The sequence below is a fragment of the Pleurodeles waltl genome, chromosome 2_1, assembly GCF_031143425.1.
Source record: "Pleurodeles waltl isolate 20211129_DDA chromosome 2_1, aPleWal1.hap1.20221129, whole genome shotgun sequence".
NCBI lineage: Eukaryota > Metazoa > Chordata > Amphibia > Caudata > Salamandridae > Pleurodeles > Pleurodeles waltl.
The window spans coordinates 829,170,028-830,323,460 of record NC_090438.1 but is presented as its reverse complement, the minus strand read 5'-3'; the positions used below and the strand labels follow the sequence as shown (position 1 = coordinate 830,323,460).

General features: G+C 44.2%; 2 long non-coding RNA genes across 2 annotated transcripts; one reads left to right on the top strand and one right to left on the bottom strand.

The window, feature by feature from the left end:
• Positions 1-201,653: 201,653 nt before the first annotated feature.
• LOC138269135 (uncharacterized) lies at positions 201,654-390,263 on the bottom strand. The gene is made up of 3 exons (XR_011200239.1): positions 390,028-390,263; positions 320,330-320,359; positions 201,654-203,518 (listed from the first exon to the last, which is right to left on the bottom strand). It is a non-coding gene; the product is annotated as an uncharacterized lncRNA (long non-coding RNA).
• A 43-nt stretch (positions 390,264-390,306) lies between these two features.
• On the top strand, positions 390,307-726,070 carry LOC138259213 (uncharacterized). Its single transcript, XR_011198672.1, has 3 exons — positions 390,307-390,403; positions 483,068-483,212; positions 725,773-726,070. It is a non-coding gene; the product is annotated as an uncharacterized lncRNA (long non-coding RNA).
• The last annotated feature ends 427,363 nt before the right edge of the window (positions 726,071-1,153,433 follow it).

The following is a 1,153,433-nucleotide window of genomic DNA, read 5'->3' as shown; positions in this document are numbered from 1 at the left end:
TTTTGTCTTTTCGAGAAGCCCACAATAAAACATAAATAAGCAAACCATAAACACCCAGACCAATAATACACCCATGTGGCGTTCATGGAAATATGTGCGAAAGTTTGAGGTCAGGATTGGGGGAAAGCTTATTCTGTTTCATGCAGGCCACAAGATGAGCAATGAATTGCAAGATCGTTCTATGTTTAAAAGACATGTACTAAGCTAGGAAATCTGGATCGTAGCTGGTAAAAAAAGGTGAAGAGTGAAAGAAGAATCAAAGAAGGGAGGTAAAAAAGAAATGATATTGCAAGTGTAGGTAATTACGCATGGTCACACGCTCTCCCTGATTTTTGTATTTTAGATGGCTGAAGGTTGCTTGCTTTTTTGGACCTCCTTGTTATGAGAGTGTGCGAAACACCTCTTAATCTGTGTGCTCAGTCTCTCTCTCTAACATGACATGGTTGATTGGCAAAAAACAGGTTTTGTTTTAAGTGCGTAGTAAAAATGTGCAAACGCAACACAAGTGGTATAAATGTCATGCACCAAATGCAAGATGCCACATGACATTTTTACCACATACATCTAGGAATAAAAACATGCCAAAGGGCTAAAAAGCAGCCTCTAACACTACAGGTAAAACGTGAATGATAATATGCCACAACAACTGCTCTGATAGCATGCCAACTGCAATAACATCTCAAGTCAATTACACGATTGGTACTACATCTGGCAATACAAATGACAACTGTAAAGTGTGCTTTTAAGGACACAAGATACTGTTGCCTAATGTTCAATAGTGACAAATGCAAATTAGGCATACAACAAGTACCTATACTGACAAAGACACTAAGGTACTGTCAGAACATCTAGCCCAGCTTTAAGCTAACAAGCCTGCCAGTACCTTTAATAAGACATTTTTGGATCTCAGTGTTAGAACCTCCTAGAAATTCCATCCTTGCATAATTTTACTGATCCATGAAAATCTAAGTCAGTGGTGTTCATAGATGTTTATCCCCACTTTGGGTTGGATGTAAAACCAGTTTGCCTAAGTAGGAGCTACTTGTAGTGGCTTGTGATTGGGTTTATCTTCAGCACAAACCACTGGGATTATGTGTAAAATACTTGGCTAATTGATGCTTTTCCTGGAGACCATGGGGCTTTCCACTTAATGGCCTCTGCTATGAACACATTAACAGAAGGCAAGGAAACTTTGGGACATATTTACTATGATTTTGTGTCTGGGTTGCATAAGTTTTGTGGCACAGCTCTGACGCAAAATCACTTTTGGTATTTACTAAGCCACACAAAGCCACTTTGTGATGTTTTTTAAATACAGAGTAACTCAATGTGAGGCATAGGGCATGATTTAGATCTTGGTGGTCGCACCCCCAAGCCGTGACAATGGAAGACCCGAAAAGATCGTCAAGCCAACTATTTTCTGCCCACCTTATTTAAATACAACAGTTCTGCAAGCTGATTGAATGGCAACGTATTTCTGACGGAGGGAGACAGCGGCGGAACCTAATGGACTTTGCACAATGGCAGGGGCTATGGAAGAGAGGTAAGTGATACACACACACTGTCCGTTAGCCATTTGTGTACCCGTGCACTACACACTACACAACACAGCATATACACACAATAACCCATTGCCATTTTAACAACATAGCCCATACATGCCAAAAACACACATTGACATTCATCCATGACACAACATGCACACACCATTCACACTGCACCCACACATGACACAAACACAACAAACAACACAACTATACACTCATCTACACAAACACATTCATACACATGTACAACTGCACACATTACAACAATGTCTACCACACAACAACCACACTCACCTGAATATGTCACCCAACAACACAACATAAGCAACAACATCAGTATCACATGCAAGTGACACAGATACAGACACCACCACATAACCCACTCCAGCTCCCTACACCTCAACCAGCCAATCGCATCATAAACACATACACATAATGACTCACATACACAACTTGCAGCACAAGGGGACAGGTACAGGTCCCCTGGCAATGTGCACTCATGGGCACTGTTGACAGGTGTGAATGTACCATCATTGTGGTGCCAGCATTCATTTGCTAATGAATACTGGCACCATACTAACAGTTGTTTGTGTGTGCAATATATGTTGTGTACCAGTGTGTCCCCATCTGTGTCTGACCCACTTGTTTCCCAACAAAGGCATGTCACAGAGATTCAAACAAAATACTGTGACATGTATATGCCGGCAGTGGCCATGACCTCCCATGCAGTGCCCACCCAATGTACCCTGGCAATGTGGCATGCCTACCTTTGAGTCCGTGGGTCAGTAGCAACAGCAATGGAAGGTGTAGTCCAGTCGTGTCTAGTCAAAGGCAAGGGGGGAATACGGGAAAAAAGTGAGATTTCACACCTTTTCCCCTCCAATCCGCCAACATGGAGGCCACTTTTTTCTTGACAGTAAGGCACATCCAAATCGTCATGGCGGGAAGGGTCTATAGGGTTCTGCCTTCAGCTACTTTTCCGTATGGCGCCATTGACGTGAGGCGGTCTTTCTTAGCAGCGATGGTGGTTCGAATGCGGGCTTTCATCTATGGGTCCATCAAGACCTAAATACAGCTGGTGGACCATCGCTGCGTCGGATGGGTTTTCAGTAGAAAAGTTGATGCGGGACCATTACCGCCAAGATCTAAATCAGACCCATAGCGTTGCCTTGCATTTTTTTGCATTAGATCGGCATTACATGGGTGGAGTATGGGCATACCCATGCATCCCCCAATATATTTAGATGCAAACCCATTCTTGTGCCTGCTTGACAGAGGCGTAAAGAGGAGAAATTCCTTCTTTCTACTTGTTACTTCCCTTTTCCATGTGTGCTGCATTCTGTAGCATAGATAGAGAGATGAGCATGCCACTTTGGATTGCTTTTGTGAAGGAAGGTGGGACTTCCTGCACAAAAACAATCCTAAAGATAATGCTGGCACCCTTGCACCATGGTGTAAGGGTACTTTCATAGACGCCAGACAGCCTTAAATGTGTCAGCGCAGGGAAAGAGCTGAAGAGCCCCATACCTTAGAAGATGTGGCACTTTTCAGTTCTTTCTCGCTCATGCAATTAAGAGCAGCAACTTGCCTTGATGCACTGCATGAATTCTTATTACATTTGCCTCTAATTGCAGGAGCTGTCACTCTCAGGGGTACTTGTGCACCCTAAGTGGCTAGAGTATTCCCAGACATGGGACCCTTGCTTACTGCGATACTGGAGTCAAGCTAGCCTGGCTGATGAAGGGTAATAACCTGAAACCGGTCCCAGGATGTTTGAATCCCATCCAGGGAGGACCTGGCTTGGCAGTTCAGGCTGGACTGCTCCCACAGGGGGCAGGCTCAAGACTGATTTGCATATGGCGAGGCCAGAACTGGGGTGACGTGACAAGCAAAATAACGATGGATTAAACCCAGATTTGTGACTGGGGTGAGTGTTTGAAAGGTTTCAATACTCCATCCATCATTTTATTTTGTGATGTTGGCTTGTATGCCCTAAGTGGCTAGGGTATGCCCAGACATGGGTCCCTTGCTTGCTGCACCACTGGATTCCTAGCCTGGCTGATGAAGGATGATACCCTGAAACCAGTCCCAGGATGCTTGAATCCTGTCCAGGGAGGACCTGGCTTGGCAGTTCGGGCTGGACTGGTCAAGGCTGATTTGCATATGGCTAGGTCCAAACTGGGATGACGTGGCAAGCAAAACAATGGATTAAACCCAGATCTGTGACTGTGGGTGAGTGTTTGAAAAGTTTCAACACTCCGTCCGTCATTTAATTTTGTGATGTTGACTCTCAGGAGTACCATCACAATTCTTCGAAAGTAGATATGAGGGAATGAGAGGAGATTTGGACAAATGCATCATACAAAAGCATGGATGGTCTTCTTTAATGCCCATATGTAGCAGGGATTATCGCTTGTGTATGACAGAAAGGAGAGGATCTTAACACAAAGTAGAGTTGTGATGAGAAAGTTTATTTCATAGATGAAAAATGACCCACGACCTCAGCGGCAGCGTACAGCTCCTGGAACAACAGTCAAAAGACAACCCTCCCTGTGATCAGATTTCCAGAACCATACGGAGCCACTAATGAGGTTGTGGTTCTAACATATAATATACACAAATAGAACCCCAAATACCATATGGCCTGACATGATAATATAACAACGTTACAAAGAAATAGGAAAAAGCAGTGTTACTACACCATACAAGCCGAAAGGAAGGCAATGACTAGAAAGGGCCTTTAACCTTCTCAGAGACAAACTGTCATCTCACTCCAAGGGGGATAATAAAGTGGCAATCATTTTGAATGGGCTTCTCTGTGAAAGTTGCACTTGGCTCGAGAAGAGGCGTGCCTACAAAGCCCAAGTTGGAGAATTGGCCTGCCTCCCTCTACCCTTTTTACCACTTTTGAAAATAGAGGAATGGTTGTTTCTTTCATAGCTTCTGCGAGAAAATGCACTAAGTGCTGTAAAAGAGGGACATCAAGGACAATTTACAGTTATAGGGTTAGATGACCACCAATCACTGCACGGTTAGCCCTATAAATATAGGCTTCCACCATCTGGAGATGCTGGAGCTTGGGAAGGCACCAAGATACAGGGCGGCACACTCCTGTCTCTTATTGCTGGACTTGAGGGAAAACTTCCTTTAGATTCCCCAAAGCTAAAGGCCATTCTCAGTACCAGAGAATCTACTTACTGCCCCACAAGCAGAAGATAGATTCAGCAGTGATCAAGAAGAGACTTTCTGTGTCCTTCCTCGCCCTGGTGCTTGAAAGAAAGAGTGTTCCAGAGTGTGCTCTGCTACTTGGAGAAAACCAGGCAGTCCATTTGGCCAGAACATTTGTCTACTGTACTAAAGATAATGTTTAAGAACCCTGTATCCAACTGAAAACCATGGTCTTGTGTCCTAAGAAGAGTACTAATATTTAGGGGCATGTAGAGTGCCAGAACTGAAGTGAGGAAGTAAAGAAAATGACTTACAGTTTCATATATTTTGGACAAGTATGTTCGCCAATACTGTTTAAAGCTAGACATTTGTATGTGAAATACGATGTTTTTGAATTGAAAACGGAAAGGAAGTGTTTAACAATAATTTTTGAGCGTTTGGATTTGTTTTATGGTGCCCATAGGAACACTGCCCCCTAAGCGGAGGTTTTTAATAGAATTCATACGTCAGAAATAGTTTTAAATGCACAAAAACATTAAATTTCATTTTTTAATCTCCCCTGATCCTAACAACAGACCTTCTTCATCTTAATCATGTTGCTTCTTTTCAGTCCAGTTTCCTAAAGCATGAATATATATTATAATAAATACTATAATAAAAATAAGAGTCTCTAAAGTGGAAAAAGACAAGGTAGCAAACACTGTACTCTGGATATGGGTCTGGAGAGGTCAGTCATGCAGGAAGACATAATTTGCCTTTTCTTCTCTTGATTGTTTATCTAAGGCAGAAAGAAATATTATGTGACTCACCACAGTAAGGGACAATAACTTAAGAGACATTTAATATACTTTAATAAAAATGTCTCTGCTAAAGGGCCAATGCAGGTAGCTGAGTCTACATATAAAAGATGTCCTGTCTTCGGAGGTAAACCTACCTCAGGAAGATCTGATGGCCATTTCAGAAGGTGTATCAAGGTGAGAGGTATATGTGTCTGCCACATCTGGGAGTATCTGAAAATATAATGAATAACCCTAAATAGTCTCTCCATGCCTGTAATTGTTATTTTGGGTATTTCCTTTGTTTTATGAATGTTTATTTTGGACAATATTTTCGACTTCAGGAGCTTGAGGGATGGTTCATGTGGATATAAATCTGACCCTGCCTGTACCACACGGCATTCTCTAGACCAAAACATATTTTATTACCCTTTTGGATACCCAGCCCCTGCACTGAGATATACGGTATAGTAGCATGTTTGATCAGTTACATCGAGAGAAAAAATCTGCTGCTCCTTGCTAAAACCATGTTCAAATTCATTATCTCAAGGTAACATGAGGCAGCTGATTTAACCGGAACATGTCGTCCGTCTTTATTATTTTTATGTCATTAGCTATGAAACAGGTGAAGGGTCACATGAGTTTCCCTGCACCTCCCTCATTATAATAACAGTCATTCTTTTTGGTGACAGATGACAGGCTGTCAGTCTCATGGTATAGCTGGTTGAAGCCAAGGTTTTGGAAAAAAGTATTCTATTTCTCTGTCTGTTGGGATTTGCTGTGGAATAAATGCAAAATCTTCACAGAGCTAAAGTCCCTGACGGTCAGGATTATGAAGACATCTACTAGGAACGGAATAAACAATCTTCATCCCAGGTTCAGTTAAACATAGAAAGTTGGTTCCTTAGTGACATAATAAAGACTAGAGCGGGTGAGTAACTTCTCTGCCCATTCAAGCATCGTTAGGTATGAGTGACTTGAAACAGGATGATTTCTTGATTTAGGACACCAGTTTTGCCTGAACCTTAGTCAGGGTTGAGGTTTAAGGTATCATTCTGTCTTGGCCTGACGTCTGCTAGAGAGATTTGAAGATTTTCATGATGTGGCAGCCAATGCGGGAGGAACGATGGTGATCTGCTATTAGCAGAGTAGGTCCCAGGCAGGCCCAAAGGGCTGATGCCACATCTTCTGAGAGGGATCTCCTGCCCATGAAAACATTTATACTGCAATACATTACAATCTAAAGGTAGTATTTAGTGCCTTTTCTGTGCCTTGCTCCCTCCTCCATGTTCCAGAGAAAAAATTACACATCTTACTAAAAGTGATCTACGACAGGTTGCCTCTGAAAAAGAAAGTCAGTGAATGATTATCTACAGATGTTTTACATCAGCTTGATTACTGTTTGATGCACTGTACTTAAGAGTAATATCTGCCTATATCGCATGAAATCATGTGTTGAAAAGTGTATATACAGCATTACAAAGACAGCTATTCTACCCAGAAAAATACACTGCTGTGAAATACATACACTGGAGCACTGCATTGTTGCTAAAATGAGTAGTTACTGGCTACCTGTCATTCGATGTAAAATGCTCCATCACCTACCACCATAGTGCTAAGAAACACTGCATTTTGTTTATATGGCTCACTTTTCCTGCGGATATCATTCATGCCTGATGGGTTTTTGTGTTTATTTTTATACTTCATCCCAAAATGTATTTATTTGTTTCCTTGCAGTAAAATATGTGTACACGAATCATAATTTACCTCTGCACTCAATTATTGTTATCCTGGACTGACAAGTTTAAAATGGCTCGCCAATACTTTTGCGAGCCTATGTCCATTATGTGCCAATTTCTTTTTTTTTTTTGTATAATACAAGAGCACCCCCGACTCTCACACTGATAACTTCTCTTGGTGCACGCTAAGGACCCCTGCTTTTGAGGGGTTAAAAAGTTACATAACTTGCTTGGCTAGCCAAAGATAACCCTCCATGCAAGAAAGTTGGTCACGTTTCTCATTCTCTCAATGGATTTTCAGGTAACACTGAAAACAGATGTGAATTAGAATCAGTTGTGATTACTCTTTTGGTTTAGTGAGCACTTGTCATCTGGGGAACAGCAACCGATAAGCAGATGCAGGCAGTCACTTCCTGTATATATTTCTTTAAAGTATTGCAAATGAATTGTGTTCTGTGACTTTTTGAGTCATGTTTGTTGTGCGTAATGTGCTATATAGTGACGTAGTTCAAGGCTTAGTAGAGTCCCTCCTGTCACAAAGGTCATCAGAATGTGAGAGTTTATGTTTTATGTTAATGCAGTTTCAACCCTTTCGTTGTCAAGCCTTTTCCCCCACTGTGATAAGTATTTTTGGCTATTTGGGGTAGTTTGGCTTTAGGCCGCCATAACTTTTTGTACATATAAGCTATCTATGCCAAAGATGCACCCTTTTTCTCCAACATCCTAGGAATTCTAAAGGTATCCAGGGTTTTGTAGATTCCCCTGGAGAGGACCAAGAAATTAGCCAAAATACAGCTACATTTTTGTTTTTTTGAGAAAAATGAGAAAAAAAGTGCTGCAGGAGAAAGTGTCTGCTTTTTCCCTACAAATGGCATCAATGAAGGGTTTGCACTGCTAAACTCACCATATTCCCAGCTTTCAGGAACAGGCAGACTTGAATCAGGAACCACATTTGTCAACACAGTTTTGGCATGTTACTGGGACATAGCCCATTTGTCCTATTGATTGAGCTTTCAACCTTCTTCCAGTTAGTGGTAGATATGGGTGTGGAACCAATGGTGGATCCCAGAAAGGTAAACATTTCGGAAAAGTAGATCAAATTCTAGATTCAGCAAAGGGTAATTAGTGTAGATCCTTCAATGTTTTCCCAAAGAAAGTAACAGTTGAAATAAAAAGATGGAATTGAGTTGAGAACAACACTCATTTGTGACTACAATTTCATCTGCAACTTCTAACTATGGCAGATTTTCAAATGCACTATACAATTACGCCCACTGGACCGTTCTGGTTGCAGGGATATATAGGGCTTGTAGGTTCACCAAAAATCCTAGGTACTCAGAGCCAATAACTGAGCTGCACCTTGCAATGGTTTTTCATTGGGTACCGGCTTTACATTAAATAATTTGGTAATATATTAAGAGTGAAAAATAGGTATCAAAATCAAAGAAACCTGTGTATTCCTGGAATGAGCACAAGGTATGGAGTTTAGAAGCAGTGGTTAGTTGCACATCTCTGAATTTGGGGTCACCCATACCAGCATGTGAATTAGAGGGTATTTTTCTCAAAATGACTTCTTTCTTACAAACTGTCTTACATTTGGAAGGTGCAAATGCAGAGAAAGGCAATTGGTAATCACATTCATTCTCCTATTCTGTGTTCCCCTACGTCTCCTGATAAAAATGATACCTCACTTGTGTGGGTAGACCTAGTGACTGCAACAGGAAACAGCCCAAAACCCAACATGGATACTTCACATTTTTACACACAAAACTGACCCTTTTTTTTGCAAAGTGATTAACTGTGGTTTTTGGGCCTTACCGCATTTGGCACCTAGCAAACCCATACATTTTTGAAAACTAGACACCATAGGAATCCAGGATGGGGTGACGTGTGTGGCTCTCACTGAGTTGCTTTAATCAGAATCCCTTGCAATCCTCAAATTTTGACTAAAAAAAACACACTCTCCCCACATTTCTGTGATGAAACGTTCTGCAATATCAAAGGAGCCACAAACCTCTTTCCACCTAGCATTCTTCTTACGTCTTTTGATGAAAATGTTATCTTACTTGTGTGGGTAGGCATAGTGCTTGCGACAGGAAATGGCATAAAACTCAACATGGATACATCAACATTTTCCACCCAAAACTGGCCTGTTTTTTGCAAAGTGGATAGCTGTGTTTTTTTGGGCCCTACCTCACCTGGCACCTTGGGAAACCTAGCAAACCTGTGCATTTTTTTAAACTAGACACCCAGGGAAATCTAGGATGGGGTGACTTGTGTGGCTCTCACCAGGTCCATATCCATGAATCCCTTGCACATCTCTAAATTGTCTAAAAAACACATTTTTGTCATATTTCTGTGATGGAAAGTTCTGGAATCAGAGGGGAGCCACTAATTTCCTACCACCCAGCGTTCCACTCTGTCTCCTGATGAAAACAATACCTCACTTGTAGGTGGGCCAAGTGCCTGCGACAGGGAAGGGCCAAAAACGTTTCAAAATTGAAGGGGAACCAAAGCAGATCTAAAAGCGCAGGTTTTTTTCATACGCTTTTAAACTGACTCTGCTTTGGGCACCCACACAAGGGGGCAGATTTTTTGTCAGTACAGATGAGATAATGATGGGTGGTAGGAATTTTGTGGATTTATGAGTTTACTGAACTTTTCATCACAGAAATGTAGGGAAAATGCATGATTTCAGGCAATGTTGGAGGTTTGCAGGGCATTGTGGGTAAGAAAATGGTGTGGGATGCCCGTGAAGCAAACCAAACTGGACTCCCCCAAATGTTTAGTTTTAAGAAGTGTCAGGGTCTGGTAGGTTTTTTCAGGTGGCAGCATACCCAAATCCAAAAAGGGCAGCTGCTCTCCATTGCAAGTGTGGCGATATTGGAAGTTAGCTAAGCTCTCTTGGCCCATATGTAAAATCAAAACCCAAAAAAGTCTAATGTCCCCTTGCTTGCCATTGGGGTGACATGCTTTAGTCTGCATGGGGGCAGAAAGACTGTTGCCCCCTTCAGTTGTGGTAGGAGGCATAATCATCCCTATGGTGGTGGCCAGCCCCACACCTCTATTTTAAAGCAAAATGCTTCCCTGCTGTCTAGTGGGTGGGGGGGGGGGGCAGACTGGTGTTAATAATCCCCATCTGCCCCCAGGGGAGCAGAAAGACTGTGCCCATTTATTTAGGGGGCATTGCCATGCCAATTTTGGACATCCCCTACACTACCAAAAAAAGATCACTAGTGCCTAGTGGGATTTCTGCCTCCCACAGGGATCAGATGGGGGCCTCTCACTCCCATCTGCATCCCGGGGGAGGCAAAAAGGCTGTTCTAGTTTTTTGGGGGGGAAAGGGTGGGGCATTCCAATGCCATTCTGGACAGCCCCCACTCCCAGATGAATAAAAACAAACCTGGTGCTTAGTGTGCTTTCTGCCCCACTGAGGGCACTTTAGAGAATATTGCCCCATCTGCCCCTTAGGCAGGAGGACTGTGTACTTTTTTTGGGGGGGAGGGGTGGGGTATGCAATGCCTCTTCTGGCCAGCCCTCAATCGATCAATCAATCAATCAGATATTTGTTAATCGCGCTACTCACCGGGTAGGGTCTCAAAGCGCTGGGGGGGTTGGGGGTTGCTACTACTCGAAAAGCCAAGTCTTGAGATGCTTCCTGAAGGTCAGAAGCTCCTTGGTCAGATGTAGGTTGACGGGGAGGGAGTTCCAGGTCTTGACGGTGAGGTGGGAGAAGGATCTGCCGCCGGCTGTGGTATGGTCGACGTGGGGAACGGTGGCAAGGGCGAGGTTGGCGGAGCAGAGCTGCCGTATTGGGATGTGGAAGTTGAGATGCTCGTTGAGGTAGGCAGGTCCGGCGTCGTGTAGAGCTTTGTGAGTGTGGATGAGGAGTTTGAAGATGATCCTTTTGTTGACAGGGAGCCGGTGGAGGTCTCTGAGGTGGACTGAGATGTGTTCGTGGCGAGGGAGGTTAAGGATGAGTCGTGCTGAGGCGTTCTGAATGCGCTGAAGTTTTCTCTGGAGCTTGGCTGTTGTTCCTGCGTAGAGTGTGCGGCCAAAGTCCATTCTACTGCTAACGAGGGCGTGGGTGACCATTCTTCTGGTTTCAATGGGGATCCATCTGAAGGTCTTGCGAAGCATGCAGAGGGTGTTAAAGCATGAGGATGAGATGGCGTTGACTTGCTGGGTCATAGAGAACGATGAGTCCAGTATGAAGCCGAGGTTGCGTGCATGGGTGGTGGGCATTGGGGCAGCTCCTAGAGTGGCAGGCCACCAGGAGTCGTCCCATGCTGATTTGTTGGAGCCAAAGATGATGATCTCGGTCTTATCCGAGTTCAGTTTGAGGCGGCTTGCCTCCATCCAGTTGGCGATGGTGTGAAGTCCGGTGTGGAGGTTGGTTTTGGCGGTGGCGGGGTCCTTTGTGAGTGAGAGGATCAGTTGTGTGTCGTCCGCATAGAAGACGATGTTAAGGCCGTGGGATCGGACGATCTTGGCGAGCGGCGCCATGTAGACATTGAAAAGGGTGGGGCTGAGAGAGGATCCCTGGAGAACTCCACAGATGGTCTTGGTGGCTTTTCACAGAAACGGAGGGAGGCAGATTCTCTGAGTTCTGCCGGAGAGGAAGGATGTGATCCAGTCCTGGGCCTTGTGGCGGATTCCAGTGTTGTGGAGGCGTGTGCGAAGTGTGTGGTGGCAGACGGTGTCGAAGGCTGCAGAAAGATCAAGGAGGATGAGGGCCACGGTATCCCCTTTGTCAAGCTTTCTTCTGATGTCATTGGTAGCAGCGATGAAAGAGGTGTCGGTGGTGTGGTTCTTGCCGAAGCCGGACTGGGAGATGTTGAGTAGGCTGTTGTCCTCCAGGAAGTGAGACAGTTGGCTGTTGACTATCTTCTCAATGACCTTCGCTGGGAAGGGGAGTAGGGAGATGGGTCTGTAGTTCTTGAGGTCTCCGGGGTCGGCCTTGGGTTTTTTGAGCAGGGCATTGACTTCAGCGTGTTTCCAGCTCTCCGGGAAGGTGGCGGTCTCGAAGGAGCTGTTGATGATGGTGCGGAGCTGGGGAGCGATGATTTGGCTGGCTTTATTGAAGACATGGTGAGGGCAGGGGTCGGCTGGTGAACCGGAGTGTATGGTGCTCATAGTCTTGGAGGTTTCCTGGTCATTGGTGTGGGTCCAGGGACTCAGGAGTTTGGTGTGGATGGGTGCGTTAGGGTCTGCGTTGGCAGTGGTGGTCGTGGGGGTCAGCGGTGCGAAACTGCCATGGATGTCCGTGATCTTGCTATGAAAAAAGGTGGCCAGGGAGTCGCAGAGGTCTTGCAAGCGGGGTGGTCTGCTGAGCAGGACTTGGGGTTGGTGAGTTCCTTGATGATGCTGAAGAGCTCCTTGCTGTTGTGTGCGTTGTTGTCAATTCGTTCTTTGTAGAATGATCTTTTGGTGGTCCCGATGAGCTGGTGGTGCTTGCGGATGGCAGCCTTGAGGGCGGCGTGGTTGCTCTCTGTTTGGTCTTGGTGCCAGATCTCCTTGGTTTTACGGCATTCCCGCTTGGAGGTCTGAAGGTCGGTGGTAAACCAGGGAGCTTTCTTGCTGGTGCGGGTGTTGGTAGGTTTCCTAAGTGGAGCGAGGGTGTTGGCGCAGTCGATGAGCCATTGTTTGAGGTTGAGGGTGGCAGTGTTGGGGTCGCTGGTGTTGGGTGGCGGGGCGGCGAGGGTGGAGATCAGTTGGTCCTTGGAGATCTTGCTCCATCTGCTGTGAGGGGTCTGTTGCTGGTGGTGGTGAGCGGTGGGGTTCTGGAACGAGAAATGGCACAGCGGTGGTCGGTCCAGTGGAGTTCGGTGGTGTGGTGAAGGTGATGTGGCTGCTGGTGGAGAAGATGGCATTGAGTATGTGGTTGGCTGAGTGGGTGGGCATTGTGACGAGTTGCTTGAGACCGAGGTTGGCGAGTTTGTTGAGCAGGGCTGATGTGTTGCAGTCGTTGGTGTTCTCCAGGTGAAAATTCAGGTTGCTGAGGAGCATGTAGTTCGTGGAGGCAAGGATGTGGGTGCTGATTGTGTTGGCGATGGCAGAATTGTGGGTGGGGACCCGGGGGTCTGTAGACGAGGGTTCCTCTCAGGGTGGTGTTGGCATTGACATAAATCTGGAAGTTCTTAAAATAAAAAAATGTGGATCAAGGTGAATTGAAACCGCACCTTCTTCCTTTATTATATATATGCAATTTATGGCACTTTCGGTGCACGGGTCGTGAGGGCCAACCCCCTAGACCTCAAATAGCCATGGGCTCATAACATTGAAAGGAGACCCAGCACATCAAAGTGTCCATTGATATCCACAAAATTATCACATTTCTTCAAAAATCACATAATTCAATAGAGTTCTTATGAAAACTTTTTGTTCATTATTTATCCACAATGACAATATCTAATCCATCATAGCCAACGCGTTTCGTCCAAACGGACTTCTTCAGGGCTCATAATTGCAGTATGTAACGTGCTCCACGGCAGAACGCCATCCGATCTCCTGACAATGAAACTGGAAGTGCAGGTGTTCAGCGGCATCTAGGTCGTCGTGGGTGTTGGTTGAGATCCTGATGGAGCTCCTGTGGACTATGGCTATTCCTCCTCCTGGTTTGTTGGCGAAGTCTCTTCGGGTGATTTTGTAGCCCTCAGGGATGGCCATGGCGATGTCGGGTTCCGAGGAGGGGTTCATCTAGGTTTCGGTGAGGAAGGCGATGTCTGGGGAGGTTGATGTGAGCAGGTCCCAGAGTTCAACGGCGTGCTTGTGGACGGAGCATGTGTTGAGGAGGATGCAGCTGAGGTGGCTGTTATGGGTGGCGTTGTTGTGGTGCATGGTCTGCAGTGAGATACTTGTCATGAGACATCGTTGATGGTGCCAGTGGTTTTCCTTGAATGAGTGTGAGTTATTGGTTGATATTTAGTGAATTGTGAGTGCCCAAGGAGGATCTATATCAACCAGAGTGAGAATTGCTGGCCAAGATTTACTTGTTGTGTGATTGTGAAAGCTACAGTCGGAGAATTTTAAGCCTCTACAGCTTTGAAGTGTTTGAATTCCTACCAGTAGCGTGTAGACAGGTTGTTGGTTTTTGCTCACAATATTTTGCATTAGGTGTGAGTGAGCAATTGTGTGAGAGACAATTGCAAAACAACTGCATTGCTGAACGAAGTGAGCGTGATGTCATATTGTGCCACGCTGGTATAGGTCAGTTAGTGTGAAGCTGTGCTGATATTGGTGGACTTTGCTATGCTGCTGTTGGTTGAGAACCGTGAGAGCAAAGGATTATGTGATTTAAATTACTTCCTGATTCGATCGCACGTTGTGGAATTGATTGAATTTGACTGAAAATTAAATTTTGCCAAAACATTAAAGAGTGCTTTAGGGGGAGATGTATTCATTCCAGTTAGAGAGGAACTCCAGTCATCCGCTAAAGGTTTTTATGTATGTTTGTGGCTTGAACAATGGTGCAAAATTATGAAGAAAGGAGGTGCTTTAGCTTTTCCCCGATACGGAACATTTCATTTGACAATTTTAGACTACTTGAGGTGAATAATATATAAAATGAGACTGCCTTGAAGACCTGCACAATTTTAAGCCAGTATTTGGGAACTTGTTGCCTGTGAAAAAATGTCAGTTAAATATGAGAACAGACTACAGGAAGCAGTTAAGACACTTTCAGAAGCTAGATGGGATGGACAACAGAAGATGTGAACAGATATATTAGATGGAGTTAGAATGTTTCCAGCTCTTTCAGAGGAAGGTGACGAAAGTACAAAACCTAAAACTCGAAAGAAACAGGAAGAAAAAAGCAAGACAAATAGCAGAAGCATAGAGTAAAAAGACAGTAACGTATGGCAGTGATTCTGATGATGAGTTTATAAATGAGTTAATAATGAATTGACCACCCCTGTATCATTCAGTTGAGACAAGAATGAGAGGTAAAGTAGTATAGAATGTAGTCCCAAATGTGCCAACCGATCCAGCTGCACAGACCCCAATAAGATTGTTTCAGTTACACCTGTAAATTCAAAAACACCAGTGTCCATGGTATATCCACCAGTTCTGACTGTTACTACAGTTCAGCCAATTTCAAGTTCAATTTTAAATCAAATTGTCCTAGATCCTACTGTGAATCAGACAGTGCTGACACCTAATGTGACTATGTCTGTGCAGAATATTAATCAGAATCAGCCTATGCCTATGTTTGCACCAGGACAGACATTGTCAAATGTTCCTCCAAGTCAAACAGGACAGACTTACAGTACTGTCTTAACAGCACAGACTGTAGGAATGCAAATTCCTCAGACTCAGACAATTCTTATGGGTCCTGATGCATTAACAGTTCCTGTGATTGTAAGTCCAGTTGTTCCCATATATGCTTCAGGTAGTACTGGAAGTAATGCTCATTCAACAAATGTCCAACTGTTCCAGAAACACCAGGTACATCATCTGGGTTAATACCAATTGATATGTAGGGATCAGTATATTCAAACAGTTCAGAAATGAAGAGAACAGCTCTTCTTGTTCCACCTTTGATTCCTACATGAATTGGAGAGCATACCAGATATTAAATCAGGCAGGACCAATTCTTGATGTTAGCTTTCCTCAGGGGACCCCACCATATCCCATGCTCAGATCAGATTCTTAATGTACATTGCAGTACCCCACAAGATGTACCCCAAAGAAAACATATTAGTTTGCAAGATTTCAGTGCACAGCAATTGACAGATTGGTTAATTATTTTGAGTCCACAAGGTGCAACAGGATTGCCAAATGGCAATGCTAAAACAGAAGAGGCACCAGAGTGAGACAAATCAGTGTGTGTGCCCAGATTGAAATTAGAATTGAATGAATTGATTCTGGGAACTTTGGACATAGCTCAATTGGAAACTTGCACAGAGGACAAACTGTGGTTCATGTTTAAGGATGTTACTCAACATGCAGGACAGGCTTATGAGAGATTAGCTCAATTAGCCGAGAAATAGGACATGGATTCAGAGAAATTAAAACCTTTGAAGAGAAGTTACAGATTAGAGTTCAGTTCAAAAGACAGAGATAACATGAGATCGTCCAGAATTAAATTACACATTAAGGAATTGATTACATGCATACATACATGGGGAGCATTAGATAAGTGGGAAAGCAGAAGGGCTAAGAAAAGAGCTCAGAAGAAAGCAAAGCTAAATGTGCCTCTGGCAGGAGCAAATCAAACCAAGGAAAGGATGCCCATGAGAGAAATACCAGGTGGAGGTTATGGTCATGTACCTTGGAGTAGGAGGGATATACTGTCATTCACCAATGATTACCCAAGATTGAGCAAAAAGCCTGTTGAGTGGTACAAGCAGAGAGAGAGATTTGCGAAACTTGCAAAACGTTTGTGGGAAGATTTAAATATGCTGTTTGACATTGTTGTTCCAGTTGATTTGTGGACCGCGTGTAAAGTGCATGTTGATTGGCCTGAATGTGAACCTCCAAGAGACCCGATAACAGGTGCACCATCTGAAGAGATAATGAAAAAGTATTACACGGTGATTGAGTACCCCAAAATGTCCCTGAAAGAAATTGATTGATAGAAAATTGACAGAACAGCCCAGGACACAAAAGAATCTCAAACAACTGTTCACCGCACCCACCCACTCAGCAGGACACACGTTCAACGCAATTTTCACCTCAAGCCAACACATAGCCTACACCCACACCACAAACTCCTCTGGACTGACCACCACTGCGTCCACTTCTCCTTCACCAAACCCCCCACACACCACAATCAACACACCACACCCTACCGCATGTAGGACAAGATCCCCACAGAACGACTAAACTCCCAACTGGCCCACAACCCCCCCCCACGCCAACGACCCCAACACAGGAGCACACAACCTCTCCAAATGGATCACCACCTGCGCAGACACACTAGCCCCCCTCCAAAAACACATCGCCACCCGCAACATCAAGAACGCCCCATGGTTCACCCCTGAACTCCAAGACTCCACGCGCAAATGCCTTCAAGCAGAGAAATTATGGCGACTAGAACCCTCTACAACCAATTTCTCCACCCTCAAAACCACCATTCGCACCCATCACCAACTCATACGCCAAAGAGATCACTACAAGACACGCCTTGACAACAACTCTCAAAACAGCAAAGAACTCTTCACCATCATTAATGAACTTGCCAAACCCAAAGCCAGCAACATAGACCCCTCACCCACACAGCCCCTATGTGACGCCCTTCCCAACCACTTCCTCCACAAAATCCTGGACATCCACAACAGCTTCATACCACACACACCCACCACACACACCCCTCACTCACCCAACCCAACCCCCACTCTTGACCCCCCACCACACTCTCCACCTGGACCCCCACCACACACGAAGAAACCGAAAAAAACATGAACTCCATCCACTCCGGATCCCCCTCATACCCCTACCCACATCGCATCTACAACAAAGCCAGCCCAACCATCGCCCCCACACTCCGCAATATAATCAACTCCTCTTTCGACTCCCCAGACCCCTGGAAGCACGCAGAAATCACCGCTCTCCTAAAAGAAACCCAAGCCGACCCGGAGATCCTCTCCAACTACCGCCCCATTTCCCTCCTCCCTTTCCCCGCCAAGGTTGCCGAGAAACTAGTCAACGGCCGCCTATCCCACTTCCTCGAAGCAAACAACACTCTTGACCCCTCACAATCCGGGTTCTGCAAGAACTACAGCACGGAAACTGCCCACATCGCATGCACTGACGACATCAGGATCAAAGTCGACAAAGGCGAGACCGTCGCACTCATCCTCCTAGACCTCTCCACAGCCTTTGACACCGTCTGCCACCACACACTCCGCACACGCCTCCACAACATAGGAATTCGCCACAAAGCCTTAGACTGGCTCATCTCCTTCCTCACCGACCAGACCCAGAGAGTCCGCCTTCCACTCCAACACTACCAAGATCACCTGCGGAGTCCCCCAAGGGTCCTCCCTCAGCCCCACACTCTTCAACATCTACATGATCCCCCTAGCCAACATCCTCCGAGCACACGGAATCACTATCCTCTCTTACGCAGATGACACCCAACTCATCCTCTCCCTCACGCGCAACCCCACCACCGCCAAAACCAACCTACACGCTGCTCTCCTCGACACCGCCAACTTGATGACCACTAACCACCTCAAGCTCAACTCCAACAAAACCAATATCATCATCTTTGGCCCTAACAAACCCACATGGGACGATTCCTGGTGGCCCACCGCCCTAGGCCCCGCACCCACCCCCGCATACCACGCACGCAACCTCAGCATCATCCTGGACCCCTCCCTCTCCATGACACAACAAATCAATGCTCTAACCTCCTCCTGCTTCCACACACTCCGCACTCTAAACAAATCCTTCAAATGGATTCCCCCAGAGACCAGGAAGACAGTCACCCATGCACTCATCAGCAGCAGACTTGACTACGGTAACGCTCTCTACGCCGGCACCACACTCAAACTGAAACACAAACTCCAGAGAATCCAGAACACAGCTGCACGCCTCATCCTTGGCATCCCCCGTCACAAACGAATCTCACCACACCTCAAATCCCTTCACTGGCTCCCCATAGACAAGAGAATCACCTTCAAGATCCTCATCCACGCACACAAATCCCTCCACAACACCGGCCCAACCTACCTCAACGAAAGAGTGACGAAAAATTCTCCAACAAAGGAAAGGGTCCACACTGTGCACTTCCTGTGTAGAATGCCGTTTTTTTGTGATCGTGGGAGCTTAACCGGAGGACATGGACCCAAGTCCTCCAAAAGAGGTGCACTAGTAAAGAAGAGGTAAGGTCCCACTTGAATAGACAGAATTTTGAAATATCAAAGTGCCAATAGTTCGCTGATTTTGCAAGAATGAGATTACACTGAGAATTATAATTGCTCCACTTCGGGTTTTATTGCAGAAAACAAGACGCTCCCAGTTAGGGTACAGCAAAAAGGGGGATCCCACAAAGACGGAGAAGCTCAGCCAACATGTGTTTTGTCCTTCCGGCGCGTACACCAGGGCTTTCTCAAGGCATGTTATGTAGATCAAGTTCGGCTTGTACAGACAATCAACTGTATAAGAATCAATTCATATGGTAAATCTGTTTATAGTCGTTGCACACATAAAGTGCAAGCATTCACGTCCGTCGCCGTTATGTTAAAAATTAAGGCCTCTTTGTGGGATCCCCCTTTTTGCTGTACCCTAACTGGGAGCTACTTGTTTTCTGCAATAAAACCCGAAGTGGAGCAATTATAATTCTCAGTGTAATCTCAACGAAAGAGTGAACTTCCACACTCCCACACGCAACCTCCGATCAGCCGACCTCGCCCTAGCCACAGTCCCCCGCATCCAACGCACCACCACAGGAGGCAGGTCCTTCTCCTACCTCGCCCCCAAAACCTGGAACTCCCTCCCCACCAACCTTTGCAAAACCAAAGACCTCCTGCTCTTCTGAAAGAACCTCAAGACATGGTTGTTTGAACAGTGACCCTCCCTGCCCGACCCTTCATTCACCCCTCCACCCCCAGTGCCTTGAGACCCTCAAGGGTGAGTAGCGCGCTCTATAAAATATTTTTGATTGATTGAATCGATTCATGCTTATTATGAGACACTGTTCCAAGCTTTCAAGCATCACAGTGGTACTGAGAATATAGAAGCTAAAGATATGGGTCATTTTGTGTTCAGATTTTCAAAGGGATTAAGTAAGACCAGACATAAGCGAAATTATTCAGATGCACCTGATTTGTTGGCTGAATAAACCGATTGCTGAGATTCTGCATTATGCAAAGAACTGTAGTGATGAAATAGGGTTGAAACAGAAAAATCTGAAAGAAAAAGTCATGGTTTTGCAACTGAAAACTGCTCAGAAAGAAAATCAGAACCACAGATAATGGAGAACACTGGTACGATGCAAGGAGTACTGCAGCAGGCGATGAATGTGGTCCAGTCTAGAGGTAGAGGACATGGTGTTCAGATAGGTCAAAGCGGAGATGTTAGAGATGTTCAGTCTTTGAAGAAGATTAATCTGAGTTATGTGTGCAGACATTTAGTTCATTGGCGACTGGAATGTCTTTATAATAATGTGAATGTTCAAGTGCAGAATTCTGCAGTTGCTCAGACTCAAGGTAATAATCAGGTTCAAATCCAAAGAGTTCAAAGACCTCAAATTCAGAATGTACATGTGTCCCCAGGACAACAGAGGCAGGTATCACAAGTCCCAATGACACAGCAGCAGGTGATTGTTTCTCAGCAAAACATAAATCAAATGGCGAATGCAAATGTGAATCAGATAGCATCTCAATTTCCCTTGGAAATGGTTCACAGTGATAGTTCTGCATCATTGGAGGTAGATCAATGTTGTCCCTATGTAAATGCAAATGTTATGGGCCATGATGTGTCATTCTTAGTTGACACTTCAGCTACACTTTCCACTGTCATAACAGCTGAAGTACCAAATTCACCCCTTTAAGGAAAGAGAGTCCAGGTGGTAGGTGTTGCCAATAAACACTTGATAAATCCTGTAACAGAGTATGTCCCTGTTAAACTATATTGATTTGAAGATGAGCACCAATTTGTGGTCTGTTATTCAAGTCCCGCAAGTTTGATGGGACATGACCTTTTGTGTAAGCTGAACTGTTCCATCAGCTGCACACCTAAAGGAATAGTGATTCAGACAAATGAGGAAGATGTGCCCTGGGAAACAGTAGAGCAGTACTTGAGTGTCACATTGTACTTGATGAATTGCTTGAAGATTTGAAAGAAACTCTGACACCAGAAGTTTGGGATTTTTCAGGAAAGGAAATAGTTCTCATTAAAGCAGTAGAGCCTATTAAAATAACAGTAAAAATAAATGCAGTGTATCCAAAAGCACCACTGACTAATTTGTCCCCAGAGGCAATTGCTGGAATTATCCCATTGAATGACTGTTTGATTGAACAGGGTATTTATATATATATATATATATACCAAAACCAAAGGCTGATGGCACATTTTGTATGTACTTGTGAGTGTAGACATGTATTTTTGTTTAAAAGTGCTTACACGTTTATGCTGAATGGTCAAGACCCCACCATTTCAGGTGTTTATTTCATATGTGGAAGAAATACATATTACAAACTGCTGAAAGGCTGGTATGGTATATGTTACCTGGGAGTAGTTTTTCCAAAGATTCATCATGTGGAATACTTTATTGATCCAGTTTGGAGTGAGAAATCAAACTCCAGAGTCAAAAGAGGAGCACGTGTTTTAGAAATTACAGCAGATATTTTTGGTGCCATAATTCCACCAGTAGGTGTGATCTTGAATGACATCAAGATAAGAAAATTGTCAACAATAGTAATAAGTTATCTACCAAGACCGCAGTTGTCATATTGTTAATGGACACAGAAATGGTAGCTATGAGATCAATGGGTTTGTAAAATCATCTTGCTTTAGACATATTACTTGCAAAAGAAGGCAGAGTTTGCAAAATGCTACATGTGCAACAATATTGCACTTACATCCCTGGTAATAGTACAGAGATAAGAAAGTACATTCCAAACATTACTGACTTGAAATGAGGCCTGAAAGAGCGGAGAGCAACAGGTGCATGGGAAGCTGTAGGAAATGGTTTTACAGCCATTGGTAGATGGTTTGGAAATCTGAGAAGAGGTATTGTGGGAACCATATTGAGATCCCTATTGATAGTGGTCTTACCAGTCCTTGTTGCTGTTGGCTTTTACAAGTTATACAAGATCCTGAAGAAGAAAACAGCTAAGAATAGGCAGCGAAGGGAAGAGATAGAAATGGAGAGTAGGACAAGCCTGTATTACAGTAATGTCAGCAATTATAGGATTTCAGAAGGTCTTACCTGAAGTGAACCTCAGACGTTTTGGGCTGTCTTATTGGAAATGAGAGTGAGAGTAATTTGTTATGGCAGAGTTGCCATCAAAGTGGGGACTGACCTTTAGTAGAGCCCCTTGTGTCACAAAGGTCATCCAAATGACAGTTTATGTTTTATGTAAATCATAGTTTAATGGCTAAATATAGAAAAACTAACACGTTTTAAATGTGCATTTTTTTGTATTTCAGAGTTCATCTTAGGTGGTATTTGAATTAAATCACAGAGGGATACAATAGATTTTATAATGTAGTTTAGACTCTAAACTAACAATGCATATAGAAATAAAACTGAATTTTCATAATTAAGAAATGATTAATGAGTTTAACAATATGTGCCAAAGTGAGAGAAGTGCAATTCTCTGTTGTACTTAAGGAAATGCAGTAAGAAAAAGCTTCCCCGTTTGAAATCAAATGTGTTATTCATAAATTATTATTAATGCTGAAATTATAAGTTTGCGTATTACAAGTGTTTTACTAAAACATATTAATCCAGTGCCCGACGCCCGCACACCTTCCCTGGTGCAGGTCTCGACCAGTTGCCGACACCAGGGAGGGGTTTGAACTTTTTCTCAATTTAAATCCCTCTCGGGAGACACTGGAAAGCTTTTGTGTATCTCGCCGCCCCCTCCAACTCCTTTGTGACATGAGCGAGCCATGAGGCATGCTTACGTCACGCTTCGTTTTCCCCATCGGAGCTGGAAGCAGCAGGTAAGGCTGCTTCCTGCTCCAGTGGGAAAAACGGGCCCGAACGGGCCTCCCCACCATTCTCCTATTTCAAACAAGGCCATCCTGAAATGGTTTCCTAGCCCTGGATCACAGCCACTTTGCAATCCAGGGCCAGGAAACCCGACTAGACACCAGGAATTTCACTTGGGGGGGGTCGGCCCCCTCTGAAAACGGGCTAGCTCCCCCCTGGCATATTTAAAAAAAAAAATAATTTTACCCCAGGGGTTAAATATTGGTACAACATTTTTTTTTAAAACAACAACAAAAAATGAAATTGACAGGGGTTGCCATGAGCAGGGCTGCACCCCTGTGGGGGCATTTTTTTTAAATAGCTGTATGGTTTCCCTGGGGGCCACAATAGCCCCCCAGGGAAACCATATATCTATATATAAATATGTATATCTGTATATATAGATATGTATATCTATATGCCTGTATATATGTTGTGTTACTTTTGTCAATGTATGTGTTTGATTTCCCTGGGGGCTGTGATCGGCCCCAAGGGAAACCACACCCATATATAAAAGTGATCTCTTTATACACACACACACACACATATATATATTTATATACGTTCGCCACCAGTTCTCTTGCAGCTTGCGTCTTCAAAGCACTGCACATACTTCAACTGACGCATTCCAAACCCAGACATACCTGGAAACTAGACACACGGGGGAGTCCACAGAGGTGTGGCTTGTGTGGATTCCCCAAAATGTTCTTACCCAGAATACCCTGCAATTGTGAAATGTTGAATAGAAACTCTATTTTTTCTTGCATTTCTGTCACACAAACTACAGGAATGTGCTGGGATCCACAAAAGTCCTACCACCCAGTGTTTCCCCACCTGTCCTGATAAAAAAAGCTACCCTACTTTAGTGCCTGTACCTAGTGTCTGAGTCAGGAATGGATCATGCGAGGGTCAACAGTTCCTCTCATGTAAGGACTAACATTGACCATTGTGTGATCTATTCCGGACATGGGCACTTAAGTGAGGTACCATTTTGATCAGGAGACTTGGGGGGATACTGGGTGGAAGAAAATTTGTGGCTCCTCTCAGAGTCCAGAACTTTCTATCACCGAAATGTGAGGAAAAAGATTTTTTTTTGGCCAAATTGTGAGGTTTGCAAAAGATTCTGGGTAACAGAACCTGGTGAGCGTGCCACAAGTTACCCCATCTTGGGTTCCCCTAGGTGTCTAGTTTTCAGAAATGTCCAGGTTTGGTAGGTTTTCCTAGGTGCCGTATAAGCTAGAGGCTAAAATGCACAGCTAGGCACTTTGCAAAAAACAGGTCAGTTTTCATTAAAAAAAAATGTGATGTGTGCATGTTGTGATTTGGGGCATATCCTGTCACCGGCACTAGGCCTACCCACACAAGTGAGGTACCATTTCATCGGGAGACTTGCGGGAATGCTGGGTGGAAGTAAATGTGTGGCTCCTCTCAGATTCCAGAACTTTCTATCACCAAAATGTGAGGAAAAAGTGTTTTTTTGCCAAATGTTGAGGTTTGCAAAGGATTCTGGGTAACAGAACCTGGTGAGAGCCCCACAAATTACCCCATTCTGAATTCCCATAGGTATCTAGTTTTCAAAAATGCATAGGTTTGTTAGGTTTCCTGAGGTGCCGGCTGAGCTAGAGGCCAAAATCCACAGCTAGGCACTCTGCAAAAAATAGGTCAGTTTTCATTGGGAAAATGTGATGTGTCCTCGTTGTGTTTTGGGGCACTTCCTGTCACAAGCAGTAGGCCTACCCACACAAGTGAGGTACCATTTTTATCAGGAGACTTGAGGGAATGCTGGATGGAAGGAAGTTTGTGGCTCCTCTCAGATTCCAGAACTTTGCCACTCTGAAATATGAGGAAAAAGTGTTTGTTTGCCAAATGTTGAGGTTTGCAAAGGATTCTGGGTAACAGAACCTGGTGACAGCCCCACAAGTCACCCCATCCTGGAATCCCTTAGGTGTCTAGTTTTCAGAAATGCACAGATTTGGTAGTTTTCCCTAGGTGCCGGCTGAGCTAGAGGCCAAAATCCACAGATAGCACTTTCCAAAAAACACATCAGATTTCAATGTTGAAATGTGATGTGTCCATGTTGTGGGCACTAGGCCTACCCACACAAGTGAGGTACTGTTTTTATCAGGATACTTGGGGGAACACAGAATAGAAGAACAAGTGTTATTGCCCCTTGTCTTTCTCTACATTTTTTCCTTTCAATTGTAAGACAGTGTGTAAAAAAGAAGTCTATTTGAGAAATGCCCTGTAATTCACATGCTAGTATGGGGACCCCAGAAGTCAGAGATGTGCAAATAACCACTGCTTTTCAACACCTTATCTTGTGCCCATTTTGGACATATAAAGGTTTCCTTGATACCTATTTTTCACTCTTAATATTTCACCAAATGAATTGCTGTACACCCGTATACAATAAAATCCCATTGCAAGGTGCAGCTCATTTATTGGCTCTGGGTACCTAGGGTTCTTGATGAACCCACAAGCCCTATTTATTTCCGCAACCAGAAGAGTCCAGCAGACGTAACGGTGTATTGCTTTGAAAAAATCTGCCATAGATGGAAAAAGTTATAGAAGAACATTTGGACAGAAATGGCTCTTTTTTCACCTCAATTTCAATATTTTTTTATTTCAGCTGTTACTTTCTGTGGGAAAACCTTGAAGGATCTACACAAATGACCCCTTGCTGAATTTAGAACTGTGCCTAGTTTTCAGAAATGTTTAGCTGTCTGAGATCAAGTATTAGTTTTACACCCATTTCTGTCACTAACTGGAAGGAGGCTGAAAGCACAAGAAATAGTCAAAATGGGGTGTGCCCCAGTAAAATGCCAAAATTGTGCTAAAAAATGTGATTTTCTGAATCAAGTCTGCCTGCTCCTGAAAGCTGGGAAGATGGTGATTTTAGCACCGCAACCGCTTTGTTGATGCCATTTTCAGGGAAAAATCCAAATGCTTTCTTCTGCAGCCATTTTTCCCACTTTTCTGAAAAAAACGAAATTATAGCTGTATTTTGGCTAATTTCTTGGTCTCCTCCAGGGGAACCAACAAACTCTGGGTACCTTTAGAATCCCTAGGATGTTGGAAAAAAGGACGCAAATTTGGCATGGATAGCTAATGTGAACAAAAAGATATGAAGGCCTAAGTGCAAACTACCCCAGATAGCCAGAAAAGGGCTCAACACAGGGGGGGATTGAGGGGGGGGGGACAAAAGGCCCAGCAGCCAAGGGGTTAATTAAATGCATTATGATGATTTATTTGTGTTAGCATGAGTGAGGCCTGTTGAAGCTTGTAATTTGAGACATTTCTAGAAATGCTGATTCATTTCCTAACATTAAATTTCTTTTAGGGTATGTTCTCATGAGAAGCTTAGTTAGTTGGTAATATATTTTTATTGTTTAAGGATAAAAAAAATGTATCCTAGTATCCTTGATGAAAGAAAATTATGAACATGGACTGTTATCGTATACAATTGTTTTAAATGTGTGTGGAGTCACACAGATGGAAGATGTTCCAATGACAGACCTAAGAAGAAACTGGACTGTTTCAATTTGGAGTCACACAATTAATTTTTATTGGATGATGTACCTTCAATATGAAATTAACTGATACCTTTGACAAGTCAGAATGCTTTGTGAATTCTAAAATATCAATGGATGAAGCAGTTCTGGCAGTTCCTAGAAGCTTGCAGATGCTGTCCTGATGCTTGCTGATCCTGATGCTTTACTGATGAAGATTCCCTGAATGTTGTACGTTTGGCGAGGTATTTTCCTCTTTGCCATTTGCCCCTTGAAATACCTTTAGACTTAGAAATCCTTTTATTTCTCTTTCAGAAGACTCTTGACTGAGCTTCTGATAAGCTGACGCTTTCTTATTTTTATTTTTTTTGCTTAAATTAGTGACCTGCAATCCAAGATTATCTTTTTCCAAATTATTTTTGTTCCTTTTAGGCTTTTTGTATTTTGCCAGCATGTGTTTCTCCCTACACATGTAGTTCTCTGATTAGGTTAGTTGCAGGGTTGACCTGTGTCGAGTCAAAGATTATTGACTCTGCTAATTTGAATTGACTGATGATTGCTAATTCTGAGCAACATATTATTTATGTAACTCAGATATTCTTATTGATGAAATGCATTAGTCTTCTTGTATGCTTAGTTTTATCAATGTTAGTTTGCCTAAATCTATTTTGACTCCTTGGGCATCCTATAGTGATTCTGTATCTTATAATTTGGTTTTGAAGATTGTCTACATGACTTTGAGCTTGTGTTTGTAATAAACTCTTTCTTTACCTTTATTCTGATTGAAGTTTTCCTTCTGTGGCCACATTTGTAATGGTGTTTAGATTGTTTGGGATGGTATTGAAATTCTGTTGATGGTTCTACCACACTGCTTACTGGGTCCAATGGTTCATCCACCTTGAAGAGCATTGATTCATGTGAAAGATGAAAATGCTCCAACAATAGTGTGTAATAATACCTGTGCAGGCACATATTCCCTACTGGAGAATGTCTGGAAACATGTGCATGAGTTGCTCATGTTGCAGCAGAGAGGCCCAAATTCCTTGGTGAGATGATGGGGATAGTTTTTTTTAAATTTCTGAATTATCTGTCTGTGTTATTTATATGAAGGCCATAAAAGACAAATGTCTTTCCTCTGGACCACTTACACACAGTGGGAACACAGATGTCCTAGCTGCATCTTCATTGAAGCTGCTCCAGAACTCTCATCCACCATTCTCATCCACCAAAAGAAGTGCAAGGCCTGTTTCACTTCTTTTGGAGGTTAAATTAAGACTGGAGTAGGAAGCTTGGCACAGATTGATATGTGTACCCACGAGGAGACACCTGTGAAAAATGCTGTGCAGAGTGAAAAAGCAATTGAAAGAGAGAGTGAGATGCTAGAGCACATAGGTAGCATGCGAACTGTTTTCCAATGTATTTTACCAAATAGATCTTGTATGTGAAAGCCAAGGGAAGCCATAATTGGTCTGCTGGTGCATTTTTCAGAATCAAAGGAAGTGTTCAATGCTGGTAGGAAGTGGCAGGAGCGAGGACATGCCTGACTTCCATCAGCAGGTCAGATGTTTACAGGGGACTGTGAATCTGTATATGGAAGATGCACTTCAGAATCTCTGTCCTGCCGCCTTACAGTGCTTAAAAAGTCATGACCAGAAGAAGGTGAAGCAAAATACTGTCTTCAGTGGCAGACTCTTGAAACTCACCCTAAAAGTGCTGATCCATTTGGGACACACTGATTAAGTGACCACAATGTCCCATCAGAGAAATCAGATAATTACTCTTTGCCACTTGTGCTTATTTTCTAGTTAGAAGTGTTCTTCTTATGTGAGACAAGCAAAGCAAGAAAGAATAAAAACATTAGGAGTAGCAGGAGGCCTTGAATAATCTATGTGCCTAACTAAAACTAATTTGTTATTCCAGAGTGAGAATCAATGTGTTATGGAAACTGTGGTAATCAACTGCAGAGTCCGTAACAAGGGTCGTCTCACCTTAAAGCATTATTTTGTTATGGAAAGCTGAGATGAGTTTGGTGTCAGCACGAGGTGGAGGAGCAGACTCTGGGTGGAGTGTCCACTCTAAATACAGGTTGATACCTTAGACAACCAAATGCTCATCCTCAATCAGTGAGTTGAAGTACACATTCTATTTCGTCCTGACATTCCATTCATTCATTTAAAAGATGTCTGCATTGACTCATGCAAGCCAAAAATGTGCCAGAGAAGAACAGCACCCGAATTTTAGTAGACATGGCACTGTTTGCTCTCTTCCTTTTATGCAATGCATTACAGCAACTTTACATACTGCATTGTGTGACTTCTTTGTAAGTATTGCACGCAGTGTTTAACCTACAGTAATGCCCATATTGTGTCTCTGTGGTCAGTTGTCAGGTACAGAGGTAATGTGATTTCGTTTCTGACACATGGTAACCTTTAGTTGTAAAAAAAAAATCCAACAGTTCAACTGTCATGCTCTGATATGTTCACTTATTTTCTATTCTTGAAATGTAATTGTACATCTTTCTTGCCCTGATCAATAGGTTTTACTGATTCTAGAGAGGGTTCTAAGATGTTCATAAAGAGGATCTTGGGGTGTTTAAAGTTTGTCTTGCAGTATCATACTATATCATCCCTACTCTCACCTCAACTTTAAATTAGAGATATGCTGTCTACAGTGAACTGGCATGCCTGAGGTGTGAAGGGAATAGAAACCTAAAGTGACAGAAGTCATGTCTATGCCACTTTCAGTGGATGGATCTGACTGTGCCTGCAGAATATGGCTGTGTGTATGTCTGACTAGGTTTAGCACTTGGAGCCATCCCAAGGAAGTGAGGGGGTTACAACCAGAAGACATGGATAAGATCCGTGTGGGCAGAGGGGACAGGCAGGCGAGCACTAGGCTGACGTTAGCAGCTGGGCTGCAAATTCTCCAGGCAATTCTGGTCCAGGAGGGCTATGGGTCCAGGATTATATCTCTACCATTTCAGTTATGACTGGAGATGAGTGGAAACATTGGGAGCCTGAGATTGGCCTACTTCAAGCAAAAGAATAAGTGGCCAATACACACTGAGACAGAACTACTGGGCCAATGGCCAGAGTAGATTAGAATTAGTTAGTTCCTACTTGGTTCACTGTCATGATACTTACCTTTTTAGACAGGAGATGCAGTGATAGCCATGACACCTATACTGGACTCCACATTACAATTCAGTATGAAGCAAGATTCTTGAAAGAGGAATGGACCATCTTGTAGGTTGGTTACACTTACAGTACTTGAATAAGAAAAACTGCTCTACTTTCCAATATGCACAAGAGCATTTGAGGTGCACTGCCAGGTTAAATAAGAAAGATGAACAGTACTTTAAATTCACCCTCATTTACATATTTAAAATGGTTTCATAAGTATCGTAATACTCTATTGTTTATTTTTCACCTCAACAGCAAATTGTCAATATCAACACAGTCTTCCTTCACACTCAGCCTTTACTAACAGAAAAAATAGATACAAGGATGTTAAAACAAACTTATGGATAGCTAGCCACTTAACTGGAATGCAGTGTCCTTCCACCATGATTGCAATACAGGTTTCCTCGTTACATGTCAAGAGTGCAGCATGCTAAAAATGCATGAGATGCTGCAACTTTTGATTAAGATATGGCAAACAGAAGATGATATTTTTCATGGAATATCCACAACAAACATGTGGTGCACTGTTTGTCATTATTGTTATGATAGATTTTGTTGTTGAAACAAAATGTTCAGTTTTTTTTTAACTCACTTTCACCTACGCTCATGGATGAATAGCTGAGTCAAACAAATCAACATAACAGTACAGAACCATGTTTCATAGGTGCACTGTGCTGCAAAAAATTGCATTCCTTGCACGAATCACTCGGTGCCCATATTTATACTTTTCGACGCAAAACTGCGCCAACGTAGTTTTGCGTCCAAAAAATTAGCGCCGGCTAACGCCATTCTGAAGCACCATGCGGGCGCCATATTTATTGAATGACGTTAGCCGGCGTTAGCCGCCGGCGCCGTCTGGTGGGCGTTAAAAAAAACGACGTACACCAGGCAGCGCCGGCGTAGGGGGATATGGAGCTTGGGCGTCAAGAAATGGGGCAAGTCAGGTTGAGGCAATTTTTTCGCCTCAACCCGATTTGCCCCATTTTTTTTCACTCCCAACCCCCATTGAAATGACTCCTGTCTTAGCAAAGACAGGAGTCATGCCCCCTTGCCCAATGGCCATGCCCAGGGGACTTCTGTCCCCTGGGCATGGTCATTGGGCATAGTGGCATGTAGGGGGGCACAAATCAGGCCCCCCTATGCCACAAAAAAAATAAAAAATAAAACACTTACCTGAACTTACCTTAATGTCCCTGGGATGGATCCCTCCAGCCTTGGGTGTCCTCCTGGGGTGGGCATGGGTGACAGGGGGTGTCCCTGGGGGCATGGGGGGGCACCTCTGGGCTCCTTCAGAGCCCACAGGTCCCTTAACGCCTGCCTTTTGCAGGCGCTACAAAACGGCGCAAAAGCGGCCGTACGTCATTTTTTGGGACCCGCCCACTCCCGGGCGTGATTTTTGCCCGGGAGTATAAATCCGGCGCACATGCCTCGGAGTCGATTTTTTAGACGGGAACGCCTACCTTGCATATAATTAACGCAAAGTAGGTGTCCACGCTAAAGAATGACGCTAACTCCATGGACTTTGGCGCTAGACGCGTCTAACGCCAAAGTATAAATATGGAGTTAGTTTTGCGTTGAAATTGCGTAAAAAAAAACGACGCAATTTCAGCGCAAACGGAGTATAAATATGCCCCTTGGTCTCTCACTCATTTCCTGTCAATGATGACTCAGCAATGGATCACAACAAAAGAAAAGAATGTGAAGTCAGCTGCAGGTAGATGTGAAAACAGAACCAGAAAGTGAGGCAATGAAACAGAGATGCCATGTCTTCAGGCAGGAAGTTGTGAAGTAGGTAAGTGCCTGAGCATAGGCGTAGCCAAGGTCTCACACCCAGTGCCACCTCTTCAAAATTTGGGGAAAGATCATCTCACTGGATTTCTTCTACTGTTACTGCTGATTTCCATCTCTGGAAGGATTAACGGAGCTGGGGATCAGGTACTTGGATTGCAGAGTGGCTCATAGTCTTCTGCTGTCAATGCAGTAGATCACACCAGACAAACACCCAGACCAGCCTTCATCCCAGACTCTCTGTAGGATGTAGGAGAGTGCTTGGGAACTAGTTAAAAGGGTTAGTGCCCACACTGGCTCATTCAATTTCATTTTCTTCACCTACGTATAGGTCTGCTATCTAAGAAAAGTGATAGAAACCAACAGAGATTTCAGGAGAAGCAGGATTACCCCAGACATCCTAATTTCCTTGCAGGGCAGGCTGTCGGTAGAGATGATTGAATGACACATATTATTTCCTATCTGTCCACGTGGATGGCAGTGGTTTGCATATTCCTGCATTTTCTACACATAAGTGACAAACGGATTATCTGGTGCACCCCCCATGTGTTCCTGATTTGATTGAAGACTAATGGCACTAATGGCACATTTCCAGTTGAGTGGGACTAATTATTCTCCTGTGTGCTGATATTTAGGGGTTTCAACAAAGTGGAGACAGCAACATAACTCAGAAAGAACACTTAATAGTTCCAAGAATATTGGTGCTCATCTGCAACTTAGGGGGAATTTTAAGTCACTGGACTCAGACATGAAAATGTCCTCTTTTACAAATGAAAATGGACAGACACTCCCCGGGATAGTGGATGTGCCTGCAGGAAAAGAACCTTAGTCCCAGTTTCTAATTTGCTACCTTCCTCCTCCTGCTGTCTTAGCTCTCATTTCCCCTGTGTGGTTTTCTCCTTGTCTATCGTGTCTGTGTATTTTAGTTGTCAACCCTTGCTGCTACCTCCTTGCGTGTTCCAGTTTGATCGCCAGAATTCATGAGCACATGTGACTAGTTAGGTGGTGTTTCTTGTCCACTATGAGTATTGCCTATATGTTGCTTTTATTACATCATCATAGGTATCAACTCCACAGACCCTGCCTTTGCATGACTATCCCATATGTGGGCATTTGTAGTAAGTATCTGTAACAGCAACTATAGGTGAGATAGGTGAGGAAGTTACTGAGCTTTAGTCTTACCATGTGGAGCTCCTGAGGGCTTTAGCCCATATTCCCTCTATTGTTAATGTTAATATATACATATCTTTCATGTCCTGGGTGCAGAATAGCCTACTGAGTGACTGTTCTTTCTGAATTTTGACTTTTTTAGTTCCTTCTGTAGACCTTTCCAATTGGATCACTTTTTCCCTCTATCTCCCTGTGTGATCCTGCACAGCTCTGTACCCAGTATTCTGTTTACTTTGTCTATGCTGCCACCAGTCCTTGCCAGACTCCTTTTCAGTAGCTTGGTGGGATGTGGCTAGCCAAGATGGCCCACTAGAATTGCCTTACTGCTGCTCCCATCGTGGAGAACATATTCCTACAGCATCTTGCATTTTTACATTGGTTGCGATCCTATAAACGTTGGCTCCTGCAACCCTATTCAATTGGGATAATGTTGAGTCGACTAGTGGACGTATCAGCGATTAGAAAGGTGAGATCTGCCCTTGAATTGGGGATGGAGAAGTTGCAGCCTTGGCTGGCATGGCAGTGCTAGAGGAAGAGGTGACGGAGGCTGATCAGTATTGCTGTAACCCTGTGGTGCAGGTGCCCAACCTGGGATGGTGGGGCTGTCCCAATAATGACCTGTGCTGAAGCGAGACACAGTGAGGAGTAGTGTAGGACTCCCGCACAGGCCTGACGGTGAGGGATGGCTCTCCAAAATAGCGACCAACGATACTGAGGTGGTCAGGAGGCGACCGTGACTTCATTTGTGAAGGATTCCGAAGCCTAAGATAACTGTTTCACCCAGGGGAAGCGCACTGCTTCTTTCCCATCAGGCGAGCAGGATTTTAAAATTGACCTGTAACAGACAAACTGGTGCAGAACTTAGCTGTGCGATGAGAGACTGCGTACCCTGGCAGTGAGTGATTGCACAAAGCAAGGCACGGGAGCTCAACAGAGGTTCCACTATTTAGACTAGGCTAGCACCCGAGGTGTTATAAAGCAGTGTGAAGCCACAGTGAGTGGGAACTGGGGCTCTGGACTGCAGAGGACTGATGCCCTGAGCCTCTGCCACACCTATATTTGGGAGTCTGTCCAGAAGAGAGAAGAGCAGACCGTGGTTCCACGAACCCTGTGGAGTGACTGACAGTTCTGCCACCTGGGCTGGTTCTGGTGAGGCCCTGCAGCCAAAGGTATTTGGAACTTGAGGAGAAGACACAGTGGGCACAGTGAGGTGAGTGCTGAGCCTGCACTGGAGGGGGGCAGCTGGTGCACCCTACAGCTACAAAAGTGAGTGGGGCCCACTGTCCGAGACTGGTGTGGAAGCTGCAGGGTGGGCTCCCCCGCAGGGGGCTTCTCTGCATGACTGGGCAGCAGTGTAGTGCCTGTGAACACAGCAAGGGAGAGAACGCTGGCCTGTGCCACTTGGGCCACTGGGCACCTGACATGACTGGCTGCAGCGCTGAGGAGAAGCGGAAGACACAGCTCAGAGTGCAGGCAGCCTGAGTCCATTTAGGCATATTTTCTGGTGTGTGGCCACAGGGGAAGTGAAATGGTGTTTCTGGACTCACAAGCTCAAATTGATGATGCAAAGGGCCCCTGAATTTCTTCACACTGGAAGTGTCTGGCATACTTGCTCTTTCTTTATTACCTCTGCCACTGCTAAGGCACTATGCTGAGCAGCTGCCTATGCCAATAACTGTTAGACCGTGGAGGTGAGAGACTTGCATGGAAGACTTTGCCATTGCTCCTACATGCCCAGACTGTATTGGACTAGAAGCCACATGGGGGTAGCGCCAAGACACTACTGCTTCTTCTTTGGATGGCTGTAGGTGGCATAGTGTGTACCACCTGGCCCCCACTAGCCATCTGAACTAGACCCTCAAGAATTGGGCCACAGATGTCCCTAGTGGGCAACGAAAGTAAGTGGCATGGGCTGTTCCCCTGTTGGTGAGTCATAATCAATACAGATCTCACTGGACTCCCTGCCGAGAGTTACTTGGTGGTACGTGAATGCCCTATGTTATTGGAGCCCCCTCTCACATTGACCGATTGCTCCCCTGGTGAGAATGAGGACACTACTTGACGTTGCTGCTGTTGAGCTGCATGTGCAATGGGAAAAGACAAAGGACCTAAGGCTGCATAGTCAAATAAATTTGATCAATATACTGTCCCATGGCAGGGACTGCAGGGACCGATGCAGGGGGAATGACCGGAACCAGTGCCTGGAACTCATACTTTGGCTACAGCCAAAATCCTAGCAGCTATACAGGGCACCAAAGCTGCATTGGAGTCTAAGGTGCATACAATAGCTATTGATGTCAACCAGCTACGTTTAGACCTAGGGAAAGTGGCAGAACAAGTTACAAACACTGAGGACAACATCATGACCCTTAAAAAGTAAATCAAATCACTTCAGGCCACTGAGGCTGGACTCAAGTGTAGTGCAACACAGATGGAGGAACATGTAGAATACAGAGAGGAGTGTTCTAGATGAAACAACATATGCCTCATAGGATTTCTAGAGTGGGCAGAAGGTCTCTCTGTGGAGCTTTTCCTTGAGGAATGGATTTTCAATACAATTCCACAACAGTGTCTCTTCAAATTTTTCACGATTTATCAATTATGATCGATGCTTGCCAGCTGCACCACAGCCAAGTTCACCTACCCCCCCCCCAAACGTCACTAATAGCCAGCTTGGTCAATTATTGGGATTGGAACGTGATCTTCCAACATGTATGCACACATAGCCCCCCAAGATTCAAGAACAAATACTAATTTTCCTGACTATATACAAAGTTTTTAGGATCTCTGAAAAACAAATTGCCAATTAGAAAATTGCTACACGAGCATAACATCAAGTACAGTGTCATGTTTCTGGCTAAACTCAGAATCCAATATGATGGCATGGTTCAATTCTATGAATCGCCCCAGGTGGTGGTGGACTGGTTTGCGACTTTGGGCTTAGGTGGAGAACGTCAGACGCTGGAGTGGCGAGAACCAAAATGGTGGGAGTGAGCTGCTCCGACAGAAACAAAGTGACGTTGAAGAACCTTACTGATACTGCTAATGGTGAAGGGAGTTGACGCATCCTGGTGTGCCCATATGGGACATTGTAAAATGATTTGCCTGACTTGATAACCCAGAACTCTTTTCCCAACTGTGCGTGGTACCTGACCCATTGAGTGATATCACTAATGTAGGGTGAAAACGTGAAACCGGCTGTAAAAAATGGGTTTGCACTGGACGCCAGGTTAAAAAAAAACTGTTTCATTTGTTTTACACATGGGGGTTCAGACACTGCCCTTTGCTTGCTAGTGCTCCTTTCTTTTTACTACTAGTAATTCTAGACCAGTGTGAGATAATACTGTTAAACGTTTCTTTTGGCTTCATGGAAGGTAGAGGTCGAGAGCCCTGCCTTCTCTGGATTGCTGAGAACCTCTCCAGGTCTTGCAATTTAGTTGGGGATAAGATGGTTGGGCGACTATGGCGGGATTGGGTCCCCAATGGCCATGGGTTAAGTCAAGGGGGTTCTGGACGCTCTGCTTAGGGAACGCTCAAGGGGGATAACCGATTGGGGAATGTTGCATTCAGTTATGTTGTTTAGTTGGGGAGCTTCCACTGCTTGTTGGTGCTGCAAGATAAAATGCAGCCTACTGCCGGACTTAGGGAGACACGGATCTTTGTATATAAGTCCATTATGATGGACAAAGTGGCCAAATACAAATTGCTCACATAGAACGTGAAAGGACTAAATAAAGCTGAGAAAAGAAATAAGGTATATGCTTTCCTCAGGAGATATGGGGTGAATGTGGCCTTTCTTCAAGAGACACATGTCTGGGGGATTGTATCAAATATTTGAAGAGAAGGTTGCAGGGGCAGGTTTATGCCACATCCTACTCTGGATATGCAAGAGGGTCCTTCACTTGGGTTGCCCCGGGGGTACAATTGCTGAAGTTTCATTTGCAGGTAGACACGGATGGGAGATACGTCATTCTAGCAGGTGCACTAGATGGCCATGAACTTTGCTTAACAAATGTTTATGCACTAAATATCGATGATGGTGATTGTGCGAAATCATCATGAGGCAGGAGTGATCATGGCAGGAGACTTCAATTGTGTGATGGACAGTTCGATAAATAGTTCCCCCCACGCTGTCACTAAACCGAATGACGTTGGCCCTTGCACAAGGTACGGGTGGGTGTGGGAATGGTTGACATTGGGTGAGTGCAGCACCCGCACACACGTACATATTCATGATATACCCCCACGCTGGGCACACATAGCAGGCTTGCTTACTTTTTTATAGAATCCACAGCACTACAGCATGCAATAGATATGACCTATTTAGGACACTACATCTCTGAACACTCGCCAAGCAGCTTATGTACTCACTTCTCCGGACACCGCCTAAGGTACCACTGTGGTGACTCCGGGTGGAGACACTGACGGACCGAGTTTTCCTCAATACATTAATGGCTGCCATAGACCACTATTTTGACACTAACTAGGAAAGTATGGGCAGTAGGTCCATAGAGTGGGATACCATGAAGGTGGTCCTTTGGGGTGTGTGCATTGTGATGACAGTCGGTATTCACCAAACATTGGAGAGGAAAGTGAAGCAGAGTGAGGCGGTGCTGGCAACTCTAGAGCAGGCACTGTCTGACACCTGGGGGGGCACTGGCTGAATGGGACGGTCAGTGACAGCAGGTATGTGCACTGTGGAATCAATTGGACAAGCGTGTGCGACTTACTAGTCACTGGAGAATATACATAGAAGGGGCTAGGACAGGGCACTGACTTGACTAGTACGGTTGGAGACCTTGGCCCAGCCTATACTGGTGCTAAAACATCATACGGGCCAAACTGTCACTACATAGTAGGCAATAAGTACAGTACTTGCAGACCATTTAAGGGGTGTGTACACAGAGCCACACAGTAGAGACTTGCACTCACTAATCACTTACTGATTATTTTAAGGTACTATAGCTGACATGACTAATATTGGAAGACCATGAGACACTGGGAGCCTCGATGGCCAACAAGAATTATTGGGAGCAGGTGAATCATTGAAAGCTGCATCTTGGGGGATGGTCTACTGGCAGAGTTGTATAAGACTTTCTCGGGAACCCTGATATATAAACCTCAACCAGTATACATGGAGACACTGGAGAGAGGATGCTGCTGGGCACAATGATGGAGGCCCTCATTGTACTGATCCCAAAACCTGGAAAAGACCCCATGAGGTGAGCTCTTACCGCCCACTATCTATGTAAACCTAGACCAGAAACTCATTAGTCACTCACTGGTGCACGATTACTGGCCTAGCTACCATGCCTGATTCATATGGATCAGTCAGGTTCTATCTCCGTCTGAACACCCTGGGTAGTATTCGAAGTCTGACACATGTCCTCCATGCCCCCGAACTAGCAGACTACCTCTGCGCACTTGCTTTTCTAGATATAGAGCAAGCATTTGACTCAGTCAGCTGGGACTATGTCTGGCAGGTGTTAGATACTGCAGGGAGGGGCCACAACTATATAAAGTGGGTTAAACTATTGTTTGAGTGCCCAGTCGGAAGATTGCAGACTGGCCAATATGTCCCGTCCAAGATTTTCCTACAATGGGACACACGGCAGGGGTGCCCATTGTCACCCCTGATATTCGCCCTTGTGATGGAGCCCCTGGTGTGTCATCTCCAGCAAACACTATGGGGTTGATGCATATGAGTGGGCCATATGGAACACACAGTCTTGCTTTATGCAGATGACGTAATAATTTACTTTCATGAACCTGACATGTCATCCCGATCCTTCTAAACTTCATTCAAGAATTTGGTGAATACTCAGGGCTTCAAATTATTAATACCAAATTAACCCTGGGGAAATTACCAGTGAACCAAATGCCAGAGATGGGTACTCTGTGGAAGAGGGATAATGTCAGATATTTTAATATTTATGTAACACATGGGGTCCAACAGATGTGATTTAAATCTGGGCTGCGTAATCCACAATCTCCACCCGTCGTAAAGTTCTGGAACTCACTGAAGTTGACCCTATAGGTAAGATAGGCCTTATTAAAATGGTTGTACTGTCCAGATGTTTGTATGTCCTGCAGGGAGCCAGGTATGAGATTCCCCACCTGTTTTTTAGAGAACTGGATAGTCTTCTGGTGCAGCTCCTGTGGGCAGGGAAACATTGTAGGATTTGATTGGCCACACTCAAAAGGGAATGGCAGCCCATCTCCAACATGCAATCCACAGGTTAGATGGCAAGAATAATTGGGAGAGACCACTCTTTGCTGGCACACACGATGGACACCAACTAGGTGTGCTGCTGATGAGGGGCAGAAGTATCCCTGATACGCTACCCCATGTGATCCGGCTCTTATGTTGACTCTGGGAGAGGCCAGTGTGGAGTACACTACAGTGGTGTTGCGTGCCCCGGACCTACATCTGTGGATAGTGAGTCTGCCTAATAGCCCAGACGATGTCGACAGATAGATGGAGAGAGGGGGGCACTTTACAACTATAGAGGACCCCTTTCAGTGGTTTGGACTTGGACAAGGACAATTTTTACAGTATGAGAAAATAGGTGCAACTGCCAGGCAGTTGTGGCTATTGGTTCCCAAAGGTCCCAGAGCCCACACAGACCATTGCTACAATGCTTTCCTTAACTGGGTGTCGTAAACAGGTAACACACCTGTATTGGGCTTTGCAAGCAGATTGACGGTTAGAGCGGCTCCAATTGGAAGAGACAGGGAAACAGGCTTGCGAAGAGCCCATTACGTGTAAGGAATGGAGTAAAATTCACAATGCTGTACTTGGGGTTTCCATAAAAAAATCATTCTGAACTGATACAATATAACTATGTCCACCTAACTTATTCCTCTATGAAGAGACTGCAGACTACTTACCGTGAAAGAACTCCCACATGCGCTAGATGTGGTTATACAGAAGCTCATTTTGTTTTCATATCATGTGGCATTGTTTGGTTATTACAATCTATTGGGCGGGGGTACTGGGCCACAACAAATCAGTTATGGGATGGGATGTCACTTGTAAACTCAAACAACATCTGCCTACATTACTGCCAGAAAATGCCAAGAAGAAGCTAAGCAGGAGGTTCATGGTGCTGGGGCTTATAGTGGCTAAGAGGCGAATTGTGATTGGTTAGTTGAGTTCTAGACCCCCCCATGATTCATGCCTGGGGAAAAGACTTGCTGGAGTGGGTGGGAGCTGAGGAGGCACATATGCGACAGGCGAGATGGGATGAGAAGGTGCCATCTGATCTGCTTTCCTAGGGAGCGATGGCACAGACATTGGCTGCACTCTTGGAGGATACCACATCTGATTGACTGCATGTTAACCATAGCTATGCAGGCTGGCGCCCTGAATGAGACAGTGACCAGTGACAGACGAGACCAATTGCCACAAACGCAAAAATAACCCCATTGGTCCGGTTTCACTTTAAAATTTGTAAACCTACTCCCAGTGGGCAATAGTCTTTCCGTTTTATTTTATAACGGAAATTAGGTCTTGGTTATTGCCTGTATGAACATTTCTGTTTCTCAGTGAGCAGTTTTGTGTTTTTTTCCTACCAGTTTAACGCAATCAGTTATCAAGTTCTCCATCTACTCACTGACATTCATTCCTTTCTCCGAGCTGAGTGAAGCGTCATTGCTTTTGTCACTCTCGGAACAATATGTTCAGGATGTGAATTTTCACTTCTGACCTACTAAGCTAAATTTCCCAATTGAGTTTATTCCTGATTTGATCTTTATCATTGTTGACAGATTTATCAGATGACATTTTGAAACAGGCTACACGTTTTTCAACACAGTTAAAATTGTGCTACCCACAGCTCTTGCTACCAACATTTGTTTTAACATAGTCTGCAGGAAAAAATGCATGTTTCTGGTATTTACTTTACTTGAAGTGATAACTGCTGCTGATGGTATAATTTGTATGCCCTCAGCCACACAAATTTGCTTCATAAGCGTTTTATTAAAGGATCACAATGATATAAATAAACAAGCACCTAACCCAGCTCTGAGCCCAGCTAGCTTTGTTTCGCCATAGCTTTTCAGTGAATTGGAACAGTCCATCTTTTTGTTAAAAGGCAGTTTTAATAGAACTCTATTTTCACACTTCTCTCTTCTAGTCTTTCCATTATACTTTTGCATCGGTGTTAATCTATGGTTACCGTCTCCATTAAAGTTTGGGAGGTACAATTTGCTGGAATTTCACAGGGAAAAAATAATCCATTATTTATCGAGGCATTCAGATTTTAGAGCGATAATCACCCAAATCTACATGTTAATCTGGAGAATCCAAATAGATTATCATCATCTCGCCAGACAGATTCCGAACACTTCCATGTCAGATTGTTTTTGGTGTGATAATTATTGTGGTCAACCAGGGACACTAATCAGGCCTCCTGTGTCTTGCATTTTTCTCCAAATTCTTTAGGTTTGGATTTATAATAATAATTTAACTAATCTCATAATGTTATGAAGAAGTACTTGAAAACAGGCACATTGTTGCCTGTTACCAGGACCAAAAACGACAGATGGACCAATTCCAAATTTGTCTAGGAGCCGTAGCGCTGCAGGAAATACCACCCGCATGAATCCAAGTTTTACCGGGTGCGAGAAAACCAGTTTTCCATGCACATCTCCACCTGCTGCAATAAGTTGTTGAAGGTGCAAGGAAAAGGCAGTGGAATTGGGAATCTTATAAGATAATAGACATGGTAATTCTGGGTCCTGTATGCTATACTCCATTTCGGGCCTTGAAACTCGTGATGCCCGATTACTGGGGTGGAGTTGCTGACCAGAATGAGTAACTCCGGGCGTGGTATCTCTACCTCCAATTATGAATGGGCCCCTTATTGAATTGAAGACCATTAAACAGGCTACAATTCTGGACAGTGATGTTTACTTTCTGGTAAGACAATTTCCTGGGAAGGTGACGTTTCTCAGTATTTAGGCCCATATTTATACTTTTTGACGCTAAACTGCGCTAACGCAGTTTAGCGTCAAAAAGTTTTGCGCCGTCTAACGCCATTCTGAAGCGCCATGCGGGCGCCGTATTTATGGAATGGCGTTAGACGGCGCAATCAGACCGGCGCTGCCTGGTTTGCGTGGGAAAAAACCACGTAGACCAGACAGCGCCGGCGTAGGGGGAAAATGGCGCATGGGCGTCTTAAAATGGGGCAAGTCAGGTTACGTCGAAAAAATCGTCTTAACCCGACTTGCGCCATTTTTTAACGACGCCCATCCCCCATCAACATGACTCCTATCATTGTAAAGATAGGAGTCATGCCCCCTTGCCCAATGGCCATGCCCAGGGGACTTCTGTCCCCTGGGCATGGTCATTGGGCATAGTGGCATGTAGGGGGGCACAAATAAGGCCCCCCTATGCCACCAAAAAAAAATATAAAAAATAAAAAATTATACTTACCTGAACTTACCTGAATGTCCCTGGGGTGGGTCCCTCCATCCTTGGGGGTCCTCCTGGGGTGGGCAAGGGTGGCAGGGGGGGTCCCTGGGGGCATGGGAGGGCACCTGTGGGCTCATTTTGAGCCCACAGGCCCCTTAACGCCTGCCCTGAGCAGGCGTTAAAAAGTGGCGCAAATGCGCCGTTTTTTGCCACGCCAACTCCCGGGCGTCTCTTTTGCCCGGGAGTATAAATACCACGTAAAGGCCTGGGAGTCATTTTTTAGACGGGAACGCCTCCCTTGCATATCATTAACGCAAGGAAGGGGTTCACGCTAAAAAATGACGCACATTCCGGAAACTTTGGCGCTATTCGCCTCTAACGCCATAGTATAAATATGGCGTTAGTTGGCGTTAGTTTTGCGTCGAAATTGCGTCAAAAAAAACGACGCAATTTCGGCGCAAACGGAGTATAAATATGGCCCTTAACGTCTCCTAGCAGACTAAAAGCACGCTCTCCCTCATGTGGGAATCAACAGCCAATTTAGAGAAACATGGTAATGTTGCCTTTTATCGTATACCAGCACATACTCCATTTTGGCCCAGCTGTGTAACACTGGTTCAAAGCATTTTTGATCTTATCAAAAACAGTACAGTAGGTATGGAAGTATGCTGTCAGCCAGTTGTTTTCAGAGCAAACAATTTGACCCTTTCAGGAACCAATTCACATTCTTTACGGTCATTGTGCCTTTCAAAGCAAGCTGAACGCTTTCAAATGTCAAGCATTTGTTCTGCTTGTGGTAAAGCATAGTGGGGCATGCCCCAAGGCTTACACCATCATCCTTACTTCCCGGTGCAATTTCCTAGGGTATAACTACATTTCCCGGTCTTATGGTGTTCATGTTTTAGGCATTTCAATTTGTGTTTCACTGATGTTGTGTTTTTTCTACATATATTTTCTTCAGCTGAAGAAATAGAAGTCAGGAATTATGATTTTTCATGTTTTAGGATCGTTTTTAATTTACTACCAACATACACAAATCAATATGCTCATCTTTCACAAGCTGTTGATACATTTCTCTTTTCTTTTTTTTTTACAAGTTTTTCTATGTATTAAAGGAGGAAATGTCCAATAACTAAATCGAAAAACGAAAGTCAGCATTTGAGTGGAATTATGTGTCCCTTCATTTTGGTAAATCGTGCACATTCAGCTGTCCAACTCAGATTTGAATTTTCAGACAGCAAGCAGATACTTGTCCTGCAAACAACGAGGAAAACAGTCTGAATGAAGAACAAGGAGTTACCGTAAACGGGTTTTGTTCAAACGTTTTATTGGTTAAACTGAAACCACTTAATAGCTATATCTTCCAAGTGATGACGCAGAAATGAAGGTTTTACATTTATTAGCGCTTAAACGTAGTGCAGCAATAATCGAGTGTGACTTTAATCGAACTAATAAAGATTGTACGGGGACAAATGTGCCCTCAGAGTAGTTTGCCAACATTTATAAGCGTGCTTTATATAACGTATTGTATTAGAATTGTACGAATCTGACATAATCGTAAACCTGTGCCATGATTTGCTTGTTTGAAATGTTTTAGCTTAGCATAACTTTAGTGGAGGCTTTGGCCTAGTTGCCTGTCTCACGGTTTAGATGCTCGTATTTTTCCAACGTGCTAATAAAAGTGTATTCTTGCTTGAAGCTGTACTTTTCCAGTGGGATCGTTCACATGCTTATCTTTAAGGTTTCGTGCCAGCCTGGCATCTTCTTCTTTGCTCCAAGGTCAATCTGCAGGTGCAGACAATGGACGCTCTGAAAGTGAGTTAATTGGTAAAATATGTTGCAACTTACGTTCCCGACTCCAAGGATAATGTATGCCTAGGTAGAAGCTTGTGAACTGTAGTTTTTGATTGGACAATTTGAAGCCAACCTATGAACACTCCAATGGAAGACCCTACTGGACTTGAACTGTTGTCTATTTAAACCAGGTGCACAAGAAGAAAGTAGCCATTACAGCCATTACGGACTTTGGCCGCCATTTGCAGGACATTGCAGCTATTATGGCCCATCTTGCTGCGACGCCATTTTGAAAGAGACTTTGATGCTTTCTCTAATCGAGAGAAAGAGACTTTAAGTAATTCTCGCCCTAGAGACTTTAACTTTGATTTGCCCCTTTTGCATGAAGTAGTAGTTTGTCCTTTTATCTTGCCGATGTGAGGCAATTGCCCGTCCACCCTGCCCCTTTGTCCCGTCCCATGCTGATCGAAACCGGTACCTGTGAGATGAAGACTTCCTTGAATGCTGATTGGATTTGGTAAATATGAAAGGAAATTGTACAATTGCATTGTGTTCTTTTTAGGTAACCAACTGCTGATTTTTGATAAGAGCCCTAGTTAGGAGTTTTCTAAATTAATGTTGCTAAATTGTTTTAGCATGAAGTCCCACATGCCGATGCTAATTTGAGGATAGATGAGGATTCATCTGTCGCACGATGCAATTTGAGACCTTGTTATGCTCACCAATGTATGCAATTAGCTCATTACAGATGATAGTTTTAGTGGTTTGCATTGCTATTATCGAATGCATTATTATTCAAATGCTGCATAGATTGCATCTGTTTCGTCGTTATGGACAGCTATTAATGTTCATTTACATATATCATTTGGTGTTGAGACATGTTTATATTGTGCTAGCTTTGTTAATATAGGGAAATAAATTCACTAACTTTGCAATAAACTGGTGTGGTTATTCATGACCGAAAGGTCATGGTTTCGTCGAAATGTATTCTGGATTAATTGTGAAGTGTTATGTTGATCAGGGTATTGCTTATGTACGTTATTGATTATTGATTTGATTAAATTGATTACTCTCGAGTGAGGAGAGCCCCACTTGGTCAAAAGATTCATCGACCCAAGAGCGTTCAGATACAGGTAATTTATTAGGTCCGTAACGCTCTATCAGTAGATGGTAGCAGAGGACGGTTTCGCCCTTTGGGACCCCTCACTCTTAAAGTATATGGTGTTGAATTAACGGTTTCGCCCTTTGGGACCCCACTCGACAAGTTTGAATTCGATTTTTCTTGGGTAAAACAGATTGAGAGAATGATGATGGGCTAAGTCCCCCGCGACTTTCCCGGGATCTCGGAGCTTGCGAATGGAGAGAATGGTGGTGTGGAATTGGCGTTGGTGGTACTAGTGACGGTATGAGTGAAGTTAGGATTTTGCGCTTGCACAGCTTATTGCCGCAGATTGTGTGAAAAGGTTGCGAGGATTTTAGAGAATAGCGGAGGTGCGACTCCGGGTGTAGGAGTAGAGAAGTCGTCGAACTTCATAGAAAATAGCGGAGGTGCGACTCCGAGTGTGAGAGTAGGGAAGTCGTCGAACTTCATGTGCATGTGGCGCTTTGTGCAGAAAAAGGTCCACGTGGTTGTTGTTGTTGAGACGGGCCCTGCGAGGTCAAGAGACTCCGGAGTATGTTGAAAAGTGTATGAGACACTTGTTTTATGTTGTGGTCTGGTCGGTTTAATAGGTTGACCGGGCGTGGTCAACGAGTCGGTACGTGTGTTAAGGGAGTGAAAGAAACTTCGACTTCGGGCTTTGACAAATTCTAAGTGCACTAGAATAGATCATTGACAAGTTGAGAGCAGAATCTGCGGGTCAGATTTGCTTGCGAAAGTGGGGACCGAGAAAGATGGAATAACTGCTGAGGCTAGTGAAAAATCCCTAAGGTCCTGAAGCGATTGTGTTACCCTTCCTGTAGTAAACCGACAGATCTGTTTTATTATTATTTGGTTGCTCGCGATACATGCTAGAAGTTGTTACGAGAGGAGCTGAGTGAAGGAGGATAAGCCGCGAGGCTTTGTCAGCCGCAGTGTGTGTGACGTCACTAGGAGCCGCGCTGGGATAGGTTGGTTGCAGAGAAGGGTCGCGCACGGATTGGACGCAGTCCGTGGGGCTCGATTGGAAGGGGAAAGGCAAGCGAAGAGTATTCCGGGAATTAAAGTCACTTATTGATTACAAATTTTGTGAAATAAAAGTCGAGAAAATGAAATTTTTGAAAGCATTAAAGAGTGCGATGAAGGGGGAGTCTTACATTAAAGCGAGCGTAGGAGAGGAGACGCCACCCGAAGGTACACCAGCTTACATTGTTATGGAGGAAAAGGGGGTAGCACCGTGCCTTTGGCTAAAGCAATGGCACAAGCTGACAGAGAAACATGGGAGCGTAGCGTTCCCGATCCATGGGACATTCAATATAAGGATCCTAGAGAATTTGAGATTCGCGATGTACGACATGAAGGTACCTCCGAGGCCAGCACAGTTTGAGGCTCTAGCGATTTGGGAACTAATGGCCAGACAGCAACAGCAGAAGAAGTTCGAGACCAGGATAAGGAAGGTAGAAAAGACACTAGCGGACGCTAGGTGGGACAATGCACAGAAGGTGTGGAGGTCAGATATATTGCAGGGGATAAAATTGTTTCCCGCAATTGCAAAGGAAGAAGAGGCGACAGGTAAGAAAGCTACTTGTAAGACAGACAGGAGGTGTTCCAAAGATAGAGAGGAAGACGAGTTAGAGGATGAGGAGTTCATCATGCAATTACTGAATGACCGTCCACCACCTTATGCAGAGAGTGGACAAGGTCCAAGTACCAGTTCTGCCCCTCCGGCACCGGTACAGAATGATGAAACTCCGAATTCAGAAACGCCATCGGGATATAAGGACCCGAGTTTACTGTTCACCCCGCAGATACCGCAGGTTAGGAGAATATATCCAGATGTGCCTATATTGAAAACTGCAGAAAATTATCAGCCGCAGGTCCCAAGGTACTACAGCAGTGACAACGGTACGGGAATGATTCTAGATCCAACCGTAATGGGAGTACAGAATGGTCACAGCCCAACATTGGCACAAGCTGAATCAACCCAGTTTTTGATGCCTCAAAAGCAGATGCAGGGGGGGATCACACATGCTCAGATGACGGGGAGTCAGATGGGCAGGCCGGCAATGATGACCCATAGTGTGGGAATGAACATGCCTCAGAACCTGGGGAATGGACAGAACCCGGATGCGATATCCCTACCCATTACTGTAGGTCCACCGGTACCTTTGTACAGTCAGCCTAACTCAGGTATGAGCGGTCAAGGATTAGTGGTACAGAGTGGGATAGAAAGGAGGTGCATAGAAAACACTCCAGAGACAACTCCGATAGTGGCTCAGCCAACCGGATCTGGGTCCTCGATGGAGTTTAGTCCCATATGTGCTCAGTCAACAGTGGTGAGGTCGAGTCCCCCACTGATGATACCGCTATCATCGAACACTGAAAAGTTGCCACAACCATCAATGGCAGTCGATGTGAACGCTACACTGATGGGGTTGAATGCGCAACAGCTAACACAGTGGTTCAACAGTCTAAATTCCACACAAAGCTCAGCCAGTGGGAAGGGAGAAGACTACCTGAATAGGGTAAGGTTGAACATGGAAGCAGAAGAATTGGTAGAAGGGACTATGGGTGTGAATAGGTTAGAGTCCTACTCGGAAGAAGAGCTGAGGTATCTATGTCCCAGGATTACGAGAGAAGTGAACAAGGTACACAGAAGGTTGCAAGAAATAGCTGACAAAAATGGGGTTGAGATAGACAAGACAAAACACTTGAGCAGGAGCTATAGATTGGATTTCGGGACCACAGACTTTGAACACATGAGGTCAGCAGGCATGAAAACGCACCTTAGAGAATTGCTGCAGAGTGCACAAGTGTGGAGGTGCCTAGACAAATGGGAGAGCAGGTGGGCAAAGAAAAAGGAGAAGAAGAAAGACAGTGTCCCAGAGCACAACGAGAAAAGACCGCAGAGTAGTGATGCAATAGCCATGTTACCAATGAGGGAGACAGCAGGGGGAAAATTAATACATGTACCGTGGCACAGAAGCGACATTCAGTCTTTCACGGATGATTTTCCCAAACTGAGAGAGAAACCGATCGAATGGTATCAACAGACTGATAGGTTTGTGAAGCTTGCAAAATGTCTTTGGGAAGACCTGAACACCCTCTTTGAGATTGTGGTTCCGGCAGATTTGTGGGAAGAATGCAAAAGGGCTGTAGGTTGGCCGACAAGTGAACCAGAGAGAGACAGGGATACGGGTGCACCATCACCTATGGTGATGAGCTTGTACTATAAGGTGATTGAGCATTTGAAGACGAAGGTTGCCGCGAAAAATGTGGATTGGCAGAAGATTGATCGGACTGCCCAAGAGGCTAAAGAGTCAATTCATGGTTACTATGAGAGGTTGTTGAAGGCGTTCAAGAACTACAGTGGCACGGAAACAATAGAGGCGAAGGACATGCTTCATTTTGTGTTTAGATTTGTGGAAGGGTTGAGACCAGAGATAAGTCAGATGATAAAGACGCATTTGATTTGTTGGCAGTCGAAACCTATTGATGAGGTGTTGAATTATGCGAAATACTGTAGCGACGAAATTGAGGTGAAACAGAAAAGGTTGAAAGAGAAAGTGATGGTGATGCAACTTAAAGCAGCTCAGACAGGGTTGCAACGGTTGCAAGGGTTCCAACAGCAGGTACCGCAGCTGCAGCCGCAGCCGCAGGGAAATATGGTGTTTCAGCCACAGGCGAGAGGCAGAGGCAGAGGAGGTTTCGGGAGTAATGGTCCGGATTTGAACACTGTTGTGATTCCGAATGGTGTGCAGGCAATGAAAAAGGTGATGCCGTGTCACGTGTGCGGGATCGTCGGACATTGGAAACGCGAGTGCCCGATGATGGTGCAGGAAGGTACAGGTGTTGGTCAGCAAAACAATGATGTCAATGCATTCCAGACAATGAGGGGACCGAAAATGAGAGGTCCAAACCCAAATTTTCAGACCATAAATCAGCTGCAGGGATTACAGCCCATGCAGCCGCAGCAGATGCAGATGCCCCGTATGCAGATGACGCAAATGCAGCCAATGCAACAGCAGTTACCAATGGTACCTAATCAGCAAATGCAAATACCTTTGGCACCAATGGGTCAGCAGCAAGTGATGGTTCCTCCACAGGTCTCGAATCAGGTGATGAGTACAAATGGCACAGTGCAACAGTTCCCATTACACAGTGAGAATGGAATAAACGATGTATGGGAGAGTGAAAGTTCAGATGAGGAGGGAAATTGTGTGCTTGCAGCATCCTTGGAAGTTGATCAAAAGGGCCCGTATGTGGAGGGAAGAGTTATGGGTCATCGTGTTTCATTCTTGGTTGACACAGGAGCCACACGTTCGACTGTTAGGAGCATTGAAGTACCAAATTTGCCCCTCTCAGGGAGAACAGTTCAAGTGGTGGGGGTAGCAAACAGATACCTGATAAACCCAATCACAGATCCAATACCAGTCAGGATTGGTAACTATCAAGGGTTACATAATTGTGTGGTATGTGACTCAAGCCCGATAGCACTGTTAGGGAGAGACCTATTGTGCAAATTGGGATGTTCGATTATGTGTTCGTACGATGGAATTAGAATTCAGACGAGCAGTGAGGGGGAAGAAGAGGACAGTGTAGAAGGGGACGAGATGGAAATTGTCAATGAAAAATATCCTCTGATTAACCTTCTTCCGATGATAACTGAAGAAGATATTCCAGCTGAATTACGGGAAACAGTGGGAAAAGAAGTGTGGGATATGACAGGAAAAGAGGTGGGATTGGTGAAAGGAGTGGAACCAGTGAAAGTGACAGTAAAACCCAATGTAACTTTCCCCCAAACCCCACAATACCACATGGCACAAGACACCCTCATGAAAGTCGCCCAACTGATTGACGAGTTTGTAAAGCAGGGAGTACTGAAAGAAGTGTTGAGCAGTCCATGTAATTCACCAATCATGGGACTAATAAAGCCGAGTGGAAAGGTCCGAATTGTGCAGGACTTGAGGAAAATAAATGACATCGTAGTCAAATGCTGCCCTGTAGTACCGAATCCAGCTGTGATAATGTTTCAAGTCCCTTGCGATGCTGAGTGGTTCTCAGTCATCGACTTGTCACAGGCATTCTTTTCGGTGCCTCTTCATGAGGACAGCCAATTTCTCTTTTGTTTCAAATTCTTAGACAGAGTTTACAGTTGGTGTCGAATTCCTCAAGGGTTTTCTGAGTCACCGTCAATTTTCAATCAGATTCTAAAGAAAGACTTGGAAGCGTTAGAACTGCCATTCGAGTCAATCCTAGTACAGTACATTGATGACTTACTGATTGCCTCTAAAACAGAAAATGGCTGCACAGCCGACACCATTGCTCTACTGAACCATTTGGGAAGGAATGGACACAAGGTGTCTCCTTCAAAGTTGCAGTTCTGTCAGAAGAAAGTGAAATACTTGGGTCATCAAATAGAGAAAGGGTCACGGAGAATAATGAAGGAAAGAATAACAAGTGTACTTCAAATGAGTCCACCGAAGACGAGGAGGGAGGTGAGGAAGTTTTTGGGAATGGTGAGCTACTGTCGCCAGTGGATTCCCAACTTCTCAACTCTAGCAAAGCCTTTACTGAAACTGACCCAGAAGGATGCATTGGATGAAATTGAGCTGAAAGGAGATGAAATGGATGCTTTCATTGAGTTGAAAGAATGCATGTGCAGGGCTCCAGCTTTAGGTATGCCTGATTACACAAAGCCTTTCACATTGTTTTGTCATGAACGTGATGCATGTTCTTTGTCTGTCTTGACCCAAGCCCATGGTGGCGTAAACAGACCAGTAGCGTATTTTTCAGCTACTTTGGATCCGGTCGCAGCAGCACTTCCAGGGTGTTTGCGCGCCATAGCAGCAGTTGGTATCAGCCTCACTCAGAGTGAAGGAATAGTGATGGGACACCCATTAACAGTCATGGTCCCTCACTCAGTTGAGATACTTTTGACCCGCTCCCGAACGCAACACATGACTGGAGCAAGACTCACAAGGTATGAAACAATAATTCTGGGCTCACCGAATGTGCAACTGAAAAGGTGCACTACGTTGAATCCAGCAACCTTGCTTCCTGGTGAGAATGCTGAAATTGAGAACGCTGAAGACGTCGAGCATGACTGCCTTCAGGTGACTGAATTTTGCACAAAACCCCGACCTGACATCAAGGATACTAAGCTTGATGAAAATGACCAAATTGTTTTTGTTGATGGGTCATGTTTAAGAGATGCATTGGGAATATTGAAAGCAGGATATGCTGTATGTACTGTAACAGGTGTCTTGGAAGCGTCCTGGCTTCAAGGAGTCTATTCTGCACAAGTAGCAGAGCTTGTAGCCCTTACAAGAGCATGTCAACTGTCTGCATTGATGAAGGTCACCATTTACACTGATAGTCAGTACGGGTTTGGAATTGTGCATGACTTTGGGCAACTATGGTCACAGAGAGGTTTCCTGACTTCTTCAGGGTCCCCAGTGAAAAACGGGGAGAGAATAAGGGAATTGTTACACGCCATTCAAATGCCAGCCGAAATTGCAGTGGTAAAGTGTAGTGCTCATACAAAAGGACAGGACTATGTTTCCTTGGGAAATGCATATGCGGATCAGGTCGCAAGATTTTGTGCCTTGAACTGTATATTGCTCAGGGATGAATGGAATTCGATAAATGAGCCAGAGCTCGAACCAGCTGAAGCATTTGCCTTGAAGGTCGTGGATACAATGGATGAACTAAAAGCATTACAGAATAGCGTCAGGGAGGATGAAAGAGTTTCCTGGATTAAGGCACAATGCACAAAGAGACCAGATGAGTTATGGGTTTCAAATGAGGGAAAATTTGTCTTACCAAATTGTCTCTTATCGCAGCTAGCGCGGTTCTATCATGGGCAAGCTCACCTAGGGAGAGATGCCATGATAAGATTGTTCAAAACTGATTGGTTTAACCCCAGATTCCGTCAAGTTGCAGAAGCAGTTTGCCATCGATGTGTCATTTGTCAGCAGATGAACCCAGGAAAGGGAACGGTTGTGAACGTGAGCCACATCTGTAGGGCCGGCGGCCCGTTCAGCAGAATGCAGATGGACTTTATTGAGATGCCTGTGCATGGAGGTCTGAAGTATGTGTTGGTGATTGTGTGCATTTTTAGTCACTGGATTGAAGCATACCCCACACGTAGGAATGACAGCCTTACAGTTGCAAAACTATTGTTGAGGGAGTTGATACCACGTTTCGGATTCCCGATCTCTTTAGAATCAGATAGGGGAAGTCACTTCAATAACGAGGTGATAAAGTTACTTTGCGCAGCGCTGAACATTGAGCAAAAACTGCATTGTAGCTATCGCCCTGAAGCCTCAGGACTGGTGGAACAAATGAATGGTACACTGAAATCAAGAATGGCGAAAATATGTGCATCGACAAATTTGAAATGGCCTGACGCACTGCCTTTGGTGTTAATGTCAATGAGAAACACCCCTGACAGAAAGACTGGATTGTCCCCGCACGAAATTCTCATGGGCAGGGCCATGAGACTTCCTGCAGTTCCCGCAAACGCGCTTTTGAATATTACAGATGATATGGTGTTAGACTACTGCAAGGGTCTGGCTGACGTGGTTCGCTCTTTCTCTCACCAGGTGGAAGCAACCACCTTGCCACCGATCCAAGGTCCAGGACACACACTGAAAGCAGGTGACTGGGTCGTGGTAAAGAAGCACGTGAGGAAGTCGTGTCTGGAACCCCGTTGGAAAGGCCCTTTCCAAGTGATCCTGACGACAACTACCGCTGTGAAGTGCGCGGGAGTTCCCAACTGGATCCACGCCAGTCACACAAAGAAAGTGTTGTGTCCCACAGATGAGGAAGTTGAAGCGCTGAAGCTGCCAGTTCCTGATAACAAAGTGCCGAGCGCGGAGACAGAGCAAAACAGAACTAGAAGCGAACAGGCAGAAATAGAGGAGAGAGAAATATTGTCTGAGGACGAAACAGCCGATTCACTTGGGGAAGACCAAGGAGAAACCTCAGACAGCGACGAAGAAGCTGAAGGTAACAAAGAGCCTGAAGCAGCTGAAGGTAACCAAGAGCCTGAAGCAGCTGAAAGTGACAAAGAGCCTGACGAAAGTAACGGTGACAAAGGGCTCGAAAGAGGTGAAGAAGCAGGAGAGCCTGATCAGAGGAGGGCTTTCCCAGAAGCAGACGGTACAGAAAAAGAAAAGGAAAACCTGATTGACTTCCCAGAAGGAGGGGACAAGGCAAAACAGAATGAAACTGTTCAAACTTCTTCAGGGGAGATCGCAGGTCCATCAAGTGGACACAGTGCAAAGAAAAGACCAAGTATATCACCAGTAAAAGTAAGAACGAGAGAAACGTTGAACGACAGTGAAGGGCCAAGAGTGAAAGAGAAAAGAAAGGAAGTGTCTGTCGTGGTACCGACATCAAGTGAAGAAAAAGACTTGACCAAAGAGGAAAGTACCAGTGAGGCAGAATCAAAGAGAGAGGCAAAATTGAAAAGGAAAAGGATACCAAACAGGAGATATTCCGGTCCAGAATGGGCATATGTAGTCAATGACGATTGGACTGACGAATTTGTATCTCTTAGCCTCGAGAACGAAGAAGAAGAGATACCAATAGAAAAGAAAAGTTTTATGGACACTGTTGATTGAAAAGCTGGTAAATAACATTGCTTGCTATAATATAACGTGATACAACCAGCTGAGACATTGCTAAACCGGATGAGACATTTGCTAACTTGATAAGACTTTGAAAACCTGATTGACTCTTAAACCCGATTTGAGACGACGTTGCTAGCTAAGAGAGAGTGAGTTATTGAACTTTGAAAAAAAAAAAAAAAAAAAAAAAAAAAAAAAGGGAGAGACTGAGTGAATGCCGAATTGAGACAAATGCTGCTAACCGATAAGTGACTTGGCTCCTGAAGAAAACTGTGTGAACATTGCTCTCGTTCAGCTTTGTAACTGAATTGCTAAATCGTTTCTTTTTTTAGGTGCTTCTAGCTCTCTGATTCTATACAGATCATGACACAAAACAGTAGAATGAAATATTGTAAATATGCGTGTATAGGCTTGATAACTGCATGTGTACTAATAATAATGGCAATAGTGCTTGGAATGCGTGGTAAGGGTGAGAATGAGAAAATTGATGCTTCTACTTTTGCTCCTATTGCTGTCACTGAACTAACCGCACTGAAAAGACTAGAATTAGATGAGAGACACTTGCATGATAAGAAAGAGCTTTCGTATAATGTTTTCTATCGCTTGCTAACAGAATATGTTGAGACTATGGATGCGAAAGATTGTTATGTGTGTACACAGATACCGACATCGGTAACGGAAGGGGTGACTTATCACCACATGCCTCTTACATATGGGATTACATGTAGTATAGTAACTTCTAGATTTTATGGTCAAACCAACATACAGTATTTTTACTCAAATTATGATTTTACTTTTGCATATGTTCCTATAATCACGCAGCTAAGCCAGATTGCTAAGGATTGGGATGCTAAAATAATGAGGGAATTTTTCGAGCCAATGCAACCTTTTGAAACAGCTCACGCTCATAGGGAGAACCTTACCTGCTCCCTCTCAGCAGTAGAAATAAGCTTTTTAGATCGCACAGATGATAGAAGGGCACAAATTAATGCAAAATTAGAAAAGGAGCTACATAAGAGGACTTCAGTAGATAATTATGCTTTTGCTGCAATAAAAACACAAGGGAGAATAGCTTTAGATGCTTGGCATGTAGGGAAATTTTGTATATATCGAGGTGAATCTTATTATGACAACATTTTTGTAGGAGCGAGTGAATGCAAACATACGTTTATCTTTAAGGCCAAATGGACATTCATGCTGAACGGACTTGACCCTGTCATACCGGGTGTATATTACATTTGTGGGCATAATGCCTATTATCGTCTTCCCAAGGGATGGTGGGGGAGATGTTATTTGGGTATAGTGTTCCCAAAGGTTTATCAACTGGATGACCTATCGGTGATTCCAAAGACGCCTGGATCTCATCGTATCCAGAAAAGAGAGACCGCAGCTGCTGTGGTAGGAGATATATTTGGAGCCATGATTCCTTCATTGGGAGTTGTGTTGAATTCCATCAAAATAAGAAAGTTGTCTACTATAGTGGATAACATGTTGACAAAGTTTTCAGGTGCTATAATCCTGATAGATGCTGAACTTGCAGCGGAAAGAGCTATGACTCTTCAAAACAGGCTTGCCCTAGACATTCTTTTAGCAAAGGATGGCGGCGTTTGCAAAATGCTTGGTGCGCGTCACTGTTGTACGTATATTCCAGACAACAGTGTGAAAATTAAAACAATGCTTGCAAATTTAACGAAAGAGAGTGCAGACTTGAAGGAATTGAAAGAACCAGGAGTTTGGGAGAAAGTTGGAAAGGGAATTGCGTCAGTGGGAAATTGGCTTGGTGGCATTTGGAATGGAATATTATTAAAAATAATACAGGGAATATTAAGAGTACTGATTTGCATCTTTGGAATTTGGGGAATAAAAAGGGGAATAATAATGATTATGGAAAGAATTAAAAGAAGGAAGGAAGAGAAAATGATGAAAAGAATGGCAGAAGAATACAAAGCAAGAACAAGGGGAACTAAAAGGCAGAGAGAACTGACAGAATTTTAATGGAATAAAATTTGTGGGAATGGTTTTGTGTGATGACAAGTAGTCATCAGAGGAGGGATTGATGACGCAGAAATGAAGGTTTTACATTTAGTAGCGCTTAAACGTAGTGCAGCAATAATCGAGTGTGACTTTAATCGAACTAATAAAGATTGTACGGGGACAAATGTGCCCTCAGAGTAGTTTGCCAACATTTATAAGCGTGCTTTATATAACGTATTGTATTAGAATTGTACGAATCTGACATAATCGTAAACGTGTGCCATGATTTGCTTGTTTGAAATGTTTTAGCTTAGCATAACTTTAGTGGAGGCTTTGGCCTAGTTGCCTGTCTCACGGTTTAGATGCTCGTATTTTTCCAACGTGCTAATAAAAGTGTATTCTTGCTTGAAGCTGTACTTTTCCAGTGGGATCGTTCACATGCTTATCTTTAAGGTTTCGTGCCAGCCTGGCATCTTCTTCTTTGCTGCAGGTGCAGACAATGGACGCTCTGAAAGTGAGTTAATTGGTAAAATATGTTGCAACTTACGTTCCCGACTCCAAGGATAATGTATGCCTAGGTAGAAGCTTGTGAACTGTAGTTTTTGATTGGACAATTTGAAGCCAACCTATGAACCCTCCAATGGAAGACCCTACTGGACTTGAACTGTTGTCTATTTAAACCAGGTGCACAAGAAGAAAGTAGCCATTACAGCCATTACGGACTTTGCCCGCCATTTGCAGGACATTGCAGCTATTATGGCCCATCTTGCTGCAACGCCATTTTGAAAGAGACTTTGATGCTTTCTCTAATCGAGAGAAAGAGACTTTTAGTAATTCTCGCCCTAGAGACTTTAACTTTGATTTGCCCCTTTTGCATGAAGTAGTAGTTTGTCCTTTTATCTTGCCGATGTGAGGCAATTGCCCCGTCCACCCTGCCCCTTTGTCCCGTCCCATGCTGATCGAAACCGGTACCTGTGAGATGAAGACTTCCTTGAATGCTGATTGGATTTGGTAAATATGAAAGGAAATTGTACAATTGCATTGTGTTCTTTTTAGGTAACCAACTGCTGATTTTTGATAAGAGCCCTAGTTAGGAGTTTTCTAAATTAATGTTGCTAAATTGTTTTAGCATGAAGTCCCACATGCCGATGCTAATTTGAGGATAGATGAGGATTCATCTGTCGCACGATGCAATTTGAGACCTTGTTATGCTGACCAATGTATGCAATTAGCTCATTACAGATTATAGTTTTAGTGGTTTGCATTGCTATTATCGAATGCATTATTATTCAAATGCTGCATAGATTGCATCTGTTTCGTCGTTATGGACAGCTATTAATGTTCATTTACATATATCATTTGGTGTTGAGACATGTTTATATTGTGCTAGCTTTGTTAATATAGGGAAATAAATTCACTAACTTTGCAATAAACTGGTGTGGTTATTCATGACCGAAAGGTCATGGTTTCGTCGAAATGTATTCTGGATTAATTGTGAAGTGTTATGTTGATCAGGGTATTGCTTATGTACGTTATTGATTATTGATTTGATTAAATTGATTACTCTCGAGTGAGGAGAGCCCCACTTGGTCAAAAGATTCATCGACCCAAGAGCGTTCAGATACAGGTAATTTATTAGGTCCGTAACGCTCTATCACAAGTGAACAAGCATTAGCAAAACCAATATGCCTGGCTTGCATATTGAGTCTTGAATAAGGATTTTAAAAAAGCCTGCTGTAGTGAAGCATAAAAAAACAAAACAAAAAATATTACTTTCTGTATGTAATGCACCTACGAGAAAACAAATAAGTGTGTGATGAATTAGAGTATTTTGGAAATGTGAAAAATCTCGTAATGCGTTGTAATGCAAGCACTCAATAGGATGCGGAATAGTGTCGCCCGTATTTATACTTTTTTTAGCGCCGCATTTGCACCGCTTTTTGACGCAAAACGGCGCAAACCTACAAAATACAATGGTATTTTGCAAGTTTGCGCCGTTTTTGCGTCAAAAAACGACGCAAATGCGGCGCAAAAAAAGTATAAATACGGGCCCAAACAACCAATAATAGGAGATGAGGAAGTGATACTCTGAGAAAAGCCCACTCTATATATATATAAAAGCATTGGTAACAACAGGACATGCAGACAGCTGAACTGTCGAGCCTGATCTAAAAAAATAATTTTGTCTATACTTTGGGACGAATTTCATTTCATTTTAAAAAGTAACTTTGTAGTAATTACACACTTTGGGACATACTAGCCCACCCGCTTTCTGGGATCACTGGGTGTGAACTCACAGAAAAGATCCCGGAAATTCTGGCCCCAACAAGTTATTACTCATCCTGGCCATCTCAATTTGGAATTAGACAGTAGAGCTGCAGGAATACTGGCTATTCTGGCACTGGTATTCCTGGGTACCGAATACCATTCAACCTGAACAATGGGTCTTTAAAGGTGTAAGAAATCTGATATTTTGTTATAGATTCAACTCAGATCTTACTGCACCTATATTCATACCCAAGCAAAAAAGGCCATTTTACAGTTTATCTTGTTTCCTCTATCTTTCCTTTATTGATGCCTCCATGGCTCAGATATACTCTTCATTTACCCATGCCGCCATGGCAAATACTAACCTTTCCTTTATCCATGTCACTGTGGCAAAGGCTTAACCTTACTCTACTCAGTCCTCTATGGCAAAGACTTAGGGCTGGATTTAAGAAAAGTGGCGCTGCACCAAGTGCAGCGCCACTTTTCCTACGCCCCTTAGCGCTCTGCTAACACCACCATGTGTGCGCTGTATCTAAGATATGGCACACCATGGCGGTACTTAGGGAATTAGCGTCAGAATTTTTGATGCTAGTTCGGAGATTTGCAGGATTAGCGAAAAAAAAATGTTGACGCTACACCTGCAAAGCCCATTGAGGCCCGTTTTAAATAATTTTGTGCTTCTTTTTAACACCTGCTCTGAGCAGGCATTAAAAGTGCTGAAAACAATTATGCAAAGAAATCTGATAGATTTCTTTGCACCATTGTTTTGCCTCCTTAACAGGGGAACTCACCCTTTGCATACATTATGCCTGGCACAGGCATAATGTAGCACAGAGGGTTGCAAAGTGGGGCAATGCATGCATTGCACCACATTGTAAAGTTGACGTAGCAATTTTGGCCTCGTTGGGCCACATTAGTGTACAAAACATGAAGCTAATGTGGTGTGAGGTGGCGCTAGGGGCTCTTAAATCTGTCCCTTAGGCCCTAATTTACCTCATTTAAATGCTAACACATGTCCCAATTTTTCTAATATATGTTAATATTAAATATAAATATTTTAGTTTGTATTTGTGCAAGTCTGGAGTCATATGTTGAAATGTAAAAAATAAGAAAGTCATTTATTAAAAAGCATTGAAATGCTGATGTCTGTCCTAACATAAAAATGGATGCTGAAAAAAGGCACAGCTCTTTCTGTATCCTAGTGAGGTTCACAGTATATTTATTACATCACACCATTCCAAAAATAAGTTGTATCATGGGCCTTGTTTCATCAATCAAAAATAAAATTGCTAAAGGTGGGAGATTTTGTTATCCCTTTTTCAAGTATAGCTAATCACACAACAGGAAGTAATTTGATAAGCATTATCTGATGTTAAAAAAAATCTTTCCATAGGACTAGGCAACTAGTCTGTATTTATTGATAACACTTAGAGAACAAGAAGCCAGATATGGCTTCATGTATTCATATATAAATCAAAAACTGAAAAGTGAAGAAGCGTTAGAAGCATACCCTGTCACAACACAGAACTGGATTTAGACCAACTCAATGCATATTTGTTACATGTCATGATTAGAAAGACTTTTACTGGGGCTGGGAGGGCATGGCTTGAGCACACTGAAGATAGCGGCTTTAAATCTGTGACTCACGGGTCCCATGTGAAGTATCATGATTGGAAAATGTTATTTTTCTGTCTATGACACTAAAAAAGAAAGGTATGCCCAGTGGAATGCTTCAAGAGCACATGCAGAGTGCCTAACTTGTTCAATATGTTTTTTGACCAGATATATACATTAAGATGCTTCTCCTCAGTTCAAGCGAGGCCTGGCTGCCATTTTGAATTTGCAGTCACAAGTCTTACTGTCAAATCTTGAGGTGGCCTGCTACACTTCACTTTTTCATAGGAGTGAATAGATTGGTGAACAGTATGAATGAGGAACCTAATTTATAATGTTCAATGACAAACTATTCAGTAAATAAAGTGCTGAGGTAAGCTGGCAGACAGTAGAGAGACAGTTTTGTGGACTTTATTTAAACTTCACGTTTTACAGGCATTACTACACATTGCTGTGCTCTCTTTTACCATTGCTGTTGAGTTTCCTTTATTTCACGGGCAAAAGGAAACAACTTAAATGTCTTCACAAGTTAAATTCTATTTATACATCATACATTCTGGGACAGTCTCAGCTATTAACAAGTGGTACAATGGTAGATGATAGTCTACATAAATCAGATGGTCAACTATCTATTCCTGCTAGGCTCATGCCTGCTACCTAATTGCCTAAGCCTCTTAAAGAATTGCCTGGTGGGGATAAGTAATGACCAAAGAAAGACCCAGTACCTCCCACCAAATTACCACCTCTAATCACCTTGAAAGATTTAATGGATGAGATTATGAACCATAAAACTTTTGTAATGGAAACTAATAATACTCTCCAAAGACTGGAAGAAAAGTGGTTGAATCTCGAATCAAGGGCTTCATCTGTTCAGCAATGTATAAGTGATGCAGAGGATGTTATTACTAAAGTCACTTTAATGACTACAGAAATGTAAAGAAACAACTGAGGAGAAGGTAAAAAGGAACCGCCATAACAATCTTCAGATTTATGGTATTGCAGAAGACGCCGAAGGCTCTAATATGCTCTCATTCTTAAGGTCCACAATTCCAAAACTTGTCAGTCTGTCAGAAAGCTTTGTCTCACATATTCAATGAGCTCATCAAATTAGACCTAAATTATCATATTCACATACTCAATGCAAGTCTTGTGGCATCATTGTTATTCTCTTCTAGATTATGGACCTCATGGAAGTTCTTTCTACTGCAAAGCAATGCAAACAGATGTTATGGTTAGGTCAAAAGATCTTTTTTTTCACCAGGATGTATTCAGGCCTAAAAGTAGACAGATGGAAGGAATTGTTGAATATGTGCCCAGTCTTAAGATCATAAAGCCAGAAATGATTTAATACATCCATGTTTCTTCAATATCACTTATAAATACAGGACTACTACTTTGGACCACCAAAACCAACTGAGAGAATTTTTACATCTTCACAGGGGAGAGGCAATGGATACTCAGAAACCATAGTTCTTTTTATTAATTATCCTTTATACACCTTCCTTTGTCTTTTGATTGTCTTAATTGGTCTGTTGTTGCATGTTAGTTTTCTTGGTTATATTTGTTCTAAATACAACCTCATGTATATACTCTTTTCTTTCCTCTTTGCAGATCCATAAGTGTTGTCTTTAATGTACTTTTGTGAGGTTCCCCACTTTGTTATTTCTCTCCCATTTCATCTTTGTTGGGGTAAGTCTATCCTTTAGTGGATTTGTGATGATACTAGAGAATGTTCCTACTGTATATTTTTCTTTGTTTTACATACCACAATATTCTCTTTCTATGTTCATATGTTGCTGTCTTGTACATTCTTTTTCCTGTATCTTTATTCTACATCTGCTCTGGGAGCTGGGACTTATGGTTGGAGTCCATCTTCACTCTAGAGTCTCACCATCCCACCTATAATATTGTTCTTTAACTCTTAAATATAGTCTTATTGTTAAAGTCAGTTGACTTCTTACCATCTATTTCTTCATTATCATTTTTTGGATTTGGTTTTGAATCCTCCCTTCTTTTCTTCTTTCATTCCTTTGTTTCTCCTTTCCTAGGTTTGTTTTGTGAATTTTCTCAATGCTTATTATGTTGCACTCTTTGGTATTCTCTTTTCCCCTTTATGGACCAGATTCACAGAGGGCCTCCACACTCATGGCAGAGGCCCTGGAGTTATGGCAGGGGCCCCACACTCATGGCAGGCACCCCAAACATGTAACAGGACTTCAGCAGTGAGTAACTGCAGTGTGGACATCACATCATGAGTATGGGGCCACTGGCACAAGTGCAGGCCCCCTGCCATGAATGCATGGTCTCAGCCACAAGTACAGAGACCCTTTGTGTATCGGGCCTATGTTTCTACTGACCAGTTAGATTCATTGTTTCTTCTTCACACTTTTGTTAATATTAACATGACAAGTCTTTGTTTTGCGTCATGGAATGTCATGTATATGTAATCTTATTGTTTTTGTTAGTCTTTTCCGTATCTAGGAATCTAATCATCTTGTTGGAAAATTTAGAGACCTCCTTCCAGCCATTACTTTGAAAGTTACAACATTAAATTAGAAATACAAAAGCATAATTGCCTTTACTAAATGTTAGAATATGATATGTTACAATCAAAGTCTGGATACAGCAAATGTAAACACTATGCAAGTGACTGAAAAAATGCAAGTCATGGTCACCTTTAACTTTATTTTGTATCCGCCGCATTGCAGAAACCTCCTCAGTAATCTCTTATTTTATTTAAATTGTACTAACTAGTACTACACTCCTGTTTTTCTACTATAATGTAGTCTTGGATGCAACACATATAAATATGTTTCTATTCTTTTTTCTATTTCTTTATCGATAAGGCACTTTCTTTGTCTTCTCTTATGTTTTCCTCCTTTTCTTGCTCTTTTTTTCTCTTCCTGTGATTTAAACAAACTAAAAATGTTGAAAATGCTCTCTTCTTGGCACACCGAGTAATAGCTGTTCTATTTTTAATATTTTCTTCCCTGTTTAAAGCATTATGGAGCCATTACTTTGCTGATACTGATTGTATGCAATTGCTCTGATGCTTCTTATATGCTTCTTACAATCATGCATATTAAACAAAAAAAAGAAAGACTTGTACTATAGCAACTGAATTTAAAGGGTTTTCAAATATGTTCTGTATAAGAAAAAAGCAAAGTAAATCTCTAGGAAGCCAGTTTTGGTGTCTCCTCAATTTCATATTTCTAAAGTCTCAATAATACAATTAACTTTTCTATGCAAGTGTAGTTGCATTACAAAAAGGACACACTTGAAGAAGAAAGGAGGCTTGCATTGATAGCAAAGTTTCTTCTTTTTTTCCAAACCAATCTGTGATGTGTGCAACCCCCTACCTTCAGTGTTTATGTATGAAAAAGAAGACATTCCTTCTTTTGAACTTTCAAAGGAATTAACATGGCCTTGTCTGCTTCAACTTTATCTCAGTATACCTACACACTGTGCCTGTCTCACACATGCACCACAGTGCAGGGCTTGACACCACTGCCAAATAATTGGGTTCTTTCAAATAATGAAAAAAAACATATGGACATGTGTTGAAATGGATGCCTCCATACTGGAGGCACCAATGGCAGAAAGAATGACAGGAGTAAAATACTCCTTTCCTTGATAGAAGGACAATCAAGGACTGAATTCAGTTGTTAGCCTTTATGGTAAATGCGTAATGGTCTTTGTTTCTTCTGAGCAAGCTATGGACTCAGTAAAGTCTGAAACATGTTAACATGATGAAGGAGGCAAACATCTGAAAAGCAACTACAACGAAAACGTGAAGGAGATATGAATAGTTTCATTATCCACTTTTTAAAATATAAAAAAATAAACCTTCATCCCACACTTTAGATACATTTATAAGTAGTTGTCTTTGATGTCTGAAATAGGGACATGGACCAGATGCTTCTGATGTGCTTTGAAAAGAAACAATATTGGTTTTAACGAATCCTTTTGTACAATTATCCGATTGCTTGAAGATGATTAAACTATTCAATGAAGTAGGGCCCTATGACCCCTCCTATGAGTCACATATGATATTGATGTATCAAAGTGGTAATGACTGATGAATTGACATATGACAGTCACATATGGACTGTACTTCAGCAATGGTCACATTTATCCCTAGTTGAAAGCATTCTTTATAACTGATAGGACTTTACCTGCAGTAGCAAGACACAAGGGCACATCAGGTCCTTTATAGAATCCTGTTATTAATGATTTAAAGTCCAAAGACAGAAAGGTTCTGCAACACTATTTGATTATTTCAAGTCTTCCCACAACACAATTTAGGGGCAGTCCACAAAAAGCTGATAAACCCTGGTTGATTTCAAATATGAACTGCAGAATGTTGACTGTAAATGCATAAATATAAATCAAATGCAGCAGGTATCATTTCAGTTTTTTTGCCTTTTGTTTTCCTGTTTACATTATTCTATCTCCTGTTATCTTTGTGAGTATGCAAAGATTTTGCAATAGTTAAAATGTTTTTTGCTACATCAATACAGAATTATAAGCACTGTTAGGACATTGTCAGGAGTACTGGAAAGATGTATGAAAATGTTTGCATATGTTTGAACACATTATCATCAAAGTCTTTAGCGATGAATGTAGAAATCACATTGTGAGATCACAGAACAATTAACATTATTTGGGCATCCTTCAGATGCTCAGTTTTTTAATCCATTACTTGAAAAACACACACAGTAATACGAAAATGCAGTGACTGAGTATATTCTGCTTCTCCATTTCTAGCCCTTCCTCCAAAAACACAGAGGTGCTTTATGGCCACCCAATGCTAAATCGTGCCCTTTGTGCAGACTGTAATTGAGATTTATTGTGATAGTCAGGTGATGCATACAGTGTGGGATGTAAAGATAAAGGGGGTCATTACAACCCTGGCGGATGGCGGAGAACCGGCGGTAAGACCGCCAACAGGCTGGCGGTCTTACCTTGGTGGATTATGACCATGGCGGTTACCGCCATGGCCATCCGCCGGTTCTCCGTCCCGCCCGCCAGGGCAGAAACGACTGCCAGGCTGGAGACCTGGGTCTCCAGCCCCACGGCCGTCAGTATACCGCCGGCGGTATTTGGACCCAGCTTACCGCCGTGGATTTCCAGCGGTCAGAACCGCCATGAAATCCATGGCGGTAAGCACTATCAGTGCCAGGGAATTCCTTCCCTGGCACTGATAGGGGTCTCCCCCACCCCCCACCCGACTCCCTCCCCTACACCCCCCACCACTCCTGCCACCCCCCAAAGGTGGCAGGGCTCCCCTCCCCACCCCGACCCCCAACATAACATTACTCACACACACCCGACACGCATGCAGGCACCACCAACACGCACACACCCCAACATACATGCCCACAGCCACACACACAGTCAGGCACGTACACCCACATTCAAACATACACGCACACATCTATACAGACATACACACAGCCATACACGCACTCACACACCCCCTCTGCATACACACACGCACACCCCCATGCACACACACAACACACAACACCCTCCACCCCCTACCCTAACGGACGATCGACTTACCTGTTCCGTCGATCCTCCGGGAGGGGACAGGAGCCATGGGGGCAGCTCCGCCGACACCTCCACGCCAACAGAACACCGCCACGGCGAATCACAGGATGTGATTCGCAGGGCGGTGTTCTGTTGGCGTGGCGGTGGAGGTGGAGCAACCTCCACTTCCCCGCCGCCCGCAAGTATGGCTGTTGGCGGCTCTCCGTCGGAATAACGACGGAGAGCAGCCAACAGTCATAATACGCCGAGCGGCAAACCGCCTGCACAGGCGGTCTTCCGCACGGCGGTCCCTCTGCGGTCTTGCAAAAAGACCGCCGAGGTCGTAATGACCCCCAAAGTGCCAAAAGGTAGATTTCTGGAACAAGTTACCATTTGTGTTTGTAGAGCTGAACAGCTTTTCTATATGCATTAGAGAAATATTGCAAAGGGAAAATACCTATATCCGATTGTCATATATTGTCATATCAGAGAGAAGTACATATTTTAGGATAGTATTCAGATCGTCTGGCAAGTCTGAGAGGCATTAAAATCTAGATTAGATCTGTGCTGAGTGGACTTCCTGTGTGGATTCTGCTCTGTGTAATTATAAGGGTCCTGATTGTCCCACACTTGAATTTTCTGGGTGCGGGAACAGCAGACTAGCTTTTACCAGCCAGAGATTCCAACAGGTAAAATGGTCTTTCGAAAGTAAATCATTGCAGCTCAGACCTGGTCCCTGCCCAAGCCTCTGCCAAGGCACGGGGCGTGTAATGTTCTCTTTTTCCCCCTGTCCTCCCTGACCCCTCCCTCCACTTTGCATTACACCAGCTCCCCTCACCTCCGGCACCTTTAGCCACCTGCACAATGCAGGTGGTAAAGGGTTCTTGGAGAAGGTCATGTGTGAATTTTCCTCCCCATTAGTATCCTATTAGTAGAATAAATTCCACTGGTGGATACGACTCCTGGTTTAACATTTCCTCAAAAATTCGATTTTTTTTAAAAATAACACCTGTATCGACTTCAGAGCCTAACATATCTTCTTTGAATATGTATATTGTAACCCATTTTAACCTTCCTAGTAAGATCACTGCTGTGTACTCCAGGCAAGCAGTTTCATGTTTTGATTTCATTTCACATTTGTACACAGGTTTTGATGCAAATCCATCACATGAGTGCAATACTTCCTTCTTTAGGCCATGATCACAAGCTATTGACGCCTCTCCCAGAATCCTACTGGCCAATGTCATGTTGAAAACATCAATACCTGGAGGAATGATTATAAAAGGATTCAGGCATATTTGGGTATCTGCACTGCAGTAAAGCTCAGTTAAGAGAGGCTACACCCGAGGGTATATTACATGATCTAACCCGTCCCCTTTCTTGCTAATATGGGTTCCATATTTGGGTTAAGTTCTTATCAGAATTATGGTACCATTGCCATGCGCCATTTATCACTACTGTAACTCTGTGCCAGTATACTTATTGATAATATTGCATTGCATATGGATTGGGTTGCCATTATGAATCTTTATAAGATTCATCTATTATGCTTGGTTCGATTAAGTCTGCACTATAAGCAATAACTCTTTTAGGAAATTGTACCATATTTACATACTATGTACGGATATGTTTAAAACCTAAAAAGAATATTTCAAAAACATGAATGGTTGCAGCGATAGGCTTTTGCTAATACTGACTGAACTGAGGGGCAGATTTAGGAGCCCCTAGCACCTTCGTGCGTCACATTAGCATAATTTTCTTTTACTCTAATGTGGCCCAACCAAGCAAAAATAGCTGCGACAAATTTACAAAGTGGCACAATGCATGCTCTGCACCACTTTGTAGACTTTTGCGCTACATTATGCTTGAGCCAGGCATAATGTATGCAAAGGGAGCATTCCACATTAGGGGGCTAAAAAAATGGTGCAAATTAATCCAAGAGATTTTTTTGCATCATTTATTTCAGCATTTTTAACACCTGCTCAGAGCAGGAATTAAAAACATGTACACCATTGTTTACAAAGGGCTTCAAAGGACTTTGCAGGATTAGCGTCAACATTTTTTACGCTAGTCCTGTGAGGCTCTGTACCTGCGTCAAAACATTTGACGCTAGTTCCCTAATGACCGCCATGGTGTGCCGTATCTTAGATATGGTGCACACATGGTGGTGTTAGGGGGGCGCTAAGGGGTGCAGGAAAAGTGGCGCTGCAATGGGTGCAGCACCACTTTTCTTAAATCTGACCCTGAGTGAGTTCCTTCAACCTCTCATGTGCAGAGATGTGCTTTTTATTAGCCTGTGGTGCTTACAGTGATCTCCATATAAATCAAGAAAAAGTATCTTCACCAGCACATCTCAAATGACAGAGCATGAAACTGGAAAACAATATCTCTGAAATGGGGGCACCTTATGGACTATGAATTGTGGTGTCAACAGATTTCTACTTTTTGGAGCCTTTATAATTACCAAGAACGAGGTAGGCCCGCTGGGATCACATGTGGCCTCCTACAAGGGATGCTGTTTCAGGCCATGCCTAAAGAGGGTGGAGGGAGGTTCTGGTTCACTTCCAAAGACAGGCTGAGTTCCACTTCACATATGGCCAGAAATTGCTGTACCAAGCATCTACAGAGTTTTGAGTATGGCATTAAGGGACCTCTCGGGATGCACTAGATGTGGTCCACTTCCCAAAAAGCTATGAAACCCACTTGCACAACAAAATAATGTGGTTTTGAGACTTTTATTCTCCGATGAGGCTTTATACTGTCAGGATCTTAAGTACACACTTGAGCAGTGTATGATATTACATGAAGGTGAGATGCCTGGCAGGAATATTGCAGACTCTCTTTGGGTGCATTTTATCCATTGTAGAAACTGATACTCTAATGTTGAATAAGACATTCACAAGCTGCAATCCTTTTTTTACTACTCTGTAAAACTACTTTCTGATTCCGCTAAATAAAACAACAAACAATCTAGAGCAGGGGGATTTGAGCATGCCCCTTGGAGTAAGTATAATTCCCCTTTCCAGATAACAGATCCAAGACCAATAAGTTAAAAAACTGTTTGGCAAGTCTATATTGTGGCCCATATATGTGCTGTCATATTTAGGGAATGTGGGAAGTGGCATAGGCCACTCTGCAGTGGGGAGACCCAAAAGCTTCTGTGATTTGTCCTTATGATTCCTACATGGAAATTTGTAGCTGGGCCCTGTGCTCACTAGGCAACTCTCAACAGGCATCAAGGTCTAAAATAAAGGTCAAACTTACCAAGGGAAGACAGAAGCAAAGGATTATGCCTGCCAAAAATGGAGAGTTGAGAGAAGGAGTGGACAGAATGCATGCCAAAGAGAGAAGGACAAGCTAAGATGTATTACTTGACAAAAATAACACACAGACATGCTCCCTCATCACTCCTCATCTGATTAATTACCAGTAACTCATTCGAGGCACAACAGACAGTCGAGTAGAAGCAGCAGTACTACCCTGCACAGGGAGGAATTGTGGTCTGCAGTATTAATGGTTGCAAGTCTTGACTACGAATAGTGCAATTACTTCGAAATTGGGTGACTGAAATCCTGTATTTGTTTTAATTAGCCACAATTATATACCATTGAAGCTAAACTTAAGAATAGAGGACACTGGGACTTTTAGGTGAATCTGAGGTTTCACCGGGGTGAAAGGTTCAGAGCTGCTGCAGCGCCACAAAATCCTTGCTATTATTTATACTGTATAGTGGATTCTGCACTAGAGGTCAATGGATCGAATTGACATAGATTTGAGGGGATGTCATCAATGTGTAATGTAAGCATCAACAATAATCAGCATAGTCGATTATATTAAACCTCAAACAAATAACCACGCCAGTTTATTAAGAAGAATTATAAAATGTATTTCCCTAGATTAACAACGCTAAGGTTACGAAACTAACTCTCAAACACAAAGGGTAAGCATTTAGAATTAATAGTGGTTGATTAGAACGTCTTATATATCTAAGTTTAATCAAAACAACCAAACAAATAATCTCCAAAAGAATTACACTTATTAATAATACCAGAATTGGTAACAATGGCAAAGTATACAATAGTACAACACTCAAAAGATGTCAGTGTAAATCATGAGCATTGTAAGGTAATTCCCTCACTAACCACAAATTAGCATTAACATGTTGGACTTCAAGTAAAAAGAATTTAGAAACACAAATTTAGAAAAACTCTTTAACTCGGGTTATTAATACAAAATATTATTAATATGCAGCAATCAAATTATAAGTTGCAGCTGGTACCTGAAAAACAAAAGAGACACTTATAACATTACAACATCACACATTACCCCAAACGATAGTAACAAGCAGTCTACTTCGGCAAGGGGACACCATCAGGTATATCTTCAGAGGAATCGGGCCTAACATCAGCTAAACCCACACTGCTAATATGACTTGAACCATCAACAGGAACTTTAACGACTTCGATCAGCAATCTACCGTCTGCCTCTTCTCATCTCCCTCTTCTCATCTGCCTCTAGAATATCCTACCTAGGTTGTTATACTAATCTCTAAAAAACCTATGATTGGTCAGTTCAAGGGGTGGTTACGTTTTAGCCAATAGAAAATGTAATTGATAACCTAAAATACGACAATATTACATTAACTAAAACATTTTCTCAACAGTAACTTTTCCTCTTCCATCTCGTCTATAGCTCCATTGTTCCATCTCGCCTAAACTTCTCTTCTCAGGAAGAAACTTTTACAGTTGCAAACTTCACTTCCATCCTCGAGGAAGAAATCATGTATTAGTAACATTCTCAAACAGTAGAACATTCAACATATGCAATGCTCAGTTAAAACATGGCCTTGTAAGACATAATGCAGCAACCCACTAAGGGTAGCTGTGAACACATCTAGTAAAGCATTGAATACACTTTTATGTAAGCATTGAATTATGGAAAATAACCACAACATTTAGTTAGAACTTCGCTCAGTTAGAAACAGAAAATGAACTGTGGCGCCCATTTTCAAAAGTCACCAATTTTACACATTAATTTATTGTATATTTAGTATACCAAAATCATTAATAAACATGTTAGAACATTCACACTCTCACAGAGCTGAATCTCATTCTTTAAATTTCTGCCTTTTTTAAATGAGTAATGAGAAAACAAGTCTTGTTTTGATATAATGTTCAACCTAAAATTTTCTAGGAGTTTCAATGAAGTGGTGTAAATGATCTACTTCACTTATAGTTCAGCATTTAGTATGATCCAGCTGTGCCAATTTCACACTAATCAAACATTTACCACACAATGTAGTCTAAAACAATCCCACTTACTGCAGCAGAAAGGAATAAACATTTAATGCAATATATTTCTGAAGGGAATGAGTGTATCAGAATAGTTCATGCAATAATTTTATTCACATAGATGCACAAAATGTCTAAATCCAACCTATTAACCCTAAAAAATGGAATCCTCTAAGATGCTGTAAATCAAAAGCACATTTGAAAAAGTGTTTGCACCAGGAGAAAACCGATATGCTTGTTAAGAAGAAAAATAAGAAAGTAGAGATAATCTGTGCATGTGATATCTGTTTTGAGTGCATAATTGTGATTTTGTTCATGAGGTTTCACTGAAATTAGGAAAAATTTAATACAACTTTGTGAAAATTTAACTCAAGAGTATATATCATATTCAAAATTCGTGTGAGATACTGACAAACGGTTTCAAGGAGAAAATGTCTCCTGCAAGACATTTTGTACCCCTTTCTTTTTCAAAGCAATTTTTGTGATTTTGAAGTTCACAGGATTTCGAGTAATATAAAATACATGACTTGCGTAAGCAGAACCTTTTCAAGGGCACATAAAAATGTGGTGTTTCTTTCTGGGGCATCGATATGCAGGATGTGGACCTAGGCCCCGATTACAAGCAGCTCGGATTTCCATGAAGAGATTCCTGGCAGCAGGAATTAGCATTACCGACTGGTATCTCTCCTTGGAATATGAGTTAGACCACTCAAAATGAGGAATAATTGTATGGGCACAGAATTCTGGGATTCTGCAAGGCATTCCTTATTCCGAGGGGCTTAACTCTCTCATTTAACTCCTGTTCTTATCAAGTGATAAATAGGAGCAGGGGTTGTTCTGAGAAATTGAAGTGGAGGGTGAGGGGTTGGCAGGATAGGAAAATGTCCCCTTGCAGCATTGTATGCCCCCTACAGCTGTACAAAGTGGTTGAACACGGATGGTGACAGAATCTTGGCTAAACTGATTTTACCGACCAGAGCTTCCTGTCAGTAGATTTGGGTCAGCAGCCTGGAAAAGTGGCCGCAAAAATACTAAGGGGGTCATTACAACCCTGGCGGTCGGTGTTAAAGTGACGGTAAAACCGCCAACAGGCCGGCGGTAAAAATATTGGAATTATGACCGTGGCGGAAACCGTCAACAAAGACAGCCACTTTAACACTCCGACCGCCACGGCGGTAGAGACAAATAGCGCGGCGGTCACCGCCAACAGACAGACGGAGGACAATGTACCGCCCACAGTATCACAACCTACCAATCCGCCACCTTTTCCGGTGCGGATTCACCGCGGATAAAAACACGGCAGAAACAGCCATTTCAAAGGGAAAACGCTCACCTCTACACACTCCACGAGGAAGGAGGGCACCATGGAGCCGGAACTCCATATTCTCCCTGCGAGAGTCTTCCTGCTCATCTACGAGGAGCATCAACGTCGGCGGCGAAGACAACGGTGAGTACTGCACCTACGACATAGGGGAGCGGGAGGAAAAAACACAGGGACACACACAACCAACATCCCAACCCCCACCCTGACCCTCACCCACTACAACACACACACCAATGCATATCCAAACATTACAGTAACAACCCCTAACCCCCCCGGAAGAATGCAAAGACCAAAGGAAATGAGTTGAACCATTGTAATATATCAAAATACAGTAACCAAATATATACACATATATATATATATATATATATATATATATATATATATATATATATATATGTATATATATATATATATATATATATATATATATATATATATATATATACACATTAAACAAAACATACACGATGATTAGTAGTGCAGGTAATTCACCATTCATTGTCCGTGGACCACTGAGCCCAAAATGCATGGGCAAGGCCCACACTAGATACCTGATCAAAACGGAGAGAACACTGCAGGGGCATCAGATAGAAATACAACAGGCACCTCAGGGGGAAGGGAAGGGGGGGCACCTCAGCCGGATGAGAGCACCACGCCAGATCCACGAGGGGGCTCCATGCCCATTGATGTATCCTGGGGAGTGCAAAGCCACAGTCTCTCAAGTCTCTACAGTGGGTGGTTTGCCCACTGCTGCATCATGGGGAGTGCAAAGCCACAGTCTCTCAAGTCTCTACAGTGGGTGGTTTGCCCACTGCTGAATCCTGGGGAGTGCAAAGCCACAGTCTCTCAAGTCTCTACAGTGGGTGGTTGGCCCACTGCTGCATCCTGGGGAGTGCAAAGCCACAGTCTCTCAAGTCTCTACAGTGGGTGGTTTGCCCACTGCTTTATCCTGGGGAGTGCAAAGCCACAGTCTCTCAAGTCTCTATAGTGGGTGGTTTGCCCACTGTTGCATCCTGGGGAGTGCAAAGCCACAGTCTCTCAAGTCTCTACAGTGGGTGGTTTGCCCACTGCTTTATCCTGGGGAGTACAAAGCCACAGTCTCTCAAGTCTCTACAGTGGGTGGTTTGACCACTGTACCATCCTGGGGAGTGCAAAGCCACAGTCTCTCAAGTCTCACAAGTGGGTGGTTTGCCCACTGCTTTATCCTGGGGAGTGCAAAGCCACAGTCTCTCAAGTCTCTACAGTGGGTGGTTTGACCACTGCTGCATCCTGGGGAGTGCAAAGCCACAGTCTCTCAAGTCTCTACAGTGGGTGGTTTGACCACTGATGCATCCTGGGGAGTGCAAAGCCACAGTCTCTCAAGTGGATAACAGTCTCCACTGGTTCTGGAGGGGGTCTGGTGCCCAGAGTGCTTCATCCTGTGCAGGACAGACAAAGTGGATGCATGTCTCCACTGGTTCTGGAGGGGGACTGGTGCCCAGAGTGCTTCATCCTGTGAAGGACAGACGGAGTGGATGGATGTCTCCACTGGTTCTGGAGGGGGACTGGTGCCCAGAGTGCTTCATCCTGTTTAGGACAGACGGAGTGGATGCATGTCTCCACTGGTTCTGGAGGGGGACTGGTGCCCAGAGTGCTTCATCCTGTGCAGGACAGACGGAGTGGATGGATGTCTCCACTGGTTCTGGAGGGGGACTGGTGCCCAGACTGCTTCATCCTGTGAAGGACAGACGGAGTGGGTGGATGTCTCCACTGGTTCTGGAGGGGGAATGGTGCCCAGAGTATGCCTCCACTGGTTCTGGAGGGGGACTGGTGCCCAGCGTGCTTCATCCTGTGCAGGACAGACGGAATGGATGCATGTCTCCATTGGTTCTGGAGGGGGACTGGTGCCCAGAGTGCAGCACTCACCCTGTGACGGTCCCAGTTGCGTCACTGCCCCTGCCGCTAATGGGCTAGCGGTGCTCACCTTGGCGGTCTTTGCCCTGTTCAGCGGTGCTTGAGTTTGCAGTTTCTGACCTGTTCAGCGGTGCTTGACCTGTTCAGCGGTGCTTGCCATGGCGGTCTTTGCCCTGTTCAGCGGTGCTTGAGTTTGCAGTTTCTGACCTGTTCAGCGGTGCTTGCCCTGTTCAGCGGTGCTTGCCATGGCGGTCTTTGCCCTGTTCAGCGGTGCTTGAGTTGGCAGTTTCTGACCTGTTCAGCGGTCCCTGGCCTGTCCAGCGGTGCTTGCCAAGGCGGTCCTTCATTGCCCAGCAGGCCTGAGGCTGGCGGTCCTTCATGGGCCAGCTGGGCTGTGGCTGGCGTTGGCCTCCTGGCCAGTGACGATTGGGCTGTGACGATTGGGCTGCCCTCCTGGGCAGTGACTCTGGCGGTGGCATCCTGGCCAGTGACGATTGGGCTGCCCTCATGGGCAGTGACGATTGGGCTGGCCTCCTGGGCAGTGACTCTGGCGGTGGCCTTCTGGCCAGTGACGATTGGGCTGCCCTCCTGGGCAGTGACGATTGGGCTGGCCTCCTGGGCAGTGACTCTGGCGGTGGCCTCCTGGCCAGCGGGGATGATGGCGTTCTACTCCGCCGTGCTGCTCCTCCCAGACTTTGGAGATTTCTTCTGCCCTTTCCCCACCTTGGGAGGAGTCACAGATGAGTCGACACCCCCCCCGGGACCCTTGTGAGCGGCTTTGCTGGCTGGAATCTTCCCCCTCTCTCGCCGGGCACTGTCCAACTTCTGGCGCTTCACAAGGTGGGGACTGGCTGTGCCGTGGCTCCGTGCCACACTGGCTGGCCTGGTGCCCGGTGCACTCCACATACCGGTGACTACAGGCACCACTGGTCCCGGAGATGTTTTGGCTGAGGTGCTAGTACGGGACCTATGAGTTGGACGGGGGGGTGGGAAAGAGGTCAAGCTTGGCCAGGAAAAGTTTCTTAGGAACACTGGGACGGGTAGCTGGAGGGGGTTTGGGAGTGGAGGAAGAGGTAGTGGTTGTAGGAGGTGTACGTTTGGTGACTTTGGGTGAAGGTGCATGCGCTGGAGGCTGTCATGAGGTGGATGGCTGTTGGGTGGGTGTGTGCCTGCGTTTGTGTATCTTCGGAGGGGGCGTCACAGACACAGTGGGAGAAGACACAGGGGACGTGTAAATGGGAGTGGGGGTGGTGACTGCACGTGAGCGGGGTGTGGTGGTGGGTGTGCTGGTGCGGGACGTAGTGGCTGTAGTGGTAGTGCGTGCAGGTGAGAGTGTAGACGAGACTGGGAGGGAGGAGGGAGACGACGAGGAGGGGTACACAGTGGAGGCAGTGGATGTTGGTGTGTCTGTATGTGTGTGATGCTTGTGTGGTGCTTATGTTTGCCTGAGATTCCCTTGTGTGGTGAGGTGTGTGCAGGCTGGTTTGATGGTGTGCTTGGGATAGGCTGGGGTACAGGGGATTGGGTCTGGGTGGAGGAAGTTGGAGGGGGGAGGCTAGACACAGGGACAATGGCTGCCATCAGTGCTGAGGCCAGAGTTTGCAGGGTTCAATGAAGGGCAGCCTGACCAGAATAAATGCCCTCCAGGAATGCATATGTGTGTTGCAATTCCCTTTCTACACTCTGGATGGCATTCAAAATGGTAGACTGCCCAACAATGAGTGACCTGAGGAGGTCAATGTCCTCCTCACTGAGGGCAGCAGAGGTGACAGGGGCAGGGGCTGAGGTGCCTGGGGCGAAGGTGATGCCCACCCTCCTGGGTGAGCGGGCACGGGCGAAGGCTGAGGGGCTGCTGGGAGGGGGGGTGCTGGTAGGGGGGGTGGCGGCTGTACCTGTAGAAGTGGGGGGCACAGATGTTGCCACCACCACAAGGGAGCTCCCATCGGAGGACGAGTCCGTGTCGCTGGTTGCAGATCCTGTGACTGCCGTGAAGCTCCCCTCGCCCTCCGTCCCACTGGTGTATTCCGAGTCCGTGGTGTGGCCCTCCATGGCCATGTGGGATGCAGCTCCCTCGTGCTCCGGTGCCACTCTACCTCCGCCTGATGATGCTGATGCATACAAGAACAGGGAGACCACAAAAAGGGGGGGGGGGACGACAGAAGAATGACAGTTTGAGTGCATGGCTTACTGCTACCGTTGGTAGACAATACAGACACAGCAGCCCCCTGCACTACGTCGCGCTGTTGGGCTCTACAGATGCAATTCCTGGGATATGGCCTACATGGCTATGGTCGACATCTGCACACATAGATGACACAGGGGCATGTATACCTGTACTTGGCACTCTACAAAGGTAGGGTGGGGTGCCACATGGCCTGCATTACGGAGGGGCCTAGCCTACGGAACTCGCCCTGGCCTAGGGAAACCCACAGCCCACCTCCCCCACCCAGACACCTTCACTGCACGCAAAGTCCCCTGAATGAGAGTGTACTCACCCCCTTGAGTCTGCTGTGATGCCCTCAAGCGCCCATCCAACTCAGGGTAGGCCACTGCCAGGATCCGGAACATCAGGGGGGTCATGGTGCGACGGGCACCCCTCCCACGTTGGGAGGCCATCCCCAGCTGAGCCTCCGCCGTCTTCTTGCTCCAGCGGCGAATGTCCTCCCATCTTTTCCGGCAGTGGGTGCTCTGTCTGTGGTAGACCCCCAGGGTCCGGACGTCCTTGGCGATGGCCCGCCAAATATCCTTCTTCTAGTGGGCGCTGACCTACATGACATGTACAGGGGAAGAAGAGAACTCATTACCAACTGCACCGTCTAAGTGAGTGGCCCACATCCCTACCCTTGCCATGTGGCACATGCATTCACAGTCCTTCATGCACGTAGAACTCTGCCCCCTTCCTTCTTACAACCAGCCCTCTCCACACAGGCATAGCCCATACAACGTGCTCCCTGTGTACTTACCTGTTGGTCTGGAGGACCGTAGAGTAGTGTGTACTGGGGGAGGACCCCGTCCACGAGCTTCTCCAACTCCTCTGCAGTAAAGGCAGGGGCCCTTTCCCCAGACGCACGAGCCATTGTCTCTTCCAGACCGAGGTCACAGCAGCACTTGAAGTGTAGGTCCTCTCCTGTCGAAGATCAGGTATCGAGTGATTGAACAGCTAGAAAATGGCGGTCACATCCGCTGCGGTCACGTCCACTGCGGTGCGTACCATCACCGCCGGCGTACATCGTCATTGGCTCCTGGGACCCATAGGGTCCAATGTTAACCAATGCAGCATTGCGCCACGGTCTTCGACCGCCTACCGCGACGGTGTACAACGCCAGCGCAGTTACCTCACATCCCATTGTCCCACTTTAGAGGTCAGGCAGCTGCCATTTCAGGGTCCCACATGGCCTAATTCACAACTGCGTCACACAGACCTAGGCCTTGTCGCACAACACAAATACAGGCCAGATTCTGTGTATGAATGGTGTTCTGTGTAGACTGTGGGTACATACCTCTGAGTTGTTTGACTCTGTGCTCGCTGTTGTCCTTCTTAGGCACCGTCCGCTGCTGGGACATGTGAGGAGATGGTGGCATCCTCCGGTGTAGCGACCGCTGGTGGACCTGTCGACAATGGAGGAGCGACATTTGATCATCACCTACAGCTTTGACCGTGCCACAATCCAAGAACTGTGTGCCCAGTTGGAGCCAGACCTGATGTCAGCAATCCGCCATCCCACAGGAATCCCCCCTCAAGTGCAGGTGCTATCAGTGCTACATTTCCTTGCAAGTGGGTCATTTCAAACAACAGTGGCCATGGCATCAGAGATGTCCCAGCCTATGTTTTCCAACGTGTTGTCCAGAGTGTTGTCTGCCCTGCTGAAACACATGCGGAGCTACATCGTTTTCCCTCAGGTGGAGGATTTGCCTACAGTTAAAGGTGACTTCTATGCCCTTGGACATATCCCCAGCATCATAGGTGCCATTGATGGGACCCATGTAGCTCTGCCCCCCCCACCGGAGTGAACAGGTGTACATGAACAGGAAGAGTTATAATTCGATGAATGTACAGATGGTATGTTTGGCAGACCAGTACATCTCCCAGGTAAATGCTATGTTCCCTGGCTCTGTGCCTGACGCCTACATCCTGCGGAATAGCAGCATCCCTTATGTGAGGGGTCAACTCCAGAGGCACCGGGTGTGGCTATTAGGTGACTCTGGTTACCCCAACCTGTCATGGCTACTGACCCCAGTGAGGAATCCCAAGACCAGGGCAGAGGAACGCTACAATGAGGCCCATGGGCGGACTAGGTGGGTGATCGAACGCACCTTCGGACTCCTGAAGGCCAGGTACAGGTGCCTCCATATGACAGGTGGATCCCTATTCTACTCACCAAGGAAGGTGTGCCAGATCATTGTGGCCTGCTGTATGCTTCACAACTTGGCTTTGCGACAACAGGTGCCTTTTCTGCAGGAGGATGGTCCAGATGACTGTATTGTGGCAGCTGTGGAGCCTGTGGACAGTGATGAGGAGGAACCAGAGGAAGAAGACATTGACAACAGAGACTCAGTTATCCAGCAATATTTCCAGTGACACACAGGTGAGAACACATTTCTGCCTACTACAAGTACTTTCACACTTCTACCTCTATCCTGTCTGTCGATTTCAACCAGTATATGGTAACTGAGTTGTACATTTCCATTACGGTTTCACAGGTATGGTTTCCAACGTGTGTCATCTGCTTAGATTCCTCATGGACTTGAGATGTGTGACATAGGTATGTTGACATTACATTTGAGTACGCATTTTTTCACTGTCATTGCTAATACACATTTTCGAAATCACAGACTGACTCCAGATTGTTTTGTGCTTCAAGGGTGTTTATTGCAGTGCTCAACATTGGAGGGGGGGTTGTAAAATGGTGAGGGGTGATGGTGGAGGAATGTCCATGGCAGAGTCCAGTCTATTAGTCTCACAGGTGCATTGCCCATGTGGGCATAGGAAGTGGAGCTGGGGCAGTTCCAATATTGACAGGGTTACACAGTGGGACAGTAGGATGACAATCAGGGTGGTCTCATTTCTTGGCAGGGGTCTTGGCATCGTGCTCTGTCTTGTTCCTGGATCTCAGGCACAGTTTGCGGGGTGGTTCTCCGTCTGCAGGGGGTGGGGTGCTGGTGTGGTGGTCCTGTGGCGGTGCCTTCTGTCCACTAGCGCCGGCGGAGGTGGTGGGCAGTTCATCGTCCATGCTAGTGTCAGGGGCCCCTTGGAGTGCCACAGTGTCCCTCCTGATGTTAAGTATCTCCTTCAGCACCCCTACGATGGTGCCCAGGGCGGTGCTGATGGTTCTGAGTTCCTCCCTGAACCCCAAATACTGTTCCTCCTGCAGCCGCTGGGTCTCCTGAAACTTGGCCAGGACCGTTGCCATCGTCTCCTGGGAGTGGTGGTATGCTCCCATGATGGAGGAGAGGGCCTCGTGGAGAGTGGGTTCCCTGGGCCTGCCCGCCCCCTGTCGCGCAGCAGCCCTCCCAGTTTCCCTGTGTTCCTGAGCCTCCGTCCGCTGGACCGTGTGCCCACTACCACTGCCCCCAGGTCCCTGTTGTTGTTGGGGTGGTGGGTTATCCTGGGTTTCCTGTAGTGGTGGACACACAGCTGATTGACGTGTCCTGGGTACGGAGGTATGGGCCCGCTGGGTGGGTGCTGTGCTGGTGTTACCAGAGGGTGGAAGGTCTGTGGTGGCCTATGACTGGGTGTGGGGAACCGACTGTCCCGAGGCCCACGATGGTCCGGGCTGGTCATCTGGATCCAGTTGGACAGAGCTGCTGTCATCACTGTGGGCCTCTTCTGTGGGTGGGGTGGAGATGTCTGGGCCCTCCTGTCTGGTGACGTTGGGTAGTGGTCCTGCAGGGGTGTAAAAGCATGATTATTGCATCTGTGTGGGTCATGGTGTGCAATGGGTGGGTGAACGTGTTCACCAGTGCTAGCACTCCTGTGTGGGGGCTTGTGTGATGATGGTTGAGGGGGGTGTTATGGGTATGTGCAGTGGGCATGCTTTAGTGATGGGTGTCCATGCTTTGTTGTGTCATGCAGGGCTTGGGATGGGTGGTTTGTGTTATTAGTACATTTGTGAGGAGTTGGAGTGACAGGGGAGGGGGTGAGGGTGGGGGTATGTGATAGCATGCAGGTAGGGTGGGGAATATGATATTTAAGATTTGACTTACCAGAGTCCATTCCTCCACCGACTCCTGCGAGGCCCTCAGGATGCAGAATAGTCAAGACCTGCTCCTCCCATGTTGTTAGTTGTGGGGGAGGAGGTGGGGGTCCGCTGCCAGTCCGCTGTACCGTGATGTTGTGCCTGGAGACCACGGAATGCACCTTCCCCCGTAGGTCGTTCCACCTCTTCCTGATGTTGTCCCGATTTCTTGGGTGCTGTCCCACTGCGTTGACCCTGTCGACTATTCTTCGCCATAGCTGCATCTTCCTAGCTATGGAGGTGTGCTGCACCTGTGATCCAAATAGCTGTGGCTCTACCCGGACGATTTCCTCCACCATGACCCTGAGCTCCTCCTCCGAGAACCTGGGGTGTCTTTGCCGTGCCATGGGGTGGTGTAGGTGATGTGTGGGGTGGTGTATGTGGTGATAAGTGTGGTGATATGTCATGGTGTGTGGTGTTTTGTGCGTGGAAGTTGTGTGGGTGATGGTGTTGAGTGCCTGTGGATGCTTTGTAGTTGTTTGTAGTGTCTCTCTCTGGCCTTCTCTCAGTAATTGTGGTCGTAGGGGTTTGTGGGTGATCTGGGTGTGTGTTTTATATTGTAATGGGTGTGTGGGAGTGGTGTGTGTATGTGTACCAGGTGTGTGTATTTCGATTTGTCCAATGTGGCTGTGTTTTGTAAGGGTGTGTGTATTTTGAGCGTGGCGGTGTGCACCGCCAATGGAATACCGTGGTTGAAAGACCGCCGCGTGGATTCGTGTGTTGTGATAGTGTGGGCGTATTTCTGTTGGTGTGGCGGTGGAGGATTTGTTTTCGCCAGTTTATCACTGACCTTTGGTGTGACGGACTTGTGTGGGTGTCTGAATTTTGTCAGATTTCGGGATGTGGGTCATAATAGCTGTGGCGGAATTCCGCGGCCGCGGCGGTGTTTTGGCGGTCTTCTGCACGGCGGTAAGCGGCTTTTACCGGCAATGTTGTAATGACCCCCTAAGTCAATTGTGATAAATCGGAGCAGAATGCCACATAGGGATGGACTTCATTTGGGTGTCGCCAGGGGTCGCAACTGTGACCCCTGGCTTCCCCTTGCAATCCCTGACACTGTCTTTTCAACAATCCCTGGCTTCAGAGGTGGCAAAATTAGTGGATGTCAGAGGAGGCTCCATTCTCATTGTTTTATCTTATTTTGTTATTACACAAATAGTAAATAATATTTAATTATTCTATATTAGTGTAGTAAAATACAATTAGTTGGACTGTGCCCCTCTCTGGCAGCTGAGGTAAGTAAAATACAATTAGTTGGACTGTGTCCCTCCCTGGCAGCTGAGGTAAGTAAAATGCTATTAAATCCATGTTGTGTGTGTGCTTGAGGGTGAGTGTCTGTTTGTGTGAGGGAGAATGTGTGTAAGTGTGAATGCTTGTATGTCCAAGCATGTGTGTGTGTGAATGAAATTGAAGGTCAACGAGCGTGTGATGTCACTTCCGCTACCCATGGCATTTTGCTGAATTGACGTTCATGCACATAGGATTTCCATTTTGCCTTAATCAGGGCACTAGAGGTGGAAGAAAATGCTCAGCTTTATTACCCCTCTCTGCATGGGTCTGCAGAGACCTATGGTGACAGGTTAGAAGCTGGTTATTACAGCCACAACGCTGTTCTTCCATCTCCCTTGGGTCTCTGGAGACCCAGGAAATGTGGGAGAAGGTGGATAAGACCACCACCCACTATTCGCTCAGGAAACCCTGGTGCTGTTGCAGAACAAACAGAAAGTGAACATTTCCCCTGGGTTATATCACAACTGTTGCTTACAACTTTGGTCAACCACTGTTGTGGTGTCACAGAAGTGAATAAGCAGATTCAAGCCATATACTCCTGCTAAAGGCGTCCAATAGAACCCCTATACAACATTCCAGTCATTACAAATATGGTGATTTGGGAAACGAATCTCATATATTTTAATGAGAAATGTAGTTAAGGAGCCTTTTTGTTTGCAAGTTCTTTTACAGTGCACTCAACACCAAAATGTGTTTCAGCAACATAAAACATACTGATGATAAAGCAATTAAATTGACCACTAAATGATAACTACAAATCAGGTCAAGGCACTAATATAACAACTTTTCCATAATAAAATTAATACAAAAATGGTTTAGGTGGTGCATGTGGCCCACAAGAAAGGGAGAAGCTTGTTTATTATCAATCCCTGCTGCTAATATGTTGATATTGCTATGGTTAAAAGTTTCAAGATGCAAAATATAAGTATTCTCATACTATACATTCCTTCTGACATGTTTACTGTTTGATCGAGATATAAATTGTATTGTATTGTAATCGTATTTATATAGCGCTTACTACCCCTGGCGAGGCGTCGAAGCGCTTTTTGATGAGTAGCACGCTACTCTGGAACCCAACAAGAATTAGTGATGGATTAATATCGGGAAATAATGAGTACAGTTTTAGTATTATTATGAGTTAATTTGAGCTGCGGATATGAGAGTTTGTTAGTTAGATTGACTGGAGTAATGGAGGGGTGGAGGAGGAAAGAAATCCAGAAGTGTTAATTGGGAGTATATCCTTCATTTACTGAGCCCAAAGGCTTGGGATGAGTAAAGGGGTGTGGAGGAGGGAAGAGTATGTGGAAGGGTTAGGGAGAGCATAGTAGCAAGGTGAGATAAATGTGGGAGAATTTAGTAGGGTTGTGTGGGAGGTCATAGTAGTATAGTGAGGTTTATGAGTTAGATGTGGAAGCGGAGGGAAGAGCTTAGGCAGAGTTATTTAGGAGATGAAAGTAGTAGAAGGGATTTGGGATGAGTCAGAGTGAGAATGGAGGATATTTTGATAGAGACATGACATATGATGATGAGTAGATAAGTGTGATAAGATGAGAGCAGGAATTCATAGGTATCTAGTATAACAACCCACCCAGGAGCCATGCAATGATCCACGAACATGCCAAGCACAGAAACAACATATGCACATACATACATACATACATATATATATATATATATATATATAAATATATATATATATATATATACACACACACACACACACACATGAATACACACACATATGCACATACAATACATAATTAGAACCATGGGTAAAATATACTTAGTCAAACAGGTTTAAAGAGTGTGCGTGTATTTTATTGTTATGACACAGTAGCGATACATATTTTCTAAAGAAACTATAAATAAATAGAAATATACACATAATCTGAAAAAAATATTTATCAACATAGGCATATACAGTTCATAGTTGTTTGAATATGGTGATTATGAAGGAAAGAGCCAACTCTTGAGTAGTTTTCTGAAGACAAGAAAGTTATCTGTGGCTCTTATAGTTGGGGGGTAATGAATTCCATAGTTTGGCTGCTTGGAAGGAGAAGGATGTACCACCTATAGTCTTTTTCTTGTATGGTGGTGTTCTAAGGCGGGGTGCCAATCTTGAGCGGAGGTTTCTTTGTTGGATGTATTTGGGTTTTTTGTTTCTGATAAAAAGCGGTCCTGTTCCATGTATAGCTTTGTGGGTGATACAAAGCAGCTTGAAAGTGCATAAATGAAGAACCAAATAAATATTGCAAAGGTTTGAAGTGCAATGTTAATTTGCCACATGACTTGCAGCACAAACGAATGATGATCATTGAGGGTTGGGGAGATGAATTAAGCACAGCAATCCTGTATCTTAACCATGACTTGAAAGAGCTATTACCATTGCATTGCTGTAGTCTTTTCTGGAAAAACATCTCGACCAGGTCTTCATCGTACTGTCCCTCAGTGACCCTCGTGGTGCCAGCAACTCCCTTGCAAAAGCAGCAGCCGGATGATCAAAATACTCCCACTTTGCCTCTTTCTGTCATGGTCCTTTTTCATTTTTATTTTTACTTGTTCTATTTCATTGTACCAGACTTATTTGGCAGTCCTTGTCCCCACCTCCCAGCTGTTTGATAGTGTCTCTTAATAGGACCTAATCGGAAGTCAATGGAGTGGTATCTCTGTGTCAGACTCTGCTCCACCCAGTCATGTTTGGCCCTGTTTTTGCATTTTACTGGGCCAACAATGCACCCAAAAAACTCGACTGTAGGTGCAGACAGGGACTGCAGGCACAAGCTGCTGGGACGGAAAATGTGCCCTGCATGGCTCTCGTGATGCAATCCTTCCCTGAGTTCCCTATAGTAAATCTTTGGTTATTGTTGTGGTTTTTGGAGTTCGTGCATGTAACAATAATGCAGGTATGATAAGGTTTTCTGTGGAAATAGATTGAAAACTAGAGCTGGGCTCATTGGTCTGCCGGCGCACACTATGGAGCATATTTATTAGAAAGTGATGCAGTGCAGCACAGCAAGTCACCGTGCTGAGCTGCACTGAGTCACTGGGAAAGGGCAAGAATGTGCCATATTTAAGGCATGTGGTGCATTCCTGACTTTCTCCCATGCGCTGGCATACAATGGGCTGCCTAGTGCCAACTAAGGCTCCCTTGCACCATGGTGCAACAGTGACTTTGTTGCATGCAGAATTGTTTTTGTGCAGGAAGGAACACCTTCCTGCACAGTAACAATCCTTTGAGGCATATTCCTTTATCTATGTGTGCTGCAGAAGGTGGCACACATAGAAACAGGAAGTACCAAGGAGAAATAAAGATATTTCTCCTTGTTGCGCCTCTCCTAGTGGACGGTTTCTTTTAGGAGCAATCCTATGTTTAGAAAGTCTTGTAAATTTGAGAATGCATCAAAGACCTTGGGAGTTGCATGGGAACACACACACGCAACACCCATGGAATGCCTTCCCAGGGCAGAGTAGCTCAAGGCAGCGATTTGCGTTGCGTTACTCCAGATTTTTGAAACCACTCAAATCCACACAAAATGGCTTTGTGTGGCTTCAAAAATCTGACTGAGAGGTTAGTGGTGCATGTACCACATTGCTTGGTGCAAACGTGACACAATCCTCTCATAAATATGCCCCTATGTGTATCCATTCTTTACCGAGAAGGCCTACCATCAGATCACCAGCCTTTGAAGAACTGACAGTGGTGGTAACAGATTATACATGCAGGGCAGGCTTTTCTGCCTACTGCTTATACACAGATAGTTGCATACTAGCCTCTCCTGTTTAAATGTGTGTGCCTGTCCACTACAACCACCTCCAAGACTCCATCCTTGTGGCACGTGGCTGCCACATGCATACTTACACTACATGGGTGCTAGCTGGATGAGAACAGAGTGCATGGGAAGAGTATGGTTATTACAGCCCAGTAACCTATGTTCAATCTCCTGTGTGTGAATAGCTCCTCAGACAGGGGTTGAAAACAGTATAACAAACAGCAATGTGATTTGCAGGGTTCCTTAAACACACTTCTGAGGTCCTTTGAAATGGGCCATCTCTAAAGTGTGAAGGAATGTAGGTGGAGGACCTCTTTTAAGAATAGGGGCAGTCCTTACCATCTGCCTGCATGGGTGGGCCACATGAGTTGAGCCTAAGAAAGCTTCTTGAGCTTCGCAGTTTGGGTCACTGACTGCCAACTCCGCTTTTAATGTTTGGGCAACCTGCCACAAAGAACTGCATTTGGCAACTTTGCAGGAAACAGCCCACTGAATACTGAGAAGGGGTGAAAGAGGCAGGGGCTTCCAAGAAGGGATGTAAGGATCTGTGTAGTAAAAGCTGAAGTCAGTCAGCTATTGCCCAAGGAAGGATCTGTACCACGTTGTCATGTGATAAGGCCTTGTGACCCATGATTCCAGACAATGTACACTATATTGAAATACCTTGCTCTCACAATCTGTGCATATGTGTTGCTACTTTGAACATTTCCTTTGAGCAGTCTCAGAGAAATGCAGAAGATAGTCAGTGATGTCCCCACTAGCTGCAAAAAACAGACCAGTCCATACAGAACCGTGAACAACTTGGTGCTGAAAAGACTTCCAACCATATTCTACAGATTTAATTTCAAGAACACAACACACCTCTAACAATTGGGCTATGATGGATCACAATCTAATTTGATGGTGACATCCCTGCTTCTGACAGGTTCACTGCCGCAATTTGCCTTCCTCCGCCTCACCCTTTCAGTGCCTGAGCAGACCCACCTTTTTCAACAAGGAGGCATGTACCTGTGTACAGCAGAGAGAACTAGAGACACTGGTGGAGTCAGCTGGGCAGGGTCAGTCTAAATGGCCTCTCTCTGTGATACGTACTTAATGCACATGAGTGGGACCAGCACAACTCCACATTGTGGGAATGCAATAGACGTTGCCTATTACGCTGTTTAGATAACCACTCCAAGTGTCCGGACATTGCAACCTACCAATTCAATGGGAATATGACAACAACATAAGTCAACACAAGCTGGTTTTCCAATGCAGTAATAATTTCCCAAGTATAAACGTAACATAATTGTTGTGCTCTACATTTTATGTATAATCTTTAGTTGAGTCATGATTAAAATAGTTTTTCTTTTAAGTCAAAGCAATGTTGCACAATGGTTTATTGACGGTTATTTGCTTATTGAGTTCTGAGTCTCTACCCTGTACCAATCCCCTAAATAAGACTTCAGTTCGGAGTCTCTACCCCGCACCACCTTTCTGAGTGAGCCATTGGCTGCTTTGCCTCCCTACACTGAGAGTCAAGTGATAAAGAGGTGTAATTATTTATCAGTTTTGAGGTTGACGGCATGGTAATCCCCAGGACACCCATAGTAACAGCTTGTCATTGTCCCAGTTTAAGGGCAGTAACCTTGGGTTGCCCAGGGGCTCCCAAAAGTTTTCCCACAGAAGCACAGCCTGGACACCCTCCTGATCCATCTTACTGTCAGGTCTGCCAGAGTGGTTCTTCACTCTGAGGAATAAAGTAGGCAACATGGCTCTACAATCCCCATGGTGAATGAACAAGCACTGTTGTTTAAAAAAATGATGGCAATTCTGATAACCCCAGGAGAAGGTGATTGGGAAAAAATACATTAGAATAAAAATATTTTAAAACCTACAAGGAACATGAGGTCAAGATCACCAACTGTTACTCAGTTCAGTTTTCCTGTCCACTCTTCTGCTGTCATTTAGCCACTCTGTTGATATATTCCTTATTGGTTAGGTATGTGTAGTCATTTCATAACAATTTTGCCACTGTTTGTCTTTTGAAACTTGCTACAAAGATAGCCAATAACAGAAGCTATGAATACAGAACCCACAACTCCTAATCCATCATACATTATGTGTCTTGAAATCCCTTATATACACCTGCAGATTCTCAAGTTTTGCCAGTGATATTCCTTGTCATTTTGCCACTCAAATATGAATACATTTACTCTCAGGATTGTCTCACTAATGCATTCATAACGTGTACAGTTAAGTATCATTCTGAGTGTGTTCATTCACATTATTCTATAACATGCACACTCAGATAAGTCTCCTTTATAGTTTGACCTTTCACAAGAGTCTTTATTATGTACACAACCATAAAGTCTAAAAATGCTAAATGCTTCATGGTGTACACCACATTACCTATGGAGTCCAAGCCTTTAACCCACAAAGCATTAACTATTTCTCATACTCAAGTACATTCTTCTTACAACATACTTCACAAAACGCCATAATACTTGAATATGTGTCATAGATAAATGTCTAATGTGATAGTGTAACTTGTACTAGTAGCCTAGAAAGAAGTTGCATATGTGACCAGAAACTACTGAACATGAGATTGTTTGTTCTTATGGAATATTTTCAATACGTCTCCTACAGCACAGATACCAGTAATGTACCCTCAATACAAAGCATTAATGTGTGGCATGGGCACAGTTCATATAGTAGAGAACGTTCAATTCGCCTGCCATGATTTCTGAACTCCTATGGTTCATTCCAGTTCTTTCAAAACTTTCCCTTGACCATCATAAAAGCAACACAGCGTGGTTGAGTAAGTGCTGTGAGAGCAGCAAACACCAAGAGTTTTACAGTGCCTGAGCAGATGATATGAAAACAGGCAATGAAAAGACATGCACCAAAAGAGCGCGCCTGAGGATGCTGCTAGTGCTATAGACATGCCAGTTGATCACATATTACGTCAGGTGCCCTGAACACACATCACACTTCAGTGTGGTACAGTTCCATTGATTGACAATGCAGAGTGATTTAATGCGTATGCCACAAAATGAACATGGGAAGGGACAAAGCAATGGAGGGAGAGATCATTTCCAGTGCATCCTCTCCATTGCCCTGACAGTCCACCACCCATGTGCAGTCCCCCACTCCCATTTCCACCAGCTTTGAAGTATATGTAAATGGAAGCTGAACTGTCCCTAGAATCAGAGAATAGCAATGCAGATTTGGACAGCATGGTTATTCCAAATTCCGAGAACAAAACTCATAATAGGGAAATTAGATTCAGAAATACCCCAGCTTGAATTGGTAATTCTGAATACAATGTCTAGCTAAAATATGGGGGCTCATAATCAGTCCTAAGTGTTATTTATAAGTTTTGCCTGGAGGTAGAGCCAGAAGAGGCACAAAAGTGAAAAAACACAGTTTCAGGATTCACTTTGGTAGTTTTCTGGGTGCAGTGAAATCTCCCCACCTCACCTGCTGGAGTAGGGGGTTTATGATACTACTGCCTCCTTCCTGCATGACACAAAAGAAGAGTTGTGAGGCATAGTTCCTTTACCAGACATGTAAGAGTACCATTTAGTGGTTCCCCTGAAGTTCTATATATGACTGTGTTTTCCTTGTCAACTGCTGTGCTTGTAATGCTTTAATCAGGCTTCACCAATGAGTAGATCTCCAGCTATACAAAAGTAGTTCTTGTGTGTACAGCCCAGCCTACTAAATCAGAAGCTTCTGTTTGGTTGAATTAATATATGTATGCCAAAAATAAGCAGCATGGATTTGTGATAAAAATGTGTACAATTTCAGAACTCATAATCAGATATTTGTAGGAAAGTCGATTTTCAAAATATATCTACATCTGATATTTGAGTGATAAATCATGCAGTATTACAAATAGTATTGCTGAAAAGTATTATTACTTGGTGCAGGAGGCATTGCAGCTATGGCTGTCATGTATTACCTATGTAAATGAGTTCCAAATTGGGAAATACATTTTACATTACTGCTGAGAGTCCTGCCGGAGGCAATGAGGTCATCACTGCCCATAGTCTTACATGGGGTGACCACTATTGTATTTTTGCATGACGTGGTCAGTATGACAACACTAATAAAATTAGTGGCTCAGGATGATTTTCACTGAACGTAAGTAGCTCTTATAACAGAAAAGGTTGGAGACACCAGCTCTAATCTTTCAGATAAAAAATCTGGTGAGTATCTAGTTTGCAGTAACTAACAAGAATTGAAAAGTAGAGTTAGAAAACGTAGAGGCCAAACAAATTTACCAGAAAACAATTCCACTCCAAATGAGTACAATCTACAAAAATGTATTGTAAAAATGAGTAAAAATTGCAAGGGTTATGGTTTGTGTAAGGGATGGGGTACAGTGAGGTTTACAGTTTGGATTAGGTTATATGTAGGGGTTAGGTTTAGAGTAAGGTTTGGTGTGAGGGAGGATGTATGGCAGGGTTTATGGGTTATGGTTATAGTAGCTGTAGGGGTTAGAGTTTCGGATAAGCTACAGAAATGTGCTAGGTTTAGGATGAGTTTAAGGGTTGGGTTAGGATTAGAATAAAGAATGGTAAATGGGTGTTATGGGTGTTATGGCAAGGGCTGGAGCTAGAGTTACTGTTTGGAATTGGGAAAGGGATAGCATTGGGGTAAAGCAATTGGGAAAAGGTTAAGTTTGGTTTAAGAGTTGAATTAGGGTTAGAGCAATGGAAAGTATAGGTAGTTGTGTAAAGGACAGAGTATGAAGAAGGTGTGGGAGAGGGAGGATTTGGAGTCAGTAGAAGGATCTATTCCCATTAAATGACAGCAAGAGAAAAGTTATTGTTAGTGGTTAGGTTAAGTGTTAATGTATGCCTATGTACAATTGATAAATGTAGTGGTAAAAATATGACTTCTAAACGTTTGTATTTCTGTCTTTTATTTTGACATGTGTTGTGGGCAACACCTTTTTATGTCTATTTTTTTACCTGTATCCCATGGAACCCAACAAGCTTCTTGGACGATTACGGCACTTTGATAATATCATAACTCTATCATTACAAAGAACAAAGCACAAAGCTCATAGCCCAGATATGTTGCAGATCTCTATGCTTGTTTTATTGACCTCTGGACAACATTCAACAAAATAGACCACATTTTACTTTGGCATTCGTTAAAAGGATGGGGACTATACTCCAAGCTATTAAAAGCCATTCAGGCATTGTACACTGGCACAGGAGTTGGGGTGAACCTGGGTGATGGTAAGTCAGTGTCTAAAAAGATTCCAACACCTAGGGACCTTAATCAAGGTTGGGTCTTATCCCCACAGCTTTTTAATCTTTATGTTGCTGATATTGCATGAAATCTGCATAATAAAAAAAACCTCCCCCTAAGCACGAGAGGAGATACAATTCAGTTTGTAATGTATGTGGATAACACTGTGATCTTTGGGCAAAAGGGATCAGTCTCCAAGATACCCTGAAGCTCTTTGGGACATACTGCACTTAAAAATAACTATCAGTAAATTATGAAAAATCAAATGGCCTGCATTTTGAGAGCGGGAAAAGCAAAAGATGTGGTTGATACATAAACAAAGAAAGAAATAAGGTGGTGGACAAATATTTGGGCCTCTAGGTCAATAATAACAGATCATTTACAAATCAAAAAGAAGAGATGAAAATTAAATCAAATAATCTGACATATGCTCTATTAAAAATAGCCAGTAATTTAACAGGACCATCCTTGAAGCCCTTATTTGACATGGTTTAACCCGAATTCATGACAGCATTAAGATAAAGCTGTGTACAATCGATCAGGATGCTAGAAATAGTGCATATTAACCTGCTCAGGCAACCTTTTATTCTACCCTCATCTACAATCCATACTCAATTTCCCTTGAATTTAACTTATTGAATCAGACTGTACACCAAGTGGGTGACATTTAATATTTTTGGTATGATAGTAAAACTATATGACAGGGATCACTCAGGTCTGCTCTATGGGCCGAAGTCCATTCACGTAAGGAAATAAGAGAAAGGCATCTAAAATCCATACGTAAGTAAATCTCTTGATCTCTTACAGATGTCAGGAATTTGGGAACGTGTAATATGTAAAACGTCTTTATAAGATATTAGTGCGAAAGCATCAGTACCACTGTTTTTTTGCCATGGACCAATCCTCACGTGCTTCAAGAACGCACATAGTCCCTTTACTGGACCCTTTTGGACAAATTAAACGCAACCCTATCTAGAGGCAGCTTTACCAATTAGAATACAATGTGAACTGACGAGATTAAGATTTGGTTTATTCGACATTGGCGAGATCAGGCAACAGTCGAGATATACGTGCCAATCAATGAACTGGCTTTTTTATTCGTATTTCAAAGAATTATTGGTATATGTATTCTGCTGTTGTCAGGAGTTTTTATGCTAAATCTAAATTTGTATTGCCATCGTTTAGACCCCTGAACATGAGATTCTGCTTTCTGGCACTAAAAGAATGGTTTAACCCAACACATATGCAACTGGCAAGTGTTTTTTATAAAGGTTTTAATGTCGTTTTACCCATACTAAGGGAATTGGATGCAGGAAAGCACGTTTTACATATGGCCAAGATAATATTTTACCATAAAGTGGTACTTTTTCATGTCACCGACATAACTGACTTTCCACGAATGCCTTTTTCTATGTATACAATAATGTTAACATGTCGTGTACTTTTTTCAATCTCTATATATTTCTGTTTTGTAACAGTTTTTATTGACCATAGAATAAGTATTTTGTTTATTTTTACCTCTTCTTTTCTGCAATCCACTGTTTGGTACTCTCATTGTTTTTTTACATACAATCAAATGGATCTCAGAAGAACCATCTTGCGAATGTCTCCTGATCAGTCAAGTCGAAATACAGGTAATATTGTGGGCCACTAACCCCTGACAGAAACTGACAAGGAAACGAAGGCCAGGCGTTTGGTAGCACTGCAGCTGACAGCATAGAAGATATTTACGTCAGAAGGAGTCACATATGTGTTCATTATTATGCTCCATATTAAGACTCATCTATTTGTTCCATGAGATGTTTAAGTAATTTTAACTGTATTGTAGGAGTTGTTGCCCTTTTCATATGATGCCCAGCTGGGTCGAAAACTGCATATTATAGATTCTTGCGATGCCATAAGGGTTAAAGGTCAAATGAAAAATAATGTGCATTTTATATGAAACACCATTTACGCGAGTAGAACTACACAAGTTCTAAATCATTTCTTTTAATCTCAAAATATGCACACGTCTCTCGGTTGTATTTATGGCGAACACTGCAGCCCAGAAGGCCGCGTCCTTGAGATGTAAACAGCAGTTTTAGGGCACCGGCTCTGTGACAGACGAACTTGCTACTGTACATGAAATGGCCTGGCGGGCAGCATCGGAAAAAAATAAGATGAAACCATTGTGGTGTCTGTGGGAAGGCTGCAAAATGCTGGCGCTTTTATTCCGCACAGGCGGGAAAATAAGTAAGATTTGAGGTGATGTGTTATCCGCGAGGCCTTCAGGCTGTAGAAAAAATCTATCCCACAACTCATCCAGAGTCTGAAAACAGAAAAGGCAAGAAGTGAAATGCCTGCTAAGCAGAAAGCATGTCTGAAACACTCAGCATTGATATCAAATATCTAGGTTGAGTGACCTGACCTTTTTTGGTGCTGTCACACGTGAATGGAGTGTTGTACCGAGCGATAAAAACATCCAAAACAGTAAAACCTGCAAGAATATGCAGCATTTGCATCAATGCAACACCTGATATAAAGTGGAAATTGCCAACAAACTACTAGTATATGGTCCCCGGAGGGCGAAAGGCATAAAAGAGGCAGAGAAAGCGATCATAAAACTGTTCAATTTCTCCTTTTTCGCTGCTAAAACCTAAGTCGCAGAACAGAACATATATCTGCTTGAGGAAACAACTCTTAACCAATGAGGGACTGTAAAGCAGATGGCAGCGTGTTCCCCTGAGAAACAAACACCAAACATTTCTGTAAGGAATCAGAGAAGGTTAGCTTCTACACAGCAATTTTTTTCCCTCCATTGCATGCACTAAATCTTGGAAATCAGGTGAGCGCCGCCGAAACCAACCGCCAGGTGAACGCGCAGCTGCCTATGCGCAACAACTCTTAAACATGGCGGCTTATTGATCGTCGGCAGCTATTACCTGTGCATGGTTTCGCAAGATTCACCTTAGACAAGATGCTCAGTGATCGCTCTAAACTCTAGACTACAGTTTCACAGTGCATTGTTTGATTATGCGGCAGGTGTTCATCCTATTTTGCGCATTAGAACAGGTTATTAAACCCAGATATACAAGCCCAAAAAGTGATTCTTTGCCACTCGAAAATGTACCTGAATGCAGGGTGTAGAGCAAAAAAACGTTTTTTGTTGTTGTTGCTTTTATTGTCATTTAGTTCACACCAGCCTTTTGACAGTGGAAGCCATTCACTGTATTCTTGGAATGTGTGATCGATCCGACGATGTGGCAGAATTATGCAATAACACAGTTATCGTACATTTCAGTCTAAAAGAATGGGTACTACAGCAAATTCTCAAAGAACACACCAATGTGAATATTTAACGTATAAGGCATAACTTGCTGATTTTCTATGTTTTTTTGCGTGTAAAATCTGAATTTAACTATAACGTCCCTGTAACCTTTGGTTTTTAGTGAATTTCTAAGGGCTTTTAAATTCTGTTTCCTAACTATAAAGTCCTTGTAACCTTTGTTTTTTTTCTGTGAATTTCTACAGTTTTTAATGCTATTTCCTAACTATAATGTCCCTGGAACCTTTATTTTTTCAGTGAATTTCTAGTTTATTTTTTAACGCAAAGTAATGTTTAGTTACCAAACGTTAGTCCAATAAGGCCCTGAGGCCAACCCTCTGCATACAACCAACCCCACGCCAGGCACAGCCTTCAGCCAGGGGCATTGGGGGTTTGGCCTGAAGACCTTGCCTGTGGCCATATCTTGTGGCCAACCCCCCAAAGGCAGCCAACCTGTTGGCCCCTTCCTGGGCACTTTTGGCCTCAGGGTTCCCACCCCCCTGGGGCTCAGTGCATTTTTTAGGAGGAAGGAGCACAGGCACCCCCCAGGATGCTTTTGGCCCTCAGGACTCCATTCCCTGGGACCCACCATCACATTTATGGGGGAGGGGGATATGCAGTACCCCTCCCAGGCTGATTTTGGCCCCAGGTACTCCACTCCTGGCATATTTTGTGGGGGAGAGGGGCATTTGTCTCTCTCCATGGTCCAATTGTGGCCCCTGGGATTCAATCGACCGAGACCCAGCTCATGTTTTTGGGGGAGGGGGTACATGATCCCCGTCCCAGTGAGTTTCTGACCTTGGAGACCCCTCTCCTGGGGCCCACCATTATATTAACAGGGGAAGGGTCACGCAGCCTACCTCCCTAGGTCAATTTCGACCGCAGAGATCCCATCCCCTGGAAAGGATTACTGTTTGAATTTGCTTATTTCGCTTGTTAACATTCGTTGACCATTGAAGAGTACCATGGTTTGCAATCATTTGGTAAGTGAATATAATATGCAATTCTTAATGTGACAGTGATTAGAGGAAGATATGTGTTGAGTGAGTTTTACTTTACATAGAATGACTTTCTTAACTGGGTTAGATTTATAATAGAGGTCATTTTATTTTTCTTTTGCATTTCAGTAGGTAAGTGGGTATTATCCTGGAATTTATTTGATATTTTGGGTTTTGGAATTAATGTTAATTTGTTTTGTTTAGGAAGAATGTGCTTGAGATTAAGAAGGGAAAAATAGTAACAAGGAAGGCACACTTTTTCTCTTGGGTTTTATAAAGCTCTCCAAATTATTAATTGCACTAGTTATTGCAGCAAAGCATAGGCTCAATACATGCTTACTTGGAATGCAAATGGGTTTTTTAACAATTAAGTTATATCATTCATTAAACAACAGTTTTTTTCACATTGTTTTTAAACGGATCATGGTACATAATTTGAAGGGATTAAGGGGCTGATTATGAGTTTGGCAGTCCCGTGACCGCCATGGTGGCGGTGGTGGTCCGACCTCCAACAGTATGGTGGAGTGGACCGCCACATTATGAGTTTGGTGAGGAAATAGAAGACCGCCAGTGGTCCACTGCCACCGCCAGGTAGCACAGACCGCTGCAGGATCCTGGAGGCATAAACAGCCCAGCGGAGACCATGTTCCACTGGACTCATTACGAAGTTGCACACCACCAAAGTGACCATCGCAGTCCAACCCCCATGCATCAGCAGACGGAAATGAGCACTATAAAGGGAGGCACTAACCTGAACACAGCAATACCCGTATGGAGTCATCCCAAAACTTCATGCAACTGCTCCTGCTGGCCGAAAAACAACAAATCCAATGCCGACGTGGACAAAACCAACCTTAAGTACTGACACCTACCTGTATCATTAACATAGATAACAAAATCGTACCACTACAAAACACATTATGGTGGGTAGCGCAAAGGGCAGCAGCTACACCTATCATACCAGACACACACACACTAACATACTGCAAAACAGACACCCACACATTCACAACATGAACACATCAGCCAGCACACACACTGCACAGCAATACCACACATATAAGCATGGCTACACAACACAGGATCAGGGACACTGAAGGCCAGACAATATACACACACACAGCAACCACAACACAACTACTACACATATACAAATACACTCCACTATCTCACACCCAACACTGGTCAGGGACTGCCCACACATAAAACACACATATACATCTACATCCAATAGGTTTTTTCACAGTTTTTTTAAATGGATCATGTTACATCATTTGAAGGTATTAAGTGGCTGATTATGAATTTGGCAGTCCGGTGACCACCATGGTGGTGGTCCGAACACCAACAGTCTAGTGGAGTGGACCGCCCACATTATGAGTTTGGCAAGCAATGAAATAGAAGACCGCCAGTGGTTTGCTGCCACCGCCATGCAGCACATACCGCCGCAGTATCCTGGAGGCACAAACAGGCCAGCGGAGGCCATGTTTCCACCGGACTCATTACAAGGTTGCACACCACCAAAGTGCCCACCGTAGACCAGCCCCTACGCGTCAGCAGACGGAAATGGGCACTATGAAGGGAGACACTAACCTGCAACAACACACACACACACAGCAACAACAACACATGGCTGTGTAACTCGTAAAACAGTGGTCTAACATGGTGGTCTTTTGGCACCCGCCACCGCAGCAGTCTACCTGTCAGACCACCTAACTTGTAATCAGGCCCTAAGTTTGAGGAAAGAAATGTAAAGCGTTCATTTGCAATATTCAATGAGAATAGGTGTGTAAGAAGAATTATTATCACTGATGATGAGCTCTGTAAATGCTTTATAAATGTTTAGTATTTCATGTTAGAGTGTCTAATTTAAAAATGGGTTTTGGGTGCACTTTTGAGATTCTGTCAGGTACTGTCAAATTTTAATATTTTGTACTGTTATGTATATGTTATTATTATTATTATAATTATTATTAATATGATTATTATTATTATTGTTGTTATTATTGTGATTATATTGAGTAGTATCTTGCCTTTTATAAAGCCCTGAAGAAACGACTGTGTCATGAAGCATGTGTTGGCTGTAATTCTACATCTTTTTAAATTCCACACTTGCATTCTGTGATTATATGTGTCCTTAGAGACAGAAGGCTTTATAATTTGGTTGAAAATTGGAGTAAATCTCCTTATCTGATGACTTACAGATCAAATATGATGGATAATTATTTTCCCAGATCAATAGGCTTATTTTGAAATAAACATGTGATTTTTTTTTTTTTGCTGATGCTGCTTTTAGAGATCATAAATGAGGATGCAGTGTCATTTTCATTGTTCACTGTTGTATGTCCACCTATGTATCAAATGGGTTGTAAAGATGCACCATTTTCACTGTTAAGTAGCACTGATCACATAAACTTCCTCTAAACCAGGCCATTGTTTTACAAGGGCTAGTCAATCCATCACTAGCTTTCTATTTGGATTCACCTGGTCAGCATGAATGAATTTTACAAGGCTGACATTACAACCACATTTTGGACAATAAGTCATGATATTTGTTGTATATCAAACTCAGTGAGATTAATATTTTAAGTAAGTACTTGAGTCTGTTAATTTTCCAGGCAATAACAAGAGTTTTGATATTTGCTAGGGAACTGTCAAGGAAATAAAGTCATGGTAGTCCGGCTTACTTTTCTTGAAGAAGTGTACTGGAGCTAGGATAAAATATATTAATTTATTTTGTAATTGAATAAATATCTTGGTATGAATGCTGAAATAAAACAATCGTTTTATTCGTATGCAACAAGAGTAATTTTTCAAAATCGAGTTTAAATACATTGATGATTTAATTTGCGGAAACAAGGTAACTTCACTGGTACCCTTTATATTCTAAACAGTTTGGCACTCAGAACTATGCAGTGAAACTTCATATTGATAGGAGACAGTAATGTTTAATGAGTTGCTGTGGATCTTTCTATAACTTTACACAGTAAATTAAAAATGTTTATGTGCGTAAGAGAAACTAATTCACCTATGCGCGCCCGTGGTCAGTTTCATTGAAAGGACTTAGAAAGGTGCTGCTTTGTTTAACCGGTTCTGTGCTGAGGACGTGGTGGTTACTTCCTGCGGCACAGTGCTGCTGTGCCGAGGACGTAACCATTACGTCCTCGGCACACAGCTCAGAGGGAGCGCTCTCGCTCCCTCTGTGTGCTTCCCTCCCACCCCCCCACCCACCCCAAAGGCAGGGATGGAAGGGGAAGCTTTGCATTTCTCTTCCGATCACGTGGGGGAGGCCGAGAGAGGCTTCAAAGGGAAGGAAATGTATTTCTTTCCCTTTGAAGTCTCTCTCTGCGTTTTTGCAGCCGGATTGAAAGCAATCCGGCTGTCAAAACGCCCACTAGACACTAGGGATGTCCTTTACAAAATGAAATGGACATGAGGGAGCGACCCCTTGAGCAAGGGTCGCTCCCAGAGTGGGGCATTTTTTTTTAAGGCCTTTTCTGCCCCCCATGGGGGCAGATCGGCCTATTATTAGGCCGACCTGCCCCCAGGGGGGGCAGAAACCTCTAGGCACCAGGGATAATTTTGTTTTTTTTGTTTTGTTTTTGTTTTGTTTTTTGTTTTAGGTGTGGGGAGCGACCCCTTAGGCAAGGGTCGCTCCCATAGGGGGCAAATTATATTTAGGCCATTTCTGCCCCCCTTGGGGGCAGATTGGCCTATTTTTATGAGGCCAATCTGCCCCCAAAGGGGGCAGAAACCACTAGACACCAAGGAGTTTTTTTTTTGTTTGTTTTTCACGTAAGGGGAGTGACCCCTTAGGCAAGGGTCGTTCCCCTGGGGGGGCAAATTTATTTGAGGCCATTTCTGCCCCCCATGGGGGTAGATCAGCCTATTTTAATTAGGCCGATCTGTCCCCAAGGGGGGCAGAAACCACTAGGCACCGGGGATTTTTGTTGTTGTTGTTTTACAGATGGGGAGCGTCCCCTTAGGCAAGGATCGCTCCCCTGGAGGGGCAAATTGTATTTAGGCCATTTCTGCCCGCTTTGGGGGCAGATTGGCAGATTATAGGTCAATCTGCCCCCAAGGGGGGCAGAAACCACTAGGCACCAGGGATCTTTTTTTTTGCACCGTCACGCGAGGGGAGCGACCTTGTAGGCAAGGGTCGCTCCCCTAAGGGGGTAAATTTATTTTAGGCCATTTCTGCCCCAGGGGGGGCAGAAACCTCTAGGCGCCAGGGCAATTTTTTTTTTTGTTTTTCTTTTTTGTTTGTTTGTTTTTTTAGAGATGGGGAGCGACCCCTTAGGCAAGGGTTGTTCCCCTGGAGGGGCAAATTGTATTTAGGCCATTTCTGCCCACTTTGGGGGCAGATTGGCAGATTTTAGGTCAATCTGCCCCCAAGGGGGGCAGAAACCACTAGGCACCAGGGATCTTTTTTTTTTGCGCCGTCACGCAAGGGGAGCGACCCCGTAGGCAAAGGTCGCTCCTCGGGGGGGTGACGGGGCAAATTTATTTTAGGCCATTTGTACCCCCCCTGGGGGCAGATCAGCCTATTGTTATTAGGCGATCTGCCCCCGGGGGGGCAGAAACCTCTAGGCGCCAGGGCAAATTTTTTGTTTGTGTTTTTTTATTTTTTTTATTTTATTTTTTTAAGAGATGGGGAGTGACCCCTTAGGCAGGGGTCGCTCCCCTGGAGGGGCAAATTGTAATTAGACCATTTCTGCCCCCCTTTGGGGCAAATCGGCCGATTTTAGGTGAATCTGCCCCAAGGGGGGCAGAAACCACTAGGCACTGGGGATCTTTTTTTTTTTTGCGCCGTCACGCAAGGGGAACGACCCCGTAGGCAAGGGTCGCTCCCCGGGGGGGGGGGAAATTTATTTTAGGCCATTTCTGCCCCCCCTGGGGCCGGCTGAGGTACAGGCCAAAATCCACAGGTAGGCACTTTGCAAAAAACAACTCTGTTTTCCTGGAAAAAATGTGATGTGTCCACGTTGTGTTTTGGGCCCTTTCCTTTCGTGGGTGCTAGGCCCACCCACACAAGTGAGGTACCATTTTTATCTGCAGACTTGGGGGAACGCTGGGTGGAAGGAAATTTGTGGCTCCTCTCAGATTCCAGAACTTTCTGTCACCGAAATGTGAGGAAAATGTGTTTTTTTAGCCAAATTTTGAGGTTTGCAAAGGATTCTGGGTAACAGAACCTGGTCAGAGCCCCACAAGTCACCACATCTTGGATTCCCCTAGGTCTCTAGTTTTTAAATATGCACTGGTTTGGTAGGTTTCCCTAGGTGCCGGCTGAGCTAGAGGCCAAAATCGACAGGTAGGCACTTTGAAAAAAACACCTCTGTTTTCTTTCAAAAAATGTGATGTGTCCACGTTGCATTTTGGGGCATTTCCTGTCACGGGCGCTTTGCCTACCCACACAAGTGAGGTACCATTTTTATCGGCAGACTTGGGGGAACGCTGGGTGGAAGGAAATTTGTGGCTCCTCTCAGATTCCAGAACTTTCTGTCACCAAAATTTGAGGAAAATGTGTTTTTTTAAGCCACATTTTGAGGTTTGCAAAGGATTCTGGGTAACAGAACCTGGTCAGAGCCCCACAAGTCACCCCATCTTGGATTCCCCTAGGTCTCTAGTTTAAAAAATGCAGAGGTTTGGTAGGTTTCCCAAGGTGCCGGCTGAGCTAGGGGCCAAAATCTACAGGTAGGCACTTGGCAAAAAACACCTCTGTTTTCTGTCAAAGAATGGGATGTGTCCACGTTGTGCTTTGGGGCATTTCCTGTCGCGGGCGCTAGGCCTACCCACACAAGTGAGGTATCATTTTTATTGGGAGACTTGGGGGAACATAGAATAGCAAAACAAGTGTTATTGCCCCTTGTCTTTCTCTACATTTTTTCCTTCCAAATATAAGAGAGTGTGTAAAAAAGACGTCTATTTGAGAAATACCCTGTAATTCACATGCTAGTGTGGGCACCCCGGAATTCAGAGATGTGCAAATAACCACTGCTCCTCAACACCTTATCTTGTGCCCATTTTGGAAATACAAAGGTTTTCTTGATAGCTATTTTTTACTCTTTATATTTCAGCAAATGAATTGCTGTATACCCAGTATAGAATGAAAACCCACTGCAGGGTGCAGGTCATTTATTGGCTCTGGGTACCTAGAGTTCTTGATGAACCTACAAGCCCTATATATCCCCGCAACCAGAAGAGTTCAGCAGATGTAACAGTATATTGCTTTAAAAGATCTGACATTGCAGGAAAAAGTTACAGAGTAAAACGTAGAGAAAAATTGCAGATTTTTTCACCTCAATTTCAATATTTGTTTTTTCAGTTGTTATTTTCTGTAGGAAACCCTTGTAGGATCCACACAAATTACCCCTTGCTGAATTCAGAATTGTGTCTACTTTTCAGAAATGTTGCGGTTTCTGGGATCCAGCATTGGTTTTATGCCCATTTCTGTCACTGACTGGAAGGAGGCTGAAAGCACAAAAAATCATAAAAATGGGGTATGTCCCAGTAAAATGCCAAAATTGTGTTGAAAAATTGGGTTTTCTGATTCAAGTCTGCCTGTTCCTGAAAGCTGGGAAGCTGGTGATTTTAGCACCGCAAACCCTTTGTTGATGCCATATTCAGGGAAAAACCACAGGCCTTCTTCTGCAGCCCCTTTTCCCAATTTTTTTGAAAAAAACGAAATGTTCACTGTATTTTGGCTAATTTCTTGCCCTCCTTCTGGGGAACCCACAAAGTCTGGGTACCTCTGGAATCCCTAGGATGTTGGAAAAAAGGATGCAAATTTAGCGTGGGTAGCTTATGTGAACAAAAAGTTATGAGGGCCTAAGCACGAACTGCCCCAAATAGCCAAAAAAAAGCTCTGCACAGGAGGGGGAAAAGGCCTGGCAGCGAAGGGGTTAATGAGCGTGTTCAACAGCACAATCAAAGAGTTTACTTCTCTTCCAGTAATACTTAGCAGGTTTGCAGAGGGAAAAGTAATTATCCTCTGATTACTTGTTACGAAAGCTTTTTTATTTCTATAGATGTATATTATAAGACATGTTGAACGTTGTACTGTCTCGTTTCTAAACACTTTATCACATACTCACACAAGGCAAAAGCAAGCGTATGTGTAATTAAGCAATTATTCTGGGTACTATTTCAAAAGTTTACATTTTTTGCACTCCAGGAAGTCATAACTTACATTTTTTTCAACTTGTTTTGAAAGAGGATTTTCCCAAAATATTTCTGCCCACTTCAGCACACTTTAACAACCTGTTCTAAAATCCATAAACTTCTCATGATCAACAAGTGTGCGAAGTTTGACAGAAACATCACTAAAGTACCACAATCTCGACCAGACACGTTTTGCAAACAAAGCTACTGTTCAATTTGGTTGAGGAGAAGTGATCCAAAATGATAATTTAATTCTAAACACAAATAAAAATACACTTCTGTAAGTAACATTTACCGTGCAATGAATTAAGTTTTTTCCTTATCAGATTTTCACATACACCAGCATATAGTGGAACATTTTGGGGGGAAATTATCCTGCTTCCTAACTGTTATTAGTGAATGTATTACTCTTCTATAGCTTGTAAGGAGTGAGCATGTTTCCTAAAGGCCATATTATAGGTGAGCAGGAGAGCAAAGCGGAACATAATGCAAACACGAACCTATCCCATGATAAGGGGCTACGGACAAACACCAGGACGGCCAGATCAAGAGACAGGGGATGGAAAAGTGCAGGTGTCAACAGCTGGTGATGGATTTAAAGAGAAGAAGCAACAAGCAAGACTGCAGAGGGAACATTGCAAGTAAAGATATTTTTTTCTGCCTAGCATAATGTCAACGTGTCTCCTTAGGAGTAGTTAAAGACAATCTAATATTGGAGAAACACACCACCATAGCTTAATTCCATAGGCACAGCTAGTGAGGCAAGGTTCTATTTTAAGATGGCTTGGAGTGTTCTCCTGCTGCCTTTGTTGTGCGAGAGAGGAAGACTGATCCCAATGGAATATGTCTCTGTTGTGAATAATCCTCTCCAGAATTTAAGTCATTATTTTCTAACCAGAGGCCTGACGTCAAGGGTGCAGAGAAACACCCACTATATAAGCTTCAGCGGTGGTGCTTCTGTAGCTTTTTATGGCCTCTCAAAACTACTCTTTGACTGGAAGGTAAGAAGGCAAAAGCTTACAAAATGTGCAAGAAATCAAGATACCATGTTGCATTTTTGGTGCTGGGGAGTGGAGGGCAAAGAAGCAAAACTGGATGACAATGTTGAATGATTAAAATAGCAAAGGGAAAAAAGTAAATGGCAAATGGATTGAGAGGGTGCAGAGAGGAAGGAAAGAAGAGGGGTAGCAACGAAATGAAGCAGAGTTGAAAGAAGACACAGAGGAAGAATGGAAAGAAAGAAAGATAGAAAAGGGGAAGAGAAGGAATGAAAGCAACAAGGAAGGAAGGATTGAAAGAAGGGCTTCAAAAATATGAGGAAAGTACAAGGAAGTGAAAAAGTAGAAGAAAGTAAAGAAAGAAGGAAAGCAGGAAAATAGTATGAAATAATGAAAGACATAGGGAACGAAGACATGAATGAGAGATGGAAGAAATGGTTATGAAAGGGAAGAAAGAAAAAAGAAAAGCAATGAAAAAGAAAAAGCAATATACCAATGCACAGCCTTCACACTTACTTAGTCCCATTAGGTTCAAAGCAGGAGGGATTTCATTTTCCTGGCTACTCCATGCCTGAAGTATTAATTACTGGTCACAAAAATACTGGTCATGATTTACAAACAGAATTTTGTGACCAGTAAAGAATTAAAAAAAAAAAAACCTATGTACTCATAGATTGGTCTGCTAAATTTCAATTCAAAATGGGTCACAATCAGACCTACCTCGTGAATATTAATCACAGACCTGGTGGCTAACTAGAGAATAAAGTTACTTTTTTTTTTAATGCAGCCCATTTTCCTTAAGAGAAACCGGATTGAGTTTAGATAGAAAAGTTGTCTGCCTACTTCCAAAAGAGCCTGCCTACTCCCAAGTATTTTTTACATTCCCTTTTGTGCATGAATTACCACCTCAGCTTGGGTGTCTGTAATATTTTAATATTTTGCAACCAGATTTCAGTTTCAAAATATTGCTATATTTCATACCGATTTGGTACTTTGAATAGACTACAGACTTTCAGTCACGGATGGACATTCTGAGCTCAGTGGAAGGTCCAGGTCAATATAACGTAATTAACTGGTGTAGGTTACACCAAATGAAAGTTGTAATCTATCTGCAAGGGAATAATAATTCAAACTGAGAATTTTCCCTGACTCTGCTGGCTGTACTAATTGTAGGGCTGTCAGAGTACAGATGATGTGGACGTGACATGGGAAACCTAAGGGTGAACAGTAAAGAGAGTATAATTTTGTCAATCATTTAAGGGTGTCCTCACTAATTCAAAGCAATTGAATCGAATTACAGGGTTTTCTAAAATTATTAGTGAGAAAAAAGTAGAGAAATAGATTTTGTCTAAATGAAAAGAAGATATGCATGTAAATGGGGAGCAGGATAGAAGAGGATTGGGACAATATAGGAATGAGTTTTATTTAACAGGTGGACATTTTTATGATGTTATGGCTGGAGAATTCAGAGCGATCTAAACAAGTAAACCCTCCGTAGATGATGAAAATTGAAATATAGTTCTGCAAAGTATCCTTTGTTAGCACTTCAGTTCTATATGATTTTAATTTCATATTACGTTAAATGCCTGCAAAATGCTATTTTGTCTTAAAATGTGCTACACTCACCTGGCATTTTGTGCAATATCAGTGGAAAGTATCCACATGCCATTACGGAGTTACTTTCACATGAAATAATGGAATACATGAAATACAGTGTTAACGCGTCCTTCTATGTAAATTTATTACACATTAGGACTCGTTTTAGGCCAATGAATCTTGTGACCCAGTGGTGAGACACCGTAGGAGATAACTGATCAATATGTCAAGCAATATAGCAATAATGTCATCAATATTTACTATCACAATGCACTTTACTTTGGATAAAAACATTAATCAAATTGTCGACGCAACCATGACTTTTCAGTCATGAATAACCACACCCTTGATAGAATTTTATGAATTCTATTCCCTATTGATTACAATCTATGAGCAGAAGAGTTAATCTCAATACCAGGAAGCATAAGAGTATAGTCATGATATGTCAACTGTGATAAGATTTCATTAATACAAGAATCACAACCATAAGAACGTAGCACGTCGTGAACATAGATCAGAATACAGTGAATATCACATATGTCTTAGTTCAGCATAGCGCAACGTCAGTCATTTGTCAATTTGCGTCAGTTGAGGTGGACTCCTGTCCTAACCACTAATTAGCATCAGCATGTTGGGCTTCATGCAAAAATAATTTAGAACACCAATTTAGAAAACGTCTAACTATGGTCTCTATCAAAATGAGCAGTTGGTACCTAGAAAGGAAAAGCAAACAGACAAATTACAATTTGCATTGTCATAATTACCCTCCAAGGATTAGGTCAGCACACAGGATCAGTCTTCGTCTTCAGAACATCAGTCAAATCGCCAACAGTCTAACTTTGTCTAAAGGACAGGGGACACTTCCCTCATAAGGAGAAGAAGTGTATAGGGCAGTCTATGGGTGAAGATGGTTTTAATAAGTCTCAAAGTCACCAAACAGAGTGACAGAGTTTCTGGATAAAATTCAATAGCATTCCCTACCTAGTTCTCTTGACCCTTCTGTGACATGGGTTTTTATCCCTTTTTCGCAATACCTTCCCCCTAAATTCTATTGGTCATTTGCTATACCCCACTATCTTTAGCCTATCAAATTATACATTAGGTAATTCAAATTGTCACCCCACAATAATTCATAACACTTTGATTGGTCTTCATAATTGGCGTCTTCGGAGGTGGCACATCCGGACATTACTTCACAGGTTGGCACGTCTTCTCGGGTCATGAGTTCCCTTTGTCCATGGTTTAAACGTCCTTGTACGTTACATTAATCTACATTTGTTTCAATTTTGTACATAAAACTTATACTGAAGCAGCAAGCATGCGGATGGGAACAAAATTCACACTGATACACTAGAATGAAGAAAAGGAACATTTGCAGGGTCATGGTCCTTTGCGAGTCAGCACACTGAAAAACAGAAAAATGCTTTTAATGTGAGAGCCAGGCAAACTAAAACCTACATCTCACGCTAACTTAAGGCCTATGAGGTTTTAATAAATGCAGTATCGTAAATGTTATTATAAACCATAACATAAACAGTTTTATTCATCATAATTAGTTCATTTGTATATATTGGTGGCCACACACATTATAGTCATAATTCAGATGCGTGTTTAAGCAAAACCACTATTATTGTCATTTTCTATGCAACATCGTTAAGCATTGATATGAGTATTTCATTCTAATATATGTATTATTTAGACTACGCTCTCTCAGTCCCTCCTCTGATGACGCTCGTCATCACACAAACCTTGCCCTTTGACCTTTCTTTTCTTGAATTTTTCACCTTGCGCATAATGCGCATTTCAACATCTTGCCCTTTATGTGAACTTTCCCAAATTTCATTGAGCATTTTCTCTCTCTCACTTTCTTTGTTTCTTCAGGTTCTTTTAGTCCAATTTTTCTTAATTCTGTCATTGATTTTGCATGCCCCCATAATCCTAATAGGCAGGCCAGAACAATTAATAGACCCATTAGTATTTTTGCAAGTACCCCGTTCCAAATATTGGTAAACCAGCTCCCTACTCTGGCAATTCCCTTTCCAAATTTCTCCCAGACACCAAGTTCTTTCAAATCCTTCAAATCCACACTATCTCTAGTTAGGTTAGTAAGCATACCTCTAATCTTTTTGCTATTATCCGGAATGAACGAGCAACAATGGCGCTCGTTGAGCATCTTGCAGACCCCTCCACTCTTTGCTAAAAGAATGTCTAAAGCAAGCCGATTTTGAAGAGTCATACCTCTTTCTGCAGCAAGTTCAGTATCCATCAGGAGTATAGCCCCTGTGAAATTTGTCAGCATGTTATCCACAATAGTAGACAACTTTTGAATCTTCATGGAATTCAAGATAACCCCTACTGAAGGGATTATAGCTCCAAATATGTCACCAATGACAGCAGCCACTGATTCTCGTTTTTGTATAGTGTGTTGTAATTCAGACGTTTTAGGTATTTGTTTTAAGTCATCAATCTGGTAAATCTTTGGGAAAACTATTCCCAAATAACATGTTCCATACCATCCCTTAGGGAGACGGTAATAAGCATTTAGCCCACAGATGTAATAGATCCCAGGGATCGCTGGGTCCTGTCCATTCAACATAAATGTCCATTTACTCTGAAACAAAAACACATGTCTGCATTCACTCGTTCCCACAAATAAATTGTCCTGCTCAGATTTTGGCCTATATGTACAAAGCCTACCTACATGTAATTCATCTATAGCTAGCTTGCCTTGTGTCTTGATTGCAGTATAAGCATAATCATTTGCATATGTGCGTTTTTCTAATCCTTTTTCTAGTCTTTCTTTTAATGCTTTGCGTCTATCATCAGTGTGATCTAAAAAGCTTTTCTCTACAGGTGATAGTAAGCAAGTCAAATTATTGCGATGTGCATAAGCAGTTCCAAATGTAAGTGTCGGCTCAAAGAATCATCTAACTATTTTTATATCATGTTCCTTCGCTAACTTATTCAAGAATTCAATCACAGGCACAAAAGAAAACACAACATCCAGATTTGAGTAAAAATATTGCACATGCTCTTGATTAGAACCTTGTTAGTAGCAAACTACAACTAATCCCGTATGTTAGAGGAAGGCTATGGTAAGTGACTCCTTCCTGCACAGATGAAGGAATCTTAGTGCACACATAACAGTCTTTCGCATCCATGGTCTCCACATACTCATTCAGCAAGCGATAGAAGACATTAGTAGAAAGTTCCCCTTTAGAATTAGTTCCCTCATGCAAGTGTCTTGCATCCTGCTCAACTCTTTCCCACGGTGTTAATGTTGTAGTTTCAGGCTTCGAAGTAGCATTAATAGTCTCTTTCTCTATCCATGGCATTCCCACAATCACTCCCACAATTATTATAGCATACACAACACGTATTATAAGACCTAGCCAACCACACACTTTACTTTCCTTATTACTACCTCTATTATAAGCCATGTCTGTATAGAATCAGATAGCAGAATAACAATCAACTTAGGAATGATTTAGAATTTTCTCTTGCTCTCTGCGTGTATTTACAGCGTCTTCACTCACTCCAGGACCCCCTTTTTGTCAAATCAGGTTAGCAGCTTGTCATAATCAGGGTTCTCGAAGTCAATCCAGTTCTAATGTCACATTCGGTAATTTATAAAGTCTCTTTATCAGTTTTCAGATTTTCGATGTTAACCAAGTTTTTTTTCTTTTTTTCTTTTAATTAGTTCAGGTACCGTAGTATTGGCCTGGTACTTCTCGATCAAAACAGAATGCTAGGAATTCTTGTTGCCATTCAGATGTTGTAGCATAAGCCCATTCAGGACCTGTATGTCTTCTGTTTGCGACTCTCTTTCTTTTCAGCCTTCGTTCACCTTGTTGTTCTCCTTCACTTAGGTCTTCCACTCGGGATGTATCGTTTTCCTCTGTTATTGTTTCACTTGATGTGTCTCTTATCCTGAAGAGTGGTTTCTCTGGCCAGTTACCACCCTTATGCGTCTTCTTTCAATGTGTCTTTTCAGGATGTTGGATAGCACCCTCCTCTTGTGAGATGGTGTTTTCACTTGATGGACCTGCAGCTGACTCGGGAGACTCTGGCGCCCTCCGATTTCTCTCTCTTATTTCTCCTTCTTCTTCTTCTTCTCCCTCTTCTTCTGGGTCTGTACCGGGTTTCGAGTTCTAACCTGTATCTGTCTACTTCTGGGAGAACCTCTCCTTGATTTAAGTCTCCTGCTGCCTCTACTGAGATAGGCACTCTGTCACCTCTCTCGAACTCGTTCACTGTTTGAGGGATGAGGCTGTTCTAAGTGGCCCCTCCGGCAGTCTCAGTTTCCTTCTTGACTGTTTTCTAACCCTGAGACTTCTCTTCCTGGAGCTGTTGTGCCGGAAGCTTCAAGTTCCTCTTCAACAGGACACGTTACCTTTTTTGTGTGACTGGCATGTATCCAATTTGGAACTCCTGCACACTTTACAGCAGTAGTAGTTGTCAGGATTACTTGATACGGCCCCTTCCAACGTGGTTCCAGACACGACTTTCTCACGTGCTTCTTGACAACCACCCAGTCACCGGCTTGTAGGGTGTGGCCTGTTTCTCCAATCAGTGGCAACGTGTTAGCTTCCACCTGGTGAGAGAAAGAGCGAATCACATCAGCCAAACCTTTGCAGTAGTCCAACACCATATCATCTGTGATATTCAGTAGAGCATTTGCAGGTACTGCTGGCAACCTCATTGCTCTACCCATGAGGATTTCATGGGGGGATAGTCCAGTTTTCTTGTCTGGGGTGTTTCTTATTGACATCAGCACTAAGGGCAATGCATCTGGCCATTTCATGTGTAGCTGCGCACATTTTTGCCATTCTCGATTTCAAAGTACCGTTCATTTGTTCCACTAGTCCTGATGCTTCAGGGCGGTAGCTACAATGCAGCTTTTGTTCGATGTCAAGTGCAGCACACAAAAGTTTAATCACCTCATTGTCGAAGTGTCTGCCCCTATCTGACTCTATAGAGACCGGAAACCCGACCCTTGGTCTCAGTTCCGTAAGTAGTAATTTTGCAACTGTAAGACTGTCATTCCTACTTGTGGGGTCTGCCTCAATCCAGTGACTGAAAACACACACAATCACCAACACGTACTTCAATCCTCCACAAACAGGCATTTCAATGAAGTCCATTTGCATTTTGCTGAATAGACCGCCAGCTCTCCCAATGTGGCTCAAAGTTACCACTGTCCCTTTTCCAGCATTCATCTGTTGACAGATGATTCACCTGTGACAAATAACTTCAGCAGCATGTCTGAATTTTGGGTTGAACCAGTCGATTTTAAATGACCTGATCATTGCATCCCTCCCAAGGTGAGCCTGTCCATGATACAGTCTGGCAAATTGAGACAGAAGACTGTTTGGCAAGACTAGTTTTCCTTCCTCTGAGACCCACAAATCATCAGCCCTCTGTACACATTGCATTCTTTGCCAGGAACGTTTTTCCTCTTTGCTTGCATGACTTTGTAATGTTTTTAACTCATCTAGTGTGTCAACCACCCGTAATGCAAGGTTCAAACATGTGTCACTTTCAGTTTGCGGTAGCAATTCCCACTGCTCTTTAAACGATATACAGTTCAATGCACAAAACCTTGGACTTGATCTGCATAACCATTTCCCATGGACACAAAGGCCATCATTCCGACTCTGGCGGGCGGCGGGAGCCGCCCTCCAGACAGGAACCGGCATTTGGCCGCCATGCGGCCAAAATACCGCTTCCCGCATTCCGACATTCCCGCTGGGCCGGCGGGCGCTAGCCAAGTTAGCGCCGGCTGGCCCAGTGGGAATGGGGGCCGCAACACAGGAGCCGGCTCCGAATGGAGCCGGCGGTGTTTCGGCGGTGCGACGGGTGCAGTTGCACCCGTCGCGCTTTTCACTGTCTGCTAGGCATGGGCAGTGCAAGGGCCCCCAGGGGCCCCAGGACACCCCTTACCGCCAGCCTCTTCCTGGCGGTGAAAACCGGCAGAAACAGGCTGGCGGTAAGGGGGTCAGAATCCCCAGGGCATGCCCAGCCGGGGCATAAATGGCGGGAAATCGCCGGCGCAGGTTTTCTGACCGCGGCTTTACTGCAGCGGTCAGAATGGGCTTGGAAGCACCGCCAGCCTGTTGGCGGTGCTTCCGTCATTCGTGGCCCTGGCGGTCTTGGACCGCCAGGGTCAGAATGACCCCCTAAGTCTTGCGACTTAACATGAGCATTGCATTTCACCACGGCAATTTCAAGAGGTAACTGAATTGCATGTAACAAATCCTTTATTTGTTCACCATTTTTCACAGGAGAACCAGATGAGGTTCATGAAGCCTCTCTGTGAGCAAATTTGGCCAAAATCATGTACAATTCCGAATCCATATCTGCTGTCAGTATAGATAGTGACTCTCAGATTCACAGCTGCGTGGCATGCCTTAGCAAGGGCAATTAATTCTGCCACTTGTGCGGAAAACACTTTTTCGAGCCAGGAAGCTTCGATGATACCAGCTATGGTACATACGGCATATCCAGCTCTCAGTGTTCCCACAGAATCTCTTAAACAGGACCCATCGACAAACATGATACAGTCATTTTCTTTTAACTGAGTGTCTTGAATATCTGGACGTGGTTTGGTACATAATTCGGTTACCTCAAGACAGTAATTGGGTTTGTCAGATATTGGTTTGCTACTCCGACTACCCTTATGGTACACCCCAAAAGTGGTAATTTCGGAACCTCTTCAGACTGTAGAAAGTGTAGCTCCAGTGTCAACCAGAAACGAGACCTTGTAACCCATCACCTTGCCTTCCACATATGGACCCCTCTAAGGATGCTGCAAGCCTGCATTCTTCGCTGTCTGAACTATCATCTGACCACTCTTCATTCATGCCATTTTCACCTCGCAATGGAAACTGTTGTACTGTATTATTTTGACTCATTCCTGGCCTGTGACCTGTTGAGGAAGCATCACCTGTTGCTGTCCCATCGGAGCCATTGGTAATTGCATTTGCTGTCTAGGCACCACGGGAATCTGCTGTTGTACTGGTTGCATTTGCGCTGGCTGTAAACGCGGCATTTGCATTTGCTGCATGGGCTGTACTCCTTGCATTTGTACCAGATTGTTCTGAAAATTCTGTTTTTGATGTCTTATTTTTGGGCCTCTTACATTTTGCAATGTACCAACATTAGCACTTTGCTGAACAACACCATCCTGCACCATATTCGGGCACTCCCGTTTCCAGTGCCCCACGCCCCCGCACGCGTGACATGGCGACATCCTTTTTGCTCCTTGCATGTCATTTTGAACCACAACAGTATTCAAGTCTGGACCGCGATTCACAAACCCTCGACCTCTCGGCTGTGTCTGAAACGCACCATTCATTTGCGGTTGCTGCTGTATCATCTGTTGAACTCCATTTCCCTGTATTCCTGCCTGTGCAGCCCTTATCTGCATCACCATCACCTTCTCTTTCAGCTTCTTCTGCTTCAGCTAATCTCATCACTACAGAATTTCGCATACTGCAACACTTCATCAATCGGCTTCGCTTGCCAACAAATCAAATGATTATTAATCATCTGGCTAACTTCTGGTCTCAACCCTTCGACAAATCTGAACACAAGATGATTCATGTCTTTCGGTTCAATAGTCTCAGTACCACTGTAGTGTTTGAATGCCTTTAGCAATCTCTCATAATAAGCATGTATTGATTCCTTAACCTCTTGAGAGGTCCGGTCGATTTTCTGCCAATCTGTCACCTTCGGCGACACCTTCTGTTTAAAAAAATCAATCACCTTATGATAATACTTCATCACCGCTTCAGAGGGTGCTCCGGTTACCTTATCTCTTGCCGGCTCCTTCGTCGGCCAATCTACCCCTCTCTTGCACTCGAGCCACAAATCAGGTGGAACAATGATCTCAAACAAGGTATTCAAGTCTTCCCAGAGACACTTCGCAAGTTTCACAAACCTGTCTGTCTGCTGATACCACTCGATCAGTTTCTCCCTCAGTCTGGGATAATCATTGGTAAAGGATAAGATGTCCCCTCTGGACCACGGTACATGAACTAAGACACCACCAGCTGTTTCTCTCATGGGTAATATTTTTACTGATTCCAGATCGGGTGAGGCCTTGGCTTGATTAGACCCTGGACTGTCACCCTTTTCCTTATCTCTTTTCTTTGCCCACTTGCCTTCCCATTTTTCCAGTGCACCCCAAATTTGCGCACTTTGCAACAATTCTTTCAAATGTGCCTTCATTCCTGCAGACCTCATGTGCTCAAAATCTTTAGGGTCAAAGTCCAATCTGTAACTTCTTTTCAGGTGTTTAGTATTTCCTATATCAATATTGTATTTATCTGCCAGGTTCGCTAATCTCTGATGCACCTTACCTACTTCTTTGGTAATCTTGGGGCATAGGAATCTCAATTCTGCTTCTGTGTATGACTCCAATCTATTTACACCCATTGTACCTTCCACCAGTTCAGCAGCTTCTGTACCCAACCTTACAAAATTTAGGTATTCATCTTGCTTTTCTTTTTCTGGTTCGACTGCAGTCACTGTGGCCTTTTGTGAAGTATACGTCCTTTCTAGCCATTCGTTTAGCTGTTGCACTGTGAAACCTTGCAGTGAAATATTCCCTGTATGCATCATCGGCGACTGTGAGGTGTTTGTATTCATTGTCTGAGGGGTTAAAACCCCTAGCCCTGCTTGACGCATTGCTTCTATGGGTGCTCCCACTGGGCTAAGGTCCATTAAAGACCTCGGCTGTTCAACCGTTTGTTCTCCTGGGGCCATTATCTGGGGAGTTCCCATGGACCCTCCTCTTATCACATCTTGAGTCATTACCCCCGGTCACATACGCCAGTTTTGCCCTGCGCATACAATGGCACTGGTGGATCGACAGTAATTGGTCACGATATGGCGGCAGGTGTCTGACCCGGTCCCAGACTTCGTGGAGCAGTAATTCCATAAGTCTGTTCCAAAGTACCCGGGACAGGTATTAATGGCGGACCAGCTACAGGGTTGTATCCTGGTATCAGCTGTGGTTGCGGTTGGGACAGTAATTTTGGAGTCGACTCAATCTGTACCAATTTTGATTTTGTGTATATCTGATCTGGCGGCACTATCAGGTTTGTAGTAGTCTCAAGTACTGGAACGTCTGGGTAGATTTTCTGTATCTGTGGTAGAGGTTGCAACTGTATTGGTATGTCTGGTGCAGTGGGTACACTGACACCATTCTGTATCGAAGCCGTATCACTAGTCTGTACCGTATCAGCAACTCCCTTTTCTTGCGTCTGGTTCCCAGGGTCTATGCTAGTGCTTGGAGCACTATCACTCACCTCATAAGGTGGCGGGCGATCATGTAATAATCTGTCCATAAATTCCTCATCGTCTGAATCATCTTCCTCTTCCCAAGGTCTTTTATTCTCTTTGGATTTGTTTGAGTCTTTGTCTGTCTTACAGGAGGCTTTCTTTCCCTGTGACTCTTCTCCCTGTGTTATCGCTGGGAACAGTTTTATCCCGTCAACAATCCCCCTTCTCCACATTTTGCTCTCGTTATCCCATCTAGCCTCTGCATAAGATTTTTCTGCCCTTCTCAGTCTTCTCTGAAACGTTTCTTGTCTTTGTTTAAGAGCCATTAGATCCCAAACCGCTATAGCTTCATACTGAGCTGACCTCGGAGGTGGTTTCTGTGTACTTAACATCCACCTCAAATTCTCTAGCACCCTTGTATTGAACGTCCCATGTTCCGGAAACGCTAAACATCCCTCTTTCTCTCTTAATTTGCGCCATTGCTTCATCCATAAACAAGGCGCAACACTTTTCTCTTCCATGACTATGTAAGCTGGAGTACCCTCGGGTTGTGTAGGTTCCCCATCAGTTGCTACAATATAGGCGTCTCCTTTCAGAGCGCTCTTAAATGCCTTGACAAAATTCATTTTGCGGTTTTCTCTTATTTGTATTTTAATCAGAAGTGACTTAGTTCCCAGGACACTCTTCACCCACCTTTCTCGACCTATTGCCTCTCACGGACGACAGCCAATCCGTGCGCGACCCCTCTCGACAACTGACCTATCCCAGCGCGGCACCACTGACGTCACACTTACACACACTGCAGCTGACAAAGTCTTGCGGCTCGTCCACTCTTCACTGAATTCATACAAACGAATGCGAATTATTGCGAGCACCTTAAATGACAACACAAATCTGACGGTTTACTACAGGAAGGGTAACACATTTGCTTCAGAACTTTACAGAGATTTCACTTGAATCCTCGGCCGCTACTTTCTCCTTATCAGCTCCTGCATACGCAAGTAGAATTCGACCCGCAATTTCTACTCTCGACTTGTCAATGGCTCGTCCTAGTGCACTTTAGAATTTGCCAAATCTCCATCGAAGGTTTCACACATACGTTTCAACTCAAACTTGACTTGTCAACCACGCCCGAATGACCTATTAAACCGCAAAGATTACAACACAAATCCAAGTGTCTTCTACACTTGTCAACATACTCCGGAGTCTTAGACCACGACAGGTCCGTACATAAACAACCAACCACGTGGATAATTTTTGAGCACCAAGCGCCACACTCATATGAAGTACGCCGACTTCCCTACTCTCATACTGCGGAGTACGCCTACTCCTACTAAATTACACATATTTGGCCTAAATACACACAAATCTCACAATCACCTGCAAGAAGCATAAGCTTAGCAAGCGCAAAGACCCTGAACCACACACATTATGGCGCCGAGAACATTCCCCAACTCACTTAGGCAGGCTCCGAGATCCCGGGAAAGTCATGGTGAACTTAGAAACCCATCATACCTCGAATTTGCATTATCACAGAAAAACAAATTAAACAATGATTCTCCGTCCTACGGCCCCCAAGGACCAAAAACCGTCGCTCTGCTACCAGAACTTTTAACGCGTTCTTCTATGTTAATTTATTACACATTAGGACTCGTTTTAGGCAAATGAATCTTGTGACCCAGTGGTGAGACACCGTAGGACGAGATAACTGATCAATATGTCAAGCAATATAGCAATAATGTCATCAATATTTACCATCACAATGCACTTTACTTTGGATAAAGACATTAATCAAATTGTTGACGCAACCATGACTTTTCAGTCATGAATAACCACACCCTTGATAGAATTTTATGAATTTTATTCCCTATTGATTACAATCTACGAGCATAAGAGTTAATCTCAATACCAGGAAGCATAAGAGGATAGTCACGATATGGCAACTGTGATAAGATTTCATTAACGCAAGAATCACAAACATAAGAACATACCACGTCTTCTCGGGTCATGAGTTCCCTTTGTCCATGGTTTAAACATCCTTGTACGTTACATTAATCTACATTTGTTTCAATTTTGTACATAAAACTTATAATAAAGCAGCAAGCATGCGGATGAGAACAAAATTCACACAGATACACTAGAATGAAGAAAAGGAACATTTGCAGGGTCATGGCCTTTTGCGAGTCAGCACACTGAAAAACAGAAAAATGCTTTTAATATGAGAGCCAGGCAAACTAAAACCCACAGCTCACGCTAACTTAAGGCCTATGAGGCTTTAATAAATGCAATATCGTAAATGTTAATATAAACCATAACATAAACAGTTTTATTCATCATTATTAGTTCATGTGTATATATTGGTGGCCACACACATTATAGTCATAATTCAGATGCGTGTTTAAGCAAAACCACTATTATTGTCGTTTTCTATGCAACATCGTTAAGCATTGATATGTACATTTCATTCTAATATATGTATTATTTAGACTACGCTCTCTCAACAGTGATACAGTACTCCTTTGTATAGACACCAAAAGGCATTCCACAACTGTAAGACAAAGCATTTCTTCACTCTGTTGAATGAAACAGATTCTGAGGAACAAATTGTGTAGACGTATAGAGTCTTACACTCCAGGGGCTAGAATGACATTCAAAAGGAAGGTTTGGAAACATTTTCCATTCTGAGAGGCACCAAACAGGGTTGCTGTTATTGACTTTGCTGTATATAAATAGGGTTGGAACATCTAGCAATTACTTCTGGTATTTCAAGAAACCATTAAGAACTTTTGTTATGTCTTGGCCTATTTTGTAAACGGGGGTAAGTGTTTGTAACAAAGCAAACATTAGATCAGATCAGGTGTCAATTTAATTAGGTAGATGAAAACAGTTACACAATTGAGCACACAGAGTGTTAAATGCATAACCAAAATGGTAGTAAGTACATTGTGCCTGATCTTTCTGAAATAAGAGAGAAGGTAGAAAATTGGGAGGAGCTAAATTTGAGCTAAGCTCAATTTATTGACAATTTACACCCATTCCAAGTAACCAAAAATGACTTCTATCAGCAAAAAGTGCTGCTTTGATGAGTTACTTTCCTGCACAATACTTATTTTGCCTTAAAAAGTTGCATATAGTAATGCTTTGCACTACTTTGTTCCACTTTGCATCAAGCAGACGTCCCATGAGTGGTATATAGGCATTCCCAGAGAACCAGCCATGGTTTATGAAGGAAAGCCCTTTGTACAAAAAATGTGTAGACAGGGCTTCACACTAAAAATATGCCTCCCTGAGCATAGCGTGAAAAATAATAATTAATTTGCCTGTGAGGGAAGAAGACCAGATCCCATCATGAATAAAAACTGAAAAAGCACTTGGGTAAACAGACTCCTGTTGATTTTTTTAAGTAGTGTCCACCATGCTGGCTATTGAGTTGCCATGTCTGCTGCTAAAATGGAAACTAGGTCCATGTTTAATCTGGAAAATTGGGTAACATAAAAAAAGGTTGCCTATCACCAATATCGCGTAAACCAGAAATTAAAGTGGATTTTGAACAAAAAAATTGTATCACTTGGTTAAGTAGAAATGTTGAGCTAGAGTGGTTGATGAAGGCATACATCGAGGTCTTTTTTAGAGCTACTTAAACATGCGTCTCTGGAAAAGACAGAGAACTGGACCTATAAAAAACTGATATCAGTTTTGGAATTTATTATAGGGCTGAGTTAATGGACCTTGATCAAGATAATGAAGTAATAATAATTAGGAGAGCTTATACAGCTACTTTTAAGCTAATTCTGATGTCATGTTTAGTCAGTAACTTTAACGATTTCATGATGGTGCCCTGGGAAAAGTGCCCTACCTCAATACTTAAGATTACTATTGCTATCCCTGGGTGTCATTCTTAGCAGAGAATTTGTTAGAGACTACATTTGAATCCAGCAAAAAATGAAGGCTTTAAAACTACTTGACACAGATATTTGTTGGCAATAGTAAAGGGATGCTGAAAGCTACATAAGCATCCACTGTTGTGCTGCATGCTTCGGAATTTCATGATGGAAATGTTAGAAGTAATTAAATGGATCACTGTCTAGGAGGTTACCATAAGTAACAAAGAACTTAATTTGAAAAAAGTGTAAAGAAAATAGAGACGTTAAATATCACAAGGCATTATGGATATTTAAATGTATATCAACAGCTAAATGGGTCGGTTTTGATAATGGAAAAAAGTGCCCCCTTCCCCCCAAGGTAGAATGATTGAATGGTGAAATGTCCAGACTTGAAAGAATAGAAAGATGTACACTTCGGACCAGAAGAGGACTGAACCTCTATAATAAAACCTGGAAAAAATCCTGAAATCCCATAACTAATATTAGTGCAGACTATCTATGGTGGGGAAACATGTTTGTTATTACATTAATAGAAGGGAATCCATTGAAATGAGCTACCCTTGGCAGACCATATTAAATATGGATATGCAGAATGTTTTGAGTAGCCGCAGTGAAATGTGTGAATATATAATAATCAGCCATTAAATCTGTCGGTTATGTATTGATTAAGTGTTCCTTTTACGTCAAATCAGTTTGACCGATTAATTGACTGAGGAATTTATAGATCACCGGTGCAGCAAAACAGGCATATTCACATGAAGGAACTGAGAAGCAAGACATAGAAAAAAAGGAACACCTAACAAAAGAGCAGTGTTTTTAGAGCTAAATGCAGTAAGTGGTTCAGAAGCTCTTAGCCAACTGACTAATATGGCTACTTTTCTTTATTTGAAAGGACCCTAATGGGTTGGGGGGCACTCACAGGGATATAGTTACTTGACTCAGGGATATAGTTACTTGACAGGTCCAGCAGTCTCAGGGTCTTTTCTGAACTTTTATCCTGTCCTGCAGTCCAGACCAAGAGGTCGTCATAATGCTGAGGATGCAGGATGATGAGGATGCTGAAGATGCTGAGGATGCTGACAATGCTAAAGAGATGTACTGAGTATTGCTAGGGCCCAATTGTCACTGGTTAACTAATCTCCCAATTACAGCAGTGTCAGTGGTTTCTTGCATGTAAATAAACAGTTTTCTTTGCGGGGACTGTTGTCCACGTTGACCTCATACTTCGCTCCCACAGGCTTCGGGACACCTTGGGAAGTTCAGTATTCAGTTGCCCAACAGACACGTTGCCGTTCAGTGACAGCCAAGTGTTCCTGGGCAGCGGGGCTCTCAAGGAGTGCAGTGTTTCTTAGATTTTGGTGGTCCTGAACCTTAATAGGAAGCTAGCCAACTAGCCCTTGGAGTCACTTCTGTGGACCTGGAATAAGTGGAGCTTGTTTCCACAAGCAGTCATGGCAGGCAAAGTCACTTTTGTGAGCCCCTTTGAGTGCAGCAGTTAGAGTCAGTCTTTGGTGCATGCTGTCTTTGCTGGTTCCAGGGAACAGCAGGGCAGTCAATATTCTGTCTTCTCCCAAGTCCAGTATTGATCTGAGGACTTTGTGTCTGGGTGCCACTTTTATGCATCTTCAGGTTTGGGGGAGGGGGGACTCACTAGCCTATGGAGCAATAGCTCCCAAGGCAACCCTTCTTGTTTAACATCACTTCCTGGGGGTTTCCCCACCATACAATTCCAAGATACCCTTCTCTACCCAAATCCAAGATGGCACAAGCCTTCTCCCCCTGTGAGCAGCCCCAAACACACCCTTGGGGTGTAGCCGGCCAACTGAGCCACTTCTCCTGGAAAACCGGTTCTCCAATGGGTTTCCCCATCTGTAGGAGGTGCCAGCCTGTCGGTCTACACAAAGAAGCAGACAGGCAACAGTAAGATTGCCGTTTGCTTCACTAAGGTGTTAGTTTCTTTGAAGCTGGGCCATCTGTGGCCACCACCCAGTAGTCATCCTGCTAGAGGAGGTCACCCCTCTCCCCACCAGCAATTCTCCTTGTTCCCTGTTCCTGTGAGCACTTCATACTTCCTAGTAGGATGACAGCATGTTGCTCGGTGACAACTGCTGCGGATAAATAGGAAAGGTTACCTGAGACTGTGGCAACAAAATGGTGACTTTCTAAAGTCTTTCTATTAAAAGTTAACAGAAATCCAGTCTCAGCAATGAGTCAGGTTTAATGTAATGATTAATTTGTTACTTTGGAGAAATATCTTTGGTTGTTCCAATTGGAAGTTTGCAATGAACACAGTGGCCAGTGAAACTCCATGCTAGCTAATGGGACCCCCAACTTTGGTAGGGTGAAATTGGCAATTTTGTATTTTCACTGTCAGGCATATTGAACACAAACAGAGCATACCCTGCTTTTGAAAATTAAGCACACTGCCTGGTGGGCCTTCCCTAGGTGTGGCTTATTTATAATAAAAAGGAAGGATTTGACCAGGCAAAAGGGTCTATTTGAGCATGATGAGTTAGCAGTTTTAGAGCTGTCCCACAAGGTGTCTGTGGCAGGCCTAGAATCACATTTTCACCTTGTCACTGCAGTGGTGGCACAATTAACTGCTGCAGTCCACTAATGACATCTGACTTATTAGCCCTGGGTACCTCTGGTACCATATACTAGGGACATATAGCTAAGTTAAATAAGCCAATCAGGTATTAGCCAAGAGTACAGATACTTTGGGAGTCAGAGCACATGCCCTTGGGAATGGACAGCAGGGCCTAGTGCACTACAGAGTCCAAAACCTAAGAACATCAGTCCAAAAACCTGAGGGTGATGGTGATCACACAAAAATAGGTCCTTTCATGCTCATAAACAATTTCATGCAATAGATTATGCCTTTTGAAAAACCAGTTTCTGTCTTTGGAAATAGTACAACAAACAATGGAATAACTCACTGCGATTACAGCAAAGGTACAAAATGAATATACTATATTACAAATAGTTGTTGAATAAAAAAGTGCACACCACTAGGAAATGAAAATTTAAGGACACATACCAGTGGCGGCTCCTCCGATATGGCATAGGAGCATCACCCCCCATGCCAGCAGCAGGAGCTGCAACCCTTTAACAATGAAACCATAATAAATTATGTTTATTATGATTTTATTGTTAAAGGGGCAGGGCCATGGGGTGTGACAGGGTGCACTCCCCTCAGTGTGCATATATGTTTGGCCATCCGTCTCAGGCCGGCCAAACATACATGCACACTGTGCTCCCTTCAACCCGGCACTGTGTTGCCTGGTTGGAGACAGCAGGCCAGGACTCCCAAATTTTCTGTCAACAAGTCAGGGCGCTCCAGCCAATCCTCAAGATTGGCCACAAGGCAGGCTAAGAGCCTGTGCCTGAAGTGACTGAGGACAGAGAAATGGCATGGCTGTGAGTCAGGTAAGATTTTATTTTTATTATTATTTTTTATTTAATGTTAGTTATTACTTTTGTTGTCCCCACTCACCCCCTCTGCTGTGTGCCTCCCCGCCCCTTCACCGCACAGCGAGCCACAACTGCCACGTACTAAATAGATACATATATGCTGGTGGTGACAGCAACAACATAACTAAAGGTTCTCCCACTCCAAGCTCACCACAGACTAATGCAGATATCAGCATGTCATCTCTCTAAGAACACTGAAGCCCCTCATCCACCAATCAAATCACGGAGTTACATCCTGAATACTGATAACATAGTCACATCCATGCAGCATAAGAGGAACCGGGACATGCCTAGGCAGTCCATGATGCCAATGTCTTGATCTATTGGTGCTGGGAGAAACTAGCAATCATCCCGTCACCTCCTAGGTCGACCCTGACACGAGCGATTGATGGGGTCAATAGGAGCAGAGGATACACACAGGGCTAAATTACCAAGGTGATTAGGACACATGCCTCTCAGATGGTCACAGCTTGCAGTCAGCCATTTACTCTGTAAGGAGGGGCGCTTGCACATCAAATAGAAATTCTATATAAGAAACTTGTTTGTGAGTAACTAAAATAAGTTCCATGACTATGGTATTGTTCCATTGTTTGCAGTTTGCATTCCAGTTCGCTGTTTTCAAGAAACCGAATTACTTTTTAAGGCAATAATGTTCTCTTTTTGGAAAGTCATCATCACTTATGCGGTCAGAGTGAACTGACCTCAAGTTGCAAACCACAAGAGGCTTCTAGCCATTTTAGTTCACAAAAATAACTTCTGATGGCAATCATCCCTATAATACACATTCACTAACACATGTATTTGTCATCTAGAATATATAAACCATCAGAAACTGATTTTACATGTGACCATTTAAGGATTTTGCCATTTTGTTTTCATCTACCCTGAAATGCCTTCTTCTTCCACGTTATTCGATATGCCCTTTCCTTTCGTTTGCAGTAGTGTGCAAGATGCCAAACAGATGAGTATGTTTGTTAGCCCTGACACTGCAAAGAAACAGCACTAAAACTCTTCAAACTATTATGCTTTGGGAAACGCATCTGCATTTCACTGTAGGTAAGCCTTGAGTATCATCAAACGTGATTCCCACTGACTGTGAAGTGTAGATTGTAGGCCTCAATCCATCTGCAACATATTCAGTTCATGACTGAATATAGAATTCACTACTAAGAGAATTAAGTAAGCATAGGAGGTATTTTTAACATCTTCTGTTAACAATGGGTCTCAAAGCCACTTCCCTACCAGGTGCTGGCACGAACAGCGGAGTAGCAGCCAAAACAATGGTGATTTTGGTATTAGGATTCCTCAGAAAGGCCTGTGTGCTCCTGTAGTTCGTCAACGGACTTCAAGCTTAGCATATGCAGCCTACCTGCTTCGTCATGATTGTGCCATTTTGCGAAGGAGTAGCAATTTATGGAGACCTAATAAGATCTGCATTCACACGAGCTTCTTCCCTTCTCCATTGATAGCAATTGCTGTCTTGATCATATAAAGACCCTCCAATAATCCTTTAAAGTCTTGCCACTCCCACAAACAACAATAACTAATATCTGGCGCCAAGACATTTCCTACCAATACTGACCCCACCCCACTCATCCACAATGATGATGATAATTACAACCACCACTAGGAAACTTAGACCGACAAAAATCAGTTGAGGACTTTATCTCCCACTCAAATCAGTAGCCAATAGTCCTGCTGCTCACTCCACCCAACTGACTGGAATATTGCCCATATTCAAAAATATTTCGGAGGGTTGCAGACTGAACATTTACATCTACTCTTACTCACTCAAACAAGATGCCAAATGGTGTGTATTTGTCAGAATCAAAATTGCTCTCCAAAGTTGTGTGAGCTGTATAAAGGAGCATGATCACCGTACTTTACAAATGGAAAGCAAGAGTAGATCAATTGTTGATCTCCCATGTTACACCATTTTGAGCAGTGTCTTTGGCTAAAATCAGTAGATTACTGAAGTTGGTGATGCTGAAAGCTAGTGTGAACATGAGGAGGTTCAAAGTTCATTTTTTAAGAAGTGCAAAAACTCGTAAGGTATTTTTTGCAGAAGGGAGATTGGAGGAAATTATGAAAGGAACAGATTGGTCTAATGCTAGGGTGATAATAAACTTTGATTTCAAAATTGTGGAGCATGTGGCATTGAATGTCTTTGAACATGCATACTGGTAGCCTTTTGTCTTGTCAAAAAATGCCAATTTCCCCTGCTTTTGTGAAAGGAGAATAAGGATTTTATAAAAGTCAAGACCAAAAGGCCCCCATTATCATTTCCTGCTCTCCCTGAGGGGGGTTTATGGACCTCTGATGAACTTAGACTGACTTGATTTTTCTAGAACATGTAGCCAAGTGTTGGGGGCATAAAGAAGATTACATGAATTAGGAAAAGGACCACATATTTCCAAAGAAGTGTAATGAGTACAGCATGTAAAAGAGGAAGATGATTTTCTTAAGTAAGATACTTGTCAATGGTATCCCTGATTAGTGTGTGCAGGCCAGATTAGAAGTGCATTAACTGTCCACTTCTCTCTATGATTGGAATTCTTAAGGATTGTTGTGTCCAAAAAACAGTTAATAAGTGCCTTGTATGCTTTGATTTGATTGGAGGAAATATGATTGTATACATGTTTGTGCTTTAGTGAAAAGTATTGGTTCAGTGATGCTGAACTTGTGGCTCCACTGCTTAGACCAGAACCTTTGAAGTCACAGTAGGCTTTGACGCTTGATTAAACTGGTTTCTATGAGGAGAAAGCCAGGTCAGTTGACAAAATTTGTAAGGAATGTGAGACTGGGCAACAGTACACGCTATACTGACAGAATACTTTAAACTGTTAGAACCAGTCCATCAGATACTGTATTGATAATTTAGAAATGTTTCCTGCTTCTGGGTAATTTATCAGTATCCAAGTAGGTACCTGTGTCTCAATAAGCTGCTGAGGACCAGCTACAGATAGGATAGATGTCTAAAACTGTGAATGAAGGGTGAGGGTTCCCTTTTATGTGGCAGGGTACCACAGTACCAGATGTTGTGTTGGGTAGAGACTAGAAAGTCTCTCAGTAATACCCAGGCTAGGTGAGAAGGATCACTGATAGTTTGGTGAGGAGCATCTTGGTTAGAGAATCACCAGAATAAGTCCCTTTAAGACTTACAGAGGGCTGAAGACTATGTAAGGGCTCTCACTTCAGTAACGGTTAATTCAGACCCTCAAGAAGGGTCAAGCGAAAATATATTTTGTGACTTTTTGGGAATCCAACCAACATCTCAAGATGTGATGAATGGTTTATAGGCAGTTCACTAGGACATAATTAGAGAGATAGGTTTTCAGTTTTGTAAGTGAGGTAGTCAACCAAATTTGAGATGCAGGACCTCAGTCAAGTAACTGTACATCAGAAATTCGAGCAGAGAGGCAAGATGGCGGCCGCTAGTTTCTAGCGGTCGGAAGTTCTCTTCCCCCCGGCTCCTGTACGGCGTTTCTGTTTCCCCCACGGGGAGGATTATGCGGGCGGCTTCAGACGGGAGCACACCTGCCTGTATTCGCGGTAATTACCCTCTGAGCGGTATTAAGCGCGGAGTCAGTAGATTCAACAGTAGTTCCCTGGGCGACCTCAGCAATTCTGGCCGTAACGGCCGTGGCTTCCTGGTCTGGACATTTATTATTTTTTTAGCCCCTCGCGGCAAACAGCGGCGGATGGCCCCGAAAGTTGCACGCGGCAGCCGGCTAAAACCAGGGTCGCAGGAGCGACGACCTCTGGACCCCCAGCCCCCCGCTCGGATTTCCAGGAATAGCGGCTTTGGAAACGCCGGCAGCGGTGAGAATGCGCTTGAGGGCAGACAACCAGCTCCAGGGAGTTCCGCGGTCCTGGGGCAGACGCACAGGGCGAAGACTGGCGCAAAACAGATTGGAGAAAAGGAGGAAGTGGTGACTATACCCCGGATGTTTAAAATTCTTCATAATTCAGCCCCTATTGGGGTCAGCACTATTATAAAGGACTCCGATATTGGGCTTATACGAGATGCAGCGGAGCTGATTGTGGATGGTGACAGCACTGGCCCAGGACGCCTGGCTTCTGCAGATAGTGGGGGGTTGTTTCAGGTGAAAACCGATGTTAGTGGCAGCCGATCTCTGGATACACACAAAACTGTAAGTTGTATTGCTGGGGGATCCCCACAGGCTTCTGTTTCTTGTGTTGGGGGTAATGGTCTTGCAGTAGCATCTGAAGGGGAGACTGACCAGCTGTTACATGCCCCTGGGTTTCAAGGCAATGTAGGGCTGGCGCAAGAAGTGGTGACAGGGTATAGCGAGCAAGTAGCAGCAGCAGCATACTTATTGCCAAGCACCGACCCGCCAACTCTGGCTTGCACTCTGGAGGTGATCCGTGATTTCCGGCAGGGTAGAGAGGACTCATTAGTTCAGGGTGAAGTTGGGGGGATTTTTTTTTCCCTGTCGGATCAATCTCAAGACTCGGACGAGGCCAGCACCAGCCCCTCCATAGACTCAGAGACATGTGATAGCTCTACAGCCCCTTTAACCCCTATTTCTGTGCTGAGGGGCACCGCAATTAAATGCCAATCAAAACAGACTGAGGTATCTAGACTAGATAAAGCTGGTGAGTCTAGTGAGAAGAGGAAAAAAAAAAAGAAGGCCTCTAGGACGAGAGCTATGTCCTGGGATTACACAGAAACACAACTACTGCACAGCATGGGTGATCTTTCAGTGGCTCCAGCTCAGGCAGAGGTTAATGTTTTGAATGCATAGACTGCGCCCCCTTCCCCTTCTCTGCATCTTATTTATCAGACCATCACGTCACAGCATAAGCAAACGCAGAGGGACAGCAAGAAAGCCAGGGTGGCCACGAAGCAGCTACAAGTGGCAGTCAGCAAGGTTGCGAAGACATGTTCTGAAATCGGGGAGCGGATTGCTGCTATTGAGTGCCGGGCGGACGCGCTGGAGTCAGAACTGGGTGCAGTGACAAAGCAAGCTGCTATGCATGAGACTCAGCTCTCTGATATTCAGTGGAAAGTAGAGGACTTTGAAAACCGGCAACGTCGTAACAACCTGCGCTTAATTGGGATACAAGAAGGTGTAGAAGGGCAGGATTCAAGAGCCTTTATAATTAGATTGTTTAAAGCAGCATTCCCGGAGCAGACTGGATGGGAGTGGGAGAAAGAAATACAGAGAGCCCATCGGTTTCCATTACATCTGAGGAATCAACAATTAGCAGGAGCAAGTGGAACAGCCCAGCAACAGCCTAGGGCCTTTATAGTCTATTTTGGCAACTATTTGTTGCGCCAAATAGTTTTTGAGAAAGCCCGCCCTGATGCAAGGATTAGCTGTGAGGGCTGTACATTCTTCTCCCGCCCCGACTTTTGTCATGCCACGTTAGAGAGACGATGGCGCCTGAGACAACTGATTAGCCCCTTCCAGGAGAAGGGAGCAGAAGCCTATCTACTGTCCTCGGCTCGACTTAAGACTATATATAAAGGGACGATACGAGTGTTCTCATCCGAGATCAAAGCCAAGGAGTACCTGCGGTCTTTGACTTAACTGTTGATAAATGCTTTAAAAAAAAAAAAAAAATGTAAAAGGGGCGGGTGATGGAGGCGGGTAGCCTGGGAAGAGAAGAAAAGGAGGAGGGATACTCTTATTGAAATGTTTGGTTTAAGGGGGTTTAGTCTTTATGGGAAACAGCTTTCTTGTTAGTAAACTTGTTTAATTTAGGAATCGCCGCAGGAGCCCTTCAAGGGGGGGGGCTGTTGTCCATCTTACAGACTACAGTCTGGAAGCCTCATTTGGTAGGGTGGGGGGTGGGTGGGAGGTAGGGTCTCCTTTTGTGGGTGGGGTGGGGATTGGTGGGGTGGTTTTGGGTTGGGTAGGTTTTGCATGGGAGATGCACAGAAATATGTATTTGAAGGCACAGGAGATTATTAGGTGTATGATGAAACAAGATGTAAGTTTAGGTGTATTTGTTAGATTTTTAATGGGGGACCGTAATGTTTTGTGGCTGGCCACCTTAAATATATGTGGGCTAAACGATTCCAAGAAAAGACGTCTTGCATTCATGAGCTCAAAACATTAAGGGCGGATATAATTTATTTGCAAGAGACGCATGTTACTCCGGCTAAAAAGCATTTGCTGGATTTTCCTGGTTTCCAATTAGTCACGTACACCACCCAAGAAACTAACACTAGAGGGGTTGCAGTACTTACACGGCGAGATCTTCTTAAGGTGGTCAAGAAAAAGGTTGATAACATGGGCCGATGGGTTATAATAGAGTGTGTTATGGGACAATCGAATTTTACTGTGTGTTCTATTTATGGTTCTAATTTTGATGATCCGGCTGGTATTAAGATGTTAAATACTGAACTTGTGCTCTGGGCCTTACCGCTTATTATATGTGGGGACTTTAATATACATACTGAGACTAATATCCCTTTACAGAATCAGGGTTCATATTTGGGACGAAAACCGAAGGTGTTTCGCGCCTTACAAATGTTGGTGCATACTCATGGTCTTGTGGATGCATGGCAGCATTGTATGCCTATGGATCCTGGGTACACTTTCTTTTCATATCCCCACCGAAAGTCGGTCCGGTTCGACTATTTTTTTTTTGTCTTCATCGTTATGCGAAGGACTTTTGGTGGAAAAATTTCCTAGGGTCATATCTGACCATAATCCTTTGGTGGTACAATTTCCGGACCTGCATAAGGAGCGACATTTAAAACCCTGGTCTTTTGACCGGGGCTTGCTGCTTGACTCAGCTTATGTGTCACGGATGAAAGTATGGTTAACTGAGTTTCTGGGTTTTAACAGGGGTACGGTTCCACCGGGGATGTTATGGGATGCTTTAAAGGCTGCTATTCGCGGGGAAACTCTGAGCTACGCCCTTAGGCGGGAGAAACAACGGCACCTAGTTATATCTGCGGCCCAGATTGAACTGGCTTCTCTGGAGAGTCAGATAGTGGGGCTCGCAAGGATTAATGCTCCAATACAAGACACTTTGGATAAGATTGCGGTCATGAAGGCCAAGATCATTCAGTTGTATCTAGATCAAGACATTATTAAAGCTCAGATTCGCACGCAGGAATGTTATGAGTTTAGTGAGAGGGTGGGTAAGGTGCTTGCATATAAGACTAGACAAAAGGCGGCTCGGAGTGCCATTTTGGCAATTAAAGATAGGCTGGGGCAGATTGTGTATGGAGATACGTCAGTACTACAGGTGTTTAAAGAATATTATTCTGTATTGTACCAGCAGGAAAATCTCTCCTCGGATGATAGAGACGAAAGGATTGCTCAGTATTTGAGTGATATGTTGTGTCCAAAGTTATCGCAAGATGAGGGCTGTCAGTTGATTGCCCCCATTGAGTTGGATGAGATTATCTCGGCTTTAACTGCTCTATCTAATGGGAAAGCTACTGGCCCTGATATGATCCCAATAGAATTCTTTAAAACTTTTTTTGAGGAATTGAAGGATGATATTCTGGCACTCTTTATGTCAGTACAGGCTGGAGAGCGGGTGCCGGGCTCATGGCTGGAGGCTAATATTGTCATATTTTTAAAACAAGAGAAGAACCCACTTTTACCAGGCTCCTACCGACCTATCTCATTGATAAACGCGGATGCTAAATGGTATGCCAAAATCCTTGCAGTTAGGCTTAGTCGTGTTATTGGTGGGCTTGTGTCCCCTTGGCAACATGGGTTTATTCCTGGGCGGGGGACCGCCGATCATGTCAGGCGTGTTATCACCATGTTAGATGCATCTCAGGTTATGGCGGCCCCGATGGCATTAATATTATTAGATGCTGAAAAGGCTTTCGATCGGGTGAGCTGGAAATATTTATGGACAGTGCTCAGTAGAGTTAATATAGGGGATGGTTTTATCAAGGCTATACAAGGTTTATATCAGAAGCCCCTTGCTCGAATTCAACTAGCCGGGGCAACCTCAGAACCCTTCTATATTACAAGAGGAACTAGACAGGGCTGTCCCTGCTCCCCTTTATTGTTTGCACTCTATATAGACCCTTTGATTAGGAAGTTATTGCAAATTACTTTGATCTCGCCTATGGTAATGGCGGAGGGCAGGTTTTAAATTTTGGCATATGCTGATGACATAGCCATCACTACTCCTGAACCAGGGAGGGCGATGGAACAAATAGAGAAACTAGCCGCAGAGTTCGGCGAAATCTCAGGCTATGCATTAAATAGGAGCAAATGCCAAATATTGGGCAATGAGTGGGCCATTATTGAAGACAACAGGAGGGCCAATCAAGTGACTTATCTAGGTGTCAGATTGTCGGCCAATTTGGACCAGATAGTGGAGGGTAATCTTGCCCCTGTCTTAGCTAAAACCAGGAAAGAGTTGCATCATATGAACAATTTACATTTAACGATTATTGGTAGATGCAATCTTATTAAAATTATTTTTTTACCTAGGGTCTTATATTTTTTCCATACTATCCCGCTGGAAATTAACAAAGAATGGTTTAAACATATGGAGAGTTTAGCGAGTAGTTTTATTTGGTCTTTTAAAAAAGTACGGCGGGCATATAAGTATTTAGGGCCATATTTATACTTTTCGACGCACAACTGCGCCAACGCAGTTGTGCGTCAAAAAAGTTAACGCCGGCTAATGCCATTCTGAAGCGCCATGCGGGTGCCGTATTTATTAAATGACGTTGCCGGCGTTAGCCGGCGTTAGCCGGCAGCGCTGCCTGGTGTGCGTAAAAAAAAATGACGTACACCAGGCAGCGCCGGCGTAGGGGAATATGGAGCTTGGGCGCCAAAAAATGGGGCAAGTCAGGCTGAGGCAAAATTATCGCCTCAACCCGATTTGCGCCATTTTTTTCGACTCCCAACCCCCATTGAAATGACTCCTGTCTTAGCAAAGACAGGAGTCATGCCCCCTTGCCCAATGGCCATGCCCAGGGGACTTCTGTCCCCTGGGCATGGTCATTGGGCATAGTGGCATGTAGGGGGGCACAAATCAGGCCCACCTATGCCACAAAAAAAAAAGAGAAAATACTTACCTGAACTTACCTTATGTTTCCTGGGATGGGTCCCTCCATCCTTGGGCGTCCTCCTGGGGTGGGCAAGGGTGGCAGGGGGGGTCCCTGGGGGCATGGGAGGGCACCTCTGGGCTCCTTCCGAGCCCACAGGTCCCTTAACGCCTGCCCTGACCAGGCGCTAAAAAACGACGCAAAAGCGGCTGGATGTCATTTTTTTTGACCCACCCACTCACGGGCGTGATTTTTGCCCGGGAGTGTAAATACGGCGCACATGCCTCGGAGTCAATTTTTTTGACGGGAACGCCTACCTTGCATATCATTAACGCAAAGTAGGTGTCCACGCTAAAAAATGACGCAAACTCCATGGACTTTGGCGCTAGACGCGTCTAACGCCAAAGTATAAATATGGAGTTAGTTTTGCGTCGGAATTGCATCAAAAAAAAGACGCAATTCCGGCGCAAACAGAGTATAAATATGCCCCTTAGTGCTACCCAGAGAGAGGGGGGGTGGGCGGCCCCTCATTTTCTTTTTTATTACTGGGTATCTGCACTACAATATATCCAACCATTAATTAGTCAACAGGCTGATAACAGAGATTTTGGCGAAATCTATCCTACTATATATAATATGATTTGGGGAAGACATGCCAATGCAGCTTTTTTGAGAACAGTGGAGCCTAGTTATTTAAAAAAAGTTAAGTTCAAGTCTGTCTGGGCTGCATTTAAAGTGTGGACCAATGTTAAAAAAAAAATTGGAATTGGCCAGATTAATTTTTACACCCCAATTTTGAATTCTTCGGTACTTCCTGACATTTTTAAGGATGAATACTGTGCCAGGTGGGCTCAGCTTGGTGTTCGGTGTATTGGTGATTTTTATGGGAATACCCACCTTAAATCTTTTGAAGAATTGACAAGGGAATTTGCATTGGACACTAAGGATTTTTTTAAATATTTGCAAATCAGACATTTTTTGGGGGTAAATTTTAGATCAGCAGCTGGGCAAGTGGGGGATAGAATCCCAGTTATGGAGGTTCTTCATAACTCCACTAGATGGCGGGTCTGCTCGCTTTATCCGCTCTTCTTGAACTTAATGCTAGATGACTTGAGCAAACAGGCGGAGAGGTGGGCTCGGAATATTGGAGCTTCTGAAGTGTCAGTACGTACCTCTTTAGATATGGCACAGCATTTTATATTATCCGCTGGGCCACAAACCCAACATTATAAGACTATTTTTCATCTATACTATACCCCCGCTAAGCTATCTAATTGGGGTAGTTTAAGGGGGTGGTGTGTCCCAGATGTAAGAGTGTATCGGCCGACCTGGTACATATATTCTTTAATTGCAGCAGGCTACATGAATTTTTTTACTGATATGGCTAACTTTTTAACTAGGCTAATTCATCAGGAGGTGGAAATTACGCCGCAACTAGTATTATTGGGAATTGATGGAGTGGTGCACCTAGAATACTCACAGAGGTTCTTGTTTTTAGCCATGTCTGTGGCCCGCTGCTGTATTGCGTCTGACTGGCTGGAGTCGACTCCACCAACTTTTAACCATTGGCTGGCTCGGATGTGCTCAATGTTTTATCTAGAGATGGGTTCTTATGCGTGCAAGGGCCGCGCGCGTAGGCGGATGGGTGATGCTATCTGGGCCCTGTTTGCACAGTGGCTAGGTAATAATTGAATCATGTTTGTAGGGGATGTATTTAATTAATCATGCTCAATCTTTGCACTTTATTGTAGTTTAAGGTCTTGAATAGGTTATTCACGTGTCCCCTTTCAGCGGTCTTGTTGTCTGCTGTAGATCTATGAAATGAATTTATGTAATGATGTGTATTTATACTATGTATTTATTGTATTTATTCAGCCTTCTTTTTGTTTTGGTGTTTGTACACTGTGCATCTTCAATAAAACAATAAAAAAATAAAAAGAAAAAAGAAATTCAAGAATAAAAAATATACTGTGCTACCAAAAAATCCTACCCAGAAACAAAGGCTACAGGGACGTTACAGTTAGAAAATAGAATCTGGACCAAGAGCAACCTTTCTGCCAAGTTTGGTGTAATTCTGTCCACCGGTTTTTGAAATATCGCTGTTCAATTTTTCCTATGGGAATTAACATTGGAAACGCTCTAAATTTCACATCCTCCACTTTATCTCAGCCCCTGCTTACGGTACCAAAGATATAGGCAAGCAAAAAACAGCTTTTTCTATAGAAACTAGGTCCTAACTAAGGTCTATTGCGTTTTTGGATTTAGAAGTAGTAGGCAGTGAAAGTCACCTCAATACCAGACTACACCGGAAGCCCACTGCTGGTAACAGTCTTCTGTATGCTACAAGTGCACATCCTTCTAGTTTACTATATAGTATTCCATATGGTGAGCTTTTCCATGCTAAACACAATGGTAGTACTCAGGAATCTATTTGCTTTGAACAGAAGAGGATGACTGATAGAGAGGGTACAGCAAAAAGGCAATATATCAGGCATGCAACAAGGTTGACAAGGTCTCTCATTCTAGACTGCTTCACCAAGAACAGAGACATTGTGCAAATGGCTCTGAAAAAGTGAGATTTATCACCACCTTCTCCAACAATGCTAAATCTTCAATCACAATTGCCACACACTCAAAACCGACAGTGTCCTTAGCAAGTATTTACATGATTCTAGTCAGATTACTTTTCATAACAGCAGATCACTCATGGACTATTTGAGCCACAGCATGGTTACTCAGCCCCTTAGCAGGCAAAGGAATTATAACTGCTATACTGAGTTCTGTGTTTACTGCCTCATTTGTCCATGTTACAAGCTCTACATTGGCGGTATCATACATAAAGCCAAAAAAGGTATCTTAGAACACATGAGAGCGATCAAGCGCAATGACCCACAGTATCCAGTGGCCAGACACTTCTCTGAAGTCCATTTTCAAAATGAGAGGCTGTTGAAATTTGTGGTTATAGATGCTGTTTCACTAGACATCGGGGGCAATACAGAACAGAGGTTGCGAGCCCTGGAATCTTGATATATAGTTGACTTTGACATTTTGAATCCAATGGGTTTAAATTCATGTGAAGAACTGTCAGTGCATTTGGGGCAAGCATTCAGTATTGTATTTCCTTCCTTTTTTTGTGAAATGTTATTATGTCTGTTTGTTGGAACTGATTTTATATCATGTTTTACTTTTATTTTTATAGGTGGTGTGTTTAGTTAGTTTGAAAGCCGTCTGAGAAACAATGCATGATACACCCATTCTGTATCTAAGCTTTTTTGTGCACCTATGTCGTGTGCGAGGGACACTGGTGATGGCAGTAACAGGGCACACAAGCTGACTTGGGCGTCATTACTAATGACACTATTGTGCACTCTGACATTAGGTATGTGCCCGACAGCCTTGCTCCACAACATATTGTGGGATCCCTCATGACGATTTGGGTGTCATCACTATACTATTTGTGCATTTTGACATTTGGCATGTGCATTGCAACCTTGTTCCACCATGTATCGTTGGATCCACTATACTATTATCACTGTATTGCACAAACTATCGTAGTTGCGGTGTCATCTCGCGGACATGTGCTGATCAGTAGATACTATCTTTAGCTGACATTTTTGTATTGTTGATGGGTTCAGTAACTATCATATCTGCACCTTTTCTGACAGGTGAAAGTTCAGTTATATTGTCCCTTTTGGAGTGCCGTGTATATGGTGGCACTCTAAAAGCCATTAACATTTAATGCAATACTGTGGTCTATTTTCACATCATGGGCTACTTTATATGCATTCATGCTTTGTTTAGTTGTATTGTGAAACAATAACCAGGACTGTGGATCGTTCGGGGGTACCCAATTTATTAACACACATTAATATCATCTATTGCATTGCTCAGCCAGTTATGTTAAAAGGGACATTTTAGATCTGTGGAAACTATATTATTTTCAAGCATGCATGATGGATAGTATTGGTGTCAATGTAATTGCCATGCCTTTTGAATTGTTTGTGATTGACTTTCACTTATTTTCTATGTCTTTCAAACATAGCAGCTTAGATAGGCCACTAAAACGATGGGTGTTCTCCGTTTGTCCTACATTCATCTTTGCACTGTGAAATTGTTTATAGCGCCTTTGTTAGTGTCTGACCCCTACCATGATCAAAGGTACAGCTGAAATGCGTTGGACGAGAAGACCTATGTTGGAGGGAAAGCACATTGGCAGATTCTAACTGTGGAGTGTCCATGTCTTCCTTTTAGGTGAGGAAAATTGGTTGTGTATATTTTGGGATGCTGCATTAGCAGTCCTGGAACTCTGGTGTTTTTTGGACGAATATATATATATATGTCAAAAACGAAGTTGTCCTCATGTGAAAGCGCACTCCCAACAGGTTAATATAAACGGGAAGAAAAAGCAAAGCACATGAGGACAACTTCGTTTTTGATATATATATATATTTATATATATATCAACATTCCCCATAGAGTTAATGACAGCATTCACTCAGGTAGCAGTTTTACCAGGATTTAATCACCCTTCATGACGCATTTCGGCCGAACAAACGGTCTTGCTCACAGATGTATATATATATGTGTGTATATATATATATATATATATATATATATATATATATATATATATACATGGATATAGATATAGATATATATACATACAGACACACACATATATCTTGAATGAAAAAAAGGTTGAGGAGAAGTTATAGTAAGAAAAACTTTAATTATTCTTTTTATAGAAACCCAACTCAAACTCTACAAACATTAGATATGATATGGCCAGTGATTGACTCTTCTAAGCCTATAGGAACAAAGAAGCAAGCAGCACAGAATGCTCTATGGGTAGATCTGAAAGAATCAATGTATAAAAAAGAAGGTTAGGAGCTTCTGGGTGGTTGTTACCGATGTAGAAAGGGGAGCGGCAAATGAAGGAGAGTGAGTTAAACTTTTTAATTACTTGTATAGGTGCAATAGCCCTAACACACGTAACTTATCCTCAATGAACGAGAACCAGTGTAATATCTATCCCTTGATGGGCATTTCACTACCAGAAGTAGAAAGGGCATTTAGTCAATATGAAAAAACGTAAAGCACCAGGCCCGGATTTGGTGCCAACTGACCTCTTCCAGCAAAAGTTGCACCAGTAGACCAGAGTACATGCAAAGGTATTTAATGCATCCATAGCTGGCAGTAATATCTCCCATTACTGGCACTCAGCGGTCCTTGTACACATTGACAAGAAAGGGGACCATAGTTGTCCTTCAAACTACTGGCCTATGTCTCTGCCTTTTAGAAGGAGCAGGCAAAATTCTCGGCAAAGTTGTACTAAAGTGACTCCAAGCCTTGGTGGATAAGGAGAAATTCTAACAGTGATGTAGGCTAGCTTCAGCTTAAGAGCATGAATAAAAGATCAATCTATTCGGTTGTACATGATAAGCTATAAATATTCTGTTATAAATAAATCATCATTGTATCTAACATTCCTTAAACTGAAGAAAACATTTGACATTGTTAAGCAAACAAGGTTATGGAAATCACTGACTATGCAGGGGATGGAGGGCTCTATTTTAAGAGCAGCAATTAACCTATACAGCAGCAACTTGGCCAAGACTGGGTGAATCTAGCGAAACATTCCCTGTATAAAAAAGGTGTATAACAGGGATGTATGGTAGCACCTCTACTTTTTAGTCTTTTGTTAAACAATGTGGTTGACCACCTATTGGAGAATCCTGTTGATGTGCCCACAATAGTTTTTCTAAAATGATGCAGTTTTACTGGCCCGAATGCAGTGCACTGATTTATGGGTAGTTTCGATCATTACTGTAATAAGGAGGCCCTCACCATTAACTGTTGAAAGACCAAGGTTATGGCAGTAGGATTATCTCTGGGGTTATAGAGGAAGCTTTTGATAATAGACAATCACACTGAGTGTGTAAGGGTCTATGATTACCTGGGGATGCAATTTACAAAGAAACCTAATTGGAAGGCCTAGATATCGAAGGCCAGAACTGCATTAATCCAGTATTATGGTGGTACTAAAATTCAGGCAGAAAGGCATGTGCCTAAAGTATTAGCACTATATTCAGATATCTATCCACAAAGCGGTGACAGCTGAGATTTATGGGACTGAGCTCTGGGGGTACATTAACCTAGACCCACTTCAAGTGGCAGAATTTGTTTTTTTTAGGGCATTGTTAAGGTTGGGACCTGCTATTCCCTTGTTAGCACTTTATATGTAACTTGGCTTAACACCTATCTCTGATCTGGCAGCAATAAAACCAGTGCTGTATTGGATCAGGCTAGTAAGGAATCAGAAGGCCAAAGTATTTGCATTTGCTGGAGGATGATTATAGATGTGGTAGTCCAGTTCGAGGTAGCAGGCTGGTACACATAAGGAAGTTGCTAACTAAACTGCAACTAGGGAACTTATGGATAGACCCATACAACTTAGGTTGCGGCACTGAAGAACTTGTAAAAGAATGCTACTACAAGTTTGGATGGGAAACAAAGGGCCAGATTTACAAGGCCCTAGCGTCACCTTGTGACACATTAACGTCAATTTTTTTACGCTAATGTGACTCAACGAGGCAAAAATTGCTACACCATACTTTGTGACCCCTTGCGCCACATTATGCCAGCGTCAGGCATAATGTATACAAGGGCAGCATTCTGGCATTGGGAGGACTGCAAAAATGGCGCAATGAAATCTACAAGATTTAATTGCTCCATTTCTGGTGTCATTTTCAATGCCTGCTCAAAGCAGGCATTAAAAGGACGCGCCCATTGAAGTTAATGGGCCTTCTTGCACTTTGCTTCATTAGCGTCAAAAATGTTGACACCAGTGCAGCAAAGCACCATTATAGCGTCAAAAAGTTTGATGCTATTGGCCTAACATGCTCCATGGTGCGCTGTATTCTAAATATGGCGCTACCATGGTGTCGTTATCTGGCAGTGGGGGGGTGCAAGAAATCTGGTGTGCCATATTCTTGTAAACCTGGGCCAAAGTTTATTGTGATAAGACCAGCCAGCATAATGAGTGACTACCATGTTAGGATAGCAGGACTTGGCTAGAACACCTACCTGCTAGAGCACCATCCAGAACTGAAACGCACACTATTTATCAAGTTTAGATTCAGGAATTTTCCCCCTATGAAATCTATTGTGAGGTGTGCATTATTCTAAAGGGGAAGTGAATACTGTGATTGCATGATTGGAAAAACAATACTTTGCACTTTTTTGCTCTCTTGCACAAAACGTATCACTGCCTGCATAAAATAATTGCTGCCTTTATTTAGGCATTATTATGTTGACACCAGCAGCACTGTCCTGTCTTTTTGTCCGAGGAAAGACGATGAAATATTTTTTACGTCTTTAGCTTCATATCTCTGGGCAGTCCTGCCACGATTAAGAGAGATTTTTTATTCAGTCTCAAGGCAATCTCTGGAGTTGTGAGACTGCACATTGATACGAGGTTACCAGTACCTAGATAGATAGGTTGTGATATGTACTGTATACACATCTGCACTTTAACGTTTTAAAATAGATCGGATGGATATTGTCATCAGTAATAGTATGGTTGTCAGAATTTTGAATTTACTATTAATAGGGTTTGATTTCTAATGTACATGCACTCACAATTTTCTGTTTTTATACAGACTATATTTGTAGTGATAGTATATGGGAAATTGATGAACTGTATTGAACCTAGGTTGTCATCATCATGCACCCGCAAATTAATTAATTGTACAATAGGAATTATAGCGGGCAGTAGTGAATAAACAACTTGAGTGATTGTGCAATGTAATAATGGATAGAGAAATAGTATTAATTGAAGTTAGGTGTAACTTTTAATATGTATAGAGATTTAGGCTATTGAAACTTTTAATTCGTTTGGTAGGAATAGTGTCCATCTGCTCTATGTAGAACTAATTAGAGCGATTCCACAGGCAGCACCGCCACACCAAAAGGAATCCGTCCAGCGTATTATGAGATGTAATACGGCACGGCGGTTGCTGGATTGCTGTGAGGCGCTGACCGTGGACATACCGATACCCATACACTCCCAGATCACCGCCTCGCCCAGACAGGTAGGGGGACTGTCCGAAAGGGGGTGTTGGGGGTGGGGTGGTGTGTGCATGAGTGTGGTGTGTGCGTGTATGTGTAGCAATATGGGTGTGAGTGAGGGCGTGTATGTATGTATATGTGCATGAAGGGTGTTTGTGTCTGAATGGATGCTGAGGGGAGGGATGTGTGTAGGGATGCAAGTGAGTAGGTGTGTGTGCTGGGATGCATACAAGTAGGGGTGTTTGTATGGATGGGTGAAAGCGAGTTGGGGTGTATGTCAGGGAGTGTGTTGATGAATGGGGGTGCATGAATGAAGGTTTGTTGATGAGTGGGGGGGTGTGTGTGAAGATGTGCGGATGAGTGGGGGTACGTGTATGAAGGTGTGTTGATGAGTGGGGGTGCGTGTGCGTTACCGCCAGGGTATTCGTGGTGGTGCAAATGCCACAAAAAGCCTGGCGGTGTGCCTACTCGTAATACTGCTGGCAGTCTTACAGCTGCTGGTGGTCTTATGGCTTCCACCAGGCCGTAAGTGCTCACCTCTGGGCCAGCAGTCCGGCCACCCTGGCAGTATCGGCGGTGTTGTGGCCATTTGTCTTCAGCCACACTGCCAGAGTCATTATAAAGCGGTCTTCACCACCAGCCCGGCGGCGGTAAAACCGCCACTGCGAGTGTGCCGGTCTTCAGAGCGCCACACTCATAATGAGGGCCCGAATGTCAAAACCTGCTTGACAGCTCTGTTGGGTTGACATATTACACTTTAGGGCACATTTGAAAGGGAGAGAAGAGGAGTTTAAAATAATTCTTGCATACCCACTGTCTGGTTGCTGATGAAGCCTGCTTTGTTCTTCCTAACTTCTGTCTCTGTGTTTTATATATAACAGAGGGGTACACTTGCAAGGAAGGGAAATAGGATGCCAGAACAATTCTTATTGATCCTCTGTTTAGTTGCTTCAAATGCCTACCTTTGTTCCACCAGGCATCTGTCTCTGGGATTATTGTGGGTATGGTGGCTGCTAAACTGGATTTTAGTGTTAGATGGTGGAGGACATTTTGGATTACTGTAGTGCACTCCCCACATACATACTCAGCTACAGAATTGGTCCTAGGATCTTCTACCCCATTGGTTAGGGCATAGTCAGGAGTAATTCCCATCCAGTAGATCAAGCCAAGCATAAATGTGGCATCTTCAGACACTCACTTCAGAACACTTCTGGACCTGAGAAAGAACAGAAGAGAAGTAGACCTGCTGGCAGTGACCTGAGACGAGCCATGAAGGACTGGATTGTCTCCCTTTTGTACCCAGGACAAAGAAGTAGACTCCAATGGTCATAAGGTTGACCTCCTGTTCAAGCTACAGAGATACAATAGACTACAAGAGACATGTCCTGCAACTGCCTAGCTGACCAGTAGTACCTGAACCTGGACTGGACCCTACTCCCAGCCACTCTGTGAGTCTGTAAATGCCACCTCCTGAGGTCCTAGGGGGCTTTAGGAAATTTACTCCTGTGGTGTATTGGGACTAAAGTTAGAAGGTAAAATCTTGGACCAGAACGAACCTGGTTAGTGTATTCGATCTGTACTTCATCTCAGTCAGCCTCAAATTGTGCCTAGGTCCTGGTCCACCGAGACCATTGACTATTGTGGGCACTTTGTGCTTCTTGGCTCTATTTGTACTTAAAACTTAAAAAAATTCACATCTGTAAATCCCCTTGATGGCCTTTTATCGTTTCAATTGTTTTTTTTAAATTAAAATGTACTCTATTTTTTTTTTTTGGGGGGGGGGGATTTTTCTTAGGTTGTGTTTTTGACTTCATTAACGTTTTGTTAGTGCATAAAATACTTTACGAATTGCCTCTAAGTTAAGCCTGTCTGCTCTGTGCCATAGCTACAATGGGGTTAGGATCTGGTTTATTAAGTGATTTTAGTGGTTCACCCTTACAAGGGTTATGATTATTTCTTGACGCAGATAGTCACCCACCCAAATTAATAGTACAATTTTTTACAGAATAAAATGTTGACAGTCTATGATTGTGATTTATTAAGGCTCGACCTGAAGGGTTTTGACCCATTTACCTGAGAGCACTGCTGTATATGAAGCGAACTCACTTCTAAATCATTGATTGACTGCCCCACTCTACACCATTTACTCTGTTCTCACGCCAGAGGTTCACTCTCACCAGATTTCTAAAAATAATGATTTATTTTTAATAAGCCTAAAAAGAACATTCTAGAGGATTAATGTTACTGACTTTCACGCTAACTCGTTGAAAGTATCATACATCACTTCTTTAATTAGAAGGAAACTTCATTTGTAAGTGTTAAAGTGGTATTTGTAAAATAGAAGTGTGTCTCTCTAGCAGCTGGCAGTCAGTGTTCGTTTCTTGAAATGTTGATCTTTCTTCTGTTGAAACTGAGCTGCTGCCCTTAAGTACAGTGCAAACCTATCTCTCTGTGACAACAATGTGGACACTACTCTACATGTGCCTTCTCAGCACCCTTAGCACATGCTGTTACAGTGGTCCTTGGTCATGGCATCATGCTCACATTGTACATTGGACAAACTCTCAGTTTCATCATATACAGATTCTGATCACCTAACTCTTTCATCATCTTCCATGTTGCATACCAGTTTTGGGACCTGTGATCAAGGTTATCTTTAGCAGAATCCTTCTCAGTCACGGGTAGCAACTACTAGCAGATCAGAGATGTCTGTAGCAGTGATGCTTTGTCCCATTTCTGATCACCTTTGGTCCAGCAAGAGATGAATCAAGGCTTGTTTGTCAAGCTTTTGGTGTACTCAGATAGTCGACAATGAGGACAAGGATGTGCCTCAAGCTCAAACAACATTACATTTGGAAATCATTGCAATTCAACCAAGAGCCATCTTAAGACTCAGAATTCTCATTGAATCCACAAAAACAGTGGCATAACAAAGGCCCCCATAGCCCCTGTGGTGAGGTAGGCCACTGAGCTCCAGGAGGCCCTTCAGCACAGTATCCCGGCTTGAGAGCTTCTGAGTGAGTCTGGATGGAGGGCCCCTCCATGTACTTTGCAGGGTGGCCCCGTTAAGTTTCATTACGTCACTGCATAGAAAAAATTTGAGCAAACCTGTTGTCATTGCCAGGGGAGCAGTGGCATTTCCCAAGGGCAAGTTTTGAATAGCACAAATGTTTAACTAAGACAACCATTACCACAAACCCATTACCAAGAAAGCTCAACTTACAAATGTTTATGGTAAGCAAAGCATGATGTGTTACCTGCAAAGTAAAGTAGTGACTAGGAAAAAGGTATTTTTGAAGCACAAACATTGGTGGCAATGGTTTCTTGTTAAAGGGTTAGTGGTAAAGGTTTTCTTGCTTCTGTACACACAGATTTATCCCAAGGATATACAGATTCATATTAAAGACTATTCTACCTAGCACGTTATCTGTCCAGCATCTTCAAACCCAATGCTCAAGCTGGGGTGCATTTATTTGTCATAGTTCTACTTGTGTCAAGGTAGAATAATAATTGCAGTATGTAAAGTTTTTACTGTCCTTTGTTGTCTATGACATGCCTAGCTTGACAAACATTATATAAGGTTTTCTAAAGTAAACCAAGCTACCAGGTGTGAAAGAAACCTAAATAAATGCTTACATTCTGAAGACTGCACAATTCTGGGTGAAACTTGCACATTTGCTAAATACCAATACAGCCTGCACATCGTTATGAGTTTTTGACCTTAGAATCGGGGAAAATGTTTTAGCTGCACATGATTGGCACTGTAAAAGATTTGCAAACTCAGATTATGTGCAGTCTGCTGAAAAGATTTGTAGGAGAATTTACCTAGGTAAACTCCCAGAGAATATGCAACTAGCACCCCGTTGAGTAACCCATTTTGAATGCAAACTTGTGAATCAGAGTTTACATGGCCATCATGTAGGAGGCTGGCCTGGCTTGTAGTGGGTACCAGAGGTACTTACACCTTGTGCCAGGTCCAGTTATCCCTTATTAGTGTAGAAGAGGTGTTTCTAGCAGCTTAGGCTGATAGAAGGTAGCTATAGCAGAGCAGCTTAGGCTGAACTAGGAGACATGCAAAGCTCCTACTATACCACTGGTGTCATATGCACAATATCATAAGAAAACACAATACACAGATATACTAAAAATAAAGGTACTTTATTTTTATGACAATATGCCAAAAGTATCTCAGTGAGTACCCTCAGTATGAGGATGAGAAATATACACAAGATATATGTACACAATGCCAAAATTATGCAGTAATAGCAAAAGGAAGTAATGCAAGCAGTGTAAAGTTACAATAGATTGCAATAGGAGCACATAGGTCAAGGGGCAACACAAACCATATACTCCAAATGTGGAATGCGAACCACAAATGGACCCCAAACCTATGTGAGCTTGTAGAGGGTTTCTGGAACTGTAAGAAAACAGTGAGGGTTAGAAAAATAGCCCACCCCAACACCCTGAAAGGTAGGTGTAAAGTGCACCTACAACCCCCAGAGAGCACAGAAGTCGTGATAGGGGGATTTGCTTCAGGATATCTTGTGGCATGGTCCACTTCCACCAAGATAAACCTATTGCCTGAAGCAGTAGGAGGGTCAAGGGGGCCAACTATGTCAACCCCTACCCTTTCAAAGGGAACCCCAACCACAGGCAGTGGAATAAGGGGAGCCTTTGGAGTGCCACCAGTCTTGCCACTGGCTTGGCAGGTCACACAAGACTTAAAAAATATTTTGTATCCTCTGACATCCTAGGCCAGTGAAACAGGGGGACAAGCCTTTCCCATGTTTTAATCTGACACGAATGTCCAGCCAAAGGAATGTCATGTACCAGAGTTAGGAGGAACTCTCTGTATTGCAGGGGAATGACCAATCTCCTGGCTGCTCCAGGTTTTAGATCCCTTGCCTCTGTGTACAAGAGGTTGTCCTCCCAGTTAACTCTATGTGAGTCACTGACATCCCCATTTTGCTGTTTGACAGCTTGCTGTCTGAGACCCTCTAATGTAGGACAGTGTTGCTGTGCCACACTCATCTCTTCCCTGGCAGGCCCCCCTCCACCCAAAAGCTCAGCAGTGTCTGCTGACAGCTCATCTGGTGAAGGTTCTGCACAGGGAGGAAATTCTTCTTCCTCAGAAGGAGAATCATCTGTAGAGGGAGGGATAGTTGGTAGGGATTTACCCTTGCTACTCCTAGCTTTAGGGAGCACTTGGTCCATTGTTCCAGGATCCGAGTCACCCTGTCCTTTTTGCTTTTTGGCCTGAGCCCTTGTCAAAGCAAAAATATGCCCAGGAATGCCCCGCATTGCTGCATGAGCCTCCAACTCCACTTCTGCCCAAGCTGATGTCTCTAAATCATTTCCTAGTAGACAGTCTACAGGTAAATCTGAAGCAATCACAACTTTCTTTGGACCAGTAACCCCACCCCCCCAGTTGAGATTCACAACAGCCATGGGGTGGCTAAGAGTGTTGTTATGAGCGTCTGTCACTTGGTACTGGTGACCAAGTAGGTGTTGTTCAGGGTGCACCAGCTTCTCTATTACCATGGTAACACTGGCACCTCTGTCCCTGTAGGCCTGAACCTCAACACCATTTATTAGGGGAAGTTGCTTGTACTTATCCATATTAAGGGGACAAGCAACCAAGGTGGCCAAATCAATGGCACCTTCAGAGACTAGCACAGCCTCTGTGGTCTAAATAACTAGAGCAACCCCAACTAAATTACCAAAAGTGAGCCCAGCTACTCCCTTGGATTGGCTATTAGTAGGTTTGCTCCCACCACCACTGCTATTACTAGGGGCACTAGAGGTTGCAGTAGGGGTTGTGGTAGTGGGAGGTTTGGTTTTTTTCTTTGGACAACTGGCATCAGTTGTCCAATGGCCTTTTACCTTACATAAATAACACCAAGGCTTTTTTACTTGATTAGAAGAGGATTTGGACCCACCACCCCCACCAGAGTGTTTTTGTGGGCCTGATGAAGACTCATTTTTAGATTTGTCCCAACCCTTGTCAGAAGACGTACCATCCTTCTTCTTGCCATCCTTGTCACCCCCTGTATGAACTTTTCTGTTCACTCTTTTTCTGACCCATTTGTCTGCCTTCTTTCCCAATTCTTGGGGAGAGGTCAGATCTGAGTCCACTAGATATTGGTATAACAAGTCAGACACACAGTTATTCAGAATATGCTCTCTCAGAATTAGATTGTACAGGCTTTCATAGTCAGAAACTTTACTGCCATGTAACCACCCATCCAAGGCCTTCACTGAACAGTCAACAAAGTCTATCCAGTCTTGTGAGGACTCTTTTCTGGTGTCTCTGAACTTAATCCTGTATTGTTCAGTGGTTAAGCCAAATCCATCCAAGAGTGCATCCTTCAAAACTGCAAAATTATTGCATCACTTTCTCTAACAGTAAGGAGCCTATCCCTACCCTTTCCATTGAAAGATAGCCATAGAATAGCAGCCCACTGCCTTTGAGGGACCCCCTGTACCATACAGGCCCTCTCAAGTGCAGCAAACCACTTGTTAATGTCATCCCCCTCCTTGTAAGGGGGAACTATCTTATGCAGATTCCTGGAATCATGCTCTCTCACATGATTACTATCAGGAATACTGCTGCTGCCACCATGGGGTCCAAACCCCAACCTCTGTCTCTCCTTCTCCAGGTCTAGGGATTCCCTGTCTAGAGCCAGCTGTTGCTGTTTAAGCTTCAGCCTGGTCTCTTCCACTCTCAACTTTTTGAGTTCCCTTTCTAGCATGTTGTCTTCAGGGTGGGTGGGTTGGGAATGCTTGGACACAGAAGATATATTGGAATTAACAGAGGGAGACCTGTCCCTAACAGCTTGCGCTCTAACAACCTGGCCTTCAGGAACAAAAACATCCCTACTATGATGGGAGCTTCTATTACTACCAGCATTGCTATGTGGTCTGCTAAGGGGCAGATTTGGAAGAGAACCCTGTACACCTTCCTCAAGGGGCTCCCCTGAGTCAGAGTGTGAGCTATCTACTAACTTTTCAGATGAAGTGCCACCCTGGGCCTTATCAAGTTTTCTTGCTTTTCATTTGTGGCACATGGTCTCCAGGTTCACTTCCTCCCTCCCATGCCAAAACCTTATTTAGAGTATCCCCTAGAGAGAACCCTTTCTGTGAACAGACCTGTAAATCTTGTTCCTTTCTTCTCACCTTTGCTGTGCATTCAAAGACAGAGGTCAAATGTCAAACTGTATCTTCCAGGGCTAGGTGACTTCAAAGTGAGAGCATTTATAGGAAAGGAATGCAGGACCCACTGGTACCCCTCCTATGCTCCATTTACGAGACATGTAACATGATGATGACCGTTTTTTTTTTTTTTTAGGCACAGAGAATTAAGTGACTTGTTCTTTTTCTATCTTCAGGGATGATTTTCCCCGCGGTAAACCCCCTTCTAATCCTCTGTCAATTTTAAGTGTGTTTTTTCCTGTTTTGACCGTCTTGCCATTGCAAAAGTAAGCCTCCAAACCCTTCCCGAGGTAGAAAGGTTGGGAGAAACGTTTGAGAATACCATCAAACTCTCAGCCTCACCCCCTTGATTGTGATTTATTCACACACAATGTTCTTCCGTCCTGGGGATTTTTTCATATGAGTGCTAGGAATTACAAGTCAAAATTTACACGAATGCCTTGTTCTCGAGCGTGTGTAAGTTGCGTGGTTCTGTGAATAAGGCTGCAGGGTTTTGCTGTAAGGACACTTTACTACGGCCAAGAATCCTTAACAGTAAATGCTGGATGCTTAATTTACTGCTGATACCTCCCTCCTGCCCTATTTTTGGCCATTGTTTACTCACCTAAAGCAAGTCATAAGAGCAGCTTCCTTTTGATTGAGCATACCCAAGGAGGCTTGGCAAGTATATGGCTCTGTTCTCGCTACCAACCCATATGTATTGCCAAGCGCTTTCTTTAATGCTCAGTCTTTTCAACAATGTCGGAAGTATTGGTGCCCTGTGAGTCAGTGCATGGGCCTTTAACTCTGTTCTCATCTAAACTACATACATAATGCACTTCAGTGTAGTAGGGTTGCAAGTACTATGTGTTAGATCATGGGACAGATGGAATGCAAAACAAATTTTAAGATATCCAGGCAAGTTTTGGTTCAATTTTGAAAGACTAGTTTAAATCTGCAAACAAATATGCAGAAACACAAAAAAGGTCTAGTGCTCTAATGTAGAGAGGTCTCCATCATGAGGAGGTATAATGGATTTTTCTATTTGTGGTTTATAAGGAGCTTCGAATGTCTTGGAGAATTGCACACATTTGAAAAATATAGACGGTTTTACAGAAAAGGTACATCTTCTCCATAACAGCATATGTTTTCACAAATATTACATAATCAGCAACTGTATTACACGTGCTGTACACGAGAAATACTTTTCTGAATGAATCGAGCTTCAGCAGTTCCCTAAAGGTAAGACTTTTGCCATCATTTCAGACTGCTCGCCATAAACGGCACACAACAGTTTTAGAGTTTGTAACCAAAATTAATTTTTACATTCCTTTCACTACCAAACATCCCGAGTTTTGTGCCAAGCCCGAAGTTTTAGGTTGATGAAGCATTATGGGTGAGGCAGATTGCTTTAAAATGAGACAGTATGTGGCAGTCAGTACAGATGACAAACTACTGCCTGGCTTCGGAGAGCAGCACGGCAGCCGAGTACTGCCACTGCTGAAAGACTATAACATTGCAGCAGGGTGCAGCACTAACCAGCCTGTGACAGACACTGCAGCAGAGTGCTGCACTGCCATGAGACTGATACTGTAGCAGAGTGCAGCACTAGTCTGAGACTGACTCTACAACAGAGTGCTGCACTGCCCTGAGGCTGACACCACAGCAGAGTGCAGCACTATCCTGAGACTGACACTGCAGCAGAGTGCAGCACTATCCTGAGACTGACACTGCAGCAGAGTGCAGCACTATCCTGAGACTGACACTGCAGCAGAGTGCAGCACTAACCTGAGTCTGACAGAGCAGCAGAGTGCAGCACCACCCCGAGCCTGCCATCACAGCAGAGTACAGCACTATCCTGAGACTGACACTGCAGCAGAGTGCAGCACTATCCTGAGACTGACGCTGCAGTGAAGTGCAGCATTATCTCAAGACTGACAATGCAGCTGAGTGCAGCACTTCCCTGAGACTGACACTGCAGCAGAGTACAGCACTATCCTGAGACTGACGCTGTAGTGAAGTGCAGCACTATCCTAAGACTGACAATGCAGCTGAGCGCAGCACAGCCCTGAGACTGACACTGCAGCAGAGTGCGGCATTATCTTGAGACTGACAGTGTAGCAGAGTGCAGCACTATCCTGAGACTGACACTCCGGCAGAGTGCAGCACTACCCAGAGACTAACACTGCAGTCAAGTGCAGCACTACCCAGAGACTGACACGGTAGCCGAGAGCAGCACTACTTTAAGAATTACACTGCAGAGTGCAACACTGCCCTGAAACTGGCACTGCAGCAGTGTTCAGTACTGCCCTTAGACTGAGGCTGCAGCAGAGTACAGCACCATCCTGAGACTGACACTTCAGTGGAGTGCAGCACTATCCTGAGACCGGCGCTGCAGCTGAGTGAACAAAAACAATTGATGGACGGAATGCGGAACCAATCAAACATTCACCCCAGTCACAGATCTGGGTTTAATCCATTAATTCTTTTGCTCACCATGCCACCCCAGTTTGGACACAGCCATATGCAAATCAGTCTTGACCCTGTTCCCCATGGGAACAGTCGAGCCCGAACTGCCAGGCCAGGTCCTCCCTGGACTGGAAATAAGCATCCTCGGACCGGTTTCAGGGTATTACCCTTCATCAGGCAGGCTAGCTTGACTCCAGTGGCACAGTGAGCCCGGGAACCACATCTGGGCATACCCGACGCACTTAGCACAGCACTGCCCTGAGACTGACACTGCAACAAACTGCAGCACTGCCCTAAGACTTACAATACAGCAGAGTGCAGCACTGTCCTGAGACTGACAGTGCAGCGGAGTGCAGCACTATTCTGAGACTGAAACTGCAGCAGAGTGCAGCACTGCCCTGAGACTAACACTGCAGCAGAGTGCCACACTACCCTGAGACTGACACTGCAGCAGAGTGCATCCTAAGACTGACACTGCAGCAGAGTGCATCCTAAGACTGACACTGCAGCAGAGTGCAGCACCATCCTGAGACGAAGGCTGCATCTGAGTGCAGCAGTATCCTGAGACCGACATTGCAGCAAAGTGGAACACTATCCTGAGACTCCCACTGCAGTAGAGTGCCACACTACCCTGAGAGATACACTGCAGCAGAGTGCAGCACTACCCAGAGACTAACACTGCAGTCAAGGGCAGCACTACCCAGAGACTGTCACTTCAGCTGAGTGCAGCACTACTTTAAGAATGACACTGCAGCAGAGTGCAGCACTGCCATGATACTGGCACTGCAGACGAGTACAGCACTGTCCAGGATCTAACTCTGTAGCCGAGTGCCGCACCAGCCAGAGTTTAACACTGCAGTCAAGTGCAGCATGACCCTGAAACTAACACTGCAGCAGAGAGCATCACTATCCAGACATCCAAAGCAGCCAGTGCAGCAGTACCCAGAGACTAATACTGCAGTCAAATGCAACTCTCCCCACAGACTAACTCTACTGCAGAATGTAGAACTTTGTAGAGACTCACAGTGCAAAACTACTGAGAGACATGCATTGCAGTCTGCCCAGAGACATGCACACCACAGAATAGAGCACAGCAGCCGACTGCATTACTGCCCAGAAATTAGCACAATAGCTAAATGCAGTAACACCCATAAAATAGCACAACAACAGGATACAGGACTGCCTTGAGACTACCACAACAGCAGAATGCACCATTGCCCAGAGCTGAATGTTTAGTCCAGGCCTTCTGTGTAAACTTGTGCTTCACAGGTCAGACGGGTATCAATACCTTTTCCATATCCAACATGGCGCCCGTTTGGAACGCCGCAACTTTGATTTTAGGATTTTACCTAGGACTTCCATACCATTAATCGGACCATCTGCAATTAAAAATGAACTTTTTCTGATGAACAACATAATGCCTTGAAAAAGCCCCAGGTGAACACACCACAAGGGGCGAAACACGTGTCGGCTGTCTCTCCTTGTATTCTTCAGAATAAACTCCGTGTTTGGAATTAATAAATGCACTTGAACTGAATACGTGAATCTGATGTATCATTGTCTGCATGCAATCTGAAATTCCATTACAACTCTTAAAATGACTTAAATGGGTTCTCAACTCGTTGGCATCAATACCCCTTCACTCAGAATTTCCAGAAAAGCACCTGCATTTAGCATGCTGAGGGCCGATGGGTGCATTCACCTTTCTTGTTAAGTGAAGTTGTGCCTATTAATTACTTCTTTCAAAACATTGTTATTTGTATAGTTGTGAATAGCTTACACCCCTATGTATTATATTGTTGGAAGCAGCAAAGCCTTGTACAACACAACCACATACAAAGCAGTCTATAGTAGTAATACGTCAGCTGGCTGAGTTCATTGCAGTATCCAAACTATTATCCATGCAACTTTTACTATTTATGATGAGTTGCAGTGCGCTTCAGAGTTACCTAGACACTAAAAAGATCTGGCACTTCTTGCATACACTTTAATTGGGTGTGTCCTTCATTCCATAAGGGAAGAAAGTGAGATAGGGCCAGGAAGAGGGAGGTGTTATGTTTATATGTTGTAATGCTCTGCATGACACTATTGCCTGGGATGCAGTGATTCAAAAGCTGCATATCATCTCTGGATCATTTTATTGGATCCTTGATTTTCTTGCATTGTGAACCTACATAGGCACGTGGAGTTTGTTGTCTTTGAATTACCATAACAGGCCTTTGTGAGGTTTGGAACAGTGGCTCTGGAATTCCTTTTTATGGTCAGACTTGGCAGCACAGCTGTTGCCAGACAATTATGTGAGAATCACCAGGAGAGGGGCTTTGATTCTGTTCACATGTTTAGACCTCAGAGTATGTTGTGATTGAGCAGAGGTTGTGTGCTCCCACAAACAAGAATTGGCAAATCCAATAGGTTTCGCTTATTCATGATTTATTGGCATTGTCAATATTCTTTTAGACATGTTGCACAGCAGCATGGGTCTGGAGGAATCAGGAAGCGTTGATTAATCAGAAGCAAGAAAACAAAAGTGACACGGGAGACAACGAATGGTAAGTAATTGATAGGCTCTAAGCTGGTTTTAAACTTTTTTTCTTAACAAAAGATTTTACCAACAGTGTGTGAACGCTTTCTCAGGCAAAACCTAAAAAGTGTTTGCCCTCCACACAGCTGTGATCATTTTGTTTATTTATCCAGCTACCTGAGCTTGTACTTTTAGGGGCACACGCATGACATTGCAATGGTATTAAAGCATCTTAGATAACTAGATTAAATTTGTTGTTTTTCTCCAGCAGCAGCACAAGTGGGATGATGGCAGTATTTCACCTATATCGATTTTTAAGTCTGGCTTGACAGTGCAACTGTCACCTCACCTTTTGACTTACACCAATATTATTCTACAGTTCTTTGCTTCCACCTAAAACACATATCCATTCCCATGCAAAGTACTTGTAATGCTTTACTTTACCATACAATATTCCATAAACGCTAGACCTATTGGCATTGCCAATGCTTGTTCTTGTCAGCGACCATTGAAAAAGCCATAGTGGTCATGAGCAGGAAAATAAAGCAATCTAGGCCACACACAGGGACACAAATTCATGCATAATAGGGCTATTGATTTTTTGTTTTTCTGAATTAACTCCTAATTTTTGGATCCTGTTTGAAAACTGATGACACATGCCTTAGCTGCAAGCCTGCATTGTAGCTTTTAATATTTGCTCACGTCAAAAAGTGCAATTCTGTCCAAACAATCCGCGCTACACTGTCAAAGCTCCCTTGATATGGTGAGTAGTCCTCTGCCGGGCCAAGGTGAGCCAGGCCCCCAACTCTACTGACAGGCTGCTGTTTGCCAGACTTAAAATGACCTTTATGGTTTTTGGATGCAAGTAACCTGTATATGAACCTAATAAGGTGGTAAATTTTAAATGTAAAACCATCTGCATAGCGCCCTCCTTGCTTTCTTTTAGGAGGCATAGAGCCAGTTACCAGCGGCATGAAAAAGAATAAGTGGTCGATCTAAAATAAAGACCAGTGCCTTAATGTTCTGAGCTCGCAACCAGTCTGGGTGAGATTTCTGCCCTTTAATTTTCAACAACTCATATTTACTCAGCTACCAGTGTCATTAAAATCAATTACCTGAATGTCTGACACAATGGCACAAAATCGTTGGCGAGAACCTTGACTAGCATGAAGAAATACAGGCCTCGGAGTGACCTGTTCAAGCGAGAGTTATGTGTTTTTAAGTCTGAGCATGCTTCTCTGCTTTATATTTCGCCTCTGCCTGGCATCCAGTACATTCAGAAGCACAAATCAGTCTCCTCAGAGAGAGCGCTGCCTTGCAGCCTGGAAGGCAGCACGAGGCCTGCTGCGCCCGCCTTACCTTCCTGCAGCAGCCGGAGCAGCGGGGAGCATTCCTAGGCGAGTTTTATTGATTCCTGCTTGTTAATAGTTTTGAAGGCCCTATGTGTTGGGAGAGAAACAACAAGCTCCGTTTGAGTGCTCAGCTGCGCCTCGTAAAATAAATAGTAGTCTTTTTGCCGCATGCAGTTAAGGAATCTCGCTTCTCTTTTTTGCAGGTGAAGTCTGTAGAAGTAAAGCGCGTTTATTTACAATTGGGTGCTTCTGTAAACCGAGCACCTGTTGAAAGAAGTCCATTCCTTAAACTTTCTGCTTGTAAAAGACACTGAAGGCTGTGAAACGATTTGTGATACGACAAAGTCTCTGCAGAGTGATTGTGCTGTGTTTGTTGAATGGCCAAACAGAGCACGTGTTCTTTCTTCGGTTCTTCTTGACAAGATGGCGCAAACAACACATCAGCAAAATGTTGGTGGTAATCAAATATTTGCCAAAGATCACTTCCATCTCACACTACCCCATCACAGCTTTAGATCTCAGAATGTCGATACACATTGTTGCAGAAGGCGTGTTTTTCAGGAATTTAACAGGGATAAGATAGATAGATAGATAGATAGATAGATAGATAGATAGATAGATAGATAGATAGATAGATAGATCGATCGATCTGCAAAAGCCCCAAAGCAGACCTTTATATATTAAAAAAGAGACACAAAAATGAACACATCCCGGAACAACTAACAGCCACATTACCTATGGTGATATATTGAAGAACCACAAGTCCAAGTTGTGTCCAAACTCACATCTCAGGAGGCATCCCAGAGCACGTGCATGGTGTCCTCCTCTTGGCCCAACTCTCACCGACACGACGCTGCCCCCAACAGAGCTCCTTGAGTTCAGTAGTAAGTTGGTGCTACTAAAAAGCCTCTGTGTTGGTGAGACCTGGCTCGTCAATCCATCCAATCACCAATCTCTACTTGATGGCCTGAAAGCAACACCAAGCACATGTAAATGATAATCTACGCAGGAAACCCACGGGCCCATAGACAAATCAAGGAAGAACAAAGTCCGTGGCCCTTAGGGTTCCTAACACCCGATGGCAGGGGAAAGGAGCCCTCACAAATGTTTCAGCTTGAACGTACTTCTTGTGGATGTATGTTGGATGTATGTTGGAAAAAACTGCCTGGGCACCTTTCTGATTACAATCTATACTGTGCACACATAGGTGCTTTTAAGAAAAGCAAGCTCAGGCGTGCATAGCACGGTCTATTAAGGGGTGTGCCTATCACATATGGGAGGGCAGCACTAATTTGCAAAGATATTTGTCCTCCTATGAGTTCACTCTGGCCTAATCTTCCATTTCTAGGCAGACCTGGCAAAAAGGAAAGCACAATTCAGACTAGGAACCTTTATGTTATGGTCCCTTATCATTTCATACAGCAACACTTATACACAGAATGAGTCTTGCTGCATTCATTGAAACAACCCGGGTTGTCGGTAAAATCCTTCCCAGACACCACTCAACTTGGCAACTGCAGAAAAGGCTCTCGCTTATTTTACCTGTTCTGAATCGTTCTGCGGTAGTTTTTCCACACAATTGGCAGCAGGACAGAATTTTCCTTTTTAGGGTCGAGCAAGCAAAGCACTCTGTCCCTGTTGTAATCTTTCTATGGGCTTGTAACCACGCCCATGAGTTTGGTTGATTCATGGGCTTGCCTTTTACAATTTGCTTAATGTTGTTAGTGAAAGGCAGGCATATGTCATGCCTTTACCAGTGTTTAGCCCTCGAGCGCACTGGTAAACTACAGAAAACATGCGAGGCTCCTTGTTTTCCGTTTGGCTTCTGGACTACTTTTTCTCTTTATTTCGTAGGCAGCGCGATCTCACTGGGCAGTAGTCGAGCACTTTGCATGACATCGACCCTGTTACATGGATAATTGTACTTTTGCCAGTTACATGGATAATTGCACTTTTGTCGATAAGTTTCACTGCTGCGAAATGGCTCACTTATGTGAAACTGTTTTACTTTTCATTTTAGGTTTATGTGGCAAGAAAGTCCGGTTAGTAGTTTACAACGCAAATAGTTCTAACTCCAGCAAACGCGAAACCCACTGCATTGCAAATGATTGTTTGTCACTTCTAATCTGAATTTCCAGGTAGCAGCTGTTTACTAAAATAGGGTGATGTACACTTATAATTAACATATTGCGGATTGTATATGCAACGCAGAGAAGAAAAGATCCATTAAGCAGGAAGACAAGTTTCTTGGAGAAAAACAACCACCATTGTGTCAGAAGACAAAAATAATTGTAAAAAGAATGCATATGACATGGTACTTAATAAAAAAATATTCGCCTTGGTTTAAACAATAGCGAACTAGGAACGCTTTTTTACTGTAGTATATTGATAACATTCTTTCTTTTTCTGTTTCAGGCTGCCGGGAAGCAGGCCCACCGTAGAGGCAATCTAACCTCCTGGCAATCCATTACAGCTTGGACTGCTCATGTGAAATGTTTTATTAGTCTTGTACATATGTTTATGTATAAGCAATCTATCTTTACAAAGACTAAGTAGGCAGTAAAAAGATCTCTTTATTTATGTACATGGAGTGTGTGGGTATGTTTATACAAGGTAATGTTCACCAGGGAGGCATAAACGCTTGAGCCCCGGGGATAGGTGGGACACAGAAATTTATAATGCTCCCTTTTAGGAAGTCGTCATCGTGGTTCTCTGCAGGACAGTTCCTCGACGGGGAAGTCAATCAACCAGAGAGATTTGTGCCTCTAAAAATTGTACAATATTCTTCTTTTAAAAGTCATGGTATAAAGTCCTCGTAGGAAAGATGTCTGGCATTAGGTTAAGTTACACACTGTCAGTCTTGAGCGCGCTAGACGATAACAGTTGCGAGTTGACCACTTGCAGCTGACATTTAAGTGCTCTGGAGAGCATGCGTGAGCTATTTATGCCAGTCGCGAGCTCTTTTTTGGAATAACACGCAGATTTTGTGAGTACTGCACTAAAATCCACAAGTTCCGGTATTTCCCGGACATACTTCCTCTAATAAATAGCAGTTTTGACCTGCTGATATTTAAGACAAAACTCATGATTTAGATAGGTGACAGGTGTTATTGCATATATCTGAATCTATCAGCCAACTCATAGTAAAGGCCTAAGGGTTCCGGGTATACGTTCGAGAACGCGTACAGACTATGCTTGTAGTGTTTCTTAGGTAAAGCCTGCACGTTCTTGCATGAAAGAGTCAATGTAGGTGAATTTAAAAGTATGTGATTTCTCAACGGCTTTAACCATTAAATTGCTGTACTCCATTAGCTGTTGGGTATAGATTTTTGGGTTGGAGACGATGGTGCAGCAAGGTACTGACATTCATGCGTCAGGTGACAGAACAGTATGTAACTTAATAATTCTGAAGTCTCAGACTCCCTGTGTTTTGCTGTAAATGGAGAGTTCCTGCATCCCTTTTTCATGTTCACATAGTGCACTAGAAGGGGGACAGTATCTGTGGTACTAACCAGTTGGCGTCTAGAATTTTTGTGACTTCGATAGACAGGTACCTGCACCGCACGTGTTAACAACTGGACATGGAGATTGGTGCTACACCTCTTTCTAGGAAAAACTGTCCGTCACTCGGTCTGCCCTGGTACAGAGAGGATGCCCTTTAGAAATTAGTCCCTGATAGCACCAGGAGGAAAAGACCAAAGGAAGAATACATCTCCATGGCACCAAGTCCAATATGGAGGACAACGTTTGCACAGTTGAGTTTTGGGATTTGAGCACGACCAGAAGAGGAGCAGAGCTCAAGCAGTCAATTCAACAGGAGTCAAACACAGGAGTTGTGATGCATTAGTATATTGATCAGACACTCTTTGTATACTGATAGAACAGCTACTATTTTGCAAGAATCCTTTTATCTCTGAAACTTAACTCCATGACAGGAAGGGGCTAGTCTCTGAACAGGAACCATGTGACAGGAAAGGGCTGTTAAAAACTTGTGTGCCCATCTTGTTTTTTAATGTAAATATTAGTCTGTTATCTTAAGTATATTTTTCTTGATACATTCATTTCTCCTTTAGCATTGTATGGTGCATCTAAATTAGGGCTTTAGCTGAGCACTAAGGTTTCAGAACAAAGATTGTTCTTTAATAAGTGAATGGAGATGTAACACCTACAAAACTTTAAAGACCCTTACCCTAATTCCCGATTTCATTTACATATTGAAATGATGATGATGTCTAGCGGCCAGTATGGAATTTTGGACTTCCACGAAAGATGAGTTGCTTCCCACACGCTGCCCTGCTTGTTTGTGTCTCAGAACCATAACACCACCCTGTGAAGACTGATATTGTAGATGTAGTGCTCCCATTATCTTCTTCCAGTGCAAGAGAAATTCCCTTTCAGCAACATAGCCAACTAAGTAGAATTTGTTTCTTGGTGTGAGAAAATATTCAGGGTACATCTGTTCCCATCATTGGGCACAGAGGGCTAATAAGGAAGTATCTTTTAGGCTACAGCCAAAGATTAACCGACTGTTAACGTTGCTTCTCTTCCTGACCTGACAGTGACCAGTGCCATTGGAAGCAATATCCCCTCACTGCTCCTCATGGGGGATAGACATGAGTAACTTTTGGGTCACTGGGAGCGAGGATACAAGTGTTTGGGTGCTTGAAGAAAACGTTTTTTCAACATAGCAGATTACATGGTGGTTGTAAATGTAAATGTTCGATTGTATGGAAGTTCTACTTTATGAACTTGACAAGATCTAACTCTGACTTCCAGTTTGGTCACGGAACCACTTAAATATGAACCTCAAGACCATTCCTACTGACAATCTAGAACTTTAAGTACCTTTATGTTTTGTATATTTTCTTTACCTCTTTGTTTCCCATTTGCACACTTAGGGCCAGACTTACAAGGCCTTGTGCGCCACCGGAGCATCTGTTTTTGCAGAGCTCCAGTGGTGCTAACCACTTCTCCATATTTACAATTAGGTGTAATGCCACTTTTTGTGGCTTTATGCCTCCTCGTAAATATGGGTCCCTCCGACACAGTTTTCTGTATCAGAGAAGCACCTCCATTGCTCTTGACGGTGCCACAGATTTACAAGAAAATGTAAAGCTGAGCCAGCACCAAAATCTAATGCCACCCAGGGGCGCCATTAGCATGGCGCAACGAGGAGGAATACTTTTATTACTCCTCGTTTTTTGCCTTTTCTATGTGTGCTGCATCCTGCAGCACACATTGAAGAAACAAAATGCCATGGATGATTGTTGATGTGTAGAAAAGGACACCTTTCTGCACACAATCACACCCCTTAACCCAGATACCCTTGCACTATGCGTTGGCACAGGCTGCTTAATTTAGCACCAGTGCAGGGGGAAACATAGGGATGTGCCGTATTCTTGTAAATATGGCACATCCCTGTGTTTCAAAACTGATGCAGCGCTGCTAATTTTGGCGCAGCACTGCACTGCACCAGTTTCTTTTAAAGCTGGTCCTCAGTCTTTTTCCTCCCTGTACAAGCACGTCTTGGACATAATACATTACAAATTATATTAATTGAATTTTAGTTGCGTTACATTCTATATCAACATGTTATTTCAAAGAGAATATTTATGATAAACCTCATGCTACCAATGGAAACGTAGCGATTTTGAGACTTAAAGGTGGCTTTCTGCAACAATAAGACCCATAAGTAAAACAGGGCAACAGCTGAAACCTTATCACAGGATTACCTCTACACATTACTACAAGTAAGAAACATAACTAACATAACTTTATTCAAGCTTTTCTCTGTAGTGAAAGTATTAAGCCTATGTAGCAGCACTAGATCAGCCACTGATTTGTTTAATTGGAAATATGGCAAAACCCTACATAATGCACAGTTATTCATCTTTTGCGCAAACATTTTCCTGAACGAATTAGAGGAGGTTGGATTAGTGGGTGATCCTTGGTGAACACTATCTTTGCTGGTGATATAGGTACAATGCTAATAAGAGTTTTGAAAGTAGGTCCTTGAGGAGTAAATTGATACAGAAGCAATTATGAAAAAGCCATAAAGGTAGGGGACATCCTAAAATCAAGTCCTCTGAATTGAGCAGCTCCTACTACTACACATTTTTAAGCCAATTAGAACTCAAGTTGTGACCAAAGAGCAGAACCTTGCTCTGATAATTAATATGTACCACACAAACGTCAAGAGTTTTCTGTGACAGCATGTCTTACAAGGTCGTGAAAGTGAGCACACTTCATAAAGTCAGTGGAACATCACATAGTTCTCCTATTTCAAGTGCACAGTATTAAGGTCTAAGAAACACAAAAAGAGGAAGAAGCAGTTTCATCCATCTGTTGTTATGAAAGGGTAAATGTAAATGGATTTCAAGAAATTTTTGGCAAGTATGACATTTTGTCTTACCAATGTAGACTAAACTGAGAGGAATTTCACATTCCAAGCGGACAGAGAGAAGGATTTGTGGGAAGGTGCTGTCTGCAGGATGTCATTGTTGATATCTCCAAAACAATTTGACCAACAAGCCAAGGGGTCAAAGCTTTCACTGCATCCTTCTAGATATCCCTCTCTCTACGAGGATGTTAAGAAGAGACTGAAGCGAGGACTGACACAGAAAATTGCAAAGTCAAATATTTCTGGTAGATCTCAAGTTAAAGGCAGTAATTCTCGATAATGAAAATCAAGCCAGGCATTACTGAGAAAACCATAAGTGGAAATTGGACCTGACATATAGGCCCTCATTACAACTTTGACGGGCGGCGGAGGCCACCCGCCAAAGTTGCGCCGCAGGAATACCGCACCGCGGTCTGAAGACCGCGGCCGGCATTCTGAGTTTCCCGCTGGGCGGGCGGGCGGCCGCCTTAAGGCCGCCCGCCAGCCCAGCGGGAAACAACCTTCCGACGAGGACGCCGGCTCGGAATCGAGCCAGCGGAGCGGGAAGGTGCGACGGGTGCAGTGGCACCTGTCGCGTATTTCACTGTCTGCAATGCAGACAGTGAAATACAAAGTGGGGCCCTCTTACGGGGGCCCCTGCAGTGCCCATGCCATAGGCATGGGCACTGCAGGGGCCCCCAGGGGCCCCACGACAAGCCATACCGCCATCCTGTTCCTGGCGGCCGAACCGCCAGGAACAGGATGGCGGTATGGCTTGTCAGAATCCCCTCGGCGGCGCAGCAAGCTGCGCCGCCTTGGAGGATTCAAACGGGCCACGGGAAACTGGCGGGAGACCGCCAGTTTTCCTGTTCTGACCGCAGCGTTACCGCCGCGGTCAGAATGCCCTGCGGGGCACCGCCAGCCTGTCGGCGGTGCTCCCGCGTGCCGCGGCCCTGGCGGTTCTATACCGCCAGGGTCGTAATGAGGGCCATAGTCTCCAACATCAGCAGTCTTCCTTTAAAATATTTTATCAACATTTTGCCGAACAACAATCTACTGCAAACATATTGTTAAATGAGCTCATGGGATGGGCGACCGTTTTGACCAACTGACTCTGACATACTTTGTCTTCCATTTGTAAGTGACTTTCCAGCACTTGACAATTCTTGTTACATAGGAGAAGTAGTTTATTTTTTCTGGGTCCTGAAGAAGCGTCATGGGATCACTTTGTGACCAATATAAGACGCAAAACATGTTGACCATTAGACAGGATTAGGTATACTACCTTTCCCTCGATATAGAGTGTAGTGGTACATTATTCCCATCATCACTCCCCACATTTATATTTTTTAATCTTAGCCTGCACCTTGTCTCTGACTCATTAAAATGATGGTTTAGGTTTAGAGCGAATTTTAGAGTTTTGTATCTCTCCTACTCTCCTCCCCTCCTCTACTTTTCTTCTCAGTCAGTTTTCATTCCAGACCTCCTTTTGGCAATTTACCAACGGTTGAGTGCCACCCTGATTTTTGGGTGGCCCGCCAGACATTGCAGCACCGGACTGATGAGGAGTAAGCCCAATGATGAAACCTCTCACCCTATTGAGTGCTTGAGGGCTCTCCTAACATTCATCACAGACTCGCCCTTGCTCTCCAATATAACTATTAGGTTTTTTCATCTTTTGTCTTTTGGAACAGTGCACCTACATATATATAACAGGTAAACATATGTAACCAACACTAACATTACAATCAAATTATTGCCAGCAAAAATCATATAATTATAAACAACATTCATTGGGGCACATTTCAGTAGAAAGTGTCAACATGTTGGCACACCCAATTAGAATCAACTAGGATATTGGGAAGGCTTTTACTTCCGGGTCTTAAATACATGGAAGGTAACGCCAAACTCTAGACCCCAATGGAGGTCCAATACTGGCATAAGAGCATTCAGTCCCACAAGTTGGACAAAAATTGACTCCCTTCTCTCCCTGCTAAGAGCTGGACGTCTCTTCTTTAGCTGAAGGATTTGAGTTACTAGAGAGGTGAGCCGCATAAATTAATATTAGGCTTACAGGAAACTGGCAATGTTGAACGAAATTATGGAAATTAATGTTGGACAAACTGAGACTCTGCATTGATGACTTAACTTGAAGCTTCAAGTCAGGATGAATGAAAGCTTTAAAGCAGCACTTCCGGATGTCATATTGTGCTATCCTCCATCTCATAAGAATATTTTTTCAATACTCCTGTTATTGCATTGCTGAAGCACCAGCCCTACTGCAGAGATAAACTAATTTCCTGCTTGCAAAGGGGAGTGAAATCGGAACCTGGCTGCAATGTGTTAAAAAGGAAATAAGAATGAAGTACCAACTGAGAACTAATGCAAATATGTTTACTGAGATAATAATGTGCTTACAGTGGAATGACAGTGTTGAACTCATTGGAAAGTATTAGTGATGAGTTGCCTGAGAACTGTTGCTGATATTTATACATGAAATTAGTAATATTGAGCTAACTGGCAACTGTATGTTAACTGTGGATGTGCAGCAATAATATAACAAGAAATAGGGACTGTAGTCCACGTTTATCAGTATTTCACGTGATGCAACAAAGTAAGCCACCTTGCTGTGGCGTGTGAAACGGGGATGGCAAGAATGTGCCCTATTTAATGTTATAAGGTGCATTCCTTCTCTCTGCCTGCGCTGGTGCACAAACTGCTGCCTAGTGCCACCAAGGCACCCTTACACCATTGTGCAAGGGTGCCTGCGCTTTAGGCAGGATTGTTTATGTGCAGAAAGGGGCACCTTCCTGCACAAAAACAATCCTCAGAGGCATTTTTCCTTTTAGAAAGAGGAAAAAACAAGAAGAAATAAAGATATTTCTCCTTGTTGCACCACTGTTGGGGAGGACTACAATTCTGATGCATTCCCAGGTCTACCAGTGTTGGTAAATCTGGGAATGTAAATGAAACACACAAATGGTCTAACCACTAGCAATCGCTCAGTGTAGCACTCCAACCTACTGTTCTTTTGTTCACCATGCCACCTCGGTTTGGAGCCTGCTCCAATGGGAACAGTCCAGCCCGAACTGCTAAGCCGGTTCCTCCCTGAACTGGAACACAACCACCCCAGGACCCGTTTTGCCCTAGTTATGGACTCATCAGCTAGGTACAGCTTTGATCCAGCGACAGTGAGCATGATACTCACATATGGGAATACCCATCCCACTTAGTGGGGTATATGAAGCACACAAAAGGTGATGGGAGGCTGCTTACAATAAGTCTAACCAAAGGCAATTGCTCGGGGTAGCACTCTAACCCATCGTGCTTTTGCTGGCAGTTTGGGCTGGACTGTTTCCATGAGGGGCAGGGTTAAGACTGACTTGCACATGTCTGGGTCCAAACTGAGGTGGCATGGTAGGTAAAAGAACAATGGGTAGGGATGCTCCCTCAAATGATTGCCAGTGGTGAGACAAATTGCAAGTATTCCTCCCATCACCTTTTGTGTGTTTCAAATTTGGGAATGTCACAAATGCATGGGTGGATGCATGAAAACCCACACGGTCCACCTATGGCACGCCTCCCTGCCATGGAGTAACCCAAGAATGTGATATGTGCTGCTTTGCTTTACTCTAGATTTATCAAAATTCACACAGTGGCCTTGCGTGGCTTGATAAATCTCATAATGATTTGTATTAACCTTGCACCCTCTTGCATGGCGCAAGGAAGATGAAAAACCGTAATACATATAGACCCCTGTGTTTCCAGAGCAGTGAATGAAAAGCTAACAAGAAACTTTTAATAACATTATTATAAGGAAAAGGAAAACGAAGAGCTAATTGGGAACTGGCAATGATATTGCTAGAAATTAGGTCTCGAGTTGGTGGTGGTTTGCACCCCATCCAAGTAAGGACCCTCACTCTAGTCAGAGTAAGAGAATCACACAGCTAAGATAACCCCTGTCACTCCCTTGGTAGCTTGGCTCAAGCGGTTAGGTTTATCTCAGGGGCAATGTGTAAAGTATTTGTACACACACACACACACTAACAGTGAAAACACTACAAAAGGACTCCACACCAGTTTAGAAACATAGCCAATATTTATCATATAAAAACATGACCAAAACAACAAAAATCCAACATAGGCAAGTCACAACAAGCTTTAATCCATAGGAATCAATGGATGCATCTCTTTAGCGCAAACTGCCTGGGATGAGTCAAAAACAAAGACGATGCAGGCCACAATGGAGGTGAGGCGTTGGAAAAGCAAAGCGATGCATTGGTCACTGTGCAGGGGAGGTGATGCATCGATTCTTTCCTCGCAGGTGAGATGATGCATTGATTCCTTAATGGAAGGGGAGGTGATGCGTCAATTCCTTCCTCAAAGGAAAGACGGTGTACCAATTTTCAGACACATGGCCTTGGTTCCTTATTGCAGTGTGGGGTCGATGAAAAATTGGCAACCAGGGACTATGCATGGAAAATCCAGACCCGCTGTGTGGATGGGACTGAGGTGAAACAGGCACTGCATTGATTCTGCAGCTGTGGGACAGGCTCTACATTGATTCTTCAGGTGCTGTGCATTGATGCATGGATTTTCTCCTTCAGCTCACTAAATTGCACTTCCAAGGACCCAGGGACTGGAGTTGGCATCACTTGCCAAGTAAGGACTCTCAGCAGAAGAGCCCAGGCCTTGGCAGATGACGTTTTTGATGTCCCTGAGACTTCTTAGCAGGAGGCAAGCTCAGTCCAAGCCTTTGGAAGCAGGATGTAGAAAGCCAAGTTCAGCCCAGAAGCAGCAAGCAGCAGGCTAGCACAACAAAGCAACAGGCATAGTGGCAGTCCCTCCTACAGCATTCAGCTCTTCTTCCTCTCAGAATTTCCTCAGTCCAGAAAAACTCTAAACATGTGGTGTCAGAGGTCCAGTACGTATACCCATTTCTGTCTCTCCCTGCCCTGGCCCCAGACACTCTAGGGGGGTTGGAGATTGCATTGTGTGAGGACAGCCACAACCCTTTTCAGGTGCAAGTGTGAGCTCCTCCCACCACTCTAGCTCAGGAAGACATATCAGCCTGGTGATGGGCCATCAGGATATGCAGGGCACACCTTAACTCCCTTTGTGTGACTGTCTAGAGTGAAAGCACAAACATCCCAACTGTCATCCTGATTCAGACATGTATTCATTCAGGCAGAGGCAGAGAATTGTTAAGCAAAAAACATGTCCACTTTCTAAAAGTACACAAAATAAACAAGAGCCAGCACTGCAATTTACTTGGAAAGAATTAATATTCACATTGAAAAGGCAAAGCCAATTACCTCTCACTGGCATCAATTCATAGCATTTATAAAAAAGACAATGTTAATTGAAAAACATTTATCGCACAAAGAAAAACAAATACAGAAATGAACAATTACTTCACATAAAAAATTGGCACTACGCAAACATTACTTACATCAAAAGCATTTGACAATCATACAAATTCAAAAACAAACAATAACACATCCCATTGAAAAATACAATTCAGGTTCTGCACCAGTTTGAAAAAGAGAAAACTAGGAGCCTGGCTCATTCGAAAGCATTTTTTGGCTCCTCCTTAAAGAGCAAAATAGCGCGAAGGTGCTAATTATAAGTCTTTGTGATAGCTCCATCAGGAATGATGTACAATACAAGACAATACTTTAGATTCTCCCTAAATACTTAGCGGCAGATTTTTAGAAAGTGGAGCTGCACTGAGTGCAGCCCCACTTTCCCTGAGCCCCTTAGCACCCCCCTACCGCCACTATGTATATGATGTATTTAAAATACGGTGCACCATGGCACAGGGTAGGGGGTAATAGCGTTGTTATTCATGATGCTATTGATGTACTCTCCAGGAGTGGTGCCAAAAAATTGGTGCTACTCCTTCAGCGTACATAGGGCCCCATTCTAAAGAACGAAAGGCCCCTTTTAATGCCTGCCCTTGAGCAGGCGTGAAAAGTGCTGTAAAAAATGGCATAAGGAAATCTCATAGATTTCCTTATGCCATTTTTCCGGGTCCCCTAACGGGGGCACGCCCACCTTTGCATACATTATGCCTGGCGCTGGCATAATGTAGCGCAAAGGGTTACAGGGTAGCGCAATGCATGAGGCTTGGGGATTACAGCTTTGTTGGACCACATTAACGTAGAAAACAATGACGTTAATGTGGTGCTAGGGCACTATGAATATGCCCCTTAATCTTCAATGTCGCTCACCGCTGCCCTGTATTGTCGACGCGTTTCAAACCCACCGGATTCAAGGGTTGTCTTCGGGACACTGAATACCTACACACAACGGATCAGCAGGAATTGCCATTTTATGAATACCTACTACCAAGGTTTGTTGTAACGTTTTAGCACAAAGTACCTGGGATGCGTCAAAAAACAATGACGATGCGGGCCGCAGGAGAGGTGAGGCACCAAGGGGAGAAGATGTGTTGATTCTTTCCTCGCCGAAGAGGAGATGCTTTGGTTCCTTACTGGCAGAGGAGGTGATTCTTTCCTTGCCGGAAAGGCGATGCGTTATTTCTGGACACGCAGACTTGGTTCCTTATTGTGATGTGTGGCTGTTGAGAAATTGACAACCTGGGGACGATGCGTGGAAAATCCAGACATGCTGTGTTGATGGAGCTGCGGGGAAACAGGTGCGTGTTGATTCTGCAATGCGAGACAGGGGCTGAGTCGATCCTCTAGCAGTGGTACAGGTGCTGCATCAATTTTTGTGCCACGGCGCGGTTGGTGCATGAATTTTCTTCTTCAAGTCACCAGCTTACACTTCCAAGGGCCCAAGGACTGGAGTTGACACCACTTTGCTAGTCAGGACTCTCAGCAGAAGAGCCCAGGCAGATGAAGTCTTTGATGTCTGTGAGACTTCTTAACAGGAGGCAAGCTCAGTTCAAGCCCTTGGAGAACTTTAGAAAGAAGGATGTAGAAAGCAAAGTCCAGTCCTTTCACTCCCAGGACAGAAACAGCAAGCAGCAGGCCAGCACAACAAAGCAACAGGGAGAGTGGCAGTCCCTCCTAGAGCATCTAGCTCTTCTTGCTGGCAGAATGTCCTCAGTCCAGAAGTGTTCTAATTTTGTGGGTCAGCGGTCCAGTACTTCTGCCCATTTCTGCCCTTGAAGTAGGCAAACTCCAAATTAAAGTCTATATAGTGCACAACACCCTGCCTTTCCTGCCCTGGCCCCAGACAAACTTGAGGGAGTTGGAGACTGCTCTTTGTAAGGACAGGCACAGCCCTATTCAGGTGCAAGTGTCAGCTCCTCCTACCACTCTAGCTCAAAAAGACCCATCAGGATATGCAGGGGGCACCTCTGCTCCCTTTGTGTGACTGTCTAGAGTAAATTTACAAATAGCCCAACTGTCATCCTGACACAGACGTGTATTCCACAGCCAGGCTGAACACAGAATGGTTCAGCAAGAAAATGCCTACTTTCTAAAAGTGCCATTTTCAAACCTACAATTCAAAGATCAACTTCACCAAAGGATGTATTTTTATATTGAGACCCCAAACTCCACATCTTTATCTGCTCCCAATGGGAAACTACACTTAAAAGATATTTCAAGGTAATCACTATGTTACCCTGTAGGAGAGATAGTCCTTTCGATTGTGAAAAACACATTTCAGTCTTTCACTATCAGGACATGTAAACCACACCAGTATATGTCCTGCCTTATAAATTCACTGCACCCTGCCTATGGGGCTGCCTTAGGCATATTTTAGGGGTGACTTGCATGTAGTAATTGGGAAGGTTTAGGCCTGGCAAGTGGGTGCACTGGCAAGGTCAAAATGGCAGTTTAAATCTTTACACACAGACATTGCAATGGCAGGCCTGACACATGTTTGCAGGGCTACTCATGTGGGTGGCACAATCAGTGCTGCAGGCCCACTAGTAACATTTGATTTACCGGCCCTGGGAACACCTGGTGCACCGTACTACAGTCTTACTAGTAAATCAAATATACCAATCATGGAGAAACCAGTCACCATTACAATTTACACAGGAAGCACTTGCACTTTAGCACTGATCAGCAGTGGTGAAGTGCCCAGTGCCCTAAAGCCAGCAAAAGCTAAATTCAGCACAGGATCAAAAATAGGAGGTCAGAACCAAAAAGACAGGGGAAACCACACCAAGGGCTGATAGGTCTAACAGGTATGTTGACTGAAAACTGGCAATGGCCTGCATACATCGAAATGAAAATGATGACCTAGATAGGCTCCAGTTATGTCAACTAGGAAATAGTAGTGATGGCCTGATTATTTAATTGGAAACTGACAACAATAAGTTAAATGACAACTGCAATGTTACGGTAAATGGGAGATGGAAATGGTGATCTTAGTGTGACTTAATAATGATCAGTTATCTAGTTTGGCAATGATGGGCTACCTGAGAAGTGTTAAGAATGTGATCACTGTGAATGCATAGCCACATAGCTTACATAACTTGGATTGTTCAAGAGGACCTAAGTGTAGAGGTGAGTACAGCTTTAATCCAGGAGACCCGCTGTTTGTAATAGAGGATTGTCCTGTCTAGCAATTGTATTGTCCCCCATTTATGTAGTCCAGATAACAGTATTTTTTGTGGGAAATAATTCCTCACTAGGATTGGTGCCATTGAGATAGCCTGCATGAGTGTCTAACCCATTTAAGTGGAGCATACCAAAGATTACAGTCTCCCATGAGGCATGTGGAGTGACCGCAGTGCAAAGTGGTTCTGGCCAAATATAGGTGGTCATTATAAACATGGCGGTAAACACCACACCACCAGTGGTGGAGGTAACTACCGCCAAATAATGAAGCCCGTGAGAAACAAGTTGCAGTCCATCCACACACCGCCATTGTTGTAGTCCCGATGACGATGGAGGAGGCCGCCCTCTGGCCGGCGGAAAGGCCCTACCGGCCCACCAAATTATGAAACAGCTCAACGCCATCAGTTTCGTTGTGGGAACCACCGCCCAGGCAAAGCGTGGCAGAAACGTACATTATAAAAGTAAACACTCACCGGAGGTACACAGAACACGGCGATGCTGACATGGAGCGGGAGTTGGAAATAATTCCTCCAGGACCGTGAACATTGCAGAAGACGACAACGGTAAGTACCTCAGCCTAGTACACATGGGAAGAAAGGGCACAGTTACACACCCACCCACCCCGCAATGCACTCCCAAACCCTCCTACCATCCTAAGCCATACATACCATAACAAAATGTACTTACCAGACACAAGCCAACAACTACCTTCACCAATGCACATACCTGTGCACACCACACCCCCACAGTGAAATACTGAACATCACTATATTGTGCCAACAGAACTGCTGGGCACTTATAATTTATTTGAATTATCAAAAGTAATGTCCAAATAAGGTCATTGGCCAGGCCACAGTAAGGTGCCTGAAGGGCAAATATAGCCCAAACCTGACTCCCACGTGTGCAGAGGGAACTCCACTGAAAAGGGGCATCAATGGGGCAGCCAGGCACCTCAGGGAACAGGGGCAGGGGGTGGGGGGGAACTAGTTCTGGAAGGGGGGGTCTTGGGCTTAGGTTTTGGAGGTGAAGGGGGTTTGGGATTGCCCTTGGAAGGAGGGTGGTGGGCCTTGACCGGGGGTGGCAGAGGGACCTGGGGCAACATGGGGCTTCTTCCTCCCTGGGGAAGAGGCACTGGAATGGGAAGGGCGGACTGGGGCGGACTTAGACGAGAAGGAGTGACCTGGGCAAGGACATTGGAACGTTTAGTGACAAGACGGGGTGGGCCAGTGGGTACAAACAGGTCAACACAGGATAGGAAAAGCTTCTTAGGTGCAGTTGGAGGGGATTTCGAGGCAGGTCTGGGAGTAGAAGTTGAGGGAGTGCTCGTACCAGGTGTAGGTGTGCCAGACATGGATGCAGGTGCCTGTACAGTAAGCTTATGTATGGTGGATGTGTGTGGTGTGGATGTGTGTGAACATTTGAGTGTTCTGGGAGGAGAGGGGGTGGGCACAGTGGATGTTGTCTGGGTGTCTGCAGGTCTGGTGAGTGTGCTGCAAGTGTCTGTAAATGTAGTCATGGTGAGTGCAGATGTGGTGTCTGGGGTGCATGTCTGGATGTCAGATGTTGTGGTGACGGCATGAATGGGGGCAGCAGTAGTGACTGAGGGTGCAGTTCATGTGGGTGTGCATGGTGAGTTGACAGACAGGGTGGTGGGGGAGGTTGACACACTGGGGGAAGTGGATGTTGTTGTGTGTGCTTTGGTATGTTGTGTGTGTGTCTGCTTGTGGTGGGAAGTGTGGTGCTTGTGTTTCTCTGTGTGCTTCTTGTGTGTTGATCTGTGTGCATGTCTGTCTGTATGTGTGCTTGGGATGGGTGAAGGGAGTGGGGTGCTGGAAGGGGTAGAGGTGGTGGGAGGGGTGACGGAAAACCAGGTACACTGGCTGCTTTCAAAGAGGAGGCCAGAACCTGAAAAGATCTGTGCATCTGGGATGCTAGTCCCTTGATGGCATTCACGATGGTTGTCTGCCCTGCAGAGATGGTTCTCAGGAGGTCAATATCCTCCTCTGCGAGGGCAGCAAGGCTGACTGGGGCAGGAGATGAGGTGCCTGGGGCGAGGGAGACGCCCATCCTCCTGGGTGAGCGGGCACGGGCAACTTGGTGGGGAACAACTGCGAGGGGGCGGTGATGGTATGGGGTGTGGCGGGAGATGACAAAGAATGGGTGGGCCCAGTAGGGTCCACCACCCCCAGGCAGCTGCCATCGGAGGTGGTATCAGAGTCACTACTTCCAGTGGTAGTTGCCTCCCCAGTGGTACTCCCCTCGCCCTTCAACCCACTGGTCGGCTTGGCGTCGGTTGACTCTGCCTCCTTGGAACCGTGGGCTGTGGCATCCCCACTCACCGGTGCCTCAGCTCCCTTACCAGATGATGCTAATGTACACAGGGACACAAGAGCATAGGGGTGGGAAAACAAAACAAGAAAGAAGTGTGTAAAATCCTGAAAATATATACATGTTGGGTCACAGACACCTATGTCAGGCACGAACCCTCAGCAGACACAACATATGTTATAAATGTGCCCCTGACTAGTAGGCATGACCACAGAATACACCACATAACCCTCATGAAACACAACTTTGATACACTATGTGAAGTACACCCATGAGAGACCATGCCAAGCCAATGCACTTCCAAGTCCATAAGGCCACAATTAATACCAGATGACAAAAAGGGGATTCCTCATAGGCCTACTGACCCTGCCAAGACTAGCTATGACACTATCCCAAGGACGTTGAGGGGGTCAGGACTGCAGGGACACATCTGTCTAAGTGCCTGGCACTACAATGCATGCATCCTACAGCACCCAAATTCACCCATCAAAGTGGTATCACAACAGTGTTGGTGCTCACCCCCTTGTGGCTGCTGTGCTGCCTTCAAGCGCCCATCCAAATCCGGATAGGCCACCGCTAGAATGCGGGCCACTGGGGGGACAGGGTCTGACGTGCACCCCTTCCTCGTTGGGAGGCCTTCCCCAGCTGGGTCTCTCCGGTCTTCCTGGCCCAGGGCCTCAGGTCCTCCCACCGCTTTCTGCAGTGGGTGCTCAACCGGTAGTAGACCCCAAGGGTCCGTACTTCCCTGGCGAAGGCTTGCCACAGGCCTTTCTTTTGATGGGCGTTGACCTGCATGGGACACACAGAGCAAAGAAACAGATGTCATTGTGGGTGCCCCGTACACAAATGCCATGCCCTTTCATACTGACATGTTGACATACATATGAACAAATTACAGGCAGAAAGTGCCAGACAACTTACGGCTGGGCATTCACACATCGAACACACATGCATACAGGCATCCTCCACAATCACACACATCTAAGGATGACAGATGGCAACTCACCTGCTCCTCTGGTAGCCCATACAACTTCACATACAGGGATAGGACCCTGTCCACCAGCTCTTACAGCTTTTCCGCATTGAAGGCCGGGGCCTGTTCCCCTGTGACAGGTGCCCTCTCAGGGATCGGTGTCACGACACAGCAGCACACGCGGTGCAGTACTACCCTTCACATGATGCAGGAGTCAAGTGTAAACGGTCTGATAAAATGGTGGTAGATACTGTGGCAGTGTGCACCGTCACCGCCGGCGGCGATCATGATTGGCCCAGGTACCCCATTGACAACAATGTAATCTAATGATCAGGTGGTCAGCAGTGAACACCGCCTTCTGCAAAGACGACTAACGCCAGCGGAATAAACTCACTTCCACACTACCATACCTGGATGGCAGGAGGCTGCGATTTTGCTCTCACCACGTCTCAATAGCGTTGCCGGGGTTATCATCCATGGCCCTATTCTCTCTCTCTCATTCGCCGATTACTGACATGATTCCTTGATCCACACATGTCACAGTTGGAAGTATGTATACAATGTGATGCCATTATGACAGAGAAACCTCAGCACACATTAGCCTGACAGTGTACCTCATTCTTTCTGTTTTTGTGCGTTACCTATGTGATGCATTTTGAAAAGTACGGTGACATCTTGTGATACAAGTGTATGTTGACACTCAAAATGTGTTCTTTCCTCCCCCATAGGTGCAAACCCATACAGCGAGGGATGGCGCCATCTGTTTACAGACCCCTGGTAGGTCTGGCCACTATGGAGGAACATCACATCATTATCACCTACCAACTCAATAGAGCTACAATCCATGACCTCTGTGCATTAATGGATCCTGTTCTGAAGCCGGCCAATTGAAATCAGCATGCCAACCCTACAACTGTGCAAGTGCTATCTTTGCTCCATTTTCTGCCCACAGGCTAATTTCAGGTGACAGTGGGCATCGATACAGGGGTCTCACAGCCAATGTTCAGCTACATCATTTGAAAACTTATGTCCAGTTTTCCCAAAGGGCTGAACTCACCGCCATCAAATCTGGATTCTATACCTTCGCTAATATCCCCCATGTGATAGGTGCCATTGATGGAACCCACATAACCCTCATACCCCCAAGAGTAAATGAACAGGTGTATAGGAATTAAAAGAACTATCACTCCATGAATGTGCAATTGGTGTGTGCTGCTGATCAGTACATATCACGTCAACGCCAGGTTCCCAGGATCAATCCATGATTCATTTGTCCTGAGAAACTTCAGTGTGCCACACATGATGGGACAGCTACAGGAGGACAGAGCTTGGATCACAGGTGAGTGTGTATGACACTGGATCAGTGACATAGCTGACAGCCAGGCTGTATGCAAGTAAAGGCAGTTTGTTCAAGGCCTACTTCACCCACTTTTGCAGCTGATTCTGGCTACTCCAACTTGCAATGGCTCCTGACGCCTGTGAGGTATCTCAGGACAGATGCAGAGAGGAATTATAATGAGGCCCATAGTCATACTAGGAGGGTGAAAGAGTGCACTATAGGACTCCTAAAGGCTAGATTTTGTTGCCTCCATTTCTCTGGGGGATCCCTGTGCTATGTCCCTGACAAGGTGTGTAAGATAGTGGTGGCCTGCTGAATGCTGCACAACCTGGCTGTGAGGAAAGCTATCCCCCTTCTGGAAGAGTAGGGTGTTGTCCAACCAGCCTTGCAACCTCAGAGAGGGGATGAGAGTGAAGGTGAGGAAGAAGTGGGGGAAAATCACAGCTCCAGGACCCAGCTAATCCAGCTATACTTCTAAGGTACTGTTCAATGATGCTGATGTCTTCCAGGAAACATGCCGAGATCAACGCCCTCCTCAAAAAACCCAAGACGGACCCAAAGGACCTCAAGAACTTCCGGCCTATCTCCCTGCTCCCCTTCCCGGCAAAAGTCATAGAGAAGGCTGTCAACAGACAACTAACCCGCTTCCTCGAGGAGAACTGCACCCTGGACCCTTCCCAATCCAGATTCCGCAGCAACCACAATACCGAAACCGCCCTCATCGCCACCACCGACGACATCAAAACCATACTGGAAAGTGGCGAAACCTCGGCCCTCATCCTCCTGGATCTCTCAGCCACATTCAACACTGTCTGCCACCACACTCTATGTCCACGCCTTAGCAATGCAGGAATCAGCAACAGAGCCCTGGACTGGGTCATCTGCTTTCTCACCTGCATAACCCAGAGAGTCCGCCTCCCCCCATTCTGCTCGGGGGCCACCAAAATCATCTGCGGCATACCCCAGGGTTCGTCCCTCAGCCCGACCCTCTTCAACGTCTACATGGCCCGCTCGCTAACATCGCCCGATCCCACAAACTCAACATCATCTCACACGCAAACGAAACCCAGCTGATCTTTACCTCACCAAGGACTCCGCCAAGACCAACCTCCACAAGGGAATGAAGGCCATCTGCGAATAGATGAAGCTCAATTCCGACAAGATGGAAGTCCTCTTCTTCGGCTCCACCCCCTTCGCATGGGATGACTTCTGGTGGCCTGCCACTCTCGGAGCCGCTCCGACTCCCACCGACCACGCACGCAACCTAGGATTCATCTTGGACTCCTTATTATCCATGACCCAGAAAGTCAATGCCATCTCCTCCTCCTGCTTCAACACCGTCAGCATGCTTAGGAAGATCTTCCAATGTATACCCACCAAAACCAGAAGAACAGTCACCCAAGCCCCCGTAAGCAGCAAACTAGACTATGGCAATGCCCTCTAAGCAGGACCACGGCCAAACTCCAGAAGAGGCTGCAACACATCCAGAACACCTCCGTATGCCTCAACCTGGACATCCCCTGCAACTGCCACATCACAGACCACCTGAGAAACCTGCACTGGCTCCCAGTCAACAAGAGAATCACCTTCAAACTCCTCACCCATGCTCACAAAGCACTGCACAACACCGGACTAGAATACCTCAACAGACTGCTCTCCTTCCACACCCGACCTGGCGTCTCCACTCCGCCAACCTCACCCTCGCAACCGTCCCACACGTCCGCAGAACTACAACTGGTGGTAGATCATTCTTGCACCTTGCCGCCAAAGCATGAAACACTCTTCTCACCCACCTGCGCCAGACCCAAGACCTCCTTACCTTCAGGAAACTTCTCAAGACCTGGCTGTTCGAGCAGTAGGAGCACCTTCACCTCTCTACTCCCCCCTCCTCAGCGCCTTGAGACCCTCACGGGTGAGTCGTGTGCTTTACAAATTCATGATTGATTGATGTCTTCACTGCATAGTTACAGTCTGACTCATGTAATAAGTACTGTGGTGTCTTTTGTCAGTGACAAATGCTAACTAATGACTGAAGTGGCATGTGCCAGGGAATGCAATTTTAGGTACAGTGTGACATACGTCAGACACTACAGTGTGTTGGATCCCCTCCTGCAATAAAAGTGTGATTATGATAGTAACTGGCTCATGCATTCACATTCACAATGGATCTCTCATATTGATGAAGCACATATCATTTGAGCGCATAGGTGCATTTATTCAATGGCAATATATACATAAGTGTTGGGACAGTGAAAGGGAGTGGGCACATGGTGAAAAACATACTGAGCAACATATCCTCAGCTGTTGGTTGTACTGGGGTATAGTCCATGTGGCCATTGGAAGATGGTGTAATGGCAGTGGCATGACAACAAGGTAGCGCAATGGCACACAAGGGAGAAAGTTCAGGGCAGAGTCACTTCCTGGCTCTGGGCTTGGTCTCGGCTGGTTTTTCAGTGGGATATCTGGATCTGAGGGCACGTTTGTGAAGGTGCAGCTGGGCTGTAGGGGTAGGGGTGCTTGTTTCCTGTGAGTCCTCTGGCAGTGCCACAAGTCTAGTGGATTCTGCAGATTTAGATGGCAGGGCAGTGTCCTGACTGGTGGTAGGAGCTTGCAGGTGGGTGGAGGACTCAGGCTGGCTGTGGTACTGGTGCTTCAGCACCCCTGCAATGGAGGCCAAGGTGGCATGTTTCCATTGTTCCATGCCCTCCTGGTGGTGTGCTGACTGCAGCCTCTGATTCTGCTCCATGGTGGCAAGGATCTGGCCCATCCTGTCCTGGGTATGGTGGTATGCTCCCAGGACCTCAGAGAGCACCTCCTGTGCTGCAGCATGCATCCTTTGGCCACCCCCTGGGCCACTGATGCCCTCCCACTGGCGCTGGCCCCCGGTGCCTGTGTCCCCTGCACAGGTCTGGCAGTCCCACTTGCACTGGGCCCTTCATCATCCTGCCTGTTGGTGGGTGGAGACTCTGGCCTCTGTACATGTGGGCAGCCAGTCTGTGGCCGGGAGACACTGGTGCTGGATCGTTTGGCCAGAGCTGATGATGGTGGCTGTGTGGTAGGGGTGTCAGTGATGTCCTGGGTGGAGCTTCTGGAGGGTGACAGTCCAGGACTGTGGGATGGGCCAGGGATTTCCTCTGTGTCCAGACATCCCTCTGCACTCTTCGGATGGAGGACTGGCACTCCTTGCCGTCTCTGTCCACGTGGCATGGTTGGTGGTGCCTGTGTGTGGGAGTATAGACATGTGGGTGTCCTGTACTTTTTAGGCAATGGTCTGCACTATTTTATGCTTATATTCCCCTATAGTGGCATGCAAGGCCCTTTCCTGTACATTTTGGTGCATTTTCTGTGGGGGTTGGAGGTGCATTGTGGGTGCTGAAGTGCCACTGGGATACCATGAAGGGGTAGGTGACTGTGCACAGGAGGCTGGATGGAGATTTGTTTGTGGGATTCTGGGCATGCAGGAGACTTGGATGTGGGTGTTGTGGACGGGGTAGTGGATGGGGTCCTGGTGGTCGTGAGGGGATGGGGTGATACATGCATTACAGGTGTGGTGACTATTATGATATTGTAGTTGACTTACCCGAGTCCAGTCCTCCAGTGAGACCGGTGAGGCCCTCTGAGTGCAGGATAGCGAGGACCTTCTCCTCCCACTTGGTGTATTCGGGGGAAGGAGGTGGGGGACCACCACCAGTCTTCTGTATGGCGATGTTGTGCCTGGATGCCATAGACCGAACCTTCCCGCGCAGGTTGTTCTATCTCTTCCGTATGTCGTCCCTTGTGCGTGGATGGTTTCCCACTGTGATGACCTTGTTGACTATCCTCTGGCATAGCTCCATCTTCCTAGCCACGGGTGTCTGCTGCACCTGTGCCCCGAATAGTGAGGTACTGGGTTTTTCAGAACCGGTACTGATCCGGTAACCCAGCGGTGCCAGGGTACACCCAAAGACCTCGGGTACTTTCCTGATTCAGACTACAGAAACTCAGAGTCTTCTAGGTGAAGTCAAAGATCGAATTTATTGGCTGCAACCAATTGACAGGCATCCTAGAAGTACAACAGCACGACTTGTATGTTCTCAGGAGACTGTGTGTCAATGCAAAATCAGGTTTCCTTATATACAGTTTTTTAAGCTTCAGGCAAACATTCTTGACATTTTGGTTGGTCATTCACATGTTTTCACTACAAAGGAAAAAACAGTGTCATGATGAAACCTCATATTTCATGTCATCCAACCCATAATAAATTACCCGGCAAGGCCTAGAATTTCACATCAGATAAGTGTGGACCCCCAATAAAAACGGGCACCTCCCCCTCGTAAAGTAAGAAGAAGAAAAGAGCAGGTGCAGGTGTGAGCAAGTTAGGCAGGGTGTGTGAGCGATAATAAGGGTTTTATGGCCTGGTGTGCCTTGATGCTATCTGATTCGGCCACTGGGAGAGGGACTGACCAAACAGGTTTGGCCTGAGGCAATGCTTCCAGCTTGCCCAGGTCAGAGAAAAGTCAATCAAGGTGTACGTGTCCTTGGAATCAAATCTGACTGTATTATAAGCCTATGTGAGGGCAACTTTTAAAATGGCTGTCGTGTATAAAATGGGAGCCACGAGTGCAGGACGAAAATGGCGATTTCGAGGTGAAAACGCTGCTGGAATTGAGCGAAAATGCTCATGCTTAGTGTACTAGTCATTATCGGTCTTTTGATACTAAAATCGTACTGCTGTGGCAAAGCAGATTACATGGGTCCAGAATTTTTAGAACCACAAACCCTCCTTTTGCCCTTACATAGGCAATAAACCTATTCTCATGCTAATCTGAGTCCAGGTCTATGTTTCTAAAGTCGTTGAGATGTTGCTGTAACATCATCCTAGTATTTAGCTCGTCTCTTGGTGCAGGTTTCCTTATGCATGATGTAACACAGAGGCCACATATCGCAGGAGCACACTGCACGCATAGACAGAACAGGAAAAGAATGGCCAAGATCATCCCAATGACCATAAGAATCTTCCATCCCCATGCTGATATCAGTTCCCAGAGCCATCCCATTAATGACCAATCTCCTTTATCTAAATGAATAGATTCGGAAATTCTATGCAGTTTGGAGATGGCCTGGTATACTGTTGGAGCGTTATCTGGGACAAAAACACAGCAACTCGACTGGATCAATGTACATACTCCACCCCGGTCTGCAAGTATGACATCTAATGCGACCCTGTTCTGAAGGGTCATAAGACGATCCGACTGGAGCTCAGCAGTCAAGTTACCAAGGGCACCAGCGGTTTCAGCCACAGTGGATTCAACCACTCTTATCAATTGCCTTATACTCCTGCTGTTACTTATTTGTCCCCAGAACGGCAGAAAACCCTTTACGAAGTCCCCAAATTCTTGTCCTGCAGTGTCTTCTTCACTGAAGACGCCTCTAACTATCCTTGTCTTGTGGTAATCTGCCGCTGCTGTGTAGGTAGGGGGCAACAGGAACGAAACGAAGCATGTGCCCGAAAAGTCAGGGGGCAACCATGTAAAGGCTCTATTATGGCAGATGAAATAGGTACCCTTAGCTGCCAAAAGCGGAGGGGAGGTCTGAGATGCGAAGACATATGTCTCAGTGCAGACGCTTTCCCCTAGCTGAGCTCTGGGATTCTTGCCAGTACCTTGCAGACACAGGTGACCCTGATGGGGTACAACCCAAATCAGGGAAGATATCTTAGCTTGCTGTTTCTCATTCATTGTGGCTTCATATCCGGTCATGTTCCATCCTATATATGCCATTGTCTCATCTCTGGGGATAGTCTCGTAGGAGATATTGTCCTTCATCATGTCTATGATTCCTTTAACCAAAGCATTTTTCTTAGGGTTGTCTTCCGCAAAACGTAGGGGGTAGTGTGCATAGATGAATATCGTTCTGAATGCCCACACGGAACCATTGTGGCTAAAAGGCAGGATCAGATAAGGGATACCTTTATCTGCTGTGTGAGGCATAAGGCCACACACCCAACAGTTAGTTGTATTTATCACTAGTTGGTGTTGGTGCAAAAGCTGGATGAAGGAGTTATTAATGAACTCTAGTCTCCTAGCAGATTCATGTTTAGGGAGGAGTTGAAAAGAATGTGGGGAAACAGTGGAAGGAGGAGGTGCAGACGAGGTAGTGGGTGCCAATATCACATTAAAACAGAATAAAATATATCCTATAAAAAACATAAGTATACTAAATAACATAAAAATGCACAGCAGCATAAACCGTTTCCTGGTTATCGTTTCACATATTCTCTTCTTGAAACTCAGTCTTTCAACATGTTCTCCATTTTGGAAAGATTCCATCCTCTAACCGTTGCCGCTCGTGGCGGTTGGTTTACTTCACTTAGGAGTGTTCTGAATGTTCCAGGCCGCCGTAGAACAAACCAGACCTGTAGACCTTGTGTCCACAGGCTACCCCCCTAAGTCTTTTCAGCCACGATCCTACAGCTGAACCCGGATGGAGGTTCAAAAAATACAAAAAGCAAAAAGTCATTCAAAAATTATTTTCCATATTGGAGAACTTTGTTAAAGAGAAGAAAAGTAAACTGTTTTATTTGTCCTTTATTCTTGGTCGTAGATTATAACGGTTAGTCCCAGGTATTGTGTGGTCCTGAAAAAGGAGTTCAGGTTCTGTAGTGTCCAATCGGACTGACGGTGATACTGCTGATTGTAAAATGTCATCACTTTCTTTCTCAGTGAGTGTTCCTTTTATTCGTGCATCGCTGAAAGGCAAAAAACGTGGCACGGTTTCAGTCTCTGAGTCGGCGATACCTTCCTGGACCCACCGGTCACATGTCAGAGGTAGGGGTACCCTTTTGTAATGGGTCCCATGGATCCAGTGTTTCTTCCCTTCTACTCGAACAGCTGATCTTGTGGAGAGAAGAACGAGGTGCGGTCCGGTCCACCTGGGCTGCTCGTTTTTGGTTCGCTGAAAGTTCTTTATTAAAACCCAGGATCCAGGCTCAATGGGATGACCTGGAGATTCAGAGACCGGAGGCAAGGTGTCGTGGACCTGTTGATGTAAGACACGCAATTTAGCCGTCAATTCATACAGATAGTCAAGCAAGACAGGATGCTCTATCTCGCTGAATTTCTTGGGCCTAGGCACTCCCCATATATTGGCCGGGCGGCCAAAGACTATTTCGTAAGGACTAAGTTTCACTTGTGAATGCACAGTCATTCTGGTTGATAGGAGTGCTAAGGGTAGAGCGTCAGGCCATTTGAGACCAGAGCTCGCTTGTATCTTGGCCAATTTTAGCTTTAGAGTGCCGTTATAGCACTCCACTAATCCAGCTGATTGGGGGTGATTTGCAGCGTGAAACTTTTGGTTGATGCCTAGCCCTTCGCATACTTTCTTCATCACTTGACCCACAAATTCACTTCCATTGTCACTCCAGATCATTCTCGGCATTCCGAACCTAGGGAAGAACTCTTTCACAAGGGCTTTGGCTGTGGATAGCGCAGTATTGTCTTTTAGGGGATAGGCTTCCACCCATCTTGAAAAGGCGCAAACAACAACGAGTACATATTTTAAGTTGTTGCACCTCTCCATGTGGATGAAATCTAGCTGCAAAACCTCAAACGGATACGTAGGAGGTGCAAAATGACCAGCTGGAGTTGGGGTTCCTCTACCAGGGTTGTGTTTCAGGCATACCATGCAATTTTTAACTACATTTTCTGCGCACTTGGGAATTCCTGCATTTTGCCATACTGGGGCCAACAACTTACAAATTCCTTTCACACTGATGTGAGCCATTCCATGAGCCATTGTAACTACCGCAAGCACATACGAATCGGGTAGCAACCATCTCTGATGTTCTGACAACTCGACCCAACAACCATTCGCATCCAATTTACCCGTACTTTCTCTCCACACACTCAATTCTCTCTCTGTGGCTTCAGCTTGAATCGATTTCACGCTTTCTATCGTGTCTTCACACATTCCAACATCACCAATCCATCTTGCAGGGCTCGTGACATACATTCGGCTCATCACATTCCTTGCCGTTTCTTTTGCGACCTCGTCAGCAAATGCATTCCCACGACCAACATCATCAGTCACCTTTTTATGTGCGCTACACTTCACAATCGCAACTTGCAACGGTAAAGTAAGTGAATCAAGGAGCTCATTTACCAACTGACCATGCTGTATTTTAGTTCCATGCGAGGTCATGAACCCACGTTCCTTCCACAAACGCCCAAAACTATGGGCCACACCAAACGCATATTGGCTATCGGTATAGATAGTCACTTTCATTCCTTTTGATACTGTACATGCTCTTGTTAGGGCTATTAACTCAGCTGCTTGGGCTGAATTATGTGGGATACGTGCAGCTTCAACAATCGTACACAAAGTTGTCACAGCATACGCCGCAGTCGTGTCACCATTCGGGAGCTTAAAGCATGAACCATCCACCCACAAAGTACCATCACTCTTTGCAATGGGAGTGTCCAGAAGGTCTATTCTCCCTTTCGTTTCCTCTTCTGTTCTACGGAGACAATCATGTTGTTCAGAAGTATCTAACTCCATCACAATTGGCAATAACGTAGCTGGGTTAAGTGTAGTGCATCTTTTTATATGTACATGGCTTGCTAACAATGTCAACTCGTAACCTGACAATCGAGCACTAGTTAAATGCTGTGTCTTGGTTCTGTTTAACAACGTGTCCACTGCATGTGGAACCATTACGACTAATGTGTTATTCATCACTAAACCAGCAGACTGTCGGATAGAAACAGCAGCTGCCGCTGCCGCTCTTAAGCAGCTCGGTAGTGCCTTCGCTACTGGGTCTAAGGTTGAAGAGAAATGGGCGCATGGACGCTCCCTGTCTCCAAACTGTTGTGTCAAAACTGCTAACGCACAACCTTCTTTCTCATGGACATACAATGTAAAAGGCTTGCTGTAGTTGGGGGTACCCAACACAGGAGCTGAACATAATGCATCACGTAATTCGACAAAACTTTTCTGACAATCTTCAGACCATGGGACGGGATTCGGTATATCTTTACAAGTTAATGCCACCAAGGGTTTGGCTATTAACGAAAAATTAGGTATCCATTGTCTGCAATATGATGTAATACCCAAGAAAGCACGCACTTCTCTTTGTGTTCTTGGCACACTCATTGCTGCAACAGCTCTGATTCTCTCTGGGGTCAGTTGCCTTCACTCCTTCGAAAAGAGATGACCTAAATAGGTCACTTCTTTTTGACAATACTGTAACTTTGAAAGGGCCACTTTGTGGTGTAAATCAGACAAATGACGCAATAATGACAATGTTGCTTCTTTGCAAATCTCCTTAGTATCTGCGGCAACTAGCAAATCATCGACATATTGAATGAGAGTGGCGCCATCAGGTAACATAAGAGTGTCAAGTTGTGCTTTCAAAGCCTGACTATAGATGGATGGACTTTCACAATAGCCTTGAGGAGCTCTCTTAAATCTGAAGCTTCGTCCTCCCAAATTGAAGCCAAAAATGTCCCTGCTCTCTTCTGCAATAGGGATGCTGAAGAAAGCATTCTTCAGGTCTATTACTGAGAACCAAGTGGCTGAAGCCGGAATCATTGTCAACAATGCATTGATATCGGGGACGACTGGAAACTGTGGCACAACTATTTTGTTCACCTCTCTAAGATCAATTACAAACCTATAAACAGGTGGCTGAGTAGGGTCAGTGTGCTTCAAGACAGGCAAAACAGGACTATTGCAAACGTTGCCTCTTGTCTCTTCAATTACATCCTTCTCAATCAGATCACGAATAATTGCCATCAACGCTTTTTCCCCTTCACTAGAGATCTTGTATTGGGGAATACGTGGCATTTTAACATTGGCTTTTAATGTTATCACATATGGCTGAATTTCCAAAAGACCTACATCATTAGGTCCAGTAGCCCAAAGAGTATTAGGAAGAGACGAAAATTCTGGTGGAAATCTGTCCTTTGACAAATACATTGGTGAAACCACTTTCTTACCCAATGTGAGTTGCACTCCAGAAGGAGAGCAATACAATGTTGCATACAATCTTTTTAACAAATCTAATCCTAACAAGTTCTCGCCACAACCTGTCGTCAAAATAAGGGGTGTTTCAAATTTACAAGGTCCAACAGAAAGAGATATAGGGTTAGAAATCGGATTTCTAACTGGGGCGCCGGAAAAACCTACTGATACATTTGTTTCGCCAGACAAAGGTGCGCCAGGGAGTTTTGAGTGCATAATAGAACTCTTGGTAGCACCAGTATCCAACAGAAAAGGTTCTGACACACCTGATGCAATCACCTCAACATAAGGCCCACTCTGATCTACTGGAACTGAAACAACTCCCTCTGTTTGTCTATGGCTGTCCTAGCAATCATTACTGTCCAAATGCTCACCCTCTGTATAGTAATCATCAGTATAGTACTGAGCCGTCCTACCGGATGCATTAACCTGTTGATCAAATCTGTTCATTGAGTTTTGAGGGAGGAATGGGCGCGCGTTCTGGGGAACGTATCCACGTCCTCTTCCTCTAGATGCTTGTGGAACACCTCGACCTCTTAAACCGGAAGTACCATTTGCGCGCTGCAGCAAAGCAGGGCAACTATACTTGAAATGACCCTCTTCCTTGCAATATGAACACTGATTGGGACCTACTGGGATACGTGGTTGAGCATACTCGGCTCTTTGCGAGTTTCTCTGAAACGGTTGGGGCTGATAGTTATTCTGATAGTTGTTCTGTACACCACTATTCTGACCACCATGTGGCGGGTACGCTTGTTGTAACAGAACCTTTGTTTTCAAATCTTTTGTTTTCTTCTCTATTCTATCTCTCTCATCTTTATCTCTATTTTCGTAGTACTGTGCAGTAGCCAATATCTGCGCTGAAGAGGAAACTGCCCAAGAACTTTCTGAATCTTTTAACTTTTTACACAACTCAGGAAGCAGATTATGCACAAATTTATCGACGAACAAACGTTGACCACCTTCCGTGCTCATATCTTGACCACTGTGGTCCACAAACGTTTCTTCAAACCTGGTGAAGAAATCTGATACCGTTTCTTCTTTCTTTTGCTTACATGCAGACAATTTATCCCAGTTTACACGCATCGCAGGCATTATAGTTTTCATGTAATCAATAATTCTACCAGGAAGTTCTGTCACTAAAGGCTCAGGTTTAGCACCACCAATTTGTCGGGCATCTGCAGCAGCAATATTAGCCCATGTGTCACCTAATTCTTGAGCATGGTCTGCATGGCGAATCTTTCCCCATAAAGGCTGTGGAACAACATTCCCAAACAACATGTCTATGTCCGCTAAATTCATAATGCAAGACCCCGCAGTCTGTGACAATTCCTTGTAATACCCTGTAGGGTTCTTACGGGGATCAGGCAATGTCTGCTTAAGGGCTAAAACTTCAGCTCGCTTCCATGGAACGTGTACCCATACACGCTGGAAGTGAGGCAGGACAGGTGGATTAGCATTTGGGTCCCCTTCCCTCCACTGTGGGGGAACTTCTCTCATGGGGTACTGTTTCCCTTTCTTTTTAGCAGAAGAATCATATTTAAACAATAACCTGGAAACACCTTCAGTCCTAAACGACAATAACGTCGCAACTGCTTTCTCGACATCTGAACCCACAATCAAACCTGTCGAAAAATCAAACCGTACACGACACAACTTAGGCGGATTGGGCTCCAAACCATTTTCCTCTAAATCCTCAGAAAGAAAAGTACACATTTTCTCAAAAACGTATCTCTGTTTCGGTTCTTCCCACTGATGGAAGACATCCATAACAGATTCTAGTTCATATCTCGCTGGTTCAGTAACCCATTTATGCGCCAAATAATTCAGTGTCTCTTTCTCCATACCATCAGGCAATTGGCTACGCAATTGCTTACGCTCTGTAACTGGGGTCGTAGCTAATGACCCAAAGAGAGGGGATAAAAGACTAGTCACAGTGTTTGTCATTCTCTGACGGATAGAGGGAGAGGTTGACAAATGAACAGGAGGAAAAACAGAATGAGACAAGGCAGAGACAGAAGCAGTATCAGAAACAATACCAGGAGTGGTAGTCGCTATAGTAGTCAAAGTTGTAGGAAGTAAAGGCAGAGCAGATGTCAAAGCCGGTGGCCCTTGAGAAGGCTGTACCGGAGGAATAGGAACCAACTGAAGAATAGCTGGTGGGTGCTGGGGAGGAGCAGGAGGCAATGCAACCACTGGTTGTGCAACTAGAGGTTGCGGAGGTGCCGTTGCATTCTGCGCATAGGGTGGTGGCGAACTTAGCAAATGCGACATTAGGGGATCTTTTTCAGAGTCTTTTGCTGCATCTTGCTGAAGAGGTGACAAAACTGGATAGCATTTATCTACTGTCATTTTATGTCGCCTATGCAACTGCTCATTCAACTGTTCTGCTTCGTTATCTTTAAACTGTATAGCAGCTTGCATAATCGAAATACCTTTTTCTCTCTTATTTTTCTTAGCTAATTTAATTTCCTTTTGCTTGGCTTCTTTACGCCATAAGCGGAAAGAATCAAACATTGCCGGCCGGGCTTTCTTCTTAAAAAGTCTAACTTCGAGGTTATCTAAGATTTCTGTGTCAAAGCTACCATTTTGGGGCCATTTTAAAACACCATCTTTTCTGGTGTAACTGATCCATACTTCATTATATGTGATGGGGCCTACTCCGTGCTTCACATATAGTTCATAAGTTGGAGTTCCAATCGGAGGAACCGGACATGAGTCCTCCAACCGGGAGTCCCTTTTACAACCAAGACAAAACAAATTTCCAAGTCTGCTAAGACCAGGCATCTTCGCTCACTAGTCTAGCTTCAAACTTCAAAGGATTATTGTTTACGATAGTCTTGTGAATACACGAGTCCTTCGGCTTTGGTACTTGCAAGTTCCAAATCAAAGTGATCCCGAAGGGATACCAAACCAAATGTCCAACTTAAGGACCAAACCAAGTGTCCAACTAAGGACCAAACCAAGTGTCCAACTAAGGACCAAACCAAGTGTCCAACTAAGGACTGGGAGACGCTCCACTTATACTTAACTGAAAATATCAATGACGTCACCAGAAGACTCGTCTTATCGTTTCGCTCTACCAAAAATCAAGGGTCCAAATCAGGGCGATAGCCAGGGCAGCAGTCCTTCGTAGCCGTCTGGAAGCGGGGAACCTCGCAGCAAAGACTTTCGGACCACGTCGACATGCAGGGGTCGATGAAGTGGCGGCCTTCCTCCAGAATTTTCACACGAAGCTCCTCACGAACCTCAGGCTTGGACCGGTACCGCTGGTATCACCCCACGTTGGGCGCCAACTGAGGTACTGGGTTTTTCAGAACCGGTACTGATCCGGTAACCCAGCGGTGCCAGGGTACACCCAAAGACCTCGGGTACTTTCCTGATTCAGACTACAGAAACTCAGAGTCTTCTAGGTGAAGTCAAAGATCGAATTTATTGGCTGCAACCAATTGACAGGCGTCCTAGAAGTACAACAGCACGACTTGTATGTTCTCAGGAGACTGTGTGTCAATGCAAAATCAGGTTTCCTTATATACAATTTTTTAAGCTTCAGGCAAACATTCTTGACATTTTGGTTGGTCATTCACATGTTTTCACTACAAAGGAAAAAACAGTGTCATGATGAAACCTCATATTTCATGTCATCCAACCCATAATAAATTACCCGGCAAGGCCTAGAATTTCACATCAGATAAGTGTGGACCCCCAATAAAAACGGGCACCTCCTCCTCGTAAAGTAAGAAGAAGAAAAGAGCAGGTGCAGGTGTGAGCAAGTTAGGCAGGGTGTGTGAGCGATAATAAGGGTTTTATGGCCTGGTGTGCCTTGATGCTATCTGATTCGGCCACTGGGAGAGGGACTGACCAAACAGGTTTGGCCTGAGGCAATGGTTCCAGCTTGCCCAGGTCAGAGAAAAGTCAATCAAGGTGTACGTGTCCTTGGAATCAAATCTGACTGTATTATAAGCCTATGTGAGGGCAACTTTTAAAATGGCTGTCATGTATAAAATGGGAGCCACGAGTGCAGGACGAAAATGGCGATTTCAAGGTGAAAACGCTGCTGGAATTGAGCGAAAATGCTCATGCTTAGTGTACTAGTCATTATCGGTCTTTTGATACTAAAATCGTACTGCTGTGGCAAAGCAGATTACATGGGTCCAGAATTTTTAGAACCACAATAGTTGTGGCTCGACCCTGAGTATTTTGTCCACCATGGTCCTTAGCTCCGTGTCTGTGAAGCAGGAGTGCATAGGGGGTTCCATGGTGTGTTGTGGGTGATGCGTTGTAGGTGTATTGGTGAGGGTGCTGTTGTGTGGTTGAGTGTGTGGCTTGTGATGGTGTTTGGGGTATTATGGGTTTCGGTGGTGTATTTGTGTGTGTGACTTGTGATGTTGAGTTCAGCGTATGCGTGTTGTGTTGTCAATATCTGTTGTGTGTGTGTTTTTAGTGTTGTGGATGAGTGTCAGGTCAAGGGTTTTAATCTTGCCAATGTGTGGATTTGTTGTTAGTGGGTCCCATTGCTGGCCGTGGCGGTCCATACCGCCAATGGTCGTTAGGCAATCACTGTCCTCCAAGCGGATTTGTGCATCATTATTTGTTGGGTGGAGGATTTGTCTGCATGGAGGTGGCGGGGTGGGGTGTACTGCCTTTCCACCATCGTTAGCCCTGGCGGTGGGTGGAGGTTGCAGGATTTTTGGAGGTTTATCTTTTTGGCTTCATTATTCAGCGGTGTGCAGTTCACTACCACTGGCGGTCTATTGTTTACCATCAGCACGGAGGTTGGTGGTGATTACCGCCAAGTTCATAACGAGGGCCATAGTGTTTGTCAAAAATGTGGCAGGACTTGTATAGAAGGTGCAGGACTCGATCTGACAGAACATTGTGGATGACATTGAGGGTATCTGCTCCAGGAAAGGTGCACTCAGGATGAGTTTGCAGAGGAGGAATACATGTTTTATCATGCAGTGATGATAAAGGGGCAATAGAGCTGCTTAACACAGGGCCTAAATAGACATATTATGAATGTCTTATAAGTGTGATATGACATGTAATGTCTTGGGATGCATCCAAGAGGAATCAGAGTTTTTACATAGAATTTATGTACAAGAAAGGTCCAGTCATCCTGGGTATTGAAAAAATTAGTGGGTTGCTTAGAAGGATAGCTAAGAAGGATAGAACAGGCTTCAGTAGGCAAAGCTCTCACCTGGTTATTTTGAGGGGTGGATTTGAATGTCACGATGGTGGTGGAAATTTGGCAGGAATGGAAGGGACGGTTTGGAGGAGAACTGGGGCATCCAACCAATGGTAGTGATAGTTCTCTGGAGTTGAGCTCTTGGCCTCTTCAGGCAATGGGAAGGTAGGTACCAGGAAAACCCTGAAGTGGAAGGTAGTGGGCTCTGAACTGCAAAGCCATAACATTGAAAGATCAGCTAGGAGAGACCTGAATGTTATTGTTTCTTTAGGCACTTTATCTCCATTTGAGTTGGCTGGTGATGGCCCGTCTAGTGAGGAAGATAACTGTGTGCTTTGAAGATACATGGTCAAAATTATTTCTAGTAAGGCAAGTCATTGGTATACATTGTTCAGGGTGGTACAGTTGAAAATGGCTTAGTAATAGATAGATAGGCCTGAAATAGCATTAACCCCTTGGATGCGGGCGTCGGCCACTGGCTGACGCCCGCACTACCTCCCTGGTGCGGGTCACGACCAGTGGCCGACACTAGGGAGGGGGTTAATAAATCCTAGGGTGCGTTTTTTTTTGTTTTTTTTGTTCCCCGGGAGACACAGAAGCTCTTCCGTGTCTCCCCCCGGCCCCCACCCGCCCCTTTGTGATGGACGTCACTTTGTGGATTTCCCCATCGGAGCACCCTTCCCCACGTTCGGGAAGGCCTCGTAAGAAAGGGGAGACTCTCCCCTTTCTTACGAGGCCTTCCTGAAAGTGTTTCCTGACCCGGTTCGGCGGCCAGGAAACACCACTAGACACCAGGGATTTCACTTGGGGGGGTCGCCCCCCTCGGAAAACGGGCCGGATCCCCCCCCGGGGGCATATTTTTTTTTAAAAAAAGGTAGGTGCCTCTAGGGGCTAAATTTTATTTAAAAAAAAAAAAGAAAAGGAAATGGACAGGGGGTCGCCCGTGGGCAGGGCGACCCCCTGTGGGGGCAATATTTTTTTTAGTTGTTGTAGGGTTTCCCTGGGGCCCATACAACAACTAAAAAAAATATAGATCTATATATATAGATATATCTATGTAGATATATCTATCTACATGGATATATCTATAGATAGATCTATAGATATATATAGATATATGTATAAATATATATATATATAGAGATAGATCTATATATATATATATATATATATATAGATATATATTATATATATATCACTTTTGTCAATACGTGTGTGGTTTCCCTGGGGGCTGCGATCGGCCCCCAGGAAAACCAAACCCACATATAAAAGTGATATATATATATATATATATATATATATATATATATATATATATATATATAGATTTGCCACCAGTTGTCTTGCATACTTCAACTGACGCTTTTCAACTGTAGCTTTTAGGCAGCAATAAAAAAGTCAAGTATGTATTGTGATTATGTTTCTCCTACAAAAAGGGTCAGACTTGTCTAGTGGCAGTTTTAGTGCCATAAAGAAGCACAGAAGGTTTATATGCCTACTGCAAAGAGCAAATCTGTATTTTATGTAAATAGTTGAGTACATTAGTAAAGTCAGCCATTACCTGCGCTATAATACAAATGAAATGTATGTGCGGGGTGGAGGGCGGCTATGGAGAGATGAAGGGCACTTTTGCTGGGTGGTAATGAGGGAATCCGAGGAGGAGGGAGTGGGAGCACCAATAATGATTGTTTGATTGGGCGCAGGAGGTGCTAAAGACTGTGACGAATGGTATGTGACAAGGTGTTTTTTGAGTGTCTTGTGGCTCCTATCAGATTCCACAAACTTTGCAGCACTGAAATGTGAGGAAAAAGTATTTTTTGAGCCGAAGTTTGATGTTTGCAAAGGATTCTGGGTAACAGAACCTGGTGAGAGCGCCACAAGTCACCCCATCCTGGATTTTCCTAGGTGTCTAGTTTTCAGAAATGCACAGGTTTGGTAGGTTTCCCTAGGTGGTGGCTTAGGTAGAGGCCAAAATCCACAGCTAGGCGCTTTCCAAAAAACGCATCAGATTTCAATGTAAAAATGTGATGTGTTCATGTTGCGTTTCCTGACGCGGACACTAGGCCTACCCACACAAGTGAGGTACCATTTTTATCAGGAGATTTGAGGGGATACAGAATATAAGAACAAGTGTTATTACCCCTTGTCTTTCTCTACATTTTTTCCTTCCAAATGTAAGACAGTGTGGAAAAAAGAAGTTCATTTTATATGCCCTGTAATTCACATGCTAGTATGGGGACCCCGGAATTCAGAGATGCGCAAATAACCACTGCTTCTCAACACCTTATCTTGTGCCCATTTTGGAAATACAAAGGTTTCCTTGATACCTATTTTTGCACTCTTTATATTTCACCAAATGAATTGCTGTATACCCGGTACACAATGAAAACCCATTGAAAGGTGCAGCTCAAATTTTGGCTCTGGGTACCTCGGGTTCTTGATGAACCTACAAGCCCTATATATCCCCACACACAGAAGAGTCCAGCAGACATAATGAAATATTGCTTTCAAAAATCTGCCATAGATGGAAAAAGTTATAGAAGAAACTGTGGACAGAAATGGCTCTTTTTTTACCTTGATTTCAATATTTTTTTATTTTAGCTGTTACTTTCTGTAGTAAAACCTTGAAGAATCTACACAAATGACCCCTTGCTGAATTCATAATTTTGTATACTTTTCGGAAATCTTTTGCTGTCCAGATCCAGCATTGGCTTCACACCCATTTCTGTCACTAACTGGAAGGAGGCTGAAAGCACAAAACATAGTAAAAATGGGGTATGTCCCAGTAAAATGCCAAAATTGTGTTGAAAAATTTGGTTTTCCGATTCAGGTCTGCCTGTTCCTGAAAGCTGGGAATATGGTGATTTTACCACTGTAAACCTTTTGTTGGTGCCATGTTTAGGGAAAAAAAAACATGTGCTTTCTTCTGCAGCCCTTTTAAAAATGAAACTTTAGCTGTATTTTGGCTAATTTCTTGGTCTCCTCCAGGGGAACCCACAAACTCTGGGTACCTCTAGAGTCCCTAGGATGTTGGAAAAAAAGGAAACACATTTGGTGTTGGTAGCTTATGTGGACAAAAAGATATGAGGGACTAAGCACAAACAACCCCAAATAGCAAAAAAAAGTCTTAGCACCTTGGGTGAAAAGGCTTGGCAGAGAAAGGGTTAATCATTTACTGCCAATAGGCAACAAGCAGATAGTTTGAAGAGCTGGTCAGGTACAAGCCAGTAGGTTGGTTCCAGGAGGGAAGAGGTACAACAGGTATCCATGTGCCATGTGCGCAATGATACGAAAGAAGATTTAAGGCAACTATTTATTTTATGCCCAGGTTATCATGGTCCAAGAAGACCTGGCATAGACAATCCAAAAAGGCAATGATTTATTTCTTGTCAGACAGTTCACTGACAGCATATCAAAATCAAAAATATCATGTGGATTGAATGTCATGCCAGAAATATCGAGGACCAAAATATTGAGAAGGTAAATGAAAATAGGTAAGTATAGATTTATCCTTCTTAACTCTACATCTACATACCTTGAATATATATATATATATCATCAAGGTACATGTATAATAAATCTTTGCTTATCTGTAGAAACTTACCTTCACTATATATTTGCACTCAATATTCTTGACATGATATTTTGTCCACAATATGGGCCTGATTTTTAGTTTTTTGGTGCTGCATTTGTGTAAATTTTATTTTACACAAAAGCGGCAAAAACTTACAAAATCCAATTATATATTATAAGTTTGAGCCGCTTTTGCGTCAAACAATTATGCAAATGCGGCGCTAAAAAAAGTATAAATCAAGCCCTATATTTTTTCTCCCTTGTTTTGTCTAAGCACCTTGTCAGACAAAGCAGTTGCACTTTCCAATGCAATAGCAGCATTCTTCAAAGTTGATAGAAAATATAAAAAGATCAAGTTATGATACAGTCCAGTGCAGATTACAATGTCTTATAAATTCTACCTGCAATGTGAGCATCAATCCTAGAGGTGAGTTTGGGTCTTAGAATGTGTCTTAGGAAGGAACAAAAGTGGTGTCCGTTGGAGTGGAAAGTGTGCAGTCACTCCAGTGTTGCCTGGCAGCAATTCGGGGCTATGGGTAGCTGGGAGGGAATGTGGTTTAGCTCTCCACATTTCTATGGCATAGCATCCAGATGCAAGGAACTAAAATTGCGAAACTTTACCTACATTAACAAAGTGTCAATTTTCCTGACTTCAAGAGCCAAGTTAAAACTTTGCAAATGCCTAGTGCTCATTAATCTACTTACAGAAACATGTCAATGACAAGCATACTGAAGAAATGGTGATGATGAGCTAACTAAGAATTGACCTTTCTAAGAGGAAAGCTGTGGTAATGAGCTAATAGGCAAATAGCAATTGTGAACTAAGTGCAAACTGATAAAGATGATGTAACTAATAACTGGCAGTGATAAAGTCTTTAGGAATGACAATAATGTTATAGACAGAAACAAGCTATGAGCTAACTATGTACTGGCAATGATGATCTAAGTGATATGTGGAAATAAAGTATTTATGTAGAAATGACAATATTGAGCTAATGGGAACTGCCATTGTGTTGAGAAGGAAACTTGTGCTGCCACTGGTCATCTTGCATATTTTGTCTGTGCCTGGAAAGCTTTAGGTGCTGCTTCAAATGATAGTACCTTTTCTGTGCTCATAGACGTAGGAAGTGTGGGGAACCCATAGGGATTTACACCCCCCCCCAGATTTTGGAATGAGGGCACACGGGGGACAGGATTGGGGGACGAGGGAACAGAAGAATTTCCCCGCTCAGCTCCACCATTCAAACATTCTTTAGAAAGTGAAAACTCTACCTAAAAAGCAAGTGCTCCTGACCTGCTGACCTGTCGCCACCCACACAGAACCTTCAAAGCACCCTGTTAAAGATGCTTGCAGTCCAAACCTATGAAAACAAAGTGAAAGGTGTAAAAACCTGCCTCCTGCCTAGGCTATTGAGGAGAACAAGGATATTCATGCACCACCCTATGGCTAGCCAGCTGAGGATCGTCTAGCACTCAGCCCTTGTCAACACTTCCTTTCCTACGTCTTGAATTTGAGTCTGTAGGACAGCAAACAATCTCCAGACCTGGCGATGCTTGTCCCCAGGAGAAGGCATGAGCCAGAACAGATGAGGTGATAGAGAGAGCTTTATGAACAACTCAAGCATCACTTTATTAAGAAGGAGTCCTGCAAAAGAGGACAAAGGACGTCAAGGTGATTGTTTTAGGGAATCTGGCATCAATCTTCCACTGTGCAACAACCAAACCACCCATCTTTGACAAGATGGGCCAGTAACATAAGTGCTCACTGGTAGCAACTATTGTGGACCTGAAGGATATTACCAGTTACCATGTCAGCATGGCCAACCCCACTGTTTTAATGCTTTTTCTTTCTTTGTTTTTATGGGTTTAACACCCCCAAATCCCACTTTTTGTATTTAAATGCCTTACTTCCTTTACCCCTTTCTCCTCTGAACACTAAATCCTCCTTAGATCCTTTTACCTCTACCCACCCTTGAACCCAAAACCCCTTATGCCCTTTACTTCTACCTACACCTGAGTCCCAAATGTTCCTTACCTACCTTTACCTCTACTAATCACTGAAGCCTAAATCCCCCTTACCTTCCTTTACCTTTACCAGCCTGAACCCTAACAAATCCTAATCTTTCTTTATCTCTACCTGCCCCTGAATTCAAACAAACCCTTACCTCTTAAGCCCCTACCCACTACTGAAACCTAAAACAGCCTTGGCACCCCTTACTTCTCCCCACGAGCTTTAAAAATGCCTCACCTCCCTTTACCTCTATATGACCCTTAACTTTAAAAAGTCCTTACCTCCCTTTACTGCTACCTCCCACTAAAGCCTACCATCCTCATAACTCCCTTTACTCCTACCTGCCATTAAACAAATAAACACTTACAACCCTTTACCTCTACCCACTCCTCAATCCTAGAACCCCCTTGGCAACCTTTACCACTTTTCTTCATTGAACCTGAAAATCTCCTTACCGCTCTTTACCTCTACCCGTCACTGAACCTTAAAAACCCTTTACCTCTACCCACCTCTGAACCCTAAAACACTCATCTCCATTTACCTCTACCAACCCCGGAACTATAAAAACCCTTACACGCTTTATCTTTACCCACCCCTGAACCCTAGAAACTCCTTACCTCCCTTTCACTCGACCCACTCCAGAACCCTAAACATCTTTGAACTCCCTTTGGTCTACCACTGAATCCCCTTGGTACCCTTTTTCACTTTCCACACCTGAACCATAAAAACTTCTTATCTCCTTTTGCCAGTACGCACCTCTGCACCCTAAAATCCTCTTACCCCTTTGACCTCTACCCACCCAGAACCCTAAAAACTCCTTATCTTCCTTCACCTCAACCTATACCCACCATTAAAGCCTAACACCACTTTACTGCACTTTATCTCTACCCATCCATGAATCCTAAAACCTTCTTACATCCCTTTACCTCTACCTCTTCAAGGCCTGAACCATAAACCCCTTACATCTCTCTTCCTCTTCCTGCCTCTGAATCCTGAAAAAAACCCTACCTCCCCTTAACACTACCTGCCTCTAATCCCTGTAACACAACTGGGCTATTATCTGAGGGAGTAAGTATCCACTTCAAGTAATAATCACAGTTCTTGCCAGGGTAAACAACTAAAGTCACTAATTAAACCTAAGGGCACCCCCTAGCTATTGCACAGAGCAGATGGGCTTAACTTAGAGGCAATGTGTAAAGTATTTATACTGTATTAAAACAGTAATAAAGTTGAAATGCAAAACAGTAAAAATGCCAAAATAAATTAGAAAAACAGAGTAAAATGTATTAAACAAAATTACACCAATATGAGAAAAATCCAGTAAGGGGAACGGGAGAAATGACTTAAACTTTAAGTATAAATAGTGCCAGTAAGCACAAAGTGTCAATGGTAGTCAATGGTCGTGGAAGCCCGCGATCTAGGCACGATTTGACACTGACCGCGATGGAGCACAGGTCAGATGCACTAACCAGGTTTGTCCTGTTAAAGATTTTATCTTCTGACTTTAGTCTTTCAAGTCCCAAACCACAGCAAGGGTACACTTCTAAATCCCCCCAGGACACCAGGGGAGGCAATTAAAGACTCACAAGATGGCAGACAGAGATCAGTCGAGGTCGAAGTGCCATTAATCAGCTGGGCAGTTGCAGGAGAGGCCTCTTGGAGCTTATTGTATCCCTGTAGCTTGAACAGGAGGTCACCCTTATGACCCTTGGAATCCACTTCTTTGTCTTGGTACAAGCAGGAGCAGGTCCAGTTCTTTATGGTTCTTCTATGGTCTCAGACAACAGGTTCAGCCCTCTACTGATCTTCCTTAGATCATGGAGAGTTCTGGAGTGGGTTGCTGGAGAATTCACATGCATGCCAGCTTCACGCTTGTGGGTGAGAATGATCCCTGTGGATGCCCTAACCAATGTGGGAAGGTTCCCAGGGTTAATCCTCCCCATTTTGGGCATTTTCAAGATGGCCGAAGTCTTCGGCCTCACTAAATTTGGGCTCTGAGGTCTGAGTGTGTGTGTAGTGAGTGTACTATGGTAATCCTGGTGTGACCCCACATCTAACACCAAAATCTGGTTTTAGGCAGTTCCTGTACCCCCCATCAAACACAGAGACAGAAGTCTGATAAAATTAAAGCAGATCTTTCAGCAACCAGATAGTGGATTCACACAACATGTTTTGGCATACTGGTCCCTTCTTTGAAGTGCACTCCAAATGTTATATGTCAAATTCCAGCAGACCAGTCAAGCAAGATGTGACATTCAAGCAAGATTTGACACTCTAATGTTTAAGAAGATGCTCACAACTCCACCCGAGTGGTCTGCCTAAACTAGTTCTGGGGCAGCTCTATCTCCTACTGAAGTTGGTGCCTGGCTGACTAGAATGGCAAAAAGGGAGGAGGACCCGGTTGTGAGATACATCTGCCTTTGACGGTGGAAGACTTGTTGAGGTGAACCCAGGGACTAGACACAGGCCCCGAGGAATTCTGTCAAGGGGAGAACAACATCTCCTTACACCAAAGACTCATCATTTCTGTCCTGTGAGCAGTTCACACTTTTCCACAGGGAAGCCACCAGGCTGCCAGATGACTGCTGAATACTTACAGAAATGCCTCCAGAGGATTTAGGCAGGCACAATGTAATTTTTCAAAAATTACTTTTTCATCCTAGTTAGACAAAATGTGACTTTACCATGAAATTGCAATTTGTTTAATTATTGAAAAGAGTTCTTGAAATATTTCTGTGGCTATTACCAATCTGAAATTAGCATTATAAGGCAGTGGTTCCCAACCTTTTGACTTCTGTGGCCCCCCACTTTCTCATTACTGGAACCCAGGGACCCCCACTGAATCATTATTGGGACCCGGGCGGACCCCCCACTGAGTCATTACTGGGAGCTGGGGATCTAATCTGTTAATATTATTTAATTTTCTGAGTTGTCTCGGACCCCCTGAGGAGGCTTTGCGGACCCCCAGGGGTCCCCGAAACACAGGTTGGGAACCACTGTTATAAGGTGTTAGAATGTAATCCTGTATTTCCCTATGGAAGCAACTAGCCTTGCTACAGTGAAAATAGCTTTCATGTACTAGAGTCTTATAAGTAAGATAAATACGCCAATCAGGAGTATATCAATTTTACCATGTTGAAAGAATGAACAAAAGCATTTCACCACCGGTTATCAGGGCGAAAGTGCATACAGTTCTATAGCCAGTAAAAACAGAGGTCAGCAAAAAGGCCAAAAAGAAAATTGGGGTGCTTCTGCAGAATGGGCAAATTTCCACCACCCCCTACCTCCCTTTACCTCTTCCTGCCCATTGAAGCCTAAAATACCCTTACCACCATGTATCACTACCCACCACTGAACCCTCAAGACCTCTTTAAGACCCTTACTATCCAGTATCCTTACCCACATCTGAATGCTAAAAACCCCTTTACTGGTCTTAGTATCCTGTTAACCCAGAACTGAACCCTAAGGCCTCTTTAAAACATTTAACACCCAGAACCCTTACACATCAAAATGTTTTTTTAACGTTTAATCTGATTTCTTCGCAGAATGTAGATAACTTGTAAATCGAAAAACATACTTGCACAATGTGATTATATATGCCTGCCTTTCTATTTCACTTCAAAAGAATGTGATTGTATATGTTTATCAGAATCTGCAACTCAGACTATGAGAAATTTTAAAGGGTCAATCGAAGACTGCCCCTGCCCCCCAGAAATTTAGGGGAATATTTAAGAGCCCCAAGTGCCACTGTAGTGTAACTTTTCTTGACACTCCGGTGGTGCTAAGCACTGCTTCATGGTTACAAGGAGGTGTAATGGCACTTTTTTGTGGTGTTACGCGTCCCTGTAAATATGGGCCCCTCGACATAGTTTTCTGGGTCAGAGAGGCATGCAATGGGTGTTGTGGTGGGTGTTTCACTGCAGCACCCATTGCTTTTGATGCTGCCTCAGATTTATGAGTTGTCGTAAACCTGAGGCAGCCCCAAAAACTAATCCCACCCCAGTGGTGGTGTTAGCATGGCAAAACGAGGAGGAATGCATTTATTCCTCCTCTTTTTTTGCTTTTTTTCTATGAGTGCTGCAGAATGCAGCACACATAGAAGAAGCAAAATGCAATGAAAGATTGTTTACGAAGGGAAGAGACACCTTCCTGCACATAAACAATCATTCAAAATGCCACTTTGGTACTTCTATGTGTGCGACATTTTGCAGCACACATAGAAGTGCCAAATCGCCATTATAGATCATTTATGTGCAGGAAGGAACACCCTCCTGGATATAAACAAACTATCCCCTAAACGCAGACACCCTTTCACTATGGCGCAAGGATGCGTGCGTTGGCGCTCAGCGGCCTAATTCAGCGCTGGCACAGGGGGAAATGCAGGGATGCGCCATATTCCTCTAAATACGGCGCACCTCTGTGTTTCTAAAGTGGTGCATCGCGGCGCTGCTTTTTTTGGCACAGCACCGTGTTGCACCACTTTAACATAATTCTGGGCCTTAGTGTCTCCTATGCTTCTGTCTGTGTGTCAGTGAATTGTACACTGCTTCTTCTAATGCGGTTTCTATTCTGTGGGCCACACTAAAGCTTTGCCAATCCCAGAACTGTTGGCATTGCCAATGCTTGTTTGCACAGTCTCTACTCTTACAACTTCTGAAGGGGAGTTGTTGTGTATTCACAGTCCATTATGGAAAAATATGACTTTCAAATTATACTCTCTAGCCTTTCCAAACAGCTGCGTACATTAGAATCTCTAGACTTGTTCTTCCACTGAGGAAAGCATGTTATATCGTAGGTCAGTCCAGCTAGATCCTGAGTACTTCTATTTTACCGATGTCGCTCTTAAATTGAACTTCCTGATTTTTTAGATTCATGCCTCAGCGTGTCAGCACTGAAACAAAATTGCCACTTCGTGATTTGCATTTTTTCTGTAATGTCATGCCAATTCAAGGTGATGGTACTACATGTCTAGCACGGTCGTGATTCACCTATAATTTCGTTTGCGACCTGATTTAAGAAACAATTAAAAGACACTGAAATCTGAAAGAAACTATCTCTGTGACATCCATTGGAGTCACATTCTTCTCGTAGAGTGGCCTCGTTCACTCGAGCTGTCTAATTGCACTGTAGCCAATCAAATTTACCAACGTGGCCCTATTCCAAAACTGTTGAGTGTCTTTAAATATGGTGTAATGGCTGCACTCAAGTGTACATAGAGGGCAGCTCTGCCTTTGCGCTGAGAGATGTGCTAGTTCTCCAGGGCACGAAACTCATTTAGATTTGCCAGGCATGACTTTGGCTGTGTAAGTGCATACTGCTGTGAGTCAACACTTCAGGAAATACAACTATTCAACTATACAACTATTCTTCCCTTTATAAGTTATTCCATTACCGTTTCCATCAACAATGTCAGCAGGGAGGTCGCGGTAGCATCATTCTCCAACTTTGCTCTCGAGATATTTGCCTCTCTCCTCAGGCCTCTGGAATGTTTCCTGTCACTAGAGAATGACTGATTCAGGCTTAATTGAAGTCCTTCTTTCTAAACAAATATAACAATCGCAGGACATATACCATCTGGTGTCTTTGCATTAGCCTCTGATGCCCCCCTATGCAAGCTTCACCCTTAATCAAGAGCAAATTTATCAATGTTTCACAGAGCGCAATGCAGCAAGACACTTTGCTGCATTGCGCTGCATGAAATGGAAAGGGCAGGAATGTGCTGTATTGAACATTAGAAGGAGCTTTCCTTTCCTAGTGCTTCTGCACTGTTAGCTCCCTCGCGCCTATTCAGGCACACTTATTTCATGTTGCAAGGTTGCCTGTGTTGTAGGCAGGATTGCTTTTGTGCCGGAAGCGATACCTCCCTGCACAAAAACAATCCTGAGAGGCATTTTTCTCTTTCTATTTCTATGAGAGCTGCGCAATACAGAACTCACAGAGAGAGGAAATAATTAGGAGAAATAAAGATATTTTTCTTCATCAGGCCCACCTGGGAGGCGTAGTATTTTGTTGCCTTCCCAGGTCTACCACTAATGGTAAATCTGGGAATGTGCCAAAATCCAGGGGTGGGTGCACTCATGCTCCACCCATGTAACGCCTCCCTGACGCAGAGTAACATAAGGCAGTGATTTGCACTGCCTTGCGTTACTCTAGATTATCAAGCCATGCCGGGCCACAAAGGTGGCCTTGTGTGTGTGGCATAAAAATCTCAACTAGAATTTGCATTGTTGTTGGGCCCCCTTTCATGGTGCATGGGTGACACAAAACCTTGAGAAATATGAGCTTCAATCTTTTGTGACTGGAACAACATCTGTCCATCACCCATCCATCGGTTTATGAACATCCCTTCCATGTCCCATCCCTCTTCGTGGCATTCTGAATTGCAATATTATTTTAATAGTTCTGTGTTGTCTAATATTTCTTTCCCTTTCCTTCTTACCCAGAGGTAGCTTGAAGTTCCTATGGAGCTAACGTGATGTCAAGTTCCAGCTTCATTTTCAAAATGGCAACAGTACAAAATGACATAAGTGGCTAGATAAACTCAAATAAAAATCTGTTTTCTTCAGTATATTCTGTGGCAACGAGGTTTGTTCTTTATGAAAGAATCAAGATATAGATTGTTTTTTGTGAGCATGATCTCACCCATATCTTAAGGTTTCTTTATGATGTATATTGATTGTTAACACATTGTTTACAGGGTAAACTCTTAAAGAATTAGACACCAAAAAACTTTGGTACACAAAAAATGATCAGAGATATTAGAACATACAAATATTTTGTAGAGTGTTTGATTTTAGAAAAGATATAAAAAAAGGTTATCTAGTGTGCTATCTAGAAGAAAATATCCACTTGCTTTGTAGCAAGTCCCTTGCGCCGCCAGTGCATCATCTACGACGCTATGCAAAGTCACTTTGCGTGGCTTTTTCATGGCCTCGTAGATATGGAGTAAGGTAAGGCAGCTCAAATTGATGCATTGCATTACTCTGCATCGGGGGTGTTTCATGGGTGTTGTGATGGATTTTCCCTCGCATCACCCATAAGATTTGACACATTCCAAATTTACAGGACTATGTAAACCTGGGAATGTGCCAAAACCGTGCACCTGCCCAGGGGAGGCGTAACAAGGAGAAATATGTTTATATCTCCTAATTTTGACCTCTTTCTATGTGTGCTGCATTTTGAAGCACACATAGAAAGAGGGAAATGCCTACATTGATTGTTTTTGGGCAGGAAGGTGTCACCATGGCGCAAGCGTGCCTGTGTTAGCGCTAGGCAGCCAAAAGGCGCCAGTGCAGGGGGAGAGAACAGAAATGCAAAGTATTTAGCAAATACCGTGCTTTCCTGCCCTTTTCTCTGTGGGGAAGGGCAGCACAGTAAGAGATTTTGTCTTACCCCAAATTCACTGGATCATATAACCTTTTCTTGCATAGGAAAGTATTAATTTCTGCAAAAACATCATGGTGTGAGCAAAAGAATACAGTCTTTGCAAATCAGAGCACATAATTATTATACTTTATATTGCCTTACCAATTAAACACTATCCCACTTTATGAATATGTATTTAACCCACTCTATGCTAATGTCATCCATAGATGGAAAACTAGTAACAAAAAAAAAACTATTGTGAATAAATGCCGTATAGTGAGCAGATGGATGAAACCTTGAACGGTTGCAACATTACTGAGCCCATGTGTAAAAAAAAGTACTTGAGAACAGTGAGAACAACAGTTATAGAAATAAACAAACATGACTTTACTTGACTGTGGGCAGCAGAAATAAACAGTGCGCCTGGAGGGTGAAAGGGCAGAATCATTTAAAAACCAACACCATCAGATAAGTGCATACATCTAAACTCAAGTAATCCCATATTCTGCACTCTGTTAATATTGCACAATTTTATAATTGCACAAAAACTTTCATACCTCTGTCCATGTCTTCCAGTTAAAGAGTCTGGGGCATATTTATACTCCGTTTGCGCCGGATTTGCGTTGTTTTTTTTACGCAAATTCGACGCAAAACTAACCCCATATTTATACTCTGGCGTTAGACGCGTCTAGCGCCAAAGTCCATGGAGTTTGCGTCACTTTTTAGCGTGGACACCTACTTTGCGTTAATGATATGCAAGGTAGGCGTTCCCGTCTAAAAAATTGACTCCGAGGCATGTGCGCTGTATTTACACTCCCGGGCAAAATTCACGCCCGGGAGTGGGCGGGTAAAAAAAAATGACGTCCAGCCGCTTTTGCGCCGTTTTTTAGCGCCTGGTCAGGGCAGGCGTTAAGGGACCTGTGGGCTCGGAAGGAGCCCAGAGGTGCCCTCCCATGCCCCCAGGGACACCCCCTGCCACCCTTGCCCACCCCAGGAGGACACCCAAGGATGGAGGGACCCATCCCAGGGACATTAAGGTAAGTTCAGGTAAGTATTTTTTTTTATTTTTTTGTGGCATAGGGGGGCCTGATTTGTGCCCCCCTACATGCCACTATGCCCAATGACCATGCCCAGGGGACATAAGTCCCCTGGGCATGGCCATTGGGCAAGGGGGCATGACTCCTGTCTTTGCTAAGACAGGAGTCATTTCAATGGGGGTTGGGAGTCGAAAAAAATGGCGCAAATCGGGTTGAGGCGAAAAATTTGCCTCAGCCTGACTTGCCCCATTTTTTGGCGGCCAAGTTCCATATTCCCCTACGCCGGCGCTGCCTGGTGTACGTCATTTTTTTTCACGCACACCAGGCAGCGCCGGCGGCTAACGCCGACTAACGTCATTGAATAAATACGGCGCCCGCATGGCGCTTCAGAATGGCGTTAGCCGGCGCTAATTTTTTTGACGCAAAACTGCGTTAGCGCAGTTTTGTGTCAAAAAGTATAAATATGGCCCTCTGTGTCTACCTAAAACAGTGCCTATGGCCTCATGTTCACTGTCTATGTTTCTTTGTCCAAATCTCCAGGGCCACTATTTCAGTGTCCTAGCTTCTATATCCCAAATACACTCTTTGTATTTTCCCAACCTACTATTTATGACAGTATTTGTGTCTGCAACCTACCCAAGCCTCACTTCACAGATCACAACCTTCTTCTTTGAAACCATATCCATTCAACCTAACTACATCTAATTTCCTCCTGCCGATCCGTTCATTCCACCAACTATTGCACAAACTCACATGAACTCACCTTCCGCTAATGATCACACCTAACTTCGATTAACTTAATCTACCACAAAGAAACTGGAGTAAAATATATGGAAATGTTTTCTTGATAGCACAAGACTGAACTAACCCAACAACCATTAATAACCAAAACAAACCAATATCCAATATCCAACCAATAATCACAATAATCACTTATCTACTAGTCATGAGTTCTGGAGTAGCCTACAGCTAGCTGAACTATATATATATAGATGATATCGAAATACAAAACATTCTCTACAGGGTCTGTCTTATCCTTGTGTTCATGTCTCACTGCCCCTGCCCAAGTCTCCCTTTCAGTATGACAATCTCCCTTTGCCTCTGTGTCACACTGTTTATCTCAATTTCTTACTATCCCAGTATCTACTATATTCTCCCTTCACAGTACCCCTATCTCCTTGTCCCATTTCTGTGTAGATGCCCTGTTTCTACTGTTTTCTTGTCTCCTCTCTCTAGTGCCATTGTCTTCCTTTCCTATCATTCGATGACAGGTTCATGCTCTGCCTGAAAATGTTTAACAAAGTTAAAATGGACGGATATAACAGGAGAGTATGGGGTTAGAGGAAAACATATAACAGTGGATTATGTTATTTAAAGAAATACTTACTTCCATGGTAATGGATAGTTTGGTAAAATACCAAAAATGGCCTGCATGGTTGTTATCTGCATGGTGAAGGAATGTGCGGTAACATCCAGAGGTGTGCTTGAGCACTTTCATCCTTTGCAGGAATCAATGCTCAACAAGGTCAATGGATCTTTGAACACTGCATAGGATGTGGAAGAACCATACAACACCATTTCAATACCAATCAATTCAGTTACACAGTATGACCAATTTAGACGTACAAGGAAAACTCCAGTCAGGAATAAAGTTAAGGGATTTATTAGTAACTTAAGCATATAAACAATTCGCACAACAAAGTTCTAAAGATACAGAATCACCAAGGGTTGCCCAAGGTGACAAAATAAGTTCAAACAAACTAGCATTATTAAAAGTAAGCATTCGACAAGGACAATGCAAAACATCAACAACTTAATCTGAGCTACAGAAACTAAGCTTAATTTAGCTGGGGACAGGAAACACAACTATTAGCCCAATCAAGGGAAAACATGTGCGGGCAGAACACATGCAGGCAAAAGACAAAAAGACAAAAAAGGTAAAAAATGTTGGGAAAAAGGTAACTTTGGGCAACAGGTTACTAACTAAGATGGACAAAAGATAGGTAAAAAGGGAAAGCATCAGCAGTCAGAAGCTCGGTCAAGAGTCTTCTGTAAGGGTTAGGGAGAAAATCTTTAAGTCTCAGCAAGACATTTCAACAAGGCAAGGCAGAGAGGAAGATACCTGTCCAAGGGGCTCAGCATTGAGAAACAGGAAAAAGGGCTTAGATTCTCCTCTTCAGGAACCTTGAATTCTGATGGGTATCTGATCAAAGGATATCTGTTTTTGAGTCCAACTGGTCATCAATATATCAAAGTTCATACGAGGGGCTTAGCATTCAGGATACAGGAAAAGGGCTTAGCTTCTCATCTTCAGGAACCTGGAATTCTGACTGGGATCTGACCAAAGGAAATCTGTCCAAAGTCCAACTGGTCATTGATATAGCAAAGTTCAAACAAAAATCTGATTCATTCAGGACAACAGTTCATTTGAATTTAAAGGAGATTCATCCAATAGCAATCAATCACACAATTTCAAGTTGTATCAACCTCATTTTTTCCCAGGTATGTCATGAGAATGGCATCCATCCATGTAGCTTCACACGTGATTAAAACAATGTTTAAATTGCTAATCCACAGTCTAGGATATTACAGATCCAAGGTCGAATACCTACAAATCTCTATGTATAAAACAATAGATTCCTATTACCAAACTAGTCTTCTCATGGGAACGAAGTCTGAAAAAGGTTACCTTTAACAGAATGACAACTTTTTCTGCACAGTCACAAAATACAGGGGCTGGCATGCCTCAGTTAGGCTAATGAAAGTGAGTTAAAAAAGCATACTAACTTAAAACGTTCTAATAAACACATTTTTAATATACAAACTATGAATTCAGCATTAATAATTCTCCGTTAGCATTCATGCTATAATAACTTTAAACAAAATGGCTCTGTTAATGCATTTCAGTCAGTATAATGTAGAACTGCATTTCTCTATTTTTGCATGCATATTTAAAACATTAGTCATTAGAATTCAATATCGTCTCAATACACACTATTAGTTTAGACCCCAAATTATAACATAATATCAATTAAATCCTATACCACTAAGGTTTCTAACACAAGTCTAAACAAATGCATTATTAAAATTACTTCTCAGTGCATCACTCTACAATCAGTAGCATTTTGATCAACATAATGCATAAACTCTCATATATGAATGATTTCTGTGACATGAGGGACAGCACTAAAAATTCTGCCACATCAGGTGTAAATACTTAGAGGTAAATACAATATACCTACTGAACACCAAGATGTCCTAGTCTAGATTCCACATCATGCCAGTTTTCTCCATACCTTTCACTTCCTGCCTCTTTATTTCACTCTTGTGGGTTCCTTGTCATCCCTGCTTTCTCCTGTTGACATTGTTTTCTGTCTTTTTCTTCTTTTTTCTTTTTACCTTTCTCTCTCACACTCTAAATCAAATTCTGATGGTGAAAAGCAAGTCCTGGCCTTCAAAAATGAGTTCAGGTGCTCACCACCTGCAACCATCAGCACACAGTAGGCACTGGCACCTAGAAACAAACAAGATGGAGAATTAACCAGATTTAGGATGACGGCATGATAGAATAATTTACTGGACAAGGGATCATCTCTGCGGAGTATGACTCTGCAATATTTTGTCCCTCTTTCCTTGTCACTGATTCCTCATGTACGTTACTTCAGCAAAACAACTGACAGTGATGAAGCTGACATAAAGAAACAGGAAGGCTCATAAATTGGTCTTCCACCAATTATCATGTATAAACCACTTAACTGAGAAAGCTAAATAAAAAAAACACAATTTTCCAAATTAGATGTGCAAGTTATGTTGGCTAGTTTAAACCAAGTCCCTCTAGACTGACGAAAGTAGTGATGCACATCAGAGCTCCGAATCTCCTTCAAGGAATCTGACAAACCTATGAGTCTCCTATCATGGAAACATGACACAGTTTTGGCAATAACTTGCACACATCACTGTAAGCCAATCATTCATGCATTCAGCTTTAAAGGCTTGCAGGCTCTCTGCGTAATGTCATGTGTGTAGGCAAAGTTTTACTCTTCCAGAGGGTAGTACTTAATTTGTAAAATAATAAGTTCCAGCGCCCAAACGTTTCTTAAGAAGCTGCAACCAGAGCTGCACAAGGTCATGGTTCCAAATAGCAAGGTTGCATAGTTTTGACTCCCCTTCATGCATTTTAATCCAACACCAGACTCTTGTTGCCCTCTAAAGTCACTTCTGTCCATCCTTTTCATTGCTGCTTTATCCCTTTGCATGTTGGAGACATGCCGAAATCTTACCTAGGAATGCATTTTGCTCATTGCTTGCCATTGACTTTGTGTTTTGTCACTCACATGTGCTTGCTTTCTATTCAATTTGTTTTAGTCTGTCCATCTTGTCTTTATCATTGCTCTCTGATTGGCTCCTTCTATTTTTCCACGAGTGGTTGCTTATTGGGAACTTTTTTTGTTTGAGCGCAAGTGTTTTGACCTGTTGTAAGTATTGTGGGTTTTTAACCACGCCCACCTCACGACCATCACTTTCACTCATTCTTGGGCTTGCCTTTCTAAAATCCTTTGTTATCATTGGTAAATGCTTTACGTTTGTCCCTCCTTGAACCGGTTTTGTTACCGCCTTGTAGACTGCCCCTGTTACATAGATAATTGCATGAATGTTGATGCGTTTGATCGCGAGTGAACTTCTTTTTCCTTTTGTGTCTCTCCTTGTGTCTCTCTTTTGCACTCATGCTCATGGTGGCCATGGCACTTTGAATCGGCTTGCTTATGTCAACTGTTTTAATTTTCATTGTCAATTTATGTGGCATGAAAAGTCCAGTTAGGAATTTACAACACCAATAGCTTTAAATAGGAGCAAATGAGAGACCCATTGCATTGCAAATGCTTGTTTTTAATTGTGCATGTTTTTACTAGCTGTATTCCTGGTGTGCTTTCCCACTGCTAGGGCTCCATATTGTTTTCTCTCACACATTATGCTCTCCTTGCCCTACCGGTCATCCATTGTCTTTTTCTATGCCCCCTCATCCCGCCCTTCTTTGCCATTTGCCCCCAATTCCCCTCCCCTTGTATCGTGCCAGTTCTGATTTGGCCCCCTCCGGCTCACTCCCTGTGCATAGGTTCTCGAACGTGTCCTTCTTCCTTCTCTCACCTCAGCCACGCCCAATGTTCTCTATTCCCTGTGTCCTTCTCCACGAGCCTTACCTTTCTCCATGTTGCTTTGTCCCCACTTTAACCCGCCCGGTTTGTTTTATCTTTTAAAAAGTGTTTTTGCACAGAATTGAAATAAAATGTTGTGCTAAATGTATTTCCCAATCCATCTCAAGTTAGTAAACAAAAAGAAAAATAGTGCTCTTCTCATTTTGTAGGCACACGTGTTGTGGCGCAAGTCAATAAAATGACGCAGCAGCCGTGTTTAAGAGCTTTTTCTGTTTTTTTTTTTTGTGTAGCCATGCCGCACAACAGCCGTGGTGCTATACATTATGGCTAAAAGTCATTGGTACATCCAATATGTCTCATAGGCTAAAACTGTTGGCTTTGCTGATGCTTATTATTTGTTTCTTCCCTCCTCCCTCTTCCACTTGTGCCTTCTGTTTTTTTCTTCCAACGTTCCTTAAATGTTTATACTGTCTCTTACCCTGTGGCTCCCTCCCTCTGCTTTTTTCACTACTTACCTGCACATTTCACTTCATTTGAGACCATGTGCTCTTTCTGCATTCTGCCTTGTTGTGTTCCTTTAGTGTAGCCAGGCATCCTTAACCCTTCCGAGACATGGTTTTGAATCAGTTTTAAGTGATTATATCTAATATATGCCTTTTTCACTTGTAGGCTATCTGGGCACCTCGTTGAATTTAATAAGCCGCGCTGCATAAAAATGTAAAACAAATAAATGAACTTAAGTACCTTCTAAGGTATCCCCCGGAATTCGTTCTAAATGAGAAATGTAATTTCCTATGTCCTCAATGACCGTTCACTTCATAGTAAAGACAAATGCAACAACAACGCAGGGCCGATGCATTTCGGGTTTCTGGGGCGATGCTGTTTTGACAATAATCGCTTTACCCTGCACTGTGGTCCGAGACGTGATATGTTTCGCTGCCGCATGCTTGCTCTCGCTAAGAGTTCCCTCCTCGTTAGCATCCAACAAAATATATGGCAGCCCATAAGGGACCCTGGCATGATGGTTTAGGGCATTTTTTCCTAGGCAGAGGCCCGACCACCCATCTGCCGGAGAGATGTCAATACGCGTTAATCCTGAGGATAACATGCGTGCACCCCCTGCTGTGTTGAGCCCTCAGCGCGTGAGAGCCGTGTCACTAAAATCTATCTCTATGCAGCCGGAACAAATTATAAAAGGTCTTTGCTGCAAAAAATGAGTGTGTCCTACTTTGGCTCCATCCCCTCCCTTTTTCCCCGCCTTAAATACAATAATACCGAGCACGATCAATGCCAGTGTTTTGGCGTTCCTGTAGTGTATGGGTTTTGTCGAGAGTCAGTGCGGCACAAGTTAAAATTGGACGCAACTATTTCCGTCCAGTTTTATACCTATGGAAAATGACGGTTGTCATGCGAATTGTGCTCAGTCCTGGGATTCCGCGCCCCAATTCTTTGGGCTGACTGCAGCAAGGTGGATACCGTGCAAAAATACCGACTGCAAAGAATCATGTGCAAAACTGACAGCTACAAGGAGCAAATAATATTTCACGGGGCATTATTTGCACCTGAGTTTGTTGCATGACATGGAATAAGACCCTGGAAGCAGGTACCACGTGGACTGCAACAATGCAAAATTCCAACACACGCAGAACAGGTGCAGCATAGATTGTAGTTGTATACAGTTCACACACACACATACCCTCACACAACTGAAATTACATTTATACAGCACTTACTATCTCAGATGAGGCACTGAAGCATCTTGGGGTGAGTACTTGGGACCCCAGAGCTAGTGGCCTGTCCATTGGTTATCGGGGTTAGTCTTGCATGCTGGAACACATTCCGTGCATTTGCCCCACTTTCTTTTGTGGTACATCAATGACAGGTATTAATTACCCTTGCAGGGGCTCTGCGAGAAGCAAATGCTTGCTGGAATGAATGGATAGTGTCAGGCTGCAGGGATATGGTTTGAAAAAGAGATTAAGAAAGGCACGCATGATATTCAAAGTAGTCTGTATACAGAAGAGGCATTCATACGGTGGGGGAGAAGGGGTTGCATTGTAATAAATAATGGAGCGGAAAAAGTAAAAGATTAATTTAAGTCAATTCCTTATGCAGGATTTTAATAAATATAGCAGGTGGCGATTTTGGGGGGATAGCACGCAATCTGTGACTGTAAACCTGTAGAAAGAAATAGGTTTATATCTGATCTAAAAAGGAATGTGGCTTTTAGAGTCTTTCTAAAGACACTTCACTCTTAAAGAACTGGTAGATTCTGATCTCACAGCAAAAAAAGCAAGCCCACTGCTTTTGAGGCCCCTTTATGGTGACCTTCAAGCAGTGGAACATTTAAGCCTATGCCAGTATCCATAACAGCACCACCACTGCGGTCACATTGGAAACAATGCAAGAAATACTTGCAAACCCAGAAATAACCCTACGTGTACCTACAAAAGCAGTATATTCAATAAAATATATTATCGTTATAGTTTCAGTAAATCATTTTACACCATGCATAACTACAAATATAATATACACTTGTTATATAAACTTAGGCCCATATTTATACTTTTTTAGCGCCGCATTTGCGTCTTTTTTTGACGCAAAATCGGTGCAAACTTACAAAACGTTTGCATCGATTTTGCGTCAAAAAAAGACGCAAATGCGGCGCTAAAAAAGTATAAATATGGGCCTAAGTTTATATAACAAGTGTATTTTATATTTGTAGTTATGCATGGTGTCATGCGAATTGTGCATTTTGTATTATGCGAATTGTATTTTGTAAGTTTGCACCGATTTTGCGTCAAAAAAAGACGCAAATGTGGCGCTAAAAAAGTATAAATATGGGCCTTAAAATTTAACAAAGCAATTGATCAACACTTAGGCCCTGATTTAAGAAAATTGGCGCTGCACCCAGTGCAGCACCACTTTTCTTGCATTCCTTAGGGCCTCCCTAACACCACCTTGTGTGCACCATATCTGAGATACGGTGCACCATGGTGGTAGTTAGGGAACTAGCGTCAAAATGTTTGACGCTAGTTCGGAGCTTTGCAGGGTTAGCGTAAAAAATTGTTATGCTAATCCTGCAAAGCCCATTTAGGCTCATTGAAAACAATGATATGCCTCCTTTTAACGCCTGCTCTCAGCAGGCATTAAAGGTGCTGAAATAAATGAGGCAAAGGAATCTTTTAGATTTATTTGTGCCATTTTTCGGACCCCCTAACGGGGGAATGCCCCTTTGCATACATGATCCCCAATGCAGGCATAAAGTAGCGCAAAGGGTTACAAAGTGGTACAATGCATGCATTGCACCACTTTTTTAAATGTGGCGCTGCGATTTTGGCCTCATTGGGACACATTAGCTTAAAAAAAGAACACTAATGTGGCACAAAGAGGCGCTAGGGGTTCTTAGGTCAGCTTCTTAGTAGCAACCATTTATTAATAAATTCAGTGCATGTTTATGTGATCCACTCACAACATAATGCGGAAGGTGTTGTGCCCTGCGTCCACGTCAACAGCACCAGGCCCACAAAACAGACATCATGCACAATGTATGTGTCTGAGGTCACCTTGACAGGGGCATGGGCAAAAAGGAAAGGAAGCATGGAGGCACACAGGCAAGTAAGTGCTGTGAGCACAGTTGAAGAGACCCCTGAATCATGGGCAAAGAGACTCAGGGGCCTTTGGGCACGGGCATAGGGGCTGAAAGGAGACTCAGGCAAAATGGGCAAAAACGCGAAGTGGATGGAAAAGAAGGAGCAGATAAAAAGAATGTCACATTTGCACAGAGATGCAACAAACAGAGGTGGCGGTATGATCAACGAGGTACAAGGGGAGAGGATTCAAGGACACAAGCTGGTGCAAGTGGTACCGAGGTTCAGGTTACATATTTATGGAACATGGCCCTGGAGAATCAGCGCTGGGGAATTAGGGAGAAATGGGACACAGGGATGAGGGGAGAGAGACATAGAAACACAGGGGTACAAGATGGTAGGAAGATGTGGGCACCAAGGAGGAGGGATGGGTTAGAGTGTAACGGTGGCAGAGAGGTAAACGGTGAGTGGGGTGCACTGACACAGGGGCACTGAACTGATGAGGATGCACAGCAACATATGATCAGGGAGTCAGAGGGGTTCATGTGCACATCAGCAAAAGACACTGGGGAGAGCTAGCACTTAAGTACACGGAGAACAGTCTGGGATGCACAAGTGCATTGAGTCATGTGAATGTTGAACACAGAGGCACATGTGAGCACTAATAGAGAGGCAAAAAGAAGCATTTGCAGAGGAATACGGGGGCATGAGTAGAAAAGAATAGGAAAACCAGAGAGGGGACAGAAGAAGAAGGCTTCTTTAGACTTCTAACACAAACGAAAGCCATCATCTCCACTAGTTTCTTTGCTACTGGCCATGAACCAGCACATTTCAATGTCCTTGTCGACCTAGTCACACCCTTTCTATACCAATTGTCAGTGTCTCTCTTTGATCTCATCCTTTCGCTACACTAGCACAATGGAGGCCTTCCCTGTTTATTACCACCCACGAATACCTGTAAATATGAGTTGGCAGTAGTGCATCAAAAGCTAAGAGCAGTCTACAATGGTACACCCACCTTGCAGAACACAGTCCCTAGTTTGAAGGACACGCCTCTCAATGTCTCAATCTCATCCTCTAATATTGCTCACCCTCGACTCTCAACTGTGACTCTCTCACTCTATGTTGAGCTTCACCTTGATACCTTTCCTACCACTACAACAAAAATGACACACAAACACACACACACACACATCTTCCCCTTATCCCAATTTCCTGCCTCAATAAAGATATTGAAACACTGACTAAATACACACTGTACCTTCCTCTCACCACAAACCAATCAATGGAACTCTCACACGTTCCTTTCCAAGTTGAGAGTACATCATGGAGGTTGGGAAAAGTGGAATTTGGAACGGTACTGGGAACCTTTAGCTCCTTTCTACTCTCTGCATAGATTATGGCTTCACTCCTGGAAAACTGGCTAACTTTAGATCAGACTGTTCAACCATCTTATGAAATACTCCTGAGATTTTTAGAACTTCCACTGCAGAACATAAATTGCTTCCAAATACTGAGCACATACATTCAGAATTAAAGGAGCTTTGTCTGGGGAATGTGTCACTCTGCTAAATGATAAACATGGAAACTCAGAGAGTCGGGGTAAGGAATAAGACTCATTCACACACAAATAAAACTTTTCAACCAGGACATTAGGAGGTAAAGCAGAACTAGTGTAATGGGCACATATGAGTTAGAGAGATACAAAATGTTGACCAGGATATTTTCTTCCCAGATTATATCGACCTCTAGAAGTACATACCAAAGGTCCATCTGACGCAAAATGCAAACTTGTGACAGATGACCATCAGCTGACCTGGGTTCGGAGAAGACCAAAAGACCCGAAACCCATTGCAAACCACCATGCAGAGATAACCCACTACAGATTCTTAGGGGTTAGATCAGAAGGTCACAATGCCTACCCTTAATTATGGACCCTTTAATAAGTGTAGTCCTCACCCTTCAAACGTTGTCATGCATCAAAGGAGACTAATCTCTTCCTAGTAGGAAACATCCACTGGATGAATGATAAATACAGATCATATCAAGAGGCCAATAAATTGGTAAATGCTATGCCATATAAATGCCCTTTAAAATAATATAACCAATGGGAATCCCTATGTTAAATCCTCATTTAATAAAATATGGAAATATCACTGAACTACTCCTTTGAGACTGCAAAACTGATCAATATGCACAAACTACTAGATTAGTATCAACTCCATGATATCTTACACTACTCAAGAATCCCTACTTATCGGAAGTGCTGTGATAAGCTGTAGGTCTGCCTTATCCAACCCAGCAGCTGTCTCCTCTGTGACTTTGAACAACTAACCTTGACTTGCCATCATTCACAGCAAACCTGTTCAAGCACTCATTTAGGTCGCTCCTTGAACAACTTCTGCTACCCATCTATATGATAACTCACCTATGTAGAACTGAAAAAAACTGGTGTTGATGTAGTTGTTGTTTGTAAAGAATCATTATCTTGCACACTGATAGATACCTCTTCACTTAAGACCTTACCATTTATTACTGTTTGCATGGCTATCACCACACCCTCTAAAACTGGAATACATATAATTTGTCACCCGCTGGCATGAATATCCCATTTGCAAAATAATTTATAGGCTTTACAATAGCTTTTATCAATATGTCAGCACATTTCTAGAATACTTTAACATCCTTTGGGATAAACTGACACTCACACTAGACAGCTTAGTTATTTCCTATAAGAGAATGACCTACCACAACACTGCAACTTTCATACCCACGAACAAAGTGTTACCCTTATCTTAGTGATTTTTAAATCTGTCTGCATCAGCGAGCTCAAATGCATACATGTTGAATTGTCAGACAACTCCGTCATCCTATTTGACATTCTCTGTTTATCAGTTCTCTGTCAAGATGAGAATGAGAAGGAGCTAACAAAAGTCAGAGATGTAAATGGCATTACTCATAACAAATTAGAGTTTATGATCCATGCTTTAACACTGGATACAGACCCCTCCATTCACCACACTGAACTTATCAAGCAATTAAATAATGAAATGTTCATTATATTTAATAATCTAGCTGTATGCAAAAGTCAGTATAATTATGTGGAAGTTCTACTCACTGGTTCAACAATGATGTTAACAGTCAGAGAAAGATACTACGTGCCCATGAGAAGAGATCGAGACGTCAGCATCCACTCAAAACTCACATCCCTACTGTAAAAAAAGAAAAACATTCAAACCACTTTTTCCCATCAAAGCTCCAATCTACAGCCTCATATTTAAAAATGCTAACAACAGGCGGCAAGAAATTATGAAAATCTAAAGTCTAATGCTGACTGTGACAACCTGGAAAACCAAAAACTCATTACAAATATACACTTCCTGGCTAAAGTCATAGAGAAATCTGTAGCTACTCATTTGAAGAAATATACCTCAGAAGAGCAATTACTTGAACTGCACCAGTCTGGTTTTGGATCTGGTCACAACACAGCAGCCTACATGCTAATGATGATCGATGATTCCTTACAGATCTTCATGAAAGCAAACACTGCCTGCAAGTTGTCATTCTACCTATCCCCTGACATCCATACCATCTACCACCACATTGTCCTACACACTACAAGCAATAGGCTGGGCAAAGGAGCCACAATAGTGAACTTGTTTAAAGCATACTTGTTTAACAGAACACAATTCATTGATACAAGTGATTATCCACCATCACAATCATTCCGTTTGGAGTACCAGTCCTAACCCCCTTATGTATGAACAAACAAAGGTTAAAGTGGAGTTATACGTAAATAAGGTAGAAACATTTCAATTTATGTTAGAAAAACCTAAGACATTAACTGAAAAATAATGAATAAAATGGATTTCTACATAGGTCTTCTAATAACAAAAAAGCTAATGTTTTAAAATCAAAAAGAAGCCACTGAAATTTACCAGTTCTGCATAACTGACCTAAGTATAACATGCACATCCATGTAGTTCATATGTCATCATTGATGCATTAAGTGAGGTTATAACCAATGCATCAGTGCAAATTGTCAGTGGGTCAACCCTCACAAGCAGTCACATCCCCAAGAGCACCCTCATGGGTAGCCAACTGCCCATGGCCACCCAACCTGCATTCTTCCTTTTTTCTGGTTCTGCTGGACTCCTGTAGGAGCACAGGAATATATGTTGGCTACCATAAGAGGTCTGTGGGACTTAAAAGACCCCCAAAAATTATATATATATATATATATATTTAAAAAAAATCTACTTGACTTGCCTATTACTTTGTTGCCGTTTGACGAATCATCACAACATTTTACCTAAAAAGCTTTCTACTGTGTCTTATTGTGCATGGTAAGTTTGTAAGTTTTGGGGTGATTCGTCAAGCAGGAGCTGAGAAGAAAAAGGGGTGTCATAAAAAGTGCATTTCCCATGTTAATTCCCATAGGGCAGTGGCTCCCAACCTGTGGTCCCCAAAGCCTCGTCATGGGGTTCTTGACTGCTTAGAAAATGATATAATATTGACAGCCTTGGTGCTGGGGTCCCCCTGGGACTCCACCTGGGCAAAAAGGTATTTTGTTTTTTAATTTTTAGCAAGATTCGCAGAGGATTTGTGAACCCGCCGAAAAAAATAAAACAAAACAAGCACGGTCTCCCGCGCTTGTTCTTAATTTATCCCTCGGCTGGACCAGGTCCCGGGGGCATGCATATACAAAAATATGTAACTATAAACTTGCGCCCTCGCAAAGCACTGCTAATTACCCCAGATATTACATCACTCATGACATCTTCTATAACATCATTTATAATATCATTGTAACACTTGCAGTGGAATTATTGATGATAAAACTGTGGATGGCAGGGTTGGAAGTTATAGTTACCTTAGGGCACGAGTTATAGTTACTTGAAATAACTCTTACTATAAATGCTGAATTTCTATGGTTTTGTACATTTCAAATGTGAGCCTAACTATAATGTCCCTGTAACCTTTGTTTTTTGTTTAAATTAATTTCTATGTTTTTTTTTATTCTGTTTCCTAAATATAATGTCCATGTAACCTTTGTTTTTTTCAGTGAATAACCAATGCACCCTTTTATGTTTTTTAAATATGTCTTTCAGGACTCGGGTACCAAAGTATGTAATGGAGCCTGCAACACTTCTTGGGGAGCCAGCCAATCAGAAAGTTTTATTTTCCCCACAAGACTCCAGCTGAAGTCCCGCAGCACTAGGTGGTGCTATTTTTTCAACCTTAATTTCTCAAAAATAGCTGTATAGATTTACACCACATTACAAAAAGTATCTTTCAGAGTAAAGATCTAGCTTTCTGCAAAATTTGGAGTAATTCTGTACAGCAATTTTTTGCTGTATTGTTGTCAATTGTTTCCTATGGAAATTGCGTAGGGGAAAAAAGTGTCCACCCCACTTATTCACAACCCCCACTTGACATATCACCCACAACCCTTCCAGGGAGGAGCTTAAGAGTATGATCTTTGTTTCTGTAAATTTCTGAGAGGATTTGTCAAATAATGCCAAAGTTATAAGCAAAAAATGAAACACTCTTCCTATGGAATCTTTGACTTATATATAACTGCACAGGTTTGACCTCCACTGTGCAATATAGATAGAAAGGCAGACAGACAGACAGACAGACAGACAGACAGACAGATAGATAGATAGATAGATAGATAGATAGATAGATAGATAGATAGATAGATAGATAGATAGATAGATAGATAGATAGATAGATAGATGATCTTATGTACCTTACAACTCTACTGTTGTGCTCTAAATATGTTCAATCACTGCCAACTACAAATCTATATATCTTTCAAGGGCTCTAAAAATAGAAATGCCAGCCGCAAATGTACACAGCTCTCACTTGACCGACTAACATATTTATTATATAATTTCTGTTCCTCTTGTTTTTGTTTTACAAGTTCCTCACTTATTATCCTTAAATGCAAAATATTCTGTTACTTTTTGGGGTCTAGCAGCACTATATCAAAAAATCAAAAATAAATAAATAACATTAAAAGGCACTGATGAGGACTGCAGAGACATAAGCCTGGGCTGAGGGCAAACCGACCCACTGATCCTACATTTCTTCCCATGAAAACCAACCCTGAACTGCGAGACAACTGTTCCCTATCTGAGAAAGTGTGTGTGCCATGGTCCACTGCAAAACATCTCTGACCAACACAGCACATATATACAACAGGAGCCACATGCTTCCCAGGGGCCATTGAAACAACTCTGTAACAAGGTGAAGGGACATTCTCTTAAAGTGTCCAAGCTAGGAGAGCAGGAAGCATAATCAAGACGTTCAAACACTACAGTTGGGATTGTTTCTTTGAAAGCTGGGCTCATATTTTCAAGGAATTGACCTAGGGAAGTGCTGCAAGTCTTTCTCCTGTACTGCCCTACAGCAATTCAAAAGGGCAGCAGTGCACCGCATCTACAAGATAATGCGCATTTCCCCATGTGCTGGTGCACTTTTTGCTGCATAGCATGCCATGGTGCAAGGGTGCATGGGTTTTAGGTTGTTGGCAGGATTCATTTTGTGCAGGAAATGGACCCTTCCTGCACCAAAAAAAATCCAGAGAGGCTTTTTCTTCTTTATATGTGTGATGCACACATAGCAAGAGGAAACAACTGGGAGAAATAAAGATATTTCTCCTTGTTGCACCTGTCCTGGGGAAGCGTACAGTTTTGACCCATTCCCAGGTTTAATGGTTCTTGTAAATCAGGAAATGCGTCAAAACCCATAGGTGTTGCATGGGAACATCCACCGCAAAGCCCATCGAATGCCTCCTTGGAGGAGTGTAAGGCAAAACTGTGACTTACTCTGTGTTGCCTTACACCATATTTACGAGGCCATGAAAAGTCATGCAAAGTTGCTTTGCGTGACCTTGTAGAAATGGGTCTGCACCCTGTGCTGCTGGAGCATCATAAAAAGTAATGCACCGGTGGCACAAGAGGTTTGAAAATTTGCCTCCTGTTGAGGGGGGCTGCCCATGTTTGAGCATGTTTTCTGGGTACAAGAACTCACTGCACTCCTCTACCTTGTGTCCAAAGGAGTGCTTCCATTACTGTCACTGCATAGGCCAAGCTTGCATCTCTTTATTTTCCAGGAAGGGAGTAGTGCCTAAATACATAACTGTACCTTAGTGGCGTAACAAAGGCCCCGCAGCCCCGAGCTCTAGTGGGCCCCCAACGTACAGTACGCTGTGCATGGGCAGCAGGGCTCTGACTGGGCCCAGGGGGAACAGGGGGAACAGAGGTGGCTCCTCCGCTAGGGCGGAGGAGCGTCACCCCCCCGCCAGCAGCAGCAGCACCAGCAGTTGCAAACCCTTTAAAACAAAACTATAATTAAATATGTTTATTATCATTTTATATTAAAAGGGGCGATGCCACAGACTGTGACGAGGATGAGGGGAGTGCACTGTGCACTCCCCTCACAGGGTATGTGTGTTTGGCCGGCCCTCTGGGGCCGGCGAAACACACATGCGCAGTAGGGTCTCTCTAGCCTGGCACTGTGTTGCAGGGCTGGAGAGAGCCAGCACATGCTCCCTGTCTGCCTGGGAGTTCCCTGGCTGGGGGCTCCCAGCCAATCCTGATGCTGCTCTGAGCAGCATTAGGATTGGCTGCAGAGCAGGCTGGGAGCCTGTGTCTGCACTTGAGGACGGAGGAGCAGAGCAGCGCGGCATTAAGGTACGTTTAAAAAAATATATATTATTTTATTTCACCACCTGCCATGCGCTAGGCCACCCTGCCCCTTTTCCCTCCCACAAGCCACCACTGGGGGGGAGGTGGACCTCTCTGGGTACTGTGCAGGGGGGGCTCAAATTTCATTATGCCACTGCTGCTGGATCGCCTGAAATAGTTTGGAGCTTGCTTGTTACACTGGAGGACAGCTGCAGGCATCTGAAACCACTATTCATGTTATTCCTCAGCTTGAAAAGCCCTCTAAAACCTCACTAAAAGCACCCTTTTGTCTTTTAAGTAACACGTCATTAGTTCCTTGTTCTGAAGCCCCTGACGCAATGATTTTAACAGCCCAAAGAAATCCGGCTGCAAATGTAGGTGTTACTTTGCTTTACTACCAAGGCAGTGAATATCCTTAAACAGTCATTGTTCTTCTGATGCAGTGTTTACAATGCCTTAGAACTAATGCAGAGATTTGACTCAGCCATGGTCAAGGTTGGATTGGGGCAACAATTAGGTCCGGGCAGTCAAAAAAAAAAGAGGCCCACATTTGCAGATCTCACCCTATTGCAAAACACAGTTTAGTTAGGAGCATGAAGCTAATGTTGGTAAACATTTGCGGTACGAACAGTATTTCAAAACTTATAGGGACAGTAACGTTTGTCAAGACTGGAAACTAAATTATTCCACATTATTCTCTCGAATGCTCTTGGAATATTTCTCACCCTAAGGTCCCCTGAGAGCCCTCTTCATCCGTAGGCATTTTACACTCACCCAGGGCTTTTTAGCTATGCACAATACTTTCCAGTGTTCAATGACTGGTGAAAGGCGCATTAATATTTTTGTTGAACTTGCTGATAGCATCATGCGTAAGTTCCAACAAATAGAATGATGCTAATGTGTAGAGGCAAAAATAAATATGCCTAGTGTCACTTTCCTCACATACATGCAGTTCTATAAAGCACAAACTTGACACCGTGGTGTTGGAGTGCTTTACAAGAGCACCAGATAACAAGAAGGTCAAATTAATTTCCTTTTAGGCTCAGGTGAATTGTGTGATTTGCCCAGGATCACAGTAATTTGACGCTGAGACTCAAACCCGGTTTCACAGTTTGAAAAGTCCGCTAAGGCCACAACCTCTTCCTGTTGACTGCAGGAACTGATATGGGGTAGGCAAAGAAGAACAGCAGAGACTAATTTATCCCACCCTGTTCAATGGAGGGGAGAGGGACAAAAACTGCAGAGTTCCCTCTCTGCCTCTCACCAACCCCCCCACCACCCAACTCTCAGGTCCTCTCCCCTGTCCTAGTCCTCCGGAAAGCAATGGGTAACTGTTTCCCATCAGCAGCTCTGTCACATCTGGAGGGAGTCAAGGGTCATGCTGTGACAGCCAGACAGACCATTGTCATTCTGCCTCTGACAATTAGCCAGCTGCCCTGACTTCATTTGCATGGGGACAGGCTCACTATATGTACGACTAAGGTGTTCTAACAGCCTTTCACATTGTGCACTTGGTGGCATCAGAGACGGCAAAACAGGTTTCACTAATAGACTGAAAAACCAGCCCCTTAACTGGCCTCAGGCACAGGCCCATCAAACGATGCCTGATGGCCCGACTTGCCAATCCGAGGCTGGCCATGGTAGTAAGAGAACCTGCTTCAAACAGCTTTGTGCCCCTGTAGGAGGCTGGACTGGCTTGTAGTGAGTACCAAGGGGTACTTGCACCTTGCACCAGGCCCAGTTATCCCTTATTAGTGTATAGGGTGTCTAGCAGCTTAGGCTGATAGATAATGGTAGCTTAGCAGAGCAGCTTAGGCTGAACTAGGAGACGTGTGAAGCTACTACAGTACCACTTAGTGTCATATGCACAATATCATAAGAAAACACAATACACAGTTATACTAAAAATAAAGGTACTTTATTTTTATGACAATATGCCAAAGTATCTTAGAGTGTACCCTCAGTGAGAGGATAGGAAATATACACAAGATATATATACACAATAGCAAAAATATGCAGTATAGTCTTAGAAAACAGTGCAAACAATGTATAGTTACAATAGGATGCAATAGGGAAACATAGGGATAGGGGCAACACAAACCATATACTCCAAAAGTGGAATGCGAACCACGAATGGACCCCAAACCTATGTGACCTTGTAGAGGGTCGCTGGGACTATTAGAAAATAGTGAGAGTTAGAAAAATAACCCTCCCCAAGACCCTGAAAAGTGAGTGCAAAGTGCACTAAAGTTCCCCTAAGGACAAAAAAGTCGTGTTAGAGGAATAATGCAGGAAAGACACAAACCAACAATGCAACAACTGTGGATTTCCAATCTAGGGTACCTGTGGAACAAGGGGACCAAGTCCAAAAGTCACAAGCAAGTCGGAGATGGGCAAATGCCCAGGAAATGCCAGCTGTGGGTGCAAAGAAGCTTCTACTGAACAGAAGAAGCTGAGGTTTCTGCAGGAACGAAAAGGGCTAGAGACTTCCTCTTTGGTGGACAGATCCCTCTCGCCGTGGAGAGTCGTGCAGAAGTGCTTTCCCGCCAAAAGAATGCCAACAAGCCTTGCTAGCTGCAAATCGTGTGGTTAGCGTTTTTGGATGCTGCTGTGGCCCTGGAGGGACCAGGAGGTCACAATTTGGACCAAGAGAGAGAGGGGACGTCGAGCAAGACCAGGAGCCCTCTCAGCAGCAGGTAGAACCCGGAGAAGTGCCAGAAACAGGCACTACGAGGATGCGTGAAACGGTGCTCACCCGAAGTTGCACAAAGGAGTCCCACGTCGCCGGAGACCAACTTAGAAAGTCGTGCAATGCAGGTTAGAGTGCCGTGGACCCAGGCTTGGCTGTGCACAAAGGATTTCCACCGGAAGTGCACAGGGGCCGGAGTAGCTGCAAAAGTCGCGGTTCCCAGCAATGCAGCCCAGCGAGGTGAGGCAAGGACTTACCTCCACCAAACTTGGACTGAAGAGTCACTGGACTGTGGGGGTCACTTGGACAGAGTCGCTGGATTCGAGGGACCTCGCTCGTCGTGCTGAGAGGAGACCCAAGGGACCGGTAATGCAGCTTTTTGGTGCCTGCGGTTGCAGGGGGAAGATTCCGTCGACCCACGGGAGATTTCTTCGGAGCTTCTGGTGCAGAGAGGAGGCAGACTACCCCCACAGCATGCACAAGCAGGAAAACAGTCGAGAAGGCGGCAGGATCAGCGTTACAGAGTTGCAGTAGTCGTCTTTGCTACTATGTTGCAGGTTTGCAGGCTTCCAGCGCGTTCAGCAGTCGATTCCTTGGCAGAAGGTGAAGAGAGAGATGCAGAGGAACTCGGATGAGCTCTTGCATTCGTTATCTAAAGTTTCCCCAGAGACAGAGACCCTAAATAGCCAGAAAAGAGGGTTTGGCTACCTAGGAGAGAGGATAGGCTACTAACACCTGAAGGAGCCGATCAGAAGGAGTCTCTGACGTCACCTGGTGGCACTGGCCACTCAGAGCAGTCCAGTGTGCCAGCAGCACCTCTGTTTCCAAGATGGCAGAGGTCTGGAGCACACTGGAGGAGCTCTGGACACCTCCCAGGGGAGGTGCAGGTCAGGGGAGTGGTCACTCCCCTTTCCTTTGTCCAGTTTCGCGCCAGAGCAGGGCTAAGGGGTCCCCTGAACCGGTGTAGACTGGCTTATGCAGAATTGGGCACATCTGTGCCCAACAAAGCATTTCCAGAGGCTGGGGGAGGCTACTCCTCCCCTGCCTTCACACCATTTTCCAAAGGGAGAGGGTGTCACACCCTCTCTCAGAGGAAGTTCTTTGTTCTGCCATCCTGGGCCAGGCCTGGCTGGACCCCAGGAGGGCAGATGCCTGTCTGAGGGGTTGGCAGCAGCAGCAGCTGCAGTGAAACCCCAGGAAGGGCAGTTTGGCAGTACCAGGGTCTGTGCTACAGACCACTGGGATCATGGGATTGTGCCAACTATGCCAGGATGGCATAGAGGGGGCAATTCCATGATCATAGACATGTTACATGGCCATATTCGGAGTTACCATTGTGAAGCTACATATAGGTAGTGACCTATATGTAGTGCACGCGTGTAATGGTGTCCCCGCACTCACAAAGTTCAGGGAATTGGCTCTGAACAATGTGGGGGCACCTTGGCTAGTGCCAGGGTGCCCTCACACTAAGTAACTTTGCCCCTAACCTTTACCAGGTAAAGGTTAGACATATAGGTGACTTATAAGTTACTTAAGTGCAGTGTAAAATGGCTGTAAAGTAACGTGGACGTTATTTCACTCAGGCTGCAGTGGCAGGCCTGTGTAAGAATTGTCAGAGCTCCCTATGGGTGGCAAAAGAAATGCTGCAGCCCATAGGGATCTCCTGGAACCCCAATACCCTGGGTACCTCAGTACCATATACTAGGGAATTATAAGGGTGTTCCAGTAAGCCAATGTAAATTGGTAAAATTGGTCACTAGCCTGTTAGTGACAATTTGTAAAGAGAGAGCATAACCACTGAGGTTCTGGTTAGCAGAGCCTCAGTGAGACAGTTAGGCATAACACAGGGAACACATACCTATAGGTCACAAACTTATGAGCACTGGGGTCCTGACTAGCAGGGTCCCAGTGACACATAACAAACATACTGAAAACATAGGGTTTTCACTATGAGCACTGGGCCCTGGCAAGCAGGATACCAGTGAGACAGTGAAAACACCCTGACATACACTCACAAACAGGCCCAAAGTGGGGGTAACAAGGCTAGAAAGAGGCTACTTTCTCACACAACCCCCCCCCAAACGAAGGACAATAAGGCTAACCTTGGCCAGTTGAGACTTTATTGTCTAAGTGGTGATAAGTAGAGAGTAGCTCTGCAATAGACTGGTTACTCCCTTTATCATCCACTATATGGTTACTTCCCTGTGGGGATGTAAACCACCCTGTTTGAAGTTTTTTAGCTAAGCAACAATGTGAAGATGTATTTTCAGAGTTTCTATCAGTAAGTTTTAGTTTAGAGCAGTGGGAATTGTCCACTGAACCTATTTGTAGTGATGGAAATGCCAGACAGGGATGCTGTCTCAGAAAAGCCATAGCTGGGCAAAAACTTTGTCCATATGGCTGGAAGAGAGAACAGGGATGCTGTTTCTCTTGAGTTGGAGCAGGGCAGGGATGCTGTCCTATGAGCTCCACACTAGGGCAGGGATGCTGTCCTAAGTGTTGTGAGGCAGTGCAGGGTTTCTGCACTAAAGTTTCTCTGGGAGGGTTGGAGGGATGCTCCATGTTAACTAAAATGGTGCTCTTTTTCTCACCAATGTTAGTTATCCCACAGAGAGGTACTTCTACCTCAGGGAGTCCAGCTTTGCCAGCTGATGATTCCCTTGGAACAGGTGCCACCCCAGGAGAGGTTTCTCCCACCACAGGAATGGTATCCTGAATGGTAGGGTGGTTAGGGGATACTGTGATACCCTTTTTACCTGTTGATGGAGAGGGATCCTGAGTTTTCAGGCCTTCTCTCCTTTGCTTTTTCATTTCAGTAGAAATGAGAGGGAACAATTCCTCAGGGATGCCCAGCATGGCTGCATGGGCATAAAACTCTACATCAGCCCAACCTGAGGCCTCTAGGCCATTACCTTAGAGACAGTCTACAGGTAAGCTAGGTGATACCACCACCTGCTTAGGGCCAGTAACTCCACCCCAACTAAACTGAATTATAGCTAAGGGAAGAAACTTAGTGGAGTTATGGACATCAATAATCTTATACTGTTGTCCAATGATGTTTTGATCAGGGTGCACTAGGTTTTCAGTCACCAAAGTGATACTGGCACCGGTGTCCCTGTAGGCCAAGGCCTCAACACCATTTATTGAAACTGTCTGCCTGTACTTATCCATTGTAAGGGGACAAGCAGCCAGTGTGCAAGGCCAATGCCACTAGGTGTGACAGAAACTGTCTTGGGACTGACTACCCCAGTTTCTATGATGGACCCATAAGTGAACCCAACTACACCCTTTGCTTGACTGTTGCCAGCAGTCCCACCACTAGTACCACTACTGCTAGGGGCACTAGAGCTTGATGTATTAGTGGTGGTAGGCTCAGGGGGTTTACCTGGACAGGACTTATCCCCAGGCCTATGGCCTCTGTTTTTACACACAAAGCACCAAGGCTTTTTAATGTGTGTGGGTTGAGAAGAAGAGGAAGAATTTGTTTTATCCCCACCCTCTGAAGAGTGTTTAAAATTTGAAGTGGGATCTTTGGTTTTACCCTTATCCCCATGCTTATCTTGAGATTTTTCACCATCTTTCTTCTTAGTGTTCTCTTTGTCACCCCCTGTATGAACTTTTCTGTTCACCCTTGTTCTGACCCATTTGTCTGCCTTCTTTCCCAATTCTTGGGGAGAGGTCAGATCAGAGTCCACCAAGTACTGGTGCAACAAATCAGACACACAATTATTAAGAATATGCTCTCTCAGGATCAAGTTATACAGGCTGTCATAATCAGTAACTTTACTGCCATGTAACCACCCCTCCAAGGCCTTCACTGAATGGTCAATGAAATCAACCCAGTCTTGTGAAGACTCCTTTTTGGTCTCTCTGAACTTTATCCTGTATTGTTCAGTGGTTAAGCCATAACCATCCAGGAGTGCATTCTTAAGAACTTGGAAATTATTAGCATAATTTTCTTTCACATTAAGGAGCCTATCCCTACCTTTTCCACTAAATGATAGCCATAGGATAGCAGCCCACTGCCTTTGAGGGACATCCTGTACAACACAGGCCCTCTCAAGTGCAGCAAACCACTTGTTAATGTCATCCCCCTCCTTATAAGGGGGAACTATCTTGTGCAGATTCCTGGAATCATGCTCTTTTGCAGGATGACTATGGGGAATACTGCTGCTGCCACAATGGGTTTCTAAACCCAGTTTCTGTCTCTCCTTCTCTACTTCTAAAGTCTGTCTATCCAAATCCAGCTGTTGCTTCTTGAGCTTCAGTCTGGTTTGTTCCACTCTCAATCTATTGAGCTCCCTTTCTAACAATCTGTCATCAGGGTGGGTGGGAGGGACATTCCATGAAACAGAAGTATGGTGAGAATGGACAGAAGGAGACCTGTCCCTTACAGAAGCCACCCTAACAGCTTGGCTAACAGAAACATCACTACCAGTATGGTGAGAATAAATGCTTTTGCTATGATGTGAGACAACACTATTTATATGGTGTGGCTCATCATCATTACCAACTATGCTAGACTGTCTAGTAATGGGCAGGCTAGGAAGTTTCTTTCCAGAATCTTTTCCTGGGGGAGTCCCTGGATCAGATTGAGAACCATTAGCTACTTTTTCAACAGATGGGGCACTTCTAGCCTTATCCTGTTCTCTAAGCATGTTAAGTAACAGTTCCAAGGAAGGATTCTTCCCTACACTCAAACCTCTCTCTACACAGAGACTCCTTGCTCCTTTCCAGCTAAGGTGGTCATATGCAGGTTTGGACAGATCAACATTTTGGCCTGTGCCAGACATTTTTAGAGAGAGTTAAAGTGATAGAAAAAGATAAAAAGTTTGTCAGAGCTTTTAGAAAGACAGAGAAAAAAAACTTTTAAAACTTTTTAGAACTTTTTAGAAAGTTAGAAGTACTTTTCAGCACTTAGAAAAGAGTGAAAAGAGGAAATGCAAAACTTTTTGGCTATGTGTATATACACTGACCTTGTTTTGTATATTTTTCTCTTATGAAAAGTACAATGACAAGAGTGGTAAGTAGTCTCAAAGCACTTATCCCACCACTGCACAACCAATGTAGGAGGCTGGACTGGCTTGTAGTGAGTACCAAGGGGTACTTGCACCTTGCACCAGGCCCAGTTATCCCTTATTAGTGTATAGGGTGTCTAGCAGCTTAGGCTGATAGATAATGGTAGCTTAGCAGAGCAGCTTAGGCTGAACTAGGAGACGTGTGAAGCTACTACAGTACCACTTAGTGTCATATGCACAATATCATAAGAAAACACAATACACAGTTATACTAAAAATAAAGGTACTTTATTTTTATGACAATATGCCAAAGTATCTTAGAGTGTACCCTCAGTGAGAGGATAGGAAATATACACAAGATATATATACACAATAGCAAAAATATGCAGTATAGTCTTAGAAAACAGTGCAAACAATGTATAGTTACAATAGGATGCAATAGGGAAACATAGGGATAGGGGCAACACAAACCATATACTCCAAAAGTGGAATGCGAACCACGAATGGACCCCAAACCTATGTGACCTTGTAGAGGGTCGCTGGGACTATTAGAAAATAGTGAGAGTTAGAAAAATAACCCTCCCCAAGACCCTGAAAAGTGAGTGCAAAGTGCACTAAAGTTCCCCTAAGGACAAAGAAGTCGTGTTAGAGGAATAATGCAGGAAAGACACAAACCAACAATGCAACAACTGTGGATTTCCAATCTAGGGTACCTGTGGAACAAGGGGACCAAGTCCAAAAGTCACAAGCAAGTCGGAGATGGGCAAATGCCCAGGAAATGCCAGCTGCCGGTGCAAAGAAGCTTCTACTGGACAGAAGAAGCTGAGGTTTCTGCAGGAACAAAAAGGGCTAGAGACTTCCCCTTTGGTGGATGGATCCCTCTCGCCGTGGAGAGTCGTGCAGAAGTGTTTTCCCGCCAAAAGAACGCCAACAAGCCTTGCTAGCTGCAAATCGTGCGGTTAACGTTTTTGGACGCTGCTGTGGCCCTGGAGGGAACAGGAGGTCGCAATTTGGACCAGAAGAAAGAGGGGATGTCGAGCAAGACCAGGAGCCCTCTCAGCAGCAGGTAGCACCCGGAGAAGTGCCAGAAACAGGCACTATGAGGATGCGTGAAACGGTGCTCACCCGAAGTTGCACAAAGGAGTCCCACGTCGCCGGAGACCAACTTAGAAAGTCTCTACACAGAGACTCCTTGCTCCTTTCCAGCTAAGGTGGTCATATGCAGGTTTGGACAGATCAACATTTTGGCCTGTGCCAGACATTTTTAGAGAGAGTTAAAGTGATAGAAAAATATAAAAAGTTTGTCAGAGCTTTTAGAAAGACAGAGAAAAAAAACTTTTAAAACTTTTTAGAACTTTTTAGAAAGTTAGAAGTACTTTTCAGCACTTAGAAAAGAGTGAAAAGAGGAAATGCAAAACTTTTTGGCTATGTGTATATACACTGACCTTGTTTTGTATATTTTTCTCTTATGAAAAGTACAATGACAAGAGTGGTAAGTAGTCTCAAAGCACTTATCCCACCACTGCACAACCAATGTAGGAGGCTGGACTGGCTTGTAGTGAGTACCAAGGGGTACTTGCACCTTGCACCAGGCCCAGTTATCCCTTATTAGTGTATAGGGTGTCTAGCAGCTTAGGCTGATAGATAATGGTAGCTTAGCAGAGCAGCTTAGGCTGAACTAGGAGACGTGTGAAGCTACTACAGTACCACTTAGTGTCATATGCACAATATCATAAGAAAACACAATACACAGTTATACTAAAAATAAAGGTACTTTATTTTTATGACAATATGCCAAAGTATCTTAGAGTGTACCCTCAGTGAGAGGATAGGAAATATACACAAGATATATATACACAATAGCAAAAATATGCAGTATAGTCTTAGAAAACAGTGCAAACAATGTATAGTTACAATAGGATGCAATAGGGAAACATAGGGATAGGGGCAACACAAACCATATACTCCAAAAGTGGAATGCGAACCACGAATGGACCCCAAACCTATGTGACCTTGTAGAGGGTCGCTGGGACTATTAGAAAATAGTGAGAGTTAGAAAAATAACCCTCCCAAAGACCCTGAAAAGTGAGTGCAAAGTGCACTAAAGTTCCCCTAAGGACAATGAAGTTGTGTTAGAGGAATAATGCAGGAAAGACACAAACCAACAATGCAACAACTGTGGATTTCCAATCTAGGGTACCTGTGGAACAAGGGGACCAAGTCCAAAAGTCACAAGCAAGTCGGAGATGGGCAAATGCCCAGGAAATGCCAGCTGCCGGTGCAAAGAAGCTTCTACTGGACAGAAGAAGCTGAGGTTTCTGCAGGAACAAAAAGGGCTAGAGACTTCCCCTTTGGTGAATGGATCTCTCTCGCCGTGGAGAGTCGTGCAGAAGTGTTTTCCCGCCAAAAGAACGCCAACAAGCCTTGCTAGCTGCAAATCGTGCGGTTAACGTTTTTGGACGCTGCTGTGGCCCTGGAGGGACCAGGAGGTCGCAATTTGGACCAGAAGAAAGAGGGGATGTCGAGCAAGACCAGGAGCCCTCTCAGCAGCAGGTAGCACCCGGAAAAGTGCCAGAAACAGGCACTATGAGGATGCGTGAAACGATGCTCACCCGAAGTTGCACAAAGGAGTCCCACGTCGCCGGAGACCAACTTAGAAAGTCGTGCAATGCAGGTTAGAGTGCTGTGGACCCAGGCTTGGCTGTGCACAAAGGATTTCCGCCGGAAGTGCACAGGGGCCGGAGTAGCTGCAAAAGTCGCGGTTCCCAGCAATGCAGCCCAGTGAGGTGAGGCAAGGACTTACCTCCACCAAACTTGGACTGAAGAGTCACTGGACTGTGGGGGTCACTTGGACAGAGTCGCTGGATTCGAGGGACCTCGCTCGTCATGCTGAGAGGAGACCCAAGGGACCGGTAATGCAGCTTTTTGGTGCCTGCGGTTGCAGGGGGAAGATTCCGTCGACCCACGGGAGATTTCTTCGGAGCTTCTGGTGCAGAGAGGAGGCAGACTACCCCCACAGCATGCACAAGCAGGAAAACAGTCGAGAAGGCGGCAGGATCAGCGTTACAGAGTTGCAGTAGTCGTCTTTGCTACTATGTTGCAGGTTTGCAGGCTTCCAGCGCGTTCAGCAGTCGATTCCTTGGCAGAAGGTGAAGAGAGAGATGCAGAGGAACTCGGATGAGCTCTTGCATTCGTTATCTAAAGTTTCCCCAGAGACAGAGACCCTAAATAGCCAGAAAAGAGGGTTTGGCTACCTAGGAGAGAGGATAGGCTACTAACACCTGAAGGAGCCTATCAGAAGGAGTCTCTGACGTCACCTGGTGGCACTGGCCACTCAGAGCAGTCCAGTGTGCCAGCAGCACCTCTGTTTCCAAGATGGCAGAGGTCTGGAGCACACTGGAGGAGCTCTGGACACCTCCCAGGGGAGGTGCAGGTCAGGGGAGTGGTCACTCCCCTTTCCTTTGTCCAGTTTCGCGCCAGAGCAGGGCTAAGGGGTCCCCTGAACCGGTGTAGACTGGCTTATGCAGAATTGGGCGCATCTGTGCCCAACAAAGCATTTCCAGAGGCTGGGGGAGGCTACTCCTCCCCTGCCTTCACACCATTTTCCAAAGGGAGAGGGTGTCACACCCTCTCTCAGAGGAAGTTCTTTGTTCTGCCATCCTGGGCCAGGCCTGGCTGGACCCCGGGAGGGCAGATGCCTGTCTGAGGGGTTGGCAGCAGCAGCAGCTGCAGTGAAACCCCAGGAAGGGCAGTTTGGCAGTACCAGGGTCTGTGCTACAGACCACTGGGATCATGGGATTGTGCCAACTATGCCAGGATGGCATAGAGGGGGTAATTCCATGATCATAGACATGTTACATGGCCATATTCGGAGTTACCATTGTGAAGCTACATATAGGTAGTGACCTATATGAAGTGGACACGTGTAATGGTGTCCCCGCACTCACAAAGTTCAGGGAATTGGCTCTGAACAATGTGGGGGCACCTTGGCTAGTGCCAGGGTGCCCTCACACTAAGTAACTTTGCACCTAACCTTTACCAGGTAAAGGTTAGACATATAGGTGACTTATAAGTTACTTAAGTGCAGTGTAAAATGGCTGTGAAGTAACGTGGACGTTATTTCACTCAGGCTGCAGTGGCAGGCCTGTGTAAGAATTGTCAGAGCTCCCTATGGGTGGCAAAAGAAATGCTGCAGCCCATAGGGATCTCCTGGAACCCCAATACCCTGGGTACCTCAGTACCATATACTAGGGAATTATAAGGGTGTTCCAGTAAGCCAATGTAAATTGGTAAAATTGGTCACTAGCCTGTTAGTGACAATTTGTAAAGAGAGAGCATAACCACTGAGGTTCTGGTTAGCAGAGCCTCAGTGAGACAGTTAGGCATAACACAGGGAACACATACCTATAGGTCACAAACTTATGAGCACTGGGGTCCTGACTAGCAGGGTCCCAGTGACACATAACAAACATACTGAAAACATAGGGTTTTCACTATGAGCACTGGGCCCTGGCAAGCAGGATACCAGTGAGACAGTGAAAACACCCTGACATACACTCACAAACAGGCCCAAAGTGGGGGTAACAAGGCTAGAAAGAGGCTACTTTCTCACAGCCCCGTTACAAGCAGACCGGTAATTTGGCTTTCAGCAGAACAATCCTGTTTTCAACCAAAGCAGTATTGTAAGCAACTAGTTTTTTATTTTTTTTAAAGAAAATATATGTGGTAATATGTATGTAAATCAGTGCAGTGACACCCAATTCAACATATTATTCCTCATTCCAGATGTCACAACTTGTAATGTCGCAGAAAAAGCATGATAATACCACCTGGTATTGGTAAGTATTATGGTGAGACGTGTAGGCCCATTTTTATACTCTGTTTACGCCAGATTTGCATAATTTATTTTGGCGCAAATTCAGCACAAACTTAACTCCATATTCATACTTGGCGCTAGACCCGTCTAGCGCCAAACTTATGGGGTTTGAGTCATTTTTTGTATGTGAAAACCTACCTTGTGCTAATGACATGCAAGGTAGGAGTTCCTGTGCAAAAAATGACTCTAAGGCATGTGCGCCTTATTTATCCTCCGGTGTCAAAATGACGCACAGGAGGAGGTGGGCCTTAAAACAAGGCGCGCAGCAGGATTTGCGCCGTTTTTTAACGCATGGGTCAGGGCAGGCATTAAGGGACCTGTGGGGTCATTTCCATGGTGGGAGACCATGGAAGCAGTCCACAGGTGCCCTTCCCTGCACCCAGCTACACCCCCTGCCTCCCCTGCCCACCCCTCGAGGAGACCCATGGATGGGGGGACCCATCCATGGTGAGTGCAGGTAAGTGCAGGTAAATATATATTTTTTATTATTAAGTGTCATGGGGCCTAACTTGGGCCCCCCTACATGCCACTGTGCCAATGGCCATGCCCAGGGGACAGAAATCCCCTGGGCATGGCCATTGGGCAGGGGGGCATGACTCCTGTCTAGGCTAAGACAGGAGTCATTTCCATGGGGGTTGTGCATCAAAAAATGGCGCTAGTCAGGTTATAGCCAATATTTTTTACTCTAATCTGACTTGCACCATTCTTTGGAGCACAACTCCCAGTCTCCCTTTCGCCTCCGCTGCCCGGTTCCCGTCACTTATTTTGACGCTAACCAGCCCGCTGCGCCGGCTAATGTCATTCCATAAATAAGGTGCCCGGCTGGTGAGTTGGAATGCCGTTAGCCGTCGGTAAACTTTTTGACGCAAATCTATGCTAGCGCTGATTTGCGTCAAAAAGTATAAATACGTATAAATAAGTCCCCCGCAGCCCCTGTAGTACGGGGGCCCAAGCCTCAGAATGCCCCTCAGCACAGTACACAGTGCAGGCGGAGCAGACCCCTGACTGGGTCAGGCGGGGAGGGGTCCCCCTACAGGTACCTTGCAGGGGGCCCCCTTAAGCTTTGTTATGCAACTGCATTAACTTGATAATATTTTTCTCTTCACGGTGCTTAGATGCGGATTATACATATATACTTATCTTCATGAAGTCGATATTCCTGTTACAATACTTTTGTTTCACAATTTTTATGCTTGATAGTCTGACATTCAACAGCTAAAACATGTGAAAAATGTTTCTCTTGTTTTAGTAATTACATAAAGTTCAAAATATTGGTATGGAGATATTTATCTAACATTGAGATTTTGACAGTTTGAGGAATTTTTACTAAAATGTCTCACAACTCAGCACCACAACCAATGTGTTGCTTGAGAGGGAGAGAACAGGAAAGCGCCATATCTCCAGTGTTGCTGTCACCACAGTGCTGGTGCACAGTCATGTTACATTGCCATACACACCATTGCACCATAGTGCAAAGGTGTCTGCGTCGTGCCTAAAATAGTTTTTGTACTTGAACGATACCCCTCCAGCAGCGGCTGCTGCAAATCTGAAGGAAAGTGAGGGGGGAGACGGGGGAAATAAAATAATAATTTTGAAAAAAAACCTGCCTGTTCCTGCTGCCACAACCGGAAGCCTCGCTCCTCTTCTGATGGTGTTGGTGTCCCAGCAGTGCCTAGGATACCAGCACAGGCTCCCAATCAAATTCTGGTGCTGCTCTCATGCTATGCTTAGCATGAGAGCAGTATCAGGATTGGTCCGAGTGGCTTGGTCTGCCCCTCAGACGGTGCACTGGAGTCTGTGCAGTTTCTCCAAACTAGCTGCGCAGCACAGCCGGGTTGCAGAAACCTAAATGCGCATGTCACTTTGGCCAGCCAAACTGACATGTGCAGTTAGTGCACTCACTGCACTCCTCCTCCTCCCTCCTCTCAGGGCACGGCCTCACCCCTCCCTGCACATACTGGCAGAACCAACAGCTGAAAAATAAAAAAATAGTAAAATATAATTTTATTTTTCAGCTGGTGGCTCAGCCAGTAAGGCGATGCTCCTTCGCCATTGCGAAGGAGCCGTCCCTGTACCTCTCCAGTACAAAATACTGTGCTTGGCCTAATGCTTGATTTTTTCCCACTTTGGATGTATGCTGTAAAGTGCAGCACACATGTGAAGTTAGAAAATATTGAAGAAATAAAAGCATTTATCTACGATAGCACCATGGTCAAAACAACATAATTTTTTCATGCAAAACCCTTTCTACTTTTTTTTTTTATTAGGTAGGTTCTTGCATACAAACCCATGGGTGGTTGCACGGGAACGCCCATGTACCAGGCTTGGAATGTCCCTTTGATGCTAAGTAATACAAAGCAGCTCTAGGCGCTGCTTTGCATTATTTTCAGATGACATTATAGTACAAAACAGCAGTGAGTACATTTCAAAAAAATGTTTTGCATCGATTTGCATCACTTTTGTGATGTAAACCCGGTGCAAAATGTTAGTAAATATACACCTTTATATTTTGAAGTCTATGCTTTTGCAAAATATGTTTTCCCTCTCATGTTTTCACTTGGAATAGTCAGTCCCTCGAATAAATTAGAGTGGAATATGAGCAGACATGTGGTGGTACGAAAAATGGATACAGGTACAGCATCCATTCCCTCTCACAAATATATATTTACATTTGAAAAAAAATAATAGTCTTAAACGGCATATTTGGCTTCTGTAGCTTATGAAGGTTCTCGACTCATAGCTAAGCCACACACATGCACACCCAGTAAGGATTGATACTGCTCTCTTTTAAGAGGTTAGAGATTTTCTTAGTTTTTGTGTTAGTAGCGGACAATACTGTTCTTCAGGAGATGAATTTTGCTTGGGGTGTGTGTTTCATTGGCTTTTGGCGGCGCCACTTAGTTGAACAAGCGCAAAGCTAAGATTAGATTGATGAATGAATGTATTATCTTTTCAACCCACTCACGGGTGTCTTATGTGTCGCTGATGTATGGACCAGGGGAAAATTGAATTATTTCAAACATTTCAAATGCGGGGCTTGATTTTCTGTTTTTCTACCCAGATATAGAAATCCACTGTGGCTCGAGAAGAGAGAGCAGAGCGCCACAAAATGGACTGGAGCATGGGGCTTTTGTCTTAGAAGAAATTCCTCTATACGCCGACACCGTACAACTCTACTTGAAAAGTGCCCTCTGGGAAGGTCACAGGAGATGGTTACAGATGACTGTGCAGGCGTGCAACTTCTGCCACGTTTACCCCTTATCCGCACATGATGCCTTGTACACTGTGGAGCTGCAGCCTTGAATTTACAAGTAGCAACGGCCTGCAGTTTTTGATGCGCGTTTTATTTATGTTTTTCCACCAGGGGGAATGTCTGGCAATTCATATTTTACAGAGCCGACTTTACGTCTGAGTAGCAAGGAAAATGCGCTTCTCACTTCCTCCGACGCAGACATTTTGAAAAGGGATTCCTTAGATGCTCCTCTTGTTGTTATATTTTCTTAAGCATTTTTTTGTGAATTATACATTTGCGTCAGAGACCTCAAAGGTGCTACATTCCACAACAGGCAGCAGAATCAACGAACAAACCAGTGCAGGAGGAGATTGGATTTAGGATAGGACAGTGAAAGTACATTACACATATTTTCAGTTTGACACATCTATTGATGCATGTAGATCTCGTGATACTGTAATATTTGGCTCACAGTAAAAGTGGGAATTAGAGGGCAGGCTGCCATTTTCGAGGATTACCACATCTAACTCCTTGTTAAGCGTTACTTCTGCAGCAGCGTCATCTTGATGTTTTTCGGGGCCCTGGGCAAGAAGTATTCTGGGGGGCCCAGTTTGCAGCAACTTTAGATTTGATTAACCATGTTTTTCCTAACTCAATCCCTATCTTGGTAAACAATAATAAATTATATATTATTAAAGTTTAAGATAAGAAAATACACAGAAGTATACCACAGGTACCTCGGAAGGTGGTGGCTTGGTGTGCCTCGGAAAGTGGTGGCCCTAGATAATTGTCGACTTTGCCAATGCCTTAACATGTCTATATTTTGGCTTTCATGGGGGTGATAATAATTCTTGCGGATCTTACCTAAATTCATAGCATTCAGGCCCTCATTACAGCCCTGGCGGTCGGTGATAAAGCGGCGGTAATACTGCTAACAGGCCGGCGGTCAAATAATTGGAATTACGACCATGGCGGAAACCGCCAACACAGACAGCCACTTTAACACACCGACCGCCACGGCGGTAAAAACAAACACCGTGGCGGTAACCGCCAACAGACAGGCGGCACTCAATGTACTGCCCACACTATTACAAGGCACCAACCCGCCAGCTTTTCTGGGGCGGTACCAACGCCATCAAAAGCACAGCAGAAACAGTTTTTAGAAGGGAAACCACTCACCTCTTGACACCCAACAAAGAACCAGGACGCCATGGAGCCCGAACTACAGGTGTTACCAATGTTGGTGTATTTTCTCATCTACCAGGAGTACGAAGGACGACGGCGATGACCACAGTGAGTACTGCACTTAGCACACAGGGGAGGGGAGGAGGGAAAAGAGAGTGACACACACACACGCAAAATACAACACCCCCACTCACAACAACAGACACACATATCCAATCACATCACAGATACACCCTGTCACCCTCTGGAAGAACGCAAGGACCAAACGAAATGAGTTTAACAAGTGTAATATTCGAACAAACAGATAGCCCAAGAGAAAAGTAATTAATCAGTATGTACAAATATTTACAGCAAGTACACAAGTCCGTACACTGTCCCATTAAATGTCTGTGGACTTGTGGTCCCAAAAAGCATGGGCGAAGCCCACACATGACACCAGCCTCAAAACGGAGAGAACACTGCAGGGGCATCAGGTCGAAAAAAAAACATGCACCTCAGGGGTAATGGGGTGGCACCTCAGCCGGATGATGGGACAATGCCACTGCTCTTCGAGGGGGCTCCATGCCCACTGTCTGGTCCTGGGGAGTGCAAAGCCACAGTCTCTCAACTGGGTGGTTTGCCCACTGCCTGCTCCTGGGTAGTGCAAAGCCACAGTCTCTCAAATGGGTGGTTTGTCCACTGCCTGCTCCTGGGGAGTGCAAAGCCACAGTCTCTCAAGTCGGTGACATGTTCCACTGGTTCTGGAGGGGGCTTGGTGCCCAGAGTGCTTCATCCTGCCAAGGACTGGGTTAGTGGATGCTTTTCTCCAAAGGTTCTGGAGGGGGCATGGTGCCCAGAGTGCTTTATCCTGCCAAGGACTGGGTTAGTGGATGCTTTTCTCCACTGGTTCTGGAGGGGGCTTGGTGCCCAGAGTGCTTCATCCTGCCAAGGACTGGGTTAGTGGATGCTTTTCTCCACTGGTTCTGGAGGGAGCATGGTGCCCAGAGTGCTTTATCCTGCCAAGGACTGGGTTAGTGGATGCTTTTCTCCACTGGTTCTGGAGGGGGCTTGGTGCCCAGAGTGCTTCATCCTGCCAAGGACTGGGTTAGTGCATGCTTTTCTCCACTGGTTCTGGAGGGGGCATGGTGCCCAGAGTGCTTTACCTGGGGTGGGGCAGTTCCCATTCCCTCACCAGGGTGTCTGAGCCACAAGATTTTCAGGGAACAGGTAGCATGATACTCCATGGAGGCAGTGCCACACTCCATCCTGCGGCAACTTAGGCTGCAAACTGCTTGTAATGCCAGTGCTGGTGGTGGTGCCTCCTGTAGTGTGTGCAGGGTACAGGATGTCTCCTGCAGCCTCTGATGGCTGCCCTCTGGGGATGCTGCTGATGTCCGCTGTAGTGGCACTGGCTGGGCACGTCGCGGGGCAGGTGGCAGTGTCTGCGGCAGAGATGCAGGCGATGCCCGTGGTGCTCACCATGGCCTGTCATGAGAAATGGGGTCACCAGTCCCTCACCAGGAGGCTCCGTGCCCTGAGGTGACTTTCCTTTGATTTTGTGTCCCTTCCCCCACCTTGATAGTCGCTGCTGGAGCCTTGGCACTGTCCTCTTTGGTTCTGGATGAGGCCTTGCTGGGTGGGTGGTGCAGCTTTTCCCTTCTGCATGTTGGCCCCTTCCTTACCTTGGCAGGTGATGGAATCGGGGGGTCCTTTGCTTCAGTAGGTGGCACACTGGCAGCCCTGATGGGTGCCCCCTTGATCCTCCCGGATTTGCAGGGACCACAGTGGATGAAGCTTTGGAGCCTGAGGTGCTGGTCTGGGCTCTAGACATCCTGGACCTAGGGAAAGGACGGAGAGGCGGAGGTGTAGGGAAGAGGTCAATGTTAGCCAGGAAAAGTTTTTTAGATATACTGGGACGGGAAGATGGAGGGGGTTTGGGAGTGGAGGAAGAGGTAGTGGTTGTAGGAGGTGTACGTCTGCTGAGTTTGGGTGAAGGTGCATGGGCTGGAGGCTGTTGTGAGGTGGATGGCTGTTGAGTGGGTGTGTGCCGGTGTTTGCGTACTTTGGGAGGAGGGCTAACCAACACACTGGGAAAGGACACAGGGGACGTGTGCATGGTTGTGGGGGTGGGGATTGCACGAGAGCTGTGTGTTGTGATGGGCGTGCTGGTGATGGAGGTAGTGGCTGAGGATGTAGTGCATGCAGGTGTGAGTGGAGACGAGACTGGGAGGGAGGTGGAGGACGTAGAGGAGGGGGACACAGTGGAGGCAGTGGATGTTGGTGTTTCTGCATGGGTATGGTGCTTGTGTTAGTGCCTGTGGGATGTGTGGTGCTTATGTTTTCCTGAGCCACTTTTGTGTTTTGATGTCTGTGCATGCTGGTCTTATGGTGTGCTTGGGATAGGCTGATGCAGAGGGGATTGGGTCTGGGCAGTGGAGGTTGGAGGGGGGAGGCTGGACACAGGGACAATGGCTGCCATCAGTGCTGAGGTCAGAGCCTGAAATGCTCTCTGTTGGGCAGCACGCCAGAATGAATGCCCTCCAGGTATATTTGTTTGTTGCAAATGTCTCTCTACACCCTGGATGGCATTCAAAATGGTTGACTGCCCAACAGTGAGGGCTCTCAGGAGGTCAATAGCCTTCTTACTGAGGGCAGCAGGGCTGACTGGGGCAGGGCCTGAGGTGCCTGGGGCGAAGGAGATGCCCACCCTCCTGGGTGAGCGGGCACGGGAAACACGCTGAGGGGCTGCTGGGAGGGTGGTGCTGGTAGGGGGAGGTGGCGGCTGTACCTGTTTTTGCAGTGGGCACAGAGGTTCCGCCACCGCAAGGGAGCTCTCATCAGAGGAGGAGCTGCTGTCGCTGGTGTCCCATCCTGTCCCCGTTGTGTAGCTCCCCTCGCCCTCCATCAATCTGGTGCCTGCAGACTCCATACATTCACCCTCCTGGGACATGTGGGATGCAGCTCCCTCCGTCTCCGGTGCCTCAGCTCCTCAGCCAGATGACGCTTATGCACACAAGGACAGGGTGACAAAACAAGATGGGGGAAAGACAGAGGAGACACATGGTCAATGTCAGCAACACCACTACCGTTGGTGGACACAACACACAGGGAGCAGCCCTATGCACTAGGCCATGCACTAGCAGTTTTTAGGAAAAACACCAGCCCATGGGGGACTATGCCTAATCCCATTTGCTGCACACCTGGAACCCACAGGAGGATGACTAGTTGTAGACAGCCACTAACACTATTGGGGTTAGAGTGACACAGAGTCTGCCTAACAAGGGACCTACCCTACCAGGTTTGTCCTGGCCTAGGGGAACCCACAGCCCACATCCCCCACCCAGAAACCTCATAAAGTGTGCAGAGTCAGCTGAATGAAACTGTACTCACCCCCTTGTGGCTGCTGTGATGCCCTCAAGCGTACATCCAACTCCGGATATGCCACCGACAGGATCCAGAACCTCAGGGGGGTCATGGTGGGATGGGCACCCCTTCCACGTTGGGAGGCCACCCCCAGCTGGGCCTCCGCCGTCTTCTTGCAACCAATGTGGTACATGACCCTCTGCTCACTATTCTCCTTCACAGGGCACATCCGCTGGGGCAGATGATGAGAGGGCGTCATCCAGATTGTGTACAGACCCCTGGTGGACCTGTTGACAATGGAAGACAGACACATCATTATCACCTACAGACTTGATTGTGCCACAATCCAAGAACTGTGTGCCCAATTGGAGCCAGACCTGATGTCAGCTATACACCATCCCCCAGGTATCCCCCCTCTAGTGCAGGTCCTGTCAGTGCTCCATTTCCTGGCCAGTGGTTCCTTTCAAACAACAGTGGCCATGGCATCAGGGATGTCTCATCCAATGTTCTCTAACGTGTTGACCAGAGTGTTATCTGCCCTGCTGAAACACATGTGCAGCTACATAGTTTTCCCCCAAGTGGAGGATTTGGCCACAGTGAAAGCAGGCTTCTATGCCCTGGGACATATCCCCAACATCATTGGTGCCATTGATGATACACATGTGGCGTTTGTACCCCCCGCAGGAATGAACAGGTGTACAGAAATCAAAAAAGCTACCATTCCATGAATGTGCAGATGGTGTTTTTGGCAGGCCACTACATCTCTCATGTGAATGCTAAGTATCCTGGCTCAGTGTATGACGCTTACATTTTGAGGAATAGCAGCATTCCTTATGTGATGGGCCAACTCCAGAGGCACTGGGTGTGGCTAATAGGTGAGCCCAAGGTTCACACATACTATGAATAGGTGCCTGGGTATGGGGTAGTCCCTAAGGGTTGGTGTGTGTCTAACAGATATCCCTCGACATTCGCAGGTGACTCTGGTTACCCCAGCCTCTCATGGCTACTGACCCCAGTGAGGAATGCCAGGACAAGGGCAGAGGAACACTACAATGAGGCACATGGGTGAACTAGGTGTATTATTGAGAGGACTTTCGGCCTCCTGAAGGCCAGATTCCGGTGTCTCCATCTAACAGGTGGCTCCCTATACTACTCACCGAAGAAGGTGTGCCAGATCATCGTGGCATGCTGTATGTTGCATAACCTGGATTTGCGAGGCCAGGTGCCTTTTCTGCAGGAGGATGGGCCTGATGATGGTCTTCTGGCAGCTGTGGAGCCTGTGGATAGTGAGGAAGAGGAGGCAGAGGAAGAAGATATTGACAACTGAAACAACATCATCATGCAGTACTTTCAGTGAGACACTGGTAAGAGACTGGCACTGCTCATCTCAGATCTGACTACTGTAGGACATTGTATAAGTCAGCCTTTTAACCTCTGTGTATGGACCCTGACAGTTCACTTTGGCTTTCCTTTTCACAGATCTGGGTACCTCATTCTGCCTTCTGCTATGTTTACTGCTGCCCAACAACTGTCATACATTGGTATGTCCAAAAGAACATTAACATTGATATTTGTTGAAGAAGTTGTAATAATACATTTGTGAAAGTACAGACTGACTCCAGATTGTTTTGTGATTCAAGGGTGTTTATTTCAGTGCTAATAAGTAGAGGGGTATGTGCAATGGGGTATGTGCAATGTCTTGAAACCACGTAACGCACCTTCCCCCGTAGGTCGTTCCACCTCTTCCTGATGTCATCCTGTGTTCTTGGATGCTGTCCCACTGCATTGACCCTGTCGGCAATTCTCTGCCATAGCTCCATCTTCCTTGCTATGGATGTCTGCTGCACCTGTGATACGAATAGCTGTGGCTTTTCCTGGATGATTTCCTCCACCATGACCCTGAGCTCCTCCTCAGAAAACCTGGGGTGTCTTTGAGGTGCCATGATGTGGTGTGAGTGATGTGTGAGGTGATGGTTGAGGTGATGTGTGGGGTGATGTGTTGGGGTGTGTGGTTTTTTGTGCGTGGATGTTGTATGAGTTATGGTGTTGTGTGCCTCTGGATGCTGGTGTTGTCTTTGCTATTCTCTCTCTCTGCTTCTTCCAAAAATGTCGTAAGGGGTTGTGGGTAATGTGGGTGTGTGTTTTATAGTAGTGTGGGTATGTGGGTGTGGTGTGTGTATGTGTGACAGGTGTGTGTGGTTTGAATTGTCCAATGTGGTGTAGTTTTGTAAGTGTGTGTGTATTTTGAGCGCAGCGGTGTATACCGCCAAAGGATTACCGCGGTTGAATGACCGCCTCGTTGAGTCGTGGGTCGTGATACTGTGGGCGTATTCCTGTTGGCGTGACGGTGTGGGTTTTGCTATCGCCAATTTATCACTGACCTTTGGTGTGGCAGACTTGTGTGGGTGTCTGTCTTGTGGAGGATTTCTAAGTGTGGGTCATAATACCCGTAGCGGATTTCTGCCACGGACACGGTATGTTGGCGACCGTCAGCATGCCGGTCAGCGGACTTTAACACCAGGGTTGTAATGAGGGCCTCAGGCCCCTATTTATACTTTGTTAACGCTGCATTTGCGTCATATTTAGATTTTGATATTATAATTGTATTTTGTAAGTTTGCGCTGATTTTCCGTCAAAAAATGACTGAAATGCGGTGCTAAAACCGTGTAAATATGGGCTTCAGTGCTGTAGCCCTTGGAAGGATGAAAGGCTGAGTCCTATTAGAATTTGCAAGTCATACACAATGCCAGCGTTGAGTGATTACCTGAATGAGTCATCTCACCAGGTACTACTTGATGCCTGTGAACCACAAAACTAAGGCCCATATTCATACTATTTTTGCACTGCATTTGCGTCACTTTTTGATGCAAAAGCGGCTCAAACTTGCAAAATATAATTGTATGTTGTACGTTTGCGCCATTTTTGCGTCAAAAAGTGACGCAAATGCGACGCAAAAAAAGTATAAATATGAGCCTAAATACTTTATTCCTCTTTGCATAATTTTTGCTATGCTTCTAAAAATACAACCTTGCATCAATTTCTTACTCATTCCTTAATCTAGCATTACTTTGGCTGTTACTCTTGCTATACTCCCCCCCACCTAAGATCCCTTCCAAAACACAAGCTTGGGCAAGTTATAGTCTTTGACTTTATCAAACTCCATCTGGAAATCAGAGGCGCCAGGTTGGATTTTGGATGGACAGTCAGAAGCAGACATTTGATTGTCAGATTCCTCCCTGTACCCTACTCTGTTCCATAACACTTATGATTTCACTTTCTGAGTCTGGTATTTTGTCAGAATGATTCATAGGAAGGATCTGTGTTAACAATTGCGAGGCTCAGCATTAGTTTTGAAAAATGGAATTGTGAAAACATCTACCTTCTGGCTTGTTCACATTTGGTGGCCATCACTACTGTAGGCATGTAAACTTTGGCTGTATTTCAATTTTCATAGACTCAACATCCGTCAGGTCAAGATTACTCTACCTGCCATATTTAGAAATGACCGCCAAGCAGTAACGGTAATTCATGCCAATGCTTGTTACAATTTGGTGCATGGCTCTGTCAACATGACTTAATACAGCACAAAACTGTATTTTTTCTTTTAAAGGAAATCCTGAAGTAAGATGTTCTTTTTGAAAATAAGACATGACTTAATACTGCACCAAACTGTATTCTTTTTATTTTCAAAAAAATAAAATCCTGAAGTGAGATGTTCGTTTTGAAAATAAAATATAAAATGCCCCCCCTTGCCATGGAAGTCATCTCTCATGATAAGGGGAGCATTTAGCAGTTTTCACTAGCCCTTACTGCCAGGGTTTTCATGGAGGTGACCAGCAGTGAAAACTGACCTCTAATTTTGCCCACCTAAATTATGTGGGCGGAATTACAGGTCTGCCTCTGATGCCCTTACTCCACAGACCCATCAGGTGGGTTTAATAAGGACCGAAAGGTAGTCTCAGGCTTCTCCCACACAGCACACCACAGGACTCCATATTGAGTCCTGTCCAACATCTATGTGAGCCCATCTGCATAGTTGATCGCCAGCGTTTCTCAGCATTTCTTTTACACTTAGCATCACCTAAGAATAGCTACATCTTCTTGCACACAGCCATGAGTAGATGCAAGACAACTTTCTTGAGGTAAATGGCAGTAAAGTGAGGACCTCCTCTGCGGAGACACACATCTTTGGACTGTTAACTTTTGATCAGAAGTTCTGGGCACTTTACTTAAACCTGATTATTGAGTTATGAGACTCGGAGACTAAATTGATAGGGATAATTTTTACTATGCCAGGATCCAGGCACTAGCTAAAGCCTGCCATCATCGGATAAGAGTACTTCACTGCATTTTATCCTTTCACCATTATTGAATGAATGAAGCCTGGCAGAAAGAATGGTGTTAAGGCTTGACCTTGACTACTGTTAAAACATATACCAGGCCCTCTTAGAATAGAGGCATACTCAATTGCAGTGCCAACATAGCATGGCAGATGGAGTAGACAATGAAGCCAATAAGACTACATTTCCAGATCCTGGCTAAACTTCACCAGCTTTCCTTCTGCCAGAAAGTTAAATTCAAGGCCCAATACGTGGCCCATGGATCTCTTCTGTGAACTGGGCACAGCTTGTCTGCTAATTGTTATGGGTGCCAAGGTACTGTTCTACAATTGCAGTCCTCCACTAACGATTTTCATGTCCAGACATTTTAGAAAAATGTGCATGTGCATTTGTAGTGCATATCACAATGCTAAGGAACTCAAGTCCACCCCTGATGCATAATCAAGTTAAGTAGCTGACTTCCAGGACACCAATAAAGGTATGAGTGGTCAAGAATCACACATGCCAACAGACCAGATTTTGGTGGGAGACACCAAATTTTGTAAGCCAATAATGGCTTTATTTTAGCTGCCTCTTGTCTAAAATTGCTCTGCTCTATTATATGTCAATGAGGAAAATACATTCTCTTTATTTATTTTTTAAATCCCACTTTCCACTTTTAAAGTGCTGGCATTTATGAAGCAGCAAGACTTGTTTGTAATAGTTCATAGCATACAACAACTGAGGTAGACTTAACACAGGGCTTTGAAGGCGTGCATGTGTTTCATGAAAAATTAAAATAAGACTAGAAGGAATACACTGCTGCTTCTTGGTTTATCCGTGGACTTACTAAGCATACCTAGGTTTACTTTGGTCTTCCTCTCCATGCTACTACAATACAGCGTATTGGAATATCCATTGGTCACCCTGAGTAATCTACAGTGTATTATTGAAATTCAGTTTTGTGTTGGAAGTATCAGTGCTTCTTCATGTTTAGATTGCAGGATTTATATTTTCCAGCAGACTTAAAGATGAGTAAACTCATCCTTTGTACAAATCAGTGACTTTCAGATGTACACAGAGCTCTACAACAAGCTCATGAAATAGCTTACACCCAAATCTGCACGGTGGTAAGGGTGTCTGGGTTCCCGCCAACATCTCCTTATTGGACCACCAACATCTAAATATGGCAGGCAGACCATCATGAGGGTGGATGGGTTTTCAGTTGCAAAATCGATGGCCGGATCGTTACTGCCTACATCTGAATCAGGCCCTTTGTCATATTCCTTGGTCATTCAAAATTCTTTATCTTCCTCTTCTTTAACAAAACAGATCTCATGTCAGGGATCTTTTATGTCACCTCTACTTTTCAACATCTCCATGAGCCTTTTGTACCAGGTGTTATCACACCACTAGCTTCACATTCATTTCTATACAGACAACATCCAACCACGCATGCTGTTGGACAACTCCGAGGACCATAGCAATATGCTCACAGCCTTCCTGAAACATATACATCCCTGGAATAAGAAGAACAAGCGTTGTCAGAACAATTCTAAAATCACACTCCTCACAAAAAGAGTCCTTGTCGAAAACACACGTTCGTTCACAGAAAACCTGGTCAATTCAGGAGGTACCTACCCCTGCCTGACACTTAGAAAAATGTTCATGGGAGTAAGGTTTGATATGAATCTCCCTTTTGAAATCGTATCTCAATTGTGGTTAAAAAGAACAACGTCCACATTATGTTCTCAGAACCATCAGCCACGGAAAGGATCCTGCCTTTTTTCAGGTACATAATTAGATTGAATTAATAGAATCCCTAGCCAAAGAAGAGGAGAACTCTAGGGCTGAAGGAAACATAAGCAAGGATTCCCTCAAAGACCGCAACAACGACAGCAAGGACACCGATGAAGATCAAAGGCAAGTCAGTGTGAACAACAAGGGAGAGGACTGGTGGCTTCTCCCCACCCACTGCCAGGCGAACCCTAGCTCAACCTGCATTGCAACCCAAGAATGGGCTGTAGAGCAGACAAATACTGATGACAAGAGAAATCGTAAGAGGAAGAGGAGTGAGTTGCAAAAGAAGAATGATCATTTATCCCACAAACGTTTGTTAAATGATAAATAAGATGCAGGGCAAGGCAGAGTGCATGCTTGCAGCATCACAGGAAAGACAGAGCAAGTGTGCAACATTGAAGAAATGTCTGAGAACTTTTGTGACCAAAGTTATGCGCTGCTTAAAATCAATCCAAAAGTACCTTTGAAGGGTGTATATGCAGGAAACCTGAATGGTGTTGAGGGTACCACACTCCCTTATTCTCCAGGGCAGCACTTTGTCCTATCTTGCATTAAGTATATTTCATTATAAGGTCCAATCATTGGGTAACAGCCCAAACTAATATCACCTTTACTCCTTCACACAGAGATTGTTACCTTGACACATACTTATCACGCATACTGTCTGAACGTTATATGTACAGTATTGCATTGAATGGGTGTAGTAAAGCACTTTCACGCTATAAAAACACTAATTGTACATGGATTTATTGACTGTTATTATGTGTTTCATGGAGTTTTGAGTTTGTACCCTACACTACCTCCCTACTGCTACTCTGACTCTGGAGTGCTTATGGTGTATCTGGTGCACAGTTTTGGGTTTCATATTATGATAAATCAACAGGACACCAATGGTAAAAGGTGGTAAAATGTTTTTATTATTACAATCAAAGCTCAGTAGTCTCTCTCTCTGACCTGGGACTCCTGAGTTCCTAAACTCTTCATTCCTATGTTTTTCAGTATTATGGCCCTCGTTACAACATTGCCGGGCGGCGGTGTATCCGCCGGGCGGCCGCCAATGCAGCCGTACTCCCACGGAGGCCATTTGGAGATCCCCGCTGGGCCGGCGGGCGGAAACCTGGTCTCCGCCCGCCAGCCCAGCGGGGATGTCAGCCGCAACACGGGAGCCGGCTCCAAATGGAGCCAGTGGTGTTGCGGCGGTGCGATGGGTGCAGTTGCACCCGTCGCGCTTTTCACTGTCTGCCATGCAGACAGTGAAAAGCTCCATGGGGCCGTGGAAGGGGGCCCCTGCACTGCCCATGCCAGTGGCATGGGCAGTGCAGGGGACCCCACGGGACCCGCGACTCCCCTTTCCGCCAGCCTTTTCATGGCGGTTCATACCGCCATGAAAAGGCTGGCGGGAGGGGGACTCGAAATCCCCTGTGCAGCAGCGCTGCCCTGGGGGATTACAACTGCCGGGACACTGTTTTCAGTCTTTATTTTCATTCTTCTTTCCCTTTTTTGTGTTTTTCTTTCAGCTGCATTGGGTCAAACTCTGATAAGGGCACATACGTTTCAGTCCCCAAAAATGAGTGCTGGTGGGCCTCACCTGCACCACGAGCTCAGATTAGGCACTGGCAATGGGGAAGTGATATGATAACAACTTGCAAACATTTAAAATGTGGGTTGCATGTGCCTAGACTAAGGGAGCACCTGCGTCTTGAAGATTATCTTCAGGGTTGGGTAGGCAGCCACACCAACCCCTTCAGGGAAGTTCCCTTATATCAGTTTTGACACCAGGTGAAATGTGGAAACAGAATGGCATATTTACAAGCAACTGGCACATCACTGCTGATGCGTCCGTTTTCTTGCTGCGCACCTGCCCCGTCTGACGACACCATGGGTGCGCAGTATTTACAATATGGAGTACCATGGCACAAGTTAGGCCAATAGCGTCAAAAGTTTTGATGCTATTATTGCGCTTTGCTACACTAGCATCAAATATTTTGATGCTAGTGGAGCAAAGTGTAAGGAGGGCCATTGATTAAAATGGGTGAGCACTTTAACGCCTGCTTTGAGCAGCTTATCTATGTAGTTGTCACCATATTTGTGCCTGTGACCTTGAGCAGCTGTTAAAAATAATGTCAAAAATGGCACACTGAAATCTTGCACATTTCACTACGCCATTTTTGCAGGCCTCTTAATGCTGAAACGCCCCCCCCCTTTCATACATTATGCCTGATGCAGACATGCAAAGGGTCGCAATGTGGTGCAATGCATGCATTGCGCCACTTTGTAAATAAAGCGTGGTGAAAATTGCCTCCTTGAGCCACATTAGGGTAGAACAAATTATGCTCGTGTGGCACAAGGACGTGCTAGGGCCTTGAAGATCTGGCCCAGAGTGAGGCAGGCAGCTGGAGAAAAACAATTGTAGCTGAGGAGTAATGAATGATAGAACTGTGTTTGTATATGTTTATGTGTGTGGGGTGAGAAAAGTACTATGTGTGGGACAGAAGAGGAGTTAGGATCTGCGATGAGTGCATGGGTGTGCGAGGAGGATGAACTAAAGTGTGGAGTTTTGAGGGAGGTGAGAAAGGTAGAGAATTTGATGGTCGGACATAGGGGAATATGCATGTGAGAGAGATAGGTGAACAAACATAAAATGAATAAGAAGGAATTAAGATTGGGCACGATAGGGAGACGTAAAAAATAGAGTCTGAGAGAGTTGAGGATGATAACTAGGGAAGGCTGTAAGATGGGAGAATTGCTAGGAGAGAGGAGATGTGGCACACATGTAGAACCTTAGAGTGAAGCTGTGACAGATGGGCGTAAGAATGATGTGATAGAGAAATGAGGGTATGAGGAGTGTGTTCGACTATGCTGAATGGAAGAGAGGAGAGTTTTAGAAACAGAAAGAACATAAGGGAAGAGAATTAAAATGTAAGGTTTGACTGTGTGTGCCACAGAGGGGGTTGAGTGTTAGGAAGGTGTTAATGAGAAAGAATAAGATGTGAGAGAGGCTGATGACACTAAAATATGTATGTGAGAAAAGGTTATAGAAAGAGGTTTGAAAGAGGAGAATGTTAAAGTGGTCTGTGTGAACAATGGTGGTGATAAAGGCAATGATCAAAAACTATGTAAATGAGTGAGGAGGGTAAGAGGTAAAGGTTAGGGAGAATTTATGGAGGGTGTACATATGTTAAGGGTAATGAGGGGCTGTGACAGAGGACACTGAGAGAGTAGGGTGTGAGTACGGAAGAGGTGTCAGATGAAAATGAGTGACAGCAAATGGTGAAACAAGTCTATGAGTGTGATAACTGTCCACTTCAAGCAGTTCAACATCTCCTCAGGTCCTTGAAGCACTATTGACTTGCAAAGGAGGGAGAGTGGGAGTCTAGAGTGTATGAGGTAGAAGAAGGAAGTAAGGTGAAAGAGTGAGGATGGTGTGTTTGAAAAGAGCATGAGAGCTATAAGAGGGTGTGGGAGAGAAGGGGGAAAGATTAAAGGTGGAATTGAAGATAAGAGGAGAAAAGAGGGAGAGAGAGTTTGATGTGTGAGAGAGGAGTGTGAAAGAGAGGAGAGCGTGCTGGAGAAAGTAATGGAGGTTAGGATAAGTAGGATATAGAAGAGAGAAGGAAGTTTGATGAAAAAAAGAGGAGTTGAGAAGAGGTCTGCGGATATCTAAGGGGTAGGTGGGAACACAATAGTGAGAAAAGAGAAACTAGGAGGTGAAGGGATGCATAAAAAAGAGAAGAAAGAGACAGCAAGAGTGTAAGAGTGGAGGTTAAATGAGAGAAAGAGGGGAATAATATTTGTTGAAAAATACAGGAGAAGGAGGAGGATAAGGGTTAATTTTCAGTTGTTATTGTAGGCGTCATTTTGTATTTAAATACCTTCTCATGAAACCGACATCTGGACAACATACATTACGTTAAAGGAGGGTAAAGTCATAAGATTAACTTCAAGTAGCAAGTTTTTACCTGCTATGTTATGTTGTACTGGGGCATTGCATACCACTTTGCCACCCAAAGATTGCCTACAAATACTTTGGGAGTGCAGGATAAGAGGGCCCTGAAGAGAGAGAGAATGAGGAAAGAAATAAGAGGGAACGAGGAAGGAGCTTTAAAAATGGAGTCATCTCTACACATGAGTTTCTCCATGGACGTAGCACTGGGGGTAGCCTAAGGTTTATATGCCCTTGAAAATCAATACTAAATGCCATTAAAAAATATACCACAGACATTTATTTGATAGAAAAAGGCTACAAATCTTACAGTAACTGACAAACATATATTTGGAATTCATGGCATGATTAGGAAACAAATTATTCACAAAAATTACACATGAAGGTTTTTTAATAGCTTCTTTGAAATTGAGTCTTTACACTGGGCATAGCACTGTTCTAAATCACAAGCAAGTGCTGTGGTCTAAGAGGGGGCGTGGCTTCGAGATCATGGCGTGAGCAGCCTCGAGGAAGAGCTCCGGTCCGGGACCCCCCGCTTCACATGGATCCTGAAACAATAGACCAACACATTGCTCACCCCCCTGTCCCTAAGGGTCAGGAGGAGGGGGGTGCTAAGAACGAGGCTGAACAGGTCGCATTGGAGCCTCGAAACCGAGAAACGAAAAGAAAACCCGCCGGGCTCCCTGACTTCAAAATGGTGGGCACTCTTGGGCTGACAGAGCATGGGATGAGTGCGGCCTGACAAATCTGCTTGACGCGACAGGCTTTGCATGCATCGTCTGGCCCCTGCTGCCGGGGGGATAACTCTGGGGTCGGATTTCGCCCTGCACTTTGACGAAGCTGTTTTCCTTTGAAAGCGGTGAGTAATACAGCGAGGGCTGTGGCGAGGGAGGAGGATCCCCCATCTCCTTGCCCAAACACCTTCTATGAAGCGTGATTGAGAGCGCGCCTGGACTGACAGAGCTACGGGCGACTGTTTCCCCTCTCGATTTGTAGAAGGGAGGGATAGAATACGGCGCTGAGGCAGGGGGCGCCCCGGACTGCGGGGTTGAGGGGCCTGGGCCTTGACTAGGCCTGGTCTGCGCCAGGCACCCCTGAGCAAGAATCATTTGTGCACAAATTGTGGGAGGAACTCCATTGAGGCCCGATATGATGGGCAAGATAAACAAGAAAAAAGACATGGCTAACGACTCCGGCGAGCATCAAGACGGCCCTGTCCCCCCTCCTGCTGGATCGGCGCGGTCCACGGCTACTGAGGGCCCATCCCTAGGGGACATCATGCTGGCTATTACGTCCTCCAGGGAAAGCTTAGTACTCAAAATAGATACGCTAGCATTGGATTTCGGCCTGCTGAGAGGGAGGTCCAACGACGCCTTTGCAGAAAGAGTGGTGACAACTGAAAAAACTGTTGAGGAACTCAAACCTAAGTTGGTGACGACCGGAGATCGGGTAACTGCTCTTGAAAAAAAGTGGGTACACTCCTAGTCCATGCTGAAGACGCCTGAAAATAGATCTACTAGGAGGAACAACATTTGGGTAATTAGCCTACCCAAAAAAGTTGAGTGACAAGACTTAACTGAGTACCTGGAACGATGGATCGTAGATGAGGTGGCACCAGAAGGCCTCTCATTTTTCCTTTTCCTTTGAGAGGGCGCATAGGGTGCCGGGGCGGGCTCCTCTCCCGGGGGCACCAACGAGACCAGTGGTGGCTAGGTTATTGCATTAAAAAGCCCGCGATCATATACTAGCACAAGCTAGGAAGGCCGGGGAACTTAGAGTGGAGAACAACCTAGTCCACATCTTCCCTGACGTCTCCCGTGAGGTACAGAAGCAAAGAGCAACCTATCTGGAGATCAAGAGACAACTGCGAATATTAAACATTCAGTACCCGATGCTCTTCCCCTCTACGCTTAGAGTGGCGGACGGCAGAGGAGCCAGATTTTGTCGGTCACCCCAAGAGGCCAGGGCCTGGGTGGATGAGCGACAGGGCCCTACAAGAGCTGGAACTCTCCGAGGACCAAGATCCAGAAGCAGATGACCCCGAACTGGAGGACCCAAACGGGGGGAGCAGTGCCCACTTCGGAATAGATCAGGGCGGAACGACAGCTGGCCACAGTGGCGGTTGCGAATCTGAGCGGAGGGGAAACTAGCCCACGATCCATGGAGACACGGAAAGGAGTTCGAGGATTGGACTCTGTTGCCAAATCAGAGAGCTCGGAGGCTCTGAGCATAGAGTTGCCGGTTGTGACGCCAGGAACTTCTGAGAATATAATATGAAATAACACCCACGTACCGAGAATAACATTGAGGCCCTGGGGGGCGACGCCCTCTTGATCTGGTAGAATACTGTGTAGTACGGTTAGCAGGATATTGACGGGGGCCACCCTGGAGCCGGCAGCTCCACCTGGCTGGAGCTCTCTTTTCATCTACCCCATAAGCATTGACTTTTGTTTTTGAACAGTTTGGATGGGGGACTGTTTCGACACCTGTCCTGGGGAAGGGGAGTTGGAGAAGTTCTTATTTAGAGTTTGGGAAACCCGCCACATGCCACACCAGAGGAGGAGTAATGGTCCTGGACGTCGCTGCCCTGAAGATACCACATGCAGGGATGGTGAACAGAGTCAGAACAATATTGTAATTTTCACATGGGCGATCTCCAAGAATATAAAGTGATCTCTTGGAACATAAGGGGCATGCACACTATGGCTAAACATTACAAAGTATATTCATATCTATGTAGAAGGGGTGCTCATGTAGCAATGCTACAGGAGACTCACCTGACAGCGGCGGAGGGCACGGCATTGCAGAGGAGATGGAGGGGCCAAGTATTTTATACAACCTACTCAGCATACGCAAGGGGCACCCTCATTTGGATAAGGGCGGGAAAACTGTTTCAAATGACCAATACACTAATAGATTCTGACGGGCGAGATGTGGTGGTCACTGGCAGACTGGGGGGACAGGATATCACACTGATAAATATATACGCACCTACCATAGATCAGGGCACATTTCTGGATCAGTTATCAAACACTCTAGCTCCTCACTTGCTCCATGCAGTACTGATTGGGTGGGATTTCAGTTGTGTGGCCGTCCTGGGTCTCGACAGGTCCCATCCTCCACTGAAGGACTCATCAGTGAACACCTTAGTAATACAATTCCTAGAGTGGCAATCAGGGTGGCAGCTGTTAGACTACTGGAGGGCCCTCAATCCACAAGCCAGGGATTACTCTTACTACTCTGCAGTGCACAATTTGCATGTGCAACTTGACACCTTCCTATGCACCAGAAATACACACTCAGATACGGGAAATAGAATACTTGGGGAGAACCCTCTCCGATCACAATCCCATACTAATGCACTTACCATGGATACAGGCTAACTCCTGCATACCCACCCGGCGCCTTAAACCTGACTCCCTCGAAGATCCTCCATATCGCAACCAAATAAGGGGGCATATTACACAGTACTTTGAGGACAATGAGACAACGGCCCCCTCCCCTCAAATACTATGGGAAGCGTTCAAGGTTGTGATACGCGGGCGCTGCATAGCTATGTCCATGGGGGTTAGGAAAACTTTACTACGAGAAGTTGGGATGGCCAAGACAGAACTCCGTTCACTAGAGAGACAGGTGCCGGAACGCTCTGACATGCAGGGAGAGCTTCGGATGGTTAGGGAGAAGGTAGCTGAGCATACAGATAAGCTTCGCTGCTTTTATTACAAACACTACATGGCAAGGGCGCATGCGGAAAGAGATAAGGCGTGAGTGTTATTGGCATGGTTGGCCAATCCTGTTCAGCGAGGTTCCCCCATTACAGAGATTAACACCCAGTCAGGAATCAGGCTTTACCAGCAGATCGACATTAACCATCACTTCTTCGAATACTACACCACCCTTTATACCAGCACATCACAGGGGGAGGGAGAGGATCTACGGGTATTCTTGGATGCACTCCCACACCAATACCTTAGTGAATCAGAGAGGGATGGCATGGGAAGCGACATAACGATGTCAGAAATCAGAGACGTCATCAGAGGATTGGCTCGAGGGAAAACACCAGGGACTGATGGCCTACCGATTGAGTTTTATGTCACTTATGCGCAGGAGCTGGCCCCTAAAGTGGCACAATTGTACAACGCTGCATGCATGATGAAACACCTCCCACATTCCACAGGAGAGGCCCTGATAATCCCTCTGCTCAAACCGGGTAAGCCGCCAGACAATAGTAGGGCTTATAGACTCCTCTCCATGTTAAACTCAGACTACAAGGTCTGAAGCAAAATATTTGCGACTAGATTACTCCCGCACATAACCCAATTGGTACACCCTGACCAGGCAGGCTTTATTACCTCCAGGAATACCGCTCAGAATATACAGAGAGTTATGCATATTAAGGATACTCTTGCCCCACTGATAGCAGCGGCAGCAGTATTGGCAGTAGATATTGAAAAGGCATTCGACAGTCTAGAATAGGATTATTTATATGCAGTGCTAGCCCGTATGGGATTGGGCGAGGGCTTCAGCAGCTGGACGAAGCTCTTATATGCGAACCCTAAGGCAAGAGTTAGAACTGGTACCATCACATCAGAGCTGTACTCAGTGAAGAGGGGCACTAGGCAGGGCTTCCACCTATAGCCGTTATTATTTGCACTAGCAATGGAGTCCTTAGCTGCCCAGGCTCGAACTGCGGCCTGATATCAGGGGTTGTTGCAGGGCACCAAATGTCATACAATAGCATTATATGCAGACGACCTGCTACTATACTTACAGAACACTGATCGGGAGTTGGTGGGAGCTCAGGCTCTGCTGGCATTATTTGGGCGACTGACAGGATTGAAAGTCAATTGGCAGAAGTCATTCTTGTTCCCCATGTCTGCACACAGCGATCCACCAGAAGAACTGGGGAATGTAACATGCGAGCCCCGGTGCATGCTATATCTGGGAGTTAAAATATATAATTCTAGATCGGACATATTAGAGGGTAAAATAGGGAGCGCCATTAGGGCCCTGAGAACCAGTATAGCTTTTTGGAGCTCGCTCCCGCTCTCAGTAGCTGGGCGGATAGCGGTCATTAAGATGGTGGCACTCCTGCGCCTACTGTATTACTTTGCGGCCCTGCCAGTCTGGATTCCTGCGGCGTTGTACAGGGAACTAGATTCTATGCTTACGACATTTATCTGGGGAAGAGGAAGACGTAGAGTGGCACTCACTAAGTTGAAGTGACCCCGTGCTGAGGGAGGGCTGGTGGTTCCTGATTTTGAGGCCTATTATTTGGCTGCTCAGCTGCAATGGCTGACTCGCTGGGTGGCGGAACGGGGGACCGGCGAGGAAAGCGATGACACTATGGCTTCCCCGGCATCGTTGCTGGCGAGAGTGTTCTTTGGCCGCCCCATTCTGGGCCCCGAGCTTGCACCTGAGATTGGGGTCCTCAGCCAGTGTATGAGGGGGAGGGTGCCTCCGACGCACTGGCTTACTTATGCCGTATGCACTGGAGATTCCAATGGCCTGGCTTCAATGGTTGCCCCGTGCAGGGGACTAGAGGGAGCCTGGGAGGAGGCTGGTGCCCTACAGATGGGAGACCTGTACCGCGAGGGTAGCATCCTGCCATTCGAGGACTTTCGGCAAGCACATGATCTTCCGCAAGGCCATTTTCTGTTGCAATGCACACATGCCGTCCGAGTGCATTGGAGGACGGGAAATGGAGAACCTGTTCCTCATCGCCCAAGTACCTATTTATTAATGTCGGACGGGATACAGAAGGCCATCACAAGTTTATACAGAGCAATCAATGTAGGAACACAAGGGCCCCTCGAAGAGCTGCAACATAAATGGGAGGTAGATTTGGAGACCCAGATATCGGAAGGAGACTGGGGCCAAATATTAGAAAGGGTGCCAAAGATTTCCAGAAACGCTAGGTTTCAGCTCATACTTTTTTATATCTTACACAGAGCTTATCTTACTCCGCAGAGACTGCAGGACCATCTCCGGATACTAGATGCGAAATGCCCCCAATGCGGGACACAAGCAGCAGATTTCATGCATATGATGTGGTCTTGTCCTCCGTGAAGGGAATATTGGAACACAGTGGCGAGGGAAGTGGCGGAAATCATAGAGCGCGATGTTGCATGTACATCTGCCCATTGTTAACTACACTGGTTTCCTCACACCCCCAAGAATCGAGCAACTAGTAGGTTTCAGGATCTTGCATTCATACTAACTAAAAGAGAGTTGACAAAGAACTGGAAAAGCATAACTGGCCCTTGTCTTCCCAGCTTGAGAAGAGAACTAAGGAAATGGTCAGAGAGTGAAAGACTAGTTCTACACACAGTTCTCAGGAAGGGAAGAGGTTCTCCTGAGTTAAAGGAGGCCTGGGATCAGCTTATTATCAGGTTACAAGCTGGGACATTGCACCCTTGCACAGAAGGAGTAGAGCCAGCTTCTGCATCCACCGAGCGACAAGATACTTCCCTCAATCGTTCACCAGACAACTAATGTTGGGAATAGAATAGATGCCTGAACTCATTAATTTGAGTGCTCAGCAAGGTAGCCAGGGGCAGCACGGGGGGATGGACAACGAGGAACTTAAACACTGGGTGACAAGAAGGTAGATGGCAGGGACACAGGGGGGAGTTAAAAGTTAAGAAGTTTATGCGTTATCTTATAGTAGCATACCTGATAGAGATACCACATTAATAAACTTAAGCCCTCATTACAACCCTGGTGGTAAACGCCACTTACTGACGTGCTGACGGCCGCCAACATACTGTGACCACGGCGGTAATCCACCATGGGTATCAGGATCCACACATAGAATACCGCCACAATACAGACACCCACAAAGTCTGCCAGACAAAGGTCAGTGATAAACTGGCAATAGCAAAACCCACACCTTTACGCCAACAGGAATACGCCCACGACCTACGGGGAAGGTGCGCTCTGTGGTTGCAAAACACCAGATTGCTGTACAGAGGACTTGCGGTGGACCCCCACCTCCTCCCCCACAACTAACAACATGGGAGGAGCAAGTCTTGGCGATCATGCATCCTGAGGGCCTCGCAGGAGTAGCAGGAGAACTGGACTCTGGTAATTCAAAGCTTTACTACATTATCCCCCCTACCTGCATGCCATCGCAAACTAGTACCCCCACCCGATCACTCCACCAACTCACATATACCCCACTAACACAACCCACCCATCCCAATACCAACCCTACATGCACCCCCAATGCATGAACACCCATCACAGACCTGCATGGGCACACATTGACCCCCCAGCATTCCCAATAGAGAGACTCACCCAGCCCACAAAATCACCACTCGCACAAGGCCAAGCCGACAGGGAAATCAGATTCATAGAGGGAAACGCAGCCATGCACAAGATGGCACACGCAGATACATTGACAATGTTTTTGCATCCCAACAGGACCCCTACCCAACGTCCCCGGAGAGGAGGTGCCAGCCACATCCAGCCCCCCCAGAAGAGGCCCACAGTGATGACAGCAGCTCTGCACGCCTGGATCACGATGACCAACCTGGCCCATCAGGGACCTCTGGACAGTCGGTTACCCTGCCACAGTCCCAAACCACCACAGAGCCTCCCCCCTCAGGAAACATCAGCACAGCACAACACCCAGCGGTCCCATGCCACTGTCCCCAGGACACGTCAATCAGCAGTGTGTCCACCACTACAGGGACCGCAGGCAACCCCACAAACACAGGACGATCAGGGACCTGGGGTCAGTGGCAGTGGGCACACGGTTCAGGGGACAGAGGCACAGGACAACAGGGAAGCTGGGAGGACTGCTGTGCGACAGGGGGAGGACAGGCCCAGGGAACCGACCCTCCACGAGGCACTGTCAATCATCATGGGAGCATACCACCATTCCCAGGAGACGATGGGCCAGGTACTGGCCAAGTTACAGGAAACCCAGCTGCTGCAGGTGGGAAGTACCTGGGTATCAGGGAGGACCTAACAAAAATATACACCATCCTGGTCACCATTGCAGGGGTGCTGGCTGACATGGGCAAGGTGGATGCCGCCATCTCATCATCTGCCTCAGCGGTTGTAGCCTATGCAGAACGATGAGCAGAAGGTCATATTTCCACATAGAATGCACAACTGTTGCTGAATTTATGTCACACAAGCAGTATGTGAAGTCGAGAGTCAGTTGATGGGCCAATGTCTGCTGTGACGAAGTTAGGTGCCATGCCATGTGCCCTCCTGGAATGGCGGCTGCCTGACCTGTGAGGAGGGACAAGTGGAAATGAGGTAAATGTGCTCGCGCCGTTGCGGTAGGCGGTGGATGACAGCTGCGTGACTTCGCATTGGTTATCATTGGGCCCTATGGGTTCCAGGAGCCAATGGCGATGTACGCCGGCGGTGACGGTACGCACTGCTGCGGACGTCACCGCCATTTTCTAACTATTCACTCACTTGCCACCTGACCGTTAACAGGGGTGGACCTACACTGCAAGTGCTGCTGTGACCTGAGTCTGGAAGCGACAATGGCCAAAGTGTCTGGGGAAAAGACCCCTGCCTCAACTGCAGAGGAGTTGGAAAAACTGGTGGATGGGGTCCTACCCCAGTACACATTACTCTACGGTCCTCCAGACAAACAGGTCAGAATACTGTTATCATGATGTGTGGGCAATGCATGTTTGGAGTGGTGTGGATGTAAGCCACATGTTGGGGAGAGCAGATGCATTCTGCCCTGAGTGCTGCATGAAAGGTGGTCAGTGCATGTGCGTCAGGGCATGAGTGAGAACTGGGGGCAATGAGTATGCCAGTCCGAACGGGTGAGTAATTTCCTTTTCTGCTGTATTTTCCCTCTAGGTCAGCACCCACCAGAAAAAGGGTATTTGGCGTGCCATCACCAAGGAGGTGCGGACCCTGGGGGTCTATCACAGGCAGAGCACCCACTGCCACAAGAGATGGGAGGACCTGCGCCGCTGGACCAAGAAAACGGTGGAGGCCCAGCTGGGGCTGGCCTCCCAACGTGGAAGGGGTGCCCGTCGCACCATGACTCCCCTGATGTTCTGCATCCTGGTGGTGGCCTATCCGGAGTTGGATGGGCGCTTGAGGGCATCACAGAAGCCACAAGGGGGTGAGTACAGATTCTGAATCCTGATTTTGCACGCTTTAGGAGCTAGATGGGTGGGGGATGTGGGCTGTGGGTGCCCCAGGCCAGGGTGATCATGGCAGGGTAGGTCCCTTGTGTGCAGGCTCTGAAGCACTCCAAACCCAATGATCTTAGTGGCCATATACTACTGGACAGGGTCCTGTGGGTGTCAGGTGTGCGGATGCTTGCCTTAGGCAGTGTAACCCATGGGCTTGTGACTACCTTAGTGACTGGTTGGACATGGCTTAGTGCACAGGGAAGCTCCCTATGTGTTGTGTACGTCAACGGTAGTGTTGTTGCTGGCATTGACCAAGTTTATCCTCTGTCTCTCCCCCCCTTTTTGTTTTGTCACCCTGTCCTTGTGTGCATTAGCATCATCTGGCGGAGGAACTTAGGCACAGGCGATGGAGGGAGCTGCATCCCACATGGCACATGAGGCCGAATCCACCGAGGGTGAAGGCACCAGTGGGATGGAGGGCGAGGGGGGCACCATGACGGGGACAGGAGGGAAGACCAGTGACAGCGACTCCTCCTCAGATGGAAACTCCCTGGCAGTGGAAGACACTTCTGGGCCCACCCCAACAACAGGTACAGCTGCTACCCCCCCTACCAGCACCGCCCTCTCAGCAGCCCCTCAGCGGGTGGGCATCTCCTTCACCCCAGGCACCTCAGGCCCTGCCCCAGTCAGCCCTGCTGCCCTCAGTGAGGATTCTATTGACCTCCTGAGATCCCTCACTGTTGGGCAATCAACCATTCTGAATGCCATCCAGGGTGTTGAGAGGCATTTGCAACAAACAAATGCATACCTGGAGGGCATTCATTCTGGCATGGCGGCCCAACAGAGAGCATTTCAGGCTCTGGCCTCCACACTGATGGCAGCCATTGTCCCTGTATCTAGCTTCCCCCCTCCAACTTCCTCTACCCAGTCCCAATCCCCTCAATCCCAGCCTATCCCAAGTACACCTTCAGTCTAGCATTCACCCAAATCAACACACAGAAGTGGCTCCAGCAAACACAAGCACCACACTTCATCACACAGGCACTCACACAAGCACCATCCCCATGCAGACACACCAACATCCACTGCCTCTACTGTGTCCCCCTCCTCCTCGTCCACCCCCTCCAAGTAGCGTCTCCACTCACACCTGCATGCACTACATCCACATCCACTACGTCCATCACCAGCACGCCCATCACAACACACCCCTCACGAGCAGGCACCACCCCCACAACCATGCACATGTCCCTTGTGTCCTCTCCCAGTGTGTCTGTCACCCCTCCTCCCAAAGTACACAAATGCAAGCACCCACCCACCCAACAGCCATCCACCTCACAACAGCATCCATCCTATGCACCTTCACCCAAACTCAGCAGACGTACACCAAGTACAACTACCCACTTCCTCCACTCCCAAACCCTCTCCATCTTCCTGTCTCAGTGTGTCTAAAAAACTTTTCTTTGCAAAGATTGACCTCTTCCCTACGCCTCCCCCCCGTCCTTCTCCTCTGGCCAGGGTGTCCATATCCCAGGCCAACACCTCAGCCACCAAGTTGGTGTCCGCTGTGGTACCTGCAAGTCCCAGGGGATCAAAGGGGGCACCCGTCAGGGCTGCCAGTGTGCCACCGACCCCTGCAAAGGACCAACACATTCCGCCACCTGCCAAGGTGAAGAAGGTGCCAGCATGCAGCATAGCCAAGAAGCACGACCCACCCAGCAAGGCCTCCTGCAATACTCCATCTGCCAGTGCCAAGGTCCCAGCAGCATCTGCCAACATGGGGAAGGGGAAGGAAACCCAAGGCAAGGCACTTCAGGCCTCGGAGCCTCCAGGTGAGGGACTGGTGCCCACCATCAGTACTGCCAGCCCAGCAATCTGTACGGCGGGAAACACCGCTGCAGGCACCGCCACCTGCACCGCCCCCTGCACTGCCCCCTGCACAGTCAGCAGCATCATCCCCAGTGTGGGCTGTGGGTGCCCTTAGGCCATCCGAGTCTGCAGGAAATGGCCTGGTGTCTCCCTCCACTACTATCAGCACCTGCACCACGGCCAGCACAGGCAGCATCTCCGCCGCAAGCACCACCACCTGCACCGCCATCTGCACCACCACATTCCCAGCCGGTGCCAATACATCTGTCATCAGCAGCATCACCAGTGGGCAGACGTCTGGGGATGCAGGAGGTGGCCTGGACCCTCTACCCACCACTTGAAGCACCACCACCAGCACCGGCACTACCAGCTTTTTGCAGCCTAAGTGACCGCAGGATGGAGTCTATCTCTGCCCCCATGGAGTATCATGCTACCTGTTCCCTGCACATCTTGTGCCTCAGACACCCAGTTGAGGAAATGGGAACCCCAGGTGCAGCATCACTGGGCACAAGGCCCTCTCCAGAACCAGTGGAGATATGCATCCACTATCACTTTCCTTGGCAGGATGAAGCAGACTGGGCACAAGGCCCCCTCCAGAACCAGTGGAGATATGCATCCACTATCACTTTCCTTGGCAGGGTGAAGCAGACTGGGCACAAGGCCCCCTCCAGAACCAGTGGAAGAAGGCAACCATTTGAGAGACTGTGGCATTGCACTCCCCAGGAGCAAGCAGTGGGCAAACCACCCACTTTAGAGACTTGAGATACTGTGGTGTTGCACTTCCCAGGACCAAGCAGTGGGCAAACCACCCACTTGAGAGACTGTGGCTTTGCACTCCCCAGGACCAAGCAGTGGGCAACCCACCCACTTGAGAGACTGTGGCTTTGCACTCCCCAGGACCAAGCAGTGGGAAAACCTCCCACTTGAGAGACTGTGGCCTTGCACTCCCCAGGAGCAAGCAGTGGGCAAACCACACCCTTGAGAGACTTGAGAGACTGTGGCTTTGCAATCCCCAGGACCAAGCAGTGGGCAACCCACCCACTTGAGAGACTGTGGCTTTGCACTCCCCAGGACCAAGCAATGGGCAAATCACCCACTTGAGAGACTGTGACCCTGCACTCCCCAAGACCAAGCAGTGGGCAAACCACCCACTTGAGAGACTTGAGAGACTGTGGCTTTGCACTCCCCAGGACCAAGCACTGAGAAATTCACCCACTTGAGAGACTGTGGCTTTGCACTCCCCAGGAGATCGCTGTGGGCATGTTGCCCCTTCCAGGAGCAGTGGCGTAGTACCATCTTCCGGCTCAGGTGCCCCCCCTCCCCTTCCCCCTGAGGTGCCTGTGTGTTTTCGACCTGATGCCCCTGCAGTGTTCTCTCCGTTTTGAGACATGAGGCAAGTGTGGCCTTCGCCCATGTTTTTTTTGCCCACTGGGCCATAAACATTTTCAAAGGACAGTGTACGGCCTTCTGTACATATTGTATATATTTGTATATACTGTTGTTTACAATCGTTACCTTTATCTGCATATTTCAAAATATCACTATTTGCACTCAATTCCTTTTGTCCTTGCGTTCTTCCAGGAGGTTACAGGGTGTAAATGTCCTGTTGCTGCATGTGTTTGTGTGTATGGTGTTGTGGGTGAGGGTGGGCGTGGGGGTGTTGCGTGATGCCTGTGTGTGTCACTCTCTTTTTCCTCCCCCTCCCCTGTGTGCTAGGTGCAGTACTCACCGTGGTCGTCGCTGCCACTGTCTTTGGTGTTCCTGGTGTATTAGCAGACACACCAACATTGGTAACACCTGTAGTTCTGGCTCCATGGCGTCCTGGTTCTTCGTTGAGTGTCGAAAGGTGAGTGGTTCCCATTCTGGGTACTGTTTCCGCCGTGCTTTTGATGGCATTGGTACCACCCCAGAAAAGCTGGTGGATTGGTGGGTTGTGATAGGGTGGGCGGTACATTGTCTTTCGCCTATCTGTTGGCGGTGACCGCCGTGGTGTTTCTTGCTACCGCCGTGCCGGTCGGAGTGCTAAAGTGGCTGCTTGTGTTGGCGGTTTCCGCTGTGGACGTGATCACATTTTGTTTACCACCGGCCTGTTGGCGGTATTACAGCCGCTTTAACACCAACCGCCAGAGTTGTAATGAGGGCCTTAGTTTCCTTAGGCACCAGAACTAGACAATCGGAGTAGAGAATAGGGACACAGTATTTGACAACGCTGGGCCGCTTCTTGTTAATATATTAAGATTGCGACAATCATGTTGTACGAGAATTGCCTAGTGTACAATTTTCATTTCAACGTGTACTGTATAGAATATGGACATCTCTACATTCAATGTACCTGTTTGATTATAATGAGAAACCAATAAAATCTGTTTAAAAAAAAAAGTGCTGCGGTCTAAGAGCTAGGACTATGGAGCAAGGAGCTAAGCTTTTTAATCAAACCTGGACTACCTTTTATGGGTTGTATGATGGAACCACGCATGCGGCAACCACGCATGGCTGAACAACTTGGTTGGAACAACGACCGCGTTGTTCCACGAAGGCCTTTACCACGCATGACTTTACAATGATTTTTCATTATAAAGGCATGCCTAGTAAAGGCATGTGTGGAAACGGCATCCGTGGTTGTCGCATGCCACTCCCTACCCTGAAAACAGAAGTATCCCGACCCCCCCATCTTCAAAAACTACCGATACCTCCACCCACCCTGAGCCCTATAACCGACCCTCCCCCCAAAAATAAAACAACCCAACCCCTGCCAGCAAAATTACCCCAAACCCTCCCTCCCCCAACTCTAAAAACCTGAGCCCCCGCCTGCCCTAAATACAAAATGACCCCACCTTCCAACCCCCACCCCTAAAAACCCAAACCCCCACCCACCCTAAATACAAAATTACCCCGACCACTACCCCTCAAAACCCGTCCTCACCCTAAATACAAAATTAACCTGACCCCCCACCCCTAATAACCCACCCCACCTGCCCTAAATACAAAATTACCCCAATCCCCACCCCGCCTCTAAAAACCCGACCCCTCCACCCACCCTAAATACAAAATTACCCCAACCCAACCCCTAAAATCCCACCCCCTCACCCACCCTAAAAACCCCAACCCCAAATACAAAATTACCCTGACCCCCCACCCCGCCCCTAAAAACCTGATCCCCCACCTGCCCTAAATACAAAATTAGCCCAACCCTCTGCCCCTAAAAACCCACACCCACTAAATACAAAATTACCCCGACCCCCCACCCCTGCCACTAAAAGCAAAATAACCCCGACCCTCCACCTCTGCCCTTAAAACCATAGTACCGACACTCCACCTCCGCTCCTTAAAAAAAAAATCTAACCACCCCAACCCCTTCACCCCGTACCCCCACCCCTAAAAACTCCCCCCAGCCCCACTTACCTGACCACGTCCTCTCCCGATGGATATTCCTTTTTGTCTGCCTTAACCACGCAGGTGCGTTGTTCAGCACATGCGTGGTTAAGTCAGAGAAAAAGGCCTGCATTGTTCAGCAAGCGTTGTTCCACTTGCGTGAACAATGCAGGTGTGGTTCCGGACACATTATTCTGGATCTTTCCTCCTTTTATGACCCAGAGCAACTCCTATTGTATTCTTGTCCTTTATGCGCTTTCGTGCCTAAATCTGGAGCAGCACCCATTGGGATTCTTGTATCAGAGGCCTTGGCACTCTTGCAGTGCCAATGGATAACATTGCTTCCCTTCCATCTTGGATTCCATACTAGTTGGATCCTTTACTACTGTACAATCCATATCACAAAACAACTCAAGGTCGACTGTGGAAGCCCAAGCATGCAAAAAAGCTTAAAAAAGGTACTACTTAGGTTAGCGCGCCTGGTCCTTAATAAGTAAACTTACAAAGGGACACGCATACATCGATGAACCTTTTGATTCGCATGGAGTATCCTAGGTAGGGTATGCTTGGTGTTCCAAATAATCAATACACAAAAACGTAGTAAACATTAGTTGTCATTAATAATGAATCAATGAAACATCACACCATGACCTTTCAGTCATGAATAACCACAACTCATTTTATGTTTTAGTAATTTTATTTCCCTATTAGTTACCATACTAAGTCATGAGATTAATTCAGCCCAATTCAATGCAATCAAAATTTCCGTATTAGTTTATTATAAGGCGCCAAAAACATAATCTAATCAAAACTTGCATCAAAACATAGTCTAATGTATTAGCAAAAGTCATCTGAAGAACCAAAGGCAATAAATCTTTTCTACTCATAGAGTTCAGCAAAACAGTACATCGACCATTTGTCTCTGAATCTGTCAGTCGTCATATAAGAAAACCTCATCTAACCCAGATTCACATCAGCATGTGGGACTTCATGCAAAAACAAATTTAGAACAGGAATTTAGAAAACATCTAGCTAAGAAGGCTATTTAGACAGCGCAGTTGGTGCCTAGAAAGGAAAGGCACAAAGTTATGGTTCAGTCAAATTGTCATATCTATCTATCCTTGGTATGGATCAGCAACAGAGTCAGTCTTCGTCCTCAGGTCATCAGTCGATCAGCATCACATCAGGCTCTCAAGTATATGAGCCCAATGACAGAATCTCGAAACACCTCTGGGATCTCGCAGTCTCGCTCCCCCAACACCTAGCATCTGCATCTAACATCTGAACTCTCGTCTCTCTGTCACGTTGTTATATCGAAGTTGTCCATACTATCCCCCAACTTCCAACTGGTCAATTAAATCACAAGTTATGACTCTACCCAATAGTTCTATTATTCCAAATCTATGTATTCTAATATTTCACAGTTCTCATGTCATTGATTGGTCTGCTTTACGATGTCCTCATCATCCAGCTCATCAGGTATCGAAAATGTTGCATCTTCTTCTCCAGTCAGTGCTTTCATTGTTCGAGTCCTGGGAAAGCACATCTCATGCACGTTACACATTTTTTGTTACAATTACTAGAACATCATATCCTGTCCGTTGGCTCCCACAAAAAAGTCTGGTTAAGCATTTTATTAAAACAATGAGCAATTCACGGTCAGTTCAATTGTAAGCACATTTTTATTAGATGCTAAGAAATTCAGATTTCTGCATGAGGCCTGGCAAGACTAGGCCAAGACTCTCACTAAGTTAAGGCCTACAATTATTGCAATGTAAAGGACGATGAGGCAAATACCCTATAACCCTTATGACCAGGGTAGTAAATGTGGATAGGTTAATGGTCAATGCAAAGGGGAAGTAACCTAGACTTCCACGGTAATCAAATGGCTAAAGTAATTCTATGCGTACAACCAATGTAACGTCAATAGACATTTATTGCATTATATATTTCTTGCCACATGTCATTCCAGACATTAAACGTATATTTCGTTGAACATGTTATTCTGAACGTAAAGTTTGCATTCGTCTGAATAGGTGCTCCTAGTGAAAACAGTGAAGGTGATGCAAAAGTGCAGGTAAGTGAAGGTGATATATACAGTATGTACAAAGGTGGCTTTAAGAAAATTATGAACTTCTAGTGGCTCCTTATATAACCTATCCACATTTACTACCCTGGTCATAAGGGTTAGAGGGTATTTGCCTCATCGTCCTTTAAATGTTAATGTGCAGTTAACTGACTGTGAAGGCCCGTTTGTATGTAAGTAGATCACTATCGAAACCCTCGGGTTCTAATCATATACCTTTATTTCACATTATAATGACAGAAAGGGACACCCTTTCATATACCGAGGACTACATAAACAGAATAGTCAGTTGGTCCTCTATCATAGATGCCGCACCCACCATTGTAGTTGATGCCCTGCAAGAGAAAATAACAAAACTAGAAATAATAAAAAAGAAACTGACACGTACACAATTACACGGGCATCTGATGAAAGAGTATTTATGCTCCAACGTGATACCAGTGGGTTTACAAGTAAGGAACAAACCTGCTATATTCATTGAAGATCCTAAATATAGGACCAACTTTGGCTTTGTAGCCAACCAGTGTTCCAGACACTGGATGGTTCTAGGTATCGATACTGCTTTGGAGCACATAAATAAACTAGAAAAGGAAATCGCTGATTTAGTTAAAGAAATATTAGACGACACCGCACAAACAAATGCACGCCAAGCCCTAGAGGACTTACAAAAAACAGCCAAAGAATTTACATACATCACACAAAAGAAAAAACTAGATAAATTTGCTAAGGGTATAGCTAAATATGATAAAGCCTACACCTACCCGCACTTAGATGAGGACTATTACAAACAGGATCAGTCGGGCAAATTTGTGAACAGCGGAAGAGGTGGTCACAGGAGATATTACACCTTCTCCGATACGTCAGCATCAGATAGTTCTGATAGCGAACAGCAAGGCAGGAGCACCACTTCCTACCCACTAAACACTGAGCCTTTTTTAGGGAGGGGCCACGGAGAACAGAACGGAGAGAGAGGGAGAAGAGGGAGAAGCAGAGGGAGGAACAGAGGACGTGTACACTTCCAAGAACCACATGGGGAATGCCAGACCAGACGCCAACAATACTCGTGGTAACTGATTCCACCTAGTAATACCCCACTAACCTGTCTCTTCCTCTTGCCAAACATACTGACAGGATAGAAAGAAATAATACAGTGGGTGCCAATACATCCACTATCATGGCTCCCATTTTCAATTTGTCACACCATCATTTGACACCTCATGAGCTCACAGTCTTAAGTAAGGGCCTATCGTTCGTACCTAAGACTCAGCCCAACTTTTTTGAAACAAAGATTTAACTACAGAGATTCTTCAGACGTCTTTGTCTAAGTAATTTCTTTAAGGACAACCCCACATAGGGTCCTCAAAGCATTACAGGCCTTAGGACTCCTTCAACATTCATTCCATCCTCGACCTCCATGCCGGTCGAAATACTTACATTTGAAAAAATGGTACTAAAAGATATAGAATCCTTAAGTACCAAACGTAGCTATGTGAAGTTTAATCTCACTTACGATGAAAATATAGGCTTAAAAGATCTAAGAGAAAAACATGACATAGTGATTAAGGCAGCCGTTAAGGGAGGTGGTATAGTATCACAAGATATTAAAGATTATCAGCACGAAATACTTAGACAACTAAGTGACAAAAACTGTTACAAAGAGATCAATGCTGATCCCACTAAACAACTGAGAGCTGAAATATTGGAACTAACTACCAGAGGACTAGATTTAGGGTTTGTCACTAAAAAAGAACATCAATTCCTCAACAAAAAAGACCCACGCATCCCTGTAATATATAACTTACCCAAAATACATAAGAGTCTGATAAATCCACCGGGCAGACCGATAGTATCTAGGTCTATAGTGGAACCACTATGCCAATACCTGGATTACTTTATCAAACCTTTTGTGTCCCTCACAGAAGCATACACTAGGGATAGCATGCATGTCATCATGCTATACGAAGGGTTAGATTTCTCTCCCGAGAATGAGATCCCAGTCACTATGGATATACAATCTTTGTATACTAATATTCCTCAAGGCCAAGCCCTCACAATAGTAACCAAAATACCTGACTCCCGGATACAACCGGTACAAGTACCTACATGGTTCCTCATTTCCATGATGGAAATAGCAAATGGGTAAGAACTTCTTTGTGTTTGACAACAAATTCTACTACCAGACCAAAGGAGTGGCCATGGGAGCTGCCTTTGCACCAAATTTAGCAAACCTTTCTATGGCAGAATATGAAACCGAACACATCTTTAATCAGTCAAACCCTTCCCAATGCCACATAAGAAAATGTTCAAGAGACATCGATGACGTTTTACTCATCTAGCGCGGCTCTGCCACCCAACTACAAGAATTTCACACATGGTTGAATGGAAAATCCAACGACATCCAGTTCACCATTAAGTCCAGTAAAGATAAGATCTCCTTTCTAGACCTCCAAATAGGTGTAGAGAATGCTAAACTATATGTTAAACTATATCGTAAACCCACCGACAGATATACATTACTACATTACTCCAGCCACCACCCGAAAGGTCTAAGAGATAACTTCCCTTTTGGACAGTTCCTCCGGTTCCGGAGAAACTGTACAAAGAGATTGTATTACTTCAAAGAATCTGATATCCTGATTAATATACTGATTGAAAGAGGTTACCCTAAAAGATTAGTGAAAAGAGCAAGGAAACGTGCATGGTATAACAACAGAGAAACCCTTCTGGAACCAAAACAACCAAAACCAGAAAACAATAGGCTGGCGTGTGTCACTACATATAACCCAGCCAGCAATGATATCCAGAAAATAAATTTACATCATTGGCCACTGATCAAGGAGCACCTGCACATGCAGGGAGCTCTGTTATTTTCCTTCAAGAAAGGAAAAAACCTTAAAGATACCCTTACTTGCGCCCTTCTCCCACAGGCACCCAAAAGAAACGGCAACACACTATGGGATTTGCCAGCCGTAGTCGATCACCATAAATGCAGTAACTGTGTGGCATGCTGAATGACTTTCAACACCACAGAATTTTTTCATAAAAACTATACTCTCACTCTGCCTAAATTTACCAACTTCAACACACATGACGTTATCTATGCCATCTGGTGCCCCTGCGGACTGCTATATATAGGACAGACTACACAAAAAGTTAAGTGTAGAATCTTACAACATAAGAGTAGGATCAAGTGCAAAAAGTCAGGCGCTCCGCTCGTGGAGCACTATGAAACACTACAACATAAGTGTGAAGACATTAAATGGCAAATAATAGAACAAATCTCCTTGGGACCAAGGGGCGGAGATAAAGAGTACATCTTATCAAAACAAGAGCTATTCTGGATAGAGAAATGTGGCACCATCAGAGAGGGACTGAACACAATTGAGGATTGGCGCCACTCTTCCCTTTGAGAGACAATAGCAATAGGTACACACACATACATGATTTACATAGAGTCACATTTCCTTGTGCTCCAGGACCATCAGGGCCCCCCTTTTTCCACACAGTCCGACATCCCGGACCCCTGATACTTTGGTCTTTCAGGAACAATTTATGCCCTTACACGATGATGTGTTTCTCCGCAGTGTACAATTCATATTGTACCGCCTGACTATATGTGCGTTACCATTTATTGATTACCTACTACGGCAACTGTTAGTATGAAACACCACATGCATGATTAATCTATGTTTTGTCGTTGTATTTTATAAACTATGTGACTGCACGGTTTGATATGTTTCTTTATAATTGTACAACTCATCTGTACCGCTTGATTATTCTTGGGCGTTAGTTATTTATAGATTACCTACTCCAGTAACTGCTATTATGAAACACCAGACGCATGACTATTTATGTTTTGATGTGTTTTTCCTCACTGTACAATTCAAACTGTACCACCGGATTATTCATGTGAGTATGCATTGGATAGATGACCTATTATGGTCCTCTTGATAACATAGGGCACACATCATGATTTTCATCATATATGTTTTTATTACCATAAGCTACTCACACTGACATTATTCAATTCTGATTGTATTCTCATGTTAATACCATAATAGACACGATAAAGTGTCCCGCGCACTGTGTGTCATTTCTACAAACATCGGCTATATGGGACCTGCCAGGATCCCGCTGCAAGCGTGTGACGCACACGAGCGGAGCGGACCAGATGGGGAACCTTCCCTCCATGGTCCGTCGGCTTTCAGCGGCATAATCCCATTGCCATTCGACAATGGAAGACTGTACACTGTGATTGGCAGTCCCATGGACCAATCACTGAATTGAATGCTCGCTCCAAAATGGAAGCGCAGCATTCTTAAGCCAGTACGCATCCATTACCTGCGGCTTCATCTCGCTACATGCAAATAAGACACGATACATCGTGACATGTCTCCATGAGCTTGCTGATGATTGCCCTGGCTTGATGAATATGATACCATCAGAATTTTCTGATCAGTAAGTGCTCACACACCTATTATTGTTTTTAGTGTTTCCCCTTTGATTCACACAAATTATACAATGATTAGTATACACCAATGTTGTGTTTTTTAGATAACCTGAGCCCTGGATAACATATGTGATCAGCGCTTTGTGGTACCTAGACCACACACCATCCACTGGATAATTGTTGACCCCAGACGTTGGGCACTTCCCATTACCTGTAAGTGTTTACGGATCACTCTGTGATTACAATCTATACAACTAGCACATAAACAGATCACCACACTGATGCCATTTTCCTACCAGGAAGATGTCCCTGACCACCAGATTGCCTTGCTGCACTGGAGTTTAGGTGAGTGTTGACTCCCCGCACTTATTTAAGTCATACTCTGAATCACCGGACCTTTAGTAATTTAGATATTTATACTACCCATAGGTGCTACCAGCTGAATTTTACTGTCCTGATGATGACCCCCATTTGATTCTTCTTTACAACGGGGTCGAAATGTCGACATACCTATGAGAGTGGAATATATAAACATAAAGAAGCCTTATGAGACTTTAGGGCTTCCTGGACTGAAGGAGCCACTAGAAGTTCATAATTTTCTTAAAGCCACCTTTGTACATACTGTATATATCACCTTCACTTACCTGCACTTTTGCATCACCTTCACTGTTTGTACTAGGAGCACCTATTCAGGCGAATGCGAACTTTACGTTCAGAATAACATGTTCAACGAAATATACGTTTAATGTCTGGAATAACATGTGCAAAGAAATATATAATGCAATAAGTGTCTATTGACGTTACATTGGTTGTACGCATAGAATTACTTTAGCCATTTGATTACCGTGGAAGTCTAGGTTACTTCCCCCTTGCATTGACCATTAACCTATCTACAATTATTGTAAGACATAGGTTATAACTCTCAATATGACATATTACTACATAATTTTAATATGTTCTCTATATTTCATGTATGCTAGTCACTTATTAGTACATTTCGTGAATGCTGGTGGCAATTCTCCGAGGTCACAATTTCAAACGTGCACATTAATTTTTTCCTATGTTAACCATTTTCTAACAAATTCATTATTGTAACACATTAACACTCATTAATCATTTTTGTCATTTTGTGTTAACTAAATATGTCATCACACTACTTTTTCCTTTACCATTCAAATTCGATCTCTTCAGCATTTTATCTTCTCCTAAGATCTTCCCTATAAATTCTTTCCTCTGATTATTTTTAGACCTTTTCAATTTAATCCTTTGACACAATGTACATGATCCCCATATTCCTAATATGCAAGCAATTACAATCAATATTCCCTGTATGATTTTTAGTAGTACCCCTTTCCAAATGTTACTAAGCCAATTTCCCACTGAAGCAAATACTTTTCCTACCTTTTCCCACACACCTGGGGCCATATTTCTACTTTTTGACGCAAAACTGCACTAACGCAGTTTTGCGTCAAAAAAATTTGCGCCGGCTAACGCCATTCTGAAGCACCATGCGGGAGCCGTATTTAATCAATGACGTTAGCCGGCGTTAGCCGCCGGCGCTGCCTTGTGTGCGTGGAAAAAACCGACGTACACCAGGCAGCGCCGGCGTAGGGGGATATGGGGCAAGTCAGGTTGAGACAAATTTTTTGCCTCAACCCGATTTGCGCCATTTTTTTCGACTCCCAACCCCCATAGAAATGACTCCTGTCTTAGCAAAGACAGGAGTCATGCCCCCTTGCCCAATGACCATGCCCAGGGGACTTCTGTCCCCTGGGCATGGTCATTGGGCATAGTGGCATGTAGGGGGGCACAAATCAGGCCCCCCTATGCCACAAAAAAAAAAAAAAACACTTACCTGAACTTACCTTAATGTCCCTGGGATTTGTCCCTCCAGCCTTGGGTGTCCTCCTGGGGTGGGCAAGGGTGACAGGGGGTGTCCCTGGGGGCATGGGAGGGCACCTCTGGGCTCCTTCAGATCCCACAGGTCCCTTAACGCCTGCCTTTTGCAGGCGCTAAAAAACAGCGCAAAAGCGGGCGTACGTCATTTTTTTTGACCCGCCCACTCCTGGGCGTGAATTTTGCCCGGGAGTGTAAATACGGCGCACATGCCTCGGAGTCAATTTTTTAGACGTGAACGCCTACCTTGCATATCATTAACGCAAAGTAGGTGTCCACGCTAAAAAATGACGCAAACTCCATGGACTTTGGCGCTAGACGCGTCTAACGCCAAAGTATAAATATGGAGTTAGTTTTGCGTCGGAATTGCGTCAAAAAAAACGACACAATTCCGGCGCAAACGGAGTATAAATTTGCCCCCTGGTTCTTTCAATTTCTTCAAGTCACTACTTGAGTTAGTCAGTTTAGTTAGTAAGTCTCTTATCTCCTTACTATTGTTAGAAATGTATGAACAGCAATGCCTAGAGTTAATCATTTTACAGACTCCGACGTCCTTCGCTAGAAGGATGTCTAAAGCAAGACGATTTTGAAGTGTCATAGCTCTATCCGCAGCCAATTCAGTATCTATCAGGAGACTTGCCCCTGTAAAATTTGTCAGCATGTTATCCACAATTGTAGACAACTTTCAAATCTTGATCGAATTCAGGATGACTCCTAATGAAGGAATCACCGCACCAAATGTATCTCTCGCTATTGCAGAAGAGGATTCCCTCCTCTGTCTCTTATGATGTAATTCAGTCAATTTCAGAAACTTTTTCATGTCGTCTATCTGGTAAATCTTTGGGAACACTATTCCCAAATAACATGTCCCATACTATCCTCTTGGAAGACGGTAATAAGCATTAAGTCTACAAATATAATAGATACCTGGAATTGCAGGGTCCTGACTATTCAGCATAAAAGCCTACTTACTCTGGACAAAAATACATGCCTACATTTGCTCGTACCCACAAATAAAGTGTCAGTGCACAATTTTGGCCCATATATACAAAGCTTCCCTACATGTAATGCATCTAAAGCTGGTTTCCCCTTGCGTCTTAATTGCAGTATAAGTATAATAATTCTTGTAAGTCCTTTTCTCTAAGCCTTTTTCTAATTTCTCTTTTAATGCTTCACTCCTATCATCAGTATGTCCTAAGAAGCTCTTCTCTAAAGGTGTAAGCAAGCATGTTTGGTTATTTTTGTGCGCATAAGCCGTTCCAAACATTAGTGTAGGTTCAAAGAATCCTCTAAACAATACTATATCATGGTTCTTAGCTACTGTACTCAGATACCTAATGATGGGGACAAACGAGAACACTACATCATTATTGGAATAAAAATACTGAATATACTCCAACAGAACCAACCTTGTTAATAGCAGACTACATCTTATCCCGTAGGTTAATGGAAGACTATGGTACGTAACTCCTTCCTCAACTGACAAAGGAATTTGCGTACTCACAAGACAATCCCTTGCATCCATCGTCTCAACATACTCACTCAACAAACAATAGAAGATGTTAGAAGAAAGTTCTCCTTGAGCATTAGTATAGCGATGCAAATATTTCTCATCTGACTTAAACTTCTCCAAAGCCGTTACTGTAGTAGTCTCAGAAGCAGTGATATGGATGGCTCCTTTCGCATCAAGAACAGACATACCCACAATCACTACTATAAACAAAATCCCACATAATTGCCAATCAAATGCTCATATATTTACAGCGATTAGCATCCCTAACCTGATTTTCGAACTCAGCCATGATCTGTAAAGAATCAGAAAGCAGAAGTGCAGAAAAAATAAAAAGTAAACAATTCTTCTTTCAGCAGCTCAGTTTCACATCCAGGAACCCTTATCCTTGTCAATATCGATTAGCAACTTGTCACAACTGGTTTTCAAATGTCAAATCAGGTTATCAATGTCTTTTCCAGTTGACTTTCAACAGTCTCTTTTTCTCAAAATAATTCTTAGATAATTTACAACAGTTCAATTCCTTGTTCCTTCTGAGGTTACATCAAAATATTGACTCGGAACTTCCCTATCAAAACAAAAAGACATAAACTTGTGCTGCCATTCGTTTGTAGCTGCGAATGCCTATTCAGGACCTGAGTATCTTCAACTTGCTATTCTCTCTCTTTTTAACTTTCGATCACCACTCAACTCTCCTTCACTTAATTCTTCCTTTCTCGTAGTATCTACTTCTTCCTCTATTGTTTGATCAATGACCACTTCCTTTCTTTTCTCTACTTGTGACTCAGGCCAATTGTCTCCCTTCCTTGTACCTTCTGTTAATATTTGTCTCAGGATTGGATTCTTCTCCTTCTCTTTTTTATGGTGTTTTCTCTTGATGGACCTGCAACCGGCTCAGGAGGAGTCAGATCACATTGGCTTTGATCCAACTCTACTCCCTCCCCTCCTTGGTCTGGCACTTGCTCTGTTTGTTTCTCAGAACCGTCTACTTCTGAGAGAACCCCCACTGTGCTAGGCTCCCCTGTTGTATCCGTTGAGATTGATTCTCCAGCACCCTACTGTAATTCTTCACCTTCGTCTCTTACAGGGGTGATAGAACCATCTTCCACAAGTTCTCGTTCGATTGAAGGCTCCTTTTCTGGTTCAGGTGCTGCAACTTGTTTCATGATTGTTGGTGGTCTCAACAATGCTTCTTCATGATCCAGTGGACATGCCACTTTCTTCGTGTGACTCACGTGAATCCAGTTCGGAATTCCTGCACACTTCACAACTGTCGTAGTCGTGAAGATCACCTGGTAAGGTCCCTGCCAACGAGGCTCCAAACACGTCTTGCGCACGTGCTTGCGGACAACAACCCAATCGCCAGCTCTCAGGTTGTGCCCAGGATCGTGAATTGGTGGCAGTGTGGCGGCCTCCACCTGCTGAGTGAAAGAGCGAACCACATCATCCAGACCCTTGCAGTACTCCAACACCAAATCATCTGTATTATTGACAAGTGCATTGGCTGGAACTGCTGGCAGCCTCACTGCTCTGCCCATAAGAATCATGTGGGGTGACAGTCCTGTTTTCCGGTCGGGTGTGTTTCTCATTGACATCAACACCAAGGGCAATGCATCTGGCCATTTCAAATTCGTAGCTGCACACATCTTGGCAATTCTTGATTTCAAAGTACCATTCATCTGCTCCACTAGTCCTGATGCTTCAAGGCGATAGCTACAATGTAATTTCTGCTCAATGTTTAGTGCTGCACACAAATGTTTAATCACCTCGTTATTAAAGTGTGTTCTCCTATGTGATTCTAAAGAGATCAAAAATCTGAAACGTGCTATCAACTCTCTAAGCAATAGCTTTGCTACTGTGAGACTATCATTCCGTCTTGTAGGGTACGCTTCAATCCAGTGAGTAAAAATGCAAACAATCACAAACACGTATTTCAAAACTCCACATGCAGGCATCTCAATGAAATCCAATTGCATTCTGCTGAATGGACCTCCTGCTCGTCCAATGTGGCTCAAGTTTACCACGGTCCCTTTCCCTGCATTTAATCTGCGGCTTGTCTAAACTACGCGGTAAACCAATCGATTTTAAACAAACTAACTATGGCATCCCTCCCAATGTGTGCCTGACTTAGATAGTATCTTGTCATTTGTTATAACAAACTATTTGGCAGAGCCATTTGGCCCTCTTCTGATACCCATTGCTCGTCCTGTCTCTGCATGCATTTCAATTTAAGCCACAGCCTTTTCTCCTCCTTTTCTACATTACTTTGCAAAGTTTTCAACTCTTCCATTGTGTCAATCACCTTTAATGCATAACTTGTACATGTGGTGTCTTCTTCAGACATCTATTCCCACTTGCCTTTGAACGATATACAGTTCAATGTGCAAAACCTTGCGACTTGATCCGCATATCCATTTCCCCATTTTCCAGTGACACGTAGTACTGTGATTTCAGATGTGCACTGCATTTTACCATGGCAATTTATTTGGGCAATTCTATTGCATTCAACAATTCTTTTATTCTTTCGCCATTTCTCACTGGTGAACCAGTATAGAACAGGAAACGTCTTTGTGACCACTATTGACCAAAATCATCAACAAATCCGTATTGTCTATCTGTATAGATTGTGACTCTCAGTCTAGCAGACACATGGCACGCTCTAGTAAGAGCAACCAATTCTGCTACTTGTGCAGAATATACTCCTCAAAGCCAAGAAGCTTCTAAAGTACCTGTAATTGTGCACATGGCATATCTTGCTCTCAACGTTTCTGTACCATCTCTGAGACATGAACCATCAACAAAGACAGTTTGATAATTTTCTTCCAATCGAGTATCTCTGCTTTCAGGTCTTGGTTTTGTGCACAACTCAGTTACCTCAAGACAATCATGCTCAATGTCTTCTGCTTTTTCAATTTCAACAATATCACTTGGAAGTAAAGTTGCCGGATTCAGCACTGTACATCTTTTCAATGTTACATTTGGAGCACCTAAAATGCTCGTCTCATACCTTGTCAGTCTGGCACCAGTCAAATAATGTCTTTTCGTCCTTGTCAGTAAAATCTCAACCGAGTGAGGGACCATTACCGTCAGGGGATATCCCATCACTACTCCCTCACATTGTGAAAGACTTTGACCAACTGCGGCAACTGTACGCAAACAACCCGGTAAGGCTGCTGCGACTGGGTCCAAGGTAGCTGAAAAATAGGCTACTGGGTGATACGCACCTCCAGGGACCTGTGTCAATACAGACAAAGAACAAGCATCACATTCATGACAAAACAATGTGAATGGTTTTGTGTAATCAGGCATACCCAACGCCGGAGCTCTGCACAAACTCTCTCTCAACTCATTGAACGCTTTCATCTGTTCCTGATCTAACGTTATGGAATCAGTGACATCCTTATGTGTCAACTTCTGTAGTGGCTCTAAAATCTCAGCAAAATTTTGAATCCATTGACGACAATAACCCACCATTCCCAGAAACATCCAGACATCTCTCTGTGAAGTTGGAGGACTTCTCTGCAATATCACTGTGATTCTTTCTCTGGAACTTCTCCTCAACCCTTTCTCAATTTGGTGACCCAGATATTTCACCATCTTCTGACAGTACCGTAATTTCAATGGTGACACTTTATCACCAAATATTCCCAAATGATTCAATAGGGCAATCGAGTCGTACTTACACTCGTTCCTTGTGCTGGAGGCAGTGAGCAAGTCGGCAATGTATAATACCACAGTCGATTGAAACGGCAATTCCAATGACTCCAGGTTCTTTTTCAGGATCTGGCTAAACAAGGAAGGTGACTTTGTGTACCCTTGAGGAAGTCTGCACCAACTATAGACTCTGGCTAAGAATTTGAAACTAAAGAGAAACTGACTATTCTCATGAAGAGGCATAGAAAAGAAGGCTTGTGACAAGTCAACCACTGTGATCCATTCTGCATCTCATGGAATCTGGAACATTATTACTGCTGGATTTGACACCACTGGACAACATTTGACCACCATGTCATTTACCTTTCTCAAATCCTGCAAAATTCACACCTTTCCACAAGGCTTTTTCAAACCCATTATAGGTGAATTACATGGGCTGATAAGCACTTCTTTTAGGACTCCCTGCTTCACAAAATCTCCAATTATCTGCGCTACTTTCATTAGGACATCTTGTGGCATATTGTACCGTGGAAGCTGTGGAAACACTACATTTGGCTTAAAAGTAACCTTAATCAGCTCCACTCCCTTGAGCAAACCTACTTCTTTTCCTGTTAGATCCCACATGTTTTCTTGTACTGTTCCCTGCAAATCTGAATGAAGCTCTTTTACTGTAAACATTGGGAAAAGCTCAATCAATGGGCACTCTTCATTGGTAGTGTCACTTTCAGTTTCTGGAGTTAATTCTTCTTCATCATCACTATTTGTCTGAATCTCTGTCCCAGCAGTTGAGCAAGAGATCGAACATTTGGTCTTGCACAATAAGTCCCTTCCCAGTAAGGATACTGGACTGAAATCACAATCTAAAACCTACGCAGTCTTTGAAAATTGCCACTCTCGACTTGCACTGGATCTGTGATCAGATTTGTCAAATGCTTATTCGCTACCCCCACAACCTGAACTGTTCTTCCTGAAAGAGGTAAGTTCAGGACTTCTACACTCCTCACTGTGGAGCATGTAGCCCCCGTGTCCACCAAAAATGATACCTTGTGACCCATTACTCTTCCTTTCACAAAGGGTCCCCTCTGATCTACCTCTAAGGAGGCTGCAAGCATGCATGGCTCTTCATCCAAACTATCACTCATCCAATCACTGTTTATTTCACTCTCACTGTGTAATGGGAATTGGTGCATGGTGTTATTACTTCTATCTTGTCTCTGACCTGTGACCTGTTGAGTAAGCATCATCTGTTGCTGCTCCATCAGGGCTTGAGGTATTTACATTTGCTGTCTAGGTACCATAGGAATCTGCTGCTGTACTGGTTGCACTGTGTCATTTGTGCACGAGGCAATTGCACCTGCTGCATGGGTTGAAATTCTGCATCTGATTCACATTATTCTGAAAATTTGGATTAGGACCCCTCATTTTTGGTATTCGTACATTTTGAAATGTATTGATGTCACCACTTTGCTGAACAACACCTTCCTGCACCGTCATCGGACACTCCCGTTTCCAATGTCCCACGGCTCCGCAACTGTGACACGGTAACATCTTTTTCATCCCTTGCACATCATTTTGAACCACAACAGTACTCAGATGCGGACCACTATTTATATTGACTCCACGACCCCTACCTCTCATCTGAGGCTGGAACATGACAGTTCCCTGCTGCTGTTGTCTCTGCTGAACGAAAGTCCCTTGCGCTCCTGTTTGAGCTGCCTTAATCTGCATCACCATAGCTTTCTCCTTCAGCTTTTTCTGCTTCAACTCAATCTCATCACTACAATATTTTGCATACTGTGACACCTCATCAATTGGCTTCACTTTCCAACAAATCAAATTACTCTTAATCATCTGACCTATTTCAGGTCTCACTCCTTCCACAAACCTGAACACAAAATGCAACATGTCTTTTGGCTCGATCGCTTCCTTGCCACTGTACTCCTTGAATGCCTTTAAAAATCTCTCATAGTATGCATGTATCGACTCCTTTACCTCTTGCACTGTCCTGTCAATTCTATGCCAATCAATATTTTTAGGCAAAATTCTCGTCTTCAGGAATTCAATCACCTTATAATAATGCTTCATTACTTCAGGAGATGATGCACCTGTAGTCCTATCCCTTTCTGGTTTACTCGTCGACCAATCTACAGCTCGTTTGCATTCAACCCACAAATCAGCTGGAACTACTATTTCTAGTAAAGTATTCAGGTCTTCCCACAAGCATTTCAAAAGATTCACAAATCTATCTGTTTTCTGGTACCATTCGACCAGTTTCTCCCTCAATTTTGGATAATCATTTTGTGAATGACAGAATATCACTGCTGTGCCAAGGAACATGAACAAACTGCCCTCCTCGAATCTCCCTCATTGGTAAAATTTTCACTAGATCCTTATCTTTCTGTACACTTTCGGACCCTTCTTGTGAATCTCGTTTACGTTTATCCTTCTTCTCCCATCTGCCGTCTCACTTTTCTAATGCTCCCCATATCTGAGCACTTTGCATTAATTCCCTAAGCTGCGTTTTCATTCCGGCTGACCTCATATGTTCCAAATCCTTTGCCTCAAAATCTAACCTGTAACTCCTTTTCAAATGTTTTGTTTTCCAGATTTCAATATCATGTTTTTCTGCTAGGTCTGCCAGTCTCTGATGTATCTTACCCACCTCTCATGTGATTCTCGGACATAGGTATCTCAGCTCTTCTTTTGTATAGGATTCCAACCTATTCACCCCCATTGTCCCTTCGACTAGTTCAGTTATTTCCGTACTCAACCTAACACGAGCAATCGGCTCCTCACTTTTAGACATATCCTGTGGGGTTTTCAGACTGTCTAACCACTCATTCAGCTGCTGTGCTGTCAATCCCTCTAACGTAATGTTACTCGCATTTGTTGATGGCACCTGCTGCACCTGGAGGTTGCGGTGTCAAGAGCTTCAAGCTCTGACTGACACTCGGACCATTTACAGCATCGGGAAGTGCGACTAGTGGAGTAAGAGCCATCAGTGGCCTGGATCCATCAAAAGTCTGACCCATGGAAGCACATGTTCTCTCAGCCCCCTCCTCACGAGGCTCTGTGACTTCTTCTGCACAAACAATGGTACTGCTGGACCAACAGTAACCGACAACGATATTGTATCTGGGGATGCTCTAGCTCCCGCATTCTGTGGAAGGGTTACTCCCATACTCTGATTCATTACCGGGGTCAAATCTGACTGTGTCCCTGTTCATGGTGTAAACCTCGGCATATCCTGTGGCTGTGCCTGGGGCATCAATATCGGAGTCGGCTCAGTCTGGACCAACAATGGTCTTGGAACCACTTGTTCTGTAGGCACCACTAAGTTTGAAGTTGTCTCAAGAATTGGTACTTCAGGATAAATTCTCTGTATCAGTGGCGGGTGCATCTGTGCCTGGACTACCGACGCAGTCAATACATTAGGAGTACTCTGCAGCACACCTTGTACCTGTCCATTATCAACTTTTACTGCACTCACTGTCCCCATTGCCTGTGCTGGGGCAGTTGGAGCTGTGCTAGTACTTGGACCCCCCCCTTGTGCACCACATATGGTGGAGGTCGGTCCCTCAGCATCTGAGTAATAAGATCTTCGACAAAACTGAGAATTCTGCAATTATATGTTAGACAACAGAATAATTTTACACACCCATAAATAAGAAGGTACATATTAACAAGAAAGTGGCACATCAGCATTGATGTGTCACTTTTCTTATGCCCCCCCCAACTGCACAATGGGCGGGCTGTATTTACAATACAGTGCACCATGTTGCACAATATCACACAAGCGTCAAAAGTTTTTGGCGCTATTGTGCTGCTTTGCTGCACTAGCGCCAACATTTTTTACGCTAGTCCAGTGAAGGACAGGGAGGCCCATACGAGATTATGGATGCAAAAATGTAAAGCCTGCCTGGAGGAGGTGCTAAAAATGATGCCAACAATGGAGCAGTGAAATTTAGTAAATTGCACTGCACTGTTTTTTTGGGCATCCCTGCGGTAGAACACCCCCTTTCCATACATTATGCCTAGCGCAGGCATAACGTGGCATAAGGGGTTACACAGTTGCTCAATGCATGCATTGCACCAGTTTGTAAATATGGCAGGGGGGAAGTTGCATCTTTCACGCCACATTAGCATTAAAAAAATGACGCTACTGTGGCACAAAGAGGCACAAGGGGCTTGTAAACGTATTGTGTCTACTCATCAACCTTTCAAAAACCCACACTATGTAATGGGGAAAATGAACTTGCCATAGTAATACTAAAAGACAATCTCTATATAATTTTGTGCTTAGTTATGGAACAACATTGAACGATACTATTGCAAATAAAATCCCAGAAGTCTGCATTAAATTAGAAATCATTTTGTTTCATATGTTGTAGTCATTTCAATGATAACCGCTAAACAAATACACATTTTCGCAATGATGTATTTCATTACACTATGATATATATACCAGCAAGCGTAAGTCTTTTCCAGAAAATTGTTCTGTCTACCGAGCCAAATGTCTGTTTCAGGTTAAGAAAACACAAAAACGCAGTTTCCTTTTCTGACCTGAACCTACCTCTCAGCCACGTGGGATAAAAGGTGGCAGTGAGGATCTCCAGCTCACAAATTTACCTAATTTAATGTCTGCGATTAAGAATGCCATTTCCCTCATCCCCCAGTCCCCTCATTCTGAAAACTCCCATCTTCAAACATTTAATATCCAAACAGGTGTATTTGCATTCGAAATATACTGATTTGATTTGTTTTTTTCACAAGTCGGAACGTGAATAGCAAAGGAGGGGCAGATTTAAGCGCCTCCTTGTGCCAAATTAGCTTCCTTTTTGTTTTTTACACTAATGTGGCCTAACAAGGCCAAAATCACTGCGCAGAATTTACAAAATGGCACAATGCATGCATTGTTCTTCTTTGTAACCCTTTGCGCTACATTATGCCTGTGCCAGGCACAATTATGCAAAGGGGGCGTTTCCCCATTAGGGGGACTGAAAAAATGACACAAAAAAATCTAAGAGTTTTCTTGTGTCTTTTTTTTAGCACTTTTAACTCCTGCTCAGAGCAGGCATTAAAAGGAGACACACCATTGTTTATAATGGGCCTCAAAGGGCTTTGCAGGATTGGCGTCAACATTTTTGACGCTAATACTGCAAAGCTCTGAACATGCGTAAAAAATTATGATGCCAGTTCCCTAACTACCACCATGGTGCGCTGTATCTTACATACAGCACACACATGGTGGCATTACGGGGGCGCTAATGGGCGCAAGAAAAGTGGCGCTGCACTGGGTGCAGCACCACCTCTCGTAAATCTGGCCCCAATTATCTTAGGGCCTGATGTAGATTTCGGCAGATTGGTTTCTTCGCCACAACGGTGACAGATATCCTGTCCGCCAAAATATAAATCCCACAGGAAATAATGGGATTTATATTTCGGCGGATGGGATATCCATCACCGTTGTGACGGTGTATCCGTCTGCCGAAATCTAAAATAAAAAGAGGCTAAGCATGATGCTGTTTGCTCTATGTTGCAATGGTGGAGCAATTGTGCTTAACCTTAACACTGTGCTCCGGACAAAGCATCAAGTTCACATTTCTACATGATGAGAACCAAAAAAAGGGTAAGTAGTGTGAAATGTAAAATTTTACTTAAATTACATGTTACACTTGGGAATAGCATACAACCTCCTATTGCCCATTTGATTGTGACTGGTCCAATTTAGTAGTAGGGCCCAGATTTACAAGAATCTGGTGCATCAGTACTGATACACCCGATTTCTTCCACCCCCACCACCATCTAACAACACCATAGGAACGCAGTATTACAATACGGTGCACATGGCACACGTTAGGGCCAATAACGTCAACATTTTTTACGCTATTGTCGCACTTTGCACCACAAGCATCAAAACTTTGACGCTAGTGGAGCAAAGTGCAAGGAGGCCCATGGATTTCAATGGGTCCATCCTTTTAATGCCTGCTTTGAGTAGGCATTAAAAATGATGCCAAAAATGGTGCAATGAAATCTTGTAGATTTCATTGTGCCATTTTTGTGTCATCTTAATGCTGGAATGCCCCTTTCATACATTATACCTGGTGCAGGCATAGTGTAGCGCAAGGGGTCGCACAGTGGCGCAATGCATGCATTACGCCACTTTGTTAATATGGCACATCAATTTTTGCCTCATTAAGCCACATTAGCATAAAAAAAATGATGCTAATGTGGCACAATGAGGCGCTAGGGCCTTGTAAATTTGGCCCTAGGGTTTTGCTCAAAGCCAGATTACACTATATTAGTTGATTGTTTTTTTGTGAAATCCTAGGGCCATTTGCAGTAGTCTTTTCCCTTTAATTTCCTTTGCTTATATAGGAGGTGGGTTGGTCTTGACTAAAACAATGCATTTTGACACTACTTCCACTCCAACTCCTGGCACAAAGCAACCTTTGAGTGCAAAACTCAATTGTTGCTGCCATTCGGGCCACCATGCTTTATGCACTAGTGCCTCTGGGATAGGAACTCCTCAAACCTGATACTAACCGTAACACTTTACAGCTAGACAAAGTCATTTTTAAGAAATTACAGACTTACATCTAAAAGAGTCTGCCCCATGACATGTCTTGTATGAAATGTACAGGCTCAGTTGAGTAATCCAAAACGATGTCCCATCCAAAAAACCTGCCCACATGCTGACCTGTCAAACCAGCCCTTCTGGCACTGCCCAATTGTCCCACAGGCCAGTCCGAAACTGCTCACAGGCAGTGATGTTTTCAATGTGTAGCAATATCTTACTGTCACGTTAGAGAGCTCATCCGAAAATGGGGTCACGGTACTGGGTAGGAAGTGGGGGGAAAAAGCACAAAAGGGAGTGTGCAATAAGGAGGGTTGTAAGACACATAGGTTGACGGCTACATGGAGCGTGAGGGATAGAAGCACTCAGGCGAAGCATAGCAACAATGAATGTGGGGTAGAAAAGCACACTGATGAGAGAGAGCAACATGGGATGGGGGAGAGAAGCACAAGAAGGAGACTGCTGGAACACACATGCATTCTCATGGAGTGCTTTAACAAAAAGAAAACTATAATTCTCCAGTAGTGAGCAGTGGAAGGACACAAGTAAAGAGGGTATGCTCCCAGGATGGACAAACACAAGATGAACAAAGCAGGCCATCGTATTGGAAGCAAGCAAATAAGAGTTGTAATGAAGCCAACCAATGATAGGCAGGCTTAAAGCTCACTGTAAATTCTTCGTAAACTGCAAATAGTTATTTTGCCATTAGACAGCATGTGCTTTCTGGTAGCCTCTAACTAAAACCGTGTGAAAAGCATGCTAACTGGGGTCTGTGGCCAAGATGGAGGCTGGAATGGATGTACTGCATGAGCTCTGGCAAGGCTCTGGAAAAATCTTACAGCATCTTGTTCAGTTTCACCCAGTTGCCCACAGCTAATACTCCTGGTGTGACATCTATGGGGTGCTCCACTTGCAGTGATGCAGACAATGTTCTTGTGCAACATTCATTGTAGTGCCCCTGAAGGAAGTGGCACTGCTAACTTGCGGCTGGGCACTGGGCTCTACGACGAACATAGTCTGGGCGTGCCCGTGATCTGTGGACAACTGAAGGAGCAGGGCCTTTAGTGCTGGAAGGTGAGGAGGTGGTGGTGCTTCGAAGCAGGAGGTGACCCAGGGCCAGACATAAACTAAAATGATCAGGCTGTATAGAACCAGTGAGCGGGCCTATTGGGGGTGGGGATACAATTGCCAGACCTGATCCAGTCCCTGACCGAGGATCTACAGCCTTTAACCAGCGGAGGTGGGTGGTGCTCCCATACACAAGCACCCACAACCAGAGCATGCAGGATCAGGCCCCCAGGTCAAACTGAAATTGTATCACCCACACAGACTGAGAGAGTTGTACAGCTCTGTGCACACTGCCAGAAACATATAGAATTAACTGATAAACTGGGAAAACTTAACTATAGGGACTACATAGCTTAACATCTGGGGATGGAGAGAGAGCTGGCAGGATGTTGGCATGGCTTCTGAAAGGAGACACAGCAGGAGTCCCCATAGGGATAATCAGATCTTTTGAGGGAGATGTGGCCTCTTTCTCCACTAATATATGCATTAGCCATGGAGCCACTGGCATGCATGCTGCATATGACGGCCTTAAATTGGGGGATAAAAGCATTTGACAGGTGGCATGTAATAATCCTTGTATGCTGTCGATGCATTGGTTTATCTTTGGAATGAATATGAATCTTTCCTGATTCTAATGGAGCACTGGATAAGTTCAAGGAACAATTGGGTCTCAAAATTAACATGACTAAATCCTGTTTGTTCCTTTTAGGTTTTTTACTTGACACTCGCAGAAGAACTGCGCTACGGACCAGGCTGAAATGGCGACTTGACATTATTAAATACTTGGAAGTGTGTATATTCCATGTAGATAATGACCTCATTGAGGGCAATCTGGGCAGAGCTCTTACGTCAATCTGAAGATCTCTTTTTTATGGATGACCCTCCCACTCTCTCCTATGGGTCGAGTAGTGGTAGCTAAAATGCAAATACAACCATGACTAATATATCTCTTTGCAGCCCTGCTGATACTCTTTCCCTGTTTCATTTTTAAGGATCTTCACAATCTTCTATCAGATTTAATATGGGGTAATGGCAAGAAAATAGTTGCATTACGAAAGCTGCAGAGTCCTTTGCTGAAAGGGGGCATAGGTGCCACCAACTATGAAATATACCACACTGCACCATAACTGTATTTGCCGATCCACTGGCTGGGGGATGGTCCCTGTGTGACGAGATCAGAGGTGGTGTGGGTTCTCAGTGGCAAACCTACATTCTCCTGGATCATGAGCACCCCCAGAACGCTGTCCAACACAACCGACCTGATGATGGTGGTGAGAAAATGCTGGTGCAAATATTTACACACACACAATCGGCTCCCTACATTTGCTTCACAGTCCGCTATAGCCAGTGATTGAGATGCAAGGTACCATACTTGAGGCATGACGTGCAAACCTGATGAGGCGCCGTAATGTCACTTGTGGGTGACCTCAACACAAACAAAGGCCTGCACACATTTCAGGATATGAGGGCTACATGTGGAATAGAAGTTGGGCTTTTCATAACATAGTGCATTACATTATAATGCATGCTTGAGGTAGGAGCATTGTCGAATGGAGACGGCTATTTTGATACCAATGCAGGGACTACTGTATCTTGGCACCAGAAGGAAGCTGTCACTATACCTTACAATTTACCTAGCACACAACAATAGAGTGCTAACTCAGGAATCAGAGATAAATGGGATCCGATCTAGGAACAGAAATCTCTGATGAAAAATGGGAAAAAGTCATGAAACAGGTTGAAAAGGTTCAATACACACAATTAAACTACTCACAAAATACCTACCTTACCCCACAACAGCTACAATGCATGTTTGAGGACATATCCTCAGCGTGCCCCAGACACTGACAGGCTTCTACCATATGGTGTGGGAATGCCAGTGTTATTCTCTTCATAGGAGACAGTGATGGAAATGGCGACAGAGCTGGTGGATCAGACTTTACCACTTACACCAGAGGTGTGCCTATTGTGCCTAAAAAGCAATAAATTAATGTGTAGATTCATAAACCTGCCTCTCATACTTGTTATACAGTGCAGTGCTATGGTGTGGTAAGACTGTACAGCCCCAGATGTGAGAGGCTGGTTTTGTGACTTGCACAAATGGGCTAGAGCAGAAACAGATATTATTACGTTGACCTGAAAAAGGAGTGGAAAGTGTCCAGTTGGATTAATCTGGGATGTATAAGTTGCAAAACTGGAGGCGAAAATTGATGATAGGCCACCTTGATCAAGTACAGAAGTGATTCAGCTCACACTAAGGCCAGAGGCCTGTGCCTGGAACCTGGGTGGTGATAGATTGGACCAACACTAACTTAACCCTGCGTCATATCAGATATGAATATTTGTAAACAGAATAGACGGGCTGCTGTAAATGTGATATTCCACTCCAGATGAAGTACACCAAGGTGATTAAACCTATAGGAGACATAGGGCCCGGTTTAGATCCTGACAAAGGGAATTACTCTGTCACAAACGTGACGGATATCCCACCTGCCATATTATGATCCTATTATAACCTATGAGATCGTAATACGTCAGACAGGATATCCGTCACATTTGTGACAGAGTAACCCCTCCATCAGGATCTAAATCAGATCCATAATCTTTCAGGAAGATTTGAATGCATATGCCATCAGTATGTTTGTTACCCAGTTACCCACCTGTTTACATTGCAATGGTGGCCAGCAGCTTTAGGAGGGAGGGGGCGGGGGAGAAGCACACACACACACACTCATTCTTCATCATACAGACACGCACGCATGCACGCACATCCATTAACAACATTCATAACATTCAAACATGCACGCACGCACCAAACATTCATTTTAAAAGCTCACACACACTCATTCTTTCACACACACGCGCACGCACGCACATCCATTAACAACACTCATACCATTCAAACATGCACGCACGCAGCAAACATTAATTTTAAAACATCACACACTCATTCTTTCACACATGCACGAATGCACATCCATAAACACTCATAATGTTCAAACATGCACGCACGCACAAAACATTTATTTTAAAACATCACACACACACTTACCTTCAGCCTCGAGAACCCAGGAGGGTTAGGACTGCTGCCTTCCCTCATTGGCTGACTTTAGGTCAGCCAATGAGGGAAGGCAGCAGTCCCAGCCTCGTCACAGAGTGGGATGGGGTTAGTGAGACTGCTGACCCCACCCCACTCTGTGACGAAGTGTCACTGATTGACACTCGCCCTGGGCGCTTCAGGGCTTAAACCTGGAGCAACCAGGGCGAGTGTCAATGGGTGACGCTTTCCTCATCACCCAGGGGAGGGCCTCGAGGCACCTTTGCTGAGCCAAGGAGGTCACGCCCATAGGAGCTGTGACCTCCTCAGCCCAGCAAAGTTCAGCTCAAGCAGCAAGGAGTCTGCGCAAATCGCGCATGTCTCACTCCTGGCTGTCTGAACTGAAAATGAAGAGTGTCTGTCAGGCTGACCTTTGTTCAGCCTGACAGACACTCTTCATGAGGGGCAAAAGGTGGGGGGGCATGGCCCCTTTACCCTAAAGGACGGGCCACGCCTGGTACGGTGATAATGTTGGTTAATAATGGGCATTCCGTCTCTCTGAAGACTCCGAGAATGCAGATGGCATTAGCATTGGTGTGATATCCGTGATGTATGCTTGTTTACGTGATGAAGGATCATCAATGACAGAAATGAAAAATACTGTTGTTATAAAACCACAAAAGTGTTGTTTATGTGTGTGGATATTCCTGCAGTGTTTACTCTGTGTTATAAACTAATAAAGAAATATAAATAAACAAAAGCATGCTAACTGATGACGATGACAGATCGCATTGTGAAAAGAAAAAAATTTAACTTACTATAACTGAATGACGTAGCAGCGATTCCTCACATGCAATGGGACTCATTTAATGTTTGAAGAGGAAAGTCCTCAATAAGAATTGCGACTCACAAAAATAAAACTATTGACAGCTAGTTAGTTTACCTCGAGAAAAAAACGTGCACATGAAGAACAACTGTGTATCAATTCAGTCAATGAAACTCACAAGGACTAGATACAGTTTAAATGTTATAAAATACTGCCAGGTAGTGTGAGCTAAGGGACCACCGTGGAAAAGTAAAGATTTTCCATGAAGACAACAAGACTGGATGTATGTTGACAAACTTTTTAAAAGGTAAGAAAAAATATTCCACAAAGTTGTCCATGTCCCTGTGAACTCTGGGTGGAGAACAATGTAACTATGCACAATTAATAGGTATTCATTCAAAACATCTATGCTGCACTTCTAGCACCCAATTAATAAAAACAAAGGCCCATATTTATAATCAGTTTGCGTTGAATTAGCGTCATTTTTTTTACGCTAATTCAGCACAAACCTAACACCATATTTATACTTTGGAGTTAGCGTCCTTTTCTGGACATGAAAATCTACTTTGCGTCAATGAGATGCAAGGAAGGCATTCCCGTCCAGAAAAGGACCATATGGCCTTAGCACCATATTTATCCCCCTGTGCTAAAATCCAGCACAGGGGGGATGTGGGCCTTAAATAATGGTGCTAAGCTTGCATAGCACCATTATTTAACACCAAGGTATGGGCAGCTGTTAGGGGACCTGTAGGCATATTTCCATGGTCAGAGACCATGGAAAGAGCCCACAGGTGCCCTTCCCTGGCCCCAGGGACACCCCCACCCACACCAGAGGGACACCACAGGATGGGGGACCCATCACAGGTAAGTCCCAGTCAGTATTTCTTTTTTTCACGCTCCGGAGCCCTGACTTGGGGCCCCCTGCATGGCGTTGGCCCCAGTGGCCATGCCCAGGGGACATTTGTCCCCTGGGCATGGCCATTGGGGTTGTTGTCATGGATCCTGTCTTTACTAAGACAGGAACCATGTCCATGGGGGTTGTGCGCCAAGAAATGGCGCTACACTGCTTAGAGGCATATTTTTTGCCTCAAAACAGTGTGGTTCCATAATTCGGTGCACAAGCTCTGGTTTCCCCTACGCCTCTACGCCTCCCCCACCCTGTTAGCATCCTTTACAAGGATGCTAACAGGGCATTAGCGCTGGCTAGCGTCATTCCATAAATATGGCACCCGGCCGGAATCTTGGAATGGCACTAGCCAGCACTATACTTTTTCACGCAAAACTGCGCTAACGCAGTTTTGCATGAAGAAGTATAAATATGGGCCAAAGTGTATTCTTTGCGAAGATGAACAGTCCTCGAATCGAAAAAGAGGTAAAAATGTCCCTCAAAACACTTCTAAAAATACAAGATGACAAGGAAGCAAGAAATGGTTTCAAGACAGCAAAACAAAAGGCTTCTTTTGCTAAAAACCCTAGGCTCGAAAATATTATAGCTCTGTATCGTTTGGCAAATAAAGAATCCACTGAAGGGACTACGACAGACGCCACCATTATTGCCTTTCTCAGCCCAGACAAGGGACCGTGATTGGCCTCAAGCTATAGACTAATTTCCCTGCCTAATCACTATTGTAAAATGTATGCAAAAATCTCAGCAAACTAAGTTAACCAAACCTTAACAGACCTGACACAGGTCCAATTTCTCAAGGGACACTTAGCTAATGACAATACCAGCTAATTCAGTAACCTAATTGAGATCAATCCTGTTTCAAACCTTCCTGGACACCATCAGGGAACTAAACATGAATAGTACATTAATGAAGGTCAAATCAATAAGTGAAATAATGGGCCCCTAAAACATTACAAGGTGGATTAGAGGAAAAGCTTTAAAAATGATAATTTCTTCCTTGCATTCTAGATATCAAATAGGAGTTCTTTCACTTTACGAGACACATTCATTAGCTTACTTCATAAAACAATGTCAGCAATTCTTTGTAATGACAAAGCTTACAGGGTAGGCTTGATAAAATATTTAAAAGTTAAAACAAAGTTGGGAAGTACTCTACCTTATTTGACGTACCAGCTTGAATTTACCACAAAGAATATTGTGTACTATTTTCTTGATAATTAATGTTTCCAGAAATGTAGCTGTCTGGCAGTAGAACAAATGCAAAGCCTACCATATTTTCACACCGCTCTGGTTCATTTTAAAGAGTACAGTACTTGCTGATACAAGAATGCATGCTAATACAAGAAACTTGGCTTCATATTAACAAAGACTTTGCATCAGGTTTGCATTACGTTTTGTGTTGGTATTTACAATCCAGATTGTAATCAATAGTAATGCAAGTTGTGTAATGCGCTGCATTACTTTGCGTCAAGGGGGCATTCCATGTGTGGTGCATGGGAGTTCCCATGCAATCAGCCATGGGGTTTTTCGCAAATCCCTATCTACAAATAATTATAGACAGGGATTTAGGCCAAAATCCATCATCTCCTTGTGGCAGACATAACAAGAAGAATTTTTTTTATTTCTCCTTGTTTTTTCCTCTTTTCCTATCTGCTGCATTCTACAGCACACATGCAAAGAAGGAAATACATTAAAGAATAGTTTTTGCACAGGTAGAAGCACCTACCTGTAGAAAAACTATTCTTATCGCAATGCCGACATGGTTTTACTATGGCGCAAGGGGGTCTGCATTGGCACAAGGCAGTATGAAATGCATCAGTGCAGGGACAAAGCAGAACAGCACCACATCTTGGTAGATATGGCACTGTTCTGCTCTTCCTCTCTCTCTGAGCTAAGTAGCATGATTTCTTAGTAGTTCTGGCCTAATTTCTTACTTTTCAAAAGCAGTGTGAAAATAAATAACATCACTAAGTAATGGTGCCAATGCATGCTGTTTTGCAGAATCAGTGCTGTACGCTTGGCAATATAGGCACCATATAGATATCCACTAAAAGGAAATGGCAGCACTCTGTTGCATAATGCAGGAAGTAGTGAGGAAGGATATGTTATAAGGCTTTCGATTTATTGCGCAGGACCTTCTTCCTTAAAAACTGCTGCATCCTTAGAGGCGCTCTTGTGCCACAACGTCAAACCATAAAAGCTGAACTGATTGGTGCATTTCATACAATTTCTGAACACCAACATTTAAACATAACTTAAGTGATCAGAGAAGTGTAACAAGGAAATCTTTAAATTGTATCTGAAGGTCCAAGAATGGAGGCTCAATGTACTAAGGGATGTTCACTTAGACACAGAACGAATAAAACCCTTTGATAAATCTGGACCTTAGTACTAATAAATGTGTGTGCCCTCTGGAAATCGAAACTACAATAACTTTGGGGCACAATATTGAGGACAGAATATCAAAAATAAAATAACAGATGAGTAAGCCTAGATTTTCTATACCTAATTCCACATGTTTGTGCCTACTTGGTATCCATATCATTAAAAACGTAGATATTACTTTGGGAATAGTAAATATATATTTCCCTATATTAGCCAACTTATTTGTCCCCCGATAGTCTGTCCTCAATATTATTGTTCCACAATATTGTTGCTGTTGATATTCAGTAGTACAGTCATAAATGTGCACTGCAAATCCTTAGCCACTTCTCAAGGCTTTCCAATTAACCCATTAGCTTACATTTCCCTACTCAGATTTCCCAACTGTGCGTGGAACATCTGTGGTTGATGCAGAAAATACACATATGTCACGAATACATGGGTAGATTACAAGGGGCGGTTCCTCCGCTATGGTGAAGGAGTGTCGTCCACCCTCCAGCAGCAGGAGCTGCAAACATTTACGTCCATTTAAAAATAAAACGTCCATTGTTTTGATTGCTTATAAACTATGTTTATTATTTTATTTTTAAAGGGGCGGGCCATGAGGGTGACCAGCACTGAGGAGAGTGCACAGAGCACTCCCCTCAGTGTGCATGAATGTTTGCCCGACCGTCTCTGGCCGGCCAAAAAGTCCATGCGCACAGGACTCTCTCCAACCTGGCACTTTGTTGCCGGGTTGGAGAGAGCAAGCCCAGGTTCCCAGTCTGCATTGGAATGCCCAGCCATGTGCTCCAGCCATTCATAACGCTGCTTTGAGCAGCGTAATGATTGGATGCAGGGCTGGGTGGGTGCCTGGAGTGCAGTGGAGAGTGGCGGTGCGGCGGCGAGGTTCAGATACATTTTGTTTTTTTATTTTAGTTTTATTCACCCCACCACTTTGCCCAGTCGCCGGCCGCGACTGTAGATTACATGGTAGTGGCTTTTTTGAATCATGAGTGATATGTAATAGTTTTCTGGCAAATTAGTATAGTTTTATACATGAAGTCAAGCCGTTGAGGGCCTTATTTGACTCATTCCAGAACTTGGACGCCTTTCTGTGATGCTTGATGCACCAGTAAGACAGTGTTTTATTTTCACCACGGGACAACATGGATAATACCGACTCCATTCCATCCCCGGCTCGACAGCAATTTAAATAAACTAGGTTCTCTGTTTCAATAGCCCAGTCAGGAAATATCCCTTTCTAGCCGTGATAAATGCAGCCACACCGACAACCCCCACCGGCAGATGCCATTCCTGGCGGCTTCTAACGCTGCTGCATTCTTTCCTTCAACAAAGAGTCCAGTTATCAGTCTGAAGTGTGCACTGGACCAGTGCTCTTTGACTACTTGAAATCTTCGCTGGTGATCAGGTTTCTCTCTCCAGAGCCTTCCCAGAATAGCAAGCCTCTGACAAGCCCTAGCCACCGCGCCCGAAGCGTAGAAACACACCATTCTGATAAATGTCACATTAACATAAGTCACTATTCATTACTCGACAAACAGCAGACCTTCCTGCCGCTGTGCCATCCTGTTGTATGGAAAAGTAGAGCACGCGCTTCAAATAGAGACACATTACTTGGGTGCAGTCTAGGAGTTGCTTTTTTATGGCTCTAATTGTCAGTTCTGCGAAAATGTTTGAAGTTACATGGGTCATAAAGGCACCGAACACTAGAATCGTCTCTGGTGCGTTTTGTAAACGCACATGTTTTGCGTTCACGTGATTATATTCACGCACAACCATTTGTACGTATGCATTGGTGTTTTTATCGCACAAACCTGCCTGGAAAGCATAAGAGAGTTGCACATAAAAAGTCAATCTGGAGACAGTCTGAGATAATGTAAATAAGGTGGGAATCTTCGCTGCCAGACCTTTTCCCCTCAGGTGACAGGCCTTTCTTTTGGCTATTTGGGGCAGTTCACGCTCTGACCCTCATAACGTTTGGTCCACATAAGCTACCTACGCCAAATCTGCGTCCTTTTTTCCCAACATCCTAGGGTTTCTAGAGGTACCCAGACTTTGTGGGTTCACCTGGAGGAGACCAAGAAATTAGCCAAAATACAGCACAAATTTCGATTTTTAAAAGAAAAATGGGAAAAAGGGCTGCAGAAGAAGGCTTGTGTTTTTTCCCATGAAAATGGCATCAACAAAGAGTTTACAGTGCCAAAATCATCATCTTCCCAGCTTTCAGGAACAGGCAGACTAGAATCAGAAAAACATTTTCAACACAATTTTGGCATTTTATTGGGGCATACCCCATTTTCACTATTTTTATGCTTTTAGCCTCCTTCCAGTTCGTGACAGAAATGGGTGTGAAACCAGTGCTGGATCCCAGAAAGCTAAAAATTTCTAAAAATTATACAAAATTCGGAATTCAGCAAGGGGTCATTTGTGTAGATCCTGCAAGGTTTTCCTACAGAAAATAACAGCTGAAATAAAAAAATATATAGAAATTGAGGTGAAAAAAACAGCAATTTTTCTCTCCGTTTTACTGACTTTACTTTTTCCTTAAAGCAATACTGGTTTATGTCTGCTGGACTCTTCTGGTTCGGGGGATATATAGGGCTTGTAGGTTCATCAAGAACCCTAGGTACCCAGAGCCAATAAATGAGCTGCACCTTACAATGGGTTTTCTTTGTATACCGGGTATACAGCAATTCATTTGGTGAAATATAAACAGTGAAAAATAGGTATCAAAGAAACATTTGTATTTCCAAAATGTGCACAAGTTAAGGTGTGAGAAGCAGTGGTTATTTTCACATCTCTGAATTCCGGGCTTCCCATATTAGCATGTCAATTACAGGGCATTTCTCAAATAAGCATCTTTTTTACATACTGTCTTACATTTGGAAGAGCAAAAATGTAGAGAAAGACAAGGGGCAATAACACTTGTTCTTCTATTCGGTATTCCCCCAAGTCTCCCGATAAAAATGGTACCTCACTTGTGTGGGTAGGCCAGTGCCCACAACAGGAAATGCAACATGGCCACATCACATTTTTACATTGAAATCTGAAGTGTTTTTTGCAAAGTGCCTAGATGTGGATTTTGGCCTCTAGCTCAGCCGGCACCTATAGAAACCTAGAAAACCTGTGTACTTTTGAAAACTAGACGCGTAGGGGAATCCAGGATGGGATGACATATGGGGCTCTCACCCGGTTCTGTTACCCAGAATCCTTTGCAAACCTCAAAATTAGGCCAAAAAAAAACAGTTTTTCCTCACATTTCGGTGACAGAAAGTTCTGGAATCTCAGAGGCGCCATAAATTTCCTTCCACCCAGGATTCCCCAAAGTCTCCGGATAAAAATGGTATCTCACTTTTGGGGGTAGGCCTAGTGCCCGCGTCAGGAAATGCCCCAAAACGCAACATGAACACATCACATTTGTAAATTGACAACTGATGTGTTTTTTGGAAAGTGTCTAGCTGTGCAATTTTGGTCTCTAGCACAGCCGGTACCTAAGGAAACTTTCCAAACCTGTGAATTTTGAAAACTAAACACCTAGGGAAATCCAAGATGGGGTGACTTGTGTGGGTCTCACCAGGTTCTGTTACCCAGAATCCTTTGCAAACCTCAAAATTTGGCAAAAAAACACTTTTTCCTCAAATTTCGGTGACAGAAAGTTCTGGAATCTGAGAGGAGCCACAAATTTCCTTCCACCCAGTGTTCCCCCAAGTCTCCCGATAAAAATTGCACCTCACTTGTGTGGATAGGCCAGTGCCCGCAACAGGAAATGCCCCAAAACACAACATGGACACATCACATTTTCCCAAAGAAAACAGACCTGTTTTTTGCAAAGTTCCTAGCTGTGGATTTTGGCCTCTAGCTCAGCCGGCACCTATGGAAACCTTACAAATCTGTGCATTTTTGCAAACTAGACACCTAGGGGAATCTAAGATTGGGTGACTTGTGGGGCTCGCACCAGGTTCTGTTACCCAGAATCCTTTGCAAACCTCAACATTTGGCAAAAAAAAACACTTTTTCCTTACGTTTCAGTGCTAGAAAGTTCTGGAATGTAAGAGAAGCCACACACTCCCTTCCACCAAGCATTCCCCCAAGTCTCCCGATAAAAATGGTACCTCACTTGTGTGAGTAGGCCTAGTGCCCGTGAAAGGAAATGCCCCAAAACACTTTGTGGACACATTAAAATTATCAAATACAAAACGATCTGTTTTGTGGAGGGGGGGAACCTGCGTTTGTGGTCCTGGGCTCAGCAGCTATAAAGGAAAACATACTAAACCCAAACATTTCTGAAAACTAGACACCCGAAGGAGTCTAGGGAGGTGTGACTTGCATGGATCCCCCAGTGTTTACCTACACAGAATCCTCAGCAAACCTCAAATTTAGCTAAAAAAATCAAAATTTTCCCACATTTCTGTGTGGGATTGCCAAACCAGGACAAATTTTCTCCCACCCAATGTTCCCCTCAGTCTCCTGGTAAAAATGATACCTCACTTGTGTAGGTGGGCCAAGTGCCTGTGACAAGGAAGAGCCAAAAACATATCGAAATTGAGGGGGAACCAAAAGCGGGTCCAAAAGGGCAGTTTGAAAAAAAAACGTTTTTAGGCTGACAACTGGGGCAGAATTGTTATCGGTATAGATATGGCAATGCTGGGTGGTAGGAATTTTTGGGATTGGTGCAGAGTCCGGAAAGTTCTATCTCAGAAATGTGGGAAGAATGTGTGATTTCCAGCAAAGTTGGAGGATTGCAGGGCATCGTGGGAAAGAAAATGGTGAGGGTGCATGTGAAGCACACCACGCTGGACTCACCCAGATCTTTAGTTTTAAGATGTGTCCAGGTCTTGTAGATTTTTCTACATGGCAGCATCCTAAAGTCCAAAAAGTGCCTCCCTCACCATTCCAAGTGGGACGATTTTGAGGGTTAGACAAGCAAGCTCTCATGGCCCAAATGTAAAACCGAAACCCAAAATAATCAAATGTCCTCTTGCTTGCCATGGGATAAGATATTTTAGTGTGCGGGTGGGAGAGGTGAAAGACTGTTATCCCCTTCAGTTGGGGTGGGGGCATAACCATGCTCTTTCTGGTTGGTAGCCACCACCCCACTTTTTTTTTTCTTCAATTCCCTGGCATCTAGTAGGCTTTCTGTCCCCCCTGGGAGTGGATTGGAGGTAATTGCCCCATCTGCCCACCGGTGAGCAGAACATCTTTGTCCCCATTTAGTTGGGGTGAGGGTATGTCCATATTGCCACCCTCTTTTTTTGAAAAAAATCTTCCCTGGGGGCAGATGGGCCTTACAAAAATAGGCTGATCCGCCCCCAAAGGAGCAGATATTGCCAACAGTAATGTGCCCCCATGGGGAGCGGCCCTTGCCCAAGGTGCTGCCCCCCCCAAACAAAACATGCACATACACACACCAATCCCTGGTGCCTAAGTGGTTTCTGCCCCCCTGGGGGCAGATCGGCCTAATAGAAATAGAAATAGGCCGACCTGCCCCCAGCTGGGGCAGAAATGGCCTAAAATAAATTTGCCACCCATGGGATTGACCCTTGCCGAAAGGGTCGCTCCCCTTGCGTGAAATTGGCGCAAAAAAATAAAAATCCCTAGAAAATGGCAGAAATGGCCTAAAGATAAATTTCCCACCAGGGCCTAAGGGGTCCATGTGTAAAAAAGTTAAAAAAAAAAAAAAAAAAATGATCCCTGGTGTCTAGAGGTTTCTGCCTAGCCCGTGGGGCAAAAATGGGCTCAAAAGAATTTGCCACCTGGGGAGCGACCCTTGCCCAAGGGGTCGTTCCCCTCATGACAATAACAAAATACATCCCTGGTGTCTAGTGGGCATTTCTGCTGCCCGATCGCTTCACGGTCCGACAGCAGAAATGCTCAGAGAGACATCAAAGTAAAGGAAAGGCCTTTCCTTTCCTTTGATGCCTCTCCCGGCCCACCATGTGATCGGAAGGGAAATGCTTTTGCATTTAACTTCGATCCGCGCTGGAAGCTGAGCTTCCAGCGTGGTGGGGGCGGCCTCTGATGAGGTCAGCGTGCGACTGCGCACTGAAGTCATCAGACGTCACTGGGGAGGTCGGGGCAGAAGGGGAAGTGATTTCCCTTCCATCTCTGCCTATGGGCCTATAGCAGGAAGTCACGGTTACGTCCTCGGCATCCGAGCGGTGCAAACGAGGACGTAACCGTTACGTCCTCGGCACCCAAGTGGTTAAATAGGTACATTACACAAATACTTTACACACATTTACAATCTGAGCTGCATTGAAATTGATTTAAAAAAACAGCTTTTTGCGAATTTAGGGACTAAGCTGCATCTCCTCTTCATTTAAAAATACATCACAGAATTACAGTATCGTTAAACCATTCATGTAATTCATCCACCACCTCAAACCCAAAAATATTGTATCTTTATTTTTCATTTCATTTTTTTTGTACTGAGGACAATTGACAATTGTACTGAGGACAATTGAGACACTTGAGTTGTATTGTCGGTTAAATGGAAATACAGCAGGGGAAGCAATGATGTCTCATGTTGACGTGTATTTGAGACTGCCAAAAAAGTGAGTGGTAAGCCTGTGGACTGACCGGAAACTACACAAGACGGAAGCAGACCAGGTGAACAGGCATGGCTATGAAAAGATGAAGAGTATCCAGATCGAATCATTTACAAAACCTCCACAGATGCAGATCAATGTTGTAAAGCCTTGGTGGACATCCATGGGTCAACACAGGCCCTGAAGTTGAAAGGTGATACTGATCATTCATAAGTATCTGCAGGAGCGGCTTGTGGCGCGTTTAAGGGGAGGGGCGGCACATGTCTGGGGAGAAAAATTAATTTAAAAAAATAACAAACACTTACCTGAATAGCAGCCGCCACCACCATCACTGCACCGCTCCTCTTGCCTTCACTGCAGCTGCAGGCACAGGCTACCATCCTGCCCTAACACCAATCTGAACACTGCTCTCATGCTGCAGGCAGCATGACAGCAGCGTTCGTATTGGTCAGAGCACCCAGCCAGGGTGCTCAACGGTAGAGTGGGAGTCTCTGCCTGCTGTCTCCAACCCAGCAACACAGTGCCAGGTTAGAGAGAGCCTAGTGCGCATATGTGTTTGGCCGGCCCGAGACTGCTGGCCAAACATTCATGCGCACTGAGCGGGAGTGCTGTGTACTCCCCCTTTGTGCTCGTCATAGCCCCATGGCCCTTCCTCTTTTACTATAAAACAATAATAAATATGATTTATTATTGTTTTATAGCAAACGTTTTGCAGCTGCTGCTGCTGGTGGGGGTGATGTTCCTCCACCCTAGCAGTGGAGTCGTGACTGATTATCTGATCAGGTAGCAATGCAGGAAGATGAGAGAAGCTGCCCTGTCTGTACACCAGGAATGGGATGTTGTGAATGGTCTTCATCAAGTCTTAGATGTGCAGCCGGGCATTGTAGAGTAAGAAGTCCTGTGCATGGTGGATCTGTCCTTAAATCTTTACAGTGTTAATGGATGGCTATCACGTTTATTTGTGCAGTTTATCTGAGGAGTTGCCATGGTTAATATGGTGCTGAAAATGTTAAAAAATATATGATTGGATGTAGCCAAGGAATGACTTGCAGGTAAGGCAAAGAACCTAGAGAGCCTTGGTGCATTCTTCTGTACCTTTTGAACCTTGGTACCTCTTTTGATTTGAGGACAGAGTAGATAACATTGCGGAAACCAAGCTTTGAAATCACAACAGCGAGAATCATGGTGATTTTATGACGAAAATGCTGCACGAGTAGTACTCCACGTCTGCAACATAGATGTATGTATTTATGTAAGTATGTGGTATTTGTATGGCGCAAACCTAGCCAATTAGTGTTAGAAGAGGTAGCTGGGTTCCCAGAGCAGAAGTGTGTGGTTATGTGGCTCTGGTGATGACTGCCTGAAAGAGCAAACATGTTATTGAGGTCAACAATTACCACAAAGATGCACACTTCATGTACTGGTCCTGTAGATTCTCTGGGGAGCAAAACCTGTTGAAAGGAAAAGGGAGAAGTCAATAGGGCCCAAGGCGAGGGTCTCGGTCTTCTGTCCTCACAGGAATAGCCCATTAAGCCACATGCAATACTACTCAGATAGTTTCCCCTGTAGATTCCCAGATCCCTCTTGCAACCTGAGATTGATCTGGGTTTAGTCTATAAAAAGATAGTAGCTGGCTGACATTGACCGTAATTGTAAGAAATGGGTTATCAGTTGTGAAGGAGGTAAATTTTGAGTGAGTAATAAGTAATAAATGATGTTAATGAAGCTTATGAAACCAAAAGAATGTCAAAGTCTGAGTATTTTTCAACATGCTACAGATTACCCAAAGCAGTCATAGAACCAATCACTCCAAGTCCCTACACTGCAGAGCCAAGAGAAAATGATCCAGCTCTAATAGTGCTTTAATAAGTGGTAAACTAATCCCAGGCCTCAAACTTTCAATACCCATTGACACCTAGGGCAGATTTTTGGGTCTATTTGAGGGCGATTTCTCTCCCTCACTGACAAGACACCCAGTGCCCGGATCAAGTTCAATGCCTCTATGGCTGAAATCATCCACTGGATGAAAACCGACTGTCTAAAGCAGAAACCTAACAGCACTGAAATTGTGATCATTGGGAAGAGCACATCATCATGGGACTTTACCCGATGGCCAACAGAGCTAGGACCGACACCCTCCCCCATCACACACGCCAAGAACCTTGGGATCAGCATCAACAGCAAACTCAACATGACCCCCCAAGTCAGTGCCATCACCCATGATACTTCTATACCCTGAAAATGCTGGGGAAGATATTCAAATGGCTCCCTATCATCACCCAGAAAACATCACACACGCCTCAGTCACAAGTAAGCTGGACTATACAAACACCCTCTATACCAGGATCAAAAAAAAACTCACCAGAAGACTGCAGACCATGCAGGCCAGAATCACTCTGAACCTTCCACGCCACACTCACATCATACCACACTTGAAGGAGCTCCACCGGCTCCTCATTCATAAACTAGCATGATTCAATCTCCTCAATCACATTTTCAAGGCACTGCAACTTAGCATACCTCAACAATCGTATCTGCTTTCACAAACCTTCCAGACACCTCTGCTCATCCAGACTCCTCCTTGCATTAATCCCACACATTTCAAAAACCAGATCTAGTGGTCAAGCCATATCCTACATCACTTTTAAAGCATAGAATGACCAACTGCTTCCCCCATGATCTGGCTTTTCAAGTAGTCCCACAAGGCCCAATGTGGGCCAACACTCATACCTGCTCAGCCCCAGGGTACTCTCCCAGGTGATAGTGCACCTTACAAGTAAGCATAACATAACATAACACCCATAGCTCTTTTTAACTATGTTGACGGTGCACATGCCCAGTCTGGGGTAACCGGAAGGAAGAAAAGTATGCAAATAAGTCCTCCCAAGAGGCAATATGGGGCATGCCTTGCCAGAATTCTTTAATATTAAATGAGCAGCTGTACCATTTTATTTTTCTTAGCTTTCTTTTTTCTTTCTCTTTTTCTATTTATGGGTGCACTTGCCCACTGCGCACGTAGGTGTTTAAAGGCTAGGGGCATCCCAGGGAGCCTACACCTGTGCTGCCTTGTCTAATTCCCCTCTTGGCCAGAAAGATTAACTACTAGTTATGGCAGTCAAGCTGTGGTTGAGCAAGGTGTGTTGAGCCTCCCTACCATTTCCAAGCACAGGGGCAGGAGACAACATAGCAGGAGTGTGGCTACAAGGGGACCCCCCAAGCTGGTTCTAGTCTGTCCCTGGGAATGGAATCATTGGGACAGTACTTCCTTATAACAGGGCCCGGAACATGTGTTTTTTTGGGCCAGAGGTTGGTCAGGGAGAGGGGTCTGAAGCATGCACCCCTCCCCAGGAGAGACATAAATAAAGATGTGGTACCACCTGGCCCACCCAAGGTGGATAAATAAAATGTACAGTGGTGTACTATGCACCTGTTTTTGTTTATTTCAAAAGTCAAATTCTAAAACTGCAGAACGCTGGCCCTGTGGGACTGATTTCCTTTCTCTGGCTTGCTTTGCTCCTGGTGGTCTGTCCTAGCTACCAAGTGTCCTTTCATTAGGTGTCCTGTACTTTAAAGGGTTTTACTGTCTCCCTGTGTCAGCTTTCTCCTCTGCCTGGCTCCTGGTGCTCCTTTCCTGCTGGTAGGGGCACCTTGTGAAGTCCTTCAACAACCAGCCAGCAGAACGCACTCCAGCTGCACTTCTCAGGCCCCAGAGCCTCCTTGCTGGCTTACAGAGGACTTGTCAGGGGGCTGTGCACTCCAGGTTTTTCTCCCAACTGGTCCTCAGTGGGAATGGGGCAGCCAGAGCCTCTGGCCATGGAGTTACCTATCTTAGTCTTGTGGGTCAGCTGGAATCAAAGTCCTTAGTCCTTTCTTGCAAGGCATCAGGTGGGTTCTCTCTCCAGTTGGGCATCCTTTCTGCTGTTGTCGCCTCCCTGGTCCAGGGTCATCCCAAATGTCTCTACCTTGGGCAGGGGTTTTTAATTAGGAGTGGACAGTTCTAGATACCAGGCATCTCTTGCCAATCCTAGGATGCCACATCAGCCCTCCACTCCTGTCTCATCCCTCCTGCACAGCATCATTGGGCAATGAATCATGGTAGCTTCACAATTTCTCTGGAAGAAGCTTCTTTGAAGGCCTCAGCTCCACCCGCAGCTGACATACATCATTGCATCATGCCTTCCCACTAAAACTGCAAAAGCAGGCCCGACTGTGTTGGCTCCAGAGGTCTGGCCCTCTTCATTTGTTCTAGTGAGGGTGAGTTCTCCCAACTCCAGTGCAATGTCAAAAGCTAATGATCAGATGTAGATTTCACCCACACCTCTTTCCTCGCCAGAAACTGGATCATTCCCTGATAATTGCTCCTTATGTGTGGGGATGCCTTTATTCCCTCTGCTGGGGAGCAAAGTAATTAACTAGGAACAACTCTGGTGACAAAGGCCTGTTATGATAAATGCTGAAGCCTCATAGGATGTTGATGCGCTGTGTTGGGCCCGCACATTCAGACTTGCTGTGAGAGTTTTACCACAGTTTGATAACTTGCTCGACCCTGTAGGCCTAAGTGGAACAAAACTGTACGTTAGAGCAGATTTCACCTATATTTATAACATAATGAAAGCATTGCAGATTTTCCATTAAGCCCTACAGATCAACACTGTGAATGTCCACTAATATATGAGGCCTTCCCTAGGCCAGTACCAATCCTTGAGAAGTCCCTTCTGCAACAGGATTCTTGTGCTCAAATACTGGGTGGCTCATGACAGGTGTACGTACGTGTACGTACCTGTGTGCACACATGTTCATGTGTAACATGCCCGGTGCCCCTTTACCTTAGCTGTGCCACTGCAGCCTTATCTTAAACGGCTGCCACTAGCTGAAAATATGCTTCGTCCAATTACATGAATTTTTCAGTGAGTGAACCTCAAGTAGCGAGACTCCCTCACAGTAAAACTGGAAAAAAAAGTTATTCAAAAGTGAAAAATCCTGATGCTCTAAATGGGTGGAACTTGTTTGCTACAATAATGATCAAAGAGGTTAGGTAGAAGCCAAATAGAATAGGGGAGAAGGCTGATATTTGGAGATCTCAACAACTTAGAGAGTTGATTTTGGAGAGTACAGGACCCAAATTTATTTGATGTGTGTAATTATTAAGAAAAGATGGAAACCACGCCAATGTGGATCCCGCAATGCCTGCAAGGATATCATGTATTTACAGTGAGGACATGCAATAGGAATTTGTTTGTTATGCAACTGTAGGCATGCACAAGACTAGCAGCATGCTGATATCACTTGTGGCGTAGTTGCAAGGTGCCCTGCATGTTCAGCAGTGTCCTGTTGAAAAGTTCCCACTGAGTGTCTTCCTGGGTATGGACGAGGTTGATCCTGATGCTTACCCCTGGTATATCCATCATCAGCATTAACAACTTGCTTTGAAATCTGAAATCTGGTCATGGTGTTGCCTTGAGTGCCAACTACACTGTACACATAATTTCTTCCACAGTACCCTGGCCACAATGGATGTTTTATGGTCTTTTTAAGAAAATGTTTGTAAATGATTTGTGGAGAAGCATGTCATCAATAAGATTTTCTTTTCACTTTTCCTGCTGCTCTCTTGCTGAGATCTCTGTAGTGTTTCAGCGGGCATAACTGTTGAGTTACCACTCTATATATGTTGCTATGTTGTGCCAGTAGAAGCTCTTTTGCAGTGGTTTGAATGTCTTATCACATCTTAGGCACCCACGATCATCATGAAGGGGCTTTGGTGCAAATTCTCTAACCACCTGGGGCAGCAGCATTTGCCATATCATGTGGAATGGTAGACTCAAACTCCTGGCGCACAATACATTTCTGATTGAGCATTAATTTTCAATTAAATTGGTTGCTTTGAGTACGAAAGATAACAAGAATATAAGCAGATAAGCAGCCATTTTTCCTACTATAATGATATTACCAGGCAGTGCCATCCTACAATGTTCTCTGAGAAAGATGTTCAAATTAAGGTTAAATTTCCCTGATCCCTAAAACACATCTTTACTACCTCTTAACGCTACCCTTGCCTGAACCCTACAAATACTTTACTATTCTTAATGCTACACATCCCTGAACAACCTCACTTAGAGACTATGCCTGCGGAAACCAGGCAGAGTCCAAGAGTTTAATACTTGGTGAAAAATTGGGAATCTAATAACTGATGCTCAGGCAATTCCTCATTTCTGTGGCATTTCTCAGGTCCCACTTATCCCACTTGTGATCCCTACTATTTCTATCCCCACCTCCCTCCCCACAGTTAACAATGCCCCAAGTATTGATAACTCTGTAGAGGAGTTACTGGGTAATATCAGGGATGCCACTATAAGGCCCGTAATGGTGTCAAGCAACTCAAGAAAGCTTACCTCATTAAAGAGTTAGAAGAATGTTTTAGGTCCATCAGTAGAAGCCCTTTCAGGACTACCGTCTGCAGTTTATGTACAGTGGAGATCTGCTGCATTGCCACTTTGGAGAAATCAGTACAGCCCCACTAACGGAGTAATGTACACACTGTCAAATCCATTGCTGTTATACAATGATTTAATAATAGCGTTACCGCAACCTGTAATCATGACATTACCACAAAGTTAGAACTAAATGTGCAAGCATTGTATCACTATTTTTTCACAATTTTTGTAGCACAAACCTTTTCCTTGTGCTTTAGCAAAACAACATTAAATGCACTGAAAACCACCATATTTTGATGGTTTCTTACATACTCTAGAAAGTTACTAAATATGAATCCATTACTATTCAATTTTTTTCATTATAATAGCATATCAGTATAAGATTAACTTTCCTTTATAGGTCTGGCTTAGTAGCATAGCTGCCTGGACAACATATTTGTTAGCAATACTTTAAAATATGTATGGGGGGTTGGCTTGTCTCCACCTTGAGAAGTATTTTTCTTTCACCTCATGCTATCAGCTGATAATGTAGCATTCCACCCTCCAGGAAGTGCTTCCATCACAATGCACAAGGGACCATTCTAATTCAAAAAATAAATTCAACTCTGCTGTTTGTCACATTCAGTTCATTATTTCCCTATATGCAATCTACACAGAAAGTAAATATATTACTACTTTTCTCAGGTGCTGGCAAATGTGCTACTTTAAAGTGATAAAGAACATTTGTGCATTCAATGCATGAAGACAGTATCTGTGAAGGCCTGTTTTTACCTCTGTTGGTACATTAAAGCCAGACCTTTGTGCTTCACCAATTCTTGTTTAAATGAGAGGAAAGTTTAGATTAAAAATATCTTCTGAAACACCAGCTGAAGACTGGTTGACATAGAAAATGTCTCATAGGGAGGCAGCTGCTGCTGGAAATAGTCTCCTGCCAGAATCTTGGGAGACTTTTTATGCCAAGTGCGAGCACCAGGAGTACACCGTGTTTTTAATACGGCACACCGTGGCGGTCATTAGCACAACAGCATCAACATTTTTGTTATGCTATTGTGGTGCTTTGCTACACTAGCATCAAAAATGTTGACACTAGTGCAGCAAAGTGCAAGGAAACCCATAGGTTAATATGGGAGTGCCAAATTAATACCTGCTCTGAGCAGGCATTAAAAATGACACCAAAAATGGCACAGTGAAATCTTTTAAATTTCATTGTGCCAGTTTTGAGGGCCTCCTAGTTCAGGAATTCCCCCCTTGCATACATTATGCCTTTGGCAGGCATAATGTGGCGCAAGGGGTTACAAAGTGGCGCAATACATGCATTGCTCTACTTTGTAGATATGGAGTGGCAGAAAAGCCACTTTAGTGCCGCCTTAGAGTAAAAAAAGTATGCTATGGCAGCACTGAGGTGGCCCTAGGGGCTCTTAAATATGCCCCTCAGTTCTCAATGGGAAATACTTGTGGCTTCTGATATTGTTATCTGTACTTCTGAGCGCCTCCACATAGTAGCTGCCAGACTGGTTGGAAACATTAGCATCTAGGAGCACTTCACCTGACTCTTCAACTTTTTAAAGGCAGCTTGTGGCAAAATGCATTTCCTTTAAGCCTGTCTGCTTCACCAGTAGCCCTTCTAAATCACTAAGATGATCTTCTCACAGTGCAAAATCCACACCTATCATCCAAGAAGGACCCTCAGCTTATGACTGCCCCTACTTCCGGCCATGACCAGAAATGCCATAATTGTTAGCACATCCTTTCTGATAGAGATCTCCAGGATCTCCAACTCACCCCCGGAGAGAATAGGGAACCTTCACAACCACCTGGAGATTTGAAGCACTGAAAATACCTGCCTGCTTTGAAAAAGGTTTGCCATGTCTGCCACTCAAAATCATCCCAAAACAGGCTAAACCTATCTTTCAGACAAAGTGAAGATGACATGTAATGTAAAGCACAGCTCTATTCACCTGACTTCTTTGTACTCCACTTCAACTACAAGCACATAGTATCCATCTGACCCACACATACAACTCTGAGTGCTTCTCACACCAGTCACTCTTTAAAATGTCCCAACAAGCCAAGTATCCAAAGAAAAGCATCAGGGTCAGGCAAGAGGTAAGAAATGCCAAACAAATGCTCCTGCACAATAAAATGCAAAAGTAATTCTGCTACACACCATTTCTTCCACAATAAAAATGATGGTCATGGCACAGAATAAATCATGAGTATCAGTTGCGTGGATGCTGGATGGCAATTGAAGTGATGTGGCATACTTATTTTACGTACAACATTTTTCCTCTGTCATAAAACAACTTTTAGATTTGGGTCTGTTACTGTGCAAAGAATGCACACCTTCTGACTGATACATCAGGGCTTGCCCTTTTGCAAAGGAAAATATGTATGTACTATGACCAGTGGTTGATTTGTGCCGGATGGGAGGGGCACAATGTGACCATACTTTTTTAATTTATGGAACATGGTTCCCCTACTATTTATGAAAAGACAGTCAATTTCAATAGGGCAAATGTTTCAGCTAAAGTTTTAGTCAGCGAGTCTCCTGTGCTGTGAAACCAAAGGAATGGCAGGCAGCTTAACAACAAACAGGCCTTCTTGCCAGGGAGTCTGCTTGCCTGTAAGAAATGCGATTACGCACAACTGGTAATCTGCTAATGTAAAGGGGACTTGGGAGCAGGTTTAATTGATCTCATCACATGAACCTTTGTGATGATAAAGATGTATTCTTTTCCAGTGGTAGTACAAGGAAGTTACCAGCTGAGCTGTGAAGTGTGTGCTTTTCAGGGCAGTTATATAAAAATAAATCATTATGAACAGTCTAGGTATTACTAAAATCTATATTTGGAAGCACAATTTTACCTAAAAATGTTTTGCACATTTGGTAGCAGAATCTTTTATACTATGTGTAATGCAAGTTTAACATAATGAGTTATATGTTCTCAGTGCTTTCTGTCACAGGCCACTTGTAGCACTAACAATACACAAGCCACTAATAATACACAAGCCCTTGTAGCACTAACAATACACAAGCCACTAGTATCCACTGCACCAACCAAGCCACTGATTAACTTTTTTACATTTATTTCTCATTCAAGCTGTGAGTTATTTTATATGTAGCTGCGTGAAGGTGAATGCCCCAAAAAAACATACAGAATATTTGTTTTTTTCTAATCACATCTCTGACCCCGCCCCATGTTCATTGGTCCCACCCAATTGCATGCAGCATCGAAGTTCCCATACTTTTATTTAATGCACTTCAACCACTGACTATGACAGATTCCTAAGAATTCAATTATAGTAACAGCCTCACCTTAACACAGATGGTGTTGTAGCTAATGTATTTTGAAGGTGTTCTTTTCAATGCACCATTTGTTCCAATTTTTATAAATAATTCAAAGAAAGATGGCCAACGTCTCTGTAAATGTTTGCTTTTCTCCCTGTACTTCATTGGCTCTATGACTTGCTGTCAATGTGCAACACCTATAATTTAGATAAAAGATGGAGCTACCGTCTTGCTTCTAGCCTCAAATGAAGATGATGGACGAACTACTTTTGGACCTTTCAATTTCTGCTAGTCATTCACTGTTTATTGCTTTCTCTTTGCAACATGAAACATTTGTGGTTCCACACATCTAATGCTTGTGGATCACAGATGAGGATTCTCTTGACTCACTGTTGCCTGGTGAATACACAGAACTCATTCGCTCTGCCCCTCTTGACTTCTGATTCTATTCTTTTTGTATTGTAAGTCTGTCAACTGTATGCTATTTACATTTTCAGTGCTTAGTGTTTGTTATATATGCATTGCACTATTATGGGTGAGATACCAGTGTTCTGGTGGTAGATGACATGGACAGTAAAACTTAATTTCCCGGCTCCCTTGCCTGTTACTTCTTCCTTGATGTCATTTCAAACATCATATCCAGGGGAATGCCCAGCAAAGCACGTCAGTGGTGCTTTTGCTAGCCCAATTGCCAACTGTCTGGTGGAGGCATGGGGCATATTTACTCTGTCCGTCTTGATCCAATGATCTCCTTTTGTTTCTCTATTTCATCTGTGTGATGTTTGAGTTTTCAGTTCCTAGTCTTTGTTACTCATCTTAGGCATGGCAACTGATTGTGCTCCAGGGAGTGGGTGACGACAGTGTGTCACAGCAGTGGAAGAATGGACAGTAGAGCAGTTTCCATCTGCCACACCAGTCTTTTGACAACTAACTTAATTTCTTGTGTAACCTTCCCGAGACAGTATCAAAAAAAGTTACGTTTAGGTGGGCTGCTTCTTAGGGCCTGGTGGATTTTGCCCCATTCATGTCAACCAGGAGCTCTACAGAATCTACAGTCCAGATTAGCTGCTTCTGCCAGAACCAAAAAGTCCAAGTCTTCATCAGCGGAACTCATTTTGTCAGCCAAGCATGCGGTCTGAGTACTATTCAAAAAGAATATGCCTCCTGACAACCACTTAGTCGCAAGTACTAGATGGGCAGAAAAAACACCAATCAAAATTCTGAATGGTTTCAGAAGCATGGAATGAGGTAACAACCAACTATATAAATTTATGCTTGCATCATTGTAAACAAGACTTCTATTGAACAATTTCTCTTCGTACTTCGGTTTTCCTCTGGATTTCTATTGGCCTCTACAGACCCAGAATGTAGTAGTCGGTATGAAACAGAGGATAAAGACAACCTAATTTCCTACAGATCTAGGCGTAAATGCAGCCCAGCTCAGCCCATGGATCTCTTAAAATTGAAAATTACTTTAAAGGTCCTCAATCTCAGATACTCATGCCAGCATTTATATGAATTAATGTAATGAGAAACATTCTACTTAGGCAAATTAGACCTGATAATAAATCAATAAATATAAATTTGAGTGAGTCGAGAGGTGGAAGAGCTACACGAGATTTCACATATTTTTGTCACTCATACCTGAAGAATTTGTTCCCTCAAGGAAAGTGCAGCTCAGAACCACTGAGTACTCATACCTAGAGGAGATAAATTTGATAAATCAAACGTCTATGCATCTGGAGGGGTAGGGCCTAATTATAAATGCACAGATGGGTAGTCCCAATTTATCACACCTGATAAAATCTGATACCCTTGAATTCAAATTTATCAGGTGAGTCGAATTCCACATATTTCAAATTCATGAAGAATACCTTGTGGATGTATTGTTTACTGCAAAAAATTCCTTGTGCCCTGTAAATATCTTGTTTGATCTGCTGAAAACTACAGGGCAATGCAGGTTTTATTGCACATGGTTAATCCCAGGTACAATACACTCTGCACAATTTGGTATTCTAGCATTGTCCGAAACAGAAGTTTGTGTAGTGGGAGTAATTATTCAACACACTAGTAGACATGCTCAAACTGTGGTGCAAAATGCGATGACAGAGCAAAGAAAGCTTTTGGGATGTATTTAAACAGCACCATTGCACTACTAATAATAGCAAAGTAGCTTTCTAGGACAATAAAATTAACTTTGATCCAGGATCGCCATAACTATTTCAATGTGGCCTCCTCGAATACTCCCTGTCTGAAAAAGACAGCAAATCGTTCCTCTTCAAACGTTTGATAATACTGCCTTATTTGGAGGCAAAAAACATTCCGATGATTGGCTAACTGCAACCTATGCAAAAAATCACCAGATACATCTTTCTCACCCCGGGAAGCTACTCCATTTTTGTGTTCTCCCATTAATCATTAATCAAAAAGAAGTTATTTCTCGAGTTAAGAAAGTCACCCCAACCAATCACTGTTTTGACCTAGTACTCAGGTAGATACTGACAAGTGTGCACCCTTTACAACCACATTCTTCAATAAATAATCGATTCAGGGAACAGGTCAATAATAGTAGAAACATACAATCACACCCCCTCACTGATAGTCTAATGTTGGGTGTATATCACGTTGTATACTATGAGAATAAATTTATCTGGGCGTGAATATCCCCTCTCCACTAGCTGGGATGAGATGTTGACTCAGTTGCAAGGGGAGGGACAAGACGTAATTGCTGATGATGCAATGCCACCCGACACCGAGCCAGTGTCTGCTTAGTTAAATTATACGCAGTGTCTACCACCTGGCCACTTATTTGTATGCCTTCTCTCCGGGGCACCTACTGCTTACGCTTGATTATTTTTAATCTAATGTTTTTGTATTGCTGCAAATACGAGTGACATTACAGAGATGTTGCCATGCTGTGGGTCCCCTGGATTCCGGGGGTGGAGGGGTTGTGAACGGGCTCTAAGTTTTGTTACCAGTTCCTCTTGTATTATGTAATTTTTTTCTCACCACCGTTGCTCCTGCAAATGCATTAACAACTTCCTGCAAGAAGGACCTCATTTATTCCAGAGCTGAGCTGACCCTAGATTCGCTGGAAGTGGTTCACAGCACTCACGTAGCCACCTCTTGCATAATGATGCTAACGTGCCCCTTACTAGATAATTTATTCACTCTGGGACTCGTTTTAGGCCGATGAATTTTTGACCCTGATTGAAGACACCTTAAGACGAGATAACTGATCAACATATCAGTCAATAAGTCAATAACGTCATCAATATTCACCATAACAAATCAATTCAATGGCATTAATGAGAATCAGGACACACCATGACCTTTCAGTCATGAATAACTACACCGAATTTGTAAGGATTTGATTTTTATTCCCTATTAGTTACAATCTACTAGCAAGTTTATTAGTCTCAAAACCATAAAACACATCAACACTGTTATAATATGGCAACTCGAATAAGATTTCATCAAAGCAAGAATAATAAACATTAGAACATAGCACGATATCAGCATGGATTAATCTTAGCAGAGTATCATTAGCGCATTATTCAACAAAACATTGATTCAGTTCTTTGTCTAATCTCGTCGGTCTAGTGAATTCCTTAACTAACCGCGAATTAGCATTGGCATGTTGGGCTTCATGCAAAACAATTTTGGCAAGACGAATTAAGAAAACATCTATCTATGGTCTCTGTCAAAAGAAGCAGTTGGTACCTAGAAAGGAAAGGCAAACAGACAATTACAATTTCATCATCATATAGTTACCCTCCGTAATGGGTCAGCATACAGAGTCAGTCTTCGTCCTCAGGACATCAGTTGATTTGCCATCAGCCAGGAAACACAGCAAAGTTCAGCAAGACGGGTAGGTAGGGACACTTCCCTCATAAGGAGGAGAAGTATAGAACGGGCAAGGTAAAGGTGAGGATGGGTTGAAGAGTCAACAGCAAAGTCTTTAGGCAGAGTGCCAAAGTGGCTGGGTAATAGCAAAAATGGCTCACAATGGCATTCTCGTGGCTCCTTGTGTCAAAGGATTTTATCTCTTTTCTGTTGTACAGTCCCCTAACTTCCAATTGGGCAGGTTTGGCGCACCACTATCTCCGTCCAATAGTTTACTGATCGTCCCATCAAAATTGTCACCTCATAACAGTTCTCACGTAGTTTATTGGCTCCTGTGATTGACGTCTCCAACGGGTAGAATGTCCGGTATGATTTCATATTCTCGTGGTCCTCTCACATCCCCAGTCAGTAGTTCCATTGTCTATACCGGTTTAGGCGAACTTGTACCTTTTGCAAGTTTACACTGTTGCATTCAGCAAGAATGTTTCCTTGCGCAAGTTGAGTTTCAAGAGAACGGATCTACTACAGTTACACTCATCTTCTAGCTTCTGGAAAAATACGATTACATGTCCTTCAGCAAGTCAGCACACTGCACGTTAGAAAAGCACATTTAATATGCATCCGGGCAGCTAGGCCCCGACTCATGCTAACTACGGCCTAGTGATTAATTAGCAAAACCGTAACATATAATTCTTAATACTCAATACAAAATCATACATTAGCACCTCAATAATTCATTATTAGTCAATTTTATTAGTCACCATATATATTGGCGGGCACTCCCCGTGGGCACATTTCAAACACACGTTTAGTAAAATACAGCAATATTTTTCTATGCAGCATTAATAAGCATTAACTCACAAACATTTTATGTTAATTCTGATTATAAGAGCTACGCTCCAACAATGATGTTCTCCAGTACATTCTTTGTTCTTTTGCCACCTTAAAAAAGCTATGTATATTGACCTAGCTACTAAAACTTTATTGCACTGAACGCATTTTACTGTTTCCCCCTCATGGAATTTGATTGTGCGACTTGTAAGATTGCTACCTATGTCTGACAAGTATCAATGCCAAACAAGTCTGTACAGTATAATCTGGAGCTATGTTAAATGGATAAAATCAATAAAAAGATTTAACAAAAAAAAAAAAAGAGAATACATTTGTCTGGAAGAGCAAAATATTATGTTTTGTCGGGGGTGATTCACAAACACAATTATGAATACAGGAAATATATTACACAAGTGTTCGTTCATGTACTCTTACATGCCTATGTGAATTGGCCTGAAACGTCTAACACCTGGTTAGAAATATTGCACAGAGGGCACAGTATTTTCAATTTGCAAAATCTGTATTCGAATATTTCAATTGCAGTCCCGTTTTTGGGTCACTAAGTGCTTAATTTGTAAGCAGATAAATCCCTGGTCCCAACCTTTTGTTCATAAACCCCTGGTATTAAAGTTTGGGGTGCCAAATACCAAGACTGTGTAGTCTTACTCTACTACGTGCCTGTTTAATCGTGCTTCTTTAGTACACCCCCCCGCCTCTTTACCTCTCTCTTGCACGTTTCTAAATCCTTCCTTTTTTTGTCCGTTTTTATGCTTTCTCTTCCTCCTTCTTTCCCCCTTTTGAGTTTCGTCTATTTCTTGCTCTGGATCACAGTCTGTAAAGAAAAAAAGTCCTGGGTTGCCCCACTGGCTACCATTAGCTCAAATTCAGCGGTGTAGCATGCAAGAGTACGTAAACGGGTACCACAGGAGTAGTGCTTTATGTACCCCAAAATGCCTTCATGAATTACCCCACTGTGTGCTGTTGCAATCTCCCGAGCTCAAATTAAGTATACCAATCACAACGTTACTCAAGAGTTGACTATCTCAAAAACCGTCAGACCTCTTCACTTTAGCGAGGAAGTGTTGACAGCGGTGATCATGGCAGTTACCCCAGTGCAGATATCTATCTTTAACTTGGGCTGCTCTTTTCGGCTCACAAGCTGCAGAGAAGCAAAGCAGTCTGTACACAAACAACACAAGGAAGTTTCCGTACTAACGTGCACAAGTAACCAGAGTGGAAGACCACGCATGAGAAGTGTCACTCAACTGCTCTGCTTGGGTTACACTTCCTGTCACCGAGCAGACAGGAAGCGCTCTCAGCCTCATAAAGAGGCCATCTGAAGCCAGAGCTAAAAGTAGACTGTGTTTTTGTAAACTGGGCCTTTGACCGAGCGGAAGCCCTCTGTGCACCGGGTTATTATTTAGCAGGCTGGGGCCTTAAGGTGGCTTCAATTAAACATATGTAAGATTACCAACAGATGCTTGAATTGCATCCCGTGGAAAGTCCACATTTTACCCTTCTTTATTTTTTTATTTTTTTATCTCGCGTCTTTTTTATTAAGCAAAACGTAACTACTACAACGAAAACACGTGATGTATAAATTCTGTACTCAAAAAGTCTTAAAAACACAATAGATATCTAAGGGGGTAGTTTAGAAGAAAATAATGGATTTTGTAGCTTTTGATGTTGTACATTTTCTCAAAAACATATTGTTGCCCTAATTCGAGCGTGTTTAGGCGGGGAATCCTCATACTTGTCTAGATGCTTGAAGCACCCCGTCATTTTCTGGCCCTTGTAGTCCCCTCATTGCCAGCGGCAGGAACAGTTATGTAAAGATAATATTCAACCTTCGGGGTTTACCACTTATATTTAAACATTTTTTGTCAAACTAACAAGAGTAAGGGAATATTAGCAGGAAACATGTTTTGACAAGTTAAAAGCACAAAAATGAACAAAAGTTCTAAAAAATCAAATGGCTTTTTCAAGGAGATATTCCTAAAGCCCATTGAAGATGGCATGGGATTGCTCCTTAAAACACTCTTCCTGCAAACAATGGTCATGATATAGTAATACAAAGAAAAAAGTCAGCAAAAGGACACTCAAAGAGAGCTAAATGCGCTAAATGCAGTGTAAAAAGTAAAAACAGAGTTTGTATTTCCAGAATTTTACTTTCAAATGTAGAGCCATGGTTTGTTGCGAGAGAACTATTGTACTGTTCAACTTTAGATCTTCTTCTCCTAGAGACCCCGCAGATAGACTCCCTGGCCCCAATTGTGGAACAAGACCTGTCTTCCACCAAGTGGTTGATACACCTACTACCAGGTCACAAACTGTGCATAGGAGAGTGGAGAGGTGTTGTCTGTCAGTGGAATCTCCCAGCTGGGAGATGGCAGAACTAATTTCTGCTGACACAGTGGGTAGAATAACCACCACCCTCAAGGTCAATATGGATGCTGTTTCCAGGTCTGGACTTTCATGGGATAAACTAATGCATTATGGATGCTGTAGTCTTGTTTTCCCTCCTCATAACTATTTACATTGACACAATGATTTGTAGGACTGGAGTGAAGTTGTCACCATTCTACACATTCACTATTGCATCTGGTCATATTTCTTAAAAATCTATTCCTGAGCCTACCACTTCTAGTTTCCTATTGTAATTTGGTATCACATGGCTATCAGTTAAATGATGCATGTAGCCTAAATTTACACCAGAATAATGCTAATATGAATGTGAGTAATGTGGAAGAGACATTCTAGGGTGGGTGGTACTCCTGCCTCTCCTAGTTTGGATTGCCCCCTGGGATTAGGCCCCCTTTGATAAACTTACCTTATGATGAACAGACAAATATCCTCCCTGAAATCCAAAGGAACAATGGAAAGAATTGACCTCAAGGGTGGAAGAGAGGTTTTGCTCAGCCTGGTTCTCAGCCCAAAAGGGAAGAGACCTATGGCTTGATTTAGATCTTGGTGGAAGGGTTACAAACGTGATACCCTGTTGGCCATATTATGATCTCCATTAGATATTATGGGATCGTAATATGGCAGACGGGATAACAGTCATGTACTCCTGCATTCCATTTGGCTTTTTTACTCATCAGGAATTTCTACAGTACATTAAAACATATGGAATCTGTCCCTTAGCATGAAAGATGAACCATGAACAAGGAAAATAGCCTTGGGCATTGACAGCATCAGTAGAAAATATATAATCTAGCCTATGATCCTGACAGTGTGACCATAAGTATATAGATGAATGATATGAGTGAGAAACAAGGGTAGCACACTTGCATCACTTCACAGAAGTTCAAGAGTTCTCTTGTTTAACAAGTGGATTACCTACCCTTTTGCACTCTTAATTGGTTACTGTGTTATAATCTGTATAATATGTGAACATCAACAAATCTCTATGAACAAAAAAATGGTTTACACTAGGGCACGTTACTCTGTACTTAAAAATCTGGCATAAATATACTTGAACCACACCCACCTAGTAACCAAACAAAAAATCCCAACGACTCAATAATTACAGTCATTGTAATCAATGTACATAGCAGTTATGGAAAGTTCACTATCCAAAGCTTTCTTCTAAAATATTGAGAACTGGTGTACACGAATCAGCCATAAAGGTTTTACGTTACATGTTTACAAGACAGTGAGACAGAGGTGTGCTATTCCGCATGTTCCCTTCCCATTTGGGATCTTCCCATTCCCTGTTCCCACTTCTGTTCGCTCAGAACATCTACCATTCCAGAGGTCCCAGTTGTTAAATGTTGACTACAACTGTCACTTCACTTCTCAAAGTGCTCTTAGGCCTAACTGGCATGGTGATGGCGAATAAACATTCTCAAACTTGTCTGATGCCAGAGTACGTCATTAATTATTACACAAGTCTTGTCCCTCGCTTTTCTTATTTGCAGACACATACTTTCCACAACATGATTTGAGCAGTCTCTGCCCTAAGTGCAGATCAAAACACCTTGTTGTGGTTCTCAGAGAAGACATCAAAACACTACCCATGAAGGTCACATGACAGACACTCTTCCATTTATAGTACTCGCACCTAGAAGCCTGTCTACAAATACTCTTGAGCAGCAGCAGCGTTGAATCAGGGGTATGAAGCGCTATATGAATGCACCTACAGTACAGTGCAATATATAGCACATATGACGATCAAAGGTTTGCAAAGAACAAGGGCCTGATTTAGGTCACAGAGAACAAGTTACTCCATCACATTGGTGACGGATTTCCGGACTGCCGAAATATAAATTCCATTATATCCTATGACGGACTAACTCATCTGCTGAGATCTAGATCAAGCCCTAAATCTGAAAAATACACATAGTACCAAATGGAGCGTTTCCCCTTATACAAGAAATGTAAGAAGAACAGATTGTTGCCACAAATATAACATTCAATAAATGTTTTGCAACTACCATATCATGCACACAGTTCACACTTGGAGATTGTTGTATTGCTGGTGGAGTATAGCGAGGATCAGAGGCACAGAGGGGATCATAAATATGCAAACTAAGGGCAGAAAAAGCACCTATGTGCCATAAATTTCTAACCATTGCAATAATAACTTGTACAATTCTTCTTACCCCATTTATATTACTTGAAAGGACTGTAAATCGTAACTACTATTGCCCAATTTAATCTTACTCAGTTTACCGACTTTGGAAGGATGAACTGCAAAGTCAGCCTTGCTGGGATTCAAACTACTGACTTGCAAGTGACAGCCTCATTCAGTTGAAAGTACAAGGGGGGAGGAGCACACTGGCTCTCATCCCCAACAGTTCACCCCATTACATCCTGATAAATGCAATACGCTTACTTCAAAGTTGCTGTTGTTTTTCACCAAAGTTGGCGCAGGTAGTGCTGTTATCTCTAGACATGTGTATCTGGGTTTAGCACTTTATCAGTAGATAGCAGACTTAGTAGAGAGTAGAGTAGGTGCAGGTACTGTTCTTATGAGATGTGTTTCTGGGTTTCATTTGTAAGTGTTAAACATTTGAGACTGGTATCATAATAAGTTGATGACAACTTTGGACACGTGAAGTAATTTAACAATCCTCATAAAATAGCCGAAAAGAAAATCTAAATGTATCATAATGACCACTGAAGTGCAAATGTTTATTCAGTCATTTATTTTTCCTAAGGTGTTGAGAATGAAATGGCAGAGGTATAGCGACAAACTGTTTTGGGGAACCCTTGACAATAATGCAGCTGAGTTCTGCATACGTATTTATGTACGTACATCTCACATCTCTCTGCCCATGACGTGGGCATATCATGCATGCCTAAACTGATCTACCTGTTTGTATATTCACCCAACGAAACTGACTTCATACATCATATGCTGTGATGTGTATTACACAGTGTTTGAAAAAACAATTTTTATCACACTTCGCTGCCCCTATATGACAATTGTGCTCAAATCTGCACATGTGCAAGGCCACAACTCGCGAGAAATGACAGCAAAACATAGACACTGCTTTAGAGTTTGTGTCTGAGAGCCCATTATTTTACATGGATGCCACACATCTCCTGTGAAGCAACCTGGAAGGAGAGTGGATGGTGAAGTAAGGAGTAGCAGTGAAAAAACTCATGATGTATCTTATTGAGTGCTGCAATAGCCACTGAGAGACAAACATAGGCCCTAGAGATCCGCGCTGGCCGTCAATAGAAGACCGCCAGCGCGACTACCCATTGCCGGCCGTATAATGTTTTCCCCACCGACCCAGCGGGAAAAGGGCAATAATATTGACAGCGGCTCCAAATGGAGCCACCTCCAATGTTGATGTGTGGCAGGTGCAGCAGCACCCGTCGCGCAGATCACTGCCCATAAATCGGGCAGTGACCTGCGCAATGGGGCACTGCACCGGGGCCCTGGTGCACCCCTTCCATCAGCCTTTCTCTGGCAGGGGAAGCCGCCAGGGTAGGCCTGGTGGAAAAAGGGATCATTATCAGAGGGGCAGCGCTGCTTGAAGCGCTGCCCTGTCGGAAAATTATTCCCTCCACCGTCAGGCTGCCTCACTGTATCCATTATATGGCGGTTCAGACTGCCGTGCCAGTGTCGGTCTTTGCACCTGCCGTCGGCATGGCGGTCTGAACCGCCGGGGTTCGTAATGACACCCATAGTGGTACCATGACTACTTCTGTGTCTTTGACCAGTTAGCCTCACACAGCCACAGTCCAACTACACATATGTAACAGTGATCCATAAATGTGAGAATGGCCTTTTCAGTCAGCGCCAGGGCTTTGCAAGGTTGGTGAAATACCTGAGAGCCAAGGTTAGCATCATTCTTTCATGCATTCTGATACTCCATCATTAAACCCTACCAAGCGGAGGTTGCATTACCTGTGTGCCACCTACCTATGCTTGATGTTCTTATGCAAATTCCTAAATTACCCAGTTATTGCCCCTTACCCTGGGTCTACCACACCTAGTTAATTGCTCCTTTCGTTGTACGATATAGCAAATTAACAAATTTACTTGAAATTCCATCCTGCTGCAGGTCTTTGTCACTTATGACTTGCATTTGATTCACTCTCTAGAGAGAGGTAAGTGAAAGACTTTACAGGAGAAGACGAGCTAGCGCCAGGAGTCCAGCTTGTCTCCATGAGCAAAGCGACAAGCCTATTCAGCAAAACAAATCATGTAACATTAAAGCTACAAGTCCCAGACTGGAAAATGCAGGTGGTTAAATGCCAAGGCTACCTGAAAGTGTCACAAATGATAGGTTTTCACAGGCTGATATGGCTCTTTGAGTCCTACCTTTCTTTTCAGGACAGGATCTGATCTTTTAATAGGTTCCGATTTATCTATGTGCATGTCTGGAGATTATATTCTCAGCACATTAAGGTTTGAGAGCAGCAAACAAAAGATTAAAGATTTGCGGATCACTCTATCAACTGCTCTAAGCCCCAAATATGCCATTTCTCTATTCCTGTTAGCTATGAGCTGCGGTTTTAGAGTAGAAAAAATCTAACTGCAGCACCCTTAACTCAACTCTACCCAAACCATAGCCTGTGTACAACGGAGCCAGCAGAAGTAAACCCTGGCTTCATTCAATGTTAACTAGGCCAGGCTGATCTGCTTTAAGTCCTAGCTTAGCATATATGAAATGGGTGCCATGTGCCTCCTAGTCACTTGATACCAGAATGTAAAAGCCCATATGCAGAGTACACTAAACAGAAATAAAGATCCAGAGTAGGTGCCTATTTCAGGGAAGAACACGAAGGCACCGCTTTTTATTTACACATTAAAAACTATGCCTCTAGACTTTTCGAACGTGCTCAAAGCCAAATTACTCATATAAGCCCCTCCACTTTTCCTGTTCACGTGCACCGCCATCTGTAAGGTAACGTCATACAAGGCAGAGACTGAATCTCACATCGATCACGTACATGGACAATTGGTGGCATTATACAAAAAAACATTGCAGCTAGAAACATACACCCTATTAACATTACCAGACTGTGGCACAGCAGAAATCCACACAAGAGACAGCAACTAAACAAAGACTCAAGCACTTAAATAAACGAAAACCCCTGAAATAGCTTCTATCATAGAGCATACAATGTGGGGGTAGGGCACAGAAGGGCATCTCACATGCTTCAAGACAGGAGCACGGTGACCCTTCACAGCCATTGGTGTGATCTGTGGCAAAAGAACAGTATAACTCAAGGGACAGCCCTGAGGTAAACAACTGTACACTCTGTCATATCTGCTCAGTGGAGCCCAGAGGTCTCCATCCACACTCTCCAGAGAACCTGTGAGGCCAAGAGACAGACCAGAGCATTGGAAGTCCTTGTATATCTTAAACAATTACCTGTAGCATTTTCTTTTCAAATGTGAGCTTGCTGCACAGACTCCTATCCCATTACCTGCATTTTACTCTATTTTGGGCTCTTGGCACTGCATAGAAGAAATTTCTGACTCTCTGAGCGTGTTCAGGCTTATCTGTTTTGTGATAGTAACTAATAAGCAGATGCGTTCCTAGGTAGATGAACCTTTTGACTCGTTTAGGATGATCATATCATCAATTCAAATTCATTAAAGTCAATAATTGTATGCACAATGATCCATTTTTCATGAATAACCTCACAGGGCCTTTATACCAACAACCATGTGGACACTTTTTGAGCACAAAGCACCACACACATGTGAAGTTCGCTGACTTCCCTACTCTCACACTTCAGAGTACAGACACTCCTCCTACAACATCATTTGGAGTATGCAAACTCCCTAAATCCTCACAAACAACTCAATTCACCTGCAATTTTGGTAAAGCTGTGCAAGTGCATAATCTATTCCATTCATCCTGTTAATAGAATGCTGAGAACATCTTTAAACAAACATAGGCAAACTCCAAGGACCGACGAAAGTCACTTTGGGTGTTTAAGGGCACATCTTCTCCATATTTTGCATCATTTAATCCCCCCAAACAAATCTTAATCAAAAATCAAACCACGTAGGATATACTCTTAAAGAGACATACCCATCAAACTCTGCTACCAAAACTTGTGAGGGGGTCCAGGCTTATCTGTTTAGTGACAGTAACTAATAAGCAGATGGGTTCCTAGGTCGATGAACCATTTGACTTGTTTAAGATGATCATATCATAAATATCATATAAATACCACCATAAGTAAACAATTCAATTCATTAGAGTCAATAATTGTATGCACCATGACCCATTTGCCACAAATAACCACACCTTTTAGTATCAGTTAAAATGTTTATTTCCCTAAATTAACAATGCTAAGATCACGTAAATTAGTCTCAAAACCCTATGATACAAATATAGGAACAATCTGTCCAAAATGCCCACAGAATCTTAGTTTTATCAGAGCTACAATAACTATGGCGGTCATTCTGACCCTGGCGGTCAAAGACCGCCAGGGCGGAGGACCGCGGGAGCACCGCCGACAGGCCGGCGGTGCTCCAATGGGGATTCCGACCGCGGCGGTAAAGCCGCGGTCGGACCGGCAACACTGGCGGTCTCCCGCCAGTGTACCGCCGCCCCATTGAATCCTCCAAGGCGGCGCAGCTTGCTGCGCCGCCGAGGGGATTCCGACCCCCCCTACCGCCATCCAGATCCCAGTGGTCCGACCGCTGGGAACCGGATGGCGGTAGGGGGGGTCGCGGGGCCCCTGGGGGCCCCTGCAGTGCCCATGCCACTGGCATGGGCATTGCAGGGGCCCCCGTAAGAGGGCCCCTACAAGTATTTCACTGTCTGCTTGGCAGACAGTGAAATACGCGACGGGTGCCACTGCACCCGTCGCACAGCTTCCACTCTGCCGGCTCGATTCCGAGCCGGCTTCATCGTGGAAGCATCTTTCCCGCTGGGCTGGCGGGCGGCCTGAAGGCGGCCGCCCGCCAGCCCAGCGGGAAAGTCAGAATTACCGCGGCGGTCTTTTGACCGCGCAGCGGTATTCTGGCGGCCCCCGACAGGCCGGCGGCGACCGCCGCCGGTCAAAGTCGGAATGAGGGCCTATGTCTTTAATAGCGGCAGTACAAATCAATAGTAATAGTAGTTGAGCGGAAGTAATAACATACATTTGATCAGCAATTGAATGTTGTCATTTGTTATCTAAAGACCTAGGAATAAAGAAAACACCTCACTAACTCCAGATTAGAATTAGCATATTGGACTTCATGTAAAAAGGTTTAGTAACCGAAATTTAGAAAACATCTAACTATGGCTTTATCAAAAGCAACAGTTGATATCTAGAAAACAAAGAAACATCAACAATAAACATTGCAATTTATACCTGTCCTTAAGGATCAGCAAGTGGTGTTGTCTTCATCAGGGGGAAATCAGCATCAAGACAGCAGAAGGAAAGAGAGGGTCATAGTTCAGAATTGGAGCACTCAGATCTTTGAACCATCAAGTTAATGTCTAAGGCAAATCAGGAAAAGCGCTATAAGTTTTAAGCATTAAGCTCTAAAGTAAACACCAGCATCATTGCATGGAGCATGAGAAATAACTCAAAAATAATAAAAGTACCAGAATGTCAGTAGACAGGCTGGCAAGTGTCAATGTGACCTGTAAATCGGCAAAAGAAAGTGTCTGAGAACTCTAAGATACAGTGGCATCTTGTGATGAAGATTGTCCAATTACAATTGTAGTACATATCAGAAAAATATGCTAGACAGAAATCTGCACGTTAATAATTGGTTCTTCTCCATTTGCGCTCATCCAGTCAATACAATAAAAATCAACTTGAGGAAACCTTCTCTCCATTATCAGTGAGTCTATTGTTCATCTCATTTCCAATACGCTTCGAATCAACAGTTAGTGATGTAGAAACATTTTTGTGTTACACACCATTTCCTCGAAAGAAATACATTTCGTTAATACAAGTTCTGAACAAGTTTGAGACTTAAACAAAGGATTTGTTATGCAGCGGACATGAGCTCGTTCTACTAACGTTGCAACTTTCAGTGTTTGTCAGACATTCAGTTTTAGTTGTGGCCCTGTTAAACCTGAGGCCTTTTAGTCAGCACAAGTAAAGTTTATAATATTTAGCTGCAAGTATGACAGTGTAATGCATTTTTTTAAACATATATCAACCATTATTAGTGAATAACTCCATATACGATGGTGGACAATCAAGTAGGCACAATATGAGTCACACGTTATTTTTCTCATTAATACATTTTATACGTTAAAGCAAATACAGGAATAAATGTAATAATTATTAATGTTAATTTCAGCGCTCACAGCCGGGGCCTTGCAGAGAGAAGTGGATTTCTGCTACATTGCAAGGGTTGATTTGACAGCTCTGACTAATGCTGTAAACGAGCTTTAGGGTGTAACAATTAATTTGACCTACTTACCGTGACATTTTCCATAGCTGTGAGCCGGCTGCAAAGATTGACACTAGTACACCTGCATGGCTTCACAGAAAGGATAGTTCGGCAAGTTGCACCTGCCTTCGTCAGTCCCCTTGTACCCACTCTTGCCTGCACTTATAGACACTAGTCAGTGTATGAGCTGATGAACAGATTGACTGCTTTTGACTGATTGACTCTGGATTTCAAAGTCAGCTCAAAGAAGAGAAATTGTAGATAATTTCACTTCAAACTGGTTGCCTTCGTTCGAAGTAAAAGAGTTGATGGTAGCAAGGTCCCCATCTCATGAACCTTCTTTAACAGTGAATCCATTCAAACTTTTAACCAAACCCAGAGATCAAAGTAAGTTGGATGAGACGTTATCTTTCAAACGCTAATTTAGACTTGGGTATCCAGTTAAAAAATCATCTATCATATGTGATATGGCCCATCAGTTCATTTTCTTCATCTTATGTGTCTCACAATTTGAGAATCGTCACTTAAACTCAGTGTACTTGCTTCTAGTGGCTCAAAACAGGGGGGCTATGCCCTAATACTTCAATGGACGAGCTACCACAAGCTGCCACATTTACAATCATTAGTTGGTTTTATATAAAAGCTTTCCCCTGATTGTTGTGCAGTCGGTTGGGTGTCCTGAGGTGGGAAGGGGGTAATCCTCATAGGCAGGCAGTAGGGATGCATACTGACTGGCTGGTGACATGATTTGAAGTCATGTGCGCATAGCAGGTTGGACATATCTCTTGCTTGTTGCCATCCTGACATGCACCCTTATGGAGTTGTACTCTGTGGAGCTGGAAAAAACTCAGTGGAATTCTGCAGAGTTCTGTGTGCTGCGCAGTGCTGCCTGCCTATGGCCAGTACAATGCGCCCGATCTCAGAAGCTCTAAGCAGGGTCGGGTGCCCAACTCTTCTGTGCTCTTCCGAGAACAGCCGCACCACTTCCCATCACCAACTGGTGCCCTCATTCACAAACTTGGTATGGAGGGCAAAGCATACCCCCAATCATGCACCAGCCTTGCACGTGCATTTTGGACTTGCACACAGCGTCAAACCACCCTTTCTTTAGGGCCAAGCACCACCAGCAAGCAGCAAACCAGGTCAGTGCCAGCAGACTGCCATATTCAGAAAGTTCCTAGCCCTGCTTCCCAATGGGCGAGGCACTCTCTGAGGCCACACACATCTGTCTGGCGGGGACTAACACTCAGCAGCTTATGCATTCCTTACCTGGTCTTCTCTTGTCCGGGCCAGCACGGCGGTCCCTGCTGCCCTCCATCGGACTCCTCAGCCATTCTCTGGGACTCCGACCAAGACAGGTTCTTTTCCATGGAGCTCTGACTGCACAGTTTCCTTTTTTCAGGTACGCACAGACCCCTGCCCCATCACATATGCAAATGACAACTGCAAGGAAATTATTGCATATGTGGCGAGGAGGGTCTGTGTGGGCTGGAAAAAAACTAAAGATACAGTCTTCGCTCCATGGAAAGGAACCTGTCTCCCCAAACTCTCTGAGAAAGTTCAGGGAGTCTGAGGAGACAGATTCTTGACTGTAAGTTTACTTTTTACCAAGCAACCCCCCTCATTTGTAAATAATGTTGTGGCCCAGTGCCCCGGGGGCACATAGAAGAGACACCGCGATGAGGGCCAAATTCTTCTGAATGCTGCTGGGTCCAGGCCAGTGTCCACCGGTGAGATCTGCTCTGCTCCCGGGGTTAGCAAAGTTTTATGCCAAACTACGTGCTCCGGAGGACTGCAAAAAACTCTGTTCACTCCGCCAGTGGAGCGGAGCTCATCGCCCACCCCTACCTCTAACCTGTTCTGCATTAAGGAGCGCAAATACGTTTTTCTCCTCCTTCACAGGATTCGAGATTGATGAGATATTTTGACTCCATGAAGAATATGGTAACCGTACACAACCTTTCAAAACCCAACAACAAATTTAAGCATCATGGCCCATGTGGTCACAGAAGAGAAAACTCCAATCAATGAAACGTTTCACAGCTTTATTTTATAACCACAAAGCCAAAGTCCCATAAACTGTGTGCAAAACCACATTGTAAAGGTAAATAAACACCATAGGTTGATCAAATCCATGAAACAAGTTTAATCTACTCAACATCAACACCATTAAGCATTCCAAAAGAATAATGCATATTAATGAAGACACAATTTGAGAAAAAGAAACAGTCTTTAAATCAGACTGCAAAAACATTAGTCAATTCAAATGACAGAGAATTAGCATTCAGGATTTGGACATACGTTTTCCCTACTGCTAAGTGTCAGAAGATTATCCATTAAATCAAACTTCCACAGGAGCAGTAGCCTTTTACCCAACTCCACCCAACAGATGCATGCTCAGACTTTAACTGATTATCTAAACCTTGCATCCACTAGGGGGAAAGAGGAATGGTAATAGAAAAAAGAGAGACCGCCTCCAGATTCAGTTTCAGCCTGTGTTTCCAACTTGAAGATAGGATCTTCAGTGTGTGTCTCTGAAGACCTGCACCTTTCTTCTTATCGGGATTTGTTTAATTGAAGGAAGTGCAGTCGGGTGATAAGAGCATAGATAAGTACATTCCTACTGTGCATTCAAGTGTTCAGCTATTTACATTCACATAATTCTATTGTTCTCCTAACCTGGATCTTTTGAGAGACTAGTCTCTCTCTAAGAGAACAATGTTAACATAATTTTTTCTTTTCTCTAGTAGTCAGAGGTTTCCAAGGTTCACTGGAGAGCAGTTCAAAAGTTCACAAATATATAAACTATTAATGTCTTTTACAGGAAACGAAAACTCCTTCTCAAGGTTCAGTTTTCTCAATCACAGTCTCTAGGAATTAGTCTGAGCACTGAGGTTTGCCTCTAAGACTGACAAGTCTGAAAAGCAAAGAGTTCTTGAATATATATGTACATATATGTATATTGGCAAGTCTGGAAATCATACAAAAGGATTCCTTACTCCAGTTGCTTGAAGTTCTGTTAAGCCAAAAAACATTCTCCTCAGAAAGCCAATAGCCAGTTGTTGGAAGAAGGAAAAAAATCAGATTCTTCAAAAGGGAAAAAGTAGCTGGTGTGCACACCCTAACAAGAAAAAGAATTAATTACTCAAAACTCGAAGAATTCTCTATGAAATTAAGCACCTCAGGAACACTGATCATTCTCCTCACGATGACAGTTGAAGTGCAGGGCTCCCAGAGAGAAACAGCTGGAGGGAAGCTTCAGCTTGAGACTAAGGTAGAAACACTAGAGCGCTGACCAGACAAGGATTTGCGGCCACCATCTTGAGTGGCAGTTAAACTTGAAGAAGATAGTTCTAAGAACAGCCTCTGCAAGAGCCAGCAGGAGTGAGGACGCCGCTGCAGCAATGTGGGTACAAGGAAAAGGGGAATCGTTTTTGCGGAGGGAATAACTTAACAACGCTGGCAATAGTTTTCCTGACACTAACCTAATTAGGACAAGCATGTGTGGGAACCGACTAACACATGCAGGCAAAAGTAAAAAATAAAGACAAAAATAATTTGGAAGATCATTTATCTCAGGTTAAATTAGGCTAACAAGAAAAATAAAATTGACAGGTGGCAGCATGCTAACGTCTACTAAAAAAATACAGGTGAGGAGAAAATATTATTTAGAATAGAATATACCTCTCCTGTGGTCAGCATTCAATTCAGTTTCATCAGCAATTTTTTTTAGAAGCACCATCAAGGGAAGTGAAGAATATGAGCTGCACAGGAAAAACAGGAAACATGCAAGGAGCAAGTAACAGAACAAGATTCTAAAAGGGACTGACTGAAACTTAGGAAGTCCATCCCTATTAAGAAATCCTCAAGACAGCTTGATTGGTCAGTTCAGTGAATCTACATCACGCAAAAGGGGCAATGTCCAAGTAGAAATTTAGCACAAATTGAGTTTGCAACATGACAGAAAGTTCACACATTTGGTTCAGTCTCATCTCCTGTTCCTGTGTGAATCCAATAGATAAATACAATTTGGTGCATCATGTGTAACAAGTTGAATTCTTCTCATGGTGTAAGGCGATTTCCACAATTCACATGAGAAAGTTCCAATGAACAGTAGCCACTGCATTAGCTTCCAATTTATAGTTCTTGATCTTCAAGAAGTAAGGTCAGTGGAAAACAAGTCGTTTACATTAAATAATGGGACCCTTAGCTATTCATGAGAAACAACCTAATGGAAAAATTATTATTAGAGGAAGATGAACGATTGATTGCTTTTACATGACTCCAAATACAAAGTCTTCATGACTAGTTATGCTAACACAAGAAATATAATGCATTAATATCATTATTAATAAAATGCATATAATATGCAACCTTATGGATTCAGCATGAATAATATATAATCAAAATATGTAAAACATTTCAATAATAGTTGCAAACTTTGTTAAGGGGTCACATAAATTATGACAAAGAAGTGCATTTATTTTTCTGCGCACCTGACTTTACACTAATTAACGTTATAAATCAAATTTGTTTCACTACTAGCATTTGCTCTAATAATAAGAAAATATACTTTAACATCAGCTTGAATCTTGTTAGCACATTGTCAATTCTGGTAGGCACAATATCAGTCACAAAATAAAACATGAGCACTTTTAAAATACGTTTCAATGCAGGTTTTTCTTTATGTTAGGCTTTTAAACGTGACTATAAATGCTACCTAATGCTGACGCTTGTGTCATTAAAACATGACAAAAATTTTACGCTCCAACAGGAGCTGGGGGAACACAGCAGAGTGTCCCAGTCTGTAGAGTACGGGATTCATCTCTCATACCAATGTTTGTGCTGCTGTTATACTTTTAGTATTATACATAACAATAAGTAGGCATCCTAAACGTCTGGGAAAGCTCTAAATGTGCCATCATTTCAAGTGGTGAAGCAGTATCCCTACAAGACAGTTTGTCAAAATTAAAATTGAAATTGCCTAGTATTGACATATGTTTGCAATTTAAGTAAGGTTCAATTGTCTGCCCCCAGATTCGATAAATTAGTCCTTGTCCCTGGCAGTCTGGAAACTAGGATCCCTGAGAAGGTGTCTTTAGTTGAGAGCCTTAGTCTAATAAAGGCAGCCTTTGCCCCATCTTTGATATTAAGGTATATAGCATCCTGCGTGCAGCAAAGCTCATTACTTGCAATGATATCATGTACACCTCCTTCCCAGCCCTGAAGGTCTTACCTAGAGATAGAGTAGCCGAAAGGAATGGCATTCACAAGGTCAGGGTCCGAGTCTTCTCTGGCCCAGGTCTCTATGATAAAAGAGCAGTCAAGGGCTTCTGTTAGAATCAACTCATGGATTTCAATCTTATGATTAATTAAGGAGTGTGTGCTCAGCAAGGCGCATTGGAGCTTTCCAAAGTGTGGAGATGTGGTCTGGAAATGTTTGACTGGGAATGTCTTACATTGGGTGCAGTATAGGGTGTTGCGGTTTTCAAATTGGTCGTAAAATGGAAGTCACAACTCGGGCAGTGTTTAACAGATGCATTTAAGACATCAAGGATTAAGGACAGGACGCCTTGGGATTGAGATACTGAATATCTAAAAGCTGTTTACAAGACAGACAACTGCCCAAGCCCTTCATTAGTCTAAAACTTGCAGCATCCTTGGACCCTGGTGCTGTCCAATTGCGGACGGGGGCAGACAGGCTTGCATTTGGCATGCCTTGGTGCGCTAGTGGCGCACCTGCTGTGCACGTCTGTGGCATGTCCACACTGGGACACTCCTTATAAAGGAGTCAAAAGAGATTTCTGGCTAACAACTAGCCTGCCAATTTCCAAAATGGTGTGGGCACAACAGGAAGTGGGTGTGAAAGCCGGCACCCTCTCCATGCAGACAGCCTGTGGAGCTGCGAGGGACTAGAAGGTGTTGCCCAATATAAACTAAAAATGAAGGCCCTGCCCAACACGGTCCCAGAAGCTGGCTAAAAATACTATTCTGTATCAAGAAATGTCAAATTAAATATAAGTAAGGCTCATTACACAATGCAGGTTCTGGGAAGCTGGGGCCACTGCTCGACTGCACTGGCATACTCCTTAGAAAGGAATCTAAAGAGATTTCTGGCCAACAACTATTCCACTGAGTTCCAAAATGGTGGTGGGCACACCAGAGGGTGGGTGTGAAAGCCAGCACCCTGTCCACACAAAAAGCCAGTGGAGCTGCGGCGGACCGAAGGTGTTCATCAATAAAAACAAAAAACGAAGGCCCTATCCACCCAGCCCAGCACAGTACTCAGAAGCAGGTTAAAATTCTATTCAGTATCGAGAAATGTCGAATTAAACATAAGTAAGGCTCATTACACAATGTGGGGTCCAGGGAGCACTGGCATACTCCTCATAAAGGAGTCAAAAGAGATTTCCGGCCAACATCTAGCCTGCTGAGTTCCAAACTGGCGGTGAGTACACCAGGAAGTGGGTGGAAAAGTTGGCAACCTCTCAGCACAAACAGCCAGTGGAGCAGCAGTGGACCGGAGGGTGTTGACCAATAAAAACTATAAATAACGTAACACACAGTCCCCAGAAACAGGTTAAAAATACTATTTGGTATCTAAAAATGTCAGATTACACATAAGTAAGGCTCATTACACAATGTGGTTATCAGGGCGCCAGGGTCTGCTGCACGTCCACAGTAGCATATGCCTTATAAAGTAGTCAAAAGAGATTTCAATATTTAAAAATGTCACATTAAACATAAGTAAACTTATTATGCAATGGAGGTGCCAGGGAGCCAGGGTGCTCTGCACATCTGCGCTGGCACACTCCTTATAAAGGAGTCAAAAGAGATCTCCGGCCAACAACTAGTCCGCCGAGTACCAAAATGGAGATGGGCACACCAGGAATTGAGTGAGAAAGCCAGCACCCTCTCTGCACAAAAAGCCATTGGAGCTGCGGCAGATCGGAGGTTGTCCACTAACAAAAACGAAAAAAAGGCCCTGTCTTCCCACCCAACAAAGTACACAGAAGCAGATTAAAAATTCTCTTTGGTATCTAGAAATGTCAGAATAAACATAGGTGTGGCTCATTATACAATGCGGCTATCAGGGAGCCAGGCTCAGCTGCGAGTCCACACTGGCGTACTACTTATAAAGTAGTCAGAAGCGATTCCTGGCCAACAACTAGCCCACCAAGCTCTAAAATGGCAGTTGGCACACCATGACGTGGTGGTGAAAACCGGCACGCTCTCCACACAGACAGACAGTGGAGCTGCAGCACACCGAAGGGTATCGACCAATAAAACCAAAGGCCCCGCCCACCTATCACAGTCCCCAGAAGCAAGTTTCGATGTTTACAGATGTCAGATTAAACATAAATAAAGCTCATTATACAATGCAGGTGCCAGGGAGTCAGGGTCCTCTGCATGCCAGCACTACCATACTCCTTATAAGGGTGTCAAAAGAGATTTCTGGCCAACAACTAGCCCGCTGAGTTCCAAAATGGGGGTGGGCACACCAGGAAGTGGGTGTGAAAGCCAGCACCCTCTCTGCACAAAAAGCTAATGGAGCTGCGGTGGACTGGAGGGTGTCCACTAATAAAAATAAAAAAAAACACGCTGTCCGCCCACCCGACACAGTACTCAGAAGCAGGTTAGAAATTCTCTTTGGTATTTAGAAATGTCAGATTGAACATAAGTATGGCTTGTTACACAATGCAGGTGCTGGGGAGCCAGGGTCAGCTGCAAATCTGCGCTGGCATTCTCCTTGTAAAGGAGTCAAAAGAGATTGCTGGCAAACAACTGGCTCGCTGAGTTCCAAAATGGTGGTGAGCACACCAGGAAGTGGGTGTGAAAGCTGGCAGCCTCTCCGTACAGCCAGGGGAGCTGTAGAGGACCGGAGGGTATTGACCAATAAAAACAATAAATAAAGTAACACACAGTACCCAGAAGCAGGTTAAAAATACTATTCGGTACCTAAAAATGTCAGATAAATATATGTAAGGCACATCACACAATGCCAGTTCCCTGGGGAGCCGGGGTACTACATGGTAAACATTGGGCTCAACATTTCAGTTGCATGCAGTAGGAAAGGAAGCATTACGCAGTAAGAACTTCAGTATGAATTTTTATTGTAAATTAAAATATACTAGTTTTTTAATGATGTGATGCATGGCTTGCTTGATCTCTTGCCTAATAATAGTTTCAAGCACTCAGATCTTTAAATTCCTCACCATAAGGAAGAAATTGTAATTTGTCTTTACTGTTATTCAAAATGTTCTTCTGTACACTGCTCTCAGGTGCAGCTCCTGGTTCCTCTCATCTGTACCCCATGTTACCTCTGCAATGTTAGGTGGTTGGACAATAGGTGCAATAGTGCTTACCTTCAAGATGTTGTGGATAAGGCTGACCTCAGATGATTGTGGGCCAAATTTTACTCACCAGCATTTTGAAAAGTTACCAGCTGCCACTGCCTTCTTCCATCTCAAAACAGATTCAAAACCTGCAGAATGTTTAAAGTATGCCATCTTTCCTCACTGGGAGGAGGAACAACACTTACATCACAAGCAAGCGGGCCTGTACAAGCTACATCGACTGAAAGAAAAAAGTAATGGAGAAGTTAAAGGTTTAGATCTGGTTCACAGAGCCCACTGCTGACTTGATCCTGCTTGTCTTTAGAGCATCATCCTAAAATAGCTACCAAACAGATCTTCAATTCATACACAGAACCCCTGGTGGAGTACAATGGGTGCTGAATTTGTGCTGGTGTAGGTGACAGGGACTAGCAATCATTTTGAAGACCAAAATTTAGTTTTCATCATCAGCCCAGAGCACAAGAGAGAAAGGTAGAAAAAGGTGAAAGAAAAAAGAAGAGCAATACAGAAAATAATTGATGAAGGGAGACATCAGGAATGAAAAAGAATGTGCTATAGTAAGTTGAAGAGACAGCAAATGAAGGGTAGTGGACAAAAGAAGCCATAAGAAAATCGCTTTTGCCCCTGCTCCAACAGGAACAGTGCAGCCTATATTACTAGACCAGAGCCCTCACTACGAGGTTGGCGGCCATTAGACTACCAGCCTCGCTGTGGTGGTCTTACCACAACGGAGTCAGCGGTAAAGACCTCCACTTTACAAGTTGTGGGGTTTGGCAGAAGCCAAACCTCCACAATGCTGCCTGGCCCGCCGGTGCAGTCGCACCGACGTGGCCGGCGTTGAGCACCTCCAGCCCAGTGACAGGCCTCAGCCTACAAACACCACCCACCCCTCCACACACTTACAAACACCCCCCAACCGTACACATTCATCCAAACACCCACACCTGTGCTCATACTGACATACAAACTCTTCCACTCACACATAGGCACCCCTCCTCTGCAGACATTCACACCTCCCTCTCCCCTTCCCTGTGCCACATTCATACACTCACTTGCTCTCCCCATTCACTCACACAAACACATGTACACTTGCACCTACAAACACCCCCACCTCCCCATCCACAGTCATTCACACCCAACCCCTCCACACACGCATACATTCACACACTCCCCCCTCTGCATACGCACACTTACACACATGCACCCCCACTCACACGCAGACTTGAACACATGCACCCACATTTGCACACATACAAGCACACACCACGCACATGCACCCAACACTCCTCCCCTTTCGGACGGTCACCTTACCTGTTCCAGTGAGCTGGTCATCCAGGAGAGGATGGGTCATGGTAGTTTTACACCACCAGCACCACCACACTAACAAGACTTTGCCAAGCCGTGTTACAGCCCGTAATACGGCATACGGAGTCTTGCTGCTGTGGCAGTTCTGGCAATGCGTCCGCGTCTTCGGAGTCAGACTTCAACCCATTAACGGGCGGAAGTCTTCCAATGACTCCTAATATGACAGTCAGCAGGCCGCCAGCACTGTGGGTCTGTTGACTGCAGCGGCTTTGGCGGTCCTACAAAAAGACCACCGAAGCCGTAATAAGGACCCAGGTCCTCCCTGAACTCAACACAAAGAGTCCAAGATCTGTTTCACCCGATTGGGGCTCTTCAGCCAGGTGCAGCTTTGTTCCAGTGTTACAGTGATATGGAATTTGTACTGTTGATGAGACTGCACTAATTTAAAAAATGCTTAATTTGCTTCTTTAGGGCTGAGCCTGCGCTAGCATGAGCTTGCGCATGCGTATCGCTTGTGAGACACTGTAGTAGTTAGAAAAGGGCTCAAAGCCCCATCACTGTCACGTCAGTGTCTTTCATTGGTTCATGGCCTTGCCTTTTAAAATCTGTTTGCTTTCATTAGAGGAAGGCATGCACATGTCATGCCTTTTCCGGTGGTTAGTCGTCCTTGAGCGCAGCGACCAAGTACTGAAAACATACGAGGCTCGCGGTTTTCCACCTGGTTTGTGGACTTCTTTTTTAGCAGCGTGATCTCGCTTGGCAGAAGTCGAGCGCTTTGCATGACATCGACCCTGTTACATAGTTAATTGCAGTTTTGCCGGTTACGTAGATAATTGCACTTTTGCCGATAGGTTTCACTACGAGTGATCTGTAGCAGCGTGATCACACTCTTTTTTTCTATTTAATGAGGCAAGAAAAGTCCGGTTGGGAGTTTACAACTGCTAATAGCATTCATCACACAAAGCTGGTCACAAATGTCAGCTGGTACAGGTATCATCTGTATGATGTGTGCAATTAAACTAACACTAGCTTGAATGCAGCCATTCTACTTCTACTTTGAGGTGAATTAGTGAGTATTCAGTTTCACCATGATTCCATTTGGTCAATAAAAGAGTTATATTTTCAGTGGCTTACAGTGTATGTTGGTTGTATGTCACGGTATCAATGTCAATAATGTCGACCAGCACATACATTTACTCCACAATACCAACTACCAACTTATTGTTGCAACTATCATATATATTTTCCCTTTTAGATATCACCTTCTTTCCATTTTACATGTTGGTTATTTAGATATAATTTTAAAATGTAAAATGCACAAGTATTCATGAGATCGTGTATTGCAACATGCCAATCAAGTCTACTTGAATATATGATTGTTATTTTGTTCCAGTGAAAGCTTTTAAGTAATTAACAGTTTTGTAGAAACTGATAATCTCACTTCTCTTTCAAAGAAGGTTAGTGGGTGAAAGGGTGCCAAGGCCTTTTCTGATCATTGTTTACTCTGAAATGTTCTACAGTAGTTAGATATATTATATAAACTAACACCAAAGGGTCATTAGATAGGGAGGAACCTATTGCCAGAGACTCAAGACTTAGGCCATACAGAACTCTATAATTTTCTCTTGTTGAAGGCTAACAAGAGGGAACACTTAGCCTTCGCTCAGTGGGCTTATTGGCCTGCTTGTAAATACAGACAAGAAGAGCAGATGATGCTATTTTACTGAACATTTGTCCTGCTGCTTAGAAGGGGTATATAGGTGTGAACTCGTATTAGGCTCCTTTTCTTGGTGCCAAGATTAGTTCAGTTTGCCAAAGAGATGGGAGTGGAGTTGTAAATATGAGTATAGAGAAAGCTTTCTGATATCACCAATATATAAAAATATTATTGATATTCAGTCTTTTTGTAAACATAGCTGCCACTATTTTGTATATTTTTTTTATAATAGTTATTATTCATATTGTATGCACTAAGATGGGATTTCGATTTTAAAATTATAAATCTTCAAAGTATAGCCCTAGTTTTTTAGTATTTAAGTGTGTTTATCCATAATGAAAGGGAGCTTTGGTTCCAGTAATTACCCCTGTGATATCTCACGGGATTGATCATTACCTAGAAAGCATTTCACTCAAGTAGATCTCAGTGGGTTGAGGGACAGTTGCAGTTCTACTAGCTTTTTGTTTTGGGTTAAAAAAATCCTTAGTGTCAGGAGGCCTAGAAAACCTATCACCCGGTAGTGTTCCAGAAAATCCAGAAAACATATTGATATGATGAAGGTAAGTATGTACCTGGAAGTACAGATTTATTATTGTTAATTCCTTATCTACTTACCTTCTGAAAGTGATATAAATGCAGGTCAATACTAATACATTTATTTTATGGCAGAATACCTATAACATTAGCCTGCTTGACCAATCCACAAAAATAATTTGAGAGACAATATGTGTCTACTTAACATTGATCATGTTGAATTTGGCAAGTTAGACATGAGGAAAGTGGGCAAGTTAAAAGAATAGACCCAAATGCTTTTGTGCTATTCAAAGTTCTAGAGGGATTTGTAAAAGCATACATGAATAGTACAAAAAACAAGATAACAGACATCTTAGCCTAAAGAAGTGTCTTTTTGTAAGTTGTGTATATAGATTCTGCAGTTTTTGTGAAATCTGTACATTTATAAGAAACAAATGAATATGTTATCTGGCATCATAAATATGCTTCAGCTTTGCAAATCCCAAACTAAACCTGTGACGTGAAACTGCAGGTCAATATGTGATAGGTGCAAGCATGCCATGTTCTGACACCAGGCTGTGCCACACCATGGCACAAATATGAAGGCAATGTTGATGTTTGGTGGAAAAAGCATATTTCTATTTGCAGATTTAACTGGTGCTGAGTTGCTGGTCAAAGTGTGTGGAATTATGCAAATTACCACCACCCTCTCCTGAAACACATAGGAGCCCCTCTTAGCACTTCCTTAGCATCTTCTTTTTACGCTAAGGCGGTGTTAAATAGGCCATTCCCCTGCGTTGCACCACTTTGCAACTCCTTTCACCACATCGCACCTGTGCTAAGCATAATGTATGTAAGGGTGGTGTTCCCCCCACAGGGAGGCATGAAAAAATGGAGCAGTGAAATTTACAAGGCCTGTATTGGCCTTTGGGCCTCCATGTGCTTTGTTGCACTAGCGCCAACATTTTTGGAGCTAGTGCAACAAAGCGCCCCAATAGCGCCAATAATTTAGACACTATTGTGATAACGACTGCCATGGTGCACCATATTGTAAACACGGCGTGACCATGGTGCCATTAGGGGGCAAATGGGGATGCAAGAAAATAAACACATTGGGACGAATGCACCAGTTTCTTGTAATTTTGCCCCATTGAATGTTGAAAAAGATAGATATACTTCTTGGAAGGGCAATAACTTTGGTTACAATTTTTGACAATCTATCCAAAATATTAGTGTACAATGAAGAATGTTTGAGGAAAATAGGTCAATGGTGGGTATGGAAGTCCTACCATATATGTACTGTGCATAGGCTATGGAACCAACAGACACTTGGTATGGATGCAGCCCATTCCACAGTCAAACTGGGTCAGAAAACAGGCATGGCCACCAAAATAAACGTGCCCCTCCATTTGTGAATTAGATAGTTGAAAAGCTGCCCCACATTTCCAAATCAGGGCAGTTTTGAACCTGAGTTTTTCAGGGTATGGGAGACTGAAAGCATGTATGCTTGCCACAGGCAATGTGTGTGGTAATACCAAATCAATAGTAAAATTCAATCAACCATACCGTAAAACAGACCCGCAAACAGCCTAACCACAGCCCACACATTGATCCGCCAAACCAGCCTTTCTTGCACTTCCTGATTGCCCTATAGGCCAGTTCAGCCCTGGGTTGTAGCTCTTGAAAAGAATGTAAATGTGTATCACACAGAATGGCTGTAGTTCCAGTACAGACATGGTATGGCAATAGACTCTATGCTGTCTAAATAAATAGCAGACAGAGGACTGCTGGCCCCATAGCACCTGTGAACTAATGAAAGCGGACTTTCATAAAAATAATCAAAATGCCTTCATCCTCAATTTGAAGAGTTGACAATTGTTCTATGAACAAGGCATGCTCTATGAAAAAGGCACAGCCATGGGTCATGTCCTATCTAAATCACACGGAAGGGTGTGATCTCAAAGTCACTACAAAATCCATGAAACCACTATAAAACTCTTTTAAGAGACAATGGCCCTCATTATGACATTGGTGGTAAATCCTGCTTACTGCCACGCTGATGGCTGCCAACATAGCATTGCGGTGGCGGATAGCCGTTCTCCATATTATGACACACACACACCAATCCGACAGAATACAGCCACATACACAAATCTCCCAGACCAAAGGTCAGTGATAAAGTGGCAGACCCAACACTCATAATGTTATGCCAACAAAACAATGCCCATCACATTCTGACCCACGAATCACCACGGCGGACATTCAATGGCGCAAAACCAGTGGAGTTACACACCGCTGCGCCCAGAATGGACACCCACATACAAAACAACACTACATTGGCCAATACCAAAAACACACACCTGACAGCCACACCCACAGCACTATAGAACACACACCCACATTACCCACAGCCCTTTACCAACAACAATTACTGCCAGGAGATTGACACGAACAGCACAGAGACAACTAGACACACACACCGTTCACACCCATAAAACACTCATGCACTCCACATCTCACACCCCACCACATTACTCAACACACTCTCACCAACACACACGACACAAGACCCATGGCACCACAAAGGCACCCCCATTTTACGGAGGAGGAGTTAAAGGTCATGATGGAGGAAATTGTCAGGGTAGAGCCACAGCTGTTTGGAGCACAGGTACAGCAGAAATCCATTGCCAGGAAGATGGAGCTATGGTAGAGAATCGTGGACAGGATGAATGCTGTGGGACAGCACCCAAGAACAAGGGATGACATCAGGGAGAGGTGGAATGACCTACAGGGGAAAGGTACGTTCCACAGCAGCAAGGCACCAGCTCACCATACAGGGGACTGGCGGTGGACCCCTACATCTCACAGCTTGGGAGGTGCAAGTACTGGCATTACTGCATCCTGAGGGACTCACTGGAGTAGCTGGAGGACTGGACACTGGTAAGTCAACCTTTACCACTTATCACCTCCATACTTGCATGCTATCACACGCCCTCACCCTCACTCCCATCACTTCACTCCATCCCACACACTGCACCTACACATATGACTAACCCCAATGCCAAGCCCTGCATGCTATACCAATGCATGGACAGCCCTCCCAGCTCTGCATGGACACCCATCGCTAAAGCATTCACAGCACAGGGAAACGAACATTCCGACAATATATCACCATACATGAGCAAAAGGTGGCAGGGCAACAGCAACGATAGAGGGGGAGCCAGGGATGTATAATATGTCATACACATGAAGCATAATACATCATTTACATCCCCACAGGTACCCCAGCCAATGTAAGTGGAGAGGAGATGTCATGACTATCCAGTCCCCCAACAGAAGATGCCCCAGTGATGACAGTAACTCTGGACTTTAGGGTCTGGTGGACTAACCTGGCCCATCAGAGACAACTGGACAGCCGGTCACACAAGCACAATCACAGTCCACCACAGAGCCTCCCCCATCAGGATCCAACACCACAGCACCCACCCGGCGTACCCACACCACTGTCCCAGGACATGTCAATCAGCAGTGTGCTCACCTAGAAAGGGACCCCAGGCGACACCTCACCCCCAAGACAATCAGGGACCTGGGGTCAGTGGCAGTGGGCACACCGTTCAGGGGGCAGGGGCACAGGCCAACAGGGACACTGGGAGGACTACTGTGCGCCAGGAGGAGGACAGGACCAGGGAACCAACTCTCCAGGAAGCACTCTCCGAGACCCTGTGAGCCTACCAACATTCCCAGGATACGATGGGCCAGATCCTTGACAACATGCAGGAGAACAGGTGGCTGCAGGAGGGACAGTATCATGGGATCAGGGGGGACTTGCAGCCATCAACACCACCCTGATCTCCATAGCAGAGGTGCTGGCAGACATTGCCAACATAATGAGGGAGGCAACAGCACATCAGCGGGCCCCTACCACTAGCCAGTGAACTGAACAGCCCTCCACTTCCACTGCCGCTAGTGGCCAGGAGGCCACACCATAGGACCCAGAGGCCACCGGCATCCCTCCCCCTGCAGAAAGTGAACCACCCTGCAAACATTCCTTGTGGCCCAAACAGAAGCCAGAGACAACTGCCAAGACCACCGCCAGGAAATGAGACATTCCTGATTGTCCCCCTTGTGTTCAACCCTGTCACCTTGTCCACCTTGAACCTCCTTTGCTCCCGCTTCCTATGGCCATTTGGACACTGCACCTGTGCTACAAACAGACTAGAACAATACCCTGGATTTTCCTCCATCACCCCATTCCATTGAATTTTCCCCTCAACTTCTTAGCACTACAATAAATACCCTTGAACACAACTCAAATACTTGTGTGTCATGTGTTGAAACAGTGTAATAATGGAAACTGTTACATCTGTTGCAAATGAACTGAATAGTGTGAGAGCATAGAAATATTGACCTGCAGCTGGCTGTAGTCAGCACATCAGTACACAGTTGTCATTGCAACAACATCTGTAAAATTATAATCCATAGGTGACAGTAAATAGAGGTAAAAAGTGGGTAATGCCATCATGCCACAGCCACACAGAATACACCAAGAGTCATTGAAATGTGAAGTTGCACTGACTCACCTGTATGTCATTGGAAGTACTAACAGATAACTGTGGTTCTGTTATTCTCATCCTCATCTTCAGCCTCTTCATCCTCACTGTCATCAGGGTCTACTGCAGCCACAGGGGCAACTCCAGTCTCCTCCTCCTGCAGAAAAGGTACATGGCGTCTGAGGGGCAGGTTGTGCAACATGCAGCATGCCACAACTATCTGGCAGACCGTCTCGGGTGAGTAGCACATGGGTTCACCTGTCAGATAGAGGCACCTGAACTTGGCCTTCAGGAGGCCGAAGGTTCTTTCGATGATCCATCTGGTTTACCCATATGCCTCATTATAACGTTCTTCAGCCCTTGTCCTGGCATTCCTCATAGGGGTCAGCAGCCACAATAGGTTTGGGTAGCCAGAGTCACCTGCAGGAAGTGAGGGACAACATTTAGCCGCACACAATCCTATGAGGTTAATACCAGAGGCATACACTAACATACACTGGGTGGGGATCAAGGCTCACCTATTAGCCACACCCTGTGCCTCTGTAGTTGGGCCATCACATTTGGGATGCTGCTATTCCTCTGACAAAGGCATCATGTACCGACCCAGGATACTTAGCATTGAGGTGGGAGATGTACTGGTCCGCCTGCACACCATCTGCACATTCATGAAAAGGAAACTCTTAAGATTCCTGTACACCTGTTCATTCTGGCGGGGGGAACTAACGCAATATGTGTCCTGTCAATTGCCCCAATAATATTGGGATATGTCCCATTGCATAGGATCCGGCCTTCACAGTGGCCAAATCTTCCACCTGGGGAAAAGCTGCACGTGTTTTTTTACCAGGGCAGAGAACACTTTTACCAGCACGATTGAGAACATTGGCTGTGATATTCCTGCTGCCAAACCCACTGTCACTTGGAAAGAACCTGTCGCCAGGAAATGGAGCACTGATAGGGGGGGATCCCAGTCGGATGACGGATAGCAGATATCAGGTCAGGCTCCAACTGGGCACACAGCTCTGTGATTGTGGCCCTGTCCAGTCTATAGGTGAGGATTATGTGTCTGCCCTCCAGTGTAGGTAAGTCCACCAGGGGTCTGTACACAGGGTATGTCTCCTCCTCCTTTCATCCACAGCGGTAGGTATCCAAGGGACACAAGAGTGAGTAGGCTGTCACAATTTGAACAACTAAACCACATCAGTCCACATGGTGCACTTATGTATTGGGATAGTGTAAATGTTGAAGTTGGTGCCTATTTAACCTGTGACGCAGTAACTGTTGGTAGGCCTGTTTCCCACCCTTCTGAAATGGCAACCGCTTTTCCTGTATGGAGGGACATGTAGAAGTGAGGTAGTTCCACCGACGTTGGGGCGTCGTGGCAGTAGGCGGTCTTGCACCGCCATGCAATTCCTCATTGGATTATATTGGGCTCTATGGAGTACAGTGGCCAATGGGGATGTACGCCAGTGAGATGGTGTACTCCGCCTTGGACGTGACCTCTATTTTCTAACTCAATCCTCACTTGTTTCTTGACCATGAACAGGAGAAGACCTACTCTGCGTGTGCTGCTGTGACCTGTGTCTGGAACCTACCATGGCCCGTGTGACCGGGGAAAGGGTCCCAGCCTTCACTTCGGAGGAGTTGGAGTGACTGGTGGATGGGAGAGTACACTTTGGGCACAATGCATGTGGCATGGATGCATGGAGATGTGTGTGAAGGCATTGTGTAAGGGTGGGTGGAGGGTGGGGGGATTGTCTGTTGGCAGTGTAAATGTTGTGAGATGGCCTATGTGTGTGCCAATGGCGATGGAATCGGGTATGGTGGGCCATGTGTGTGACAGGCTGGACTGTTTGTTTAATGGAGTTCTCCTGTATGCTGCAGGTCAGCGCCCATCAAAAGAAGGGATTATGGCGTGCCATCGCCAAGGACGTGCGGACCCTGGGGTTCTATGGCAGGCGGAGCACCCGCTGTCAGGAACGGTGGGAGGACCTGAGACGCTGGGAACGAAAGACCGCGGAGGCCCAGCTGGGGATGGCCTCCCAACAAGGAAGGGGTGCCCGTCGGACCCTCACCATCCTGATTGCCCACGTACTGATGGTGGCCTACCCTGAGCTAGATGGGTGCTTGAGGGGGTGAGTATAGTGGGTTTCATTACATATTTTGGCTGGTGGGGTGGTATCCGAGTGGTGGATGTGTGTTAGTGGGTGCCCCTAAGGCCTGGCCAGACATTGCAGCATGGGTCATCTCTAGGGTAATGGTTGCATGGCAAATACAGGTAACCTAGCTTGTCAGTAGGCCATTTCAGGCAGGGCATCCTGGGTCCCACGTGTGCTGCAGTTGGTGGTGTGTGGTCCTCATCTTGCTTTAGTGACTAGCCATATCCCTGGTAGTGCAATGCATAGTGCTTAGGCCTGTCCCCTCTGTGTGACAGTGAAGTGCAATGGTGGTGTTGGTGCGGTCATTGATCAAGTGTATCCTTTGTCTCCACCCCTTTCTTGTTTTGTCTTCCTGTCCTTGTGTGCATTAGCATCATCTGGCGGAGGAGCAGGGGCACCGACAACAGAGGGAGCTGCATGTCACAGGACCCTGGAGGCAGAGTCCACCCATGCCGAGGGAACCAGTGGGACGGAGGGCAAGGGGAGCAACATGGCGGAGACTGGAGGAGACAACACAGATTCTGATACCTCCCCCGATGGGAGCTCCCTGGTGGTGGCGGACACCTCTGTAACCACCCCAGCTGCAGGTACAGCCGCCACCCCTGTACCAGCACTGCCATTCCAGTAGTCCCTCAGCAAGTTGCCCGTGCCCGCTCAGCCAGGAGGGTAGGCATGTCCTTCGCCCCAGGTACCTCAGGCCCTGCCCCAGTGAGCCCTGCTGCCCTGATTGAAGAGGCTATTGACCTCCTGAGATCCATCTCTGTAGGACAGTCAACCATTGTGAATGCCATACAGGGGCTGGCATCCCAGATGCAGCAATGCAAAGCATTCCTGGAGGGCATTCATGGTGGATTGGCGGACCCAACATAGATCGATTGAGGCTCTGGCCTCCTCCCTAATGACAGCCATTGTCCCTGTTCCTACCGTCCCGCCTCCAACTACCACTTCCCAGTACCATTCTCCTCAACCCCATCCCAGGCACACATACAGACTAGCATGCACACAAGACAACACCCAAGAGAGGCACAGGCAAACACATGCACCACACTTTATCCCACAAGCACTCACACGACAACATCCACTGCCTCTACGGCCTCCCCCTCCTCTTCCCCCTCCACCACCTCCCTGCCAGTCACGTCCACACTCACACCTGGATGCACTACATCAACATCCACTACCAGCATCACCACACCAAGCAGAACACACACCTCACTGGCAGACACCTCCACAATAGCCCTGTGCCTTCTCCCACCCTGTCTGTCCCCCCTCCTAAAGGACACAAATGCAAGCATTCACACACCCAACAGCCATCCATCTCACATCAGCATATTGCCCATGCACCTGCACCCAAGTCTAGCAGACATACACCTCTAACAACCACTCCCTTATCCTCCACTCCCATTACTTCTACCTCCTCCCACCCCACCGTCCCTAAAAAGCTTTTGCATTCCCAATTTGACCTCTTGCCTACCCCTCCCCCCTTTCCTGCCCATGTGGGCAGGGTTCCAAGGACACAGCCAAGCACATCAGCCAAGCAGTCCAGGGGGACAGTGGTAGCACCACCTACTTGTGGTGGTAAGGATACCACACTTCCATCGAAGAAGGGGAAGGAGCCAGCACCACCCGGGAAAAAGGGTAAGGGGCCTGCACCACCTGTAAAGAAGGGGAAGGAGCCTGCACCACCTCTAAAGAAGGGGAAGGAGCCTGCACCACCTAGAAAGAAGGGGAAGGGGCCTGCACCACCTGTAAAGAAGGGGAAGGAGCCTGCACCACCAGGCAGAGAGGGAAAGAGCCCATCCACCCGTGCCAGGAATCCACACCCCATCTACTGGAGGAGACAAAGTACTCTACGCCAGCGGAGGCTGTCAAACTGACACCTCCACCACCACCAACTGTCATGGGCCCCCACTGCCAGCTGAAGAAATGCAGCCATCAGAAAGTGCAGAGGCTGCCCAGGAGGCTCCTTCATCCACCACCCCAGTACAGCCATCAGACAGTGCAGAGGCTGCCCAGGAGGCTCCTCCATCCAACACCACAGTGCAGCCATCAGACAGTGCTGAGGCTGCCCAGGAGGCTCCTCTTCCACCACCACAGTGCAGCCGTCACCACCAGAGGACACCATGTAGGCCACATTCCAGGGGCTGCTGTGCGAGTTGCCCCCTCCAGAACCAGTGGGGAAGTCACTCACTCCAGAGACTGTGGCCTTGCACTCCCCAGCACAGAGCAATGGGCATGTTGCCCCCTCCAGAACCAGTGGGGAAGTCACCCACCTGAGAGACTGTGGCCTTGCACTCCCCAGGACAAAGCAATTGGCATGTTGCCCCCTCCAGAACCAGTGGGCAAGTCACCCACTTCAGAGACTGTGGCCTTACACTCCTCAGGACAGACCAATGGGCATGGAGCTCTCTCCAGAACCAGTGGTGAAGTTCCCTTTTTTGACTGAGGTGCCCCCATCCCCCTGAGGTCCCTCCCCACTTGCAAAATGATGCCCCTGCAGTGTTCTCTACTGATGTGTCAGGATACAGGTTGGGCCTTGTACTTTGCCCTGTGGCCTTGTGTGCCCTTATGACTTTGGACTGGGCATTGGCCCTTTATGTACATCTGTAAATATATTTGGTTTGTGTGGTAGGTTTTCTATGCTACTATATTGTTAGTACTTCAGCAATCTGGTCTGTGTTTTATTATGCCATGTGTTGTGTGACATTGGTTTACGTGAACAGCTGGTTGTGTGTATAGTGTGTGTATGTCGGGTGTGTGTTGTGCACGTGTGTGTCACTCTCGTTTTACTCCCACCCCCCCCTTGTGTGCTAGGTGGCTGTCCTCACCATCGTCGTCATATTCGGTGTTGGTATTCCAGGTGGATCATTACGTAGAAGATCACGGGGAAGACTTGCAGTTCGGATCCATGGTGACATAGTTCTTCCCTGTGTCTCCAGTGGTGAGTCCCTTCACTTCTGAGCTCTGTTTCCGCCAGGCTTTTGTTGCCCCGGAAAAGGTGGAGGTTTGCTGTGTCATAATATGGTCGGTGGTATTTTGCCTTCCGCCTGGCTGTTGGCGGCTATCACCGGGGTGAGTGTTTTTTCCGCACTAGCGGATGGTGTGGTACATTGGCTGTCTATGGAAATATCACCGCCGTGGTCATAATTTGGCAGAGCTTACTGCCAGTCTGTTGGTGATATTACCGCCACTTTATCACTCACTGCCAGGGTCATAATGAGGGCCAGTAATATGTTTTTACTATGCAGACATGCTAATCTCCATCAAGCAAAAAAATCCTTGAAAGAGCTTCAATTAAAAAGATTTTGAGTTTATGATCAAAAGCATCAAAAATCCACAAATAGGCTAGCTGTGCTTAGGGCAGAGGTCTGCAACAGTTTATAGTGAAAAATACTTCATCTCAAGGAAATTCCCCTGAGCTAAGAGCAAACTTTATCACTGTATAATAGTGGCCAAAACTGTTACATTTATACTAATGACCCCCCTAAGCAAGATTATCAGTAGTGAGCATCCAAGCATTTCAGGTGACCAACAGTTTTCAAGTATTTTGGAAATATAACATTTTCTTTTGAAATATCATTTTTAGAAATTACATAATCCCCAAATGTCAGCTTGTCACTTTCATCAAGTACTCAAATGCACAAATGCCTCACATGGACACATTCTGTTACAAATGCCCAGGCACTGCAGCTATAGGCCATGGATTCTCACTGTGACACCATGAATGCCTGTAGTATGTCAATAATGCTCACCATTATACCATGGCCACCACTGTGTCAAGGCTGGACAACTTGATGGCCAAGATTACCGTAATATATCAGCCATGGCCATTATCATTCAAGTGGTGGCTGCAACTGTGTCAGGCATAGCTCAAATTTGGCCAGTCATGATGTTAATATGACAATGATGTCTGCAGTATGCCACAACTAGACTAAGACTGCACAAAATATATCAAAGATGACCATTGCTAAGCCATTACCACTATTATTCCATGAACAGATACAATTGTGCCAGAGCTGAACTCCTTATGAAAGGGGCAGAATATTATTTTTCTAGTCCTTAACACCAGCCTAACCTCCAGGTATTGATACTGTTTGTTTGGAGGGACACACTAGCAGACACATGTAAATAGACACAAATAGATTTGCACACATGCATGTACAAACACAGATGCATGCCATTAGGGTGACCACATCCCAGTAGACATTATGGTCAATATTTCCAGTCCTAGACGTTTGTGTGATAGCTTAATCTATTCTGGATGTTGTAGTCTTTTGTTCCTTTCCTTGAATGAATTGGACCAGCACACTTGAAACCAGTGATTCAGAGGTGAAATGTTCAGGGATGGAGACAGGTTCTGTAATGACCTGGAGTGAAATGGTCTCCCCAGCTTTATTTAGCTATGTAACTGAATTTCTCAAGTGGACTGATCATATCTTCAAAAACATGTGGCATCATAAATTGTACCAGAGGTTACATCACAGACAGCATATAATAAATATTTTGATCTGTACAAGCACGTCATGGCTCTGCGCTCCGACTACCATAAACAGGTGCACATCCCATACACAGGAAATGTCTAACGCAGACGTCTTGACCACACCACTTATGGGATATAACCATACACTGTGTCTGACCAAAATGTACAATCCACAATTCCATAAAATTCACTGGCCTTGTTGACGGATATTGTGGTTCTCTAATATGGTCAAATACTCAAAAAAACTCTGAAAGGCTTCTTTTTGAGGGATATTACTGGTGCAATCCGAAACACCAAACCTTAAAATTTGCTAGTGAACCGTAATTATTTTCCTGTGAAGGACATAAGACCTCATACAGGACATAACTGATGGCATCTCAAACTGTAATGCACTTCAAATTACAATATGTATGACATATCTATTCAAATCACTGAAGACATGAAAAATGACATGCGTGGCTTTTGACAGAGGAATATGTGGAGCATTATGACTGGGCATGCCTTGTGCAAACTGAAGACAGTGCAAAAGTCTGAAACTCAGACTTTTGTATTCTGTCCGCACACTATGGCACTGACCTCGATACAGCAAAACCCAGTGTGTGCCACTTACAGTACACAGAATCAGACACATAAAATGCACATAACAGTTACATAATTGAACCATGGCATTTGTAAACTATGCATACGGCATGGCCATGTGGAAAATGAATGACCTTTGGCTCTGTTCAAGCTCTGGATGTACCTTGAGCACGGTAATGCCATAGCCTCTTTTCTTCGCAAACTGCACACATTATTGTCTTTAATGTTTAGAATGGTGCTGTCATATGTAATGCCATCAGCAGTGTGTCAGGCAATGGTGATGTCATATGCCATCGTATCACTGATGATCCATGACATTCCCTTTTCAGTAATCTGCACAGTGCTTAGCTGGATGTCTTGCCCCGGGATAATTTAGCTTATCATTGGTATCAATGATGTAACTTGGGATGTCATATGTGATGTTATTAGTGTGGTCACTGATAGATGTAATTTGTGGCATTATGTGTGAAGATATGACAGTGCATTGTGGGGAGTTATGCAGCTGACCGTAAACCGTGATACTTAGAGGGTTTGATGTTTTTGACCATCCACGTACTCGCACATCCAGTTTTTACGTTATTAAAGCCCAGAATCTTATGTAGCCCATAAGGTCTCATCACCTTTATTTATTTCAAGGAATTAGAAACAGCCCTATTAAAAATGAAAATTTGGACAGAAAGTTTAGTTTACAACCAAATGTGCCTTTTTTTTTACAACTTCCAGGAATTCACAAAGGGAGTGTTAAGATCTCAGCCATAAATACCACTTAAGTGGTGGGAAGTGGGCGTTTTAATGTGGCTTGCCTTGGAAAGTTGGGAATATCTTTCGATCCTCACCTCTTCCTACCCTGTACATGGTCAGAGATTTCCTCCACACAGACTGGCATGACCGCTTCTATGGTAGGAAGGAGAATGGATGCATTAGGGTGTAGGTGAAGGGTTTTCCTCACAGTGAAAAATACTTTCTGTGCAGAGATAAAAAATAAAAAAATGTGCATTCGCGCAGGATAATCTATTTCCCCTGTGTGCAGAGGCAGCTTTGCTTACTGATTCCTTTTTGAGTTTATGAATTCCCAAAAAGTAGTATATCTGCACACTTGTTTAGGAAACACATCTTAAATGTTCTTTATATATGGGTATATAGTTTAAGACCAATCAAAAGCCAAAAAATAATATTTGTCCACTTGTTCAAAATTAATTCCAGAGGATATTCCTCATACATATTAAGATTTCTTTCTTGCACCTTTGCAGATTGGCAAGGAATTGTGATGACCATTAGGGGAATCATTGCGCTTCTAGGAACCATCCCTTAAGAGCGTGTAATGCAAGCAAAATGAAGAGTCAAAAACGTGAACTAATGCAGCAGATGGGCTTTGCAGCCATTAGGAGCCCTGAGATCTGACGTCCCCACTTTCAGTCTCTCTCACACCCACCATTATCTCTGAAATGGGCCGTGAGCTCTTGAAAGATTGTTGTGAAAGTAAAGACCTCTGAGACCCTGGATAGGAATTAGGATCCCTTTTCGGCTGTTTACTGAGTACATGGAGTGTGACGTCGATGAAAAATTCATGCCTGGCCTTCTGCTAGGGAGCCAGCTGCGCTCAGTAATGTCAGGCGGGCGCGCGGCCTTCCAAGTTTCATCACCAGGCCTAGTGAGCGACTTGCTTAACGACCGCTGGAGCTTCTCCCGTCTACTCCACAGAGCGCATTTCGCTTGGAAACTAGAGTCCGCTTAGCTTACACATTAGTGAGCCGTTCAGGCTGAAAGCAGCCTGACAAGTCCCTGTAAACGCTCTCGGGCTCCTAATAACCAGCTCAGTGTCGCTATTCTGGCCTTTTCCCCTTCTGTTTAATGAGCAGAGCCTTAGGTGAAATGGACACACAGCAAACAGTCATCCATACGTATTGCTCTTTTCTCTCGGTAAAGCTTGAATGGCTCTAAATCCTTCGATCTCATGGTAGTTTCAGGCTTTAACACCTCATTCGAAAATGCATTTTTTTTGCTCTCTGGTACGGGCAGCCACAGGTCTTAAAATCAGCCAGTGGTGTAGCAAGGGTATCATGGCCCTAATGCAAGCAGATGACAAGGGCCCGCATCACTTGGTTTGGTGGCAGAAAACAGTGGACTGCTTATATCCCTGTCCACCTGTGCCACTACACCTAACGCACTATTGATTGCTATGCATTTGAAATCAGTAAGCAGTGTAAAATCTAAGGGGCATATTTAAGGAAAGAGGCGCTGCACATAGTGCGGTGCCATTTTCCTTGCGCCCCTTACCACCCCCCTACCGCTACCATGTGTGCTCTGTATCTGAGATATGGTGCACCATGGAGCAGGGAAGGGGCAATACAGTCATTTTTATTGACGCTATTGATGTACTCTGCAGGAGTAGTGACAAAATATTGCCGCTACTCCTGCAGAGTACATGGGGGCCATTATAAATAATGGAAGCCCCCTTTTAACGCCTGCCCTGAGCAGGCATTAAAAGTGCCATAAAAAATGACGCAAGGAAATCTGTTAGATTTCCTTGCATAATTTATTTGCCCCTCCTAATGGGGGAACGCCCCCTTTGCATACATTATGTCTGGCGCAGACATAATTTAGCACAAAGGGTTACTTTATTGTATTACTTTGTAAACATGGCACAAAGATTTTGGCCTCTGTGGCCACATTAGCATTAAAAAAAATGACCATAATGTGGTGTAAGGGGGGGCTAGGGGATTTGTAAATATGCCCCTATGTGACTTGTAAAATCAACATGCATTTCCTGTTAATTATTTTTTTCTTAAATGTTCGTTTAGTTGGGTTAAATCCTGTGAATACCTATGAATTCAAAAACATATCTACCAAATGGTCCATGTTAACAGCAAATCATTCAGGCAGTCCTGTTTTCTCCACTTGCACTAAGCATGTCCGGCACCAGTAGTTTTATTCTTCCTGTTACAATTATGGGCCTAGAAGTTTGAGCATGATTAGAGGTGCTAGCTAAAATACAATATTGGTTGAAAATCACCCTTAAGCTATGGGATCAGTTGTTAGCTATGCCTACGACCCTGTTTGAAGGCTCAAAATAAATACAATTTTAAGCCGTAGAACATAAAACATAAATGCTTGTGTGTCTTTACATGTAAATGGTACTTCTGTGGCGAAAGGAAGAGACATTTTGTTGCACCCTTCAGTGTTTGCCTGTTGAGAAAGAGACTCTCCTCAGTAGGCCAGGTTTCAGGACAATTGCTTGCCTGCCGTTGAGGTTCAAAGTTCAGCTGACGAACAGGACCTGTGGGAGAAGTCGGAAGACCCCCTCCCCCACCTCCAAGATATAACATGCGTCCTAATCGGGTACTCGAACTCCACCACCACAATCTGCAGCATCACCTCATGGCCCAGGAAAGAGCATTACCTTTTGATACTGTTGTGGGTGAGCCTCCTTTGCCCCTTTGGCCACATATGTGTTGCAGGAATGTTGAGGATCTTAAGACCTCCACAGGCTTTCTATCTAAGAGACCTCCAATGGTTTCCTATTGAGAAAAGAATTAACTTCAAGCTGCTCGTCCACGCCTACAAGGCCCTTTATGACCTAGGACCCACCTACTTCAACCACTGTATCACCTTCTACTCCCCGACCAGACCTCTCCACTCAACAAGCACTTGCCACCATACCCCATATACGGAAGGCCTCGGCTGGTGGAAGATCCTTCACCTACGTCGTGGCAAAGAGCTGGAACACCCTGCCCCTGCACTTCAGGCAGTCCCCATCACTGACTCAATTAAGGAAGGACCTTAAAACCTGGCTCTTCAACTGGAGTTCAGAGGTCAAACCCCCCTAGCGCTTTGAGACCCTTATTGGTGAGTAGTTGCGCTTTACAAACCCTGATTTGATTTGATTGTGTTTACCTTACAGTTGTCTCCAGAAGTCTTAAAGTTTACTTTAACTTCACCCCTTAGACTGGAGATTCAAAGAGGTAGCTGAAAGAAGCCACTCCGGGTCCGGAATCATTGACAGCATCATTCTAGTCCATGTGGTCCAGTGTTACAAGCATTTGTACCCTAAACCCAAACCCAGAAGGTACATCATAGCTAGGTTTTGCTTGATATATCAGTGGCTGTAGTCAGCACCCCAGGATGTCTGGGCACCCACGGCATTTGAATTTCTTGACGGGCAAGCCATGACAATCTAGATAAAGCCCCTTAACCCATCGTATGGCAACTTGTTTTTTTCATTACCTAGGCCTGAGCAAAACTTTACACTGGCAAAATGTGTGAAATACCCACATTCCCCATTACCCAGTTTGTTGAAATTTCACATTATGCAATTGTACAAAAGTTTTGAAACTCCAAGACTAAATTTTGCTCAATCCAGTACCCTGTGAGACATTTTTAAGTGAAATGTGCACTTAAGTGAAAAAACAGTCAATCACGATACCAGCAAGACCCATTTCATTTTGAAAGCATATTTTCACAAAATCTTCCTGGAACTTCACAAAAGGTTGTATGCAAATGTGGACACCTCTACTGTTACCCCAGTGAATTGGCCTGTGGGCAGTTGGAATTCAGTTGACTATGTCCATACAATGGCCTCCAACATTGGACACTGTCCCTCCACCCTAAAAGAACTATTTTGTTTGGGAGTCTTAAATGCACACTTTATTGCTTGAGTAATGGTCCGTGGGCAATTCTTTGAGTCCAGATGTAGTATGACAAATACATTATAACCCACTAACATACCAGAACAAGTACTTGAAGCCAAAGTTACTGCTGTGCAAACAGAGTGGAATATATGTACTCTGTTAAATGTAACAAAGTGGAGATATACCTTTGAGTTAAACTTTACAAGTGTGAGTTTTTTGTGCAATTGTTTCCCTGATCCTTTCACAATGAATGCAGACTCTAGTGTTCCGCAGTCAAAAACTCTGGCGTCATGAACACCTTCCATTAGTTAACATTAGCCATAGAGTGCCACATTACATTTTATAGTGCTTAGCAAGTGAGCACCAGAATAATGTTTGGGGTTGAATGTTTGGCAATAAGGAGCTAGAGACTATTGTCTTTGCCAATTGTTATTGTATTTGCAGAATGTTCCTCTCATGTGTGTTAAAGTACTAACTAAACAATCAGTTATTAAGTGGTATTTAAGCGTCCTAATTTATTTTAAGTGTCTAAAACTATATTACCCCCTTGAGTAAGGCTGGGACTTCTCTGCCCTGCTGCTTCGTAAAGGTTGACTGCTAAAACTGAGTATTTGAATATTAAGCTTGGGCTCAGTGGTATTGTGGCCGCGGGACACCAGTGGTAAATGACTCCTCAGGTATAGTTGGTGCTCAGTAATCTCTGGCTGCCTCTGGACTGGGTCTTTCCAAAACAGAATACCCAGAGGCCACTTTGTCTGACTATTTGTGAACTGGAATACAAATACATTTCAGGCTTTCCCTTTTATACATACATACACGAGATTGATAGGTATGTGTATATTTATCAGAAACTCATAAATATGAAATTGGTTCATTAAAATCTTGTCCCTAAAAAATATTTATATCAGAGAGTACAAATGGAACTTTAATGCAGTTAGTGAACTAAGGCATTTAGGGACATATTTAAGACTCCCTAGCGCCACCTAATCACTGCCATAGCATCATTTTGTTTTACGCTAAGGCGGTCCTAAAGTGGGTTTTCTGCAGCACCATATTTTGCGCCACTTAGTAACCCCTTGCTGCACATTATGCCTGTGCCAGGCAAAATGTATGCAAGGGGGGCGTTCCAGGACTAAGAGGCCCACAAAAATTTTGCAGTGAGATTTAAAAGATTTCACTCTGCACTTTTGGTGCCATTTTTAACTCCTACTCAAAGCAGTCGTTAAAATGACGCTCTCATAGTAACCTATAGGTCTCCTTGCACTTTGCTGCACTAGGGTCAAAATGTTTGTCGCTAGTGTAGCAAAGCCACACAATAGCGTCAAACATTTTGATGCTATTGTGCTAACGGCCGCCATGGTGAACACTATTATAAATATGGCACAACTATGGTGTTGTTAGGTGCCGGTAGGGCGGCACAAGAAAAGTGGCGCATCATCGCTGATGTGCGACTTTTACTAAAATATGAGCCTTAATATTCTCCGGGTCAAGGCAGAGTTGACTAGTGTACTCTTAATAATAATTTATTTTCATTTGGAATTTCTACCAGAAAGGAGGATCACAGAACTGATAATTAGCCTAGATGGTAGGACCATTGTTCCAACACATCCCGGTCAGGCAACTGGTGTCATGGCCAGCTTTAGTTACCGCCTACTGCTCTGACATTCAGATTATGTTTTCTTTACTATATCTGGGGAGGTGGACAACCAGGTGAAAAGAGCCATCTTTGAAAACAGAAGCAATGGTTATACGTGCCCTTGACAATTCAAAACGAAATATTCCTGACTATGGGTCACCTGTAAAAAAATGCGGTATAGGCCTTTTTTGGGACATATGACAAATAATACTATGTTGGCATGAATAATGTACAGGGTTACCCATCACAAAATACCATGAAGGACAGATTTATCCATATAGTACTTTGGGGTCAAAAAGGCATTTTGTCTCCTTGTTGTTTCCTTTCTTGCCTTATGAGGGAACACTAAAGCGGTCATTCCAACCCTGGCGGTCATGGACCGCCAGGGTGGACGGACACGGAAGCACCGCCAACAGGCTGGCGGTGCTTCAATGCCCATTCTGACCGCGGCGGTAAAGCCGCGGTCAGAAAAGGGGATCCGGCGGTTTCCCGCCGGAATACCCCTGGCTGGGATGAATCTCCATGGCGGCGCTGCTTGCAGCGCCGCCATGGAGATTCCGACCCCCTTCCCGCCATCCTGTTTCTGGCGGTTTTTACCGCCAGGAACAGGATGGCAGGAACGGGTGTCGTGGGGCCTCTGGGGGCCTCTGGGCATGGGCAGTGCAGGGGCCCCCTAACAGGGCCCCATAAAGATTTTCACTGTCTGCATTGCAGACAGTGAAAATCGCGACGGGTGCAACTGCACCCGTCGCACCCCTGCAACTCCGCCGGCTCCATTCGGAGCCGGCTTCATTGTTGCAGGGCCTTTCCCGCTGGGCCAGCGGGCGCTCTTATGGCGGTCGCCCGCCGGCCCAGCGGGAAAGCCAGAAAGGCCTCCGCGGTCTTTTGACCGCGGAGCGGCCAAATAGCGGTGACCGCCATGCGGGCGGCTATCGCCGCCCGCCGCGGTCAGAATGACCGCCTAAGTCCTAAAATGCTTGCGGTTTTTGCAGCTGTGGCAGCCAGGAGAACAGTGAGAAAGAAGAGCTTCTGAGAAAAGGATTAATGAAACCCAAAGCTTGCCTGCCCAGACCCAGATCCAGTGATGGCTTCTAACCATTAAAACTGGTGGGGTGAATATTTGAGCCATTGACAGGCACTTATAAAATCCAGCAGTGCCCTTAGGCTCAACATGAAAGCTCTCAATTGTGATCCATTGTAAGCCATGTTTATAATGAGCCATGACTGAGAGATCCGGAGTTGAGGCTGAATGCACTGTGATGTTCTCACAGTGCATGTCAGTGCGTTAAGTTCACTTGAAATAAAAAGTAAAAGATTTTACTTACCTTCTGTCTTGGTGCACCTCTTGTCGACAGTCTATGTCTTTAGCACAGGCTCCAAGAGCCTCAGCCAACTCTACTCTACTAATCCAGATGCTGCTGTTTAGGCAGCATGAGAGAAGCACGAGAATTGGCTGAAGCAGGGTTGCTCGACACTCCCTTAGGCACATGAGGGCCTATGCAGGCTCTACACCCAGCTGTCTAAGACAGCTGGGTTTATAGGTTTAATGTGCTCTTTTCAGGCTAGTCACCACGAGATAGCTGGCTAAAGTGACATATGCACTCTAAAGTGGAGTGAGCATCCCTTCCCTGTGGCCAGTCAGCAGCAGTGGCCCCACCCTCAAACATGGCTTGGGGTGGGAGCAGTGAAAAATAAAATTGTAATACATTAATTTTACCATTTTACTTTTCATCTTTACTGCACGTGCGGCGGGGTGGCAATAATCCTCCACTTAATTGAGGGCCAGCTGCTGTCCAGAGCCCAGCCAAATGTGGAAGGAGCATGAGAAATATTGGCAATCACTGGCCAATCCTTGACCATAGAGCAAGTATCAGGATTTTATCACCAACACTCATAAGCAAGAATAAACATGATGGCAAAGCCCCTTCAAAGAATTATTTTCCAGGTTGTTAGTTGTCCCACCGTGGAAGTCAGGATGATGGCGAATTAGAATAGCAACACCACTAACCACTGCAGGCTAGGACTTCTTAGGGTGAGTGTTGCTTCCAAGGCAATAGCAGCACAGTGTATTTAACACCATTAGAGAACATCATCTTGTGGTTGCATTGGCTTCCACTTTCAACTTGTCTGCACACTCTACTGAGCATCCTTTAGTTTGTTTTGTTCTCCCATTTCAGTTTCATTTTCATTCCTCCTTGCCTTTGTGAAATGCCTAGTACCTCCTGTTAGTCCCTTGTTTTGGTCTGCCCTGTTGTTTGATGATTGCGTTGAAACGTGATACGTGGCGTCATGGGGATCAGTGCTGGTATCCTGGTCAACACCTTGTCTCATCACATTAACATCCGTTGCAAAGCAGGGTAAGCGTCATACCCTCATGTTTATTACAATTTCATGTCCCTACGTACCTTGACACTAATGCGTGGCTACTATTTCCATCCAAAACACATATTCTGCATCATCCCAAGAGGACAGATACCAGCATACCCTATAGAAGATCACACCCATAAAGTCTGGGTTATACCATCACATTCTGCAGCAACAAGAACTCTGATATCTCGTCTACCTTTCCCCATTTCCCTCACCTTTCTTTCCAGTGGCTCCCGCCGCAAATCTCAAGGGACGGGGCGGGTGGTTGAGGGGACAATAAATAACAACTAAAAAATTAATAATAATAATAAAAAAACATACCTGTCCCGACACTTCCAACTGCCTTGCGCTCCTCTTCTGATGGTTTTCCATCAGTCCCTGGGACACCAGCAAAGGCTCCCCAGAAGCCCTGCCGCTGCTCTCATGCTATACCCAGCATGAGATTAGCGCCAGGATTGGTCTGAGTGGCTTGGTCTGCTGTTCATACAGTGCATGAGAGTCTGTGCAGTTTCTCGAACCCGGCTGTGCAACACAGCTGGGTTGGAGAAACCTATGTGCACGTCAGTTTGGCCGGCCTAAGAGGTCTGGCCAAACTGACCTGCACACTTAGTGCACTCACTCCACTCCTCATCCACCCTAACCCGTCCCATGGCCCAGTCCCACCCCTCCCTTCACACACTGGTTCAGCTGAGCCAGCAGCAGAAAAATAAAACAAAATGTTGTTTTATTTTTCAGCTGCTGTCTCGGAGCCAGTGGGACTACGCTCCTTCGCCATTGTGAAAGAGCTGCCCCTGTTTCTTTCTGCAGGTGTGTTAGTTGTCACTATCGTCAGAGAGATTTGGAAAAGGCAGGGATTAGTGAGAGAGTCCACATTGAAACTACAAGCTTGACATCAATCCACAGACGTACTTTTAAGAATAGAATGCCCTTGTACTACATAATACATATGCATGATTCCTGTTCTGTGATAACTATAAGTGCAAAATTCAAGCACCACAAAACCTGACAGGAATGAACCTCTAGACCAATGTGATTTACAATGCAATGTCACTGGCTACATTTGGCTCTGGGCTAATATATCACTGAAAAATCTCTTCAGCTCACCACAAACTCCCACCAGACAATCTGGAGCTATAAAGCCATGAATACCTTATCAGTATATAACAAGAGCCTGCAACCATTGTTGAGAGAAATGTGATCTGCTTCGTGCTTTTCTGACTGGGAGAAGTGTCCTTTAGATTTGTTAACCTCTTCTTCCAGCATTGGCCACTAGGAGGCACCATTCACTGCCTAGATTTGTCTGTTTTTCATCCCAGTTAAGTTTCACCTCGAAATCAGTGCAACTTACCTCTTGGAGGCTGTGTCGACTATAGCACCTGTGACTCAGAGGCTTTAGTCGATGACAAAAGAGGTCCAGGGGTTATGTGGTGAAAATCTGTTCAGTGGTTTAGGAGAAATTAAAGGAAATCCAAATTTGTATATCAAGCTTCACAACTAATTGGCGAATAGTGCCGATCTCATGCAGAGAACTGATCGATTGCCAACATTTCAACCAGTAAGTGCTGGCAGCCATTTTGAGAGCAGGCTTTAGTCAATGCTAAAAAAAAAAGAGAAAAAAAAGAAAAGGAGGGAAGGGTACTGTTACCCTATCTCCCTAGCCTTGGTCCAGGCTTCCCCCAGGGACCCCAGGCCTAAAAGGCATTTTTTTAAACAAATCACGGCAAAAATTGTGACTATTTGCGAATTTCGTCAGGATTTATTTTAAAAAAGCAAGTGCTGTGTCCTGTGCTTTCTTTTGGATGTGCCCTCAGGTGGGCCAGGTCCTGGGGGCATTACAGGCAAAGGAAGGCTTATAGAAGCCCCAGGGATCACCACCTCCCCTCAGCTATGTGCTAAAATAATGCTGGGACCACACAGCCCCCATGTCCTGGGGACCACCACCTCCCGGGGCTTAAAGTTAATAGTATGCCGGGGGCTGTGCACCCCTCTGCACCCCGGTGACCAACTCCTCCACGGAGCAAAATAATTTTATAATAAAAGAGAGGGTTCTGTGGACCCCCAACAAGTGACAGCCAGCTCTCCAGGGCAACATGTAAAACTAAATAATAGTGGGGTTCCGATGGCCCCTCCTTAGCACCAGGGACTGCCACCTCCCTGGGCCTACAAATAGATATAAGAAGGGGATTCTTCGTAGACCCCCCCAGTCCCAGGGTGCACCACTTCCCTGGGGTAAAATTTAAAAGATTGAGGGTGGCTGCACAGCCCCCTCCTGAAGACATGCATGGCCCTGGGGACCGTCACCCCCCAGGATCAGTTCCTCCTATATCCTCAGGTACCCACCCTCTGGAAGTTTGCTGTTTGCTTTTGCTGGGCCAGAGTTGACAGCTCCTGCCAAGCAAAAGCAAACATAACTCTGCTTACAGCAGAGTTTTCATCTCTTACCCTGCATGCAAACATGCATGCAAGGAAAGAGTTGAGAACATTGCTCCCGTAAGAAGGGAGCTGCTGTTTAAAGCAGCTCTCTGCTTACCAGAGCAATGCGAGCTCATGCAGGAGAACGGGAGCCGGCTTGGACCGCGGGGGTCTTCAGGCTCCCTCCTCGGTACCTATGTCGCCAACTTATAAAGGTACCTGATGAAGATGTTTGAGGAATAATCACATTGGCAAAGTTAAAGACACACAAGGTCACTGAAGACCTTTTGTCTTCATCCTTTAGGCAGCTGCACTATAGGAAGAAGATGCACTATACATTTACGAAAGAGGTAGCACCAGTACAAAGTATTCCAGTTGGGTAGAAATTCGCACAAAATGGTGTCTCTTATTAGATAAAAAGACATGGCAGGATTGATTCTGGTATGATGGTCATGTCACAGGAATTAAACCTTAACAGGAAGCACTTAGAGATATAAAGAAAGCAGGTGCCCAAGTTTAACGTCCAGTTCTGTAAAGTATTAATCATCCTAATTTTGTCTGCATGGTAAAGGCAAAGCAGGAGTTTTTTCTTTGCTTTTTTCACCCTAAAACATTATCTATAAACTTTCATGTAGGTTTTTGCATCCTTACTTTTTGTGAGCGCAATATCTCAAGTAGTGACTGTAACAAGTGGGTTCTTTCTCTTCAACTGCTGCTGAGAGGCAACCCCCACCACGCACGGCCAAAGTCTATGCCAAACATGTAGTTTTGTTGTTATCGGGGGTTGGCTGCAGGGCCTAGCTACAGACCAGACCCTGCAGCCAACCCTGCATGGCAGGTGGTTGGGTGGTTATAGGGGCTGGCAGCAGGGCCTGGCACAGGCCAGGCTGCGGCCAACCCCACTGCGCATGGCTGAAAGCTGTGCATGGCACGTGGTTGGGTGGTTTTACAGAATTTTCGTGCGCGGCAGTGGTTGGATTAACACATAGTAATTAAAATTACTTTATGCTAAAAAAAATAGAAATTCACTGAAAAAAAACAAAGGTTGCAGGAATGTTATAGTTAGGAAATAGAATTGAAAAAAACAGAAATTCACTTACAGAGACGTTATAGTTAGGCTCATATTTTAAATGTACAAAACCATAGGAATTCGGCAGTTAGAGTTATTTCAAGTAACTATACCTCACGCCCGAAGGTAATTGTAACTTGAGCTTTTGCCATGCACTGCTAATTACCCAATATATTGCAAAACTCATGACATCTTTGATAACATCAATGATAATATCCATGTGATATTTTCTGTAAAAGTTTTGAGGAGAAAACTGTGCATGGCGGGGGTGCGAGTTATAGTTATGAATCTTTTAATTGGTTGGTGGGAGGAGCAGATTGCCAGTAAGCTTCCAGATTTTGAAGAACATGTGGTCGTGTGGGTCCGATTTATTGATGATGGTTTTGTGATTTGGAAAGGGGATGTGAACACAGCGTAGAATTTTGTGGAGACTTTAAAAAACAAGCATTTGCAATGCAATAGGTTTTGCATTTGCTCGAGTTAGAGCTATTAGCGTTGTAAACTCCTAACTGAACTTTTCTTGCCACATAAATTGTAAATGAAAAGTAATACAGTTTCGCATAAGCAAGGCAATTCAAAGCGCAACGCCATGAGCGTGAAGGAGACACACAAAAGGAAAAAAAAGTTTGGTCGCAGTCAAACGTATTGGCAAAAGTGCAATTAACCATGTAACAAGCTTGATGTCAACTGCTATGCTTGACCTAAAAATGAGTTAAATTTGGAGTTTACAGGCCAGACCAGTTGGTCTAAGAATTAATTCCTTGATGTTGAGGTGAAAGTGGTGGCAGGGAAACTTCAGAGTAAATTGTATGGGAAATCAACAGCAGGCAATAGTCTTCTATTTGCTACCAGTGCCCATCCTACAAGCCTAATTCGGACCCTTCCCTACGGAATTGTTAAGGGGCAAACAAAATTGTAGTATCTTGGAGAGTTTTGAGCACAAGAGCAAAATCATGATGGCGAGACTTAAAGAGAGGAGATTTTCCATCAAAACCATAAACCAGGCAAAAGCCAGATTGAATAAGCTATCTAGAGAGAACCTATTACACCCACAGGTGGAAGTAGAGACAGAGGAGTCAGATAGAGTACGAGTCATCACAACACCCTCAAATCAGGCACACAACATCCAGAAAATACTTAAAAAACACTGGCACATTTTGGAAAATGATTAGCTATTGAGTTGGTATGTGGGCTTAAATCCACAGATCGCATTCAGGCAAAGTCAGTCTTTGAAGGATAAGCTCTGCATTATTCCCTTCATAAGTAAGCAAGGGACCACCTCACAACGGAAGGGTTTTTTCTGCTATAGAAATTGCAAGGCGTGCAGTAGCAGTGTGGATATGACCCACTTAACCATTCCTAATACAACCAGAAATTTTCAAATTTGAAAATTTGTTACATGTAATAGTTTGGTGTATACAGTTTAATTTGCCCATGTAACTTATTTTATATTGGAGACACTGTGCATAAAGTTAAGAAAAGGATATCAGGACACAAGAGAGTGATCAGACATAATAATCACCTGTACACAGTGGCGAGGCATTTTGCTAAGGTACACTATGGTAATGAGCAATTACTCCATTCATGGTTCTGGATTCAGTTCTATCTAGTGCCAGAGGTGGAGATCATGAAAAGACATTGCGTAAATTAGAATCCAAATACATACTGGACTTTGACACACTTTGAGTTTGAATTCTGATGAAGAAATGGCAGTACATTTAAATTGAAAGTTTCATTAGTTAATCTGTTTGATGTTTCTGTATCCTCTCCTCAGCAAGAGCTTTGCTTTTAACTTTGTGGACACTTTGTTTTGGTTTTAATCTTCACATTTTGGCCCTCATTACAACCCCGGTGGTAAATCCTGCTTACTGCCGTGCAGAAGACTGCCAACATATTGCTGCGGCTGTGGAATTCAGCCACAGGTATTACGACCCAAAGCCCGGAATCCGCCACAATACAGACACCCACACAAGTCCGCCACACCAAAGGTCAGTGATAAACTGGCGATACCAAAACCGACACCGTCACGCCAACAAGAATACGCCCACACTATCACGACCCACAAATCAACGCGGCAGTCTTTCAACCGCGGTAATCCATTGGCGGTACACACTGTTGCGCTCAAAATGCACACACATATACAAAACACAAACACATTGCACAATTCGAAATACACACACCTGATACACATGCACACACCACACCCACACACCCATTCTAATATAAAACACACACCTATTTTACCCACAAACCCTTACTACCAGAAATTTGAAAGCAGGCCAGAAAGAGGCACTACCTAAAACAACACCAGCATCCACAGACACACAATACCATCACTTACACAACATCCACGCACCTCAAACAACACACACCAACACATGCCCTCACACATCACAACAGACACCACCTCACACATCACCCACACCACATCATGGCACCTCAACGACACCCCAGGTTCTCGGAGGAGGAGCTCAGGGTCATGGTGGAGGAAATCGTCCGGTTAGAGCCACAGCTATTCGGATCACAGGTGCATTCAGACATCCATTGCAAGGAAGATGGAGCTATGGCGCAGAATTGTCAACAGGGTCAACGCAGTGGGACAGCACCCAAGAACTAGGGATGACATCAGGAAGAGGTGGAACGACCTACTGGGGAAGGTGCGTTCCGTGGTCTCCAGACACCAGATTGCTGTACAGAGGACTGGCGGTGGACCCCCACCTCCTTCCCCACAACTAACAACATGGGAGGAGCAAGTCTTGGCAATACTGCATCCTGAGGGCCTCGCAGGTGTAGCAGGAGGACTGGACTCTGGTAAGGCAAATCTTTACTACCTTATCCCCCCCACCCCACCTGCATGCCATCACATACTCCCACCCTTGCCCTCACACCCATCACCCCAACAACCCTTAGATACCCCACCAACACAACCCACACATCCCAAAACCAAACCCTGCATGTAACACCAATGCATGGACACCCATCACCCAAGCATGTCCAGTACAGAGACTCACCCATGCCCCAAAATCACACAAGGACCAAGCCAATAATGCAAGCACTGGAGTAGAGGGTCACTCACCCATTGCACACAATGGCACACACAGTTACAATAATTATGCATTTTCACCCCAAAAAGACCCCTACCCAACGTCACCGGACAGGAGGTGCCAGAGATATCCAGTCCCCACACAGAAGAGGCCCACAGTGATGACAGCAGCTCTGCACGCCTAGATCAAGATGACCAGCCCGGCCCATCTGGGACCTCGGGGCAGTCGGTTCCCCTTCCACTGGCACAAGCCACCACCAAGCCTCCCACTCAGGAAACACCACCACAGCACCCACCCAGCGGGCCCATCCCTCTGTCCCCAGGACACGTCAATCAGCAGTGTGTTCAACACTACAGGGAACCCAGGCAACCCGATTAACACAGGACGATCAAGGACCTGGGGGCAGTGGCAGTGGGCACACGGTTCAGGGGACAGAAGCACAGGATAACAGGATAACAGGGAGGCTGGGAGGACTGATGTGCGACAGGGGGAGGACAGGCCCAGGGAACCCACTCTCCACGAGGCACTCTCCAACATCATGGGAGCTTACCATCATTCCCAGGAGACGATGGCAACAGTACTGGCCAAGTTTCAGGAGACCCAGCGGCTGCAGGAGGAAAACTACCTTGGGATCAGGGAGGACTTGAAGTCCATTAACACCACCCTGGTCACCATTGCAGGGGTGCTGGCAGAACTTCTCAACACCAGGAGGGACACAGTGGCACAACAAGGGGCCCCTGACACTAGCCTGGATGATGAACAGCCCTCCACCTCCGCTGGCGCTAGTGGACAGGAGGCACTACCCCAGGAACAACAGGATACCAGCACCCCACCCCCTGCAGATGGAGAACCACCCCGCAAACGGTCCCTGAGATCCAGGAACAAGACAGAGAACATTGCCAAGAAATGAGACCAGGAAATGAGGCCAAGAAATGAGACCCCCCTGAATGTCACCCTTCTGTCCCACTATGTCACCCTGTCCATCCTTAAACTGCCATTTCTCCAATTCCTATGCCCCTTTGGACAATGCACCTGTGAAACAAATAGACTGGACTCTGCCATGGACATTCCTCCACCATCACCCCAGCCCATTTTACAACCCCCTCCACTTATTAGCACAGGAATAAACACACTTCAATCACAAAACAATCTAGAGTCAGTCTGTGCTTTCACAAATGTGTAATTGCAATAACTATGGAATTTAGCAATGTCAATGTACTTGTTCACATACCAATGGAACACAGCTGTAGGCCAGCAGTAAACATAGCAGAGGGCACAAAGTGGGACCCAGATCTGTGAAATGGAAAGTCAATGTGAAAAGTCAGGTTCCATACAATGAGTGAAACTGACAGACTTATGCTAGCTCAAACAATAGTATGAGATGTGGGAAGCAGTGACATCTTCTTACCTGTGTCTCACTGGAAGTATTGCATGATGATGTTGTTTCGGTTGTCGATATCCTCTTCTTCTGCTTACTCTTCTTCACTGTCCACAGGCTCCACAGCTGCCACAATACCACCATCTGGCCCATCCTCCTGCAGAAAAGGCACCTGGCGTCGCAAAGCCAGGTTGTGCAGCATACAGCAGGCCACGATGATCTGGCACACCTTCTTCGGTGAGTAATATAGGGAGCCACCTGTCAAATAGAGGCACCGGAATCTGGCCTTCAGGAGGCCGAAGGTGTGTTCGATCACCCTCCTAGTTCCCCCATGTGCCTCATTGTAGTGTTCCTCTGCCCTTGTCCTGGGATTCCTCACTGGGGTCAGTAGCCATGACAGGTTGGGGTAATCAGAGTCACCTGCAAATGTCGAGGGACAACTGTTAGAGACATACTAACCGTTAGGGACAGACCCATACCCAGACACCTATGTCAACTGTATTTGGACCTTGGCCTCACCTATTAGCCACACACGGTGCCTCTGGAGTTGCCCCATCACATAAGGGATGCTGCTATTCCTCAAAATGTAAGCGTCATCCACAGAGCCAGGATACTTGGCATTCACATGGGAGAGGTACTGGCCTGCCAAACACACCATCTGCACATTCATCGAATGGTAGCTCTTCCGGTTTCTATACTGCAGAGGGGGTACAAATGCCACATGTGTACCATCAATGGCACCACTGATGTTGGGGATATGACCCACGGCATAGAAGTCGCCTTTCGCTGTGGGAAAATCCTTCACCAATTCTGCATTGGTTAACATTGGGACCTATGGGTCCCAGGAGCCAATGACGATGTACGCCGGCAGTGACGGTATGCACCGCTGCGGACGTGACTGCCATTTTCTGTCTGTTCACTCACTTGATACCTGACCTTCAACAGGAGAGGACCTACACTGCAAGTGCTACTGTGACCTGTGTCTGGAAGCGACGATGGCTCATGTGTCTGGGGAAAGGGCCCCTGCCTTCACTTCGGAGGAGTTGGAGAAACTAGTAGATGCAGTCCTCCCCCAGTACACGCAACTGTGCAGTCCTTTGAGCATGCTGCATGGGCAATGCCTGTTTTGAGTGATGTGGATGGAAGATACATGGGGGGGCTGATGCCTGCATGTGCGGATGGGGAGTGTATGTGCGTCAGGGCATGGGTGGGAACTGGGGGGCAATGAGAATGACGGTCCAGACGGGTAATGAATTTCCTTTCCCCCTGTACCATTCCTCTAGGTCAGCGACCACCAGAAGAAGGGTATTTGGAGTGCCATCGTCAAGGACGTCCGGACCCTTGGGGTCTACCACAGGCAGAGCACCCACTGCCGTAAAAGATGGGAGGACCTGCGCCGCTGGAGCAAGAAGACGGCGGAGGCCCAGCTGGGGATGGCCTCCCAATGTGGGAGGGGTGCCCGTCGCACCATGACCCCCCTGATGTTCCGGATCCTGGTGGTGGCCTATCCGGAGTTGGATTGGCGCTTGAGGGCATCACAGCAGCCACAAGGGGGTGAGTACACTCTCATTCAGCAGACTCAGCGTGCATCACAAGGTGTCTGGGTGGGGGAGGTGGGCAGTGGGTTCCCCTAGGCCAGGGCGAACTTGATAGGCAAGGTCCCTTGTGAGGCAGGCCATGTGGCACCCCAAACCCACCAGTGGTAAGAGCCATCTACACCTAGTCAGGCTCCTGTGACTTGCAGGTGTGCAGCAATTGGTCTTAGGCCTCGTACCCCATGGTCAGCTGAAATTTCTAGGAACTGTCAGTGCATGGCGTAGTGCAGAGGGCTGCTCCCTGTGTGTTGTGTTTGCCAACAGTAGTGGTGTTGCATGCACTGAACATGTCTTTCTTCTGTATCCCCCCTTTTTGTGGTCTCCCTGTTCTTGTGTGCAATAGCATCATCAGGTGGAGGAGCATTGGCACCGGAGCAGGAGGGAGCTGCATCCCACTTGGCCCAGGAGGGCGAAGCAACGGAGTCTGAAGCCACCAGTGGGACGGAGGGCGAGGGGAGCTCCATGGTGGGGACAGGAGCAGACAGCAGTGACAGCGACTCCTCCTCTGATGGGAGCTCCCTTGCGGTGGTGGGCACCTCTGTGCCCATCGCATCAACAGGTACAGCCACCACCCCCTTACCAACACTGCCCTCCCAGCAGCCCCTCAGCGTGTGTCCCGTGCTCGCTCACCCAGGAGGGTGGGCATCTCCTTCGCCCCAGGCACCTCAGGCCCTGCCCCAGTCAGCCCTGCTGCCCTCAGTGAGGAGGTTATTGACCTCCTGAGATCCCTCACTGTTGGGCAATCTACCATTGTGAATGCCATCCAGGGTGTTGAGAGGCATTTGCAACAAACAAATGCATACCTGGTGGGCATTCATTCTGGGCAGGCAGCCCAACAGAAAGCATTTCAGGCTCTAGCCTCAGCACTGATGGCAGCCATTGTCCCTGTGTCTAGCCTCCCCCCTTCTACTTCCTCCACCCAGACCCAATACCCTCTACCTCAGCCTATCCCAAGCACACCATCAGACCAGCATGCGCACTCATCAACACACAAGAGTGGACATGGCAAACATAAGCACCACACATCCCACAGGCACTCACACAAGCACCATCCCCATGCAGACACAGTAACATCCACTGCCTCCACTGTGTCCCCCTCCTCCACGTCCTCCTCCTCCCTCCCTGTCTCGTCTCCGCTCACACCTGCATGCACTACATCCTCAGCCACTACCTCCATCAAAAGCACGCCCATCACCACACACTGCTCACTTGCACTCACCACCCCCACTACCATTCACACATCCTCTGTGTCCTCTCCCAGTGTGTCAGTGAGCCCTCCTCCCAAAGTACACAAACGCAGGTACACACCCACCCAACAGCCATCCACCTCACAACAGCCTCCGGCCCATGCACCTTCACCCAAATTCAGCAGATGTACACCTCCTACAACCACTACATCTACCTCCACTCCCAAACCCCCTCCATCTTCCCATCCCAGTGTGTCTAAATAAACTCTTCCTGGCTAACATTGACCTCTTCCCTACACCTCCCCCCATCCTTCTTTAGGGCCAAGCTTTCCAGGTCCCAGCCCAGCACCTCAGCCACCACATCCCCACGCACAGTGGTGCCAGCAACTGCGGGGTCATCGAGTGCGCCACTCATCAGGGCTGTCAGTGTGCCACGTAGCGAGGGCAAGGACATTCCGCCACCTGCCAAGGTGAAAAAGGTGCCCACATTCCGGAGGGAGAAGCCAAAACTTCCAGCCACCAAGGGCTCCACAAAAAACAAAGGGGATAGTGGCAAGACAACTGCAGCACCATCAAAGCTGGGGAAGGCCCAAAAGCAGAAGAGCAGGTCAGGAGAGGGCACGGTGGCATCGACTGAGGCACCAGTGTCACACTTTCTGTCCACGGGCATGCGAACCTGTATGGCGGCAAACACCGCTAGCTGCCCTGCTACCACAACCGCCACCTGCACTTCCACCTGCACCGCCACCTGCACCACCACCTGCACCACCCCCGGCACGTCCACAGTCTCAGCGACAGTCCCCAGCCTCTTTCCCAGTGGGCAGCTGCCCGAGGCTGCAGGAGACGTCCTGCTGTGTCCCTCAGCAGGTGCTGACCCATGCACCACTGCCAGGACCGTCACCAGCACTGCTGCCACAGACACCATCGCAAGCACCGCCACTGGCCCGCGGCGTCCTCGGACACAGGCACCACCGCTGACTTGTCTACCATCCCCAGTGGTCAGTCGTCTGAGGCTGGAGGAGAGTGCCTGTACCATGGGCAGCTTCCATGAGGCATGACATCCATCGCTGTTTGCACCTGCAGGTGGAAGGCGCAGCCACAGCAGTGTGGGGTATGTCGCCTTCATGGCGTATCATGCTACCTGAACCTCGCCAATCTCGTGGCACGCACACCCAGGTGAGGGAATTGTACCGGCCACACTGCACGTGGAGCACTCTGGGCACCAGGCCCCCTCCGGAACCAGTGGAGAATGACATCCACTACCTCAGTCCTTGGCAGGATGAAGCTCTCTGGGCACCAGGCCCCCTCCAGAACCAGTGGAGAATGACATCCACTACCTCAGTCCTTGGCAGGATGAAGCACTCTGGGTACCATGCCCACTCCGGAACCAGTGGAGAATGACATCCACTACCTGAGTCCTTGGCAGGATGAAGCACTCTGGGCACCAGGCCCCCTCCAGAACCAGTGGAGAATGTTATTCACTTGAGAGACTGTGGCTTTGCACTCCCCAGGATAAAGCATTGGGCAAACCACCCACTGGAGAGACTTGAGAGACTGTGGCTTTGCACTCTTCAGGATAAAGCAGTGGGCAAACCACCCACTGGAGAGACTTGAGAGACTGTGGCTTTGCACTCCCCAAGAAAAAGCAGTGGGCAAACCACCCACTGGAGAGACTTGAGAGACTGTGGCTTTGCACTCCCCAGGATACAGCAGTGGGCAAACCACCCACTGGAGAGATTTGAGAGACTGTGGCTTTGCACTCCCCAGGATACAGCAATGGGTATGGAGCCCCCTCGATCTGATGCCCCAGCCGTGTTCTCTCTGTTTCGAGTCAGGTATCATGTGTGGGCTTTGCCCATGCATTTTGGGCCCAGTGGTCCACGGACAATGATTAGTACAGTATCAGGACTTGTGTAGTTGGTGTACATATTTGTGTATACTGAATTTGGAGTTTTGACTATCTGATTTTTCATGATTACAATTGTTACAATCATTTCCTTTTGTCCTTGCATTCTGCCAGCGGGAGTGGGAGTGTATATAAAATGTTGTTGCATGTATTTGTGTGTATGTTGTGGGTGAGGGTGAGGGCGGGGGTGTTGCGTGTGTGTGTCACTCTCTTTCCTCCCCCCCCCTGTGTTGTAGGTGCAGTACTCACCGTGGTCGCCACCGCCGCCGCCGTTCGTACTCCTGGTAGAAGAGGAGGTAAACCAACATGGTTAACACCTGGAGTTCGGGCTCCATGGCGTCCTGGTTCCTCGTTGGGTGTCAAGAGGTGAGTGGTTTCCCTTCTATGTACTGTTTCCGCCGTGCTTTGATAGCGTTGGTTCCGCCCTGGAAAAGGTGGCGGATAGGCCTCTTGTAATACAGTGGGCGGTACTTTGTCTTCCGCCTGTCTGTTGGCGGTGTCTGCCGAGCTGTTTGTTTCTACCGCCGTGGCGGTCGGAGTGTTGAAGTGGCTGTCTATGTTGCCGGTTTCCACCACGGTCGTAATCCCATTTTTTTTCCGCCGGCATGTTTGCGGTATTACCGCCGCTTTAACACCGACTGCCAGGGTTGTAATAGGGCCTTTGTCTTTTTAGCCAGGCTTCTTGGACACTGCCTTGGGAGGGGAGGACTGGCAGAACTAAAGAAGCCTAAAAACGCTTTGGACAAATGGAGATAAGTTGAAAGAGCTTCTTTGCTTGTGGTTTATGATATCGATATATGGGATTTTGGGATACTTTTTACGTTCACGTGGTTCTTTAGGTACCCAAAGAACAGGGGTAGTATTTGCAAAATTATAACCCACATAGGCTAAACCTTTAGGTCATGCAGGATGAAAGACAAATATATTTGGAGCATCAGATGTAGTAAGCCCACATGAACAGGACCAATCCAGATTTATATTTTGGCGGGATGCATTATGCACTGTGCCCACATGGGCATATATGCACTGAATTGTTATATTTTTCCCTATGAATAATATGGTCAGTAGTTCGACATAGGAACTGCCAACCTTGGTGATGTTTTGTATTTTCTTTATTTGAATTGATTTTTACAATCATGCAAAGTTATGCTTCAAATTGGACATGAGATGCTGAGTACCCCACACCAATGGAAAATGTAATTGGACTCCTTACGACATGGCCTTGGATAAGTTATTTGGACTATCTTCAGACATTCAGGTTCATAACGTCATACTAGACTATAAATGTTGCAATGGATCTGTTTATTCATTAACAGAATGCACAGTACAGAGATAGCCTCATTTAGACTAGAGTTAGTATAGTAAATGGGATCCTCATTCCTAATATATTCACTTTCCTAAATGTATGTTGGAATAGTAAACAGACCTCCCTAATATATATACTTTCCCAAATTATTCTTATTCTTAATGATTTGTAGCGTGCAGAGCTACGCAAACGGGGTTTCCCGGCACAAGGCAGACAGCTGGGTCAGATACAGAGTTAAAAGAGATCAGGGTGAACTAAGGAAAGTACTCTAGGATCCTGATTAATAGGAGCAAGAGTCCTCACACACCCAAATGGGTGTCATGCTTCATCATCAGACAAGCTCCTCGTCAGACCGGCGCTGCAATGTCTGACGGGCACCACCCATAGGGGGGGCTCTTTGCCGGAGATCTTTTTCGATGATGCCTCACTGTCCCGCAAATGAGTAGGGAGGAAGAAGAGGGGAGAGTTAAAAAAAAGATGGAAAAATAGAAATAAAATTGGCTCAGGACCCTTGATAAATGCTGATTTTATTCTAATTGTGTAGGGTAAAGGCCAAGGTTAAAATAACAGAGAAAGTGAGATAGAGGTAATGCTCAACCACTTTCAAACTACGTGTCTAATGGTAGGGTCAGGACACTGTGAGACCCTACCTCAAAATGGGGTCGACATGTTTCGCGTCCCGGTGGTCCAGGATGGATCCAGTGACGCTTCTTCAGGACCTAGTGTAAAAGAACTTCTCCAATTTTAAAGCTAAATTTAGCTGTTATATAGTGTTGCTAATAGTCAAAAAAAGTAATCGTCAGTCACTTACACAAGTCTATTGTGACCAAGTGTATAGTTCCTAATCGTCACCCTGAAAAAATATCAAATATCAAACATAAGTTATATCCCAAGAAATGTTCTCGAGGCAAACGAAGCAGAATGAACAACAAACTGTGTGGCACATGGTGGTAGTGTATGTGATCGCACAGCCATGCTTAAGTATACAAAAATTATGCTTACCCTCCCAGATTGAGTAGGGGCTTCATGGGATCACGCGGGCCATAAGCCAGATCAGCACAACATACTCTTTGTCATGTCAGAAATAGAAATTGAGGGAACAGTTATAAACATTGTAAGGTATGTCATGCCCTTCACCCAATGGAGAAAAGAAAAAACAAAAAAACACGAAGAAAACAATAGATATTTATGAGTATCACAAGTCAAATCAGAAGAGAGTTCCCTCTGTAGAAAGACATCTTATTCATTTGGTGGTAATGAAAGGAACACTTATTAATGGTGGTTATACTTCAAGTGCATGGGTTTTCAGTGAAGTTGAAACAGTTGCTAAATGTCCATAAGTGGTGTTCCTACCTAATCGTGGAACAGACAAATAGTAGATCCACTGTACAGTTAGACTGGTAGTCGTGCATGCCTATTTGCTGCCGGTTCGTTGAAAAACATAAGAAACGGAAGCCTGACAAAAAAAAAAAAAAACTTTTTCTCATCAATCCGGGCAAAGGGAGCCAACTGCCGCACACATGCCAGAATAACATTCAAACAGCGCGTAAAAGCGCACTTACTTGTTTTGGATCTGGTGGAGGGTGGCTCAACCTACCCCACGGACACGCTCCCGGATATTAGCTGGAAGCGCGAGCCCAGGGTTTAAGAATACGTCGTCCTGTGCGCGCGATCGGAGAACGCTGTCTGCGTTGCTAAGGGACGCGGGTGTGTCCCGGAAGCGACGTACAAAAAAATAGCCGACGGACTCATAGAGAGTCCGGCTCTGATATGGCGGCCATCTTAAAGGGGACAGAATAGAAATTATCTATTTGTCACAACAGACGGTCGAAGAACGGTTTCAACATATAACCAGGATGACTTCAATGCGCCTAATTGGTTCCTTTATATAAAAACCAACGGAAGGGGTAAAGACCTATTTCATCGTTTGAGGTCAATTTCTCGTGATGATTGGTGATTACATAATGCAGTAGAGACATTGTTATTTGAAAAAACTTTTAGAAACGGTTACAATGTACCTCATTTGATACATATACATTAGACATCGGGAGAAGGGATATGTTCTCAATTCATAGTCTATCACCAGTTGTCGACTAGTGTTTCTTATACTGGTTAGTGATAACTAAATGTCAAAAAATAGACTAATTAGTACAAAAGATCAGATCTAAAAACGGGATCGTGGTTGTTGAAACTGATGATGTGAAATGTAGAAAGGGGTTCAAATTATTGACCCAAGTTGTAAAGGCTGTTACCTCCTCGGTAGGGCCCTGCCAGATGACCAGGATGTCGTCAATGTAACAACGCCATAATTTAATATTGTCAAAAAAAGGGTTCGACTCAGGCAGTATGAATTGTTTCTCAAAATCATACATGTAGAGACACGCTAAACTGGGAGCAAAGGTACTACCCTGAGTCCGTCGGCTATTTTTTTGTACGTCGCTTCCGGGACACACCTGCGTCCCTTAGCAACGCAGACAGCGATCTCCGATCGCGCGCGCAGGACGACGTATTCTTAAACCCTGAGCTCGCGCTTCCAGCTAATATCCAGCTAATATCCGGGAGCGCGTCCGTGGGGTAGGTTGAGCCGCCCTCCACCAGATCCAAAACAAGTAAGTGCGCTTTTACGCGCTGTTTGAATGTTATTCTGGCATGTGTGCTGCAGTTGGCTCCCTTTGCCCGGATTGATGAGAAAAAGTTTTTTTTTTTTTTTTGTCAGGCTTCCGTTTCTTATGTTTTTCAACGAACCGGCAGCAAATAGGCATGCACGACTACCAGTCTAACTGTACAGTGGATCTACTATTTGTCTGTTCCACGATTAGGTAGGAACACCACTTATGGACATTTAGCAACTGTTTCAACTTCACTGAAAACCCATGCACTTGAAGTATAACCACCATTAATAAGTGTCCCTTTCATTACCACCAAATGAATAAGATGTCTTTCTACAGAGGGAACTCTCTTCTGATTTGACTTGTGATACTCATAAATATCTATTGTTTTCTTCGTGTTTTTTCGTTTTTTCTTTTCTCCATTGGGTGAAGGGCATGACATACCTTACAATGTTTATAACTGTTCCCTCATTTTCTATTTCTGACATGACAAAGAGTATGTTGTGCTGATCTGGCTTATGGCTCGCGTGATCCCATGAAGCCCCTACTCAATCTGGGAGGGTAAGCATAATTTTTGTATACTTAAGCATGGCTGTGCGATCACATACACTACCACCGTGTGCCACACAGTTTGTTGTTCATTCTGCTTCGTTTGCCTCGAGAAAATTTCTTGGGATATAACTTATGTTTGATATTTGATATTTTTTCAGGGTGACGATTAGGAACTATACACTTGGTCACAATAGACTTGTGTAAGTGACTGACGATTACTTTTTTTGACTATTAGCAACACTATATAACAGCTAAATTTAGCTTTAAAATTGGAGAAGTTCTTTTACACTAGGTCCTGAAGAAGCGTCACTGGATCCATCCTGGACCACGGGACGCGAAACATGTCGACCCCATTTTGAGGTAGGGTCTCACAGTGTCCTGACCCTACCATTAGACACGTAGTTTGAAAGTGGTTGAGCATTACCTCTATCTCACTTTCTCTGTTATTTTAACCTTGGCCTTTACCCTACACAATTAGAATAAAATCAGCATTTATCAAGGGTCCTGAGCCAATTTTATTTCTATTTTTCCATCTTTTTTTTAACTCTCCCCTCTTCTTCCTCCCTACTCATTTGCGGGACAGTGAGGCATCATCGAAAAAGATCTCCGGCAAAGAGCCCCCCCTATGGGTGGTGCCCGTCAGACATTGCAGCGCCGGTCTGACGAGGAGCTTGTCCGATGATGAAGCATGACACCCATTTGGGTGTGTGAGGACTCTTGCTCCTATTAATTAGGATCCTAGAGTACTTTCCTTAGTTCACCCTGATCTCTTAGGAACAGTGTATCACTTTATAAGTCACATGTATTGGAGGGTATACACTGGACCTTTAATCCTCCTCATCCCCATTATTTTTGTTGTGTACAGAGTTAAAAGAGTCAGATTTTTAAAAGTTCGCAAAAGCCCCAGAACGTTTTGCACACTCTCAGCCAGTCAGGTAAAGAATTCCATAATTTAGTACCCAGGTAGAAGAAAGACTGTCCTTTTAGTTTGACCCTCCTGAATCTGGAAGCGCTAAAAAAGTTCTAATGACTGGAGCGAAGGGGTCTTCTGGGGCAGTGAGAAGACACCAAGGATCTGATATAGAGTGGGCCCTAATTTGACTTAGCCTTGTGCATAAAGCACAGGTCTTTAAATTGAACTCTCTTCTCAACATGAAGCCAATTGAGGTCATGCAGAAGATTTGAGATGGGAGAATGTTTAGGAACGTGGAATAGTAGTCAGGCTGCTGTGTTCAGAACTATCTAAAAGTGTGTAAGAGAAGCTTTAGAGGAGCCTAAGTACAGAACATTCCCACAGTCCAATCTGAGAAGACTAACGCATTAATTACTGTTATAGAGTATTTTTTCCACCACTTACCTTGGTGATTTGATGATTTATCAGAAGTTTCTCATCTAACCAAAAACTTAGATGTTTATCCACCGGGACAAGAGAGGGAGCAGCTCCCAGAATATACGGCCAATACTGGGGACCCCAGAGTGGAGGTTCATTCCCCACCAGCAGAATTTCAGATTTTTTTCAATTACGTTTAAGAGAGTTACTGTTCATCCAAATCTCACCTCCGTGAGACAAGCATTGAAGGCATCAGAGTTACTGTTCTCCGTGGGGAACAGAGAGACAATAATCTGAGTATCATCCACATTAGAATACAATGTGTGGGACAACAACTTTCCACTTCATCAGCCGGGGACACACATAAGGTTGAACAGAGTCACCTCAACTCCGGTCCCTCTGAAACCCCAGATGACAGATAGAAGGAATTAGAAGTAGACATTTTTGTGAAAATCTTAAAGGAAGGATCTTGTAGAAATTAACTTAACCAAGCCAAGGCTAAATCATGGGTGCTCATGTCCTCTAGTCTCTGAAGAAGTAGTTTATGTGAGACCATACTGAATGCTGCACTAAGGTGTAATAAAGTCAGAGACTCCATGCCACCACTGTAGAGTTGGAGCCTAGGATGTTCAGTAACACCAAGCAGGGTAGATTCAGTGCTATGACCAGTTCTGAACCCCAATTGAGAGGGGTGGCAAAGACTGTTGGCTTCTGCAAAAGCAGACAATTGTTGATTTACATGCTTTTCTAAAAGTTTGGAAAATAAAGGAAGAAGCGAAATGGATGATAGGTCGCCCAGTTAAGAGAATCCAGGTTGGGTTTCTTCAAGAGAGGAACTATCATTACATGTTTCCAGATAGTGGCAACAATTCCTTATAGAATAATGAGGAATTTAAAAGATTGATTACAATTTTAAAACATTGGAGGCACAGTTTACTGAAGTAGGCAGAAGAGAGCGGGTCCATAGGAAAGCTTAATTTGATAGACTTAAGTGCGAAAACAAATCCAGAAAGGTCAACTGGGGCAAAGGAGTGAAGTGAGCAAGATGAAATAGTGGGCAAAATCGCTCCAAGACCTGCCTGCGACTGAGAAGGGGAAGGCTGAATATTAGGAGATGAAGAAGTTAATGTTAAAGGGGGGTTCAGTTAGAATAGTAAATCTGATTACTCAAGCATCTGCCCTTTCCTCAGTGTTCACATGATTTGAGTGTAAATGTTAATTGACATGATTTATTTACAATTACATCCCTTAAATGTTTGTGTAAGTGTATTTTATTTAGTTTTACATAAATTATTTTTATTTTATATCAGATTCACATGAATCTATCGAAATGAAGTATCTATAAAGTATTTAATAATTGGTCAGAAAGTATAGGATGATATCTTGACTCCTGAATTTATGGATTAGAACTAAGCAAACATTTCAATGTTTTTTAAAGTAGAGAAAATCTATAACCAAATCATAGGGGCCTATGAACAAACTGCATTTTTCTTAGTACTCAAAAAATTACCACTAGCATACTGCAAAATGCTATTCACTAACCTATATGCAGAGGTTTAAATGTGGAGTTTTATGTGCAGAGCTCTCCACCACTATTTTGGTGATCTCTGCAGTCCTACGTATATGTTTTTGTGGTAGTTGTGGATGGAACAGTTGAGAGTGGCTGTGGAGAATATTTGTAATTAAATGGGAGCAGTGTAAGGTGGACTAAGGAGAGGTCAAAAGGGGTCAGGGAGAGGTTTATTGGGGAAATGCACCTTCCCACAAAAGAGTAAGGGGGTCATTACAACCCTGGCGGACGGTGTTAAAGCGGCAGTAAGGCCGGCAGTAAAAAAATTGGAATTATGACCGTGGCGGAAACCGCTAACAATGACAGCCACTTTAACACTCCGACCACCACGGCGGTACAAACAAACAGCTTGGCGGTCACCGCCAACAGACAGGCGGAGGACAAAGTACCGCCCACAGTATCACAACCTACCAATCCGCCACATTTCCCAGGGCGGATTCACCACGGACAAAAACACGGCGGAAACAGGACTTCGAAGGGAAAACGCTCACCTCTACACACCTTATGAGGAACCAGGATGCCATGGAACCAGAGCTGCAGATCCTGCCAGCCCTTATCTTCTTGCTCCTCTACCAGGAGCACGAACGCCGGCGGCGAAGACCACGGTGAGTACTGCACCTACGACACAGGGGAGAGGGGAGGGAAAAAACAGGGACACACACATGCAACACCCCCATCCCCACCCACGACAACACACACACTAATACATCATGATACATTATAGTTACAGCCCCCCGGAAGAATGCAAAGACCAAAGAAAATCAGTGTAACCATTGTAATATATTAAAATGCAGTACGCAAAAATATACATATATACACTATAAACAAAATATACACCAAGAATAGTAGTCCAGGTAGTGCTCCATTGAAGTCCGTGGAACACTGGGCCCACATGGTATGGGCGAGGCCCACACAAGATCATCGACCAAGAAGGAGAGAACACTGCAGGGGCATCAGATAGCAATAAAACAGGCACCTCAGGGGGAGGGAAAGGGGGGGAACCTCAGCCGGTTGAGTGCACAACGCCAAATCCACGAGGGGGCCACATGCCCACTGTTCAATCCTGGGGAGTGCAAAGCCATAGTCTCTCAAGTCTCTACAGTGGGTGGTTTGCCCACTGCTTTATCCTGGGAAGTGCAAAGTCACAGTCTCTCAAGTCTCTACAGTGGGTGGGTTGCCCACTGTTCAATCCTGGGGAGTGCAAAGCCACAGTCTCTCAAGTCTCTACAGTGGGTGGTTTGCCCACTGTTCAGTCCTGGGGAGTGCAAAGCCACAGTCTCTCAAGTCTCTACAGTGGGTGGTTTGCCCACTGCTGTATCCTGGGGAGTGCAAAGCCACAGTCTCTCAAGTCTCTACAGTGGGTGGGTTGCCCATTGTTCAATCCTGGGGAGTGCAAAGCCAGTCTCTCAAGTCTCTACAGTGGGTGGTTTGCCCACTGTTCAATCCCTGGTAGTTCAAAGCCACAGTCTCTCAAGTCTCTACAGTGGGTGGTTTGCCCACTGCTTTATCCTGGGGAGTGCAAAGCCACAGTCACTCAAGTCTCTACAGTGGGTGGGTTGCCCACGGTTCAATCCTGGGGAGTGCAAAGCCACAGTCTTTCAAGTGGATGACAGTCTCCACTGGTTTCGGAGGGGGCTTGGTGCCCAGAGTGCTTCATCCTGCCAAGGACTGAGGTAGTGGATGTATCTCTCCACTGGTTCTGGAGGGGGCTTGGTGCCCAGAGTGCTTCATCCTGCTCGTGACGGACTCCGTAGCGTCAGTGCCCTTGGCGCTCATGGGCCAGCGGTGCATGTGGCGGCGGTGCCCTGTTCTACGGTGCTTGTGGCGGCGGTGCCCTGTTCAGCGGTGCTTGTGGCGGCAGTGACCTGTTCAGCAGTGCTTGTGGCGGCGGTGACTTGTTCAGCGGTGCTTGTTGCAGCAGTGACCTGTTCAGCGGTGCTTGTTGCGGCGGGGTCCTTTGCAGTGACTCAGCTGCTGGCGGTCCTTCATAGCCCAGCGGGGCTGGTGCTGGCGGTCCTTCATGGCCCAGCGGGGCTGGTGCTGGCGGTCCTCTCTGGCCCAGCGGGGCTGGTGCTGGCGGTCCTCTCTGGCCCAGTGGGGCTGGTGCTGGCGTTCCTGTCTGGCCCAGCGGGGCTGGTGCTGGCGGTCGTGTCTGGCCCAGCGGGGCTGGTGCTGGCGGTCCTGTCTGGCCCAGCGGGGCTGGTGCTGGCGGTCCTGTCTGGCCCAGCGGGGCTGGTGCTGGCGTTCCTCTCTGGCCCAGCGGGGCTGGTGCTGGCGGTCCTCTCTGGCCCAGCGGGGCTGGTGCTGGCGGTGCTGTCTGGACCAGTGGGGCTGGTGCTGGTGGTCCTGTCTGGCCCAGCGGGGCTGGTGCTGGCGGTCCTGTCTGGCCCAGCGGGGCTGGTGGCGATGGCCTCTTGGGCAGCAGGGCAGGTCCTGGCGGTGGCCTCCTGGGCAGCGGGATGATGGTGGTGGCCTCCTGGGCAGCGGGGCTGGTGGCGGTGGCCTCTTGGGCAGCAGGGCAGGTGCTTGCAGTGGCCTGCTGGGCAGCGGGGATGATGGCGGTGGCCTCCTGGGCAGCGGGGATGATGACAGTCTTCTCCGCTGTGCTGCTCTTCCCGGACCTGCTGACTTTCTTGTGGCCCTTCCCCACCTTCGAAGGTGTCGCAGCTGACTCCACACTCCCACCTGTACCCCTGGGAGCGGCTTTGGTGGCTGGAGTCTTCCCCCTCTCCCGCTGGGCACTGGCCAACTTTTGATGCTTCACAGGTGGGGGACTGTCCCTGCAGTGACTCCGTGCCACACTGGCTGCCCTGGTGGCCGGTGCATTCCAGATTCCGGTGACTACAGGCACCACTGGTCCCAGAGATGTTGTGGCTGAGGTGCTAGGTTGGGACCTAAAGAGTCGGGCCCTAGGAGACGGACGGGGTGGGGGAGGTGTGGGAAAGAGGTCAAGGTTGGACAGGAAAAGTTTTTGGGAAACACTGGGACGGGTAGCTGGAGGGGGTTTGGGAGTGGAGGAAGAGGTTGTGGCTGAAGGAGGTGTTCGTTTGGTGACTTTGGGTGAAGGTGCATGCGCTGGAGGCTGTCGTGAGGTGGATGGCTGTTGGGTGGGTATGTGCCTGCGTTTGTATATCTTGGGAGGTGGCATCACAGACACACTGGGAGAGGACACAGGGGACGTGTGAATGGCAGTGGGGTTGGTGACTGCACGTGAGCGGGGTGTGGTGGTGTGTGTGCTGGTGATGGCAGTACTGGCTGTAGATGTAGTGCATGTATGTGTGAGTGTAGACGAGACTGGGAGGGAGGAGGGAGACGAGGAGGAGGGGGACACAGTGGAGGCAGTGGATGTTGGTGTGTCAGCATGTGTGTGATGCTTGCGTGAGTGCCTGTGGGATGTGTGGTGCTTATGTTTGCCTGAGCTTCCCTTGTGTGTTGACATGTGTGCATGCTGGTCTGAAGGTGTGCTTGGTATGAGATTGGGTCTGGGTGGAGGAAGTTGGAGGGGGAGGCTAGACACAGGGACAATGGCTGCCATCAGTGCTGAGGCCAGAGTCTGAAAAGCTCGCTGAAGAGCCGCCTGACTAGAATGAATGCCCTCCAGGAATGCATCTGTTTGTTGCAACTGCCTTTCTACACCCTGGATGGCATTCAAAATGGTAGACTGCCCAACAGTGAGGGACCTGAGGAGGTCAATGGCCTCCTCACTGAGGGCAGCAGGGGTGACTGGGGCAGGGGCTGAGGTGCCTGGGGCAAAGGTGATGCCCACCCTCCTGGGTGAGCAGGCACGGGGCAAAGGCTGAGGGGCTGCTGGGAGGGCAGTGCTGGTAGGGGGGGTGGCGGCTGTACCTGTAGATGCGGGGCACAGATGTTGCCACCACCACAAGGGAGCTCCCATCAGAGGACGAGTCCGTGTCACTGGTCTCAGCTCCTGTCCCCGCCGTGGAGCTCCCCTCGCCCTCCGTCCCACTGGTGAACTCCGAGTCCATTTTCTCGCCCTCCACGGCCATGTGGGATGCAGCTCCCTGCTGCTCCGGTGCCACTGCTCCTCAGCCTGATGATGCTAATGCACACAAGAACAGGGAGACCACAAAAAGGGGGGGGACGACAGAAGAAAGACATGTTGAGTGCATGCATTACTGCTACCGTTGGCGGACACAACAGACAGAGAAGCCCCCTGCACTACGCCGTGCACTTGGGTTCCAATGTTCAATCCCTGGGACATGGCCTACAAGGCTATGGACGACATCTGCAACACATGGATGACACAGGAGCCTGACTAGGTGTACTTGGCACTGTACACAGGTGGGGTGGGGTGCCACAGGGTCTGCCAGAACAAGGGGACCTTGCCTACTAAACTCGCCCTGGCCTAGGGAAACCCACAGCCCACCTCCCCCACCCAGACACCTCCACTGCGCGCAAAATCAGCAGAATGAGAGTATACTCACCCCCTTGTGGCTGCTGTGATGCCCCCAAGCGCCCATCCAACTCCAGGTACGCCACCGCCAGGATCCTGAACATCAGGGGGGTCATGGTGCAACGGCCACCCCTCCCACATTGGGAGGCCATCCCCAGCTGGGCCTCCGCCGTCATCTTGCTCCAGCGGCGAATGTCCTCCCATCTCTTACGGCAGTGGGTGCTCCATCTGTGGTAGACCCCCAGGGTCCGGACGTCCTTGGCGATGGCACGCCAAACATATTTTTTTCTGGTGGGCGCTAACCTACATGAATTGTACAGGGGGAAAAGAAAAGTTATTACCAAATGCACCGTCTCAGTCATTGGCCCCCATCCTTATCCTTGCCATGATGCACATGCACTCACTGTCGTTTCATGCAAGCCTAAATCTCCCCCCCCCCAATCTTTCATCCACCCCACTCCACACAGACATAGCCCATAGAGCATGCTCCCAGTGTATTTACCTGTTTGTCTGGAGGACCCTAGAGTAGCGTGTACTGGGGGAGGACCCCATCCACGAGTTTCTCCAACTCCTCCGATGTGAAGACAGGGGCCCTTTCCCCAGATTCATAAGCCATTGTCTCTTCCAGACCGAGGTCACAGCAGCACTTGCAGTGTAGATCCTCTCCTGTCGAAGAACAGGTATTGAGTGATTGAACAGATAGAAAATGGCGTTCACGTCCGCGGCGGTGCGTACCGTCATCGCCGGCGTACATCGTCATTGGCTCCTGGGACCCCATAGGGTCCAATGTTAACCAATGCAGCATTGCGCTGCGGTCTTCGACCCCTACCACGACGGTGTACAACGCCAGCGCAGTTACCTCACATCCCATTGTCCCACTTTACAGGTCAGGCAGCCGCCATTTCAGGGGCCCACGTGGCTTAATTTTTAACTGCATTACACATACCTAGGCCTAGCCTCAACACACATAGAGGCCAATTTTCAGATTATGATTCGTGTTCTGGGTAAGCTGTGGGTACATACCTCTGAGTTGTTTGACTCTGTACTCGCTGTTGTCCTTCATAGGCACTGTCCGCTTCGACATGTGAGGAGATGGCAGCATCCTCCGGTGTACAGACTAATGGTGGACCTGTCGACAATGGAGGAAAGACATGTGATCATCACCGACAGGCTTGACCGGGCCACAATCCAGGAACTGTGTGCCCAGCTGGAGTCAGACCTGATGTCAGCTATCCGCCATCCCACAGGAATCCCCCCTCAAGTGCCGTGCTGTCAGTACTCCATTTCCTTGCAAGTGGGTCACAGTGGCCATAGCATCAGGGATGTCCCAGCATATGTTTTTCAACGTGTTGTCCAGAGTGTTGGCTGCCCTGCTGAAACACATGCGGAGCTACATCGTTTTCCCTCAGGTGGAGGATTTGCCTACAGTGAAAGGAGACTTCTATGCCCTGGAGATATCCCCAACATCATAGGTGCCATTGATGGGACCCATGTGGCTTTGGTACCCCCCGCAGGAGTGAACAGGTGTACAGAAACCGGAAGAGTTATCATTCCATGAATGTGCAGATGGTGTTTTTGGCAGACCAGTACATATCCCATGTTAATGCCAAGTTCCCTGGCTCAGTGCATGACGCCTACATCCTGCGGAATAGCAGCATCCCTTATGTGATGGGTCAACTCCAGAGGTACCGTGTGTGGCTAATAGGTTAGCACCTGGAAGCAAGTCAGTGGGAATGGTTGTCTGGGTCTGGGGATATCCCTACAGGTTATTGTGTGTCTAACAGTTGTCCCTCGCCATTTGCAGGTGACACTGGTTACCCCAACCTGTCATGGCTACTGACCCCAGTGAGGAATCCCAGGACAAGGGCAGAGGAACACTACAATGAACTCGACGGATAAAAGAGCGGACCTTCGGCCTCCTGAAGGCCAGGTTCAGGTGCCTCCATATGACAGGTGGATCCCTATTCTACTCACCAAAGAAGGTGGGCCAGATCATCGTGGCCTGCTGTATGCTTCACAACTTAGCTTTGCAATGACAGATGCCTTTTCTGCAGGAGGATGGTCCAGATGGCGGTGTTGTTGCAGCTGTGGAGCCTGTGGACAGTGAAGACGAGGAAGCAGAAGAAGAGGACATGGACAACAGGAACTCGGTGATCCTGCAATATTTCCAGTGAGACACAGGTAAGAATGCAAACCTGCCTACTACATGTACTTTAACACTACTACCTCTCTACTGTCTGTCGTTTTCACCCAGTGTATGGTCACTGAGTTGTCACTTTCCCTTACGATTTCACAGATGTGTGTCCCACAGTGTGACATCTGCTTTGTTTCCTCATGGACTAGAGCTGTGTGACATAGGTATGTTGACATTACAATTGAAAGAGCATTTTGCCACTGTAATTGCTAATACACTATTTCGAAATCACAGACTGACTCCAGATTGTTTTGTGCTTCAAGGGTTTCTATTTAAGTGCTCAATATTGGAGGGGGTTGTAAAATGGTGAGGGGTGATGGTGGAGGAATGTCCATGGCAAAGTCCAGTCTATTAGTCTCACAAGTGCATTGCCCAAATGGGCATGGGAAGAATAGCCGGGGCAGTTTGAGGATGGACAGGGTGACAAATTGGGAGAGTAAGCTGACATTCAGGGTGGTCTCATTTCTTGGCGGGGGTCTTGGCATCATTCTCTGTCTTTGTCCTGGATCTCAGGGACCGTTTGTGAGGTGGTTCTCCCTCTGCAGGGGGTGGGGTGCTGGTGTGGTGGTCCTGTGGCGGTGCCTCCTGTCCACTAGTGCCGGCGGAGGTGGTGGGCAGTTCATCATCCATGCTAGTGTCAGGGGCCCCTTGTTGTGCCACAGTGTCCCTCCTGGTGTTGAGTACTTCCTTCAGCACCCCTACAATGGTGCCCAGGGTGGACTTGATGGCTCTGAGTTCCTCCCTGAAGCCCAAATACTGTTCCTCCTGCAGGCGCTGGGTCTCCTGAAACTTGGCCAGTACCGTTGCCATCGTCTCCTGGGAGTGGTGGTAGGCTCCCATGATGGAGGAGTGGGCCTAGTGGAGAGTGGGTTCCCTTGTCCTGTCCGCCCCCTGTCGCACAGCAGCCCTCCCAGTTCCCCTGTGTTCCTGGGCCTCCGTCCCCTGGACCGTGTGCCCACTACCACTGCCCCCAGGTCCCTGCTGTTGTTGGGGTGGTGGGTTATCCTGGGTTCCCTGTAGTGGTGGACACACTGCTGATTGACGTGTCCTGGGAACAGAGGTATGGGCCCGCTGGGTGGGTGCTGTGCTGGTGTTTCCAGAGGGGGGAAGGTCTGTAGTGGCCTGTGACTGTGTGAGGGGAACCGACTGTCCCGAGGTCCCCGATGGGCCGGACTGGTCATCTAGATCCAGTTGGACAGAGCTGCTGTCATCACTGTGGGCCTCTTCTCTTGGTGGTGTGGATATGTGTGGACCCTCCTGTCCGGTGACGTTGGGTAGGGGTCCTGTAGGGGTATAAAAGGATGTTTATTACATCTGTGTGTGCCATGGTGTGCAATAGGTGGGTGTCCGTGTACCCCAGTGCTTGCATTCCTGTGAGGGACCTTGTGTGATGGTGGTTTAGGGGGGTGTATGGGTATGTGCAGTGGCCATGCTTTGGTGATGGGTGTCCATGCTTTGTTGTTGCATGCAGGGCTTGATGTTGGGATGGGTGGGTTGTGATAGTGGGACATTTGTGAGGAGTAGGAGTGATGGGGGTGAGGGTGGGGGTATGTGATGGCATGCAGGTAGGGTGGGGGATGTAATAGTAAAGCTTTGACTTACCAGAGTCCATTCCTCCATCTACTCCTGCGAGGCCCTCAGGATGCAGATTCGCCAATACCTGCTCCTCCCATGTTGTTAGTTGTGGGGGAGGAGGTGGGGGTCCGCTGCCAGTCCGCTGAACCGCAAGGTGGTGTCTTGAGACCACGGAACGCATCTTCCCCCGTAGGTCATTCCACCTCTTCCTGATGTCATCCCTATTTCTTGGGTGCTGTCCCACTGCGTTAACCCTGTCTACTATTCTTCGCCATAGCTCCATCTTCCTAGCTATGGAGGTGTGCTGCACCTGTGATCCGAAGAGCTGTGGCTCTACCCGGATGATTTCCTCCAGCATGACCCTGAGCTCCTCCTCCGAGAACCTGGGGTGTCTTTGCCGTGCCATGGGGTAGTGTGGGTCATGTGTTGGGGTGGTGTGTATAGTGATAAGTGGGGTGATATTTAGTGGTGTGTTGTGTAAGGTGCGTGGAAGTTCTGTGGGTGATGGTATTGTGTGCCTGTGGATGCTTGGTAGTTGTTTGTGGTGTCTCTCTCTGGCCATCTCTCGGTAATTGTGGTCGTAGGGGTTTGTGGGTGATGTGGGTGTGTATTATATATTGTAATGGGTGTGTGGGAGTGGTGTGTGTATGTGTATCAGGTGTGTGTATTTTGAATTGTCCAATGTGGTTGTGTTCTGTAAATGTGAGTGTATTTTGAGCGCGGGATTCGTGTGTCGTGATAGTGTGGGCGTATTTCTGTTGGCATGATGGTGGAGGTTTTGTTTTCACCAGTTTATCACTGATCTTTGGTGTGGCAGACTTGTGTGGGTGTCTGAATTTTGGTGGATTCTGTGCAGTGGGTCATAATAGCTGTGGTGGAATTCCGCGGCGGCGGCGGTGTGTTGGCAGTCTTCTGCACGGCCGTAAGCTGCAGCCCAAAATAGTAGTATATATACACCAGTGAGATGGGCCTCCTCATACAACTTTGAGCCCAAGACCAATTTTCGATAGGACAATTTAAAAAAAAAAAAGCATTTTTAACAATTACTGAATACCTTAACAGTGCCTCTCCAAACTCCTTTAATATATTAACCTATCAATGCCTCCAGTCCTCATCGACAGGGGAATATCCGTCCTTCCTGGATGAACCACCCAAGTGGCAGCTGTTGACAATGATTGTAGCAAGCTCTAGCCCCTGCAAACTAATTACACAAATTTACAACTGCTTTGTAGATACTTGGCAGGTGTCACTTCGAAAAATAAGTGGGAGCAGAACCTGTTTGACATTGCACACATGGAATGGTTGTGCTACTGTTGGCAAGCAGCTGATGTTTCATATAATGGCACAGATTCACGATTTTGGAGCTGTAAGATGATGAATGCTGACTTTCTTCACATGGCACAGACATGCCTCTGATGTAGTGTTACTGACAGGAACTGCTGGATGAGCTAAAAACAAAATCAACCCCAAGCCCTACTCATGGTTATAATGGGGTATACCAAGGAAATTTCCAAACCCCTTCGTAAGTTTGTCAGTCTGGTCGTAATGCTGGGAAAGCTCAGATAAGCGAGGCATTGGAGAGATGCTTGAGGCCTGACAAATACAAAGTAGTTGAGAGACCTTGCAGGTTTCAGCAAAAATGCTGAGTTAAATAGCACCTAATTGCCACCCACATCTTGTCACAGAAATACATTGGAACCACTGCAAACGCATCTGCATAGCAAAAGCTGCACACCCTCTTGGCTTAAGCATCTGATACCTTAATTGGACATGCTTGTGACCCATGATTGATTGTGTTATGCAAGAAATATTGATTCTAGACCTTTCTGATGATGTATGTAACTCTGAAAGCTGCACCAATATCAATTACTGCATACTGTACTGTGTGCCACATAACATTCATCACTCTGTAACAATGCCTATCTATATGTGGAAACTCAAAATATAAGGGCCTGTTTCAAAAAGGTAATGTTCGACCAAAAGTCTAAGTTTAGACTAGAAGTCTAGGTTTACTCATAAAGTATAACTTTACATCTAAAAGCTAACTTTACACCTGAAGTCTAAGTTTAGACCAAAAGCCTACCTTAGACTAAAAGTATGACTTTACTACTTTTTGGTATTCACAAAGGTAAGTTACTTCTAGCAACTTTACTACTAGTAAATGTATTAGTAGTAACGTACCTTTGAGAATATCAAAGTTGGACCTTTGGTCTAAGTTAGACTTTTGGTCTAAACTTAAACTCAGGTCTAAACTTAGACATCAGGGGTAAAGTTGGAATTCAGATCTAAACTCAGACTTTTGGTCCAACTTGACCTTTGTGAATCGGGCCCTATGGTTTTAAAAATACAACAGTAGTAAATGTACTGCAGCTGAAGTATGTCCAGAACCCCACATGGTCAACCACTGGTACTGCAGCACTCTCACATGGAAAATAATAGATATACTAATGATAAATTTCCCTATACTTTACATTGGTAGATATTTGTTGTGAGTGTAAAGGTCTACTTCAAGCATGTGGAACATTTACAAATGGCCATGAAATCATTACTAATAGTAACCTTTTGGTCATTTATGACGTTTACTGACTCCACCCCCTGATTCAGGGGCTGGGGACATGTAAGTGTACACTTTTGAGTAACTTTATATTTGTAAATGTTGAATTACCACAAATAGTAAAGTGAATTAAAAGTGTAAGATTAAAGTTACTCTTGGAGATTTTCTCATTTATAAATGTATATTTGTAAATAGCTCCCACAATGTTTAGTCACCTCTGGGAGATGGACAGAAGCAACCACTGTTTTATCATTTAAAATGTCAATTGATTGTTGCATATTTTATTCTAAGGGTAGATTTTTGGGCAAGGTGCCAGATTGCCTTGTTAAAATGAAAAAAATATCCTTGAATTTGGATGTTTTGAAATATTGTTTCTGATTGTATGGTTTCGTAATTTATGGATAAAAATTAATATCTAGTTCTTTGCCTGTTGGGGAATAATCCGATATTTAATCAAATTTTGCTATTTGGGTAATGACCATGTACTCTGTATATCTTTTTAAAATAGAAGGTATATCTTAAATGTGCTATGTATAACCAAATGTTTGATTGTACCTGGGTGAGGAGATTATTTTCTGTGGCAATAATAATGATTATCTTGTATGTACGGATAACATGAGATCCTCTATTGTTTATTTCAGTTTCTGAATCTCATAACCCACTACTATGGCATAGCAACAGCTGATAACAAAACTAGTTACCCACTGTTCTGATTTATTAAAGAACCTTCTAGGCCAGGCTGACAGGCCGCCCTGAGAGCATGTCAGCACAGCTCCGCTGTTCTCTTTTCACTAAAAGCAGAAAGCACAGCTTAAGGAGGGGGTAGAAAGGCATGTAAGGTGGTGTTGGTTGGTCAAGGATGGCAGGTATATTTTTTTAATCTTTGGGACGGGGATACATCATAGAGGCCATGTTATGTATGGCTCCCCTATTACTCCTCTGCCACTGCGTAGCAGTTGAAAGCAGGAGCAGATGATTATGGCAACCTGACATAACAAAACCTGTTACCCACTGTTGCTATGTCATAAAGGATTTCCAGGCTGCTCTCACAGGCCTCTCAGAGCCTGTCAGTGCAGTGATGGAAAGCATAGAGCACAGCTTCTGGAGGTGAGGGAAGGGAAGGCAGAGAGAGTGGTGGGGTGAGTAGCAGGGGGCCATCTTTGTTTTACATTTTGGATCGGGGAGAATCCATATCATGTATGGTACAAAGTCTTCGTTCTTCCAAGTACGTTTATTGAAAAGTGAGGACGATACAGATAACAGGTCTTACTCGCCGGGCTCCCGCCAACTGTCTTGTCGTACTCTCCACATTCTCATTGCATAATCTGTTGAGTCTGATGCCTGCTGGTACGACAACAAGCACGAGACTCGACAGCACAAGCCCGAAGACATAAGGCGAGACCCATTATATGGCTTCTCCATTACTCTTCTGTTGATGTGTAGCAGGGGAAGCTGATCTTGGGGCCATGTATAGCATAAAATCATAAATGGGTAAACAATGAATTACAGGGATAACATTCACCATGGGGTCTGAGTGACATCATAGTCAACTGGAATTTTGCTTTTGTTGTCTATTTGATGTCATCCAGACCCCATTGGTGAAAAAAAAGTCCTGTAATTCACTGTTACTCATCTATATTTCTATATTTCCTTACTTAGATTATCTTATTATAGGAACTCTTTTTTAGTGTGGGTGCGATTGTGGGGTTTTAATGACTGCATGTGCTTTTGCTGCAGTTGTTGTCTGCCGCTCTACTCTTCTTTGTTTTGCTATTGCTTGTTTGCTTGTGGTTTACTTATCATTTGAGGACGTACTATGGGGGCTCATTCTTTAGCACTGTTTTTACTTGGCGCTGATGAGCTTATTAGGACCTCATTAAGGTCTTGCATAAATAGCATACCTTATATTTCATTTATTGCTAAATAATGAAATGTAGCAGTATTGCTTTTTACAGTGGTGGTTGTTTGTTCTGTGAGGCACAATGACAGTCTTCTCTCTCAGCTTGTAGGTTCACAAAAGCATTGCTTGTTTGGTGTCAATTTCATTTATGAACTCTGTAATTTGAACCGCTTTTCTATGCGTTAACTGTTGCATTTTGAATTTGCCTTGTTTTAAGTTTTATTTGTGACTTTTTGGGTGGATATTTCTTATTTGGTAAACACAGTTTATGATAGCAATACATCATGAAGGTTTATTTTTACTGTTGTTATTTTCACATAAAATCTAGAATTATTAATTCAGATTTTTAGTTACATATTAATATGATTGTGTGATATTTTTGTTCGCAGAACTTTGGTTGTCAGTATTTTTTTATTAATCTGCATAAAAGTCAACATTTTTCTTTCTATATGTTTGCAGTTGATAGTAAGTTATTTCCGATTTTGTGAAAAATATTTTGTTTGATGTGGTCAATAGAATTGCATAGGATGCTTAACAACTCAATATTTATGTAGTCAATTCTATGAAAATGATATCTTTATTATGTAACATATTAGTGGTCATTTTTGTGCTGTACAACCCTTGGGAAGGACACCAAAAAATCATTCTATTAAATCGCCTCTCCTTCTTTCAGGACGGAACTTGCAAGGATATCTCTCTTTGTAGCCACATATCAGCTTGGGTGTTTATTTAAAGAGGATCAAAAAGTGGAAAGTTTGCTTTTGTCAGCTTATTTACATGAGACTCAGAAACCATGACAATCAAGCAAACGTTAGTTTGCCCATATATCACCATAGGTCTCTATCATAAAAAAGATGAGTATACCGAAAGTGGTAATGTAGATCTCAAAAGCAATTAATGTCTATTGACGCACCATTCTCATCATTGATGACTACTGAAACCATGAACAATTTCTCTTTCCATAGCTGCTTGTTTCAATAACTATTAACTGCAAGGACATCTGAAAATTGAAAATTATGCTGCAACATCCAACTGTAACAACTGTCAATAAGGGTTTATAATGGGCATGACTGTCACTGCTGCATCCTTTATTCTCAGTGTATCATTATTAATGTTTATGGTCATGAGCAGTATATCATACCTCTGGGCATGTCCTGGGTCTAGAGTATGGCCTTTGTCCATGCTCTTAAATCATGTCCTCCTGTGGCTGGTGGATGCAGGCTGTAGCTTTTAGCCATTACGATTTGTCTTTGAGCACATGGAGTAGTGTTTGGCCCCACTTATAGAGCACACTGGGCATAATCTTTGACAGGTCCCAGCATGCTCTAGGTCAGTGATACTCAAAGTACGGCCCGGGGGCCGCATGCGGCCCTCGTGACCTTTACATGCGGCCCCCTGGTCAGGAGCACTGGGCTGCTGCTTTCTTATCTCAGCACTTACACTGAGAAGGAAGTTAACTAAAAAGACCAGCCTTTATTTAAAGGTTAATTGAAGTTAAAAAAGGAAGCAACTAATGAACCAGCTAACTTTAAAAATAAATGTTTTTCTAAAGGCATCCTGCAGCAAAAATGTAATAAGGTAAGTAAAATTCCAGAGAGTATTTCATTAACGTGTAGAACTGTGTCACCTTAGTACATCACATTATTATTATATTATATCAGTGCATCCTATGTACAGCCACCCTGCTGGCATCCATGCGGCCCTCGGTCACATCACAGACAATACCTTTTGGCCCCTGGAATAATGTTTGTGAGTACCCATGCTCTAAGTTAAAGATTGGCCTTTGGCCATGCGTTTTTACATTGGTGTTCTGCATGCACAGACTGTGTGCACATTGCCCTGACCTTAAAGCCTGCATAGCTCACTACTTAGCCTTGGCAAGTGGGTCGACACTTGCCTGAGAGTCACTATTGGGTAGAAGGTTTTTTTTAATTTTTAAAAGTGGTTTATCAATAGGGAATCCTAAGTTGGGAAGCAGTAAACATGGCCATAACCCAGTACTTCTGCACACAAAGACATTCATCGATTAGCATTCAGACATGACGTGCAGACTCATGGAAAATGGCATGGCTTTTGGCCACGGTGATTCCCACTGTACACACGGACCACAAATGTTAGGCATTATAATACCCACAAGCCTAAAACACCGGGTTATGGATGCATTGCATAGCCAAATAGTAGCACCGTACCTGAAATTAAATATCTTCTTCAGTAAAGCAAAAACTAGATCAAAGGATTTAAAATTCTTACACACCTCCTAAATGTTAAATAATTGAAGAAAGATATTTATAACCTTTTAGCAGATAATAATGCCCTTATCTCAATAAAAAAATACAATGAAAAACATGAAATTACATGTGACTTAAGATAGTACCAGGGCATCCAATAAACATCTACTTTTTCAGAACCAAGATGCAGGAGAAGAAAAGAAGATCCTGGTGAGCATACAGGTCAGGAGAGATGACAAATTAGAGACAGATGTGACACTGGCAGCTGGAAAGAACCAAGTGCACAGTTCAGCAATTAAAAAAACTAACCCAGCACCAGAAAGAAGCATTGTTTAAAGAGCTGTCATTAATGCTGACCTCGCCTGCCAACTTGTCTAACCTGAAGACAGAGATATCTGCACAACAGTTATTAATACAAAATTTAGTGAAAAGTGTATGCTCAAAATCAGAAATAAAAAATCAAGATGGAGGCTACGGAGCTATTGAGCAAATACACATTTGCACCACCTATACGATGTTTCTTTGCAGAGGTTACCACATCCAAGAAATCTATTTTGAAAGAAATTGATACTTGCCAAACATTAACAAATCACTATTCCAGGCTCTTAAACACTTGAAACAAGATGACTGTAATTTGATCGAACCACCCTATAAAGAGGAAGCTGTGCTAATTCAAGGGCACAGGGCATACAATACTGAAATTATCTGCCAATTAGATTATACAGAATGCTACAGAAGAACATATCACAATCTAGCATCAAAATACTGGTACTACCATTGCATTCCTTTCATATTTTATATAGCAGGATAGACCCTTAGGTATCCCTTCGGCATACTGAGTTGAAATGCCCTTACACTGTTAATTTAATTGCAGCATTCTACACTGAGTAACAAGCTATAGGACTTGCTTCACCAACAGCATTTTGTGGTACATATATTACTGCCACACATAGTACTACTTACTATGACACTCAATTTAAAACTTTACAAGTGGAGCTCTTCATTTATGAAAGTCGGGTATGCAAATGTAAGTGGTTTTAGTCTGTTTCGCTTTTTTATTACAGTCCTTCTTTCTTATCTTTTTTTCTGCTCGTCTCTCTATATTTTGTCCTTGATATCCTCCGTGTATAATTTTCTCTAGGTATTGATTTTCGTGGATTTCCTCCATCGCCGTCAGGGCCACAGGAACAAAATTAGAACCGAAAAAGAAAAGGTAAGTGGACTCTATTTTCTCTTCTTTACTCTTTATTTATTTAAGGGGTGGGGAAGAAGGATTAAAGAGAAAGTACTAAAGGAAAAAGGAGAAACCCTGTGTGGAAGGAAAAAAAAAATTGCGATCACCTTCTTATGCCTGTGAGTATAGTATTTATGTCCAAATAATATTGTTTTAGTGAGGAGTTCTTTCTGTTTAAAATTAGTGACAAGGTGGAGTCCAGGAATACAGGTAACTTTTTTCTTTAATTCATTTCTGTTCGTTCCCTTCACTCACTCCCTCCTCTCCCCTCACTACCTCCACCAATATCCTTTAGGATTTTGTATGCAGGCACGTACCTGCATGAGCCATGTCCCTCCAGGGACGTTGCTGGTTCTTTCGCCTTCTCCCGCATCTGCTGTTCCTTCCCTTCTCTTGCTCGTCTCGTTGTTAATCTTGGTCGGCCCTTCACTGGCAAACTCGTCTCCTCCTATGCTGGATGATCTCCTTGGCGTTATCGTCCTCCGGTCATCCTCCTCCTCCTCCACGTCTTTTCTCTCTTGACCACCTTCCATCACGCTTGCTTCCCGGATATCCGGGTTCACCAGCAGAGCCCGGCCCTCTTTTTTTTTTTACAGTGCCCGGGGTACGGCAATATTGGCCCGCTTCGTAACCCTGTTACACGTGGTTAAGGCACAGAAGAAGGGAGTTGGATTCGGAGGACAATGTGATCAGGTAAGTGGCGCTGGGACTGGGGCTGTTTTTGGGGCGGGCGGGGTATTTTTAATTTTAGGGACGGATGTGGGTTGGGGTATTTTTAGTTTTTGGGGGTGGGGTGTCGGGGTATTTTTAGTCTTTGGGGTGGGGATTGGTTTAGGTTTAGGGGCGGGGACGGGGGGTCGGGATTTTTTAGTTTTAGGGGTGAGGTGGGGGTCGGGGTATTTTTAGTTTTAGGGGGTTGGGGTAGTTTAGGTTTTAGGGGTGGGGTGGGGGGGCTGGGTGGTTTTAGGGGCAGGGGTGGGGGTGTCACAGTCAATTTAGGGGCGGGGTGGGGGGTTAGGGTGGTTTAAGGTTTTAGGGAGGAGTGGGGTGTCCTAGTAATTTTAGGGGCTGGGGTGGGGGGTTGGGGTGGTTTTAGGTTTTAGGGGTGGGGGTTGGGGTGGTTTTAGAGGTGAGAGTGGAGGTGGGGTAGTTTAGGTTTTAGGGGCGGGGTGGGGGTTGCAGTAGTTTTAGGGGAGGCATGAGGAGTTGGGGTAGTTTGTGTCTTAGGGGCGGGGTGGGGGTTGGGCCGGTCATAGGTTTCAGGGACGGGGTGGGGGTCACAGTAATTTTAGGGGCGAGGAGGGGGGTTGGGGTTGTTTTAGGTTTTAGGGGTGGGGGTCGCAGTAATTTTGGGGGTGGGGGTTGGGGTGGGTTTAGGGGCGGGGTGGGGAGTCACGGTAATTTAGAGGCAGAGGTGGGGGTTTGGGGTGGTTTTAGGTTTTAGGGGCGGGGTGGGCTGTAGTTGTGTTCATTCAAACCCCCTATGGGGAAATGCATGGGGAAATCATTGATAATATCAGTGCAACATTTGCTGTAAAATTATTGATGAGAAAACTGTGCATGGTAGAGGTGTGAGTTATAGTTACCTTAGGGAATGAGTTTTAGTTACTTGAGATAACACTAACTATAACTACTGAATTTCCACTGAAAAACTAAGGCTACAGGGATGTTATAGTTAGGCTCACAATTTGGCAGCAGCCATTTAATGTAATGGGACACAGTACATGGGGCTGAAAATAATCAAAAAAGTGGTCTAAGAGGTCAGGATGGAGCTACCCTGACCACAGGGGAGGGATATAGGTGTGCTTGTAGGTCACGTTATGTTTTCTAAATGTAGAAACATGATTTCTTCCCCCATGCGTGCAATTCGTCACAACTGTCTGCTGGCCCCCCGTGTAACATTGTGATGAATTTGCAAATATTGGGAAAACATTTTTTTTTAAATACATTCACAGACTCAATCAGACACTAATGCATTCACTCATAGATGCACTCCAAGACTCATGCACCTACTCACACACCCACAGTGTTACCCATGCACCCACTCACACACCAAGTCAGAACCTCACGCATCCACTCACAGACCCTCTCAGAGACTTATGTGCACACTCACACACTCTTTTAGAGATGCACTCGTCCCCTCACAAACCTACTCAGTCTCACACACCCAGTCACAAACTCAATCAGAGACTCTCACACCCACTCACAGATCCACTCAGATATTCATGCATCCTCTCACAGACTAACTCAGAGACTCACCCCCCCACTGATAGACCCTCCCAAGACTCATGAACCCACACACAATGCCATTCAGAGACTCATGCAGCCAGTGAGAGACCCATTCAGAGACTCACACACCGACTCACAGACCCACTGAGACACTCGCCCACCCACTCACAGACCTACTCAGACATCCTGCGGGGGATTGGCTGCAGGGTGTCACTGGCAGCTAAAGACCGTGGTGTGAAGCTGGATGCCTTTAGGGGGTTGGCCCCTGCCACACACGGACAAAGGCCCTGTGCAGTGCGGGTTGGATGCATGCTGGGTGATTAACCCTGTGCCAACTCTCTGCTGCGTTAAAAAAAAAAATCACTGAAAGAAAATAAAGGTTACAGGGACATTTATAGTTAGGAATTAGCATTAAAAAAAAACTTACAAATTCACTGAAAAAAACAAAGGTTACAGGGACGTTATAGTTAGGCTCACATTTTAAACGTACAAAACTATAAAAAGTCACCTGTTTTAATTAGAGCTATTTCAAGTAGCTATAACTCATGACAACTCACTTATTCTTGGAATACAATGCAGCTGAGTTCAATATAAAAAAGATCTTGAATAGAAATTGCTATATTTTAAGAAGAGATGAATACTTGAGCGATATTGTGGACACTGGTCCCCAAATACCCTCCAAGAGAACTAGGTCATTAGGAGACATGTTACTTTGCAGTTTTTTTGATCCAGGAAAAGAAAGAGGAAGAGAAAATTGACTGATGAGCAATAATAATCATTTCATCAAGTGTGATACCTGTAAATCCTGTAGATATGGTTCAAATCTTAAAAATCTTAAGGGCCACAGCATAAGGATACAAGATACCATAACCTGCAACACAGATCATGTGATTTATGTATTACATTGTGGGTGCAATAAACTATATATAGACAGAACCATAAAAAAACTGAAAATAAGAACCTTACAACACATACAAGCCCTCAAGAATGGTAATCAGTGTTATCCGATGGCTAATCACTTTGAACAGTGCCACGCCTAGTCCCTAATGAGTTCTCAATACTATGGGTGAAACATGTGAAACCTCACCTTCTTGTGGGGGGAACAGAAAAAAGGAACTTGAAAGGAGAAATCCCTATTAACTATAATGCTAAGGACAGAGGCACTGTGGGGACATAATACTGATGCTGAATTGCATGCTCATCTGTAGATTTGGGAAATGTTCTGTACCAATTCCATAATCTTACTATGAGATACTATTGCTCGCATAATTCTTGTTTTGTAATATACGTCTCCGATAATGACTGTACATCCCACAGCATGTTCACTCCTTAAGAATTAGTGTTTTGATGTATGAACTTAGGTTGTATCATTATTATACGAATGAGATCTATGCAAGATATTGAATGAGGGGTGGAGTGCAGTGATGCTTGCAGTATTATTAATGGGACAATATGCTCAACATCTAGGCCCCATTTTGCAGTTCAGGTCACATAGCCATTGAAATTCAGGAAATCGTCCTACTTGTGGATGTTCTTTCTTAATTTGGGACCTTCATGTAATACCCCAGTGATTTATATAATACTTATCCAAAATTAGGGCCTGATTACAACTTTGGAGGAGGGTGTTAATCCGTCCCAAATGTGACGGATACACCACCAGCCGTATTACGAGTCCATTATATCCTATGGAACTCGTAATACGGCTGGTGATATGTCCGTCACATTTGGGACGGATTAACACATAAAGATGTAATCAGGCCCTTAGTTTTGTGACTTGTCCAAAAGGGGTATCAGATTGATTGTAAGTGATTTGACGTGTATATAACATTCTGCGAATAGTATAATTGGAGAGGGCTGGTCATCTATATGGGAATTTGAATAAGAACATCATAATGCTTTACAGAATCATGCTGATTTATTTTAACATCATGATGCTTGTAAATATATGTATTGTTGAATTAAGGAGTGCTGCCAGCACTTCACCAGGAAAGTTTTGGCAGCCATCTTGGGACTTGGCTTCAGCCGAGTCCCAGAAACAAAGGTGAAAAGTAAGAAAAGGGGCCAGGGTACGGACACCCTGACCCCTTAGCTCTGGTGTAAAAAACAAACAAACGTGGTCTCAGTGCTTTTTTTACTAAAGCCCCAAGGTGGGGCAGGTCACAGGGCATGTAAAAATAAAGAAGGAGGCACCAAGGTCTATTTATGCCCTGCGGACCACACCCTCGCCAGGACTTTAGCTTGCTGCGCCCCGGGTACCACCACCTCCGCAGAGCAAAATGGTTTCATTATAATAAGGGGTCATGCGGCCCCCTGTGCCCCACGGACCGCCACCTCCCCATGGCAAATATTGAATTACATATGGTGAATGTGTACCCCCCCACATCCCCAGGGACCGCCACCTCCCCAGGGTAAACATTTAACTACATGCAGGGGCGCCCAGTCCCCTCAGCAGCCCTGTGGGACTGTCACCTCCCTGGTGCAAATATTGGATTACATGCGGGCGTTTGCCCCCGTGTTCCCAGGGACCACCACCTCCCCGGGGTTAAAATAAAAGAATGAAGGAGGTCCATTGTGTACCCCTACCCCCAGGGACCACCACCTCTGCAGGGCTGCTTAATTAAATAGAGTGGGCCGCACCCCCTTGCCCACCCCGCAGCCCTGGGGACCACCACCTCCCTGGGGCTAAAATAAAAGAATGAAGAGGGTCCATTATAATGTTTTGCCCCTCATAGAGCCATGGTGACTACCATGGACATAGCTGTTTGCTCTGACTTGGCTGGAGCTTTAATAACTTTTGCCAAGTCAGACCGGGGCCGACCTCGGCCGTAGGCCCCCACCCCAAAAATGCTTAAAAAATGTAGACAGCTGTGTCCCGGAGCATGGGGCCCTAGAGTCGAATCTGTAGAATAAAGTACCTTTATAGATACTTGCCAGATTTCTTCTTTTACCATTTCTGGCAAGACCCGTGCACCACCAGAGTGCCACTTTTAGCAATAATCCGGTGGCACTGTGCCCTGCTCCATATCTACAAGGTGGCATAAAACCATTTTATGTGGCTTTGGGCGGCCTTGTAAATATGGGCCGCCCAATACAGTTTTCTGTGGCAAAGGAGTGTGCAGTGGGTGTTGCTGTAGGTGTACCCACACAACACCAGTTGCGTAAACCTTAGGCAGTGTTAAAAACTACTACCAACCCAGCGGTGGCAATAGATTGGTGCAGCAAGAAGAATTTATTTTTATTTCTCCTCGATTTTTGCTCTTTCTATGTGTGCCGCAATGTGCAGCACACATAGAAGATGCAAATCAACATTAATATTATTTATTTGTCCCTTCCTGTACATAAACAATAACCCCCACAATGCATGCATTCTTGCACCATGGTGCAAAGGTGGCTACATTGGTGCTAGGTAGGTGATTTAGCACTGGTCCAGGGAAAAACACAGGGATGGGCATATTCTTGTGAATACTGCGCATCCCTGCATTTTGGAATTGATGCAGTTTGGCACAAAAATATTGCTTGCGTCACCACACTGTGTCATTTCCTACTAATTGAGGCCCTCGGTGTGAATCTGCCAGATATTTTTCGTCCATCTTTATGAACTCCTGTTACCACTAGGCAACCTCTTTACATAATATGAACTTATTCAATAATATGTCATCATATATCCCATCCTCCTTCTCACTCCTTTGCTAAGTCACCCACCATGAGTTCAACTGGAGATATATAAATCTTGAAAACCTCACGGCTTTTGCTTCTAGTATTTTGTCCCAATTGATCAGCCTGTCTCCCTTCCTCAAGACCCCCCAGCTATCAAACCCTGTTTCCCTAAGCAGATAGCTAAGCTTGTCTACTAGGCAGGCCGGGGTTTCTGGAAAGTCCCATATTGATGCTGGTAGAGCATAGTAGGGAATGCTGAGGAGCTTTATCACGTTGCACCATAATTTAAGGCAGAAAGCTGGACCTTGAAGCTCAAGTGTTTGAAGAATTTGGGGGTCCCAAATTGTGTAGGATTTTTTCCTTGTCTAAAAGTCCCAGTATCGAAAAGTACACTTGGGCAATGTATGACTCATCTGGTTTCACTACCAGCATCCTGCAGTTCTTAATTTTGAAAGCTTGACAATACGTCTGAAAATATGGTAGAGGGAAACCCCCCCTTATCCGATCTCTTACTGAGCTTCTTCCAAGACAGACTGATGCCCCTCGATGCCTATAGGAAGCCGCTAAGTCTCCCTTGATTCTTTCTAATTGGATCTTTCAGAAACAACAAGGGAATGATGTTAAAAAGAAAGGTAAGCTTAGGGAGGATCATCATCTTAACCAAGTGTGTTCTTCCATAGCTGGTTCATGGAGTCACCCACCTCTTTAGCTGAATCTCAATATCCCCACAAACATTGTTCAGGTTAGAGCTTAGAGGGGTGTCCAAGCTATGCATTACCAAAATACAAGTATCTAATTAGGTCCTTGTCCCTCTGAGTCACTATACTGCCCTCCATGTTTTCCCACGACATGATCTCTGATTTATCTTTATTTAGGTAGCCTGAGATTTTCACAAACATTTCAGCATGGGCTTTTAATTTGGGGATGGAATGTTCAGGATTAGCCATATACAAGATGATGTCATCTGTGTAAAGTGAAATCTTCATGTCTAAACCCCGTGCAACAAATGGTAAGATGGAGCAGTCTTGACAGATTCTTTGGGCACAGGGTTTAATGAATAGGTCGAATAGTAGCAGGGATAAAGGGAATCCCTGTCTGCTACCCATTGTAAAAGAAAAGGGCCTTATTAAATGCCCAATAATTAAAATACTGGCTACAGGGGAACTATATAAGTGTTGCATTACATTAATTAGCCTGCTGCTAAGGCCAACACTTCGCAAAGGTACACCCAGCTCACTCCATTAAAGGCTTTTGCAGCATCCAGAGTGGCTATCGTCAAATGATTCCTAGTTGCTACTGCTGGATTAATTGCACTGATCGGTGGGTGTGTCAACTCATAAAGCTGCCTACCCAGAAAAAAAGCCTTTTTTATCTAGGTGGAGCACAGAACTCATGACCTTAGCTAGTCTATTTGCTATGATGCCTCTGAAGATCTTATAGTCACATTTGAGCAGGAAGATGGGTCTATACGAATCTGGATTAGATGGCTCTTTATTGGGTTTCACATTTATTACAATAGTCGCTATTACCACAATGGCGGGAAGTCCTCAACTCCTGAATAAATATGGCTAAATAGGACTTTCCGGAAAGGGACCAGATCAGACTTCAATCTTTTATACAGCTGTCCTGGGATCCCATCTGGACCAGCTGCCTTCCCATTTTTGAGCTGAGCCAACTGCTCTATTATCTCCCCTTCTGTAATTTCCCTCTACAAATCAGAGACTCTTTGAGCTCCAATTTTGGGGAGATTTAGATCACTCAGCCACCTTCGGAAATTCGGTGGATCAAGTTCTGTAACCTCACTATAGAGAGTGGTTAAATGACTGAACACGACCTCCTCTTTTAGTACATAAACCATCTTGCCACTTCCTGGATGGTTTAACCAGTCAATTTAGTTCTTAGTGCTTGTTTTGTTTTCCAGGAAAGCATTGACCCACTCTTTTCTTCAAATTCAAAATAATGTAGCTTACTAACCTTTTACCTTTTCTAAATTCTTTTATCCAGCCCAAGCCCATATCTGCCCTGCACCAATTCCAAGTCAGTTCATAAACACTGGATTTCCACATGGGCCTCTGATATAGCTATCTAAAACTTCTGTTCCTTCACAACTATATCACTCAAGAGCTTTACAGCTTTAGCCAGCCTTTTCATATTCCGATCATAAGTGAGCTTTGAGAGAATCCCTCTAATGAAGGCTTTATATGCATCCCATAATATATAACAATTAGCGGCACCAATGTTCAATTCAAAATATTATTTTTATAGCTAAATCGAGTAACATTCATCTCCTCCTGGACAAAAGTCCACCTGGTTCTCTCTGTAGCTATTGGTAGCTTCAGACATAGACTGATGGCAGAGTGGTCTGATAATATTGGCAGGATATTGGCGACATACTTTACTATTGTGGTCGTATATTTATTGATCAGAAAATAGTCAATACATGAGTGATGCCCATATTTCTTGCTAACGAAAGTAAAGCCTTTCTTCCTTACTGCCCTTACTCAATATATGTCAACAAGCCCTAAATTATGCATTATATTTACCAACTGCCTCCTTGATTTCGGGGTTGATGTATAACTACACTTAGAGGTTCCATTGAGCTCCTTATCCTTGATGATATTAAAGCCGCCCCCACCAAATAGGACCTGCAATATCTAAAGGATATGACTCTAATGGGGCCAGATATGACGGGGTCATCACAGTTGGACCATAATAACCTACACAGGTTCACTTTAGAGATGCATACTCCAAGGTGGCCCAAGGTGGCCCCCAAATATTTCCCTGAGATATTGGTTTTATAATCTAATAACCTGATCCCGAGTTGCCCTTAATATTCAATGCTAATCCTCTTTTGCCACCTAACTGGTCTGAACAAATGACTTCCTTGCCTCCTTCACACTTCCTAAAGCAGGCCCTACATTGGACACGCTCAGGTGTATCTCTGGTAAAATGTTGATTTGGGCCTTTACTTCCTGCAGGTACTTGGCTGCTAGTCTTTGTCTCTTCCTAGATCTCAGCCCATTTCTTACCCATCGTGTCTCTAGCCAGAAAAATCCTCCCCCCGCTCTTCCTGAAATAGAGCCATAACAGCTGAATGATATGCACAGGGCCAATGATACAAAACAAGAGTCTTCCTGCTCCTGCCCCATTAGTCTTTTGTGCTGACCTGTGTCCTGATTTCTTTTTTACTCCATATGCTCCCATCCTACCCATGCCTTGCTGGGCAATCATCCCTACCTCTCCACGACCCATCTTCGCCTTACCAGGATGTCCAGTCAAAGATTAAAAACTAGAAAAATGAAACAATAACTGGTACAGGTGTTTAAATAATGGGCAACGTCTGCTGTGCTCAAAACTAAACTAAGCTAGCTTCTTTTATTTTACTGGCTAGTTCATCTGTATCTTTGGCACCTCTCAAATTATACATTTCATGTCTCCACATTACCTTTAACAGGGCAGGGAACTTAAGCTGTGCCTTTTCTCCTAGATTCAAAACCTCATCAATTCTGCTCCCTAGCTCCCATTGTCTTTGGACGCAGTTTTTTCCCAATGTCCGAGTGTATTAGGTTGGTGAAACTGGACCTTCCTTTAAGGCCGTAGCCAAAATAATTAATTAGTGGAACAAGTTAAAAAAATTACTAAGATGTTCGTTTCTTTTTTCTAGAGCATTCACTGCACCTAAATGGGCCCTTTGCATATCTCTATAAAGATTGAGATCATACGTCTTCAAGGAGGCCCTTCTTCAGCACTTTAACTTTCCAATTGCTGACCTCATACTCTTCAGGAACATCTAAAATTCTTTAATTATTCCTCCTGATGTGTATTTCCAGTCTTTCCAGATCTTCCATTAACTGACTGTTCGAAATCTTTATGGACTCAATCTGCAGCACATTTTCTGAAAGGCCTGAATTCACCCTTCCCATATTTTCCTCTAATAACCTGGTTCTTTCAGGCAAATCATCAGGTTTAGCATCCAATACCTGGCACATCACTCAAATGTTTTCCTGGTTCTGTTGGGATGACAGCTGCGACTTGTTGTAGGATAGGTATAGTCACCTACAGACATAAGTACTGTCATCCTCAAACTCTGAGGTCTCAAGTCTCAGCATTATATCCTTATTAAGCTTCAATATAATACTCCTTAGATCTGCTATATATGTAGCTTGAGAGGTTTGATGGTTACCCAGGACACAGCTGTCACCTGGTATTGATATCTGACTCAGCTCCCTGCTGTGAGAAATCCCCCCAGACATTTGCACGGCTGGGGGAGAGGTCATATCCTCAGGGGCTTTTAGGGTTCAGAGGGGTTTAAACTTGTTTCCTAGTGCAATAGGCAAAACTGTAGGTACGGAAGTGCCATCAACCCTTATAGACATCTTGGAGTGCCCTTCCTTACTTGTTTTGCAACTCTTCCTTGTTTGTATCCATAATCTTAAAGGAGCTCAGTTAGGTGACAGTGTCCTGCTTGATGGGATATCCCCCAATTTCTCTTTACTGTCCTTCATTGTAGTGATGGCACTTTTCTGGACTGTTCTCACTGACTGTACCCTCTTTGATTAAATACTCTCTGCTTCCACCCTACTCTGCGTCCCTTCCCCTGTGCTCTTGCCTAGAAGTTTTGATCGCAGACAGTATTTGTTGTAAACAAGGGCCTTCATGCCTGTGCTGGAGCTTCTTCTACTTTTTAAGGGGACTTGGGGAACAGTTCTATTGCTAGTAGCTCCTTGTTCTGAGCCCTCTAACCCAGGTTCAAGAGAAAAAAAAAACATTTCTGGAGAGTAGGCCTTGAGTGGTAATAGGTACCGGGATCAGAGATATCCTCCCCTCCTCCATCATCCAGTCCAAAAAAGTCGCCTGCATGGCCCTCCAGTCCCATGGAGCCATCTCTACCTGTTCCTCCTCCTGTGCTATCTACAGCTGTGCCACCAACTCTGATTATTTCATCCCCCATGACCCCCACTCATCACCTACTGGAAACTTAATGCACAATAAACACTGTGGATCTCAGCAAATGCATCTGTATCTTTATTTGTACATGCACAAGTGTTTGTTCAGCAAAATGTTATGTGGGTATGGACCCCTTAGACCAACAGACAGTATAATGGACAACAAAAGGAGGTATCCTCTGCAGGAGGCACATTACAACAGACATGTCTCAGGGCAGATGTAACACACCAGAGTATATCCACTTATCCAACCTGCAGAAAGACCATGACAGAGACTTCCATCAAGATACTAAGTGCACTAGTATAGTATTGACTCTGCTGGTGGTTCCCAGAAGCAGACCTCTGCCACTGCCAAGCATCTACGCCTCAGCACTTCCACTGCACAGTCCCAGCGGGAGTCCGGAGAGTCGCACCCTTGCTTGTTTAGCTTCAGGTCCCTGCCCAGAGGAGTGAAAAAATCTTCTCTTCTTCTCATGAGATGCCCAATGGCTAAGAGTTACAAGCTCACACCACCATAATCTAAGTCTCTTCCCTTATGTGGTCCGTCATTGGGTCAGCCTGCTGTCATATTCCCCCTCTCTAGATGGCTTCTTTGAAACTGTAAAAATAACCTTAATTTAAAAATAAAATACAATTATACTTGCCATGTTTTTAAAGTAACACATATTAAATAAAAATGAAAAAAGTTACTGTAGCTTGGATTTTTTAAAGTTATTCTTTAGGAAATATTAAACATTAAATGAATGTATTTAAATTAATTATTAAATACACATTTTATTTAATGAGGCTGTGTGCTGTAATATTTTGCTTTATAAGTTCTATGCTAGTAATACACATTTAAAATGATTTCACCTTAATGTTTTGTAATAACTTTTGAGATCCCTAATAGTAGAAATAGAGCTCTCTATGTGCAAACACTTTTTGCTTTAATTCAGTTTCCTAGTTCACAAATTATGCAGGTATAGCGGCCTCGCCCATGGTACTGATATGCCACTGCATTTGTCCATGCCGAGTGAGTTCTTTGTTGTGGGTGTGGCATTTCACCACGCCCGTCACCCAATTCACCTGTTACACAGCAAGGATTTTTGGCAAATTTTAATAGTGATGCAAGAACTGGGACAAAGTTTACAAACTCTTTCGGGAACACTACATCTTAAAATGGATGGATAAAGGATACTTCAGACCCCTTAGGTGAAGGGTGTATTCTCACCTCTCTCTCATAAAACCAAGCATTTTTTTTACAATAGGGTTTGTAATCCAGAATAGCAAGTTCACAGACCTGTAATTAAAACCAGAGACTAATTAGGATTTGTCTTCAGTGGTTGAGGAAGGAGTAAAAACGTGTGCATTTGGGTTTGTAAACACAAAACTTGCCTCATAGATTTGTTTTTTTTCAGGGAATATGTGCATTTTCTTCCCTGTGTTGTATGTCCTCTGTGCTGTAAATGGTATAATGAATTAGAGGGCTGTTTTAGAAATCGTACCTGTTTTTTGTGAAGATAAGTTTGCTTGTTATCAATTTTTACATCATATATTTAAGTGAGTTTTGTTGATATGTAAAACAATCAAATGCTTTTTGAAAATTATGATATAATCATTTGCTATAATAAAAATGCTATAAAAACATTTTATTTGATGTATGTCAGAATTTGGTCTTTTACTGAACTGTCAGCTGTAAAGCATGCACAAGTGAAGGTTTTTGCATTTACACTCTGCAATGTTCAGTTTACAATAAAGTAATGATTGTAATGAGAATGTCCAGTTTTTTACTTTTAAATATAGAACCATGATTACACAAAAATCAACGGTGAAAGCAGGAGAGCCATTTTGAGGTTTTCAATATTTCAATGCATTGTCTAACAAAGAGACTAATTAACTGGCGAACTAATGATGTAGGCCCCATTACATGAAATACTTTATTCAGGGGAACAATGTCCTTTCATGATCTGCTCAGACCATAACCACTGTACACATAATTTGAAGTAACAGATAGCTTCAAACATTACATTTAGATGTAGGAATGCTGTACTAGCGTCAGCCACTTGACGTCTTCATGGAGGGGCGTCAATAATAACTTTTCTGCGCTTCTGCTCACACGAATATACATCTTTAAAAATATCAATCAGGTTTTTCAAGGCTGCCATGCTCCTTTGAACATTTAGCTGTCCATGCTGAGAGTTTGAACAAAAAAAGTCCACTTTCCCTGTCAGTACATACTTTCAATAAGGCACAGCCACTTGTGGCTATTAGGTCGTCATGCAGGATGACACTGGTGAAGTGGTGATGTCAACCGTGATGTTATGTTTGTGTTAACAAGCAGTATGTTTGGGTGATGTTATGATTGCTCAACTATTACTTTTGAATTTGATTTATCCAGAGTTTTGAATCGTAGACAGAAAATAGACACGCCATAATCGTAATGTTTATATTTTATTACCATGGGGTAATTTGTGTGCCTTACATCGGAACATAGCATTTGGCTAACAAAGTTAGCAACGTTTTTTTCAGTCAATGTATTCAGCTATATGCTTATATACGTTGAACCCTGCCTTTGAAGTCTTCTCCTGTAGTCACAGTGCTCTGGCCTTTGGATGTGCCTAATGCGCTCAAGACAAAGGGCATGGTTCTACCCTAGCTTCCCCTGTCCGCATGGCTTTTGGCACTGTGCCAACTTCCTCGGGCAAACAACACATTGAACCCTTCCTTACAATAATTATAATATGTGCAAAATATGGTTTAGTAATGTAACATGTCTTGTGACAAGGTCTGAAGATGGTTCAGTGTTAATACTAATGCACGTCGGCCTTTGCACTCCAGAGACAAAAATGGCATCAATGTGTCATTCTTTATTATTAGACAGCTGATGTCAGCTCAGTAGTGCGGAGGAGCCACTTTCCTGGCCAGGTGTCTCACATAGGGAATACACCGAATCATTGGCTTTGGCTAGTGCTGAAAACTGCGGCCATCCTACTGAAGCTTGTTGGATTTGCCCCTTGCCCAAGCTAATCAGGTACGGCCTTGTTGCCTTGGTGATCTCCACAGCACTTAATCCCTTTTCTCCGAGATGAGTCTGACAGAAGAGCTTTCCTGGACCATGCAGGCAGAGCCACCTTGCATGATGCAGGCTAAAACATCTGTATTACCTCGAGGACAAAGTTAAACACACTGCCATTCTTCCTATTCTCAAATAATCTTCACTTGACCCTTCTACCTTCTACTATGTTCTCCATCGTTCTAAACCGCACTACTGTGCTGTCTGCGGTCAAACTTCTTTTAATCTTAAGTGGCTTCTTTCCACTTAAGTTTAGTTTAAAGTCTACATATTTTACTGAAAACATTTTTTTCTTGCATCATCCCTTCCATAATACCTTCCAACAATCAACATTTTTCAACATTTCAGTTGGTTTTAAAATGTTTAATTACGTTATTTACTGTTCTACTTTCTCTTCATTTTGGAGTGTCAGTTGTGTTTTCTTTTGGATTTCTTCCTATCTCTCTGGATTCCCATATAGAATATCTTGGTACAGCCGATCTTGAAATGATCACTTAATTTAAGTTACCCTTGTGTTTTGTCCTTTATCTTCTGTTTCTGTCTACACAATGCCTCTTACTTCCATAATTTGTTTTTCATAGTATTTCTTGTCACTTTTCAGCAGATGACTGTCAGATCACTGGGTTTATTTTATCATGCTGCAGTATGCATGTCTAATATAAATTTAGGGTTTACATTCCCTGTAATAACACACTTTGTCAAGCACAACATTTCCATAAACCATTGCTTTCTACTGCCTGTGTTCCTAAAAAATTAGCAGTAACTTAGAAATTGGTTGACTTCTCTCATTGCAAATTATTGATACCATCTGATACCGTGTTCTCCCTAAAGCAATGGATAGATTAACTGTCCTGATGAGAATTAGCTCTAAGTAATGGAATCATTACCTTTACATCTTATTTTCATTTCTACAATCATTAAGCATGAAGCTGTGATGCGTCAGTGCATGCCTCTTCTCTTTCCAAACACAGAGGAGAAGAGCATGGAACTAAGAAACTGTCTATGAAAAATACATAAAATGATACATAAACAGCACAAAAAAGCAATCAATAGAAAGCAAAGTAGTATATCTATGGGGCATGCTTGAAATGTTTTCCAATCAAAAATGTCTTCGGGTGGTCTTTGAATGACAAACATAAGCATACGGCACATATTCCCAAGTGAAGCCCTCTGTCTGATTGTAGGATGCAGAGCACCAGCAGAAATAATATTCCCACTTCAATGAATGGAATCAAAAACATCAGTCTTCAAACTACTTCAGCTAAAGGGATGTTATGGTTGTGAACGAAACGCTAAAATTCACTCACATTCGTTAGTTATAGTAAGCTGTGCAACTGTAACTACACTCACTCCACTGCTCGTGATCTCACCAATGACATCACTGATTACATCCCTGGTGACATGACATATTGCACAGACCACACATGTTATGACTTGCACCAGTGTGATGCTTGCGGGATGTTGAGTCAACTGTGAACCCAACATTAATCTGGAAGATTCTATGTTCCCTGTGTGACTGAGAGCTCGGTAGCTTCCTGGTGGGAACAGGAAGCCATAGGCTTCCTACCTTGATGCTAATGAGAGTCTTCGGGAAGACATTACAAAAAAACACACTTTGCTGTTATGCACAATCTTTGATCACTGTCCTGTCACAGAAACTTATGATAAATACTGATGTCCGATGCTCCTCCCATAGTCTTTCTTCTCCACAGCACTTAATCAAGGCAGTGGAACTGACAATAGGTATGAATAGGCTCTTGCTCCTGCTTTTCTGCTCTTTCAACCAGGAAGAAGACATATTATGAATCAAGATTCCTCACCCGAAAACTGATCTTGGGAAGGCTAAGTGAGAAAGTAGATGGGAAACAATGGGCCTCTTTATAACTTTGGCAGTCTTTTCGCAAGACTGCCATGGTGGCGGCCACCAAAAGACCGCCATGCTGGCGGTATTCCGACTGCCGGATTAAAAGTCACACGCTGAAGGCCGCCAAAAAACAGCCACTAATCCGAGACCGCCAGGACACTAGAGGGTGGGAAACAGGTGGTTTCCCCACCAGCATCGCCAGCCCGACAAACTACCACCTACCAGATTACGACCCACAAATCACCACAGATGTCCAAAACTCACCTCAGACAGAACACAACATCACATTGGACAGTTCGAATAACCCACACATGACACACATACACACACTAGACATACCTACTTGCTGCACTACATAACACTCCTCACCACAACACACAATCCTTTGTGACAAAATAAACATATAGAGACAGTGAGTACCCACAAACGTATTACTCAGCACTTATACACCATAGGCACGTATACACTTTACATTCAGCATACACCACACAACTGCACAAACAACACTATACACACATCACTACTGCACACAAACACCACAACCAACCAGCACACACAACTAAACAGCCCAACCCCACCAAGCACCCTACACTGCACCCTTACACACACAACACCCACCCCCAACACCCTCACAAAACAACTACTGTGTCCCATCAAAAGCACCCACATTTCACAGACAGTGAGTTGAGGGTCATGGTCGATGATATCGTCAGGGTAGAGCCACAACTGTATGGAGCACAGGTACAGCAAACATCCATTGCCAGGAAAATTGAGTTATGGCAGAGAATAGTCGACAGGGTCAACTCAGTGGGCAACCATCCATGTACAAGGGAGGACATCATGAAGAGGTAGAATGACCTATGGGGAAGGTCCGTTCCATGACATTGAGACACCAAATTGCTGTGCTGAATGTCAGGTGGTGAGCCCCCACCTCCTCCCCCAGAGTTCACATCACGGAGGAGAAGGCCAAACACAGACACAGCACTGTCACCAAACCTAAGGGCCACTTATCAAGATCAAAAACCCTGAAATTGACTCATCATGGTCAAGAAAGGAAGAAGGTATAATCCATGAACAACATGCACAGACAGAACATGCAATCTTGCATACACATATACCCTCCTCCCACTTGGACACCATGCTGCAAGGTACAGCCATACCCACTCACAACTAGCAAGCCTGAAGTGCCATCTGCTAACAGAGCATACCTGTCATGTGAACCATCACACAGGAACAAAACCTACCCACCGAGCTAAAGTTACCAAGCCTGACTGACAACAACCTCAATGGAGCATGGTACATATGCCACAATTTACTGTCCACAAACTGTGTTAGCAGTGCTGCACCTGTAATTGCCATTGCTGGGAATCACACCAAGCCACTGTATGCATCAGACAAAGACACAACCATTCACACACCACCAATTAACCCTCTCTCACTCCATCCACAGGTACCCCTGCCAGTGCCACTATGGAGAGGATACCAGAGACTGCCAGGCCTCCTCGGGATGAAGGCCCCAGTGAGGACAACGCCACCAGATGTCTGGACAGTGACGACCTACCTGGCCCATCTGGGACCCCTGGTCAGTCTACCACACCCTACCTCACCCTGCCCAAAGCAAACCCCCCCGTGGCACCAACATCACAGCCAACCCTTCGCCCCAAACCTGTGGCCCAAGGACTGTTCAAACTTTACTGAGTCGACCCCTCACACCTAAGACAATGAAGGTCCTGCTGACACTGGGATTTGGCAAAGGCACCTGGGGCAGGAAGCTTGGGAGGGACCCTGTGGGCCAGAGGAAGGGGCACCAAAGGCAGTCACCTGTCCAGGAAGCCATCTCCCAACTACTGGGAACATATCAACAATCCCAGGACAGGATAGTCTAGTTCATTAACATGTTGGAGGAAAACTAAAGGCTGCAGAGGGAATACCACCAGGAGGTCAAACAGCAGTGGCAGGCCCACAATGCCACCGTAGCCTCCATTGCTGGGGTGCTCAGGGATATTAACACCTCCCTGCGTGCTTCCTCTGCCCACCAGCAGGCTCTTCCACTAGCCACATCACATCTGAGCCCTCAACATCTGCTGCAGCTAGTGGAATGGAGGCCCTTCCAGTGGAACCATAGCCCTCAGACACCCTTCCCTCTGTAGCTGAAGGACTCCCCCCCCCCCCCAGAAACCGTGGTCATCCATCCAGACACTCGGCTGTAAAAGACGCCACAACAAAATCCGCTGCCAGGAAGTGACCCTCTGCTGATTTTTCTCCCTTGTTTGCCACTGAGACACCCTGTTGACTGTTCAATGACATTTCTCGACTTTCCCATGGCCCTTGGACATTCGACCTGTGCTACCTACAGCTGTGCCACCAACTCTGATTGTCTCATCCCCCATGATCCCCACTCATCACCTATTGGAAACTTAATGCACAATAAACACTGTGGATCTCAGCAAATGCATCTGTATCTTTATTTGTACATGCACAAGTGTTTGTTCAGCAAAATGTTATGTGGGTATGGACCCCTTATACCAACAGACAGTATAATGGACAACAGAAGGAGGCATCCTCTGCAGGAGGCACATTACAACAGACATGTCTCAGGGCAGATGTAACACACCAGAGTATATCCACTTATCCAACCTGCAGAAAGACCATGACAGAGACTTCCATCAAGATACTAGGCATGGTAGCACACAAAGCACATATGTAGTTCATAGTTGTCATGCTCAGTGTAGGTTGACAACTAGACAGGGCACAACAGATGGCACCTCTACATCACCTGTCTCAGGAAATACATCACAGAACACTGTAGCTACATCAGTCATGGGCAAAACTCTACTCCGTAAACAGTTACCAAAGGTTAATGCACATGAATACCTCAAGCAATAGGTAGGAGAGGCAAAGAATCACAGTACACAGTTACTCGCTGGAATGACATGAGAACAGGAGAATGAAGGGCACATAGCACAATACAGGCCTGTCCATAGGAGATGTGATATCTGCAAGCTACATAGAATACACATGTTAGAAATGGTACATTTTACCTCTGCACCTTACATGCAATCAGTCACCTCCCACAACACAAACATAGGGATAGGACCACATTACACCACAACCCATGATCCAACTCAACAGGACCATTGACACCAATCAATGTGGAAATACAATACTTGCATATAAACACACAACATACTATTTCTATTTTCTATTTGGGATTTTATAAAGCGCATGGCTGCCGAAAGGCTTCCCAGCGCTACTTCAGAACCAAACAGAAGACAACCACCAAGGGCTCTATAAAGGAAAAAGAATGGTTTTCAGAGATTTCCAAAAGGAAAGTTCAGAGTCTACTGATCGGACTTCGACCGGGAGAGAATTCCGCAATTGGGCTGCCCCGGGAGAAAAGGATCTACCTCCTTATCTAGATCTTTTAAACTGAGGTACACTAATCAGGGATGCAGAAGAGGATCTGAGCAGAAGTTGGGGAGTATAGGGAGTTATAATCTGTTTAAGAAAGGCCGGACCTCTGTTGTGGAGGGCTCGATGAACCAGTCAGGCTGCTTTAAACTTTATATGCTGTTCTACAGGTAACAAATGAAGGGAGGCCAAAGTGGGTTTTGCCGAAGTATAGCTCAGAGTTCCCAGCAGAAGATGGGCAGCGGCATTCTGTATTACCTGTAGCCTCCTCAGGACTTATTCAGGAGAGCTCATAAACAAGACATTGCCATAATCTAGACATGAAAGAATTAAGGCCTGAACAATCAGCCTTTTGGCTAAAAGAGGAAGGAATGGGAAAAATTTCCTACAGGTTCTCAGTGTACCGAAACAAGACGAGGCTAATTTCTTTGCATGGCTTTCCATTGTAAATTGAGTGTCCAGCCAGAAACCCAAGCTCTAAATATTATTTTTTGATGGAGGAAGAATATTTAATCCTACTGACGCAAGTAAGGAGGGCTTGGAGGATAGAGAATGTCGCACTAGCACACCTCTGTTTTTCTGTCATTTAATTTCAATTTGCTGTCCAGCATCCAACCCGCAATGTCCAACATACAGGAAGAGAGGAAGGACGATTGTGAGTTGCTCTTAGTGCAGAAAGAAAAGACCAACTGAGTATCGTCTGTATAGGAGATAAGAGATAGTCCATATGGTTCAACAGTCTCTGCCAAAGAGGCCATATAGATATTAAATAATGTAGGACTCAAAGAGGAGCCCTGTGCAACACCGCATGTTAAGGAGAAAGTATCTGAGTAAGGTGACTGATTCACATCTTGAAATGTCCTATGCGAGAGGAAACATGTCAGCCATTTAAAGCATTTGTCCTCAAAGCCCATTTGAGCGACTCTGTGCATACCTGTCTGTTACTGGAAGTACTGATTGATGAGCTCTGTTCTAGAGTCAGCTGCACCTTCCTCATCTGCCCCTCATCACTTTCCATGTCTGCATCACCAGCCACTGGTCCAGCTGCCTCCTCATCATCGGCTAGTAATGTATGTTACGTCTCAGGGCTAGATTGAGGACCATCCAACAGGCAACTATGATCTGGCATGCCTTTTGGGGAAAGTAGCAGAGGGCACTTCCAGAGACGTCCAGGCACCGGAGTCTGGCCTTCAGTAGGCCAAATGTCCTTTCAATTACCTGCCTCGTCCTGCTGTGGGCCTCATTGAAACGGAGTTCCCCTTCTGTAGCAGGGTATCTCAAAGGTGTCAACAGCCAGGGAAGGTTAGGCTAGCCAGAGTCACCTGTGTGGAATAGAGGTGGGACCTGTTAAAATATAGGTACAGACACAGGGAATAATGTGATGATAGGTGCCATTTTAGAAATACAAAGCCAAACGCATACACATCAATGAGCCAAGCCCTCACTCTCTGTAGACTTGCCATCATGTGGGGGACATTGCCGTTTCTCAGAATGTAGGAGTCATGCACAGATCCTGGAAACTTGACTGTCACTTGGGAGATGTACTGGTCTGCCAAACACAACACCTGAACATTGATGGAGTGGCTGTTTTTCCTGTTCCTATACACCTGTTCATTGGTACCTGGAAGGGACCAAAGCTATACAGGTGCCATCTGTGGCTCCTATCACGTTAGGGATGTGTGCCATATCAAAGAAGTCTGCCTTCACATAGGCCACATCTGCACGTTGGGGGACCCTGAAGTAGCTGTCCAGGTGTTTCAAGAAAGAACACAGTACATCCTTCAACACAAGACTGAACATGGGCTGTGACATCCCTGCTGCCAAGCCCACTGTATTCTGAAAGGAGCCTGGGGCAAAAAAGTGTAGCACAGACAGGACATGGACTGCAGGAGGGATGGCATAGGGATTATGTATGGCAGGCAACAGATCTGGCTTCAACTGGGTACATAGATCCATGATGGTCTGACGATTCAGACAATTGGTCAGGATGATATGCCTGTACTCCACGGTTGCAAGGTCGATTAGCGGATGGTACACTGGTGCATTTCTCAATCTCCTCCTGACAGGACATCTAGGATAGAGAGAAGAGAATGTACAAAGTGATAAGTACTCAACACATGTTAGCTGAACATGTCCTTATCTCCCAACCCTCACACGGTAGACATGCCTTGCACTGCTCACCCACACTATATTGGGCAAACTGAAGCTGCATGAGAACCATCATTGCTGCACAATGCTGGCCCTGATTAATAGTATGTGACACACATCACATGTGTAATGTTCCATAGGTGGTACGCTGAGCTACATGCACTGAGCATGTATGTTTTCATGCTATATACCCATATGGTTATAGCGCCTATGATGCTCCGAATATCTTGACATGCATGTCATCTGACAACCGACCATATGACGTCACTGGTTCATACATGTCACATGCATCAGCCTAACCATGATGGCACAACATAGGCCTGCTCCGTATGCTGGTCAAAAACCATCTATGGCGCACATATTTAGCTGCAGCAAGGCACGATAAGTGCATAAAATGGCAGCCACCTGTCCTGTTGCAGAGGACAGATGGAAGTGACCTAAGTCCACTGGCGTATGTCATCATGGGGGTAGGTGGTCGCAACCACCATGCAACTTCTCATTTGTTAACATTGCTGCCTATGGGGGACTGGGGCCAATGGTGATCACCGCCGGTGGTGAAGGTCCTGTACGCGGCGATTGTGACCACCATTTTCTGCAGCCTTGCTCACTTGACTTCTGACACTCTTGCAAGCAGGACCTCCACAACGTGAGCTGCTGTATACTGTCTCTGGGAGCCATCATGCCACGTCCTGCAGGTGATAGGGCCCCAGCCTTCACCGAAGAAGAGCTGGAGAAGCTGGTAGAAGCTGGCCTAATCCACTATATGGACAGCTGTATGGGGCACCAGAAGAGCAGGTGAGCCCAATGCCATAGTCATGTTTGATAGGGGTGTGTATGAGGGTGAATGGCATAAGTGTATTGGTCAGGGATTACATGCATGCAGGGGGCATGTAGTAAGGTGTGCGAAAAGTCACAATGGGTATGTGTGGGCATTTGGTGAGTCTGATGTTTATAGTACACTGCTGTTGGTATGGTGCCAGTCTACATGACTTTCTACTTCTGTCTGTGTCACCCATGCAGGTAAACCCCCATCAGAAGAAGGGAATATGGCATGCCATTGCCAAGCAAGTGAAGACCCTGGGGGTCCATAGCTGGCAGAGCGCCAATTGTCACAAGCAGTGGGAGGATCTGAGACACGGGGCCCGGAAGACCACGGAGGCCCATCTGGGGATGTCCTCCAAGCGAGGCAGGGGTGCCTGTCAGATCCTGACCCCCTTAATGGCCGCATTTTGGCGGTGGCCTACCCTGAGGTGGATGGGCATTTGAGGGCAGCACAGTAGCCACAAAAGGGTCGGTACTGGCTGTATCCTATGACTTGCCTGGCCTTAAGTGGGATTGGGTGCCTCACTGCAGGCAAAGTGACATTGTCATTCATGCACCATGTTTATCGACATTTGGTAATGCATATAAGGCACCCTGGAAGAGTATCTTTAGTAGATGTGTTTCCATGTTATACTGTCAGTGGATGTACATCTCACATTTCCATACCATGTCTGTAATGGTGAGATGCACTGATGACATAGGCACACGTCTGACTCCATCCTGGCCGTACAATGGATGTGGGTGTTCAGATCACCCTAAGCATTGTGAACCCTAAGACCAGCTCCATCCATCTACATTAGTGGCTCTGAGGTGTCAGTCCACTACCATCTGTGTTACCTACCTGTACATGCTACTGTGTGACTGTCCTTTAATCACTGGGACTATGTACATCATGTACTGTATCTAGTATTGACAGATTATGGGGCTGGCATTACCGGTCCACCTCAGAAATGGCCTTCATTGGACAGGAGTATTGCCCAGATAGCTGACTGGGCATATATAGGTCATCTGCTAACTGTAGGGTATGAGTAGGTAGCCAAACTGGGATACTGAAACATACTGAATTTAGGAGGCCTGATTTCACAGATCATGCATTCCTAGGAGCTATACCTTGGGGGATGTGGTCTTTGAACCTATGGGTTGGCACTAGAGGTGGCAAGTGCCTTGGGAGATCCCTTATTTGTCTCCATGGTGTGTACATGGCATGTATGACAAACCCCTACCAATTCCTATGCTACAATGCTGAGCAACTGCCTACATCATGTCATCATGGATATTTTGGTGCATATCTGATGGCCTGTGACTATTACAGCTTGACTTGGGCCAGGGTAGTGGTATATTAGGAGCGGTTTGGGACACATGGCATGTTGATATTTCAAATTTTGGATGCAGTCTCCTCAGGCTGCCTTATGTAGTAGTGGGATGTGTACTTGGTGTACAGCCAGTGGTGTTTGTCCATGTGTGCCTAATGAATGCCTATATTTCCCCTCTGAGATGCTTGTCATCTGGGCTCTGTGACAGGTTTTGCCATTTGTGGAATGGTGTATGTGAGACTGGAGTTGTCATGGTGCACAGTCAGACTGGTGTACTTGCATGTGTGGTGGAACTGGAAGTGGTGTATGATGTGATATGTGCGTTCCAGTGGCACATTTGTTATGACACTCCACTCAATGGGTGTGTTTGGATGTGTTATATGTGGTACCTGGCCCCTTGTAGAAGCACTTATCATTATGCTGAGTAGTGAAATATGTGTTGGGTGTCAGCTGCACTGGCTCTGTCATAGGGTCTGACTGTACACATCAGATGTGAACTGCTTGAGTGTCTGACTTGTATTGGTTAAATCAGAATTGTTCTCCATAATGACATCATTGTACTGAGTGGCCAGCCATGTACTATGACAGGTAGGTGCAGTATGGTGTGAGTGGAGGTGTCTACACTGTGATTGACATGTTACAGAAGACATGGACTAATCAGGTGTTGTTACTGTAGAGGCTTGAAGTGTTGTGTTTGGTCAGCTGCACACCCAATGGGTGAAAGGGGTATGGAGGGGTAAGACGTGTATTCAGGCATACTGTTGATACTGCATCCAGGGCATGCTGTGTCAGCTAAAAGAGCTTTGGTTGGCATCATGGGGATGACTCTAGTAGTGCTGTCCTACTTAGGTATTGATGTAGGTGTGAGGGTTGGCAAACAGGTGTGGGTAGTAGTAACATGTAATGACATGATGTAGGTAATGTGTATTAGCAAATGCCTTTTGGCTAGCTATGATATGTATTGTAACAGATTAAAATGTTCAGCTGTTTCTATGGGAGGTATATGTTGACACTTTCCCCCCTATCTTTCTCTCTCTCCCTACTCTCTCTTTTTGTGTGCATCAGCATCATCTGGCAAAGGAGAAGGGGCACAGGTGAGTGGGGAAGCAGCAGCACATGGGACCCAGGAAGCTGCCATCAGTGAGAGAGAGGGACCCACTGAGGCAGAGGGCAAAGGGAGTGTCATGGGGAGACTGGATTTACCACCTCTTCTTTGGAATCCTCTTCCAGTGGACACTCCCTGGCAGTGGCGGACCCATCTGGGACCACCCCAGCACCATCTTTATCCACCAGCCACATTACTACCACCGCCTTCCCTGTTGTTTACCACCCATTTGCCTGTGCCTGCTCACTCAGAAGGGTGGGCGTCTCCTTTACCACTACCCTGTCCCAGTCAGCCCTGCTTCCCTCAGTGAGGAGGCTATTGACCTCCTGAGGTCCATCTCTGTGGGTCAGTCCCCCATCTCAAATGCCATCCAAGGACTGGCAGCTCAGGTCCAACAGAGCAATACGATCCTGGAGGATAGCCACTGTGTCATGGCTGGCCTACAGACATCCTTTCAGGTTCTGGCCTCCACTCTGATGGCAGCCAGTCTCCCTTTGTCTCCTGTCCCCCCTCCAACTACCTCTTTCCAATCCCAAACCCCTCTCCCCATACCCATCCAAAGCACACATACACACAGGCATGCATCCACCTCAACAGACAAGGGTAGCTCAGGCAAGCACAAGTCGACAAGACCTACCACCAGCATACACAAAAGCAACACCCACCTGCAGACATACCAACATCCACTCCCTGCACTGACTCCTCCACCACCCCCTCCTTCACAGACACTACACCTGACACACCGGCAGCCACCACACCATCATTCACAGATCCAGCCACCAGACCTATCTTACAGACAGTCAGCACAATAGCAGACCCACAGACATCCACCCTGGTCACCACATCTGCAACCACCACAACCACCAACACCCCCACATGCAGCAGATGTACCATACCTGCAGACACCACCTCAACAGACAGTCCCCATCCACCAAGGGATCTCCCAGCACCTCCTACCCCCCTCCTCTCAAGACACCTAAACACCCCCACTCACCCACCCAACAGACACCCAGCACCCACAAGCATTCCACGCATGTATTTGCACCCAAGACATCCACCAAGACACATCCCTCTCCTTCCACTCCCAAACCCTTTTGCCATGACCGCCCCTGTATGTCTAAGAAATATTTCTTGTATGAGTTTTCCCTGTTTCCTACCCCTCTCCCACTGTGATGCCCCCAAACGCTATGTGTTCCTCCCCAAGTCCAGCCCTTCCACCTCCAAGTCCTCCCCTGCCCCCCAGTAGTGTCCATGCCCCCTCCCCCTGCCAAGCACAGGGACCCCCATCCTAAGCCCAAGCCCAAGGAGCCCCCTCCCATGCCCAAACACCCCCTATCCCCCCATCCCTGAGGTGCATTCCTTCCCCCTTGATATCCCTATAACCTATGGACGTAATTTTGCAGTCAATTAGGAGCACAGTGAAGTCCCATTTTTGCATTTGGCACTTTGAACATTGGACTGGCCAATGGCCTCAATATTGTGCACGGTTATTTTATATTTTCAATATCACATTATTAATACATCTGGACCACCCTGATGTTGTATTCAATTGTAAGATACTTGTCCTGGCTTTCTTTCTACATGGCTATTTGGTGTTTGGGGGCTTTGGTGTGTGTGTGTGTGTGCGTTTGTGTGTGTGTGAGGGGTGTGCTAGCTGTTGTGCTCTGGCCTGTATGTGTGGCTTTGCCATTTGTTCTGCTGACATTGCTGTGTATTGTGTGTAGGATATGTTCGTGCTTGCTACATGCATGTGTGTATATGAATTGTGTATTACTTGTGTAGAGATGTGTAATGGTGGTGTTGTGTGCCCTTGTGTGGTTGTTGTGTGTGCGTCCGTGTGTGTGGTGGTGGCTATGTTATGCATTGTGTGTGGTGTGGGCGTAGTGTGACATATGCTTCTTTGTATGGCATTGTTCTTGTGTTGATTGGATGTGTGGTGCTGTTACGTGTTGTTGTAAGTATGTGTTGTCTTGTGGAGGTGTGCAGTGAGATTGCTTGGTCTGGCATTTGTGTAGTTGCAGTTGTGATGTCATTGTGTGACTCGGTGGTGTTGTGTATGATTGTGTTAGACAGTGACAGTGCAGTGTGTGTACGGGTTGGTGTGTGTATGGCATGTATGTGTTGGCTGTGGAGTGTGTAGCATCGGTGTGCGTGTGTGTGGTATGTGTGTGCATGTGTGTATGTGGGTGTGTTTCTATGGGTGTGTGTGGCCGTCGTAACCCATCCCAGCTGTGTCTGTTGTTGGTGCGTGGGTACTGATGCCTTTCCCTCCAGTGACCAGTAGGTATGTCTACTTTCGGTTGTTCTCTTCATCATAACTGGTTCCAGAGTCGTTGTGTGAGAGGAGCAATGAGAGGACTTCCAGTTCAGGTTCCATGGTGGTTCTGGGCATGTATGATTTCCTGAAGTTAAATGTTTCTTTTTATAGAGTTGGCTTCCGCCAGGGTTTTCGTGGTGGTGCGACCGTGGGGGAAAGCTTGGTGGTGTGCAGCCTCGTAATGTGTCCGGTGGAAACATGGTCCCTGCCAGTCTGAAGGTGCCTACCGCTGTCCACGGCGGCCTGACTGCACTGGCAGAACTGGGGGTAGTTAGGCTATGTTCTGTTGGGAACACCGCCATGGTCATACTTTGGAGGTCTTTACTGCCGGGCTGTTGGCGGTATGACCGCCGCCTCCAACATGGTGGTCCTGAGACTGCCAAACTCGTAATGACCCCCGAATGTCTTTTTTCATCACTTCTTGTCACATTTCAGGAATTATAAGCATTGCTATGAAGAGGGCTTTTTGGAAAGGAGTTTATTTTCCTATTCAGAGATCCGCAACAGGACCCCTGACAAATCTGTCCATACATGGATTTAATTCCTGTGCTTAGTGGGAAGACTCACTACAGCTGAACCGGAATAAGAGGGTGCATTCAACTCTGAAAGATTTTAATGAACTATATAGTGAAAAGATGTACTGCAGAGCTTTTTCTCAATGGGTTTGGCCAAACTTGACATTTTTAAATGTGTTCACTTAATGTTGTATATATTACTTTGTAATAGATTTTGTTAAGTGTTGGACTTTTGCTTATGCAGGGTCATCCCCAGTCTTTTTCGCCTCCTGCCTCCTATTTTTTTCTGACATGTTGCTGTTGGCTTTTCAACTCTGAGCACTTTACCACTGCTAACCAGTGCTAAAGTGCATATGCTCTCCTGTTTAAATTGTATGTAAGTGGTTTATCCATGATTGGCATATTTGATTTACTAGTAAGTCCCTAGTAAGGTGCACTAGAGGTGCCAGGGCCTGTAAATCAAATGCTACTAGTGGGCCTGCAGCACTGGTTGTGCCACCCACATAAGTAGCTCTGTAATCATGTCTCAGACCTGCCACTGCAGTGTCTGTGTGTGTATTCTTACACTGTAAATTCGACTTGGCAAGTGTACCCACTTGCCAGGCCTAAACCTTCCCTTTCCTTACATGTAAGGCACCCCTAAGGTAGGCCCTAGGTAGCCCCAAGGGCAGGGTGCAGTGTATGGATAAGGTAGGACATATAGTAATGTGGTTTATATGTCCTGACAGTGAAATACTGCCAATTTCATTTTCACTGTTGCAAGGTCTGTCTCTCTCTCATAGGATAATATGGGGGCTACCTTTAAATATGATTAAAGTGTAGATTCCCCTAGAGAGTAGATGGACATGTGGAGTTTGGGATCCCTGAACTCACAATTTAAAAATACATCTTTTAGTAAAGTTGATTTTAAGATTGGGCGTTTGGAAATGCCACTTTTAGAAAGTGAGCATTTTCTTGCTTAAACCATTCTGTGACTCTGCCTTGTTTGTGGATTCCCTGTCTGGGTCAGTTTGACAGTTGGGTTGTTTTTCACCTCACACCAGACAGTGACACAAAGGGAGCTGGGGTGTAATCTGCATTTCCTGATTAGCCATCTCTGCTAGGAGGGAGGGGTGGAGTGGTCACTCTCATCTGAAAGGACTGTGCCTGCCTCTGACAATGCTGTCTCCAGCCCCCTGGTGTGTGTCTGAGGCCTTGCCTGGGCAAGGCAGGATTTCACAAGAAGGTGTGAGTCCCCTTTGAAGAAAGGTGACTTCAAAGACTAAAATGGGTATAAGAAGGGCACCCAAACTTACAAACTTTAGAAACACTTCTGGAACCAAGAGGAACCTCTGCCTGGAGAAGAGCTGATAGCTGAGGAAAACGTGCTGCCCTGCCTGTGACTGTGCTTTGTGGAGCTTTCCTGCAGTGCTGCTTCTGCCAGAGTAAGAGGGCAAAGACTGGACTTTGTGTGCCTTCCATCTTGAAGAAGAAATCTCCAAGGGCTTGATGTAGAGCTTGCCTCCTGTTGTTGAAGTCTCAGGGATAGCAAAGACTTCTTCCTGCCAGCACCTGGAGTCTCTGGAGAGACCCCTACTCTGCTCTGTGGTGCCCTTCCAGTTCCTGGGACCCTGAAAGGAGAGGCTGGCAGCCTAAGGACAAAAATACACGCACCGAGCGCCGTGCGGAGAAAAGATCGACGCGAATCCGATCGCGGCTGAGAAAACGACGCGACGCCGGTTCCGCAGCTGAGAAACGACGCCGCAGGAAACGCGACCGAAAAACCGACGCCCGGAGCAGGAGAAACGACGCGCAGCATCGCTGACGGAGGCTGAGAGATCGCACCCTGCGCCGCGGGACTTTCGGATCGTCGTGTGGCTGGCTTTTTCAACGCGCACCGCCGTGCCAAGTTGTTTTCGACGCACACAGCCGTGCAGGGTTACTTTCGACGCCCACCGCCCGTGCGGGGTTATTTTTGACGCAAACCAGGTACATTTTCACGCTAGCAGCGCTAGGGTGGTGTTACAACTACCTAAAGACTCTTTTTATTTTAAACCTTTGAAAAATCATAACTTGACTTGTGTATGTTGGATTTTTGTCGTTTTGGTCTTGTTTTGTCTAGATAAATATTTCCTATTTTTCTAAACTGGTGTTGTGTCATTTTGTAGTGTTTTCATTAAGTTACTGTGTGTGTTGGTACAAATACTTTACACCTAGCACTCTGAGGTTAAGCCTACTGCTCTGCCAAGCTACCAAGGGGGTAAGCAGGGGTTAGCTGAGGGTGATTCTCTTTTATCCTAACTAGAGTGAGGGTCCTTGCTTGAACAGGGGGTAACCAGACTGTCAACCAAAGACCCCATTTCTAACATTGGTGGCAGCGGTGGGATTGGACTTGTATTTGTACTTGACATACAGTAATTAAGTGTACACTACTGTTTTGATCTCAGACCACTACGTGACCACATACTACTTGTTTGGTGATCTTTTGATTTTTCTCTTAAGGACTCTTTTTATTCTACTTCCATGATTTTGCTGATCCCTTGACTGATTCTTTTTACTTCATTGGGAAATTATTTTTTTCTGCCTTTTGGAACTTTGCACTTGTGACCATCATGTCTCAATCTGGAGATGCAACAGCTGGAGCTGTGTTTGAAACGGAGAAACTGAAGGAGTACTCAGTTGCTCAATTGAAACAGTTCCTTAAAGATCTTGACTGTCCCACTGAGAGCTCCACCAGGGAGGGGGAGCTGCAACAGGCACAGAGGGCCTGGGTGACAATCAAGAAGGCTGGAAGGCACACAGAGGAGGAGAATATGGGTGGGGAAGTGCAGAGGATACACAGTGGTGTAGTGGAGGAACCTGTTACGCCTGGGGGGAGGGTCCCCAGGAGGGGTGGCAGGTTGTCACCCAAGGGTCTGACTCCTGAAGAGTTACAGGACAGACAGGCAGAGAGGGAGTACCAATGGGAGCTGAAAAAGCTCGATTGGGAGTTGGAAGAAAGGAGGAGGAACTTAGAGATTAAAAAAATGATTTATGCTTACGAGCTTAAATTGAAAGAGCTGGAAGTCATGAGGGCTGAGTCCAGCTGGAATGGTGGCAGCAACAATTGTATATCCAGTGATGCTGCAGAAGTGCACATGCCCAGAGAGGTGGTGCCCTACTTGAAGGAGGGAGTTAACACACGCCAGGAGGTTCAGGGGTATGAGGTAGCTCCAGTGATGCACAGGGTCCCTGAGGTGGATTGGGGAACTGGCATGGGGAGTCATATTCCTACTGGTGGGAGGGACACTCTACTGACTCTAGGTGAGAGTGACAGGGAGAGGGGTTCCCCCCAGGTAGAAGTCCTGGTTATGGAGTGTGAAAACATCCCAGAAGAGTGTGGGTTGAGTGTCAGGGACAGTCAGGTACTGTCTCACCAGTCTCAGGAGGGTGATGTGGGGTGCTTTTTCAAGGCAGAGTCACTGGATGGTTGGGTGAAGGGTACTTTGGTTAATTCATGTGAGGGGCTGAGTGATGTAATTGCTGGAGAGCATATGTCTAGTCCTTATTTTCCAGAGCTATGCCAACACCAGGTGGAGTGTGAGTTCTCTGACCCCAGGGAGCTTACAATGGAGGCAGACTTCTGGGTGAGTACCAGAGAGTCTGAAGAGGCATTTGGGGGTGCTCCTGAGAGGAGTGGTCTAGGTAGTTCCCAACCAGGTGAGGTAGGGAAGGATTGTAGTGTCCCAGGTAGGTCCCAGTGTAGTGGGATGGGTGAGGGACCCCATGTCCAGTCTCAGAGGAGAGGGAATGGGGATGGGTTGAGGCCCAAGGTGCCCGAGATCCGGTCCCAGGTCCTGGAGGGTTCCCTGCGGGAACACCAGGAGGGGAGCCTAGCCTGTACCATAGGGCCATCTGTTGAGGGAGACCCCACAGTGTCAGGAGAACTTGGGGGGGCGGCTGTAGCCAGCGTCCCACCAGTTCTGGTGTCTGGCAGTACCACTCCTAGTGAGGGGGTGCAGAAGTCCAGACAGAGGGTTGAGAGGGGGTTGCGGACCCCAGTGGAGAACCTGGAGGGTCAGGGGTCAGCTCTGAGAGCAGAGCCCCCCATGAATGACCTTGGTGAGACCATTTCTGGGTTGGGGGGAATCCAGACTCTGTCAGATGGGCAGAGGTCAGGAGACCCGCGCCAGCCAGACTCTTGTGTGGCCCTTCGGGACAGTGTGTCCCTTGAGGGGGGTAAGTGTGCCCCCCTGGAAGTCCTGGTGTGCCAGGCAATGGTTCAACCGCAGGGTGGTGACTCTGGGTTGAATGATCAGGTTCAGGGGGTAAACTCTGACCTGATGGGGGGTAAGTGCGCTCCCATGGAAGTCCTGGTGTGCCAGGCAGTGGTTCAACCGCAGGGTGGTGACCCTGGGTTGGATGACCAGGTTCAGAGGGTAAACTCTGACCTGGTAGGGGGTAGGTATGCCCCCCAGGAAGTCCTGGTTTGCCAGGCAGTGATCCAGTCTGTGGGTACAGACCCTGGATTGGGAGGCCAGGTTAAGGGTGTCCCCCCTGACCTGGAGGAAGGGGCTACTGCTAACCGTGCCCCTACCATGTTGTCTTCTGGGGGGGCCACTCCTAGTTGGGTGGTTCAGGACCCCAGAGGAGAGGGCAGGGGGAGGGAAGCCTCACCCCTGGCCCTAGTCCAACCTGAAGGTACAGACCCCAGGTTGGAGGATCAGTTGCAGGTTAACATCCCTGCACTGGTGGAAGAATTGTGCAGGACTGCTTCTACAAGCACCCTGACAGTTTTTGACTCTGGGGGTGCCGCGTCTGCAGGGAGGTTACAGAGCCCCAGAGGGGAGGACCAGGGTCAGGTTGTCATCCCTGACCTGGTGGAAGAGAGAGTGGTCAAAGGGTGCCAGGCACCTGGGGCTACCACCCCCCACTCTCCACAGTCACAGTGGTTAGAGAGGCCTGAGGTCGGGCTCTCATCCCTGACAGTTGTCTGGGGCCACTGTGGCTTGCTGTCCTGGTGGACAGAGTTGCCCCTGGGGGGGGGAGGACGAGAGTCACACCCCGGGGGTGGAGTGGGCAACACCACTGTGTTGGCCCTGGTGGTACTATCTGCCCATTGCAATACATCTGTGAGCAAAGTAAAGTTAGGTGTTGCACAGATGGTGTCTGTAGATGTGGAGAAGGGTGCCCCATGGGTTAGCTTAGTGGGCCCTGAGAGTATGGACAGAGGGATCCAACTGGAGTCAGGAAGGCGTAGAACTGGAACATGCCCCTGCTGTTGTGGGCCTGGGTCCCTGTTCTATCGCCCCAATCAGGGAAGTACATCAAGGTATTGATTGTTCTCCCCTGGCTTTAGGCTGGTAGGGGGTCGTGTTGGACTTTTGCTTATGCAGGGTCATCCCCAGTCTTTTTCGCCTCCTGCCTCCTATTTTTTTCTGACATGTTGCTGTTGGCTTTTCAACTCTGAGCACTTTACCACTGCTAACCAGTGCTAAAGTGCATATGCTCTCCTGTTTAAATTGTATGTAAGTGGTTTATCCATGATTGGCATATTTGATTTACTAGTAAGTCCCTAGTAAGGTGCACTAGAGGTGCCAGGGCCTGTAAATCAAATGCTACTAGTGGGCCTGCAGCACTGGTTGTGCCACCCACATAAGTAGCTCTGTAATCATGTCTCAGACCTGCCACTGCAGTGTCTGTGTGTGTATTCTTACACTGTAAATTCGACTTGGCAAGTGTACCCACTTGCCAGGCCTAAACCTTCCCTTTCCTTACATGTAAGGCACCCCTAAGGTAGGCCCTAGGTAGCCCCAAGGGCAGGGTGCAGTGTATGGATAAGGTAGGACATATAGTAATGTGGTTTATATGTCCTGACAGTGAAATACTGCCAATTTCGTTTTCACTGTTGCAAGGTCTGTCTCTCTCTCATAGGATAATATGGGGGCTACCTTTAAATATGATTAAAGTGTAGATTCCCCTAGAGAGTAGATGGACATGTGGAGTTTGGGATCCCTGAACTCACAATTTAAAAATACATCTTTTAGTAAAGTTGATTTTAAGATTGGGCGTTTGGAAATGCCACTTTTAGAAAGTGAGCATTTTCTTGCTTAAACCATTCTGTGACTCTGCCTTGTTTGTGGATTCCCTGTCTGGGTCAGTTTGACAGTTGGGTTGTTTTTCACCTCACACCAGACAGTGACACAAAGGGAGCTGGGGTGTAATCTGCATTTCCTGATTAGCCATCTCTGCTAGGAGGGAGGGGTGGAGTGGTCACTCTCATCTGAAAGGACTGTGCCTGCCTCTGACAATGCTGTCTCCAGCCCCCTGGTGTGTGTCTGAGGCCTTGCCTGGGCAAGGCAGGATTTCACAAGAAGGTGTGAGTCCCCTTTGAAGAAAGGTGACTTCAAAGACTAAAATGGGTATAAGAAGGGCACCCAAACTTACAAACTTTAGAAACACTTCTGGAACCAAGAGGAACCTCTGCCTGGAGAAGAGCTGATAGCTGAGGAAAACGTGCTGCCCTGCCTGTGACTGTGCTTTGTGGAGCTTTCCTGCAGTGCTGCTTCTGCCAGAGTAAGAGGGCAAAGACTGGACTTTGTGTGCCTTCCATCTTGAAGAAGAAATCTCCAAGGGCTTGATGTAGAGCTTGCCTCCTGTTGTTGAAGTCTCAGGGATAGCAAAGACTTCTTCCTGCCAGCACCTGGAGTCTCTGGAGAGACCCCTACTCTGCTCTGTGGTGCCCTTCCAGTTCCTGGGACCCTGAAAGGAGAGGCTGGCAGCCTAAGGACAAAAATACACGCACCGAGCGCCGTGCGGAGAAAAGATCGACGCGAATCCGATCGCGGCTGAGAAAACGACGCGACGCCGGTTCCGCAGCTGAGAAACGACGCCGCAGGAAACGCGACCGAAAAACCGACGCCCGGAGCAGGAGAAACGACGCGCAGCATCGCTGACGGAGGCTGAGAGATCGCACCCTGCGCCGCGGGACTTTCGGATCGTCGTGTGGCTGGCTTTTTCAACGCGCACCGCCGTGCCGAGTTGTTTTCGACGCACACAGCCGTGCAGGGTTACTTTCGACGCCCACCGCCCGTGCGGGGTTATTTTTGACGCAAACCAGGTACATTTTCACGCTAGCAGCGCTAGGGTGGTGTTACAACTACCTAAAGACTCTTTTTATTTTAAACCTTTAAAAAATCATAACTTGACTTGTGTATGTTGGATTTTTGTCGTTTTGGTCTTGTTTTGTCTAGATAAATATTTCCTATTTTTCTAAACTGGTGTTGTGTCATTTTGTAGTGTTTTCATTAAGTTACTGTGTGTGTTGGTACAAATACTTTACACCTAGCACTCTGAGGTTAAGCCTACTGCTCTGCCAAGCTACCAAGGGGGTAAGCAGGGGTTAGCTGAGGGTGATTCTCTTTTATCCTAACTAGAGTGAGGGTCCTTGCTTGAACAGGGGGTAACCAGACTGTCAACCAAAGACCCCATTTCTAACATTAAGGTTTTGTAAAACATAACAATCTGTACATCTGTGCGATGCTGTGGCTTGTCACACTTGTTTCATATCCCTTCTGCGTTTTTCACCTAAAGCACTTCTTACCAAGCTGGCACAATTTAGCTTGAGGGAAAACAATATGGATCCAATCCAGAGATAGTTTCCACCTCCCAAGCTTTCATTCACCTGCTTCCCACTAGAAGGTCTGAGCAGAAGGGACATTAAACTACTGTGATATCTTCTGGGAGTTATTTTTATGTAGTCCAAACACTGGAAATATAGCTTACACAAAGACTTCTGTAGCCAATTCATTCATTTAATAACCTATTCTACCAGAATTCCAACATACCACTTGCGAGTCACACTACTCTGCAGTGGTCAATTTAACCAGAGAGAATATAGTTTGTCATGGGAAAGTGGGCACTTTCACTGTACAATTTTTGTTTTGCATATTTTATCCATTGCATCACCCAAGCTTCGGGCCTATTTTGGGCTTCATAGGTATTAAAGCTTTACAGCTTCACTGCAAATGGTATTTTTATGACAAGCTTGTTCTCGGCATCCAAATGTGTCCAAAGAAGGGATACGTTTTCAGATAATTTGGCGGCAGGTGCCAGAGGAATTTATACATTTGTTTTATGTTGTCAGTGGTAACAAATGCAAACCTCTCGATTTATGACAGTCTTGCCTTTCAGACAAGACATTTTTGAATCTTTAAATCCTTCAGGCGGGGACATAAAGTTACTCTTAAATATGAACAGTTTCCCAAAGGAACGTAAAAGGAACTGATGACCAGATATTTTGTCGCACATTAACTGTTTTTCATTATCATCATCATTTATGGATGAGAAAGTGCTAAGACTACAACATTATGCACCCAATTCTTTTTAGATTTTTTTACGTGCATCAAGTTATTTCAACATGGGCAAAGGAAGTTATGATCCATCTTGAGTTTGAAACAGGGTCAAATGCCAACCAGTGACTCTTAAAGTGATGTCCTAAAGGGGTTTAAAGGGTTGGAGATTCCACTTACACTAGCCTGATGACTTGATCAACTTGAATGCAGTGGAGAATCGTTTTAAACTAAAGTGCGTTTGTTTAGGAAAAAAGTCGTGGTTTAGTAAATCAAAGCAAAGCAGGATCAATGCTTGGAGCGAGAAGGATGGCATTATATTAGATATGAATGAGTGATGCACGCTCACATGAATGGTTATTTGTCATATGCTGCTCAGGCTACTTCACTGCCAAAAGACAGGTCTGAAGGGGCCTATTAATACGTCTCCCCACCTCACTTCATTGCAAGGTGGCATGTAACACCTGTGTCTCTGTATATATTGCCCCTCCTACTTATCTTTGCAAGGGGAGATCATGTTCTTGTTATTAATTACTGCAATAATCACTTTGATAAATCTCCTTGTTCGAATTTTTGAATTCCCTCAGTTTTTCGAAACCAATTTGAATGAAAAATCTTTATAGCCATGGACCTTAACCATTGATTCTATTTGCACGCAATTTTAAAACTAAACTTGGTACTAAAGCCCGTAAGGATCACCTCACTAAAGATTATATTGCTCTCCTGCTAATACTAGCAGCTTCTCCTCCTGAAGGTTAACTTTTTCTAAAGGTAGACGTGCTGAAGGAGTTTCTGCTGAGAAGCAATGTATTAAACATTGCAGACAACTGGGGCAGTGGATGGTCTTTAATTCCAACCTTCAGCGCTCATAACTGCCAGATTACATATCCCTACCATGAAAATGTGTTTGTCTGGGTGCATCCTTTGAAGTTCTACACACTACTTACTGCAATCACAACCGTTTGACAAAGAAAGTAGGATTACACAACAGACCGAGAAGCTTAGTCAATTTAGCACCCTATGAAGAGGGAAAGGTAATTGAAGCTGGAGGTAAAAGGTGGCATACCATAGATACTAAAGGTGTGGCTAACACGGTAGTGGCACACTTTCACCAATTAAAGTATGTTTGAATGGGGGAGCAAATAGCAAGCAAGATCACTGAAATAGTTGATGATGACTTAACACGTAAGGTCAGAAAGGTGGCAGTCTGACTGCCCACGAGATGGCTGGACACTGTGTGTAGTCACTGACTGGGAGCACAAAAGAAACACTTCGGACTGCAAAAAAAAGTCATAAATTGCAGAAGCATTCATTCCAAAACTGTCATGGAAAAGAACATTTGGTCTAAATCTCCATTTTAAAAAATAGTAATAAGGGGAAGCCTAAGTGTTACCACCCTATTAACCTGATCAATTCCATGGTGAAAATAACTGGCAGAATCTTGAAGGCTAGAATTAAACTGTTCGTAAAGGAAAGTGGCATGATATCCAGAAACGCAGTGTGGATTTTGTGCAGGACTAGGAGCTATTGAGCAGTGTTTGAACTTGTATCTTTTGACTGACTTTTGACTGAGAACTAAAGTTTTTACTAGTTCATTGGGCCTAGTCACAAAGGCAAAATTATACATCAGTAAATCTACATTTGTAAAATTACTCCTATGTTTTGTGGTAAATTTATTACTTTTAGGTATTCACCAGTTATGAGTGGAAATTTAGTACAACATGTAGACTTATGTGTCTCCACCCCCTAAACCAGGATGAAGCCAAATTTATGAGTGCATGGTTACTACTAGTAACCTTTCACAAACAGGGAGAGTTCTGCACTACAGGAGCAGAGATCTTCCTGAGATAAAATGTAGGGAAAGTTTAGAACGTGTATTCAACTTTAAAAAAAAATGTAAAAATAGTTTATGTTAAATATTAATGTGCATTAATTTGAATAAGATAAAATATTTATTAATATAAAATAAAATATTTATTGTAAATGTAGAAACTAAGGGCCAGATGTACGAAGGGAAAAATTTGCGAGTCGGAAATTGCGAGTCATTGCGACTCGCAATTTCCGACTCGCAAAATGGGATCCAACTAAAAAAAGCGACATCAATTTGCGACTCGCAAATGATGTCGCACCGCAGATTGCGAGTCCGCTGTTAGCGAGGTTGCTTTTTGCGACCTCGCTAAAAACGAACTCGCAATTTGCGAGTCAGGTGTCGCAAATTGCGACTGTGCCGCAAATTGCATGCAGGTGCAGCAAAACTGTTGGAAAAACAGTTCCTGGCTCTTGCTGATGACATCAGAGTCAGGAAGACATCAAATACACCTGGGAGGAGGGAGGACCACACCCTTTTCAAACTGCTGAGCAACTACCTGGAGGAACAGCTGCTACCAGGAAGACACAGGCAGTGCAGGAAGGGATAGGAAATTGAAATTCTCAGAGAAGGAACTTGAGGTGCTGACAGAAGAATGCTGCCAGCACCATGACCAGCTTTTTGGAAAGGCAGCCCTGAGTGTCCCAGACACTGATAAGAGGAGGATCTGGCAGGGAATCCAGGAGAGGATCAATGCCATAGGGGTGAGCCACAGAAGCATTGAAGAAATTAAAAAACGGTGTTATAACCTGCGCTCCAGGACAAAGGAGAGGGTGGCAGACCCTGGAGCCTGAGGCAGTGTCAGGAATGGGAGCACTGGACACGTCAGCGCAAGGGACATCCAAAAGTGAGTACCATTAAACATGCACGTACACCTATAAATGCCATACCCGCACTCACCCAGTACACAGCAGCATACACAACCAGACTAGCTCCATTCCAGACTAGCAACCACCAGAATGGTGCATTAAGGGCAATGTAGTACAGTAGGCAGCATATAGGCAAATGTTTATTATGAGGTATACAACAGATGTTAGAGACTGACAGTGTGTTCCCTATGTCCCACAGGTCTCCCAGAAGACACCCCCACCAGCCACACCATCCAGGGTGAAGACAGCAGGCCACAGGCAGGGCAGGAGGCTGCAGCAGCCAATACAGGGCCCAGCACAACACCACCACAGTCCCCTCCAGATGAAGAAGTGGACATGGAGGAAAGAGACACAACACCTGATCCCAGCCACACTGTGAGACAGCAAGAGCCAGAAGCACCACTGCGTCGCAGACGCAGAGTCCAGGTCCAGGCAGTGGCCCAGGAGGATATAGGGGAGGCATCCATATCTGCAGTTGAGGCATCCCTCCTATCTGGTCAGCGCCTGCAAACAAGGCAATTGAGGATTATTTCAGGAGCAATGCAGAGGATGGAACACAATTTCACACATGACCTGGCAGAAGTGAACACACAGTTCACAAGACTGAATGACAATGTCAGTGACCTAACACAATCAATATGCCAACTGGTGACGGAACTGGTGGGTGAGAGACAAAGTGCAAGGTGCCGTGAGCGCCAACTAGTGCAGAGATTTGACCGCATGGCAGCGTCCTTTGTCCGTCTTGCATGGAACACCACAGGCCTGTCACGACGGACCGTGAGCCTGCAGGTGGAACTGGGCCACTTTGCAGGGGATGTGGCGCGGGGACTGGGCCGCATTAGCCATGCTGTGGACATGTTGGAGGCCAGGCATGTGGCAAGGGGCTCCGATGAGACCCCTCAGGACAGTGAGGAGGGGACCACTATCAGCAGTGCATCTGCCACAGACACACGTGTACTGCGGAGTGGCAGTGCACGTCAGGGGTCTGCTGACCCAACTGGCACGAGCCATGCTGGATGAACCGGGAGGAGGTGTTAGGCACAAACACTGCAGGACTCATGAGGCACATGCAGTTAATGTGTCCTCATTAAGGGTGGACATGTGCAGCCCCTTACCGACAGTTCTGTTCTTTAGTTATTAGGTTCACTTATTTAAATGTTTTGTTTGATCCACTTCACAACTGGGCTCTTTGTGTGTGACATTGGTGAGTGTGGTGTCTGTTGCCACGTACCTTCCAAAGTATTGGTTTGCAATGTGGTCCCGTCTCTGTCTGCCTTGATTTGCAATGCTTCTATCCCCAGGCTGGTGATGTGGTAGCTCTTGCTCGTCATCCTCCGAATCAAGTTCTGCAGGGCCCACGTCTGGTGGCAATGTTGTGTAGGATTGCGCATGCGCCAACGATCTTGAATGCTGTTATTGGGTCATACTGGAGGGCACCTCCACTTCTGTGGAGGCATCGTAATCTTGCCTTTAAGAGTCCAAAGGTCCTCTCTATGACATTTGTGGTCCGCCTATGTGCACTGTTATATCGCCTCTCATTCTCATTGCTGGGTGTTAGGTGTGGGGTAAGTATCCATGGTCGTAGCGCATATGCACTGTCACCTGTTTGGCAAAAATTAACAATGTTAGCAGGGCATGGATGGTTTCTACAGTGACCTGTGTGTATGGCTTCAGGGTGTCTTCAGCAATACCTAATAGATATCCGTCTCCAAACTACCCACGTTCTAGGCGTTGGTGTATCCCATTGTGCCTGAAAATGTAAGAGTCATGGGTACTCCCTGGAAATTTGGCTACCATGTCAGTGATGACATAATGGGCGTCACATACCACAGGGATGTTCAGTGAGTGTGTACACTTCCGATTGCGGAACAGGTATTCCAGATTTGCAGGAGGGCATATTTGTATATGTGTCCCGTCTACACACCCTATTACATGTGGGAAGTTGGCAAATCTGTAGAATTCCAACTTGGTGCTGTTCATTTCTGCCTCATTCCTGGGTAGGTATATGTATCTGGACATGTGTATGAGTATGGCATCTAGGAAACATCTGAAGAACCATGAGAGTGCACTTTGGGATACCCCACCTGCCACAGCAATGACCCCTTGATAGCTACCCGAGGCCAAGAGGTGCAGTGAGAATAGCACTTGCACATGTGTGGGGATGGCGCTGCCACGCACAGTCTGTCGCTGAAGCTGCGGATTGAGTAGATCAATTAATTCTAAAATTGCTGCACTGCTGAGTCTGTATTTGTCATAAATCTCCTCCTCAGTTTGTTGGAAAAGTGTCTGTCTGGTTCTGTATATCCTCTCCTGTCTCTGGCTCCTCCTCCTCCTCTGCTGGGCGGCGTGGACTCTCCTCCTCCTTGCTATCAGATATATTTCAGCCATTTTGAGTAACCCAGATGCCTTCTGGGTCTCCCTTTCTGACTTAGTGGTAATTTGGGTGTGCAAAATTGGCTTTTTGCGACTAGTCGCTATTTGCGACTGGCATTTTCATATGGTTTGCGACTTGCAAATTGCGTCTTCCTATTTGCGGGTCGCAAAATCAGGTTGCAATTTTTGCGAAACGGTAATGGCTCGAATCGCAATTTGCACTACGGAAATGGGATTTTTGCATGCCATTTCCGATTTTGCGGGGTCGCAAATGGCGATTCGGGCCATTTGCGACTTGCAAATTTTTGCTACATCTGGCCCTGAATCCTACAGCACTAATAACTTAATATTGAATTAAACATTTAATTATATTAAGATAAATGAAAAGTATGTTTAAGACTTTTATTTTAAAAAGCCCTTCTAAAGTCAAATGTTTATATTCATTTATTACATACTAAAACTTACAATACAATATGCATATAGTTAATATAACTTATTGCATTATTTATTAATTATGCAAGTACATGTTATTAAAGTTCAATTACATTTATAATTATTTTTAAAAAGTAGAAATACCTGCATTTTGTGTTGTATTTTAAATCCCTGCTTTAGAAAAATAGTAAACTTTCATGTTTGGGCATCTCCCCATAAACAAATTTGGAGAGGCGGAGGTGAAGATTTTCACCTGAATGTTGATGAGTTGCATTTTGTAGTAAGTAAGTAGCACTACTGTAGTACTAACATGCATACTACAAACAGCAGTTTATGAATCTGGGCCCTTCTATTTAGACTTTCATTGTTTGAGTACAGCCTTTGATAATGGTTCATAGAATCGAAACTGTGGTCAGTTACTAACAGAATGCATCTGCATCTTTAGCTATAGATTTTTTAAGCATTCACACACCAATTTGGAAGCAACAGTTAGATAAGGCAAAGTGTGTGAGAGTAGTGTTTCTTTGGCTATGGATAGGAATGTATGTCAGGGATGTCTGCTGTCACCTTCGCTCTTTACACTCTACATTACTAGGGTGGACAAATGTCTAAGAGCTGAAGTCAGGACACAACCGCGGTTTGTATGAAAAACATACAAATCCTTATGCATGCCAATAAGGCTGTTTTGTTGGCCCTCTCTCTCAATATAATGAAGAAAATTGATAAATGTATATGTCCTTTTCATGTGATGAGAATTGAATGATAACTGTTCTAAGAAGTACATACTCGAAATGGGGAAAAAAACATGAACTAAACTTATTTTAATATAAAAGTTAGACATCTGACTAAACCGCGGGTACTTCCATATTTGCAACTCATGTTCGAAAACATTTATAGTTGGTCTGTCCATATTAAACACAACAGAACAAGATTATTAAAAACATAGAAGCCTTATTTCATCTTTTCTTCTAGACTAGTTTGAATGCCTATAGAGCACATTGTGCTTTCTTACTGTGCTCCATGGGCAGGGGGCCTGGTGCTATACAAACATATCTTCACTTTAGACAGAAGAAAAATTTTGTGCCGACACTTAGTAGGTCTCCCACAAAGCTTGTCTAACTCAGTGGCATAATGCCCCCTGCAGAGTGTCCCATATCTCACAGATATTTATTGGTCTTGGGCTGAATGTGGCCCCTCTGAAGAGATGAGGGGCCCCGGAAAGATTGGGGCCTCCCTGTGCAGCAGGTGCCACAGGGGCATGAGTTCTGCTCCTGGCCTAAATTCTCATCCTAGTCAGAGCTGGGCCTTGGATATGGGAAGGCTTAATTCAAGTTCAAGTATATTTATTGTGCCAGCCTAACATATCTAGGCCTTACAATATATATATATGATATATACAATATCTTACATTTTAAAACAATTCTAGAGTATAAAAAATACAAATACCCCCATTAAAATTGATCAAAGAATAAAATTTAAGCGACCTGCAAAATTCTAGAAGAAAACCCCACTAACAAGAAAAAGTGCAAGTACATAAGTGTTTTGGTTAATTTCTAAGTATTAGCTACATGACGGCCAATTTATTGCAATATCCCGGCAAGCATCTAGTACTGGGTTGAGGATGCCGTTCAATGCCTGCCAGGGTTTCCCTCCTGGACACATGATACAGCCAGTATAATCACTTTATTGCACTAGCCCAAATCAGTTCCGATTAAGAAGACATCAAACAGATAAAAAGAAATTCATGCAGCTCTAAACTGCGTCACATGGTGACCCTACCATTTGTGGCCAAGAGTGCTAGTGGGTAGGCCTTAGACAACCCTTTGTGTGGAAAAGCTTCGAAAGGACATTCTAAAGCACCTGGGGTCCCACCTCAATCTGCTTAGCTTTGGGCTTTGGGAATAAGCTGTGCCTGCTCACATAAGCATAAAACTGGCAAAAGAGCATTGATTGCACAGTCCCTGTTTCCAAGCCTATCTAGCTTGTCTCTACATTTAACTAAAGCAGCACAACAAGAACTCATTCAAGTTTAGGGAGCTTTATACAATTGTCTTACTCTTCGAAATACAATATTCTAGTGATTCATCCTTAAGCTGCCCCTGGATCAATAAGCCATCATGAGACCTTGACCCCGAAAATGAGTCTGGTGGTCCTAGGACCGCCCACCTCCCAGTGGCATTCGGACCACCACCAAAGTGCCAGTCTGACAGCCACATTATGATTATGATTATGTATGGCGAAAGCACCACAGTCTGACCACTGGCACTGCCACTTTTTTGGTGGCCGACAGCCTGGAGTTGCTGGCAGGCTTAATCCACCAGGGCAGCGCTGCAAGCAACGCTGCTCTGGTGATTACGACTCTTGTGTCCGCCAGCTTTTGCATGGCGGTTTCACCACCATGCAAAGGATGGCGGGACAGGGTGCTGGGAGCCCCATGGGGATCCCTGCACTGCCCATGCACTTGCCATGGTCAGTACAGGGGCCCCCATGGACAGCTCTGTCATGCTTTTCACTGCCTGAATTACAGGCCGTGAAAAGCATGATGGGTGCTGTAGCACCTGACGCACCGCAACATTGCCACCTGCTCGATTACGAGCCGGCGTCAATGTTGAAGGTAGTTTCCGGCTGGCCCAGCGGGAAACTCATAATAGGGCCAGCGGGCGGAATACCAGATTGGCAGTCTTCTGACCCAAAGAGTTTTGGGGGCTGCCACTAGCTAAACTCATAATGAGGCCCATAATGCTACCTTGTATTGCACCCAGTCTCCTGCTGGGTTAAACTTGTGTATAAACTTTACAAATAAAAACATGATCATGTATATGCATAAGGGCAACATAGGTGGCATTAGCAACAGGGAACCCACTTTACTAGCCGGGTGCAATTAAGTAAGCATTTTAGGTGGCCCTGGCAGTACAAACTTTCTACATTAACTAATCAGTGGAGTCCTTCCAGTATCCACGGCTATTTCACAGAAGCATTTGTACAAAAATCACATTTCACTCGAGTTGGTTGGTGTTTGAAATGGAACTTCTCTATAGTCCTGCTGGTTTTGCTGCCTCGTTATTCTCCAGGTTGCATACATAGAAGTGCATACTTGGATAACAAATTGCTCAAAATCAGTATGCATGCACAGAGACAAGGCATCCTTGCGGCTTTTTATCAGGTGGGCTATAAAGTGCGGGCAGAGATACTCTCTTCTGACCCCTGCTGGAAAAGTGCCAAGCAACATAAAGTGCTTTGCGGACTCCTCCTCCCACTTCACATCCACAGTTAGATGAGCTAGACCACCCTTTATGCCAAGACCTAATGTGCTGTTCTACTAACAAGGTGTCCAACCCGAAGTTAAGATAAACAAGCCTGTAGCAAGAGCCTGTGTTCTGTAGGCTTTAAGGGGAGGGGAAATCAGCATGTTCCTTTGGCTTCTGGCAAAACCAAGCACCCCGCCAACATTTTGCCTCAGTGATGCCTCACTCTAGATATATTGAGGGGACCAGCAAAACTTGGAGTTGAATCTCACTCCTAAATAATCAAATTGGTCAACACAGTCTAAAAGCGTTCCATACATTTTAAAAGAGCTCCTCAGCTTAGCACTTCCTTTGGTGATCATGTGCTTTGTTTTTGCTATGTTGAACTTTAGGTCCTTTTTTGTGCAGTTCAGGAGCTTATGCATGGCCAACTCGGTGCGGGACAAGAGGACTGCATCGTCCTCAAAGAGCAGGATTGCAATTTTATTGTACCTGCTAACTGGGACGTAGAGATTGAAATCCACTACATCTTTAATAAATATGTTAAACAATGCTGGGGCCAAAGCATGCACTCAATTAAACTGCCAGCTTTACAATTATTGATTTCCGTATGATCAAAACCAGCTACCAGTCTGAATTGGAAAACCATTCATGAAATTTTAACTATGTAGAGGAGTGAAAATAAAAAAAAGGCTAATATAGGTAAACATCTTTGAATGATTATTGGCCATCTAGAATTATTCAGTAACTGAGTTATCTATCACATGGTAACCTTCCCAAAGAGATGCACTTTCTCAACGATTTCAGATTTTTGCTCCTGTGGCTGCAGATCCATACGTACAGCAATTCGTGTTATGCCTTCCTGCATATTTTGTATTTAAAAACACAGTTCTATTCTATCCCTCAATTCAGTTGTGAGAAGCACTGTATTCAGATCACGCAGGTCTGCTTTCCTTTTTCTTTTACAACTAAATAGACTGTCATGCGCCTAGTAGCAATATGAGAGGTGCTGTACAGATAAGAAATTGAGTCCCTTTAATGTCATTTTGTTGTCCTTATTGTTTTTTTAAGTGGTTTTGTAATCCTTTCTTATGATCAATTTAGCTGAAAAAGCAACAATTAAATGATTATTTGATCATTATCATGATGTTGTTTACACTGCTAGGTTATGTCCTTCCTATAGTTCCCCGTCTTCTGTGCAGACTTATCTGTGAGCAATCTCATTCTAATGCACAGACGAGTACAAAAAGGAAAGCCAGATTACAACACTCATTTAAACGTTACCCATTTTTGTATTATTTGTTTCAATTGATTGGTTATGCTATGAAAACGTGTTTTTTCAAAGAAGAAAATGCTTATGTAACTAGTAACCCCTCTACTGTGGTGTTATGTTTGATTATCTGCAGTCTGTAGTAAAAATAAAATAAAAAGTTGTTCAGCTACATTAGCCTCTGGTTGAGTTGTAGAGAAGACATTTTTCGTTTTCACATTGTTATTTTAACGCTTTTATGCCTGTGGAGGTCGTCCCATCAATCATACGGTAAGTGACGTCATTCGCTGTGTCGACTTCGGAATTCTCCATCATTTTTAATCTCTTCTGTCATATCATATGTCATGAGCAGCACATATTGGAAGTTTGACTCCATAGTATACAATACCGGGCGAATTTCAGACATTTTAATGATGTGGATCATAACATCTCCACAGCTGAGGGTTTTTCCCCTTGGGAATATGCAAATTAATCTAATAATTTAGAGAAATGTAGTGCAATGCACTTTAAATAAACAAAAAAAAACATGGGGTATTCCTTTTCTTAGAAATAAAATCGATTGTTCTTATAAAGAAAGTGCAAAGTAGGCAGGAGGGATGACTGACTTCTTTCTGCAGGACTTGCTCGTGTGGCAGCCTGACAGGCCCCTTGCTGCCGGAGACCTCTGGTCTTGGGGTGTTACAAGACTTATGACTTGAACCTAGAAAGCCCCCGGCACCTGATCTTCACAGAGGCTGAGTGGCCGCAACCATAAACCAAAGTCCCACCACGGCTTAATGAAGGGAATGAAAGCACCATGATGAGACCTGCTGAGATTTAGAACCTGCTCTTCAGGTCTGCCTTCGGGATCATAAACCTGTGTAAAAAACACAGGGGTCACGTTCACAGAGAGCACTCATTCCTCTGGAAAACATGGCTTTGCCTCTTTCAGGTTTCCCTTTTGCGTGGAATCAGTGCCGTGAAGTGACGCTCGTTTTTCTTCCCTGTCGGCCTTCTCGTCTTCAATGGCCTTGAGTGCCCTTGGTGCGGTGTAGAAAACCAGATTAGGAAAGATCTTCACATCGTAAACCAGCAGAACAGCCTCCATTAAACGCTAGAGTGGCGTAACCGCTGCCTGAACCTCCCAAGATTATTTTCATACAAACTCCCGCATTCTTAATGTAAGAACCGATCAGTCACAAAATGCACCAGCAGCGCAAAACAACTCTAGTCATTTAAACTGTAAGCACACAGGATGCCAATTTGTAATCGATTGAAATATTTTTTGAACAACAAAAAACAATTTCAACGCATGCCGTCTGCCATAATGTCCAAAACCTTTTCATTTTTATAGATAATTCACAATGTGGCCCAGTTGTTAGAGGTAACAGGCCCAGTTCACAGAGGCAAGTTTACAAATGTAATATTATGCTCATGTAACCGTGTGACTTTCCATACTTGCAAAAATCCCGATTATCATCATGCACAAAAAACGAACACTTATTAAGAATGTTCAGATTTCCGATGTTCTGCTTCTATTTGCATACACATGTCGCAGGTGGAACAGCACATGCCTGTATTTTCTTGGGTAATAATACAAGTCGTGCGTTTGCATGCACAAACTCAGTGGATACCAACATGGCATAGCGGTGATATTATGTAGCACAAACATACATTGCGCATTATTACAACCGGGAATCATGTATGAACACGGATACACCCGGCGTCAATGGCACACACAACAGACTGTTTTTTATACTTCACAACACAAAGAAAGTAGCTCGTGTGAAAGCTTTGCCCCGTTCCTTTCCAGCTTTTTATTCAGACAAGATGCTGACAGTACCCATAAACTTTAACTGAGATGGAGACAGACATTGTTGTGGCATTAATGTGTCTTGGAGACATAATTGGTTGGCATTCTTGCCCGACTGTTTTACTACTCTAATTTCATGTTTCTGAGTTTAAGAGAAAAACCTGGTCTCTTCTCAAACAGCAGTTTGCAAATTGGAATTATGAATGTAGTGGGAATGACGACCACATGAAAGTTTTCCCCTGAGAGCTTGACAGGTAAACCTAGTAAACTTTATTGGGAAACATAGGTAGTAAAAAGCCAAAAGTAGCACTTTTTGGTTCGATAAACACCAAACATGTATTTTATGCCTAAGTTCGAAAATAGAGCTCTGAATTGGAGGTATTCATGAAACTCTTTAAGTACTGCACCTTGGCCAATTGTGGTGCAGTAATACCTCTCCTACTATGCCCAGCTCTTTCCTATTGTCTTACCTAGAACTGACAAAGCTGATACTCAGTGGCAGCTGGCTTGCATTCACGGCAGGGGTGGGGCTGGAGGAGCAGGGGGCAGAGGAGGGGGGGCACAATAATAATAATTATAACATAATAATAAAAAAAAGTCACTTACCTGTGGGCGCTTCCTCACAGCATCCTCCTGCTCCGGGAAGCTCCAACGTAGGACCAAGAAACACCACTAATGAATCCTGACTCTGCTATCATGCTGGTAACCATGGTGGGAGCGGCCTCTCTTAGCGCTCACAAGAGCGCTGGAGGCCTGTGCTTTCTCTAACCCAGCTGTCTTAATGCAGCTAGGTTAGAGAGGTTTAAAGTGCGCATGTCAGGCTGGCCATTGCAAGACGGCCGGCCAAAGTAACATGCGCACTTTAAACAAGTGTACAGCTCCCTGCAATTGCCCCACCCCGTCCTGACACTTGGTTCAGGACAAGGTACTGAAACATAAAATAGTAATAAAGAAAGTTTATTACCCTTTTATTTTTCATTTCTGGAGGGATTTTTGGGGGCATTTTTTTAGCGGGGCAACGCTCCTCTGCTCACATGGAAGGGCCACCCCTGTTGATATTCCATGTCTCCAGCTGATGCCTAAACCACAAGCCCTGTCTGAGAGGCATCACAGAATACTTGCAGAAATGGCCGTCATCACATCCTAATGCAAAACCTTCCTTGGTGTCTCAAGGAATAAATGTGTTCAACCTATTATGGTTAAATTGTATGAATACTCATTTTGCTCCCTACTGGATCTATAACTTTGGTGGCTCAAGCATATTCATACCCCCTTCTTGGCCTCCTCCAGTAGAATGACCTGGATCTTCAATTCAAAACCCTTTTCTCCTATGTGTTCTTAAAAAAAGGCCTCCAAATAAATACAGTTCAAGGGACATTTCCACAAACATCTTGCAGATGTCAGGATCGTAAGCCTCCTCTGAACCAAGGGGCTAATTCTATTTGAGAACTGCACCTATCTGTGAAATGGTTGCAGTGCAGTCTCCTGCCACACTACCAAAACCACCCAGATAAATTAACAAATAAATAACAAATATATGAGAATCCGACTTGGTGAGTATTCTTCTTACCCTGTGAGTTGCCATACTACCTCACCTAAATCCTTAAAGTAATGTGGAGCTAATTTATTATTTTGCTCATTTTGGTGGAGTGTCTAACTGGCAAGTATAGATCTCCAAATCTTGGAAGAGCCCATGATGCAACATCATCAAGGGTGCAAATAAACAAGAGCTACCTAACTAGTCCAAGCTAGAACCCAGATTAGTGTGTCTAGAAAAGAAAACAGTAGATTCCTTGAAAAGTAATTTAATTTTCACATAGGTCTCAAGCCAAACTTTGATCAATTATCAAGGAACCTAGTGCCAAATTTAAGAATATGGCGCTGCATCATAGGCAGCACCACTTTTCCTGCGCCCCTTAGCACCCCGCAAATGCCACCATGTGTGCGCTGTATTTAATATACAGCGCACCATGGCAGTAGTTAGGGAAATAGCGTCAACATTTTTGATGCTAGTTTGTCGCTTTGCAGGATTAGCCCCAAAATGTTGATGCAAATCTTGTGAAGCACATTGAGGTGCATTGAAAACAATGGTGTGCCTTCTTTTAATGGCTGCTCTGTGCAGGCGTTAAAAATGCTGCTAAATATGGCGCAAATAAATCTTTTAGATATCATTGTGCCATTTTTTTGCCCCACCTCCCCTAACGGGGGTGGCAAACCCCTTGCATACATTATGCCTGGTGCAGGTATAACGTGGCGCAAAGGGTTACAAAGTGGTGCAATGCGTGCATTGCACCACTTTGTAAATATGGCATGGTGTTTTTATTGTAATACTGCCACATTAGCGCCAAAAAATGACGCTAATGTGGCGATATATAGCACTAGGCCTTCTTAAATCTGGGCCCAAATGTTTTAAGTATGTGACAAATAAGCAAGTCAGCAGATAAGCAGAAGCAAAGTTTATTGCAGCTCTCATCTCAACCGAATGCATGAAGCTGAAAAAGTGCTGGAAATGCTTTGTGCTGAAGAGAGTGAGTCACATGTGAAATTAACAATTCCTAAAGGAAAGCATGACAAGCAAGACATGTCTAATACAGGGAACATAGATTAGATATCAGCACTGTTGGTTTAAACCCTTGTGCAAAAAAAAGCATTAAAATTAAATCTATGGTCCGCATGTGATTTGTGTCAATGGTGTTTCGACCCACCCTGTAGCAGTATGTAGGTCATCATCAGGACTAGAGAACTATGGACACACAAAACAAAGCTGAAGAAGGAAAGAGACACACTAATTAAGAATAAAACATAATGCTGTCTCTATTTATAGCAAAGGAGACAGGTAACATTCTCAGTTGATCAAGGAACCACAGTATTAACCTGCATAAGTGGAACAGATCACAGGAAAGCACAACAGGTCAAATCCTTAGAGGTGCTCAGAAAGGAGCTGTTACAAGAAAAATATGATTAAGTAGAAAAAAGACTTCAAGAAACATGAGAGTCAGAAATAGAAAGCTGCTTACCAAAAGTACACCAAGATGGTGTGGAGGACAGGTTCAGATGGGTCCCCAACAAGAAGGGAATAGTACTGTGAAAGTGTTTCTCGTCTGCACATGTGAGAAGTTTGGCTTGAGAGGTACAACCATGGGCAAAGGACAAGAAAACAACATCAGAGTCCGTAGGATACAGGAGAGCTGTAATGTAGGTATGCACGTTTGGGAAGATCAGTCAAAGTGTCCTAGCAGGGCGAAGAATCACCAACAGAGAGTCCAAAGGAGAGAGGAAAGCTGCAGTGCAACTGCCAGTTTCAGCATGTCGGTACCATTTAACAGACGCACAAAAAGCATTAAGAATTAAAAGGTGCCAACGAGGCATGCAGAGCAAGAAGGAAGGGGAATAAAGGGACAGCTGGAACAGAACGAAAAAGAAAGAGGGTGGGAATGAGCAATGATTGTCTACTGAATAATAAGAAGCATACTAAAGAAATTGCCGCAATAGAAGGTCACAACAATTTGTTGTACAAATAAATAGGCTCAAATGAAGAATGATATGCAGTCCTCTATTCAACACAATTGATTCATAGAAATAAAAGCGATTTTCCAAGGAACATGTGCAACATTTGTAAAACTCTTTTATTACACGTGGTGGAGACATCAACTTTTGAATAATGGACCTACTGGAGGCAGTCTGTCCAGTAAAGGAATTACTGTGATTATTACAACACACAAATTACAGCGAGAAATGTCCAGGCAATACAGTAGTTGGTTAGGAAGACAATGCCGAGCCTTCAAATGAATTAAGTCCCATCACGATCAAATTGGAATGTAGGATCCCGAAAAAGTTAACTTCTGACCAGATAGAATTATGAAAAACAAATTAACCCCTTTGTAAAAGAGAGAATTTTCCTATTTCATATAATGGAAGTCTGCAGACCTGTAATATTTACAGGCCTGATGGACTGAACAATCTAATTGACTTGCCAGGATAGGAAAACTTCTATCATTAGTACATGAAAATTCCTGCATGCATCTTGAAAAAAAGTGGAAGGGAGTGTGAGAGGGGGCATCCCTTGATCTCCATTCCAATGTGGATGGCTCAAAGAGGCATACTAGAATTCTATTTTTTAAAAGCACCACTTTTATCATGGGGGCAATGATACCCAAAGTGGATTTATGGACTTCATGACCAGGCTTGCAGACCCTTAGGAAAGTCTTGGGGTTTGAAGACCCTATTCCATATGCACAAACCTAAACAAAATAAGGGAGTGGCCCCATGTGATGTTTGAGTGCAAGAGCTCACCAATAGCCAAGCACTGAATCAACCCTGCATGCATATCCAAAAGCCAGGTGCACTCAGGGTTGACCACACGGAACATTGGGACCTGGGCCTGGCCACAGGTTAGGCCCTACATCCAACTACCAGCAAGTCAGAAGTTCCCAGACATCCAAGCGGGTATGTTTCCAAAACTGTTTGAGTCATCAGGGAGTTTGCAGGTGCATCGGTGAATGGCAATCACCTTAAGATACAATGTGTATCTGAAGTACAGTATTGCCAAACCAAAGGGACATATAAGTAGCTAGCCCTTGGCCATTGCACTAAGGATCATAACTCAGGCTACATATTCCTTTTTCCATACAGTGACTTTGGATGATAGTTGTGTCAAGACAGAGATTGTTATTCTTCTGACAAATGCCCAGGACCAAATGTGGCTAAATTTCTAGGCTTCAAATGTCAACTTTTTTTAAAGACAGTATAGAGACCTAGTAAACCCCTGTAAATTTCTTAATTGTTTTCTAGAACTGCATCAGCACATCCAAAATGGAGGCACAAATGTGTTTCAAGCTAACAAATAGCACCAAATGGCAGACTAGAATTTCACATACTTTTTAGGATGTTTTGAGTGATTTTCTTTTCATGCTTTGCTTGAGAGAGTTTCAGAAGTCTGCAAATTCTTAGACGGAGCTGAATCAGAGCCCAGTTAGGGGTCTGATATGGCTCCATGAGGCCAAGTAACAGCTGATTCATCAAAAGATTTGCAACAACAAGGTAATGGATGAAATGCTTGAATTATTCTCAGCCATTGGCAATTGCTTAGGGTCACAACACAATGCATGTTTTTCACCCACCTTATCATCTCAGTTTGGACCAAGGCATATGCAAATCAATCTTGACCTTGCTACAATGAAAACAGTCCAGTCTTATCCGCCAAGTCAGGTCCTTCCTCAACCTGAATTCAAGCAACCTAGGACCCATGTTGCCCTTATAAGGGCCGTTAGCCAGGTAAAGCTTGAATATAGTGGCACAGTGTGAAAAGGACTCACATGTGGGCATACCTGTTGCACTTAAGTTTGGAAGTGCAACAAAAGATTGAAGGAAAGCTTGAATTAATCTCATCCACTGGCAATCCCTCGCGCCACATCCTAATCCATATTTTTTCACCCACCATGTCATCTCAATTTCAACCCAGTCATATTCAAATCAGTCTTGGCCCTGTTCCAACAGGCACAGTCCAGCCTGAACTGCCAAGCCAGGTCCTCCCTGAACCGGAGTACAAGCAACCTAGGACTCGTTTCACCCTAATAAAGGGTCATCAGCCAGGTATAGCCTGATTCCAGTGGTACAGTGAGCACAGTTCCCACGCCTGGGCATACCTGTCAGACTTAGGGCATAACCTGCAACATAACAAGGTGATGGATGGAATGCCTGATTGAATCTCAGCTACTGGCAATCAATTGGGCTGCATCTCAATTTATCATTTTTTGCTCAAAATGCCACCTCAGTTTGGGCCCAGCTATAAGCAAATCAGTCTTGACCGTGCTCCAATGGGGAGAGGATGTGGCGTAATGGAGAGAGCTGCTGACTTTGGAGCTAGGGAACCAGGTTTGAGTCTTGGCATCGGCTCAACATCCTGTGATTCTGGGCAAATCATTTAATCTCCCTCAGCTCACCAAAAATAAAACAATGTGTCCTTGTGTAATGTTACTGGTGCTCATGAAAGTGCTCCAATACCCTTGGGTCGAGATCACCATATAAAAAAAACTGCAAAAACAAATGAGAAAAATCCAGCCCAAACAGCCACGCCAGGTCCTCCCTGAACCAGAAGACAAGCAACCGAGACCCGGTTTTGCCCTATTCAGGGCTCATCCACCGGGTATAGCTTGATTCCAGTGGCACAATGAGCACGGTACCCAAGTCTGGGAATAACCCGTCACACTTAGGGTGTCAAATGCAACATCAACAAGTTGATAGAAGGATTGCTTGAACTAATCCCAGCCACTGGCAATACCTCAGGCAGCATCCCAATGTATCTTGTTTTGTCCAAAATGACACCTCAGTTTGGATCCAGCCAAATACAAATCAGTCTTGGCCTTCCTTCAATGGCAAAAATCCAACCAAAACTACCAAGCCAGAATCAGAATACAGACAAACAAGGACCCATTTTGCTCTGATAAGGGCTTATCATCAGCCAGGTATGGCTTTATTTCAGTGACATAGTAAGCACAGGACCCACGTCTGGGGATGCTACCCTGGAAAATTGCCAGTGGTTAGAGAAATTGCAAGCATTCATCCCGTCACCTTATGTGTGTATGATGTATGACCCTAAAGGACAAGGGAATACCCAGTCATGGGTTAGGTGCTCACTGTGCCACTAAAACGAAGCTATCCCTAGCTGATGAGCCCTTATCAGGGCAAAACAAGTCCTATATTGCCTGCGTTCCATTTAGCCTGGCAGTTTGGTCTAAACAGTTCCCCTAAGGAGAAAGATCAAGGTTGAATTGCATTTCGCAGGGTCCAAACAGAGGTGGCATGTTCAGCAAAAGAACGATGAGTTGGGATGCTACACGAGTGATTTCCGTTGGTTAGACAAATTCAGAGCATTCTTTCCATTACCATTTGTGTGTTTGATGTATCGCCCTTAGTGACAAGGGTGTGCCCAGACATGGTCCAGTTCTCACTGTGCTGCTGGAACCACTGGAATCAAGCTGTACCTGACTAAAGAGCCATTAGCAGCAGCTTCGGCTCCTCCGTTAGGGCGGAGGAGCGTCGCCTTCCCACCTGCAGCAGCCGCTGCACATCTTTTAACAAACATATTTATTATCGTTTTGTTTGTTAAAGGGGCGGGGCATTGTGGATGACGAGGATGAGGGGAGTACACTGTGCACTCCCCTCAGTGTGCATGTATGTTTGACTAGCTGTCTCGGGCCGACCAAACACACATGCACAGTAGGCTCTCTCCAGCCTGGCACTGTGTTGCCCGGCTGGAGAGAGCAGGCACAGGCTCTCAGTCTGCCTGGGAGCGCCCTGACTGGGTGCTCCCAGCCAATCCTGACGTTGCTCTGAGCAGTGTCAGGATTGGCCGCAGGGCAGGCTGGGAGCCTGTGCCTGTAGCAACAGGAGAAAGAGGAGCAGCGCGGTGGTGGATCAGGTAAGTTTTATCATATTTTTGTATTTTTATTTTTGTAAATTTTTACCCTCCACACCCCTGCGTGCTGCACCTGTCCTGCCCCGCTCCATGTGAGGGCAACAAGCCGCGACTGCTTAGCAGGGCGAAACCGGTTCTAGATTGCTTGTGTTCCATTTTGGTGAGAACATGGTCTGACAGTTTGGGGTGTACTGTTCTCATGAGGAACAGGGTCACGGCTGATTTGCATTTGGCTGAGTCCAAACTGAGATGGAAGGGTGAGCAAAAGAACAATGGATTGCAAGGCTACTCCAAGTGGTTGCCACTGGTCAGACAAATTGAAAGGATTCCTCCCATCACCTTTTGTGTGTCTGATCATCAAAATATTTGTCATGTAAATCACGCTGCAAATCTCATGAAAAAATAGGCTAAGCATTCTCTGATAAGAAACAAAAAGGTTATTTCTTCATTTAACTGTCTCAAGATATGGACGCAAGATGATTTTTATGCTAAAAAATAGCGCAAAATACCCCAAAAATTCCACATAATTTTTCAGACATTTGGTATAATTTCCTTTTTGGCCAGGCCTAGGGTAAGGTGAATGCAATTGTAGAGCAGTGGGAAAGCCTGCAAATTCATAGACAGCGCCAAGCCAGAGAGGAGTTAGCGGTCACATTATGAGCTGAGTCATGAAAGGTTTTAGCATGTAAATCCCGCTGCGAATTTCATGAAAAATATGATAAGCATTCTTTGAAGGGAAACAAAAAGATTATTTCTCAATTTAACTGTCTGAAGGAAATATATAGAATTGAACATGAACTTAGAACCTTTCAGGAATATCGCCAAGCCCTGACAATGGTGCAACAGTGACCCAAGAGATGCTGGTTAGCGATGTTGCCCGCGTACATATCCAATGAAGTTATCAAAGCGCTCGTTTTATGGTTGTTCCTTGTGCAATTCAGGCACTGGAGAGATCTGCCCTTCTCTCTTCCATGGCAAAGGACAATGCTTTGTGTTCAGCTCTTTCATGAACTAGTGCACTGATTTCAATAAACACTGTAAAGTGAAGGGAAGGCAGAATATGCTATTTTTAGGTTACTGTAACAGGCTCCGTGGAGAGAACACTTTTAGGAAAGGCTTGGGGCCCTTATTGTATTTGTTCCTAGTTTGTCTAAGGTTTCAGATCTCCAGCAAGATACATGTGAATTGTAGGGCAGATGCAGACAGACATGTTCTGTCACATGATTCTAAACCGTGTGACTGCGTTCGCCTCTCCTGCATTGTAGCTATTTTCTCTTCAAGAATTGCATAAGGAAGGAAGAGTGACTGCTGTGTGTGCTTCGTTTGGCTTTATTTTGGAGCCAGTCTCCATGGAACAAGGGCCGAGCTGTATAAAAAAAACGTACCCAACTAAGCTCAATAATATAACAGACTGAATAAAATCTGAATGCCTGTACTTTCTTTGTAAAACAAAAAAAAGCAACTGCAGTGGCCACATTTTTTTTCTACGAACCAGCCTCTGGTGTTGCTGAATGCCAGGATGTGGAATACCAAGTCTGCTTAGCCTTGATTCCACCACAAGCATCTTTATTTCCCCAGCCTGCACTTTCTACTTCTTTATTTCACTATTGCAGGTTCTTCATTGTCCCTTTTTCTCACATTGATACAAATTCCCTAATGTTTTCTGCATTCCCCTTCCTCACTCTTCTACCTTTCTTTCCCTTTCTCTGAGTCAAAAGCTGATAATGAAAAATAAGTCCTGAACGGTCATATTATCCACCTCCAGCAATCACTGGTACAAATTAAACACTGCGTCCATGGATGTCAATTCACCAAAATGCCAGGGGTAGCGGAAGTGACATCACACGGCATTTCATCTTTAGTTTCACTCACACAGATATGCTTACACAAACACACATTCAGTCATACACATTCTCTTTTACATAAGCACTCTCTTTTTCGCAAGCATGCACACAACCTACACTTAAAAGTGATTTTTACTTACCTCAGCTACCAAGGAAGGTCATATTCCAGCTAACAATACTCCATTTTATTACACTAATAGTGAATAATGCATTATTCACTATTAGTATAATAATTTTTTTTTATTGAAAACTAGAAATTGGAGCCCTAAGCAACATCCATCAGCCCTTGTGTTCCTGGCACTGATGATGCCACCTCTGAGGCAAGGAGTCGCAGAGGCAGTGTCAGGGGTCGCAAGGGTAGGGTGGCCAGATGTCTGGGATTTTGCCTGGACAGACCCAGTTTTTAGAGGACTGTCCCTGTGTCCCGACGCTTCTCTTAATTTTAAACAAATGTCCCTGTTTTTTGGACAAAGGTCAGATCATTAAATAAATGTCCCAGTTTTTGGGACAAAGGTCAGATCATGTAGGGAAGCATAAGTAAAGTATGAAATGATTAAAGTAATTTATCTGTTACTGACAGGCAACACAGTACCCTGTCTGCTCCCAGCAGAGGGACGGAGTGGGGAGCAGAGAGAGGTGGGTGGGGGCGGTTTGGGGGTTGAGGATGGGAGGTCAAGCCCTAGCTAGTTTTATATGCGTAGTATTGTAAATGTGTGCTTGTGAGCATGTGTGTGTGTATATGTATATATATATATATATATATATATATATATATATATATATATATATATATATATATAGATAGATAGATAGATAGATACACACACATATGTATAGGCACACATTCACAAAGCTACGCAAAAAAAAACGGGATAGGACAGATATAAAAGTGAAAGTAAAGTCTTTAGTCCTTCTTTAATGTCTGACCTGTCCCGGTTTTTCCTCCTTAAAATCTGATCACCCTACTCAAGGGGCAAGCTGGGGGTCGCAGATGCGACTTCTGGAGATCCACAAATGACGTCCATGACTGCGTCCTGCTCTAGACGCACAGCATCTAAACCAAAATATTATCCCCCTCTACCTCCACAGAGCAAACATGACTCTGCTGGATGAGTCACGCGAGACAGAGCGTCTCGGAAGCTGGCAATTTGTGATTCTTTGTTGTTAATTGCTGCACTGGAGTGCCCTCGTCAATTAATTAAAGTCTATTGGCATGGGTGGCCGATTGCTGAATGGGGAATATGACAGGCTCAGTGCTCCCGTGGCAAAGCACACAGCTATCACATTGAACATTCACTCCAGGAAGTGCATTTATGTCACACGCTGGAAATAAAAAACCTTTTGATAATGGTGCACGGAGACCTTTGAAGTACAGCGCATGCAGATATTGTTTCAGAAGCATCAAAGGCTTTAGGCTGTAAAAAAAAGCAAATAAATATGCTTTAGGGATTCGAAGAATTGAAAAAAAAAACTTCAATAGTAAGTCAAAATGCATAAAATGGGCTCCCTGTTAACATTAAATATGTGTACCAATAACAAAGGTATTCCTCTGAAAGTAGCTTCACCCTTGACAATGTTCAAAACTGCATGATGTGTGCAGTTGTGTTTTTATGTTTATTGACAACTATGGTTATCCAAGTTTTTTTCTATGGCTAACCATGCATTGATTATGTTCATAACATCAAATAAACACTACCAGTTATTTTTCCCATAAAGCAATTTAAATGTAATGTACATTATGCCAGTGCAATTCTAATAATTTTGTAAGTTGTATGTAATGCTTGTTACATGGCCAAGATGGCACCCGCATCAGACGCTCACTAGTGAGCTCCGTTGCAGGTCGGAATACAATCCCTCCTTTATCCTCCCCATCCAGCCCCTTTTTGACACCTGTGCACACTGAACTCCTTCCTACTACTGAGGACTGCCAATTCTGTGGGTAGTGAGCGAGCATCGCCATAGCCCGGTTGCATGGGGAACCCGCAGAGGAGATTGGTGGTGAGGCCTAGAGTGGGGCCTTTCAAGACAGAGCCTCTGAGCCATGTAGGGACCGCGCCAAGCAGCGACCACTACTGGAGGTGAGAGGGAGACTCCCGCCATAATCGCTACCTATTTGCCCCTCCTAAAAAACTGCTCGCTGCCCCCTTGAGCGGGGTTGTGGTGCTCGTCGTGGCCCAGGCCCCAAGAGGCCTGTCACTGACACGTTGGACCCAGCAGACACCCAGTGTCACGAGCGGAGGCGAACTGAGGCGTGCACCAAAGGACTTCGCCATAGGAGCCCCTCAAAGAGATCTTCCAAGCACTCTTCCGACCAATGATGACTTGCTCCTGAGTTGGCTATACTGGGGCACACTCAGGTCTCCGGACGCTTCCAGCCAGAATCACCACATTCTGCCTTGATCCTGCTGCCACACGATGTGTGGATGCTGACATGCCCTACCGGCGGCCCTCTGGTGGGAACTGATTGCATCAGTGCATGCAGAGTGATATCACTTGACTGCAGTGGTTCTGCAGTCCTCGCATCACCCGCATGCCTCCTACTGACCGGCAAACCAGTGAGATGTAGGAGAGGGCTCGTGCATCGTTGGTGCGCATTGCTGAAGACTGTCGGGTGAGTTGATGCCGCCTCTGCCTCTGGGCTCCCTGCCCTGTTGCACTGAGGCCTGAATCTCCTGGGGTCCTACATCTATCCCACAGTGCTCCCCTCCAACCTGGGCCCAAATGGGCCAGAGTGAATACTAGTATCTTGTACCTGAGGACCACCAGGGGCCTCTACTGTGGGACACTGCCAACACGGGCAGTGCAAGTAGGACTACTTGCTGTGGACACTATGAATGCTGGCGATGCCTGAAGGATGGCCCCATTACTAACTATGACTCATCCCATTCATTAACATGAACCCTTTGATTACTACCAACTGGAGCGATGGTGTAGGACTTTAGACTGGCAGACACTTTATTCCAGACTGTGGGGGTATGCAATGTACTGTGACTTTGTCTATATACAGTGCCCTGGACTACGCAGTCAGCTCTTAGCACAAGAGCTTACCCCACCCTTGTTAACTTGTCCCATTCTCCAGCGCCTGGCTTATGATTCTTGGTGCTGCATACAGCTCTAAGAGTCCTGCACACTGCACTCTCTGCCAGAGGATTCAAGAGTACTGGTGTGAAGGGGGAAGCTAGTGGCCTTGGCCACATGTGGTGACACTCAAGGCATACCTACTTGGGGGCTCATAAGGTGCATCATTCCCAACTTTTGCCTCCAGGTCCTGCAAGCTTGTGCCTCAGGCACTACTGGTGGGTAATTGACAGTACCACCCTCTCAGGACCACCCATGTGGCCATACTGCATGATTATAATGATGGTGAAACCAAAGACCACCAAACCGCTGCCTCAAGGTGGCAGCAATTTAACAGCATCTTCTGTCTCCATGGGCCGGACCCTGGACACTTTAAACTGTTTTGAAGCTACCCTCCGAACTCACTCCACCTAGTTTGAAAAAGTACTGCATGCCATTCTAGACACTAAAACCTCTTTGGAGGCCCGGATTGACACGTCTTCGTGGATGTGAATTTGCTAAGACTGACCACCACATGTTGCCAGACCGGGTGGTGAACAGAGTCCATCCTGATTACACTGAGACTCAAGAAACAGGAGCTACAGGTGCAGCTGAAGACCATGGGGAAGGAGGTGGCCAGTTTACACTGCAGAGCAGAGAACGTGGAGCAGCACAACAGGCGCAACAACATCCGCCCATTGGGATTCCCTGAATGCTCTGAGTTACCCGGTGAGGAGCTATTTCTTGAGAACTAGCTGATGAAGATGGTGCTTGCAGACAAGGTGCCGAAATTATTTTCCATAGAAAGAGCACATTGGATACCAGACAGACTACCACCCCTTGGGTGCCCCGCCATGTCCCATCATTGGTCAACTTCTTAGTTATCGGGGCTGTGACTTGCTGCAACAACAGTTCCGTGCGAAAGGCCCCTGGCAATATGAAAATGTAGTGATTGCGGCATACCCTGATTTCACAGTGGAAGTATAGTGACTTCACAGCTCCTATTCAAGAGTTAATCAGCGCCTCCATGAATCAAATCTCAAGTATGTGCTTCTTTTTCCAGAGACTGATTGATGGTGAGACAACCCACCTCTTCCACTCCCTGGAGGAAGTATGGACTTGGATACATGCTATAGGACTAGTACAGGGTCCACCTGGAGGGTCATGTGCAGGGGACTGATTGGTGTCAAAACCTCAACGATGCAGGCAGAGACCCATCAAGGAAAAACCATCCCAGGATCAAGTTGTGACGAAACAGGCACAAGTGATACAGAAGCCTCATAATACAGCACACACTTCTATGCTCTTCGACACATAGAGCACCCATCGGAGTCTTTTCGGCGGGGACTCCAGTGTCACCTGACCTGGGGGAGACACGATAGTTGTGTTATGGTTGTTGTTTTTAGTTTGATTTGGTGAAGCCTTTGGACACATATCACAAGACCGCAGGTGATCTTACAGTGGGGTGAACAGTGCACGCAAATTCCTATCTGGCACCTGTACACTGAAGTATTGTCAGATCCCCCGTTTCCTGAAGGCCTCTCCACATGCATCACTGAATACTTTGACCTTAACATGAGATCTACCTGTATCAGGGCCAAGGAATGGGATGCACACAAAATAGTGGTATGGGCTCATTGCATGGCTGCCACCTCGGGGTCCCGACGACCACTACATGATGAGTTATTAACAGTGGAAAGGAAACTATGGGCCTGATTCTAACTTTGGAGGACGGTGTTAAACCGTCCCAAAAGTGGCGGATATACCACCTACCGTATTACGAGTTCCATAGGATATAATGGACTCGTAATACGGTAGGTGGTATATCCGCCACTTTTGGGACGGTTTAACACCGTCCTCCAAAGTTAGAATCAGGCCCTATGTCCCTTAGAGAAAGCAGTAGCAGCTCAGAACATCGGGATCGAGAGTCTTTGATGGTTATGTGAAAAATATAGAGAACTGGAGGGGAGTCTGGGTGAACATGAATACAAACATCGCCTGAGTATGCTGCACATAGAGGGCGACTGACCGGGCAGACATTAAGCATGGTTGGTCAAGGAAGACCAACAGCATACCCCAGTCGGAGCTAACAAATGTGATGATGGCTCACTGGTCTCTATGCAGACAGATATTAACGATGCATTCCAGCGATTACTATTGCACTCTGTACGGAGCTGTGGATGCCCCCTACCTGTTACAAGGATTCATGACTGAACTCCTGCAACCCTGCCTGTCCCCACTCCAGAAATCTGTACTGGAGGAATCCATTCGGCTGGAAGAAGTCAGAGCGATGTCAGAGTATTCATGGTGCATTGGGGACAGACAGTCCACAGAGACATGCATTTTATTTAAAAAAAATATTTTTAATTAATCAAAATAGAACGCATAAAACAACTTGAGAAAGTTCTCCAAGGGTTTGGAGTAGAGCTTGCCTCCTGTTGGATGTCTCAGGGACACCAAAGACTTCAGTTTCTTCGACATGCAGCACTGGGAACTGAGTGTTTTGTGCTGTTCAAGAAGAGAAACCACTGCAACACCACCAACTAAGCCATTGGCTGCACTGTAACCTGCCAACGTCACACGGAGTCACATTGCCCCACTTCGCACCGCGACCCTGGTCTCACCGACGCCATCATCAGACGACTTCACCGAGCCGCTGCTCGCACTGCGACTTGTGGACCCCGCACTCCGGCATCGCCTGCTCACACCACAGCCTGGGCTTCCCCGACGACGACGCTCCTGCTGACACCGGCGCCGCTGCCTGCACTGTGGCCTGTGGGCACCGCAGCCCCGGTCCACCTACGCCAGCACCATCCACTCCTCTGTCGTCACCAAGCATCCCTGCCTTCACCGTGGCCTGTGGACACCGCTCGTGAGGGTCACGAAGCACCGTCCCGTAACGCTGGCTTGGGCCTACCAATGACAGCGCTTCCGCAATGACGACGCCGCTGCCTGCACCGTAACCTGTGGATATTGCACGTTGCACCGCCTCATTTTACACCGCAGCCCTGGTCTCACCTACGCCACTGGACGCCGTCACCGAGCCGCTGCCTGCACCGTGACCTTTGAGCACCGCATGTCGCATAGTCCTGCTTCGCACCGCAGCCCCGACGCCATACACGCCTGCGCTCCTGACTTCATCAGCCCGGAGTTCATTCTGCAATGCGTGTGACTTCAAGGGCCCAATGACTCCTGCACCGACTCTGTAACTGACACCGCGACATCAGCGATGCCGTTCTGTGGAGCTCACCGCGAGGATCACAATGCGCTACAAATCCAAGGTACTGATGGCGGGTCTTCCCGCCACCGTAGCTGGCCCGCGACGCCGCAGCTGGCCTGAACTGTTGGTTTTGTTGATCACGATGCCATGATAGCACCAGGTGGAGCTATTGACTGCAAGAAACTGTATTGTTGAGTAAATCTTGCAGAATTCATATTTGTTTTACTGTATGTTGGATTTTTATTTTATTTGGTCTTGCTTTAAATAAATAAATATTGGTTATTTTTCTAAAACTGGTGTGGTGTGCTTTTGTAGTGTTTTCACTGTGTTACTGTGTGTTATGTGCAAATGCATTACACATTGCTTCTTAGATAAGCCTGACTGCTCGTGCAAAGCTACCAAGGGGGTGAGCTGAGTAGGTATCTCCCTTATCCTGACTAGAGTGAGGGTCCCTACTTGGACAGGGTGCAAACCGACTGCCAGCTAGAGACCCCATTTCTAACACTGGTTGTTGGCAGCGAGGATAGGACTTGCATTTGCACTTGACCCACAGTGATTGGTGTACACTACTACCATATTGCAGACCACTACGTTCCATATACAGATTTTTGTGTTTTATTTTTTTCTCTTTGACCTATTTTTTATCTTGAGTTCAAGTAAACCCCAACAACATCATGTCTCAATCCAGAGCATCCTCACTTGCATACCAGGATTTGATTTTTGAGGAGGATAGGTTGGAAACCTATACCGTAAAAGAGCTGAAGGCAGTTTGTAAAAACCTCAAAGTTCAGGTCAGAGGCCTCACCAAAAAAGAGGAGCTACAAAAGCTGCTGAGGGTCTGGGTAGCCGCCAGAGCTGCCAGTGGGCAGTCTGAGGATCCAAACAGAGAGTCTGCAGACACAAATCCTAGGGAAGATGTACTGAGGGGGCAGGAGCTGTCAGGGGAGAGGTAGACCCTGTACCAAGCAGCAGTGGTGGATCAAATGGCCTGACTCCAGAGGAGCTGGAGGACAGGAGAGAAGCCAGGAGGCACAAGATTGAATTGGAGGGATTAAAAATGGAGGCTCAGAGGGAGCAGCGAGCCATGGAGGAAGGGAAGATGGTTTTGGACCATGAGCTCAAAAGAAAGGAGCTGGATGTGAGGAGCAGGTCCAGCCAGGACGGTGGCAATAATTCCTCAGTGCAGTTAGACAGAATTGTGCACATTCCTAAGAATGTAGGGAGGGAGTACAAGAAGGTAGACGACATACAGAGGTGGTTTAAGGGATTTGAGGCATCTATCCATATGAATGGGGTCCCTGAGAAGAATTGGGGAACAGGTTTATGGAACCATTTCACAGAGGAGGGGAGGGACACCTTGCTATCTTTGAGTAAGGGGTACAATCTCACCTATGCTGACATTAAAGAGGCCCTTCTCACTAGGTATGGTCTCACTACTGACAAGTACCGGGATCAGTTCAGGTAGAGAAAGAAAACGGAGTCCCAGACCTGGTTGGAATGTGCAGATTCGTTTTGCAGAGCACTGGATGGTTGGGTGAAGGGCAGTAATGTGACAGATTTTAAGGGGCTGTACAACTTAATTGCGTGGGAGCACTTGTCTAGTCTGTGTTTTGCAGAGCTGCACCAGCACTTGACCGATAGTAAGCTTACTGACCCCAGAAAGCTTGTTGTGGAGGCGGACCGTTGGGTGAGTACCAGGGTTCACAAGAAGGTGTATGTGGAAGACCCAGCCAAGGGTAGGCAGGGTGGCCAACGGAAGAAGGAGAAGCAGGTCAAGGGAGACACAGACAGGTCCAAGGACAATGCAGGAGAAAAAGGGTCACATGTCCCTTCTGACAGGAAGGAGGGGGGTTCTGGTGGGCTGTGGCCCAGGGCACCCTATTTTCAACCCCAGTGCTTTGAGTGTCTCCAGTTGGGATACAGGCAAGGGAACTCTGTCTGTCCTAAGAGAACCCCCACTGGTGCCCCTCTACTGAGGTGGCCAATGTGGCCTTAGGGGGAGGTAGCCCCCAGGGGCAGGTCATAGATCATGCCCTGATATCCCTTAGTTGGGAGGTGGACTCAGAGGGTGAGTTGGTGATCCCTGAGGTTGGGAGTCGGCACTTCCACCAGGTGACAGTGAATAGAGTCCCAGTCACCGCTCTGAGGGACAGTAGTGCTAGCCACACCATGATGGTGGAAAGGCTTGTCTCCCCAGAACAGTACACCGGTCAGGTGTGTAGGGTGACGCCAGCCCATGGGCAGGACTTTTTCCACCCTATGGCCCTGGTATCTCTAGAGTGGGGTGGGGAGGTGACCCAGAGGCGGGTCATAGTCAGTCCCCACATGCCATAGATTGCCTTCTGGGGAATGAGTTGCCCTAGGTGTCAGGGGAACTGGGAGAGGTGACCCTCAGAGGTGCTCTGACAGTTCAGTTGTCTGGGGCTACCGCTCCAAGGTGGAAAGTACAGGACCCCAGCAAGAGGTAAAGGAGGAGGGAGAGCCTACCCTTGTCCCCTGCTCAGCCTGAAGGTACAGACCCAAGGGTGAGTGACCAGTCTCAGGACACCACTCCTGAACTGGTGGGAGGTGAAGTGGAAAAGGGGTGCAAGTCACCTGGGGTTACTGCCCCCCACTTTTTAAAGCAAAAACAACAAGTGATGGACGGAATGCTGAACATTGTCAAACACTCACCCCCAGTCATAGATCTGGGTTTAATCCATCGTTCTTTTGCTCACCATGCCACCCCAGTTTGGACCCAGCCATATGCAAATCAGTCTTGACCCTGTTCCTCATGGAAACAGTCCAGACCGAACTGCCAAGCCAGGTCCTCACTGGACCGGAAACAAGCATGTTTGACAATGTTCAGCATTCCGTCCATCACTTGTTGTTTTTGCTTTGTCGCCCTAAGTGGGAAGGGTATGCCCAGACGTGGGTCCCGTGCTTCCCATGCCACTGGATTCAAGCTAGCCTGGCTGATGAGGGGTGAAACCCCGAAACCGGTCCCAGGATGCTTGTTTCCATTCCAGGGAAGACCTGGCCTAGCAGTTGGGGCTGAACTGTTCCCATGGGGAACAGGGTCAAGACTGGTTTGCATATGGCTGGGTCCAAACTGGAATGGCATGGGCAGCAAAAAAAAAACGATGGATTTAGGCCCAGCGACCACTGACCCTCGGGTAGGTCGCTCCCCTGCTCACACAGCGCCACCAGTCCCTGACTGCCCTCCTCTCCGTTCTCCTCCTGTGAGTGTGTGCGAGTGTGCCCTTCTTTGCCTGTGTACCCCCGAGTGCCTGTGTGACGGACTGACTGGATCCCTCTTTTTCCCCGTGTATCCCGTGCGTGTGCCCCTGAGTGCGCCTGAGTGCCCCTGAGTGCCGTGTGCCCCCCCCGCCGTCCTCCCTCTTCTCTTCTCAGCCCCTCCCTTTAGAGTTTTTTCTTGGCCTCTCGCCGTTCTTTTACCGCCGCTGCTTCGCCGCCTTTTGCCGCGTTTTCTTTCCCCAGGCCTCCAGGCCTCCTCGCCGCTCTTTTCCCGCCTCCAGTTTCCCCCGCCTCCCGCCTCCCAGCTGACCCCTCCTCCCCGGCTACCCTGAAATGGCGGCCGCTGCGAGGCAGAGGTAGCGACCACTGACCCTCGGGTAGGTCGCTCCCCTGCTCACACAGCGCCACCAGTCCCTGACTGCCCTCCTCTCCGTTCTCCTCCTGTGAGTGTGTGCGAGTGTGCCCTTCTTTGCCCGTGTACCCCCGAGTGCCTGTGTGACGGACTGACTGGATCCCTCTTTTTCCCCGTGTATCCCGTGCGTGTGCCCCTGAGTGCGCCTCAGTGCCCCTGAGTGCCATGTGCCCCCCCCCGCCATCCTCCCTCTTCTCTTCTCAGCCCCTCCCTTTAGAGTTTTTTCTTGGCCTCTCGCCGTTCTTTTACCGCCGCTGCTTCGCCGCCTTTTGCCGCGTTTTCTTTCCCCAGGCCTCCAGGCCTCCTCGCCGCTCTTTTCCCGCCTCCAGTTTCCCCCGCCTCCCGCCTCCCAGCTGACCCCTCCTCCCCGGCTACCCTTAAATGGCGGCCGCTGCGAGGCCGCGCGCAGCGGGCGCGCCTAAGGCAAGCCCGTCTGCGCCCGTCCGCGCCTGGACCGCGCCTAGTGCCACAACCCCTGGCCCCCGCGACCCCCACCTCCCCTGCCTGACCCACAACTCCGCCTTCCTCACCGCTCTCAACCCCGGCCGCACGCCGGGCTGCTGCCGCGCCACCCCGAAGCGGACCCATGGACCCTTCACCTGCCGCAACTGCCATTTCACCTGCCTACGAACTCACACCACACCCAACAGGAACGACTCGCCCGGAAACAACCTCGAATGCATCCTGGTCAACACCAGATCCGTCCACAGGCACGCCATCGAACTGTGGAACCTCATCGACTCTACAAACCCGGACATCGCCTTCCTCACCGAGACCTGGATGAACCCCTCCTCGGCACCCGACATCGCCATAGCCATCCCCGACGGCTACAAAATCATCAGGAAAGACCGTACCAACCGCACCGGAGGAGGCATCGCCATCGCCCACAAGAGCTCCATCCGCATCTCAACCTACACCGACAACTCATTGCCCGACGCCGAGCACCTCCACTTCTCAATCAACAGCGACCCCAAGACCACCCTCAGAGGCACACTCATATACAGACCACCGGGACCACGCACAAAGTTCAGCGAAGACATCGCAGACTTCATCAGCCCACACGCACTGCCGTCCACCAACTACATCCTCCTAGGGGACCTCAACTTCCACCTGGAGAATCGCACCGACAACAACACCACCGCCTTACTGGACAACCTCGGCAACCTGGGACTGAAACAACTAGTCAACACCCCCACCCACTACGCCGGACACACGCTGGACCCCATCTTCTCCTCCAGCAAACACATCTCTTTCAGCCACACCACCGTACCCTCCTGGACAGACCACAGCTGTGTCCACTTCAGCTTCAAGAAAACCAACGTACACCACCACGCCCAACAGCCACCAAGAAGACAGTGGAACAGAATCTCCTCGGAACAACTCACATCGACCCTCTCTCAGAACCCACCCACCAGCACTACAGACCCCAACGAAGCCGCCAACAACCTCACGAGCTGGATCTCAGACTGCGCCAACCTCCTGGCCCCCCTGAAGACCCAAGCAAACAGAAACAGCCACAAGAAAAATTCCTGGTTCACCCCCGACCTCAAAGACTCCAAAAAAGAATGGCGCACCCTCGAGAAGACTTGGCGCCTCAACCAGACCGACGAAAACATGTCTGCTCTCAAAAACGCCACCCGCAAACACCACCAACTCCTCCGCGCAGCACGAAAATCAGCCTTCCAGAACAGACTAGACAGCAACGCCCACAACAGCAAGGAACTATTTGGCATCGTCAAAGAGCTCTCCAACCCCGACGCCAAAAACAACTCCATCCCTCCCTCACAGGACCTCTGCGACTCCCTCGCAGCCTTCTTCCACCACAAGATCACTGACATCTACAACAGCTTCACCACAACCAACACGAACCCTCCACCGGAACCCGCCACCGACAACACCACCATCCACACCTGGAACCCAACCTCCACTGAGGAAACCACCCGCGTCATGAACTCCATCCACTCAGGATCACCATCCGACCCCTGCCCGCACCACATCTTTAACAAAGCCGACAACATCATCGCACCCCACCTCCGAGACGTCATCAACACATCTTTTTCCACCGCCACCTTCCCGGAGAACTGGAAGCACGCCGAACTGAACGCCCTCCTAAAGAAACCAACAGCAGACTCCACCGAACTCAAAAACTTCCGGCCCATCTCGCTCCTACCGTTCCCCGCCAAAGTGATCGAGAAAATCGTCAACGCTCAACTCACCACCGCCCTGGAAACCAACGACTCACTCGACCCCTCACAGTTCGGCTTCAGAGCTAACCACAGCACCGAGACCGCCCTCATCGCAGCCACGGACGACATCAGATCCCTGACCGACAAAGGAGAAACCGTGGCCCTCATACTCCTGGACCTCTCTGCAGCATTCGACACGGTCTGCCACCCTGATACGTCGCCTAAGCAACGCCGGCATCAGAGGCAAGGCCCTGGAATGGATCACCTCCTTCCTCTCCGGAAGAACTCAGAGAGTCCGCCTCCCCTCCTTCAGATCCACGGCTACGGAGATCATCTGCGGCGTCCCCCAGGGATCCTCCCTCAGCCCCACCCTCTTCAACATCTACATGACCCCCCTGGCGAACATCGCACGCAAACACGGACTCGACCTCATATCCTACGCAGACGACACCCAGCTCATCCTATCCCTCACCAACAACCCCACCTCAGCAAGAACCAGACTACACGAAGGCATGAAGGAAGTAGCGAACTGGATGACAGACAGCCGGCTTAAACTGAATACAGAGAAAACGGAGGTCCTCATCCTCGGCCCGACACCAACCGCCTGGGACGACTCCTGGTGGCCTCCCGCCCTAGGCAGCACTCCCCAACCCACCGACCACGCACGCAACCTCGGTTTCATCCTGGACTCTTCCCTCTCCATGACCAGACAGGTCAACTCGGTGACTTCAGCATGCTTCAACACCCTCCGCATGCTCCGCAAGATCTTCCGCTGGATCCCCACCGACACCAGGAAGACCGTCACCCACGCCCTCGTCACCAGTCGCTTGGACTATGGGAACGCCCTGTACGCCGGCATCACCATCAAGCTGCAGAGGAAACTTCAACGAATCCAGAACGCTGCCGCACGACTCATCCTGAACATACCCCGCCACCACCACATCTCCGGTCACCTGAAGAAACTCCACTGGCTCCCAGTCAACAAGAGGATAACCTTCAGACTCCTCACCCACGCACACAAAGCCCTGCACAACCGCGGACCAGAACTCATCAACCACCGCGTCTCCTTCTACACTCCTCCTCGCACCCTACGCTCGACCGGACAAGCCCTGGCAGCCGTACCCCGCATTCGCAAAGCCACCGCCGGAGGCAGGTCCTTCTCCTACCTAGCAGCGAAGACCTGGAACTCCCTTCCCAGCCACCTTCGCGCCATACAAGACCACCTTCACTTCAGAAGGCACCTCAAGACCTGGCTCTTCGAGCAGTGACCCGGCCCCCCCCCCCAGCGCCTTGAGACCCTTACGGGTGAGTAGTGCGCTTTATAAATGCAACTGATTGATTGATTGACTGATTGAATGTTTGACAATGTTCAGCATTCCATCCATCACTTGTTGTTTTTGCTTTGTCGCCCTAAGTGGGAAGGGTATGCCCAGACGTGGGTCCCGTGCTTCCCATGCCACTGGATTTAAGCTAGCCTGGCTGATGAGGGGTGAAACCCCGAAACCGGTCCCAGGATGCTTGTTTCCATTCCAGGGAAGACCTGGCCTAGCAGTTCGGGCTGAACTGTTCCCATGGGGAACAGGGTCAAGACTGATTTGCATATGGCTGGGTCCAAACTGGAATGGCATGGGCAGCAAAAAAACGATGGATTTAGGCCCAGATCACTGTACTGGGGGTGAATGTTTGACAATGTTCAGCATTCCGTCCATCACTTGTTGTCCCCACTTTTTAAAACCAGAGAGGCTAGAGATGCTAGGATGGCCTGGGGCCTGGCCCTTGATACTGACAGCTGTCAGTAGCCTTTGTAGGTTGTTATCCTTGTGTTCAGAGTTTTCCCTGGGAGGGGAACTGAAGTCAGACCCTAGAGGTTAAATGGGCCACATCACACTGTTGGCCCTGGTGGTACTGTCTGCCTACTGGGATGCGTCTCTGGGCAAGGTAAGGTTAGGTGAGGTTCTCAGATGAGGAGAAGAGTTCCCCCAAGGTTAGTTCAGTGGGCCCTAAGAGTGTTGACCGAGGGATCAACCTGGGTTCAGAGAGGCATAGAACTGGCAAGAGCTCCTGCAGTAGCGGGCCATTGTGCAGGTTCTATCGCCCTGAGCAGGGAGGTCCAGCAAGGTATTGATTGGCCTACCCTGTCTTTAGGCTGGGAGGGGGTTGTGTTACAGGTACTATCAATTTAACTGCTTCAATCTTAATCCAACAAGTTGAAATGATGTCAACCAGTTGTGCATAGTTTTGCCTATTTTCTATACTACGGATTAATTCAACTGTGTGTTAATGGATTTTGAAAGATAAGACAAATATATTAGAAATTAGTATTGCATTGAATAATACTTGCATCTTCAATCATATCAAAGTGGCAATGAACATTTAGAGGAAATAATGCAGTCTTACTAATATTTAAAGTATAACCAGATACTGATGCATAACAAGTAATGATATTAAAAATAATCATAATAGAAGTAAGATAGGTTTCGACATAGGAGTCTTTAAAATTACAAACACAGAGTTGAAGAGAATGCAATGATGGTTTAATTGCCAAAAAGAGAAGCATGTATAGAGGCAACCTTGTCTAGGTCCATGAAAGACATTACATTAATTAGATGTTATCCCTTTAACATATTTTGCCTACTGTTTTAACAAACAAAACATAGTAATATTTTCAAATTAGGGACAGGATGAAAGAAATGCATAGTTATTGAAAGAAGTTGGCAATGAACTTTATCAAAAGCGTTTACAGCATCTAACACCAAATGACCATGGGGAGGTGAAATTGATTCAATGGAATATAGAACATTACAAATAAGTTTGTATTGTTAGTAGAGATTCTATCATTATGAAACCAACTTAGTCAGGATTAGTAAGTGAAGCAATACCTGATGACAGTCTGTTCACTAAAGCTTGTCATACAGTTCACAATCTTGTTTATTTAAAGACGTTGGTCTCTAAGTAGAAAAAAGAAAATTATCTTTATCTGGTTGGGGTAAAATATCAGTAATAGCTTCAGCAAAAGAATCATCAACATGCAATAAAAATGTAACTAAATGTGTTCAGATGTTTTCTACAAAAATTACAGATATGCCTGGAGGGCCAGGTGTTTTCATAGAACTGTGGAACTTAATAAATTACTATAATCAATTGGAAATTCTATGACTTCTGCTTCATTCTGAGATAAAGTAGGTGAACTGTATGACAAAAAACCTATTCTATAACTTTATTTTAGACATCAATAATTTTTTGACAAGGATTTAAAAAGACAGCTATAAATTCCTTAGTAATATCATTTTGATGACATCAGTAAACGATGACCAGAGCACTAATCTCAGTCTTCTCTTTTTCAATGAGCAGGTAATTAGCTAGTACTTCACTGGATTTGTTAGTGCTACATAATATTTTGTTATCTCATCAGAAAGTAAGACACCTGGGGGTATATTTACAAGACAGTGGCACATCGGTTCCGATGCGTCACTTTTCTTGCGTTGCTCCTGCCCCACCTAACAACACCATAGTTGCGCAGTATTTACAATACAGCACACCTTTGCAGTCATTAGGAGAATAGCGTCAACATTTTTGATGCTACTGTAGCGCTTTGCTGCACTAGTGTCAATAATTCTGATGCTAGTGCACCAAAGCACAGGGAGGCCCATTGGTTTTTTTAATGCCAGCTCTGGGAAGGCATTTAAAATGACAGACAAAATGGCATAGTGAAATGTTGTAAATTTCATTGCACCATTTTTTTCGGGCCTCCCTGCGTCAGAATGCCCCCTTGTATACGTAATGCCTGATGCAGGCATAATGTGGAGCAAGGGTTAACAAAGTGGCGCAATGGAAGCATTGCACTACTTTGCAAATACAGCACAGGAGAAATGCCTCCTTAGACAAAATGGCACTAGGGAGGCTTAAGGTGGTTCTAGGGGCTTGTAAATATGCCCCCTAATTTTTACTAAGTAAGGCACTATATTCATATCACAGATTATTTAAAATGAATGGGTTACATATTTAATGTTAGTAAAAGTAATAAAAAGTCTCCCAAATTTAGCAATTTTTTCACCAGATATTACTGTGAAATATTTTATTTGTATGTGCCACTATAGAAATAGTTTTGCCCCATACATGCTTCAATTGCATGCCAATGTGTTATTTTGTATGTATCACCTGCTCTATTCCATGTAAAATAATCATTAATAGCATGTAATAATTTGTCTTCGTTATGAAAATTAAGAACAGAGTCACAGTTCATTCTCCATCTCAACATTGGCATATCAAAATCATGAATGTTAACAAAGAGGGAAATTAATAATGATCAGATACATTACTTTGCTCACTCCAAGGCATGGTAATCATGTAGCATATACTCCTTGAGTAAAGTAATAAATTCTAGAATATGTGGAATGTGAATTACAAAAAAAGAGAATTTCTTGGTGGTGGGATACGGTATTATCCAGTGACGAATCAATTTGATGAATTTTAATAAGTATTTAAATAAAGTAAAATATTTTGAAGATCTACTTGTTCAAGAAGACATTCTGTCGAATGAAGATGTTGATTGGATGAAAATTGCCATAAACAATCAAAGATGCCTTACCAATATTGATGTTTTTCAAAGTAATATGTTTCCAGAAATATCAGTAGTAGATCCACAGATGTTTATTAAATAAAATATAAATGTAACTCATTTTAACTTGACAAGTGCTGATCTACCATCTGAATTACTATGTTTGTGTAGAATTTAGATCTGAAGATTTTTTGAGAAACAAAATGGCAACACCTTTTTTCAACCTTTAGCAGGAGACAAAACAAATATAGAAGTCCAGCTCATCATCACAGCTCTCAGGATTTTGTTATGAACTGGAGTTTCTTGAAGCAGCTATACATCACCTTTATGTTTATCTAGATGATCAGCTACATAATCAGCAACTTTCTTCCTAATGACAGTGTGTCACAGACCATTTAAAATAAAAAGACAATTTTAGTGTTTCTATTAGTAGCCAAAGAGAGTAGGAAATACTAAAGAAAAAAATTGCATTAAAAGAAGCTATTGTTAGTGGTAATAGAACGCCATAGCTCACATATATAACACAGAATGACAACCTAAGGAAGGCTCTATAAAATTAACAACATAAAAGGGGAAAGTGGTAAAAACAAAGGCAGGAACCAAGCATAACTAAACTTCTATAGTATTCCTCTAATAAAAAGATAAATTTGAATGCAACAGGATAAAATACACTCTAAAAGAGCATAACTTTAAAGATGATTAAACGTTTGTGAGTCCATTGACAAGGGAGCACATTGACCCAGGTAAGTAAGTAGATTAACTGGAGAATGGGTTGATTATTAGACATTATCCGTAGAGATTCTCCTAGCAGAAGGATTAAATAGGCCATATTTACACCCAGCAACCTTTAATTCTGTTTTCAATGCTGTGAATTCTGTACAAATGGTCAGTGGTATCTGTGGAGAAATCTTGGTGGGTATTGATCCTTTTTCCTACCACAAGTAAGGCTGAAATTTTTATCTTGCTGTTCACACTGAGGTAGTGGTGAACAAGTCATCCAAATGTATTGGAAAAGAAACAGTTTCTGGTGAAAACACGAATATATAGTTTTTAAATCAAAGTTTAGACACAAAATCAAGGGGGTAGATAGGGAGTGTTCCCCCCAATATGCCCCCTGGGAGGCAGAAAGCCCACTCAGCATCAATGAATATTATAGTGTACAGGTTTGGGGAAAGCAACCCTCCTTGGCCATGTGCTTCTCTGCCCCTGGGATTAATAGGTATTATCCCCCCATGGGGAGTGCACAGGAGGTACTTAACCCCAGTCTGACAACTTAGAAGGGCAGAAAGCCCACTAGGCAGTAGGGAATTTTTTGCAGTGTGCAATTTTGGGGGAGGGTTCCCCCTGGTGAATTGGCCTGGGCTTCCTTCCCTTGGGCGCAACAGTCTTTCTGTCCCACGTAAAGGAGAGATGGGGGTGTTTACCCACAACTCTCCCCACTTTGTGGGGGGGCTGAAAGCCAGTAGAAGCTATTTTAGGAGAGGGTGGCTCCTCTGGCATGGACCTGCCCTCTTTCCTGTGCTCTTATGGATGTCTATGTATCAGAAATGTCTGGTTTGGTAGGTTGAAATGGGTGGCGGCTGAGCCTCGGCCTAAAAAATGCAGCTAGCCCCGTTGTCACAACACGTCATTTTCTGACTAGAATTGTTGGTGTCTCTATGTTGTGTTTTGGGCCTTTTCTGTTATGGGTGCTAGGCCGAGGCACACAAGTGTAGTAGTATTTTATTGGGAAGAGTGTGGGACTGCTTGGGTAAGAATTTTGTGGATCCCTGCAGATTACAGAAGTTTCCATCACAGAAAGATGAGGAAAATGCAAGATTTTAGTCACAGTTTTAGGTTTGCAGGCCATTGCTGGTAAGAACATAAGATTTATAGTAGACACACCACTCTGGACTTCTAGGGGTGTCTATTTTTTTTTAATGTTTGGGGTTGCTGGTTTTGCTGGGTTGGGACCGAGCCTGGTCCAAATACTACAGCTACCCTATCACCAAATCAGGTATTTTTTTTTTACAGGAAATTTTGATGTCTCCATTTTGAGGCCATTTGTTTTGTGGCTAGCTAGGCCAAGCAACACAAGTGGAGTATCATTTTTATTGGGAGAGGTTTGGGAATGCTGAGCGATAGGAATTTTGTGGCTCCCAACAGATTTCGACATTTTCCACCACAACGTGAGGAAAATGCAAGATTTTAGTCAATGTTTGAGGTTTGCTGGGTGTTGTGGTTACAAAACATTGTGCACAATCCGCACTAATTTTCAAAACTGTCTGGGGTTTGTAGGTGTCCATAGGTGGGGGCCAAGCCTTGGTCCAAATACTGCAGCTACTTCAGAGCCAAAACAGTTCATTTTTTGACAGGCAATGTTGATGTCTCCATGTTGTGTTTTGGGGCCTTTTGTGTCATAGGCGCTAGGCCAAGCCACCAAGTGGGGTGGCATTTTTTTAGAGAAGTGTGGGAACGAATGGTGGTAGGAATTTTGTGGATCCTCACAAATTTCAGAGGTTTCTGTCACAGAAATATGAGTGAGAAAAATGTAAAGGTTTACTCAAAGTCTGACATTTGCAGGGCGTTATAGGTAATAAATACAGTAGGATCTACAGAAGGCACAAAACCATGGGCTCTTCTGAGTGTCCAGTTTTGAAAAATATCTTGGTTCAGTAGGTTTCCCTGGCTAAGCCCAGGATGAAATACCCCATCTAACACCATTGCCAAAACAGGTCATTTCATGACAGGAAATGTTGATTTATCCACTTTGCATTTGGGTGAGGGGGAGAGGGGGTTGTGTCATGGGTGCCAGGCAAGCCACACAAGTGGGCTAAGGGTTTTATTGAGAAAAGTGTGGGAGCTCTCGTGGTAAGGCTTTTGGGGATTCTCTCAGATGATTAATGTTTCTGTCTCAGAAATGTGAGAAATTGCAATGTTCCAGTCAATGAGGTTTGCTGGGCATTGTGGGTATGAAAATATTGTGAGATCTGCACAAAACCCAACATCCAGGACTCCACTTGGTGTCTAGTTTTCTCAAATGTATGGGTTTGCTAGGTTTTACTTGGTAGTGGCCAAGCCTGGACCTTTATACTGCAGCTGCCCCATTTCCATATTGAGTGTTGAGATCTTTTGTGTCACGGGCGCCAGGCCCAGGCACACATATTTGATTGAGCTTTTATCAGGAGACACATGGGAACACAGAATAGTATAAAAAATGTATTATGAATTGAACTTCTCACCATTATTGCTTTCCAAATGTATGCCATTGTGAAAGGTCACATCTCGAAATTGTCCTCTAAATCACATAATAGTATGGGTAAACCCAAATTCAGAGGTCTACAAATACTCACTATTCCTAGAGCCAGTATCCTGTGCACACTTTAAAAGTTCAGAGGTTTCCTTCATATCCATTTTTCATTTATTAGATTTTACAATAAATGGTCCATACACAATGAAAAATCATATTAAGCTGCAGCCCATTTGTTGGCTCTGGGTATCACATGCTTTTGGTTAACCAAAAACACAATGGTCCAGATTTAACAGAAAATGATGGTGCACTGCGCTGCACCAAATTTGGCAGCGTCACGCACCGTCATTTTCAAAATCCAGGGATGTGCCGTATTTACTAGAATACGGCTCACTCCTGTGCTTCCCTCTGCGCCAGCGCAAAAATTCTGCTGTGCGCTAACGCAGCAACCCTTGTACCATAGTGCAAAGATGGCTGCGTTGAGGGGGAGATTTTTTTGTGCAAGAAGGAACACCTTCCTGCCCAAAAACATTCTTAAATTGCGACTTTCTCCTTCTATGTGTGCTGCAGAAAGAGCAAAAAACAAGGAGAAATAAAAGCATTTCTCCTCATTGCGCCATGCTAATGCCACCCCTGGGGGTGATTTTGGTGTTGCCTCAGGTTTACGAAAACTCATAAATCTGAGCAAGCGTCAAAATGCAATGGGTGTTGCTGTGGCACGCCCACAGCAGCACCATTGTACGCCACTTCCACGCAAAGTGCTGTATGTAAAGGGGCCGTATTCACAAGGTGGCGTTAAGCCTCAAAAAGTGGCTTAACGCTACCTTGTAAATACAGCGCAGGGCATTGCGCCACTGGAGCATCACGAAAAGTGACGCTCCGGTGGCACTAGGGACTCATAAATATGTCCCTTATAGATTCCTGAAACCAAAAGTGTCTGATCAATGTAATGGTATGTTACTTTTGTAAAACGTCCATCATGGCAAAAAACTACAGACGAAAATGTTGTTACAAGCTGCTATTTTTCCTGCCTACTTAAAGGCTTCATCTCTGTTTGCACTACAAACTGCAAGTAGATTGAAACTGCAATAAATAGGAAAAATGGACCACTAGTTTGAAAAATATAAAACCTTGTTCCTGGAAGCTGAGAACGAAAACTTTTGCTTGATGCCATTTTTTTAATGGAAAAATATGCTCTCTTGTCTAACACTTTTCCCAGATTTCCATAAACACCAAATTGTATATTTTGGCTATTATTCAGTTAACTTTAGGGGAATCTACAGCCCCTAAGTACCTTTAGAATCCCCAAGGTATGGGAAATGAAGGATGCACAGTTTGCCTTCATACGTTTAATGCAAAAAAACTTATGAAGGCCTAAGTGCGGAGTGCCCTATACATCAAAAAAGGGCTCAGCACTAGGGGTGCAAAAGTCTTAGCAGCTAAGGGGTTAAAAATTATTTCTCTGGGTTGAGATTGATGTCCTTTTCAATGAGTTGGAATTTGGTGCACTTAACCAGTTTCAAATGTTTAAAGGAATGTTATTTTGAGCAATTTTGGTTGCAGATTTTTCAGCAAAAGCTTGCAATTCTGACTTCAATATTTTAAAGAATGTAAAAAGGATGAAGGTTGTATTGCCTATATCTGTTTCCTAAACCTAAAAGGAGCTCCTTCATTCGGTTAATGTTGGTCACCACTGGAGAAAGTTGGTCAATTTTTTTGATATATTACCTCTAATTTTAATATTATTGCCAGAAACGTGCATAGATATGCCTGCTATATCTCTTTGGATATGTTTTAATAGTTGAGTTAATAACGTCAGTGATACAGTTTTAACAGGTATTTTAGAAATGTTTTATGGCTCGTGATATAGCAACTTTGGAATTTACAGGCAGAGGCGGATTGTCTTTTGTTACTTGTTTAAACTGATTTAGAGACATTAAATGAAGTGGCCATGAGTACTGCAGATTGAGAAATAGTATAATGGAAGTGCTTAGATAGCAAATATAAATAAACTACCTTCAGTCGGAAACACAAAAAATAAGGCACGAAATTCCTTTGTTTTGTGCACTTTTCCTTTTTTAAATAATAGAAAGTAATGGCTCACTCAAAATGGATAAAGCAATCTATAAAAATGTGAAATACATAAGGCGAATTGTGAAAAAACGAACCCTTCTCTTTGAGAGTGAACATACATATCAGGGTTCCACTAAGCGAGAAACAGTTAATGGGCAATTATTTGCAGGCCTTTACCTTCTGCAGTGACGCTGTGTGTGTAGAGTGGGGGCAGACAAATACACTGGAACAGCCAATATCATTGGGTCATAAATGAATACTTCACTGGGTTAAGCCAAGACGCGACTGATGTAATCTTAAGGCAACAACTGAAGGAGGCTGATCAAAGTAAGCCATTGCTTGAAAGGGTTGGACCCAAAGCACACAATGTATGTTGCTAGAAATATATCTGTTTGGCAGCTTTGCTGTCAAACTCAAACCTAAAACGCCTGATGACTATGATTATCATAAGTGACAAGAAGTTTGATCCTCCTCCTTGCAAAGTCACCTATACTCACACTTATCAGTCACCCTGGCATGTTTGTGCTTCTGGCACCCGGGGTCAGACTAGGGCAGAAAATATACCTAATTGACAAAATAAAAGTGGCTCCTAAAAAAAAATGGCCGACAAGTGACGATTAGGGCAATTTTTAAAATTTGAATGGGCTTTACAGGTGTTTGGCAAGGTATGGGAGACAATATACATCAGTGCTTGCTGCAGGCAATGTGTGTGGCAACATCAGGGAAATCAACAGTGAAAACCGGCCCATAAAACATAAACAGGCCTACAAACAGCCATAAAAAGTCCTCACGCCGACCTATAAGACCAGCCCTTCTGGCACTGCTAGGTTTTCTATAGGACAGTCTCACCCTGCTGGCATTATTATTCATTCATTCACCCATTCGCACGGAGACGCTTCTCAGGTGATGTTCTGTGTGCTTTATTAGAGCTGGTGAAATGACAGAGCAGCTGTTGCCTTGAGATTCAGTTCACCCCCTTTTCGGATTGAAAAACACAACCATTGCTGGCCAACACATCTGTTCATTTTTTTAAATTCATGTCTTCGTTCTATTGATGTTTAATGGATTGTAACATCATGAGTGTTTGATTGCTGGCACACAAATACTTGGACGTTAAAAATGAAAGAGCAGCGGTGTGATATTTTCAGGAAGTCAACTGGTTGTGATCCACATTGGCTGTGATGATCATGCGTTATTCGTGTGTCTCCCAATGCAATCATGAAAAAGTCCATGTATGAATACAACAGCCAAGCCTGTCTAGGGTACGACTGGATGTTGTTTGAACACCACCGCCCCACCACCACCACACAGACATCCACACACGCCAGCAGAAACACATGCCTTTATTTGCTGCTAGGCCGAGTGTGCAATGGGAAGATAAGGCAGTGGGAACTATGCCATGCAGAGCCATAAAAGCACACCGCACGGCCTCTATCTCTCTCCAACTTTCATTATTTTTTCTTTTCCTTTCTTTTCTTCTCGCTTCCATTCGCTCTTTCTTCTTTTCTCCTCCATCCGTCTTCTCTCTCTCTCTGGCCTTTCGTCTCCCTGGCTCCCTTCTCTCTCTTTCTTACCTTATATCCCTAACACTCTCTTTCTCTAACCCCTGTTTTTTTCTCTATCCCTCCCTACCTATGTTTTTCTCTTCCTCCTCCTTCTCTGCCTTTCTTTCTCTTCCTCACTCTGTTTCGCATTTTTACTTTCTTTCTCTCTCGCTGGCTTAATCTCTCTCGTTGTAACTCTTTCTTGCGCTGTCTTGTCTTCCTTCCTTTCTCTTCCGCTCCTTCACAGGGTTCCGGAACTGGTTCTACGGTAAACTCACTTCAGACTACCCAACCGTCGGTCGCAAAGTGTCAATATAAGAAGGGCCAAATCTGGCCCTTTGCCAGGGGCCTAGGGACGAGGGTTTGCTCGAGTGACAAAGTATACCTTTGCCTAGGGCGGCCCTACACACCTATGCACAAGCAAATGTAAACGTTAAGCTTCCTGTCAGATCTCCTCAGTTGGAACTCCAGGTCCAAACGTGTTCGAAAGAAGAAAAAAAAAGAGATTATGATCTCGTATTTCTTCTCGGCAGGCGGGTGAGCCCAGCACTGACACTAACAAAAGCTGTTACCTGCTCTCTTACGGGATACCACGGTCACGTGGTGCAACCCCTCTGCACCTGCCCTAACGGTGTGCCGTGTCTGTGGGTTTCCTCTGATTGATGTTGCCTGCAACTGCCTCGCTGTCTACGTGGGTGAAGGAAGTGGGCAAGCTTGCAGCAACTTGCTGCGCTGAACCACCACCTGACATTACATAAAGAGATGGAAAGAGTCGTGGAGGCAGAGACTCAGAGCTCTACCACAGGGCCAAACAGACACATGTAAAAATACCTGACCTTTGAGGTCACGAGGAGAAGGAACGATCCTTCTGAGCAGAGGCGAATAAATCTTAAGGGAAAACAACAACAAAAAAAACACTCAAAAGAGCAGAGGAAGCCATGAAAAACAGCCGTTCAGGCTTGCAGAATTCGTTAGTGTCCTCAGAGTGTAACTGATGTACTGCAAAAAAGGTACTTACATTACTAGGCGCTTTCAGGTATAACTCAGATTGCAACATGACTGACAGGCACTGTAGCTCAACACATGCTCTCGGGCCCAAGGGGGTCGTCTGCAGCCTGAAGTGTGCAGAAAACAACCACAAATGAAAAGACGAGAAGCAAGAAAACACAGCCCACAGCACATAGACATGAACTTGATATATGTATATAGCCTAACAGGCTGAGTGGCTAACATCTATGCTGCATTATATTTGGGTCAGAATATTGTAGCATTAGAAAGATGAAAAAAGTGGAACATTCGCGGCTTCTTTGAACACCTTTAATTTTTAACTAGTAGGAAAAAACATGCTCTTAATTTCACATTGGCAATGTTTGTTAGTTGTACACAAATGTTAACATTCTACCAAGATTTAATTTTAGTTCGTCAATTTGAAAATATAAGTTTTCTTTTCCTTCCTTTCCCTTTTGTCTTCACAAATGGATTAACAACTAACCCGTGTTTTGCCCCAGGGACTTTTTTAAAGCCTGTTGTTGATTGGTCGATACTCTGGTTGGTACAGACATACATCTACAGTGAACCCACTTATACTGATCTCCATTCATTGTGGATAAGGGTCTTGCTGATAAGCAGTGTCTGAAAAATGTAAACTAGGTAGACTTCCGTCCTCATTCACTAATTTTGTCTATGTACATTGTATGTGTACAATATCTATATTTGTTGAGGGCCAGGTTATTGCTGTTTCGCTGTGTCAAAACAAGAAATAAAGGTCAGCAGCCTTCCTTCCTTACTTCACATAGACGGAATAGTCTCCTTGCACGCGCATGTCATCTGGCAAAATGATATCCATGGGTCGGCATCCTTTGTCGGTTTAGCGTGCAGCCACATGTCAAGCACTCATAATTTCACTTGTCTCAGTAGGCAAATGACACATAGAAACAACTGTGTGATGTTGCCATAAACTGTCATAGCATATCTTATTGTAGTTGGAGGGGAGGCAGAACACTTGTGCAGACTGCATTATCCTCCTTCCCTGTACACTGTGACATTAATAATACTTTATCCTTGAAAACGCTGTAGCTTGACATTTTACTCAGATAGGGCAAAGACTTTACAAATTTAGCTTGGATTAAAACAAGGCCCTATTTCAGTTCACGTTTTGTGATAAAGAGGGCTCAATAGCTAAGCTAAAACCCCTATTACAGGTAATCTTACTTTATTCAACCACCAAGAAGGCGGAAAATTGAAGGTTTGTCCAGTATTACATTGTTCAAAATGACCAGTCCAGCAACTTGGTTGAATACTACCCCTAATGCCCTTTCACACATGTAGGAGGCTGGACTGGCTTGTAGTGAGTACCAAGGGGTACTTGCACCTTGCACCAGGCCCAGTTATCCCTTATTAGTGTATAGGGTGTCTAGCAGCTTAGGCTGATAGATAATGGTAGCTTAGCAGAGCAGCTTAGGCTGAACTAGGAGACGTGTGAAGCTACTACAGTACCACTTAGTGTCATATGCACAATATCATAAGAAAACACAATACACAGTTATACTAAAAATAAAGGTACTTTATTTTTATGACAATATGCCAAAGTATCTTAGAGTGTACCCTCAGTGAGAGGATAGGAAATATACACAAGATATATATACACAATAGCAAAAATATGCAGTATAGTCTTAGAAAACAGTGCAAACAATGTATAGTTACAATAGGATGCAATGGGGAAACATAGGGATAGGGGCAACACAAACCATATACTCCAAAAGTGGAATGCGAACCACGAATGGACCCCAAACCTATGTGACCTTGTAGAGGGTCGCTGGGACTATTAGAAAATAGTGAGAGTTAGAAAAATAACCCTCCCCAAGACCCTGAAAAGTGAGTGCAAAGTGCACTAAAGTTCCCCTAAGGACAAAATAGTCGTGTTAGAGGAATAATGCAGGAAAGACACAAACCAGCAATGCAACAACTGTGGATTTCCAATCTAGGGTACCTGTGGAACAAGGGGACCAAGTCCAAAAGTCACAAGCAAGTCGGAGGTGGGCAGAGGCCCAGGAAATGCCAGCTGTGGGTGCAAAGAAGCTTCGACTGGACAGAAGAAGCTGAGGTTTCTGCAGGAACGAAAAAGGCTAGAGACTTTCCCTTTGGTGGACGGATCCCTCTCGCCTTGGAGAGTCGTGCAGAAGTGTTTTCCCGCCGAAAGGACGCCAACAAGCCTTGCTAGGCGCAAATCGTGCGTTTGGCGTTTTTGGACGCTGCTGGGGCCCAGGAGGGACCAGGAGGTCGCAAATTGGACCTGAAGAGAGAGGGGACGTCGAGCAAGACAAAGAGCCCTCACTGAAGCAGGTAGCACCCGGAGTATTGCCAGAAACAGGCACTACGAGGATGCGTGAAACGGTGCTCGCCGAAGTTGCACAAAGGAGTTCCCACGTCGCCGGAGACCAACTTAGAAAGTCATGCAATGCAGGTTAGAGTGCCGTGGACCCAGGCTTGGCTGTGCACAAAGGATTTCCACCGGAAGTGCACAGGGGCCGGAGTAGCTGCAAAGTCGCGGTTCCCAGCAATGCAGCCCAGCGAGGTGAGGCAAGGACTTACCTCCACCAAACTTGGGCTGAAGAGTCACTGGACTGTGGGGGTCACTTGGACAGAGTCACTGGATTCGAGGGACCTCGCTCGTCGTGCTGAGAGGAGACCCAAGGGACCGGTGATGCAGCTTTTTGGTGCCTGCGGTTGCAGGGGGAAGATTCCGTCGACCCACGGGAGATTTCTTCGGAGCTTCTGGTGCAGAGAGGAGGCAGGCTACCCCCACAGCATGCACAAGCAGGAAAACAGTCGAGAAGGCGGCAGGATCAGCGTTACAGAGTTGCAGTAGTCGTCTTTGCTACTATGTTGCAGGTTTGCAGGCTTCCAGCGCGGTCAGCGGTCGATTCCTTATCAGAAGGTGAAGAGAGAGATGCAGAGGAACTCGGCTGAGCTCATGCATTCGTTATCTAAAGTTTCCCCAGAGACAGAGACCCTAAATAGCCAGAAAAGAGGGTTTGGCTACCTAGGAGAGAGGATAGGCTACTAACACCTGAAGGAGCCTATCAGCAGGAGTCTCTGACGTCACCTGGTGGCACTGGCCACTCAGAGCAGTCCAGTGTGCCAGCAGCACCTCTGTTTCCAAGATGGCAGAGGTCTGGAGCACACTGGAGGAGCTCTGGACACCTCCCAGGGGAGGTGCAGGTCAGGGGGAGTGGTCACTCCCCTTTCCTCTGTCCAGTTTCGCGCCAGAGCAGGGGCTAAGGGGTCCCTGAACCGGTGTAGACTGGCTTATGCAGAATTGGGCACATCTGTGCCCAACAAAGCATTTCCAGAGGCTGGGTGAGGCTACTGCTCCCCTGCCTTCACACCATTTTCCAAAGGGAGAGGGTGTCACACCCTCTCTCAGAGGAAGTTCTTTGTTCTGCCATCCTGGGCCAGGCCTGGCTGGACCCCAGGAGGGCAGCTGCCTGTCTGAGGGGTTGGCAGCAGCAGCAGCTGCAGTGAAACCCCAGGAAGGGCAGTTTGGCAGTACCAGGGTCTGTGCTACAGACCTCTGGGATCATGGGATTGTGCCAACTATGCCAGGATGGTATAGAGGGGGCAATTCCATGATCATAGACATGTTACATGGCCATATTCGGAGTTACCATGGTGAAGCTACATATAGGTAGTGACCTATATGTAGTGCACACGTGTAATGGTGTCCCCGCACTCACAAAGTTCAGGGAATTGGCTCTGAACAATGTGGGGGCACCTTGGCTAGTGCCAGGGTGCCCTCACACTAAGTAACTTTGCACCTAACCTTTACCAGGTAAAGGTTAGACATATAGGTGACTTATAAGTTACTTAAGTGCAGTGTAAAATGGCTGTGAAATAACGTGGACGTTATTTCACTCAGGCTGCAGTGGCAGGCCTGTGTAAGAATTGTCAGAGCTCCCTATGGGTTTCAAAAGAAATGCTGCAGCCCATAGGGATCTCCTGGAACCCCAATACCCTGGGTACCTCAGTACCATATACTAGGGAATTATAAGGGTGTTCCGGTAAGCCAATGTAAATTGGTAAAAATGGTCACTAGCCTGTTAGTGACAATTTGGAAAGAAATGAGAGAGCATAACCACTGAGGTTCTGATTAGCAGAGCCTCAGTGAGACAGTTAGTCACTACACAGGTAACACATTCAGGCACACTTATGAGCACTGGGGCCCTGGGTTACCAGGGTCCCAGTGACACATACAACTAAAACAACATATATACAGTGAAAAATGGGGGTAACATGCCAGGCAAGATGGTACTTTCCTACAACACACACATCTACTGGCTTTCCAATAAGTGCTGACTGGCATGGACTTCCAAGCCACCAGGGCTACCTCAAATCACGTGAACACCTTTGACTTCTTCTAAGTTCGAACAAAGGCCACATCTACCAGCCATTAATATGGTGCAACCAGACCTTCACCTGGCACTGCCTCAGCCACTGATCAATTGCAGGTGCTACCTACACCATCTACTACGCTTTGAACTAAGCTAGGTATTGGTTATCTTTTATTTCAATCCTATTTAAACATAAAGATACAAAATGTCACTTGACGAAAAGAGTGCATTTCCCCTTGCTGATTTGCAAACCAACATATGTAACGTGGGCTCCAGGACTCTCTAGCCAAGCTACTGAACTTCAGGAACAGTATTTTAGTCCCTTATAGCATTTGGACTGTTACCCGGATATTTCATGCCCATTGATCTCTTAGGCTCTGATTATGAGTGTGCATACTCAGGGCCTGATTTAGAGTTCAGCAGGTGGGTTATTCCATCACAAACATGACGGATATCCCATCCGCCATATTAAAATGTACATAGGATATGATGGAATTGTAATACAGCAGACAGGATATCCGTCACGTCCGTAACTGAACAACCCCATTGGCTAAACTCTAAATCAGGCCCTAAGGTGGAGTATTTAACACAAGTATTATGTAAAATGCCATTACTCTTACAGTATGTTTTAAGTGGCTCCTATTCTGAGTTTTGAATGTGGAAAGTCGGCATAGCATGCACAATCGTTATTTAACATACTGAATTTTGAATGTTTCACCTTTTTTCTGGGCTGCTTCCATGACAAATTTCAGAAGATTTGACCTGCTGAAATCTGTCAAGAGAAAACAACAGATTTGCAACAGTTATCACACTATTTGCAATGACATTTCTTATGGGGCTCAGAATTATGGGTGGGTGGTAAACTCCGCTCTGTCTGAGTAGTTTGCAGAGTTTTGCCACTCACTCCACGCTCTTCTTGGAGCGTGGAGTTCAGCAAAAACTCAACAATCCGCCGCAAAGCAGAGTTTATCACCCACCCTTAAATGAAAACTTAGTTAAGACATTCATGCTAGACTGTACACACTCACCTGCTCTCCCGCATGATGTTGCTGTCCCTGCAGTCACAGGTGTCTCCCGTCTGGCAGCAGAAGATGTTGAAGTCGTGGCCGGCATGCTCATCCTGGTGGAAGCACTCCTTACACAGGGACATGCAGGGAGAGATGCTGCATGTCCGGCACCAGTACACCACAAAGTTGGTGGTCCTGATCAGGCTACAGCGCGCCACACTATCATAGGCTCTCGTGGCAGAATACCTCAAAACTTTCTCCACCAGCCAGCAAGCAATAGGGAGATGGGGAGGAAGTTGCTCATATCTTTGGGATCTGTCAAATGTTTCTTGAGGAGGGCTGTGACTACAGCATGTTTCCTGTTCTGGGGGAGGTTGTGGGAGGTCCCCAAGGTTGTATATATGATGTGGAAAGGGGTCTGTGGGTGGCCCTGGAGTGTACGTTTTTCATGATTGAAGTGGTGTCTTCCTAGGTGAGAGTTCTCAAGTAGGTTGGGAATGTGTCCACGTGTATAGTGGGCAGGTTGGTAATGATGTCCTTGGGGTTTGGTTGTTTTTTTAAGTTAACATAGGTCTTTTTAATTTTGCTGTGGAAGAAGTTGGAGAGGTTGTCATAGAGGTACTGGCTGGGGAGTAATGGAGTAGTCTGAGGCTTCTGGGGTAGCGAACTCCTTTATAGTTGCAAAGATCTCTTTGCTGTTGTTGGAGCTAACTTTGATGAGGTGAGGGATCTTTTCTTGGTGTCTGTCAGAAGGTGGTGATAGTGCCTGAGTGCAGCCTTATAGGTTGATCTGCCGTCCACTTCATGGTTGACTCTCCATTTCCTTTCCAGCTGTTTGCAGTATCTTTTGGAGTCCTGAAGTTCTTCTGTCTACCAGGACGCCTGCTTGTTGGTTCTGCAGTACTTGTGAGTTTTAATGGCTGTAAGAACATTTGCACAGTTAGAGATCCACTGGTTGAAGTTGGTGATGTCCTCAAAAAGGTTGTTGGGTTCTGTTTTGAGTGTGCTGCACAGATCAGTTTCCGTTCTCTCTTTCAGTTCTGGAGGTGGAAGTTGGTTGCTAATGGGGGCTTTGGCTTGTGGTGTGGCAATTTTGAAGTGGATGATGGAGTAGTGGGTCCATGTGAGTGGTGAGGCAGAGTGGTAGCTGATGCTATTGCTGGAGGTGGAGATAGTGTCTAGAGTGTGTCCTGTGCTGTGTGTGGGGGGTCTTTAACGAGCTGCCAATGTCCTAAATTGTGTTGTGCAGTCTCTCAATGAGGTTGGTAGAGCAGTGGTTAAAGAGGTCTTCAGGTGGAAATCAAAATCACAGAGAATTAGGAAGTCCTTGGAGTTGATGGTGCGGAGGATAATTAATTCAGAGATAAGGTTGCTGAAGTTACTACGTGGTCTGGGTGGTCTATAGGGTGGAGCTGACATTGCTTTGTAGGCTGAAGTGCATGTGTTCCATGAAACCTTATAATGGGGTATCACTATCTCCTGCCCTTTTAAACAATTTTACAAAGCCACTGCTATAGCTGTGTATATATCACCAAAAACAGTCATAGGCACCCATTTAGGTCTCGCTGGGGAAGAACTTTTTCAGATTCACTTGTGGTATAGACTTTAGTTAGGCTTTCAAGTCTCTAATATTTTTCTGTTACCACCCGATGGCCTACTGTTTTTAGGCTGACAGCTTTATTTCGGTCGGGACTATGGAAGAGCTTTCAAGAGGGAGATGCAAGTAAGAGTTGTCAAAGTTTATTAGCTCTCAACTTGATGGTTCTTTCCATATCCAAAGCAAGAGTACTTTTTCTCATCGCTTACATTTGTTATGCCATTCTGGCTCAGCCATAACAAGGAAACTTTTACTTATGTCCTCTGAATTTTATTTGTTTTTTGAAAAATTATTAAATACTTCTATTCCTAATGTGTAACTTTTTTTATATCTTTATTATTCTTTTCTGGATGTATCCAACTTTACCAAGCTCCTGGAAATATCTTCCCACTTTCCTTACCAAACGACAAACACCAGATGACATGAGCTCTGTAGTTGGGAACATCTGTGATAGTTCCATTTTCTAGAAGAGCATACTTTTTTTAAAATCATAGCCTGACCCGGGACACAACTCTGTAAGTCCAGAGAAAGTAGACACCTGTGCCTGACCACGGGATTTACTTCCAAACCTTTATCGAAAATGGCTAGCATTTTATCCATGAGGCCATCCCCTTCCCTGCCAACCTGTTTTGTTCCACAACTCCCACCAGCCTCCTCACCCACTACCTTTTTAGATTAAGTCCTTGTTTCTGAAATGATTGTGCGAAAGGCGCTCCATTGGCTAACAGGTGTGCCTTGTTGACTAAACGGTGGTGCTGCTTGCAGCCTGGTCACGGTGGTTTGGACCAGTCTTTCTTGGCCTCACATTATTCATCTTAGCCACCTCAAGACTCAGAATTGGTTGATTGGCAAGCTGAAAGACTTATATAGGCTGGCTACTTGCATAATTACATGCCTACGGCATAATAAGAGGTTGATGATTCCTGATGAGGCTGGTAAGGCTCACTGGTGGAGATACAGGATCAATTTGTGTTCTCCCAGTGATAGCAGGACCTAGTATTACCAATACCTCAATAAATGTAGACCTCTCATAATGAGGGCAGGATGGATGCCACTACACTTGCATAAAATCCACACAAGCTAAACTACCTCAGAAACTCCTTTCTGTTGCTTAACAGGGATGCAAAAACCATGGGCCTAAATCTCCTGTGCTTTATGCAAAAGAGAGGTGTGTGAAAATGTGCAGCGCTGTTTAGGGCGAGGGATAAAACATAATGCACTACTAAATTTGGCAACTGTCACCCACCAAAGACATCAGTGGTTGTGCTTGCCTGGACAACGGCTGTTTTGTTTGCAAGTCAGCCTTGTACTACAGTGCAAAAGTGCACCAGCTGTGCCTGCTTTAGGATTTTCATTCCATGTACATTGTCCTGTAGAAATTCCAGCTTGGAGATAGCAATGCAGGGGTCAGACGCGTAAAATGCGTGCAGCAGGCATGTTGCAATATTGAGCAGGCAATATGCCACTTGATCTCTTGCTTGCAGCTGCCTTCACTGCTGTTGCCCTTCCTGCAACACCAGATCATGCTACTTTAGTAGTAATGGATTTGTGCCGAAAGCCCATGGCACGCCCCCATGCTTAACATAGCAGGGTTTGTTGCCATGTGCTTATAGTGCTGTGCAACGTCCAACTGTAGGTGTAAAATAGGTTTGGCACGAAAACTGATTGCTGCTGTCGTTTGAACCACTTTGCTCCTCTTTGTGTTGTGTTGCATTACACAAGCATCACCACAAACTTTTAAAAATGCTGGGGCCTATTACCTGGTGAGGGCTCACACCACAAAGTGTGCAATATATATAGCCCTCTATTGCCTGCTGTCACCTTTTCATTTGCAGAGAGCAGTGACAACACCAAGTGCAGATAGCAGTCACAACACCAACTTGGAAAGGCAGAGCTTGCACGTATACAGTGTCTGCATTGCACCCACATCCCTATCTTGTGTATCAACAACTACCACTTCTCCTTGCAATGGTCTTAAAGCACAAGAAATAAAAAGATGAAATATGTATTAAGCTGCTTTGTTCATGCTTACTCTCTGTAAAATGGGGCATAATGCAACAATAGTGTTTTCTCACTCATCACGAGGACAGATGTGTGATTGTATGTGATACCTGAAGGAAAGTCAGTTTCAGTCAGAATTTCCATTATAAATTAGAATAATTCCCCATAACGGGACAGATTGCACCAGGACTGCATGTGCTTTCTTTCCTTGTACATGCACATGTTTCTGGTCGCTTTGCTCTGATAAGGTCCTCATTGTGACTGCAATCAGATGTCTGTTTAGCATTGGATGGATTAAAAACAGATCTGAGAAGGGCAGTGAATGTTTGCATTGTTCAGTATTCTGTCCATCATTTGTTTTTTGTGCTTTTGTCACCCTATGTGGGTATGGTATGGCCAGACGTTGGTCTCGTGCTCACTGTGCCATTGGATTCAAGATAGCCTGGCTGATGAGGGGTGATGCACCAAATCTAGTTCCAGGATGCTTGTTTTCGGTCCAGGGAGGACCTGACCTTGCAGTTCGGGCTGGACAGTTCGCAAGGGGAGGAGGGTCAAGACTGATTGAGATATGGCTGGGTCCAAACTGGGGTGGCGTGGTGAGCAAAACAATGATGTTTTAAACCCAGATCTGTGACTGAGGGTGAATGTTTGCATTGTTAAGCATTCCGTTAATCAATTGTTCTTTTTGCTTTTGTCTGTTTAGCATTGCCTTTGAACTTCAAGGCAATTTTGTCTCACTTTTCAGAGCATTTATGGGGAGACTAAGGCCCTCATTCTGACCTTGGCAGGCGGCGGAGGCCGCCCGCCAAAGTCCCGCCGTCAGGTTACCGTTCCGCGGTCGAAAGACCGCAGCGGTAATTCTGACATTCCCGCTGGGCTGGCGGGCGGCCGCCTTCAGGCCGCCCGCCAGCCCAGCGGGAAAGAGGCTTCCACGATGAAGCCGGCTCGGAATCGAGCCGGCGGAGTGGAAGCTGTGCGACGGGTGCAGTTGCACCCGTCGCGTATTTCACTGTCTGCCAAGCAGACAGTGAAATACTTGTAGGGGCCCTCTTACGGAGGCCCCTGCAATGCCCATGCCAGTGGCATGGGCACTGCAGGGGCCCCCAGGGGCCCGGCGACCCCCCCTACCGCCATCCGGTTCCCGGCGGTCGGACCGCCGGGATCTGGATGGCGGTAGGGGGGGTCGGAATCCCCTCGGCGGCGCAGCAAGCTGCGCCGCCTTGGAGGATTCAATGGGGCGGCGGTACACTGGCGGGAGACCGCCAGTGTTGCCGGTCCGACCGCGGCTTTACCGCCGCGGTCGGAATCCCCATTGGAGCACCGCCGGCCTGTCGGCGGTGCTCCCGCGGTCCTCCGCCCTGGCGGTCTTTGACCGCCAGGGTCAGAATGACCGCCTCAGTCCTTAATACCCCTTCACTGATTATCAAAACATCATAAAAACTTTTTTTCTGATTTAGATGCAGATTGTTAATGAAAGATTCTCGAATGGTGAGCTGACATCTCAGGTGCTTTCACGTGGCACATCCAGCCTTGTTTTTTAGGGTTGAGCGCACAAGCGCTCTGTCCCTGTTGCAATCTCTCTTTGGGCTTTTAACAACTCCCATGTCATGCCTGTCACTTTCATTGGTTCGTGGGCTTGCCTTTTAAAATCTTCTTGATTTAATTTGTGAATGCATACAGGTGTCATGCCTTTTCCGGTGTTTAGCCCTCCTTGAGCGCACAGGCCAACTACTGAAAACATATGAGGCTCCATGTTTTCAGCCTGGTTTCTGCACTACTTTATCTTTTTATTTTCCATGCAGCGCGATCGCGCTGGGTTTTACATAGCGTGGTCATGCTCATTTTTTTATTTCAATTTATGTGGTAAGAAAAGTCGGGTTAGGAGTTTACAACACAAATAGCTCTAACTCGAGCAAATGCGAGACCCGTTGCATGGCAAATGCTTGTTATTTGTTTGCATTTTAGAATTTGAAATCTCATGTGACTATAGCAAAACCAAGGATGGTTTTAGGGTGGTGTAACCAATGCAGCCACACCTGGGGCTGACTTAGGTGTGGGAGAGTGCTGTGTTTAAAAGTGACTACTGTTATAGAAGTACATGAACTTCCTTGTGCCTCTAGCAGTTTTCAGGCAACAATAAAAATGTCAAGACAAGTCTCGTGATTAATGTGCCTACTCATGAGAGATCAAATTTTGTCTCCTGGCAGTTTTGACTCATCATAAATTAGCTCAGAGCATTAATGTGCCTGCTGTAAGAACGTGCGCCATGCAGACCACAGAGCTCAGTGTGAGTGAACTATGAATAGTGCTATAAAAAATGAAATGTATGTCAGGGAGAGGCTACGGAGAAATGAAGTGAGGTTTTGGAGAGTGGTAGTGAGAGAATTCATGGAGAAGGAGGTCTTTGCAGGGTGCCAAAAAATACTGTTGCACCAGGCGCCACCAGTGCTGAAGCCGTCCCTGAGCAAAACGAGAAGAAGCAGAATGTGAAAAGGATTGGATAAGCTATTCAAATTTGAGAGAAGACACCTTAAGATGTCTGGCTCCGTTACATAAAGAACACACATCCGGAACATTGTGCAAGACAGTAACTCAAACCAAAGTAGCATTTAATGCCCATCAGAGGACATTGGATAAAATCACCCTAGCAATATAGTCATCAGAAATTCAAGTTTCCAGAAATCAAAAGGGCATCCCTGGGGAAAATTTTCAGTATGGTTGCAAAATCTTTGAATTTCATGGGTTGTGAAATTCATGAAATTTTGTATTATGAATATTTTAGGTAATCCTTGTTAGTGGGAGAGTGGTCCGAGTATAACATGTCTCACAAATAAACATTTTCTGCTCAACCTGTCGACTATTGGTATGTTAGATGCATTTTTGATGCGAGGGATGCCTTAATGTGATCATTTCCTTTGTGCCATTTGTGTATTATCACTCAGTTTTGCGTACAAATTACAAACCTCTGCCAAAAAATGACATGATTTATCACATCCCTAATTTTAACCTCATAAATTATTCATTATTATTGTTCATTATTATTTTTCAGGTCGCAATATTTACTTGTTTGCCTCGCAGATCCGATAAACGTTTCTCTTTTTCCGATGTTGAAACCCAAGTAGGGTGTTTGAAATTATACAGAGCGTTGGAAGGAGATCTCATAAATATTTGCGTTATGTAATGTGGCGTTATGGGTAAGTTAAACATTTATTAATATCCTCATTACAAGGTAAATTGCACTTAAAAACCATTGTGCAACAAAGAAGGATACTGAACATCAGCTCATCTCTCCTTGTTTTTGTCACTTTTTGCTTTCTGCTAAGCTTCATGTTGTGTTTAGCACTGAAAATATATTTGTGCCCCATGTCTGAAAGCCATTTTTTGTTCTGTATTTTCTTTTCATAGTGTTCAGAAGGGTGGTGCCCACAGAAGTTTGAGGGGGGTGGTAGCTGTTTTATACAATAATAAGTCAACTCTGTGTGGTAGGTGTGCTTTTTCTAGGAGGGCATGAACCAAGCTGATAGTGAACCAAAGATGTCACAAACATAGCTAGATAAGTCATTGAGGAATATGTGACTCATTGTGAGTGGACAATAATCCCTGTGAGGCTAGGGACGAAAGCAACAGCCCCCATCAGGATTACAAAATCTGGGGTAGCTTCTCGGATCCATCTTTTTGCAACTAAACTGTTTGCCTTCTGAAAGCAGCCAACATATCAGCGTGATTCTATGGGAGAAATGGGAAAATCAGGTGTAGTACTCCAGATTCCACCAGTAGTTCCTCATTTTTTAATGTATTTCAGGGTGCACCTCATATTCATTTTAATCCGCTCCTCCTACACTTACTGATTTCTCCTTAATAGGTAATTCCTGGGACTGGGGGTCATTCTAGGTCGGATGCTGGGGCACTCCATGTGATAGTTGATGAAAGTAGAGTAATTTAGGAATATAGGGGCTGATTCATAAAAAAATTTATTATTTGAAAACAAGTACTACAGGAGTGCTTTTTTACATAGGAATACTCTTATACATACGTTTACTGCTCAAAAATGTCCACTCTCCCTATTAGTAAAAGTTAAAAGGGAGCATAGTCCTTTCCATTTCTAATAATTCTATACAATTATTCAACGACAATTCAGAATTTCCCATGTTAGATGTTTTTGGGCCAATTCAGAAAGGCATTTAAGAGTTCATAAAAGAGCACTATAGGAGTATTACTTTACATTGGTCAGAATGTTTTTTGTGATAAGACCTTTGAGCAGTTGAGGTGTTTAAATTGGGCTTGAACATACCACGTATTTCTTTTATATGTCTGAAAAGTTTTATATTTGTAAGCAGGTGATGTTAAAGAGGAAAAGCATTCCAGAGGTGACTGACAGAAAAGCAGAAGTGCTTAAATCATGCAGGTGTTACTAGATTTTGTGGTTCTCAGACTGGAGGCCTTGAACAAAGATGGTGACCGATAGAGCAAATGTTGTGCAAGTTTTTAAATTGGAAATGTATGCCTTTTCCTATATATGAATGGACCAATATTAAAGAAGAACTTAAAGACTACACTTGTAGGTGCCAAGCTACTGACCACAAAGAAATATTCAGGGGTTCACAATCTGTATTTCTGTGCTTGTATTGTTTTTTTAATAGTTTAATTTCAGTATGAGTAAATAAATAATTTGTACGTGAGTATACATAAACTAAAGCTATAAATTGAAAACATGTAACTGCTAACTCATAACAGTACTTAAGTTTCTATCTATCTAAAGGCTAGTAATCAACACAATTCCAAATCAAACAAACAAACAAACAGCACTAATCAAATTAAAAATATTTTGAATTCATCAGTGTTTGATTAACTCCATTCACATCTACATTAGGCTATAGTAATTTACTAGAAACATAGCATCACCTTAGTGTGATGTACATTTGTGTTTCAGTAGTGCCTGAATCACAGCATCAACCTATTTTTTTCTCAGCAGATTACCCTGCCCTAATCATTAACTCAAGTATGTTGACATAACCATGCCCAACATTACCAACACCACCCCCATACTTTCAGCAATTCAACATGACCATGCCTAATCCTTAGACATTTAGTCTATAACTGGATTTTTCATTCACAGATAGGTGGTAAATTTACCTCTGGTTTCCAGTTTGACATACAACTCATAAGCACTGTTGGGCACTGTCGTTCCACGATCTGTTTCATTTGCACTTACACATAATTTGAGGTTGAGATATCTGGTAAAGTTTCATTGGATGTGATCATCAATAGTCATTCTTGACAGAATGACTTGTGGCAGTCATGGTTTTTCTTGTGCTGCTTACTGATTTCATCCAAGATCAGCCTGGAGAGGGTGTTCTCTTATTGCTGAGCCAAACCAAAGAGACAGTTAAAAACATTATGTGAGACATAAACTATGTAGAAAGGATGCCAAACTCAGTACGAATCACTTCCATTGAAGTGTCTATATGGAGATGAAATAGTCTCCTCACACCTACTACTTCAATAATGCCTGTGACAGATTTGTCACCCAAAGAAAAATAGTTTATGCAATTCCCCCTCATATCTCTGATGTCATGCGTTTGAATTTAATGAAGAATCTGCACATTTGTGTTGCCTTGAAACATTCAATTGATTTAAGGTAGAATTAAGGAAGTATTGTGTCCTAAATATTGTTTACAGAACTAGCATTTCTTTGGAGTTAATAACAGAAAGTCTACATCAGGTAGCGTGTGTCTGGAAAACCACGAGGTTCATCCCACACAAACAAGTAAGCACTCACCAAACAAATGTAAGAAGCACAGAAACGACTTATCCCAGGAATGCAAGACTGTCGCCTTGGAATGCTCAGAGATTCCCTGTACAAGATTTGTGTGTTAGCTGGGTCTAATGGCTCAGTGATATGATGCATCCTACGCCGTATTGACCTTATGGTCACAGGTATGAATCGCAGCAGGTCCACTCAGCCTTTCATCCTTCTAGTGTGAATAAAATGAGTAATACTGAGTTGTTTAACAATCTATTACCTGTCACTAGCACCAACAAACCTGAACTTGGGTTTGATCAATATGTTTGTTAATGTACAGAGATAAACATGAGTCATAATTCTATACTTGCTCTACTCTAAAACACATATACACATTCACCAAAAAACCAAAGGTTACAGGGACGTTATAGTTAAGTTCAGATTTTACACGCACAAAACCATAGAAGTTCAGCTGTTATAGTTAGTGTTATTTCAAGTAACTATAACCCGTGGCCTAATGTAACTATAGCTCATGGCCTCACAATGCACAGTTTTCTCATCAATAACTTCACTGCACATTTTACAGTGAAATTATCAATGATATCATAGGAGATGTCATGAGTGATGTAATATCTGGGGTGATTAGCAGTGCATGGTGAGGGTGCGAGTTATAGTTACCTCAAGGCAGGAGTTTTAGTTGCTTTAAATAACTATTTGTAACAGCTTAATTTCTCTGGTTCTGTGCATGTAAAATCTGAACCCAACTGTAATGTCCCTGTAACCTTTGCTTTTTTAGTACATTTCTATGTTTTTTTTAAATTCTATTTCCTAACTGTAACATCCCTGTAACCTTTGTTTTTTTTCTGTGAATTTCCTGTTTTTTTTTAACATTAAGTAAAATGTCCATCAAAATGCACGTTGGTGTGGGAGCTGGATACAGAGACTGGCATTGTGCTGGCCCCTCCCAAAGTTGCTGCTCCTGACCCCCTCCTCCTTGCCATCCATTGTCCAAGTTTGTGCCCCTGCTCCTTCATTACAGCCTTGTATAGCTGTTGTTCTGCGCTGCCCTTCCCGCCTGCCCTGGACAGTTACCTTGCTGCCCCATCCATCTCCTCCATACCCTCTGTTGTTCAAGTCCATGCACCAGCCGCCTCCCTCCTGCCCTACATGGTCCGATGTGCTGCCACTGCCCTTCATTTAGCTTGATGTCCCTGCTCACTCCCCCTGCCCTCCACTGCCCAATTATATGCCTCATAATTTCCCTCCTGCTTAGCCTCTGTGATTAGCTTGCTGCCCTTACCCTCCTTTCCCTGCCCTTTGATATCTGTATGCTTGCACCTGCTCCCTCCTTTTTGCTCAGCATGTTCTATGGGCCTGCCACTGTACCTCCTATCTTCTCTGAGTGTTCTGTTGAGCTGCCACTGACCCTCCCACCTGCCTAGTATGGTTAGATGACTGTTGGCTGTTCCTGCCACCTCCACCCTGCCTGTGCGAGATCCATGCCCCTATCCCCTCCCTCCTGTCCTCCATGGTCCATTTTGCTGCACTCTCTTCTGCCCTCCATGTTCTGTTGTGCTGTAACTGCTCCTCCTGCCTACCCCGTGTGGTCGGTTGTGAAGCCCCTTCCCTGCCCTCTCCTGCCTGTTTCCATCCCCTACCCATCCCTCTGCCCCGTGTGGTCTTTTGTGCCTACCTCTGCCCCCTCCCTCTTGCTCACCGTGGCCGATGTGCTGCCACTGACCTTCCCACTTGCCATGCATGGCCTTCTGTGCTCCCACAGCCCCACCCACCTGCCCTATGTGGTAAGCTTGCTGCCCATGATCCCCTCCCACCTTCCCTCTGTTGTCTGTGTGTATGCCATCAGATCTCACCATGAGAACTGTGCTTAGACTCCATCCAGTTATACAAATTTAGATTTCCTTTAATTACTCAAAAACTACTGAACAGATTTACAACAAATGAGGAACAGTTGTTCAAACAGTCTGTGGGAATTACCTTTGGAAAAGCACTTTTTATTTGCCCCCGCACACCATCACACCCTCCCCCCTGTGGTTCTCTGCCCCACGTGCCGAATCACAACAAGATCCTTGGGCACAGTTTCTTTTTGAAAATGTTGTGAAGATTTGTCAAATGGCGCTAAAGATACAGGCAAGTAAAAAAACATTTTTTGGGGGGAATCTAGGTCCTAACAATAATTACCTACTAGCAACTTCCATTCGGTTATATATATATATATATATATATATATATATATATATATATATATATATACATACATATACACTCACACACACAAACAAACACATATGCAAACATATGTCAAGCAACCAGAAGTTAAACAACGTTTTGAAGTTTGTTATTATTTCTTAGGTGTAAAATAAGCCTTTTATTTCACAAGTAAGAAAATTATTTATTCTAATTCTGCTATAACAGAAGCAGGTTTCTCATTAAAAGGGACAACCATTAGAATGTGAGCTCTTCTAAAAACATTGCAAACTTTTCCTTACAGAGAAGGGGTTCTTCTTCCCAAGCAGAGAAGATCACTTGAATCTCAAGGCTCTCCCTGAGCACGAATTTACAAGCCCAGCATAATTTCATGCTCCAGACATCACTTGCATGGGACCTTGTCAGATAGGGTCAGGCTATCCAAAGGACACATTACATTTCAAGAATCAATTAGCCAATTTAAGAAAATGCATTGTCTAAAATCCATTGCCCATTGTCTACCGCTGCAATATCCATGCTATTTCCATTGATTTATCTAGTTGAATTAATTTACTTTCGCCTAATCAATGCATTAAAAAGACAGTGCCAATATGGTATGGAGAACTGAATCTGTTTTCAATATTCTTTGGATTGACTTATCTGAAATGCGCTTTCATTCCTTACAATGTTCCACGGAGATGGACTGCATGCATTGCATAAATAATGGAAGTAGCATGCTATATAGAGCTTAGTCCCTGTATATACTGCCTGAGCTCAGGATAGAAGGGAACTCCCAAGTTTAACAAGATGTGGTTGTATGATATGAATATCGAGCACAAAAATGCAGAGCAGCACACAAATTGTAGACAGACTATTGATGACCAAGATATTGTGAAGGTAAATATATATAGGTATGTAGAGATTTACAATGTTTAACTCCACATCTACATACCTCGAAGACATATATATCATCAAGGTATAGATAGGTGGAGTTAAGCATAGTAAATCTATACTTATTATATATACTTACATTCACAGTATGTTTGAGGTCTGTGTTTGGGCTACATTATTTTTGCCACACTATATTTGAAAACTGTATGGTCCAGTGAAGTACCAGCAGGACATACCTTCCTCTGTGATTTCAGCATGAGGAAGAACAATAATCGGTTCTTTCTTTATCCACTATTATCCATGAAATTAGTATAGATGTAATTTAGAGCTTACAAAGTCTCACAAATGCAACTGCTGTGGTTACCACAGAAGCTCTTGTACTTATGAGACTCTTCTTAGCTGCCCAATGTGCTCCCTCCTGGGTCTCAAGCCTTTCAACTAGAAGAGATGTTAACACTTCTGTGCACCATCACTAACCACCCAAGGCAGAGTAAATGATAGCAGGAACATCATTTGGGTGACTACAAGTTAGAAGTGTGACCACAATTTGCTCCTCCATGACTCCCATCCATGCTGCTTTATCAGCTTCTGTGTGATTTGAACTTTATTTAACTACTTTACATTAATTGTACATTCTATTAGTACACTTCAAGTAATTTAATTGCATCAAAAGCTGTGTGCGGTTACTCCTTGTAGAACCATCAGCTCATCAAATGCTGCATCTTATCATGTACTCCGTTGCACAGCAGAACGTTGTTAAATATATTGTCTAATATATATATTGTGTCCTAAATGTTATTTTGTGTCCTAAATGTTATTTACAAAAAATGTCATCTCTTTGGGTGAAGATTTTCTATTATTAGCTTGAATTGGGAAATATTTGTGCACACATTATTTAGGATGCAATAGTTTTCCGAGATTATAGTTAGTCCACATAATCCTGGTACCATACTAAGGTACAGTTGATCACAGAGTGTGTGATGTAACTTTCACTTCCTCTATGATTACGGTAAAATGATGCTAAGTGATCTATGTTAGTCTGGTTTCTCAGCTAAATTTGCTCATCCTTGCATAAAGCCACCACTCCACCCTTTCAAGTGTATCTACTTCTTTCAGGGAAGCTCATTCAGTATTTGAAATGTAATAGCAGAAATGACAAATTGGATTTAGTGAATGCAACATCACTAAACCCACGTCCTTGCTTGTGTGCCTACTGCTATTGTAGACACAATAACAGAGTAGCTGGGCAGGACACTGAGAGAAATGTGGCAGAGATGGTTGAAAAATACTACTACTGAAAACAGAGGAGGACCCCTGAGCAAATTGTTTAGCTTTGTGTTCTACTACATATATCCGGGACAAAAGTGTGCATAGTCCCAACATGTAGAGTGTGGCATCTTTCTAGTTAGTCTTTTGGTTGCTTATTCAAAGAAAAGGATGTAGTTGTAATAACGCAATGAATGAGGAAGTAACTACATGAGTTCCCTTCAAGCAACAAATTCACATTCATTTCTTGTTGCAATGAACATGTTCCTATGCTGATTAACATTTAGTAAAGAGAACATTTCATTTGCATTTTTCAAGATTCGATCCTTACACATTGACTTAAAACGTCTTAGATGACTGTTGAGGGTGGTATCTACATCAACCAGGTGGTACCTGCTTCTCATGATTTTATGCTGCTGAATGATGAACACACCTAAAGCAGAAGCGTTGGAGCTATGGGAGGGAATAGAGGCAGTAAACAAATGTAGGGAGAGCACCTCCCGCCAGTTGATTAGTTTTCTAGCTATTAATACTCCACAAAGTCCTAACTATTGAAGACCAAACAATGGCTATGTTCCCTTGTTAGCAGAGAAAACTAGTGGATCTGAGCTTGACGGTTGCAATAGGAATAATGATTGAAATTCCTTTGGGGTATTGGACAACCTGTTCATGACTTGAGTTGTGAGATGACTCCGACTAGCTTCAGCTCGATGAAGATTGTCTCCCAAATCACCTGGTCTGAGAAGACATTAGTGTGCTGTACACACTTGTTAATCCGACTTTGAGTTCACTGCACTGCACTAGATCCAACGCACGTTGTCTTCAAATTAAAAAAAGAAGCGTCCTTGTAGCTGTGAACAGACATAAAAAATTGCAACGGATAGCCTTTCTATAAAATGAAAACCAATCATTTACACAGCCCTATCTGGCAAAGCAAACCAAAATTGATGAACATTCTACCCACACTATTTAGAATACATAATAATGTGTACTCTTTTAATGCGGCGGGTGGGACATCCACCAATTGTTGGAATATGCCACGCATTTGCTAAATTCTAAATAACCCTCAAGGGGGGCATATTTAAAAGAAACTGGCGCAGAAGTGCTGATGTGTCAGTTTTTTGTGGAGCCCCTTCCCCACCTAACGGCACCATGGTGAGCTGTATGTACTGTATGCCGCACCATGGCGCATGTTAGGCCTATAGCGTAAACATTTGATGCTATTGTGGCACTTTGCTGCACTAGTGTCAAAAAGTTGGACAGTAGAGAAGCAAAGTGCAAGGCGGGCCATTGATTAAAATGGGTGTGTCACTTTAACGCCTGCTTTGAGCAGACATTAAAAATGACTCCAAAAATGGGGCAGTAAAACCTTGAAGATTTCACTGCACCATTTCTGCGGGCCTTCTAATGCCGGAACTCCCCCCTCCTTGCCACCATTATGCCTGACACTGGCATAATGTAGTGCAATGGGTTGCAAAGGGCGCAGTACATGAATTGTGCCAGTTTGTAAATATGGCGCTGCGACAATTGCCTCCTTGAGCCACATTAATGTGAAAAAATGACGCTTGTGTGACCTGAGGAGGCTCTAGGACCTTGTAAATCTGGCCTAAGGTCTTTTCCACATCAACATAGGTTTTCATAAACTCGAAATAACCCCCAAAGCGTTTTGGGCGTCAATGCTTAACTTTTGTTTACTGAATTTCACGCAAGGGTAAAAACTCTAGATAGGGCAGACAAGATATCTGCTAATTTTTGACGAATGCCCTAAACTCCAAATAATCCCTGTTACATTTACAAAGCTAACGGCTTTTGCAGATGCAACAAATGCAATTTTAATATAAACAATAAGATCCCTTGTGAATCGCAAGGTAAAAGGGGCTGCCAAAAAGCATTTCTCACAACTTGTTACTTGCAATGCACAAATGCTTTCTGAGTCTTTTTTTTAGGTCACAAAGGACTGTATTGTGAATGCCTGACAAGGTAAAGAAGTTACCACTGGCAAAGTGTAAACTGTTAAATGTGTCAGCTTACGCTCTGCTTGTGAAAGCTGTAGACATAGTAAGTGCAGACAGTGGTTGCTTGGACCACTCCATGCATTCCCTGATGTCATACTCACAGTATCCTAGTGTTTGTGACATTATGACCACTGCCATTTAAAGACAAAGCGGTCAAAATGCAGACACATTGTAAATTCGAATGCTGAGATGCAGGCTTGTTGTCCTTAGAGGCTCTAACCATCCCATGGTTTCCAGTTTGCAAGAGGTCACAATTCATAAAGTTCATTGCGAATCACAACCCACTTTTGGGTACTGCGAAATTAAAACTTTACATTTGCAAAAGAAGTTGCCTGCATCAGGCCCTACATCACATTTACACGGTTTATTTAATCAAATTTTGTAGCAAGAAAAGTAACACTTTTTAATCAGAATCACAAGGCTCTGTTCCCAAAATGTGTTGTTTTGTATTGTGTTGTATTGTAGCATCTATGTTTCACCTCATGTCCTGTTATGGGACACCAAAGTGTATTATTGGACCGGAATCCACCTACACTGGGAGAGTGTGTGGGGATATCTGCTATGATGCTATTACGAAAGCATTTGGATGATTTGTGTGAGTGACCTGGGAAGTTTGCTTATCCTGCCCTGTGGCGCAGTGCCTATCGATGTGGTGGAGGAGATTTCGGTGGACAAAAACATATAAAGGCAGCTGCATACCACCAGTCTAGCCAGAGGTGTACGTGCATACCAAAAAAATGGGCAATGAGGGATGACCTAGTAATGCACATGGCAACTTTCTGAAGGCATAGCTGATATCAAATGACTAAAATTATGTTGAAAGGGCAAAAATGGAGGTTTGGGACATCAGCTGTGGCCATGCACCTTTTTAAGGCAGGGATATGGCCTACTGCTGCACAAAAACGCCTCATGAGCAACAAAAGAAGCATAAGAGCAATCAAGCTTGGCAACCTGAGCTGAAACTGCATAATGTTCCAATCCCAGATTTCACCCGCTAACGCTAGGCTGAAGGATGGTGAAAAAGTGAGAAGGGATTTGCATCCCACGCCCCTCTCATGACCCTGAAAGCTCTTGAAGGTGCTCAAGCACCAGTTGGACAACCCTGCCCACCCCGCCCCCCACCCCACCCCTGGATGATGGCCCTAACCCTAATTAGTTTGTCACCCTGCACATGTGAGGGTAAGAGACAGGGCACTATAGGTTTTTTATTGAAAGCACACCGGCCTAACCTTCAGACCTCTCCAAGTAAGACCAATATTTATTTAGCCCTGCTTCTCTTTGATCTGCGAGACTTGTGAAATACAACTTTAAGATGTCTCATTGGTTAACTTTTATTCTAATCTCCTCTGCCTTGTGCCTTCTCACTTTCCCTCCAATTCTCTTATTAACTCTGCTCTCACCTCTAGCAAGAGACCTTTGACCCACAAATAATAGTACCTGAAAGAGTGTGCATTACCTGAAACTCAGCATCCCTGAATGCAGGCTCCAGCTTGTAAAGTGTGTTGTTTCACTTAGCTGGATACTGCAGCCCTTGTGAAGAGGCACTTTTTGCTCACATATAACTGTATTGTATTGTGGCATTTATAGAGACCTTACTACATTGTTGTAGGGTTCTCAGCCACATTACCAAATGGGTAGCATTTTACACCATGGGGGAGTGCATGGTTGGCAAAGTGTTGTATTTCTTGTGATCCTATGTGGGGTAGGAAGACAGAACATCAGTCTTGCAGGTAGAGCGTAAAAGCCAGCAGAGCTAACACTCAGTTCACACAGGTCTTGCAGAAGAGCAAGTCACACTGGTCTTGCAGGCATGGAGTAAAGGTATGCAGAGCTATCGCTAAGGTCACACAGGTCTTGCAGGTAGAGTGTAAAGACAGCAGAGTGTCTACATGGATCGTGAGCACCTACATTGTATACGTGGTTCAAAAAATGCATTATTTGCCTCACTATTTAGCTGGCAACTTTTCAGGCTGACCCATTTTAGTTTGGGATTAATCATGACCTCAAATCTAATTGTTCATGCTGTGAAAGCTTGAATCAAGATAAACAAGGAACCCATGCTGGTAAACAAGGAGCCCATGCTGGGAGCTGAACTAAAAATTTAAAGAGGGGTTGCCCAATGTTATCAAGTGCTTAGAGCAGTCAATGTGCCCAAATATGCACAACATGCAGCACTGTATCCTGTGCTTTGATAGAGACAATGAGGGCCCGATTATGACTTTGGCAGATGGAAAAGCCTGTCTGCCAAAATCCCGATGGGTAGGTTGGCGCCAGTGTGACAGCATCCCCGCTGGGCCCATTATGAGTTTCCCACAGCATCGGGGGTGGAACCTCAGTTTCTGCATGCTGGTCGGGTGAGAAATGGCCTACAGTATTGTCTCCGGCTCATAATCGGGCCTGCGTCAATGCAGTAGTGTGTAGGGTGCACCAGCACCCAATTGCAGTGTACATTGCAATGGTGCAGGCCGGGGGGCCCTCTGCACCCCGTCTCCGCCAGCCTTTTTATGGCGGTGGTACCGCCATGAAATCACTGGTGGAGAAGAGGGGTCGTAATACCCAAGGCAGAGAGGCTTGCAGAGCTGCCCTGGCAGATTAGGACCGCAACGTGTGACAGACCGTCGGGTCGACTAATCCTGGTGGTGCCGTGGTCATAATGTGGCGCTCAGAATGCCACATTGGCGGCAGTCCAACTGCCACCACGAGTCTGGCGGTCAGTGGACAGCCAGACTCGTAATGATTCCCGAGTGTCTGTTTACAGCAGAAACCACACTGATTGAAAATCTCAGCAGACTTTATAAAGATTGAGTTACTTACATTTTCACTTTAAAAAAATGTAAGTGCTTCACATCTATGCCTGCAACAATGTCTCATCTACAAAAAATACAGGTGTGGGGGCTTTGATATGGTCTTCTCACCAAAAGAAGCTGGCAGAGTGAAGAAACAAGGGGAGCATTTTGTTGAGAGGATGACATCATCAGCCCCTTATCCTCCTCCTCCTCAATCTCTGTTCCAAATTTAGGCTTAGAATTCTTCCATGAATTCTTTTAAGGGAATTAGGAAAGATTCAGGAAAAGGTCAGAGGAACAGCACATGAGGGAGTGGGCAGGATGGAAGACACCACTGAAGGAACATGTGGGCACTGTCATACAGTGATGACTATAGAATCATTAAACATGGAAAGCAACTCTAAAAAGAGAATTTGACACTGCCTTCATCTTGTAACCTTCTTTGTAGACATCGTTGTTCTTCTTAAAGAGGAGTAATATGATTTCCTCACTTCTGCAGAGCCCCGTTTTAGCGTATTATTATATAACATAGTCTAGGAATGAAAACGCCATTTATTAACTGATGAGCAGCAACCCCTTGAGCTATTTCACGAACTAAAAGCTTTTTTGGGGTTAAAAACACAGGGGCCCATATTTATACTTTTTTTTAGCACCACATTTGCATCATTTTTTGATGCAAAAGCGGAGCAAACGTACAAAATACGATTGTATTTCGTACGTTTGCGCTGCTTTTGCATCAAAAAGCAGCACAAATGCGGCACTACAAAAGTACAAATATGGGCCAGAGTATCAGTTGTTCACTTTCCAGACTGCTGTATCTGTGGATTAAAATTTGGATGTCCAGCAGTGGATCGCAGAGTAAAAGCCAGTTCATTTCAAGGTGCTGATGTCTTTCTTCTCTTCTCATTATAACAAATAAGGAGAAAAGGTGTATCAAAGGCATTGTCATAACTATTAATCAGCATGAATATTCGATAGCATTCAGGATGGGAATTACCGAAATATTTATACATAAGGACATTTATTCTTCTTGCCACAATTTTGGAGCATTCTTTACTTGTGTAGCTCTATTCTTCATCACTTGTTGGACCAGACTCATAGTAGAGCAAGTATGCTTGTGAAGATAAATTCGGTTTTGGGAGCTTCTGTGAATCAGGTTAATTGTTGTTTTTACTTGGTGAGTCCTACCCACTCTCTCTCTGCCATGGTATGCCAAGGGTTATCATATCACACAACAATTCAAAATCTTAGATCTACCAATCATAGCAATTGACTGGCAACACTCCATGTGGTCCCCCATGCCTAGCCTTTTACCCTTTACAACCCACATCTCCCCTCTCACTCTTACTCCCTACCACCTCGACTCATACCACCTTCTTGATTCAAGTTCAAAATCTAACCTAAGGGACAGTTGATGGATAACCACTCTCTTTGTAAAAAAATATGTAAATTGCAAGCATTTTTTGTTTAATTTTTGCTCTTTTAGCCAGTAATCAGATGAGGTCCTTGATATGCGTTTGTCTTTGCTTATTCATCAAGACCTAGTTGCTACTTCCACCAACTATGTAATCAACCTAACATTCGTTACCTATGTACGACAATTGACACTGATACTATTTATAATATTTCTGAAGAAATGTATTTTGCCGCTCATTTTAAATAAAGTATTATATATATTCATGTGCCTTCTGCAAGGGCACTAATGAACTACTCTGTATGCTCTGCTAAATCATTTAACCACATTTATGATATCTATCACCTGAAAGCTATAGGGCTCTATTCGCCTAGCCCACTGAATGCACTGAGAGAGGACTGTCGCCGAAACAGACATAGAAAACAAATCTAGAGAGGCAATGTGATTGAGAACGGTGATTGTCCTGTAATACTCATCCTAGGTTTACTGTATAAAGTGGCAGGACTCCAAACGTTATCTGTAGACCAACTACTGTATCAGCTAAAATAACCACATCATCAGCACACATAATATTTATTCTTACCTATCATTAATGATGCAAAACTTTCTTCCACAGACAAACATTTAACTGACTTTGAAGAGCATGGGAGCTAGCACACAGACCACCTTCAAGTCGTTTATTTTTTGGAGTGCAAGACGTTTGCACTGCCCCACCCTCCCAGGTGAACCCACATAGTGCATAACAGTACATAATAACTGCACTATGGCCATCACCATTAGAACTGTGCATACAGCAATTGAGAACAAAATTATGTGGCAGAATGACTTAAGAATGCTGCAAGAAAAGGCTTAACATGCAGTGTAATGCAGAATAGTCTGATGCAGTGTTATTTTGCTATGTTGTCATTTTAGCACACATTAAAGCTGCTCGGGCACACATTTCACCTCATTAGTACAAATTTACCACTAAATAAAAAAATCAGCAACTGGAGAGTGACCAGTTGAAATTTGCAAATGGTTTGCCACTGTATGGTACTACATACAGCACTTTTTTCTAGTACCTTTTGAGCTAGAAACTTTTTTACAAAATCTGCAAATTCTACAGAAGGTAAACTACCAGCAGGTGTTTCAGTGCCAAGCTTACAAGCCATAAACTATGACCCATACGTCTCCTTAAAATAATTTGTTGTTACAAATGTAGGAAAATAACCAAATTCTGCAAACGCCATTTTTTTCAAAGGCTATTTACAGAAATGAACTTTGCATAATAAAAATAATTTGCAGTGCTATTTTTCCAAAATATTTTACACCGCTCATAGATCCATATTTTCTGATATGTTTCTTTGCAGAACATATTTATGAAAAGATTCTTTGAAAGAACAGCTTTGCTCATTTTTTCTCACAGATATCTACAGAATGCCTTCTCATTCGAGTTACTGCACGAGAGCGATTAAGCAGTGTTTAGAAATAACACTTTCCTGTAGTGACTGGTCTGTAGGTACAGTTGCGAAATTAAGCCGTTTCTGTCTTTCTCTTTTCTGGTTGCCTTAAATTCTTGTAAAACCCCACGAATGATCTAATTTAAGTCAATGTACTTGTTTCCGAAACATGCGAAAGTGTGCATGACAGAGGGGATTTCTTTCTTTTTGTTAATGGGGAAGCAGTAGTACATTTTAGAAATTGAGATTATGCAAATGTATTTTACCATGAAAGTAATGTTTGGCAAATCAAATCACTCACATTGAGCAAGGTCAGAGATGTTCCAGGAATGCGAACATAATTTCTTACATACTCCATTTGTGCAACATATACTTCAGAAATTTGATGTGCAACAAAACATGGCTAATTTACACTTTTTTCATGCGACTTATGCCTCACAATTGTGTGGAGGAGAATTTTGCCTCTAGCGTAATTGATTAAAAAAAATGTTCTATTTTTGTGTTGAGCAGGATCTGAAACTCCACACACTTCAGTTGAAGGAATTAAAATTCCATTCGATTGTCCTGTAGCCCATGCCTGCTGCTGGAGTTGGTTTCAGTTATGAGCTCAAATGTGTTAAGATTATTCTGTCTCCCAAGGACGGCGCTATCCTCAGAGCAACAGGCACTGCTACACAGGGCCCATGGGTATGAGGGTTCATTTCATCCCAATTATGTATTTTTTTCTTCCCAATGAAGGGCATGTTTTCTTAGCTCTTACACTGCACTAGAAATGGCTTCTAATGATGGGATGACAAGTTGGGCCAAATTTGGCTAGTTACCATACCCCTCTGGAGTTACAGACACTGGTGTCATGGTAACTCCATGGGGGCTGAGGTGGAGGCTTAAATACTCTCAATTATAAGATTTTAGGACCTAACATGTGGAAATCATTAGGGTCAGCCCTCTTAAGCTATTGGGTATGTTCATTTTGAGTAACGGCAATCTACTGTTTCAAACGGAGCACATTTCACACACAAAGTAGTTTCCTTCAGTGCGACGTAGAGGTGGGAGAACCAACAAGTTAACAGGGAGAGCAGAGCCAGTGCCGAGCCATGGGACTCTTTGTATGCATTTCATATCGTGTGAGCTCGACTTGAAGGTTATGGAGTACTTTACATGAACACCAGCAGCATTACACAACAAATTCATGTTTTTTGTAGGCACTGGAATATTAATTGATTTGTTCAGAATTACAGGAATTTGAGCTCATGCTGACACTCAAACCTGGTTTTGCAAGTTCCAAAGTCTGCAACTAGGGTTGCCACCTGACTTTATTTCTACTGGCACCACCAGTATTGTGATGTCCCACCAGTATAAAATAAGTAAAATCACCCAACGCCTGTATTTTTAGCACTTATCTGTATATTACTTCAAACAGCAAATAGAAATGGAAAGCACTTTTAAATGTGTTCTAGAGGTGTATGAACCATCCCTGACTAATAATTTAGGGAAACAAAACCGGAAAAGTAATGTTTCAAATAAATATATATGATTTTCTTTGCAGTTCTATTTTTTTATCTTAAAGCAACAATATATGGCTAGTATTTCTCTCTTGGAAAGGTGGCAACACTACTTGCAGCTATGGCCAGAACGCACATCCGGGTTAGAGGGTAGGTGGCAGTAGAAGTCACTTGAAATCTCGGCTCGTTTTAGGCTTGAGGTTCCAAGAGGACCTGGAGCTGAAAGAAAGCCAGCCTTCAGCCTGGCTCGAGATTTCAGTGGCACGCCCAACTCCAGTGCCAGGGACTTCTGTTGCAACGTGTGCTTTTTGACACAAAAAAACCTTTCACTTCTAGTCAATTTTTTAAATTATTGGTGAGGGCCTGAGAGCTCCCATAACAATAAAGTGTTACAAAATCAAGAAGAAACAAAACAAGTTTGACAAAAAGCCAAAAAAGACTGGCATCTAAAGCCAAACGTATTGGCTTTGTCAAAGCTTGTTAATGTTTCTGTCCAACACAAACTTCACCGGGCTCCACTCACAGTATCACTATAACAGAGGAAAAGTATGTTTTCGTTACTTTGTATAAAAGTGTAACTAATGGAGGAAACTCTGCACTGGTGTAAGCAAATAAAATGTGCATTGGCAAAGTGATCGTGATTTGTTGCAAAGTAATAGCATGCTTTTTAGGTCGTGATTGGCCTACAAAGCCTCTTCTTAAGCCAGACCGATTCAATCCCCCATGTAAGGCCGTTTCCCAATTAGGGAACGCCAGCACTGTCTCAGATCGAGGCATAACCGCTCTGTGTTGACCTTTAGCAAATGTCAGACTCTCATCTGTCCTAATAACCAGCTACAAAGGTGAACAGGTCTGAATAAAAATCATGACTGTGTTATTTCAATCCAAGGAACGTGTCAGTGCAAAAAGTTGAAACATTAAATACAAAACATGCAGCATTGGAAAATGGTGCTGCTATGAAAATTAGGGTTTTAAAACAAATGAGCCATATCAACATAAAGAATAGGGGCACAGTGCTCCCGCCTGAGCAGCACTAGACTTGCTCAGTTGCTTCTTTTTAGCTCATATCTGGGCTATTTTTCTAAGTGTTCTTCTGCAATGACATTTTTATACAAAAGGTGCAATTACTTTCGCCATCATCTGCTAATAAAGTCTGTGGATAAGCACTAAATCTGATGTTTGAATTCTGGCTGGGCTGGTTAGGCTCTTGTCCTTCTGATGCAGGTAAAATGAGTACACCGAGCTTATTTTTGGGCCTGGCTGCTACTATCTTTGTTCTGCTTCATGACAGATGAAATGCTGTGCAGGATGCCAGGAAATTAATTTTGTCACTGCATGATTTACTCTAAACTAAATCTTACCAGAAGCAAAGAATCAGTGATGCAAAATGACAACCTGCAGTTAAAACAGTAGCCCTGCAAAGCGGTAACATGTAAACAATAGACTAAGTTCAAGGCGATTGGGACCAAAAAAGCAACTTTCAACAGGAAATCAAAGGGCAGGTTAGGCACCTGATATGCATCCACATAGCACCAAGAGACACACACTCGTGTCTACAACTTCACTTTGACAGGACACGCTCTCTGCCTTGGCGTGAGCACAGGCGGGCACAGCAGCAAACGCAGACACACATGATGGCATGGCAGCTCTTGTGAGGTTAGTGTGCATGCCAGCTTATTTTATCTAGCAGGGTGTTTTTTCCTCTTGGTGGGGGTATTTTTCAGGAAAGAGCTTTGCTACTAATTTCTGTTCTCTAGAGGCACATGCAAGATGCAGGTATCATGAGCATGGGTGATGTCCTTTCTACATGTCTACATTAGTCAAACGTGTTTTACATCAAGATCACTAGAAAACTAATCAGCAGGCTGTAAGGAATCCACAATGTGGTAGGTAGACAGACCCTAAGCAGATGGGGTCTCATTACCTCAGCTCTAAATGAATTACATTGATTACCAGTAGCAAGAAGGACATCTTTTAAAGTCCATTACATTTTGGATGGGAGCAACCATGGATTTAAGTGGGGCATGTTCTGCCAGACATTGAAATAGGCCTCTTCCATGCCCAATATTCATGTCCTCAACTTTACATTCAACACACTTACCTCTTCTCAACACGGTGCAAGAATGCTTTAAGTATGCCAAGTCAGTCATTCAGTCTCTGATACGTTTCCCCTATTTTCTAGAAGTATTCCTATTCACATTGGTCGAAGTGCATTAAATAAAGTATGGGAACTCTGATGCTGCATGCAGTGAGGCAAGAGTCAGTGAGTGTGGAGGCAGGGCCAAAGGTGTGACTAAGAAAACAAAATAGTCCTTAGCTTGTTTTGATCTTTCACCATGAAGTAGCTACATATGAAATAACACACAGCTTAAATGAAAAATAAATAAATAAAAGTTATTTTTTGTGGGAAATATACTACAGTACATTATGAAACTTCTATTAGTTCAAGCACTGCAGAGGTCTGTGTGTAACTAGAAAGCCACATAATTAACTCTTGGTTGGGGCAGGGAGAGCAGTGACCAGTGCTTAATTTGAGCCGATGGTTTCCGGTGCGGGGTACCAGCACTTATTTTTGGAGGGACGGCATTTATTTTTCTGTGTCAATCATTTACTGTGATCAAAAGACACATATGGGACAGACGGAGGAAGAGAAAAATGAAAAAGCACTACAAAGGGGAAAAGCAGAAAGCTGCAAGAGTGAGCTGAAGGGGCAATGAGGGGCTGTAAATGGATTAAAGAGGCCCACGATGGCTTTAGGATTACACTGCCTCAGTATTCCGTGCTTACACATTTAATTTCATGAGCAGCGTGTTTTAGAGGAGAGCTTTGGGCACCAGCACGTCTTTATTTACAAATTCAGCACTGGTAGTGACTTGTGCATGTTTAGTGCTAGGAGGTCACAGCCTGTGTGACAGAAAGCACTGTGTGTATGTAAATCATTATTTTAAGCTTGCATTGAAGAAAGTGTAAAAATAAGATAGACAGCAGTAAAATGTGCAATGAGGTCTACGATAAAATGGTGCTTCCAAAATATGCATTAAGTAACACTCAGGCTGTTTGTGATACATTTTGTTTCTATTACTGTCCCTTCTGCACCTCCAGAGGTATGTAGCACTAATTGAATACAATTACAATTAAAGGCGCACACTTCATAACTCAGTTGTTAACTCTGCATTACCACTCAAAAAAATAAAATCTTTGTCATCACTAAGCTTTGAGTGATGCGGTCTAGGCTTCCAAGTATCCTTTACATTTGCAGATTAACCTTTACATTTCCAGATTAATTTATAGCGCACATGTGCATTTCTTTCGGGCAAGCAGGCACCCTGGCAACACGGCCTATTTGGCTGTCTGCCCTGCTTCGGTTTCACAGCACAGGGGATGCACTGAATGACACTTCAGATGAAGTATTTAAACTATCGGAATTAACCATTCTAGGATGGTTGTCTTTTTACAGAACACAAGGGAACTGTTTTTCATAAATCAAAAAAGTATGGGCATGGTGTACTCCTCCCTTCCCCCTCACTTCGATCATTGCCTACCCAGAAACATATTTCTGTAGTTTTGCTTATCTTTCGAGTCACTGTAGTTTCCCATGAAGCACTCTGTGAACTGAGTCACCTCTAGATGTCTGCGTGAGTTCAAATTGTGGATGTGTCTTCATGACAGTGCAAGATTGAGAACTCTGGATTTGAGGCTGAAGGCAATGAGAGTTTCTGATAGTCTCAGTCGCTGTCTCACAAAGGTTTTCTGACTACATGCTCACACACACCTTGGCATCTCTGCAGAATGCACGGAGAGATGATCAATTATTTGTCAATCGTAATTAAAGTTCTGAAGGAAAGTTGGTGAAGTACTCGCATAACTGTTGAAATAGGTTGTGTGTGAGTAGATGGTTAAGAGGTGGGGACTGAATGAAGTACATTCAGAAGGTAAGAGTGAAAAATAGCAATGGAAAGGAAATAGATGAAGTGTGAGTAATGCAGAAGGACACACTTCAAAAAGAGATGTTGAGCGAGTAACTAACGCAGAGAGGGAGATTGCAGAGGAAAGTGATGTGAAAGGAACAATGGAAGTTATTACTTTTGTAGCTAATATTTAATGAAAATCATTACTATCAAGTACTGGTAAAGCCAATAGGTCTGAATGTTTTGAGGTGTATGTGTTTGTTGTGTGATGAGTTTGGATGCACCAAGAGGAAATAGGCACCCTTATGCTGGTGAGATCGAGAATGACCCCATTCCTCATAATTAGCAAAACATGTAGAAGTGGAAGCTGAGAAATATACTGCCAAAGAAAATATGAAAGATCAACACCCATTGAGAGTTCGGGAGTGACCACATTCTCCTGGCCTCAATCATGACATAAAAACTCAGCATTGAAAGTGGACATTAACCAAATCCTTCTCTCGTCCACACACTACAGAATTAGTAACTCAGATGACTAACAATTCAAGTGACTGTCTGGAAATCTCTTTGGGGCATCAACAAGGTGTTGGAAACACTGTAATAATGATACTATACATTCACTCACTAAGTAAACCGTAAATAATATCTTGGCTGAAAGTTTGGCCAAGGATGCTCTGCACAGGTGCCTCTTACATAACCAAACAATTGGATTTGAGCCGCCATGTTGGTTTTCTAAACAAGCTCAGCAAATTACATTACTCGCCCTCAATCACAGGCGCCAGGGTCAGTGCGGCTCACCTTCTACCCGGTAGAAGAAAAAAAAACAGCACAATTTTCCAGGAAGAAGGAAGAACATTTTAAACGTCCCCCCTCCCAATACAATTAGATGAAAGCTTAAAGCTTCTTAAAGAAGCAAGCCCCGCACCTGCATTTAGAAGCCCCTTCAAGGGAAAGAGCACCTCTCAGCTCGGCTGTTTTTGAGAGAAAAACACGTCTAGGCACGTTTGGTCTTTAGGAGCACGATTTCTAAGTCACGTGGTTTACACGAGCTTTGCTTTTCCTTTCTGGTCAAAAGCAGAGCACTTTATCAATCGCTCGCTGTCAATTATGTCCTCTAGTGTCTCCTTTTTCCTTTACTGTATTGGTAATTTACTGGGGGAAGAAGGCATTGATTTTCCTAATGATCGTGGACAATTCTGCTGACTTTCTCCGCCCGTAATTGCAAGTACTGTAAATCAAAACCCATAAAAATAGTCCCGTGCTTATGTGAGGCCTTTTGCTGAGACGCAGACCGCAAGTTGCTGCTTCTTATCGTGTAAAATCGCTTCCGTGCGCTCTCCGAGAGCGACAAATCATTTGAATATGCGCGCAACTGCCCCCATCCACAACAGCTAATTAGGAAGATGCAACTGGCTGGCGACGGCGACCGAGAAGAGGAAAGTGTGGAAAAGGTCTATAAGGAGGAGGAGGGGGCGAGGATGAAGGCGTAGCCATGATATGACAGGCAGGCCTGATGTGGCAGTGTTGACAGGCCCTACATTCTTGCAAAGAAGTGGCGCCTCTGTGAGTTGGAAAACTTAGGGATCTAAATATATGTCCTCATCCACAATTTCCCAGAAGCTACAGATTTCCACCTGCCATGAATTCATTTTGCACCGTGTGTCCTGCGTCGATTTCTAAAGGGCTATACTGTGTACAAACAGATGATGTTTGGTTTCCATAGGAAAGAGCTTGTCGGCCTACTCATATTGCAGCTTTACAAAATTGCAACTATTTTAAAGGCTGCGCTCAGAAAAACGGGAGAGTGAAGAGTATTTTCTTTTATGTGGTTTGCAAAATTGAATCAACGCGTCGGTGAAGGCAGGCGATATGTACTGAAAAATCACACCCGTCATTAAACACAGTAGGTTTGATGTGGAAAGTGAACATGCTTCGTTTGCTCACAATCACTTTAATATTTTGACATCTTAATGCACTTTAGCAAGCGTTCTAGCGAATTCTCAAAGTTGAATGTAGAGGGGACGACGTAGTAATGCCAAGTATTGTCAAAGCCAACAGGCCTTGGTTATGCCAATGCTATTCCATTATAAACCAAGACTACAAGTCCCAGAATTCAAGGGAAAAAACCTTAACTGAAGCCACACATCACCAATGGACCTGCAACACTTGGCAGCCATGTACCACATGAAAATGGATGTGAGCAGCCCAGCAGCACGTTGTAGATGCTCAGCCTTTGTAAAATGATAAATAAAAATAAATAAACATATTCAACAGGGCAACTAGGATGGTGAGAAGATTGGGGGCAGGACAGGAAGCACTGGCATGTCCCATATGGGTGTAAGAAGGGAGGACAGTCAAGAGAGGCAGGGAAAGCAGTCAAAGGGCAACGAAAAAAGGCTCTCAGATGGATTCTGAAAGTAAAATAAAACACAATGTCATTTCAAGTAAGCAGTGAATGGCAACAACACATGCAATCAAACCCTGTGAGACTGAAATGCTCCTTGGCAGGATAAACACAAGAATAGGTAGTAAAGGCATTGAATCAGGAGCACACAACTGAGATAGACAACAAAGCCATCCAATCATGAGCAAGGGGCCTACTCAGAGCCCACTCACTGTAAATGTGTATTGGCAAAAGTGGTCTGCAACTGAGACCTAAAAATGTTGAGATTACATGTGTTCCAAACTTACAAGAATACAGTGTATGGTGTCTGTGCTGGAAATCCAGGCATTCAATGTATTCTTGATTCTCCAGGTTAGCTCGATCTAGTAATTACTGTCTAGCTTGTAATAGGTGGTAGGAAGGCTGGAGTTAGAGTATTACAAATGGCACTATATATGATGGAGGTGGGTGGCAAAGAGATCTATGATCACTCATAAAAGTCGACCACTAGAAACAAAAAAAAGGAGGCTTTCAGCCACCTTGAGTCTGAACAGGGAAATCAGGCAGGAGAAAAACATACTCTCTGTGTAAATTTATTCTCCAGTCCTATCCAGCGTGCAGGCACACAGAGCGAGTGTAGCAGCCGCTGACGGGAGCCAGGGGACAGTGTCGTCTTGGAACTAGGAGTTTTGGTCAGAATGTCCATAGAGTGAGGGGTGTAACAAAGGCCCCTGCATCTCCTGCGGTGCAGGGTGGCTCCTGAGCTTCAGGGAGCCCCTTCAGAATAGCACCTCGCCTGAGTGAGTCCAGAGGGGGGCCCTGAATGCTCTGGGCAGGGGGGCCCTTCAAGTATAGTTATGCCACTGCATTGAATTCTGGGAAGCTCAGTATAGCCTGTGCCAAATCCTGCATTCCAAAAGTCTCAGGGGCATATTTATACTCCGTTTGCGCCGAATTTGCGTCGTTTTTTTCGACGCAAATTCGACGCAAAACTAACTCCATATTTATACTTTGGCGTTAGACGCGTCTAGCGCCAAAGTTCATGGAGTTAGCGTCATTTTTTTGCGTGAACACCTTCCTTGCGTTAATGATATGCAAGGTAGGCGTTCCCGTCTTAAAAAATGACTGCGATGCATATGCGTCGTATTTATACTCCCGGGCAAAAATGACGCCCGGGAGTGGGCGGGACTAAAAAACCCGCATTTGCGCCGGATTTTAGCGCCTGGGTCAGGGCAGGCGTTAAGGGACCTGTGGGCTCAGAATGAGCCCAGAGGTGCCCTCCCAAGCCCCCAGGGACACCCCCTGCCACCCTTGCCCACCCCAGGAGGACACCCAAGGATGGAGGGACCCACCCCAGGGACATTAAGGTAAGTCCAGGTAAGTATATATATATATTTTTTTTGGCATAGGGGGGCCTGATTTGTGCCCCCCTACATGCCACTATGCCCAATGACCATGCCCAGGGGACAGAAGTCCCCTGGGCATGGCCATTGGGCAAGGGGGCATGACTCCTGTCTTTGCTAAGACAGGAGTCATTTCAATGGGGGATGGGCGTCGTAAAAAAATGGCGCAAATCGGGTTGTGGCGAATTTTTTGCCTCAGCCTGACTTGCACCATTTCTGGACGCCCATACGCCATTTTCCCCCTACGCCGGCGCTGCCTGGTGTACGTCGTTTTTTTTAACGCACACCAGACAGCGCCGGCGGCTAACGCCGGCTAACGTCATTCAATAAATACGGCGCCCGCATGGCGCTTCAGAATGGCGTTAGCCGGCGCTAATTTTTTTGACGCAAAACTGCGTTGGCGCAGTTTTGCATCAAAAAGTATAAATATGGGCCTTAGTGTGTGCTTGACGCTGCCCCACACATGAAAGGAAACCATGCTGCTAACACTGTTTAATGGGAAATGAAAGGAATGGTTAGGCAGTTCAGCTCCAGGTCTAGCCAAGAGGTGAGCAGTCCAAACAGCCAGCTGCTGGACAGAAGCTGCAGAGAGTAACAGGACTTGCTGGTGATGCACTGACTTTAGGCTCAGGGATCTGGAACCCAGCACTCACGAATGCACCTGCACTGGTAAAAGCGAGTTCCAGTCAACTCGGGACACTTTCGATTTCTGAGGAGTAAGGGATGGTTGCATCACCTGAAGTGCCAGGAATTACTGACTCCCTGGACACCCACTACAAGTCTCCCATCATCTTTTCTTTCGATATGCAAGGTCACTGGAGCTATGCAGCAATGGAAGACCAAATTATGTCACTACATTATGCTGCAACAAAAGGCAAATTATATGTCGTAATGCATCATAACCACTGGCAATTCAATTTCACTATTTTGACACTGTAGGAGATTTTATATGGCAAAAGTTGCACCTCATTAGTAGCGGTTTAACACTTCAATACTGCTTTCAGCAACGGAAAGAGGTGAGGATTAACTATTCTTAACTATATTAACTACAAAAAAATTTATAGAGACGTACATTTCGATGTTTTGTGGCTAAATATTGTTGTAACAATATTCTGTCCTGTCAAAATTTGGGATTCAATGTCCCCAGCCTACTACACCGGCTGCATGGGAGGTTACAATTACCATGAGGACACTGTGGCTCCCAGGTTTGTCACGTGGCCATTCGTAAAGGTGAAACTGTCCCAAAACTGTTAAGATGATGCAGTAGCTGGTGCAGAAACACACTTCCTGGATGTTATTCCCTATTAATGTATGAAGGGATAGTATTGCCACAGCCCACAAGTACCATACCTGCAGCTTAGGTACTTTTGGGGTGGGAATTACGTATGCCATTTTACAGCAGGACTCAATATGGAGATCATAATCCATTGGGATAACCCAAGCACAGAGATACAATCGACTGCAACACCTTTGACAGAAAGCAGATGTTTTTTGACCGTGACTAGATGGAAAGAAGGTTACAGTCTTTGTAACTAAGCTCTTGAATGCACTTCCCATGGAACACGTCCTTAGGGCAGGGTAAGGCAACACAGCAATTTGCACTGCGTTACCTTACTCCATATTTTTTAGGCCATTCAAAACCACGTAAAGTTGCTTTGCATGACTTCAAAAATATGACTTAGTAGTTTGTGCCACTCGTATCATGTTGTGTGGTACAAGCATGGCACAACTCACTCATAAATATGCCCCCTGTTTCTCCAGATCCAAAGGCAGCAGATCTGACTGTAACGCCACATCCTATTTATCAGGACAGGATGTTCTTGCTAAAACCATTAAATCAGTGGCAAAGCCACAATGAAGAAAGTAGGTTCAGGTGTAACATGAGGCAACTCTAAAGATATCAACTTGCACCATGTTTTGTGGGAGTAGCTACCAAATAGATGTTTGTGACCTGATGCCTTAGTGCAATTACATGGGATAATAATGTCAGTTTCATTATTTTTTTCTTTTTGGCACATGGAGTTTGTGGCCCATATTTACTAACCTTTCGCACAACACAATGCAGCAACGCAACTTACTGCACTTATCTGTGTTGCATGAAAGGGAGAGAGCAGAAATGCACCATATTTAGTAAGATTTGGGGGGACTTTTCTGCTCTCTCACAGTGCTGGCACACTTCAGGCAGCTTAGCGCCAATGCAGGCACCATTGCACAATGGTGAAAGGGTGCCAGTGTTTCAGGCAGGAATGCTTAATATCCTACACAAGAAAAATCCTTGGAGGAATATTCCTTTTGCTCAGTCTGCTACAAAATGGAAAGAAGAAGAATAGAGGAGAATTGAATCTATTTCTTCTTGCTATGCCTCTCTCAGGTAGGCCCACTATTTTTTGCGCAAACCTAGGTTTACTTTCTTTAGTAAATCTGGGACTGTACCAAAATACATGAATGAATGCATGGGAGGGCCCATGTCCCACCCATATAACGTCTATCCAATGCAGGGTAATGCAACACAGAACAAGGTGCCAAATCATTATTATTTTTTTACAAATCCATGCAATGTGATGCAAATTGGCCCTTGCTTAAAATTGCAAGTCTTAATCAGCATTTTGTACTGTGGCTGTGCCAAAAAAGTGGTGCATCCAGGACACAACATGTTAGTGAATCTAGGCCTAGATGATTTACCCAGAAGGACAGGATGTTGAGCTACTCTAGGACTCAGACCTGGTTCCCCAGTTCTAAAATCAGCAGTTCTGATGGTTAGGCCACACCTCCTCTCTATTCCTGTTAGTGGGAAAAGTAGAACCATGGAAGACGTTGAAGTTTGGGTGGATGGGTTTACAAGGTATGATTAAAATGGATTTGGAGACAGTGTAGGTGTGGGTCAAGTAAAAGCATGAACTGTACTAAAGGTTCCATGTTGTGAAGATGATTGTGAAGGACGCTGTGTAAGAAGTAGAAGATGTGACAGTATGCAACCCCAAGAAGGTGGCATGAGAAAGGTTGCAATAATTTTGGAGTGCGGAGACAGAACATTAGAAAAGACATGTTGGCATCTTTAAACTGAGCTAATAATTTAGCCATTGTAGGCAATTCAGGCACGCAATAGCACAACCAAATACCTCTGATTGCAGACCCAGGTCATGTCTTATCAAAAGCTTTCTTAAAGTTTTCAGGAATGAGTAACCTCTGGACTCAAAGGTATTTCACTTCAGCTCTGAGTGGGGGGTATGTGCTTTGCAGAGTTTTTGACCCAACCTGTCCCAAGATCCTTTCTGGGTTTTTGCCAGCCGAAGCAGTGTGATTTTGCTGATCAGAGGTGTCTTTTATAATGTACTAAGCGGTCATGCTTTTTAAGTGTGCCAGGACTTTATTGCAGTAGGCCTTGTGGATGATGCAAAAGTGGCTTTGAACTGGAAGTCAGTGCAGCTTTTTCAGAGATGGATTGGCATGGTCAAATTTACTTAGGTTTAGACTTTTCTTAGTGTCATGGTTTGCTACGGCAGGACTCTGCAAGTCAAGTATTTTGAAAAGCCTGTGATCATCAAATAGCAATAGTAAATGTGTTTTGTATAATCTTAAACAATATTGGCTCTTATATGTCAGGGGCTGCAATGATAAATGAATGACAAATTAAAAGACTATTAGGCCCATGTTTATACTTTTTTAGCGCCACAATTGTGCTGCTTTTGCTTAAAAAAATGACACAAATTAGGTGCTAAAAAAGTATAAATATGGGCCTTAGTATCATAAGTTCAAGCATTAAATGAATTTGCAGGCCAAAAGAACTAGAGGCCATGCATTTACAGGCTCTCCATAGGCACACACATTTTGAGAATGAGAAGCAAAGACACATGTTTGAGTATGGCCACAGCACTCTTTCTAAAATCCTTTCTAGGCAGTGGTGCCTGCTGCCAGGAAAGGTTGCAGGTGCAGCATGAGGAGCAGAAAGGGCAGCATGCAGAGGTGGAGAGGGGGAAATAATAACATTTTTTAAAAAAGACTTGCCTGCCGCAGCCAACCCTCCATTTTCCACTGCTCCTATAGCAGGTTCTTCTCTTGTTTCTCCCTCCCCACGAATCCAGACGCTTCTCTCATGCTGTTACCCAGCATGAGAGAAGTGCTGGGATTGGCCTGAGCAGGACAAACTACAACTAAGTGAGGGAGTGGGAGACTGCTCTTGGCCTCCACCAGCTGTGAAACACAGCGTGGGCAGAAAGTTCTAAGTGCGCATGTCTGTTTCGCCAGCCTAAGACAGCTGGCCAAACTGACATGTGGACCTAGTGTGCACCTAGCACTCCTCATCCCCTCCCCGCCCTACACTAGTTGGTAGACTGGCTAAGCGGGAAAATAAAATACTTAAATTCTAATTTTATTTTTCATTTTTTGCTGCCTTTCTGCAGTGGGGCGACACTCCTCCACCTTAGCAGAAGGGCCATCCCTGATAATAGATATATGTGCTGGCTGTGGAATCATCATAACATGTTATAGAATGTAAGTGACTATTACCGCTGAGAGTATGCTCCAATTTGGAGTAGCCATTTCTGAAGAAAGACAATATTAGGCCATTATGTGAGCACATTACGCACATTTTACAGGGTGCCTAATTGTCCAGGCTAGCAGCAAATGTGATCTCGATTGGGGGAGTAAGGCAGTGTTAGCACATCGGACCCTAATAAGTAAACTTACAAGGGGGTGGGTATAGGTCGATGAACCTTTTGACCCGTTTAAGATGTTGTTACCATAGTTTCAGAACAGAAACAAAAATCAATACACAATAATCAATAATCATTAGTCAGATCGATAATCAATGGAGTCAGTAATTGTCACACACCATGACTTTTCAGCCATGAATAATCACACAGTTGATAAAGTTTAGTAATTTTATTTCCCTTATATTAACAATGCTAAAGTCATGTAGATTAGTCTCAAAATCAAATGAAACACATATAAGAACAGTACTGGTTGACCAAAACGACGAAAGAAAAGTAATTTAACCAAAGCTTGAATCACAATACATTCTAAGGCAACAGTGCAAATCAATAGCAAAGTCAGTTGCGATAGTGTTATATGACACATAGAATTCAACAAGATAGCTCGTCAAACATCTGTCTCTGCAAACTGTTAGTCGTCAGGTAAATAGCTTCAACTAACCCAGATTAGCATCAGCATGTTGGACTTCATGCGAAACAATTTAGAACACAAATTTAGAAAACATCTCGCTACAGTGCAGTTGGTACCTAGAAAGAAAAGACATAAAAATACATTTCAGTCATATTGTCATAGCTACCTATCCATGGTATGGGTCAGCAAGCAGAATCAGTCTTTGTCCTCAGGTCATCAATCGATCAGCAAAGCATCAGGCTCTCAGTCAGAGAGTATGAGCTCAATTACAGAATCTTGAGTCTCTTCTTCTCTAAACATCGCATCACAAAATCAGGATAAGGTCTGAAGTCTTTTCCCTCTGTCACGTTGTTATATCAAATTCACCTAAACATTCCCCTAATTCCCAATTGGTCAATTAATCATACGTTATTACTCTACCCAATAATAATTCTATACCAAATCTATGAATTCTAATATTTTGCACTTCACATGACGTTGATTGGTCTGCTTTATGATGTTCTCATCATCCGGCTCGTCAGGTATCAAATTTGTTCTTCTCCAGTCAGTGTCTTCATTGTTCGCGTCCAGGGAAAGTACTTTTAACACACATTACACACAGTTGTTACACTTTTAAGGACACTGTCTCCTGTTAGTTGGTTCTCATGGAAAGCTTCTGCTAAGCATTTTATTAAAACAATGAACATTTCACAGTCAGTTTACTCTGTCAGCATTTTCTGTTAAAAGCTAAAACAATACAGCTTCTGCATGAGGACTGGCGACACTAGGCCAAGACAATGGCTAAGTTAAGGCTTACGATTTATAACTAACGCATACCTCATAACCCTAAGTATGACATATTACTACATTAATCTAATACATTTTCAATATTTCATAAGTATTAATCATTAATTAGTACAAGTCGTGAACACTGGTGACCATTCTTCGAGGTCACAATTTCAAACGTGTACATTATTTTTCTCTACGTTATTCATTTTCTACATGTCATTATTCAAAATACATAAACTCTCATTAATAATTTCTAAGTAAGACATCTGCTTCAGCAGCAGTAACCTATTCTAGGGTGTAAAACTACTCAGACCAGTCTTGAAGCTCTGCAGTGTATCAGGACACTTCTTCAAACGCTGTCCATGTATACTATCTTTCTAAATTAAAATTTAAATCTTAAAGCCTTCCTGCCCAACTCCATTAGTAGGCTTTGTTCTTCATTTTTTTAAATAAATATAAATTCCTTATTTTGAATCTGCTAAAATGATCTAAAATCTCTCATCATATTTCTTGATTTACAGCTCATCTCTTGCAAATGTGTTGTCATTTTGAAACCATCTTTAAAATACGGTGTTGGCTTGAGTGAAGGCTCTTGTAACCATGTGTTTATGTATCTAAGTGTGACTAAAATAGACGTGGCTTTGAGGTTAACGGCTAGATTGTGTTTTCTTCATCACTCGAACTCCTAACCACATTTTGTTGCCCTTTAGGTTCAGCGCCTTCAAATTACCCAGAACACCAGAATATGAATTATTACACTCTCCCCTCAACCGGATGATGAAACTAAATCAAACCAACACCATTCAAGTGGCATTTTTTTCAGGCATTGACAGGAAGAGAAAACGTCTGTTTATTTTGTTTCAGCCTGAAATTTACCGCCCATAATACAACAAAGTAACATTTGAACCTGGATACTCAAATCTGAGCCGTTAAAAAAAAACACGAGGTCTTTACATGACACCCACGCACCTTCTATATTTAATTTACCTACGTTTTCACTTCCTGTCAGTGGTGCATTTGTGAGTGGATGCTTCTTACTGACAACTCTCCTACCCCTGGTATAGTGCGGGAGGTGGGAGAATATTCAGTACTTCACTACACTGTTACATTATGTTGCAAGTCGATACTTTATATTACCTTGTGTTATGCTATGCCATGTTATTTATTTGCTTATTTTTTAAATTAAGTGATTTGTATATGGTTTTATATACCACGAACTAGACACAGGGGAGCAACCACTCACTCAATGAAGCAATCAGAATTATCCGTGCAAATGCACAATAAGTTAATATCAGGATACACACAATTGCAAGATGAACCACGAGAACACCTCTAAAGGACGTTGAAAAGACATTTTTAACTGCAAATGAAATTAAGCCTGGGGTAATAACATGGTGTGCTTGGACATAGAGGTTGTTATATACATACGTACAAATACATGATGTCGAATCACCTTGCCATCATGTAGAACCTGACCAGAGAAAGTCATGTTTAGTGTATAGTAGAAATGAAGGAGTGAGAGAGCTTACCGGAAACAAATAACATTTCTCTCTATGGAGGAAATACACTCAGGGAAGAAGAGTCTGGTAAAGGGTGGACATATCATCGCTCTTTTGAACACCTCCTAAGAAGGGTACATTCTTATAGCAGGCTAGATACAATTCCAAACATTGGAAGCACTCTTAGAGTAAGATTGCTTGAGAGATCTTTTCTTACTATATTACAAGGGTTCAAGCAAATGGGTGTCAGAGCTCCACTTTAAGTTCTGTAAATATCACCAACTATCAACATTAATTATCTATGGCCATTGCTCCCTATTCCTTGGTAGATGTATAAGAAATAGCTGTACATGACTAACTGTATATTGTGAAGTCTTCTGTTGGCCTATGATGCTTTTGAGTTTCTTGCAGACATGATACTTGAATAAAAAGTTAGCCTTTTTAATATGTACCTTTTTCTGAGCCCAATTACATGCACAGCCCATACATCAATTGTCTTATTACCTCATGCAATCATAACATCTCACTCGGGGTCTGATATGCGGTGAGTATGGTAACAAGGACAGTTCTCACAATTTTAAACTGAAAAGGGGTAATCAAACTTGTAGGTCTTCGTCACTCATGAAGGACTTTTTTCATTTCCATGGGACAACACGGCCTCCAGCTGAGTGCCCAACCCATGAACTCTGCACATCTGCTTCATGAAGAATGCTCTTATCCTTGCTGATTTAAGGAGAGCCATGAGGGGATTAGAAGATCAACGTTTCTACCAGACTGTCAAATAATTAAATATAGGCTTCTCATAACACTCAATACAGATTTTCACTATATGTTCACATTTCTACTGCTCACCTTTGCTAATGTTATTTTTAGCATAACAGCCTGGTATATGTTATGGTCTAGATTAGTGCCTTGTAAGATATGTAATTGTGGTTGTCCGTGACAAGAGGATCCTAAGGCCTCTGTCTTAAGTCACAGGGAAAATGCAGGAATGTGCCGTATCTGTCCAACATGGTGCATTCCTGTCCTTTCCCCCTCTGCTGGTGCCCTTTTGGCAACGTAGTGCCAATGCTGGCAACCTTGCACAATAGTGCAAGGGTGCCTACGTTGCATACAGGATTGTTTTTGTAGAATGCAGCACACATAGAAAGAGGAAAAAACTAGGAGAAATAAAAATATTTCTCCTGGTTATGCCTCTCCTGGGGATATGTATTTTTTGGCGCATTCCCAAGTTGACAAGTTTTGGTTAATCTGCATATTTGTCAAAACCCATTGGAGTTGTTTGAGAACACCCTTGCAATGCACATGGAATGCTTCCCTTGCACAGAGTAAGGCAACGCAGTGATTTGCGCTGCCTCGACTTACTCTATATTTTTGAAGCTATTCAAAGCCAGGCAAAGTGGCTTTCCGTGGTTTAAAAATATGACTTAGTGATTTCTGCCATGCATGTACCGTATTGCGTCGTGCAATCATGGGGCAAACCGCTCATGAATATGCCCCTAATTATCTAAATGTATCCTGCAGAGTCTCTAGCAGGTCTCATGAAGGCTTCCTATTGCCACTTCTTTCGGCTCATGTCAGCATTGTCGTCTTGAGATGATCAGCGTGTAAACTAATTCATTTGATTGTCCCCAGAGGTGAGATTTGCGCAGTATCCAGGTTAGTTTTAGTATATTCCTGGCTTCAATGGGCACCACTTAAATGAGATCAGATTTACACTAATATGCCTTGAGAGGTGTAAGAGTTGGGGTTCCCGTGAGCCAAGTGCTAATAAAACTGGAGATTGAACCAATTCTTCACCCTGAATAAAACTCTTGATTTCTTACAGACATTTGAATTGAAACTGTGCACAGTTTGCTGGAGAATTGATATGAACTGGTACCTTGAGATTCTTATTTAGCATGACATCAACCAATGAGTTGCATTTGTTAAGAGCTGTAAATGTTCTGGAAACGTTAGTACATTCAGCAAAGTCTTCATATTCATGGAACAATGCAAGGGAGAGATCCGTTTTTGAGAGGATTGATTTGAGGTGATGGTGAAGGATACAGGCTAGGTTGAGTGTAAATTGGCAACAACTTCAATGAAATCAAAATTGGAGGAATAGGAGTATATTTTCTGGAAATAATAACTACTCTGACAACTGCAAACCAAACTGCCTTGAGATGAGCAAGATGGAAACTGGGATCCTCTAAGTAAGGCATGTCATAATCAAATTTTGATAATATTTTTTTCAGATTCGTTGTTAGAAAAAAACTGTTTGATTCCTCAAAGAAATCAGATTTAAATTTATTCACCCCATAGCTGTTCAATTAATGTGAGCTTGGAAGTTGAGATTCTTGTGTAGTGTAAACCCTACTGATCCAGCGCAATAAACAACACTGGACAATTTTCCAGTAAGTTTAGAATATTCAGCAAAGTCTAAACATGTGTGGAGCATTTCTTCTAGAGATCAGCAGGGATTCTGTTTGTGAGGGATCAAGTTTAAGGTGGTGGTGGTGGATCACGTCAGATTGATATTTTTTTAAGAATCAGGATAAGGAAGGCTAAGGAGGCAAAGCAAGATGCTGGAGTGGTTTAGAAGATAACCAAGGTCATAAATGTATATACAGTATTGAAGACAGTTGAAGACAGTATTGAACCTTGGGAAACTCTTTGCATAATGGGAATGATCTGAGAACATTTTTTTAGATTTTTATGTATTGGTATTCATTATGCAGTTATGACAAGGACCAGTTTAGAAATGTTTATTTCATAGGGTAGGATGTTTAATCACGTGAAACCTCATACATAGTCTAGTAGAATGAGAGGGCATTTTTTGATTTTGTATAGGTAAGTGGAATATTCTGAGTAAAGGTTTTGTGCCACAGAGAAGCATGACTTTTTCTGAACTCTGACCAGGTGTCATGGCGTTCTGTTGTGGTTAAAGAAGTTTTTCATTTTGAATAGCTGCATGAGGGAGTGTTCAATCTTGTTAATTTTTCTTTATAGAAAAGGAAGAGGTTTTCACAGTATTCAATAGAATCAGAAACTCCACTAGGCACTAGGAATTTTATTTTTTGATATTAGTGTAGGGGTGCAGGCTGTCTAGAATGAGCATGGCAAAGCCCACCCCTCCCCCCTAAAATGGGCACAGTCTTTCTGCCCCCCCCCCCTTTTGATGACTAAAGCATCTCATTCCAAGGGGAAGGAAAAGGAGATTTGACACTTTTGGGTTTTGATTTCACATATGGGTTAGCTGAGCTTGGATAACTCCCAATATCGTTCCACGTGTTATGGTGAATGGCTGCACTTTTTGGGCTTGGGTAGGGTGCTGCCTGGAAAAACCTACCACACCAAGTCACTTCTGAAAAGTAGACATCTAGGGGAGTCAAGGGTGGTGTGCTTCACATGCATTCCACATCACTTTCTTGCCCACAATGCCCTACAAACCTCCTACTTTGCCTAAAGTCACACATTTCCCCCTACATTGCTATAATGAGAACTGACAGAATCTGTAGGAATCCACAAAATCCGTACCACGCATCATTGCCCCACCTGTGCTGATAAAACCTCCACCTCATTTGTATGGCTTGGCTTAGTGCCAGTGACAGGAACGGATCCAGCCAAGGTCAATAGAAGTCTCCAAGCAGGCCCTACCATTGTCCTTGGTTTGATCCATTCCTGTCAGTGCAGTTGGCCCAGCTACAGAAGGGGGACAACTTTTGTTTGGTATAGGTGGGGAAATGCTGGGTGGTATGAATTTTGTGGATTCCTGCAGATTCCAGAAGTTTTCATCGCAGAAATATGTGTGATTTCAGGAAACGTTTGAGGTTTGCAGGGCATTATGGGAAAGAAAACCTAATAGGATCCATACAAGTCACACCGTCCTGGATTTCTCTAGGTGTCCAGTTTTCAAAAATGTACTGGCTAACTAGGTTTCCCAAGGTGCTGGCAGAGCTAGGGTCCAAAAACTAGAGATACCTACATCAGAAATAAGGGTCAGTTTTTAGTGGAAATATGTGATGTGTCCATGTTGCATTCAAGGCCGTTTCCTGTTGTAGGCATTAGGCCTACCTGCACAAGTGAAGTACCATTTTTATTGGGAGACTTTGGGGAATGCCAGGTGGAAGGACATTTGTGGTTCTCCCCAGATTCAAGAACCTTTCATTACAGAGATGTGATGAAATTGTGTTTTTTAGTCAAAGTTTGAGGTTTGCAAGGGATTCTAGGTAAAAGAAAATCCGGTGAAATCCATGCAAGTCAGCCCACCTTGGATACCTCACGGTGTCTAGTTTTAAAAAATATACAGTTTGACTAGGTTTCTCTAGGTACCAGCAGAACTAGTGTCCAAAATCTAGAGCTACCCACATCGGAAAACGAGGGTCAGTTTTTGATGGAAAAAATGCGCTGCACACATGTAGTGTTTTGGCTCTTTCCTGTTGCGGGCTCTAGGTCTACCCACATCAGTAAGATACCATTTTTATTGGGGGACTTGGGTGAATGCCAGGTGAAAGGAAGTTTGTGGCTCCCCCCAGATTCAAGAACTTTCCCGTCACAGAAATGTGAGGGAAATGTGTTTTTTAGTCAAAGTTTGAGGTTTGCAAGGGATTCTGCGTAACAAAAACAAGTGAGTCCCATGCAAGTCAGCCCATCCTGGATACCCCTCAATGGGTACCCCTCAGGTTGGTTAGGTTTCCCTAGGTGGCGGCTGAGCTAGGTTCTAATATTTAGAGCTACCCACATTATAAAAAAGGGGTCAGTTTTCGGTGGAAATATTTGATGCGTCCATGCTGCATTGTGGGGTGTTTCCTGTTGCAGGCTCTAGGCCTACCTAACAAGTGAGGAACCATTTTATCGGGACACCTGTGGGAGTACAGAATAGCAGAACATTTGTTAATACCAATTGGATTTTGCCACATTTGTGTCTTTCAATTGTAAGCCAGTGTATAAGAAAGATGACATTTTAAAAACTACCCTCAAAATCATAAACTAATATTGGCACCCACAAATTCGGAGATGTACAAATAACCACTGCTTCTAAATTCTATATCTTGTGCCCATTTCATAAATACATAAATTTCCTTGATATACATTTTCCACTCTGCCTATTTCGCTATAAGAATTGGTCTATACGTGGTACCCAATGAAAACCATTGCATGGTGCAACTCAGGTGTTGGCTCTGGGTATGTTGGGTTCCTGGAGAACCTACAAACCCTATATACCTCCGAAACCAGAAGGGTCAATCAGACGTAGTGGTATATTGCTTTTGTCAATCGGCTATTGTGACAAAAAGTTGCAGTTGAAAATGTTGTTACATATGCCTGTTTTATCCTACTCGTTTTCAGTATTTCTTTTTTTCAACAGTTACTTTCCTTGGGAAACCCTTCAAGGATTTACAAATATGACCCTTTGCTAAATTCAGAACTGTGTGTACTTTTCAGAAATGTATAGTTTTTCAGGGTCACCTATAGGTGTCACACTGTTTTCCACCACAACTGGAAGTAGGATGAGAACACAAAAAATAGGGAAAATAGGCTACTTCTTAGGAAAATACTAAACCTGTGGTACAAAGTTTAGTTTTTTGATTCAGCTCTGCATTTTCCTGCAAGCTGGGAAGATGGTGACTTTAGTACAACAAACCATTCGCGGATGCCATTTTTCAGAACAAAAACGGACACTTTTACCTTGAGCACCTTTTCCCTATTAATATAAATAAATCTAAAAATGTTGCTGTATTTTGCCTATTTTCTCGGGCCCCTCCAGGGGAATCCACAACCCTGGGCACCTTCACAATCCCCAGGATATTGGAAATAAAGTATGCAATTTTGGCATGGATATCTTATGTGTCCAAGAAACTATGAAGGCTTAAGTGTGAACTACCCCAAATAGCCAAACAATGGCTTAGCACAGAATGGGGGCCAGGGAGGCGGGGAGAAGGGGTGTACCAGTGAAGTGGTTAAACATCAGGTCCTCCCTGCGGCTCTGATGGATTTCCTTTTTTATTTATTTAAAATACCAATGAGCTAATGTTTTTGTTGTTTTTCATTTCGGTGCTTGAGAGGCATTTATGATCTGTCACATTCTCTGTGTAAAGTTTGGTAAGCATGGCAATGCTGAGCATACTGGGGTATTCTGGAGAGTAAAGCATAATCTAGTTCCTATGGTAACTATACTGATGTTGCTCCCTCTTTTTCTGTTTTCTTGGATGTCTGGTTTGCTGGACACCATGTGCTAGAAGTGGTCAGAAAACAAGACCGGGTTGATGCAAATAAGTGATTTAGACATAAATTACTCTCTCTTGAAATTAAATGATCCAGAAAAAAAGCCTCTTCCAAATGTGGGAGAAGTGAAACGTTGTAGCTCACACTGAGCAGAAACGAAGCCTGTTGAGAAAAACATACATTGTTTTTGTCTCCCTAGTGTAAATTAAAGGCCCTCACAAAGGCCTATGTACAAAATTATATGTTTTTACATGGCCTTTGATAATGCTCAGCAAAAGCATGGTGTCTGTAGAAGGATGATAAATCAGATGGAATTTGGTGGGGTTGGGGTAATTGTTTTAATTTTGGCTGATAGGCATTGGAAGCAATGGGTAATTGATCATTCTTCAACCTCTTGCATTGCATAGCGCCTTTGTAGATAATTGAGTGATAGAATATTCAGAAGGGCTCAAAAGGTCCACCATTGGCCGTGAGGAGTATTTCAGACACGTTTTGGATAGAAAGAGCTGGCCTAGACTGTTAGTAGTTGATAGCTTTGCAATCTTTTGTCTCCATTTTGTAGCGAGTCTGCAACTGTGCAAGAAACAATTGAAAAGTTATTATGCTATGTTACTCATAGGGTCGATATTGTTTTGATTTCAATCAAGCCTGCCAGATCTGAACCTCTTGTACGAGAGATCCATATCAGATTTGTATGCCACATTAAAATAGGAATCTTGGATACTTCTAAAGAGATCTTGAGATGGACTGTTAGAAACTTCAGTTTCAACACCTCATGGCAGATCCTCAATATCTTCCTTAGATAAACATTCCTAGGCTCTGTTAAAGCAAGGACCCTTAATACTGTTCGACAAAGACTTGTAATTTTTCAGACTAGGAGATTCAGGGGGATGAGTCAAGAAGTAAGACAGAACATTACATTGGAGTGAGGCTAAAGTAGGAGTTGTTAAGATCAGAGGAGTGTGATCTCACTTCAATTAGCAAACTGTCTGATTTGTAAGAGAAAGTTTGAAAGACAGGATTCAAACTTTATAGTGTCTCTGGAGGACTGCTTGTTGCCAAAAAGGTCTTGTGAGTTGAGTGTTGCGGAGCACCTAGTTTAAAGTCTTAGTATAAGTTGTCAGAAAGTTCTCCAAATTCCAGAAGAATGGTTAAGCTAGTCAATCATGTGGTCTATCAGTCCTTTCTATGGAGCTGCTCAGATCTTCATTGAGGGGTTTTAGCTCGGTAGTGATAGCATTGTTAGGAGAGGGAGAGGATAACACCTCAGTTATCACAAATTGTTCTCACTTACGATTGTGACCATACAAGAAGTCCCGACAGCAAAATTTAGGATATTTTTGATTTGTGCCTTTGCTGGATCTGGGGCCTCCATAGACAGATTGGGAATATTATTTTCTAGCTCATCCAATCTTCTGGTGGCAGTTCTCTGATGTTGTTTTAAGCAGAGCTGGGGTGGCAGTGAAATGTTGTTCACTTTTGTGGGATATATTCTGGAACAAGGCTAATGTTGTATCAATATTAATTAAATATGTGCTATTTTCATTTCCAAGAACATATGAGAGAGAAGTCATGGGAATCAAATCCTTGAAGTAGTTCTCAGATGCTTGAATGATTCCTACATTACTGAATATTTAAATTCATTCCTTTGCATAGAAGTGAGGGGAGCAATGGTCAATTCAATTGCATAGGAAATTTTGGTCTTATGAGAGACAAAATATATGAATTTGTGGAGACCTCCATCCAGTGTAATTAGAGACAAATAAGAGGTGTGTTTTCGGTTTCCCTCTTAGAGAGTAATAGCATTGGTTGGAGATCCAAAGATTCGCCTTCTAGTAGCCTATGTTTAAAGGTTTTAGAAACATTCTTTCAAAAGTCAAAATGAGCGATGATTTAAAAGAGTAAAAACATTTTTTTTTAATTCGTGAAGTAGTTGCAAGATAATTGTAATCCTTAGATGCCATGGTCATTGGATGGAGTCTCCTATGGGGAACAGTCAGTTTGACAAGAGAGACAGCAAGGTAAAAGGAAGCAAGTGGGCATTAGGAAGTGGCCACATTTTCAAATGGATGGGAGGAAGCCCAGATTTTGATTATTTTTAGGCGGAGGTTTCTAATAAAGAAACTCAGCAAAGCTACAAGATCTCAGTTTAGAGAGGGTAAACATTATAATAACGGAATCATATACTTGTAGGAAAGCAGTTCAAAACAGTTGATAATTAGGAAAGACTGAAAAATAAACTTGACAATGCAATGTTCAAGAAATGAGCTCTTTTATTAGGGGAAACGTGTGTCAGTATGACAAAGAGGCAGAATTTAAATTCACAATTATGTCCTTAGTAAGTCTTTGATGGGATGGTGAGTGAGTATGCTGTGCTATATCTAGTTTCATAGAAGCAATTACCAATGATGATGTGATGTCAGAAGCACTTTGTAGGGCTTGCTTGAGGTGACTGAGTCTAGGGCAAAAACGCAGCAAATGAAACCACAGAGAGAAAAATTCCAAGATTTAGTACCCAGTACCTAGAAAGGAAAATGATTTAATTGAATTACAAGAAATTTAGGGCATGGAGATTAGTGGACTCTAACAATGGGCAAGGAGGGTAGAGTTTGTGGTGGTTGATCTGTGTGGGAGGAAGTGCAGGCAATGCCAATAAAAGAGGGGATAGAAAAAAGAAAATGTGGGCAAATAAATAGCAGGTGATTGGGAAAGAGGAAAGGATAACGAAAGGTACAAAATAGTGGAGAAAACAAAGATAGCCAAGAGGATACAAACTGATACTAACAATTGAAGAGACAGTAGTTCTGATAGGACATTAGCCTATGATTTACAAATGGCTGCGAAAGGATAAAATAAAGTCCACACCTATGCTTCAACGGTGATCTGACGCCTGTGAGCTCAGCACACTGCAGTAGATATGTGGTTGGCTGAATTCTCTACAGAGGCCTCTCAACAACACCATCCTCTCAGCAGATCCAGGGGGATGTTAGCGCATCTGACATTATTTGGCTTTTTATCTTTAATTTATAAGGGGACGCATTAGAGGTTCGATGGACCTTTTGACTGCGCTTAGAGTAATTCCCACCATCGGACCCAATTTCAATACCAATCACTAACAAGATCAATCAATAGAATCAATAATCTTGGTAGTCTGTAATTTCCATGCACCATAGAATGTTTATTTCCCTATATTGACAATGCTAATTTCACGTAACTTAATCTGAAAATCAAATGATAACCATAACGAAACAACACTGGTTGACCAAATCTCCTAAAGAAGCTCAATTTAATCAAAGCATGTAGGGTTACTCATTCTAGAATTACAGTACAACTCAATAGCAAGAATAACTGCACAATAGAAATAGCACACATTTAGATTCAACAAAGAACTGTCATCAACTATTGTTAATAATTAGCAAACGTCTTCTGTGAGACTCCTAGCTAACCTTCTGATTAGAATAGCATGTCTGGACTTCATGCAAAATAATATAGTCAACACAAATTTGGAACACCATCTAGCTATGGCTCTTTCAAAATCAGCAGTTGGTACCTAGGAACAAAAGACAAATTAAATCAAGAACAATAACATTCTGATATACCTTTCCTCTGTATGGATCAGCAAGCTGCAATAGTCTTCGTCAATTGAACATCTGATCGGTCAGCATCAGCGTCAGAATTTGGCAATAAAGTTCAAGAAAGGAAAATGTCTCAGGAATGGGGATAATCAGAATGGCACTTCCCAGTAAAAGATTAAGAAAAAGTGGTCTCTTTCCTCTCTGTGCAGTCGCGCTATGTTAAAATTCGCTAGGACTCTTCTCACATTTCTATTGGTCAAAGAATCATATGTTTACCTTTAGTTCAATGAAAGTAGACCTTCAAATCTAAGATATAACTAAACTGTCTTTCACATGTCGATGATTGGCTCCTCTTCTCCTGTTCCTATCATTGGGCTTGTCAGGTAACAATTGTGTATCTCTCTGTCTTCCAGTCAGTGCATCCATTGTTAGCTCCTAGGAACAACGCTTTTACACATACAGAACTCTACAATGTATCGATAGCTTATGCAGCATATTCTCATGGGAAAGAAAATCATTTACTAGCATTTGGTCAACACAGTGGAAAAATACAAATATCCATTTCTCTACGCAGCCATTTTAAGCGACTTATTTGAGTAGGATAATTTAACATAAGGCTGTGCAACTAGGCCCAAGACCTTGCTAACTTATGGTCTACAATTAATAAAGCAAATACATAATATGTATTCATTAAAATAACATACTACTACATTAATCTAACCATGAGCACGTCATTTTATAATAATAAGCACTTAATAAGGACACTTTGTGATTACTGTGATTACCTCTCAAGTAGGCACATTTTCAAAGTTGTGTATTATTTTTCTATATTAAATAATTTTCTATGCACATTCAACATTCAGAATACATGAATATATATTAGTAAAATTCAGCGTTAACAATCCCTCCTCTGATGACTAAATATGCCATCATACTTACATCTTCCCACACAAAGTTTTGCTCCGCTAAAATTTGTCATCCCTATCTCTTTTAATTTTTCATTCCCTCTTTGAATTTTCCCTAAGCAATTTTTCCATTTTAATTTCTTCCCTCCTCTGATTATTTTTCATTCTCTTCAATTTAGTCACATGATGCACTTTACATATTCCCATGCTCCAAATATACAAATCACCATGATCAATATCCCTTGTATTATTTTCAATACTATCCCTTTTCCTTGGTTGCCAAGCCAATTCCCCACAGAAGCAAATCCTTTGCCAACCTTTTTCCAAAATCCTGATTCTTTCAGCTCTTTCATTAGTCAGATTACTAAGTAAATTTCTAATTTCTTTGCTATGCATCCATTAGGATCATGGCTCCTGAAATATTTGTCAGCATGTTATCCACTATAGTAGACAACTTTAAAATTTTCAGTGAATTCAGAACAACTCCTACTGGAGGAATTATTGATGCAAATATATTGCCAACTATGCCAGAACATGATTCTCGCTTCTGTCTGGTATGATCTAATTCAGTCATTTTAGGTAATTTACTCAAGCTCTCTATCTGAAATATATTTGGGAAAACTATCCCCAAGTAACATGTGCCATGCCATCTTCTTGGAAGACGGTAATACGCATTTGGTCCGCAGATGTAATAAACTCCAACTGTTGCTGGCTTCTGTCCATTCAACATGAACGTCCATTTACTCTGAAACAAAAACACATGTCTGCATTCACTCGTTCCCACAAACAATGTATCAGTTATAGATTTAGGCATATATACACAAAGCTTTCCTACACGTTGCACATCTAAAGCTAACCTTCCTTGTGTTTTTATTTCACTAAATGCATAATCATTTCTAATGTCTTTTTCTCTAAGCCCTTTTCTAATTTCTCCTTTAATGCTTTTCTCCTAACATCTGTCCGATCTAAGAAGCTTTTTTCTATGGGTGTAAGCAAACATGTCAAATTGCTGTGGTACATGTATGCAGTACCAAAGGTTAACACAGGCTCAAAAAATCCTCTCACTAATTCTATAGTGTTCTCTTTAGCTACTTTACTAGGTACTTAATTATTGGGACAAATGAAAACACAACACCATAATTGGAATAGAAATACTGAATGTACTCCTGGATATAGAATCTTGTTAGTTACAGACTACAACTTATTCCGTTAGTGAGGAGCAAACTTTGATAAGTAACTCCTTCTTTGACTGATGAAGGAATCTCTGTGCAAACAGCCATCATCTCAACATACTCACTCAATAAACGATAGAAAACATTAGGAGAAAGTGGTCCTTGTGTGCTATCTGCGTGCAGATATCTTCATCTATCCTAAACGTATCTATTTCTGTGAACGTAGTAGTTGTCCCTAATGCTAAGGTATGGTTGGCTTTACTCTTGTCAAGAACAGTCATTCCCACGATCAATACCAGGCACAATATCATGCATACAATTGCCAAATCAATACTCATGTATTTACAGCATCTATTTTTCCTACCCTGCTGGCTAAGGTTACTCAGGATCTGTAAAGAATCAGAAAGTAGAAGGTAAAAGTTATAAATATGCAGCAAAAATCAAAACAAAATCTCCAATCTTCTTCCCCAATAATTTACAGCTTTCAGTCTTCCTTTCAGGACCCTTTTTAAAAAAAAGTCTGTAAGTTTGTCAAAATCGGTTTAGCAGCATGTCAAAATCAGGTTATCAAAAAGTATTTTCTGGTTAATTTAAATAGTCACTTTCTTGCACTTTTCTCAGCTTACAGTGCTCAACAGTTCAGTGCATTGATTTCCTTCAAGTGCCAACATTTTGACCTGGAATGTCTTGATCAAAACAAGAAGTCAAAAATTCTCTTTGCCATTCACTTGTTGTTTCAATACGACCATTCAGGACCAGCTTACGTTTGACTTGTGATTCTCTTTCTTTTCAACCTTCGATCTCCATTTAATTCTGAATCACTCAAACCTTATTACCTTGTCGTATCTATTTCCTCCTCAATTGTTGTCACTGTAATTGCTTCTTTTCTTTTCGCTTGTGATTTCAGCCACTTATCTTCTTTCAGTGGACCTTTTGGCAATGCTCTTTTCAGTGTCGGATTTGTGATTTCTCCTTGTTATGTAGGATTTTCTGTTGACGGACCTTCAATTGGTTCAGGAGAAGCCAGACCACATTAGCTTTGATCCGCCTCTACTCCTTCCCCCTCGGAGTCTGTTGTTTGCTCTGTTTGTTTCTCAAGACCGTCTGCTTCTGTGTGAGCCTCCCACTGACTAGACTCTCCTGCTACCTCAGTTGAGGTTGGTTCTTTCCCACCTTCCTGTGGGTCTTCTCGTGTCTCACAGGAGTAGCTGAACCGCTTTCAGATTGCTCAGATTAGGTCTCAGTTTCTACTTCTTCCCTTTCCAGTTCTGGGGCTGGTCTGGACGTTGTCAGTACTCTCATCAACTCCTCTTCATTGTCCAACAGATATGCCACATTCCTCGTATGGCTTGTGTGGATCAGTTTGGAAGTCCAGGGCACTTCACAGCTATGGTAGTGATCAGCACTAACTGTTAAGGGCCTTTTCACCGAGGCTCCAAACACGTCTTCCTCACGTGCTTTCTGATCACAACCCATTCACCTGCTCTCAGGCTGTGTCCTTGATCTTGAGACGGTTGCAGTGTGGTGGCCTCCACCTGATGAGAGAAAGAGCGAACCACATCAGCCAGACCTTTGCAGTAGTCCAACACCATATTATCTGTTATGTTCTCAAGAGCATTTGCAGGCACCGCTAGCAACCTCATTGCTCTGTCCATGAGGATCTCATGGGGTAACAGTCCTGTCTTCCTGTCGGGTTTGTTCCTCATTGTCATCAGAACTAACAGAAGTGTGTCGGGCCATTTCAGATTCGTGGACGCACACATTTTCACCATTCTTGATTTCAAAGTACCATTTATCTGTTCCACAAGTCCTGATGCTTCAGGGCGGTAGATACAATGCAACTTCTGCTCAATGTTTCAAGCTGAACAGAGTAACTCAATTACTTCATTGTTGAAGTAACCTCCTCTATCTGATTCTAAAGAGAGCGGGAAACACAAATCGTGGTGTGCCATTTTTTCGTGTAGGGTAAGCTTCAATCCAATGGCAAAAAATGCAGACAAACACCAACACATATCTCAATCCTGCACACAGAGGCATCTCAATAAAATCCATTTGCATTCTGCTGAATGTACCTCCTGCTCATCCGATGTGGTTTAAATTGACCACTGTCCCTTTTCCCGTGTTCATTTGTTGACAAATGACACAACAATGGCAAACTGCTTCAGCAACCTGTGTAAATTTTGGATTTAACTAATTTTGTTTAAACACGCAAATCATAGCATCCCTCCCAACATGTGCTTGACCATGATAATATCTAGCCATTTGAGTCAACAAACTATTTGGCAAGACCAATTGACCCTCTTCTGAAACCCATAGTTCATCCTCCCACTGGACACATTTCAATTTGACCCATGAATTTACCCTTCCCTTTCAACGTTATCCTGCAATGCTTTCAGTTCTTCCGATGTATCAAGAACATGTAATGCATAACTTGGCACGTCTCGTCTTCCTCATGTAACAATTCCCATTTATCTTTGAACCTTGCAACTTGATCCGCATATCCATTTCCCATTGACACAAAATCTTGTGATTTCAGATGTGCACTGCATTTTACCACAGCAATCTTCTCAGGCATTTGAATAGCTTGCAACAATTCATGAATTCTCTCACCCTTTCTGACTGGTGAACCAGAAGAGGTCAGGAAACCTCTCTGTGATCACAATTGGCCAAAATTATGTACTATTTCAAATCCATACTGGCTGTCCGTATAGATGGTAACTTTAAGCTGTGCAGAAACATGGCACGCTGTAGTAAGGGCTACCCACTCCGCCACTTGTGCTGAATATACTCCTCGAAGCCAGGACGCTTCAAGTATACCAGAAATTGTGCATACAACATTTCCTGCGCTCAATGTTCCCATGTTGTCTCTTAAACAGGAACCATCAACAAAAATAATTTGGTCATTTTCCTCCAATCGGGTACCTCTAATATCAGGTCTCGGTTTTGTGCACAGATCAGTTACTTCGGGACAATTGTTTTTCAACATCTTCCACTTTGTCAATTTCAACATTCTCTTTTGGGAGTAAGGTTGCTGGGTAAGCACTGTACACCTTTTCAATGACACATTTGGGGAGCCCAGGATGCGTGATTCATAGTGAGTGAGCCTGGCACCTGTAAGATATTGCGTTTTGGTTCATGTAAGCAAAACCTCAATGGAGTGAGGGACCATAATTGTCAGGGCGTGTCCCATCAAAATACTCTTATTCTGAGTGAGGCTCAGTCCAACCACAGCAACTGAACGCAGACACCCTGGTAAAGCTGCTGCAAATGGGGCCAAATTAGCTGAAAAATATGCTACTGGGCGGTTTACACCACCATGGACTTAAGTCAAGACAGACAAAGAACATGTATCATGCTCATGACAGAACAACGTGAAGGGTTTTGAGTAGTCAGGCATTCCCAAAGCTGGGGCTTTCCACAAACCTTCTCTCTACTCTGAAAATGCTTTCATACAGGCTTGGTCTAACACTGAGGGATCACTAATGTCTTTGTGAGTCAGCTTCTGCAATGGCTTTGAAATGTCTGAAAAGTTGGGAATCCACTGGCAACAATAGCTTACCACTCCCAAAAACATCCTGACATTTCTCTGTGTGGCTGAGTGACTCATGTACAATATGGCTGTAACCCTTTCTCTGGATATTTTCCTGATTCCTTTCTCAATTAGGTGACCCAAATATTTCACTTCTTTCTGACAGTATTATAATTTCGCTGGGGACACTTTATGACCTTTCTTCCCTAAATGATTCAGTAGAGCAATCATATCATACTTGCATTCTTCTTTTGTTTTGGATGCAATCAACAAATCATCAATCTATTGTACCAATGTCAATTGGAAAGGCATTTCCAATGACTCCATGTTCTTTTTCAAGATCTCGTTGAAAATAGAAGGTGATTCTGAAAACCCTTGAGGAATTCCACACCAACAGTAGACTTGATTCAAAAATTTGAAAGAGAAGAGAAATTGACTATCCTCATGAAGAGGAACAGAAAAGAATGCTTGTGACAAGTCTATTATGGTGAACCTTTCAGCATCGCATGGGATCTGAAACAAAATCACTGCTGGATTTGGCACTACAGGGCACCATTTAATCACAATGTCATTTACTTTTCTCAAATATTGAACAATTAAAACATTTCCCACAGGGCTTTTGCAATCCCATTATTGGGGAGTTACATGGGCTGTTCAAAACTTCATTTAGAACATCTTGGTTCACAAATTCTGCAATTATGGGTGCAATCCCTTCAATTGTGTCCTGTGTCATGTGGTCCTGAGGAATCTGGGGAAAAATCGTGTTCTGCTTGACTGGGACTTTAACTGGCTCAACTCCTTTTATCAGACCAACGTCTTTTCCTGCCAAATCCCACACCTTCATTCTAACTTTTCCCTGTAAGTCAGAAGGAAGATCTCTCACTGTGAAAACTGGAAAGAAGCTAATCAAAGGGTACTCTTCATTGATTGTCTCGCAATCTGTCTCTGGGGTTGAGTTATCCTCATCATCACTGTTTGTCTGAATTTCAATTCCATTGTTTGAGCAAGTAATCGAGCATCTCGTTTTACACAAGTCCCTTTCCAGTAAGGTTACTGAACTCTAATCCCAAACTACAAAGTTATGCAATCCTTTAAAGTTGCCAATTTTAACCTGAACTGCTTTTGTAGTTGGGTTGGGCAAATACAGATTTGAGACTCCTACAATCCAGACTGTTTTCCCTGAAAAGGGCAAGTTTGTAACTTCTGCAGTTCTCACTGTAGAGCGTGTAGCTCCTGTGTCAACCATGAATGAAACTTTGTGACCCATTGACTTTCCCTTTACGTATGGACCTTTCTGATCTACTTCTATGAAAGCTGCAAGCACACATTCTTCTTCATCCGAACTCTCACTCACCCAATCATTATTTATTCCATTCTCACTATGTAATGGGAATTGGTGCACTGTGTTATTACTCTGATTAATCCTTTGACTCATGACCTGCTGAGGAAGCATCACATGCAGCTGCTTCACTAGGGTTTGAAGTATTTGAATTTGCTGTCTAGGTACCATTTGAACTTGCTGTTGCATTGACTGGGACTGGTTCATCTGCAAATGTGGCTTTTGCACTTATTGCATGGGCTGAAAACTTTGCATCTGATTCACTTTGCTTTGAAAATTTGGATTCTGACGTCTCATTCTCGGTCCTCTCATGTTTTGGAAAGAATTGATGTCACTTGTTTGCTGAACAACACCTTCTTGTACTAACACAGGACACTCCCACTTCCAATGAACTAACTCTCTGCAAGCATGACATGACAACAATCTTTCCATTCCCTGCACATCATTCTGAACCACTACAGTATTCAAATCAGGATTTCCATTTCTGATTCCGCCGTGATCTCTACCTTTGGCTTGATTTTGAAACACCACATTTCCCTGCTGCTGTTGTTATCGTAAATTTCCCTGCATTCCTGTATGTGCCCCTTTAATCTGGATCACCATTGCCTTCTCTTTCAACTTTTTCTGCTTCAATTCAATCTCGTCACTACAGTACTTTGCATACTGCAATACTTCATTAATCGGTTTTGCTTGCCAGCAAATCAAATGACTCTCAATCAATCAATCAAAACATTTATAAAGTGCGCTACTCACCCGTGAGGGTCTCAAGGCGCTAGGGGAGGGGGGTTACTGCTGCTCGAAGAGCCAGGTTTTGAGCTGCCTCCGGAATGCGAGGTGGTCCTGGGTGGTCCAGAGGTTGGCGGGGAGGGAGTTCCATGTCTTGGCCGCCAGGTAGGAGAAGGACTTCCCACCTGCGGTAGTGCGGCGGATGCGAGGGACGGCAGCGAGTGCGAGGTTGGCGGAGCGAAGTTGACGGGTGGGTGTGTAGAAACTGAGGCGACGGTTGAGGTATTCGGGTCCCTTGTTGTGGAGGGCTTTGTGTGCGCGGGTGAGGAGCCGGAAGGTGATCCTTTTGTTGACGGGAAGCCAGTGCAGGTGTCTCAGGTGGGCGGAGATGTGGCTGTTGCGGGGTATGTCGAGGATGAGGCGGGCGGAGGCGTTTTGTATTCGCTGAAGACGTTTTTGGAGTTTTGTGGTGGTTCCTGCGTATAGGGTGTTTCCGTAGTCCAGGCGGCTTGTGACGAGGGCGTGGGTCACAGTTTTTCTGGTGTCGGCGGGATCCAGTGGAAGATCTTTCGGAGCATGCGGAGAGTGAGGAAGCAGGAAGATGATACGGCGTTGACTTGTTTGGTCATGGTGAGATGTGGGTCCAGGATGAATCCGAGTTTGCGTGTGTGGTCTGAGGGGGTTGGTGCGGTGCCAAGGGCTGTGGGCCACCAAGAGTTGTCCCAAGCGGAAGGGGTGTTTCCTAGGATGAGGACTTCCGTTTTGTCTGAGTTCAGTTTCAGACGGCTAAGTTTCATCCATTCTGCGACGTCTTTCATTCCATCTTGCAGGTTGGTCTTGGCGCTGGTGGGGTCCTTGGTGAGGGAAAGTATCAGCTGAGTGTCGTCGGCGTAGGAGGTGATGTTGATGTTGTGTTTGCGTACGATGTCGGTGAGGGGGCTCATATAGACATTGAAGAGAGTCGGGCTGAGCGAGGAGGCTTGTGGGACGCCGCAGATGATCTCGGTGGGGTCTGAGCGGAACAGAGGCAGGTAGACTCTTTGGGAGCCTGTCAGAGAGGAAAGAAGTGATCCAGTCCAGGGCCTGTCCTCGGATACCTGTGGAGAGGAGGCGGGATATTAGGGTTCGGTGGCAGACAGTGTCGAAGGCCGCCGAGAGGTCAAGGAGGATGAGGGCGACTGTTTCTTCGTTGTCCATCAGAGTTCTGATGTCATCTGTGACTGCGATGAGGGCGGTTTCTGTGCTGTGGTTGGCTCGGAATCCGGACTGGGAGGGGTCGAGCAGGTTGTTGTCTTCAAGGAAGTTGGTCAGTTGTTTGTTGACGGTCTTCTCGATGACTTTAGCAGGAAAGGGGAGGAGCGAGATGGGGCGGAAATTCTTCAGGTCGCTGGGTTCCGCCGTTGGTTTCTTCAGGAGGGCGTTGACTTCCGAGTGTTTCCAGCTCTAGGGGAAGGTGGCAGAAGCAAACGAGTTGTTGATGATGGTCTGGAGACGCAGGGATGATGTCGTCGGCTTTGTTGAAGATGAAGTGGGGGCAGGAGTCCGAGGGGGCACCGGAGTGGATGGTGTTCATGGTGACTTTGGTCTCCTCTGTGCTGATGTGAGTCCAGGCGTTGAGGGTGATGGCTGGGGTAGTAGGTTCTGTGGTGGTTGGCTGGGACTTATGACCGAAGCTGTCGTGAAGGTCGGTGATCTTTCGATGGAAGAAGGTAGCAAGGGAGTTGCAGAGATCTTGTGAGGGCGTGATGGAGTTGGAGTTGGCGTTAGGATTGGAGAGCTCTTTGACGATGTTGAAGAGTTCTTTGCTGTTGTGAGTGTTCTTGTCAAGTCTGTCTGTGAAAGAAGTTCTTTTGGTGGCGCGGATCAGCTGATGGTGTTCGCGGGTGGCGTTTTTGAGGGCAGACATGTTTTCTATGGTGTGGTCTTTGCGCCAGGCTTTCTCAAGGGTACGGCAGGTTTTTTGGGATTCCTTGAGGGTGTCGGTGAACCATTGAGGTTTCCTGGTGTTGGTCTGTCTTGGGAGGCGTCTGAGGTGTGCGAGGTTGTCCGCGCAGTTGGTGATCCAATGTGTGAGGCTGAGGGCTGCGTTGTTGGGGTCGGTGGAGAAGGTGGGTTGGTTGTCGCTGAGAGTAGCTGTTCCGTGGGGATTTTGTTCCAATGTCTGCGTGGGATGGGTTGTTTGCGGAGGTGGAGAGTCTTGCGTCTGAAGGTGAAGTGGACACATCTGTGGTCGGTCCAGTGTATTACGGATGAGTGGCTGAAGGATACGTGGTTGCTGGCGGAGAAGATGGGGTCGAGCGTGTGTCCGGCGATGTGGGTGGGGGTGTTCACCAGTTGCTTGAGACCGAGGTTGGCGAGGTTGGCGAGCAGGGTGGTGGTGTTGGGGTCGTTGTTCTGCTCCAGGTGGAAGTTGAGGTCTCCGAGGAGGATGTAGTCCGGCGAGGCTAGGGCGTGCGGGGAGATGAAGTCAGTGATGGATTCGCTGAAGAGGGCTCGTGGTCCAGGGGGTCTGTAGATGGGAGTTCCTCTGAGGGTTGTCCTGGGGTCGGTGTGGATCTGGAAGTGCATCTGTTCGGAGGCGAGGGGGGTTTCTTCGGTGGAAGTGGTGACGTTGATGGAGTCCTTGAATACGATGGCGATTCCTCCTCCGACTTGGTTGGTGCGATCTCTCCTGGTGATCTGGTAGCCGTCGGGGATGGCTATGGCGATGTCGGGGCCGAGGAGGCGTTCATCCAGGTCTCAGTGATGAAGGCGACGTCCGGTGCGGTGGAGTCCAGGACGTCCCATAGTTCAATGACGTGCTTGGGGACGGAGCGTGCGTTGATGAGGATGCATTTGAGATGGTTATTGCCGCGTGGGCTGGCGGGCGGGGTGCAGTCGCGGTGGAAGGTGTGTTTGCAGGTAAGGCATGCGAAGGGTCCATGAGTGCGTTTCGGGTTGGCTTGGAAGCATGTTCTGGAGCGTCCCGGGTTGAGTGCGTGGAGGGAGGTGGGGTCATAGCGGTGCTGCGGTGTTTGGGAGGGCTGGGAGCCAGGGGTCGTGGTGCTGGGCGCGGTCCAGGCGCGGACGGGCGCAGACGGACTTTCCTTCGGCACGCCAGCGGCGCGCCCGCTGCACGGCCGTGCAGGCCGCCATAAGAGGGAGGAGGGGGGAGGAGGGGTCAGCTGGGGGCAGGAGGCGGGAGGCGGGGGCGACAAATGGGAGCGGGGGGCGGGGCCGAGTGGGTGGTGGCAGCGGGAAAGCAGAGGGCGGGGGGTCAGATAGAGGGGAAGGGAAAGAAGATAGGGAAGGGGGGAGATGGGTTACAGAGGAGGAGAGGAGTCAGAAGAAAAGAAGAGAAGAACCCAGAAGAAGCGGAGGAGAGGAGTCAGAAGAAAAGAAGAGAAGAGCCCAGAAGAAGCGTAGGAGAGGAGGCAGAAGAAAAGAAGAGAAGAGCCGAGAAGAAGAGGAGAGAAGAGTACAGAAGAAGAAGAGAAGAGCCCAGAAGAAGAGGAGAGAAGAGTACAGAAGAAGAAGAGAAGAACACAGAAGAACAGAGAAGAAGAAAAGAACACGCAGGATGGGGTGCAGAAGAAGAGAAGAACACAGAAGAACAGAGAAGAAGAAAAGAAAACGCAGGATGGGGTGCAGAAGAAGAGAAGAACACAGAAGAAGAAAAGAACACGCAGGATGGGGTGCAGAAGAAGAGAAGAACACAGAAGAACACAGAAGAAGAAAAGAACACGCAGGATGGGGTGCAGAAGAAGAGAAGAACACAGAAGAAGAAAAGAACATGCAGGATGGAGTGCAGAAGAGGAGAAGAACACAGAAGAAGAAAAGAACATGCAGGATGGAGTGCAGAAGAAGAGAGGAACACAGAAGAAGAAAAGAACACGCAGGATGGAGTGCAGAAGAGGAGAAGAACACAGAAGAAGAAAAGAACACGCAGGAGGGGGTGCAGAAGAAGAGGAGAATACTGAAGAACACAGAAGAAGAAAGAACACACAGGATGGGGTGCAGAGGAGGAGAAGAACACGGAAGAAGAGCAGAGCAGGAAGAAAATGCAGTGAGGAAGAAGAGAACAGAAGAGAAGAACACAGAGGAAGAGCAGAGCTCGAGGAAAACGCAGTGAGGAAGAGGAGTAGAGAAGAACACGGAGGAAGAGCAGAGCAGGAAGAAAATGCGGTGAGGAAGAGGAGCGGGACCCAGAGGAAGAGCGGAACACGAGGAAAGTGTGGTGAGGAGGAAGAGAAGGACACAGGAGAAGAGCAGAACCAGAGGAAGATGGCTACCAGAGGGAGGAGCAGAAAGCGAAGGGAGATGGACAGAGAGAGGACAGCAGAGGTACGACGAAAAAGTTGGAGGACAGAGCAGAAGACAGAAGTTCAGAAAAACAGAGGTGAGTAACGAGGGGCTGGGCGAGGGGCTGGGTGGGGGGAGTACTTACAGTTTTGCTGGTTTCGCTGGGAGGTGGCAGGAGCCTGGTCAGGTGGAGCTGCAGCGGCGGGGGAAGCGACCTACCCTTGGGTCAAGGGTCGCTGACTCTGCCGCGCAGAGGCCGCCATAAGAGGGAGGAGGGGGGGTGGAGGGGTCACCTGGGGGTTGGAGGCGGGAGGGGGGCGACGAATGGGAGCAGAGGGGGTGGGGCCGAGCGGGTGGTGGCGGCGGGAAAGCAGAGGGCGGGGTCAGATAGAGGGGAAGGGAAAGAAGATAGGGGAGGGAGGAGATGGATTACAGAGGAGGTGAGGAGTCAGAAGAAAAGAAGAGAAGAACCCAGAAGAAGCGGAGGAGAGGTGTCAGAAGAAAAGAAGAGAAGAGCCCAGAAGAAGCGTAGGAGAGGAGTCAGAAGAAAAGAAGAGAAGAACCCAGAAAAAGAGGAGAGAAGAGTACAGAAGAAGAGAAGAGCCCAGAAGAAGAGGAGAGAAGAGTACAGAAGAAGAAGAGAAGAACACAGAAGAAGAAAAGAACACGCAGGATGGTGTGCAGAAGAAGAGAAGAACACAGAAGAACACAGAAGAAGAAAAGAACACGCAGGAAGGGGTGCAGAAGAAGAGAAGAACACAGAAGAAGAAAAGAACACGCAGGATGGGGTGCAGAAGAAGAGAAGAACACAGAAAAACACAGAAGAAGAAAAGAACACGCAGGATGGGGTGCAGAAGAAGAGAAGAACACAGAAGAACACAGAAGAAGAAAAGAACACGCAGGATGGGGTGCAGAAGAAGAGAAGAACACAGAAGAACACAGAGGAAGAAAAGAACACGCAGGATGGGGTGCAGAAGAAGAGAAGAACACAGAAGAACACAGAAGAAGAAAAGAATACACAGAATGGGGTGCAGAAGAAGAGAAGAACACAGAAGAAGAAAAGAACATGCAGGATGGAGTGCAGAAGAGGAGAAGAACACAGAAGAAGAAAAGATCACGCAGGATAGAGTGCAGAAGAAGAGAGGAACACAGAAGAAGAAAAGAACACGCAGGATGGAGTGCAGAAGAGGAGAAGAACACAGAAGAAGAAAAGAACACGCAGGAGGGGGTGCAGAAGAAGAGGAGAACACTGAAGAACACAGAAGAAGAAAGAACACACAGGATGGGGTGCAGAGGAGGAGAAGAACACGGAAGAAGAGCAGAGCAGGAAGAAAATGCAGTGAGGAAGAATAGAACAGAAGAGAAGAACACAGAGGAAGAGCAGAGCTCGTGGAAAACGCGGTGAGGAAGAGGAGAAGAGAAGAGAAGAACACGGAGGAAGAGCAGAGCAGGAAGAAAATGCGGTGAGGAAGAGGAGCGGGACCCAGAGGAAGAGCGGAACATGAGGAAAGTGCGGGGAGGAGGAAGAGAAGGACACAGGAGAAGAGCAGAACCGGAGGAAGATGGCTACCAGAGGGAGGAGCAGAAAGCGAAGGGAGATGGACAGAGAGAGGACAGCAGAGGTACGAAGAAAAAGTTGGAGGACAGAGCAGAAGACAGAAGTTCAGAAAAACAGAGGTGAGTAACGAGGGGCTGGGTGAGGGGCTGGGTGGGGGGAGTACTTACAGTTTTGCTGGTTTCGCTGGGAGGTGGCAGGAGCCTGGGCAGGTGGAGCTGCAGCGGCGGGGGAAGCGACCTACCCTTGGGTCAAGGGTCGCTGACTCTGCCGCGCAGCGGCCGCCATAAGAGGGAGGAGGGGTCACCTGGGGGTGGGAGGCGGGAGGGGGGCGACGAATGGGAGCCGAGGGAGAGGGGCCGAGCGGGTGGTGGCGGCGGGAAAGCAGAGGGCGGGGTTCAGATAAAGGGGAAGGGAAAGAAGATAGGGAAGGGAGGAGATGGATTACAGAGGAGGAGAGGAGTCAGAAGAAAAGAAGAGAAGAACCCAGAAGAAGCGGAGGAGAGGAGTCAGAAGAAAAGAAGAGAAGAGCCCAGAAGAAGCGTAGGAGAGGAGTCAGAAGAAAAGAAGAGAAGAGCCCAGAAGAAGAGGAGAGAAGAGTACAGAAGAAGAGAAGAGCCCAGAAGAAGAGGAGAGAAGAGTACAGAAGAAGAAGAGAACAACACAGAAGAACACAGAAGAAGAAAAGAACACGCAGGATGGTGTGCAGAAGAAGAGAAGAACACAGAAGAACACAGAAGAAGAAAAGAACACGCAGGATGGGGTGCAGAAGAAGAGAAGAACACAGAAGAAGAAAGAACACGCAGGATGGAGTGCAGAAGAGGAGAAGAACACAGAAGAAGAAAAGAACACGCAGGATGAAGTGCAGAAGAGGAGAGGAACACAGAAAAAGAAAAGAACATGCAGGATGGAGTGCAGAAGAGGAGAAGAACACAGAAGAAGAAAAGAACACGCAGGAGGGGGTGCAGAAGTAGAGGAGAACACAGAAGAACACATAAGAAGAAAGAACACGCAGGATGGGGTGCAGAGGAGGAGAGGAACACGGAAGAAGAGCAGAGCAGGAAAAAAATGCGGTGAGGAAGAAGAGAACAGAAGAGAAGAACACAGTGGAAGAGCAGAGCACGAGGAAAACGCGGTAAGGAAGAGGAGAAGAGAAGAGAAGAACACGGAGGAAGAGCAGAGCAGGAAGAAACTGCGGTGAGGAAGAGGAGCGGGACCCAGAGGAAGAGCGGAACACGAGGAAAGTGCGATGAGGAGGAAGAGGAGGACACAGGAGAAGAGCAGAACCGGAGGAAGATGGCTACCAGAGGGAGGAGCAGAAAGCAAAGGGAGATGGACAGAGAGAGGACAGCAGAGGTACGAAGAAAAAGTTGGAGGACAGAGCAGAAGACAGAAGTTCAGAAAAACAGAGGTGAGTAACGAGGGGCTGGGCGAGGGGCTGGGCGGGGGGAGTACTTACGGTTTTGCTGGTTTTGCTGGGAGGTGGCAGGAGCCTGGGCAGGTGGAGCTGCAGCGGCGGGGGACGCGACCTACCCTCTTAATCATCTGGCTAATTTCAGGTCTTAGTCCTTCAACAAATCTGAACACAAAATGAAACATGTCTTTCAGCTCAGTTGTCTGTGTACCACTGTAATGTTTGAATGCCTGCAACCACCTTTTATAATATGCACGTATTGACTCTTTCGCTTCCTGGGCTGTCCTGTCTATTCTCTGCCAGTCAATGTTTTTGGACAAAATTCTTGTTTTAAAAAATTTAATCACCTTACAGTAATATTTCATTACGTCAGGGGACAGTGCACCTGTTGCTGGATCTCTTTGATGGTCTCTTGTTTGCCAATCTAGGCTCCTCTTGCATTCAATCAATAAGTCAGCTGGAACTACTGTCTCTAACACGGTGTTTAAATCCTCCCACAGGCATTTTGCGAGTTTCACAAACCAGTCTGTCTTTTGGTACCATTCTACTGGCTTCTCTCTCAACCTTGGATAATCAATTGTAAATGACAGAATGTCACTTGTGCTCTAAGGGACTTGGACAAAATTCCCTCCTGGAATCTCTCTCATTGGTAGAATTTTCACTGGGTCCTTAACCTGTTGCGCATTTGCGGTAAGGTTTGCAGAATCCCTTTTCTTATTGTCTCTTTTCATCATCCATCTGCCTTCCCATTTGTCTAATATTCCCCATGTTTGAATGCTCTGTATTAATTCTCTAAGGTGAATTTTCACTCCTGGTATTCACATGTTCTTGAAGTCTTTTGAATCAAAATATAATCTGTAACTTCTCTTCAAGTTCTTTGTTTTCTCAACCTCCATGTCATTTTTCTCTGCTAAGTCTGCCAATTTCTGATGCACTATTCCTGTTTGCATAAGTAACACAACTTGTTCTCTTTGAACGTCTCAATCCTGTCTAAGCCCATGATTCCCTCAATTAGGTCTTCTGCCTCTAGTCTAAGTCTGGTCAAATTCAGGGCACGTCCTCCACTAGAATCTCCTTGAGTGCTACTCAATCTCTCTAACCATTCAGTTAACCGCTGAGCTGTCAATCCCTGCAACGTAACATTTCTGCAACTCACATCTGGCATTTGCTGTACTGTGGGATTTGGGGTTTCTGGTGTCACCACGCTTGGATTTGGACCTATGTATGATCTCACCTCATTAGTTGGAGGAGTCCTAAAAGGACTTAAATCGATAAATGGACCTGTTCCATCAAACGTTGGTCTCCTGGGAGCTGTCATTCTTGTATTTGCATTATATCTCTCCCTTTCAACGCTCGGGCTGAGAGATTTCTGCTCACTGTTCTCATTATTTCCCTGGGAAAATAGCGGTATAACCGGACCTATGGTAACTGGTACTGACACTGCATTTGGGCTTGGTCTGACATTTGGCTCTCATGTGTGCACTAGTCCTGTATTCTGATTTGTCAAGGTGAACATTTCTGTCTGTGATCCTGTTATAGGGGTGTATCGTGGAACTGTCTGTGACTGTATTGGGGACATCAAGTTTGGCATGGACTCTATCTGTACCAATGTTGGCTTTTGGTAAACTTGTCCTGTCGGCACTATCAAGTTTGTTGCAGTATCTACAATGGGTACATCAGGGTAAATTCTTGGAATATCCATTTGCGACATAGGCCTCTTAACTGCTTAAGTAACTGGAGAATCATGGCTAACCTGTATCTGGGTTGATCCAACTGATATCAGGGCTGTAGGACCTACATTTGTGTTTGAACTTCTCTCAGGTGCTGCATATGGCGGGAAAAGATTTCTCAATAACTGTAAAATGAATGCATCATCATCTGACTCTTATATCAGAGACTTCCTAGGTCTTGTGGATTTCCGCTCTTTGTCATCGGAAGGATACGGAACCCTCTTTCTAGTACTCCTTCTAGCTTTGTTTTCTCATTCTCCTGTGTAATTACAGGAAACAACTTAATTCCCTGTAAAGTCTCGGTTCACCAAAATTTCTGATCACTTCCCATCTAGCCTCTGCTAGTGTTTTCTCAGCTTTTCTCATTCTCCTCCCAAATGTTTGTTGTTATTGCTGCTTGGCTATTAGTTCCCAATTGCTACTGCCTCAAACTGTGCTGATCTCGGAGGAGGTTTCAAATCGTACAGCACCCCCATCAAATTCTCTAAGCTCCTCAAATTATGTTCCATGGGCAGGAAACGCTAAACTCCCATCTTTCTCTGTCACTTTGCACCATTGTTTCAGCCAAAGACATGGTGTAGCACCCTTCTCTTTGAATACAATATAGACGATTGTGCCTTCTGGCAGTGTAATTTCTCCTATACTCGTTGAAATATGTGTATCTACCCTTAATGCACTTTTTAAAGTTTTGAAAAATTTAATCTCTGCAATTTTTATGCTACTTTCAATCAAATCAGGAAGTGACTTTCCCAAAATCCCTTTCGCCGACCTTCTCAACCAATTGCGCTTTGCGGTTTTCCGCCAATCCGTGCGCAACCCTTCTCACTAGCCGACCTATCCCCGCGCGGCTCCAATGATGTCACACTCACATGTACAGCGGCTGACAAAGTCTTTTGGCTTGTCCTCCTAAACTTGCATTCACAAAAACGAATGCAAAATTATTGCAAGAACTAAACAAAATAAAAACCCAATTTTTCAGTTTACTGCAGGTTGGGTAACACAGTTGCTTCAGAAACCTTATGGATTTTTCATGGATGGCCTTTCGCTCTAGCATCTACTCTTTCTTTCTCAGTTTCCCTGATTCACAAGCAAAATTCGACCTGCAAATTTCACTCTCAACCGATCTGTGGGTCTGTCCTGGTGCACATAAGGCTCGCCAGATCTCATTTGAAAAACCTTTCACTCAGTTTAACACGCACTCTCAAATTTGTCAACTATGCCCGATTGACCTATTAAACCAGACAAATGACAACAAAAACCAAGTGTCTCATACACTTTTCAATATACTCCGGAGCCTTAGATCTCACACGGCCCGTATACCAACAACCATGTGGACAATTTTTTAGCACAAAGCGCCACACGCATGTCAAGTTCGACAACTTTCCTACTCTTACACTTCGGAGTATGGAAACTCCTTCAACAGCTTCATTTGGAGGACACAAACTCCCTAAACCTTCACAAACATCACAATTCACCTGTGATTTGCATAGCTGTGCACGCGCAAGACCTATTCCATTCACACTATCACTAGAACGCCGAGAACATATTCAAACAATCATTGGTAAGCTCCAAGGTTCTGGGAAAGTCATTCCTAAGTTCTTAGGGACACATTTTCTCTCCACTTTGTGTCATCGATATTGAAAAATCTTAACTTTCAAAGGGGAAACTTTCGTGGTGGCCTCTTAAGGAGGAGTAACCATGTACAGGGCCTTATGATGGGCTCCTGGGAAGACTAATCATTCTACTCTGCTACCATCTCTATTAGCGTGTCTGACCTTATTTGGCTTTTTATCTTTAATTTATAAGGCGACACGTTAGAGGTTCAGGGACTGCAGTTAGAGTAATTCCCATCATCTGACCTAATTTAATACCAATCAATAACAAGATTAATCAATTGAATCAATAATCTTGGGAGTCAGTATTTCCTCGCACCATGACCCCTTTGGCCATCAATAACCACACCATTATGTAAAAGTTAGTTAATGTTTATTCCCTATATTAACAATGCTAACATCAGTAACTTAATCTCAAAATCAAATGATAAACATACTGAAACAACACTGGTTGACCAAATCTCCTAAAGAATCTCAATTTAATCAAAGCATGTAGGGTTACGCGTTCTAGGATTACAGTACAACTCAATAGCAAGAATAACTGTGCAATAGAAATAGCACACATTTAGATTCAACAAAGAACTGGTATCAACTGTTGTTAATAATTAGCAAACATCTTCTGTGAGACTCCTAGCTAACCTTCTAATTAGAATAGCAGTTTTGGGCTTCATGCAAAACAATTTAGTCAACACAAATTTGGAAAAACATCTAGCTATGGCTCTATCAAAATTAGCGGTTGGTACCTAGGGACAAAAGACAAATTAAATCAAGAACAATAACATTCTGATATATCTTTCCTCGGTATGGATCAGCAAGCTGCGATAGTCTTCATAAACTGTACATCTGTTTGGTCAGCATCAGCGTCAGAATTTGGCAATAAAGTTCAAGATAGGAAAATGTCTCAGGAAAGGGGATAATCGGAATTGTGCTTCTCAGCAAAATATTAAGAAAAAGTGAGCTCTCTCCTCTCTGTGCAGTCGGGCTAAGTTAAAATTTGCGAGGACTCTTCTCACGTTGCTATTGGTCAAAGAATCGTATGTTTACCTTCAGTCCAACGAAAGTCTTCCAGTCAGTGCATCCATTGTTAGCTCCTAGGAACATCGCTTTCACACACACAGAACTCTACAATGTATCGATAGCTTATGCAGCATATTCTAGCAAGCAGTTCTCATGGGAAAGAAAATCATTTACTAGCATTTGGTCAACACAGTGGAAAAATACAAATATCCATTTCTCTACGCAGCCATTTTAAGTGACTTATTTGAGTAGTACAATTTAACACGAGGCTGTGCAACTAGGCCCAAGAGCCTGCTAATTTAAGACCTACAATTAATAAAGCAAATACATAATATGTAATCATTAATATAACATACTATTGCATTAATCTAAATGTGAGCACGTCATTTCATATTAATAAGCAGTTAATAAGGACACTTTGTGATTAGTGGCGGCCACTCAAATAGGCACATTTTCAAAGTTGTGTATTATTTTTCTGTATCAACTCATTTTCTATGCAGATTCAACATTCAGAATACATGAATATTTATTAGTAAAATTCAGTGTTAACAGGGATGGTGTGCAAATATCCAGCTATTACAGCACTCAGTGTCTCAGCAGCTCCAAGGGATTGAGGAGGGGATTGGAGAAATGAAGGCATAAGGGGCAGATTAAGGATAAGGATGGAAGACAAATTGGGCCAGCCCACCTCAACATTCGAAATAACTTGATTATCCTACCAAAGAGTACCTACATCAGAGGCCCGCCGACAACAGTGTTAAATTAGTGTACAAAACACAGACACTGGCCAGTAACAAATCTAGTGTAAACTAGAGTACAAAAAACTGATATTGCCCAGTAATGAATGTCTATCCCAGGACCCAAGAAAATGCCTCAGAAGTGGGCAAGGCAGGTGAGGAGAAGCAGACTGGATATTGCAAGTACATACGTAATGCTGCAACAATAAAAATGAACTTAAGGGCCATATGAGGCATGAACAGCAATACACAGTGACATAATCTGAACCAGAGGCAGTCCAGAGAATTTATGTTTGGTAATATATAGGGTTCCTAGGGTCCAGGCAAGAAATACTTTGAACAGCTGAATTCTGAAGCTGCACAATGAACAAGTGTTGGCACAACCAAAATATCTGCCTTGTGCTTTGAGTCTTTACTAAAACTTTAAAAACAAAAACTGGTACATTTCAAAACAGAGCAGTCAACTATTGCTTTCTGTATACAATGCATCCAGAATACACAAAAAATATGTGATCATTCAGTGTACTTTATAGAAGTAAAGCAGTCCCTTGCCGATTGCAAAGGCCTTTGGTCACGCATTGTATGTAGGAAGTTATGAAAATCATCATCAAGATTTGTGGATGTTCATAAATCAAATGAAAATGACTCTATATATAAAAAAATATCAATAATCACAATGAGGTTCTTTACACCTCTTGCAGAACGATTGCTTTTTACTTATGATTTTACTTAAATTGCTGCCATGAATGCTTTCTTCATAAAAACGTATGAACTGGCACTTGCAGTACTCTTTATACGAGAAAACTTAACATTACAATTGCGTTTATAGACAGTGCTATATTTTAATTAATCAATTATGGCACTAATTTATGTCATTGATGATGTCATATATGCCATCTGCATTACTATCAACAATGTCATCTGTCCCTGAGCTCGAGAGATAGTAGGTATGTTAAGGTTCCAAACATGGCTGGTCTTGGATGGAAAGATGCAGAATTGGAAGGAGGGCCGGCAATGCTGCCTTAATGAAGTAGTCATTGCGCTGAAGTCAGGGCGAACGACTAAGCTGCATTTTTGAGGAGTTCCCTGTATTCATTTAAATGCCGTGACCAGTGCCCTACATTAAATATTTTTGGCATACAGAAATGTCCTTGGGTAGTTTAAATCTTAACCTTCTATGTGTGCCTCTATTCTTATGTAGCTGTTGTCGGCCAAGAGTGCTTGTGTGTGGGTGTGTGTGAATATGTGTATCGGTGAAAGTGTATATATGTCAGTCTGTGTGTGAGTATTTCAGCTTGGATGTTTTACTTGTGTCTGTGTGTGCATGTGCGAGCCTGCATGCGCATCAATACCTTGCATCTTAGTATGTGCTAATGTGCATGACTCTGCGTGTCTGTCCTGGATCTGTCCATGTGTGTGTTGGTGTGTCATTGTGCATGTGTTTGTATGTGCCTGTATGAATGTGTGGAACTGTGTGTATGATTGGGGTTGTGTGGGTGTGTGTATGCATATGTGTGTGCCATAACCTTCTTAATATACCGGTGGGGACTAATTTTCTGTCAACCCTAGATGATTTGGCAACATCACACTAGCCACCTTTTAAGAGAGGAGAGATTGTCTACCATACCAGTATTTGATCTTTTGCCTTTAATGATTTGCAGAGTACACAATGTGAACTGAAGGAAGCCAAGTGCTCAAAATATTGGCAGACTATGCACGACCTGTTTACAAACATCTATATAAGGGACATAGGGGCACATGTACGTATGATTTTTCCTGTCGCAAACGGCCCGATTCGCAGATTCGGATCGTTTGCAACAGGAAAAAAACATTTTGGAATGTACAGAGCCTATTTTGCGATTCGGTAATCTATTTACCGAATCGCAAAATAGGTTTGCGAGTCGCCATTAAGAAGGGGTATTCCCTTCCTAATTGCGAGTCGCAGTGCGATGTAGGATTGTTTTGTGACCGTGAATGCAGTCACAAAACAATCGCAGTTAGCACCAGTTTCAAACTGGTGCTAAACCATTCGCAAACAGGAAGGGATCCCCATGGGACCCCTTCCACTTTGTGAATGGCAGCGAAAATATTTTTTCAGAGCAGGCAGTGTCTGCTCTGAAAAAATGAAAAGAAAACTTTTCATTTTTGATTTTGAAATGCATCTTGTTTTCCTTTAAGGAAAACGGGCTGCATTTGAAAAAAAACTACTTTATTTAAAAGCAGTCACAGACATGGTGGTCTGCTGTCTCCAGCAGACCACCATCCCCGTGAGGGCGGCCACTCTCAATGGGGTCGCAAATTGCGACCTACCTCATGAATATTCATGAGGTAGTTCATTTGCGACCCCATTGGGACTAGCAAATAGTGTAAAGTACACTGTTGTACATCCGGTTTTGTGATTCGTAGTTTGTGGGTCACAAAACCGGATCTTTGTACATGTTGCCCCTAGTAACTAGGTCCCGGGGCCAGACAGCTTGTTTTCATGGTGCCTTGCAACCTTCCAAGGTGATAGCTCTATGCCTGTGAATGTATAACTTCAGGAAGCAGAAGTCAGTGAGGAAGAAACGAGACTGTATGTAAAAGGAACCAAAACATTTTAACAAAGTCAAGAGATGAATTCATTTGCAAATATGTGAAGGGAAAAGCAACGAGTTAAGGAGTTCTCCCTGATTTCTTTCTAAAATATTTTTATCTCTGCTCCTTGAATTTGGCAGTAGATGTCCGTCCTCCAGGTTTATTCTGTGGAATCGGATGCTCTTACCCTTGTCGTCGACATTTCTAGGTCTCAGAAATACTGATCAGTGCATAAAACATACAAAACGACCTAACTTCTAATTAACCACCGTGAGCCGGCAAAATGGAGTTGACACTGTAACGCTCCAGATGGGGAATATGTTCTGTTTTGCATTCATTTCTCTCATTAAAAGAGTTTTATAACGTGCTGTAAGTGCAGAACAAACATTGCAAACACACCCTGCAGAACACAGCCCCAGGCGCCCACTGTGCAAAGAATGCCTGACTGTCTCACAGGGGAGAAACAGCCCGAGAGCAAACTACTCACAGGAAATAAAGGATTAGCCAAGCTAAGAAAAGAGTTCATTTTACACATTGAAGAAGTTCTCACTGTAGTTGAACATTGGGTAAGCATGAAATACCCCGTAGTGTGCTCGCCTCTTGCCAGAAGCAAATCTAAAATGAAAGACATGGAACTGAGACTGTCACGACTAAAGGCCTCACATAACAAAAAAGTCCTACCACTCCGCTCTCCTTTGATTTTTTTTCTGATACCTCTGTGTTTTCCCCTCAGTGTGCTGTCATTCTGAGAGTTCACTGATAATGCTTCATATTTTGTTGACCTTCAGGAGCACAGTGCCGGACTTTGCTGTAAATTGAATGCATCCAATGTGTACTCTATTTTTTGCAGTTTTATATGGGGCCACTGGACCCAAGGGCATCAGAGCGCTTTACACGAACACCAGTTACTTTACAGAAGGACAGATTCTTTCAATCAGTTTTTTAGGCATGAGACTGATTCACAAAGACAAAATTACCTTTTGTGTACGTTTACGATTGTTTGCTGTTCACGAATAGAATCTTTAAGACTGAGGAGTCTCAGCAAATAATCGTAAACTTATACAAAAGTATAAGTGTACTTTTGTGAATCACGCCCACAGTATTTTCCCAGAATCACAGGATGTTCAGCCGAGGCTGAGACTCAAACTTGGTTCCCAAGTTCCAGGCAGCTCTGGCAGTGACGACACTTCCTCTCTCTTCTGTGCAGTCTGAGAGTTGGTGCCAGCAAATTCTAGGCTTTCGAGGCATAGCCCTTTCATAACCAAACTTCTGATGGGGAGTGGCAGTTTGCATGCATGCTTGTGCATTTGATGTTACATATTTGCTGTTTGGCTCGAATGCGAGTACTGCTCAAAATGGCAGATCCTGTGCTGCTGTCCCTGGACACCTGTCCCAGATATCCTCTATCTGTATATCTATCTGAATCCGTAGTCCTAACCAGTGAGACCACAATATCTGATCAGCAATAGTATCTGAGCTAATTTGACCTCTTAAGTTGTCACCAAATGATCATACAAAGTATGATCATGTGGTGCCAGACACATAGCTTCCATTGGTGGGCAAGGTATAGTGGCACCAGGCCCGGAGTCCCCATGAGGGGTCAATGAAGCCTGATTGTTGCTGTATTTTGTTACTCAGCAACCGGAAGCCAATTTCCTTACTTGCACTAGGGCCCATGACATAATTGCTATGCTACAGTTTGGTGCCATGTACTCTCCTGCTCTGCGAAGAAGCAGCAACTAAACAAGGAGCAATGTACTCTGCACCAAATGAGGCAGAATGCGTATATTCAAGTTTGAGCTTTTGTGGGCCATGCCTCTTACCAGTCAATGAAATATCTAGACCCACTGTACCAGTAACATACTTACCTGACTCGTCTTCAAGAATGAGATCTCTGAACCAGCCCAGAGACGTGTTGGCCAGGAAAATACTCTGTGCGTCACTGCTCTTCCCGTGGCCAGTCATAGGCCTCTCAAAAGATGAATGTTTAATTCACAAACATATATAGAAAAATTAATGTCAATGGGAAGCCTAGAGTGTTTCTAAATTAGGTTTTAATTCTAAAAGGTGAAGCATGTTACAGGCTAACATATGACTGTGTCTTTTTTGCTCCTAATCAGTGTGTCACTTGAATATCAAATCAATAACATTAATAGTTAAGATTATTGAGGACAGAATATCGAATTTAAAATACCAACAGGTAAGTAAGTCTAGAATTTCCATGCCTAACTCCATGTATATGTACCTGTGCTCAGTGCTTAATTTGAGCAGCTGGTTTCCAGTGCGGGCACCGGCATTTATTTTTGAGGGCTGGCACTCAGTTTTCTGCATCAGGCATTTACTGCGAGCAAAAGACACATACTGTATGGTAAAGATGGAGGAAGAGAAAAATGAAAAAGCATCACTAAGGGAGAAAGAGGAAAGCTGCAAGAGTGAGCTGAAAGGACAGGAAGTGGCTGTAAATGGAGGCCTGAGACAGCTTTAGGATTACACTGTCCCAGCATTCTGTGTTTGCATATTTAAATGCAACAGCTACATGTTTCAAAGGAGAGCTTTGGGCAAGGCACATTTTTATTTACAAATTAAGCACTGCCTACGCTGTACATAAATCTTCAAGTTACCTAGATCTGGCGTTAGGAATAGTAAATGTATACTTCTCCATCTACACCTACCTTTCAATGTTTGCCCATCGATATTCTTTCCTCAGTATTAGTACGCCATAATATTGTTGGTGTTGATATTCAGTAGTACAATCCTCCTTTTGGTCCGTGCTTCGATCTCAGCCCACCCATCATCCATCCAGTATTCTGGTTGCTGTACTTGCTCCACTCCCATAAAAAGTTAAGGATACCAATGTACTTTTCAGCTCCGACTTTCAAATTGCTTCACATTTACAGAATGTTTTAACATTTTCAATGTTGCTTCATTATTCATGTGCACTTAAGCAGTCATGGACCCCAGGGAGTCTGCGGACCATAGCAGAAGAACCACCAATCTAGGTTATTTAATACTCAAACATTTTAATAGACATATTTGAGAGTTTCTTGGATCTGGGGGCCCCTTGAAGAATTAATAGCCGGCCAAACCATGAGAAGGCCAGGAGGTCTCTCTGATCTCTCCATGGTGAATCAAAAGAAACCCAGAATCTTCATGTAATCGGCTAGAACAGAAATGTGGGTAAGTGACGAAATTCATAGAAATCGAGGCTAATTAAGCTCCATCCTAGTACAGCTAACATACATAATAAGACATTAAAACAATAATGTAAATCACACAACATGACATTTTTAAATATGGCAAGACTACTTCAAATACAAAAATCAATTCATTATATGTTGACACATTCAGTTTACAATATACTAGATCCCTGGACTGAAAGACAGCTATTTATAGTTACTAGACAGGTTTAAGAAAGAATTTCTGGAAGACTTTTGCATACCGAGAGAAAATTACACATTTTAAGAACGGTGAATAATTTGGTCATATATGCAGTGACATTGCACCATGTGATATTTACGTTTTTTGCACAGGGCCTACCTTATGCCCATTTTTCTGTTTGCACTCCCATGTTTGAATTTATGGACAATGAAGTACAGTGAGAAAAAGTTGTGTGCCCAGGATCACACACGTTGTGTCCAAATCATGATTTTGCCTACGTTTTTCCATCAATGTAGTCAAAGCCAATACTCCCTCTAGTATAGGAAAGGATAGTCTTGTGCCATACAAATCAGCACATTAGGGCACACATTTAGTCATGTTTCTGCAGTGCATCCCATGAAAACATATAGCTTTTGGTTGTGCAGATTGAAAATATTCTGCAACGCCTTATTTCTAGGGAGTCATGAGCCAGTGATATGAGCTGCGCTCATGGTAAGAGAAAACAACTTTGCTTGATGATAACAATTGTGCTACAGTGCAAACGCAAGCCAGCGGTGCCTTGCATGAGATCTGTACTCATGCTACACTTTCCAACACAGATTTCAATGCGATGACAGTCATGCTAATTTGAGTAGCGCTACTAATTTGAGTAGCGCTTCTAGGCTGTCCATGCTTCCTGCTGTGCGTGTCATCTGCTTTCTTAAGAATTTCTAAATATAATACATGGAATTCTGCAATCACTGTATGAAAACCAGTCTCTAATTACTTTATAATCAGCTACTTAAAGAAACAACGTTAGAATTCAACTGTAATAACATATAGAACTCCACTCTAACAACTTATTACAATTGAGTTCTGACGTCACAACGTCTACAGGTCAGGCCACATCACAGAGCATAATTAATGCAGCAATTTAAAGAGCAAAACCTAAAAATTGTTTTTCTTTCTTCTACTTTGTTTTTGTAGCTTTAAAGTGACAAGTGGAAAGGAGATAATTATGACAACATGTTTATTTTTTGTACTCCTTTGAGTAACTATAGGAAAGTTTGAATCTTTCTGTGTGTTTCTACTGAGCCTTTAAAAAAAACTAACTTGTATTCAACTGCTTGGAATATATATTTTTTGCAACTAAACGCTAACAGCTTTTGTGATGCAGTTATCACAACTAAAATTAATTTTGTGATAATTTTGAGTATTAATATTTATTTTAGTGCATATAAAAAATGGCGAAATATGTTTATAAAACGGGAGGAGCTAGCAGTGAGTCTATTTAAATCCAATAGTGGCAACGTGGATACCGAGTGAATTCCCACCCTAAGGGACTAAGAGATTTGTTTATCAAACTTGAAATCATGGAAATTGTGGGACATTGTTACACTGGTACAATATTTAAAAATGAACAAAATTCCCAGAGGTCTACGTATCAACATTTCCCTTAAATTAAGGATCTTGATGAAATTCAAGCAGACCTGTGGTGAAAGAAATTGATAGCAACATCTAGGGATCTTATTCTTATGTTAATTGAACAAGCTGAAAGTAAAATGGAGAGCTTAATGAAAGAAATACAAGTTGCTCAACAGGAGATTGCAGATCTTAAGTTCGAGGAACAAACCAAGAAAAATAATGATATAGGGGGTGATTCTGACCCCGGCGGTTCACTACCGCCGGGGCCAGGGTCGGCGGGAGCACCGCCAACAGGGTGGCGGTGCCCCGCAGGGCATTCTGACCGCGGCGGTTTGGCCGCGGTCAGAAAGGGAAAACCGGCGGTCTCCCGCCGGTTTTCCGCTGCCCTGGGAATCCCCCATGGCGGCGCAGCTTGCTGCGCCGCCATGGGGGATTCTGACAGCCCATACCGCCATCCTGTTCCTGGCGGTTCTCCCGCCAGGAACAGGATGGCGGTATGGGTTGTCGTGGGGCCCCTGGGGGCCCCTGCAGTGCCCATGCCAAAGGCATGGGCACTGCAGGGGCCCCCGTAAGAGGGCCCCACATTGTATTTCAGTGTCTGCATTGCAGACACTGAAATACGCGACGGATGCCACTGCACCCGTCGCACCTTCCCACTCCACCGGCTCAATTCTGAGCCGGCGTCCTCGTGGGAAGGCTCTTTTGCACTGGGCTGGCGGGCGGCCTTTTGGCGGCCGCCCGCCAGCCCAGTGCAAAAGCCAGAATCACCGCAGCGGTCTTATGACCGCGGAGCGGTGTTCTGGAGGGGGGAACTCTGGCGGGCGGCCTCCGCCGCCCGTCAGGGTCAGAATGACCCCCATAATACTTGAAGTTGTGAGTTCCGTAGAGTCAAATGAGATTACACATGTCAGGCTTTACTCTTGCGCAAGGAAGTATGATCATACATTCAGAGACATAAATTCAGCCACAAAAACTGTTTCTCATGAGAGTTTGAGCTCATCAGATGTGGCTGTGGTTACAATAATACTTTGAAGAACAATATAAAGTAATACTCTTGAGACTTAACAATTAATTTAAACCTTTTTGGGCTATGAAGTTGAAGTTTACATGGCTTAGGAACAATCTTCCATTATTCTGAATATTCATTAATCTGTTGATGTTTTGATGTTGATTGGAATATGATCATTATAACCTGGACCGTAAATATAGATTTTTTTCTCACTAATAATAATAAGGGTATTTTTTAATAAAATGACACACTGTCATATTTATTATTGTAGGGATATGTTTTAAGCTCCCCATTGGACTGTAATGTTTTAGAAACTAGCTTTTTTGATGTGTTTATATTTGTACTAGAGATTCTATTTTTGTTCTTTATGTTTGCAGACATGCTGTCTCTTTCACATTAATGAGGTTTGCAGCAAGGATTTAAGTGGTTTGTAAGAAAGGTGATGGTATACTATGTATTATAAGGAATAAAGTACCCCTGCTGTACATGATAAGGATATTACAAGTGCCCTCCGAGTTCCCTAAACTTATAGAGGAACTCTGCCTTCAGTTTCTTTCCTCTCCATGGTTATGGAACTCCTCAGCAAGTTACAATATCTTTATAATGTACAGCAAGGGGCACTTCATCCAATGTATAAGACATGGGCGGCTGCAATTCCTTTATAACAGCCTGTCTCAAATGTTCTTATTCCAGGCAACTTCTGATGTCTCGAGTCACCTATAATAATGAAATAACATAGCTGCTCAGCTGTAATAAGGTATAAGAGTTGTGTTCTGACATCACAATATCTCTGCCAGCAGCATAGGTGTAAGGCAGATCAGTGAGCATATTTACAGTTGCAATTTAAACAACACAGAAAAATGAAAACTGGCTTTTCATTCTTCTGATCTGTTTTTCTCAAACAGCAATGATCCAAAAGAAAATATTTATGGTAAGTATATTTTCGCACACTAAAGGTCATTACATGAAAAATACATTTGCTCTGCCTTACTCTATGCGTTTTTCGAACCTCAGCCCTTTTTAAATCTGACATACATTAAACTGATTTCATTTTTGTAATTTTTTTTCACAACTAATTACTAACTGCTTTTGGCTGTGTTTAATTTCACACTAGATAATGCTTTTTGTCTTCCAGTTTGCAACCATAGTACCCCTTTCATTTTAAGAAGCAAGACATCAAGGATTTAGGTTGCTGAGGGCGTGGCTTGGAGGGTCAGACTGTGACAAAAAGTAGGCCTGGGCACCAAAATAATAGCACCCTCAATAACAAACCAGATTGATAAAAAGGTGGGAAAATCAGGTTAATCAACTGTATAAGCCAGTCAACCTGGTCATAAAAAATGCCCACAACAAATTTAAACAAGCATTTGCAATGCAACTGGTCTCGCATTTCTCCGAGTTAGATCTATTAGCAGTTGTAAACTCCCAACCGGACTTTTCTTGTCTCATTAAATGGGGAAAAAAAACAAGTGCGTGCTGCTAACTAAACAATTAAGATCGTGCTGCAAAAAAAGAGAAAAAGTAGTCCACAATCCGGACGGAAAACAGCAAGCCTCGTATGTTTTCAGTACTTGGTCGCTACGCTCGAGGAGGGCTAACCACAGGAAAAGACATGATGTATGCATGCCTTCCGCTAATGAAAGGAAGCAGATTTTAAAAGGCAAGCCCACGAACCAATGAAAGACACTGACGTGACATGGGTGGGGCTCCGAGCCCTTTTCTAACTACTACAGCGTCTCACAAGCGATACGCATGCTCAAGCGAATGCTACGCAGGCTCTGTTGGGTTATGTGGTGGAATGTTTTGGTGGAATGTTTGGCATGTAACGGTGTCTAAGCAACAGGACGGAATGCAGGGAGTGGTAAGATTGTGAGCAGTGACAGCAGTGACAGTTGCTGCTGGAGCTGCCAGGGTTGGGACAGTCTTACTTACTGAAAATAAACCTTTGGAAGAGAAAACCTGGATGGCGTCTTTTTCAGTGGCGACGAGGATGGGATAACAAGGGTAGCCAACCCTGGCAGAGTGTCAACCGTGCTGGGAAGAAGCAGATTTGGGGTGAATCGTGGCAAGAAGAAATTGTGACCTGGAAACCAAGAAGTGTGGAGTGTACCGTGGAAAAGAACCTAGGAAAAACTGGACGAGTCTGGGAAGGGCTGAACGTCTAAATGTAAAGCAGAAAACAAGGAGGAGCGTACTTAAGGATCCAGTCCTACAGGCTGAGGTACCATGTAGTGAAGTCCGTCGGGTGTTTTGGTACTTTCTGTATGAGTGAACGCTAAGACAGATAAGAACTGTGCCAACTATTTGTATAATATAAGTTTTACAACAGTATTTTGGGAACGGCGTGGGACGCGCGCTGGTGTATTCAAACCGACCACGAGGAACAACCGTTACGAATCCTTCTACCGTGGAGGGGCTCGTGCAGGGAAGCTGTTACTGCACGGGTTGCTCCACCGCGCATCGGAGGATAACCGCGAGGTACAGCCGTTGCGAAACTTCCCGCTGCAAAGGGGCTCGTGCAGAGAAGCTGTCACTGCGCGGGCTGCTCAACCGTGCGCATCGGGAGACGAGCGACGGAGGATGACGTTGCTGTAACTACGGCAACCAGCGTAGAGACGCTCCGCGTTGCCGAGACAAGGGCAACCGCCTCTGGATAGACGTACGCTGTCAATAACATTAATAGGATTGACGTTGCCTTAACCAAGGCAACAAACGTAGGGACGCTCCGCATTACTGAAACAAGGGCAACCGCCTTTGTAAAAAGGGACGAATGTTGTCAAAACAATGCTGAGGGCATTGACAAAACTAATGTGGTAGCGTTGGCAAGAGATAACATTGTTGGAACTGAACGACCATTGTGAAAACGCTGCAGGTTGCTGAAATAAGTATGGACATGCATAAATGGGAAAAGGAGTGTTAAAATTTATATGAATTGTTCCGGTTTGCACTGTCATAAATTTGTTTTGTTCCATTGTTATTAACACAATGCAGTCAATCGCGCCTCCTCCCACGTTCTTGGCTGTACCTGGTGAACCGAATATGCTGTGGGAAGATTGGCAAGAAGCCTTCAAGACCTACTTGGAGGCTTTGGGTGGCGCTATTTTTATTGCCAAGCGAAAATTAGCTTTATTAAAACACAATCTGGGAGTGGAAGGCAGGAAAGTACTGAAAACCTTACCATGTGACAACTTTGCTGTAAACGGGGAAGGCTCTGATGAGGAGACAGAGGAGGATGATGTAGATACCAGGGCCATGATAGCACTGGAAAATCATTTTAGTAAGAAAGTGAGTATTGTGGTAGAACGTCACAAATTATTTTCTAGAGTACAAGCACCCAGTGAATCGATTGACCAATTTGTAAGTGCTTTACGAACATTGGCGAATACGTGCAACTTTAGGGATTTGCACGAAGAAATAATAAGGGACCAGCTAATAAACTGCACTAAAAGTTTAAAGATTCAAGAAAAACTCTTAAGCATGAAGGATCCGTCTTTGGAGGAAGCGATTGTCATTGCACGGCGCATTGAAGATACTTCAAGATTTATTAAGGAATTAGGAAAAAATGATGCTGAGCAAGTGACAATGCAAGAAGTTGATAGAGTTAAGAACAGTAAGGGTGACAGGAAAGTCAAAGAGACAAGGAAATGCTATAGATGTGGTAGTATGAGACACATGGCCTTTTCTGGGAATTGTCCAGCGGCAAGTGTCAAATGTTTTAATTGTAACAAGGTGGGATATTTTTTCAAAAATGTGTAACCAGAAGAAGAGTACAGTCAAAAAGAAAAGTATAAATTGTCTGCAGAACGATTGTAATGAAGGGGACAAAACGTCTTCAGATGAAGATGTTGACCGCATACAGGTGTTCATGTTAGGCGAAGCCGCTCCAGAAGAAGATTTGCTCGAAGATGATATTATGTTGTCAGATAATGATCACTACAGACCACCTAAGTGTGACGTGAGTTTAAATGGTATACACATCAGCATGTGGGCAGATTCTTTTTCCCCATACACGCTCATAGATAAGGATGCATGGGGTAAACTGGGCAAGGTGGAATTGACTCCTTCCAAAATTGCTCTGGTAGGGTATGGGGGTAGAAAGATACCGGTTATGGGGTGTTTCCATGGGATGGTAAGCTTTAAACAGAGGGAAGTCAAGTGTTGTTTGTATGTGGTGGAAACTGGAAAGTGTTTGCTGGGGTGGAAAGAGCAAAGGGCGTTAGGTATTATGTTGAACACTAATACTAAGGAACAAGTGTTGACTGTGTTACATGATGAATCTAAATCAAAGAGGTGGGAAGTAGAATTTCCAAGGTTGTTTGGAGGAAAACTAGGTTGTCTGGAGAAGTTTCAACATAGGATCATCTTAAAGGAAGGTGCTGTACCCAAAGTACATAAAGTGAGAGGGGTACCATTGGTGTTAAGAGATGCGCTGAAATTTGAATTGGCAAGATTGCTGCAGTTGGGAGTGATAGAGGAGGTGGAATCGTCAGAATGGTTGAGTCCGGTGGTGTTGGCTCGGAAACCCAATGGTAAGATTAGAATGTGTGTGGATTTGAGGGATTTAAACAAGGAGATATGGGTTGATAGACATTCTATCCCCAACATAAATGAGTTGTTGACCAGCATTCAAGGTGGTAAGGTGTTTTCCACACTGGATTTATCCAATGCGTATCATCAAATTGTACTGCATCCTGAGTCGAGGCATCTCACCTCTTTTATTACACCTGAAGGGGCATTTAGATTTGTGCGAATGCCATTTGGGTTGGCATCTGCTTCGGCAGTGTTCCAGAGGGTGATGCAGAGTTTATTGGGAGCAGTTAAGAATGTGAAATTCTTTCAAGATGATATTTTAGTGTGGGCAGAGAATGTGGAGGAACATAACAATGTGTTAAGAAGGGTATGTTCGATCCTGGAGGAAGCGGGCGTGACGGTTGAGATGAATATGTGCACATTTGAGTGCAATACAGTAGAATACCTGGGTCATACAGTGTCTGGTGATGGGATTAAGCCGAGAGTTGGACTAATGGAAGCTATTGAAAAGACACCCAACCCTGTGGATCAAGATCAGTTGAGATCATTTTTGGGCTTGGCCGAATATTATGTACAATTTGTAAAGAAGTTTGCTGATATTGCCCAAGCTTTAAGAGCGTTAATGAAGAAAAACCAAAAGTTTGAGTGGTCTGAGAAATGCCAACAAGCATTCGATACATTAAAGTGCAACATCATCAAGGCTGTCGAATTGAAACCATTTGTAACGAAAAATCATACAGTTATTTCCACAGATGCGAGTATGTATGGCTTGGGTGCAGTATTGATGCAAGTGAGTAAAGGGAGAGAGCATGTGATTGCGTTTGCATCAAGAACGCTTAAAGGTGCAGAAAGCACATATTCTCCAATTGAAAAAGAAGCTCTTGCATGTTGGTGGGGGGTTCAACATTTCAGGAATTATGTTTGGATTAGAAGGTTTGTATTACGAACCGACCATAAACCCTTGGTGGACATCTTTACAACAAAGGGTGCAAATCGTGCGTCTCCTCGAATAGCTAAATGGCTCTACAGATTGCAAGAGTATGATTTTGTAATTGAATATGTGCCGGGGATAGCAAATGTGAATGCTGACTGTCTATCTAGATTACCAATTGAAGGATTCGTGGGTGAGGAAAATGAAGAATGGTTGGTGGCGGACATACAAGCTATGGAAGCAAAAGCGCTCGAAGAGAGTGTATGGAAGAGGGAGATGGAAAAGGATGTGCAACTGAAATTGGTAAAGGATAATTTGAACAAACATTGGTGGGAGTTAAGAGAAGATGTGTCAACTGTGTTGTCAGATTTCATGTATGTGTGGCCAGAATTATCGGAACATAATGGTGTTTTGAGAAGAGTTGACAGAGTAATAGTACCGCACAATTTGAGAAAGAATGTATTGGGGATTTTGCATGAGGGTCATGGTGGAATGTCAGGTATGAAGAGGAAAGCTAGAGAGGATTTTTGGTGGCCAGGCATGGATCGTGATGTTGAGAGATTTGTTAGAAATTGCGTGTGTTGTGCGTGCAGTGATAAAACACACATTGGAAAGAGCACTCCTGTGGTCCCTATACCGTTTCCTCGTGATCCATGGCAGAAGGTGGGCATAGATGTGTGCGGTCCATTTGAATTGGATGGATGTGGTAAAACCTATGCCATCGTGATGATGGATTACTATTCTAAATGGCCAGAGGTCAGTTTAGTGTGTGAGATCAAGTCTGGCGTGGTCATTGAATTTTGTGAAGAGGTGTCGAGGCGAGAAGGTTATCCCAAGGGGCTGGTGAATGATAATGGTCCGCAATTTATGTCTAATGAATTTAAGAACTATTTGGAGACTGTGGGGTTAAGCATATCAAAACTGCTGTTGCACATCCCAGGGAAAATGGACTAGTAGAAAGATTTAACAGGGTGTTGGGAGAGAACATTCAATTGGCTGTGCAAAATGGGTTGAGTTGGAAGAAGGACATCAAGGATATGTTATGGAACTACTGCACCACTCCGCATTTTCTTACTATGGAAACTCCGTTTAAGTTATTGAAAGGGAGGAAACCGTGCACCAAGGCCGTGCCAGGGCGGATGGGCAAGGCTGGTAGAAAGAGAGTGAATGAGAGGAGATTGAGGATTCGAGTTTCTGAAGGGCAAGGGAGGTATGATGGCGGAGAAATGGGTGGTGTTGTGGACCGAAATCTGGATGTTGGTGATTGCGTAAGAACAAAGAATTGGGAGAAGTCGAAAAAAGGCTTGTTAAGGTGGTCCGTACCCAAGAGCAGAACGAAAGTGAGTAAATATAGTGTGGTTGTGGCTGATGGAAGAAAATGGAATGTGGGTAGTGTGGTGAAATGTAATGAGTTGGAAGTGAGAAAGTGGAAGAATGTTGCATGTGAGCATGGCGAGCAGGGTGAAGAGGGGAGGAAAACGGTGTTGGAGGAAAAGAAAAAAAGAATGGTCAAGAGACCAGATTATTTGAGGGACTACATTGCATAGGCAGTGTAGGCAACACATATATTATTGCTGAAGTTTTGACATTTATGTCCATGCGGATATTTTGTTTCAGTCGATCTGTTGGCAAATCATATTTAGTGTAAATAGTTATTGTATCTTATTTGTTATTAAGTTTATTTTGTTAAAGGAGGGAGTTATGTTGGGTTATGTGGTGGAATGTTTTGGTGAAATGTTTGACATGTAACGGTGTCTAAGCAACAGGATGGAATGCAGGGAGTGGAAAGATTGTGAGCAGTGACAGAAGTGACAGTTGCTGCTGGAGCTGCCAGGGTTGGGACAGTCTTACTGAAAAGAAACCTTTGGAAGAGAAAAGCTGGATGGCGTCTTTTTCAGGCTCGACCTTAAAAATGGTTCACACACTGATATGTCAGACCAGCTCATCGGGCACTGCCTTATTGCCTTGCAGGCCAGTCCGACTATGGTGACTTAACAAGCAGGATGGCGGTTGCATCTTAAGGGAGTTCTGCTGAGTGGGCCACAGTGTCCCATGTCACTTACCCGGGCTGAAACAGGAAGAGAGCTTGTCTGATGAAATGCTTGCTTCTACGGGCAGCGGAGAAGGGCTGCTGCCCAAACCCTCCATGAATGTCTCTGGGGAGAGATGTGTCTGCTGGCCTTCTGGGGGTCACTGGGTCTTCTGTTGTGTGTCTGGGGGACAGGCATCTCATTGTGCCTTCGGATCGGTGGTGGACAAGCCCGCTGAACATATCTTCAGTGCTGGATAATGCCGGCATGGTGAAACAATCAAGAGAGAGAGACCCCATACACAGAGGGGAAAGGGTTCTGCTTAGCACTAAACATATAAAAATCTCCCATCAGAGTAGAGCCAAAAGTCACACAACTCACTCAAACTGCACTCATCATACACCTCACATTATAAATTCTCATAAACAAATGCCACAGAAGTTTGAAAAAATATATATGGCTTAATCATTTCATAAAAATGTATATTTTTCATTAACCCCTTAGCTGCTGGGCCGTTTCCTCCCCCCCCCCCTCCCAGTGCTGAGCCCTTTTTTGGCTATTTGGGGTAGTTCGCGCTTAGGCCTTCATAACTTTTTGTGCACATAAGCTATCCACGCCAAATTTGCGTCCCTTTTTTCCAACATCATAGGGATTCTAATGGTATTCAGAGTTTGTGGTGTCCCCTGGAAGAGACCAAGAAATTAGCCAAACTACAGTGAAAATTTCGTTTTTTCCAAAAAAATGGGAAGAAAGGGCTGCAGAAGAAGGCTTGTGTTTTTTTCCATGAAAATGCCATCAACAAAGGGTTTCTGGTGCTGAAATCACCATCTTCCCACCTTTCAGGAACGGGCAGACTTGAATCAGAAAACCAAATTTTGCAACACCATTTTGGCATTTTACTGGGCCATACCCCATTTTTACTATTTTTGGTGCTTTCAGCCTCCTTCCAGTTAGTGACAGGAATGGGTGTGAAACCAAGGCTGGATCCTGGAAAGCTAAACATTTCTGAAAACTAGCCAAAATTCTGAATTCAGCAAGGGGTCATTTGTGTAGATCCTACAAGGTTTTCCTACAGAAAATAACAGCTGAAATAAAAAAATATTGAAATTGAGGTGAAATCAACAGCCATTTTTCTTTATGTTTTACTCTGTAACTTTGTCCTGCGATGTCAGATTTTTTAAAGCAATATACCGTTATGTCTGCTGGACTCTTCTGGTTGCGGGGATATAAAGGGCTTGTAGGTTCATCAAGAACCCTAGGGTACCCAGAGCCAATAAATGAGCTGCACCCTGCAGTTGGTTTTCATTCTATACTGGGTATACAGCAATTCATTTGCTGAAATATGAAGAGTGAAAAATAGGTATCAAGAAAACCTTTGCATTTCTAAAATGGGCTCAGGATAAGGTTTTGAGGAGCAGTGGTTATTTGCACATCTCTGAATTCCGGGGTGCCCATACTAGCATGTGAATTGCAGAGCATTTCTCAAATAGATGTCTTTTTTACACACTCTCTTATATTTGGAAGGAAAAAATGCAGAGAAAGGTAAGGGACAATAACACTTGTTTTGCTATTCTATGTTCCCCCAGGTCTCCCGATAAAAATGATACCTCACTTGAGTGGGTAGGCCTAGCGCCCGCAACAGGAAATGCCCCAAAACACAACATGGACACATCCCATTTTTTGACAGAAAACAGAGCTGTTTTTTGCAAAGTGCCTACCTGTAGATTTTGGCCTCTAGCTCAGCCAGCACCTAGGGAAACCTACCAAACCTGTGCATTTTTGAAAACTAGAGACCTAGGGGAATCCAAGATGGGGTGACTTGTGGGGCTCTGACCAGGTTCTGTTACCCAGAATCCTTTGCAAACCTCAAAAAGTGGCTAAAAAAACACGTTTTCCTCACATTTGGGTGACAGAAAGTTCTGGAATCTGAGAGGAGCCACAAATTTCCTTCCACCCAGCGTTCCCCCAAGTCTCCCGATAAAAATGATACCTCACTTGTTTGGGTAGGCCTAGCGCCCGCAACAGGAATCGATCACTCAAGGGTCAATGGTAGTCCTTGCATGAGGGCTACTGTTAACCCCGGAGTGATTCATTCCTGAAGCAGGCACTAGGCGCAGGCACACAAGAGTGGTTGTGTTTTTATCAGGACAAGTGGGGAAACACTGGGTGGTAGGAATTTTGAGGATCCCTACAGATCCCTGAAATTCTGCTCATTGGAATGCAAGGAAAATGTAAATGTGTTTTTTAAGCACATTTTGTGATTTCAAGGGGATTCTGGGTGAAGGAAAACTGGTGAGAGCCACGCAAGTCCTGCACCCTTGAACTCCCCTGGTACTTGTTTGTTAAAGTTAACCCACCACTCACACTGGTTGGTTTTAGCACCTCCAGAAATTATGGTTTCAAAGCATGATTGCTTATCAAAGTATCTGAATATTGAAACCAAGCCTTCTGAAGGTGGGCCATAAAGCCGCGTCCAGGCACCAACCTCTTTATGGTCCATTCACACGCCATTCACGCACAATAAACAACCCTTTCATATCGCCAGCCACGGGCCCAATACAACCAATCACTGCACTCACATTAACTTACCGCTGCCAGACAAGGGCCCATCACATTCACACGCCACAGAACGGAATAAGTTTGACTACATTTTATCACCTGTCAAGTAACTGCCTCCTTCTTCCTTAACATTACCAAATACATGCGTAACAAACCTTTACTAATGACCACTGTGACAGCCACCTGAGGCTCAGGAAGACATGTTTTTCATGCGCCTTTAACGCACTCTCTGTGCTAAATCCAACTCCTTCCAGTTTGTGGATGCAAGTTGGGGGTGTCCGAGTATGCCGTACAAAGCGATTCCTCGAACTGAGTGAGCATATCTACCCTTGAAACTAAGGGAGACATGCTGGGGATTTCTCATGATGTTACCTAAAGAGAAGGTCATAGGCTAACTGCCTCCTTCTTCCTTAACATTACCAAATGCATGCGTAACAAACCTTTACTAATGACTCCTGTGACAGCCACCTGAGGCTCAGGAAGACATGTATTTCATGCGCCTTTAACGCACTCTCTGTGCTAAATCCAACTCCTTCCAGTTTGTGGATGCAAGTTGGGGGTGTCCGAGTATGCCGTACAAAGCGATTCCTCGAACTGAGTGAGCATATCTACCTTTGAAACTAAGGGAGACATGCTGGGGATTTCTCATGATGTTCCCTAAAGAGAAGGTCATAGGCAATGAAAAAGGGTAGTGTTTGGTACGTAGGGGAGTCCATGAGAACGTAGCATATGTCCCAGCCAACATTATGTGCAGTGATGTGACTGTAATGCACTTATACAGCAAACTGAACATCTACTAAGTTCTGATGGAGGATGAACATGAAAAGCAGGTCAAACACTGACCTATACAAGTCATTCTCCTTCAGTGCTGGGATGGCACCAATGGGTTTGAATCCATAGGTGTAGATGATGTACATCTGTACTACCTTTACTATCTGCCTTCTACCTGTGCAATAACCCTATGAAGGCACTCCTCCCATAAGCTTTCCTTACCCATTCATGTCTCTGTTCTCATCAGAGTCCTGGCTAATCCTGTATAATAGCCAAGTGAACCTATACTAGTTTGTGGAAGCAAGTTGGGGGTTTCCAAGTATGCCGTACAAAGTGATTCCTCGAACTGAGAGAGCATATCTACAGTTGAAAGTAAGGTAGACATGCAAGTGAAGAAAGGGTACTTCGTGGCAATGTGGCATATGTTCTGTCCACTAGTATATGCAGTAGGGGGGATATAATGCATGTTAATTGAACAGAACTCCGACCATGATCGGACTGTGGATTTAGCTGTCAAGCAGTCCAAAAGGAAGTCCATGATGAAGTAAAATTCTGTGGCTCCTTGCCTAACGAAGCAGTGGCCCATGGACGTTCGGTATCCATGCACTGCCACTAAAAGGATTACCCAACGGCAGCTCAACCTCAGTCGATTTCCCAGAACTTTGCTTTAGTATGATACATCGTAAAGCAAGTAGGGATACAGAGGCCTGGTTGTGATGGACACTGGGGACAGTAATATCGACTCTCCTGCCACTTTCCATGCTTCGAGCACACTTTACAGCGACGACATGGACGATCCTTTTTGGGTGTTTTAGGAATGCGATCAGCAAAGTGTCGCTCCTGCAGCCTTGCCACATCCTCCAGAACATATGAGGTGGAGGCTGCTGCTTCTTCTGTAACAGCAGTGAGGCTTTCAATTACAGACAACTGGAAGTCAAGGAAAATCATGAGTCTTCCTGTGGTTGTCTGACGGTAAACAACATACGCATTATATGTTGCCATCTGAATCAGGTGGGTAAACAGTTTCTTGTAACAAGTGCGAGTTTTACGACACGCATTGTATGGTTGAAGAACCTGGTCGTTCTTGTCCACTCCGCCCATGTACTTATTGTAATCAAGTATACAGATGGGCTTGTGGACTTCGGCCATCAGACCCCAAACCGTGATGGGAGAAGTGCTCTCATCATGAATTGTAGTGAGCACGTATACATCATGCCTATCTAGGAACTTGACTGCGAGCAGTTCGTTAGAACGCAATGCAGTACTCTGGGATTTCTGGAGCTTCTTGCAAACAAGCTCCCGCGGGAATCCTTTGCGGTTACAACGAACTGTACCGCAGGCCACAGTGCCAGCTTTGTAGAGCTCACTGAACAGCTCTACTCCTGTATAGAAATTGTCCACATAAAGGTTATAACCTTTGTGAAGAAGTGGCTGGACAAGTTCCCATACAATCTTACCTGTGACCCCTAACGCGGGAGGGCAACCTACAGGGTTTAGGGTAGAATCCTTCCCTGTATACACTCTCAAGCTGTACACATAGCCAGTAGAGCTCTCACACAGCATGTACAGCTTCATGCCATAGCAAGCTCTTTTGCTCGCAATGTACTGTCTGAAAAGCAGCCGTCCTTTGTACAGGATCAAGGACTCATCGACTGCTATATTCTTTCCAGGAGTATAGATCTCTGGAAACCTGGCAGACAAATGTTCCATGACAGGCCGAATTTTGAACAACCTGTCATGATCTGGATGGTCCCGGGGCAATGCAGCAGAATTGTCATTGAAATGCAGCATGCGCTGCAGTAGCAAAAAACGATCTCTGCTCATGTATGGTGCGAAGATGGGAGTTACCCAAACCGTGCGAGTCGTCCAGTAGGACTGCAAGGTGGGTTTCTGCACTAACCCCATTTTGAGCGTAAGGCCCAAAAATATCTTCAACTCCGCCAGCGAAGTGGGAGTCCACTGGCGTGCCCTAGAACGGGCCCTAGAGTGCCTCCGCGCTCCCTCAGAAATTGGTCTGCACGCAAATGTGTTTGCTGCACAACTTTCTGAAGGAAGTCAACATCCAAAAATAGATAGATGTAGTCGACTGGCAAAAAGTTAGCTGTATCGACTTTACATCCAGCGTCACCAGTAAAAGGTGGAATTTGGGGCTGAACCAAACAGGGGGGCTGCCAAGAGAGCACTCTCTCTGTGCTTGCGGCAGCAAGCACGTGCTCTCTGGGTTCGGCTAACCCAATGTGGTCCCGCTGCCCAGAATGTGCTTGCGAAGGGACAGCATGGATGTCGTCATTGTCTCCTTCAGACTCACTGGAAGAGGTGTCGTCGGATGGGACTCTGCCAACTGAAAAATCACTCCCAGAATCTACCCCATTGTCCTCTCCCTCAGATGCTGTCTCAGTGTCTGCTGTCTCAGTCTCTGAGCCTACATCAGAACTGTCCTCCATAAGCGAGTTAGGGCTTGATCAGCAGTCATCCAACGAGACGCCATCTCTGCAACTGGCTAAACTGTCCCTCTAAATTACTAACCTACGTAGAAGGCAGATAGTCACAAAATTGCTTGTGGGTATGTTTGTTGTGTACAATAGGGAATGTCGTCACCTTACCTTCGCTTCTTCTCCAAATCTGCAGATTCTCTGAAAACACTGCAAAAAAACAAAAAAAGAATGTATTACTTCACCTTACCACACACCCTGTGCAACAGTCATTTTTGGTGTTCTGCCTCCCATTACCTCCTCTTCTAATTCCCTCAGTACTACCCAGCAAAAGTGCCACTCATATCTCCATAGTCCCCCTGGCACAACATTTGTTTTAAAGCGCAGGTAACGTTGCCTTTACTAATCCACTCAGCTAAATACATATAAATGTATCTCCTTTGCAGCAGGACAATAAACCATCTGCGCTACTTTATGGCAACTGCCACTACAGAAAAGACATGCATGCATGCATATATATATATATTGTGTGAACAAAGAATCTCACCGCACTCCACGAGGTTCAAATTGGCATCTTTTATTGCAAGCAACAGCCACGTACGCATTTCGACTCTCAAGGAGTCTTGATCACAGTAGATGAGTCCCTCTTTTCTTTCATTGTTTATACTTGCAATAAAACATGTCAATTTGAACCTCGTGGAGTGCGGTGAGATTCTTGTTCACAAAATATTTTCGAGGTTGCTCTCCTCCATCACTGAGCACCGGCAGTGGAGTGCGCTGCGCAACAATCTTTTAACCAATTTGTGTTGCATATATATATATATAGTAATATATATATATATCTTTAGAAACAAAGTGGTTGAAGGGTTGCTGGGCGGCACACCACGAGGTACAAATAAACGTGTATTTTATTGCAGTCAATAACCACCAACGTGTTTCGACTCACCAAGGAGTCTTGACCACGGTCCTCGTGGAGTGCGGTGAAATTGTTCACCATTATAAAACAACACACAAAAGAAAAACAAGCATTTACAATGCAATGGGTCTCGCATCTGATCGAGTTAGAGCTATTAGCGTTATAAAAAATCCTAACCCAACTTTTCTTGCCACATAAATTGATAATTGAAAGTTAAACACTTTCACATAAGAGAGCCGATTCACAGCGCCACGGCCACCATGAGCATCAGGTGAAGAGATACACAAAAGGAAAAGAAGTTTGCTCGCAGTTAAACGTAACAGCAAAAGTGCAATTAGCCATGTACCAGGGGCGATGGCCAAGGCGGTAACAAAACCTCCCCAAGGAGGGACAAAGGTAAACCATTTTCCAATGTAATCAAAGGATTTTTGAAGGGCAAGCCCACGAACGAGTGGTAGTGATAGGCATTGTTAGAAGCCCAGATCCACACCAAGTCAGAAAAGCAGTGCATGGGCGCTGCAATGCTCTACCTGAAAAAAAAAATACATATATATATATATATATATGCATATATTTATATATATGCATATATATATATATATGAGAGAGAGAGAGAGAGAGAGAGAAAACAAGACACTCATTTCACAATTTTGGCAAAGCACACATGTATAAAAAAAAAAATGGCCCCATAGATGGTCACCCTAAGGGCTGACCACCAACAATTTGTTTTTTTTTCTGTTTTTACCCTGGGGGGGCGATTGGCCCCCCAGGCAAAACTACACGTTTTATTTTAGCCCCAGGGGTCGGCCCGTGTTCTGAGGGCCGAACCCGCCATTTTGTTTTTCAAATTTTTTTTTATAATGTTTTTTTTTAATAATGTGGGGGGCGTGATCGCCCCCCAAAACAGTGGAAATAATTAAATATTGCCCCCAGGGGGGGCGGCCCTTTTACAAGGGGGCCGACCCCCCCAAAGAAGATCCCTGGTGCCTAGTGGCGTTTCCTGGCCATGGATCGCAGCAGCGCTGCGATCCATGGGCAGGAAACGGTGCCAGGGGTGCATCGATGGAAAGGGGAGAGCCTCCCCTTTCCATCGATGCCTCCCTGGCACCTGGGGAGGCCGTTTTGGCCTTTTTTTCCCCACAGGAGAACAAGAGAACGCTTTACCTGCTTCTCTTCTTCTCCGGTGGGGAAAAACTGTGACGTCAGCGGGCATCGCGGCGCGCTGATGTCACAAGGGGGCGGGAGGGGGGTGGGATGGAGACGCGGAAGTTCTTCCGCGTCTCCTACGGGGGGAAATTTTTTTTAAAAAAAACTCCCTGGTGTCGGCCACTGGTCGTGACCCGCACCAGGAAGGGAGTGTCGCCCGCAGCCATGAGGTTAATATTCTCTAGTAAAAATAACTTTCATTTAAAAACACGTATACATCATACAAGTACAATAAAAAATAAAAATCTATAATAAATACAAACACAATAGGTATAATGGTTTAAGACATAAACATCAGTCTTCATAAACGAGCAAATCTGCTTGTTGGTCCATGAAAATATCATATGCCATATAGAGATTCCCCTGTGTACTGCAGATTTTGCTAAAATATTCCAATGGCACGTTTTGGTGGGCACTCTCATTAATGGCCACCTTCTCCAAGACTATATATATTTTTCTCTCCAGTCAATTCATATACATCTATGTAAGACTATTGTAGTATGATTGAACACACCTTTCTTGACATGCACACAGCACAGGGCAAGATAAGCCTCTGTTCCTGGAATGTAAATGGCCTCAATCATGAAATAAAAAGGGGATCTGTGTTCAATATCTCATGTGCCACGCTTTGCAAGTGGCCTTTTTGCAAATTATCCTTTTAATATATGGCTGGGGATATGTTATCCCATATCATATATTATTTGAACTTAAAACAGCAATGGAATGACACACATTAATATCATATGTCATAAGAAAATAAATAAATGAATTCTCCCAATGAAGATTCCTGAGACGGTACACAAAGGTTTCCAGAATCTTTGCACAAGCAACAGCAGTGCTTCATTTGAGTCAGTGGTTACAGGTGGAGCCCACCAGGACTCATTCTTGGGATGGGAACCTATTTTTCCACATCAGACTTTGACCTACAGCAAGAGAGGGAAAACATGCAAGGGGGAAAAAACAGAGGAAAAGAAAGACTGAAATGTGGTGACAAAATAATAAAGCAGGATCCTGAATGAGTGAGATTAAGAGACAGTGAGACAGTGAGGGCCTCATTTACAGGCCCCTTGTGCCACCCCTGGGTCATTTTTTTAATGCAGCGGTGACGCAAGCAATGCAGTATACTGCTCCATATTTACAAACTGACGCATTGGGCCCAATGCATCAGTTTGTAAAGCCCTGCGTTCCATTTTAACTGCACCAGGTATAATGTATGCAGGGTTGGCGTTCCCACAGAAAAAGTCACGTAGAACTGACGCAGTGAAATTTGCAACTTTTTAGTGTATCAATTTTACAACTTCACTGTGTCAAAATTTTACCGCCTGCTTAGAGCAGGTGTAAAAATGACACAGGACTTTTTCCTATGGGACTCTACTCACTTTGTAGGAGTTTAAGCAGTTTAATGATGCAACTCCACCAATGCATGAGTTTAGCGCCTACAGATGCGTGAGAAGTTCTGTCACTTAAGAAATTCTAACGCATCTATGAAAGTTTGCGCTATAGAGCTCTGTATTGTAAATACATTGCATCTGTGGCGTCGTAAAGGGATGTGCGGCAGGCAGAAGAAATCTGGTGCATCAATGACGAAACGTCAGATTTTTGTAAACGAGGCCCTGATCTTCCGGTGGTGGATGAAAAAAGTATGAGGTGGAATCAAAACTGTGCTCCCTTCATAGCACAGCCTGTGAGCTTCTGACCAAAACCTTTAGCCCAGCACTTATTCTGTTACAAATTAAGCACTGAATGAGAGGTTGAAGTTATCATATACTTCAGAGAAGGTGGGGGAATGTGAAGGGGAATAGAAAGGGAGGTGCAGCTTAGACAGTAAGGGTGGATATACAAAAGGTGGTCACCGAAAATAATCAGAGTGGCTGATAACTTCCAACTTAGATTTAAATAATCTTTCATTCCACTTTACATAAAGTAGGGAGCCTTAAAAATGGGTTGAAATTTGGTGAACCATATGCAGAAAGGTCCAGATGGAAAATATTGACTCAATAATGCTATAACCAATAGATATAAAAGAAATACACCCACCAGTTATCAACAATAAGTCTGGGCCTGATATAAGGGCTTGCCCAAATCCAAAGGAATATGGGTATCTCATCTTGTATTATGTATATATTTACCATATGGGAAGCCATTTCTTCATCTAGAACAATCATTCCTTATGAAAAGGAGCATGCTAGGCTTTCTAATGTCTTGGTATGCATAGTTTACCCACTGAAACTGAACTGCAACAGTGCAAAATCATACCTGACACACTTTGTTTATTGGGCATTAGTTTATCAGAAATACATGACCACTGGTGTCTGACACAGACATATATGACTAATTCAAAGACAAATACAAGTCCTGTCATGAGCAGGACCAGAGGCTATGTATGACCTGCTTCTACAACAAGCAGACAAAAATGTAGGCCCAAGTGAAATTTCAGTTAAACCGGCATACTCTTGAATAATTTTGGTAATTTCATATTACACTTGTTATGAAAAATCCCTGAAATTACCAATTTATGCCATTCACTTTTGCACAGTTCATGGCAAAATTTACCAAAAATACACAGGAACAATGCAAATGACCAGTACATGAGTGGCTGCTGTTTGCAGCAGCATACAATGCATCCTCACATCCAAAATGGAGGCGAGGCATCAAATGCCGGTTTTGCTTTTCAAATATTATTATGTTAATTTTCCAAATTTGTTTATAATAAAACAACGGAAAATTACAGAAATTTCACATCCCCCTTCCAAAATTACATATACCCAGGGTGTTATTTATTTCAAAATACACGAGTTCCCTGGCATTCCGATCCCTGATGCGTACCCAATGCTTAATCAAATATTTATTGCTATTAAAATCCACGTGAGCCTGTAATCCCAGTATAAAATTCCATATCTAATTTCCTTATCACAAGCCACTTGTGATGCCTCCAGTCACCTTTAATAAAGAAATAATGTTGCTGCTCAAATGTAATTACTTAATGGATTAGAGTTTTGACATCATGATGTGTGCTGCCAGAGCCAGCAGCCAAGATGAAAGGGACAACATGAAGCACAATTTTGCCGCCAAGGACATTGTAGTTATGTCGGGTGGTGCGGTGCTGCGCCACTGACGTAGCCACTACGTCCTGGTACCGGCCCACGGGGAGGAGCGCTAGCACTCCCCTGAGGGCTGCCCCTCCCAGGGCAGAGCTGGAAGGGGAATCGCTTCCCCTTCCACCCCAACCCCACAGTGACATCTGATGACATCAGCATGCGATCTCGTGCTGACCTGATCAGAGGTCACCTCCCATTGCGCTGAAAGCATGCTTCCACCGAGATGCGGAAGACAAATGCTGAGCATTTCTCTTCCGCTTGGGAGGAGGGGGCCGGCAGAGGCATGAAAGGAAAGAAAAGGTCTGCCTGATGCGATCAGGCAGCAGGAATGCCCACTAGACACCAGGGATTTTTTTTTTTTTGTAATTGTCATGGGGGAGCGGCTTATTGGGCAAGGGCTGCTTCCCAGAGGGCCAAATTATTTTTAGGCCATTTCGGCCCCCCCATGGGGGCAGAAACCACTAGACACCAGGGATTTTTTTTAATACTTACGCAGAAAGGTAGCGGCTCCTTGGCCAAGGCCTGCTTCCCAGGGGGGCAAAACATTTGGATGCATTTTCTGCCCCGAGGGCAGATTGGCCTATTATAATTAGGCCGATCTGCCCAGGGGGGGCAGAAACCTCTATACACCAGGGATATATATATTTTTTTATTTACTTTATGTTTTTGTGTATGGGAAGCGACCCCTTAGGCAAGGGTCGCTCCCCTGGAGGCAAATTGTATTTACGCCGATAGGCCTATTTTTGTTCGGCCAATCTGGTCCCAAGGGGGGCAGAAACCACTAGACACCAGGGATGTTTATTTATTTGCGCCAATTTCATGCGGGGGGCAACTCCTTAGGCAAGGGTCATTCCCCTAGGGGGCGGGCAAATTTATTTTAGGCCATTTCTGCCCCCTCTTGGGGGCAGATCAGCCTATTTTTATTAGGCCAATGGGGGCAGAAACCACTAGGCACCAGGGATTTTTTTTTTGTTGCACCACGTTCACGCAAGGGGAGCGACCCCTTAGGCAAGGGTCGCTCCCTTGGCGGGCACATTTATTTTGGGCCATTTCTGCTCCCCTTGGGCCTATTTCTACTAGGCCGATCTGCCCCCGGGGGCATAAACCACTTAGGCACCAGGGATTGGTGTGTGTGTATGTGTGTGTTTTGTTTGGGTGGGCAGCCCCTTGGGAAATGGTCGCTTCTCATGGGGGCACATTACTGTTGGCATTATCTGGACCCCTTGGGGCAGCTCAGGCTATTTTTGGAAGGCTCATCTGCCTCCAAGGGGGGCAAAAAGCCCACCAGAGAAGATTTTTTTTTTCAAAATAAGAGGGTGGGGGTATAGCCATACCCCCACCCCAAATAAATGGGGCCAAAGTTGTTCTACCCACCAGTAGGCAGATTGGGCAATTACCCCGATCCACACTCCGAGGACAGAAAGTCTACTAGATGCCAGGGAATAAAAGAAAATAATAATAGTGAGGTGGTGGCTTCCAACCAGTATGGGCCTGTTTATGCCCCCATCCCAACTGATGGGGGTAATAGTCTTTCAGCTCTCCTCCCGCACACCAAAACATCTTATCCCATGGCAAGCAAGAGGACATTTGATTATTTTGGGTTTTGGTTTTACATTAGGGCCATGAGAGCTTGGCTAACTCTCAAAATCATCCCACTTGGACTGGTGAGGGCTGCCCTTTTTGGACTTTGGGTCCTGCCATGTACAAAAATCCACAAGACCTAGATACATCTGAAAACTAAACAGTTGGGTGAGTCCAGGGTGGTGTGCTTCACATGCACCCGCACCATTTTCTTACCTACAATGCCCTGCAAACCTCCAACTTTGCTGGAAATCACACATTTTCCCCACATTTTTGTGATGGAACCTTCCAGAATCTGCAGGAATCCACAAAATTCCTACCACTCAGCATTGTCTCAAATATACTGATAAAAATTCTGCTGCACTTGTCAACCTAAAAATGATTTTTTTTCAAACTGCCCTTTTGGACCCGCTTTGGTTCCTCCTCAATTTCAACATGTTTTTGACTCTTCCCTGTCACAGGCACTTGGTCCACCTACACAAGTGAGGTATCATTTTTACCGGGAGACTGAGGGGAACGTTGGGTGATAGGAATTTTGTCCCAGTTCATTGATTCCACACAGAAATGTGGGAATAATTCGATTTTTTAGCTAAATCTGAGGTTTGCTGAGGATTCTGGCTAAGAAAACATTGAGGGTTCCACGCAAGTCTCACCTCCCTCGACTCCCTCGGGTGTCAACTTTTCAGAAACGCTGGGTGGAAGGAAATTTGTGGCTCCTCTTAGATTCCAGAACTTTCTGTCACTGAAATGAGAGGAAAAAGTGTTTTTGGGCCAAATTTTGAGGTTTGCAAAGGATTCTGGGTAACAGAACTTGATGAGAGCCCCACAAGTGACCCCATCTTGGATTGCCTGAGGTGTCTAGTTTTCAAAAATGCGCAGGTTTGGTAGGTTTCCCTAGACGCAGGCTGAGCTAGACGCCAAAATCCACAGCTAGGCACTTTGCAAAAAACAGCTCTGTTTTCTTTGGGAAAATGTAATGTGTCCACGTTGTGTTTTGGGGCATCTCCTGTCGCGGGCGCTAGGCCTACCCACACAAGTGAGGTACCATCTTTATCAGGAGACTTGGGGGAATGCTGGGTGGAAGGAAATTTGTGGCTCCTCTCAGATTCCAGAACTTTCTGTCACCAAAATGAAAGGAAAAAGTGTTTTTTTGTCCAGATTTTGAGGTTTGCAAAGGATTCTGAGTAACAGAATCTGGTGAGAGCCCCCATAAGTCACCCTATCTTAGATTACCCTAGGTGTCTAGTTTTAAAAAATGTGCAGGTTTGGTAGGTTTCCCTGGGTGCCGGCTGAGCTAGAGACCAAAATCCACAGCTAGGTACTTTGCAAAAAGCAGCTCTGTTTTCTTTGGGAAAATGTGATGTGTCCACGTTGTGTTTTGGGGCATTTCCTGTCACGGGCGCTAGGCCTACCCACACAAGTGAGGTACCATTGCTATGGGGAGACTTGGGGGAATCCTGCGTGGAAGGAAATTTGTGGCTCCTCTCAGATTCCAGAACTTTATGTCACCAAAATGAGAGGAAAAAGTGTTTTTTGTCCAAATTTTGAGGTTTGCAAAGGATTTTGGGTAACAGAACCTGGCGAGAGCCCCACAAGTCACCCCATCTTGGATTCCCCTACATGTCTAGTTTTAAAAAATGCACAGCTTTGGTAGGTTTCCCTGGGTGCCGGCTGATCTAGAGGCCAAAATCTACAGCTAGGCACTTTGCAAAAAACACGTCAGATTTCAATGTAAAAATGTGATGTGTCCATGTTGCGTTTCCTGTCACGAGCATTAGGCCTACTCACGCAAGTGAGGTACCATTTTTGTCAGGAGACTTGGGTGAACACAGAATAACAAAACAAATGTTAGTTCCCCTTGTATTTCTCTACATTTTTTCCTTCCAAATGTAAGAAAGTGTGCGAAAAAGACGTATATTTTAGAAATGCCCTGTAATTCACATTCTAGTATGGGCGCCCCAGAATTCAAAGATGTGCAAATAACCACTGCTTCTCAACACCTTATCTTGTGCCCATTTTGGAAATACAAAGGTTTTCTTGATACCTATTTTCACTCTTTATATTTCAGCAAATGATTTGCTGTCTTCCCGGTATAGAATGAAAACCCACTGCAAGGTGCAGCTCATTTATTGGCTCTGGGTACCTAGGGTTCTTGATGAACCTACAAGCCCTATATATCCCCGCAACCAGAAAAGTCCAGCAGACGTAACAGTATATTGCTTTCAAATATCTGCCATAGCAGGAAAAAGTAACAGAAGAAAATGTGACGATTTTGTTTTGTTTTTTTACCTCAATTTCAATATTTTTTTACTTCAGCTGTTATTTTCTGTAGGAAACCCTTGTAGGATCTACACAAATTACCCCTTGCTGAATTCTGAATTCTGTCTACTTTTCAGAAATGTTTAGTTATCTGGGATCCAGCATTGGTTTCATCCCCATTTCTGTCACTAACTAGAAGGAGGCTGAAAGCACAGAAAATAATAAAAATTGGGTATGTCCCAGTAAAATGCCAAAATTGTGTTGAAAAATGGGGTTTAATGATTCACGACTGCCTGTTCCTCAAAGCTGGGAAGATGGTGATTTTAGCACTGCAAACCCTTTGTTGATGCCATTTGTAGGGAAAAAAACCACAAGCCCTTTTTTCCCATTTTTTTTAAAGAAAATGAAATTTCGGCTGTATTTTGGCTGATTTCTTCATCTCCTTCAGGGAACCCACAAAGTCTGGGTACCTCTAGAATCCCTAGGATGTTGGAAAAAAGGACGCAAATTTGGTGTGGGTAGCTTATGTGGACAAAAAGTTATGAGGACCTAAGCGCGAACTGCCCCAAACAGCCAAAAAAGGCCTGGCACCTGAGGGGAAAAAGGCCTGGCAGCAAAGGGGTTAAAGCTGCAGTTTAAACAACGAAAACAAAACCTGGCTTTTCCTTATTTTGTTCTGGTTTTCTATATAAACAGTGATCAGCAGAAAGGAGAATAGTTTATATGGCAAAGTTTATTTTTTGCATTCGTTGGGTAATGAATGGAAGGATAGAATCTCTCAGCGCGTTTCTTCACATACTGAGCTGCACTTTCTTTTTTTAAAGCTGACATATTGAACTGATACTAATACATTTTTGCAACAAATATCCAATTGCTTTTTTGGTGTGTTTAACAGATTTTTTTTTTCTCCATGTCTTCAAACATCATTAGTCTTTCACATGAACGAGCAAGACACAAAGGATTTATCTAGTTTGTTGGAAGCATGGTGGCATGACCATGTATTATGATGTATAAAGTCCCCCCTGAGGTTATGGGCGTATTCGAAGTCACCTCGGAGTTCCATGACCTTATAAAGGAAAACATCCTTCGGCATTGTTCCTCTGTATGGTGGAGAACTTCTAAGTGACTTGGAATATTCATATAATGTATAGAAGGGGGTACTTTATCCCATATATACACAATTAATTTTATTATATTTTATGTAACTTTCAATCAGTTTGTTGAGCATTTGAAATGTGAGGTATTAGCTTCTATGCATTTTGAGGTCGTTATAACCTCTTCTGCAGGGAAATACCTATATTAATTATGTTCACTCAGCTGTGTTAAAAGTCAAGTTGTGGTTCAAAAAATGTATTGTCTTAAACTGAAAAGGTTGAATCTTCTGTGGTATTTGCATCTCACATCTTTCATTGTCTGTATGTTTGTTACAGTTCCACAATGACAGCCACCAAAGAGTAAGCTGCATGAAATGTGTAATTTCAAGTTTTTTCATTGTTCTGTCCTGTTATATCCCCTTTTCATAAATTATAGGTGGGTCAGCGATCTAAAACAATTTTGATGTTGCATGTCCATCAGATGTCAAATCTGCAGCACAAATGTATAGTTAGCCTGGGCCTCTGTTCAATTTTTTCAACAGAATTGACTTACACCAATACTGACAAGGTGGGTTATTGACTGGAGGTGGTGTTAATCCTTCTAAAGCAACAACCACAATTCTTATCAGGATGAACCACAAAAGTCATTAAAATAACCTGTGCTTAACCCTCTGGTAGCTTGTCACAAAAGCAATTAGGCTTAACTTAGAGGCAGTGTGTAACGTTTTTATGCAGTACTCAAACAATAATAAAGTGAAAACATTACACACGAAAAATCTCACACCAATCTAGAAAAATAGAGGGCACTTTAAGAAATAAAATGATATCAGAATGACAAAAATTCTATCCGGAGACCTGGAGATATGCAATGTCAAAATTGTATGCATTAGGAGTGCCAAAAAGCGCAAAATACCCAAATGGCTTATCTGGTTGTGCCAGACCAGAACAAAGTCACAAGTTCAAGCTGACTGTGACGGAGTGCGGGCGAGGTACCGGACTGAGTTTGGTCAATGTACCTGGGTATACTTGGACTGAGATTCAATGTCCTACATCGAGCTCAATAAAGTTGTGCCAGTGCTGATGGAGTCGCTGATCATGAGCTGTGATGTTCTGTGTTGAGTTCTGTCGTGTTGCGTCGATTCCGATCAGGCCACCGATCAGGAGCTGCAAGATGCTGCAATGGGAGGCCTTGCGTTGAGATGCATTGCTCTGCATTGGTTCTGATGAGGAGGCCAATCAGCAGCTGCAATGTGCTGTGATGCGAGGTCGTGCATCAAGATGGGTCATGCTGCTTTGGTTCTGATTAACCTATCGGTCGGGAGCTGCGATATACTGGGCATGTGAGGTCCTGTGTCAAGATGAGTTGTGCTGCATCAGTTCTGATGAGGCTGCAGATCAGGAGCTGAAAGGTGCTATGATGCAAGATCCTGCATTGTCCTCTGTAAAGTTGCATCCCGCTGCTTAGGTTCTGAGGGAACCCACAGCTGGACCAGTAGGATTACACTCTGATGCCAACCAAGGGTCTAGGCCTTGGAGGAACCCCCTTGGGGATCCAGCGTAGGCCAGCAGTAGGGCACAAGCAGGTCCAGTTAAGTCTGGGCAGCTGGGCAGATGCAGGGAGGGTTTCTGGTGCTTGTTATATCCCTGTAGCACAGAACAGGAGGCCAGTGAGATGGCCTTGGAGTCACTCCGGTGGTTCTAGGTTCAAGGAGTAGGTCCAGTCTTCCTTCCTCAGGCAGCAATGCAGTTTTTCCAGCAGCAGGGCAGCAGAGAAGTAATTCTTCTTGGTCTTCCACAGGTCCAGAAGTGGTATGAAGAGTTGATGGTCCATAATTTATACCTGGTGCCAGCTTTGAAGTAGGAGAAACTTCTAGACTCCCCCACCACACACCATCTGGTTTTGGAATTTCCTTCCTTCCCCTACCATGTCTTCAAGAGTTCTGTGCTGGCAATAGACTTTGTGAGCATGTTGAGCCTATTTGAAGTGCAAGTGTGACAGGTGACAGCTGAGCTCCTCCCATCCTGACTAGATGGCTCATCTTGACAACACTTAGTCCTCCTTTGTATCACTTTCTGGGAGGAATACACTGACAACTACACTTAGTCATGTGACCCATGGTACAGGCTGCAGGCACTAAATGGTTAGGACACACAAATGGCAACTTTCTAAGGGTGACATTTTCATAATTGTGGCTTAAACTCTGACTTCACAAGTATTAAGGGTTTTAAATTATAGTTCATTCGAGACACAACTTGACATTCCTACCTGCTCCCAATGGCACACTATCACGTATTAAATGTAATAAGGTGGAAACGTTATCCTATGTGAGAGATTTGCCTTGCAGTAGTGGAAAACAAATTTAAGAGTTTTTCACTACCAGAACAGTAAAACTTAAAGGTACATACACTGCACCGTGCACAAAGAGATGTTCATAGCCTATATATATATATATATATAAACTGAAAGGTTGAGGATAGGCCATGCGGTTCTTTTGCCAGGTCAAAACGGCCGTTTAAAACTGCACAGCATGAGACATATTTAGAAAGGCTTTTTGAGTGGGTGGCACAAGAACTAAAGGCCCACTAGTAGCAATTATTTTAAAGATCCTGGGTACATGTAGTACCACTTTATAATGACGTAAAAGTAAATTAAATGTTCCAATTAGGTGTAAGACAATTTAACGGTGTGAAGAGGAGGGAGCACTATAGCCCTGGGTAACAATCATAGAGTACACAGAGTTCTAAAGCCAACAAAATGAATCCAACAACCCAGGAGAGGTGAAGGCAAGTGTGTGAGGACCTATCATCGAAAGGTGTCAGATCTAACATCTATCACATTCTAACTCCACCTGCCACTAAGAAATTGTTCTAGAATGGAGTTGGGGAAACCGGTTGGATTCAATCACAAAAGATTATTCTTAAAATCAGTAAGAAACTCTACAGCGAATTACATAAGTTAAAAATGCATATGCTGTTCTCCAAAGTACAAATTTAACTGTAAGGAAAGTGGAACTATCTATGTAGGGGTTATCATTGGTATTTAATGTAAAAGTGGAATCAGCACCTCCAAGCAAGGACTACCATCTGCTTTCAGAACCAGAATGCATCTGTCCTGACAAAGATCCCCTTATGTAGTCCACCCAACATGGTCAAAAACCACAACGTCAACAACATCTTAACAAGGAAAATTTTAAACTAACATAAAATTACTTCAACATTGGAAGAATTCTGACCTTGCTCTAATAACATTTTACAGGCTCTGCCTCCTTCTTCCGTAGATGGACTAAACAATTTGAGAGTTTAGAACAGCTTCAAAATGTTGGAATGTGCAATATAATCACAAACTGTCAATTGTTATACAGGGTCTAACTAAAATAATCTCTATCTTAAAAAAAAAGTCCTTTCCTAAGAACATATTAAACACTGTGCGCCCACTGAAAAAATGCATTCACCGATTATGTTTTGTGCATGACATTCAAAATGTGAGGGGATTGTGCAGTCAATGCTGCATAATATTATTGTTTGAAAAAAACTCACATGTATATATTGCAAATTGTGTGCTGTGAAGATTATTTTATTGTACTTTTTCTATATATAAAGCAAAGTCATACCTCCTACCTCAGGCCAGGTTTAGTGCTGCACGTTTTGCAGCAAGAAACAAAGTTAAAATATGTAATATGGTAAAGGCAATTGGGTTGTTGGTTGACAGGGGTGTGAGCCCTGGTCAAACAGCAACCACTATCCTTGTCAGGATGAAGCACAAGCCAACCCTACATTAACTTTTGCTCAACCCCCTGGTAGCTTGGCACAGAGAGCAGCCATGCTTAACTTAGCGGCAATGTGTAAAGTATTTGTGCAGCACTTCAAAAACTATCAAAATTACAACACCACACAAAAAGGATCCCATACTAAGTTAAAAAAAAGTCATTTCAATAAATGAAATAAAACAAGGACAAAATGACAGAAATCAAATCAGTAGAACCGGAGATATGCAAGTGTAAAGATTTCAGTGACAATAGCACCAAAAAGCACTGTGACGGAGAACTGATCAGCTACTATGGACTCAGTTAGGTCTTCTATACAAAGTACCTCAAATCCAGGTTTGAAGAGCATTGCAGGAATCTGCGCAGAAGATGCATCGCACAACTGAAGTGATGCGTTGGTTCTGAGATGCAGTGAAGCTTCAATGCAATCATCATCGAGGATCCCACCAACAAGGGCTTGTGATGCAAAGGCCTTTGTCGAGGATGCATCTTGCAGGCAGGGTGATGCATCGGTTCTGAAGACTTGCAAGGCTCAGTCTGGCAGTATCATTGAGGCTGTAGTGGACGAGGGATGCGAGGACCTGCACCAAAGATGTGTCGTACAGTGGCAATTCCGATGAGGTTTATGATTTGAGGCATGTCTTTGAGTTGGGGAACCTCCCGACAGTGGTGGGAATGCATCAGGTCTGCTCAGGGTTGGGCCATGCATCAGAGAGGATGCATCAGTTCCGCTGGATCCACAGAGGCAGACAGAAAACCCTAGACCCACTTCCAAGGTTCCAGGTCTGGTGGGACCACGTGGCAGGGGAGACTCACAGAAGGCAGAGTCCAGATGCTGGGGTCACGGTTGTTAGAGCCTTCTGTTCCTAAGGCTTAAGGCAGGCCAGCCAACTAGCATGTAGCAGGAGGACAGTAGGTCGGGACATCAGGGCTGCAGTTCCTTCAGAGCAGCAGTCCAGCAGAGTGGCATTCCTTTCAGTAGCACAACAGTCCTTGTTTCTGGCAGAGTATCCAGAGGTCCAGAAGTGTACTGACGAGTTGGGGACATATTTATCAATCTTCTACACAGCACAGTGCAGCAAGCCACTTCTGCACTGTGTGAAACAGAAAGGGCAGGAATCTGCAATGTTTAACTTTATACAGCACATCCCTGTCCTTTCATATAGCTGGTGCACTTTTTGCAGCATAGTGCCAAAGCAGGCATCTTTGCATCATGTTGCACGGGTTCCTGCATAGTACCCAGGATTGTTTTGGTGCAGGAAGGGACATCTTCCTGCACAAAAGCAATCCTGAGCGGCATTTTCCTCTTTCCATGTGTGCTGCAGAACTCAGCTCTCACAGCCCCTTGTGCCAGGAAAGGTTATATTGTACTAAAATGAAAGGTTTAAAAAACATCAGTTACGCTCACCATAATGTTCAATATAGAAAAAGGGAAGAACCACAAGTGTAAATGTATTAAACAGACCTTTAATCAGCATGGGTACGGCATCACCAACCAACATTTTATATGATCTGCTAAAAAAAATATTTCTCACAGCTCCATCCCTAAGAAACACACAACTAATTGTTGTCACAGCCTCATAATGAGGTACATGCAGTGGCAGAAAGAAATGCCACGTTTATCACGCTTGTAGCACGTAAGACAGTTTGTAAAAGGCCATAAGAATACTAATTAATCTTTTGATCACTATCAGAAGATGACCTACTTCCTAACAAACACCATGGCTTACCGAATGGTTTTGAAGTACGTCACTGAACGTCTTGCCTGTTTTTAGTCATTTCTTAGAATCTACATACTTGTCCATTTCTGATCTTGCCTCATAACAACATTGCTACACTGCACGCACATACACCACAACATGGCCTGTTTCTCAAAGGTAAACTTACACTTTACGGTAGGTACACTCATTTTCAGTATTCACGGTGTGCAGAATTTTACGACACTGCACTTCCTATGGTTATGTGTGCAGAGACTCTGTATGTATAGGTATAGGAAGAACGGAGTCAAACAACTCCACATGTAATTTGTGAATTGCATTTGCTGGTGCATATTGTAGTACTACAATACGTACTACAAAGTGCATTTTGAGAATCAGGGCCAGTGCTTAATTTGTGCTAGTGGTTGCAATTGGTGGGTCCAGGACTCATTTGTGAGAACCAAAACTTACTTTTCATCAGAATACCTTTACTAGAGAACAAGCGGGAGAAAGGCAGAAATGGAAGAGACAAAGGAAAAAGAAATACAGGAACAAAGGAAACAAAGGAAAAGAGTGGCAACAGGAGAAAGAATAAGAAATAACTTGTCAGAGTGAGCTAAATAGACGAGATGTGGAGGGTGCTGGAAGGGAAAATCATGAGGTGGAAAAAAGACTAGTCAGCATTGGTATTCCGGACCTCATCATTCGACAGTGACTGTGCAGGCTTATAAGAAAATCTTTGGGCCTCTACAATCATTGCTTTTCAAATTGAGCACTGGTCACGCACACGTACCCACAAACACAGGGGTAGGTAAAGCACACAGACACATAATCATACACACACACCAAATCAACCGTTCTTCTACTACCAGATTAGATAGGATGACCAGATGATGAGAAGCAAAAACCGGGACAGGACAGACATGAAAGTAGGACTAAAGCCTGCCTTTAGCCTTACTTCTATACGTGGCCTGTCCCGTTTTTTGCATACCCTTTTAAACGTGTGTGCGTGCGTATATATACACACACACACACACACATAGACACAAATTTACGCTAGTTTTAGCAATGGTAGGACTTCCACCCTTCGCCCCCGCCAACTCATCCCCACTGTGTCTCTCTGCTGGGAGCAGTCTCCCGTGCTACCTGGCAGAAACAGACACAAGTTATTTCAGACTAGTGCATTTGTGGAAAGGAGAGCATACCTTTTATATCTCCTTTGCAGGATAACCTGAACTTTCTCCCAAAAAAGGGAATTCTATTTAAAATTAAAAAACTCGTCTAGACACCGGGACAGTCCACTGAAAATCGGGACTGTCCGGGGAAATCCAGGACGTCTGGTCACCCTAAGATTAGAGCCTGAGAAACCGGGGCGCAGTACAGAGCAAATGGCAGCATAAAACCTGTCTGTACTTAGCCAGGCGTGCAGTGGGACTCGGTTTTGCTGTCTGGGTGTTACCATGACGATTTACACATCAGCCAGAACAGCTGCATATTTTTTCGGCAGGGGTACTGGAGACAATAGGTCTGCCGAAGTCATGCTGAAGGGGAGACGCCTGCAAAGTTCACAGCCCAAAGAGCTCTAAAGAAATAACAACGGGACTCTTTCCTCGTCGCCTTTTATTCTTTCCCCTTCCCTTCAATAACCTGTATTTTTTGTACCAGATGCAAAAGCTGAAATTAGATTTTCTCATCAGAGTGTTTTATAGAAATAGAGTAAAGGAATTTTATTTGTTACCACACAGTTGGTTCTTAAAGGAGATTAGGTAAGCGAACAGGCCAGAAGAAGCTATTTCCTAATGCAGTTCTCAAAGTCTGTGGTGCAGCAGACTGATGGAGGCTAGGCTGTAGGCTCAGTGCTTTCTGAACATCCCCCTGACTCCTGAAGTATGACCTTAAGCCATAAGGAACATGGTCAATTCTATCTTAAAACTCAATAATTCTAGTCTGACTTCCGGGGCACCTGCTGAAAAATACTACTAGCCCATAATAAGTAAACATTTGGTGTTGGCGACAGAAGGTGAATAAATAGCAAAAGAATGAATTAGAGGGTAACTAGATGCGCTCAGGTTACCAACCGTTGTTGTAAATTGTCTTTTGATGACACACAAAGTGAAATGGTGAAGTGCCTAACGTACTTCTCTTTTTAAATTTTAGAATCCCTTTTTCATTAATTATATACTAACACATACACAAAATTGCAATATGATCTGTTATGTTTTGTTTATTTCTAACAATGACATTCCAAAAAATGTATTTCAATTGGTAAATATCCAAACGCTTGTTCAATCACTTTTCTCTAAAGTTTAAGAACCAGATTTTCAACTTGATTCATTGAGCTCATTATCCTTCAGTCAAGTTTTATTAGTCAGTTTTTTCAGGACTTAATAATCATAGTCTTATCATGGATTTCTTCTTTTTTCCCATTCAAACGTCAACCAACCTATGTTTCGCAAAACAATGGCTTTATCAAGGCTTAACTTCTTCTGCACGATTCATCATTTGAAACTAGTGTGCTATTTCTTTATAGTAGGTCTGAATTCCCTTGTCATGAAGAATGCAGTTCCCCAAAAGTTTAAACTGAAGAGACAAACATCTTCAGTCAAACCTCTGTTTCTGAAACCTAACTTTGAAACTCAGAAATATCTGGGAAGAAAACTCTCTTTCTAACGCCCAGCATCAATTTGTTTATTTGTTTTCAATGAAATGCTTCCAATAGGTCTGTTTGGCCAGAACATCCCTTCAGAGCGCATACACCAGGGGTCAGACACAGAAATCTGTATGTGGAGTGAGTCAGGTGGAACTTTTTGTACTTGGCCTCCATATATTTCATCAGACAGAAGTTCCAGTGCATAGAGATTTTCAGTTACAGTGACCAATCCCAAATTACTTTCACCTAGTCTTACCAGCAGATAATGGAAGCCTGGCCTTAGGTATCTCTCTGCAAATAGCAAGGGGAGACTCTGTTGATGTAGCCAATGGATGAACTGAAGCTCTGTCAAGGAGAGCATGAAATCGAAACATATTTTAATCAGTAGTCAATGCATGCTGAAACAATGTAAATTGGGCATGTGAGGCAGTAGATATGGTGGAAGATGGGAAGAGTTCAAATGTATAACCAAGGAAATCATTACATGATAAAATAGTCAAGAACCAATGGTTTTCAACCTGAAAAATATAGAAAAATAGTAGAATACGACTGTTTTGGAAGACATTGCATGGGCTATTTGCTGTTACAATGGTAGCAGTAATTAGAGATGGTGTCATATCCTCCTGAAGTATATGACAACATACAGAAGCAATAGGTATAATAGAAACACCTAATATTTTGAAGAAAGTTGTGGTGCTCAAACAGCTCAAAACACCCTGCAACCTAAAATATAGAATTGAGGAGTGCATCCGTTCACCTATTTCACGATTTCCCTATATACTCCTGTATGTCTACCGATATCCGGATAACTGTATTGACACTTCATGCAACATCTCCCCGGGTCATCTTATTCATAGTGTTTCCCACAACACATCAAACGTATATCGCAACATTTGCTTTACAAGAGGATGTTGGCACTTGTTTCAATGCTTTAGTGACAACCTCTGCTTTCCGGTTCATTCCCTTTTATAATAGATGGATTGCCAACATTGCTGGTTGTAGGGTTACCTCGAACTCACATAACATGATCTGGACATAGTACCAGATGCTTTAACTCACTTTTCATTTTTCTGATCATATATTCACTTATGGATTAAACTTCTCTCCTTGTTTTATGGGTCTTAGCACTTCAGACTTGTCCCCATCGCTTCCAATTCTCACAAATCTTCCAGAGTTCCATTAGCATGTCCAAATGTACATGTGTAATCATTTGGATATAATGATATTCTAGTTACATACATCATCTCGATATGCAGAACTTGATATATTCTTTTATTTTGTCACATTGCAGCTTTGATAAAATGCGAGAGGACAAAACACATGTGGACTATTTTCTTGGCTCTTTATCTTTCCACATAAACAATTGTAAAATCGTGGCAGCTCTTGAACAATAATGATGTTATAACTGGACTCAATCACAAGCCTCAGACAGATTTTTGACTGAGTTTTTGGAGCGACTGTGTACCGAAACTCGATGGGTGCGCCAACCTTTTTGTATCATTTCATGGACTCTATTGAAAAATGCAAAAAATATTGGAGCGATGCTAAAAATGAATTACAATATCTAGCGTGCTAAACAGATTAAACATGTTTTGCAAAACATCTTTTAAACATTGTATGAATAATAACAATACAATTTGAAAACAATACTGCAATGACTTCTGATCCTTATTATTATACTACTATTTATTAATTACAATAAAAAGAAGAAGAATGATAATAGGAATAAGTAGTAAAGAAGAAATATTTAAAAAACATATTAGCATAAATGAAACTAGATAAGCGGAGTGCGGGACTGAGCGGAGAGAGCCAACCAGGGGGGTGTTTTGTGGGAAGAGTGGAACAGAGGTTTTGTGAAAGAGTTCAAATATTAGAGCTTCAAAATGGGTCAAAATCGGAACAAGAGGCAAGGAAAAAAGGCTGGGGAGGGGTATAGCTAGATGGTGCAGAGGGCTTTCATAGGTTTCTACCTTAAAAACAGAAGCTATGATGCTAAACATGAAATATTATAAAGTGAGAATTTTGAGAGGCCATTCTGTCCTTTATTTTGAGTTTGTGCTTGTAACACATTTATAGTTAACAGGAATGTGCTATTAGCTTATTTATTTTCAGAAAAAAAGGTAACATCATTATACGTGGTACAAAGTGTTTGTGGCCAGGATTTTAATTGCCATAGTTAAGGCTGGACATTACAACAGTAAACAGTAAAACAGTAACATAAACGGGAGTATCATTCACAAAACCCATAGATGCTAGAAAACCGATTTACCAACTCATTTAAAGTAATGCTCGAAGGATATAACAAAGCCAGAGAGTCATTGCTAAATTAGAAACTTTAAACTTGCAATTGTGGGATATGGATGCCCAGAGCAGTTGGCACATGAATGGAATACCTTGCAACCATTTTATACAAGAACAGGACTTTAGTCTTTCAGGGAGTGATGTCTGTACCTAAGAAACCCAGTCAAGTGGCTGTGTTGGCAAGCACATTTGTTCAGCACATGCTCAAAACCTCTTTGTGAATCCATGTGTAGGCAAAATACCCCTTTCTCCCAGCCTGCACAAGCTGAGATCAGGAAAAAGATTTTTTAATTGGGGCTCAAAGTATCTCCAGTTGCTTTGCTTAAAACATTGCTTGACTTTAGTCTAAATAACCAAGTGATGTTTAGCTGGGTAATGTAAATAAGGTTGTCTGCCAGGTTTGCAAATATATTAATGTACACTTTCAGGGGGGGGCAGGCTTTTAAGTGAGTTAAACAGAGACATTCCTTCTCAGCAAAAATAGAATGCTGGCAGTTTGAACTGCTTTATACATTTTGGGTGAAGCAATACATTTCTACTTTTCTTAAAAATGCAAAAAAGTATTTGCATAGGTATATGTCAAGAGTCATATTCTGGAGCAGCAGTTTGCAAATTTTAACTTTCCAGGCAACTAAACCAGTCTGTTGGCAAACACTGGCAGTGAGCCAAGAGTACACTGAACCAAGATTGAATGATTTAGACTGTGACAGGGAGACATGGACACTGAGACACAGGGTGAATTTGCCTACGACAGAGAGACTTCGGCACACATAAAGAGATGGCGAGATATGTAGGTGAAAACACTTAGTGATATATAGACACTAGCGAAGGAAAAGCAAAAACACGAAGGAAGACTCACGCGGGCACTCATACCGGAGACCCATACACAAACCACCCACAGATACTAGAACGAGGATACCCACACACAAAACTCAGTACGACCAGTTATAGATTCAGAGAGGAAAACGCGTACATGCATTGTGAGACACTGGCACTAAAGGATGGGAAAGCCTGCTGCAGCCAGGAGGCACAAACATAGTAGCCAGTGAGCCCTCGGTGTTGGGGCACACATGGAAGTGCATGGGCCTGCGAGTGCACAGATGTACCTGGCCACAGAGTGACATAGAGCTAGGCGTTGGGAGACACACAACTATAGTGAGATCAGAAGGACGAGGGGAAACTGAGACTTGGGCAATGGGTAGCAATGCACATACATTATGAGGAGACATATTTGAGGACAAGGAAACACGAACACTGATGCAGGGAAACACAGTCACATAGACTAAGAAAGATGCAGGCTCTTGGACAGAGAGACAGTGTTAGTTTGTGAACACTGAGAGAGATAAACACTGACATGATTGCTAGATTAGGATGACCTGGGCATGAAGACCAAGAGTCATAGCTGTGGGACAAGAAGGCATGAACACTGGGACGGTGGGACACAGACATTGGGACAATGGGGCAATAAAAGTCAGAAACTGGGTTGGAGAGATCCAAATTGTCAAATGATAATGCTGGAACAGAAACACCTGGACGCTGGAGCAGTGGTAGATAGATCTGAGAATCAAGAGGCATGGACATTGGGATAATAATGCATAGGGACTATGAAAGGAAGACATAAAACTTTGAACCAAATGTGCACACCTATGTATTTGAGCAATCAGTGCATAGCCTTCATTTGAGGAAAACAACGCAATGGGCAAAAATCTGTTTGAGTACTCCCATCTAGAGAGGACCTGACCTGGCAATTCAGGCTGGACTGTTTCCACTAGAGTAAGTTCAAGGCTGATTTTAATATGGCCAGTCTCTATCTAGGGTGGCATAGTGGCAAAATAATGATGAGCTAGAATGTGCCCTGAATACTTAGTAGTGGATGAGATTATTTCAAATGAGTCACCCTTCAGGTATTTGTTTTACTCATTCCAACAGCTATGCCATGACAAGAATCCTGTGCTCATTGTGCCATAGAAATCAAACTATAGTTTACAGACTAAGTTTAAATTGGATGAAACTGGTCTAGGATTGCTCATGTTCACATTTGATGGGTACCTGGATGAGCAGTTCTTTTGGGCTGTTCCTAATGGAGCAGGACCAATGCTCATTTGCATATGACTAGTCTGTTTACTGTTGCATAGCGGGCAAAATAATGATAGATTGGAATGCATCCCTAAGTAATTACCAATGTATGAGATTAATCCAAGCATTTCATTCATCTGCGTTTTGTTTTCCTTAAAAGATGTCCTACGCGTAATGGTTATATCCAGGCCTGGTCCACAGGCTCACTGTGCCATACGAATCAAGCGATAAGTCACTTATGAGGTCTACAGAGACCAAAACTTGTCTGGGGCTGCTTCTGTTCTCATCTTTCCCTTATACTTGAAACTGTCTGGTTCACTCCTGTTGTTTAAAAAGATCTGGATATCACTCTTCTCTGGATCGATCACAATCTATTTCTCAATATCCTAAAATACTGAAATAGGCAAATCATCTAAACAGTACATAATATATAGAGTAAGTGTAAGGGATATTACAACTCCTCACCTACCCACTACTCCCATAATTCGTTCCTGTTGTTAGGAATGTCACGCTACATAATTGATGATGAAATTATGACATTTTTATGCTTTTGATAACATCTGTCATGTGCATGTAATTAGCACAATAATTTTTTTTTTTAAATTAGCGAGTGAGTCATCCTATATTTACCTAGTGACTAGAGAAGAAAGTCAATCAAATAAATGAGGGGCACACATGCATATGAGTGTTTTTGTTACTTTAGTATTGCCTGATATGCATCAATATGTCCCTCCTTTGTGCTGATGTGAGCCCTTTTAGTTGTGTGGCTAATTCTTCCATTAGGAGTGCACAAAAGAGATCTTGCAAATGTTATGTGTTTTAGGCAGGCAGGGATTTCCTCCCACAGAAGACTGCATTGGCGTATTGGAATATCGCACGATAAATCAAATGATTTTCTTTCACGTGATTGTAATGTGTAATTACTAATTATACAGTTAATTACATCCCATTATTGTGCTCGGCAATAAAAACTAAATGCAATAAGGTACATAACCCAAGATAAAAATAAAGGGATTAACCAAGATTTTCAAAAGCATGTACAAAACACAAGATAAAATCCAAGATATTGATAAAATAGCATGCGCGGAACAGTAATTAATTAGTCAAATTTTGTTTCAATCCAACAACTGTTTGAAATTCCCCAGGTCCCACATATAGTTTCCTTAACATTTAAAATACATTTCTGAAGTAAGTAGCGGCGCAGCAGAACAAATGCCACATTTACATACTGATTTATAGATGAGTATTAGGGAATAACGGGGATGATTATCACAGAGGGGTTCGGAGTGACAACAAACAGATATGAAGAGTGAAGCTCAAGTTGTCTATGATGTCACTCGCCACAAGGTGAAAAACATCCCCGTTATTTACATTTATCTAGGTATGATTTTATTACATCTATGGTCGCCAAAAATCATCTGTTACTCAGAGTAATGTGGAGCCATACATGATATTGCCCTCCTCCCAGTTCCAACTGTGAAAGAATAACTGGCTTTCATACACCCAACCCACAACCCTCTGTGCCAGTCCACTCTCTCCCCTCCAAAGTTGCACCTTCTGCACCCCATCAGAGCACAGAGCCGGAGCTCCACTGACAGGCCTCAGAGAACACTGCATCAGCAACCTGGCATTCTTTATGACATTGCTAGGTGTGTAACAACGTTTTAAACCCATTATTGTTACATCATAGCACTGATTCCCAGATTTAGAATCTGGTGATCTGGTGTTCAAGCTAGTGGCTCTCAGTGACAGCCATACATAACAAATGATTATTTTGAGTTTTCACAAAAAACACTAATCTGTAAAATGCCATCCCTTTACTAAACCACTATAGGCATAACCCACCAAAACACTCCTGATTTGCACTTCTTTGTCGTGAGCTTCCAGGATGGACATGGACAGCAGTATTAACTAAGGAAGCAATTAAATGTCACAGTTTCTCATTAAATGCAACGTTCTCTATATTCTAACTGGTAAAGAGAAATCATACTTTTCTGGACTCCAGAAGAATCACCTTGGCCAGTGCCTGCTGCAGTGAAGATTTCCTCAGGGACCATCTCTGCACACGGGAGTCATTGTAGGATCTCTGAACTGACCGCCTTTCAAATGCATCCTGACTTTAAGTAATTTAAACAAGCATTTGCCATGCAATGGGTCTTGCGTTTGCTTGAGTTAGAGCTAATTTCTAACTGGACTTTTCCTGCCACATAAATTGAAAATGAAAAGTAAAACAGTTGACATAAGCTAGCAGGGTCAAAGCAGCATGGCCGCCATGAGTGCAAAGGAGAGACACAAAAGGAAAAAGGAAGTTTGCTCGCAGTCAAACATATCAGCAAAATTGCAATTATCCATGTAACAGGGTCGATGGCCAATACGGTAACAAAACTGCCCCAAGGAGGGACATAAGTAAAGCATTAACCAATGATAACAAATGATGTTTGAAAGGCAAGCCCATGAACGAGTGATAATGATGGGCGTGCGATGTGCATGGTTAAAAGCCCACCTGATATATTAAAAAACGTCAGAGCGCTTGAACGCTAGACCTAAAAAAAGGTAGAAGCTGTTCATTTTTTTGGACTTTTTAAAGGGGAAGTGCTGAGCCTCCATTCCTAAAAATCCTTTCCTATCATTCCACCACAGAGGTTATTACAAAGCCCAAAAAGAGCTTCTAAATGCCGGAACGAAATAGTATGCATATTTGCCTGGTCTTTCTTAAATGCCACTATACTGCTGAATTGCATATTTTGGTAACCCTGCTACGCATTCACACAAACTCAATAAGATCATAACATTTTTGAGATGTGTGTGGGTTTAAGAGGGAGTTTTGTACATGCCTGCTTAAAAAACACGGAGTTCATATTGAACCTAACTTATAATTCTAGGTTTATTGCGTGCTTTAAATTTTTTAGACTGCCGTTGACTAACATTTATACGAATTCACTCCACTTCCATGTTTTTTTTTAAAAGCACAATTTGCACTGCAAGGCTAAATGCCAATATCATCAAAACAAGTGATGTCTAATTTGTAGTTAACTGACAGACTGACCAAACCTTCACATGCTTGTTGAGATACGGTTTAAAGAACTTGACGCTTTTCTCACATTTGCACAGAGAGAATACTAAACATGCATTAAAATACATTTGACGATAACGTGCTGCAGGTGACGAGCCAGTCAAGGAGCGTTTCAGTCAGCCACCTACTTCTTACAGTACTCTGTACCTGCACACATTAAGGGGCATATTTAAGAGCCCCTAATGCCTCCTTGCAACATATTAGCGTCATTTTTTTTTACGTGAATGTGGCCCAACGAGGCCAAAATCCCTGTGCCATATTTACAAATTGGTGCAGTGCATGCATTGCACTATTTTGTAACTCCTTGCGCTACATTATGCCTGAGCCAGGCATAATGTATGCAAAGGGGGGCGTATCACGTTAGGGGGGCTGAAAAAATGGCACAAGGAAACCTAAGAGATTTCCTTGTGCCCTTTTTTTGGGCACTTTTAACCTCTGCTCAGAGCAGGCGTTAAAAGGGGGCATGCCATTGAATAAAATGGGCCCTTATGTACTCTGCAGGAGAAGCGCCAACATTTTAGAGCTACTTCCCCAGAGTACATCAATAGCATAAAAAATAATGACCCTATTGCCCCCTTTCCTGCGCCATGGTGCACCGTGTTTTGCATATGGTGCACACATGGCGGTGGTGGGGAGCGCTAAGGGGCACAAGGAAAGTGGTGCTGCACTGGGTGTAGTGCCACTTTCCTTAACTCAGCCCCTAAGTCTGTAGGGTTTTTTAAAAAAAATATTCCTTTCCCACTCAGTCTACCAGTCGGTATACAAATATTAACTATCAGCAACTCTTTGCTAAATCTAAACCATTATTTATTAATTAGCACATAGTAATTTAAATAAGGTATTTATTACAGCATGGAACTAGTTCCAATGAGTAAAGTGTGCTTTGCAGAGAACGTTTTTATTGCAGTAGGAGAATCTGAAAAATTATGTGCTGCACACAGGACTGTGTGGTGTCTCTGGAGCTGCTATCAAATTCATTGACTAATGTAGGGCCAGACTGGGAACCCAAAGCAGCCTGGCAAATTTTGTCAGACAAGCAACCATAGAGTACTTAGCGAGTGAGCCTGACCACTACATTGGGTATTGGGGGGTGTTCCCCCCCCAAGAAAATTTTGAAAAACATGGATGCATTCTATAGGGGTGGATGATGTGCTCCGCTCTGCCGGCAGAGCTTACAGGGATTTTTGGCACTCCGAACTTTGCTTGGAGCGTGGAGTTCATACACAAACTCTGCTAGCCCCACAAGCGGAGCGGAGCTCGCTGCTTGCGCATTGCATCCCAGTTATGGGCTGCGAAAGTGCAGGCACAGACTGTCTGTGCTTGCGCTCTGCAGCCCATAAATGGGCTGCAGTGCGCACTCTCAGCTAGATGTTGGCGCTGCAGCAAGGAGCAGCTGCCTGCCTGACATTGCACCCCATTGGTCAAGTGCCCCAACAGGGGCAGCTGACAGGTATTAAAAGTGGTGGGGGGACCGGGAGATGGTGGGGCATGCAGGGAAGGGGGTGGTACACGGGGAGCGTAGTAAAAAAGTAAACTTACCTGAGCCTGCCAGCCACCTCGCAATCCACTTCCTGGTCCCAACAGCTTCACAAACTCCTTGTGCAATCCCAGCACTGCTCTCATGCTATTATCAAGCAAGAAAGCAGTGCGGGGATTGGCCTGACTGGGCTGGTTTAGCCCTCACTCAAGCACAGGGAGTCTGTGCTGTTTCTCCAACCTGGCTGACAAATACAGCTAGGTTGGAGAAACCTAAGTGCGCATGTCTATTTGGCCGACCAAGAAGGGCTGGCCAAACAGACATACGCACTTTAGTGCACTCACTCCACTCCTCCTCGCCCCTCCCATGGCCTAGCCCTGCCCCTCCCTGCACATGCTGGCTCAGTGCAAGCAGCTGAAAAATAAAATGACATTTCGTGTCATTTTTCAGCTGCTGGTTCTGAGCCAGTGGGCCGATGCTCCTTCACCATTGTGAAGGAGCAGCCGCTCTCCACCCCAACGCCGGAGTTCACACCCAAACATTCCGGCGAAAGCTTATGCATTCCACTCTCACCATTTCTTAACTGCATGCCATTCACGCAAGTGCAATTATCATATTTATCACTTATATCCAATGCCACTCCTGCAAGAGAGAAAATCAATATAAGTTATTATACACAGCTACTGTCCCAAAAAGGTGGAGGTGCCCAATCATATATACATTCTAAGTTTAATTGAATAGTTAAATTAGGAACTCAATTGGATACATCCTGGAGAAGCTCCTGGGCCTCCCCAGTATCAGAAAAGAGATAAAATTGTCCATTCGCCAAGACCTTAAGCTTGGCCTGTTGATGCCTGAGCGCCCCTGGCTTTTAAAGAATCAATCGTCCTGACAAAGGGGGTTATTCCAACTTTGGAGGAAGTGGTAATCCGTCCCAAAAGTGACAGTAAAGTGACGGATATACCACCAGCCGTATTACGAGTCCATTATATCCTATGGAACACGTAATACGGCTGGTGGTAAATCCGTCACATTTGGGACGGATTACCACCTCCTCCAAAGTTGGAATAACCCCCAAAGTCTCTTCGTCTCCGCACCGTAGTTGCTGTCATATCTGAGAAAATTGTAAACTGAGGCACCTCCAAGGTTGAAAAATTTCTCTTTTGAGTAGATTTAATCAGGATGCTATCTTTGACTCAATAGTTGATGAAGTTCACCAAAATTGTTTGAGGGTATTTAGCATTAGCAGGGCGTTGAGCTGGCACTCTCGGAGCCCTCATAATAGTCAAGTCACCTACTAGTTCAGGCTTTGCCTTTTTTAGCAACACATCCACCCATTCAGGTACCTGCTGACCCTCGCTCCCCTCTGGTACCACTACTGTCTGAAGGTTTGATCTCCTATTGTAATTCTCTAGGTCTAGCAACTTGTCTTCAAATAGTAGTCTATTCTTTTCCAGCTGGTTTACTTCCTCTAGGTCTGAGATCCTGGCTTCTGCCTCCTTTAGTGTTTCAGAACCTGGGCCATTCCCTCCTTGATTTCTACCAGGCACTCAAGGAGAGCTGCAATTTCCTGGGTCTGTATCGCTTTTAACTCTTTAATCCTCATTAGAATTATTTTAAGTAACCTTTTGGCAGATGACTTAGAACTACCCTAAATGTCTCCTGTTCTCTGCTGTACATTGTGGCTCTTGGTGTATCTCCACACTGTGGTCCCGTCTTTATTGTTTCATCACTCATGTTCACAGTCTGAGGTGCAGCTACCACCAGGGATGCCTGTTGAGAAAGAGGAAATAATCATCCATTGCTTTCCATTTCTTGAGGTGCTACCGGAGAGACTATGGGGGTGATTCCAAGCTTGGCGGGCGGCGGGAGCCGCCCGCCAAGCGGGAACCGCCAGAAGACCGTGCCGCGGTCAAAAGACCGCAGCGGTCATTCTGGGTTTCCCACTGGGCTGGCGGGCGACCGCCAAAAGGCCGCCCGCCAGCCCAGTGGGAAACACCCTTCCACGAGGAAGCCGGCTCCGAATGGAGCCGGCGGAGTGGAAGCGGTGCGACGGGTGCAGTAGCACCCGTTGCGAATTTCAGCATCTGCTAAGCAGACACTGAAATTCAAAGTGGGGCCCCCAGGGGCCCCACGACACCCCTCACCGCCATCCTGTTCCTGGCAGTCGAAACCGCCAGGAACAGGATGGCGGTGAGGGGGTCAGAATCCTCATGGCGGCGCAGCAAGCTGCGCCGCCATGGAGGATTCCCCTGGGCAGCGGAAAGTCGGCGGTACACCGCCGACTTTCCGTTTCTGGCCACGGCTGTACCGCCGCGGTCAGAATGCCCAAAGGAGCACCGCCAGCATGTTGGCAGTGCTCCCGCTGACCCCGGCCCTGGCGGTTTTTACTGCCAGGGTCGGAATCACCCCCTATCTGTGTGTTGCTCTTCATTTGTTTAAAGAACAGAGGGTATTGCATAGAACCGATTGAGTTTGGACAAGCCTCTACTGCAATAATGCAATTTCCTAGTGTGCTCTTAGTAACTGTAACTCTATCCTTTGTTGCACGTTGCAGCTCACCTGATTAGGACTGCCTTAACTTGGACCCCCTTACACTTCGATTTCTGAACTGGGTGGATTGACTGAACACTGCGGCAGTAGAGTTCACCGTTTTTTGGTGGAGTGTTTGCATGCTGTGGCGAGTTGACCCTTATCTAAATCTAAGTATTGGGGTGCCAATTCTACACATTCTCCGGCCGTTCGTGTGTAAAGAGCTTATATACTGCAGCTGGTTGCAGCTATAAAATCCTCCTCAGACGATGGGATGCAAGTGAATGGCACCTTTTTAGATCCTTTTAGTTGATGATTGATCTCCAAAGCTATGAAGTATTAGCCATCAAAATTACCCCTGTGTTCCTTTTTCTTACTGCTTCTGCAGCAAAGTTTTAATGCTTTATGTAATGCCGTATTTGGTGCAGTCTGATACTAGAAAAGGCCCACTTGCTGCCCTCACCTGTATTCTACCTGGGGGATGAGTCACACCCTCGCAGTGGCCAGCACTCACCTCTATAGATCCAGAATAAAACACATTGTCACAACTCATTGCTTTGTCCACAGAGGCAGGAGGATTTGTTGTGCTTTTCCCAGTGCTCCACGTCCACGCTCCTGGTCCGCATCCTTTCTCACCAAAAGAAGGAGCCGGAATCACCCATTAGCTGCTATCACGCTGCTCTGTTTCTGTTGACGCCATTATGGCCAGCTCCATAGCACAGTCCTCCCTCAGCATCAGCATCGCTCGCAGCCCATCTGAATGTTCTTCCGTGGGAGAGGCTGGATGAGTGAGCTAGCAGCAGAGCGTGTCAGTTGTGTCTGCCGCCATCCCCTGGTATGGCACAGTTCTGGTGCTTCTGGCAATGCTTTCAAACCTCTTCCCGTCTTGATTTTTTCTTGGCCCCCAGCTCCTTAAAAGAGTAGGGGCTGGCACTTGACTGAATGCTTTGTTCAGATCATTCGATGGTGTCAATTTCAATAGAACTCGCCACCTTCACAAGAACAAGGCCCAGGTGGCAGCTCAATAGGGCTCTATTATCTAATCAGGAATGGCTGCAAGACACGCGTGCATTCATATCCAAGTTTTTCTCAATCAATAGACATAAAGTCTCACTTTTTTCAGTTTGGGAACCTTTTAAGGCCACAACACGTGGACGTATCATTGTTTAAAAAGCCAACCTGAACAAAGAGTGCACCAGGCAAATAAAGGCGCTACAATTAGCGCTTGATGCTGCTAGGAGGGCTTATATTAACTGTTCAGGTAAGGAATCGCTTCTGATGGGTTTCGAGGAGGCTAAACAAAATCTAAAGTATTTTTTCTATCTTAGAAGAAATTACATAACGTACCTGGGATGAAAGCACCGGTGGAGTGGATGTCCAGAATAAAGTTGTTTGCAGACAAAATGGTTCTGTATCGCAAGCCTGATAAAACAAATGTGCAGGGGGCTTTTGTTTTGTTAGAGGAATATATGGCCATTGGGGGATACAAGGTGAAACAAAATAAGATGGAAAGTTTGCTTTTCAATGCATCAGTGGAGGATTCTTACAATATCAGGGTAGGGCTCAAAACCAAGACAGGAATTTAGGCATTGGTGTTGTGCTAGTGCGCCTGGTCCTTAGTAAGTAAACTTACAAGGGGACGTGTATAGGTCGATGAACCTTTTGAATCGCATGGAGTATCCTTGTCATGCAGTGACAATTGAACCAATAACTAGCATCAATAATCAAGAAAACATTTGATGAAAAACAACGTTAAACCATTCTAATCAAGAATAACCACTACTTGGGGAAGAGTTAACAATTTTTATTTCCCTATTCCTAACAATTCTAAATCATCTGTTAGTTCAATCTTTATTCAATTCATCAATTCATTAATAAAACACCATCACTTAAGAAGACATATGCAAAAAGGTAATTTTATAAGCTACAACATTAGCATTGATAATGAAGTTCAGCAATTAAGTTTGTCAGTCAATTGTCACTGTACACGTCACCCCTAACAGCCTTTCTAACCAAGATTAGCATTAGCATGGGGGTCTTCATGCGAAATCAATTTAAAGTAACATTAATTTGGAAAAATCTACCTAAGTGAGAATCTCTATAAACAGCGCAGTTGGTACCTAGAAGAAAAGGCATAAAAATCGTCAGTTACACTTTCATAGCTACCTATCCAGGGTGGATCAGCAACAAGTCAGTCTTTGTCTTCAGGTCATCAATCAGTCAGCTACAGATCAGGCTCACAGAGTATGAACTCAATATCAGCACCTCGGACAGCGTCTCCTGACGTCAACAATTTTCTCCCCGCCATTCTGATTTTGTACCCATTGTCATGACTTTTTATTAGGGTCTCCCAGTCCATCCCCCTAATTGCTAATTGGTCTGTCAGTCAGCAGATATGACTTTAACCTATAGTTTTTGTTTACCAAATCTACTAATTTTCATATGTTCCAAGTCACAAGAAGTGGATTGGTTCCTCATGTGAGGCCCTCATCATCCGGCCCTTCAGGTATCAAAATTGTTGCATATGGCTCTTCAGTCAGTGCCTCTATTGTTCCAGTCCTGGGAAAGTACATTTAGCCTGCTCTACACATAATTGTATCGAATTGTCTTCATCATCTCCTGTCTGCCGGTACATTGTAGAAAATTCTAGCTAAGTAACTTGAACTTCGAACGGGTCAAGTTGTAGTCAGCGGCTTCCAGTCCTTTGCAAGGCATCCAGTTTCTCCATGTTTGGGGTGTGCGAGGCCCAGTGGAACTAGGCCTTTAGTTCAGCTAACTTAGTAATACAAAACAGAAGTTATGCGTCTCATTATGACATATTACTCAATTTTTCTCCTATATTTTCATTATTTTGCACATCTTCAGTCGTTTTAGTACACATGGTGATCATACCCCGAGGGCACATTTTTCAAACATGCACATTATTTTTCTACGATTAATTTCTCTATGCATTTTCTCATTAGTAATAACATATAAATCATTACAATTTTCTTAATTAGCATACCTGCTTCAACAGTCCCTCCTCTGATGACTAAATATGTCATCACACCTTCCCTTATCATTAATTTTACATTTGTGTTTCTGATGTTCCTTGACTTCTCTAGTAATTTTCTGTATAGATTCTTCTCCTAGGCTGTTCTTCCCTCCTCTGATCATTCTTGGACTTCACATTTACCCCATAATCCCAATATAGAAACAATCACAATTAATACTCCCTGTACAATTTTCCATAGCACCCCATTCCAAATTTGACTAAACCAAGTACCCACTGAAGCAAATCCATTTCCAACCTTTTCCCAAACTCCTGGTTCCTTCAATTCTTTAAAATCCTTGCTTCAATTAGTTAAGTTAGTAAGTAAGTCTCTTAACTCCTTATCACTATCAGGTATATACAAGCAACAATGCCTAGCACTAATCATTCTACAGACTCCGCCGTCTTTCGCTAAAAGTATGTCTAAAGCAAGCCTATTTTGAAGTGTCATAGCTCTATCCGCAGCCAATTCAGTATCTAACAGGAGTATTGCCCATGTAAAGTTTGCCAGCATGTTATCCACAATAGTAGACAACTTTCATATCTTAATTGCATTCAAAATAACTCCTACAGAAGGAATTACTGCACTAAAAATATCTCCTACAATTGCAGAAGAGGTTTCCCTCCTCTGTCGCTCATGATGTAATTCAGTCACTTTCGGGAATTTCTTTAAATCATCTATCTGATAAATTTTAGGGAAAACTATCCCCAAATAGCATGTCCCATACCATCCTCTAGGAAGACGGTAATAAGCATTAAGTCCACAAATATAGTAAATTCCAGGAATTGCAGGGTCCTGACCATTCAGCATAAAAGTCCATTTACTCTGAAACAAAAACACATACCTACATTTACTTGTTCCCACAAATAAAGTGTCAGTGCATGATTTCAGCCTATGTACACAAAGCTTCCCTACATGTAATGCATCTAAAGCTAACTTCCCTTGTGTTTTAATAGCAGTGTAAGCATAATCATTCTTATCGGTCCTTTTCTCCAATCCTTTCTCTAACTTCTCCTTTAATGACTTCTTTCTATCATCAGTATGCCCTATAAAGCTCTTTTCTAATGGAGTTAGTAAGAAGGTTAGATTATTTCTGTGTGCATAAGCAGTACCGAATGTTAGTGTTGGCTAAAAGAATCCTCTAACTAATAATATGTCATGCTCCTTAGCTACTTTACTCAAATATCTAATAATAGGAACAAAGGAAAACACAATGTCATGATTAGAATAAAAATACTGAATATACTCTTGGTTATAGAATCTTGTTAGTAGCAAACTACATGTTATGCCATAAGTTAGCGGCAGGCTATGGTACGTAACCCCTTCTTCCGCAGAGGAAGGAATTTGCGTACACACAAGATAATTCCTTGCATTCATCGTCTCAACATACTCACTCAACAACCAATAGAACACATTAGAAGAAAGATCCCCTTGTGCATTAGTGTAGTCATGCAAGTATTTTTCATCAAACTTGAACAACTCTAAAGTTGTTAATGTAGTAGTCACAGGAACAGAGGTAATAGTAGCCTCTTACATTTCATGAACAGACATTCCCACAATCATTATTATGAAGATTATTCCATACATAATTGCCACTCCAACACTCAAATACCTACAATATCTGATATTTCTAACGCGGTTATTTAACTCAGCCATGATCTGTAAAGAATCAGAAAGTAGAAATAACTCTTAGATAAAGTGCAACAGAAAATCAAAAATGAAGAAAATTATTTATTTTCGCAGTTCAGTTTCACACATAGGAACCTTTTTCTCCTTTGTCAAAAATCGGTTAGCAGCCTGTCACATCCAGGTTTTCAAATGTCTTATCAGGTTGTCAATGTCTTTTCCGGGTATATTTCAACAGTCTCTTTCAGGTTTCTTAAGATTAGCTCAACAATTCAGTCTATTGATCCCCTTCAGGTTGCATCATAGTACTGATTCAGAACTTCTCTGTCAAAACAAAAGGACATGAACTTGTTTTGCCATTCAATTGTTGCGGCATATGCCCACTCAGGGCCTGCGTATCTTCGACTTGCTACTCTCTTTCTTTTCAACCTTCATTCTCCAATTAATTCTCCTTCACTCAGTTCTTCTTTTCTCGTAGTATCCACTTCTTCCTCCATTGGTTAATTTATGACCAACTCCTTCTTTTTCCCAATTTGCGACTCAGGCCAATTGTCTCCTTTTCTCGTTCCTTCAGTCAATATTCTCCTCAGAATTGGACTCTTCTCCTTTTCTCTTTCTATGGTGTTTTCTCTTGATGGACCTGCAACGGGTTCAGGAGGAGTCGGACCACTATGACTTTGATCTGTCTCAACTCTTTCACCCTCTTGATCTGGCACTTGCTCTGCTTGCCTTTCAGTACCGTCTGCTTCTGGGAGAACCCCTGATGTGCTCTGTTCTCCTGCTGTATCCGTTGAGTTAGACTCTTGCTCACCCTCCAGTAATTCTTCACTTTCGTTTCTTACAGGGGTGATTGATCCATCTTCCACAAGCTCAGGACCAACTTCAGGATCAGCTTGTTCTTGTTCTAACTCATTTACAGTCACTTACTTTGCTGTTGTTGGTGCTCTCAGTAACACTCCTTCATGCTCTTGCGGGCTCACCACTCTCTTTGTATGGCTTGCATGTATCCAGTTTGGCAGTCCTGCACACTTTACAGCTGTCATAGTTGTTAGCACCACCTGGTATGGACCTTTCCAATGCGGTTCTAAACAGATCTTTCAAACGTGCTTTTTGATGACGATCTAATCTCCAGGTTTCAGATTGTGAACTGGGTCATGGATGGGTGGCAGGGTAACAGCCTGCACCTGCTCAAAGAAAGAGCAAACCACATCAGCCATAACTTTGCAGTAGCCCAACACCATATCATCTGTAATATTTACAAGTGCATTGGCTGGAATTGCTGGCAAATCATTGCTCTGCCCATGAGGATCTCATGGGGCGACAGTCCTGTCTTTCTGTCAGGTATATTTTGCATTGACATCAGTACCAAAGGTAAAGCATCTGGCCATTTCAGATTAGTCGCGGCACACATCTTGGCAATTCTTGATTTCAATGTACCATTCATTTGTTCCACTAGTCCTGATGCTTCAGGGCGATAGCTGCAATGCAACTTCTGCTCAATGTTAAATGCTGAACATAAGAGTTTGATCACTTCGTTATTGAAGTGAGTTCCCCTATCTGATTCTAAAGAGATCGGGAATCCGAACCGTGGTATTAACTCTCTAAGCAACAGCTTTGCTACTGTGAGACTGTCATTGCTTTGTGTGAGGTATGCTTCAATCCAATGACTAAACACACACACAATCACCAACACATACTTCAATCCACCACATGCAGGCATCTCAATGAAATCTAACTGCATTCTGCTGAATGTTCCTCCAGCTCTTACAATGTGGCTCAAATTCACCACCGTCCTTTTTCCCACATTTAGTTGCTGACAGATTACACACCGATGACATACTGCTTCTGCTGCTTGTCTGGATTTCGGAATGAACTAATCAACCTTAACCCCTTCGCTGCCAGGCCTTTTCCCCCTCCTGTGCCAGGCCTTTTTTTGCCTATTTGGGGCAGTTCGCGCTTAGGCCCTCATAACTTTTTGTCCACATAAGCTAACCAAGCCAAATTTGCGTCCTTTTTTTCCAACATCCTAGGGATTCTAGAGGTACCCAGACTTTGTGGGTTCCCCTGAAGGAGGCCAAGAAATTGGCCAAAATACAGTGAAGATTTCGTTTTTTTCAAAAAAATTGGAAAAAGTGGCTGCAGAAGAAGGCTTGTGGTTTTTCCCCTGAAAATGGCATCAACAAAGGGGTTGCGGTGCTAAACTCAGCAGCTTCCCAGCTTTCAGGAACAGGCAGACTTGAATCAGAAAACCCAATTTTTCAACACAACTTTTGTGCTTTCAGCCTCCTTCTAGTCAGTGACAGGAATGGGCATGAAACCAATGCTGGATCCCAGAAACCTAACCATTTCTGAAAAGTAGACAAAATTCTGAATTCAGCAAGGGGTCATTTGTGTAGATCCTACAAGGGTTTCCTACAGAAAATAACAGCTGAAAAAGAAAAATATTGAAATTGAGGTGAAAAAAACATCAATTTTTCTCTATGTTTTACTCTGTAACTGTTCCCTGCAATGTCAGATTATGGAAAGCAATATACCGTTACGTCTGCTGGACTCCTCTGGTTGCGGGGATATATAGGGCTTGTAGGTTCATCAAGAACCCGAGGAACCCAGAGCCAATAATGAGCTGCACCCTGCAGTGCGTTTTCATTCTATACCGGGTATACAGCAATTCATTTGCTGAAATATAAAGAGTAAAAAATTGCTATCAAGAAAACCTTTGCATTTCCAAAAAGGGCACAAGATAAGGTGCTGAGGAGCAGTGGTTATTTGCACATCTCTGAATTCCGGGGTGACCATACAAGCATGTGAATTATAGGGAATTTCTCAAATAGATGTCTTTTTTACACACTCTCCTATATTTGGAAGGAAAAAATGTAGAGAAAGACAAGGGGCAATAGCACTTGTTTTGCTAATCTATGTTCCCCCAAGTCTCCCGATAAAAATGATACCTCACTTGCGTGGGTAGGCCTAGCGCCCGCGACAGGAAACGCCCCAAAGCGCAACGTGGACACATCGACAATTTTGGGAGAAAACAGAGGTGTTTTTTGCGAAGTGCCTACCTGTAGATTTTGGCCTCTAGCTCAGCCGGCACCTAGGGAAACCTACCAAACCTGTGCATTTCTGAAAACTAGAGACCTAGGGGAATCCAAGGAGGGGTGACTTGCGGGGCTCGGACCAGGTTCTGTTACCCAGAATCCTTTGCAAACCTCAACATTTGGCTAAAAAAACACATGTCCCTCACATTTCTGTGGCAGAAAGTTCTGGAATCTGAGAGGAGCTACAAATTTCCTTCCACCCAGCGTTCCCCCAAGTCTCCCGATAAAAATGATACCTCACTTGCGTGGGTAGGCCTAGCGCCGGCGACAGGAAACACCCCAAAGCGCAACGTGGACACATCCTAAATTTTGGAAAAAAGCAGAGGTGTTTTTTGCGAAGTGCCTACCTGTAGATTTTGGCCTCTAGCTCAGCCGGCACCTAGGGAAACCTACCAAACCTGTGCATTTCTGAAAACTAGAGACCTAGGGGAATCCAAGGAGGGGTGACTTGCGGGGCTCGGACCAGGTTCTGTTACCCAGAATCCTTTGCAAACCTCAAAATTTGGCTAAAAAAACACATGTCCCTCACATTTCTGTGGCAGAAAGTTCTGGAATCTGAGAGGAGCTACAAATTTCCTTCCACCCAGCGTTCCCCCAAGTCTCCCGATAAAAATGATACCTCACTTGCATGGGTAGGCCTAGCGCCGGCGACAGGAAACACCCCAAAGCGCAACGTGGACACATCCTAAATTTTGGAAAAAAACAGAGGTGTTTTTTGCGAAGTGCCTACCTGTAGATTTTGGCCTCTAGCTCAGCCGGCACCTAGGGAAACCTACCAAACCTGTGCATTTCTGAAAACTAGAGACCTAGGGGAATCCAAGGAGGGGTTACTTGCGGGGCTCGGACCAGGTTCTGTTACCCAGAATCCTTTGCAAACCTCAAAATTTGGCTAAAAAAACACATGTCCCTCACATTTCTGTGGCAGAAAGTTCTGGAATCTGAGAGGAGCCACAAATTTCCTTCTACCCAGCGTTCCCCCAAGTCTCCCGATAAAAATTATACCTCAGTTGTGTGGGTAGGACTAGCGCCCACGAAAGGAAAGGGCCCAAAACACAACGTGGACACATCACATTTTTTTATAAAAAGCAGTGCCTACCTGTGGATTTTGGCCTGTAGCTCAGCCGACACCTGAGGAAACCTAGCAAACCAGTGCATTTTTGAAAACTAGAAACCCAGGGGAATCCAAGATGGGGTGACTTGCGGGGCTCTGACCAGGTTATGTTACCCAGAATCCTTTGCAAACATCAAAATTTGGCCCAAAAAACACTTTTTCCTCTCATTTCGGTGACAGAAAGTTCTGGAATCTGAGAGGAGCCACAAATTTCCTTCCACCCAGCGTTCCCCTAAGTCTCTCGATAAAAATGGTACATCACTTCTGTGGGTAGGCCTAGCGCCCACAAAAGGAAATGGCCCAAAACACAACGTGGACACAACATATTTTTTCACAGAAAACAGAGGTGTTTTTTGCAAGGTGCCTACCTGTGGTGTGTGGCCTGTAGCTCAGCCGGCCCCAGGGCCCCCCCATCCCCCACCCCCCCCCGGGAGCGACCCTTGCCTACGGGGTCGCTCCCCCTGCGTGACATTGGCGCCAAAAAACAAATCCCCGGTGCCTAGTGGTTTCTGCCCCCTTGGGGGCAGATTGACCTAAAATTGGCCAATCTGCCCCCAGGGGGGCAGAAATGGTCTAAATACAATTTGCCCCCCCAGGGGAGCGACCCTTGCCTGATGGGTCGCTCCCCATCTCTAAAAAAAGAAACAACAACAAAAAAAACACAAAAAAAAATTGCCCTGGCGCCTAGAGTGTTCTGCCCCCCCCCCCCCCGGGGGCAGTTCGGCCTAATAATAGGCCGATCTGTCCCCCGGGGGGGCAGAAATGGCCTAAAATCAATTTGCCCCCCCAACCCCCACCCCCCCCCGGGAGCGACCCTTGCCTATGGGGTCGCTCCCCCTGCGTGACATTGGCGCCAAAAAACAAATCCCCGGTGCCTAGTGGTTTCTGCCCCCTTGGGGGCAGATTGACCTAAAATTGGCCAATCTGCCCCCAGGGGGGCAGAAATGGTCTAAATACAATTTGCCCCCCCAGGGGAGCGACCCTTGCCTGATGGGTCGCTCCCCATCTCTAAAAAAAGAAACAACAACAAAAAAAAAACACAAAAAAAAAATTGCCCTGGTGCCTAGAGTGTTCTGCCCCCCCCCCGGGGGCAGTTCGGCCTAATAATAGGCCAATCTGTCCCCCGGGGGGGCAGAAATGGCCTAAAATAAATTTGCCCCTCCAACCCCCACCCCCCCCGGGAGCGACCCTTGCCTACGGGGTCGCTCCCCCTGCGTGACATTGGCGCCAAAAAACAAATCCCCGGTGCCTAGTGGTTTCTGCCCCCTTGGGGGCAGATTGACCTAAAATTGGCCAATCTGCCCCCAGGGGGGCAGAAATGGTCTAAATACAATTTGCCCCCCCAGGGGAGCGACCCTTGCCTGATGGGTCGCTCCCCATCTCTAAAAAAAGAAACAACAAAAAAAAAAAACACAAAAAAAAAATTGCCCTGGCGCCTAGAGTGTTCTGCCCCCCCCCCCGGGGGCAGTTCGGCCTAATGATAGGCCGATCTGTCCCCCGGGGGGGCAGAAATGGCCTAAAATAAATTTGCCCCCCCAACCCCCACCCCCCCCCCCGGAGCGACCCTTGCCTACGGGGTCGCTCCCCCTGCGTGACATTGGCGCCAAAAAACAAATCCCCGGTGCCTAGTGGTTTCTGCCCCCTTGGGGGCAGATTGACCTAAAATTGGCCAATCTGCCGCCCCAGGGGGGCAGAAATGGTCTAAATACAATTTGCCCCCCCCCAGGGGAGCGACCCTTGCCTGATGGGTCGCTCCCCATCTCTAAAAAAAGAAACAACAAAAAAAAAAAAACACAAAAAAAAAAATTGCCCTGGCGTCTAGAGGGTTCTGCCCCCCCTGGGGGCAGTTCGGCCTAATAATAGGCCGATCTGTCCCCCGGGGGGGCAGAAATGGCCTAAAATAAATTTGCCCCCCCAATCCCCCCCCCCCCCCGGGAGCGACCCTTGCCTACGGGGTCGCTCCCCCTGTGTGACATTGGCGCCAAAAAACAAATCCCCGGTGCCTAGTGGTTTCGGCCCCCTTGGGGGCAGATTGACCTAAAATAGGCCAGTCTGCCCCCAGGGGGGCAGAAATGGTCTAAATACAATTTGCCCCCCAGGGGAGCGACCCTTGCCTGATGGGTCGCTCCCCATCTCTAAAAAAAAGAAAGAACAAAAAAAAAAAACACAAAAAAAAAATTTGCCCTGGCGCCTAGAGGTTTCTTCCCCCCCTGGGGGCAGATCGGCCAAATAATAGGCTGATCTGCCCCCAGGGGGGGCAGAAATGGCCTAAAATAAATTGCCCTCCCCCCCAGGGAGCGACCCTTGCCCAAGGGGTCGCTCCCTTTTGTCAATTTCAAAGAAAAAAAAAAATCCCTGGTGTCTAGTGGGGTTTCAAAAGCCGGATTGCAAGCAATCCGGCTTTTGAAACCCTCGGAGGGACTTCAAAGGGAAGGAAATACTTTTCCTTCCCTTTGAAGCCCCTCCGGGCCTCCCAAGTGATTGAAAAAGAAATGCTTTTGCATTTCTTTTTCAATCGCGCTGGAAGCAGAGCTTCCAGCGCGACGAGGGAGGCCCCTGTGACACATCAGCGCGCGCGCGCGCGCTGACGTCACAGGGGGGGGTGGGAGGGGTCGGGGGTGGAAGGGGAAGGTCTTCCCCTTCCATCCCCGACTTGGGGGGGGAGGGGGATGCACGGGGGGCGCGCTAGCGCGCCCCCAAGTTCCCCTGTACCATGGACGAGATGATCTCGTCCAAGGCACAGGGGAACTGTAGCCTTGGACGAGATCATCTCGTCCAAGGCACCCAAGAGGTTAAACAGTCTAACCATGGCATTTCTGGCCATCTGAGTCAACAAACTGTTTGGCAATACCATCTGACCCTCCTCAGAAACTCAAATCTCATCAGCTCTTTGAATGCACTTTCATCTGACCCAAAGTCATTTCTCTTCCTTAGCTGCATTTTCTTGCAATGTTTTCAATTCCTCCAGTGTATCAATTACTTTTAAAGCAAAACTTGTACAATTATTTATTTCTTCAGGCATTAGTTCCCACTTGTCTTTAAATGATGTACAGTTCAATGCTCAAAACCTTGCGACTTGATCTGCATACCCATTTCACAATGAAATGTAATCCTGTGTCTTTTGATGTGCAATGCATTTTACCACAGCAATTTCTTCAGGTAACTGTATTGCATACAACAACTCTTTTATTCGGTCGCCATTTCTCACTGGTGTTCCAGTATAGGTCAGAAAACCTCGCTGCGACCACAACTGGCCAAAATCATGAACAAATCCATATTGACTATCAGTATAGATTGTGACTCTTAATCTTGCAGAAACATAGCATGCTCTAGTAAGAACTACTAATTCTGCCACTTGTGCAGAGTATACACTTGGAAGCCATGAAGCTTCTAACGTGCCTGTAATTGTGCATACTGCATATCCTGCTCTTAGTGTGCCGGTTCCATCTCTGAGACACAAACCATCAACAAATACAATTTGGTCTTTTTCTTCTAAAAGTGTGCCTCTAATATCAGGTCTCAGTTTTGTACACAGTTCAGTTACCTCAAGACAATCATGCTCAACGTCTTTTTCTTTTTCAATTTCAACAGTATCACTTTGAAGCAATGTTGCTGGATTCAGCACTGTACATCTCTTTAATGTTACATTTGAAGCACTCGGTTTGCTCGTCTCATACCTTGTCAGTCTTGCACCCGTCAAATATTGCGTTTTCTTCCTTGTCAGTAAAATTTCAACAGAATGTGGTACCACTACCGTCAAATCGTATCCCATTCCACCCTCACATTGGGAAAGACTTTGACCAACTGCACTACTGCGCGCAGGCAACCTGGTAAAGCTGCTGCGACAGGGTCCAAGGTAGCTGAAAAATAAGCTACTTGGCGATAAGCACCTCCATGGACCTGTGTCAAAACAGACAAAGGACAAGCATCACGTTCATGACAAAACAAACTGAAAGGCTTTGTGTAATCAGACATTCCCAATGCTGGAGCTCTGCACAAACTCTCTCTCAGTTCAGTGAATGCTTTAATCTGCTTTTCATATAGGATACTGGGATCCGTAACTTCCTTATGGGTCAACTGCTGCAAGGGATTATCAATCTCAGAAAATTTGGAATCCACTGTCTGCCGTACCCCACCATTCCCAGAAACATCCTAACATCTCTCTGAGAAGTCGGGGGACTTCTCTGCAGAATCATAGTAATTCTCTCCCTAGAGATTCTTCTTAATCCCTTCTCAATCTGATGTCCCAGGTATTTTACTGATTTTTGGCAATACTGCAATTTCACAGGTGAAACTTTATGTCCAAATTCTCCCAAATGGTTCAACAGGACAATCGAGTCATGTTTACACTTGTCCCTTGTTCTGGAAGCAATCAACAAATCATCAATGTACTGTACTAGAGTCGATTGGTATGGCAATTCCAATGACTCCCGGTTCTTTTTCAAAATCTGATTAAACAGAGATGGTGACTCCGTATACCCTTGTGGAAGCCTGCACCAGCTGTAGACTCTGTCTAAGAATTTGGAACTAAAAAGAAACTGACTATCCTCATGAAGAGGCACAGAAAAGAAAGCTTGTGACAGATCTACCACTGTGAACCACTCTGCATCGCAAGGAATCTGAAACAGTATCACTGCTGGATTTGGCACCACTGGACAGCATTTAACCACCAAATCATTCACTTTTCGCAAGTCCTGTACTACACGCACTTTCCCACATGGCTTCTTTAAACCCATTATTGGGCTACTTAACACTTCTTTCAAAACTCCTTGTTTTAGAAAATCTCCAATTATCTGTGCCACCTTCATTAGAACATCTTGCGTCATGTTATACTGTGGAAGCTGCGGAAATACTGCATGGGGCTTCAGAGTGATCTTAATCGGCTCTACTCCTTTAATCAGACCTACTTCTTTCCCCGTCAGGTCCCAGACTTCATCCTTCACTGTTCCCTGCAAGTCTGCATGCAATTCTTTCACAGTAAACATCAGGAAAAATTCAATCAACGGGTATTCTTAATTGGCATTGTTAACCATCATTTCAGTCACCTGTTCTTCCTCATCATCACTACTTGTTTGAACTTCTATTCCAGTGTCTGAACAATTAATGGAGCATCTCGTCTTACACAGTAAGTCTCTTCCCAGTAGAGATACGGGACTCGAATCACACACAACAAATCTATGTAGTCCCTGGTAATTTCCAATTTCAACCTGCATTGGTTCTGTGATTGGGTTTGTCAACTGTCTATTTTCCACTCCCACAACTTGAACTGTCCTGCCTGAAAGAGGTAAATTCGGGACTTCTATACTTCTCACTGTAGAGCATGTAGCTCCTGTATTCACTAAGAATGAGACCTTGTATCCCATCACTTTTCCCTTCACAAAAGGTCCTCTCTGATCTACTTCTTGGGAAGCTGCAAACATACAAGCTCCTTCTTCCAAACTGTCACTCATCCATTCTTTGTTTATTTCATCCTCGCTATAAAATGGAAATTGGTGCACTGTGTTACTACTACTTTCTTGTCTCTGATCTGTGACCTGCTGAGTAAACATCATCTGTTGCTGTTCCATCGGGGCTTGAATTATCTGCATTTGCTGCCTACGTACCATGGGAACCTGCTGCTGTATTGGTTGCAATTGGGTTAATTGTGCGCGTGGCACCTGCATTTGCTGTACTGGTAAGAAATTCTGTTCTCGATTCTGAGCATTAGGAATAAATCCTTTCATTCTTTGGACTTTCATAGTTTGAAATGTACTGACATCACCTTGCTGAACCACACCATCCTGCGCCATCAACGGACACTCCTGCTTCCAGAGTCCCATGTTTCCACACAAAGGACACAGCAACATATTTTTTATCCCCTGCATGTCATTCTGAACAAATACAGTCCCTAACTCCGGACTACGCATCATGTCAACTCCACGTCCTCTACCCCTCACTAGAGGCTGAAACATAACAGCTCTCTGCTGTGGCGGCATAGGTGGTACTATAGCTCCTTGCACTCCTGTTTGAGCTGCCTTTATTTGCATCACCATCGCTTTCTCCTTCAACTTTTTCTGTTTTAATTCAATCTCGTCAATACAGTATTTTACATATTGCAATAACTCGTCAATCGGTTTTGCCTGCCAGCAAATCAAATGACTCTTAATCATCTGCCCTACTTCAGGTCTCAACCCTTCGACAAACCTGAACACAAAATGCAACATGTCGTTCGGCTCAATTGCCTCCTTGCCACTGTACTCCTTGAATGCTTTTAGTAATCTCTCATAGTAAGTACGTATTGACTGTTTAGACTCTTGGACCGTTCTATCAATCCTCTGCCAATCAATAGTTTTGGGATAAATTCTTGTCTTCAGGAACTCAATCACCTTATAATAATTTTTCATTACCTCAGGTGAAGGTGCACCCATGACCTTAACCCTTCCTGGTTCACTTGTTGGCCAATCCACTGCTCTCTTACACTCAACCCACATGTCAGCTGGTATTACTATCTCCAATAGTGTGTTCAAGTCTTCCCACAGACATTTAGAAAGTTTTACAAATCTATCTGTCTGCTGATACTACTCGACGTCTTCTCTCTCAATTTTGGGTAATCATTTGTAAATGGCAATATATCACTCCTGTGCCATGGGACATGAACAAACTGCCCTCCTGGAATCTCTCTCATCTGAAGCATCTTTACTGATTCCCTTTCTTTTTGAACCTCCTCAAACCCTTCTTGTGAATCCCACTTCCGCTTATCTTTTTTCTTTGTCCATCTACCTTCCCACTTCTCTAATGCTCCCCAAATCTGAGCACTCTGCAACAATTCTCTCCAATGTGCCTTCATTCCTGCTGATCTCATGTGTTCAAAATCCTTTGCCTCGAAATCTAATCTGTAACTGTATTTCCAATGCTTTGTTTTCTCAATCTCGATGTCATGTTTCTCTGCTAGCTCTGCCAATTTGTGCTGTATTTTACTCACTTCCCTTGAAATCTTTGGGCACAAATACCTCAGCTCTTCTTCAGTGTAAGATTCCAATCTGTTCACACCCATTGTTCAGTTGCTTCTATATTCAACCTAACACGATTTATCTGCTTTTCACCTTTGGATGCATTTTGAGGAGTGTTTAGACTGTCTAACCATTCACTCAATTGCTGAGCTGACAATCCCTGTAATGGAATGTTACTCACATTTGGCACTGGTAGCTGTTGCACCACTGCACCTGAAGCTTGCGGTGTCAAACGTTTCAAACTCTGACTCGCATTCCGGCCATTCACTGCATCTGGAAGCGCTACAAGTGGACTAAGATCCATTAAAGGTCTAGATCCATTGAAATTCTGACCTGCGGACGACATCATCGGCACAGGATCACTCGTTCCCCTTCTCACAAGGCTCTGTGTCATTTAATTCTGCTCTCCTGCATTTGATTTCTTTTCCGCAAATAAGGGTACTGCTGGACCAACAGTAATTGGTAGCGATATTGCATCTGGAGCTGCCCTAACACTCGCACCCTGTGGGAATGTTACCCCCATTGCCTGGTTCATGACTGGTGTAATATCTGACTGTGTTCCTGTCATTGGTGTATACTTCGGCAAACCCTTTGTCTGAGCCGAGGGCAAAAACTTTGGGGTCGGCTCTGTTTGAACCAGCATTGGCTAGGAAGCACTTGCTCCGTTGGCACCATTATGTTCAAAACTGTCTCAAGAACTAGTACATCTGGATAAATTCTTTGTACCGAAGGTGGATGCATCTGCGCTTGGACCACAGTAGTAGTTCCTGCATTAGGTGTACTCTGTACTACCGCTGGTATTTGTCCACTATCTGTCTGGACTGCTCCCTCAGCTCCCTATACTTGTGTTGGAGCAGTTATAGTGGCACTAGTGCCTGGACCCCCTGAATAGGTCACTAAAGGTGGAGGTCGATCTCTTAACAACTGCGTAATGAGATCCTCAACATCAGAATCTTCATCATCTACATAAGACTTTCTCTTTTTCTTTTTTCCTGCACTTCCATCCTCTTTAGCGCCATCTTCCTTCTCTGCCTCATCTTCCTCCGTAATGGCAGGAAACAATTTAGCACACTGTAGTGTCTCCGCTCTCCATCGCTTCTGTTCCCAAACCCACCTAGCTTCAGCTAAACATTTCTCTACTCACTTCATTCTCTTTTTAAACTTAATTTCTTGTTGCTGTCTAGCCACCAGTTCCCATACCATTAAAGCCTCAAACTGTGCTTGTCTTTGTAACAGTTTCATCTCATATAATGCCATTCACAATTGGTCCAGTATTCTCAAATTTAACGTTCCATGCTCCGGAAATGCTAAGGACCCTCGCTTCTTAGTTAGCTCACACCACTGCTTCAACCACAAACACAGTGCTACACCTCGCTCCTCCATCACTATGTAAGACAAAGAATTTTCCGGTGGGGTCGGCTCTCCCACTGATGCCTTAATGTAAGAATACCCCTTCATTGCACTTCTAAACGCCTTGAAAAACTTCATTTTATCTGCTCTGTTTACTTCAATTCAATAATGAAATTACTTTTACTCCCAAAATTCCCTTCACCCACTTACTCAACCAATTGCCTCTTACCGATGGCCGCCAATCCGCTCGCAACTCTTCTCACTAACCAACCTATCCCAGTGCGGCACACTCTGATGTCACACTCACACACAGCGGCTGACAAAGTCTTGCGGCTCGTCCTCCTACTTTAACTCACACAACTAATGTGAATTACTGCAAGCACTTTAACCAAATACCAATAACTAAAACAAACCTGCTGGTTTACTATACAAAGGGACACAATCGCTTCAGAGACCTTACGGATTTTCACTAATGGCTCCTTTGCTCATGTAGCTATTCCTCTTTCTCAGTCTCCCACATTTGCAAGCAAAATTCGATCCACAAATGTTTACTCTCAAATAATCAATGGGTCTGTCCTGGTGCACATAGAACTCACCAAATCTCAGTCGAAATTTCTTTTACTCATTTATCACCCTCACCGACTTGTTGACCACGCCCGATCAACCTACTAAACCAGACAGATTACAACATATAACCAAGTGTCTCCTACATTTGTTAATACACTCCAGAGTCTTAGACCACGCAGGGTCCGTACATCACCAACAACCATGTGGATAATTTTTTTAGCACAAAGTGCCACACACATGTGAAGTTCGAAGACTTCCCTACTCTCGTGCTACGGAGTAGGCACACTCCTACTAATCCTCAACTGGAGTACGCAGACTCCCTGCTTACCTCACGTACATCACGATTCACCTGCGGTTTGCTTAAGCCTGTGCAAGCGCAACCTACCACTTTCACACTGTCTCAAAACACGCCAAGAACATACCCAACTCCACTAGCAGGATCCATGATCTGGGAAAGTCATTTCTGGGCTTAAGGGGACATCATCTTTGCTACAATTGCCATTTCCGAAAAACAAAATTCAAACCTCATAAAAATACACACAACTAACTTATACTACTACCATAACCAATAATCACCACATAACTAGTTCCACAAGGAAACTTACCATCAAGCTGCTACCAAAAACTGCTAGAGCGCCTGGTCCTTAGTAAGTAAACTTACAAGGGGACGCCTGTAGGTCGATGAACCTTTTGAATCGCATGGAGTATCCTAGTCATGCAGTGACCTTTGAAACAATTACTAGCATCAATAATCAAGAAAACATTTGATGAAAAACAATGTTAAACCATTCTAATCAAGAATAACCACTACTCAGGGAAGAGTTAACAATTTTTATTTCCCTAATGCTTGCAATTCTAAATCATCTGTTAGTTCAAATTTTATTCAATTCATTAATAAAACACCATCACTTAAGAAGACATACGCGAAAAGGTAATTTTATAAGCTACAACATAAACATTGATAATGAAGTTCAGCAATTAAGTTCGTCAGTCAATTGTCACTGTCAACTTCACCCCTAACAGCCTTTCTAACCAAGATTAGCATTAGCATGGTGTCTTCATGCGAAAACAATTTAGAGTAGCATTAATTTGGAAAAATCTACCTAAGTGAGAATCTCTATAAACAGCACAGTTGGTAACTAGTAGAAAAGGCATAGAAATCGACAGTCACATTTTCATAGCTACCTATCCAGGATGGATCAGCAACAAGTCAGCCTTTGTCTTCAGGTCATCAATCAATCAGCTACGGACCAAGGCTCACAGAGTATGAACACAATATCAGCACCTCGGACAGCCCCTCCTGACGTCATCAATTTCTCCCCGCAATTCTGATTTCTCGCCCTCTGTCATGACTTTTTGTTAGGGTCTCCCTTTCCATCCCCTAATTGCTAATTGGTCAGTCAGTCAGTAGATCTGACTTTAACCTATAGTTTTTGTCTGCCAAATCTATTAATTTTCATATGTTCCAAGTCACAAGAAGTGGATTGGTTCTTCATGCGATGCCTTCATCATCCGGCCCTTCAGGTATCAAAATTGTTGCATATGGCTCTCCAGTCAGTGCCTCTATTGTTCCAGTCCTGGAAAGTACATTTAGCCTGCTCTACACATAATTGTATCAAATTGTCTTCATCATCTCCTGTCCGCCGGTAAATTGCAGAAAATTCTAGCTAAGTAACTTGAACTTCGAAGGGGTCAAGGTTGTAGTCAGCGGCTTCCAGTCCTTTGCAAGGCGTCCGGTTTCTCCATGTTCGGGGTGTGCGAGGCCCAGTGGAACTAGGCCTTTAGTTCAGCTAACTTAGTAATACAAAACAGAGGTTATGTGTCTCATTTTGACATATTACTACATTTTTCTCATATATTTTCATTATTTTGCACAATTTCATTTTTCAAACATGCACATTATTTTTCTACGATTAATTTCTCTATGCATTTTCTCATTAGTAATAACATATAAATCATTAATAATTTTCTTAATTAGCATATCTGCTTCAACAGTTGCTAGTAATGATTCCCAGCTATTTCAGCTAAATTATGTTGCCATGTGGAGAAAAGCACAAGAATTATTGGATAGATGGTCTCTCCTACACCTGATGTTTATCGGGAGAGTAGCATTAGTCAAGATGTCTATATTACCAATGGTACCAATAGTTGCATTGGTGCAAGGCAGCCAATTATGCACCAGTGCAGTGTATCTCATAGATATGGCACATACCTTTCCTTTTCTACTGATGCAGAGCAGTGCAGCAGGAAGGCTTACAGTATTGCCCTCCACCAAAAAGTTGTAAACATGCCCCCTGGAGTACGGCAGTTCCCCTGGTTCACCTAAGAACGCCTTCTCAGGAAATGCTCCTGCAACCTTAGTCACCACTGTTGTCCACCCAGAGGAACATTAGCTGCCTTTCACTTGCACAAACCGATTAAGTCTCCATATATATAAATGATATATAAATGCAAATAAATGAACAGCTAAGTTAATATTCAGTCATCTATGGAAGCACAGGTCATCATACCTATCTCTTACAGCAATCCTGAAACTAAAGTTAATGTAGCAATTCACCCATGTAATAATCAAACTATATATTAGGTAAAATTCACACTCTTCCTCTGTCTTTGAAAATCACATATTTGGCCATTCTCACTCCTTCTTCTCACCACATGCATACACTTCACTCAGTACCCTATTTGTCACTCCTGTTTCCTTTCCATTTTTTGGTTAGTACATCATTACCTCTTCCATAGAACAACCACCAACACTGCTCTCCATACACTGAGCAATAGCAACACGCAAACCTCAGAAAAAAAATCATTCCCATGATATGATTTCCCCTGGGGCTGCAAATAGCTAAGATAACCATGACGTTTTTTTGGAAATCCTTACACGTTCTAACACAGATTTATCCCAGATCTCAATGATTTTTTCTGCCTCTGACTATTATGACAATAGACAGGACACATCTCACCAGATTTCCAGCCACAATACCAACACTATGAACTGGGCTGCCTTATATTCAAAAGATAATAATTATATTATTGGCCCTATCCCAACACAGCTAGTGAATCCATATGTACAGTTAATTTTCTCTGTAGATCTGGCAGGATGTCTACAGGTAATGTGGATGCAATGTATGTTGTTTTCTTATAGTTATACCTGACTGAGAACGGTGAACCCTTCATGGGTGCTTCTGTTCCATTTCAGGAAAGACCTGGCTTGGTAGGTTAGGCTGAACTGTTCCTAGTGGAGCAGGGTCGAGATTATTCTGCATATCGCTGGCTCCAAAGGTTGTGTGGTGTGCAAAATAACGATGCGGTCTAAGTAATTACCAGTGGTTGATATTAATTCAAACATTCCATCCATCAATTTTTTGCACACTTCAGTGTGACACCCTAAATGAAATGGGATGGGTATGCGTTATGAGGAGAGGGAAGTGTGAAGCCAGTTAGGTAACAAAGCATATAAATGTATTGAGTTATAGACCAAAGAGTCACCACAGTACTGCTCAGAAGTAGACACTGTCTCTGCTGTGACTGCTCAATGGAACTTGCTTACATCGCAGAACTTCTAGAAGACCAACCTTTTTTGACATCCTGAAGAAATTTAGGCCCCCATTACGAGTTCCACCGCCTGCCAAACTCGTACCGCCATCAGAAACACCACAGGCCCTATTAGGAGTTCACCTCTGGGCCAGCTGGCGGAAACAGTGTTTCCACCCGCCGGCCCTGTGGTGAACAGGGCCTTAAAATTGACGCCAGCCAATGTGGTGGCACGGCGTGTGCAGCAGCACCTGTTGCGCTTTTCACTGCCCGTAATTCTGGCAGTGGAAAGCGTGACGGGGCTGTCCATGGGGGCCCCTGCACTGCTTATACCAAGTGCATGGACAGTGCGGGGGCCCCCATGGGGCCCCCGGCACTCCCTTTTTGCCAACCTTTGCATGGTGGGGCTACCGCCATGCAAAGGCTGGTGGAAAGGGGACTCATAATCCCCAGCGCAGCGCTGCCCTGGAGGATTACAACTGCCAAGACCACCAGGCTGTCAGCTGGAGGCAACCTGGTGGTGTTGGTGGTCCAACCGTAGCGTAATGTTGCAGTCAGACCCCCACTTTGGTTGCGGTCCGACCGTGACCCTGACGGCCTGGAGTCAGCCAGTCTCATAATGAGGCCCATTTTCTTACCTTAACAGTGAAGTTGAAAGTAGCATTACCTTCCTTCTGGCAAATCTGCCACTGGACCAAAAGAAAGGAGGCAAGCAAAATAAACTACAGTATAACATAGTTAATTGAAAATATATTTTAAAAAAACCTTCAAAAATGTTTGTGTCCCTAAAACACTGGAGAAACAAATGGAATATACAGACGATAAAACTTCATCTGAACCTACATGGTAGGCATGGAACCGGAGAAGATCTAAGCAGGTAGATTTCTGGAGAGGGAGCATGAATCACCATGCTTTCTGGAGAGGCACCACAAGCTTCCTTACGATTGCCCTCCAACTGGACAACTTCATTTGAAGAAGTCTTTACCACTTTTTCAATATTCAGCCACTGACCCTCTTGTAAACTTACAGCATTGCCATACACTTCCTCTATAAAAATGGAATCACCAACACACGACCTCCCCTTTTTTTTTTACAAAACCTGTTTGTTTGATGTGCATTATAGAACCCACAGAAAACATGACTTCTTTCACATGTTTATTTATATCATATTTGTTTCTTTATTCTGTGACTCAATGGATTTCTTGCATACAGAATCAACCTAATTCGATTCTACAGTTCCCTTTCTGAGTCACCTAGCCAACCAGGCTGGAAACAACACTGAAGTAGACTCACGTCCTCTTAACAACTCAAATGGGGACACCTTCATCACAGAATGGAGAGTGGAGTAGTAAAATCATAACATAGACCAGACAGACTCATTAATACTGTAATAATTCAGGGGCCACCTTGCCAAACGGGTCTTTTCAGGATATCTGTGCATAGACATGGAGGGGTCCCAATACTTGGGATCTACATGACAACTGATAGGGAAGCAGTTTAGAGTGAAATGTTCATCGAATACTGACAGAATTCCACAAGGGCATGGAAAGGTGGAGAACTCTGATACTAACATTGTTATAAAGAGCCATGTAAAAGATAATAACTTCACCAAAGCTACTGTGCATTCTTCAGAACACAAACCATATGATCCCGGAGGAGGTCTTTGGTAGAATAGAGGGAGAGGTCCAGAATCTGTTATAGAACTGGGACACCCAAGAGTGGCGCTGCAGACACTCCAGCGCAATCAATATAATGGCGGAGTAGCTCTCTCAGGTATACAAGCATACTACTAGGAGGCGCACTAAATAGTGGTTAATGAGTGGGGCCACATGGCTGGAGATCACCCCACTTATGCAGTGGAGAGAACCCAATTCCAGCCTAGCTCATATCTCCACTACCGTTATGGAAGGAAGGGATTAAGTAAAAGCACCTTAAATACATACAACTAAAACATGCCTGGAAGGCTGAGTGGGTAGATACTGCAGACAACCCCAACTTCGCTCCAGTAAAGAGGAGATTACTCCAGGGAGAGATAGAAACAAAGGCAGTCTTCTGGACCCACTAGATGATAAATAACACCATGCCAGATTCACTAAAGAAATTGAGAGAAAGTTGGGAAAGTGAGGTAGGAGAACTAGGGGACACAGACTGGGTGGCAGTGTTGATGCACCTGAAGGAAATAGCAATTAAATAAAGGCTAAACGGATCCACTTTAAGATCCTGCACTGGCCCTATTATGACCGGGTTCGCATACATAAATTTGGCAGGGCAGACATTGTTTAAGATGTGGGACAGCAAAGGATTCATGTCTACATACACTATGGGACTGCCCCAGAATACAACTCTATTGGAATGATATACTAAAGGAGGTAAGTACAGTACTGGGGGAAGATATACTAGCAGATCCAAAATATATCCTCTTAGGTATACCCACAGAAGTAGACATCCCACAAGCAAAATTCATTTTTTGTCATTTTGGCCTAATAATGGCAAAAATGGACACGGTTAAATACTGGGGTGCTCTGGAGAAACCAACCCTTCAGGAATGGAGCAGAGGGATGGATCTTTACATTAGTGCTGTAAAGGTCACCTACAAGGCCAGAGGGTGCCTGAAGAAGTTCCATAAAATATGGAGTCATTTGATGAATCACTATGGTATAAAAAGAGGGGGCAGGGAGGATATGCCCCATTCGACACAGTCTTAACGGAATAAGATGGATGACCAGGAAGCGCAGTATGTTCCTAAACACATGATTGACCGTAGTGACTAAATTGTTAATGCACTGTATTATTGCAAAGTCTGAACAAATGTATTTCAACTCTTATGTAATTGTGGTTGCTGATGCATTGTTGGCCATGATGTACTTTTTGCAGAAAAATCAAATAAAAATATTTTTGAAAAATACTGTAATCGTTTCTCCTAGCAAACATGATACAGTCATTTAACACTCCATTCATGCGTTGCACAAGGTCATTAGTTTGAGGATGATATAGAGCTCCTAAGATGTTTAACACCTGATTTTGTAAGTAAATTGACTGTAGCAGAGCCTCTAAACTGGACACCATTGTCTGAAACTAAAGACTCCAGAAAGCCTTCTCTTGTAATTAAATCGCTTGGAATTTAGGACGCTTTTCTTGCAGAGGGTTCTTAAAAAAAAATGTACTCCTGGCCATTTACGATAATAATACATCAGTACAAAGGCATACCAATATGATGGAGACAAAAAGTGAAATGGGCCACCATAATTGTTTTGACTTTATGCCACGGTCTTGGTGGGCAGTCAATTAGTTTGAGGGCAAGAGTGCCCATCTTTCGTTTCTTCTTCAAATTATTATAAACAATACAATCAGGGACTGACAAATCAATTTCTGTATCCATAAAAGGGCGTCAGAAAACAGCTCTGTGTCTTTTTCATCATTGCGGATCATAAATAACTTATTAGCAACTCTCTGTGGACCCTGACAGGAGGAATCAACCTCTCAAAACCACACTGTCTTCAATCGATAACTCCTCTGCAAACTTGACAAAAGATTGAAGACTGGGATGTATTTTTTTCAAAAGGCCAACCCTCTTCAGCATAATTTTTAAACATTTTTAGAAGTTTATCACTCTAACAAGCATTCATCTAAACCCCTCCGGCCAAACAGGAGAACAGTAAATATCAACCGCAGCAATGAAATAGCTTTCAACAGCATCCTCTTCATACATTGGTTCCTTATCATCTAACGACAGACTGGAAAGAAAATCTGTCCCAGCCTTACTCTTTCAAGAGCTAATTTGGCTATACATGGAGTGGTATACTCAACATTATTCCCAGCTAGTACATATATCAACTGTTTGTGGTCTGTCTCAAGAGAGATCTTTCTATCCAATATTCTATTGAAACTTTTCATCACCGAAAAACAAGCTACGAATTCTTCTTCGATTACTAAATAACGTAACTCAGTGTCTTTGAGAACTCAAGGTGCAAAGCTAACAGTGACATCGTCTGCTTCAGCATTTTGTGTAAGAGCAGCACCCAAGTCATACTTGCATCCACTGGAATAATGCATGAAAGGTAGGGGTCATACATCCTGAGAGCCCTAACTTTCATCATCTCCTACTTCACACAACCAAATGTTTCCTGGCACAAACCATTCCTTACAAATGGAACTAACAAGTTTGCTACCCTGTGATTCAGACTTTCCATTATGGCAGCTATTCAAGAATAAACTTAGAATAAATCTCACAAAGGCCTAGGAATTAACATAATTATGTTTGGGAACTGGATACTTCACTTAGACTTAGGGCCTGATTTCGAATTTGGCGGACATGCTACTTCGCCACAAACATGATGTTATCCCACCCATGTAGTATGATCCCAATAGGATATAATGGCAGGATATCCATTATGTCTGCTAAACTCTAAATCAGGGCCTAAGTCTAGGCATTATACCCTCTTGGGATATAACAGGTCCTAAAAATTCAATTTGTTCTTCACAGTATTAAATCTTTTTACAACAATGCCCTTGTTCTCAAAAATATTCAGTGGTTTGCGTAAAAAATTGTCATTGTCTGATAAGCTGTTAACAAGCACCAAAACATCATCTTCAAAAGCAACAATACCTTCTTTATCTTCTAGAATATGCAACAACATTATCTAAAAAACTGATGCCGTTGATGTCAGATCAAAGGACATGCAGTAGTATTGGAATGTTCTTATAGTTGAACTGAATGCAGTGTAATGCTTCAATGTCTTCTCCAATGCTACTTGACGATATGCTGAGGCTAAATCAATTTTCGAAAAACACTCCAAATTTCTCCTAACAAATCAGTAATTTGTGGGAGAGGGTGTGAATCCCAGAACCAGATTTCTTTATTAAAGCTGTGTACATCAACAAGTACTCTTATATCACCATTGGGGTCCACAACTAACTGTGAAAGCAACAATGAGGATTCAACTTGTTGAATAGTACACTTGTCTAACAACAATTTCAACAATTTATCACTCCTTCAACTGAATGGAACTATTTGCATCTTGTGCCAGATAGGTGTGGCTCCCTCTTTGAATTTAATTCTATATTTAAATCCTTTTATCATCCTCAACATATCAGCGAAAACAGAGGAAACCTCCAGTAACAAACTATTGATCACTGTTTCATCCATGTCAACTATAACCTGTTCCTTGTTTCTAGGTCTCAGTACTTTACCAAAAAAATCCCTGGTGATGCCAACCTAAAATGTTGAGACTTTTCACTGCCACTTATATTTTAGCTTAGATTTTAGGTTCTTTGACCTCCAGTACTTCTTCATTGAAGCCATGCAATTCTATTTTTCTTACTTCATAAAAAAGCTGAGAATGGTCAGTAGGAAACAATTTTATATCACCCAACTTTTCCCAGAAAGTGTCTTAGATGAACATGATAATCCTAGCTCCAGAATTCACTAAAAGATGTAAACTTCTATCTCCAATGATAATGTCAACATATGGGTCAACACACTCTACAGGATTCCCCTTAAACACATTATCCTCCAAGACAACCATAACCATGTCCTAAGTCTCATGTATGAGATGTTCATCAGACGTTATGTTATTAGAGTGATCACCAACATTGACAACTTTTGTAGAAGTATTGCAAGAACTTTGATGCGCTTTAGCAAAATGCCCAACTTTAGAACAATTTCTACAAACTACATTTTTGCCTGGACCTGGTTTACCACCTTTCATATTGGAAGCATGGCCACATCTAAAACAAATATATAATAACTGTTTTTTTAAATGTTTTTAGTAGGTAGATTTAGATTCTTTCTTGGAATTTTGGATAGCACTTTGTACAACAGCTACTGTCTCTTTGTGTGATTCGCTAAATTATTTGATTGAGATGTTGGAATGCCTGATACCTTTACCTTAAGTAATTTCGGTTGAGTATGTTTGTTATGACAGTGTCCAATAAATTGATCTCTAATTAATTGATTAGTGAAATGGTAGAATTGGCATTGTAATCCTAATTTTAGAAGAACACAAATAATGTGTCCACATTTTTACTTTAAGATTGAGAACATTTGAAGATTTTCTGACCCAAAGCAATCAAACTAGGTTTAATGTAAAATTGTAGTTCCAACCTCTTAACCACCTCTTAGATCCAACTCACCTTCCTCCGCCATTGCTGGAGCAGGTAGATGTTTAATAATGTCTCTACCTTTTATGCCTAAAGAATGAAGTAACACAAATATTTTCTTTCAGGGCTAAAACAACTAGTCACAATTGTACCTATATACATTTGGAAGTAGATCAACAACACTGTTGATGGTGGGTTTTCTGGCTGCATGGTGAAACATAAAATAAAATGTAAAAATAACTACTGACAAACTATGACACACACTAAGGCCCTCATTATAACTTTGGCGGTCTTTTTCAAAGACTGCCGAAGCCGCTGAAGCCAGCAGACTGCCAGTGCTGGGAGTCTGCTGACTGCCATACTTAGAATCATTGGAGGACTTCTGCCCATTTATGATTCTGAAGATGCGGTTGCATCACCAGCACCGCCATGGCAGCAAGACTCCACCCGCCATATTAAGTCAGCGAGTGAGTGGGGGTGCATGTGTGCAAGTCTGTGAGTGAGTGGTGTGCATGTGTGCAAGTGTGCGTATGCGGAAGGGGAGTGTGTGAATTTATGCGTCGTGAAGGGCGTGGGGTAGTAAATGATTGTGGGTGGGGGAAGTGGAGGGTGTTTGTGAGTGCGAGTGTGCATGTGTTTGTGTGAGTGAATGGGGAGAGTGGGTGAGTGTATGAATGCAGTGTGGGGAAAGGGGGAGGGAGGTGTGAATGTTAACAGAGGGGGTGTGAGTGGGGTTGTGTATGTCAGTGTGAGCGCAGATGTGGATGTTTGGATGGATGTGTATGGCTGAGGGGGTGTTTGAAAGCATGTAGAGGGGTGGGGGGGATTGCAAGTGTGTGGACAGGTGGGGGTTTTGCATGGAGGTGTGGGGACATGTGTGCGCGGGCGACAGAAATGGGGATTCCTGTCACTGGGTGCGTTACCGCCAGGGTTTTCGTGGTGGGGTGACAGCCATGCGAAGCCTGGTGATCTGAAGTGTTGTAATCTGGCCGGCAGGATGAGGCCTGCTGCCGGGCTGGAAGTGCTCACCACCGGCCACGTCGGTGCGACTGCACCAGCGGACCAGGCAGCGTTGTGGAGGTTTGGCTTTTGCCAAATCCCATAACTTGTGATGTGGTGGTTTTTAACGCCGGGTCCACAGTGGTAAGACCACCACGGCGAGGCTGGCGGTCTGATGACCGCTAGCTGCGTAATGAGGGCCTAAATGTTAAAAGAATAGAAGGGTGTGCTCATCACTGTTGGAGAACATATGCAAAGAAGGTGTGTGTATTGTTGTTATAGTTAACATACAATCAACACACAGAGTCAACACAGAAAGACTGGAATGTGTGTGTATTACCGCTGAAGAAAATGCAGAAGATATACAAAAATGAAATCAGTTGAAATCAAATAATAGCCTTAAAAAATCTGGGGCATATCACTGGAAATGCTTTGCTTTCTAACCAGAATTCCAGGATCAGTGCATGCCATATACAGTAGTTCAACTTTTGAAAAGACAGGCTAAAATTAGAGGATAGAGGTGTGTCTAAAACCATGAAACCCAATAGCAGGCAAACTATTTAAAAAAAATATGTAAATAATTTGTTGAAGAAAGACTGTGAAGCTGAAAACATGAAGTACACTTCTAGCCATGAACTATCCCAAAGTGTTAATATGGCCACACAATACACTACAAGACATGCTTTCAATGGACCGTAGACCTTGAATTATGTAAATAGAGCAGTTAGGATTCTATCTCAACCATTTACAATGGCCACCAAGAGTTTGACAGAGATTTTGAAAGAAAGTTGGGCACACAGAGACTGTAACCCAAAATCACAAGATGGCTGCCAGTTTATTGATTTTTTCATGGGTCTTGTTGTGGTTCAGGGAAGGCCTGGCGTGGCAGTTCCATCTGGACTGTTCCATGTTCAAGACTATTTTGCATATGACTGTATCCAAACTGAGGTGGCATGGTGTGCAAAGCAATGATGGCCTGGGATGCAACCATAAGTAATTACCGGTGGCTGAGATCAATTCAAGCATTCCATCCATTAATTTTTTGTATACTTCAGTTTGACACCCTACGTGGCACAGGTATGCCTAGATGTGGGTCCGGTGCCCATTGGAAACAAGCAACATCTGACTGGTGAGCCCTAGGCAAAACTGGTCCTGGATTGCTTGTGTTCTGGGTTCAGGAAGAATTGGTCAAGAAGTTTGGACTGGACAGGTCCTCCTGGAGCAGAGTCGAGACTGATTTGCATATCGCTGAGTCCAAACTGAGGTAGCATGCTGTGCAAATTAATGATGCAGTCAAGAGTAATTACTAATGGCTGAGGTTAATACAAGCATTTTATCCATCACTTTTTTGCATACTTCTTTGTGACATGCTAAATGGCACGGTATCCCTAGACGTGTGTTCTGTGCGCCCTCTGCCATGGGAACAAAGCTGTTCCTGACCGACGAGTCCCAATTAGTGTGAATTTGGTCTTGGGTTGCTTGTGTTCTGGTTCAGAGAGGACCTGGCCTTGCAGTTTGGCATGGATTGTTCCTATTGGTACAAGGTAAAGACTGATTTGCATATGCTTGGGTCCAAACTGAAGTGGTGTGCTGTGCAAAATAATGATGGACTGGGATGCAGATCTGAGTAATTATTAGCGATTTAGGTTAATTCAAATATTCCATCCTTCACTTTTTTGTCTATTTTAGTGTGACACTCTAAGTGGCACGGGTGTGCCCAGACACAGGTCCTGGGCACACTATATCAGTCGAACCAAGCTATAACAGTCTGGTGAGCCCTAATAAGAGCAAAACCTGCCTTGGGTTGCTTGTGTCTGGTCAGGTAGGACCTGGCATGGCAGTTTGGGTTGGACTATTTCTATCAGTGACTGAGATTAATTAAAGCATTCCTCCCATCACCTTTTTTGTATACTTAATTTTCTTGTATTCAATACACACATGAATGCACACACACACAAAAGACCATCTTAAACTAAACTGATCAACATTTGCCAAAGGCTTGGATGCGCAACCTTTTTACTTTTCTAACCACAAATCCACATTTAGCATAATTTTCATGAACCCCAATTTCACACTCTTAATAATTTCATAATTTACATTTCCATGCACATAATTATACTTCACACAATTGTCCATGCACTATAAACCATGTATAACAGCATTCCATTATTTTGCACAAGACAACTGCCACTTCAAACTCTAAATCATTAACACTGCATCCTTCATCTGGATCCTCTGTAACTCTCACAAAAAATATGTGTTGAAGATTCCATTCCTATTAAGATATCCAGACACATATTGAAACGACTATACTTTTGATTTAAAATGTGCTAACCTGGACATCATATTCACTACTCCTCCTCTCACATGGGCTTCAATGACTTAGGGGGTCATTAAGAGTTTGGCAGATGGAACGGCCCGCCCGCCAAACTCCTGCGGTCAGGTTGCAACAAGTGCGGCCGTCTTCCCGCGGGCCCCATTAGGAGTTCCCCACTGGGTGACTGGGAAGAAACACCAGCGGGGATCAGCCCTCAACATTGATGCTGGCTCATATTTGAGCTGGCGGCAATGTCGTGGCGCATAGGGTTCAACAGCACCCTTTGAGCTTTTCACTGTCTGCACGATGGGGCTCTGCATGGGGACTCCTGCACTGCCCATGCCAAGTGCATGAGCAGTGAAGGCGCCCCCATGGAGCCCCCGGCTCCCTGTCTCCACCAGCTTTTCCATGGCGGTGTAACCACCATGTAAAAGCTGGCAGAGAGGGGGGGTCCTAATCCCTAGGGCTGTGCTGCATGCAGCGCTGCCCTGGAGGATTAGGACCGCCCGCACCGGCAGTCCCACCAATGGAGGAAAACCGCTGGTGCTGGCAGTCCAATGGTGGTGCAACTGCCACGGTCATAATGTGGCGGTGGCGGTCAGACCGCCACCGTGACTCTGGCGGTCTGAAGACTGACAGGGTCATTATGACCACCTTAATGTCTTTCTGAGTTCAAGTTCAGTACTGAAAATAATATCAGGTGTTCTATGGCCCACATACATGCCACTGTCTGTGGGTCAGTTATAGAACAATTTCTTTACTCAACCTTCAAAGTAGGTGAAGCAAATACGACCAACAAATCCTTTTTCAATTTGCAAAATTAACAGTGCTCCCACACCATACTCACTGGCTTCCACTGAGAGAATACTTGTCTTCACAGCTTCACAGCGCTCCTGTTTATCATGTCACTTGTATGCTAGACCATTTCAAAGTCTTTGATGTATTCAGACATCGTTAATATAGCTGAAGAGTAATCAACAAGACCCCAAAAAAATTACCATTTCTCTGTTTATGAGCATAGGACATTTTCTATGACTTTCCAAAAAATCCTGCTTGATTGAAAGCCTTAATTGTTTATTGTGTTACTCGAATGCGCTCTCTCCTACCTAGAAACCTAAGGGCATTTTTTAATTCAGGGAAGACTGAAGTTTTGGTGCAAGGAGCCCAGCAGTTTAAGCTGAACTGACTTGCAGCACAACTTGTTGCAGCCAATAATATATCAAACCACTCTCTCAAAAATTTCTCATTTTCTTTGTGACCAGCTTGAGACACAACTTTAAACAGTCCCCTAACTATTGCATCCATATCCACACAATCACCTCATGCACACTCGCACTAACCTAGAGCCAAAGACACAAACAAGAAAACAAGATATCAGTGAATGAGATCAGGAGGTGAAAAGTTATTGGGGTGGCTCAAGAGAGCACTCTTTTTTCCCACATATACAAAATACAGTACATAGCTGTAAATTACATACATAAAAATTGAAGAACATGAAGATTTTTAGAGATAAAAGGATTTATCCAGAATCACTTAGATTTGGTCAACTTCTATGGAAAGGATTATGACCCAGTTTGCTGATCAACAAAATAGGGCCTGATGAGTTGGCGGACAGGGTCCTCTGTCAGAAACATGGTGGATGTCCCATATGCATTATTGCAAGTGCATTGTAGTCAATGACCCTCAAAATATGTCAGGCAAGACATCCACCACATTTTGATGGAGAACGCCTTCTTCATTGCCAGGCTTTTAATGAGTTATTAATTGATTTACAAAATCAGAAAGGCAGCTTGTCTTGCCCTTCATCTTTGTTAAAATGCCCTCGTCCATAATTGTTAAAGTACCTGTAGAAACCCCATTGTCTAACAGGGAATCTGGAGATAGGTCTGTCTTTTGTCAGCACTCTAGGCCTTTGCCTTTTCATTCCATGATATTGAGTAGGGAAGGCTGTGACCTCATTGGTAGCAGCTCCACCAAATCCCTAATTTTCAACCCCATCACCTCGATATCTGCAATCGTGTGAGGTACGGTGTTGTATTTAGTGGTGCTGTAGAGGTGGCTAGTGCTAGTAAGAGCAGAACTTCAACACAGAGTGTGAGGTGACTGGTACTAATAAGTGCAGAACAGTAACACAGAGTGTTTTGAACAGGGCAGGTCATCACTGCTGAGATTCCTCTGGAAACTTGGAAATGCTTTCGTACAGTGAGTCAAAAGAGGAAGGGGAATAGTAGCGAGCCAAGCAGGATGCAAAGATAGAGATACCATTAACAAAACCATGACAGAAAGCCAGCTGAGGCTCAAGAATTCCATAGCACAACTGCATTGAGGCATGGGGAAGAAGAAGATTGCCTTTATGTCATGGACGTCCAATGCGACTAGCATTATCCTAGCTACGTATATTGTGACATGTTTGTATGAGAATCTGCTTTTCATGGTTGGGAATGAACATTTTCCTCCTTGTGATAATATGCATTTTATGCTCTAAAGTAGAGGTCCTCAAATCTTTCTGTTCTAAGGCTCTCTGAGAAAAAATGTTTTGGAATTAGCCTCCCCAACCCTTTTCCAAGAGTTAAAGGTTGCAAAGTAGGTGGGGATGGGACAAGGATGCATGAAAGTCCTTTGAACATTTCATGCAAGACTTTGCAGAACTTCTCGAAGTTCTGCATTCTGTAACATTTCTCTTGAATGAAACTGCAATTTTATTGAAAATTAAATGGAAATTTCCACTGAAATGTTCAAGGAAGTTTCTTCAATGCTGGTGAAAGCCCACATTTCACAGAAATGTCACTGGAATGAAAGCCATTTGTATCAAATATATCTGTGACATTCATATAAATGTATCTTTGACATGTCCAAGGAGTCCTACCACAAATCCAAGAGGCATATTACTAACAATGTAAGGGTTTTATAGACTGAGTGTTAACATGTCACTATGGGGGTGCTATTTAGAGCATTGGTCCCACTTGCTTTAAATTCCCATCTATATGCCTGTGTCCAGAGACCACAGCAAAAGGTAAGCTTCAGGTATCCACACAGTGTAAAATGCTTTTAAGTTTATCTCAGTTTTACATGTGTTCTTAATTTCAAATGATTTTCTTCCTTCCAATACACAACAGCAACACATGTGTTGAACCTGGCCCTCATTGCATGTTCACCCCAGATGTGGGTCTTCCTATCCTTCCTTTGCTGAACCTGTGTTTGTTTTGCTTTTAGGAATCTGTGCACTTTTTCCCTGCTAACTAGTGGTAAAGTGCTTTAGCTCTCTCCCTTAAACATGTTAAAATTGGCCTACACCAAATTGATACATTTATTTTACTTCTATGTTCCTGGTAAATGGTACTACATGTACCCAGGGTGTGTAAATTAAAAGTTATCAGTGGGCAGCAGCTCTCATTGTGCCATCTGATAAGGTAGCCCTGTAAAATATGTCTCGGCCTAACACTGCAGACTGTAGTGCAGTTTTAAACTGCAATTGTAAACTTACAAAATAAACTTTTTGCCAAGCCTAAAATTTCCTAAGGTGGACTCACCCCTAGGGTAGGCCCTAGAGACTCATAGACGAGGGTGCTTGGTTTAAAAATGAAGATATGTGTGTTTAAGGCTATCCCCCCATAGACATACAGTGGGGTACCTTTTGTAAACTTAATAAGGGATAACCTAAGGTTGTGACCACATAGATATAGGCTGTTTACACTCAAATGAAATGTAATTTTAAATCCTCTCCAATGATAAAGTCATTTTTAAGCTACTATTCTGAAAATGCCACTTTTAGAAAATTGGTAGATTTTTTCCCAAACCACATATATGTTTTTCGTGCTAGTGCCCAGGGTTACGGCTGTGAATGGCTCTCCGGTGGTGTTTTGTGTATTGCTTTCAGACATGGGAACAAATAGGAATAGGGTCTTCATGATTGAATGGCTGGGGAGGAGTTGTGCCATGCCATTATTACACTCCAAAGTACTCTGCCTGTGGCACATAAAAAAGGAACCTGCACATGCCTTTCTCACCATAGAGAGTTTGAACCCAAGACCAGGAGAAGGGGAAGAACTGACCAGAACCAATTTTAGGGGTTAGTCGGGGAATTCCTCCACACAAAGGCTAGGGCCAGGTATTAAAGTGGCACATTAAGAATCTCCCATCTGAACATTCCTGGACCTGTGGAAGATTCAGAAGAAAGACTTCCCTGCCACCGTGAGATATTGGCTCCGCACCAGGAGACCATGTGAAGGGAGTTGATATTGTGTGTCACAGGGTGACATTGTGTGAGTTAGCCGGTCTGTAAAATGCATAAGTTCTTCATACTTTGGGCCCTGTGTTAAGAGGAAAAAATAAGCTTTCCATCATACACCCTGGAAAGCAGTGCCTGTGGCACTTAAAGTGAATGATGTATAGGAATTCTGGAACACGGTCGCCTTGTGGACTAAAGTCGGGGATACTTCAGTTAACAAAGTTATTTTAAAGGGATCATGAAAGACTGGCTATGAGGACTTGTTTGAGTAACCCAATAGGGCCTACCAATTTAAGCACGTTTCATTGAACATTGATTTATTACAGACTGTGCCTGAATTGCCCTTAAAAGAAGCATAATTTGACCAGGTAGGTGTACAAGTTGGTAAAGGTCCAAGTCTGTACTTTCTTGCAGTGTATTGGTTGATTTAGTTCACTCTGCCTTCTTCATAGTAAGTGGAGTAAATGTATCTGCTCATCTTCCCTTAGCTTGTCACTCTTCAGTACTTGTTAAAGATACACAAGAAGGGACCTGAATATCATCCTTGAAATTCATGTTCCATGGCTTTGGTCGATGTGATGGGAAACATATGATTCCTTGTATTGACGGGGGTGCTTTATTGGTGTGAAGAAATAAAAATTAACTCCCTCTGCGCACTGTTAGGAATTGTAAAGCACGCTTCCTGGCTATTGATAATGTTACATGAGTGTTTACAACTAGGAAAAGGACAGATGTACCTTGAACTTGTGAATTTGAGTTCTGCAATGCATTCAATAGATAGTTCATCTTTTTTCAGTCACCCAGGACTCAAGGGCGCTATCCCTTTAGTCATATGTTTGTGAAGGTAAGGGAAACCATAGATGAGATAACTGCAAATAAAGGGGTGTATAACGGGTGCCCACTAGCACCTCAGAGTTTAATAATTGTACTTTTAGCATCAATCCTGAATTGAAATCTTTATCTTGCTAACGTACCCTATTTGACCTGTCTCCCCGTCTTTCAGCTGTTGATTCTATGCTATTGCCACAATTTTAATACAGCCTTTTAAGAACCTCATTACGATTCAGCCGGGGTGGCCTTACTGTGGGAAAATAGTCCTGTCCTATTGAGAGCAACCCTGTGTTTCTGCGCTCATAAGTACTCTGTGCAGGAATACCAAGCCCGATTTTCCTGGATACAGAAATGCAGCTGCACAAAAGGACTGTCTCTGCTCCTCAACGCACCCTCCCGCCTCCTTTGCATGCTGTCTTAGATGTGGTCTCTGCAATGTCAGTGTTAAACATGACCATGACCGAAAAGCTGCAGTTAGGTTGAATATTAGTTAACCCCACTTTCCACACCTCTGGAGCTGAAAGGTGTTCCCGCATTCCCACTCGACTCACAAAGCCGCCATAATTAGGGACACTTTTCACAGTTGACAGTGCCACCTCTACCTCCATTTTAATGAGATTATTTTATATATGGCATAGTGAAAGTATGTTTACGCTGGCCCCACTGTTTGTAGATCACCACACACCATTGCATTGTGGTATAGGGGGTCATTCTGACCTCGGCGGCCAGGGTTGGCGGGAGCACCGCCAACAGGCTGGCGGTGCCCCGCAGGGCATTCTGACCGCAGCGGTTTGGCCGCGGTCAGAAGTGGAAAACCGGCGGTCTCCCGCCGGTTTTCCGCTGCCCAAATGAATCCTCCATGGCGGCGCAGCTCGCTGCGCCACCATGGGGATTCTGACACCCCATACCGCCATCCTGTTCCTGGCGGTTCTCCCGCCAGGAACAGGATGGCGGTATGGGGTGTCGTGGGGCCCCTGGGGGCCCCACAAAGAATTTCAGTGTCTGCTCAGCAGACACTGAAATTCGCGACGGGTGCAACTGCACCCGTCACACCTTCCCACTCCGCCGGCTCCATTCGAAGCCGGCGTCCTCGTGGGAAGGGTGTTTTCCACTGGGCTGGCGGGCGGCCTTTTGGCGGTCGCCCGCCAGCCCAGTGGAAAACCCAGAATCACTGCAGCGGTCTTATGACCGCGGAGCGGTGTTCTGGAGGGGGGAACTCTGGCGGGCGGCCTCCGCCGCCTGTCAGGGTTAGAATCACCCCCATAGTCATTTCCATTACATGCACTGATGGTCCCTTAATTCATTTTATAAGTGGGAAGGGCATGCTGGATTGCATTACTGACGGGCTGGCTGATCATTCAGGCAACTGTGCAGTGCACTCAAAAGAGACAAGGGGGCTGATTTAAGAGCCCCTAGTGCCATCCTAACGACACATTAGCATAATTTTTTATGCTAATGTGGCATTAGATGGCTAAAAATGCAGCGCCATATTTACAAAGTGGCGCAATGCATGCATTGCGCCACTTTGTAACCCTTTGCACTACATTATGCCTGCGCCAGTCTAAGAGGTTTCTTTGCATCATTTTTCTCAGCACTTTTAATGCCTGCTTAGAGCAGGAGTTTAAAGGAGGTACACCATTATTTAAAATGGGCCTCAATGGGCTTTGCAGGATTAGTGTCAAAATTGTTTATGCTAATCCTGCAAAGCTCATAACTAGCGTAAAAAATGGTGATGCTAGTTCCCCTAGCTACTGCCATAGTGCACCATATCTTAGATATGGTGAAGTTAGAGGGGCGCCAAGGGGCGCAAGAAAAGTGGCACTGCACTGTGTGCAACGCCACTTTTCTTAAATCTGGCCCCATGTGTATGCAATGGGGCAGTTTACAACCTAAAGGAACAACACAAAGGATGATTCGGACAACCTAACAAACAACAAGTGTATAACAAGGAGAAAAGAAACATCAACATCTAGGGTGGGGTTAAGAAACACATTTAGAGAAAAGGGGAGGGAGTGTGATAGAGAATAAGAGAACCGGAGATTCAAACATGCAACAAGACGGAGAGCCATAGTGATACAAAGCTGAGAGCAGAAGAAAGAAAAGGAGACTCACAAAGATGGAGAGGTGGTGGAGGGAGAAAAACAGCAAGCACAGTGTGAAAAGTAAGAGGTAACAGAAGTGAGAGAGAGAAGAATGGGAAAAGAAAACAGAGTGTGACATAAATCGCAGAGAGTATAAAAGAGAGCATAGTTTGAAAGAAAGTGCAAAAGTGAGAGAGAATGACATGGAGTTATTTAGGAGTCTTCAAGGTCGCAGTTGTGACCCCTGGCTTGCCCTTTACTAACCCTGGCACTGCTTTTGAGACCCCTGGCCTCAGAGGTGGCAAATTTAGTGCCATGAACACAGTGGCAGCTCATCCTTATGGGGCCAGTTGGGGCTCCACTCTCTTTATTTTCTGTCATCTTTTTATCACACTAATTGTGAATAATAATATATTATTCACTATCAGTGTAATAAAAAGGCGGTACGATAAACTGGAATATGCCAGTGCATGGCAGCTGAAGTAAGTAAAAAAAATGTGTTTAAATGTATGATGTATGCGTTCTTGCAGGTAAGAGAGTGTGTTTGTGTGAAAGAGTAAGTGTGAATTGGTGTCTATGTGTAAGTATGTGTGTGTGTGAGTAAAAGGGGAGGTCACAGGGCTTGAGATGGCACTTCCGCTATCCCTGGAATTTCAGTGTATTGATATTCATGGAGAACAACAAAATATAAGAGACTAAGGGCAAGATACACAACACCCTAGCTCCTCTTAGTGCCACACTAATGTCAGTTTGTTTTACGCTAATGTGGCAATAAGGAGACCATTCTCCTTTGCCATATTTACAAGGTGGTGCAAAGCTAGCATTGTGCTACTTTGTAACCCCTTGCGCCACATTATGCCTGCACCAGGTATAATGTATGCAAGGGGGGTGTTCCCACCCAGGGAGGCCACAAACAATGGCACAGTGAAATCTGCTAATTTCACGAAAACATTTTTTCCGTCATTTTTTAACGCCTACTCGGGGCAGGTGTTAAAGTAACGGTCCCACAATAGCCTATGGGACTCCCTAGTGCTTTGCTGCACTAATCCAGCAAAGCACCATGATAGCAACATAAATTTTGATGCTATTGTAGAACCAAGCGCCATGGTGTGTCCTACGGTGCAACCATTGTGTTTTTAGGTGGGGCAGGTGCGGTGCAAGAAAAGTGATGCATCTGGAGAGTGAAAGAGAGAGCCAAAGAGAGAGAGTGACAGAGAGAGTGAGAAAGAAAGGAGCAGAGAGTTGAGGGGAGTCTGAAGAATAGGAAAGAGAGGGGAAGCCTGATTATAGAGAACCAAGTGAGAGAAATAAATACAGCAGGGTTTGAGAGAGTGCACAAGGCCTAGGAAGACCCAGGTGGGAGAGAAAGAGAGAAAGACCGTGAGAGAGAAGTGTGAGTGACAGTGAGAAAGGGAATTATATAAGTAGAGGAAGAGTAAAAGAGAAAGGGATAGACCAGCGGCATAGCTGATAATGCAGCAGGTGCAGTAAAGGAGTCCAGTGGCGAAGGTCTAAGGGGTATGAGGGGTCCACATAAGTCCAATTGCCCTTGTCTTTTACTACCCAGCTGCGGTAAGGGAGAAGGGACCCATTTTCAGCTTGCATTCAGGCCCCTGGCACCCCTAAGCACTTTGAAGTAACCGAAACGTTTTAGAAAAGTTTTTGGGACTTTAAAAAAATGTTGTTATTTAATATATACATTTATCTGTGCTGTTATTTGTTGGTGAAGCATTCCTTTGTGCAGCACAGTTTATTGCTTTCTGTCTCAGAAAGATTCTGTCAATAATTCCCCAAGGCATTGGGGGCTTGGGGGGCGGGGAATGTGCTTCTTCTTGGTGCTGAACTTGCCTCAGGCCTGCTTCATACCGGCGGCCTAGTGGCACTGGGACCTCAGACTAGGGGCCTGGAAATGTTCCTAGACCTAATTGACCCAGTTGTACGTACTTGTAATCTTGAGAAAAGAAAAAATAAATATAATTATGTTTTTTTAAATGTATTTATTTTTGTTTTTATTGTTTCTTCGTATCAGTGATGGACAAGATGGGAAAATTAACTCCCTGTACCAACAGAGATATGTTTATTTATTCAGACAAAAATGTCCGGTTGTGATCCTCATGTCATTTCTGATTACACATTCAATAGTCTGTAGAGACCATAATTCCTCGGAGCCATAACGTCTAGTCTAGGGTGAGGCATACATTCGAATGTGCTGAGATTTGCAAAGCGGATTTGGTCCTTAAACCACTCCTGAATTTGTATCTGTTAATTACAAATAGCCTTCCAGCCATTATATGCATGACAGACCCAGCAATGCATTTTTAAGGAAAAGGCCATTGAAAATCCGACGGTAGAAACTCCTGCTGTTTGTGGGCTGAGAATTCACTGCTCTGCTGAAAGGAACTGTAGGCCTCGATTGACTTTCCACATTTCCGCCTTTAGCCCTCAGCTCCTGCCTGCAGAAAGGAGACAGTCTTCCAGGTTAGCAATTCAAAGACTCCCGCCCCTCCACCCCCCCCCCCCATCCCTCCGACCCCCTGCACCCCTCTATTGAGCGCGCGCGGTTTCCACATCTCCCACTGTAAAAAAGCCACCACTATAGAGATCCATCAAACACCAGCATATTCCGAAGTGACACTACAAAGCCAGGCTCCACAATAGACCCAGGTGCACACACGCCACTAGTCTAGTTGTTCATACATTTTTTATTGCACTGTTTACAATCGCGGCTCATAAAATTGTAATCGCAGTTGTCAACTGCACACCCTGAAGCCCCGGCGAAGCTCTGCACTCCAGACGCACGTCTTCACGGGCATTGCGGGCCTTCGGAGTTGTGCCTCGTGTTGACAGTCCTTGGGCATCAAAGTCAAACTTCAGGGCAAGTGGGTGACCTATAGGACGTTGCGGTAACAGTGGCCCTCAGTTAACTCTATCCTAAAAATATCAACTCTTCTGGTGCAGTTCAGTCGGTATTCCATCCACATGGTCTCCGCGGTTGATGTCGTTATTGCAAACCCGCCAAGCCCTGCTTGAAATGGAAAAATAGAAGTGCAGATACTCTGTATCAGAGTACCTGCTTCTTTCTGAGAAGTGCCGGCACTCTCCAATTAAAATTATTGCGTTTCTCTTGAGAAGTGCAGGTACTCTCCCTCATAAAATAGAAAAAGTGCCGGTACTGAATACCGGACAGTACTGGCCCATTTAAAGCACAGCCGCCAAGTAAACCAAGGTGTATTTCTTACTGTGCGCGCGAAGAGTTAGGGTGACCAGAATGTTTAAGTAATAAAAAAAACGGGACATTTCACAAAAATAGAAGGACTACAATTTTACTACAACCGAGCGCACAGAAAGATAGCGCTCATCAGCACAGAATTGTAGAAGAGTCACTAAGAACATAAACAAAATGCAATTTTTAAAGACAGTATCATGCCTTTTAATTAATTTGCTTCCTTGTAACAGCTGCTAACTATCCCTGCTTTGGAAATATATAAATGCACTTCCCGCCATTTTCAGTCCAGCCTTTCTGAAAACTAGTACATGCATTACATTTCCCAAAATCTTGTGCAGTTTAGCCCAAAAAAAGCACCAGCAGCACTATTAGGTTAAGAAATGAAGAGCAAATAACCAGACAGGGACCTATTGACTCAAGCTGGGCAAGTAAGAAGATTTGGAAGTACTGAGCCACGATTCTGACTTCAAACTCAGACACACATTCTGAACCAAGAAGATGACAACAACACAGTGTAATTAAGTCGCAGATATGTTTAAAGTAGGAACAGCAAGTAAAGAGGGGTGCAATATTGTTTAGTAGAATAAAATACATTTGTTTAGGCATTGCGTGTATGCAGCACTTTGACAGGCTCTTCTTCCACACTGTGTCCATCAGTCTCCACTCGAAAGTTACCATACTATGACTTTTGATGATACAGGACCATATGATGGCATCCCTGGAAACCGGGACTTGAATAGTTCGAACAAAAGCTCCCATGACAGTAGTGTACGAACGAGATAGTAAAGGCAAACCCTGCAGCCTACTGGTTCTGCTGTAGATCGCCCATGTTAACAAGCAAATTGAGTCTGCACCCAGCTCTTGCCTGCTCCGCAGATTTGGAACTCAAATGAGGCCTCTGTGCTGCTTCGAAGTCCCATTACTAATTTGCACTGGTTCCTCTGATGTCACAACTACCTCTCAGAAGCAGCTGGATACATGTGTTGTGGGTGTCCTGCACCATGTTTTCTGCCATAAATTAATCTAGAAATGGTGCTTTTTAAGCCACTTTTTCACTCCCCCACTCACTACCTCACTGACTGCAAGCACTAACATAAAACTCTTGCCAAATGGTGCATTTCAGATTTACATTATGTCCAAAAATTTGGCTAAAGAAAATATAATTTGGAGACAGTATTCAGTGATAAACTCACACACATTTTTAGTACCTTAAACATTTCTGAGGCAATCACTATTCCTATGCACCATATCTATGTGTCTACGAGATACATGCACATGGAGCTGCTCAGATATCTGTGCACTACAGCATTAAGATTGGAGGTCATCATTTATAAAATGCAAGCTGAAAGACCCAATTATGTGCCGCTGCATTGAACAGTGTATCCCCTGCCACAGTATTAAGTGCCTACTTAATGCATTGTATTGACTGCTTTCTTATGCAATACATTAGATTATAGATTTTGGGGCGCTTTAGTTCCAGATTAGTGTACGATCACAGTACTAAGCACAAAGGATCTATAGCGGTGCACACAATAAGAGTAACAATCAAATGAATTGCTGTGTCAGTTTATCAGGAGCATCTCTTTCCCAATGTTGGCAAGGCCTTGAAGTACCCATATTGAAGTATACAGTCAATGACCTTACCACCACTTTTTGAATGTTCTATTACAGGCAGTGCAGTGTACCTGATCCCCGAGAATCACGACTGCCCCACAATACCTAAGTGTAACTTACTTCAGTTCACCATTTTAATCATATTTAGATCTCAACAGAGATCTGAAAAGCACCAGTAAAGGCATGGAGTTGGACATACAATACGGTAAAATTAATATAAATATAAGGAGCCGTTATTCAATTCAAAAATGCAATAACAGGTTTGTTCACTGCAGGAGGGTCTGCAAAGTTACAGGCTTCATTTGAAGAGTGACATCGGCGTTGTTAACTTTATATTTGAAAAATAACAGATGTAAAAGCAATCTACACTGTGGTCTTAAAGATGGACAAACAAATATTAGATGGTTAAAATGTTGGATAAGATTAGTACAAAAAGGAGAAATACATTAACCATAAGGTAGACCGTCCAGTGCCCCCGATAAACTTATCTTGTTTTAGAGAAAACATTCCACTAAGAGTTACATCCTATCAGTTCATAAGGTATATGCCATGAACGTCCTCAGGGAGGTAAGGGGGTAACATGCCCCCCTGGATTTAAGTACAGTCTGGTGTGCAGGCTCACAGTGCACCATAACACTTTGGCGGCCGTACTGTTATGCTGCCTCAGGATGGATGACCTTAAAATTACCCACCTCCCTGAACAAATTTCTGCGGACGCCCGGGTATGTGATAGAGGACATAAGTCAGTGTGGCAGGAATTTTAACTTTTTAATTTTAATTTTAATATAAATTATGCTTTTAACATGCTTTCAACCAAGTGATTTATCAAAACAGCTCATGCTCCCCCGGGGACATAGATTATGGTGTGGTGTTTGCTGCTTAAATCATAGGAGAAAATTATGCCTAAAAGGAGTGGGACTTTACACTTTTCTTCTTGTCCCAACAAGCATTTTGTATGGGCTGCATTTTCTCCTCCTTCCTCTAAATGCCACCATCTTACTTTTCGAGATGGTAATCTTCAGGAAGTTGAAAGTTGTGTATGAAAATAGTAAAATATTTTATCCGGACTTGATTTTAAACCTTCTGAAGTAGGGTTGAAAAGGATCATGGAGCCTGTGTACCATAAAATAGGCAGCCGGCGATAGTAGAACCTTGGTGGAAAACAATGCAAGTGTGTGAATATTCTGGGGTGATCATGTAAATGTAAAGAAAATGAAGCCATACAGATCAGGATTTTTCAAAACTGCTATCGGAATCTATCGTCCCCATTGCACCCCAATATCTAACATGCTGGTTTAGCAGTTGAGTCAACTTCCAATATGCCATTAATCATTACACAACGCAACTCCCTCAGTTTCTCCAGGATAAATAGTTGGCTTTAAAATTCTTATAAAAAAATAGTCATCGGAGATACCCATGTTGCCTCAATATCAATATTCCTATGTACATCCAAAGCATGAATTGATATTTTTACATTACAGCCCCCCTCAATATGACCTCAATCAGCTGGCTGCTTTTCAATTGCTATAGCAATAAATTAAAAAAAAAGTGATGTCAACATAAAATTATAATGTGATCCTGGAGGAACATATATATTAAATAATAGAAATATGCAACTTTTCCCCCCAAAAAAGTCATATTAAAATCACATCTTAGGGCCCGATTTAGATCTTGGTGGTGTTAACTCAATGCTGCGTCTGCACAAGCCCGAGAAGACCATCAAGTAGGCGGTTTTCGGCTTGCCTTTTTTAGATGTATTGAGGATGAGCCGAAAATGGTAATGATGGAGTTCTCTTCCTAGCCTCAGCCAGGCAGGTTCCTGCCACCTGAATTTAGGTGTTACAGTTGGGCAGGCAGTATCCTGCTGGCGGTTTGCTGATGGAGGGAAGACATCGATAGACCCAATGGACATCGGACAATGGCAGTGGCTGCAGAATACAGGTAAATCACACACTCTCTCTAACCTTCACATATGTGTCCCCCTGCTACACACATGACACAACACATGACACAACCAACACAACTACACACTCATATACACAAACACACACAAACACAAGCACAACTGCACACATAATGATAGTGAATGCCACACAACAACACTCACCTGAATTCTGCATGCAGCAACACAACACAACATACAGGACAACATCCATGCCATATGCAAGTGGCACACATACTGACACAACCACATTACCCAATATACCTCCCTCCACCTCATCCAGCCAATCGCATCGCACACACATACACACACACATACACACATGTGTTGACTAACACACACAACTTGAAGCACAACGTGACAGGTACAGATCTCCTTGTAATGTGCACACATTGGCACAGTTGACAAGTGTGAATGTACCGTCATTGTGGTGCCAGGATTCATTTGGTAATGACTACTGGCACCATAATGACAGTTGTGTATGTGCTCGACATGTATTGTGCATCATTGTGTGCCCATTCGTGTCTGACCCACGACATATGCATGTTACAGTAATTAAAAAAATTACTGTGACATGTATATGTCGCAGTGACCCCCAAGCCGAGCACATGTGCAGTTACCTACCAATGTATACAGCCAATAAGAATTGCCTACCTTCATGTCCAGCAATGGAAGGGTTGTGTTTTCTCCATGGTTCTGTGGCAGCAGCAATGGACGGTTCTGTCCAGAAGTGGAATTGGGAGAAAAGGTGAGTTTTCACCCTCTTTCCCCCAATCCACAAAGTCAGAAATGGAGGTCGGACTGCCACTTTTTGCTTTGCGGCAAGGCACATTCAAAGCTGCCTGGTGGTAAGTGTGGCTGGTGTCCCGCAATTTCCTGTGGCACCGTCATGGTGAATGCAAATCCTCAGCAGAGTCGCAGGGACTAGGGTTTGTTATCATCTATAGGACCACCAACATCTAAATCCGGCGGGAGGACCATCATGGCGGTAGACAGGTTTTCAGTCAGAAAACCGACCGCAGGACCGTTACCACCAACATCTAAATCAGGCCCTTAGACATTGAAAAGCATTATATGGCTAATGAAAAATATTAAGTCAAAGAATCATTTACTTAAAGATGGACCACAGTGCCACAACTTGCGTGACCCCTCTCTGAACCTCAGGCAGGGCTTCAGATACAGTAGAAATTTTCAATCAGAAAATTATCCATCACATAAGTTTCTTGTAAACAAATGACAGCTGCATTAGAATCTGACAGCAGCACATCAATATATATTAGTTAAATTAAGGGCTAACTTGCCTCCTGAGGCATATTTCTATTAAGCACACCAGTTAAGCAGTATTATGCACTTGTTTCATCCATGTTCCTTTTTACAAACAACAGACCCAGGTTGTTGAGGAATGCTAACTACCATGTTACCTGGACTTGCCTGAATCACTATCGAGTGAGTTTCTTTAACTAGTTCTGGGAGTAGTACGAAGCACCCATTTGGCAATGCATTGAGTTTTAGTCAAGTTCAAATCATCAACCTCTGAGAGATTGTTCTGGAAGGGATTTGCAACAGTGAGCACATAATTCCTCGTCTGTAGAGAACAAAATCACATAAATTGACATGCCCAAGGGTGTTTTGTTGCTCTGTCGTCTTTCGGTTAAGGGCGTCTGAGGTAAAGCATGACTTCCTGAAGCAACTCTTTTGGTTTGGCTTGGAAGAGTTTGAATCAGAATCCCTGCTCCAGAAATAGCAATGGCAAGTCACACCAATCCAGGTAAGAATACAAAAGAAAATAGAACAGATGATGGACGGAATGCTGAACAATGCAAACATTCTCCCCCCAGTCACAAATCTGGGTTTAATCCATCATTTTTTGCCCACCACACCACCCCAGTTTGGACCAAGCTTTATGCAAATCAGTCTTGACCATGCTCCCCATGGGAATAGTTCAGGCCAAACTGCCAAGCCAGGTCCTCCCAGGACCAGAAACAACATCCTGGGACCGTTTTCAGGGTATCACCCCTCACCCACCAGGCTAGCTTGAATTTAGTTGTGCAGTGAGCATAGGACCCACATCCAGGCATGCCCTTCCCACCAGAGTCATTTTTTAAATGCTAATGTGATGTTAGGAAGGCGTTTTTGCTGCACCAGATTTGCAAAGTGGCGCAATGCATGCATTGTACCACTTTACACCCCTTGTGCCACATCATGCCTGTGCCAGGCACAGTGTATGCAAGGGGATGTTCCGGTGAAGGGAAGCCCAAAAAAATGGATTTTACTGGACCATTTTTTTCCATCATTTTTAATGCCTGCTAAGAGCAGGTGTTAAAATGACGCACCCATTGAAATAAATGAGCCTCCCTGCACTTTGTTGCACTAGTGTCAACATTGTTGACGCTAGTGCAGCAAAGCGCCACAATAGTGTAAAAAATGTTGATGCTATTGTCCTAATGACCGTCATGGTGCGCCGTATTTTAAGACGGCACACCCTTGGTGTCATTAGGTGGGAGGGGTGACACAAGAAAACTGATGCATCTGTGCTGATGCACCAGTTTCTTCTAAGTCTGCCTCTATATTAGCCATTTATACTGGGTAATTGTAAGGATTACCTGCCAATGTTGACTCCTCTTTCTGACTTGTGTGGACCCAATTGGCATTTATCTAAGTACATGTAATCATGGCACTCCATGTGCTACCATGTGTTGCACCTCTGTTCCTCCTGATAGATTGAATTGACATTAATCTAGCTGCCTGTAACCAGTGCACGCCTTCAGCAGCTCATCTGTCACTCCTGGAGACTATTTGCTTTTATCATGGATGCTTGTAACCAATGACTCCACTGTAGCTCCTGGATTGACCTAATGAGCATTTACCTAGCTGCCTTTAACAAATGCATGCCATGCGCTGCTCCTCTTTTTCTCCTGGAGACTGTAAATGACAGTTACCCCGGCTGCGTGTAACTTGTGCATGTCATTTGTTTCTCTTTTGTCTCTCCTTGGTGGAGCCGTGAAAAGTTTGAATTCTGCCTGAGACTGCCAACTCTTGATGAAAAAGTGGTGAATGGAATTTAGTCTGGGCATTAAGCTGCAGCCCAACTGTTCTTTTGTCCTGACTCCTGTCCTTGAGCCTGATCCCTCACTGTCTTTTGACCTATCCTATGACATTCCCCCTACAGGCAATACAGGATGTCATCCTAGCCAACAACTTTATCTACCTAACAATGTAATAATTCTTTGGTTGAACCACAGACCATCTACTGTGGTGTTTCTGTCTCATTTTACTTTTCCTGGTGGCTTAGCAGTTTTACAAGGGCTAGGATTCTATAGCTCCTGCATTTATTCCTTCTTGTACTTCCTGGTGGAATAGTGCTACCTCCAGGTTTTAGAAATCTACCACTCCTGGAATGGCTCCATAGTATGCTTTCCTGATGATTTAGCACTGCCACCAGGGTTTGGGATTCTGTTGATCCTGGGATGAGTGTAGAGAGTATTTAATTGCTGCCACTATTGCCAGATAGTAGCTATAGGCTTACATGGATGCTTACGAGACCACATGCATGATCCGTACCTTACTGCATGCGCAATCACGTGTATAATTTCCTATATGATAGGCTGCATAATATTTTAAGGACAAGTGGTATGTCAGATAACATGGCAGTTTGTGACAATTTAGATAAGTATTGCATGCCAAATTGATTGGTAAACTACCTAGAAACTTAGTGAGAACTATGAGATAAACAGCATAGCAAACTTTAACATCATTTGCAGGGCAGATTTCTTTTAGTAGTCCACAGAGTAGTGTGCTGCCCATCCACAACGTGCTTCGGCACCTTAGACCTCCTTCAGGGTTAGGAGTGCTAAATAAATTCCTATAGAACACAAGGTCAACATCCCTACTCGTTTGAAGCATCCCTTATAAAACAAAGAAAAACATCAGCTTGAGCCTCAACCCCTATAGAACTGCAAAATAAATTAGCAGGAAATGCATATTGCAAAATTCATGGCACAGCATGAAAACAGCATGACAATCTGTAACCATTATGCATAACTAAATCACTAACACTGGGCTCCCACATAGTAGCATGCTACATATCCATAAAGTGCTTCAGCACCTGCTCAGATGTTGTAAGCACTATATAAATACCCATATCGTCATGTTGTTTATCTCTCAGAAATAGCACACCGCCTCCATGGACTGTTACAATTAAGTCTCTCTCAGAACCTGAATACCAGAATCCGAGAACTAATCAAAGTAGCATGTATCCTATTTCTATACCTTTGATGTGGCCTAGTTACACATAGAGACCTGACATATAATCCTGGCTGAATGCAGGTTTTAGCCAGGAGCTAAATGAGTCTGTCAGATCACAAAAGAGCCTACATTGGCAGGGTGCTGGGTCCCTATTTCCCCTGTGGTCAATCAAAAAACTGAACCACCCCAAGCAAGGGAAACACCTCATCTGGGGCCTATTTTCTAAATCTCCATCCTCCTCCCTCCGCCTCCCAAGTTAATGTGTGGCAAATAATGCCTGGCCGGGCCTTGGTGTCAGGCAGGGAACAATCCTGTTGCCAAGAGCCCTTTCCCATCATCTATAGCATGCTGTGAAAGTCTGCAAGCATGGTCTAGAGTCAGGGATCATGTCAGGCTGAGCCTTTGGCATGTCTCTGGACTAGAGACCATGATTGGGCCTGCTTTTGGTCAGATCCTGTAGAAGTCTAAGGTGACCAAGACAGGCAGGAGCAGACTACAGCAACTCTGTGTGGCCTAATGTGAGGCCAAGAAGTTTGATTCCTGCAGGTCCCACTCATCCCAATCCTGCAGTGACAGAAACTGGCACATTATATTACTTGAATGGAGAAACAGGTGTGTGAGGTGCTCTGCCACTCCAGAGGGCTGACTGGTGGACCCAGACCGAAACATGTGATCGGTTGGGAGCAGAAGGAAGTGGAGGCACAAAAGCAATAGTGACAAGAGGCTAGCAGGGGTATTAGATGTTGTCCATGCCCTAGGAAAAGGCATGAATGGGCATATTTTAGAGCCCTAGCGCCTCCTTGCACCACATTTGCAACATTTGTTTTTACGCAGATGTGGCCCAATGAGGCCAAAAACGCCACGCCATATTTACAAAGTGGCACAGTGCTTGCATTGCACCACTTTGTAACCCCTTGCACCACCTTCTGCCTGCGCCAGGCATAATGTATTAAAGGGGGGGGCGTTCCGGCACTAGGGGGCTGTAAAAATGGCACAAAGGAATCTCTGAGATTCCTTTGTGTAATTTTTATCGGCATCTTTTATCGCCTGCTAAGTGCAGGTGTTAAACAGAGGCTCCCATTGAATACAATGGGCCTTTGGGTGCTTTGCAGATTAGTGTTGTGATGCGGATCATGGCTGCTTGCATGCTTAGCCTCGAGCCAAACTTCTAGAATGCGGTGCGGCGTTCGCTTTCCTGGCAGTTGGCTTGCTGATTGGGAAAGAGAGAGCATCGCGTTTGGAAGAGCTCATGAATAAACTACGTAATTCCTTTGAAGCTTGTGTTGGCGTGTTTACCCCACAACATTTTTATGGCGACGAGGGTCAGCAAGCGTCTCACCTCTTCCAACGCAGATGCATGGGACCCACAGTCAGAGCAGTCTGTAGAGACGTTTAAGGACATTATCGGCAAGGCACTCGCTCAAACTTCGTCGCTGGTCAAGACTTGATCGCTAGACTTTATTGGTGTACATTGTCTGATGAGCCGTGTTTTATTTACGGAGTTGTCTCTGGGTCCGGTTTCTTAGCAACGCCTTGGTGTGAGCGTTGCTGGGAAGTTGGGATAATTCTCCTTAGGACTAATGGCACATGAGTAACATTCGGTGAACGCCTACTCTAGCCATTTACAAGCGCTAGAAAACGTTGATCGGAAATCGAGCCCAGTGCACGTCTGCTGTGTGGATGGCTAATGAATCAACATAATTCTAATGAAGGTGCCTATTACGGTGATGGGCACACCTGGATCTTTCTTCGGTCGCTGTAAATGACATTATTCTGTTTCTTCTTCATTTTGATGGTGATGGATGCATCTGTTTTTTAGTAACATTGTTTACTTTGGCATTTTGTGTATTTATCACCCTATTGGACACTCAGTACATTTGATTCATTTCTTGTGTTTCTGTTTGCATCAAGACTATGGAGATCACAACCTCTGCAATAAATTTGCCACCTCTGTTCTTACTGTGGGAAGAGTGGATTGATATTTTTGACAATTACCTAGAAGCTTTAGATGGCTTGGGGTTCTCTTCCAACAGGAAGAAAGCCATTTTACTTAGTTCCTTGGGTAATGAGGGACAACATGTTCTCAAATACCTACCAAAGGCAGTTGATCAGGATGGGCAGTCCATAGACGATGTTTTTTTGGAAGCTAGGCGGAGATTGGAAGTAAGGTTTGCTAAAGTGGAAAATGTGGTCGTGCAAAGGTATACATTTTACACGCAACCTCAGAGAGAGGGCGAGTCTATTGATGAATTTGTTGCTCGTTTAAGAGAACTGAAAATGTGGTCGTGCAAAGGTATACATTTTACACGCAACCTCAGAGAGAGGGCGAGTCTATTGATGAATTTGTTGCTCGTTTAAGAGAACTTTCTGTTAAATGTAGGTTTGGAGCGATTACTCAGGAATTAATTAGAGACCAACTCATAGTACAGTGTAGGAGCAAGAAGATGCAAGAAAGGTTCTGGGCAGCGAAAGATCCAAAATTGAAAGATGCCATAGAAATTGCAAAAGTTGTAGAAGAATCAGAGCTGTGTATGAAGCAGATGGACAGGAGAGGGGTGAAGGAAATTGAGGAGGTATTATTGATTGAGGGTGATGTTGCTGTTCTGAATAAATCGCTGCGTGACAAAGTTGTCAACACTTCCTTCAGTTCTAGCAAGATTAACAGCAGGGTATGTGGCAAGTGTGGTAGTAAATTTCACACTTCTGAATTCAAAAATTGTTTTGCACAAGGGAAAGAGTGTCGGAGGTGTGGATGCAAAGGGCACATTGCGAGAATGTGTAGGGAGAGGGAACATGTTAAAGGGAAAAGTGGCCACTGTCGCAGATACTAGTGGTAGTATATCTATGAATGACAAGCTAGAGAGGGTGCTATGTGTGTCTGAGTTTGATAATGCTGCAGTGTGAGTGAAGAGGATACAGAGGCCTAAAGCTTAACCCACAGTCAGAGCAGTCTGTAGAGACGTTTAAGGACATTATCGGCAAGGCGCTCGCTCCTGTAAATTTGATGATAGATTCTGGTTCACTTTATACCATTGTTCCTAAAGATTTGTTCCTTCAGAAGTGGCCGTCAACTAGATTGTTGCCGAAAGACATTAATCCTGGGGGCTATCAGGGTGAATAAATAGATATAATTGGATACATGTTCACAGAAATAAGATTTAAGGGAAGGAAGGTTGTAGGCAAAGTCCATGTGGCAGAATCTGGACCACCAATTTTGGGTTGGCAAAATCAATATGATCTGTGCATTGTCATCAATCCATGTGCTCCTAGCCAGGTTACTGTTATTGATGATGTTTCAGTAGGTGATATCCCAGAAGGTGCCAGGGTGGTGTTTAGAGATGAAATGGGGGAGTTAAGAGACTATGGGGGTCATTACAACATTGGCGGTAAAAGCCACTTACCTCCGTGCAGAAGACCGCCAATACACCGCCGCGGCCGCGGAATTCCGCCACAGCTATTATGACCCACATCTCGGAATCCGCCGAAATTCAGACACCCACACAACAACGCCTCACCAAAGGTCAGTGATAAACTGGCGAAAAAAAATCCTCTACCGTCACGCCAACAGAAACACGCCCATGCTATCACGACCCACGAATCCACGCAGCGGTCTTTCAACCGCGGTATTCGATTGGCGGTACACACCGTCGCGCTCAAAATACACACACATCTCCAAAACACTGCCACATTGGACAATTCCAAATACACACACCTGATACACATACAAACACCACTCCCACATACCCAACACAATATAAAACACACACCCACATCACCCACAAACCCCTACGAGCAAAAATTAGAGACGAAGGCGACAGACAGAGAGCACAGCAATAGACAATCCCACCACACAGAGGCACACAACACCATCACCCACACAACATCCATGCACAAAACACCACACACCACTACACATCACCACACTCATCACCACATACAGTACCCCACACATCACCTACACCACCCCATGGCACACCAAAGACACCCCAGGTTCTCTGAGGAGGAACTCAGGGTCATGGTGGAGGAAATCGTATGGGTAGAGCCACAGCTATTTGGCTCACAGGTGCAGCACACCTCTATAGCTAGGAAGATGGAGCTATGGCGAAGAATCGTGGACAGGGTCAATGCAGTGGGACAGCACCCAAGAAATCGGGAGGACATCAGGAAGAGGTGGAACGACCTACGGGGGAAGGTGCGTTCCGTGGTCTACAGGCACAACATCACGGTTCAGCGGACTAACGGCGGACCCCCACCTCCTCCCCCACAACTAACAACATGGGAGGAGAAAGTCTTGACCATTATGCATCCTGAGGGCCTCGGAGGAGTCGGTGGGGGAATGGACACTGGTAAGTCAAATCTTAACTATCATATCCCCCACCCTACCTGCATGCTATCACACACCCCCACCCTCACCCCCTCCCCTATCACCCCAACTCCTCACATATGTCCCAACATCACAAACCACCCATCCCAACACCAAGCCCTGCATGCAACAACAAAGCATGGTCACCCATCACTAAAGCATGCCCACTGCACATACCCATACACCCCCCTAAACCATCATCACACAAGCTCCCACAGAGGAATGCTAGCACTGGGGTACACGCTCACCCACCCATTGCACACCATCACACACACAGATGCAATAATCATGCTTTTATACCCCTGCAGGACCACTACCTAACGTCACCAGACAGGAGGGTCCAGACATCTCCACCCCACCCACAGAAGAGGCCCACAGTGATGACAGCAGCTCTGGCCAACTGGATCCAGATGACCAGCCCGGACCATCGTGGGCCTCGGGACAGTCGGTTCCCCTCGCACAGGCACAGCCCAACACTGACCTTCCCCCCTCTGGGAACACCAGTACAGCACCCACCAAGCGGGCCCATACCTCCGTCCCCAGGACACGTCAATCAGCTGTGTGTCCACCACTACAGGGAACCCATGATAACCCACCACCCCAACAACAACAGGGACCTGCGGGCAGATGTAGTGGGCACACGGTCCAGGTGACGGAGGCTTAAGAACACAGGGGAACTGGGAGGGCTGCTGTGCGACAGGGGGCGGACAGGCCAAGGGAACCCACTCTCCACGAGGCCCTCTCCTCCATCATGGGAGCATACCACCACTCCCAGGAGACGATGGCTACGGTCCTGGCCAAGTTTCAGGAGACCCAGCACCTGCAGGAGGAACAGTATTTGGGGTTCAGGGAGGAACTCAGAACCATCAGCTCCGCCCTGGGCACCATCGTAGGGGTGCTGAATGACATACAGAACACCATGAGGGACACTGTGGAACTCCAAGGGGCCCTTGACACTAGCATGGATGAAGAACTGCCCACCACCTCCGCCGGCGCTAGTGGACAGGATGCCCCACCACAGGACCACCACACCAGTACCCCACCCCCTGCAGACGGAGAACCACCCCGCAATCGGTCCCTGTGATCCAGGAACAGGACAGAGCACAATGGCAAGACCGCTGCCAAAAAATGAGACCACCCTGATTGTCATCCCACTGTCCCACTTTGTAACCCTGTCCATATTGGAACTGCCCAGCTCCACTTCCTATGCCCATATGGGCAGTGCACCTGTGAGACTAATAGACTGGACTCTGCCATGGACATTCCTCCACCATCACCCATCACCATTTTACCACCCCCTCCAATAATTAGCACTTCAATAAACACCCTTGAACCACAAAACAATCTAGAGTCAGTCTGTGATTTTGAAAAAGTGTATTAGCTATGACAATGACAAAATCCGTTCTCAATAGTAATGTCAACATACCTATGTCACACATCACAAGTCCATGAAGGATGCAAGCAGATGACACACGTTGGTAACCACACCTGTGAAACCGTAATGAAAATGTACAACTCCGTGACCAAATACTGCATGAAATTGACAGACAGGATAGAGGTAGAAGTGTGAAAGTAAAGGTATTATTAAAGAAAGTGTTCTCACCTGTGTGTCACTGGAAATATTGCTGTATGACAGAGTCCCTGTTGTCAATGTCTTCTTCCTCTTCTTCCTCCTCATCACCGTCCACAGGCTCCACAGCTGCCACAACACCATCATCTGGACCATCCTCCTGCAGAAAAGGCACCTGGCGTCGCAAAGCAAGATTGTGAAGCATAGAGCAGGCGATGATGATCTGGCACATCTTCCTTGTTGAGTAGAATAGGGAACCACCTGTCATATGGAGGCACCTGAATCTGGCCTTCAGGAGGCCGAAGGTGCGTTCGATCACCCTCCTAGTCCGCCCATGGGCCTCATTGTAGCGTTCCTCTGCCCTGGTCCTGGGATTCCTCACTGGGGTCAATAGCCATGACAGGTTGGGGTAACCAGAGTCCCCTAATAGCCACACCCGGTGCCTCTGGAGTTGACCCATCACATAAGGGATGCTGCTATTCCGCAGGATGTAGGTGTCATGCACTGAGCCAGGGAACATAGCATTTACCTGGGAGATGTACTGGTCTGCCAAACATACCATCTGTACATTCATCGAATGATAACTCTTCCGGTTCCTGTACACCTCTTCACTCCTGTGGGGGGGGGGACCAAAGCTACATGGGTCCCATCAATGGCACCTATGATGTTAGGGATATGTCCCAGGGCATAGAAGTCACCTTTAACTGTAGCCAAATTTTCCACCTGAGGGAAAACGATGTAGCTCCTCATGTGTTTCAGCAGGGCAGACAACACTCTGGACAACACGTTGGAAAACATAGGCTGGGACATCCCTGATGCCATGGCCACTGTTGTCTGAAATGACCCACTTGCTAGGAAATGGAGCACTGATAGCACCTGCACTTGAGGGGGGATTCCTGTGGGATGGTGGATTGGTGACATAAGGTCTGGCTCCAGCTGGGTACACAGTTCCTGGATTGTGGCACGGTCAAACCTGTAGGTGATGATTAAATGTCGCTCCTCCATTGTCAACAGGTCCACCAGCGGTCGGTACACCGGAGGATTCCACCATCTCCTCACATGTCCCAGCTGACGGTGCCTAGGAAGGACAAAAGCGACCACAGAGATAAGCAACTCAGAGGTATGTACCCACAGCTACACTGAACACAAAACATAATCCAAAAAGTTGTGTGTAAGAGTGTTGAGTCCAGGCCTAAGTATGTGTGAAGCAGTTGAAAATGAAGCCATGTGGGACCCTGAAATGTCGGATGCCTGACCTCTAAAGTGGGACAATGGGATGTGAGGTAACTGAGCTGGCGTTGTACACCGTCGCGGTAGGCAGTCGTAGACCGCGGCGCAATGCTGCATTGGTTAACATTAGACCCTATGGGTCCCAGGAGCCAATAACGAAGTGCACCGGCGGTGATGATACGCACCACCGCGGACGTCAGCGCCGCAGACGTGACCGACATTTTCTATCTGTTCAATCACTCGATACCTGATCTTCGACAGATGAGGACCTACACTGCAAGTGCTGCTGTGTCCTCGGTCTGGAAGAGACAATGGCACGTGCGTCTGGGGAAATGGCCCCTGCCTTCACTGCACAGGAGTTGGAGAAGCTCGTGGACGGGGTCCTCCCCCAGTACACTCTACTCTACGGTCCACCAGACCAACAGGTGAGTACATAGGGTGCAAGTTGTATGGGCTATGCCTGGGTGGAGAGGGCTGGATGTAAGAAGGAAGGGGGCAGAGTTCTGCGAGCATGAAGGAGTATGAATGTATGTGCCACATGGCAAGGGCAGGGATGTGGGCCACTCACTTCGACGGTGCAGTTGCTAATGACTTTTCTTCCCCTGTACATGTCATGTGGGTCAGCGCCCACCAGAAGAAGGATATTTGGCGTGCCATCGCCAAGGACGTCCGGACCCCGGGGGTCCACCAGAGACGGAGCACCCCCTGCCGTAAAAGATGGGAGGACATTCGCCGCTGGAGCAAGAAGACGGCGGAGGCTCAGCTGTCTGTCGCACCATGATCCCCCTGATGTACCGGATCCTGGCGGTGGCCTACCCTGAGTTGGATGGGCGCTTGAGGGCATCACAGCAGACACAAGGGGGTGAGTACACTGTCATTCGGTGGACTTTGCGCGCAGTGGAGGGGTCTTGGTGGGGGAGGAGGGCTGTGGGTTTCCCTAGGCCAGGGTGAGTTCCGTAGGCTAGGCCCCTCCGTAATGCAGGCCATGTGGCACTCCACCCCACCTCTGTAGAGTGCCAAGTACAGGTATACATGCCCCTGTGTCATGCAGATGTCTATCATAGCCATGTAGGCCATATCCCAGGAACTGCATCTGTAGAGCCCAAGAGCGCGGCATAGTGCAGGGGGCTGCTGTGTCTGTATTGTCCACCAACGGTAGCGGTAAGCCATGCACTCAGCTGTCTTTCTTCTGTTTCCCCACCCCTTTTTGTGCTCTCCCTGTTCTCTTGTGCATCAGCATCATCAGGCGGAGGTACAGTGGCACCGGAGCACGAGGGGGCTGCATCCCACATGGCCATGGAGGGCCTCACCATGGACTCTGAATACACCAGTGGGACGGAGGGCGAGGGGAGCTTCACGGCAGTCACTGGATCAGCAAACAGCGACACGGATTCGTCCTCCGATGGGAGCTCCCTTGTGGTGGCGGCACCATCTGTGCCCCCCACTTCTACAGGTACAGCCGCCACCCCCGTACCAGCACCGCCCTCCCAGCAGCCCCTCAGCCTTCGCCCGTGCCCGCTCACCCAGGAGGGTGGGCATCACCTTCGCCCCAGGCACCTCAGCCCCTGCCCCTGTCACCCCTGCTGCCCTCAGTGAGGAGGCCGTTGACCTCCTCAGGTCCCTCACTGTTGGGCAGCCTACCATTGTGAATGCCATCCAGGGTGTAGAAAGGGAGTTGCAACACACTAATGCATTCCTGGAGGGCATTCATTCTGGTCAGGCTGCCCATCATCGAACCCTGCAATCTTTGGCCTCAGCACTGATGGCAGCCATTGTCCCTGTGTCTAGCCTCCCCCCTCCAACTTCCTCCACCCAGACCAAATCCCCTGTACCTCAGCCTATCCCAAGCACACCATCAGACCAGCCTGCACACACGTCAACACACAAGGGCAGCTCAGGCAAACATAAGCACCACACATCCCACAGGCACTCACACAAGCATCGCCCACATACAGACACAGCAACATCCACTGCCTCCACTGTGTCCCCCTCCTCGTCGTCTCCCTCCTCCCTCCCAGTCTCGTCTACACTCTCACTTGCATGCACTACCACTACAGCCAGTAGGACTCGCACCAGAACACCCAGCACCACACCCTGCTCACCTGCACTCACCACCCCCACTACCATTTACACGTCCCCTGTGTACTCTCCCAGTGTGTCTGTGACGCCCCCTCCCAAAGTACACAAACGCGGTCACACACACACCCAACATCCATCCACCTCACGACAGCCTCCAGAACATGCACCTGCACCCAAAGCATCAAAAGTTACACCTCCTACAACCACGTCCTCTTCCTCCACTCCCAGACCCCCTCCAGCTACCCATCCCAGTGTTCGTCAGAAACTTTTCCTGAGCAACCTTGACCTCTGTCCCACCACCCCCCTCCAATTCATAGGTCCAGTTCTAGCACCTCAGCCAAAAAAAGTCCGGTACCAGTGGTGCCTGTTAGAGGTATGTGGAGTGCACCGGGCACCAGGGCAGCCAGTGTGACACGGAGCCAAAGCACTGCCAGTCCACCACCTGTGAAGCACCAGAAGTTGGACAGTGACCGACGAGAGAGGGTGAAGACTCCTGCCGGCAAAGCCGCTCACAAGGGTCCCGGGGGGAGTATGGAGTCAGCTGTGACTCCTCCCAAGGTGGGGAAGGGGCAGAAGAAGTCGCCAAAGTCTGTGAAGAGCAGCACGGCGGAGAAGGCCGCCATCCTCCCCGCTGCCCAGGACGCCACCGCCAGCCCCATCATCACTGGTCCGGAGACCACCGCCAGAGTCAGTGCCCAGGAGGGCAGCACAATGGTCACTGGTCCGGAGACCACCGCCAGAGTCAGTGCCCAGGAGGGCAGCACAATCGTCACTGGTCCGGAGGCCACCGCCAGAGTAAGTGCCCAAGAGGGCCCCGGCAGCCACAGCCCCGCAGGGCAATGAGGGACCGCCATGGCACACACCGCTGCACAGGTCAGAGACAGCAAAGTCAACCACCGCTGAACAAGTCAAGCACCGCTGAACAGGTCAGAGACAGCAAAGTCAAGCACCGCTGAACAGGGCAAGCACCGCTGAACAGGGCAAAGACTGCAATGGCAAGCACCGCTTAACAGGGCAAGCACCACTGAACAGGGCAAAGACCGCCATGGCAAGCACAGCTGAACAGGGCAAGCACCGCTGAACAGGCCAAGCACCACTGAACAGGGCAGCACCGCTGAACAGGACAAGCACCGCTGAACAGGGCAAAGACCGCCATAGCAAGCAGCGTTGAACAGGCCAAGCACCGCTGAATAGGGCAAAGACCGCCATGGCAAGCACCGCTGAACAGGGCAAGCACCGCTGAACAGGGCAAAGACCGCCATGGCAAGCACCGCTGAACAGGCCAAGCACCGCTGAACAGGGCAAAGACCGCCATGGCAAGCACCGCTGAACAGGGCAAGCACCGCTGAACAGGGCAAAGACCGCCATGGCAAGCACCGCTGAACAGGCCAAGCACCGCTGAACAGGGCAAGCACTGCTGAACAGGGCAAGGACCGCTGAACAGGGCAAGCACTGCTGAACAGGTTAGAAACTGCAAAGTCAAGCACCACTGAACAGGGCAAGCACCGCTGAACAGGGCAAAGACCGCCATGGCAAGCACCACTGAACAGGGCAAGCACCGCCAACTCAAGCATCGTTAGCCCATGTGCGGCAGGGGCAGTGACGGAACTGGGACCGTCACGGGGAGAGAAATGCACTCTGGGCACCAGTCCCCCTCCAGAACCAGTGGAGAACAGCATCCACTCCGTCTGTCCTTAACAGGATGAAACACTCTGGGCACCAGTCCCCCTCCAGAACCAGTGGAGAACTGCATCCACTCCGTCTTTCCTTAACAGGATGAAGCACTCTGGGCACCAGTCCCCTTCCAGAACCAGAGGAGAACAGCATCCACTCCGTCTGTCCTTAACAGGATGAAGCACTCTGGGCACCAGTCCCCCTCCAAAACCAATGGAGACTGTTATCCACTTGAGAGACTGTGGCTTTGCACTCCCCAGGATGGTACAGTGGGCAAACCACCCACTGGAGAGACTTGAGAGACTGTGGCTTTGCACTCCCCAGGATGGTACAGTGGGCAAACCACCCACTGGAGAGACTTGAGAGACTGTGGCTTTGTACTCCCTAGGATAAAGCAGTGGGCAAACCACCCACTGGAGAGACTTGAGAGACTGTGGCTTTGCACTCCCCAGGATGTACAGTGGGCAAACCACCCACTGTAGAGACTTGAGAGACTGTGGCTTTGCACTCCCCAGGATGGTACAGTGGGCAAACCACCCACTGGAGAGACTTGAGAGACTGTGGCTTTGCACTCCCCAGGATACATCAATGGGCATGGAGGCCCGTCGTGGATCTAGCGTGGTGCTGTCATCCGGCTGAGGTGCCCCCCCTTCCCTTCCCCCCTGAGGTGCCTGTTGTATTTCTATCTGATGCCCCTGCAGTGTTCTCTCTGTTTCTGGACAGGTATTGTGTGTGGGCCTCACCCATGCATTTTGGGCTCAGTGGTCCACGGACATTGAAATGTGCATACCTGCACTACTAATCGTAATGTATATATCTTTGGAATGTGTATATATTTATGTATATATGAGCTTACTGTATTTTGATACATTACAATGGTTGTACTGAATTTCCTTTTGTCTTAGCATTCTTCCGGGGGGGTTGGGGGTTGTTCCTGTGATGTTTGGTAATGCATTGGTGTGTGTGTTGTAGTGTGCGAGGGTGGGGGTGGGGGTGGGGGTGTTGCGTGTGTGTGTCCCTGACTTTTGCCTCCCCCTCCCCTATGTCGTAGGTGCAGTACTCACCGTTGTCTTCTGCGCCGCCGTTGCTGATGTTCGTAGAGGAGCAGGAACACAATCGCAGGGAGTATTTGGAGTTCCGGCTCCATGGTGTACTCCTTCCTCGTGGAGTGTGTTCAGGTGAGCGTTTTCCCATTGCAAAAGCTGTTTCCGCCGTGTTTTTATCCACGGTGAATCCACCGCTGTAAAGGTGGCGGATTGGCCTGTTGTAATACTGTGGGCGGTACTTTGTCTCCTGCCAGTCTGTTGGCGGTGACCGCCGTGCTGCTTGTCTGTACCGCCGTGGCGCTCGGAGTGTTAAAGTGGCTGTCTATGTTGGCGGTTTCCGCCACGGTCATAATTCCAATTTTTGTTCCGCCGGCCTGTTTGCGGTATTACCGCCGCTTTAACACCGTCCGCCAGGGTTGTAATGACCACCTATATGCATGAATTTAAATTGAAACCGGGTGTGTTCCTGTTCAGCACAAAGTCAGAAAAGTACCAGTGTAAGGGGTGGAGTTAAGGAACTTCTAAATGAAATGCTTGACAGCGGTGTCATCGAACCTGTGGAGGCCTCAGAATGGTTGTCCCCTGTTGTCATTTTGAAAAAAAAAGATGGAAATTTGAGACTCTGTGTGGACCTGAGAGGTTTGAACCAAAACATAATAACTGACAATTTTCCTTTGCCTAACATCAATGAGTTGATCTTACTGATGAAAGATGCCAAATACTTTTCTAAGTTAGACCTCAAGCACGCTTATCATCAAATAAGACTTCCTCAGTGGTCTAAGGCTGTTTTCATCATTATGGAGGGCACGTACCAGTTTACCCGGATGCTTTTTGGATTGGCATCTGCAGCCAGTGTATTTCAGAGGATGATGAGTCATATTTTTAAAGGTTTGGAAAATGTACTCTTTTTTCAAGATGACATTCTTGTTTTTGGCATTACTATTGAAAATCATAATATCACATTGAAGAGGGTGTTGGACAGACTTTTGGAGTCTGGGTTGACATTACGTCAAGAAAAGTGTCAGTTTTTGATGAAGGAGGTGGAGTATCTCAGACATTCGATATCGCAGGAGGGTGTTAAACCAAAAAAAGACTTACTAAATGCCATTAGGTCAACGCCAGCTCCTAAGGACAAAGACCAATTACGGTCAATTTTGTGGCTTGTTGAATATTACTCCAAGTTTGTCAAAGACTTTGCCAGCAAAACTTAATGTTTAAAGGTAATCTTACGCAAGGGAGAAAGTTTGGAGTGGGGAGTGGCACAGAATCAATGTTTCTAAATGATCAAAGATGAGGTGTGTGGTGCGGGTGTCTTAGTATCGTTCGACACAAGAAAAAAAAACATTGTTACTGTTGACGCAAGCGCGCTGGGCATTGGTGCGGTCTTGTCACAGTGGCACGGATCTGTTGAGAAAACTGTTGCCTTTGCTTCTCGCAGAGAGATGTTATGCAGTTATTGAACGAGAGACTTTAGCTGCAGCATGGGGTGTGGAATACTTTCGCACATATGTATGGGGTAGTAACATTACGTTGCGTACTGATCATAAGCCTTTGCTTAAAATTTTGTCACCTGGTGGGACTGGTAAGGGGTCAGCGAGACTGGCAAGATTAGCTTCACATCTACAAGAATATGATTACAATGTTGAGTTCATTCCTGGGTGGAAGAATGTACAGGCTGATTGCCTTTCTCGTTTGGCTCTTGATTGGCAAATGGTGGATAAAGTGAATGTGCTAGAGAGTGAGTGTGAGGGTGCGGTAGCATCGGTGTGTGAAGTTACGCAATGGAGTAAAGGAGTAGTGAATGAAACAGAATGGGATATGGCAATGAAGGATGATGTGATTTTAGAGAGGGTCATTGAGTTGGTAAGAAAGGGCGGCAGAAGAGACAGCACTCTTCCTGTGTTAGTATGGCCGTTCAACAAGGTGTTAGATGAACTCTCAGAGGTTGATGGGAGGATAATAGTGCGTGGAGAGAAGATTGTTCCACCAGGAGGTGTACGGAATTTTTTTTTTATATTGCGCATGAGGGTCACCTGGGACAAACAATTACCCAGATCAGATTTGAGAATGGAGTTTTGGTGGCCTGGGATGGATGATGATGTTGTGAGATGGGTTGAGAGGTGTTCGGTGTGTCTAAGAAGTGAGAAAAGGTTAAAAGTGGGAAGACAGTCTGATGGGGGTAACATAGCTGACCCAGGTAGGCCGTGGCATAGTGTGTGCATGGATTTTATTGGACCTTTGGCCGGTGTAGGCAGAGGTAAGAGTTTTGCACTGGTTATGGTGGATGTCCATTTCAAATGGATCATTGTCAAGTTTATGTCAGAAGTTACAACTGCTGCGACCATAAGTGTTTTGAGGGAGATTTGTACAGAGGAGTGGTTTCCTGTAGTGTTGATCACCGATAATGGTACGCAGTTGACGTCTTATGAGATGAAAGTGTTTCTGGACTCATGTGGTGTGAAGCATATGCGTACAGCGGTGTACAATCCTCATGCTAACGGAATTGTTGAATGGGCTAACTGTATGATTAAAGGTGGGCTACAATTGGCTGTTGTCAATGGCTTGGATGTTGAATTGGTGATTTCAGATATGGCATGGGCTCATCGGTCCACGGAGAATCTTGTTTCTGGGAGGGTACCATTTGAAATCATGAGAGGCAGGAAACCGGTGGGTAAACTCAAAACTTCATGGATGGAGAAATTGGTCAAAGGATGTGCTGAGTATGAGGGTGAGCATGTTAGTGAGACAGCGTGCAATGAAGCGAAGATTAAGCCGGGTGATTGGGTGAAAATCAAGTCAGGAAGAATAAAAAAGGGGTCTGCAAGTTTTTAGGTCCTTTCAAAGTTCGAAATGTTTACAGGTGGCATGTGTTGCTTGATAATGGTAAGCGCTGGAGTTTCAGACGGGTCGCTAAATTTGCTTCAGATTGGTCTGGGAAGAACGAGTTGAGCAGTGATGATTGTAGTGGTTATATGCTGATGAGGGATGAAGGTTGTAGGACCTTGTAGATATCAGGAGGGTGAGCGTGTTCAGGATGGGGGTGGTGTTGCTACGAGTGTTATGGGTACATCCTGTAGTGGTATGAAGGAAAGGATTCCTAGGGTTAGAAGGCCACCCACATTTTTGAATGATTTTGTAACTTAGTGCCTTTATTTCTTTATGTGTTTTTTAGTATAATTAACCTTGATTTTCTGGTTGTAATGTTTTGTTTTTTTGTATTGTCATCTTGTTGGTTCTCTTATGCATTGTTTATATTAGGCGTTTTATTTGTTTTGGGTTTACTACTCTCCTTAGTGTTGTTAACGGAGAGGGATGTGTTGTGATGTGGCTCATGGCTGGTTGCATGCTTAGCCTTGAGCCAAACATCTAGAACGCGGTGCGGCGTTCGCTTTCCAACGCGGCAGTTGGCTTGCTGATCGGGAAAGAGAGAGCATCGCGTATGGAAGAGCTCATGAATAAACTACGTTATTCCTTTGAAGCTTGTGTTGCCGTGTTTACCCCACAACAATTAGCATCATCATTTTTTACGCTAATCCTGCAAAGCGCCGGACTAGTGTAAAAAATTATGGTGCTAAGCACCCTAACTACCACCATGGTGTGCTGTATTTTAAATACGGTGCTACCATGGTGTCGTTAGGGGGCGCTAAGAGGTGCAAGAAAAGTAACGCTGCACTATGTGCGGCACCACTTTTCATAAATCTGACCCAAAGTATTTAAGGTAGTGGCTGACCTTTCCACCCACACAAAGGAGGATACTATGTAGTAAGTTCCTATGATTAGTGATAACACATGCTATTCACAATTCTCCTTTGTGCACTTTTTTACCCATCCAATTTCTTTAGGGTGTCACCTACAGAAAAGTGTACAGGTACAGTTAAGGAAACAAGAGCCAAATACTGCAAAACCTTTGATTTGCAAATGGGCTCCAAAATTATACTGGACTTCAACTTTACTGTTTCACTCAGAGTAGGACTACAAGACGATACTCAAGGTGAATTACAGGTAATGACCAAGCAGTGCTTCACTAAATCCTTCTTTTTTATTAGTGAGAGAGCACATTAGGTCTCCAACCAGATTCATCATTTGATCTTATGCTACTTGTGCTGATGGATGCTTTTCTTTAGCTTAACGTGCAATGGCACGAGTACCATTCATGGTGGACATATTGTATCACATACTCACTTTAAGGGGTTTGGTTGAACTTCCTTCACCTATTTGCTTTTTAGGCTCAGCAACCTTCAACCACTGGCTTTAGACATTGTTAATAACATGCTGGACCAACAGGCAGGCAAATTTTAGGCTCACCGTTTTAGGTTTTGCCTAGAGTGTGCATGCTCTGGCTCTTTGAGATCTTTGTTTTCTAATTGTGGGATTAGGGACCACCCATTGGTTGGCTTCAGTGTCACTCTCATTTGCTTGCTTCTTATTGTTCAGCTGCTTGTGGGCTTGGAGACCACCCATTGGTTGACTTCAGTGTCACTCTCATTTGCTTGCTTCTAATTGTTCAGCTGCCATAGGCTTGCATCCTCTTTGTGTGTCTGGCCCTTCCCTGGAGCATGGACACATTGCATGCCCTTCTACTGCCTATTTTGTTAGGTGATACTTTTTTCTTTACATTTAAGCACTCTATCAGAGTGTGTGTTTTTCAGCAGGCAACCTTATGATTATGTACTTCCCTCCTCCATGTTCTTTCCTTCCCCCTTCATTTGTATTGCTTTTCCCCACATTGCCACCTTCCTGCCCTCCTATTTCCATGTTGATTGCCTTCAACCACCCTCCCTTCCTCCACTGTGTCAGTGTTGTTCTTCTTCCATTATTATCAGTGCTGTTGTTTACCCAAAACCCCCCTCCCTCCTCCCTTCTGTTGTGCGTGATTTTGCCAGACCCCAGTCCCTCCCACCCTGGATTGCCTGTCAGCTTGACCCCATTTCCTCCTCCATTGTCAGTGTGCTTGATCCCAGTCCCTCCCTCCCACTTTCATTGTTCCTGTAACCCCCTGACTCACCCTCCGTCCCTCCAGGTTGCCTCCCGCCCACTCCATCCTTGTTGCCTTCCATCCCGCAATAAACCAAAAAAAAGTGCTATGAAGTGCTCAATGGCGGTTGAGTCATAGTGCTATTTTCCTATGCCCCTCGTTGTCTGTGTTGTCGCACCACACACTCTCCCTCCCTCAGTGTTGCCCCCCCCCCCCCCCTCCCACTAGGAATAAAAAAAGCACTATGAGGTGGGCAGTTCTGGACTCATCATAGGTTTTTTTAAAACCTTCAGCCATGCTGCGCTGCGGCCGCAATGCTGTACAACACGACTAAAAGACACGGAGAAAACCAATAGCTGTCTCATAGACCTGTTGAAATTTCCCAACACGTGTTCTAGTGGCTGCTTGGGTGTGTTCTTTCACTTACATCGAAGTTTAAAAGGAGCTATTTTATAACATAAAAGAAAAAGTACAATCTCTTAGCGTACATTTAATTATTTTACTCATCCAAGAGGTGATTTTTTAAAATGTGTTGCGCTACAGGAGGTTTTTTTTATTGGCTTTTGTTAGCACTCCATTGGGAGTGTCAGCAATATTGGCTTTGCAAATGCTTGTAAAGTCAACATCTGAGGCCCAAATTTATGAAAAACCTTTGCTTTGTCCTTGCTCAAGCAGGGTGGTGCAAGAACAATGAAAAGGCTTCAGTACTATTTCCAAAGCCACGCAAGGCTGATTTGCGTGGCCTGTGTGACTTTGAAAAGAAATGTAACGCAAGGCAGCTGCTTGAGCTGCATTACGTTACATTTCAACTTAGGAGACGTTCCATGGGTGTAACGTTCCACCCATGGATTTTGGAGTTTCCCAGATTTCCAAATATTTGTAAACATGGTAATACGGCAAAACGCTATGCCTTCCCAAGTGCGTCATAACAAGGAGAAATATTTGCATTTCCCCTCGTTATTTCCTCTTTCCGGATGTGTTGCATTCCACTTCACACCACATAGAAAGGTGAAAATGCCTCTAAGGATTGTTTCTGTGGAGGAAGGTGTCCCTTCTTGCACAAAAACAATCCTGCCCGTTACACAGGCACCCTTGCACTATAGTGCAAGGTTGCCCGCATTGGTGCTAGGCTGCCTACAGTGTGCCAATGCAGGAAGAGAGCAGAAATGATCCATATATTTGTAAATGTGGAGCACTTCTGCCCTCTCTCCCATTCACCCAACGAAGCACAGCAACTGTGCTTACTATCCTGTATTGGGTGAAGCTTCAGTAAATGTGTCCCCTGAGTGTCGGAAGTGACACACAGAGTGCGTGGCATAAGCAACCACATATAGGGGCTGAAGCTGTATGTTGCGGAGGCAGAAAAAATGAAAGTGGGAGGGTGGAACTCACTTGGACACTTCACGGGTTTATCTACTTTTGGGAAGCAAAATCTCCAAATCCAACATGAGAAACGGAGACAGTACCCTGGGAGTTTGCAGGAGGGCCAGTTATTTGACTTTGCACAAATTCCAGGGAGTGGTAGCTCAATACGGCAAACTGTGGAAATAAGTGCAACACGTGGTGAAAGTTCACTGTTGAAGTATTCCAGGAACTAAGTTCAACAGTTGGAAAGGAAGTGGACGAGGGTGACTGAATCTGAGTCCTACTGGCAATTAGTGCAGTGTGGGCTGGTGGTCTGGCCGGGGGTGCAGCAGGCTCCCTTGAATCGAGTATTGGGCATTTTTCGTGCTAACTGAATCAATGTGCACGAGTCAGCAGAAAGAAGAAGCAGTATGAAACCATTATGAAGAGACAATTACTTGTATTTCCAGACAGGGAAAAGCTGCATTATCCCAAGGGGTCTGTGACCACCCATGTTTAAAGCAGATAAATGAGAACATGCCCCGCTCGGGCCAATCGAAGGCCTGTTTCTGCAGCTGCCGGTGCAAAGCACTGGGTGGCCTTTCATTTCAGGAGCTTTAAACAGTTTTTCAATTGAAACCAGCACGTCACAGTTATAGTAATTTAAACAGAGTAGACCTCAAAAATGTGTGTGTGCTTTTGTGTGTGCTTATGTGTGGTGGTGTATGGGATTTTATTAACAGTCTTGTATGTGTGTGTGTGAGTGGCTTGTTACAGAGCGGATACACTTCTGCACTGAAGTATCATGTAAAAAACATGCTTTGGGGCCGGATCACGATCCCGCCTTCTGGCTGCCGGGAAGGGGTCTGTGCGTTTCCTTTTAACGTCTTCAGCGATTAGGCTAGCCCGACAAACTCCAAGTTACTGCATGTTTTACAGACAGACAGCACAGATTGAAATCACAAAAATGCAATTACTGCCACGTGAGGCCGAGCTCTGCAGTAGGCAGCCTCGGCACTAATTGGGAGATTTTTTGATTTATGTATACCGTCAAGACATGAGAAACAAAACGCAAAAAATCTTGTGTGCCAGTGCAGCGCAAAAACACGCATTTGCAATGCAATGGGTCTCGCATTTGTTTGGGTTAGAGCTATTGGCACTGTAAATTCATAACTGGACTTTTCTTGCCACAGAAATTCGTCAACTCTGCCTCATAATTTCTTATTTTCCTGAAATATAATTCCAATGACCCTGCGTATAACTAAAGCACTTCCATTTACCTACTTCCTCTATCTGCAGCAAAAAATTAAAATGTTACCATTTAGCATCCTAATTTAAATCTGCCATGCTAATTCCAATAGAATACCACTTTCACCACCCCACATCAGAGTTGCTGGCTGGCTAACACAATTCCCCCCAAAAAGACACAAGACAGCCACAGAGGAGAAATAAACTAGAGGGGTCACCCAAATATATCAAAAGTGTTCAAACAGTCATAGTGTGATAAGGATGTTGAGTTGGCCTGAATCATGGTCATAATTGTAATAAGGAGAGATTAATAAAACATATACAATTATCATATAAACCTTTATCAGATATAAACTTCTGGCATTAGACTTGAATGCTCAAAACAGCCCCTAGATGGCACCATAACAAAAATATAATTTGCACAAAACATGGCCATTTAAACATATTGTTAACCCCTAGAGGGCCGAACCCCCTGAAAAAAAGCAGAAGAAAGTAATGCAATATAACCATATACTTAGCCTCTATAAGGTGTTTTTAGAACTAGCAGGCCTACTGCAATAATAGTACAAACAAGACCTTTAAAACAAATCTTCACCCACCTATAAAACAAAAGTGCTAGCCACGATAAAGCTTAAAAGACACTGAATGGTGGGCGTGGTTATTATTTTGGGGTCCCCACTAACTTAGCGTGGGGACCCAGAGATGATGCAGACAGAAATAACCTGTTGTTGTGAACTTTTTGGTGGTGATCTCATTGTCCTAGGACCAGCACTAGCTGATTAATGAGCAAAAATGTTTTGTAAAAGTAATGCCCTGCAAAGCATTATGGGGTGAATTTCCTGAGTGCAGTGAATATTGTAGTATTGGCTCTCCCGCTGTGCCGGGAGAGCCACTTTTGCTTTGAGGATTTCTGTTTTACGTAAAGCATTTACCAATTTCAAGCGTTTTAAGGGGAGAGCCACAAGAAATGACTCTGATTAGGTAACTGTGAACAATGTGACTAGAGCTCAGATACCCCTGATCGAGTTCACCCTGTTGTGCCTGTTCGTGCTGTGAGTGCCATGGCTGCCATGCAGCACGAAGGGGAGAGACAGAATTTTTTTTTTTTCACACATTGAAGTATATTGGCAATTGTGCAATAATTCATGTAACCTGGGCAGTCTGCAAGGCTTGACAAAAGCTGCCTCAAGCCGGGACAAATGTAAAGAATTTGCCAATGACATTAAGTGATTTTGAAAGGAAAGCCCAGGAATGAATGAAAGTGATGGGTGTGAGATGGGTGTGGTTAAAAGCCCACAATACTTACAACAGGTCAATGTCCTTCCGCGTTCAAACAAAAAGCAGGATCGTGACACAGCAATTCTTGTTCCGAGGCCACACCAGGTAAACAAATTTCTATTGATGGTATGTAGTTTGTAGGAGGTATTTATCAAATTATGCAAAAGGAATTTTGTTAGTTGTATTTCAACATGTCAGTGGTAAAGAATCCTGGTGAGATTTTGATTTGTCTGGAGCATGCTATACATTACTTGCTCTTGGCACCATAATGTACCAACAATGTAATTTTCTTGTGAGGACGCGTGAGATGTTGCATCCAGTCACAGCGGCGCCATTATAGTACCGCACACAAGCAACCACGGGTGCTCCTTGAGCAGATTCATTACTCAAGAAGCTCCTAAATCCATTCGTACAGATGTTTCAAATGGATTTTACACTCTAATGGACTGTTCAAAAAAACTTTTAGTGCAAGAAGCATTTTTATTTAAAAAAAAATTCCAACAGGAAGGGAGTGCCCTAGAGACTTCCTGTCTAGCAGACTCCTCCCAGTGCTTTGTCCATCTCCTGGGCACTTTTCACTTGGATTTCACAGTGGGAGGATCACTCTTTTTGTCTGCTAAATATATACTTTTGGATTTAAGGACTTTGTTTTTGTGATATCACACAAGTATGTTAAAAAACTATTGTATAAGGGTGTTTTTGTTTGACAGGGCATGCACCAGTGTTTCTTTATACTTGTATTTGATTTTTAAATTTCATTGTGGAGTTTCAATAGAGGCTTAGGTTTTTTTGCATTTTATTTTTCACCTTTTTTAAAGGAAAAATGTTGCACGGTTTAGTACCTTTTCTCCATGTTTGTTACATTTGTAATATTTATTTATTTTACTATGTGGCCTAGTATGCCAACGAGCCATCCAGCCAGTAGGTCTAGAACCAGTCATCAGATAAGTGCATGAAAGAACTATTTCTGTGGAATATGTTTTTTAAAACATCATTTAGGGCATGGATGGCTTGTTTAAATTAAAAATGTTTTTTATTGTTTGGATTTAATTTTTTTCCTGCAAGAAGTGTTTATGTGGGGTAATATTTGATTCCATAGAAGGATGTGTGTTGTATTATTTTTATAGCTCAGTTAAATGTAATGTTTGGTATTTCTGAATTAATGGCAGAGTTTTCTTCAGTGCTACCATGCTTCCTTTGTCCGGGCCGTGTGTGTGTGTGTGAGCATGCTATTGCCATAAGCCTGCATGTTTTCTTTGTTCTCCAAGCCTCCTTGCTTGTGGTTGTTGGTTTCTGGAAGCTATTTTGTGTACTCTGTGCTTTTGCTATAGGCTTGCATGGGTTCTTTGTTCTCCATGCCTCTTTGTTTGCTGTTGTTGGTTTGACCATGTGGCTGGAGACCATTTTGTTTACTCAGCCAGTGTGATTTTGTCCTAGGCTTGAATATGTTCTTTGTTCTCCATGCCTCCTTGCTTGCTCTTGTTGTTTGACCATGTGGCCAGAGGCAATTTTGTGCAGTCAGAGAGTATGTATTTGGCATAGGCTTGCATGTGATATCAGATTAATAATATGTTTCAGGATTAATATAGTATATGATTATGATGAAGAGTGTTTTCTAATATATTACATGCATTTTTTTGCATTTTTCATATGTCACTTCTTGCCTCCCATAGGTTTCTTCATGCTCCTGTAGTACAAACATCAGCAATTCATTTTCATTTTTTTATTTTGATTGTTTATTTTATTTATTTAATGTATTATTTTGCATTTTGCCTTGAATCGATCCATCCACCCCCACACAACAGCATTCATTTTTCTTAGTTATTATTATTCCATTTCCCCCTAGACCCCTGCCTGCCATAGAATAGATGCACTGCACACACACCAGCACCATTCATTTTTTAATGATTATTCCATTTCCCCCTGGAACAACTTACCTGCCATTTACCCATGCACCTCCCTGACTACCCTTGGTGTCTCCTTTAGAATCGATTCACATAAGGCAAAGAGTTATGTCTATATGTTGTGTTATCCTGATTGGAAATTCAATTTCATATTATGGTGGTATGGTTTGACTTTAAAATGGTTGGATACATTTTTGTTATTATTACCTAAACAACCAACCACACTAAAATATATTGTCTTTGTCTGTACAAATTCAAATAGCAACAATGCCACATTTCACTAACTGTTTTTTTTGCTTGTTTGCTTTTAGGTGCACAAGAGAAGAAGATGCATCATACACAGTACTGCCAAATAGAAGGCCTGTACAAAAACATGAGACTCCAGTCCTCCAGTCTCTTCCACTTGTGCAGCTTCGTGCCACTGCCAACTGACAGCTTTTAGATTGCCCCAAAGAAAGGTGCTGCCAAGAAATTGGCCAGTGAGAAGAAGCAGCTTTCTTCCACAGGTGTGTTGACCACCTTTTTCTGGAGACATATGCCTGCCACATCGGCCTTTGGGGAAGAAACTGGGAGCAGTACTCAGGCATCAACAGCACCAACCCAACCTAAGCCCATGTCTGTCAGCAAGGTAGCCACTGCAGTCATGGAAATGCTGATGAGCAGTGACCTTGATGTTGATTTTTCAAAGTAGTACTCAATCATTTCAGGAAATAGAGCAAAGTGGACACTAGCTGCAGCCACCAATAGTAGGTGTTCCTGAAGTTGGAGCAGGGCAGGAGGTTGAGCTTCCTGCCAAGCAAGAACATCCTCTTTTAGAATCATTGGCTCCCAGACCTTCAGCAAGAAAAAGGAAGTGGTACTCCACCATCTTCTCCAAGCACCCCTTCTGACGATGATGATGATTATGATTTGGACATGGATTGATATGACAGAGTACGCAAAATGCCAGGAGAGGCAAGGGAAAAGAAAAGTTCTTGAAAGCCTAGAATTAGGGAAGGGGATGATGAGGAGGATGACGACAAGCCAGTCAGGAAGCTGGCAAGAGTAGTCCAACATTACCCCTCCTATTCAGCTTCTTCTGAGGGATGTGGCACAGGTAACATCACTAGCTCCCATATTTGTTAAGCTCCAACTGAGACCTGCACCAACCCCTACCTCAGTAGAAGCATGCACTGCAAAGAGGCAAGCAACAAAGCACCCATCTACCTCCAGTTCTCCTTCTGACATTGGTGCTGGCACACTAAGAAAATACTCCTCCGCAGTTTGGGATTTTTTAAGCTGGAGGGGAAAATTGCAGTATGCTCCATTTGCCACACAAGTGTTTGTCGAGGTAAGACTGGTTCACATTATGGTACTGGAGCCAAATATGAAAAAACGTTATGCAATCCTATGGGAGGAGCTCCTTTAAAAAATGCTGAATGTGGTGTTGGTGAAGGTGAAGAGAGCTGGGAAACAACAGGTCCAATCATGGTGGGGAGTCATGAGGAAGAAGAGGGTGGCATCTTTACACAAAGCAGACCTGTCCCCAGCAGTTCACCAGTATCACCCAGCTCAGCAACCTTAAAATGGCCCAAGACTCAGAGTTAGATGGAGACACCACAGCATACAGTGACTGCCCCAAGATGCACATTGAGTCTACCACCTCCTTCTTCTCAGACATCTCCTTAGTCAGTTGCCCCAGAAAAGAAGAAAATCCAGGCTACTATTTCAGGATTGTTTGGCCAGGAAGGGCCCTATGACCGCAATCAACCAATGGCATGCTTGAACAATGGAAAGCTCACAAAAATGTTAGCGCTGGACCTCTTTCCTTTTTCATTTGTGGAAGGAGTAACATTTTTTGAATTTGTGGTGGCCATCTGCTTGAAATGGAAGGTTTCAATTCAGAAGTAGCTTGCCAGTATTGTTGTTCCAGTGCTCCATCATGATGTGCTGCAATTGGTTGGACAAGCATTGCAGAAAAGTGCGGTTCACACTATCCACCTGATGACAGACATGTGGACCAGCTGTCTAGCGATTGATTACATGTGTATCACTGCACACTGGATTTCTTCTGCTGGGGTAAGGCAACGGCTATGTACAGGTCTTGGCAGTGAAGAAAGTTTTAAGAACTTTAGGTGGCATGCAACAGAAGCCAGGTTCACCATGGAGAAATCCCATACAGCTGCAAACATATTGAATTAATTGAAAAGCAAGAAGTGTGAATGAAAGCCACCCAGAGGTCTCAGATTTGGTTTTATTGCCATGGACAATGGCAGTAATATAGTCAAGGCCATGGCAAATGGTAGCTGTTTCAGGGTCCTCTGTGTGGCACAGACATAGTCAGCAACATACTGATCACCTGCAGAAATATCTGCACTCACTTCAGCCATTCTTTTAAAGCCTGGAAGCAGTTGATGATTATTCAGTGTGTTAGTGGAGTATCAGTTAAAGCCCTCATACAGGAGGTGCCAACACATTGGAACTCAACCTATTACATGTTGCTAAGTCTGTTTGAACAGTACAGCCAAATCAATGACTATGTCATTCAAAGAGGAGCGGATGAAATTGGGAAACCTATGACCATGGATGCGGACTGATGGGGCCTGGTCAAATGCCTGACACAGATCCTACTCCCTTTTGAGGTTTCCACATGGGAAGTTAGCAAGGAGGACAGTATGATAGGCCAAGCTATCCTGTTGTTGCATCTGCTACAGAACCAGCTAAAGACGGTGTGTGAAAGGTTTGCAGTCACAGGTGTGAAAGAAAACGCAAATGTCCATGCATTGGTTGAAAGCCTAATCCTTCACTTCACATGTAATGCAAGGCGTTCAAACTGATATCATGTTGTCCAAAGAGTACTTCTGTGCCACACTAATTGAGCCAAAGTACAAAAATATTCTGGCCACTTTCATTCCTTTTTCTGAAGGCGATGTGTCAAAATACAAGAAGTAGATTGTTGAGCAAGCCAGAGACATAGAAGAAGAACGACTGGAAATTAGTAGAGTCCCAATCCCAGGCAGAAGTTCTGAGGTGACACCTTCAATTTTCAGAGAGGGCAGTCTTGTCTCACAGCAGCAAACACCAGCAACAAGAACACCGGCAAAAACCACAACTAAAAGAAACAGAAGAATTGACCCCAACCTCTGCATTGGTTGGTTTCAAGTGGCAGGTCTTGGGACCAGTGCAGGCATGATCTGTAGCCAGTGTGTTTGCTGAGCATGTGTTCAGTGCAACTGGTGCAGTTGTCACAGTGAGAAGGACCAGTCTCTCATCTCAAAATGTGAAGAGATTGACCACGGTTAAAATTAATCAACATTTCATACAACATGATTACACCATTCCTGAAACAGGACAGGAGGAGGAAGATGATTGGTCAGAATCAAGTATGCTAGCTGACCAACTTCTGGGTGAACCACATGAGATTGAAGACAAACTCTACTTCTCTGACTGAGTATGCCACCATAGTACTTTTTAATTGTTTATCGCCTGTAAGAAATTGGGTAAAATCGGGGAATTGTATATATCCATACACATATGTGTGTGTGTATAAATCTATATATATATATATATATATATATATATATATATATATATATATATGTGCATATATATATATATATTTATACATACATGTATATATATATATATATATATTAAATCTGACCAAAACAGCAAAAATTGAATGAGTGAGTCATGAGATATTCACGTTTTATGTCAATCAAAGTAGTGCTTTGAAGTATATGGGGGTTCTTAGTAATACCACTAATCCTTGTAACTTTGAAAGGCATTGCACTGTTCTTTCAAGGTTTACATTCCTGTTGGAGAATGCACAAGTGACATGAGACCAATGCAACTGCTCTAGGGAGTGCCAAGCACAACACAGGGATCACTTGTGTCTGATCACAGGTAACCTACTCCAGCAAATGTACACTCTGCCGTGGGACTGGTGCAAGCCACTGTACCTTTGGGGCCCGTCCGCGTCCGGGGAACAGGCAGAATATCTTGGGTGAAACTGTCGGTGAACCTCTGATTTGGGAGCCTGCGTTGTCAGCGTGGCTAATCTGCTTCCCGTGAGTGAAACTGGCATGGGCATCACTGGCTGGGGGGCAGCGGCTGCAGTCTGGTCTGTCCGACTTCCTGAGAGGGAGACACCCAGTGGGTCTCGGTCACCAGGGCAACAGGGAGGCCGGATCGGAGCGTGTCCTCAACAAGTGCTTCTAGCAAGAAACAGGATCCAGAGCATGAGTCTTCAGAAGCACTTCACAATAGCATGGAACAGTTCCTGCAGTAATGTAGAGAACCCACAGAGTTTTGCTGGGAAAGTTGCAACACTCTGGGCCCACAGCAATTGGGCAGCACCGTAATGCAGATCTTAATTTGGTGAGGCCTTTGTTGTCCCTGAGCCCTTGGGGAGAACAGGGAGCAAGCCAACAAGACCTTGGAGCTTTGGGGTGAGGCAGAGGATGTAGAGAGCAGGTTCAGTCCTCCCTCACTGCAGAGGTAGCAGGCAGCAGACCAACAGATGAAAGCAAAGTGCAAAGTGGCAGTTCCTCCTGGCAGCACAGCAATCAGCATGCATTAAGCCAACAGAGCAGAGCAAGTGGCAAAGTGTAGTCCTTCCAGACAGCACAGCTCCTCTCCTTGGCAGTCTCCTCAGGACTCCAAAGTGAACTAGTTTCGTGGTGTTTAGAGTATCATACCCAAAAAGGCAGTTGATACAGGGGAGACCTCAAATGAGTTCTCTGAAATGTACAAGAGTCCTTTTGATGTTAGCCCTGTCTGCCAGGCTATCTGTAGGAGGTAATCAGTCCTTTATGTAGAGAAAGGAAACCACCCTGAAGTGTAAGTATGAATCCCTCCACTTTCCTCTGTCAGGAAGACCCATCAGTATGCAGATGAATGCAAATGCAGCTGAGTGTCCTGTGTATGTTGCTGTCTAGAGAGAATTCACAAAGTGCAGCTGTCACCTAGTTCAGACATGTATTGAGAGACAGGTTAAGGCACAGAATGGTTAAAGTAAGAAAATATAAACTTTCTAAAAGTGCCACTTTCAGACTTATAGTTTAAAATCTGACGTCAGCATGAGTTGTGATTTTAAAGTGATGTCCAGAAACACCAAACTCCATATTTCTATCTTCTCCCATTTAAAAGGTGTTTTTAAGGCAACCCCACTGTCAATCTAGGGGACAGGTAGGTTTTGTTTCAGTGAAAACAAATTCAAGAGTTTTACACTACTCGGACATGATAAGCTGAAATGTACACATCCAAATCTTTAAATAAACAGCACCCTGCCCTTGGCGCTAAACCGGGCCTACCTTAGGGGTGACCTATATGTAATAAAGAGGGAGGTTTGGGCCTGGCAAGTGCCAGGCTGACTTGGCAGTTTAAAATTGCACACACAGGCTCTGCAGTGGACGGCCTGAGACATATTTGAAGGCTACTGCAGTGGGTGGCACAATCAGTGTTGCAGGTCCTCTAGTAATTAACAGGCCCTGGACACACCCAGTGCACTTTACAAGGGACTTGCAAGTAAATTAAAAATGCCAATTGTGGATAAGCCAATGTCACCATGTACAGAGCACATGCACTTTAGCACTGGTCAGCAGTGGTACCATGCACAGAATCCTAAAAGCCAGCAAAAATGAATCTGAAAAACAGGATGTCAGAGGGCAAAAAATTAAGGGAAACCACGCCAAGGATGGCAGGTCTAACATAGTTGAACTATCTTAGCCAACAAAAAAGATATAGCTAGTGGAACATTATGTTTGTGTTTGATTTATGTTGCCCCACTATTAGTCACATGTATGGCCGGATTGGAGGGGGACCAGTGTGCAGTGAAGAAGCCTTCCCATTCCCTTCAGGACATTGGAGACAATGTCTGCCTCCTTTTCATGCCTATCCTTTTTTGCATCACTTAGAAGGCTGCAGCAGAAGATCATTGCTTTACAAGACTGCAAATGCCAAATTCCAGTGTGCTGCTTGTATCAAATAGGAGATCAAATTGTGTATCTACCACTGTGCTTGGATTGGAGGTGGTAACTACTAAGTATTGCTCCAAAGTGATGATATATTATTGAGTGGTGTGAGTGATGATTAATGATTTACGTGTTGGCAGACATGAGGGAGGGTCTTCAATTAATTAGTGAACTTTGTTTTGATGGTTTGTAATGTTTGATGCCTGATGTGTGATCAATTTTCCTGAAGGTGATTGGCCCTTTCAAACTTAGTGAAATTTACCTACAGGTTCCACTCCTTCTTTTGGGGTTTCAGAGACCCGACCATTCACTTAAATCACCAAACACAAATCTAGACTACTTCACAACAAAATACTCCAATTCAGTTTTTTTACTGCACTACAAGTCTATCTTGCACGGGCCGGGACTGGTGCTGAGTTACTCAGACTCAGGATGAGGATGGAAGGACTCAGAGTTGGACTACCTCAACAATCAGAAGAAGGAAGTTATAAGTTATCGACTATGAAGGGAAACCATGATGATGATGATGACTCTGAGGCCTAGAACTCAGCTCTGTTGACTGAAGAGAGATGTGTTGAGTATGTGCGCTGCAATGATGGCTCAAACGTGAAAAACTCCTTTTATGTTCTTGCTCTGCCTCTGAGTCTTCTTGGTACACTCCTCACGAAGCTTAACTTCCTTCTGTCCTTCTCCTTGACTCTACAATACAGTTTCTGTTTTGGTGAGGGCCCAGGCCTTCTCCTCGCCTGCAAGAATGAAAGGTGAAAGCTCAGCACTCCTGCTTACCTACCGGACAGGTTCAGCCAGGCACACAAGAGCTGCCAGACATTCTGAGAAAAATGTAGATGCACCACCCTCTTTGACAATAGAGTTCAATTTTATTTTAACAATCATAATTTTTAGAACTGGGTGGGTTCGCTTCACTCCTCCATCATTTAAATTTTTCAAACCTAGATGACAGCACATTCAGATACATGCTATTGTGGGTTAATGAGGTAAAAAGGACCGTTTGTAATGCATTTTATTGAACTGTGTCATACTCATTCCTTCATTTCCTTCCACAATAGTGTGAAGATGGTGTGCTGCTCAGTGAGTGCCCTAATGAATATTGTCATTTAGTGTTAGTCTTTGTCACACCTTTTCTTAAATCCCCTTTCCCATTCTTTCATCAAACCCCCTAGCCCTCTTCCCCGGGGTTGTGTTACTTATTGAGATATGACTTAATTATGCACCATAAGTGAATCACACTTGGTGGGGCTGATATGATGAAAGCGACACCAACTCTGCAGGATGTTTTATTACCTGAGCAGTAGCCCTCACTGGCCCCATTTACCCACCCACTCACACGTCATTCATCAACATAATCATTTTGGCTTTTGGTTGTGTTGCGTAAACGCTTAACCTACTCCACTCCCCTCCACTCCACTCCTGACTCTGAGCCCAATTCACCTAAATTGAGGTTTTTGTAAGTTTAGGTTTAATTAAATGGTAACTCCCCATCACTCACAAGATGTTTTTTTGCTAGTTTTTGTTATCATATCAGGTCTTCTTTGTTGGGTCATGGTGGTAGTCCGGTCTAAGTCTTTCTAAAGTTATGATATAAATAAGATAACCCACTAACTCTGAGTTTTATTTAAATCTAGTTGCCTGTGTTAGATAATCATTTGATTAATCCTACAATTGAAGTTCACCTAGGTGGCGTGGAACCTCACTTATTATGTCTTCCCTGTTAATGTGCTAGCCTGCTGCTACTACTACCACCACCAAGATCACACCTTGGGAAACCCTTCAGTTAGAAAACTGAGAGAGGTAGAAGTCCTCACTTCAACTCTTCAGACTACTATGGAGTGAAGTTAAATAGTTTAGTTAGTAACTAGCTTCTACTCACGAGATGTTGTTTATGTGTATCTAGGTTATTTTAGGCAATATAGGCAATGGCAAATCCCCTTTAGAGGCAAATTTAGTTACAGATGGTAGTATGTCATTGGGTATAACTAACTTGCATGCAATTTTTTAAGCAGATTTTTAAAAACCAGGCTATACTAAAAGACAGAAGGGAAAAGTAAAACCCCAAAATCAAAATTTGAGGCATTAAGAAAGTAAAATAAATGATTCTCCTTTTATATTTTAACAATTATAAAACCTGCCCTTTCCACCCACAACAGGCCCAGCTCTCTCCCCAAACAAATCACCCTGTATGCATCCAAAATCCAAAGAAAAGTTGTGTCCGAAGTCTAAGCTAGTCCAAACTTCAGTCCTGACTCTCTTTCCCACTCTGTCTTTACTTACAACAAATATGCCACCCACTAAAAAAAAGTAAAAAGAACTAAAAGAGGGTGTTCTCCATGCAGTTCTGGAGATCTCCAAAGAGTCCTTCAAGGTGTGCCACCCTGCGGTTCAGGCGCTCCAGATGCTGCACGACGTGGTGCTGGAAGATGCGGTCTAAGTGGGATGGGGGCAGAAGTGGTCTGACATGGATGGGCAACTGTCAGCTGGTGGCAGCGCTGCCTGTATTGTTACCGTTGGGAGACTGGAGGCACTGGTGGCTGGCTGGAGGAGCTGGGGCGGACAAGTAAGACACCTGTCTCATCATCCTCCTCCTCCTCCTGCATACCCACCAGCTGCTGGTTCTCTGAACGGATGGCCTCCAGCCTCTGCCACTGCAGCTGCGCTGCTATCTCCTGTTGTATAGGTGGCTCACCAGGAGTAGCTATATCAAGAAAAAAAATGCAATTGTAAACAGTGCTCTTTGGAAACGCTTGTTTAAAATTAGAGTAACACAATAGCAGCATATTGCTGATCCCCTAGGGCCACTGGAATATGATGTGGCTGATTATGAGTCACAGAGCCATTTTTTAACCCACACATGCCTCACTGTGGTTGACGAATGTCGAAAGTGAAAATTTTCAACAGGCATGAACCCTTTATGAAAGCCATTAACTATATTAATCACTTGTCCAGAAAAATGTTGCATATCCCAAAAAGTGTTTTTTCATTTTTTTGGGTTGGCTGAAACAGACCTTAGGAAAGAATAAAGGACTGAAGTACTAGGAGTTGATTGAGTGGACACTGGGAGGGAAGGGAAACACACCTTGTTTTCAGTTTTCAATGCATTGAAAACTTTGTAAATACTGCAGATGCACTATTGTACTGTCAAGCAAAGTTGGTGAACAGGCCCTTCGTGACAAGAGCTCCCTTATGTCTCCATCCAAGCAATTATCCATTCATCCTTTCGTTGTTCTATTTACCCTTTGATTCCCACCTTTTAAGCTTTACATTCTCTCATCCAGTCTTTAAACATTCCAATCCATCGATCCATGTATCCACTCATCAATCCATACATGAACCTATCCACCCTTTCAGCCACCTTTCACCCATCCATCCATTTACCCACACATCATTACCCATTCACCCATCAAGGCATCCTTTCACCCACCCATGCATCTCCTATCACCCACCTCCTCATCCTTTCACCCACCCACACATCCTTTCACTGATATACCATTTCAACCATTCTTTCTTTAAACAGTCCAATCTTCTTTGCCTTACCCATCAACCCATCAGTTGTGGCATTCATTATGAGCTTTTGTCTGCTGTGTTGCAGAAGGAAGAGGCCATTAAGAACTCAACCACTGCTGTAGCTGCTAAAGCAGGGGGTTCTCAAGCAATGCCCTTGCTGTCGGAGTACTAGTAATTGTCAATAAGCAAGCAATATGACTTATCAACATCCGTCCCTGCTTCCGACAGTTCTCCCCATCCAACCGCTGCCATGTCTGGTGCACTGGTGCTGCTACTGGCCCTGATTGTCAGAGCAGCTGGAAAAAACATTACACATTTTAGATGCCAGATACACCTCCCCTTGCTATATTTTAACAATAAATTCAACAATGTGCAGCCACAATAGATCACTAGGGTTCTATCTTTTTCTATCATTCACCTTTGAAATTGTATTAGTTAACTATGTTAGAAAAGCCAGGGAATCAAGTCAAGCCAACCTTAAATGTTTCGTAATGAAGGGTCAGAGCTAAATCACAGAAGTGCAATGAAGGGGTGGAATAATTTGTCAATCTACATCATATGGTGAGGTCTTTGTTGGCAAATGAATTGGGACCTTTCTCATACTACTTTGCATCCATGCTGCAGTGTCATCGACATATGACACAACATTGGGGGGGGTCCACAATGACCATAGCCACTCTCTCACTTTACTGTTTGAGCATGAGCAGAAAAGCTTACTTGGGCATGCATTCTTCACAGTAGAGTATCTGTCCTAAATTCTGTTATTTTAGTCCTACAAAACCTGTCCACAAGATATATAACTGGAGAGGGAAAACTTACTGACAAGAAGAAGAAAGCTACGGACTAGTACAGACAGTACAAAGTCAGCTGCGGAAACATTAAATATAGAAAAAGTAGGATAATGCAGGGATAGCAAGAATGTAACAAACCTTAGGTAGAACAAAAATGAGTAGAAAAAAAGGAGACAGGCACAGTAAAAAAGGAAAGATTATTTTAAGATTATTCTAAATGGGGGGAGTTAAAAGTTAAACAAATAGTAATAATATAACAGGAGGACTTACTGGAGCCAGCAAATCCGCCAGCTGCTACAGTGGTGGTGGAACCCCATGTCTCCCTGACCTGCCTCCAAAGACCTCTTCTTGCCCTTGGGTGCATAGGTAAGAAATAAAGAAGATTAAAAAAAATACATGAGTGGTACAATTAAGCTCCCCAAAAATATTTTGACAGGCAGAGGCAAATGTAGTAACACTGTACTTTTCTTAATCACATCAAATTCAGTACTAGACAAGTTGATTTACCCTTAACTTCTAAAGCATAAGCCCTATTCCAAATTTCCTGAACCTAAACTACATTTGGAACTGCTGATACATTGCAACAAATGAGCTTTGCTTCTCAACCACCTTTGAGGGCCAACTCAGTCTCCCTTTTCAATGCATAGATGCATACTACACATCACTGTAAGATTGCAATTGGGACTGTATGAGCTACATAAAGAAAGGCACAGAGAAAGATAACTCACTAATACTACTTACTACTACTACCACTCTCTTAGTGACATGGTACAACAGTCTACATGTCTTCTTTAATAATCAGGCCAAGCGAGCGCTGACGAGTAGGATAAGTTAGTGGCGAGGACCTGGCTAGCTCAAACTGGTTCACATAATATTAATTGTAATGTAAACTTAACTTATCTCTGAGTGTGAGCAGCATGCTCTTTGAAAAAACAATTAGCATTGTAGAACACAACAAATAAATAATTACTAACCAAGCCCTGACATCTCTGTGACCAGCAGGTCATGCTCGTGGTCCAGTATGTCTGCCCAGTGGTGTGTTAACTGTTGCTGGGTATGCTGGCCCCTGTGTGCTGACACTTACATCGGTACCCCCTTCCCCACAGCAGTCGTTGTTCCCGTAGGGCGTAGCCACTCTCAGGTCTGTCACCTGCTACCAGTATGGATGGGAGGTGGCGCTGCACAAAAATACCAGTGCTGCCTCTTCTGACTAAAACAAAATGGGAAGGGCTGCACCCCTTGGTGGCACCGACAACTGTAAGGCGTGCGGCTGGCAGCCGCACTAGCGCTGCCACTCCCTCTTTTGCCTTGCAATGCCATGGCACTGGGTGGTAAAAAAAGGGAAGAAATAGGAGAAGGATGAAAGGAAAAACTAAAGAAGTAATGTATAAACCAAAAAAGTACAAAAAGTCATGAAAAACACAAAAAAGTGACAAAAACATAAAATACAGAAACACAAAGATGCACATACAATAAAGGAAAATGATGTACCAGGTAGATGGAGCATTGAAAAAATTAACAGTCGATTCAAAACAGGGCCCAGCACCATGCACAGAATAGAAGAAAACAAAACGGCCACACATATGCAAAATGCGTGGTGCTGTTGGTGCCCAGTTTCCAGCATGAGAACATGTATCGTGCTTCTAAACCTTAAACACACTGGCCCTCATTATGACATCAGCGGTAAATCCCTCTTGTCTCCACACTGACGCCCGCCGACTTACCGCAGCGGATATCCATTCACCATATTAAGACACACACATACACCAAGCCGACAGAATTCAGCCACATACACAAATCCGCCAGCCAAAAGGTCAGTGTTAAAGTGGCGGTATCAAAACCCACACCGTTACGCCAACAGAACAACGCCCACCACATCACATTTATGACCCACAAATCACCACAGCGGACATTCAACAGTGGTAAACCATTGGCGGGACATACTGCTGCGCTCACAATGGACACCCACAGACAAAACAACACCACATTGGACAATTCAAACAACACACACCTGACACCCATACACACACCACACCCACACCACTATAAAACACACACCCACATTACCCACAACCCTTTACGATTACAATTCATTGGCACAAGACTGACACCAAGACCACATAGGCAACGAGAGCCACACACCACTCACACCCATACACCACTCATACACTACACATCACACACCCCAAAACATTACCAAACACACTCTCACCAACACACCTCACATCACACCCCTGGCACCACAAAGACACCTCCGTTTCACAGAGGAGGAGTTAAGGGTCATGGTGGAGGAAATTGTCAGGGTAGAGTCACAGCTATTTGGAGCACAGGTGCAGCAAATATCAATAGCCAGGAATGTGGAGCTATGGCGGAGAATCGTGCCCAGGGTCAAAACCGTGGGACAGCACCCAAGAACAAGGGACGACATCAGGAAGAGGTGGAACAACCTACAGGGGAAGGTACGTTCCATAGCAGCAAGACACCAGCTCGCTATCCAGAGGACTGGCGGTGGACCCTCACCTCCTCCCCCACAACTCACAGCATGGGAGGCGTAAGTCTTGGCAATACTGTATCCTGATGGTCTGGCTGGAGTCGGAGGAGGACTGGACACTGGTAAATCAACTTTTAACAATTATCACCCCCATACCTGCATGCCATCACATACCATCACTCCCATCACTCCACTCCATCCCACACACTATACCATCACATCTCGTCAATCCCAATGCCAAGCCCTGCATGGTGTACCAATGCATGGACACTCCTCACAGCCCTGCATGGACACTCTTCACTAAAGCCTGCATAGTAGAGAGAACTAACAATCCCGCCATACACCAACATACACAAGTAAAAGCTGGCAGCGCAACACCAACCATAGAGCAGAAGCCAAGGATGTAAAATATGTCATACACATTAACCATAACACATCATTTACATCCCCACAGGTACCCCAGCCAATGTCACCAGAGAGGAGGTGCCAGCACTATCCAGTACCCCAACAGAAGAGGCCCACAGTGATGACAGTAACTCTGGTCTTCAGGATCTGGATGATCTACCTGGCCCATCAGGGACCACTGGAAAGCCGGTTACCCAAGCCCAATCACAGACCACCACAGAGCCTTACCCATCAGGAAACAACACCACAGCACCCACCCAGCATCCCCAAACCTCTGTTCTCAGGACACGTCAATCAGCAGTGTACCCTCCTGTACAGGGACCCCAGGGTACACTTCGCACCCAAGACAATCAGGGACCTGGGATCAGGGCAGTGGGCACACGGTTCAGGGGACAGAGAAAGAGGCCACCAGGAACACTGGGAGGATTGCTGTGTGCCAGGGGGAGGACAGGCATAGGGAACCGACTCTCCAGGAGGCACTCTCTGAGATCCTGGGAGCCTACCAACATTCCCAGGACACAGTGGGCCAGATCCTGGACAACGTGCAGGAGAACAGGCGGCTGCAGGAGGGACAGTACCAGGGGATCAGGGAGGAATTGCAGGCCATCAACAACACCCTGATCTCCATAGAAGCGGTGCTCGCAGACATGACCAACATTATGAGGGAGGCAGTCTCACACCAGTGGGCCTCTGCCACTAACCAGTCATCTGAACAGCCTTCCACTTCCGCTACTGCTAGTGGACAGGAGGCCCGCCACATGACTCACATGCCACCAGCACCCCTCCCCCTGCATGAAGTGAACCACCCCGCAAACGTTCCCTGCAATCCAGACAGAAGCCAGAGACACTTGCCAAGACCCCCGCCAGGAAATTAGACTCTCCTGATTGTCCACCTTGTTTCTCATACAGTCACCATGTTCACCTTGAACTGCCATTGTTCCCCTTCCTATGTCCCCTTGGACAATGCACCTGTGCTGCAAACAGACTGGAACAAAACCCTGGACTTTCCTCCATCATCACCCCATCCCATTGCACTTTACCCCTATATGTTAGCACTTCAATAAACACCCTTTGATAAAAATCGATTTTGAGTATGTCATGAATTTCAAATATGTATTCATTGAAACAGGTACAACCAGTGCAAATGAACTGTACATAGAATGAGCATAGAGTTCATGACCTGTTGCTGGCTGTTGTGATCACACCAGGAGTATGTGTCATATCACTAACATCTGCAAAGTGAATAGCCAGAGGGAACAGTAAGTGGGCATAGGATAGGGAAATACCAGCATGTCAATGCCACACAGAATGCAACCAAAGTCATTGAAATGTAAAGTTACACTGTCTCACCAGGGGTCTGTACACAGGGGTATGTCTCCATCTCCTATTCATCCGCAGTGATAGGAATCGAAGGGACACAAGAGTGAGGAGCCTGTTACAAACTGAACAATGAAGCCACAACAGTAGTTTGCAATCTGTATACATGAAACGGGTCAGTGTGATCTGTACAGTGTGCGCCTATTTCTCCTGTGATGCAGCATTATTCCATAGGCCTGTTACACCCCTGAAATGGCGTCCGCCTGTCCTATGGGGAGGGACAGGTGGAAGTAAGGTAATGCCGCTGACGTTGTAAACCGTGGCTGGAGGCGGTCGGGAACCGCCGTGCAATTCCTCATTGGTTATTATTGGGCCCTATGGGGTCCAGTGGCCAATGGTGATCTACACCGGCGTTGACGGTATGCACAGCCGCGGATGTGACCGCCATTTTCTATCACAGAATGAGCATAGAGTTAATGACCTGTAGCTGGCTGTTGTGATCACACCAGGAGTATGTGTCATATCACCAACATCTGCAAAGTGAATATCCAGAGGGAACAGTAAGTGGGCATAGGATAGGGAAATACCAGCATGCCAATGCCACACAGAATACAACCAAAGTCATTGAAATGTAAAGTTACACTGTCTCACCTGTGTGTCATTGGAAGTACTGACGGATTACAGTTGTTCTGTTGTCCTCATCCTCATCTGCTGCCTACTCATCCTCATCCTCACTGTCCACAGGGTCAACTGCTGCCACAGAATCTCCTCCTCCTGCAGAAAAGGGACATGGTGTCTGAGGGCCAGGTTGTGCAACATGCAGCATGCCACTACTATCTGGCAGACCTTCATGGGTGAGTAGCACAGGGATCCACCTGTTAGATAAAAGCCTTCAGGAGGCCAAAGGTTCTCTCAATTATCCTTCTGGTTCGCCCATGTGCCTCATGATAACGGTCTTCAGCCCTTGTCCTGGCATTCCTCACAGGGGTCAGGAGCCGTGATAGGTTTGGGTAACCAGAGTCACCTGCAAATATTGAGGGACAACATTTAGCCACACACTATCCTATATGGCCAACACCATACCCATACACCAACATATACTGGTTGGGAACCAGGACTCACCTATTAGCCACACCCTGTGCCTCTGTAGTTGGGCCATCACATTTGGGATGCTGCTATTCCTCAGGACAAAGGCATCATGCACCGACCCAGGATACTTAGCATTGACGTGGGAGATGTACTGGTCCCCCAAGCACACCATCTGCACATTCATGGAGTGGAAACCCCTACGATTCCTGAACACCTGTTCATTCTGGTGGGGGGGTACAAATGCAATATGTGTTTCTTCAATCGCCCCAATTACATTGGGGATATGTTCCATTGCATAAAACTCGGCCTTCAAAGTGGCCAAATCTTCAACCTGGGGGAATGCAATGTAGCTGCACATGTGTTATATCAGGGCAGACAATACTCTTGTCTGCACTGTTGAGAACATTGGCTGTGACATTCCTGCTGCCAAGCTCACTGTCACTTGGAAAGAACCAGTTGCCAGGAAATGGAGCACTGAAAGAACTTGCACAAGAGTGGGGATCCCAGCGGGGTGACCGATAGCAGATATCAGGCCAGGCTCCAATTGGGCACACAGCATTGTGATTGTGGCCCTGTCCAGTCTATAGGTGAGTATTATGTGCCTGTCCTCCAGTGTAGCCAAGTCCACCAGGGGTCTGTACACAGGGGTATGTCTCCATCTCCTATTCATCCGCAGTGATAGGAATCGAAGGGACACAAGAGTGAGGAGCCTATCACAAACTGAACAATGAAGCCACAACAGTAGTTTGCAATCTGTATACATGAAATGGGTCAGTGTGATCTGTACAGTGTGTGCCTATTTCTACTGTGACGCAGCATTATCCCATAGGTCTGTTCCCCCCCTGAAATGGCGTCTGCCTATCCTATGGGGAAGGACAGGTGGAAGTGAGGTAATGCCGCTGACGTTGTGCACCGTGGCTGGAGGCGGTTGGGAACTGCCGTGCAATTCCTCATTGGTTATTATTGGGCCCTATGGGGTACAGTGGCCAATGGTGGTCTACACCGGCGTTGACGGTATGCACAGCCGCGGATGTCACTGCCATTTTCTATCACATTCCTCACTTGTTTCCTGACATTCCATAGGAGAGGACCTACACTGCATGTGCTGATGGGACCTGTGTCTGGAACCTACCATGGCCCATGTGATCGGGGAAAGGGCCCCAGGCTTTACTTCGGAGGAGCTGGAGAGACTGGTGGATGGGGTCCTACCCCTGTACGGACTGCTGTATGGGCCTCCAGACCAACAGGTTAGTACACTGTGGGCATGATGCATCTCGCAGGCATGTATGGAGGTGTGTGTGAAGGCATTGTGTAAGTGGGGAGGGATGTCCTCCTGGCCGGGTACACAATGAGTGCTGGGCTATGTGTGTGCCTAGACTGCTGTAAATAGGTATGGTGGACCATTTGTGTAACAGGCTGGACTGTTTGTCTAATGTTGTTTTCTAGTCTGTATTGCCTCTGCAGATCAGCGCCCAACAAAAGAAGGGTATATGGCATGGCATCGCCATGGAGGTGAGGACCCTGGAGGTCTATGGCAGGCAGAGCACCCTCTGTTGCAAAAAGTGGGAGGACCAGAGACCCTGGGCACGAAAGACCGCGGGGGCCCAGCTGGGGATGGCCTCCAAACGAGGAAGGGGTGCATGTTGAACCCTGACCCCCCCCGATGGCCCGCATACTGGTGGTGGCCTATCCAGAGCTGGATGGGCGCTTGAGGGCAACACAGTAGCCACAAGGGGGTGAGTACAGTGGCTATCATTACAACTTACACCTGGTGGGGTGGTATCCGGGTGGTGGGTGTGTGTCAGTGATTGCCCCTAGGCCAGGCCAGACATTGCAGCATAGGTCCTCTGGTGGCTAGGGGTCTGAAGGGGAAATACTGCCTACCTAGCTTGTTAGCATCCACTACTGGCCAGGGCTGCGTGGGTCCCAGGTGTGCTGCAGTTGGCGGTGTGTGCTCCTCTTCATGCCTTGGTAGCTAGCAATATCACTGGTAGTGCAATGCATAGTCCGTAGGCCTGTACCCCGTGTGTGAGGGTGCTGTGTACGCCAATGGTGGTGTTGGTGGAGTCATTGACCCAGTGTATCCTTTGTCTCTCTCCCCCCCTTTTCTTGTTTTGTCATCCTGTCCTTATGTGTATTAGCATCATCTGGCGGGGAGCAGAGGCACCGGCGACGGAGGGAGTTGCATCCCACAGGACCCTGGAGGCAGAGTCCACTGACGCTGAGGGCACTAGTGGGATGAAGGGCGAGGGGAGCACCACGGCAGAGACAGGAGGGGACAATACAGACTCTGATACCTCCTCGAATGGGAGCTCCATGGTGGTGGCAGACACCTCAGTGACCACCCCAGCTACAGGTATAGCCGCCACCCCGTACCAGCACCACCTTCCCAGCAGCCCCTCAGCGAGTTGCCTCTGCCCGCTCACCCAGGAGGGTGGGCATCTCCTTCGCCCCATGCACCTCAGGCCCTGCCACAGTGAGCCCTGCTGCCCTGAGTGAGGAGGCTATTGACCTCCTGAGATCCATCTCTGTAGGGCAATCAACCATTGTGAATGCCATCCAGGGGCTGGCAGCCCAGATGAAATGATCTAAAGCATTCCTGGAGGGCATTCACACTGGATTGGCGGCCCAACAGAGATTGATTCAGGCTCTGGCCTCCTCTCTGATAGCAGCCATTGTCCCTGTTTCTACCGTTCCCCCTCCAACTTCCACTTTCCAGTCCCATTCTTCTCAACCTCAACCCATCCCAAGCACACAACCAGAAGAGCATGCGCACAGGACAACACCCAAGAGTGTCACAGGCAAACACAAACACCACACTTCATCCCACAGGCACTCACACAAACACCATCCAGTTGCAGACACAACCAAATCCAATGTCTCCACTGTCTCCCCCTCCACCTCCTCCTGCACCTCCCACCCAGTTACTTCCACACTCACACCTGCATGCACTACATCATCATCCACTACCTGCATCATCACCACACCAAGCAGAACACACACCTCACTGGCAGACACCTCCACAACATCCATGCACACGTCCCCTGCGTCCTCTCCCACTGTGTCTGTCTCCCCGCTCCTAAGGTACACAAACGCAAGCACTCAGACACCCAACAGCCATCCACCTCACAGCAGCATACAACCCATGCACCTGCATCCAAATCCAGCAGACAAACACGTCCAACAACCACTCCTTCATCATCCATTCCCATTACTTCCCCCTCTTCCCGCCCCAATGTTCCTAAAAAGCTTTTCCTTTCCACCATTGACCTCTTCCCTACCCCTCCCCCCTATCCTGCACGTATGGGTAGGGAATCAAAAACCCAGCTAAGCACTTCAGCCAAACAGTCCATGGGCCCAGTTACATCAGCACCTACTTGTGATGGAAAGGATTCCAGGCCACAAATACTGAAGGGGAAGGAGCCTGCATCAGCCATCAAAAAGGGAAAAGAGCCTGCACCAGCCAGCAAGAATGGGAAGGAGCCTGCACTAGCAAGCAAGAAGGGGAAGGAACCTGCACCTGCATCTGTTACAGAGCTCCCACCGCCAGCCATGGTTGTGCAGCCATCGGTGAGAGCAGGGGCTGAGCAGTAGCCTCACACTACCACCCACACCACAGTGCAGCCATCCCAGGGTGCAGGGGCTGAGCAGGAGCCTCCCACTACCACCCCCCCCACAGTGCAGCCATCACCGCCGGCGGACGCCATGTGATCCAGCCTCCATGGGCTGCTGTGCGGCCTGTCCCCTCCAGACCCAGTGGGGTATTCACCCACTTGAGAGACTGTGGCCTTGCACTCCCCAGGACCAAGCACAGGGCATGTTACCCCTCCAGAACCAGTCTGGTAGACACCCACTAGAGAGACAGTGGCCTTGCACTCCCTAGGACCAAGCACAGGGCATGTTGCCCCCTCCAGACCCAGTGGGCAAGTCACCCACTTGAGAGACTGTGGCCTTGCACTCCCCAGGACCAAGCACAGGGCTTGTTGCCCCCTCCAGAACCAATGTGGGAGACACCCACTTGAGAGACTGTGGCCTTGCACTCCCCAGGACCAAGCGCAGGGCTTCTTGCCCCCTCCAGAACCAGTGTGGGAGACACCCACTCAAGAGACTGTGGCCTTGCACTCCCCAGAACCAAGCACAGGGCATGTTGCCCCCTCCAGAGCCAGTGGGCAAGTCACCCACTCCAGAGACTGTGGCATTGCACTCCCCAGGACCAAGCACAGGGCATGTTGCCCCCTCTAGAACCAGTGGTCTTGTTTCCGCATCCGGCTGAGGTGCCCCCCCTCCCCCTGAGGGGGGCTGAGGTGCCTGCCTATTTGCCAGCTGATGCCCCTGCAGTGTTCTCTCCGCATTGGTGCAGGTAACAAGTGGGGCCTTGGACTTTGCCCTGTGGCCATGTGGCCCCTGTGAACTGAGGACTGGACAGTGTCCCTTTTTTGTACATTTGTACATATGTGTTGCATTGGCAAATTGTAATATTAATTTTGTGTTGATCTTATTACTATCACTTTAGTCAATTCCTGTTGTCCTTGCATTATTCAGACGATTTATGGGGATACGTTGTTTTCTTGTGCACCTGGTTGTGTGTATGGTGTGTGTGTATGGGGTGTGTGTGGTGCGTGTCTGTGTTTACTCTTGTTTTCCTCCTCCTCTCCCTTGTGTGCTAGGCGGCTGTACTCACCGTCGTCGTCTTCGCCGGCGTTGGTGTTCGTGGTGGAGCATAACATTGAAGACCATCTGAAATACTTGCAGTTCTGGTTCCATGGTGGAGCGGTTCTTCCCTGTGTCTCCAATGGTGAGTCCTTTCACTTCTGTAATGTGTTTCCCCCAGGCTTTCGATGGCGTTGGTACCCCACCCCCCCCCGGAAAAGGTGGCTGATCGGGAGCAGCAGAGCGCCAATTAGCTGTAGCATTTGTTCCTTTTCCTAGTCAAAATAAATGACAAGCATTTTATTTTACATTCTCACACTTTCTTAGACAGCTGTTATGTTCTTTTAATACCTGCAACCAGTCCTCTGTCTTATGTTAAAGCTGGATCATGTGTAGCAGGCTATATTGAAGCTGGATCATGTGTAGAAGGCTTTTTAAAATTCTGGCAAATGTCTCCTGCATGAAATTTGAAAAATAAACCTTGTCCTAAATAATTAAAGAAAACACTGAATTCAATTTTTGAGATCTCATAAAGATATATGTGTGTGTATTTTCAGTACTTTGAAATGTTTTTCTTTCATCTTTTTAAACATTGCTTTACAAACAAGTGTTGCTAAAGCCAAGAATTGAGACTTGCAATTTTAGGGCAAGACCTATTTGATTTTCCAAAGCTTTTTGGGGATTGGCTACTTTTTTACCTTTTTGGGAATGGCCACATTTTTACCACTCCCCTGAATTATTCAAAGTGACGATGGACAATCCTCGTTATCAGTGAAAGTGAGCTCCGCAGCTTTGACATCTGTGCAGAGAAAAAAGTGCCACCAACACAAGATTTTCTAAAAGAACAAACAGGCAGGAGTGGACTTACTTTCGGAGTCAATCTGAGCTTTTGGATGGATAAAGGTCCCAAGTGTCCATCTGAGATATGGAGACACCCCACTCAGCAGCCATTCAGAAGGTGGAAACTCCCATGTTAGATGAAACTAGGGTGTCCAAAGGGACGGTCAATATGAGTCAACCTATAGGACCTCAAGATTGCATAACAGAGGCAGATATAATGTTTGCTAAATGGAATCGTGGATGTTGTGCTTCCAAATACGATGTGATCTGGACAATTGTTTGTTCTGTGTTGGATATTTTGCTCCAGCAAAGAACTGCGAGTCAGTTTGCAAACGTTCATAGAAACCTAGCCTTATCACTATTCACGAGACAATATTCTGCCTATGAAATGGAGACACACAAGGACAAAATATTCCTGACTTTGCCTTCGCAATCATAAAGTGTCTTTATTACAACCTTATGGTAAAGGGGTTACAATCCCAGAAAAAATGTGTCGGTTTTCGTAAGGGACATCTGAGGGGCCAGGCAATAGTCGCACATCAATACCTTCCACTGTACCAAAGTTATTGACTGACAAGGCGTTGTTAACAGAAACAACGTAATCCTCTAAATAAAAGCTGCAGGTGTTGCAGAATAAAGCCTATCTACCAGTGACTAATACACTCTGAATAATGCTTATTACGCTGGCTCTGAAGCACTGTACAGAATTCTGGTACAGGTTACAGTCAAATTTTAAATGTCAAATTTGACTAACAGATCAATATACAGAACAGCTCCTCTCTACCCCAACATGCAGGCATTGGTCTACCAGCCTGATACACTGTAAAGGACTACTGGTAATCTCCAATTAATGTTGTCCAAAAACCAAAAGAGTTCAGACAGGCTGTTGGGCCTTTTCCACACAGACACGTGACACTCCTTACTGGAGCACATAAAAGATAAGGGTTCTCTTCTGATGCTCATGATTTATTTTAGTTTATTTTAAAACAAAAATTGACAGATATGTTGTAAACAGTATTGTTGTATTGTTTGCTTAGTTGGTGGAAATGCCACATTAGCTTTTGAATAACTGCACCAATATCTGAGTCTGACTAGGGATTATACATACCTTTTCCTTTTACTAGCTAAAAGAACATAAAAGACATATAACAAGCACATTAATAACACTGATCAATTAGAGTGGGTGGTGAAGAGGTGATTATAAATCCTGTGTATCCTGTCGTCATGCCATCCTCTGGGAGGTAGCGATCTTTGGAAATCTGGGATTGCGTGAAATCCATGGGTGGATGCACAGGAATGCAAATGTATCACCCAGGGAATGCCTCCTAGAATTACATGTAACGCAATACAGCAAAAGGTGCTCCATTGTGTTACGTTTCTATATAAAGGTACGGAAAACAGCGCAAAACTCGACTTGTGTGGCTTTGTAAATATCAGCTACCATTTTGTGATGTGGCTGTGTCACAAAAGTGGCACAACCTCAACGCAAAATGTTAGTAAATATGGCCCTAAATAGTTTGCCATAAATGAACGAACCCTAAGCTAAAGCTGGGATTCAAACAGAGTTCCCCATGTTCAAAGGTCTCTAGTTCTAGCAACTAGGTCACATCTCCCCCCCATTACTTTACCACAGTATTATCTGCCATTCCTAGGTACGGTGTGTCCCCTGTATCTAGTAACCACGGAAACAGTACTTGGCCAAACCAGCCAATCTGGATCCTTTTAAAATGTATTAGGTAAGAGGCATCCCTGTGGAAAGTGCACAAGGTATACAGGACAGAGAGAACAGCATAGGAAGAAGGGAGGACTTTCTAGTTGCTGCACTTCCACACATAAAAGTCAGAAAGGGAATTTCCAGTGCTTAATTTGAACCAGTGGTTCTCAGTGCTTAGCACCAGCAATTTATTGTCAACTCCAGTTCTTATTACAGCCTGCCACATGGTGGCCCTGTTTGTCTACTTTTGTGAGGAGCACAGTAACAATTATTTAATGATCAAGGGCCTAATTTAGATATTGGCAGATGGGGTAGTCAGTCACAACGGTGACGGAGCAACCCATACTGCAATATCTAAATCAGGTCCTAAATATAGATTAAAATCACTAATACCTGCCACCCAAAGCTATAAGAATAATTTGGGTGGCATGTATTAGTTATTTTAATGTATATTTAAAGTCTGAATTGTCAAACTTGTATGAGTGTGATGATTAGATTTTATGGTACTGCTATTAGCAGCACTAGTGGGGGCAATGAGTGATTCAAGCTGCAGTGAACTTCTGAAGAGGGCCCTGGCCCTTTTTTTTATACAAATTATGTACTGGCCATTTCAAATATGAAAGTGCACCTTATTCTTGTGAAAGTGCCTCCTTTGATACATAGCTACACTGCTGCACACATTCACTGAATGATGGGGGTCTTGTATTTACATTAAACATATGAAATGACCATGAATGAGCCAAGATTCTCTTAGAAGTGGACCTGAAGAAATGAATCCTGTCTTTTGTTAGTCTAGAGGCCGAATGTATCGGCACTGCACTGGGGTTGCTTCACAAAAGAAATGCAAGCCAGCACAAAGTGGTGATTTGGGATTTACTTTTCAGCGCAAAGCATATTTTGTTTTGGAAAGTAGCCACAAAATAATGCAAAGTAGCACTCTGTGCAGCTCTGCAGTGCACTGCTCCAAGGGACATTCCCATGCACCCTCCTATGGGTTCCCTAGCTACTAAAAATGGTAGACAGGGGTTTGTGGCACACATGTACGCCTCCTCGAGGCAGGCTTAATGTTAGAGAAAAGTTTTCTTTTCTCAAAAGCTTTCTAACTCTCTAACTTGTATGTACAGCATACATACAAAGTTATGCAAAGGTTATATTTTGTCAATGCTTACATTTAGTCTTCTTCCAGTACAAAATCTATTCTTGACATTATGTGATGTGAGCTTTGAAAAAACACAAAAGAGTGGGGCTATTGTTTCATAGCAGCAGAGGACTTTTCGTAGCAGATTGTTTCAGGAATGAATGATGGAGCAAATATTGCACTTTTCAAGCATTTGGGTTTTGTACAAACTCACTCTACTTATTGTGATGCCTCTGATCTGGTACTTTTCTGGGGTATGCATGGTAGGATATCTAATGGCCTGATCTGTAAAAAGACTAGACCAAAAGCTAGCTGTTGCTCATCCTGCCCTTTGTCCATGCAGGCTTCAGGATGTGTCATAACCTCCTGACTTTGGAGACAGGGATCCAGGTTCGAGTCTTGATATAGGCTCAGCGCCCTGTGGGTCCGGAGAAATCAATTAATCTCCTCATGCCTACTGAAAATGAATGCTTCCTTGTGTAATATGACTGGTACTCAGGTAAAGAGCTACAATACCATCGGGTCAAGTTTGCGCTATATAAAACTGTTTAAAAAAAAATCCAAACTATTCTGGATCCCCCCTAATTGAACAAATCCAGACATTGGTTTAGAGTCACAGAAAACAATCTAATAATTCTTTCAAATGTAAGAGTTTCTCCTCTGTGTTTAGAGTAAATTATGTTTTTGGAGAATTCACAAAAAATGAAAGGGTTACTAAGTAGCTACAATTGTGCAGAGTATTGTCATTTCCACTTACACGCCTTTATGTTCATGGTGTACATTTGCATGTGTACAAGTGCTTTCTACTTCCTATTTTTCTTTGATTTCTCAGGCAGAATCGTTTGTCCCTCTGAGAAACCCCTTTCTATACACCCAAACCAATCATTTAATCAAACATTTATAGAGCGCAGCAACCACCCATGAGGGTTTCAAGGCGCTGGAGCTGTGTGCAGATATGTGGATAAATGATCAATGTCTATGGTGCTCTTGATAGCAGTATATCTGCGATGTATGTATGGTGGGAATAAGCGTTGCAATGATTTGTGAATATCAAATGCTCTATCACCTTAGGGTGTCGCTCAAAACTCCAAGATTAATGGGAAGTTGATGGAGACAGTTTCCCAGCTACCAGTTTTTGTGCTGTGTAGGTTTTGCTTGTGCAGCTCATAAACATTGTTTTTTTCTGAAACTGTCTAGGCTTCTGGTGTTGCTGGATTAGTTACAGCTGCCCCTTCTAATGAGGTGAGCTGCTTTTACTGAGGTGTTGTGCTGACGGAGAAGAAAATGTCAAAGGTCAAGCGAAATTGAAGGAGCTGAGCCCATGAGAAAGGCACCGCAAAGCTATTCTTCAGTAAGCATGTCCAGGGGCAATGGAATTCATTTTTTGCTGCCACGAGGCCACCCCAATGTACAATGACTTTAGTTATACGCTTCTATGACGTCCTTGTAGTGCCCAATAGTTTCCACATTTTACCACTATTTTCTAAACTATGGTCGGATTACAAATATACCATATTTACAAGGAGTAGAGAGACATAAGAAATCGAACGTTTGTGAACTGGTTTGTTTAAAGTAACGCTTTACACATCTGTTATCGTGCAGTAACAGCTGCCTCGGAGGAGGAATGTTTCCATCGATAAAACCTGCCTGTAGGTTCATTCTAAACACTGCCACTATCCTTTGTGGCGTAGTAAGGGTGCCACAGGCCCTAGTGGGTTGATAGTAAAAACTGCTATATACAAGCAAAATGTGCACATACCTCTTTCTAGATGGCAGTTGTTCACTGTGTATACAGACCGTGGATGCCTTGTTCTGAACACATTACCCAAACCTTGAAGGTATTGTCTTGTTTACTGATGAAGACCACACACCGAAAACTTAACTGTGGTCGCAAAGGACTCATACAGAAGGTCCCTGACGTGCTTCGCCATGGTGTACCAGTAATACCACATGACTACAGTCAGCCTCTCAACCTACTATCCATCCATCTTCTGAAATCCAAGTATCTCTGGGAAAGACCTATACAGAAAGTTCTGTCTGCTATAACTCCCTCCCTGATTCAGGTTTCTCGAATGCCACTGGAAATTCCACAGAGATCCTACAAAACCAGTTCTTGGCTGCTCACTCGCTTTCTCAACTTAGAATTCAAGACTTGCTATGGACCTTACACACCTGTCTGAAAAGAATCGTGTCTCCCTTCACCCACGGCCACTTGAGAAATTACCTTCCTATCATTTCCAGTAAACCCTGGGAAGCTTTCCAGTGGAGCTGCAACGTGGTAAAATGCTATGCACAAAACAAAGCATAACTACTTTTGAGGTAGAGGAAAGTGTGGCTTGGAAATCCCACTAGAAGTGAGAGGAGGGAGCCCTCAACTTCACTCTACAGCTATGACTTACACAATCTTTGCTGCCTTGAAGAAGATAAGAAGCTCTCAGCACTTACTGAAGATTATCTTCAGAGACTTCTGATTTGGCTGTGATTCACGGATCTCGCCTGGTCACCCTTGGAGAAGGCAACACAATGCAGAAAAGCTGGTGTTAGAAAAGGAAGGTTCAGGCCCTACAATTACATGTATTGTGGGTGCGTTTCTTCGGAAGAGCCTTAAATCTATTATTCAATTTCAGCCTTTTTATGCCCTGTTTGGCCAGGTCCCTGACACACTGACAAGCACACTGGTCCAAATTCTAAATATATTTTTATCTATTATTCAGGGATCGTGATGTGTGTTTTCAATATTTTAATACACCAACAGCCCACTAATATTATTGCACATAATCTCTGCGACCGACTACCATTTCTTATATGTGAGGTTCTCTTTCGACCTAAAATGTTATAGATGTTGCATAGTGTTGAAACAACATTACTCTGCAAAATGTCTGTAATAGACTGCCACACATCACTCCTAATAAAATAAAATTAAAGAGGTATTTAAAACCATCTATGTTTAAGAATCATTCAAGATCATCTGGACTGGGTGAAGAACAGTGACAGATCCATCTGGGGGGCCTGAAAGGCAGGGGCCCTGGACCAGCGCCCACCTTGCCCATGCCCTAAAACGTCTCTGAGTCCATTTCCCCAGTAAAAGACTGTCTTCAGTCCCCTGTGTACAGTTCATGCTTACAAGTAATAGATTGTGGAAGTAGTTCTTCCATTATTTAAGAATTTATTAAATAAAATTAGCACATACCACTTTATCCCATGTGACAGATTATGCATACCTAATTTCATGACATGGGTCCCAATCATCTAAGGTCATGATGACTGATTACAGGCCATATTTTCAGGACTGCCAAAAGCTAAATAATTTAGTTCTGCTCATATTCACTGTATGTAAATCTATCTTAAATGTACATCCTAAAAATACTGTGCAGACAAAATATATCAGAAAAATATTGTGTGGACAAAATATTGTGTCAAGAATATTGAGGACAAAAATAATGTGAAGGTACATTTCTATGGGTAAGGTGAGTTTTACTATATATAAATCCACATATAAGTAGCTTGACTATATATCTTCATGGTACACTGATGTGGAGTTAAGAATACCAAATATATATGTACCTATTTGCACTTACATACTCGAGATTTTGGCCCTCGATATTTTTGATGCAATATTCTGTCGATACAATTTTTGTGTTTCCAATATTCTGTCATGGATTCCTTAAAAATACAATATAGATGTGGCCATATGGAACCTACTTCGGACACTCATTCTGTATGGGGTCAGGGAAGATGAAGGAATGTTTTGGCTGATCTTCAACTTTAAGATTTTTATCTGCAAGAGAAATTGTTACTCTGAATTTACCAGCCCTTCGTTTATCATTTAGATGTTTGGGAAAGGGGAAACTCATGTGGCCCTCTACATCCAGTGTCTCAAGTGCAACCATCAACACCAAACAACATAACAATTTATGTGTGATCCAGAACAACCTACAATAAGTCGATCCTGGACAGAATGTCCAGATGTCCAAGCAGTGAAATATTCAGCCAGACACTTGTGTTGGCCTGGTTTGAAAGTAAAGGTAGTGAAACATATTTATCTGCTAAAAACACTCACATTGTTCCTTTTTTGTTGCCAAATGGGGGTTCTTCATGATGCTGCTCAATGTGGCATTGAGTTGACTAAGAACAAAGATTGAACCTTACTCTCCTAAAAAGAATTGGGAGTTTCTTTAACCATGTCCTTTTAATGATTGATTTGATCATCGATTATTGTTTACTGGGGTTTACCGTGCAAAATGTGGCTTGTTTCTTCCCATTTACATCCATTCTCAGCTCCTGTGGGATGGTTTACACTTATCCATTTCAAACCCATTCTCTAATGTGAAAAGGTACAGAAACAGGCATTGGCAAAGCCAATAGGTCTCGCCTATGCAAGAGCTATTGGCTTTCTGAATGTGTTTTAGCCAACCATATCGTTCACCACCATGGCTGCTGTTCAGCATGGCTAAACATTAGTGGCATGGGAGAGAGTGACATATAGTGAAGTGGAGTGAAATGGCTTGGAGTGTTGTGAAGTGGTTTGGGGTGGTGTTGAGTGAAGTCGAGTGGTATAGATTGGAGTGGAGTGTTGTGTATTGTCGTAGAGTGGTATTGAGTTTCGTGGAATCGTGGAATCGCATTTTACAGTTCTTAGGTATGCTATGCCTAGTGGCCCCTGTGATACACAATGACAATCTCTGCACAGGCCTATCATTAAGTAAAGAGGCCTACAAATGTAATTCGCTACTGCTAGGAACGCATTATGTTGCAAGGCTTGCCCTCTGAACAGACATCATGAAAGATCCTCGTCATTGCATGCTAGCTGAAGCAATCTCCCTTCTGGAAAGTACCAGTCTGAGTACTTGATGTTCTCAAGTTCTGTCACAAGATGGACCATGTGATATTAGGCACGTAGGCCACCTTGTGTAAAATCCTTTTCTATGCTTTTTGTTACTATATATGGTATGATAGGAAAAACGACCTCAGCCATAATGGAGAAGTAGTCATGCGTCAATCATACGTCAAAGCCAAAGAACCAATAAGACGTTGAATTATGTTTGTGGTTTAATACTATAAAAGATCATGTATTACTTCCTTGTATTAGGCTGCTCGAGTGTACACTAGTACAGAGCATCCTCCATGTACATGTCTTTCTATTCTATCCCTAATAAATTCATTATGTTTATCTAGAAGAGCTGGCTAACGGTCGTTTGTATCCTGAATGGGTGCTGAATAATTAGGCTTCTACATTTGGTGGAGAATGGAAGAATTGCGGTCTCGTTCAGCGAATAGTTTCCTTCAGCCCGGCTCCTGTTTCGGTTGGGGCGACAGCTGACCCATTGGACAGGGCCCCTCCTGCGACGGAGTCTGGAGCTGTCGTGAGTATCTATTGCTGCTTCGTGGTCCTGCTCTCGCTGTTTGCTCTACTGTTTTTCCGGTGTAAATATTGCGAAACAGGGAGGTAACTGGGGTGTTTCGTTAATATGTTTCCTGCATAGAGTGGTTATGCATTTATGGTTAATATTTCTATTTGCCGTACCCCTTAGCCAGCTTTTTGTAATGACATCTTTTTATTTCTCTGTCTCCGGTGGCATGCCAAGGGCATTTCTTCCTCTGTTGTCCTCTGTTGCGGGCTCCGATAATGCACCTCGTGAAAACATTCAGATAGTTAACTATAACCGTCCGCAGGCTGCTAGCATTCTGTGTTAATTTGGTTCTTCCATTGTACTACACCATTTCCTTCCTCCCTGCGCTGCAGCTGTATACTTAGAATAGCTTCCTGTATTTCATGTAGCTTGTTACTGTTAAAAAAAGATGTCCGAGGAATAGAGGCAACTAGCGGTGTTGCTTCAGAACACAGCGCGAGTCGCTGTTTGCAGTCCCCAGCCGGAGGGGCTGGGGCGGATAACTCTGGCCAGAGAGGGTGTTGTGGGCGCCAAGCCAACCCCTGGTTAACAGGGCGTTGCCCAGATGTGAAATGGAATGGTAGAGGTCCGTTCCAGGTTCTATGTGTACATTTAAGAGGAACTGGCATGTGATGTCAGCATCCTTGTGTTTATAGGAGTGATAGTGGTTCATTCGAGTAACTGGATGATAGTGGTTCATTCCAGTGGAGCAGGCAGGCTCTGTTTGTCGTGTTAAACAATTGTTATGTTATCTGTTTCCTGTGATATTGCAGCTCTTTGAACAATGCTTATGGCATATTGAACTATCGGCTACTCATGTGAAATGGTGTAAACTATAGATGCTGGTTTGATTACGTGTGTGTGTGTGAAAGTGGTTTTTGAGGTATAAATCGGTGTGTGTGTCTGAAAGTGGTTTTTGAGATATAAATAAGTGTGTGTGCGAAAGTGGTTTTTGATTGATGAAGGAAGGGTTGACAACAAGGTGGTGTACTGTGATTTATTTTGACTTCATGCATTTGCGATTTAGGATAAGAATTTTTAGAAAATTTAAGACTAGGTGGGTGGACTCCTGGGAGACATAATACAGATTTTTATGACAATTGACTGATTTAATCTGCAAACATCACACAGTACAAACCCCCCCTGCACTCGCTACATATTGATACAAGGGGTGGGAGTAGGATCACCCCACAGGGCTAATTGTACTGTGACCCTTGTCTATGGTTCTGCCGTCACGTGTGGTTGCTTGACTTGTTCACCGCTATTGCGTTATCTGTGTGTCACTGGCCAAGGATCTGGTCCAGCTTCCAATATCATACAGCTGCACCCTGTCCCTCCTGACTATTCTGTCATCTCTTGATTCACCCCAAAGGACGCCAGTGTGGACGCCATCACTAGCACCTTGGGTACTGTCTGATTTCAAATTTTGTGTGAGCTAAGGTGGACATGGCTGGCTGAAATTGTGGCATGGATGCAGACCGGCTTGCTTCCTGCTTTTACTAATCAATAATTGCAGCTGGCAAAGAGAGGCTGCGTGTGTGAATATACCCATTGTTATCCCTTCTGTGTCACGGGGTATGAGCGGTGTAAAAAAAAAAATACACCGACATCCTACTGTTTTCTGGAACGATTGTAATTGTCTTCGTGTTATGTAACAAAAGGCTAGGGTAAGACAGTCACGAGGAACCCTCTTAGTAAAGGCAAAGTAGAGACACATCAACATAGCCCCAAGGACAGTCCAGCGTACCAAATAGAGGCGAAAGAAGGCCTATAGGCACTACTGTACTTAGACTTTGACTTTGCAAGGAAAATGACAGTAGTGTTTCTGTAGCTTTGCGGACATGTGTGGTGCTTTACAATGCTGCCTACATGCTAGTTGCATATGGGATGTGCATTGAATGTGGGGCTGTCCTGTATGTGGAGGATAAAAAAAAAAAAGAGAAATAAATAAAGTGAACTGAAGAATGGTTTCCTCCACATGGTGGGGGGGCTGACAAGGGCAGGGAAGATTGGAGGACGAAAAAAAAAAAAAAAAAAAAAAGAGAGATAATAGGGGCTTGTCAAGCTCTCTTCCTGTGACAAGTGCACAGTCACAGGAACAAAATATCGATTTTGTTTGAAGACATTTGGGAAATACACTACAGCGTGAGGGCACCACAGCAGGGACCAAACACTCTGAGCTGCCTCTACAACAGCAGGCAGAGACGGAACGTGAAAGCCGCACCCTGGAATGGCGTTTGATGGATGAGGAAGTGAAAAATAAAAGCAAAACGTAAGAGACCTTGTGAAAGAATTAGACAGTTATTCCATAGCCAGGGTAAAGAGGAAGTGGCTAATGCAATTAGAAAAAAATGAACAGAAGTACGAACAGATATCAAATGAAATGGAAAAATGTATTGGCAAGGGGCGAGAGGGATCACACAATTTACTATGGGATATGTCCACGTATGCACATCACACAATCCATAACATCAAGATGTGGAAGGAGGTGCTCAGCAATACAAACACACAACTGGAGATCACAAGAGACAGTCTCTCGACGTACATAAAAATGTACAGAGTTAAACAGAATAATAGCCATGGGAAGGGCTGCTTTGGAAGGATCTGGATACATTGTTTAGCATTATTGTACCATGAGATTGGTGGGAGGATTGTAAGAAGGCGATACACTGGCCTGAAATATGTGGCCACTACTCCAATTACTACACTATAATTTGACACTACACTGAGTATGGGAAAGGTTTGCAAGTAGACAAGGGATGGCTGTAACATGCTTACACACTGTAGAAAATTTAAGTTTAATTGTTAAGTTATGACACGTAATAAGACACAAAATTCAGACTTTATTACTTGTTATTTGCTTTAAAAGTACTGCAAAGAGCATTGTACAGCAAAAATAAAAGCGTCAAGATAACTCCAGTGATTAATGTACCTGCTGGGGAGGAATGAGAGTTTTGGACAGTGGCAGTGGATGGCACAGTGGGTTACTGCTTTTGTCACAGAGATTCTTTAGTTACTGTACAGTTCATAATAGTAATCTAGCACATTGAGCTATGAACTGCAATTAAGGAGCTGCATGCCAACTGCATAGCACAAATTAGAAAGCTGTTTTTTCCCAGTCTTTCATTTTAAAGTGCTGTAAAGTGCTCCAACACCTACACTGGTATGAGAGATGCTATAATAAAAATTAATTAAATGTGACAAAAAGGATAGGGAGAGAAGAGAGGCACTTATGGTTAAAAATTGAAAAGTTGGTCGCCAAGATGCAGCACCAACATTTCCAATAAAATGTTTAGATTTTTGCATATTTTTTCAATATAAAAAGAATGATTTCATGTTTGAAATTTAAATTGTGCAAATTGCTTGGGGGTACCTGGCTTCCAGTAACGTTTCACTGGTGGTCCCCAGGAGTAAAAAGGTTAGGAACCACAGGTGTACAACAAATTAGAACTTTCTTATGTAGGGATTACATTTAAAAATATTTGACCCATGCAAAGGTTGCCAAAATTCTTACAGTGAACAAATTTAGTCTGGAGGGAACAGAGGATTCATTTGCAGCAGTTAACAATATGTTGTCAGGAGTGTGGAATTTTATAAAATGTCTAAATTGTCCATGGGACAGTTTGTGTCATCAGTCTACTTGTCCTGTAAAAAGACATGCATATTTTCCTCCTGCTAAAATGGTGTTTACAAATATTGTCTAGGAGTTCGATTTCCTGGTCTGCTTCATTAAATGCTAGCTCATGTATAAAAGCTGTAAATTTGCACTAATGCAGGAACAGATACCATGGGTGTACTTTGTGATTTTCTTTGAGAATTCTGCCATAAACTGGTTATCACAGATCTTTTGTTATTTGAATTCTGTCTCTCTGTTTATTGGCTGGCTTCAGTGGTAGTGACACCATTCTGCTCTTCCATACGAAGAATATTGGCACAAAGTAGTTTTGGCACAAAGTAGTTTTGTTCATGCCAGGAACTACTATGGCAATGTGTAACTTTGATGAAAAGGTTACATTGATTTTTCCTGTTATGAATATAAATGTTGGAAATACCACCATGCATCCGCACATTTTACTAAATGATGCTTCAAAGAAATGACACCTAAAATATCATGGTAGTTTAGCAGAATGTTTCTTTCCTAGTTACATTGTTTGTGAAGGTATTTTGAAAGGAAGGAATAACAAAATTTTGCTTTCGAGCTTCTGCAGATATTTGCATCTGATGAGAGAGCATTCTGGAAGAATTGTGCTGGGCATTTGTTTACGGTAGTTCCATACCCCTGGTTGTGTATTTCTTCATAGCTCTATAGAGTACATACTAATAATTTAGTCATGTTCAATGAAAGAAGAGATATAGAAATTAAAAGAAGTGTTAAATGTGATGAATTGTAAATAATACAAGTAAATAAGAGATATATAAAAATGTGGGTTATTGTTGGGGTGTAGAGTGAGTTAATTATGTGATAACAAACTTCTACTAAGGTGTATTGATATTTAAAATAAACACATTAGTGCAGTAATAATGATTACACATGACGTGTTAGTGACTGATCGATTTCACTTAATGAGAGGCTAAAAGAAAATAACACAAGTGGATGTTTAAACATCTGCAGTACATGTAGTATGTTGAAGTCATGTGAGTGCAACCAGGGTGTCAAAAGGGCAATGAATGGGTAAAAATGCAGCACATTTGTCACAAATGTGTTTTATTTTTATGGTATTTTATTTTGTGCATTTATCTGCCAGGTCCCGTCCCTATATTAAATTGTAGCAGTTAAGATTACCTTCCCCATTTCTGAAAACCACAGACTCTGGGCATGACTCCAAGGGCAAAGCCACGGATTGTTGCGATATGTTACCATGACGTTCCAAGTAGAAATGTAAAATAAATGTACAGCTGAATGGAATAGGATTTTTTTTTATATACACCCTGGACGCAGGATGTATGTATCTACGTAGGAGTATTTTTCTATCCATGTTTTTCCCTAGGTTTCAGAACATGGACGAGAAGATGTGGTTTCTGTATCCGTCTGTCTATGTTACGTTTTATGTTTTCATAATTAATGGGAGTCTTCCGTGGTACATCTTAAATGAGCGCAGTGAAATGGATTGCCTTCATGTGTTGGTAGATTGCAACTAAATATTCTCCAAACTGGTTTTGGGTATTGAAAATACCTATATTAGGATAGAGTTATTACTACCTTAGGATGTGCTATGTAGTACTGCAATACAGCTATGAGTAATATACCTCCGATGATGAGGGTGCCAAATATAAATAAATAAAATAAATATAATATCTTAAAGGAACATCAGCATTTCAGAACATCACACTTGTACGAGAAAGGGGAAGTGACTTCTGATGGCGGTGATGCCTGCAAAGTCCCAACCCTTCCAGCATTGATGCAGATATTGTGGATGTTGAAATAGAATAATAGGATAAAATGCTATGTTGACATATTTTTTACTGGCTGTATACCAGTGTAACATGTGTTTTCTCCTGACCTTTGGATCACCATTTGTTTGATGAAATAGTTACTGAGTGTAATTGTTATTTATTTTTTGAGTGTTTATTTGAGTTTAAGAGTGTGCTAGTTACCCCATAAACAAGTCAGATATGTCCCTTTATAAGATTTTGTGCATCTGCTGAGCGGTTCTAGATTGATGCACTACCGCTTGCTTCCTTGATCAAGAGAGGCACCCTTGACAAAGTTGTCAAAGTGAGCACCGACTGAGATACTGTTTGACTGGCCTATGAACATGTCTGGTGCTGAGAAGTTATTATCTGATAAGACATTTTGACAGCAGTTTGCCTTACCTTCAGCATTAGGTGCTGCAGGCCCTTCCTGGCTGGACAGCACTACCTGGACATGATCTCCAACAGGGAGATTGGGCTTGGGTCTCCTGAAAAGTAGGAGGGAATGACCTCCTGGATCCACAGCTATTACACCAAGAAGGTACACCACCGGAACACAACTGCATCCTGGAGACTGGGTGTGGGTAAAGGCCACACCAGACGTCACTGCCTTCAACTACGGTGGAGGGGACCATACCAAGTCCTGTTGACAACAGCCACAGCAGTCAAGTGTGAGGGCATCACATCCTGGGTCCATACCTCACACACCAAGAAGGCCGCTGGACCAAAGGACGACCAGCCGCCAACAAAGTTGCCGATGAGAGTAATGCCACCTTCACCACAGCGGTACAACCTTCGTTCGACAAGCGCCACCAGTCAACACTGACGGAACTGCTCGTGCTACACTCCCACAGGAGTCGGAGAGTGTAAGCGGGTTCCCCAGTACACCAGAGCATTGTTCTTGGACTGCTCGTGCTGCAACCCCACAGGAGTCGGAGGGTGCAAGCGGGTCCTCAAGACACCAGGATATTCTTTCAGAACTGCTCGTGCTACTCTCCACAGGAGTCGGAGAGTCAAGCAAGGCCACTTAAGTATTAAAGACATCAGGATATAAATGAACAGAATACTAAAAGTCCGCTAGAAAAATTTGCGCCAAGAGGTACAGATCCCAGTCCTACGGAAGCGGCTGGTCACTAGGATCAGTGCGGTTTGTAGCCCCATTGGGAGGTGCCTCTTCCAATTAGGAATATAGCAAAAATAGGACAAAAGGGCCATCCCTCGGGACTATCGCATTCAACTCCCTTAGAACTGGACACTGGGATTCATCCCTTTATACTCTGCATAACTACAAGTGTCAAATAGCATTCAACGTCGCCCCGAAAATATACAGAAGGAATAGACTACTCGTGTGGCACTCCTACAGGAATAAGGAGGTACCAAAGGTTACATACCAATAGAACTGGTTTCAAGTGCTAGCCACATCTGACCACACCCTATAAGGTGACATGGATTTAAGATTACAACATAAGAAAAAGGAGCAGAAGAAGTGGCCTGTGGTGGTCACAGCATTACTCACCCCATTAGCAGCTATAGTAATAACAACAATCCTGATAGTATATAAAGACGACATACACATTCCATGGCTCGACCAGGAACACTACATCCCCAAAAATGGCCAAGGTGAAAGAACAACAGGTGGTGAGAACAACAATATCTCAAAATAACATGAGAGGGTGGAGGATAAAACAAAATGGGTGAAATATACAAAATGGAAAGAAGATGGAGAAGATTATAACGACAATACATTTGTGCAAATGGTATCAATGTACAAAGAACTAGCAAATGTGTCTGATTGTTATATATGTACCCACCTACCGACCACTAGCCAGGAGAAAAGAAATTACACTTAGATGCCCCTCACAGAATTCGTGGCATGTAACATATTAGATAATATGTTAGGGGGAAATTTAAAAGAAATGAGAACAAGGAAAAGGGAAAAGGAGAGAATAAGAGAAAATATAAAGATAGGAGAAATGAGGAGAAAAAGGGATGACTATGGTTTGGAAGACGAACCTTATGTAGGTGATATGCAAGGAAAATTGGTAGAAAGAGTGTAAAATAAATTGAAGGAAAAAGATAGAAGGAGAAGAAAGAAGTGTAGGAGATTAGAACCCGAAGAAAGAAGAAGAGAATTTATTGAATGCATTTACAACAGAAAGAGGGAAGGGTTACACTGAAAGGGATCATGGCTCAGAACAACGAATACCATGCCTGGCCATAGATACAGAAATAAAGGCACCATGGTGTTTAAAATGCTCAAGAGGTAACGCAGACACTAGCAAACACAGAATTGATGTGGGACATAGTATTTGCAATACAACATTGAGCCTGGACTACAAAAGAAATGACACAACAGGCTTGTCCATAGGCCTGACACCTCCCAAAGGAATATTTATTATATGTGGGACATCTGCATTTTTTTAAATTGCCAGCAGGTTGGCAAGGTACCTGCTACTTAGCATTTGTGCTACCAAAAATGGCACATAGAAAAGAATTACAGAAGGGGTTAAAGAGAACACTTGGCGGGGTGCGCAGGAAGAGGACACCAACGTGGGGAATATAAGAAAGGAAATAGAGGATATAAAAAAGGAAGAAGAAGGAGCTGGGAAAGTGGCAGATGGGACAGACGTCAGAGGAATGCTGGATCGAGTAGCAGCATGGTTCAGGGGTTGGGGTACCTGGTTGGTAGAGGTACTAGCGATAGGGATCGTGGCACTGATAACGATATGTGTGCTCATACCAGTTTGTCCATCCTTCCTGGCCCTACTCTTGAAAAAAAAAAAAAAAGAAACTGTCACCAGAAACACACACATTATCAAAGAAAAAGATATAAGGATGACAACAGGGACAAGCAAGAGGTATAAATGAGAGCAATACACCATGACCCTTAGATTTGTCATTGAGTATCAGAGGGCGGAATGTGGAATCGCATTTTACAGTTCTTAGGTATGCTATGCCTAGTGGCCCCTGTGATACACAATGACAATCTCTGCACAGGCCTATCATTAAGTAAAGAGGCCTACAAATGTAATTCGCTACTGCTAGGAACGCATTATGTTGCAAGGCTTGCCCTCTGAACAGACATCATGAAAGATCCTCGTCATTGCATGCTAGCTGAAGCAATCTCCCTTCTGGAAAGTACCAGTCTGAGTACGTGATGTTCTCAAGTTCTGTCACAAGATGGACCATGTGATATTAGGCACGTAGGCCACCTTGTGTAAAATCCTTTTCTATGCTTTTTGTTACTATATATGGTATGATAGGAAAAACGACCTCAGCCATAATGGAGAAGTAGTCATGCGTCAATCATACGTCAAAGCCAAAGAACCAATAAGACGTTGAATTATGTTTGTGGTTTAATACTATAAAAGATCATGTATTACTTCCTTGTATTAGGCTGCTCGAGTGTACACTAGTACAGAGCATCCTCCATGTACATGTCTTTCTATTCTATCCCTAATAAATTCATTATGTTTATCTAGAAGAGCTGGCTAACGGTCGTTTGTATCCTGAATGGGTGCTGAATAATTAGGCTTCTACACTATTGGCTTTCTGAATGTGTTTTAGCCAACCATATCGTTCACCACCATGGCTGCTGTTCAGCATGGCTAAACATTAGTGGCATGGGAGAGAGTGACATATAGTGAAGTGGAGTGAAATGGCTTGGAGTGTTGTGAAGTGGTTTGGGGTGGTGTTGAGTGAAGTCGAGTGGTATAGATTGGAGTGGAGTGTTGTGTATTGTCGTAGAGTGGTATTGAGTTTCGTTGAATGTCGTAGATTGGAGAGGTTTAGGATGGAATGGCGTAGAGTGGAGTGGTGTAGAATAGCATAGAGTGGTGTAGAGCAGAGGGGCATACAGTGAAGAGGCAGGGAGTGGAGGGACATAGGCCCGTATTTATACTTTTTTTGCGCCGCATTTGCGTCGTTTTTTGACGCAAAAACGGCGCAAACTTGCAAAATACCATTGTATTTTGTAGGTTTGCGCCGTTTTGCGCCAAAAAGCGGCGCAAATGCGGCGCTAAAAAAAGTATAAATACGGGCCATAGTGTGGAGTAGAGTGTTGTAGAGTGAAGTGTCATTGATTGGAGTGTTGCTGATGGAGGGGCGTAGAGTGGAGGGGAGTACAGTGCAGTAGAGTGTCATAGAGTGGTGTGGCATAGAGTGGAGATGAGTGGGGAGGCATAGAATGGTGTAAAGTGTTGTAGAATGGAGCAGAGTATCATAGAATGTGGTGCACAGAGTGGCATAGAGTGGAGTAGCATGGAGTGGCATAGAGTAGAGCGTTGTGGGGTGGCATAAAGTGGCAAAGCATAGAGTGGAGTGTTGTAGAGTAAAGCGTCAAAGAGTGGAGTGGGATGGAGTGTTGTAGAGTGTCATAGGGTGTCAGAGTGGAGGGTCGTAGAGTAGAGTGTATCAGAGTGAAGGGTCATAGAGTGCCATTGAGTGTCATAGGATGGAGTAGAGTGACACTGAGTACTGGAGAGTGGAGTAGCATAGAGTTGAGTAGAGTGGCATATAGTGGAGTGGTGTAGAGTGGAGTAGAGCATCATAGAGTGGAGGTAAGAAGAGTATGGTAGAGTGGAGTGGTGTAGAGTGGAATGACATAGAGTTGAATGTAGTGTGTTAGAGTGTTGTGAAGTGTCATAGAGTGTAGTGGAGGGTCATAGAGTGGAAGGTCATAGTGTTGAGTGTTGTAAAGTGGAGTATCATAGGGTGGAGGGGCGCAGAGTGTTGTGGAGTGCTGTAAAGTGAAGTGGCATAAAGTAGCATAGAGTGTAGTGTAGTGGAGTGGAGTAAAGTGTTGTTGAGTAGGTGGGCTTAGAGGGGTGAAAGGTGGAGAGGCATAAGGTGGAAGGCAATAGAGTGGAGGGGCATAGACTTGAGGGGCATAGAGTGGAGGTGGTTAGAGTGGTGGGGTGTAGACGGTAGTGTAGTGTAGTAGAGTTGAGAGTAATGGAGTGGAGTGTCATAGAGTCTTGTACAGTCCAGTGTCATAAAGTGAAGTGGAGTGGGGTTGAGTAGATTAGCATAGGGTAGAGTAGTGTGCTGTAGAGTGGAGTTGCATAGATTGAAGAGATGTAGAGTGGCATAGCATAGAGTGGAGTAAAGTGTCATAAAGTGGAGTAGAGTGGAGCACCAGATAGAGCGTTGGTGTGCCGCAGAGTGGAGTAGGGTGGAGAGGAGTAGCATCTATTAGAGTAGAATAGAATAGAATACAGTGGCACAGAGTGTTGTAGAGTAGAGTGGTATAGAGTGGCATTGAGTGTCGTAGAGTGGCACAGAGTGTCAAACAGTGAATGGGGCAGAGAGCTGCGGAGTGTAGTAGAGTGGAGTGTCATAGGGTTGAGTAGTGTAAAGTGGAGTAGAATGGCCCACAGTGAAGTAGCATAGAGTGTCATAGAGTGGTGTAGTGTGTTGTAGAATGGAGTGGCATAGAGTGGTGCAGAGTGGAGTAGAGTGCTATAAGTGGAGCAGCGTAGTTTCGAGTAGAGTGTTGTAGAGTAAAATGGACTAGAGTGTCATAAAGTGGACAATCGTGGAGTGTCGTAAATGAGTGTCATACAGTAGAGTGGCACAGAGTAGAATAGAGTGGAGTAGAGTGTCAGGGTGGAGAGGGATGGACTGGACTGGAGTGTTGCAGAGTGGAGTGGCATAGAGTGAAGTGGTAGAGAGTGGAGTAATGTAGAGTGGAGTGGAGTGGAATGGAACAGAGTGGAGTAGTGTGGCATAGAGTTGAGCAGAATAGAGTAGTGTAGAGTGGCATAGAGTAGCTTAGAGTGGTATAGAGTAGAGTAAGGCAGAGTGTAGTAGAGTATTGTGGAGTGGCGTAGACTGACATGGAGTTGCATAGAGCTGAGTGACATAGCGTGGAGGAGAGGAGAGTCTTTTAGAGTGTCATGTAATAGAGTGATCTAGTGTGGAGTTGTGGTGAGTGGATCATGTATTGTGCGATAGTGCAGTGCCATTACAGACAACACATTTTCAATTGAAATTATTGTTATATTTGTACAGTCATGCAGTTTTACTGATAAAACTATACAGCACACAAACAATAATATGTGGAAATGGTATCACCTAGTGTATTGATTTGCTTTGATCGAATTAAAATATTTGTTCCCATCATGTGTCAGAATTACAAAAAATGTGGTCATTTGTGCTCACCTAATTCTGATGTATTCCAAAAATTTTGCACAGTTCATTTACAGACATTTACACTTTGCTGTGTGCTAGAAAAAAATAACATTGAACAACCTTCCTCCAGCACACCCTCGGTAACCAGAATGATTGTCACATAAATTCTCTCACTTTGAAATCAGAAAAGAAAAGTAAACACCAGGCTCACTTGGAAGACAGAACCTGACATTTGACCTCTGTGTCTGAATGCACATAAATATGCTGTGACAACAACAACATTTAAAGGCTTGGTCACAGAAAGCGAGCACTTGTGAAAGAATACAAGGAACCATGCTCCATGAGTGGCACAAAAACATTGACGCCTCGTCAGGGGTAGTAAGCGCTATATAAATACGATTACAATACGATTACAATACTAGACAGCCTAAAACAAATATAGCCAGCAAATAGAAAGCAAGCCACTGTGAGTAAAAAAAACACAATTCCAATGGTGAGCAATGGGCAGAATGCATTCCTAGTGTAGCTTTCCAAATGCCCTGAAGAAGACTTTGCAAACCAGACAGCTGTGCTGTCTGGTAAGCTTCGAAATAAAAAGCAGTGATCATCAAGAACAATATGAAACAAAAGCGTGTGCCTGAGAATTCTTGATGTGTGCACCTTTCAACGATGAGTGCAGGCTGGCTTATGTCCAATCGCACAATTGGGATTGGCTAATGTGTTAAAAAATAAGTGAGAGGCACAAACTTTTTCTAACAAGCCTACACAGGAAGCTGCCCGAGTTACTGGATATTAAGGCTACCTCACTGTCATTTTAAGGATTTTTGGACCCCTTGCAAGTTATTTTTGGTGGGCCCTCCTCACTACTTTGAGTTTCATAAATAATTTTCTGCTAATTCAAACATGAATGATGACAATATATCATACATTTCAGTTTCAGTACAGTAGTCACACATGAAAGCTGAAATATATTCTGGCTGGGGTCCAAAAATCTTTAAGATGACACAGAGCACAGAGAGATGGAGTTAACCAGAGAGAGGGAAGGAGGTTGAGATTAAGAAATGGAGATGACACAGAGAGAAAATTCACTCAGTGAGGGGTCCTTTGGAAGAAGGGGGCCTATGTATTTGCCCACACCTTAAAACACCTCTGGGATGCATAGCCCTGATTCAATTGCATGCCTCTTCCTTTAATCACCCGACACATGCCATCACAGTCTTCAAGGTTCATTTTCACTCTTTTCAGGGCCAGAATGGGACAGAAAATAGTCCAGGGCACCAAAATAAAACGGACCCCTTCAGTTAATTAGAAGCTAAAAAGTGCCTCAGGTTTACAAATCAGGGCAGTTTGGAACTTGTAAAGACACACTGTATACGTGTTTTGCAAAATATGGAAGGATTAATGAATTTGACTTTGGTGCAGGCAATGTTTGTTTCAACAACAAGGTAATCTACAGCAAAAACAGGTCCAGCAGACCATGAATCAGGTCCACAAACAGCCTAAAAACCGGCCCAAGCATTGATCTGTCAGACACTGCCTGAGTGCCTTATGGGCCAGTCCAGTCCATCTCTGCTTCTTTCCTCTCTGCATCACTGCTCTCTTATTACTTACTCCTTCTTTCTACCTTTTCTCTCTGTCTCACTCTAGCTCTAGGTCAAATTCTCCATATGAAAAATAAATCCATCGCCACAAGTTAAGCACTGACTATCTCGTAACGGTATTCATGTGCGCACATGCCAAGCGAGTGCAACAGCGAGTTCAGAATCGCAATGCACAGCTTTCCTGTAGGGGTGCTTAACTGAAAATGACCGCTCGTGCCTCTCAAATCCCTGACGGCACACAAATAAAAAAGATGACATATTTTCTATCATTCCTTTCCAAACAACAGTTCCTTAGACCTTGTGGGCACTGACTCCCTTTACGCGTGCAAACAGCCTATGGCGTATCAACGTGCGAAGCAATTTTTAGCGCGTGTCTATTAAAAGGTATCTCTTTTCGAACACCTGCATTTTAATAGCCCTTGTCAAAACAGAGTGGGCAGCAGCCCTCGCGTATAATAAGCCCAGCGCACGCGATGAATGCGCACTTGTGTCTCGCAGTACCGACAGGCAAGATTGTGGATACTACAGCTGACAGGAAGACACTATAAATAGTTAGTAGTCTACATACATTAATAGAAAAACGTACACAATACCAAAGAAAATGCAATGTCTGGTGCTACTGTCATTTCCACAGAAAAAAACAGTTTGTCTGCACAGACATCCGAGTACCTGTTGCGGTTTATAAGGAAGCTGCAATAGGGCAATTAAATATTAATGACTAGCTACATAGCACACACCACGAGCTAAGTTGTCTGTAAGTGCATCTCTAAACTATGTTGTTTTAACCAAAGGTTCTCATTTCATTGATTTTAAAGGACAAAGTTATGGGCCAGCCTTGTCAGGATTTGAACCTATGCTTTTCGAAGTCCTGGAACAGGCTCAAAGCTTTGAGCTGTTATAATGACTTTTGTCTTCATGTAGTATTTCATTAAAAAGAAGATTACTCTATACACATGATAATTCATATGCACTAAAATGGTATGGGGAAAATTCAGTATGGGAAATCAGCAAGGCAACATGTCCCACTAATGAACTCCCTACGCTGATCCACTGTGTTGTGCATCTTTATCTTTTTTGCACTTTGGTGCGTGAAGGGAGGCACCTCGTGAGACTTATTCTCCCTTAACCAGGACACGGGCGAGTCTTTTTCGTGTGTTATGTTCAGCCACTCACCCCAGTTTCCCAGCCTGATTCAGTACACTTCGTAGTTTTGATTTCACCTTCCGAGCTTGGCTGGATGTTAGCTTTTCGTACAGATTTGCAAGTTTTTAGAGATCTGCTTGGCAGCGGCACTCCATGACAGACTCCTGTTCCAGACCTTCCTCTGTGATTTTTTGCGTTTTCAATCCCAAGCTTCTTTTCTGTCATTTTTAAACTGTTTAAAGTGGAAGCAGAGTTCAGCTCTAGATATGGCTTTTCAGGGATACACTTTCGCTGACCACGTTTTGGAAAACATGAAAAAACAGCAGGTATTGCCCTTCCACCAACAAAAGACTACTACAAGATTGCTCGCAAGCAACAAGCAGGTAGTTGGAATCACGGCTGTTTCGAGTCTCTGCTAGCAGCCAATCAGAATGGTCGTTACACAGGGCTTTATTCTGATTAGGTGAAAAAATCGCCTATCGGATGGCTGAAACAGCAAGCTGTTCCATGAGTTGTGACTGGGATTCTTAACCACTAACAGAAGGACTATTCTTTTAGCTGCGTGTAGCCAATCAGAAAAGTTGTGGGTAATACCGCTATTTAGCATGTCCTTTTCTCTGGTCCTCTTGCTGAGCGGGTTTTCATGCTTTTCCCAAAAATGTCTCCTATTCAGGCAAACAAAAATGAATAAAATGGCAAATTTGGCCTCATTCAATTTTGCAGAGGCCCATCCTTGAGAATCATCCAGCCTGATATAAGAAAGACACAGAAGGTTTTCAACCTGAGGACCATCCCACAAAAAAGACACCTCTGTACTCTACTTTTGAGCGCACCTACCAGCAAACAGATAATCACAGCATCCTGTATCCAGCAAAAAATACTCACAGCACACTGGACACAATAGACTGCAATAAATCAGTCTCACCGCTACCTGGAGACTCCCTAATGATCAATTAAATACCATCCTGTAAAATATTAGGCATTCAAACCCAAAATGGAAAATTATAGAGGACTGGGGCCCTGCTAGGTCCACTTCACAAAATGCAGGCAGTTAGTCAAATTTTCCAGGAAAACTTGATGACTGATATCCACACATAAATTAAACAGGTTAAACAATAGCTATAGTAATCACATAGTAGAGGAAAATGCAAAGTTTGACACCATCAATGCTTTCAAGTACTGAATGCTGTGCTCTGCTATTATAACGCATCCACAGTAAAGTTTGCAGAGGAGTATTTATAAGGCATAACACTGAACTCTACTGAGCCAACTAAAAGTGTATTTTCATTAACGTTTTATTTACCTAAAAAAACACAACCTGACATACATAAAACAGTATTAGATGTAGTGTCTTTGATATCACACTCTACAACACTCGAGGTCCTGGGTGGAATCTAGATTGGAATTATGTAATTGGATAGGAGGTGTTATGGTGTGGTTATTAAAGTTATGACAATGTGTGAAGAGCGCAGAAGTATGGTGAAGAATAAAGATGTTTGTTACAGAACACTATGTGTGACATGTTCATTTACATGCTCCTTGGTGGGAAGGATGCTGCAACTGGTGACAAGTAGGGGATACATGCTTGAAGAAACAAAGTTCCTCTTCCTGAGAGATTGCAAAAGTACAGCAAACTGCATGTGTATGCCATGTCTGCCTCAAAATCGACTCAAAGCAGTCTGTGATTGACTTATGTGGAGTCAAAGTCCCATTTCAGTCTCTACACAGCCATGAAAGAAGTTGAAGCCTCTGCAGAGGAGTACATTCCAATAAATACTTACAGGCACCAGCGAGTGAAGTTCTATACAACCTTGAAAATTGTGTATGACGACCAGGCCCAAGCAACAGGGGTTCCGTGGAGAGATTGTCAGTCCTTCTTTACAAGACAAACACTGTCTGAACAGCACATTGCTCTCAGTGGTGACAGAAGAAAATGTAAAGTACAACTCGGCTACATGCCTGAAGCCACCACCTTTGTTTGAGACAGCGATGAAGCTGAGCATTGGTGCCAGGTGGACTGCACAGATTGAAATGTTCAGTAATTTCATAGATGCGCTAAGAGAACAAGACAGTAAGTAAATCATTAAATATATGTTTGAAAACACCTTGACGGTGTGGAGTGAAAGAAGTGCTAAAGAAAACACACAAGCTGATGTAACGTCATATCAAAAGTTAAAAAAAGCATTGAATGCCAAGTTGAATTAGATGCTGAATGTCGATTACGAAAGGTACATCTTCAACCAAGCACGACGACAAGCGGGTGAAACGATGTATGAATTTGTTGAGAGACTTGATGCACTTCTCAAACACTGTAAGTTCTGTGACTTTAATGATGAAGCTGCTACCGTGCCTGACGCATATAGGCCAATGAACCTTTTGGCTCGCATGGAGTATCCTAGCTATGTAGAAATCGATGAACATTAACTATCAATGTAATCAATCAAAAACCACTAAGAGAATTATTAAACGTGAGACTGTATATCAACATTTCATGAATAACCACAACTCAATATACATTTTTACATTTTAACAATTTTATTTCCCTATTTGTTACAATTCTAAGTTGTCAGGTTCTATTAAATTTTTTTCAATCAGTTAAGAGTTAGCTCATTAGTAACCACCAATAGCATAATCTAATTAGAACTTGAGAAAACAAATGTTATAATGCTTCAGTATAAGCTAACAAAGATGAATATATATCGACATTAATAGCAGGGTTCAGCAATCAGTTCGTCAATCATTTGTCACTGTCAACGTCACCCAAGGAACCTACCTAACCCAAATTAGCATTAGCATGTGGGACTTCATGCGAAAATTATTTAGAACACGAATTTAGGAAACATCTAGCTAAAAGGAAAACGTATTTAAACAGCGTAGTTGGTACCTAGAAAGAAAGGCACAAAAAGTTAACAGTCACATTGTCATTGCTACCTATCCACAGAATGGATCAGCAACAAAGTTAGTCTTCGTCTTCAGGTCATCCATCGATCAGCAACGCATCGGGCTCTCAAGAGCATGAGCCCAATGACAGAAACTCGAATTGCGTCTTTTGACATCATCAATTCACCCCTTGCATCTCCTCTCATTTCATCTCATCTCATCTGAAGTTTTTGCCCTTTGTCATGACCTGTTATTAGGGTTTTCGAGTCCATCCCCCTAATTCTTAATTGGTCAGTCAATCACCAGAAATTACTCTAACCAATAACTTAAATTTTTTAAATCAATGAATTCTAATATTACACCGTTCTCATTTCATTGATTTGTTTACTCTGCAATGTCCTCATCATCCGGCTCATCAGGTATCGAAAATGTTGCATCTTCTTCTCCAGTCAGTGCTTCGATTGTTCAAGTCCTGGGAAAGTACATCAAGCCTGTCTTACACCAAAATTGTTACATTCTCTAATCCCACATCTCCTGTCTGTCGGTACATTGCAGTAACTTCTAGCTAAGCAGATTTTATTAACATACGCAGTTCATGGACAGTTCAACGCACCAACTTCTCTGTAGAGTGCTAGAAATTCAGCTTCTATTCTACTAGGCCACAACTTTGGCTAAGTTAACTCTACAATATAATGTAAAACACACGTTATACATCTCAATATGACATATTACTACGTTATTATTACTCTGTTCCATTATTGCACACATTTATTTATCATTTTAGTACAAATTTGTATAAATTGGCTGTCATTCTCTGTGGGCACATTTTTAAACGTGCACATTTATTTCTCTACCTTTAGTCTTCTTATTAATCAAAACGCATAACCCATCATTAATGACTTCTAATTAGCATATCTGCATCAGCAATCCCTCCTCTAATGACTAAATATGTCATCATACCATTCTTCATAATATTTCAAAATTCAGTTTCTTCTGTATTCTGTCTCCTCCTCAAGTCTTCTCTATAGATTCTTTCCCTGTTTCGTTCTTCCCTTCTCTGATTGTTTTAAGACCTTTTCAATTTAATCTTTTGTCATAATTTACATGAACCCCATAATCCTAATATGCAAGCAATCATGATCAATATTCCCTGTATAATTTTTAATAATACCCCATTCCAAATTTGACTAAGCCAATTCCCTACTGAAGCATATCCTTTTCCAACCTTTTCCCAAACACTTGGTTCTTTAAATTCCTTTAAATCCTTACTTGAGTTAGTCAGATTAGTGAGTAAATCTCTTATCTCCCTATCGTTCTCCGGAATATATGAACAACAATGCCTAGAATTAATCATCTTTGAAACTCCGACGTTTTTCGCTAAAAGAATGTCTAAAGCAAGCCTATTTTGAAGCGTTGTAGCTCTATCCGTGGCTAATTCAGTATCTACCAGGAGTATTCCTCCTGTAAAATTTATCAGCATGTTATCCAAAATAGTAGACAACTTGCATATTCCGATGGAATTCAGAAGGACTCCACACTGAAGGAATCATTGCACCAAAGATATCTCCCACAATTGCAGAAGAGGTTTCCCTCATCTGTCGCTTATGATGTAATTCAGTCAATTTCTGAAATTTCTTCAATTCATCTATCTGATAAATCTTTGGGAAAACTATCCCCAAATAACATGTCCCATACCATCCTCTTGGAAGACGGTAATAAGCATTGAGTCCACAAATATAATAAATCCCAGGAATCGCAGGGTCCTTACCATTCAGCATAAAAGTCCACTTACTCTGAAACAAAAACACATGCCTACATTCACTCATTCCCACAAATAAAGTGTCAGTGCGTGACTTTGGCCTATATATACAAAGCTTCCCTGCATGTAATGCATCTAATGCTAATTTCCCTTGTGTTTTAATAGCGGTGTAAGCATAATCATTCTTGTAAGTTCTGTTCTCTAAACCTTTTTCTAATGTTTCTTTTAATGCCTTTCTTCTATCATCAGTATGCCCTATAAAGCTCTTCTCTAAAGGTGTAAGCAAGCACGTTAGATTGTTCCTATGCACGTAGGCTGTTCCAAATGTTAATGTAGGCTCAAAGAACCCTCTAACTAATACTACATCATGCTCTTTAGCTACTCTACTCAAATATCTAATTATAGGAACAAAGGAAAACACCAGGTCATAGTTAGAATAAAAATACTGTATATACTCTTGATTATAGAACCTTGTTAGTAGCAAGCTACAGCTTATTCCATTTGTTAAAGGTAAGCTGTGGTTCGTAACTCCTTCCTCTACTGACGAAGGAATTTGCGTACGCACAAGACAATCCCTTGCATCCATCGTTTCAACATACTCACTCAACAAGCGATAGACGATTTTAGAAGAAAGCTCTCCTTGAGCATTAGTATAGTCATGCATGTACTTCTCATCTAACTTAGATTTTTCCAAAGCCATTAGTGTAGTAGTTTCAGGAGCAGAAGTATGAGTGGCTCCTTTCACATCAAGAACAGATATTCCCACAGTCACCACTATAAACAAGATTCCACACATAATTGCCAATCCAACACTCATATATCTACAGCGTCTAGTATTTCTACCTTGATTATTTAGCTCAGCCATGATCTGTAAAGAATCAGAAAGTAGAAGTAACTCTTTTATAAGGTGCAGTAAAAATCAAAAATAAGGAAAAAAAATATTCTCTCACAGTTCAGTTTACACCCAGGAACCCTTTCCATTTGTCAAAATCGATTAGCAGTTTGTCACATCCGGTTTTATGTCAAATCAGGTTATCAATGTCTCTTCCAGTTTATTTTCATCAGTCTCTTTTAGGTTTTTCTGATTAGCTCAACAAATCAGCTTTTTGTTTCCCTTCAGGTCACATCAAAGTACTGACTCAGAACTTCTCTATCAAAACAAAAGGACATAACCTCGTGTTGCCATTCATTAGAAGTTGTATACGCCCATTCTGGACCTGCGTAACGGCGACTTGCTATTCTCTTTCTTTTCAACTTTCGATCACCACTTATCTCTCCTTCACTTAATTCTTCTTTTCTCGTAGTATCGACTTGTTCCTCTTTTGTTTCATTTGTGACCAATTCTTTTCTCTTCCCTATTTGCGACTCAGGACAATTATCTCCTTTCCTCAATCCTTCTGTTAGTATTTTTCTCAGGATTGCACTCTTCTTCTCTTTCTCTATGGTGTTTTTTCTTGATGGACCTGCAACAGGCTCAGGAGGAGTCTGATCACCTTGATTTTGATCCGTCTCAACTCTTTCCCCCTCTTGGTCTTGCACTTGCTCTGTCTGCCTTTTAGCACTGTCTGCTTCTGGGAGAACCTCTGCTGAGCTTGGCTCTCCTGCTGTATCTATTGAGATAGATACTTCTGTACCCTCCTGTAATTCTTCACTCTCGTCTCTAACAGGGGTAATTTAAACATTTTCCACAAGCTCTGGTTCAACTTCAGGCTCTCTTGGCTCCTTTTCTGGTTCAGGTGCTGCAACCTGTTTCACTTTTGTTGGTGCTCTCAACAATGCTTGTTCGTGATCCTGTGGACATACCACTCTCTTGGTATGCCTCGTGTGTATCCAGTTTTGAAGTCCTGCACACTTCACAGCTGTCGTGGTTGTTAGGACAACCTGGTAAGGTCCTCTCCAGCATGGCTCTAAACACGTCTTGCGCACTTGTTTCCGGACAACGACCCAGTCACCAGCTCTCAGATTGTGCCCTGGATCGTGGATGGGTGGCAGGGTGGTGGCCTGCACCTGTTGAGAGAAAGAGCAAACCACATCAGCCAGACCCTTGCAGTAGTCCAACACCATATCATCTGTAATGTTTACAAGTGCATTGGCTGGAACTGCTGGCAATCTCATTGATCTGCCCATGAGAATTTCGTCGGGAGACAGCCCTGTCTTCTTGTCAGGTGTATTTGTCATCAACATCAACACCAAAGGCAATGCATCTCGCCATTTCAGATTCGTAGCTGCACACATCTTTGCAATTCTTGATTTCAAAGTACCATTCATCTGTTCCACTAGTCCTGATGCTTTAGGGCGGTAACTACAATGCAACTTTTGCTCAATGTTTAGTGCTGAACATAAGAGTTTAATCACCTCATTATTGAAGTGAGTTCCCCTATCTGATTCTAAAGAGATCGGAAACCCGAAACGTGGTATCAACTCCCCAAGTAACAACTTTGCTACTGTGAGACTGCCATTCCTTCTTGTAGGGTATGCTTCAATCCAGTGACTAAAAACACTCACAATCACCAACACGTACTTCGAACCTCCACAAGCAGGCATTTCAATTAAATCCAATTGCATTCTTCTGAATGGACCTTCTGCTCTTCCAATGTGGCTCAAGTTCACTACTGTCCCTTTTCCCACGTTTAGCTGCTGACAAATTATACAGCGATGACATACTGCCTCTGCTGCCTGCTTAAACTTGGGACTAAACCTGTCAATATTGAACAATCGAACCATGGCATCCCTCCCAATGTGTGCCTGACCATGGTAGTAACAGGCCATTTGCGACAATAAACTATTGGGCAGGACCATCTGAATCTCCTCAGAAACCCAAATCTCATCAGGACATTGGACACATTTTAATTTGAACCAGAGTCGTTTCTCTTCTTTGTCAACATTATCTTGCAATGATTTCAATTCTTCCAAATTATCGATAACTTTCAATGCAAAACTTGTACATGGGTTATCCTCTTCTGACATCAGTTCCCACTTGTCTTTGAATGAAATACAGTTCAATGCGCAAAACCTTGCGACTTGATCTGCATATACATTTCCCAGTGAGCTGTAGTCCTGTGTCTTTTGATGTGCACTGCATTTTACCATGGTAATTTCTTCAGGTAACTGTACTGCATATAGCATTTCTTTTATTCTGACACCATTTCTTACTGGAGAACCAGTCGAGGTAAGGAAACCTCTTTGCGCCCATAATTGACCAAAATCATGAACACTTCCAAATCCGTATTGGCTGTCAGTATAGATAGTGACTCTCAGTCTCACAGAAACATGGCACGCCCTAGTAAGAGCTACCAATTCTGCCATTTGTGCAGAATATACACCTTGAAGCCAGGAAGCTTCTAAAGTACCTGTGATTGTGCATACAGCATAGCCTGCTCTCAATTTCCCTGTACCATCTCTGAGATATGAGCCATCAACAAAGACAATTTTGTCATTTTCTTCCTATTGGGTATCTCTGATATCAGGTCTGGATTTTGTGCACAATTCAGTTACCTCAAGACAATCATGCTCAATGTCTTCCTCTTTTTCAATCTCAACAGTATCACTCAGAAGTAATGTTGCCGGATTCAGCACTGTACATCTTTTCAATTTCACATTTGGAGCACCTAGAATGCCTTGTCAATCTGGCACCAGTCAAATACTGTGTTTTCGCACTTGTCAGTAAGATCTCAACTTGTCAGTAAGATCTCCCATTACAGTTAGAGGGTATCCCATCACTACTTCCTCACATTGAGAAAGGCTTTGACCAACTGCAGCAACAGCACGCAGACAACCTGGTAAAGCTGCTGCGACTGGGTCCAAGGTAGCTGAAAAATAGGCTACCGGGCGATAAGCACCTCCATGGACCTGTGTCAAGACAGCCAAAGAACAAGCATCAAGTTCATGACAAAACAATGTGAATGGCTTAGTGTAATCAGGCATTCCCAACGTTGGAGCCCTGCACAAACTCTCTCTCAACTCAGTAAATGCTTTCATCTGGTCCTGATCTAGTGTAATCGGATCTGTGACCTCATTATGTGTCAGCTGCTGCAATGGTTTAGCAATCTCAGCACAATTTGGAATCCACTGACGACAATAGCCTACCATTCCCAGAAACATCCTGACAGCTCTTTGTGAAGTCGGTGGACTTCTCTGCAATATCATTGTAATCCTCTCCCTGGAGATTCTCCTTGACCCCTTCTCAATTTGGTGTCCCAAGTATTTCACTGACATCTGACAGTACTGCAATTTCAAAGGTGACGCCTTATTTCCAAATTTCCCCAAATGATTCAACCGGGCAATCGAGTCATACTTAAGCTCGTCCCTTGTCTTGGACACAATTAGCAAATCATCAATGTACTGCACCAGAGTCGATTGGTACGATAGTTCCAATGACTCCAGATTCTTTTTCAAAATCTGATTGAACAGAGATGGTGACTCCATGTACCCTTGAGGAAGCCTGCACCAGCTGTAGACTCTGTCTATGAATTTGAAACAAAAAATAAACTGACTATCCTCATGGAGAGGCACAGAAAAGAAAGCTTGTGACAAATCAACCACTGTGAACCACTCAGCATCACATGGAATCTGAAACAATATTACTGCTGGGTTCGGCACAACAGGACAACACTTGACAACCATTTCATTCACTTTTCGCAAATCCTGCAAAATGCGCACTTTCCCACACAGCTTCTTTAAGCCCATTATCGGTGAATTACATGGACTGCTTAATACTTCTTTCAAAACCCCTTGTTTCAGAAAATCTCCAATTATTAGTGCCACTTCCATCAGAACATCTTGTGCAATGTTATACTGTGGAAGCTGTGGAAACACTACATTTGGCTTCAAAGTAATCTTAATCGGCTACACTGCCTTGATCAAACCCACTCCTTTACCTGTCAGGTCCCACACATTTTCCTGTACTGTTCCTTGTAAATCTGCATGTAATTCTTTCACAGTAAACATCGGGAAAAACTCAAGCAACAGGTACTCTTCATTAATGTTTTCTTTCTCAGTTTCAAGAGCTTGTTCTTCCTCATTATCACTATTTGTCTGAACCGCTATTCCAGCCGAACAAGTAATCGAACATCTGGTTTTGCACAATAAGGGGGTCATTCTGACCGTGGCGGTCGGCGGTCGCCGCCCGCCGCCCGCCAAGCGGTTCCCGCAAAAGACCGCTCCGCGGTCAAAAGACCGCGGCGGCCATTCCGGCTTTCCCGCTGGGCCGGCGGGCGACCGCCAGAAGACCGCCGGCCGGCCAAGCGGGAAAGCCCCTTCAACAATGAAGCCGGCTCCGAATGGAGCCGGCGTAGTTGAAGGGGTGCGACGGGTGCAGTGGCACCCGTCGCGATTTTGTAGTGTCTGCAAAGCAGACACTGAAAATCTTTATGGGGCCCTGTTAGGGGGCCCCTGCACTGCCCATGCCAATGGCATGGGCAGTGCAGGGGCCCCCAGGGGCCCCACGACACCCGTTCCCGCCATCCAGTTCCTGGCGGTAATTACCGCCAGGAACAGGATGGCGGGAAGGGGGTCGGAATCCCCATGGCGGCGCTGCATGCAGCGCCGCCATGGCGGATTCCCTGGGCCAGCGGGAAACCGGCGGGAAACCGCTGGTTCCCCTTTTCTGACCGCGGCTTTACCGCCGCGGTCAGAATCGCCCAGGAAGCACCGCCAGCCTGTTGGCGGTGCTTCCGCTGCCCTCCGCCCTGGCGGTCATGGACCGCCAGGGTCTGAATGTCCCCCTAAGTCCCTTCCCAATAGGGATACTGGACTCGAGTCACAGACTTCAAATTTATGCAGTCCCTGGAATTTGCCAATCTCAATTGGCTCGGTCTGAACTAACATTGGCCTCGGAACCATTTGCTCCGTCGGCACCACCAAGTTCGAAGTTGTCTCAAGAATTGGTACCTCTGGATAAATTCTCTGTACTGGTGGTGGGTGCTTCTGCGCTTGGACCACTGAAGTGGTCACTCAATTAGGAGTACTTTGCACTACCCCTTGTACCTATACATTTTCTATCTGTACTGATCCCGCTGTCCCCGACACTTGGGCTGGGGCAGTTGGAGCAGAACTAATACTTGGACCCCGCCCGCACCGCACATGGTGGAGGTCGGTCCCTCAATACCTGAGTAATAAGATCCTCAATATCTGAGTCTTCTTCTTCTACTTAAGTCTTTTTCTTCTTCTTACCCGCTGATGAACTCTTTTCATCCTTGCTAGTACCCTCTGTTTCTCCTGTCTCGTCTTCTTCTGCAATTGAGGGAAATAACTTTACACCTTGCAATGTCTCAGTTCTCCACTTTTTCTGTTTCCAATCCCATCTTGCCTCTGCTAGTGACTTTTCTACCTTCCTTATTCTCCTCTGGAATTTCATTTCTTGCTGTTGTCATGATGTGAGCTCCCAAACCGCTAAAGCCTCAAACTGTGCTGGACTCGGTAGTGGCTTCGTCTCATATTATGTCATTCGCAACTGATCCAAAATTCTCAAATTAAACGTTCCATGCTCTAGAAACACTAAAGATCCCTGTTTCTCTGTCAATTTGCACCACTGCTTTAACCACAGACATGGCGCGACAGCTCGCTCCTCCATCACAATAAATGCTGGAGAATTTTCCAGTGGGGGCGGCTCCCCCACTGTCGCCTTAATGTATGTATCACCCTTCATGGCACTCTTGAATTCTTTGAAAAACATAATCTTTTCTATCTTTTGTGTATTCAATTCAATATGGAAATGACTTTTACTCCCAAGATTCCTTTCACCCGCTTACTCCACCAATAGCCTCTTACGGATGGCTGCCAATCCGCTTGCGACTCTTCTCACTAACCATCCTATCCCAGCACGACTCACTCTGACGTCACACTCACACACTGCAGCTGACAAAGTCTTACGGCATGTCCTCCTAATCTTCGACTCACACAAAACTAATGCAAAATATTGCGAGCACTAACCAAAAACCAATAACCAAAAGCAAATCAGCTGGTTTACTACAGGAAGGTACACAAACGCTTCAGAGACCTTACGGATTTTCACTGATGCCATTTTCGCTCATGGAGCTATTCCTCTCTCTCAGTCTCCCACATTCGCAAGCAAAATTCTACCCGCATATTTCACTCTCAACTGATCAATGGGTCTCTCCTGGTGCACATAGGACTCGCCAAATCTCAGTCGAAAATTTCCCTTACTCACTTGACTCTCACACTGACTTTTTGACCACGCCCGATCAACCTACTAAACCAGACAGATTACAACATATAACCAAGTGTCTTCTACACTTGTCAATGTACTCCGGAGTCTCAGACCACGCAGGGTCCGTACATCACCAACAGCCACGTGGACAACCTTTGAGCACAAAGTGCCACACACATATGAAGTTAAACGACTTCCCTACTCTCATACTGCGGAGTACGCACGCTCCTACTAAACCTCAATTGGAGTACGCAGACTCCCTCCTTTCCTCACATAGATCACAATTCACCTGCAATTTGCATAAGCCTTTGTAAGTGCAACCTACCACTTTCACACTATCACTAGAATTTCCGAGAACATACCCAACTTACTAGCGGGATCCAGGATCTGGGAAAGTCATTGCTGGTCTTAAGGGGACATCATCTTTGCTACAGTTGCCATTTCAGAAAAACAAAATTCAAACCTCATAAAATGAATAAGTAACCCTAATTTAAACTACTAGTATAACTATCAATCAACACATAACTAGTTCTCCAAGAAAACTAACCATCAAGCTGCTATCAAAAACTGCTAGCGCGCCTGGTCGTTAGTAGGTAAACTTACAAGGGGACGCGTATAGGCCGATGAACCTTTTGGATCGCGTGGAGTATCCTAGCTATGTAGTAATCGATGAACATTAATTATCAATGTAATCAATCAATCACCACTAAGAGAATCACTAAAAAAGAGACAATATATCAACATTTCATGAATAACCACAACTCAATATATGTTTTAACAATTTTATTTCCCTATTTGTTCCAATTCAAAGTCATCAGGTTAGATCAAACTTTATTCGATCAGTTCAGAGTTAGCTCATTAGTGACCACCAATAGCATAATCTAATCAGAACTTGAGAAAACATATACTCTAATGCTTCAGTATAAGCTAACAAAGATGAATATATCGACATTAATAGCACTGACCAATTAGGAATTAGGGGCGCCGTTCTCAGTTCGTTGATTGGTTCACTGTACGATGTCCTCATCACCTGGCTCATCAGGTATCGAAAATGTTGCATCTTCTTCTCCAGTCAGTGCTTCTATTGTTCAAGTCCTGGAAAAGTACATCGAGCCTGTCTTACACCAAAATTGTTACATACTCTAATCCCTCATCTCCTGTCCGTACATTGCAGAAACTTCTAGCTAAGCAGATTTTATCAACATACGCAGTTCATGGACAGTTCAACGCACCAACTTCTCTGTAGGGCTAGAAATTCAGCTTCTGCATGAGGCCTATTAACTAGACCACAACTTCACCTAAGTTAACTCTACAATATAATGCAAAACACACGTTATACATCTCAATATGACATATTACTACGTTATTACTACTCTTTTCATTATTTCACACATTTTTAATCATTTTAGTACCAATTCGTGTAAATTGGCTGTCATTCTCCGTGGGTACATTTTTAAACGTGCACATTAATTTCTCTACGTTAGTTTTCCTGTTAATTAAACCGCATAAACATTCATTAATAATTTCTAATTAGCATATCTGCGTCAGCAAAGCCATGCGCCTTCGTGTCATTGATGGCTTCAGATTCCTTCAGAAGACTCATGCTGAAACAGTCACTCAATTTGGAGAAAATGCAAATGGCTGCAAGGCCAGAAGCACAAGCAGATCAACAAACTGCAGCACGTAATGAATCAGCGTTGATACTGAAATATGAACGAAAGCGCAAAAAAGATGCACAGAAGTCGACGCTTCCAAAAAAGAAAAGGTTATGCTTCCAATGTGTCTTTTCATTTACCCATGAAGGCAAATATCCAGCCATAGGACAGACATTGAAAGGCTGCAGGAAAGAAAATCACTTCATAATGGTCTGCAAAGTGAAAGAGAATCCAAATGTGTCACAGGGAGAAGAGAACAAGTTTGCCAGAAGGTTCCAGAAGCATTCTCACCACACCCACAAGGCCAAAAGGCAACGTCAGTTACAACAAATAGAAACCAAGCACAGTCGATCATCATCAAATTCATCATATGAAGGCTCTTCAATGTCATTATCAAGCACTAGTGAAGAAGATGGATGTGCGCTGATCATATCAACTAAGGAACAACATGCACACGCAGGGTTAGCTGCCTGAGAGGAAGATCAAAATTCCAAAGGAAATTACAAAACAAAATGAAAAAATTAATTTCCACATTGCCCTAAAATCACATTAAAAGTGAATGGTAGCCCCATAACCTTCACTGTAGACAGTGGTGTCAACTAACATCATTCCAGTAGAACAGCTCAACAACTTATCTCCTGTGCCACACCTTACTCTGTCAAACACAGAGCTATACATGTGGCTGCTTCACAACCATTACAGAATTAAGGGTCATTTACAGCAACTTTGCGACACAAAACAACTCCATTGTATGTTTCAATTCATGTCCTTCAAAGAACCTCATCTAGTGCATGCTTCCTTAGCTTTGGCGCCGCTGCTAAAATGGGACTTATATTTCTGAACTACAACATCCATGCTCGAGCTGAATTGTGAGTCAGTTCGTGTCATGGTTTCATGGCCTAGGGAATCGCCAAAAGATGAAAGTGAAACTTCATATTAATGGGGACATTCGCTCGGTTACCTGACAGTACCGCAGAGTCGCTTTTCACTTACAAGCAGCTGTTGAGAAAGAACTGAAACACTGTTGAAGCATGCCATCATTGAATGCTCTACCGATCCTAGATAGTTCTGGTGTGGAACACTACATGGCAATGACAGCAATGCAATGGCTCACTCACAATAGCAGCCAAAGCAAAACACAGCTATGGCTGAGTGACCATTCATAATGGTCTCAGATGAAATATCCCAAGCCAGTAATAGACTGACCTTGGTTGGAAAGTCAGATGGCTGAGTCAATGCACATACACTACATCCAGATACTGGTCAATGTCCCTTGCATACTCACATACTGTGTTCCTACAAGGACACCATTGTGCATTGAGCAGCTCTAATGTGTGCCACCTAGCATGCCTGACCATCACTAGGTAACAGGTAACAGAGGTGAACTGTCATGTAAAAAATCAGACAATATCAGATCCCATCTGTAGTGCAATCATTACCAACCTAGTCTAACAACTCCTAACACGGAGTATGGAAATTAAGTCACAGAGTTGTATGTACAACTAAGGTATGCTGTGCTGCAGCTGTCAATGTCATTGCAGGGAATCATGTTGAGGCACTGTCTGCATCTCACACAAATGCTACAAAACACCCATTTTAACCTGAACTCTCTGTCTCACTCCCTCCATAGGTAACCTTGCCATCGCCACCATGGAGATGATACCAGAGACTGTCACTCCGCCTCTGGATGAAGACCCCAGTGAGGACAATACCTTTGGATGTCTGGACACCAACGAACAACCTGGCCCATCTGGGACACCTGGTCAGTCGACTCTCAGCCTCACCCCGCCCACATCAACTTCTACCAACCCTGTTGTATCAACATCAAAGGCAACCATTCGCCCCCAAACCTGTGTCCCAAGGACTGTATCACCTATTGTGTGCCCCACAGTACAAGTATCTGAGTCTGACCTTGACAAGCCTGACAACAATGGGCCTGCAACCACTGGGAGTGGGCACACTTGGCCAGGGGCACAGGCATGTGGGGGTGCGGTGCATGGGAGGGATGCTGGGGGCCAGATGATGGGTCCTTAAAGGGACATAACTGACCAGGAAACCATCTCCCAAGTCTTGGGAGCCTACCAAAGTTCCCCAGGCAGGATGGGCCAAGTCATCCCTATGTTGGGGAAAATCACAGGCTCCAGAGGGACCACCACCAGGAGGTCATGCAGCAGTGGCAGGCACAAATTGTCCACCTGGCTGCCATTGCAGGGGTGCTGAGGGACATCAATTCCACCCTGAATAGTGTTTTTACACAACACATGGCCCCTTCCACTAGCAATGAATCATCAGCTCCTTCAACATCTGTGGCTACTAGTGGAATGGAGCCCTGCCAGGGTAAGTCATGCCTCAAACACCCCTCTCTCTGTAGCTGAAGAACCCCCACCCCCTAAATGTGGACGTCCACCCAGACATCCAGCAGGAGCAGATGCCAAGACCAAACCCACTACCAGGAAGTGAACCTCTCCTGATTAGTCCCTTGTGTGCCAAGGATACACCCTGTTGACTGTTCTGAAACCTAACTCCATTTTCCCTTGGTACAAGGACACTGGGCTCATGTTAACATCTGGTGTAGCAGCTACCCTGATGAAATCATTCACCATGACTTCACCTATCACTTTCATGTACATTTATTTTACTATCATTGTTACAGATTTTCTTTTGATATGCTCAATAAATCACACTCAAACACAGGTCCTGTGTATGTGTCCTTTATAATCCATTTACAATAGTCATGTCCCCTTGTATTGAACATTCATTGCAATGGACATCAAACGGGGACTCCATCAGCAGGAGACTCATTACAACAGAAATGTTACAGGACAGATGTCAAAGAGGTTGTAATCCAGTTCTATACAAATTTATAGTTAGTATTGCAATCAGCACTTAGAGCATGATTGAGAGTAGCACCAGGCTGTATGCTAACGTGTAATAAAATGCAAATACACAGGATACAGAAGTCTGGGTCATGGTAAACTGCCTACAAGGCAGGGGCACACTGATAGGTCCTCTGTATCACCTGATATGGGCTCAATCACATACCCATACCATAGCTTCTAAATCACATATCCCATGGACCATACCAAGATGAAAACGGAGGTACCCAGTACTGAAACCTTTCACTAACATTGGTCCCATACCTATAGGATTGTCGCTCACCTATGTTAGTCTACAGTGACATGCACCTTGGACTGCAAAGTAAGAACACAATGACAGCTAGGTCCAATGTACATCACAAAGTACTCCACTCATTGTGAAGCAAGAGGCTATGATCCAAGCTTTACACATATGCCCAACACTTCTCCACATAATACACATAATACACCATTTGGCATTCTCCTGTACCCAACAGGGGAAAGATATAGTAAAAGCATCTTCCACCCCAGTGTTATGACGACATAACAATCAAGGTTACACCCCACTTAAACAACACTAATATTCCCAGGTTTCAGTCATGTACACTTCTGATGTCTGTCAGCAATTCCCAGCTGCTTCTGACACAGTATTTCTCAAGCTAAGGTTGCTGAGCCAACAGGATCTAGGCAAATCTTTAAGTGAAAGGGACAAAGGATAGGACATAGCACAAAACATTCCTCACATCAGAGAAGGCATTTTCAGAAGTGTAATTTGCATCTGCTGTAATAATACATGAGACTGCAGAACACTATGGCCCTCATTACAACCTCTACGTAATTTCCGGCGGTATTTCTAGCTCCCTAATATGATTTTTCCGCTGGGCCAGTGGACGGTAACAGTGTTACCATCCGCTGGCCCAGTGGAAAAGTCACATCAACATTGCTGCCGGCTCGTAATAGAGCCGGCGGCACCCCCAGGGGCACCCCAAGTCCAGCCTTTCAATGGCGGTGTTTACCGCCATGGCGAGGCTGGCAGTCAGGGACTCATAATACCCAGGGCAGGGTGAAAGCCTGGCGGTATATTGGAGGGGCCGGCAGTATGGCCGTGGCTATTGCGCCACGGTCATAATAGCTGGAATAACACCGCCAGCCTGTTGATGGTGTTACCGCCAGCTTACCACCGGCGGCCAGGGTCGTAATGAGCCCCTATGTCCAGTACACAATAAAAACTTTCAGTTTGCATTCACAGCTCACTCATAGGCATTTGAGATCACTAAACCCCCACAGAGTATACAAGAAAGGAGGTGTGTTGCTACCCATCTACATCTGATTGTACTATTATATCACAATGGGTCTACTTCACATACCTGTCTGTCAGTTGAAGTACTGATTGATGAGATCTGCCCTAGAGTCTCCTGCTTCATCTTCCTCTGGCTCTTCATCACTTAGCATATCAGCATTTCCACCCACCGGTTCAGCTGCCTCCCTCTCACCTGCTATCAACGGTATCTGAAGTCTCAGGGCTAGACTGTGGAGCAATCAGTAGGCAACTATTATGTGACATACCTTGTGGGGCGAATAGAGGAGGGCTCCTCCAGAGAAGTCTAAGCACCTAAATCTTGCCTTCAGGAGCCCAAAAGTCCACTCAGCTACGTGCCTTGTCCTCCTGTGGACCACTTTGTAACAGATTTCCCCTGGTGTGTTTGGGTACCTCACTGGTGTCAACATACAAGGACGGTTTGGATAACCAGGGCCACCTGTGAACACAATGTGATGTGAGAACAACACAAACATGTATGTTTGACATGCTATATTGTGATAGCAGTAGACATAAATCGCAAATACACATTTCAATGGTAACTTACCAATCAGCCAACCCCTCTCTGTGTAGGATCGTGTCACCAGTAGTGGGACATTGGTGTTTTGCATGATGAAGGAATCATGCACTGAACCTGGGTACTTGGCTGTGACTTGTGAGATGTACTGATCTGCCAGACACACCACCTGAACACTGATTGAATGGTAGTTTTTTCTGTTCCTGAATACGTGTTCATTGGTACTGGGAGGGGCCAACACTACATGGGTGCCATCAATGGCTCCTACCACATGTGGAATGTGTCCCATCTCATAAAAGTCTGCCTTCACATAGGACAAATCAGCTCAGTGGGGAAACCTGATGTAGCTGTCCAGGTGTTTCAACAATGCACACAGTACATCCTTCAAAACCAGACTGAACAGGGGCTGAGACATCCCTGCTGTTAGAGCCACTGTATTCTGAAAGGACCCTGCAGCCAGGAAGAGTAGCACTGACAAGACTTATACAATGGGAGATATGCAATAGGGATTGCGAATGGCAAGCATTAAATCTGGCTCCAACTGATTACAAAGATCCATGATGGTACGACGATTCAGACGGTATGTCTGAATAACAAGTCTTTACTCCATGGTGTGCAGGACTACGAGTGGATGGTACACAGGTGGTTGTTTTATTCTCCTCATGCAGGGTAACTATGTGAAAACATGTAAACATAGTAAGAGAAATGCAGAATGCACACATCATGTACAGCTAATTGCATTCCTCACATTTAACAGCTGTAGAAAACAGCTGTAGAAAACAGCTGCTACATCTGACATATACAGTACTGCACACAGCTATGCATTCGGTTATACCTTCCTGCTGCCCATTGCCTACTATAACAATGGGATAGTACTTCTGAAATCAACTGTCACTGTCAATGTGTGTGAGACCAATTTGTTATACGTGATTCACACATATTGTTGAACTTCATCAACATGTTCCTGACAAATAGGAACCTCTGAGTAGCTGTACATAGCTATCACCACATATTGAACAAACAACACAGCATTTACAGCACAGATGCACAAAAAGTTACTTAAACATGAGGGCAGTACTTACAGAAGTATAGCACAATAGGGGGTTAAGTTAATGACGCAGATTATGAAACACTTCCATACATGAAATGTGCTTAAAATGGCAGGGGCCTGACCTACTGTAATGGAAAGGTGGAAAGGACCTAAGTGCGCCGGCAGACGTTGTCATGGTGGTAGGCAGTCACAACCGCTGTGTTACTTGCCATTGGAAGACATTGCTGCCTTTGGTGAACTTCTGCCAATGGCGATGTCCACCAGCAGTGGTGGTCATGTATGTGGCAGCTTTGACCACCATCTTCTCCAGTATTGCTCACTTGACTCCTGACACTGTTACCAGCCAGACCTCCACGACCTGAGCTGCTGTGTACTGTATCTGGGAGCTATCATGCCACATCCTGAAGATGATAGGGTTCCTGCCTTCATCCCTGAAAAGTTAGAAAAGCTAGCAGAGGGGGTCCTACCCCTGTATGAACAGCTATATAATGCACCAAAGGAGCAGGTGAGTCCAATGTCATACCAATGTGTGATAGGTGTGGTGTTTGGCAGTGTTCTGTTAATGGAAACTTGTGAAGGTGTTGATGCATGCAGATGTTATATTGTGAAGGTGTGTGAGCTGAGAGGATGGGACTGTGAGGCAGCTTACTGTGACTGTTGTATACTGTCCACTCCTATTGGTATGGTACATGTGGACATAACTTTCTCCTTTTGTCTGTCATCCATGCAGGTGAACGCCCATCAAAAGAAGGGGATTTGGCATGCCATCACCAAGCAAGTGCGGACCCTGGGGGTCCACAGCCAGTGGAGTACCCACTGTAGGAAGCGGTGTGAGGACCTGAGACGCTGGACCCGGAAGACTGCTGAGGCCCTGGCCCAGCTGGGGATGTCCTCCAAATGAGGGAGGGGTGCCCGTCGGACACCGACCCGCCTAATGGCCTGCATTTTGGCAGTGGCCTACTCCATGTACTGTAAGTGATGTAGGTGTACTCATGTTGTCATGTAGATGCTCTGAATCAGCATGTCAGGTGGAATGTTATGAGCCCTCCTTGCACAGTTATGCTGTCCATAGTTGTGTTGCTGTAACTGTACTCTCTTTGATTGTCTGTGGATGTATCATGTGTGGTAGGTAGCCCCCAATTGCAGTACATGGAGTTGTTGTGTATTTTACAATGTCTCTGAATAGTGACTGCATAAAATCCTGAAACATCGTTTACTGGTATTTACATAGCTGTTTTCCAGACATGGAATGTCAAACTGTGATGGGACTGACACATGTTGTGTATTCATCAGAGAATGTTGCCATTGTGTGAGGTATGTACAGAATGATCAGCTAGGCATGTGATTGGAATACAAGGTGCTGTGTCGTATGTGAAGAGAGATGACCTTCCTTTCATGGAACATGACTGTTGTTAATGGACTCGGTGGGTGTGGAGTCGAGTAGCCATAATATTGCGTTGTCTGTCACATGTATGTCCTTGGACTGATATGATCGTGGGCAGTGATGAGCTGTATTGGAATGACATCTTTGCTTTAGTCATGCCATGATGAGCATAATGCCTTAGAGTTCCAGGTGATTTGATGGGATGGTCAAATAGTGCTCAACTAGTTGGCTTATGATGACAGATGACAAATGGTATAGTTGGAAGTATCATATTTTGACATGATTTGGGCTTTGAAGGGTTTTTCAACTGGTTCTTTCCTAGCAGAAGATGTATACCTACTGTTGTGCATGTTGTAATTTATGTATGTGAAGAATGTGATGACCCTCTCTCTCCCTCCCTCTCTCTCTCTGTTTGCGTGCCTCAGAATCAGCAGGCAAAGAAGAAGGGGTACAGTCAAGTGGGGAAGCTACCAACTATGGTACCTGAAGTGCTGAGATCATGGACAGCGAGGGACCCAGTGGCCCAGAGAGTTAAGGGAGTGACACGGGGGAGACAGGATCCACGTCATCATCCTCTGAATCCTCCTTCAGTGGACCCTCCCCGGTGGTGTCGGACCCATCTGGGACCACCCCAGCACCATCATTGTCCCCAATCCCCTGTTCAACCACTGCCCTCCCCATAGCTCCCCACCCAGGTGGCTGTGCCTGCTCACCCAGGAGGGTGGGCATCCCTTAGCCACAGGACCTTCTGCCCCTGCTCCTCTCAGCCCTGATGCCCTCAGTGAGGAGGCTTTTGACCTCCTGAGGTCAATCTTTGTGGGTCAGTCGTCCATTGTGAATGCATCTAGGAACTTCCAACTCAAGTCCAACAGAGTAATGCGTTTCTGGAGGGCATTCACGGTGCACTGGTTGGCCTACAGAGATCCTTTCAGACTCTGTCCTCCACACTGACGGCAGCCAATCACCTTTTGTCTTCCGTCCCCCCTCCGCCTTAATCTTCAGCCAAAGTACACAGACAGACAAGCATGCATCCACCTCAACATCCAAGGGTAGCTCAGACAAACATAAGCAGCACAAGACACACCACCGGCATGCACACAAGCAACATACACCTGCAGACACATCAACAGTCACAACCTGCCCTGACACCCCCACCATCTTATCCTACTCACAGACATCACAACGGCAGACCCTCAGACATCCACCTCAGTCACCACATCCGCAGACACCACAACCACAGACATACCTACATGCAGCACATCCACCATACCGGGTGTCACCACACCAACAGAGAGTCACCCATCCACCACAGCATCTCCCAGTACCTCCACCCCCCTCCTCCCAAGACATATAAACACCCACACTCACCCACCCAACAGACACCCACAAGCATATCTCGCACAAACATGCACCCAAAATATCCACAACAACACCTCAGACAACCATTCCCTCTCCCTCCACACCCAAACCCTTTTGCCATGACCGTCCTCATGTGTCAAAGAAAACATTCCTCTCTCAGTTTGCCCTTTTCCCTACTCCTCTCCCACCCTGTGACACCCCTAAATGTTCTCTGTCCCTGCCCAAGTCTGGTCCTTCCACCTCCAAGACCTCCCCTGCCCCTGCTGCAAGTACCCATGCCCCTCCCCCACCAAGAAGTCCACCCCTCCCAAGAGTACCCAATCCTCCCCACAGCCTCGACCTAAGCCCCCCTCCCAAGCTAAAACCCAAAGGTCCCCCTCCCAATCCAAAGCCCAAACGCCCCAAGCACCCTCTTAATCCCTGAGGTGCCTGCCGGACCCCTTGATGCCACTATCTGTGGAGGTTACTTGGCAGTCAGGAGTCAAGTTGGGGACATACACATGTTGCACAATATGTTATTGGACTGGCCTCTGGCCTTGGACATTTTAACAATATTTCTACTAATATCATATATTTGGACCAACCTGTTGTAGTTTTCAGTGTTACATCTTTGTCCTGCATTTCTTTTCTTAGGGCAGATTTGGTCTTGGCTGACATTGTTTGCATGTGTGCATCTGTGGGTCAGTAGTGTTTGTGCCATCTGTTTTGTCTGGGCAGTGTGTCCAGTTGTGTGCAGAGCATTCGTCCCCCAGTAATGGGTGTGTGTTGTGTGATGGGCATGTGTGTTGGGGAAATGTTGTTGTGATGGTATTGAGCGGTGTTTGTGTTGACATGTGTTAGTTGCAGTGTTTTGTGCCTTTGTGTGGTTGGACTGTGTGCATGAGTGTGTGTGAAAAATAGTATGTTAGATATGATGTGGTCTGTGTTGGCGGGGTATGCTGTTTGGTGCGTTGTATGGTTGTGTGATGGTATGTGTTCATTTCCTGGTTGTGGTACATAGTGTTGTATGTATGATTTGTCAAGGGGTAGTGTCTATTGTGAATGCTTGCTAATGCTTTACTGGTGTTGAGATTTTGGTGTAGTAGTGTCGTTTGGTGGTGCTATGTATTAATGTGTGTGACGATGCCGGTGCTGTGTATCTGGCGGGTGGTGTGTATTTTCTACGTGTGTGTGATGGCTGAAGTGTGTGTACTATGTTTGTGAGGGTGTGTATGTGGTTGTCTCTGAGTGTGTGTGTCAGTGTGAGGTTACATGTGTGTGTCACCCTCGACACACATTCCCGATTTGTATGTTATGTGTGCGTAGGTACTTTGACTTTTTACAACAGTGACAGGTAAGTGTGTGTACTCATGGTTGCTGTCGTCATCATCGTCTCTGGTTCCGAAGTCATTAAGCAAGCAGGAGCAGCAGTCTTCGTGAAGGTGAGTGTCTCCTTTTATACAGTTGGTTTCTGCCTGAGTTTTTGTGATGATGCAATCGTGGTGGAAACCTTGGTGGTGTGCAGCCTCATAATCTGTCCATGGTCTTTGCTGGCCTGCAGGTGGCTACCGTCGTCCGTGGCAGTAATGCCGGTGGTGGTTTGACTGTACTCTGTTGCAAATAAAGCCATGGTAATAATCTGGTGGTCTTCTCTGCTAGCCTGTTGGCGATATGACCACCGCCGCCAACATGACGGTCCTACGACTGACAAACTCGTAATGAGACCCTAAGTCTAGTCCACCTCTGTGGCATGAAACCAGATTGATCATTGGGGATTAGAGGGCTTATGACTTTTTTTAACTCTTGCGGCCAGTATTGATGCCAGTATTTTAGTTTCTATATTTCAGAGCAATATTGGGCAGTAAGAGCCACAATTCGCTTGGGGTTTCTCTGGTTTGTGTATAACCACTATTATGGCTTTGCGAAGATCTCGGGGTAGGCTCCCTTCTCTCTTAGCTTCTTTGTATAGTTTCAACAAATGCGGCACCAAGATGGAAGAGTTACTTTTAAAAAGCTCTGCTGGTATACCATTAGGGTTGGGGACCTTTCCTATCTTCAGTTTGGCCTTGGTGGTTTGGATCTCTAATAGAGTAATGCCCTCCTCTAACAACCTGCTGTCCTCTGGTTGGAGACTTGGCAGAGGTTATCGGGCAGGTAAGATTCAATTTGTGAGCGAGTGTGCTTCGTATAAGGTAGTGTAATATCTAGCGAATTCCTGTACTATTGCCATGTCCGTGGTTTGGGCAGTGCCCTCCATGACCACAATAGTGGGGACCCACCTGGACACCACCTCTCTTCTTCCTAGCCAGACTAGTATCTTGCCCGCCTTATGTCCTGCATCATATAGTCTGTGTTAGATAGCAAGAATTTGGGCTCTCACTTCCTTATCAGCCAGAGCGCAGTATTCTTCTCAAAGTAACGGTATACTGCACACCATCTATGGATCAGCTATAGGGTCTAGGTACTTTTCTAGAGACAGCAGTTTCCTCTACTTAACATTTCTAGTTTTTCCTTTTTGTGTTTATGTGCAATGATATTCTGCACCCTGTCCCTGAGTAAGTTTTGTATGCCTCCCACAAGACAGTGGCTTATCCAACTGAGGTCGTACTTTCTTTAAAATATAGTATAGAGTCAGTTCTCAGTTCCATTCTGATTTGTGAGTCCCTCATTTCCCATTGATTGAGCCTCCATCCCACCCCTGGCTTTCGGACTGTAAGTCCCACAGTGGTCATAAGGGGTGAATGGTTCGATATCGCTCTCGCCATGTAGGTGGCTGTCTATCACTGATACTTCTCCCGCTGAGGTGAAGATATAATCTAGTGGAGAGAACACTCCATGACTACCGGAGTAGTAGGAATACCCTTGACTCTCAGGATTTTGTCTGCGCCAGAGGTCTGTTAGTCCCAATGTGTCCATGAATCTTGCTAAGTGTGTTTCTCGCATATCGTGCAGGGTCGCTCCCGATCTAACTAGAGTGACGCACATAACATAATTGAAATCTCCCCCTACTATCTGTAAGGAAGAGTCAGTGGTCATCAGGATTTCAGTTACTTTTTCTAGGGTGACCTTCTGTAGGAGCAGAGGGGCATACATACTAATGAGAGTCACATCTCTCCTTCTCCTCATGCCCTGCACTGCGACATATTTTCCATCTGGGTCTACCCATTGTTTCCCTACTCGGAAAGGGAGGTTCTTTCTTATTAGAATCACTACCCCTTGGAAACCAGAAGGGAAATTGGCTTGCGCTAAGGTGGTGTAGGCCCCTTTATTGAGCAGTCTAGTATGGGAGCCCAGGAGGTGCTTCTCTTGTAGCAATACCACATCTGGCTTCATTATCCTAATCTAGTTGATAACCAACCCTCTTTTAATTTTATTGCCCAGATAATTTATATTCCAGGACAGGATGTTGGTCCCTTCTTATGCGATTTCCTCTCCTCCAGGAGGCCCCTAAGGAATTATTGTGTGCTCCATCTAAGTGGGAATCTGACTGGGTGTGCCAACACTACTGGGTTCATTACTCGTGTCCTGAAATCACTGGATTCAATAAGAAAAATAAAGAAAAACATTTGAAATACAGTTTTCCCCCTCCCCTCTCTACTTCTCCCTGCCCCTCTCACACCCCCCGCAGCCCTTCTCATTAGGCAACTACATGACAAAGACAGTCGGTTAGGTCTGTAGCCCTCCCATCTCTACACCCCAACAAAAACTTTAGAATGTTCAGTCCTGAAGTGGGGTTTCTCGCTGTTTCCTGAGTAATACACCTCCACCCATCTCAAAGCTCCAAACCGTGTAAGTTACTTATTGTCCACTTAATCCTCTGAATCAGCTAAATAAGACAGAAACAGATAGATCAAAGAGATTTGGGGAAGCAAGCGTGGTAGGAAGGAAATGATGGAGAAAAGTAAGAAATCCAGAAAAGAGAATAAGGATGTGGGGTAACAAAGATGCGAGTCTAGGGCCCTGTCAGTTGTGCAGCTCTAGTTTCCTGCACCCGGAAGGAGGAGGAAAAGAGCAGTGAGTGGCCTCTGATGCGTTAAGGACAATTTAGTGCTCCCATGTGCCCTGCACGCAGGGCCTGGGGGTGGGGTGACACGTTCACACTGGTATCTTACTCCCCCCACCCAGAATATTTGTTTGCTCTTCAAAACACTGCAGGAGTCTTTTCTGTCTGTTCATTATCGCTGCTTGACCCCGCCTTATGGTTCATATTATGATGTTGACCATCTCTCAAGTCAGCGTTTTGTCTCCCAAGACCAAGCCAGTTCGGGATGACTTCTCAGATGTTACAATTTCAACCAGTACTTTAGCCTCCTCTCACTCCTGAGGTTGTTCTGGACTCAGAGTGCCATCTGATCTCACTACCACCTTTTCAATGGAGCCGGATCTCGAGCACCCCCACTGTGTCTCCTCGAGGCGGTCATTCTGCGATTCTTGTGAGCTTCGCAATGGTTGCGCCTCTATGGTGTCACCAGGATCTCCTCAGCTCCCTTGAGTTCCAGACAGTCCTATGCGCTCTCCGGTGTTTGGAAATAGTGTGAGCGGCCTGCACGTAGGACTTTTAATTTTTGTCTTTGAAGGATTGTCTTTGAAGTTGAGTGGCTCTGGTGTAGTCTGGAAACATTTGTATGGTGTGATTCTCATAGGACAGATCATCTTGCTTACACACCTCTCTCAGTATGGCGTCCCGATCTTTGTAATTCAGGATTTTGGCGATGATTGTCCACTGAGGGGCTCCAGGCAGTGGCAGCAGCGTCAGCACCCTGGTGGTGCAGGAAGGTGCAGCAAGAGACTTGCCTCACTGCCAAGCGCCACAGGGCCTTGTAAATAAGCCCCTTAGGGTCCAATACCTTCCCCAAATTGGTTTATATTGGAGTAGGAGTACTAAATGTAACTCCTTTAATCTAACACCTTTCCCAAAATGGTTTATATTGAAGTGGGAATAGTAAATGCAACCCTTTTAGTGTCCTACACCTTCGCCAAATGCTTTAGAATAGAGTGGGACTAGTAAATGAAACTCCTTTGGTGTCCAACACCTTCCCCAAAATGATTTGGATTGACATGGGAGTAGCATGTGTAACCTCTTTAGTGTCCAACACATTCTATAAAATGGTTTAGATTGAAGTGGGTGTAGTCAATGTGACACCTTTAGTCTACAACGCCTTTCCCTGAATGGTTTAGATAGTAGTTGGTATCTCATTTCTTACATATATTATTAATATTTTTAGTTTTAAAATAATAAAGGTTGAACACAGTTTTTCATTTTGTAATTATATGTTTTTGAAAATATCTTTAATGTATATGTATACATTTTAATTTTATATGTTTGTACACATAAGAATAACATTTTAAATGTTATGTTTGAAAAATATTTCAGTACGTTCGTAATATTAAACATTAGATATTTTTTAACACTCTTGTACATTAATAAATTATTATTTTATTTGTTCACATGTAGTAATTTATTTTTATACAGATATACACTTGTTTCACATACATTTGTGATCATTTTTAAATTTAAGTATATCTTAAATAATACAATGTTTTTAAGTTGTAATAGTATTATTTATATTATAACTTACATAACTGTTTCATATTTTCATATAACTTTTATTCACATGTTTTACATTCTTTCAATATTTGTACTTTTTTAAAAACATTTTTTAATTATATGCTATTGAAATCCCCATTTTTTCTATAGGCAGATAGTCAAGTCTTTTTTTGATTAATTGAGAGTCCATTTTTAACCACTAATTTAGCTTTTATAGCCTTAATGTGTCATTATATACTCATTTTCCTGGAAGTGAGTCACAGGAAGATGCTGCTGTTTGTCAAATCAGGTAAGCCTTTTGTAAGGTTTTCTATAGGGTTTTAGGGAGAGGCGAGATGTAGGGATATAGGGCCTCATTATGAGTTTGGCAGTTCGTGCACCCCCATGGTGGCTGTCTGACTGCCATCGGGTTGGCGGTCAGACTACTGTATTACAAGTCATGCGGGCCTATGGAGCAAAGTCCGTCCCGGTCCAACCGGCATCACCAGATAGCGCATGCTACCGCGGTCATGAGGCAGCACAAACAGGCCGGCAGAGACAATGTTACGCTGGACACATTATGGGGCTGCACATTGCCAATATGACCGTGGCGGTCCAACTACCAAGACCCGGCAGTCGGAAACTGAGAGTATAAAGGGAACAAATCACCTGCAGGCAGCGTTACATGTCCTGTGCCACCATAAAGCCTATCACACATGTCCTAACACTGCTCATCAAAGGTGCACAAAATCCACACTGCCGTGGACGCAGCGAACCATAAGTACACACACCTAACAGTGCCATTTACCTTAACAACAGATGATCGTACTATCATCCACATGATATGGGGGTCATGCTACGGGCACTAAGTACACTTGTCATCGTGTACACAGTCGGAGTCATGACATCAGATTCAACACACATATGTATGGATGTGTCATGGATCACAAACACCACTTCCATTAAACAGCCCTGCAATGGACCCACATATCACCCACATTGCAACACAGTGGAAGGATAACGGGTTACACATTAGTCAGAGAGACAGATATACAAAGCTCAGTATGCAAACAATACCTGCACAATGGAGATGGAGACATCAGAAGCACTCAGGGAGGAATGCTGCACCTGGACACAAGCCCCTAAAGCAACATGTCTACAGGAAGTGGCCCTTCAGGTATCTCAGGGACAAACAATACTAGAGCCAATTGACATGCCTATCTGTAGAATGTGGGAGTGCAAGTCAAGAAAGCACATACAAAAGCAACAGCATGGGAGATACAAATAGGTGAAGTAGATGCAAGGTACACACAGCAAAATGGGCACATGCACAGTCAAATACAAAGGAAGACAGCACAATTAAACACCCTCCTGTCTGCACAAACAACACTTGAGCTCCCACATATGAGACAAATATACAAACCACATCAGGGAGACAAGTCTAACACTATGCATGCTGAAATTGGACAACACAAGATGAAATACTTACCATACCAAATGGAACACAATGCAATGACACCCCAATTGCATTAAAACACATAAACATACAGTCAACATCTGCCTTTGTCTTGAGTGACACCAGCACTACCCACTAAGTCAGATATTGCAAAAAACAGCAAATGGATCAGTAAGCAGGGTGAAACACACACAACTGTAGGCAGACAACATAAATTACTCAGGAACAACATAAAGGTAGATTGCAGGACACATGTATATCCAAAAAGCAACTGTTTGGGTTTATTTTTCACCAAATGCAAAATGTAAAAAGGCCATTGGCCAGTCCAGCAGTTTGTTAGTACACAGTAATGTGCCATCACTTGACTCCTATTACTGCCAGTGAAGGAGCATCAATTGGGCAGGCAGGCACCTCTGGGATCATCCAGGGGGTTGAATATGGGATGGGTGGGCTTGGGAGGGGTGGACTCTTTCTTAGGAGGAGTGAAATTTGTCCCAATGGAGTCATGGAGTGGAGGTAGTACAAATGTTACACTGATAGGCCACAAGTTTGGCATGGAAAGGTACACTGTAGACATCATGTGCAAATTAGCAGGGAGATATGTCTCTAAAACACAATGAATCAGCAAGCCCCAGGAAAATCACCCCTTTCAATGACATATTCGGATTCCATCAGTAGGAGCCATTAGTCCTTTGTATGTTGGAGAGGCATAGAGATTTGCAAGTACCTGTAGAAGGTCCTCAGCATGTTTCCCAATGGGAAGCTACATCACTGTCTCCATTTTGGTCCTGCAAACCCAGATGCCTGTGGATAAATGGTTGTACCAAAACACGTGATTTCAACATAACTGCAAGACATTCCATGATGCATGCCAACAGTCGGGTATAAAACCTCCCCCCTCACACATGTGCAGTGCACTTTGCCACATGATGCCACATCAATGACCTGGAAATGCACATTGTGGCTAAAAAAATCTAGTCATACACATCTTGTTCCTCATTGCTACTGCAGTTGTACATGCCAATTGACATGCAATAATGGCTGATGGTATGTGCGAGCCAAGAATCAATGGTGACACACTCCTGTCTGTGGCACCACATGAAATGTGCTCCCATTGCAAATGTCCTATTCCAAACACAGGTTGGCATGCCCATATATGTGAGGGAATATATGAATCATCTTGTAGTGTGGTCATTTTTATGTATCCTTTGCGCGTTTGCTTCAGGCGTTAGGCCTTTGTGCACTTTGCCCTGGATGTATTTTATTCCTTTGCTTGCAGCATAGAGCCCCTGTGCACTTTGCTCTAAATGCATTTTATTCAGCTTCGTACTGTTATTTTACAAATAGCCAGTTCTACGGTCTTGTTTTATTTTTTATATCACACTGTTTAGCCTACTTCAGCACTGGAGTTCTCAATAACACATTCTTGTTCACTCTGTGCTTCAGTCAAGGATACAGTCTGGTACATTGCCGATAGACGTGGTAGGAATTTAGTCTTTGGATTACTTGCGTAGGGACATTTTGTGATCATACTGACATATTAGTTATAAAAACACTTCCTTGTCCTAATACACGCAAGAGGGAGATTCCGACCAGGGAACCACAACTAGACGCCAACTGCCTTGTTGCAGATGCTGAACCAGATCACAGGCCTTTGCTCAGGTATGAGGGTTGATGTCTTCCCAGGGAATCTGAAAGTCAAGTTAATAGCTTAACATGCTGTGCTCGAAATATAACTTACTGAGAGAGAATAGAATCTATTAACACCATGATAGCGTTGTTTTTATGTTTCACTCTCATCGTGACTATTTCAATCCTACTGTGTTGTATAGTTCTGGTTATTGCGGCTCATAGCTTAATATCTAAAATGCAGTCATTTTATTAAAAACAATTTATAAAACTTAAACTGTCTCTGTCATTTGTGTATGAGATCATACTGTAAATGAGAGAGCTTGTTGGGACCTGAGTGACCACGACTTCCCTGAGAAGTTCTAAAGATGTCATGCGCTCGGCTGCCCAATCATCCCTCCCCCTTGGGAGAGATGAGGCACTGCTAGTTAGCCGGAGCAAAACCGGATTGAAGGTGACAGAGGTTCTTCCAAGTGGGTCAGACTCAGTCCCCCACACCAGGAACGATCCTGCTACCTAGAAATCCAGTAGTCTCATTTAGGATAATGAGAGCCCACGCGACAATCTCATGAACACAGGTAGACTATGCATGAAACAGCAGCGTACGCAGTTTGTCAAAAGACCAAGGGGCAGATGCCAACATGTGGGCACAAGGAATGTTGGCAACAGTGATGCACACAAATCATGTCCATGAACATTCCCCAATTACCAAGGGAAAGTATTGATTTGTAGCTGCACCCAAAGAACAATGTATGCTCTGTCACATGTATGATGGCCATCTTCACGTTACAGATTGCAGTGAGGCACCAGCACCCGTCTCACACTGAAGACAAGTAGCCTCTGGGTGGCAGATGCCAATATACTCATTTAGCCAGACACATGGCTGAGGACAGTCATCTGTCACTTCCTTTCCTCTGGCCTATAGCATTGAAAGTTGTGGTCTGTTGCGTAGTATTTGCAACTACTACAACAACAAATGTTACTAGATAGATCAATGTACACAGTCATATGTTGTCCCTGGAGAGCAAATTGTTTGTGGATTGTACCCAGTTGCGTCCTAGGTCCCATATTAGTATGCACCATATTACATAACTACTCCAACAGTCAGGGGGAGATGTCAGAACCTACCACATTAACATGGCAATGTGACAGGCAGGATTATGCCCTGTACTTACCCCCTTGTGGCTGCTGTGCTCTCCTCAAATGCCCATCAAGGTCTGGGTACGCCACCACCAGGATGCGTGACATTAGGGAGGTCATGGTTTGATATGTTTGCCGCCCACACTGGAGGACATCCCTAGCTGGACCTCTGCAATCTTCCGGAACCAGCATCTCAGGTCCTCCCACCTCTTGCGACAGTGGGCGCTCTGCTGTCTGTGGACCACCAGGGTCCGCACCTTCCAGGCAATGGCTCTCCGTATCTACTTCTTTAGATGGGCGTTTACCTGCATGGTTGCAAGGGACAAATCAAGAGATTACAGTCACAAGTTGTCAGACACATGGCTGAGTCACACACATGTCAGAAACACCAAGCTAGACATTTTCAATTTATTAACACACCACAAGTGTAAAGCACTCAAGTACAGGGACATGACAACACACTTTTGTATCCATCTGCAGACTAACCCACTACTCTGCTCATGGCCTACAATGACAAAGAAAGCCTACTCACATTAGGTAGCCCATGTTCCGGCAACATGTACTGTGATGTGATCCACAATGAAACACTACACACATATGTGGCTTCTGAACGGTAAACTCTTGAGGCCTGATTTGACCATCAATTGTACACTCTGTGAGATTGACTCACTGCATACAGTGCCTACAGGCAACTGCCATACTACATACTTCACTCCTACACTTGAGTAACAATGAAGGGCCTGGCATGGTGGATACAGTAAATGTCTTCCTTCTCAAAAGGGTGAACATGTGGCCTACCAAATGCAGACTCATGCCACTTTAGGGGGTGGGTTCTGTGGTGTGTACCTGTATCACAGAACATGCATTTGGACATATGTGTCTATCCCACAGAGATGGCATCCAACATGCAAAGGTATGCATTATACAATGTTTGTTATGTAACCAGGCTATTCAGTCAGATGTCATGGCCTCCCTGGAATTAACACACTGTCTGCACTGTGGGACTGCCATCAGTGTAATAAGCCTGTATAGGACAAATATGACTTCTGTGAAGGTGACAGCAGAGCTGTGGGAGTAAGGGACCTGTCATGAGTCAAAGACACACATTGACAATGGTGCTAAATGCACATATGGACTAGTTCATGGATTAACCTCAGTACCCATTTGTATTCTAGTCAATGGTCTGAGGCATTCAGGGTAGGTTGGTCACAAGAGCCTCATATTGGCTGCTTGGCAGGATCTGCTGGTGTTCAGGGAGTGGGCGCAGTGGCACTGTTGCATAGCCACAGTGACTCTACTACAGCCTGGACTATGTCCCATACTGGGAGTTACATTTGACAGGCCCTGGTCTCTGCAGGCTGAGCATATAGAACCTACATGACTCTCAATTTCCATCACTTCCATGGATGATAGTACATCTTGTGGCCATCAGCAATCTGGCTTGTGGTGTGTGTGGCACTCTAAAGAGGAGAGTGAGCCAGGATATGTCTTTCAGACTACAGTTTGGCAAGTCCAGATGTGGGGTGAAGGTTCTGTGGTACTATGCTCATTGCATACAAGATCCTCAAATGACTCACCCAAAATGCATACACCACCCATGCTGTCATGCATATATGTGTTGTCTAACATTTACAAACATCGTAAAAAAAATATGTCAGTGGATGGCAATAAAGTCTCCATAACTAGTTATATGCATCCAACACAAGGAAGATCTAGGACCCCCAAAACCTCACACAGCACAATGTAACTTCTAGTACTGGCCACCAACACCTGCACCATGTACTTCCCATTGATGCCACCCAGACTGCAACAACAGGCATACACGAAGTCTAACTGGGCCAAAGGGGCACACTGTAGCCTGTGAGGAGGGAAAGGATGGTGTTGAACAGTATCAACTGTGCCTATGAGATTCTTACCTACTCCTCTGGTGAGCAAAGAGCTGTTCACACAGGAGTAGGACCTCATTTACAAGCCTCTCTAGCTCCTCTGGAGAGGAGGTAGGGGCCCTAACACCTGCTGAATGTGGCTTGATTGCTCCCAGAGGCGGCACACAGCAGCTCAGGTCACGCAGGTGTTGCTGGCAGCAGTGTCAGGAGTCAAGTGAGTGAATGTGCACAACATGTCGGTCACGTCCGCCATGTACTTGGTCGTCACCACCAGTGAACACAGCCAGTGGACTGTGACTGCCACAGGCAACAATGTTAGCCTATGGCAGTGTCTGCCGCAGTTGCGGCTCCTAATCTCCAGTGGAGTAGGTCAGGCATCTGCCATTACGGGGCCTAATATGCTGTACTTGGCTTTATAAACTGTGTCACACCTATAATATATGTTTAGTTGCATCACAAACATTTTTATTCTGTTTTGTCATGTAGTTCCTTCTACTCAACCACCAGTATAGTTTGTTGCAGGGCACAAATGGCATTTAACAGAGGTGCACGGGCCACTGCCACCACCGATCTTTTTGATAGTCAGAATATACAGTCACATTTTGAAAGGCAATTGTGTAGCACCTCTTTGAGTTTCATTCAAATCCATGTTGTGGACACATGTTTTGAATACCATGGGGTCACATGTGACACTTGTGTAGTTGCCAGCTGGGATGTGTACTGGGTGTCGTGTCTATCCGGTCAGAAATGATTTGTCACCTGATATTGTTGGCATGCATCATGGATGTTGCTGGGAACACACTGACTAATGTTACAAATCATGACTTGTCACACATAGGTACCCTGTACCCTGGGAGAGAGAAGATGTGACAACCTACTGGCTACTGTCCACTTCTAGACCTTCAGACCATGGAAGAATGCCACGTCATCCAGCCCAACCATTTGAATAGGCAAACAATAGTGGACTTATGCCGTCAGTTGGAACCAGATCTGATGCCAGCTATTAGTAATCCAACCAGCATACCACCCATTGTGCAAGTCATGTCAGTATTACACTTTCTAGCCACAGGGTTCTTCCAACAAACAGTGGCCCTAGCTGCTGGTATGTCCCAACCTATGTTCAGTCTGGTTTTGAAGGATTTCCTCTCAACAATGTTGAAACACATTGACAGCTATGTCAGGTTCCCCTGAGGATTTAGGCAATGTGAAGGTTGACTTTTATGCTTTTGGTCAGCTCCCACATGTGGCGGGGGCCATTGATGGCACACATGTTGGCTTGGTGCCACTGCAGGTCACTGAAAAAGTCTATCTCAACAGAAAGCATTTCTATTCCATCAACGTGAAAGTTGTCTGTTTGGCAAATCTCTACAACTCACATGTCTATGCCCATTCTCTGGGTTAAGCCCATGATTCCTTCATAATGCAGAACAGCACCATCCCCCAGCTAATGTCACAACTGCATCCAGAGAGGGCCTGGCTGGTTGGTAAGTCATGTCTTTCTTGATTGTGTGTGTGCAATGTCAGGTGCTACAATCATGAAGTGAGTGACACATTTTTGCACTTCTGTTCCATTCCTTGACAGGAGACTCTGCATAGCCAAACCTTCCTTGGTTATTGATGCCGCTGTGGAATCCAACTACACCGGGTGAAGCCCATTTCATGGGGCCCATGGAAGAACACAGCTGTCAGTGGAGCAGGCTTTTTGGCTTCTGAAGGACAGATTCCACTGTCTGGACTGGGCTGGTGGAGCCCTCCTCTACTCATTTGGGAAAGTGTGTCAGATCTCTGTGGCCTGCTGCATGCTCCACAACATTGCCCTGCGGAGGAATATCCTGTACATGCCAGAGGAGGGGGAGCCTGCAGTGCCACAGGGTGAGAACCTTGAAATGCAAAGTAAGGATGACAACGGTGAAGAGGAAGTAGCTGGCTTGTGGGAAGATCACACCAACAACTACTTTTCATGAGTGTAAGTATGCCATGTGATGTTAGGACTGTGACTGTATGATGAACTGTAGTTGTGAGAATGTGTGGAGTTCAGTGTTTTAGAAACAGCTAGGGAGCTGATACTCTGCAATATTCAGCCAAAAGCTGCTTGATGAGATAGCTTTTGACATATCCACACCTTGATGATGTTGCATTGTTTGTGTCATTTTCCAAGCAATATACTTTGTTTTCCATTTACTTCCTATGTTACGTGTGTCATAGGTATGGTATCAAGCCTATACTCCTTGTTTGTTTTTTGTACAGGTACTGACATTGGCAGGTGTCTGATGCTGTTCTGACATACAAAGTGGGCATCGACTGTTCCAGGTAATGTAGGTCACAAATTTTGGATGTATGAGAGCTGTACCAAGAAAGTTTGCACAGTGTTTTGGTGGAGTTACAGAAGAGCACATTGCACTTGTTTTGTGTCTTGTGGTGGGCCTGATGCATCATTTGTGTCTTCATGTGGTCTGAAAATATGTAGTCCTAGCTTTTAATCAGGTCATTTTTCCTCCACATTGGCTAAACACTCTTTTTGTATGGCCTGTATAAAGCTGTAGAGGTGTCTCACCATTGCAGGCCACCGTGTCTGTGCCACAATACTGACATATGTTTGTGTCATGCCACTAAATGCATGGCAATTGGATTATGATGGACCTGTGATCAGGGACTGTTGTGATGTTGGATTACTTTGGTGTGGTAGGTGATAAGGCTCAAGCTGCTGACATCAACCACTTTAATGTTTGTCTTTTTGACAGGACAATGTCTGACAAAGCCCTTCTTTCTGTGGTCTGGGTGTCTGTACCTTGAAATATGTACCTTGACTCTGTATGTTTGGTTTGACCAGACACTTGTACTAATGTGTTGGTGTGTAATAGATGTATTCCTGAGCTGAACACTGTGTGTCTGCAACATATCCCTGCTTGCACAAGTAACTTGTGCCTTCATCTTATGGTTCACATAGTCTTACATCTCTACATAGCAAAATGTGAAAAATAAGCAAGCAGACAATGAGTTTGTGATGGGTGTATTTATTATAATGTTAATTCAGAAAATACATTTTGGAAAGAAAGAAACAAAAGATGTAAAGTGAAGGGGTCAGTCATGGTGAAGGAAATCATTGGAGTAGAGGTCACACCACTGGGAGTACAAAGTCCAGAGTACTCCTCCCATCACTCCTTGTGACTCCTGGTAGACCCTACTGTGTGGCTGATGGTGTCCTGGCCAAGATCAGCCCCAATGGCCTCAACCCGCTGGCCCACAGCATCCTCCTACGCACCCTACCCCCACAGGTTTGTGACCTTGCCACAGGGTGCCCTCTCTAACTTGTTCCTGGATCCTCACTGTCAGAAATGTTGTGCTGCAACTCAGGATCCAGAACTGGGGCATAAGATGGTATACACTGTGCTCAGGACACTGGTTGGGAGGAGAAAATTGCTGCCTGTGATGTTGAGGCAACCACGATGGGAGGTGAAGTAGTAGCCACCAGTAGACTCACTTTTTCCATCTGATAAGGTTACCCAGATGGGCCAGAACTGTCCTCCAAGCCCAGACATCCAGGAGTGTCTTCTTCACTGAGGGCTTCGTCCAGGGGGGTAGTGGCAGTCTGTTCTGTGGTCTCTATGTGCTCAGCAGCAGATCCATCTGTTGATGTAAAACATACAATGTTATTGATTGTATTGTGACGCCTACCTCCAGCGGTTTAGTGTTACAGTAAGCAGAGACCTTGTACAAAGTTAAGTTGCAGTTAATCCTATTGTGGCAAGTAAACATGGTATTGGGTGTATTGGCACGACATGTGAAGCATGAAAAATAATTTTGACTTAAGCTGCTGCTGAAATGTGCAGATCAGTTGTACTTGGGAGGATGGCCTAAAAATGACATCTTGTCACCTGTGCAGGCAAAACAGTGGCTAGGCAAGATGTGGCTCTGCCCATTAGGAGGCCTAGTTGAGTGTGATGCAGGCACACCCAGTACTTTGTTGTATATGTGACTGAGATTATCATGTGCACAGTACTGTGTCAATATGTCTGCTGTCAATACCAATCTGGTGATGCATCTTGAGGCCTTATGAATACTTGTTATACACACTGGGTAAGGTGCCATTTCTGTTCTCAAGAAGTTCATCTTGGGTTAGCAAGTCAAGATGGAGCTACGTTGACAGATATATCTGTGATTTGGGCATGATCGGTGTTGATCAGTCCCACATGAGTATACATCAATTGAGAGTTACCAAACAGGGGTATGTGTACAAGTGAACACTGATCTGGTATTTGGGGTTACTGAAACAGTGCCTCCTGGGAGTTGCAGTCAAGTTACTCTCTCTGCTTCTCACACTTGACAAATAGTATCCTTCCATATGAGAGAAGTTCATTTGTGATTTGCCAAACAGGGGTATGTGGACAAGTCGCCACAGGTCTGGTGTTTGAAGTTATAAAAACAGTGCCCCCTGGGAGTTGCAGTAAAGTAAGTCTCCTTACTACACACATGTTGGCCCATATTTATAGATTTTGGTGCAAAACTGCGCTAACGCAGTTTTAGATTAAAAACTTTACAGTCGGCTTGCGTCATTCTCAGACGCATGCCAGGCCTCATATTTATTGAATGGTGCAAGCCGGCCGTAAGGACCGGGTAGCGTCCTGAAAAGCGATGCAAGCCAGGTGGGGTTGGCAGTAAGGAAGGAGGAGGTTGTGCCTCAAAAAATGGCGCTAGCCTGGTTAGAGGCAAAAAAAATACCTCTAACCAGTCTAGCGCCATTTCCTGGTGCACAACCACCAAAAACATGACTCCTGTCTTAGGAAAGACAGGAGTCATGTCCACCACCCCAATGACCAACACAGGGGACAATTGTCCAATGGGCATGGCCATTGCACCCTGTGCCAATGCAGGGGGCCCCAAGTTAGGCCCCCCGATGGAAAAAAAAATAATAATTAACAATACTTACCTGGACTTACCTAGGATGGGGTCCCCCAACCTCTGGTGTCCCTCTGGTGGGGGTGTTCCTGAGGCTTGAGGAGGGCACCGGTGGACCCATTCCATGGTGTCTGACCATTGAAATGGCTCCACAGGTCCCCTAATGCCTGGTCTGACCCAGGCATTAAATAATGGTGCTAAGCAAGATTAGCACAATTTTGAAGCCCTACCTCCCACCAAGGCGTCATTTTTGCACAGGGGATAAATATAGAGCTTTGGGGATAGTACAATTTTTTGGATGGGAACCCCTACCTTGTATCTCATTGACGCAAGGTAGGTTCACTCATCCAAAAAATGGTGCATACTCCTATATTTTGACGTTAGACATGTCTAACGCCAAAATATAAAGATGGAGCTAAGTTTGCACTGAACTTGCATAAAAAATGACGCACATTTGGTGCAAAAAGAGTATAAATATTGGCCATTTTGTATTAAATATCTGTTTGCAGTCTGAATGTGAGTTTGGGCATACATTTACCTGTTGAGACATACAATGAGTCATGTTATTATTTTTCGATATTGAAAGACTTAGAGGCCCCATTTCAACATATGACATGTGATGGGCCTTGGTAGCTGTTGGGTACAACAATGCAGATTGACAGTGTTTAGACTCAGATACTCTTGGTATTACATGTTGGTGGGGTACATAAACAAGACACAGGCAAAGGTTGAGCTGTGAGCATGCAGGACATTGCATTTTGGTGACATTGTTAGTGTTGTTACTTACCAGACTGCTTGGGAGTTTATATTTTAGTATTTTAGCTGTGGGATCTTGGGTGCTAGTACTTATCCCTCTTAAATCTTGTACTATATGCCTTACTTCAATTTCCATGACATTTGTGGGGTATTTGAATTCCTTTACATTAATGAGATCATCTTTGTGGTCCCCCTCCCAAAGCGAGCATCAGACTAATATTTTGTACATTTCAAAATCACAGTTTTCATGCTTGTACTTGCTGGCTGTAAGTGTAGCTCAAGAGAGAGTATCTGTTCCTCTGTTCCTCTGATGTGATGTATTTTGCTATTTCCTTATGTCTGAAAATGATCTAATAATACAAATAATTAAATGTTAAAAAAATTATAAAACCTTTGTTATTGACATACAAAGTTATGATTCTCGCTTTCTATTTTATATTTCCATACGTGTTCTTGCTGGCAATTTTTATTTTTATTATCTGGCATTGATGTGGTATAATGTGTGCCTTTTCTGTTGGCTGGGGAAAAAGCTTATTTTTTATTTTAAACTTGCATTTGTTGGTAGCTAGTGGGGGATGAAAGACTTTAATTTTAGTTTTATAGTTTTAGGTTGAGATGGTCTTTAGAAATATTTTTTATTTACTAACTTTTTGTGTGATTTTTTTTCCAGGTATGTGATTGCTGTAGTTTTGTGGTAGATTAGAAGTTTCTGGATGGTGTAGTAATTTCTCTGTAGTGTCTATAGTTTAAGAGATAAAAGAAGTAGAGTGTTTTGTTAGTTATTTAATATTTTACATTGTATTCATTAATTAATTTATAAGTTAGTTTAAATAAGTGTTATACTTACTTTAGAAGGTAGTTGTACATATTCTTCTACTTCTGTTTTAAGATTGTCTTTGACAAATCCAGCAGAGTTTAAATATAATTATTACAATATATAAAATACATTTTGTGTGCTGTTTACCTTGTTAATTACATTGGTAATATACGTTTATCAGTTACTTTGCTCCATGGTTTCTTTTTATTGGTTAGTGTCCATTTAGTTTTTAGTTTTCAAGTTATTGCCTTTTATGGTGAATGCTAATTAGTGTTTCTTTTCTAATGTTGAATATGAATACTTTTTTTACACTTTGAATGCATTATTTATGTGTATGTTACAAAATTGTTTAATCATTTTAGTACTTGTTCTAAACATATTTTATAATAATATTTAGATTACTGAAGTGTATAATATTTTTAGGGGTGGTTTACGTTTATTTTAATGATCTGAAAGTGTGGGCATTATCATCCAAAGGGGAAGGGAAACTGTAGAGAATGGTTTCCTTAAAAGATTACTGTCCGTTACCACCAGTGCAAGTTCTTTTATTTGCCACTCAAAGGTGTAGGTTGGCTACATTGAAGATGTTATAAAAAAGCTACCCATATTGCTGTGGCTTTGAATTTGGAAAAGGGAGCATACCGCTTTTAACAGGGCCATCCTTAATGTTTGCCTGCACTTGGACTACCGCTTGGAGATTCCTTGGATAAAGTATATCTACCATACTGTCCATAGACTGGGGTTTGACGACTTCTTTAGTATCCCTGATAGTCTCAAAGCTAGCTTTGCTGCCAAACTGCAGAGTAAGTTTTTTAGCTCACCATGGGAACCAAAGACTGCAGAGAGAGGCTACCAAGCTCAGTGTCCAAGCTTACGCAGAGATTCCAACTGACCTAGGCATGGCACCATACTTAATGTGGGTGTGGAATCGGCATCATAGGTTTCTGTTGATCAGGCTCAGGTTAGGCACTGTTCATTAGGCTGAGGACCTCTATGATTGTTTAAACATGAATTTTTGTCTTCTGGTCACTTTTTGGGAATGTTAAGATATTTAGGTAAGCTTGTGTTATGATGAACTGTATGTGCACATTGTGAGGCTGCTGGGCAGGGTGACCCCCTGCACTGTGATTCGGCCATGAAAAGGCTGGCAGAAATTGGACTTGTGATCAGCGTGACAGTGCTAGACTCAGCACCAATGTGGCTAACCACGACTCCGACTGTCATCAGTCAGTCAGGAACCATGTGCTGACGTGGACTGCCACTATGGCATTGGCGGTCCTAGGGCTGCCAATGTCTTAATGAGGCCCTCAGCTGCCAAAAACAGGCGTCTCAGGGCTAGAAGCAGACAGGCGTGTCACCAGGGCTAAAGTGCTGTTAAGCCAGGTCTTCAATTCCTTCCTGAACTCAAGTTCTTCCGTTATGCGTCTCAGAAAAAGGGAAAGTTCATTCCAGGCCTTAGATGCAAGATAAGTAAGTGATCATCCGCCCTAAGCAACAAAATCTTCATTTAGTGTCCCATTTGATGGACAAATGGGCGATAAACATTGCACTTTATAAATTCTGAGCACCTTGTGTCAGATTATATCACATGTGCTAATTAAAAGTGTCACATGTAAAACCTGGCAACTCATAATGAGAGCCTAAGTGGAGAATGCTAGCACTCTTACCTTTGATCGGTTGCCCGTGTGACTGTAGAGTCCAGTGAACGACCCTGACAAGATTAAAAAAGGCATGAGACAGATGCATAACAGGACTCATATAGCAAGAGTGAAGACAAAGGGAATTATTAGGATTGTGGTGTGCAAGGACTGCCATACTCGTGGTGATGATTGGACCACCGCAACTTTGACAGACCGACTGCCATCTTACAACCCTGGTGGTGGGACCGCTGTCCCCGGTGGGAACATGGTTCCTGACAGCATAACAGCGGTCTGAGTTGTAGTCAGCCAGGGAAGCACTGAACTCAGTGCCGCCTGGCTGATTACAACTCCCCTTACCGCCAGCCTTTCCATGGTGGTCTACCTGCCATGGAAAGGCTGGTGGTAAGGGTGTGCTGGGGAACCCCCCTGTCCAGCACCATCAGAATGAGCACTGTCTGCTGGTCAGACAGTGCGCATTCTGACAGTGCTGGTCGGCCCCCTCTGTGCTATGGTATAGGACTCGGCTCCCTTATATCTTAGCACTGTTCCCGCCGGATTGACCGGTGAGAACGCTCTATTACAATGTTTCCACCAGTCAGCCCAGAGGGAGCATTGTAATACGGTGGAGGGGTGCCACCGGTATGACGGTGGTGTCCTCCCCGCAGCATTGGCAGTCGGCTGGTCCCACCACCAATGTTGTAATGAGGCCCAGAGATTGGGAGCATCTATAGGCACCAGTATTCCAATAAGCATTACAATGAGCAGGCGACATGGGTGTGAAAAATCATCCGCTCCAACTATGAGTATCTATGTAAGCTCTGTAAGCATCAGAAGCAGTGTAAGCTTTGCATCACGAAGAAATGTTTAGTTACTGTTATGGATTTGTGTAACTCTTGCACCATAAATATGTAGTCTAGAGAAATATAACAAAAAATGCTAAGCACTAAAACTCCAGTGGAACATAAATGACAGTAAACACCATTTTATCTCACTCAACTGATTTGAAAATTGCAGTCTTGAAAAGTAAACATAATTTTGTGTGCCCCAAAGAAAAGGAAATTTGTTGTTCTTTCGAAAATATGTTCTTTCTGGTGGAGATATATATTTCATGTTCTGTATGAAGTCTCAGCCTGTACGGAAAAGGGGCATAAGCTTTCATTTCTTTGTATGTGTTCTAATGCCGCCCAGTAATACTAAACAGCTGTGGGAATTTATGTTTGCCTAGGTTTCTAGTGAACACTAAAGTGGACACATGCCGATAAAAAATGTTCAAATGGAATAAAAGTACTTTAATGCAGATAAAGTTACAGATTATATTCAGCGCTGCAGAAAGTGGTGTTTATTTGAATTGTACAGTAATTTTCATCAACTGTACTCAAGAGGAATACAGGGATCATTTAGAGCACAGAAACTTTGAAAATATTTTAAACATATGCTTTTGCAATAAAATGTTTGTGAGTGGATGAGCCACTGAATGCTTGCACCCTCAAGGACAGTGGATCTCTGCTGGGTGGGCCCAGCCTCAAATGCACTCTCACCCACCATTGCTTTAACCTAATATGTGCTTAAGCACAAGGATAGTATGTTAGGTCAGATGCTCGATGAGGCCCATCCTATGATATCACAGGAAGTGACGTCAAACTACCTTAGACCCTGAGCGCCTACTGTTTTAAACAGGCTTCAGTGAAAAACTGAGGAGGAAAAGCTCTGAGCACAACCAGTAAAACTAGTAAAAGTTTCTTACTATTAAAAATTAGTAGTCAAATTAGTAATGCTGGAAATAGTGAAAATGTATTCTGGCAATTGAGGGGTGTCAGAAGAAAAGGGGCTGAAGCATGAGGGGTGGCATCACGAGGAGCAAAGTCCATGAGAGTAAGGCTGTTCACTATTTAAAAAAACTCTGCCTCCAAGAAAATTCGCAGCACGGAAATGTTAAAGTAAAGCTGTTCTAAATTACATTATTAGTCACAAATGAATAGACCCATAATTAAGGAGAGTTAGTGTTGCCTACGCTAAAGCGGCGCTAACTAAACTCCATATTTATATTTTGACACTAGACCTGTCTAGCATCAAAATGTTGGAGTTAGCACCATTTCTAGGAAGCGCCAACCCGCCTTGCGTCAATGAGATGCAAGGTAGGCTTTCCCTTCCTAAGAATGCCGCTAGCCCCCCAGCGCCATATTTAACACCAACGCAGTAATGACATGCAACTAGGAGGAGGGCCTGAAAAATGGCGCTAAGTCTGATTAGCGTCATTATTTAACCCCTGGTCAGACCAGGCGTTAATGTGCTGGTATGCCCATTTCCATGGGGAAACACCATGGAATGGGCACAGAGATGCCCACCCCAACCCCCAACATGACCACACACACAACGGAGACACTACAAGAGGAGGGAGCCCATCCCAGGTAAGTTGCAGGTAAGTGTATTTCTATGTGTGATGTGCCACTGGGGACCCCTTAAGTAGGGCCTCCTGGCTGGCACTGGGTATGTTGGGCTTGAGCTTGGGACACTGGTCCCTTGTGGTGGGCATTGGGGTGGTGGTAATGACTCTTCCATTTTTATACCGGAGGCATTTTTTGGATGCTTGTGCATCAAAAAATTACGCTAGCCTGACTGGCAGCAGAAATTTTGCCACTAATCAGCCTAATGTCATTTTTGACCCACTAGCGCCATTTCCCCTAACGCCATCCGTCAGCGAGTAGTGTATTTTTTTGAGACTCTAGCCATCCTTTAGTGCCACCGTGCATAATTTTATACATATAGTGCACAGATTGCGTTAGGTAATGGCATCAGCTTGCATTACAAAAATTATGTACAACTGCGCTCGAAATATGGGCCCAAGTGTTTCTTTAACTTCCCTAATGGGCTCCTGAGTCTGGTGGCAAAGCATGTGTTTCTAGCATGACTCTATTTTACCTCTGTCTTCTCCAAGATAGGGCACCACATTGACAAAACAAATTGATTATTGTCTGTGAAACTACAGTCAGACAGCACTAGAAAGGATGAGTCATTCTTTTTCCGTACATTGTAGCTCTGCATAAACAGGCAAATACTTAGGGGCTGATTCAGAATTTGTTGAGAGGGTACTCTGTCACTACCCTTTCCATCAAACTTAAGGTCATGCCTCCTGATTTACAATAGAGTGGACCTGAAGTATGCCATCGACAAACCTACTCAGAGGTTCACATAACACCGTCTGATTACTTAGATTGGATGGTGTTAAATGTGTTTCATTGCTAATGAGGTTAAAACCTGGCTGTGAGGGACAGTAAAATAAAACTTATACTCCTGCCATTATGCAACACAACTGCTATGGGGTGGGGGCATTAGTCGTCTTGCTTTTGGAGTTTGTTCTTGGAAAAAGTAAAATGTTATAAAAGTCTGACGGGCAGCCGTCATGTTTAATGGAACTGTTCGTCAAACAATTACAACATTGACATGAACCTCCGTAACAGCTCTAAAACCAAACTGTGAATCGTCTTATATGTTATTCTCCTTCACAACCTGTTGTAATGGACTGTTCACACAAGTTTCCAAACTTGTGTCTAGAAATGGTAGCCCAGTAAATGGGAGTAAGTTGTTAATAACATTTGGGTGAGTAGAAGTTTTTTTTAAGAGAGGTGAGACCTCTGAAATCACTAGTCTCAGGACACTGAAATCATTCATTGAGTAAACATATTGATGTGATTGGACCAATAAGGCACAAAAGTTGAGCAAATACTTTCAGTCATGTTTGATGGCAGAGTATCATCTATATGGTTGAGGGACTTGAAATTGGGCATTGTGCAAAAAGGTCACATTCAGATGCTTCCTGTAAGCAAGACCAGTTTTAATCGATTTCATGGATTTTTTTGAGCATTCAAATCTAGAGAGATAAACCAAGGATGCTCTGCGCTTTCAATCTTTGGAGTCAAAAAAACAACCAAATAATTTATTATCTGGGTCAGGTACATTGAAAGAGAAAGGTGAGTTAGTGACCACTTTAACAATCTGCTTTTCTCACAACACACAACAATTAATGGCTGATTGAAGTTGCAGTTTAATTAACAAAGGCTTTACCTTCCTGGCTGTATTATGTGTATGGTCTTCTTGCAGCACATACACATTCTAGAGAAATTGTGGTGGGATGCAAGGGTCATTCATACATTTTAGCATTGTCAACATTCAGATTTTTCTGAAAGCTGAGGAGGGTGGCTGAGAAGGACAAGCCAATCTGAGTTAGTGTTCAAATTATATTGCCAAGACTAATATGTCCGGACTCTAAAAATCTCATAATTTGCAAAACGACAATATTGCAATGGCATTAACAGTGACGGACAGGCCATTTTCTAAAACAAACAAAAGTCATTTACCACTCAACTATGGCCGTTTGGTCAGCTTGAGCCTAACATTGATGCTGCACCATTAAAAAACGAAAGATAGAGGGCAACCCCAAAAGAAAATCCTGTCAAATTAAATAGTACAGACTACATAAGGTAGTACACATATTCACCAGCTGGCACACTACAAGAAAGCACAGTTTCCAGTAGATAGTACACAAAGGAGTACACAGCAAACAGTGCTTTCTGGATATGGTTACTGTGCAAGTGTGCTTGCCTTTCTTTTAACATGGAGTACAAAGATGGAGAGACAATGACTCTGCATCATTCAAAAGCGAAATATTGTGGGTAATCCCAAAAGAAAATCCTGTCCTCCACCACACAATTGTCTCAGTAGCCACTAACACAGAAGAGGAACAGGAGGAGGACGAGAACATTGTTGGGTCCATCCAAAAACCATCATCAAAAACACTCACAGAAGGCCACATCCTTCCTCCAAAGTCTCTCCAACCTAAACAACAGTAGGTAAAGCATTGGGCTTTGGAGGTGTCAGGTTTACTAATACCATTACAACCTAAGCAACAATACTGAAACCATTAGTTTTTGAGGGGTCATATTTACTATATCCACTGCAATCTAAGCAACATTGATAGAAATTTTGGACTTTGGAGTGGTCAGATTCACTTTTTCCTCTCCAATTTCAGCAATAGTAGGAATAGCATTGGACCTTGGTGGGGTCAGGATTACTACTACCTCTCCAACCTATGTAACAGAGCAAAAAGAAGTGGACTTTGGTGAACGAGGGCAGTCAGATTTACTACTCCAACCTAGGCAATAATAGGGTTAATGTTGGACTTGGGTGGGGGTGTCAGCTTTACTATTCCTACTCCAACACAAGTAACAGTAGGGAAAGCATTGGACTTTGGTGACGGTGGTATCAGAGTCACTATTCCCACTCCAAGCAACACTGATGAAATTGTTTGACTTTAAAGAGGTGATATTAATTATTGCCACTCCAACCTAAGCAATAGTAGGGAAAGCACTGGACTTTGGATTAATGAGATTGACTATTGAGACTCCAGCCTAAACAACAGTAGGGAAAGCATTGGACTTTGGTGGTGGGGGGGTCAAATTTCATATTCCTGCTGAAAAAAAAGTAAGCAACAATAGAACTAGAACAAGTGTAGGGAAACATACATAATAGTTATTTAAACAAATCACCATAAAATGTATATAAAGATTAGTATAAATCAAAATATTCTTAAAGAATCAAATATTTTTTTTAAACAATTTCTACAATCACCCAAAAAACTTATGAATGATTTAAAACAATTTATATATTGCAAATAAGTTTAAACAACATTTACCAATTAAACCACCAACAAAATTTACAGATTTACAGAAAGAATACTTCCCACCCTTCTGAGTTATAGTCCCAAAAACCCATTTTAAAATAGGAACCAAAATAAATAAATTACAACAAAAACTAAATTCGAAAATTGAAAACAAAATAAATGAAATAATTTGTTTTAAAAACTAAAACATAACACCTTAAAATAAAGTACATTAGTTAACTTAACCAACTAAATAATTTGCACAATTACCTAAAAAATGTTTTTTAACAATTTACAAAAAGTCATTAAATAATTAATGAATTAGGACTCTATTACATAACTAATAAACTAATTGAAAAAAATAAAAAGCACTTTATAAAATATTAAATAAATAATATAATAGGGGGGTAATTTACACAGTTCTTAGTCCAATAACGCTATTAAACTTATCAAATTGTAAAACAATGTATAGAAAAGTATGTACCAAAATATCTTCTCACCTGATTTGAGAACAAAACAAACAACCTGCAAATACTTAAAAAATCGATCTGAAAACACATCTTTACACAAATTACCCAAACTATAAAACTACTAAAAATGTACATACATTTAAAATAGCATATCAATAACTTAAAACAATTAGGGCCATATTGGTAACAAAGTCATGCAGCACAGAAAGTCACCTTGCTGTGCTGTGCTGTGCTGCGTGACCGGGAAAGGGCAGGAAAGCACCATATTTAAAAGAATATAGTACATTCCTACCCTTGTCCCTGTGCTGGCACCATTTTGACTGCTTAGTCCCAATGCAGGCATCCTTGCACCATGGTGCTGCAGAATGAAGCACACGTAGAAAGAGAAAGTAACAAGGAGAAAGAAATATATTTCTCTTTGTTACGCCTCAACTGGGAAGGCATAGCATTTTGGCGCTTTTTCAGGTCTACCACTTTTGGTAAATCTGAGAATCAATCAAAATTAATCAGTGCTGCATGGGAAAACCAACACAACACCCATGGAACACCTTAGTGGGGATGATTAATGCAACACAGCAGTGTGTTGCATTACTCTGGATTTATTAAGCCACTCGGGACATGCAGTGTGGCATGCGTGGCTTGATAAATTGAACTTTGGGCTCGCGTCGCACATGCACCACATTGTGTGGTGCAAGAGCGATGCAACCCCTATCATAAATATACCCCAAAAATTATAAAACATCACAAAATAGTACAAAATCGATATTATGTGGAACTATTTTAACAGACAATAGAAAACTTATAAACACAATATTCGTACTTGCAATATTCTGAGCCATGACATTCTTGTCTCCATAATATTTTTGTTATGCTATTTGTATCAGACACATTTTTTTAAATTATATTTCTGTTCTGCACTGGAACAACAGTTAAAAGTTAAAATATGTATATGCTCATACTTGTGAAAACTATGTGAGTAAGTTTATAATTGACAAACTATATACATCTGATTGATTGGGTGAAAAAGTGGAGTGCAAGTATACATATATAAATTAAGCATTGCATGTTTGATTGTAACAACATGGTACTCCATCATATTGTCTCAGGATATTAGATGTGAACAAATTAATAATTCAGCATTCATCACTGACAACCAAAATAATGCAGCAATAGCTCCACTGACAAACCCCTGCAACCATCTGACATGCAAGGGGTGACTATGAGCAGATGTACCTGTGTAGGTGCTTCCAAAGGACACCCTGGCATCATACGCAGAAATGACCCCTTTTCTATAACTCATTTGAATTACTGTGCATTACATGTGGCTGATATATCTATATTGATAAGGAATTGTAAATTGGGAAGTGGCATTGGTCCGATTCATCTTCACATCAGTGATCATGAAATTCTGGTCACTAATGATATTAATTGTCAAATTTGCAATCAGGCCCTTTTTTCTAGTGTAGGTCCCAAGGAATTCAACCAAGGCATTGTTAGAAGTATCCTGAACAAAGCTCCCATTACTGCACCATATGCCGTGATCTTGTCAGTAGATGTCAAAAAGGCTTTTGACAGCCTGGAACGAAACTGTCTGAGGTGATTAAGCGTTTCAGGCTGGGAGACGGGTTCTTACACTGGGTCCAATTGCTCTATGCATCTTCTGGCATTAGAATTAGGACGGGCAAGCACATTTCACCAAGCTATGTTATAGAGCGCGGCCCCCGCCAAGGATGCCCTCTCTCCCGTTACTGTTTGCTCTCGCAATGGAACCCATTCCACTCTGAGCCCACCAGGGCTGTGATTATCGGGACTCCAAGGTGTTGAATGAATGTCAATATATTGCTCTTTATGTTGATGATCTCCAGGTGTTCCTCTGGGATAGAAACAAACACCTTCGGGGAGCCCAGCAGTTGCAGGAAGTATTAGACGAAAACCAGTCTATTCCCACCTTACCGGGGCATACATCCTCCTTCAGAGTTGGGAAACTTACACTGGGAGCCAAATTGCATACCATACCTAAGGCGAGAATTTACAATGCCTCCTCGGATGTGTTGGAGGGAAACATTAGACGACCACTTAACTCCCTGAAACAATACATGGATTTTAGGAGCACTCTCCCTCTGTCAGTGATGGGGAGAGTAGCGCTGTTAAAAAGGTCGTGCTAACCCGGCTCCTCTATTATTTCATGACGTTGCCCCTTGAAATTCCTCGTGCTCTCTTTAAGGAGTTGCACTCTCTGACCATATCCTTTATTTGGGGATCAGGCAGCAAGGGAGTGGTGCTTTCCATGTTGCAGCGTCCCACAGCTCTGGGGGGGCCTAGCAGCACCTAATTTCTAAGATTACTACATAGCGGCTCAGTTGCAATACACTACGCAGTGGGTGAGGAATCGCCAGAGCCCAGCAAAAGACAGGAGACTCGGAACGCCAGATGGCCTACAGTTGCTCTGTCTCCTTTTGGGGATGAGGGATCTGCGAAAATATGCCACAATGGAACATGAGGTGGTGGCGTACTGCTGGCGTAGATACCTGTTGAAAACCAGAACCAAATGCTCATACTCTCCTGATCTCCCACTTGATTATTTAACGATTCGCCTGCGTGGAAATAACTGGCAAGGGTTCTCCTGACTCAAAGAGGCTGGAATAAATACTGGGGGGGATCTGTTCAGGGATGACATGTTACTCCTATTCAACGAATTGCAATCAGAATTCGATTTATACCCCCATCACTTCTTGGTGCATGGAGCTTTAGTAGCAACAATAAGACAACACTGGGTGGCGGGCTGGAAAGAACCACCCACACATAATGGTTGCACATACATTACTCATACGCCTGAAATGGGAAGCTTATATAGGCAAAACTTTCACTGATGATTGAAGGGACATGGTACTAGATAAAATACCTAAAATATCATGCAATGCCAGATTCAAATTTGTTAATTTTTATATCTTACAAAGAGCCTATTTAACCCCCCACAAGCTGAACAGAATGCTTATCTTGACCAAAAGCAGATGCCAAAAATGTGACCAGGTGAGGGCCAATTTCTTTCATATGGTTTGGAGTTGTCCTCTACTTGTCAACTTATGACAGGAGGTGGTGAACATCCTCTCAAAATTAGTTGAAAGGGAAGTACTCAGGGACCCTGCATATTGCTTATTAAATGATTTTCCCCACACTTCAAGAACAAAAATATTCAGCAAATTCATAGACATGGGCTTTATCCTGACCAAACGGGAGCCCCCTGGATTGTCAGTCGTCAGACGGGGCTATGGCTTGGGCAGTGTTAGTAGAAGAACAGGCAATCGCTCCCTCTGAAAACTCCCCATCCCGTTCCATATAGGGCTGGGTCGTGCTGAAATGTCAGCGGAGCTTAGCTGTCCTAGGGTCAGACACAGGCTGGGTACAAATTGTATGTTACAGTTCTACACTGCACACAGGGAGAGGGATGTGGGGTGAGTTGGGGTAGACTGGGGATGCTGGGTTTACCAAGAGTAGACAGTTGGATTGAATTCAGTATCTGCTAAATGTTGTGTGATTACTGTGAATTATATGCCCTAACAGTTTACCAATATCTTCTTTCTGCAAAACAATAACATTTGTTTGAAAAAAAGAAAAAGAAAGTATCCTGAAAAAAACTAATCTTCATCCCAGGTGCCTTCCAATTATCACTCAGTCACTCTGTTGCCTACAAGAGTGAAAATCCCTAAAAACTGCAGCTGCTTAGCAAATGCCAACTTTCTTGGAAACCAATTACCTTCTAAATGACTCCCAAGTAGGATATTACCTGGATGAAAACAATGAGGCCCGTATTACAAGTTTGGCGGTCTGTACACTGCCTTAGTGGCGGTCTGACTGCCTCCGGCTTGGCGGTCGGACCAATTATTACGATGTTGCTGGTCCCATAGAGCAAAGACCACTGCAGTCCCGCCAGCACCTCCAGGCAATGCTGACAGCCGCAGAGACAAGGCAGGCCAAACAGGCCAACAGAGCCAGTGTTTCCCCCGGACACATTATGGTGTTGCACACACCCAGCGTAACCATGGCAGTACAACCACCATGTTCCAGAAGGCAGAAACGGAGAGTACAAAGGGAGCAACTCACCTGCAGGCAGCTTTATAAGTCTTGTGCCACCATGGAGCCCATCACACACGGCCTGCCGCTGCTGCTCATCAATGGAGCACAAAATCTGTGCCACTGTGGACACAACCAACTGTAAGAACACACACCTACCTTTGTCATTGAACTCAACAAGAGATCATCGTGCTGTCATCCACATGATATGGGGCTCATGCTACGGGCACTAAGTACACATATCATTGTGTCCTCAATCAGAGTAATTCACAAAGAATTACACATTGACAGCCATTAAACGCCCCCTTTGGCAGGTCACCTCAACTGCACAGCCACACTCCACAAGAACACACGTCTGTTCATCTAAGTCACAGGGACAGTGAAGTATACAGAACATTGTCACACAACAGGAACACCACAGCAACATCACACATAATTCAAATGCCACCCTCACATTACACACATGCCATGGGCAGTCGTCAGATTGAAGACATGTATGGATGTGTCATGGAACACAAATACCTCTCCCATTAAACAGCCCTGCATTGGACCCACACATCACACACAATAGAAGGTCAATGGGATGCACAATAGTTTGTGAGATAAATATCCAAAGCTCAGAATGCAAACAATACTTGCACAATAGGGATGGCGACATCAGGAGCACTCATGGAAGGATTCTGCCCTGGGACACATTATACTTTGCACATGCCCCTAAAACAACATTTGCACAGGAACTGACCCTTCATGTATCTCAGAGACAAACAACAGTAGAGCCAAGTGACATGCGTATCTGCATAATGTGTAACTGCAAATCAAAGCACATACAACAGAAATAGCATGACCATACATCTTGATGAAGTAGCACCAAGGTACACACATCAAAATGGACAAATACTCACTCAAACGCAAAGGAAGCTAGACAAACAAAACTCTGGCTTCCACACTTAAGACGAAAGTACAATCCATATCAGGGGGGACAAGTCTAACACTATACATGATGATATTGGCCAACACAACATGAAATACTTACCATACCAAACATAACACAATTCAAAGACACCCCGATTGGATTGACACCCACATATCCATACATTGAACAAATACCTTTGCCTTTGGTGTCACCAGCACTGCCCACAAAGTCAGACATTGCAAACAAAAGCAAATGGATCAGCAATCAAGGTGAAACACACCCAACTGTAGGCATACAACACAAGTTACTCAGGAACAACATAAAGGTTGAAAGGTAATTGCAGGGCAAATGTGTACTGAACAAAACAACCGCTTGAGTTTATTCAATCCAAATGATTTCAATCAAAGGTCATTGGCCAGGCCACATCAGTTAATGCACTGTACCCACACTTGACTCCAATCACTGCCAGGGAACCTCAACATGAAGGGGCATCAAGTGGGCAGGCAGGCACCTCAGGGATCATCCTTGGGTGGGGTCAGATTTGGGATGGATGGGTTTGGCGTTGGCTTTGGGGGGGTCTTTTCCTGTGGAGGGGTGGGCTTCTTCTTCAGGGAAGGAGTATGGCTTCTTGCAGGGGGGTAGGCATGACAGAGGAGGGCTTGGATGTGGAAGGGGTGGGTTGGGGTGTCGGTGGGGACCTTTTGCGTTGGGAGGGTGTTTGGATTTAACAGGAGAAAAGGCAAGCACAAAAAGGAAACTCTCCTCAAGAAAATAGGTAGGGTCATCAGAATCGGTTGGGGATTTGGAGATTGAGGGAGTGGTCATCTTGTGTGTGACTGTAGATGCCTTGGGTGTGTGTATTCTACACAAGTGTTTGGGTGGTGCCTGTTGTGTGTGAGTTTGGGCATTTGCGTGTCTTGGGGACTGGCAGGTGGAGGTGCTGGGTGATGTGAGAGTGGTGGATGTGTGTGTCTGCTGGGGTTCTGCCTGTGGGTATGGTTGATGTTGTGGATGTGTCTGTGTGTATTGGGGTGGTGTCTGTGGGTATGGTGGATGTGTCTGTGTGTGTTGCTGTGGTGTCTGCAGATATTGCTGATGCAGTGGATGTGTCTGTGAGTGCTGTGCTGGTGTCTGGGGGTGTTGTGTCTTAGGTGTATGGGTCAGTGGGTTGTAAGCTGTTGGCTGGGCGTATGGTGGGTGTGGTGGAAGTGTCACTGGGTATTGTGGTGCTGTCTGTGTGTATGCTAAATGTGGTGTGGGGGTCAGTAGGGGTGGTGGTAATGTCGGGTGAAGTGGTGGCTGATGTGGTGGCTGTGGGTGAATGTTGAGTGCCTGCATGCCTGTGTGTCTTGTGATGTTTGTGTCGATCTGTGCTGCTTGTGTGTGTTGAGGTGGGTGCATGCGGATGTGTCTATGTGCTTGGGACAGGTAGGGGAAAAGGGAATTTGGATTGGGAAAAGGAAGGTGGAGGTGGGGAGGAATGTCGGAGGTGGATTGCTGCTGTCAAGGAGGAGGCCAGGGCCTAAAAAGATCTCTGTAGGCTAGACATGGAAAGCATTTGTCTGCTGAATTTGGCTCCCCAACCACTGGATGGCATTCACAATGGCAAGCTGCCCCACAAAGATATTCATCAGGAGGTCAATAGCCTTCTCACTCAGGGCAGTGGGAGTAACAGGGGCTGGGCGGAGGTGTCTGTGGCAAAGGAGACGCTCAGCCTCTTGGGTGAGTGGGCATGGCCAACTGGGTGGGGGAAGAAACAGTAAGGGTGGCAACAGAACTGGGTGTTGTGGACAAGGATGGAACAGGAACAGGTCCTGATTGGTCCACCACCACTAGGAAGTGGCCACTGGAGGTAGAATCCGAAGATGACAAGGTTGATCCTGTCTCCTCCGTGACACTTCCCTCACCCTCTGGACCACTAGGTTTCTCCTTGTCAGTGGTGTCATGACTGGTTACCCACTTCACTTGCCTGGGATGATGCTGCAAATACAAAGAGGAAACAGGTCACCACATGTTCATGATCACACTTGAACAACAGCTGTGATTAGCAAACATTACTATGCTAAGTAGGCCCCAGAAACAAACTACATCAAAGTGGCTACTACATGTACCATACCATATGCACGCATGCCATCTGAACTTTCAACAGTTGCCCACAGGAAAATAAGGATCTCAGACAACTCCAATTGCATGGCTGAAGTTGTGCAATAGCCATTGAACAAGTGGGAGACCACATCATCTTCAATGCTTTGCCTCATGGAGCATACTGCAGCTACCTGTTGTCATACAATGCCCAATTCATTACTACAGATCCCACACAAGGTCTTGCACACATCTAGTTGTCACATACACAATAACACAACAATCAATAAGAAATGATGCTCCAAAAACCTGACATGTTGCTGAGAGCAGTAAAGTAGCCCGAAGAAGGTGAAATGGAAATACTTATGTCACACTGGAAACATATCAACAATGCCCACATCACCATGTGTAATTTGTCCTAATGGAGTCATAGAGGTAGTTCTAATATTGCTCAGATGTCCTATACATTTGCCATGGAAATTTACACTGTCAACAAAATGTGCAAATTGTCAGGGAGATATATCTCTGAAATCCACAATGCAATCAATCAGCAAACCCTAGCGAAATCACCACTACAGTCTGGCACCCCTTTCAATAACATACTCTGATTACATCAGTAGAAGCCATTAGTTCTTTGTATGTTGGAGAGCCCCAGAGATTTGCACGTACTTCTAGAAGGCCCTCTACATGTTGCCTAATGGGAAGCTACATCACTGTCTCCATTTGGTCCTGCAAATCCAGAAGTCAGTAGATGAATGATTCTACCCAACCACATGTGATTCCAACATAACTGCAAATCACTCCATGATGCATGCCAAAAGTCAGGGAATGGACCTTCCCCATTACACATGTGCATTGCACATTTCTACATGATACCACATCAATGGCATGGAAATGCACTTTGTGTGTAAAAAGTCTAATTCTACCTGTCAACACTAGTTGCTACTGCATTTGTACATGCCAAATAGCTTTCAATGATGGGTGGGGGTATGTGTGAGCCAACAATCAATGGTGACACACTCCTGTCTGTGGCACCACATAAAACGTAGCCCTTTGTATATGTCCAATTCTAAACACAGGTTGGCATGCAGATATATGTGAGGGAACACAGAAAGAATCCCATGAACAAAGGTAGACCAAGCATGAAACAGCGGTGTACACATTTTGTCAAAAGAGAGAGGGACACATGCTAACATGCAGCCACAAGGAATGTTGGCAACAGTGATGCCACATAAATCATGTCAATGGACATTTCCCACTTACCAAGGGAAAGTTTTGATCTGTAGCTGCACCCAAAGTACAAGTTATGCTCTGTCATATGTATGATGGCCACTTTCACATGACAAGCACCAGCATTCGTCACACACTGAAGACAAGTGGCCTCTGGGGGGCAGATGGCAATTTACTCACTTGACCAGACACATGGCTGAGGACAGTGATCCATCACTTCTTTTTCTTTGGCCTTTAACACTGAAGAGTAATGATATGTAGCGTAGAATTTACACCACTACAACAACAAGCATTACATTATTGATCAATGTACACAGCCATGTGTTGTCTCTGGAGAGGAAATTGATTGTGGATTGTACCCAGTTGTGCCCTAGGTCCCTGGGCTAATAGGAAAGGCATAGCAGTATGTACCACATTACATATCTAAACAAACAGTTACTCATCTAGTGTCTCACACATGGCCCATCCCAAATCATCAGGGGGTGATATCCGAACTCAACACATAAACTTGGCTATGTGCCAAGCAGGAATTTGCCCTGTACTCACCCCCTTATGACTGCTGTACTTCCCTCAAATGCCCATCAAGGGCAGGGTATGCCACTGCCAGAATATGGGCCAATGGGGGGGTCATGGTCCGACATGCGCCCCATCCATATTGGTAGGACAGCCCCAGCTTAAACCTCTGCGATCTTCCTGGCCCAATGTCTCAGGTCCTCCCACCTCTTGGGACAGTGGGTGCTCTGCCGACTGTGGATCCCTAGGGGTCTTCCGGGCGACAGCTTTCCAAATTTTCTTCTTCTGATGGGTGTTTACCTGTATGGGTGCAAAAGACAAATCAAGCGATTACAGTCATAAGTCCTTGCCCAAATGGTTGTGTCACACACATCTCAGAAACACCAAGTAAAAAATTGTCAATTTGTCAACACACCACAAGAGTAAAACATGTCAATAAGTACAGGGACATGACTACACACTTTTGGAGTTATCTGCAGACCAACCCACTACCCTGCTCATGGCCTACAATGACTAAGCATGCCTACTGACATCAGGTAGCCCATGCTCCAGCAACATGTACTGTGATGTGAGCCACAGTGAAACACTACACACCAATGTGGTTTCTGAAGGGTAAACTCCTTGGGCCTGATTGGACCAACACATTTACACTCTGCAAGATTGACTCACTGCATACAATCCCTAGAGGAAATTACCATAATACAGGGATCACCCTCACATTTGAGTGACAATGGTGGATACAGAAAGTGTCTTCCCTGTGCATGTGTGGACTTGTGGCCTTCAAATTGCAGACTCATGTCACTTCTGGGTGGGTTTCTGTGGTATGTACTTCTACCACAGAACACTCCTTTGGACAATTGTATCTAAACTACAGAGATGGCATCCAACATGCAAAGGTATGCATTGTACAATTTAAGCAATGTAAGGACACTACTGAGTCATATGTCATGACCTCACAGGAATCTACACACTGTCTACCCTGTTTGTCTGTAATTTGTGCAATAAGCCTGTACAGGACAAATATGAATTCTGTGAAGGCGACAACAGAGCTGTGGGAGTAAGGCACCTGTCATGAGTCAAAGACACACATTGACAATTATGAAAAATGCACATATGGACAAGTTCTGGGATTTACCTCTGTACCATTCCTAATCTAGTCAATGGACGGAGACATTCAGGGCAAGTATTGCAACTAGAGCCTCATATTGCCACATGAAAGGATCTGTGGGTCTACAGGGAGTGAGTACAGTGCCAAAGTGACTCTCCCACAGCCTGGACTATGTCCCATTCTAGGAGATACATTTGACAGGCCCTGGTCACTGCAGGGTGAGCATGTAGAACCTACCTACATGACATTCACATTTCCATCACTTCCATGCATGACAGTACATCATGTGGCAATCAGCAATGTGGCTTGTGTGGCAACCTGAAGGGCAAAGTGAGTCATGATATCCCTTCCAGACAACAGGTTGGCAAGGACAGATGTGGGCTGAAAGATCTGTGGCACAATACACATTGTTTTCAAAATCCTCAAATGACTCAGACAGGATGCATACACAGCTCATGCTGTCATGCACATACATGTTGTCCAACATGTACAACCATCATGAACAAAGAAATGCAATTGCCCAGTTATGTGCATCTAAAACAAGGACGACATAGGACCCCAAAAACATCTCAAAACATAATGTGAATGACATATAGTATTGGTCCCCAATACCTGCACCATGTACATTCCATTGATACCACACAGACTGCAACAACAGGCGCACAAGCAGTCTAACTGGCACACAGGGGCACCTTGTGGCACGTGAGGAGGGAAAAAATGGGGTTAAGCAGAGACAAATGTGCCATTGAAGTACTTACATGCTCCTCTGGTGAGCCATAGAGCTGTCAATACAGGGGAAGGATTTCACCCACAAACCTCCCTAGTTCCTCTTGAGAGAATGCAGGGGCCCTTTCACCACCTGGAAGTGGCATGGTTCTTCCAGAGGCAGCACAAAGCAACTGAACTCGTGGGGATGTTGATGGCAGCAGTATTAGGAGTAGAGTGACTGATTTAGCACAATGCGGCGTGCACGTACACCATGTACGCAGTCATCACCGCCAATGGACACAGCCATTGTGCCATGACCGCCACAGGCAACAACGTTATCCTATGGCTGTGTCCACCATGGTTCGAACCGCCTACCACTCGGATGAATTCTGCTGCTGGATGCAGGTGGCTTCAGATGTCCAGGGGAGTAGGCCAGGCATTCGCCATTTTGGTAGGTTTAAATGCTGTACATGGCCCTGTAAAATGCATCACAACAACAATATAAGTTTATTAGCATCACAAACATCCCCAATCTGTCTTGTTGTGTAGGTCCGACCACACAACCACCAGTGCAGTGTGTTGCATGGCACAGATGGCATATGAGGGCGGTGCTTGGTCCACCACTGCTGATAGTATTTTTAGTGGTTGGAAAATACTGTCACATTTTGAGGGACAATTGTCTAGCAGAAAGCTATGTATCGCCTGAATCGATGTTGTGGCACATGAATCCATGTTGTGACACATGTGTTGACAACCATGGGGTTGCATTTGACACTTACGTAGTTGCCAGCTGTGATCTGTACTGGGTGTCATGTCAATCCAGTAAGAAATGCTTTGTCACATGATATTGTTGGCATGCATCATGTATGTTGCTGTGGACACAGTGAAGAATGTTACAAATCATGTCTTTTCACACATAGGTATCCTGGGAGAGGGAGGATGCGGCAACCTCCTGTCTACCGGCCATTGCCAGACCTTCAGACCATGGAGGAACACCACGTCATCCAATTGTACCATCTGAATAGGCAAACAATAGTGGATTTATGCCATCAGTTGGACCCAGATCTGATGCCAGCTGACAGCAATCCATACTGCATATCACCTATTGTAGAAGTCATTACAGTATTGCACTTCCTGCAGACAGGGTCTTTCCAACATACAGTGGCCCTAGCTGGTGGTATGTCCCAATCTATGTTCAGTCTGGTGTTGAAGAATTTCCTCTCAGCAATGTTGAAATACATTGACAGCTATATCAGGTTCCCCCCAATATGAGGATATAGCCACTGTGAAGGCTGACTTCTTTGGTTTTGCCCCCTCCCACATGTTGTGGGGGCCATTGATGGCATATATGTTGGCTGGGTGCCACCACAGGCCACTGAACAAGTCTATCACAACAGAAAAAACTTCCATTCCATCAACGTGCAAGTTGTCTGTTTGGGGGATCTCCACATCTCAAATGTGTGTGCCTGTTATCCAGGATCAGCCCATGATTACTTCATAACTCAAAATAGCACCATACCCAAGCTAATGTCACAACTGCAACCAGAGAGGGCCTGGCTGTTGGTAAGTCATGTCTGTCCTGATTGTGTGTGAGCAATGTCTAGTGCTGCAATCATTACGTGAGTGACTCACTGTTGTATTTATGTCCCATTCCCTAACAGGTGATTCAGCATTTCCAAACCATCCTTGGTTATTGACTCTGCTAAGGAACTGTGCCAGGGGAAGTCTGCTCACGTGGAAAAACATGGCTGGCAGTGGAGAGGGCTTTCTGGGCTCCTGAAGGCCAGATTTTGCTGTCTGGACAGGACTGGTGGAGCCCTCCTCTACTGACCCGGGAAAGTGTGTCAGATCACTGTGGCATGCTGCATGCTCCAGAACATCGCCCTGCGGAGCAATGTCCCATACATCCCAGAAGAGGGGGAGTTTGCAGTGCCACCAGTGAGAATCCTGAAATGCCAACTGAAGATGACAGTGGTGAAGAGGAAGAAGCTGACGTGCGAGAAGAAATTATCCACAGCTATGTCTCATGAGTATGAGTATGTCATGTAATTTCATGACTGTGACTGTACAATGAACTGTAGGTGTGAGAATGTGTATAGTTTAGTGTTTTAAAAAACAACGAGAGAGCTGATAAACTGCAAAAATCAGCCAAAGGCTGATTGATAAGATAGCTTTTGACACTTTCCCACCTTAATGATGTTGCTTTGTTTGTGTCAGAATTATAGCAATGTACTTTTTTTTCAAGATGCGTGGTGTATGACGTGTCATATGTGTGCTTTGAAGCCTATATGCCTTGTTTTGTTCATTGTACAGGTACCTTCACCATGACATGTTAATGTGGGCATTTCAGAGTTGTGACATTTGTAGGTATGTGATACTGTTTTGCCATATGGGGTGTACATGTAGGTCACATAGTTTGGGTGTATGAGACATGTGCCAAAACAGCTTGCACACTGCTTGGATGGAAGTTCAGAAGTGCCCATTGGACTTGTTTTGTGTACTGCAGTGGGCCTGATGCATCATTTGTGTCATCATGTGGTCATAAAATATTTAGCCCTTGCGAAATACCAAGTCATTTTTCCATTCACATTGGCTAAACACTCTTTTTGTATGACCTGTATATACCTGTAGATATGTTTAATCATTATAGGCCACAGAACCTGTACCAGACCACTGACTTATGTTTGTGTCATACCACCTGATGCATGAGCACTGGATTATGATGGCCCTGTGATCAAAAGCCGTTGCACTGCCATCTTTCTGAATCTTGGATAATGTGATGTTGGATTATTTTGGTGTGGCATGTAATAAGGCTCAAGCAGACAATATCAACCACTACAGTGTTTGCCTATTTTACAGGACAATGTGTGACAAATCCTTTACTTCTGTGGACTGGAGGTCTGTACCTGTAAATAGTTTCATTTACTCTGTATGAGACAATCATTTAAGTTTCCAATAGTTCAGATATATTGAAAGCCCAGTGCTGAACACTGTAATAAAGTTTTCAGTTTGACAAGATAATTGTATATATGTGTTTGTGTGGGATGGTTGTAATCCTGAGCTGGAAACTGTGTACCTGCCAAATACCCCATCTTGAGCAAGTACCTGAGATCATCCTCGTATGGTTCACATGCTATGACATATGTACATGGCTCAATATGAAGACAAAATGAGCAATGAATCAGTGATAGGTGATTTTATTGTGAAGCTAGGAAGAAAAGAAAATATACATGTTGTGCATCAACAACAACAAAATATGTTAAGGGGTCAGTCATGGTGAATGAACTCATTGGAGTAGATGCCACACTATTGGAAGTTTAAAGCCTGGATTACTTCTCCCATTGGAACTGGAATATGGCTCAGGATCAGTTCATAAAGTTAATGTGTGGCACACAAAGGAGGACATTAAGAAAGAGGGTTGTTGCTGGCAGTGGTGGGTGTCTTGCCATCCGCACCTGCTGCATTCTTTGCTGGGCATCCCCGCTTGCAGGGTTGGTGATCAGATGCTACAGAGGCAGCGGTGTCTGTATCTTCCTCTGGCATGGGGTCCCTTCCTATGGTTGGGGCCGATGTTGATGGGCCTGCTGTTGATGAGCCAAAGGAAGGGATAGACTGGTTTGGAAAAGCCCTGCTCCGTGTGGTATGTATGTCCCTCAACACCACCGTTAGGGAGGCCATGTTGGATTTGTGAGCCCCTATCTGTTCACGCATGTCCCTATGCATGTCCCTCTATAGCTGCTTGATTTCCCAGGGGTTCGATCAACACCTGGCCCATCATGCTTCGGGACTCCTGATAGACCCCAAGATGTGGCTGATTGTGTCCTGGCCAGGAGCAGCCCCAGTGGCCTCACCGTGCTGGCCCGCAGCATCCCTCCTACGCAGCCTACCCCATGGGCCTGTGCCTTTGCCACACAGTGCCCTTTCCAACTTGTTCCTGAACCCTCATTGTCCGAATTATTATGCAACACATCAGGATCAGGGAACCTGTTGGGGCACAAGATGGTGGACACTGTGCTAGAGACAGAGGTTGGGGGCGCATGATTTCCTGTGATGTTGATAGAAGGGGGTTGGGAGGTGATATTGTGGCCACAATGAGACTCTTTGCTGCCACCTGACCAGGTTGACCAGATGGGTCAGAACTGTCTTTCACGTCCAGAAGTCTAGGAGTGTTGTAGTCTCTGAGGGCTTCTTCCAGGAGGGTAGTGGTAGTCTGTTCTGTGGCCTCTGTGTGCCCAGCGGCAGCTCGACCTGTTGATGGAAAACGTACATTGTTACTGGTTGAATTGTGACACCTACCTCCAAGGGTTTTGTGTTACAGTAAGCAGAGGCCTTAGACAAAGTTAAGTTGTAGGCAATCCAATTGTGACAGTTAACCATAGTATAGGGTGATTTGACATAACATGTGTGAAGCATGCCAACCCAATTTGACTCAAGCAGCTGATGAGAAGTGCAGAGCAGTTGCACTTTGGAAGATGACCTGAAAATGACATTTTACCACCAGTGCAGGCAACACAGTAGAGAAGCAAGATATGACTTGGACCGTTTGGATGCTTATTGAGTGGGATGCAGGCAAACCCGTGGACTTTGTGTTATATGTGACTGGAGTCAAGCGCACAGTGCTGTTTCAATGAGTCTGCTGCCGATACCAATCTGGTGATGCATCTTGAGGCCTTAGGAATACTTGTTGCACACACTTGGTAAGGTGCCATTCCTATTCTTAATAGTTCAGTCTTGGATTAGCAATTCAAGATGGAGATAGGTAGAAAGACATGTCTCTGAGCTAAGCATGTTCTGTAGCTTGATTACTCCCAGATGAGGACACTTAAATTGAGACTTGACAGACAGCTGTATTTTGGCAAGTGAACACTGTGTTGGTGGTTGGAGTTACAGGAACACTGCCTCCTGGGATGTGTTGTCAGGTCACTCCCTCTACTTCACACACTATACAAATAGTATCCTCGCAGGTGAGTAAACAGCATTTGAGAGATAGCAAACAGGTGTCTTTGGGCAAGTGACCGCTAGCCTGGTGTTTGGAGTTACAGACACAAGACCTCCTGGGAGTTGCACTCATATAACTCTCTCTACTACGCACTCAACACTTTTTGGGTATTACACATCTGTATGCAGCCTGCATTTAGGGTTGGGCATACATTTACAGGTTGAGACATACCACGAGTCCTGGGATGATTTTTTGATATTGAAAGACTTAAAGGTACCATTTGGACATCTGGCATGTGATGCTGTGATGTTGGGTCCAACAATACAGATTGACAATGGTAACACTGAGACACTTTGGGTATTCAATGTTGGTTAAGTACATGAACAAGACAGTGGCAAAAGCTGAGCTGTAAGCATGCATGGCATTGCATTTTGTGACGGTGTTTGTGTTGTGACTTGCCAGACTCCACTCCCCCAGGTATTCCTGTCAAGCCCTCAGGATGCAGGATAGCCAAGACCTTCTCCTCCCAGGGAAACACTATTACTGGGGCACTGGGAGGGCCACTGCCAGTGACCACACCTTGCCCATGAGGTCGTTCCACCTCTTCCTGATGTCCTCCTTTGTGCGCCGGCTTCTGCCAACAGCATTCACTCTGTTGACTATCCTGTCCCACATTTCCATTTTCTTACTAAGAGGAGTGTGCTGGACTTGGACTCCAAACAATTGAGGCTCTACTCTAATGATTTCATCTGCCATTTGGCAATATGCCAGGACCTACCAACAGTGAAAGCGTGGGCCACTTTTCTTCAGTCGGTACCCTCTCTTGGCCTCGCCAAGCGTCAATTGCCACACAATAATCAGGCAAGGTCTTCAAACCTACCAGTAAAATTTTTAGAACTAAGGAAGGAACTGAGGCGCAACCTTAGACTAATAAAAGATAGCTCTCCCACAGCAACCCAATACGCCCAAATAAAAACCCTACAGAAAAATTACAAGAATCAGATATGGCAAATGCAAACCAAAATGGAGGACGACTTCTGGCTCAAATCACTTCATAATTCAAGGAAGGCTAATTCAAGGGCCTTTTGGACAACAGTGAATGGAATCGGCCTGCAGGTAAGAACAATAAACTTCACATCAATCCCAGAAGGAAAATGGGTGGAATACCTTGCCAACATTTTCTTTAAACCACCCTCATCTGAAGTAAATCAGCCACCGAAGGAGTCAATAAAACTCACAGACGTCAGTCAGAGCGGGACAGCATTTAGCGCCAAGAACGTCGCCCTAGCCATCAGGAAGGGTCCCAGGGGCGGGGCCCCTGGTCCGAATGGTCTTCCGCAATCTGTCTTTAAGGCTGACCGTGTATATTGGTCAACAACACTGTCAATCCTGTATACTGAAGTTGAGTGCAACACAATCATTCCAGAAAGTTGGAGAGGATCCATCATTAACCCAATATTCAAAGGGGGCTGTAGAGCAAACCCAGCCAGTTACAGGTTGATAGCGTTAATTGACAGTGAGGCCAAATACTTCGCCACCTTAGTCCTGGCCGACCTGCTCAATTGGTCAAACTCAAATAACCTGGTTCCTTTGAATAAAACTGGTTTTAGGAAAGGATATGGTACAGTGATTAACATCCTTACACTAGGAGACATTGCCAACCGAGCAAAAAGCTTAAAGAAAAAACTATATTTATGTTTTGTGGACTTCAAAAGTGCTTTTGACCGAATCGATAGAGCACTTCTTTGGAGCAAATTGCGAAGGTGGGTTCTGCAAGAGCGAACTCTTAGATGCATAGAAATGCTATACGATAAAACTTGGGTACAGGTCAAGGTAGCAGATGGCTCAAAAATTTCTAGGAGGATACCGACAAATATAGGACTAAAACAGGGTTGTGCTTTGGCCCCGCACCTCATCAACCTTTTCACTGCAGATCTCTCCTTGATGCTGAATGCAACCAACTCGCACTCTCCAAGGATGGGAAGTTTGACCCTATCACACCATTCATAAGCTGACAATATTGTTCTGCTAAGCCACACGAAAATAGGGCTGCAGCGGTTGGTCACTACTTTAGGTGAATACGCAAAGACAAACAAATTAGAAGTTAACACCTCAAAGACCAAAACCATGTCCATGGGATGTCCTCTGAATCTAGCCAACAATATAAAGTTGAATGGCATTAACCTTGAAACAACTCGCTGCTATAAATACCTTAGCATCATTATCGATAATAAGGCCAATCTCGCGCCGCAGAAGCGCTACATTGCACCGAAGTGAAAAAAGCCTTAACGTTTACTTTTTGTACCCTAGCAAAAAGATTAAATGGCCCGTCGTATAAGCCGTTACTCTGTGTTATGTCGGCCAAATTCCTCCCAGCCACTACATACGGAAGCAAGGCTTTATATGGGAAAGACGCACCGCTACTGGACCAACAACAAATAAAAATCTATAAGCAGGTCTTTAAACTTCCTGGCTCCGCTTCTCCCGCACAGGTCAGGCTAGAATTTGGCCTAATACAACAGCAGTTGGGCAGGAAAGCGCATACAATAATGTCCTGGCACAAAATAAGTAGAAATATGACTAGCCCCCTAGTCATGGCTTTATGGTATTCAGTGAGCAACAATCCAAAATCAGTATATAAAAGGTATCTGTATAATTCTCTGCAAGAGACAGAAATGATGCATCTGTGGGACCCCAACATCTCATATCCACTGTTGTGTCGAGCGTTAAAAAAGGAAATGGGATTGCAGTCCTTTCTAGCTGATAAATCTAAATTTGCACAACACTTGCACGCCTGGCTTCTTATGCACACTTATACCACCTTGGCACCATCACAATATTTGATTTCAACTTTCGCACTACATATCAAGCGTCGTTTGCTGGCTCTTCGTCTAGGCGCTCTACCATCCAGAGCGGACCAACCATCTTGGAAGAATGGAGGAGAATCTTCCTGTAGGTTATGTAAAGGTCCCAAGGAAGACATGGTCCATCTGGTTTGTATTTGCCCGGCCTTAAAGGAAGCACGACGACAACTGTTAAAACCAGTCTTCGAGAGGAATGGGACTCGTTCCTGTCGGCCAGCAGTGATGTCAATGTTTGACCCTCATGATCCGCAGTCAATCTGCAGATTCATCAACTTTTTGACTGTCCACACTGCAAGCGTAAACTTACTATTTAGGACACACCTTAGCTGACAGTTGCCTAACTTTTAAGTGTTCATTTATTTTATTAGTCGCGTATTAAAGTTTTGACAACGTTATAGCATGTGGAAGGACACATTTTAAGATGACTCAGTTAAAAAGGTAAAAGAAAAGCCCGTAGGCGCAACAGCAGGTTCTCAGACTGTACACATTGAGTTAGCATGTAACATCAACCGCACCACGGGCATCAAGTGTCTGCAAAGTTAGTTTAATGGTCACCCCGCCCCTCGACTGCTCTAGAATTGCAAGTGTATTTATTTCAAACATTTTATAGAATTTTCTCCTTTTGTTTGTCCTTTCTTTTATAGAATTTTATATATTGTATACAATGCACTGATTGTTATGGTTTTCATTAACTAAACAATAAAGATTCACACACTCATCTGCCATGCCTTCTGTAAAACGTGGATTTTTGGACCTGTGAAATGCCTGACAAATAAAGTGGGTGACAGTGAAAATAGATGATGTGTGTGAAGGGTGGAAAATGTGATGGTGGAAAAAAGGGCTGTTGAAAAATGGATGACAAGATGTGTTGTCTGTCTTGCAGTGGAAATGCAAAGGATTGTGGTCTGTGGAGGTGTGTGTTTAATAATATGCTTTGCAGGAGTGTCCACGTGGCCAATGTGTGTCAGCGGTGTTGTTTGTTAATTAATCCAATGTGCACTTGTCTGTTACTTTGGTGGATGGGGACCATGGCATCTGACTGCAATTGGCTGACTGCTGTGAGGAGGCTGCCACAGCGACTGTGTGTTTGTAATAGGCTCAGTGGTGGCTGTGGCACTGATCGCACTAGAGGTCAGACAGCCTAGATACAAGCTGCTGCACCACTGGAGGTCTGCCTTTTTTGCTTGGCAGACAGTGGTCCTGCCTGTATAACTTGTAATACAGCGGTCTTGGGACAAGCAGTGTGGTGGTCTTTTTAGGACCGCCAACAAGGTGGTCTAGTGATCTGACCGCCAAACCCGTAATCAGGCCCTGAGTCTCCATTGGTGTCAATTCTAGATGGCCAGGACAGCAGCAAACTGCAAAATCACCCTTGAAGTCATTTTAGTAGATCTGTCCAGAGCTTTTGACACTGTGGATCACACTGTGCTGCTCTCCCAACTAATATGGTGCGGCTTTAACAGCACTGATCTTACCTGATTCTCATGTTATCTAGAGAAGAGATCACAAGGAGTCCTGCTCAATATGTTTTCATATGCTCAAATAACCACTCAGGTTCCACAGAGTTCTATCCTCTCTCCTTTTCTGTTTAACATTTATATGATTCCACTCATGAAATTGATCAGTTCTTTCTGTTGTAGGTACAATGCTCATGCAGACGATACTCAGGTAATTCTGGATCACTGAGAGAATATCAAAACCAACAATATCAAAATGCAGAAATATTGTGTCGAAAATATAATTTCCCTATACTTATATTGGCACCCACAAAAATATTGAAATAATTTCAAACTAATATCATTTAAAAGTATTATATGTATATATACATATACATATATATATATATATATATATCTCGAATAGTAAATCTTAAATATTTTAATATATAACATTAATATTAGGTAAATCCAATACTTTTAAATAATATTGACTACTATATATATATATATATATATATATATACATGTATGCTTATGTAAACACACACACACATATATATATATATATATATATATATATATATATATATATATATATGTCTATGTTTAAATGCACAAATATGAACACTATTAAATATAGTATCAAATTAATTGAACATAAAATCTATAAAAAACAAAAAATAAATTTACTAAAAGTATTATAAAAATTCAAAATATATACATTCATAGAGAAACCTTAAAAACTAAACAAATAAACAAATAATAATGAAATAGATTTTTTAACAATATTAAGAAAAGTATTGAACGCATTAGACTTCGGAGGTGTGAGTTTTACTATTCCCACTCCAGTCTGTGCAACAGCAAGATACTGTTGGTCTTCGGAAGGGTAAGATTTACCATTCCCACTCCAGTCTGTGCAACAGTAAAGAAAATATTGGACTTCAGAAGGATTTAATTAACTAGTCCCACTCCACTTTGTAGAGAAAGCGCTGGACATCGGAGGGATAGAATTTACTATTCCCACTCCAGTCTCTGCAACAGTAGGAAAAGCGTTGGACTTCGGAGGGGCAAACTTTTAGATTCCCAAGCAAGCCTGTGCATCAGTAGGGAAAGAGCTGGACTACGTAGGAATTAAATGTACTATTCCCTCTCCAGTCTGTGCAACAGTAAGAAAGGCATTGAACTTTGAGAGGTTCAATTTTACTATTCCCACTCTAGCCTGTGTGCAGTAAGGAAAGCATTGGACTTTGGAAGGTTTAAAAAAATGTTCTCACTCTAGTCTGTGCAGCAGTAAGGAAAGCGTTGGACTTTAGACGGATTAAACTTACTATTCTTACTCCAGTCTGCCCAGCTGTAAGGAAAGCATTGGACTTCAGAGGGATTAAATTTACTATTTCCACTCCAGTCTGTGCAACACTAGGAAAAGTACTTCACTTCAAATATATCACATATTAAATAACCCTATTAATTTACAACAAATGTAAAACTCCTAATATGAACATTATTAAGTAACCAATAAAGTATATATATATATATATATATATATATATATATAAAATTAAAAAAATTACATGAATAATAACCTATATAATAATTAATTCTTAATTAAAAATGTTGCCATTTATTTATTACTTAATTAACTTTGCACTCTATACCCCCACAAACCTAGCAGTGTATACTTAAAATATAACTAAAATAAATAAGTATAACACACTTAACATTATTAATTATCAATTAACTAATTATTAATACATTAATAAGGAATTGTTAATTATTACTCAACTTCCCGCGCTATTCCCCTACCAACTCAGCTGCCCACACCTAACATATAACTTGAAAATAGAATTATTGCAGAATTTATGTGATTAATAATCAATTCAATAATTATTAATTAATTAATAATGAAATGTTAATTAATTATTACTTAATTAACTTCCCACCCTAACTCCTACAAACCCAGCAGCCTGCACCTAAGATATAACTATAAAACATAATTATGACACAGTTAAAAAAATTCATCATCAATTAAAGAATTAAGACTAAAATAGTAATTATTTGTTAATTACTTTTTACTTAATTAACTTCAGCCCGTACCTAATATATAACTTAAAAATACGATTATTACAGTTTTCCTAATTAGTTGTCAATTAAATTTTAATAATAATTAATTGTTAATTGGGTATTACTTAATTTACTTTCTACCCTATACCCCTACAATCCCAGCAACATGCTGCAACACTATATATTATTACTATTAGCAATTAAGTTAAAAATGTCAAATCATTTAAAATTACGAATTGTATTTAAAAATATTATTAACAATGATACAAAAATATAATAACACATCAAATTAATACTTGAACTAAAACACATAAAAATAATTAAAAACAATATTTTTATAAAAATATAATTGAAAACGATGTTAACAACAATCCTATTCTTGACAGCAACATTACTTACCTAAAAAAAAACTATATTCTTGACAATTGTATTTCCACATCACAATAGTTTTGTATTACGATATTGTTTTCTGATATTTGTGAAACTCGAGATTTAAAACCTGATATTTTGTCCAAATACCAGTAATTTTTAATCTTTTAACCTCAGTGATCTCTCACAAAGTCTGTTGTGATTGTGCATTGGTGGATGGACCAGTACTGGTTGAACAAATAAACATTGAAATAGCAGAGACTAACAATTATCAAATAATGTTTATTATGGTTATCTTCTCTTTGACCTGATACCACTGGTCCATTCCCTATCCCTAAGCCTGTTTGCAAAGTCTGTGAATGACACCAAACAGTAAATAAATTATAAAAGGTCAAACCTCTGCTATTGTTTCATCCTGATTCTTTTGCATTCCTAAACTCAGAGTGAAAATGCTCTCACTTTCTCTTGATTGATGTGAATTTGTAATTAAAATAAAAATTGTATCAAGACCAGATTAGTTTAATTGTATGTATCTGTGGGTTTACAATTATCTTCTTCAAAGACTTCAGTCAATCCAAAATCATGCTGCCAGACTTGTTACTCTTTCATCTCGTTTTACCTCTATTAGATCATCTTAAAGTGCAGAATTTCCTTTGAAATTCTATGTTTAATCCACAAATAATTCTCTTAAAAAACAGATTCTACAAATGCATTCCTGATTATGCCCTTTGCTCTTCATCTGCAACTCTTTTTCAACCTCTTATTAAAAATGCTATCTATGTGGGGGGAGGTAAAGCTTTTTCCACAATGGAACCCCACCTGCAGAATTATCCCCCTTTAGAATTAAAAACGCCTCCTCCCACATTCTTTTCAGGAAAAAATAACTTAAAGCCAATATTTTCCTCTTGATTTGAATTTTCATTCATCTTTTTGTGCCTTGCTTCTCAACAGCAAGATACCTTTACGGTGTACATTCCGCTATACACATGCAAGTATTCCTTAACATAACGTAACATTGTTGGTGTGGCATAGGTTTCTGTTACAAAAATGATGTTCTCTGTGGTGGGGTGTCTAAAGTGATACATGGTTAAAATAAATGGCACTCGTTGCCTTTCCACCATGACAGTGGCATGGTAATAAATAGTGCAATCTTCTGGTGATGCATCTCAGTACATGTTGCAATTATTCATATCGCTTGACTGTGAGATGTCCACAGCGTCAACATTGAACCTCTAGAAATATGTAATGATTGGGAAATAGAGTGCGGCCTGTATTTTAATATAGTCAGAAATGGCCTGTGAGCAGGCTGTAGGTGTACTGAGCTCTTGCTAACAGTCTTCAACTATGCGCAGGATCACTCCAGATGATAGTGTCTGTCAATAAAGGCTTCCATAGACTTGGCAGAGATATTTACCTGCAAATTTCCGCCCTCCTCTTCAAATAATTGTTTCTCAAAATGAAGGCCAAAGTAACAATAACAATCACTGACATAGTGAACGAAAAACGTTTTTTTGCTGGATGACTTCCTTTCTTATTTGATCAGCCTGTATTTGATTGCTGTTAAGTTGGTCTGAAGGATATTAATCCCTATTCTTGAACAAGCAGCTATTGTGGCAGTAGCACAACCTATAAAGGAAGAAGGGGAAAAAGATGGACAGAGAAAGACACAGACGTTGCCCATCAACGTGACCCAGATCAATATTGAGGGCTTTTGGTGTCTTTGAAATCAGCATGAGCACAAGAAGGGAAAAGGGAGAGCAAGGTTAGGACGAGAGACAAGGAACAGTGCCAGATTAAAAGAATGACAATTTGCTAAACTTTAAGGTGAACAATACTATCATAAGCCCTCACAACAACCAAGAACTGGTGGAGAACCCCAGGAATGCTAAGGAGTAGTAAACCAGAGTCTTGATGGTACAGATGCCAGCGCAGACAAACACAGAGTGGTATGTACTAAATAGCTGATAGATGAACTTTAGGAAACCAAGGGCTAGATGTACCAAGAAATGGGTTTGCGACTCGGAAATTGCAAGTCTGAGAGACTCGCAATTTGTGAGTTGCAAACCCATATGCAGGATGGTGTCCCTGACACCATCTGCGAATCGCAAGGGGGTTGCAAAGACCCACCTCATTAATATTAATGAGGTGGGTTGCAATTTGCGACCTCCTTGCGATTCGCTGCACTCACAGGGATGGTGGCCTGCTGGAGACAGCAGACCACCATGTCTGCGACTGATTCTTAATAAAGCACTTTTTTTTTTCTGTTGCAGCCCGTTTTCCTTAAAAGAAAACGAGTTGCAATACACTCGAGAAAATGAAACGTTTTTGTTTCATTTTTTCAGAGCAGGCAGTGGTCCACAGGACCACTGCCTGCTCTGAAAATTGTTTTTAGAGCCACTTACTAAGGGGAAGGGGTCCCACAGGGACCCCTTCCCTTTTGCGAATGGGTTAGCACCCACTTGAAATGTGTGCTAACTGCTAATTGCTTTGCGAGCGTGTTCGCGGACACAAAGCAATTCTACATCGCGATGCGAATCGCAGATAGGAAGGGGAACACCCCTTCCTATCTGCGAGTTGCATTCCCATTTTGCGAGTTGGTAACCAGGTTACCGACTCGCAAAATGGGAATGAGCATCGCGATGCGCGTTTTGCATGGCGCAAATAGCGAAATTCACTGTTTGCACCATGCAAAACGTTTTGTACATCTGGCCCCAAGACAAAAAAACAAAGGTGAAGGAATGGAGACCAGGTCAACAAGCTCATTAGCTACGTAGGAGCAGTATAACTATATGATTAATTGCCAAGCACTTAGCTATAGGGCTGAAAAGTTGAATTTCTTCTGCTGACATTGCCAACCCACAAGGGAAGACCAAATTCAGAAGTGGATGAATCCTCGTCACTTACTTCTGTAGTCTGTCTTCCTATTTTCCACTGGACAGTTCTCCAAACACTGAACTGATATCCATGTGTAAAACGAAGCATATACAAAACAAAACCCAGTCTACTTCCTCCCTTACTGCCTCTTTACTAAACTGAGTTGTGACAATTAGTTATAATAAATTATACCTATAGATGAGTGGTGCAATCTTAACTGTCCACTCCTATCCCCCTTTGTTTTACTATTTGTGTTGCTTGTATTGTGCACTGCGTGACAATATATTTTGTAAGAAAAATAATTGTAAAAATGAAATTGGTAAATGCATTTAGAAATGTTTTCCATTTTTTTTTCTTATTTTCTCTGTGTGCTATTTCAGTTATTCCTTGCCTCCATTGTGTTCTCTGAGAATGGAGTGCAATACCAGTGACTGGATATGTATGGCAGTTGTCCTACTTTAAGCCTTGACTGGAGTAAATTTAAGGCTGTTTTTTCAGAAGTAAAGCTGTAGGAAACATAGACGTACATTTTGTTAATAGCAATTGTTGTACTATTTTGTAAGCATTTGAATGTGCCTTCTTAAATCCTTCCTTAAATTCCCCTAGTCCCGAACCCTTTTTGCAGTGATTATTCCCCACTTTGTCTCTCTCGCATTTACTACTAAATCTTATACTTATGTGTGTGGAGGTCTCTGCCACAGAGGCAGTAATCTCAGCAGAGAAAAGATAGGTGAAGGGGAAGCAGAGATCTGCTGAAGGTTTGTAAATTGCATTTTGCAGTACATAAACTAATGCTACTTTACGTATTCAACTATAGCTTTGCGACCTGAGGTTCGATATTCTTTCTGCCTGAAAGATCTCTTTGAGAGAAGGGGAGAAGGTTAACTTTCAAGGGGAGCTTTCCCAGAACAATCTTTTAGAAATTCATCATATGCTTCTTACTGCAGGAGAAGTGGTGTTGTTCAGCAAAGAACTTCAGTCTGTTCCAAGGCATGTAACCTGGGGGTATTTTAGATGATTAAAGCCAAGCATAAACATAGACCACTCCTCATGTCTAGGGAGCAGTGCCATAAATAAAATAACTCTATCCAAATGATTTTAAACAGTGACCAAGGGTAAATTGGGTGTCCTCAATTGCTAAAAGTAAAATAAATAGAAACACACCGTTTGCCAGGCATATAAAATAGTTTGTCTAACTTAGAAATGCGTAGAGAAGGTTTGCTTTTTCAATATCGCTGTGAATGACATTTCGATTTAAGAACTGCAAGCTGCACCACGTTTTTTGTATATTTAGTTACAATTTTTATCATGAGATGCCAGTTGTCTAATTAAAGCCTTATTAAACAGTGTCGACCAAACATTCCAAATTCACCATTTTTTTGACTTAAAAAGTAAAAAGTGTTGATTGCTCACAGTCATGGCTCTCGGGGGCTACAAGGGGCAGCGCGGCAGGGGGGAATTTATTAATATAAAATAGATTTTTTTTAAACCTATCTGAGCGCTATTCCGCCGCTTCTCCATCCTCTTAGCAGGCACAGGCTCCCAGCCTGCCCCGTGGCCAATCCTGAAGCTGCTCAGAGCAGTGTTAAGATTGGCTGGGAGCACCCAGCCACGTCGCTCCCAGGCACACTTGTGCGCTGAGGGGAGAGTACAATGCACTTCCCTCATCCCCATCATACCCATTGGCCCCGCCCCATGAACAACAAAAGGATAACAAACACAGTTTATTATCCTTTCATTGTTAAAGAGTTGCAGTGGCTGCTGCTGGCGGGGTGGGACACTCCTCCGCCATAGCGGAGGAGCCACCGCTGATTGCTCAGAAATATCCATCAAAATATTAAACTAAAATGTGTTGTATTTCACAAGCAAACCTTACCCTGAATAGATGCAGGAAAAAAATAGGTACCAATTTACAAAGGAGAAATGCTGCTTAGAACTTTAAATTTGCTTCTTTGCAACATTGGCAGATTAGGAGGTTATTTTAGGGCTGATAAATGTGGTCTGATTTCATTAAAATGATGCTCAAATTTGCTGCTTGATTTCTTATGCGCTGAAGCTTAGTATGCCGTTTCTTCGGAGCTTCTACGTATACAATGATACAGTAATCACGTCTCAAAAACTCCTAAGCCACATTCAGGTCAATGTGGTACACATTCTGTAGCAGCAGGAAGATATTTCCCAGAACATGAGATGAAAGATAATGTTTGTCACCGCTGTTGTAATTTGTTGATTGAAAAGCAGATCCTCAATGAGTCATACACCTATGCTGTTTGCGGTCTGGGTAGTAGTTGGTTTGGCTTCAAGTTCTTTCCAACAAATGAATGGAAAGCTGTTATTTGGTAGGAAACTTAACCTACTGATCTTTGTCTTTGAAACATCGCAGGTAGCTGTCTTTCTACCAATGATCTACATCCGTTAAGCACGTCGTGATTTTATATTCTGGTCTTTTGAAGTATGCAGCCATATGTGTAGTTGAATGTTATCTGCATACTTTTCAAATTGAAGATTATGCTGTGCTAACATCTGAGCCAGTGATATCATGCAAATATTGTGTTGTATAGTAAAGCGATCTCTGCTGACCTGACATGAGATGGGCTTATTTGCTGAAGATTATGCATTGATTTTAATTTTCTGGCTTCAGTTTATCAAGAATGATTCTAGTCATATCAGTGCTGTGTTGATTGTCCATATCCACCTTTTTATCATGTTATTGTTCAACATTTTTTGTCTTTTTGTGTATGAGGAAGAGCTCCTGATTTTCTATTAAGCAGAATAAGGACCAAAGTCATGGAACACAGCACAGCAACTATAGCAACACAGTGCGACAACTGAGGGCCTCATTTACAAACATTTGGCGTAGGACAGTGCCACAAGCCTTTTAGCTGTGCTGCCCTACACCAAATCAAAAGGGCAGGAATGCACCATATTTACGTGATATGGTGCATTCCTGTCCTGACAACCAGCTGCTTTCTTTCTTCATTCTTGCACTATGACTAGACTTTGAAATAAACCCATAGGGCGCATGACGGTTATTAGAAAACATAGACGAATGGTCTCATTATGAGTTTGGCGGTCACATCGCGGGACAGATAAACTCACTGGGAGGACACCACTGCCCATGCCATGGGCAGTGTAGGGGCCCCCCTGTGGCCCCCAGCACACCCTCAACACCAGCCTTTCCATCCCGGTGAAATTGCCATGGAAAGGATGGTGGTGAGGGGAGTTGTAATCAGGGGGCGCTGCGTTCAGTGCCACCCTGCCTGAGTACAACTCAGACCTCCGTCACCATGTTGGAAACTATGTTCCCGGCAGGGACAGCGGTCCCCTGGCAGGTCCTCCCACCAGGGTTGTAACTGGGTGGTCAAACCGCTCGGAGTGTGGCAGTCCGACCATCAATGCAAGTGTGGTGGTCCTCAAACCGCCACACTCGTAATGAGGTCCTAAAACACTTGTTAAAATCAAACAGAAACCTTGAAATTATAGTGAGTACAATAATGTAGATGGTCAACAGTATTCAGCTGGGCACAGTATTCCTTATGGTGTTTACTACTCTCGATATGCAATACTTCTCTTGTTGCACAGTGTTTCGGTTTCACACTTTCTGCTGGCAAATATTGTGCTATTGTATATCTAGGTTTTCAAAAGGGCACATGATGTGTCCAATTATTATATACATAGGGGTAGATATAAGAAAAGTGGCTCTGCACGTAGTGCAGTGCCACTTTCCTTGAGGCCCTTAGCGCCCCCCCCACTGCCAGCATGTGTGCGCTGCATTCAAAATACATCACACCATGGTGCAGGGTAGGGGGCAATAGCATCATTGTTTTATGCTATTGATGTACTCTGCAGGTGTTGTGCCACAATTTTGGTGCTACTCCTGCAGAGCACCTAGGGGCCCATTAGGCATAGTGGTATGGCCCTTTTTAATGCCTGCTCCGAGCAGGCGTTAAAAGTGCCGAATAAAATGTTGCAAGCAAATCTCTTAGATGTCCTTGTGCCATTTTTTCAGCCCCCCTAATGGGGGATCGACCCCTTGCATACATTATGCCTGGCACAGGCATAATGTGGCGCAAGGGTTTACAAAGTGGTGCAATGCATGCATTGCGTCACTTTGTAAATATGGCACGCAGAAAATGAAGCTTTGGCCCGCAATAGCCTAAAAAAAATAACCCTATGTCGACGCTAAAGATGACCCTAGGGGCTCATAAATGTGCCCCATAGTTTTGAAGAGTCAACGCACTTGCTTTTGTGGCACACAAATGTGCATTTCCTTCAGAACTATTGATATAACCTGTAACATTTTAAGAAGTGTGTTTGGAAAAATAATCTATAACCTGGACCTTCTGACTCCCTTTTTCAGAGCATTTTCCCAACTAACCATCCCTGGAAATTCTCGGTTAGCACTCCTACTCAGAACATAATTCCAGTACCACTGTTTGTGGGTCCTTGTGAGGAGTCAGTTTGGAACCAGTTTACAAAATATAAAAAAGTAAATCCCATATATGAGAGTTAGTAGTGAGTCACAGTGTTAGAATCGTCTAAATTATGGTTGCAGGTATTTTATCGGCAAATATGTAGCTTTTTGGGAACTTCCACAGAGTGGTAGGTACAGGATGAAACACATTTCAAGAAAAATCACTTTCCAAGAAACGATACTTTGGAATCTTGTTGAATTCATAACCCTACATACTTGGGAGCTCTGCAACGCAGAGATTCCACAACCACAGGGTTGGCGAAAACATTGTACATCATGCTTCTATCAAGATTGTGTGCGATTCACATGCACCTGCATGCAGAAAGATACCACATCGTGAGGCTGCTCCTGCACATCAGGGTGGTTTGTCAATTATTGAACCAGTCATAAATATCCATAATGCATATGCCGCACATCCAAACACTTTGAATTTTCTTTATCATTTGGGTTCTTTGTGGCAAGCTTGACAGAGGTGGATGTTTCAGTCACTGTGTGCCTATGAATTTTAATCAATAACACGTCAAGACGTGCATTTCAATGGCTGTTGAGTTTGGTATGCTACCACAAGATAATAAATGGACTACCTCAAGATGCAGCAAGAAAAATGTTAAATTATTCACCTATGGCATAAAAGAATGAATTATAGATGCATGGTTGGCAGCGGACAAATGGACTTTAGTAACAAAAAAAGATCCCTATGTACTTGCAGCAAAGGATTTCCATGCATTCACATGAGTAGTAGGCAGTCCAGATTATTGTGTGCAAAGAAAACTAAAACAGTATTAAACCGGTATTAATGTGTTTGAAAGAGGCATCTAAGAAGACCACAAGAATTCGAACTTTCTACTCACATTTAAATTGCTGCTTATGTCGCCTCATTATAAACAAACACTGATTATTAAAATAAGTTGGGTCATATTTTATGTAGTGAATGTTTTTTGTTGTAATCTGTGAAATTTATGTTGAGCTCAGTTTGCTTTGGAAGATGTGCAGCGTGGAGAAGTCCTTTGAATACATCACAATCTCTGTACCTTTCCTGATTATGTTGAACTGATATCTAGTAAAGAAGTGCCACTGAATATTCTCGTCAGTTAGCTGCGGACTCTGCCAATCTCTACTCCAGAAAAGCTAACATTGTGCTAAAGAACACTCCAGCTGCCTAGCACGATAGCTATTCAATACCACTGAATGAACCGTATTGTGTCAAAGGATACACCATTTTCTACCTGAGAATAAACCATACTGTGCCAGAGAACACATAAATCATACTGTGCAATTTAATAGGACATTTTGTGACCCTGTATATGCTCCTCTTTTGTCGTAAAACACAGTTTCTGTGAGTAAATGTGACTTACTATATTAGTACTACTAGCTTACTTCTGGAATGTCTAAGTAACTCAGGCATATTCTAAGAGCATGTTACAGCGATCTAGGAATGCCCGATTTAAACGGATTCACTTTTACCATATACACAGAGATTGCGTCACACCCCATTTAATCAATAGATGCTTTCACGGTGCCCAGGTTCACTGCCTTAGGTGTATTGAGGAAGGAGCAGGCCTGCTTCATATGGTTTAGTCCTGCCCTAATTATAGTTGTATAATGGGAATATTCCCTTGTTCCAAGAAGAATAAACTGATAAGTAAATTTATAGCCCTACTATTGGTGGTGGCCAAACATCAAATATCCACAAGGTAGAACATAGCTGCACCTCCTAATATTAGATGCTGAAAAAAGTAGCTGCTAAAAATACAAAGGAGTGCTGTTATTGAAAGAGCATGAGTGTTAGGGGTACAATGGATATAGCCAGAGCCTAGGAGGCAATTAGGAACATTCTAAAACAAAAGGGCCTCATTACGAGTGTGGCGGTCTTAAGACTGCCACACTCGCAGTGGCGTTCTGGACTGCCGCCTATGCTGCGGTCTGACCGGCATATAACAACTGTGAGGTCCGACTGCCAGCTCCACCAGGATCTTGGGTCTGGCGGTCTGGAGGTGGCCTAGGTTTCCGCCCACCAGCCTACCAGGAAATTCTTAATGGGTCCGGCGGGGCGGTAGTCACTGTGGCAGCAACCTCCCTTTTGGAAGTTCAGCAGATCGCGAAAACTGTCTGCCAAACTCCTAATGAGGCCCAAAATGAATAAGGAGAGGGAATTTAGGGCCTGATTCTGTTCTTTTTGGTTGGGATAGTCCATCACAAACGTGACGGATATCCCGCCTGCTATATTACAAGTTCCATTATATCCTACGAAATTTGTAATACGGCGGATGGGATAACCGTCATGTTTGTGACTTAGTAATCGCCTTTGCCAAGGTGGTAATCAGGCCACAAGTCTTTTTCCCCAAAATCTCCTGAGACACCCCCCTTCTCAGCTCAACAACTAGCAGGCAGAACACTAATCTTTGCGAATCAGGCCCGTGATTTTGTAGTAGAAGAATTAACAGACTGTCATATTTTACCAGTCATTGTTGACTGTTAGATCATCCTACAGAGTTAAGGAGGAATACTGAACAAATAAAAACAGAGAGCAAAAGCCAGACTCGCCACAGCCAGGGTGGTCGCACCCTAACAGTTTCCACAGCTGCAGATTTTTGACGAATACGTTTGTATTTTGGTGTACACCATTAAGCACCTGCCTGTTCACAATTGTGTGGATTAAAATGGAGACCTTTTTAGATTCAACACTTAGAGAGTAATTAAAGGAATAACTATTCTGGCATGATGTCCGCCGTGTGGTGATTAAAATAGATTATGCCTGACTTTTCATTAACAATAGTTTTCGCCCCTGTGTTTCAAGGTTAAGGCAATCAGGGCCAGTGTTTTCGGTAAATTTTGCAGGTCTGACTCAAGCCACATTGGTCAAATCTAAAGGTGACCATAACAAGCCGTCATCAAAACAATCCTTGTCACTCCTGGAATATTTCTACTTGCTTATATATAATGGGTTTTAATTTCACGGATTCCTCCAATAAACGTCACAGTTTAGCCGATTAATCTTTCAATTGCAGGAGGCAATTCTGTGGAACCTAGACAGAGCTATGAAAACGAATTATGCCTAATCTAGCTCAGGTGCTGTCTAAGAACTGATTACCCATTGATTATTGGCATACAAGCCACCCCTTAATCATGTCATTAACTACGAAGGGTTGTGATGGCAAACTTTATTTAATAAAATGTGGTTATCTTCCGCCCTGTGGACATGTTTTGATTGCCATGCAGATCTTGTTTCTCTCAGGGTGACAAAGAGAATTGATTTCTATTCACGGGGTAGGTTTATCAATGGTTGGTGTGTGACAACCAGCTACTGACTGACTGATTAGGTGTTAGAGTAAAAGGTCTATTAATTGATTTGTAAATAATTACAGCAAAGTCTTGGGAATTAACTAAGAATTGACAAAGGCGTTCATTTCCATTGAGGAAGGCCTTCGTTTTTTTTTCTGAACATGCCAATGAAAGCTCAAAAACCCAGTGCTCTTGACATAATAACAGCGTTTTAGTAACTTCAAAATAGGGAGAGTTCAAGTAGCAATCCAAATATATTCCGCTCTCTGAGTATCAGGCTGTGACCCTTTTGTTGTGATTTTGAAAGGGTTAAGTTTGCCAATCCATCCCTCCTCCAACAGTGACATGTTAAAAGATTAGCACTCCAGCCATGGCCGACCCTCTCAATAGGCCTCACAAGGCTGCTTATGGGTAATGAACATCCACCATTTAAGGCCACTTAACAGGATGCCCACCTAACACATCCCTGCAGCTAGGGGGGCAGTTCAGCGTACCTACACCAATCTAGTGACTATCATGTGCAATATGCAGGAGCACCTTTCTGAGGTCTATAATTAATAGCAATCACTAAGCTCTGATTACAAGGTAGGCTGTGAATTCTGCTCCCTACAAAAGCCTCTGTTTGAGCAGAGATTAGAACTATAAATTATGCAGTAAAATCTGCACCACCCACAATTTCCCCCCATAAATTTCGGAAGGTCAAACCTGATGAAATTCACTAAAGGAAAAATAAACTTGTCTTTTTCAGTACATGCAGGAATTGCATTGGAAAGAATGTATTCTACATGTAATTCCCACATTTTATTCGTAATTTCTTCATTATGGGATACTTATCGCATCTGATAAATATCTCACCATACATATATAATAGAATCGTAATATGACATATGGGATATCTGTCACATTTGTGTCAGAGTAAATCCTATCTGCCTAACTCTAAGTCAAACCTAAACTCCTTTATAGCAAATTACCAATTCGAAGTACTATTGCCTCTTAGTTGGTTATGTTACACCTCTGATTGGTCCTCAGCACTAAATTACTGCTTTGAGGAATGGAGTCCCAAAAATGGGATCTCATCTTTGGCCATATTAGACACTTTCATTTTTCCATGCATCTCTCAGTCTGTCAATCTGTAAGAATAGTGGAAGTGCTCCATGATGTTTTGACAACTGTCACCAGCAGAGTACATTCCTGAAGCAAAATATACCAGCATGGATACTGCCCCTTCAAAGTGGGCTACAAGGAGTGTTGGTTTGTAACAGCTGAATCTTTATCAGATGTGTATGCCTTTTAAGCTTTGCCAAAACCCTTTACCTCATGTGAAAGCCATATAACTGCAGTCCTTGCTTTCCACCATATCATGTGTACAGTCTTTTTTTAGATGGCAATGGACACAAGTGTTGTGTAACTGGAAGGTGATGTGAAAGGCGAATTGTGTCCTGTAGAGGCCATCAGAGTGTGTTCATTAAATGTTGAGTCACTCTTGGGGTCTCTGTGTCAGTCTGCGATTGTGACATCTTGCATGTTGCCTCTCCCCAAATCTGACATCATTGATCATATAGCTATCTAGTGGGCTTGGTGAATATACATCTGAATCCTGCCAGCCAGCATCTCTCCTGCTGTAGCACTAGAACACCCTTGCCCCAAAGGTGTAGTCCATGCCGTTGCTCAGCAAACAGGGACCTTGGCTGAGAGTGACTACTTTGAGATAACCCACTCTGTATCCTGGAAAGATGCAGTCTGTCTAAAATGGGGAATTGTTGACATCTTGAAAAAAACTTTGTCTTCGTAGTGGCTCTAGCTTGTCACAACTGCAGTGATACAGAATTATTATTTGCCCTTTTTCACCAGTAATTGTACTTTCTCTATACTCCCAAACAGGCTCTGTGTACTGGACCAGAGAGACATCTACCTTGGATAAGATTTAACTTACCATGGTGCTCCACACCCTCAAAGCCAGGCCTAGGATCTGGAGGAAATCTAGCTACAGAAAACTTTTATGGAAGTAAAGAATGGTGTACTGCCAAACGAGTAGAGGGAAGCAGGTCCTTTCCATGACAATAAAGTGCAAGCACAATGAAGGCTGCATGGAGGCTGCCATGGTGAAGTGAGTTACTCGGGAGACGTGAGGACCTTGAGGCCCTGATGACAAATCACAATGCAAGAATATATTGTGGGATCAGAGGGCTGAGGATCTGCAATAAACACTCCAGATCTGTGAGTGTAGCCAGGGTACATTATCCATAACATGCTCCTTCCATCTCATACTTTATGCAAGACTAGGGGCTTGACTCACAAAATAGATTTTAAACTAAGGTAAGTAGTAATCCAGTTGTCCTGTTACCTTAATACAGAATGCAGATCATACCCTACAGCAAGAAATCTTGATCTCTGGCTTTAGTGTTTTCTGTATGAAGATCTCCGCCATGGTACTGGAGAGCTCCACACATGCAGGTATATGTTTTTGAAGTAGATGTGGGATAGACTAAAGGGGAAGTCGGTTGGAAAATGGGTAATAATTACTTAAAAATAGGTGGGATTCATGGAAATTAAATTTAAGGACTCCTTAGAGAGGAGCATGCTAATACAAAACACACGCCCACAAGAGAGTAACACTTCCAAGTGTGCTACTGACTTAAAAGTATAAAAACAGGTGTACATATGCTGCAGCCTACCTTAGAGTAAGTCAAGCATCACCCGCACATTGCCAACCACTCATACTGTGAGACGCTGACCCAGAAAACAGTGGAGACAGGGAATTAAACTAACACCCCATAGAAATTAAATCATATAAATATGTCTAAATATATGTGTGTGTGGGAGGTATGTGTGTATGTGTGTGTGGGGGGGGAGGTATGTGTGAGAACAATTAAGTAGAATAATTATTTGTAATTAAAAATGTAACATTACTCAATTTAAAAAAAATCAATACATTTAACTTATTTTAAAAACTTCTAAAAAGTATTTACATTAATTTAATACATAACGTTCAACCTAGTTTACTACAAATTAAATAGAAATATTAATGTCTAATAATTATAATTGCTTAAAATTAATATTTCCAAATTAATATAATGAACTTATTTTTTAATTTACTACACATTCAACATGCTGCCTAATGTGCTGCAACTTTTTATTAGTTTTAGGTTGATATTAAATATTTTAAATTGTTTACATTGGAATATATTTTGTATTTATTATTATCATTTTTATTGAATATTTTTTAATATATTTTTGTTTAATATAATAAACTTTGTTAAATGTTCCTCTACCTTCTCACCAGAAGAGCTCCACCATGGCGACAGAGATCTTCAACAAGTGCAAAGTTACTAGCAGTAATTTAGCACTCATAAATTGTGTTTTAGAAGGCTCTAATCCCTCACTTGAGTTTGTGGAAACGTCTAAGTCTGCCCCCAGGGGTTACTCTCCACTCAGAAATAGTGAATAGCATAAATGTGGAGAATGACATCTAGTTGTAGGAGTAGATCTACACATGAGTAAATTTACCCATATATTTACTTTTATGAAGGGACCCAGTCTTTAATAATTGTCCCAGTAGGAACAGTGGAACTTGTAGATGACTCCTTTAAGACTTGGAAAATATTTCTAATTTCTATTTTTGTCACTTAAGATGGATGGTTGGCTCTAGCATATTTTCTATGTTACCATTCACTGGTGTGGCATGACAATAGTGTCCACTGGAGTAGTTGTTAGTGCCCTTCCATTGGGTGGGCTCATTTGTTCTGCTTTCTTTGATGTAGCCATATTTCATACACTTTAGTAAGGGTTTGCCTTTTTGAAATGATGTAGAGGTTGCTTCAGATCTGTGAATTATATATAGAACAGAAAAACTATTTTATTTTTACAGTCTTAAAGACATGTAAGGAGGTACACTGAACATCTTTTCTAGTTGTAGTCTTTGAGTTTTCAATGTGAAACTGCTGAACCTTGCTTGGGAGTTTCAGGGTATTTTCAGTTAGGTCTGGCATTAATCTATAAATATAAAACGTTACTTATGGGGGCTTTCAGCCTCCTCTTTCCATCCATTGGTCTATCATTCACATATTTCTTCAGCTCACTACAGCAAACATCATGGGGCAATCAACCAGACCCATTCTAGCCATTGGCTAACTTCACTTGGAAAGATGACATCTCCTCTTTCAGAAGGAGCACATCTACTCACAAAGTAGTACAATTCAGTGAGAGGGACTACTACTGCTTTTTATAAGACCAAAAATGTTTTTGGTTCTAGCCAATATCTGCGGTGCAGCCGCTGCATGAAATATACATACATTTGGGCCTTAATGTTTCTAATATGACTGAACAGATTTACACCAAATCACAAAAACACGCTTTCATGATATTTTCATTAGTTTTGGATGTACCTGAGTCTAAACTTCCTACGGAACCTTACTTGGGGAAAATGCATTTTAGGGCTCCCCCGCCCCCTTTTGTTCTCTATCCTGCTTGACAAACCACCCCAAAACTTTTCAGGAAGACAATGAGGTAGATGAGACTTTATTTGGAAAGTTGTATGAAGATTTGTCAAACTGCAACACAGTTATTAGCAAACCACAAAATCCATTTCCACTACGTGTATGGTTGTGTGAATAGGTAAACAGATAGATAGATAGATAGATAGATAGATAGATAGATAGATAGATAGATAGATAGATAGATAGATAGATAGATAGATAGATAGATAGATAGATTCACTGATACAAAAACAAAGAAATAAAGGGGAGTTATAAGTAGATATTTTACTAATAAAAACTACACTTTTAAACTCTAATGGTTACTTAAATTTACCCGTTATATATAACTCATCTATGTGTAACTTGCACTGCCATCGATGACGCCATCATCAGTGATGTAATATGTTAAGTCATAAGCAATGCACCACAGCTGTGCAAGTTATAATTAAGTCACTCACGTATAACTGGTGAATTTCACTGTGTTCTTTTGTTTTTTACACTGTTATTAGTAGACCTGCGCATAACTTCCTTTTAACCTTGTTTTTTTTTAGTGGATTTCTAACATTTGCTTAATATAAGTTCAAATTATACTACCTTACTTATGTATACTTCCACTTAAACCTTTGTTTTTTTCAGTAAATTTCTGTTTTTTTAATAGATGAAGTAATATCTCATTATTATATGTCTGTGAACAACTATAGGCCACCCACGGCTAAAGGATGTGCACAGATGGGGTTCGACTGCATGGCCTGTATGAAGCCAGCTCTGAGCCAAACCCCCCATGGACCATCAACTCCCTGTTATTGGACAACCGCCCATGAACCATCCCACCCCACATTCTTCTTTTTTTATTTATCAGAGTCTGCACTAACAGACACCCACATGATCACAGAGACCCCTCAACAAAAAGTTGTATTTAGTTTTTTTGCCCCATGAGGAGTCACTTTGCCCCCCCCCCCACACACACACACACATACGAGAGCTAGGAGGTCAGAGTATCCATTCCTTAGTCCCTTCTATGTATTTGTAATGACGTTTTGAGGACTTGGGGTCCCGAGTCCACACCTTTTTGCCAAATTTGGTATGATTCTGTTCAGCCATTTTTCCTGCATTATCTAATTTTCTCTTTGGAAATTTCATAGGAAAAAACTGTTTTGGGACCCACCCTTTTTCTATCTCTACCACTTGATAGATCACCCCAAACCTTTGTTGGAAGGAGCTGATGGGATTTATTTTTTGGGAAAGGTTTGTAAAGATTTATCAAATAGCACCTAAGTTGTTAGCAAATCAAAAACCACTGTTCCTATAGAAGCTCTGACTGACGTATAACTACACTGTGCCAAGTGCCACTGAGTTTTATATATATATATATATCTGTATATATATATATATATATATACACAGTTAGCTCAAGTAATTATAACTCGTGCCCTAAGGTAACTATAACTCACGCTCTCACCATGCACAGCTTTTTTGTCCAAACGTTTACTGCAAATATTACATTGATGCTACCAATGATGTTATCAAAGGTGTCATGGGTAGCACAATTTGTGGAGTAATTAGCAGTGCATGTTGAGGATGCTAGTTATAGTTACCTTACGGTACATGTTTATATATAAATTGATTCTGATGGGCAGGGTGGCCCTCTCCTCTCACCTCAGGCAGCTGTGCAGCAGTTTGACTGTTGAGCATCTCTTCTATTTATACCCATTACTAATTAATTTAGGTTTTCTGTTTGTTAATTATTCTACGTTACCTTTGCAATTGCTTTATGTTAAAAAGTTTGTTTTGTTTTTTATTAAAATTTAGTTGGGAAGTTACACATTTTTATTTATGTGCTTTATAATTGTTTGGTATGTTTTAGAAACAGTTTTCTGTACGATATGCTTCTTGACAACATTTTGAGTATTTGTAACCATTTTGAGTTTTCTCAATCTTTTTGATATCCTTAGTTTTGTAGTTGATGTTATTTAAATTGCATTTTTATGACAAGTATTTTATTGCTAATATTATTATAGCTTACATAGGGTGAACAAAAAGGTGATATTTTTGTAATCTGTGTTTTTGCAACAGTATTTTTTTATCCTGATATTTTTGTTGTTGATGTTGTGATGTACAATTGTCTATTAACTGCACACCCACATTTTAAGCCTCTGTTCCTCTGGAATATGAATATGATTAATACAGAGAAGCTAACTGACATCTAATTCTAGAGGCTACCATCTTTATGTGAGCTGTGTCTGAGCGCGCACTTTGTCAACCAGAGGAATTTTAAGAGGTTAACTTATTTTAATAGGGCAAATCTTAACACTTCTTTGGCAGCTTGGACTAAGCACAAAGGTAGGTTGAATGTGTGTGCCGTTTAGCAACGCAACCAAACAGCAATATAGTTGCAAAATAGAGATTTAAGGTTTAACATCAAATTAACAATAAAATGAGCATATTTTCATTAGAATTGTTCACCAAAAACAAGGAAATTCTGACGGGAGATCAAAAATGGTTCAAAAGGAAAAAGTGTCTTATTGGAAATTAGTGGCAACGTTGTAGGGTTGAAATTTGGTGACTAGTGAACGCATACTCAAAAAATCTTCAAGTGTCCTCAGGTTGGCTATCTGGGTTCAAGTGACCTCAAGCAGATGACCAGTGAATTCTCCTGGTGAACATAGTGGTTGAGTCTGGTCTAGAACTCTATCGTCACTTTTAGAAATACTTTTAGAGAAGAAAAATTCAAACTCATGTCTGGAGTCTGTTAATATACTGGGCTCGTCTCAGGCTTGGTACAAAAAATGGACACCTTATGTAAATGCTGGCTCTGATGTGGAAAAAGTTATCTTACCGGGATATCAATAAGACAATATTTTTGTAAAAGATATTTAGCTCTGGGTGGTAGAAGGATTTTCAGTCAATTTGAAAGTTGTATTGGCCGATGGTTTCAAAATGTTGCTATGGCTTCTCAGGAGACCACATTGAAGAGCTTTTTTTGGAAAAGATAGGTCCTAAGCAGACAAGTGTTTGCAGCTGTTATGGATTGGCTGGATGGATGTTCCTGACTCATCATAGTCTTTTGGATTTGGAGCTTTTTCCTGAAAATCAAATCAATGCATTGAAGAACAAAGTTTGCATGTCAAAATGTAATACTCGAACACATCTGCAGATGTTTCCAGCAGAGTTGGTCAGGCAAAACTATTGATAGGTCTACAGAGTGTTCAATTGACATTCATTCATTTAGTATTTACACCAAAAGCAATGAAATTGTCACTATCTTCTTTTTCCAGGCTAGTTCTAAAGTAAAGGTGTGTCAAAAAATGTTTTATTAAAAAGCAATTAGCATGCCATTGGCAAGTGAGGCCAATGCAATCCATTAAAAAAACTTGCATTCCACACTACCACTTTGACTATATTTTGATATAGCGCTTATTATACCAATTTAATGTCAGTTAACTATCTTTAATTGGATTATGGCTAAAACAAACTACAATACAAGGAATCGTATTTTAAAATTTTAAATACAAAAGTTATTATTTCACAACCAGGCCTATTTTACAAAAGTATACATGTGTTAGTCAAATGCATGTACCATGTAGTTTTGTAAAACAATTTCTAAACATATGAAAGGTGGTCATCCATTAGATGCCTTTACAGGAACTCTACTTTCTAAATGATATTAGTCCACTTTTATTTATTTTACACTTTCACGCAAGCTGGAAAAGACTCAGTAGGGTGGCACCGTTTTTTTTATATAAGGACAATTGCAATATATGGGCAATTGTGGATTATTTACAAAACATTGGAATGAGGACGGGATTCAGAAATAGAAGGCCAGAATGCAGCACACATACAAAGAGCAAAACATGAGGAGAGAAAAAGGTATTTCTCCTTGTTGCACCACTTTTATGCCACCCTGGGGGGCGTAGGAATATGACGAAACCTGGTAAATCCAGGAATACATCTGGTTCCATTGGTGTTGCATGGGAAAACCCACAGCAACACCCATGGAATAACCCTTTCACAGAGAGTTATGCTTGAAAGGGGGCCATATTTACATGGCAATGAAAAGCCACTCGAGGTAGTATGTGCGGGCAACCTGTGCCGCCAGAGCATGAGAAAAGTGACACTCTGGGGGCATTATTGTGCTGCAGGAGTGTTGTAAATATGCCCCTGGGTTTCTTTACTTCGTATTTACTAAACCAGTCAATGTGGCTTTGTGTGGCCCACTAAATTCATTTTAAGGACATGTGGTGCCTTGTGACTACTTGTGTCACACAAGGGCAATGCAAGTCCTTACTAAATCTGCTCTATAGTGGCACAATATATGAAGGGCAGACCATCAGTTCAGATGACTTATGTGGAAGCATCGTGATGGAATAACTAATAAAAAGGCATTTCTTTGGCAGGTGTATTGAAATGCTGGCATTCACTGCAGAGTAACTCATGGACAACCATTATGTACAAAGTAACGAGACAAGCATTAGGTACAAAGTAACGAATGGATACACACTACATAACGAATAAATGACTATTAGGCATTTCTGTGGCTCGAATGATGGGCAGGCATTATGTGCATACCAACTGGTAGACATGCCTTATAGTATTTACAAAGTAAATGGTCGGATAAATATTCTGAGGCACTGTAACTGGCAGAAACAATTGCTGTAGGCATATTAATGCATATTATTGTATAGTTGTGTTACCAGATAGCAGTATAGCCTTAGTATTCTCAGTGCACAGCAACAATAACAGGGGAAGCAACCTTTACAACACAGTCATTACCACACAATACCTTTACCATGCATCCATTACCACGCAAAGACATTACCACACACTGCCTCTTCCACACAAACTCTAACAGGAATAGCAATAACACAGCATTGCCAACTGATATATTTAGTCACCAAAGAATTCTCATTTGCACAACATGTTAAGGCACAAGAACACTTTTTGCTTGGTACTCTTACTAGTCCGTGGTGATGAGCAGCATAGGTTGGTGCAACCAACTTTTGCACCTGCATCGTGAAACGTGGGTTTTTGTTGGTGGTGTTCTATCGCTCTAGTATTTGCACATACAAAGCATAGAAAGATGTGCTAGCCCATGTTACTGCAGTGACACAGTTGTAAGTGTAGTATTGTCCTTCCTCTGCATTTAGCTATGGGTATTTTGTGTGTCATTTAGATATACCAACTTTCATTGGTTTCTGGTAATCATACTTGTAGAAGGAAATATGAAACAAGAAGTCCCAGAATTCAATATGCCAATGATAAAAAAAAATCCCTAACCGGACCGAGGGTACCCCTCAGGAAATGTGCCTAGTGACAACTCTGGTAATGTGGCGCTGTTCCTCCGTTTGGATGAAAGCCTGAACCATCTTTCTACTATATTTTTTATTTTATTAATCAGGACTCCTCATTTGTATATTAGGGGGCTAGAGTTTAATGGCGTAACAAGGGTGCTTCAATACAACCAAGAAAACTAGGACCCGCTGACACTCTGAAGGGTAAAAAAAAACAATATTTGGAGTTCAGGTGTCATAATCACAGCCCTGAGCCCCGGGGCCACTGCACCTACTGCCTCATTGCTAGGTACTTCACATCTAGAGTTTATCAAAGCGATTGGAAGTCAAGGAAAACGCCAGGCCGAGCCACTTCAGACAAAAAAGCTTTTCCGACAAGGGCAATAGGGACCGTAGCACAATTCTGCAGTATGAACTCATTCTGTTCTTCGTGAACCTCCGCGATAACTCCCATAAAACCTTGGTCACATGTTTTGCTCCAGATGACACACATAATTTATATATGACAAAGTTCAGCTGGTTTATAGCAGCTGTTCGGTTCCAGCTATCTGGCCACCCACTTTAGGATTCTTTAGAGCGCTCAGTCAGCTCCCGCCTCTCCGTGGCCTTCGACTAGCGTCTGAGCATGTGTCCAAGACGTTCCCAAATAAAGGGCTGGCTAGATTTAATGGATTAGCAAACCAAGCAACAGTGTAATTTACCCGCTGTGTGCCATAGCTTTTCTTAGCTAATGTTAGACCTCCTCCAGCGATTAGCAGCGGTCTGCACTGGATGGTGTAACAGTATTATTCAGTGTATGTTAGCCTTCTAAAGAGATGTTTATTATTGAAAAAACAGTTGTTTCTGCTTACTTAGTCTTGTATAAAATGCAGCCTATTTTGCAAGAGTGCAATAAACCTGTAAATACACCATTGCCTTGAGTCTAAGGCCTCCCCTGCACAGTCCTTGCCCAAACGACCCTTGATGTGATCCATTCATCCATACTTGGGCCCAGATGAAAAAAAAAAGTGGCGCTTCATAGCCTCATTGTGCCCTCCCCCAAAAGCCACCATGTGTATCCATGAATGATACGGCCAACAATGGCACATGTTACAATCAATAGCGTCATAATTTCTGATGCTATTGTGGTACTTAACAGGATTAGCGCCAAAAATTCTGGCGCTAATCCTGTAAAGTACGTAGGGCCAGATTTAGGAAAGCCCTAGCCTCACCTTGTGCCACATTTTTTTACTCCAATGTGGCATTAGGTCGGCAAAAACGCTGCACCATATTTGCACACATTGCCCCACTTTGTAAACGCCTGAGCCACATTATGCCTGGGCCAGGCATAATGTATGCTAGAGGGGCATTCCCCCATTAGGAAGCCCAGAAAATTGGCATAATAGCATCTATGAGATGCATTGCACCATTTCTGGCATCATTTTTAATGCCTGCCTAAGGCAGGTGTTAAAATGAGGCTCCCATTGTTTTCAATGGGTCTCCTTTTACTTTGCAGATTATCACCAATATTTTTGGCAATAACCTTGCAAAGTGCCAAACTAGCATCAACATTTTGGACGCTAGTTCCCTAACGTGCGACAGGGTGCCCCGTATCATAAATACAATGGGGCACCAGAAAAGTGGTGCATCATCACATGATGCACCACTTTTCATATATTTGCCCCTCAGAGGCCCATTGTAAACAAGATTGTACGATGGAACTACACATGCACGAACAACGCATGCCTTAACAACACGGTCGGAACCACAACCACATAGTTTCAACGCATGCCTTTACCAAGCCTTTATAACTAATTTTGTTGTAAAATCATGCCTGTAAAGACATGTGTGGAAATGGCATGTAAAATGGCATTCATGGCTCTATCATACAAAAGGCCCACCCTCCCTAAGGCCCAAAACAACCCCCGCCCCTAATACTTAAACTATACCGACCTCCCCACCTGCCATGAGCCTTAAAAGAAAATACTATCCTGATCCCCCACTCCCTTCCTTATGAACTAAAGTACCTCAACCCCCCAACCAACCCTGAAACCTAATAGAAAAACCTATCCTGAACCCCACCCATGCACAATAAAACAAAACTACCCCAACACCCCATCCCCTGAGCCCTAAAACCTTCCCCCAAAGAAACTACCCCAAAGCCCCCCACCTGCCCTGAGCTCTAAAGCCTTCCCCCTAAGTAAACTACCCCAAACCCCCACCAGCCCTGTACCCTAATAAAAAACCTACCCTGACCCCCACCCCTGCCCCATAAAAAAAAAACTACCCTGACACCCCACCCACCCTGAGCCTTAAAACCTTCCCCCAAGAAAACTACCCCCACCCTGACCCCTAAAATCTTCCCCTTAAGTAAACTACCTACCTCTACCCTCCCACTAACCCTGAGCCCTAAATTCACCCTCACCCCTAAAAACTACCCCACACCCCTGCCCCAGTCCCACTTACCTCACCGTGTCCTCTCCCGATCTTTCCTCCTCTTCTCTCCTCCCTTCTCCCACCCTTTCTTAAATCTTCCCCACCCCTTTAAAAATAAACTATGCCACACTAAGCCCTTAATAAAAATACCCAAACCCCTAAACCCCCGCTCCTAAAAAAATAAACTACCCCAAGCCCCCACCATAAGCCCTAAAAAAACGAAATACCCAAACTCCCCACCCCACCCCTAAAAAAAGGCCATTTTCCCACCCACCCCAATCTCTTAATCCACCCACCCATAAAAACTCCCCACACCCCTGTCCCAGTCCCACTTACCTCATCGTGTCTTCTCCTGGTCCACTATGCCTTTTTTGCTGCCTTAACCATGCATATGCATATAAAAGGCAGTCGTTGTTCCGGCAAGCATGGTTATGCTTGCATGGGAAATATCTGCGTTGTTTACAATGCGTTGTTCAGGACTTTTCCTTATTAACAATGATGTGCCTCAATTTAACGCCTGCACTAGGCAGGAATTAAAAATGATCAGAAAAATGGCACAGTGAAATCTCATAGATCCACTGCGCCATTTTTCTGGGCCTCCTAACGGAGGAACGCCCCCCTTGCAAGCAAATTCTTGGTGCAGGCATAATGTGGAGCAAGGATTTACAAAGTGGTGCAATGCATTTGTGGCAGTTTTGCCAACCTCAGGCCACATTAGCCTAAAAAGAATTACGCTAATGTGGCGCTAGGCGCAGCAGATAGGAGATTTCCACCAAACTGAAGAAATGCATCCATTGGCATTTGCTGCAGTGGGAATAGTTTCCTATTACATACAGCCAGCAAGGACCAATTGTATTATGCAAAATAATACCCTGCCCCCTTTGCAGGATATGATGGGTCGCCCCTCAGTCTCCCGTTTCTCAGAGAAATTAATTGGCCTAGGACTGAATGGAGGCCCCTTGGAGGGTTGGGGCCCATCTAAGTAGTGGGTCCCCCTTCACCACAAGGGCTCCCGGTGCCTAGTTACGCTCCTGTCAAGGACTGCTGAAGTAGACCTTGCTTATATTAAACTTTGCACCTTTCGAGGGGCAAAAAATTCAGAATGTTGTAAAAAGAAATGGCAAAAATTAGAGTTTACTTCACATCTTTACACATCGCTACAGTTGTTATAGATGATAAAAATAGAATAGACACAAAAGAAATACTTTGGAAAACATAACAGTTGTTTGTTACAAGTTTTGATAGGGCGAGAGTCATTGCCATGTCCTTGGGTTGAACATGTAATGAAGACGCGTGATCCCTCCAAGAAATAAAATAATTCTAGTTCCGTTGAAAACATTCCAAAGGAGTAACGAACACAGTGATGGGACACTAATACAGAGCCAGTCATTGGTACTGAATTTCACAGTCATATAAACAAATAAGTTGCCAAAAGGAAAGTGCAAAGAGGCAGGTGGGTGAGGTGCTCAGTTCAAAACATGTATGTAAACAAACCCTGTAGAAAAGCAGTCATTAGCGAAAACATTTTCAGCCCATGAGTGATGCATGAATACAAGTGGCAAGTATTATTTGGGGCCAAGAACTTGATACACTAGTAGAAATAAGCATGGTACAAATAGCAGAGCCTCTGACACAGAGCCAACGTTTTTGACCCAGTGATAAAGTCATAGGCTCACCATCAGGACACAATTAAAATTAAATAGCATCTTATGAAAGAGGATTAGGACATGTGAATGATCGATAAATGAAATTACAGTTGGTATAACTCGGGATGAATGATTGGTAGCGAAATGCTGATAACCAGCATCTAATAGGATTTTTAACACAGGAAACCAAAAATATTCAGGTCTTACTGAACGAGTATAATGATGGGCATGCTGAGACATGTCCAAAAGGTAGTCATATGAACTTCTACTTGAGACATGGGAGGTCGCCAGCAGGACGACACTGGCCGTCACTGTCCAGTTTCTGGGAATCGATGGTACCTTGAACGATGAAGAGAAAGATGAAGGAGGTAGTATTAGAAGTGAGTGAAACATAATGATAAAGGAATGAGAGTGTGAACTGAATAGAGGTACCAAATAAATGTACAGTGTGTGGTGCGTGTGTGTGTATGTGTGTGTCAGTGAATGGGTGTGTGCATGCGTGAGAGTGTGTATGTGTGTGTGTGCGTGCGTATGTATATCTGTATTTTGGCCAATATGGAAATTGCCTATATCATGGGGGCATTGTGAAAGCTGGTGGGGACACCAATTCTTGCTTGGCATATTTGGTAATGTAAAAACTAGATGTTTAAGCACCCTTTGATATTCTATAAAATAGCAATGTGAACATTCTGAGACATTCCAAGAAATGGTGAAATCAGGATACAGGGGAAGGTAGGAACTGGTCATTTCAAAATTCTAGCAAGTATAGAAACTTACCGTCAGTATGTTGGTAAATAGGTAAACTCCCTACATGGATATATTGGGCTATAGAAGAAACTACTAATCTGGGTCTAGTGAAATGGATAGCACCAGATAACGTGAATGCACAAGGGCATTTTGGAAACTTGCAATGTAGGAAGTATTGGGGTATTATTTAAAGTAGGTTTATGATCACTCTGGAATGTTATCAAAGATGAGACATGGGGGAGACTGATTATTTTAGTATGTTGGGACATTATTGTTATAGGCAATGATGTAGAAGCTGAGCATTTGGAAACTAGTTACGTGGATGGTCTAAGATGGGAACTGGTCATGTTCGTGCTCTTGGGTGTTATGGAAACTTGTAACATGGGCAGGCTGGGATATTTTGTAAATGGGCGATGAGGACATTCTTTAGCATTACTACAGCTGGCAGTATGGCATTGAGAGGCATTCTTGAAACTGGTAATGAAGGTATATTCATGGACTTGTAGAAAATGGTAATGTAGGAATACTCTGGTGGAGCAGTAGGAGGATTGAGGAGCCGTGATAAGTGGGACATCGGGCAGAAATATAAAGCCAGTCCTTTATGCCAGTGGCTCCCAACCTTTTGACTTCTGTGGACCCCCACTTTATCAGTACTAGAACCCCGGGACCCCCACTAAATCATTATTGGAATCTGTCCCCACCCCCCAATAAGTCATTACTGAAAGCTAGGGACCTAATCTGTTAATATTATTAAATTTCTAAGCAGTCACGGACCCCCTGAGGAGGCTTTGAAGACCCCCACGGGTCCCCAGACTACAGGTTGGGAATCACTGCTTTAAGCAATATATATAAACTGGTTGTTTATGCTTATTGTGACACTGTGGAAACTATTCAATTGGACCTACAGAGTTATTCTGGAAAATGCTGACAAAAGCACACTGAATCATTATGAAGAATGGTAATGTAGGCATACACGGGTATTTGTAGGCACTTGTCATTTGGGTGTATTTGTAAAATGTGGAAACTGGTTTTCTGGGAATATTGAGCCAAATTGTATACTGCTTAAGTAGACACACATCAGTATTATAGGAAGTGATAATGTGGACTATTGTCGCCTTATAGAACAAGGTAACATAGGCATTGAAGTGCATTTTTTAAACTTGAAATGTGTTAAGACAGTGATATTATGCAAATTGGCAGTGCAGTTGTTGTGGGCATGATGGAAACTAGCATTTTGGTATGCTGGAACTTTATGAAAGCAGGTAATGAGTCACACTGTGAGGTTTTGTAAGATCTCCATGTGGACACACTGGGACATTATGGGGAATTATGAGGTTGAGAAACTTGATTATTATGCAAAATAGTAATTTGTGCTTCTAGTGCACACTATTATGGAAAAAGGAAATGTAAACATGCTGGGGTATCATAGGAAACAGAAAATGTGTGGTAACAGGTCCTGTTTGGAAAGTTATTTGTGACCCTTCTGGAGCTCTTTGAAGACAGAAACTAGGTTTTGACTGGGCTACATGGAATACTTTAATGTTGGCTCACAGCTGGAATTCTATTTGTCACAGGGTGTGAATATTGTACTACTGGAGTTTTTTTCTGAAATTATGTATTTTGACCGTTTAGCCTTTCCTCTCAGGAGAGTTTCTGAATTATTGGAGCAGAAATAAAGACTGCCTTTAATCAACTGTGAGATGCAGATAGCTGACATATATCTGTGCAAGCATTTACTTTTCTTATGTTGGCCGTTTTCAGGTCAAAAATGTCATGAACTGCTAGTTTTCTAAACAAAAATTATAGTCATATAGGACTCAGTTCTAAAGACATTTACAGGCTTTTTTATATGCCCCTAGCGACACCGGAGCATCACTTTTTGTGACACTAGGGTGGTGCTGTGCACTGTGCCATATTTCAAAGACATTGCTAAGCCACTTTTTGTGGCTTAACGCTGCCTTGCAAATATGCCCCCCGATGCAGTTTGCTGCAGCAGAGGGGCATGCAATGGGTGTTGCGTTGGGCATTCCACAGCAACACCCAATGCTTTTGATGCTGCCCCAGATTTACAAGAATTCGTAAATCTGTGGCAGTGCCAAAAATTAACACCACCAAGGGTAGGCGCTAGCATGGTGCAACAAGGAGAAATACTTCCTGCACATAAACAATTATTCCCTTTAACGCAGATACTCTTGCACTATGGTGCAAGGAGGCCTGCCAGGATGCTATTGTTACTTTAGGGGAAACAGAGGGGTGCGCCTTATTAGTGTTTATACAGCACATCTCTGCGTTTCAGAAGTGACGTGGAGCTGTCAATTTTGGAGCAGCACTGTGCTGCACCACTTCTGTGTAAGTATGGCCCTTAACCTCTTACCTTTGACATATGTGTGCAAATACCTTCATGCTTACAGGAGAAGACACTTTGTGACATGAGGCAGCATGTCTTAAATCTGGAAATTTGCAGAAATAACCTCAAGTTTGGTGTAAGAATAAATACTCAAAGAAACACTTTTGACTCAGGCATGTAAATTCAGGAGTAAGTCATCCCTAAAAAGGAGTGAGGGGCAACTACTCATCGAACTTGATCCGTGAATTTGTCCGTCTCAAGTAAACTGATTCAATCGGAAGACAATTATTGCATCAGGCCTCTCAACTGAATAGGTTTGTAGTGTGGAGAGCTTGTGAACAGGAAAAGTGCTATCTACCTGCATCAGTGCGTATCAATACAGGGAGATGGACATGCCTGGAAGGCAACCCTGCCACTTCAACATAAGGTAAAACAAATAAAGGTAATAGGGGCAGCAGAAATCATGCACATCAACCATACTGACACTGGTTTGGCACATACTGTGCATCTCTACAGATTACAATTCCCCATCTATTTACTAACCATCAACAAGAAACTGCTGTGGACGAAATCAGAGGGGATTCAGGACTAATGAACCTCCGTTGCAAATAAACTCTACTATATTCATCGTCCCACAGCGTGATTTCAGCATTTACTCTATAGGTAGTTGTTCCTTGACAGTGGAGAAGCAGGAGCACTTATCCTCCTCACCTTCTCCACAACTTTCAATACTGTCTCCCACAACTCATTCATTAGAAAGCTACACCAATTGGGTATCTGCTGACTGGCACTCAAGTGGATTTCCTCTTTCCTCGAGGACAGAACACAATGATTTAGACTTCTCCCCTACACCTCAGAACCCAAGAAACTCATCTGCAGGGTCCCTCAAAGATCTTCGTTCAGCTCAACACTCTTCAACATCCACATGACCCCTTCGCAGACATCGTCAGACCCCACAGCATTAACATAGTATTCTACACCAATGACACACAGCTCATCATCTCCCTTACTGTCTCAACCTGCACTGCAAAGGCAAACTTCGCCAACTGCATGAGCAACATCACTGTTTGGATGAAAAACAACTACCTCTATCTCAACACAGACAAAACTGAAGTCCTCATCTTTTGCAATAACCACTTCCCCTGGGATGCCTCTTGGTGGCCCTCTGAACTTCAGCCCAAACCCACCCCTGCAGACCACACCAAGAGCCTCAGGATCATCCTGGACAACAATCTCTCCATGAGCAGATAGATCGACACTGTCACCTCTTCATGTTTCCACATCCTGCAAATCTTAGAAGATTTCCAGGTGGATCCCACTTAACACCAGATGAACAGTTACCCAGGTTCTAATCACGAGTAAACTTGACTACGGAAACACCCTCTAATTCTGAATCCTAGCCATATGTTTTATGCTGGCTCCAAACCCCCCAGAATGCCGCCGCTAGACTCATCCTGAATATCCTGCAAAAGAACCACATCTCTCCACACCTCAACAATTTCCACTGGCTCCCTGTCCAGGAAAGATGTAAGTTTAAGCTGCTCACCCACACATACAAGGTTCTCCACAACACCATTCCAATGTACCCTGACCACCACCTCAACTTCTACCAACCCACCCGACACCTTCGATCTGCAGCTCAAATTAAGAAGGCCAGAAGCGGAGGATTCTTTTTCTACCACCTTGCAGCCAAGACCTAGAATGACCTCCTGCAACACCTCAGAATCTCCCCCTCCCTCATGGACTTCCAAAGGTACCTTAAGACATAGCTCTTCCAGATTAAACAGACATGATCTCCTCCTTCCCCCTTGGGCTTGCCCTACTTAGTGCCTGGATACCCTCACGGGTGATTAGCCACTCTCTGCAAATTCACATAACATAACATGACATAACATAAGTCAAGTGAGTGTGCTGTGCACATCTCTTCACCTTTCAAAAGTGGGATGCTTATTAAGGACAGGATTAAACCTTAACATAGGAAAAGATATGATGTTGATGAGCATATAAACCCACAATGGAACGATGTTATTCTTTTACTTGGGTATCTGAGTTGTTTTTCAAATTCTCACATGCCCGGAATGTACAGACATCCCTCTCTTTTGTACCGATGTGGATTTCTGACACATTAATAGCATGCGAGTGCAGCAGATAAGACTAAAGCAAACTAGCCAGCAACGCAATAAGTAAAAATATAATTACGAATTGGGAGTTATTCATTCTTTTGTATCCTGGGCACATTTCTGGTAATTTAATCCCTCTGATTCATTGGAGTGTTATAATAAGAATAGGAATGTTTATTAAGCACCAAATAAACTGCTTCTGCTGTTCCTACGAGATGTAATTAACAAACGCTACTGTTACCCAATTTATGATTCTCAGTTCACCTCCCTCAGCGGATGGAAAGCTGAGTCTGCCTTGCCAGTAATCAAACTCATGGCATCCAGAGAACCACATTTGTCTCACTAAACCATCCTTCCGGCAGTAAAGTTCTATTTTTTTCTGGCAGCATCTTACATTCTGATGAGCTGCACTCCTTTTGTTTATATACTATCTTTCTTCCCCAGTACTGACTAGGGTGCATAACTTGTTTATGCAGTATAATACAAACCTGCACCACATATGCTGCCCCCCTCCATGGATTTACTTGTCTCATAAAGATTCCCAGATGAAGCACCACTTTGTTATGCTAATGGCCATCTTGAAGAAGAAGGATTTTAGACTGAATGCATGACTATAGTTCTTTTCCACCCTGGTGGTGGGAGTGTGTCAAAATGCAATACAAACTGCTTTCTTGAGAAGTCATTGCCTCCTACTGGGCAAACGTGCTCCAACTTTTTCAGTGAAGCAGTGATACTCCTCCCCCATACCATTAGATCGTTTTTTTCTGTGCATACATTTGGAGGTGACATGATTAAAAATTGGCAGCGTCAATTAAAGAAACATATGTTGCCATATCACACCAGCTGGCGAAAACCACTGTAATATTTGAAAGGGTGCCTAAGTAACTTTTTAATTCCATGCAGTAATCTCATATCAGACATATCAAAGAACCCCCTTTTGGTGCCAGTCATTTCTTGTGGGAATTGTTGGAAGGTGTAGGAAGGCCTAATTCCATGTCTTGTGGGTGGAGTGGGAAGGGTCGGTGGGGGCGTGGGGGTGGAGAGGGTAGGATACATTGTATTTTTTACCTGACAAACAGATGACTATGGAGTTCAGATGATTTTTCTGGTGGACTCTAAAAGGAGCCAATAGTTTAAAAGCACTGGGAACACACATCCGGAGCTATAGGCACAAAAGTTCCCATTAGAAGCTTGATGTAAGATTCAATAAAACACAGAATATCCAATATTATGTCTCCCTAATCTCATCCAAATCAATCTGCGGGCGTCTATAATGTGCAGTCATTTTTTTCCCCTTTAGATGTTGCAGAGTTGTAATAGATCCATTTTGTGGTCTACATGATAAAGGTCGGCCACAAGTTGCACCTGGCATTGATGATCCAGTCTGTGTGATCATTGTTGCGGGTAATCTTGATTGTGTCTAGAATACCCCATGAAACTCTTCAGATGTGTACGTTGCACATATCCAGTTTGCTAATTTCCAACTTTCCACATTCTTCATCTTTATTAAAGTACAAAGTTGTGCACATGGAAAGTCATTTTCATACATAGCACAGGGTAATTTTTCATCTGAATGTAGTTTATTTGTGGTAAGGGGTCAAAAATAAAACAGAGCTCTTAAAGACTTTTTAAGACTAGCTCAGAGCGGATTGCGATTTTGTTGTTTGTGTACCGATGCATTCCTTCAACTCACTGTTGTATTGATATTAAGTGGTGGAAGATCACATGTAAATGAGTGTCAATCGCCACAGTCGCTGTGCCTTACCCTTTGCACGAAGAACACCAAACCTTGCACTTTTAACAAAATGCATTGTGAAAGTTTCACTTTGTTTTGTCATGAATCCCTATTTGTCCATTTTTTTGCTTTGATCAATAAGACAAATTGCAATTTCCAGAATACATTCTGGGGTGATATATTACTACTCTAGGAAGAGTAATACTCCCCTTGGTCTGAATTTCAGCTGTATTCTAATGCCATAGTTTCACATGTGGTGTTGCATTGTGACCAGTGAAAGAAACAATTGCTGGATATTGTCATCATTTGAAGCAGCTAAATACAATTCTGTCAGAATCAGCAATTTCAATTAACCATAATATCCATAAAGCGCTAATGACCCCTGAGAGTGACAAAACACTACAGCAACTGGGGTAGCCCTTATTCAGGGCAACATGTTAGAAGCACCAAGTTTGAAATCAAATTACGTTTTCAAGGCTTCCTAAACGGAAAGAGCTGGTTACAATGCATGAGGGGCTCCAGAAGAAAATATATTTCATAATGTTCTACCACTCGTCTACTTTGCGAACTTTTGGAGGGCAGAAGCAGTTTCATATCATCCAATCCCAAAGCCTACGCCAGATAATAGAGCACAAAATGTATATTCAAATATTAAGGGATATTTGAAAAAATTGCCTTGTGACAGATTAGTGTGCTCTTAAATTGGACCATGAATGCTACTGGAAAGTTTATCAGAAAAGTTAAAGTAAGGTTTAATATGGAGATATTGGATTCAGACTACATAAGTCATACGATTTGTGGGGTGTTGCAAGCAGAATTGTCCAAAAAATGTGAAACATAGTAAAATAGAAATAGCAAGAGTTTTGTATGAGTCACCACCTTCTGAACCTTGCACAGCTGCAGATACATGTAATATTTGTCCCAAACAGGCTCCTGTCACAACCCCTCGTAGGCCTTTAGCACTAGGACCTTGCAAGTTCTTGGCTGCCTGATCAGATCACCTCCAAATGTTGGCTGCTCTTCCTACACTAAACCAGCTTACTTTTATCTCAGTATATGTGAGCATCTTTGATACCAGATTATCAGGCTGAGGTTGTTGAGTTTCTTTTTACTGCCTCCGATGTTTCTCACCTTTTAAAGTGGGTCAATTAACCAGTGCATTTCACCATGGCCTAATCTGCAAAAAAAACGGGGGGAGGAGGGCGGTGTTGCCAAATGCTGGGGATGCTGAATGGTGAATACCAAGCCTTCCTGGTACTGATTTCAATTCATGTCTCTTCTCCGCCCGAAACGTCCTGTCTCTACTCTTGCAAGTACTGATTTTTCCCTTGCTTTCACTTTCTGTCATTGTTTTTCTGACTTTCTCCAACTTCTTCTTACTCCGCTGTCATCCTTTCTCTCTCTTGCTCTAGGTCAAAGTCTGATGATGAGAAATAAATTCCAGTCCTCAAAAATGAGTCCCCGATTCCAGCACCTGCATCCATACACGCAAATTAAGCACTGTTTTGAGCATTACTGCAAAATTCCTAGGCATATTCATCTATTTATTCATTTTCTTACATAGCGCTATCTCCACCAGAACAGGTTTCAGAGCGTCTGCAATACATACTTAAAAAACCAACCGCCTGCCATATACTGACATCAGTAGCACATAAATATGCAACGTTATAGTGCCTACAGCACATAAACAATGTGTCACGATTACTACAGAGGTAATCGGTGGTAGCAGCACAGCTGGTATGTACATGTGAAGGGGTTGGGTGACGTATATCAGCAGTAGGAAAACTGAAGCACAACTGACGGTAAGTGCAACATCAACCTTAGTCTATCATCACAGAAAGCAGAGACAGGGGAGTTGGGACAGAGAAGCTTGAAATGCCTCTATGCACAAATCCCAAAGGGGGTCTGAGACCGCCTCCCAAGAGGGGATCTCAGAGGCCTCAAGACTGTTAATAGAAAGCTACAGTAGCAGTTAGGTTATGGGAAGGAGCAGGATCGCAGGGCAGTTTAAAGTGCAAGGGGAGATAGATACATAGAAACCAGTTAAGGAGTACATTTGTCTAATCTCCATTGTGGGAACCGGAGTAACGTTTTAATGCACTATATCAAACAAAAGGTATGCATGAAATGTCCTTTTTATCAAAGGTAAATTGCTTCACAAATTTGATTACTCAAATTCAGAGACTGGGGCACCCTGCTGCGAGGAGGTGGAATTGCATTTTCCTGTTTAGCACAGACATCACTATCAAACGTAACTCTAGCGCAAAGCAATGCATTGTGGGCAACATGTTTTTGAATCATTCAGTGCTGGTGTTTGATCGTTTCCATGACAGGTCAGCACAGTGGCGTAACAAAGGCCACCGTAACCCCCGGGTGGGGTGAATAGTGTGGGAGTCTGGAAAGGAGGGAACAGTTTGGGGGGTGACAGCAGGCGGTGGGATTAGCCACAGGAGTAAGGAGCAGTGTACTGGCAGTGAACCAGGCCAAAGATTTTTGCTCGGGATTGGGCAGGAGATGGGAACCTGGGGCAGTCAAGTGGCATCCCACCTGCTGGTCAGTTCGTCCCTTTGCTACATAGAATTAAAATCTGAAAAACAATCACTTTGCTGATTTTGTTAATGCATTTTTAATATGAATTCAAGCGTCATTTCGAGTGGTTATGATATCATTTCCAGTCTCTTAAACATTCTACTTGTTTTATTGTGAAAGCAATAGACCAATAAGCAGTTATTTGTGTGCTCATCGTCAGTATTGTAAAATAGTTCCTGATAATTTCATTAACATCAGCAGGAAATGTAGTTATCTGGCACTTTTCAATTTGTATTATTTTGCTAACTGTTAAGCATAAAATTATGCGTGTGCTGTTAGATGTAAAACGCGTTTTCACACTTCCACCTGGCAAGTTGCCTGCCTTTCTGTTTGACATTTAATTAAGCTGTAAACACAGCAGGATCGCTGATAGATAAACGAGTCCCTAGGAGCCGCACAGGTTGTATGGAGTTTCACATTATATTGCTGCAGCCTTCTCCTAGCACTGTCTGATGTTTGTACAAAATGAAATGTTATTTTGCATTGAATTGCTTTGTGCTTTGGAGAAACAGTGTAACTTCTTAGCTGAGTGGTGCTATATTGTATACAGCGACACTAACACACGCACACACACACACACACATACACATTAGCACACGTACATCCGTGGGGATCTCTTCACATTACTCAAACAGTACAACTGTTGTCAGAGGCGTCAAAAGTGCCACATTTTCGAAAAACAACCGAAAAAGTGCACCGGAGGTTTACTCACTCAAATGGCCGCAGATTTACACTTGTTTACGTACACAGAGGATTCGAAGCCTACAGGTAACAGTCACAGGTTTCCATGAGTACTCATGGCAACGTTTTGTGAATTTCTTTTGCCGTGAACATTCAGTAAGTTGTTCAGGCACAATTGTACATAGTGTACCTTAACACGTCCAACAATTCTCTCATTGAGTGCGGTTGCACATTTGTTTTTTTTATTTTTGTTTTCTACTCAGGGAAAAAAAAAATTCCATGCATAAACCCTTTTCATCCCTCACTAAGAATTCGAAGATGTCCTGTCTCATTGCCAACCCAGAGAAGTATTGACTCTCTCATCCCTCATAGGAGTAAATCTCCAACTCTTTCAAGGGTGTAAATGGGTTGTAAAATACGTCAATGAATACACACAAGTAACTGAGTTTGTTGGTGCTCTTACTCTTTCCAGAGCATCATTGCCATGGAATATCTGTTCCCGCCACTAGTAGGTGATTTACTCAGGGGTAATGTTACAATATGTGGTGTAATCAGAAGTCCAGAGTATCACAATTAATGAGTGCAACTTCAGCTTTTGCTAAACTGATCCTATACAAGCAAATAGATTTGTGAATCAGGCCTTAAATACTCAGTGCTTTCGGAAGAACTCCTTAGATGTCAACAGGGGAGCAAATCTAAACCTCTTCTAACAATTTGCTTCTTCTTTATGCCCATGGGCAGGACATGCTGGAGCAGGAAGTTAAGGCATTTTTCAGACCTCCTCGTGGTCACCAGGTAAGAGGAGTCAAGGAGGATGTCATACAACTGCCGGGAATATAGGACTCTGCTTTTGGTTTACTATTGATTCTGATAGCTCTGTTAGATGAAAGCTACGTGACCAAGTTGAATTTCTTATTTCAGGTTGCTCTAAACTCCTTAGTACCAAGCATGTTGGAAAATAAGGACTCTTAAGACCAAATAACATAAAAACCGTCTCTTCTTTGTACAGGCTCTGAATTTTAAAACCTTTCCTAAACAAGTTGTGTTTCCTTTTCCCCTTTTCTTTAACTTTTATATCACAATGTTCTTATTTCCTTACTTCTCTCATTTTGACACTGATGTTCACAAAGGCCATCTCACTTTCCAAATGCAAATGAAATATTGAAAAGACAGAAGAATTATAGCCTCTTAATTATGCTTAGGCAGAAATGGTCTCCGACAAATATATAGGTTGCTGGGTGTCTTGATTATGTTGTGTCAATATCTGTTCCACAGTCCCAACAAAAGCAGTGGGACTCCAGAGTAATGTTTCATATCCAGTCTTTTGAGCTAACATTTTACCTCAAAGTAGACAATCGTGCTCTCTGGAGCATTTCCAACCACCCCGAAAGAATAAAAAGGACACATTGGTGGCACTTCTGTCAGCCTCAAATCTTCTCCTCCTCCTCCTAAGTACCAATTATGTTTGTCAAAGCTCCTACCCTTTTAAAATTAAATCTTCACGTGCCTGGAGATGAAAAAAGGATACATCAGTAGTCTTCAAGCCTTGAGCTTTCTCACTGACTGACAGCAGGAAGCTACTTTAAAGAACTTTCCCTGTGTTAGGCCCTCTACCCGAAGAACATTTCGTCATCTCACTGGACTCTAGACCTAGGTAACATTTTTTAATGTGCTGGTATAAGACCTGAGCAGTGGAAAGGTGAGGGTTGGTATCCTCCCCTCTGTAATAAAGCTCCATACCCATCTTGAACCCTCTCAAGGGCTGTAGGTTGTGGATCAGTATTCATTTGTTCCTTGCAAAATTTGAAGAGGGTATTGACCAGTAACTGAAAGCCGCAAAGAGTCAGCCCTCTGACACCTCCATATATTCAGCTGCCCCTATTGTAGGAGCTGACAGCACAAGTTGCACTTACGGGATGACCACCTACTCATGCCTGCATTTGGTCCGGACTGGCAGCAGGCATGTTATGCCGTTGGGCCCCTGATTTTTGTTACATGCCTGTGTTCATCTTGGTTTCCCAGGTTGGAGTGTGGGCCAGAAACACACGAGGCCCTTTTCCAGGGATCCTTCTAATTGCTAGAACTTTAACTAGAGCTTAGCTGAGAAGCACCCCACAATAGAGGGTCGCAAGGGAGAGGGAGTGTTTGAGAGGTATGGTGTTGTGGCTGACGGCTGTTATAGAATATTTGAATGGGGAATTGGGGCACAGATCAGGAGGAAGGAACCCCAGCCCGCTTCTTACCTTCCATGACAACTTGCCAATTTGACTAGTTTTCTCTTTTCTTAACAAACAAACTTTACAATCACGTCATATTGCAAAGCTCGCAAAGTTTAGATAATAGGCAAAGTTACAAGTGAGACAACTTTGCTACTTTGCACACTCTTAGTCACAGAAGGCAGACTGGTTTGGACTGGATGACCTTATTGGCCTGTCAATTATTCTTTAACAAAGTATAGTTCTATAATTAAATACTGTAACAATAGTTGAAATGTTGATGCTTGATTGCTGTGCTTGGGCACTTTATTCTGTGACTAGTTTTTCTCTTAAGATTAAATGGTGGGACTGCTTTTTCATACTCTGCATAGACATTTGAGGACATTTTAATACTCTTGACACATAATTTAGCTCTGTGTTTCTGTGCCTGCTCGTGTGAAGTTACTCTTTGAATATGTGCCATGGCACATCATGATAGTGCCTGCACATTAAAGATGTTTATGGGGGGTAGTGATCAGGTGAGATTCCACTTGACCATATGATGACTGCATGTGATGAGCTGCATGTGATTAACGTGTTACTGGCAATCTTGGCTACACAACTGGCATAGTACAGCTTTACATTTACCATTTCATGACAGCGCTCTAGCTGGGGATAAATTACAATTGAACCTGTTCGGTGTGGTTTTAGTTATTTATTCTTTCATTTAGTCTATATTAAAACTTCAGTTTACATTTGAAGTGATATTTGCTGTGACTTCTTGACTTCATGTGATGACACTTATGCTATTCCTGAAATTTTGTTGAATGAATATCCAAGTGGAAAGCTCAAGGACACTTATTCCACAAAAAGTGAAATAGAATAAAACTGACATTATTTGACCTTTGGACCTCTGTGACTTCAGAGGATGCATAGCACTGAAGTGAAAGCAAGGCTACAATAAGTGTAAGATTGACAACATAGTAATAATAATTCAGATAGTTTTCTTAGTTACCAAGCTGAGACCACAATGAAATGACAGCAGTGAATATGCGAGAGGTGAGGACACAACAATCCCAGGTACAAGTATCATAAGCCTGAGTACAACTTTATTCGCCCAGTTTATTCATGTGCACACATGCCGACATTTTAGAATAGGAAAGTAGGAGATTTTGAAAATAAATTGGGGTATATATTTTCCTTATTGCCTTATATTAAAGCAGAGGCAATTGTACTCGGGAAACAGCTAAAATAAAGGCATCTTTGGCTTAATTGGGTGTGATGGCTTATATGCATGTGTCACATTTATATCAGAAAGATCTGCAAATGTAGTGGGTAGTCGTCAGCAGGCAGGCTCACAGTGCTGGAGAAACACAGAAACACAGTTTCTCTCCCTCTATCCTTGCCTTCTTCCCTCTCACACAGCAATGTGAGGTGGTGTGGCTGGAGAGAAGAGTTCATGTCCTCTGTGCCTCAACAAACCCTTCAGAAGCAAACTGGAGGCTGCGGAGGGACAGGAACAGGAAGTAAACCTACCTTTTAGAGAACCACTGACATTCCAACTCTGTAAATATTGCACAGCGTCATCTAGTACTGGAACTTTGGTGGGGTGTTGGAGAAGACATGTAGTTTACGGGTTTCTAGCAATACGTCTGCTGCTCCTGTCCATCCACGTGCTGCCTCTGGCCTATTGTACTATGCCTGGACCGCTCTATGGTTAAAGCACTCAGGGTTAATGTCAGAGACAAAACCTTGCTGAGTACCTCAGTTGGATTCTAACAGCTATTGAGACGGATAAAGTATGCACTTACAGGGGCACTCGTGCATTTTTTTAAAAACTCCTTCGCATGTGCACTCTCTCTCAAATAATGTTTCATTTATGTGTCTGAGATCAGGCAAAGAATAAACTTAACAAACAGCTGCCCTTTTCAATACTCTCATCTGACTTTTATAGTGGCTTTTACAGAAGACTTCATAGGACAGCGCCACAAAAAGCAGGTGTTGGTAGTAGAGGGCTGGACTCTTCAATGCACTCCCTCCCCTGGTCTCTCTTTGATGGCATATGGTGGGTACACAGCTCCTGGGGAACATCACTCTGGAAATTAAAGGAAGCTTGTTCTCTGTCCATTGCAACTGTTGATCTAAATGGATTTTCCTTGCACTCTCCCAAAAAGAACAAAGGATCCTGAGGAGGACAATCTCATAGGAGGGACAGGGAGGAAGTACTAGAGGTGGACGATCCACTGAAAGCTCTATCTCAGTTTTACAGATATTTTAGGAACCACAAGCCTATAATGAGCTGAGCTCTCAACTGGCTTATGTCTGCCAACCTACCTCTACCCAGAATGTGGCATTATGGGCAGATCTTTCCATTACTTTAGAACTGGTGTACCAAGTTTGGAACTCTGCATTGGCTCAGAATAGTTGGATTCTGGGCAAATCACTTAGGCCCTCATTACGACCCTGGCAGCCAGTGACAAAGAGGCAATAATACCGCCAACAGGCCGGTGGTAACTACCGCCAAATTATGACCATGGCAGAAAGATCTCCGAAAGACAGACAATGTACCACACCGACCACCAGGGCGGAAACAACAGGCACCACGGCGGTAGCCGCCTACAGCCAGGCCGAGGTCAAAGTTCTGCCCACCATATTATGACCAGATAATCCGCAACCTTTTCCAGGGCGGTACCAACAACATCAAAAGCCTGGCGGAATCACTGAACAGAAGTCAAAGGATTCACCATTTGCAACACAGGGAAAAACCACGCTGCCATGGAACCAGAACTGTAAGTATTTCTGATGATATTCTATGTTCTGCTCCACCACAAACATCAACGCCGGCGAAGACGGTGAGTACAGCTGCCTAGCACACAAGGGAGGGAGGGAGGAAAACGAGAGTGACACACACACGCACAGCACACACCCCACACACACACACATACACACAACCAGCTGCACAAGAAAACAAGTTAATCACCCTAAATCGTCTGAATGATGGGAGGACAACAGGAATGTACCAAAGTGATTGTAATAAGATCAACACAGTATAAATAATATTTAAGCCAATGCTACAGATATTTACAAATGTACAGAAAAAGGAACACTGCCCAGTCCTCCTTTCGCATGGGCCACATACCCACGGGGCAAAGTCCAAGCCCCACTTGTCACCTGCATCAATACGGAGAGAACACTGCAGGGGCATCAGTTGGCAAATAGGCAGGCACCTCAGGGGGAGGGGTGGGGGGCACCTCAGCCGGAAGCAGAAAAAAGACCATTGGTTCTGGAGGGGGCAACATGCCCTGTGCTTTGTCCAGGGGGAGTGACAGGCCCCAGTCTCTGGAGTGGGTGTCTTCCCCACTGGTTCTGGAGGGGGCAACATGCCCTGTGCTTGGTCCGGGTGAGTACAAGGCCACAGTCTCTCGAGTGGGTGGCTTTCACACTAGATATGGAGGGGGCAACATGCCCTGTGCTTGGTCCTGGGGAGTGCAAGGCCACAGTCTCTCAAGTGGGTGAATACCCCACTAGTTCTGGAGGGACCAGGCTGCACAGCAGCCCTTGGAGGCTGGATCACATTGCGTCCGCTGGCGGTGACGGCTGTACTGTGGTAGTGCTGGTGGTGGAAGGCTCCTGCACAGCCCCTGCACCCTCTAATGGCTGCACTGTGGTGGTGCTTGTGGTTGTGGTGGGAGGCTCCTGCACAGCCTCTGCACCTTCGGATGGCTGCACTATGGTGGTGGTGGTAGGATCCTGCACAGCCTCTGTACCCTGCAATGGCTGCACAATGACGGTTGGTGGTGGGGGCTCCATGACAGCTGCTGGAGCAGGCTCCTTCCCCTTCTTGACTGCTGGTGCAGGCTCCTTCCCCTTCTTGCATGCTGTTGCAGGCTCCTTGCCCTTCTTGCCTGGTGATGCAGGCTCCTTGCCCTTCTTGCCTGCTGGTACAGGCTTCTTCCCCTTCTTGCCTGCTGATGCAGGCTCCTCCCCCTTTCGGGTGGTAGGTGCAGGCTCCTTCCCCTTCTTGAATGCTGCTGCAGGCTCCTTCCCCTTTTGGATGGCAGGTGCAGGCTCCTTCCCCTTTTGGCTGGCTGGTGCAGGCTCCTTCCCCTTCAGTATATGTGGCCTGGAATCCTTTCCACCCTGATAGGTGTGAATGGGACTGGGCCCGTGGACCGTGTGGCTGAGGTACTTGGCTGGGTTTGTGATACCCTGGCCATACGTGCAGGATGGGGGTAGAAGGGTAGGGAAGTGGTCAATGGTGGAAAGGAAAAGCTTTTTAGGGACATTGGGGGCGGGAGAGGGAGAGGTAATGGGAGTGGAGGATGAGGGAGTGGTTGTTGGAGGTGTCTGTCTGCTGGATTTGGGTGCAGGAGCATGGGCTGTATGCTGCTGTGAGGTGGATGGCTGTTGGGTGTCTGACTGCTTGCGTTTGTGTACTTTAGCAGAGGGGACAGACACAGTGGGAGAGGGCACAGGGGACATGTGCATGGCTGTTGTGGAGGTGTCTGCCAGTGAGGTGTGTGTTCTGTTTGGTGTTCTCATGATGCAAGTAGTGGATGATTATGTAGTGCATGCAGGTGTGAGTGTAGACGTAACTGGGTGGAAGGTGGAGGAGGAAGATGGTGAGACAGTGGAAATATTGGATGTTGTTGTGTCTGCAACTGGATGGTGTTTGTGTGAGTGCCTGTGGGATGAAGAGTGGTGCTTGTGTTTGCCTGTGACACTCTGGGGTGTTGTCCTGTGTGTATGCTCGTCGGGCTGTGTGCTTGGGATGGGTTGGGGTTGAGGGGAATCGGACTGGGAAGTGGTAGTTGGAGGGGAGATAGTAGAAACAGCGACAATTGCTGCCATCAGAGAGGAGGTCAGAGCCTGGATTGATCTCTGTTGGGCTGCCAATCCAGTGTGAATGCCCTCCAGGAATGCATAAGATTGTTGCATCTGGGCTGCCAGCCCCTGGATGGCATTCACAATGGTTGACTGCCCTACAGAGATGATCTCAGGAGGTCAATAGCCTCCTCACTCAGGGCAGCAGGGCTCACTGGGGCAGGGCCTGAGGTGCCTGGGGGCGAAGGAGATGCCCATCCTCCTGGGTGAGTGGGCACGGGCAACTCGCTGAGGGGCTGCTGGGAGGGTGGTGCTGGTATGGGGGTGGCGGCTGTACCTGTAGCTGAGGTGGTCACAAAAGTGTCCGCCACCACCAGGGAGCTTCCATCGGAGGAGGTATCGGAGCCTGAATTGTCCCCTCCGTCCCACTTGTGCCCTCAGCGTCAGTGGACTCTGCCTCCTGGATCCTGTGGGATGCAGCTCCCTCCATCACCGGTGCCTCTGCTCCTCCGCCAGATGATCCTAATGCACAAAAGGACAGGATGATAAAACAAGAAAGGGGGAGAGAGACAAAGGATACACTGGGTCAGTGGCTGCACCAACACCACTGTTGGCATACACACCACCCTCACACACAGGAAACAGGCCTACGCACTGTGCATTGCACCACCAGAGATATTGCTTGCCACCAAGGCATGAGGAGGGGCACAAACCACCAACTGCAGCACACCTGGGATCCACGCAGCCCTGACCAGTAGTGGACGCTTATAAGCTAGGTAGGCAGGATTATCCCTCCAGAACCCTAGCCACCAGAGGACCTACGCTGCTATGTCAGGCCTGGCCTCGGGGCACCCACTAACACACATCCACCACCTGGATAGCACCCCACCAGCCGTAAGTTGTAATGTTAGCCACTGTACTCATCCCCTTGTGGCTGCTGTGATGCCCTCAAGCGCCGATCCAGCTCTGGATAGGCCACCGCCAGTATGAGGGTCATCAGGGGGGTCAGGGTCCATTAAGCACCCAGTCCTCGTTGGGAGGCCATCCGCAGCTGGGCCTCCGCCGTCTTCCATGCTCAGCATCTCAGGTCCTCCCACCGTTTCCGACAGTGGGTGCTCCTCCTGCCATTGACCCCTAGGGTCCACATGTCCTTGGCCATGGCACGCAATATACCCTGATGGGCGCTGACCTGCAGAGGCAATACAGACAGGAAAACACCATTAGACAAACAGTCCAGGCTGTCACACACATGGCCCACCATGCCCGTTTCCATCACCATTGGCACACATATTAGTCAGCGCACGACATGTACACCACCAACAGATAATCCCCTCTTACACAATGCCTTCACACACATCCCCATGCATCCATGCCACATGCATTGTGCACACAGTGTACTCACCTGTTGGTCTGGAGGCCCATACAGCAGTCCGTACTGGGGTAGAACCCCATCCACCAGTCTCTCCAACTCCTCCAAGGTGAAGGCTGGGGCCCTTTCCCCGTAGCAGCATATGCAGTGTAGGTCCTCTCGTATGGAAGGTTAGGTAACAAGTGAGGAATATGGTGGTCACGTCCGCAGCAGTGCATACTGTTCCTGCTGGCGCGGATCACCATCGGCCACTGTAACCCATAGGGCCCAATATTAACCAATGAGGATTTCCACGGTGGTTCCCGACCGCCTACCGCCATGGCACACAACATCAGCAAAATTACCTCACTTCCACCTGTCCCTCCACACAGGACAGGCGGATGCCATTTCATTGGGGGAAGCCCTGTGGAATAATTCTGTGTCACAGGAGAAATAGGCAAATACTGGACAAATCACACTGAGCCGTTGCATGTTTACAGAATGCAAACTTCTGTTGTGGCTCCATTGTTCAGTTTGTGACAGCCTCCTCACTCTTTTTTCCCTTAGATACCTACCGCTGCGATGAATAGGAGATGGACACATACCCCTGTGTACAAAGCACAGGCACATAATACTCACCTGTAGACTGGACAGGGCCACAATCACAGAGCTGTGTGCCCAATTGGAGCCTGACCTGATATCTGCTATCCGTCACCCCATTGGGATCCCCCCTCTTGTGTAAGTGCTATCTGTACTTCATTTCCTGGCAACTGGTTCTTTCCAAGTGTCAGTGTGCTTGGCAGCAGGAATGTCACAGCCAATGTTCTCAAACGTGCTGACAAGAGTGTTGTCTGCCCTGATAAAACACATGTGCAGCTACATTGTTTTCCCGCAGGTTGAGGATTTGGCCACAGTGAAGTCCGAGTTTTACGCAATGGGACATATCCCCAACATAATTGGGATGATTGATGGTACACATATTGCATTTGCTCCCCCCCCCCGGCAGAATAAACAGGTGTTCAGGGTTCGTAAGACTTTCCACTCCATGAATGTTCAGATGGTGTGCTTGGTGAGCCAGTACATCTCCTACATCAGTGTTAAGTATCCTGGGTCGGTGCATGATCCCTTTGTCCTGAGGAACAGCAGCATCCCAAATGTGATGTCTCAACTACAGAGGCACAGGGTGTGGCTAATAGGCGAGCCCTGGTTCCCACCCAGTATATGATGGTGTATGGGTATGGTGTGGGCCATATAGGAAAGTGTGTGGCTAAATGTTGTCCATCAATATCTGCAGGTGACTCTGGTTACCCAAACCTATCATGGCTGCTACACCCTGTGAGGAATGACAGGACAAGGGCAGAAGAACGTTATAATGAGGCACATGGGTGAACCAGAAGGATCATTGAGAGAACCTTTGGCCTCCTGAAGGCTAGGTTCCGGTGCCTCCATTTAACAGGTGGATCCCTGTGCTACTCACCCAAGAAGATAGTAGTGGCATGCTGCATGTTGCACAACCTGGTCCTCAGATGCCATGTCCCTTTTCTGCAGGAGGAGGAAAATGGAGATGCCCCTGTGGCAGCAATAGACCCTGTGGACAGTGAGGAAGAGGAGACAGAGGATGAGGATGAGGACAACAGAACATCTGTGATCTGTCAATACTTCCAATGACACAAAGGTAGGACAGTGTAACTTTACATTTCAATTACTTTGGTTGTAATCTGTGTGGCAATGGCATGCTGATATTTCCCACTTCTATGCCCACTTACTGTTCCCTCTGGCAATTCATTTTGCAGATGCGGGTGATTTGACAAATACTCCTGGTGTGATCACTGCAGCCAGCTACAGGTCATTAATCTATGCTCATTCTATGTACAGTTCATTTTCAATGTTTTTACCTGTTTAAAAAAATACACATTTGATATACATGGCATACTCCAAATGGATTTATTTTTCAAAGGGTGTTTATTGAAGTGCTAACAAATAGGGGGAAATTGCAATGGGATGAGGTGATGATGGAGGAAAGTCCAGGGTATTGTTCCAGTCTGTTTGTAGCACCGGTGCATTGTCCAAGGGGAGATAGGAAGGGGAACAATGGCAGTTCAAGGTGGACAGGGTGACTGAATGGGACACAAGGGGGACAATCAGAAGAGTCTCATTTCCTGGAGGTGGTCTTGGCATGTGTCTCTGTCTTCTGTCTGGATCGCAGGGAACGTTTGCAGGGTGGTTCACCTTCTGCAGGGGGAGGGGTGCTGGTGGCATGTGAGTCATGTGGCAGAGCCTCCGGGCCACTAGCGGCAGCGGAAGGCTGTTCAGATGTCTGGCTAATAGCAGGGGCCCTCTGGTGTGAGACGGCCTCCCTCATAATGATGGCCATGCCTGCCAGTACCCCTGCTATGGAGATCAGGGTGTTGTTGATGGCCTGCAGGTCCTCCCTGATCCCCTGGTACTGTGCCTCCTGCAGCTGCCTGCTCTCCTGCACATTGTCCAGGATCTGGCCCATCGTGTCCTGGGAATGTTGGTAGGCTCCCAGTATCTTGGTGAGTGCCTCCTGGAGAGTTGGTTCCCTGGGCCCGTCCTTCCCCTGGCGCCCAGCACGCGTTCCAGTTTCCCTGTTGGCCTGTGCCTCTGTCCCCTGAACCGTGTGGCCACTGCCACTGACCCTAGGTGCCTGAAGAGGTGGACACACTGCTGATTGAAGTGTCCTGGGGACAGAGGTGTGGGTACGCTGGGTGGGTGCTAATGTGTTGTTTCTTGATGTGGTAGGCTCTGTGATGGTGTGTGACTGGGGTTGGGTAACCGGCTGTCCAGTGGTCCCTGATGGGCCAGGTAAATTGTCCAGATCCTGAAGGCCAGAGTTACTGTCATCACTGTGGGCCTCTTCTGATGGGGGACTGGATAGTGCTAGCACCTCCTCTCCGGTGATATTGGCTGGCTGGGGTACCTGTGGGGATCTAAATGATGTGTTATGGTTGATGTGTATGACATATTGTACATCCCTGGCTTCCCCTCTATGGTTGGATTTGCCCTGCCAGCTTTCACTTTTGTATGTTCGTGCATGGTGGGATTGTTAGTTCTCTATGCTGTGCATGCTTTAGTGATGAGTGTCCATGCAGGGCTGTGATGGGTGTCCATGCATTGGTACAGCATGCTGGGCTTGGCATTGGGATACGTGAGATGTGATGGTGGGGTGTGTGGGATGTAGTGGAGTGATGGGAGTGAGGGTATGCTATGGCATGCAGGTGGGGGGTGATAATTGTTGAAAGTTGACTTACCAGAGTCTAGTCCTCCTCTGACTCCGGCCAGGCCCTCAGGATGCAGTATTGCCAAGACTTGCTCCTCCCATGCTGTGAGTTGTGGGGGAGGAGGTGGGAGTCCACCACCAGTCCTCTTGATAGCAAGCTGGTGCCTTGCTGCTATGGAATGTACGTTCCCCCTTAGGTCGTTCCACCTCTTCCTGATGTCATCCCTAGTTCTGGGGTGCTGTTCCACGGCATTAACCGTGTCCACAAGTCTCCGCCATAGCTCCATCTTCCTGGCTATTGATATCTGCTGCACCTGTGCTCCAAATAGCTGTGGCTCCACCCTGACAATTTCTTCCACCATGACCCTGAGCTCCTCCTCTATGAAACGGGGTGTCTTTGTGGTGCCATGGGTGCTATGTGAGGTGTGTTGGTGAGGGTGTGTTGGGTAATGTGTTCGGGTGTGTGATGTGGTGTGCGCAAGTGGTATATAGATGTGCGTAGTGTGTGGCTCTAGTTCTCCCAGTGGTCTTGTTGACTATCTGGTGGCAATGAATTGTAATCGTAAAGGGTTGTGGGTAATATGGGTGTGTGTTTTATAGTGGTGTGGTTGTGTGGGTGTGGTGTGTGTATGGGTGTCCGGTGTGTGTTGTTTAAATGGTCCAATGTGGTGTTTTGTGTCCATTCTGAGCGCGGCGGTAAGTACCACCAATGGTTTACCGCCATTGAATGTCCGCCATGGTGATTCGTGGGTGATAATGTGATGAGCGTTGTTCTGTTGGCGTAACAGTGTGGTTTTGATACCACCACTTAATCACTGACCTTCGGTCTGGTAGATTTGTGAATGTGAATGAATTCTATCAGATTGGTTTGTGTGTGTCATAATATGGTGAACGGATATCCGCTGTAAATTGGAGGCCGTCAGTGTGGCGGTAAGCCGCCGCCAATGTTATAATGAGGGCCTTAATCTCCCCAAGCCTTTAAAATACAAAAGTGACTTGGTATAATGTAACTGGTGCTCATGTAAACCACTGCAAAACTTTGCCCCGAGTTCGAGCTATATTAAAACTGTTTAAACTGTGCAAAGAGGGTAAACAAAGTGTTTACATAAAGAAATACAAAATGATACCTATTTAGTGGCTAACTTTTACAAAGTGGGTCCAGAAAACCGGGTAAACCTTGCCTTTCCTCTTAAATTGTGTGATCTTTGGCATATAGTTTTATGTCAGTAATTTCATTAACGGTTAATGAGGCACTTTCAAACACTCTGTAACTTTGCTCTAAACTAATCTGGGCCATGTACAGGGTTTACATGACAACTGCCTTACCTCTTAGTTGAATAATGGTTCATGTTGAAACGCATGTCATATTTTAGGTGTTGTTTGTTATATGGTTACATAGCAAACATTTTCAGGGCCCGGCTTGTGCACCGGCTCTAAAATCCGAGCCAGAGCCTTGGCCCCCCATCCAGCTCAGCTCTCCCTGTTAATTTGAAAGCTCTCCCACCTCTAGAGAGTACTGCATTATTCCCTTTCTCAGATTTCCAATTTAAACAGACTAAGCAGTAGTAAATTCTTTTTTCAAAATTTCAAAATGCGTTACAAATGGAATTCATATCAATAAAAGGAGCTTTTCTGATCTTGGCAGTAAAATCACAAATTATAAGTACATGGAGAAAAAGGGGACTTGCTTTTATGCTATCAAGTTTATGTGCACTGGGTTTCCAGTCAGAAGCGTCCTCTAGTTTCATTTTTGATCGGCAAATCGAAAGCAATCCATACAGCACCCGCATATTTAAATTAAAATCGTATTCATAATAAAGACCACAAACCGTTAACAGCGGCAAGAGGCGTCAGAGTCAGATTTTAATATTCCTGGGCAATAAGTACTTCAAATGTTGATACACAATTTATGACTCATTGAAGGAAATTTTCAACAATTAGAGTGTGTCAAAATGAGATCTCCAAAATGTGGAAATATTCATTTTAAAAAGGTTGGTGTGACACTCAGTAGATTACAGATTTCCTTTTTCCTTTTCACTGAGATGCCTAAAACATTTGCCATTGATTTATCTTTTTAACTATATTTTTTTTAATGTCAAGTACCCACCTCATACAACTTAAATATTTAACAGAATTCAAGAGGTTGTGCTGAACATTGCAAACAGTAATTGAACGTTTATTTACTGATTATGAACTTGCAAAGACCTGAAATCAAATGTCTCTAGTTGAGAAAAATAGTAAATCTAAATATTAATTTAAGTGTGCCTGCCTTCCATCTTTTATTGTATATGCCTCATCAATATTGTTTCATTGGTGGAGCCACCTTATTTAGAAACACTGATCTACTAAAGTCGTAATGTAGGAAATGTATGTTTGTTTTCCAAGATTCTGATTTGAGGTGGCAAGCCATGATTCTGATAATAGCCCAAGAAAAGTGCCATAAAATAGAAGGGCAAAAGAACTCTGAAGAGATTGACCTCATCCCGGGATGTACAAATGTCCCCAAGGCTAGCCATAAGAGCCCTCAGCTGCAGCATGACAATGGGGCACCCAGCATCCGGTTTGACTCTGTCCAATCATTGCCAGCCCTTCAATGCCCTCCGTACCAGAAAGGTCTTTGTCCTATCAGTGTGCCCCAGCAACTTCGCGAAGAAGGATATTGCTGTGATGTGTTGCCTAGTGTATGAGACCATCCGCTCCACCTCCCTTAGGGACCCAACAAATGCTAAGACTTCTTTTTGTGCTAAACCAGCCTTCCGTCTCATACTCCCTAAGAAATTGCAGTATGTGCTGAATGCCCCATCGAAGGCACACCTCGTCCTAGGTGCTAAACTGGCTGCCTTGAAATGTGACAAAAAAGGAAGCACCAAGCCTCCACGGACACTCCAGGAATGGTGTGGGGAACCTCGCCATTCAAGGATTGGCTGCATTTTATCAGTACAATCAGCACATGTTTAGCTTTAAAAAAGACATTCAGTCTTAGGCACAGCAATACAATTTCTTTCAATAAGTGAAGGATCATTTTGTACCTAGCTGCCTGCTGATTGGTGCATTCCACGACAGACCAGAAAACTATGGACTGGTTGCGGAATTGATCCAACCAGACCGTAAGGGCAACCATGATGGAGAAAAGCTTAAGAAAACCATAGTTGGCCAATAAGTTCGAATCCACCCACTTCTTTGGCCAGTGTTGAGCACACCACTCGGGACCAAGGATGGTGCTGAAACCCTGCATCTGTGAACAGACCTATCTTGTCACTAGAGCTAGTGGGGCTAGGCCACACCATTGTACGATTGAAGTCTCACAGAAATGCCTCCCAAGTCCTCATGGTACACCTCTGATGATAAACTAGTATGGTGGTGCTTCTCCCTCAATTCAGACATGGCTTGCAAAATTGACCTTGAAAATGGGTGCCTCATTGGGATAATCCAAAGGGCAAAATTTGGCTGCCGACCACTACATGTAGCTGGTGCAGCATCACTTTCTCAGACACAAACAATTCCTTAGGGCCCAGGAAAAAGTGGTAACTTTTCCTTGGGGAGCCTAGATTCCCCACCAAATGAGTCCATCCCAATCCTGAGGAATTAGATAGTTTTAGCTAGCCCATGGGTCTTACTAGGGGTATGGCAAAAATTCCCATCAACTCCTGAAATGCCTGTATCGCTCCTGCACACTCCCCTGTTCTGGAAGGGCCCAAAAACAAAAAGCCATCCAAATAATGCAACACCCACAGATGCCCAGACTTCTGTCTAAAGACCCATTCCAAGAAAGTGGTAAACATTTTAAAATATGCACAGGAGACCAAACAGTCCATGGGCATACATTTGTGGAATTAAGAGGAGCGCTCAAAACTGAAAACCCAGGAAATGGAAATGATCTGGGTGGATGGGAAGGAACCAGATAGTAAATTCTATATCAAACTTCACCAACAGTGTCCCAGGCCCCAGCTCTTAAATTGCCTGATCAAGAGAGGCACACCTAATAGAACACAGAGCCCTGTCAATGGCTTCATTCAAAATGTGTCATTTGGGGGCAGAGAGGTTGTGTATTAGCTTGTACTGCCCTGGCTCTTTCTTAGAGACCACCCTAGGGGAGAGCATACACAATTCTCAAAATGGGACAGCAGCGAATGGGCCATCCATCTTTCCCAGGTTGACTTCCTTGAGGATTTTAGCCCTGGCAACACCATGATTGGACCTGAGAGATTTTTGGTTCTTGCAATATGAAACTCCTACACAACCCTCCACTGGGATCCTAAAACCATCCATAAAGCTCTTGTACAGCACCTGGGCTGCTTGTAGTTAGTATAAGTATTCAGCCATGCCACTATTGCCTGCCAATTGACCAGGGAGTGAGCCTCAATCATAATGGTGTGGTCATTCCTGTTTTTTAGCACTTCTGTCTTTTGATTTGATGAAACATTTGGACTCAGAGCGGCATGGCAAGCCACAGAAGGAACAGCAATGCTGAAACTTGCATGTCCCCGGGGGTCTGGTGCAAGATCTGTTTTTGAAATCCCAACAAGAGCCCCACCACCCCCCACTCCACTCCAGGCTGTTGCATACAGCAGCACAAGCCTAAAAGGGTTGGCTAGGGGTGGCACCCAAGAGCTGTGGCTTCATAACACGCAGCTAGGTGTTCATGGCTATCTGGTTCCATGCCGATGTGGGCCCAGTGGTCTTGAATCTACTTGAAACTCCTTATCATTATCCCTCCAGGCCATCCCCCAAACTCATCATGAGAGCAGAAGATCCTGTTCTGGGAACAGGCCACTTGCACCCCAATGTTTAGGAAACACTCCACTGTGATCGCTTGAACAATTATGAAGCCCTTCACCCAGTTTATGAATGTCTTCTCCACCCTCTTTTTGTAAGGCCAGTGCCCCCCATTTACTAGTGTGAGAGCAGTCCTTGCACTGCTTGCCCTCCTCTTGCATGGGCCTAGCCACAGTCAACTCACACAAGTTCACATAACTCCCTTCAAAATTTCATCTTTACTCCCCAAAGGCATGTGCTTGCCTAACTGGTCATGCTCAGAGCAAACATCATCCAGCCCAATACTTGGCAATGATGCCCCTGTAGCTGTCAGTGCCATCTCTGGAGTTGGGGTGTGGCCCTCAACACCACTGGAACCATTGGGGGCATGAAGCTGGCCACTGGGGTAACACCGTTAGCCACCACAGCCGTCCCCTGTGCCGCCTGTGTTGCATGAACAACTTGGGATGGACCGGTGGCCCCTATTGCGGGAGTAATGCCTGCCCGAGCCTGCGCACTCACCTCACCAGAATGATCGTGGTGAGCTACCAATCTCCTGGTCTTTTCAACATGATCACACTCAGCCACACCCACAAAGGCCCCATCCTTCATAGAAGGGGACAACATCCTTACCTTGGACAGCCATGGCAGGACAGTTACCAAATTTGCCACCAAATCAGGCTGCGCCACGGCCCCTGTAGGCGTAAACCCAATCTCCATACTACTCTTCCCATTCTGAACAATGCTACCACTCGCTGCCAGCACCATCAGAGCCGAAACACACTCCTGCGTGACCACATTGCCCATGCTGACCGCTGTTGTGAACTATGAAGGGTTCCCCAAAGTTGCACCTTCATCCCCTGTGAGTCCTTTACCCTTCTTCCCCTAGCATGTCCCTGACCCCTAGCCTACTTCTTCACAGGGGGAAATTCTGTCCAAGATGCCACTCCGGTTTGCCTCACCCTTTCAGGTGTAGCCCTGATTCACTAGTCTGGGCTCCAAATGACTGTGGATGCAGATGTGCCAAAATCTCATCCATGGCATCCATCCTGCGCACCAAAGCCTCAAAGTCAACTTCTGCCATTATACGCTTGGAGCCCTTCTTTGCACAACCCAACATCCTAGTCACAGGTCTAAAGCAGACAAAACAATGGACCTGCCCACCAAAAATGCATCTCTTAAAAGGTTGCGGGCTCGGGCTTAACCCCCATCTCTCCTATGCTAGTTAGACAATGAAAGAGTTGCATGAAACAACCAACCACAATCCCTAATCCAACGTTGTAAAAGACAAACAACCACTAATGAGCCTAATACCACATCAAACACTGGGTGCTCAGCAGCTTGCTTCTAAATTGCTCTTAATTCACCAACCAATCCTACCATGTGCGCAGTCCACTCAAACACTAAAACACTATCCCTGGACAATCACTTTGGGTATTGATACAAGTGACCAAATGTGAAGTTCTTTGCTTTTGCTCAAAAGCAATACTAAACATGTTACAACTCTCTAAAAATGGCCCCAGACCCCTTTTGGACACTATCATCCCAGTAAGTAAGTGCGAGAAACACATATCCAGATAAACCAGTCTAATCCTGGCACACCCTACAAAGAGAAACTGCCCCCCTGTGGCCCCCTTTTGACCCTCTCGCCCTGCAGCTCACAGCACACCACCAGAGCCACCAACGAGTGCTAACTCGGGTTGGGCAAGACAAATTCTCCAGCCCGTGCATCTTCTGGTGGCTCGAGCTGTAAGCTGCTTTGCAGAGAGCTGAGCAAAGTGTGCATGCCATAACCCCAGGTCCGGGCAAGTCCATGACCTGCAGGAGGGGAGACAGAAAAGAAAAAAGAAAGAAAATTTGGCTCCAGCCAAAACACACTGCGGCAGAGTAGGGGTTCTGGGTGGCATTCTTGGTCTGGGGAAGCGTCCGGGAAGAGACCCACTCACCTCCTTGTGCCACATCTTATGGGCGGGACCTATTTGGCAGCCCCCAACAACCCCTGGAAGCATTGTAGTGCTTCTGAGTCACACCCACATCAGCCAATCTCACCGAGCCCTTCCTGAAGGCTACGGCGACTGGCGCCATGACCCAGGACCACACCACCAAGTTGGGGAAGCCTTTATTATTCTGTGGTTCACCAAGTACAGTACATTTCTAAAACCCAGCTCCAGATTTGGCTGACACATTTAGCTAAATGGCTGACACCCTCCAAATTTCTAATTCTGAGACAAGGCTAAATTTCTAATATTGCATGACTGACAGGCCTCATGCCAGTATCAGGCCATGGTCAGAGGTGCATATAAGTATTAAAACAAAGTTGTGACAGGATCAAGCCCTTGTTTGAGAGGAACAGCAAAGCAGAAGTGAGCTTGCTTAAGAAAAACCTACTCAATGAACATCATGACTGCAGCTTTGAATGCCGTGCCATGGTGAGAAGCAGTACACAGCAAAGCTCAGCTCCCCTTAGGGGAGACAATTACTTTACCTTTATCACAAATACATTTTATTTCTGCATATCACAAAGAAATGCAAGAAAAGGAAGTTAAGTAATGCATACCTCAAGAAGTATATAATGAAGTTAAACAAAACATAACATCCATGGAATTGGTGATAATTGAAAAAAGTGCATCTGCTGCCAAAAAGGGCCCACAGTTTCCCAACAGCAAACCAACACAGTCTTTACAAGTCAAAATGCACAACTCAGTTTGACACATGCACTAGCAGTACTTTTAAGTCCTTAAATTGTTTATTTGCTTGACTAGTGGTCCATCAAAATCACAGATATAGTCTAATTTTTTCATATGTAATTTTCCAGAGTCAACCACAGTTTTGAAAGATTTCTCTAGCCAACATGTGTTTCTTCCTGAGATGTTTAGTCAATCGGGGATCTTCCAGGATAAACAACACTTGAATGCCAAGTCTCTCAGAGATCATGCTAAATATTATATTTCCCACCATTGATATTCAGACTTCTTTGAACACAGATCATGAATCAATACATCTTTGAAATTACATAAACATTATTCAGCTGTAATTTATCACATCAATACCTTAATTGCAAGTAAAAAGTGATAATACACAAGCAGTCATCTTCTCATCCTTGGACACTTGTGAGCCCCTGGCCATTTCATAGGTCTAAATCAGACATTCACAATTAAAACTAGCTCTGATGGAAGATTAAATTACATCTCTAGTTACCTTAACGTTAATATCTTATATTATATTGAGTTCACTTGCAATTCAATCCATCCCATTCTTCAATGGTTTAGAAATGTAGCTTATTAAAGAACAGCAATGTAAGTTAAACTGTAGAGTTTCGAAAGACATATTCTTTTAATGTCAAAGGAATGTTAATAGTTCATGTTCATACCTTAAAGTAATCTTCAAGTATATGGAATATATCCCAGGATGTTATGCTCCAATTATCTGGTATTGGGTTCACTTTAAAGAAATTATACAGTAAGAACCTTCAATTTTTGTACAACATGCAGTTAAAAAAATATATTACAGAGTAACCGCAGTAGCTGCTCTTTAGTTATAGTAAGGATTCCCAGAGATTGAAATTCCTTTGATTTTTGCCTGCTAATAACTTTATCATTGTTTGATGATTCTCCACAAATCCTTGCAGATGTATTCTTTTTTCTATGTTGGCTGATGATGCAAAGTTTTGTTGTGATTGTTTAGGTGTGAAAAAAAAACAAAGAAGAAAGGGGGTCCTAAAACATGGCTTTCCACCAATGCCTTTGAGTAGACGTTTTACACAGACATAGCAAGAAAATGGCTGAACAGATTTAAATGAAATTTGGCAGGAATGTAGACTATTGTGTGGAAAAGATCCTTTATGTTATTTGATGTGAATTGGTTCAGCACTCTTTAAGTTAGAAGGGACAAACACTTAAGCCCATATTTATACTTTTTTAGCACTGCATGTGCGTCATTGTTTGACGCAAAAGCAGCGCAAACTTCCAAAATACAATTGTATAAAAAAAACATTAAAAAAAACGACGCACATGCGGCGCTAAAAATGTATAAATATAGTCCTTAGTGATATATTGGGTCACAGAATGCTGCAGTACCTTAACAGTAAACCACATTACATGGCTATGATGAAACACAATCTCATTGGTTAAAGAAAGGCCTTGTAAAATGAAAAGCAGCAATATTGTTTAAATCACACTTTCTATGTGTTCTAGGTTTTTACATGAACTATAGCTTACTACTGCTTTTGTCATGCATAGAAAGAAAGGTGGCAGTTTAGGAAATTCTGTAGAGTTAGGAAAAAGTATTGTTGATCTTTACATTTTTTCAAAGGTTTACAAGGTACTGTGATACTTTTGCAAAATTATCTTGGTAATACTGCTGTACATATTAAAATCTAAACAAATATAATATAAGACAAAAGACACTACAGCACACCACTCAATTACACCGTACAACACACCACTCTACTGTATGACACACTACTCCACTGTACGACATGCCACTCCACCCTACGACATGCCAGTTTAGTCTATGACATACCACTCCACTTTACACTACTGTACTCTACAACCCTTTACTCTAAGACACTCTACGACATGCCACTCTATGACACACCACTCCACTCTTCTTTGGGACACACTACTCCACTCCATGCCTAAACTCTACAACACTTTATCCACTCTTTGCCTCACCACTCTTCTCCGCTCTACTCCACTCTATGATACACCACTCCACTCTATGACACACCACTCCACTCTGTGCCATACCACTCCACTGTATGACAGGCCACTCTACTCTACACCACTTCACTCTATGTCCCTCCACTCTGAAATACTCTATGACACCCCATTCTATGACACACACTCCTCTCTATGACATAACACCTCACCCCACTCTATGCAACTCCAGTGTACTCTATGACATGCCACTCCACTCTGTGAAAGGGCACTCCATTCTACCACATGCCACTCTACTCTATGCCACTCCACTCTACACCCCTCCACCCTAAGACACTGGGTGGAACACCACTTTGACACATCATGCCACTCCACTCTACCACAGGCCACTCCACTCTGCAACATTCCACTCCACGCTGCTCCAATCTTTGCTCCACAACTGTACACCCCTCCAGTCTAAGAAAATCTACAACATGCCACTCTGTGGTGCATACCTCCAGTCTAAGAAACTCTACAACATGCCACTCTATGGTGCACCACTCCAGTCTAGGCCATGCCATTCCATTCCATGCCTCTCCACTCCAGGACATGCCACTCTACTTTATGACACACTACACCATACTATTATACAAAAATGCCATTCCACTCTACAACGCTCTCTCCACTCTAAGACATGCCACTCCACTCTAGGCCCCTCCACATTAAGACACAACACTTTATGACATGCCATTCCACTCTACTCTATGACATGCCAGGCCACTCTACCCCACTCCACTGTGCAACACTTTACTCCAATCTATGCTCCACCACTCTATGCCACTCAACTCCACTCTATAAACCTCTAAATCATGCCACTCCACTCTGCTCTAGGGCACATTATTTAACTATATGATATGCCACAACAATCCATGACACTTCAATCTACTATATGCCACTCCACTCTATGACAAGCCACTCCACTTTATGACAGGTCACCCTACCCTACAACATTCCACTTCACTCTGCCATTCTACACCACTCCAATCTAGGGCACTCTATGACACACCACTCCACTCCACTATACTGAATGGCATGCACTCCACTCAAAACTACTCCACTCTACTCTACAACACATCACTCCACACTATGACATGCCACTATACTGTACAACACTGCATTCCACATTATGACACTCCACCCCACGCCACACCACTCTACGACACTCCACTCTGTGACACAACACTCCACTCTGCAAACATGACACTCCATTTTGCGACATGCAGCCTCACTCTGTGATATGCCACTTCACTTTAGGCCCTTCCCATTTAAAACACTCTACGACATGCCATTCAGACACCACACTCCTTCTACTTTTTGACAAGCCACTCCACTCAACACCACTTTACTCTGCACCACCGTACTCCACTCTATGCCCCTCCACTCCTCTCTATGCCCCTCCACGCCACTCTACTCCACTCTATGACATGCCACTCTAATCTACAACATGCAACTCCACTTTATGACACTCCACTCCACTCTAGGATACTCAACACTATTCCACTCTATAACATGCCATTCCACTCTATGACATGCCATTTCATTGTATAACATGCCACTCCACTATATGACAGGTCACTACACTCTCCACCACTCCACCCCCTCCACCCTAACACACTTTATGACATGCCACTCTATGACATGCCAGTCCACTTTACTATACAACATGTCACTTGACTGCACCACCCTCCACTCTACTCTACAACATTCCTCTCCACTCTACAACATTTTACTCCATGCTATGGGACTCCATGCCTCTCCAATCTGTGACAGGGTGCGCCACACTATGACATGCCACTCCATTCTACAACATTCTTCTTTACTTTACACCACTCCACTCTATGCTCCTTCACTCCACATGCCTCCAGTCCAAGACACTGTACGACACGCCACTCCACTTCACTCTATGACATGCCACTCCACTCTATAATATGCTATGACATTCCACACCACTCCACTCTATGACATGCTACTCCACTCTATGACATGTCACACTACTCTACAACAGGTCACTCCACTTTACAGCATGTCACTCCACTCTATAACACTCTAATTGTTGCCCCTGTATCTAAGACACTCTATAGCATGCCACTCTATGATACACCACTCCACTCTACTCTGCAACACTCCATTCCATTATATGCTACTCTACTGTACTCTACATTATGACACAACACTCCCCTTTACAACATGCCATTTCACTCTATGCCCCTCCACTAAAAGACACTCTACAAAATTGCAGCGTTGCATTACTCTGTGCTAGTGAGGCGTTTCATGGGCATTGGGTGGGTGTTTCCACTCAACTCCTATGTTTTTGATGGTAAGCCTGGGAATGTCTCAAACTCCTAAGCCATCTCAGGTGAAGTGTAACAAGGACGAATATCTTTATTTAATCTAGTTTATCCCTCTTTCTAAGTGTGCTGAATTCTACAGAACACATGGAAAGAGGAAAAAGCTTATCAGGATTCTTTACATGCAGGAAGGTGCCCAAGTCCATGTCTTGGACAGAAGCACCCTCTCCAATCACAGCAACTCCGACAAGCAGTGATGTTGAATTGGACTTATCTCTTTCTCAAAGTACTACCCAATTGTTGCTGGAAACTCAGCTCAGTGAAAACAACAGCTGCAGCCAGCACTAGCAGTTCCTCCCAAAGCAGAAGCACATCAGTAGAATATTGAGATTCATGCTGAGCAAGTCAAATAAGTCCCTCTTTCACAGTCTAACAGCTCTCCGCCATCTTCTTCTTCAAGCTCCCCTTCTCATGATCAAGACTCCACTTGGATGCAACCTCAGTCTGAGACACGTCTGGAGAGGCAAGAAGTGAAAAGGAAAGATCCTGAAAGCCTTAGAGTTATGGATGAAGAAGAAGTGGATGCACCAACAGCATTGTCTCTGGTGCATAATAAAGCCAGCAGCAATGCTGTTGTGCAAAGGGTGCACCAGCACCTGTCACAATGTTCACTGTCTGCAAAGGAGACAGTGAATATCGCAACGGGGCTGGCCGGGGGGGCCTGCACAGCCCATGCCAAGTGCATGGGCAGTTCTGGGCCCCCTCTGGGGAGCCCTGCACCCCATCTCCCCAGCCTTTAATTGGTGGGGCTACCCCAATGTAATCTCAGACAGAGAAGGGACTAGTAATCCCCAGGGCAGCGCTGCTTGCAGTGCTGCTCTGGCATATTAGGACCGCCAGCACCACCAGTCTCTCCTGTGGAGGAAAACTGGCAGTGTCAACGATCCAACCGTGGCACAACTGCCATGCTCATAATGTGGCTGTCGGACCGACACATTGGCAGTGGTCCAGCTGCCACTGCAGCCCTGGCAGTCTTAAGACCGCCAGGGTCATTATCAGGCCCATAGTGTCATCCAAACATTACATCGGTGCCACAATTCTTGACCCATGAAACAAACAATTACTGGCCACTTTCATTCCTTTTTCAGACAGTGATGTTTTAACCTACAAAACGTGGATTGCTGAGCAAGCTAGCGACCTAGAAAAAGAATGACTGGGAAGTAGAAGTCCACTTACAAGAAGAAGTTCTGGGAGCAGCCTACAACTTCCATAGAGCTGGCGGAAAGATGCTGTTGGCTCATAGCAGCCAAACCCAATACCAGCAAAAACAATAGGAACAGCAGCCCCAAAATCTGCGTTTGATTGGTTTCTAAAGGCAGGGCTTGAGTCAACTGCAGAGACGAAGGCAAAAGAGGTTGAGCAAGGTGAAGCACCAATGACTATTAAGAGGATGTTCCAGGCCTACCTGGATGACCCAACGGAGGTATATCCGGATCAAAACATATTGGTGTATTGATATGGGAAGAGACGCCAATGGCCAGTGCTTAGCAGGCTGGCAATAAATTATCTGGCTTGCCATGTAGCCAGGGTGCCTGCTGAGCGTGTGTTCAGTGCAGCTGGTGCAGTTGTCACAGTGAGAAAGACCAGTCTCTCACCCTAAAACATCGAGAGGTTGACCATGATCAGAATGAATCAGCACTTTATACCCTGAATAACAGCATACCTAAAGTACAACAGGAGGTGGATGAGGGTGATTAGTTAGACTCAGGTAATTTTAATGGGTTAGCTGACCAACTTCTGGGTGAACCACCTGAGTTTGAGGATGAACTCTATTTCCCTGACTACTGAGTAGACCTGGGCTACCACAGAACTTTCTTCTTTTTTCTATTGATGAACTGCTTTGAGAAACAACAAAAAAGGATTTAGCTATATGGGAGAACAGTATTATTTTATATTTTGTTTGTTTCTGTCTCAATGACTAATGTACCGCAACCCTTAAACTCACATGTATGGCTGAATTGGGGTTGGACCAGTGTGCAGTGAAAAAGCTCCCCCACCCCCAAAATCACTGCAAGGACAATGGAGAGACAATGCCTCCCTCCATCCTGTGCCTGTCCTTTCTTTTATCCCCTACTAGGACTACCCCAGATATTTGATTTACAACTTACTGCCCAATGTGTGATTTGTTTTGTGAATTAGAGAGGAGCTGCAATGTACTACCATGCTTGACTGGAAAAGGTAATTAATGCTATGCCCGAGTGATATGAGGGATTCTTGTTTCAATGTTGAGATGGTTCATGTGGCTCATGTCTAGTGGCGGCAGATAGTGAGAGTGGGTGTTTATTGTTTAACTATAACTATTACTCTTGATTGTGTTTGTGTTGTGATTGATTTACTATGTTGGTGGACTAATGAGTGATCATTTTTTTACCTGAAGGTGATTTTTTTCCTTCCCCTTTGACACTTAGCAAGATTTGTTTGCCAGCAGTTTCACACTGCTTTGTTTTCCTGGGCTCTGTTTTCTGGTTCACCTTGCGCAAAGACCCAACCAGTCCATTTAGCTAACAATAATAAATCTAGTCTACACAAAAAACTACTCAATGTTTCTCTTGTTGTTGAATACAGCTGTGCATTACAGGTCGCTCTAAATCATTTGGGTTGGGAGGAGACCGGACTTTCGGGAGGAGTTAGTACATAGTTGGACATAATCTTTAATCAGAGACAGGAGGATGATGGAAGGACTCAGAGCATGAATTGACAACTTAAACAACTGACATAAGAAGGAAGTAATCAACTTCATGGAAATCAACATGGATGATGATGAGGTTAAGACATCTACGCCAGTCTGTGTACTAGTGAAAGGCATGTTGATTATTTGATTGGGGAAATGCAATGCTGCTGTGTGTGTGCTGGCTGGCTCAAATTTGAATCTATTTGATTGTAGTGGGGAGGAGCTGTTGTTGTAGGTAACTGAAGAGACAGACATGTGATGGATGATGTCACATTATGCACGTTCTCTAGGCTAAATATTATAATGATCATGACAGTTGCGAGTTTGATCATCTCGATACAGGCACCCACTTGTCTGTGATCATTGGTTGCACTTGCTCTCACTTAATTTATTGCACATTAGTCATAAAATGAATGATTGCAAAGGACTTCGCTCTTGCTCTGCCACCTCTGAGTCTTCTTAGTAAACTACTCCTCCTGAAGTTGCCCTTGCATACTATCCTTCTTGATTCTGAAATATCATGATAAATACTTTACAACCGTTTTACAACCCGAAAGCCTTCTAATATCTTCTCCTGCATCATAACACTCATGCTTACCTTACTGGACCCCTTCAGGCAGGCACTCTAGATTGACGGGGCAATCCAAGAAGAATGCAGATGCACCACCCAATTTGGCAATACGGACTAGCATCATTTTTCTTTTAATAATCTTTTTTTAGACCTGTATGTGTTAGTTTCACTCTGAAATTAATTATATTTACTATTTTGCAAACCTAGGTGACAGAACATTTTTAGAAATATTATAACTTGGGTCTCTGTGTGGCTGATAGAAAGTTAAGTTAATTATGCCACACTCATTTTTTTTATTTTCTTCCTCTCACAACAAGCTGCTGATCATTGCCCAGATGAATATTGTGTTTGTGTAGTGTTTGTCTTTTTGCAACACTTTTTCCTAAATCCCTTTCCCATCTATTCATCAAATCCCTAAACCTCTTTCCCCAGGCTGTGTGATTTATTGAGGTGTGACTTAATAATTTACACCATTGATTAAAAACACACTTAGTGGGGCGGATGTGCTGAAGGCAACACCAACTCACTGTGCCGCACCTTTATTTGAGTTCACCTAGGTGGAGTGGGACCTTGTTTCCGATGCTTTCACTATTAGTGCACTACCATGCTACTACTATACCACCATGGAACTTTGGAAAAGCATGCAGCCCTCACTTCATCTATTCAGGCAAGAGAACTTTAGAACATTTTTGTAAATTTTTTAATATAATAGGCAATGGCAAATCTCCCCCCCTCAACTCCTTCTGGGTCAAATATAGTTGCAGAATGCAGTGCAGAGACTAGGAGAGTAGTAGGACATGGATACCTAACCGTATAAGTAATTCTTATACACTATCAGCAGATTTTAAAAACACATGGCATTAGAAGGCAGCAGTGTGAAGCAAAACATCCCAAAAAAGATTTTAGGCATACTTAACATTAAATAAATATTTATTAACCCACATCCCTAACATCAAGAATATAAACCCACCCCTTCCACCCACAACTGGCCCACCCCTCCCCCCAAAAAATCTCCCTGTCCCCAAACAATGCCCCCAAAAATTGTAATGCTCATGAATAGAAGAAAGCAAAGACCAAAAGTCCTGGTCCCAAAAACCCAATCCCACCCTCTCCACCCACAACAAGTCCCACCCTCCAAAACAAAGGTTAAAAAAGGGGCAGAAGAGGGCACTAATGGTGGGCCAGGAGTTGTTTAAGGAGCCCCTCCAAGAGTGCCTGCCTGGCTTCTATTTGCACCAGCCATTGAAGGTGTGGCGTTGGAAAGCAGTGTCTGAGGGGGAACTGCAGAGAATGAATGGTGGTGGGCGCCTGCCCTGGAACTGCGGCACTGGTGTTGAGCATGGGCTGGAAGTGCTGGGGGCTGGCTGCGGCCCTCTGCATTGGCAGCAGCTGCTGCTGTCTACTCCTCCTCAAGGACACCAGCCACCAATATTCTGCCCTGATGGCCTCCAGCTTCTGCTGCCGCAGCTGGGCTGCCATTTCCTGCCATGATGGTGGACCAGCAGGAATAGCTATATCAAGAAAGAAAAAAAGAGAAGTTGTGAACAATGCTTTGTGCAAAACATTTGTTTATAATCATGTAGTGACACAGTAGCAGTACATTTGCTGGTCAACTCAGGCCATTCGATTTTGAGGTGATTAGAGTCACAGCCATTATGTATTATGGAGTACAAGTATTCTTCGCTCTCCTGTTCTGCTAAATTAATGGAGGCATGCTAGCTCAGCTGGCACCATAGTCGTACTGGTTACTGTCTGTAGCTGGGGCAACTGTACTAGAAAATTATCTTATTCCAATGGCCCTGCTCCTCTTCAAAATGCCTTTTAGTTTTACCCTGACTATAAAGCAGATGGATACTGAGAATTATACACGCCATATACTATAATAAAATCAATCATGCAGACATCCTGTCTACTGCAAGTAGACATTGGGAAAGCGATGTACTGCAGTACAGGCAAAGGATTAAAGAATGGAATATCTATAGATTGTATTTGGCACGTTCGTCACAGACTATCCCATCCGAGAAAGTCAAGGCACTTACCTAGTCCCACTTTACTTACTGTCCTCATCACCCTCCTCCACCACACTTTGTAAAAATTACTTTTTTCTAGCAAAATATATTTGCTTTGCAGTAAGGAAAGGATTCTTAACTTACTCGACTGCAGGATAAGGAAGAGGAGTTTAGGCTGGGTAGGTAGAGTAGACGCTTTACTGATCAATTCATCATCATCATCATGTGTCTAAGGTTTTGCTAGTAAATGTTGAAAGGGAAAAATTTGAAGCCTCACTTGAAAAATACTCTGAGTCAAGGGAATAGTCAGAAAACCACCCAACCCTTTGGATCAAACCTTTGATAAAACCATTCCAAGCAAGTAAAATAGGTGAGAAGAACACCCCTATCTAGAAGAGCCCCCTTGTTTCTTTATTCCAAGCATGTATCCATTCATCAATGCAATTTTGTTCTTCTGGTACTCTTATTCTTCACTATTGTGCTTGATACACACCATTTAAGCTTTACATTCTCTCATCTAGTCCTTTGACATTTAAAACCATCCAAAGTCCAAACATGGCTCTCAACGAACCTTTCACCAACATCCATTTACACAATACCCACCCATGCATCCTTTCACCCATTCACCCATCCAAGACATCCAACTGACCTGAGGATTCCCTTCACCCATCCAGGCAGGCATCCTTTGACCCATACCCTTTCTCCCACCTGGGCAAACATCCTTTCACCAGTATACCCTTTCACCCATCCTTCACCCACTCATGCATCCTAAAAAAGAACCTACGTGAGGCACTCAGATACTTGTAATATAAAAAACATATTCACATAATCACAATGAAGTATTTCACAGTCCAAATAATCGACCACGGATCAGTCCTTAACGTGTAGTCCAACTCTGATGATTAATTGAAGAAAATTCTCCAGATGCTAGAATCCCACCAGTCCATTCCTCAGAGATTCAGCCAGTTTTTTTTAACCAAAGCCAAGCCAACACGTGTTTTGTCACGGGGAAATAACCCCATCGACTTCTTCAGGGCTGAAAATTTACCAAATAAATCACTTGAGTTGAGAAACAAAATACTACAGTAATTAGATGGGTAATAACACCCATATTCAATAAATAAAACAAGAGAAAGAAATGGAGAAAAAGAAAAGGGGAGAGAATAGAGGCACCAATACACATACCTACACGCCACACAAGGGAAAAGCTAACATGCAAATACTTAAAACTTTGAACCCCACCAACAAAAGTGAAAAAAAGTAGAAATCCCTATCCCAATCCAATGACCAAATGGTCGGGAATTTGTAACGTAATATCTAAAGTGAACCATTCCACAATAGCATGCAACGAACCCCATGTGAAGTGTGATAGTAAGTAAAACTACAGAATAAGTAATCTCATGTAAAAAATAATTACCAAGAAATCATGAAAAAAGTGACTAACCACATGTGATAAAACCAAAACAAATCATAATTACCTCATTTAAGATTTAAAGTGCAAAACATTCGTAGACCAATATTCATGAAAATAATCCTCCGGTACCGTCTGTTGTTTAAAACCAACAAGGCCCAAGTTTGGCCAAATATTAAACACCCACAAATTAAATGTGACACCATCAAGCACCAAAAAGAAAAGAACACCACAAGCGATCACACAATCAATCAATCCTTGATCAATTATACTAATATGTAATCAGCAATACCTCACTTAAGTTCAATGTAAACACATCCAAGCATCATCTGTAAATGAATTCTGGTGTCCTCCAAAATACACCAAGAGCTGACCCAGAATAACTGTAAAAGGAAAACCCAAATCAATTGAACTTTGAGAAACAAAACCCCAATGCTTTTAATTATAGGCACTAACAGGTCAAAATGTGCCTGTTATATGAACAACCTAGTAATAACTAACTTACCCTTAACCAATATAAATCCTCACAGACGTCTCCTATCAACACGCAACAGAGCCGCGAGTACGCTGACCGTGGTTACTGAACGCGGAAGTCCCTATGAGTACTACGAGCGGCATAGAAACAAAAAAGAGACCAATATCATAAACACAAAGATGGGACCACAAAAGCTCTTCCTCTCCTGCAGGCCCAAAAACAAATGTTATACCACCATAATTACCAAATACCGTAAACGCCGTTAGTGTGTAAGACACGGTTGTTACAAACAGAAATCCCTATATGAATTACATGCGTCATAAATAAAAACGTAAAAACGAATTAGTATGATAAATATAAAATAGAAACCGCCTCGATTTACCTTATCTTATAATCCAAAATATCTGTTTTATCCCCACAAATAACAAAACAATCATACAAAAACCAACTATCACCAACAAGATCATAGAGGGGGTGGAAATAAAGAAGCAGAAGGGGAGAGAAAAAGAGAAAAGTAAATAAATCAAAATGAGCAATAAAAATAAAAAATTAAAAAAATGAATGAAGAAAATAACTACAATGATACTGAAATTCAATCACAAAAAAAAAAAATATATATATATATATATATATATATATATACATCTCTAATGGAGATTTTGGTTTTCCCCTCAAGTGTTACAAGAAGAAATAAGCCCTTATTGGTAGTACAAGACAAATCATCAAACACAAAAATATACATACATTGTTTGTAAATAACATCAGTTACTCCATTATATTACAAGATAAAGTCACCATTCAATCTCCCAGGAAATATTCTAACTCTCTATCAGAGTTAAGGCCCAACTCCACCGCCCTTAGTCTCATTATCCACAATGCTCCTTTTTTGCGTAAGGAAAGTTCCCTATTACCACCTCTAGGATCCCTGGGGACATGTTCAAAACCAAAAAATTCAAAACTTTTGTCGATTATTTGGACTGTGAAATACTTCATTGTGATTATGTGAATATGTTTTTTGTATTACAAGTATCTGAGTGCCTCACGTAGGTTCTTTTTTGGTCTTTGGTTTACTTGGTAAACATTTGGAGGGATTGGGTGTTGTCCATTATAGACACATTGTGGCCTTTTTGTCCTTAAGTGCCCCTTTTTTTTCCCCCTCATAAACACACCCCTTTCGGTGACCACTCATGCATCCTATCATTGCCAACCCATATGATTATTATGCACCCCTTCACTCATATTATATTTAACCCATCATTTCTCCTTCCATCCTTCTTTCAATTTTCCATAAACAAAACACATCATAGTTAAAGTGCAATTATGAACCTTTGTCTGCTGAGTTGCAGATAGAAGAGGCCATTAATAGTAATACTTAACTCCCGCTGTATCTGCTAAAGCAGGGTGTTCATGAGTGAGTCAACAACACTAGTACACCCTTGCAGTTAGGATATTACTAATTGTCAATAGGTAAGCAATATGACTTACCACTGTCCGCCACTGCCCCCTTCATTCGCTGCTGCATTTGTGCTGGCAATGTTGCTGCTGACCCGGCACTGGTGGTGGTTGCAGCTAGAAAGAAAATTCCACATTTCTGATGTCAGATACATCTCCTCCTATTGTTTTTTAGAGCAAAAATACAATCATAGTACATCACAACATTTCAGTTGCAGACTTATTTTCTATCAAAATGTCAGGTGAGCATTCTGTTGGTTGGCAATTTTTGAAAAGTCAGGTAGTCAAGTCAAACAAAAACTTTTGTAATGGAGGTGCAGAGCTATTGATAAACCTAGGTTTTTCAAGAGAAATAAAATGATGCAAGAATTGATCAATGAAGGACATGTGGCCTTGGTTGGCAAATGTAATGGGGTTATGCTCCTCATACTTCCAATCAGGGTGCACGGTCATCAACTGCTTGTATACTATAATAATAATATAATACATATACAACATTGGAGTGTCCAATTACATGACCATGTTCAAAAACACTTTTTTTTCTTTTTTTGTTACTGTTTCAGCTGGAACAGGAAAAAGGAAGCCTTCTCAACAAACATGTGTAGAATACCTTACTTGGGCATACAATCTTCACATTAGAGTACATGGGTTCTCTGAGCCTTACAGCACCACCAGTCCACAAGAAATTTAACAGGAGATTGAAAGCTCACTGTCAAAGCAGAAGAAAGGAAGCGACAGACAGGCTAGTACAGACAGACAGTTTGAAGTAAAGAAACTTGAAACATAGAAAATAATTAAATAGGATAATACAGGGTTAAGAAGAATTTACGAAACACATAAATGGAAGAGGAGTTGGAAAAAAATTAAGAGACAGGCACAGTAAAAAGGTAAAATAAATCTAAATGTGGAGCAGTAAAAGTTAGGGAAACAAACATTAATATTAACAACAGGAGGACTTACTGGAGCCAGCAGAGCCACCTGCCCCGGCACTTGTGGAGGGGGCACCTTCAGCTCCCTCACCCGCCTGACCTGCCTGACCAGCCCTCTTCTTGCCCCTGGATGCTGAATGATGTAAGAAAAAAAATAAAATGTATTAGTGGTACAGTTAATAATAATCTCTCAATTTTTTTTTTTTTTAAATGAAAAGACAAACGCTGTAACATTGAACTTTTCTAAATCAGAGTGCCTGTATAATAATAATAATACTATAATTGTGGACCATCCTATTCCAAATTGCCTAACCCTATTTCAAAATTCCTAAACTACATTTTGGCATTACTAATAAATTGTAATGAATGATTTCTACTTCTCATCTAATCTCTCAAAGTATAGATGGATGGATGGATGCATGCATAACTACACATCACTGGGAAATTGCTTGTCAGTTGGCATTATATGAGCTACAAAAAATAAAGACACAGAGCAGTGAGAGAATGTGCTTACTCACTAATACTAATAACAACTATCACTATCTTAGTGACAGGACAGGGCACAGGAGGAGTCTCTACATTACTTCTTAACCAGACCAAGCCAGCACCAACAACAAGTACGATTAGGAAGCACCGAGCACCTGTCTAGATGACGATCGCATAATATTTGTAACATAAAGCTAACTTACCTGTATGTGAGAAGCATGTTTGCTATTTGGGAAGAAAATATTAACACATATCACAACTAATAATTAATTATTACTCATCGAGCTCCACAACCTCCACACTTAGCAGGTCCAGCAGGTCTGTTTCACGGACCAGGCTATCGGCCCACTGGTGAGTAAGTTGTTGCTGGGTGCGCCGGACCCCAGGGCTGTGGCGCACAGCCCGGTGCATTCTCTCCCAGCTTTGCTGGAGCTCCCGATGGCCATGCCCACTCCCCGGCCTGCCTCCTGCTGCAAGGTGGAGGGGAGGTGGTGTTGAACATAAAAGGCTAATGCTGCCACGTCCACCTCTAAAAAAATGGCGCAGGCTGCATCCCTTCGTGGTGGCTCCTCACACAAGGAAGGTGGCTGTCGGTGGTGGTTCATGGGGGCCTAGTGCTGCCGCTCCACTGCTCTGCCAAGGTGCTGGGCTCTGGGGAGGGAGATATAAGTAAGAAAAAAAGGAAGGAAGAAAAAAATAAGAAAGGAAACAAAAAACGTAAAAATTTAAAAAGATTCAAAATAATTAGGAAAAAAATATAAAATATAAAAACACAAAGAGGAAAGGTAAGATAATAAACAGAAATTAGGGGGAAATAAGTTTTAAAATTGCAGAATGGTCCAGATTTTTTTCCACTTTGCAGAGTTCAGTGTAGCCCGACTATGCAAACGCCACCCAGGCCTATTTAAGTCTCTGATGGCCTACAGGTGCTTTGAGATCGTTTTGCTGACTTCTGCAAACAGCGAGGATGGAACTGAATTCTACCAAGACCAAATTTATGTTTTTTAAAACCGGCCGGCAGAGAACATGTCATGGGATATGCAGATAAGTAAAAGGGCAGTTAAGTTGCAACATTATAATTTTGGTATACTAAAACCACATAAATTGACATTGATAAGAACAGTCACCCCAGGACTTAAGATTTATAACTCTCAAACTCTAGGGATGTCTTTTAAGGATCAGAACTATGAGGTCATCTTAAAGTCACTAGTTTGGCCAAAATAGAAAATCACTTACTCAGATCATTGGTCATGCTGCCACAGAGTACCTCACTGTTGACATTCTATATGGATATGGATATGAGAATTAAACATGTTGCACAGAGAGCAAATATTAGACCATTGCTATGCTGTCAAAGAATTTGATACCCAGAGGAACTGATCTCATATAGAATGACTCTTGAAGATATGCTCTTGGTGTCCACTGCAGAATACTTTGGCTTAAGTTTGTTTGACCTTAGTTTCATATATCAGTCCTGGATGTAGTATGGAACAATCCGAGAGAGGCAAGAAATATTTCTTATAGAAAAGAAGGATTGGCTATGACACGGGTCAAGTCACCAACATATTTGCCAAGTATATCATGCAACAAACGTCATGTAAAGTTATAGTAAAGTGTCTTCAAAATTCAAAAAGCGTATTTATTCAATATATGGAAGTGTTTCAATTAAGTACACTAGATTGTATAACACCATTAAGATTAATTTATTAGTTTTCAAACATAAACATTAATATTTCTCCCTCCAATGCTCTGGCAACGATGCTGTTGGTGAACCAAGGGGCATATCAGTCATCATGTATACCCAGTAAGGCTTTACGAAATTAAAACCCCTATGAAATCTGCACAACTCTTTCAACCATATTGGGACGCAGCATCATGTTTTGTTGTGAATAATTCAATCTTGGCATTTTCAAATGTACTGAGCATAATAAAGTGGTAACCAAATTCCTGAGCTTAGTTGTCCTCCTGGCCAAAGGGGCCATCACCTCCAAATGGAAATCTGCCACTTCCCCATAAAGTTGGCTTCTCTCAGTTCTTCAGTAAACAGAGGATGAGTGCACTGCACTGCATAGTGGAAAAGTCAGAGGCATAAGAAAAAAAACCTAATAGACAATACGATGATGTTACCCTGGTGGTTCGAGGCAAGATAAACGATGATACTATGCCTCTCTAAATCTGTGACACCCCTCACTTCTCACCATATTTGCTCTGCATCCTCTTCAGCAGATGCCTGTGACTACAGGCTTTGTTTTTTTATCCAGTATTGCCCAGTTTATCCAATATTATCCAATATTGATATCCATAATTTAATATTGTGTTATTAACCAATGTAGCTAAGAACTGTACACACTGCTGTAGCCACGTGCATTGTAACTTATCATGTGTTTTTTTTTCTACTCTAACTGCTTGTAAACGTAAACAAATTTGATTTTTGTACAAGGCACATACTAAACTGATGCTCTCAAATTTGATGATAAAGGAAAAAGAAGCACACTGCAATGATGTAATGGTGTAGGCTCCCAAAATTCTGCCATGCAGTAAAACTGGAAATGATTCCAGGTTTCCTGACTTCACAATGTGTACCTCGGACACAAGGAAGCTATTTCTTTCTCATATTTTACATCAAAAGTTAATGTTGTGTCTTTAATTCTTTGAGGCGATACATCAGTACATGGTGTTAGGTAAACACACATATGGAATGTAAATCAAGGTAAAAGAAAGCTTTCCAGTACAAAACAACCCTGTTAAGGCAAAGCACATACTCTATTTTAATGTTGGTATAACCTGCTTTCCCCAACCTAACAAAAAGACTGGTTTCAGGGGATTTAAGCACAGGCTCAACCACTTTAGTCAAGGTAAGTACACACACTAACAAAACAAAGGTTTGGGAGAGCCCACAGTGTTCATATGACACCGGTGAAGTGCAGAACTCAGCAGTCAGTAGACTTAACACAGAGACTCCCACATGAGGACACTTTCCATTACCACTTGGGTAGTGGCATCATTTCAGATGGGGTTGCCGTCAAGACCCTGCTGAGTGCTGTGAAAGTGCTCAGGCAAAAATCATTACCATAACATCCCTCTCCTAGCACTTTCACAGTGTCCATCTGGAAAATGAACTAGGTACAGCACTGGGAAGTATCTCCTTTATTGTAAGAGAGGCATGGGGAATAGGGACTTGGGGGGTGATTCTAACTTTGGCGGGCGGCGGAGGCCGCCCGCCAAAGTTCCCCCAACAGAATACCGCTACGCGGTCAGAAGACCGCCGCGGTTATTCTGTGTTTCCCGCTGGGCTGGCGGGCGACCGCCAGAAGGCCGCCCGCCAGCCCAGCGGGAAACCCCTTCCCACGAGGAAGCAGGCTCCGAATGGAGCCGGCGGAGTGGGAAGGGTGCGACGGGTGCAGTAGCACCCGTCGCGATTTTCAGTGTCTGCTATGCAGACACTGAAAATCTTTTAGGGGCCCTCTTACGGGGGCCCCTGCAGTGCCCATGCCATTGGCATGGGCATTGCAGGGGCCCCCAGGGGCCCCAGGACACCCCTCACCGCCATCCTGTTCCTGGCGGTCACGACCGCCAGGAACAGGATGGCGGTGAGGGGGTCGGAATCCCCATGGCGGCGCAGGGAGGATTCCTCAGGGCAGCGGAAAACCGGCGGGAGACCGCCGGTTTTCCGTTTCTGACCGCGGCCATACCGCCGCGGTCAGAATGCCCTTGGGAGCACCGCCAGCCTGTTGGCGGTGCTCCCGCGGTCGTTGATCCTGGCGGTCAATGACCGCCAGGGTCAGAATGACCCCCTTGGTGACTTAGGTAAGAGGATGAACCATATAAATCTTGAATGAGAGCCAGGCCTCTGGCTTGAGCCTCACCACCTCTAAATCAATCCTCCAGAAAGAAAGTAACATTTTGCCTGAAATGGTTTTCTTACATGTGTTCAAAATGTTAACTACACAGCCGCAAAACAACACATACATCTACATATACAGCCAAACCACAATGGGATATTGCAACATGATCTCCCTGCTCTCATCTTTCCTCGTTCTCTCACCCACTTCCAATCATCCTCTGAAAAATGTAGTTAAGAACTGGGATTTGTCTGCCATTCATGGTAGCCAACCTGCCAACACTGAAGGCCTCAGATTTCTTGCGCCTGCCTAACGATTTCCTAACAACGCCATGGATACATTGTATTTTCTATACAGAGCGCCATGTTACATAATTTCACGAGGGCATCAGAAATTCTGACTCATCTGTGGTGCTCCACTTATGCATTTTTGGACTAGTGTCAAAAATGTTGCCACTCCAGCAATGTGAGGAAGGGTCCCATTGAGAAAAGCCCTGCATCAGTTAAACGTCTGCTTTAGCAGGTGTTAACATTTTGACTCAGTGAAGTCACAGAATAATGCAGTGAAATAGTGTAATTTTCACTGCATCAGTTCTGCATGGCTTTTTGCCTGGGAACACCTACCTTGCACACATTATACCTGGCACAGGTATAATGTGATGCAAAGGTTTACAAACTGATGCATTGGGCCCAATGTGCCAGTTTGTAAATCTGGAGCAGTGTTAAGCATTGCTTAGCGCCACCACTGCGTTACAAAAATGTACGCAATGTTAGTGCACAGTCCTTGTAACTGAGGCGCAGAGTGCTCAGAAATGCGGCTTCATGGGTGTGCAGTGTTCTAGGCATGAGCAAGTGACCCACATGGGTCCAACACAGAAGGGATAGAGGGTGTAGAGGGTGAGGGATTGCCTATCCATCTCCTTGATGACCATCTCAGCGAGAAGCCAGAACTCATAGCAAGAAAATGTAAAGCTAGGGGCAAGTGTAATGCTATCTGTAAAAGGAATCCCACAGGGAACAGTTTTTTTTTTTACCTGGTGTAATATTACCTCCACTTCCTGAATTCTGCACCTCAGAATGGAGGCTAAAGCATTAACACTGCATGTTTTCCACTAATACAAACGACAAAACTCGGAACGTGCGGTATTTTATCTGCACAAGTTCCGTTAGGTCATACCTGGCGAAGTTTGCAGGAGAACAAAACTGCGATATTACTGCACCAGTTGCAATTCCGGTCTTGGCGCAAATGCATCTTTGCTCCTGAATCAAGTTTACTGGCTTGTCTTCACTAAGAGCCCAAAAGGGACACCAAAGCTGCTTAACTTATGTCAAACATGAATGTATCCAATTTATCAAGTAATTATTGTCTTGTGACTTCTGCGGGGGGAAAAGAGAAGTGTGTACTGTGATAGACGTGACTTAAAGGACAGCAGAAGTGCAGTGTGTGTGGCTGGGAAGACTGATAAGCCAGTCTAAACAGATTTATAGTTCTGTCCATAGAAAGGATAAGGCCTCACAGACCAATTTATCAATTGTTTTTCGTTGCGCGTTGAAGCACAATAGAGAAAAAAGCGCATTTATTGCAGGCCCAAGTGTCACTAATAAACTCAGCCATGGCCAGCCGACCGCCACCGAGTCCTGACTACAATGACATCCTTCAGATTCTTGAGAGGAAGCCTCTCTCCACGAGGCCGTGCTTCCCACTGCCAAGCAGAGTGACACTTCATTAACATGCAAATGCTTGACAGTCATTTGCATGGTGTACTTCTGCATATTTATAAACAGCCACTCCAAGTGACATGCCACATAAGGGATCTATTTAATGACAACCTCTATTCTTGAACAAAGGGCGGATCCCGGCGTCAATTACAAGTGTTTGCAAAATAGTGATTTCAGCTTTTTTACTGGATTCATTTTTATATGGTCCACCCGTGTTCATGTTTTAGACAAACTGATTCATAACTGTCTTTGAAAACAATGGCAGAAGTGAACAATTTACTATAAACTACATTTATTTATTTACATGGCCCGAAGGCATCAGGGTGCTTTACAGCATACAGGGTTGCAGTGGGTTACATTAATATTAGTTAAACTCAGACTTTTACATCAGTCTATGTTTACAGGAGTTTCCATAAAAAACTATTACAACAATAGGGCTGAGGACATGAACAGTTAAATGAAGGCAGATCAGGGCATGGTGGAGAAAGTAAATACGTCTGGTCGAGGGTGAATTAACCAAGATGTCTGTCAAACAGGAGCTTTAAGTCCTTTTTGAAGGTTGCTAAGCATGTGATTAGATGAAGCGAGGGAGGCCGCAAATTCCAGAGGTTGGTGGCGCTACCAGAGAAAGACTGGTTCATGTTTCATTCTCGTCTGAAAGTGGGGGGGTTCCAGGAGCAGGGATTGGGCATATCTGTAACAGTTATTTGCTCCAGAGATTTTCAGTTTCTCATTTAGATAGGAGGGTGAGGTGGAGTGCAGCGCTCGGATTGTAATGCAATCAATTTTTAAGTCGGCCCACCCTTCAATGGATGCCATTCGAAGGTTTGCAGGGCAGGGAAAATGTGGTCAGATTTCTTGAGATCTAAGACGAAGTGTGTTGCAGCATAAAGTGTTGCTGTCAATGGGCCTAAGTGAACTTTGGGAATGCCTGAGAGAAGGGCAATTCCATAGTCTCCCTTCCAATTCCAATAGAGAGAACGAGAGGCTGCACCACTGTTTAGAGGTCTTGTTCCGGAATCATTTTTCTGATGCCCCAAAGCAGCCTAAGCTGGTGTTGTGCACTGTTGGCCATGGGTGCTAGGTGGGTGTGAGGGTTGAGGTAATGCCGCGTGATCTGGCACTCATGACAATGGCGGGGCAGTCATCGAAGGCGAGAATGTTGGCCATACATTCCTGTACTGCCATTTTTCTTTTGGAGGTGAGATCAAAATAAATTCTGTTTTAACTGGGTTGAGTTTTAAATGGTAGTTGAACATCCAGTTTTGAATCTTTAAGAGTGTATTGAAAGCAGAGCAATGCCTTCCGGGGATAAGATTTTCAAGTATATTTGGGTATCGTCAGCATAGAGGTGGAAGAGAATCCCAGAGTTGGATTGTGGAAACAGGGCGGTAGTTGTTCAGGTTCGCTGGATCAAGAGGCTGTTTTTGTAAGAGCAGAGTGATTTGGCCCATGTTTAATCATTCATCAAAGAGGTCCTGTTTGAGAGAGGAATTGACCATGGTGGTCTTTATGGGAAGTAGGTGTAAGGCAAGAGAATTGCTGATAGAGCCTGGAATAGAGTCCTGATCAATCAATCAATCAATCATGATACTTATAAAGCACGCTACGTACCCGTTAGGGTTTCAAGGCGCTGAGGGGGATAGGGGGCTGCTATTGGTCGAAGAGCCAGGTCTTGAGGAGTCTCCTCTGATGATCGTTTGAGAGATTTACTTTGGAAATAGTTCATTGTAGGTTCTGCTCAGAGATTGAAAAGAAAGATGACTATGACTTTTATGCTTTGCACGATAGAGACTCAACCGTTTCAAGGGAGTCATTGATGGGAAGCGAAATTTGGATGTCTCTAATTTTTTTATCAAAGCAATCCATAAATGTGTTGCAAAGGGCCACTGATGGCTTAGGAGTCAAAGTGAGAGAGGGGTTAATAGACTGCAATAATCTTGAACACTTGCTTTGGTCTATCCTTTGCAGAATTTTCAAGGGCTCCGGTATGGGAGGATTTGTCCCTGAGGATTTGGTCTTTGTATTGTTTTCCTGCTTCAGAAAGCTTAGTCATACTCAGGAAAGATGGTGCTTTTCTCCATTCTTTCTCATACTTTCTGGCAAGCTTTCGTTCTTCATAAAGCTCACTAAAGAACCAGGGCCTATAAGGTTTTGATCTGCATAATTTTCACTTCAGGGGTGCACATTTGTCAATAAGGGATTCCATGCAGGATGTGAACTTGTCAGTGTCCTTGTTGATGTCAAGATGAGGTGTGTTCGCAATTAGGGTGGAAAAGGCCATGATGGCCATGGCTTCTGTGTCAAGGTTGAATGTGTCCCTAAACCATATTTTCTCTTTCTTCAGTTTCCTCTATATTTTGGTGTAAGTGCCAGCTAGAGAGAAAGGGATTAGCATGTGTTCAGACCACTCAACTAGGATGAGGTCATATGTTTTTAGGTAGGGGAAATTGGAGATTATCAGATGGAGAATGGCGCATTTGTGGTGTGTAGGTTTATGGCAGTGTTGTTGGAGATCATTGGCACTGAAAAAGGAAGTAAAAGAGTCCACATAACTGTTGACCACGTCCTCCCAGTGGATGTTGACGTCACCAAGGAAGATACTGTTGTCAGAGCTGACAAGTTGAGAGGTGAAGAAATCCATGCATTCCTCAATGAAGGTGTTGTTTTGACCCGGTGGTTGGTAGATCACATTCAATCTGAGGTTGGAGGTAGTAGATGTGGACAGTTCCACCAACAAGCTTTTGAAAGACTGTAAGTGAGCCATTGGGAGGGTTCAGCATCTCAGGGAGTTTCAGTGAATGAGTGCGAGCCCTCCACCATGTCTACGTTCCCAGTCGTGGAGCAAAATAAGCAGTTAGGAAGAAGAATAAGGTTTAGAGTGTGGTTAGATGCGACATTGAGCCTAGTTTCCGTGAGGATCAGGATGTCACGATTATGGGTCAGGATCGAGTATGATAACTCCAGACCATGTTTAACTGCAGACCAACAATTATGTGGCATGCAGTTCAGGGAGAAGCTGTTGTCTTTCTGACTTGGCTGCTCTTGGAGAGTACTTGGGATATGTATGAAGTAACAAGGGGATGAGCGTGCACCGGGATGGTGTGTGCGAGTTTTAATGCAGTCAGAGATGATGGTGAAAATCTGGCAGCCCTCTACAGGAAGATAGTAGCTGGGGGTAGCGAGAAGATTGGAGGAGGGGGTAGCGGAACCGGACACTGCGTAACTCTTTGGGTGATGGAGTAGGTCTAAGTTGTCTAGGGAACATTGTGTTCATTTGGGTCTGGGTAGATGGCTGTCTTTCAGTATGCTGGAAAGGTATGGGTGAAGGGTGATGAGGATAGGAGTAGCGGGAAGACAGAGAGTCACTACACTAAAATAGACCCGAAGTGAGGATGTCCATTCTACAAGGGAAGTGTGAGAATGAGGAAAGGAGATTGCTGAAAAGAGACAACTGTGCTCAGTAATTGTGGGAGGTTTGGGATGGACTGTCAAGAATGGACTCTGAGGGGTTGCGGTACAAGAGGGGGAAGGGGCTAGTCGTTGGTGTCTGGTGTTTGGGCATTTTGGGGCAGAAGGTGAGAAACGAAGGGAGGAAGGTGGGGACATATGCTCCGACTGTGGGGATGAAGGAGGGGTGGATACAGCAGCCGGAGTAGGAGATAATGGTTTGTGGAAGGTTGTACAGGAATGGTGCGTAAATGGTTTGTGGGAGGGATATTGAAGGTCTATAATTGGTGGTGAGCTATGGGTTGTGGGGGCATAACAGACTGTAGGAGAGTCTGGGGTGATAGAAGCTGTCTGGTGGACCGGAAGGGGGAACAGTGGGTGGAGCGTGTTCTTGGCTTACAGAGGGGGAGACTGTAGAAGATCATAGGAGGGCCTGAGGCTGAGATAAGTTGATTGTGCCCAGAATTGTGACATTGACTTGGAACATGGTCTTTGCATTGTTGTAAACGGATGTAGAAAAGTTGCCGAAGAAGGTAAAGGGGGAACAGCATTTGAGTTTGTATTCAAAGGGATGTTAGAGAGAGAAGAGGATAGGAGAAAACTGTGTAAGGACTTAATCCAAACGTCAGTGTTGTGTGTGAAGAAGAGGGTGTCAGTTTTAAGAGAGTCTTAGCAATGGTAGTAGTAATGGTCTGTGAAGAGAGTTTCCGGCAAGTCTCTCAAAGTCCTGTGTTTCATTGTGTGTTTGGAGAGATTTGGGGGATGTTTGATCTTGAAAACATTTGCACTGTATTTGAAAAGGGGCATGGCAGCGGGTGCCAACAATATCATGGAGGCTGATGCCAGTTGGGACATTATTATAGATATTAATCAATGCAACTTTTGCGAGGTTAAAGATAGTCATCAAAAGATGATCCACAACCTTGCGAAGCATACTGTGATCAAGGAAACTTGCTGAATCTGTGGCAGCTCCAGGTTCACACTGTGAAATGGAAGAGGTGAAACCTTAGTAGTCCCTCAGGGATCATCCAGGTTGGCGACCGGATGTGTAGCAGGAAGCAGGAGTGCTCAGTCACACAGAGTGGTAGATTCAGATGGCCATCTTGGACAGGGTTTCTCCACTTGGAAAGGGTTTTCCGCTGCTGCTGTTGGAAGCAAGTTGGGACCACTCAGCTCCAAGTCCAATACTCACACCCCCCCCGCTGCTAGGTTGGGACTGCAATCCAGGTGAGTGGGGCAGGAGCAACTATGCCATAGTTTGGGATACCACATGGACATGAGACGGAGTAGACCCCTCGGGTCAGGCAGTCACCTACAATGCTAGGGGGATTAGTGGCAGCCACCCGGGGAGAACGAGTGAAAGGCACTCACCGCCGTGGCTGCAGGCCGAAGTGTTGAGATGAAGTTAGGCTCTTCTGTTCCTGTAGCATTTTCTGGGTGAAGTCATTCAGTCATCTTGTTCTGTCCTGATTTAAACTCAGTGGCTACGGGTCACCAGTTCCGTAAGCTATCCGAAACACTGTACGCCGGTACAATCTTCCAGGCTCTGGTTCATACTGGGTGACCATCATACATAATTAGAATTGGGTGACCATTGTGGTGAGCCAATGGTGACCAACAATTTTGCATATGAACATCATGTTGCACTGTCTTAGATGATATTAGAACCCAACCATCATGTCTGTGCCTCACTGCCTGAGCTAGCATTGGCCATGGGCCTGGTGTTATGCGGCCCCAAGCCCTGTCCCATTTGTTACATTTTAGGAAGCATGCAAGCTACCAACTGTAAATCATGTGTGACGCTGCCTCATATACACCGACTCCATGTGCACTGACTGTGTGTGGAGGGGTGCATACTTTCTGTGCACACTCTGCACTGGTGAGATTGGCTCATACTGCATGATGATGGTTATTGAGCCTGCACCCCATCTGGTTCACTGACAAAATGGGCTGATTCAGGGACTATAGGAAGAATGAAAAGTGTGCATGCACTGTAGGAAGGATTTGCCGAGTCAGGTGTTATGGTGGTTACACCAGGTCCACAAAGAACCATCAGCGGGCCCAAGTACAGACCAAGAAACTTTAAAAAAGCACATGTGACAGTACTTAAAGCTTATGTATTCCCAGGTACAACAATTACACTGTAAGGAAGCTTTTCACAACTGAGCCAGGTGAACAAGACCTTGTGGGTGACAGCCCTCCCACCACCCAAGACATATGCAATAGATGACACTACCGATGATGAAGGGGGGAACGAATGCAATGATGGCTTTGCACCTGATGCTGCAACTTTCACTGAACAACATGACGGAAGGCCTGTTGAGTAAAAACCTTAGGTCCTTGTTTTTTCCAGTGCACCACGTAGAGGGGTCACATCAATCCACTCCCACTATTTAGTGACTGTAAATGGATGATCCCAGGATGGCAATGCACAGAAGGCTTGTTTGAGTTTGCTCGCCTTAACAATAATTTTAAGGCAATATAGGAGACCAGAGAGTAAATAAAAAGGTGCCATCAGTTCCATTATACAGCCAAAGAAATCCATAAGCTTTTTTGCAACCTGCCTAATGAGGTGTGATGTGATTATGAGAAAGTGGTAAGGGTCCTGAACGACCATTTTGATTCCCAATTGATTCCTGACTATGAGAGATTCAAATTGTGACAAGCCAGGCAAATGGAAGGAAAGTCCTGTGATGGCCTCTATACAAACACCCGAGAGGTGGCAAGCATGTGCACACGGGATGACCCAAATATGGGGATATGAGCGCAAAAAATACAGTACAGCTGGTCTGCCATACTGCACGTCCATTAATCAGATACTCATCTTGGCAAGACTTCATGAGCTAGGAAACACTTGAGCAGAACAGATGGAACCAATGTTTCAAAGGCAACAATCAGAGAGGAAACAGACCACTAGTACACAGTCAAGTTTAAGACAGCTGAGAGAATCAGAAAGGAGAAAAGACACAAGGGAAGGAAAAATCATCAAATATACCAGAGATGACAAGAAAGACTGTGGTTATTGTGAACTGTCAGCACACCCCATCAGATAATGTCTTGCCCAGGGGAAGACTTTTTTCAGATGTGGTCAATCCAACCACTACACCACAGTATGTTGTGGATGGAGACACCACATGAAGAGATGTGTCCTGACCTGAGAACGGTGAATGGTCACTGACAGGAATGATGAGGGACCCTCTAAGCATGGACAACACAAGCAGAGTCACAGCAATATGAAGAGGAGGATGAAGGGAACATTTTTTTTATTTCTATCACCACTGATAACACAAAGCAAAAGCAAAGTCGGCCAGCAGGTATAATTAAAGTGCAAGGACTAACTATCATGGTGCTGATTGGCACAAGGGTCTAAGTGAACATCATGGGTCTTGACAGAGCTATCATCTAAAAACTACCCAAAATAAACCGAGAGGAACACTAACATATTTTCGTTCAGAGGCTAGTGTTTACACTTCAGGCTGATGTCAGTCATGACACTACCACACGCCTGGCAAATTCTTTGTGGAGCCCAGGGCATTACAACACAGAAATATAGAATTTCACTTGTGTTCATTAGTTGAAGCAAAATTAGAGAAGCTTGAAGAAATGGGGGTCATCAAAAGGGGTTAGATCTCTACCTAATGAAAGCCACTGATGGTAGTTATTCACACGCCACTACAACCAGGACCAATTAGACCATGTGTCAACTTGAGACACCCTAAGAAGTCAATCAAACTGAAAGGCACTTTTACCCCAAGCTGGATGGCATTATCAGTGTCTTCAAATGGGGCCTGCCAGTTTTCTAAGCTTCACCTTAATGCTGTCTATCACTACCTCAGGCTGGATGAACAATCTCGACGCATCATAACTTTTCCAATGCATACAGGCCTGAGAAGGTACCGCTGGCTGAGGTTCATTATTTTATCAGTGGAGGTGTTTCAAAACACCATAAAACTAACACTATTGAGGCTGGAACATGTCCTGAATGTGAATGACAATATTCTAAAGTAGGCAAGAGCATTCCCAAACACTGCCATTTCCTGTGGGAGACTTTACAGCTCCTCACAGACATTGACCTAACTACACAGAGCTAAAAAGTGACTTCTTAAAAAGGGAGGTGCAAGTTTATGCATTATATTCTCCTGAGAAGGCATAGGCCCAACTCATAAAAAGTATCGGCTACTTGGCCTGCCATGCCACCCCAGTCAGCAGAAGACGTGAAAAGTGTCTTGGATATGTATTGGGGATTTCATGCCTAACTTAAAAACAGAGTCAAATCCCTAAGAATGCTGACAAAAGCGAACACAGCATATGGAAGTGGGGAAATGAGGAGAGGCGAGCTTTTCAATTCATCAGCAACTCTTTGCTGCATAAGACAATTATGAACTACTTTGACCCATGGATGCCAGCTCACTGGGAATCAGAGTAGTCCTAGTGTTGGAGCAAAGTGTGACTAATGGAAACCCATTGCATGTGCCTGCCCTTCACCTCAACGTAGTGGAGCGGACTTACTCACAAGTGGATAAGAAGGTCCTTGCCATCCAAAGGATCTGCACCCACTTCCTCCTCTATATTTATAATCAGCATTTCAAATTAGTCACTTATCACAAACTGCTCATTCTCTTTTTGGAGGAACAGCTTCTCACCTGCTGTCTTGCATAGAAAAATTTACATTGCAGCTTAAATAATATGCATTTTCATCGTCCTACATGCCAAGATATTACATCTCAGCACATTACATATCAGGGCATCCTTACAACAACAACAAGCCAAAAAGACCCAACCCTGTCACTGGAGCACATCAAACATATTGCTCACATGGTCTGCCTTAAGGCACTATCACTGGAACCGTAAAACACAACAAAAGGGATGAGTATTTGCAAAAGCACCTTAGTTAAACAAGGTTCAAGGCATAGTAATCATTTCTTGCAGATACCCAGCATAGGGATGAATTGAGTTCGTAAAATCTGTGGTTGTTCTGAAAGGTTCACAGTGATCTGAATACAAGAGACAGTATCTGCCTTCTATGAGGAGATCACATTGTGGGAACACAATCTCTCCGATACCAGATGGTCCAGTTGGTGCACCGAGGGCATCCTAATGTAGCAAAGATGATAGTCCACCTACATGTAAAGGTGCACTGCCTTAAATGGATGTGCTGGTGTACCTAGTGGTAGGGGAATGCCCATGGTAGTAAGTCACATGATCGCACAAACATCCAGCAATCATGATCACCGAAGCATGGCACAGTGCTGTGGAAAAGAAGTACTGATTTAGCTACCCTCCCAAATGGGAAGCATTAGTCACAAAGGCTTTCAAACAGGTACACGCCTTGGTTGAAAAAATACGTATCCCACCAGTTCAAGGGATGGAGTTGCAGAACAATTTCAGATCCCTACAGCATCGAAGCCCACTCCGAGGTGGCCACAAGCAAATGGGGAGAGTTTAACCCCTTGGGTGCGGGCGTCGGACACTGGCCGACGCCCACACTACCTCCCTGGTGCGGGTCACGACCAGTGGCCGACACCAGGGAGGGGGTTAATGAATCCTCGGGTGGTCGCACCTGTTTTTTTTTTTTTTTTTCACTCCCCGGGAGACACAGAAGCTTTTCCGTGTCTCCCCCGCCCCCCACCTGCCCCTTTGTGACGTCAGCGCACCACCGTCACTTTGTGGATTTCCTGATCGGAGCTGAAGTGGCCTTGCGGCCGCTTCTTGCTCCGAAGGGGAAAACGGCCACAAACGGCCTTCCCCACGTTCGGGAAGGCCTCGTAAGAAAGGGGAGACTCTCCCCTTTCTTACGAGGCCTTCCTGAAAGTGTTTCCTGGCCCAGGAAACACCACTAGACACCAGGGATTTCACTTGGGGGGTCGGCCCCCTCGGAAAACATATTTAAAAAAAAAAAAGGTAGGTGTCCCCGGGGGGGGGGGGGGGGAGGGGGAGATTAGGGGGGGGGAAGCGATCGCAATCGATCGCGCCCCTCAGGGGCTAAATTTGATTTAAAACAAAAATTTAAAAAAATAAAAAAAAGAAATGGACAGGGGGTCGACCGTGGGCATGGCGACCCCCTGTGGGGGCAATATTTTTTTTAGTTGTTGTAGGGTTTCCCTGGGGGCCATTTTGGCCCCCAAGGAAACCATACAACAACTAAAACAAATATAGATCTATATAGATCTATCTACATGGGTATATCTATAGATAGATCTATATGTATATATATATATATCACATTGACCGTTGTGTGATCTATTCCTGTCGCGGGCACCAGGTCTACCCACACAAGTGAGGTACCATTTTTATCGGGAGACTTGGGGGAACGCTGGGAAATTTGTCGCTCCTCTCAGATTTCAGAACTTTCTGTCACCGAAAAGTCACCCCATCTTGGATTCCCCTAGGTCTCTAGTTTAAAAAATGCACAGGTGTGGTAGGTTTCCCTAGGTGCTGGCTGAGCTAGAGGCCAAAATCTACAGGTAGGCACTTTGCAAAAAACACCTCTGTTTTCTGTCAAAAAATGGGATGTGTCCACGTTGTGTTTTGGGGCATTTCCTGTAGCGGGCGCAAGGCCTACCCACACAAATGAGGTATCAATTCTATCGGAGACTTGGGGGAACGCTGGGTGGAAGGAAATTTGTGGCTCCTCTCAGATTCCAGAACTTTCTGTCACCGAAATGTGAGGAAAATGTGTTTTTTTAGCCAAATTTTGAGGTTTGCAAATGATTCTGGGTAACAGAACCTGGTCAGAGCTCCACAAGTCACCCCATCTTGGATTCCCCTAGGTGTCTAGTTTTAAAAAATGCCAAGGTTTGCTAGGTTTCCCTAGGCTGAGCTAGAGGCCAAAATCTACAGCTAGGCACTTTGCAAAAAACACGTCAGATTTCAATGTAAAAATGTGATGTGTCCATGTTGCGTTTCCTGTCGCGAGCATTAGGCCTACCCATGCAAGTGAGGTACCATTTTTATCGGGAGACTTGGGGGAACACAGAATAGCAAAACAAGTGTTATTGCCCCTTGTCTTTTCTACATTTTTTCCTTCCAAATGTAAGACAGTGTGTAAAAAAGACGTCTATGTGAGAAATGGCCTGTAATTCACATGCTAGTATGGGCACCCTGGAATTCAGAGGTGTGCAAATAAGCACTGCTTCTCAACACCTTATCTTATGCCCATTTTGGAAATACAAAGGTTTTCTTGATACCTATTTTTCACTCTTTATATTTCAGCAAATGAATTGCTGTATACCCGGTATAGAATGAAAACCCATTGCAAGGTGCACCTCATTTATTGGCTCTGGGTACCTAGGGATCTTGATGAACCTACAAGCCCTATTTGTCCTCGCAACCGGAAGAGTCCAGCACACGTAACGGTATATTGCTTTAAAAAATCTGACATTGCAGGAAAAAGTTACAGAGTAAAACGTGGAGAAAAATTGCTGTTTTTTTCAGATCACTTTCAATATTTTTTTATTTCAGCTGTTATTTTCTGTAGGAAAACCTTGTAGGATCTACACAAATGACCCCTTGCGGAATTCAGAATTGTGTCTACTTTTCAGAAATGTTTAGCTTTCTGGGATTCAGCATTGGTTTAACACCCATGCCTGTCACTAACTGAAAGGAGGCTGAAAGCACCAAAGATAGTAAAAATGTGTTATGTCCCAGTAAAATGCCAAAATTGTGTTGAAAAATGTGGTTTTCTGATCCAAGTCTGCCTGTTCCTGAAAGGTGGGAAGATGGTGATTTTAGCACCAGCAACTCTTTGTTGATGCCATTTACAGGGAAAAAACCACAAGCCTTCTTCAGCAGCACTTTTTTCCAATTTTTTGGAAAAAAAACGAAATTTTCACTGTATTTTGGCTAATTTCTTGGTCTCCTCCAGGGGCAACCACAAACTCTGTACCATTAGAATCCCTAGGATGTTGGAAAAAAAGGACGCAAAGTTGGCGTGGATAGCTTATGTGGACAAAAAGTTATGAAGGCCTAAGTGCGAACTACCCCAAATAGCCAAAAAAGGGCTCAGCACTGGGGGGGGGAAAGGCCCAGCAGCTAAGAGGATAAAAGATGATATGGACACGTAATAAGACCATACGGATTCCCATAGCTCCAAATGCAGAAGTTGAACTTTTAATTAAAAATGTTCTAACAATATACTGCAATACGCCCATTGCATGATGCAGAGAACCTCAGCAGCAGCAGTGTTTTGTCTTCTATGAATGCTACCATTCTGGAGTCCCAGCCTTGGTCTATGGAGTCGCCAGACACAATACTGAGTCAGCAAGGATGGAAAACGAACAACAATGCTACCGATAAGTCAAGCAGAGTCAGACAAAGTAAATTACAACTGAAGAAACGCACCTCAGGCAGGACTACAAAATTGTGATCTGCAGAGCAAAATGGTTCCTAGTTTGGACATCAGGGCAATGGGATGCAATGTAGGAAGGTGAAATAAATCAAATTCACATAAAAGCACATTTATAAAAGCTTCCATGACCACAGGTATTGGTGAACTGTAGCAAACATAAACTTTTTGGCGAAATACTGCAATTTTTGTACACTAACATTCACCTTCCACACAGCTTCACCAGGCAAATTATTTATGGTGTTGCCAGTAGAGCTTTATTTGTTCAAATATATATTTTTTTAAAAATACATTCATTAATTAATAGATGTTGGAACCACAAGCAATTCTTAGGAATCTGCGGCCAGGACTGCCGCATGACAGGTCTACCAAAATTCAGGGTCGGTTAGTAATGAGCCCTTATCATGCTTCTTTCTTCCAACAAGCTAGTTTTCCTGGCTCTTTATCTAATTCGTTCACCTAATCAATAAGTGGAACCATACAAATAATGCTCTAAAAGTGTGAGAGAAATAAGCATGTGGAAATGAAGTAGTAGTTAGCATGGCAATGCATGAAGTTGCACCAATGCATTGCAAAAACGAATTCCAGTAATATGAGCACATGTTGAGGCATGAGTGGGAGTTAGGTCTTTCTTGAGGCTGTGGAGTGCATGGCACCTGCAAGGCCACTGTCTAGCATGGACATTTTATGGTGTGGCAACAACGCAACTTCCAATCTTCTAATAATGTATTCGACACCTACTTCTTGGTTGTGCCCAAGACATAATGTGGGTCCAGGTACCCTTTCATTTGTATGTTCCCATGTGCCCTACAAGCCCTACATGTTAGCATCAACTGAACGTCTATTATGTGGTGCACATGTAGGCCGGAGTTCTGTGGATATACTTGGAGTGCTCATACGGCCTTAAGCATGAGATGTGCCTACAGCTACAGAATGTGTACACATCTTTTGAACACGTGCATTTTGACTGCTATTAAAAAGAGTTGACTTCATGCATGTTTGACAGCAAGCTGTGAGTATTTGGTGAAGCAGGACATTCCACTGGGTAAATTCTTTGCGGTTTGTTAGTGTGTTAAAGCTCCATTTTGGGTCTGTTGGTTTTAGGCAAACTGTACGGTGGTAATATGGCCTCCACTTGTTACTTAATTGTCACATGAGGTATCTGTTCACTCAGTCTGACACATGTGCCACGTGCAGTCCTCGTGTTTAATGGAAGGATTTCATTGGTGTACGTCCGCTATTGTTTTTGCTGGTGTATTGGGGGAATTTCATTAGTGTACCTGCATCATTGTTTTTGCTGGTCTAGTGGGGGGATTAAATTAGTGTACATCCACTATTGTTTTGCTGGTCTGCCTGTACTCAGTGTGGACCATCCTCAGAGACCACGTTTGCATTTAGCTTGTGCACACAGCCCTTTCTGACACCCTCATGGTGGTATTCCCAAAACCTTCTGTGCATTCGTTGGTGGCTCTGAATATCGACAGCTCACCCTCCAAGTGCATGCTTACTCACAGATGTGTTGTCTGCTGATGGGTGTGGCTTCATGGGAGTTTGTAGCCTCACAGTTTGAGCACACTATTCTCACATCACCAACATCCACTGTACGATGACTCGCAGAACGAAACACACTTTGGTTCACAAGTTTCAAATCCTGAGAATAAGACTTACAGTGATAAATAATTTATATACTCCTCGAACTAATTTGTAGAATAAAAAAAAAAACATTCATTTAACAAAAGCTACTTTGGTCAGACTAAGCCCAGCACAAGCTTTTGTCGATCTTCAGTAGCACAGCTAGTCCTCCTGTGTCCTCTGTTCATAAACATTTCAGTGCGGAAGGATTTGTGAGAAGATAGCCTTTCTTGGAAAATATCAAACCAAAGGGATTTATTTACACTCTTCGTTCTGACCAGCTTTCAATTCCACCTGCGGTTCAATGTCGGCCCTTCATCTCTCTTCCTATAGACACTAACTGTGCTGTGCCCCAAGATCTAATTATTCTGTAGCACAGGATTCCAGACATCAAACATTGCACCCCACAGCAACCTAATCCAAATATTGGGCTGTACCATATGTCTGCAGTATCTCTGCTGCCTGGCTACAAAATGTATCCTTGAACTTCACTACAATAAAAAATTAAAACACATTCCTGAATAAGAAATAAATACCAAGAAGACTGTCTTCAAATCCTTTATTTAAACCGTGGCAATAATGTGCAGTGCTAATTCAACCCACAAAAGTACAAGTGTAGAGAATCCTGTCAGCATTTGTGTGTTTTTAAAGGCCCGAAGTACAAAGTGGTTTTGCGGCTGCAAAGCTTGCGATTTGCAAAATAACAGGCTCTGCGACCGCAAAATTATAAGTTTTGTATTAAAGTTAATTTATGAGCAGGAAAGTTCTTTCAGACTCGCAAAGTGGCTCTTGCTGCTTATTTCAAAATCACAAAGAGGAGGTGGCGTGAAAGTGGCATCCTCCTCATTGCAAGCCGCAATGATATGTATCACTGCCTTGCAAACAAAATATCAGTTAAACCATTGAGGTTTTCTTCACCCGAAGTAAGGTGGTAATCCATCCTCAAACTGGAAGCTGTAGAGGTTACTTAAAAAAAAAAAGTCACCTTACTGGTAATGCAAATGCACGGGTTGAAGTTTGATGTCCCGCTGATTCTTCAATCCTTGTAGTCACAAGGAGCCGGAAAATGCCTCCTCCCTCATATATATTTTGTGATGTGACAGGGTGGAACATCAGTTGCAAGGGCAGGTCCCAATAAAGTCACTGTGAAAAAGCACTGATTTTGTGGCAAGACTGGAGGATCATATAATGCTTTCTCTTGTCTTGTTTTATTAAATAGCAGCAGTCAAGAAGTAAATAGAACTACATATCCCATGAGACCAAAGAAGAGAATGCCAATGGGAATGAAAGGCAGCACTAACACTGTGCACCAATCAGGAAGGAAGGGCACCCTAATTTACTTAACTTGACTGCAAGCAGTCCTTTTTTCTTGCTGCTCGCAGTCACGATAAGTATATTTTCTTACTGGTTACGTAATACTGTGTAATATTGGTATTGTTATTACTTTTGTTGCATTGTTTGTTTATTAAATGCTGCTTTTTCTTTCCTTGTACCACCGCTCTTTTACTTTTTATTTAGGTGCACTTACTTGAGTGCACTGCCCTCTCTTCCTCCGCTCCCTTGGTCACGCCTGCAATTCTGAGACGCAGCGATGCCAAACATACCTTTGCCTCACTGCCGCCTCCACTCCTCAGCCACCGTGTTCTTTTTGCCAACTCTTCGGCCGAAGAGCCTTTCTTTCTGAGTGTCTTGGCCAAGCCTGTTCTTCTCACACTGGCCAAGTTTCTGGCATGCACTGGGGTGGCACAACCTTGCTCCCGGCCCCGTCTTTACCTCAAACTCAACACTACGCTATTTCCTCCCTCTGTGAGGCAATCTTCTGGCCTGTATCTTAGCTAATGGTAACCCCTTACTTACTAAATATTTTGACTCGTTTGCTCCTTTTCCTTCATAATGGAAATGGGCAACTCTTAATTTTTGGAATATAATAATGATAATGAAGGGGATTTTGAAAATAACTGAAATTACTTTATTCAGTCCTCTGTAGCCAAACTGTTTCGGCTTCCATGACCAAACTAACAAAAACATTTGAAAATACTGTTCTAAATTTAATGTCCCAGTCTAATTTGGCCCTATCTGTGGGGGAAAGCAGAAAGCGTAAGGCCATGGAGGTCCTTTCATCAACTTAGTTTCAACATGAGCACATCTGAGAATAACACTGCACTATCAAATGGTGAGGCTTCCTCACATGGGTTTGAGGACAAAGTCCCTCCAAGGCCTCCTTTTAAGAAGGAAAATATTTCTGCCACTAAACACAAAAATTAATCAAAACATTTAGGTAATTGTTCTCAAAAGATTGTTATATCCAATATCCAGGATACAGATGATGACATGGGGGACCCCAATGCTGATAATGACCCTAATGGGGTGGATAACTGATTCCAGGTCTGGCTTGAAAGAAAAGAACGTGAAACTGCCCTCCTCCTCTCAAGATCCCTTTTATTCTAAAACACTATTATATGCCAAAGGTCAACCCATGTTTGATCCCAAATTAATTCACTACCCCAACTCCATGGAGTGGCTCCCATCAAACCATGCAGGGGAATACATTGCTGCCAAACTACATTTACCCCTAGACAAGCAAACAAGAGCAAAACTCAAGTCTGAATGCCCCAGACCTTCCCGTCCTTTTCAGATTGCCGCCACTCCAACCATAGATCCCAATATGTTAACCTTTTTTACCAAATTCAGCAAGGATCCTTCTGAATGAGTCGACAAAGCCCGGTCTACCTGCCAGGATAAAATGCTAGACATCATTTGTCCATTATCACATATGTTTTGATATCACTGAAACGGTCAGATTGGTTAATTCTTCATTGATGATTAAGAGTTATCTATGTGGATACAGAGAACATTCTGTCTTCTGGGACATGCCAATTATGCAATTACCCATGAAAGAGGCAAGGTTTTGTTGCTCAAACTAGATTCTAAGTTGGCAAATCTTGCCCTGATGGACCCTGGCATCAAGGCACTGGAGCACTATTTGGGAATTCCTTCAGCAAGGAGCTCAGAAAATGTCACCAGCTTCGCCTCCTTAGAAAAGGCGCAACAATCCCTTAAAAAGGTGTTTTCCAACCAGGTTTTTTGCCAGGGGCCAAGGAGGAAGGAGTCACTTTACTGGCCGCCAACCCCTCAGAAATCAAGGATACAGAGGCTCCTATAATTCCAATTTTCAAGAATCCTGGCCGCAATTCTATTCTCAAAGGTCAAGAAGTTATCACGGATGCGCCAAAGAAGTCTTTGGACATAATACCCAGCAAGCAAGTTTTCCTTCTGGCCCACTTAAAGTAAGGCGTCAATTAAGGTTATTCCTGAACAAATGGCAGTCTATCACTCCCAACTTTTGGGTATTAAACACCATTCAGAGTTATTCTATAGAACTTTATGAAATTCCTTTTCAAACTTGTTTCCCTCCTCCTCTAAAATTCTTAATCGAAATGTCAACATTAACTTCCCATGAAATCCTCACACTCTCATACAAACAAGCCATCCAACTCTCTTACCCTCATCCTACAGGTTTCTTAATCTCACCTTTCTTAGTTCAAAAGAAAAACAAGAAAATGAGAACAGTCGTAAACCAAAACACTTCAACCAGTTTATCATGTATCGCCATTTCAAAATGGAGACCACTTTACATCTCAGAGATGCTTTACTACAAAACGACTGGATGGTATGTTTGGATCTGCAGGATGCATACCTCACCATTCCCTGGTTGGGCCATTCAATTTCAATGTCAGGGCAAAACCTATTAGTTCTCTTCCTTTTGGACTTTACTTCACACCATGGTGCTTTATCAAACTAATGAAACCAGTTGTGTCCCACCTCAGGGCTCAGGGTACCAGATTAATTATCTGTCTGGATGAGAGCCTTCTAATGTGTCACAATCTTCAAGCACTTCATGCCCAAAGTCACAATACCTGCTCTCTCCTTTCAGACCTTGGTTTCTTCATAAATAAAGAAAATCAGTCTTAACCCCAGCCAATCACATGGAATTCCTAGGTTTACTCAGAATCTTAACAGATGCAACTATCCACTTACCCCAATCCAAGGTATAAGCAATACAATCAGAATTTGCCCACGCCATACAGTTTTCTACCATCTCCATCAGATCTCTTGCAGTGTTTGTCAGTCTCCTTTCCTCATCAATTCAGGCCAATTGTTTGGGGCTGCTTTATTAGTGAGCTCTCCAGAGACTGAAAATTTGCCACCTATGCATAGAACTCGCTTATTTCGACTCCATTCCCCTAGACCACAAATCCCAACTAGAGCTTCAATAGTGAATAGACTATTTAGACATCTAGAATGGCAGGACTATCTTTGCTTCAGCCACAGATCTTGTATTGGAATCCGATGCAAGCCTGACAGGATGGGGTGCCCGGTATGTCAAATTTTGTCTGAGGGTATATGGGCTCCATAGGAGTCCTCATTGCATATCCACAGTTTAGAGATGCTTGCAGGCTCCTTTGTGATCAAAAACTTCACAAAAGACAGAGTTCAATGTTCCATCATTCTTCGGGTGGACAATCTTTCAACAGTGAAATACATAAACCACCTTGGCAGCACCAGGTAAAAACTTCTACAGAACTAGTCAAAAACTTCTAAGAGTTTTGCTTCCTTCACAACCTCTCTGTTCGTGCAGAATATTTACCAAGGGATCTCAACACAGTAGCAGACTGGTACTCTCCTTATCTTCAATGTTACAATGATTGGAAACTCCATCCCTCAGTTTTCGATGTACTATATCACAAATGGGGACCTTTTCAGATAGACCTCTTTGTGTCCTGATTAAACTCTCATCTTCATCAGCTCTTCAGCTGGCATCTGGATACTTTAGCATTAGTCACATATGCTTTTCTTCAGGATTTGTCCCAGTCAACCAACTATGCCTTCCCCCTTCCTCGTGATCAACAGAGCCCTGACCCAAGTCTGTATTCAGAATGCCATCCCAGTACTAGTTGTCCCCTTCTGGCAATCATAGGTATGTACCCTCCCCTCCTAGAGCTTGCAATAGAATTCCCTATTTTCCTACCCTCCTTTCCTGACCTCCTCAATCCGGAGGGCCACAACCACAATCTAATTCTGAACAACAGTCTTTCCCTATCTGCCCAAACTTCTCCAAGCATTTTGACTATATCAGCAAATCCTGGGCCCCAGGTATAACCAAAGCTTAAAAATCAGCCTGGTCTGTTTCGTCGAGCTGGTGTGTGGGAAAATCTATTGGTTCCATTTCAGCGGACATCACCCTATTAGCAATGTTTTACTATCTCAAACTGCCGCTGGCAAAATTTAACAAATGGAAAATATCTATCGTTCTGCAATCATCATGGCCATCCAGATGTCAATGGAAAACCTGTTGGAGAACATCATCTCCTTTGTCCTCTGTTAAAGGGAGTAAAATGTTGTAATCCTCCTATTCAAAAGTACAGTGAGTTATGGGACATCCATGTTATTTTGCAGCTATTCCTTTTCTTGGCCTGAAAATGTTTCTCTCTCCCTGAAAAATGCTTTCCACCAAGATGACAATGTTATTGAGATTAATTTTCATCAAACGCCTAGCTGATGTAAAAGCACTAGATATTTAAGCTTATCACTTCACTCCCACAGGTATTCTCTTCAACATCAGAAAATGTACAAAAACTAGCCTGACTTCTGTTTTTTACCCTCATTTACCCAATCAACCCAAGTAATGTTGGGGAATTGTCTCAAAATTTACTCACAAAAAAGCATCCCTCTCAGAACATCCTCTGACACCCAATTACTAATATTCTTCAGAAAAATCCATAGACCCGAAACCTTTCCCACTCTTGCCAGCTGAGTTAAATGGATTATATCCCTTGCTGGTATTGATGCCTCCATTTTTGTGGTGCACTCTTTTTGTGGTGCCATAGCTTCCAAGCCTTTAGGGCGGGTTCCCGTTTAGAGGCTATTCTGAGATTAACTGACTGGTCTAATTATTTTACATTTCACACTTTCCATTGTAAACCTGTCAATACTGTATCTCTGCAGTAGTTAATATGCTTTGAGCAAGCATATTATGAGTCTCTGATCTTACCATAAAAAATAGATTTTCCCAGTAAATTATGAAGGAAACCTTTAATTTTACTAAAGACACAGAGGTGAGTATTAGCCCGCCGCAACACTGCATTATTTCTGTGTTTTCCCTCCCTAAGAGTCTCATCTATTCAAACAACTCCTTCCACTTCTGAAGTTCCTGGCCCGCCTCAAATCTTTGTTCAGTGATCCTCCGGAAGTTATAAGATCTTCCAGGGGCCTGCCCTTCCTCTATTCCTTTTCTGCAATCTGGACATTATTGGATAGACTATGGTCAAGATGCTTTTACTTTGGTCTTAGGTATTTCCATTGTTTTTATGCATAGCCCCTCTGTTCACTACTTATTCATAACTTCTCGCACAAGAGAAGATGGCTGCTTGCAGTCATTAGGTGTATTAGGATGCACCTTGTTCTTGATTGGTGCACCATGTTACTGCTGTCTTTCATTCCCATTGGCCTGCTGTTCCTTGGTCTCACGGGATATGTAGGTATGTTTACTTTCAATGCTACTGTCATTCAATAAGGCAAGACAAGAGAATGCATAATACTCGTTTCCATGTCTTTAATAAATGTAAGTTTTTCCTTCATAATTCACTAGAAAAATATATCTGCAACATGCATCCGGCCCTTTAAAGTTGCTTTTAATGTTTTTTTCTCTTTCCTTCCTTCCTTGTTTGCTTCCTGGGGTGTATGGCGGCCGATTCCCAAGTGTTGTGGCAGTTGCAAATACTTTTGATAGTCATACAGATATTTAGAATTCTTTTGGGTTCACTACATTTCTATATATTAAGATCTTCTGCTATTCCACACATTTCTCTGAGGAAGGTAGCAATGCATAAATGTATCGCTGTAAAAAGCACTCAGGCCCAAGTGCTCTGTAGAAAAGGAGGAGCTGAAAATGTGTTTATATATGCATGTCCTCTATTTTAGTCCTCTAGCCGCCTAGTTAAGGATGCAAGAAAGTAGATCTGTGTTTGACGCACTTTTTTGCAATAGGGATGATTATTTTCACATTCTAACCTGTACGTAGATACAATGGACATTTCCCTAATAGCACTAGCTCTCTACTCAGATGTGATGGAACCGCACCCTTTTGTATCATGATGTCAACTTTGGTGTTTCAGGGTGTTAATGGGCCCTGTCAACAGCAGGAAAGTAGAGTCAATGCCACAGACCTCAACTGAGTTTGTATAATCAAAGAAAGACGTGGTGCTAAGGCTGCAGGCAGAATCGCCATGAGGCTTTGGTGATGGAATCCTTGAATGGACTCCACCTTTCTCCAAGAGTTTTCACAGAGGATTGTCATTCTAGAGCCCAAAAAGGTAATTCTACAGAATCAACTACTGAATGAAATACATGCACTGCCTCACTCCAATGTGCATAATATCCACAAAAGTTTCAAGCAGAGTTTGGCAAGTCTCATTCAGAAACTCTTTCAGTACTAAGACTTTTAGAGTATTATATTGCAAGGATTGCAGGCTCCCTAACTCTGATCCTTCTTGCGCAGATGATGCTCTGTTAGTAATCAAGTTACAAAAGGCATTAGTACATCTATCAAGCTCATTTCTTCCCTTCTGAAAGAAAGAACTTTAAATGAAACCTTTCTTAGTTAATATTATGGGCCTTATTTAGAGGTAAGTGGACTCTCCATTCCAAACATGACGGATGTATTACAAGCGCATCATGGTCTATGGCACGCACTATATGGCATAGAGGATATCTGTGAAGTTTTGATGGCGTATGTCATCCGCCAAATGCTAAATAATGCCCAATGATTGTTTTAGACAAGAGAAAATAAAAGTTGATGGTAGACTTTTAACCTTTATCAGTTCCTTTGAAGACTGAAATGTATTTGATTTGTTTTTAGAAAAGCTCTACATAGAAACATGCGGCAAAAGAGCAGTATCGGCAATGCAGGACTAAGGGCCAGATGTATCCAAAAGGTTTTTACCCATTCTATGTCTATGGGAAAATGTGTTCATACATATGGCCCTAACAAAAGTTTGATAGTACATACAGTGATTATATTACATATCCAAATATTACACATTACAAAACAGTTGATTGGGTCTTTGATTTCACTGAGGCAATGTATAAGAGGTAGATAGTGGTTTATCGACAGGTGGGTTTGCAAGAACATCATATATGATAGGAGAGAGGTAACAGCATACAGGCCAGTGTGCAGGGTCAGTAGGCTGAAGGTCTGGAATCTCAGCTTGGCACAGGCTGGTTTAGTGGTAGAAAGGAGGTCCTCCTTAGAGGAACACAGATTGCAAAGATGAGTTTCTGGGGCTAGGACTTGTAAAGGGGAGGCCATACCACAGTAGTAACATGGTCTATTTTAAAGACCAAGGATAGTAGTTTCGGTATTTGGTGGTAAGCTAGGCCACACTGTGATTTTAATGTAGGTCAGTTGAAGGGGTTTTGTGTTGCAAAAGTCTAACGCTCTTCCCAAAGACGGCATGCGAGTAGGCCAACTAAAAAACTATCAAAGGTGTTGATTATGATCATGACTGGTATGATGAGTTTGGGCATAGCTACATGGAACATATAATGTTGGGCAATTTGTATACGTTTAAGAGCTGCAATCAGATGGTGGTGAAGATAAAGAACTCCAATCACATTCTGGAATTCAAGATCATGCTGAGGTTTAAGGCTCTACAATCAGTAGGGATCAAAAGAAAGTCAACACCTGCAGTATTGGCCAAATGATTACAGTTATGCAGTCGAGATAAGAGATAAATGGAAATACTCAGTTCTGCATTTTGTGGCTATTATTTTGTTTGAAAAAAGGATTCAGGATGTTGAAAAAAGTGTGCAATATACCATCTAGTACTGAATGGCCCAAATACATGTCTTAGTGTTCCGTTTACTCCCTTTGGTTTGAGTATTGTAGTCTAAATTATAGCCAACACACCACACAGACTTATGTACAATGCCTCACGTTTGAAATGCTCCTGTTCTAAAATATTTTATTATGTTATTTTTAAAGCTCCCTGCTGCCCCCTGAAGTCACTTAGGTGCACTAACAAATACTTAACATAACCAATAAATGCTCAATAATCGTACTGGGACTGCTCTGTACAAAAAAACCAGAAAGGCTGGCCAAAACAGTGCTTAACAATCTAACTTTGCAGATATCCTTAAGGTTACATCCAATGCACACAACTCATTTATAGTGCCTGGTCAGGAGGCGGATAAATAATACATTAAAATCACAGTATTTAATAAAACAAAATATGCAATGACAAAGCCAAGAAACACTACCTTGGCAAGCATCCAATGCTTTTCCTTTTGCAAACATGTGTGATTGGGATTACAATTGTCAATGTAATAAAAAATAAAAATGACACAAACTAAAGGTGGTGTTAATATGCATGCAAATAAAATGACTAAAAACGACCCATCGCAAAATAAAGAAAAAACATGAAATGAAAGTAGAAAAACTGAGACTGATTTTCCAGCGCTGGCATTAGAATACTTGCTAGGTGAACATGTACTCAAGCAAAATGCCATCTCTCACAGTGGTGAGAGCCAAGGGACTGATCCATTGCTCCATTCTGTGGTGGGCAGGAGTGAAATGAGAATGACTGAAGTGAGCAACAAATGAAAACGGATCAAAAGACCCTGCATGTATGCACATGTGCATTTATTTGTATTATGCATTTTTGGAGAACATGGAACTAGCAAGACCTAACATATATTTATGAAGAATTATACATAATAAGTAGTAGTGATTAATTATTTGATCAATCGCCTTAATCAGATATAACCTGCATGTGTGGTTAAAAAAATAAAGTGTGGGGCAAGAGTAAATGTGGGCAAAACAGTCACCTCTAACCATAGGACTTGAAGGATTTCGAGGGAAGCATGACTTAGAAGGAGCTGACTGAACTTCAAAGATCTCTCTAGCGGAACAACAAATTAAGGTTACAGCAAGAAAAGACCCCCCACAACGTAATCCGTTTCAGACATTCCATGGCATATGAATAACTCAATGGTTTTGTTACCAGGCATGCTGGTATTTGATGGCAGAATATAACAATCTCAGAAAGTCATTGTGTGACCAAAGAACTAGTGACTATTGCAAGTTTCCCTTTACAAAACTGGCGGTACTTTGATTTTCCTTTTTATTGATTTAAAAGTTATGGCAACTGAAATAGACACTGCTACACTCCTTTCAAAACAATCTAAAAGCGTGTTTTAATTCGGAAGGTTTCTCAGGTGCTGACTACCTGCATTTTTTCATTTTTTTTCACGAGGGGCGCCAGTACTCCTCGGCGGGGGTGCCAACGGGTTAATGGGAGAGACAAGCACTTCTCACTGTAAATAGGCACTCTAGGATACTGGTACCTGGACGTTTATTTCCAGTGCAAGCACTGTGGGATACCAAGCAACGGAATGAAGCAGTACTGAAAGAAACATACTAGCTGGCAGAGAGAGAGAGAAGTTGTTCATAAGATTCTTCTGCAAGTTATGACAGAAAACAGGGAAAAAACACAGGTTCCGTTCAGCTTTCAGAAATCCCAGAGAGGAAAAAACGTTGCACCTCAGGTAATCTAATACCCATAAAAATCCAAACTATTTGAACCTTTCCAGCGCAGCCCTCAGTTCAACATTTGCCATGAGAAATCTATTAACGACTTTATGACTTTACCAGGGCTTTGAAACTAGACCCATAGTGCTTTAAAAGTAGATTACGGCAATATGTTACACGAACCAATTTGCCCTCTTCATTTTTCAAGTCAAAAGCTAGAATGCAGTCGGCACAGCTGGCAAGGCCCGATAGCACAGCTGCAGCAATTAAACCGAGAAACCAGAACCCAAGACCCGTCCCTGCTGAGGTAGGAAAAAGAGGAAGGGAAAAACAAATCCACATCTCACTAAAAATCCCCGGAGGCCTAACGTCTGAGGCCTTGGCAAGACTGGGAGGGGTGAGGTAAGGCAGCGCTGAAGTTAATACACTAAGTGATAAATCCATGTATGCCAACGGTTTTCTCGGGGTAGGAAACGAGCCACCACAAACGCACGAACACACATCAATGTAGACAAGCATAGACACGCGCCACGCACGCACTTTTAGGCGCATGCACGCAGGCAGAAAAGACCCCCCTTCACAGCCCATTCACACAAAAGCACGCACACAGCCTTTCTGGTCGCCAGTCTACGACTTTGGAATACTTCCTTTTGTTTAACATTGATTCAATCACAGGTGCGATAGAGTGCTCCAAAATTATTTAAATAGCTTACCAACTGTAACAATGTACTGTTGTTATTGCACAGCTAGCTAGCACTGTACCTCTTTATTACATGCGAGTAAATTTCACCAACTCAGCATTTTCTGCTAAACATGTATTTGTCTTCTGCCAGTGTTTTTTTGCACAGTGGTTTTCTCAAAAAGTGAAAGGCCTAGATAAAAATTCACAAACTTAGATTGCATTAAGAGTTTAGTGATACACTTACCAGTGCTTTAAATGGACCGGTACTCTCCGGTACTGAGTACCGGCACTTTTTTATTTTGAGAGGGAGAGTACCGGCGCATCTCAAGAAAAACGTAATACTTTTAATTGGAGAGTACCGGCACTTCTCAGAAACAAGCAGGTACTCTGATACAGATTACCTGCACTTCTATTTTTCAATTTAAAGCACTGAACTACTAAAACCCACCGTACCCCGGTTTTGGCACGGATGGTGACGGTCTCTCAGCCACCTGATAAACTCATGTGTATCGGAGAACGTTGTCGGTGGTCCATGCATGCCCCAATGTCTGCCACTGCGGCGTGTGGTTTGGGAGTGTACTCTGTCGGCCCAGTGGTGAGTACTCTGAACTGTGGGGTGGCCTTTGAGACCTTCTGAACTGGAGTCCGCAGTCTGTGAGTCATTGGGCTGCAGCGCTCTAAAGAGAGATAGGGAGTTTGTGTGCATGTGTGTGAGAGAAAGAGAGAGAAATGCAGAGAGGGATTAGCAAGAAGTGTGTCTTGTGGGTACTTCATGGACAGTGTGTTCCTGACTTCTCTCCCTCCCGTGACACAAATGTGTGTTTTGATTTATGCAAGTCTCCCTGTCGAAATCTGTCTTCAGCCCTTTCTATGCGTTGTTGCTGAGTCTGTGGCCTGTCAATAGTACTGGGGAAGGTTCTCCGAATTGGCCAGTTTTGGCACTAATTCTTGTTCTCCTTCTTTGTGTCCTCTGTCACTTAGGGTGTCTGTGAATTTACATAACTTAACTAGTCCACAGTGAAATTACATGCAGGGAAGAAATCCAGGTTCCAATAAACCTAACGTCTCTGAAATGTGACCACAAGTTGGTTGAAGTCGAGAGAGTACATTGGATAAAATGGGGAACAAAGTCTATGTTGTGGAGTCGTTTGGAACCAGACCTTCATAGTTCTGCCCGTAGTGTTAGAGGAAGACTTTTTGTACAGTCATTGAATTTTTGTGAGGTTATAAGACCTTGAAATAGCTCTATCTGTAAAAGCTGCTTTTTCATAAGAAGTCAGGATTCCAAACTAAGGGCCTTATTACGAGTACAGTGTTCCTAAGAGCGCTGTATGCGCAGTGGCGGTCCTACCGCCATAACCTGGGCGGTCTAAACGCCAGGTTACGATGCTGGCAGTCAGAACCCCACAAGACCGCTGCCACCACCAGGATTGTGGATCCTGATGCATTGGCAGTGGTGAAAGCTGTGTTCAAGCAGAACATTGTTGATGGTAGCACTGCTGCGTTTATCACAACTGATCTTTCTGCTGGCCTTTTCATGAATGGGACCTCACCATGAAAAGGCTGGTGTAAAGACAAAGATAGGGCCACAGGGGGGCCCTCCCTCCACTGGCCATCCCTGTGTCATGCGCAGTGCCGAGGCCCCCTTGTCAGCACAATCAGTGCAGCTGGCATTGGCCTTGGCTCTCTTTTGCATCCGAAGCCAATGCCGCCACACTGACTGTCCTACCAGCCCTGCAGGAACATCATAATACGGCGGTCTGGAGACCTCCGTATTGGCGGTCCAACAGTCGGACTGCCAAACTCGTAATGAGGCCCTAAGATATAGTACCTTTATGGAAGTAGGCTTTCATTCAGCACACAGGAAAAATATGTATTACTTAAAAATTACATTTCAGGTGGCAAACCATCTTAGAAATAAGGAGTTCAGTGGTAAAAAATGTATTATTGGAGGTTATGTGGTGCTATGCAAACCTATGCAGTAGAGATTTAGGTAGGTCTTTTCAGCACCAGAACCTCGACTGTGTTTGACTGGGTTCAGCTGACAATGCCACTAGAAGGGTGTGTCATTGTCATGGTAAATAGGTAGTTCGGATGGGAAACATGGGTTAGAGAAGTGGCAAACTTAGATTCTAGTAGGTAGGATTTGAGATGATATGGAAGACAAAGTCAGTATAAATACTTCTGGCTCAGACATATTTGCGAAGAGTCAAGAAGGACCCAAGGAACATGGATAACATTATCTTGTCTTAGATCTTTTAGTGCAGTACAGCATTTCCCAGTTAATAAAATCTTGACCCTGTTGGTGGTCCTCATTGAGTATGGTTGCAAGTGATCTTTTTGAACACTGGAGCAGACACCTTGCAACCTTCTTTCTACCCTGTAAGTGTGTTTGCTCAGGCAGTGTATATATTGTGCGTTGTCCCAGAGGGGTGGATGCTGCAGAAGTGGGGCAGGCTTGCGACCTTCCTCCGAAACTGAATTTGCAACGAGTGACTCATGGCGCTGGTGTTGAATTCACAATAAGTGAATTATTGTGATGAGGTTGTACAGAGGGCATCTGGCAGGAGAGAGAGAGTGTGTGTGTTTATTTTGAGTGTGTTCAGAAATGTTTTCATGTGCTGAGCATGGAGGAAGCTAGTGAGTATTGTGCTCTTCTTGGGAACCCCCTCATCCACGAAGGTCTCAATTAGTGTGCTTGTTCGTGTGTCCTCAAGTTAGGACAGATCTTCTGGACTGTGTACATGTAGACAATCTATGGGTATGCGCAGTTCTTGAGAGGTTGCTCTGAGGGGGCTAGATTCTTAACCAATCATTGTTTCCATGTAAGACTCTATGTATGGACTATCGTTTGGTGAAAGCATCAATCTATTAATGTTATACTATTGCGATCTGTCACCTAATGAATGGAAATGTTTACTAAAGCAGTCAAATAGGGAAAATGCGCACAGTAAGCCTTAGAGTTTCAAAGAAATTATCCAAACAGGTTGGAGTTAATCGGAGAAAATAGCAGCATTGCAAAAAAACAGTGGGCAAACATGTTATAGAGATTCAGTTATGCTTCTTTCAGCAACAGGACCTGAGGTGCATTTGTAAGAGTGAGATCTTTGTGAGGGTCTAAAAGCTCTTTGAGGTTCTGGGAATATTATATATCTCAATTTAGAAATTTTTGCTGTTGAACGCAGAGCTGCTACTGTCCTGGATTGACTGAATATAGAGAGTATTATTTGAAACCTATGCCGAATTCGCACTTGATATTTGCTGTTGAAACTGCTTATTTTATAACTCTCCAAGGTCGATCCAACGGGATTGCATTATATTGTGAAAAACATTTATTGAATGTGTTGTACTCAAAATCTTGGGATAAAGTTGTCAACCTAATTGATCTGGTGGTGCTTTTATGATTTTATTTAAGCTGGTCTGTACAGCCCCCGGGGATTCTGTGTAGATCAACTTTGCTGCTATCCTTGACTGCTGATTGAGGTTTTATCTTATATTTTACCACGCATGTTTTTAGTATTTACAAATAACATACTGTGTCATGCAAAATAATAACTTGTTTTTCGAATACGCATATAAATGTGAGCTTAAACTAAAACAGTGCTGCATGGCCCCGACCAAAGATATGTTATTACCTTAGAGGAAATAGTCATTTTCTTAACCAGTGCCGCCCACAATAAAAAATAACCACATGAAAGTAAACCAAATAATTTCGAGCCAGTAGGGGAAAATCAGAACATAGTGTGAGCTTGAGTCAGTTGCTTTCAGCAGTAATTGCTAGACCCCCCTAGAATTTGTGACTGCACTTTACAATTAGAAAAATTTGTTAGAGTATTGGATTAATGAGCTTTAATATATTTCACAGAAAGATTTAAACGAGATACTTAATTTAACTCGTAGGACATTTGATTCAATGCTTTTCAGGCAGAATTAATACCATAGTTGGGTAATGAATAGTGTGTACAACTTTGATCAGTGGGTATTAAGTCACATCTTTGACCTGTTGTTAACAAGATGCATATGCTGGGGCATGTATCACAACACAACCCCTGCACCCGCAGTAAGGATATATATGGTGAGGTTGTGCATGTACGGTAGAGGGATGCTAGCAGAGAGTGCACATATATGCAGTTAAAGAGAAGGCTGCACATGCATGGGCTATGGAATCCTCCTCCCACGAATATCACTCCAAAGCCTATGTCTACTGTTAAGTGTCTGACAGAATGGTCAATGAAGACATAAGTTGCATTTTAACAAAACAGCTATGTGCACATGCCTCAGTAAACACAAGACGCTTGAGTCACAAAGGTAAACCTACACTTCTGTCCAAGTTTATGTTTGTTTTAAAATTCACAAAACTCAGTGTTTTAAATGGAAATATAAAAGTGGAGGTACTCTTTAGAGTACCTGCACGTGTTGGTACTCTCCATTGACTGTGTTGTAGCAGCGCTGAAAAGCGCAGGCGCACTCCCTTTCAAATTAAAAAAAGTGCAGGTACTCAGCACTGGAGAGTACCTGCCCATTTAAAGCACTGACAAGACTGCATTTTAATAGTAAGTTAACATGGAAACTGGCCAGTCTGGGCGGAGAACGCTGCACATAAAAAGACAGGAATATTGGGCCAGATGTAGCAATGTCCGATTTTGTGATTCGGAAATTGCGAGTCAGTGCCATTAATTTCTGAATTGCAAAATCGGATGCAGAATGGTATCTCAGACACCGTCTGCGAATCGCAATGGGGTCGCAAAGATCAACCTCATTAATATTAATGAGGTGGGTCACATTTTGCAACCCCATTGCGATTTCCTGCACTCACAGGGATGGTGGCCTGCTGGAGACAGCAGACCTCCATGTCTGTGACTGCTTTTTAAATAAAGCTGTTTTTTTTTGTATTGCAGCCCGTTTTCCTTAAAGGAAAACGAGTTGCAATCGAAAAAAATAACGATACCATTTGGTTTCGTATTTTCAGAGTAGGCAGTGGTCCATTGGACCACTGCCTGCTCTGAAAAAACATTTATGGCAACATTCACAAAGGGTAAGGGGTTCCATGGGGACCCCTTCCCTTTTGCGAATGGGTTACCACCAGTGTGACACTGGTGGTAACTGCGAATTGCTTTGTGACCGCGTTTGCGGTCACAAAGCAATTTAGCATCGCAGTGCAAGTCGCAAATAGGAAGGGGACACCCCTTCCTATTTGCGAGTCGCATTCCCATTTTGCGAGTCGGTACCGACTCGGAATATGGGAATGAGCATCGCGATGCACGCTTTGCATGGCGCAAACTGCGATTTTCGCAGTTTGCCCCATACAAAACGCTACCTACATCTGGCCCATTGTATCTTTTTATGTGCAGAGTTCTCCGTCCCGACACTGCAGAGTCTCCACACTGGTAAACTTACTATTATATTGCAGTTTTGTGAATTCCAAAACAAACGTACACTTACACAGGAGTATAAGTTCACCTCTGTGAATCAGGCCAAAGGTAGCACAACCATCTTCGTAGTAACTGCAGCTACTAGGTTGTCTTGTGCAGAAATTACTAAATGGGCAGTAAATGCTGGGGCATACGTTATAGTTAGCTCAGGCAAATATAACATCTGAATTTCACTGGTTTTGTACGAGTGACATGTGAGCCTAACTCTAACGTCCCTGTAACATGTTTTTCTCAGGAAATTTCTATGGATTATAAAATTGTGTTTCCTAACCATAACATCTCTGTAACCAGTGTTTTTTTAAAGTGAATTTCTAAGGTTTTCTGAAATGTATTGCCTAACTGTAATCGCTAACTTTTGACAGTGAGTGTGTGTATAAGTATCTCAGTCGGTCTGTGAATGGGTGCAAAAGTGTCTGAGTGGGTCTGTCACTGGGTGTGTGACTGTCTGGGTAGGTCTGTGAGTGGGTCCGTGAGTGTCTGAGTAGGTCTGTAAGTGGGTACGTGAGACTCTGAGTGGGTCTGTAAGTGGGTGCATGAGTGTCTGAGTGGGTCTGTTAGTTGGTGCGTGAGTGTCTGAGTGGGTCTGTGAGTGGGTGCACGAGCCTAAGTGGGTCTGTGAGTGAGTGCATGCATGTGTGAGTGGGTCTGTGAGTGGGTGTGTGAATGTCTGAATGGGTCTGTGAGAGGGTACATCAGTGTCTAAGTGGCACTCTGAGTGAGTGCATGAATCTCTTAGTGGGTCTGAGAGTGGGTGTGTGACTCTCTGAGTGAGTGCATGAGTCTCTGAGTGCACCTGTGAGTGAGCATGGGTTTCTGAGTGTGTCTGTGAGAGAGTGTATGAGTCTCTGAGTTGGTCTGTGAGTGGGTGTGTGAGCGTAAGTGGTTCTGTGAGTGGGTACATGAATGTCTGACAGGGTCTGTGAGTGGATGTTTGAATGTCTGAGTGGGTCTGTGAGTGGGTGAATGAGTGTCTAAGTGGGTCTATGAGAGGGTGCATGAGTGTCTGAGTGGATCTGTGAGTGGATGTGTGAGTGTCTGTGTGGGTGTGTCAGTAGATGTGTGAGTGACTTGGCCACAAAGGAACCTCACCTGCCCTTTTATACAACAAGAGTCCACAGTTTTGCACAAAATATATATATCCAAGCGGAGTTCTTTCTGCCTCTTTGGGTAAATGTCCAGTACATATTCTACACTATAGCTGCGTACCGCAGTACAAGGAACTGTCAATAGTGACCTTGTGTGCATTTTGGCAATATGATTGTTCCTTGTGCACCTTTTCCAGAAATATGGGATAACGTGACTCCTACTATTCAGAAGACAACAAAACTACAAAGAGGTAAATCTACACCAAACAAGGGTCCTTCCTCTTAACGTTATGAAGTAAGGGCATCTTTGTTTGGTGGAGATGTCCTCATATTCCTCAGAATCAATAACTCCTCAACAAAATCAGCAGGTAACGCGCTGGGAGTGGTGCCTGTTATGCTCTCCATCATCCTGGCAAAAAGAAGGAAGACCTTTGAATGCTACTAAGATGGGCAGAGCAGGTCGAGACAGGCGAAGGTAGCAGGTGATTTGTAGATTTGCATTGTCATAGCAATCAAAAGGAGAGCCATGGACTCTGTTTTCACCAGGAGAGAACTAGAAAGCACCCACTAATCACAGTCAGTTTTAGATTGTGCTTGAATAGATCAATGATGCATTCACTTGCTGCCCTGCTTTCTCTCCTTCTCACTGCTTTGTCTTTGCACTCAGCCCAGTTTTGTCCGTGCCTGCTGCCTGCCTCTCCCTCTTCCTCACTGCTTTCTGCTTGCGCTCAGTCCTGTTTTGTGTGTGCCTGATGCCCTCCTTTCCCACCAACTCACTGTTTTCTGCTTGCGCTCAACCCTGTTTTGTGTGTGCCTACTGCCTGCCTTTCCCTCCTTCTCACTGCTTCTTCCTTGCGCTCAGCCCAGTTTTTGTGTGTGTCTGCATCTCTCTCCTTCTCACTGCTTTCTGCTTATGCTCATCCTGGTTTTGTGTGTTCCTGGTGCCTTCTCTTCCCTCCTCCTCACTGCTTTCTACTTGTGCTCAGCCTGGTTTTCTGTGTACCTGCTGTCTGCCTCTTCCTCCTTCTCACTGCTTTCTCCTTGCTCTAAGCCCAATTTTATGCACGCCTGCTGCCTCCGTCTCCCTCCTTCTCACAGCTTTTTCCTGGTGCTCAGCCGAGTTTTTGTGTGTGCCTGCCTCTACCTCCTTCTCACAGCTTTCTTCTTGTGCCCAGACTGATTTTGTGCCTCCCTGCTGTCCTCATTTCTCTCCGTCTCACTGCTTTCTCCTTGTCCTCAGTCTGGTTCTCTGCATGCCTCCCTCTCTCTCTCCTTCTCATTGCTTTCCGTTTGCGCTTAGCCCAGTCTTATGCATGCCTGGTCCTTGACTCTTACTCGTTCTCACTGCTTTCTCCTTGGTGTCAGACCAGTTTTGTGCATGACTGTTCCTTGACTCTCACTCTTTCTCACTGCTTTCTCCTTGCTATCAGCTCAGTTTTGTGCATGCCTGCTGCCTGCCTCTCCGTCCTTCTCACTGTTTTCCGCTTTCTCTCAGCCTGGGTTTGTGTGTACCTCCTGCACTCTTTTCCCTCCTTTCCACTGCTTTCTCCTTGCTCTCAGCCTGGATTTGTGCATGCCTGCTGCTCTCCTTTCCCTCCTTCTCACTGCTTTCTGCTTGCACTCAGCCTAGTTTTTTGTGTGCCTGCCGCCTGCCTCTCCCTCCTTCTCATTGTTTTCTTTTGCGCTCAGCCAGGTTTTGTGCATGACTGCTCCTTGCCTTTCTCTCCTCATTGCTTTCAGAATGCACTAAGCCCGGTTTTGTTTGTGTCTGCTGTCATCCTTTCCCTCCTTTCCACTGCTTTCTGCTTGCGATCAGCCAGGTTTTATGCATGCCTGCCTCCCCCTCCTTTTCACTGATTTCTGCTTGAGCTTGGCCCGGTTGTGTCCATGCCTGCTGCCTGCCATTCCTTCCCTCTCACTACTTTCTCTTCGCTCTCTGTCCCGTTTTGCGAGTGCCTGCTGCCTGCCTTTCCCTCCTTGTCACTGCTTTCTGCTTGCTCTCAGCCTGGTTTTGTACGTGCCTGTTGCTTGCTTTTTCCTCCTTCTCACTGCTTTCTCCTGGTTCTCAGCTTGGTTTTGTAAGTTCCTATTGTCCTCCTTTCACTCCTTCTCACTGCTTTCTGCTTGTGCTCAGCCCAGTTTTGTACATGCCTGCTGCATGACTCTCCCTCCTTCTCTCTGCTTTTTCATTGCTCTCAGATTGGTTTTGTGCATACCTGCTTCTCTCTCCTTCTCACAGTTTTTTTCCTTGTGCTCAGCCCGGTTTTGTAAATGCCTCCTGTCCTCCTTTCCTTTCTTCTCACTGCTTTCTTCTTGCTCTCTGCCGGGTTTTGTGCACGTCTGCTGCCTGCCTCTCCCTCTTTCTCATTGCTTTCTCCTTGTCCTCAGCTCCGTTTTGTGAGTGCCTACTCTCCTCCTTTCCTTCCTTCTCACTGCTTTCTGCTTGTGCTCAGCCCAGTTTTGTGTGTGCCTGCTGCCTGCCTCTCCCTCTTTCTCACTACTTCCTCCAGGCTCTTCTAGGACTGCAGGGGGAGCCTCAAGGCCTCCGCAGTTCCTGCCCGCTCCCCACCTCCATCGGGAGCCGTCATTGCTTTTCAAAACAGGGAACTGCTAAACATGCAGCTCCCTGTCTGCAAATGCAATTGTTTCATCTCTTTTCTTGCCTGCATCTCTGTAAGCAGGGAAAGAGATGAAACCTCTGCTTCCACAGCTTTCACAGCTCTTGCCCGCTGGAAGCAGAGTGTTTGCTTTCAAATCTCCAGTCAAGTCAGAGCAAACAGCTATGTCCGGGGTGTGGGCACTCCGGTACAAAGCAGGAATTGGGCCATTATTGGATATAGGTGGGGGGGCTGTGCAGTCCCCCCCATCCTTAAAGAGCCCTGGAGAGGTGACAGACCCCTTCATTAGTTTAGTTCAGCCTTGGAGAGGTAGCGGCCCGGGGCTGCGGGTGGCACTGCATGGCCTCCCGTTAATTAATTACAATTGCCTCAGGGAGGTTATGGTCCCTGGGGCTGTGGGGGCTGCGTGGGCCTCCCTGCATTTATTTCACATTTCGCCCTGGAGGTGGCAGTTCCCAGGGCTGTGCGTTAGGCTGTATGGGCCTCCCCCCATTAGAAATTAATGTTTTGCCCCATGGAGGTGGTGGTCCCCGGGGCTAATAAAAGTCTTAGGAAAGGGGCCTGTGCGCCCCCTCCTCATTCAATCCCCCAATGCTCCCGTGACCTGGCCCACATGGGGACAAAATACAAAAAAAGGGCGGGAGACAGCCCTATTTTTTTTTATGTCGGGAAAATCTGTGGATCCGTATTTTGCCAACATTTAAAAAAAATGCTTTTTAGCCCCAGGGGGGAACTTGAGGAACCCCTAGACCACGGCTAGGGGCTAAGGGTTACCCTACCCTAGCCTCTTTTCTTTTTTTAAAATATTTTTTGTGGGACTCAGTTGAAGACAAGTCCCAAGATGACTGCCAACACTTCCTTGTTGAAGTGTTGGCAGCCATTCAGATATCAGCATGAGGACAGTTGGGTCTGCGGAGGATCCACGTCCCTAGGTATCTACACATTTTAAACTCTAATATCTCCAAAACTACTGAAGGAGTTCACACCAAATTACAAAAATGGTGCTTTCCGGACCAAGAGCTAGCTTTCTGTCCAATTCCGTTCAGTGGTTCGGGCTGTAGTTGTGTTAAAAAGTGTGAACAATCCCATTGATGTAGAATGGGGGGAAAGTGTTTTGGGATCCCTCTTTTTTTCAGTCCCTGCTTGATGCAGCACCCCGTAACTTTCAACAAAGCAGCTGAACCAAATGAAGCATAAGTTTTGAAAATTTTGTGAAGATTCATCAAACGGCGACAAAGTCTGTCTATGGAACAAATGGTCCTAACTATAACTACCTACGGGCAACTGCCATTAGTATGTATATATATATATATCTGTTCTTTTATTGTTACAAACGGCAGAACAACTCAACGCGTTTCGGAGCTCCTGCTCCTTGTTCACGAGTTTAGAACATCAACCTATTACAATAATCCTTTTTCTAATACTTCCCTAACAAACCAATACATAACAATAGTAGAAGGACTACAATTTCAAACAGAGTATATTCCCACATAAACTGTGTCGGCCATTTTTAAATGATATGTTTAAACATCTTTCCTCATACTCTTGCCATTATTGTACTACTGCTCAATCCAATTAAATTCGATATTGGGGCCGAGGTGCACAAGGTTACAGAGGTCAAGGAAGAGGAGAAAAAGGAGGAAACAAAAACAAAAGAGGTGTAAGAAAACAAGGAGAGATCACAAGTTTCATGGGAATGCGTACACGAGGACAGAATGCATCCAATCAAGGAACAAATGGACAGTTGTTAATTTATCAGATATAACTCTCACAAAAAATCAAGAAGAAGTTTTGTCACTAGGTTTGTCATTTAGCCCTACGGCTAATTTTGATTATACTCAAAGTAGAATTGATTTATTTCATTTTATAAGAAAATTGAAACTTAGATATTAGTATGCCACCAAGTCACCCAGAGAATTGGAAAATGTGAATCTGGAACCATCCAATTTACTAATAAGTGATTTGGATGTTTTGCAAACAATGGGAGAGTTAGAGGGTGACTATGGGTGAAGTGATGATCCTGTAAAGAGTCTTTACAAGGAAGGATTGAGAACAGATCTGATGTGTGACACCATTGTCAATTTTCAACCTAAATCAAAGTTTTGTCCATAGGTGTCACAAGGATCTATAGAATCGTTTGAGAAATGTATGTTACTTGAGTTTCAGAGAATAGATAAAAAGAAAAATGTTGGTCATAAAAATGTTAAGAAGGAGCAAATACAAGCTATTAAGGAGTTAAGTAACATGAAAAACATTGTTATAAAACAATCAGACAAAGGGGGTAATGTAATAATCTGGCCCCTTGACAAGTATTTAGAGGAAGGTTTAAGACAATTGAGAGGTAGTGGTCAATACGAGGTTACTACCAGGCAGCATTACATACAAGCTCAGAATAGTTACTGAGAGAGATTGGGGGAATGAAAAGAGATGACATTAATCACTAATGAAGAATATTATTTCTTAAAGTGTGATTTTCCGAAAATACCTGTACTTTATTTATTACCTAAATTGCATAAAGACTCTAAGAATCCTCCAGGGAGACCGATTTTGTCTTCAAGAGACAGTGCCCTTGAGAATACCTCTAGATATGTGGATTATTTTCCTCGACCTTTTGTGCAGTCACTGTCATTATACATTAGAGATACTAGTGATGTTCTAACTAGAATTGAAGGCATAACATGGGAGAAACAATATTTATTAGTAAGTTTAGATGTTGAAAGTTGGTATACCTCCATTCCACACAAGCTAGGAGTTCAAGCTAGTCAATATTTTTTGAGAGCTAGATCATTGTCATACTTACAACAAACAGAAATGTTATTGAGCATGATGGATATTTGTTTGGCGAATAATTTTTCATCTTTGATAACCAGATTTATAGACAAACCCAAGGAACAGCAATGGGAACCTGTTTCGCTCCCAGCTGCGCAGGTTTATACTGAGGCTGGTGGGAGGAACAGGTGTTGCACAATGGTCATCAATTTGACGAACATGTGGTCCTGTGGGTACGATTTATTGATGATATATTCTGTATTTGGAATGGAAGTAAAGTGCAAGCTATGGCATTTACAAAAGAGTTGAATCAAAATCATTTGAATGCACGATTTACAGCATATGTTCATGCCACTTAGATAGAGTTTTTAGATCTTAAATTAGAGGTACGAGGTTCGAAGTTGGTGAGTATGCTGTTTCGGAAGAAAACAGCTGGCAATAGCTTACTGCATGCTAGAAGTTGTCATCCAAAAAAGCTCATAGAGAGCATACCATATGGAGAGTTATTAAGAGCAAGGAGAAATTGTAGTGAACAGGAAGATTTTTTGGAGGAAATCAAGATTATGAGAAGTAGATTTTTAGAAAAGGGTTATTCCAACAAAACCATTGACAGTGCATGTGAAAAGGTTTTAGCAACCAATCGAGAAGAAGCACTAATTCCACATACTAAAAAAAGTTGTGATAGACAGCAATCAGTTAGATTTGTCATGGATTTCCATAATCAATCATGGGAATTAAGAAGAAGTTTAAACAAATATTGGAATATATTATGGGTAGATGAAGTAGTTAGAAATTTTGTGGACGAAAAAGCTCAAATGACCTTTAGAAGAAGCCCCTCATTGAAAGATCAGTTGTGTAGAAATTTAGTCCAATCTCGAAAGGATTATCAGAGGTCAAATCAGCGTTTTTACACCTGTGGGACTTGCAAAGCATGCAGATATAGCACGAATTGCCGAGAAATAGTATTAAATAAAGAAATGAAACCATTTGTAATAAGGAAACTCCTAACCTGTAATACGGAATATTCAATTTATGCGTTGCGTTGCCCATGTGATTTAGTTTACATAGGCAGTACAATCTATAAAGCGAAGAAACGGATACTAGAACATTTTCGGGTGGTTAAGAATAGGACAAACAACATCCAGTGGCCAGACATTTTGCTAGGTACCATGATAAGAATATAAATTTGCTGAAATTCTGTGTTTTGGATAGTATTCCTGTAAGCATAAGAGGTGGTAATAGAGAACAAGAATTACGTAGACTAGAATCAAAACTTATTATCAAGTATAGGACACTTCAACTGAAAGGATTGAATATGGATGAAGAATTGGCAGTCCATTTAGGTTAAGGTAGTATTCGGAAGCAACAGTAGTATTATGGAACAGGTATAATTTACAGTTGAATTTTAATGAGCTCATAGTTCAATGGGAGGATTAATAGCATATATATGACATGAGCTATAGTATAGTATGCATGTAATACTAAAAATTATTTAAATGTTGTATTTTATTTACAGAGCGATTTGTGACGGTTGCCCTGTACGATGAAAGCAGGAGAGCTATTATATCTTGTTTCGTATCCTGTACCTGAAAAAGTTGCAAGAAATACTATTTGAAATATAAGTATAACATATTACAGCCCTGGGGCCCTCATCCCCAGGGGTCCACCCAATTAGTAAAAGGGGAGGGGGTCATGCAGCTCCTTTGCTTGGGCCTATTTTGGCCCCAGGGACACACATACCCTGGGGCCCAGCCATTTACTGTAATGGGAGGGGGGCCATATGGTACCCCTCCCGCACCCTTCCCCAGGCTGATTTCCTCCCTAGGGACCCCATCACCTGGGGTCCAGCAACTTATTAAAAGGGGTGAGGGGTGCGGCTCCCACCCCTAGGCCAAGTTTTGCACTGCAGACCCCATCCCCTGGGGTTTGGCCCATCTATCAATGGGAAAGAAGGTTCTGTGACCCCCCTCCCTGGGCAAATTTTGGCCTGGGGACTTCATCCCCTAGGGCCCAGCCAATGTAGCAAAAGATAGGGGGTTCATGCAGCCCTTCTTCACAGGCTGATTGTGGCCCTGGGGACTCCATCTGCCAGGAACCTGACAATTAGCAAACGATGAGGGGGTGATACAGCCCCCCTCCCTGGGGCCAATTCTGTCAAAGCACCTGCCAAGTGAAAGCAGACAACCAAGTCCCGAGGGTAAGCACCTTGAGACATAGGGAGCAGGCCCTGGGGCCTGGAGGTCCCCAGAGCCATTAATGGCTCCACGAGGGGGGCAGCATGACCCCCCTTATTTCTATGTGCAGGCCTCAGGGAGGTGGTGGTCCTAGGAGCTGAAAATCACCCAGGAGGGGTGTTGCCAAGCCCCCCTCCTCTTACAGTAACATTGGCCTGGCCCCAGGGAGGTGGCAGCCTGAGGAGGGGGGCCCATGCAGCCCCACACTTTAATAGATTGGTCTTCGCCCAGGAGCTGCCTGTCACTGGGGCTGTAAACGGCCTTCAGGAGAGGGGTCCCATGGCCCCCTCCTATTAAGTTAACATTGACCTGGCCGGGGAGATGGCGGACCCCAAGGCCGAAATTGGCCATAGGGAGGGCGGCACGGGCACCCCCTCTTCAAAATTATGATTGTCTTTTGCCTATTGGATCAGTCCCACCAGGAGGCTGAAATATAAACAAGTGCATTAGACCATGCTTGTGTTTTAAAAAAAAATGTGTAGAGGTTTGCTGATCCTTCATGATTTTCACCTTAAAAATGAAAAAGAAAAAGCTTTTTGGCTCAGCAGGGTCATTGGGGGACCCCACCACCAGGCCTAGGGGATCCTACCTTGCCTCATTCTCTCTTTATTTATTTTTAACCTTTTTTGGGACTCGGCTGAGTCTGAGTCCCAAAATGGCTGCCAGCACTTCCTAGTTGAAGCATGAGATCTGTCCATTCCGCAGAGGATCTGAATCCCTAGATATCTACATATTTTTTCCTTTAATATAAAAAAAACTACTGAATGGATTTACACAAAATCACAAAAAGAGATCTTTCTGTATCAAGATCTACAATTCTGCCAAATTTGGTGTCATTCCGTTCAGTGGTTCAGGCTGCAGTTGTGTTCAAAACAGTGGATGACATAATGCACACATAAGTAGATTCTTGGAGAGGCCTACATACCCTCATGTGCATACTGTTCAGGGTGCCTTCATTTGCATGAGGTCATGACAAGTTCTGTCCTCTTTGCAGGCTGGGGCACAAAATCTTAGAGAGTACATGAATTGTATAGGACCAGAAAATGTTTGTAATGTTCTCCTGTATGTGACAATGTATTTCCCTGCTGAACATGGAAATGTGTGTTTCCACATTAGTACTCATAGAAAGTAGGGTGATGTTGCCACACCGACACTGTCAGGAATCCCCAAGGTGCCTCCTGCTTTACCTGTCAGAATCCCCAGGGATTAGGGTTAAATCATATCTCTGTTCTTGGTTAAACCTTCATGTTTCTAAGTAAACATAATGGGGGTGATTCTAACCCTGACGGGCGGCAGAGGCCGCCCGCCAGAGTTCCCCCCTCCAGAACACCGCTCCGCGGTCATAAGACCGCTGCGGTGATTCTGGGTTTTCCACTGGGCTGGCGGGCGACCGCCAAAAGGCCGCCCGGCAGCCCAGTGGAAAACAACCTTCCCACGAGGAATTGAGCCGGCGGAGTGGGAAGGTGCGACGGGTGCAGTTGCACCCGTCGCGAATTTCACTGTCTGCAATGCAGACAGTGAAATTCCTTGTGGGGCCCTCTTACGGGGGCCCCTGCAGTGCCCATGCCATTGGCATGGGCACTGCAGGGGCCCCCAGTGGCCCCACGACAACCCATACCGCCATCCTGTTCCTGGCGGGAGAACCGCCAGGAACAGGATGGCGGTATGGGCTGTCAGAATCCCCATGGCGGCGCAGCGGATTCTAATGGGCAGCAGAAAACCGGCGGGAGACCGCCGGTTTTCCACTTCTGACCGCGGCGAAACCGCCGCGGTCAGAATGCCCTGCGGGGCACCGCCAGCCTGTTGGCGGTGCTCCCGCCAAGCCTGGCCCCGGCGGTCCATGACCGCCGGGGTCAGAATGACCCCCAATGTGCTGTGTTACACAATTGGTTTTATCAATGTTTGTTTTACCAATGCTTGTTTGCTAATGTGAGCAGGTGTAGACATGTGCTTCTAATTGGGTGTGGTGTAGATATGTGCTTCTAATTGGGTGTGTTGACTCATCCACATGTGGACACTCAACTGCTTTCCTGATTGGCTATAAATAGCAGAGTGAAGCATGCCTCCCTGCTTGGCTTTGTTTTGCTTCCTCATCTCAGCATCTGATTTGGCAGTCCAGCCCCTGCTGTCATCCTCGTATTCAGGACTTTTGAGGCAATTATTTTCTTCGTTCCTTTTCCAGCTGACACCAGGCATTCCTCCAGCAATCCGGAAAAGACTGCAGCTAAGTGACTAGTATTCTCCAGGGAGTTTGTTCTTTGAGTGCCGCGCTTTCCTAGAACAGCTGGTGTATTTCAGACCTCGTATTTTGGCAGAGTGCTTATCTTGAAGAGACAAGTGCATTCCAGGAGGTCGGGGAGCATACCATCGCCCCTGCATACATCCTGCTTTTCAGGTGAGTGGCCTTGTCTTGACAGAAACAATCAGCATTCCCTTCCAAACCACTTGATACTGGAGTTCATGCTTCACATTTTGAACCGTCATCAACTGTTTGTCAGAGAGTGACCTAGAAGCCAAAAAAGGACAATGTAATATTTGGGATCTCTGTTCAAACAATTTATAATCTTGACAATAGCCTGCAGTAAAAATAAACTTCTGAGGCATGTGCCTCCATGCTATACTGACACAGTAATGTGACTTATCTGTTGTATAGTTAACACAGAGCATTATCACCCAACACTGGCCACAGAGAGATGTCAATGTAGCTTCTTCATTATGTGGGTGATTTAGTTTAATTTACAATGGGAATTGAAGAGCTTGGCAGTGTCCTGGAGTGCTGCATTGAAGAAACAGCATGATCTTCAAGACCAGTTAAGCAGGCATTCTCTGCAGTGGCATTGGTGACAGACAGTGTTCACTATTGTGCGTATGATGCGTGGGTCAGAAGGGGCCTGATGCATCTCAAAAAGTGATCCCATGTCAGACTGCTAGAATGGTTTTGTTGATGTCAGTCTTGCGGATGTGTGTGGCTTCAATTAGATAACTGATATCCAAGACTGGGCGAGATTGAGACAAACTATACTAACCATACCTTCAGATAATAGTTACCCCAAAGAAGCATTTAGCAACAAACTGCTCTAGCAACTACCAGTGGGTTGTTAAGCCAAACAAAGGAAGATTATCAGCACCCTTAGTAGACTGATGCCTACCGCTATCCTTGACTGGGATAGAGTGAGAAGTATGAATGCCTCAAGATGCATGGCAAACTTGAGAGACTTACTGTGGAAATAAAGAACCTCCTCCCTAGGTGGGCTGGTACTTCCAAAAAATGAAAAGGTTTAATGAAAGTATCAAAAGATGTTGCAGTTATATATCAGGGTGAGGAATAACTGCATCAAGTAACTAGCAGAATATAACAGATATTACATGGATTTTAAAATTATGAGAGAGAGATTAAATGCCTTCAGGAGCAAGCACAATCTGCTTTTGCATAAGCACAATCAGCATGCCCTGAAGTCACGGGCCCATATAAACAGAACCACACCACAAGAGCCAGAACCCAAGCCAGCTGGTACACGCAGAGCATCCAAACGATACTGCTGGTAGAGACTCAGCCATGAACTGATGGATAAAGACACCTATAACTACATTGTGAGGTGCTACCACCAACTCAACAGAAGCACCAAGAGAAAGGCCTTTGCAGAACAAATTGAAACCAGCTCGAACAATAGCAAGGAGATATTCTCCATCATCAAAGACTTTTCCACGTCCACAACCATTGCAAGCAAGATCACTGCATCCCAACAACTGTGGTGCAACCTTTAAACGTTCTTCAGTGAGAATATCACTGTCATATACAAGCATTTTGACCCACAACCAGACCACAGTAACCTTGCAACTACATTGCCAAACTTGGATGCTGAACACACCCTGACTACCTTGAACACCATGTCCACAGAAGAAGCCACCACTATTACAACACCATCTGCTCTGGTTCTCCTTCCGATCCATGCTCCCACCACATAATCATCAAGGGACTCCCACCCTTAGAAAAGCTCTCATGCCCATGCTTAAAACGTCAATCAACACAGCCACTTTCCCAGAAGAATGGAAGCATGCTACAGTCAGAACCATACTTTAAAAACTCCCAGAAGATCCTACCCTACTCTTCAACTGCTGGTCAGTCTCCCCGCTGCCCTACCCAGCCAAGGTCAGGGAAAAAGTCACAAGCACCTTAACAAACACCTAGCCAAGCACCAGATCTCACAAAATCTTGCTTCAGACCAAACCAAAGTACTTAGACCACTATAATCATAGCCACAGATGAGAGAATGGTGATCCTTGAAAGAGGAGATACCACAGCCCTCATCCTGCTCGATCATTTGAAAGAATTTGACACGGTCTCACACCTCATCTTAATAAGAAGACTTCAGAAAGCTGGCATACAGGGGCCTGCTCTCCAATAGCTCTTCGTCTTCCTAACTAAAAGAACACACACCATCAACTTATCACCCTACTCCTCCTTGGCCTGGACATAAATCTGCAGTGTTCCACAGGGCTCTTCTCTCAGCCCCACCTTATTTAACATATGCACGACCCCACTTCTAAACACCATTTGTGCACATGACATCAACATCATATCATATGCAGACAGCACTTAATTCATTCTGGCCCTCTCAGACAAATCCCCCAACACAAGAGAGAAGTTCATGGCCTGCATGGCAGAAGTGGTCTTCTGGATAAAATCCAATTGGCTCAAACTCTACTTGGACAAAGTAGAGGGTGTTATTTTCGGCCAAGACAACTCAGCTTCGAATTCAATCTGGTGGCTGAAAAACTCAGCCCTTTACTAACACCCTCCCCCCAGGAAAGAAATCTGGGAATCATCCTAGACAGCAAATTGGACATATAAGCTTAGATCAGTCACCTAAACCTGCTTCCACACCCTGAGGATGTTCAATCAGATCTTCAAGTGGCTACTGTACAACACAATTCACACCATCAACCAGGCATTATTACCAGCGAATTGGACTATGGTAACTGCCTCTATGCAGATCATGCTCATCTCATGAAGCGACTACAGACCATCCAAAACGTGGCTGCCAGACTCATTCTCAGTATCCCACGCCATGCACACATTATACTACACTTGGGAGAGCTACACTAGATCACTATCTACAAACATGCACAGTTCAAACCACTCAATCACAAATACAAGGTGCTCCACAACGTTTGTCCTGCCTACCTCAACAGCTGCATACACATCTACGAGCTCTCCTGATACATCTGCTCAGCCGGACACCTACAAGCATGTATTCCACACATCCACAAATGCAGAAGCAGAGGTTGTGCCTTCTAATACATTGCTCATAAGGCCTGGGATGAACTCCCACCAGACCTTACGGTCCCTCTCCTCTCAGCATAACATAACATAACTTAACATAAAATAACATACCATCATATAAAAGCCAAAGGTTTGGAAAAAGTTCATAGCCGTTAGATTTCATGAAATAAGATTATCTCAGCAGCTGGTGCATCAGAAAATAGTAGACCACACTTTGCTACACATGTATTTTTCAAGATAGTATTCAGGAGACCTAGGGTTATGCTTTTCCGCAAATATTATGAAAATACATGATTACAGACAAAACCACAGCTTTGTTGTTTTTGTTATCTGAAGAGAAACGGTTATTTGCTACAACCAGTACAATTTTTGGATAAGCGCCTTGAGCTGGAAACATGCTTTAAGTCTTCTGACTAACCAAAACTTCACATTACATCATAAGGAAAGAGTCACCTGAATCCAGCATTATATGAACATCCCTGGCCTTTTGATTATTTTGTTTTGGTGGTAAATATTTTGTGAATGTCATGTCTTATCACATCACGTCATGTTGTAAGGATTTGTGTGGCTCGCTAATCACCTAGGAGGGTATCCAGGTGCATAGAAGGAGTGAAGTTTGCGGTCTCAGAGGTGTCTAGTTCCGAATCTAGGTTTTTAGTGTCCTTCTTGAAACAAGGAGGGAGCTGGCTGCTCTGAAGGGGAAAGAGAGCTCATTCCAGGTCTTGGGGACAATGTGGATGAAGAGGTGAAATCCCATTTTCATGCATTGGTTGTGGGGGATGTGAGCAAGGAGACGTCCGGTCGATCTGAGGTGCCTGGTAGGGATATGAAAGTTGGTGCGATTGTAGAAGTAGGCAGAGCCTGAGCTGTGAAGTGCCTTGTAGGTGAGGATGAGGCATTTGAAGGTAGTGTATTTCTGTATGGGGAGCCAGTGAAAGTCTCCGAGGTGTGTGGAGATGTGAACTTGAGGAGGGTGGCTGAGTACTCTGAACTACCTTTAGTCTATCAGTGAGCTCGGTAGAGATCCCTACGTAGAGGGAATTGTCGTAGTCTAGTCGACTGGTAGTGAGTGGTTGTGTTCCAGACCCATTTGAAGATTTTCTGAGCATTCAAAGGGTGCTAAAGCACATTGCAACTACCATGTTGGCTTGATGGCTGTGGAGATTTGGCTGGCAACTATGATACCCAGCATCCAGGTGGCTTTGGTGGGGGTTGGTGCAGGTCCTATAGTGTCCGCCAACCAGCCCGGGGTCTATAGAGAAGTAACCATGCTGAACATTACCACTTCTCGTTGTGGCCATTGAGCTTGAGGCAGCACCTGATCATTTGGTCTATTTTGGACATGCGCATTGAGAAGTTGGTAGGAGTGTGTTCTGAGATGGAGACTATGGCCCTCATTATGACATTGGTGGTAAATCCCACTTACCGCCATGCTGACTGCTGTCAACATACCACCGCCGCGGATATCCGTTCACCATATTATGACACACACAAACACAAATCCGTCACTATTCAGCCACAGACACAAGTCCGCCAAACCAAAGGTCAGTGATAAACTGGCGGTATCCAAACCCACACCGTTACACCAACAGAACGCCTACCACATTATGACCCATGAATCACGATGGCGAACATTCAACCGTGGTAAACCATTGGTGGTACATACCGCATGCTCAAAATACACACACAAACAAAACAACATAACATTGGACAATTCAAACAGCACACACCTGACACACATACACACACCACACACACCCACTCACACCACTATAAAACACACTCCCACATTACCCACAACCCTTTACCATTACAAATAATTGCCACCTGAGAGAGACAGCAAGACCACTGGCACAACCACAGCCACATACCACTCACACCTATACACCACTCATGCACCCCACATCGCACACCCCAACACATTACCCTACACACCCTCACCAACACACCTCACACAACAACCATGGCACCACAAAGACACCCCTGATTCTCAGAGGAGGAGCTAAGGGTCATGGTGGAGAAAATCATCAGGGTAGAGCCTCAGCTATTTGGAGCACAGGTGCAGCAGATATCGATAGATATGAAGATGGAGCTATTGCGGAGAATCGTGGACCGGGTCAACGCCGTGGGACAGCATCCAAGAACTAGGGATGACATCAGGAAGCGGTGGAACGACCTAGGGGGAAGGTACATTCCATTGCAACAAGAAACCAACTCATTTTACAGAGGACTGGTGGTGGACCCCCACCTCCTCCCCACAACTAACAATATGGGAGGAGCAAGTCTTGGCAATCATGCATCTTGAGGGCCTAGCCAGAGCAGGAGGAGGACTGGACTCTAGTAAGTCAACTCTATACTACTATCACCACCCTACCTGCATGCCATCACATACCCCCACCCCCACCCTCACTCCCATTACTCCACCACCTCCCACACACCCCATCATCACATCCCATTCATTCCAATGCCAAGCCATGCATGCACTACCAATGCATGGACATCACTCACAGCCCTGCATGGACACCTATCACCAAAGCATGCACACTAGAGAAAATCAGCTAGCCCACCATATTCCAAATTAAACAAGTGAAAGCTGCCAGGGCAAATACAACCAAATACAGCAACCCACTGATGCAAAATATGTCACACACAGAAACAATAACACATCATTTACATCCCCACAGGTATCCCAACCAATGTCACTTTAGAAGAGGTGCCAGCACTATCCAGTCCCCCAGCTGAAGAGGCCCACAGTGATGACAGCAACTCTGGTCGCCTGGATCTGGATGACCAACCTGGTCCATCAGGGACCTCTGAACAGTTGGTTACCCAGGCCCAGTCACACACCATCACAGAGCCTCCCCAATCTGGAAACACCACCACAGCATCCTCCCAGCGTACCCATACCTCTGTCCCCAGGACACGTCAACCAGCAGTGTGTCCACTTCTACAGGGACCCCAGGGCACACCTCATACCCAAGACAATCAGGGACCTGGGGTCAGTGGCAGTGGGCACACGGTTCAGGGGACAGAGGCACAGGACAACAGGGACACTGGGAGGAATGCTGTGCGCCCGGGTAGGACAGGCCCAGGGAACTGACTCTCCAGGAGGCACTCACCAAGATCCTGGGAGCCTACCAACATTCCCAGGGCACAATGGACCAGATCCTGGACAATGTGCAGGAGAACACGGGGCTGCAGGAGGGACAGTACTAGGGGATCAAGGAGGACGTGCAGGCCATCAAGACCACCCTGGTCTCCATTGCATTGGTGCTAGCAGACATGGCCAACATTATGAGGGAGGCAGTCTCACACCAGTGGGCCCCTGCCACTAGCCAGACATCTGAACTGCCTTCCACCTCCGCGGCCGCTAGTGGACAGGAGGCCTCACCACAGGACTCACAGGCCACCAGCACCCCTACCCCTGCAGAAGGAGAACCATTCCGCAAACGTTCCCTGCGATCAAGGCAGAAGCCAAAGACTATTGCCAAGACCCCAACCATGAAATTAGACTCTCCTGATTGTCACCCTTGTGTCCCACCCTGACACCCTGTCCACCTTGAACTGTCATTGCTCCCCTTCTTATGTTCCCTTGGATAATGCACCTGTGCTACAAATACACTGAAACAATACTCTGGACTTTCCTCCATCGTCACCCCATCCCAATGCACTTGCCACTCTTCTTCTTAGCACTTCAATAAACACTCTTGAAAAAAATACAAGAATGGAGTATGTCACATTTTTAATGTATGTATTAGTTTAACCAGTTTGAAACATTGCAATTCAACTGTACAGTAAATGTGCACATGGGAAAGACCTGTAGTTGGCTGCAGTGGTCACACCAGGAGCTATAGTGGGGCATCAACATCTGTAAAAGGAATTGCCAAAAGGTACAGTAAGTGGGCATAGAAGTGGGAAATAACAGCATGTCAGTGCCAAGGAATTTCAAAATCATGACAGTGAAATGTGAAGTAACACTGTCTTACCTGTGTGTCATTGGAAGTATTGTCATATCACTGCTGTTCTGTTGTCCTCATCCTTATCCTCTGCCTCTTCATCCTCACTGTCCACAGGGTCCACTGTTGCCACACAGGCATCTCCAGCCCCCTCCCCCTGCCTAGAAGGCACATGGCATCTCAGGGCAAGGTTGTGCCCCATGCAGCATGCCACTAATATCTGGCAGACCTTTCTGGGTGAGTAGCACAGGGATCCACCTGTTAGATGGAGGCACCCGAACCTGCCTTTCAGGAGGCCAAAGGTTCTTTTGATTATCCTTCTTGTTTGCCCATATGCCTCATTGTAACGTTCTTCTGCCCTTGTCCTGGCATTCCTCACAGGGGTCAGTAGCCATGATAGGTTGCGGTAACCAGAGTTGCCTGCAAATATCGAGGGACAACATTTAGTCACACACTATCCCTTATGGCCCACACCATACCCATACACCAACATTTACTGGGTGTGAGCCAGAGCTCACCTGTTAGCCACACCCTGTGCCCCTGCAGTTGGGCCATCACATTTGGGATGCTGCCATTCCTCAGGATAAAGGCATCATGCACCGACCCAGGATACTTCGCATTGACATGGGAGATGTACTGGTCCGCCAAGCACACCATCTGTACATTCATTTAGTGGAAACTCTTACGATTTCTGAATACCTGTTCATTTTGACGGGGGACAAATGCAATATGTGTTCCATCAATTGCACCAATTATGTTGGGGATATGTCCCATTGCATAGTAGTCAGCCTTCATTGTGGCCATATCCTCCACCTGGGCGAAAACAATGTAGATGCATATGTGTTTAATCAGGGCAGACAACACTCTTGTCACCACTATTGAGAACATTGGCTGTGACATTCCTGCTGCCAAGCCCACTGTCACTTGGAAAGAACCAGTTGCCAGGAAATGGAGCACTGATAGAACTTTAACAAGAGGGGGGATCCCAATGGGTTGACGGATAGCAGATATCAGGTCAGGCTCCAATTGGGCACACAGCTCTGTGATTGTGGCCCTATCCAATCTATAGGTGAGGATAATGTGCCTGTCCTCCATAGTTGCCAAGTTCACCAGGGGTCTGAACATGTGGGTATGTCTCCACCTCCTATTCATCCGCAGCGGTATCAATCTAATGGACAAGAGGGTGAGGAGCCGGTCACAGGCTGAGCAATGGGCATACAACAGTACAATGCATGATGTTAATTTGTAATGAGTCAGTGAGATTTGTCCTGTATGCTGACATTTTAACTGTGACACAGTTATTATCCAGGGCCTGCCCCCCTGAAATGGCATCCGCCTGTCCTGTGTGGAGGGACAGGTGGAAGTGAGGTAATTCCGCTGATGTTGTGCGCGATTGCGAGAGGCAGTTGGGAACCGCCGTGCAACTCCTCATTGGTTAACATTGGGCCCTATGGGGTACAGTGGCCAATGGTGATGTACGCCGGCGGTGACAGTATGCACCGCTGCGGGCATGACTGCCTTTTCTATCTGACCACTCACTTGTTACCTGACCTTCAGCAGGAGGGGACCTACACTGCATGTGCTGCTGTGACCATGGCCCGTGTGACTGGGGAAAGGGCCCCTGCCTTCACCTCTATGGAGTTGGAGTGACAGGTGGATGGAGTCCAACCCCAGTACGGACTGCTGTATGGGCCTTCAGACCAACAGGTGAGTACACTGTGGGCACGATGCATGTGGCAGGAATGCATGGGGTGGTGTGTGTGAAGGCCTCATGTAGGGGGTGGGTGGATGTCCTCTGGGCGGCATATTGGTTATGCGCTGGGCCATGTGTCTGTAAATGGTGATGTGAAGGGATATGGTGGGCCATATGTGTAAAAGGCAGTACTGTCTGATTGATACTATTTTGCTGTGTGTCTGTAAATGGTGATGTGAAGGATATATGGCGTGCCATTGCCAAGGACGTGCGGACCCTGGGGGTCTAAGGCAGGCAGAGCACCCACTGTCGGAAACAGTGCGAGGACCTGAGAAGCTGGGTGCGGAAGACGGCAGAGGCCCAGCTGGGGATGGCCTCCCAACGAGGAAGGGGTGCCCGTCGAACCCTGACCCCCCTGATAGCCCGCATACTGGTGGTGGCCTATCCGGAGCTGGATGGGCGCATGAGGGCATCACAGCAGCCACAAGGGGGTGAGTACAGTTCCCATCATTACAACTTATGCATGGTAGGGTGGTATCCAGGTGGGGATGTGTGTCAGTGGGTGCCCCTAGGCCAGGCCTGACATTGCAGCGTAGGTCCCCTGATGGCTAGGGTTCAGAAAGGAAAATCTTGCTACCTAGCTCGTAGGCATCCACAACTGGTCAAGGATGCATGAGTCCCAGGTGTGCTGCGTTTGGCAGTGTGTGCCCATCTCCAAGCCTTGGTGGCTAGCAATATAACTGGTAGTGCAATGCATAGTGCATAGGGCTGTTTTCTGTGTGTGAGAGTGGTGTGTACACCAACAGTGGTGTTGGTGCAGCCATTAACCAAGTGTATCCTTTTGTTTCTTCCCCCATTTTTGTTTTGTCACCCTGCCCTTATGTGCATTTGTATCATCTGGTGGAGGAGCAGAGGCACCGGCGACAGAGGGAGCTGCATCCCACAGGCCCCAGAAGGCAGAGTCCACCGACGGTGAGGCCACCAGTGGGACGGAGGGTGAGGGGAGCACCACGGCAGAGACTGGAGGGGACAGCTCCTCAGATAGAAGCTTCCTAGTGGTGGCGGACACCTCTGTGACCACCCCAGCTACAGGTACAGCCACCACCCCCGTACCAGCACCACCCTCCCAGCAGCCCCTCATCGTGTTGCCCGTGCCAACTCAGCCAGGAGCGTGGGCATCTCCTTCACCCCAGGCACCTCAGGCCCTGCCCCAGTGAGCCCTGCTGCCCTGAGTGAGGAGGCTATTGACCTCCTGACATCCATCTCTGTAGGGCAGTCAACCATTGTGAATCCCATCCAGGGGCTGGCAGCCCAGTTGCAACAGACTAATGCATTTCTGGAGGGCATTCACACTGGCTTGGCGGCCCAACGGAGATCGATCCAGGCTCTGGCCTCCTCTCTGATGGCAGCCATTGTCCCTGTTTCCACCCTCCAACTTCCTCTTCCCAATCCCATTCCCCTCAAACCCAACCTATCCCAATCACACAGGCAGACGAGCATGCACACAAGACAACACACAAGAGTGTCACAGGCAAACACAAGCACCACACATCATCCCACAGGCACTCACACAAACACCATACAGATGCAGACATACTAACATCCACAATTTCCACTGTCTCCCCCTCCTCCTTATACTCCACCTCCCTCCCAGTTCCATCTACACTCACACCTGCATGTACTACATCTTCATCCACTACCAGCATCACCACTGCATCTAGAAGAACACACACCTCACTCTCAGACACCTCCACAACAGCCATGCACACGTCCCCTGCATCCTCTCCCACTGTATCTGTCCCCCCTCCTAAAGTACACAAACGCAAGCACTCAGACACCCAACAGCCATCCACCTCATAACAGCATCCATCCCATGCACCTGCACCCAAACTCAGCAGACACCTCCTACAACCACTCTCTCTTCTTCCACTCAAAACCTTCTCCCTCTTGCCGCCCCAATGTCCCTAAGAAGCTTTTCCTATCCACCACTGACCTCTTCCCCACCCCTACCCCTACCTCCGTCCTTCACGTCTGCCCAGGGTGCCAAAAACCCAGGCAACCACCTCAGCCAACCAGTCCTCGGCCCAGTAGTCTCCACACCCACTCATGGTGGGAAAGGATCCAGGGCACATGTCCAGAGGGTGAAGGAGCCTGCACCAGGCAGTCTCAAGGAAAGGGTGCCTGCCCCAGCTGCTGCCAGGAAGGGCAAGGAACCAGCCCGAGCTGCTGTGAGGAAGGGCAAGGAGCCAGCCCCAGCTGCTGCCAGGAAGGGTAAGGAGCCAGCCCCAGCTGCTGCCAGGAAGGGCAAGGAGCCAGCACCAGCAGGCAGGAAAGACAAGGGGCCTGGGGCAGGAGCCTCCCCCCACCAGCAGCAGCAGCACCACCACGACCAGTGGGCAGCCGTCCGAGACTGCAGGGGATGGCTGGATCCTCCCCCCACCAGCAGCAGTAGCACCACCACCACCACAGAGCAGCCGTCACCACCGGTGGACGGTATGTAGTCCTGCCTCCATGGGCTGCTAAGTGGCCTGGACCCTGCAAATTCAGTGGGAATGACACCCACCTGAGAGACTGTGACCTTGCACTCCCCAGGAACAGAAGCACAGGGCATGCTGCCCCCTCCAGAACCAGTGGGTCAGACACCCACCAGCCCCAGCCTCCCCATGATCAAGAGCACAGGGCACAATGCCGGCTCCAGAACCAGTGGGTCAGACACCCACCAACCCCAGCCTCCCCAAGATCAAGAGCACAGGGCACAATGCCCCCTCCAGAACCAGGGGGTCAGACAACCACTCGAGAGACTGTGACCTATCACTCCCCAGGACCAGACACAGGGCATGTTGCCCCCTCCAGAACCAGTGGTCTTGTTCCATCTGCTGCCTGAGGTACCCACCGTCCCCCTGAGGTGCCTGCCTATTTTCTAACTGATGCCCCTGCAGTGTTCTCTCTGTGTTGATGCACATGACAAGTGGGGCCTTGGACTTTGGCCTGTGGCCCATGCACACTGAGGACTGGGCAGTGTCCCTTGAACTGTACAATTGTGTATTCCAGTTAGATTGCATATTTCTTATGTGTACTGTGTTGATCTTATTACACTCACTTTAGTAAATTCCTGTTGTCCTTGCATTATTCAACTGAGGTACAGAGTAATTATGTTTTATTACTGCAGCTGTTTGTGTGTATGGTGTTGGGGGTGTGTGGTGCGTGTGTGTGTCACTCTCTTTTTCCTCCCCCATCCCCTGTGTGCTAGGCGTCTGTACTCACCGTTTTCGTCTTCGCTGTTGTTGGTGTTCGTGGTGGAGCAGCACGTAGAAAATCATAGGGAAGGTATGCAGCTCGGGCTCCATGGCGGTCTGGTTGTTCCCTGTGTCTCCATTGGTGAGTCCTTTCACTTCTGTGCAGTGTTCCCGCCAGGCTTTTGATGTTGTTGGTACCGCCCCGGAAAAGGTGGTGGTTTCCTGTGTCTTCATACGGTGGACAGAACATTGACTTCCACCTGGCTGTAGGCGACTACCGCCGTGGTGGTTGTTATTTCCGCCCTGGCGGTCGGTGTGGTAAAGTGGCTGTCTATCTGAGTTCTCACCTCCACGGTCATAATTTGGCGATAATTACTGCCAGCCTGTTGGTGGTATTACTGTCACTTATACACCGACCGCCAGGGTTGTAATGAGGGCCTATATGTTGCATGTAATCTGTGTGTGGGACAATGCTGAGGCCATTGAGATGAATTAAGGAGGCAAATGGGCCATGTAGGCTTTGAAAAGGGTGGGTTCAAAGAGGAACTCTGAGGAACTCATCAGATGAGCTTGGTAGCGTTCAACTGGAGTGGAGCACAATTGACCATCTAAGAGTGTCCGTTTATGAAAGAGCAGGTCCATTGCATGGTGGCACTCAGACAACAGTCTTGTAGAGCCTCTGGATGAAGATAGGGTGGAGATGGTGGCCAAAGTTGTGAAGACAATGGAAGGATGAGGGCTGCTGTGTCTCCCTTGTCTGTAATGGTCCAAGGTGGCAATGTGGACCGTCTTGTGGTGTGGTTGGCTCTGAAACCTGATTAGAGCTTTTGATGAGGTTAGTCTGAAGGTAGCGAGTGAGGCGGGTGTTGAGCAGTTTTTCCAGAATTTGGTGGGGTAGGTTAGAAGAGAGATGGGCCTCTAGTTAGACAGGTTCATCAGGTCGGCCGTTTCTTGAAGAGAAGTAGCATGGTGGCATGTTTCTAGGTGTCTAGGGAGGTAGCAGCAGTAAGTGAGAGTTTGATTATAGAGGTGAGTACAGAGAAGATGAGTTCTAGTCCTCTTAAGAAGATGCAAGAAGATGCAAGGAGGGCAGGGGTCAACAGGAGCTCCAGGTTTGATGGATCATCTGGTGTTGGCTGCTCAGTAGTGGAAAGTCTTCCCAGCATGATAGTTTGGGGCCAGGCGTGGTATTGGTGGTTGAGTTGAGGAGTTTGAGGGATGCTTAGACTTGCTGGTAGGGTGATGTTATAGATAGTCCTGATTTTCTCTGCGAAGTGGGTGGAGCGTTCATTCCATAGGTCTGGTGAAGGGGTGATCACCAGGGAGCTGGGGGGTGGGGGGGGCGCATGAGAATTTCTTCACAATGGCAAAGATCTCTTTGGCGGAGTACTCGCTGTTCTATATTGCGAAAGAAGAAAGAAAGGACTGAGTATTTGGCAGCTTCGAGGCCTTGATGATAGATTATAGATCCTGAGAGCCCATGTGAGCAATGCCATCTGGCAGTGGTGTCATGGGTGAGGTGAGGTTGTCACTCCATGTGCTTGCAGTGGCAAAACATATATGGTCTTTTTCTAATTGATTTGGGATGCTTGAATGGCGCTTTTCTACATTACATTATGGTTTCAGTGGGGGAAAATACTTTAGACTGAAACTGAAAAAAGACCACGAAGTTTGCAGAGGGGAGCCTTTTACAGCTTAACACGTCCCTAATTTTCTCTCCTTACAAAAGAAACTAGCTGATTTGTCTATTACTGCTACAATAAGATTTTATATTATGCCAATGCTTAAAGGTGGAGAGCACCACTTTCGAGGACCAGGACTTATTTTTCTATTATTAAACATTTAACAAGAGCAAGAGAGAGAAAGAGAAAGAGGTAGAAAATTGGAAAAGGAGGAAGAGAAAGATAAGAATGTAAAGGCAAAGGGAGCAAGTGGGGATGACAAAGAACCTGCACGTTAAATCAAGAACAAAAAAGTTTTGGAAGACGGAGGAAAGAGGCATGAGATGGAATGAAGGCTTGGGGGTGTCTACCAACTACAGCAATCAGTAGTGCATCAACCTGCTCCTAAGATACACTTTAGACCTCTGCACTTATGTTTTTTTAAGTACATTTTATTTTGCTTTACAAATCTAGTGTGACTACAATGTACTTAAGCTAAGCACTGTGGGCAAAGATTAACATTTCCATATCAACTGAAAAGCTAAATCCAGCATTTGATTTGGCTTAATTGGCAAATGTGTGCCTTGCGCAGAAGAGACTCGCGTTTCAATGTAGAGTAGGAAGAAAGAACCCGCTAGAGAGACAGCAACTCATTCACATGAATTCCAGAAAGTAGCTCTAAATTTACATGATTCTTGTTTAGGAGGGACAAAAAGCATACATAACCCAGATGAGAAGCAAGGATACCAATTGATACCTTTTGTTTATGAGAAAGGTATGCGGTGCATGTCTAGTAGCTACTTACTCGACGATTGAAAAATGCACCCAACGACTCACAAAGGGTATGGCTGGTGGTATATTTATGTACCACTTCAAAAACCTAGAATACTAACTAGTACTTTGAGAATAGTAATCGCCAACATTAGGAAATAAGGGCCACATGTACAAAAGCTTTTAGTGGTTGCAAAGGCCGTTTGTGAACGCAAAAAATATTTTTTACATGTACAAACACCTATTTGTATTTAAGTAACCTATTACCGAATCGCAAATTGAGATTGTGATTCAGTTTCAGGAAGGGGCATGTTTAGGGCGTCCCTTACAAATACCGAATCACGGTGGTCTGTATGAATGTTTTGCTACAGAAATGCGGTCACTAAACATTCTCATTTTACCGCCTACTTCAAGTAAATGATAACCCATTCACAAATAGAAAGGTGGTCCTCAAGGGGCCTCTCCTCCTTCGTGAATGTTTGTAAAAATATTTTTAAGAGCAGGCAGTGGTCCTACGGACCACTACATACTCTTAAAATATATTTCCTTTAAAAGTAATCACAGACATGGTGCTCTGCTGACCCCAGCAGGCCACCATGCCTGTGATTTTAGGAATTCCCAATGGGTTGCAAACCAAGACCTATCTTATTAATATTCATGAGGCAGGTCTATTTGCGTCTCGCTAGGAATTGCAAAATGTGTCAAAGACACATTTGTACATTGGTGTTTGCGATTACCAAATAGCGAATTGCAAAAATTTGCTATTGATAATTGCAAGCTATTACCTTTGTACATGTGGCCCCAAGTGAATAACTTTGAACTGGGAGTGAACCCAGTTCAGGCAAAACTAAAAACTCTTCTTAGAAGGAGGAAGACGGCATGCTTTGTGTATGTGAAGCACAGATGATTAATTTGATAATTGATCATGGGTTTGCTCCAGGGCTAAAGGCAGGATTTAAAGGAAATCACCCACAACTTCCTGAGTCCCTGTAACAAGTCTCTGCAGATCACAAGTGCACTACCTCTTAGGCCAGTAATGCAAGCGAAAAGCTGACGGGGTTAGCAGATGTAGGGCATCATTCATTAGTGACATGCTTTACTGAATAAGTCCTCGGCGCACAAGGACAGGCTGTGCACTTAGTGGCATGTTATGTAATAGCACAGACGTTTTCTGCAGATGTGTAAGTGTTAAAATTTCCTGCAAAGGAATAAGCCTGGACTGAGAGCCAAAAGCAGCCCTGGAAAAGTGTTTATTACTAGCCACATATTGCACCGCTCAAGTGAGCACCTCAAGCGAGTCAGACCCTCTCCAGTGGATTTAAGGTGTTCGCAAGCCAACATTTATTTCTAAAAAAATGGACCAAAATTGATTTTGCAAATGTCGTGGCTAAACTACCACATGTTTTAAAGGCACTTTGAAAAGTAACCGTGTGAAATAGCAAATACTGCAGGGTCTAGCACAGTAGGTGCTTCATGCTGGGAGGGTGACTCAGTGAGCTAGATTTTAGCAGCTGACAAATACAGTGAACTGGAGGTCATGAGTTTGAATCCAGGCAAAGCAGACTATATGCCTTGCCTTGGAAGTCCGTCCCGAAATCGCGTTTAGCAGTCCCTCGGCACCCCCTCGCCCTCACTCCTCATGGTGCATCCTGACGTCCTGTAGGATGATTCAGCCCTGTCTCATGTACTACACGTTGCTGCATGGTAATGCGCGCGTCCCCGAAGAACCAAGTCCACCCAGACTCTCAAGGTATAAAGCACTATGTAACACAATTATGCAGGCACGATGGCTCAATGAGCTGAATGTTCACCACTGATAAATGATCCCTGGCCCTCTAGACTCAACCTTCCATCCTTTTAAGGTGGGTAAATTGACAGCCAAAAACGGGGTTATGAAATATCTGTTCTTTACAGCGTTTAAACACAGCAGAATTGAAATATTTAGAGTATGAAACGCTTTACTTATTAGTATTTTTATACGCTTCCCTAGAGTAGGTGTTCATGTAATTTGTGTCTCTATGACAACAAGGTGTGCTGCTACTCCAATGCTGCTTTTAAGGGCTCCTGTTCACAAGGGGTTGTCCATGTGTCCTCCATGACTGGCTCGGAAATGTTGCCTTGCAGCAAAAATTACTTTATCTAAAGCTTGGAGGATTCCTTCTTTGGTTAGATCACTTGTAGTTGGAACTATGCAAACCTCAGGATCATGGGTTGTAATCCCCACGTAAATAAAATCAACCATTCTTCTATCCAAGGATGAGTATAAAAGTATTTCTTTTGAGTGAATACAAAATATGCGAATACAAAGCTTGCAGTCTAAAGCACTTTGAATTTAACTTTTATTTATTATCATTATTTTTTTATCGTGAATTGCATGCAGTCATATTAGTTTTGTGGAGATGTTAATCTTTAGAGATAAGGAGAAGTCTTACCTGAAAACAGAAAATCTGATCCGTCCTCCTCTATGACTACTACAGCAAGTATTGGTTTATTTTTCAGAAGGGTAGATGTATCAGGGAGCACCAAAAGTAAATTGACCCTGTTAGTGAGCTCTTTGACAACCTTATTTCAGTAGAAGAAATAATTATTTCATCAGGGAGATCAGAGTTCAACCGATGGGGGTTCTCAAAGTAAAAACCTATTTGAATATAGTTGGCAGTGGGTCTGGACTGTATAAAGACTATTTATGAAGCATTTACAATTGTTGTAAATCCTTTGAGAAAAAACTGTGTTAGATGATTGTAGAGCTGATTTATCTTTTTTTCTAATTATAAATTGTGTGGATCTGCACTGAACACTTGGAGAAACCATTGCCAACTAAGGGCCAGCTGTATGAAGCACTTTTACTGCTCACAAATGGCCCTTTGGGCTGTTTGTGGGCAGTAAAGCTCTTTTTGGCATGTATCAACCCTATTTTGTGAGTCTGTAACCTATTACCAAGGGCCAAGGGCATCCCTTCTTGATAGCGAGTCGCACTGGTATGTAGGAATGTTTTGTGACCAGGAATGCAGTTTCCAAAACCTTCGCAGTTACCACTAACTTCAAGTTGGTAATAAGCCATTTACAAATGGGAAGGGGTCCTATGGACCACAGCCTACTCTTAAAAAATAAAAAGAAAACTTTTCAGTTTTCAAGGAAAACGACCTGTGGCCACCATCCCTGTGATTGTGGTAATTCCCAAATGGGTCACAAATTGTGAACTGCCTCATGAATTTTAATGAGGCAGGTCTTTTGCGGCCCATTTGGGAATCACAAACAGTGTTAAACACATGGTTGTACATAGCAGTTTGCGATTTCCTAATAGCAAATCGGAAAAATTCCCTATTAGGAATTTGCAAACCAAAAGCTTCCTACATCTGTCCCTAAACCACCTGGCCAATTAAGATTATCTATTTTCAGCTACGAAAACCGGTGGCGAGTGAGACCAAATGGTCAATAGAGACTTTGATCTCTGTTCCTCTGTTGGAGAACTCCCTGTCATAGTTTGAGATCCCTGTCTGCCTGGTGTGGATATCTTGCTATCTTCCAAACAACCACCCATGCAGCAGTTGTTCTAAACATGCTGTTCTGGACTTACTTGGAAATATTTTTTGTTTTTCAACAACAAAGTCCTGCCCTTCGAAAGCCTCTGGGCTGTTATTTGATTTTCTTGCATGGGACCATGTCACAAAAGAGACTGCTTAACTGGGGAAATTAAAATGGACGATTTACCAGAGACCCTCCACTGGTCTGCGGTACCCCAACACCTAAAAGGAAAGAAAAGACAATATTAAAACAGAAGAAGGATGAGAGAAAGTGAAAGTGGAACAGAGGAAAACAAAGGAGGACTTTTCTTTTTACAGGCAGGAGGAGGAGAAAACAGAGAGTTGACATGGGCATGGCTAGCAGCCAGAAAAGAAGCGCGCATCATGGACAACGTGGAGTTCAGAGCAAAACGCAAAAACAACCAAGAGAGTGAGGAGTATTAAAATGGTCTATTGTTGAAGAACCAGGAACAGCAGACAAGAAGGAATCGCGAGTCTTGTATGGCGACAAGGAAGGAGAAGACCCACTGGAAGCACCGGACGCCAACAAGTTCCCAAGTAGTGCGGCAGGAGACAAGCATGAGTCCAAATCAGCTGAAACCAATTCCCAAGAGACTTTGAAAAGCAGGACACCACAGAGTGGCCCTTGGACCTGCCACATTCCAGGAGGAGCATGGCTGATACAGGTGCATGACAAAGTACAGGGTTGCAGGGTGGCGAAGGGAAAAACAGGAGCACCCATATAAAAATAAATGGGAGAAAGGTTTTTGTTAATCCCTTCAAAATATCTAAGATGCCTGACTTCCCAGACTGCTCCTTAACATCAAGCAGAGGAAACCTGATCCTCCACCTGTTACCTCAACACGCAGCATCCACCACGACTCGCCATTGCTGTGAGTACAGACCCACTGGCTCATTGGGTTGTGTTTCTCGCCTGGGAGGTTGTGTTAGCAGCCATTTTGTCCTGAGGGCTCTGGGAGACATATAGACTTAGGAATCAATAGACTGTTCACCATTCTTGACAATCAAAAAAATAAAAAAAGCAAAACAAAACAACAAAGGAGAACTATATAGGCATTCTTCAACATCAGCACAGCCCAGCAGTCCTTTGTCACACCCAGACCAACCCCACGCAAAGATGGCATCGATTCCCACGCTGGTACCTTTCATATCTGACAGACTCCCATCTTCCCTCGCAGCAAGGTGGAAGGATTGGCTAGACTGCCTTGAGACGTATTTTGCAGCAATGGCTGTTGAAAATGATAGGAAACTGCCCTTACGCCTACACTTGGGAGGCACTGCAATACATAAAATCACAAAGTCCCTCACCAAAGCAGGACCACCGCATACCTATAACACACTAAGACAAGCACTGACAACACACTTTGAACCACATGCCAATCCCGATTATGAGCGATTTCTACCAAGCCAGGTAACAACAGGATGAATCGGTCGATGCATTCTATGCTCGATTAAAAGAACTGGTGAGCACAAGCACCCTACCAAACGCAGAAGTCGAGATCAGAGCACAGTTCATACCACAGCCACAGGTAGCCAGATCGAATAAACTGATGACACGCCCCCTGACAACTCCAAAACTGACTCCAAGACTGTCAGGCCTACTCCAGGGGCCAGTCAACAAAGCCAAAGATCCTTTAATCCTGGATACCATTTTCGTCCCAACTCAGTGGGGTCCTCTTGACTCAGAGACTTTGTCCCCAAGTGACATCTGTGGAGACACCCAGTTGCTGTCACAATCATCCAAAGATATTCTGATGTCCATCACTGTTTGTTGTTTGCCTTTTTATTCTTTTGAAATTTCTCATTCTTTAGTTTCTGTTCTTTTGTTCTGGTTTGGAGGCATGTTTTATTGTCAGCCTGTGTTGAGCCAGTCCCAGCACCCTGTGCACCACAGGTGTTTCTCGAGTGTGACCCCTGCCCCACTGTACTCATTTGGCCCTGAACATGATGTCAGGCACAGTTGAATAAGTATGTTGGACTTCCCACCAGAAAGTCAAACTAGACTGCCAGCAGTGTGTCACGTATGTTATTGAAGTGGCAGCACCTGCATACTTCTAGCGTGAGGGGGAATTTCAGCAACACAACAGATGGGTGTTGAATCAGATTCTGGGCAATGCCCTGTAGAAGGTTTGATTGAGAAATTTTATTTTGTCAAATTTTGGAATTTCTAACACCAACCCTTCTTTGTTTCTAGAGCTTCTATTTTGCCCTAGAAAGTTGAAGGTGAGAGTATTATAATGTGGGGCTTTATAAATTATGCACTTAATCCAGAATATGGAATACCTCGCCAGTGAGATCAGAGACATTTATACTATTGAGATATGGGCCTAACCATTTATAAGTGGTCCAGCAGCTGAGTTTAGAGCTGCTTTTCAGAGAATCAGTCAAGATTTTGGAAGGTATGTGAGCAAGGCTATTCTACAGTGCCATGCAGAGATATCTAGGGATCAGGCCAACATTTTTAGGTCTTGTTCTGATACCTAAGCCAAGATTTACTAACATTTTGCATCAGGGTTTTTTGATGCAGCCCTGAAGCAAATCCCATTTTGTGATTTTAAAATGTCATGCAAATCCCAACTTATAAACATGGGTTTGTGCCTAAATAATGCACTTACCTGAGGCTGGTGTAGTAAGAAAAAATATCTTTATATCTACTCGTTTTGTTTCCTCTTTTCACGTGTGCTGCATACTGCAGCACAGGTGCAAAGAGGAAATAGCCTCAGAGGATAATTTTTTTTTGCAGGAAGGTAGCCGTTCCTGCACAGAAAACTTAATCTTGACCATAATTCAAGCACCCTAGCCATATGAAGTAAGAGTGCCGGTGTTGGTGCAAGGCAGCCACAAGTGCACCAATCCTAGGGGAGACCAAACTACCCCGTAGCTCTGAAAATGTTGTGCACTTCTGCTCTCTTCCGTTCATGCAGTGCAGCCCAGCAACTTCACTTGCTGTGTAGCCTGAAATATCAATAGATATGGCACAGATATTTAAGACTGTGAATGCCATGCCATTATCACTGAATATTCTTTTGCAATGTTGCTGTGTCCTGCAAAGATGCTAATAAGTCTTCTGAGCAGTTCCTCAAACCTTTTTGTTGTGTTTTGTTTTAGTTTTTTCTCCTTTCTGGCCTCTTTCTCACTTCGAAAGGTTACTTAGAGGCCTCATCAAAGTCCTGTACTTACTATAATAACCTTATGCTACACTTGTTGAGCCTCTTTGGAGGAAAAAGTGTTAGAAATGTGACTTAGCTACCAAACTCCCAGCATGATAGCTATGTCTGCCACGGCCAGCTGAATACTAGAGAACACATTTTTAATGTGGCAGAATACTCAAGAGCTTTAGGACGTTAACATAGACACATATCAAAATCAGGTCTCGACTCTCCAGCCATCTAACCCGCTGACCGATTGGGTGCCTCACCTGAATACATTAGTGACTAGACAGTGAGGGCTCTCCAATGAAAAAACCTATTCTTAGCCCTATACATGTGCCAAAACACGCTATGGAAATGTGTCATTTAAAAAAAACATGTTTGCCCCCACCCCTGAGCTTTTTTGGGCACCCAAAGTTCTAGCCTGTTTTTCTCCAAAACAAGTTATACAATTATGCTAATGTATAAGGGCCATACCAGAGACTGGACATCGGATTTGACAAACATTTATTTTACAAAGCAGTATCAGTCAATTAACTGAATTAAGAAACCAATAATACCAGTGGAATATTGTGGTGGTCTGTAAATATACGTCGAAGTGATGGGGTGTAATAGGTCCAGCAAATGTTACGTGACTAAAGGCCAGGTGTGCGACCCCGAGTTTTGCGACTTTAAATTTGCGACTCGCAAATCCTAATGTACAACAATGTTCTTCACACTATTTGCGATTCCCAATGGGATCGCAAATGACCTACCTCATTAATATTCATGAGGTAGGTCGCAATTTGCGACCCCATTGGGAATGGCTGCACTCACAGGGATGGTGGCCTGCTGAGGACAGCAGACCATCATGTATGTGATTTCTTCTAAATAAAGCAGTTTTTTTTTTTTTTAAATGCAGCATATTTTCCTTAATCCCTTGGGTGCCCTGGACGAGCTGGTCTCGCACTCGGCCACGATTGCCATGGGCAGGGATGGAAGGAGAATCGCTTACCTGTCCACCCCCCGAACCCCCTCCCACCGTTCCCCCCACAGTGACATATGATGAAGTCAGTGCGTGATCGCACGCTGACCTCATCAGAGGTCCCCCCATTGCGCGATCGGAAGATAAATTAAAGCATTTCTCTTCCAATCAGGGGGTGGGGGCAGCAAGACAGGCATCAAAGGAAAGCAAAGGCCTTTCCTTTCCTTTGATGTCTCTCTGAGCATTTCTGCAGCCCGATCTTGAAGCAATCGGGCTGCAGATATGCCCACTAGACACCAGGTAGTTTGTTATTTTATTATAAACAATAAAGGGGAGCGACCCCTTGAGCAAACGTTGCTCTCTGGGGGGGGCATTTTTTTAAGGCCTTTTCTGCCCTCCCCCAGGGGCAGATCGACCTATTATAATTAGGACGATCTGCTCCCTGGGGAGGGGGGGCTGAAACCTCTAGACACCAGGTATCTTTCTTTTTTTTACATGAGGGAAGCGACCTCTTAGGTAAGGGTCGCTCCCCTGGGGGAAGCACATTGTTTTTAGGCCATTTCTGCCCCCCTGGGGGTCAGATCGGTCTATTTTTATTAGGCCAATCTGCCTCTAAGGGGGGCAGAAACCACCAGGGATTTTTTTTCACATCAATTTCACACAAGGGGAGTGACCCCTTAGGCAAAGGTTACTCTCCTGGGGGGGGGTTTATTTTAGGCCATTTCTGCCCCCGTGGGGCTAGATCAGTCTATTTTAATTAGGTCGATCTACCCCCAAGGGGGGCTGAAACCACTAGGCACCAGGGATTTAAAATTTTTATTTTTACAGATGGGGAGTGACCCCCTTAGCCGAGGGTTGCTCTCCTGGGGGGGCAATTTTATTTTATTACATTTCTGCCCACCTTAGGGGCAGATCGGCCTACTTTTCCTAGGCCCTTCTGCCCACAAGGGGGGCAGAAACTAGTAGACACCAGTTTTTTTTTTTGTTGCACCAATTTCACGCAAGGGTCGCTCCCCTTGGGGGCAAATTTATTTTAGGCCATTTCTGCCCCCTTCGGCCTATTTTAATTAGGCCGATCTGCCCCCAAGGGGGGGCAGAAACCACCAGCCACCGGGGATTTTATTCTTTTTACAGAGGCGGAGCGACCCCTTAGGCAAGGGCCGCTCCTCTGTGGGTTAAATTTATTTTAGGAAATTTCTGCCCACCTTGGGTGCAGATCAGTCTATTTCTATTAGGTTGATCTGCCCCTGGGGGGCAGAAACAACTTAGGCACCAGGGATTGGTGTGTGTGTGTTTTGTGTGGGGGGAACCAATGGGGCCAGGGTTGCTCCCCATGGGTCGCATTGCGGTTGGCCATTTCTGGCCCCTTTGGGGGCAGATCGACCTAATTTTGGAAGGCCCATCTGTCCCCATGGAGGCGGAAAGCCCAGCAGAGACCAGGAAATATTTTTTTTTTTTAAAAGAGGGTGCCCCAATTAAATTGGGACAAAGTTGTTCTTCCCGCCAGTGGGCAGATGGGGCAATTACCCCCGATCCACTCCCCGGGGGGGCAGAAAGTGGACTAGATGCCAGGGAATAAAAAAAAAACAGTGGGGTGGTGGCCACCAACCAGTATGGGTATGGTTATGCCCCCACCCCAACCGAAGGGGGTAACAGTCTTTCAGCTCTACCCCGGCAGACTAAAAGATCTTATCCCAACGGCAAGCAAGAGGACATTTGATTATTTTGGGTTTTGGTTTTACATTTGGGCCATGAGAGCCTGTTTAACTCTCAAAATCATCCTACTTGCAATGGTGAGGGCTGCACTTTTTGGACTTTGGGGTGGTGCCATGTAGAAAAATCTACGAGAACTAGACACATCCGAAAACTAAACATCTGGGTGAGTCCAGGATGTACTTTACATGCACCCGCACCATATTCTTACCCACAATGCCCTGCAAACCTCCAACTTTGCTTGAATCTCACATTTTCCCAATGTTTTTGAGATGGAACCTTCAGTAATCTGCAGGAATCCACAAAATTCCTACCACCCAGCATTGTCGCATCTATACAGAGAAAAATTCGGCCCCACTTGTCAGCCTAAAAATGTATTTTTTTCAAACTGCCCTTATGGACCCGCTTTGGTTCCCCCTCAATTTTGACATGTTTTTGGCTCTTCCCTGTCACAGGCACTTGGCCCACCTACACAAATGAGGTATCATTTTTATTGGGAGACTGAAGGGAACATTGGGTGGAAAGAAATTTGTGCCAGGGCGGTGATCCCACACAGAAATGTGGGAAAATGTGATTTTTTAGCTAAATTTGAGGTTTGCTTAATATTCTGGGTAGGAAAACACTGGGGGATCCAAGCAAGTCACACCTCCCTGGACACCCTTGGGTGTCTAGTTTTCAGAAATGTCTGGTAGGGTTCCCTAAATGGCTACTGAGCCCAGGACCAAAAATGTAGGTTCCCCCACGCTGCAAAAAGAGCCCAGGACCAAAAACGCAGGTCCCCTCCACAAAAACAGGTTGTTTGTATTTGATAATTTTGATGTGTCCACGTAGTGTTTTGAGGGCACTTCCTGTTGCTGGCACTAGGCCTACCCACAAAGTGAGGTACCATTTTCATAGGGAGACCTGTGGGAACACTGGGTAGAAGGGACTTTGTGGCTCCCCTCGGATTCCAGAACTTTGCAGCACCGAAATGTGAGGAAAAAGTGTTTTTTTTGCCAAATTTTTAGGTTTGCTAAGAATTCTGGGTAACAGAACCTGGTGAGAGTGCCACAATTTACCCCATCCTGAGTTCCCCTAGGTGTCTAGTTTTCCTAAATGTCCAGGTTTGCTAGGTTTTCCTAGGTGCCGGATGAGCTAGATGCCAAAATCCACAGCTAGGCACTTTCCAAAATACAGGCCAGTTTTCTTTGGGAACATGTGATGTGTCAATGTTGTGTTTTGGGGCATTTCCTGTCACAGGGACTAGGCCTACCCACACAAGTGAGATACCATTTGTATTGGTAGACTTGGGGAAATGCTGGGTAGAAGGAACTTTGTGGATCCTCTTAGATTCCAGAACTTTCTATCATCGAAATTTGAGGAAAAAGTGGTTTTTTTGCCAAATTTTGAGGTTTGCAAAGGACTCTGGGTAACAGAACCGGGTGAGAGTGCATAAGTTACTCCATCCTGGGTTTCCCCAGGTGTCTAGTTTTCAAAAATACACAGGTTTGGTAGGTTTTCCTATGTGCCGGCTGAGCTAGAGACCAAAAGTCACAGCTAGGCACTTTCCAAAAAACACGTCAGATTTCAATGTAAAAATGTGATGTGTTCATGTTGCGTTTTGGAGCGTTTCCTGTCGCGGGCACTAGGCCTACCAACCCCAGTGAGGTACCATTTTTATTGGGAGACATGGGGGAATGCTGGGAGGAAGGAATTGTGTGGCTCCTCTCAGATTCCAGAACTTTCTATCACCGAAATGTGAGGCAAAAGTGGTTTTTTTGCCAAATTTTGAGGTTTGCAAAGAATTCTGAGTAACAGAACCTGGTGAGAGCCCCACAAGTCATCACATTCTGAATTCCCCTAAATGTCTAGTTTTAAAAAATGTATAGGTTTGCTAGGTTTCCCAAGGTGGCGGCTGAGCTTGAGGCCAAAATCCAGAGCTAGGCACTTTGCAAAAAACAGTTACTTTTTCTTGGGAAAATGTGATGTGTCCACATTGAGTTTTGGGGCATTTCCTGTCATGGGCACTAGGCCTACCCACACAAGTGAGGTACCATTTTTATCGAGAGACTTGCGGGATTGCTGGGTGGAGGGAAATGTGTGGCTCCTGTCAGATTCCAGAACTTTCTGTCACTGAAATCTGAGGCCAAATAGTTTTTTTGCCAAATTTTGAGGTTTGCAAAGGATTCTGGTTAACAGAACCTGGTGAGAGCACCATAAGTCACCCATCCTGGATTCCCCTAGGTGTCTAGTTTTGAAAAATGCACAAGTTTGGTAGGTTTCTCTAGGTGCCGGCTGAGCTAGAAGCCAAAATCCACTGAGGACACTTTCCAAAAAACGCGTCAGATTTCTATGTAAAAATGTGGTGTCCATGTTGCATTTCTTATCACAGGCACTAGGCCTACTCACACAAGTGAGGTACCATTTTTATCGGGAGACTGTTATTACCCCTTGTCTTTCTCTACATTTTTTCCTTCCAAATGTAAGACAGTGTGTAAAAAAGACGTCATTTTGACAAATGCCCTGTAATTCACATGCTAGTATGGGGACCCCGGAATTCAGAGATCTGCAAATAACAACTGCTTTTCAACACCTTATCTTGTGCCCATTTTGGAAATACAAAGGTTTCCTTGATACCTATTTTTCACTCTTTATATTTCGCCAAATGAATTGCTGTATTCACTGTATACAATGAAAACCCTTCGCAAGGTGCAGTTCCTTTATTGGCTCTGGGTATCTAGGGTTCTTGATGAACCTACAAGCCCTATATATCCCCGCAAATAGAAGAGTCCAGCAGACATAACGGTATATTGCTTTAAAAAATCTGTCATAGCTGGATAAAGTTATTGAAGAAAATGTGGACAGAAATGGCTCTTTTTTCACCTCAATTTCAATATTGTTTTATTTTAGCTGTTACAGTCTGTAGGAAAACCTTGAAGGATCTACACAAATTACCCCTTGCTGAATTCAGAATTTGGTCTACTTTCAGAAATGTTTAGGTGTCCAGGATCTAGCATTGGTTTCATGCCCATTTCTGTCACTAACTGGAAACAAGCTGAAAGCACAAAAAGTAGTAAAAATGTGGTATGTCCCAGTAAAATGCCAAAATTGTGTTGAAAAATTGGATTTTCTGATTCAAGCCTGCCTATTCCTGAAAGCCCGGAAGATGGTGATTTTAGCAGAGCAAACCATTTGTTGATGACATTTTCAGGGAAAAAACCACAAGCTTTCTTCTGCAGCCCTTTTTCCCGTTTTTTTAAACAAAATTTTAGCTGTATTTTGGCTAATTTCTTGGTCTTCTCCAGGGGAACCCACAAACTCTGGGTACCTCTAGAAGCCCTAGGATGTTGGAAATAAAGGACGCAAATTTGGCGTGGGTAGCTTATGTGGACAACAGGTTATGAGGGCCTAAGTGCGAACTGACCCAAAAAAAAGCCTGCCACCTGAGAGGCAAAAGGGGTTAAAGGAAAACGGGATGCATTTCAAAAACAACATTTTTTCTTTTCATTTTTTCAGAGCAGGCAGTGGTCCGTAGGACCACTGCCTGCTCTGAAAAAGTATTTTTGCTACCATTCACAAAGGGGAAGGGGTCCCTATGGACCCCTTCTCGTTGGCGAATGGGTTAGCACCAATTTAAAATTGGTGATAACTGCGATTGTTTTGTGACCGCATTCACGGTCACAAAACAATTGCACTGCGACTCGCAGTTAGGAAGGGAACGCCCCTTCCTAATTGTGACTTGCAAACCATTTTTGCTATTCGGTAAATAGATTACCGAATCTCAAACAAGGGTCTGTACATCGCAAAATGCGTTTTTCTAGTCGCAAACGTTTACGAATAGAAAAAAGGTTTGTGCACGTGGCCCTAAGTGCGGCCCTTGCAAAAAGCCAACACAATGCTCGTGGATTTAAGCGCGCATCGCGGGCACTGTGAAAGTAAGATATTGTTTTTCTAGTCACGAATTCCAGCACATTCGTGAAGTAGAAGTCTTCCGCACCCAAATACAGATGCGCTTCAGCAGACCTTGTGGGAAAAAGGAACCACTATCACTCAAGACGTAAGAACATTAATGCCTTGCGAACTGACAACGGGCCTTCACTTCAAGACAAACAAGAGGGCTTCGAGCCACCCCGTTCACAATGTTTATTGTTTTTGGTGCACAGAAACCGTTTAAGCCATGGATTACATGTGCGCATGGGTCTCTCGAAAGAAACATTCATTATGCTGGTCCCCCATCTCTCCCTCCTCCCGCCCTCAACTACTAGAGGCTAATTACTGGCGCTGTGTCATTATAAATCCTGAACAGAGAGGCCTAAGTGCCGGCCCCCCTCTTAATCCTCTCACACCTCGAGTGTGCGCCTTTCTGTCGCCTCTGTCACTTCCATTCCCAGCTCTGTCTGGGCACGGCAACTACACAGAGGCCAAGTTCGGTGCCAGCTGTGGTGTGACGCAAAACGAAAGGACCCCTGCAGAATATGAGCACCCCCGCTCCCCCCTCCCCCCAAAAAATCTTTCACAGCTCACAGGTATTCTTTGGCAGTGAGCTGAAAGTCCTCGTACAGAAGAATTGGGGGTCCCCTGAAGTATAGAGGACGGGGGTAATACGGACTGCAGGGGCCTCTGTTACGCCCCTGACTTCCACAATTGCTGTAGTGATATTTTCTACACGTATCTGCAGATAACAAGAGTTACTCTGAAGCGAGGACACGGGGTTGCTTTTCACAACCACGGTGTTTAGTTCAAACCTTAAAAAGAAACTGGACACAGCTTGGGCTCTTCAGCAGGTGCTCCCTGAAGCTTTAAAAATAAAAGTCAGGAAAAGCAATCAAATCCACATTACGCTGTTTATGTTGCAACCCAATCTTCACAGCCTTTCGGTATTGTGTATCAGGGTGTCGAGCAGTGCTGTACAACCCTTCTGAGCGCACATCAATAGCTGACATCTTTATCAGATTACCAGGGGTGGGGGCAGGGCTAAGAGCAGTAACTCTAAACCAGGCCTTGCTAATGTGAAGTTTTTGAACGCAAGCAGATGTGCACTCCACTTGCAGTTCGTGAGCTGCAGGATTACCAGGGAACGTGCTTTCTGAGAAATGTAAACTGGAGTCATCATTGGAAGAGTCTGAATTAGTGGTGGCAGAAGAACACCTGCGCTTTATTTTTTTAGAAAATTCGCCTTATCCTATCGAAAAAAATATCTGGATGCAAAATGCTTCTGAGTAGCTGCCTGTAAAACAACAACATTGGTAATGTGTTGAAAAGCTTGAGCCAAAATTCGTAATCACTGGAAATGTTCTAGGCATCCCATTCCATAGCATGTTTTCTTGTCTGTGTTGTTAAAGATGACCAGCCATATTCAAATCAGTCTTGGGCCTCACAGAGCGAGAATAATCTGTCTTCACCAGCAAAGACGCAATGCCCAATAGACACACCCAAGAGCTATGTGCCAGTATAGAATTTTTAAAGCCCAAAGCACAGTTTTGACACCAAAAATCACCTGCTGCAATGGACAATCCAGACACCCAAGAGCAATGTGGCAATGTATAATCTAGACGCCCAAGCGCCTTATAACCATACACAAACCAAACTCCCGAGAGCTACAACACTCAGTCCCAAAAACCTAGAAACATGCAGCAGAGCACAGTTTATCAGAGCTGCACAATCCACGCAGCACAAAACATGTGACAATGCACAAATCAGACGTGCCATGCAGCAATGCACAATAGCGACGTGAAAGTCCGTGGTTGCAACAGTGAGTTTTCAAAGTCTAGAGCTCTGCAGAAAAGCACAATCACGACACCAGTAAACCACATGGCTATGCAGAATACAGGCCGCTAACACCCAAGTGATAATGCACAACCCAGAAACCAAGAAATTAGACAGCAAAACAGAATCCAGGAAACCTAGAAGCAAGTGACAAACCACAGTCCATGCACCCAAGAGTATTGCAGCAATGCACAATCAAAACACCAAATACCAATACAACAATACAGAACCCAAACAGCTAGAGTAATGCTACAACGCAGAATTCCGACATGCCTGAACCAGGTTGAAATTCACAAGCAAAATATACACGGGAATGGAGGTTTCAAACATCGCATTGTGCTGAGAGGCCAGGTTAAAGGAAAATGCAAGCTTTGCAAACACGAGCAACATGTCACTAAGAGACATTGACACGGAGTTTCCTTAACACCTTCGTACTTTTGTAACCATGTTCAGACTCGTATTTAAGACACCGTTTCTAAAGTATTAATAAATCAAAAACACCAGTGGATTGGCGGTTTAATTACTGAAGCTGAAGTCAAGCAAACGCTATACACTTGTTTAATTTCATAAAAAAATGGGTAGAATGTAGAAACCAAAATCACATTTGGAAAATAGTAAACCAGACCTCAAGCCAAAGACCACCAGAGAGCTAAATGCAGCAATGGGATAAGGCACATTATTTGTGGAATCTTGATGTGTGACAGGACTTTTTTAAACCAGTTTACAAATTATACAAAATGGCCGCCAGTTAGCCGTGTGCAAAAAACATTTCTTCCCCCATCAAACTTAGCTTGCATTCTTATCCCGCCGGACTTCACTTTTGTGTATGGTACAAATGCACGCCTAAATGTTTTATTATAGATTTCCTGTCTTTGGTGCATCCCTTCTAATTAGGAAAATACAGAGATCCTGAGGGCTTAAGGCAAAGCAAGACCAATTACCTTAATTGTAAATTGGAGCTCCCTGGAGCCCCAGTGAAGCATGCCGATGCACTGCTGAGTCATTGCTAGGTCTGGTATATATAGAAATCTGCTGCAGTCGTGGTCACTTTTTCATCCCTTCTTCTGTGATAACCCAAACTCCAAGATATATTTGTAGGGTACGGCCCTTTGATGTAAAAAGCATACCCTCCACCTCCCACCTCCCACACTTGTGGGCCATACACATTTTTTAAATTTTTACATTTATTTGACTTTTTAACGAGTCATTGATAGAAAGGACTGTGCTACCCTTCTGTAGAAGTTGTAAAATAGATGCTAACCTCCAAATAGGCGATAATGGTAGAATTAGCGAAGAAATGAGTGCATTCTGAGATACGTTGTCTTTGAACCTGTGACTAACATGTCTGATAATGCTGAACCCCCTGCTCTACTAATGAGATAGAATATATTAAATGGTGAGTAGATTAGTGCAAAAACGTCTATAATACCTTAGCAGAAAAGTAATCACCATTTACAATTAAGTTAATTGACCTTTGGTTGTCTTTAGCCCTCTTGATCCTTATATATTCGAAATCAGTAGGAATACAAAACAACTCCATTAAGAATAATTGTTTCCTACACTCTCTTTGCTTTCACGTCTAGAGAGCTCTCATATTTCCCAGTTCCATGTGTGACACAACAGACCCAGATCCAACAGAAGCCCTTTCTAACAGAGAGGGCAAGGTGAGAAGACTTAGTGCAGGTGAGAGCCTAAGGTGGGACTGAGCCTTGAAGAGAAATATTGTTCACACTGCAGCAGGACTGCACATGCGTGACATGACCTTGCTAGGAGAAAAAGAGTGAGAAAAATGGAGAATGCCAATACCAATCCCTACGTCGCCTGTCAAATCTGAGAATTCTGAGCCACCTGGCCTTAAATTAAAGGCCTTTTACAAAAGAGCACAAGCTCCTTTTAGAAAGGAGTTCTAGGCACACATTGACAACAACAGAGTGCCAGACCAACCAGAGGTCATATAATATATACACATATAAATGTAGTACCACCTTCCCTATGAGTGGGAGACAGACTGCAGAATGCTGTTTGAGGGCAGCAGGTGAGCAGGTGCAGCAGGTGCAGTGTACAGTAGAAGCCATGGCAAGCGCAACTTTGACTGACACATATTCATGCAATCCTTTTTTTTCCAATAAGGAACTTTAGACATAGCTAGACATTTGGGTAGGATCAAATAGGGATTAGGGAGAATGGATTGCACACCTGTTTACATGTACAAGTTGCTACTTCCCCGTTTATTGAGCTACAACAAAAGAATAAGCATACAATACTTCTCAAAATATACCGCCCCAGGTGAGAGGAGGTGCTCTTGCCATGGTGGTGGAGGGAAGAAAAGTAAGCATCAGGTGCACTTTTTGTTTGTTTATGTTTCTCCATGAGCATCATTGTTCTTTGGCATTCTGCAGGGCAATGGATGTCAATAGTTATGTATATCTGCTCTTCTGCAACAGGGGCATGTGACACTGTGAGGTGATTCCACTGGTGTTTACTAAAATGGGGTATCTCATGGGACTGCTTGCAAGGATAGAGGCACTATGAATGTTTTTGGTAGATACAGCACTTAGCAAATGGGCACATCAGACAAGGACTTTAAGCAGAACCTGTTAGCACAAGATATGAATCCCTAGGGTAGGTTAGTGCATATGCAGTGAAACAAAGTCTACATAGATATCTTATCTTGCCACCGTCGGGCATGTATAGGAAGCCCACAAACTACATGGTGCAGGACATGCCCTGACTCATGCCAGGGTGAAGACCTGCACCCGTAATAGACTTTCTCCTCACTCCATGGAGAAAAGTATCAGCTGTGGGTAAAAGGAAATCTTTCTTAACACTGCCGTGTGAGGAGAAGTCATTGGTGAGCCCCTCGCAGTTTTGAAGATAACAAGGTGACAGCAGATACCCAAGGCTCGCTCATCTGTCTACTGCTGGAGACCAAAGCTACTTGCACTGACCCTCGAGGTTCTGGGAGATGTTGACCAGTTGTACCTGTTACCCATGTAACCCTGAGTTGTGGCCGAGGATCTGTCTTCAGAGGGTGTAGGAAGGTGAATAAGCCACTCCAACTCGGATCGCAGTGGAGCAGCTACGGTGGTCCGGAAGCGGAAATGAGGAAACAAGAAAGATACACAGCACGACGCGGTATAGCGGCAATGGCTCTTCCGCGATCGGCCAGATCAGGCCAATCTGCTCCCGTCCAGCACTGCACCGCACCAGCTCTCTGCCTCAACCCCAACCACCGGCACTGTGGTCAGCACGACGTGGCCTAGGGGCAAGAGCACCTCACCGATCAGGCCGACCGGGCCAATTTGATCCCGCACCAGTTCTCTGACTCAACTCCGACCATCACCGGCCTCGTGGTACCGTGATCCAGAGTCTGCCTTTCCATCTACCCCGACCCTGCCAGCCCGGGGGGTTCCCCAAGGATGTGCTGGGCGAGTTGTGGCAGACCAGGGGTTCAGAGGAGGATGGCATGGACAGCGAGCGCCGTGCTGAGCAGAACCACCCCATAAGGTAACTCGAGCGCGATAGCAGTAGGTGACTATTGCGAAGTCCGTGCAGACAGCCCCTCGCGGAAGCGGTCCGACTAGGTTAGAGGCGGCTTGCGAGAGGTTGGAAGTGCCCAGCTCATCACTTAACTGATCCCGCTGGGCAAGCGAAGAACAAATCACATACAGCACAGCACCCCACTGCACCGGACAGAGCTAGGAGCTCCAGGAAGTGCCAGGAGCACCACATGTAACACGCAACATATGGCCTGTGGACACCTCAGCCCCAGGACCTTTATCCAAGTCAACTAATTCCAACAAAAACCATTACAGATAGGAACTCCCAGAAACTCTCCTGAAAAAAACATCAGAGGGCATCCTAGCCCGTCCCACCTCACAGTCTTGGGAGGAGTGAAGTGTAGGTAGGGAGGATGAGACCGGGCAAATCAAGAAGTAATGCCTCCCGTTCCCCCAGCCCACCAAGAGGAAAAGAAAAGGAGATCCGGATGCCGATGACGGCGTGATAAAAAAGAGAGCGAGTGGTATTGCACAGACCCCCTGCCCATGCCGGATTTTGGGCACAACTGCAATTGCCACAATAGAAGGGAGTCTAGTAATGAAGGAAGGCGGCTGGGAGAGGGCATATGTTAAAGGGGCAAGTCAAGCGGCAATTGGTAATACCCAGGAGGAGGAAGGCAAGGGGGGAGAAGGCTCATTTCAATCTGACTATCACAAAATCACCGACTATTACACGGCTGTGAGGAGTAGTAGTAGCCCCGGAAGATCAAAAAGGGGCGTCCTGGGCCACAATCACCAAGTTCTCAAGGTCAGTCTTCCACTGCAGGCAACCAAACCAAAAAAGCCCAGAGAGGGGAACAACGTCAGAGGAGTACCATTACCATTCTCATCATCAATTCCCCTGTCTCCGACAATAGTGATTGTGGAGAACCATCTATCTATTGGGGTTCCGGCTGATGCTGCCCCCATGGATGCCCCTGTAGATGCCAGCACTGTAACAAGAAAAGCTGGAGTGAGTGGGTTGCCACCGCCAGGTATCAGCAAAATCACCAAACTGACAAAAACTGAGAAGGTAACCTGTTCTCCTCAGGGCTTCCCCATTCCAACTCCTGCAATGGTTAATCCCCATGAGACCTTTAGCCCATTCAACATATCCAATACCAAACTTGGAGTTGGAGTTGGCCACAATAGCGGAAACAATGGAGCTGGAGGGACTTGAGGATGATCCAGCCCCCAGAAAGTCTCACACAAATCACCAGGTACAAAGCTCCAGTTCTTCACAGACTACAGGCTAGGAAGCAGAGAAGCGGTTCAACCAAATTCAAGAGCCAGCCACATCAAGTAGGATGTCTGTGACTGGGCGTACTCCACCTGTAGAGACATATACTATGGATGCAAAATCAGAAGACCTAAGGGATCCCCCCAGAGACATCTCCCAGGCAGTGGCAACAGGAAGCACGATTGGCTCGAACGAAATGTGGGCTGCCATTTTGAACTTAATGCAGGCAACTGTAATGGTGCTCCAGTATCATTCAAATAAAATGGATGTCCAGGTAGACCTATTAAACACACTGGCAGTGTTCGTCTCCGGGATTGACGGCAAACTTGAAGAACTAAACACCCTGATAATATGAGCCCAAACAAAACAACTCAATGACTTCACTATCTGCACATGCAAGGAGGTAGTGGATAGACTGCCTCAACTACTGAAAACAATGGAAGGAATTTTAAAAGAGGTTTGCTCTTCTCAGATCAAGGAGCAACTACATGCAACTCCATTATATGACAAACCTGTTCCACACGCAGAGAACAATAAGGACAAGCAGTATAGTCAGCATATGCCTCAATTTGAGCAATCTGTGGGCCAAACTATGGCCCGACCCAGGGAGCTGTCTGGAAAAACAAACCCAGCAGGAAACAGCACCCACCACAATGTGGCTAAATCTGTCAAGGAAACAGGTAAGGACGCGTCCCACTTGCAGGACGAAAGGAACACTGGCAGCCCTGGAAAGACCACGCCCCTGCCCTTAATAAAAAGAAAGAGAAAGCACGGAAGAAAGGGCAGGAACTGTGCAAGTCGTACAAACATTACAATGGTCACGGTATCTGGCCCAGAAGAAACAAGTAAAGAAGACATACTTACTAATCCTGAAGAAGAAACAAGTAAAGAAGACGCACCTACTAACCCTGAAGAAATACATAAAGAATCTAGCGGCAAAACACGTTTCCAAGTTGAAAGGCGCTGTGGAGGAGAGGGGTACCACCTCCAAGGATAGACAAAACCTAAACCTGGAGCCGGGGATTGGCACCGCAGAAGGGGACGGCTTGCCAAACCCAAGCCACGTAGTAATCTCGAGAAACGAGCCCCAGGCCATACAGCAGCCAAAACAAAACCCGGATCTACAGGAACAAATTCCCCAGCTGCTCTGGATCCCAGAATTTATATTGAGAACCTCAGCAGATGTGCTTAACCGGTCTACTGTCTTAAGGCTCATAAGAGTGCTCCCGGATCTCAACCATGTCACAACAGATGACATTGTTGCGATAAAATTCATGCAAGCAAGAGGGAAACAGCACACTGACCACACATTGGTCATCTTTTCGGGCCCTGAATTACCAAACCAGATCCTTAAAAGAAGAGCTCAACTGAGAGCTTGGGGCATTGAGGTGTCTACATATCAAGGGGACATATAGCTCAATCCATTACTAGAGGACAACAGCCAAACTAAAACATCAGGCCATGGTCTGTCCTGCGAGGGGCAAGTAGTGCATCTAATAGATATGAAAATACGGAGGGCAAAATGACTGAAAGATCCGTAGCCCAGAGTCCAAATATAGAAATTAGAGGGGCGGAGAAAAATACTAACAAACCGTAACCGTTCATATGAATGGAACTGGCTCCCCTCCGTTCTAGTCACAGGAAGGGACCGCAAAAGCTGAACAAGAACTGACAAGCAAAATGACATACTGAATGTTTGCTCGTGGAACATAGGTGGCCTGAAAACAAAATTGGAAGACTCTGAGGTAACACAATTTCTAGGCTCCCATGACAGTATAATGATACAGGAATCTTGGGCCCAAGTGTCTATCCCTCTTATTGGATACAAAAAATACATAAAGCCAGCAGAGAAAAACAGTAGATCTGGAAGGGCAAAGGGGGGTCTAGTGACTTATATTAGTACTAACCTCCTTGCGAAATTATCATAACCTATTAGGTAGGATTCACCTTTCTTGCTGGTAAGATTGGACGGCTGGGGGAAAAACACTCAGGTACCGTTAATATTAGTTAATATATACATTAACCCAAAAAAGAAGAAAAGTGAATCTAACAAGTTGATAAAACAACTACTGTACATAAAAAGCATTGATGGTTGATCTCGGGTGACTTCAACCTCAATTCATTCCATAGTCCAGATGAACACAGTCAAATGGTAGAAGTACCAAGTCAAATCATCCAATTGAATATAAAGAAGGGCAAATTGGGAGAGAATTTAATAAGGAGATGTGAGATCTCTCCCTAAATGTACGGATTCCGGCCAACACGCCACCGGCATGGACAAGATCAGATGGGAAAAAGGTATCGTATCTGGATTACATGCTGGTTAATTTTACACTGTATAACTAGGTGAGGGATTTCAAAATCCTGGAGTGGCCAGAAAGCGACCATGACCCACAGATAATTCAGATACAGCTCTCAGGGAGTAAGTTGGAAAAAGTGGAATGCCTTACGGGGAAGCTGGCACTGAAAACCTTAAACGACTAAAATGGTCCGCCAACTCCATTAAAAACCAAGTGGAAGAGGCCCAGCAGAGACTGGAACTTATGAATATGGGGACTGTAAATCTGACCTTGGCCTGGGAGGCCTTTACTAAGGATCTCACTAGCGAGCACCCTTCAGTATAAACCAGAAAGGGAGTTAAATTGGGGTATTGGAAGGACGCACAGTGGCCACGTGTAATCCGTATAAAACAGCAGCTATATGTAAGCTGCTCAGGCAATTGCGTAGAGCCCCCGAGGACGGAGCACTCATCAGCCCACTCAGAGATCAAAGGAAACTCCTAAAAAAGGAAAAATGGTGCTTTAAAAATCTCCAGCAGGAAATACTTTGGGCTAAATTACATTATGCAGCAGGTTTATTGGACCAAGGCGCTTTTGGAGGCTGATTAATGACATCAAAAAAGGTCCAAAAGCCGCCGCATATAACGCGAATAAAACTGAAGAAGTTGGGGCCAGTTTCTTGAAAACTCACTTCAGGGAAAGCAAACTCAATGGGAGAAAGATGACATGAATACTCTGGAGGTCACCGTGTCACAGATAACATAGATCATTGGGAATTCCAGATCTGATTGTGCGCCTGGCCAAAATGGTTTACCACAAGTAATATCAAAGAATCAACGAAAAGATGGGTAGTGTTTCTGGCAGCATTATTTAACTATGTTTTGTTAACTGGAAAAGCTCAGGCAAGTTGGAAGGGCTCAATAATCCACCTGATATACAAAGGGGGAACAGCAGCCTCCCCAAATAATTATTGACTAATGGGCCTCCAAGATGTGGATCTTAAATACTTCTCTACGTGCGTGTTGCAGCACCTTGAATCATAGGCAGCGGAAAATGGTAAGCTTCCAATAAATCAAGCGGGCTTTGTCAAAAACCAAGGAACAATAACGAACCTCCTGGCTCTGGGTCTGATCATCAATAGGGCAAAGGCAACTGGGACTCCACTATTTATGTGCTTTGTTGACTTTAAATCAGCATTTTTTTGTGTACCCCGTAGTAACCTATGGACAAAACTACAGCTATGGGGGCTACCCCCAAACATTTTAAATGCTATAAAACTATTGTATTCGGACACATGGGTAAAGGTAAAACTCACAGATGGCACACATTTATCCAGGGCTATTAAAGTAGCAGCCGGTCTGAAACAGGGCAGGTGTTCTAGCTCTGCTACTTTTTAATCTTTATATTGCAGATCTCTCCACACGGCTAAATAGTCTATCTGACCACTCGCCCACCATAGGGGGACATCAGCTATCCAACATACTCTACGCGGACAACCTGCTCCTTTTAAGTAATACCGAAGTAGGGATGCGTAAACTGATGGATAGCCTAGGGGAGTATACTAAAATAAATGAGTTGGAGATAAATCAGAACAAAGCTAAAATTATTGCCCTCAATCTCAGGCCCTCTAATCAATGCAAATGGTACCTAAATGGCAAGACAATAGAGGAGGTAGTCACCTATAGGTACCTAGGGATCACAATAGATTTGAGGGGAAACTATGCATGTCACAGAGAAGGAATAACGAACAAGGTACACTCACCTATTCACGGGTTTGGAACCCTAGCTAATACCTTTCGTGGGCACTCCCCTAAGCCTTTAACAGCAGTAATGAGAGTAAAACTACTGCCATCACTGGCTTATGGTACGGAGATGATGAGAGGGACAGAAACAACACTTTTGGATAGACTCCTGGTAAAATCATATAACCACATTTTCCATCTACCCAGAGTTGCTTCACCAGCCCAGGTCAGATTAGAATTCTCCCTAGTAAAGCAGACTGTAGAGAGACCAGAGGCATTTGTCAAGTGCTGTCATAAGTTACGGTAAGCCCCTGATGGGACGCTGACCAAACTAGTATGGCAGGAAATCAACCTATAAAAAGGCAACAGTATCTATAAGGAATACCTGGAAATAGGCCTTAAGTGGCTAGATCTGGCAGATGCCTGGGATCTGTCACTGTCCTGTACAGCATTTAAGAAGGTGGTGAACAAATCAAGCAAATTGCTCAGCTGGCTAGAAGACAGGGAGGAACTGGCCAAAAGGTTGCATGGCTGGTTAGTCCTTAAATTGTATACAATACACAGGGAATCATTATTACGGGCCGCACCATATGCCCTGAGAATTAAACAATGTTTTTTAAAATTAAGGTTAGGGGATATGCCCACACTAGATTTTCTACCCAAATGGAAGAATGAGACAACCAGGAATGTCTATGCCACTTTGCTGTAGAGACATTGAAGCATGTGGTTTGTATCTGCCCAGCCCTGGTGATTCAAAGGAAAAAAAGTTGAAGAATGAATTTAACAATCTAGGAGTCAGAACATGTAGATATGCATTAATTGAAGCGCTTGATCTCAGAAACAATATTCTAAACATTAGAGTAGTCCAATTTTTGGAGACTTTTACCTCACTCACCTCTGTATCCTCCAGAATCTTAAGAACGGTGTAGGGATCGTGTGCTAGCACAATTTTATCAATGGCTCTTTGAAGGGCCGGGGCTAGGAATCACATACAGAAGTATCCAGCCATGCTTTTAAAATATAAAACAGGTTATCCATCTGTACATCTACAAACAGTCATATGAGGGGCTCACAGGGCGTATATGTTGTTGTAATTAAGATTGAAATGATGTTCGCACTCATAAACAGCCACCAGAGGGGTTTATGCATCCATGGTATAGACTTTGCCCTCTTATTATTTAATTATAATTGTAATCTATGTTTTATATGTGTAAATCAAATGATGAGTGTATGTATTATGTATTATCAAAGGTTATAATGTTTTTGCATCTTTCCATGGTGAGGGACAGATTCTATGGTTTTATGGTTTTTATTAACTAATAAACTAAATTTTGACTGACATAGATATCAGGATACAAAGGGTGCCATTAACATTAAATGCGCATTGGCAAAGCCAACATAGCTGACTTTAATGTGCTATTGTCTGTAAATAAAGGTATTCACAAATGGTATTTGCATGTGTTGTATGCACACATGATGTATAGCACATTTAAGTCACCTTATTTGTTTGGCCAAAGCTTGAAAAAAGGCCTGATCAAAGCCAACAGGTCTGGTTTGCTTTTTGTATCTTTAATAAACCATTAAAATAAAAAAAGACAGAAAAGTAAAATTAAAATGATTGCACTATGCAACACATCTGTGAGATGACAATTGTAATGTATGTTTGTTCAGTGCACTTGAAGACCTGAAATTGTCCCTCATGCTTTATAAAGCACAAATTACATAGGAGGCGAAATGATACACCAAACAGCCAATAGCATGAGGTGAGACAGAAATTTTCATCTGGAAGGAGCCAATCTCCCTATATGCATACATTTAAAGCATTGATAACATCTGCTCTTTCAGACCGCTGCACTATTAATCCAGATCTAAAAATAACACTGTATAGAACACATATAGGAATCAAAGAATTGGAGAGGAAACAGTGTGATTATTAATATACGTTTCAGACATAAAATCGCCCCTCATGAGCACGAATTGAAGCATTTCTTAGAAGACGGATTGATACACTAAGCTGGAATAGCATGGGGTGAGAGGGATCGTTGTCTGGGAGAAGCCAAAACCAACTGTGTGTATATTAAAAACATTGGTAACAATAAGTCAAGCGGATACATGTGTTGTCAATCCAGATTTAAAAGAATGGAACTGAAATTCCCTCATAACTTGGTGCAGCAAATTGTAATAACTTCTGCATGAGCAACAAAAAGGAAGAAGCAAAGAGGCAGTGATGTAGCCGTCATACAGTTTGGTTAACAACATAAAAATGTTTCTTCAGGTTTACTTTGGTTTTGTGAAAACATACGTTTTGTTCACTTTGCCATTACAGCGAGCAGGAAACACGTGAATGCAGTAAGAATTCCCGACATATGCCAAACGATGTAGTCATCTACCACTGAAGAGCACATGTCTGGAAACATGGCACCCAACAGACACGTAGTGAGGTCAAACTTCTGGCCAGACACTTGTCTCCTTCAGTACCTTTGATTTAGAGCACTCTGAGAACTATAAAAAATGAGATACAGCGATCGGGTGTCATTATCTGCATAAGGGTTAAAAGCTGCCCACCTGGGGTCAAACAGCATGGGAATAATGACAGCAGCTACAGCATCAGGTAACCGCCAGAATCCCTACAAATTCCATGCCCATAGGACACGTTTTAAAATAGCTAACGAGCACCTGCAGTGTGCCTGGGGGTATGAGGGCGAAGATGTTTACACGACCTCATTATCTCCCCTTTCTGCGTTTGGGGACCAGCATGAGTGGTGTCATATTCATTCCTTCTCTCCCTCGCTCTCCCTTCCAAGCCGCCCGCCATTCTTATATTCATTTAAATAGCAGGTTGTTGAGCAGTTTCTGTATAATTACTGTGCAAGGTAGGGGTTGTGGCTCCGGTTTTATATTTGTTCAACCCCATGACGTGCAAGGTAAAGGGGTCAGGAGAGGTGCCCCGCTTTTCGATTACACAGGTGCATAAATGTCACAGCGGTACGCGTCAAATTCGAGTACCACTTGCAATGATATATTCATTTTCTTTGAATTTCTACTTGTCATTTGAAAAGCAATACAAAAAAATAAGAGTGCAAAGTAAAAATCCGGATAACAACAAACACGATGCGTGTTTTTACGCAGGACACCACTAACACAAGGATTGCAGACCTTTGAAATGAACTATTTATACCTGGCGAATGGGGTAAAACAGACGGCTGGTGTCATGTGTGAAACATGCAGCCAGCAAATCTTTTAAACAGTATTTTGCAAGTTTGGACTTTCAATGGGAAATAGGAAACCACAATTATAAAAATGTTTTGAAAAAGTCCGAATTGTTGGAAGTGTCAGCATGACTTGGAGCACTTGAGATACATGACTGGGATGGCAACAACATTCCAAAAGTGACGGTATCATAGTCGAATATATATATATATATATAGAGAGAGAGAGTCAGAGTTAAACATTTAAGCAAACACACACACATAGCCTGTGTGGATGACCCACCACTACCTGTTTTATCTGTGCTGGGCTCAATGTGTGCCCCCTAAAAGTCACTTCTGGGGACGGCACTGATGCTCTGTCCAATCTTGTCTTTGAAACGTTTGATTGCTTTTCAACGATTGACAAGGACAGCTCTTCAATGAGCTGCTCACGCGTGGGGCCAGTGTCAGGGTTTTTAGAGCCTGTGTTCAATGAAGAGTCATCCAATCACAGTGCAGTGCTCACCAGGCCACAGCAAGAACTGCTCTAATGCCATTTGCCAATACTCCAGCAGATTTCTATCCAAAGCACAAATTGTGATAAGTTGGAAACATGAAATGCATCCACAGGGGACTGAAGCTTCTGTATATACAATGCAGTGAGAGAGGAAACAATAAGAAAGGGGGTGGTAGAGGAACATTATATTGCTATTTACATGAGTAAAATGATTAACTATTACAAGCGTACAAGCATTTCCTTTAAACGGGTAACCCCAAAACTACAGAGCGGCATATGAGGTCGTATCACATGCAGCATAAGAAAATATTTGTTTATAGATAAGGCAAAAAATAATAATAACTGCTTCATATCAGAAGTAGTAGCGATAGAAACAAAAAGTAAATTGAAAGAGGTGTTGGGACCTACGTTGTGTCTTGCATTTTCCATACCAAATCTCTGATGGTTCTTGGATTTTTTTAAATCATTAGCGCACACAACAGCCAGGCATGTGCGCTGAAGGCCCGCTGTGTCATGCAATGCGATGTAGAGCAGGTGTCTATTGTCTTGTGGGGCACATCATGTGCAACTTCCTTTATGGAGTGTAACTACCATCAGCTGAAAAGGTAGACGACTGACTGGGGGCAGTAAAAGATTTTAGCGAAAGTAGAGGCCTTTTTATCTGTAATATGGCTTGGGAAGGTGCCCACTTACCTTCTATGTTCTTCAGTTGATTCAGTCCCATTCAACTAAATCTTATGCTTCGCGTATGTTTACTGTGTTTCTGTGATAATATGTTTGTGGAATATATGTGCTATGTATGACTGTGGCAGGCAAGGAACCAATTCTGATTCCGTGCACCTGAGTGGAACATAAATGGAGGCTGGAGAAAGCCTTCAGACAGTAGTGTGAACTGTAGGACTCCACCAAAGCAGTCCTGAGGTTCTTTGTAGGGGCCTAGACTCTGGGTCTGGAAGTTGAAGCCAGTGGTTCCTTTTGAAATATATGGAAAACCCTTTCCCCCTTTCTGGTTCATTCGACACTAGTAGTATCAGACTTGTGGAATTACACAAGTTCTGGCTGCACAGCTTGGTATAAGTATGGGACAAAAACAACCAGTTGAGGAGCCGAGATTTCTCATCAGTCAGGATCCATGTTCCCACCTCAGTGAAGACTGAGAAAGCTTTTTGTGATCCAGGTTTGCAGTACCTCACTTCCAGCTCTCCCTTGCCAGATTTCAAGGACAAGAAAAGTCTGCAACCTGTCAGAAGAAGGGTAGCCATAAGCCTTCCTTGATAAGAGCAACTGACTGACTGCTAAAGGGAGGAGCTGGGGGTACCCTTAAATGAAGGGGAGGCTAGCTAGGAAAGGAGACCAATGGAGATCTGAGACAGGAAGAACAGAAAACAGCTATCTGCAACTCAGGGAAGGATATGCCTATTAGGCCTTTTGGTGAAGCCTTGGGACCCTGGGGCCCTGCAGCATGTCGAGATGCAGAAGCTCCATTGACAGCCTGTTGCTCATCAAGAATCATAACTGCATTCAGCCATTCGGCAGTTCATGCAAAAGAAGCCAAAGCATCTGTGATAGCACAGTTCAGTAGAAAGACTGCACCCATATTTGGCAGTCTTATCAGCAGAACCCAAATGTCTTTGAAGATTGGCACTATATGCATATTGAAACAACAGTCACTGATGGTGGGCTCTTAGCTTTGTTAGAGTAGTGGGTTTGTGTTTGGAGCTGCAAAAGAGCCCCAAGTGAAGACCCACCTGAACAAAATCAAAGTCAACGGCCTCCCCTTTGTCTGTGCTAGAGCAGCCTCACCTTCACCATCTGGAGGTACATGTCTGTGCGCAAGTCAGCGACAGCTTTGGCTGAGGCAGAGTATGTGAGGATTGAAGGGAAAGGTACATTGGAACAGTGCTGTAGTGTGAAGAGAGCTTTGTCTTTGTGAAAACGTATGCTTTACAAGACACCTAGCCAAAATTTCTTTTTGTGGTGGGGTTAAGGGATCCTATAGGGGGTATCATAAGATCCTTTACCCTACAGGGCAATGGCGAAAACGACGATGGTGAGTACAGACGCCTAGCACACAAGGGAGGGAGGGAGGAAAAAGAGAGTGACATACACACACGCACAACACACTCCCCCACCCCCAACACCATACACACAATCAGCTGCAGTAATAAAACATATACACCCCGTACCTCAGATGAAAAATCCAAGGACAACATGAATTTACCAAAGTGAGTGTAATAAGATCAACACAGTATAAATAAGAGATATGCAATGTAACTGGTATATACAAATGTACAGTTCAAGGGACACTGCCCAGTCCTCAGTGTGCATGGGCCACAGGGCCACAGGCCAAAGTCCAAGGCCCCACTTGTCACCTGCACCAACACGGAGAGAACACTGCAGGGGCATCAGTTGGAAAATAGGCAGGCACATCAGGGGGACGGGGAGCAGGGGGCGCATCAGCCAGCAGATTGAACAAGACCACTGGTACTGGAAGAGGCAACATGCCCTGTGTTTGGTCCTAGGGAGTGCAAGGCCACAGTCTCTCAAGTGGGTGACCTGGCCACATGCTCTGGAGGGTGCAGGCCGCACAGCAGCCCATGTAAGCAGCACTACATACCGCCTCCCGGCGGTGATGGTTGCTCAGTGGTGGTGGTGCTGCTGGTGGTGGTCGTGGGGGGAAGTTCCTGCCCATCCCCTGCAGCATCAGACAGCTTCTCAGTGGTGGTGCTGCAGCTGGTGGGGGGAAGCTCCTGCCCATCCCCTGCAGCCTCGGCGGCTGCCCACTGGTAGTGGTGCTGGTGCTGCTGCTGCTACTGCTGGTGGGAGGAAGCTCCTGCCCATCCCCTGCAGCCCCGGACAGGCGCTCAGTGGTGGTTGGTGGTGGGGGCTCCGTCTGAGTCCCTGACCCTGGCTCCGTGCCCTTCCTGGCAGCAGCTGGGGCTGGCTCCTTGCCCTTCCTGGCAGCAGCTGGGGCTGGCTCCTTGACCTTCCGGGCAGCAGCTGGGGCAGGCACCCTTTCCTTGAGGCTGCCTGGTGCAGGCTCCTTCACCCTCTGCACAAGTGCCCTGGATCCTTTCCCACCATGAGTGGGTGTGGATACTACTGGGCCCGTGGACTGGGTGGCTGAGGTGCTTGCTTGGATTTCTGCCTCCCTGGCCAGACATGAAGGAAGCGGGGGGATAGAGAAGAGGTCAATGGTGAAGAGAAAAAGCTTCTTAGGGACATTGGGGCAGGAAGAGGGAGAAGGTTCGGGAGTGGAGGAAGTGGGAGTGGTTGTAGGCAGTGCCTGTCTGCTGAGTTTGGGTGCAGGTGCATGGGCTGGATGCTGTAGTGAGGTGGATGTGTGATGGGTGTCTGAGTGCTTGCGTTTGTGTACTTAAGGAGGGGGGCAGACACAGTGGGAAAGGACACAGGGGACGTGTGCATGGCTTTTGTGGAGGTGTCTGCCAGTGAGGTGTGTGTTCTGCTAGGTGTGGTGGTGATGCTGGTAGTGGATGAGGATGTAGTGCATGCAGGTGTGAGAGTAGGCGCAACTGCGATGGAGGCGGAGGAGGAAGAGGAGGGGGAGACAGTGGTAATTGTAGATGTTGGTATGTCTGCATCTGGATGGTGTTTGTGTGAGTGCCTGTGGGATGATGTGTGGTGCTTGTGTTTGCCAGTGCCACTCTTGTGTGTTGTCTTGTGTGCATGCTCGTCTGCCTGTGTGCTTGGGATAGGTTGGAGTTGAGGGGAATGGGATTGGGAAGAGGAAGTTGGATGGGGGAGGGTAGAAACAGGGACAATGGCTATCATCAGAGAGGAGGCCAGAGCCTGGATCGATCTCTGTTGAACCGCCAAGCCAAAGTGAATGAACTCCAGAAATACATAAGTTTGTTGCATTTGGGATGCCAGCCCCTGGATGGCATTCACAATGGTTGCCCTACAGAGATGGATCTCAGGAGGTCAATAGCCTCCTCACTCAGGGCAGCAGGGCTCACTGGGGCAGGGCCTGAGGTGCCTGGGGTGAAGGAGATGCCCACCCTCCTGGGTGAGCAGGCATGGGCAACTCGATGAGGGACTGCTGGGAGGACGGTGCTGGTACGGGTGGTGGCGGTGTTACCTGTAGCTAGGGTGGTCACAGAGGTGTCCGCCACCACTAGGGAGCTTCCATCGGAGGAGGTATCAGAGTCTGAACTGTCCCCTCCAGTCTCTGCCCTAGTGCTCCCCTTGCCCTCCATCCCACTGGAGCCCTCACCATCGGTGGACTCTGCCTCCTAGGTCCTATGGGATGCAGCTCCCTCCGTCACGGTGCCTCTGCTCCTCCGCTAGATGATGCTAATGCACATAAGGACAGGGTGACAAAACAAAAAGGGCGGGAGACGAAGGATACACCTGGTCAATGGCTGCACCAACACCACCGTTGGCGTACACACCACTCTCACACACAGTGAACAGCCCTATGCACTATGCATTGCACTACCAGTTATTGTGCTAGCCCGTTACGGCGCACAACATCAGTGGAATTACCTCACTTCCACCTGTCCCTCCACACAGGACAGGCAGACGCCATTTCAGGAGGGGGCAGGCCCTGGATAATTACTGTGTCACAAATAAAATTTGGACATACAGGACAAATCCCACTTACCCAATACAAATTGACATCATGCATTGTACTGTTGTGGCTCCAATTTTCAGTTTGTGATTGGATCCTTACTCCTTTGTCCATTAGATTGTTAACGCTGCGGATGAATAGGAGATGGAAACATACCCCTGTGTACAGACCCCTGGTGGACTTGGCAACAATGGAGGACAGGCACATCATCCTCACGTATAGACTTGACAGGGGCACAATCACAGAGCTGTGTGCCCAATTAAAGCCTGACCTGATATCTGCTATCCGTTTCCCCACTGGAATCCACCGCTTGTGCAAGTTCTATCACTGCTCCATTTCCTGGCAACTGGATCTTTCCAAGTGACAGTGGGCTTCGCAGCAGGAATATCACAGCCAATGTTCTCAATAGTGCTGACCAGAGTGTTGTCTGCCCTGATTAAACACATGTGCAGCTACATTGTTTTTCCCTAGGTGGAGGATTTGGCAACAGTGAAGGCTGACTTCTATGCAAAAGGACATATCCCCAACATAATTGGGGCTATTGATGGAACTCATATTGCATTTGTGCCCCCCGTCACAATGAACAGGTGTACCGAAATCGGAAGAGTTTTCACTCCATGAATGTACAGATGGTGTGCTTGGCAGACCAGTACATCTCCCATGTGAATGCTAAGTATTCTGGGTCGGTGCATGATGCCTTTATCCTGAGGAATAGCAGCATTCCAAAAGTGATGGCCCAACTACAGAGGCACAGGGTGTGGCTAATAGGTGAGCCCTGGTTCCCACCCAGTAAGTGTTGGTGTTTAGGTATGGTGTGGGCCATATGGGATAATGTGTGGCTAAATGATGTCCCTCGATATTTGCAGGTGACTCTGGATACCCCAACCTATCATGGTTACTGACCCCTGCGAGGAATGCCAGGACAAGGGTAGAAGAACATTACAATGAGGCACATGGGTGAACAAGAAGGATAATCGAAAGAACCTTTGGCCTCCTGAAGGCCAGGTTCAGGTGCCTCGATCTAACAGGTGGATCCCTGTGCTACTCACTCAAGAAGGTCTGGCAGATAATCGTGCCATGCTGCATGTTGCACAACCTTGTCTTCAGACGCTATGTGCCTTTTCTGCAGGAGGAGGAGGCTGGAGATGGCCGTGTGGCAGCAGTGGACCCTGTGGACAGTGAGCATGAGGAGGCAGAGGATGAGGATGAGGACAACAGAACAGCAGTGATACAACAATACTTCCAATGACACACAGATAAGACAGTGTTACTTCACATTTCATTGTCTATATTTTGTATATCTTTGGCACTGGCATGCTGTTATTTCCTACTTCTTTGCCCAGTTACTGTACCCTTTGGCAATTCATTTTACAGATGTTGGTGCCCCACTATCTCTCCTGGTGTGATCACTGTAGCCAAATACAGGTCTTTTCTATGTGGACAATTACTGTACAGTTGAATTGCAATGTTTGAACCTGGTTAAGCGAATACATACTTTGAAATGTAACATACTCCATACCTGTTTTTTTTTCCAAGGGTGTTTATTGAAGTGCTAAGAAGAAGAGGGGCAAGTGCAAGGGGATGGAGTGATAATGGAGGTATTGTTCCAGTCTATTTGTGGCACAGGTGCATTGTACAAGGGGACATAGGAAGTGGAGCAATGGCAGTTCAAGGTGGACAGGGTGAATGAGTGGGACACAAGGGTGACAATCAGGAGAGTCTTGTTTCCTGGCCGGGGTCTTGGCAATAGTCTCTGGCTTCTGCCTGAGTCACAGGGAACGTTTGCGGGGTGGTTCTTCTTCTGCAGGGGGAGGGGTGCTGGTTTTGCTTGAACATCTGCCACCCTAACCTGGGGGTCATTTCAGAACACTAAGGCCCATATTTATGAAAAAGTGATGCATCAGAGCTGATGCACCACTTTTTCTGCGCCCCCCTACCGGCACCTAATGATGCCATGGTTGCGCTGTATTTATAGTACGGCGCACCATGGCGGTCGTTAGCACAATAGCATAAAACCTTTTGATGCTACAGTGGCGCTTTTCTACACTAGCATCAAAAATGTTGACACTAGTGTAGCAAAGTGCAAGGAGGCCTATAGGTTTATATGTTTGCGTCATTTTACTGCCTGATCTGAGCAGGCATTAAAAATGACACCAAAAATGGTACAGTGAAATCTTTTCAATTTCACTGTGCCATTTTTGCAGGCCTCCTAGCTCCAGGACGCCCTGCTTGCATACATTATGCCTGGTGAAGGCATAATGTGGCACAAAGAGTTACAATGCATGCATTGCACCATTTTGTAAATATGGCGCAGGGAAAAGGCCACCTTAGTGTCAAAAAAGTACACTAAGGCGGCGCTAAGGCGGCTCAAGGGGCTCTTAAATATGCCCCTAAGAAAATAAACTCAATTATGAGGAAAACTTTCCCTACCTAGTGTTGGTCTATAAAAAGAAAATATGAGATGGGCCTTTATGGCTCTTTTGTGGCTATTGTAGCACTGACTCTGGAATATGGCAGAGTATTTCATGTGGCCCTGAAGATGGTAAGCTTGGGGGTACATATTGCCACTGATGTATTTATCTGTTCTTTAGGCTTAGATCAACTCTCACCCATGACCAAATAAGAAAATGCAGCTTGAATCCCATGTAGCCAGGAACACTATATAAAACTAATGTTCTACTAATAAGACTTTGGCCTGATTTAGAAGCCAGGGCAGGGAAAACTCATCACAAATTGGACATATATCCCACCTGCCACATTACAATGCCCCTAGGACAGAATGGGATGCTAATATGTCAGACAGGATAGCCATCACATTTGTGATGAGTATTCCCCTCCACCGACTTCTAAATCAGGCCCTTTGTTTTGCATAGCTGCTATGTGCCTCCATTTCATATATGAACCTTCATTCTGGAACTTGTACGTATGCTTTTTCCATACTGTATTTCAGGATGTAAGACTCAGTGAGCAAAACGTCGTTGAATATAGAGGTAGCACAAACATTACTTATCAGTGCCTCCTACATTGTGCTGTGGTATCTGTTCTGCAAAAGAATCAAATTGGTATTCACCCACCACACTAGATATGCTTCTGTGACATCCATTTACCTTGCATCACTTTTCATGTTTGCTTATTAACTTGGATATTCTATAGCGCAGCTCCTGATTTAGCTATGTGATTCGGTATCGTGAAATTAAAATATCAAAACAAATTTGTAGACTGTATGCACACTGTAAATAAGTTTGCATCTCTAACTATTCTAGCACAGTTCAAAGAGGTAATATACCATGCTTTTTAAATCCCGTCCTTCCTTGGTTTATTTAATTTCATGCGGTCCCCTCACTCCTACCTCCATCTACTACTTTCTTTCCTTCTTCCCTTCTGGACTCACTTGCTTTCTTTTCCCCACTGCCACTACTATTTCCTCTAGGACCTACAGGTCACGTGCCTATGACCAGCTACTTGCAATTCAGAGTGATCAAAATGTTTTGTTTAATTCAATGTAAGCCAAAGTAAATTGTGGCTCATATCTGCAATTTTCTTTGACCCACTACTGCCTGCCCTGGAAAAAAAGAGCTGAAAGGCTGCTGGTAAACCCCCAGCAAACCACGAAATATTTGCAGAATATTTCACTGACTGACAATGCGCTATCATTTTGGAGAAGACCATTCCTTCATCAAGACTCCTCACTCATTGTCTCTATCTTGATTTCTTCTTTCTGCTCTTCTCTTCTTTTTTCCACCCTTCTACCCTCATCTTCCTTTTCCCAGTCACCATATGGTAATGCAAAATGGTAGACAAGTTACAAAACATAATAAAATGTAAACAGCTTGTAATAAAATACATACGTTGATTCCACACTATTTTTGGATGCATAAACAGGGCTTGATTCACAAAGATTGTGCTGTGATTTACTCTTGAACTTCTCATGGCTTACTCCCGGGGTCCTAGATTCCATGTTTACGCCTTAAATATTATACAAGGATATTTTACAACTACTCATAGCAAAAGCTTTGTAAATCAGGCCCAGGGACTTAACCTTACTATACTTCCACCAATTCAGACTTGCCAACCTTGAAAATATTTTTACTGTTTGAGGACAGAAGGAGGGGCCTTGGAGGGGTGGAGCCTGGAGAAGGGGTGGGTCTTTAAGCCCATAACTACCTTTGCAGTCCGAGTGGGGATATTGGAGGGGAAGGCAAGGTGATGTCTGTTGCTTAGACCCCAGCACTGCTTGAGGAAACACTCCTACCCTCCCCAAAACACAACTAAGGTTTCCAACGCTGCCCATGTCATGAGAGGTTGCAAAACCTCTGGTGGACATCAGCAATGCAGAGCCCCCATGCATGAACCAGAAACCCACTCTATGGCGGGGTTTCCAGCTCAAGGAGTTCTCACTTAGAGTTATCAGTTCTACTCCAGGAGACCGTGTAGATAAAGCTGATACAGTGTTACACACGGTGGCAAGTCTACAGTTCTCCTAGAATAAAGCGTTGCTATATTTTTTAGTCTATATCACATCATCGGAAAATTCCTGGCTATTCTGTGTGCTCCGAATTGTCAGGCAAAACTGCAAAATGGTATTGGAAATAAAAGTCAGGACTAGCTACAGGTCACCCTTATGTCCTGAAACCGGTTGGCAATTAGGAGAACACCACAATTTAGGTACACACAGCACAACAAAATGTCATGCTTAATATACAAAAAATAATTATATACACTCAGCATAGTTTTTCAAGTGGCTCCATATCATAAATGTTATCTTCGGTCAGTATACCAACTTGAGGTAACATTCTGAAATTTGAAGTTTGACATTTAACATAAATGTACTCATCTTGACATGGAACGTCTTATCAGCTGAATGTGTCACCCATGACTTGGGACTCTTTGCAGCTATGGCACAAACCCATGCATGTAGGGTTTGCCATAATACCACAGCTGCAAAGTGGCCCCATGCAAAGATGCCCCATCCTTTCAGTCAGGTCTGGTTTTTACCAGATCTCTCAAGGTTCCCATGTCTATTCAAGAGCAGTTCATCATGTTCAGTTTTTTTCCTTCCCATTCTGGAACCTACAGCTCTGTGTCTCCAACATAAAATCAGGACTACAAGTCCCAGAATGCAAAGCAATAACTTGGAGTGGATGAGCTACTCAAGCATGGGTCTGGGTAATTTAAAAGCTGTGGTTTTGCCAAAAAATTATGCAGCCTTCGAGTAATAGCTTTCAAAATACTATTCCAATCACAGGCTTAAAAACCCAGAATACAAAATTTGGTGGCTTGCAAGCCCTGACTGGCTTACAGCGTTGCAGAGGTTCTGGCGCAACCTGGCAGCAATGGAATCGCGTTCAGACTCGTGCCCCGCCTCCTCTGTGCTTTGTCGATCCAAGAATGCTAATTGTACAACAAGCGGGGCCATCCGTAAAACATCTATTTGCCTCAAGCGTGAAGAAAATACATTTAACGCAATATAAAAACAAATAAGTGAAAAAAATTAAAATAAGGAGCAGCGAGCTAATTTGCAACATGTATGATTGGCTCCTTCATGTGAAACCGTTTTAGCCACAATTATAGCCGTATCGTTATCAAGACAATCAATTTATCTAGGGATTGCCAGTCTAATTTACAAATCATCCTGTGATGCCTGCAATCAGCCTGTTTATAAAATGAGATGGGCCTGGGCTGTTTGAACGCCTCTTTCTTTGCTCATCCTCCGGGTTGTGTTAAACGCAGGCGGAGGTGTAAGGCGAGATTCAAGGCCCTGTTTTAGGATGCGTTTGGTCCAGCCTGTTTGTGTTTTGTAATTTCCTGTCAAATAACCTCGCCTTAATTAACTTTCATTGCGCCAACCTATGTTTCCTTCGCCCCTTTCACAGTCCTATTTTTCCTGAGGATAGTAATAAAATGCTGATTCCATTCGCCTTTTATCTACAAATTAAGTTCCCCCAAGCCCCTCCTTTCTGCCAGGGGAAGAGGTGTAGCTCTGATGCAGAAAAAAAGAGAGAAAGAGGGCAAGAAGCAAATCAGTCTAAAGGAAGCCACATGCATTCGATAATATTGGGCCAGTCTGTTGCTGGAGTTCTAGATGTAGCAGCGCCAAATGATTGTGGACTGAGGCCTTGCTAGAGGCGTTAATGCTCAGGATGGGTGCTATGGACCAGGCCTTCACATCATTGAGGTCAGAGCATTGTGGGGTGCCCATGGAGCAGGTATAGAGGCCCGGGAGAGCAGGAGTGCCTCTTAGGGAAGCATTTTCCCCGGTCTTGAAAAGAGCCTGTGGGCAGGGTAGGCGTAAGAAGGACCTGCAAGGGAGGGGAGCAGGTGACCCAGGTGTGCAATGGAATCAGGGCACTATTTATTTGGTGGCAGCATCGCTGGATGTGACCCTGGCCACAGATGCTTCTGTCCATGCAACAGTGGAGTCCATTGCCGCAAATGTACTTATCCCATCCTTTGGGTCCACCTGGAGGACCTGGCTCCAGCTGCAGGTAATTTTGGCCAGGAGTCAGTAAAGGGTACTACGGCAGCAGTAAGTAGATCACCGGCAGCTGGTGGCATTGTGCAGAGCTTTGGTGCCGGTATGGCTATAGGGGTGACCTCCACAGGATGGTCTGTTCAGCAGGATCTGATGGTTAGTTTAGCATCTATGTTGCCTTGGCTCTCGGAGGTGGGAATGCTGTCTGCCCCCCTAATGGGGGGCACCTTGGCTGGGATTGGCATGGGTGACATGGTGCAGAAGGCAAGATGCCTGGAGACTCACTTGGGTAGCACAAAAGGCAGTCAAGGGTTACAAGGGATCGTGGTGGGACTTAGGCCCACCAAGGGGGGTCAATGGGAGCTCCCAGCCACCTCTTCAGCTCTGACAGGGAGTCTGGTACCATAGGCTGGGGGGGGGGTTCATTCGCAACCATTGAGCCAAACACCTGCTGCGTTGAGTATCACAGTGGGCATCAGCACCCCTGGTGGAGCGGCAACTACGATGACGTGGCCCCCTGCTCAGGGAGCAGCGACTACAGGTAGTGGGCCTTCTTTATCGCCAATGGGTTTGGGTGATATTTGCTCTGAATTTGAGCAACTGGGTTTGCATGTGTCAATAGAGGTGAAGGAGAAGATATGTAAGGGGGCCTATGTGGACATTTTTGACATGCTGGTGGATAAATCTGAGAAATAGGAGGCTAAGCATTGTAAGCCTTGCATTCCTAGGTACTGTGGCTATTGGGCACGCAAGAAGAAAGTTGTTGAGACTCTTGTGTTTTGATCAGGGGTTTCTCGACCTATCAGGCCATAATGGCAGAGCGTTTCAGTGACTTAGGGGCGCAGTTGACTTGTTACCAGACTAGGATTGTGGGTGCTCATGATAAATATGGAGGGGCAGCCTGGAAGGATTATAAGGTGTTCAGGAGGATTAAAGCCACATTTGGGGCAGCATGGTGTGTGCAACGGTGGTCCAAGAAATGGGTGCAGTCTGGGTTGCTGACTAGTATTGTTTTTCTTGAGTTGTTCCCAATCCTCGTGGCTCTGTCAATTTGGCCTGAGCAGTTTTGCAATCAGTCAGTGGTCTTCTGGTCTGATAATATGATGATGGTGGAGTGCATCAACCAGCAAGCCGCGCAATGCAAGATGATTCTGAGGGTTCTGAAGGAATTGTACTTCTGTGTCTGAGATTGAATGTGCTCTTCAGAGCCATACATGTACCCAGTGTGTTGAATAATGTCGCTGATGCCTTGTCTCTTTTTAAGATGCAGCTTTTCAGGTCCCACCATCTAGGAGTAGAAAAATTCCCCATGCCTTTCCCGGACCATCTTTGGAGGATTGGTGCCTAAGATTGCCAGACCTCGTGGCTGCCAGTTTAACGTCCAGAACCAGGCTGGCCTACGAGTGGCTATTTAGCACTTATTCAGAATTCTTGGGGCACACTGGGAATTCTGATTGGTATGCTCCATACCTATTTATGGCAATCCTGGGGGCACTTAGGGCAACGTCATGCTGCAGCAATCTCCTTCTCTGAGCAAATGCTAGGGTGCACTGATGGAACAAAAACCTTTCTTGGTGAGGAATGCCCTAAAGGCTTGGCAGTGGCTTGAAGGCACCCAGAACGCACTCTACGTGCCCCATTGATGCGGTCAAGTTGGCTGCAATTTTTGAGTCTCTTAGGGGCACATGTAGCTACCCGGGGATGTCAGCCTATTCAAGGTGGTGTTTACCCTTGTCTTTTATGGCGCTCTTAGGCTGAGTGAGCTGGTGGACAGGAGCAAGAAGGACATGGGGGGGCTACAGCTGGAAGACATCCAGTGGTTGGATGGGGCATAGGCCCTGGCGATTAACATCCCTTGTTCTAAGGTTGATTAGGTTGAGGGATGACCACGTCTTATTGCTTAGGGCCTCCAGTAATGAGTGCTGCCTTGTCCATTATTTGGAGGTGTTTATGACACATTGACCCCAAAGGGTGGGGGCTATGTGCTAGTACATGCTGGCTGCACCCTGCTGACCAGGTACAGGTTCTCTAGAATACTGAAGGCTGCTCTGTCATTGGCGGGTTTGACTGTTTTGGAACCATTCCTTTCGAATCAGGGTGGCCACTGCAGCTGTTGCAATAGGGCTCTCAGGTGCAGCTATGCAAAGGATCAGCAGGTGGTCCTCTGACTGTTACAAATGTTATATGAGATTAGATATGCTATAAGTGCTCTGCCTTATCCTTGTTTATAGTAAAATAGTTAAGATAACATTTGCTCATTGTGGTATAAAAAAGAAAGCAGGGATTCATAAGAATCTAATATAACAACTTAACTTGGAGCTATGCAATGACCTATGAACATGTTAAGCATAGAATAAAACACATATGGGTATACACACACACACACACATATATATATATACATATATATATATATATATATACACACACACACAGGCATACACAAACATATATATATTTAACCGGAGTAAATATACATTTGTTAAACAGGCTTTAAGGGTGTGTGTTTAAGTTATTATTATGAAATTGTAACTATACATATTTATTAAAGAACTATACATATCTAGAATATACACAGAATCAGATTATAAATATTTATCAACACAGACAAATGCAATCCATTGCTGTTTGAATATGGTGGTTATGAGAAATGGGGGAGGCTGACTCTAGGGTGTGGAAGGCCTCAATGGTACTGAGCCATATGTCTCCTCCTTTTGTAGCTGGGGATGTATTACTTTAGTAAGAGGTGTAACTGTTAGATTAGCTGTAATTATGAGACTGAGTTAATGGAATAGGAAAAGAGGGATGAGGAAATAGTGTGGAGGAGGTTAGATATTGTGAAATAACAAGGAGAGGCCACATAGAATGAGACATTGTGATATTTGGACGCTGAATGAGTAGATAGGTTAGAAAGTGTTTGGTATAGGAATTATTACTCAGAAAGTATATGATTTATAAGGAGGGATATGATTAGTTTACTGAATTATAGTAAGGTGGCACACATGTAATAGAAAACGGCTTACTCAGAGGTACTGAGGCATGCAGAGGGTGGAGTGTAAGGGGAGAACCAATGAAACTGGATGTCCTGTCAAACGTCTTGCTGTCCTTACTTAGCTGACTGCTATCCTATAATTGTGTATTTTCAGTATGGAGTTTTCTCTTTAAGGAGCGTCTGGATGTAAATGGTCCCGCTGATATGTGTGATAAAGTCTCCACGCCCTAGTGTCTTATGGAGTCGTAGTTGTTCTGGCTCAAGTATGTGGACGTATATCACAGTTATTTTTTGTAAGCAGTTATCTCCTTTCCTAAAACATGTTTATTGAAATGCCTGTGGGTATCATGGCTGCCAAAGCAGAATGAATAATTAAGCTGCAATGCAGATTCCGACCCCTTAATGGGGACTCAATAAACAACTACATTTAACATCAAGCAGGAAAACATAAGACAAAGACTCTGCCGTCTGGGTAAAGTTTGTACCCTCAAAACAGCCCCCAGACTGCAGTAGTATTAATCTGTTTTAAAAATCAAGTTATGTGCTGCCCAATGTGCACTAACAAGTTGGATTTTGGAACGGGGCTGTATTCATATTTACCCCTTTGCCTTTCAGTAACCCCTTCACATATTGTTATGATGGCTTGTGCAAGCGAACCCAACCCAAAGATGAATACAAAAGAATCCCTTCCTTGCTAGATCCGCGCAGAAAAATTAAGTTCTCACAGGGAATTCTCAATCTACCAGCAATTCCAACGCACTCAGGTCCTGCTCGTTCCGGATACTGGGCATGATCATGGGCCTGCTAGCTCACCATCTCTTGCTTGGTAGCAATGGCGATAAAGCCTGTCTGGACAACTTAATCCACCAGTAGGGCTCTATCTCTTCTGAGAAAAAAGATATTGTCCATGGGAACTGATCGCTCCAGATAAGAGTTGAGAACAATTTTCGTTGACGATGCTAACAAACATTAAAACATAGACAATGAGGTTGTGTTATTGCAACTGCTTTTTGATAAGGGCTGCTAACTGACCATGCACTGCAACACACAAAAACTTGCCTACCTCTGTGATTAGTCAACCCTCTGAAAACCGTCCATTTGCTAAATGTAATTAAATCTGCCAGGACAGATCGTGATAAACTGGGTCTGTCAAAGCATATCGAGGTTGCATGGTCACCCTACCCAAATGTCATATGTGGCACCTTCACCAACTTTTAGCTTTTAAATGATGGCATATAATCACATTGCATTCTGGGACTGGTGGTTGTATTTTTATTTTTAAATATACAAGTGTACCCTACAAAACCCAGCATTTAGAATACAAGTAGCTAAAATGCAGGGCCTGATAGATTGGCTCATCAGCGGTTACATGTGACCAGGAATAAGATACTATGAGTATGTTTCCATTTTATGAATAAAGGAGTGTAAATATGAAGTGGGACTTGAAGATGTGGAATGAGGTTGCCCGCCTTATCTGAATGGGGAGCACATTCTAAATTCTTTTGAAAGTTGATGTTTCCCAAAATGAGGGGCCTTACGTTTTAAGAAGGAGTGATTTCATAGAATTCTAATGGAACCAGATATCTGACCTTCTGAAAGCTATGAACGGGAAGCATGATGGGGGCAGTAGTCATGAGGCATACTGTTTTGGAAATGCAGCAAGATCCAATAGATAGCCAATGCAGAGGTTCAAGGACAGCAGAGAACTTGTCAACTTTTCAGTTGTTGGTGACCATCCTGGCTGTGGAGTGTAGAACAGTGGATTTTTAGAAAGGTTCTCATGTGAAGCATTGCCGTATCCAATCTAAGATATCATCAAGGCTTGATCAGCTGCCTTGAGAATCTGTGTAGAGACAATAGATTTATTGCTTCATTACAATTTCGGTAGTATCTTGCATTTTTAGTGTTTTCCTTGCTGTGGAGTTCAAGTTGTAAGATTTTATCTAATCAGAAACCACAGTCCTTTGCGGTTGAAAACCAAGCAATTTTCAAAATCACGGGGCTTGCGACCACAAAAGAGTATTTTGCAAGGTACAAAACCTATTTTGCAAATTGAAAACATCTTTCTGGCTCGCCAAACTGGCTATGTGACTCTTTGTGAAATAGTATTTTGGAGGGGGCTTGAGAGTTGCATCCCTTCCCTATTGCGAGTTGCAATGACATGTATTAATGGTCTGTGCCTGACACAGATGCAGTCACAAGCCTATCATCAGATACTGACACCCGAGCTGGACTGGAAAATGTTTAGCAGATGGGAAGCTTTCTCTTTGAGACATCCTCCCCTTTGTGAATTGTATTGGGTGGCATCAGTGGTAGCAGAGAATGGTGCAGGGACCACTGCATGCTTCACAAATGTCTTCCAAAATAGAATATTTTTAAGAAGTAGCTGTCCCTTTAAGTGGCATATGCTGATTTGGTAGTCAATCATATCCTGCCTAATATATCTTTACTAGGCAGGTCATTCCGTAACACTTAGGTATTCTGTGATGCATCCTATTAATATATAGGTTGTATCGGAAAATAACAGATATGTCACAAAAGGTTGCGTGGTATTATACCCACTATTTGCCACCTGCCTGTGCATACAGGCCCTACAAGTTACAACTGATTCAGAATGCCGTGACGTGCCTTGCATTGGATCTCCCTTGCTCAGCCTCTGCCAGTAGCAGTTTGAGGCAGCTGCACTGGCTACCTGTGGAAAATCGCATTATTTTTAAGACACTTTGCCTCACACATAAGGCTCTTCACTCGGAAGGCTGTAAACACATTTGTTCATCTCTGCAGCAGTATGCGCTTAGTCGTCCGCTCAGATCATCTAGTCTCAATTTAATCTCAGTTCCCCGCTATCGAAAGTCCAGATGGGGAGAAACAGCCTTTTCGGTGGCGGCAACGAAACTCTGGAACACACTTCTGCTGCCAATCAGGATAGAAGACACTCACCTGCCTTTTCGGAAGCAGCTAAAAACCTGGCTCTTTTCTAGCTAGGGCAGGCTTCACCTGCCTGCCCTGCTGATCGATGGGTATCTTAGGGAATCACTTGCTTTACTCATCTCTCAGCGCTTCGATGCCACGGACGGAATGCGCTTTATAAATTCAAATACAAATACAATACATAAGTGCACAACAGACTTAGCTGAGGTTGCAGTCTTTCAGGGGATGTCTAGTTCCTCTGGTTTACCATTCTGTTACCTTGGGGCCTGGCTATTAGTAGGGTAACTGCAGCCCTTCTTCATTATGGTCATTATGGACACTGTTTTCAACCCTGGGCTTTGGGAGATTTCCTTATGCATTCTGGGGTTTGTAGCCTTGATTTGCCTCCATTGAGCTAATTAGGAAACACCTGAAATCAATGATTCGTAGGTGAAAAGTTCAAATCTGGAGGCAGTGTTCGTAATGACTCATAGGGAGGTGGTAAATCTAATTGTTAGGCATCTACAAGAGAAACTCAGTGTTGTGGGTGCTGAGTTTGAGATGTATTTGTGATGTCCAAAAGCTGATATCTGAGAGGAAAGTAGCAAGTAGATCAAATCTTTAAATAGTACTAATCTTTACACATAGTCATGTATTGTCTTTATGTTGGTGGAAGGTTGTGGCACCAGAGAACATAAGCCAGAAGCTCAAATTGAAGCTGAAATAGAGCTCTGGGGACTTCTTGGGAATAGTAATGAGTCTGATAGGTAGTTTTCAGTGTTGATACATTGTGATTTGTTGAACAGGTAGACATGAAATCAAAGTAACACAGTTTCATTAGTACACACCCTACAACATCATAATAGACACACTTAAAAAAACAGAAGGTTTAAAACCCAATTAAAAAAGTGTAAATGGTCAATAGGATGACAGAAATGTTCTTACCTGGAAATGCCTTCTTTAATTTTTTTCTATGCCTTTGCATGTTCGCAGAACCGATGAAAGAGTCAGTGAAACAAAAACTAGATACCGAAAAGGACTGAGGAGGAATAGAGAAGGCTTTCACCTGCCTTCTGGCAAACACCAATGACATAGGAGCAGCAAACCATTCATTGCTTGAAATAACGGCCATTGTTTATAGCCTGAAATAAAGCCATTAAAACGAATCCCCCCTCCTTACTTGCATCCTCAGGAATATTTTCAGCATTTTACACTTGTGTGATAGAACATATCCATTTGCTACTCAAGTCTGTGGAAATAAACACAATACAAAATCTGGTTGCATGGAAGATGAACATTTCCTCTTATAAATTAATACCAATAAGCATGCATACAAACTACCTTGAACTAAGACCAGTGTCAAACATTTGTGATATATTACTTGCTAAAAGAAAACAGCCCCTTTCTCTGGGTAAAGTAGTTTTTACTGTTCTGCAAACATTTTTGAGGGGTAATTTCTTCTGCAGCTATGTTTCTTGATTTAGTTTTATTCCCTTCCCACCTCACTAGCTCCAGACAAGCCTTTTCTAAACGGTGCACGTAGGGGTCACATGATCTGGATCTTGTCACGGTCCCCACCTGCCCCCTTACAAGTGTCTGACACCTTCCCTAAATATCTTCTCCTCCCCAAAAGGGTGGCAAAGTTTAGAGTGCATTTCAGGGGCATCTTCGAATCCTGCGCTTCATTTCCCTAAATCAGAAATTTCTCCTACAGTACTACAATCCTCTACCACCAACTCAGATCACTACTAATGCGTTGGCCTTCATCATCATTAGACTGGTGCATTTATACATCTGTGCAGATATACAGCAATCACTACCTTGTGGGTTCTCATCCATCCGTAGACTGCAGCAGTTGTACCGCTCAATGTACCCTACAGTCAATATAAATCTGGCTTCCCACAATGGACTGTTCTGCAGCAAATTGCACCATATGCAATCTGGGCCTCATTCACCCTAAAAGTAAAAAGTCCCAAACTGAGGAGGAGATCTTTTTTATAGAAACAAAATCAAATGTTGTGGTGGAGTGTGTTTTCTTTTCCTTAGGTGGGGGCTGTGACTGCAGTAGACATTGTTGGTGCTGGTTTTTGTTTTTTTTAAAGATGGAAGCAGCTGGTAGTGGTTCTCGCACAGGTGGAATAGCAGTGATCTACACTTCTTCAGTGGTTCATCTTTGTCCCTGCCAACTAGGCTTTCTGGAACCTTCTTTTTCCCTTGTCTACACACACAAGTTGGGGATTCACTCCATGTCACCTTTATCTGAAGGAGACATGGAGAAGATGGAGGAGTGGCCTTTCTTTTCCACGAAGAAGATGATAAAAACATTGTGTCTGATGTAAAAGCAGTCACAACAACTTGCTGTGTAGCAAACTTAACGTCCTGCTCTGCTCCTACCCCAGGAAGATGACATAAAGCAGGCTCTTGTTGCTGCTCAGTTTCAAGGGCAGATTCGGTTTGCTGGGACAGTTCTGTTTTGGACTCCCTGGTATCATCCATTACTGCTGTCACTGCAGCACTGAGAGACATCTGCTTTGGTTTTGGTGGTGGTTGCACCATTGTGGATCCAAGTGTGATCTTCCCAATGTCTTCCTCTACAGAGGAATATGCACAGGTACTTCACATGGGAGCACTTTGGTAGAAAAAAGGATGAGGGCCTGATGCTTTGGTGAAAGCAGACTGTTCTTCACTTGCAGCTTTCTGAGTAGGAGTCTGTTCTTAGGTGCCATATTCTTCACTTCTTGTTGGTCAGAACAAGCAGTAGCATAAGCAGAGAGGTCTCCACCCAGATGTCTGGTAGTTCATGGACCCCTCTCGATCTCAGACTCAGTCACGTCCACCTGCACACAGTAAAGAAAAACGAAGAAGGAAGGCAGTCAGACTTGGTCATTCTAGTTAATGCAAAACAAATAATCATCATAACAATTATATTACAACCTCTAAACTAACTGGATTGTTAGAATGGGCTTGACTTAGACACAAATGAAGATTTTAGCTTTAGTGAAAGAAAGTTTTGATTTATGTTAAATACATGGAAGCGAGTATTATGCCTTCTTTTCTTGCTTTCAGTAAATAGCACTCAAGAACAAATTACATTACCCATGGTGCCTAGAAATAAAACTACCACATGAGATTGCAATGGCACCAACCAATCAAGTCCTAGGAATAGTACAGACATCTTAACTGAGAGCAACAACTTCTCTTGCCTTGCTGCTTGCAGTCTAGAAAAGTATTCCATATTAACTCTCTTTTTAGATATTGTAATTTTCATTATTGTGTTCTTATGATATGTATTTATTTCATTAGTCTCTGCTTCCATTTCAATTGTCCCGCTGTCACACCCTTGTGTAGGTATTGGTTCTCCTCAGGAGTTTTCCAGGTGGTGCCAGTCTTGCCAGTGCCCGCCTTGCTAAACGCAATTGTTAGTTTCCTCACGGGCTGATGTGATACGTTATTTCTTCAAGGTTTCTCCCTCGGTGGGCATTCCTTCACTGTGAAGGGCAACCCATGACCTCGCAACACATCCACAGGCTCACCTCTGGGCTCTGTAAAAGCCTCTGAATGCTCTTCTTCTCTGTGGGTGTTCTCTTTATCTGACTGGACAACAGAGGGCTGTCCTGACCCTGACTGCTATGGTTCTGGAAAGCCACAAAACACTTTTGTTCTCCTTAGTGGGTGTTCACTTCTGCGATAGGCCACATTTGGAGCCACGTCTTTAGTCTTGCCTTCTCCCACTTTCTGAGTTTCCTCTCTTCTGTTACAGTGGTTCAAGACTGCTATGGACATTTGCTTTCACGTTTGAAAATTATTTTTTAGAAAAAGCTCCCAGAAAAAATAATTAATTTGGACGTTATTTTATACACATATTTTACTTGTTGCCATCACCTCTTTTCTTTTCTACTCAGAAAACAATTTTATAGTGAGGAAGAGGAAGCCTAAGGGGCATATTTATACTCCGTTTGCGCCGGAATTGCGTCGTTTTTTTTTAAGCAATTCCGACGCAAACCTAACTCCATATTTATACTTTGGCGTTAGACGCGTCTAGCGCCAAAGTCCATGGAGTTTGCGTCATTTTTTAGCGTGGACACCTACTTTGCGTTAATGATATGCAAGGTAGGCGTTCCCGTCTAAAAAATTGACTCCGAGGCATGTGCGTCGTATTTACACTCCCGGGCAAAATTCATGCCCGGGAGTGGGCGGGTCTCAAAAAATGACGTACGGCCACTTTTGCGCCGTTTTTTAGCGCCTGGAAAAGGCAGGCGTTAAGGGACCTGTGGGCTCTGAAGGAGCCCAGAGGTGCCCTCCCATGCCCCCAGGGACACCCCCTGTCACCCTTGCCCACCCCAGGAGGACACCCAAGGCTGGAGGGACCCATCCCAGGGACATTAAGGTAAGTTCAGGTAAGTCATTTTTTATTTTTTTTTGTGGCATAGGGGGGCCTGATTTGTGCCCCCCTACATGCCACTATGCCCAATGACCATGCCCAGGAGACAGAAGTCCCCTGGGCATGGCCATTGGGCAAGGGGGTATGACTCCTGTCTTTGCTAAGACAGGAGTCATTTCAATGGGGGTTGGGAGTTGAAAAAAATGGCGCAAATCGGGTTGAGGTGAAAAATTTGCCTCAACCTGACTTGCCCCATTTTTGGGCGCCCAAGCTCCATATCCCCCTACGCCGGAGCTGCCTGGTGTACGTCGTTTTTTTCCACGCACACCAGGCAGCGCCGGCGGCTAACGCCGGCTAACGTCATTGATTAAATACGGCGCCAGCATGGCGCTTCAGAATGGCGTTAGCCGGCGCTAATTTTTTTGACGCAAAACTGCGTTAGCGCAGTTTTGCGTCAAAAAGTATAAATATGGCCCTAAGTGTTTAAAGGTAAATTATATCATTTTGTCAAAGAATCGGTTTAACAGGCTGTCTCTACGTCTATGAATACTATTCCAAAATCTATTAAGGCATCTATGCACAAAGTGTTGCCACATGAGTCTTACACTAAAGACAATATATCCTCACACTAATGTTCAAAGTATGAACCCTGCCAACTCTTTGAATCCTGATCCTCCTAATGAGGTTGGCAATGCAACTAATAATAGTATAGGTATACATGTTTCCAGTTATATGATACAGATGATGATATGGCTGATTTAGACAATGGTAATGATAAGGATGATCTAGACATAATGATCTGGTTAGGGCCTCTATAGAAGAGGCATAGACTTTCTCTAAATGAACTGGGAAGGTTAAATGGCTTCATTAATAATTCTATTCTTGATTTTTAAAAGTCAACCAATGCTTAATCCAATGTTGTTTTGTCACCAAAATTCTATGGAGGGGGCTCCTTATGATGATGTTGTAGAATATGTTTTAGACAAATTGAAAATACCCCTGCAAAGTTATCCTTTTGCAGGCTACGTTCAGATTCCACACCTGTCATTGCCTCATAATGTAATTGCTACGCCTGCTATAGACACAAACATGGGGAGGATGCAGATTATCTCCTGTTTAGCAAATGCTCTATTAAGGATCTCTGCAAATATGTGGCCACCTTTGCCTCAATGGATAAGGCACAACTATCCCTGTGAAAAAAAGTTGGAACCAAGGTTTTTACCAGGGCTGGCAAAGGTAGGAGCCTTGTTGCTGGCTGCTATGTTTCAAGAGACGATTATTCTTAGGGAAACTACTTTTCCAACCCTCCTCAGGGTGACGCAAAGAAAACACAAACACCAGGCAAGGCTCCGGAACAGATGAAATGTTTGTTGAGGTACCCGGTTTATTGTCAGGCCAAGGCAAGGAAAAAATATATTTATAACTCCATCCCAAAATGTCCATTGCCTTACACTTTTATCCCTTAATCCCACCTTGGGACTACCTTGTACACCTTATTCTAAAGGGCTACACATTCTAAATCAGATACACATTACTTCCTTAAAAATGGACAAGCAAATTGCTTGACAAGGCAAAGGCATGGAGAACAAAGACAAGATGAGTATTTATGAAGCACACGCTGGCTTCACATAAAGGTGAGTAAGCACATGGCAAGGAAGGAGGAGGCATGGTGGAGAAAAAGAACATGACCACATGCCCGCACCCACCCCTCTCCACCAACAACACCACACAAACAGCCCTAAACACATTAATACCAGCCAACAACATTCAAAAGTTGCTAAAAGGTACATCAATCAACCATCATACACACACAAAATGGTGAGCAAGCCAAAGGGGAAGAAGGTGGCAGAACAAAGGAAACACCTGGCTGAATGAGCCTGCACTGCTCCAGCCACCGATAGGTACATAATGTTAAAAATAACCTGAATATACCCTGAACTCAAGGCCATCAACGAGCGTCTAAAATATCTGTAGCACAGAGGCAGTTAGAATGTGGAACATTCATTAAGAAACGTCAATAGCCTACAGCAGACTATGCCTCAAACAGTAAAACACCACAGTATAATCAGACATCTGGTAAAAAAGGAGGAAATATATTTATAACTCAATCCCAAAATGTCCATTGCCTTACACTCTTGTCCCTTAATCCCACATTGGGACTACCTTGGACACCTTATTCTAAATTCCAAGTCATTCAGCACCAAACCAAATGAAAACAAAGTAAAAGAAAAAACATCAAACAATTTCTTAAGTGCTACACTGAAATTAATTGATTTTCTGCAAAGAAATCCCAGGGGTGGATGATGCAACAGAGATTTTAGACAATGAATGAGTGTTGCATGAGCTGAAGTCTAAAATAACCAAGGACTCAACAAAGCGCAGGAAAAAGATTATATTTTATGTACAATACATTAACTCCCTATGGCCCTTCCCCGTAAATACATGAAGAACTAAATGAACAAAACTGGAAAACGTGCATTTCATAATAAAAAAAAGTTTCCCTGAAAGCTCCACTCAGGTAAAAATACAACTTGAAATGAAGGGTATTTATTATGATGATATTCATTCTCAGTACACAGTTTTAAAACAGTAGCTGCTCAAGTTTGGTTCATTTGCAATGTTACTGCACTCCAGTGATATCACTGTACCCTCTTGGGCCAGCTTGGTTGGACCAGGAGGAATGTATGTTGATGCCAGACATCAGACCAAATGCTAAAGGGATGCATATTGAGGCAGAAAGACGAGAGGGGATGGTAGCATTCTGGCAGAGGGACAGCATAAACTTCAACGACTACAGTTGCAACTCCCCAATATGAGGAAAAACATATATGGAGAGGGCGACAAAGGAATATGAATGTGAAGTCTCCAACGTGGTCCCTTGGCAGCGTGTAGATCTCACAATCAATCACAACCTTACACACTCCTATACAGTGACCCTCCATGCTTAAACCCCAGAGAAAATGGAGCTAGGACCTTGGTTATGGTCGACATTTTATAAGGGAAGGCAATGGACATCCCCCTAAGAGGGTACCGATTAAAAGGCCTATCCCTTCACTTGAATTACGCTGCTACCACCTCCCAGCCTCTCATAATCGAGACAGCGAGGACAGAAGATTTTCTCTAATAGAGGTGTCCTCTTTTGGTGTTGCATCAACCTAAGAGACTGTGGCTGGCGTCTTCTAGTTAGTAACAAAAAGAATCATCAGTGTATGTGCCTTTCCAAACCCGGGCACATTCTGGTCTCATATAACGAACACTATTCCTACATTCAAAGGTAAATCTCCTCCACATGACGGGACAACTATAGCCTTGGGCACCCAAAAACGATCAAAGAATGACAAAAAGGCCAAACATCCAACCAGCTTTGCTATCCTCATTGCGGAACATGCAATCTCTATTCACTGGAAGGCAAAAACACCTCCTTCATCTATGGCATGGAAACACGCCCTTTGTTACTGGGCCTAGTTTGAAATCAAAACATTGCACAGGGAGGAGGCCAGAGACCTTCATTGATGCCTGCTAGCTGGGTCACAGGGCGTACTTTTAGAATCTTTAAAGGAAAATGTAATCAAAACCACTGTATCCCAATAGGCTCCCCAATATACAGTTCTTTACATATCACCTGCTACTGTCATGAGTCTCCTCCTCCTCTCTTAGCACATCATAGGAGAAACGTGTTACACTTGCCTGAATCCACCCTGTCTGCCAGGTTCCTTGCACAGCAGACTATCATGTTTGACCACCATTCCCAGCCTCACTTAGGACACCAGAGAGCAGGGTCCTCTTTGCTCCCCTGTCTCACATGTCCGCTTTATTCATTCTTTCCAGTTTCACGGTAATCACAGTCCTCACTCTTGCCATTTTTAATGATGGACAATTTAGATAGTACTGCATTGACGCAAGACATCAACAAGAGACAAAGTGCTAGTTGAGCAACCTTCAGTTTGTCAATTTTAGTTTAATGCATGACATACATAGATCGATGTGATTACTTACCTCGCTCATATGCAATAACTACTGATTAACTACTGAACTTGAGTCTTGTGAACTTTTCTGTTCCCCCACTTATAATATATACAATTCCAAAAAACACAATAATATTTCTTTGAAAAAAGGCAGACGGTTCATCCGTGACCTCACATTATTGTCAAGATCACTGAGGGAGAAAGCACAGATCCTTGCCATGATCTTGAGTAGCGAGATTATGCCAGACTACTTACGATGCCAGTAAATAGTCTAGCAATTATGGGAAGTCAGATTGCTTAGGGTTCTGATATTGTTTCTTTTCCGAATGTGATGAAGGTACGAGTTCATCTGCATAAGCACTGTCCACATTCTTTCACATATGATACAGAATCTGAGCCAACCATTTAATGAGCACAGACATACCTCTTCTGACTCTCTGGAAACATCAGAGGAACGAGACAATACAGAAGGTAAGGAAATGCCCTTCTCACACATTTGGGCTTCTCCTTTAATACTGTTCGTCATAATGTCACCCCATGTTCTCGGACAAAAGGAATGGTACCTCCTTCTTTGAGTAGGATGATATTTTCATGAATGTTGTTATGATTAAAATTACGTTACAGATCCCAAGTTTTGATTTTTTTAAAACTTTGATTAGGTCCCCTGTTCTTTTCTCCTTTGTATACTAGTACTTGTTACCTTGGTTGGATTTGGCTAAACAGTTTATTATGTACACTTTAAATAAAATATAACGAGGCGTTGTCTGGCCATGCACAGAGATGGCCGCATGAGCGGTCGGCTCCACAAGCTGGGGTGGCGCAAATGAAGGTTCAGATAATTGAAAGTCACGGGGCATCAGCGACCTTTGCCCCTAGTGCCCCAGCGTCTCAGGGAGAGATCTCAGCCTCCACTTCTGTGCTCTGCAGCATGGACTTTGAAGATCTGTCTGCTCTGCCCAACGCTTCACAGTGAGGCCTACTGGAAAACTTGTAGCGGTGGCCCAGATTAGCACTGCGGGCCACAAATCCTCCATCCTGTTACCGCGTCGGCCTCTGGGGGACGCCAACAGCAGCACTGCAAGCACCAGGGGCTACAGGGGAAGGCCTTTCTCCTCTTTTCTGTATTAAGTGGTGAGAACCCTCACACACAAGGCATGGGAACTGATCCGTACTGGGGGTTACTGGCTGCCCACTCTGGACCCACATGGGTTGGCCTTTTGATCCCCGTGTTACAGATGACTTCTCAGGGTAGTAGTATGGCACAGACCCCAGCTGCATGAAAGCCCCACAGCCCGCTCCGCTTTCCACCATCAAACACAGACTACTTTGGCACATGATAGTGCAGATTGGCCTACATGCATTCCAGGCTCCAAGCAGCCCAGTCAGTGCTGCGACACAGACCCCACCACCAGCCATCGCAGCAGACTGTCCAAACTTGTGCTGTCATGCACTACAAAGCCAGGTGTGTAGCCCTGGTGTGGGCGACATCCACCCTCCTCCTCTACACTCAATATGCATTGGGCCTAGTGCAAACTAATACTGGGGTGTTGATCCAGTGTGAAAGGCCTCACACTTCCACCCTGCTTCAGCCCTGGGTCTGCAACCATCTAGAGTCCTGCTCCACCCCTCAGGCCACTGGGCCCGTGCTGAACTCTGCTGGACTCTGCTGCCTGAAAACAGGGGGTGGTCCCTCACCGACTGCCCCTCCTTCACATCTGAGATATGTAAGACTGCCGGGGGCCTCTTTCGGAACACCTGGCCTTGAGATGGCCCACTGCCTGCTTAGACCCTCTCTCTCAATACCACTCACCCCAGGGAATGTACAGCCCACCATTTTTGGCCTGGCTTTCGGTCACCCAGCAGGACACCCAGGACTCCTCAGCTGGTGTCCCCTACAGGGACGTGCCACAGACACTGGTCCTTTCCCAGCAGATGCTGGTTTCTTCATACTAGACGGAGTGCTCCTCCAGACCCACAACACCCCCATGGCCTGCGCTGACCTCAAGGACACGGGGAGCTACTGACCATCAGCTGCCTCCCTGGCTGTGCTACCCCTTTTCCAGACTTTGGGGTTGTCCCCCGCACAGTGCAACTACGCCCACTGCACCGGTCTAAGTTGAAGGCCCAACTTTCCAATAAGGGCTGCCCTCCACCTCCTTGGGCAGCCCAACTAGTTTGACTGGACCCCACTGGGGGACCTACTCCGCCACTGATCCCCTATCTCAAGGAGTATCACGTTGACTAGAAATTATATAGGGAAGCCACCAGTCCCTCCTAGAGGACTGCAGGGTGCCTGCCCCCCATCCAGGGGACAGTGCTCTTCCCCCTCCTATTTGGGCCCCTGTCCTGGAGATGCTCTACGGCAAGTCCACCTGCAAGCCCTCTGGTCAGCTACTCTTCTCAGAGGCTGTTGACCAACACCTCCCTTTGGCTTCCCTGCAGTGTTTGTCCGCTTCTGGGCCTGCCACAGTTATCCCCTGCCCATAACAGGATCCTACTAGGGAGCACATCCTGCAGGAGGTCACAGCAGTCGGCCATTGCCTTGATGGTGTGGACTCCAAAATCTCTGACCTAACGGGCAAAACAAAATTCATCCGCACTGATTTTGCGGTGTTTCAGGACCAAGTGGTTGGGATGGCGCAGCAGCTTGTGGCAGTGGAGGGGCATTTCAAGGCCCTACCTGATAGGGGCCAGGAGCTCTCAGACCTATGGAACAAGCTCACTGACCTGGAGGACAGAAGCTGCAGGGAAAATGTCAGCATTCTTTTGCTTCCCAGAACAGGCCTTACCTCTACTCTCCCCTGGAGATCCAAAGAGAGACCAAAGACAGAAGGAAAGCATTTCTGGCCCTCTGGCCCGAGCTGGCAAACTGTACATCAAGTTCAGACTGTTCAAACGTGCCTGCATGTGGATCATGAAAGACACAGGTCCAAGGGCTTTTTCATCCCGTCAGCCCTACCCTTCTTCCTGGAAGGAAGAGGACTCACTGCTCATGCAATGGACGTTGACCCCTGGACTTGCACTCTAGCCCCCCATTGCCATGTCACCCCGTCCTGCTGCACCTGGTGGTCGTTGGTGTACCGGCGGGGCCCGTGACTGGGGCAGAGACCTAGAGAGATCAGCTTGATCCCAGGACAACAGGGATCTGGCTCTCAAGGTGGTGGCTGCCCTCACACAGGACCAGGACAGTGACAAATCCTGGTCACCACTGAAGCCCTCCCACCTCCAATGGCTGAGACACACTTGTGACTACTTGGTTCGCTGCCCGCCATACTGCCTGGTGGGAGCTGGGGTCCACTGACTCCCAGCAACGGATGGATGAGTATCATGTATCCACCTTTAGTGCTATTTACATTGTTGGGCCATTTGCTAATTGTTATGTACGTCTGTAATTTGTTCAACGCTCAGTTGCATTGCTTTCCCTGCTAGGTATCCGCATGCCAATTTATCAATCTACCTTGAGATATTCTTTGATGCTTCACATCATCAGAATTATTTGTTGTGGCTAGGGCATCCCAGTGAGCATGCCCTCTCAGGTTGGTGGCCAACCTCTCGAGGCCTGACCTCACTGCCTCCTCCCATCCCCTCACCCCTGTCGCCCTTTCCTTCATTCCTCCTCCTTGTGGCTTTTAACCACTCACCAGGTCAAGTCCCCACCCCCCTCCCCCCCACACACCGGCCTCACCTTCCCTGCCCGCCTCCCAAGACCTTCTAACCTATGGTTTCAATGACACGCCTACTTGGTGCATGCTGACTGCCTGATTTTGGTAGGGCCACCTCCATGTCTATCCATCGCCACTGGGGTGGACCACTTGGGCAAAACCCTGACCCATCACCAGTCGGCCCCCCTCCTCCCATTGCTACATCTTCATCCTGGTTTTCCCATAGCATGTAGACTGCCTTGCCCCTCACTGTGAGCCATCTGGTGCGTTGGCGTAATGAGTCTAGACCCGTGGCCTACAGTCCCCAGCATTTTACAAGGCTTGTCCTTGGCCCAGTGCCAGCTTGATTATTTCCCTTTTTCCCACCCACCTCAACCATCCCTCCATATTTGGCACCCCACTCCACGCCGCATCCACTGGACTCTTGTCTTGACCTTCCCTCCCTCCTTTTCTCTTCCTTCCTTCCTCGCCTTCTCTCCTCCCTTTCTCTCCCTTTTCCCCCGCCACCCTTCCCCTGGCTTTCCCCTCCTCTCTATGCCACTCAACTCCATTTCCACCCTAACCCTTAGGGTTGCCATTGCTCATTGTTATTCCACAGCCCTCATGCTGCCCTGGTGGCCGCTGCTGCACTCGCCTCATCCCCCTCCCTGTGCACCATCTCATAGAATGTCAAAGGGCTAACACACTATATAAAACGCAAGAAGGTGTTATTCTACTTGCAGTCCAAATGGATGGACGTGGCCCTGTTATGGGAGACCACCTCTCAAGCCTTGAGTCTGAGAATCTGCGGGGGGACTGAGTGGGACGAGTGGTCCATTGTAGCTGCTCAGCGGCAATGGAGTCGGGCTCTGGCCCCTCCAAGAAATGCGGCATTGCAGTTCTCTTACGCAGATTTCTGCCCATCACTATTCTCAAATCCTGGTCCGATTCGAATGGTTGCTATGTCTCTTTTTCCTCCAATTCAACCACCTCCTCACAGTAATCGGGGCCTCCCAATATTTGATTGGGAACAACTGGAACTTGGGGAGGGACACAGTGCTGGATCGCACTGGTCCCTTGGACACCGGAAACAATACAGAGAGGGCCCTTCTGGGGGAACATGATCTCTGATCACTGTATGGTGAACCATTGGTGCTTCTACTATCTGGTGGACCAAGAGTATACCTTCTTCTCACCTGTTCATGGTACCCAATCCACACTGGACTACTGGGTGATGGCCACCGGGTAGTGGCCATCACTCGGGAATCCCAGATCATGGAAGCCGCACTCTCCAACCATGCCCCAGTCTTGCTTTCCCTGGACTTCAGTGTTGCTTCTCCGGTCCACAAACCATGGCACTGGAATATATCATGCTATCGCACCCCCCAGGGTAAGTCCCAACTTCCCTCCCACATCTCCACATTTTCCACCCTCAGGGTTTTGTGGGCAGCTGCAAAGAAATCTATCCATGGCTCACATATGAGGGATGACCAGAGCATGGAGAGTGACTCGCCAAAAGGACCTGGAAAAAGGGACTGGAACTCTTACATGCCTCTATACTTCAATGCCCTCTCCACCCTCTCGCCGTCTCCTGGAGAAGGCACATATGGGCCTTAACACCTTGTTCACCTATAAGGCCAAAGGTCGCCATTATGAACATTGCAAAAAGGCAGGTTGCTTTCTGGCGGCTCAACTGCGCCAACAGGAGGCTGCGTTAGCCATCCTTGCCAAAGCGGGCGGTGCTGTTCTTACCCATCCACAAAACGTAGTCAATGATTTCGTAACTTCTACCAGAATGTCTATACCCCAGAGATGGCGGCTGACACTGCCCGCCTGGATGCCTTCTTAGATAGTGTGCACCTTCCTAGCCTTAGTAAGACTGGCGGGGCCTTAGTAGATGGGGAAATCAGTAAGACCGAGATAGCGCAAGCCATCTCCACACTTCCCTACCACAAGGCTCCCGGTGAGGAACGGCTTCCTGTGAATTCTACAAATGAGCAGGAGGGGATGCAATTGGTTCCCTATATAATGCCTTCTGTGAGGCTTGCCAAGCAGTTTCATTTGGCTCCATTTCTAACAGAGCGGTGATAGTGGTCCTCCCCAAAATGGGGGACTCAACTACCTGAGGGTACATGTCAGTAGGGGGCTGGACCACAAGGTGGCAGACAACCTCGACCCTTTGATTGCCTGCATGAAATTAGATTTTGCAAAATGTCCTACCCCCTCCCATCCATATGAAGAAAGGTAAAGGCTGTGAGAATGGTAATGCTTCTGCGGTTTACATATGTCCTTGGCATGCTGCCTCTATTGGTCTCATTGCCTACCCTACACTCCATGGTTGCAGGATTGTGTTCCTTTGTCTGGGGGTCCTCACCCCTCTTGGCCAACAACAAACTCTTGGCACGTCGCTTGTGTGGTGGCCTGGGCCTCCCTTCGGTCAAGCACTAGGCTGTGGCCCTGCACTTTTCTCAGCTGACCTACATGTTCCCCGGGCCACCAGTCCTGCCACAATGGATCATGGCAGAGCGCACATTACTGACATGTCAGCATGGCCTCAATCCCTTTTATAGGGGTGTGTGCCACCATCATACCACCATCGTGTCCTGTCAACCCGATCCTACAGGCCATGAGGAAATCCTGGCGCCAAGCCAATCGCCTTCTTGGGGTGGAAACCCTTCTCCATGAACATGCACCCTTATGGGGAAATACCGACCAGTGCATTGGGTGGAGAGGGAGATGTTGGACTGGCAGCCATGGCTGGCAGCAAGCATCAATAGCTTAGACCAGGTCATTGAAGACGGAGCCCTTAAGTCCTTTGTAGCACTCTGTGAGGAGTTCAACCTGCTGCTCCAGCAATCGTGGAGGCTCCTCCAATTGCAGCACTGCAAAAGTAGCCTAGGCATGTGACCCTGGACCCTCCAACTATAGGGACGCTTCTGCTGAGTTATGTCTGTTTTCTATAGCCTCCTGAACCATCACCTTTTTTCCCTTCCTCTCCTCAATAACCTGTGCATCAAATAGAAAAGTAGACTGCAGACAAAATACGAGGCAGAAGGTTGAGCTAAACTCCTGGAGTCGCTCGACCTTGGGACAAGGAAGGCCCGTTTGATGTTCTGCCTCTTCAAGACACTACATGATTGGCTCTGGACTCCAGTGAAACTGCGAGCGGCAGGAGAGTTGCCTGTTGGCATTGCCCAAACACGCTCTGTGATTGACTGCACTTCCTTTGTGACTGTAGCTCAGTTCAGTCTTTTTGGGATGCAGTGGGGGCTCAAGACCACTGTTTCCATCCCTTTGATCTATTTGCATGACCCGGGGGACACCCAGGACCTTTACCACCCCCAGTGTCGCCTCTTACACATGGCCCTTGCTATTGCCAAGATCTGCATCCTTTGGCACTGGGGTTCCCCTACACCACCCCTCCCACGAGGAGTGTCTAGCAGCGATGTACCAAGCGGCTTCCCACGATTGATTCATCCACAACCTCCAGGATAGACTGGAGATTTTCCTCCAGATGTGGGCACCCTTCCCTCTAGAACCTGAGCATTAATCCCTCACCAAAACTCACCCCTTGCTTTAGCCTGTATGGCTTCTTCCAGGTGCTACACTGCCCCTGTGGTAATTTCTCACCTTTCCCATCCTCATTTCTCCCTCTGGTCCTCCACTTTATTCTTTCTTCCTCCTCCCCCTTCCTCCTCTTCTACGTTCTCTCCTCCCTCCCCCAAGCGACGTTGCTATAACCCTAGTGTACCCTCTACTTATGGTCTGCATCATAGGGTTACCTTTTTGGAAAGCTATGACCTTAGTGAATGCCTTGTGTTCTGCCTTGTTGTTTCCCTCACACCATCTGGATCTACAATTGTTCTACATTCGCTCATTACCGATGTGTAGTGACTCCATTGTCGTGTGCGCTCTCCTGTTCCCTACCCTGTCCCCTACTGTATTCATGGTATACTCCTCTTTGCTTTTAAATAAAGAATTGCAACTCAAAAACAAAAATATACATATAATTCTTTAGAAAATGTAATTTAGAAAAATGTCCGTGGGAGAAAGAGGAATAGGCTCTTTGGAAAAAAGGTTGTTAAATTGACTTTATGGACTTGGAAGATCCACCCTTTTTGTACAAGACTGCATTCAGAGCTCCTTGGATCAACGAAAGTTGGAACTGTGACAGACAGTAAGTAGGCACTTCTGTTTGGTGCAGGCATAACCTCTTGTGCATGCCCCTGCAGTGGGTGTAACATAGGTCTCCTTTTTATTCTTCCTGGAAACTGGAGAGTAGAAAGACACTTTCAAAATAAACTTAAGAGTACTAGAATATCAGATTTTAACTACAAAAATATAGTTGTCCAAAAAATTGGCTCGTTTATTGCGAAGTATTTATAAATATAGATGTACTATTCTTAATTCCACATCTACACACATTGTCAAAATAGCATGCAGAAAAATATCCTGAAGAAATATATTGTCATACAACCTAACCCATGGGCCACCCTAATATGGTGGCGACTTTCTAACTAGAGATGTAATACGATTTTGGAGCTCATAGACCTGTGCAAATAATAGGTAAAACATCACTGCACATTCCAGAAAGTAGCACGATGTTGGCTAAAAAGCTGGATCTAAATAAGAGTGACTCGTACAAGAGATTATTTGCAAATATGACACAAAACAGGAAGTCGGAGATCCCCCAGAGATTCAGAAGCGTATGATAGGTATGTTTTTCAAATTGCTTGAAAATGACTCTCCCTAACAATGAGCAGTAGATAAAATCAAGCGACTGAGAATGAACGACACAATGGTCCTCCTTTAAAGGAAATATTCATGGAGAATCTGCCAAAAACATCAGACTTCAAGTACATGAAACGAACAACTCTGGTAGCAAGAACTATGCTAAACAAGATATCTTATGGCTGTTCATAAGGAGTGGGGTCAGGAGATAATGATCCTGTGAGTAAAGCCAGGGACACACTGCTATCCAATCCTCCTAGTTCACACACTATTAATATAGATTAAATCCAGTAATGTGACCGGAGGCTGTGGCATGCAAGGCTTAGTTTATAATTCTACATTGTCTGGCCCCAAACCCCAGTATTATCTGCTAGAGCCCCACTAAAGCAAAAGTCCAATCCTCTTCTGTACTACAGGCTGCCCAACACTCTTGCTGCTCCTCCACTGTCATGTGAGCCTGCCAGTGGGTATGGAGAGTCCGTGACGACAGGTGCATAGGATAGAAACAAACGAAGTAGACACTGTGTTATGAAAAGGATAGGGTGTGCTGTTCAAGCTTACTCCGCAGTCCATGTCAAGCCTGCATAGTGGCGGCCCTGGTAGCATGGTGGTAATTCTTGGCATATTGTGGGTAATCATCGCACAAAGATGCCCAACCCTGTCATAATTTGACCCTTGTGCAACGGTGGTAATTCTTGACATTCTGTAGACATCTATTGCTAGTTTAGTGATTATGGCAGTATTGGAGTAATTCATTCCTTTCTTATTGTGGGTATCTGCTGAATAGCGATGTTCATCCTTGGCATACTGTTGATCAAGGCACTATAGTGATAATTCTTGGTACATCATGGGTAGCAATTGCTTTTCTAATGCAGCACCTTCCACTATAGCAGCTATTCATGGCATTGTGAGCATGGATAATGGTAGCCACCATGGCATAATGCAAGTCCTGGGTTAATGGCTTCTTTATGGCACATTATGGTCAGCCAATGTTACAATGGTCATTAACATAAAGTTCCAGCTGGGTCAGAGAACAGAGAAACTGGTGGAAGTGAACATTCATAATGTGTACTCTCTTAGTCAAACTTATTTTCAAAACCCAGAGTAGATTTCATCCTTGTAGAAGCAAAGGTGTTGAAGAAAAGACCAGGCAAGCCGAAACCTAATGGGTTTGCAAATGCTTGTTTCATTGTACCTTCTTTCTATTCTGTTGTACACGGCAGCCCATTTAGGCAAAGGACATATAGAAAAATATACTTATTACATTTTTTTTCTTTTTTGCATGAACATCTGGCGAATGTCAGGCAGAGAATAGACATGTTAGGCCAAGGAGCTACCTCAGAGATATAAATGGGTCTAGTAATGGAATGTGTGACCCGTTATTAGACACTATTGAAAATCCCTGATAAATCTGTGTGATGTATCCATGAGACCTCATGCAGCACCCTGTTTTTTAAAATTTTTGTTTAGCCTTTTTTAACTTTCTAAGCATAACTTCATGGCATACTGAGAGAGCTACGCTCATGCTTTAATCTAGTACTGCCATAGCTTGCTGCATTTAAGTCTGCATCGCTGGTTTGACCCTGGGAAAACCCAAGTTTTATTTAATGATTTTATGTGATACCTGGTTAGAAACCAATGCCCTTCAATGCACGAAGAATGCGTTTTGGTCCCTGGGCCCAGACCAGCACAGCCTGTCACCGGGTCCTATAGCAGGTAGCCCTGTCAGGCTTATGATCTGTATGCAATTACGCATAGTTATATGTGCGAAGGTGACAGTGATTGACGGAAGATCTGGCTCAGCTGTCTGTGCATTTGGCAGGGCCTCTTTCAGTCCCTTTTAAATGATACAGGGATAGAAAGGAGAAAGAAGGTAAATGGACGTAGGGTGCAAAAGCGGGACAAGGGAGAGGAGAAGGGAGGAGAAAACTGTGAACAAAGTAAGGGGCAAGGGCGATGGGCAGGAAATTAGTGAACAAAATAGCCGAACAAGACAGAAGAAGAGAGTATATTTATCAAGCGCATGATACCCAAAGTTGTCAAAGCACCAAAAAGACTAAGGCCCTCCTTACAACCCTGGCGGTCGGTGTTAAGGCATCGGTAATACCGCCAACAGGCCGGCGGTAATAAAAATGGAATCATGACCACGGCGGAAACCGCCAACACATACAGCCACTTTAACACTCCGACCGCCACGGCGGAAGCAACAAACGCTGCCGCGGTAACTGCCAACAGCCAGGCGGAAGACAATGTACCGTCCACCCCATTACAACCCGCCCATCCACCAGCTTTTCCGAGGCGGTAACAACGCCATCAAAAGCACATCGGAAACAGTACTTGGAAGGGAAACCACTCACCTCTCGACACTCAAAGAAGAACCAGGATGTCATGGAGCCCGAGCTCCAGGTCCTCCCCATGCTGGTGTACTTTCTCATCTACCAGGAGTACCAAAGGCGGCGGCAACGACCATGGTGAGTACTGCACTTAACACATGGGGGTAGGAAAAAGAGAGTGACACACACACGAAACACCCCCAACCTCACCCCCAACACCATACACACAAACGCATGCAACAACATCACATATACACCCCGTAACCCTCTGGAATAACACAAGAACAGAAGGAATGGAGTCAAATGAGTGTAATAGTAGTAAGACTTCAAAATACGTCAATATTTAAAAAAAAAACCAGTATTTGCAAAATATACAAAATGTACAAAATGCGGGACAATGTCCACTCACAAATGTCCGTGGCCCACTGGGCCAAAACACATAGGCCAAGCCCACACTTGACTCCTGCCTCAATACGGAGAGAACACTGCAGAGGCATCAGGTCGAAAACACACTGGTACCTTAGGGGGACTGGGAAGGGGGGCACCTCAGCCGGAAGATGGGACAACGCCACTGCTCCTGGAGGAGGCTCCAGGCCCATGGCTTGGTCATGGGGAGTGTAAAGCCACAGTCTCTCAAGTCTCTCAAGTGGGTGGGTTTCCCACTGCTTGGTCCTGGGTAGTGCAAAGCTGCAGTCTCTCAAGTGGGTGGTTTGTCCACTGCTTGGTCCTGGGGAGTGCAAAGCCACAGTCTCTCAAGTGGATGCCTTGTCCTCTGGTTCTAGAGGGGGCTTTGTGCCCAGTGAGTTCATCCTGCCAAGGATAGGGATAGTGGATGCCTTTCTCCACTGGTTCTGGAGGGGGCTTTGTGCCCAGTGTGCTTCATCCTGCCAAGGATAGGGATAGTGGATGCTTTCTCCTCTAGTTCTGGAGGGGGCTTTGTGCCCAGTGATACAGCACTTGGGGTCCCTCACCTGGGTGTCAGAGTCACAAGAATTGCAGTGACCAGGATGCATGATAGTCCATGGAGGCAGGGCTACAGTCCATCCGCCGGCGGCTATGTCTGCACAGTGGTGGTAGTGCCAGTGCTGGTGCTGCAAGTGGTGTGGGGGGATCCAGCCCTTCTCCTGCAGCCTCGGACGGCTGCCCACTGGGGCTGCTGCTGCTGGCAGTGGTGCTACTGTCAGCGGTGCAGGTGGTGGAGCTTGCGGCGGGGCAGGTGGCGGTGCTGGCTGCGGTGCAGGTGTCGGTGCTGCCAGTGGTGGGGGGAGGCTCCAGCCCTTCTCCTGCAGCCTCAAACGTCTGCCCACTGGGGCTGCTGCTGATGACTGTAATGGTGCTTGCGACGGTGCAGGTGGCAGTGCTGGCCGGGGTGCAGTTGGCGGTGTTGGCGGTTGTGCTGGTAGCCACCAGGCCTTCACCTACAGGCTCGGACAGCTGAAGTCCCTTAGCTGGTGGTTTGTGCCCCTTCCTGCCCTTGGCAGATGGTGGTGTGACCTTGGGTCTGGCAGCTGGAGTCTTTGAGGTGGCTTTGCTGGGTGGCTGTGGCTCCTTCCCCTTGCTGGATGCTGTCCCCTTCTTTACCTTGCCAGGTGACGGAATGTTCTTTGGCCTGGCAGGTGTTGGTACCACACTGGGTGGGCTGACGGGTGCCCCCTTTGAGCCTCTGGCAGCTGCAGGAACCACAGCGGAAGTGGATTTGGTGGCTGAGGTGCTGGGCTGAGTTTTGTCCACCCTGGCCCGAGGGGACAAACGGGGGAGGGGAAGGGGTATGGAAGAGGTCAATGTTTGCCAGTAAAAGCTTCTTAGGGACATTGAGGTGGTAAGAGGGTGAAGGTGTGGGAATGGAGGAAGAGGGAGTGGTTGTAGGAGGTGTCAGTCTGCTGTGTTTGGGTGCAGGTGCATGGGCTAGATGCTGTTGTGCGGTGGATGTCTGTTGGGTGGGTGTGTGCTTGCGTTTGTGTAATTTGGGAGGTCACAGACACTGTGGGATAGGACACAGGGGAAGTGTGCATGGATGTGGGGGGTGGTGACTGCCAGTGAGGGGCTTGTAGTGATAGGTGTGCTGGTGATGGATGTAGTAGATGAGAATGTAGTGCATGCAGGTGTGAGTGGAGAAGCTACTGGGAGGGAGGTAGAGGATGAGGAGGAGGGGGACACAGTGGAGGCAGTGGATGTTGGTGTGTCTGCATGGGGATGGTGCTTGAGTGAGTGCCTGTGAGATGAAGTGTGGTGCTTGTGTTTGCCTGAGCCACTTCTGTGTGTTCATTTGGGTGAATGCTGGTCTGAAGGTGTGCTTGGGATAGGCTGGGGTTGAGGGGATTGGGACTGGGTAGAGGAATTTGGAGGGGGGAGGCTAGAGACAGGGACAATGGCTGCCATCACTGCTGAGGCCAGAGCCTGAAATTCTCTCTGTTGAGCTGCTACGCCAGAGTGGATGCCCTCCAGGTATGCATTTGTTTGTTGCAAATGTCTCTCGACACCCTGGATGGCATTCAGAATGGTTGACTGCCCAACAGTGAGGGATCTAATGAGGTCAATAGCCTCCTCACTGAGGGCAGTAGGGCTGACTGGGGCAGGGCCTGAGGTGCCTGGGGCGAAGGAGATGCCCACCCTCCTGGGTGAGCGGGCACGGGAAACACGCTGATGGGCTGCTGGGAGGGCGGGGCTGGTGGGGGCATGGAGGCTGTACCTGTTGTTGGGGTGGGCACAGAGGTGTTCGCTACCGACAGGGAGCTTCCTTCGGAGGAGGAGTCGCTGTCTGTGGTGTCCCCTCCTGTCCCCGTCGTGGTGCTCCCCTCGCCCTGCGTCCCACTAGTGTCCTCGCTGCCGGTGGATTCGGCCTCCAGGCCCATGTGGGATGCAGTTCCCTCCGTCGCTGGTGCCTCTGCTCCTCCGCTAGATGATGCTAATGCACACAAGACGGCAGTGTTTTCACGTGTCCAAGTGCTCCAGGGGTCGCGGCACGAATGACTTAGACCCACTGCCACGCCCGCTCCTTGGATCAAGATATTTCAGATTACACAGTAGTTGCCAATTGTTTTGGGCCCGATTGCTTCAATTGATGAGAAGTGTCCTTTCAGATTTAGAAATTAGGCATAAGTAAGGTAACATTGTCTCCATTTAGTCCTGATGAGGCCCATAATTATGGGGCCGAAACGTGTCAACACTTTCAGACCAAGAGGGGTTGGGCCATAAAAAATTGAGTGGACCTTTGAGAGTTACTTCACGCAATGTAACGATTCCTGAGAAGAAATTGACAGGCTACCGACAATTGCGTGCAAAACAATATCCACCCATCGCAGTCCAGTGGATTACGACTGTAAATTAGCTAAGTAACCACTTACTCCTCAAAGAGAGGAGAAGAGTGTAAGACAATTTGGCTTTTTGATTTTTCACATTATATTTTGAGTTTTCACATTATCATTGTGTTACATTTCTTTGTATTTGTTCTGTATTGGGTTTGCTTGGAGTGTGATTGAGATGCTTTTTTAGTATTTTGGTGTTTAGTTTGTGATTTGTCGTCCTACCTTACAAAACAAAATAAATCATGTAAAGAAATGAGACTCCCTAGAGAGTAATTGTAACCCTCTATCTATGGTAATATTATTGACAATTTGTCCCCTCCGTTGTCCACTTTTTTCTTTAGCTAATGCACACAAGGACAGGGTGACAAAACAAGAAGGGGGGGAGACAGAGGATACACTTGGTCAATGCCAGCAACAACACTACAGTATCGTACACAACTCACAGGGAACAGCCCTATGCACTACCAGTTACAATGCTAGTCACCAGCCCATGGGGTTCAATGCCTAACACCATCAGCTGTACACCTGAAACAAACAGGGCCCTACGCACTAGTAGATGCCCACTAACACTATTGGGGTTGGATTGCTTCAGATCCTGCCCAACAAGGGCCCTACCCTGGCATGTTCGCCCTGGCCTAGGGGCACCCACAGTCCACATCTCCACCCAGGTAAAACCTTAACGCGTGCTATGTCATGAATCTGAATTTGTACTCACCCCCTTATGGCTGCTGTGATGCCCTCAAGCGCCCATCCAACTCCGGATAGGTCACCACCAGGATGCAGAACATCAGGGGGGTCAGGGTACGACGGGCACCCCTTCCTCATTGGGAGGCCAGCCCCAGCTGGGCCTCCGCCGTCTTCCTTGCCCAGTGGCGCAGGTCCTCCCACCGTTTGCGGCAGTGGGTGCTCCGCCTGTCAAAGACCCCCAGGGTCCGCACCTCCTTGGCGATTGGCACACCAAATACCCTTTTTCTGATGGGCGCTGACCTGCAGGAAAGATACAGCAGAAAAGGGATTTATTAACCGTCCGGACCGTCACACTCATGGCCCACCACATCCCTCCCATCCCCTGACGCACATACATTGACCACCATACATGCAGCACTCTGGCCAGGATGCCTCAGCCCCCCCTACATGTGGCTTACACACACAGCACTCCATACATTCATGGCCCACATATCATGCTCGCAGTGCACTCACCTGTTTGTCTGGAGGCCCGTAGAGTAAAGTGTGCTGGGGTAGGACCCCATCCACCAGTCTCTCCAACTCCTCCGCTGTGAAGGCATGGGTCCTTTCCCCAGACACATGAGCCATTGTCGCTTCCAGACAGAGGTCACAGCAGCACTTTCTGTGTAGGTCCTCTCCTGTTGAAGGTCAGGTAGCAAGTGAGTGAATAGACAGAAAATGGTGGTCCCGTCTGCGGCGGTGCGTACGTCACCGCCGGTGTACATCGCCATTGGCTCCTGGAACCCATAGGGCCTAATGATAACCATTGCGAAGTTGCGCTACAGTTGTCGACCGCCTACCGCAGCGGTGCACGCCAGCGGAATTACCTCATTTCCGCTTGTCCCTCCTCACAGGTCAGGCAGCTGCCATTTCAGGGGGGAACCTAACTGCTTCACAGCAGACATTGCCACAGCAACTGACTCTCGGATTCACATACTGGTTCTGTAAATGAAGAAATGCATCATTATTGCAATAGATGTGCGAATATGACCCTCTGCTCACCGTTTTCCTCCATAGGCTTCACCCGCTGAGGATGACTATGAGATAGAGACATCCTCCGGTGTACAGACCCCTGGTGGACCTTGCGACAATGGAGGACAGACACATTATACATACATACAGACTTGATCAGGCCACAATCCAAGAACTGTGTGCCCAATTGGAGCCAGACCTGATGTCAGCTATCCGCCAGCCCACAGGTATCCCCCCTCTAGTGCAGGTCCTGTCAGTGCTCCATTTCCTGGCAAGTGGTTCCTTCCAAGCGACAGTGGCCATAGCATCAGGGATGTCTCAACCAATGTTCTCCAACCTGTTGACCAGAGTGTTGTCTGCCCTGCTTGTACTAGCTACATAGTATTCCCCCAGGTGGAGGATTTGGCCACAGTGAAAGCTGACTTTTATGCCCTGGGACATATCCCCAACATCATTGGTGCCATTGATGGTACACATGTAGCATTTGTTGTCCCCCCCCCCGGAGAAATGAACAAGTGTTCAGGAATAGAAAAAGCTATCACTCTCTGAATGTGCAGATGGTGTGTTTGGCGGACCTGTGGGGATGTAAATGCAGTGTTATTGTATCTGTGTGTGCCATCTTGTGCATGTGTGTGTTTCCCTGTATGGTTGAGATAGCCCTGCACCTGTGATCTGAATAGCTGTGGCTCTACCTGGATGATTTCCTCCACCATGACCCTTAGTTCCTCCTCTGAAAACCTGGGGTGTCTTTGGGGTGCCATGGATGTGGTGTAAGTGGTATGTGTGGGGTGATGTGTTGGGGTGTGTGCCGAGAGGTGAGTGGATGGTGTATGGGTGATGGTGTTTTGTGGCTTTAATTGAGTGGGTGCTCCTGGCTTGTCTCCTCTGTTTGCTATCTTTTTTTTCGTAGAAAGGGTTGTGGGTGATGTGGGTGGGTGTTTTATAGTGTTGGGTGTGTTGTGTGTATGTGTCAGGTGTGTGTTGTTTGAGTTGTCCAATGTGGTGGAGTTTTGCTCGTGTGTATGTATTATGAGCGGTGTGTACCGCCAATGGTTTACCGCGGTTGAAAGACCGCCGCAGTGATTCGTGGGTCCTGATACTGTGAGCGTATTCCTGTTGGCGTAACGGTGTAGGTTTTGGTACTGCCAGTTTATCACTGACCTTTGGTCTGGCGGACTCGTGTGGGTGTCTGTATAGTGGCGGATTTCTCTGTGTGGGTCATAATACTCGTATCAGTATACCGCAACGGTCACGGTATGTTGCTGGCCGTCAGCACGGCTGTAGGCGGCATTTACCGCCAAGGTTGTAATGAGGGCCTAAGGGCCTGATTACAACTTTGGTGCAGGGGGTTAATCCGTCCCAAATGTGACCGATATCCGGTCCACCTTATTACGAGTTCCATAGGATATAATGGACTTGTAATACGGCGGGTGGGATATCCGTCACATTTGGGACGGATTAACCCCCCCGCCAAAGTTGTTATCAGGCCCTAAAAACACCACAGCACAAAAAGGAAGCCCTAAGAGGAAATGCCTTCAACAATTCTAAGACAGAAAAGCATAGTCTTGGGATATCTTCTAAATAATTAGTCATCGTCAAATTCTGTGATATGGTGTGGCAGGATAATCTACAGCCTAGATGAGGCAATTGGCAAAGACCTGCCACCCATCTGGCTCTGCAGGTTCTGAGCACCGCTACTGACTTATTATTGGCTGATCGCAGCACCCTTCTGGGTACATACCATTGAAACTTAGGTCTAAGGACCCGAGGGCTGAGATTATTAATTGCCTTATGTGCTATGCATAGGGTTTTAAACATAATTCTGTCCCTCATAGGGAGCCAGTGCAGACCCCTCTGCTCGTATAAAACTGACTGATATCGTGGAATGTAAAGGATAAGTCGAGCAACAACATTCTGGGTCATCTGAAGTTTATTGAGGGAAGTATGATTAATATTAAGACACAGAGCATTTCAGTAGTCCAGCCAGGAGGACATCAATGGGAGGACAACAGATTTATACAGGTCCACAGGAATAAAAAGAAAGACCTTTTAAATATATCTAGTAATATGAAAGCAAGAGCTGGTAGTCAAGCTGACTTGTTTATCAAAGAAGAGTTTTTCGTCTAAAATCACCCCAAGATTTTTGGCAGAGCTAACCAAAGGGGAAGGGTGTCCGAGGGCTTCAGGGCACCACACAGGAGACCACATCAAGTGGTGTGTGCCAAAAACTAGGAACTTGTTTTTGTCTACATTAAGGTTTAGGCAGTTGTTCTTCATCCACTTACGGATTTCCAACATGCATATCTTAAAGTTCGCAGCAACTAAGGTAACATCATCAGTGATAGTAGAACAAATCTAGGTCTCATCAGCATACAATAAGACCCGAAAGCCAAAGGATTGAATCAGTATGGCTAAGGATGAAAAGTACAGATTAAAAAGAGTTAGATTCAATGAAGTGACCTGGGGAAAGCCGGATGGTAGACTAAAAGGTTACTGAGAAAGGCATGTTGTCAAACGTGTGAGAAAGAATGTGTCAAAGGCAGTAGACAAGTAAAGCATGACCAATACTGCCGCCTCCCCACCATCCACCCTAGATCTTATGCCATCTACTGCTGAAATCACTTCAGGGGCCCTACTATGCTCACTTCTGAAGCCCACTTCTGAAGCCTGCCTGAGATGGATCCAGGAGTTCATGACTATCAAAATACTGCATAGGATGCTGATTCAGATGTTTTTCCATAATCTTAGCTGGAGTGGGCAGCAGTGATATGAGCCAGTAGTCTTTGAAGTCTTTGGGGTTGAGACTGTATTTCTTCAGTAGCGGAATGATTATCGCTTCTTTCCAGGAACTAGGAAGCGCACCACCTCTATAACAAAGTTACAAGTCTGGGTAAGGTGATCAGCCACTAAATCAGAGGCTAGTTGGAGAGTTTGGGGAGGGCACAGTCTAGAGGAGACCCAGATTTATTTCCAAGAAGAACCTTCTTGACTTGTGCCATGAGAGCTGAGGAAAGCAAGAGAGGTCAGCTGTGCCAGCACAAGAGATACCACTGGACTTAACAATCTGTTGTACCTGGTCAGAAAGGCAAGAGCATTCTGCATGTATGTTGATGATTTTAGTTTGAAAAAAGGGCGCTAAGATGTCACTGAAGGATTGGGAGCTATCTAAGTGCATCAAGTTGGTAGGGCTAAACAGAGAATTCACAATGTTAAAAAGCTCCTTTGAAGACTTATCAGCGATCTTGATATTCAGAATAAAGTGTCCAGATTAAACCTCAAAGATAGCACGCTTATACTCTTGGATTAAAGAACTATGTTCCCTTTTTTCTTGCTGATCCAGTATCAAATGTCACCTGCTGTCCTGCATTTCTGCTGCACAAGCTTATTTTTCTCAAAAAACCAAGGAGCACAAGGTCTATTTCTACAAGCCTTGGCTGATTTCACTGGAGCTACTGTGTCTGAGGCAGAGTATAACCACTTTGAATACTGTACCACAGCTAGGTCCGCATTTTGATGGAGAATATAGGGAACCACAACTAGGACCTCCTTGTGATTTACGCTCAAAAACTTTTGCCGGTTTTGACTCTTTTGAGGCGTGTTGGAAATTCCTTGCAGTTGAAGAAACAAAGTGAAATTGTTATATAGTGTAGTGGCATTTTGTATAGTACAGTGGTGTTGAGTGCACTAGAGTGGAAAAGCATAGTGTAAAGTCAAGAATACAGATATAAAATTGGATTGGCGTTTTGTACAGTACAGTGGAGTGGTGTGTCATTGAGTATTTCAAATTGTTGTAGTGTGTAATCTAGTGCTGTACAGGGGGTGCCAGGGAACAGAGTGGAGTAGACGGTTGTACAGTATAGTGCAGGGACACAGAGTGGAGTACAGTGTTGTATAGTGGCACAGAGTGGAGCAGAGTCTTGCAGAGTGGGGATGCATAGACTGTACTGTTGGGTAAAGTGTTGTGTAGTGGAGTAGAGTGTATCAGAGTCCAGTGGAGTGGCATAGCATAGAGTGGAGTGGCATGTTCCAGAGTACAGTGGCATGGAGTCAAGTAGAATGGTATAAAACAGTATACAGTAAAGTAAAGTGGTGCAGAGTGGAGTGGTGTGTGGTACAGTGGAGTGGACTTGTGTGTTGTACAGTGTCTGAAATTGTCTTAGAGTGGAGAAGAGTACAGTGTCACAGAGTGGATTAAAGTATTGTACAGTGGAGTAGTGTGAATTTGAGTAGAGTTCAGTACAGTATGGTGGAGTGTAGTGGGATAGACTGTCGTAGAGTTGAGTGACAGAGTAGCGGTGGAGTAAAGTGGTGTGGAGTGGTGTGTGGTACAGTGGAGTTGACCTGTGTTGCAGAGTGTCTGAAAGTGTTATAGAGTGGAATAGAGTGTAAAAGAGCAGATTAAAGTGTTTTACAGTGGAGTGGCTAGAAGTAGAGTGCAGTATAGTAGGGTGAAGTGGCATGGAGAGGGATAGGCTGTCATAGACTTGAGTGGTATAGAGTAGCACACAGTGGAGTGGTGCACAATAGAGTGGCATAGAGTGAAACAGCTTAGAGTTGGGTGGGGTGGAATGGAGTTACATGCAGTGGAGTAGTGTAGAATACAGTTTTGTACAGTATAGTGGCACACAGTGGAGTGGCGTTGACTGCAGTGGCACAGAATGGAGTGACGTAGAGTGAAGTAGTAGAGTACAGTGGAGTAGTGTCTCATAGAATGGAGTATATTAACTGTGTACAGTGCAATAGCATACAGTGGAGTGGAGTAGAGTGAAGTGACATACAGTGGAGTGGCATAGAGTGGAACAGCATAGAGTTGAGTGGGGTGTAGTGGAGTTATCCACAGTGGAATAGTGTAGAGTTCAGTGTTGTAGAGTGGAATGGGTAGAGCAGAGTGGCATACAGTGGAATAGCGTAAAGTGGTGTAGCATACAGGGGAGTGGCATAGAAGAGAGTGGCATGGAGTGGGGTAGAGTGGAGTGGCATACAATGGATTATCGTACACTGGAATGATGTAGAGGGTAGTGGTGTAGAGTGGAGGGGCATACAGTGGAATAGCATACAGTATAATAGCATACACTGAAATAGCGTACAGTGGAATAGTGTAGATTGGAGTGCTGTGCACTGGAGTGCCACAGAGTGCAGTGACGTAGATTTGGAATAGCATAGAGTTGAGTAACATACTGTGGAGTGTGGTAGTTTGGAATGGCATAGAGTTGAGACAGTAGAGTTGAGTGGCATAGAGTGTAGCTGTATTCAGTGTAATGGCATATAGTGGAGTGGTGTAGAGTGGGGTACAGTGAAGTGGCATAGAGTGGACTGGCATACAGTGCAGTCGCAAAAAAGTGAAAATAGCATACAGTTGAATGTTGTGGAGTGAAGTAGCATAGAGTGGAGTGGCGTACAGTGCATAAGCATACAAGTCATAAAGTGTCATAAAGTCATAAAGTGTCATACATATAGGGGGTCATTCAGACCCCGGCGGGCGGCGGGAACCGCCGAATGACAGCACCGCGGTCAAAAGACCGTGGCGGCCATTCTGTGTTTCCCGCTGGGCTGGCGGGCGACCGCCAGAAGGCCGCCCGCCAGCCCAGCGGGAAACCCCTTCCCACGAGGAAGCCGGCTCCGAATGGAGCCGGCGGAGTGGGAAGGGTGCGACGGGTGCAGTAGCACCCGTCGCGAATTTCAGTGTCTGCTATGCAGACACTGAAATTCAAAGTGGGGCCCGCTTACGGGGGCCCCTGCAGTGCCCATGCCATTGGCATGGGCACTGCAGGGGCCCCCAGGGGCCCCACGACACCCCTCACCGCCATCCTGTTCCTGGCGGTCGGAACCGCCAGGAACAGGATGGCGGTGAGGGGGTCGGAATCCCCCATGGCGGCGCAGCAAGCTGCACCGTCATGGGGGATTCCCCTGGGCAGCGGAAAGTCGGCGGTACACCGCCGACTTTCCGTTTCTGACCGCGGCTGTACCGCCGCGGTCAGAATGCCCAAAGGAGCACCGCCAGCCTGTTGGCGGTGCTCCCGCGGACCCCAGCCCTGGCGGTATTTACCGCCAGGGTCGGAATCACCCCCATAGTGTAGTGAGGTAGAATGGAGTAACATACAGTGGAATAGCATAGAGTATAGTGTTGTAGAGTGTAGCGGACCACAGTGCAGTGGTGTTAACTGCAGTGGAGTGCAGTACAGTGGAAGGCCATTCAGCAGAGTGTTGTACAGTGGAGAAGCATAGAGTGGAGTGTGGTAGAGTGGAGTAGCATACAGTGGAGTGGTGTGGAGGAGAGTGGAGTGGTGTCAAGTGTAGTGACATATAGTGAAATATTATACAGTATAGTAGTATACACTGAAATAGGGTCCAGTGGAGTAGCATAAAGTGGAGTGGCTTAGATTGAAATAGCCAACATTGGAGTGTCATAGTGTGGACTGGCAATCAGTGGAGTGGCATCGAGTGGAGTAGGATATAGTGCAGTAGCATACAGTGGAATCACCTTCAGTGGAGTCGCGTAGTTTGGAGTGTTGTAGAGTGGAGTGGCATACAGTCAAATAGCACTGAGTTGAGTGGCATAGAGTGTAGATGCTTACAGTGGAAAAGCTCATAGTGGAGTGGTGCTTAGTGGAGTGGGTACAGTTGAGTGGAGTAGAGTAGAATAGCATACCATGGAGTGGTGTAGAGTGGAGTGGTGCAGAGCAGAGTGGTAGATAGTAGAGTACCATACAGTGGAGTTGCAAAGAGTGGAGTAGAATAAAGTGTAGCATGGTAGAGTTTAGTGATGTATGGGGAGCGGCGTAGAGTGCAGTGGCAGAGAGTGGAGTGGCATACAGTGGAGTGAGGTACAGTGTAGTGGCATACATTGCAATAGCGTACACTTGAGCGGCATAGAATGGAGTGGCATAGAGTGGAATAGCATAGAGTGCAGTGGTGTACAGTGGAGTAGCGTAGGATGTAGTTGCATAAAGTGGAATAGCGTGTAGTTGAGTGGCATTGAGTGGAGTGGCATAGAATAGAGTGGCATAGGATGGAATAATGTAGAGTGGAGTGGTGAGAGTGGAGTTACATACAGTGGAATAACACCTTCCTGCACATAAACAATCATTAAAGGAGTTTTCCTCTTTCTATGTATGCTGTAGAATGCAGCACACACAGAAAGAGGAAAAAACGGGGAGAAATATTGTTATTTCTCCCCATTGTGCCACTTTACCGCCACCCCTGAGGTGGCATAAGAATCTAATGCATTCCCAGACTTGTAAATCTGTTAATGCATCCGATTCCATTTGATTCCATGAGTGTTGTGTGGGAACAGCCACAGCAGCACCCATGGAACGCCCCTTTCTTGCAGTGTTATGTGCGAAAGGGGTTCATATTTACAAGGCCATGAAAAGCAACACAAGGCCGGCACACTGCGCCACCAGAGCGTAAAAAATATTATGCTCCAATGGCGCAGTGTGCCGCTAGGGCCTCGTAAATGAGGCCCTGGGTCTCTAATTGGCAGAGGTATGCACCCTGGCAAGTAGGGACCACAATCCTAGTCAGGATGAGTCAGATGCACACATTAAATTTACCTGTCCTCACCCTCTGGTACCTTTGCACAGAGCTGTCAGGCTTACCTTAAGAGGGAATGTGCAAAGTATTTGTGCAACACTTAATTACAGTAACATAGTGAAAGACACCACATAAAGACTCCACACCAGTTTATAAAAATACAGAATATTTATCTGAGTAAAAGAAGACAAAAATGACAAAAAATGAATAAGTAGAAGTCATGATATGAATTTTTAAAAATTATATGTAAAACAATGATAAAAAGTCAATAGCGGTCAAAAGGGTATTTGAGGTTGTGAGGGACTGGTGCAAATCCAAAATGCAGGCCGACCGCAATTGAAGGGGACGTTAGGCCAGCTAGAGAAACCGTGCAGTCCCTGCTGAAACAGTACCTTCAATGGAGCAAAGCATTGACGTCGCGGGCACACCGCATCTGTAGTTTCCACACAGTCAGACCACAGCGTTGTCGCTGTGCTCCACTGAAGTGAATGCGATAAGTTGTCATTGAGCCGCGCAGAGAGTCATTGCCGAGCTGCGCAGGCTGCGAATCTGCTGGAGTTGAGCAGCCTCTGCATTGACTTTGAGGGAGCGATGTGTCAGAATTTCTCCCACACCCGATGCGATGCATCAGTTTTTGCAGAAATCAGCTGTAGATCCCACTTTGGCAGCCCAGGACTGGACGGGAACCTTAGATAAGGGTAGCAATCACAAATGGCAGAGTCCAGCAGCACCATTGAGAATTGCAGGCAGTGTTTGATGTTCATGAAACTGTAGAGAACAGGAAACAAGCCAACAAATCCTCGGAGAATCTTGGATTCAAGGATGTAAAGAAGAGGACCCATCCTTCTCACTGCAGGCAAGAAGTAGCAGGAAGCAGGCGAACAGAGCAAAACACATAGCAAAGTGCCAGTCCCTCCTACAACACAGCACACAGCAAGCAGTAGGCCAACACAGCAATGCAGTTGCAGAGTGTCAGTCCCTCCTAGCAGCACAGTAGTCCTTCTTCCTGTCAGAATGTCCTTGATTCCCGTAGAGTTCTGATTTGGTGAGGTTTGGGGTCAAATAGTTATACGCAGATGTGGCTTTGAAGTGGGGGAGACTTCAAATAGGCATTTGGAGATCATAAGGTCCCTGCCCTTCCTTCCCTGGCTACAGGCACCCTAGAGGGGGTTAGGCAGCCCTTTGTGTGGGGAGAGGCACAACCCGAATAAAGTGTGAGTGAGGCAGTGCTAAGCTCCACTCCCTCATCAAGCCAGTTAATGGCCTCTTAAGGCCCATTAAGTCACACCTAAGCTCCAATTGTGTGTGACTGCCTAGAGGGAATACACAAAGTCTAGCTGTCACCAACCCCAGATGTGTACTCAGGGACAGGCAGGGACACTGAATGGTTACAGTAAGAAATGTCAACTTTCTAAATGTGGAATTTTCAGATTTACAATTTAAAATCTAACTTCACCATCAGTTGTGACTTTAAATTGTGAGTCCAGAGACACCAAACTCCCAATTTATGTCTTTTCTCAAATCAAAGTTACACTTAAAGGCCGATTCAAGGTAACCCCAATGATAACCTATTGGAGAGATAGGCCTTGCAGTAGTGAAAAACTAATTTAATAGTTTTCACTACCAGGGCATGTTAAACTTAAAAGTACATGTCCAACTTTTTAAATAAACTGTACCCTGCCCTTGGGGCTAACTAGGGCCTACCTTAGCAGTGATTTACATGCAATAAAAGGAAGGTTTGGGCTTGGCAAGTGGGTGCACTTGCAGGTCAAAATGGCATTTTAAAACTGCCCACACAGGCTCTACAGTGGCAGGTCTGAGACATATTTGAAGGCTACTGCAGTGGGCGGCATAATCACTGCTGTAGGCAGACTAGAAGCATTTAATTTACAGGAACTGGGCACTGAGGTACAGTGTGCTATACTAGAGACTTACAAGTAAATTAAATGTGCCAATTGTGATGAAGCCAAGGTTACTATGTTTAGGGTACAGAGCACTGGCACAGTATATTGGAGTAGTGTACAGTGCAGTGGCATACAGTGGAGTGTGTTAGAGTGGAGTGGCACATCATAGTGGGGTAGCATAGAGTGTAGTGTTGTGGAGTGAACTGGCATAGAGTGGAGTGAGGTAGAGTGGAGTGGTGTACAGTGGAAAAGCATAGAGTGTACTGGTGTGGAGTGGAGTACACTGGAGTGGCATACAGTGGAATAGTGTACACTGGAATGAGGTAGAATGGAGTGGTGTAGAGTGGAATATCGTAGAGTGGAGTGGCATACAGTGGAGTAGCATATTGTAGGGTAGCATAGAATAGAGTGAGGTATGCAGTGTAGTGACATACAGTGGAATAGCATAGACTGGAGTGGCATAGAGTGGAGTAGAATACAGTGTAGTGGCATAGAGTGGAGTGGAATACCATAATGTGGAATGCTGTAGAGTGTAGTGAAGTGACATAGAATGAAGCGATGTACAGAGTAATAGCATGTAATACAGAGGATTGCCGTGAAGTGGCATATGGTGGTGTGGAGCACTGTGGATTGCATAGAGTGGAGTGACATACAGTTCAATAGCGTACAGTACAGGGTTGTACACTGAAGAGGTGTGCAGTGGAGTGGCTTTGAGTGGAATAGCATAGAGTGTAGTGCTGTAGAATGAAGTTGTGAACAGTGGAACAGCATACAGAGGAGTAGCATAGAATGGAGTGGCATACAGTAGAGTGCGCTGAAGTGCCATAAAATAGTATGACGTAGGGTTTAATAGCATACAGTGTAGAGGTGTACAGTGAAGTGGAGTTGAGTGGAGTGGAGTGATGCACAGCCGATTACCGTTGAGTGGCATAGAGTGGAGTGATGAAGAGTAAAGTGGCTTATACTGTTATAGCATAGATTGGTGTAGAGTGCAGTGGCATAGAGTGGAACGGCATAGAGTGGAGAGTGATATTTTAAATAGACCTAGCAGGAAAGTGTGTCAATGGGAGTAAATTCAATGTGACAGGAAAGTACATTATTAGGTTAAAATTATAATTCTTTGTAGTATGTGTGAATAGTTTAAGTAGTGTTCAAATTATAAGTTTTAGACTGGCCTATATGTGCAAGGTTGTTTATGGTACAATGTTTTGGATGTACTGCAACTTTAACTCTACTAAAATAAAAAATACTTTCTTAAAAAAAAGTATATATACTTTTTAAAAACGTAGTTATATTTTGTGCCGGGGTATACCACTGTAAGTTCACGGTATATCGCAGTTCATGTGCGTGTTAAGGCAGTATGTGATTGGCTAATGGCTGTGTTTACCAAATGTAAAAAACAGCCATGTAGTTTTCTGCACAGTTTGTCTGTGTTCTGTGTTTTCTTGTGTTCTGTCTCGGGGTCTTATATACTGGGAAGTAGTAGGTTTTAGTGTTGTTCCCTACCTATTACCAATTTCTTAAAGTGTTAATAGCTGGAGAAATTTATTTTAAGTAGAGCATTAATTTGTAGGTATTACAGCAGTACTGTGTAGACTTTTTTGAAGATTTAATTATGTTAAAAGTAGAAACTACACTGCAGTACGCTATATTTGTAAAATATAGGCTAGTACAGTGTATTTTAAATTTTTTTAACACATTTCTTTATTTTCTCTTCATTTTTTTCTTTATGTTTGGTGTCACGGTGCTCCTGAAATAGCACTGCAGTACTCAGTACACTTTTTTAAAATGTATAAGAACTTATAAATATTTTTCAATAGCTATTACCACTTTAGTAAGTGGTAACAGGTAGGTAAAAATATAAAACCTAATACTTACCTATATCTAAGGCTGAAACGCAGATCACAGTCAAAGTATACCTAAAAATAACATGGCTGCCTTTAACATTTGTAAAGGCAGTCTTCAGTTAATCACATAATGCCTTGCCATCGATATGTGCCACGTTACTTCCGTGAAATACCAAGAAATTTCCTGAAGATACATCAACAACAGTCATCACTCAGTTTAAACACCTTTATAATACAGGAAAAATTTGCCCTACTCATATGTAGTACCCAGAAGGGTGTCTGGGCCATAGTGTCTAATCCTACCAAACTTCATGTAAATCCACTCAGCTGTTTCAATGCTGTGTGAGATACAAAAGTTGATGGAAGATACATTGGTGGAATTTTTTTTATCTTTGCACCACCTTGACCAATCATTGCGAAACATTCCATCCTCCACCAATGTAGAAATTGTTATAGGTCTGGAAATTTTAGTGGAGAATCGTGATAAGGGGCCAAAATCAAAATGATAAGCAACCAAAATTCAGAGAAATTCCTATACCTGGGAATACTAACTACAGAGTGGCTATACACACACATATATATATATATATATATATATATATATATATATATATATATATATATATATACACACACACTTTACCTAGTGGCGCTCGCTACTAGGTTGGTATAGTTATGACAGTTTCCATAGAGAGTGTTTTTTGTTTTGCTCATAACTGTGGCACCGTTTGATGAATCTTCACGAACTTTTCCAAGGAAAACGGTGGTCACTTCAGCTGATGTCTGGAAAGTTTCTGGGTGATCCATCAAGCAGGGGCTGAGAAAAAGGGGGGTTTCAAAATGCCTTTTCTCCATTCATTTTTCCATGGGAATTTGAACAGCAATAGCGCCCAAACCACTGGACGGAATGGCACCAAATTTGGCGGAAAGGTAGACCTTGGTCCAGAAAGAGCCCTTTTTAGTTATTTGGTGTAAATCCATTCAGTAGTTTTAGAGAAACTAAAGAAAATCCGAATTTAAATATAGAGATGTGAACCCTCTTGATCTTGTGCTGAGATTTGATTGGCTGTTAACTCTTCAACAATGAAATGTTGGCAGCCATGTTGGGACTCGGCTTCAACCGAGTCCCAGAAAAAAGTGTAAAAAAAAAACAAACGGGCCAGGGTAGAGTTACCCTGACCCCTTAGCTCTGGTGCTGGGGCCCCAGAGGGACCCCCAGAGCTAAAAAGCATTTTTTTAAACATTTTTCACCGTGAATTGCAGCAGGTCGGCGGATTCTGTGAAATTTAAAAAAAACAAGGGCCACATGTACTAAGCTTTTTGAATGTCGCAAACAGCGGATTTGGCTGTTTGTGACATGCAAAAAGCACATCGCGATGCACAAACCCCGTTTTGTGATTCGGTAACCTGGTTACCGAATCGCAAAACGGGTCTGCGACTCGCAATTAGGAAGGGGTGTTCCCTTCGTATTTGCGACTCGCAGTGCAATGTAGGATTTTTTTGTGACCGTGAACCCAGTCGCAAAACAATCGCAGTTTGCACCCATTTCAAATGGGTGCTAACCCATTCGCAAAAGGGAAGGGGTCCCCGTTGTGAATGCCACTGTAAACATTTTTTCCTGATCCTACGGACCACTGCCTGCTTTGTAAAAATGAATCGAAAACGTTTCATTTTTTGTTTTTGTAATGCATCTCATTTTCCTTTAAGGAAAACGGGCTGCATTACAAAAAAAGATCTGCTTTATTGAGAAGCAGTCACAGACATGGTGGTCTGCTGTCTCCAGCAAGCTACTATCCCTGTGAGGGCCACCATACATAAGGGGGTCGCAAATTGTGACCTACCTGATGAATATTCATGAGGTGGGCGTCTGCGACCCCTTTGCAAATTGCAAATGGTGTCAAGGACACCATCCTGCATTCGGATTTGCGAATCGCAAATTGCGAGTCGCAAATCTGAACCTACGTACATGTGGCCCTAAGTGTGGGCTCCTGCGCTTGCTAATTCTAAAGCCCCTGTGTGGGCCAAGTCCTGGGGGCATTCCCATTTTAATGCAGAGGAGGCCTGTATATATATATCCAAGCAATGCTGTACCAATCCTATGAACATCAAAGGAGCGCACTCCAGGGGCGGGGTTACATGAAAGGTTTTGTTCTCCATGACCTTTATATATATATATATATATATATATATATATATATATATTCTTCACACTTTCTTCCTGGGATACAGAGGGACGGCACTTCAAAGGCACAGTGAGTTACGTGATTTATTTACACACAGGAACGCGTTTCGACATTACCGCCTTCGTCAGCCTAGCAGTCGCCATCTTGGCTTTGCTTATATTTCATGTGATCCCATTAAACACTAGCAAAACACAAATACTGTGAAATTCATTCCTAAACTTTGTAAAAGACAGTCGTTCGACATTGTATAATGAAGAATGTGCATTGCAATTCGAATTCCTACTTTTACTAAATTTTGTGCGTTTGCAATTACAAATGACCCGAAATCAACAAAACGATGACTATGAAAATGAAATTCATACCCAGACGGAATAGTAACTATGATTCTCCATAATGAAGTCTACACCCTGAAACTTGTTTTGTCTATAATCTAAACCATAATATATAATTATATTAAACATGTTATTAACTTTCGTATTTGTTCTTGCACAGTCACAATCACATTACTCACTGTGCCTGTGGAATACCATCCTTCCGTATCCCAGGAAGAAAGTGTGAAGATTTAGACGTGGTGGCGTGCGTCAGTTGACTGGCACCTCTGATGGTCAGGCACAAGAATGGCACACTGATACGGAGTGCATATATATATATATATATATATATAAATATATATATATAAATATATACACACACAATTATTTTTTTTCAACCAAATCCAAAAGGAAACGGAGCACTCACAGCAATGCAACAGTTCAATTTATTTATCACCAGACGCGTTTCGGCAGGAACTGCCTTTCTCAGTGGTAGTGGCATATATACCGAATGGTTTCCATATGTTTGTTAGGTTGAGCTCGCAAGCGCTCTGACTAGTTGTAATCTGTCTGTGGGCTTTTAACCACGCCCACCGCATGCTCATCACTATCACTCGTTCATGGGCTTGCCTTTCAAAAATCCTTTGTCATAATTGGTAAATACTTTACGTTTGCTCCTCCTTGGGGCAGTTTTGTTACCGCCATGCCCATCAATCCTGTTACATGGATAACTGCACATTTGCCGATATGTTTGACTGCGAGCAAACTTCTTTTTCCTTTTGTGTCTCTCCTTTGCACTCACGCTCATGGCGGCCGTGGCACTTTGAATTGACTTGCTTATCTCAACTGTTTTACTTTTCATTTTCAATTTATGTGGCAAGAAAGGTCCAGTTAGGAATTTACAACACTAATAGCTCTAAAATGCTTGTTAAAAGGACTTGTGCTCTCACATTGGTCACTCATTAACAATCCACATACACCCTTTCTTTGCGTGGATTGTGAAAGAAATACTTAAATGAACAGTTCCCAACACGTATCAAAATTGTGTCCGTGCATTAGTTTTACTCAAGTAGTTGTTCTGCCCTCAGGGCAAAACTGACACTTTCACATAATAAGCCAATTCAAAAGTCTTTGCTTTTCCACACACCATGTTGTTTATAAATAAAAAAATAGCTGCCTCCCCCGCTGTCAATACTTACCTCTTTAAACTGGAAGCACAGACTTAGTAGTATGTACCTCTCCATTCAGTAATGTTCCATGTAGGCATGTTTCTTGGGTCCTGGCAGTTCTGACCATTTGTCACTGAATTCCAAACCAAAAGCCACTTAAAACAGCTGGGCATTTCATGCAGATGCCTCAGCGATGCTAGTGGCAAGCCCAATTAATTTTCAACCAAATCCAAATGCAAACGGAGCACTCACTGCAATGCAGCAGTTCAATTTATTTATCACCAGACGTGTTTCGGTAGGAACTGCTTTTCTCAATGGTAGTTGCGTGCATACAGAATGGTTTCCAAACATTTTTTCAAAAGGACTCTTGCTCTCCCATTGGTCACTCATTAACATTCCACACACACCCTTTCTTTGCAGGATTGTGAAAGAAATCAGTAGGTTATTGAAATGTGTATATCAATAACCTACTGGTGGTCGCCAGTGGGTAGTTATAGTTGGGACCATGTTTCCATAGCAAATTTATTTTTTGACTTGCCTATATATTTGGTGTCGTTTGATGAATCTTCACGAAAGATTCCAAAATAAAGAGTGCCGGTGATTCCTGTTGCACATGAAAAGTTTTTGAGTGATCTGTCAAGTGTGAGCCAAGAAAAAGGGGGGGTAAAAAAAGTGCATTTTTCATGTTCATTCCCATAGGAGTTTTGAGTATGACTGCAGCCCGAACTGCTGGATGGAACTGTACCAAATCTGGCAGAAAGCTAGATGTTGTTCTGCAGATTGTGCTTTTTGTTATTTGATGTAAATCCGTTCACTGGTTTAGGAGAAATTAAAAGAAATCCAAATTTGTATATCTATGGTAACAACTTCTTGCGAATACTGAGGATCTTGTTCAGGGATCTAATTCGGTGCCAATACTTCAGCCAGGACGCCATTTTGAGACTCATCCGAGTCTGAAAAATAAACATTAAAAAAATTAAGAGGGTAGGATACCTTTATCCTAGCCCACTTTCCTTGGTGCAGGGGTCCCCCAGGGCCCCACCCCCCAAGGTAATTTTTTTTGTTTGTTTAGAAAGGAAGCGAAGTCTCTGCGCTTGCTTTTATTTTTTCCCCCAAGTGGGCCAGGTCCTGGGGCCATTGCCAGAATCTAAGAATCAAGGTAAAGTACCTCTATAAAATGCATACACTATTAAAACTGTCAGTACAAAACATCACTACATTACATATGGAAACAGGACACAGGACTCATTTTAAACTAGTTAGGCATTTCATTTGATAAAATGGCTCATAGGTGGACCTGAAGCTCTGCATTTATATTTAGTCCCTTTGGAAACACACTGCCCATCAATATGATTAACATCGATTCAACGGTAGTTCTAGGTTTTCTCATCTTGGCTTCTTAGAAATGTGTTGGATGCCATAATATTTTAGTCCTACTCTATTTCCATCATGTGCATCCCAAATATGTTTCGCCAACAATGTAGGAAAATAAATAATTGTTATTGATTGCATGCAGATTTTGTTGAATTCTTAGTTTTAACTTATTGGCTGTACTTCCAACATATTTTTGGCCATATCCAAATTCCAATGTATATCATACACTTGTAATATAAATATAACACCCATTGGCTTTAGCTACTGGGTAGTGATAGTTTGGTCAGCATTTACATATGAAATGTTTTTTGTGTTGCTAATAATTTTGGCACCATTTGACGAAGCTCCACAAACTTTCCAAAAAAGTGTTCATTTTTTGCCTAGTTTGTGCCCAGAAAGTTTCAAGGTGCTTCATCAAGCAGGGGCAGAGAAAAAGTTGGAGTCCCAAAATACAGAATCCCCATGTATTTGTCCATAGATATCTTTAGCCCGTTCTACACCAAAAACTGCTGAGCAGAATTACATCAAATTTGGCAGGAAGTTAGATCTTGGCACAAAGATTGTGCTTTTTGGTGTATATCCATTCAGGAGTTATTGAGAAATGAAGGTTTCAATATATTTGTAACTCTGGATGGTTGGGTCCATGAGAGACTTGGGAAAGGCTTGCGGGCATGCCAATTTAAAATGGAGCATTCCGAGTTGCCCAGGAAGCTTTTTTCCTTGGGTCAGTTCAGTCCCATGGGAATCAGACTCCTGCAGGAGCAAGTGCTTTGATTGGCTGCCAGCAACATCAAAACAAGTATTGGCATAGACAATAGGTCTCACCTCTGGGACTTTAGAAGTGTTTAGCCATGCAGCACATTATCCTAGGTGCTGTGCCACCAGGGATTTAAATGTACCCTTGGAAACAATGCTGCTTCTTTTTTTACTTCCTGAGCATCTGCAAACAGAAGACCCATTTTGGTAGGCATTGCTGACCGAGTTATTATGCAGTCCCAACATAAAGGTCACAGTATGTGTGTTCATTAAGGAAATAAACTGTGACCCGGATGTAAAATTCACCATAAGAGAGCACTGTGTCCAAAAAAAGTGGATTCCAACTGTGATTTCAACAAAAAGTAATCACATTTGGTGACAATTCTGAAATGCAGTTGATAGTTTGTAGCTGATTATGAAAGGACTTGTCTGTTAGTTAACTTGACCTATGTAGCAGAAGATACAGTGGGAGTGTATTTTGATCGAACTTAGATTTTCACCACAAATCCAGTTCAGAAGTCAGAACACTGGTAACAATGACATGCAGTAGATAACAAGGGTAAAGCACACACCCAAATGTGATTTCAACAAGAAGTAATTACATTTGGTGACAATTCTAAAGTGCAATTTATAGTTTGTAGCTGATTGTGAAAGGACTTGTCCGTGAGTTGAATTGAACTATGTAGCAGAAGATACAGTGGGAGTGTATTTTGGGAGAACAAAGCCAGTTCAAAAGTTAGAACATTGGTAACAATGGCATACAGTAGATAACAAGGGTAAAACACACACACGTCTCTGGGTAGATTCTCTGTTAAACAGGTTCTACAAGCAATACAGGAGTGGAATCAGTGCAAAATGTACAGTTTCTAATGTCAGGTCAGAGGACACTGGCCACGACAGTGAGCGCTGCTAATAAAGGAAGTCACAAGTGCCAATTACGTGTCCTATCCACTCTATGCGCATTCTTGTTGGGAACGAAAATGAGCAGCCATAAATACTAAACAAGGTAAGGCTGAAGCAGGTAGTTGTCAGGGAAAGCAAACAAGCAGCAGCAAGCCACAAAAAAGAGAGTACAACAGTAGGAGTAAGAGCTGTGGCTGAGCTCATTCGGAAAGCCAATAAACACAAAAATCCTAAACCACAAGCAGAACAAAAGAAAAAAGCATTTCGTATGTGATGCAAATTGTACTGTTTGTCTTAGTGAGGACATGATTTACAGCCGTCGGAAAAGCTGTTTCTGAGCATGCTCAGAAAGTCAGTAAACACAAAAATCTTAAACCATATACCGAGGCAAAAGAAAAAAGTTGTGCATTGAAACTAACGCATATGGCCGATCAGAAATGATACATGTAACATGGCCAGTATCCAGGGCATGCCCAAAACTGCAAAAGAAGGGACAATTGTAGACTACTCACCAAAGAAAACAAACAAATTTCAAAAGGCACATGAAGAAACCAATCGAAAGTGATGGGCGTTATGAAAGCCCACAGAGTGATTACAGCATACCTCGAAGACAGTACATGCGCGCTACCTAGTCTCGACCTAAAAATTATGCTGGCAACCATTACAGGATTCTGGGACTTAGCCTCCTGTCCTGAACATTAACAAAAAAGTGATATAAAGGGGTATGGTAGGGACACCCTGCCCCACTTGGCCCAATTGGGGGACCAAGAGGGGCCAAAATTGAGAAACAAAATCCATCAGTTTGTGCAGTGATCCTACAGGATCAAAAGTGGAAAAAAGGCAGGTCAGGGATGCATTCTTTAATTAAGGGGAGTGGGGCACATAGCTTCACTCCCTGAGCTGTTTTCTGTCCAGGAGATCCCATCCCCAGGGCCCAATTTATTAATATAGGGAGAGGGGTGTGCGACCCCCCCCCCCAGATCCAGATCTTTTTATCACACCTAACTATAATGTTACTGTAACCTTTTTTTTTTTTCAGTGAGTACACACACATGTGTGCATATGTCACTTTATTCTGATCAATTTGACATTCGACATACCAAATGAAGATTTGATATTTAGGAATGCATTTTTATTAACAGGTCGAATATCAAAGATTATGTGAATATATGCTTTAATAGAATAACGGAATATTTATATATATTTGTGGGTATTTATACATTTCTTATTGATCTATTTTGAATTTTTAGGATTAAATTATGCATATGTCACTTTATTTTGGATCAATTTGGCCTTCAACATATAAAATGAAGATCTGATATTTATGAATGCATATTTATTAACAGATCGAATATCGAAGATAATGTGAATGTATGTCTTAATAGAATAACGGCTTGTTTATATATATATATATATATTTGGGTATCTATATATTTCATATTGAGTAATATTTTGCTAATAATATGTGTGTGACATGATTGATACATTTGCCATAAAGTGACTACTGCCAAGCAGTAATCAAACATGAGATTTGATGATGAGCAACAAGACGATTTAAACGTTACAAGACGGCCACCCCATTATTCTGAACCAGTTAGTAGCCAAAATAGATGAGGGACCATTATGTGTATTTGAAGAGGCCTTTGTGTGGGGTGGAAATGTCCAGTAGAAGGCGTCAGCCTGAAACACAAAGACATTTCAGTTTTGATATATATATATAAATATATATATATATATATATATATATATATATATATATATATATATATATATACATGGCTTTTTATTCAGTATTTCAACTTATTTAGGGTGACCAGATGGCTCCATGTGACCGAGACACCATTTTGCCATTCATGGACTTTGTTTTTACATCAGTGCATTTTGGGACTTTAGCTTTGGTTTATTTTAATTGAGCCAATTTGATCAACACACCTGATAACAATAATATGTAAATGCAAAGTACATGTATTGAAAAGTGCTTCCCAGTGACATGGAGACACTAAAGTTATTTCTCACAAATAACCTGTATAAAAGTCACCATGGTCTGTTCTGTACACATTCTAAACACTGCTAAATATGTCGAGGGTGGTGTTTACCTACCTTCCCATTTTTGATTCAGTTTTATCAAGTGTTGGTTTAATTTCTCTCATTGGAGAGTACAGGATTGATGGACTTTTTTGCCCCTGTGGAAGATTAAAATGAAAATGTTTACACTGCATTAACACTGTTACTGGAAATATACTGATTACCAGCTACAGTCTTCATCTTCCTCAAATATTATCATCTGAATAATATAAAGTAACAAATATATTCAGTTTTTTCCTGTTGTGTTATGTTTAGTTGTAAAATTGAGAAGTGTCAGGTGTATTTTAATTTTGCATTTACAATAAATTTCGTCTCCTAGTGGTCAATTTAAACATTGCATCATACATTAATTTACTTTTATGTAGGTCAACCATCTTTTGAGTTACTGTAGTGGGTATGTCTGCATTTCTAACCATTTCCAAGTTAGCCAAAATATGTGCATGGTACATGCACCCTAAATTATATTCGATGGCAAATAATTGTGCTCACAATTTGGAAGCATGCTGCACCTACAGTTTTGTGTTACACGCTGCACATTGTGCAGAAAAAATGTTGTCAAATTAATTGTAATGGGCTTTCCATAGCAGTGTAGTGCGATACACTTTCTGGATTGCCCTTGTTTGTTGAGGCGTGAGCCAGAAAAATGGTGTAAGGAAATCTATGAGATCTACTTGTGCCATTTTTTATGGCACTTTTAACGCCTGATCGAGAGCAGGCATTAAAAGGGGGCTTCAATTCTTTGGAATGGGGCCCTATGTACTTTGCCAGAGTAGCACCAATAATTTGGTGCTACTTCTGCAGAGTACATCAATAGCGTCATGAAAAATGACGCTATTGCCCCCTACCCTGCAACCTACCTTCCATGCCATGCCATGCCATGGTGCACCGTATTTTAAATATGGTGCACACATGGGTGTGGTAGGGGGTTACTAAGGGGCGCAGGGAAAGTGGCGCTGCACTTGGTGCAGTGCCACGTTCCATAAATCTGCCCCTTAGGGTGGTCAACTATCCCCTTTTCTGCAGCTTAGTCAGGCTTAAATGGTTTGTCCTGCTGCCTATAATGAGCTGCTGTCGGACACCAATTGTCCTACTGTTTTCCACTCACATGGGGTAAGAAAAGAGGTTTGGTGCTGTCAAGTGTTTTATATAACTTCTGGGCCCATTCAGCCTTGCAGAGGAGTTAAGATGCGGTGGTGGACTTCCCCGGGGCACCTTTCATCTACCTAGTGCAAGAGAAAGCTGGATGGTGCTCACAGCAGCTGGCAAATATCAGGGCTCACTGAGTCTTGGTGAGAACTGAGTGAGCTGCGCAGAGAGATGGAGGATGGAGCTGGCAGGAGGGACAAATGCTCCCCTATCTAAAGTTAATTGTCTCCATGACCTCTTACAAAGGACACACTCTTCCGCTTTCCGAAAATGCATCTTTTTCCCCAATTATTAAAGAATGGAATAACAGTGTGATGCATCTGTAAAATGTATAACCTTTGGAGCAAGAAGGCATGTATTGCAATCTCAGATCTCCTACCTCACTAACTGTTTGGGCAAATAATATTCTCACTCTGTCAAGTAATCTGACAATATGGGAGCACTTTGAAACCAGCCTAATGAAAGATATGAACACCAAAGACATACTCCCAATATGGGACCTCAGCATAATTTTCATTCACACATTCATGGCTGTTTAACTGCAAGTGGTATTTTCCATATTTGTATCTCTAAAGCTGAATGTGCTTCTGAAGCTGCATTGTGCAGAAAGCCTACCTTGTCGTAGCCCATCCTTACCAGCCACAATTGGCACCATCCATTTTTACAGCTCATGTAGGGCTGAAAGCAAGACAGATGGACATCTTGCCAACCCGCTTGAGCTGTCCTGTCTGGCAGTACCAAACCTCTATTCTTACCCATCATGTGAGTGGTAAACAGTATGAAAGAAGTCTGGAAAGTACATAAAGTAAAGTGAATCACCATGCGGTTGTGGTGGGATAATTGCCACTGTACCCCATTCTTCTGTGAAGCTTGGTGCCAGCAACAGTGTATGCTGCGGTGACTACTGGAAAGACTAGATTCAGCTGCAATTTATCCATTAACTTGTGAGGCTTTTTGCAATGTCCTTCTGTATGGGCAAGTCCCAGAGGGGAACCCTTTTCACCAGTGCCCACAGGGGACAGGCCTTCCATCTTAGGATCCTCATGCCACAGAATCTACTGAGCTCTTGTGCTTGCTTGGGGATTTTTTTGAAGTGCCTCCCCATGTAAGAATACTTAATTCCCTTCCTCTTGTCTCCCTGAAAACTGCATGCTGCCAGGTTAACTGAGCAGCCTTACTCAACCAGTTCTACAGGCTGTCATATACTTTACATCCCTTCATCCTTGCCATTTGATGTTGTGGGTGCCCCAGGGCCTACAGTTTTGCTACCTTTGATTTAACCAACCTGACCTGTAGCCAGAATTATAGGTTTTGGCACTATAAACCCCAAATGTTGCTATAGTATAAAAGTTAGGTCCAGGGCGGGGGAGGTTGGCTTTCGCCCTGGAATTTTTTAGGACAGAAATATTACAACAAAGTGCAACTTTAAAGCACAGAATGCATATATATATTTTTTCCATATAATTTGATATTATTTTGCTCCTTCTTGGAACACTGTGTACTCGTAGTCAACTGGACCAGTATGTTTTCAAATATGGATTGAATTTATAGACAGCCTTACATGTTTAGGTGCCTGAAACTCTTGGAAAATCTGTGGCAAATGCTGATTTTACAGTACATTAGTGTTGGAGGTGGCCCTTTCTGCAGGATTATACCCAGACTTTTTGTCTTCTTCCTCCTCGTTTCCTGACCTTGCTTTTGTTGGTTTTAGGATTCTGGGCACTTTACCACTGCTGACCAGTGCTAAAGTGCAGGTGCTCTGTTCTCTTAAAGACGGTAGCATTGGCTTACCCACAATTGGCATGTTTAATTTGCTTGTAAGTCCCTAGTAATGTGCATTATATGTGCCCAGGACCTGTAAATTAAATGCTACTAGTGGGCCTGCAGCACTGGTTGTGACACCCACTACAGTAGCCTTTCAAACATTTCTCAGGCCTGCCACTGCACAGCCTGTGTGTGGAGTTTTAAACTGTTATTTCGACCTGGCAAGTGCACCTACTTCCGAGGCCCAAACCTTCTTTTTTATTACATGTAAGTCACCCTTGAGGTAGGCCCTAGTTAGCCTCAAGGGCAGGGAGCAGTGTGTTTAAAAAGTTGGATATGTAATTTTAAGTTTAACATGTCTAGTTAGGGAAAACTCCTAAGTTCCTTTTTCACTATTGCAATGCCAAATGCTCCCATAGGTTATCATCATGATTACCTAAAAACATCTTTTAAGTATAATTTCAAGTTGGAAAAAAGATAGAAGTATGAAGTTTCGTGTCTCTGGACTCACAATTTAAATCACAACTTATGGTGAAGTCACATTTTAAATTGTAAGTCTGAAAATGGCACTTTTAGAAAGTTGGCATTGTCTTACTTTAACTATTCTGTACCTCTGCCTGTCTCTGAATACATGTCTGGGGTAGATGATTGCTGGTCTATGTGCATTCCCTCTAGATAGTCACACACAAGGGGAGCTGGGGTGTGACATTTGCATCCTGATGGCCCATCACCAGGCTTATGGGCCATTAACTGGCTTGATGGGTGGGAGGAACTGACATACCTGAATAGGGCTGTGACTCTCCTCACACAAAGGGCTGCATACTCCCCTGTAGACTGTCTACAGCCAGGGAAGGAAGGGCAGGGACCTTGTGATCTTCAAACACCTCTTGGAAGTCTCCCCATTTCAAAGGCACATTTTGGTATACGTACTGAATCCCAAAACCCACCAAATCAGAACTGTACTGGAATCAAGGACATTCTGCCAGGAAGAAGGACTGCTGTCTGCTGTGGTGCTGTTAGGACTGCCACTCTGCAACTGCATTGCACTGTTGGCCTACTGCTTTCTGTGCTGTAGGAGGGACTGCCACTTTTGTAGTTGCTTTGCTGTGTTGGCCTGCTGCTTCTTGACTGGAGTGAGAAAGACTGGACTTGTTCTCTACATCCTTGAACCCAAGATTCTCCAAGGGCTTGTTAGCTTGCACCTTTTCTTCTGCAGTCTCAGGGACATAACAGACTGCCTGCAACTTTCCTGGTGCTGCTGGACTCTATGTGTGAGTCCTACCCTTTCCTGAGGTGCCCACCTCCAGTCCTGGGCCTCAGAAGTGGGTTCTGCAGCTGATTTCTGCAAAACGTGATGTATCACCTCGAGTGCTGGAAAAAGTCTGAGGCATTGCTCCCTCAACACCGACATAGAGGCTTCTCAGAGGTAGCTGATTCAGAGCCTGCATGGCTCGACAATGACGCTCTGTGCAGCTCAACGAAGACGCATCACATTCACTTCAGTGGAGCCCAAAGACGATAAAGAGACCTGACTGCATGGAAAATACCAAAGCATCATGCCCTCAACTTTGACGGATTGCTCCATCAATGGTATGGTGTAAGTGGACCCTGTATAGGTTCTGTAGTTGGCCTACCCTCCATCGCGGTCAGCCTGTATTTTTGGTTTGCATCAGTCCTTCATGAACTCAAGTAACCTTTTGACGATAGTGACTTCTAAGCACTGTTTTTACATGTAATCTTTAAAACTTCATATCTCGACTTCACCTTATTGGATTTTTGTTGTTTTGGTCTTGTTTTACTCAGATAAATGGTCTCTATTTTTCTAAGCTGGTGTGGAGTCCCTATGTGTTGTCATTCACTGTGTTACTGTAATTAAGTGATGCACAAAAACTTTACACATTGCCCCTTAAGTTAAGCCTGACTGCTGTGTGCCAAGCTTCCAGAGAGTGAGCATGGGTTAATTTGCGGTGTGTAACTGTCATACCCAGACAACGATTGTAGCCCCTACTTGGACCTAGTGAATACCTTTGCCAACTAGAGACACATTTTCTAAAAATTAGAATAGTGATATTTGTGAAAACTGAACAGATTGTACACTAGTTTATAATAGGGTTTTTTGTTGTTTCCCATAAAAAAATAATTAAGACAAAAATAGAACCAATAGAATCACATTTTTTGCTTTAGAGCAGATTTGCCAGGAACATTGATCCAAACGAGGCAAAATAGTAGAAATGCAACTTTACGAGGTTTAGAATATGTCTTGATGAAATTTTGGGGGAAATGTGTATCCAATCGCCGACTTTAAGGACATTTAGCCCCAACAATTAACAAAAACTGAATGAATATTAAAGGTGCTTCTTAAAACAAAGGCACAGAGACATGAGTTCTGAGACAAATTACATGAATGTGGTGTATGCAGGGACACCGGTACGCATATGCAAGCACAGGTGCGTATATGCAAGATGTAGCCTTCCCGCAGTCTTAGGCAGTGTACCAAGATATGCCCTCTTGGGATGGTGAATAGCAAGACAGGTAAACATCAAGAGAGGCCATGAGTTGTGGAGAACAGTGAGAATGGGCTCTGGCGTAGGGAAGGATCGAGACCTGTTTTGACTGCTGGCTCCTCTCGAGTCACATAACTAGGAGCTGGCAAACAAGAAGTTCTTCGCATAAACTGTAACCTTCAGCCTTGAAAGTCTGACACAGAGAGGCAGTGCCAGAGATTGGATCAGGGCTTGGTCTTATTCTCCCTCTCCCTCTCTCTCTCTCTCTCTCTCTCTCTCCTCCTCTTCTCGTGCCCTTTATGTCTCTATCTCTCGCTCTCTTTTCTCTCTCTTCCCCTCTCACTGTTCCCCTTTGACTGAGTGGATTCCATACAGTGTGATGCAAATGATCAAAATGACTCAACCAAGCAGGAAACAAAGACCCCTTCTCATCTTTCAATGCAGTAAGGTCACTACATGATTCTCCATATGGTAGCCCCATCTAGGCGCTCTATAGTCAGCGATCTAACACTGTTTGCTCAGATACAGATAACTGTACCAAAAGGCCCCAGCATGGCTGCCATTATCGGAACAGAACAATCGCTTTTCATCAAGATGCACATGTTTTTGCATCACTCACCCTTTCATGACACTGCTGAGAGATGATGAAAACAACATCCCCTCTTACCCAAAAGGCTTTGGTGACAGTGAAGTAAGCTAATTTCACACTGGTTTTTACAATGGACAAATGAGTCCTATATGCTTTCAGACAAAGGTTCAGTACTGAGTGAGCAATTTTGCCTACCATGAAAAGAAGTCCCAATTGTTGTGAATGGTCAAGGACATGTGGTTGGAGACAACATTTCTCGTCCATTTGAAACGTTCTGCCATTATGAATGATAGACAGACTATTGTGATATTCTTCTATTGCTTATGAGAGAAGTTCTATCAGATAAGGCTGTCACGATAGAGGCTGACATATAAGTCATAAAAATAACAAAAAGAATAATAAAAGGCTTAAAAGAACTTAAACAGTGATTAATATTACATTACAAATAAGTGAAAAAAAAAGAAATAATCAAACAACCAAAACATAGAACTCTACTACCATGCTGGAAGTTTCTATAAAACACACTAAAGAATTATGAGTGAAACTGCTTAAAACTGAAATGACTATGAGCCATTGTTTTCATTGCTTAGATAACTCTTTTGACTTTTCACTTGCTTTAGGCACCACAGTTACCGCCTCTTCTGTGCATAGATATGGTTTAATTTGTTTAGGACAAATTAAACAAATAAATTGAATTTATTTATAGTTTACATAAAATGTTGACTGTGATAATCATGTTATGCCTTTCCAGTACATGGGTAATGGATTCTGTGGGATGTCTGCTGAATCTGCACAATGTATAGAGAGGCCTCTCAATTTAGAAAACTTATCAAGGGTTGAAATGAAACCGAGGGGAACATTTACTATAATTTCAACCAATGCTGCACCCAGACAGGTGTACCATGCTCACTGTGCTACTTGAGGCAAGTTATGCATGGATAATGACACCATAATCAGGGCTAAAGTGGTTCTGGTTTGCTTGTTTTCTGGTTCAGTGAGGACTTGGCTTTGCAATTTGGGCAGAATTGTTCCGATTGGAGCAGGGTCATAGCTGATTTGTATATGGCTAGGTGCAAAGTGAGGTGGCATGGTGGCATGGTGGCTGAAAAACAGTGGATTGGGAAGCGGCCCAAGTGAATGCAACAGTTGAGATGAATTCAAGCATTCTATCCATCACCTTGTTGTTCTTGCAGTTGCTGCTCTAAGTGCTACCAGTATGCCCAGACGTGCATCCCATGCTCACTGTGCCACTGGAATCAATCTGTTCCTGGACCGGAGCAGGGTCATGGCTGATTTGCATACGGCTGGGATCAAACTGAGGTGGCATGGTGGTTGAAAAACAATGGATTGGGATGCGGCTCGACACGATTGCCAGTGGCTGAGATTAATTCAAGCATTTCATCCATCGTCTTCCTGTTATTGCAGTTGCCCCCATAAGTGTGACAAGTATGCCTAAACGTGCGTCTACTGCTCACTGTGCCACTGGTATCAAGCACTGGTCCTGGGTTGCTTGTTTTTCTAGTTCATGGAGGACTTGGCCTGGCAATTCAGGCTACATTGTTCTGATTGGAGCAGGGTCATGGCTAATTTACATATGGATTGGTCCAAACTGAGACGGCATGGTGGGAAACAAAAATGTTAGGGATGTGGCCAAGTTACTGCCAGTGGCTGAGATTAATGCAAGCATTCCATCCATCACCTTGTTGCAGTTGCCGTCCTATGTGTGATGAGTATTACCAGACATGGGTCCTCTGGTCACTATGCCACTGCAATCAATCTATACCTGGCTGATGGGCCCATAACAAGGGTGAAATTAGTCCTTGGTTGCTTGTTTTTCGATTCATGGAGGTTCTGGTCTCTGCAGCACAAATAAAAAGAGGAAAATGTCTCAGAAGATTATTTTTGTAGAGGAAGGTGTCTGTTCCTGCACAAAAATAGTTTTGTATGAAACCCAGGCAATTTTGCACCATGGTACAAGTGTGTCTGTGCTGGTGCTAGGCAACACATTGTGTGCCAGTGCAGGAAACAGACAGGATATGCACTGTATAATGTTAAATATGGTGCAATCCCGCCCTTTCCCTAACATGCAGTGCAGTCCAGCAAGGTGGCTTGCTGTGTTGCATGGTTTTTTGATAAATGTGCCCCTAATTAAAATAACCTGCCTACATTGGTTCGTAGTAGGGCAACCTGGGGAGGTGCATAACAGGCAGGAGAGGACTTGGCCCTGTCAGCTCCACCCACCAAGCAGGGCTACAACATTGAGTTTAACATGTGCTCTAACCAGCCCAAACAATTGGCTTGAAGTGCACTTCTAGGTACAAATGTGTTTATTAGAACCACTACGACTATGCACATAGTTGTTTTTGGTTTATTTGCCTTATCCTCCCTTTTCTTATGAAGGTCAGGAGTCTTTGGTCATAGTTCATTGTTCGCAGTGCCTATCCTTTGCTCCTGGATTATTGTTTTTGTTATTGCACATTGCCAGGATGGTGATTCATTGGTGCCTTGAGAAGCCCCCATTTTTTCTCCACTGAACTTTTGAATCTTTGAGTCACAGAGAGAGAGAGAGAGAGAGATATTTATTAAATTATTTGGGTGTGCAGTAGCTCTTGCCTCAACTGCTTTTTGGTAACAGTACTGATGATGTTCATAAACAAACCATATACTACATATAAACTTGCTTGCCTTCACTGCCCTGGACAAGGGCAAATGTTGGTGTGTTAAGCTTGTAGGGTGTGAGTCGCAAAGAGTCAGAAGGAAATGCTGCACAGTGGTTTCTATCCTGGGCCCCAAAAATCTGCTGGGTGGCAAACTCAAACTGGGGACTCAGTGATGTAAAGAATAGCCAGGCAGTTTAACATGTGTTGAACAAGGACAGTATTCCTGTAGCAAAGGGCAATCTTGTGCAGTAATAAACTGCAGCAGATCCTGGAATTAATCTAATAATGTCATGGGGAATGCAAGGGTTCACTAGTGTCTGACGTCTGTGGATCCCTCCCATGATTGATCTCTTTAGCTCTACGGTTGAAATCGGTAATGGGTTTTCTGCCGGCTATCCTTAGTGAGCATAAATAATTAGCAAGGTTCTTATGGGCTTTGATGAGCTACATTGTGTGCACATTGCTATGCTAGGCAGTAGGTGCAGACGTACACATTGGATGTGACACATCGGTCTCTGGTTTCCCAGATGAAGGCTCCCCAGTGGCTCTTGCCCACTTTCCCAAACACCCTCCAGGCATGTGGACAGACTAAACGCAGTAGGGCTACGGGGGAAGCTGAGCAGCACAACTACTAGCTCTCAATGAAGAGGAACAACCCAATCCCCTGGCCAATACACCCACTCCGGGGTGAGTGCCAGCAGTTAACTTGCAAACTTGCTCGGTCAGTAAACTCAATGTCCACATCACAAAACATGCTTCCCTCAAGTGAAGTCATGCCCTGGGGTGTTCCTTCGATGTCAGAGGAACAGCTAACTTCAGGAACTCATTAGGGACAACCACCTTTTTTCACTTATTTGTTTCTAATTCTTCCTTAGCAAGGCCTTATCTAGAGCTGGGCATATTCAAGGGCAGTGACTTGGTAGATCTCAAATTGAACAGACAAAATGTGATGGGCAGAATGCTTGCAAATAATTGAACCACTAGCCATAATACTGGGTAGCAGCAGTGGTTAATTTGTGAATAACAACGTGCCGGGCCCAAAGCCCTCCTCTGAAGCACGCGGCTGCTGTAATGAAATGTGCAAGCACGGAATACTGAGGCAGCGTAATACTGAAGCCATCTCGGGCCTCTTCAATCCATTTACAGCCACTCCATGCCACTTCAGCTCACTCTTGCAGCTTTCTGCTTTCTCCCATTGTGACCCTTTTTTTTTTTCTCTTCCTCCGTCTTTCCCATATGTGTCTTTTGCTCGCAGTAAATGCCTGAGGCAGAAGACTAAGCGCCGGCCTTGAAAAACAAGTCCCGGTGCTTAGCACCGGAAACAACAAGCACAAATGAAGTACTTGGTAGCAGTCACACACTGTGCCTCTCTAGCCAGAGACCCCTCTTATGCAAAATAGTACTGAAACTGCTTCTCATGGGAAAAGTCCATCTGAAAGCTGCCATGGGCACCACCTTCAGAAAGGGCCACAATCAACGCCAGACCAGTTTTGGCCTTGTTAAACATCAACAGTGAGGTCTAGCTTTGAGCCTCTGACACAGCCATCAATCCAACCAGAGAGCTTAATTGAAGGTGACGTCCCATTCATGGCAGCAAGACCTGCACCTGAGCACAGACCGTCGTTCTCCCGATGTGTGGTATGACTTTCAACAGCTTTTGGGCCCTTGCCGTGCTGGAGAGGTTAAAGTTGTTGGTTATACGTGGTTTGTGTCCATTTAGGAATCGGGTATCACATTATGGGGTCCTAGTATTTGACAGAAGGGTTAGATGGTATGAACACAGTCATGGACTCTGCTTGCAACATGGCAGTCGTTTTTTTGTTGTTGCTGTTTTGATCCAGTTGAGAATGGATGTTATGTAGAAGCCCTGTGGTGATGCGTTCTGAGCGCTGTGCAGCCCTTTCAGAAGAGTTGCACAGCCTCTAGATCAGCAAGAACATGCACCTGCATTAGATGACCTGGCACCGCTGGGAAAATAAACGAGGCTGCTGTACTTATGCATCAACAAAATTGAAGTTGTTGTTTTGCCCCAAAGGCCGCAGCGATTTTTGTGGATGAAATTGTAGACACTAATTTACTACTCTAACTCCAGTCCTAGAATATTTGTGGAAAGTCTATCTTTCCCCAAAATAGACAAGTTGAAAGCAAAAAAACTGGGAAGACACATGCAGCCAGTCTTGCACTGAGCACCACTGAGTGAGAGTTTGGTTACTTTAGCCCGGTGCCATATCCAGCATGACGTCCTTATATTCCCTCTGTGGTAAAACCATGCGCCATCCGCCCATCCTCTCACGCCCACCCTTCAAGCTGCTAGCCTCTTATGAGCTGTATTCTGGGGCTCTCGTCATGCATGCGTTGATTAATCCCGTATTGAAATCAAGGTTGAAGGAAATGTGCGATGGGAGATCTTTAAGCACATCTTCCAACCTGGAAACCATGGAATGTTCCAGGGACTGGCTGGGTCCGCAGCTCCCAGGCGCCGAGAAGCACGTGCAGCAGATTCTAGCTGCCAAGCTCTCCAATGCGCAGCAGAAAAGTCCCGTCTGTTTGAGCTCGGTTTTCTCTCTTCTCGGCGGTGACATCATTCGACCACATGCCCCCACCGCCGGTAAAATTAAATTACTGCACGAAGTGGAAAACACTTATATAATTCACGAAGCGGAGGCGGCAGGTTAATGCAGAGTCACCGGAGCCTTACCGAGAGCGGGAACACGGAGCAACGCCCGGCTGCCTGCAAAGCCTTCCCTCGTGTGACCCAGGATAAAGTTTATCGTGTTTCGTTTATATTTGGATCGGAGGCATCTGACACAATGTACAGTAAAGGTAATTAACTGTACAGCTGCAAGACAGGTTTTCAGGACAGGAGTTCAGTTTAGGATAGGGAGCGGTGCGAACACGTAGGTTTCAACTCAGAGAGCTATATCCTCAGGTCACCCGGGCAGATTTACTTCATTAGTCAGCGGTGCTGGAAAAAAACATACAAAGTGGTCCAAATGCCTGCTTTGACACAGTATTTGAGAAGAATGTCCTCAGATGCCTTGAGACTCTCTGCAGGCTCGGTACGTCCTGCACGGAAGAAGTCAATCGTGGCAATGCAGAATTCAGGAAATCGTGCTCTGTGTTCTTTGCTGGCACTTCAAATCAGAGCTGGATTATGTTACAGGACAATACTTATTGCAGAGCCACGAGGGATCTCAGTTTACAGTAACTCAGGAAATAAAGACTACCCTGACCTAAAAAGGTCTCTGTGGCTGGCACGCCCCGAAGTGTTCTCTAAACATAATAGGAGCTGTCAGCTTCGGACGTGCTGGTTTTCAACAGTGTGGATGTAGTGATATCACACGATGGGGCTGGCCAGCAGTATGTGGTGAGAGCCCCCAGAGATTCTCATATCTCACAGATACTCACAGCCTTGTGTTGAACCCCCTCAAGGTGTGGGCCTCCATGCACGACAGGGGCCGCAGAGCTAGGGTGACCACCTGGCATTGAAGCAAATTCTGGACAGTACTTTAAAAATTTCAGGACAAAGGGTCAAAATTCAGGACAAAAATTCAGGACAAAGGGTCAAAATTCAGGACAGACATTCAAGAACAACCATGAGTTTTACAGATACACACAAGAGAGGCCATGCCTCACTATGTTGTCAGTGCATTTATTTACTGTTTTTTAACATAGCACTATTTATTCACTGTGGTCTTTTTGTGATTGCCTCGTGGTATGCTACATTCAGGTGTCACATTGCATCCTTGTTCAGTAGCGTAGGCCAATCACCAAGGCCATCACCCATACCCAAATCTACTGATTCTTTCTTGAAGAGAAAGTAACAGCAACATTTTAATTATGTTTCTGAACATTTTAAAACCCCTGGCAAACAGTTTGGGAAACATTAAGGCAATAAACCCTATGCTAGTTTAAACAAATTGAACAAAAACATCTAGCTTACCCCAACCGCCCATGGACTTTCAACCTAATTGTTTTTTAAAGAGTCAGGCCAGATGGTGTGTGCGACAGTCTCAGACCTAATGTCAGGATGTGAGGTACCCACAATTTGTCTGTAGTCTTACAGCACTAGAGTGTATGTCTGGGACTCTACATTTATCTCAGAAATGGGAGCTCGGACTATCAATAACAGATAATAAAAGAGGAGGATGAAATTGAGATCAAATGGGAGATCCACGGCAAGTGATTCAAAGGGTTGTTGCTCAGAACTGGATAAATAAGGAAGAGAAGAACAAGGTGGGAAAATTCCTAAAATGAGACAAGATGGGTCCACCAAGACTATCGGAAGGTATTGGGTACCTGGGGCGTTGTCTCTGCACACAGGTGAGAAACAGAAGAGGCACTGTCAAGTGGTTGAACAAGCAACCCCCATCCACCTTGGCAAACTGTTCTGGTTCAATGGTCCGCTGTTCGTGCTGTGAAGTGTGAGCAGGGGCCAGACCCCTTGCAAGGTTGTGCAAGGCAATTGCCTGCTTTGTCCATGTCTTTAAATGGTTTTGAAATTGAGCAAAAGCCAAACTAGTGATCTGGGTTATCCCTAAGTGTCAAGTACACATAGAATCTTCAAAATATTTGGGACGTAAATTGCACAAACAAACTGTAAAAAAATTAAAATTTAATTAGTGTTTCTTTAACGTATGGCACTGTTTTCCCCTTTATGTACAATTAGATCTCAGATTGAACTGGGAACCAGTTACCTTTCGATATCTAGTGATTCATATTTACCATTCTCCCACTGATTTCCAGGATGGAAATCTCTGCAGAGCATCACGGTCCATCCAAGCCCAGTTTGCTTTTAGGGCTTCTCTTCTGCTTTCTGTAGTGGGCCACGTGGCACTAGTGAAAATGGTGTGCTACCCCAATGATAGTATTATTTAGCAAACCTTCTCCTGCTTGTCCTTCATTCCTTCTTCAGCTCTGCCACACATCTGATTTGGTTGCTGCGGTGCCATCGGGTAGCTCTTTCCACTCTAAAGCTACCTGTGATTACGGGTGGATTAGGTCTTCTGGACTTAGAATGCTATTATTCAGCTGCACAGGTCCAAAGGGTGGCACGCTGGCTTTCTGCCCACCTCCCTGCATGAGATGGGGTTTATCAGTAAAGACTTTTAAGGAGGGCTTAGTGCACTGCTCATTGTTTCCTACTGACCATTCTACAGATCACCATCCGGGGTTATCATGCACAGCTTTCTCTTGTCTTGCTGGAACCTGTAAACTCACTGACACGAAGAAACCCTGTGCACCTGCACTACCTTTGCTAAGCCATCCCACTCGCACAGGGCGGCTGTGCTCAGAGCAACTCCATCAGTGGCATGCTGCAGGTAGCTTAAAATTGGGGGATTTGTTTCTGGATGATGAGCTACTAAATTTCCAAACCCTTATGGCAGACTGCCATCTTCACCCAGGTCAACTCCTTACTTACAGCCACCTTAAATAATCATTAAATGCCCTATTTCATGTCTGCCACCTAGCACTAACCCTACAAGAGGTGTGCCAGAAGGTCTACACCATAGGAACTGGTGGCAAACTGATAGAATGGATGTGCAGACCTTTCCTGCAACATGGAAACCACTCCAGGTCTTCTCGTCATACTACCTGGGTAATTGATTTGGCCAAACCTCCGCAAGGTACGGACTGGAGTAAAATACTGGACTTTCCCCATGAAGTATCCCACGGCTGTCACTTTAAGCACATTCATAGTGCTTCCTTGTGAATGCATTCTGCCCGATGCTTGCCATTGGCCTTATGGTTTGTAACTCACATTTTGTTGCTTTCAATTTGCTGGCTTTATTTGTTTTAGGCTAAGCAGCTTGAGTTCATTCCTTCCCTTGCGCAAACCTTATTTACAGTATCCTGCCGAGTGCTCCCTTTCGGTAAACAGGCCTGTAAATCTTGTTCTTATCTCATCACATTTGCTGTGCACTCAAAGAACAAAGTCAAATGTCAGCCTCTGATTTTGGTGGGAACTTAGTGTTTACTTTTCTTTCTCTGACTTCAAGGTGAGAGGATTTATGCGACAATCTAGCTGGATACTGGGGTTAGGAAAGAGTTTTTTCTATCACATGACAACATGTAAATAAAATTCAGAATATATCAGAATTAGGAGTACAAATGAAGCACATTTGTGTTAATCCTGAACTGTGCTGGAAACAAATACCTTTATATGATCAAAACAAATCATTGCATTAGGTGACGCAATTTCCACACATCATCGTCTGTGCACAGTATAGTTTGATTTGAAAAACTGTACGTCTGTGCAGATGTAATGATCATTTCAATAAAAAATGTGTTGTCTGTAATGGCAGTGTGTTACTACACCATGCATACTCCACTCCACGCTGCTCTGCACCACTCCACACCACTGCACACTATTCTGTATCACTCCGCTTTACGCCACTCCATGCCACTGCACTCTTCTTCATTCTGAACCACTCCACATTATGCCACTGCACTCTATGCTACTTCACACTATACTTCTCTACTCTATTCTGTACCACTCTACTCTATGCCAATGCACTTTCCGCCTCTCTACACCACTGCGCTCTGCTTCTCTGTACGCTATACCACTCCAGTCTAGGTAACACCAATCTAGTTTGCACAACTCCACTCTATGTCACTCTGCAACACTGCACTGTACGCCACTGCACTCTAAGCTAATACACGCTATGCTAGTGCACTTTACTCTGTAACACTCAACTCTATGCCCCTGCACTCTACATCAATACACTGTACGTCACTTTAATCTACTCTGCATCTCTGCACTCTATGCCACGGCACTCTACACCACTTTACTCTATGCCATCACACTCAATGCCACTCTGTGCAACTCCATTCTACCCTGCACCTCTACACTCAAAGCCACTTCACTCTACTGTGAAACAATCTACTTTACGCCACACTGCACTCTGTGCCACTGCATTCTATGCCACTGCACTCTACCCTGAACCTCTCCACTCTATGCAACTGCACTCTACTCTGAAACAATCTATTCTACGCCACTGCACTCTACGCCACTCTGACCAGTGCACTCTAGTTCAATGCACTCTACATCACTGCAAGCTGACACTTTACTCTGCAACACTGCACTGGTCGCTACTATACTCTACACCAATCTACTCTGCACTACTACATTCTGCACCAATACACTCTATTCCACTGCACTCTATGCTACTCTACTCTGCCCCATGCCACTCTATGCCACTGCACCCTGTCAGTGCACCCTAAACAGCTGCACTGTATGTCACTGCCCTCTACTCTGCACCACTGTACTCTGCCACTGCTCTCTGTGCCACTCTACTCTACTTTACATCACTGCAGTGACACTCTACTCTGCAACATTGCACTCTCCACCACTGTACTGTACACCAATCCACTCTGTACTACTGCATTCTATGCCACTGCAATCTATGCCACTACACTCTATGCCACTCTACTCTGCATCACTCCACTCTACGCAACTGCACTCTACAACACTATACTCTACTCTACTCTGCACTGCACCACTCTATACTACGCCACTGCACTCTCTGCCACGTGAGTCTACTCTGCATTCTATGCCTCTGCACTACTGCACTCTCTGCCACTCTACTCCACTGCACTCTATGCCACTCTACTGTGTCCCACGCCACTCCATGCTACTGCACTCTAAACCACTGCACTGTATGCCAAAGCACTCTAAACAACTGCACTGTACCCCACTGCATTGTACTCTGCACCACTGGGCTCTACGCCACTGCTTCTATGCCACTCTACTCCACTCCACACCACTATGCCACTAACTTTTAGCCATGTTGAAATGCAGCCACTCTGGTGCATAACATGGCTAAAACACATTGGCAAAGCCAATAACTCTTATGTAAATAAGACCTATTGGCTTTGCCAGTGTTTGTTAGTACTGCGAGGTACAGAGGTTCCTGAAAGGACTGTGAATGTGTAAGTCCTTATTTTAAATATGTATTCGATGCCTCATCAGGGGTAGTAAGCGTGATATAAATACAATTACATCATAATATAGGCTGCTACAAAATGCGCAAATACAGTTCGGTTAAATAAAAAAAGTGCTTCTCAAATACAAATTTGAATAATATAATTTTTTTTAGTATTAGGTATAAAATGTATAAAAGTCCATTAAAACCACACACTCTATAGCTCACCATTACAGTACCACTCTAAAAGAAAATATCTTTGCCATCAGAAAGCTTCATGTGACTCCTTTGATTAAAGTCAATGCAGGTTTTCAAGCCCCTTTACATTTGCAGATTTACCAGTTAACCACATTTGCATTTATTTAGGGAAAGAGACACCCTGGTAAGAAGGCCTTTTCTTATCTGTCTGCCCCTCCCTCAGAACACAGGAGACTTCCTGCCCTTCATTCCAGCTGGGGAAACTGATCTGCCGGTAATTTCGCCCTGCCTCCGTTGTCCTTTAGGTGAAAGGCTGAAATTACGGACAAATGCTGTCCGTGAAGACTTTCATCACGGACAACGGACAGCAGGGCAAAATTACGGACAGTCCGTGAAATTTACGGACGGGTGGTCACAGAGCCTGCATTATACCCCTGCCTGAAATGCTCAGTGAGTGGAGCCTTAGGTATGTCCCTGGCTTTATAGTCAACAGCATGTGCCAGGTACAGACTTCTTGGAGCGCTCTTACTTAGAAAGGGATTGAGTGAAGTGTGTGTGTGTGAGGGTGTTTGTATGTGTCAATCAGAGTAAAAATGAGTGAGATTATGAGTTTAAGAGTGTATGAATAAGTGAACGTCACTACGAGGGAGTGAGTGGAAGAGTGTGAGTACAATTAGAAGGACTCTGATTGAAGATTGTGAGAGGAAGTCAGGCAGGGGTCTAGCTATCAAGTGTGCAGCAGGTGTGGTTGCACCAGATACCAGAGTCTATAAGTGTGAAAGGGTGAGTGTGTGTAAGGGTGTTTGCAAGAGAGAACGAGAACCAGTGGGTAAGAGTACATTTGTGTGTGAGTAACAGTGAGAGAGAGTGAGTATGACTGAGTCAAATTTTGAAAAAAATGGGTGATCTCATGGAAGGTATTTCCCCCTACCACTTTAAAAGATCACCAGCCACCGCTGCCTCCAAGTGAGAAGCATAAATAGTACTTAGGAGAGCTATTATACAATGCTCCAGGAACATTGAGCTTCATAATTTTCCTTTGCTTGCAACATTATTTAAACAAACCTGCTGCGTCGTTTGGCCCTCGACTACTGCATGATTCAGTGGGTCCTCTTATAATGGATAAGAATAAAATTGCAAGATTCAGAATGCAAATGTAAAAACGTGATGACTGCCTGAAGATGACTGATGTGCCCATTAGAGAGGATTGCAAACTAGCAGTAGCGCTGTCTGCATCAAATAAATTGTGCCACACCTGACAGTTGTGAATCCATTCTCAGGTCTTTTTGAAACTAGCTGAGGGCAGATGGCCAAGCTCTGGTTACTAGAGGTCAGTCTGTCAACCATAGCACTGGAGGATAATAAACGTGTCTTTGAGGGAAAGAAACTGGCCTTTGGAAGAGAATGTGGTCAGACTGGGCCTGAAGCCAAATCAAAATGCTGGCAGCGAAAACGAGGTCCACAGAAAGGAAAGGATGGGAGAACCAAGCCTCAAAAAGGGAATCCCTTAGGGCCTCACAAACCTGCATCAGGGAAAGAGTCCCAACTCACCCTTGAAAAAACAGGAAAGTGGGAACCCAGGAGAAATAAAACCTTTTAGAAGGGCTATGACTGTCAATAGTCAGGCCACAAAATGGGATGTCTCACGACTCAGGAGAAAGGATAGCACTCGTGGGCACTCCAATGGAGTGACTAGTGTCACTTTGTGGGAAGATGACCTAGACGAAGACCACTTCCACAGGATCACAGTTAATGGAGTCCCTGCCACCACTCTGAGGGATACAGGTGCCAGCCAGACTATGGTGGTGAGCAGGCTGGCTTCCTCCACTCAGTACCCGCCAGAAGAATTCTGCAGGGTGAGAAATGTCCATGGATAGGAAACTGTCTGCTTTGTGGCCTTAGTGCTCCTAGAGTGGGAGGAGGTCATTACTCAGAGAAGGGTGGTCGTCATTCCTGACCTCTCACTGGACAGTATCCTTGGCAGTGAGCTCCAACAGGCAAAGAAAGATCTAAGTGGGACAGCTGCCCATGGCGCCCAACAACTAAAGGTACTGGGAGTACTGTCCCTAAATGTAGTGTACCAAGGCCCTGGTAAGAAGGAAAGGGTAGGAGGAGGCCATTCTTTGTGACAGGACCAGAGAGTCCAGGGCTACCTGCTCAGGTAGATGAGAATCCCAGGAAATGCGCGGTGAGCTCTCTGCTGACCTAGGGGTGCCACCTGCACTGTTGTAGCAGTGGGAGACAGGAGACCTAAGCCAGGCAGACCCCTCCAAGACACTTCTACAGTATATCACCCATGAAGGCCTGGACTGCCAGACATCCGCTCACTCTCAGGGGACAGACCCTAGACTGATGGAAGGGAGACTGGAAGGAGGGTGTCTGCCACCCGATGTGGTAGCCTCCTACTCAGAGAAACCTATGTGGTTCACAGAATCTCAGGAGCAAGTGGATGACTCCTTACCAGGTCCTATGTTGGAAGTGAAACCCACTCCTCGCACCATACTAGAGCTTCCACCTGTCAATAGATAGCTAGGTGCCTGGTTCCTGATACTCACAGCTGTCAGTGCCCTTTGTGGATTACCTGCCTTTTGGGAAGCACTAACCCTTTCATGAGGAACAAAGCCTGACCTGGGAGGCAAGACTTTATTGGTCATTGTGTCACTCATCTGCTAGTTTGCCTCTGTGGGTAGACTAGGATTAGCAGTATCCCATGTGGGGTCTGCAGAGGAGACAGATTCCTGCAGGTAGTAGTTAGGGAGGAGCTGGGCAACACAGCAGCACTGCCCAAAGCAGATTTGGAAGGTAGGCATGTGAAACTGTTGAGGTGGTCCCACTCTCCAAAGGGACAGGACTTGGCAGGAGAATGTGAGGTTGAAACTGACCCCTATAAATGCAGAGGGCTTTTCTACATCCTCCACTGAAAACTCAAGGTAAAATGCCAAGGACATTGCTGTTGCTCCTCACCTCTGGCTCAGGGGACTAGCATTCAATATTAAAAAATACAGCACTTTAATAAATAAAACTGAAAACAACAGATAACATATCATAACAACAAAGGATACTAATATGAAGGTTCACAATATGGCCTTCCACAAGACATTTCACATCCACAATTTAGGCACAGCTATCATTCAGCCACTTTATTTAGTTCGGGATGTGGATAGGCAGTGCTTCCTCAGCACATTAAAATGCAGGTCTCTACGCCCTACTTTTCCAGAATTGTGTTCTGAACTGGAAATATCTTTGTTCCTGTTGAGCACGATGTATGACAACACAGCCACTTCATGAAGATCTCAGCAGACCATCTGAACAACTTAGACTACCCCTTCAAAGTTATACTTTGCTTACCGCATCACCCACCGACTGTCTGCAGAAGCTGGGCGAAGTGCTTTTGAGTGGGCTGATGCTAAGGCTGTATCTCATTTCCACTTGATGCACCTCCTTCTTTCACTGGAAACAGCAATAATCCTAAAAGACAATAGTCGATCAATTTAATTTATTTGTTCCCTAAGCTCTTACTCCCAAACAATCCCTCACTTTCCTTTGCCGTCAACAAAAATCTTGGACTTCTCTGTATGCACTTGCAAAATCAAGCTTTTCAGCCATGATTCCCTATACAATTTATCCCTGGATTCGCAGCAATTCAACATTGTCTATTCACAATTGACATATCCCAAAAATGTCTCCCAACTTGTCTCAGTCAGTCTGACATATCTCCATCCTCAGTCCTCAATTAACTCTTTTTCAACTCTGGTATCCTTCCCTACTGATACCCAATTGACAGTTACCCGGAAGAAATTGTGATTAGAACTAAGTTATTCAAAGCTATAGGTCTGGTGTTTGGTTAACGTAATGGTTCAGGCTTGCACACACCATACAAATGTCAAGCCTCTTGACTTTGCCAGGCCTCTTTTACCCAATAGCACTGGGGAGTGAGCACAGACAACAGCCATTGAAACTGGATAACACAGACAATTAAGCGAACATTTTTCCCTGTTGCATGCATTTGTCAGATGCTTTTGTCAGAATTTGCTCCCCACTGCTACCAGTCAGCTCGCAAACTAATTTCAGGTATAAAGTAGTCCCTCATGCATTCCAATGGAGGTAATAGGGCAAATCCAAACAGCGAACAGCAAAACCCTGATACTGAAATGCTCTTATATACTGATCAAATTAGTCATTGTTAATATCGCAGGGTAATGACCGGAGGTTTGTGAGTAAATGAAGCCAATGCTGAAGGGAAGCTGACCCAAAGCCCCTTAAATTAAGTATAGAATACAATGTTTTCACCATGAATGGAACAAATGCAGTACACATCAAACCTAAAAAGAGAAAATAAACTTAAGTACATTAATTGCAGTAGGTATTGGTAGAATGAAAAAAAACAATACTGTGAATGTAACAACAAATGATTAATTAACCTATAGATAGCCCACTGTGTATAGGAATAGGACTTATTCAAAGTAAATGCACAGGTAATTGACCATCCAACAATAAAACAGACTATCAAACCTTCACATAAGACAGAATATTCTTCCCGCCATGCCTTACCCCCTTATATTTAAAACCCCAGTCTGACTTCACTATGATGGCTTTGCCTATTTATTTCTCTAGCCACCCTGCTGATTTAATAACAAGCAGAAGAAAAACACTCAGGACGAATGCCCTCTTCATACCTTTAAGGCATTGATAGCTGCTAATCATTCTTGCCAAGAAAACGATATAGCAAATTCCGACTTTCTCTTTTACACAGAGTACGTTTTATCATAGAACACAACTTTCAAAAGGGCCTGTCTGACAATCCTTCAGAGTATAATCACAGGGAGCACCGAGGTCGCCTTGACATCCATAGATGGCAACTACTTGTTCAGAACTATAGAGAGCTTCAATAAATGGAAACTAACTCTTTATGCCTGTACCCGTCAGACGGCATTAAAATGCATGTTGGACGCTTTGAAGAGTTTCATCTGTGCACTGAGTGCAAGAGGGTATCTGGTGCAGGCTGATAACCCGACTCCCTCCTCGATCTCATCTTTAGGACCATAGGTGCTCGAAATATGGGTGCGAGGGTGCTACAGCACCGTCATAATAACTATATTGGAGGACAAAAGGTGAATGATCAATAAAAATAGCTTTAACTTTTGTCTTTATCTTTTCATATTTGCTGTGCCTTGATGACAGAGGTCAAATGTAATGATATGTCTTCTGAAAAATTGCTGCATACTCTTTTAAAATGGAGATCGGTGCTTACTTTTGTTTCTCTGACTGCAGAGGTAAAATGATTTGTAAAGTGAATTATGAGACAATGTTGCTGGGGTACAGGGAGCGTGGAAGGAAAGGCCCCAGAACGTAAATTTTTCTAAACAAATAACACTGAAATATCTATAACTTAACTGTACACATAGTTCAAAATGTCTCAGCATTTAGGGGGAAAAAATGGAGCACATTGTGTTGTAATTCTGAAATGTGATGGAAACAAAGATTTTAATAAGACCAAAACATATCAAGAAACTTTACTTAAGTAGGCGTGAATGAAAAATATTTGCTGAAACACAATTTCCACAAATTGTTGCTTATGTGCTATGCATGTTTATAACTAAAACCGCACGTCATTGTGAATAATAGTTTGGAACAGTGTGCTCCAAAATGCACATTGGTTACATATCACACCCTTACCACTCACCTGCTGAATGGATATGGCTCATTTAATACACTCTTTCTTTGTCTGACACTTAGATTTTTGACACTCCACATGATTTCGATGATTTTAACATTGTGTAACAACAGCTATTAATCCAGCCTGCTGTGTGTTGGGTTGTAGGCCATCTACAATTAGTGCAAAATGCAGCAGCCAGATCTGTCACTGGAGTTTGGAAAAGAGAAGGTGCCGTCCTACAATGCTGGCACTCAAATGATCACTTGTGATGAAAATTATTTTGCTCAATTCCTTGCTTGTGATAAATAAGGCCACGTAGCATCAATCCCATAGTGATATGACTACCAAATTCAATTAGTTCGTCCCACACCAACCTCTAGATTCTGCTAATGTAGCTTTGTTGTGGATTTCTTCCACCATATCCCTAGCTAGAGCATTTTTGGTCCTATCATGAAGCTCCCTCCCGTAATAAGGCATGTGTAAACCTATTTGATTTGGTCCAGGAAAAGCATGAACTTTTTGCTGTTCGTGCTGTTACATTTTGTTCATCATATTATTGTTAGACAAAGCTACCTATTTCAGTTTCAAGAAACCTTGGTGGTCACCGGTAAAGTAAATAGATTTAACAATAACATTATCCTACAACATTGTTTTCAAACTTCCCATTAGAACGCATGAAAATTAACACATGTGGGTGCGCAATTGTATAGATAATCTGATAGTGGCAATTAATTGCACAGCTGGGGACAGAGGTAACCTCAAAAACTATAAGACAATGTTCCCCTTGAGACCAGACTAAAACAGCATTTCAAAATTCAGCCGATAAAATACAGATACAGAAAGGAAAACAATATCATAGTCAATCAACAAATCAATCATACAATATCAATTGCCATGATGGGTGTCAGAGGTAGTAACAAATGCAGCAATGATCAGAATGAGAAAAATTGACAAAATCCAAGCATGCACGAAATCATCTGAAATTAGCATAGCATCTCTCGTAGGATAGGAAACAACCTTTGGCTCACCCCCAAATTCAGGGGTTTATATACAATGTTATTGCATAGAAAATAATAATTGTTTCTATTTCACAGCCAATCACATCTCTGTATTATAAAATGTCATATAGCCATCTTAGCACTATCCCTCTAATATGATTACACTAGACCTATTCTAATCTAATGCCATCGGAGGTGACAGATCAGAAATATTACATGAACAATGAAAAGGTTCATAATTGAACAGTCTACAGCGAGCAAGCAGGAAGAGCCTTGAGATGTTGCAAACATGTTTTCTCTGTAGTTCTTGAAGAACAGTAAAACATTACAGAACAAACAGTGCACATTCGACTGTGTGCCAGGTCAATGAAGAAATATAAAAGCATGATGAATACTAGATAAGTGTGCTGCCATCTTCATTAATATTCAGTACATATCGTACCCAACAGTTAAGTCTATTGTGGATAGTTGGATCTGACATGCATAGTAAAATGCTATTTAAAAAAACAGATCTGGGCTGACCATATAGGAATCACTTTATTACTTTGGATCTAATTTAGCTAAAAATAATGCGTATAAATGGTATCATGAAAACAGTCACCGGTTTCTCAGAAAGAGAATGCAATACTTGGCAAACATACTCCTTAGGAAAAGGAGTCTAGGTTCTGTGGGTTTTCAAGCTTTTGGGTGATCTGAGTGTTGTCCATGTAATTGCAGTAGGTTAAGTTAAATGATCTGAGACTGCTTAGAAGCGGGCTGATGAATGTAATACATAACATAAAAATTGGGTAATAGCTCTAATTGGCATGCCCCACAACGCTTTGCTCCCTTCCCGATTAGATACAGGTGAAAAGCTACATTTAACGGGGGACACTGGATAACACTGAATTGTGATTTGATACTCCCAACCGGTTGACCTTTGAATGCATGTACAACCCGGATTAAAGATGATAATTTCAGCTCATGCAGTAGTTGTAAATGAGGATGCTTAGTGTCTTGCCATTCTGCGCCTTCCCTGTATCACCTAAAAATTGATAGGTTAGTCATGGCCTGTGGCTAGGCCAACAGATAACCAAGCACTTAGTGCAGGAAAGAGACACTCGGCGTGGGTATGGGACCAGAATATAGACTCTTTAGTATTGTGCTGCCATAATATTGCAACAAATATATTGATGGTCCTCTCCCTCCGAGAACAGGTAACTTCTGCCGGTAAACACGCGTTTCATAGAAAACACTAGCACCTCTCATGAGATGAAAGCAAATAACTGGATTTAGGAGCAGGTATAAAAACCTTGTCCACTAGCTTCACAAACATCTCAATGAGACTCCATCTGCCGCAGCAGTTCTCGTCCCTCACTATTCAAAAGTATTGAGGCATCCTACAACAGCAGCACTAGAGTTAGCATCCTGTTTATTGAAGTTTTCATCCAGCATCCTGGCTCTCACAGGCAACATTAGCTTTCAGGTACCTAAAAGAAAGAAAAAGGACTGTGTTTCAAGAGAATTGGCATCCGACGATGGTAACAAAACAGAGAGAAAATAAGCACTCAGGCTGATACAATCAGGAAACAAAGGGATGCAATTTGAAGTGCCAACTGCACAGAACACTATAAATGTTACACCTTGAAGCAAGGACTGAGAGCCCAATTGGTTATTAGTGGGAGTTACAGTTTATTAGTCACATTCTGAGTCAAGCACAGAAAAAACTGTGAATCAAAGGACTGAGCAACACATTAACCACAGCCTGAAGCAAGCACTAGACAAAGAAGCAAAGATTCCAATGCATACCGATGGTAGCCTGAAGCAAGGACTGCATGAACCAACTCAGGAGAGAGCAATGGTGGTTGGTACCAACCCTTAAGCAAAACAAAGCAAAGCAATAACCCGTTGAGCGGAAAGATTACAGCTGAAGTGAGGTCGGGCTGGAAACAAGTAATTTTCAATAGTAACTCTAAGTGTTCACTCAATCAGAGAAGAGGCGGGAGCAGCAACTGCATCAAAGGTACATCCTTAGTGGGACGTGGGTGAACTCAATATGCTCAGAACTGTGCAGCAAAGTTCAAAAGAATACCTTTTCACTAGGCAAACTTGTTTTTCTGTGGCTTATCTATGCAGAGGTCTCTTTGTTCTGTGGTGTGGATGTCCTCCTTAACAAGTCACATTACCTGCTTGGAATGATGCTCTGTTTGAACAAGTGCGTTTGTGCTCTTCTGCACTGGCACATCTTATTGACGACATATATTTAGGAAAACAATATGTCACAGTACAAGGAGTTGAAAGTGACAGAAATGACAGTGAAATAATTCTCATATTAGTCATCCTTTTGGGTGCTCAGCTTTTACTGGGATTATGATGAGAGCAGGTTAATGGGTAATTGATGGCTACTGCACTATCTCTTAAAGGCACATCCCTCATTTGGAACTATACATGTGCATTAATATTAGTTGCTCTATATTTGGATTCATGCATGTTTATTGACATAGAATTGAAATAAAATTGGGCCTCAGTTAAAACGCGACACCTTCTGGCTGCTGAACCATGATGTTCATTCTCTGTTTATATTTTGCTCACTTGGCATTGCATGCAGCAAGATGTTCACTGTTTTGTATGATATTGTTGTTGAAGAACTCACTAGAGGAAGCCTCTTACTACTTTCCAAAGCTCTCCCTGCTAGCACACTGTATTGCATTAATTCACAATTGTTTGTTGTTTATGTAACTAGTTTGTTGTAACACCTCCTGATGACAGTAGGTCAGAAAGAGCAAATCAATATTCATGTAGTGAGTTAGTGCTAAGATGGTAGGCTAATGTGATATTTCAAAAATATGTTTTGTGATTTCGTTAGAATGATGCTCACACCATGCTTACTTTGACATTTTCATGATTTCTATGCTGACAATGGCTGTATAAACCACTAGATTTGGGAACAAGCTAAACTCTTTCCTGAGCCTCAAGGATTGCTGTCCGAGTTTCTATTGATTTTCTGCACATTTTTGACTTAGGGTCCGGTTTAGAATTTGGCAGATGGGTTTACTCCATCACAAACACAACAGATAGCCCATCCACTGCATTATGATTCAGGCCTTAAGTTTATTTCCCCGATTTTGTTTATTATTGCTTTATTCTGATTGCTAAAAACCTTCATGGCAACTTAATTTATTTTAATGAGATTATTGCTGCAACTGCATTTTTCAAATTTTTGCATTCATTTTTAATTTTAATAAACTTCATTTTTTCTAAATTCTGATCTCAAACTATCTTATTGAGTCTGTATCTTATTACAGATTGTAAATTAAAATACTGTTTTGAATCTTGTCTCTAGGGACACATTACCTCATAGACGTTGAGATTAACACCATCCCCAACTCAAGCAAAAAAGGTGCACCACTGTTATGCAGATTCTTTAGGTGATAGCATGTCCACGCTCCTCACCTTCTCTTTGCAAATGTTTTGAAGGAGAGAACATTTCATGCATGTGTTTTTTGGTGGATGGGATTTTCTGCACCATTTGGGCCTTTTTTAATCAGTTTTCAAACCCAGGGACAGTACTGAAAGAGTCCTCCTCAACACGTGTATCACTGCTCTGGAACAACCAACACAACACAGGACACCTCTACTCGCCCTTCTGGGTCAGTCTATTGCCTTTGGTACAGATCACATCAGTCTCATTTTGGAGAGGTTGGTTTCTCTGATGTAGTGTCAAACACATCAATCCACTCTTCCCAGGTTTTCCTGGTTATTAGGTCCTAAGTCATTCAAATAGGAACCTTTAAATCTTTTGTTCCTGTAGAGTGTTCAGAAGGTGTAATACTCACCTGCAACCAGAGCCACTGGAATTAAGCAGCAGGACAAGACCACATTATAAAGCAGTGGTAGACCAAAATATGCAGCACAGAAAAGGAAATTGTGTGGTGTAATGTGACACATTATGGCAGCATTGCCTCACTATGTTGTCATTTTTACATATTTCTACGTAGTTTGGTGAAATGTTTGACTACATTAGTGTCAATTTAATTCCTAAAGACAGTAGTGAGCAACTGAAAGTTAACCAGATAACCTTTGCAAAAGGCATGATACAGTGCGGCAACATGCATGACGGCACTTTTAGTAACTTTTTATCCATTTGAGCTAGAAGCTTTTTTAATCCAAAAGTTATGCAACTGATGATGAATAATGTGGCAAGTGCAGTAAATCCATAATTATGAGGAAACTACCACAGCTGCAGAATCACATAATTTCAGTGGCACTAGTGTGGCCTGTAACCCCTGAAGTTCTATAACAGTAATATTGTTAAGATTTGTCGGATCTGATTATAACCCTCCCCTGCCACAAATTACATCTTTTAGTCCAATGGGTCATATTGCTTTAATGTCAGAATGATCGCTGTGAAAGGTGTTGCCATGGCATTTGCCACAAGACATTATGCAACAACATGGAAATAACAATTAGCCATGCATGATTAATAAGGTGGCAGTGCTGACTCAGACGGGGCACTGGCATCACCCTCTGGCACACTCCACACAACATCATAGAAACACCATGTAAGTGTGCATGACTGACACATCAACTCAAGTTATCCGAGTCTATATCTCATCACAGTAATCCACGCGTTCCAACTGTAATCTTGACGCCAGAGGGAGTCACGGTTCTCATTGTCCTTGTGACAGGTGCGCCAACAGCTGGCTCATGATATCCACACCCTACCCTAAACGCACAAGCAAGCCCCCATGACATGGCCATGTTGTAAGAAAGCCGCCAAATTGAAGTTCCACACAATGCTGCTCTGCAGCAATTAACAATGAATCTTTCCCACATTATTAGGCCATTCCATGCCCTTCATGGGAGCACACACAATGAAACTCCAACAGAATTATGCGTTTACACTAACCGTTTCTCGTTGCCTGATGCTGCGTATTACACTGCTGGTGGCAGTAAGGGGCATATTTATAATGCCCTAGCGCCTCCTTGCGCCACCACATTAAGGTAATTTTTTTTTACGTTAATGTGGACCAATGAGGCCAAAATCCCCACGCTTTATTTAAAGGGTGGCGCAATGCATGCATTGCGCCACTCTGTAACCCTTTCTGCTACATTATGCCATCACCAGGCATAATGTATGCAAAGAGGGCATTCCCCCATTAGGGTAGCCAGAAAAATGGCATAAGGAAATCTATGAGAATTCCTTACGCCATTTTTCCTGCACTTTTAATGCCTGCTCAGGAGCAGGCGTTAAAAGGGGGCTTCCATTCATTAGAATGGGGCCCTATGTACTCTGCAGGAGTAGCTCCAATATTTTGGCGCTACTCCTGCAGAGTACATCAATAGTGTCATGATAAATGATGCTATTGCCCCCTACCCTGCGCCATGATGCGTCGTATTTTAAATACGGCGCACATATGGTGGTTGTAGAGGGGTGCAAGAGGGCGCAGGGAAAGTGGCGCTGCACTTGGTGCAGCATCCCTTTTCATAAATCTGCCCCAAAGTACGCTCACCGATGATCATTTACGCCACCCCACCAAATAACACACCCTGACCCAAATCATTCTCCGGCTCTGCCTGGAACTCTCTCTCCCCTGGACTCTTCATAAACACCTCTCACCCCTCTTTGCTGTAAAAATAAAATAGCCTCAATTTCTCCTGAAAACGATATTTGACTTCATAATTTATGTTTCCTTACTTGAAATCAAGAACAATTTGAGACACAATTCTTTTTACTGTATACACACAAGAGAACTGTCAACATATATTCTAATATGAAAGTGTTTTTGTACCAACATCGAGTGTTAAATATTGTGCTACAAAAACATCAAAAACAATAATAACCACACTATTGATAAGGTAAGTATAGATAGGAAAGCATAGGTTTACTGTAGGTAACGCCACATATATGTACCATCAGAATATTTACATCTTCAAGGTACACAGATGTGCAGTTAAGAATACTTCATCTGTTCTTACATATATTTATCTCCACGATATTTTGAATGTTCACATATTCGGAACAATATTCTATGAAATACAATTAAATTTAAAAAATGGGTTGGCCAAGCCCTAATTCAAGTAGGTGACGAGCGGGATCTGACAATGTGGTATTTCAGCACTTCACGTTCCTACAATTGCCATTGCTTCAAAACACTGTTTAACCCCACCTAGAGCAGGGTTTCCTACAGACCACACCTGAATAACTACTTTTGGCTTAATAGCAGCATAATCTCGTCATTATTTCATTTGTGTTACTGAACAACTGCCACATTGTACTCATTGTCTGATTTGTGCCCCAAAAATTAAAAAACGTTTCATTGTGCAAATGATTTTCGAAATGGAGCCTGTTTTACACCTCTTTCCAACCCTTCCTCATGTAATAATAATTTTTTTATATAGTACTTCTGCCATTTGTAAGCACTCTAGAGGACAGGTGTTACTACAACTCAATTCACGGTGCTCAATTTGCAAACGTTTTGCAACAGGGAAAGCTGAATCCGCTTTGCCAGCACTTGAACTCTTTCCCATCAACACTTTATTCCAGACAGAAATGCTATCCTTTGAGTTCTCTCCCTAGCCTGTGCCTTTTTTACACTGTACATCAGTCGTGGCTCGCGGTGTTAAAGGGGACGGGGTGGGACATTGCACGCAGGGGAGGGTGGAAGCAATGGGAGTTGCGGGGGTGAAAATATTAGTAAAAATAAAAATTAACTAAAAATAAACTTACCTGACGCCACATCGCGCCGCACCCCACGCCTCTACTGGCTGCAGGAAGGCACAGGCTCCCAGCCTGCCCTGTGGCCAATCCTGACGCTGCTCAGAGCAGGGTCGGGATTGGCTGGGAGCGCCTGGCCAGGGCGCTCCCAGGCAGACTGGGAGCCTGTGAAGGCTCTCTCCAGCCCTGAGCGCATGTGTGTTTGGTTGGCCCGAGACGGCCGGCCAAACTCACATGTGCTTTGAGGGGAGTGCTGAGCACTCCCCCTCACTACTAGTCACCCCATGGCCCCGCCCCTTTACAAGGAAAAGACAATAAACACTGTTTATTATCTTTTCCTTGTAAAGGTTTTTGCAGCTGCCGCTGCTGGCGGGAAGGGGTGACACTCCCCCGCCCTCATGGAGGAGCCGCCCCAGCTGTACATTATTTTTTGCTGTTAAGCACTGCTTTAGAAATTACTGATGTTGATTTGGCTCAGCTGATTCAGTCTAAGAGTGTGAAAAATTGCATAACTGTTTTTCGCAACTTTTCACAAATCTCCATGAAAATGTCACAGTGTTACACTTCTGTACCTAATCATGCTTTGCCATTATCTGACAATAGCTTACTTACCATAGTGCTCTTCTCATGTAAAAATGCCTCACGAGACACCAGCAAGAGACTGATGCAAGCAGAAAATTTGCCTCAGCAATGCATTTTCTGTGCAAACTAGTTTCCCATTGGTGTATTGAAAGACTTTTGTAACCAAGGTGCGAGCTTGAGTAGAAAAAATGTTACGAAGAACTGCATAATGCAATATTTTGGGAAATTTCACAAACTTCGCTGGCGTAATTAAAATTACACCCAGGTCTAAAGGAGACCCACTTCAGAGGTTGAACTCATCAGCCAATGCAATATCCTGCCTTCTAGGATAAAGCAGGAGGCCTCCGTAAATAGCTAATAAGTACATTGAAATGCCTCGTAAAAACGAGCCCTTGAGCTTTCACAATAGCAGCAAGCAATGTCAACGCCAATATGTCTAGTGTTGGCTGCCAGCCTTTTGGCCCTGTCAATGCTTGCTTTGTCATGGTTTTTGTAAAACTTTATTGTTGATGTAATTACCAGGCCATTAGCGATACGAAAAAATTAGTTGCTAAAAGAAAAAGGTTTTTTTTGGTCTCAAAAAAGCACAATGCCATTGTAGTCCCTGGCACTGGACAGAACTACTTGGTGTGTGGATGTACTCCTTGTGAAAGGGTAAATGCCATCTTCATAGTAAAGTTAGCCAATGGCTAAAGTGGTCTGCCCCTTTGCCCCAAGCTATTTTGGGCAAAAGGAAAATGTGAATCACACAATTACAGACCATTGGATGAAGAAGGCTAGCTGAAATCCCCTAATGAGTAAGTATATTATTAATCTAATTTTAGTAAAATTAAAAGGTCTTGTCTAATGTCAGAACGAAAAACAGCACCACTGGCAACCACCTGCACAATAAAGCCTGCTGTGATGCCAACGTGTGCCCTGCAGGATGTACCCATAGAGTTGAAATATCATTTGTTTTTATAAAACAGTTTTTACAATAGCTTCTGCCTATAGGCATCTAAAAGAACATTTGATTTGTCATTGGAGAGATTCTTCTTCCGTTTCCACAGTTCACTCACAGGTCTTTTAAATAACATTGATCTGTTATTTTAAAGTATTTCTTCCAGCACTGAAAGTGGTAGGATTTTGTATGAAAAACACTCAAGAGAGTTTTTGATGGGGTGTTGTCCCTGGGAATTCGTGGGTGTTGGAGGGCCAGTGGTGAGGAATGTCTTAAGAAGTGAGTGAAACACTAAGAGGAGTCCTGGTAAAAAAAAAAGATTGGGAAAAAATAGGGAAGCAGTGAAACACAAAACAGGTGATGACCTTGTACTATCGGCCAAGGGTATTTTAAGAGTTGCTTAATAATGGCGTATTTCCAAGAAAGTGGGTATGTCTGCGACATTGAGGAATAGGTTACACACATTAGTGAGACAGGAACAATTTGAGACAAGGCCAATTTTACCACCTGGGTGGGCTGGCATCTGTAGGAAATCCAGACTTTAGACCCAATTTAAAAGTTGGTGCTCACCATGGCAAAGGTCCCGACAGCCAAATTTTTTAAATGTGTGTTGGTCTACTGGACATTTCAAACATTGACAGCAATCGCCATCAAGGCAGTTCCTTCCAATGTATTATAAATTTACTGTACAGCTCTGTCAAACATGATGAGGTGTATGACAAAGTTACCGTTTTTTTTTTATTTCTAAATGCAACGCCCCAAAGTTGGATTTTGTTTTTGAAAATACGTCCCCTCTCCCCTTGTCATGGGAGCTAACTCTCATGGCAAGGGTGGGGTTCTGCAAGGTTTTCCTGAAGGTGATGGGCAGTGAAAACTGGCCCACATGTTCACCCATCTAAATTAGGTGTGGGCAGTGAACCCCTGATCATGCCGTCGGAGGGTTGGAACCACAGAAGAAACTGAGTAGTCTCTACTGTCATTACACCAAAGGTCTGCCCGGATGTGAATCAGGTGTTGGCCAATTATGTGTCTGAACCTTGGGAGGTGATGTTAAAATAAACTAGATTCTGAAGATGAAGTAGAGAAATACAATTTAACTTTTTAAAAACAAATCAAGATCATCACAGAGCCTTTGAGACAGAGCAGCTTCCTGATTACAGACTTCAAAATATTTCAATTGTTTCTCAATTGAAGTGAGCTCTTGGCCTGGATTCTTGATATCGGTGATGTGGAAAGAAAAATTTACCTATTTTGCCTCCTATGTCAGAAGTTTGTACTTAGCTTTTGTCAATAAATAGTTCTTTCATAAAAGGGGCATCATTTTCAATTCATTTCTACCCAGCAAATTAAAGGCGATAGTCTGACAGGATTTCTCACCTGGGTCTCTGATTGCTTTTAATTCTTCAGCAGTATATCAAGTTTGATTCAAAGGATTAGGGTTTGTAGCACTTGGCGTGGTCTGGGAGTGGATGGGTGTAAACAGGCTTGTCTTTGGCACACCAGTTGTGCTCCAGCTGCGCTCGTCTGCTATACGGGTGCACTAGGGTACTGATTAAATACCCCTCCAAAGACTTCGGCGAGGCTATAGTAATGGCACAATCACATTGTAGTAATGAGAAACAGGGAGGGGGGATTGTTGTATAGCTATTTTAGCCATGTTTTAGACACATTGTTTTATGCTAACTAGGCCTGCCGCTGTGCAGTTTAACCCTGTTACATTTTATTCAGCATTGCTTTATTTTTCTAGCAATAGCACTATTTGCGGTGCTGTTTTATTTTCTTTATCTCATCGTACTTTCGACTAGGAAAGCATTACGTTCTTCACAGGACATTTATTTCACTCTGTGCTTTCTCCAGGGCTACAGTCAGATAGGGTTGCTGACAAACGTGGTATGCTGTGTCTCCAACATTAATAGAAAACACATACTCATACGTGGGGGACATTTCTTAGAATGTTAGCTGTTTTAACATGTTAGAGGGAGATTACAGCCAGATGACCACGACTGTATACTGATCGCTGATTGCTTCACTGCAACCACTTGCCCAGACGGCAGGACTCCTGTTCCACATGGGGACGGTGTCTCTCTAGACTACAGGCTTCTTCCTTCAGGTATGAGGGATGATATATCCCCAGGGGGAAAACCCAAAGGGCAGATTAGGCTTCTTATGCTGTGCTCAGGCATGGTGTAGATAGGAGAAAAATACATCCATATCATTCTTAGTGACAGTATAGTAGGACTATTCTTGTGTTTTACTCTGTTAGTCACCTGCTTGCTTTTATTGTGTTTTATCATCCTAGTTATTTCAATACATACCTTTTTATCTAAGAAGCAGTTACTTCAATAAATCCCTATTGGGCTATATTCTACCTCTGTTGTCTTTGCTTGTATGAGACTTTTTTGGTAACTAAGAGAAAGGGATGGGATTTGATCGACACCGATTCCCCTGTGAAATCTTCTTGCCATGCGCCGGGTTGCCACAATCATCTCGGCCAGAGGTGAGATGCTGCTAGTTAGCCGGAGATCCCGGATTTGGCCGACAGGCGTCATGTGGTGTGGAATTCTACTTAGTAGCCACAATCCATGTGATCCTCTCTCCCAAATCCAGTAGCCTCATTAGCATAATGAAAACCTAAGCGACATGGCGCCACCAACGTTTGGTCAGGCATCAATATTCGGATCCTCCTAAGTATCTCTGCCTCATTTAAGGCTAAAAGACACCTCAATACTATATACGGAGACGTCCATGGTATTGAGGATTTCCTCCTCAGCTAAATAGGTAGTACCTCTCTTGGGCTGTAGATTGTTTAAGCTTGAACCTTAAAAGGACCAATCCCCACTAGGTGTCCTTATTTCTGAATATACATCTACCATTAAAATTGCGTACCGACAACAGGTAGCAATTGCAGGAAATATGAGACCACCCCTTACTGCGCATTTATTGCCAAATGGCCTAACGGCCCAAGGGGGTCGAGTTACATTTGTTGTTGAGGCTCTATTCTAGGGTCACCTTTCCAGCAGTATCTGGGAACACAAATACATTTCACCCCTATACACCTGCACACATACCTGCACGATACAGAGCTTATGCATATTTACAAATACCTTTATCTTATCAAGACCATAACAATTGGCTGATGGCACCCTACCACATACAATATTACATGTAAGGTTAGGTCATCTGAGCAATGATGGCCCGACCTGGCCTTTATTGGCCACATATACACCACACCCTGATGCCTAAATATAGAGCTCACAACAATATACAGAATATTGGTACAGTTTGTCAAGCAAACATCAAATACTAACCCAGCACGTGCTGACCCAGTGCAACAACATGTGGTCACACTAGGCATTAACCCTACAACTGTACATTAGATCATGGGTAAGGTACCCACCAGGCGGGAGGAAGTTCTATTTTGGTTAGCTCAAAAAATGAATGCACTGGAAGCAGTTTTTTCTCATACAGGACCTCAGGATAAACATAGAATTCTCACTATGTGCTTGCCATTCGGGATGGTTCCCACATTGGATAACTGCAATACATGGGGTACGGTATTTGCCACGCTCTATACTACCACACACGATACACCAACACTTGCCAACCTTCCAGAGGTGTTAAAACAAATTCCAGATGAATATGGGGCTGCAATTAATGGCCAATTTTGCCACAGTATCTTCAATCATATTAAGTAATCTTAAAGGGGAAGCAGTTGCACTAGCAGTGCACATGCGGCTCTGTGATATTCCTCTACATGATCAAGAACGGGAGCTACCAAAAATTATTGCAGAGACCTAGTCTAGTATTGGTTAAGATAGTCTGGGGGCCAGACCACTTAAACCACAATTTCAAGGCAGATCTAATAAAGATACTACCAAGCAAGCGCCTGAAGGTTCCAGAAAACGCTGGGATAAAAAACAACAAACACTGAAAAAAGAAAGGGGAGAATCTCCGCATGCAGAGAGCCCACAAAATAGGCATAACCTTAGAAATAGGGATAATATAAAAACGCCTGACAGAGATCAATATACTGATACATGGCAATCTTGTTCCTTTCAGGACTCAATGGAAAAACGCAGTGAGCGAGGTGGGCGGTCAGAGCAGCAAACTGAGTACGTGAAACCGAGAAAGGAGTCACAACGCTCGTCTGAAGTTTCAGAAAAAAAGAAGAGAAACTTCCCCAACAAAAACCCCAGTTTAAAAAGAAAAAAGTGGCAGCAGGTATAGTTCGACATGCCACTTAAGATGAGGGCTTTACTGAAGAACAAGAAGTGGGCACTGGCACTGCTTGACAGTGCAGCAGAAGTCACAATAGTTCGCCAGGATCTTCAAGAGCTTCTGGAGGTGAAAGCAACTGATGATATCCGACAAGTTGAGACTGCAGGCATGAGTGCCTCCACACGCAATAAGGTGTACAGAGTAACTATTCAGAAGGGGACATTGAACGCATAATTGATGCTGTCTTTTGGGACTGTGTCATCTCTATTGCTGGCTGAAAAAGATTGGCCACCAGAATTCATCCGCAATCTCCCTTGTGGAGAGGATGTGATTGATAAATCTTTCTCGTCCCTTGTTCCCAGAAAGCTAGTTGAAATGCATGCCATTGATTGGGCATTGGCACAGGCACCTGTGTTATATCGCAACCACGTAGGATAGGGCAAAGAATCCCCTACCACTTAATACGAATAAAATCCCAATCCCAACCCCAACCGCAACCTCAATATCCAATAAAATATGAAGCTAAAGCAACTGTGAGGAAAATCCTCAACCAATTGGAGTACCAGGGTGTTATTGAACCCTCAGACTCATCCGTGAATAACCCATTATTTACAGTTGCTGAACCTTATCATTCATGTAGAATAGTCTTAGACTACAGACATTTAAATAGTCACACAAAAACATTTGCTACACAAAATGCACATGGCACAGCACTTTTGTACAATATAATGCGCAGAAAATGCAAACAGACCCTGGATATATCCAACAGTTAATTTCTGGCAAAACATAGCGCCTGAAAGTAGGAACCTAATAAGTTTTAGCAGCCTTGGCTCTCAGAAAAAATTCTGCCAACTCTAACAGGGGTACAAGAACAGCCTAGGACTGTTCTCAGCTCGTGTAACATCTATTTTACATGACATTGACCCTGAGGCATTGTCATATGTGGATGACATTTATCTCACAGACGATAACCTCATGCAACATTTAAGACGGGTAGCCTGCATTGTTGTAGGATTTGCCGGAATTGGCTAAAATTCAACTTCAAAAAAACGAAAATACCTTTCCTTAATGTCCTGTTTCTGGAATACGAATTGTCGGATGAAGGCAGGAGCCTGGTGCCGCAATTTTTTGAAAAAGGCACACAACTACAACTTCCAAGCACAATAAAAAAGCTCCAGTCAGTGTTGGGCTTTTTAAATTTTGCCAGAACATACATTCCAGATTATGCACAACGCATCAAACCATTGTATGACTTTATACGTCCTGATTTTACTGGTAAATTTTGGACAGTCGAACACACGCATTCTAAATTTTTTCAAAAAGACATGCTCAAAGCAAAACAGTTGCATACAAGGGACAATAAAAAGCATCTGGTCATCAGAGTGATTGCTGGTGCCATTGGTTTGACCTAGTGACATTCAATGAGGGTGAGACCGTCCCAATTGCATATAAATCACACTTATATTCCACAGCTGAACAACGTTTAGCTCCCACTGGGAAAATCCTCATTGATGTCCAGATGGCGGTCCTTAAGGAAAGACCTCCGGCCCAGGGGACACTCATTATTGTCATCTCCCCGTTCCAGCCCTAGAACTGTTACCAAATTAAGCGTTCCTAATGCTAAAGCACTACATCCACGTTCGATTAAATGGGCAACATCTCTGACAGCCACTGATGTTGATTATTTCTTTGACTCCAAATTACAGACCCAAGAATTCTTACAATATGAACTTGAGTATCCAGTTCCAGCATTATCATGAGTTTGTACACTGATCATTCAGCCCAACCAGCAATAGGAACAAAACATCAATACTCCGCTGCTTGCACAGTTGTGAGTGGTTACATGAAGGATGGCAAGTTCCATCCACAAAATACTTACACGCAGACTCTAGGAGATTGCACTGCACAACTTGCAGAGCTCAAGGCTCTGGTGATGGCACTGGAACATACGGATCCTGAGCAGATGATGTTGATTGTCTGTGATTTGCACTATTGTGTCCAGTCCTTCAATGAATATCTCCCTTACTGGCACCAAAATGGGTTCAGAGATTCAAAAGGCAACGCTGTTAAACACAGACTTCTGTGTGGGAAAGTAGCGGAGCTGAAAGAATCACCACCTAATGTCCATGTTGTGCATACACTAGGACATCAGCATATTGGAATATACTTTAAAGGTAACACTCTGGCTGATAAAACAGCCAAATCAGCAGTAACTATGGCTTCTGTTGCTGCAGTAACTCGTTCTAAGCTAATAGTGGATGATGAAACACTGGCAGTCGTTGAAGCTTCGGCTGACAGCATGCTTTTTCCTAAAGCATATCCTGCTAAATATCCCTACTGGATGGCAGGCTTGTTTGATGCACAAGTAACAATATCTGGTGTGGGAGTACGAATAATTCCCCATAAAGAACTAAGACCTGCATTAGTAAAAGCAGAGCATGAGGGAGTTGCTTCTGCCCATGCTGGTGTAGCGGCTACAATTTCAATATTACAATCACGATATTGGTGGTCAGGTCTATACAAACAGACCAAGAAGCATGTCCTTTGTTGTGACATCTGCCAGGTAATAAAAGGGTCCACTGTGAAACAGCCACCGTAGACACCCCTCTTAATTTCCCAAAACACATTACAATGTGTGTACTTGGATCATTGGGGTCCCATGACACCAGATAGTGCACACAAATACATCCTAATTGCTGTTGACTCATGCTCCAGATTTCTGTGGGTTTGGCCACAACGCTCGGCTGACCCTCAAACTGTTAGTAAAGATTTGAGAGTCTTTATCGGTGCATATGCGGTTGCAGCTTTCTACTTGGAACGGGATCCCGCTTTTGCCTCAAGGGCTTACAGGGACGCCATGGCTTCGTTAGGGGTCCAACTGCATTACTCATCTCCATTTCATCCCGACAGATGTTTGATCCCAGGTACAGCTAGGAATGATCACTAATAGTAGAGAGAACACTCATCTCTCGTATCAATACTATGGTAAAAAACTGGGGAGAGTGAAGGGGCAATCAGAGACCAACATTTTAAAATGTGCAAACTATATGATCTTACAGACTTTGTGGGGTTGTGCCTAACCTATGTCAGAACATATCTGATTGCCAACCACCTTGAGCAACTATATTACTTTTCTGCACCTCCTGAGGAAATCCCTTCATGGATATACATTGAATGTGACAACGGGTAGTGAGCATAGTATTGATGCCCTATGCAGCAACGGGCTCCGAGACAAAACCTGAAAAAACAATAGTTACAGCCATGCAACACATTTGGCAGGCAACACACAAACTCCTAAACAAAAATCCCTGGCTGCATGGATCAACACCACTGTGGCAACTCAGGCATAACAGGACTGAATAGGAATGCTTGATCATATAGTTATTGCACGCACAATGCAAGTCTTTGACACACTAGCAACACAGTTTCACCTTTTTGACTCACAAGGGTGGATATACTGAGAGTTGCATCATGATATAGAGGAGGCTAGACAAGAATCCTATTAATTTGGAGATCTCCCTTCTTAGGAACTATGTTAACACTTTGGGGAACTTGAAGGGGTTATTTTAGGCTTCTTGAGCATGCTCATAGATAACCTGTATTCGCCTCATGTAACCTTATGGCAGGATAAACTATGAGTGCAACATTCACTGGAAGACTGGAAGAGACTACTGAACAAACAACCTATAAGATGAATGATCAAGTGTCCCATTTTGAGTGCACATGGGAACGCTTTCATAGACCTTAATAACTGTGGGCCAGATGTAGGATACTTCAATTTTGAGACTTCCAAATTGCGAGTCTGACCGACTCGCAATTTGCAACTCGCAAAATTGGATGCAGAAAGGTGTCTCAGACACCTTCTGCGACTCGCTATAGAGTCCTTGCACTCACAGGGATGGTGGCCTGCTGTAGTCAGCAGACCTCCATATCTGTGACTGCTTTGTAAATAAAGCAGTTTTTTTTTTTTCATTTTGCAGCCGGTTTTCCTTAAAGGAATACGAGCTGCAAAATGAAAACTAAACCGAAACCATTTGGTTTCGTTTTTTTCACAGTAGGCAATGATCCATAGGACCACTCTGCCTCCTATGAAAAAATATTTTTTTCGGCATTCACAAAGGGGAAGGGGTCCCATGGGACCCCTTCCCTTTTGCGTATGAGTTACTACCAGTGTGACACTGGTGGTAACTGCGAGTTGGTTTGCGACCGCATTCGCGGTCACAAAGCAACTCTGAATTGCGATGCGGTCGCAGATAGGAAGGGAGCACCCCTTCCTATTTGCGAGTCGCATCCCCAAATTGCGAGTCGGTACCGACTCGCAATTTGGGGATGAGCTTCGCGTTCGGCCTTTTGCATGCCGCAAACTGCGTTTTTCGCAGTTTGCGACATGCAAAAGGCTTCGTACATATGGCCCTGTATTCTTTAATAGGGAACAACCTTTCCCTGCCGTCTGAGGGTAAGTACGATGCTCTGAATTTACGGACTGGTGGGTGAACCACCAGCCTCATTGGAAACCTAAAGCCTGGTGCTGCAGCCCTATGGTTAACACTTTCTATTATACATTCTTAATATGATATGCTGTTCAGTAGGGGTTAGATCATGAATTTCTTTCTCTATTTTCCTTTTGTTTTGTACTTATAGGGTTGTGAGAATTGGCATTTGTTGATAGCTCTGTATTATGGTTAGCAATATTTTTAGTTGTAGCCACATATGTATATGGTTTACGGGTTCCTCGAAACACATAATTTTTCAAATAGCAATTCTTGTTCGACCTGGATTACCCAGACAGTGGGGGTGATTCTGACCCCGGCGGTATTAGACCGCCGGGGCCAGGGTCGGCGGGAGCACCGTCAACAGGCTGGCTGTGCCCCGCAGGGCATTCTGACTGCGGCGGTTCAGCCGCGGTCAGAAGAGGAAAACCGGCGGTCTCCCGCCGGTTTTCCGCTGCCCTTCTGAATCCTCCATGGCGGCGCAGCTCGCTGTGCCGCCATGGGGATTCAGACACCCCATACCGCCATCCTGTTCCTGGCGGTTCGCCCGCCAGGAACAGGATTGCTGTATGGGGTGTCGTGGGGCCCCTGGGGGCCCCTGCAGTGCCCATGCCAATGGCATGGGCACTGCAGGGGCCCCCGTAAGCGGGCCCCACTTTGAATTTCACTGTCTGCATTGCAGACAGTGAAATTCGCGACGGGTGCAACTCCACCCGTCGCACCTTCCCACTCCGCCGGCTCAATTCTGAGCCGGCGTCCTCGTGGGAAGGGTTTTTGCACTGGGCTGGTGGGCGGCCTTTTGGCGGTCGCCCGCCAGCCCAGTGCAAAAGCCAAAATACCCTCAGCGGTCTTGCGACCGCGGAGCGGTATTTTGGAGGGGGGAAGTCTGGCGGGCGGCCTCCGCCGCCCGCCAGACTTAGAATGACCCCCAGTGTCTTTTATTTAGGAACCACAACTCCTCCTGTCAAAGACCTTTATAGTGGATTGAGAAGTGGGTGTCCCCTTTTCAATGTACGACACCCCATGCTGTTACATGTCATATCTACGCTCTGTGTAGTACTGTTTATGCTGATGTAGTATTTGCTTTCTCTATGTCTATGTCATAAAATGGATAAAGATTTCTGGCAAAAAATCACAAAGTGACTTGAATTAATATAATTGTTTAGAAACAGCAATCATATGTTCTCGTAGAATGAGCAAAAACACTTCTGGGACATAATACTGGCTTAAAGCTCACCTTCCTCCAGGGTTAGGAAGAGTTGCAACGACTGGAATGAACGCGTCGCACATTTCACGCCCAGAAAAAAATCGTGAATTTTCTGTTTTGAGACCACAATTTGGGTCTGTGAGACATAATTATGGTGGGGAATTTCTGTTTCTGATCTCTTGCAGAGGCTTAACAGACAGAAGATCTACAATGTTTTTTATTGGCATCACATGCCTCATTGTGTGTGCGAGGCTTGTATGAAAAAAACACTCTGGTGGTGATCTGCATTTCGGTGTGTATCCCTGAAAGCGAGGCTTGAGGTATTTCTCAGCTTACACAGCAGACTGAGTATGGGCTGCCATTTGAGGGTGCATGATTTTTTACTGTACGCTACAGTGGCCATCGAGACAGCAGCGTTCATTTGTTGTTCATCTAGAACCACCAACACTTTTGATGTTGATGCCTTTGGTCAATCTGAACTAAGATAAAGAAGACAACCTTATCATTCCTCTTCACCGTCTTTCTGAATATTTAGGTCACAGTAGCTTTAGGTAGAACATGGTATGTAGGTCTTTTGGCGGCCAACATGATGGTGGAATTTAGCAAGATTATTTATTTGTTAATGTGTTTGCCAATAAAAGCCTATCCAGAGCATAATGGCACACGTGTTGTACAATCAACAAGAAAAAAAATTTCAATGGCCATAGGAGAGAGAGAGTAAACCGAAGTGCCACAAAGTCACACAAAGTGACGCAAAGTGGTCCAAAGTCTTGATAAAGAATTTGCTTTCCAGTAAGTTGCCCTTAAAGTAGTGCAAATAGCGAGACATTAATTTGCATCAAGGGGGCATTCTCATGGGTAGTACTTGCTCATTCCAACACTACCAACCATAGTTGTTGATGCAAATTCAAATCTACAAGCTCTGGAATTGAGTCCAAAAATAAACCCTCGCTGAGGCAGGTGTTAATAAGGAAAAATGTATCTATTTCGCCATTCATTTCACTAATTGCTTGTGTAATGCAATGGACAGCACACACACACAAGATGGCAAATGTAAATAGAAGTGTCTAAGCATAGGATGTTGAACTAGACGGCAATCCTTCAGGTACAAAACCTATGCTAGACTGCATGCATACACCTTTGCAGTATGGTGCAAGGGTGTGTGTACGCACTAGCAGCCTATTAATGTGCCAGCCTAGGGTAAGAGGGCAACACCAGGCCATATTTAGCATGGTTCTGTACTGCTTTCCCCTACTAGTTTACAGATGCTAAAATTTTGAAGGAAGAAAGAGGAAAAAGTGAAAACAAATCAGTCAATTTATTTTCCCCATTGACTAACATTAAAACAGAGTCAATTTTAGGCAGAAGGCAGCTAAAACAGAGCAATTTTTGGATTAAAAAATCGAGCATCTCCTGTCTGAATTGGGTCTGTTGGCAGGTATGCAAGTTAAATGTACTGCAACAACTTTGGTAAATTTAGGTGGGAGTCCGGGGCGAGCCCAAGATATATTGCTATTTGTTCTGAAAAAAGAGAGAGAGAGAGAGAGAGAGAGAGAGAGAAAGAGAGAGAGAGAGAGAGAGAGTGAGAGAGAGAGAGAGAGAGAGATTTTCGTGGATTCGTGGTGGTTTGATGGATTGATGGATGGGTGGACCCACTCATAGAGAGTTGATGCAACCAAGACCCCAAAAAAACAGTTGTGTCTGCTGTAGAAGTAGAGCTGTTAACAGCTAGATATTACAGATATGCTTCAAATGTTGTGGCATTTTCATGCTTGTAGCATAAAAGTTCTTAGTTTTTAATTGTTTTTTTAAAGGGATATCTTACCACGTGCCCATCCCGTTCATAAAGTTGATTTTTTTCTTGCTGTTTATTTTATTGATTGTTCATGTTTGCCTCTTGTGAAACATTATTTGCAGATAGTACTAAAGCGTACTTGGTATCGATTTTTTTTCTAAATATATTTGTGTATGTTATATTGTAGTCGATACCTACCTAATGTTATTTAGGGTCGAGCCTGCGTTGCATGCGCTCGTGCATGCGTATCGCAGCGAGACGCTTTAGTATTTAGAAAAGGGCTCGAAGCCCCGTCCACGTCACGTCAGTGTTTTTTATTGGTTCGTGGGCTTGCCTAATAAAATCTGCTTGCTTTCATTAGTCAAAGACACGCATACGTCATGCCTTTTACGATAGCTAGCCCTCCTCGAGCGCAGCAACCAAGTACAGAAAACATGCGAGGCTCGCTGTTTTCCATCGGGCTCGTGGACTTCTTGTTCACTAATTTACGAGCGCGATCTCGCTTGGCAGAAGCCGAGCGCTTTACATAGTTAATTTCACTTTTTCGGGTTATGTACATAAATGCACTTTTGCCCGATAGGTGAAAAGTCAGGTTAGGAGTTTACAACGCTATCAGCTCTAACATGAGCAAACGCGAGACATGTTGCATTGCAAACGCTTGTTTTGGTATGGTTATGGTTATCATTTGGGATTGTTATTTATGATAGCTAATGGATATTAATTTTGGCTCGTGGAGGGGAACATGAATGCTTGTTTATTTCCTCAGTAACTTCCCAAAACTGAGACTGCCTTGCAGTGCATTCCACGGTGTTCCTTGTTTTCCTAGCAGCTAGATGTGGCCCGAGGCAGTGTTGCATTCATGAGAACAACCCAACAATCCCAACAAAAACAATCTTTCGAAGATGAAGCATTTCTTTCAGGTACAGTTAAGCTCTTCCATTACTTAAATTCTTAATCTTTTTCTTATTCTTAATCTTATTCTCATGGTTATTCCCAGTTGCATTCCCATTCACTTTCTTAGTTTCATTAATTGTATTCTTATTGTTATTTTTCTTCTTCGAAGGCCTCATATTCCTATTTTTCTTTTTCTTGTTCTTGTTCTTATTCTCAGTCTTAGTCTTATTCTTGCATGTCTCCTTGCTGATCAGAGGCGTTGTGCCTGCTGCTGTGGTAATGGTGCAGGATGTTTTGACAATGTGCAGAGAAGCACAGACCGAGAGACGGTGTGCATGAGCATCCTTGAGCTGTAGTCAACACACGCACATCTTGACGTAACTCAGCGCGTCATCTATCTGTGGCTGAGCACATCCATGCGGCGTGACGTGGATGCACGTATCAACGTGCCACCATTTTATTTAAAGATTGTTTCTAGCGTATTGGTGATACGCACATCATGTGACGGTATTACGCAGACACACATATCGATGTGCTGCCACCTTTTTTCCAAAGGTAAGCAATCTGGAAGATTTTTGCTAGCATATCGGTCACACGCACACCTGTGAAATTTAAAAGACACGTGCATCACTTGTGCACATACATCCCAAGTGAGTGTATCAGTGATGCGCACACCAACATTGGATATTAATTAGTTGATCTATTGAACCGCGCATCGGTCACAAAGTTTTACTTAGGGTATTTATATATTAACCCCTTCGCTGCCAGGCCTTTTCCCCCTCAGGTGCCAAGCCTTTTTTTGGCTATTTGGGGCAGTTTGCGCTTAGGACCTCATAACTTTTTGTCCACATAAGCTACCCACGCCAAATTTGCGTCCTTTTTTTCCCAACATCCTAGGGATTCTAGAGCTACCCAGATTTTGTGGGTTCCCCAGAAGGAGGCCAAGAAATTAGCCAGAATACAGTGAAAAATTCGTTTTTTTCAAAGAAATGGGAAAAAGGGGCTGAAGAAGAAGGCTTGTGTTTTTTCCCCTGAAAATGGCATCAACTAAGGGTTTGCGGTGCTAAAATCATCAGCTTCCCAGCTTTCAGGAACAGGCAGACTTGAATCAGAAAACCCAATTTTTCAACACAATTTTGGCATTTTACTAGGACATACCCCATTTTTACGATTTTTTGTGCTTTCAGCCTCCTTTCAGTCAGTGACAGAAATGGGCGTGAAACCAATGCTGGATCCCAGACACCGAAACATTTCTGAAAAGTAGACAAAATTCTGAATTCAGCAAGGGGTAATTTGTGTAGATCCTATAAGGGTTTCCTAAAGAAAATAACAACTGAAAAAAAGAAATATTGAAATTGAGGTGAAAAAATCTGCAATTGCTCTCTACATTTTACTCTGTAACTTTTTCCTGCATTGTCAGATTTTTGAAAGCAATATACTGTTACGTCTGCTGGACTCTTCTGGTTGCGGGGATATATAGGGCTTGTAGGTTCATCAAGAACTCTAGGTACCCAGAGCCAATAAATGACCTGCACCCTACATTGGGTTTTCATTCTATACCGGGTATACAGCAATTCATTTGCTGAAATATAAAGAGTAAAAAATAGCTATCAAGAAAACCTTTGTATTTCCACAATGTGCACAAGATAAGGTGTTGAGGAGCAGTGGTTATTTGCACATCTCTGAATTCCGGGGTGCCCATACTAGCATGTGAATTACAGGGCATTTCTCAAATAGACGTCTTTTTTACACACTCTCTTATATTTGGAAGGAAAAAATGTAGAGAAAGACAAGGGGCAATAACACTTGTTTTGCTATTCTATGTTGCCCCAAGTCTCCAGATAAAAATGATACCTCACTTGTGTGGGTAGGCCTAGCGCCCGCGACAGGAAATGCCCCAAAACACAACGTGGACACATCCCATTTTTTGACAGAAAACAGAGGTGTTTTTTGCAAAGTGCCTACCTGTAGATTTTGACCTCTAGCTCAGCCGCACCTAGGGAAACCTACCAAACCTGTGTATTTTTGAAAACTAGAGACCTAGGGGAATCCAAGATGGGGTGACTTGTGGTGCTCTGACCAGGTTCTGTTACCCAGAATCCTTTGCAAACCTCAGAATTTGGCTAAAAAAACACATTTTCCTCACATTTCGGTGACAGAAAGTTCTGGAATCTGAGAGGAGCCACAAATTTCCTTCCACCCAGCGTTCCCCCAAGTCTCCCGATAAAAATGGTACCTCACTTGTGTGGGTAGGCAGATTGACCTAAAATCAGCCGATCTGCCCCCAAAGCGGGCAGAAATGGCCTAAATACAATTTGCCCCTCCAGGGGAGCGACCCTTGCCTAAGGGGTCGCTAACCATCTCTAAAAAAAAAAAAAAAAAAAAAAAAAAACACACAAAAAAAAATTGCCCTGGCGCCTAGAGGTTTCTGCCCCCGAGGGCAGATCGGCCTAATAACAATAGGCCGATCTGCCCCCAGGGGGGGCAGAAATGGCCTAAAATATGCACCACTTTTGCATCAAAAAATGACGCAAATGCGGTGCAAAAAAAGTATAAATATGGGCCTTAGTTTTCATGGTATTCCACTTAACAAGGCTGTAGGATATCCATCGCTGGATGATCAACGTACAATACTAGATTATTTTCAGTGCTTGGTGCATTTTTGTCCAGATGGACATCGGTAGTTAGCGTTGTTGAAGTGTAAAATACAGTACTTATCAGTACGGAAAAAACAACTAAACAATATCATAATAGAAGAGCACAACATATCAACATGGCAACAACACAACACAATTGCAAAACGGAGTACATGAAATAAACACAGCAGACCACAACCCAAACATAACACAATAAAGTTACAACACAACATCGTACCTCAACTGTCACTGAACACCAAAACATAATAATAAAATAGGGACACGATTGCAACAGCACAGTACCAAAACACAAAGCATCAGCACACCACTGCAGCAGAACGTAACATAACCAAACACAACACATAAATATAAAACCAGAATACAGCATATAAATGCCTTTACACAATAACACTTGCATTGTGGTGTGGTTGGTGTGTTTTTGGGCTGGTGTATTGTTTTGCTATTATGTGTTGTTACTTTCTTATGTGTTTTTAATTTGTTCATTGTGTCAATATGCCATTTTTATGTTGTGTCATTGTTGTCATAGTAGGTTGGTATGTTGTTGTTTTAGATTTTGTTTGTGCTTTGTATTGGTGATTTGTATTTGTTGTGTTATTTTTCATGTAGTGTAAGAATATTGCTTTCTGTTATGTTTGTTGTTAAACTGTGGCGGTGTGTTGGAGTGGTCTGTTATTTTATTGTGTTTTAATGTGCTATCATGTTGTCTTGTTATGTTATTGTTCTGTGGGTCTCTTTAATGACCACTAATTGATATCGTGTGTGTGTTTTCTGTGTTAGGCAATGGCTCAGTTTAATAACGACCAGGGCATCCCCTGTTGTGTGAAATGTGATAAGCTACGTGTGATACAGGACGCGTGGGTTAAGCGACTGTAACCACTTCAGATAACTGTACCAACAACTGCCTCGGTCTAGTTCTCGTTCTGAACATACAGTTATTGAAAAATAACAATCAGAGATTGAGTGACGTAAATTAAAAGGTTAAAACTCAAAAGTGCCAGGTGTGCAGGCGGAAGTCTGCCCCGGAGCGTACAGCTCCTCTCCACTGCTTGCTCTCAACCAGAGCTTTCCTCCCTTCCTACCTGGGCAGGTGGTGCAGGCAGGAAGCCGGGGGTCTCCCCACCTCCCCCTCCATCACACAGCGTTCTCCGCATGCAACCTTTTGCCTCCTGTGAGGTCTGACAGTGGCATTACGCAGATCTCTGAGAGTGCAGAAACCTGAGCTCCCACTGTCTGCCTGGCCCCTGGCTCCCGATGAGTAAGATGCTGCTTTGAGGGTCTGCTTACTTTAGCCTGCAGGCTTCCCAGAGTGTTTTATAATAAATATGATTGAGCGGCAGACTGTGTCAACAAACACTTCCTTTGAGAGAGGTAAACAGGAGGACAATGCTCCACTCATAAGAAGCAACCAGGCCTCCCCAGAGGCGATGCAAATGCAGCCAAGCGCTGTTTCGCCCGAACAGAGGTAGAAACATTACTTTTCCAGAGTTAATGCAAAGAGTAAATTGTTCTGGCAAACCGTCAGGGTGATGTCAGAGCAGCAGCCGGCTACTGGCCAAACACAGGATACACAGCGCTGATTACAGACTTGGCCTCCGGTGAACTTATCCCAGTGTCTGAGGATGGTTCATAGGCACCTACAGGTTAAAGAGCACAAGGTCACTGTCAAAAGCCATCTGGGGACTGATTGTGTGTGGCCCACCATTCGGGGGCCCGAGCCGTCGGAGATCTGTTGCAGATCAGTTTTGTACGATTCGATTGGCAGCTGAGGAGTACTTGCATTGGTGCAGCAGGTGCAGTGGCGCAGGACCATAGAGACCTGAGGGGCCCATCGAACCCCGACAATTTTTTATATTTTACTTTCCCAACAGCAGCCCAAGAGGTCAATTTCTTTGCCTGCACCAGGGCCCTTGCCATCCTTGCTACGCTAATGACTGGCATTCCTAATGTGTGACGTAGTTGCAGGTGGTGGGTGCCAGCAGAAAGGAAGAGAGGATGGCAGAAAAGGGAGAAAGAAGGAGGAAGAGAAAGATAGGGAAACATCGATGTAGGGGAAAAAGTAGAGATAAAAAAGAAACTGCCACAGTGAAGTAAAGAGATAGGGGGCATATTTATGAGAGGCTTGTGCCACCAGAGGGTAATATTTTTTTATGCTTCAGTGGCAAAAGCCACTCAACCATATCTATGAGGCCATGCAAAGCCATTTTGAGTGGCTTTGCATGGCCTCATAGATATGGAGTAGGACAAAGCAGCAGAAGTTTTTGAGTTTGATTACTCTGTGCCGGGGGCATTCCAAGTGTGTTGCAGTGGGTTTTCCCGCGCAACAGCCATGGATTTTGAGGCTACCCCAGATTTGCTAGATCACGTAAACCTGGGGCAGCGCCATACTGTTACGCTTCCTCAGAGCAGGTGTAACGAGAAGAAATATTTTCATTTCTCCTTGTTTTTTCCTCTTTCCAGGGGCGATGCATTTCACAGCACACATAGAAAGAAGAGAACACCTCTTGTGATTGTTTATTGTGCACAAAAGTGCACAAAAACAATCCTGCATGCAATGCAGACACCCTGCCTTGCGTTGGCGCTAGGCAGCCAATTGTGCAACAGCGCAGGGGAAAGGACAGAAATGCACTGTATCTCATAAATACGGTGAATCCTGCCCTTTCACAATGATGCAGGGGAGCGCAGTAAGAAGACTGGCAGAGCTGCCCTACATCATTTCCCTACCAATATGTGCCGAAGAGAGAGGCATGAGGTGGAATCATGATTAGGCAGCCTTGATATTCAGCAACACTGGAATTCGACAGAGACTTATTGTAGTAGCAGACACACAGTCAGTAATCTGGATAGATGTGTAAAATATAAGGTAAAATGGTCCACCAGCCCCACACAACTTCTCCTGCATCTTTACTCTCAGGACCTTGAGCTGGAAAATTATAAAGTGATTGAAACCACCTGCGGTCCTCACAGGGCAACACCTGCAGCAAGTGCTGCACCTGTTCACAGGAGAGCACATCACAGTGCTGTTGCAGGTGTTCCACCTAAATCACATCAACTACACGGCTAAAGATGGTCTTGGGAAGAGCGCCAGCACGTTGTTTTTACTTTCTCAGTGTCTTTCTAGACAAGACTGGCTGTTGCAGCTCATATTCTTCTGGTAAATAATGTATTTTTTGCATGCTGGTAGTTTTTCCCAGAAGTGTTAATGTTAGGCCATAAACAGTGAGATGCTACTGTATGCACTTGAAAGGCTATCTCTGCCCTCTCACCCACTGGAATGCTATAACCCGTTACAGCATGCAAGAAAAAAAAAGCAGAAAGTCGTAAACTAAATTTTATTTTGCATGTTACAAGTCTGCCAGTGGCATTCTGACATACAATATCATCAGCCTTTCTGGATTTTTCGCCAACAATTAGTCCTATTGTTGGGCTTGTAGTGCTTTTAACAGAGTCATTATGGGCTTAAAACCCCACATGAAAGTGCTATTGGCTAAAATGTCAGAATTAGTCAAAGGTGTTATACATGACAAGGACACATTTGTTAACTATGTTTTAACGTTTTATAAATACATCTGGTCCTTTCAAAAATGCTTATTTCTCATGTAAAACCAGAGGTAGACTTTGTTCACCTATTTTGTGAGGGTTTGCTCTTTTATTTACATCATGCATTAAAAGAAGCATTGGCAATATAAATTGTTTTGTTCCGTGTGTAGTGAAAAGTTTTAAACCATTCTTTGCAGGAAAAGTACTACATGGAGAGAAGCAGTGCAATCTTTCTTAGTACAAATAATAAGTAAAGGACAGGTTTCAGTAGCAGGGGGAAAATCCCAAAATTCTCTTACACATAGAGACCAGAGCCAACACTGGTAATGAACACACTAAAGCAGGAATGAGTGAAGTTTAAAGACTGTTGTACACTCTCTCTAAACAGATATGAAGACACAAGAAGTACAACGCACATGGAAGAAATATCCAAACCTATTCATGTTCTAATATTGGATGATCACTCCTAATCTACAAAGTGTGTAATGCTTCATCAGTGGGTTCCACATCTAGCAATGGAAAGCATTCACATTTACTATTGTTCGCTGGCTATAGTTTCTTAATTATGGGTTACCTAGTTTGGATGAAGTCCCTCATGTGAATATTTGTGTTCTTCCTTTTTTAAACTGGCAGATTTATATTAAAATTGTGTGTTGTGGAGATAAAAATGTTTTTCTGGTGCCTGCATACCACAAGATTAAAAACAGGAGGATCAAGCAACTCACCTGGCTCCTCTTTTCCATCAACATATTTAGGAGCTCGAATATTCCCTCTATCAGTCGAGCACCTTCCTCACGACTATAAGACTCTATCTCTCACATCAAATATTGTGAAACAGTCCCTGACTCACAGGACATGTTCCTCAAAAGCAATCAATACATCCTTTATTCTTTCACTTGATGGAGCACAAGCAGTGGTAACATCCCATCTTCACAGAATAGGAATAGAGGGTAGAAACAGCAACATCTTCCTCCTTCAGAGGACAGGCACAGCAGCAGAGTAAGTTTCATCCATCAATGGACATTTACAAATCAGGCAGCAGCAATGCAGGCTGTGCTTTCTCCTGGCACAGGTACAGTACTGCAAAAGCAAAGCAAGCTTCCCTTTCTTACAGAACTCTGGAAGTGCAATTTTCCATTCCCTGCAGCGCATATTCAGAAGAGCAGACTAGTACTAGTTTCTGTGACTCTCAGATCATGTGCAGTTAAAGCACGATTGACATGTAAGTTACAGACAGATATGTATAGTGGGTGCTTAACTCACTAAGAGGAATAAATAGGTAGTCGAGTGATTATAAGTTCCTACACTAGTCTTACTTTCTGATATTTCACGCCAGCATCCTGAAAGTCCTGCTGCAGTCACTCTGAGACCTTCTATCCGTGTTGGTTCTTTTGTTTTTCACATATTGAGAGTTAGCTGTTACCTGATAGGTCATTGTTATTTGGACCATCCCAGCCACAGTCTAAGTAACTGTGCTCTAGACAGGGACACTTGTACTATCCTCTTCAGAAAGCGGCTTTCGATGAGTGTGTATCAGGCACTATCCAATCCCAGCCTCAGTGCTGAACCTCTTCAAAATAACTAGAAGTACAATGCTAGGGACAGCATTAAGAGGAAACAAAGGCTACAGTCTCCATCAGGCAGTGTGTGATGTGCCTACAGATCAAACCCATCAAGATTTCATGATTCACGCTGTTCTGTTATGCTGCCAGAATTTGTCTAATGCATTTTCTAAGGGCGCATGGTCGAGTACAGCACTTGACGGTCTAAGATTGCCTTTCTGCATGTTGTGGACTTCCTCACTCACGGGTGTCACAATAGTCACTCATCTTTTGTCAAGCCTGTATAATGATTGGTCTGTTTAGTGACAATTGTTATTGGTTTAATGGAGGACCTCTGCATGGCCCTAGTCTGAAGTGATAATTGTGGTGTGTGATATGTCTGATTGAGTGAGCTGTAGCACTTTGCATTTTCTTTCGTTCACAAGGGTGAATTGAGGATTTTACAGTGACGATGTCTCTTTGGATGTGAGCTTCTTTTTTTAGCATGATGAGAGACCAGGCTGGTGCTTCTTTAAAGTCAATGCAAGGACCTGCTTTACGGTGTCATCACAATGATAAAACATGGACACCAGATTACAACAAATGGCCTCAAATATTGCTTTGTTAATACAGGAAAGGGGGAGCACCCAAAGTAAAAAATATTATTTTTAATGTAGCTGTGAAATTCCTTGCACGGAGCTGGTGAGTTGTACAGTGGGCATTCGAACTACATTACCCAAATCTTTTGACATTGATTGAGTTGATAGACTATTGAAATATACATTAAAATTCTAAAGTGATCTGTGGTGGCTGTGCTTCTTTTACCAGCCAGTGAAAGTAATGCATATTTAATTGGTTGCTAGATGGGTCCACATAGGCTTATAAACCGATTTTCAATCAGTACTAGTTGTACATGAATAGGATTCAATTCAGTGTCGCTATACTGTACTGGCTGATCAGGCATATTCATATGAATTATTACAGAAGAAGAAATCCCACAGTTTGTTTACAGTTTAGGTTGGTGTTCTGTTTTCTTAGGTGTACATATGCCTTTCATTCATTTTCAGCAATAATCTGTAGATTTATCTCTGATGACCAAAGACCTTATTTAGCCTATGGCGGGTTGTACTCTGTTCTGCTGGAGCAGCCTAGGGGGTGTACTCCGGTGCCCTGGTGGACTGCAGCCTAGCATATTTAGAGGTCTCCACCTACTTGGCAGAGATCTCTGATACATCAGAGGAGATGCCACTGTTGCTGCTACTCTGAAGTCACTGAGGCTTTGCCATGCAGGTGTCATGTTCAGAGCAGCAAAGCTTTTTGTTTTTCAATTGCAAACTCTCAACACAGCACTCCATTTAAAAAAAACTCAAAATGAATGTACTAGCACACTGATAGTTTTCTTGTTGGTGCGGAAGTTGGGTATGTGCACCTCTTCCCCATTTTGAGATGTTTGTTTTATCCCCAGGTTAATGTTCTCTGCGAGTGACTCACCTTCTCTGTTGGGTTGTTGCCTTCCAACATGATCTTTCTTCTTCTACTTGGTCCTTGGTTGTGGTTAGGTGTTGGGCTATGACATGTTCTTTCTACTGTTGCTGAGCTTAGCCTGGGGCAGAATGTTTGTGTCCTTGTGTGGATGACTGCATTCTCTGGTCTTCTCTTACAGCCTCCAGTCGCTCCCTGTTGGTATTGGGACTTGTGATTGTTTTTCTGGTTTTGTCCATGTGGATTTCACTTGGCATTGGTTCCCAGGACTTGCTGGTGGTAAAAGGGTGGTTGTGCCTTCTTGCATGGGCTTTTGCCCCACCTGACTTAATTTTTGTGTTTGCAAGCGCTGGACTGGGGGCTGAGTTTTTTCTAAAGTGGCATATGTGTCCCTCTTTAGTTGGGTTTCCAGTGTCACCTTTAGGTGGGGTACCCTAACTCTCTGCTGGACATGGGAGCTCATGGTTTGCTGGCTCTGTATTACTAGGTTCCTTTTCCCACACCTCCACAACTATTTCATGTTGGTTTCTGAATGTTGTGTAGGGGGTGGTGGTCACCTTGGTCTGTCACTTGACTCCCCTAGTGTGTCCAGTAGTCTTATTTGTTTCTGCATGCAGGCAGGTGGTGGTGTGTCTCATGTTCTCTAGGAGTGGGTATTCTGCAGCTTTGGGATACGTCTGTCTTGCAGTGGTGCCTGAAAAATTCAAATAAACTGCCTGGCCCTGGGTTTCCCATTGCATATTTTTCTTCTGGGATACTCATCACCATTATTGCTCACAGAGGAAGTTGAGGCCTTTTATGTAACCAATTCTCATCTTCTGGGCGTTTTGTTATGGGGGTTTGAGAGAGGGGCGTTTTGAACCTGTACCTAGTCAGACCTTTTAGGGCCATGGGCTGCTCCCACTCGTTGCTCTAAATGAGTCTTAGCTGTGTGGTTCATACCTTATATCTCTAGTTGCTCTCTTTAGGCCCTCGGCTGTGTTTCCCTGTGTTCGTGTTAGGTGCTGTGTCTATTTAATTTGCACGTTTCCTTTGTACCTTTGTTCCATGTTGGGATGGGGTATCCCTTATCGAGCAAGCAGCAAAACAGTGTGAATGAGCATTGCACTATGGTAAAGCCCATGTCATTTGGCCACTGGTCATCTGTCGGAAATACCGGTGCAGGGAATAAGAACTGTTTTGCGCGTCTCAACATGTTCTGTGAGCTTCTTAAGCACTTGATTCTTGACTAAAAGAAGAAGAATAACTACCAGACACTTTTTGTGACCTCCGTGTGTCTGTCTACAAACTTCCCAGGGTAACCCCACCCAGGAACACAGGCACCTGCAGGCCTTGAGGTGGTGAGTGGCCACAACCTATGGGGCTGCATTTCAACCCCTGGATGTGTGTATCTGTGAGATATAGGAGTCTCAGGGGTCCCTCATCACATTCTGCAGGGGGGAACCACCGTGTTTCGTTACACCATAGCCTAGAATGCACAATCTGTTGCACCAGGAGAAAATATACCCATATGCACAAGCATGTGGGAGTAAATAATTGTTTATATGTAATTCTATGTTTTAAGAACCCTAAATATGGGTTTACACTAATAAACCAAGCCACTTGTCACCTCAGTTGGAGATGCTAAAATGACTTTAATAACTGTCCAAATATGGTTACCAATAGTAGCTTTTTTCATTTCTCTCATATACATCAGCCTCACAAAAAAACTACTTTCGAAGAAAAGCCAGACTCGTCGCTTTCTTAAAACCCTCTCCTTGCAGCTTGCTTCCCTGTAGCTGCTGCTCCCTCCTTCTGCCAAATCCCTTAGATTCATACGGCCAGTGTAATCCAAGAACCTTATGCACACTTTGATTTGAAACGAAATCCGCCTTCCAAGCTCTACCACCATCAGCAGCGCTGCTCTGGGCGCTTTATCACTACATGTTGTCATGCCGTCTATGACTTATAGCGCACCAGCAAGGCGCCGAGAGACCTTCAGGGCGCGGCCTGTTGTGGTTTATCCTTCCTAAATATTTCTCATCTGTTACACTGTCATCACTATTTATGCTGATGCTTGAAATTGAGAATAACGCGTGAGCGAAGGAAAAGTAAAGTAGTTTGGAGTTTAAAGCAAAATGGTTTAATTATATTCCCTATTTAAGTCCGATAGCTCTTCGTCTGGATTTGCTTTTTGATTTGCCTTTTGCTTTTGCCGGCATTAGTTACCATTTCGAGAACCGAATACGTCAGCAATTGTAATAAACTGGTCAAGCTAAAACCTAGTTGCAGAAAGACTCTGAAATGGAAGAAATGAGAGACAGAGGGGAAAGAAGGGAGAGAAATGGAGAAAAAACATAAGAAGGAAAGGCACAGATGGGAGGCGAGAGAGCTTTTGACAAATGAAAGAGGAAGTGAGGAAAGAGGGAAACATAATTAGCACATGTATTTTTTTATTTGTTTTAAATGATTTGACAAGCGCACCCTGACATTTGAGACAAAATGTAATAGATAAGGACAGAACTGGTTCATAACATGACATGCAGTTGTGGTGGGACACATAATCCAGCGTAGACGATTGACATATATCTACTTAGATGCTGATTTGTAAGAGGTGATCAGCACAAAAAACATCAAAGAGGCAGGGTATATAGTATAGTCTCCTTGTAGACTTCTTGACATTTTAGTTAAGATGTATCTTATTAAGATTTCTCTTACACCAGATATTTTTATTAAATTTCAGGAACAGCTGTTCCCTCCCACTCTTGAAATGGTTAATCTTTCTTTGTCTACAGCCTCGGAACCAGGTCATTGGAAGCATGCTAAGGTAATTCCATTACTTAAGGAAACATCTTTAGATGCTCCTAAGCCTGAAAACTTTTGCCCTATTTCTCTCCTACCCTGTCTTGCAAAAGAGCATCCTCACCAGCTTTTTAGAGGATGATTGCAAATTGGATACATCTCAAAATGGCTTCTGACCTATGCACAGCACGGAATCTGCACTCCTGGCAGTCTCTGGGAATCTCAGTAGTGCCTCGGATGAAGGCGGATCATCAGCCTTGATTTTACTCATCCTTAGCACAGCATTTGATACGGTGTCCCATCAAATCATACTCGCTCAGTTGACGAACATTGGCATAGAAGACAGCGCTCTTTTGGTTTGCCTCCTTTATTTCCGAGCATTCTTTCAGGTTTTTTCTCCTCTGTACAACTCTCAAACCCATGCGTTCTGGTGTGGTGTTCTTCAAGGTTTATCATTAAGTCCCACACTGTTTAACATATGTACTCAGCCTTTAGCTCAGATGATGAAATCTGTTGGGCTCATGTTGATATTGTTATGTAGACGATACTCAGCTTGTACTTCTATATCAGACAATCCTTCTCATGACAGGGCCAAATACCTCAAAGGTATACTTGAGGTGGCGGAATGGATGAAGAACTATTGTCTATACCTTATCTCTAATAAGACCAAGATTCTTCTCCCAAGCAACACTCTCTTTCTTTGGGCATCTCACTGGTGGCCATCTTCTCTTGGGCACCCACATAAACTCAAGTTCTAGTATTAAGAATCTTGGTGTATGAATGGATAACATCCCGGCATTTGAGGCTCAAGCCAAATCAGTGTCTGGCACCTGTTTTGGCCTCCTGAAAAGCTTCAGACCTATTTTTTTTTTTCCGCACCTGTCAAACTATCATCCAGGTTCTCCTTTTGTCTCGTCTGGATTAATGTAATATCCTTTACCTGGGTGCTAATAGATCTGCTACAAAGAAATTACAGCTTGCTCAAAATGTAGCTGCTAGGCTGCTCTTTTCTCTCCCTAAATTATGCTGTGCTTCCGGTCTTTTGCACAAGCTACGTTGGCTCCCGGTAGAGAAGTGTATCCATTTTAAAACTCTGAATTGCTCATAAGATTCTCTACTCTCAGGCAGTGCCCAGTTTGAGATATTTTACTTCATCATATCGCCCTACTCGTTCCCTATGTTCTGCCAACCCCAGCGTGGAGGTAGTTCCCTGAGTGAGGAGAGCCAGAGCGGAGGGCTGGTCCTTTCGTGCTAGCACTGGGAAGCCCCTTTGTTGGGACAGCTAAATGCTTTACAAATCTGTTAACATGACATAACAGAATGTGTAACTTTAGGCATTCTTCCTCTGCAAACTGATGGGGTTGCTCATTAGACTAGTTTTAAAGTTTTCAAGTGTGAAGCAGGCACATATACCACAATGCAGTGGTCTTTTCTAATAAATGAAGAGACCAGGCCCTGCAAGCCACACTAAGTGGTTCTAGTGTGATCAAGTTGCAAACAGTCAATGCAGTCCCTTTTGAGAGTTATCTAGCAGCAGCTACATAGTACAGGAAGTACATCTCTTTTTTTAGTTTGAATATCTGCTTTTGGGGAGGTTTTTGGTTGTCATACTTTTGGAGTGAAATAGCTTTGCACGAATTGAGCTGTTAGTTTTCTATGTGGTCTTACTGCTGATCCCAGCTTTCTATTGGAAAATGTTTAAGGTCAGCTAGAGCTGAGTTTGTGATGTCATCTCACAGTGTTGAGTGTGCTTGCTCTCGTGCATGTGTGTGTGGTTGTGTGCGAGTAAGAGAAAGTGAGTTGGTTCAGATGACAATCAGAGCTATGGGGTGGGAGGGCAGGAGCTAATTGTTTCATCCATGTTTTCCAAAGAGCCATTAGACATGTAACCACCAGGGTGTTTTGTACGTTGGAACTGCAGTGAGATCTATTTAGGGGGTGATTTAGTTTCATGCTTGAGTGATCAGAGTGGTGCTCTTATCCAGCAGTGGGTGTGGTGAAAAGAAGAAGAGTGAGATACAGTTTACCATCATTTTACATTAGTCAATTGCTGTGAGCTTCTCTGTGGATACCTTTTGGATCTTTTGGTGACTAGAGTACCATCAACGCCAATCCTGCTGTGGCTATTGCAATTGTGAAGGAGGCCCTGTAAAATCTTGCTTGGACTGTTGAGGGTGAGGAGAGAAGAGAGATGGTCAGCTCTTGAAAGTCTTTGTGAGTTCATCTAATATGAAATGTGTTTATTTTATTGGAAGAGGTTTTAATGTTATTAAGTGTGCAAGTGGGGATTGAAAGGTGTCTATACCAGGGCGTGCTGTATCCAGCCATATCAAACAATAGCAAATCCTTTTGTGCACTAGTCGAACAACCTCGAAGACCCCGACTACAAGTGAGCAGTATAAAGGTGAGGTATTTAAAGCAAATTGTAAATGCCTCCTATTTCAATTTTTCACTTGGAAATTAGGCATAACATGCAGAAACATATTAGAACCATCAAATTCTGAATGCTGTGCCTTTTTTCAGGCCTTTTTCTCTATTACTTTTGCCCCATAGGACTTCCCAAAATCTGTCAGGGTAAAGCAGTGAGGTGTGATAAGCACACAGTTCAAAATTCTGATCCTTGTGCAAACTCCTTTTTGAACAGAAATGTGACTTTAGAAGTTTAGAAACCATGGCTTTAGTACTCACTGGCTTGCTTTAGGAGCATTGATTGTTGGTGGCTGAATGGATGGCCTCGTGCTGTGTTTTTGTTGCCATGATGTGAATGTTTTGTACATCCAAACTGGGATGAAGGAGCAAATTAAGGCCCGCCCTGGTTGCAAATAGCCAGAACATATGTTTTATCAGGACAACCATCAAACGTAAACATCGAGTTCAAGGCATGAACTGAACACAATCAGCCCTAGTAGTGCCCTATTTTTTCTAGTTTATGACTTTTCTTCTAGCCGGCAATCTTCAGTAGTGTGACCTATGCTTGCATCATATGTTCTGTTTTGTGATCCCATGTCACCAGATTCTATCTGAATCCTTAATTTGGGAAAAGCCAAGTCTTTATTTCCTTTCTGAACTTCAGATGGTCTTGCTTGCTTTGTATATCGGATGGTCCAGAGTTTCCACGTTTGCTGCCTGTATTGTAGCTCTCGCTTGAACCCTTTTTCAGTGAGGTCCCAAGACTGCAAGGATGTGTCCCAATGCAGTGGTGCCAACTTCAGCACAGCATTAGGCATGAAAGGTTACCCTTCCACGTATTTCACTAAATATGCACATGAGGAATGTGGGCTACATGCATATTTATGAACATATTTTTATCTATATTATGTTCCACCATGGTAAGCCTTAAATTCAGTAGAAACAGTTGTTTGATTTACCTAACAAAAGACATACAATAGGTTTAAGCACTGACCCTAGCAAATAACGTTTCAGATTTTTCAATTGGGAATTAAAGAGTCATGTCTGGAATTGCGCCTCAGACTCATTTGTTCATTTTGAATTGTTGACACTTTGGAGGGTCTTCGGTATCCAATGAGAGTGGTCATGTCATCTGTTAACTGCAAACCACCATTTTACTGCTAGACCGACAGGATGGATGGAGAGATAGATAGATAGATAGATAGATAGATAGATAGATAGATAGATAGATAGATAGATAGATAGATAGATAGATAGATAGATAGATGGGAAATGAAAGAGAGAAGAATACAACAAGGACGAGAGTGGTGGAGAGAAAGAGAGAAACAAGAGAGATAGGCAATACAACAAATGATAAGTCTGAAGACAAGAGTTGAGAATGAACAGGGTGATATAAATACTACTCATTATGAACCGCTCCTTCTAAGAGGGGGATAACACATGGATTTTGTTGCTTTCCAGTGCAAATTCGTCATGTACCCATAGGTACCAGAAAATGTTCCCCAGGCAAATTGTACTAGTTTTGACTTGCAAAAATTAGCGTAGGTAAATTGATTCTACCTCAGAGTGGCACAAGGTGTGCTGCAGTCCTGAGGGCCCTCTTCAGTACCCATGCCCTAAGTACAAGAGGTACCACTTACTAGAGACTTTTAGATGTGCTGAAGAGCCTGGTCACTTGGAGATCAAGTGACCAGGTGTCTTGCTTTGGGCAAGGAGCTCAGTACATGGTGATGCCCACTCCCCAGCACTCTTCCTGTTTATAATTGAGCTAACTGACATTTTATGATTCTAAGGAGGAAAATGTTTTTTATAGATAATTTATAGTATACAGGACAGAGATGTAGACCAAGTCGACTCCGTGATGTTACCGTATAAAGAAACGATGTGGAGCCAGGGATATTGCTATGCTATTTGGTCACCCTGGGACAGCCCTTACTGCCCCAGTTCTTGGAAATCATGAGTGAAGCGGCCAGAGCAGAAAGTAAACAGAAATTCGAAAGCCCTGTTAGGTGTTCTTTAGCTTTCACTCCATATGTATGTATGTATCTATTTGTTTTTTTCTAAAGTTCAGATCTAGCCAAAAGGGACCGAGGCGCAGTACATGGTCAAAGTCCACCATAAAGTCAACAAATGATAAGAGAGGTAGCTGGTTTATGGATTGTTTATACATTGTGATGTAGGATTATTCAACTCTTTCCTGAATTGGAGCAGCATTCAGGCAGTCCAAATGGATACATGATAGTGCTCCAGTTCCTGGGAAGACAGATGGAAAAGTCTGCTCCCTTTTATTTTTTCTTTTGCACTTCTTGGTCTGCAGTCTGATGGTGTCCTGGGTGTAGCTGTGCAAGAACTACCAGAGATGTCGAACTTGACTGCCAGATAAATGGGGGTGTTCACTTTGTAAATTATGCAGTTCCATCATCATGAGGGTGAAATGAGCATATTCCTTCAGGCCCTGGATGAGATGTGCTGTGGCCTGTACAATGTTCTTAACTCATGCCAGTGTGGGGTCTGGCATGTCATGAAGCATGGGGTTACCACCATCCAGAAGCAAGAGTACAAGGGCTTTTACAGTAGTTCTGAAGTTGCTTTCTGGAAGATGTAGTTTCTTTTTCCTTAAAAAAGAGAGCTGGTACCAAGCCGTCTTTGTATTTTTTAGCAATGTGTTCCTTGAGGGTGAGGGTGAGAGTGGTGTCCCGGCAGTGCTTAATTTGTAAAACATTAAGGAGCATATTTATACCTGCTTTGCACTGCTTGAGCATCATTTATTTTAATGCTAAGATGGTGCAAAGTTAACTACTTATTTATATTTTGACACTAGACCCGTCTAGCTCAAAATATTGGAGGTTGCACCATTTTGTGTATGCGTGAACCCACCTTGCATCAATGAGATGCAAGGTAGGCGTTCCCATCCAAAAAATGGTGCTAAACCATCAGCGCCATATTTATCCCCTCGTGCAAAAATAACAGACGGGTGGGAGGAAGACAAAAATAATGACGCTAAGCCTGCTTAATGTAATTATTTAACGCCTGTGTCAGACCAGGCATTAAGGTACCTGTGGACTCATTTCCATGGCCAAACACCATGGAATGGGCCCACAGGTGCCCACCCTAAGCCCCAGGAACACTACCAGCCGCCCCAGAGGAACACCATAGGATGGGGGATCACATCCTGGGTAAGTATAGGTAAGTATTAGATTTTTTTTTTTCTCTGCCATTGGGCACCCCTGCATGGCACTGGGTCTAATGGCCATGCCCAGGGGACACCTGTCCCCTGGGCATGGCTACTGAGGTGGTGGGCATGACTCCTGTCTTTACTAAGACAGGAGTAATATTTTGGTGCTGTTGTGTCAAGATATAACGCTAGGCATGTTAACGCCAAATTTAAGCAGCCTAGCATCATTTCTGGTGACCTATCGCCATATTCCCCTACAGCCACCTCCTCCCCAGCTAGCGTTTTTTCTTTTAACGCTAGACAATCCTTAGCGCCGGCTTGAGCCATTCATAAATATGATGCCCACCTGGTGCTCAGGAATGATACAAGCCGGCTGTAAACGTTTTGTAGCAAAACTGCGTTTGCGCAGTTTTGCATCAAAAAGTATAAATATGTGCCTAAGTGTCAGGTCCCCCGTCAGGAGGTCACTGCAGTTTGAGCAACCTATTGCCCCTGCCAGTGCCACCATCCCAACTACTGACCATCACACTCCTTTGAGCATGACAATTCAGACTATTCCAGGTCCTCAAAGCATTAAGAATGGTTGGTGTGGCAGGTAATAGTCATTTTAATGTGTATTTAATTAATAAACAATGGTTGTTGCACTCATTTCTAAAAATAGACAAACAGCACTACAATGTGACAGACTGTCATACTTTCAGGTGTTGACAATTAAGTGCTGGTGCTAAGCACCGGAAACCACCAGCTCAAAAAAACACTGTGTCCCAGGTGTATCCAGGTGATTTGCCATTCAGTGAAAGTTGAGGTTCAAAGCCCCCAAGGCTCATGTCATTGAACCAGGTTCATATTGTTTCTTGCTTGTTGTTCTTGGCAAATAACAGGAATTCTCTGTTGGTTGTGTTAAGTTGCAGGTAGGCGCTGACCATCCAGATTTGGATGTTGTGTAGGCAGTGTTTCAGGAGTTCGATGTCTGAAGCAGAGGAGACTTTCCAGTAGAGTTGTGTATAACCAGCAAATGTGTGAATCTTGATGATGTTATCTATGAGAAGAGCATCAAGTGCCCCCCAGCCCCGCAACAGTGTAAGAGGCTAGTTAGGCACAAAGGTTGAGACAATGGCTCTTCCTGCCTGTTATGCAGTGCTTAATTTGAAAATAAATGAATAAACACGTGGAAAGGGGCAAAGTTGTTGCTGCAGCCGATCGGCAGCACTGCTGAATGCCTGGATTGCCAAATACAAAAGTTCCCTTGTCTTTATTGCACCTCATGCCTCTTTCTTTCATCACCCTATGCTTCATGTCTCTCACTTTCAAGCACTATTTTATTCCTGATTTCTCCCTTTTTTGGCCTGGATAGACAGCACAGTGGAGCTGTCATTGTGGCCTTTGATTACAAATTCTTTAAATTATGTATAGTGTGGGCGATGGTCCCGACGAGAGGAACATTTCCTTTCCTAAGCTCATTCACATGGCTGTTTAGTGTAGCATTCCGCTTGCTATGGAACGCTTCCAATCCACTATATAATGCTCTATTTTACATCTTGAAAGGACGAGGAATTATTACACATAACATTCTTTATCTTACCGATGCAATGTATTCAGAAACAGTTTTTTTTGTTTTGTTTTTCGCTGCTGCAGGCTCTTTTAATATTTAAGTCATAACTTATATTGCGAACCAAACCTATTGGCTTTGCCAATTCGAATTGTAACAACTATCCTATCTTTCTCCTACTCCATATTTCACTCTTTTCTAACATTCCCTCTTTTGTTTTTAGTCAAAGTATGATCCATCAATCCTAAAATGAGTGCAGGTGGCCACCATATGCAATCATTGACACAAATTAAGCACTCTTATTGTGTCATTTGCAATACAGCTTGAGAGAAAGTGAAAGGGTATGGGTGTATATGTGTGTGTGCACGTGCAGGACCGCCAGCTCACACAGTGCCTCTGTGAGACACAAATGTTCATGCCTCGTCACACAGCCAACACAGGGTGTGTTGTAACTCTTGCACAATATAGCTTTCCAGCTCAGGCGTGGATGCTCTACAAACCTGGGCACCAATTATAAACTTTCCAGGACATAGGAGGTGGCGCCAGGTGAGTCGCTGTGGGAGGATACTTGCGGTTGCTTAGACAGAGCAGGGGTTCCAGAGCCCCACTCACCATAACCCCAGCCCCGTGCCAATGCAATGGCACTTTTCCCCTGAACAGTAATATGGTTAAAAATGTGTGTGTGCGCACGCGCGTGTCGCGAACTGGGCCCAGTGCACTACTCACCCCTCAGAGTTTGTTGAGCTAAATAGCGCATTATACAAATGTTTAATTGACCGCTGCCAAGGAGTGTCCTAGAAAAAGCGGGCAATTTCCACGCGCTACATGTCCATGTGTAAAAACGTCCGGGCCTTATCCTACTCTTTCGGATTTATCATGGAAACCTAGAAGCCAGCCAGGGCACCTTTGAAATACGGTGGTGATGGCATTTTTACGGCTCAAGGGATGGACTTTGGCAGCAGCCACCACTGTAAGTGGGAGAGGGGCGCCATGTCACAGACGAGACCGTCAGCGGCCTATGAGAGTTTTCGGTCACACAGTAAAAGGTCTGTGCTAGTGAGTTTATGGCAACAGGAAATTATATATTGCCACAAGTACATATATTTCATAAGTTTACGGAATGGATTACGTGTTCAGTGATATATGTCCGGGACAGTTTCGAATGCTCTGCATCACCAGAAAGATGTGCCATAAAAAGAGTAAATTGTAAACTGTAGCGACTTCATTATTCTTCTAGCTATAATTTGCATTTTCATATCATGAAAAGGAAGACTAACAAATAAATCCATGCTTTTCACTCAGGCAGTGAAATATATTTTCTGTTAATACGTGGTTAAAATTCATAAAGGCTCTTGGGTTGCCGGTTACGTCACCACTACTAAAAATAATGTGTTGCTTCTGTGTGATGGCTGTAGCCGAAGCTGCAGGGTGATCTGACCAACCACACAATCCCAGCAGATCACTTATGAGGTGTCGCGGACCCATACAGCCCCAGCGGCGCAGGGAGGGCCCTTCTATATTTCAGAGGGCCCCCTTTCAGCTCAAGGCTATTGAATATCTGTGAATTACAGGAGACCTAGGGGTGGCTCGTCATACTGTGCAGGGTGCTCCAACATTTTGCATCACCCAACTGTGAAGTACCTCTGAAAAGGAACGAGCTTTGTTAAACACATGCATGCATAATTAAACAGCGGTATCAGTAATGGAGGTTGTAAAATGGTCAGACAAGGTAACCAGTGGCACCTTTTAGCTCACAGGTGGCAAAGACCGACACAAAGTACATCTAAATTGCTTCAACACCAGTGTTTAATTTGTACTGGTGGTTGCAGGAGGTAGGCACCAGCTCTTATGTTTTTTTAAACATTAGGATGTGACCCAGAGCAAGAGGGAGAAAGAAAGAAAAGAGGAAAAAAGGAACAAAGAACAATAGGAAAACAGTGACAAATAGAGAACGCAGGGATGAGAAAGAACCAATAGGAGTGAAATAAAGAGGCAGGAAATGTAAGGTGGTGTAAGTAAGTGGCAGGAAGTGGAATCCAGATTAGGTAGCCTTGATCTTCTGGCAAAGATAGGGCCAGATTTAAGAAAAAGTGGTGCTACAATACATGTCACGCCACTTTTCTTGCGGCCTCTTGCGCCCCCTACGGCCATCATGGGTGCGCTATATTTAAAATACGGTGCACCATGGCGCAGGGTAAGGGGCAATAGTGTCAGAATTTCTAATCCTATTGATGTACTGTTCAGGGTAGCCCTGAACAGTACATAGGGGCCCATTAAAAACAATGGCATGCCTCCTTTTAATGCTTGCTCTTGGCAGGCGTTAAAGTGCTAAAAAAAAATGACGCAAAGTAAACTCTTAGATTTCTTTGCGCCATTTTTTCGGCCCCCCTAAAGGGGGAACGCCCCCTTTTCATACATTTTGCATGCCCCCTGCATAATGTAGCGCATAGGGTTACATACATTATACCTGCGCCAGGTATAATATATGCAAGGGGGGGGCATTCCTACGCAGGGAGGCCACAAAAATGGTGCAGTGAAATCTACAAGAATTTACTGTGATATTTTTTCCGCCATTTTTAACACCTCCTCCGGGCAGGCATTAACCCCCTGGGTGCCCAGTACGAGCTGGTCTCGTCCTCGGCCACGGTTCCCGTGTGCAGAGGACGAAACCAGCTCATCCTGCACCCGACCCATGGGGGGAGCACTAGTGCCCTACCTGTGGGCCTCCCACCCACACCCCCGTCAGGGATGGAAGGGGAATCCCTTCCCCTTCCACCCGACTGCCCCTTGCCCCCCCAGTGACGTCTGATGCTCTAAGCGCAATCATCAGAGGTCACCTCCCATCGAAAAATGCAAAGCATTTCTCTTCTGACCAGGAGGTGGGGGCAGGCAGAAGCATGAAAGGAAAGGCCTTTCCTTTCCTTTCATGTCTCTTAAAGCATTTCTGCAGCCCAATCAAAGCAATCGGGCTGCAGAAATGTCCACTATGCATCAGGGATTAGTATTTTTTTTTGTTTATGTGTGTTTATACATATGGGAAGCGGCCCCTTTGGCAATTAATTATTAGGCCTTTGATGCCACCTCCTGGGGGCAGATTGCCCTATTTTAATTAGGCCGATCTGCCCCCCAGGGGGGGGCAGAACCCATTAGACACCAGGGATCATTTTATGTGGGGAGTGACCCCTTAGGCAAGGGTCGCTCCCCTGTGGACAAATTATTTGTTGGCCATTTCTGTCCCCCTTGGGGAAGATCAGCCTATTTTTGTAGGCCAATTTGCCTCCGGGGGTCAGAAACCACTATACACCAGGGATTTTTATTTTAGTCCGTTTCACACAAGTGGAGCAACCTCTTAGGCAAAGGTCGCTCCCCTGGAGGGGGCAAATTTATTTTAGGCCATTTCTGTCCCCCTTGGGGGCAGATCGATCTATTTTAATTAGACCGATCTGCCCCCAAGTGGGGCAGAAACCACTAGGCACCAGGGATTTTAAAAAAAACTTTTTTTTACAGACGGGCAGCGACCCCTTAGGCAAGGGTCACTCCCCTGGGGGTAATTTTATAATTTTATTTTAGGCCATTTCTGCCCCCTTGGGAGCAGATTGGACTATTTGTTTAGGCCAATCTGCCCCGGGGGGGGGGGGGGGGGGAGAAACCACTTAGGCACCAGGGATTGGTGTGTGTGTATGTGTGTTTTGTTTGTTTTGTTTGGGGGGCAGCCCCTTGGGCAAGGGTCGCTCCCTATGGGGGCACATTACTGTTGGCCATTTCTGCCCCTCTTGGGAGCAGATCAGCCTATTTTTGTAAGGCCCATCTGCCCACCAGAGACCAGGGAAGATTTTGTTTTTTTTTAAAAAGAGGGTGGGGGCATAGCTATACCCCCACCCCAAATAAATGGGGACAAAGTTGTTCTGCCCACCAGTTGGCAGATGGGGCAATTACCCCTGATCCACTGCTCGGGGGGAGCAGAAAGCTTACTAGATGCCAGGAAATAAAAAATAAAAAAAATAGTGGGGTGGTGGCTACCATCCAGTATGGGCAAGATTATGCCCCCACCCCAACTGAAGGGGGTAACAGTATTTCAGCTCTCCCCACGCACACTAAAACATCTTATCCCACAGCAAGCAAGAGGACATTTGATTATTTTGGGTTTTGGTTTTACAGTTAGACCATGAGAGCTTGTCTAACTCTCAAAATCGTCCCTCTTAGAATGGTGAGGGCTGCACTTTTTTTGGCTTTGGGACACTTCCATGTAGAAAAATCTATGATCTTTTATCTTGACACATCTGAAAACTAAACATCTGGGTGAGTCCAGGGTGGTGTGCTTCTTCACATGCACCCAGCACCATTTTCTTACCCACAATGCCCTGAAAACCTCCAACTTTGCTGAAATCACACATTTCCCCACATTTTTGTGCTAGAACCTTCCGTAATCTGCAGGAATTCACAAAATTCCTACCACCCAGCATTGTCGCATCTATACTGATAAAAATTCTGACCCACTTGTCAGCTTAAAAACTTTTTTTTTCAAACTGCCATTTTGGTCCCGCTTTGTTTTCCCCTCATTTTCAACATATTTTTGGCTCAAACACTTGACCCACCTACACAATTGAGGTATTATTTTGACCAGGAGACTGAGGGGAATGTAGGGTGTGGGAAATTTCTCCCGGTGCAGTGATCCCACACAGAAATGTTGGAAAATTTTAATTGTTTTAGCTAAATTTGAGGGTTGCTGAGAATTCTGGGTAAGAAAACACTGGGAGATCCATGCAAGTCACACCTCCCTGGACTCTCTCGGGTGTCTAGTTTTCAGAAATGTTTCGGTTTGCTAGGTTTCCCTAGATGGCTGTTGACCAGGACCAAAAACGCACGTGCTCCCCGCAAAAACAGGTAGTATTGTATTTGATAATTTTGATGTGTCCACATAGTTTTTTGGGACATTTCCTGTCGCAGGCACTAGGCCTACCCACACAAGTGAAGTACCATTTTTATCGAGAGACCTGGAGAAACTCTGGGTAGACAGAAGTTTGTGGCTCCCCTCAGATTCCAGAACTTTTCAGCACCGAAATGTGAGGAAAAAGTGTTTTTTTCTGCAAAATGTTGAGGTTTGCTATTATTTCTGGTAACAGAACCTTGTTGAGAACACCACAAGTTACCCGTCCTGGGTTCCCCTAGGTGTCTAGTTTTCAGAAATGTTCAGGTTTGCTAGGTTTTCCTAGGTGCCGGCTGCGCTAGAGGCCAAACTCCACAGCTAGGCACTTTGCAAAAAAACAGGTCAGTTTTCTTTGGGAGAATGTGATGTGTCCATGTTGTGTTTTGGGGCATTTCCTGTTGCGGGCACTAGGCTTATCCACACAAGTGAGGTACCATTTTTATCGGGAGACTTGGGGGAATGCTGGGTGGAAGAAAGTGTGCGGCTCCTCTCAGATTCCAGAACTTTCTGTCACCAAAATGTGAGGGAAAAGTCTTTTTTTTGTCTAATTTTAAGGTTTGGAAAATATTCTGGGGTAACAGAACCTGGTGAGAACCCCACAAGTCACTCCATCTTGGATTCCCCTAGGTGTCTAGTTTGCAAAAATGCACAGGTTTGGTAGGTTTCCCTGGGTGCCGGCTGAGCTAGAGGCCAAAATCCACAGCTAAGCACTCTGCAAAAAACAGGTCTTTTTTTGGGGGGGGGGGATGTGATGTGTCCATGTTGTTTTTTGGGGCATTTCCTGATGTGGGCAATAGGCCTATCCACAGAACTGAGGAACCATTTTTATCGGGAGACTTGGGGGAGTGCTGGGTGGAAGGAAATTTGTGGCTCCTATTAGATTCCAGAACTTTCTATCACCGAAATGTGAGGAAAAAGTGTTTTGTTTGCCAAATTTTGAGGTTTGCAAAGGATTCTAGGTAACACAACCTGGTGAGAGGCCCACAAGGCACCCCATCCTGGGTTCCCCTACGTGTCTAGTTTTAAAAAATGGTCAGGGTTGGTAGGTTTTCCTAGGTGCCGGCTGGGCTATATACCAAAATCCACAGCTAAGCACTTTGCAAAAAAACACGTCAGCTTTCTTTGGGAAAATGTGATGTGTCCACGTATTGTTTTGGGGCATTTCCTGTCGCGGGCACTAGACCTACCCACACAAGTCAGCTACCATTTTTATTGGGAGACTTGGAGGAATGCTGGGTGGAAGGAAATGTGTGGCTCCTTTTTTTGCTAAATTTTGCAGTTTGCAAAGTATTCTGGGTAACAAAACCTGGTGAGAGCCCCACAAGTCACCCCATCTTGGATTCCCCTAGGTGTCTGGTTTTAAAAAAGTGCACAGTTTGGTCAGTTTCCCTGGGTGCCAGCTGAGCTAGAGGCCAAAACCTACAGCTAGGCACTTTGCAAAAAACACATCAGATTTCACTGTAAAAATGCGATGTGTTTATGTTGCATTTCCTGCCGTGGGCACTAGGCCTACCCACACAAGTAAGGTATCATTTTTATCGGGAGACTTAGGGGAACACAGAATAGCAGAACAAGTGTTATTGCCCCTTGTCTTTCTCTACATTTTTTACTTCCAAATGTAAGACAGTGTGTAAAAAAGATGTCTATTTGAGAAATGCCCTGTAATTCACATGCTAGTAAGGGGACCCCAGAATTCAGAGATGTGCAAATAACTACTGCTTCTCAACACCTTATCTTGTGCCGATTTTGGAAATACAAAGGTCTCTTTGATACCTATTTTTCCCCTTTATATTTCACTAACTGAATTGCTGTATACCCGGTATACAATGAAACACCCATTTCAAGGTGCAGCTTATTTATTGGCTCTGGGTTTGTAGGGTTCTTGACGCACCTAGAAGCCCTATATATCCCTGCAACCAGAAGAGTTCAGCAGACATAACAGTATATTGCTTTTGAAAATCTGACATTGCAGGAAAAAGTTACAGAGTAAAACGTGGAGAAAATCAATTTCAATTTTTTTTTATTTCAGCTGTTATTTTCTGTAGGAAAAGCTTGTAGGATCTACATAAATGACCCCTTGCTGAATTTAGAAGTTTGTCTACTTTTTAGAAATGTTTAGCTGTCCAGGATCCAGCATTGTTTTCACACTTATTTCTGTCACTAACTGGAAGGAGGCTAAAAGCACAAAAAATAGTAAAAATGGGGTATTTACTAGTAAAATGCCAAAATTATGTTGAAAAGTGTGGTTTTCTGATTCAAGTCTGCCTGTTCCTGAAAGCTGCGAAGATGGTGATTTTAGCACTGCAAACCCTTTGTTGATGCCATTTTCAGCAAAGAACCACAAGCCTTCTTCTGCAGCAATTTTTTCCCATTTTGCTTTAAAAAAAAAAACATTTTCGCTTTATTTTGGCTAATTTCTCGGTCTCCTCCAGGGGAACCCACAAACCCTAGGATGTTGGAAAAAAAGGTTGCAAATTTGGCGTGGGTAGCTTATGTGGAGAAAAGGTTATGCGGGCCTAAGCACGAACTGCCCCAAATAGTCAAAAAGTGCCTGGCAGCGAAGGGGTTAAAGTGACAGGCTCACAGTAACCTATGGGCCTCCCTAGTGGTTTGCTGCACTAGCGACCACTAGCAAAGTGCCACTATAGCGTCATAAATTATGACACTATTGTGGAAACAAGCGCCATGGTGCGCCGTATTGTAAATACGTTGCCACCATGGTGTTAGGTGTGGCAGGGGCGGCGCAAGGAAAGTGGCACATCAGGACCTATTTGCACTTTCTAGTAGATCTGCCCCAATGTTTCTCATATCCATATTTTATAGCCAAATAATACACGGAAACTTGCAACTAGCGTAGAAAACCATGTCCTGGTCTTTCTTAGTACGGTCTAGTTGTGACATAACTTTTCAGTGTAATGCACAGGTCACATACTTACTCTGTTGCAAAAGCTTTTTACATTTGGGTTGTTACTGTTGCAGCTAGCAGACACTGTGAAAGGTAGCTTTCTGTGCAGAACAGTTAAGTACAAATGAACTTTTTATGGTGAAATGTTCATTAATTGCAGTGCTACGTAAAGCCAAAAAGTAGGCTGATTTTCGATAAATGGTGTAAGGATTTGAGTTTTTAAGAAAATATAAGCAGCTTATTGATGTATTAATTTTCACAGTATATATTCCTCATTTATTATACATTATCTGCAACAAGAAAACTTTTTTTACTAAAACAGCAAAAATCTGAGATATAGGGGCATATGTATGAGATTTTGGCGCAGGGCAGTGCAGCAAGTCACCTTTCTGTGCTGCCATGCGTCAAAGCGAAAGGGCAGTAATGCGCTGTATTTAAGTCTTACAATGCATTCCTGTCTTTTCCCCCTGAGCTGATGCTCTTTAGGCTGCCTAGCGCCAATGCAGGCACCCTTGCACCATGGTGCAAGGGTGCCTGCTTTGCATACCGAATTGTTCTTATGCTGGAAGAAGCACCTTCCTTCACCTAAAACAATCCAGTGAGGCTTTTGCCTCTTTCTATGTGTGTTGCAAAATGCAGCACACATAGGAAGAGGAGAAAACAAGGAGAAACAGTGATATTTCTCCTCATTGTGCCTCCCAATGGGAGGCGGAAGGTTTTGGTGCATCCATTGGTTTATGTGGTCTTGTAAATCTGGGGATGCATCAAAATCCACCGCAGTGCCCATGGGACGCCTCCCTGGTGCAGAGTAAGACAATGCAGCAATTTGCCATGCCTTGCCTTACGCCATATTTATGACGCAATTCAAAGTTCCCAACCTTTTGACTTCTGTGGACCCCCACTTTATCACTACGAGACCCCAGGGACCCCGACTGAATTATTATTGGAATGCGGAGACCCCTCTACAGAATCATTACTTAAAGCTGGGACCTAATCTGTAAAGATTATTTAATTTTCGAAGGAGTCGCAGATCTCCTGAGGAAGCTTCGTAGACCCCCAGGGGTTCATGGACCACAGGTTGGGAACCACTGGCATAGTGGCTTTGCATGGCTTCATAAATATGATTTAGTGGTTTGCACTGCCGTTGCATCACAAAAAGTGATGAAACGTTGCTGCAAGGGCCTCATAAATATGGGCCTTTGTGTGGGTTTCCGGAGATGGGTGATAGTGTGACCATATAAAGGATATATGATTCATCTACGAATGTTGGACCGGATGTCATAAATAGTGGGAACCCTGACTTTTTGCAACCTGCCTACAACTTTTGATGCAACCTATGTACTAATAGGTCACGTCGCACAAAGCCCGTTCTCAAGAAGTCACAAAACCACATGCCTAATGACTAATAAATAGGCAGGTTGCCATTTGTGAACATTTACAATTAGCTATGAACTCAAGGATGGTGGCACTGGATTAACCACAGCAGTACTAAAGGTCAGGAGTCTTTGGTGGTTTCGTAGGATGTGAGAGGTTTCTTTGCCATGTTAAAAAACACTTGCGCACCTTTCTATACGTCCTTGAATACAAGGCAAAACAAGAGAGACAACTAAAGAAGAGAAGACAGTGACCTTAAGTGTGATCATTAATGTTATAATATAATGAACAAATATTTAAACATAGTTCAGAGTACCTACTTTCCCCCTTTCCACCATATCTCCTGCCACACCAGACTCTTGAAATGTGCTGCTTTCTACAAATGAAGAGTGGTAAATGGAAGCCTCAGTCCTTAATAGATAACTTGTACCAGAGATGTCTTATGAAAGTTGATATTGATAGAAATGGCAATGTCCTATAGCACACTCGCTCATCCCATAGATTAGGACCATAAACAGAACTAACTTGCACCACCACCAAGCACTACAGAGAATATTCACAGACCAGGCACAAAGATGCCTGACTCCTGTGACTTCAGCCAATGTGAATGCCGAGAAATATGCGAAAGGGCACACTAAAGATTGCTGGTAGAACGTCTGGACAATATACATGGTGAAATATACCATCCAAATGATGGTAACATAGCATAACAAAAGATATGTTGCTTTTTAACAGTCTTGTGAAAAACGTGATATTTGAAAAGGAATTTTAGTATCACACTGTACAGAATCTTGCACAGCAAATAAACGCTTTAAAAAACAGTGTGCAAGAAGAAGAGAAAGTCAGTAAGGGGCACATGTATGTACCACTTTTTCCTGTTGCAATCGGCCCAATTCGCAGAATCGAACGGTTTGCGACAGAAAAAAACGTTTTAGTATGTACAGAGCCTGTTTTGCGATTCGGTAATCTATTTACCGAATCGCAAAATAGGTTTGCGAGTCGCAATTAGGAAGGGGCGTCCCCTTCCTAATTGAGAGTCGCAGCGCGATGTAGCATTGTTTTGTGACCCTGAATGTGGTCACAAAACAATCGCAGTTAGCACCAGTTTCAAACTGGTGCTAACTCATTCGCAAATGGAAAAAGGGCTCCCCCTGGGACCTCTTCCCCTTTGTGAATGGCAGCGAAAATATTTTTTCAGAGCAGGCAGTGGTCCGACTGCCTGCTCTGAAAAAATGAAAAGAAAACTTTTATTTTTTTATTTTTAAATGCGTAAGGAAAACGGGCTGTATTTAAAAAAAAAAAAACGGCTTCATTTAAAAGCAGTCACAGACATGGTGGTCTGCTGTCTCCAGCAGGCCACCATCCCTGTCAGGGCGGCCATTCCCAATGGGGTCGCAAATTGCGACCTACCTCATGAGTATTCATGAGGTAGGTCATTTGCAACCCCATTGCGAATCGCAAACAGTGTAAAGTACACTGTTGTACATAAGGTTTTGCGGCTCGCAATTTGTGACTCGCAAACAAGTCGCAAATTGTGAGTTGCAAAATTCAGGGTCGTACATCTGCCCCCAAGTGTTTGAAGGTAGTAGAGGATCTCTTTTTCTAGGTGTCACTAGAGGTTGAAGTGGGTGGAATCTGTTAAAACCGACGATCCCAAGCTTTTCAAGTTAATCTAAAGAGTTACTATATTTTTTGTTAAAGAATAACCGTTCATGCATAGTTATGACGATCTTGAGTGGCCCGGTTTGGAAGGAGGTGGTCACATACACTGTAAACGTTCGTTTAACTTGCAGTTGTTTGCATTTGTTATTCATTTAAGATGTGTGCTTCAGATTTCATGTACAGTTGCCTCTAGGTGAAAGTTCAACAATATAGGTACGGAAAAATCTGTTCCTCTTAGCTATGGTTCCGACCTTACACCACACTCACTGACCCCGCCATATTGCGCTCAGGATCTCAATTTCCATACTTTTTTATGCATTTCGACCACTGGCTGTCTCCATCCCAAGTCTGCACTTTTGTGATTCAGGAGGGGTTCCACGGGCACTACTTCACCCTCAAAGAACCTGACTAAGTTCACACACTAAAGCATTTATGAAAGCAAATGTAAAGCCACTTTCAACAAATTAAATGCGTGTTGTTGATTTTGTATATCAAAGTTGACGTATTCGTCAATGACTCATGAGACTAATGAGAAAGCGGAGTGAAGTGGCACCTCAAAGCAGAAACACATGCCTAAGGACCGGATCAAAGAACTAGGTAGGAAAGTCAAAAGGCAAGAATTAAGAAGTCAAGTAAAAGCTTACAATAGTGACCTGCTTCACCTTTTGAGCAGAGTGTGTTTCTCGCTTCCTCTAGATAGAATTGACTCACCGATGCACACTCATGGATACAGCTAATGGTAACAAGGGCCTATATAAATGCGTGAAACAATCAACACAATAGAAGAACACTGAAAATATACATACTTCAAAAACAGGCATAAAACATCAACTTCCAAAATATCCGCAAAGCATTAATATATTCCTGCAAACTTCCCTGTTTATTTCTAAAGTGACTGTCAACATGGGTGTCTGCAGAAATGTTTTCAGGAGGGGGCATAGACCCACCCCTACCTGCTTTGAGCCATCCGCCACAGTCCGCAGCATCCCAAACTGTTAATTGTAGGGACTGTGACCGTACTAGTGCAGACAGCGCAACACTGCAGCGACTATAGTGTACCGTGAGCCTGCACACCAGGCTATACCTAAGATTAGTGCGGTGGGGGGTGAGCACCCCCCCTTGCCTCTCTTGTGGTTGCCCATGACTGTCAAGCACCTGCTCCCAAACACTGTGGAACCGGTGTTAAAGTGCATCAGTAGGTGAGATGTGAGTTTGGCTGGTTTTAGCAGATTTTTCTCTCAGTTTATAGCCCAGATTGATGGAGCCTTTGCTTTGTCGTTGCGTCATAGTAATATTTACAAAGCCATGCAAGGCCTAATTTATGTGGCCTTGCATGAATTTGTAAAGAAATGTAATGCAACACATCTGCTTGCTCTGTGTTACGTTACATTTCAATTTGGGATGCGTTCCATGGCTGGAGCATGGCCGTTCCCATGCATCCACCCATGGATTTTGACACATTCCCAGATTTACAGAGGTTTGTAAACAGGGCTGGACTGGGAACCTAAACAACCTGGCAAATTTGGTCAGACCTGCCTCCATAGGGTACCTAGCGAAACACCCTGACCACTACAGTGGGGCTTGAGGATTCCCCCCTCTCCCCCCAAGAAAATTTGAAAAAAAATGTGGCAAAAACGGTGCATTCTACAATACATTTTTCATGATATATTCAATTGATTCAGTTTTTGAAGCATAGTAAATGACCTTACAGAGCACCAGGACACAGCAATATTTATTGGGGCTATTCAATAATTCCCTCACCACATCTTGTGGTGATTTAATGTTCTAATAACAAAGAGGCATTGTTGTGTAGATTTCAAGAGATGTTTATTTCATGTCACCACCTTAGCAGCACCAGGCATCAACTGCCTGTTACAGAAGTTATACATTCTAAATCAGAACACGGAATGTTCATGGACATTCTGAACGCTACCGAGCTCCGAAGTGGATCACCACAACATCTTCCCTCATATATTATATTTAATGAATAACCCATACACATTAATTATTCACAAACTATGATACATATAATGATAATCACAAATTTCAAATGTTTCAAATCCTAAACCATTATCATGTCCGATACTGGTTATTAATCACATTCACCAATGTATCCTATAACTCTTTGAACAGAACCAAACTTTACTGAAAGCTTTTAGGATATAGCCTAACATAACATATTATATTTCAAACCTTCTAATGTTATCTTTTTTACGATGTGCTAACATGCACGACTTGCAATATCTCATAGGTCTCCTTATGATCCTCTTTTCTCTAATTAAAGGTTGCCTTTCATTGTTTTCTTCAATCTGTTCTGGTGATTTTACACTTTCTTGCTTTTTTTTAGCCCAGTTGGTGGCGACTCACATCATTATGCACCAATTTCACTACTCTGCTCAAATTTCACTAGTTATGACCTTTCACCCTGAAAGCATTTCCTTTGACGACTTCTACTTTAACAGGACCACTAAACTTAGATGCTTCTTTGTGTACATAACTTGGCTCTTTGATACAGATCCAATCCCCCACCTGAATACAGGACCCTGTTTTATTCACACAATGTTTGTTGTCAAAATTCTCCTTCATTTTCATTTGTGATGTTTCCACCTTTTTGAGGATTTCACTATATTTGTGATGTTCATGTTCCGATTTTATCTTCCACCCTTTTAACCATGATGCAACCATAGGACAAGAAGGTAAACAGCACCTCATGATCTTGAAAGGAGTTTTATGCGTTTCCCCATTAGTGCGATGTGAAATCAACATGCTAGCCACACATTCACACACATTCACTCCCTTTTTGATGACCCCCTGCACACTTCCTTAATTTTCTCAACCAAACCATTAGTCTGTGGGTGGTACAAGTCTACACATTTATGAGTCACACAACATGCCAACAAAAATTCTCTCATTTCACTGGATACAATTTATATCCCACTGTTTGATACTAATTCCTCTGGGTGTGAACCTTTCTAGAATGAAACTTTTATGTAGAAACGACGTTACAGCTTTGTCATTCAGCTCTGCCACAAACTCCACCTCCCACAATTTGCTGTAGTAGTCAACAACCACAATATCATACTTTAAACTTTCAGGAAGAATTCTGAATGTCCCAATGAAGTCTATGGCCAATTTTGACCATGGACATCTTGGTAACTCAAAAGGATGAAATGGTGGAGTACATAACTTTGAAGCCTTGTCACTGGTGGCACATATTATGAATTTGTTGTCCACCTGAACAATTTTATTATCCATGCTGTTCCCCCAATAAACTGATCTAACCTTTCTTTTAGTCATTTTTTTGCCTAAATGGCCATCATGCTAAGCACGTATGATTCTGCTGCGTAACTGCCTTGGTGGTACAAACTTGTCACTTCTTATGACCATTTTTCCTTCTTCAATGTCAAGTCATCAGACACTTTAAAGTATGGTTGTAAATTGAAATGTATGGACCTCTCTTTAGGCCAACGTTCTGTCACGCATTTCTGCATCAACTTGATATCCTCATCCTTCTTCAAATACTCAAACCATTAATTTTCTTCAAATCTTCCACCACCCCACACATCAATGGCAGCAATGAGACATTCTTCATCCTCCTCGTCTTTTTGTGTAAAATGTGACACTTCAGACACCTGCTGTGCTCTTGAAAGCTAGTCAGACCTTACATTTTGTCCACTTGCAATGTGTTGTACATCCATTTTGCTATTGCAACAACTTAGGGCCATATTTATACTTTTTGACGCAAAACTGCGCTAACGCAGTTTTGCGTCAAAAAAATTAGCGCCGGCTAACGCCATTCTGAAGCGCCATGCGGGCGCCGTATTTAATCAATGACGTTAGCCGGCGTTAGCCGCCGGCGCTGCCTGGTGTGCGTGGAAAAAAACGACATACACCAGGCAGCGCCGGCGTAGGGGGAGATGGAGCTTGGGCGCCAAAAAATGGGGCAAGTCAGGCTGAGGCAAATTTTTCACCTCAACCCGATTTGCGCCATTTTTTTCGACTCCCAAACCCCATAGAAATGACTCCTGTCTTAGCAAAGACAGGAGTCATGCCCCCTTGCCCAATGGCCATGCCCAGGGGACTCCTGTCCCCTGGGCATGGCCATTGGGCATAGTGGCATGTAGGGGGGCACAAATCAGGCCCCCCTATGCCACAAAAAAAAAATAATAATAATACCTACCTGAACTTACCTTAATGTCCCTGGGATGGGTACCTCCAGCCTTGGGTGTCCTCCTGGGGTGGGCAAGGGTGACAGGGGGTGTCCCTGGGGGCATGGGAGGGCACCTCTGGGCTCCTTCAGAGCCCACAGGTCCCTTAACGCCTGCCTTTTCCAGGCGCAAAAAAACGGCGCAAAAGCGGCCGTACGTAATTTTTTTTGACCCGCCCACTCCCGGGCGTGAATTTTGCCCGGGAGTGTAAATACGGCGCGCTTGCCTCGGAGTAAATGTTTTAGACGGGAACACCTACCTTGCATATCATTAACGCAAAGTAGGTGTCCACACTAAAAAATGACGCAAACTCCATGGACTTTGGCGCTAGACGCGTCTAACGCCAAAGTATAAATATGGAGTTAGTTTTGCGTCGAAATTGCATAAAAAAAAACGACGCAATTCCGCCGCAAACAGAGTATAAATATGCCCCTTAGAGCTCAACCTGGCTACTCTATGTCGATTCTTTGATTGCACTGCCACTGAGGATGTTCACTAATGGTTTGTGATCTGTCATCAGTGTAAACTTTCGCCCCATACGTAACTCTTAAATCTTTCAACCGCACTGCAGCATGCCAATAATTCCTTCTCTGTGACTGAAAACATCTTTTCCTTATTCCTCAATGCTCTTGAGGCAAATCCTATTGTTTTCCACCTGTAGGGTGCATCTGGCGTACTTTTGCAAAATGTCCAATTTTACCACAGCTGCAACATGTCACAGTTTTTGCTGGGTACTGCTAATGTGTAGGTGTATGATTGGGATGCCCACACTGAAAACATACGTTCTTTTGTTTAGAAATTGGGTTTTGTTTTCTCTCTTCTTGTTTTTTTTAGTGACCCCTGTTTCCATGTGGTGCTTTTATCTGCTACAGCACTTTCACAAGAATTTTCTTTCTTAACTAGTTCTTTGGATGCCTTGTGAGATATTTCAGGACTTTTCACGATATCAATATTTTCTGCTAATGACAGATTTTTTAAAGTTAGTAACTTCTCTTGAACTTTTTTGTCCCAACATCTTACAACAGTCTGATCTCTAAGTAATTGAGACGTGAACGCCCCAAACTCACAGTCTGCAGCCAATGTACGTAACACTGCCACATATGTATCTATTGACTCCGCCTGGTGCTGCGCCTCTGTGAAAAACTTGCAACTATCTACTATCAGACTTAGTTGTATGTTAAATTGTTGTCATAACTTCTGCACAACTTCTTGGTACTCATCCAACTCATTTTCATCTTCTGATCCATCATGCACTTTAGCAGGTGACTGTTCATATATTGCTTGCCCCTCAAATCCCAGATTATGCACCAATACAAATCTTTTCTTTTCAGGGCAATATCCATTTCCGCCTGTTGATCCTAGGTATTCTGTAAAACCTCTGAATCAAGTCTTCCATGTGATGGGTGGTTCACCTAGTAACTGTAGAAACAGTGGTGGTACACTCACCCCTTTCATAGCTGCCACAATGTTCTCCCTATATTTACTTACTGTGACCCTTGTACAACCTGGAATCAAATGTGTGTATGGACACTTTTAGCACAATCCTGCGTAAACTACTGCTCAAAACCAAATGAGTTTGCATCAGCAAAGGGTCTTAATAACAATTTCAGAGGAGTGTGTCCCTCCTCATAAACAACAATGCATGTGAAACGTATATTTGTGTGATCAAAAACACTATGTTTTCCTAGGAGCACTAGTGCACTGGTGTGCGCATCCTTAAATGCACATCCTAAAATGAGATTATCTTAAATCACTAGTGTATCCATCACTGAAATATGGGCTGAGCTACTGTTAATGCTGCTGTTACTGATCCAGAAGTGTGTGCATCACAGAATCACGCAACCAAAAAGGATTAAGCTGTGAGACACCAGTGTGTGTGTCAATGCAGATGTTCCAGATTGAGTGAATACCAGGCAGCATAAGGTGTTCACATCACCCTGATGATTGTGGACACAAAAGTTTCTAATTAGCAATCAAACAAAGCCCCCAATGTTGAAATTTGCATGTATTAAGATATGCACATACGTGAACGTTCTGTTTCCAAATGCAACCAATGCTTTAGCACACCAACTGCAGCGCGTACTACAAATATAGCATTTGAGCTCATGGCCCCTCATTGAACGAGTACGCTCATGTACAAATGTGTGATCATGCACGAGGACTGGCTTGAAAGTGATAGCAAAATTGTTCATGGAAAAAAATGCATGAGGAGAGGCTCGAGCATGGCTGCATGCTAAACCTAGGCAATGATTTGTTTTCCTTAAATTCCTTAATGTAAACTGTTACCGCACACACCAGCGCCGCCAGCTCTCCCTATGCGTATTAGGCTCAACCTGGTCCGATGGTGAAATGTCACCTCGTCGTGGTCTCGGTCCTTATGGCTTCTTGCCATAGGTCTGGAGTTTGTTCAACATTCTGGCACTGTGTTGCCATCATCACTGAAACGTGGGTTCTCTCTTGTAACTTCCCACCAAATTGTGGTGATGTAATGTTCTAATAACAAAGAAGCATCGTCGTCTAGATTTCAAGAGATGTTTATTTCATGTCACAACCTTAGCAGCACCAGGAGTCAACTGACTGTTGCAAAATAAGAACACGGAATGTTCATGAACATTGCTATGCTACTGAACTCCGAAGTGAATCACCCCACTAACAGTGCTTCTTATATCTCCATAGCCCCTCTCTCACATGTATTTAATTTGTTTTATTGCACCTATCTTACCAGAGTAGGGTGTTGGAGCACTTTAAATCACACACACATACAGAGACAGTCTATCATAAATGTGTAAATCAGTAGGTATAGAATATTATATAAGACAAAACGGACAACAATGTGTAGGATTCACATCATCCATACTTGTGGGTATTTTCTAAGAGGGCTTGGACTGGGGAAGCATAAACTCAGGGTTCAGAACGTATCTCTGTGGTTAGGTTTGACTTTACTAATAACCATTTATTTCTACCCAAACAAACCGTTTCAACCAAAATTAGGATAATCAAAGAATGGGGAAAAAAAATTCTAACTTGTACCATGCAGTTTGCATGCAGCTCTTTGATGGCAGTACATAGCTCACTGTGCTAGCTTACGATTGTAACTTATGGACTGCACAGTAACAAAAGGATCTCTATGAAAAAAGCAGTATTCCACTGAGCTATGCACACAAAACACTGTTGGATATACAAGAAACTCTGCAGTGCTTTTAAAACTGCTCCACTGCTACAAAAACAGCCCCCCAGTAACAAAAGCAGCCCCCCCACCTTTCCAGCCTCCCGAGGAAACATCCAATGCCTGGTACAGCCAGTCGAGCCTTGTTTGTAGTCCTGGGGGTGCGTCAAATGCTATACCTTCCCAAGTGAAGGGTAACAAGGAGAAATATGTTTATTTCTCCTCATTATTTCCACTTTCCACATGTGCTGCATTCTACAGCACACGTAGAAAGAGTAAACTGCCTCTAAGGATTGCTTTTGTGCAGGAAAGTGTCCCACTCTGCACAAAACAACGCTGCTTGTAACACAGGCACTCTTGCACTACAGTGCAAGGAAGCCTGCATTGGTGTTAGGTGGCACACAGTGTGACAGCGCAAGGAGAGAGCAGAAATGCTCCATATCATTGTAAATATGAAACATTTCTGCCCTCTCCCTTTCAAACAACTCAACACAGCAACTTTGCTTGCTGCCTTGCATTGCGTGAAAGTTTAGTAAATAAACCTCTGTATTTTTAGCTTAGTGTTTTTGCTCTCTCTCTTTTTGCCAAACAAAGAGTTTGGCAGTGGAGGTCTGTAGAATTCCACACATTGCAAAATAATATGACAGATAAGACACAAAGGGCCTCCATTTTGTGGAAGTGTCTAGGAGGAGCATATTAGGCAAATTATGGAAAATCTATAACAACATCTATCAACTCCAGCAACATTGATGTGTTTCAAGATGTGTGTGCCTTTTTGGAAATTCAAGTGCAGCACATAAACTGATATCCCATATGCTACATGCCTCCCGGCTACACAATGTGGGACACAATATGTTTTTTCCTTTGGAGAGTGAATGAGAGTGAATGAGGATAGCACACAAAACTATATGCTTCCCTGTACTTACAAGGATCAAAACCGTCTTCCCATGAGACTAGATACTGATGTGCATTGTGTGTTTGCCTTATTGCTCAAATAGTTTCTTATACACACAGTCCCTAATTTGTCCCACCATCCCAAAGTGTAGTCCCACTACGGAAAATGGAAGTTGGGACCAATTATGCAATTCGTCATTTATCATCAGGGTTTACCTATCCCATCTGGTCTCAGTTGGCAAGTTTCCAAATTAAATTTCAGCACACAATGTGTCCGTTGTCTGTTTTTGCGACAGTTGTATATTATCTGGGGCTGCCTAGATTGATGGTTCTATTTAAATATTGCAAAATTTGCATTCTGCAGTGAGGGAATGGTTACCTGTCAAACTGCTATTAATCATAGATTGTGGCACCAATAATTTTACTTAACCACACATGCAATTTATGTTTGTAAATGTCCTTCATCATAAATCTTGTTTATATTGTAAAACTCATTAGCATCATCTAGAATGGGTAACATAAACATAAAAATATGTATTTTTGTAGGGACTACTTACTGTATGTGGGGGGGATTACACATGAATAAAGTTATTCTCTTATGAACCTGAATGTTTGGGGCGTTTACCTCCAACATTTGGTAAGGAGCTGGCTTTTAAGGCTGCTGCAGTATGTTGGGCGAAGAATCCCTATCCAGATTAATTGAAAACCAGACAGTGCAGCACTGCAATAAAACACAGAGCACTGGATTACAAGGTAAGGAGAAACTTATCCACTGCCTCTTATTTATTACAAAAGTGCACGCCGAGGACATCTGCCGCGAGAAAATGAAAAATGACATTTTTTACAACGTTAAAAGCTGTCCCATGGTAAAAAGGTGAGAGAATGGTGCCTTGCAAGACATTTGTACTGTAGGTACACCGTGAAATACAAACTACTTTGCGCAATCGCCCAAGAGTAGCCACGTACAATGTGCAGTTTCTTAGAAAGTGCACTCATTTTATAGTGGAATATCATGCACTCGCTTGCCCACTGAACTTGGCTTCATTTGGTGCTAGAATTCGACATAAAGCCAAGTTGTGCTACTTTAGTTGATTTAATGTGCAAGGGATCCTACTTGTGTTTGTTCTGCTCCCACCCTGTTCCACCCACTGTTCATAGATTATTAGGAGTTTCACGCTACCTGTTGCAATCCTGATAAAGCGCAATAGCCTCACGAATTGTCTTCACACATTACTGATCGATGCTACCATATACCGAAGTTTACATGGTCTATCACCCCTTGGATCATGCGAGCACGTGCTCTAAAGTTTAGTAAGTCTGGGGCCCTGTGTTGTAAAGGAGAGTGGTCAGGGGCATAGATTGGCCAGTAAGATTGGGAGTGGGGGTCGTGTGAGCTTCAGATTTCCCCACTGTCACGCTGTCATATAATGTTAAAACACATTATGCGACAAGCAGTGTGCATGAGAGGGGCCTAAAAGGCAGTGGCAAGGGAGAGGAGTGTGAATTGGTAGGAGTACCAAGCAAGAGGAAACAAAATATTTTGTAAAATAATTGACATTTTTTAGGCATTCAAAACAGAAAGAGGGAGAGAGTCTCTGTGCGTTTTTGTTTGTGTGTATGTAATAAGTCCTGGTGAAATCTGAATACACTTCAACATGCCCAAATGGAGGTCCCCGCATCCAACTATTTATTAGAAAATACATTTATCAGGGGATGTAGCACCCCAAACGCCCCCTTGAAGCTACTGCCTTGAGAGTGGTATTAGAGACCATCCAGTACTCCACAGTTGCATTTCGGGACACAAGCACACTGTTCACTGGTGAAAAAGATACTATTTGGTGTTTGACAGGGACCCTGGTGGCATAACAGTTGCTTGCCACAAAAACGTTCGAAGCAACGTCCTCAGCCATCTAACATTGTGCCAGGGGCACTTTGCACAACTCACATCACTCAGTGCCAAAGTTCATTGTCCTACCCAGTGCCACAATGCACTCCCTGTATGATTGTCTAAACTTGAGGCATGCGCTGCAGTTATATGCATAGGGTCAGAAACACTCGGCGCGCCATATGCAACCTGTCTCTGCACTCATTGGCTGGATCCATGAAATGTTCGTGCTAATCACCTAACAACTTACCATGAGGTGACTGCACATTAAGAGGTAACCTTAACTGAGTCACAAACACCAAGCTGAATGAATTGGGTTTGGATGTAGTGAGAAACTAATCTGCTGCGGTTGAGCAAACTCCAGAATGAGTCGAGAGAGGTAAACAAGGGATTGATGGTGGTGTTAGGTCCACTACAATTGACACATTACGTTTCAGTGTGTCGAGCAGTGGAGATTAGTCAACTGAGCGAAATATATTTTGTGCGCTAAAGGAACAGCATAACTCTTTACTTTACTCACTATACACATATATACATATTATTGGGAAACGATCACGTATATGAACTAAAGATTACCTTGCTTCTGGACATCTTGTGCTTGGACCCATTTGGTTGTTGATTGATTTCTTTTTTTGTTTAAATTCCCTTTTTTACGTGTCCTTATTTATCAAACTGGGGTCTGCAAGGATGCAGTTTGCTGCACCTCCTCCTCATTTTCTGCCATTTCCTGGAGAACCACCCTTTCCTTTGGACTAGTGGATTTGGAAATTATAACGACAGCATAGACTTTTTAGCGAATAGTGGTTGTGTGCGGTGTGAAGTGAGTAATGAAAAGGAAGGAGGCAGTGTCAAGTATAGAGTTATATCTCAGGTGAATGGCATGGTACATAATTGATTTCTGATCTACGATTGATGCACGCTGTTCATTCAAGGTATTTATTTACAGCGCAATGGCTAGAGATTTTACTTCAACCCTGTTTTCCGAGTTTGCTGTGAAGGATAAATATTTTGGGCTACATGTGGGCCAAGAAGTTAAAGGGAAGAGCCTTGGTGGGAAATGTATGGAGGGCTATGGAAGGTGCGCCCAATTTAACATGAGCTCATCAATATGCAATTTGTACATTTATATGGATCTATTGGAGAGAAAACCATGAGTTGGAGGTGAAGGATGGCAAGTGTGGTAAATGCAGTATGTACTTAAAGGACACATTAAGTAGAATGAATTGACTCTATAAAGGTCACATCCCAGGGACACGTTGACTTTTGAAATATTTTGGCACCATTCGGCAATAAAACAACTTAATTAATATTCTGCTGTAGGAAGCTGTCCAATATTATATTTGAAATTAATATGATTGACACTGAATCTCAAGTGGCTGTCTGCATTCAATATGATCATGGCAGCTTTCATCAAAAAGTAAGATGTTTTTCAATGTATCAGTTGGACTTTCTGCTTGGCCGCTGGTGCAACTGAGTTCTAGTGTATAGATGATGTATTGCTTTAGAAATCAGAGTCATTGACTGTTCTATTATGATATTATATTATTGTATGGAAAGACCAATGGAGAACATAATGTTTTACTGAGTAAGGGACCTTGAGGGGTGGAGGACTTACAGTGTTAAAGAACAAATATAAAGATGTGTAGAGTTTTAAAGCTACACCACACCTGCAGAAGAAATCAAGCCAGATGAAGATATGGCCTGAAAAAAAATTCGGCAAGAGAAAATAAGATTCAGTCGAGGTCTTCTATGGGTATAGGAGAGCATTCTCCAAACTTGTGCCTAGTTTTGAAAGCAAAACCAAGGTCCTCCTTGAGCCACAATAGCATCATTTTCTTTTACGCTAATGTGGCTCAATGAGGCAATTTTCCCCACGCCATATTTACAAAGTGGCTCAATGCATGCATTTTACCACTTTACGACCCCTTGCACCACATTATTCCTGCATCAGGCATAATGTATGCAAGGGGGGCATTCCGGTGCTGGGAGGCCTGCAAAATTGACAGAGTGAAATCTACAAGATTTCACTGCACCATTTTTGGCATAATTTTTAACACCTGCTCAAAGCAGGTGTTAAAGCAACGTACCCATTTCAAGCAATGGGCCTCCTTGCACTTTGCTGCACTAGTGTCAACATTTTTGATGCTGTGTAGCAAAGCACCACAATAGCTTAAAAAATGTTGACGCTTTTGCCCTAACGTGTGCCGTATTGTAAATATGGCACACCCATGGTGTCGTTAGGTAAGGCAGGGGCAACACAAGAAAAGGGGCGCATTACCACTGATGCACCAGTTTCTTGTAAATATGCCCCCAAGTCTTTACGCTTGTTGTTTAAGCAGAAGACATTTGTGTGGGGAAAAAGAGCGTCAACGTTTTGAGATTGTGAAAACAGATGTAAATGTTCCCATTCTGAAACCGTATGGGCACGTGTATGGGATGGGAGAGGGTAAGGAGAGTACAGAGGTGTTTACTTCTTGGTCTTTAAGTGTGACAGAGAGAGAAACACTTTTTTGATTAAATACAAACCATTGGCGAGAGTATTTTTGAACATATGAAATGGGTGGCAGACCATTCACGCTGTGTGTTTACTGAGTAAAAAATCTACTGAGGTTCAAAGAAGTCATGTGGGGCAGTACTAGGAGTAACCTGGATAAGTAGGCATGTATTCTACCATTGAAGTGCGAGGCTATGACAGAATGAATGGAGTGCGGGTGTGTTGCCACTAGTGTTAGGGATGTTGTCAAGTGTAGTTTGCAGTGCAAGCTGATAGAATAGTGAAGAAGGATTGGAAGAAAGAATGAGTTGATCTTTACAACATGTCTTGCCAAGAGATAAATTGCTTTATTTGACTCATATTTGAGGCTCAGGCCGGAGCTTAATAAAGCTTCATAATGTCACTGTATCAGCAGGCAAGGACCCTAATGCTGTGTGTTTGGAAGGAGAGGTGCTTAGACTGTAAGGAAAGTGACAAAATATTGTTTGTGTGAAGAGGTGAAAAGAAAAGAGTGGAATCGTTAATTCGTATGCAAGAAAAAGTCAATGGATTGATCAACTATTTGGGTGTGCAGATAGATTTTCTGTGGTCTAGACTGTTTCTCTATGTGGGTAGAGATTCAATTTATCTTGGTGATTAACTCCAGTCAGTTGGTCTTCAGATACAATTTTTCCTGAAAAAATGGATTTAACATATGTTAGAGCTATCTTGTATACTCCCCAGGTAAAGATAAGTGGAACTCATTAACAGGCTGGTTTACAGGGCAATACTGATAGACAGAAAGTTCCACACAAAGTGGTTTGGGCAAATAACAGTATGGAAAATAGAGTCATGAAGTGTCAGCTTTTCAAACGACGAGGTGTCGCACCGCTGCACGTGGCACGAGCCGAACATTCAGCTCGGGCCGCAGCACGCGGTCATAAGACGCGCTGCGCCCCCAGCCTGCTCTGTACTTTACGAAGCCCCAAATTGGACATGGGGCCTCATTCTTTTTTAGCGCACCGCGTGTCTAAGCAGGTCTGACCCCCCCACTCACCTGTTCTTTTCTTCTTTTTCTGGACGTCTGGTTGTGCCTTCTTTTATGTTTTTCCCCCTTTCCCATAGTACCCTTCTCTTCCCAGCATTCCTTGTTCCCTACTCTCTACGGTTCCTAGTCCATTCTGTTCTATGTGCTTTTCCCTATGTAAGATGGTGTCCTTTTACTTCCTGTTGGTCGTTTCCTGTTTGTTGGTATTTAAGGGCTGTGTTTCTTTCTCTCCTTGTGCTGCAACAGTTTCTGTTTGGATGGTGTCTTCACTCCTGCTTCCTTGTATTCCTGTGCTGGTTCTCGTCAGTTCCAGTGTATTTTCCTGTATTTTGTTCCTGCTGTTACCTATTCTTTTTGTTCCTGTTGCAGGATTCTATCTTTTTGGAGGTTTTTTCCCCCTTTCAGGTTTTTTTTCCCTCTGGCACTACTTCTGAGGGTCACGGCCTGCTCTTGGTGTACCCATTGCCTGCAGCACCGTGGCTACCAGAAAGAGTCGCCCCTACTTGGGCCAAATCCAAACATTCCAGAACAGGATCCACGCCACTCGCTCTGCGGCCTCAAGGGTGAAGCAGCACGTAAGTTGTGACAGATTGCTGCGCCAAATACTCCCGACGTCGTCTTACATCATGGATGATACAGTGGCGGCTGCTGCAGATCCTGACCAATCTCTTCTGGCAACCATTCAGCAACAAGCTCAGGAACTGCAACAATTACGCAATGAGAATGCTGCTTTACGACAAGCTTTGGCCTTTCGCAGTGCGGATGTTCCGGCCGTCTCCACCTCTACTCCTCGTTTCTCAGGTGAACCAACTAAGCTGCGAGAGTTCCTCGATGCATTGACAGTGTATTTCGCCTTCCGACCTACACAATTCTCCCACGACAAGACAAAGGTGGGATATCTTATAGTGCGTTATCCGGTCCTGCCTTGGCCTGGGCAACCCCAATGGTATCCTCCAATGACCCAGTATTATCGGACTATTCCGCTTTCGTGAATCGGTTTAAACAAGTGTTCAGTCGTCCAGAATTGGAGGCCTCTGCGGAAGAAGCCTTATGTGACATCCAACAAGGCTCGCAAGATGTCCTCCAATATATTACCCACTTTCGACAGCTAGCGTCTGAGACCACTTGGGTGGAACAAACTCTGGTGACTTTATTCCATAGAGGACTGAAAGAGGAGATTAAAGATGAGTTAGTACACTCCACCCGAGTTGAAGATCTTCGTGGTCTGATGGATCAGGCTCTTTCCATTGAATACCGTCTCCAAGAACGACGTATGGAGAAGAGAAAGAGTAGAGGATCTTCTCAGCCAAGCACTTCACGTGTCTTTATGCATTGTCCCGAGGAACCTCGTCCTCCTGCCAGAGACACCGAAGGAGAACCTATGTAAGTGGATACCACTCGAGGCCCACTTTCCGTTAGCGAGCAGGAAGACAGACTTAGGAAAGGATTGTGCCTGTATTGTGGTGCTGCCGGCCACATGCTTCGTACCTGCCCCATTCGCCCTCAAAGGCCATCAGGAAACGCCACTTCCCGTCCTCTGTAAGAAGGGAGGGGACAGGATCACCGGCTATACCTTCCATCAGTTCATTCAAGGACAATGCCACGACTTTGTTTATGTTACCTGTGACGCTACATTTACCGGACGGCCGTCAAGAGAGAACAATGGCTTTACTTGACTGTGGTGCCAGTGGCATATATGTGGATAAAACTTGGGCCACGACTCAACAAATACCAGCACGACCCAAAGAAACCCCAGAACAAGTTCACACAGTGGATGGGTCCTTAATATCCTCTGGTCCAGTTGATACCACCACCACGACACTGAGTTTACAATTCGGAAACCACCAAGAACACATCTCATGTGATTTAATATCATCTCCCAATCATACTATCATTTTGGGAATTCCGTGGTTCATAAGACATAACCCTTATGTAAATTGGGAAACCCGGACTATTTCATTGTCCTCAGAGTTTTGTCATGAGAACTGCTTTGCTTCCGACACTTATTGGTCACCCAAGAGGTTGATGCCTACTGAAATTATTACCAGATGTTCCATCAATCCAGTTAAAGGTGTCCCCGATCACTATCTAGAATTTCAAGATGTGTTCCAAAAACCAACCAGACCTGTGTTACCTCCACATTGAGATTACGATTGTGCTATTCCCTTGGAACCCGGAGCTATCATTCCCTTTGGGAGGATGTATTCACTCACTGAACCTGAAAGGGAAGTTCTAAAGGAATATCTGCAAGAAAACTTACATAGCGGTCTTATTGTACCATCGTCCTCTCCGGCAGGGGCTCCCCTCTTTTTTGTACCCAAGAAGACGAAGGATCTTCGTCCCTGCCTGGATTTTCGAGGTCTAAATAAAATAACTATAAAAGACCGTTATCCTTTGCCCCTCATCAAGGATATACTAGAGACAGTCAGAGGGGCTCAACGATTTACCAAATTGGATCTTCGTGGAGCCTACCACCTTTTGCGTATTAAAGAAGGAGACGAGTGGAAGACTGCCTTCCGTACCCCTTTTGGTCATTATGAGTACAGAGTTATGCCTTTTGGTCTCACTAATGCCCCCTCCATTTTCCAAAGATTTATGGACTCTGTGTTCTCTGATCTCTTGAACCATATGGTCATCATTTATTTAGACGATATCCTTATTTATTCTAGACGTCCTGAACTTCATTCCTCTCACGTGAAACAAGTCCTCCAAAGACTCTGGGAACATCAACTGTCCTGTAAACCAGAAAAGTGTGAGTTTGACAAGACCAAAGTCAAATATTTGGGATATCACCTTAGTCCCACTGGAATAGCAATGGACTAGAAAAAGGTACAAGCCATCCTAGACTGGCCATCCCCTTCCTCTATTAAGGAAACGCAATGTTTTCTAGGATTAGCTAACTTTTATCGGCAGTTCATCTTAGACTTTGCAGAACAAACCAGCCACATAACTCAAACATTAAAAAAGGAACATTTAAAGAAAGGCTTTGTCTGGACAATGGCGGCTGAAAAGGCTTTTCAGAGTCTAAAAAAGGCCTTCACTCAAGCACCGATATTGAGACACCCAGATACTAACAAACAATTTATTGTTGTTACTGATGCTTCCGAAAGAGCCATCAGAGCTGCCTTACTCCAACAACAAGAAGATGACGGTCTTGAACATCCTGTGTTCTATTTGTCCCATGTACTCTCTGCATCGGAACAACATTACTCAGTACTTGAAAGGGAGTTGTTAGCTCTGAAAACAGCCTGCCTAGAGTGGAGACAGTTTCTTATGGGTGCCAAAGAGCCGTTCGAGGTGAGAACAGACCATCGTAATCTACAATGTTTACGTAATTTTTTAGGCCAGAACAGTCGTCAGGCTCGTTGGGCCTTTTTCTTCAGTCAGTATGACTTTTATGTCACCTATATTCCTGGATCCCAAAACATTCTGGCTGATGCTCTGTCTCTCCGTTATCCAGATTGTACTTCTACTCCATCTCAGTATCTACTTGAGCCCAGTAAAATCATCGGAGTAGCTCAGTCTTTCCTGGATGAGGTACAATTGGAATATTCTAACCTGACTGATCAAGAATTAAAGAAACTGAACATATGTAAAATGCAAGAGTATTATTATTATAAGAACTTGTTGTTTCTCCTTACTAATGGAGTATGAGAAAAGGCATTACAAATGTGCTATGATTCGCCGGTCGCTGGTCATAGAGGCATTAAGGCCACACAAGAACTACTCTCGCTATCTTTCTGGTGGCCTACCTGGAAATCGGATGTCGAAAAATACGTGCAGGCTTGTCCCATATGTGCTCAAGTAAAGATCCCCCGTACCAGACCTGCAGGATTACTACAACCATTACCTGTTCCACCGGCTCCCTGGCACACCATTTCTACTGATTTTATGTGTTCATTACCTCCATCAGCAGGAAACCGGGTTATCATGGTCACCATAGATTCCTTTACTAAGATGGCTCACTTCACTGCCCTGAAAAAACTACCTACGTCCCAAGAACTAAGTCAGATATTTATCCATCATATTTTCCGTCTCCATGGACTTCCACAGAGCATTGTATCTGACAGGGGACCTCAGTACATCTCCCGGTTTTGGAAACGTTTTTGTAGGACACTGAATATCAACATAGCACTATCATCGGGTTTCCATCCTCAAACCAATGGACAGACTGAGCGTCTCAACCAAGGATTGGAGCAGTACCTTCGCTGCTTTTGTAATTCTACCCAGAGCAACTGGAACACTTACCTTCCTATCGCTGAATTCTCTTACAATAACACTGTCAATAGTGCCTCCAAGGTCACTCCTTTTTTCTGTTCTTATGGCTATCATCCTACCTCTTTTCCTACTACTCCTCAGTCTGCCTCTTCTCTTCCTGCTGTTTCTTCATTCTCCAGACGACTTTTACAGATCCATAAATTGATTCGAGCTAATTTGTTGAACACCAAGAGATACATGAAGAGAATAGCAGACAAGAAGCGTAGGGATGCTCCAGAATATCACCTTCAGGATAAAGTCTTGCTTTCGTCAAAATGTTTACCTTTACGCCTTTCTCAAAATAAGTTCACACCTCGTTACTATGGTCCTTTCCGTATCCTTCAGTTGATTAATCCTGTCACTGTCCGTCTTCACCTGCCTCGTACCTGGAGGATTCACCCGGTCTTTCATGTTTCTCAGCTCAAACCCTATGTCCCTGATACTTACTCTCGTCAGTTTCCCTGTCCTCCTCCTGTGTTAGTGGGTGATGTACCTGAATATGAGGTACAAGAGATTCGTGACTCTCGTATCTTTCACAAACATCTTCAGTATTTGATTCATTGGAAGGGTTACCCTCTCAGTGAATGCTCTTGGGAAGATGCATCTTCTGTTCACGCACCTCTTCTGATACGCCATTTTCACCGCTTGTTTCCGCACAAACCTGGGCCTTCGGGGGGGGACCTATTGTCGCACCGCTGCGCGTGGCACGAGCCGACCATTCGACTTGGGCCGCAGCACGCGGTCATAAGACGCGCCGCGCCCACAGCCTGCTCTGTACCTTACGAGGCCCCAAATTGGACATGGGGCCTCGTTCTTTTTTAGCGCACCGCGTGTCTAGGCAGGTCTGACCCCCCACTCACCTGTTCTTTTCTTTTCTTCTTTTTTCTGGACATCTGGTTGTGCCTTCTTTTATGTTTTTCCCCCTTTCCCATAGTGCCCTTCTCTTCCCAGCATTCCTTGTTCCCTACTCTCTATGGTTCCTAGTCCATTCTGTTCTATGTGCTTTTCCCTATCTAAGATGGTGTCCTTTTACTTCCTGTTGGTCGTTTCCTGTTTGTTGGTATTTAAGGGCTGAGTTTCTTTCTCTCCTTGCGCTGCAACACTTTCTGTTTGGATGGTGTCTTCGCTCCTGCTTCCTTGTATTCCTGTGCTGGTTCTCGTCGGTTTCAGTGTATTTTCCTGTATTTTGTTCCTGCTGTTACCTATTCTTTTTGTTCCTGTTGCAGGATTCTATTTTTTTGGAGGTTTTTTCCCCCTTTCAGGGTTTTTTTCCCTCTGGCACTACTTCTGAGGGACATGGCCTGCTCTTGGCATACCCATTGCCTGCAGCACCGTGGCTACCAGAAATGGTCACCCCTACTTGGGCCAAGGCCGAACATTCCAGAACAGGATCCACGCCACTTGCTCTGCGGCCTCAAGGGTAAAGCAGCACGTAAGTCGTGACACGAGGAACACAAGCAATAACGAATTTAGTTATGTGGTGATTAAAGTGGAGAATTAAAAGGGTAATTCCTTTACATGTAAGGAAAAAAGGAGTGGGCCAGGTCTCCTGATTTCGCCCAGCTAAAGACAGGGAAGCACCAATGTGACATATAGAGGATTTTGGTCTACAGTAAAGGGTAGAGAGATGTGATAGTTTGCCATGAACCCAAAAGAAATAGATAGTATGTGGTATTGCATGAAATTATGGTTGTTGATCTGTTTGGTAGGGATATGGTATTTCATGAGCTAGATTTGGGTAGGAAGATGTTGAGAACTGAAGGTGAGAAGAAAGGCATGAGGGTTGAACAACAGCACTGCAATGGAATGACGTTGATGCCGGATGAGGATTTGCTACATTACCAGGATGGGCACTGTAAGTGGAATGGTACAGAAGGTAGGATGGTAGGAAGAGAAGGAACAGATGTTGTTTCAGTGAGTGTTGGTTATAGGCAGACCTCTCCTGTATGATTCCTGGATTTTGTTTTTATTAAGTCTATGCGCCTATCTGCATAAACGTCTATTGTTGCCATTGGGATTTGTGTGTTATTTTATTTTGTCTGTAGTTTTGCTAGTCTGAGTAGGCATTTGTAAGTGGATGTGTATGGACGTTTTATGAGATGCATGGCTTTGTCTTCTGTCTGTAAAGAAAATAGATGGGGTTTTGTCTTGCATTTGGGGCATTTGTAGAGTGTATCATTGCTGCAAACTCCTAACAGTGCATGGAAATGTCTCTTTGCTACAACTTTCCTAATGCAGAGGGAATGATTTCTTCCCAGGAGGGTGTTGCCCTCGTTTTGTTAAATGACTAGCACTAACCATGTTGAAATTGTATGAGTGACTCATTCCTTTATCCCCTGAAACAACTACAAGAACACAACTGGGCACCTGTGCTTGGCAGGGGCAGGTCCGATTTCAGCAGGGGCTGTTTGAGATCAGCAGAGGGAACAAGACATTGTGTTATGTGCAGCGCTCTTGCCCCAGCACTCAACAACTCACCCAGATTTGTTACTCGGGTTCCTGGATAAGACACGAATAGTAACACCTCAAAAACAAACAAAGACGATCAATAAACTTCACATCTAAAGAAACAGGAAAGGAAAAGATGACAAGTAGAAGACAAGAAGCAGGACAAATGCCAGTAGAATGGAATGGAAAAGTCATGTCCTGGAGAAAATTATATTTTGCATAACACAATGTTATCATGGTCATAGGTAACATACTGAAAATGACAGATTGAAATGGAGAATTAGTGAAATAAATCAAATAAATGATGCCCATTTCAGTATGTTTGCTGCAAAATGCCCTATAATTCGGGTGGGGAAATGGCAATAGCATTTGCATCCTAAAGTAAAACGAGAGAGGGCTGTGAATGTGGTAACGTGCTAGAAGCAACCACCAGAAAATATTCAGTAGAGTGTTCAGCCACATATTGCAAGAGTCGCGTAGGTAAAATTAGAACTATAGAAGTGGAAGTTGGCATAAGGCATTTTCAGGAGAGTTTGAGAAGTCTGTATATCGCCCTGTTAAAAAATGCACGGGGTAAAAAGAAACAACCTCACCTTCTAAAAAAAAGCCAGAATATAAAAATCATTCTAAACAATGATATTAAAATAGTTTCAAGGCAACGATTTCACCTCAACATTTTTTGAAAATTCATACTGTTTGTTTCTGCATCCATCATTATACACATTTTCTGTAGAAAATCCAACACTGACCCAATTTCAGCATTATTCTTAGGGATCAGGGTTGTAGAGTATTCATAATTCTCTAAAATGTTATCACCAGTCAGTTGTTATTTAATTTACTTTTTGTATCTGTAATTGCTGTGCCAATATCAGCTGTAAATAGGTAAAGTAAAAAGCAGCATTATTTATCTGTGTTACCACAATCAGCATATCACAGTGTTCAGCCATCCTGGATAAAAAAAACAAGTGAATAGCAGCATCATTTGAGTCTTGGCTTTTTTAGGAGCCGAGGGTATTAAATCATTATTCTAGGCTTAGCAAACACTGACAATAAAGGCGTAGTTATACTTAGTCTGCATTTTATTAAATCTGAATACATGAGGGCATTACTCTGTGTCTGTCTGGAACTCAGGTTGGCTGGACGCTCTCAAACACTGCACAATAGTTTATGTAAACTTCTAAATTATTACATACACACCACAGGGCCTGGGATGGCAGATTATGTGATTGTTCAATGATGTCACTAAGGTCAGGGTTCACATAGTTTACTTTCATGATTTCACCAGCCTTTGCTAGCTTTTGAAACCAGACAGCTGTGCCCTTTTTAGCCACAGACTGGTGAGGCAAAGCAGCCAGGCAACGCATATCAGAGGAATTTTAAACGCTTTGCTTTTCCACCCACTCTGTGTAATTTGGAATTACACTCCTGACCCATGAACTGCGTTAACCTCAAATCTTCCCCCTACAAAAAGTGCACGCACACGTTGGTGTTGGAATCCACGCTCAGCAAAGCCTCAGAGTCAACAGAGAATTCTATGATCTCACTTCACCATATGGGCAAAAATCTTTACACTTATCTGACATGGAAACGTTCTCGCTCACTTTACCCTGAGGAAGAGTGTTAAACAAGAGCAAAGATAACGAGCAGAGTTTAAGATTGTTTTTCCACTTCAGGGAAAGGAGGGGGCCATGTGTGGGTGCCGGAGGCTTGGGAGGGATAAGTAAAGCAGAGCAGACTTTGAGCTTTATACTCGTCATTATAAAGAGTGGCTCTGTGGAACCCCCTCTCCAACAGGTAGAGCGGGGTTTGAAACTGGACTCCATAGGCTGGTAAAATGGGCCTCAATAAAACGCTAAGTATACAGAAGCTCACAAATAAATACCAAATACCAAGACAGAGCTGAGGAGTGTGGACAGAGAGCTGCCAAACATGCCATGTACAGCCTAGGAGACAAAGAACGAGAAATTATTAAACTGCATGAGAAGGGTCCGCGTAAAAGACAAATAGAAAGAGCAAGTGGAAGAGACGGGCGCAGGGGTGGCCTAGAGTTTATGGAATAGCATGCAGTGTGCCTGGACTCCCAACTGTAGTGTATTGGGCCCTGAGCCTTCACGCAGTACCAAGGAAGAGGAAGACACATGGTATGCAATGGTAGGAGCTAGCCACAAGCATGTGCGCTCGGACCCCTTTTTTGGCAGGGTCACCTGACTGGTGAGGCCTGTGTTGGATGGGTGTGGGGTAGGTGTCAAGTCCAGTCCTCAGGGAGTGGCTGGCAAAATACTAGATGCAGAAGTGCAGGTGTATATCCAGCAGGACACTACATTCCTCCCAAACTTTATTGAAAATAGAACAAGTCCAACCTGTAAGAATTAAAACACAAAAAGACATTAAACACCAACTAAGGGGCATATTTATACTGTTTGCGCCGGAATTGCGTCTTTTTTTTTACGCAATTCCGACGCAAAACTAACTCCATATTTAGGGGCATATTTATACTCTGTTTGCGCCGGAATTGCGTAGTTTTTTTTTAACCAATTCCGACGCAAAATTAACTCCATATTTATACTTTGGCGTTAGACGCGTCTAGCGCCAAAGTCCATGGAGTTTGCGTAATTTTTTAGCGTGGACACCTACTTTGCGTTAATGATATGCAAGGTAGGCGTTCCCGTCTAAAAAATTGACTCCGAGGCATGTGCGCCGTATTTACACTCCTGGGCAAAATTCACGCCCGGGAGTGGGCGGGTCAAAAAAAATTACGTATGGCCGCTTTTGCGCCGTTTTTTAGCGCCTGGACAAGGCAGGCGTTAAGGGACCTGTGGGCTCGGAAGGAGCCCAGAGGTGCCCTCCCATGCCCCCAGGGACACCCCCTGTCACCCTTGCCCACCCCAGGTGGACACCCAAGGCTGGAGGGACCCATCCCAGGGACTTTAAGGTAAGTTCCGGTAAGTATATATATATATTTTTTTTTGTGGCATAGGTGGGCCTGATTTGTGCCCCCCTACATGCCACTATGCCCAATGACCATGCCCAGGGGACAGAAGTCCCCTGGGCATGGCCATTGGGCAAGGGGGCATGACTCCTGTCTTTGCTAAGACAGGAGTCATTTCTATGGGGGTTGGGAGTAAAAAAAAATGGCGCAAATCGGGTTGAGGCGAAAAATTTGCCTTAGCCTGACTTGCCCCATTTTTTGGCGCCCAAGCTCCATATCCCCCTACGCCGGCGCTGCCTGGTGTACGTCGTTTATTTCCACGCACACCAGGCAGCGCCGGCGGCTAACGCCGGCTAACGTCATTGATTAAATACGGCGCCCGCATGGTGCTTCAGAATGGCGTTAGCCGGCGCTAATTTTTTTGACGCAAAACTGCGTTAGCGCAGTTTTGCGTCAAAAAGTATAAATATGGCCCTAAGTCTCTCGGCCTCGAGAAGCAGTCTGCAGCATGGCAGTGGACAGGTGAAGCTGGGAGCACCCGGGCATCTCTGCACGCATCCATGATTTAACCAGTTGCTGCTGGGAACAATCGCTGTGCGAATTGAGTCTGGATTCAGGGACAGCCAGTTGTTGGTTCAATGTCCACTCACACATTGATGGTCAGTCCTGGGTTCCCTCATGGTGATGCGGGTGGCAGTGATGGTTGGCTTGTATTTACAATGTGCAGGTGGGATGGGGGTGCAATAATAATTTTTAAAAACAGCACTTACCTGAGGATGTCCTCCTCTACTCTCATCATCTCTCCTACTCTTCTGGCTCCAAAGTGCAATGGGACCCAGGAAACTGTGCTTGCCAATCCTGGTGCTGCTTTCATGCTGGCAACCAGGATGAAAGAAGTGTCAGAATTGGTGGGAGCGTTCTCTCTCAGCGCTCACAAGAGCGCTGGAGGCCTGTGCTTTCTCTAACCCAGTTGTCTTAAGACAGCTGGGTTAGAGAAGTTTAAAGTGTGCATTTCAGGCTCGCCGGCCAGCCAAAGGGACAAGCGCAATTTAAACAAGTGCACAGCTCCCTACTGCCACTCAGCAGCAATTGCCCCACCCCGTCCTGACACTCAGTTCAGGATGGGGTGCTGAAAAATAAAATGGTAATAATGAAGGTTTATTATCATTTTATTTTTCAGTTCCAGGGTGGTATTTTTTTTAGTGGGGTGACACTTCTCCGCTCTCGTGGAGAGGCCACCCCTGGTGGTTGGTGTAAACTTTGTGAGACATTCTGCATTCATGAAGGCTAATCCTGCGAAGACTGAGGTGATATGACACCATCCTCCGAAACCCTGGCATTCCGATACCTTGTCAGTGGAGCAGCTTCCAGACCACCTCTTGTTTACGGATTCCTCACTCAGGAATTTCTTTGAGGCCCTTTCAATGGGTCGCTGCGGGACCGGCGTGGACTGTGCTGGACTGCGTCTGGGCCATCTGCAGGCTGCTGCAGGCTCTCTGACAGGAGCCAAGGCCAAGTCATTTGTGCAACCGCAAAGGTGGATGATACCTGGTCAGTGCGTTGGCCAACAGGAACCAGGTGTGGGTGGGCACTCCGATAGTCTCTGGGCAATTGGCATCTTGCGTTGCCAGGAGTACCTCGTTGGTCTCTTGATATTTTGTTGAGGTGCAATTCCACTTTGGTGTTGAGATACTCCTTTGTTGGATCAGTAGATGCATATGGCAGTGATGGTGTTTGCTGTTAGGTGACCTGGGCGACAGGTGTTGATATTGCTGGAGTGAGATTGATTGGAGGGACTTCGCAGCCACGTGACTCACCACCTTGCTAGCAGTGATGCCATCTGCTTCAAGTCGATGACAGGTGGCTGGACGGTCACACTGTGAAGCCTGGGGCAGGTATGTGGTTCACATACAGGTGGCTTACGTTCCATACACCCACTGAGCTGTCTCCAGTGACATTGCTGCACAACAGGGGTTGGCTTGTCAGTAGGTGCTCTCTCAAGTAGTGGCACAAGTCCTATATCTCTTCACCATATGATCTTCCGCTCTTGCACATCTGTTGTTGCCAGGTCCTCCAGTGTGGCAGGTCTGTCACACGATCTTCTCTCCTTTCCCTTTCCTTTCTTCTTCCTGACATGGCATTGTGCCAAACTCACATCTTGTTTGCTGTGGCGTGGCGTCTGGCCACATGACTTCCTTTTTCATGGTGGTGGCAACTTGCTAGTCAGGGTGTGTGACTCTCTCTTGCCTGTTGTGAGTCACTGGCGATTCCATCTTGAGGCAGTGTGGGGAAAGGCCATCCTTGATTAGTCTCTGGCCCACTGTGGGACCTCGTCTTCAATCAAGGGCGCAGTGTTTGTGTGTCAAGTTTGCACCATCATGGCTCTTGGTCCTACCTAAGTGTGGGCGTGCATGGCAAGGTCTGTCACTCTGTGCGACATGCTCCTTGATAGGGCAACGGTGGTGATGCGGTGCTGAGGTGGTCAGCTGGTGTGGCCTCTTTTGTGGCGCCTCACCCATCACTTTTGTGAGGACCTTCTATTTCCAGGGCTCCTTTCTGTGCTGTTGGACCCAGAGGTGCAGTGCTCAGTTGGTGTTGGTGCAGGCAATTTCTCTTGGGGGTGCACTAGGTTCTCATCACCCTTGCAGCTTCTCTGTCCCTATGTGCTGGGCTCACCGCCCACCCTGTTGTGTTGCAGATATTGTAGTTAGGCACAGTAGGGCCTCGGGCCCCGTTTCAGCAGGTTACGTTGAGGTCCCGGGAGCACCTCAGGCTCCTTCTATGCAAGGTGGCAGGGCTCTCCCTTTATCTTTCCTGTGGACCTCAGTTAAAGTTGCATGCCTTGGGGACTGGGACATCATGCAGTCTCTACTGCCTGCTTCCCTTGTATTGTCTTTGTTTGGCTCTGTCTACTTCTCTCATCAAGTCTGCAGGTGGTAATGCACTTTTGGAGTGAAGGTGTGCCTCACTGCCTGCTTCTCCACTTTGCAGCTAAATCAGTCTTCTCCTTTTGCACTCGGGCTGGGAACAGTGCAGGGACTTACCGCTAGGTGGCGTTGCAGATTTTTCTCCTTACAGGCCAGGCAGTCTCTCCTAAGACCGCAGCAGTTATCTGGCTGCTGCTGGCCTCTCAGGGCACTAGAGATGACAATGCAGGAAAGGCCTATGCAAAGCAGGTGCAGCAAGGTGGCTCATCTTCTTTCAACATTGGCCGTGGGAGGGGACACTTCATATGTAACAATGCTGGGTCTGGTTTGATACTTCACCACTAGGTGGCACTTCAGTCTCTTCTACACGAGTCACAGCAGCCTTACTGAATGCTGCTGGGCTGTGTTGCTCCTCATGTGTGCTGCAGATGCAGTAGTAAGGTACTCAGGGCAAGTGCGTCTTCTCTTGTTCCTGTTCATATAATTGTGCCAGCAGGGTTACTGCTGGGAACCTTTTCACTTCCCTGCGGTGCTTGCAGGCAGGCAGCCACCAGGGGGGGGGGCATATAGTGCAATCAGCACCCATCCTGGCTGTTTGTCATGGCCTCTGCCTCGAGTGCAACGAGGGATATGAAGAGGAGGTATTTTACTGTCAGTCCTCAGGTGAGTACGTGTTTGTTTCGCAGGCACTGTATGTGGGCTGGGCAGGGGCTCTCTGTGGATATGGTGCCTTTTCCTCCTTCTGGATTTGGAGAACAGGGCAATGCTATTGCCATGCTGGCCGTTCAGGTGCAGGCGAGGGAATGCCAGTGCTTTCTCTAGTGCAGCTTTGGCAGCAGGTGGCTTGTCACTCATCTCAGTGTGCGATCCCCTACCGGGACTGCCTTGCACAATTCAAAATTCTTTGTGATGCAGACGGGTGACCTCCAGGTGGGGTTGCCACTGCTCTTCATGTGCTGCGACAACTTTAATTCAACTGCGGGCCATGTAGCTCTCATGTGTGTGCTGTGCACATAGGCTCTGTGGCATTTGGCTCATGTGCAGCCTCAGGACGTTCAGAGCAGGTGAGGCTCAGTCCTACTGTTCACGGCGTGCCGCACTTGCACAGCGGCTGTCAGTGTGGTTTACTGTTCTGTGCTGCGGGGGACATTACAGGCTCATTTCTGCTGGGTGGCAGGGCAGGCTGTTGCTTTTAAATTCCTGGCACCATCGGGCTACTCCATGCTGGTCATTATTGCTGGTTGTGATGTGGTATGGCACTGCAGTCACTCCATGCAGCATCAGCTTTTTTTTATTCTGCGGGCCTTGTGGGACATTCAAGATGCAGGTGCAGGACCTGCACAATCAAGGAATGGCTTCTCCTGCTCCTGTGGATGGATTCCAGCTTACAGACTGCAGGGCTGCTGCGGGAAATCAGTGCTCCGCAGTGGCAGGCAAGTAGTCTCCTGGGAGTGTGGTGGGGGGCGCTTACGGTGTATATAGCTGCAGGCGCGGTGTCATCCTCATCTGTAGGCAGCTAACACGTCTCTCACTGCATTTGTCACTGTCCTTGTTCCGGGGCAGCTGTTGTGCAGACTTTTGGTCAGCAGCCGACTGCAGCACCCCTCTAGCAGGGGAGATAATTGAGGCCACACTTTGCACAGAGAAAAGCCTTATCCACACCTGAACTGCTAGCATTGGCAACAACTACAGATACCTGCACAGCAACTGAGGCAACCCCACCTCACTAGAGGCTGCTCCAACTTGATAACCCCCTCACAGGACAACTGCAACAATCTCTCACAATTCTTCAACAACACAATCACTGCTATTTACAGCAACTTCAACCTGCAACTGAACGCAATAGACCTTGCCAGATGCCTCCCAATCATATCCAAAGAACCAATCATCTACCTAGAAGAAACCGCTGCCAAAATAAAGTCCATCCACTCAGGTGCCCCCGTCAGATCTCTACCCTCACCACACCTACTCCAGAAGACTGCAACCCATCAGGACCATGCTCACACACATTCTGAATGCCTTCACCTCTTCTGGGACTTTCAGGATGCTTGGAAACACACAAATGTCTTAACATCGCTGAAGAAACCCTCTCCAGACACTCAATACTCACCAACTACAGACCAACTTTCCTGCCACCATTCCCAGCCAGGGTCTTAGAAAATGTCATCAACAGATGGCTCACCAAATACCTCAACAACCACCAACACCTCAACATCACTCAGTCTCGTGTGAGACCCAACCACAGCACGGAAACAAACACATGGCTCTGGGTGGAGGAGACAATGTGGTCCTCATCCTCCTGGACCTCTCTGCAGCATTTGATATGGTATTCCACCCCACCCTCATCCAACACCAAATGGCATCAGAGTCCAAGGACATGCACTCCAAAGGATCTGCTCCTTTCTAAAAGGAAGGACACTTCACTTAGCCTGGCACCATTCACCTTAAATGCCCTTGACCTCATCTGTGGAGTTCTGCAAGGATCCTCCCTAAATCTGATCCTCTTCAACATATACATGATTCCAATAGCCAGCATCATCTATTCTTACAACATCAACATTATTTCCTCTGCTGATGACACATGGCTTATTCTCCCCCTCACAAACAAGACACCCAGGACCCAGATCAACTTCAAAAGAGCACTTCACTGTGGGACTCCACCTAACACAGCTAGGAGTGACAGCCCCCCCCCCACCCAAGCTAAGAACCTCTGGATCATCATAGGCATTGCAAAGATAAAGCCAGTGGTAGAAGATACCTCCCCTTGAAAATACTAAGGGCCAGATTTCAGAAAAATGGCGTTGCTCCCAGTGCAGTGTCACTTTTCTTGCACCCCATAGCGCTCCCCTAAAGCCACCATGTGTGCGCTGTATTTGATATATGGCGCACCATGGTTGTAGTTTGCAAACTATCGTCAGAATTTTCAATGCTGGTTTGGAGCTTTGCAGGAATTGAGTCAAAAATGTTGACGCTAATCCTGCAAAGCCCATTAAGGCCCATTGTAAACAATGGTATGCCTACTTTTAACACCTGCTCTGAGCAGGCATTAAAAGTGCCAAAAAATATGATGCAAAGAAATCTCTTAGATTTATTTGCGCCATTTTTTTCACCCCCTCCAAACGGAGGAACACCCCCCTTTGCATACATTATGCCTGGTGCAGGCGTAATGTAGCGCATAGGTTTACAAAGTGGTGCAATGCATTCATTGCACCACTTTGTAAATTTAGCGAAATGATTTGGCCTCTTTGGGTCACATTAGCATAAAACATTATGCTAATGTGGCGCAAGGAGGAGCTAGAGGCTCTTAAAACTGCCCTTAAGTGATGCTCCAGCTTGCCTAATGTACCTATCCCCATTAAAGGTTCAGCAAATGCATCAGAACTGGCAATGTAGATCACATGTATATAAAAATAAACAAACATTAGGCTCTGCAATTGCCCAAAGAATGTTAACCAAGCACTTCAACCAATGTTAACAACTTACCATCTTTTACATTCAGCCATCTTTCCAAACTTCAGTAAGCCTTGACTTTGTGCACGTCTTTTTGAATGGCTGATCCAATGATCTACAGCACTCCTACAAATATAACATCCTCCTGTGCATCTAAAATTTCTTTCAAAGCTCTTTAGCGAGTAGGGTTGAGCTGCTGCTCAAGAGTTGGTGACAGAGGGTGTCATTCACTCACTACTCCTTACTCTCTGGTCTGTACTGTCAAAGATGCAGAAACTGAGACAAAAACTTGAACTTGCAATGATTGATGATTAGTCTCAGTTCAGTCAGGTACTACAGCTGGAAAATTTGTGATGCAAAATTACACGCAGCAGGGTTGCTGATGTACAAACACAGCTACAAATAATCATTCATATTTCTACTCTTAAGTACAGCTCTGGCATGCAACCAAATAATGGAGCATTCACACACTAAGAGCCACAGAAACATTTCCCATCTCTTCCACAGAACTGGGGTGTAAACTCTTTTGCCAAGATGATGTACAGGCATCCCAACCTCCCAAACTAGCATAAATGCGAGAGTGCTTGCGACTGCAGGGGACAGGATAACTTAAAGAGATCATAATTTCGCTAATGGTGGCAAAAAAGGCCTCGAACAGTGACCACCAGCTCAGGGACACAATCAACTTCCTGAAAACTGAACGGTCCAGCCTCCAAAAGGACACTTCACAATGGCTTCCAGTCCCTAAAAGTTACATGGTGATGCGAATAAGATATGTGTATGTTTCATTTTCTAGGACCACGATTGAAGTCACGTTTGTCAGTAGAATTAAGGGATGATTCAAGCATTTTGGGAATTCTAGACAAAATTACATTTTGCTGTCCCTCTCCCAGCAACAGGGCCAGATTTTATTATTTGAGAAGCAGTCAGGTTCTCCTGTGATGGTGGGTGATGACGTAGGTGGCTTGGTAGCATTTCTTAGTGACATTGGCTCAGCTTTGAATCTACCATGACCGTCACACAGCTGCAATAAAAGAACAACTAAAGGTAATGAAGAAATATAGAAGCACACAAAATAATTTTCATCACAGAGCCAGAAATACCAATCTATTTTGAAGCTGTCTCACAAAATGAAGCCACGCCTACAATGTCCCTCAGCTCTCCCACATAGCTGAAGTACACCACTAATTTGTCTAACAGGAGACAGCTTTTTTTCATTAGTACAAGTCTGTATCTGCCACAGACTGCTATCTCCACCATAGTCAGATGTAAAATTGCTGTGTACCTTGCTGAAAAATCTCTAACAACCTCATGTGCAGATTTCATCCACTAGCTGCAACTCTCCATCAGCATCTGCATCAACAGCAATAGACATCAGTGGTGCAGCAGGTACAGGCTCATTGACTGCATTGCCAGTCATGGATGGAGGAGCGACACCCCACTGCTGAAAGGCAGCAGAAAAATAAAATTATAATAAAACTATTTTATTATTTTTTTATTTCTCACTTACTCAGCCACAGCCAGTCTGCAGAGTCTCAGACGGGACGGGACATCCTCTGAGTCAGCAGGAGCCAGGGAGGAGTGGTAGGTGGTCTGTCAGTGTCTTAGGACGGCCAAACCGACATGCGCACTTAGAACTCTCCACCCGAGCTGTGTTGCACCGCCAGGTGGAGAACTAGTGCAGGTATCCAGTCTGTAACTGAGTGGCTTTTCAGCCTGCTCAGACCAATCCCGGCACTTCATTCATGCTGGCTTACAGAACGAGAGCAGCATCTGGATTGGGTGGGGAGGAGAGCAGAGAAGCACTGATGTGGCAGGAGCAAAGGAGCACCAAGGTGGCCTCTGGCAGTGGCAGGTAAGTCATTTTTTATATTTTATTATTCCCCCCTCCATGCGGTTCCCCACCAAGTGTTATTAGCAGCATCAGTCACTACAGTGCCTTTTGCATCCCAAGACAGGTGACCCTCAACTTAGCTGGGAACACAATCCCAACTTGAGCATCAATTTCTAGTAGTCACGTTGTCATAGGTTGTAGTTACTTTCTCTCCATCTCTGTCTACTGATTGATATCTGAAACACTAGAACCCCAGACAAAGTTACTATTAACTGAGAGCCCCTTTTCAATGACCACTATTCAGAAATCTCTCCTTGAATGCTAACATTTTCAAATGTATTACATTTAGTGTGGAAAGACCCCACAAAATACATTTTGGACCTCGTGTGTAAGATCTAGTTGACCTTCAAGTGAGAGATCAGCTCCTTTAAATCCCAGTGGAAATCTGGTTAAGTGGAGCCCTGGGCCTCCATGAGTTCACTCCATGAGTTCTCCTACATGTTTGTTCATCCTCTTTATGACCTGATTCCAGCTGGTTAGGTCCAGAATTTCTGTCTCTAATTGCAGTGTTATAATTTGCTCTGTTCTGTGGGTACCCTTGATCGACCTTCCTTTGTAATTTTTGTACTTAACTTATATTCTGACAGCATTTTTCAATTTTTTTGAGTATTTTTATGACGAAATGTTTACAAGGGTAAACTGTTCTGGGTGAGTGACAGCCGAATGCCTTCTCCCTTTAGAATCATCATTTGGACAAAAGAACTCCAGTTTTCCTATCTTAGTTCACCTTCTTCAGGCAGGGAATCATCGCTCAGGAAAATAGAAGTAGATGTGATATTGCCAAAATGTCTCCATGTCAGCTCTCATGGATGCCTTTTATTCAGCTCAGTAGACCAGGCCTCCCTATGTCCTCCTTTTCATTGCAGTGGAGTGCTATTTACTCTTTTAATGTAGAATCACTGAGCTACCACATGGTGAGCACCAGAGGTGACGGCAAACCAGAGAAGAGAAGAAGACATGATAGGGAGGTGCTGTCATACCGAAGCTACGGCATGGGCCTCAGATATTTGCCTGAGATGGTGACGTGCTCTCTTTTAGCACTCACAGAAGGTGTGACAATGGTTACAGTTTAGATAGGCACAGTTGTTGCTTGTCATTATGGGCTCCAGGGCCTCACCCTGCCCATTTCCAAAGCATGATGAGTTTATGTCAGGCTGATAAAAGGTCAGGCTGACACACACTATTAGGTTCATGCATCCATTGCTTTACATGCACTAATGCACAGGTGCCTGGCAGTCTGGCCAAAGGTTTGCTGGGCTGAAAGTCTTACAGCCCTGAGGGCAGTGACATCATCAGCCCATAAAAACTTCAATGATTTACCCATCCATTGGAAGGAGGAGTTTCACTGATAGAGTCAGTCCTAGGAGTTTCAGGTTTAAGTCCTGAAGTGCCTGGGCTGACTATCTACGAATGGCTCCTCACATCACCCTTTCTCAATTTATCACAGAGTGGAGAGCAATACACAGGTCTCTCTGACCACATCCCACTCTGTGACAAGTTAGGGAACATGCCCCTCTCAATGGTTGACCCATGCCAAAGTTAGCCAATGAGAGGAGGCAGCAGTAACTTTCCTATCCAAAGCCTCTGACTCCTTCTTGGGCCTTTATGCTTGTCCATCCCACCACTTCCTTGGTCCTGCCATTACCACTGTGGCCAGGTAACAGCTTAGTCAATAGTTGTGGGGGGTGTATAAATCCATGTGTATTTGTGCATCTATGCTGTGAATGGGTGTGTGAAGGTGTGTGATTGTGAATGGAAGATGCATGTGGGCCTGCTTGTGAACAGATGGGTGTCAGGGAGGTTGCTTGTGGATGGGTGAGAGTGAATATATGTGCACTTATGAATGAAAGGGTGTACATATGTCTGCTTGTGAATGAGTGAGGGTGAGTATGTGTGTGTGTGTGTGGATGGGTGGGTGTATGTGTGCATGCTTTTGCGTAGTGTGCATGTGTGCCCACCCCACTACTCCTTCAAATTACAAGCCACCCACTGGGTAGACAGCCTTCCTAGTGGGATTAGCGATGATAGGAAGGGACGATGACTGGTGTTCAGAAAAATGTACGTTTGGCATGCCAGACGCCATATCGTCTCAATCGTTCCTGGGGAGGGCAAGGCTTGGTTTTAATATTGCTGTCCCATAGAGTCAGCACTGCATGATTCAGCCTATTTCCCTGCTCCACAAATCAGAGATAACACCTTTACATCAGCAGAACCCTATCCAAACCAGACTAAGAAGCAAGAAAGGTGGGAACAACTCCTGCGTGGGACATTTAAGCCCTAGACAAGAGGGGGGAACAGGGATGAGAGCAGTAGCCCCTTATAATTATCAGACAGCCGCTCCTTCTTTTTCGCTCTTCCATGCAGCGGAGGTCTGCAAAAGGGGTGAATAGGAACCCCCACTAAGCATAAGACTATTATACAGGTCAATGAAAACAGAAAAAACAAAGCCAGAACTGAATGTTTGGCATAACTGGGAACAGAGACTTTGAGTATTTGTATTTTATAATATAATCTCCAAAGTATAATTTATTACACGGCCCCTTAAAATTTCAGTTAGCCCTTCCATTCTCTCCTTAGCTGTTCTCTCTGTGGACCTCTCCACTCACCTGACCTCTAGGTGACCGATATTGCTTGTACTCCGAATCAACTATATCTGAGGGAGGCCCTTTCTAAGTGTCACTAAGGCTATGGTTGCAGTACATATGTCCTGTCAGAGCAGTACAGCCACGGGGCCGAAACATACTCTCTTCCTCTGCTAGGAACCATGTCAGAGAGCGCAACAAAGGAGGGGATATTGTGAAAAGAGCAAGAATGGTGACACACCAATCGACTGCCAGTCCTTAACCATCAAAATCCGAAAGCCTTATGCTCCCTTAAAATGTAAACCGTGGTAAGGAATGTACTGTGGGAGATATATGTCAACAGGGGGTGCCTCAGTACAAAATTAGAGAAACGAGACTGTGTATGTTTGTGTGTTTATGTATCTGTGTCTGGGTGTGTGTGTCTATGTGTTGTGTGTATGTGTATGTCTGTGTGTTTATGTATTTGTGCCTGTGTGTGTCTATGTGTTGTGTGTCTGTGTATGTGTGTGTGTTTATGTGCATGTGTATGTCTGTCTGTGTGCGTCTATATGTGTGTTTATGTGTGTGTGCCTGTTGTGTGTATGTGTGTGTGTTTTGTACGTGTGTGTTTATGTGTATTTGTATGTCTATGCATGTGTGTGAGTATGTGTGAGTGCATACATATGTGTGCCCCCTCTTCCTCACCAAACGACATTGTGTGAAGGTGCAAGCGTGCCAGTCGCTAACTGCTATGTTTTGGGTCAGATGAAGGCACATATCTGAGTGCAATCAGATTTATTTGCAGATGGAAAAGCTATCTTGGTGCCCGTCAAGTATTGTGTAGCTGCAGATTCAGAGGGTTTTGGAACATTTGAAGACTGGAAACATCTGCTCTGTGACATTGAAAAAAAAAAAACTACTACAGAAATGTTCCCTCTGCAGTTTAAGTTACAGTTTTCCCATTTACGTACTTTACCATTTAAAACATGCCCTTTTATTAGCTGTTATCCATAAGGAGGGGATAGCATCAAGGCACAGTGCTGCACACAACAGCCATTTCTCCTTTCATCCAAAGAAAACACATGGTGCAGACGAGGACACAACAGGCGGTCAGCTGCAGACAGTTATATTTTAAGACAAGATGCTTTATACATTAGCAGTGGCCCATCTCAAGCAATCCTCGGTGCTTATGTTAACGGGCATATATGCAACACAATACCCACAGGGTGGGTCAGGTTCTTCGTCTATTGTCAGAAGGGTATGCATAATAAAATGTGAGTGAAAGAAAAATGATCCCTCTGGGGAAGGAGTTCTCTCTCTTGTAAGTTGTGTTGCCTTTTATTGGACCGGAATAAAATAGATTCAAAATAAATAATGCTTTCCTGACCACCAGCGCATTCCCTTCCGTACAAGGGCATACGAGGAGATGGGAAAAAAGTGTTCTCCGCTTTTGGGCGACAAGAAGTAAAGAAAAAAAAGATAATGGAGGCCCAGCTGGTTTTCATGCTACAAAGGCCACAAGCACAAGGATTTTTGGCACTCAAGCTAATTGATATTTTACCACTCACCTCCGTCCTGGCCTCTCGGGCAATATGGCTGTTGGTGCCCTAAGCAACTGTCCCGCAGTGTCTTAATGTAGCCAAGGGTCACAAACAGTTGTTCATAAAAGGCTTTTGCAAGGCTTGAGTCTTACAAGTGTGTTGGGCATGAGCATGTTGCAGTTAAATTAATAAATTATTTTTACTCCATGTGCAAGATTGCTTTAACAGAAAGATTAAGAAAGAGAAAAAACAAAGTCACGCATACTTGCCCAGGACCACCCAAAACTAATCTGTCATGACTGCCTGATAAATTTGCCAGTACAGTTATTATGACTATCTTGTTCTAAATTGAAAACCACAAGTCGTGTGCCACATTGTGGAAATGCATAAGGGACAACTGGAGGGGAAAGGGGCAGGGACAAGAAGAAGTAGAGGGAATATGAGAAAAGAGGGGGAGGGCAGAAATGGACTGGGGGCAAGAAGTGCCTTCATAGTAATGTCAACAGGATAAATTCTACCACCCACCCCCCTCCCTCCCCCAATTCCAATTTTCCAACCAAACCAGAAGTTCTACAGGAGGATTCTAGTGGTGTCGGCCTTCAGTAGACTATCACCACGATGCTCAACATTGGTGCCACCTTCTTAACCTCATCCAAGAATGACTGGGCTACCTCTGTGTGAAAATGTACGTTTTGTTGTTCTGCTTCACCCCTACCAGCAACTGAGCCTGTCCCACCAGATACAGCTCTTTGCTCCTCACTTGAGCAAACAAGCTCACATCAAGAGATAGAAAATATCCTACTCTTTATTATGAAAATCGAGTTTTAAAGATGCCACGTTCCTAAGCACAGAGTCTCTGAGGTCTGGCTCTTTCAGAACTAGTATGAGCATACCACCACTCCCACCATTTGGATTGTGAGGGTGTCTGGAAGGAGGTCTTCTGGCCTTTTTAATTAAGGCACCTCCAGTGAGGACTTCTAACGGAGAGGACATCTTCTATATGACACACCATTGTGGGGGTCACATGCTGGGCATTTGTCTAGGATACCTTCAAAATAAGCTGGAGCACGGGTCAGGAATGCCTTATAATCACCTATTCTCTCTTTCTGCTGTGGAGCACTGAAGCTTCTTGCAGCAGTGATTCATACCACACAAGAGGTGGAGGGCCTCCCCTCTGAGGTGGGGGAGGTGAAAGCCCTGCTTTACGCGGATGAAATTCCGCTCCTCCCCATAGGAATTTCCATCATTGATATTGTCTCTCAACTATTGTGTTACAAAACCAATTGAATGATGTGCGAAGTGCTCCCTATGTGAATATTCACCATTTTTGCATGCATATATGGCTATAACATGAGATGGGTGTCGGTGGTATAACTACTTGAGCAGCCAAATAAACAAAGGGCTCTCCTGAACAGTGTAGGATTACTTCCTCTTCCCTTTTAGAACGTACAAAGCAGGACTTCTTGAAGTGGTCACATCTGAGTCCCTCCATTTGGGGGAGGGTGCAGACAATCAAAATAACGGTGGCTCCCTGATTTAATTATCTCTTTGTAATCATCCTCCTTTGTATCCTTAAACGTCTCTTTACCGGTTTTAGAATCAGACATATGATTTTACATTTGGAGTAGACGTAAACCTAGAATTTAAGTGGCCCATTTGCAGAGTGACATGACAGCTGGGGTCCTATGACTTCCCCATATGAACTCGTACAACCTGTTATCTATCACAATTGGCAACATACTTGTGCTTCCCACAGGAGCCACTCTTATGGGTCCATCTAGAATGACACATTCGCAATTGTCCATATTTATAGCATCCAACATATCTCACTATTTCCAACTGCGCAGTCACCTTGAATCCAATACTCATGGCAACAACTGTAGCCTGGAAAGAGGCACATGAACATTTGTGGATTTCCTTCTTACTGCACTATAAAGCACTGTTTTGGCACAAAATGGCCCTCTGTATCGGAGTAAAAAAAATCCATGTGTGCCCAGGTATGTAATGGACTGAAACAGACTGACTAAGTGTACGACAAAGGGCAACTCAAACCATTCCCAGCCCTAAAACTGGAATTTAGACTCCAATACACGGATCATTCCAGGTATGGCCAATTGGTCCACTTCATATGAATTGCATTTGGAACACAGACAGTGGATCCTCCCATCTCACAAATTCTTCTATACCTCCACACCTTGGGTCAATACCGTGAAGTTGTCTCTGGGCTATAAGGGGTTCTCATTAAAACTCTTCATTCCGGCTCTTTACGTATTGGATGAGGAAGCCTCAGCTACATTTAGGGGCCTGTTTCATCCTTAGTGGCCTCATCCCATGCTGGTACGGTGGTGCTACCACAGTGCACTCAACCTCAATACGAATCAGTTCTTGATATTAGAAAGGCTGGATAAACAAGGGATCCAGATGAGCTAAATTAAAAATACCATGAGGTAAACCCAAGAATATCCCTTTGTCAGCGGATACATCAGGTATGTTTAAAAACCAGATGAGCAGAGGAAGGAAGGTGGCTACTCCCTGGGTTTAATGACTTATGCATCAGTATCAGGCCAGCATGTTTCTGCCCTCTAGTGCCAATAATGGTCAGGGGCATTCACTGGGGCAATAAAGATCCCTATCTCGTATTTTAATTTCAAGAGGACAAGTGTGCAGTTGTCATAAAGGAAAATCCTGCCTTGACAACCGACATAAGTAAGGGTTTCTAAAACATAGCTAAAAAGGGAGAAAATAACATTGTTCATATGCTCTTGAGCAACAAAAATTACTGGCATGACAGTGCTGTAAAACCATGCTTTGTGAGTATCAATCACTAATGTTCCCAGATTTCAGACAGACCCACAGCTCTTAAGTATGATACAGAGACTTAGGTGGTGTCCATTAACATTAGGGAAACTGGTTATCAGTAATATCAGGCCTGGATTACATCAACTCACTGAGCATTCTGTGGAAAAACCCCATCCATGGTCGATGAAAAAGCATGGATCTAGAACGAAGGGGAAAGTGTGGGTCTTACTTTTATACACAATTTACAGATAAGGACTGTGATCCACTGTCTACAGTCCAGGAACACGTTTGGTGCTATTCTATTTCACAAGCTGGTGATATTGATGAGGCTGGTTCAAAGTAGAAAAACTCGTAACATGAGCTCAGTAAGTGTGAAGCTTGGCACCTGACTGGCATCAGCCTTCTTGGATAGGTCACTCAAGGGGAAAGGAAAAGGACCAGGTCCTTCCCAGGAACATCTCTCACTCTAGCAACTAAATCTGCTAACACCCCCCATTTCTCTGTCATCAACCAAATGGCAATGTTCAGAAATAACGTATTAGCAATCCCCTGCTAAAAAGATGAGCACAGAATTTCTAAAGGCAGCCCTATCTCCATCTCTCCACGCTTTAAAGTCAAGGGCTATGCCCTCTGGGGTATGCATGTAGGTAATACACTTCCACTGCCTGGGGAGGCAGCATCACAACCTCCATCTTGAGCCATGTCAAACCAGGGATGATCTAAAATGGATCCCGCTGGCTTCAGCATTCACACATTAGAAGATACATGGAGTCCTGCTACCAGTCAGCAAACACGAATATGCCCTTGACATACATGCAGGATGTCAGCACAGGGTCTGTGCATGGCCTGCAAGTGGGACTTTACAAAGTGGGCCAATAAGTCTTGCGCTCTCACTTTCAACAGGTGCAGTTCTGTCTAATACTATGGGTTCAAAAATAGTATGCTGTCATCACCACTGCTCACCAAAAGTGCCCTCCCTGCTGCAAGTAGTGGTACTGGAATAGTTTTTCAAGTGGTGGTGCTAGTCAGTGGAGACAAAAGAAGAGGTCAGCGATTATGTGATATTCAAATATAGTTTTAGAAAACTGTTGGCCAATGATGAATACTGTAGCACATATTCCTAAATGTGTAAATAAATGGTTGTACTGTTGTGGTTTTGTAGAAACTGGTATTTATACCAAACACATTCGCTATTGAAAGTACATCTTGGTGCTGAAAATGTATCACTGAAACAGCCACAAAAGAGCCACCTCCAGCTCCTAGTTGGGGAATAGCCAAGTCAAAATGATTTCACAAATCACAGTGGTCTCATATTAGATAGTTTATGCATTTTCACTGTATCAAGGAAGGTTCAGATAAAATGGCGTTTCAAGGCACAATGCTGTGAGATTGTGATGTACTATTTTTTCTTATTCGCTATATCACTATCCTTTTTTTTAGATTTAATAATCCCTAAATTGACTAAGAGCTTTATTATTAATAATAATAAGAATCACTCAGAGTTTTGTTGTTTACTCTCATAGATCTTCCATTAGTACCCAGAAACAGTGAGATGCATGTCAACCAGAGCTCTGGTGTCAATAATTCATAGAGGTACTCAAAGCTATGTTCTTGCTAATAGCAGAGGTCTGCTCCCTCAAAGCACTGCTCTTGACAATTTTTGGCTCACTCAGAGCCATGCTCTAACTAACACCCAGGCTTGCATCAGAGCTTTGCTTTTACTACCACAGAGACACTTGTTCCTTTGATGATTTAGGCATACTGAAAAGTATCCTATTGCTCTTCATCATATGGAAAAACAAGATAGCGACCTGTCCCAGGTTTAAATAGGGCCTTTGTACGGTGAGCAAAAATGGGACAATGGAGCCGACAAGAAATTACTTTTCAGATGGATAGAAAGGAGGGTCATCAAGAAACTAGAAGCAAAATTACCAAGAGGTTGCTATAAAGGGGACCAACGTTAGCTCTTTTTGTGAGGTTTTTACTGCAGTTAAATAACTGTTACTGCCTGAACATTACATAAATGTCTGAGGAAAGATTATATGTCTTTTGTGAAAATGAAATACATTTTGTTTTTTTGATGGAGTGAAAACTACTCTTGTTGCATTAACGTAACATTACTTATGTTTAGGAAGAAAAAGCCTATTTCAGGTTTCTCACAAACGTTTTGTTACATGATTTGGAACAATTAAATACAGAAGAAATGTTTTAAGTGGATTAGAGAATAAATCCTGAAATAATATAATTATTACATGATCTTTACAACACATTTTTCACTTTTCTCTTTATTACTTATAAACCTTATGAAAAACAGGTGCCTGTGCCTTTATGGTTATTGTGTGTTGGCTCCATTTGAGCCCATTCCCCAATATGGCATTTACATTCTACCTTTCAAAAAGGCCAGAGGACCACATGTTAGTCACTTTAATGACCGTTTGTAATGCCAAAGCACTATGCATTTGGTTGTATAATAAATGGAGCATTTAAATCCCATGCTGAAATGACATCTTTTGAAAATGCACTGAGTCATGTGGAGCATCCAATGTGAACTTGAATTCAAAGTTGAATTTGAATGTTGTGCTCACTAATATTCCAAATTATATTCTTAGTAATATCTTGTTTACACAAGAGAGTATCCAGTGCCACTCAGTGCCTTATTCTGGATGATAAACTCACTCATAGCTCTGCTCATGATAATAATTAGTTTAACACAGAGCAATTTGGCAGAAATGCAAACCTGCTCAAAGCTCAGCTTTATGCAACAATGAGCCTCTCTCAGAGCTCTGTTCCTGATATAACTAAGATTAATTTATATTCTCCTGATAATACCTCAGCTCTCTAGAAGCTCTGCTATTGATAGTACTTAGGCACCTTTTCAGCCTATTCCCGACAATATAGATATACTCAGAGCTATGGTTTGGATATTGTTTGGACCGAAAATTGTGTTCCAGATCATGCCCAGATTCACCCATTTCCTAATAGCACATTTTCATTAAGAGGTTTTCCCTGTGACACTTAGAGCAGGGCTGGATGCTGTACCCTAATGTCTCCTATTGGCAGAGAGAGGATAGTGCCAGCTAAGCTGAGTTTTCAATCATAGACACCCAAAACTCCCAAACATGAAAAATGTCTTCGCTGAGCTGTTAGATTATAAATTAGAGCCCTTGCCACAGTTAATACTTTTAGTCAGAGAGTAGGCCTATAAAGGAGTAGAAAGCCACATGCTGAGTAAAGAAGAGATAAATGCAACTTGTTCTTAACCACCCAAGAGCTCCTTCGATCCCTCCGAATCCAAAATCCAAGCTAAAAGCGATACAAGAAATGAAGTTTTAGAAATATACGAACCTCCTCTTGTATTGTCTATAATTATGTGTACAGTTAGGAACTTGTGGTCATATTTTGGAACTAAACCTCTTGTTAAAGAGTGTTTTTAAAGAAATTATCTTGCCTTCATTAACCAAAAATGAATGTATTTTTATAGCTTCTAGAATGGTAGTGAGTTGGTTAAGCACAATATTCCTCTTCATTTAAAGGGAGACATAAATGCCACAGAATTCAGGACCATACCTACCCAACAAATGGAACTAAAATTCCTTTAAGTGTTGGAGGCTGTGAGAGGATGGTTCTGACTATCTGGTCTGCCCTGTTTTTTTAAATTTTTGGATCACCTGGTTTTTGACCTTTTACTGTGAGGGAGCCTCGTAGTTTGGGCCTCACGCACAGTAAACTCATGGTAAAATGAACTGCATGTGTTTACCACCAGTGTTGCCTTTTTGAGTAAAGGCTGCTATGATACAACAAGGGTAGGAGACCCAGGGCTGGCTGCACGTGATCACTTGTACACACATGTCCACCCATGTGAGGGCTGCACGGGGATGATTTGTGGCATGCACAGCCAAAGAATGACATTTAGGCAGCCTGGTGCAGAAGGGACCATGCAGAATGGGTGATGAGCTAGAGTAGGCCTTATCAGATGGGTGTACACATGTGAGGGATAGTAAGTGTTCTTTCTGTCTTGACTGTAGTGACACTCCATTATATGTCAATGGGGAAGGCTGGCCTAGGGCACAACTCCTGATCCGTAGGGTCCACAGACTCCAGAGTTGCACCAATGTACACTGTAACCTGTATTAAACAGACCCCCCAGGATTTTGTAGCCTGAGATCACAAATTTTGCAGCAAGAAAATATTGTGTGGACAAAATAGTTTGTCAAAATATTGACGATCAAAATATCGGGAAAGTAAATGCCAAGGAGTAAGTATAGGTTTCCTATTCTCAACTCCATATCTACGTCCCTTGAAGATATATATATGTTATCAAGATACATATATGTGAGGTTAAGTATAGTAAAACTTTGCTTTCCCATAGAAACTTACCTTCACAATATTCCAGTCTTCAATATTCTTGACATCATATTTTGTCCATACGATATTTTGCACTCAGTATTTTGTCCAAACACCTCACAATAGTTGAACTCTTGCTGCAGAGCAGGTTTGGAAACTTGAAGGTTTAAATCTCCAGAGTGTGAGGAAGCGCCAAGGGGCATAGTACAGGGCTCTACAGCCCCTGCTGTGTTTGGGGAAGGAGGACAGACTCCTGGTTATGGGAAAGGGCCCCACACCACAACTTGTAATGAGGATGAACTGACCATACCCAAGTCCTGTTGTATTTTTTTTAATTAGAAAATTCACTTCCAAAAAGGCCGAGAGCAATGACTGAATGCTCATAAGATTGATAATAGGATTGAATTTCCTGATGTGTGTGGCGACGTCACGTAAACGTCATTGTTTTGAGTCCAGTGTTTCTTAGTGAAAAGTTCTGGGCCTTGGTGCCTGGCTGTGTTGTTAATTCTGGCGCGTGCCATGGTCATGTGCAATGATACTGCACATGTGAGCCACTGCATGTGGGAGCCTCTTCTTACCCAGAACCGGGCTGTGGGTCTGGCTGCTGATTTCAGGGTGTGTATGGTTCTGTCCTTCAGTTCCTGGTCGGACCGGCTCTCTTCTGCTCACCCACAGTGCACACAAAATAACTACTTTCATCTGCGGCACCATTTTCAATAAAAAGTAAATTAACAGTGCAAATCTGACACGGTCTATGCCTGTCTTCCTCTCTCGGCCATTCTCTCGCTCTTCTCTCTCTGTCTCTCTCTCATTATTTGATTTATCACTACACAATCCATTATGCCTTTTCTCATGCCTCTTTCAGGCTCCCACCCTTTCCCTCATGCTCTTACTCCCGTACTCTGTATTGCTTTCACCCTCCTTTGCTTTCCACTAGAGTATGTGCACATTTTCACCCTTTTTGTCCTCTTTCTTTATTCCGCTCCTTTTTCAGTTCTTTTTGTTCTCTTTGTGCAGGTCCTTCACGCCCACTTCTTGCTACATTATCATTAACGTCCTCTAGTCTATCCCTGTCAGTTCTCATGTCAGCTTCAGTGGAGGACAGGGTGCTGTATGACCAGTATGGGTATCATTCTGTGGAAGCTGGGAGCAGTTTATCCAGTACCAGCAAATTCCAATCAAGGCCAGTATGCGCTATGACAAGCAATAGCAGGCCGCGTAGAGGCTGGGTGCAGTGCAAACAGTGCTTGCATTGTCCCCTGGAGGCTAAGGTGCAGTTGTGAAATGGTCCTTTATAAGACAAGATTTTGGTTGACATGCACTACCAAATAAAATAACGAGGACAAAAATATCATGAAGGTAAGTTTCTACGGGAAAGAAAACTATAACTATCCTGAACTCCACATTCATGTTCTGTGATATATATATCTCTTTGAGGTACATAGATGTGGAGTTAAGAATAGTACATTTATACTTACCTGATTGGACTTACCTTCTCTATATGTTGGTTCTTGATATTTTTGCCATTATATTCTGTCAACAAGATATGTGTTTCCCTGATATTCTGACAGACCGCCATACAACCGGTTCTGGGATGCTCCAGTGGAGCCCCGATTGTTGTCCTGTTTAGCCCAGGGAACGTGTAAACTGTACTAACAACTGGATGTAGTGCAATCAGATCAGCATATAGCCCTCTAGGGTCCACAATCGGTGCTACCAGTACTGGAATGGACTGGTGGAGCTGGGGTAGGATCTGATTAGAGGCAGACTCACCAATAAATTAGTCATTGGACCTCCTGACTGGCCAGTGACCCTAAAAGGCTGGAAGTGCTCTGATAGGCAGTCATAGGTCAATTGCATGGCCTGGTGACACATCTCCTGACCCCCTTAAAGTTTGTCCTACCACTGCTCATACACAGGCAAATGACATATGACACTGATTTCCTTCTCACAGGCTACTTAATGAGTAGCCAAAATAGCCACTGATTTGGGCCTGCCACATACAGATGAAAGTATATGTAAATCCCTACAGACCTTTGACCACCTAAAGATTCTAAGATTCATTATTGTCCTTTTGGGTTCTATGATTGTTTTTATACCTGGCATGAGCTCTCACTTGGGCTAATAAAAGGTCTTCCTTATTTTCAACACATAGCCTAATTTTAAATCACTCATATATCCAATCTACCACTCTTCCATCCCTCACTTCAACTTAGTGCAATACTTTAATCAGTTTCCCAAGTAAAAAAAAGATCCCCGGCAAAGAACCCTTTGTGTCAGGGCCCACTGGGCACCGAGCAAGAAGCACAGCGCAAGGATGAACCATGCCATTTTGGTAGGTGAGGGCTTGTGTATCCGATGAAGGATACTTGCCCCTAGTGATCTGTGAAAACATAATACCACAAAGGATAAATAACACTGAGAAAGTATAATTTCCTTTTCCACTTCTCACAAAAAAGTCCACCTTTGGGGATTTTTTGGCATATCATTGTTTTCGGAACAGCACACTTTTTTGTTCTTGTTATATATTTATTGAGGGATGGGTGCTGGACCGGCCCAATCCCTCAGACGTCTTCTAGTTCTGGTTTGACTAAATCACTCCACACAGACTACTTAATGAGTAGTCAAACTGGCACCTGATTTGGACCTGCCACATACAGGTGAAAGGCTCAGTAACTTTCTGCAGAACCGCTGCACCCCCCACAGTTGGCAAAGGTGCAGATTGAGAAGTTGCCACTCACGAAGTCTCTTTAAGGAGAGAGACCTGCAATCATCCCTCGTCCTGCTGACTCCACTGACAGCACATCACAGACTGCATCACCACTGGCTGCCTTACAACTGCCTGGGAGTTCAATGCAGGCAACATTCCTAGTGAATGACTGGGAGTTTCTTGCAACTTTTCTCTCCACTGATGCAGAGAGAAAAACAGATCTTCATCTATCCCTGTCCTGTTGCCTTGCAGTTGCTTTTTGTCTCATTCTGTCCTTATCCAATATCCTTTACCTCTTCCCCTTTCTCGATCCATACCTCAGTCATTTTTCCCCTATGCCCTCTTTTTTCACTTCACCCTCTCTCTCTCCAATACTCCCTGTCTGCAGTTGCAGCCCGCTTCACTTGAAAGGAACTGGGTGGGTGCAGCGTGCGGGGGCGGAGGCACCTAAAATTTAATTAAATTAAATAAAAAACACTTACCTTTTTGGCGCGGTCCCGCGCCACACTCCTCTTCCTTCCTGGCTACACACAGAGGGACAGGCTCCAGCCTGCCCTGAGGCCAACCTGGCTGGGTGCTCCCAGGCGGACTGTGAGCCTGTGCTGGCTCTCTCCAGCCCGGTAACTGTGTTGCCAGGCTGGAGAGAGCCTACTGCACATGTGTGTTTGGCCGGCCCGAGCCGCTGAAACTAATAGGTGCTACCATTACCCAAGTCAACATTACGCATTCAGTCTACTTCAGTAACAAGGCAGGACTGTGAAATCCATAGTAACAAGCATTTGCAATGCAATGGGTGTTGCATTTGCTCATCTTAGAGCTATTAGCATTGTGAAGTCCTAACCGGACTTTTATTGCCACATAAAATGAACATCAAAAGTAATACAGTCTCACATAAGGACCCAATTTAAAGTGCAACACCGTGAGCATGAAGGAGCACACAAAATGGAGCAGAAGTTCGCTCAGCGTCAAACGTATCGCTAAATGTGCAGCAAGATCGTGCTGCGTAAAAAAAGAAAAAGTAGTCCAGAAGTCATGCTGAAAACATGGAGCCTTGTATGTTTTCAGTAGTTGGCTGGTGCGCTCGAGGAGGGGTGAACACCGGAAAAGGCATGACGTATGCATGCCTTTCACAAATAAAGACAAGCGATTTTTAAGAAGCAACCCACTAACCAAATAAACTGATGGGCGTGCAGTGGGCGTGGTTAAAAGCTCTCAGAGGGATTACAGCAGGATAGAGTGCTTACACGCTCGACCCTAAAAATGCTTCAACCAGTCCCACTCCGTTCACCCCTTGTACAGTTGTTCTGTTTCCACCAATGATTTCTCTCTTTCACCCTCTCTGGTCGCTTTCTCTCTACCTTCCCCCTCCATCCACCTCTTCCCTTCTGTCCTGAAATCTCGAGGCTACTGCAATAAACATCGGAATGTGAAGAAAGTTATTAAGGCAAGGGGAGTGTCCATAGGCTTTCAAAGCCAACCTCCTCTGACTACAATCCATGGAAAGTGCCCAGTGGAATAAAAGGCCTTTCCTGCGGTCTTCAGTTGGACTAATCACACCTGAGATACGCATACTGCAAACCGATCAGTGAAACAAGCGCATTAGCATGCTGAGCTATCTTCACAAGTACTTCTTGCTTTGTGTTCTCTGGAAAAAGATGTGCATTCAGAAGGGGGGGGCTGGTTGTTTTAAGTATGCTATGCACGTAGCGGAAGCCTTACACCTCCAGGATTATACCACTCATTGGACCCTCTTACATAATAAATAGAAAGACTCCACCTCCATGGTCTGAAAGACATTTAGTTGTGTCATGTGGATGATCAGGGACATTGCAAATACCCAGGCAGCTGGAAGCCTGATGGGTGTTAAAAAAATATTATTTTTTGTTTTTAGAAAGCAAGGCTTGTTTGTGCTCGAACTTTATGGCTGAGCCCCCTAAAGGAGACAGGGCTGGAAGAGCTCCTATGCCAGAGGAGTAGCACTGCACAGGGCCCTACATCCTCCTTGGAGCTGCTGCACATGGAGGAAGAAGCTTCTTAATTCTGAGAGAGGGGCTTCGTACTCTTCGTAAATGCACTCTCAAAGCCAGAGCAGTACTTTGCTCAGAAATCGCCCTGGGCGAAACCAAATTTGACACGCCCTCCCACTTATCCTCTTTGTCTTTACATTGCAAATTTGGGAGGAGCAGGTGAAGGGTCAAGAATAAGGAGTGCCATGAAAAGATAAACAAACAAAAAGCAGAGAAGGGCACCAGAACCCTTTGAAAAAAGTGTTTAAAAATAATTTTCTTTCTACCTAACTCTTCTCAGTACAGTACACAGTGCCCGGGGGCCAGGCCCGTGGTTGAGTCCAGGAGGGAGGGGGCCCCTACAGGTACTTTCAAGGGGGGGCGCTTAAGTTTCATTACGCCACTGTGTGGGCCCAGCTAGTTCATGTTCAGGGATGGCCCTGTTCACGGCACATGAAATAATTTGTGAATCCTCTGGTCTCCTGCGCATGGACAAGGAAGTTGTGCTGAAGGAACCCCCACTAAGCTACATATTGCCGTTCAGTTGAAGGCAGGGATGCGAGGGGGGGCTCTAAGGTGGGGTGGCACCGATCACTCCACCTGCAGGAACAGTGAGGGTCGAGTCACGATCAGCTGCACTGGCTCAGCGCCAAGCCAAGCTGCTGTTTTAAGGTGCTTGCACTTTTTAAAGTACACACATTTAATCCAATATTTTCCCAAAATAGTGCCTGATGTTCAAACTGCACATCTGGGGCAGATACTGGCAAAACCTGCTCATTGGTTCGAAGTTGTGCTTTCCGAAAACCATGCCTTAACCCCTAGCAATAACGGGGCAAATGAATGCACTTTAGACAGTGAACGTGCATAAAACAGGAGCTGGACTCTGTGCTTAGCCAAAGAAACTGACCATGGTACGGCCTGTTTGGGTTTCTCTTACTTTGCTTCATTCATCTTTTGAGGGCATGTGCCTCTGACCCTAGAAGTGCAGAGACTAGGAAAACAGTCTCAGGCACAATGTTTGTGTGTTGGGCCTGCTTTGGATCCAGGGAGTGGAGCCTGCATAGAGTTTAAAGACCGTACCATGGTTACTGTAGCATTAATGACCGTCCCATGGCTACTGTAGCATTAAAGACCGTCCCATGGCTACTGTAGCATTAAAGACCGTACCATGGTAACTGTAGCATTAATGACCGTCCCATGGTTACTGTAGCATTAAAGACCGTCCCATGGCTACTGTAGCATTAAAGACCGTCCCATGGTTACTGTAGCATTAATGACCGTCCCATGGTTACTGTAGCATTAATGACCGTCCCGTAGTTACTGTCGCATGATGTCCCAGTGAGCAGAGGCTCCTGCTGACCCTTGCAGATCATAGTGATTCCTGCAAAGTGTAAGTTTCTTATTGTTTTACTTATTACTGTTCCAGCACACACAGGAAAAAAGACTCCCAAAACACATCTGTACATGTATTTAGGAAAGGCTCCTAATCTAGGCACCTAATCTAATCTTGTAGTCTAGGGGGGCATATTTATGAGGGGTTTGCGCCATGCTTGCACTACGCAACGTGGTAAACGCCTGGCACAAACCATTAAGCCATATTTTTGAAGCCACGCAAAGCCACTTTGCGTGGCTTTGAATGGTTTAAAAATATGGAGTTAGGCAATCGCTGTGCTTTCTCACTCTGTGCTAGGGAGGCTGTTCCACAGACATCCAATATATTTTGTAGGATGTGTGAATGGTCAATTACATAAATGTGACTAGGGTGGGAGTGGGATGCGGAGTCAAATGGAGGGATCATAATAGTTGTGCGGTTTTAACTGATTGTAGATTTTCAAGGGTCTAGAAGCTATTTAGCTTAAGATGTAAAAATACCTTCTTGCCTGTGGTTTGGTGTAGTTCTCTGTATGTTTGCTGATTGGTAGGCAAACTACACCTGACTAGGAGCGGGATTTTTTGTGCTTCCAGGTCCTTGTGCGGGAAACAGTAACTTGTGCAGAGTTTAGTGGAGCACTGTTGTGAGAGGGCTCTTGTTACTTGTCTTGTACAAGGCAATAATATTCTCAACACTATGAATGCTCCAGAACTAGGGGCAGGCAGTCCTACACTATGTCTTCTGAAATGGGAAGCTGCAGCACCCATGATGGGTTAGTTTGAATCTGAGGCAAATTACAGTACTTCAAATTATAGAAAATGGCTGTGATTTTACAGTATTTATTTCCAGGGACAGATCATATCTATAAATGGTTTATACACAGACAACATGGAAAGTTGTTTTTGAGCATATATTTAAATGAGGTGGAGATACGCCAGTCCATTTTTCACAGAAGACTGAGAAATACTTTGAATGCACGTGCGCTGGCAACTAATGGAGGTTTTTGACAGATTGTATCATATTATCCAAGTGTTGGGTGCACCTGGCTGCACTCCACTGGCTTATCTGAATCCTTTGTATCTGCCGGCATAGTAGTCCCACCTATAATTCTTAAGAGTGGTTGAACTTTGAGAGAATAGTCAAGCACACAAACACACAGACAAGGTCATGCAACCAAGCTAGAACACCCCAACCCATTACTAACTGCGGGCCATAGGTACAGAATGTAGGTATTGTGAGTTCCTAATTGCGATTCCTTGCTTGTCTGCTCTTAAAAAACATTTCTTTGAACAATCCCAAAGAAGAAGGGGTCCCATGAGACTCCTTCCCATTTGCAAATGATCACTACCACCCTTAAGGTAAAAAATTAATGTTTTGGATCTGTAATTGGGTCGCAAATTATTCATACATAGCACTGCAATTCGGTATTTGGAAGGGATCCCCTAAACACGCCCCTTCTAAATAACAAATCGCTAAATACGAATTGCGATTCAGTACTGTGTTACCGAATAGCAATTTGTGCTCTTTATACATGGAAATATATTTTTTCTGTCTGTAATGGCCCAGTTCTGAGAATCGGGCTGTTTCTGACCGTAAAAATGCTTTTGTACGTATGTCTGAGTCTTTTTTCTACTAACCCTGCTTTCTAGCTAGTTCCTTTTCTCCAGCCTGGAGCGTACTCCTCCACTTTCAGGTTCTGCTGCTAGATGGATTTCCTGCGGCTTGTGTGGATTGCAAGGTAAGGACCGTAAACATGCAGGATGGCAGGATGATTGCATATGGAGGGAGCACCCTCACCGTACTTTGCAATGGGGACCCCTAGAATTGCATTACATTACTGGACACATCGATTCCTGCAATGGCGAGATATGGGAAATACATAATTGTGGAAAACAGACTAAATATAGAGTGGAGTGGTGAACCAAAAGCTGCAGTGTCAAAAATGGTGACACCATCCCGTCTTCCTTTGTCTCCTCAGGCAATCTACCTTCCGTCCATCCAACCCCCCCTCTCTTTGTTCGCTTTCTCTCTATTTCCCCTCCCTCTCTCTCTTAAGCCTCCCCATGCCTGTTGTAATTAAACTTGAAGAGCTGTGAAAAGTGACAGAGGCACCTGTAGTGGCCATGGGCTTCCAAAACCGGCCTTCAAGGGTCTCAGCCCACCAGCCAAATGCCAGGCGGAATAAAGGGTCTGTTCAGCCCTGCACATAGAAACCTCTCCCATGTGTAACAAGAACCCGCACGTGGAATCTGTCAAGGGATATGAAAAGAAAGAGAGGATGGTCGGCGGGCTCGACCTAAGCCGTTGTAATTTATGGTATGCGCTTTACATATCTCTAGGGATGCACAAGGCACTTTCGGATTGCTTTGTGTGTATCATTCATATGCCGCTTCATTTTTAGGAGGCCACCGACTTTAATTGTTTCCTGGGTGTCCTTCGGGTAGTTGGTTGAAGGACTCTTTGTTGCTGCTCGACCGTTATGAGAAAACTACCTGCAGTTTGTAGGTGGGTAGGAATATGGATTGAGTTCCATCCACATGTGAATAAGTGTTGTAGAGTAGCCTCAGTATAGACAAAACTATGCATATCACATGTAAATCATAAAAAGAGGACAGAACGGCCAAGGTCAAGGCATGAAAAATGGCAATTCAGTTAAGGCTTAACAGAACGCTCGAAATAGGAGCAGGATAAGAGCTCTGCCTGTGGCTATGAACTACGTGCCATGTGTACTTTACACTGCCACTGACGCGCTTCCTGCAAAGGTTGCTCGCAGGGCAGGCAACCACTTTAAAAGACGGACAGTGGACACGAGGTCGAAGGCAAGCTATGCCAGCTGCAGCATAATCAAGAATGTTTCAAATACTTTCAGAACGCAGCAGATGCTGGGGTCGCCGCGCGCATGGGCGCGTGTCCCTTTGATACGCCTCGAGCCTTTCATGTCCTGCCCACCACTGCGGCTGGTGCTGCCTTTAACAACCGCGGGATGAATAACTTCTATTTACATTAGGAAATCAGAAGCATTAATGCATCGGCTACGTGTTCAGCCAAAACTCATGTGTTTTTTCTCCTCCTTAAAACCGAAGACGCGAGTCTTAATGTATTATTAAACCGCCTCTGATTTATGAATTAAAACTTCAAATTATTACAGCCTCTGTGGATTTTGGCAGGAAAAATGACATGATTTAATCACTGCCAGTCCTGAGCCGTCGTGTCCAAAAACCACCCGGAAATCTAAAGTAATGCTCCCCTCGCAGTTCAAAGAGAAAAGGCTGCACTTGATTTTCCCACATCTATGAGAGCAGCCTTGCACAAAGGGTTGTATTAGAGGGTTTTAGGCAGCTAACTGCGTGTGTCTGATTTATGGAAAGCCTCTCTGTGCCGAACAGGAAGAGACGCATCTGAAGGTGGGACTTGTAATTAAAGGGTGGGCCTGGAATACAGCAATTTAAAGCCATCTGGGTTGTGTCTTCCTGTTATAACATCATGGACCCCTGAAGAAGGACTCTCAGGTGTTATACATTTCCCAATTCTGATCTCAAGCATCCTCCCAGACACCTCCCCCCGGGGGGGTTCAGGAAGGAGAAGGTAAATCTGAGAATATCTTCCCCGCTCACTCCTAATCATATATCCGCTCTCCCTTCCAAAGAATAAATCTCTTCTCTGCGAGCTGCAATAAACCCTCTTGGACAGTGAAACACAGGAGACAGGTATTGCAGTGGACACCAACTGAAACGGGGCCTCGAGTTCACAAGCACCCAGTGTTAATATTATTTTAAGTAGCAATTTCTTGCATAGTGTGTCTTACACCCGGCACCCCAAATGTGTACATGCCCATAGCTTGGTTGTAAGGCAGCGGTGTAGCAATGCTGGCATGAGTTAGTTCATGTGCACGCAAGGAAGATGGACCTGTTGTCCCCAGTGTTGAGTAGCAAAAGGCAGCCATATTGAGGAGCAGTGGGCCGTTCACATCCCTGAACTTTTTGCAGATATCTACAAACAGCTCTACAGCTCTCAACACTACTCGACTACAGACCGTCTGCTCACAGATCAGAATGGATACAGTACTTAGTATGAAAATATACACTGCGTAATTAGAATGTGTCTGTTGTCTTGACGTACAGGAGACCTAGCGGTATGGTTCGACTCAATCGTCTTGCTTTGTAGGCTCTGGTCCATGTGAAACGATTGTCAGGGCTTTCTCTGTGCTCCCTACCTTTTGGAGCTCAGTAGGCCCACTTACCTATTAGGAGTGTTGCTGCACAGACATACTGCGTCTATTCCACAAAGGGTTTGGGACAGCCCTAGTTCTACTGTGTTACCTCATTATGAGGTTGTTGTCTATGTCAGTGACATGATGTTTCTGTGTGGGTGGTGGTGCCAGGTGGTGTCACCTTCTGAGTGGCGCCTCCTTTCTATGTGTGCAAGGGGTCAGGCTTATATTCTTGGTTCCAATTATGTGATATATAGGCATGTAGAAGCTTCTCTTTATGTGCCTAATAGTATGGTCCCTATGCTCCATGGGCAGTTTCTGCAGTGACCTTGTCTCATCCTAGTACAGCAATCCTGGTGGTGCTGAGGTTCTTCAATGGACTACAAATATGATGGCCATCAGGTTTCTTTGACACTACATAGTACAATGGAACATGCAGTCTCAGATAGTAAGGAAGTTCATGTGGACTGAATGCCAGCCATTGCTGCCAACCTGTTCCACAAACTGAACACCCCATAGCTCATTTGACCTGTTCATTTGTTAATCCTCTTATTGATCTCTTCCAAGAGATAGGTGAAGGCCACCACACAAAAGAAGAGACGTACCTCTATCAGTCCTTCCTCAATTCATCAGTTTTGCTGTAGAAAGACTCTCATGCCAAGATTTATTAAAAAGTCAGGCAGCAAACACAGCAAGGCAACCTGCTGTGCTGTGCGACAGGAAGAGAGCAGGAATATGTCATATTTGCAAAGATATGACACGTTCCTGCTCTCTTCCTACGTTGGTGCACTGAGTGCTACCTAGCACCAACACAGGCCCCGTTGCACCATGATATAAGGGTGTCTGCGTTACAAGCAGGATTCTTTTTGTGCAGAAAGGGACATCTTCCTGCACAAAAACAATCCTCAGAGGCATTTTCGTCTTTCCATGTGTGCTGCAGAATGAAGAAAGAGAAAATAACAAGTGAAATAAACATAGTTCTCCTCGTTATGCCTCTATTGTTAAGGTGTACCATTATGGCACATTCCCAGCTTTACTGTTCTGAGTAAATCTGGGATTCTGCCAAAATCCATGGGTGGATGTGTAGGAATGCCCACACTCCACCCATGGAATGCCTTCCTAGTGCAGAGTAACACAAGGCAGTGTCTTGCGCTGCCTTGCGTTAATCTAGAATTACTACACCACGTAGAGATGCACAAAGTGGCTTTGTGTGGCTTAGTAAATCTGACTTAAGGGCTTTCATTGCCTTGTATGACCTTAAATGATGCAAGGGCAATGCAAGCACGTAGTAAATCTGGGTCCCAGTGTCACATCCCACGGATTTATTTGCCCATTTATTAGCTTCTCTGCTGAATCACATATCCCCACTGACTATTGGTTATTTCACAAAACCTGGTGTAACCCCGCTCGAGTATGCCAACATGCTCTTAATGTTTCCCTTCTTTAGAGTGGAATTCCTCTTACTGTCCATCAGTCTTTCATACCACACTAGCATACAGTCACACTTAGGTAAAAGTTCTGCTTCACTGTAGCACCCGGATACTTGTGCTGACATTCCATGTGCAAGTTAACTGTGTGTATACTTAGTGTGTGTGTCTCATGCATGATACACAGACTGTGTAAAATGTCGGTATGCTTTCAGAGACAAGTGGGATCCATTTTGGATGACCCCTTGTTTAGCATGGCACAGGAAGGAGGGGGGGTACAGCTTTCTCAGATGGTGAAAGTGTATTGCATGCATTTTTGAAGCCAAAAGGTGGAGTCACAGACTCTGGAGTACAGGAGGATGGAGATAGGACTGTCCTTAAAAATTCTATGAGAATCTGTTATCAAGGGATTGCTGATTAGATTTTCCTGAGCACTGCCATTTGATGGCTAGAAGGAGAGAGGAGCGACTTAGCAGATTCTGTTGTTAAAGATGGGTAATTTTCTAGATAAGGCCTACCCTTTTGTTTGTCCCTTTTGGTTATTTCAGGAAGGCCCATGACAGCCAGGTCTTAACATTTCATTTGTCCAAATTTGGATACTGCTGCGTGGATCCAGCATCACCATTACCTGCTGTGAGAGCCATCTCCTTGCACAAAGGTTGTGTTTGCCTTACAGCCAGACAATTACATTTGAAAGGTAACAGCCTCAAACTGGTTCTAGGCCCTTAGGAGTGGTTCTATATCTCCTATCTAGAAAATGAGCGTAGAAATGGGGCCCACACCACCACACTTTGTTCCAGTTCCAAGCTGCTTCACAGACAAAGGAAGAGGAAGCTCTGCAATTTACTCAAAGTGCTGCTATGAGAGCTGAGCATGACAGCAAATCTCCCAGAGATGAGGGGAGTACAAATGAAGTCTGTAAAATGTACTGGATAAACTGAGGGTCCGCCTAGCTTCTAGAGGTTTGCCTGTCTGCTAAGAGAGGGATGTAGTTTTCCTGGTCCTGTAGGAGGAGAGATTGTCCAGGGTGAGAACCTTCACTGTATTTCATCCAGGACTTTGGAATACCGAGAATAAGCTAGCTACTTCTGTAAAAACAACTGTCTCTCACCAAAATGTGAGGGTTCACTTGAAATCCTGACGTAGTTCATGTGGTAAACTGTGGGCAGAAAGTTTTCAATTCATGAGCGCTGTGTGCTGTTTTGCTTAATTGCATTGTATCAGGAGGTGCAAGTCCTACCCTATTCACTGTGCGACAAGCCAAAGGTGTTTACCATCATCACTGAAGCAGGGAGCCCACCCACTTGGCACAGAGTTCATATCTTGTATTACCATTGTTCACCATCTGAAATACTGGAGAGGAGCACTGTCATCTCTCTTTCGGGGGCCTACCTCTGTGTCTGAGAGACTGGAACTCCTCAAGATGCCTCATCCAGGCTAGCCACCATGTGTACTAGAATGGCACCATTCATGGTCCCATGCCACTTCTAAACACCGTGCTGGGGCGAAACTGCTAAGCGTGTAGACCCGGGGAGCTACAGCCACATCACTGGAAACTAGTTAACACAGACCTGAAAGAAAGAGACTGAGGGCCATATTTATGGCAAAGTGGTGCAGCTCAGCAAGTCACCTCACTGTGCTGCACTGCCTCACTGGGAAGAGCAGGAATGTGTCGCAGAATGCAGCACACATAGAAAGAGGACATAAAGAGGAGAGTAAAGATATTAATCCTTGATACGCCTCTACTGGGGAGGCGCATCCTTTTGCTCATTCCAATGTTTTCCAGATTTGGTAAATGAGGGAATGTGTTAAAAAACATGGACTCTGCATGGCATTAACAATGCAGCGCCCATGGAACGCCTCCCTTGCTTATAAAAATGCAACACAGTGATTTGCGCTGCCTTGCCTTACTCCAGATTTTATATGCCATTCAAAGCCATACAAAGGGGCAGATTTACGGAAAGTGGTGCTGCATCACGTGCAGCGCCACTTTCCCTTCGCCCCTTAGTGCCTTCCTACCGTCATCATATGTGCACCGTATTTAAAATATGGCGCACCATGGCTCAGGGAAGGGAGCAATAGCATCATTTTTTTACGCTATTGATGTACTCCGCAGGAGTTGCGCCAAAATGTTGCCACTACTCCTGCAGAGTACATAGGGGCCCATTCCAATTAATAGAAGCCCCCTTTTAACACCTGCATACACTGCACCACTCTGTAAATATGGCGCAGGGATTTCGGCCTCGTTGGGCCACATTAACATAAAAAATAATGGCACTAATGTGGCGCTTGGTGGCGCTAAGGGCTCATAAATATGCCCCCAAGTGTCTCTGCTTGGCTTCAAAAATCTGACTTAGAGGTTTGTGTCAGACATGTACCACATTGCTTGGTGCAAGCATGACACAAAGGTCTCATAAATATGCCCCTGAATCTGCATCTTGAACTGTAAAGACCTGACATAGAGATTTCAATGTGACATTTCTTTGCTGAGCATTACACAAACTGTCCTATGGGTGGACACCACAAAATGATTGCTTAGTGAACTTGCACCAGTGCTATTGTTGCTCAGCCCTTGCTATCCCTTTGAAGGGTTCCAAACCTGAGGCAGCCACTTAGGAATGGGGAAGAGGGCACTCTAATCAAAATAAATAGTCGTGAGTGCTGAGCCCTATATTTACCCTATTAACATCAGTTTTATTTTGCTGTTGCACTAAATAGCTTCTCATTTCTTAAAGGCAACCACTGAGCAGCACAGTTAAATACTGTGGCTGTAGGATTATTGTTAAATTCTGAGTCTTCTGCCCCTTGCCACCTTCCTGAAAATCTTTGACTTCTACCCCTCATTAACCTGAGAGTGAACAGTTTGCAGAATTATAGTAGGATGAACCCTAGGACACCATGGGCAAACAACACTAACCACCACAATTGTGGCCTAGTAGCCTCAGTCTGCCCCATGGCTCCCGAACGGGGTCTGCCAATGAGTTTGGGTGGTCTAAAGAGAGAAGACCTAGAGCACAATTTTGTAAAGGTCAACAGGGCTCTGCCTCTCAGTAATGGGTTCTTACCATCCATCCATTACAGATAAGGCAGTAAGGCGCTGGGACATCTATTTTTAGAGCACCTTCTCCTCAGCACTGCAAACAATGGTAGCAAGCAGGGTAATTGAGAATATGTTACTAGGGTGTGAACCAGGCAAATAGTCTACCGTACTATCACTCTGTTGAACTCCTACATCTGCACCTAATTCCAGAACTGGCACAGACAGAGAATTCCTACCAAAATTAAGAATATTTATTTGCCGATTCTTCTTTTGCCGCCTGACTCAAGTGAATACAGAGGCAAGAACCATGTATGTTTCTGCTGGTCACCTCAGAGAGGGCTTTGGGAGCTCCTTTACCTATGGAAGAGCCCATCTGCTTCCTTCTCACCACTCATTCTTGTTTAACTGGTGAAAAGAGTACCAATGGTACCCTGCTACCACTGCAGCAAAACCAGTATCAAGGACCGTTTTTTTCTAGCCATTGGTGCAGGGAATGGCCCACTGTATCAGCCTAAACAGGTGCTGCACTAGGCCTGTTGTGTCGGTAAACTGGGAGGTACTTAAACATAAATTAGTTGATAATGGGACTCTTTTATCTGCAGACAAAATGCACAGAAATAACGCTGCTAGGATATACGATGAAAAAGGACTGTGGGCTGGCATGCATGACAATGGAAACACGGAAACAGAAATGACCAACACTGGGGAAAACACAGATAGAGGAACTCATAGAAAAAGTAAACGAGGATAAGTGGGAAAGATAACAAAGGAAAAGTAAAAATTAGAGAAAAAAAGAAGGTAGGTATAATATGGAAAGCAAGTATGGGAAGAGGAGGGAAGACTGACAGAAAGGAAGTAAATATGAAATTAGAGACGAATAAAAGTGAGAGGATGGATGGAAGGCTGAAAGTTTAGATGGAAGAGTGGAATGATCGAAAAGTAAAAGGGTTACTGGATAGAACAACAGAAGAACGGCTGAGGGATGAATGAACGAATGGGTGAAATATGAATATATTGATGGGTAGATTAATGAAAAGACTGATGGATGGATGAATGTATGGATGGAAAAGGGTATGGCTGCATGTGGAAATGGATTAGTGTACGGGATTTGAAAAGACTGACAGAAGGATGGATGAATAGATGAATGGAAGTAGGATGAAAGGGTGATAGGAACTCTTAAGGAAGGTTGGTTTGCACACTCGGTCTCATTAGAGGTATGTTTCAAGTGGGGAGTATTTTACATTTTGTAGCTACCTCCTTGTCGTCGGCCCAGAGTAAACCGGATTCCCTATTGGACTTTTTATGCTAAATAAGCCGCAAGGAGGAGACAGATCTCTTGGAGTGAAGTCGTTTATATCTCATACCCCAGAATATTTTATATGCTAGGGTGTATTTGCTTTTCCAAGCATAGTGATTCTTTGCTTCCCACACAAAGACGTCTGGTGGAATGGTCTAAAAATGTATGTAAAAAATGAATGTATGTATCAGTTTATATTCTATTAAACTGACAGGAGACTATGCCGCTAGTCAGATCCTCGCCACATTTCAATAAAGAAAAGTTCAGTCAAAGTTCAGCCAAATGGGCTGGCTTTGGGATAATATCCCCTGGAACATTGTCTTGTAAATGTACACTTTCAGTCTGAGAAAAATGCTCAACCAGTTTGAACAAATCTATTGCTTTGTCGGAATATCTGGTCAGGGGAAGGTACGTTTTTCACCTAGCTTCTATAAAGTTTGTACTGTCTTTATTTTTCTTATTCCTGGGTTTATTTGCATCTTTTTGTAAGGTAAGCCATTGCAAAATGCTGTACTGTGGCAGACTCTTAGCAAGACCCCATTGAATATATTGGCGATTCTTATACATGAACACACTAAAAATAAAGTAAAATGAAAACTCAATACTGAGTCAGTTTGGTATCAATAAAAATAAAGGCTTTTAATATCACAGGAAGGTGATATGAAATTTGACATTTAGGTGGTCATTCTGACCGCCGCCCGCCATCGGTTACCGCCGAATGACCGCCCCGCGGTCAAAAGACCGCGGCGGCCATTCCAACTTTCCAACTTTCAACTTTCCAACTAGCCAGTGGCATGGGCAGTGCAGGGGCCCCCAGGGGCCCCACGACACCCGTTCCCGGCATCCTGGTTCTGGCGGTGAAAACCGCCAGAAACAGGCTGGCGGGAAGGGGGTCGGAATCCCCATGGTGGATTCCCTGGGCCAGGGGAAAACTGGTGGGAAACCGCCGGTTCCCCTTTTCTGACCGCGGCTTTACCGCCGCGGTCAGACTAGCCCAGGAAGCACCGCCAGCCTGTTGGCGGTGCTTCCGCTGCCCTCCGCCTTGGCGGTCACAGACCGCCAGGGTCGGAATGAGGCCCTTAATTCGTTGGCTGAATACGTTTATGGCTTAAAGCACTGTCTCACACAAAGAAATGAATGTGTTTAGCACAAGTAGAGCCATATAAGACCAGGTATTGAAACGTTTGAGAGCAAATGAAATTAAGGAGTCCCATTGTTCAGTATCAGTCCTATATGAACATGGGATGTGGCTGGGCACCATGGAGAGTGGTCTCTAACTCCGATCCTAATCCCCCAACCCCTGACTGACTTAGCTGGAGCCAAGCGCCCAACCTTTCATGGGCACTATTTGCAATATTAGTAGGCACATGGACTTGTGTGTGGCTTTCCAGTTCCTGCTTCTCCAGACTGATCCAGGGACACCGCAGCTGCATGGGTTTTCGCACCAGGGTTTTCCCACTCACTTTTCTTCCTGCCAACAGAAGGCCCAACCACCCCAGGACCGCAAGCAGGAGATGCACACAGTGGGCTTGCCACTGGCACGCCTAAGGTATGCCAAAGGCAAGGCCATCCGCATCTGGACCGTGCCCAGCATCACAATCCCTGGCCCTTCCTGCCCCCGAAGATACACCATCACCGAGCTCTAAACCCTCGACCCTGGACGATGCAACAAACACTACCACTGGGCTGACCCAGGCTCCAAATTAGGACCCTTTACCTGCACACACTGCCATTTCACCTGCCGAGCACACACACCACCCAACAACCAGCCCCACCCGAACACACCACAGACACCACCTGAACAAAAACACCAACTCGCATGCACTCTTCTCAAGATGCTCACTATGCAAGCATTCCACCATATTATGGGACCTCATCACCACCCTCACAACCAACATCATCTTCCTCACTGAGACCTGGCTCAAACCCACATCTGCTCCAGACATTGCCACAGCAATCCACTACAGATATAAAATCACTTACCAGGGCCGCACCATCAAGACAGGAGGAGCAACAGCCATTATCCACAAAGAGACCATACAGTGCACCACCACCACAGACAACATCACCACCCCCATGGAACATCTCGACTTCAAGCTCCACATGTACGACAAAGTAACCATCAGAGGCACCTTCGCATAGCCACCCCCCGGGAACCGCTCTAGCTTCTGCAACACCATCGCAGACTTCATTACGCCCCTAGCCTTAGACTCCAAGGTTTTCCTTGGTGACCTATATTTCCACTTCGATGACCCCAATGACAACAACATTGCACACCTTCTCAACAGTATGAGCAGCCTCAAATTGACCCAGATCAGATCGTCTACAAACCTACACACCGCAGGAAAAACGCTAGTCCCGCATTTTCAACTCCAGCAACTGCATCAAACACATGGACTGATCACTCCATCATCCACTTCAGCATCTCCATCCCCCGCTCCTCCGTCCCCAAGATGACAAGCTCCCCCCACTGGAGGTGAAACAAAATCTCAGAGGCCAGCTGGGCAGATGCCCTCAACACCTCCAGCCCCCCTTACCACCACAAACCTCAAACAGGGAGTGAAAAACTTCAACGCCTGGATCACCAATTGTGCCAGCAGCATCATCCCCATCATGAGCGACATCCAGAGAAAATCCTCCAAAAAGCCCAGCTGGTACACCCAAGAACTCAGAACCGCAAAACGAGACAGCAAACGGTTGGAGAGGAGATGGCACGCCTGCAAGGACACCTCTGACAGAGCAGCTTTGAAGGCTTCCTTCAACCTGTACCACCACCTGCTGAGGGCAACAAAGAAGACAGCCCTTGCCACACGCATCAAAACCAGCCCCAACAACACCAAGAAACATTTCAACATTGTTAAGGAATTTTTCAACCGGGCTCTCAATGAAAACAACTTTACACCCTCACAGGGGCTGTGTGACAACCTTGCTCACTCCTTCCATGACAAGATCGTAACCATATACAGAAACTTTGAACCCCAACCCACACCTACAGACTTCCTTGACAGATACGCCACCACTGTTAGCAACACAAACCACACATTGACCACCTGGAACATCCTCTCCACCTATGACTTCACCTCCACCATGAAATCCACTCACTCGGGGGCTCCCACAGACCCATGCCCACACTACATCTTCAACCTTGGAAACCAAAGGATTGGCCAGGAACTGACCACCCTGTTCAACACCTCTATGAACTCTGCAACATTTTCCGATGCCTGAAAACACTTCAAAGTCAGATCACTACTCAAAAATCCCTCTGCCGACCCCAGCAAACTCAAAAACAAGCTGCCAGTCTCGCTGCTCCCATTACCAGTGAAGGTACTGGAAAAGATCATCAATGAGCAACTCATGACATGCCTGGACCAGAACAAACTACTCAGTGCCTCTCAATCCATTTTCCACAGCAATCACAGCACCAAAACTGCCCTGATCACAGCCACTGATGACATCCGAATCCTCCTTGACCAGGGACAAACAGCAGCTTTGATCCTCCTTGATCTCTCAGGAGCCTTCGACACTGTCTCCGACCACATGCTGATCAAAAGACTCCATCACATCGGCATCCAAGGCGAACCACTCAGATGGATCACCTATTACCTCATTGAAAGAACACAAAAGATCTACCTCCGACCTTTCATCTCCGAACCCAAGGAGATCAGTGTCCCCCATGGCTCATCCCTAAGTCCCAAGCTCTTCAACGCATATATGACCCAGCTGGCCAACATCGTCACATCCCATAGTCTCAATATAATTTCCTACGCAGACAACACCCAACTCATCCTCTTACTCCCCAACGACCCCTCCACCACCAGAACCAAGTTCCACAGATGCATGACAAGCCTTGCTGATTGGATGAAGAACAACTGCATGCAGCTGAACACAGACAAGATGGAAGTACTGATCTCTGGCAACAGCAGCAACACGTGGAACGACTCCTGGTGGCTATCAGACCTAGGACTCACACACCTCCCTCCCACCGTGCCAGAAACCTCAGAATCATCATTGACAATAAGCTCACCAAGAAATCACAGATCAATGCTGTCTCCTCTGCCTGCTTCCTCACTTTGCACATGCTATGTAAGATCTTCAGGTGACTACCTCTACACACAAGACCCCCCATGACACAGGCCCTCATCACCAGCTGACTGGACTACGGCAACGTCCTCTACATAGGAATCACCGCACACCTCCTACAGAGACTTCAGACCATACAGAACGCTGCAGTCAGACTCATCCTCGTCCTCCCCTTATGAATCCACATCACACCCCACCTCAGGCAACTCTACTGGCTCCCCATACAGAAGAGATGCCAAATCAAGCTGCTGACCCATGCCCACAAGGCTCCACACAACCATGGACCCTTGTACATTCACCACCGCCTGAACTTCCACCAACCATCGAGAAGACTACGTTCTGCCTCCTTTTCACTTGCCCATACTCCCCACATCTACCGTAGCAGAAGTGGAGGACGCTACTTCTCTCAATTTGCAGCAGATACCTGGACCAGCCTCCCCACTCACCTTCGGACCATCACCTCACTTCTGGAATTCCAAAGGACATCAAGAAATGGCTCCGGGACTTGCAAGCGCCTGGATACCCTATTGGGCACTAGCTGCACTTTATAAATCCTGATTGATTGATTCTGAAAAGTCTACAAAACCCTCTCTCACAAGAAAAAGAACCTGGTTCTAATGAGAAGTGTAATAAGATTGCAAATTGTTTCTGTTGGAAGATAGAAGTCATCCAATACTTTTTATCACCTGGTATAACTCAGGATGAAGTGATGCACATTGGCCATTCTGAGTTCATTCTCCTTAGACACATTGACTTCTTTAATGGAGTGTAGAGCATCTGGGCCTCCTGCTGATGTATTGTCTGCAAGCCCATATAGGATGATCTATTGATTGACCTCAGGGCATAGCCATCTTAAATGTATGCTTGAAAGAAGGCTTAGTTCCAGACCGCTCTGTCAATCCTTCATAAATGCAGCTTAATCCTACGTTTTTCTCTAATTACAGATTGGTTTCCCACCGACCCCTCTTAATTACAGTGTGAGACAGGGCAGTTTTTCATCAGGTGGATATCTTGGTCTCTACAAACAATTTACTACATGCAGCACGGATGCGCTTCCAGGAAGGCTAAAGTATTAAGCTTGCAAATGCTCAGTACTAGGTTAGCTGAGTACTCTAGCAGACTCACATATGCCAACCACACTAATTATATTAGATTTAACTGCCGCATTTGAAAAAGTATACACTATAAAACCTACGTATAAAATAAACATCCTTCGGACCAGATATTCAGACATAGCAATAGATATGTTCAGATTGGTTAAGCATTCTTCTGAGACTAAAAGTGTACATTGACAATCCAAAGTTCCTTTGGATATTATCCCAAAGCCAGCCCATATTGCTGAACTTTGACTGAACTTTTCTTTATTGAAATTTGGTGAGCATCAGACTAGCGTCATAGTCTCCGATCAGCTTAAAAAAATATAAACTGATTCATGTATACATGTTTACATACATTTTTAGACCATTCCGCTCTCTTTGTGTGGGAAGCAAAGAATCGTTATGCTTGTAGAGCAAATAAGCCTAGCATTTAAAATATTCTGGGGTCTGAGATACAAACAACTTCACACCAGTTAGTCTGTCTCCTCCTTGTGGCTTAATTAGTATACCTTCTCAGAAGACATCACAAAATCCTTCCCAGGAGACTCGAATGTACTGGGGTTCAGGACATGGGCAGGAAATAGACTAATCCTCCAATAGCAGAGCAGGGGTGAAGGATTGAGATTCATGACGGGGATGCAGAGCCTTGTACTCGCTAGATACTGGCTGAACTTGTCTGGAGAATGTGATTTAGAACTGCTATTAGTGTCAGCTTTTGTTTCTCATACCACACCCGCTTGGATGAAAAAGGAGGTCTATGTCTCCATAGGGGGCTGAAGGCCACTGGAATGTGTGGACCCTGTGCAGTTTGAATGTATCATAGAATGAAAATGTCTCTCTTTCCCAGGTTTAATTTTAATCTAAATTATGAGTGGGAAGGCCTTAGCCTAGTCCCTTTCAAGTTAATGAAATGTATGCACCCTACCAAATGGCCCTTCCTAATGTAAGATGAGCTGCACACCTCACTTAGGACATCCTGCCAAAAGGCCTACACCATTGATCCTCTTGTGGGGGCAGTTTAACACATACTCAAGGGTTTGGAAGCGCTGGCAGGGAGGGAACTGTAGGCAAGCTAATGCTAATCAATTTTAATTTGCATGAATTAATGTAGTTTGATTTAATTAATGATAATTAGCCTTCTAGAGCGTCAGCCAGGAAACACGACTTTATAAAAGTCACTTTTCCTTGCATGATTGCTTGTAGTTAGGCATTCGGTGAAATGTGACACATGGATCTATCCCTGCTTGATAAGACAAATGGTCTTAGTCCCCCACTTAGATTAAGGCATAGTCTACCTAATGACTCATAACTGAAATGGAAATTCACCAAGTATAGTTAAGGATCAGCTATTTGAAATGTTTGGACCTATGTATGGATGAACAAACTCTGCTACAATTTTACTGTTTTATGCACATCGACTGTCAGTTGTATATTGGTGTATGTATCTCAATCTGTGTACGACACAACAGTGGTAATATTTGTGGTCTATTTGTGACACGTTCTTAAAATTTCAATAAAACTAAAATAAAAATAAAATTTAAAAAGTACGTAAATACGGAAAAAGCACACCTTTCCTGTGTATTTAGCAAACATCCAATGTAACCATTGTATTGGGTTTTAATACATATTAGATTGAATGGACTATGTAATATTTTCTAAGTCACATTCCAAAATGGCATTTTATTTGTACTTTAGCTTTTCTTATAGACAATTCACAGCACATATACAGTAAATACTACTTTAGGAGGCTAGTGACTGTAGATACATATCAGCCTTTAATGTATTTTATGTTCCCCATCTAAACTCTAGGTACCCTACTGAGCTGCATTCCCTGTTTAGTGATGACATATTAAGGGGCAGATTTAAGAGCCTCTCATGCCTCCTTGAGCCACATTAGCATCATTTTTTTACACTAATGTGGCCCAACAAGGCCAAAATCGATGTCCCAAATTTACAAAGTAGCCCTGTTGTGTAGGTTCTTATTATCCTAATGAGGCTACTGGATTTGGGCAGCAGAATCATATAGATTGTGGGGTAATAAGTACAATTCCACACCATGTGATGCCTGTCGGTCTAATCTGGGTTTTTCAGCTAACTAGTAGCGCCTCATCTTCACCCAGGAGCAGGGATGATTGTGGCAACCGGGTTCATGACAAGAAAGACTCCTCAGGGGAATCCTGGTCGATCAGATCTCATCCCTTTCACTCAGTCACATTAGTCTCACACAGGCCAAGACAAACAGAGGCAGAATATAGTTCAATAAGGGTTTATTGAAGTAACTGCATCTTAGATAAAATGGCACGTATTGCAATAACTAGGATGATAAAATACAATAAAAGCAAAATTGTGCAAGGAGAGTTAAATACAAAAACAGTCCCACCACACTGTCACTAGGAGTGATATATAGTTCTCCTACCTAAGCAATGTGAGAGCACAGTATAATAAGCCTAATCAACTATTCAGGTCCCCCCCTGGGAAGACATCATCCCCCATATCTGAGTAAGGATGCCTGTAGTCTAGAGAGACACCATCCCCATGTAGGCTAGGGGTTCTGCAGTGTAAGCAAGCAGCTGTAGCGAGGCAATCAGCAATCAGCATGCAGTCATGGTCATCTGGCTGGAATCTCCCTCTAACATGTATGGGACAAAGGAGTGTTTTTATAATAAAATCGTTGACATTCTAAAAAATGTTTCCCACATATGAGTGTGTATTTTTCTGTGAATGTTGGAGACACAGCGTACCACTTTTGCTGGCAACCCTATCTGACTGTAACCTTGAGGAAAGTACAAAGTGAAATGAATGTCCTGCTAGGAACGTAAAGCTTACATAGGCGAAAGAACAATTAGAGAAAATAAAACAACACCGCAAATGTGGCTAATGCTAGAAAAATAAAGCAATACTGAATAAAATGTATCTGGATGAAAGTGCACAATGGCAGGCCTAGTTCGCTAAAATACTTGTCTAAATTATGGCTCAAATAGCCATACAACAGCTCAATGCATGCATTGCGCCACTTTGTAACCCTTTGCGCTACATGCCTACACCAGGCACAATGTATGCAAAGGGGCCATTCCCCCGTTAGGAGGGGCCAAAAAAATGCCTCAAAGAAACCAAAGAGATTTTTTGTACCATTTTTTTCATCAGCACTTTTAACACCTGCTCAGAGCAGGCGTTAAAAGGAGGCTTCCATTGGTTTCAATGGGCCTATGGGTGCTTTGCAGGAGTAGCATCAGAATTGTTGACGCTAATCCTGCAAAGCGCCAAACTAGCATAAAAAAGTCTGATACTAGTTCCCTAACTACCGCCAACCCCAGGTTATCAAGGATCCGGCGAGAGCATTTGGTGGATCACAATTGCCAAGCATAGGGCAAAGGAATTACAGTTCCTGGAGGGGTTGAAGTGATATAAACCTGCACAAAATGTTTCTCTTGGATTTACTTACCAGTACAAAACTTGTTCTGCATTAAGGGGGCATTCCATAGGTGGTATATGAGTGGTCTAATGCAACAGCTAATTTTTTATTTTTTTTGCTGCATACCCCTGAGTAATAGCAATGGTAGATTAGACAAGATTTTGCACTGAAAAATGACACGAGTTTGGATCAAGCATTAAAAAAGTGACTAGCTTTTATTTCCCCTAACGTTTCCCACTTTTTATATTTGCTGCACTGTACAGCACACATCTGAAATAGGAAAAGTTTAGACCTAGTCTAAGCTTGTATTTTCTACCGGAAGGGTAGCCGTCTAGCACAAAACGTATACTACACTTAGACACCTTAGCGCAAAGGAGTGTGCATGGCGCTTTACAGCCTGATTGTGCACCAGTAATAGGGAGAGAGTTTGACAGTGCCATACCTCTGTAGATATGACACTTAACTGTTCTGTCTCTGTCATGCAAAGCAGTGTAGTATCTTTGGTTATTGCACTATATTGTGTGACAGCAGAGGTGTGGAATTCCTGTAGCCCAATGCATATTGCTTGGGATCAAGAACATCAAATTATCATGTTGAACTTAGGACACACAGGCCCAACCTCCAGACAAACACTTTGACTGCCAGTTAACTGTACCTTATGGATCAGAGAAGGGAACTGTTTGCAGTTGAAGCAATATTTTTGTCCAAGTCTTAATGGTGTTTGGACTTCTATTTATGGTTCATTAATGCAAAGCTTTTTATTATTAGGGTGAGCACTTTAAAATAGATGTTGGAAGCTCAGACTGCTCTGCTGACAGTGGTTACAGTAAAAAAAAATGTGTACACATCTTGGCAAAGTGTAAACATATGAGGCTACCTATAATGCTCCCCGAATGCTCTATGATTAGATGCACATATTCGCCGAAGCTTGAAAGCATGACTGATGAGTCTTTGCTTTCAAAACTGAACAAAACTACTTTGTGTGTGGATATGCTCCTTGTGAAAGATCAAAATGCTGTCCCGCACAGTGAAGTCAGCCTACAGATAAAGAGAGAGAGAAAGAAAGAGAAAAAGAGACAGAGAGGGAATTTTAATGAATACAAAAGGTCTTGGTTAACTCAAGAAGTAATTAGAGGCTCAATTATTTAATAAAGTTAAAAAAGTGGACCCATGGTATCTTTCCTTGCATTAGTGCAGATTTACGGCTTTCATGACTTCACAATAACTTACAGAAGTGTGCCAGGAAATCACACTCCTAGAAAATATCTGTACACAGCATTTCAGCACGAGCAAATATGCATGTGCAGATTTGCTTTTGCAAAAATCTGTTGAGTGTTTCAAGTTTATTCTACTTTTCCTCCAACCATTTTTTCCACAACCCCTGCAGAAGTTTTACTTCTGCCCTTGTCAGGAGTAAATTTCTCAGTATGAGGAAAGATTTGAGAAGAGCGAGTGAAACATGCACGTTAGTAGGTTTGCACAGACCTCAAAGTGTATTCCAACCCTGGATCTCTTGCTTAATACAACCTCAAGCCACAATATGTAGGTGTGTGGAAAGGTAACACAATAAGGGAATTTCTAGTATTCAAGCCCTTCTATAGTATAGCCCTGGCATAATCAGAGAGGCTATTATCAGAGCTCTTGTATAATGAGATTGCTGCAATAATTTGTTACAGCACTACATGACACCAAAAGGACAAGTAGATTTTTTTACATGGCAAGTAGTTTTAAGAAGCAACCTGTCCCGTGGACAGGTATATATATTTTTTTTATTCCACACCTTGGACAGTTTGGTAAATCTGGGCCATTTTGCCTTCATGTTTAAAAGGCTCATTGGCAGGCCACATGTGTTGCAGTTTAAAGCTTATTTGTGGACATCCCTTCCATGCACAGATGAGATGGTAAACAAGCATTTGTAATGCAATGGGTCTCACATTTGCTTGTCTTTGAGCTATTAGCGTTGTAAAGTCCTAACCGGACTTTTATTACCACATAAAATGAAAACGAAAAGTAATACAGTTTTGTATAAGTGACCTGATTTAAAGCGCCACAAGCGTGAAGGAGCACACAAAATGAAACAGAAGTTTGCTCGCAGTCAAACGTATCGGCAAATGTGCAGCGAGATTGCGCTGCTTGGAAAATAAAAATAAAAAGCAGTCCAGAGCCCATGCTGAAAACATGGAGCCTCGTATGTTTTCAGTAGTTAGCGGGTGAACCCAAGGAGGGCTAAACACCGGAAAAGGCATGACGTATGCATGCCTTTCACAAATGAAATCAAGCGATTTTTAAAAGGCAAGCTCAAGAACCAACAAAACTGATGGGTGTTCGGTGTGAGTAGTTAAAAGCCCACAGAGAGATTACAGCAGAATAGAGCGCTTGTGCGCTCGATCCTAAAAAGGCTGCAGCCAGGTACTGTGAAGCATGCAGGGATTTCATTGGAATGATAACGTAATATGTGCCTATCGTTAGGTGTGCGTCTTTTCTTGTTAGATGCTGTAACTGTTATGAAACAAATTAATCTTGCAAGACAATTTAAACCTAACAACAGCTGGCCTTCTCAAAAACCCAATGGCACATTTTTACTAACACTTTGTGCCACGTTTCTGCTACAAAAGTAATCATAAGGGTGCAAAGTGTAGAATTTGGATTTACTTTTCAGTGCAAAATTTTTTAGCACTGGAAAGTAACCTTTGAGTAATGCAAATTAGTTCTATGCTATATTTTATGTAACTTTGCATTAAGGGGGTGTACCATGGAAAGCTCTTTTTAGGTAAAAAGGTAGACTGGTGTTTACACCTAAAAATGTACGACTTCCTTGAGACATTCGTTACATTGGAGAAATTTTTTATTTTATCCAATCTTTTCCAATTTTGCATGTCTGCTGTAATGTACACCACACATGCAAACTAGGAAAGGATTTAAACTATGTTTCTAAGCACATTATTTTGTTCTGGAATGAACCTATGCAGGACATCAAGCAAAAGCCCTTGTGCTATGGTGCAAGGGTGTGCACGTGGAAGAAAGCTACCCAAAGTGCATCAGCGCAAGAGGAGACAGAAACAACGCCAACTGTTAGTAAGTAGTGTAATTCTGCTCTCTCCTTTCAACAAAACAGTGCCAAATATAAGTAAATCTGGCCTCGATGTCATAACAAGCATATGTGAAGTCAAATGCATGCATGAACACAAAAGCTTTTGTCTTTGTCAATTCAACATACACATCCAGTTGTGTACTAGTGGGCCCCAAAGGATGAACACATGACAGGCAGGAAGAGGGCAAAAGCCACTGCATGACCCTCCTATGCTTGGCTATGTAGAGCAAGGTTAATTTGTTTTATAATCTAACCTAGATAAGAGTGAAAATATTTCATTTATGTAATTCAATGCTATTTTAAGTCTTGTGCTTTAAATTTTATTACAAATGGATCACCAATATTAATGATACTGAAGTTGGTCAAAATGTAAACTCTATAACTTCATGTTGGCTACTCATGTCTTTAAAATGATGTTTGCTGCCTAGATAAGGAGTAGGGTGGACAGCCGGTGATCCTAGACAAGCCCATCTACCTCCTTCCGCGTAAGGCCACTGCCAGCCTCCCAAACTCTTGTGTATATGCTACCATATCCGACACTCGGTGACCATAACAGCAAAAGATTCAACATCATCCCCTAACTTTTAAATTTAAAAAGACTAAGCATTGGCCAGGTACTTTTCCATTGAGCCGAATATTCCCAGGTAAATTTCCTAAATAATACCAGATAGCCAGCAACCCAATATTGTTACCGAAACCTCCTGCAATCCACCCATATTAGAGGCCCCAATACACGCTACAGTCCCTTAATAAAACAATACAGGGGGGGAGATGTAGTTTTGTGTAGAATGAAGCCCAGCATTGAAAACCAAATTTCAGGGCCAAATTATCTGAAAGAAAAAATAACTAGCCCACATTAAATGGAAATACGGCTCATCCAAAAGACATATTAGACTGCATAGCTGTACTTCTGGCTGGACACCAGCTTTAAGAAAAAGAAGAAAACAATATTACATTAGTACATCAAACAAATGACCAATAATTATAATAATTCAGGTCAAACACTGGACCTTCAACCAGAGATCAGAATTTAAGCAAAAACGTACGTGCCTCTCTAGGAAAACACCCGGAACAATGACTCTTTAACCACGAAGTTGTGGTAAACGAAAGCAAAACAACTGTTTTGTTTTCCACGACTTCCTGGTTTTCGTGCCTTAACCACGCATGTGTGAACCACGTACATGCGTGGTTAAGGCACAGAATAAGGGAGTCGACACGGTGAAGGGGGAGGTAAGTTGGGCTGGGACTGGGGCTGTTTTTTTGGGGTGGAGGGGCTCGGGTGATTAGGGTTTTGGGGGAAGTGGGCTCAGGGTTTAGGGGTGGGTTGGGGGTTGGGGTGCTTTAGGTTTTTTGGGCGGGGTGGGGACTTAGGGTATTTTAGTTTTTAGGGGTGGGGTGGGGGGCTTGGGTGATTAGGGTTTGGGGGAGGGAGGCTCAGGGTTTAGGTGTAAGGGGTGGGTTGGGGTGCTTTAGGTTTTGGGGGTGGGGACTCAGGGTATTTTAGTTTTTGGGGTTGGGGTGGGGGCTCGGGTGATTAGGGTTTAGGGGGTCAGGGTTTAGGTTTTAGGGGTAGGTTGGGGGTTGGGGTGCTTTAGGTTTTAGGGGCAGGGTGGGGACTCAGGGTATTTTAGTTTTTGGGGGTGGAGTGGAGGGCTTGGGGTGATTAGGGTTTGGGGGAGGAGGGGTCAGGGTTTAGGTTTTAGGGGTGGGTTGAGGGCTTGGGGTGCTTTAAGTTTTAGGGGAGGGGGTTGGGGTAATTTTGAGGGTGGGGGTTGGGGTGGTTGTGGGGGTGGGGTGGTCGTGGTAATTTTTAGGGGTGGGGCTATGGGGGAAGCATGCTGGAACCGTGCATGCTGATCACAAATGCCTTTACCAGGAATGCCTTTACAATGAAAAATCGTTGTAAAGGCATTCGTGGTAAAGGCATTAGTGATACCAACAAGTTTGTTGTTCCGAACTCGTTGTTGAGCCATGGGTGCTTGAAGCACTCGTGGTTTTGAGATATAACCGCCTCTCTAGATTCAAAACACCCAACTGTCAAATGCCATTATTTTCTGGCAGCTTGTGAAAGCGTGGCATAGCCGAACATATTCCACTAGAAAACATTTTGAGCAGAATCTGAAATATGGCAGATCTTTCACGCAAAGCCTAATGCCATCAATAGGGGTTTCCACCTTCTCTCCACTCCACCACACTCTACAAGTGGATGTTCCTTTACTGGGTGCCAGTAGCGTTGTACTTCCCATTGATTTTATTTGACATTTGTATGCACCTATTCTCTAGAACTTCAACATCCAGGTTTCTGCAGGTGTTTCCACACTCGTTCCCCAACAGGGGGTTTGAATGTAGAATTTTTTTGGGGGAAAGTTTTGATCACACCCTCTCTTGAATGAAAGAAAGCGTTCTTTAACTAAGCAACTAAAACTGAACAACTAAAGGAAGCTAAGAGCGGGTTACTGAACAAGTTCCTCAAGTCTCCTATCTTCCACCTAGCCAAAGAAATTGTTTGTCCTACTAAGTAGGTTATTTTAAGAGGTCAGCATAATTTGGTTATGCGTAATTTTATGTGAGATTCATAAATAGCATTTAGTGCTATATTTTAGCCCGACATGCACTTTCATGTTCTTTTTGGATGCTAGGATGCATTTCACAATAAAAAATAGTGCAAAAAACACAAGTAATGAGAAAAACAGCTGTATGCATTCAGGTCGCTTGTATTGGGCCCATCCTCATTGGAAAGAGTAATTTCAGAAATGAACAAGCGTAACAAGAAAGGCACGTAATTAAGCAAGATTACACCATAATAACAGACATTTTTTCCCATGCCTGGTTATTTTGGGGGTGCAGGGAAAACTAAAAGTAGGGGTCTCATTCTCAGGGAATTTCCTGGGGTTGAGAGGCCGTATGTTTGTGTGCCGCCACTGGGGAGATCGAAATTAAAGAGGAATTTGCGTAAAAAGGATCATTGGAAGACTCAGACCTCAAGTGTGTGTAACAGGTGGATTCTTACTTAATGTTAATGTTGTGACTTTTACAGAAAAGACAGAACATTCAGCATCAGATGTGAGCAATGTAAAAAAAATCCATGAAGTGATACTGAAATAGAGGTGTAATGTAGGACCCAGGACGTGTTGGGTGGTCAACTTTTCAAGTGGCCCTGAACCCTTTAGAGGGGCCCATTCAGGCCAAGGCCCACGAGATATGCGAGATTCACGGACCCCTCATCACATTCTGCAGGGGAGCCTATCACTTTGCATTAGGTCATACAACTCAAAATATGTCTAAATGTAACCCTAGTACTAGTGAGCAAAGCACGACGATAAACTTTAAGTATAGTGTACACAGCGTTAATACTTTGCTGGAGAATCAAAGTGCTACACATGTAAAGGAATCCGCTTAGGCCTTTCATTTGCTTTCGTTTTTATGGAACACTAGTGAGCTCTTTGCCTTCAGTGAGGACTGTATTGATAGTCAGAGGCCATTGGTATCCCATGGTGAACGAGTAGAAGGGAATTACGAAAGTTCCCAGGTAGAAAGTCTTAATATTGCAAATTCTATGTATCGGGCAGTTCTGTAATAATTCCCACAATGGGCTACATAAAACAATAAATAATCTCACTGAGGCGCTATTTGTCTTGCCAGTGTAAACTCTAAACACATTTAAATTATTTGCCTTTCTCTTTACAAGGCAGAAAACTACCACTTTATGTGCTGCCAGCATTGAGTAAACAGTTAAATGGAACTCAACATGAACTCCACACCAAGACTTTGTATGCTGATCGACCTGATGTCTGCAGCTAAATGTGAAATTGAAATGATGGGCCTGATATTCAAACATGGGCACAAGCATGTCTTGGCTAGTCTCAAAATGGTTTTCCTCAATGAATTATTATTTCTAATGTACTAAGAACACGCATGATAGACATAGCTAGTAAGAAAGGGGAACAAACTGCAATTTGTAGGGAGTTTTGATATCTCAACACAAATGTTCCATATATGTATGTGTCACTTCAAGGCATTATTGCTAACTCTGCTCTCATTTTACTGTGGAGTCGTTTATTCCTTACGAAATCTAATCATTGGCTTGAATACCATGTATATAATCTCCTAGGCCAGAAATGAGGGAGGAGTTTTATTAGGGTTGGTATATCTCCCCTCCCACCTTTCAGTTATGGCATCAACTTGTACTTATTTTAAGCCAAATTATAAGCACAATTTACATAATGGGCATTAGCCATGCCTCTTACAACTGGTGTCTTCATGGTATATTGCTGGCTATTATTAAACTTACCGAACATCACCTCAATCAAATCGAGGCCCTACTGGCCTCCTCTGGACACATTAACCCTGGCCTGACTATGATGGAAGTTTTTATGAACTAGAAGAAAGCTGAACATCAAGTTTGATTCTAAGTTTTCACTGGACAACCCCATGGAAATGTTTTCTTAAATCTCATTCTATGCAGCGAAGAAAGATGCACCTGCAAATGCTCTTATCTAAAACAGGCTGGATCACAGCAGTGGTGTCAGTCTAAAAACCCCTACAAAGCTCTAGCATATCGAGAATGGTGCTCAAATTGTGATAGGTTGTCACATAAGTTTCCTTTATATCTTTTCATTCCTTTTGACTCGATCTGCATAGCCCATGAGCACTAACAACCTAAAACCTTCCATCCTGAAATCCAAATTAGCAAAACTCATTGCCACCTCCATTTACATGTATGCACTAAGGCAATTTTTTGTGCTTCCACTCAGTCTGAGAAAGAAGAGTCTCCACCTTGAATTCATAAGAGAATGCCAGCATTTTTTGCAATTTGAATTGTATTATGCCTGTTTCTCTTTGTTGCACACAAACAACTATAACTGAAGATTTACTGAACAAGTACCACAACACAACTCTTACAAGACCTATACTCCTCTAACAATAAATGAAACATCAACCATACTCGATGACATTTTCTGCGGATGCATATTGCATATGACTATGGTACTGCTTTCTCTGAAATTGCTCTGAACCGAGATTTTAAATATATGGCCCAGGTTCTCCTCTTTTGCCTTGTTCGCCTTATATTTCTTCTTCTAATAGGCTTTAACTATTCATTAATTCCCCCTTTCTGATCTCTTTTCAGTGCACCTCCACCCCTAATTGTCCCAGTATCCATAATCTCTAGTCTAACCTTGTCACCATCTCCTCCTGCCTTTTCCGTACCTGACCCAATCCTCTCCTCCCCTGTTCTGACATCCCTTTACCCACCTCTTCCGCACCATAATTTATATCTCCCCATAACTTCTCCTAACCATTGCTGCTCTTTCGAATACTGCAACCTCGATCCTCTTTCTTACTTCCCGGTGCTGTCTTCCCATCACATTTATTGACACGTTTTTGGAACCTCAGTCTGCTTTTAACCCCCTTCCACATACACCACACACATTCCCACTCCCCCTCACCAGTGCATAAAGCAGAGGTGAAAATGCCATCTTACTCCCAAACTTCCCTCCCTTGTGTCCCTATTTTGCAACTTTCCATGTTTCCAATCTTCTTCTCGACTCCCCCCAACTAGCAGCTCCTTCTTCCCTCTCTCTTCCTCTCATCACATCCAAAACCAGCTTAGCTGTGTGTCTAGCAATACTCTTTCGATAAATAATAATCAATAAAACATCTCAGATCAGTTCTCAGACTTATAACCAGACTACGCTTGATTACAAAAACCTGGTTGGGAGGCAAAGCTACTGCACTGCTACATGCAGTGGCCCACTCAAGCTCCCAGATACCAAGGGGCATATTTATACTCTGTTTGCGCCGAATTTGCGTCGTTTTTTTCGATGCAAATTTGACGCAAAACTAACTCCATATTTATACTTTGGCGTTAGACACGTCTAGCGCCAAAGTTCATGGAGTTAGCGTCATTTTTTGGCGTGAACACCTCCCTTGCGTTAATGATATGCAAGGGAGGCGTTCCCGTCTTAAAAAATGACTCAGAGGCATGTGCGTGGTATTTATACTCCCAGGCAAAAATGACGCCCGGGAGTGGGCGGGGCAAAAAACCCCGCATTTGCGCCTCTTTTTAACGCCTGGGTCAGGGCAGGCGTTAAGGGACCTGTGGGCTCAGAATGAGCCCAGAGGTGCCCTCCCCTGCCCCCAGGGACACCCCCTGCCACCCTTGCCCACCCCAGAAGGACACTCAAGGATGGAGGGACCCATCCCAGGGAAGAAAAGGTAAGTTGGGGTAAGTATTTTTTTTAATTTTCTCTTTTGGCATAGGGGGGCCTGATTTGTGCCCCCCTACATGCCACTATGCCCAATGACCATGCCCAGGGGACAGAAGTCCCCTGGGCATGGCCATTGGGCAAGGGGGCATGACTCCTGTCTTTGCTAAGACAGGAGTCATGTTGATGGGGGATGGGCGTCGAAAAAAAATGGCGCAAATCGGGTTAAGACGATTTTTTTGCCTCGACCTGACTTGCCCCATTTTTTAGATGCCCATACGCCATTTTCCCCTACGCCGGCGCTGCCTGGTGTACGTGTTTTTTTTTCACGCACACCAGGCAGCGCCGGTCGGCTAACGCCGGCTAACGCCATTCAATAAATACGGCGTCCGCATGGCGCTTCAGAATGGCGTTAGCCGGCGCTAATTTTTTTGGCAAAAAACTGAGTTAGCGCAGTTTTGCGTCAAAAAGTATAAATATGGCCCCAAATCCTGATTTGAAATCTAAAGAAGAATTCTTGAGGTTGATCATTTGTCATTTTGAGGAATTACTACAAATCATTAGGCCTAACAGCATAATCTTGACAGACTGCAAATTGGTTCTAGAACACTGCTCACCTGTGCCTACCGTTTTCTCGGCACTACTGCTTATTTACACACCACTTCATACCACTCATGCCTTTTTAGGTGCAATCCCAGACATCACCCTAAACTATTTCAAATTCTACATCCTGGATGACCTTAACATCTGCATCAAGCAAGCTTCTTTCCCACAACCTAGAACCAACATGACAAACCACAAAGCTCTTAATTTCAGTCAAGTCATGAGTAGACCTACATACACAGTCAATCATACTTTGGATGCAACCATCCTCCAAACCAAACTCATTGCGGTCACTGGAATTCTACCAATCATCTTTAGTCATCACCATCTTTTCTCTCTCAACATCAAACTCCTGACACAAATGACTGCTAAAATAACACTGTTGACACTGGAACAGATTCAACCCCTATGCACTCAACTCACATCTCTCGGCAGTCCCACCCCCTTCCAAATAACAGATAAGCAGCTTTACAGTTGGCTCTCCAAAGCCTCCGACAAATCCATTTTTCTTAAAACATCTTACTGTAACTTCTGTCTGTACTACAGATGCATTTGTACAGTGGGGCAATATAGATTGTACACTTCCTATGCCAGTGCCAAAGGTTGTTATAGCGATTGTTACTAGTGAACAAATGCTTTTCCATGCCTCTCTTTAAAAAAAGCCCCACATTGGTTGATTGCTTAGTTATATTTGCAAGTGACATCCTTCTAGCAAGTGATGTCTTCTAACCATAGATTTCAAGCCCATACCCCTACCAGGTCATAGTGACTGATGGGGCAGTGACCTTCTCTTGCTTGAACTTCTCTGGGGACTACTGTGCCTCAAACCTACTCCCCAGCACCTCCTGCCTCAAGCGCTGTAGCTCTTTGCAAATAACCCCTTGACCATCAACATTTCTCCTTATCTCCACCTCACAAACTGACCTCAGTGGCTTGCACCCACCAGACTCATTTTTCGTAGAATGCTATGCCTACCATCTTCCCAGAAATGGTCCCTGATGAAAGATTCTTGCCCATGACATCACATACTTCTCTATGGCAGATTTCCATGCCACCATTCCTGCTGATTAGACAGTTTAGACTGTCTCATAAAACCCACAAGTAAACCTTCTGCTGGGTCACCAGCTCACCACTTCAAACAACAGGCACTTCAATGTCATCAACTGGTCTGCTGATTGGCGTCATACCATTTTTATCTGACGGCAATGATACTCCCAATTCCTTAGCTACCTGACTTATCGATTCCATCAAGTGTGCACATTCCCCCCGATCCCCACCAGAAGAATATCATCAAGGTAGTGCAGCACCTCCTCAGACCACAAAACATTTTTGATTTCCCATTCCAAAAAGGAACTGAAGGTCTCAAAGACCATGCATGCCATTGGGCAGCTCACTGGTGTGTCCTTGCCTACAAAGTATAACCTTTAGTACTGTATCCTTAGTAAGGTCAAGTAAGTGGGGTTCCCTATTTCTGCCCCTTCACCTCAGCTCCTGACCATCTCTATATCCTTGTCCAAATCGGTATAGGACACTGAACACGCTTCCTGTGTTTTATAGTCATTTATGGATACCCTCTTAGGCCAGGAGTGGTGAAGCAACCTTTGTTTACCTAATGCTCTTCTGCACCTTCCTCAGTGGTGAAATCATCAAGGGTGGCACAAGCATTTCTTCCAGTCAACCTGCTATTCTTCCCACTTGTACCTCTTCAACAGTTTGTAATAAACCACATCTGTCAGTCTTTTTCCAGATTTCAAGTTATCCACCTAACATCTCTGATGAGGGCCTGTGTACGAAATTTTAAATCCTTCTGTGATCCTCACCCTCAACTTTTCTGCTGCCATACAGTCTGGGTATTCTTTCAACCACGGCCCCATGGCCTCCAATTTCTCTGGTGTATAGGCCTTTCTCCATAGCCTCCTTGAATTCCCCTACCTCTCAATCCATTCCTCAATCCTTGTCCTTAGAAGCGGGGGGACCTAAAGCTTGCCCCTGTGTTGAAATTCCAACAGGCACCTGCAATCCCTTCCCTGTCTTGGGCCGCCACCACACCCAAGGACATGTGGGCTAACAGGGACTTGCTTGCTATGTTCACTGACCGCACACTTGTTCGGGTTTATCCATCACAGACATATTTTGATTGTCTACATCCCCCATGACTTGGAAGGGTGCATCTCCACCAATGCAAAAAATGTTAACATACCTCAGCCATTCTAGCCTTCTGAACTGTTTGAGGACTACCCTTATGACATCCAAATAATTAAACTGTACATCACATCTCTCTGGATGTTGGTGTATATTGTACATGCCAGTGTTGGCACTAACTGCCTCCTGGCCAGTTCTCTAGCTCCTCTACTATCGAACCTTCCTTGCTGCATGGTTCTCTAAGCACAAGCTTACAGAGGTACACATACTCACTAGCCCATAATTTTTCCTTTGTACTTGTCGATTGGTGCCTGCCTAGTCGAGCTGCTATACCTATAAAGGGCAGTTCCCTATTCTAACCTAGATTTTTTTCTCCTTAACCTCTTTGTCCTCTACCTTGCCCTTACACCCTTTTCATCCATGACCACTGTTTGCTTGATCCAAGACTTCTCATCTTTAGTCTTCTCACTTTCATCTACTACCCTTTTGTCTGTGTTGCACTCTCCATCCAACTTCTCGCCTCTCCCCACCTTTTATCTTCTGTACTAGAACTTATCGAATGACTCCAATCAGACTCTTTAAAATAGGTCAAAAGACAGCTCCTTCGATCAGGTGTGCTCCTTTCTCCAAGTACCTGCACTGTCCATTTCTCCCTTTTACATTGGTCTCACCTCGGGGTCTGCTTGCTCCTCTCTTAGCCTCACACCATTCCATAGTGTGATCTGCTGGACACCCATCTTCTCTTTCATCCCTCCTGCCTCTCCTCCTGTGGACCTCTGTGTCCTTCACCGTCTTCATACTTTGTGGCCTGCCACCATGGTCTCCGTTCCCACAGATCTGCTTGTGCTTTCAGTTACCTTAATTAGCCCCTGTGCCTGCTAGCAAGTCTGTAGATAGGTGTCCTCATCGTGCCTCTCTCACTGTTAGGGCCCAGCCTGCTATCATCATTCTCCTATGTGGTGGGCCCCATCAGTGCTGTAGGGGGACCTGCTCCTTCTGCTCTGTTGGGTAAACACACCACCATCACTACTGTGGGTACGCCCTCAAACACCACATTCCTGGGCTTAATTGACAGGCCTGACACCACAGTGAAC